At 37.8% G+C, this 987754-nt stretch overlaps 6 protein-coding genes, 1 non-coding gene and 1 pseudogene across 13 annotated transcripts; 4 read left to right on the forward strand and 4 right to left on the reverse strand.

Moving 5' to 3' along the window:
• Nucleotides 1-120181: 120181 nt before the first annotated feature.
• Nucleotides 120182-130902, reverse strand: MED21 (mediator complex subunit 21). Its single transcript, XM_043967173.1, has 4 exons — nt 130786-130902; nt 125817-125931; nt 123732-123832; nt 120182-121002 (listed from the first exon to the last, which is right to left on the reverse strand). The coding sequence occupies exons 1-4, from the start codon at nt 130825-130827 to the stop codon at nt 120826-120828; spliced, it is 435 nt and encodes a 144-aa protein (XP_043823108.1). The 5' UTR covers nt 130828-130902; the 3' UTR covers nt 120182-120825.
• A 16731-nt stretch (nt 130903-147633) lies between these two features.
• TM7SF3 (transmembrane 7 superfamily member 3) lies at nt 147634-190726 on the forward strand. Of its 2 annotated transcripts, XM_043968024.1 has the most exons (12): nt 147634-147878; nt 166774-166925; nt 167881-168031; nt 168551-168671; nt 171388-171559; nt 173426-173603; nt 178412-178498; nt 180490-180570; nt 182364-182516; nt 186942-187039; nt 188211-188373; nt 190235-190726. In XM_043968024.1, the coding sequence occupies exons 1-12, from the start codon at nt 147788-147790 to the stop codon at nt 190495-190497; spliced, it is 1710 nt and encodes a 569-aa protein (XP_043823959.1). In that variant the 5' UTR covers nt 147634-147787; the 3' UTR covers nt 190498-190726. The 2 variants fall into 2 exon arrangements, with proteins under 2 accessions (XP_043823959.1, XP_043823960.1); XM_043968025.1 differs by lacking the exon at nt 182364-182516.
• A 5674-nt stretch (nt 190727-196400) lies between these two features.
• On the reverse strand, nt 196401-235378 carry FGFR1OP2 (FGFR1 oncogene partner 2). Of its 3 annotated transcripts, none has more exons than XM_043965668.1 (7): nt 235076-235378; nt 223714-223850; nt 219050-219167; nt 207514-207656; nt 201932-202045; nt 199172-199285; nt 196401-196954 (listed from the first exon to the last, which is right to left on the reverse strand). In XM_043965668.1, exons 2-7 carry the CDS (start codon nt 223846-223848, stop codon nt 196817-196819), a joined length of 762 nt encoding a protein of 253 aa, XP_043821603.1. In that variant the 5' UTR covers nt 223849-223850; nt 235076-235378; the 3' UTR covers nt 196401-196816. The 3 variants fall into 3 exon arrangements, with proteins under 3 accessions (XP_043821603.1, XP_043821604.1, XP_043821605.1); XM_043965669.1 differs by lacking the exon at nt 235076-235378 and adding an exon at nt 232188-232206; XM_043965670.1 differs by lacking the exon at nt 201932-202045.
• Nucleotides 235379-235554: 176 nt separating this feature from the next.
• INTS13 (integrator complex subunit 13) lies at nt 235555-266045 on the forward strand. 4 transcript variants are annotated; one of them, XM_043965663.1, is made up of 18 exons: nt 235555-236127; nt 237758-237992; nt 238460-238534; nt 241683-241885; nt 242240-242320; nt 243141-243231; nt 246684-246812; nt 246947-246970; nt 249080-249164; nt 254865-254954; nt 255198-255287; nt 256811-256989; nt 257650-257820; nt 258563-258717; nt 258962-259189; nt 261069-261208; nt 263302-263468; nt 265690-266045. In XM_043965663.1, the coding sequence occupies exons 2-18, from the start codon at nt 237768-237770 to the stop codon at nt 265747-265749; spliced, it is 2193 nt and encodes a 730-aa protein (XP_043821598.1). In that variant the 5' UTR covers nt 235555-236127; nt 237758-237767; the 3' UTR covers nt 265750-266045. The 4 variants fall into 4 exon arrangements, with proteins under 4 accessions (XP_043821598.1, XP_043821601.1, XP_043821600.1 ...); XM_043965666.1 differs by having other exon boundaries at nt 263302-263437; XM_043965665.1 differs by lacking the exon at nt 246947-246970.
• A 45264-nt stretch (nt 266046-311309) lies between these two features.
• LOC122730258 lies at nt 311310-311475 on the forward strand. The gene has a single exon (XR_006353449.1). It is a non-coding gene; the product is annotated as a U1 spliceosomal RNA (small nuclear RNA).
• A 20737-nt stretch (nt 311476-332212) lies between these two features.
• Nucleotides 332213-844047, forward strand: ITPR2 (inositol 1,4,5-trisphosphate receptor type 2). The gene is made up of 57 exons (XM_043966319.1): nt 332213-332829; nt 417717-417787; nt 457008-457123; nt 460931-461017; nt 462318-462476; nt 469220-469318; nt 470979-471062; nt 471962-472108; nt 473062-473157; nt 498600-498644; nt 510430-510581; nt 511883-511982; nt 512704-512864; nt 514731-514872; nt 516717-516878; nt 519439-519611; nt 526496-526615; nt 526730-526915; nt 528533-528784; nt 529778-529922; nt 530758-530908; nt 551602-551795; nt 554613-554742; nt 556231-556288; nt 558325-558490; nt 560106-560279; nt 580077-580166; nt 580280-580405; nt 584747-584869; nt 587322-587522; nt 593471-593722; nt 596621-596746; nt 613899-614027; nt 614625-614745; nt 623006-623196; nt 630055-630197; nt 631998-632106; nt 680036-680138; nt 680849-681036; nt 694941-695124; nt 696140-696396; nt 697423-697623; nt 699276-699386; nt 706428-706523; nt 709715-709834; nt 740361-740468; nt 744060-744252; nt 749112-749237; nt 753380-753555; nt 761391-761555; nt 762790-762985; nt 769603-769695; nt 778117-778247; nt 780945-781110; nt 788237-788397; nt 839426-839587; nt 841421-844047. Exons 1-57 carry the CDS (start codon nt 332738-332740, stop codon nt 841505-841507), a joined length of 8097 nt encoding a protein of 2698 aa, XP_043822254.1. The 5' UTR covers nt 332213-332737; the 3' UTR covers nt 841508-844047.
• Nucleotides 542054-549637, reverse strand: SMC1A (structural maintenance of chromosomes 1A). The gene has a single exon (XM_043966320.1). The coding sequence runs from the start codon at nt 549255-549257 to the stop codon at nt 545556-545558; it is 3702 nt and encodes a 1233-aa protein (XP_043822255.1). The 5' UTR covers nt 549258-549637; the 3' UTR covers nt 542054-545555.
• Nucleotides 844048-851387: 7340 nt separating the features above from the next.
• LOC122728864 lies at nt 851388-885537 on the reverse strand (annotated as a pseudogene).
• Nucleotides 885538-987754: the final 102217 nt, after the last annotated feature.

Raw genomic sequence — 987754 nt, forward strand, 5'->3', positions numbered from 1 at the left:
ATTTAGAGGAGCTGCTGGTGTTTGACCTTCAGACAAAACCAGAAGAGACTGCACAGCTGATTCTCCTTAGAGTTACAGATTTTGGGTGTGGTGAGTTTGTTTTGTTTTTGAGGCAAAGCTAGCCCTTGAGCTAGCTGGGCTAGAGGCAGGTTCGGGTGCCTGGGGCTTTTTTACCCCAGAGATTTATACATTGTTTCTAGTTCTCACTTGGTGTGATTCAGTATTGTTTTAAATTTGTTCCCATTAATAAACCTGTTTTGTTTTTGAAAGAGGCTGGTTTTTTTTCTTATCCAATATTAAGGCGAGCCACCCAATTAACTCTTCCCATACTAAATTTGGCCTTACACAAGAAAACGCATGAAAAGAATCATCAATGACATAAATGACTGGAAAAGGCAATGGACTGATAATGTAGCAAAGGAGAGAGATAATCAGTAGACAGTTGGAATACCTCATTGGTATCTACAACATAGTAAAATATCAATAGAGGCTCTCCATAATGTGAGAGAAATACTTGATTGAGGAACCATAGAAACAGAATTAAGACTTCCAGAATTAGAAAAAGCATGGGTAAGTTGCTATCTGCATTAGATGAAAGTGTCCATATCAGTGAAATTATGAATCCATTGAATTGAATTATCGAAGGAATACTTTGCATGGTGCCAATATTTCAGTAAACATTGTCTAGGACTAACAGTGATGACTCAGGTAAAGTTTTTTTAATTATTCCAAATCATTCTCCATGACCACTTATAGAATATTCCTCTACTCCCATTACTCAGCGACTTCTCCTCCTTTGAGGTTCAAAAATCAAATTTATCACTCATCTAGACCCTAGTGGATGTTATCTACCAAGATATTGTCTTAATTTCTCAGTGAATTCAGTACCTAGTTCACAGTCATCTTCCTTTCCACCTTCAACTACTGCTAAGGAGACAACCATAAATCTTGAAGTTTCATCCAAAACTTTAACTTCTCAGTTCCTAAATCAACTCTACTCCCATTACCTACTCCTCCACTCTATCTCATTTATACATGTCATTACATTTCCATGTTCAAGAACTACAAATTTCCTTTATCTAACTATACTATTTTAACTTTCTGTCTATGCCTTACTACCCCTAACTTTATTCTTCATCCTGTTATACCCTGATCCCTCAAAACCTTAGTATTTATCCAATTATCACCTCTACTTTAGCTATATTCCACTCCCATACTAATTTCAACTTCCTTGTGAACCAGCTCAATTTTATTCTATCCTCCATTCTTAAAATCTCTTATTCCTTTGTTCTTTTGCTGCTCACACCTTGCCAAACTCCAACACCATATTTATTACCAGCATCCACCTCTATCACTCCCACTTACATGTTGCTGAGTAGAGCTGGAGGAAATCACAAGACTGTGTGTACTGATTGTGTCCATGACAAATTTCTGTTATCTAATCTTAACTAGAAATTCACTATGGCAAGGCAATCCTTCTACGATTCCTTAATCAGCTCTCCATCACACTCACCATAGCAGCTTTTCCAAACATTCTCTTCTCTACGAGCCTTCCCTGGCCCATCCTCTCTCCTTCTTCTCAGCAGAGGATTTTACATTAACCCCCCAAATGAGGCCATTCACCAATAGCTTCCTCTTCTCCCTTTCTCTTTTTAAAATTTTAATGCTTTAATTATCAACAATCTTTAATTCATCTGTCCCTCCCTCTGCATCCCATTGAGTATTTTTTTTTCAAACTCCAAAATAAGGCCCTCGATGTATAGCTACATGGCCCTGTTTCTTCCCCTACAAAAATTCCAAAATTAACCATGTCTGACAATTTGTGCCTCTAGATTTTAAGTTCATTACCTCTCTATCAGGAAGTGAGTGGCATGTTTCATCTTCATTCTTTGAAATCATGGTTTATCATTGCATTTATCAGACTTCTGAGTATTTCCAAATTGTCTTTTCTATAATGTTATGATTGAATAGATTGTTCTCATAGTTAAATCATTAAACTCTGCATTAGTTCATAGAGAGGTATTCCCAGCTTCTTCTGAAATGATTCTTTTCATCATTTTGGAGGGAGACAATTGGGATTAAGTGACTTGAGCAAGGTCACACAGTGAGTATGTGAGGCCAGATTTGAACTCAGGTCCTCCTGACTCCAGGGCTGGTGCTCTATGTACTTTGCCACCTAGCTACCCCACCATTTTCATCATTCTTAAGGTATAATATTATTCCATTACATTCTTTTACCATAATTTGTTTAACCATTCCCCAGTAGGAGGCTATCCCATTAATTTTTAGTTTGGGGCTACCATGAAAAGAATTGCTATAAATATTTTTATAGCTCTAGATCCTTTCTCTCTTTCTTTGATTGTGTTGTAGTAGTAGCAGCAACACTTCAGATTTTAGCTCCTATCACCTATACTTTCTCCCTAGTCTTTGATGTCTCCTTATCTTCTGGTTTCTGCTATCTACAAACAGATCCAAGGCTCCTCCATCATGAAAAATTCTCCCTAGCTACCCTATCTTTCCTCCCCTTCTCAGCTAAACTTGAAAAAGTCATTTCTATTCTCCTCCCCTACTCTCTGTCCTCTTCTTTTCCTCTAAAACTTCTACAATTTGTCTCCTAAGTTCATCACTCAGGTGAGACTACTCTAAAGTTTCCAGTGGTATTTTAATTGCCAGGCTTAATAGCCTTCCCTTAATTCTCATCCTTTTGACTTCTTCAGTATTAGACACTGTTAATCACCTTGTCTTCTCTTACTGGGGGGTTTTGTGATGTTGTCCTCCCTTGGTTCTGCTCCTTCTCAGTCTCTTTTTGATCTTCATTCATTAAATATCAACTAATTGTGTATGTCCCCAAATGCTCTGTCCTGTATGCTCTTCCCTTTTTTCTCTCTACTTTCTCACGTAATAATCTCATCAGCCCACCATAGATTCAGTTATCACCTCTGTGTCAATGACCCCATATATATATATATATACATATATATATATACACACACACATACATATATATATACACATACATATATATATATACATACATACACACACACATTATTTAGGTTCAATATTGCAACAAAATAAGAGATTCATAACTGATTCGATGATTTACCAAAAAAAAAAAAAAAGATTTACTTAGTCATAGCCCAAGGATCTTCAACAAGGATAAAGACTGAGGATACCTTGAGTTGATTTAACTGATCACAATTCTCTTGCCAGAGTTACCCATGCTTTTTACTGAGAGAAAATAATGTCAACAGTCTGAGCTTTAAGTTTCCTAAGCCAACCAAGTCTAAGGAAGGTCTCAATAATTTAAAAATAAAATTAGCCTGACTTAAAAGGGGGATAAGGATATTGTTCTGACCACACTCTTCTCTGGAACTTCCTAATTCCTCTTTCTTTTACTGAGGTTCAGCAGATGGCATCCTCCCCTTCTTACTCTCCCTCACACTACATGTCCAATCAGCTATCAAAGCTTGTTCCTATCTCCACCACATCTCTCAGATATCTCCCCTTCTCTTCACTAACACAGATACCCCTTCAGTTCAGGTTTTTATCATCTTTTGCCTGGACTGTTGCAATAATATTCTCAGTGGTCTCACTACCTTGAATCTTTTCCTGTTATATCTTTCATATAGTTGGTTTTTGTTTGTTTGTTTTTCATTGGGGCAATGGGGGTTAAGTGACTTGCCTAAACTAAGGTCACACAGCTAGTAAGTGTCAAGTGTCTGAGGCTGGATTTGAACTCAGGTCCTCCTGAATCCAAGGCTGGTGCTTTATTCACTCCATATAGTTGTTAATGTGATTTTCCTAAAGTGTAGGTCAAACTATGTTGCCCCTTCCCTCTTCAATAAACTTCAGGACTTTGTATTGCCTCTAGAATCAAATACAAACTCCTCTGTTTACTTTTCTTTTTCTTTTTCTTTTTTTTTGTGGGGCAATGAGGGTTAAGTGACTTGCCCAGGGTCACACAGCTAGTAAGTGTCAAGTGTCTGAGGTCAAATTTGAACTCAGGTACTCCTGAATCCAAGGCTGGTGCTTTATCCACTGCGCCACCTAGCTGCCCCCTTCTGTTTACTTTTAAAGCACTTTACAATCTGTCCCTAACCAGTCTCCTTGTACATCATTCCCCCTCCAGCACTCTACATTCTAGACAGACAGGCCTTTTTCATTTCCATACCTTTGCACTGGCTGTCCCTCATGCCTGGAATTCTCTTCCTTCTCACCTCCACCTCTTAGAATCTCTTTTTTATTTTCCTTCAAGACAGCTCAGATTCCACCATCTGTAGGGGGCTTTTCCTGGTCTCCCTGCTCTTAGTGATTTCAGCTCTTGAGGGTAAGGACTGTGTTTGTCTTTCTTTGTATCTCCTCTAGCACTTAGCACAATGTCTAATACATAATAAACAACTAATAAATGCTTATTGATTGGTCCGAGTACCTAAGAACTCCTTATTGATGACTTCTTAAACGCATTAAAATTTAAAATATTTAAAATAGGTATCAATGCTAAGAGCCAAAGTTACCTCTCTTACTTGAAGATCTACCTACCTATTTTTTCTAGAACTGTTTTTTTAAAATAAATTTTAATTGAAAAATGAAATCTTGCCAGATGTGAGTTTGTATCTTCTGTAAGTCAACTCAGGCCTTTAAATTTAAACAACAACATTTAATATATCATCTGAGCACTTTGATATTATGTTTTTTAAAAACAAATACTACAGAAAAGAAAATAGAAGCTAAAGTCAAGGTTACTTAGGACCCATATCTATTTTGTGTGTGTGTGAGGCAATTGTGGTTAAGTGACTTGCCCAGGGTCACACAGGTCATGTCAAGTGTCTGAGGCTGAATTTGAACTCAGATCCTTCCTGACTCTAGGGCCGGTGTTCTATCCACTGCACCACCTAGCTGCCCCTGACCCATATCTGTTATACTTTGGCTGCCAATTTAGGGCTACCAATATTAAAGCTGGTGATAGCATAGCATAGTAAATATAGCAAAATAAAATACTACATATAATATATAATGCTACATATATTAGCACAGCATAATAAAATGCCATATATGATATATAATACTGTATGTTAACATAGCATAACAAGATGGGATGTAATAATATATAATACTATATATTGATATAGTATAATAAAATGCTATGTAATAAAAGTCTAGGGGGCAGCTAGGTGGAGTGAATAAAGCACCACCCCTGGATTCAGGAGGACCTGAATTCAAATCCAGCCTAAAACACTTGACACTTACTAGCTGTGTGATCCTGGGCAAGTCGCTTAACCCTCATTGCCCTACAAAAAACAAAAACACAAACACAAAAAATAAAAGTCTAGCATAATAGAATGCTAGATTTCAAATGAGGAAGACCTGAGTTCAAATTCTACCTCTGACAATTATTAGCTTTTTGACCACAGAAAAGTCACTTCAATCTCACAAAGTCTCAGTTTCATAATCTGTAAAATGGGGATTATATGAGTTGTGATACTCAAATGAGCTAATGCAAATAAAGTACTTTGTAGACTTTAAAGTGCTATATTAATGTCAGCTCTTATTTTTGACATCAGAGGAATGGGGACATTTTAAACTCAGCTCAGTAGTACCTTAACTTATTGAATGCTTTGAATACACTCAGATTTATTTTTTTAAGAGTAATCATTTATCTTCTAGTATAAAATTCTGCAGCCATCCTCATAACCTATGCCCAGGTCTTGTTTAGCTTCCTGGAGAATTAATTTACCAAATGTTACCCTGGAAGATTTCATTCCCCTTAACTAGGAGGACTGTTTATTCACACAGAATAGTTTATGTATCCTGATGATCTCTGATATTCTGACCTGATGAGTCTGCAATGAAAATCCAGCTGACAAAGTAGCTGATGATGCATCTTCAGACTGGAACACAACATGTTATTAGGTGTTAAGAGGAAAAACTGGTTTGCCAGTAAAGCAAAAAGAAAAATTTGAAGACACCAGCTAATCAATAGCTGAGTAAGCAAGTACTTTAAAAAAAAAAAAGGATCTATCTTAATTAGCTACCACCCTGATGTGGGCAATAAGGCTAAAGCTAGGAAAAACAGATACTATGTCAGACACAGAGAATTTATAATGTGTTGGCTAGAGGAAATGTAATAATTATCAGGAACTGATAATTTTCTTCTTTTTAAAATAGATAAGGGCAACTGATGAAAAACATGAGGAATAGGAATCCCCCCCAAAAGATCTATTACCAAAAATCTGGCAGAAGGTAGACATATGCAGAATGATGTCATCCTGGCTCCTTGGATGCTATCACTTTGTTCTACGGATGTTTAACCCAGACTTAGTGAGTCAATGTCTATATTTGGACATAGGGAGACCTACCTTTTACGCTACATGCCAATTCTGCTCCTGCTAATCTGAGGTTAGCTCCCTTGAGCAACTAAGGTTTATGAGCTCATCAAGAACTCACTCATCATAGGTAATCTGTTTGATATTCCACAGACTGGATCCTAACAGTCACATTTTTGCTCAATGTAATCATAATTGGGAAAACTTCTACTACATTTAGTTTTTCATGTAGATCCATTTGTTCATAAAAATAAAATATTGATATTAGAAATGGATGTTAGGGGCAGCTAGGTTGCACAGTGGATAAAGCACCGGCCCTAGATTCAGGAGAACCTGAGTTCAAATCTGGCCTCAGACACTTTGACACTTACTAGCTGTGTGACCCTGGGCAAGTCACTTAACCCTCATTGCCCCGTCCCCCCCCAAAATGAATGTTGTGAAGATAGATAGGACAATATTTGACATCTGTCATACTTTTCACTTTGCAAAGGTTCTTAGAGGTCATCCTTTTCCAGATGTGGAGTCAGAGTTCAAGAGAAGTTGTGATTTACTAAAGTCTGCAGTTGTCGCAGTTATAGTTGGTATTTCATAATGTAAATTTTGAGTACAGGAGTTGTTTCATTCTTTATATTTGTCTTTCAATACCCAGCACAGTGCCTGGTACATATTAAATGCTTAAGAAATGTCTGTAGATTGATTTTTTAAAAACTATTGAGTTCATTTATATATTACAGCTTATGGGCCAATGATGAGGAGACACTCTAGTGAAGTGGGAACGGCTATGAATTAAGTCACAGGAAATCTCAACTCAAATCTCAACTGTGCTGCTTACTACCAGTCTGACCTTGGGTAAGTCACTTAAGGTTATCTCATCAGCAAAATGCGTCTCAGAAGTCACTACTTAATATTTGTCCTTCAATATTTTAAGGATGTATGATTTCCATTGTCTTAGGATCTCTCTTGACTAGTGTGGATGGCAAATCTATCACACCTTAATAGATGGTCTTCATAAGTGGCTGTCACCCAAACAGCATCAGTTGGCAGTTACCATTCTGATAATTAACTTGTCCAAATGTTCTTATCTGGAACTTAGGGGATGGGCTGGGACTATATTGCAGGCTTCTTCAACTTGTCAGGAACTGTTAGAGCTACACCCCACTAGCATATAAGCCTTCAGAAGCCAGGGCTACCTTCCCAGCCTGATGAGGGAAGTGGGGAAGACTCTATCAGTTTGTTTTCCAGTTTTTCAGTCTTGTCTGACTCTCTTGACCCCACAGACCATAACATTCCAGGCACTTCTATCCTCTACTCTCTCTCAAGGTGTATCCAAGTTCCTCAGAGCCTCTTATAAATTACCTGATGAATATTTCATTGCACACCCCCTGTGTGTGAACTACATTTTATATAGTACATATAGAGCTCTGTGACCTTCAAGTAAATTGATAGTGATGGTTATAGAAGGTGACATTCCAACCTGAGCTATGTCATTTATATTGAAATAATATACCGAATGTCATGGCCATGTGTAGATAACATATGTATCTTCACTACTGATATATGTTTGAAAAGTAAGTGCATCTTTTTTTTAAAAAGATGTGTGGGGTGCTTGCTTCGACAGCACATATACTAAAAAGATGTGGGGGTATGCTGGACATAACTAAAATGTATATGGAATGTCTAAAAATAATTATAAATGGTTATAATGCATGTTATCACAATCCAGGTTTCCAACAAAGACTGGAATATTTTACATAAGACTCTTAATTGGTGGACAGAATGATAAATTCATGACTGCATGAGCAGAATTGAAATGAGAGTTTTAGAAAGGAGAAACTTTTTTTTTTTTAACATTGAGACAAACATCTGTTTGGGGAGAAACCTATGGAGAAAGAGAAAAGACATGTGAACAGCTATGTACAAACAAATTCTATGCAGGATAAATTGGAGGTAGTAAAAGAAGGAAGGAAAGAGAGAGTGGATAAAGGTCAGGGCCTGGAGTCAGGAAAACTCATCTTCATGAGTTCAAATCTGACCTCAGACACTTACTAGCTGTGTGACCCTGGTCAAGCCTCAGTTTCCTCATTCATAAAATAAACCAGAGAAGGAAATGCAAACCACTCCAGTATCTTTGCCAAGGAAACCCCAAATGGGGTCAGGAAGAGTTGGACACAATTGAAACTACTGAACAAGAACAAGGGGGAAGCAAGCAATGCATCTGGTTTCTGATTTCCAGTTTCACTGCCTGGAGATGTCGGGGAATTTCCCCTTGGGTGAGATTAGGGCCTCTCTATGATGAGTCAATGCCTCTTTTAGCTCCCATTAAAGAGCTCATTGACACTCTGGGTTTCCTGGTGCATTCTAATCTATAGAATTTTTCTGATTTCTGTTTTCTTTCTCCTTGGATAAATGGGTTCACTCACTATTTACTTTTGTAAAACTTTACTCTTTGTGATGGACTTTCAGTGTGAACTGGCCAAGCAAGTGTGTATAAGCTTGTACATCCTTTCCACCACCTTCCCCTCATCCCTCACCTAGGGAGAGTCACTAGGGAAGCTAGCAGCTTTTTTGCTTTTTGAACTGAAAAAACAATGACCCAAGAGCAATATATTTAGGGGGCATTTAGATGTAATTATAGTTTGGTTTCTCTTCTCTCAGAGGAAATGGCCAAACTTTTGGCCTTTTCTCTTGCTCCCCTCCAGGCAGCAATCACTGTTTCCTTTGGAGAGAGGGAGACAAGATTCCAGAGCTATCTATTCATGCTTCCCCTCAAGCCAAATGTCTATACAGCTGGGCATCTCACGTGGAGATACACATCTTACCTGGGGAGCACACATCCTACATTATTTATATCCAAATGGTATTTAAAGCATCAGTGGTGGAGCATTTAGTGAAATCACTATTGAACTTTATAGGTTCAGTAGGAGGGAAGGGCTAAGAGGGATTACTCAATCTCCACAATACTCCTCTGTTTGGTCTTTGAGAATTTTATCTACTAATATAGTGTTAACACTGGGTGATTGTTTGGAAACTTGATTAGCCCAGACACAACATAAAAACTTTGTGTGATTCAGATATTCATAGATTGTTAGAGCTAGAAGGATAGGAAATAGACCTGTGATCTCACTGATAAAAGAAGAATCTCTAAAGGCTAGGCTGTAAATGAGGTAATGATCATTTGCCCAATGACAACCAAGCAGCGCTGAGGTTCAGGGTTCCCCAGTTTTCAAATCCTAAATCTCATTTGGCCACATGATGAGAAGTTGGGATTCGTTGGAAAAGTCCCTTTATTACACAGGTTTTCATGAATGGAAACATTGTTTTATATTGAAGCTTCTCATGTTCTGCTATTTATATGGAAAGGTTCTTTTTTTTCATTTCTCATTTTGTATTTAAGTTTGAAATGAGGGGCAGCTAGGTGGCACAGTGGATAAAGCACCAACCCTAGATTCAGGAGGACCTAAGTTCAAATCCGGCCTCAGACACTTGACACTTACTAGCTGTGTGACCCTGGGCAAGTCACTTAACCCCAATTGCCTCACAAAAAAAAAAAAACACACACAAAAAAAACCAAAACACAAAACAAAACAAACCAAGTTTGAAATGAATAAAAAATTTAAAAAAGGAAAAAAAGAAAAGACACGGATGTTAGGAAAGCTCAAAGGCAAAAGGAAAAGAGGACAGCAGAGGATGAAATGGACAGATAGTGTCATGGAAACAATGAGCATGAGCTTGGACAGACTCCAAGAGATAGTGGAGGACAGAAGGACCCGGAGTGCTCTGGTCCATGGGGTCATGAAGAAGCTGACATGTCTGAACAACAAACATCTCATTTGTCCTCTTATGTAAATCAAAAGGCAGAGAACTAAATCACAGGAACAAGTTAAGCCTAGGGTTCAAGGTCATTGTTTCTTCTGCCAGTCCAACTACATTTCTGACCTTTCCTTATGAAAATACAAATAGTCCAAAGTCTGGAAGGGTTTGGGAATATTCCTTTACATTTCTACTGCATTCCTCATGGATTCATTCCGATTATGTAGTAATCACAACTAGTCATTAGACTATAAACTTCTTGAGAGCAGAGACTAAGACTTTTTAAAAATCATTTTTGTATTCCCAAGACTTCCCACAGTGCCTCACATTCAAAAGGCAGTTTAAAAATATTTGTTGAACTGAATGGAAAAAAGCAAAATATATATTTGTGTCCTTTCTGAATGGTTCCCTATGTCAGATACCATTTGCTATTATTAGTTATTAAAATTAATTGTAACATATAAAAAAATCACTGAGACACCCCTCCTTTTGAGAATCATAGGACTCAAGTGGAGTCCTCTGTCCCCACCCACTCTCAGTACCCATCCTCTCCACAGACTTCAGTAGTTTCTCAGTCCATTTTGCCTTAAAAATGTAGAATTTTAAGTACAACCCTCAATCACCTAACTTTAACAAAACAAAATAGATCTAATCAAAATTCTCCACAACTAAAGTATAAACTTAGTGAAGCCCCAACTTGACAACTACTTTTATTGTTCTTCCTTAGAAGAGCTAATCCCTGTCCCTAAGAATCTGTGTCACTCACTCCTAGGAGACTAACTATTCTGTTCTTGAGTTTTTCTTCAGTTACTGCCAACACAGTGGTCCAAATTTACCAGTTCTTTGGCTCTTTCAACTGCTTTGGTGCTGCTTGCCATAAAAGGATTAGCTTATTAAGTTTGCAAACATTGTGGTGTCTAAAAACCAGTTTTTAATACCCATTAACATTTAAGAAAAACACTAAAACTCCTCTGAAGAAATAGTAGGCTGAGCATATATGTTTTAAACTACTAGCTAAAAGAATATGTTGGGGATATAGTAGATGGGTTTGGTTATCTAAAAATAAACAAATTCTGTATGACAAAAATGCCATAATTAAAATTTAAAAAAAAATTGACCAGGAAAAAAAATTCAGCAACTATAGCAGATGGGTGGTGCTCTGTTTGACCCTAGGCAAATCACTTAACCTCTCTCAGACTCAGTTTCCTCATCTGTAAAGTGGGGATAATAATAGCACTTAACTCAGGGTTGTCATTAAGATTAGATATATAAAACACTAAATAAATATTATTATTATCATTATCATTACAACGATAGAGGTCTGTTGTCTTCCTGGGGCATGTATACAAGACACAGCAGAACCTTCTGAGACTTGTCCACATAGTATTGTCAAAGACTATGAAGAATTGGACAAAAACTGAAAATTATGGGGGCAGCAGTAAGGTTTTCCTCTGCCCCTGCAGCCTTTGCCCCTGATTGTTCAGCTTCTTGCAGAAACTCTATTTGAAGGAAAAATCCAAGGGGCAGCTAGGGAGCACAGTGATTAAAACACTGGCCCTAGATTCAGGAGGACCTGAGTTCAAATCCAACTCCAGACACTTGACACTTACTAGCTGTGTGACCCTGGGCAAGTCACTTAACCCCCATTGCCCCGCCAAAAAAAAAAAAAAACCAAGCAAACAAAGAAAGGAAAAAAGAAAAAAAAGAAGAAGGAAAAACCCAGGTCAGCCACCTTCACTACTTCCTCTCTTGGCTCCCATCCACATTCTGTTCTTTTTCTAACATGGTCTGGCAGCCTTGATTCCCTAAAAGACTCCTCTGGTATCATGCCCCATGTTCTCTCACCCTGAAAGGTCCCTCTGCCTCTGCCACTCCTTCCGGTGGTGTTTGGAAAGTTCCTCATCAAATGTCCATTGTAAGGAAAGCCCAGAGCAGCCACATTCATTCCTTCATTCCTCTTGGGATCTGTTCTTGACTCTGGGCTTCCTCCTCCACCATGTCCCAACATAGATTCCTTCTTCCCCCATCTCCTCCCTCCTTTTCAGTGTCTTTTCTGGGTTGTCTTTGCCCATTAGAATGTAAGATCCTCGAGGGCAGGGACTGTCTTTGTTTTTTCATCTATTTGTATTCTGAGTACTTAGAGTGCCTGGCACTGAGTAAGCATTTAATAAATTCTAGATGATTTGTTGACTTGCTATCCACTGAAGGTGTTTATTAATTACTTACTACTATGTGCCACTGTGCTGTGTTTTACAACTCTCAAGTCATTTGATTCTCATAACAATCCTGGGAGGTAGGTGCTATTTTTATAACCACTTTACAGTTGAAGAAACTGAGGTAAACAGAAGTTAAGTTACTTGTCCAGGGTCACACTGCTATGAAGTATTTAAGGCCAGATTTGAACTCAGGTCTTCCTGACTCCAGGTCCAGTTCCCTCTCCACCATATGGCAACCGAAGACACTCACTCTTTTAGAGTATAAACTCATTTTGAAAACTATGGTAGAAAATGATGGCAGGTTATGAGCAATAGCATCTCACAAAATAGCAGAGTAGAAGAAGGGAGAGTAAGTTTGAATAAACTTGGCATGAGACACAACTAAGATCATCCCAAGGACGTTTATAGATTAAACTGGAAAGGAGACAACAGATACACACCAAAAGAATGTAGCAAATCTGCCAGAATTTCTATTGAAAATTATTTTTAACAACCGTGGCAGAAACACTATATTTGGACTCTAACACCTCAGTCCCCAGTGTACTTATATGAGGAAGGGAAAATTACATAAAAGAAGATGAAGACAGGAAAAGCAGCTGGATCAGACCAAGAATGCATAGAAAAATCTGTGCTGGATGTGACACAATTTTGAAAGGATTCAGGAATTGATTCACAAAATATCTGAAAGAGGAGAAAACACTAAATGATTATAAATGATCATGGAAGGCATTATCATCTAAAAATGGCTATTGAGGGGTCATGTGAAACTATTGAATCACATGCCTACTTTCTTATCTACAAAATCTGTATAGGGGTCACTAGGTGGAGCAATGGATAGAGCACTGCCTTAGAGTCAGGAGGACCTCAGTTCAAATCCAGCCTCAGACACTTGACACTTGCTAGCTGTGTGATCCATGGCAAGTCACTTAATCCCAATTGCCTCACCAAAAAAAGTTTACATACAAAATCAGTATAAGAAGGATCTGCACATTTATGGAAGATAACTATAAAGAAAATATGAAGCAAAAAAAAGAAAAGAAAAGAAAAAGAAAATATGAGACTGGAACAGGTGGGCCCAACAAAGAATCCACACAGAAGAGGTATCCCCATAGATGGTAAAGACCTCTGGCAGCTTCCTTTTGTAGACAATGTTGTGATGATAGCATCAGGCCCCAAAATACAGCAGGGCCTTTTTGGCAAGAGCTGTAACCACTCAAAAAAGATTGGCCTTATAAATCACCAAGGAATGAACAACTCCTCCATTGAGATTAATGGGGTATGAATATTCCAAGTTTGGAAGAGAAAAACTGTCACTTAAATTTATTTTATTTTATTTTATTTTATTTTACACAAAGACCTGTGTTGGCTACTTTTCAGAAAATCCAATTTCCCTTCCAGTCTAGAGAGACCAGAACTTTGGCATCAACTGAATTGAAGAGCAGGTGAGGCAAGGCAGAAGAAGCAGGTGAGGCAAGGAAAAGAATGGTTATTATCTAAAGCTATGTCATACAGTTGGGATTTGCATTGAGGTTATGCATTAGTATGTATACCTATGCCTTCAGCAAGTGAAGAGGAATGAACAATGTGAAGGGGTGGTGAAGAAGCATATACTGTGTAGTAGATACTGTACTAAGTACTTCGCAAATATGATCTCATATTATCACAATAGCCCTGGGAGGTAATTGTTATTCCCATTTTGCAGTTGAGAAAATTGAGGCAGATCAAGTTTGAATGACTTCCCCAGAGTCACATAGCTAGTAAGGATCTGAGACTGGACTTGAATTCCAGTGTTCCTGTGTCTAGGCTCAGTACTCTATTCACTATATCACATATGTCCAGAGTATTGAATAACAAGAAGAAAGTAAGCTGGGAAATTAGGAAACTGTGTAAAACTTTAAATGATATCAAGCTGACACAATGTTCTCTGACCTAAAAACCTATATTTTTCTCTTTTTTTCCTTTTCGGAGGGGGGCAATAGAGGTTAAGTGACTTGCCCAGGGTCACATAGCTAGTAAGTGTCAAGTGTCTGAGGCCAGATTTGAACTCAGGTCCTCCTGAATCCAGGGCTGGTGTTACCACTGTGCTACCTAGCTGCCCAAAAACATCTTTTTCAAACAAAATTTTAGTGAAATCTTTTGTCTCCCAAATCACCTACATTTTCCAAAGTGCTCCTATTCTCTTGCTCTCCCAGAGATTCATCCTTTATAACAAAGAATGCAAAGGTAAGGAGGAAGCTCAGCTAAACTAGGCAATATATTGAAAAAGTCTGATATAAGTAGTTTTCCATAATCATAGTCTCCCACCTCTGCAAAGAAGCAGAGGGACTTCTTTAGGGTTTTCTTATATTTCTTCTTTGGGGTCATTTGGTCATTGTAGTTTCAGGATTCGGTTCAATTGTTTTGTTGTTCTTTCCATTTAGACTTTTAAAATAATTGTGTATGTTGTTTCCCTGGTTCTGATCACATCACTTTGTATCAGTTCATATATCTTCCCATGCTTCTCTGTATTCAGCATATCTAAGGTTTCTTTTTTTTCTTAGCAACAAACATTTATTTTATTTTCCAGTTACATGTAAGGGTAGTTTTCAACATTCATTTTCATAAGATTTAGAGTTCCAAATTTTTCTCCCTCCCTCCCTCCCTTTCCTCCCCCCTCCACAAGTTCACAACCAGGTTGTATATGTACAATCCACAAGTGTTCTTTTTATCAGTTCTTTCTATAGGGGTGCATAGTAAGCTTCCTCATTAGTTCCTTGGGATTGTCTTGGATCATTGCACTGCTGAGAGTAGTTAAGTCATTCACAATTGCTCATTGAATAATACTGCTGTCACTATGCACAATGTCCTCTCAGCTCTGCTCACTTCACTATACATCGATGTTCATTAGTCTTTCCAGGTTTTGGAGGGATCATCCTGTTTGTCATTTCTTGTAGCACAAGACCATTCCACTACAATCATATAACACAGCTTTTTCCATCATTCTTCAATTGATGGATATTCCCTTGATTCTCAATTCTTAGCCTCCACCAAGAGTTGCTATAAATATTTTTTGTACAATTTTCCTCCCTTTTCTCTTTTTCATGATTATTATTGTTAACTGTTTCCCTTCCATCCTATTCCCTTCCCCATGATATTTATTCTATTATCCATCTTCTTTCATCCTATCACTCTTCAAAAGGGATTTGCTTCTGTCTGTCCCCACCCCAACTCTGCCCTTCCTTCTTTTGCCCCTCTCTCTTTATCCCCTTCCCCTCCTATTTTCCTGCAGGGTTAGAGAGATTACTCCACACAATTGAGTGTGTACATTATTCCCTCCTTGAGCCAATTCTAATGAGATTGAGGTCTTTGAGCCAATTCTTATGAGTGTTAGGCTCATTTACTGCCCAGATTAAACAGATTACTCCACCCAGTTGAGTGTGTCTGTTAGTCCCTCCTTGAGGCAGCTCTGATGAGTTTAAGGTCTTTGAGCCTTTTCTGATGAGTGTAAAATTCATTTACTGCCCTGCTCCTCTCCCATCTCTTCCCCCACTCCATAAGCCTTTTCCTGTTACTTTCATGTAGGATTTCACTTCTGCCCTTCCCCCTCCCCCAGTGAATTCCCTTCACCCCTCAATTTAACCCTAAAGATGTCATCACCTAGCTAAGTGACACAGTGGACAAAGCATCACCCCTGGACCCAGGGGGATCCCAGCCAAAACCCGGCCTCAGACACAAGACAGTCATCCACTGTACGACCCCAGCTATGTCCCCCAGCTCCAATTCTTTATGGTTCTCTAGGGTCTTGTATTTGAAAGTCAAATTTGCCATTCAGTTCAGGTCTTTTCATCACAAATATCTGAAAGTCTTCTTTTTCATTAAAGTCCCATTTTTTCCACTGAAAGACTATGCTGAGTTTTGCTGGGTAGGTGATTCTTGGTTGTAATCCCATTTCCTTTGCCCTTTGGAATATCATATTCCATGCCCTCCGGTCCTTTAATGTAGAAGCTGTTAGATCTTGTGCTATCCTGACTGGGGCTCCACAGTACTTGAATTCTTTCTTTTTGGCAGCTTGCAAAATTTTCTCCTTGACCTGAGAGCTCTGTAATTTGGCTATAATATTCCTAGGAGTTTTCCTTTTGGGATCTCTTTCTGGAGGTGATCGGTGGATTCTTTCAATTTCTATTTTAGCTTCTTCTTCTAGAATTTCAGGACAATTTTCCCTGAGAATATCTTGGAAGATGGTGTCTAAGCTCTTTCCTTGATCATGGTTTTCAGGTAGACCAATAATTTTCAAATTATCTCTCCTGGACCTATTTTCCAGGTCAGCAGTTTTTCCCAGAAGATATTTCATATTGCCCTCTATTTTTTTATTCATTTGGATTTGCTTTATTGTGTCTTGGTTTCTCATAAAGTCACTGGCTTCCATTTGTTCAATCCTAATTCTTAGGCAATTATTTTCATCAGAGAGCTTTTGTACCTCCTTTTCCATTTGGCCAATGTGACTTTTCAAGCTGTTGACTTTTTTCTCATGTCTTTCCTGCATCACCCTCATTTCTCTTTCCATTTTTTCCTCTACCTCTCTAATCTTATCTTCAAAGTCCTTTTTGAGCACCTCTATGGCCTGAGACCAATTCATATTTTTCTTGTAAGCTTTAGATATAGGGGCCCTGATGTTGACATCTTCCTCTGAGGGTGCCCCTTGGTCTTCCTTGTTACTGAAGAAACTTTCTATAGTCCTCACCTTTCTCTGTCAGCTCATCTTATCTTTCTTTTACTAGACTTTTAGCTCCTTAAAGTGGAGCACTGTTTCCAGGCTGCAGTATCCCAGGCTTAAGAAGTCCCAGGTGGTATGATTAAAGGAGAATCAGGTTCTTCACTCGCCTGGCCTGTTTCCTGGTCCTTAGATGACCCCAGACCAACTTGCTAATCAACCAGCTTTGTGTGTTGTGGTTGTTAGCTCCAATGAGCCTGTGCCCCTCTCCCACCTGGGCCACTGCTACTTGAGCCTACCTCCTGGTTCTCAGCAGGGGTGTAAAATCCAATTTCTGCCTTAGCACCAGCATAGACCCCTGTAGTCTCCTCCCTGCCCAGGGCTCAGCCCACTCACCAGACAGTGAGCTTAGTTCCAGACAACACTGGTGCTTCAGCTGATTCAGAGGCTCTGGGGGGGGGGGTCTACTTTTCTGGTGAGGCCTTCCTGGGCCTGGATCTGTGTCAGGGTGACTGTGGGGTTGGGCTCAATTCCTGTATTAGCACAGCAGCTCCCTCCTTCTGACCTTTCAAGCCATTCTTGGTTAGAAGATGATTTCAGCACATTCTTCTATGAGTTTTGCTGCTCCAGGCATTTTCCTATGGCGTTATTTGGATGTTTTTTGGAGTAATCATGTTTGGGAGCTCACTGCCTTTCCTCTGCCATCTTGGCTCTGCCCTGGAAGTTTCTCTAAAGTTTCTTAAAGCACAATAATATTCCATTATATCGAAGTAACACAAAATTTTAAACCATTCACCAATCATTGAAAAGCTCAGCTTTTTTTAACACTAATTTTCTTCTGATAATACTGTATGACTTCAAATCATAAAATACAATCTCTGAAGAGTCAAAATGGCAGGTGCCATTGCAAGGCAATGGAGAGATAGATAATGGACCTAAGTAAACATCAGGATTTTACCAACAGTGGTGTGATCACCAGAAGAGGCAAAAAGGTGGCATCATCCAGAAAGATGATTAGAAAAGGAGGTGGGCTGTTGCATACTTAGAGCAAGGGCTAACAGACAGTCTGAGTGCTATACTGGTATCCATTCAATTGCAAAAGACCTAAATTTAGGCTTCATATATTTTGGGCAGATCTTTGTTAGGGAACACATGAAAAGAATCACACAAAAAGAGAAGGCATAAATGGGTTGTAACCTGCATCAGTGGAGGAAGTATCCACATGGATGAGATTATGAATCCATTTAAGTATATAGTTGAGGAATGTATTCTATAATGAAATAAAAGATTTTTCTTTCCCCCAGTGATTGAGAACTTGAAAGGAAAATTATCCCCATACTGTATAGCAATTGAATCGGAGAGCTCATAACAATACCACAAGAGGATAAAAGTTGGGGATATAGAATTGTTCAGAAAAGGTTTTTGATTCTTGGTACTACCATAAGAATCAGTAATGAAGCAATCTGTCATCTTATTCCTGCTCTGTATGAAAGGTCAGATGAGCCTGAAACTGCCAGGAATCAGCAAGGTATCATCACCTGGTTTCTTCTCCTCACTTTCTTTCTTTCTTTCTATTCTATTCTTTTTTTTTTGCAGGGCAATAGGGGTTAAGTGACTTGCCCAGGGTCACACAGCTAGTAAGTGTCAAGTGTCTGAGGTCAAATTTGAACTCAGGTCCTCCTGAATCCAGGGCCAGTGTTTTATCCACTGTACCACCTAGCTGCCCTCTTCTCCTTACTTTCTTTCTTTCTTTTTTTTTTACGGGGCAATGGGGGTTAAGTGACTTGCCCAGGGTCATACAGCTAGTAAGTGTCAAGTGTCTGAGGCCGGATTTGAACTCAGGTACTCCTGAATCCAGGGCTGGTGCTTTATCCACTGCGCCACCTAGCCACCCCTTCTCCTCACTTTCTAATAAATTTTCCACTGATACACATCCTTTATACTCTCCTAGTCTGAATAGTACCAATACTAGTCCTCCTTTGTCTAGAACTTCTCTTACCAAGTCTTTTCTGGCTTGCCTTACCTCCTCTTCAGTTCAGGTGATACCCTCTTTGAAATTCTGGTCTCTCTAGACTGAAAGGGAAATTGGGTTTTCTGAAAAGTAGCCAACACAGGCCTTTGTGTAAAATAAAATAAAATAAAATAAATTTAAGTGACAGTTTTTCTCTTCCAAACCTGAAAGATTCATGCCACATTAATCTCAATGGAGAAGTTGTTGATTGCTTTTTATAAATTCACAGCATAGGGGCAGCTAGGTGTTGCAGTGGATAAAGCACTGGTCCTGGAGTCAGGAGTACCTGAGTTCAAATCATGCCTCAGACACTTGACACTTACTAGCTGTGTGACCCTGGGCAAGTCATTTAACCCCCATTGCCCTGCTTCCCCCCAAAAATTCACAGCATAAATAATAGCTACATAATTGTGGAAAAATAGAAATTTCTATTTTCTTGGTAGAAATCTTGAAAAAAAATTTTTTTAAGAAATCTTGAGGAAAACTAATTACTTAAAGCATATTCATTTCTTGTAAAATATAGCCAAAATTTAGAGAAATCTCTATAATTTATCAGTGAGAATCTCTGTAGCCTATTTTCTTAAGGCATAGAATCAAAAGAAAATTGAAATTTATTTCAAAAAATATTTTATTCATGAACTGGGTGTTTGGTCTTATGTCTGCACAGGAAAATTATTTTAAGGTTGATTCAAAACTCGGCTAAAATGCCACCTTCTGCAAGAGGCCTTTCCCAGTTTCCCCAGCTGCTAGTAGTAGTTACTTATATGTTGTTGTTGTTCAGTCATGTCCAACCCTTCATGATCCCATTTGGGTTGGTGGTTTTTGTGAGTTTTTTGGGCAAAGATACATTCCCTTCTCCAGTTCATTTTACAGATGAAGAAACTGAGGCAATGAGAGTTAAGTGACTTGTCCAGGGTCACACAGCTATTAAGTGTCTGACATCACATTTGAACTCAGGTCCTCCTGACTCCAGGGCCAACTCTCTATGTACTGTGCCACCTAGCTGCCTTCTATGTATTGATTAGTTTTGATGATTTTTTTTGTTTGTTTTTTGTTTGTTTGTTTGTTTGTTTTGCGGGGCAATGAGGGTTAAGTGACTTGCCCAGGGTCACATGGCTAGTAAGTGTCAAGTGTCTGAGGTTGGATTTGAACTCAGGTCCTCCTGAATCCAGGTCCAGTGCTTTACCTACTGAGCCACCTAGCTGCCCTTGATGATTTTTTTTAAAATAAAAGTATTTTATTATTTTTCAGTTACATGTAGAAATAGTTTTCAGCATTTGTTTATATAAGATTTCCAATTTCAAATTTTTCTCCCTCCCTCCCCTCCCTCCCCCCCCTCCCCTAGACAGCAGGCAATCCAATATAGGTTATACATACATACATACATATACACATACATAACAATATTAAACATATTTCTGCATCAGTCATACTATAAGAGAAGAATCAGACCAATAAGGAAAAACCTCAAAATAGAGAAACAACAGCACCAAAACCAAAAGAAATAGTATGGTTCAATCAGGATCCATATTCCCCAGTTCTTTTTTTTTTTCTGGATTTGGAGAGTCTTTTCCATTATGAGTCCCCTGGAACTTTCTTGTACCATTGTACTGGTGAGAAGTATCCAGTCTATCACAGTTGATTAACACATAATGTTGATAATACTGTGTATAATGTTCTTCTGGCTCTGCTCATCTCACTCATCATCAGTTCATGCAGAGAAACCTGGAAGGACTTGCATGAACTGATGATGAGTTTTGATGTTTTTTTTAAATGTATCTTGTTTTTCTTTTTGAAAAAAATAATTTTGGAGGAAGAAAAGAGAAAGCTATGAGGAGAGATCTATCTAGGTGATATATAAAAACAAAAGATAGCGATACAATCTATTTAAATTTTTAGAAAATCCGTTTCTTCTCCTTCAGGGGAAAAAGTTTTAAAGATAATCCTATTTTAAGGGCCTATCTCTTAAGTCAAGGTATTGATATACTCATTTCATGTCAGTAAATTTTTCCAGGTTGCACTGCAGATACAACTTAGTGAAATTTCCCTATGTAATCTTTGTTCTACCAGATAAGTGACACTGAAAGTAGATCCTGCACTAGAAACTGATACCTTAGTTGATCCCTCCTTATTTCTTCAATATGTTAGTGCATCTCATCACTGTAGGTACTTCCGTCATCATCAGTGCAAATGGCAAACCATCCATACCTACATCTTCTGCAAATTCTCAGCCACATTCACTCACAGGTCTTCCATAAAGGAGCCACTCCCACAGGACGTCTCCTTTTAAGAATTCTGAATTATTTTAAAGCATTTTGTGGAAACCAATTGACATGGGATTTTTTACATCTGGGGCAAAGCAGGTACTCCCAAGAAGGAAGTTCTTCTTGGGATAAATTCTGGTGATAAATTTTGTCTGTGTTTATAGTCTGAGGACCAGCCTACCCAAGTTCAAAGATGTTGGTCAGGGGCAGCTAGATGGTGCAGTGGATAGAGCACCAGCCCTGGATTCAGGAGTACCTGAGTTCAAATCCGGCTTCAGACCCTTCACACTTACTAGCTGTGTGACTCTGGGGAAGTCACTTAACTCCAATTGCCTCACAAAAAAAAAAAAAAAGATGTTGGTCACCAGGAGGTTGGCCACCAGAAAATGAAGCTTGGTTTTGTTGTTGTTTTTTCAGTTTTGCCATAGCAACTCATGAAGCCTTAAGGATAGATACACTGTGAGCTGCCTTGGTGATGTTAGGGGTAGTTTGTATCCCCATTGATGTAATTATGAATTTGAGAGGTATTGTAGTATAATATAGTAACTTCCTCAATTACTATATTAAAAACCTTTTCCCCAGTTAGGTTGTCAATTTCTTATTATCCTTACTAGTATGATGGTCTTCTTAGGTCTTCTGGTGTTTTCTCTCAGCTCTCTCTTCTTATCTCCCTCATCATCTCCCAGTCCTACAATGTCTTTCTTCAAGTCCCAGCTAAATCTGGTAGAAGCCTTTACCCCTCAACACTAGTGCCTTCCCTATGTTGATTATTTCCAGTTTATCCTGATAATATCTTATTTGTACATAGTGATTTTCATGTTGGAAATGGGTAGCCCTGGGGTAAGAAAGGGGGTGGTGGTATCCACATGCCATTTGAAGACCAGAGCCCCTCAGTTCTCAAGATTATATAGAATTTGAGACAAACATCTAGTATCATACCAGAGGGAAACTGTCTTGTTATCTAAAGGTCCAGTATATTGAGGGTATTTTCTAAATTATCTAATAAATAAACAAACAAACAAATAAATAAATAAACAAACAAATAAACAAATAAATAAATAAATATCTAAGGAGTTAGGAATGAAGAGCAGGAGAGTAGAGACCTTAACCCTAATTGTGCCAATTCATTAAGAGGCTAGAAAGAAGGATGAAGGGTGGTGCTAGGGCCTTACCATTCAAACCAATTTTCATGAATTCACACTTATTTTGTATTATTCTTCTTGGAAATGTGCTACAGCATATTCACTTCCACTATTGACCTTTCCATCATCCGTTGGGTGACTTTCTACTTTAATTCTTTAGAGACTATGTTATTCCTCAACCCATAGGTTTTCAGCAACACCAAAAGAATATTGATGCTTAAAAACTGGGCCTTGTTTCAGGGAGAAGTTCAGGGATCAATAAAAGTGTTGTTCAATATCCCCAAATCAATCCAGTCCATTTTTTCAGTTCTAGGCTTAGTTCATTGTCTATATATAGCATCTGCCCAAAGTATGTGTTTGTATGTGTCTGTGTGTATATATACACATACATACATATGTATAAGTATATACATATATACATATACACATATATATGTACATTAAAGGACCAGCTTTATGAGTTGTCATTTCATGTTCCTATCATAGTCTGGGCAATATGTATGGCTAAGTGTGGATGATTAGGCAAAATTCTTGGAAATGGTTTTGAATCTCATTAGGATACTATAATGTTCTTCCACTTGATTCAATTAGTTCAGTGTCATTCACAAATGAGCATCTGGAGGACCTCACTATCTATAGGAAATCTCTCTTTGATTTGAACTCTCAGCTGAACAACCTTCATAATTGAGGAAAAATTTTTTTTTTGCGTGGGGCAATGAAAGTTAAGTGACTTGCCCAGGGTCACACAGCTAGTAAGTGTCAAGTGTCTGAGGCCTGATTTGAACTCAGGTCCTCCTGAATCCAGGGCCAGTGCTTTATTCACTGCACCACTTAGCTGTGCCCCTGTGGTAAACACTTTTAGTAAGAATTTGCCTCCCTGTTTTTATGCCTTTCTTGGTATTAATAATCAGAGTCATCACTGTTGATTCTATTTTTACATATTTACAGAATCTTACATGATTTTAATATATCCATAGAAGATAATTTGGTGGAGGACAGCCTTTATTCTATTGAATCAAATTCTATTTTGTAGTAAATAAATAACAAGCATAATGGGATCTTGTATTCCTGATACTTTTTTGGTCAGTGTAGAACCTTTAAAACGGTTTCACTTCTGGTAAGGGTAAGAGCTGATTGAGCAAATCAACCAAATCACTGTAACCCACTTAAAGTAAGTGACAAGATGCTATGCCCTGTATCCTTAGTCAGGTGAAAACATTTCACAAAATTGAATCAATCAGTCATAGGCTTTAGACGAAGAGCAGAAAAACCCTTTGATCAATTTAAATGTCATCGAAACCCAACTCAGTAAACTGAAGTGATGTTTCACGGGAAATGTTTCTGGATTGGTTGGAGAAACTTGGTCATGCCCCATGGTCATCAATAACATAGCAGAGCAGCTTGGAAACTAGGGATTTTGAGCATCTAACAGCTAGTGGTATAAGCCTCCAGTCAAGTCTCTTAGAAGACATTCTTTGGTGAGGGAGGAAAGTACCTTGGCCTCCTTTCCTCTCTTGATAAGAGGGAGACCTTGTAAACTTCAGAAAGTTAAAGGATTTGGACTTTTCATAGGCATGCTAGCAACATCCCCAGAAATGTAATAGATGGTGTTGGTGTCTACGGCAAGAGCCAAGGACAGATTAGACAGGATGAGGAAGGGCAAATTGAAGACTCTATAAAGAACCCAGAAAAAAGCTACATCCTATCTTTTTTTTTTTTTGGTGAGGTAAATGGGGTTAAGTGACTTGCCCAGGGTTACACCGCTAGTAAGTGTTAAGTGTCTGAAGCTAGATTTGAACGCAGGTTCTTCTGAATCTAGGGCTGGTGCTCTATCCACTGCACCACCTAGCTTCCCCAGCTACATCCTATCCTGGGGAGACATCTTGAACATTCTAGCAAAAGGATTTCCGGGAGCTGTGAGTTACTCCTCCTTTCCTACATGTGTTCTAAGCTTAAGCCTTTTTCCCACTGAACTCTGCATGTACTAGAAGAAGAATATATCACAGACTTCAAACTTTAAGGGAAATACTTTGACTCAACTATGCCACCATAGTAATAAATCACTTATAAAAGCTAATTAGGATTGGCAGATTGACATCATCTGATAATCATGGGGAGGAAACATATCTGTGAGGGCTCATGAGCCATAGTATCAAAAAGATAGAGGGCAAGGGGCAGCTAGGTGGTGCAGTGGATAGAGCACCGGCCCTAGAGTCAGGAGTACCTGAGTTCAAATCTGGCCTCAGACACTTGACACTTACTAGCTGTGTGACCCTGGGCAAGTCACTTAACCCTCATTGCCCAGCAAAAAAAAAAAAAAAAAAAAGAACGAAAGAAAGAAAGAAAAAAGATACTACCCTCCCAACCCCTCAGGGCTAACCCTCAGAATCTAGTGGGAATGATGTAGCAGCAATCTTTTAGGAACCCAATCTGCCAACTTAAGCGTATGGCTGGGAGAGTATTCCCAGAGCATGTGCTATGTTTATGTAATAATAATGTTCCAAAAGGAATTGGTTGAGCTTCTCCATCATCATGCATGGAATAATTATGGATGCCTATACAAGAGGGGCACTTCATTGTAAGATAAACCACATGAGTCATGAAGGGAAAACATAGCATCCTGTGCAGCTCTGGAGGCAGTATATTATATAAGGCAGAGATACTGAAATACACATGGATCTAAAGAGAAACCCAGATTGAAGGTCCCTGTATCCATGTGACCCCAAAGACTTGATGAGAGAAAGAGATAACAGAAGTAGATCCAAAATGAAATCAATGTGTCAGAGCACTGAGATGAGAGACAGAGACACAAGAGAGAAAGAGACAGTCAGAAAGGGAGACAAAGATGAAGGCAGTCAATCAGACAGAGACAAAGATAAAGACAGAGAGAGACAGTTAGAGACAGAAATAGAGAAAGACGTATATACTGCTGCATCAGGGAGCCATGCGCACCAAAGAACAATAAAACACAGGACCTCAAGATAGAGATGCAAACCTGTAGACCTTGTCCTTTTTCTGATACTATGAATCATATTTGTATAAGGCTCTGGGAAAGGTGGGACCCACCACAGGGGAGAATTGATTGAAGTGCTTTAGAAAAGTAAGGAGAGTTTTTTAAAGTTTGCTATGGACACAAGTGAAAGGCCTTCTCCCTTGGCAATTTTTGTTGACTTAAAAAAAACCCAACCTTTTCTTATCTAATAACTTATTAGTCTTACTATTTACAAAATATCTGGGGGACTTTTTGTGGGGCAATGAGGGTTAAGTGATTTGCCCAGGGTCACAAAGCTAGTAAGTGTCAAGTGTCTGAGGCTGGATTTGAACTCAGGTCCTTCTGAATCCAGGGCCGGTGCTTTATCCACTGTGCCGCCTAGCTGCCCCTGGGGGACTTTTTAAGGAGAGCAAAACTATCCAGGGATTAAAGTTTTCAGGATCTTTCTAGGTGGGGGTAAAACACTAGAAAAATTGTATAAACCAGATATTGACATTCTCAGGGTTTTCCTAGATGGGATCATAAAGCAAAGAGATTGAGGGGCAAAGTCCTCCATACTATTCTCTTTCTTTCTATCAAGGTTGCTACCAAGTTTACCTGACTTTCTGGCCAGACTCAAAGTACCCCTAATTGAACCATGTGGAAATCCCCATTACAATTTGTCTTTTGAGTAGGTATTTTCTCACTTCTGCCTTGAACTTTCTCTTCTCATTGCCTATTGCAGGATCTTAGGTCTGTTCCCTGTCCTCCCCATACTGATTCTCTTTTTTTCCCCTACAATTGACAAAGCCGATCCCTCCCCATATTCCTGACTTAGACTTCCCTTGTGATTTTGGTATCTACAGACATGAAGGCTTTTGTTGTTTCTGAAAAGAAGTCAATCCCAGTGTTTCCAGTCATATGAGGTAAGACAATTTTCCTCACTGACAATGAGGTGATTCACATCTCTTCTACCTCATTGGGGAAAAGTTGGTACACATTCAGATTGCAAATAAAATGGAATTTTCTTCTCTCCCTAAGGATAAGAAAGGAGACTATTGTGTCAGATTTCCTGCTTAGAAACTCTTGCTCTTATAAAATGACACTTTTGTTTCTCTGTTAGCCTGATGTTTCCACTTCTAGGCTTTTGGTATTGACCAGTAAAGATAATTATTTTAAACAGGTTTAGAGGCCTTTTTTCTCCTCTGCTTTAGTTTTGCTTTCTTTGAACCCAACTATTTACTTCAGCTGCCATCTCTCAGCCACCCTAAGTTTCCAGTTTCAGGTTCTGTGGTTTCTGTCTTTTTTTTTTCTTTATATAAAGTGCTCCTCAAAATTCTCTGTTTCTTCTAGTCATGAGTTCCCTCACAAGAAGTTTCAGAGATACATGCAGGAGTATATTTACCTTGCTAATTTATTTTATTTGCTTATTTTTTTGTTTGCAGGGCAATGAGGGTTAAGTGACTTGCCCAGGGTCACACAGCTAGTAAATGTCAAGTGTCTGAGGCTGGATTTGAACTCAGGTCCTCCTGAATGCAGGGCCAGTGCTTTATCCACTGTGCCACCTAGCTGCCCCCAGTATATTTACCTTCTTATGCTAAGTGAACTAATTATGGTTCCAAACCAACTTCCATGTAAATCTCAATGGAGAGTTCCTGGGTTCCTTTATGTTCTTTTTTTTTTTTTTTAGTGAGACAATTGGGGTTAAGAGACTTGCCCAGGGTCACACAGCTAGTATGTGTTAAGTGTCTGAGGCTGGATTTGAACTCAGGTATTCCTGAATCCAGGCCAGTGCTTTATCCACTGCGCCACCTAGCCGCCCCTTTTATGTTCTTTTTTGATGTCATAGATTCTGTTCTCAGAGACATGTCTTTTTGCAGATTCTAGAGTACAAGGTGTTTTCTTTCCTTCTCATTTTTTTCCTGTGGGGCAATGAGGGTTAAGTGACTTGCCCAGGGTCACACAGCTAGTAAGTGTCAAGTGTCTGACGCCAGCTTTGAATTCAGATCCTCCTGAATCCAGTGCCAGAACTTCATCCACTGCGCCACCTAGCTGCCCCCTCCTTCTCATTTTCTGATTAAAATTCAATCTCTATTAGGAAGACCTTTAGTGCTTTTTTCCAGGTAATTCCATTGGTCTCTCTTGTATAACATGGATGGCCCTAAAGAGTGAGAGGGCATCATAATTTTCATTGCTCTCCCTCCATGGAGTCTCATCCCAAATATTTCCATATTTCCTGTGAAACAACAGGGTGGATCCCACACTCCAAGATTGTTCCTGTGACCTTTCCCTCTGCCGTGAATGACAGAAATGCTAAACATTGTTTCTGTCAGAAACCATAGAAACAGTATGGATTCTTTATTTCTTTAATTCACAACACAGCTAACGTGGCCAAAGACTAGCATTAGACATTTCCTCCTTATAGAAAAATGAGGAAATGTCTTATTTTCCCTTATATTCTAATAAATTGTCATTAAGGGGATCATTTAACTTTTTTTGTGTGTGTATGTGAGGCAATTGGGGTTAAGTGACTTGCCCAGGGTCACACAGCTAGTAAGTGTTAAGTGTCTGAGGCCAGATTTGAACTCAGGTCCTCCTGAATCCAAGGCCAGTGCTTTATCCACTGCATCGCCTAGCTGCCCATTTAACTTTAATAATATGTTGTTTGGTACCTATTTCCTTCATTCAAAGTCTTCCAAATTCACTTGAATGTCAAAATTCAACTTTGAAAATTCTCGGGGGCAGCTAGGTGGCGCAGAGGATAAAGCACTGGCCTTGGATTCAGGAGGACATGAGTTCAAATTCAGCCTCAGACACTTGACACTTAATAGCTATGTGACCCTGGGCGAGTCACTTGACCCTCATTGCCCTGCAAAAACAAAAACAAAAAGAAAATTCTCTTTAATAAGATATCTTTATTTTTAAAATAAGTTTTAATAGTTTTTCCTGACTTTCATTTTTATTAAAGTTCTCTAGAGTTTTATGACTATAGTTTCATGTCCATATCCATACCTACAGTTTTATATCAGGGAATTTGGAAGTTACTGTAAGGTGTTAAAAGTTTTTCTTTTTCATTTTCTCCATGGATTTATGAGGCTCCCCCCAGGTGTAGCTCTCTGTGGTTCTTGGTGGATTGGGACTTTCTAATGGCTATAGCCAGCATTTTTGCACAAAGGATTACAATTCCTGAAGCTACTGCAGTTCTCAGGGATTGTCCTACTATCTCTATCGGCATGTGCTTCCTGTAGTATAATAGCAGACACTGCTACGTACTCTAATTATTAGTGGGATCTCCAAGGCCTTGATGGATTTCCCAAATCCATTGGTCACCTGGGCACATCCTCTCAGGAGAGCAGTCGACTAAAATGAGGGAAGAATAACCACAAGGGTTACAGAGAGACCTTGGATTTATGGTGACTAGGTTGGGACCTAAGGCAGCTACCATGTCCCCATCAAGAACTTCACCGCCATCCTCCTCACTCAAAAGCCATCAAAGAGACTGAAAATTTGTCTACTCAGTCTCTTTGTATTGCTTACTCAATTCCAGCTCAGCCCTTCCTTCTATCTCTGATGCTAATCTGGAGGTCTTTCATCATCAATTCAGTCGCTCATGGACAAAAATTGGCTTCCCAAAGCTACGTGTATTGTATTGGAAACAGAAAGAGAATATTCATGTATATTTTAAGGCCTGGATCCTCATTAAAAATCCTTTCATGCAATAAAATCCCCCCTTATTGTTTCTTCCACCTTTTGAAGGATTAAATTATTATTAAAACAAGTCAAGAAATTGCTTGATGCTCTGCTTTTGGCTAAGAAAGAGCTCCAACTGATGTCTGGATAGTTCCCCATCACCATCATATCGTGCTTCTCTGCCAGGTTTGTGATCTATTGTCAAATTCCTCGTGCGTTTCATTGTTGTCTGGATTATAGATTGGGTACATTATATTATATACCCCCATGACAAAATAGCTACTTTTTGTTTGTTTTTGGTGAGGCAATTGGGGTTAAGTGACTTGCCCAGGGTCACACAGCTAGTAAGTGTTAAGTGTCTGAGGTCAGATTTGAACTCAGGTACTCCTGAATCCAGGGCCTCTATCCACTTCGCCATCTAGCTGCCCCAATAGCTACTGTTTTTCCTTCTATTTATCTTCACCTAAATGCTTCTCTACCTGGCTTCCCTTATCTAATTCTTAGATCTGTGGACCTAAGGTAGACATTCTTGATATTCAATGATGATTCATCCCTTCCGGTTTATATAAATCCTGTTGATTGTGAATAAAGTGTACCTAGCCAAAGTCACATTCCAATCATGTCTCATCCTACCAAAATTCAGTGATATCTAGGAGGTCGAATTTGTCTCCTTGCATTAGGCCCATTAGTTCATCTGCCTTGTTACTTAAACTTTGGGTTTTTGCATACAGACATTGGAGGCCATGGGTTTTACTATTGACTTCTCTTGGATTTTTTTTTTTAAACTCCTTTGAGTTTCTGAAGTCTCAAGAGCAATTCTTCCTATATTGGAGTTTCTCTCTATGGCATGGGTTATCAGTCTTTTTTAATGTCATGGACCCCAGTGGCAGTATGGGGAAGCCTCTGGACTCCCTTTCAGCATATTTTTTAAACTCATAAAATAAAACAAATAGGATTACAAAGGAAACTAATTATGTTGAAATTCAGTGCTCAAAATATTTTTAAAAAACAAGTTTATAGAAGTCAAGTTAAGAACACTCCTGCTGGATGATTTCAGAAAAACCTTGGGAGGCTTAAATGAAATGATGCAAAGTGAAATGAGCAGAACCAGAACATTTTACACAGTAGCAGCACTATTGTAATAATGATCAACTGTGAAAGATTTAGCTACTCTGATTGATACAATGATTCAAGACAATTCCAAAGGACTCATGATGAAAAATACTATCCACAATCAGAAAAGAGAACTGGTGAACTCTGAGTACAGATTGAAGCATACTTTTTTCACTTGTAAATTTTTCTTGTTTTTTTATTTTTGGAACACAGTTAATATGGAAATATGTTTCATATAACTTCACATGTATAATGTGTAACATATTGTTTGCCTTCTCAATGTGAATGGGAAAAGCTGGGGGAGGGGGGAAGAATTTAAAACAAAAAAATTATTTTTATTTATTTTTTGGGGGGGGGTGAGGCAACTGGGGTTAAGTGACTTGCCCAGGGTCACACAGCTAGTAAGTGTCAAGTGTCTGAGGCTGGATTTGAACTCAGGTCCTCCTGAATCCAGGGCCAGTGCTCTATCTACTGTGCCACCTAGATGCCCCTAAAACTTTTTTTAAATGAATGTTAAAAATTAATTATTTTTTTAAAGTACAACCCCCCTGCTTTATAGCATCTAGCTTTGCTGATATACTTAGGTAGCTTTCACTTCTCTATCTTTTTTCATTTAAAACTTTTTAAAATTAGGTTTTTAAGACATCAGGCAATACATTAAAATTAGGTTTTTAAGACATCAGGCAATACATTCTTACTAGCCTTTGTTAAATGAGTTCCATCCCTACCAGGACATTCACATTTTCCTGCCTGGGTCAAATTATAACTGGAGTATTGAGTTCAGTTCTGGACATTTCAGGACATTAATGGAGATCCTAAGAAAGACAATTGTGATGGAGAAGGGCCTTGTTTTTATGTCACATGAGGATCAGTTAAAGGGACTGGAAAGAAGAGACATTTTTGAAGAGTTGTCATTTTGGAGAGGAATTAGCCATTCCATTTCACCCCAGAGGGCAGAACTAGGGCCAATGGGTATAGAAAGAATGATTTAGGCTCAATGTAAAGAAAATCTTCCTAATAATTCTGTCTGTCTATAATTGGAATGAGTTACCTCAGAAAGTGTTGGTTTTCTTCCTACCAGATAGATATCTTCATATAAGGCTAAATAAATACTTTGCCTATTTATTGGAAAGGCAATTCTTATTCAGGTGCAAATTACACTAGATCTAGGGTCCCTTCCAACTGTGATTCTGAATAAGAAAACAGCAGAGCCATAACTTGACTTAGGGCAACCAGAGATTTGTCCAGGGCACCAAAATTTACAAGATACCAACCACACTTACATTCTTTCAGTTAAAAAAAAAAATCTGAGCTTAGCATCTAGTGAGCAAGAATCATTAGCCTATGGTTCAACATTAGGAAAACTATCAACAAAATCAACCACATCAATAACAAAACAAACCAAAAGAATATGATTATCTCAATAGATGCAGAGAAAGCATTTGACAAAATACAGCACTCATTCCTATTTAAAACACTAGAAAGCATAGAAATAGGTGGAGCTTTCCTTAAAACAATAAGCTGTATCTACCTAAAACCATCAGCAAATATTATATGTAATGGGGATATATTAGAGGCATTCCCAGTAAGATTAGGAGTGAAAAAGGGATGTCCATTTTCACCTCTATTATTTAATATTGCAAGTCATTCCCCAATTGAGAAATGATCAAAGGATATGAACAGGCAGTTTTCAGATGAAGAAATCAAAGCTATCTATTGCCATATGAAAAAATACTCTAAATCACTATTGATTAGAGAAATGCAAATAAAAACAATTCTGAGGTACCACCTCACACCTATCAGATTGGCTAATATGACAAAAAAAAAAAGGAAAATAATAAATGTTGGAGAAGCTGTGGAAAAATTGGAACACTAATGCATTGTTGGTGGAGTTGTGAACTGATCCAACCATTTTGGAGAGCAATTTGTAGCTATGCCCAGGTTATGGGACAGTTCATACCCTTTGACCTAGTAATACTATTACTAGGTCTGTATCCCAAAGAGATCATAAAAAAGGGTAAAGGACCCACATGTACAAAAATATTTATAGTAGCTCTCTTTGTGGTGGCAAAGAATTGAAAATCAAGGGAATGCCCATCAATTGGGGAATGGCTAAACAAGTTGTGGTATATGAATGTAATGGAATACTATTGTGCTGTAAGAAATGATGAGAAGGAAGATTTCAGAAAAAAATCAGAAGGACTTACATGAACTGATACAGTGAGACGAGGAGAACCAGGAGAACATTGTACACAGTAACAGCAACATTGTGTGATGATCAACTGTGATAGACTTGGCTCTTCTCAGCAGTGCAATGATCCAAAACAATTTCAAAGAACTCATGATAGAAAATGTTCTTCACATCCAGAAAAAAAGAACTGTGGATTCTGAATGAAGATTGAACCATGCTGTTTCTACTTTTTGGCTCTTTTTTTTCTTTCTTTTTTGAGGTTTATCCCTTGTGTTCTGATTCTTCTTTCACAATATGATTAATGCAAAAATGCATTTAATGTGATTGTACATATATAACCCATATCAGATTGCTTTCCATCTTGGGGAAGGGGGAGGAAAATTTGGGATTAAAACTCCTATGAAAACAAATGTTGAAAACTATCTTTATATGTAACTGGAAAACAATAAACTACTTTTATGATGAAATTTTTAAAAAAAGAATTAGCCTTAACAAGAAATGTGATATACTTCTTCCTCTCTCAAGTGAACTCCTCTTCAGCTATCTTGGAGGAGGGTCCAGGAGTCTTTTGTCTCCATTTGACCTTGTATCCTAGGGCCTTCCTCCTAGTTTGATTTGTCTTTAAATGATGGTATAGGGGCAGCTAGGTGACGCAGTGGATAGAGCATGGGCCCTGGAGTCAGGAGGACCTGAGTTCAAATCTGGCCTCAGACACTTAACACTTACTAGCTATGTGACCCTGGACAAGTCACTTAACCCAATTGCCTCAAACAAACAAAAACCAAACAAACAAAGTTGATTACTCATTACCCTGGGCATGTTCTATGAAAAGGACTTCAAGCATCAAAAATACTAGTAATGGCTCCGATAAACAGTATTAAATGCTCAAAAGAACTAAAATTGCTTAAAAACTAAACTGAGGGGGCAGCTAGGTAGTACAGTGGATAGAGCACTGGCCTTGGATTCAGGAGGACCTGACTTCAAATCCAGCCTCAGACATTTGACACTTACTAGCTGTGTGACTCTGGACAAGTCACTTAACCCTCATTGCCCCCACCAAAAAGAAAAAAAAAAACTAAATTGAATATTAGAAAAATATTGTCTCACTATTAAGCAGTTTAGTCATTTCTTTTCTCCAGCCCTACCCCACTCTTTGCCCCTTTTGTTTTGTTAATTTAATGAATACTTCATATTGATAAACTTGGTCAAAGGTTATTTATTGCCAATTAGGAGTATAATTAGAGTGCCCAGGTTAACTAGTTATAACTAGCCTTGAGGAAAAAGGAATCCTCCCTACTACTTCTGAATTCCTGGGGTCTCAAGACATCTGTCCTGGCTTAAAGCAAATAAGAAACATAAGATGCCCACCCTGGCCAGGAGTAAATGTCACTCCTGCCACGTGGCAGCTGTGTAATATTGGTTAAATCATCTTACCCCTCTGGGTCTTAGTTTCCTCATATATAAAATGAAAGGGTTGAACTAGATGATCTTAAAGTCGATTATACTATTATTTTAATGACAGAAGAATGGAATAAAGCCAGTGCTGACCTACAATGGGATGATTATATGAATGACTTACAATTATAAAGCTCTTCAAACTCCTTAAATGACAGCTGTTTCAATTTAATTTAGCAAGTGTAGGTTAAATTCTTACTAAATGCCAGACATAGCACTAGACATTGAAACTACAAAGATAAAAACTGACCTGGCCCCCATACTCAAAGCTCTTTTATTTTGTCAGGTAGAAAATGAAAATTACATTTACGTGTAATACAATATAAAATGTAATAGGGACAAAGGAGAAATATAGACAACATGTTCTAGGAAAATCTGAGAAAGGAGTGAGGACTTTAAGCTGGTACAAGGCAAAGGAGATGGGGAAAAGATTAGTGAAGTTTTCACAGTGAAGGCTGAGTTAAGCCTTGAGGGAAGAGGATTTTAATAGGGAGAAAGGAGAGAGTGCATCCCAGGCAATGGGAATAGCCTGTGTGAATGCAGTTGAGGATAGAGAAAGCATGTTGAGCTCAGGTACCTCAAACTAGTAATCTAGTTTGTCTGGAACATGGAGTATATGAAGGGGTATGATGCAAAATAAATGCAGGTTAGAGTCATATTGTGAAGGAGTTGTCTTTGCTATGGGTAAATAGGTCATTACTGATGGTTTCTGAGCAGGGGAAATGACATGACCATATTTGTACTTTAGGGAGATTGTTTGGGCAGCTGTATGGAGGATGAATTGAAAAGAGAAGAGATGGCAGGTAAGCAGGCTAGGAGGGAAATTGGCATAATAGACTAGAAGAGAGGTAATGACAGGCTCAACTGGGATGGTGACAACATAAGTCGAGACAATGAGAATGGATGGGAAAGATATTGTAAAGACAGACCTGAACGCACTTAGCAACCAACTGGATAAAGGGGGTGAGGAGAAGGAAAGAGCCAAAGGTAACTATTTATGGTTAGGAATATAGTGGTCCCAAAACAGAAATAGGAAGGTCTGGAGGAGAACTGGGTTTAGGGGGAAAGATAATGAGTTATAATTTGTACATGTTAGGGGGCAGCTAGGTGGTGCAGTGGATAGAGAACCAGCCCTGTAGTCAGGAGGACCTGAGTTCAAATCCAGCCTCAGACACTTAACACTTACCAGCTGTGTGACCCTGGGCAAGTCACTTAACCCCAATTGCCTCACTAAAAAAAAAAAAAAAAACCCAACCCAAAACCACAAAACAAACAAACAAAAAACATAAAGGGAATGGATAATTTGTACATGTTGAATTTGAGATACCAGCAAGGCATGCAGGTATAGTTGTCTAATAAGTCATTGGAGTTGTGAAACTAGAACTCAAAGAAGCAATCAGGGCTAGATAAATAGATTTGAGAGTCATCTGCAGAGAGTTGATAATTGTGTAGTGAGTGTGCATCATGGAGGAAAAGGCTAGGGCTGTTTCACTTTTGTCTTTATTTCCCCAGCATCTAGCATGGTACATGTTGATTGATTGAGGATAAAGCCTGGATCAGTCAAGCATGGATTGGAGAACAGCAGACATAACCAGGAGCTAGGGAAAAAAAGTCATGCATAATGACAAATCCTTTGATGTGCCGGATCCATACGAGTTTTAAAATACATGGAAACTGTACCTTCTTAGCTTTCAAACAAGGAGGCCTCCGAAGAAGCAATGACTGGGACTAAAAACAATGCAGCTAGGGGCAGCCAGATGGTACAGTGTAGGTGGCACCAGCCCCGGATTCAGGAGGACCTGAGTTCAAATCCAATCTCAGACACTTAACTATTACTAGCTGTGTGACCCTGGGCAAGTCACTTAACCCCAACTGCCTCACCCCCCCCCCAAAAAAAAATGCAGATTCTGCAAACCTAAAGGCCAGATTCTCAGAGGCCAGAGGAAAGGATTCATGGCTCTGGGTGAAGCAGTCCAGAAATAAGATGCAGATGCCATTTTCACCAAAATTCCAACTCTACTCATTCCATTGGAATTTTCCCCATTGGCATTTTGAGTTTGTTTAGAAGTAAAGAAAAGGGATCCCTCTGAGAATGGGAAAGGAAGACAGTTCTATTTTCTTGCTAGGAGGGGCTTGGAATTAAGTCTCATTTGCATTTTACATGTTGTAACAAACATACACTATATTCATTTTTTATTAGGAACATGCTGCTTATAAGTAATCTGACTCAAATACATTAAGAGGAGAACCAGAGATTAACTAAATTCAAATGTTCCCATATTTACCCGGGTAAGGGCGAAATACAAGTCACATTGAGGTTATTCTAGAGAAACTCCCCAAGACTGTCTCCAGTCTGACTACCAAGAATAGAAGAATCTAGGAACTGTTTGACATTTGAGTTGGTTAATAATGCTGAATGCTCCAGAAAAGTCAAGAAGATGGAGAAATGAGAAAGGAACTTTGAATAGAGTAATAAAGAAGTCATTTTGTCCATCATAACTCCAAAACACTGATAATAAAGCATGCTTTGCACCTCTTTGGTGGGATGTGATGGACTATGGGCAAGGAATGAGACCTAGTGAATACAATGCAAAAAAAAAAAAAAGAAAAGAAAAGAAAGTGTCGATGAAATGTTTAAAAGGAAACACAGGAGAGAGGAGAAGGAAGTTCAGAAGGGGACACAGACCGGAAGAGCGGTGTTGGTACTTCCATGCTTTAAAAGAGTAGTTATCCAACTTCTTGGTCTCAGAACCCCTTTTATACTCATAAAATTACTGAGGCCCTAAAGAGTTTGTTTGGTTTTGTTTGGTTGGTTTTTTTGATGAGGCAATTGGGGTTAAGTGACTTGCCCAGAGTCACACAGCTAGTAAGTGTTAAGTGTCTGAGGCTGGATTTGAACTCAGGTCCTCCTGACTCCAGGGCCGGTGCTCTATCCACTGTGCCACCTAACTGCCCCAAAGAGCTTTTTTATGTGGGTGATATTTATTGGCATGTACTAGATCAGAAATTAAAATGTCTAAATATTATTATGAAGAGTTCTTCTTTCCTCAACCCCCTGATAAGGGTCTCAGATACCCTGGGGGTACCCATCCCACACTTTGAGAACCACTGCTCTTAAAGAAATCAAGCTGGATGAAGTGGATTCATGATTTCCTGGGTAATCCTCTGTTTCTGGCCTTTTTTGGATTTGGAGATGTTTTTGTGGGTGACTGTCAAATTTAAAAGTTTCCAATTTAAAATTTAAAAGAAGTTTATTTTGAATGAATAGTCTCAGTAGTGTGGTGGTATCTGAAGCTGATGGAAAGGGGCTGATAAGGGAATGAATGAAGAGATAGTGGAGGCAGGAAGTGTTCATTATTCTTTCGTTTCTTTTTTGTTGTTTTTTTTTTTGTTGGGCAATGGGGGTTAAGTGAGTTGCCCAGGGTCACACAGCTAGTAAGTATCAAGTGTCTGAGGTCGGATTTGAACTCAGGTCCTCCTGAATCCGGGGCCAGTGCTTTATCCACTGCACCACCTAGCTGCCCCTCCTAGTGTTCATTATTCTTTCTGGGAATTTAACAGTGAAGGAGAGGAGAGTTATAGAATAGCTTGAGGAGAATGACAAAAAAAGACATGTATGACAGTCCATGAAACCTCTCTGCTTTGAGGGCCTCATCTCTCTTTAAGCAGACTGCTCCTAACACCTTTGCTCTTCCTGCCTGCTATCCCAGCCTTGCTCTTTTCCAGACACTTTCATGTCCCCATTGTTGTGTAGCTGACCCTGGCATAGTTATCCAATTCTTGGTATCTCTTTGCCTTTGATATCAGAGTTGAGAAACCAATCAGATATGACAAAGATTCTGTCCTTTCCATTAAAAATTCAGTGCCCTTTATCAGTATCACTGCCCTAGCATAGTAAATTAGAGGACCACCATTTACACACTACCACCCCCATTTCCTTCTCGCCTGAAGACCATCATGCCTAAAGTCTAGTGACCTTCCTGGTTTTCTCTTTCTTTTGTTGCCACTGGCTTCTTGTGTTCCCATGTTTATTTTTTTATTTTTCCCCATGTTTACATTAGTCCTTGATCCTTCCCTCCCATGAGGTAAGACCCACAATAAATAGTCTGTTAGTCTATAGTTCTAAACATCACTGACTAATCTAATTCTTTTGTGAAAACTCCTCTAAGCCTTAAGCCTGTTTTCATGGACTGGGACCTCATGTTTGAAGACCTCCTCAAAGAAAGCAGGAGAATGGGGTGAGGGGTGTTGATGCAGAATAGAGAGAAGGAAGGGGGGAGAAGATAAAGGTAGAAAAAAGGAAAGGAACAGGGAGAGGGAGAAAAAAGAGAAGCCTCAGCTTCTTCATCTACAAAATAAGGATAAAAATAGTTTTTTTCCCCCTGAGGATCCTATTACATAATGTTTGTAAAACAAAGTTTTCCAGCTTTAAAGTGCTGTCCAAAAATCAGCTTTCATTATTATAACATTTGACTAATGAATTTTCTTAAGATTAATAGCGCAGTCTCCCAAAGGATGCAGGAAGGAATGGGATCAGTCATAACAATAAAGCCCTGGCATGAAATTTGTGTCCTAGTCTTAAAAAAAAAGTCACGGATCCTATGTATGTAACCCAAGGGAGTCAAGTCCACAAAATAGAAATCACCAGCCATTTATTTAGAAAGGAAATCACCAGCCATTTAGAAGGGAATTCCTCCAAGTGCTACACCCTTAGGGATGAAAGCATCATTTGCTAAAGTATCCAAAATAAACTTTTGCCTAAAGCAGGATGCCGTGCCAATGTAGTCAGTGTCTACAATGTCAGTCTAATGCTATGTCATCCTCCTCCAGGATGATGGTTCATATTTGATCTGCCCCAGGATTGTGTTCCTTAGAAAGATATCTTCTTTGAATAAATAACTTGATCCTTATGTGTCAACAAAATAAATTACAAAATTACATTTATTAGACCACCTTATGACTAGGGTGCCAAGGCATTTTGCCAAGTTTTTAGCCCCAGAAAAAAAGGACTTTAGGATTTCATTTTATCTAAAGTTGGTTAGATTGTACTTTGAAGACAGGGATTGTATTTTGCCTCTTTTTGTATCCTCAGTGCTTAGTACAATTTGCAGGACAATGAGGGTTAAGTAACTTGCCCAGGGTCACACAGCTAGTAAGTGTCAAGTGTCTGAGGTCAAATTTGAACTCATGTCTTCCTGAATCCAGGGCCAGTGCTTTATCCACTGCATCACCTAGCTGGACCCATAAATTTTAATTAAATGATTAATAGACAAAGTAAAGGGAATCTGATAGGAGAAGACAGTCTGGATAATTGAGATTAGGAAATACTTTCCTTCTACACACACTTACCAGACCATTTTATCAGGGTTTCCTCTGAAATCCTGAAATAATCTGAAAACTGGCTTTACTCCCTACTTCATTTTTGCCTCCGTAGATAATCAGTGAACCTTAGTCTTCTGAAGCTGAGCTCATGGGAAACCCTGTGACATATGCCAGACTTCCTAGTAAGGAAGCTTTGATAATATATCAGCAAGTGGGATTAACCACTCCTACACCCTCTAAAGGAGTAGTTTAGCACAGTTAAAGTCAAAAGAAGAAAGCTCTTTGTTATTTTTTTTTTAATTCGAATCTAAAAGGATGTAGGTTTTATCACAGATAGCTGTCCTCATTTTCCCTGCCTATCTTGAAATAAGAGGCAGCACAGTTAAAGTGGGGCTCATACTAACTAAGGAACCCTAGTAGTCGGGGACCCCAGGCAACTTTCTAAGACTATAAATTGCAGAGACAGCTGATCTGAATTGGTAGAGAGCATTTCCTCACCAGAAGCTCCCTACATCAACAAAAACACAAATTGGAACCAAAATTCTTGAAATAAACAAGAATGAATGAATGTTTTGCAATTTTACTCCATACTTGGGAAACTGTCTTGAAGAAAGAGCTTAAAACCACAGATTTACTTTCTTTTTTCTAAAACATAAATTTTGTTTTATGTTAACCAAGGGTTTAGAGGCTTTGATAGGTACAGACAGTTGTGTTTCTCAGTCTAGGAGCAGCACCACCTGGTCTGAAATTGGGAGGGGGTGGAACAGTGGAAGGGGAAAAGGGATGGAGGATGCTTGATCCTTAGGCAGCTAAAATGACTTCCCCAAGGAGTGCTGGTCTCGGAAAATCCCCAATTCCATTATCAGTCTTGCTTATGCTTCCTTTTTGGAAACACTCAGATAAATTTAATAATAAATTACCTGGCCAGTAAGCAGAATTATAAAACCTTGCTCTTAGGAAAAAATTGCAGACACAGTTTCATAGGTTTGAATAACTCAATTATTTAAACCTGAACTTAGAAACTTTTATGCACATAATATAAATGATTTGTGTTGACTATTCAATATGTGTGAATATATGTACACATATGTGTATATATGCATATATATTTTTATCATCACATATGCATGCACATGACATAATTATCCATGATATAAAGCTGTACATTAGGCAGCTGGAGGCACAGTGTGTAGAGTGCTGGACCTAGAGTAAGGAAGATCTGAGTTCAAATACAGCCTCAGCCACTGTAGTTGTATGGCCCTGGACAAATCACTTAATCTCTGCCTTAGTTTCCTCATCTGTAAAACAGACAATAATAACAGCATCCATCTCTCAGGGTTCTCATGAGAATAACATGAGCATACTTGTAAAGCACTTTGTAAACCTGAAATGCTAGCTATTATTATTTCTTTCAAGGTTTTAATGGGCAAAGACTGTCTGTTTCTAGAGAAACAGTATCAATCAATAAATGAACAAATACTCATTAAAAACTTTTAATGTGCCAAGCACAGTGCTAGGCACTGAGGATTTTAAAGTGCTCCAATGGATTGATGATTTCATCAATTTGGGAGTTCTCTTCAATGATGCTGGTCACAACATGCACAAACCTAAGTGTGATGCCCATTCTGTGGGGCTCTTCCTAGCTTCCTTCCTTATGTTTTCCACGTGGGGTTCACCCAATGTACTAGAGACCTTCTCCTCTTTCTGCTAACATTGAGAGGCTGCCAGATGACCAAATATCCCATGAAATGATGTTTCTCATTGCTTTGGAATTCAACCCACTCCACTAAACCTCTTTTTGACTTCCCCAAGAAGTAGCTGTTACCCATCTTCCCATTTAGTTGCAAATCCTTCTTTCTTCTCATTTTGTTTATTGTAAAAATGTCAAGATTGATAGAATTCAGCTGGTAGTGTGTCTACTCATTTGTCATTCGACAAGAATCTTACCATTTAGAGTACCAATAATCAAACTGCAGTTTATAGTTAATCGAAAAACTCTGATTTTTGGCACCCTCTGTTCACTTCTCTTGCCCCTCTATCACTGTCACCACAGAAGCAAAAGGGGCCACATGGGACGGAGGGCAATTTTATTTTTCAATGTTTCATGTGTTTCCATGGCCAAAGAATTCATCACCAAGTGTCCAGACTACTGGTAACGAGCCTCCTTGGACTCAGCTGGACGGGTCCTCAGAAAACAGATTCAGTCTGTTGCCAGGCAACTCTTAAAGTCTTTATAGGCTTTTGATAAAGCTTTCCAGGACTGACATTCTGCTGGCATATAGCCTTCATTAACCCCAAACCATCTACATACCATGTTTGAGGCATGAGAATAAAACTTTGTGGTGAAGGCACTGGGCATGCTAAGACAACAATGAGAAAGCCTCTGCCTTCAAGGAGTTTACATTCTATTGGAGAGAGAACGCGTACCTGTGTAAGGCTCTGTTTTCCTTTCAGAAAATGGATATGTATGCATATATGGACATGCTATATATGTTTATATGCATATGTGTGCCATGTAGGGTTTTTTAAACACAGCTGTGATTTCATCAAAATAAGGAACTTTACTAGGATATATTAGCATCTTCTCATACTCTTACAGCAGGTGAGTAAAAGTGGGTAAAAGCCCACATTGGCAAAATAAATGCAAGGCAATTTTGTAGGAGAGACTGGGGGTGACGGGGAAGATGAGGGGAAGAATCTGGTGACGCCTCATGTAAAAGTGAGCTTTGAAGGAAACAAGAGATTCTCTAGGACAAAAGTGATGAATGGGAGCATTCCTGGCATGAAGGACGGCCTGTGCAAAAGCATGGAGATCATCTATGGATTGTCATGTATGAGGATCCGCAAGAAAGCCGGTTTGGTTGGATTGTACCAGAAGGGGAGTAATGCAAGAAGAAGAATGGAAAACGAGTTTGGAGTCATATTGTGAAGGGCTTTAAATGCCAAGCAGGGGGGTTACATTTGCTCCTGGAGATCATAGAGGGCTACTGGAGGTTTTGTTTGTTTGTTTGGTGGAGTGGGGATAGGAGAAACTCGAGGCAGGGAGGCCAATTAGGAAGCTATTGTAATAGCTCAGAGAAGAGAAGTGTGGCAATTAAAAATTTATGGGGGGGGGCAGCTAGATGGCGCAGTGGATAGAGCACCTGCCCTGGAGTCAGGAGTACCTGAGTTCAAATCTGGGCTCAGACACTTAACACTTACTAGCTGTGTGACCCTGGGCAAGTCACTTAACCCCAACTGCCTCACTAAATTAAAAAAAAAATTGGGGGGGGGGCAGCTAGGTGGTGCAGTGGATAATGCACTGACCCTGGATTCAGAAGGACCCCAGTTCAAAGCTGGCCTCAGCCACTTAACACTTACTAGCTGTGTGACCCTGGGCAAGTCACTTAACCCCCATTGCCTCTCAAAAAACAAAACAGGGGGCAGCTAGGTGGCATAGTGGATAGAGCACTGGCCCTGGATTCAGGAGGACCTGAGTTCAAATCCAGCCTCAGACACTTAACACTTACTAGCTGTGTGACCCTGGGCAAGTCACTTAACCCCAATTGCCTCACCAAAAAAAAAAAAAGTTATGGGGGTTCCTATCTCTGCCCCAAGTTTAAGGAATTTCGCTGGGATTTCTAATATATTATTACTTAGAAATTAGGGGATATAGCACTAGTTTGGGGCATTAAGCATTTATTAAAGCATATTAAATATTAGTAAAGAAAGAGCACATGTTTCCTAAAGTTTAGAAACCCTAGGGGCCATCTAGGTGGCACAGTGGATAAAGCACCAGCCCTGGATTCAGGAGTACCTGAGTTCAAATCCAGCCTCAGACACCTGACACTAGCTATGTGACCCTGGGCAAGTCACTTAACCCTCATTGCCCCGCCCAAGAATAAAGAAAGAAAGAAAGAAAAACCCCTACATGCCTAGGATAGAGAACAAGAGCCAGAGAGCAGCATGGGTGAGGGACTAGCGTGCCAAGAGAGCAAGAGACCCCTCCCGAGAGTTTTTAACCTGGCTCAGGTAGAGGTGGGTCAATCCATCTTGATCCAAGCTAATTGGCCAGTAACATTCAAGTCCATTGATTGACATGACTTGAAGGGTGGTCTTAAGTTACTTAACTTCCTTTGGTTAGTCAGGAAGGTTGATCTGCATTTCCTTTGAAATTCTCCTGACTCTGGACTGGCCCTGCAAAACCAGCCAGAGTTCCAGTGTGTGTGTGTATGTTGGGGGGGAGGTCTCTGAGTTCCCAAAACACCCTATCTTTAATAATTTTCTCACAGATTTGAAACTCTGAATTAGGGTGATGGCTATGGGAGTGGAAAGAAGAGGATGGAGAAGAAACAATAGATTGTTATGTATAAATAGGTGCTTCATAAAGGCTGTTATGATGATATCTTATGCCATAGAGTTATACCACTGAGAAGGTAGAAACTTGATGCTCCCCATTAAAAAAACAAACAAACAAACAAACAAAAAACCTTTTTGCTTGCTTTAGAAAAACTTATGTTAAAAAAATAAAAGAAAAAAAGAAAAACATAGGTTTCAGAGCACTGAAAGAATTACCCATCTATGTTTACCTTCCAGACAAGGTGTGGGAGTGTCTGAAAGCTTTGCTCCTTTACTATGAAGCAGAATTTCACAGGAAACAACTGATTCTAGCTTGTTGACTTTCATTATATGAAAAATAATTATAGTAGGTTAAACAAAGAAATCTATTTCCAATAAATTATTTGATAACTCACATTTGTATTTTTTTTGGCGGGGGGGGGGCGGGGGATCAAGGCAATGAGGGTTAAGTGACTTGCCCAGGGTCACACAGCTAGTAAATGTCAAATGTCTGAGGCCAAATTTGAACTCAGGTCCTCCTGAATCCAGGGCTAGTGCTTTATCCACTGCGCCACCTAGCTGCCCCCCCACCCTGTATTTTTAAAAGCATTGGCTCAAACTCTTCACTCCTAGTTTGTTTGTTTTTTTCCAGAAAACTTCAGAAAGGAACTAAGACTTTATTAATAATTAGCTCTGACTTCCTAAACAAAGAATGGCCTAGGGGCAAAAAGCACAATTCATCATCAAGTTCATCCCCCCTCATTTTACTGAGAAATGAAGAAATTGGAGCCACAGAACTTAAATGACCTTCCTCAGTCACAGCAGTAAATAGAAGAATCAAGATTCAAAAGCAGGTCCTGTTTCTCCAATTTCAATGCTATTTCCAACTGTAGTGTGTTGCTTCCCAAAGGAAGGTTATTTTTTGTCACATTCCTTCTTACCTATTGAAAGTAAGGAGGGAAGTTGTAAAAAATGTACCACCGAAACAAATTAAAATCCTTAGTTTAATATATAACTACTTAGTTACTGAATAGCGGATTAACATTAGCTGTTTTTATTATGAAAACTGTTATCAACATCACCATTGCTGAAAACTTTAATGTTTTGTATTTAAACACATTTGTGTATCTAACCTCAACTTGGTTCTCATGCATGAGTGGCTGCCCTTACATAGAAAACTAATAGGAGGCACCTGTAGTAATCCAAAGTATCCTTTTCCTTGGATTCATTCTCTCTCAAGTTCCTGAAGAATTTAGAACTATTCAACTCCATCCTATTTTAAATATGAGGTAATTAACCTCCACAAATACTCAACACTAACTCACTCATTGTTGTATGACTAACAAACCAAAGCAAAAGAACATCTCTAGCTCCCAGCCACTGATCCTAATTACATTTGAAGGCTTGAGCATAGCCAAGGGCATCCAAGTACCAAGTTAGAACTACAAAGTAGAGCCAGTCTGCTGAACAGTCTGTTATTCTAATGTTCTGGTAAAACTGAGCTTGTCCATTTAGACAAGGTCAAATACTATGAATTAAGCTATAACACCATAGGTATAAAAAGCCATACAAGGATCTCCAGGCCCCAGAGGTCTGAGAATTTCTGATTTGGGTGCTTGTTGTAAGGAGTACAGTAGCCTCTGTGACCTACTGAACAAAGAAGCCTCCAGGAGGCTAAAATACAAAAATGAAACCTGTATCATTCTGTCTATGACTAGTAATAACCTCCCCAAACTGCCATGATGCTTACTTAGTGCAGTGCCTGGTGAAGAGTGGGTGCTTAATAAATGCTTGTAGACTTGATTTGAGCCTAGCACTGAATGTCCTCACACTGGCAATAATCACTTTTGATTCACCATTTCAACTGCTACGTATTCATTCTCTAGAATATCTGACCAGCTGATGTCCTTTGAGCACTGACTCCTGACTAAATCATTGGGAGTACATTTATTCTCTCTCTCTCTCTCTCTCTCTCTCTCTCTCTCTCTGATTGGAGATGGGACCATATCCGGATCTTGACCTTTGAAATTACTACCTCTAATTACAGTCTCCTGACCTTCACCTTTCCCACTCCCTTATAACTTTCATAGGTATTTTTTGCCTGCATCAACACCTATAAATCCTTGATTTCCCCTGCTCTCCCATCAATATTGTTTTGGCTTCATTTTGTTCCTTGTACTTAAAGATCCACAAGCATAGATCTGAAAGTGAAGGTAGCAGATACCACTTTGCTTTGCAGATCACCACCCTAGAACCCTTGGAAAGGAGGGCAGATGTCTATTTTTTTACTTTTATTTAGAATTTTTATTTTCCCAAATTACATATAGAAACAAATTCTGACATCAATTTTTAAAAACTTCATGTTCCAAATTCTCTTCCTCCCTTCCTCCCCCCACCCAAGAACTCAAGCAATTCAATATAAGTAATACATGAGGAGCCATGCAAAACGTTTCCACATTACCCCAGTTATGAAAGAAAATGGACAAAAAAAAACTTCAGATAAAAGGAACTAACAAAAAAAACTATGCTTCAATCTGTATTCATATACCATCAGATCTTTCTCTGTAGATGAATTGTATTTTTCATAAATACTTCAGAGTTGTCTTGAATCATTGCATTGCTGAAAATAACCAAGTCATTCCCAGCAGATCATCTTACAATATTGCTGTTATTCTGTATACAGTACATTTCACTCTGCATCAGTTCATGAAGGTCTTTCCAGGTTTTTCTGATAGCATCCTGCTCATCATTTTTTTTTTTTTGCAGGCAATGGGGGTTAAGTGACTTGCCCAGGGTCACACAGCTAGTAAGTGTCAAGTATCTGAGGCCAGATTTGAACTCAGGTCCTCCTGAATCCAGGGCCAGTGCTTTAACCACTGTGCCATCAACTGCCCCCCTGCTCATCATTTTTTAATAGTTTACATAGTTCTTTAAAGAGAGATTTCCTTACAATAAAGCCATGAGGTTGATTATTGTAACAACAGTAATAGATAACATTTATATAGTACCTTATACATGACAAAGAATTTTCTTCACAATAGCCCAGCAAAGTAAGTACCACACATTTTATCATCATCACCAATCAATCATCAATCAATCTCATCATCATCTTACAATGGTCAGAGGGCACATGTCTAACCCAAGGCCGAAAGGAGATTTCTCTGTATGAAAAATGAAAGCTGTTAAGCCATTTTTGATGCTCCCAGACATCCCCAGCTGGGAAAATGCTTTACTATCAACCCAATCTAGTTGCAAATTTCTAGGCTCACAGCATCCTACTCCAATCTCCAGTTGGCTTTAAAGGATACCTTTTTTTATTTTATTGTTTTCTTTTTTGTTTTGGGTTTTTTTAGTTTATTGTTTTCAATTAACAAACAGTTAATATTTTTCTCCCTCTGATCTCCATACCCCATCAAAAAGAAAGGAAAGGGGCAGCTAGGTGGCACAGTAGATAAAGCACTGGCCCTGGATTCAGGAGTACCTGAGTTCAAATCCAGCCTCAGACACTTGACACTTACTAGCTGTGTGACCCTGGGCAAGTCACTAAACCCTCATTGTCCTGGAAAAAACCAAAACAAAAATAAAACCAACCAAATATGCATAGAAAAGTAAAACAAATTCCCCATTGGTCATGACCCTAAATGTGCATAGTATCCTGTATCCTATGCTTTATCATTGGTACTTTGGAATCTTGACTGGTCATTTCCCTGATTAGTGCTAAAAAATGCCTTTTTTAAAAAGATTTTTTTTTTATTTTTTGGGTGAGGCAATTGGGGTTAAGTGACTTGCCCAGGGTCACACAGCTAGTAAGTGTTAAGTGTCTGAGGCCGAATTTGAACTCAGGTCCTCCTGCCTCCAGGGCCGGTGCTCTATCCACTGTGCCACCTAGCTGCCCCTAAAAAATGCCTTTTAATAAATCTCCTTTGCACATATAACTCTTGTGCATGGGTTTCCTTTTCAACTCCCAGTACAGATGTTGTATTACCACATAATGGCTCATTTGGAGGAGCCTTTGATGATAAATGAAGGAACTGAGTGGGGAAAGAGAAACTGAACAAGTCTCATTTTTTTTTTAACTCAAACTCAAGAAGCCCTCAATCTAATAGCTACAAAGAGAATTCCTAACATATCCATTCTCTGTGGTTTTGTTTAAGTTATTCCCTGTGTTTGGAAAGGATCACTTCCCTTCTTTGCTTTTTAAAGTCCCTCCTTTCCTTTAAGGTCCAACTCAGGTAATATTTCTTCTCCAACTCTGTCATATTTCTCATAGGATTGTGCCAGAATCTCTCCCTTGCTTTTATCATATTTTCTCTTGAATCACAATTATTTGCACATATGCCTTTCCCTTTCTATTAGACTGTAAATTCCTTGGGGGAAGTTGGCTATCTGTATATATCTCCAGCCCCAAGCATAGCTTGTTTGCTCAGAATAGGTCCCAGCTAACAGATGCTTATTAAATTGAATTCACTGCTTTGGACACTTGAGTATGTATCCTAAACAATTTTTTTAAACCTACCTAAAAAAGAAGTTTCTCTCTCTCTCTCTCTCTCTCTCTCTCTCTCTCTCTCTCTCTCTCTCTCTCTCTCTCACACACACACACACACACACACACACACACACACACACACTTCCAGAGTTTAATCATGTTCTCTATAAATAATTTTTTTCTTATCTATCACCTAAGTCCTCTTAGCTACAATGAAGTCCTTATCCAACTGATTCTGGCTTCACTCCAAAGGCCAGAATGAGAGAGAGTAGAGAGAGAACAATTGTTAGTATACTCTGTATAATAACATACCGAATGGTATCATTAAAAAATATTTCAACCTTCTTTCTCCAGGTTAAACTATTCAAATTCTTTTCATCTGCACTTCTAGGTCCCTATGCCAACCCTTTCCTCATCTTTATTATACAGGAGCAGAATGGCCTGAGGCAAAGAAATAGTCCTCTCCTTTATAGTTTCCTAGTCCGCCATCGGGCATTTAAAGCACATTGTCTACTACCAAATCACAGTCCCTGCCTTACAGGCTTTCAAACCCTTATTGGCTCAGATTCTTAGCAAACAATGAGCTATTTACTTAGCATTTCCTAGCTAGGAGTATTTCTGAGCCTGGGTATTTCCACTGGAGAAAGATCTATTTCTGCAAAGATAATTTACATATTTTTCTCAATTGTTGTTGTTGTTTTTTTTTTTTTTAAATCTGCTTAGAACTTTCTAAATTCCCAGAGGGTAGATTATTCCTAGTCCACAAATCTAAAAAGTAACAGCTCTTCTAACATTTGTTCAAACTAGCCAAAGGACCTCCACGGGTGTGAGATTGAGGAAATATATATATATATATATATATATTTTTTTTTTTTGGTGAGGCAATTGGGGTTAAGTGACTTGCCCAGGGTCACACAGCTAGTAAGTGTCAAGTGTCTGAGGCCGGATTTGAACTCAGGTCCTCCTGAATGCAAGGCCAATGCTCTATCCACTGCGCCACCTCGCTGCCCCGAGGAAATATTTTTGAAGTTGTTCTGAAATCATGGAAAAAAATACATTGATCAATTGCTTCTTTTTTCTTCCTGGATAATTTCAGTTTAGAACTTAATATTCTGGGGCAGCTAGGTGGCACAGTGGATAAAGCAACGGCCCTGGATTCAGGAGGACTTGAGTTCAAATATGACCTCAGACACTTGACACTTACTAGTTGTGTGATCCTGGGCAAGTCACTTAACCCTCATCGCCCTGCAAAAGAAGGAGGAGGAGGAGGAGGAGGAGGAGGAGGAGGAGGAGGAGGAGGAGGAGGAGGAGGAGGAGGAGGAGGAAGAAGAAGAAGAAGAAGAAGAAGAAGAAGAAGAAGAAGAAGAAGAAGAAGAAGTTCTGATGAGTTCAGAAAAGGCATCCAAAGAAGGAAGATACTAGCCTAGCATATATACATATTGTGATGTCTCTCAGTGTCATGACTGCCAGGGTTTGGCATGGTAAGACAGAATGGTTCCCAGTTATACAGTACAACTTCATGAAGTTCCAGATGTAGGAATAGGCCACATAAGTGGAAAGAGATTGATTAGCAAATAATCCACCACAGAGTCCAGGGAAAGGGTAAGCAGAGAAGACATACCAGGCAGAATCTATTCTCTTGTTATCGACTAGGATTATGTTCATGAGGACCTATTAAGTTGATAAGAATCAGGAAAGGCCAGTGCACTTCTGAATATATTATCAGAATGAGGCTGGAGAGGACCTAGCCAGGAGTTTCCTCACTCCAATAATCTGGGCATATAAAGTCTGGGACTCTTTCACACTCTTTTACAATGATAGGGCAATTTCAGTAGATTCTTATACTCGTTGATACCATAGAAAGAGGTCCGCAGATAATATAGTTAAATGGATTCAGGACTGAAGCTGGATGGCTCAAAGAGTAGTGATTAATGGTTTTAATGTCAATTTGGAGGGAATTTAATGTAGTAACCTAAGGATTTGTCCTTGGCCCTGAAATGTTTATTTTTTTAAATCATTGACTTGGATTAAGGGAAAGATGATATATATTTATCAAATTTAAGAGTGATACATTTATAACCTATATCAAATTGCTTGCCTCTCAATCAGGGGAGAGGGGATGGGGGAAGGAAGGAAATTTAGAACTAAGTTTTTTTTTAAATGAATGTTTTAAAAATTATATGTAATTGGGAAAAATAAAATATTTAAAATGATTTTTTTAATTGGGAGTGATAGCTCAAGTTTAAGGGGACAGTCAGGATGCAAAAATATTTCAGCATGCTAGAACATTGGTCTAACTATAACATGATGAAATCTGGTAGAAATGTTGAAGGCTGGATTGCAAGGGGTTAAGAAGAAAGTGAGAGATGAGAAGGTGAAGGGACTTATTGTAGATGCCTTTTCAAGGAGTTTAACCACAAAAGGTAGAAGAGATATAGGGTGATAATGGGGATGGAAGGATCAAGTGAGGGTTTTTTGAGTATGGGGAAAGACTGGAGCATGTTTATTGGCAGTAGGAAAGGAGACAGGAAGAAATTAAAGATAAATGATAGAATGGGGATGACAGTGGGTAATGCGTTGGAGAAGATAGGAGGGAATGAGATTTGTTGTGCAGGTAGAAGAATTTGCCTTGGTAAGATATAAGGCCACCTCTTCATCTGAGATGGGTGAAGGAAGAGATCGTGGCAGAAGGCATCTGAATGGTATGAGATAAGGAAGAGGAGAAAAGAGGGAGTTCAAGGTAAATGCCCTCAATTTTTCCTGTAAAGTATGAGGTAAGCTTCTCAACTGAGAGGGTTGGGGGGAGAGGAACCAGGGAGGTTAGAGGAGGGATGAAAAGGTTTGAAAGATCCCCTAGAGAGAGTGGGGTGGTGAGTCAATAAGGGAGTTGTATAATGCATTGTTGGTGGAGTTGTGAACTGATCCAACCATTCTGGAGAGCAGTTTGGAACTACACCAAAAGGGCTATGGGACTGTGCATGCCCTTTGACCCAGTAATAAATAAATCTCTGTATCCCAAAGAGATCATAAAAAAGGGAAAAGGACCTATATGTTCAAAAATATATAGAGCATCTCTCTTTGTAGTGGCAAAGAATTGGAAATTGAGGGTATGTTCATCAATTGGGGAATGGCTGAACAAGTTGTGATATAGGAATGTAATGGAATAATATTGTGCTCTAAGAAATGACAAGCAGGCAGATTTCAGAAAAACCTGGGAAGACTTAAATGGACTGATGATGAGCAAAGTAAGCAGAACCAGGAGAACATTATAAACAGTAAAAGCAACATTGTGTAATGAACAGATGTGATAGACTTTGCTCTTCTCAGCAATACAATGATCCAAGACATTTCCAAAGGACTCGTGATGGGAAATGCTCTCCACATCCAGAAAAAGAATTGTGGAATCTGAATGCAGATTGAACCATACTATTTTTACTTTGTCTTTTGGGTTTTTCTTTCTTTCTTGAGGTTTTTCCCTTTTGTTCTGATTCTTCTTTCACAATATAACTAATGTGGAAATATGTTTAACATATGATATATGACCTATATCATATTGCTTGCTGTCTTGGGGAGGAAGGGAGAAAAATTTGGAACTCAAAATCTTATAAAAAAAAGAATGTTGAAAACTATCCTTTCATGTAACTGGGAAAAAAATAAAATACTAGTAAGGAAAAAAAAGATAAGGGAGGTGTAGAAGTATTGCTTGGTAGCAGTAAGAAAATGGCAAACAGTTACTTGAGATTGTGTAACATCAATTTGTAATAGACCCATTCAGAATGATTCCCTCCACCTCTGTTCAGTAACACATGTAGAAGTGAAGGCAGTGGATGGTGGAAGTGATCCAAGTCTGAGCCTTGATAGTGTACAATTGGTAATATGATAAAGGGGCCAGGCAGGGACTAAAGAGAAGAGGACAGTGTAGAGTTGAACTAGTTTACCAAGTGGTCAAGATGGGGAAAAGTGGAGAGAGTGCAGGGGTGATGGCCTGGGAGAAAAATGAGGGGTTAAGAGGTTGGGGGTCACAGTGTGGACAAAAAGTAACCAATAGATTAAGACTGGGTAAAAAGATTTCAGAAGTCTCGAACATGGAGATGGAACATTTTTGGCTGATGGCAAGATCAGGGCTGTGACTATCTTTGTGTGTTGCTGAAGTGAGGTGAAGGAATAAATAGGTCATGAGAAGTGAGTGATTGAGGAACTGATTAGTTTAGTGTGTTTGAGGGAGAGTCAATATGCATGTTGAAGTCCTCTAGTATGAGGGCAGCAGTGGAAGAAGCGAGAAAATTTGTGATTCAGGTACTGAACTTATTGAGGAAGGAAAGAGAGCAACCCAAAGTTCTGTTGACAATAGCTACCAGGAGTAGATCAGGTTGTAGATATGCATTGTATGAACCTCAAGAGAGGCTACTGAATGATGGAGGGAGGGGGATAATCTGGCAGTGGCAATGGGGAGCAAGGTGTTTTCCTACTCCTTGCCTCTACCAGTGAGCTAAGAAGAATGAATGAAGGTGCAGCCAGTACTGGAAAGGGTGGCCATTGAGGAGAGGCAGATCTCCATGATTCCAAAAGACGGAAGGAGTGGGAAAGGAAAAGATTTAGAATGAAGGGAAGTCTGCTGTCTTTGTCGTTCCAGAGAGCCCAGTGGAAGGGGTAGGTTGAGACTTTGGGGACAGAGAGTTGAAAGGGATGGGAATAAGAAAATTGGTGGTGGAGAAGGGAAATGGGATTTTGGATGGCTTCTGATTTGGAAGCACCAGGATGTGTCAGGAATGACCAGGTGTGAATATATTCATCATTGAGTGGAAGATGCTACGCCTCTTTGCAAAGGAGGCCGGCAATCAGTCAGGAGAAAAGCCAGAACAAGATGGAAGATATACAGTCATATCGGAAGCCCATTTCACTTCTCTTCCCTCCCAAGATTAGAGATCAGGCAGGAGACAGCACTTGTAGGAGATGGACTTTCTGCTTCCCCACCCACTTTCCTTTTCTGCCCTTAGGAAATGGGCCCATTAGGAGATGCCAGGCCTGTGATTTGAGAGAAAGCCTTTCCTCTTTGCACCGGAGGTTCTTCACACCAAAGGTGGGAGATAAGGCTGGCTGGTGCTACCAGAGTAGGAAGTACCCCACCCCCTAGCAGTCTTCCCTCAGGTGACACATGCAGCAGGAAATGGAAGGCTCATGATCAAAGGAAATTCTCATTCCTCTAGCACAGTTCAGCAAGCCCCTTGCTGCCTTCCCTCAGAGTACATGGGCAGGAGGAGAAGGGAGAGGTATGTTCAGAGAAAGGTCGCCTTCCTCCAATCCTGTTTTATTTTGTACCATAAAACAAACAAACAAAATATTCTGAGAAATCCATAGGTTTCACCAGAGTACATGAAGGGTACATGACACCAAAAAGATTAAGAACCCCTGCTCTAAGATGATAAATTGCAGAACAGTTCCGATTCTACATTGGCAGAGGATATTTCATCCAGTGTTTCCTACACCAGTGAAATCATGGGTCCAGACCAAGAAGAAACAAAGCCCCCTAAGTATCAGGTCCTTTTTAGTTGTCTATAAACATACCCAGCTATCTCTCATTCTTCTTCTTCTTCTTCTTCTTTTTTTTTTTTTTTTGTGAGGCAATTGGGGTTGTGACTTGCCCAGGGTCACACAGCTACTAAGTTTCAAGTGTCTGAAGCTGAATTTGAACTCAGGTCCTCCCGAATCCAGGGCCAGTGCTCTATCCACTGCGCCACCTAGCTGCCCCTATCTCTCATTCTTAAAACAAAACAAAACAAAACAAAAGGCCCTTTTACTTGACCATATTATAGCCTATCTCTGTCCTAATATCATCCTATATCTCTCTTCCCTCTCATAAACTCCTAAAATTTTTTTCTATGCTAATTGCCTCCAGTTTTCAGTTCCTTGAAATTTCATTTCTGTCCTACCACTTAACTAAAACTGCTCTCTCCAAAGGCATGACTAAATTCAGTGGCCCTTTTTCATTCCTCATTCTTCTGGACCTCTAAAGTAGTTTCCACCAACTGACAGTATTTGACTCTCTTTCTGGATAATTTCTCCTTGCTCTATGATAATCACTATACTTCTAGTCTCCTAGGTTGGCAGCTTAGCAGGCATCCTCAACTCTTCGTTTTCACTCATGCCCCACCCCCACCATCCAACCAGTTGCTAAGCCTTGTCAATTCTACTTTCATGTCTCATATTCACCCCTTCCCTCCATTCATATCACAACCAGCCTAGTTCAAGTTGTCATTATTGCTCTCTGGTGCTATGGAGTGGCCTCCTATTTGGTCTCCCAGCATGCAAGCTCTTCCCCTATGTTATGGGCTTAGCTAGCATACCCCAGAAATTCTCTGGGGTAGATCAAAGAACCTTCTCCATGAGAAACTAAACCAAAGGACAGACACACCTAAAGAGATAAGTGGAACCTGATTGGAACTGAGCTAGCTCCACTACCACCACCCTTCATTCCAGTCCCCCCCCCCCCAAGATAAGATTAGGTGTGGCTGCTGCCTTTGTGGCAGGAGGAGAGATGGCTTGAGAAATCCATAGCCACCCCTCCCCCAATTCCCCCAGCTACCACCAGTGGGGGATAGTCCTCCCCCAATAGGGGAACTTTCCACAGTCAGATGATCACCCCCATCAGTCCTCTATAAAAGTATCTGCCTGTCTCCTGCTCAGGGAGATAGGTATCTCAGAGCCACGCTCTGTGCCCTGCCTTCTCCTCATGAGAAGTCCAAGGATGTCTCCCTTGGTTTCCTTTCCCTAACCCCTAAATAAACTATTATTTTATTCTAATTGGATTTGTGTGCAAGAGGGTATAATTCTTTAAAGAGGAATACCTAAGAACCCCTAGCCCTATCCTAAACCCCCACCCTAATTTCCCCATAACACCTGTGGGAAATGTGGGCTCCCCTCAGTGGATTGGAACTGTCTGGGAACAATTACTGTTGATTTAATGTCTGCGGAGTGGATTCAGATTCCTCTGGGAGAGTGGATTAGAATGGAAGTGGTTACTCAGATGCTAAGAGCCACAAATGGGGGTTAACTCGAATATAGGGCTTCCCAAAGAAGGTTCCCAGAGAAGAAGAAACAATGTGGAGGGGCGGGGATGCTGTGTTTGATTTATTAGTCAGAGGGAGGGCCAATCCCCGTTAGGGATGGGAAGAAGATAAAAAACAGGCCTGTGAACCTGCATGTTGGTTTGCTCTGCTAGGGGGTGGCCGCCCATTCTCGAGAGAATGAAAATAAATGAGCTTTTTGACACATCTCCAACCACTGAGTTTCAGAAAATTTTGAGTGCTATTTCTCACAACACCCTATCCAATCCACATAGATGGCAAAGGTAAAGCACAGGTGGGACCATGATATTCCTCTGCTGGAGAAGCTTAGACTTAGGATAATGACTCTTTACTTCTTCAAAGCACAGTGTTGGTACTCGCATGGAGAAATGAAGGGCTGAATTAATATTTTGTTAGATAAACATCTCTGGATGGAATTGACTGGGTGATTACTGTTGTAATTGGCAAAGGGTGTGTTGAGTCATTTCAGTCATGCCTGATTCTTCGTGACCCCATTTCAGGATTTTCTTTTTTTCTTTGTTTTTGGTAAGGCATTTGGGGTTAAGTGACTTGCCCAGGGTCACACAGCTAGTAAGTGTCAAGGGTCTGAATCTGGATTTGAACTCAGGTCCTCCTGAATCCAAGGCCGGTGCTCTATCCACTGTGCCACCTAGCTGCTCCCAGGATTTTCTTGATGATACTGGAGTGGTTTGCTGTTTTCTTCTCCAGTTCATTTTATAGATGAGGAAACTGAGGCAAACAGGGTTAAATGACTTGCCCAGGGTCACAAAGATAGTAAGTGTCTGAGGCTTGATTTCAACTCATGAAGGGGAGTCTTCCTGATTCCAAACCCAGTATTCTGTCCACTTCGCCATCTAACTAATTACATAGATATCCAGAAAAAAATATATATCTTGGGCTGGTGAATCCTCTTGTGCCAGTATCCGAAGTGCTGCCAAATTCTTTCAAAGCATCTCATATGTATGTGTAGAATACTTAATTGGGAACTCTTTTGTCCTAGCAATGAAACTATATCTAGTAGAATGTTAATGCAAATGTGACCATAGTAAAAGCCGTAGTAGGCACCATGCCCCATTTTTCCATTGAAACATACAGAAGGGGACATTTGGTCAACTTTGATGAATGAAGAAACAAACAAGTGTCTCACAATGGATTCATAGTCAGCAAATCTAAGTTTGAGCTATGCCACAGTCACTGGTTAGCCGTGAGTCTTCCTCTAGCAGAAGTCCATTGTTTTTCTCCTTTTCTGTCTTCCTCTAACAGAAGTGTATTTTAAGACTTCACTTAAGGGGCAGCTAGGTGGTGCAGTGGATAAAGCACTGGCCCTGGATTCAGGAGAACCTGAGTTCAAATCAGGTCTCAGACACTTGACACGTACTAGCTGTGTGACCCTGGACAAGTCACTTAACCCCAATTGCCTCACCAAAAAAAAAAAAAAAAGACTTCACTTAGGGGGCAGCTAGGTGGTGCAGTGGATAAAGCACTGGCCCTGGATTCAGAAGGACCTGAGTTCAAATTTGACCTCAGATACACACCAGCTGTGTGACCCTGAGCAAGTCACTTAACCCTCATTGCTGGGGAGAGGGGGGGGGGCGGTGGTGGTAAAAAAAGGACTTCACTTCAATTAATTCTGAGGCATCCAATTCAGTTCAACAAATATTTACTAAAGTGCCCATTATGCACCAGACACTGTGCTAGATGCTAGGGATAGACAGAGGAAACAGTCCCTGGCCTCACAGAGTTTACTTCTAACAGGAGGAATATAGCATGTCTCTATGAGTCATTTTAAAAGATAACTTAAGGATGAAGGGACCATGAAGAACTGAAGGGGTCTGGATGCTTTACTGAGGAGATGACATTTAATCTGAGCCTTGAAGGAAGATATGGATTGTAATGAAAGACCGAGATGAGAAGAGAGTACATTTTAGGTGCAAATGTACGAGAGTGTCATTTCAAGTTTAGGGAAGAACAGGCCATCTGTTTTGCCTAAAATGTATAGTATATGATGAAGAAGGAGGTGAAATAATGACAGAAATGTCATGGTGAAGGGGATTAAAAGCTAGGCTGAGGCATTTCCACTTTGTCCTAAAGGTATTAGGGAGCTATTGAAGGTTTCTGAGCAGGAGAGATATGGTCAGATCTATAGCTTATTAGGACGATTTCTTTTTGGCCCTGGGTGGAGGATGGGTTAGAGAGGAAGGAAACTGGAAGCAGAGAGACCAATTAGAAGCTATTAGAACCAATTAGAAGACTATCACTGGGGGCAGCTAGGTGGTGCAGTGGATAAAGGACCAGCCCTGGATTCAGGAGTACCTGAGTTCAAATCTGGCCTCAGACACTTGACACTAGCTGTGTGACCCTGGGAAAGTCACTTAACCCCCTTTGCCCCCCAAAAGAAGAAGAAGAAGAAGAAGAAGACTATCACCAGTCTAGGCAATGGGGGCATCTAGGTGGAGCAGTGGATAAAGCACCAGCCCTGGATTCAGGAGGACCTGAGTTCAAATCAGGCCTCAGACACTTGACACTTACTAGCTGTGTGACCCTGGGCAAGTCACTTAACCCCCATTGCCCTGCAAAAAACCAAAAAAACCATAGTCTAGGCAAAGACAAGAAAGGCAGAATCAGGGTGATAGTCCAAAGGAGAGAAAAGGGGGAAGAGCAGAAAGAGGAAAGGAAAGGAAAGGAAAGGAAGGGGAACACAATGGATTTGAAGTAGGTGCCCAGTAGGTATTTATTTGTCCACTGTAGGACCGGGATCTCAGGGGAGAAATGAGAGCTAAATGTATACAGTTATCTCTTCCATATTGTGGGGCTAAGAGGCACAATGCCCCTACAATCTGGAAAATCTGAGTAAAATGTTTTGGCTTTTCCTTTTTATCAGAGAAGTCCAAATTATTATAGTATTAAAAGATAAATCTGGGGCAACTAGGTGGCACAGTGGATAAAGTACAGGCCCTGGAGTCAGGAGGACCTGAGTTCAAATCCGACCTCAGACACTTGACACTACCTGTGTGACCCTGGACAGAGAGAGAGAGAGAGAGAGAGAGAGAGAGAGAGAAATAAATCTGATTGCTTACCCCCTCAGGGAGGGGGGAGGGATAGAATTTGGAACTCAAAATTTTAAATGAAAATGTTTATTAGTATTAAAAAAGATAAGCTATGTTTATATTGTACAACACTATACATATATTTTATGCAATTCTGAGTTTCTAAACCTTTTCTGTGTTGTCTGCTGGCCTTCACATATTATTTGTGACTTCTGCAAAACTCCCCCAAAATTCCCATTTAATTTTTTTTTGTGTGCGGCAATTGGGGTTAAGTGACTTGCTCAGGGTCACACAGCTAGTAAGTGTTAAGTGTCTGAGGCCAGATTTGAACTCAGGTACTCCTGACTCCAGGGCTGGTGCTTTATCCACTGTGCCACCTAGATGCCCTCCCATTTAATTTTTATGCTGACCCGTGATATATAGAAACCACAATGAGGAAAGTGAGATGTGGAAGAGATAACTGTATACTAGAATTCACTTACCTAGAGGTGACAATCTGGGAGTCAATGAGATCACAAAAAGAATAGGTGTAAAGAGAGACAAAAAGAAGGCTCTGAACAGACCCTTGAGGAGTGATCTACACTTATGTGAGATTAAAATTGGATATTAGATCATAAATCTCCCCTACTTAACCTTTCCCTTAATTTATCTCCCAGACTAGTAAATGGAAGAAGCTTCTGGTTTTCTAGATAGAGCCTTTATTGTATGGTAGTCACAAGGTGATGTTGATTAGAAGGATAGGAAAGTAGAAATACAATACAAATCGTCTTAAGTCTAGGCTTAGTCTATATTCCTTATAAAAACTCACCAAAAGAGAAGGCCACCTTTGGAGAGAGAGAGACCGTCTGTGCTGCACAGTCAGGAGACCAGCAGAGCAGGAAAAAGCCCCACTTCCGTTCTCTCCTTGTCTTTTAAGCTTGCACCCCGGAAGTCGAGTGAGTAGCAGGCAGTCTGACATGCGCAGCAGGCGCACTGGCATGCATAGCTCATGCCATTGGTCTCCTCCCCGAAAGGGTGGTCCTTAAAGAAAAACTGGCGTCTTTCAGTTATCCTAACCGACTGTTAAAAAACTTTCATATTTTTTTCCACACTTAGGGTGCAAAAGATGTATGAAGAACAAGCAAAGAATCCTGACAAGGAATAGTTAGGCAGTAGGAAAAACTAGGAGAGGCAGAAAATCCAAGGGAGAAAGAAGGGACTGTTCAGAAAGAGGTCAGCTGTGTTGAAAGCTGAAGAAAAGTCTAAAGGGACTGAGGACTCAGAAAAGACCAAGAGATTTAAGCACAGCACAACAAGTGGGTGATGGGTCCTCAGAAGCATCAGAAGCACACTTTTGAGGAAGTGCTCTTTTCCGTATTGGTAATCCTGGAGAGACTAGTTTCAGGCAAGTGGTAAGGTATTGTGGGCTAAGCTTAAATGTGACTTAGTCCAGAAGGTTTATGTCTTATTCCTTTTTTAAAAAATGGAACAGACACTTTGCAAATGATAAAATATTACTACTTTAATAACTAAAGTTTAAAAATGTATAATGAATGAATAAAAACAATATAAAATAAAACTCGCCCTCCTGTGTCATTGAGTCAGGAGTTGGAGAAAGCAACCTGCAGGCAGTGGGCACTATTTCAGACAACCTTCTTGGGCCCTCAAGCTAATCCTTTTATAATTCAAAATACTGTTTGGTTGCCTCTACAGAGTCAACTACTGAATGAGGATCTTTCAAAAAGAAGGAGAGTGAGACCAGCCAAGGCCTGAACCTGTTGTGGACCACCAAGAGACTCACATCACAATCAACTGAAGTCAAGTTGTCAACATTTCTCTGTAGCTGCTAGTTTTCTCAGCAGAGAAGCAAAGGACTGAGACAGAAAATGGAACCTAATACCAGTCACCCCATCCATATTGGCAGTACTAGTGAATGGTATCTAGATTACAAAGGGGATAGGGCCATACAAAACCTATTGTACCCATTCAATAATGCCAGAGGGGACTGGTTAAAATCCGAATCCAAGAATTAAAGTGTAAAATGTGAATAAATACAAGACACCAAACACAGTAAAGGAATACAATGGCTGTAAAGAAAGACAGAGGTAATCAAAGCCCTATTCAACACTCCCCACTGCTGAGCCAGATTAAAATGTAATTGAGAAGTATTTAACAAAGTAAATAAAAATTCAATAGAACATAGATAATGTTGATATGTGATTTTCTAAGTCAATGTAAGCCCCATGAGGATCTTTATATATGGTTTAGTGAACCTCACACACACACACACACACACACACACACACACACACACACACACACCATTTCTATTTGAATTTGATACCACTAGTATAAGAGAAGCCTGTGAGATAAAAGCAAAAAAAGAAAGTAACCCTAAACTGCTATAAGCAGAGCCTCAGAAGGGGAAAAAATGGCTTGGCCACAAGGACTACAAGAGAGGTTGGAAACAATGAAATAAGACAAAAAATTAATTAGAAACTAAATAAGATTATAAAGTAAGATTTCTTTTTTGTGAGACAATTGGGGTTAAGTGACTTGCCTAGGGTCACACAGCTAGTAAGTGTTAAGTGTCTGAAGCCAGATTTGAACTCAGGTCCTCCTGACTCCAGGGCCGGTGCTCTATCCACTGCACCACCTAGCTGCCCCTAAAGTAAGATTTTTGAGAAGGAAAAATAGAAAGGAAAATAAACAGCAAAAAAACAAAAGGATAAAAACCATACTCAAATATTAGACCCCTTCAAAAACAGAATGGAGCAAATAGAATTCAATGATTCCATAAAACAACAAGAAATATTAGAACAAAGTCAAAAGATTTTTAAAAATCAGAAAATGTATACTTTCTTTTTTTCTTTTTTCCCACTTTTTTAAAGTAAGAAACATTTTTATTTATAATTTCCAGTTCTAATATTTATCCCTCCTTCCCTTCCTCCCCTCCCCATTCCCAGAGGCAGTAAGCAATCGGATATGGGTTGTACATGTATGATTATGTAAAACATTGCCATATTAGTCATTTCGTATAAGAAAACTTGAATAAAAGAAAAAAAAGAAAGTGAAAAATAGCATGTTTCAGTCTGTGTTCCATCAACATCAGTTCTTTCTTTGGAGGTGGATAGTATGTTTCATCAATAGTCCTTTGGGATTGTTATATTTTCTACAACTAAAAAAAAAAAAGTTGAGAATGGAGTAATTTAAGAAGCATCAAAAGATATTCCAGCAAATGCTAAACTCAGCTAAGTCTTACCTAACTGGAAAAGTTTTGAGTTTGAGTCTGTTGATAGGGATCATCCTGTCATTCAAAGACCAGCCTAGCTAAATTCAGAGAGGTTCCATTAATAGGTCATCCACAGGAAGATGAATTTTTCAGCCATAGCAACTCTAGAACTACTTCTAAAGGTTAGAGATGACCAATCTGGAGGTAGTATCTATGTGGTTGAAATCACAAGTTTTTTGAAGTATTGGCATTACCAAATTTATATATATATGCATAGGTCAGTTTCTTCCTGCTGTTAAGAAAACTTCATTGTTGTTATTAACCAAGATGGTAGGTGCTCAGGGATTCAAAGACAATTTTTAAATGACAATTTTGTCTTCTCTTCCCAAAAATTACATAGTGTATTCTAAAAGTCAAACATATTTTTGCATTATAAAATCTTTTTTCTGGAATTATTCATCCCTCTTTTAATATGAATAGAGAATGCACTCTATTTGCAAGAATGTCCTGTTTATTTTGTTTTGTTTTTTGAGGTCAATGGGGGTTCAATGACTTGCCCAGGGTCACACAGCTAGTAAGTGTCTGAGGCTGGGTTTGAACTCAGGTCCTCCTGAATCCAAGGCTGGTGCCTTATCCACTGCACCACCTAGCTGCCCCCTAAGAATGTCCTGTTTAAAATCCTCCAATAGTCATTTTCCAACTCTTTATTAGGGTGTGGAGGTGACTCTGAGTTCTTGAAGACTTTGTCACCAAAGTGAACCTTAAGGGGCAGCTAGGTGGTGTAGCAAATAAGGCACTGGCCCTGGATTCAGAAGGACCTGAGTTCAAATCCAGCCTCAGACACTTGACACTTACTAGCTGTGTGACCCTGGGCAAATCACTTAACCCTCATTGCCCTGCAAAACAAAAAACAAACAAGCAAAGTGAACCTTAGTAGGTCCTACTAAGATGGAATGAGTAGTATGTAATAATGGAAAGATAACAGGCTAGAGTCAGAGGACCTGAATTAAAACCTCACTTCTGATTCTTACTAAGTGACTTTAGAGAAGTCACATAACCTCCAAGGACTCCAGTTTACTCATTTGTAAAATGAAGAGACTGGACCAGATGAACTCTAAGCTTCTAAATCTAGGTATTTCAGCTTCTAGCTCCAAATCTGTGATCCTATGAAGTATGAACCCAGCAAAAAAAAAAAATCAACTATATCAATTTAGGAAATTGTCTACTGAAGTTTTTAGAAGTTGCCATCTGGGGCAGCTAGGTGGAGCAGCGGATAGAGCACCGGCCATGGAGTCAGGAGGACCTGAGTTCAAATCTGGCCTCAGACACTTAACACTTACTAGATGTGTGACCCTGGGCAAGTCACTTAACCCCAATTCACACACACACACACACACACACACACACACACACATACACAAGTTGCCATCTACATTGGCAGAGATATGGAGATGGGGGTATCAACATGGACTAAAATCATAGATCTTCTGAAGCTGAAATAGCATATTGAATAAACTCATGAGTAAGCTCTAGAGAGAGAAACCAGAAATATAGTATCCATATATATATATATATATGTTGATTGGACAATTGCAGGTGGGGTAGTGACTAATAGTGGATATGGATGGAGGAAACCAAGACAAATTAATGATAGTGTACGGTATCTCCATAAAGATTAGGGATCACTGCTCTGTCTAGTTTTCCTTTGCCTTTCAAAGCCTAATTACTCAACCATTTAAACTTTTCTACTTACTTAAAAAATACCACTTCTCCTATTGTCCTACTCTGATGACTCATCCTAGAACTGGAGTGACCCAGGGTTCTTGAAGGCTGTGGGAATACAGTACAGACTCTGTCAGGTCTTGCTGCCCTTGAAAAAACAAGTAAAGATCTGGTGATAGTCAGTATAACTGACTGGGGACCAACCCCGGATAAGGACAGACATGTTTATCACCAGAAAGTTGACCATCCATCATCGGTGTAGGTTCCACACACAGGCACTTTGGGAGATGTAGTGTGTAAGAAATAGCAAGGCAGCTGGTTCACCCAGATCATTAGAGTGCCTGGAAAGGAGTGATGTATAATAAACCTGGGAACGTAGGTTGGGATTTACTTGTGAGGAGCTATTAATGCCAAACAAAGAAGTTTACGTTTATGTCAAGAGCTAATAGGGAGCCACCAGAATTTATTGAGTGAAAGAATGTTCTGGGCTAAACTTAACTATGTTAAGTTAGGTTGTAGTTTGTGTTCAATACTGGGATGAAAGGACGATTTTAGTTCTTTTAGCAGTTAACAAAAGGAGATTTACTTAGGCATAGCAGCAAAAGGGTACCCAACAACTCACGTTTACATAGTGCTCATTATGTGCCAGACCCTGTGCCATATGATAATATATAATAGATATATTTTGTAGAATTATATGATTATGTATTTAGCAAATATAATGTATGAGATATATATATATAATATAATGATTATTATTATATCATTTGATCTTCACAACAACCCTGGGAGTTAGGTGCTATTATTATCTCCATTTCACAGATGAGGAAACTAGGGCAAACAGTGGTTAAGTGACTTGCCCAGGGTCACGCAGCAAGTAAGTGTCTGAATCTGGATTTGAACTCAAGTCTTCTTAATTCCAGGCCTAGCACTCTTTTTTTTTTTTTAATTTTTTTTTTAAGAGAGGCAATTGGGGTTAAATGACTTGCCCAGGGTCACACAGCTAGTAAATGTCAAGTGTATGAGGTCAGATTTGAACTCAGGTACTCCTGACTCCAGGGCCGGTACTCTATCCACTGCGCCACTTAGACGCTCCTTAGCACTCTTATCTACTGCACCACCTAGTTGTCCATAGTGCATTAAACACACCATGAGTTGATTCACTTGAACAAAGTTTCCCTGCTTCTGAGATGCCTATGATGGTCCATCAGCCAAGCCTCTGAAAGAGACCAGGCTTCTTTGTGGTTGTTTTATATTCAAGAAACCAGTAGATAACATCAAAGGCCCAAATCCTTAGCCCCTGAGCCAATAAAATATCAGGGACAGTTTCCATACCTTTTTTTTGGGGGGGGGGTCGGGACATTGAGGATTAAATGACTTGCCCAGGGTCACACAGCTAGTAAGTGTCAAGTGTCTGAGGCTGGATTTGAACTCAGGTCCTCCTGAATCCAAGGCCAGTGCTTTATCCACTCTGCCACCTGGCTGCTCCAGTTTCCATACCTTTTAAGGAAAACTAAGCTAATTGCATGGGGTGCGGAGTTGGAGGAGGACATGAAATATATTCTACTGCTCCTACCATACCACATCCCTTAGTGGTAAGGCCCTTAAGGTCTTTGATAGGACTTTCCTCCCCTCAAATGACTTCAGGGCTAATTTTGGTCAGCCCTAACCTTAGAGATATATAAAGCCTAAAATGAGCATCTCTGAAAGAGGACAAGAAAAACTAAAACAGAAAGATAACAAAAAAAAAATCTAAGAGTAACTTAAAGGAGTGACTGAATATAGGAAAATGAAGGCCAAACATTCCAAGCTTCCCCCGCAACACACATACATATACACCTTGGAAGGACCAAGTCCTGGAGCAAAATGATTTGGTCCATGTGGTAAGTGATGCCGAATCATTGCAGTTCAGGGTGAGCAGGGGTATGATCAGGAACATCAGGACTACCATGAAGAAGATGACACTTTCTCAGACACTGACCTTCACTATGGGTCAGGGAGAGTTGCCTCCTACCACTACCCACTGGCCAGGACCTCCCCATCCCTGAGAGGCTCACAGGGATTGGGGGCAGAGATAATAACAAATCTGCTCCTTTCTAGGCCTTTGAGAGACAACCACCTTGTGAGGGCTGGTTGGCCACTTTCACTTCTGTTTGTTGCTAGAAAGTGAGTCTCCTCCCAAGAATGCCACTCCTTTGTCCTCCCAGGGTGTGGTGGTGACAGCAATGTGCGAGGGTTCTATAAGTTCTAAATTTCAGTAAGGAAGGGGCTACACTAAGCTTGCTTTTGCCACTGCCCTGCCAGTGCCCACTCTGCTAGGGCCTACAAATTAATCTTCCTACCCACTACTACTGGAGCTAATGCCACAGTGGCCCACAGCTGCTGCCCACTCTGCCAAGGTCAATAGGCAGCCCTCTGTTCTAGGGCCTGAACACCTGCCACCTCTGGGGCCTGACTTTGGGCCTCTGGACCAGGACCTAACTCAGCCTCCCTTTGCCAGGGCAGAGCATTGCTAGAGGCCCGTACAGCCTCTGCTGGGGCCTGACTGTCCCCCACCCCATGCCATGGGCCTGACTCTGCTCCTCTCTGCCATAAGCTTGCACTTCCACTGCATCCCTCCTCTGAGGCAGGAGGACAAAGGGTGCTACCACTCCTAGGGTCTGTCTGACTCTAGCACATCCCCATGCCAGGACATAAAAACAAGGCAGGGATTCCTCTGGACCAGTCTATGTGCTCTGTCATGCATAAGCAGTGTTTCTGTCAGTGTGAAGAAGGGTGCTTGTGGACTGAGCTCTGAAGGGGCCCTCTCTGGACATAGGGGGAGAGGGGAGTGTGCACAAATGAAGGAAAAGGGAAGGGGGAGGGGGGAAAGAAAAGGGAGAGGGGGAGACAGAAAGGAGAGGAAAATCTGTTAACCCCCAATCCAAGAAATTATACAAATTTAACCACCAATGGTTGGCTCCAATTTTTTTTCAAGATAGAGTTTTCATGACATAGAACCTATTCACATTAATCTCTCCTTCCTAAAAGGCAATCCAACAGTTTACTCTCTATTCACTCAGGGGTAGGGGATCTCTCATGGTCAGCAACCATCATCTGTAAAGGCACCACTAGAAGCATGTAACCCAGTTTGGGCTCACATTCCTTTGCATTGTTCATCCCCTACACCAAGAAGATCATTCAATTCTTTTTTTTGGTGAGGCAATTGGGGTTAAGTGTCTTGCCCAGGGTCACACAGCTAGGAAGTGTTAAGTGTCTGAGGCTGGATTTGAACTCAGGTCCTCCTGAATCCAGGGCCGGTGTTCTATCCACTGCACCACCCAGCTGACCAGATCATTCAATTCTAAACCTATTACTATTGTTCTGGACTAGGTGCATGCTGGCAAATGTTTTAACAACCAGCTTTCAAAAAAAACCCGTATAGACTTTTAAGTTTAATTAATCACTCCCCATTCTGCCTCCTACCCCCATGATTTATATTTAATATTGGAATGATATGAGACGCATATTGGCCATTCAAAAGTTAACCAAAGGAGATTTACTTAACCATAGCAAGAGAAGTATGTTCAACAAATATATGCATCAAAGAGGAAAAACTAGCTTGACATATCAGTCGGCTGGGTTAAGATATTGCTCCCACTACATGGTCAAAAATGTACTTTAGGAATGAATTAATGAGCTTGGAAAACCTTAAAGTGTTATATAAATGTCAGTAATTATTATTAGTCATTTTTTATTAAAGTTCTTTTGGGTTTGGCCTATTTCTTTTCTTTCTTTCTTTCTTTCTTTTTAACTAAATCTCTTATTTCATCAGTGTACGGAGCTACTGATGCGGAACCTCCTCTACCAATACAAATCAACACATTCTCTGTAATTTCCTGGGGCCCTGAAAAGTTAAATGATTACCCACATAGTCAGTATGTCAGACACTGGACTTGAGCATATCTCCCTGGTTCTGAGCCCAGCTCTTGCTGCCTGTTCCCTACACCATGCTATCTTTGGTCTAAGGCTATAGTAGGTCGATTTGAATGGCTAATGTCAGCATTCCAATGCATGAACACATGGAGAAATGGGAACAGATGCAAGAGATGTTGTAGGGATAGAATTGACAGGACTTGGCAACTGATTAGATATGGAGAAAATGTTGTTGCTTAAGTCATATTCCACTCTTTGTGACCCCATTTGGGGCTTTTCTTGGCAGAGATACTGGAGTGGTTTGCCATTTTCTTCTCCAGCTCATTTGACAGATGAAGAAACTGAGTCAAGCAGAGTTAAGTGACTTACCAAGGGTCACACAGCTAGGAAGTGTCTGAGGTTGGATTTGAATTTAAGAAGGTGAGTCTTCCTGATTCCAAGCCCAATGCTCTCTCCACTGCACCACTTAGCTGTCCAGGAGAGGGTAGAGTTGAAGATAACTCTGAGGTTGTGCCCTCCCCAGAGATATTTGCTGACCAACTACATAAGAAATGACAAAGGTTTGGCAATGGATTTGATAGGTGTGGTAAGTGAGATCAAGGAGAGGATGACATTAAGAATGCAAAAATGGGTATTGGAAGGACTGTAATGCCCTTGACAAGGACATGAATGTTAAGAATAGGTGTGGATTTAAGGGGAAATTTAATGAATTCTGTTTTGAACATGTTGAGGTTGAGATACTTATGGGACAGTCAGTTCTAGATTGCCAGTAGGCAATTGATAATGTGGGACAGGAGAGAGACAAAGGCTAACTATATAGACCTAGGAATCATCTGCATGGCGATGATCAGTGAATTTGTGGAAACTGATGAGTTCACCAAGCAAGTGAGAAAAGAGAAGAAGGTCCAGGAGAGCACTGTGGGAAACACCCACGACTGTTGAGCATGGATGAAGATCCAGTAAAGGAACCTGAGACAATGGTCAGACAGATGGGAAGAGAACCAAGAGAGAGCAGTGCCCCTAAAACCCAGAGAGGAGAGGCAATCTGGAAGAAGCAATGTCAAATACATTAGAGGCATCAGGAAGGGTGATGGAAAAAAGGCCACCAGATTTTATAATTTTATATTTTATAAAATATAATTTTATAATAACTAGTCATAATTTTGGACAGAACAGCTTCAGTTGAATGATGAGGTTAGAACCACTTTCCTCCCCTTTTGGAAAATCTGCCTATCTCCAATTCTATTTTCCACAATTCCTCAATTTCATCCACAAAATTTTTCAATATATTGAAATGTAATTTGTTTGGGCTGAGACTTGAATTAATTGAGGGCTGGGGGCTCTCTTTCTTACTCTAACTGGTTTTCAATTCCTAATCCTTTCCATTTGTTCTTTCCTGATCTTAGATCATTATTCCATGCTAGATATGGTGGCTAAAAGTTTGAAAGTTCTAGAGGGCCTGGGAAGCTTTCAAGTACTGTGTCAGCAGTGATCCTAGAGCAACAATGGCAGATGGTAGAAAGAGATTCTGTATCCCAGAAGAAGGCCTTCAACAAAAGGACTGGCACAAACTTGTCCCATGTTACCAGGAGACAAATGCCAGGAATGGTTGGATGAAGTAATGCCAAGGTTAAATATAGAATTCCTGAGCATCAGTCTTGAAAAATTGCTTTATGTTATGATGAGGCTTACATTTTAATTACTGAGCCTATTGTAACCATTCTTATAGGTTAGGTTATTGAATTCTATTAATTGTGTTAATATGTGTTATAATTTTTCCATCTCTAGCATTTCTTCCTATGCAGAAATTAGCTATCTGCTTTATCCCTAAGTAGTGACACATACTGTAGACTCAATTCTCCCAGAGCAAACCTGGCTACAAACCTCTATCAGAGTTCTAAGGTAAACCTATGAAGTTGGAGGGTGACTCTTCTTTAATACTATCCCCTCTAACCTCTTTTCCAGTGCCTTCCCACTGTCAGCCAAAAGCACCTAACACCCAATTCCTTTTAGGCAATTAACCCTGAATAGCTTTTGCAAAGGGATATTTATTATGAAGATGTAGCCTGAACATAAGTACAACATTTTCCTTCAACACCTAGGGGACTTTCTCCGACATTTTCCTTGGTCCCTGGGGAGAATGAGCTTAGACTTAATGTATTTTCCTGCAGCCTTGGTCCCAACAAGTTCACATCCAAATGCAGTATAACCACTGGATGAGTCAGCATCTCAGCTACTAGTAGGCTCCCCCAAAACTGACTGCAAAACCTAGCAAGTATTTCACACCCAGATCACTTGGTAGCTTACCCTCCTGACCTTTCAAAGATCACAAGATTATAGCTATCTCCAATCTCCTTCACCTAAAAGTAGAAAAGACTAAACACAACAGAGACAGAAGAGACAGCAGGGCCTGCACTCTTAGCTTCATGCTGACCTTACCACACCTAGTGTATGGGGTGATCAAGGAAGACTAACACCTCTGGTGTGGAGGCAGCCCTTTTCTGGGAGGCTTAGCCACCTTTGGTGTCTACCTGACACTCAACTCTCACCTGTGGCTCCAAGATACTCTAGCATGCACAATGGCCACACCCTGGCAGACTGGCTGAACCAGGTTGAGGGTAACTGATAGGCCTCAAACCCATAAGTGAGTTATCTAGGTGTCTACACCAAGCATGTAAAGACTCCCTCCCGCAGAATGGGCAGATGAGAACAATTCATTCCACTGGCCATGAAGGTGACTGAAGCAGGCGCTATGGAGCACTTAGAGCTTGGTTAGACATTGAAGATGCCAAGGTCATGCTGGGCTATTGCCAGTCATCTGACTCTGGAAGAGAGAGAGTAAGGCTGATGGCTTTATGCAACTCCTTCTCACTTAAATCAGATTCACAAAGAAGTCAAGAGATCACCTGTGGTGTCACCGATCCTTTTGGGGAGGGGGTGGGGGAATGAAAAACAAACAACCCCACCCAGCGACCCTCAGCAGCTCTTCCTCCTTATCTAAATGTCAGCAAATGTAGAGTCTATAGCATGAGGTTAGTTCTAATTGACTCATGCATGTCTTTTTAAATGCACCCTAGCTCTGGCTTTATAGCCAATAAAAAAGGTTTTTCTTCATTATGTGGTTAACAGATGGGAACCAACTGTTTTGCACATACTCTGAAGTTTACATGAGGATTGCAATGGCCAAGCGGTCTACACAGGCTTATAAAGATTGGGCTCTGACCAGTCCCCCATTACACTTGAATAACATTGTACACCTTTTCACTCTTCCATTTTGGGGAGCCACAGCTTTTATTATTATTTTTTGTTTGTTTTTTTGTGGGGCAATGGGGGTTAAGTGACTTGCTCAAGGTCACACAGCTAGTAAGTGAGGTACCTGAGGTGAGATTTGAACTCAGGACCTCCTGAATCCAGGGCTGGTGCTTTATCTACTGTGCCACCTAGCCGCCCCAGCTTTTACTATTATTAACATCAACCTTGAGGAGGGAGTTTGTTAATGAAGCAATGAGTGTGAGAAAAAAGAGTCCCTACCAGAGACAGAATACCAAGGACTGAACCTTATTTACAAACGTAATGAATGGGTACAGGACAAAGAAGGGTAAGTACCCTTGCCCCTCTGGGTTCAGCTGAAAGATCCCTCAAAGCTCAGTATATAATGCTACAGGAGTTTAAAGAAAAGGAGATCAAAATGGTCTGGAGTGTTTGGATAAACCCTTGTGAAGAAGGTAGGATTTTAACTAGTCCATACAGATAGAGGACTATTTGGATACCAGAGAGGATTTCAACTGGGAAAACTGTAGGAATCAGGAATCAATAAAGGCAGGTTAAGGAATAGTGGGGAAAAAAATCACATGCTCAGAGCAGAATAGTTTTATTGGGAAGTAAAGTTGATGGACAAAGTGGGGGCAATTTATAACTTGGCTTTGGATGCCAGGCTAAAGAGTTTGAACCTTATCCTATACAATGGACAATCACTGAAAGATTTTGAGCAGTGCAATAAAATGTTGAAATCTGGATTTTAGAAAGATTAACTTGGTGACTAAATGTGGGTTGGACTGCAGAGGTAAGGGAGAAATTAAAATCAAGGTGATCCTATTCAGGGCACCGTCAGCAGTCCAGCTATGTAGGGAGTACCATGGAAATAGTACTTGACTTGAAGTCAGGGGACTTGTGTTCTATCATTTACTGTGTGACTTTGGGCAAGTCGTTTTGCCCCTAGAAAGTCTCAGTTTTCTCATGTAGGAAAAGAATATAACTTCCCTACTTTTTTTCACAGGGTCCAAATAGGATAATAAATAACAAAGCACTTTGTAGCTTATAAGACATTGCACAAATATAACATGCAGTTATTAACATAATGAAAACCTAAACTAAGATGGTACCAGAAGGAATGGAGAATTAGGGACATATAGAAGAGAGTTTTGAAGAAAGGATTAGTTTGAGAAATAAGGTGTTTGCTTCTCTAAAAGACTAGTGCCTAGGGTACAGATAGGTGGCGCAGTAGATAAAGCACAGGACCTAGATTCAGGAGCACCTGAGTTCAAATCCACCCTCAGATACTTGACACTTACTAGCTGTGTGACCCTGGGCAAGTCACTTAACCCTCATTGCCCTGCAAAAAAGAAAAGAGAAAAAGAAAGGAAGGAAGGAAGGAAGGAAGGAAGGAAGGAAGGAAGGAAGGAAGAAAGAAAGAAAGAAAGAAAGAAAGAAAGAAAGAAAGAAAGAAAGAAAGAAAGAAAGAAAGAAAGAAAGAAAGAAAGAAAGAAAGAAAGAAAGAAAGAAAGAAAGAAAGAAAGAAAGAAAAGAAAAGAAAAAAGGGACACCTAGAAAATTTTGTCCAGATCACAGTACGGATGGTCTTATGAACTGATAGAATTGTGAGATAGTTTTCATTCTAAATGGTCTGGTTTCTCATCAGTAGGTAAGGGGATAACTTCCAAGAGATTCCAGGTCCCTAATCCCTTGTGTCATTAGTTACTAGAACTAAGCTTTTCTTCTGAGATAGAAATTGTGATTTTCTTTTCCTTTTTAGGATACTCAATGATTAAACCCATTCTGTGGGTCCAGAGAAATTGGGTCCCTTAGTGGAAGAGGGAGAGAGCAAAGTTCACTACCCTTCCCATTCACTTAGAACTGGTTTGTAAACACCAAGCCATATCCATTTGTCGCTTAAGGGTAAGGGGGCGATTGTTAATCAACCCCAGGTCCTAAATCCCTTTGGGGAAAGCTCCCAATTTCTGTGGGGGTCAGATTTCCTTCTAAGATAGTGTATCCCCAAAACTAGGGTCTCCAACCTTGGGTATCCAATCCTGGGTGGAGAATCTCTCCAGAGGATGCCAGCAAATGTGAAGTGTTCAATGTTTATTCTGGATACTAAATACTTAAATGCCTCTCTCTCTGTCTCTCTCCCTCCATCAAACTGATTGAGGTACTTCTTTCTGTCTCCTAAAGGAGAAAAACAGCATGAATTCTTTATAATTCCTTTATGCTGGCCCATCAAAGTCTAAAAGAGAGGGAACCCCTTTCAAGGTGTGAATAGGCTATGAACCATCCAAGGATTCACATGCCCTCTACAAGCTGTGAATGAAACTACTAAGAATCTGAAAGAGACAAGACCTAACACTTCCAAGTTTCTGTTTCCTGTTTGGAAGGACCAGATTAATCAGGGATACTCTGATTAACTTCTACTGCCCTAAAGGCACACTGTTCTGCATTGTACCTCACACCACACCAATTCTTTTTTTTTTTTTTTTTTAAGATTCTAGGTACTTACTTTCAGTTCTCTGGTTAACGTGTGGCATGCAGTTCTTGACAGGATCCAGGGAAATATGAAGAAAGTTTCCTCCTATATAACTAAGTATCATATAAGATATTGACCCTTTGATTTTGAGGAACTCACTTCCAGGTGAAAAAAACATCTAAGATTAATATCAAGAGAAAATGTATGATATAACCTCTCCTACTTTTGTCACCATCCATCCCCAACCCCCATTCCCATCCACAGAGAGAGTACCAGGGCTTAACATAACTTTGTTGTGACAAAAGAAAAACAGTTGTGTTGGTATTACTGGTAGGCAGTGTCAACTGAATGTTATTTTAATGAATTCTTTAAGTACAGGGTTAAAGGAATGAGAAGATAGGACATTCTCAAGTTCCTGGGGTGGGGGGGAAGGGGGGATCATATATTGCTCCCATGCTGTAGTCCAAAAATAGAAAAGCAGTATGTCAGAAAGGACGTAAATGGTAGTGTTCTGAGATCACCCACTTAACAGTGTTGACTTAGAAGAACTAGCCAGATTATGCTGGAAAATTCCATTCCAGTCTTTAAATGAGACTCAGTTGATTCTGGAACTGGGTTTTCAGACTCTGAGAAACTAGCTAGCGGGAGAACTTGGGGAAATGACTTCAAAACTGAACACAGCCATCTTTTTGTTAGAATGAATGTATGGGATGCATTAAAGCAGGGATTCTTACCCTGTCCATCTGTTGTGGTGAAGTCTGGAAAAGCCTATGGATCCTTTCTCAGAATAATATTTTTAAATGAATTAGATTAAAATACAAAGGAAACCAATCATATTCAAATACAGGTAACATTTTAAAAAAAGTTCACAGACCCCAGGTTAAGAATATCTGCTAATGGGAAGGTACAAAGGTTGAAGGGATGACAAAAACATAGAGCTTTTTACTGTTTATTTTACCATCATATCCCATAAAACCTTTTCTTTAGAAATTTCCTTTCTTCCCCTTCCCCCCTTACCTGCCCTCTAGTGGAGATAGATGCTGTAACGATTGGAATGACGCCACCTGCTGGATACTTACTGTAGAAGAGTTCTGCCCATGAAGCAAAGGTCTTTGAGGGCAAGGCCAGGCTTCAGGAAGTGACGCGGACTAGTGGGAGGAGGAAGGAAGAGACGGGCGCTCGGTCTCACGCTCTTTCCTCTGGACTCTGGCGGAGAAGGGAGCTAGAAATGTGCTCTCCCTTTAATAGATAGGAATCTAGGCCTTTTTCTCTCTCTTTACCAAATTCTTATTCTCCTTAATAAATGCTTAAAAGTCTAACTCTTGCTAAAGCTTGTAATTGATTGGTGACCACTCATTAGATATTTTAGACAGTTTAGCTAGAATTTTAGCCCTTAACAGATGGCTGACCACGAAGAGGAAAGCTAGCCTTCAGTCTTCTTCTGATCTTCTGGTTGGGTAAGAAATTTCCCCTCCCTCTCCCTTTAACTGCTAAGTACTGGTGTACTGGCTGTATTTTTCCTTTGAATTTTTTCGAATGGACCTTTTAAACTCCCTAATTATCCTATTTTTGATTTTGGTCTGTTTAACCAGACAAATGGGAGATAAGATCATGTTAATGCTTTGTTTTTGTGGATTTTCTATTTTTCTTTTTATTTTTGTTAAAAGAGCCAGCAACTTACTCACACAAGGAAATATCTCTCCCTCTCCCAACCATGCTTTTTCAGAGAAACCTGAAGAGATTCCCGCAGCTTTTCCCAGTTCTAACACTAATTGTTGCTCTAATTTTGCATGCCTGGAGGCAATGACCCACCCTCTAGTAGCTTTTAATCTCCTAGCGCCTGGAGGCAAAGTGGGGGAAGAGGAATCCAGGCCTGAGTTCAAAATCAAGTCTGATTCAAATTGCTCTGGTCCCTCCCCTCCTCTCCAGACCCCACCCTCTACTCCTCCTATGGCCAAGCCCATAGCTTCCCCTGCCTGGGAAGTCCAGAGATCTGATGCTCATGCGCAACTTTCTCTAACTACATTTGCAGCTTCAGGCTCAGCCCTTCCCCAGCCTGGCTGTGCTTCTGAGACAACCTTAGAAAGCCCTTTAAATTCCAGATATGCTCGTTTTGTTCATAATTTTGCTAACCTGCTTTTGTCTTTAATTAGTAATCTTATAAAGCATTTGTATGGTGAAAAGACTGACAGACAATATAGAGGGGTTAAAGAAGAAAAACTTAAGCTGAATAAGAATGACAACCATCAACATAGTTCAAGACTCTGCTTCTTTTGCCATGGAAGGGTATATATTTTAGAGAAATGTAGAAGTAAGCAGCAAGGTATTGATATGAGTGTTGGGGATTTTAGATATCGGAATCAAAAGTGTTCTGAATTCACTCAGAGTATTAATGTCAGTTCAGAGGTTACATAGGATTTCTATGCTATTATATATACATTTTGAAATTAATGGTATGGGTTTATTTTCATAGAGATTTTCATGCTTTTGAGATTGTGTCTTATACTTAGTTTTTAAAACAAGGAGAGTATTTGTAAAAGCTTTTTATAGTCATGTGATCAAGTTTATATTTTATAGTACTCTTATTAATATTAAATTCATATTCATTTAGATTTCCCTAGTTTGAATTTCATTGTCTTTTATTATTCCACGTGTATTTTCTTCTATTCATTCATCTATCTAATTTTGAAACATGGTTTTGATTTCATAATACAATGTTAATTCTAGGAGTATTGTGCTCCCATATTCTGAGTTGTTTGTTTTTGTTATTTTTTTTTTCCTCAACTGATTATTTGATCAAACTCTTTAAAGCATTTCCCTGGCAAATTGGTTGCCATGGCAAGTGTAAATTGATTCTAGAAGTATTATTTTTGATAAGCATATTCCAAAAAAAAAAAAAAAAAAGAGGGGAACATTTGTAAAAGTTTTCTTTTTAAAAAAAAAAGTTTTCATGAGATTCTGTTGTGCTTTAACTTGTATTTAAATATGTTCTGATTTTTCACAAAAGTAATTGTATACTAAGTAAAAAAAAAGGTATTATTTGAAATTGTTGCATAATTATATATTGTGTTCTGAGTCAAGATGTATTCGCATTTTTTGCAATCATTTATTATCCTCAATTTTTAAATCCATATGAGACTTGGATTATGGGAACTTATCATTTAAGACACTAATTACCTTTATTCTGAGTTATCAGATGCCAGTTGGCCAAGGTGCCATCCAATCACAAGAGGAATACATGCAAGAGCAGACACTGAACTGTCACATGAGGGGAGACATGCATGAAGTCAAGGTATGGCCGAGAGAACGGCTTTTGACAAATGTTGAGGTTGGATTCTCTTGGTTTAATATTTTATTTTATTTTTCCCCACAATATTGTACAGATGGCTGGAAGTATTCATCCCACCCATCTCACTTCTACACCTGGCTTCTATGCTCCCTCCTATATGCCTGATGCCATGGACATCTCAATCCCATGCATCTGATTAAGTCTGACTCAGTTTCCTCCAATATGTTCGGTGGCATGGACGTATATTCCATCCACCTATTTTAAGCCTGGCATACTGTATGGGCAGTACATATTGCTCAAGTGTGGGAATGCTCATATCCCATCATTTCTCTGTTCTTTTATGGTAACCCCCATAATTATCTCAGGTGTCATGATAAATAACAGTGTTGAATTTGGCCTTGACATCTGTTACTAATTATATTAGATTTTCTAATTTCTCATAATGGCATGAGGATAATTAGGCAGATGATGCAAAAAGTGATGAAACAAAGATAAAAATTATTTTTAAAAATTAATATCGCAGCAATTGTCTTCTCAAATACCCTCCATAAGGGGGGACTATAGTAATATTATAATTTTAAAGAATGGTTCAATTTTTGTTTTATTATATGTTTCATGTGTAACAACTAAGATTCTGAATTCCCTTAGACATGTTTTTGAGAACTTTCATTGTTTGATTTGATTATTGACAAAGCTATTTTAAAGTTGTGTTAAGCTCAATTTTGTAGGAAATTTTCCTGGCTGATTACCAGCATCCACACATCAACCCCTGAAGAGACTTCCATTCTACGACTACACCTAGAGGACATCTGAGAAAAGACTTTCAGAGACTTTAAATGAACAGTTTTGATTTGTTGTTTTTGTTGTGTTTTTTCTCTTTCTGTTATAATATACACCATCTGTAACATGTATTCTCTGCAGAGGCCCTCCCTTTGCAAGACCAATGTCAAAGCGTCGGTTCATGAGGACAAAAAAAAAAAATCGCCCCTCTGGACAAAACTTTCCTCTCTTCCTTTTCTATATTGTTGTTCACATATTATTAGTTAGCAATAGTTATTATATTGTTTTTACTGTTCCGTCAAGGAAACATTTTGTTTCTTGAGGAACAACAGGGGGGACTGTAACGATTGGAATGACGCCACCTGCTGGATACTTACTGTAGAAGAGTTCTGCCCATGAAGCAAAGGTCTTTGAGGGCAAGGCCAGGCTTCAGGAAGTGACGCGGACTAGTGGGAGGAGGAAGGAAGAGACGGGCGCTCGGTCTCACGCTCTTTCCTCTGGACTCTGGCGGAGAAGGGAGCTAGAAATGTGCTCTCCCTTTAATAGATAGGAATCTAGGCCTTTTTCTCTCTCTTTACCAAATTCTTATTCTCCTTAATAAATGCTTAAAAGTCTAACTCTTGCTAAAGCTTGTAATTGATTGGTGACCACTCATTAGATATTTTAGACAGTTTAGCTAGAATTTTAGCCCTTAACAATGCTAAGGAGACATGAAATGCTCCAAAGGCCAAGAGCCAAAGAGAAAAGTATGGTTTTCTAAGTGTTTTCATCTTTTCAGTCAGAGAGAGAAGCCCATTGAGAATCTTGGAAAGTCAGTAATTGATCTATAGATTTTGGGTTTGGTTTTGATTTTCTGTCTACAAGTATGGACCAATTAAAGGAATCAAAGAGAGAGTATTCGGTCTAACAGAAATCCCCAGAGACAAAGGTTGTGGCACAAACATTTGGCTGCCAGTTGACTTTACATCTGTCCTATTATTGCGTTAATGAATACCTAACTCCTCTAGATGTAAAGCTCAACAAAATAATCCACCAAATTGATACCAGCCTCCAATGCAAAAGTTATTAGAACCAAATAGAATGACTAACATGGAAATCTTTTACATGATTGCACGTAGATAACCTCTATAAAATTGTTAACATTTGTAGAGATGGAGAAGGTAAAGGAGGGAAGGAGAAAATTTGGAACTCAAATTTTTAAAAAAAGAATGTTAAATTTTGTCTTTACATGGAATTAGAAAAAAAATAATTAAAAAAAAATTAACCAGGGGCAGCTAGGTGGCGCAGTGGATAGAGCACCGGTCCTGGAATCAGGAGTACCTGAGTTCAAATCCGGCCTCAGACACTTAATACTTACTAGCTGTGTGACTCTGGGCAAGTCACTTAACCCCATTGCCTCACTAAAAAAATAAAAAATAAAAAAAAAATAACCAAATGGAAAACTGAGCATTTGTAGCAATCACAAAAACCTTCTTGTAGATGACTTCTGAGATGTGCTACAGTTATGAAGGAAATTCCTCAGGCCACACAGTGCTTATACAGTTGCTGTAGAAGGATTCTAGTGAAACAAATAACATAAAAGAGGAAAACACTTAGAAAACCATACTTCAGGCTAAGTTTTAAACGTTGGCCTGGCCAGCACAAACTTGTTCTCAAAATATTGACCCTGATCAAAAAAATCTAGATGAGGAGTAAAAAAGAAATAATTCTCCTGATAGATGGGACTACTACTAATCAATGGAATGATTTTCAGCATGTATAAAAGATACCTGATTGGCTGAGAAACCTCTGAGCTCTGTGAAACTGTGTATGGGCATAAGGAGTACACAGGGGAAGTGTGCCTTCAGAGACTTTGAGAGGTGTTCAAGAGAGTCCAGCACTGACAATCAGGCACATGGTGGGGCCCTGTTTCCCAACATGTTCATGGTTCCTGGGAGATGTCCATTCTGACATTCAAAAGTCCTCATTTGCCTTGGTCAAAATCCTTCAACCATCTGAAGTCCTGCTTCCCTCAGGCACCACACAGAGGGTTCAGAGATCTCTCAGCCAAGGAGGTGTCTGATCCTCTTAAGAGTATGGCAATTCGGGGCAGCTAGGTGGCACAGTGGATGGAGCATCGGCCCTGGAATCGGGAGTACCTGGAGTTGGGAGTACCTGAGTTCAAATCTGGCCTCAGACACTTGACACTTACTAGCTGTGTGACCCTGGGCAAGTCACTTAACCCCAACTGCCTCACTAAAAAAACCACCAACAACAACAGATTTAGGGGCAGCTAGGTGGCGCAGTGGATAAAGCACCAGCTTTGGATTCAGGAGGACCTGAGTTCAAATCCAACCTCAGACACTTGACACTTACTAGCTGTGTGACCCTGGGCAAGTCACTTAACCCCAATTGCCCCACACACACACACACAAAAGAGAGAGTATGGCAATTTAGCTAATGGTCAGAGGGATGTCCTTCAGGGAATCACCCTACCTGAGTGGGCAGAAGTGTGACAATAGCATTGTTTGTAATGTTTTTATCCAGGGGGCAGCTAGGTGGCACAGTGGATAGGGCATTGGCCCTGGAGTCAGGAGGACCTGAGTTCAAATCCAGCCTCAGACACTTGACACTAGCTGTGTGACCCTGGCCAAGCCACTTAACCCCAATTGCCTCACAAAAAAAAAATGTTTTTATCCTCAAGCAGAAAGAAGCTTATCCTCATCAACTGTAAAGGCCCTTTGCTGCTTATGCTCTCCAAGTAAGCAGTTCCCTTTGAATAACTTGGCACAGGTCTTACATTCCTTGCATACATCTACTGCTGTCTAAGGCTGGTAGAACTTCATCCACAGTGGATCCAAAATTTTCTCTTGGTCCACATGTCCAGTGTCACCTTGGAGTACTTTTATCACCATAGAGTAGAAGGCTTTGGGCTGCACTAGCGCTGTGTAGGGTTCATTATATCTATTATGTTATATGATTATAATCTCTAGTATATTATATCACAATGCTATGGGACAGAATTCTAACTTCTACAGTTACTCCTTCCACATCACAGTTTTCCCCATCTCAGTTTTGATATATCATAGGTCAGCACAAGAAATTAAATGGGAATTTTGGGGGAATTTTGCAGCAGTTGCAGATAACACACAAAAGCTGGCAGACAACATAGAAAAGGTTTAGAAACTCAGAATGCATAAAATATGTATAATATTGCATAATAACAACATATTTTATCTTTTAATACCATAATAATTTAAACATATTCTCTGCTATGAAGGCAGGGCCAAAAAATTTGACATGGATTTTCCAGATCGAAGAGATACTGTGCCCCAACCCTGGAGATATGGAAGGGATAACTGTACCACTTTTTCAATAGGAGATCTAAGCCTGATTCCCTGGTCATTCTCCCCTTCTCTCCCCACACATACACTATTTTTTCATGTATTATTTTATTGTACAGCTGAGTCCAATGTCAATCATCCATTGACAATCAGGGCAAAGAAGATGTCTAAAGATCCAAAAGGAGTTTCTTGGGTTACTGTTCCTGAGCACTAGGCTGTTTAATGTCACAGATTTGTAGCAGTTATCATTTCACTAGCATAAAACTGCTCCCAAGCTCTCTAGGATGGTCAATGGGTTTTCCTAGTTCATCTAAAGCAAATGCTGGTGAATATGTGAAAGAAGAAAACCAAATTCTTGAAGATCTGATTATGCTCCCTGTCTAAACAGCCTTCAAAAGACGCCATAAGGTTCAGGCTGATTTGCCCCATCCTGTGCTTCTGATTATGGTTCTCAAACCACAAATGAAATTATTGGAAAGGTTTGCAAGGATGGCATAGTTCTTTATACATCTCCAGCAATGGCCGCAAACCCCAGGACTGTCTTCAGATCTTTATCGTCCTCAAATGTGACCAGCTGACCAGTGTTTCTGTCTTCCCCTCTCCCCCACAGTGTAGCATGTTGAACAGGTGCTGTTGGATCAGTAGGAGACACTGCATCCAGTGGGGAACAGAGATACACACTCCAAAGAGACTTAGTTATAGGGGAAGCAGGGATGAAACAGCTCCAAAGACCTTGTCAATCAAATCAAGTTGTAGAGAGGAGACCCTGGGAGCCCAGCTGAGCACCTTGCCTAACAGAGATGCTGTGCACAAGAGAAGCTGTGTGAGAAGTCTACAAAGCGAGGAAGGGTTTCCAGACCAAGCAGTACCATGAGTTGTGAATTGCCTTTGCAACAGGTAGCTAGGTAATGTGGTCGAAAGAACTCTGGGCCTGGAGTCAAGAAGACCTGAGTTTAAGTCTGGCCTCAGACACTTACCTGTGTGACCCTGGGCAAGTCACTTAACCCTGTTTGCCTCAGTTTCCTCATATGTCAAATGAGCTAGAGAAGGAAATGGAAAACCACTCCTGTATCTCTGCAAAGAAAATCCCAAATGGGATCATGAAGAGTCAGACAGAACTGAAAAACAACTGAACAACAACAAGCTTGCTCATGGTTTTAGGGGAGAATGTTTTGTAACTGCCACTGTTGCTATATCATCAGAGTAAATGCCTTTGCCAGGAGCTACTAGTATCTATTGACTGACTGTTAGTGGGAAGCCCACTGGTAGGAAACTTGTAAACTACAGTAGTAAGAGTACCTACCAACAAGGTTACTCCTAGAACCCAAGGTAGCTGGGGAATTGTCCAGAGGGAGTGCTACAAAATTATCTATTATAGAGCTGCTGAGCTCAATCAATAAGTAAACATTTATTTCATTCTGTGTCCCAGGCACTAGAGCTAGAAGGAATCTTGGGAGACATACCCTTGACACCACCTATCCATATAGATGCTAGTCTAAGAGGTTGCTGTAGCTATCCAGAGAAAGAAACTATATGGCTTCCTTGGTTATTGTTTAATAAAAATAAGACATTCGGGGGACGAACTGTTGCTTTGTCATGCAGAGGAAATTCTAGATGTAGGTTTATCCTAAATCATTTTGTTTTGGACCATCCTGGGATTGCATTGGCACAGGTCACTCTCAGATAGGAAATTTCCTCTTCCAATGCAGACTGACATCTATTTTGCAATTTATAACCTTAAACAGTCATCTTGGAGTACTGGGAGATTATATGACTTGCCCAGAATAAAAAAGCCGCTGCGTGTCGGTATTCTTGACTCTAGCACCAATCTTCTACTCACCATTCCATGCTGCCTTAACTATAATTTAATCCTATTTCCTTCCATTGTGGCATCAAGAAGAAAGAGCCTGTGACTGATACACCTAGGTACATCCAAAGGCCCAGTTCAATCCAGAATTTCTAGTCAACAACTGAGAGAACTCAATTGTCAGAACAGCCCGGTGTCACCCTGAGGGGCCTCTGTATTGAGTCCTCTTGTTCATGAATTGATAAAAAATAACATTCTGGTGTTTCTAGTGCCAAAAAATTAACCTCCTAACACTATCAACAAAAAGATAGGTTCAATTAATTCTTGCTTTGTCACAACTGGGGAAAACACTGCAATGCTAAGCCCCTAGCAACTTTTCTTCAGGTCCTCCAGATTTGGGAGGGACAGATGATTGAACTATTGGAGAATGGATGATTGCAGAGGAAGAGAGGCTGACACATCATAATATAAATGTTCTGCTGCCAGCAACATGTTAAGAGAGTCTTACATCTGAGAGCGGTACTTTGTTTTGCTTATTCTTGAGGCCCTTCGAGGTCAAAACATTTCTCTTGAGGCCTCCTCCTGCTACAGAGCCACATGCCTCATCCACTCTTCTCTTGCTGTGCTAAGATTGCTGTGGCTGGTTCTCAGCCAAACAGCCAAGAGTTTTATGGGCTTCTTCAGTGACGCCCTTTGCAGCGGATGCTGTGTCATAGAGAATCAGAGACATCATGAGGCTCTCCAGCTATCTATTGGCTACCTGGAATTCTTGCCCTTTCCTCGCAGCTGCTGATTAGTGTAACCTGGACTAAAATGTCATAGTCCTGGGACTAGAGAGGAGAAGAGAAAAGGAGCAGGGGTAGGCAAATGACTGTTGAACTTGATGAAGCAATACTTATAACTGGGAGTGTATTTTTCTGCAGTACGTAGGCAAGGTCATGTGGATGGAGGAAGTTGCCACAGAACCTGCCCAACAGTGTGTGAATGCTAAAAGCAATCTTGGCTTCTGATAAAGCTATAATGTTTACATAAATAATAAAGGAATTAATAGGACTATGGCTTTAAAAGTTCACTGCCTAACACACACACATACACATACACACATACACAAAACGACACACTGATTGCATTAGAAGCATGAATTTCCATTCCATAATTCCCTCGTTATCTATTTGCTATCTTTATTTTCTTTTTTTTCTTCTTCCTTCCTACTCACTTTCTTTCATCTTAAAATTATGCCCAAACCAATAAAAAATGCACAATTCTAAGTCTGCTATAATGGGAAATCAAGTTGTTTTTCAAAGAGAGATGAATAAAGAAATAAGAATTAGACCAATTTATGTTCCTCGGGCCCATATTCCTTAATGAAAATCCTGTAGACAAGATGTAACTGTGAAGGGTCTGTAGTGGGTGCCAGCTACATCATTGGGAAATCCAATGAGAAGTTCTGTGGTAAATGTTGCGAAGCAAATTGCCCCAAAATATAATTCATCTAACAAATAAAAGTTATGTCATGAGTAAGGACAATGTGCTCTATGGTAACCAACTCATTCAATTTAATTCAACAACCCTTTATTAAGCACCTACTATGTGTATGTTTATATAATATATGTATCATTGCAATATTCTATTAGGCTATTGGAAGAATCCTACTCAAGTATTCCCTGCTATTTCTTTCCCTCTCATTTACCAGTTAGTCAGATAAGTGACATCCTAGGGACAGGCCCCTTCCAATCAAGAGGGGAGGAAGAGGGGGCAGTTAGGTGGCGCAGTAGATAAATCTGGCCTCAGACACTTGACACTTACTAGCTGTGTGACCCTGGGCAAGTCACTTAATCCTCATTGACCTGCCAAAAAAAAAAAAAAGAGGGGAGGAAGTATTAGGGAAATACTTGAGTAGGTTTCCTCCAATGGCCTAATTGGAATGTTATAAGTGCTGCAGCAGCAGAATACAAATTATAAGACATGAATAGATTATATGATAAACTAAGGCACCTAGGTGGCACAGGTGATAGAGGGCCAGGCCTGGGGTCAAGAATACCTGAGTTCAAATCCTGCTTAGATACTACCTGTGTGACCCAGGGCAAGTCACTTAACCCTATTTGCCTCAGTCTCCTCATCTGTAAAAATGTCCAGAATCTCATTCAAGAAAACTCCCAGTGAGGTCACAAGAGTCTCACACAACTGAACAACATCAACCTTCAACGAATAGTTGGACACAACTGAAATAACTGAACAACATCTAATATAAATGGCCATCCTTGAGTAGAGAGTATACTCTCTTTCTATTCGTGTGTGTGTGTGTGTGTGTGTGTGTGTATATATATATATATGTATATGTATATATGTGTATAAATATACTGAGCATATATGCTGAATGTAAATATGACTGAAGAACAACATCTAATATAGATGGCCATTCTTGAGTGGAGAGGGCTCTCTTTCTATATGTATATGCATAGGTATGAATATGTATAAGTATACTTATTTTGCTCCTTACTACAGACAACTATAAATCCTGTGCTGTACCACTCCATCGAAGTACACCCTTTGCTAATTGTTTCATAGATATAGAGACAAAGATATAGAGAGATAGGCTATTTGTACAAGGGCAAACAAGGCAGAGGGAGTTGAGAAGTTCCCAAAGGGACTCAAGTCCTTTGAATATCCAAAAGAAATTTCTGACACAAAAGGCACACTTAAACAAGAAAGGCTCTCCTTAACTTTGGGAATGAGATGAAAAGAAAAATGTGAGAAAAAGGGAAAAAGGTACACAGAGAAGGAGCAGCTAAAACAGGAAGGGGAGACGTTGCAGAAAACGATGGGGAAAGCATGGAGAAGTGAAAGGAACAATAGACAGAGGGTGTACTTTGATGGAGTCTTGCAGCGGAGGATTTATAGTTTTCTGTGGTGAGGAGCAAAACAAGTGGAGAAATTTAGAGGAAGGAATAGGCCAGAGACAGTTAATGTGGTTTGAGTTGCAAAAGATGCTCATTTGGATGCTAAATGTAGACAATAGTGACAGGTCAAGGGTCATCCCTATGCAAAATTGTAAAGAAAATGAATTTATCTTAAACATTCTCTTTGGTGCTCCCACTTTACAAGTCATTTCTCCCCTTCATAGAACACCTATTTCCAACCTTAGACATGCAGTATTTTCATATTATCTTTTTTTTTAGAGGCAATGAGGGTTAAGTGACCTGACCAGGGCCACACAGCTAGTAAGTGTCAAGTGTCTGAAGCCACATTTGAACTCAGGTCCTCCTGAATCCAAGGCCAGTGCTTTATCCACTGTACCACCTAGCTGCCCCCTTCATATTATCTTCCTTTTTCCCCACTATAAAAGCCAATTCTCAAGAACAGAGATAAATTTGTATGAATGTGTAAATTATAGACAAGACAATGTTTTCTGATTCCCTTGCACTTTAACAAATGATAAACTACAAGCCAAAGTTATGAATTTCTAATTGTGGAAATTCTTGCACTAATCATTCAGTTGGAGAAACTCTGCCAAGAAAATCTCAAAGAGGGTCACAAAGAGTCAAACACAAAAATATATAATTCAGAACAACAATAATTAGATTGGGGTGGGGGGAGAAGGAGTATGGAACAGTCTTTTGTTAAGTCTGAAACTGAAACATGTAGGTAGCTACCATTTCTACCCACTCTAGAATTATAGATTCCTGGAATAGTTAGAGAATTTAGATGTCAATTAGTCTGAGCCCTACTTAAATCATCATAAACATGATTCCTTGGCAAGTGATCACCCTGCCTCTGTTTAAAGAATTCTAACAATAAAGAGGTGACCAGAAATGGGTCCTCAGGTGACTCATTCCATTTTAGTAGACATTATACTAAGTCAAAAATCTGTTTCTTGATAGCATCTACTCCTCATAGCACCAGAAAGTGGACCTAATACTAACAATGGGGTCTGACCATAACAGAACAAAATAGGACTCTCACCTCTCTCTTTCTGAACACAATACTTTTGTCAGTCTACTCTGAGATCACTTTAGGATCATTGGCTCAGTTTCTGTAACCTCCATTTCCACTCACCTCAACCGTGTGCAGGAGTGGCCTCACCATCACCTGAAATGTTTCTTCCATGAGGCTGTTACGTAATACATAATAGTGCTATACAATAGTACATAATAGTGATAAACATGGAGTCAGGAAGGTAGATGTTTAGTAGTTGTGCGACCCCCTGACAAGTCTGGTAAGCTCTGTAAAGTCCTAAAATAAATCAAAGTCATAAGTTGAGAAATAAAGCATCTTTTTTATGCTTCAATCTGTATTCAGATACCATCAGTTCTTTCTCTGTAGATGGATTATATTTTTCATAAATCCTTCAGAGTTGTCTTGGATCATTGTATTGCTGAAAATAACTAAATGATTCACAGCAGATCATCTTTCAGTATTGCTGTTATTTTGTATTCAGTACATTTCACTTTGCATCAGCTCATCTAAGTCTTTCCAAGTTTTTCTGAGAGCATCCTGCTCATCATTTCTTATAGCACAATAGTGTTCCATCATAATCTCATCCCACAATTTGTTCAGCTATTCTCCAATTGATGGGCATCTCCCCAATTTCAAATTCAAATTTTTTATCTCTTTTAGGATACCAACCTAGTAGTGGTATTACTAGGTCAAAGAGTATGCATGGTTTTATAGCCCTTTGGCCATAAAGCATCTTTAATAGAAATAACAGGGTAGCAAACCTGCCTCCCTAGGGGATGTCCCAGGAGTGCAAAGCACAATGAATTTCCCAACCAAGAGATCTATGAAAGGTCCTTTACACTTTTAGGAGGGGTGGGGGAGGAAGTAGTATGAGGTAGCAAGCCCTGGTCATGAGACCTCAGTGACCCCTGGCAATCTGGGCAAGGAAAGCCCCTTCATTCTGGCTGTTTTGCCCTTTGTGCTATGAATCCCAACGAAGGGGGAAAGAACATTAGAAACTGATATCCAGCTTAAGCTAAGTTCCTTTAAGAAGTAAAATCTATGGGTCGGGGGTGACTTATGGTGTAGTTCAGATCAACCTAATCAGGAGTAACTATCTTAAGTAAAGACGTTACTGAAATTCATAACATTGCTAGGGTCATCAAGGGACAGTGTCTGTTATTATTACATTTGGTATTAATAATTTTCTGTCACCTCTTTGAGCTTCAGTTTCCACATCAGCAAAATGGGGTTAATAACATCTACTTCTCAGGGTTATGGTGAGAATCAGATGAGATAACACACATAAAGTGATTTGCAAATGTGAAAATGCTATATAAATTCTAGCTATTATAATTTTAAACTCTAAAATTGCCCTCTCCTATCACAATTCCCTGTACCTCTTCTACTTGCCACTCCTCAATTTATTTCTGTAACCTTGTATTGTAAGATGATAGTATTGAGGGTGGTTGCTTTCCAGGTGGCAGCAATGTAGGTGATTGTCAGAGGTGGAGCCAAGATAGTGGAGGGAAGCCAGCAAGCAGCCTGAGCTCTCCTTTGGTTCCCTCAAAAAGAACATTAAATCAAGTCTCTAAACAGATTCTGAAACTACAGAACCTACAACAAGACAGAAAGACACAATCCTCCAACCTGAGATAATTTAAAAGACTTCAGGGAAAGTCAGTCTCACTTGGGCAGGGAGGAAGCACAGCGTACCTCAGCACAGCATGGAGGGGGTCAGGGCAGGTCAGCGGGAAGCTATAGACCACAGCAGAGCAACTGAGGCCCCTTGATCTTGGCTTGGTGGGCTGGTGGCACAGCAGACCAATGATGAGACCCACCAGCACCAGCTGAGAGGGCAGGCTGCCAGATAGAAGGCCACCCACAGGACAGGTGTGACCAGGCCTGGCCATCCTAGCATGCGCCAGGAGCAAGCACAGGGAGCAAGCCCAGGGAGGTGAGAAATCCTCAAGCCTCAGAGTAGAAACCCAGGGACACAGCCCCTATCTCCCAGCACAAGAAGCTTGAAATAGTGACCCTGGTGCCCAAGGAGTGGACCTCAACTTAAAAAAAAAAATAAGCTGCAAAATGAGTAAGAAACAAAAAAGAGCTCTTACCATTGAGAGCTTCTGTGTTGACAGGGAAGAGCCAAACACAAACTCAGATGAGTTTGCCTACATGTGAAGCCTCAAGAGGGAAGATGAATTGGTCTCAAGAACAAAAAGCCTTCTTGGAAGAGCTCAAAAAGGATTTTAAAAATCAATTGAGAGAGGTAGAAAAATTGGGGAGAGAAATGAAAGCAACACAAGAAAATTATGAAAAAAAGAATCAGCAGCTTGGAAAAGGAAGCACAAAGATTGACTGAAGAAAACAATTCCTTAAAAAAATCATTTGGCCAAATGGAAAAGGAGGTGCATAATCTGATTGACAAAAACAATGCTTTAAAAATTCAAATCGGACAGTTGGATGCTAATCAATGCATGAGACACCAAGAATCAGTCAAACAGAATCAAAAGAATGAAAAAATAGAAGAAAATGTGAAATACCTCATTGGAAAGACAGCTGACCTGGAAAACAGATCCAGGAGAGACAATCTGAGAATTATGAACTGCCTGAAAGCCATGATCAGAAAAAGAGTCTAGACACCATATTCCAGAAAATTATCAAGGAGAGCTGCCCTGATATTATAGAATCACAGGATAAAATCATCATTGAAAGAATCCACCAATCACCTCCTGAAAGAGACCCCCAAAGGAAAACTGCAAGGAATATTGTAGCCAAATTCCAGAATTATCAGGTGAAGGAGAAAATACTCCAAGCAGCCAGAAAGAAACAATTTAAATATCATGGAGTCACAGTCGGGATTGCTCAAGACCTGGCAGCCTTAATATTAAAGGATCACAAGGCCTGGAATATGATGTTTCAAAAGGCAAAGGAGGGGCAGCTAGGTGGCACAGTGGATAGAGCACTGGCCCTGGATTCAGGAGGGCCTGAGTTCAAGTCCAGCCTCAGACACTTGACACTTACTAGCTGTGTGACCCTTGGCAAGTCACTTAACCCCAACTGCCTCACCAAAAAAAAAAAAAAAAAAAAGGCAAAGGAGCTTGGATTGCAGCCAAGAATCTATTACCCAGCAAAATTGAGCATTCTCTTTCAGGAGAAAAGATGCACATTCAATGAAATAGGAGACTTTCAAGGTTTCCTGATGAAAAGACAAGAACTGAATAGAAAATTCAATCTTAACATACAAGACTCAAGAGAAGTTTAAAAAGGTAAATGGGGAAAAATTATTCAATAAGGTTAAACTGTTTACACCCCTACATGGGAAAATAATACTTATAACTCTTGAGAACTCTATATATTTGGGCAGACAGGAGCATACACAGAGGATATAAATATAAATTGTCTTTGATGTGATGATATAAAGAAAATTAAGGGGTTAAAAAGTAGTTTATGGGGAGAAGGGGAAAGGGGAGGTGGAATGGGGTGAATTGCATCATATGCACAAAACCTAATACAATAGAGGGAAAGAAGGGAGGAGTGAACATTGTTTCAACCTTACTCTCACTAGATTGATTCAAAGAGGGAATAATATATACATTCATTTGGATAAAGAAATTTAGCTTATTCTTTTTTTTTTTTTTTTTTTTTTTAGTGAGGCAATTGGGATTAAGTGACTTGCCCAGGGTCACACAGCTAGTAGGTGTTAAGTGTCTGAGGCCGGATTTGAACTTAGGTACTCCTGACTCCAGGGCTGGTGCTCTATCCACTGCGCCACCTAGCTGCCCCTAGCTTATTCTTTAGGAAAGTAAAAGAGTAAGGGGAAAAGGGGGGACTGATAGAAGGGAGGGCAGAAGCAGGGAAGAAAAGGGAGGGGGGCTGATAAAAGGGAGGGCAGATTGGGGGAGGCAGGGGTAAGAAGCAAAACGTTGGTGAGGAGGAATAGGGTGAAAGAAGGGGGGGAAAGTACAAAGGGGGTAAATAGAATGGTGGGAAATAGACAGCTAGTAATAATTACTGTGAATGTGAATGGGATGAACTCTGCCATAAAATGGAAGTGAATAGCATAGGGGATTAAAAACCAGAATCCTACAATATGTTGTTTACAAGAAATACATTTGAAGCAGAGAGATACACACTGAGTAAAGGTAAAAGGTTGGAGCAGAAAATATTATGCTTCACCTGAAGTCAAAAAAGCAGGGGTAGCAATCCTTATTTCAGACAAAGCAAAGGCAAAAATAGATCTAATTAAAAGAGATAAAGAAACTACATCTTGCTAAAAGGTATCATAGATAATGAAGTAATCAATACTAAACATGTATGCGCCAAGTGGTATAGCATCCAAATTCTTAGAGGAAAAGTTGAATGAGTTACAAGAGGAAATAGCAAAACTATACTAGTGGGGGATCTGAATCTTCTCCTCTCAGAATTAGATAAATCTAGCCACAAAATAAATAAGAAAGAAGTTAAAGAGGTGAATAGAATGTTAGAAAAGTTAGACATGATAGATGTCTGGAGAAAATTGAATGGGGATAGAAAGGAATATGCCTTTTTCTCAGCAGTACATGGCACATATTCAAAAACTGACCATGTATTATGGCACAAAAACCTCATAGTCAAATGTAGAAAGGCAGAAATAGTAAATGCATCCTTCTCAGATCATGATGCAATAAAAAATTACATGTAATAAAGAGCCATGGAAAGGTAGACTGAAAATTAATTGGAAACTAAATAATTTCATTCTAAAGAATGAGTGGGACAAACAACAAATCATAGAAACAATCAATAACTTCATCCAAGAGAATGACAATAATGAGACAACATACCAAAATATATGGGATGCAGCCAAAGCAGTGGTTAAGGGAAATTTTATATCTCTAAATGCTTACATCAATAAAAAAGAGAAAGAGGAGATCAATGAATTGCACATGCAACTTAAAAAGCTAGAAAAAGAACAAATTAAAAATCCCCAATTAAATACTAAATTAGAAATCCTGAAAATTAAAGGAGAAATTAATAAAATTGAAAACAAGAAAATTCTAGAATTAATCAATAAAACTAAGAGTTGGTTTTATGAAAAAAACAATAAAATAGATAAACCATTGGTTAATTTGATTTAAAAAAAAGAAAGAAGAAAACCAAAATTACCAGTATCAAAAATGAAAAGGGTGATTTCACCACCAATGAAGTAGGAATTAAAGCAATTATTAGGAACTATTTTGCCCAACTGTATGCCAATCATTTTAACAATCTAAATGAAATGGACAAATATTTACAAAAATATAAACTGCCCAGGTTAACTGAAGAGGAAATAAAATCCTTAAATAAGCCCATATCAAAAGAAGAAATTGAACAAGCCATTAATGAACTCCCTAAGAAAAAATCTCCAGGGCCAGATGGGTTTACAAGTGAATTCTACCAAACATTTAAAGAACAATTAATTCCAATATTATACAAATTATGTGGAAAAATAGGTGAAGAAGGAGTTCTACCAAATTCTTTTAATGACACAAATATGGTGTTGATACCAAAACCAGGCAGAGCCAAAACAGAGAAAGAAAATTACAGACCAATTTTCCTAATGAATATGGATGCGAAAATCTTAAATAAGATATTAGCAAGGATATTACAGCAAGTGATCACCAGGATAATACACTATGACCAGGTGGGATTTATACCAGGAATGCAGGGCTGGTTCAACATTAGGAAAACTATCAACATAATCAACTACATCAATAATAAACTAACCCAAATCATATGATTATCTCAATAGATGCAGAGAAAATTTTTGACAAAATACAACACCCATTCCTAATAAAAAACACTAGAGAGCTTAGGAATGGGTGGTGCTTTCCTTAAAATAATAAGCAGTATCTACCTAAAACCATCAGCAAGCAGTATATGTAATGGAGATAAGTTAGAGGCATTCCCAATAAGATCAGGAGTGAAACAGGGATGTCCATTATCACCTCTATTATTTAATATTGTATTAAAAATGTTAGTTTTAGCAATCAGAGAAGAAGAAGGAATTAAAGGAATTAGAATAGACAAGGAAGAAACAAAACTATCACTCTTTGCAGATGATATGATGGTATACTTAGAGAATCCTAGAGAATCAACTAAAAAATTACTTGAAACAATGAACAACTCTAGCAAAGCAGCAGGATATAAAATAAATCTACATAAATGTAGGTGATTGTCAGTCTCCTATATTTTAAGCATGCTTTCAGTTTGCCACTGAAGCCTCCATTTACAGAGCACACCTTGTGTGACCTTGCCTCTTTGTCTTACAGTCTTTACAGTGTCTTTGTTCAAAAAGTTCAATCTTGGTACACCAGGCAGGGTTTATCACCACCAGCACCAGCACTAACCCCCACCAAAAAAAAAAAAAAAAGGTAACAAGAGAACGTCAACCATTACTGATTATTTTTTCTGGCAGTCCAGGAGTATGCCCTAGATTTTGCTGTTGGCAGCCTTGGAGTTACGAGTCTCAGTCCTCAACTGCTCTGCCTGTAGCTGTATAGGGGTGAGAGCATCATTAATAAATGATGTCAATCTTTTGTAGAATTCTATTTATAAACCCAGACTTGTGTTTTCCAACCCAGCCCCAATATCTCTGGTGGAATTCCTCCTGTCTTTGAACTTTGAACTATGATTACTCCTCTTTTAAAAGTTGGTTTCTTCATTCTGGGCTTTGAATCACACCCTGCTTTATTTTCCTAAGATTGTTGATATTTTTAATCCTGGCTCATTAGCATACTTGGCTAATCCCCTGCTCAACTCTGGGCACAGCTCACTCTTTCCCAAAAGGGATAAGCAGGAAATGCCATTATGCATAGGCAGCATTAACATTTCCCAAGTCCCAAGAAGTTCCCCTTCTATTCTCTATAACTCACCCCTACCCCAAATATTTCTTCCACCTATGATTATGGTAACTTCCTGATCTTTCTAACTTCATCCCTTTAACTTGAATTCCTTTTAAAATGCAAATGTCCCAGTGAGAGGTGACAATTTAGGTTGACATCCATCTTACACTTTAGTGTTAATGCATTTCCAATCTTTTTCTAAAAATGGGTTTTAACAGAGAAAAAGTAAGAAGGTATTGAATTCCCAATGAAGTTGAAAGGAGAAACCACTAAGTAGGGAAGGAAGAAAGGAAGGAAGGAAGGAAGGAAGGAAGGAAGGAAGGAAGGAAGGAAGGAAGGAAGGAAGGAAGGAAGGAAGGAAGGAAGGAAGGAAGGAAGGAAGGAAGGAAGGAAGGAAGGGAAGAGGGAGGGAGGGAGGAAGGGAGGGAGAGAGGAAGACTGTGAGAGAGGAGAGAGAGAGAGAGAGAGAGAGAGAGAGAGAGAGAGAGAGAACGAGCGTTTAAATTTGAGGAGCCTACATTCTACTGAAGGGGCTGCATTATGTACAGTGAAAGTTAATACCAAACATATTGCCAGTAAAAGGAGGCAGCTAGGTGGTTCAGTGGATAGAGGGCTGGGCCTGAAGTCAGGAAGATCTGAGTTCAAATCTTGCCTCTGACATTTACTTGCTGTATCCACTAGAAAAGGAAATGACAAAACACTCCAGTAACTTTCCAAGAAAACCCCATAGATTGTATGGTCCACAGGGTCACTGGGAGTCAGATATGACTGAATAACAATGTCAGTAAATACAGAATCATTTGAAGGTACATTGATAACTTGAAAGTTTTCTTATAGTAGTAAACATCACTTAAGCTGAGTTTTGAAAAGAATTGAGTGTTCTAAGAGGTAGAGGAGATGAGGAGAATATTCCAGGCATGGGTAATTTTTTAATTTTACTTTAATTTACTTTTTTTTTAACTGTGCAAAAGCTGCCAGTTGGAGATTGGCTGTCATAAATGAGAATGAAACTAATAGGCCAGGTGGACTAGAATGGAGAGTGAGGACAGAGAGGGGGAGTAATGAAATTAGTCTGAAAAGATAAATGGGAGCTCAGTTGTGAAGGCTTTAGATGTCAGACAGGAGAGTTTGCATTTCATCCTCAGGAGATAATAGAGAAGTGCTGAAGCTTCTTGATCAGTTTAAATGCCAACGACATATACTTTGATACTGAGTGACTTTAATACAAAAGTATGCGAAGATGGTGAAAGATATGTAGGAAAATATGAATCATGAATAAGGAATGAGGGAGGTTAGAGCCACATAAGACTAAACAGAAGCCTCATGCTTCTATATCATGAATGCCTTAACAAAAGAATTAGAAGGTACCAAACAAGGTGAGAATCGAATAGCATCACACAAAAATGAAGTTGATTGCAATGTAATAGACAGGAAATGATTTATCACTAATGTGGAAGTCATTTCTGAATCAGCAGTCTTCAACCATTGACTTATGACTGAAATGAAAATAAAGAAAAAAGAGAAAATAAAAATGAGGGGAAAATGCTATGCAATTAAAATAACTCCAACTTATCCTATTTTTAATTTTTAAAAAATAATAATAAACTTTTAAAAGTTTTGAATACCAAATTCAATCCCTCCTTCCCTCCCCTCTGCCCTCCATGAGGTGGTATAGGTTATATATGTGCAATTATGTTAAACATTACCATGTTAGTCATTTTGTATAAAAATACTTGAATAAAATAAAACAAATGAAAGAGAGTGAAAAATAGCATGCTTCAGTCTGTGTTCAATCAATATCAGTTCTTTCTTTGGAAGTGGATAGTATTGATGTGGGATGGCAAATTAAGGTGATCAGATTGATCATGAATCGTCCCAAAAGAATTACAAGACTCAGTGACTCCGTTTCTCAAGTTTTATTGCAATACTGTGAGTGACCACAGGAGAGCATCATGGAGGTGTCTCTTGAATAGGAAAAGGAAAGACAGTTATATTTATAGTATGGATCAATTGATTATCAGTCTCATAATAATCTCCACCTTAGGGAGGTACATGGGAGGGTTTATCTTAATTTGGAGTTCCTGGAGTCTTAAGCCAACCCCTAGGTGGGTATCTTTTTCCATGGAGGAGTGTTTTGGGGGTTTACACATCATAAAGTGAATCTGGAGACAAATTTGGCCTTCTCTGTGCATGTTACCTCTTCATTCCCATGCCTAGTTTCTGAATATTTTCATTTATCAATTAGAATTTCTATAGCCTGTCTCTATGTAATTGTTATAGTTAAGGTCTCTATGACCTGCCTCTTTATGTTCTTGTTATGAGTGGTGATTAATGTGGGTAACAAGAACCTAGGCCCTGACTTGTATTAATGAAGGCCCAAGTCTTACATTATCCATTAATCCCTTTCAGAGCTGAGATCTGTAAGTTATAGCCCCTCTTGGAGCTCAGATCTAAATTAGAGCTTGGGTCTTAGGTTTTTCTGTTAGCCCCTTTTAGGTTCTATTGATAGCTACTATTAATAGGTTATCTGTTAACCCTTTTAGCCTCCTCCATCAGTATGTTTCATCATTAGTCCTTTGGCATTAGTCCTTAGTCTTAAATCATTGTACTGCTGAGAATAGTTAAGTCATTCACAGTTCTTCATCAAACAATATTGCTGTCACTGTTCACAACTTTCTCCTGGTTCTGCTCACTTCACTATACATCAGTTCATACAAGTCTTCCCAGGCCTTTCTGAAATCATTTTGTTTGTCATTTCTTATAGCACAATAATATTCCATCACAATCATATACCAGTTTGTTTAGCCATTCCCCAATTGATGAACATTCCTTTTTATCCTATTTTTAAAATCCATTGATGAGGGGGCAGCTAGGTGGAACAGCGGATAGAGCACTGGCCTTGGATTCAGGAGTACCTGAGTTCAAATCCAGCCTCAGACACTTGACACCTACTAGCTGTGTGACCCTGGGCAAGTCACATAATCCTCATTGCCTGGAAAAAAAAAAAATGTTTGCACCAAACTCTCTGAGGTAAATTTAGCCAATGCCTTTTTTTACTTTGATTGAAACTTAGATTTATTTTCTTACTAAAATACCAGAATATAATTATTTTATTAATTCCTAAAGATTGACTTTGGGGCAGCTAGGTGGTGCAGTAGATAAAGCACCTGCCCTGGATTCAGGAGGACCTGAGTTCAAATCTGGCCTCAGACACTTGACACTTACTAGCTCTATGACCCTGGGCAAGTCATTTAACCCTCATAGACACCCCCCCAAAAAAAAAGATTTACTTCATATTTATTCAACTAGGAAGAAAGAAAAAAAATAAAGTTTTTCAAAATACTTTATAGACATTTAATAAATACAAAGCATAAATGTTTTTAATAACTCATTTAATGTGACCTCACTGGCATTACTATTAACTTCAGACACACCTATACCCTACTAAAATTATAAACAGTAAAACTTATGCTAAGAAGAGGACCTTTGGGACTATAATTTTATTTGTTCTTAGTCTGGATTCAAGTAAAATTGTTTAAATAATTGTTAAGTCAATAGTCTACCATTCAAAGGAAAATGCCAACAGCTACTCACAGAAAATGGTCCTTTTGTAATTGCCCATGCAAAAGGTAGTCAACTACAAGGATGTGCTACAGCTAGATCAAAGTGAGCTCTCTGGAGCAGGTTGTTAAATTTTCAGTGTGAGTATTTATGCTTTGGAAATTGGCAAATGCTAATAATTCAGATCTTGAATGAGTGCTTTGTTGACTTCTAGACTTAACAAAACATGAGGAAAGTGTTACTGATGTAAGTTACAAAAATATAAATAATGCAAATTAAAAGTGTGTCTTGAACACATTTTTTCCCTAGAGCTGATTGTTAAACATTTACCAGCACAACCTTGAAGATGTATATAGATTGTTTTTGTTTTTGTTTTTGCAGGGCAATGAGGGTTAAGTGACTTGCCCAGGGTCACGCAGCTAATAAGTGTCAAGTGTCTGAGGCTGGATTTGAACTCAGGTACTCCTGAATCCAGGACTGGAAATTTATCTACTATGCCACCTAGCTGCCCCCATGTATATAGATTGTTGAGAATGCTGAGAGGATCACCTTACAAAGATAATGGCATGATGCTCTTGACTCAATTTGATTATGCTAATTCTAAGCAGGAAAGTTGCCCACTTGTTAGGTGAAGGCCCAGGCTATGAGATCCCTTGAATATGTGAAGTTTTGATGCAAGAATTGGCTAATCCAAAAGATATTTATGACTTTTACTTGAAATCAAATTGAGCCATGGGTTTTTTGTCCCACTATACCTGTACTAGGTCAGTATTTTTTTAGACCTAAGACTGACAGAATAGTTTTGATATTATAACCATATCCTTCCTCCTCTTTTCATAGAAAATTCCTCTGACCATGGCAGGAGAACCATAAATGTTTTCTGATGAATCTTACTGTTACTATCATCAGGTATCCCTGAGTTCACAATGAAAGGGGTGCAGGGGTTGAAAATCCTACTACTTCCTGCTATGAATTTATAGACTTTATATATTATTTAAGGAATTTTGCTATCTGTCCTGGACAACTGAGACCTATTAGAACACCTTTGTTCAGTAAGGTGAAGCCAGTATTTGTCCTGAACCAAAAACACTGATGGGAGTGGTAAAAAAAAAAATACTAGATAATGATGAAAAAGGTGGTGATGAACAGCAAGGAAGTCATTGTGTGTGTACAAGGAATAGGAATCAGGCCATTGTGGCTAGATCATAGAGTAAGTGGAGAAAAATAAAGTATAAGAACACTGGAAACCTAGAAAGGGACTGCATTATGGAGCGCTTTTAATATTTAACAGAAGATTCTATATTTGGTCAGAGGATCTATTACACCAAGGTGTAATAAAGGTGTAATAGAGACCTGTAAAGGTGGGGCAAGGTAGTGAACCCTCTCCAGAAGGCCCATTGTCCTATATTGTATAAAAGGAATTGAAGCCTTCTCATGTAGAACAGCTACTGCTTTAGTAGTCCCAAAGAAACTTTTAAACCCTGTTTTTCCAGTTTGGGGACTCCATGTGACAGAGGGACCCATTTTTTACAGGTCATGTGCTCCCAGTTACAGTGTTCTGTGGGTTCTTAGGCCTCCCTCCCATCATCAGATGACCCTTCAGATGCAGTGAGCCAACAGTTCTTGTCCAAGTGACAAGGGGAAGGAGAACAAAAGAAAGGGAACAAGAGTAATTACTGTACCTTGGAGCAGTGAAAAATTTTGAATAAGGAACAACTGTGGCAAGTATGCTCTGACAAAAGCACAAGGACACTCATGAGGCAAACTGTTTAGAATGTAAACCCAGAAATCACAGAAAGCTATAACAGCCTTGAATTTTTTCCACTTTTGCTTAACAGACTTCTCCCGTTTAACGGACAGTCTTACCAGAAAGTTATAAAAGTGTGCAGCTGTGCATGAATAAAATGAGAACAGTGCTCACAGCAATCTGTCCCTGTTTTCCCTTGTTTTACAAGTAAATTCTCTTTTGGCTTATGTGACTGATCTCAGTCTGGTTCTTTGACAGGATGGTATACTTACTTATGAAGGTCCCATGAGGCATGGGATAGCTTTTTTGCTGGGCTCCTTGTAAGGTTTCTCTCTCTCTTTTTAATTCCCAAGGAAAAGATTTAATTCATCCAACTTTCTTATAAAGGGATCTCCAAGGAAACAAGGGAAACTAAAAATCCTACCCAATCAAGATTCTCAATCAAAAACTGAGACAACAAAATGTACTAGAAAAAAATGGCTGCCAAGATTTGTTGTCAAATAACATGAAAAGATGAGCAATCCAAGGTGGTCTCCCTTTACATACAACATTTAGGCTCTCATTACTGGCACAACCTTTGAACTGCACTCTATATGGATGCTTTGGTTGATTGCAATAAATAAATGGGGAGAAAAGGGCACTAAGACCTAGGGAATTTAGGTAAAGTTGTAACTTATTGAGAGATCCCAACATAGGCCACAAAGCTTCCTGAAGACATGAACATTACTGAGGAGAGCCTAATTTCTTGCTGCTGAATTACAGCAGCTCCAAAAATCATCGTGGGCAGTCTTCCAGAAAACCTCTTCAATTCATTTAGTTTCTTCTTGTGTTCCAGAAGGAACAGGAAAGAACACCCCATGATTGCACCAGGCAATGCAGATGATCATTCCAAGTCTACAACTCTGGGTGTACTCTCACAGTTACAATTTGGGGCTTATTGGAATTAGATAATCTAACCCAGAACCTGTGGCATGTAATTTAAGCAAAGAGGGAAAACTAGTCTTCAGGCACTACCAAACTGTCTTTCACCCCTCCCACACAGCTGGTATTCCTTTAGAGACATCCCATTTCTAAACATCAAAACAACATCAAAATTTAGCAGGCACAGTAATCTTCCACCTGTCACCACTACTCCCTGGCTTTGGAGGACAGTTAAGAAAAATCAAATCAAATCAAATACTAACAAGGGATGGGTGGAAAGGAAGAGAACAAGGATTTATTAAGCACCTACTATGTGCCAGGCACTGTGTGCTAAGTGCTTTAAAATTAACTCATTTGAGATAAAGTTTGTAGTTTCTGATTTTTAAAAACTGCCTCAAGCTACAGTTTTCTAAGGATAATTTGGTGGTTCTCTCTGCCTTCCAGTTCAACTTCTCTGCTTCTTTAGGTGGAATTAAGTTGTCAGATGGGAGCTTCTTTGAGAATCTTACATGAGCTCAATCTGACCCAGTGAGTTTGGGTGAAATTCAGTCAGATCAGTAAAGTAGGGGATGAGGAAAGTAAGAGAGAGGTGGCAGGGGCCACAGAGGAAGCCTCATTGGCTCAGTGTATAATAGCAATAAGACAGGAGCAGTCTATTCCAAACCCATAAAATAGAACCTTGAGGCTATGAGCTCTACCTCCACTACATGGCCCCAAAAAAGATCTTGGAATCCAGGATGACTGGCCACTTAGGAAGAAGAGTGTCATTTGCAGGTCACTTTAAGATGGAAGTTCCCACCACCAGTGAGGCACAGTCATCTGGCTCAGTCTCTAAGTCCCATCTGAACTTCTTAGACATTTAGGCCTGGAACTTCTCTCCCTTCTACCTCAGTGTCTTATCAACAGTGGTTTGACAGGTGGCCAAGAACAGATAGGTAGTACAATAGATAAAAGGGGGGGGGGGGCTGAAGTCAGGAAAACCAGTGTTCAAATCTGATCTCAGACACTAGGCAAGTTACTTAACCCCTTTTTGCCTCAGTTTCTCAACTGTAGAAAGAGGATACACTGGAGAAGAAAATGGCAAACCACTCCAGTATCTTTGCCAAGAAAACCTCATGGTCTGTGGGGTTACATAGAGTTGTACTTGACTCACCAACAACAGAAGTAGAAAAAGAAAAACTGCAAGGTGGTTAAGAAGTTGTCCTGACAATTCCAAAGGACCCATAATGAAAAATGCTATCCGCCTCTAGAGAGAGAACTGATAAACACTGAGTACAAATCAAAGTACACTTTTTTCACTTTATTTTTCTTGCTTTTTTCCCCAAAAAATAACTAAAACGGAAATGTGTTTTGCATGATATTACTTGTCTTCTCAAAGGGTTGGGGAGGGTCTGGAAGGAAGTAGAGAATTTGGAATTTGAAATGTTAAAAAAATTTAATGTCTAAAATAAATAATAAAATTGGAACACTAATGCATTGTTGGTGGAGTTGTGAACTGATCCAACCATTCTGGAGAGCAATTTGGAATTATGTCCAAAAGGCTATGGGGCTGTGCATACCCTTTGACCTAGCAATACCACTACTAGGTCTGTATCCCAAAGACATCATAAAAAAGGGGAAATGACCCAACATGTACAAAAATATTTATAGCAGCTCTCTTTCTGGTGCCAAAGAATTGGAAACTGAGGGGATGCCCATCAACTGGGTAATGGCTGAACAAGCTGTGGTATAGGAATGTAATGGAATACTGTTGTGCTATAAGAAATGATGAGCAGGTAGATTTCAGAAAAGCCTGGAAAGACTTAAGTGGACTGATGCTGAGTAAAGTGAGCAGTACCAGGAGAACATTATACACAGTAACAGCAACATTGTGTGATGATCAACTGTGATAGACAACTCTTCTCAGCAATACAATGATCCAAGCCAATTCCAGAGGACTCATGATGGGAAATGCTCTCCACAACCAAAAAAAGAACTGTGGAATCTGAATGCAGATTGAACCATACTGTTTCTACTTTTGTTTTGTTTTGTTTTTTTCTTTTGTGAGGTTTTTCCTTTTTGTTCTGATTCTTCTTTCATAACATGACTAGAGCAGAAATATGTTTAATGTGATTGTATATATATAACCTATATCAGATTGTTTTCTGTCTTGGGGAGCGGGGAGGGAAGGGAGGGAGGGAGAAAAATCTGGAACTCAAAATCTTATAAAAACAAATGCTGAAAATGTCAGACACTTGACACTTAATAGCTGTGTGACCCTGGGCAAGTCACTTAACCCCCATTACCCCGAAAAAAAACCAACAAAAAACCCAAATGTTGAAAACATTTAGGGGGCAGCTAGATGGCTCAGTGGATAGAGCACCGGCCCTGGAGTCAGGAGTACCTGAGTTCAAATCCGGCCTCAGACACTTAACACTTACTAGCTGTGTGACCCTGGGCAAGTCACTTAACCCCAATTGCCTCACTAAAAAAATAAAAAGAGTAAGTCCTGAGAGACAGATGTTCCCACAGAAGCCAGCTGAATTTTATTGAGCTGATGCTCAATAAAAGCCCATTCTGGGGGTAGAGTTCCAGGAATCATTCCAGCTCCTGCAGGTGAACACTGGCTGCCCCCTGATGCTCCTCGGGCTGTGGGATCAGGTCCAGCTCTCTTGTGGGCCTCATCCCAAAGGGGCATGGGCAGTCCCCGAGCCCTATGGATTCAGGAAGAGAGAAAGCCCCGTGTGGGTCCGGTGCCGTGGGCCTCGAAGTAAACAAAGTGGAGGACAACCGGGTGGGATCGTCTTGACGCCGCGGGCCCACCTGGCAACAGCTGCAATTGATGCCCTTGGGCACGTCCAACACCAGGGCCGCTGAACACTAGAAGAGACTCTCGGCCAGTTCTGGGGATGCCCGGCGGACCAGCTTGGGCGATACTGTTCTGGGCTTTCTGGCCTGGCCAAAGACCAACAACAGAGATAGAGACCCCCAAGGTCTTCTACCCACCCCCATACAAGGAAGTGGCATCCGGGTAGAATCTTAAAGCTACTTTTCTCTGGGGGAGAGAGGAAGAAGGAGGGGGAGAGGGAGAGGGAGGGAAAGTGAACTGAAGAGCAATCTTTAAGAGAAATCATTCCTTTCCCGTCCCACCCCAAGTTACTTTCTTTCAGGGGATTGGCTAGGATAGGTCTCTGCTCTCAACTATAAGACACTCAAATGCAGCTGGAAAGCAAACTAGCTTGTCGCTTTTATACAAAATCTATAAGGTACGACCAAATTCTCTCAACCAATTCCAAGACATCCCACAGCATCTAGTGTAAAAAATGTCTTTGGACTGACTGATTCAGTGGAAATGGCTAAACTTCGTTCACACCTAATTCTATCTTTGACTAATTGTCTAAATTGAGATAAATTCTCACCTGATAAAGGTTTCAGATCATAACATCTTGTTAGTTACTTTAATTGTATTGGAAGTGACTGATTTATTCATTGAACCCCACCTTCACATAAGCAAGTCATCTGAATCACATTTAAGGGTAAAATTGAAAAGAAAACAACCCAAGATTTCAAAACGTCTGAAAAGATTTGTTTTTAAATAAGTGATTCTTTTCATCATCAGAACAGTGGAGCCCTCACAACCGGATTCTAACGTTACAGTCCCAAATGTTTAGAGAAAAAGTAGAAATGCAAACTAAGAACAAAAATTGAAAAGTTATCTGCATTAGATGAAATGTAAATAGAGGAGGTCCGTGCTGATGGAGACACAATTGTGAGGCCTTTGAGGGATCAATTTCTGAGGTAGCCAAATAAAGGGAAGATAACAAAGGTGGGGGAAGCTTTTAGTTTTACCAAAATAAGATGGAAAGAACATTAACAACTACCAACCCATATGTTTACTTTCCCAACTATATAAACATTTTATGAGAATTATCTACAAATGCATTGAGAACATACTCGATGAGGGTATTAGTAAAGACCAGGCAAGCTTCACATGTCACATCTTTACCATCAGAAGATCCACTAAAAGATGTAGAGAATACCACTGTATTTATTTATTTATTAAAAGGTATTTGATTGAGTAACTACTCTTAACTGTCTTCCCTAAATACTCATTCTCTTCCCATCCTTCCCCCTTCCAACAATGTATTTATTCCCATAAATAAATACATCAAATTGTGCAAGATTCCTTGAAAGACGTAACAGAAACTACCTTGTTTGACAACCTTCTGATCATTAATATTAGGCAAAAAAATAAAATATGGGGGAGTCTGATCATCCAGAGTCTGAAACACTGATCCTGGGCAAGTCACAAGTATGGGAGAGGGAATAAGCATTTATATAGCACCTACTGTATGCCAGACACTGTGCTATGTATTCTGACATTTAATTCTCATAATAATCCTAAAAGGTAGGTGTTATTATCCCCATTTTACAAATGAGGAAACTGAGGTAGAAGATACTTAAATATGGGGCAGCTAGGTGGCACAGTGGATAGAGTACTGGCCCTAGATTCAGGAAGACCTGAATTCAAATCTGACCTCAGACACTTGACACTTACTTAGCTGTGACCCTGGGCAAGTCACTTAACACCAATTGCTGAACAAAAAAAAAAAAAAAAGATACTTGTGACTTGCCCAGGATCAGTGTTTCAGACTCTGGATTTGAACTCTGGTCTCCTAATACCAGGCCCAGCTCTCTCTCCACTGCACTACCAGTTGCCTCTCATGTGCTCATAACTATGATGAGAGAGCTCTCAAACAAAGTCTATTATTCTCTATAGATGCTGAGTTCCTTCATATGCTTCTGTTTATGAATGGTATTACCCTGGTTGCTTCAAGTTCCCAAAACTCCTCAGAACCTCCACAATGAGATACACAGGAGATTAGCCTAAGCACTCCACATATGAAAAGCCAAGTGAATAAAGAATGCCTATTGCCCAGATGATGGTTCACTACTGGGTAAGCTTAAGTCAGTTCAAGAGCACACACATGCAGATGTACAGTGAGCTGGGCCCAGAGTTGAACAAAAGGAGAAAATCTGGCTGGATTACAGGTGGGAAATTTTGGAACACTATTAGTGATTTCAAGTTGTTTGTTGCCATATAGCACTGAATACAGATTCATCCAAGAAATTCTGTTCCAATTTTTCTCAAAAGGTTAACAACAACACAGCTTCTCTGTAGTTTTTGGAAGGTATTTGTGATGAACAATTCTCTTATTTCAGAACTTGTAACATTGTAAAATAAGCATTGTATTAAGCACTTTTGGAATGCTAAAACAATAGCTAGCACTGTGCTCTCATACTATACTGGTCCATGCTATGTATGACCAAGCTTTGGGGAGAGGTCTTAAGTAGTGGTATTTTGTTTTTAATTACAAATGCATTAATGATAAGGGGGCACTAGGTATCAAAGTGGATAGAATGCTGGGCCTGGAGTCATGATTTCAAATATGGCCTCAGACTAGCTGTGTGACCCTGGACAATTCACTTAACCCTGTTTACTTGTTTCCTCATCTGTAAAATGGGCTGGAGAAGGAAATGGCCAACCACTCCAGTATCTTTGCCAAGAAAATCTCAAATGAAGTCACCAAAAGTCAGATATGATTGGAAAAAATTACTAAAGAATAAGAAAATATTAATGACAAACTTTGGATAGGAAAATGTTCAAGGCCACTTTTTAAAAGTTTGCTTTGCATATGTCCCCTTCTTTCTATTCACAGTCACCACACTACTTTAGACCCTAATCACCTATTACCTAGACTCTCATAGTAGCCGTATAATTGGTCTCTGTTCCTCAATCTGATCCATCCTCCAACTCAAATGCCAAAGTATATATAACCATGTCACCCCACCTCACTGCCATTCAATAAACTCCAACGACTCCCAATTACCTCTAGGCTCAAAACAAAGGTTCTCGTTTTGGCATTTAAAGCTCTTTACAGCCCAGCCCCTTTTCCAATTCCCCTCCATATGCTACAGTTCAGTTCTCCTGGTGGAATTGCAGGTCTTCATAGAGGACTCCATCATCCATTTCTGTGTCCCTGCACCGGCTGACCTCTATACTTACGATTCTTTATCTCTTCACCTAAACCTCTTTAGTTTCCCTGGCATCCTTCGAGATTCAACTCAGATCCCACCATCAAATCCAAAGGAGGCCTGTCTCAGTTTCTCCCCAGCTGCTCCTGCCTTCCCTTCAGAGATTACCTTCCATCTGCTTTATATTAGTAGGTACTTGTATGGACCTAGTTATTTCCATGTTGTTCTCCCCATTAGAACATGAGTTCCTTGAGATCAGGGACTAACTTGGCCTATCTTTGTATGCCTAGCACTTAGCCCTTACTTAAGAAATGCTTTTGAATTGATTGACTAACTGGAGAAGGGGCTCTTCACCCAGAAGCTAGCACACTTTACTTAGGCAGTTCCATATTCCAAATTAGCACCCAGACCCTAAGAAGGTCTTCTTATCCTTGTTTGTGACTTGCCTTTTATTCCTTCCCAGAAAACTGCTCTCTTCTCCACTGAACAGGTACCCAGAGGCCACAGCATTATTGGCACATGTCTACTACAATAATAAAAATAGCTAAAATTTATATAGTATCGTGTTCCAGGCACTGCAATCAGCCCTTTATAATTGTTTTCTCGTTTGATCCTCACAATAACCCTAGGAGGTGGGTGGTATCATTATTATTCCCATTTTACAGATGAGGAAACTGGAGCAAACTGTTAATTGACTTGTCTAGTCACACAGTAAGTGACTCAGGCCAGATTTGAACTTGTCTTCCTGATTCCAGGCCCAAGGCTCTATCCATTGTGCTATTTTAGCTATATATTATTTCAGTAATATGAAGGTTAATATATTCCTGATAGCATAAACTGAACACTAGCCTGATCAGGAAAATAATTAATTAATGCTTTATAGACTTTTTCTATTTTCCTTGAGCATATCTGGTTCAGGCCACAGATTAAGAGGATTAACTGTCTTTTCTTATATACAGGGTGTTCCAAAAGCTTTAGTGAAATATTAAGCTTTAATAAATTCAGCAGTATAAATGTTACTGTAGCAAAGAAGCCAAGGGTGTTCTTGCTGCCCTTGTAGATTATAGCATCCACATGGGTCTGTCTATAGGCTCCCAGAGAGCCAACAATAAATATCTCATGTCTCCTCCCCACACCTTTCTCTAAGGGAGACTGATTCCTTCCAAGAAGGGAAGCAGGAAGTTCGAGTCAGTATCTGGTCACTCTCCTCTCCTCAGAGAGGGTACCAAGCTAGAGTTATACCTATCTGCTCCCTTCAATATTCTTGGTCTAGAGGATGTATCCTTTAGGTTCAAACAGTAGCTCCCGATCACTATTATGTGAAAAGAGGGCCCTAAGCTCTATATCCAAGGCTTGACTCCCTTCCCACCAAACACCATACTTAGCAAATAGCTAAGAAAATCATTTATCCAAGCTGAGAAAAACAGAAATCAGAGAAAATATACATATGTTGTATGTATACAAACATATATACATATATGTATATGTGCATACATATATGTATGTATGTATATGTATATGTGTATAAAGAGAAACAGAGATATAGAGAGCATATACATATATACTGACACATATGAGACCAGTGGCATCAAACAAGTAGAAACAGGGACCATTAATTAGTACACAAGGATCCCTGTAGGCCACATATTAACTTAGTTTAAAAATGTCATCTACTTGGGGCAGGTAGGTGGCGCAGTGGATAGAGCACTGGCCCTGGATTCAGGAGGCCCTGAGTTCAGATCCGACCTCAGACACTTGGCACTTACTGGCTGTGTGACCCTGGGCAAGTCACTTAACCCCAATTGCCTCACACACACAAAAAAAAACCCCAAAACAAAATTTCATCTACTTTTTATTGTATTTTTTGTTAAATTTGTATTTATTTTGTTAAATATTTCCAAGTTACATTCAGGCTGTACTTGGTAATATTGTAGACTGCATGTTTGAAACCTCTGTACTAAACAATATGGACCGCAAGGGGTCTCCTATGGGGGAATGGGGAAGAGAAAGAGAGAGATTGAGAGAGAGATGGATGGAGGAAAGGAGGGAGGGAGGGGGGAGAGAGAGAGAGAGAGAGAGAGAGAGAGGGAGAGGGAGGGAGGGAGAGAGAGACTTTGTCTCCCTTTGGTGACCAGCCAGGAAGGCTGGCATTGTACATATTCTTCCTCAAAGTTGGAAGCCAGAAGTCCAGGATCTCTTGTCTTTCTACCTCTTGCCAAATCCTCCTGTCCCTCATAGGAAAAAGGCACTGAGTAATCACTGTACCAATGAGAAAAGAATCCTATATGACTGGCCCTTCAAACCAAAGGTTACACTAAAAACTTACTAAAAAGCAACATTTGAAAAGTTATTTTACAATTTAAAATATTCATATATTTCTTATTAAAATTAAATAGAACCATCATGCTTCATTATATATCACTCTGGTCAATTTTCAAAATATATAAAAAAGACTTTCATCTGCTGCTTAGTGACTAAAAGAATTTGCTTTTGTAATCCTTGTCATAAAATTCTCTAAAAGAATGGTGTTTTAAAGCACTCAAAACATTTTTTAACTAACCCCATAGGAAAAAGTCTAATCGAAATATAGATCAAGTGACTGAGGAGGCCAAGCGAGAAGACCTCTTTTCTTATCCACTAGTGTGAGAAAGTGTCATTCAGAAATTTAAATTTAAAACTCACTTATTATTCAAAATTCATAAAAATAAGCCTAAAAGAAATTTAAATAAACTTTGAAATGGTGTTTTTTATAAGTTTGCAGCATTTATACTTCTAAAGTTATTAAAGCTTAAACTAAGATTTTGGGACACGATTTTTTTTTTTTTGGTGAGGCATTTGGGGTTAAGTGACTTGCCCAGGGTCACACAGCTAGTAAGTGTCAAGTGTCTGAGGCCGGATTTGAACTCAGAAACTCCTGAATCCAGGGCCACTGCTTTATCCACTGCACCACCTAGCCGCCCCCCACGATTCATTTCTTTTTTTCTTTTCTTTTCTTTTTTTTGCAGGGCAATGAGGGTTAAGTGACTTGCCCAGGGTCACACAGCTAGTAAGTGTCAAGTGTCTGGGGCCGGATTTGAACTCAGGTACTCCTGAATCCAGGGCTGGTGCTTTACCACTGCGCCATCTAGCTGCCCCCTCCATGATTCATTTCTAAGCACCAGAAGTATGTTTAGAAAAATGGGTTAAGTCCACTTTCTTTTCAAATTCCTACCCTGTAATGTCCAAAGCTATCTAATAGTAACATATTTACCTACAAGGAACAAATAAATCTTTTATAGATTAATTATAAATTATAATGTATAATATTTGAAAGTAGAAATAACAGAACAGAGATCTGCTTGTTTTCAAAATATGCTGATCTTAATTAATGTTGATGAAATTATCCCCAAAGGTCTCTTCCTAGCATAAAGGTGACTTTTTTTTCAAATGAAAAGATTCTTTCCAAGTTATAATTTTAAATGATTATAGTATTTAATATAACCTTTTCAACCTTTTAGCAACTTGATAGCCACACTCTACTCCTTTTCTGTTTTTAGACTAACCTCTAATTTTACTTTACTGTTAACTTATCTTTTCTTACTTTGCCTTGTCAACTACTTTCTTCCTTTTCCTTCCTCTTGAATCTCTTGAGTACTTTAATATGCTTATTCCCTGCGAAATAAGGAGGTATGAATACATGTGATTTACTATTCATAAAATTAATTTGTTTTTCTGAACAAATCCTGAAATATTATCTAGTGTTGACTTAACTGCCCGAAGTTTTTGATATTAGTACAGGAACATTACCCCAAAGTAATCTGGTTGATGTATTTAATGATATGTCATCAATTTATCAAATTAGTTGAAAAAAATTACTTGGAATAAAATTTTCATCATGCTTTTTTACAAATTTTAGATTTACATAATGAAAATATCAAAATAGGAAATTATAAAAGAGGCAAAAATAACATAGGAAGAATGTCAAACAGCCAACTATTTATATTTATTCATGATTTTTCAAAAAATTAACCACTTTTTAAACTTGGTCATTGCATTGACCATTGCAGTATGAGTGCACTGCTACTTATTGCCATTTTATCATTCAATACTTCATTTTCTTTATTTGGAGAATGTATAATACTCTTTCTTTCTGATCAAGTTATAAATCCTCCTTCAAATAAGAGACAAATGTAAAAAATTTAATCTTTTGACAATTTTCTAAATTAAGCTACTTCGTTGTGGTGGTGTTATTCAGTTGTATCTGACACTCTGTAGCCCCATTTGGGGTTTTCTTGGCAAAGATGCTGGAGTGGTTTGCAATTTTCTTCTCCAGCTCATTTTACAGATAAGAAAACAGAAGCAAACAGGGTTAAGTGACTTGTCCAGGGTAATACAGCTAGTAAGTGTGTGAGGCTAGATTTGAACTTAGAAAGATGAGTCTTCCAAGACAGGCCTGGCACTCTATCCACTGTACCACCTAGCTGCTCCACCTAAATTGTACCAATGAAATATTTACTCATTCCAACATTTACTTAACTCCTACTATGTATAAGGCACAGACCCTGTAGACATCATTCAAGGCAACTACATAGTGCAGTGGATAGATTGCTGGGCCAAGAGTCAGGAAAATCAGAGTTCAAATGTGGTCTCAGATACTTAGTAGCTGAGTGATCCTGAACAAGTCACTTAGCGCTATTTGCCTCAATTTCCTCACCTGTAAAATGAACTGGATAAGTAAATGGCAAACCACTCCCTTATCTTTTCCATGAAAATCCCAAATGGGGTCAGGAAGAGTCAGACACAAATGAAAATAACTGAACAGCTACAACAAAAGCATTTTAAGATTCTACTCTGGGCCCTTCCTAGCCTTTAGAAGTATGCAGTCACTGCAGCTCTTCTCTCCTATGAATTAATATTTACTACTGGAGCTAAATTTACTTTTGTGTATGCTTATGCTTAAATGCCTAACAATTTTAATCAGTGAAGACACTTCCTGGCTGTCTAGAGATATAAATACATCTTTAATAAGGGTGGGAAGACAGATTATTAGATTAGTCTGCCCCCTAGTGGTGGTTTAGATAGGTAGGGAATTAACATGTCAAGACTCCCTCAACATTTACTTGTCCAGCAATAGCAACCCTTAGGTTAGATCTTTCCTGTTTTCCAGGTACAAAGTCAACCCAGAATCATAGTCTCCTACTCATTACATTCCAAATAGCATCAATCTACAAGCATTTATTAAGCACCCATGTGCGAGGTACTGTCATCTGAAAATTCCCTCTCTGACAAAAGAATCATTTAAATGAAATTTACTCTCACAATGTGGGTATTAATATGAGGAAGACTGGTAAACTACTGGACCCATAATTCTTTTAAGTTCTTTAAAAAAATGCAGCCAGAAAAAAATATTTCAGTGGAGAGTGAAAAATTATTCTAAAGGGAGGAAAGAGGGACAAAACAAATTGGAAATTGGCCAACATTCACTAAATGCCCTTGATGGGTCCAACTCCTCCAGACCTGCCTATCTACTCTTGAATCCAAACTACCCACTCTATTCCCCCAGAGGCCAAACGGGCAGTACTCTGTCTGGGCCTATTCAAAATGTTGCAGTGACACAGGGTGGAAGTTTTAGTGTCCACACATACAGATGAATGTCTGAAAGCATACCCAGTGCTCAGAGTGATGCTAAATGCATCCCATTCAGTACAAAGCGTTGTGCTAGATACTGAGATGGAAAAGGAACACACCCTTCCTATCCTTGCAGTTTTCTTGGACAAGATAGACTTATTTAAGACATAATCAGGAGCTTAATAAATGCTTGTTGATTGAGCAACTGAAGTAACAGTATAAAGCTGTACACTGTATATGATTATGTAGAAAAATGAGTCATCTAGCTCAGGGCTAGGGAAGTCAAAGAAGGGAGATATCATATCAAAGTGAGCTGAAGTGGTATGAGAATAGTTTTGGAGATGGTAGGACTTGAGTTGAACTCTGAAGAATGAAATAGAATACACTTCTCCTTTCTCTCTGAATTTAACAGCATGTGCAAAGGCTTGAAGCTGGGAATGAATCCTAACATGTTTGTGAAACCGTGTAGAAAGTGTTCTCTCTAGAGCGGAGGAATTAATTTCAATCCAGTAAATTATTATGTAGTTGCTATGTTCAAGGCACTGTACCATGTTGGGGATACCAAGACAAAAAACTTTATATGGTCCTTACTTTCAAGGCCTTTACATTCAACTGGGAGAAATCAAAGTGTACTCACATATAATTAAGGACAGGGCACTTTGAGGATTGGAGAGGGCACTAACTGGGGGAGTAGGAAAGGCTTCTGAGCTACACAAAGAGAAGCTAAAGATTGTAAGAGGCAAAGGTGAAGAAGGGAATTCATTCCAGGCATTCCTGTGTAGAGGATCAGAGACAAAGACAGAATGTTGAGTTCTAAGAAGAGCTAGTAGACCAATTTGGTTGGAATGTAGAATGTAATGACTGAACGATAAAAATATAAAGTAAGTCTGAAAAAGCAGAATGGCACCAGATTATAGGTTATACAGCCTAAGGAGTTGTTATTTTATCTTATAAATAGCAGGGAGTCACTGAAGAATTTTGAGCAAGGGAATGACGTGGACAGACCTGTGACTTAAAATTATTTTGCAAGCTGTATGGAAAATGGATTGCAAAAAAAAAGAAGAAAAAAATGAAAATGGACTGAAGGAAAAAGTGGAAACATAAAGACTAATTAGGAATAATTATATCAAATTATTTTTACATGATAAATCAATTATATTACATACCATACATAATTATATGGAATGATAAATTGTTTATCTAAAATTAAATTATAATAAAACCAATTCTAATAATACAGGTGAGAGGGCCTTGAATCAGAGTAATGGCTATGTGACTGGAGAAAAGATTTAAGAGATGTTGTGGAGATAGAATTATCAAGACCTGACAACTGATTAGATATCAGATTGAGGGAAAAGAAAAATGATTCCAGACTCGAGTGAGTGGAAAGATCAATGTGCTCTGAAAAAAGAAAAAGAAGAATTTAGAATATAAGTTGCAGAAGAGGTGAAAATAATGAGCTCCATTTTGGAGATGTTGGGTTTGAGATTCTGATGGGACATTTAGGTGGATATGTCCAGCAGGCAGCTACTGCCAATAAGGAACTGGGGTTCAGGGGAAAAATTAGGGCTAGACACATATCTCTCTCTTTTTTAAAAGGCCTATAATACTTTCCAGATTAAAATGAGAAAAAAAGTGGCATTAAGTCAAGTAAATTTTCTCTACAACCATACTCATGAATAGACAAAATTCATCAACACACCCCATAGGATAAGGTGGTTTTCAAAATAATTTTGTTTCTATATAGCCATCAGAAGCTACTTTTCCATTAAGCTGCTTAATCTCCCTACTGATGGACAAGAAGAGTAAGAGCAAAACACTGGTTTGATATGGATGAATCAATGAAATTCCTTGCTATTTTTCATGGAATTAAAGAAAACGTACCATCTGTGCGATGTTGGGCAAGCCACTGAATGTGCAGCATCAGTTACCTTGTGTATAAAATGAAGGGGGGGGGGGTTGGACTAAAAGGCCTCTAAGTTTTCTTCCAGGTCTAAATCTACAAACTTGTGAAATGTGAACTTTGTTTATAAAATATTTGAGGTAAGTGCGCAAACCCACATTGTTAGTTTTCTTATCTGTAGTTTTCCTGTGCATTCTACTTTTGAATATATTCTATAAATTACAGGAATACTATACTAAGACCAAGTGAAAAACTTTGACAGCACTACAAAGTGAAGCAATCAGTCTGTGCCAGACTCTCTTTGGTTCTGGAGCAAGTTTTTTCATGTAGTTTACCAATGCTTTTTTTTCCCCCATCTCTTCCCCCCATCAACAAAATCCTCTTATAAAAAAGAAAAAGTTAAGCCAAACTGATGTAGCAGTGACTAACGAGATCATAGGGCTTAGAGCTAGAAGAGATCTAAGAGATCTTAGTTCAGCCACTTCATTTTACAGATGAGAAAACTAAGCATACAAATGCCTAACACCTAGCAAGTACTTAATAAATGTCTGTTCATTCATTCTTTGTCTGTCTGTCTTTGGGGCAGCTAGGTAGTGCAGTAGATAGAGCAGTGGCCCCAAAGTCAAGAGGACCAGAGTTCAAATCTCATCTCAGACACGTACTAGCTGTGTGACCCTGGGCAAGTCACTTAACTCCAATTGTCTTAAATATATAGAGACATCTCCAGTCGTCCTGATATGTATCTTGCCACTGGACGAAGATGATTCTGGAGAGTGAAGCTGGTAGCCTTGCACAGCCCCCCTTCACATAAATCTAATTCACTGCAAGTCATGAAATCACTCAATGTCATGGTCCTCTTTGAGAAAGGACAAACAACAATATCTATATTTATCTATTTTAAGTAACTTGCCCAAGTTTGAAGAGCAAGTCAGAGGCAGCATTGGGTTCTAGTCCCTAGTCTGATTCTCAGTTCCATGCTTTTTCCATGACACTAGGCTGCTCCAACTACCCACTTCTTGTTCACCATAAAAATCATCCAGTCAACTCAAAATCTACCTAAAATGAACTTGTCAGTTCCTCCTCCTGAATCCCACGCTCAGGAAACCAAGTTTCCCCAAGAAGCTAGAAACTTTAAAACAATATTTAGCAATTCCCCCTTTAATAAATGTTTGTTGATTTACTCAACATGCCACATCATCACACCAATCCCAAGATTCTTCCTTAAGAAGCTCATAACTCATCTCTTTCCATTCAAAATGACACTATTTGACTTTTGGTCCTTACCTAGTATCTGTATTCTTGACAATAGCCTCCTTACCAGAAGGCAGCAAATTAAAACAATTCTGAGGTCTCACTTTACATCATATAAATTGGCAGATAGAAAAAATACAGCAACAATGTTGGAGGGGAAGAAAAACACTATTTTACTGTTATTTGAACAGTTAATTGGTCTAACTATTCTGGATATCAATTTGGAACTAATAAAGTGACCTTGTCTAACAATGTATACAACATTCTGTCCAGGGAGTGCCACCGAGCCCCCCCCTTTTTTTGTAATAAAGGAAGTATGTTTCATTACCTGCTCTCTAGGACTTTGTTTTTTCAGTTATTCAGGGTTTAGCTTTCTTTGATCTTTTCAGCCATACAGTATGTATTTTCTTTTGGTCCTACTTTTTAGCTTTTTGTAAGCTCATAAAAAATCTTCCCACATTTTTCTGATTCACGTTAATCATTTTACAACAACATTATTATATCCCATGACATTCCTTTTGTTTTTCCACATTTTCTTCATATGAACCAGATTATATTATTAAGTACTGTGTTAATCATCAATTAGTTCCTGTAACGATTGGAATAACGCCACCTGCTGGATACTTACTGTAGAAGAGTTCTGCCCATGAAGGGAAGGTCTTTGAGGGCAAGACCAGGAGTCAGGAAGTGACGCGGACTAGTGGGAGGAGGAAGGAAGAGACGGGCGCTCGGTCTCAGGCCTTTCCTGAGGACGCTGGCGGAGAAGGGAGCTAGAAATGTGCTCTCCCTTTAATAGATAGGAATCTGGGCCTTTCTCTCTCTCTTTACCAAATTCTTATTCTCCTTAATAAATGCTTAAAAGTCTAACTCTTGCTAAAGCTTATAATTTATTGGCGACCACTCATTAGATATTTTAGACAGTTTAGCTAGAATTTTAGCCCTTAAACAGATGGCTGACCACGAAGAGGAAAGCTGAACCTCACTTCTGATCTTCTGGTTGGGTAAGAAATTTTCCCTACCCTAACCCTTTAAATCTTAAGTACTGCTGAATTGCCTGGTGTTTTCCCTTTAAATTTTTTCAAATGGACCTTTTAAACTCCCTAATTATCCTATTTTTGAGTTTAGTCTGTTTAACCAGACAAATGGGAGATAAGATCATGTTAATGCTTTGTTTTTGTGGATTTTCTATTTTTCTTTTTATTTTTGTTAAAAGAGCCAGCAACTTACTCACACAAGGAAATATCTCTCCCTCTCCCAACCATGCTTTTTCAGAGAAACCTGAAGAGATTCCTGCAGCTTTTCCCAGTTCTAACACTAATTGTTGCTTTAATTTTGCATGCCTGGAGGCAATGACCCACCCTCTAGAAGCTTTTAATCCCCTAGCACCTGGAGGCAAAGTGGGGGAAGAGGAATCCAGGCCTGAGTTCAAAATCAAGTCTGATTCAAATTGCTCTGGTCCCTCCCCTCCTCTCCAGACCCCACCCTCTACTCCTCCTATGGCCAAGCCCATAGCTTCCCCTGCCTGGGAAGTCCAGAGATCTGATGCGCATGCTCAACTTTCTCTAACTACATTTGCAGTTTCAGGCTCAGCCCTTCCCCAGCCTGGCTGTGCTTCTGAGACAACCTTAGAAAACCCTTTAAATTCCAGATATGCTCGTTTTGTTCATAATTTTGCTAACCTGCTTTTGTCTTTAATTAGTAATCTTATAAAGCGTTTGTATGGTGAAAAGCCCGACAGACAATATAGAGGGGTTAAAGAAGAAAAACTTAAGCTGAATAAGAATGACAATCATCACCATAGTTCAAGACTCCGCTTCTTTTGCCATGGAAGGGTACATATTTTACAGAAATGTAGAAGTAAGCAGCAAGGTATTGATATGAGTATTGGGGATTTTAGATATCGGAATCAAAAGTGTTCTGAATTCACTCAGATTATTAATGTCAGTTCAGAGGTTACATAGGATTTCTATGCTATTACATCTACATTTTGAAATTAATGGTATGGGTTTATTTTCATAGAGATTTTCATGCTTTTGAGATTGTGACTTATACTTAGTTTCTAAAACAAGGAGAATATTTGTAAAGCTTTTTATAGTCATATGATCAAGTTTATATTTTATAATACTCTTATTAATATTAAGTTCATATTCATTTAGATTTCCCTAGTTTGAATTTCATTGTCTTTTATTGTTCCGTGTGTATTTTTTTCTATTTATTCATCTCTCTAATTTTGAAACATTGCAAGATGGTTTTGATTTCATAATACAATGTTAATTCTAGGAGTATTGTGCTCCCATATTCTGAGTTGTTTGTTTTTGTTATTTTTTCTCAACTGATTATTTGATCAAACTCTTTAAAGCATTTCCCTAGCAAATTGTTTGCCATGGCAAGTGTAAATTGATTCTAGAAGTATTATTTTTGATAAGCATATTCCAAAAAAAAAAAAAAAAGAGGGGAACATTTGTAAAAGTTGTCTTTGAGATTGTGTTGTGCTTTAACTTGTATTTAAATATGTTCAGATTTTTCAAAAAAGTAATTGTATGCTAAGTAAAAAAAAGGTATTATTTGAAATTGTTGCATAATTATATATTATATTCTGAGTCAAGATGTATTCACATTTTTTGCAATCATTTATTATCCTCAATTTTTAAATCCATATGAGACTTGGATTATGGGAACTTATCATTTAAGACATTAATTGCCTTTATTCTGAGTTATCAGATGCCAGTTGGCCAAGATGCCATCCAATCACAAGAGGAATACATGCAAGAGCAGACACTGAACTGTCACATGAGGGGAGACATGCATGAAGTCAAGGTATGGCCGAGGGAACGGCTTTTGACAAATGTTGAGGTTGGATTCTCTTGGTTTAATATTTTATTTTATTTTTCCCCACAATATTGTACAGATGGCTGGAAGTATTCATCCCACCCATCTCACTTCTACACCTGGCTTCTATGCTCCCTCCTATATGCCTGATGCCATGGACATCTCAATCCCATGCATCTGATTAAGTCTGACTCAGTTTCTTCCAATATGTTCGGTGGCATGGACATATATTCCATCCACCTATTTTAGACCTGGCATACTGCATGGGCAGTATATATTGCTCAAGTGTGGGAATGCTCATATCCCATCATTTCTCTGTTCTTTTATGGTAACCCCCATAATTATCTCAGGTGTCATGATAAATACAGTGTTGAATTTGGCCTTGACATCTGTTACTAATTATATTAGATTTTCTAATTTCTCATAATGGCATGAGGATAATTAGGCAGATGATGCAAAAAGTGATGAAACAAAGATAAAAATTATTTTTAAAAATTAATATCGCAGCAATTGTCTTCTCAAATACCCTCCATAAGGGGGGGACTATAGTAATATTATAATTTTAAAGAATGGTTCAATTTTTGTTTTATTATATGTTTCATGTGTAACAACTAAGATTCTGAATTCCCTTAGACATGTTTTTGAGAACTTTCATTGTTTGATTTGATTATTGACAAAGCTATTTTAAAGTTGTGTTAAGCTCAATTTTGTAGGAAATTTCCTGGCTGATTACCAGCATCCACACATCAACCCCTGAAAAGACTTCCATTCCACGACTACACCTAGAGGACATCTGAGAAAAGACTTTCAGAGACTTTAAATGAACAGTTTTGATTTGTTGTTTTTGTTGTGTTTTTTCTCTTTCTGTTATAATATACACCATCTGTAACGTGTATTCTCTGCAGAGGCCCTCCCTTTGCAAGACTAATGTCAAAGCGTCGGTTCATGAGGACAAAAAAAAATCGCCCCTCTGGACAAAACTTTCCTCTCTTCCTTTTCTATATTGTTGTTCACATATTATTAGTTAGCAATAGTTATTATATTCTTTTTACTGTTCCGTCAAGGAAACATTTTGTTTCTTGAGGAACAACAGGGGGGACTGTAACGATTGGAATAACGCCACCTGCTGGATACTTACTGTAGAAGAGTTCTGCCCATGAAGGGAAGGTCTTTGAGGGCAAGACCAGGAGTCAGGAAGTGACGCGGACTAGTGGGAGGAGGAAGGAAGAGACGGGCGCTCGGTCTCAGGCCTTTCCTGAGGACGCTGGCGGAGAAGGGAGCTAGAAATGTGCTCTCCCTTTAATAGATAGGAATCTGGGCCTTTCTCTCTCTCTTTACCAAATTCTTATTCTCCTTAATAAATGCTTAAAAGTCTAACTCTTGCTAAAGCTTATAATTTATTGGCGACCACTCATTAGATATTTTAGACAGTTTAGCTAGAATTTTAGCCCTTAAACATTCCCAAGCATTTATAAAGCAGCTACTATGCATTGCGATTGTCAGGATACAGACCAAAATGGAAAAGACATTGTTCTCTTAATAGCTCCTTCAAGGAGACTGTAGTCTATTTCAAGATATAATACATTTACATATATTCAAAATTTATACAAATTTACCCCCCAAAAAACTTGGGAAGTGGGGGAAGCACTAGCAACTGAAGGTTATCAGAGGCTTGAGCTTAGCTTTGAAGCAAACTAGATATTCTAAGAGACAGAAGTGAAGGACTGTATACTGGGAAAAGATGGGATGCTTTTTATGAGGAAAAGCAATGAAGTTTGGACGGCCAGTAAATTACATGAAGGTGAATAATGTGTAAGAAGTGTGGAAAAGTAGGTTCAAACCAAGTTGTAATACCCCAGGAAAAGTTTGTGTTAAAACACTCCTTGAGGGGGCAGCTAGGTGGCGCAGCGGTTAGAGCACGGGCCCTGGAGTCAGGAGTTCAAATTCGGCCTCAGACACTTGACACTGGCTGTGTGACCCTGGGCAAGTCGCTTAACTTTCATTGCCCCACCAAAAAAAAAAAAGAGAGAGAAAAGAAAAGAAATATTCCTTTGGGAAGAAGGGAAGAGATCTGAGCCAGGAAGACCAATTAGGTTATTGTATCAGACTAGATGACTGGGAAGATAAAACATTTATTAAACACCAACTATGTCCCAGAGACTATACTGAGTACAGGGGATCCAAATACAGTCAAGAATGATGGTCCCTGTCTTCAAGAAGCATAAATTCTTACTGGGGAGGATGACACATCCTAGGCAGCATGGTTGGGAAAGACCAGAGAGAAGGAGAAGCTTGATTCCAGGAAAGATAAGGAGAATGCAAGTGTCCAGGAAGCCAATTGGGTTATTGCAATAGGGGAGTTGAGAATTGATGAAGGCCTAAACTAGGGTGCTTGTGGCTTGGGTGAAGAGAACTGGAAGGATAAATAAATAATAATGTTGAGGAGGTAGAGGCTTGGCCACTGGGTATGGGGGAAGAAAAGTGGGGGTGAGAGTAAGGAGTTGAGGATGTTACAAAAGTTAGAAGGGACGGTGGTGTCCTCAATGGAAAATTTGGAAGAGGGGCAGGTTTTGAGAAAAAGATAAAGTTCTATTTCATACATGTTGAATTTGCAAATCCTATGGGATATTCAGTTCAAAACTTCCACTAAGCAGCTGGTGATTACAGTGGATCATATTACTTTCAGATGGGAAGCCTTCAAAAGTCAGCAAGAATTCAAATACTTTAGCCTGGCATTCAAGGACTGCTATAATCTGGATCTAAACTATCTTTTCAGTCTTAATTCCCACTACTTCCCTACATTAACCTTGTGTGGTAGCTAAACAATGTATCTTGTGTTTTCCTACTTTTGTTCATACTATTCTTTTTCACCACCCTCCTTAGGTGTCAAAATTCTCAAGGTCTAGCTTCTCAATGGAATCTTTCAAGATTGTCCCAGCTGAAAGAGATCTCTCCCTATTAAGAGCTCCTAAAGAACATTACTTGTAGCATTAATCACACAACTTCACTTAAACAAGGTGATTTAGGATGAGAATAGAATATGGAACAAAAATCCCAGAGGGCACAGCAGAAAGTTAAAGCAAAGAAAAGTCCTGGGAAGACAGGTGTGGAGATAAGGTGGAAGGGTATTTAGTATTTAGATAGGAAAGGAACATGAAACAGGCATGCAAAATGTTAGCAACAAATGAAAACCCACATGAGGGAAGAAATGGTTTTGTGGGAGGAGGAAGGCTAAGTAACTAGGAAGGTGAGGAAGGGAGTCCTACAGGTATGGAACACTACACAGGAGACTTTTTTCAATGTATGGAGCAATTTTGCTAATTTTTTCTTCCTCTTTTTTCTTTTAAAAGAACTATCATAAGGTATGATTGAGAAGAGAAGTGAAGGGATATGGGAAAGTCTAGGCAATATAAAGACAAAAAAGATCAACAACAATCTATTTTTTAAAAAAAGGAATTTTGCTTTTAAAATTGAGCAAAAACTGGGCAGCTAGATGGCGCAGTGGATAGAGCACCGGCCCTGGATTCAGGAGTACCTGAGTTCAAATCCGGCCTCAGACATTTAACACTTACTAGCTGTGTGACCCTGGGTAAGTCATTTAACCCCAACTGCCTCACCAAAAAAAAAAAGAAAAAGAAAAAAAATTGAGCAAAAACTATGGAACAAATTTAATTCAACAAACACAAACAAAAACTATGTGAAGAACACTGTTAGTGCCCCAGAAGATACAAAAGTTAGGTAGAACATGTCCTTGTTTTATCTAAACAAGATATTTGTAAAGCCCTCTGCAAAGTGGCTGGCATGCAGTAGGCATTTAATAAATACTTATTCCTTTCCCTCCCCCTTCCCTACCCTAAGAAAATTTACCATCTAGTAGAAACAATTAAATGACACAGCAAATTGTTTCAACACAGGACTTTATAGCTGACTCTAGTTAACTATATTAATAAGACCTTGAAAGCAAGATTATCCTCAATAAGCAAAAGAAAATTTAACTTTATACAGATAACAATGGAAACAATGATAACAAAATAGTTTAAAGCTGATTCAATTCACCAACTTACCACAACTCAGCATTTTATAGGGCTTACTCTATATCAAAAGTGACAAGGGCAGATTGTTCAGAATTACTAGAGAGATAAGTCATCTCACAGTGCTTTATGTTTTTTGCAAATGTTGGTACAATTCACATCTAAATTTGATGCAAGACTTAAATTGTATTAAAACAGTTCAATTTTTCAGCCATGTGCTATATAGATACTGGTGCTAGGAGTCTGGAAGAGACTGGCTGTGAGTACCATTTCTTGTCTTCAACTGTGATTGTGCAATGTCTGCAAGTGCACTCTGTATTTTTTCTAAAAGCATATCTCCTCTGTAAACAACATCTTCAAGACATGTAGCAGCTTCATGGTTTTCCTCTTCCAGCTTACACAAACTTGCAGCCTTAAAAAAGAAAAAAACAGCAACAAATAAATGCCTTTAGAATGGGGGGAGGGGAGAGCCAGCATAGAAACTCTGATGATTAATGAAGGTTAAAAGTGAAGGACTCAGCGATAAATTGAAATGATTTTAAATATGGATGGCGGCTTCCCATACAATGAAGTTCATGGACTTGGGGAAAAAGAAAAATTAGTCAGTATTTTATACGCTGAGGAAACTTGGCCCTGTAGCTTTTCAATAACTAGAAACCTCTGAAAGCAGATATGGACTGTCTACTGGTGACTCCCCTGTTCATCATTTTTAAATGTTAATATAACACCACATCTGGATTTTTACCCTACTCACTCCTTTAATTAAGAGGAAACAAATCACATTTACATAATGCTTTAAGCATTTTCAGAGCATTTTCTTCACAACAAGTCTATGAAATAAATACTGCTAATATTATCCTCATTTTAAAGTTGAGTATACTGAGGTGAGAAAGGACAAATGCCTTGCCATGAGCTAGCCGATGGTTTAGTATTTGCGATAGTATGCAAACCCAGATCTACCTGTTGACAAAGTTAACAAAAAGGGAGGTTAGCTTAGAAACCCAGAAAGGGCTTTCATAACCAGCATACTTGTTTTCCCTCAAGTGCTGAATCCAGGTCTACTCTTATCTTTAATTAATATTTAAAGCCTAGCATATATTATTTAGAATTTTTCTGTTGTTAAGCAATCACTTCTTTTCAGTCTTTTATTTTTTTCCATTTACATGGAGGTACTTTTCAACATTTGTTTTTGTAAGATTTTGAGTTCCAAATTTTTCTTCCTCCCTTTTCCCCCTCCCTAAGACAGCAACTGATCTGATATAGGCTACACACACACACACACACACACACACACACACACACACACACACACACACACACACACACACACTCATGTTAAACATGTTTCCACATTAGTCATGTTGTGAAAGAAGAATCAGAACAAAAGGAAAAAAACCTCAAGAAAGAAAAAACCACCAAAAAAGTGAAAATAGTATGCCTCAATCTGCATTCAGACTCCATATTTCTTTCTCTGGATGTGGGGATGGCATTTTCCATCATGAGTCTTTGGAATTGTCTTGGATCATTGTATTGCTAAGAGCTAAGTCTATCACAGTTGATCACTGCACAATGTTGATGTTACTGTGTATAATGTTTTCCTGGTTCTGCTCACTTCACTTCATCATCAGTCCATTTAAGTCTTTCTAGGTTTTTCTGAAATCTATGTACTTATCATTTCTTATAGCACAATAGATTCACATACCACAACTTCTTAGCCATTTCCCAAATGACGGGCATCCCTTCAACTTCTAATTCTTTGCCACTACAAAAAAGAGTTACTACACATTTTTGTACATGTGGATCCTTTCCCTTTTTTTAGGACCTCTTCAGGATATAGACATAGTGATATTGCTGGGTCAAAGGGTATGCACAGTTTTATAGTATTTTGGGCATAGTTCCAAATTGCCTTCCAGAATGGTTGGATCAGTTCACAACTCCACCAACAATGCATTAGTGTTCCAATCTTCCCACATCTTCTCCAACATTTATCCTTTCTATTTTTTTTTATAATATTAGCCGATATGATAGGTGTGAGGTGGTACCTCAGAGTTGTTTTAATTTGCATTTCTCTAATCAATAGTGATTTAGAACATTTTTTCATGACTATAGATAGCTTTAATTTCTTCATCTGAAAACTATGTGTTCATATCCTTTGACCATTTCTCAACTGAGGAATGACTTGCATTCTTATGAATTTGATTCAGTTCTCTCTATATTTTAGAAATGAGGCCTTTATCAGAAACACTGATTGTAAAAAATGTTTCCCAGTTTTTTGCTTTCCTTCTAATCTTGGTTGGACTGGTTTTGTTTATACAAAATGTTTTTAATTTAATGCAATCTAAATTATCCATTTTGTGTTTTTATAATATTCTCTCTCTTGTTTGGTCATAAATTCTTCCCCTCTCCATAGACCTAATAGGTAAACTATTCCTTCCTCTCCTAATTTGCTTTTGGCATCACCTTTTATGTCTAAATCTTGTACCCATTTTGACCTTATTTTGGTATATGGTGTTCTATTTTCTAATATATATCTAATTTCTACCATATTATTTTGCAGTTTTCCCAGCAGTTTTGGTCAAATACTGAGTTTTTCTCTCCCAGAAGCTGGAGTCTTTGGGTTTATCAAAGAGTACATTACTAAAGTCATTTACTACTGTGTCTCCTGTGCCTAGCTCATTCCATTGATCCTCCACTCCATTTCTTTTCTTTTCTTTTCTTTTCTTTTTTTGCAGGGCCATGGGGGTTAAGTGACTTGCCCAGGATCACACAGCTAGTAAGTGTCAAGTGTTCCACTCCATTTCTTAGCCAGTACCAAAATAATTTTGATGACTTCCAATTTATAGTAAAGCTCCAGATTTGGTACAGCTAAGTCCACCTTCCTGTGCATTTTTTTTCATTATTTCCCTTGATGAATATTGTTGTTATTTTTTTCTAGTTCTATAAAAGAATCTCTAGGTAGTCTGATTGGTATGGCACTGAATAAGTAAATTAATTTAGGTAGAATTGACATTTTTATTATATTAGCTTGGCCCATCCATGAGCAATTGATATTTAAATGGCTGGGCTTTGTTGGTCATATATAGAAATTAAGAAATCACTTCTTAAGGGAAGTGGGGAAGGGGGGAAATAGAGAAACCTTACCTGCAAAGCAGCTGTAGATTCTTCACTAGGTAATGAATCTATCAAAACATCTATGTCCTTTGCTGTTCGTGCAATTAACGCTGCAAAGAGCTGGGCATATTCTATAGAAAGAATTTAACTCGATTAGGAAATTACGGAACACCTGAAGCTGTCAGAAACCAAATACATTTTAAGTTAATTAACCTGAATGCCTAAATCATTGCCTTTTGGGGGGGGAGAGAAATGAGGGTTAAGTGACTTGCCCGGGTCACACAGCTAGTAAGTGGCAAGTGTTTGAGGCTGGATTTGAACTCAGGTTGTCCTGAATCCAGGGCCGATGTTTTATCCACTGCTCCACTGAGCTGCCTCCAAATCATTGCCTTTTTATACAAGCTTCCCAATCCTTTACATTTAATTTTAATGTCCTAATCGTACTAAGTTTATATTAACTTAAGTTTATGTTTACCACTAACAACTGCTATTAATTAACCTGAGAATTAAAGGCAAATCTAATACAAGTAGTGTCCAAAATAAGTTATCATGTACAGATCTAATTATCATTAAAATCTTCTGATACTACATATATATAAATAACGAAAAATCACAGTCTTCAAGGAAGCAAAATAGGTCACACAAAAAAAGGTGATAGAGAGCCACATATTATGATAGACATAAATAGACTGAAACATATTGCCAAATATAAACTGCATGCAAAATTCAAGGCAAAAGAGATTTTTTAAAAATCTGTCTGACCAGAAAAGGAAATGGGCCAGTCATATATCAAAAATAAGAGATAATAAATGGACCATCCAAATACCACCCAGGTACTCAAATAATATGACAAGAGCTACAAGAAGGCCAAGAGCATTTCAGATGCAGCCTCCACAAAGGACTTAAGGGAAAATATGGAGAAATCACACAGGGGAAAGAAAGCACGGAGGGGTTGCAAATCTTCAGTACTAGAGCATTTCAGAACAATTACATTACCCATGAAATATAAGTAACAGGATTACTTGACATGTTAAGCTATTCTAAGTAAACTCAACTTTTATCATATCCAGAACTAAGTAATTTCAAAAATCTCTTAGGTTTGTTTGAAGAAAACACAAAATACTCATTAAAACAGAGAAAACCCTCCTTCAGTTGCAAAAGGTACTCAGGCCAATGATGTGCAATACTGTGTACAATGTGAGACATGGTCAGTATTGGTTACTTTTACTCACTACTTTCCCCCCTTCTTTTTATGAGAAAGGGCTTCCAGGGTAAGGATATCCTGAAAATAAATGTAATATTAAAAAACAAAAGATATTCAATAAAAACTTTAAAGTTTTAAAAATAAAACAGATGGAAATGGATTACAGATTGTAACACTAGATTTCACCAAATTTAAAAGTCTTTCCCTCTCCCACTCTTGGTCCGTTCTCCCAACCCTCACCCAGAAGAGTGTGATTCACAACACTAAGCATTAAAGTATGACTTTATATCAGGTTTCTGATCCACTATATGAATCAGAATAAGTATATTTTCCTCAATCTAGATGAAATGGAAATAATAACATACCCCATAAGATTAATTTATGGCTGCTTAGCTTGATTGGTTAAAATATAGTACCAACTATGGTCTCAATGCCTTTTAGGTTCACTTTGATTCACAGCTACAGGCATGAAGCCTTACCAGACCCACTGTAACTAAAATGCATGCTCAGGCTGGCCTAAGTATGTAGAGAAACAAATCCATGAGAACAGTTAAGAGCACCTGACCATCTGACAGTGGATCAGCAATTTTGTAACTATAGAAAAGGATAGCTTATTTTACAAGATTGATGTATTATAATAACTCATTACAAATAAACCTAAATAGTTCCACATATATATATATTTTTGGAGGGAGGGCAGGGCAATGGGGGTTAAGTGACTTGCCTAGGGTCACACAGCTAGCAAGTGTCAAGTGTCTGAGGCCGGATTTGAACTCAGGTCCTCCAGAATCCAAGGCCTGTGCTTTATCCAATGCACCACCTAGCTGCCCCCTAGTTCCACATATTTTAAGTGAATAAAAAGAGAATATATTTTTGTCTTCTAGGTAAATATATATAATTTTAAAATCTACCTTCTGTAGGATTTGCTGGTTGATCTTTGTTGATTGCTGTCTGAATATTGTTGAAAGAAGCAGGAGGACCACATTGCTGCAACACTCCAATGGCATTACAAAACTGATCTGCAAGCTTGAAACAGATTACCAAAAGATTAGGGACTCAGAGCTGTTATTTTTGGAAAGTTTAAGGATATTGGAAACAACATTTTTTTAGTGGTAGTCTCTAGATAAAGCATTGTAAGTATCGATAAGCTTTTAAAAAGTAATTTTGAATAAAATAAATTAGAGGAATTTAATTGGCAGTATTTTACCTATGTAAAAAATGTTATACAGATGAAGAATTATACAAAATAGTTTGAAAGAATTATTTAAAAACACACTTTCCTTTCTTTTGTATGAAAGCACCACAATCATAGCTAAGATGAATACCAATATGGTTAAGGTGAAGAAAGAATACTATTACTAACAATTCACATTTCTATAGTTTTACTGGTCAAAGTGACCCCCATTTCAGAGATGAGGAAACAAACTTAAATGATGACCTGGGTTATAGAACTAGTTAAGAATCAGAGTCAGAATTCAAACTCAGGTTTCAGAACTCTAAGAGTCTTTCCAAGTCTAACTTGATTCTTCTAAAACAACTCTGCTTCTCTAAATACTTCCTATGACAACCTTGTTTAAAATCTTACTATCTTTAGGCAAAGACCTATTAACTGCCCTGTAGTTTACAGAAGAGGCCTCATTTATGTTTCATCCAAGCTGCTTTATTTCAGGGCCTAGGATAGGCACGAAAGTGAAAAAGTAAAAGGGGAGAGGGAAGGAATCATATGAGACCTCACTCAAGTCCCTATAAATATGTTGTTCACAGCGTTTTCTTAATTCTCTAGGGTTCTTAAGACAGCATCAGTGACAGAACTGCCTGTCATCTCTAGGCTGATGACTCCTAACTTTCTTCCAGCTCTGACCTCTCAACCCAGCCTCTATTTCCAACTGCCTACTAGATGTTTCAGAGAAGATATGTCCAAATCTCTTCTCACATGAAACCAACTCCCTTTTCTGACTGTCCGGTGTCTATCAATGGTATCATTAACATCACCCTCCAGTTAGCCATCGAGCTCATATTATAGAATTCAAGAGTTGGAAGGTACCTGGGGACCTCAGAAGTCATCTAGACCAAAGCTTCTTAAACTGTGGGTTGAATAACTTCATGTGGAGGTCAAGAAAGATTTGGCAACAGTAAAAAGTTATGTATACCTATTTTATATACCTAGATACCAGAAATCGTGCAAAAACTTATCGGGTGAAAAGGAATCTCTAGTGGAAAGTTTAAGAAGCCCTGATCTAGACCAACCTCCACAGCATTAGCCAATGGTCATTCGGCTTCTGCTTGAAGGCCTCAGGTAATGAGCAATTCACTATCTCCTAATACACCTCATTCCAGTTCTAGTCTCTTCATGATCCTGGTCATCCTCAAATTTTTCAATGTCCTTCTAAAAAAAAGTAGAATACAAATTTCTAGATGTGGTGTGACCAGAATATAATACAACACAACTTGTTCTTGTTGAGTCATTTCAGTCGTTCCTGACACTTTTTTGGTGTTTTCTTGGCTAAGATACCAGTATTGTTTGCCATTTCCTTCTCCAGCTCATTTTCCAGATGAGGAAACCGAGGCAAACAGGTGAAGTAACTTGGCCAAGGTCACACAGCTATTAAGTGTTTGAGGCCAGATTTCAACTCAGGAAGATGAGTTTTCCTGACTCCAAGCCAGGCACTCTATCCACTGTACTGTTCCTGCTCACAACACAATTACTACATCTTTTCCTAGATGCTCTGCTTATAACTGTGACACCTGAGGTAAATCACTTATTCTCTACTGTGAGTTGACTGGACTAGATGACCTGTAATGTCCCCTTCAGCTCTAAGTTGATTATTCCATTATTGTAATCTAAGATCACTTTAGAGTTTCGCTGTCACTTCAGATTCATACTTGAGCTTGTAACAGCCTCTGAGGTCTGGATCTACCTCTATGATCCCAGGTGTGAGATTTAAAATTGGATATTAGATCATAAATCTCCCCTACTTAACCCTTCCCTTAATTTATCTCCCAGACTAGTAAATGGAAGAAGCTTCTGGTTTTCTAGATAGAGCCTTTATTGTATATAAGGTGTTGTTGATTAGAAGGATAGGAAAATAGAAATACAGTACAAATCGTCTTAAATCTAGGCTTAGTCTATATTCCTTATAAAAACTCACCAAACCGATTTAGGCCACCTTTGGAGTGAGTCAGACCGTCTGTGCCGCGCCGCCAGGAGTCCCGCCAAGCCGGCAAAAAGGCCACTCTCGTTCTCTCCACCCCGGAAGTCAAAAAACCCGGCAGGCAGTCTGACATGCGCAGCAGGCGGACTGTTCATCTCCTCCCCAAAAGGGTGGTCCTTGAAAAACTGGCGTCTTTCAGTTATCCTAACCGACTGTTAAAAACTTTCATATTTTACCACACAGGAGTCTCCCCCTTTATGTTCAATCAAGTTAACAAGTAATATTAATTGTTCCTTCAGAATATCTCCTATCTGTCCCTTACTTTCCATTCCTACTACTTATCTGCTCACTTAGGCATTACTGAAATAAATTCCTACTGTCTGGTCTCACATTCCTTCAATTTATTCAGTATGCCAGTGGCATTTCATCTTCTAAAAACACCACTTTCATCATGTCACCATGCAGCTCAAAATCTTTCAGTAGTTTCCTATCATCATCCAGATAAAATTCAAATACATTAGATGAGCTTTCAAAGCTCTGAATAATCTGTCACCTACCCAATATTTCCACTACTCCCTAAAATATGTCCTCTGCTAATTAGGCTCCATGAACCCTTTCTACATTTCTTGAGCAAGCAAGTCTCTACTTTCTGAAACATACAGGACTGATCTGAGTAGCATTAAAGTTGGCTTCTAATCAATATACTGTTTTGTATTGTTATTTTTTTTAATGTGTATGTTTTGTCCCAATTAAACTCCAAGTCCTATGAGGGAAATGTATCTTGCAGAACTTAGCAGGGCTGTGCATATAGTATATACTCATCTGTCAAATGAATGAACTTGCACTTTCAAACTCAATTTCCACAAGCTCCCATCTGAACATAATGGTTAAGATTTATCAATACTTCCTATATTTGTCCACATATAAAATTGTCTTAAAATAAGGTCAACTTTGCAGTGTCATCTCCAATTTAATCTTGGCTGAAAAAAAAAATCACACTGCGATGATCAAGAACTTAAGGTTCTGCATCTTACTGCCATACCAGTCAGCAAACCCAATTAACCAACAGTTAAGTGGCTAGCTGACCCAGCAATAGACAGATTCAGGAAGAACTGACTTCAAATCAGTCACTTCAAATCACACACTCTCTCAGCCTCTATTAGTCATCTCTAAAATGGAGAGAAAAGGAAGGGAAGGGAATAAGTATTTACCTACCATGTACTCTGTGGCAGGTACTGTGCTAAGAGCTTTTTTTACAAATATTATCTCATTTTAGCCTCACAACTCTGTGAGATAGGTGTTATCATTATTCCCATTTTACAACTGAAGAAACTGAGGCAAACAGAAGTTGAATGACTTGCCCAGAGTCACAGCTAGTTAGAGAGGCCCTATGAATCTTCCTGATTTCAGGCCCAGCCTCTCACCTCATCACTAGCTGCCTCTAATAACCACCTCAATGGTTTCTGTGAAAACCAACTAGGAAAACACACATAAAGCTTATTCACATATAAAGGTTATTTAACTGTGGATCACCAATACATCTGGCCCTCTTGGACCAAGAGAGATGAGACATCATGTTAAAGCACTTTGGAAACCTTAAAGCTAACTTCTTATGGTCAAAAACACCTGAGTTCAAATTCGCTCTTGCTTATGAGTTGTGTGTGCCCAGCCCAGTCATTTAACCTGTCTGCCTCAGTTTCCTTAACTGTAAATTAGGGATCATACTAGCACCTACCTCCCAAGGCTGTTGTAAGGATTAAATGAACAGCAGCACTTTGCACAGTCTGGTGCTTGATAAATGTTTATTGATCATTGATTAATATCTGTAGGGCGTTTAGCACATAAAAGAAATTTAATGTTTATTATTAATACTTGGAAGGCACTTAGTACAGTGCCTGGCACCTAAGAGGTCCATATTGTTTTTTGATTAACATCTGTAAAGTGCTTACATAGTAGCCCTTAATTATATGTATCACTAATATTTGGAATGCGCTTAGCACAGTACCTAGCACATACCAGTAGTTTAATGCTTATTAACTGGTAGGCGCTTCACAGTACCTGGAAAACAGCTGATTATTGATTGAGTTCAGCAAAATGCAGTCAGCATAATGCGGGGCCCATAATGGGCTCGTTCCTCTACCGGGGCGCCGCTGGTTTGGCTGAGTACCCATACCCTGGGCACTCTTTGGGAGCCCGGGGTGTGAACAAGAAGGACTAAGGGTAGAAAACAAAACCCTGCTCGGGAGAAGTCTAAGCCTGCACAAGTCCTGGGGGAGGGGCAGGCACCGCCATTCAAGTGGCGCCCGCCGGGGGCCAGCGGCACTCGCTTCCCTTCCCGGGACCCCGTGCGGCCGGGGAGTCGCGCAGGATTCTCCTCCGCTCCGGGGGCCCCACGTTCCGCTCAGCCCTCCCCTCCCCCCAGCGCAAAGAGAGCCGCTCGGGGTCAGACCAGCCGCGCAAAGGGAGGGGCGGAGAGGGGAGCCGACAAGAACCGGCGGCGATGACGTCTCCGGTAGGTGGCCGCGGCCCCTCCCCTCTGCCCCGAAGCCTGGGTCAGCCCACCCAGGGCTCCTGGCCTGGCGGTGGCATCACTGTCTCTCTAACCTCATCACCGGCCGCTGAGGAAGGAGAAAGAAAACGCCAAAACCCAGGTTCCCCATGACCCGCCCCGTGAAAAGGAGGAAGAAAGAGAATGGATGAGGCGGCGACCCCAACGCCATTTCCTCACCGAGTTGACGGCGTCCTGAAGCTGAGTGAGACGATCCGCCATGTTGCCAGCGCAGACGCCAATGCCGCAGCCCTTCCTATAGCCCGCTCCCGCCTGATTGGACGGCGCGCGTGACCAATCGCACTACAGCTCTCCGGGAAAGGGGCGGGGCCATCATCCAGCGGGGAAAGCAGAGTGGAGGTAGTTTGTTGTTACATTTCGGTCCCGTCGCACTCTTTATTACCCAGTTTCCCAGACCCTGCGCCACCTAACTAGTTCAGTTGTGAATTACTCTTCCCTTTTTTTAGAATGTAAGCTACTTGAGGGCAGAGACTGTCTTCCTTGAACTGCAATTAGCACTTAGTAAGGGCTAAGTAAGGGCTTAGTACGTTCTTTGTCTAGCATTATTTCGGACGGGATCTCAGGGGTAGTGTGTGAAAGAGGGGCCTCGGGTTATCGAGGTTTGCGCCTCCGCATTACAGAGGCAGAAACTAAAGTTAGATGATTTGCCCAAGCTCACAGAGGTGGTTAAACTACAAAGTCAGCATTCAAACTTAGGTTTTCCAACTCGAAATGGGGCTGTCTTGGCCTTTTCTCCTGCACGTGGCCACCTTCCATTGCAAAGTGCACAGGCGTGGGTAGCTGAGACGGTGTCATCACTGTTTGTTAATTTTGCTCCTCCTAAAATCCTGGCATGTATGAAGTATGTTGGGGGCTGTTTTCTGTTTAATAATTTTAAATGCTTTGATATACGTGTATACCTAATTTAGTAATTGAAAATGAGTGGGTCGCAGCCTCAGACACTTGACACTAGCTGTGTGACCCTGGGCAAGTCACTTAACCCTCACTGCCCCACAAAAAACAAAAACAAAAAACAAAAAGAAAGAACGAAAACGAGTGGGTCGGTTGTTTCTTTATAATGGTGAGAAGTCCATTAAAGCTGAATTTAAGATTGGGATTGGGTTGGGGATTTTGGGGGCATTCTTTTTTATCCTTGGGCCTTAATAAATGCTTGTTGACTCTTGATTGACTGATTATGGATGTGGAATGCTGAAAACTGTACCTGGCACATAGTAGTAATAATAAAAATAATAACAGACCACCAACTAATATTTATATAAGCTTACTATGTGCCAGCCACTTCAGGGAGCAAAAACAGGGCAAAACACAGCTCCTAAGGAGCTCACATGCCAATGGGGAGAGGGAACAACTTGCAAAAAAACCCATGTAAATACAAAGTAAAAAGAAATGGATGCTTTGGTTTTGCAGATTTTTTTCCCACTTATTCCTTATTTCAAGGAATGGCTCCCTTTAGAGCAAAGGAGGGTAAAGGTTTTGAGACAAAAATATTAAATGCTCAATGACAAACAACAAATGAACAACTTAAATATATCAGTCTCAGAAGGAGCCATGAGAAAAGCCTTTAACGAGGACCAGATTTACAAATGAATTCTAACCTTTCAAAGCACATGCAAGCGTTATGTGTAGACTTTTTACAGATATAGAGAAAGTATGCTACTCAATTTCTTCTATGAGGCAAATATGGTTTTGATGCCCAAACCTGTAAAAAGGAAATTGTAGGCTAATGCTGTTGGGGTGTTAATTAACACCAATGGGAATATATTAAGTAAAATATTGCAAACAGGATACAGCAGTTTACCAAAATAATTAGGAAAACAATCATAATAAACCATAAGAGATTACTCCTGTCTCCAAAAATAGGAGTAATGGTGTCTTCACAGAATCATAGAATCTGAGAACTGAAAGGAAACTCCACAAACATCAATCTAATCCTTAAACAAAAGGAGTTCCCTCTAAAATAGTGGATAAGCCCACCTCTGCTTAAAGACCTCCCAGGAGAGGGAACCCATCCTCTCTTGAACAACGCATTCAACTTTCAGGCAGTTCTAGTAGTTAAGAAGTTTTCCTTGACATGAAGCTCAAGTTTGCGGCTTTCCCCTTTACTCCTGCCTGTCTAGGGCTAAACAGAATAAGTCTTTTCCTAGCTCCACGAAATAGCAGAACACAGCTATAGGGTTACCCCCTGAGTCTTCTCTTCTTCAGGTTAAACGTGCCCAGTTCCATATGATGTGGATTCAAGGCCTTTAACCATTCTAGTTGTCCTCCTTGGGACACAAGCTACAACATCTCTCAAAGATGTACTTCTCAGGGGCAGCTAGGTGGAGCAGTGGATATAGCACCAGCCCTGGAGTCAGGAGGACCTGAGTTCAAATCTGGCCATAGATACTTGGCACTTACTAGCTGTGTGACCCTGGGCAAGTCACTTAACCCCAATTGCCTCACCAACAATTAAAAAAAAAAAAAAAGATGTACTTCTCTCCACTTACTCAGCTACCAACCTGGTTCAGACTTTCACCTGAAATATTGCAGTAGAGACTCAGTTGGTCTCCCCACACAGCTGCCAAAGTGATTTTTCTAGAGCACAGGTCTGACCATGTCACCTTTCTACTTAGTAAACATCAGTTGTTCCCTATCATTTCTAGCATCAAATATAAGCTCGGTATGGAATTTCAAGCTTTTCACAACAACTTACCTTTCCAGCCTTCTTAGCACTGCCCTCCACACACTCCACAATCCAACCACAATGGCTCTCATCCTACAGTTCTTCTTGCTGTTTCTCACACACAACACTCCCACTTCCCTTCTCTGTGTCTTTGTACTGTCTGTCCCTCATGCCTGGAATGCTTTCCCTCTGCAGCTCCAGATCTTGGAATCCCTTGTTCCCTTCAAAATACAACTGCAGTGGGGCAGCTAGGTGGTGCAGTGGATAAAGCACCAGCCCTGGATGCAGGAGGACCTGAGTTCAAATCCAGCCTCAGATACTTGACGCTTACTAGCTCAGTGACCCTGGGCAAGTCACCTAACCCTCATTGCCTTACCAAAAAAAAAAAAAAACGCAACTGCAGGACCATCTTCTTGTATAAGGTCTTTCCTGGTTCCCCAAGGGGCAAATACTTTATCCAAGGGTAAATTGTATCTGTTTTGTATCTTTTTATATATTCATGTGTTCAGATCTACTGTCCAATTAGAAGGTAAGCTCCTTCAGGGTAGAGGTTTTTGTCTTTGTATCCCTAGTTCCCAGCACATAGTAGGTGCTTGTTAAATATTTGTTGTTTGATACAAGTCCTAGGAAGACAACAGGTCTCTCTATTATCTTTATCAGGTCTATAAATAGGTACTATAGTCTTGAACAGAGAGTCACCAAATATGAATACTCTTCATTTGCTCTTTTCATTGTGATAAGGGGAAAAAGCACTGATTCCAAAAAGTAGGAGAAATCTAGAATCTAACCTCAGTCCTGTTATTTCCGGTCTGTTAATACACTTAAACTCTGAAATTGTTGGATCATTTTAAGATTAGGAATAATATCTTCTCTACCTAACTAATATGGTTGTGATGAAGATGAAATGATCTTATATTTGAAAGAACTTCGTAAACCATAACATCTTAGATGAGACTAAGTTTTTGGTTTGTTTCTTGAACCCCATTGGCTGTCTGATGAAACCTGGGAATTCTTCTCAAGATAACATTTTAAAATACATAAAATACATGGGATTACAAATGAAATCAATAATATTGAAATTCAATTATCAACATATTTTTAAAAAAACACACAAGTTTATGAACCTTGGGTTAGGGGCAGCTAAGTAGTATAGTGGATAGAGTACCTGCCCTGAAGTCAGGAGGACCTGAGTTTAAATCTGGCCTCAGACACTTGACACTTACTAGCTGTGTGACCCTGGGCAAGTCACTTAGCCCTCATTGCCCCCCCCCCAAATCTCCAATTGGGAGATTTTTAACAAAATAAATAAAAATACATTAAAAAAGACAATATGAACCTTAGGTTAATAATCCCTACACTCTACAAGTATTATTATGGTCTTACTACTTCACTTAACTTCCCCATTACGGTTACCTAGATATTCTTTCTAGCTCCCTGGATGGCCCTTACTGTTTTCCCTGTTGTATTCCTCGTCGCTACCCTGCTTTACCCAGAGAGATTATGAGATGAGGGGAGGGGAAGAAAAGGAAATTGTTTGTACTTCTACATACATTTATTTCACGTTTCCATCAGTTGTACCTATAATTTGTAGAAAGACGTTGTCTTAAAGAAAACTAATGAGACTGAAAAAAAAGAAACCAACAATGTCCATCTTCACCAAAGTCTTGAACCCATCTCTCCCTGCCTTGAACTGCTGCTTCCTTTCCTCACCAATAGTGCTTACTTCTAGTGTCGGTGAATTCCCATGGACACCCCTATAAAACAGCTGGAATGAAAGGAGTATTATCTAATGAATGCACTTGATATTTAGCAATCAAGAAGGTTGGCAACAGGTGAGTTGAAACTACGGCAATACATAAATCCTGAAAAGGATAAACAAAGAGCTAAAGCTTTTATCTTCACCCAAAAATCAATTATCAGGTGTGAAACCTAAGCACATTCAGCCCAGTCAGATCCTGATACAAGTGACGTGAATCTTCCCAAACCACCACTGACCAATAATAATAACTCACAATTTATAATGGCTTTAAGATTTGCAAAACACTTGATATTTGATCCACAACACAACCCTGCATTATCCCCATTTTACAAATGAGAAAATCAAAGCTCAGGAAAATTAAGTGATCTGCTCAGGGTCACAAAGCTAAGTGTCTCAGACAAAATTTGAACCCAGGTCTTCCCAGCTCTAAGTCGAATACCGATCCACCACATTGATTTGAGGCATTTACTACCTGTATGAGCTTGGGGAAGAGCTGGGCCTCAGTTACCTGATGTGGAAAATGAAGTGGTCGAACTAGAGCTTCCAAGGAGATTGTTCAGTTTTTCTCAAGCCCTCACCTGGTGTTCAGTCATGGTTCTCATGTCTTGGCTCTACCAGAGACAGCTTCCTGTAATTTGAATAACCCTATCGAATTGACCTCAGAGGCACTTTCAGAAGCTTGAAGGATTAAGGGAAGGGGGAGGGAGAAGGTGAGGAATTAGGATGTTTTGTTGAATTTCTTGGCCACTAAGAGGCGTTAACATGAGCGATAAAATAAACTACATAGGAAATGCATAAAAGAGGAATTCAGATTGTGAATTCACTTTCCTTATTCAGTGTCAGCAACAGACTCCTGTACCAAGATAAAAGGGGTGGGATTCTGTTTCTGAGTCCTGGGAAAACTTTAATGATTTCAGAATTCTATGGAGGCTTTAGAAGCACCTTGGGCTGGTGATTCATTTGAACTGCTGGCAGGAGGTCTCCTGATTACTCCTCAGAGTAACTTTTCCATACCTTCTCTTCTCTCTGAAAGCCCTCAACACTACCCTTTCTACCCCACCCCCTTGCCAAAGGATCTTTCCTTAGTAAGAAAATTGAGGACATCTTTTGTAATCCTTTTTTTTTTTCTCCTACTCCACACTTCAAAACCCTTATCCTTCCCCTGCCCTTCCAGGTGGCCCCTGTTCTATTTATTCCTAAGCTTCTTAAATTGTGGGTCTCCACTCCATATGGGGTAACTGTGGGGGATGAGAAAATCTGGCAACAGTAAAAAGTTATGGATGCCTATTTTATATAACTACATACTCCAGGGTTGTGTAAAAATTTTCTCAGGTGAAAAGGGGTTGCAAGTAGTTTAAGAAGCCCTGATTTATCCCATCTCTTCCTGTCATCTGAAGGTATTTTCAGACCGTTTCCTCCCTGTCTCTAATCATCAAACTTTCCTTATCTACCAGCTCCTTCCTCACTACATACAACCATACTCATTTTACTTTGATCTTTAGAAAAATCTTCACTTGACCCTGTGCCATCCATCCCCTCAAGCTATCATTTCATATCAAGAACTACTTATGGATTCATGGATGGATTTCAGAGAGGTCTGTGAACTTGAATGGTGGAAAAATACATCCTCCTTTCAATATAATTGATTTCCTTTGCGATTCTATATATTTATGTTGTGCATATAAAAACCTTACTGTGAGAAGGGAAAATTTAACAACCAGTTCTCAAGACATGGTACCAACTAACTGGCTCTAGCATACTACTGGATGGTCTTCAGCCTCAACTATTCAGACATTAGTGTATCCCATGACTCATAGTCATATATCACTGCAGAAGTATTGGTGCTAAAAATAGGAGATTTTGTTTCACAGAGATAACTGGAGCCACCAAAAGAGCCTTGCAATTTCCCGCCCCTCATCTGTTCATTTCTGGACCCAGTTTACTGATCACTGGCATTGTCTGTCCAACATACAAATACTATTAAGTCTATAGGTTGTCCACTCAATAATAGGAGTTCCTCATCCATTTAATTTTTCCTATGTTAAGCCAGACTATTTTGAGTGATTATGGATTTTATTTAGTTATCTATGTAATGTTCCAGGGCTGGAGATGCAAGGAAAAAAATTAAAACTGTTCTTGTCTTCAAGAAACTTACATTCTATCAATTATTGAATTAATATGTAAGAGGTGTACAATAATTTTGAGAAGATAATTAATAACTTGGGGGTTAAAGAAAAGTTTTATAGAAAAAGGGGTACCTGAGCGGACCCTCGAAGAAAACTAGAGATTCTAAGAGGTATCAGTGAGGAGGTCAAGTATTCCAAGCATGGGTATCAATTTGTACAGAGGTATGGAGATGGGATGTAGGAAACCAAGGTGGGGAAATACAAATGTAGCTGGAATGTAGATTGTATGAAGGGGAATTACTTGAAATAATTTGGGAAAGATAGACCAGAGCTAGATTGTGAGGGACTTTAAATGCCAAGGTGAGGAATTTGTATTTTATCTTGGGGATATTACCAAATCTGGAGATAGTTGAGGGGGGGGTGTGATATAGTCTGACCTGGATTTTAGGAAGTTTATTTTGGCATTCATGGGGAGGATGGATTGAAGAGGGAAGACACTAGAAACTGGGAAACCAACTGGGAGGCTATTACAATAGTCAAAGCCAGAGGTCATAAGGACTTGAACTAGGATGGTGACCATGTGAATGGAAAGAAAGGGAATGAGATTTAAGAAATGTTGTGGAGATAAAATCAATGAGACTTATCAAATAAGTTAATATGAAAGATAAGGGAAAGGGAAGAGTCAAGGATATGTCTAAGGTAGTTGGAAAAGTGGAAGTACCCTCAATAAAAATAGGGAAATTTGGAAGAAAGTCAAATATAGAAGGGAAGTTAATGATATTGAGAAGCATTTTGGAGATACTGAGTTTAAAATATCCATGAGATACCTCACTGGAGATGTCTGGCAGGAAATTTGTGATGCAGGTTTGATGTTCAGAAGCAAAATAAGGATAAATCAGGGTGTCCATAGAAGCTAATGAGATTACTAAGGAATTCTGGAAAGCAGAGATAAGGAGGAAATGCATGCCAGCCATGTGGAATGGCCCGTGAAAAGGCACACAGAAGTGAGACAGAATGTCGTATGTAAGGAACAGAGCAAAAACCAGTTTAGCTGGATCATTGAGTCTGGGAAGTAAAGACCAAAGAGACTGGACAAATAGGTTGGGGGCATATTGTATAACACTTTAAAAGCCAAGCAGGGGTTGCAGCTAGGTGGTGCAGTGGTTAAAGCACTGGCCCTGGATTCAGGAGGACCTGAGTTCAAATCCGGTCTCAGAAACTTGACACTATCTGTGTGACCCTGAGTAAGTCACTTAACCCTCATTCCCCCCCCCCCCCGCCCCCCACAAAGCCAAGCATAAGAGTTTATATCTTAGCAGAGAGACAACTGGATACCTCTGGAGTTAGTGGAAGAGGGGAATGGCATGATCTCCTTAAGGAAAATTGATTGGTAACTTTGTAGAGATTGAATTGTAGTAGGGTAACCTGAGGCAGGAAGACAAATTAGGGGTCTATGATGTAGTGTAATGTAAATAGATGATGAACCTGAACTGTGGGAGCAGAGAAAAGGGTAAGATGTGAAAGAAGTTGTAGAAGTAAATATAGAAACATTTGACCGTTGCTTGTATATGTGGGGTGAGGGACAGTGAGGAGTCAAGGATGATGCTGAGGTTGTGAAACTGTAAGATTCACGGTGGTGGTGTCTTCGCTAGAAATAGAGAAGTTAGAAAAGAAGAGAAGGAATATCATGAGTTTGAAATGTCTCTGGGACATCCAGTTTAAAATGTCCATTAAGCAATTGATTTTGAGGGATTGAAGTTTAAGGGTGAGACTCGGAATAGATACACATATGTATGTATGTATATATGCACATATACATATATGTATATATTAAGTATGTATGAAATGTGTATATATGCATGTTGTTGTTATTATGGAGTCTTTTCAGTTACGTCCAACTCTTTGCAACCCCATTTGGGGTTTTCTTGACAAGCATACTGGAGTGATTTGCCATTTCCTTCTCCAGCTCATTTTACAAATGAGGAAACTAAGGCAAACAGGGTTAAGTGACTTGCTCAAAGTAACACAGCTAGTAAATGTCTGAGGCCAGATTTGAACTTAGGAAGGTGAGTCTTCTTGACTCCAGGTCCAGCACTCTATCCACTATGCCTCCTAGCTGGCTATAGATACACATATATACATGCAGACATGAGAGAGCCTAAAATAGAACCTTGAGGAATGCCCACACTTAGGGAATGTGATATGGATTTTGAGTCATCAGAGGAGACTAAGAAGGAGTAATCAGACAAGTAGGAGAAAAACCAGGAAAGAAAAGCATCATAAAAACCCAGAGAAGAGAGTATCCAGGAGGAGAAGGTGATTAACAGTGATCAAATATAACAAAGAGGTTTAAAAAAAAGGGAGGACTAAGAAAATGTTATGACTTGGCAATAAAGGGATCACTGATAATTCTGGAGAGAGCAGTTTCAGTTGAGTAATGAAGTCAGAGGTAAAATTGCAGTTTAGTTGCTGAACACATAGTAGGTACAATAATGCTTTTATTCATTCATTCATTCATTCATTTATTCATTCATCTATTAATCGATTGATTGATTGATTGATTGATTTTGCAGGTCAATGAGAGTTAAGTGACTTGCCCAGGGTCACACAGCTAGTAAGTGCCAAGTATCTGAGCCTGGATTTGAATAAATGCTTTTGATTATATATACATTATATATAGACTTTGCATAGTGCTTCCTACATCAAAGGTATCAAACTCATACTACGAAACTCCTGCAGTATGGCCAGAGCTAGATTAAAATGTAATTGGGAAATGTTGAAAAAAATAAAATTAAAATACAACACAACAAAGATAATGTTAATTTGTGGTTTTCTAAGTAAATATTCAGGTGAATGTTTCTAATTGAATCAGATTTCATTAAAACAAATTCGCTCTCTGCCTCTATCCCTTAGATCCCTATTCCCTTCAAGAACTAAGTGGTCCTAATATTTACATTGTAAAATCCAGGTTATATTTGCAACCTATTTTGCCAGACAGTCCACAGCTATCAGCTGTATACCTCACTGAGACAGCATGGTGTGAGGAAATGGGTAGTGGTCTTCTCCCAGTAGAATATAACCCCCCATTCACATTACAATCCTCTGGACCTGTTTGAGAACAAAGGTCTCAGTTCTCCTTCCCTCTGGCAGACAGGTCATGTGGTCCTGAGCTGGTCTCAACTAGGTTCTCTCCTGGGAGGATTGAAGGAACGTCCCTGTGTCCCCTCCCCATTACCTAGTTTTCATGCTGAGGTTGTAACCCTTAAGTAATCAGCCAATGATGAACAAGGAGAGGGTCCATTTCAAGTTAGGGGCTAGGGATTAAAACAGGGCCTGCAGCCCTATGCTTTACACTTGCTGGCTGTAACACTTATTTTCAAATGCCCAGTCTCTCTGGAATGAAAATAAACAAGGCTTTGACACATTGCTGTTGAGTTCCAGAGAATTATTGAGCAGGGGTTGTTTTCCTCTCAATGGCATATTTAGAAGAGTATTGCATTAGAGACTGAGAAAGATCTGGGTTTGAATCCACTGGCAACACATGCTCATTTTTTATGTTCTTTGGCAAGCCTCTTATCTTCTCTAAGCCTCAGTTTTCTTGTAGGTAGAACGGGACTAATAATATTAATAATAATACTTCCCTGGGGCAGCTAGGTAGCACAGTAGATAGAGCACTAGCCCTGGAGTCAGGAAGACTTGAGTTCAAATCCAGCCTCAGACTCTTGACATTTACTAACTATGTGACCCTGGACAAGTCACTTAATCCCAATTGCCTCACAAAAAACAAAACAAAAAAACCAACTCTGTCAGCAATAATAATACTTCCCAGGATTATTGTGAGGACTGAATAAGATAATGTATATAAATTATTTTGCAAACCTTAAAGAATTATATACTAGGATCATAGATACAAAACTAGAAGGGAAGGAATTCTAAGGCCATTTAGTCTAATCCCCTTGTCATATACCTGAGGAAACTAAGGCCCAGGAGGGTTAAGTGAATTGCCTAAGTCACATGAATAGTGAATGTCAGATATGGGATATGAGCCCAGGTGGGGCAGTGGATAGAGTGCTAGGCCTGGAGTCAGGAAGACTTATTTTCCTGAGTTCAAATTCAGCCTCCTACACTTAGTAGTTGTGTGACCCTGGGCAAGTCGCTTAACCCAGTTTACCTCAGTTTCCTCATCTGTAAAATCAGCTGGAGAAGAAAATGGCAAACAGCACTGGTATCTTTGCCAAAAAAACCCCAAATGGGGTCATGAAGAGTAGGACGTGACTGAAAAACAATTGAACAACCTCTGACTCCAGAGCCAGTGACCTACCTCCCTTACTAACTTTCATGTGAAGGAGACATACTTCTCTCCCTAATAAGCTGTCTCCTCTCTAAGCATCTATTTCCAGTTGTCTTTAGCTCTAATAGAATGCTACCCTTTGGCAGCAGCAGGGCTCTGAGCCAGTCACTGTGGGGAGATTATCAGTCCTTACCAGCTGCTGGGAGCTTTTTGGGGTCTGAACAATGAGGGTTCCTTTTGATAGCTCACACCTTTATCACTAGCACTTGCCCTTCCTAGATACACCCAGCCCCCTGTGTCCTCTAGGATGACCTTTTGGTAAACATTTTGGGTGACTTTGGGTAATCATTTATCTAAGTCTTTGGAGATTTAAAATAAAAATATTACTAACCTACAACATCTTGAGACCAGGATTCTTCCCTGTGTCAACAAAGTGGTCATCAGAAGCAAGAACAAAACTTTTTCCCCTTAAAGTTCTTACTTAAAAGCCACCTAATTTCTTTTAGCCTGGAACTAATTTCTATCAAGTCCTGGGTCTTTAGCTAATCTCTTGATAATCACCATTACTGGGAAATTGAAAATAACCTTCACTGGAACTATCGCTAAAGCAAGGAAATAGACTTCTTCTGCATGAGACAGTTAATAATGAGACAGTTAGTTACTTGGCATACTGTGCTGAGCACTGAGATCCTACCTCAGACACTTCCTAGGTGTGACATGGGGCAAGTCACAATTTCTTAGCTTCAATTTCCTCATTTATAAAATGGAGAGAATAACTTGACATTTACTAGCTGTGTGATTCTGGGCAAGTCACTTAACCTTCATTGCCCCGCCTCCCCCCCCCAAAAAAAGATGAAATGAAAATTGGTTAGATGGCACAGTGGATAGAGTACTGGCTCTGGAGTCAGGTGAACCCGAGTTTTAAATCCAGTCTCAGATACTTGACACTTACTAGCTGTGTGACCCTGGGCAACTCACTTAACTCTGATTGCCTCACCAAAAAAACAAACAAAAAACTACTTAGATGGCTGGACTCAAAGACTAGTTTAATGGTTCAGTGTTAACATTGTCAACCTGAAAATTCATGAAACAATCAATACAGGAGAAAAAAGGTCTTTAATCGGGGCAGAGGAATCTCAGAGTATTGCAAAGCAGATTTCTAGGAATATCCAAAGATGGGGACTGAGGACAGGGTTTATATGGAATAACAGAACAAAAAGGAACTATAAGACTGCCCTTGAGTTAAATATAGAAGCTAATTAACTCTAAATAGAAAATACTTAATGTAAATGGATCCTTTTACATAATAACCTAAAGTCCTAGGAGTAAGGTGGGGAATCTTTGGGAGGGGATAAGTTTGTTTGGGGGAGATCCATCAGACAACCAAGAATCTGGAATTGACAGATTGGTTAGTCCCAGGCAATTCATTGGCCTGGGAATGGGGAAGTAAGTGAGGATCAGTCAGTTAGTTCTCAGTAAATTATCTTTATCAACATGAACAGATCTCTAGTGGAGCACTCCAGGGATCTATACTTGGTCCCATATGTATGTATGTATGTATGTAATTATTTATTCTTGAAAATTTTTATTCATTTTGAACTTGAGTACAAAAGACAAAAAAACAGTTCCAGGCATTGTGCTAAGCAGTGGGGATAAATAAGAAAAAGGTAGTCCTTGCCCTTAAGGAGCTTACAATCTAATGGGGAAAGAAAACACACAAAAAGGCTTAAAACTTGAGGGTGGGATGGAGAGGGAAGGTACCCACTACAGAAGTGTGTGGGGAGTGGAGGGGCATAGTGAAGTCAAAGAAGCCCCAAATGAGTGCATCTGGGTGGGAAATGAGGAGTGAGGAGGCTTCTTTCCTGTGACCCCTCCTTAAAGGCAACTCTGCCCTACAATCAGAGAGGCAGAGGACATTGATGAAGTATGAATACTAAGGATGATTGGTTTTTAAAGAAGTCCTATCTGGAGGTAATGGATCACCATTTAATCCATTCAGATCCTGTCCAGTTTTATAGCCTGCATCAAGGCCACTATCCAGTACTAGTTTGCTGTGTGACCTTGGATGTTATTTAAGAACTCATTTAAGAGTCTCAGTTAACTCATCATTAAACTGGAAATAATATTGTGCTACCGCACCGGGTTGTGGTGAGGAAAGCACTTTAAGGCATCAAAATGCCATAAAAATATGAGCTGTTTTTTTTAAAGTGCCTAACATTTAGGCAGTTAAATAGAATTCTTTGATATGTGTTTACTCATTAACACAAGATGGGTCAGCCATGTGATATGGTTATATGCTTTTCCCGGGATGTCAGGAGGGGATAATATAGGCTTCATAAAATGCATAAATACATAAAATTGAGAGGGGGACACAATTTCAATCCATTGACAGGTTTGGGAACTTTGTCAACCAGAAAAGTCTGACCTGACAGTGAAGGTTCTGCCTCAAATGCAGCCCAATGGAAGATAACTGACCATGCATCTTTGGGGTGGCAGGGACCCAAGGAGGGCAGACTTTCACAAGAAATTAGATGTAATCATTTGGTTGATTGGAGATGTGGACATCTGATAGAGATGTGGATAATCTCACAAACGCCAAAGTAACGAGGAGTTGCCTTGCTAAAGTAACCACATCTCAGCTACTGGTATTCTTTTTTTTTTTTTTTGGTGGGGCAATGAGGGTTAAGTGACTTGCCCAGGGTCACACAGCTAGTAAGTGTCAAATGTCTGAGGCTGGATTTGAACTCAGGTCCTCCTGAATCCAGGGCCAGTACTTTATCCACTGCGCCACCTAGGTGCCCCCAGCTACTGGTATTCTTGAGGGCCAGGCTGTGAAATCCCTCCAGCTCCTTTTATAGGTCTCTGAGTTTGAATGCCAGCCCTGTCAATGACTAGTTGTGTGATCCTGGGAAAGTCACTTTTTAAAAAATTTTTATTTTGTTGTTGTTTTTTTTTCAGGGAAGTGAGGGTTAAGTGACTTGCCTACGGTCACACAGCTAGTGTCAAGTGTCTGAGGCCAGCTTTGAACTCAGGTCCTTCTGAATCCAGTGTGGGTGCTTTATCCACTGCGCCACCTAGCTGCCCCCAAGTCACTTTGTTTTTATAGACCTCAATGTCCTCAGTAGTTCAGAATGAAATGAAAAAAAGAAAAAAAAATTTCATCATCGGTAAAATAAAAGTGTTGGATGTGATTATCTTTTAAGATCTCTCCTATTGGGAATCTATAGTTCTGGGTATAGATTTCCTTTGGATAAATAGGCTCATGGAAAATGATTCTTACTAGGGTTCTGAGGAGTACTCAAGCTGCTATCTACCCTCACTCAGATTTCTTGTCAGAAGCTCTTTTATATCTGTCTCAGGCAATTCTGGGGAAGCTATCTGGGCCAGGGAAGAGAACTTTTAAAAAAGCAAACAAGGAATTTGGGCTGAGGTTAATTAACAAGGATTGGGGAGGAGGGGTAGAGATCTATGAGAAGGGACTGAGATCAGCTTGATACTTAGGAATAAGTGCTAATTTAAAGAAAGTAGCATGAAGGAATGGCCAGAATGCCAGACTTGTAATCCAGAAGATGTGCTTTTGAATTGTCTTTAATACTTACTTTTTAGCTTTGTGAGACATCTCTAAACCTCCATTTTTCACCTGCCAAATAAGGATAACGTACTAACTTGACAGGGTTGTTGTGAGGCTCAATGGGCCCTTCCCCGATCCTAAAGAGCCATATAAGTTTCAGTTTATGGAAGCTTATAGGGAAAGGAACCATACCTGTGATTTCTTCACTATAGAGAACTGGTTAAGAAATACACTTTCTCTGCAACTAAGAGTCATGGAGTTGCCTGGTTGCTGTTCAGTTGTTTTTCCATTTGTGTCAGACTCTTGGTGACTCCATTTGGGGTTTCCTTGGTAGAGATACTAAAGTGGTTTGCCATTTCCTTCTCCAGCTCATTTTACAGATGAAGAAACTGAGGCAGACAGGATTAAGTGACTTGCTCAGGGTCATATAGCCAGTGTCAAAAGCCAGATTTGAATTCAGGAAGATGAGTCTTCCTGACTTCAGGCCTGGCACTCTATCCACTGCCCCACCTGGGCTCATATCCCATCTCTGACATTCACTATGCATGTGACTTAGGCAAAGCACAACCTTCTTGGGCCGTGGTTTCCTCAGGTATTTGATGAGGGACTAAGTGGCTTCAGAATTCCTTCTCTTCCAGCATACTTAGTTGCCTCCAGGAGTTACCTAGAGCAGGGCTTCTTCAATTTTTTCCACTTACTACCCCTTTTTCCCTCAAGAAATTTTTATGGAGGACACCCCCCCCCCAGGGTATACAGGTATATAAAATATACAGTAAAATATAAAATAGGTATACATAACCTTTTACTGTTGCCAACTTTTTTCACAACCCCCCACATTCACTTACTTGACCCTACATGGGGTCAAGACTCACAGTTTAAGAAGCTTTGGCCTAGAGCAGTGATGAATAAACCAAATATAACCCAAACCAAAAAACAATTTTAACTTCAAATATGAATGGATTAAACTCAGTAACATAAAAGAGTGTCAAAATGGCCAAAATAAATAAAATTACTCTTACTTTTTTCTTTGTTTAACCAAGAGAGAAGATGGTATTGTTGATTTATTACTAGAGAATAGATCACCTTTCAGGAGGGATGACCTTTGGTGAAATGATGGACAATCAAGAGTGAAACAGGGGGCAGCTAGTTGGCGCAGTGGATAAAGCATCGGCCTTGGATTCAGGAGTACCTGAGTTCAAATCCAGCCTCAGACACTTGACACTTACTAGCTGTGTGACCCTGGGCAAGTCACTTAACCCCCATTGCCCCGCAAAAAAAAAAAAAAGGAAAAAAAAAAGAGTGAAACAGGTCATTTAACAAGAACAGCCTGGGTAAGGGAGAGGCACCATTAGGAACTGGACAAAAGATGAACACTAAAGCTGGAAGGGAACTTAGAAGTTCTAGTCTAACCTCTTTCTTTTTATAAACAGGGAAGCTGAGGCCCAGGGGTTATGAATAGTTAGAGGCAAGAAAAGGGTTGGTAGGTTGCTCAAAAAAACTGATAACATTGCAATTTTGCCCAGGAGCTACTATGATGTAAACTTCCTGCCACTGAGTACCATTTTGGCAAAGCCTTTAGCAAATCCTGCATCCAAATGTGCTGTCCAGTTGGATAAATGCAGAGCATTCTATAGGTAGGGTTGTTCCCCTGGATTTTAGAAGAAATTTATTTTCATAAATAAGATTACCAAAGAGTGTCCCCTTATAGCATATAAGAAATCATTGAGTTGGTCCAACCAATCATCAATCAACAAGCCTAAGCCTGGGCTAGGTGACAAAGCAAAGAAAGCCCCGGGACTGGAAATCAGGATAGACCCGAGTTCAAATTTTACCTCAGAATCTTACCAGCTGTGTGACCCCAGGCAAATAATCACTCTCGTTCTGTTTCTTTAGATGTAAAATGTGGGGGACAATTGGATGTGGCTACCTCTAAGGTCCCTTTTCGGCTGTAAAACTATGGTCCCACTGCGCTAGGTCATGGGGTCACAAAGAATTTACACACTAGGTGCCAGGACGAAATAATCCCTATTTTCCGAAGTAGTCACATTTCCTACCCAGTAAGGGATGCGGCCTCAACTTCCAGATTTTTCATCTTGTTAAACTGACACAAAATGAAACCGATCTTAAAAACGATCCTAGAAAGCAGTATCTTCCGGCCGACACTCAGCATTTAAGAGGCTGGGGCAGCCGGCTGCGGCTCCTTACAAGAGCAGAATGCCTCCAGGTGTCTACAGGAGTTCAGGCAGAACCCCAGGGGTGCTGGTTTCATGTTTTAGGCAAACGGCAGCTTTCTAAGAAGGATCCGCAAAACCTGGGGAAGCATTCTGTTAAATCGGTCAGCTCCAGGGGAATCCGAGATCAACCCCGCCCCCGCCCCCGCCTCCGGAGTGTAGGCATGCATTTATTAAGCGCCTACTATGTGCTAGGCGCTGTGCAAAGCGCTAGGGGAGGGACTGTGGTCGAAGCTGGCCGCCGGACCAGGAGGGAGGGCTGGTCAGCGAGCGGATTGGGAATTAGGGGGAGGAGCCGCCGGCTGCTTGGAAAACGCCCCTCCACGCCATTCCGTGCCCCTCGCCCCCCTCAGGAGGCGGGGCCACAGTGTGCCCAGACCCGGGGAAGCGCCGGAAGAGGAAGCTTTGAGCTTGGCCTTGGGAAGCCGCCGGGGGCCGTGGGGGGCGGACAGGTGCGCAGCGCCTGGGCGGCGATGCGGAGCCGTTGGGGTGCCCCGGGCTAGCGAGGCTCGTGAGGCACCATGGGGCTGCTCGGGCCCCTGCTTCTGGCTCTATTGGGGCTAGGGTTGGGGCTGGCTGCTGCGGCGGAGACCTCGGTGAATGCCAGCTTAGGTAAGGAGCGAGCCGGGGTTGGGGGTCGGGAGGCGGGGGGAGCGTCTGCCAGTTGTTACTTGGACATATGTGTGTGTGTGTGTGTGTGTGTGTGTGTGTGTGTGTGTGTGTGTGTGTGTGTGTATGGAAATGTGCATGTATCTACGGATATATATTTGCGCTGTGCTAGACGCATGATTTCTTGCAACGGAACATTTATTTTAAAACATTACAAAATGCTATATTTTAGAATGTGCATTTTAAAAACTTTGCTGGTTGATCCGAATGAGCGTCTTGGGGAGGAGAAGGGAAGGAGGCCTTTGTTTTCACCCTGGGAAGAATGATCTGTTGCTTTCTGAAGGGGCTGTGGCCTCCGGGAAGCCTCTGCCGACTCCCCTTCCCGCTACTGGTAGGCGAAAACCGGGCAGAAGCTTGAGAATCCCTGTCTTTCTGACTCCTTTTCCCGAGAACATTGTAACCCAGCGTCTGGAGCAGCCATGTTCCTGGCTTTCCCATGCCATTTCTCCAAAGTGGGGCCCAGACCTTAGGGAATTTAGTCCAGGTGCAGAAAGGGCATCTCGAGAACGCAGAGATAGGGTAACCCCAAATGTGGAACCTCCAGGTTACATTTCAGAGCAGTCGTTTCAAAGAATTTGCCATGTCTAGTTAAGAAAAATCATGCAGAGAATTGGGCTTTATAAAATGTGTGTCATGTGCCTGGTGCATGGGATCTGACAACAATTCCTGGTTTGTTCCTTTTTTCCCCCCTTAACTGTTTGGGAGAAGATCGTCAGACTCCTTTAAACATTATGAACTTGCTTTTGATATTCGGAGCCTGAATGCAAGCAAATAAAACAGTCTGAATAATTTGAATTTCAGAAATGCCCAGCTTTTGTCAATCCCATGTTGTACCTCTGCAAATGCTAATGTTTTTGTGCATTGCTTTGTCTCAAGAAGATCAGGTTATGTTTTATAGTACAGAGCAATTTATAAAGCTATCACTGGACCTTTGGTGTAGTGCTTTAAAGTCTTAGAAGTATGCTCACATTTAATCTTCGATGCCCCTGTATGGTTGGCAGAGGAGGTAGTGGTATTTTATCCTGATCTTGTATGTTAAAAGCTAGCTTTTTCAAGGTTATTCATTTGTCAAGTGATGTAGGCAGTCCTAGAACACGGGCCTTCTGGCTCCTAACCCAGTGTTCTATTATATCAGGATCAAGATATTATACACACCCTGTCAGAGATTAATAAAAACCAAATAAACTAAAATACTAATTAGAAACTTGGTATTATCTTGAACCTGAAAGAATATGGCTCAAGAACTTAATCAAAAAGCTGTGAATTAATACTTGAAGCAAGAGAGTTCCTAGCTTTAATGGAAAGAGCTTCATTCTGGAAGACCAAGGCTTAAGTCTCTCTTCTGACACATAACTGGCCTTTGACCATAATCAAGCCCCTTCCTCCCCCCCCCCCCCCAGGGCAATGAGGGTTAAGTGACTTGCCCAGGGTCACACAGCTAGTAAGTGTCAAGTGTCAGAGGCCGGATTTGAACTTGGGTTCTCCTGAATCTAGGGCTGGTGCTTCATCCACTGTGCCACCTAGCTGCCCCCTAAGCCTCTTCCTTTTTTTTTTTTTTTTTTTTTACTGTTCTGGGCACTAAAACTAAAACCAGTTTGCAGAGCTGGTACTTATCTACATGGTAGAGGAAGTTTCTTACATCACTGAAGTCACACTTCTATTCTTCTCCCCCACACCAACCCCCGCCAAAACCAATAACCCCTTGACATTTGAGCATTGCTGAACCTTTCTGATGTTTTTTCTCACCTTCATCCCGATTCCCTGTGGCATCTCTTCTGTTGGGCCCTTCTGCATTGCCTTAAGAGGGAACTTAACTGTTCCCCTTGTTAAGTAACCAGACTTGTTTTGACATGTATATGAGCTAAAGATGAATAAAGAAAATTAAGAAAGACCTTAATTTAGCACAAGTTATTATCATTGATTTTTATGCATTTAGTAAAACCAGAGTTTGAGGTGGAAATGCCAAGTCTTTAACACTTGGCACTTAAAATGCTTTCCCAACAGTGTTATTACTGCCTAAAGAAAGGTAGGTAGGTGTGAGAAATGGGCTGTGAATCTTAGAGCAGTGGGGCTGATCATAAAACCGGTGGCTGGATTCTTTAGGTTAGATAGACCTGGCATTTGAAGAATGCTTTAAACATTTGCAAAAGTGCTTCTTCACATGTATCATTAGTGACTCAGAACCCTGTGACAAAGGTAATACAATTCTTTATTAGCCCTACTTTGTAGGTGAGGCAACTCGTGGAAGGCATTGATATAACTTGCCAAGGACACACAGTATCAGAAATAGGATTTGAAGTGAAGTTTTCATGACTTAAAGGCCAGTACTCCATCCACTAGGACAGGGTGGCTTGGAGTTTATAGGCCCTTAGCTGGTCAGTGAGTCACTGACCTATCATTAATAAAGTGCTTACTGTGTGCAAGGCACTATGCTCTAAGCACTGGGGGAAAAAAGGGAAAAAGAGGGATAGTGCCTGTCTGTTATCAAGGAGCTTTCTTTCTTTCTTTTTTTTTTTTTTGTGAGGCAATTGGGGTTAAGTGACTTGCCCAGAGTCACACAGCTAGTAAGTATGAAGGGTCTGAGGCCGGATTTGAACTCAGGTACTCCTGAATCCAGGGCCGGTGCTTTATCCACTTCGCCATCTAGCTGCCCCTAGGAGCTTACTTTCGACAACACACAAAAGAAGGCTTCTAAGGGTGTTGTGGGGAGGAAGTACAGAGCTAGGAGTATGGTGTGGAAGTCTCTCAAAGTAGTGCCACCAGGTAAGATGTCTGAGCTTGAGGTTGGAATTCATGGACCCATGTGCAGTTGGTGAGCCAAAAGGGTTTTTTCAGTGAAAAAACCAAGACTAATGAGATCTTAGAGAATGATGAAGTTGGTCCATTAAAGGGCTTCCTGGGCTCTCAAGTAGCTCAAAGTTTAATGAGAAAGATAACATGCAAACAGCTATTTACAAATATATACAGGACAAATTGGAGGTGATATCAGAGAGAAGGAAGTTTAGGGCCTAGAGTCAGGAAGACCCATCTTTCTGACGTTAAATCTGGCCTCAGACACTCACTAGCGATGTGACCTTGGGCAAATCACTTAACCATGTTTGCCTCAGTTTCCTCATTTGTAAAATGAGATGGGGATGGAAATGTCAAATCACTCCCGAGGCTTTGCCCAAAAAAACCCCAAATGAGGTCACAAAGGATCAGATGTGATTGAAGAACAATTGAACAACATCAGAGGGAAGGCACTAAGATTAAGGAGAACTGGGAAAGGCATCTTGCAAAAAAGGGGGCGAAAGCATTACATAGAGTAGGTGATTTAAAATATTAGGCAGGAGTCTATAACTAATTAAAAATCTATAGATTTCCCAAAAGTGTCATCGGTCTAACAGTTTTCCCTCTCCAGAAGGTTTTTGTTTGTTTGTTGGTTGTTTTTTTTTTTTGGTGGGGCAATGAGAAGGTTAAGTGACTTGCCCAGGGTCACACATTAAGTGTCAAGTGTCTGAGGGCGGATTTGAACTCAGGTCCTCCTGAATCCAGGGCCAGTGCTTTATTCTCTGCACTGCCTAGTTGCCCCCAGAGTTTTTACAGATGTTAAGAAAGAGCTTTGTAATTCCTTCTATTAACTCTATTCTCTTTTTCTTCTATGAGACCAGTTCCCACTTTGAGATAGATTCTAATTAGCAATGAAATATGCCAAAGGCATTTTCCCTGTTCTAAAGGGTCTATGCTTTCCTTCTCTGGTCTGTTTATTATTAAGTTTTTATAACTCTGGATTTTGAATCTCCACATTTCCAGTTCTCAAACTGAATATTTATATGTTGTATTCAGAATTTTTCTTTTCAGGTTTTTATTTTGTATAAATATTCCAGCATTGGTGTCCTTTAAATTCTCATAGTGTGTTAGTATAAAAATGGATATCTTGAGACACTGCAGCAGTCTCATTAATATGGAAAGAACACTGAATTTGGAATCAAAGGATCTAAGTTTAACTCTTGGTTAGGTCACTTACCAGTTTGATGATCCTGGACAAGTTACTGGGTCTCACTCCTTGGGTCTCAGATTTCTCATTTATAAAATAAAGGAATTGGAATAGTTGGTCTCTAAGCTTCGGATCCAGCCCCAAATCTAAGATCCTTTGATGCTGTAAGTTGAGAGATGAGATATGGATATTCTCCCTCTCCAATAGGGGTGATGCTAACCCATCAACATGCTTTCATATCCTGTGTTACTTTTGGCTACATCATCCAGTAAAAGTCTTTGTCAAGGATCAATCCAGGGTGATTTAGGGCAGGGCATTGGTAAGAGTTCCACAGGATTGGGGGCTGCAATCTGCATTGATGGCATGAATTGTGAGCCCACTTAAAGTGTGTTCCAGTGAGGACCAGGCCTAGAAGCTTCCCTATATCTAGGCACAGTTGAAAAATTGGATCTTTTCCAAGATAGGGTCCAATATACCCTCCCAACCCCTACTAAGAAGCTCAAGAAAGGTTAGGTAGGGTTGCTTCTTATATTATTATTTTTTGGGGGGGTTTTTTTGGTGAGGCAATTGGGGTTAAGTGACTTGCCCAGGGTCACACAGCTAGTAAGTATTAAGTGTCTGAGGCCGGATTTGAACTCAGGTACTCCTGACTCCAGGCCCAGCGCTCTATCCACTGCGCCACCTAGCTGCCCCTCTTATATTATTTTTGTGCCTACAGCATCCAGCTGCAGTGCCTTGCACATTTTTTAAATTGTACTAGTCTTGTGATTTCTTTGGCGTAGAGATCTCCCATAAGGAAATTGTCTATCAAAGCACATGTATTCTTTTTTTAAAAATAAAAGCATTTTATTATTTTCCAGTTACATGTAGAGATAGTTTTCAACATTTGTTTATATAAGATTTCCAATTTAAAATTTTTCTCCCTCCCCCCTGCCCTAGACAGCAGGTAATCTGATATAGGTTATATATAATATATATACACACACACATACATATATATATATATATATATATAAATAAAATAACATTAAACATATTTCTGCATTAGTCATGTTATAAGAGAAGAATCAGACCAATAGGGAAAACCTCAAAATAGAAAAACAATAGCACCAAAAAGAAAAGAAATAGTATGGTTCAATCAGCATCCATATTCCCCAGTTCTTTTTTTTTTCCTGGATTTGGAGCACCTTTTCCATCATGAGTCCTTTGGAACTTTCTTGTACCATTGTATTGGTGAGAAGAATCTAGCCTATCACAGTTGATCAACACATAATGTTGATGATACTGTGTATAATGTTCTTCTGGTTCTGCTCATCTCACTCATCATCAGTTCATGCAAGTCTTTCCAGGTTTCTCTTAACTCCTCCTGCTCATCATTTCTTACAGCACAATAGAATTCCATTACATTCGTATACCACAACTTGTTCAGCCATTCCCCAATTGATGGGCATCCCCTCAATTTCCAATTCCTTGCCACCACAAAAAGAGCAGCTATAAATATTTTTGTGCATGTGGGTCCTTTTCCCTTATTTATGATTTCTTTGGGGAAAAGACCCAAAAGAAAGCACATTTATTCTTGCTCTGTATCTTATTCTCTTAAAGAATTGCCTAGGGGCAACTAGGTTCACAGTGGATAAAGCACCCACCCTGGGTTCAGGAGGACCTGAGTTCAAATCCAGCCTCAGGCACTTGACACTTACTAGCTGTGTGACCCTGGGCAAGTCACTCAACCCTCATTGCCCCACAAAAAAAAAAAATTTGCCTAGGAGAATGAGAGGTATGAGGCTTACTCTTATCTACTTACTACCCATGCTAACTCATGCTTTGCATATATTACCTGCTTAATAAGTATTTGTTTCATTGGTTCGGTTCAGGTGCCTCTGATTCCTTAGGGTAGCTTTGGCCTTCTTCCTTACCTGTGGACCTGCTGTTGACAGAAGAGGCCCAGGGAAAATACTAAATGGCAAAGATATACAACGTGTCCCAAAAGTCTTAGTGCACTTAAGTGACTTGCCCAGGGTCACACAGCTAGTAAGTGTTAAGTGTCTGAGGCCAGATCTGAACTCAGGTACTCCTGAATCCAGGGCCAGTGCTCTAATCCACTGCGCCACCTAGCTGCCCCTAGATTTAAGTTAGTAAAGCTTGGAACTGCACTAAGATTTTTTTTTTGGGGGGGGATACCATGTATATGAAAAGAGGGCAGTTTTAATTTTTTGGTAGCTTAGGTCTGCATTAAGACTTTTGGGACACCTATATTACCATCTAATGAAAGCATTCTCCAAGTAGTAATCAAAAGGCATTTGACCCCCAAAGAAGGCAAAATAACATAGCCTTTCCTTTTTAGAGCTGGTTAACACTGGGTGTGGAGCATGGCATATATTAGAATCAGTTGATGTATTAAGTTGGTTTTGCTGAGCTTTTTTTTAAACTTTCTTGGTGACAAGAGATGGCTCCATACCTCACCAATTTTTGAAAATAAAAGTGATATAAAAACAAAATGTCAGTGAAAGATAAGCTTTGTTGGAGTTGAGGGCCTGGGTTGGAATCCTGGCCCTGTGACACTTATTTTTTTTCTTCAAAAAAAAAGTTACTATTTTATTTTTTTCTCTCCATGTAAAAACAATTTTTAGCATTTGTTTTTAAAAATTTTTGAGTTCCAAATTCTCTTCCTTCTTCCCTACCCTCCCCCACTCACTGAGAAGGCAAGCAATTTGATATCAGTTATACATCCTGCAACACATTACTAAATGATCATAGGCAAGTTACTTAAACTCTTTGGGCCTCAGTTTCCTTATCTGTAGATTGAGGTTCGGCTAGATCCCTGGTGTCACACATGTGCTGCCCAAATATGGACCACAACACTCCTGAGTGTAGCCTGAACTAGATTAAATTATAGTTCCTATCTGATTTTATTGTGTTGATGTATAATAAAAAATAAATAGGTAAACACGGTTTTCTACATCAATATGTGGCCCAAAGGGATCCTTATCTGTGGTTTAGCGGCCCCTGTTTTCTCTGTGAATTTGACCCCACTGGTCTAGATGACCTCAAAGGTTCTCTGCCCAGGTCTAAATCTATGATCAAAGACCACAGCCTGTCCCTGCCAATGAATGTTCTCTATTTAATTATGCAACTGTGAGTGATTCATCTAGAATATGGCATACATACTGAAGGCAAGGATTATAGTTCTTTAAAATGTCTAAAAGGAAGAAAAGAAAGAAAAAAAACATGTTGCTTTGTAACTGGATAGGCAGATTATGCAGTAATTAAGATTGGGGCCTAAGGGGAAACATGCTTAGCCATCTAGGGTATGATGTGCAGGGGGAGCAGGTATCATGTTTTGGTTTTGGTTTTGTTTTTTTAAAGCAGAAACAGGAAAATTCTACTCTTCTTGGCATACAGGTGTTTATTTTGTGAGAAGCCAAAGCTGTGTTATGATAAAGGGTCATAGCTTCTAGTGGGCAGTGGTACAGAGAGAGATTCAGTTCTTAAATGGAAAGCAGGGACAAGTGGGCCCTAATTTTAAAACCTTAATTAACCTGTACAAGTGCTTTAGCCTGGTTTTTATTTCTCAGATTGGGGAGGGGGGGAAAGTACGCTGTTGAGAAGGCTAAATATACATTTACATAGTGAAATTTGCAACAAAATATTTTATTCATTTCTGAATCAGTAGCCTGCTGTGGCAAAGATAACCCTCCAGCCTTCCTGTCTTCATTTTTCTTGGCGGAGACATCTTTGGAGAGAGTATGGAAGGTGGAAATTAGGGCCAGGAGCAGGTGACCATTTAGTTACTTGTCTTTCTTCAATCAAATCAATCAATCTATCTATTTATCTATCATCTAATCTATCTATCTGTCTGTCTATCTGTCTAGTTGCATTTTTAGGTTCCAAGCTGTCTCTTCTTGCCCACCCCTCGCTAGAGAAGGCTGTCATCGAACATGTGTGTCTAATCCCATGCTACGCACACTTCTATTTATCAGTTCTTTCTCTGGAAGGTGGATAGCATCTTCCTTCATAGGTCCTTTGTTCTTGATTTGAGTATTTACAATATTCAGAATAGCTTAGTCATCCATAGTCATTCTTTGAACAATGTTGCTATTACTGTTTTTCACTCTTCATTATTTCATGCAAGTCTTTCCATGTTTTTCTTTCTCTCTCTTTTTTTTTTTTGGTAAAACATTTTTTAAACTTAAATACAAAATGAAAAGAAAAAATGTCGCCATGTGCACAGCAGAACATAGGAGAGGATTCAATGTAAAACAATAAATTTTCATTTCAAGAAAACCTTATAAAATAAATACTACACATTGTTTTCAAATCTGCCCAGCTTTTCTTTGCTTCCTTGTTGTTTTTCTTTTGTCCTCTGCCAGATACTTTTTTTTTTTTAGTGAGGCAATTGGGGTTAAGTGACTTGCCCAGGGTCACACAGCTAGCAAGTGTTAAGTGTCTGAGGCTGGATTTGAACTCAGGTACTCCTGACTCCAGGGCCGGTGCTCTATCCACTGCGCCATCTAGCTGCCCCCGGATACTTTTAACTTTATTTTTTGCCCTCCCTCCCCCCAGCCCCACTCTAAAGAAGGTCGTAATTAGATGTGGATATGTATACAAATACATAAATATCTATATACATATATACTCATACTGTGCTTATTTCTACTCATCATCTGTTTCTTTGAAGGTGGATAACATCTTCCTTCACAAATCCAAGTCTTTCCATGCCTTTCCAAGTCAACCAGCTCATTTCAACCAGCAATATTCCAACACAATTACTTCTTATCTGAGGTATTGTCCATGAAAGATTTCCCCCAATTTTCTGCATTTCTTCTATTCTTTGGGTACATAGTTTTTATTTATATAAGAAAAATTGAATTTAAAGGAATCCAAATTATTCATTATACATTTCACCAATACTCACCTTATAGTATAGTTCTGATACTGCTGCAATGATTTCCTTTACCTAGTTTGTTGGAATTGCCTGTCCTTTTGTTCTTCCTAATGAGATTTGTTACTATTTTTTCTAACTCAGTAAAGTAGTTTTTAAAATAATTTAATTGGGATGAACTTGCATCCATAGGTTAGGTAGAATTGTCATATATTGACTTTACCTACCCTTTTATAGTGTTTCCTAAAAGCAACATATAGTTTAATTCAAATTTCTATTCTGTTTCTGTTTTATGGATAAATTCATCCCATTCACATCCTAAGCTACAATTATTTGTTGTGTATTTTTTTCCTTCCTGTTTTTCCATACTATGCTTCTCATCTTATGTATCCTATCCCTTCTCACTCCTCTACTTTACTTCTATCAGCTTCCTTGCCCCACTCTCCCACCTTATACCTTCCCCCCTCCCTATCTGCTCCTAACCTATTCATGAGAGTAGGTTCTATCACTACTTGACCTCCCCCCATTAGCTTCTTCTCTATCAGTTTTTCCTTTTGTGCCTCACTTGTATGAAGTAATTATTCCTCTTCATCTCTCCCTATCGAGTTCTATATTTTAAGAGTCACCCCGTTATATTTAGGTCAGCCAAAGCATAGTTTCTATCAAACTACCCAAATAATAATGACTGTTATAAAGGTACTACTTATATTTTCACATATAAGAAATAAACACTTTGTCCTTATTGAGTCCCTTATAATTGGTCTTTAATGTTTACCTTATATTTATCTTGGATGTTATATGTTGAATTTTCCCTTAAGTTCCGGGTTTTTTTGTTACAAGAACGTGAAAGTCTTTCAGTTTGTTGAATGTCCTTTTTTTCTTTGTTCAGGATTATACTTTGCTGGGTAAATTACCCTTGGTCATAATCTCAGCTCTTTTGTTCTATGGAATATAGTATTCCAAGACCTAAGGTCATTCACTGTAGTAGCTGCTCTAGGTCTTGTGTAATCCTTATCGTAATCCCCTGATATTTAAATTGTTCTTGTTGCTTTATTTAATATTTTCTCCTTAACGTGGGAGCTTTGAAACTTGGCTTATTTTTTTCCTATTTTGTTCTCAGTCTCTCTTATTTGGTTTTCTTTCTTTCTTTCTTGGCAGGGCAATGAAGGTTAAGTGACTTGCCCAGGGTCACACAGCTAGTAAGTGTCAAGTGTCTGAGGCTGAATTTGAACTCAGGTTCCTGAGTTCTTCTAAGAACTCTTTCGTGCTTGGGACTATTTGATATTTCTCATTGAAAAAGGATTTTTTTTTTAAAGCTCCATTATCTTCCTCTGAATTTGAACCCAGATCTTCTCTATCTCTATAGTAACTATCTAAGGTTGGATTCTTTCTCCTTTGCTTGCTCATTTTATTTACTTATTTTTGTTTTATTTTGTTTTTAGCAGTTATTTTCTGAGGTCTGTCTCTAGACCCAACCTTAGGCTCTTCTCTTCACTCCTAAGCCATGATTAGGCCCCTAGCCACACTGTCCCACAAATGATCTTGCTCCCTGTGGTCCCTCTGGTGGTTGCAAACTACAGCTGTCCTCTCTGCCCTGGAACTGAAACTAGGGACTCTGGCTCTCTCCTCCAGGTGCTCACAGCCCACAGGGTCCCCACTCCTTACTACTGTACTCACCAGGTGTGTGCTAGCTCCTTTTTCCTGCAGTCACAACCTGGGATACTTCTGGTAAGCACTAGTGTGCTTGGTGTCCCTTACCAGTGGAAAGTCTTTCAATCTTCTTTTATTCCAACATCAGGGACAACTAGGTGACGCAGTGGATAGAGCACTGGTCCTGGAGTTAGGAGGACCTGAGTTAAAATCTGGCCTCAGACAGTTAACACATCCTAGCTGTGTGACCCTGGACAAGTCACTTAACTCTGACTGCCTCAAACATCTGGGGCCATCTCTAGTTATCCTGATATATATTTTGTCCCTGGACCCTGGTAGCTTTGGAGGAGAGAGTGAGGTTGATGACCTTGCACAGCCCTCCCTTACTTAAATCCAATTTACTGCAAGTCATGACATCACATCCAGGTGTCGTGGTCCTCTCAACCCACCCGGCTTGTTTGTTGATTCTGCAGTCAGCTTTGAGGTGTTTGCACCTCACTCAGGTTGCACTTCGGCCTCTGGAGGTTGGGTCTTTCCTGGGGTCTTCTCAGATTGTCTTAGGAGGACAACTGCTTTATCCTGAGTTTATTTCTGCTACTCTGAGACATTCCATCTTTTTTTTGTAGAGGAAATCTTGAGAGCCAAGAGTTTTCTGACCAACTCTGCCATCTTCCCAGATTCCTCTCTCTCCCATCTTTCTATAAAATCAACCTGCTCATCATTTCTTACAGCACAGTAGTATTCCACACTGTTACCCTCCTACCTGCTTGCTTTGGGGGCCGCGTCTTCTCAGGTTTCTGTGTCATCCTAGCGTCAAGGACATTGCTACATCTATCTTACTGAAGAAGCAGCACGATATAGTGAGTAGAGGAAGAAGACTTGGATCTAAATCCTGCCTCTCATACTAATAGTGTGAGCCTGAGTAAGTCACAGCCTCTGCCTCTATGTCTTCATGTAAAATGAGGGGAATTGCATTTGATGTTCTCTCATTTTCCTTCCAGGGCAGTTAGGTGGTACAATTGTTAGAGCACTAGGCTCGGTGTCAGGAAGATCTGAGTTCAAATCTGTCCTCCAACTCTTACGAGCTGTGTGACCCTGGGCAAGTCACTTAAACACCTATTTATCTCAGTTCCTCATGTGTAAAATTGGGACACTGGAGAGAAGGAATCGGCAAATCATTGTAGTATCTTTGCCAAGAAACCATGGGGTTATGCAGAGTCAGACACAAATGAACAATAACAGCAAGGGCCTTTCTGGCTCTAAATCCCCTCACCCTCCATTTCTGTGGTTCCTTACTTATTCCACACAAAGCTGCTGAGGTGTAATCATGCCCTCCAGCAACTGCCCTATCTCTCTTCCCTTTCACTGGAAGGGAAGAACTGGGTGTTCCTGCTCCCTCAAAATTTACTTTTCAACCATTTGCAATCTAGCATTCACTTCACCCTTCAGTCACCAGTTGGCTCCTGATTATCAAATTTGGTTGGCCTTTTCCCATTTCTCATCCCCTTTGTACTTGTGCTTTTTTTCTTTTTTGGGGGGTGGAGGGGAGACAGTCAGGGTTAAGTGACTTGCTCAGGGTCACAAGTCTAGTGTGAAGTGTTTGAGGATGGATTTGAACTCTCCTGACTTGGGGGCTGGTGCTGTATCTACTGTACCACCTAGCTATCCCTTATCTCTCATTAGCCTGAAACCTCTAACCCCCTTGGCTTCCAAATTGAACATATTTTTGCTTAAGTCTCTCTCTCTCTCTCTCTCTCTCTCTCTCTCTCTCTCTCTCTCTCTCTCTCTCTCTCTCTCTCTGGTGAGGCAATGAAAGTTAAGTGACTTGCCTAGGGTCACACAGCTAGTAAGTGTCAAGTGTCTGAGATCACATTTGAACTCAGGTCCCTTTCTGACTCCAGGGCCAGTGCTCTATCCACTACGCCACCTAGCTGCCCCACAGTGACCCTATTTTGGTGTGTTTTTTAAGGGGGACTCATTTTAGGGGAGGAAGGATAGGCAATAGTAATAATAGATGGTATTTATGTAGCATTTTTAGGCTTATGAAGCATTTTAAATGTTATCTCATTTGAAATAGTCATTGGCATAAATTTCATAGGCTGCTGACCCCTTTTCAAGTTTTTCTGCTTCTCCAAGGGGTTGAGGTACTAGTACCACGAGGTTTGTAGAGGAGGAGAGAACTCTTTTTTTTGTTTTTGTTTTGTTTTGTTTTTGCAGGGCAATGGGGTTTAAGTGACTTGCCCAGGGTCACACAGCTAGTAAGTGTCTGAGGCTGGGTTTGAACTCAGGTCCTCCTGAATCCAAGGCCAGTGCCTTATCCATTGCGCCACCCAGCTGCCCCGAGAACTCTTTTTTTTTTAATGAATTGAACAAGTGGGGAACAAGGGCACCAAATGCCTAACTGCATCTTGGGTAGATGTGATTCTGATAGTTTCTTTTTTAGGAGTTTGGGGCAAGGATATCCCATGCCACTTCTTTTCAAAAATCTTCAGCAGCTCCCTTCTGTCTTTTTAAACCTGGGGTCCATGGACCATTGAGGGCTACATCAAGATTTCAGGGGAGTCCATAAACTTGGGTGGAAACAATATTATCTCTCTTTTCACTAACCTCTACTGAAATGTAGTTTCCTTCAATTTTTTTTTTGGGGGGGTGGGGCAATGAAGGTTAAGTGACTTGCCCAGGGTCACACAGCTAGTAAGTGTCAAGTGTCTGAGAATAGATTTGAACTCAGGTCCTCCTGAATCCAGGGCTAGTGCTTTATCCACTGCGCCACCTAGCTGCCCCCATCAAACACTTCTAAAAAGGCTTCACCAGAATGCTGAAGGGGTTCATGATACATACAAGGTGTCGATAGGATAAAATATAAACTTGTATACAAGCTTGGTATTTAAGGCTTTCTGTGATCAGGTTCCAACCTACACTTGCAGTTTTCTTCACTCTGTTCTGCTTTAAGCACTCTGTATTTCTGTTAAAATGGATGGACTAGCCTCCATCTTTACCACCCCTTCTGCCTCTAGAGGTAGCCAGGTTCCTATCCCAGCTTTCCTAAGTACTGTTTGGATAATTCATTTCACCTGAGAGGCAGTTAAGGGTGGGAGGGGATAAAGCACTGGGCCTGGAGTCAGGAAGACCTGAGTTCAAATGTAGCTTCAGACACTTACTAGCTGTGTGGACCCCCCCTCCCCCACAAGTCACTTAACTGCTATGTGCCTCAGTTTCCTCAAGTGTCAAATAGGGTCAGTAAGGATCAAATGAAATATTTGTAAAATAGTACAGTTACAGTGCCTGGCACATAATAGTAGGTGCTTAATAAGTGCTTATTCCTTTATTTCCCTTAGCTCAGGTACCACTTCTTCTATGAGGCCTTCCTGGATTGCCTTTTTTCCCCCAGTTGAAAATCTCTTCCTCTTTAGTTTCTTAAAAATTGGGAAAACCCCCCACCTATTTTTGGCTTTGTGTGTTTTATCTTCCCAAAACTTCTTTTAAATCTTGTATTCCTAAGCGCCTAGCACAGTCTTGTACATAAGAGACCCATAAATGTTTGAGGTCAAAGTGGGTGACTGACAGCTTTTTAATTGACAGTTTTTCTGTCTTTATCCAGTCTAAATTTCATGTCTTAATCTACAGTCTTCATTAATCTTTTGATATTAATTGTTGGTGGTGGTTGTTTTTCCTCAGAACTGTGATTTCACTGGTGTAAAGAACTCTGTGAGGGAACTTTGTTTATCAATGTTTTGAATGTTTTGTGGTTTATAAACAGAATTCCCTGGGGGTAGCCCAGAGAGGTTGTGACTTGTCAAGGGTGTCTGTTCTTCTGTCTCACTCCCCACCCTCCACCCCCCCCCCCCATGTATGTTTCAGAGGGTGCACTTGAACTCCCAGCTATTCCTTTTCTTTCTTTCTTTTTTTTTGGTGGGGCAGTGAGGGTTAAGTGACTTGCCCAGGGTCACAGCTAGTAAGTGTCAAGTGTCTGAGGCCGTATTTGAACTCAGATCTTCCTGAATCCAGGGCCAGTGCTCTATCCACTGCACCTCCTAGCTGCCCTATTTTTTTTAATATCCTGCAACTTTGCCAAAGTTGTTAATTGTTTCTGGTAGTTTTTTAGTTGATTCTCTAGGATTCTCTAAGTATACCATCATATCATCTGCAAAGAGTTATAGTTTTGTCTCCTTGCCTATTCTAATTCCTTTAATTTCTTTTTCTTCTCATTGCTAAAGCTACTATTTCTAGTATAATATTGAATAATAGAGGTGAAAATGGACATCCCTGTTTCACCCCTGATCTTATTACTCCCATCTCTTCTTGATTTGGAGGTCATATCTTTTCACCACACTGAATAATTATCAAGTGGGAGAGAATTTTTTTTTTAAATGAAGAAAAATGAGGTAGAAATGGAGGGAACGAGTAAATTCCAAATAAGGAGCTGGGTTTAGCTATGTCTTAGGGGCTAATTAGGATCTGATAGGGGAAGGAAAAAGGTAGATTAGTTGTCATCGTTTATTTGTGGACTGGAGGAAAGAAAAATTAGCCATGGGTGATGATTAAAAGTCAAGCTTAGATGTTGAAATGAAAAGGAACCTCTTGCTGCTGAATCATATTCCTGTGAAGACTTGCGAGAAGACTTTTTAAGAGTTATTGCTTGATCACAGGCAAGATTCACACCGCCTTTTCTCAGGACTCAATCTTAAGACAATTGTTCTGTAAATACCGTTTGATCTGCCTTCTTCCTTTTTTCCTCCCTCCCACTCCCAAAGTCATAAGACCTAATTAAACCTCGTGAAATCTTTTTCATGTATGCTTTTTCAGATGTGCGACTTTAGTCCCGTTTCTACATGCTCTTGTGTTGTCTTTAGGGTGGATGGCTGCATTTGCTTGGGTCTGTCTCTGTGGATAGAAATTAATAGCATAGTAGTATTTCACAGAGACCAATTTTTTTAAGTGTCTGCTTCCAATTTTTCATAATTTCCAATTTGTAATTCCAATTTTTTATTAAGCAGTTACTCTGTTCAAAAGCCCTTTACTAAACATTGGTGGATGCTGATAGAAAGTTGGGACAGCCCATGGTCACAAGGAGCTCCCATTTTAATGTGGGAGACAACATCTGGGAGATTTCAGCTGCTGGTCACATGGAGAGATCCTGTGGTCCTCAGAGTGAAGCAGCAAAACAGATCGCAGTGCCTCTTTTATTTATCTGTCTATTTATTCATTCATTCCATCATTTTTCTGTGGGGCAGTGAGGGTTAAGTGACTTGCCCAGGGTCACAGAGCTAGTGTCAAGTGTCTGAGGCAACACTTGAACTCGGGTCCTCCTGAATCCAGGGCCAGTGCTTTATCCACTGTGACACCCGGCTGCCCCTAATGCCTCTTTTTTGAACATCATTTCTACTGATAAAATTCCATCGATTTCTGAGCTTGAACCATGTGACAGCACCAGGACTTTGGCAGCAAGTTTTCTGGCTTCTTCCTGTTTGTATGACACACCATCAAAAGCACAGTTTGATGGCTGTGAAATACACAGTCATTTTTGTCTAAGAAATTGGTGCTTCTCTGTGACAAGAGCCTAGTGGGGAATTTCTGATGGGTCTTAATTTGCCAGTTGTTTCCATGGAGAGAAATCAAGGATTATAGATTTGGGGGGGGGGCAGTGGGGGTTAAGTGACTTGCCCAGGGTCACACAGCTAGTAAGTGTCAAGTGTCTGAGGCCGGATTTGAACTCACGTACTCCTGAATCCAGGGCTGGTGCTTTATCCACTGAGCCACATAGCTGCCCCAAGGATTATAGATTTAAAAAAGTAAAATTCATTGAACGGCTTTTCTTCTAGATGTATCTTTATTTCTTCCCAGCTTGGGCTGACTGATGCTTCCCAAAATTTTGCTTATCTCTTGCCTCTCTAGGCGAGTGAGGCTCCCCTGCCCCCTTTTTGGTCTACCTTCAGGAAATCAGTAAATAGAAGAAGGAAGTGTGGTGTATAAATCCCCCAACTGTTGGGCTGACAACACTTCCTGAGAAATCTGCTGAAGGAATTTTTTTAAGAAGCAGTTTAATCCATTTTTCAGCTCATCACCGCCTATCTTGTTGAGCCTGAACTATTTATTGGACAGAATACCATACCCTTGGTTTCAGTTTAACCATTCAGGGACACAGTCATAATTGAGTGACAAGGCATCTCCTCAGATATCTTAGGCGTCAAAGAACCGATGCCACTTCCTGGAAACTTTGGGAATATTTTCAAGTTATGCTTACTGTTTTGTATTTGACTTTTAATTCTTACTGACCATTGGGAACTCTGCCACTGTGAGCATGTTTTTAATTAAAAACAAATTTTTTTTAAAGATGTTTATGATTTTAATTTTAAAAGGCACAACAACATGTTGTTGTGTCATGACATTGTCTATCATCTCTGTGTCTTTGTACAGGATGCCCCTCCATGCCTGGAATACACTCTCTTGTCACCTCCTAATTAGCCCCTCTCTACCTTTCCTGGTCCATCTCCATTCTCCTAAGGCACAAGTCTGTACCCGTCACCTCCCTGCTCAAGTGGGTCCTGGTTGCCCTAAGAATGAATAAAAACCCAGCCTGGCATTCATGGCATTCCGTAGTCTGGCCACAACCTGCCTTTATAGACTTATTTCATGTTATATTCTTCTGGCTGTTACCCAACAACAGCCATTGAAGGTGGTTCACCCTCCATGCCTATGCTCCAAGTAGTAGTCCCCCTTTCACCCATAGGCATGCACCTTCTTCCCATGCAGAGAAACTTGGCCAGGCTTTCTCATCCTACCCAAACCGGTATTGTTGTCAGGGGCTCACTGGGACCCAGAACCCAGCCCAGCTTCACCAGTCACACCATGTTCTTGATTACCTGCTGGTGATCACCCCAGCCTCAATTCTTTTTTTTTTTTGGCGGGGCAATGGGGGTTAAGTGACTTGCCCAGGGTCACACAGCTAGTAAGTGTCAAGTGTCTGAGGCTGGATTTGAACTCAGGTACTCCCGAATCCAGGGCCGGTGCTTTATCCACTGTGCTATCTAGCCACCCCCCCAGCCTCAATTCTTACTAAATCACTAACCTTTGACTCAACCAACTTACCTAATTTGCATTTTCCTTCTCACCCCACCCTTGTCCACTTAACTCCCTATTGATCCTTTGTAGTTCTGACCATGCCTTTCACTTTCTTACTTATGTACTTCAGGCATTAGGAAATCTAAGAAGTGAGACAGGAAGGAATCTCTGGGCTGTATCTTGGACCTGTTTCCTAAGGGGTCAGGGTATGGTTTCAGAAGAAGAGATACTTACCAAAAAAGAAAGGAGATACTCTTTTTTCTCACCCTTCCTTCCTTGTAACTTAGTTTTTTATATATTTTATATTAATTATTCATTCTATTCCTAGAATGGATAATGAAGGGCAGTTAGATTTTTTTTTTGTTAAAGATATTTTTGCTTATTTTATCAAATTCTAATTTGCAGTAATTATGGGTCCTTCACCTTTGTACAATTCAATGTACTGGAGGAAATTGAAATGTATTTGAAAATTATATTTTTTATAGATACAAAGTAATTTAGGATTAGAAAATGTCATAATTGTGGTTTTATATATTTAGAGAAGTTAAGGCTTTCCCCTTAAAAATGCAAACTTTTTTCCTCAAAGATTTTTTTGCCTTTTTTTTTTGAAATGTTCATTTCTCTTGGGGGAAGAGCCCAAGAAGTGAATTTCGAAAACAAATGTTAAGGGGCAGCTAGGTGGCACAGTTGATAGAGCACCGGCCCCGGAGTCAGGAGTACCTGGGTTCAAATCCACCCTCAGACACTTAACACTTACTACTTATGTGACCCCGGCCAAGTCACTTAACCCCAATTGCCTCACTAAAAAACAAAAAAAACAAACAACATGTTAAATGAATAGAGAAACTACAATTTTACTAAATAAATATGATATACTCCAAGTCTATGTTTTGTCGAGTTAAGGTAGGAAGAGGGGAAAGAAAGATAGGTCATGGTAGGAAAAGGGGGAAATAGAAACTGAGGTGAGGAAGACATGGAAATTCTGTAATTATTTATAGTAAGTTTGACCAAGTTTCAGGGTCTATTGACTTTGAAACAGAGGAATGATGTTAGAGAGGGTATTATCTAGAGATAGAAGACTTGACTTCCATCTTGTTTTCTCCATTGTCTCTTCTTTTATGGAGAGACTGGGTCAAGACACTGGAGTTTGCTTCTGTTCTGGAAAGTTGAATATATGTGTGTACTGACATGCCTATGATGATGCTTTTACTATCTGGTATTAGAAGTTCTAATGTAATAATACTTTAAAAAAAATCTTCCCATTTCAGGTCTTGAATTTTCTTTGGGAGAATTTAGAGACTTCATGCTCAACAGGCCCTTCCCAGAAGAAGCCATATTGCGTCATATTACAAGCAATGTCACATTTATAATCTTCCAAGTGCATTCTCAGTATGAGAACATAACAATCTCTCTCTCCAAGGTCTGTATGAGGAATTCCCCCAGTTTCAGTTCTTTTCTATCATTGGTTCTGTCAGAAAACATTTTGTGTATGTTAATAGAACGAAATCTCTCTTCTAAATGATGGGCTCTTTAAAAATCTTGGATTTTTATTATTTTTTAAAATCAAGATTGAGCCCTAGTGAGTAAGTAGTGTAGATGGGTTAGATTATCCATTAGATAATAAATCAGAGGGGCAGCTAGGTGGTGCAGTGGATAGAGCACAGGTCCTGGAGTCAGGAGGACCTGAGTTCAAATTGGACCTCAAACACTTAACAATTACTAGCTTTATGACCCTGGGCTAGTCACTTAATCCCCAATTGCCTCACCAAAAAAAAAAAAAAAGATAATCAGATTATAAGATCTTTGGAGGCAGGGACTTGCTTGCCTTTCTTGTTTTGTTTTTTTTTTTTTTTTTAAGTGAGGCAATTAGGGTTAAGTGACTTGCCCAGGGTCACACAGCTGGTAAGTATTAAGTGTCTGAGGTCGGATTTGAACTCAGGTACTCCTGACTCCAGGGCCAGTGCTCTATCCACTGCGCCATCTAGCTGCCCCTTGCTTGCCTTTCTATATCACCAGTGCTTAGCACAGTTGTCTGACACATAGTGGGCACTTAATAAATATTGATTGATTGATTGATATTGATGGAAGCAGGTTCTGCTTGGAGTATATTTGTTAGGGGAATTTATTGTATAAAATTTTTTTTTCTTTTTTTTGACCTGGCCCTTGCCTCATACTTCTGATAATGGCCTTTGCTGAGACGCATTTCATAAGGTCTCCAGTTGTTATCCAACCACTAACTTGAAAAGTGCCATGTAATGTCAGCATTGGGGGGAATGTCCAATAAGAATGGATCATACTTGTAGTCAGCCTTATCTAATTCAGCCTGTCTGTGGTGGTGTTGTGTGGTGGTTATTTTTTTTTCTCATGATTTCCAGAATCCTCTTCCAGATGCTTCAGGGACAGGTGTGGACAAAGGCCTAGTTTCCATTCTTAAACCAGAACAGAGTAATTGTTCTTGGTACTTGGAGATTTCAGATGCTGATAAAGTCCGGAGTGTGGCTGTTCCACTTTCTTATTCAGAAAAAGGTAACCCTTGATTTGAGCTACACAGTCTCCTCCAGCAAGCCAGTTAGTCCTGGAAGGTGATTCCCTTAGTTCACCTGTCTACAGTTACCTGTGGGTGGTATTCATTGGAGAAAGAAGATCTGTTATATTATTAGCCTTGTTAGATTTAATGAACTACTCCACCTCACACCTCCATTTTAATCCATGTTTTAACTAATCATCATCAGCCCTTGGTAGCAGTCAACTCTGTATCTTGGAAATTGTAAATTAAGGGGCATACCTTTCTTTCTTGTCTGTCACAGAGTTATTTTTCTACTTCGAAGTAAGTTTCTCAGTTGTTCCTCTTTTCCCCCATGTCCTTTCCCTTCTTTCAGTGGCTGGTATAGCATATAACTGAGATCTGAAGGCCTTCAGAGAGGGGAATGTTCTTTCCCATGGGCTGTAAAAAAAGTTGTAAGCTTTGGTTATCTGCACTTTTACATGGTGGGAGGATTTGAGGGACATGATCTCTAGTAACTCAACTGTTTATTTTACTTCTAGATCCTATCCCTGGAGGCTGTAATCTGGAGTTTGATTTAGATGTGGATCCTAACATTTACTTGGAGTATAATTTATATGAAACAGTTATCAAATTTGCTCCAGCAAATCTAGGATATGCCAGGTGTGTGTAACTCTCCGAGTTGCTTTTTAGATTAAAACCTGCTGTATTATAAAGCTGTGTGTAAAGGTGGCTCAGTGGTTAGAATGCGGCACTCAGGAAGATCTGAGTTCAGATGCTTCCTCAGACACTTAGCCTTGTGACCTGGGGCAGAAAACCCCAAATGAGGTCATTGAGAGTCAGGTACAAATGAAACAACTGAATAGCCACAAAAACAATTAAGTAAAACAACACTTAAGTGATTCCAACTGCTGGTGCATTTATTAAATACCCACTATATGCTGGGTACTATGCTGAATGCTGGTGATGCCAAGACAGAATGTAGTTATACTCTTATTTCTTTAAATTCTTAGTATTCATTATTTTTATGATTCAATAATCCATTCCATTCATTGTACAGCATAATTTGTTTAGCCATTTCCCAGTTGTTGAGCACATTGTTGTTCTCGACTTTGTGTTAATAGGAATAGTGCTGTTATGAATTGTTAAGGGCTAAAATTCTAGCTAAACTGTCTAAAATATTTAATGAGTGGTTGCCAATAAATTATAAGCTTTAGCAAGAGTTAGACTTTTAAGCATTTATTAAGGAGAATAAGAATTTGGTAAAGAGAGAGAGAGGCCTAGATTCCTATCTATTAAAGGGAGAGCACATTTCTAGCTCCGCTCTCCACCAGCGTCCTCAGGAAAAAGCGTGAGACTGAGCGCCAGTCTCTTCCTTCCTCCTCCCACTAGCCCGCGTCACTTCCTGACGCCAAAGAAAAGACTCCTGGTCTTGCCCTCAAAGACCTTCGCTTCATGGGCAGAACTCTTCTACAGTAAGTCTCCAGCAGGTGGCGTCATTCCAATCGTTACAGAATATTTTTATACAGATAGGGTTTTGGTTATTTATTTATTTTTTTTACAATTAGTCAATTTATAGTATAAACCTAGTTGTACCTGAGGCAGCTAGGTAGCTCAGTGAATAGAGTTCTGGGCCTGGAGTCAGGAAGGCCTGAGTTCTGATGCTGCCTCAGACTAGCTGTATGAACCTGGGCGAAAGTTATTTAACCTCTATTTGCCTTAATCCTCTGGAGAAGGAAATAGCAAAATACTCCAGTATCCTTACCAAGGAAATTCCATGGACAATAATGGCATGATATGGAGTCACATATGCCTGGTAAATGCCCCAAAGCAAAACTAGATCTAATACAAGGTTCTCCAGTATGGCTAATAAGATCAGTAAGAGAAATGAAGGAGGATCTGGCATATATTAAAATGGATATTTTAAAAAATCATTGAAAGAAAGGCAAAAAGATACTGATATAACCTGGCATAGTTACATGAGTATATTCTTTGAGGAACTGAATGGCCTAGATGGAAAACCCAAATGCAGAGGTAAAAGAATAAACAACATAAGAGAGAAATTAAGGGACCAAGAATTGGGAAAGAAGAGACATTTTTGTTTGTGAATAGTACATTTAGAAAACACCGGAGAGTCAACATGAATTAAGAAAATACAACTGCAGCCAAGTAGCAGGATAGAAAGTGTAAATCCACAGAAATAACCAGCATTTTTATCCAATGGATCCCAAAAGTCTTGGTGCAGTTTTAAACTTGAATAGCTTATATAACTAAGTCTAATAAAACATTCTAACTAGTAAAATGGATAGAAATATAAATTTCCTTTAAAATAACAAAGTGTATTAAATATCTGATTATTCACTTTAGCAAGACACATAAAGTGCTTAAATACAACTACAAAGTAGTTTTTACAGAAATAAAAGGAAGATCTATGAATAACAGAAGTATTTAGTGTTCCTGGCTATGATGTGTGTAATACAATTGATGTTACAAAACTCCTCAACAGACACCAAACTAATGAAAATAGCAAGAAAATGCTTTATAGAATTAGGCAAAATAGTAAAATTCTGGTGAAGGAACAAAAGGTCAAGAATATAAAGGGAGCATGCCAAAAAAAAAAAGCAGTTAAGAAGTAATGGTATTACAGCTTTCAAATTATATTATGAAATAGTCTATTAGGTTTTTTGAAAAAAAAAATGTATTTCAGTGGAATAGATTAGATAAGCATGGTTTAAAAAGCAAACTAGGACAATAATTCATTGCTGGTTGAAGCTGTTAATTGGTCTGACCATTTTGAACAGCTATATGGAATGAGACAAGAGAAATTACAAAATTATTGAATTCCTTGATGCAGTGATTCAACTTCTAGGTTAATACCCCAAAGGAGGTTATTGTTAGGAAGAAAAGCCCCAAATGTACAAAAATGGTTTTCATTTTGTCTCTGCATCCCCAGTCTAGCACATAATAGGTGGTTTAATAAATGTTGGGTTGGATTGAATACATCATTAAAAAAGAGTAGTGGAGTTTACCATTTCTTAATGTGAAAAGTGGGGCTCTGAATTTTCTCACACCCCCCCCCTTTCTTTTTTTGTGGGGCAATGAGGGTTAACTGATTTCCCCACGGTTAGACAGCTAATAAGTGTCAAGTGTCCGAGACCAAATTTGAACTCAGGTCCTCCTGAATCCAGGGCCAGTGCTTTATCCACTGTGCCACCTAGTTGCCCACTGTGAATTTTCTAAAACAATAAAAATGTAATTTGAAGGTTTTCTTTTAAGGTTGTAAAGTTTTTTAAGTATTAGTTTTCTGGTTTTGCTTGTACATGATAATAAGTTATAAGGGAGAGTATTTTTGCTTCTACATAATTGTGTTTTATTTCAGAGGCAGAGATCCTCTACCCTGTGACTTGGGGACTGGCCTGGACTCCCGGTGGAGGCTGGAGTATGATGTCTATCAGTATTTTTTGCCTGAGAACAACCTCACTGAAGAGGTACTACTAAGACACATGGAGAAGATGTCTATGGTGTCTCAGGTAGAAGCCAATGGTTTCAAAGTAAGTGCAGGATTTCGTTCTGTGCTCTAAAAGTCACTAAACTGTGCAAACCTCTTGATCCGTTAATTCCACTCCTGTAGCCTAAAGAGATGAAAGAAGGAAGAAAAGGACCCACTTATAGAAAAGTATTCATAGCAGAAAACTGAAAACTTAAGGGAGTTTCATCAGCTGTGGAATAGCTGAAAAGATTTGTCTATAGTAATATAATGGATTGTTAGTGAGTTGTAAGAATTGATGCAGTGGGGGATAATTTTAGAAAAGACTGGGGAGACTTGTATGAATTGATGCAGAGTGAAGTGACCAGAACCAAGAAAACAACTTATACTGTACAATGAAACTAAGTATAGAAAGGAATGCTTGACCATTCTCTTTGGAACCAGGTGCCCAGTCTGTGGCATGGTATGAGGGATACCAACTAAGTTTAAGGAAAAAGCAGCTTCTCAGATGCCACCAAATGAAGGTTAGCCCTTTTAGGTTTATGAATTCATTCTGTTTGGTTCCTTATCTTGGGAAATTCCTCCATGAAAGTCTTATTCTCATGCCTTGTTATGCCACGGAGGTCACTGTGGGTTCTACAAGGCCATATTGGCAGAGGGCAGGCTTGAGTATCAAATTGGAAAGGCTTTTGAGCATTTGCCCAGCAAATGCTCTCTTGTCTGAAGTCCAGCCTAATTAATCTCTGAGAAGCTCGTTACAGGTTGCTTATAAAACTCCAGCTCCTTGAAATATTGAACTGTCATTTTGGGAGTTCTTACTAATGCCATCCCAAGATGGGTTTGTATTGAGAATTGGCCTGTTTAAAATGCCTACGTATTGGTTGAGAATAGGTATGACTTAATGCAATGATAAAGAGAAGATAAATGTGGGCATTATTTATCTACCATCATAATAGTCCCACAAAGAAACTTTGGTTGAGTTTGAGGAATATAGTGTGCTCAAAATAATTGAAGCATGTGAAATGTGAAACTTATTTCTGCCTATACAAGGAAAAGGGAACTGATGTTTGAGCCTGAGTAATCTCAGTTTTGTAGGCAAGATAAATTTGTAAGTTTTATTGAGCTGCAGATACTTTAATTGATAGAATCCTAACCCTCAAAGTGATTATACTCTTTTATACTCTTACATCGTCACACTGCCTGGCACATAGTAGGCAATTAATAAATATCCATTGATGGGCTAAGCAGGTGTCCCTGCTTAGTGTATAAATTAAGGGGGCTTTAAAACTTTGAAATCATCTAGAAGGCAAATGGTTAAACTTTAGAATAAACATCTGTGTACTAGTAGTATCATACAGGGCCACCCTAGAGTTTTTTATGTATTTCTTTAAACAGTAGGTTGTGCATGTGATAGAAACAGTAATTCATGATTGGCATTTCAAAACATGAATCAAAGTTTAGGACAAGGGCATTGCATACTGTTGTGTAATGTTGAACCATGTGATATAATGGTGAACAATGTAGTTTAGCTCCTGTGGCAAATGAAAAATAGAAACTTGGAGATGAGAAGGTAAATTGCCCAGTTGCAAGATGGAAGCCCATGTAAGCTTGAAGAAAATTCAGTTTGTCTTCAAATGTCATTTGTGGAGTTTGTTTCTGTCATTCCCACAACCCAAGTTATGAAAGTTTTAAAAACTGGAAGGACTTCATGAAGATGCCTTGTTAAGTCTTGTTCCTGTTGGGGTACAACAGCTCAACCCTCTGGAGTGTTTGGGGCCTGCTCTGTAGAGAATTATTTCAATGGGTTGTGGTTCAAATCTTATTACTAAAGGCATGTTGAGCTTGTGATATGTTGAGTGGAGTTGTAGTTTAATTTTGTAATGGTTATCAAGCTGTAAAATTAATCAAGCTGCCATTTTTTAAATTTCAGGTTGCTACCCTAAAATCTAGTGATAAGACCATTGTTTACTTCTCATCTGTCCCAGGACAGGGTGTAATTTATAATGTTATTGTACGGGACCCGGTTTTAAATACATCAGCTGCTTACGTTCCTGCTCACACATATGCCTGTCACTTCAATGCCATCCTAGATAATTGTTCTTCTCTTGGTGAGTGCATTAATCTGTTCCTTTAAATCCAGAAAGAACCCTTCGGCTCCTAATGCTGGTTGCAGAAAATAACCGTATTGAAACTCCTTATCAGTGTTCCTGCTGTCATTTTACATTTTTAGCCCCATTGAGCTAAGTTATCTTTTTCATTTTTGTTGTCTGTATTGTCCGTCCTCCCCCCTGGACTAGTGTTTCTTTTCATTTCTTTTCTTTCCTTCTCTTCCTTCCTTCCTTCCTTCCTTCCTTCCTTCCTTCCTTCCTTCCTTCCTTCCTTCCTTCCTTCCTTCCTTCCTTCCTTCCTTCCTTCCTTCCATCCTTCCTTCCATCCTTCCATCCTTCCTTCCTTCCTTCCATCCTTCCTTCAGTGACTTGCCCAGGGTCACACAGCTAGTGCGTTTCAAGTGTCTGAGGCTGGATTTGAATTCAGGTCCTCCTGAATCTAGGGCCAGTTCTTTTTCCGCTGTGCCACCTAGCTGCCCCCTCCCCCCCTCGCAAGTGTTTCTTTACTCTGAATCTTTGACACTTTCCTTTAGTTATATTCAGTGCCTCCCTTTTTTCCTCAGAGTATTCTCTATATTCTTTACCTTGACTACATATCATTTCTGTTCCATATTTTTTGCTAGCATCCTGAGAGGCCTTAGAGAATACCTGGAACTTAGAGAATAGAGAAGCTTCTCTTTAGAATTATCTCCACAATTTTATTTTTATATTTTTTTAATCACCTCCATTTCCAAATTTCTCTCTTTATTCTTTTTTTTGTGTGTGTGAGGCAATTGGGGTTAAGTGACTTGCCTAGGGTCACACAACTGGTAAGTGTCAAGTGTCTGAGGCCAGATTTGAACTCAGTTCCTCCTGACTCCAGGGCCGGTGCTCTATCCACTGCTCCCCCTAGCTGCCCCTCTTTCTTTATTCTTAAAAATAGATGTACATTTACTTATTTACTTACTTAATTATCTACTTATTTATTTGTTTTTTGGTGAGGCAATTGGGGTTAAGTGACTTGCCCAGAGTCACACAGCTAGTGTCAAGTGTCTGAGACCAGATTTGAACTCAGGTCCTCCTGACTCCAGGGCCGGTGCTCTATCCACTGCACCACTTACCTGCCCCACATTTATTTATAAATCATATCTATATAGATACATATATATGTACATGGTTCTAAGCTAATTTCAGTACTTGGTTTTAGTAGCTATTAGCTAAAAAAGATAACTCAGTAAGATATATCTGCAAATAAAAAAGGTGCATTGTTGATTGTACTTGCTAAATCATCATATTCATCTTTCTTTTAAAAAAATTTAATTTATATTTTTCTAATGAACAAATCCACTTTCTCTTCCTTCAACTTCTCCCCTGCCCCTGAAAAAGAAAGAAAAGCAAACTCCTTGAAACATACATGTGGTCAAGCAATGCAAATTCCTGAATTTTCCAAGTCTAAAAAAAGGTTTCATTCTACACACTTAGTCTGTCACCTCTCTTTCAGTATGTGGATAGCATTTTTTATCCTGAGTTTTCTGAAATCATGTTTGGTCATTTCCTTTATCAGAGTTCTTGTTTTTCAAAGTTGTCTTTACAATGTTATTGCTATGTTGTAAATTGTCTAACTGGTTCTGCTGCTCTCTTTGTTCTTCAGTTCATATAATAAGTCTTCTCTGATTTCTCTGAAACCATCTCCTTCATCACTTTTTTTGTTTTTTTGTTTTGTTTTGCTAGGCAATGAGGGTTATGTGACTTGCCCAGGGTCACACAGCTAGTGAATGTCAAGTGTCTGAGGCCGGATTTGAACTCAGGTCCTCCTGAATCCAGGGCTGGTGCTTTATCCACTGCGCCACCTAGCTGCCCCCACCTTCATCATTTCTTACAAATAGTATTCTAGCACTTGCTATACCATAACTTGTTCAACCATCCCCCCCTGCTCACTTTCCAGTTTTGTTCCACAGCAAAAAAAGGTATATATATATATATATATATATATATATATATATATATATATATACAATATATATATATATTATATAATTATATATATATGGGTCATTTTGATTAAGGAGTGCAGACCTATTAGTGGATTTGTAAACATCATTTTCCAAATTTTGGGGCATAGTTCCAAATTGCTTCCCAGAATAACAGGATCAATTCTCAGCTTCACCACCATTGTGTGAATGTTCTATTTTCCATTAGCATTTCCCCTCTTTTCCTATCCAATGAGGCTTCTACCTGTAACAAAGAATAAAAAAGAAAGAGAAATTAAACAATTAATGAATGCATCACAAGTCTGACAGTATGTGCAAGAAGAGGGAGATGTCTGATGTTGCTGCTCAGGTTAAGACAGAAGCCCTTTGAATTTTAAGGTCTTGCGTTTCCCTGATAAAGTTCCTCAATTAATCAGCATTTGAAATTTTCTGAGTACTTTATCAATATCAGACCATATTAGTAAATGGGTAAAAAATGTATGTCTCGGATGAAAACCAGCCACAGAGATGGAAGGAAGCTTCTCATAGAATTCAGGAACTCAGGGCTTCCTTTCATATTACCTTGCTGTGTGACCTTGGGAAAGACACTCTCCTAATTCTTTTATTTTATTTTTTTTTGCAAGGCAATGAGGGGTTAAGTGACTTGCCCAGGGTCACACAGCTATGTCAAGTGTCTGAGGCTGGATTTGAACTCAGGTACTACTGAATTCAGGACCGGTGCTTTATCCACTGCGTCACCTAGCTGCCCCCTCTCCTAATTCTTTTGAGTGACTTTCTTCATCTCCTAAATAAGGGTGTTGGACTAGATTATCTCTAAAGGGTCCATAGTTTTGAATCATGGGTAAAAAGGTCCTGCTACAAATAGAAAGCTGTTGTGACTTATTGGTAAGTATGGGTGATGGCTAAGCAGGTAACCTCATAACTCTTCCTCTTCCCCTCCACTGGTAGGTTGATAACCACCATCATGACAAAATAGTAAAGCTTCTAAACAATCAGACTGTTAAAGATTCCCAACAAACAGACCTCTAGAAAAAAAGTGTTGGTTTTGTTTTGTTAAAGTGTGAGGAATTTTAATGCAACACTTGAGGAATACACTTGAGAAGCTGAGTTAGACTGTTTAAATTTACAACTAAGAGTCATGGGACCGGGCAGCTAGGTGGCGCAGTGGATAAAGCACTGGCCCCAGATTCAGGAGGACCAGAGTTCAAATCCGGCCTCAGATCCTTGACACTTATTAACTGTGTGACCCTGGGCAAGTCACTTAACTCCAATTGCCTCACCAAAAAAAAAAGTCATTTGCACCAGGAAACATTTAATTACTGTACTTCATTATTAATTGTATTAAGACATAAGAAAAAACTTTCTCCACTGGAGCTTGTGCAATTAGCAAAATGGGTTTTAATTTTTGGCAGTGTGACCTCCAGTGTATTAATAGATGCTTTCAGGACTAATGCTTTGAAACAACAATTTTGTCGCGTTCTGTGGGCCTGTAAGATGGCATAAAGGCTATCATATTAGTCTGGATGGCATAAGATGAATTTTAATAAGGATCCATGTAAAATCATTTGCTTATGAAATTGATTTTTTCTAACTTAAGTGTAAGATGGGCAGGGCATGGTCTGGCAACAGTTTATCTGAGAAAGATCTAGAATTTTAATGGACTGTAAGCTCTGTGATAGTGGGGAATGTGGCCAAAACCCCTAATACAAACTTAGGTTGCATTTAAAGACATAGTGTCCAGAACATGGAAAGCCATCAGTAATTGCCTTGTTATTTACCCTGGTCAGACTTCTTGTGTAGTATTGTGTACATTTCTAAGTACTCTAAGGCTGGAAAGTAGGGCCCTTCTGACTTGGTGGCACTGTATTCTGCCTTGCTGACCAGACAGGTTTCTAGATGGAGATGAGAGGGGCTGCATCCCGATAAGCTTAATGTCACAGCATCCTTGTTGAATATCTTTGCTGTTTTGGGGCAAATTAAACCTCTTCTAATGAACTAGTCACCGACTCTCAGGTGCCTCATCTCATTTCAGCATTTAACTGGAAATACCAAGGTGCTGGTATTAGGCTCCCTTCCACAGCTGTAACAAGGATAAAAAGGATTAAGTTTATTATGCTTTAACCCAGTGAGCAGACTTAGGAGCAGTGGGAGGCTGGAGATGGAGAGAGGCTTGAAAAACTTCCTGACAATTAGAGCCGTGTACAAGTGGAGTGTGCCACCTCAGGATGTGTAGTGGAGTTCTTCAGACAAAGACTGGCTGACCATTTGAGAATGCTATAGACTGTATAGGAGATTCTTATTTATGTGTGGGTTGGGCCTGCACTCCGAAGTATTGTCCATCTCTGGGATCTTGTGCTAAAAGTGGATAGAGCACTATTTAATATGATCAGTTCATTTTCTTTTTCTGTGATATTTTGGTCTATGAACAGTAAGTAGCAGGACCAGAGGGGTTTTTTGGGAGGGGAGGGGTTGCGGGGCAATGGGGGGGGGGTAAGTGACTTGCCCAGGGTCACACAGCTAGTAAGTGTCAAGTGTCTGAGGCCGGGTTTGAACTTGGGTACTCCTAAATCCAGGGCCGGTGCTTTATCCACTGTGCTACCAAGCTGCCCCCAGGACCAGAATTTAAGAAGACCCCAGAGCATCAAGCTTTGTCAGTTGGTATAAGGCATTTAAAAAAAATCTCTATAGGAAAGAAAATGAGATAGTAGGACGAGGATTTTTGTTGAAAGGTGAAATTTTTGTCAGTTGATACTCTTGGCCCTTCTGGTTGTCAGTTAAGTCTGGATAGCAATTCTGATCATCACCAAATATGACTTATTTTATTTTTATTGTTTCTAGGAAGGCTTTCAACCAAAGTATTTTTCACCATTTTTGCTATCCTTGGTCTCTTCATTTGTTTCTTTGGACACAGATTCTGGAAAACAGGTAATTTGTACCTTTTTAATATATTTCTGTGCTCTTTTGAATGTTACTAGTGTCCTATGAGTTAAATAAATATTTCCATACAAGTATGTGGGGACTGGGAAATATACTTAGAATGCTACTTTCTCCCTCCAAAAGAGAAGGTTGGTTTGGGTGCCAATTACCTGTGTGGCCTTACAGAGTTCTTTTGGTGGAATTATTTATTTGTAAAAAATCACTAGGTTAATGTGAATTTTTTTTTTGGGGGGGGGAATAATGCATTTTATGTTGTGTAAATAAGACAACCATTGCAGTGTCTAAAGAGTGTTTAATTGGTCATGGTCTTTGCCTGTAAAAGTGCAGGCCACTAATGGATTTGTGTAGAGCAAGCTAGAACTTCAAAGTCTGCAGTAACAAATGGGGTAGTAGGAATAAGCATCTCATTCCAAGTCCTGATGAAATTGACTGGGACTTACATCGCTAAGGCTGTGAGGGCTTTGAAAAAAACCCAACCAGAGAATCAGTGAGCTGATAGATCTCAACATTTATTAGCATTTTCTTAATTGCTGTCTTATCATAGTCATAATCATATTCCTGTCATGAATTTATGATGTGACAAATTGAGACCTTTTGTGGGCAATTATTGCTAAGCCCTTGGAATCTCTAGACATGATTACTAGACTTTAATATAAAGTTACACAGTTTTTTTGTTTACTCATGTTAAAAAGGGAATGGTATAGCAGATCATTCAGACCTCACGTCTTTGGGTTTAGACGGACTGCTTTAGGACCCAAAAGGCACAGGTTTGCTTCTTTTTTAATATTAATTTTTTTTTGCTATATTTTATTTTATATCACCTCATTGCCAAGTCTGTTCCGTAAACTCCTTGTACCTTTCCTGTTTAAAGAGTCATCTCTTATAACAAAATAGGAAAAAAAGGGGGGAAAATCAGTTAAGCAAAACAAAACCAGCATATCAAGCAATTTATTTCTCTAATTTGTTTTTTATAGGTTAATACTAGAATTTTGTGATCCTTGACTAGTGTCAAAGTTGGGGGTGGTCTATGTGGGTGTGCTGGGTAGCAAGCAGGGTGCCAGGCACAGATAATGACAAACCTTCATTCATATAAAGGATAATTGAGAGATGAATTGTATATACAAGACTTGTGCCTTTCTGCCATTCCAGTGGGCACATTTCAAGATTAATAGTATTGAATGGCTAATGATTCTGCTCAATTCTCTTCTGCCACATAAAACTTTCTTGTTCCTTTGTCACCAAGTGTTCTAATGTGTAGGGACTGGACACTCAAGGGCATATTGGTAAGGAGAGGAAAATCTTACCTTAAAAATTCATCAGTGCTGGGACAAAATTTTTCTGAAAGTTCTTTTTATTCAGCATTAAAATGCTGTAAATTCATTTTCATTTTTAATTTCCTTTTTAACCTGTTTGTCCATTTTATTCATGTTTCCTTAACAAAAAACAAAAACAAAACAGCTACTGGGTTTACTTATCAATTAAAGTTTTTTTTTTGCTGCTTACAATTTTGCTAATCTCTTTGATTTTCAGGATTTTTGGTTGAAGTTTTTTTATGAGTTGAATTACTAGTGTTTTTTACTTGCATTCCCAAATCGCTAACATGTTCTCTCTCTTTTACTGATGGATCCACTTAGAGATATAAAATTTCCCTTAAGTACTGCTTTAGATGCATCTCAAAACTTGTGGCATGTTGTGTCATTATTATAATGTTATTTGATAAAGTTTTTTATGATTTTCTTTGACTCACCAATTCTTTAGAATTAAATTATTTAGTCATTAATAAATTGTTAATTCCTTCTTCAAAAACCTTATATTTGACTGTACTTTTTATTGCATTTTTATGCTCTGAAACTTGGTCAGTTTTTGTAAAGGTGTCATGATTAAATGAGAAAAATGTAAAAAAAAAATCATCAGTGTACAGTGTACAATGAATACACAGTGTATTCAACCATGGTTTCCTTTTTGTGATTTATTTTTAGAACTATTCTTCATAGGCTTTATCTTCGTGGGATTCTTTTTTTATATACTGATTACAAGACTAACTCTGCTTCAGTATGATGGTAAGTAAAAACAGACCCTTTGCTGAGTCAAGAGGGGAAGTTGAGTTAGTTTCCCAGCCTTCTCTTGTCTCCTTGATGCTCCATCCATGGGATAGTGGATGGAGAGCTGCCCCCTGAGTCAGGGAGATCTGGGTTTGAGTCCAGCATCAGACACACATACTGCTTGTATAACCATGGGCAAGTCGCTTAACACTTTCAGGTTTTAGATTGCAGCTAGCTGCTGATCTGCATTGATAGAGGGAGTTCCCCCATACCAGGGAAATCACAGGTCCACAGTGAAATCACCTATTGAATACATGTAAATGTAGTGTGATGACCAGCATTTCATTTTAACCCTTCGAGAATAATGCCAAGGACAGGCAGGATAAGCTCGGTCTGCTACAGCTTGAACTTTTATACTTAAAAAAGCAAAGCAAAGCTGTGTAAACTAGAGTTCTGCCTTTTCATGTACAGTCCTCTTTTTCTGTTCTGCTGTGTACGTGGAAAATGTTTTATTTGATATTGAAGTTCAGAATAAAAATAAAATAGAACACAACCACCACCACTGATAATGTCAGAGTAATGGTTACAATGTTGATTAGGCCATTGCTTACAGACTACTACTAGTTTCTGTAACGATTGGAATGACGCCACCTGCTGGAGACTTACTGTAGAAGAGTTCCGCCCATGAAGCGAAGGTCTTTGAGGGCAAGACCAGGTGTCTTTTTTTTGGCGTCAGGAAGTGAGGCGGGCTAGTGGGAGGAGGAAGGAAGAGACTGGCGCTCAGTCTCGGGCTCTTTCCTTTGGACTCTGGTGGAGAGCGGAGCTAGAAATGTGCTCTCCCTTTAATAGATAGGAATCTAGGCCTCTCTCTCTCTTTACCAAATTCTTATTCTCCTTAATAAATGCTTAAAAGTCTAACTCTTGCTAAAGCTTATAATTTATTGGCGACCACTCATTAGATATTTTAGACAGTTTAGCTAGAATTTTAGCCCTTAACATTTCACAGGATTAGTCCCGCCCATTACATGTAAAGACAATTTTTAACATTTATTTTGAGTTCCAGATTATCTCCCCCTACCCCTGACTAACCCTCCCCCCCAATGGTAAGAATTTGATAAAGGTTAATACATGTGCTATTATGCAAAACATATTTCCATGTTAGTCATAATGTGAAAGAAGACACAGACAAAAGAAAAAAACTGCAAAAAAAAATAAAGTGAAAAAATAGTCTATTTTCGATCAGCATTCAGGCTCCATCCGTTCTTTCTCTGGATGCTTCAGCATAATAAAATTCCATGATGCTTAGGAGAATGAAGACCTTATTTATATCCTCATACCCCTATGGATCCAGGGTGTGGAGGGTATTAGATAGAAGTCATGCCTATCCCATAAAGTGCAGTCACATACAATGTATTCCCATATTAGTCATGTTATGAATCTTTGTTTTTAGAAGCAACTTTGCCTCATTTATAATGGAACTGCATTTTTTTTTGGCCTTTAGTTCTAGAGTTTTTCTGTGAGATTAAAAAAAATATATTAATGGATTTTTGTGACTTCAGCCTACTGAGTGCTAAACTTATTGAAAGGTTTTATAAGCCCAGGCTCCTATCAGAGCCATGATTAGCATGTCTCAGGGCAGGCTTCTTGGAGAGGTCCTCCATGAATTGGGACGACATGTTTTTGGGGGCCATCAAGGAGCCCTGTGACCTTCAATCCTAGATTGCCACAGTGGTTAAGGCTGAGGTTGCTACAGGTCACGATTACAGATGGCAATGTGAGTGAAATGCTTTCTTTCCCCCCCTTTTGCATAGATCGACTGATTTTGACTGCAGTTGCTGGAGGCTTTGGTGGAATTCTCTTGGTAATGATTTGGTGGAGATTTGGGTTGATCCTGATTTGCATGCTCTGTGTTGGACTAGTACTGGGATTCTTCATCTCATCAGTGGCTTTCTTTACTCCACTAGGTAGGAAATTCTGTGACTATGTTTAGGCCCCTTTGTATTTGTCCTGGTTCAGATGTAGCTGGACGGGAAGCTTGGCCTCTAAAGAGACTCTTGTGTTCTTTATTTTTTTTCAAGAGATGCTAGAAGGGCAGCTAGGTGGCGCAATGGATAGAGCACCGGCCCTGGATTCAGGAGTACCTGAGTTCAAATCCAGCCTCAGACACTTGACACGTACTAGCTGTGTGACCCTGGGCAAGTCACTTAACCCTCATTGCCCAGCCAAAAAAAATAAAAATAAAAAAAAAAGAGATGCTAGAACTCCAACAACTTACATTGATCATATGGAGCCCATCATTTTGAGAAATACTGGTAGAAATAGTATTCTGACTTTCTGCAAAAGCATAGCGTATCAGAAGACCTCTCTGCTTTTTTTAAGTACTTGGATAATATTTTAATCCCCCCCCCCAATTACACATAAAAACAATTTTAAAGATTCATTTTGTAAAATTTTGAGTTCCAAATTCTCTCCCGTCCACCTCTCCCCTCTCCCCAATCCAGTAAACAATTTGATATAGGTTATACACAGGCAATCATGCAAAACATATTCCCATTAGTCATGTTATGAATCTATTTGTTTTTAGGGGCGACTTTGCCTTGTTTGTGATGGAACTGCATTTGTTTGCCAGAAGAATAAAGCTAAAGGACTCAATTATCTATCATACTGCCTCTTTATACATAGAACAGAGGGCTGGCCTTGAAGCCAGAAAGACCTAGATTCATGGCTGGCCTATGACATATACTGGTTGTGTGATCCTGGCTAAGTCACATAACTCAGGGCTTCAGAAAATTCTTAGGATAGTAAATTACAAAAAAATTTGCTGGCCTACATTGGGTAGAGAGAATTTTCTCATCTGGAAGATCTATACCAATTAAATCATAGATCTAGTCCCTGTCTCTTTATTTGTGGTAGAAAAAACTCAAGGATCAGGAAATCTTAATTTTTCTTTCCTCCCTTTAAATTTTCCTAATATGTTGAATGAGATGACCTCTGAAGTGAGATTCTGGAATGATTTAAATAACCTGTGCATTCTTTGGTGTAGGTACTTTTCTAGTGACACTGATTATAACTCTTTCATATGGTTCATTAGTTCTTTGGTTTATTTTCTCAGAAAGCAAAATATTTATTCATATAAATTTTGAGACACAGTTTTAGTCAGAAGTAAAAATACATTTCCCACGGCTAATGAAATTGAGGGCAGCTGATGCTTGTTTTCATGTTCATCTTCAGTTCATTTAGGAGTTTATTCAGTGATAGCAACTTAGTTGTTCTCAAAAATGTCAATGTAGCTTTGCAAGAAGGAGACGGTATTTTTTTTTTGCATGCTTTATTTCCAGTTCCGACATTTCAATTAGGGTTTTTTCCTAAATGCTGCCACTTTTTTCTTTTTTTCTTTTTCTTTTTTTTTTTTTTGCATTTAAAACTGACCAATTCTTTTGCAGATTCAGAAAGCTGTTCAAATTTTTGACAGCATCTTGGCTTGACATTTGCTTTTTAATCCAGCCTTTGTCCAGAGCTTTGTTTGGAGTTTTAATAGCTCGATCATTTTCTGCTTATGGTGACTGTTTTTCTATTGGATTAGATTAAAGTTCTTAGTACAACTAGAGAAGTGAGATTCTATCTCTAGAGTTGTACAGGATATAACTGGAAGAAAAAGCTGTAGCAGTTGTGCTGGTCCTTTGACTTTCTACAGGGGAGTCCCCAGATTAAAGCCCTAGGGCCAAATCCAGGGCAGTTTGTATTTGTACACAGCCCTTCTGTGTGATCTAAGAATGGTTTTTACATTTTATAATACACTAAACGTATATTTTAACTTGTACAAAATAGTATAGTATTGTATAGTATTATTTGTTTTTGTTTTGGTGGGGTTTTTTCGGTTTTGTTTTGTTTTGTTGTTTTTTTTTTTTTAGTGAGGCAATTGGGGTTAAGTGACTTGCCCAGGGTCACACAGCTAGTAAGTGTTAAGTGTCTGAGGCCGCATTTGAACTCGGGTACTCCTGACTCCAGGGCCAGTGCTCTATCCACTGTGCCATCTAGCTGCCCCTTGTTTTGTTTTTTAAAGGGAAAGAATTTATAACTAGTTTCCCAAGTCTCTCTACCATAATCTCCAAAGCTCTGCCTAGCTTTCCTCACCACTCATTAGCATTCATGAACTGATCCAATCAGGGAGATCTCCTTTCTGTGCTCTGCCTCCTTCCAACATATTATTAGCATGCTCATTTCTGCTTTTTTGCTTATATTTCTTAGCATTCCTCTAGCTTGAAAAGACTTTTCTACATCCAGTTTATCATTCAATCCCTATTCACAGCTCTTCCTCTCCTCTGAACTGCTATGGCATTTACTTAATTCTATTATAGTTTTGTTCACCATTATTTCATGGGCATTAATCCTATGCCCTCAACATACTCTCTCTCTCTCTCTCTCTATATATATATATATATGTATATATATATATATATATATGTATATATGGTGTGTGTGTACACACATTTTCTCCTTCAATAGAATGTAAACTCCTAGAGGGCAGGGATGTTTTTATTTTTGTCTTTGTTTCTCCAAATGCCTGGCATACACAGATGCTTGGTGTTGGCTTTATAGTGTTAAATTTTAAAAAATATATTATTTACTTTGTTAAATATTTCCCAATTAGATGTAAAATATTTTTAATAATCATTTTTTAAAGCTTGAGTTCCAAATTCTCTCCCTCCCCTTTGAGAAGGCAAGCAATTTCATTTTGATTATACCTGTGAGGCCATTCATATTTCCATATGAACCAATGCTGCAAAAGAAAACATAAACAAAACAAAAAACATTAAAAATACAGAAAGTTAAAAAGTATGTTTCAATCTGCATTCAGAGTTCATCAGTTCTCTCTCTAGAAGTGGATAGCATTTTTCATCACGGGTCCTTTGGAATTGTCTTTGATCATTGTCTTGGTCAGAGTAGCTAAGTCTTTCACAGTTGATCATCATTACAATATTGCAGTTACTGTTCACAGTGCTCTCATTCTGCTCACTTCACTTTGCATCAGTTCAAGAATTATCTTGTTTGTCATTTCTCAAAGCATAATAGTATTCCATCACAATCATATGCTAAAACTTGTTCAGTCATTCCTCAGGTGATGGGCATCTCTCAAATTTCTAATTCTTAGCTACTGCAAAAAGAGGTGTTATAAATATTTTTGTACCAATAGGTCCTTTCCCCTTTTCTTTGACTTCTTTGGGATAGAGAGATGGCTTTATATTGTTAAACCTATTGAGAGCAAGGATTATGTATTATATTTTGTAGCATTTCTGCCAGCTGTTGTGAACATAGAGTTGGAGCTCCATGAGTACTTTCTGGTGCTTTTTTTTTTTTTTTAAACAACCCAAAACTTATGTGGTCTGCCTCTGTAGTTCATGTAAAAAGTTCAGTTCAGCAGAAATTACATACCTACTGGGAAGAGAGTACTGTGCATTTAAAATCTAGTGTGTGTGTGTGGGGGTGCAGCTAGGTGGCGCAGTGGATAAAGCACTGATTCAGGAGGACCTGAGTTCAAATCCGGCCTCAAGACACTTGACTAGCTGTGTGACCTTGGGCAAGTCACTTGACCCTTGTTGCCCTGCAAAAAAAACCCAAACCAAAAAAACAAACCAAAACAAAAAACCCAAACAAACAAAAAGATAATCTCATAATGTAGATAACATTTTAATGAATGTGTATTATTATGTTGTAAGGTTGAAGGGTGGAGTATCTCCCTGGAGGAAAGGCATTTCAATCAAAATTTAAGGGATAGGTAGTTTCTTGTGCCCTTAGGACATCTAAAAATATCCTGGAAGGGATATTTAATGCTATTGTCATTTTCCCCTGCCAACACCAAAGGAAATGGCTTGTGTCTTCTTTGGTGACTCACCCTCTAGCTGTTGCTGCTGCTGCTTCCTAGAAAAAACCCAGCATATTTCTTGGTAGGAAGTATCTTGAGAATTAATTTGGTAATCTGTAGACACATTCTACTGACTCGTGTAGGAATTTAGTTTGAACAGTTTTCTTTGTAGCATGTTTTTGGAATATTCTTTTATTCTGTTAATTTTGTATGTATAGAGACCCACTTTAGTGAGAGTTAATAGTAAGATACAATGTCAGTTACTTAATAGCATCACTTTGTGTTTGTGTATACGTACACAAACATAAGATCTTAGATCTTATAAGCTAAAGATAAGATCTTATAAGCTAAAGAAATCATTTATCACCTTTTTAACTTGAAATACTTTTCCAAACCCTGTAAATCTGATGTCCACAATTTTTAGTTGCAATAGTGTATAAGAAGCTAAAGCATATTTGTTTGCTTTATGTTGAGAAAATTAGATTTCATATGGATTATTTGTGACTAATAATTTTTTCTTTTCCAGGAGATTTGAAGATTTTTCATGATGATGCTGTGTTCTGGGTGGCTTTTTCTTGTATGACCATTTCAATTCCAGTAGTTTTCATAGGTTGTTTAAGAATCGTAAGTGTGTCATAATGGATTTTTATTCATTGTGTGGTTCTAGACATTGATGTTCTGAGTACAAAAGTAATAAATACTTGTTTCAAAAAGGATACAAAATGGAAATCATTCTGATGAGGAAGAAAAGAGACTACAGAGACTAATTGAGTGTGTGTGTGTGTGTGTGTGTGTGTGTGTGTGTGTGTGTGTGTACACACACATATATTCCACATTGGAAGGACTGCCTTGGGTCACTGTAGGTTTCCCTTCACTAGAGGTCTCTAGAGAGGTTTCATAATCACTTGTCAGGTTTTTTGTAGAGGTAGTTTTGTGGGCAGCTAGATGGCCTAGAGGCAGGAAGACTCATCTTCCTGAGTTCTGGCCTCAGACACTTACTAGCTGTGTGACCCTGGACAAGTCACTCAATCCTGTTTGCCTCAGTTTCCTTATCTATAAAATGATCTGGAGAAGGAAATGGCAAACCACTCTAGTAAATGTGCCAAGAAAACCTCAATTGGGCTTTTGAAGAATCAGGCACTACTGAATTAACAACTATTTTTGGTGAAGTAAAGGTCAGACTTGCTAGCCTCTTAGATCCTTCCAATTCTGTGAGATTCTGTTGCCTTGTAACAGTGAAAAGAGCTTGGCCTTTTTCAGTTTGACTTATTGGAGGAGAGGGCACTTAACTGTATGATCATGGTCATTCTTTTGACCTCTCTGAGCCTGTTTCCTCATTTATAAAATGTGTGTGTGTGTATATATATATATATATATATATGACCTACCTTAGTCCTGTTCTGAGGAGTCAGTCTTGTAAACCTTAAAGTACAATGGAACTTAGTAAGTTGGTTAGTTAAAAGGGGTTGAGTCAACATACCACATAGGAATTGTCTGAAAATTGCAGCCTACAATCAGGGTTAGTGTCATCTTAGAATAAGGTTTATTCAGAATAAATATTTATTGAATGAATTGATGCCTGAATATGTCTAAATAGGTATAGATATCATATGAGGAAGCAATTAATTTGTGAAGTAAATTAAACATTTGATAACAATAACCCTTACTGAAATCTCAAGTTTCCTTGATGAGTTAGACAGGATTCTTCCTTTAGCTTGCAGTAATGCCTGATTGATATCAGTGTTCTTTTGGAGACTGGGGTCTAAGACTCTGTTTTTCATATTATTTCTTGTAGCTGAACATACTAACTTGTGGGATTACTGGCTCCTACTGCGTGGTCTTAGCCATTGACAGTTATTTTTATACCAGCCTTTCATACATCACTTTGAATGTACTTAAGAGAGCAGTCAACACCAATTTCAACAGAGCTTACACCAACGTGCCTTTTCAAACTAATGGTAAGTATCTGAATTTGCCTATGCACCTATAATACGGGTTGTCCAAAAGTCTTAGTGTGATTTTTAAGCTGAAGTATATGCTTCCAGCTCACTATAAGAAAGCACCCAATTAGGTGGAACTCCTTCACCTTCAAACACAACCTGTTTATAATTACAGTTCACATTAAGGTTTGCAAGACACTTGACCTTAAAGCTTATTGTTAACAGTAACTTTTGGCATTGGGAATGTGGTGGACTCCAGTTTGGGTGAAATTTCATAGTAGTGAATGGATTTTTGCACTCCATCCCTGCCATCCCCCAGAATCAAAATTTAATCAACTTTAGGAAGAGGAAGTATGAGATAAAAGTAGCTCCAGTAGAGTTCTGACATAGCAGATGCTTAGTACACTTTTGTTAAATTAATTTGTGGTATTTCTGAGCATAGAAGCTGCCTAACTTATTTTCCCGTGTACATTCTTGCTTTACTCCTGGTATTAAATGTTAGACCACAGGAATAGATAGATGGTATACTGGCTTGTATATATTAGGGGCAGCTAGGTAGTGCAGTGGACAGAGGCCTGGGCCTGGAATTAGGAAGACTCATCTTTTTTTTTTTTTTTTTTTTGCAGGGCAATGGGGGTTAAGTAACTTGCCCAGGGTCACACAGCTAGTGTCAAGTGTCCGAGGCAGGATTTGAACTCAGGTACTCCTGAATCCAGGGCCGGTGCTTTATCCACTGTGCTATTTAGCCACCCCCGAAGACTCATCTTTATGAGTTCAAATTTGCCCTCACTGATTAGCTGTGTGACCCTGTGCAAGTCATTTAACCTTGTGTGCCTCATTTCCTCATCTGTAAAAATGAAATGGCAAACCACTCATTATTTTTGTCAAAAAAAAACCAAAATAGGATCATGAGGAGTTGGACACAACTGAAACAAATGAACACGATAAACTGGCTAGAGTGCTAGAATTGGAATCAGGAAGACCTGAGTTCACATCCTCCCCTTGATTACTTAATAGCTGATGGCCCTGGGCAAGTCACTTCAACTCTGTTTGCGTCAGTTTCTTCATCTGTAAAAATGGGAATAAATAATAGTACCTACCTCAGAGTTGTTGTGAAGTTGAAGTTAGATATTTGTAAAGTACTTTGCCAACCTTAAAGTGTCATATAAATAAATACTAGTTATTAGCTATTTTTATTTCCTCTGGCTACTCTGTCCTATAGGATATAGGCACAATTAGAATCTATCTGATTTTCTAGGAGACTGATTTTCTTTGTTTAACCCTCTCTCTTCCCTGGCTTGCCTTTGGAAGGAACTGAGAACTTGAGAACTGGAACAGGGAGATTTAACAATGAAAGATGTTTGAACAGAGATTTTAGAGGTGTTCAGTAAATAATTTTTGAAGCAATGTGGATATATTATATACCTTTTCTTCCACTCCCATCCTAGCAACACCACCCCTATGTGATTCATTCATTTCAAATTACTGGCTCCTTTTCACTACTCAGTAGCAGGGTTCTATACTCCTATCCCCTTAGGTAGAAATCAAAGCAGTTGAGAAAGGGGTGGCACGTAACGTATAGCTTGCCTGTGTGTGCAGAATGCCCCCTGAGAACTACATCATTGTGACTGACCGTCAAGAGTAGCCAGATATCAAAAAATGAATATATTAATGCATCATGTAATAATAATAGTTAACATTTATATAGTTCATACTATGTGCTAGGCACTGTGCTAAGTTCTTTGTAATGATCCCCTTTGATCCATTTGAACCTGGGAGGTTAGTGTCATTATCTTCATTTTATGGATGAGAAAACTGAATTTCAGTCTGTTGGATTTTAAAGTATGAATTTCAACTGTTTATCTCTCTTATTTTGTAGACTTTGTTATTCTGGCTATCTGGGGAATGTTGGCAGTGAGTGGAATTACATTACAGATCCGGAGAGAGAGGGGACGACCATTTTTCCCTCCCCACCCGTATAAAACGTGGAAGCGAGAAAGGGAGCGCAGAGTCACCAACATTCTGGATCCCAGCTACCACGTTCGTCCACTAAGAGAGAGACTCTATAGCAAATTAGTACAGTTTAAGCAGCTCTTTCAAGAGGAGGAGGCAGCAGGAGAAAGAACGCCTCTGCTACTGTGACAGAGATGCCCTCTCATTGCTTCCCTTTTATCCAAAGGACTGAATCAGTATGAACATTTGAAGCAATGTTTGTCAACTGTGGTGCTATGCCTTGATTGCTTAGGAAATCCAGAGTGTCTGAAGGCCAGACAGCTTGTTGCCTGGGATATCATGTTTGTCTCCTTGTGCTTGTTAACAAGGTTTGATGAACCTTTAGGACATTCTAATAATAAAGCATCATTCAGAGGCAGCTACGTTTTTGTCTAGACATTGTTCAGGAGGGTATCTGTGGAGGTGGGAGTGATACGGGATGAGTGAGATTCCGGGAAATGTCTGTTGATGGTAAGGAGGCATTTTCCCATTTTAAATTATATGAAAAGAGAGCTTTCAGTTTAATGTTCAACTTAATCCATTAAATATAGATAATAAGGAAAGAAAAATACATGGGCTGTTGAGGTCATGGGAAGTAGAAAAGTATATGCTGAGCCCCACTGTCATTCCATTCTTGAAATCCCTTAGTATTTCTCCCAACCCCTTAAAATGTTTCTCTTTTAAATTGTCTTATGATGGTTTATGCAAATTTTAAACAATCTTCATTTGTGGCTGCTGGAGGGCTAGGGACCTGACAGTGTATTCACTGTCAGTCTATCTAAGTATACTGAGTATTTGAATTGTAGAGAAGAAATAGAGAGATGAGGAACGATTCATTTAATTATCAGAAGCTGATCAGTAATGAGGAGTGATATTCTCTATTCTCTTTCTCATTAGACCTCTGTATACTTTCTCATTAAGACTATATTATGGGGGCAGCTAGGTGGAACAGTGGATAAAGCACTGGCCCTGGAGTCAGGAGGACCCAAGTTCAAATCCAGCCCCAGACACTTAACACTTACTAGCTGTGTGACTCTGGGCAAATCACTTAACCCCAATTGCCTCGCCAAAAAAAAAAAAAAAGACTGTATTATGGAAACGGCAACCTTTATTTTTTGGCTTAAATTAGAATGATCATCTCTGACATTTCAACTGACTGAAAAGAGGTAAAAATTTATAGCTAATGAAGCTTGGTGATTTAGTTTTCAAAATTCAAATGGCCACTCTTTATGTTTTTATGGGCATTTCCAACATAACACTAAAAACTTCTAACAAACATGTTTTTCTTCTTGGAAAGAATTTACACTCATTAGCTTTCATCCCCTCTTTTTAACAAACTCAGACAAAATCAAGTGTTTTTTATATTGTGACTCTGATTGGCTGGTGTTGGCATGAACATAAAAAACCAGCCTTTTTCTCAAGGCTTTTGTTACATGGGTGGTTGAAAATGAATTTAGTGGAGGGGAGGGAAATGCAATGACACACACTGAAGATGTGGCTGATTTTTAATGAAGGTCATTAGCATTGGGACACAACCAACTTTCAATTTTATTCCTTTGTAGTTTGATAGTCTTTTTTTTTTTTTTTTAAAGAAGGCACTGTGTTCTGGCCTGCTAACTCCAACAGGCCTCTTGTACCAGTTCTGCCATAATACTGGACAGAAGACTGGCTCACCAGTATGAATTTCAAGTTCGTTGAAATTTTTTGCACAAGATTATATATGGGTTAACCACTGATGCTTGAAGCATTGCAGCTTTCAGCAGTTTTCTTAGTAATGTCCTTGTGATATTTGGAATTTGTTTATTATTGGATAGTTTTAAATTTTTACTTTTAAAAAGTCTTGGAAAACATAGAAAAAGCCTCGTTTTATGGTTTATTTGTTTTTTAATCGTCTCTATTGCCCATTCTTTCATATCTTCTATCCCCATTCCTGTGGCCTTTTCGGCTTAAATGAACCTTATTCAAATATAGAATTTTAAAACCTTTTACAGGCCACTGATAACACTTTACAATTGGAAAGACTCCCCGCCCCCCTTTATTTTTTTCATTTGAGCATGGGATCTGTGCCTATGGGATGCATTTCCACTTCTTAATATTCATTTGCAAAGTCAAGGTCTGTTGTTAGCTAGGGATTGTAACGGTACTTCACTCAATTAAGAAAGAAAACACAATTTGTTTAATTTTTCAAATTGTCATAATATTTTGTGAGTAATCAAAAGCAGAAATTTGTATATCTTTTTTATAATAAATACAAGTAACAAATAACCTTTCTCCTGGTTATTGACCTTATCTGTTTCCATTTTTAGAAGAAAAAACATTAGAATAAAGCATGTACCTTATTTAACTGTGAAATTTAATATCTGGATTCTTACTCCCCTCATACAATAAAGCCTTATGAAAACTGAATTAGAGAATATATTTAGATTTTTTTAAAGTACATATAGTACTGTATTCAGTATGCTGTAAGGTCTTCAGAGTTCCTTCTAAGTAAATTGGTAAAGACATTGATATAAGTTTACATATATGTGTATATATATTTGCCTTTTCATCTATAGTGTAAAAACCAGCTTCTGTCTCATGAATTCAGGTTTTTTGATAAATAGGAAACCTTTGCTACCATTTATTGATGTTGAGGGCAAGAGAAGGGAAGAATATTATAGACCAAGTACATTTTTTTTACTGTATATGTCTTTAGGTGGCATGACTTGACCTTGAAAATAGTGTCAAGTTTGGAATTATTTTAAAATACGGTCTGTCTGGTCATCAGACGCTATTAATGCAATTCAGTTTGGGGACAGCAGGTTAAAATGCACTTTAGCCAGTGTGCTAAAAATAACCAATAAACATTTGTTAAACACCTACTTTCAGAAGGTTCAGTTTGTATGTACCTATTTTCTTAACTTCTTCCCATCTTGTTGCACAGCTGGAACAGGGGTTCTGGTTTGGGGCTGAAAGAGGAATCAACTTGTGGAATCCATGTAACCAAAGATAGTGGTTGTTTCTTTTTAGTAGGAAGGCTTTCCTGCTTTATCACACCATGATGGTTTGTAAGTGTAGCCCTGTTTTAGTGTTAGTGAACCTGCTTTTTGGATACTTTTAAGGTATCTAGGGGAAAGGACAGGCTCTCTTCCCAAAACTCCTTATTTCTGCTTGGAAAATATTCTAAGCTAGGGTCTGGTTAAGCTCCGTCTAGATTCTAGTGCTCTAGTCATTTTAGAAATGAAATTCCTCTTTAGTTTTAAAAAGTTCTATAAAACTTTGCCCCAGCTGATCTTTCTAGCCTTTTTGGACATTACTTCCCCTGCTGCACTATAAGATCCAATCCAAACTACTAGCCTTCTATTCCTAAAATAAAACTTGTGCCATTGCTCTGGCCAAATTCTGGAATGCCCTCCCTCATAGAATCTGTCTCAGGTACCACTTTGCTGCAGGAAGCCTTTCCTGATCTCCCCAGATGCTAGTGCCCTCCCACCTAACCTACCTTGTATTTTTTTTTTTTTGGGTGGGGTAATGAGGGTTAAGTGACTTGCCCAAGTTCACACAGCTAGTAAGTGGCAAGTGTCTGAGGCTGGATTTGAACTCAGGTCCTTCTGAATCCAGGGCCAGTGCTTTATCCACTGTGCCATCAAGCTCTGCCCCTCTGCAGTATTTTTTTTTTTTTTTGGTGAGGCAATTAGGGTTAAGTGACTTGCCCAGAGTCACACTGATGTAGAAATCACAGGTAGCCTCTGACCTTGTCTGTCTCAAACCCTGGCCTTGCTGTGTTCCACCTACAGTTGCAGACCTGTAATCTCTGCCTTCTAACCTTGTCTCAGACAGGCTCTGGCCTTGAGGTACCCCAGCTGCAACGACAGGCCCCCCCCCCTTAACTACTGACTTCATTCTTAATGTACTCCTGTAATGATGACTAAACCACTAGGCGCCACTATGCACCCTTTGTTCGATGAATAACTGACCTCATCTTCATTTGATAAACTTGCCACTATACCACGCCTACTCTTTTTGTATATAACCAGGTGGGCTACAAGACTCGGAGCCCACTGATAGAAGCTTGAAACCCCCTTCGGGCCTGCGTGTAATAAACTCTACCTCGAGTACCTGGCTGAGTATTTTCTGTCAATCGTGCCATAACAACACAGCTAGTTTCAATTGTCTGAAGCTGAACTTGAACTCAGGTCCTCCTGAATCCAGGGCTGGTGCTTTTTCCATTGCACCACCTAGCGGCCCCTTCTTGGCATTTATTTCTATCCACTATGTACTTGTTATTGTTTGTATTTGTATCCCTAGCAGACTAATTGGCACACAATGGGTGCTTGAATACTTATTGGTTGACTGACAGCAACGGATTTGGAGTCAGTAGATCAGGGTGTGAGTTACTATATATACTATAATACTTTAATTACTATAAGGTATAGTCATGGGTACATAATCTCAAAGGATCATTTCCACTTTACAAATCTGTTGTGAGGAACGCATAGGACTATGCACACATACATGTTTTAAGAACAAGAAAAATGATGCGTTACTTTTTAAGTTACTGGAGAAATAATGCGAATTTTATCAATTATCTTTATTGATAAAATTATACAGTACACATTCCAAATACACATTTCAAGCTTCTGGATTACAAAAATAATGCGTACGTGATGAAAACTTATTACACAAAATGAAACTCTGCAAAACCCTAAAATTAAATCTCAAACACAATATATGAGGGTCAATAGGAGATAAATTAAATCACAATTTTATTTACAAAATACTCAAGCATTTTTTTTTTTAATAATAGCTGTCTCAAGATTGCCACATACTAAATCTTAGAAGTGCAGCTTATTTATTTCCTTAAGTTAACTGGGATAAAACCAAAATTATCTGGACAAATCTGCCACCAAGTCAAGTACTGCTTCTTAATCAAAGTAATACTTTTAAGGAAAAAAATACCTGTTATATTGAAAATCTTCACTAAGGCCTCTGGAATAACGTTTTACTTCAAATAAGAAACACCCGTTTGGGAAGGTAAGTTTAAGTTAATAGTTGTTGCCTTTACTCTTAGCAATATGTGAGTCTTTGCACACTAATAGATTCTGCTATAAGAGTAGTATTTCTTCAACAGATGATCTAAATGGAATTTGCAATCTGTGCTAATTTGAGAAAGCTTAGTTTTTCCTTTGTTGTCCATTTAAATAATGGCCCAAACTTTAATTACTTCTATACTTGGCTGTCCATTTTAAAAAATGCAGATGGTGTTTGTAAACAATTTGCAGTTTTTATAAAATCCAAGAAAATGAATTATTCCCAAATATCTTTCAGTATGATGGTCATAAAAAAATCGGAAAGTTACTAGGAACAGATGCGCTCAAGGGCAGATTCAGAGACGTACAATTAATTATAGTTCCTTTGCTCCTGTTGGCATCTAATAAATAAAACAAGCCTTTACAAGGAATAAAGGGTTTGTTTGCTTTTTTGAAATAAACCAGTTGAAAAGTTGATATTTACTATTAACAAGGCTAAAAATAAATACATCGGTTTTCTTTTTGCCCACTTCAAATCTCTAATCCTGGCTTGCTATATCAGGCTTTCCAACTGTGACAGCTGGGTAATGGATGGGTTAATATTCCCAAAATCAACCAGAAAACAAACCTGACCAAATTAATATTAAGGAAACCAAACCTAACCTTTTCCCCCCCTAAAGTAGTAGTTCAACCTACTGAATAAACTTGTCTTCTATATGGTTTTCTTTCTCAGAAAGTAGTATAGCTTTCTTTTTCATTACTGAAAAGATAGTTTCTACATTTCTTCACCTTCAGTAAGTTATAGACAGTTATTACCCAAAATGTCATTATCAGTTATGGTATGTTGCTCGCTAAAACAAAAGCACCTCTTAGGATCTAGGCTTGAGGAACAAACATATCCAGTTTATGGCCTATGGCACAAAACCAAAAGATTCTCAATCTCTGAAAAAAAATTATTTGATAGCCTTGACATGTTTGAAAGGTATTTCTTAAGAAATGTAAAGGTAGGCCCAGTACATTTTCTAGCCTTCATATCAAATAGAGTCCAAGATAAGAAATGTGGATTTAAAAAAAAATGGTATAACTACATAAATTCTATGTAGAGCTTTATTTATAAAGAAGAAAAATAACATGGCAGGGGCCTAGTACAATCAGTAGTTTCTATACATGAGAACTTTTTATTTATTTTTTTTTACCAAATAACAATGGCTTAAAGTTTCCATCTTCCCATTAAAATTTTTAATAGGAAAAGTCAATGACAACCAAATATTGATCTTCTGCTAATATCTTTTAAAAATGTCATTTGCCAGTGTACAATACATAATATAAAAAGAATGAAATGAAGGGCTGATTTAAGATTGTGATTTTTCTGGTGCTCAATTCATTAACTTTTTAAGTAAACCCTGGTTCCTTATTAGGAGCTGTGCAATAGAAAGAAGCTCAGTGATTTTCCAGGTTCTTCAGCTCTTCCTCAGGCTCAAATCACTGTTGGTTACCAATGCTGACAAAGACGTACTCTCTGATGCATCATCTTTCTTGAGGCTCAGGAATGATTCTCGAGTTATTTGAAGGATTTCTCTCAAGCCTTTGTTTTCTTGCTATAAGAATATACACAAAACCACACATACATCAAGGTGCTTATTAAAAAGGGTAAATTTGGGGGCGGGGGGAAGAGATATGATGCAGAAGTAACCAATCAAAAACATTTCATAACTGCAAAAATACTATATAATTTTGGTCTAAAATTGTGATTTCATCAGTATATGTATACTGGTATGTAAACTTCCTCCACCAATGTAGGTTAATAACATGCCCATAACTTAACAGTTTTAGAGCTGTCTATAGCCCTGAGATATTAAGTGGTTTACCAATGGTCACATAGCTAGAATATGTCAAGAAACATTTTTTAGGATTCAGTTTCCTCAAATGCAAGATGACAGGGCTGGACTAGATGTCTCCAAAGGTCCCTTCCATCTGCCATGAGTCTATGTGAATAAAGCCAATTTTTCTGATTCCAAGGCCAGCCCCTCTACCCATTATACCAAACTATCTCACATAAAGAGTATACTAAATGGGGTAAGCTAGGTGGTGCAGTGGAAAGAGCACCGGCCCTGGAGTCAGGAGGACCTGAATTCAAATCTGGCCTCAGACACTTGACACTTACTAGCTATGTGACCCTGAGCAAGTCACTTAACCCCAATTACCTCACAAAAAAAAAAAAAAGAGTATACTAAAGAATAAATGTAGCTATCAGCCTACATCAGGAGAACATATTTTTCTAGAGTAGAAGAATGTGTATTGCCTGCCAAAATGTTTACTTCCTTTTCCATGTGGCCATATTCCTTAATCATGTTAGTTTTAGATCTAAAGAGGAACTTAGAGATTATATAGTTCAACCACCCTCATTGTATAAAGAAAAACCTGCATTTGAAGGAGGTCACACATTTGGCAGAGTATCCTGGGACTAGAACCTGTTTTAGAATTAGCAATCTCTTTTTCTTTACATTGTGCTATAATATACTAGTAAGAAACCATTCTTTTTGCCTCCTTCATGATCCCTCACCAGTGCTTGAAAAGAAGAGCTGTTGCGTAGTTTGTGATTTTAAGAATGTTGGCTACTAGTGCAAATTTTTGGTTAACTTTTAATAATGATTTTCTTGGGGCGGCTAGGTGGCGCAGTGGATAAAGCGCTGGCCTTGGATTCAGGAGTACCTGAGTTTAAATCCAGCCTCAGACACTTGACACTTACTAGCTGTGTGACCCTGGGCAAGTCACTTAACCCCCATTGCCCCGCAAAAAACCCCAAAAACAACAAAAAAAATTAATGCTTTTCCTTTTTTTTTGGGGGGGGGGAAGGGCAGGGTAATGAGTGTTAAGTGATTTGCCCAAGGTCACACAGCTAGTAAGTGTCAAGTGTCTGAGGCTGCATTTGAACTGGGGTCCTCCTGAATCCAGGACTGGTGCTTTGTCCACTTCGCCACCTAGCTGCCCAAATCATGATTATTTTCAAGGGAGTTTTATTTTAATCTTTCACTGATATATACCATATCTTCATTAGTCTTATTTTATGCTTTAGTAGCATACAGAACATAGCTACTCATTAAAGAGTTGTCTCTTTAATGTACCTGGCCATCTGTTATTAAATCTGTCAAAAAACTGTCATTAAATATTTTCAAAATGATTTTTTCCCCTGTGAGACACTTATTCCACTGAATTGAGAACAATGGCTCCAGTTTCTACAGCTACAAACCAAGTGCCCAAAGCATTTATATCCCACCAAAGAATGTAATTAGATTTAGAAAGAATGCTATGCCTATTTATGAAGAATTTATAAAAATTATGTATGAAAATACTAACATAAATGAATATGAGTACAGTGATTTGGTGAAATTAAACAGGGGTGGTTTTAAAATCAATTATCACTAATTACTACTAGTGGTCTGTCAAATGATTACTGGCCTTAACCAGGAACAGAAGGACTATATAACTTTATAAACTTTTTATACAGTGAAGAGGATCTGTGTTTAAAGGTACTTAATGCATACCAACTCTATCATCTAAATAAGAAGAACATATATTTCATACCTGAGTACAAAAACACATTTCTAAACAGCTGGCAGAAGCACACCCTTAAGTTGTTCAGATTCAAAAAGAACAATGCACCCTTAAACACCAGCTGGGTTTTCTTACTAGCTGAAACATGACTGCCATTTTTTCAAAAGTCAAACAAAGTAGTGCTATATTAGACTGCTCTCTCTGACAAAAACATTTTTAGCACTGGCTATTTCAATTTATAGCTGGAATTTAAAACTTACTTCGAGTTGAAAAATTCGTTCCTGCTCCTTGCAACCCTGCTGTTCATCAATTTCAATAGCTTTCCTCATTACTGCTGCCATTTCAGTAATCTGGTCCACATGTACTTGTAATTCCTTAAAAATAAGAGGGGACGCAGGGAGAAAGAATATCAGATCATAATATTATTTCTTCAGTTTATCAAAAATGTTTCCAGAGCTTCCTCCTAACTTTGTGCTGCCATATTAAATCTATATTCTAAAAGGTGCCAAGCATAACCAGTTATAGGAATGTCAACTTAAAATGCATATACTTTAATGGAAGACAAACATCAAAACTCATAACTCATACTCAGTTAAAAAAGTGGTTAAAAAACCGCATTTTCATTCTGCTTACGCTCTTTACATTGTTATTTCCATAAAAGAAGAATAAATCTGTTTTTTTTTCTTTCTAATGCCATATGGAATGTCACTAAAAAACAAATAGGTGATTCTACCTCCTACTTTTACCTTTACTTTCCAAGTATGATTTTCTCTGCAGATTTTTATTATTCAGAGTTTGTAAATCTGCGCTGTTGCAATCACATTTAAGCAAATTAGTTTAAAAAATCTTTAAAATGAAAGATCAATCATTTCAGAGATAATTCATTTTCCTTGTAAATAACTGATATACTAAAATCTCAGATCAGTAATTAAGGAATATTTTACTAAAAGTGTTAACCAAAATAAAATTGTAATTTATGTTCTAAAATGAGCTATAATCTGGGAATTTAAGCTATGTCTACTACAAAAGGCAATGTGGTATAGTAGAAAGAATACTGGCCTTGGAATAATAAGGTCTAGTTTATGTCTTAGTTCTCAAATTTAGTAGCTGTATAACTGTTAAAGGACAAGTCATTTAACCTCTCTGCTTTAAATCCTTATTTATAAAATGAGGATATTGATGAAAATAGTTGAGTTTTTAGGAGGCTCAAATGAATACCTCCATATATACTTTATGTACACATAATGCACATATAGACATGTAAGCTGCTATTTATTTTTTTGCTATTTATTATTAATAACCAGAGTTTCAATTTTCTCTCTTCTATAAAATAAGAATATTTTTATTACCATCTCCCAGAGCTGTGATGCTCAAATGAAATGATGCACTGAATAAATATATAGAATACATAAAGAAAATTAGCACAGCCACAGTATGGAATTCCAACCATCTAACTTTTCTGACCAACTGAAAACGTAGGCTAAGTTTATCCATTAGTTTGGTAGGAAAAGCTATATGTAAAAAAAAAAAAAACCAACAAAACGTATTGATGGTTTCGATTATGCCTTCATGACAAACCTGTCCAAGGATGCACTATTTTTACAAAGACAACTGGAAGTATTACTTCTATGATAAAAATGAAGTACATTTATAAGTAAATAGAGTCAGAAAACCACCAACAGCAACCAAATTAACATTATGTCATTATTAACTCTTAGGGTTGTTTCATCAAACCTAACTAATACTTATTCAAAATCTAAAGGTGAGCCCCTATGAGAGGAATACTTGAGCTTCCAAATGGAAGCATGAAAGATAATGCTCTACATTCCAAATTTTGCCACAGCAAAGTTCTATTACAAGAAAAATTTATGTAGAATACAAAATGCCCAAATCCCACTCAAATTGCCCCACTTCTAAACACAACTGAATGCTAATATAATTCAAGCACTTTAGTAACATTGAATTGTCACATAAATATATCAGACTCTTTATACCAAGCTTAAAATTACAGGAGTTAAGAGCGACTTTAGAGGCTAGAAATTCAAGAAATTCAAGATGACAGTTCACACTTATGATCTCTAAATAAATACTTAAATCTTTAAAGAAAATGCCACAGACTTTTTAATAGGCATGAAAGGCAACCCCTCTGCTTTTAATACTGATTTTAAAAATAAGGGAAAATTTGAATAGCAGTCCCTTCAACACAATGTATTACTCAATTCCTTACATCAATCCCTTATAATCTCTAAGACACAGGCCTTCCACTTCATTTAAAATGCATGACACACCTGACCTTGAAGCAACAGAAGAAATACTTTATCTAATTGTGACAGTTATGAAATGTAGAACTGGCCTAACAATCCTGAAATGATTTCAACTTCTCGTTAATTATCCTTTAACAAACATTATTTGGTTCACAAAATCTATTTGATAAATCAACTTAAATTACTGTCAAGAAAATAATTCCTTTGATGTCCCAGAAGTACAAAAATAAGGTTCTAATCAATAGTTCTTAAAAAACAAAAAACTCGGGGCAGCTAGGTGGTGCAGTGGATAGAGCACCCGCCCTGGAGTCAGAAGTACCTGAGTTCAAATCCAGCCTCAGACACTTGACACTTACTAGCTGTGTGACTCTGGGCAAGTCACTTAACCCCAATTGCCTCACTAAAAAAAAACAACAACAAAAAACCCTCTAAAACTTTATGCAGCAACAGCCAACAAAAACAAAGAAATGGAAGGCTCATTCTATCTGATGTTATATAACCTTAAAAGAAAAAACTTTATATGTCATGTATTCTGTAATATAAGGTACACATTACATCATGAGAATGAATGCGAGTGGAGGGCTATACTCTGCACTTTCACGCTTTTGTTTGGCAGTCACAAGCATATTTTATTAATTACTTTTTAGTCATTTCACAATTTCATTATCTTAAAATCCAATGTTAAGAGTTAAAATATCAAACACTGGCACCCCCCCTCCAAACAACCCCCCAAAGTCAATTGTTTTATTAGTGTACATTTAGATTTGCTTCCAAGTGCCTTCTCTCCAGTCCATGCTGAGTTGCTTCAAGGATTCGTCGAGGTGCACCAAGGAAGATTCCTTCGGGGCTGTGACGGTGTACCATGTCAATCTGTAGTACAGAGTCATTATAATGTTAATACGGATATGATCCGTAATTTAAAAATTGAATGAGTTAGTTCATGCGTGTTAGCCAATTGCTATTACTTGAAAAAAAATTTTTTTAAAAGAGTTCCAAAAAGACATCAGTTAAAAAAGGATTAAAAATTAGTCATTATTTGGGCTAAAATCAGCCCTTCCCAACTTCCCACTTATATTAAAATATGTGCTCAAAAACATAATTGTGGGCACATATATATATATATATATATATATATATATATATATATATATATATATATATATATATATATATATTTACAGCAGAGTGTAGCTCCAAGTGACGGATTGCTTGTTCTAAAATGCTGCCTTTTATGATAACCTTTTTTTGGTTTTGTTTGTTTTTGTTTTTGCAGGGCAATGAGGGTTAAGTGACTTGCCCAGGGTTACACAGCTAGTAAGTGTCAAGTGTCTGAGGCTGGATTTGAACTCAGGTCTTCCTGAATCCAGGGCTGGTGCTTTATCCACTGCGCCACCTAGCTGCCCCTGCCTTTATGCTATCTTAAAAATTGTTCCTTTTGGGTAAAAATTTAAAAATCACAAAACACCAATCTATATATTAGTTAGAATTAATAACAACAAGAAAGGACTTTTAATTAATTAGGACTTTGGACAAGTAGATCTGCATAGTAAAAGAAGGGTTAAAGAGTACTAGAAAAATAATGTCTAATTGTTCAAAAAAAGATCAAGATAACTGGTACAATCTTAATTCAACCTATTTCTTTTATAGTCACTACTGGAATGAGACTAGAAAGTCCATCATTTCAGATTCCAGCATAGAGTCTTTGGCAGGATTGCGTGTTTTATTTGTTTTCCTAGAGAGGTAAAATCTTATTGTTCTGGAGTAGAAATATGTCAAAAGATGTCATTTCTAAAATGTAAGATGTTTTGGGACTTCATAGGAATTACATTTTTTTATCGATAATTTCATATCAACTCACCATTAACATTTTTTAATATTAACATCATATGGTTTTAGCATTACCTTTACTCTGCAACAGTTGGATTTTTATAAAAAATCCAGTGAGAATGCCACTTGAATTTCCAAGGACTACATTTAGATAAAATTTTGCATTGTACCATTCCCGATTTTGTAAATTTATTCTATTTATTGTTCTACTGACTTAACGCAGGGCTTCTGATAAATTATTCCTGTGTTACAAATTATCTAAAGAACTTTATATATTGAATTTTAAAGCTACTAAAACTAAGCACCTCATGGATTTTTGTATTCTTCCAATACTCAGCCTCATAATGCCAAGAAAGTATAACTTCATCATTCTGAGTACTCTCTCCAGTGACACAGAGAACTCTCACAGATTTTTCCATGAGCTTTTATGTCTAAAAACACCCCCTACCTTATGACCAACCATTTGGTAATGAGCAATTCTTACCCTAAGTGCAAAGTTATTTTCAAATAACAAAGAAATACTTTATATTAATGCCCTTAATGCTATAGTTTAGTAATTCAGATAGTTAAAAAGCCATTTTTTTTTTTTGGGTGAAGCAATTGGGGTTAAGTGACTTGCCCAGGGTCACAAAACTAGCAAGTGTCAAGTGTCTGAGGTCAGATTTTAACTCAGGTCATCCTGAATTCAGGGCCAGTGCTCTATCCACTGCACCACCTAGCTGCCCCAAGACTTTTCAATAACCATTACAAACTGCTGCATAGTCTAGATAGCAACCCAGTTAGGATCAATTTCATCATTAATATTTTAATTAAATAACTATGGCTCTGTCCTGTGGAAAAACAAGAAAAACCAATTTGCAGTAAGTTGCATATAAGAAGGGATTTCTTTTTTAAAAATATTTTAATTGCTATCTTTTGTTTTTGTTATGTATATTTCCTACTGCACCCCTACCTCTAAGAATGATCCCTTCACAGCATTTAGTTTCCAACTTATGTATTATTGTCCCTGTGTATAGTTTTCCTGAGTCTTCTTATTTTACTTTAGTGTGTGTGTATGTTTCCATGTTTTTCTGTATTAATCATGTTTTTTGTTTCTTACAGCACAGTAATATACCATTATAATCATGCATCACAATTTGTTCAGTCATTCTCTAACTGATAGGCTGTTTCCTGGTCATTGCTAACACAAAAGTGTTGCTATAAATATTTTGGTGAATATAGGGCCTTTCTTTTTGCCACTAGCCTTCCTGCAACATATACCTAGCAGTGGAATCTCTGATTCAAAGGAAATGGACATTTAATTTTTAATTTTTTTTGCAATTTCATAGTGCTTTCTAGAATGGCTGGATTAATTTACAGCTCTACCAGCAATACATCAGTGTTTCAGTCTTTCCATTACCTCTATAACATTGACTACTCTCATCTGTTAGCTTTGGTGATTTACTGGTTAAAGATAAAACTTCATAGATTTAAAAAAATTTTTTTAATTTAAAAATATTTTTTAGATTTTTTGTACTAAATCTATGATTTTACTTTAGTATTACTACCATTTTGGTTATAGTGGAATGAGCAACCGAGAACACTGAATAATCCTGCATTTACTTAAGCTGGTTCTTTATTTCTAGAACTTCTGTTTTGTAATTGCAACAATATAGGTATTGAATGTACTTTGGTAGATTGACTACCAGGATATTTTATGCATTTTGTAGTTATTGTGAATGGGATATCCGTTTCTATTATTTCCTCCTGGCTTTTGTTTTTGCTAAATAGATTGCTATCGATTTTTTTTCTCATAAAAGTATTTTATTATTTTATAGTTACACGTAGAAATAGTTTTCAACATGCTATCGATTTTTATTGGTTTATTTTGTAGCCTGTACCTTTACTGATGCTTTTGTTTCAATCAGATTCTATGCTGACTTCCTAGGATTTTCTTAGTAAATGATCTTGCCCTCTGCCAACAAGACAAAAACAGTTTAGTCTCCTTTTTGTCTATCTTTATGTCTACAGTGTCTTTCTTGTCTTAGTGCTATTGCAAGCATTTTCAGAACTATGTCAAATAATAGTGGGAAAAAGAGGCATCCTTGCTTTACTTTTGGATTTATAAAGAATGCTAGGTTTTGGTTTTAGATCCTTTGCTGACTATACATTATAGAGCTTTTTTTCCAACAGAATAAATGAGTGCTGTTTTTTTCAAAGGTTTGTGCATAAATAATTATGTGGTTTGGAATTTTAAAAAAATGATAATGTTCAACCATCGGTGCCTTTAATATTAAAATTCTAATTTGATCACAGTGAATGAACTGTCAGATAAATTACAATAATTCTTTGGCCATGATTTAATTTACATTTTAAAATAAACATCCATTAGTGATGCTGGTCTATAGCTCTCTTCTTTGCTTTATGCTTTCCTATTTTTTTTTTTTTTAGTGAGGCAATTGGGGTTAAGTGACTTGCCCAGGGTCACACAGCTAGTAAGTGTTAAGTGTCTGAGGCTGGGATTTGAACTCAGGTACTCCTGACTCCAGGGCCGGTGCTCTATCCACTGCGCCACCTAGCTGCCCCTACGCTTTCCTATGTTAATCAGCCAATAAACACTTATTAAGTATGTACTACGCAGGGGCAGCTAGGTGGCACAGTGGATAAAGCACCGGCCCTGGATTCAGGAGGACCTGAGTTGAAATCCGGCCTCAGACACTTAACACTTACTAGCTGTGTGACCCTGGGCAAGTCACTTAACCCTCACTGCCCAGCAAAAAATAAAAATAAAATAAAAACAAACAAAAAGAATAGCATAAGTATTCATTTTAATCCAATTAACTGTATGTACATCCATCTGGACTAGGGGTTCCTTAATAGCTTCTAGTTCAATTTCCTTTACTTAAAATCACTTAGTGCTATTATTGGTTATTTTATAATTTTGTAATAATCCTCTATTACACAGAATTCTAAGTTTTGTTGACATCTAACTACATGTAGTAAGTTTTGGTAATTGCTTTTATTTCTTTTGAGTTGTGATTTTAATTGTTCACTTTTGTTCATTTGATTTACCATTCTTTTTAATCAAGTTAGAGGTTTATGTATTTTGTTAATTTCCCCCCAAGAGCCACATTTTAACTGAATAACTTTTTAAATTGGTTTTTATCAGTTGTATAGCCTTTTGTTTTCCAATTCAATGTTTCTCTAATTTTCAAGATTTTCTTTTATGTACTTATTTTAAGTTTGCTTATTTGTTGGTTTTCTAACCTTTAAAACTGTATATTTAGTTTATTAGTCATCTCTTTTAAAATTTTCTTAATGTATGTTTTTAGGGATACAATTTAGGAATAGCTTCATCTTAGAAATCTTGCTAAGTTATCTTGTTATTATTATTGTCTTTCATATAGTTACTGGCTTTTATGATTTGTTCTTTGAACCACTCATTGTTTTGGATTTCATTATTAAATCTCTATAGGTTGTATCTTTTGCTTGTGCTCTATGAATTGATTACTATTTTTATTTTGTTATGGTACACAATGGACATTTAATATTACTGTACTTTTACATCTATTTGAAATTTGTGCTGTGTAGTATTGAGAAATATGAATATTCTTTAGCAGTCCCATTCAGAAGGCACTGTAAGCCTTTTTTTTCTAAATTTTTAATAGTTTGTTGAGTTCTAGATCTTCCTCTTTGCTTATATTGCTGTTCATTTGTTCAGCTGAGAGAGAAATATTAATTATGATTATCCTTCATGACCATCTCCTAAGAATGTAGGTTAGTATTAGCCAGTCTACTTTCCCAGCTTTTTCTTACACAACAAAACCATGGATGACTAAAGAGGTGAATGGCTAAAAGCACACACTAATTTCTGCCTTGCCTGCTTTTTCATCTCACAGAAAGTGAGGTAAATTGACAATCTCATTTTTTTCTTGGTGATCTAGAGGAAAGATATTGTTAAAGGAATTTTGGCCCAAAAACCCTTTTATTCTTGTCCTGAATTTTCAATTGCTAAATTCTGAGAACAGGTAAATTAAGTTCTTCCAGAATAAGTAATAAGTTGTCTCAGTACTTAAAGATAAGTAATAAATTGTTTCAAGAGTTTAAAATACACCTGAATAAGTTATCATTCTGTTGTTTGCTGTTTTCTTTTTTCCCCTAGAGTTTCCAGTATTTTCATTTTCTGGAAGTCATTTTGAAATAGATAAAGGAAGAATATCAAAATATTCTTTAAATACTTATCTTAGAAAAACAGAATTTTGAATAAAGACACCTCTATTTCTCTAACTAAACTGTTTTAATAAATCAGACAAAAGATAAAAGTAAACATCAGAATTTAAGGTAGGACATCAAACATGAGAGATACACTTTGCAAATAAAGAACAGAAACGGAAGAAATTACAGTTGAAAAGACAATGAGGCTTCTGTCATTCGTGAGTGTTTTTTTTTATCTGAACAAAACAAAGTAAACCAAGTTAATCCATACATCCCCTTTTCATTTTTAAAAGTTAAGACAAAAAGGAAAAATATACCTTGGAATGTTGCTCCTTTAACTTCATTATAATACCTGGGTCATCCTTTTTGCTGGCCATCAGCAACCTGAACATCTGCTCTCGATATTTGCTCATTATGAGTTCTAAAGCAGATTGGTGTTCTTCAAGAGATGTGCGTAATTCTATACAAAATTAAAATTCACTTTATTTCAATTTTAGAATAAAAAGGCAAAGTAATTCTTTTGGTACAAAAAAAAGCAAGACATCTTTTGTTAAAACTTGATGAAAATACAAACAAAAAAAGAGATTACTCATCAATTGATTATTTTACTCTAGAAAAAAGATGCTGGAGCTAGCTGACAGAGCTGCATCCTCTCCTTGCAGGGAAGAAGTTTACTTAAGCACAGTATCTTTAACAGATGGTATTAAGGGACCTTAAAGATGGGTAGGAGAAGTGCAAATGTAAGCAGAGAGCAGCATAACAATATCACCAGAAGACACCAGTGGTACTACAATATCAGAGGCATGTGCCCTGGTCACAAATACTTCCCTTCTGTTTAACACATGCATGATCCCCTATGGGGTCCACATTCTCATTAAGGATATATATACATATATGTGGGAGAATGATATCAGGGCCAACTGATAGACTGATCCTTTTACTTCCTTCTAATGTATAATTTTCTTGGCTTGAAATTCAAGTTTTGGGGCTTGTGAAACCACCTACAGTCTAATCCTTCATTTCCTACCCAACTGGACTATCTGCAATCTTCACATTGCTATAACTTAAGAAGCCTTAGATAAAGACAGCCTATCTTTAAATATTTAAAGGTTTATCATATATTAGAAGTATCTTCATTTTATTTCTTGGCATAAATGGGCTAGAACTAGTGCCAAAGGGTAGATGCTGAAGGAAGAAGATCTGGTTCAATATAAAGGAAGGAACTTAAGAACCAGAGACATTAAAAAAAATTGCATGGGCTGACTCGGTGTATTTCTCACACTGAAAGTCTTCAAGTTGAGTTTGGATATTACCTACACAGGATCCTGTAAATGGGATTTATTTCAATTAAAACAGATATTAAGTATATGCAAATAACTTTGTACAAGTTAAAATGTGAACAGTGGGGGGAAAAAGGTTAAAGAACGGACTGAAATATTGAGGACAGAGAAAATACCTCTGGGAGAAACCAGGAGAGGATTTGTAGAGGGAATAGCAACTAAACTGAGTCTAGAAGGAAGAGAAGTGTTTCAAAATACTAAGATATAGAAGCAATCCATTAAAAGCATTATTTAGGTAAGGAATTAGGCCTAACCCCAGAGTTCTCAGGTACAATCCTCCTTATCTTTTAAAGTATTGCTCAAATACCATTTATATTCCTCCTCCAAGCTGGTAATGGCCTTTTTCCTTCCTTGGACCACACAGAACACATTCTCTTTCTCTTTCCTGTACTTATCATGTATTGCGGTACTTTGTTCATGTGCAATATTCCCTTCCTACTAGAATGTATGCTTCACTGAAGGCAGGAATCCTATCTTTGTACCTCCCTCAGGACATAGCACAGTACCCTGCATATAGCAGACAATTAATAAAATGCTTATTGAATGAATGAATGACATTAGTAGCTGCAAAACTCTGAACAGGAGCACATATTCTCAGTCCAAGTAGGATGATAAATGTTACTGGGCCTGATGGATGGGTTGTAAGCAGTTGCTGTATAAAACCCAAAACAAAGAGTCCACATGATCTGTACTGTTTTTTGGGAGAGTGGGATAAAGGTCTACCAATGATGCTGAACACAAACAGGCTGTGGTAAAGGTGAAGTACAAACAGAAAGAAAAAGGAAAGGGGAATTGGGCAGAAAGGTTACTTCTTTGCTGCCTCTGCTAACTTGGACAAGCAAAAGCATCCAATGTAGTAACTGAATCTGTGGGCAATATTGTGTCCTGTAAGTCCTCTGCCTCTATTTTTTTTTTTTTGGGTGAGGCAATTGGGGTTAAGTGACTTGCCCAGGGTCACACAGATATTAAGTGTTAAGTGTCTGAGGCTGGATCTGAACTCAGGTCCTCCTGAATCCAGGGCTGGTGCTCTATCCACTGCACCACCTAGCTGCCCTTGCCTCTATGTCTTTAAGGGAAAAGAATGTTTATCTGTTCTCCAGGAACTTCATTGTTTTTTCAATTACTTAGGCTTCAACACCCTTTTTGGGCAATCTTGCCATTTACCTTGTAGTAGTCCTATATTCTATTAGGTCCTCTTCCTCTTGTCTTTGCTCCTTGCCACTTCTCTGAGCACCCAGGCATCCCAAAGCCGTCCAGGATAATGTGATACTGAAGTCTACCCCCCCTGCCCCAGCCATTTCCCTTTCTTTCCCTCCTACCACATTCACACACACTGCTTTTCCTGACCTGGGATGCCCAGACTCCAGTGGGCTCCTGCCTGCTCACACAGCTTGGAAGAACCAGTGGTGTGGGGGCAGCTAGGTGGCGCAGTGGATAAAGCACTGGCCCTGGATTCAGGAGGACCTGAGTTCAGATCCAGCCTCAGACACTGACACTTACTAGCTATGTGACCCTGGGCAAGTCACTTAACCCTCACTGCCCCGCCAAAAACAAACAAAACAAAACAAAACAAACAAAAATCCAGTGGTGGCTGACTATTCCACAGACACACCTTGCCACGCTCTGCCAACCCCTAGCACTGTTATCTGGTCTGTTGCTGACTCTTTTTAAAAAAAAAAAAAAAAGGTAAATCATGTCACTGACAGCAAGAAGGCTGAAGGGCAATTTAGCCTTCCTAGGGAAAGTGTGTTTACACATAATTTGTGATAGAACAGTCACAGTCCACTCTTCTCTCTCCCACCTCAACCCCACCCCTACCTTCCCCATTTCCCCCCAGAAAGGAAAGGCAAATTTTAAATGCTCTGAACGTCTTTTAGTGTTCTGTCATGAAACATGAACATTTGGGAGTCACAAAGACTTCCCACATGGCCCTGTATTATTATTGTCACTGCTGGCATATGAACTGAATTGATGAGATTCCCACAATAGGATCATCATAAAAGGATCTGAACAGATTTAAAACCCGAAGGGACCTTAGAAATCATCTAGTCCAGACTCTATATTTTACAGATGAGCAAACTGAGGCAGAGAGAGATGAAATGACTTATCTAAGGTCACAAAGGTAGCAGAGCTAGGCTTCAAGATCAAGTCCTCTGGCACCACATCCACTATACTACAGGTTTTTCATTGTGTCTGTTGCTGACTCTTAGTACTGCCAGGCCTCTCAATCTGCCACTTCTTTTATATATTGCTTACTCTAATTAAAAGTGTGTGTTCTATTTGTATCCTCAGTGCTTATGACAGTGGGTGACAATAGTAAGCACTTTGATTCCAGTTCTTTGTTACCACAAAGAAGGTTGTGACTACTTTCACACTGCTATATAGAACAGGTTTCCATCAATGTGCTCTTCGGTTTCACGAGATTTAGGACTGGGAGGTACCTTGAAAGTCTTGTAGTCAGAAACCCTTATTTTTCAGATGAAGAAACTAAGGAGTTAAGTCACTTGGTCCCATTGGGAGTAAACAGTAGGTCCTCTGACTCCCAAATCTAGTCCTTATGCTGCTTTTTATTCTTCTTGACCTCTCAAAGGTACTTGCTACATTTTCCCCAGGTTTCTATGACACTGAACTTTTATCATTTTCCTTCTGCCTTTCTGACGGATGCTTTGCTAGTTTAATATTCTTTTTTCACCCGTCAAGTGTAGGTGTTCCCTAGGATTCTATCCAGGCCTCTGTACTAGGTTCTCTATATACCATTCCTCAGTGATCTCATGGCTTCAAATACAATTTCTATGCAATAGCTCCCAAATCTCCCCAGAGTTCCAGTTCTATATTTTCAACTGGATGCTAGCACTTAACACACTTAACATGTCTAAAATCAAACATCATCTTTTTTTTCCCCAAACATGACCCCTCTTCTAACTTCTCTACCTAATAGCCAGAGTCATCTTTAATTCTTCTACCCTGCAATTTCTTTTGCATCTGTCACCATCCTTTTAATCCCCCTCCAATCCACTGCTGACTATAAGAGTGACATGCTCAGATATGTACTTCAGCAATATCCCTTTGGCATGAACTTGGAACAGCCTGGAGAGTGGGAAAGACTTGAGGCAGGGAGACCAGTCAGGAGTCTTTTTTAATGGTCTAGGGAAGAGCCGATGAAGGCATAAACTAGTGTAATGGCTATGTGAGTGGACGCAAGTGGTGTTGTGAAGGTAAATCTATGAATGGATATGTGTGCTGAAGGAGAATGCAGAGTAAAGGATGACTCTGAGGTTGTGAACCTGAGTGCCTGGAAGAACAGTAATTCCCTTAATAGAAATAGAGAAATTGGGAAGGAGATGGGTTTTGGGAGAAAGATAATGAGTTCTGTTTTGGATATGCTGAGTTTGAAATGCCTAGAGTATATTCAGTTCCAAATGTCCAGGTGATGTGGGACTGGCGCTCAGGAGAAGAGATCAGGGCTGGCTAGGTAGATCTGGGAGTTATCTACACCGAGAGGCTAACTGAACCCATGGGAACTGATGAAGAACCGATGGGAACAAGACAGTGTAGAGAGAGAAGAGAAGGTGGACCAGGATATATCTTGTGGTACACATTTAGTTACAGGGTGAAATATGGATAAGCCAGCAAAGCATACTGAGAAGTTAGTTGCCAGATGGGTAGGAAGAGAAACAAAAGCAACTAGTTACATGAAAACCCAGAGAGGAAAGGCTATTTAGGGAAAGAAGGTGGTGAACAGTGTCAAATATGATAGCGAGAGGTCAAGAAGGATGAGGACTGAGAAAAGGCTATCAGATCTGGGAAGTATAAGATTAATTTTAACAAGGTTAACAAGTTAACAAGGGTAACTTCGGAGAGAACAGTTTCAGCTGAGTGATGGAGTCAAAAGCCAAACTGCAACGGACTGCAACGTGAATAAGAATGGCTGAAAAAGTTACGGTATATGAATATGATGGAATACTTTTGTGCTATAAGAAATGATGAAGGGGTAGAGCCAAGATAGTGGAGAGAAGCCAGCAAGTTGCCTGAGTTCTCCTTCGGTTTCCGCAAAAAGAATATTAAATCAAGCCTCTAAACGGATTCTGAAACTACAGAACCTACAAAAAGACAGAGAGACACAATCTTCCAAACTGAGATAATTTAGAAGACTTCAGGAAAAGTTGGTCTCACTCGGGCAAAAGGGGAGTGCAGCGCATGCACAGGCAAGTCAGCAGGAAGCTCTAGGCCACAGCTGAGCAATGGAGGTCCTTTGATCCTGTCTCAGCAAGCTGGTGGCACAGCAGGCCAGTGGTGAGATCCACCAGCACCAGCTGAGAGGGCAGGCTGCCAGCTAGAAGGCCATCTACAAGACAGGAACAACCATGCCAGGCGATCCCAGCATGCACCGGGAGCAAGTGCAGGGAGCAAGGCCAGGGCAGTGAGAAATCCACAAGTCATAGAGGCCTCAGAGTAGAAAGCCAGTGACATAGCCCCTATCCCCTAGCAAAAGGAACTTGAAACAGTGACCCTGGTGCCCCAGGAGCAGACCTCAACTTAAAAAAAAAAAAAAAAAGGCCGTAATGAGTAAAACAAAAAAGAGCTCTTACCACCGAGAGCTTCTGTGTTGATAGGGAAGAGCTAAACACAAACTCAGATGAGGACAATACTATCAAATTGCCTAAATGTTCCTTTCCTCAAGAGGAAAGATGAATTGGTCTCAAGACCAAAAAACCTTCTTCAAAGCTCTCAAAAAAGGATTTTAAAAATCAACTGATAATGATTAGAGAGATGCAAATTAAAACAACTCTGAGGTACCACCTGACACCTATCAGATTGGCTAAAATGACAAAAAAGGAAGATAATAAATGTTGGAGAGGCTGTGGGAAAATTGGAACACTAATGCATTGTTGGTGGAGCTGTGAACTGATCCAACCATTCTGGAGAGCAATTTGGAATTATGCCCAAAGGGCAATAAAGCTGTGCATACCCTTTGACCCAGCAATTCCACTTTTAGGTCTTTTTCCTAAAGAAATCATGGAAGGGGGAAAGGGACCCACATGTACAAAAATATTTATAGCTGCTCTTTACGGGGTAGCAAGGAATTGGAAGTTGAGGGGGTGCCCATCAATTGGGGAATGGCTGGACAAGTTGTGGTATATGAATACAATGGAATACTATTGTGCTGTAAGAAATGATGAGCAAGAGGAGTTCAGAGAAACCTGGAGGGTCTTATGTGAGCTGATGATGAGTGAGATGAGTAGAACCAGAAGAACAATGTACACAGTATCATCAACATTGAGTGTTGATCTACTGTGATGGACTATATTCTTCTCACCAATGCAATGGTACAGAAGAGTTCAAGGGAACTCATGATAGAAGAGGATCTCCAAATCCAAGAAAAAAGAAAAAAGAACTGTGGAGTATGGATGCTGATTGAATCATACTATTTCTTTTGTTTTGGGTGCTGTTGGTTTTTTTTTTCTATTTTGAGGTTTTGCATCACTGCTCTGATTTTTTCTCTTGTAACAGGATTTAATGCAGAAATAGGATTAATGTTATTATGTGTACATATATGTGTGTGTATATATATGTATATGTATATGTATATAGATATATAGATATATAGTTATAACCTATATCAGATTACCTGCTGTCTAGGGGAGGGGGAAGGAAGGGAGGGGAGGGAGGGAGAAAAACCTGAAATTGTAAAGCTTGTATAAATAAAAGTTGAGAACTATCTTTACATGTAACGGAAAAAATAAAAGACTTTATATGTAAAAAATAAAAAATTCATTTGGCCAAATGGAAAAGGTGGTGCATAATCTGACTGAAGAAAAGAATGCCTTAAAAATTTGAATTGGACAGCAATTCCTGAGACACTAGGAATCAGTCAAACAGAATCAAAAGAATGAAAAAATAGAAGAAAATGTGAAATACCTCATTGGAAAGACAAGTGACCTGGGAAAATAGATTCAGGAGAGACAATTTGAGAATTATTAGATTGCCTGAAAGCCATGACCATAAAAAGAGTCTAGACACCATATTCCAGAAAATTATCAAGGAGAACTGCCCTGATATTATAGAATCAGAGGATAAAATTGTCATTGAAAGAATCTACCAATCACCTCCTGAAAGAGACCCCAAAAGGAAAACTCCAAGGAATATTGTAGCCAAATTCCAGAATTATCAGGTGAAGGAGGAAAATACTGCAAACAGCCAGAAAGAAGCAATTTAATTATCACAGAGCCACAGTCAGGATTGCACAGGACCTGGCAGCTTCAACATTAAAGGACTGCAAGGCTTGGAATATGATATTCCAAAAGGCAAAGGAGCTTGGATTGCAGCCAAGAATCTATTACCCAGCAAAATTGATCATTCTCTTTCAGGGGAAAAGATGGACCAGAACTGAATAGAAAATTCGATCTTAACATACAAGACTCGAGAGAAGTTTAAAAAGGTAAACGGGGAAAAAAAGTTATTCAATAACATTAAACTGTTTACACCCCTACATGGGAAAATAATACTTATAACTCTTGAGGACTGTGTATATATATATATATATATATATGTATGTATATTTGGGCAGACAGAAAGATTATACACAGAGGGTATAAATATAAATTGTCCTTGATGTGATGATATAAAGAAAATTAAGGGGTTAAAAAAAGGAGTTTATGGGGAGAAGAGGAAAGGGGAGGTGGAATGGGGTTAATTGCATCATATGAAGAGGTACAAAAAACCTATTACAATAGAGGGAAAGGGAAGGGTGAACATTGTTTCAACCTTACTCTCACTAGATTTGATTCAAAGAGGGAATAACATACATTCATTTGGATAAAGAAATATAGCTTATTCTTTAGGGAAGTAAAAGAGTTAGGGGAAACGGGGGGGGGGGGAGGGGAGAGTGGACTGATAGGAAGGCAGAAGCAAGGGAGAAAAGGGTAAAGAAAAGGGAGGGGAGCTGATTGGGGGAGGCAGGGGTAAGAAGCAAAATGTTGGTGAGGAGGAATAGGGTGAAAGAAGGGGGGAAAAGTACAAAGGAGGTAAATAGAATGGAGGGAAACAGACAGTAATAATAACCATGAATGTGAATGAGATGAACTCTGCCATAAAATGGAAGTGAATAGCAGAGTGGATCAAAAACTAGAATCCTTACAATATGCTGTTTACCAGAAACACATTCGAAACAGAGAGATACACACAGAGTAAAGGTAAAAGGTTGGAGCAGAAAATATTATGCTTCACCTGAAGTCAAAAAAGCAGGGGTAGCAATCCTTATTTCAGACAAAGCAAAGGCAAAAATAGATCTAATTAAAAGAGATAAAGAAACTACATCTTGCTAAAATGTATCATAGATAATGAAGCAATCAATACTAAACATGTATGCGCCAAGTGGTATAGCATCCAAATTCTTAGAGGAAAAGTTGAATGAGTTACAAGAGGAAATAGCAAAACTATACTAGTGGGGGATCTGAATCTTCTCCTCTCAGAATTAGATAAATCTAGCCACAAAATAAATAACAAAGAAGCTAAAGAGGTGAATAGAATGTTAGAAAAGTTAGACATGATAGATGTCTGGAGAAAACTGAATGGGGATAGAAAAGAATATACCTTTTTCTCAGCAGTACATGGCACATATTCAAAAACTGACCATGTATTAGGGCACAAAAACCTCATAGTCAAATGTAGAAAGGCAGAAATAGTAAATGCATGCTTCTCAGATCATGATGCAATAAAAATTACATGTAATAAAGAGCCATGGAAAGGTAGACTGAAAATTAATTGGAAACTAAATAATTTCATTCTAAAGAATGAGTGGGTCAAACAACAAATCATAGAAACAATCAATAACTTCATCCAAGAGAATGACAATAATGAGACAACATACCAAAATATATGGGATGCAGCCAAAGCAGTGGTTAAGGGAAATTTTATATCTCTAAATGTTTACATCAATAAAAAAGAGAAAGAGGAGATCAATGAATTGGGCATGCAACTTAAAAAGCTAGAAAAAGAACAAATTAAAAATCCCCAATAAAATACTAAATTAGACATCCCGAAAATTAAAGGAGAAATTAATAAAATTGAAAGCAAGAAAATTCTAGAATTAATCAATAAAATTAAGAGTTGGTTTTATGAAAAAAATCAATAAAATGGAAGAAAGAAGAAAACCAAAATTACCAGTATCAAAAATGAAAGGGGTGGGGCAGCTAGATGGTGCAGTGGATAGAGCACCAGCCCTGGATTCAGGAGAACCTGAGTTCAAATCCAGCCTCAGACACTTAACACTTACTAGCTGTGTGACCCTGGGCAAGTCACTTAACCCCAACTGCCTCACCAAAAAAAAAAAAAAAAAATCAAAAGGGGTGATTTCACCACCAATGAAGTGGAAATTAAAGCAATAATTAGGAACTATTTTGCCCAACTGTATGCCAATCAATTTGACAATCTAAATGAAATAGATAAATATTTACAAAAATACAAACTGCCCAGGTTAACTGAAGAGGAAATAAAATCCTTAAATAAATCCGTATCAGAAAAAAGAAATTAAACAAGCCATTAATGAACTCCCTAAGAAAAAATCTCCAGGGCCAGATGGGTTTACAAGTGAATTCTACCTAACATTTAAAGAACAATTAATTCCAATATTATTCAAATTATTTGGAAAAACAGGTGAAGAAGGAGTTCTACCAAATTCCTTTTATGACACAAATATGGTGTTGATACCAAAACCAGGCAGAGCCAAAATGGAGAAAGAAATATTGATGCAAACATCTTAAATAAGATAATAGCTAGGAGATTACAGGATAATATACTATGACCAGGTGGGATTTATACCAGGAATGCAGGAAAACTATCAACATAATCAAGCACATCAATAAGAAAACTAACCAAAATCATATGATTATCTCAATAGATGCAGAGAAAGGAGCAGTTAGGTGGTGCAGTGGATAGAGCACTGGCCCTGGAGTCAGGAGGACCTGAGTTCAAATCCGGCCTCAGACACTTAACAATTACTAGCTGTGTGACCCTAGGCAAGTCACTTAACCCCAATTGCCTCACCAAAAAAAAAAAAAAAAAAAAAAAAAAAAGATGCAGAGAAAGCTTTTTGACAAAATACAGCACCCAATTCCTAATAAAAACACTAGAGAGCTTAGGAATAGGTGGAGCTTTCCTTAAAATAATAAGCAGTATCTGCCTAATACAATCAGCAAACATTATATGTAATGGAGATAAGAAGTTAGAGGCCTTCCCAATAAGATCAGGGGTGAAACAGGGATGTCCATTATCACCTCTATTATTTAATATTGTACTAGAGGGGCAGCTAGATGGCGCAGTGGATAGAGCACCAGCCCCGAAGTCAGGAGGACCTGAGTTCAAATCCGGCCTCAGACACTTGACACTTACTAGCTGTGTAACCCTGGGCAAATCACTTAACCCCAATTGCCTCACCCCCCCAAAAAATATTGTACTAGAAATGTTATCAGAGAAGAAAAAGGAATTAAAGGAATTAGAATAGGCAAGGAGGAAACAAAACTATCACTCTTTGCAAATGATATGATGGTATACTTAGAGTATCCTAGAGAATCAACTCAAAAATTACTTGAAACAATTAACAAATTTAGCAAAGTAGCAGGATATAAAATAAATTCACTTAAATCATCAGCATTTCTGTACATGACCAACAAAGTCCAGCAGCAAGAGATAGAAAGAGGAAATACCATTTAAAGTAACGGTAGACAATATAAAATACTTGGGAGTCTACCTGCCAAAACAAACCCAGGAATTCTATGAACACAACTACCAAACACTTTTCACACAAATCAAATCAGATCTAAATAATTGGAAAAATATTAATTGCTCATAGATAGGCCGAGCTAATATAATAAAAATGACAATTCTACCTAAATTAATTTACCTATTCAGTGCCATATCAATCAGACTACCTAAAAATTATATTATAGAGCTAGAAAAAATAACAAAATTCACCTGGAAAAACAAAAGGTCAAGAATATCAAGGGAACTAATGAAAAAAAAATGCACAGGAAGGTGGATTAATTGTACCAAATCTGAAGTTCTGAAGCAGTCATCACAACTATTTGGTACTGGCTAAGAAATAGAGCAGAGGATCAATGGAATAGGCTAGGCACAGGAGACATACCTACATAGTTCTAAGAGAAAGAGTGAACCAAGCAAGAGAGAGGTCAGAGAGAGCGGCAGGAGAGGGCAAAGAGAAAGCAACCCTGGTGTGGCTGAGGTGGGTCACTACACATTGATCTAAGCCAACTGGTTATAGGTTCATTCAGTTCCATTGATTGACATGATGAGGGTGGTCTAGAGAGTATGCAAAAGGACAAATTCCAGTCTAGGTGCTTCCAAACAAAAGAACCAGTCTCCATTTCCTTTGTTCCCTTGGGCTCATCCCATGCAGGAGCTGAACTTTCTGGGGTGAGGGAGAGAAGGCACTAAAACTGTTCTCTGGGTATCCCCTAGAAACCCATAATTAATAATCATTTTCTCACAAACTTACCTTTATTTTCTTGCTGCAATTCTCTGATTTGTCTGTTTTCTTGCTGAATTCCCATAACTAATGTAGAACGTGGTCGGTGTCTTGCAACCTCATTAAGTTCTTGAATTTCTTCTTGATACTAAAGATTGAAGAAAAATAATTTCATAAAAGACATTAATAATCATTTTATTTTAAAAGATCAGAACCTGACTTTTTCAGTGACAGTTACTCACTATTTCTTACAAATCAATAAGCAATTTACTCTGAGTGGTCCTTTCTTGAGGATTACTCCTCAAGATCAGTGAATGAAGATGTCATGAGCTGTGATTTTACTACCATAGGGGAACTCCTGATGGCATTTTTGTGTAATTTTTTTCCTATTAATTTGAAAAACTCATCAGTCATTTTTATATTTCAGTTCTAAGAATTGTTTACAGTACAGTACAGAACTTACATCATTAGTATTAAGCTGAGTAGGTAGGGAGATGTATTAACTGTTTGAGAGGGTCAGCTAGGTGGCGCAGTAGATAAAGCACCAGACTTGGATTCAGTAGTACCTGAGTTCAAATCCAGCCTCAAGACACTTGACACTTACTAGCTGTGTGACCCTGGGCAAGTCACTTAACCCCCACTGCCCCACAAAAAAAAAACTAGAATCAACTGTTTGAGATAATTAGAACAATGAAATGTAAATGTTAGTTTATTTCACTAATTCCAGTTTACCGTATTTTTTATTAAAAGCTATACTACATGTCTCTCTGTATTCTTGAAAAGCTTGCTATATAGTAAAATTCTGAAAATTAAGTATTTTATTATTGACTTACATTAAGAAATCAGAATGGCATTCCTGAAGAAAAAAATCCCCAATGCCTTGAAATGACAACTTTTGACCTATCCCCAAAGTACATGGGGAATTATAGTTCACTACGTGTATATTTTGTATCGCCTTTTTCTTTTTCTTTTTTTTTGGTGGGGCAATGAGGGTTAAGTGACTTGCCCAGCATCACACAGCTAGTAAATGTCAAGTGTCTGAGGCCAGATTTGAACTTAGGTCCTCCTGATTCCAGAGCTGGTGCTTTATCCACTGTGCCATCTAGTTTGTGTCCCTTTATAGCACTTTTTCAACTACGACATCAGTTTATTACTGCTGCTATTTCTCTTGATTACTGGGGACAAAGGAAAAACATCCAAGCCTAATGATCCCAATTTTCTAGTAAGTGCTCATGGAACTTTGACGTAGAAATTTGCTATTAGTGGAGCTAGGCTGCAAAATTATACTTTAGCAGCATATAACTTGACCTTGTATGCTATTAAACCTGAAAATCTCAATGCTGGAAGCTTGAGATTTTGTAAAATAAGGATATGCTTCCTTTAAAAATTCTGTAACCAGGGAATTTGTAAAAATAAGAGCCATTCTTCAAATGACAGTCAAAGGATACAAACAGGCAGTTATCAGAGGAAGAATTAAAGCTATCAATAGTTATATAAAAATGCTTTAAATCATGAATAAAACAAAAAAAATGCAAATTAGAGCAACTCTAAGATACCACCTCACACCTATCAAATTGCCTAAGAAGATAGAAAAGGAAAATGACAAATCCTGGAGGAAAGATGGGAAAAAAGGTACACTAATACCTTGCTGGTGGAGCTGTGAATTGGTCCAACAATTCTGGTGGTGTTTTTTTTTTGTATGATGCAATTGGGGTTAAGTGACTTGCCCAGGGTCACAAAGCTAGTAAGTGTCAAGTGTCTGAGGCCAGATCCAAACCCAGGTCCTCCTGAATCCAGGGCCGGTGCTCTATCCACTGTGCCACCTAGCTGCCCCCAACAATTCTGGAGAACAATTTGGAACTATGCTCAAAGGAATATAAACTATCTATACCCTCTGACCCAGCAATACTGCTGTTAGGTCTATATCCCAAAGAGATCAAAGGAAAAGGACCCATATGTACAAAAAAATTAAAGCTGCTCTTTTTGTGGTGGGAAAAAGTAGGAAATTGAGGGGATGCGCATCAATTGGTGAATGGTTGATGGTGTGGATGTGATGGAATATTATATTGTAAAAAAGGAAAGCAGATAGTTTCAGAAAAACCTGGGAAGACTTATATGAATTGATACAGAGTGAAGTGAGCAGAACCAGAAGAAAAGTATACACAGAAACAGCAAGATCGTAAAGATAATCAACTATGAAAGACTTAGCAACTCTGATCACTGCAATGACCATGACAATTCCAGAAGACTCATGATGAAAAGTACTATCCACTATCCACTTACAGAGAGAGAACTAATAAGACTCAGTGCAAACTGAAGTATTTTTTTCTCTTATAAATTTTTTCTTGTTTTAATTCCACTCCCATCTCTCCACCCCAGAAGATGGCTAATGTGGAAATACGTTTTGAATGACTTCATATGTATAATGGCCCGAAGTAAGGAAAACCTGAGTTAAAATCCACCCTCAGACACTTATGTAACCCATGGCAAGTCACTTAACCCTATTTGCCTCAATTTCCTCATCTGTAAAATGAGTTGGAAAAGGAAATGGCAGAACCACTCTAGTATCTTTGCCAAGAAAACCCCCCAAAATGGGTCATGAAAAGTCAGACATGGCTGAACAACAACAAAAAACACTTCTTGCCTTCTTAATGGGTTGGGGAGGGGTGGAAAACAGGAGAAAGTTTAGAACTGCAAATAAAAATAAAATTTAAAAACGGTGAAAAAAATTCCCTAACTTTGGAATTCTGTAAAATGAATTTGCTTAAAATTAAGAATACTCAAAGTGTATTAAACAGTATCCAGGGGCCTTCAGAAGAAAAGAGATAAGAAAGTAATGCCCTATATTTTGGAGTTTCAGAGTTGAGGTGCTGGATAGGCTAGGACTCTCCCACTTATGTAAACCACCCCATTATCCTCAAACCTTACTGGGGGCTCCTCCTCCTCTCACATTGACAAGCACATGGGCAGGGTAGTATGTATTAACATGGGAATGATGTGGTTCAGGTATTTTAACATGCTTTGCTTTTTCCCAGTTACACATGGTATTGATTCTACAGCCTAGCTTCTTAAACTGTGGGTCATGACCCTAATATGGGGTCACAAAAAATTTGGCAATGATAAAAGGTTATGTATACCTATTTTACATAACTAGATACCCTGGGTCATGTAAAAATTTCTTGTGAGAAAAGGGGTTGTGAATGGAAAAAATTTAATAAGTCCTATTCTATATACTAGGGATTGTAGGCACTATAGATTTTAAGCAAATGTTAATGGATTGGCCTGGCAACCTAACTACAATGTTTCCATGGGAAAACATACTCCTTACAACTTACATCAGAACACAGCCCTGAGAGTACTCAGAGTACTTGAGTTAGTTTTAGCAATGGAAACACTATACCTCTAGGCACATTACCAGTTGTAAATGTCCTACTTAAAAGAAAAGAAAATGTGCATGTGTATTTTTAACATTTTAAGTGCATCCTGCTTTAATGCCAATGTTTCTAAAGAACACATGTCCTTGAGCAGACTGTCAAAATGAAAAATTATGGCAGTACTTCTAACAGTGCATTTTAAATTCACTAAAAAAATGCATTACTGTGCAAAACTGTTGTTAAAATGAATTATCTGGTGACAGTCATAAGCAATTTCAATTAATAGTACTTTTTAAAAAGGTATGCTAGCAGGAACAAAATGTATTACCTCTTTAATTTGTGAAAGCATACAGGTTATAGTAGGAGGCAATATAATAGGAGGTCCAATAGAAAGACCTCTAGATGTAGAGAATTTCAGTTCACATACTGTGTATGAAGTTGACTACCTGTGTAAACTTAGGAAGGGAAGTCACTTTACCTCTCTACGTTCAGTTTCCTCTTCTGTAAAATGAGGGGTTTGGACTAGATAGCTTTGAAGGTCACTTACCAGCTTTAGTTCTATGACCCTATGAACTTCATCTGGCAGAAAAGAAAGTGTATGAAATGGAACTATAAGAAAAAAGCAGGTGAGGGGCAGCTAGATGGCGCAGTGGATAGAGCACCGGCCCTGGAGTCAGGAGGACCTGAGTTCAAATCCGGCCTCAGACACTTGACACTTACTAGCTATGTGACCCTGGGCAAGTCACTTAACCCCCATTGACTCACAAAAAAAAAAAGAAAAAAAAAAAGAAAAAAGAAAAAAGCAGGTAAGACTATCTGTACCCAAATATATTAAATTTAACATAAACATTAATTAAATACTACATAATGCCAATGTTTAAAATTAAGCTCTTAATTTAAAATGTCAAATTACTTTAAAAAAAATTTATTTATTTACTTTTTTGCCAGGCAATGAGGGTTAAGTGACTTGCCCAGGGTCACACAGCTAGTGTCAAGTGTCTGAGGCCAGATTTGAACGCAGGTCCTCCTGAATCCAGGATCAGTGCTTTATCCACTGCGCCACCTAGCAGCCCCCAGTCAAATTACTTTTAAGTTCTAAGACTGCTAAGAATAATCTTTACATTTCTAAATGAAGTTCTATTGTATATAAAAACCATTCTTAGGTTACAGGCCCTGGATTTGGCCCTCTAGCAGTAGTTTGCTTATTCCTACATCATAGATGCAAATAGGTACTAGCTAAATACTGATGTAGCTCAAGACACATTTAAGATAAATGACTGTTTGCTTTTATAATGAAGTAATAAAAATAGATATACAAACCTGTTTCATAGCTTCTACTCGCTTGTTGAGAGCTGTAGTTTGTTCAATCAGAGATTCTGCTGCATTGTCATGGTCTCTTAATCGTTCAACAAGTGCTTTAGCATCTGCAAGAGCTTTTTCAATTGTGCAGCTCATTTCTATAGGATTGAAAATAATAGTAAGTCAAGCTTGTATTCTACATTTGCTATACTACCTTACATAGTGACATCAAGTTGATTTCAATTTTTTATTTGCATTTAGTTATAGGCCTTAAACAATACTGTATCAGCATTGTTCATTCTCTAGGAAAAAAGCATCTCCATATGATACATGATTATCTTTGCTATTCTATTTTAACCATGTCTTTAGGTTTCCTCTATGAAAATTAAAAAACCACCACCTATATATGGCTTATAAAATGAAGGACTAACAAAAATATGTGCAGTAATATCTAGGACCAAAATATGATCATTGAGTCATACTAAAACAACCTATAGTAATTCTAATTGTGGGTTATTCCCACTATCCACCTTCTTTGTTGATATCTGCACAAGAGAAATCTGATGGAAAAAGCCCGGAGACAGCCAACTGGGAGTGACTGAATATCCCTTATCTAATTTCAAGGAAGCCTGTCATACTTTTATTCTGCTCTGCTTTTACTATCATATTCTCTGCAGTAATTATTTCCAGTCTTCTCTTCTCAAAACCACCACACTGCCTTCTTTCCACTCTCCCTCAGCAAAGGACCAGAAACAATCATGTGTCAGCTTCCCTCTTCTTAACTCAAATCTCCCTGGCACCATCACCTGTTCCTTCCTCCCTGGCTTCCATTTCTGACACTGGTCTTTCTCCTAATCAAGGCCAACCCATGAACTTGTGTCCCTGACTGTCCCCTTATCTTTCCTCTGGGCAGCTGCTCCCTGAATCTGTCATCATCAGAGATCAGGGCAAAAAATGTACAGGCCTATCCCATCCCAATGAAAAAAGAAAAGAGAACATGGGGGAGTTTGAGGAGTGGCTACTGTGTACCAGGCGCTATGCTAAGTGCTTTATAAATACTATCTCATTTGGTCCTTATGATAGCTCTATAAATTATTATTATCATCTTCATTTTTTAGTTGAGGAAACTGAGGAAGACAGAGGTTAAAGATTTGCCTAGGTCACACAGCTAGTAAGTATCTAAGGTTGAATTTGAACTCAGGTCTTTCTGACTCTAAGCCTAGCGTTTTATCTAGGATACTGTCTCACCTACCTGCTTCCAAGGTAACCAATTACTTTAACTGCTAAATCTAATGGCATTTTCTCAGACCTCATTCTTCTTGGCTTCTTTGCAGCTTTGGACGTTATCATTCCTGTACTGCTTTGTTTTATTTCACCTGCCTGTCTGACTCAGTTCCTTCACATTGAACAATACTGCTGTCACTATGCACAATGTCCTCCTAGTTCTGCTCACTTCACTATACATCAGTTCATGAGTCTTTCCAGGTTTTTCTGGGATCATCCTGTTTGTCATTTCCTATAGCACAAGACAATTCCACTACAATCATATACCACAGCTTCTTCAGTCATTCCTCAATTGATGGACATTCCCTTGATTCTCAATTCTTAGCGACCACAAAGAGTTGCTATAAATATTTCTTGTACAATTTCCCCCCTTTTCTCTTTTTTATGATTACTATTGTTAACTGTTTCCCTTCCATCTTATTCCCTTCCCCATGATATTTACTCTATTATCTATCTTCTTTCACCCTATCCCTCTTCAAAAGGGATTTGCTTCTGCCTGTCCCCTCCCCCAATCTGCCCTTTCTTCTTTTGCCTCTCTCTCTTTATCCCCTTCCCCTACTATTTCCCTGCAGGGTTAGAGAGATTACTCCACCCAATTGAGAGTGTGTGTGTGTGTGTTAATCCCTCCTTGAGGCAACCCTGAAGAGTTTAAGATCTTTCAGCCTTTTCTGATGAATGTAAAATTCATTTACTGCCCAGCTCCTCCCCCATCACTTCCCCTACTCCATAAGCCCTTTCCTGTTTCTTTCATGTAGGATTTCACCTCTGCCCTTCCTCCTCCGCCAGTGCATTCCCCTCCCCCCTCAATTTAACCCTGAAGATGTCATCATGGGGCATCTAGGTGACACAGTGGACAAAGCATCCACCCTGGACCCAGGGGGATCCCAGCCAAAACTCGGCCTCAGACACAAGATAGTCACCCACTGCTCGACCCCAGGTAGGTCCCCCAACTCCAATTTTTTATGGTTCTCCAGGGTCTTGTATTTGAAAGTCAAATTTGCCATTCAGTTCAGGTCTTTTCATCACAAATACCTGAAAGTCCTCTTTTTTTCATAAAAATCCCATTTTCTCCTCTGAAAGATTATACACAGTTTTGCTGGGTAGGTGATTCCTAGTTGTAATCCCAATTCTTCTGCCCTCTGGAATATCATATTCCATGCCCTCCGGTCCTTTAATGTAGAAGCTGCTAGATCTTGTGCTATCCTGACTGGGGCTCCACAGTACTTGAATTCTTTCTTTTTGGCAGCTTGCAATATTTTCTCCTTGACATGAGAGCTCTGGAATTTGGCTATAATATTCCTAGGAGTTTTCCTTTTGGGAACTCTTTCTGGAGGTGATCGGTGGATTCTTTCAATTTCTATTTTAGCTTCTTCTTCTAGAATTTCAGGACAATTTTCCCTGAGAATATCTTGGAAGATGATGTCTAAGCTCTTTCCTTGATCATGGTTTTCAGGTAGACCAATAATTTTCAAATGATCTCTCCTGGCTCTATTTTCCAAGTCAGCAGTTTTTCCCAGAAGATATTTCACATTGCCCTCTATTTCTTTATTCATTTGGATTTGCTTTATTGTGTCTTGGTTTCTCATAAAGTCACTGGCTTCCATTTGTTCAATCCTAATTCTTAGGCAATTATTTTCGTCAGAGAACTTTTGTACCTCCTTTTCCATTTGGCCAATGTGACTTTTCAAGCTGTTGACTTTTTTCTCATGTCCTTCCTGCATCACCCTCATTTCTCTTTCCATTTTTTCCTCTACCTTTCTAACTTTATCTTCAAAGTCCTTTTTGAGGGCCTCCATGGCCTGAGACCAATTAATTTTTGGGGGGAAGCTTTAGATATAGGGGCCCTGATGTTGACATCTTCCTCTGAGGATGCATCTCGGTCTTCCTTGTCACTGATGAAACTTTCTATGGTCCTCACCTTTCTCTGTCTGCTCATCTTGCCTTTCAGCTCCTTAAAGTGGGGGCACTGTTTCCAGGCTGAACTATCCCAAGTTTCAGAAGTCCCAGGTGGTATGATTTAAGGAGGATCAGGTTCTTCACTTGCCTGGCCTGTAGATGACCCCAGACTAACTTGCTAATCAACCAGTTTTGTGTGTTGTAGTTGTTACCTCAGATGAGCCTGTGCCCCTCCCCCACCTGGGCCACTGCTACTCAAGCCTACCTCCTGGTTCCCAGCAGGGGTGAAATACCCAATTTCTGCCTTAGCACCAGCATAGACCCCTGTAGTCTCCCTCCTGCCCAGGGCTCAGCCCTCTCACCAGAGGGTGAGCTTAGTTCCAGATGACACTGTTGCTTCAGCTGATTCAGAGGCTCTGGGGGTCTCCTTCTCTGGTGATGCCTTCCTGGGACTGGATCTGTGTCAGGGTGACTGTGGGGTTGGGCTCACCTCCTGTTTCAGCACAGCAGCTCCCTCTTTCTGACCTTCCAAGCTGTTCTTGGTTAGAAGATGATTTCAGCACATTCTTCTGTGGGTTTTGCATTGTCCTATGGCATTATATGGATTTTTTTTGGAGTGATTGTGTCATGAGTTTGAGAGCTCACTGCCTTTCTTCCAACATCTTCGGCCTCACAGCCCAGTTCCTTCTCAATATCCTTTGCTGAATCATCACTCATGTCTTACCAAATAAATATGGGTATTCATAAGGTTCTATTATGAGCATTTCTTTCTAAACATTCTCTGTTGATCTTATAATTTCCAGTGGGTTCAATTATCATAACACAGATGACTCTCAAATTTAAATATCCAGTCCTAACCTCTTTTGAACTTCAGTTGCATATCATCAGCTGCTTGTTGGACTTCTCCCCCTGTATGTTCCATAGCCGTCTCAAACTCAATATAACCAAAATGGAACATCTGATTTTCCCTAATCCCATCCCTCCTCCAAACTTTGCTATTTCTGTTGAAGCCACTAAGCCTAACTCTTCAATCTTCTCCATGCCCCCGATTCAATTGGTTGCCATCTTGTAGATTCTGCCTCCACAACATCTCTCCTACTCATCCTTTTTTTTCTGCTCACAGAGGTACCCACTATTTGAATTAGACTCTCATAAATCCTTGTCTGGACTACTTCAGTAGCTTCCTAATCGATTCTCCTGTCTTCCACTTTTTCTAATATATTTTGTGCACAGCTATGAAAACAACATCCCTAAGGCATCCCTGTATCTACCCATACTTTCCTGCTTAAATCTTTAGTGGCTCCCTAATCCTTTTAGAAGAAACCACAAACTCCTCTGACTATCATTTAAAGTTCTTGACAATCTTGCAGTACAAATCCTGACATACTTTTTTAGATCTATTTCATATCACTCCCCTTTATTCCAATAAACCTTGGCCTCTGGCTGTTTCCTCAATTTAGCATCCCATCTCATCCCTGCCTTTGCCCAGATTATCTCTCAAGGCTGAGATGTACCCTATTCACCTCTGCCTTTTAGAATCTTTAGCTTACTTCAAGACTCCTCTTAGTGCCACTTCCTTCTGGAAGTATTTCTTGATTCGCCCCCAAATTATTTGTGCTCTTTCCCACTCAAATTATCTTTTATGTACTTATTTGTATAAATACTGTATTCTCATTCATCCCTCCCTACCAGCCTACTCCCACTCAAGCCTTAGAAAACAGTTTCTTTAGTATTCCCAGAACTACAATGCTTTGCATATAGATAAAGTACTCAATAAAAGTCTAAATTATGAAATAGTTGAGTAGGTTGTTATGGGCCCAGAGCACCCCAGAAGTTCTTGGTGGTACATCAAAGAACCTTCTCCTTGAGAAACTAAACCAAAGGACAGACACAACTAAAGAGATAAGTGGAACTTGATCAGGACTGAGCTAGCATTGGGACCACCACCCTTCATCCTTCATTCCAGTTTCCCTCACCCCTGGGGAGATAAGATTAGGTGTGGCTGCTGCCTTTGTGGCCGGAGGAGCAGAGAGATGGCTTGAGAGACCTGCAGCCACCCCTCACCTAACTCCCTCCAGCCACTACCAGTGGGGGATGGTCCTCCCTCAATAGGGGAACTTTCTAGTCAGACGATCACCTCATTGGACCACCGTCAGACCTCTATAAAAGTATCTGCCTGTCTCCTGCTCCCGGAGATTGGTATCTCAGAGCCACTCTCTGTGCCATGTCTTTCTCTCCATGAGAAGAAGTCCAAGTATTTCTCTCTTGGTTTCCCTTCCCCAGCCCCTAAATAAACTACTATCTTATTCTATTGGATTTGTGTGCAAGAGGGTCTAATTCTTTAAAGAGGAATTCCTAAGGACCCCAAACCCCTACACTATTTTCCCCAAAACAAGGTGAATCTAAGGAAAGACATACAATTAGGTGCTAAACATTGTACTGTAAATGCTGATAAGGGCTTCAGACCTGAGAAATGTAATAATGAGGCTAGCTAGATAGTCAGGAAATCTTCACAGATAGCTCCAAAGTCAGGAAGACCAGCCTCAGACACAGACAAAGCACTTAACATCTCAGTCCTTCAGGCAGCTCTCTGAATTGAAGAACAGTTGTTGATGTGCACAAGTAGAGGGAATTTTCTTTGTGGAAGCTTAGAATAACAACATATAGATAGGTCTGGTTAAAGAAAGGTATATTGTCATAGGCTGGGCTTGACTCTGGCCAGTACCTTGGTAGTTTGGGTTCAATATTAGGAATGACACTACTAGGTCATATTATGCTAACAAAAAAGATTAATTTAGCCATAACAGGGGAAGGATATTCAATACAGGAATGCAAATTCCCTTGCTTCTGAGGTGCCCGAAGTGGTCTACCAGCCAAGCCTCAGAGAAAGGCTGGAATTCCTATAGCTTTTTGTACTCAGATGACTAGGAAGTAACTCCAACGGCCAGTCTTTGGTTCTCTGAGGCAATTAAGTCTTTAAGATGGTTTCGATAAATTTTAAGGAAAAGAAGTAGATCACCCCACATGGTGCCTCTAGTAGATACTGCTCCTACCACAAACATAAAGCACTTTATATACATAATTTATTATTTTTATGAAGGATAGATGTAATATATGAATGAAAGGATCAATAACACAAAAATACTAGGAGTAACATAGCTTCACTATATTGTAAAGAATGACAAATGAAGTGATATAAAATTGTGTTTTAATTGGACACTTGTAAATTCAAATGTGATCTGACTGCTGCAGATGTTATCCCCCTAAATAGGATCTCTGCATTTATTTCAGAAGTCAAGTAGATACTATCTTACCTCTTATTGCTCTTATTATATCTTGCCTATGTCACAGCTGTGTGAAAGTAACTGTGGATTATAAGGAATATAATAACAGTTTTTTTAAAAAATCACAATACACCAGAATTTCTAAAACTGGCTTGAGATGGGCAGTTTTAGAAAAATAAAGGAAAACATTTCAAGTAAAGTGCTTAACTATTTGGAGACCTCTGAGAATGACCTATTTGACTAATCTTAATAGGGTCCTCCGCACACCCTATAAAAATTTTTGGACCCCAATGAGACTAGTCAATTTCAGTCATGTTGAGTTTTCAGGACTCCATTTGGGATTTTCTTGGCAAGGATACTGGACTGGTTTGCAATTTCCTTCTCCAGCTCATTTTACAGATAAGGAAACTGAGGCAAACAACATTAACTAACTTGCCCAGGATCACATAGCTCTTAATTGTCTGAAGCCAGATCTGAACTCAGGAAGATGTCTTCCTGACTCCTGGCACTTTATCCACTGTGCCGCCTAGCTGCCTGTATTTTCTTTTCTTTTTTCCCTTTTTTTGCCTGTATTTTCTTAAGAGGGGTTTACTAATTTAGTCCCTTAACCACTGTATTACATCAGGCTAGTTCTGCCCAGGAGAAAGGAAAAGCAAAGCAAAATTTTCATGACCTTTTTTCTCTAAGATATTTGCCCAATAGTTTTTAGTAAAGAACAAAAACACAACATCATACTGAAATCTGACATGTATACAGCAGCTTTAAGGTTGGCAAAGAGTTTTATGAACATTATCTCATTTGATGGACCACATTTTTAAGGGAGCCAATGAAGGTAAGAGGTATAGTAGAAGATGAACGAAAAGGGAATGTTATATTGAATATCTTCCTAAAATGAAGTCTATAACAGAAGTTCATAGTTTTATATATTATCTTTTAAATTTATTTCTATATTGAAATGTTTGTTGATTGAATAAAAAAGAAAATTTACAAAAAGAAAGCTCAGCAGTTTTTCATGCTAGTATACCTGTATGACTTATAATTATATAATCCATTTAAATTTGCTCACAGTTATTTTAAATATCATTCTCTTGCCAAATTTCATGAGTTCCCCTTCAAAGTGTGTGACTAAAATGCCACAATCAACACCCAAAATAAAATTTTGGATAATTGCTCTTCCTTTGAAGTTTATATAATAACAAGTGCTAACATGCAAATGAGGGAATTTGTTGTACTATACTACATAATAATAAAATCTTCAAACCCATCTAATTAAGGAAGAAAATTTGAGTAATGACTAACTTTATTGGAGTACTTTAATGTTTCAGAAAAAATGCTTAGAAGTACAGAAACCATTGCCACTTGCATACTCATTTCCTGTAAGTGAAACCACAAACCATTATGTATGTTGTTTTTAATTGGACCAGACCTATTATTTCATCAATATAAGTTAATCTTTCCACCAAAGCAAACCAGCAACCAGTCTGCAACTTATAGTCTGACAGAGTTGCATTGGGGTAGTTAAAAGTTAAGTGACTTAAAAGGAATCACTTAACTAGTATGTGTCAAAAGCAGGGCTTGAACCCACACCTTTCAGATTCTAAGGCTGTAGCCTCTACTTTCACCTTCACACTCCTCTTTTTAAAAAATACATTTGCCTTGTTTAGAACTAAACAATAAAATACTATTTCATAACGAACCATTGGTGGGGACAAGGGAGGAAGACTTTCACAAACTCTCCAGCCTCTATCTGTCCCTCAATTTAGAAAATTTGTGTTGATAATTGTCTCAATTTATCTGTTTACCTTACATAATTGGTGGGGATCCATCTCTACAGCTCCCCATCATGAGTATGAATTACAAATTAAAAAAAAATTGTTTTTGAATTACAAATTTAAAAAAAAAGACAAAGTTGCTTTTACATTAGCCACATTGCCTCTCATCTACCTTACAGCCTAATGACATGCACAATGACACTTTTGGCAGCAGCTTCAAGTACATTCTGTTTCTGATAAAAGAGAACACAACACCCACCATCAATTGTAGTTGCCAGCTGCTTAGTTTTCTTATTTGATTAAGAAGAATTTAAAGAGAAATCCGGTCACCTTTTTCTTTATTTAATCCACTTTCCACTGGGGAGACACCTAGTGAATATTGATCTAAGTTTAGCAGTAGCATTTTCAATGATTTAGTTTGATTCAAAACTGGTCTGGTTGTGAAAAATTTCTCTAAAAAACATTAGAAATCATAAATTTCTTGAGAACTGTACCCTTATTTATCTTTGTATAACCCTCAAAATCTAGCACAGTGACTTGCAACTGGCAGGCACTTAATAAATGTTTGTTCAATGAACTAAACCACTAAACTTCCCCTGTGCACGAAGGCCCAGGAAGGAGAAAGCTGACAGACACTCTTGCCCTGTATACTTGTTGGGGAAGAGAGGAGAAACATCAGAACAATTTACCATCAACATCTGATTATCTGCAGGGGGAATATGGTTCTGTGTGTATATGATGTGTGAATTGATTCTATGATCTTTCTGGGACTTACTTATCTGTAAAATGAGAGGTTTGGATTACAAGATCTTGAAGGTTCTTGTCCTAAATCCTATTTAACTTTAAGAGGTCCCTGTCCCCAACTCTCATCTATATGTAATTCTTGTTCCTTTCACAAAGATATTGATGGAAAGTGCTACACACAGTACAGTGAAATGCCTTATAGCTTAATACTAGGACTTCATGTGGTGGTCTAGAAGAAGAAAAGATGCTGGGCCAACAGCCAAGAGACCTAGGTTCAAATTACAGTTAGGATACTTACTAGCTGTGTGACTGTGCAAGGGGGTTAGCTAGGCAGATCCTTTTTTCTCATTTATAAAATGAAGATAGTAATGTACAGTGTCCACTTCATAACGTTTGTGACTAAAGGCTTAAACTGCTACATAAATGTGAGTACCACATAGGATCTTAGAGACTATATAGTTTAGCCTCTCATTTTACAGATGAAAAAACTAAAGTCTAAAGACATTAAGTTACTTGCTTAAAGTCATATAGAGCAAGTAAGGGACAAAGAAGGGGTTTGCATCTGGCTTCTAAAGCTCTTCGTAGCCTGGCTTCTTTCTACCTTTCCAGTTTAAAACTTACTCCCCTCCAGCTACTATCTGATCCAATGATACTGGTCTTCTTGATGCTCCTGATACAGGAAATACCCTCTCTTCCACTCTGGGAATTTTCGATAGCTGTGCCTCATGCCTGGAATGCTCTCATCTCAACTTCCTGGCTTCCTTCAAGTATCAAAAGGCAAAAAGCCTTTCCAAGTGCTCTTTAGTTTTTTTTTTTGTGCCTTCCCTCTGAGTGAGATTAGCTCTGGTTTATTTATAATACTTTGCACATTGTTTTCCCGATTAGATTCTAAGCTCCTTGAAAACAGGGCCTGGTTTTTGCTCTTCTTTGTACTCCAAGCACTCCAAACAGTGTGGTGTTTAGGAGGCACTTAATAAGTGCTTGATTTGACCCCAGATGCTCAGGCTCTCAATCCAGTCACAATTACAATTAAATTCAATTCAACAAATATTTATTAAGTGCCTACAATATTGCCTGCTGGTGAGTCAGCTTGCCTCAAGTTTCTCCCCACTCCAATTCATCTTCCATTCAGCCACTAAAGTGGTTTTCCTAAAACAACAGATCTGGTCGTGTCACCCTCCTGTTGCCTCCAGTAAATACAAAATGCTGTCTGGTATTCAAATACCTTTGAAACCTAACCCCTTCAGACCTTTCCAATCTTATTACACCTCATTTCCCTCCATGAACTTCCATGAATAAGACCCTCCAATCTCTAGACTCCTAGCATTCTCACTGCCTTCTTTTAAGTCCCATTTAAAATCCCACCTCGTGCAAGCTTTCCCTAATCCCTTTTAATTCTAGTGCTTTTTTCCTCTTTTAATAACATATTTATCGTGTGTATGACTTGCTTTGTATATATTTGTTTGCATGTTATCTCCCTTATTAGATTGTAAGCTCCTTGCGAGCTGTCTTTGACCTCTTTTTGTATCCCCTGGATTGCTGCGTGCCAGACTGTGCTACTCATTCAGAGAAAGTTGACCAGTGATGATACTCATCTTGTATCAAACACTGACAAGTTAGCAGGACATTTGTGAAGTATCTACTATGTGTCAGGCACTGTGTTACTGATTCACAGGGAAGAAGAGTCGACCAGTAATCTTGTATCAAAATGGAAAAGTCAGCAAGCCACTTAGGAAGCTCCCTACTATGTGCGGGGCACTGAATCAAACTGAAGCTGACCAGGGACGATATTTATCTTGCATCAAAGTCAAGTCAGCAAGCCATTTATGAAGTGCCAGGCCCCGTGCTGCTGCTTTACCCCCGGGGACTTTATTTAGCTTGCATCAAAATCAGCAAGCCACTTAAGAAGCGCCGACTACGCTCCAGGCACAGGGCCGGGCGCAGGGTCAAGAGCGAAGCTCACCTTGGGCCATTCTGGCCCAAATGCCTCGACTTGGCGTCCGTACACTTAGACGGGGACGGGGCTACGCGACCTATATGCATTACACAACCTTTCTCTTTTTGGGGTATCTTTAATCAGCTGCTCCCGAGCCTCTCCCTGCGGGAGGCTGGAGAAGAGCTGCGACCTCTGACCCGGGGAGGGCTTGCACCCAGGAGCCCAAGGAGCAGGGGGACGTCCGGGCCTCCCCTCTCCAGCCCTGGGCCCACGAGCGGCTCGGAGCCAGCCCCCGCCCCGGGGAGGAGAGAAAGGAAGGCCCGGGAGGAGGAATGAGGCTCTGACTAGTCTTCCCCTCCACCCCCAAGCCGGCGAAAGGCCGTCCCCACTCGCGGGGGGCCAGCCAGGTTTCCGACCTGCAGTCGCCCCTCTTTCCCTTCCCCGGAGCCGCCGGGGTCGGTACTTACTCTCGTCTCCCTCTACACCGCAGCCGCCGTCGCCGCCGCCTCCGCCTCCGCCTCCGGGTCGAGCTGTGGGCGGGCTCTGCCGGCGGGGCCCCGGCTGCCCCCGGAGGGCCGGTCTCTACTCCTCCCTACCGGGCCGCAGCGCCGGGCTAGGTCCCCTCAGCAGGTGACGGCACAGCCGGGCACAGTCCGCAGCGAGGGGAAGCGGCCGGATCCACCCCCCATCGCGGAGTGGGGGGCGGGTTGCTCACACAACCTCCCGCGCCAGAAGAGCAGAGGAGGGGGGCGGGACGAGAGGTGCGAGAGCACCCCAAGCCTCGCGAGACTTCTTTACCCGTGCCCCTTTCCCCTTTTGGGTCGCGGCGCGGAGATTTGACCGGTGACACTCTTGGACAACTCCCGCGAGAGGCACAAAGCGTCTCACCCCTCCTCTCTCTTTTCTCCACTTCCTCCCTCTCGCTCTTCTCGGACTCTCGGTGAGTCTCGCGAGCGTTGCCAGTGGAACCAAAGCAGGGCGGAGAGAGAACAGGCTAGGGGGGGCCCTTCTGCGCTCCGGGGGCCGGATGCGTTTTAGCCGGTGCTGCGGTTCGGGCTACAAGGGTAGCAAGGGTTCCCCGACGGCCCAGACCATCCACTCCAAGGGGTGACTAGGGGGTCTCAATCGGGGAAAAAGCCCTTAGAGGCCGAGACTTTTTTTTTCCTCCCTGTCTCCGCCCCCTTTCGGTGTTTCGTGGCCTGGGCTTCCTGACCACTGAGGGGGAGGGGAGCTCGACAGGAGCCGGAGGGGCGGGACTAAGGGGAGCGGAACGCGGGGGGCGGGAATTAGGCGAGCTGCGCACGCGCGCCGCGCGAATGTGTTTGTGTTTTTGCGTGCGTGTCTATGTATGTGTGAAACTGGAAAGGGACCAGGGTGCAAGAAGATGAATGAACATACGATGCTCTCCTCTCGGTGGTAGCAGACACTCTTGGCCGTCTGCTGACCCTCAGCAGCCTATTCCAGAGGGGCTGTGGCTCCTAGCCTTTGGCTCGTTTCCACAGCAGGACCAGGCATAAAAGTAAGCGAATCTCTAACCTGAAGTTTGTATCCTATCCACCCACTTCTCGGTTTCCCCCTCTTCTGCTTTTCCTGGAGATTTTAGGTCCGGTTCATTCTGTAACAGAGCCTCTTTGCAGATCTATTCTATATGAAACTGAAATATCTGAAAGCAGGAAATGAAAACAAGCTTCTGGAAACATCCTATCAAGTAGAAAGGTTCTTGAGGAACACTTCATAATTTCCTTGCCATATGCTTTTCTAAAATAGTCTTCATTCAGTTTCAAATATACACACAGGTTTGTTTGGTATTTAAATTACGAAAAAATGGCCCATGATCAAAAAATCAAAACAAAACAGGTAACCTAGTTTTATAGTAGTCCCCAACAAATAACTTTTAAAAATTAAGTTACATCTGTGTGTAGATTTCGCTTTGAAAAGTTATCAGAGAGTTAACTTTTAGTTTTGTAGAAGTTGATTAATATGCTTTGGTCTCTTCCAGACCTTATATTGTCACCTCTCCCATTACCTTCTTTTTGTTTTTTTTTGTTGGCCATCAGAAGTTTCAAAAGAAAAAAAAAGGCTAAACTAGCTTAATTTTTACATTTATTCAAAGCTCGAATGATTTCTTAGGAATAAAGCCTGAAATTATTGATTTAAAATTAGTTTAAAAAAATTATAGGTAGATAACAATATCAGTATAGTGCTTTAAATTTATAAAAGTTTTCTCATGACAATCCTGAAAGGTATGGACTTTAATTCACATCCTTACTGGACCCCAGACAAGTAATTTACTTTCTCTGAGTTTCAGGTTCTTCAGCTGTAAAATAGAGATAATTAAATTTGTACTACCTATCTCTAAGTCCAATGAATAGAAAAACCCCCGTTTTAGTCATACTCCTGAATCATTTGACTGAGACCCTGAGCAGGTCATTTCTCAGTACCCCAGGAAAATCTGGAAGACTTGAAGTTTCTGAGCAAGGGCTAATCAGTTTTAATAGAAAAAATTCCTCATTGAATGGTTCTTAAACTCATGAAATAAAAGGCCCCGTTAAAAAAAGAACAACAAAACTATTTCCCTTGAAGAGTTCTTGTAAAGAAAAAAAAAGTAAATTGTAAGCTCTTGTGAAAATAAAGAGAAATGTAGAGGGTAGTATAAGCATTATGCCCATTTTACAAAAGAAAAATTGAGGTCCGGAGAGGTTAAGTGATGTGCACAGGGTCACCAAGCCAGAAATCAATTCTTTTGACTAGTAGACCATTTCACTTTATGCTGCAAAATGTGGGATATTGAATACTGAGAGCTGACTATATGAAATTATTAACATTGAATATATTTTGAGGACACTATGGCCCTACTGGTTAAAATATGCACCAAAATGTATGTCCAGTGACAAATTCACCCCAAAAGCTAATGTTATAAAGACTAATTTTTCCAGCTGTAATAGAGTAAACATCTACTATTATGTGACTTATACCAAAAATTGAGAGACATTTTGATTATGGTTGAGACATTCTTAAATTATGCTTCCAATTTATAATATGAATGTTATTCATCCCTTACCGAGTCTTCATTAAGGAGAAATTAGATACTAATCAGGATGTGTTTACATTAAAAATTTTTTTTATATAATATGTTTATTTCCTTACAGGTAAAAAAAAATGAAAATTTTTTCTGAGTCTCATAAAACGGTGTTTGTTGTGGATCATTGTCCCTACATGGCAGAATCATGCCGACAACATGTGGAGTTTGACATGTTGGTGAAAAATAGGACCCAAGGAATAATACCACTGGCACCTATATCTAAATCATTGTGGACTTGTTCAGTAGAATCCTCCATGGAATACTGCAGGATTATGTATGACATATTTCCTTTCAAAAAGCTGGTGAGTAGTTATTTGATGTCTGAAATATGCTAGAAATCATGATTTGAGATATACTTTATTTCTATATATGTATTTTTATTATATGGTTATTGCTTTAGACTGAAAAGGTCATAGTACTTCTTATATTCCATTTAGTATGAGTTATCTCTTTGGGATTAATATTTGATGACTGCACAATTAAGTTAGGAGAATTTGGGAGTATTAGGAAAATTACATTCTTGATGTAATTCTTGATCATTCTTTATACAGGGATTACTCTTTCATACTTCAATGAATTATGATCTTGTCATTTTAGATACTTAAGTATTTACTGAGTGCCTATTTCATACTAGGGGCTGAATCAGATGCTAGAGGTTCAAAGAAAAAAAAATGAAAACATGTCTGCACTCAAGAAGCTTGTATTCTATTGGGGGAGAAATAACATGTACACAAAACATGTTGTTAAATACAACTTTGTAACCTTTCAGGTAAATTTCATCGTTAGTGACTCTGGACCTCATGTTTTAAATTCTTGGACTCAAGAAGACCAGAATTTGCAGGAGGTATGTTATTTTCTGAATTATTATAATTTCAAAACAAAACAACATTCAAGTAAGATAAAGGTATTTTGAATGAAAAACTAGAATCCTGAAATCTTGTAGACCTTGAGATTGAGTTGTATTTCTCAAATATTTAAGCCTTTGTTTAGTTTGGGATAACACCAGTTCTTATTACTTTGAATCCTATTGTATTTTTACTGTGAATACTTTTTGTAAGTGAGGCAGATAAGAGTCAAATACTTGTAACCCGAAATTGAAGTACTTCAAGTTGAAGTTTTGTCATTGATGGTTATTTCATAAAAGAAAATGATTCCATCTCCAGGGTCTTTTTTTTTTTTAATTACAGAGAGCAGCAATCAGGAATATGTATTGTGATAATTGTCATTTTTGAAACATTGTTTAATATCATAGTTATAAGTAATAAGATTCCATTATGGAGTCACTTAGATTAATGATCACAAACATGTAAGCAATACCAGACAGCTCATACTTTTCTACTGTTCTGACTCATTCTGATACTGTGAATAACTTTGACTGCTGATTGGATGAGGCTTCCAGGACACTTCGCCCCCTACCTTTACGTCCACCCCCACCCCACTCTCAAGTATATACTACCACCAAGATATTACCACCTTATGCATCTCCCATGCTCAAGTGGCCTTGGCACTGTGTGGCCAAGTCTCTGTATTGCCATATTGTGTGTTGCTTTCTTTTTTTGCCTGTTTGTTGTACTGTACACCTAGCTTCCCAGTACCAATTTTCTATAAACCATGAATCCAGGTCCTTTCTCTAACCCAAGCCATGAGGCCAAATAGAACATGTACTTCATAGAATCATGGAATTTAGAGCTGTAAAGAATTTTAAAGATAGTAATAGTTAATATATAAAAATTAAGCTTTTGCAAAGTACTTTCCTTTTAATAAGCCCATGATTTTAAAAGTATTGGCATTATCTCTGCTTTTCAGGTGAGATAAGTAAGGCTCAGAAAACTTGAACCTTAAACTAAGCCTCTTAATTCCAAATCTTTCCATTATATCATTTTCTCTGGATTTCAAGATTCTTAAGATGTTTGTGAGAAATTTCTCCCCTGCGGCGATCCCTACCCCCCCCCCCCAAAAAAAACCCCAACAGATATATCTAATATCTCTTTTGGATACAGTTGTCTTTGAAAGTAGACTTAGGCTGTGCTTTTATGTAAATGTATTCATAAGACACATAAAATAACATTAAAACTTTATTGCATGTAGCGAATACTTAACTTTATAAATTCACTATCCATGGAATATTTAACATTATAAATTCACTGACCATGGAAGTGGTATTCTATTTCAGGTTTGCCTCTTTCTGAGGGAAATAAGGGAGCTTATACTCCTTTATTATATGAATTCACCAGGGGTGTGTGTGTGTGTGTGTGTGTGTGTAAAAGAGACATACCAGCTTCTGACTTCCATCACTCAGTCAGCTGTGCTCTCAGAGGTTTCCATCAGTCTCTTTAATTACCAAATCTGGTGACTTTTTTTTTTTTTGGTACTCATCTTTCTTAAGCTCTCTGGAGCATTTGACAGTGTTGATTATCTCCTCGACACTTTTCAACTCTTACCTTGTTTTGGAGACACTGCTGTTTTCTCCTCAGTCTCTTTTCTTAGATCATTATCTATGATCTTTTACTAGTAATAGGTAATGCTCAAAGGTCTTTTCTGAGCCTTTTTTTAAATACCTTCTCAGTGATCTCATCACCTCACATAGTCCAAATGTGCCCAACTTTCTACTGGGCATCTCCAACTGTGTGTTCCCTAGACATCCCAGACCTGTCCAAAACAACATGTATGTGTTAATCTTCCCCTAAAACCTACTTCTCTTAGTGTCCCTTTTTGTTTTGAGGATTTTACCATCCCGCCTTTTACACAGGTTTGTAAGCACAGAGTGGTTTTCTTCAATTCTTCACTTTTAGTCATCATATTCAATGACTTGACAAGTCATCCTACTTCTACAACATCTCCTATATCCATCCCCTTTTTCTGTTCATGTGGCCCCCACTCTAGTTCCAGTTTATGATAAGGGTACACATGGGTAGCTGATAATGAAATGAATGACTCCTGTGTCAGTAACCAGTTACTTTCTGTTTATTTAGATATAGTTTGTTTCATTATTTATGAAGTCGAAAGTCTGGCAACTTTTTTGATTTTCTTATTAAAAATGTATGTGATACTTCCAGTGTGAGGCTTCTGGATCATAGGTAACAAATTTCGAGTTCGAAAAGATAATAAAAGCTATTTAGCCTAAACTATTCATTTTGCAGCAGAGGAAACTTGTGACTAGCCTATAATCAATCACAAGTGAGATTTGAACATAGTTGCTATATGACTCCAGATTCAGTGCTCTTCACTGCATAATTCTGTTGAAATGCCTTTGAACTCTTAATTTCTTAATCTCGAACCCTCATTTTTACTGTTTATTCTTTTGCCCCTTTTTCTGTGAAATTACCAAGTATCAAGTTATTTGCTGACTTGGGTTGAAGTATTCAATTCAGTTCAACAAATTTGGGAGACAACAGGGTACATTAGGAAGGGCACTAGATTTGGAGTCAGAGGTTTGAATTCTGGTTTTGTGATTTACTATGTGTGTAATCTTGGGCAAATCACTTAAAGTCACATCTGAGACTTTTTTCCTTCAATCTAGTAATCTGTGAAGAATGGGGGTATACTTGTGTTAAAGGGATGATCATGGACATTCAGACACATAATAACTATATTCATCAGCATAGTTTACTAGAGCTGAATAATTTATAATCTTTGGGAAAAAAATTAAATGAGGATGGTATAAAATTAGGTAGGAAAGGGAAATACAAAGGTAGCAATTTGATGAGGGTATGTAATTCTGGGAAAGGCTCAGTGGCTAAGTGAGAGATTTAGAATATTCTGAGAAAGGTAAAATATTAATAGATAATGTTGATTATAGCATATTGAGTGAGTGCTTTCCATTGTATTGCCTAGAGATAGCCATATTTCCCACAGGAAGGATAATTCCACTTTTTAGCCTACTTATAACCTGTTGCATAATGTCAAGTTTTCTTCAAGCAAACCAGATAAGATAGGCCTATTGCCCTGATTCCACACTTGTCACCAATTTTTGCCCCCTTTCTCTTAATTAGTTAATGGCTGCATTAGCTGCTGTTGGACCTCCTAATCCTCGTGCAGATCCAGAATGCTGCAGTATCTTGCATGGGCTGGTTGCAGCTGTCGAAACCCTCTGCAAAATTACTGAATATCAACATGAAGCTCGCACTATGCTGATGGAAAATGCAGAACGTGTTGGAAACAGAGGACGAATAATCTGTATTACTAATGCTAAAAGGTGTGAAATTTCCAAAACAAATGTAATTTGCTTATTTATTTATTTTGTTAAAATACTGCAGAAATAACTTAAAAATTAAGTTTAAAATGGTCCTTTTGTTACAGAGATTATATCTTTGCCAAAATAACCATTGATTTTTTTAAAGGAGATTTTTAAAAATAGAGATTGGTTTGTAAAATGCAAGTATTGTTCAATCTATTTCTTTAGAATTAGCTGCATTTTCTAGCATTAAGCTGTTCATAGTGATATTTTGTTGAAATATTCTAAGTCCTATAATCAAAAGTTGTGTTTTTAATAAAACAAATTTCTTAATGTGTGATCTCTGATGATCATCTTTGTCTTTTTAATCCATAGTGATAGTCATGTACGAATGCTTGAAGACTGTGTTCAAGAAACTATTCATGAGCATAATAAACTTGCTGCTAATTCAGATCAGTGAGTATAAACCACAAAGAGCATAAGTGTTTAACAGAACCCTGGGGAATAACAATTATGTGTTTTAAAGACAATAGAAACAACAAAGTTCTCAGCTAATTGAACATATTTCTCATATAGCTTGTTCGAATTGCCCTCTTCCTTTAATTTTCCCCCAGTACTTTCATAACCACCAGTACTTGTTTTGTAGTTGTTCCCTTCTTAAAGAGGGGATGGGAACTGAAAGGTAAAGTCTACAACTATCTTCTCGTTATAGTTTTCTTGGCCTTAGAGTCCTATTTTTTACAAATTCTAAGAGACCATCAAATTGCCAGCAATGCTCCTGAGTTTTATGCACTTAGAGTCCAAATACCTGCATTCCTAGGAATTACTGTGGGGTTAAAGGATGAGAAGTCTTGTCTGGATATTGCCAGTGAATCATTAGGAAAAGGTTTATTAATGCAAATTTTTCTCTTGTCTTTTAGCATAGTAATATCTTTATTTTTTTCTATAGAAGCATCTGTAGTAAACATCCAGAAAATTATCTCACAGGTTTATCCTCTGATTTGCTTTCCAACACACAACAAATCAGTGCTCAGTTGTACAGTGTTAAATTCTTATTGATTGACCATAATTATTGAACATCTATGAACATACAAATTTCTTAAATATTTAGCCTTTACAATAACCATAATATCTACTCTGATACTTTTTTATACTTTGCAAATTCCATGAAAAAAAATTTATATATATATATATATATATATATATTTGGCTTTTTTCACATGAAGATAATACATGTTGTATTCTGATATTCTAAGTAAAAAAATTATCTCTTAAGTCTCATGCAGATCCAAAAGTGTGAATTAGTTTTGATCCATACCTACCCAGTTGGTGAAGATAGTCTTGTGTCAGATCGTCCAAAAAAGGAGGTAAGGTCTTAAGTAAATTACCAAAGGAAAGGTTATGGATTGTAAATAATACACAGTGAGTATTAGGTTTGCATTAAATGTTAACTATATTTCTGAAACCATTTATGATGGAAGGCTTATTTTCAGGAATCCTGCCTAAAGGAAAAACTATTTTTACACCTGTTTTCATGTTATACTTTTTGTTTATGTTATTGCATATGCACATATGATATGATTTTGACTTAATTGTACTTGAAATTTTAGAAGTAAAATTCTATTGACGAAGGCAGATGACAAATAATTTTTAAAACAAACCACATCTTTTTAGTCATAGGATTGCCTGAAGAGTTCAAAGAATATAAAATTCCACTGTGCTTAAATGCCACCTTTAAGGCTGTCCACAAATAAAGTCTTTCCTCTGCATACCGAAAAGATCCTAAAAGATTCTTTATGTGACAATAAAAATAACTTTGACCCTGTATTAGTATTAAGCAAGGCATAAAACAAAATGTATTTTTCCAGGATATATTGTCAGAAGCTTCAGGGGGTCCCAGGTATTATTATTTGATGAGGGGCAGTTGCTTCTCTCCTGGCCCTTTCTCTGGTCAGTAGATAACCCCAGACCAACTTACCAATTAACCACACAGCAAAACTTTATGTGCTGTGGTTGCTAGGTTGCTAGCTCCAACGAGCCTGTACTCTTTCCCCACCTGGGCTGCCACTGCTCTCTTCCTGGTTACTTGCTGTGGTAGGACATCCAAATCCCCCCATAGCTCCTGCATATACCTCTGTAGACTCACCCCCCAGCCAGCTGTTCAGCCCTCTCATCAGACTGTGAGCTTAGTTCCAGAAGATGCCAGCACTGCAGCTGATTCGGAGGCTCTGGGGTAAGTTTCTCTGGTGCAGCCTGTATCTTTGTTGGCGCAATTGTGGGGCTGAACTCCACTCCCAGTCCATCTCCCCTTTCTCCTGAACTACCAAGGTGTCTTAGGTTGGAAAATAATAAAATGTATTGGGGGGGGCAAGGAGGGTTAAGTGACTTGCCCAGGGTTACACAGCTAGTAAGTGTCAAGTGTCTGAGGCCGGATTTGAACTCAGGACCTCCTGAAACCAGGGCTAGTGCTTTATCCACTGTGCCACCTAGCTGCCCCAACAAAATGTATTTTTGCCAAAAATGTTTGCCACTATCATCAAAGAAATATATGAGCAAAAGAAATGGATTGGTAAATCAATGAATTGGGTACTTTGTGGTATCAAGAGAAATTGAGGAAGCACCAACAGACCCTCTGGGACTCACTTAGTGGGGGTCCATGGACTAGAGATATATAGGATGGGCAGATATGAATGGGGGGGGTGATCTGCATTGTTGGATGGAATTCACACATTGATGAGAGATCACAGATGTATTTTTTTTTTTATTTTTTTGCAGGGCAATGAGGGTTAAGTGACTTGCCCAGGGTCAGGTGTCTGAGGCTGGATTTGAATTCAGGTCTTCTGAATCCAGGGCCGGTGCTTTATCCACCTAGCTGCCCCTTCACAGATCTGTTTGAGTACATCTGTGATTTAATATGTGAAAGACCTACAATTAATATTATAATGATAGTGAAGAGAAGGAAGACTAAATTTAAATACCTACTCATTGTCTTGTTTTTAAAGAGAATTATTTTGATACATGTCTGACCTAGAGTTCTTGATGTGTATAAAATATATTACTGTCTGAAACTGATAGAAATACAGTAATAAAACATAGCTAATATTTACGTAATGTTTTATGGTTTGCAAAACTCTTTATATCAGTTCATTTGATCCTCACAACAACCCTGTGAAGTAGGTGTTATAATTATCCCCCTTTTGTAGATAAGGGAACTAAGGCTCACAGAGGTGAACTGATTTACCCAGGGTCACAAAGGTAGTAAGTATCTGAGGCCGGATTCACACTTAGGTCTCCCTAGTCCAACACTGTATCCATTGCACCACCTTGTAACTCTTGTAGTCTTCAAAATTATTTCTCACAATGAAAGTTAAAGCTAATAATTCAAACCAGCATGGTATCTTATCTTTGTATTTATTGAATAAATGGTTTTTGTTCTTGATTTCTCTTTCTAATTGGGAGGTACAGTAATTTTGTGAGAGACTGGTGCCGATTGTAGCACTCTGTACTTGAGTGGGTGACTTTAATAAGTTGTTGTGGACAAAACATTTTTTGTTTGTGTTTTTAAATGTTTTAGTGGTGATTTTGTGGTTTTTCATCACAGTAATTTCTAGATAAAGCAACTTCCCCCTTTCCTTTCATCATTAGTCCATCCTTTGTAACAAAGGAAAATATTTAAGTTAAAGTAACAGGTACTCTGACCATATTTGATACTAGCTGTAGCCTTCTGCAACTTTAGTCTCTGCCTTCTCTTCTGCTCTGCTAGAATAAGATAATGTCATTGTGCTTACTCATCATTCAACTTCTTGTCAGTGTTCTTTTCATTTATGTTATTACTTACTAACATATAGGTTTTTCTGGTTCTGCTTAACTTTATCATGCATCAGTACATAAACATATCAGGTTTATCTGAATCTATTATTTTTTATACTTGCATCCTCAGCACAGAGCACAAGTGCCTGGCACAGATTTTTAAAAGTTCTTTTTAGGGGCAGCTAGGTGGCGCAGTGGATAGAGCACCGACCCTGGAGTCAGGAGTTTCTGAGTTCAAATCCGGCCTCAGACACTTAACACTTACTAGCTGTTTGACCCTGGGCAAGTCACTTAACCCCAATTGCCTCACTAAAAAAAAAAAAGTTCTTTTTGATCTCTATAACCCTATTCTCAGTCACAGAGCAGCCATTTTGTTTCCAATTCTTTGTTATTACAAAAATGTTGTTGTATATATTTTGGTATTTATACTACTTTATTTCTATATTTGATCATTTAAATGTATGCTTAATAGTGTGGACTCTAGATCAAAGGGTATGAAGAGTTTAGTCACTTCTCTGGAATAATTCCAGGTTGTTTTGCTCAAAAGGTTGCACCACTTCCCAAGTCCAACAACCAGTATTTTAATGTACTTGTCTTTCCACAACATTTCTATCTCGGTTTCTGTTTATCCCCTTTGCCACTGTAAGGTGAAATTCCAAAATTGTTTGAAGTTACCTTCCTTTTATTAGTGATTTGGAATATTTCTTTTTAAACTCTCAGAACATTCCCAGTAGAAGCATGTGAACAATGAACCCCTTATTCTGTAGACAAAAAAATCTTCCTAAAAGACCATTTTATCATATCTGTTTTGTTTTTCATTTATATTCTTTTTCTTGAATTCCATTTGCACTTGAAACCAAAAAAACTTAGAAACAAAATAAGTGGTGATGTTAATTAGATGGGTCTTAATTTTTTAAAATTCTGTAAAACAGTATTAGAAAATAGTGTTTAAAAATATTTAGTGACAGATTCTAATTCATTAATTCTCTGTACTATTTATTATTTGTAGTTGTCTCCAGTTTTAACCAGTGAAGTGCATAGTGTTCGAGCAGGACGGCATCTTGCTACTAAATTGAACATTTTAGTACAGCAACATTTTGATTTGGCTTCTACCACTATTACCAATATACCAATGAAGGTAAGATGAATTTTTTTCTTCTCTTGGAGGGACTGTATTCCTATTTTTAAAAAATTATTTTGAAGTTTACTGTTTATTTTAATTGGATCTTTGCATTTTTTTTCTCTCCATATCATATTTTCTTTTTTTGCTAGCCCACATTCACTGTATGTGACCAGGTCAGTAACTATTGATATATGCCTTGAAGGATCACAGAACAAAATGCCATATTGTTATTTCACCAATTATGATTAGGCTATGTAAATTTTTTATGTTCATATTACTTTGTACAAAATCTTATCTGTTCATCTCATATCGTTGCTGTGTCTGTGATTCTTTTCCTGATAGCTGTGTTACTAGATTTTTCTGATTTTGTGCATTCTAGTGGAGCTTTTCTTTCCTCTGTAATTTTCTTAACCATTTAACATAAAGATGTTAATAACTAATAGATACTGATCATAAAATAATAGGCCATGATTTTCACTTGGCTTATTTCTTTTTAATGTTAGGAAGAATTTAATTTTTGTACATTTATTATTCAGTTCAGCAAACATTTATTAATAAACAAGATGCCAGGAATACCAAAGAAAAAAAATTAAGTAATCTCTACCCCCAATGCTATCCCCATGAAAGACTGGAGGTGGATTTTCTTAGGACTCCTGAGGCTCTTTGTATCCATTATACTACATACCAATGCCAATTATTCCATTATTAAGTTGTGATTTAATTGTCTACTTAGTTTTTTTGCTTTTACGCTTTGAACAGTAGTGTGAATGAGAAAGTGACAGCAGTTTTTTTTTTAGCTGTTCTCTTAAACAATTTTTTTAAATTTAAATTTAAATTTTTTTTGGTGAGGCAGTTGGGGTTAATTGGCTTGTCCAGGGTCAAAAAGCTAGTAAGTGTCAAGTGTCTGAGGCTGGATTTAAACTCAGGTCCTCCTGACTCCAGGACCAGTGCTCTATCCACTGCGCCACCTAGCTGCCCCTCTTAAGCAATATTGAGAAGGAAAAAAGAATACTCTTTGAATTATATTAGCTATACCTTCAGTGGAAAATGTGTGCTTCCTCAGTAGACTCTTTTGTACATAGTGGTTAGCAAGTACGGTGGATCTGATCTGCAGTAATATTTTAAATATGATTTCAGTGTATTATAACAAAAATTATTTTAGGTTGGCAGAGTTTTCTTGTACCTTATTGGATAGGATCTGTGTGTTGATGTGACACTTTTCTACTTTAGACCTTTTAGAATACAGTGTGCTCAAGTTTGTGTTCATTATTTTATGAACACAAGTTCCTAAGATGATGATGATTTTGTATTTGCTAATTGATGTATTATGGTGCTTGCTCATCTGTTGCAGCTATTTAAAGATGCTATCTTTAACCAAAAGTTTTATTTTCAATTGTGAGTAAATCATCAGTTCACTTGTTTCAGTCATGTCCAACTATTCTTGACCCCATGTAGGGTTTTCTTGGTAAAATGATCAGTATCATAGGGTGTTTGAGAATTTGAAAACCTTGGGTTGGAAGTCAGAATTAGGTTAAAATTCTAAGGCTGCACCTTACTAGTTATATGACTTAAAACACTTCATCTGTACCTACATGGCCTCTTATTTTAAAAAAGAGGTATTTATACCTAGTCTCCTTAGTTCAGAGGGTTGTTATGAGTATCAAATTAGGTAATATTTTTATAAGTATTTTGTAAACTGTAAAAATATAAGGTGTGGTATGATGATGGCAAACCTAACTTATTTCTTTTGTATACAACCTTTTAACATTAAACAGGGTCCAAGAAGCAATACTAGTTAGAGTGATTGGAAGCAGAAGTAATACTCTTAGCCAGTGGTGTCAAACTCAAATAGGAAAGGGGGCCATTAAACCCCATCTAAGCATCTCTGCAGGTGCATATTGACTTAGAAAACCAGATAATAACATTAATATTTTATTGTCCTTTTAGTTATTTTATTAGTCATTTCCCAATTACATTTTAATCTATTTCTGCTGCACTTGGGAGTGTTGTAGGCCGGATGTGGCCTTGACACCTTTGCTTCAGTACTTCCAGAGGCAGGAGCTTCTGATATGACAACCATAAGATTATTTTTCCTAATAATCTTGAGAATTATTTTTCTTGATTAACTTCCATATTGGGGGGGAAAATTCTTGCATCTTTAAATAAGTCATTGAGCAAACTGCTGTAAAGTTAGAACTTACCCCTTTCTAATGTATTTGACCAAAAGCCAAAATTATTGTTATAATGTGAAGAAACTGATTTTTAAATGTCTCCAATTAAAGGAAGAACAACATGCAAATACATCTGCCAATTATGATGTAGAATTACTTCATCATAAAGAAGCCCATGTAGATTTCTTAAAAAGTGGTAAGTAAATCATAATGATTTTTTTGATAGACTGTAATAATGAAACATTTAAAATTATAGTTTTTGTTAAAATCAGTTGTGCATTTCTTTATCCTGGGTACTAATCTATAAAATTATGTTTTAAAATCTGGGTGTGATTTCCCCATTATAATTTGATTTCCAGATCCAACTAACAAATATCTTGTATGAGCTTTGGGTAACTTAGGGTATTTCACATCAGAATAGTAAAGCATAGTTTGGTTCTAATTAATAATAGATAATATTCACAGTACTTAAAAGTTTGCAAAGTTATTATATTCATTACCTCATTTGAACCTCAAAGTAGCCCTTTGAGGCAAGTACCATATTATCATTATCACCTTTTCCTTTTGAGGCAAGTGCTATATTATTATCATTGTCACCTTTCCCTTTTTTTTTTCCCCAAACACCAGTGAGATAACGGGCTTAGAATTGCAGAGTTGTTCAGTTAGGTCAATAATAGTGACAATTTGAATAGTTTAATGAATTCTTAAATATTTAAATGTCCAGAACTGAAATGCATTTTTGAATTTCCCTTTGAATATTGGTCTAAGTAAATGCTGTTACTCAAATTCCTTAATTTTAGAGGTGAGACAACATAACTAATGTGAAACTATGTTTAACGTGTTTGTACATATATAACCTATATCAGATTGCTTGCTGTCTTGGAGGAGAGAGAAAAATTTGGAACTTCAAATCTTATAAAAATAAATGTTGAAAACTCTCTTTACATGTAACTGGAAAAAAACTAAAAAATACTATTAAGTGGGAAAAAACTTTAGAGGTGAGAGAATTGTGATAAGAAATTAATTTGGAGTACAAAAAAATCCAATTAAAATTTTGAGTAATTGCTGTTTTTTATCCACTCAATTCCTGATGTAAATTGCAGGAATTCTCTTAGAAAAACACTTGCCTTATGTGGGCACTAAGAAGGCTGATGGCTGGTGTTAGAATAGCTACTCAGACTTCTTAGACTCCAGTTTCTTTGTATTCCACCAGGACGTGCTTTGAAGCAGAGTGACGCTAGTTTCTTTGTAGCACATGCATAGATGGGAATAGTCTGCTAGGAACCACTTCTGTTTGCAGCAGATGCATCCCAAGGCCCTTCTCTCTCCAATAGTGTTGACAGGAAAGTACTGGCACTATGTAAATGCTATCTATTGTCATCACTTTTATTATCATTATTTCTTAATACACAGTAATATTCACTCTAAGTTTTTTAGCCATTCCCCAGTTGATGGAAACATAGTTTCTAATTCTGTGCTATCTCAAAAAGTGTTAGCAATATTTTGATGTCAATTGGTCCTTCCTTTCTTTGATTGCGTTAGAGATTGGGGCATGGAACCAGCTCTTGGTTTCTTTATGTCAATTCACTCTATAATTTGGATATCAGATCTTTATCAGTGATATTTTAGACAAATATTTTTCCTACTTTGTAGTTACTATTCTAATTTTGTCTTCATTGGTTTTGTCTATGCTAATATAATTTGAGATCTGGGAATGCTATGTACCCTTCTTTTGTCTTCTTCTTATTTCCCTTTAGAATCTAGGTCTTTTGACCCTCAGAAGTTATTTTTGTCTAGCTATGTAAAGTAATTCCTAAAGTAGTCTTGTATAACATGAAGTCTAAAAATTTAGACAGTATTGTCTTTTTAAAATTGTATCCGTACAACCCAACTATGAGTGGTGTATAACCATTTAGTTTCAAATTTATATTTCTAAAGTGTTTTGAAGTTTCATTTATATAGCTTGTAACTATCTTTGTAGGTTAATTCCTTTGTATGTTACATATTTTGAAAGGAATTTCTCATCAGATCTTTTCTTCTTGGGTTTTGTAAATACTGTATAAAAGTGTTGATGATTTTTATGGATTTATTTTTTAATCCACTTTGCTGGAGCTATTGATTATCTCAGTTTCTTCATTAGTTATCTGGAATTTTCTAAGTATACCATCATGTCACCTGCAGATAGAGATAATTTTGTGCCTTTTTATTTTTTTCTCTTATTTCATTATAATTTGATCTAACTAGCATTTCTACAGCCCTATCAAGTAGTGGAGAGGGGTGTCAAAAATGGTCTTTTTGTTGAGTTTAGGGTTCAGATCTGTTAGAAGCAATGGTATTTCAAGCAGTGGTAGAGAGTATGCTTTCTTGTCACGAAATCCCTCATACCTTCCAAAAAATTGGACTCTGGCACAAAAACCTAGACACCCCCTCTGTGGGGTCACTTTATGATGTCTCCCAAGTATTCCCTTTCTGCTAAATGTGCCCAGTGCTTGCTTTTCTCTCTCTGGGTTCTCTCCTCCCCACATTATTCTAGTTTTAATTTCTCTTGACCACAGAGGCAGGATGAGAAATTATATTTATCCTCTGTACTCTTGTGTCCTCAACAAACATTACCTGAGCATCCCCTTTCCATTCCCTTCTCTCCTTTTCATGGGGTAAATCTGCCAGGGTGGCATATTATTCATGTAAGTGTAGCACATCTGTGATACATCCCATCCTGATGTAGGTTTTGGATGTGACTGTGCAGTTCAAAGGGCTTAGAAAGCCCCTTCTCAATTTCTGAACTAGACCCTTGGCATCTCATGTATGCCTATGTATTGGATAATATGGTGGACCTGTAGGTTGTCAAAAACCCCAGGGGGTTAACTGTAGACGCTTTAACATTTTACCTTGCTAAATTGCCATTCCAGGCACAGGGAGTGAGTGTGATTGATATCTCTAGTACATATTTTCAGATAAGTATTGGTCTTCATGAAATGAAGTCTTTCTGGGAGGAGGAAGCAATTAGGAAAAACAAAAAAAACCCAAACCTGTGATTGGTTGAGCCTAAGTGTGCAAGTCTCATTTTGGTTATTAATCACCTCAGTAAGGCTGAGGTGAGATTGGGTGAAGTCACAGAGGAGGTTTTACAAGAGTTTTCTCTTTTCAGGACCTCTATACTTTGGTTTCTTAGAGCATTTGCTTTTTGGTTTTAGCTTTAAAGGAGACATTAATTTTTCTTTTCTTCTTCTTTTTTTTTTTCCGGGGCAATGAGGGTTAAGTCACTTGCCCAGGATCATACAGCTAATAAGTATCAAGTGTCTGAGGCTGGATTTGAACTCATGTCCTCCTGAATCCAGGGCCAGTGCCTTATCTACTGTACCAACCTAGCTGCCCCTGACATTAATTTTTAAAGTGAAGCTAACTAAAGAGCCCAGTGCATCAAATGTGATGCTGGTTGAGTTTACTGACTGCAAATGATTTTTGTAGACTGTGATTGTGTACTGTGGCACTTCAATGTATTGTCAAACTTCTTAATCTGCCTTCACAGCTAGCAGTTCTTTACCCTAAATGGTGTTATTGTTTTCTGTTCTATACAGTTTCCATTAGTAGTGGGTACAAGGATATAACAGGCTGGTTTGTAGTTCTTTCTGTTATGATGGAAAGGTATAGTGGAAAGAATACTAGACTTGGAGTTAGGAGGGACTCGGGTACCACCCATTCAACAAGTATTTGTTAAAAACTTCCTGTGTGTCAGTGTGCTAGGTGCTAGGGATTCAAAGACAGAAATAAAATAAAATAGTCTCTGCCCCCGAGGAAATAAGTAATAGCTAATAATAATATCTGACATTTATATAGTGTCTCTTATGTGCCAGGCACTGTGCTAAGTACTTTACACTTATCTTATTTGATCCTCACAGCAACCCTGCAAGGTGGGTGTGCTATTTATTATCCCCATTTCACAGTTGAAGAACTTTCCTTTATTTTATAGAGCTAGAAAAAATAATAACAAAATTCATCTGGAAAAACAAAAGGTCAAGAATATCTAGGGAACTAATGAAAAAAATGCACAGGAAGGTGGACTAGCTGTACCAAATCTGAAGCTTTACTATAAAGCAGTAGTCATCAAAACTATCTGGTACTGGCTAAGATATAGAGTGGAGGATCAATGGAATAGGCTTGGCACAGGAGACACAGTAGTACATGACTTTAGTAATCTGCTGTTTGATAAACCCAAAGACTCCAGCTTCTGGGATAGGAACTCAATATTCGACAAAACTGCTGGGAAAACTGGAGGATAGTATGGCAGAAACTAGGCATAGACTAAAATCTTACACGTTATACTAAAATAAGGTCAAAATGGGTACATGATTTAGACATAAAAGATGATACCATAGGTAAATTAGGAGAGGAAGGAATAGTTTGCCTTTCAGATCTTTGGAAAGGAGAACAGTTTATGACCAAACAGAGAGAGAATATTATGAAATGCAAAATAGATAATTTTGATTACATTAAATTAAAAAGGTTTTGTACAAAGAGAAGCAATGCATCCAAAATTAGAAGGGTGGCAGAAAGCTGGGTAGCTATTTTATAGCCAGTACTTTCAATAAAGGCCTCATTTCTAAAATATATCAGGAACTAAATAAAATTTATAAGAATCCAAGTCATTCCCCAATTGAGAAATGGTCAAAGGATATGAACAGCCAGTTTTCTGAGGAAGAAATCAAAGCTATCTATTGCCATATGAAAAAATGTTCTAAATCACTATTGATTAGAGAAATGCAAATTAAAACAACTCTGAGGTACCACCTGACACACCAATCAGATTGGCTAATATGACAAAAAAGGAAAATAATAAATGTTGGAGATTTCATTGTTGGTGGAGCAATTTGAAATTATGCCCAAAGGGCTATAAAGCTGTGCATGCCCTTTGACCCAGCAATACCACCATTAGGTCTTTTTCCCAAAGAGATCATAAAAAGGGGAAAAGGACCCGCATGTACAAAAATATTTATAGCTGCTCTTTTTGTGGTAGCAAGGAATTGGAAATTGAGGGGTTGCGCATCAATTGGGAAATGACTGAACAAGTTGTGGTATATGAATGCAATGGAATACTATTGTGCTATAAGAAATGATGTGCAGGTGGATTTCAGAGAAACCTGGAAGGACTTACATAAGCTGATGCTGAGTAAGATGAGCAGAACTAGGAGAACATTGTACACAGTAACAGCAACACTGTGTGATGATCAACTGTGATAGACTTGATTCTTCTCAGCAATACAATGGTAAAAGAAAGTTCCAAAGGACTCATGATGGAAAATGCTCTCCAAATCCAGAAAGAAAAAAAAAAAGAACTGTGAAATCTAGATGCAGATTGAACCATACTATTTCTATTATTTTTGCTGTTTTTCTTTTTTGAGGTTTTTCCTTTTTGCTCTGATTCTTCTTTCATAGCATTACTAATGCAGAAATATGTTTAATGTGATTGTACATATATAACCTATATCAGATTACTTTCTGTCTTGGGGAGTGGGGAGGGAGGGAGAAAAATTTGAAACTAGAAATCTTATAAAAACAAATGTTGAAAACTAAAAAAAAATAAATTTAAATAAAGTTGAACAATTTGAGACAAAAACAAAACAAAACAACAAAAGTCCTTTCCTGATTCCCCAGTTATTAGCATTCCTCACCCCCTGCTATGACTTGGTATCTCTTTTTGTATCTCTTGTGTGTGAACTTGGTATAGTATACCCTTTGTAGTGAAGGGCACTTGATTTTAATATTTTCTCTAGTATGGTACATTGAAGATAGGTCCTTAGTAAATGTTTGTTGAATTGAATTAAATCTGGGATCTTATATAGAAAACTGAAATGTTATGCTGTACTCTCTCAGCTCCATTTTTCTTGCTATATTAAAGGTGATCTCCACTTGGGTGGCAGTAGTAGAGAAGGCTCATTTAAAGAAACAGTAACACTTAAATGGTGTACACCAAGGACGAATAATGTTGGTAAGTACTTCAAAATAACTAAGCAAAATAAAGTATCTTTAAATACTTTATTTTTTATTTATTTTTAGAATTTTAAGTAACTTAGGAAATTGAAAAAAATGATAAATAGGTTTCCCCCCCCCCCCCCAGTTCTTTTGATTTCATCTTTAGTCATCATTGTAGATAAAGATCATGGGCGAGGTAACTTTACCCTCCTATAATGTGAGTGATGCTTATTCATATTAGTGCTTACTTGTGTTTCAGAATTACATTATTGCACAGGAGCATATAGAATCTCACCTGTAGATGTGAACAGTAGACCATCCTCCTGCCTTACTAATTTTCTTCTGAATGGTAACTTTTTCCTTTGTTTCAATTGGTATGATTACATATGTAATTTTATGTGAGAATACTTTGAAATAGATGTGCTGACCACAGTTAATTGCTAACAGATTTTATAAAGGAATTCTAAAATCTGATCTGGGTCTGGAAAAGTGTTCCCCTCTATATCCTTTTTTTTTTCTCTGGACAATGAGGGTTAAGTGATTTTCTCCAGGTCACACAGCTAGTAAATGTCAAGTGTCTGAGGTCAGATTTGAATTCAGGTCCTCCTGAATCCTGGGGTAGTGCTTCATCTACTGTGCCACCTAGCTGCCCCTCCCCATATCCTTTTAACTTTTTTTCACACTAATTTCTTTTAAGTTAAACATTAAAGAACTCATTGCAGAAATTTTGCAGATTCAGAAAATGGTTTATTTCTGATCTTGCTCAGGAGTATGTTTCATTAATGAACATTATGACAAAAATATTATCCAATTTTTTAACTGCCCCATAGATTTCAAATTTGTACTTTGAAGGGGAAAATAACTTAGAATAACTTCTTTGATTCAAAAGTTGCTGGGGTTTTTTTTCCTAAACTACAAAATTGTTATGAACTTAGTCCTTTATATAGCAGATAGCTTTTTTTTTTCTGTCCTGACCTGTGATTTGATCAGGGTAGGGAATTCCTGACCTACAAACTCATTCTTCCAATGCACTTTTGTAATTTTTAGTCTTTTGAGTAGCCTGGCGACACAGAGATGTTGTCACCTGCCAGTAATCTCACAGTTGGTAGGTATTAGAGGAAGAACATGAACTTAAATCTTCATCACTCCAGTGTTATACTTCTGTCCACTGTCACCCTGCCTCTCTTAAAGAATTTAATTTTTTAGCATTATATCAAATCATTTTTATAAGTAACTTCGAGTGACAATGTACCCTTGTAGTAAATTTAATTCTTCTTGTATGTTATACACTTGGAGGATAGAATGACTACGCAAAATTAAGATTTTAATAAAGGTATTGGAGTGAAATATTCAACATTTCTAGGATGACAGCTGCTCAGAGCTACTGTTCTACTGCAGACATCTCCAAAATGATTTCCTTGTAGAAATGATTATGGTACTTTGAACAGGATGGAAACATAAACTTCATTCATAAAAGCCATTAACAGCTGCAAGAAGTCAAAACTTTTAAGTACTTTTAAGTAACATTGAAACATCAATCAAAAGTGGGAATTCCCTTTTTACTGATGGTCTTCTAGAGGCTGGACAGAAGTGCTCTCACTTTTTTTTCTTTTCTCTTTTGGTGTCTAAATAAGTTATGACACCAATAAGTACAATAAAATATTTTACCAGACACTAAACTGATAGCTTCCTTTATGTAAATCTGAAAAATTGAAGTAACCCAGTTACCTGAAGCTAGGATACAAACCTAAAAGGGAAGAGACCTGCTAGATAAAATCTGTGGTTGGGTGAATGAAATGAATTGTCCAGAAATATGTTTAAAGAGGGAAAAAGTATCAATTTGAATTAATTTGTTGATCTTGCTCTTAACAGGTCGCTCTGTTCTACTGGAACAGCCACGAAAATCAGGTTCCAAAGTCATTAGTCATATGCTTAGTAGCCATGGAGGAGAGATTTTTTTGCACGTCTTAAGCAGTTCTCGATCCATTCTAGAAGATCCTCCTTCAATTAGTGAAGGGTGTGGTGGGAGAGTTACAGATTACCGGATTACAGTAAGGCTCTAATGTCTATGAGTACTACTTCCATGTTTTGAATTTACCAGGCTGTTAAAGGGACTTTTCTGAGTAAGGCGGTTTGATTTTGTTTGTTTGATTCTGTTTCTGCTTAGTTAATTTGGGGAAGTAAAGTTTTTCCAGCAATATTGACTTAAATATTGAATGGTAATTGTGTATTTATCATATAATTGCTTTAATTTTAGTGGGAGACAAAAAATCTGTCAGCAGTCTTCACCTAGCATTTTATATTACTCCATTTTCTGTCCTTTAAAAAGAATTAAACTTCTCAAAAGTTTTAGCCTTCAGAATCTGTAAATGCAGCTGTGTGTTTTCCATGTTTTAAAGATTTTCTTAATCCAAACATAGCAGTATAGCTCTAATTTTGGCTGAGATCTCTCAGTTTAGTTATGTATGTGTGTATGTATATGTACACATAAACATATAGATGTGTATGTGCATACACACATATTGTTCAAGATATCTATCTAGATTTATCAGAAATGTTCTGCACACATACCATACAAAATAAACGAGATAATGTCGTGTTTCTTCATTGCATGTCATAGAACATAAACTTTGAGAGGTTATTACATTTAATCCATACTGTGTAAATTAGAAAATATAGTTTCTAATTTTATCTTGTTTGGTTATCATTAGGATTTTGGTGAATTTATGAGGGAAAACAGATTAACTCCTTTTCTAGACCCCAGATATAAAATCGATGGAAGTGTTGAGGTCCCTTTGGAACGAGCAAAAGATCAGTTAGAAAAACATACTCGTTATTGGCCTATGATTATTTCACAAACCACCATCTTCAACATGCAAGCAGTAAGTAATTTTAGATTGTCACACAGTTTCAATTTCTTTTTTGGCTACACAATTATGCCAAGTATAATAAATATTTAACTTACTATGTAACAGTTATATAACTTACTCTGATCAATATAAGGGATGTCAGCTATGGGATATATACATTAGAAGGCAAGCCTGGTATAGTAGAAAGAATACCAGAATGGGAATCAGGAAGTTTGGGTTCTGGTCCTGGCCTATGAAGAATTGATTATGTGGCTTTAGGCAAATCAGTGGAACTGGGTTTCAGCTTCCTTGTATACAAAATAAAAGGATTAGATTAGATCAGCTGTTTTGTTATTCCCCCCTTTCAGGGAATCCATCAGGTCAAAACTATTTTCATAATAATGCTGATGTTCTCATTTCTAGTATAGTCAATATTGATATATACAACCTGCATAAATAAAACCTCCTTGGTGTGTCCTTAATATAGTTTGAGAACCACTTAGATAATTGATAGCAAATCTGAGGGTATAACTCAAGACTTCTGGTTCTCCAGTTCATTCTTTTTGTTCAAGAACTTCATCTCAAAGATGTTTTAGTGCAGAGAGCCTTTCTCTCCATGAATAAGCAATAACTTTTAAATGAGCTGTTTGTAGTTTTGCTTGAAGGTTGGGTTTCAGCTCTTGAAATGTTTAAAATCAGATGAAATATTTGATTTTAGGTACTTTGGTTGTTCAAGACATTTGAGTTTTTTGTGTTTTTTTTTAATTATTAATAGGTAGTTCCATTAGCCAGCGTTATTGTCAAAGAATCCTTAACAGATGAAGATGTGTTAAACTGTCAGAAAACAATATACAACTTAGTTGATATGGAGAGAAAAAATGATCCTCTGCCCATTTCCACAGTTGGTACAAGAGGAAAAGGCCCCAAAAGGTAGTTTTTTTAATCCTTTTCAAATAATTTAAATGTAAGAGGTTAATATTTATACTGTAGTAATTTTTTTGGTTATCAAGTAATATAATTGGATGCACAATTAATGTTACATAGGAGAAAAAGAATACCATATTTATCATCTCCTTTTATTTCCTCAGTGTTGGTTTCCTTTATTTTTGGGTGTTTTAGCTCTGGTGTGTTTTGTTTTATAAGGAAAAGACTGTTTCATTTTTCTTGACTACAGAGATGAACAGTATCGTATTATGTGGAATGAATTGGAAACCCTTGTTAGAGCTCATATTAACAACTCTGAGAAACATCAGCGAGTCTTGGAATGTCTGATGGCCTGTCGGAGCAAACCCCCAGAAGAAGAAGAACGAAAGAAACGAGGAAGGAAGAGAGAAGATAAAGAAGACAAAGAGAAAGCAGCAAAAGATTATGAGCAAGAGAAGTCCTGGCAAGATTCTGAGAGGTGACTGTTGTTAATAAAGAACCATATAGAATATTGGCATGAGACACATTCTACTTATCACACATTTGATATTCAAGCATTTATTTACCAGTAGTTTATTTCATTCGTTTGTTTTTATTTAGTTTTATCATTGTGTATTATAGTATTCATTCAACCTTGCTGGAAGGGACCTTAGGGGCAACTAATCCAAGTCCCTTATTTTACAAATGAGTAAACAAGAGGTGCCAAGAATTTAAATGACTTTGACCAAGTCACAGGCAGTAAGTAGGATTGTAGTGTTGGTAATTAGTTGATTTATTGAAACCCATATCCTCTAATTCCAAATGCAGAATTTTCTTCACATACCACAGTAACTTGCTCAGTGTCATGCATGTCCTTTCCCTAATAATAGATAGATTGGTTTGCCAAATAGGTTTATTGTCACTTTAAATTGGGGGAAAAGTAAGGATGAGTGTTCAGAATGTGTATTTTTCAACAGTTGAAGTAATGCAAAATAGGATCATTTTTACTATTGCATAGTCCCCTTAAGAGTATAGTCAGTTCTTGTACTGTTTAGTGAAATAAAGATGAAATTTTGCTAAATTGAGCAAAAAGTAATTCATAATTATAAATATACTAACTGCTCAGCTGGCTATTTGTTTTTACATGCATCATTTTCCTACCCCATCAGAAATGAGGCTCTGAGCCATGTGGAAGTAATGATAGTGTAGTAAAGAGCTTTTAATTTAGGTGTGTGTGTGTGTGTTTTTTAATTTAAAGGACTCCCTTCTTTCTACTCAAGGGAACTGAGATCAATAGCATGTAAAAATAGGTCTACCTTGTGAACAAAAAAAATTTCTTCTTTTCATATCCTTTGTTATCCTAGAAATTCTTGCTTGTGTGTCCCAGAAGTGCTTTTCCCTCCTAACTCCTTGAAGTCTTGGTTGGTAACTTTTGAAATCTAAGAAACTATCTGTCATAGAGGGGAAAGTCTGAATAATAGTTTTGCCTTTTTTCCTAAATTGGTAGAAGTAATTTTTTTTATCAACAATTTAAAAGTTATTCCCAAGATTGAGTTAATTTCTGTCTGTAAATTTACCTTTTTAGATTTTCCTTAAGTTTTCAAGCCTTTTAAAGCTAAATCAATTTTTGATTTAGTGCTATTTTGTTTTTATTTTTCAATTATGAACTTAAAAACAAAATAAAACAAACATTTCAATATGTAAATAACAAAAGAGGATTGTATATGAAATCCTGAATTATTAGTTTTTTTAAAGCTTATATATTAAATTTCACAAAGTACTAATAAAACTGACCTATTTTGTTTCCCCTTCTGAACTCCTTTTTGTTTATTTGTTTTGCTACTATTCTTTTCCTTTTTTCCTACATCACTATTACTACTTAGTAACTTCTCTTCCCCGACCTCTAAGCCCTCTGTTATCACAAATAACTGTAGTCAAACCAAACACATCTACACTTTGACCAGGTCTCCTGTACCTCTGGGCTATCACCTCTTTGCCAAGTGGTAGGAAGCATGCTTTCTCATCTGTCACTGTGGTGATCCCAGTTCTGAAGCCTTTCAAAATTTTTTCCTTTATGTTGTCCTGCTATGTGTAAATTCTTAAGTAGTATTTTGAAAGTTTGACAACAACATTTAATCCTACTCATTTCATTTTTTTTTTTTGCCTGAGTTGAGATTGAGGGTTTTTGCTTCCTATTGATAACTTTATGCATTTTCTAGGTGTGTGTATATGGTTGGAGGTACAAGCATTTGTGATAGGGGATGTCTTTTTGTTCTAAAATTATCCTATGTAGAGAAATGTTGGTTTCCAAAGATTGGCTGATAGAAGAATCGGGTTTAAAAATTTGCCTTAAAATTCACTGTTTGAATTTCCCAAAGATTAAAAGGAATTTTAGAACGTGGAAAAGAAGAACTAGCTGAAGCAGAGGTTATTAAAGATTCTCCTGATTCTCCAGAACCTCCAAACAAGAAGCCTCTTGTTGAAATGGATGAAACTCCCCCTGTGGAAAAGTCCAAAGGTGAGAGGAGCTAGGTCATCTGTTGTGAGAGGCTCTTAGAATCCAGTCATCTCAAACAGAATCATCTAAATGCATATTTGTTGGCTGAAGCAACAAAAGCCTCTCTGCTGTACCTTTGAATTTAAAGTCTCTATTCACTGCCTGGAAAAATGTTGGAACAAGAATTATAGTGATAGTCCCATTAATTTCCTCTGAGAAGAAAATACTGTAATGAAGTCCAATTTAAAGTAAAACCAAAACCAAACCTTTACAAATTATTCAAGGTTGATCTGTATGCATTCAACCATATATGACAAAAATACCTTGTACTCATTCTCTTTTTGTTGAAGGTGAACAGAACTGACTGGCTACAGAATCAAGTCATTTTTCTGTTGGTTTTCTTTGTTCCCATTTCTCTCATTCTATATTTTTCTCCTTCCCAATTGTCAGGCACTCTGATTACTTCAATCATTCCCCTTACTTGTTGACCACTTCATAACTCCACTTAAAAAAAAAACACAACCCAAAACATTTGCATTGATTGTTTTAGTGTGAATGAGTTTTAAGCAATTTATCCTTTACTCATTGCATTTTAAAATCTTTACTTGCATTTTTAAACCTTTTAATTCTAATCATGGAATAAGCTGTCTGTCCCCATTAAAGGAATTATAGGCATCACCAAGCAGGTGAGAAGGTAAGTTTTTGAGAAATGCCTCTACCTTGAAAGTAACTTGTATTTTGTTTTTCTCATTTTTTTGTTTGTTTGTTTTTGGTGGAGCTGGTTGTAAAAGAGGGGCAGAAAAGTGAATTAAGGATTTGTTCAGTTCCTAACCTATGATGCAGTCATTCTCCGTGATCAAAAGAATTACCATTTCCATAGCACTTCAAAATCTGCAAAATATTTTCACTTACATCAGTCTCATTGGAGCCTCATCACACCACTATTAGTTCTCCTTTATTTCCTGCCCCCCACCCCTTTTAAAAAAGGAAATAGAGGCTCTGTGGGGCTGAGTTGCCAACTGGCATAAAACTAGTAAGTGTCAGAAGAGAATTCAGCCTATGATCTTCCCAACTTCCCAGTTTGTCTGGTTTTCTACTGATTCAGGATGCCCCGTCCCAGAGCCCAGCTTGGAATTTAGGAGCAGAAGCAAGGAGGTCAACTGACCACATTGTCATTGCCAGGGCGTCTTGTTTTTTCTTTTATCTGTTTTTGGGAATTAGGGAAGCCTGTGTTGCTTGTTCTTGGCTTCTGAAACCTTGAGTCTGCTCTGCCTTAAAACAGCCCATAGTCATGCACTCTGAACACCTCTGATACTGATTAGTTGTGTAATTTTGAGCTAGGCATTTAACCTTCCTGGCCACAGCTTTCTCTTCAGTATAATGAGACTTGTACCTGAGAGCCCCAGAAGTCCCTTCCAGTTCTACATCTACTGTCCAGTGAGCCTTTCTCCACCTTTTTTTCTTGTTTCTTCCTTGACTCCCCCTTCTCATCATCCACACTCTAAAATTTCCAGACTCATACTTTGTTTTTATAGATAAAGAAATTGTGTTTGAGAGGTCAAGTGAAGCTAGGTAGCTCAAAAATTCAAACAAGTCTGATTCCAAAGTCATTGGTCATACTGGACACTCTCTGAACTTATATACTTGATATAATTGCATTATTCAGTTGCTCTATTTTTCTCTTCACTCAAATCGTGAAGATATTTATTTGTAGAGACAAACACTTTTATATTATCAAACTTCAACCCGACATAGACAGTGTTGAATTAAGAAGCTGCTTGGAAATAGTGGAAGTACTTTTTCCCAGCCATTTTTATTAAAGTTGATGTCTTAGAAGAGATAAATTATTTTGAATGAGGGGTATATAACTTGGTGGGTAGGAAATAGATAGCTTATGTATTTCTTTTCCTTTTTTTTTCTTTTCAGAAAAAAACATTTAATTTCATCAGTTTTCACAAAGCATTCTTTACTAAATGGCTATAATGTTAATTTAATCTTTTCTTTGAATTCTATGAAGTAGGATAATATTGCCAGAAATTTGACAAGTCTAAAATTTAGTTGATTATTGGAATAATTTCCATACCTTTTTTCTTCTCTCTTTTCAAACATATTAGGGCCAATGTCCTTGCTGTCTTTGTGGAGTAATAGGATTAATACTGCCAACTCCAGGAAACACCAAGAATTTGTTGGTCGTTTGAATTCTGTCAACAATAGAGCTGAATTATATCAACATCTTAAAGAGGAAAATGGGTTTGTATTACTGAATATAGTGCATCACAAAGTAAGCATTGTCATAAAAGCTTCTTTTCCCTTCAAAAATCCAACTCAGCAAACATTTGAAATGCCAGAGCAGGCCATATATTTATCCTTGAGATAATAGGGAAATTTCTTAATAGAATTGTAAAAATGTCAGACCTGTTCTTTAGAAATAACAAGGCATTATTAATTTATATGTAGGTTGGATTAGAAAGTGGGAGGCTTGATATAAGGAGATCAATTAGGAACCTTTTTCAGTAATAATACTGGCAAGAGGTAAAGAGCATAGGGTGTTTGTTGTGTTAGTGGAGAGAACCACACAGGTGTGATGGTTTTGGAGGCAAAATTGACAAGAGTTGGGAGAGGATTAATGAGTGAGAATAGAGTCAAAGGTTACTCCTAGGTTAGGGAGATGAGGAACTGAAAGTAGGATAGCACCCTTGCCAGAAACAAGAAAATTAGGAAGAAGGGAAGCTGTAGGGGAAAGGTGATGAGCTTTGTTTTGATTATTCAGAATTTGAGATGCCATTGGGATATGAAGTGGAAATGTCTAGCAGGCAGTTGGAGATGAAGAGGAGCTCAGGATAGAGAGGAGAGCTGGATAGGTAGATTTGGAAGTAACTTTTTTGAAAAATAACATTTTTATTTAAAGTTTTGAGTTCCAAATTCTATTCCTCCCTTCCCCCTCCCTAAGGTGGTAAGCAGTTGGATATAGGTTTTACATATGCAGTTATGTAAAACATTACCACATTTAGTTTTGAATAAAAGAAAAAATGAAAGAAAGTGAAAAATAGCCTGCTTCAGTCTATGTTCAATCAATATCAGTTCTTTCTTTGGAGGTGGATAGTATGCTTCATCATTAGTCCTTTGGGGTTGTCTTAGATCATTGTATTGATGAGAATAGATAAGGCAGGGGCGGCTGGGTGGCGCAGTGGATAAAGCACCAGCCCTGGATTCAGGAGTTCCTGAGTTCAAATCTGGCCTCAGACACTTGACACTTACTAGCTGTGTGACCTTGGGCAAGTCACTTAACCCCCATTGCCCTGCAAAAAAAAAAAAAGAGAGAGAATAGCTAAGGCATCATAGTTCTTCATCAAACAATACTGCTGTCTCTGTGCAGTGTTCTCCTGGTTCTGTTCACTTCACTATATATCAGTTCATACAAGTCTTAATTTGGAAGTAACTAGCAGAGAAATAATAGTTGAATCTATGGGAGTTAATGGGTTCAAGAGAGATGTTGTTGAAAGCAGGGGAGAGAAACCAGTTCAGAGCCATTAGCTATTAGGGGGGGTGGGAGAAGGTTAGACATGAATGTTGATATGCAAAGGAAACTAAGGAGGACAGGTGGGATAAGAACCCAGGGAGAGCAGTGTCAGGAATCCCAGGGAGGAGAAATTATGAGAAGTGTGAAATACTGCTAAGAGGTCAATAATGATTAATAAATTTAGTCTTTGGTTAATATGTTAAGATTATTAAAACCAGCAAATGTAGAAGATTTTGTATATGTTGTCATTAGAGAATGACTTTTTAAAATGCTCAAAACTCATTGTGGAATTATTGAAGAGGTTCAGTAACATGCCATACAACATAAAGAAATTAAGTGAAGTATTATTGTTTTTAACTCAGTAGCTTTTACTGGGAGAATTGGGTTTTAATCCAAATAAGATTCAGACTTTTTTTGTTTCTCAGCTATTTTCTGAGGGTAAATTTCTCTTCAAGCTTTCCTTATTTGGCTTCCACTACCTTTCCAATCTCATTTCTCCTCTTCCTGCACTCTGTTCTAATCAGACCAGCCTGCTCAGATGTTCTCTGCACAGCACTCAGGTGCCACCACCTCCTGTTCCTGGCCTTTCTAGATTCTCCTCCTCACTCATTATGGCCTTCTTGTTCTTGAGATTTCTTTGTATTTACTTATCTTGTACTTATCTATGTATGTGTTGTGTTCTTTTAATAGAATATTTCTTCCTTGAAGATAAAACATTGTATCCTTAGTATCTTTCACTAGCAGACATTTAGTAAATGTGTTGTTTTTTTAAAATTTCAGTTGGAAGTTTACTGATAAGAAAGAAAGGAAAAATCCTTGAATTAAGTAGTAGGATTTTGCTTTGGTCATTTCAATATATTGAAATTTGACTTCAGTCATTTCAATTTTGTAGATCTTTTGAAAGATTAAGAATAGCAGAGTAAGACAGTCTGTTAGATGTTTCCTTCTACCAACATCCTTGTTCCTCTTCTCTTTTTCTCAGGATAGAGACAACAGAAAATGGAAAAGCAAGCCGGCAATGAGCAGTGACTTGGAGAATTAAACCTTAGTTAAGGCATAAACTGTTTTATGCTAGATTTGATACTAGTACTTTTTCAGCAAGATTGTATAGGTACATTGCCTGGACTGGTTTTTACAATTTTATAAATTTCATCTAATTTGATCTTTTTTGTACAAAATGTAAAATTGGCACATAAGTGAAGGATTCACAGATGGGATTTGTCCTACAAATCACAAATGCATTTTAAAGTAAAGAGCATTCCTTCTGGAAATGTTAAAGATGGTCTTGTACTTTTCTTTGCCAAATAAAATTGTTAAAATATCTTTAAAATAAAATATTGGAGAATTTTTAAAATTTAAAATGTTGCTATGCTTCTTTAGCAAAAGCTGGTTTTAGAATTTTTTAAGAAATGTTTTGAAATATTCTAAGATGATGAGTCAATATATAACCATGATTTTAATTAGACTTGTTAAGCAACAGACTACTATGCACACACTAATTACTATTCAAGGTACTGTGTAGTCTATTATCAGTTTTATTTCTTTTGCCAACATGACAGTGTTTGTCTTACGTTTCATGTTTTCAGGAAAATTATTTTAAAACAAAGCTTTTAGGGCACTTAGGTGGCACAATGGATAGAGTACTGGCCCTGGAGTCAGGAGGACCTGAGTTCAAATCCAGCCTCAGACACTTGACACTTACTGGCTGTGTGACCCTGGGCAAGTCACTTAACCCCAATTGCCTCAATAAAAAAATTTTTTTTAATTAAAAAAAAATTAAAACAAAGCTTTTCTCATTTGCTCTTATTTTTCAAATTGTTCTAGAAAAAAAGTTGACTTTTTTTTTTTTTGGTGAGGCAGTTGGGGTTAAGTGACTTGCCCAGGGTCAGACTGCTAGTAAGTATCAAGTGTCTGAGGCCAGATTTGAACTCAGGTCCTCCTGACTCCACGGCTGGTGTTCTATCCACTACGCCACCTAGCTGCCCCCAATGTTGGCTAATTTTTTGAAGTCATTATTAAGAATGCCACTGTATCTCCTGTCATTGATAAGAAGATTTTTTTTTTTCAAGGCTGTGATATAAGAGTTTTAGGCTGAAATCTGAAGAGATTTCATGAATTTACATTCTTGTCTGTACAGTTAGCAAGTTCCCCACTGCTCTAAATTTTCTTGGGTTCTTGTTTTCTTAAAGATAATTCATCTGGAAGATCAATATTGACATTAATTTTAGGGCTGCCAATGAAAGGAAGCAGTTCTCTTAAGTCTAGATTTTCATATCTTTAAAGAGAAAGGAAAACATTCTTCACTTGAACGTCAGGTTTCATTTTTACCCATGCTATGAAACTTGTCTGGTCTCCACATTTTTTTTTCTCTGCCTTTTAATACAAAGGTAATCCATGCACAGAACCATAGGCTTTAGTGTTTCCATGAAAATATGGTCATGGTGGATAACTTTCTAACTTTAAAAATAGCCAGGTTTCATTTTCTATCACCCTTCCAGGTAGCTTCTGAGTTTATGTGCTTCAGCTTATATAAGTGCCCTAACCAGAAGTCCCTGTCCAAGGTTCTTAATTGAGGCTTTTTTTATGTTTTTGTAATTATGATGAAGTATAAAATGTTCATTTATCTCAATGTTATCACATGCGAGTTGAACCGACATATATGTACATCAGAAATACAATTACAGTGTACTTCAGAAATAGCTAGAGCATGTGAATATAAGCCTTCCAATCTCCAAAACAGCCAACATGCCAGCAGCAGAAACTAGTGTCAGAACACTCATTAACAGAATAAGTATGGATTTAAAAAACCTTTACATCTGCCTTCAGGAATGATGCTTCATATTACAGAGATAGTTCTAATAAGCTTGTAAATGACTTGAACCCTTGAAAATAGCATTGCATTTGTATTTGTTCTGATGGTTACTGTTAGCTCCCAGTTCAGCAATGCAAATCACCTTCATTTCTCCTCAAGGCACCACTGAATTGTTAGTGATATTTCTAGCATATTTGGAGTTAAAGTAATAACGACAATTAGGAGAAAAAAAAGGTTTGGGGGTTTTGGGGGGGGGCAAGGCAATGAGTGTTAAGTGACTTGCCCAGGGTCACATAGCTAGTAAGTGTCAAGTGTCTGATGCTGGATTTGAACTCAGGTCCTACTGAATCCAGGACCAGTGCTTTATCCACTGCACCACCCAGCTGCCTTGAGAACAAAAGCTTTTTAAAAAATTTGTAGATAGATCCTGTTAAAAGAGTGCAAATCTAATAATTATCCTGACACGAGACAACTAATGTAGAAGATAAATCCTTGGACTTGAAGTCAGAAAGACTTGAATTTAAATGTGGCCTCAGACACTTAATAGCTGTGTGACCCTGGGCAAGTCACTCAACTTTCTCTGTCTGTTCATCTGTAAAATGGGATTGATAATAGTAATAACCTCAGGGTTGTTGTGAGGAGATAATATTTGTTAAGTGCTTGGTATAGGTCCTAGCACATAGGCATTTAATAAATGCTTATTACAGTACTTATTGCTGCATGTTTATAAATGCTATAAAGATGGTGCAGAGAATCCTGTGGGTTTGAATTACTGACAATATTAGCATCAGAGAGACTTACTCTTTCCCCAAGTAAAGTGTATAGGAAAAAGCATGTTTCCTTATACAATTTAGGAAATTAAGATTAATTGTAAACTATGCAGTTGCCTAGATGGAATAAGGATTACTTTAGAGGAAAATGTAATCTCCCATTATCTGGACAAAAATGTAAATATATTTACAAGGGGCAGCTAGGTATCACAGTGGATAAAGCACCAGCCCTGGATTCAGGAGGACCTGAGTTCAAATCTGGCCTCAGATACTTGACACTTACTAGCTGTGTGACCCTGGGCAAGTCACTTCATTTTCATTGCCCTGCAAAAAGACAAAATATATATATTTTATGTGTGTGTGTGTGTGTATGTATATACACAATTCAGCCCCTGAACTTCTATGGCATCTTTCTTGGATACACAGAAGTCTCTCTGACGTCCTAATTAACCATATTCTGGTTCATTGATAAGTAACTCACATTTATTGCTTAGTTAGTCTGGTTCTAGATATCATGGAAAAGAAATAGTTTCAAATCAGTTCTAACTACTAAATTTGTGTTGGTGCGTGTTGCGGGCACACAAGATAAAAGAATACATGTGTGTGCTTTGGCCATGCACATGCCTGAGTTGTTCGTTTACTCACCTTGAGAGAAAGCACCAAGAAGCCTGAGTGGCCACATGGGTTAGGACTACTCTTTTATACTCAGAAGGGAAGTGAGAGCAACCCCTTTAAGAAGGTGCCCATCAAGAGCATACCCAAAATCTCCCTGAAGCTCACTCCAGTCTTGGAATTCACACACTGCATGAAAAGACTGCCCCTGCAGCTTCTCCCTCTGGTTGGATGGCTCCTCTCTGCTTTAAGATGGACAGCCCTGGGGCAGCTAGGTGGTGCAGTGGATGGAGCACCGGCCCTGGATTCAGGAGGACCTGAGTTCAAATATGGCCTCAGACACTTGACACTTGCTGGCTGTGTGACCCTGGGCAAGTCACTTAACACCAATTGCCTCACCAAAAAGAAAAAAAAAAAGATGGACAACCCCATCTCATCCTTTCCAGGTTGCCCTTGGGACTTTCTCTACCATACTCCCTCCTCAGGTACATGTACTTTTTTCTTTCCTCCCCTCCAGTCCCCTACTTTTCAGCTTCCTTTTATTTGTTGTCGCTGGTAGCACAGTGTATAGAGTGCTGGGCCTGGGGTCAGGAAGACCTGGGTTCAAATGCAACTTTAGACACTTACTAGCTGTGTGACCCTGGGCCAGTCATTTAACCTTCTTTGCCTCAGTTTCCTCATCTGTAAAATGAGAAAGAAATAGCAAACTACTCCAGTATCTTTTTCAAGAAAACCCCAAGTGGGGTCACATGACTGAAAAATGACCAAACAAGACAAAAGCTCCTTGAAGGCAGGGGCTGTGTTTCTGCTTGTATTTGTATTCCCAACACTTTGCTCAGGGCCTAGCATATACTAAGCACTTAAATACTTGTTGATTGACAAAAAAGGGGAATGAAATCCCTTTTTTCAGGTGCACTCATCTAGGCTTTCCTAATGCCAGGCACTTTAGAGGTACTCTACTCCACTTCTTAGTAAACTAGATAAGGATGTGGCATTTCTGTAACATTGGGGTCTGTGCTTATGGATTAATTTTATCTGCTTCTCTTCACCTGTCGCCCCTCTGAGGAAAAAGGGTCCAGTGTGGCCATGTGCATCTTTGCTGCCTTATCTTTAATAAAACAACCAGGAAGTACCTCCTGGGGATGGAATAATAGCACTTTCTCAAGGTGGCATAGAAAGACTGCCAAAACCAGGATTGCTACAACTCTGGAACCTTAATTGGATTTCTTCATGCTCTCTGAGTGCCCCATGGTTTCTGTGACTCTTTATTCTACTTGATGACACTTCAAGAACCGGAACAAATAAAATCAATGGTGAGAAGTCTTTTCTTTTGGTTGTAATGTCTTTTCTGTATTATTTTAAATTTATTAATTACAAGGGGAGTTAGGTTGGAACAGGAAGGGTTTTTTCCCCTTATTAAAAAAATTAATATCTGTTAGCCTGGGTCCTGATCTGTGTGCAATATATAGTGGATTTTTTTTTCCTGGAAAGTATAGGGTTCAACTTATTTTAATATCTTACCAATCTGTTGATTATAACCCTGTACTTTTTTCCTTTTATAATGCTCTTGACAATTGCTTGTGCTGTAGGCAATGTGCTGCATGGATTCCTGGACTATAAATGTGATTTGAATAAATTTGGGTAGGGAGGTGGTTGTGAGCATTAAATGAAATAATATTTATAAAGCACTGAGCATTGGCCTGGCACATAGTAAAACTCGATAAATGTTAGGGGGACACAGAGATGTTGTAACATAACTAGAGTTGCAGTTAGTACGTCAAAAGTGGTACTTGAACCTAATTCTTACTGGCTTTTGAGGTCAGGTCTTTGTCTGTTACACAGCACTCTTACTCCAAGTTTAAATATATTTAATTATTACTATTATTTTATTGATGATAATCCATCTATACCCTTGATCAAGCTCCCAAAAGAAAATAACTGGCAGATATTAAAGGGAAGTACCCTTTCTTAAAAGGACTAATCACACACACATACACACAGAAATTTTTTTAAAAAGAACTAATCGGGGCAGCTAAGGGTCACAGTAGATAGAGCACCGGCCCTGTAGTCAGGAAGACCTGAGTTCAAATCCAGCCTCAGACACTTGACATTTATTAGCTGTGTGACCCTGGGCAAGTCACTTAACCCCAAACAACAAAAAAAAAAAAGAAAAAGAACTAATCACATAATTTTCTTTTGGCTATTTTTTTTAAAGCACGGCAAACATCCTACCTTCTCATCCTGCCATTGATACAACTTGGATTTTAGAAGAAGGGCATCTGAGCTTCCCTACCTTTGCTTATGTTTGTTCTACAAGGCCACTTTGAGAAGCATGTGTTTGGCACATGCTTTCCATAACTGAGATGAAGGCAAGTCTTCCCATTCCAGGATGGGTAGCCAGAGGGGATTGAGCCCATCCATTTCCTAGTCTGCGCTACTAAATGAGGCCCTTCCCAGGAATACCAGATTAAAAAAAAAAAATTATAAAAGTATTTTATTATTTTCCAGTTATATGTGGAGGTAGTTTTCAACATTTGTTTTTATAAGATTTCTAGTTTCAAATTTTTCTCCCTCCCCTCCCCCGCCTCCCCCGCCAAGACAGCAAGTAATCTGATATAGGTCATATATAGGAATACCAGATTTTGAGCACCAAGGAAAGTCTCACAAACCATTCTCACCATACAATCGTGCTCAGGATTGCTAGAAAAACATTTTCTTCAGCAAAGGTGCTATTTGTAGTTAATGATCTACTAGTCTGGCTCAATAGGAGTTATGTAGAGTTGTTTTGTTTTTTTTTAGTGAGGCAGTTGGGGTTAAGTGACTTGCCCAGGGTCACAAAGCTAGTAAGTGTTAAGTGTCTGAGGTCAGATTTGAACTCAGGTACTCCTGACTACAGGGCCGGTGCTCTATCCACTGTGCCACCTAGCTGCCCCAAGTTATGTAGAGTTTTATGTAGGATGTTATTAATTTTCCCAATTTTATATTCTGGGAACATTACATCTGGGGACATCTGGGTAGTGTAGTGGATAGAGCACTGGGCCTGGAGTCAGGAAGACTCATCTTGTTGAGTTTAAATTTGGTCTCAGACACTTACTAGTTGTGTGACCCTGGGCAAGTTATTTAACCATTTGTCTGTTTCCTCATTTCTTGATGAAATGGCAAACCACTACAGTATCTTTGCCAAGAAAACTCCAAATGGGGTCACAAAGAGTCAAACATGACTGAAAAATGACTGAAGAAATGAATAGTTCATCTTAAGCATGTTACTAAGGGACATAGCGATAATTTAGAAATATATTCCTAACTTTTATTTTCCTCTGATTAGTTCAGGAATTTTGATAGGCAGATAGCTCTTTACATGGGCTTTGGAGGGGGGTCTGGGGGAAGCACCTACAGGTCTGAAATGGGGTGGGGGGTGTCTGATCCTTTTGTGCTTCAAGAGACTGCTCCCTACCTTGCTGTGGATGGTGCAGTTCACACAGTAATTTCAGTTTCACAAACAATTTGGGCAGCACATAAGAGTTGAAAACACTGCCCTCAGAGATGGTCCTGAACTTCTTAATGGCCTTGTCCTTGGGCACACAGCAGGTGCAGTTGGTTCAGCCACCCTTCTTGTTGAGCCCATTGTTCTTTCTCTTCTTGGTCATCTTGTAAGTCAGAAGCTGAAAAAGCATCCCTAACTTTTGAAGGTAGTATCATGAAAGACATTGCATCCTCCCACAAAAGGTGCCACTGTCAGAGACAGAATGGACTTGATAGTTTGTAGGTCTAGTTCAGATATCGTTTATATTAATTTGCCTCACTACTATGTAAGGTAATGAGGGGGTTTCAAACAAAGTATGTGTTGTTTTCTTATTTATTTAAAACTTTTGTATTTTAAAAAATATTTTCTAATTACATTTAAAAAAATTTTATCATTCATTTAAAAAAAATTGAGTTCCAAATTCTTTCCCTTCCTCCCACCATACCCACCATATCCTTGAGAAGGCAAGCAATAAGATATCAATTATATATGTGAAATCATACAAAACATATTTCCATATTAGCCATGTTGCAAAACACAAGAAAAATAGATTGAAAAAAGTATGCTTCAATCTGCATTCAGAGATCAGTTTTCTTATGGGCTACCTTAGAAACTTAATACAACTCTTTTTGATATGTATTTGGTTTCATATGAGATTACCTAATGCAGAACCAGAGGCTTACTGATGGAAGGTTAACTGTAACCAAATTTAATTTACCAGGGCAGCTTACTGCATTTCAGAGATGATATGTGTCCTTGTGGATAAATTTCCATTTTCCCTCTAGCTGTTATACAAAACACAATCTGAGCTGATTTGTCAAGGTAGCCAGCAAGTTCAAGTGTGTGTGTCATACTGTTCTGGGGAGATTTGGAGACTTCTCAGACCATAAGTAAAGCACAATTAAATTCAGAATATGTACCTATCTCTTCAGCTTTCATTGTATAATGCTACTTGTTTTAGTTAAACAAAGAAACAAGCAAAACAAACCTTGATTGGTTGTTTTGAATTTTTGGTTTGTTTTTGCTTTCTGTCTCACACAGGTATTCTGCTTGGTATGTGAAAAAAGAATTGTTTATACTTTTTCTTGTCCAGGATCTTGTTCATATGTTGATAGAATGCATCCATGGCTAGGCTGGCCATAGGTAAAACCTCACTAACAGGTGAGGTTTGATGAGAGACCCAGGAAGGTAGTGGAGAGGATATTGGACTTCATGTCTGTGCTTGAAACCCAGCTCTGACCCCAAATTAGCTGTGTTGCCCTTTACAAACTCTCTCCAATTCTTAGAGAATCCTAGTTGGAGGGGACCTTAGTTCAATGTAAACCTAACATCACTTATAGATCATTAATGAGGGCAAGCCTACTTTCTCCTAAGGAAGTTTATTCTACTTTGGGATTGCTCTAATTTTTAGGAATATTTTCCTTCCAAAATAATATTTGGAGTTCCTTCAACTAAGCTTGAGACCCTTCATCAACTTGGCCAACCTTCTGTGGATATTCTCTGTTTAACAATCCTACCCAGAACTGAACACATTATGCTAGGTGTGGTCTGCTCCAGGGCAAATTCTGTGATATTATCACCTTCCTAATGCTGGACACAATGACTCTCAATATAGCCCAAAATGGCTATATATTTTAGACTGACTTATTTTATTGTATTTGAGAGGAAAACAACTCCTGCTCAATAATTCTATGGAACTCAGCAGCAGTGATGTGTCAAAGGCTCATTTATTGTCATTCTAACAAGAATGGTCACCCTGTGTGCAACTGGTGGGTGCAAAGAATGGGGGCTCACAGGACCAGTTTTAACTCCTAGTCCCTAACACGAATGCACCCTCCCCTTTTTCATCTCTGGTCCGATTACTCAAGGGTTACAATCTACATGCAAAAAAATAGCTAACCAAAATGCAGTATTCCTAACCCTAATTTCCATAATTATTCTTTGGGTTCTTAGCCAATGAGCGACACTGGCATTTCTTCAATCTTCCCTTATATGGGCACAGCCCAGAAAAGAACCTTATTGAGACCACCTCAGGTCTCCTTGATCCATGTGATTTTGTTTGCTGGAAGGGAAGGAGGGAGACTGAGACCTTTGTCCTCAAACAGGTTCACAGGAGTGTAATTTGAATGGTGACTGTTATATCCTTATTGAGAGGAGACTATTCCCCATTTCCTCAGAGTACTGTTGACTCATATCGAATTTCTGGTGAATGAAAGTCCTCAGATCTTTTTCAGACTAACTGCTGTCTAGTCATACCTGCCTAGTTTTGTACTTGGGAAGCTGAGCTTTTGAAACTAAGTATATTACCTTCATCACAGTTAAATTTCAGTTAGGTAGGATTGGCCCAACACCTTAGCCTGTTAAGATCTTTTTGGATCCTATATTTATCATCCAACATATAACCAGCTCTCCCAGCTTTGCATCATTTACAAATTTGATAAGCATGCCTCCTCTACCTTTATCTAGGTCACTAATAATAAGCTTAAACATCACAGGGCCCAACATAGATTCCTGGTAAGCACTTTTGGCATGTCTGTCTCCCTGTTTTATGCCTCACTTGATTTAATCAGTCATTGAATAAAATTATTTTGTCATTATCTAGCAAATGATTTTGCATGATTTTGATGGATGCATGGGAAACACCTTGTTGGAGGAGAGCCTTTAAGGTGGCATTTTGCACTATCAAATTAAATGCTTTAAAAAAATAACCTATGAACAATAAGTATAGTGGAACTTTGTGGTACATCTTCCAGTCAATTATATTATAGTAATGATATAGTCCATTGGGGAATGTGATGTTTAAAATCTAAATTGTGGTCGACTTAAATCAGAAGCTTCAGCTCCAGTCTAGCCTAGAGTTCCAGCCTGGTTGGGTTCTTCCTGAAGTCCTCCACCACGAACCTGCTTTAATCAGGAACTCCCTAGCAAGCTGTTTGTGTGGAAGCTTTTTTATAGATCTGGAACAGAGGCGGTCCTTACACACTGCTTCAAGGTGATTGGTTGTGTCATCCAAATCCATTGTCTTTGAAGGTGTTCTCAAATTGAGTTCACAGTCTAGTTTCTGAGAATGATACCTTCTTAAGGGATAGCCAGGTGTGATTACAATCCAATTAACTTGAAGTAGGCTTAGTTAGCAGTCAATCACTCTCACTTGATTCGATCAGTATAGATTAATCTCCAGGTGGGTCTTTGAGTATCTGCTAAATCCCATTATTTCATCACAGGAATATACATTTTGCAGGTCTCCTTTTTCTCTTCTACCACCCTCATCAGTAATTACTTTTTATTCTCCTGATCACCTCTTTTTTTCTTTCTTTCTTTCTTTCTTTCTTTTTTTTTTTAGTGAGGCAATTGGGGTTAAGTGACTTGCCCGGGGTCACACAGCTAGTGAATGTTGTGTCTGAGGCTGAATTTGAACTCAGGTCCTCCTGACTCCAGGGCCAGTGCTCTATCCACTGCGCCACCTAGCTGCCCCGATCACCTCTTTTTGATAATAAAATCCAAGAACTTTTCCATGACTAAAGTATCTTCTCTGCCTTGAAATATTTTGAGAATCAATGTCTCAATGTCCTAAAAATTGTTTTGCCTTCAGCACAGACCTCATCCATGTATACTAGGATTAATTAAATTGGTTTTCCATCTTTTTTTGCTTCAGTAGCATTTCCACTTTCTTTATGAATAATTCTGAATGGTGATGTTAAAGTTCACTATTGACCCTGATGGTGAAAAAAATTGTTATTTTTAAAATTTGCAGATTTTTTTCCATCTTTGGTTTATTTGTTGTCCTCACAATTTCATTCTTAAATTCCCTTAGGATGACTTTGCTTAGTTGACTGTCTTACTGGGGTTTCTTTTAGCAATTTTTTTCTTCCTTAATCCTTACTATTTATGAAGCAATGTTATTCATAATCTTTCACCATCCTTTTCTCTAAAATTTTATTTAGGAGCTTATATTCTAAACTGGTGTTGCATTTGGCTAACAAACCTCTTTGTCATTTGTCAAGTTTTTCATGAATAAGATGTTTTTTAAGTTCCTTTTGATCTTATTAATTCAATTATTCAAGCTTCTATTTGAAGTTGTTATGATTACTTTTAATATTCTTCCCTCCATATAGTTCCTATTTTTTCTTAGCATCAACAGTTTATTTAAATACCTCGTGCTTGAGTTCTTTTAATTGAATGTCACAATTTTTTTCATGTAAAAATGAGAATAAAATCTTTCATCTAGCTTTTTATTTATTTTGATTTCATTCTAGCAAGTAGTCTGATTAATACACAGAAATAACTCCCAGATAATCCATTATAATAAAATCATTTTTATGTTCTGTGACATTCAGTATTTGCCATGTCTAACACCTACTGATTTTTTCTTTTGAAGAAAGCGTTTGTGATTTGAGGCTTTTGTGTAGACTACAAGTCTTTGGCCTCTCTCATTTCTTACTCTTGAACCACATTTCTCAACATATATAGTTCATCCTCATCTATGCCTCCTTTTGCTTTGAAGTTACTGGGTATCACAGTATATATTGACACAGAGTAACTTATCAATTTCTTCATAGAATTTCCCTACCTCTTCAATATCTACAACTGATGTTAGCAATAAACTGCAACATTTTAAATTGATATCTTATTAATTTAAAAAATTTTAAACATCATTGTCACTCCTCAATGACACATTTCTTCATCTTTTCTACCCAGAATAGAACCCACTCTTATTACAAATAAGCAGCCAAACAAAACCAATGAACTCACTGGCCCCCTTTTGAAATATTTATCTCATATCTTTTGAAATATATATCTCATTCTGCATCTATAGTCCACCATCTGGCTGCCTATATCTCTAGGCTCCATATTAATCTTCTGAAGTCATGATTCATTACTGCATTTATCAACATCCTCAAGTATTTCAATGTTATTTTCCTTTATATATTGTGATTATGATGTACTTGGTCACCACCGATCTCCTGGTTCTGCTTACTTCCCTTTCTTTAAGTTCATGAAAGTCTTCCTGAATTCTTCATATTTGTAATTTCTTACTGACCAATAAAATTCCATTATATTCATTACACTACACAGTATGTTGAAACATTTGTCTAATTGACTGATGCATCCCTGGACAAGTCATTTAACCTCTTACAGGTTCAGTTTCCTTATTTATTAAATGGGGATAACAATAGCACCTACCTCATAGGGTTGTTGTGAAGCTCAGTTGAGATAGCATATATAAAGCATTTTATAAACTTTAAAGTGCTATATGAATGCTAGCTATTAATATTATTATCATCACAAGTTGTAGAACTGTTGTAGAATATGCCAATTTCCATTAGGGGAGAGAGTCTACTCACTTGGGAGCTTCATACATTGATGAGGTCACAGGTCTAGACTAACACTGTTACTTAACTTTTCCTTCTCCAGGGTAACCAGCCCCAGTGATTTCTACTTTAACTGATGAGATATACTTTCCAATTCTTTAAAGCATTTTTGCTTCTCATCTCAGGACCTTCTTCCCCCCCCCCCCCAAGCCAATGAAATGGACCTCAGACCTTCCTCATGGTCTGAGATAACCCCTCCTTCCAGCGCTTTATTTTTATAAGGCTTGATACCAGATTTATTTTTTAAAAAACATTTTTATTGGGGGCAGCTAGGTGGCGCAGTGGATAAAGCATCAGCCCTGGATTCAGCAGGACCTGAGTTCAAATCCAGATTCAGACACTTGACACTAGCTGTGTGACCTTGGGCAAGTCACTTGACCCTCCTTGCACCACGCCAAAGAAACAAAAAACAAACAAAAAACCCCCATTTTTATTTAAAGTTTTGAATTCCAAATTCCATCTCTCCCCTGCTCCTTTCTCTCCCCCCTCCCTGAGGTGATAAGCAATCAGATATAGGTTATAGGTGTGCAATTATGTAAATCATTTTCAGGACCTCCTTAAGAATCTAGAAATGCTTTCAAATACTGAAGCTAAAACTGGATACTAAGGAAGGATTGAATGAAGGACACAGGGAATCGAGTATTTGACTAACATGGTATATGATTAAAATTTAATACTTATCACGAGAGGAAATAACACCAGAGTGTTCCCTTTTTATTTCTTATGGGAAATAAAACAAGTCCAAATCTTTGAATTGGGCAAGCTATGTAGCACAATGGATAGAGTGCCTGGCTTGGAGTCAGGAAGACTCCTTTTCCTGAGTTCAAATCTGGCCTCAGGCACTTATTAGCTGTGTGACCCTGGGCAAGTCAGTTAACTTTGCCTCAGTTTCCTCATCAGTAAAATGAGCTTGGAGAAGGAAATGGCAAACCACTCCAGAATCTTTGCCAAGAAAATCCCAAATGGGATCATGAAGAGTTGTACATGACTGAAAAATGAGTGAACAACTACCAAAACTTTGGGAGTTACCCTTCAGGAACTTATCTCAGATTGCATCAAAATGAGTGACAATATAAGCAAACATCCTACTTCAGCGGAAGCTCAGTGTTTGACCTAACTCTGAGCAGAACAATAGACCTTTATGTCCCATAAAGGAGGTAGAATTAATGTATGCCTCTGGAAGTGAGAGAGGACCTGCATAAACTGTCAGCTGCCCCACATTTAGAATGAAAGAATTCATGTCTAAAGGAAATTAGAACCTGTCATTCTGATAAGGGCTCAATGAAAACAGCCTCAATGAACCTCCTCCCAACTCAAACTCATGTATCATTATTGTTCTGGAGCTAAATTAGTAAGCCACTCTGAGTTATAATTAATATAGCAAGGGATATTTAAGGTTCTTTCTAGTCATTGTGTGATCCATTGTGTGAAGCAATAGTGTGATCCATTCTGCTATCCAATGAATAAAAATGTTAAAAGGATCTTAGATTTAATCCATTTATTTTCTAACAGTCATAACAATGGAAACAACACTTTACTTTCTTCAGCTTCTCTCAGCCCCATCAAAATCCTTGAGGTCTTGTCATAAAAATAAACAAGAGAAACCAAGAGTAAAAGTTGAATTGGGCACACTATGTTTAGATTACTCTTTTTATTTTTGGTTGAGGCAATTGGGGTTAAGTGACTTGCCCAGGGTCACACAGCTAGTAAGTGTCAAGTGTCTGAATCAGATTTGAACTCAGATCCTTCTGAATCCAGGGCTGGTGCTCTATCCACTGCACCACCTAGCTACCCCATTTAGATTACTCTTAAAGAGCTTGGCAGTGAAAAGGAGTAACAGAGGAAAGTGGCTTGAGGGGATAGCTAGGTTAAGTGAAGATGGTTGATGTTTGTCAGAAATCTGGACATGTTTATTGATAACTGAGATGAGTGAGGCAAAAATTAGAGAGAGAGGGAGGAAGTGATAGAGAGAGAGAGAGAGAGAGAGAGAGAGAGAGAGAGAGAGAGAGAGAGAGAGAGGATAAAGTTGTAAGGGGGGTTGTACTGATTGAGGTAGGGAAGATATAGGAAACCTGCTGAATGGCCTCAATTTTCTTGGTAAAATAGAAGAGGAGATCATCTGCTGGGGGTAATGAAGTAAGAGGAAAATTGGGACCTTCAAAATAGAAGCTGCAGGAAATATGATCAAATATCTATGGAGAATTAAAAAAAAATTTTTTTTTAATTTTTTGCAGGGCAATGAGGATTAAGTGACTTGCCCAGGGTTACACAGCTAGTAAGTATCAAGTGTCTGAGGTCAGATTTGAACTCAGGTCATCCTGAATTCAGGGCCAGTGCTTTATCCCCTGTGCCACCTAGCTGCCCCTCAATGGAGAATTAAAAAAAAAAATTGTTGTGTTGTAGTGACGACTTGGAATCAGATAACAAGAATTTAAAGTGGACTCAGTTGACATGTTTTTGTGACTTCCTCTAAGGGTATTCAATAATGTAAGAGTAGGAATAAAGAAAGTAGATGGTGGGAATGGCTTCATATTAAGAATTAGCAGGGTATGACATTTAAATTAGTTTAATATACACACATTGGAATGCATGCTCAAATTTTTTTAGGGGTGTACAATCAAAAAATGTTTGGAGATTATGGTCGTGGACTAGCTAAACATAGGAATCTCAACAGAGGGCCATCCAGGATACCATCTGCCAAATATGACAGTACCTAATTTTCAATACAACTTGGGTGGTGTCCTTGTTGTATTTATATATTTTCTTTTTTTTTTTTTTTTGGTGAGGCAATTGGGGTTAAGTGACTTGCCCAGGGTCACACAGCCAGTAAGTGTTAAGTGTCTGAGGCTGGATTTGAACTCAGGTACTCCTGACTCCAGGGCCAGTGCTCTATCCACTGCGCCATCTAGCTGCCCCCTCTTTTTTTTTATTATGAACTTAAAAAACATTAAGTAAGTTGGACATATCCATATATGTGGAACAACAGAAAAATAAGATTTATAAGCAACTGTGGATCTCTAATATAGAGAGTTTTCTTTCTTCTTAAAATATGTAAATTCAGTCAACAAGAAAGATAGAGGGGATGCTAGGTAGCACAGTGGATAAAGCACTGGCCTTGGATTCAGAAGGACCTGAATTAAAATCTGGCCTCAGACACTTGACACTAGCTGTGTGACCCTGGGCAAGTCACTTAACCCCCATTGCCCACCAAAAAAACGAACAACAACAAAAAAACAAAAACAAAAAAAAAGGTAGAAAATATAGTAAATATCCAGGGGAGGGAATAGGATGGAGGGTATTACAGTTAGTAATAGTAACTGTGAAAGAAATGATGAGCAGGATGATGTCAGAAGGACTATAAAAATGCAAACTATCAACAGAGGAAGAACTGATGGTATTTGAATACAGATTGTAGTATAATTTTATTTGTTAGTTGCTCTTTCTAAAGTTATTCTATTTTCTTTCACAATTTGCCCAATGTGAAGATGCTTGGCATAACTGTACATGTATGACTTATATTGAATTGCTTGATTCCATAGGGAGGGTTGAGGAGGGAGGGAGGAAGAAAATGTAGAACACAAAGTTTTAAAATAAAATCAATGTAAAGAAACGATGAGCAGGCAGATTTCAGAGAAACCTGGAAGGACTTACATGAACTGATGCTGGGTGAGATGGGCAGAAACAGGAGAACATTGTACACATTATCAACAACATTGTTTGTTGATCAACAGTGATAGACTTGACTCTTCTCAGCAACACAATGGTCCAAGATAATTCCAAAGGACTCATGATGGAAAATGTTCTCCAAATATAGAAAAAAAGAACTGTGGAATCAAGATGCAGATTGAACCATACTATTTCTACGTTTTTTGTTTTCCTTTTTTGAGGTTTTTCCCTTTTGCTCTGATTCTTCTTTCACAGCATGACTAATGCAGAAATATGTTTAATGTAATTGTACATATATAACCTATATCAGATTACTTGCTGTCTTGGGGAGGGGGGAGGGAGAAAAATTTGAAACTAGAACTCTTATAAAAACAAATATTGAAAGCTAAAAAAAAAAAAAGTTAGGTGGGGCAGTGAATAGAGCACTGGGCTTGGAATCAAGAAGACTCATCTTCCTGAGTTCAAATCTGGTCTCAGACACTTACTAGCTGTGTGACCCTGGGCAAGTCACTTAACCCTGTTTGCCTCAGTTTCCTCATCTGTCAAATGAACTGGAGAAGGAAATGACAAACCACTCCAATACATATTGCTCTCTCCCTTCCCTATACACACTCTCTCTCTCTCTCTCTCTCTCTCTCTCTCTCTCTCTCACACACACACACACACACATCATATAACTTTCAAAGTTCTCCTGCTTGATTTTGGTTCTTTTCTGGCCTTCCTTCTATTCTCTTGTGCGTTTAAAAAAAAAAAGATGTTTCAATGATGCTTCTTTCCTTCCTTCCTTCCTTTGATGCCTTTAAGCATAATGTAATTTTCCTACTTATTTCTTTTTATTGTGTCTATTTTTATTTTTGCCTTATCTGAAATGATGATTGCTACTTCCGTTTTTATGAGTTCACCTGAAATATGATGAAATTTGTTCTAGCCTTTTATTTGTGTAAAACTTTATGCTTCAGATGTATTTCTTTCTTTCTTTTTTTTTTGCAAGGCAATGAGGGTCAATTTTCATAGAATTCTGAAAGCCTATTTTATGCTGGGCTAGATAGAAGAGCATATAGCTTTTTCTTTTCTGTTTGCTTTATCATTTTTAGGGCCTTTCTGGGGCATTTGTGGGGGATCTGGGCTTTTCTAGGTACTAATCCACACCTCCAGTTTTCCACAGTTCCCTTTGATGTCATTTTTCAAGACTACAAGAAATGCTTTGGAAGTTTTGGAATCTAGTTCACTCTTTATTTTTCATATTTCACTAAAAGGTGATCAAGAAATTATTAATTAGCTCAGACTGCGCCATATGCCTACTTTCACACTGCTTTTTTTTGTTTAGTTGTTTTCACTCATTTATGACTCTTTGTAACCCCTTTTGGGGTTTTCTTGCCATTTCCCTTCTCCAGCTCATTTTACAGATGAGGAAACTGAGACAAACAGGGTTAAGTGACTTGTCCAGGGTCAGACAGCTAGTTAAGTGTCTGAGGCCAGATTTGAATTTAGGGAGAGGAGTCTTCCTTACTCCAGGGCTGGCCCTCTATCCACTGAACCACCTTTTTTATAAGAATAACAAACTCATTAAGGGCATCCTTGAAGTCAGCTTGAGAATGTAATAGCCAGGCTTTCACAGTCCTAGAGCAGACCACTCTATAGTCACATAAATGACTGAAAGGTGAAGAAATATAAGATCCCACTATATTTGTTGCTTGTTGACTTAAAAAAAGCACTTGATTCAGCTCAGTAAACCTCCATATTATTTCAGCAAAATTTCTCTCATCTGTCAAAATTATATGAGATTTCTTGAAAGATGTAAGATCAGAGATAACTTTGTTCATTTCCCCTCTGATTACTTATATTGATACGGAAAAGGGGGAGATCTGTGCTCACAAAGAATGTCTTGCACAGTATCTAAGTAAAAGAGGGATCCTCTGAAGGTGATAAAGTTATTAAGATGCATGGATGATTTATTGTATCCACACCCTACAAAGTGCAGAGCCTCCTGAGAGCTATAATCACTCAGGGTTCAGTTCAACTCTCCACACCAGGAAAAAAAAAAAGGGTTTTGGGATTTTCAAAAAAAAGAGTTAAACTGAAACAATCTCCCTCCAGAATCTTGTTCTCAGCTACTAGATTTGCTTGGAGGCTCCAGGTTCCCTCTGATAGTTAGGGATCCTAGCAGTGTGGGTCCTCCAATGTCTCTAGGTCTAGGAGTCCTAGGCCCTGGTAACCCTCTAAGCCCAATAGATGAGAGGATTATGGTCTCCTTCAACCAGATAAGACACTGGACCAGTCCCTTAATCTATCTGGGTTTCAGTTTCCTTATTTGTAATATGAGAAGGTTAGACACAATATCCTCTAAGGTCCCTTCCAACCCCTGAGCATATGATCCTATCATACATCGATTCAGGGCAGATTCTATATGATTTAATGGAAAACTTCTTGAGAACAGTCTTATGCTTACTTCCTTTATAATTTCCAGTGCTCTACATAGAGTGGTTACTTAGGGAAAGCTGACAGTGACTCTTTTGTCCACCTCCTCTTTAATGTAGTGCTGGCACTAAAGAAGTCAGGAAGAACACAGAATCTTAAACTCAGATCTAACTGGTCTTCTTAGAAGAATGTCCTAATGAATACAAGATGAGCCCCCAAAACAGAATGTCCCAACCAGCTCTTCCACATTTCATAGACGTTTTGTCAACCACAACATTTTCCCTTCCCCAAAAGACCATTTAATGACAATCTTGAAGCTAGTTTGATAGTCAATGATGATAGGCATTTTGCAATAGTTTAAATGAAACTGCAGCTCTAACTCATCTCTATAGAACCCTCATAAATCAATGTCACCGAGGATCTTCTAATTCTTGAGATTTCCTGGTAGGACAGAGCTCTATCACTGAATTTGCAAAGCAAGTTTCAAAAGAGTCTCAGATGAAGTACAGTAACCCCTAGTAACACAGTGTTAGTAAATGAGGCATGGTGATTCTGATCTGAGATCCTGTATCTTTGGCAGTTATTTAGTAGGAAAGGGAGCACTCCCACTGTTACAGTTTGGGCAGGTGTGCAGTGTTAACACTGAGGGGGAAATATATGACTTATTTTTCTGGGAAGCACCTAGTTGCTCTAAAGCCAGAGATACTTATTGGTTTTCTGATAATTTATATGTTGAAACTTCAAGGATCTATGATTTCACTAATCTGGGTACTACTGTCTCCAGACACAGGTTTCATCCTTAATAAGATGGAATTCATGTGGCAGAAAAATTCATTGCTTTGTGTCCAACCTCCTGTGAGTTTCTCTGTATTTCACGAGGCTGATCCTTGGTTAATAACCACACAATGCATTTCCAGGCCTGTACCTGAGGGCTCTCGAGATTAGTAGGTCCTGCCAGAACTTGCATCTTGTTGGCATAAGCTTCAACAGGTCACCTCGAGCTATATGAGTCATCAGGGAGGCCTTGTGTGGCATGTTCTGAGAACTTTTCTAAAATAAATTTACTTTGGGAATTATCACTAAACTGTTCTCTTTGCTCTGATTCTAAAATATCTGGGTAGTACTCTTATAATTTCTTTAAATATGGTGTGTAGGGGACAGCTAAGTGGTGCAGTGGATAGAGCACCGGCCCTGGATTCAGGACTACCTGAGTTCAAATCCGGCCTCAGACACTTAACACTTACTAGCTGTGTGACCCTGGGCAAGTCACTTAACACCAAATGCCTCACTAAAATATATATGGTGTGTAGGTTGTTTTGTTGTTGTTGTTCATTACTTTCAGGTGGTCCAATGATTTTTTTTTTTTTGGTTCGGGGGCAATGAGGGTTAAGTGACTTTCCCAGGGTCACACAGCTAGTAAGTGTTAAGTGTCTGAGGCTAGACTTGAACTCGGTCCTCTTGAATCCAGGGCCTGTGCCACCTAGCTGCCCCTGGTCCAATGATTCTTAAATCATCTCTCCTCAATCTGCTTTCCTGGTCAGTCATCTTTTTCCTATGAGATATTTCACATTTTCTTCTATTTTTTTCAGTGTTTTGAATTTGTTTTATTATTTCTTGATCTCATGTAGTCATTAGCTTCCATTTGGCCAATTCTGTTTTTCAAGGAATTATTTTCTTTAGTAAGGTTTTGTACCTCTTTTACCAAGCTGTTAATCCTTTTTTTCATTCCATCTTGCACAGCTCATAATTTTCTTCCACTTTTTTCTTTTATGGATCTTACTTGTTTTTTAAAACTAGTTTTTGCTCTTTTAAAAATCTCTTCTTGGGGCAGCTAGGTGGTGCAGTGGATAGAGCACCCGGCCCTGGAGTCAGGAGTACCTGAGTTCAAATCCAGCCTCAGACACTTAACACTTACTAGCTGTGTGACCCTGGGCAAGTCACTTAACCCCAATTGCCTCACTAAAAATAAATAAATAAATGAAAATAAATATCTTCTTTAGTGCTTCTAAGACTTCTTATTGGGTTTATGTCTAATCTGCTTTTTTGTGTGTGTCTTTGCTCATAGATGTTTTCATGTCATTGCCATCTTCTGTGTTTGTGTTTTGAGCTTCCCTTTTATGACCAGGTTCTTTTTTGTTTGTTTGTTTGTTTGCTCACTCTTACAGCCTACTTCTTGACTTTGGACTTTTTTGTTAGTGTTGTGCTCTGCTCACTTCTAGTGGGAATGTCTGACCTGAGCTTCTGTCCTCATGTCCTTCTGCTTCTTTCACAGCTCCAGCTAGGAGTGAGTGAGTTTTCAATGCTTCCAAAGTAGTGTGATCAGAAGTGAGGTCCATTCACTGCCACCCTGCATGCTCCTGACCCAGGTTTCAGTCTATTGTCTAATGAATGGTTGAGTTTCAATAGATTGCTGCAGGACTCAGTCACTGTTAGCCTGCTGGGAGGTCTTGCAAGTTGAGAGAGACCAAACTGCTGGTTCTCCTCTGGTCTGGGACATTCCTGCCCTGGTAATTCCACTTCTGGCTTATGTGCTGGGCTAATGACTAGAACTGTGTCACAGTTCTGTTCCTGGACTCAGAACCATACAGCTACATTTGTGGAACTTGTTCCTTGTTCAGTGTTTATGGCAATGCTTGCTTAAGGCTGCTCCTCTCTACTCTGGATCTGTGACCTGTAACTGGGTAGTGGGCCAGATGGCAGCTGTTCCCACACATAGTGCTAGCTGAAGGATCTTCTTTGTACCCTGGTGCTTCCTGCCCTAGTGCTCTGTCTTGGTTCCCTTTCTGCCCTTTGGTGTTCTAATGCTCCCCAATCACCACTGCCACTGGGTGCTCCTGTCCAGTCCTCACCCCAGTGTTTTATGACCTCTCTGTTTGTTTTCCTAAGCTGCCCTGGTCTGAAAAATTACTCACTTCAACTTTTTCTTGGTTTTCTTGACTAGAATTCAATCTGGTGCTTTTTCTAAGTTGTTGTGGAGGAGAAATGATGAGTAAACTCTGCAAAAATACTTTCCCTCACTCTGTCACTCTTCCCCCCACTAAACTGTTCTCAGTTTAGACCCCTATATTTGATCATCAGGCAGGATCAGGGACTTGCTGTATCCTCTGTTTCCCCTGCCCCTCCATCTTCTGCCCAGGGAATGATAAACACGCCTACACTACAACTGTTATTGGAATAGGTGGCAATCTACTGTTCTATGGCTCCATTTAGAAGCCCTGTGATTCAGAGACATAAGCTGACTAGGATGAGACTCCTTTCTCTTGCTTCCATGTCCTTTTCCCTCATACCTATCCACATCTGCCCTAACCCTCCTGCATGTGCATCCCACTCCATTCTCCCTTGCTGTTGTGCCTAATGGAGTACCTATTTTCTTGCTACAAACTGTCCTTCCTATTATACTCCTTCCTCTCATGTTCCTCCATCTTCTTGAAACCAGAAACCACACTCCCCTAAAAGACACTGTATCCCTCATTATGCTCTCCAGGATTGGATGTACTTTTCACTCATGCCACTTTCCTCCCATTTATCCTTGGTCCCCATGCCCACTATCCTGTGCCTAGAGTAGGAACAGGTATATGTTTTTCTCACTCCTTGCACTTTCAGATTCTTTCCCCACTAACATCATTTAGTAGCCTCTCTACCTTGGAGGTTCCTGCCACCTGTATATATCTCTCCCTGGATCCTGGTGACTGATCTTTACAAACTCTTAGGTCTTTCTCTCTCTTTTCTCAAGCAGTTTAATACCTGTATCATAGTCTTCCTTTCTAGCCCAACCTTTATATGTGAGGACTTACTTACATGCTGATATCTACCCAAATGCCCTTGCTTTCCAGTTCATTAATCTATTCCACTTTAGCCACACTCCAGGATTGTCATAACCTTGATCATAATCATCTCCCATAATCCATAACCCTGAAATTCCTCAATCTGACCATAGACTCCTATCCTTCCATCTTTTCTTGTGTCTTACCTATCTCAAAGCTAATTTTCATCCTTACTACATTCTCCAGTCATTCTACCCCTTCTTGCTCTACTGGGCCATCACATCTGGTTTGACTTCATGTTCCTCCCTTTAAAATGTTGGCTCTACTGATCCAACCATTCTGGAGAGCAATTTGGAATTATGCCCAAAGGGCGATAAAGCTGTGCATACCCTTTGACCCAGCAATCCCACTTTTAGGTCTTTTGCCCAAAGAAATCATGGAAGGGGGAAAGGGACCCACATGTACAAAAATATTTATAGCTGCTCTTTATGTGGTAGCAAGGAATTGGAAGTTGAGGGGGTGCCCATCAATTGGGGAATGGCTGGACAAGTTGTGGTATATGAATACAATGGAATACTATTGTGCTGTAAGAAATGATGAGCAGGAAGAGTTCAGAGAAACCTGGAGGGTCTTACGTGAGCTGATGATGAGTGAGATGAGCAGAACCAGAAAAAAAAAAATAAAATGTTGGCTCTAGTTAAGTTCAACTTTACCCTATGTTCTACTTTTGATTCAACCCAAATTGGAACTTTCTTTTTAAAAAAAAATAATATTTTATGTTTTCCCCAGTTATATGTAAAGACAATTTTTATCGTTAATTTTTGACAAAATAATCTGAGTTCCGAATTAAATTAGAACTTTCTAAATGAACACTATAGTCCACTAAGTGGACTTGCCATGTAGTTATTTTGAGTTTTCTCCTTTAATTTCTATATACCTAGTGGAAATATTTTATTGATTTAGCTAGATCTCTAGAATTCTACATGTTTGTAACAAGTCAATATACTTTGGCATTTTAATATACTTAATACTTGTAAATTAATGGCAATAGAGATGATAATTCTTGTAAAAAACCAATGTCTATCTCAATCTTTAGGGCAATTGGACTTTCTATTTAACTGTCTATAGGTAGCTAGATATCATAGTGGATAGAGTGTTGGACTTGGAGTCAGGAAGACCTGAGTTTAAATTTATACACTTACTAGCTCTGTGACCCTGACCTAAAGTTAGGAAGATATGAGTTTAAATCTAGCTTCAGATACTTACTATGTGATCCAGGGCAAATCACTTAATCTTTGTTTGCTTCAGTTTCCTCAGCTGTAAAATGGGGAAAATCATAGTATCTAACTGATAGAGTTGTTGTGAGAATCAAATGAGCTAATACTTGTAAAGAACTTAGCACAACCCAGGACACTGTGGGTTATTCCCTTCTCCCTCACCCCTTTCCTATATGTCCTCAACCTATATTCTTTTTTTCTAGTAATAATAGTTTATTCCTTCAGCTAGAATTACAACATTGTCCCTAGAGGAAGCAAACAAAAACATAACAGAGAGATGTAAACGGACTAATTATAATCTAGTTGTATACAACCATATACACACATAAATATAAATGTATATTTATGTACATACATGCATTATGCATGCACAAATATTGTCCTCAGATTGGTAGGTACTGGTGGAAATATTCAATGAAAACATTTAGGCTATTTAGAGCAATCCAACACAAATTAGAGTTTAAAAAAAATTTTTAAGGGGGTTAGCTAGGTGGCACAGTGTACCAGCCCTGGATTCAGGAGGACCTGAGTTCAAATCCAGCCTCAGACACTTGACACTAGCTGTGTGACCCTGGACAAGTCACTTAACCCTCATTGCCCCGCCCCCAAAATTTTAAGGTAGATTTGTTGCTAGATAGTTAAATATGTGTTATATGAACTTTGCTTTCCATGTTACTAGTGGTAATTCTTGACTCCTGCAGTTACAGTTTCAAAATTCTAGCCATTTTGTTTCAAGCCTACGCACATTGGATTTCCTGAGGTAGACTTCTTGGAATGCTCTTGTATCTGTATTTTTCACTTAGATTTCTAGGGTCCCAGTGGTAATGTTTGAGTCATTCAGTTAGATTAAGGCATTCTAACCATTTAGAGCAATGTAACACAATTTAGAGTTTTCAGGGTGGACTTATTGCTATGTAGTGTTTTTGAGGTTTTTTTAGATTTGTATTAAAAAAAGTCTTACAACATATAGTGAAATGAACAATCTATGTATGTCTCTATTTCTGCTTGTCTTCTGTGTTTTTCTGTTTCTCTATCACACCTCCCCCTAATATTTAGAATTCTCTTCCTCTTTACTTCTGCCTTCTTTTTTTTTAAAATCCATTACCATATCAAATATATTATTTCAATATGACTAATACATCTGTTGATGGTCCAGTGTATCATTGAAGAATCTGGAGAACATACTTCTGCCTTCTTAACCTTTATTTGCCTTTACGGACTAACATAGGTGCTATGTCCTTCTTGAAGCTTTCCCTGATCACCCCAGTTAGTACTCTTTATTCTCAAATGATCTTGCATTATTCTTATTGGTGCACATGCCACATTCCTTCAAGTAGAATATAAGCACCTTGAGGGCAACTACTATTTTGCTTTTGTATTCCTGGTATTCAGTACCAGGTGCTTAATAGATGTTTTTTGAATTTCAATGGAATTGAATTAATGTTTGTTCGGTTGCCAGGAAATTGCAGAATGTGGAATAACTTCAATTAAAATTTTATATAATTAACTGTTCCATACATGAGATTTATTCCCTTCTCTTGAGTAATTGGTGACTATGCTTACTAATGTACATTTTTCATGTCAAGCAGACAATGACTTCTAAGACAAGAAAGGGTGAGGCTGAAAGGGAATGAGAGAAAGCCAAGTTGATGCATGAAGAGGCAACACAGTGTAGGAAAATATCAAAATATCTTGTGCAATTAATCACCAAAAGTGCGTCAGCAAGTAGTAGTTTATTTGTAATAGGCACTACTACTGAAATAAGAATTTCAGAATGGAAGGCTGTATTACTGGGAAGCAGGATAGCCTAGTAGAATGGACACTGGACCTGGGGGGAGAAGACCAGGGTTCAAATTATTGTTGCACCATTTATCAGCCCTGTGACTGTGGGCAAGTAATTCACTTAGGTGAGCTTCAGTTTCTTCATCTGTAAAATGAGAGATAGTGAGATATTTGCCCTACTTATCTCACAAGGCTGTTAGGAAAGCCATTTGTAAACTCTAAAGAACAGTTTTATTACTATTACTATTAATCTTGACCTGCAGTTCATAGATCAGGAGCTGAAAGGTCTTTTAGAAATGATCTAGTGAAAAAATACTTATTTTAAAGATAAGGAAGTTTCCACTTTTTTTTTTTTAAATCCTGAGAAGCAGGGCTTAAAGTTAACAAAAAGCAGTCATTACATAATCAAATGGGATGCTAGAGACTCAGAGAATATTGCCTTGTTCTGTGTTCAGTTAGGGCTCTTTTTAAAGCCACATTCTATTCAATCGTTTGAAGTGAAGGATTTCACCTTCCTTTCTTCCTTCCTTCCTTCCTTCCTTCCTTCCTTCCTTCCTTCCTTCCTTCCTTCCTTCCTTCCTTCCTTCCTTCCTTCCTTCCTTCCTTCCTTCCTTCCTTCTTTCTTTCTTTCTTTCTTTCTTTCTTTCTTTCTTTCTTTCTTTCTTTCTTTCTTTCTTTCTTTCTTTCTGGGCAGGGCAATGAGGGTTAAGTGACTTGCCCAGGGTCACACAGCTAATAAGTGTCAAATGTCTGAGGTCGAATTTGAACTCAGGTCCTCCTGAATCCAGGGCTGGTGTTTTATCCACTGCACCACCTAGCTGCCCTCAGGATTTGACTTTTAAGGAAAAAAAACCACTATGAATGTTATCATACAGATGGAATGAGATCATCTTGGTTTACTTAGGCTTCCCAGAAACAGATTCTTATAGGAATGAAGAAAGGCAAGAAAAGGAGGAAGGAAGGAAACAAACTTTATTAAGCACCTAGTAATGTGTCAAATGCTGTGCTAAGTGCTTTACAAATATTATCTCATTGAGCAGAAACAGGAGAACATCATACACATTATCAACAACATTGTGTGTTGATAACTGTGAAAGACTTGATTCTTCTCATCAATACAATGGTCCAAGATAGTTCCAAAGGACTCATGATGGAAAATGCTCTCCAAATCCAGAAAAAAAAAAAAGAACTGTTGAATCTTGATGCAGATCGAACCATACTATTTCTAATGTTTTTGTTGTTGTTTTTCTTTTTTGAGGTTTTTCCTTTTTGATCTGATTCTTCTCTCATTACATGACTAATACAGAAATATGTTTAATGTGATTATACATATATAACCTATATCAGATTACTTGCTGTCTTGGGGAGGGGGGAGGGAGGGGATGGATGGAAAAAAATTTGAAACTAGAAATCTTATAAAAACAAATGTTGAAAATTATCTCTAAATGTAACTGGGAAATAATAAAAATATTTATATGGGGGAAAAAGAAAAAACAAAACAAAACCAAACCCAAATATTATCTCATTTGATCTTTGCAACAATTCTGGGAGGCAGGTGGTATTATCATCTCCATTTTCCAGTTGAAGAAATTGAGTCAGGCAGAGGTTAAATGACTTGCCCTGGATCACATAATAAGTATCAGGAGCTAGATTTAAACTCATATCTCCTGAACTACAGGCCCAGAGTTCTACCTGTTATATCATCTAATTGGCTTATATACTATGCTTAGTGTATAGTGAGAATTCCATTGATAACAGGTTTATTTCATGCCAGGAAGATTCAAGGCATGAACATGTAAATGAACAGAAGAATGTGAAAAACATTCTCTCCATCCTTTGTGCTGAATTCCAGATGAGGAAACTCATCATGTGTGAAGTAGAAAGAAACTTTAAGTAAACCATGTTAAAAAAAAAAAAAAGAAGAAGAAATTGAGGGATTTATAGGCAAGGTATCTGTAAAATGGTGATAAAAATAGTACCCACCATCTAGGGTTATTGTAAGGATAAGTTCAATAATATTTATAAAGTGCTTTGTAAATCTTATGAGTATTTATTTTATTTTATTTTATTTTTTTCAGGGCAACAAGGGTTAAGTGACTTGCCCAAGGTCACACAGCTAGTAAGTGTCAAGTGTGTGAGGCTGGATTTGAACTCAGGTCCTCCTGAATCCAGGGCCAATGCTCTATCCACTGTGCTACCTAGCTGCCGTCCTCCCCCCCCTTTGCTAATCTTAAAGCACTGTATAAATGGTAGCTATCATTGTTAGTTTCCATTTTCCCTGCAAGATAGAGTACAACAAAGGAGACTGAAAAAGTAAGTCAGAGCCAGATTGTAAAGAGCCTTAAGTGTTACAATAAATAATTTGCATTTCATCCCATTGGGATTAGGAACCATTGCACATATTGTAGTAAGAAAGTAATGTAATTGGACCTGTGCACTAGGAAAATTGTTTTGGCAGTAGTGTGAAAGTTGGATTGAAGAGAAGAGGGACTAGACATGAAAATATGTTAGGAAGCTATTACACTATTCCAGGTGAAAGTTAATGAGTCCAAGTTAGGAGTGAAAGCGAGGGAAGAGATGCAAGAGCTACTGTGGAAGCAGAATCAACACGACTTTGGCATTTGATTGGTTATGGACAGTAAGGGAGAGGACAGAGTAAAAGGTGATGCTACTGTTTTTGAGCCTGAATGACTAAAAGGATTGTTATTTATCCTTCATTCTCTAAGAGGACTAATGACCTCAGGAAGGTGATGTCTTGACTTGCAAGTGAACTGGATTTAAGTGAGGAAGGGCTGTATAGTCAGCAGTCTCACTTCCTCCAGAGTCATCCGAGTCCAGTAGCAAGATGACTAGAGATTGCCCTGATGCAGTGGGTGACCTTGGCCTTTTTAAGCTAAGGTCTTTGCCAGCTCTCAATTTATCAAGGGCAAAGCCCATTCAGTAACTAAAAGGCTAGGTAAGAGTGGAGGCAAAAGATGGCTTCATTTGCCTTCATAAAAGAATCAATCCCTCAGAGTTTCTGGCCAGAACAGAAACAATTGCTATTCACACTCTGAGCCACCAAAACCCCACTAAGAGGATAATAGAGCTGTCAACAATGATGGAGCAATTACAAGATGAGGCCAATTGAGTGGGGAAGATGATAAGTTTAATTTTTTAAATGTTGAATTGGAGATGCTGGCAGGACATCCATATAGCAGTTGGAAATTTGGAACTGCACTTCACAGGGAGAGGTTGGGATGGGGCTATAAATTTAGATGTCATCTGTACAGATGCAATCATAGAAGCCATGGGTGGATGAGATCTCTAAGGGAGAGAATTTATAAAGAGAGAAGAGAACATGGAAAAAGACAGGAGGGGGCAAAGATATAGATGGAAGACTTAGATGCAGCAAGGAGAAGAGTCCTCTCCCCCTCTTAGATCAGAGTAAATAAAGGAGGCTATGATGAATGAAGACAGAATGCCATTGGAAGGAGAGGAGAAAGCTCAGGATGACACAGACTAAAAGTGGGTGATTATGGTGAAAACAGTGAAATGCCAATGCAGAGAGGGAGATCCATTCTGGACATAGGTTCATACTTGTAACATCAAAGTACAGTCACCTCATGATTATCCTTAAGTGGCTGTGGATTATCTCTCACTTCAACTGCTACACTCCCTAGTGATATTAGAAAGGGCCACCAAAAATGGAGCCATGATAAGAATATATGAGTTTGTATCTTAATATGTATGTGTCTTATACATCTGAGTAAAATTATATGTATGTATTACCACAACGAATAACTGGCTTTTCCCCCCTACAAAATTGCCAGCATCATTCTCTCTGTCACTGTCTCTGTCCCTCTCTCTGATCTCTCTATGTCTCTTTTATACACACACACACACACACACACACACACACACACACACACACACACACACACAGGACTGAAATGATATAGATCTAGGATAAACATAAGTTAAACTACTTGCATTCCTAAATCAAACAAAATGATTGGATATTATGTATTACTTTGGGTTATCTGTTATTGTCTTCTTTCCATTATTATGAGTAATTTAAAATCAATAATAGTTGTAACAGTTGGTTACATCTGGAGTTCTTATATTGAATTTCAGAAAAATACCAGAGACACACTGCTAGAATCCCTACATTGGATATTTCACTGTCAGCATGCTGCTGTCCCAGAAAAACTTCAAGAAAATAGAATAATATGAATAATATTTTTAGTATAAACAATAGGCAAACTTTTGACACTGGCTGGAAACTAAACTGTTCTCTTGGTTTACCCAGCAGCTGAACAGCTGTCTATCTTTGCTTGCTTGCAAATGAATAGAAAAAGTCTGTTTCCATGACTGACAGATCCATGATGGAATAGTTTCCTCTCTTTGTCCTGGACTTAGTGATTGAACCTTATGATCCTCTGCAGCAAACTTTTTGCCCCGATAACATTTCCAGATGGATTTGGAAGAAAGGAAGTGATTTTGCTTAAGTGATAATGAGCAGCATTCCTGCTGATTATTTTTTTCCCTAGTTGTTTTTGTCATTGGGTTGTCCGTTGCTACTAGTTACAGAATCACAACACAAGGTCTAAGAATTTCAGGGTCAAAGGGTGCATTCATGTTTTTCTTAACATCTTCTTTTATATCATTTTCTTAATGTCTCAATATTATCTATAGGTCTTTGTTATGAGTCACAGCTAGGTGGTGCTGGGCCTGGAATCAGGAAGACCTGAGTCTGAAACTGGCCTTAGACACTTAATACCTGTGTGGCCCCGAGTTGAGTCATTTAACTTCTTTTTGCCTCAATTGTAAAATGAGAATAATAATTCTAAGATTGTTGTAAGGTTCGAATGATATAGAGCACTTAGCACAGAGCCTGGCACATAGTAGACTCTATATAAATGATGATGAAGAAAAAGCACAGTCATTTCTACCTTCCTAATATGTCTTATATACACCCCCTTCCATCCTCTGACACTGCTGCCACCCTAGTGCAGAAACTTATCACCTCATGCTTGGCTTATTTGCAATAGCCTGCTGCTGGTTCAACCTGTCTCAAATCTCTCCCCACTCCAGTCTATCCTCCACTCAGCTGTCAGCAATCTTCCTAAAACATAGGTAGGACTATATCAACCTGCTATTCAATGAAGTCCAATGTTTTTCCACCACCTCTAGGGTCCTCTGTATTGAAAGCCCTTCATTCACAACCTAACACGGTCCAGGCTTCTGATAAAGGCTAAAATTCTAGCTAAACTGTCTAAAATATCTAATGAGTGGTTGCCAATAAATTATAAGCTTTAGCAAGAGTTAGACTTTTAAGCATTTATTAAGGAGAATAAGAATTTGGTAAAGAGAGAGAGAAAGGTCTACATTCATCTATCTATTAAAGGGAGAGCGCATTTCTAGCTCCCTTCTCCACCGGAGTCCTCAGGAAAAAGCAAGAATCAGAGTGCCAGGCTCCCCCTTCTTCCTCCCACCAGCAAATGTCACTTGCTGACGCCAAAGAAAAGACGCATGGCCTTACCCTCAGAGATGTTCACCTCATTTCTACAGTAAGTCTCCAGCAGGTGGCATCATTCCAATCATTATACTTCTTACACTTTACTTCCTCTGCTTACTTATGAGCCAGAGACCTTGGCCTTCTTAATGTTCCCTGCACATGACATTCCCTTTACTGACTTTGAGCATTTTCATTCACTCTCCCCCGTTCTGGAACCTCTCTCTTCATCTCTGCCTCCTCACTTTCTTGGCTTCCTTCAAGTCTCAGCTACAATTCCACCTTTTACAAGAAGTCTTTCCTAGGCTTTCTTAGTCTTAGTGCCTTTCCCCTGACACTGTTCTCCTCCCTCCAATTATCCTGTCTGTATCTCATTTGTATATTTGTACATGATGTTTCAAACACTGTCTCCCCCCTTTGACTATGAGTTCTTTGAGAGCTGGGTGGCCCTGTGGATAGAGTGCTTGGCCTCCAGTAAGGAAAACTCATCTCCTTGAGTTTGAATCTAGCCTCAGACACTGGCCGTGTGACCCTGGGTAAGCCACTTAACCTTGTTTGCTTAAGCTTCCTTATCTGTAAAATGTGCTGGAGAAGGAAATGGCAAATTACTCCAGCATCTTTGCCAAAAAAACACCCAAATGGGGTCACAAAGAGCCAGACATGACTGAAATAAATGAACAACTTTTGAGAGCAAGAACTGTTTGCTGCCTTGCCTTCCCTCCCCTCCCCTTTCCCTCCCCTCCCCTCCCCTCCCCTCCCCTTCCCTTCCCTTCCCTTTCCATTATCTTCCTTCCTTCCTTCCTTCCTTTTTTAGCAATTGGGATTAAATGACTTGCCCAGGGTCACACAGCTAGTAAGTGTGTGAGGCTAGATTCGAATTCAGGTCTTCCTGACTCCAGGCCTGGCCCTCTATCCACTGCAAGACCTAACTGTCCTTTTATTCTGCCTTTCTTTGTATCCCTAGTGCTTAGTACAGCACCTGACACATAGTAGACATTTAACAAATGGCAGTTGGTTGACAGGCTGAAAATAGGATAACAGAAAAAAAAATAGTCATTCTCATTGCTAAGCAGCAAAGTTTTAATGAGACACAGAGCAAATGTTGGTTTTTGATCAAGTTGTTGATTTCCTAAATTGGATAGGTTTGTCTCTGTTTTCCCCTGTAGTTGAACTGAATCTGAATTAGAAATACAATAGCATCTTTTCACAATTAGACATTAGTTAATGGATCCAAATCCTGAAGGCAAAATTTCTGGTTCTCAGATATATGGGTTGTGGTTTATGATTTATGACATCCTTGAAGGGCTCATAGGACCAAAGATTTAGAGCTGGAAGGGACCTCAGAGTCCATCAAATCCAACCCCTTCACTTTAACGATGAGGGGGAGACTGAGGCAGAGAGGGGTTAAGGGACTTGCCTACCCAGCATCACACAGAGAGCAAGTGTCTCAGGTGGGATTTGTACCCAGGTCTTCGGGCCACTAAGTCCAGTGCCCTCTCCACTACACTGTATAACACACTGGGGAAGTCTTAAGACAAAGAGAAGAGCAAAGATGTTTGCAGTGATAATGAGCAATGGTAAAAACTATTCTTAGAAAGTAAGGTGCTTGGATAAGAACCTTAGTGTCACTGTTCTTAGGACCGATCTCTGAATAATTACCACTGAGTCAACAGGCAGAAGCTATGAGGAGTCAAGGGAAATAAAAAGATCATTAGAAAATGAGGAAGATATGTAGATTTTAAAAATTAAGAATTTAGGGGGCAGCTAGGTGGCGCAGTGAATAGAGCACCAGTCCTGGATTCAGGAGTACCTGAGTTCAAATTCAGCCTCAGACACTTGACACTTACTAGCTGTGTGACCCTGGGCAAGTCACTTAACCCTCATTGCCCCGCAAAAAACCAAAAACCAAAAACCAAAACAAAACAAAAATTAAGAATTTATAGCCTCTGGTTCAACTCTTTTAATCCTATTAATGAGGTGTCTGTAGTTGTTAGAAGAAAAATGATTATTTGAGGCAAACTTCGGTTCTCTGGTATCACTTCTTATCTTCATCATTTCTGTTGCTTATCACATACTGATTCTCAGTTAATCCATTGTAGTTAAGTTATGTAGTTCCCTGTCTCACTTCCTCTACTAGATTGTAAATACTTGGGTTACTAGGTCAGTTTCCTCATTTGCAAAATGAGGATAATGCTGCCTGTAGCACTTATTTCACAAGGTTGTTTTAAGGATTGGAAAGCACAAAGTGCTATAACAGGGTCCCCGAAGTCTTAGTGCTGTTTTAAACTATTATGGTCAAATATAAAGCTACTGAAGCTATAAAAACTTAATGCTTCACAAAAAGAAGGGAAGGGAAGGATCCAAGGGTCCACATTTTGCTTTTTGTCTTAAATGGGTGCAGGGGAGGAAGGAATGAGGGATGATATTGAGGAGACTGATGTTTGGGACTAGGGAAAAGAGGGAACTCCCAATGGACAGCTTCTAGATGAAGTACAAAAGTGGATCCTTTACTGAGGACAAGGAGAAGTTGGTAGTGAAAATGGCTTGAAGAGTCAGTCAGTCAGCAAATGTTTATCGAGAGCTTACTGTATGCCAGGCACTGGGCTAAGCCCTCCAAGGAAGGCAAAAATATGGTCCTTATCTTCAAGGAGCTCACATTCTAATGGGTCAGAAAAGATACACATAATAGATATTATATACAAAACTCTAACTCTCTCTTTGTCTTTCTCTCTCTATGGCTCTCTCTCTCCACACACTGTAAGCAAATGGAGAACGATCTCAGAGGGAAGGCACTAGCAGTGGCAGAGGTGGAGGGTGGAGGTTGAGATGGGGATGACCAGGAAGAGCCTTCTTCAAAAGGTAGGATTTAAATGGAATGTTGAAGGTTGACAGGTAAGCTAGGGAGGCAGAGGTGAGGAGCAAAAGTGTTCTTGGCATGGGGGATAGCCCAAGAGAAGGCATAGAGTTTGGACTTGGAGTTGTGTTACAGGAACGAAGGAAGGACAGTGTTGTGATTAGCAGTGTGTGTGTTGTAGTAAAGTGTATGAAGAAGGGAGGAGGTTGTGAAGCCTTTAAAAAGACAAAGTGTTTGACCCTTGAGGTAATAGGGAATGGCTACAACTTATTGAGTTGGAAGGTGACATAGTCAGACCTATATTCCCCCCTCCCATTATTATAGCTATTTTATCTATTCACTTATTTATTAATCTATTCATTCATCCATTCATCCATGTATTTATCTATCTATTGATCTATTTATTTGCCTGTTTATTTATTTATTTATTCATTTATGTATTTATTTGTTCATTCATTCATTTGTTTATTTATTTCTTGGGGGTGGGGTGGGGTGGGATAATTTATTTCTTTTACCAATGCAAATGGTTTTGTTTTCTGGATTTTTTTTCATTTAAAAATTATTTTTAATTTATGGAATAAAACACACATTTCCATAACATAGTACAATTTTTAAAAATGGTGATTGTACATGAAACTGCAAATCTACTATGCACCAATCACTACCTCAAAGAGACCCAAGGAAGAAAACTTATAGGAATGTCATAAACAATGTAAAAATTCCCAGGTTAAAGAATTATTATATATTATTACAAGCAACAAGAAAAAAAATTAAAACATTATGGGAAAACAATCAGATGAGGAAAATGAGGCTAACAGAAGTTTAGTGACTTCCCCAGAGTCACACAGCTAGTACTAGCCTTTGAGGCTGGATTTAACCTCAGTTCTTCCTGAATCTGAGCTCAGCATTCTAAAAGAGACAGCATATAGTCTCAAGGAGATGAGACACACATACATACACACACACATAGAGACAGAGAGACAGAGACAGAAACAGAGACAGAGATCATGGGTTCTCAGAGAACTGAGAGAAGCCCAGAAGATGCCCCAGAAGCCCTAGAAGTCCCAGAAACCCCAGAAAGCCTTTCATGGTGTCTTCCAAGGTTGTTGTTTTTTTAATCCTCTTTTGATAGAAGCAGGTCTATATTGATCAAAGCTAATTGGGTCATTATACATCAAATTAATTGGTTATCATCATTCAACTCCATTGCTTGACATGACTTGAAGGTGGTCTCCATTAAAATGAACTCTGTTTTCCCAGCAGTTTTTGTCAAATACTGAGTTCCTATCCCAGAAGCTGAGTATTTGACAAAAACTGCTGGGAAAACTGGAAGATAGTATGGCAGAAATTAGGCATAGACCAACATCTTACACCTTATACTAAAATAAGGTCAAAATGGATACATGATTTAGACATAAGAGGTGATACCATAGGTAAATTAGGAGAGAAAGGAATAGTGTACCTATCAGATCTTTGGAAAGGAAAACAGTTTTTGACCAAACAAGAGATAGAGTATATTATAAAATGCAAAATGGATGATTTTGATTATATTAAATTAAAAAATTTTTGTACAAACAGAAGCAATGCATCCAAAATTGGAAGGGAGGCAGAAAGCTGGGAAACAATTTTTGAGGCCAGTGCTTCTGATAAAGGCCTCATCTCTAAAATATATAGGGAATTAAATCAAATTTATAAGAATCCAAGTCATTCCCCAATTGAGAAATGGTCAAAGGATATGAACAGGCAGTTTTCTGATGAAGAAACCAAAGCTATCTATTCCCATATGAAAAAATGCTCTAAATCTCTAATGATTAGAGAGATGCAAATTAAAACAACTCTGAGGTACCACCTGGCACCTATCAGATTGGCTAAAATGACAAAAAAGGAAGATAATAAATGTTGGAGAGGCTGTGGGAAAATTGGAACACTAATGCATTGTTGGTGGAGCTGTGAGCTGATCCAACCATTCTGGAGAGCAATTTGGAATTATGCCCAAAGGGCGATAAAGCTGTGCATACCCTTTGACCCAGCAATTCCACTTTTAGGTCTTTTGCCCAAAGAAATCATGGAAGGGGGAAGGGACCCACATGTACAAAAATATTTATAGCTGCTCTTTACGGGGTAGCAAGGAATTGGAAGTTGAGGGGGTGCCCATCAATTGGGGAATGGCCGCACAAGTTGTGGTATATGAATACAATGGAATACTATTGTGCTGTAAGAAATGATGAGCAGGAAGAGTTCAGAGAAACCTGGAGGGTCTTATGTGAGCTGATGATGAGTGAGATGAGCAGAACCAGAAGAACATTGTACACAGTATCATCAACATTGAGTGTTGACCTACTGTGATGGACTATATTCTTCTCACCAATGCAATGGTACAGAAGAGTTCCAGGGAACTCATGATAGAAGAGGATCTCCAAATCCAAGAAAAAAAAAGAAAGAAAGAACTGTGGAGTATAGATGCTGATTGAACCATATTATTTCTTTTGTTTTGGGTGCTATTGTTTTTTTTTCTATTTTGAGGTTTTGCATCACTGCTCTGATTCTTTCTCTTGTAACAGGATTAATGCAGAAATAGGATTAATGTTATTATGTGTATATACATATGTGTGTGTATATATATATATATCTATATGTATATGTATAGAGATATATAGATATAACCTATATCAGATTACCTGCTGTCTAGGGGAGGGGGGAGGGAGATGAGGGAGGGAGAAAAATCTGAAATTGTAAAGCATGTATAAACAAAAGTCGAGAACTATCTTTACATGTAACGGAAAAAATAAAATACCTCATACATTTAAAAAAAAATGAACTCTGGAGATGACATCAGGGAAAAGAATGCAAAAGACCCTCACTCAAGTAGCTTAAGGCAAAGTCCATTATCTAGGTGTGGTTTAATCCATGCTTCACTGATCTAGACAAAAGAATCTATCTCCATTCCTTTTGTTCCCTTGGGTTAGTTCCATTTGAGATTTGATGAAGTTTCTCTAGGAGAACTGGATTTTCTGAAGGGGGGGGTGGGGGAGTGGGGAGAAAGGACTGAGAAAATGATCTCTAGGTCCCCCCCAAGAAGTCCATTATTAATAATTATTTTCTCACAGAGGTTATGGTCAAGTAGAGGAATTCCAGAGTTCTGTACAGTGGAGGTGGACCAATGGGGCTTTATTTTAAACCTTGTTTAGACTATAATCTCTTTGAGGGCAGAGACTGCATCATTTTTTCATCTTTTCATCCTTAGCACCCATGTATTATACATCTAGGCACTTAATAAATGTTTGATGAGTGAATTGAATAAAGAATTTTCTAAAGTTGATGACTTTGTGCAACTTTGCCTCACTTAAATCCAATTCATGTGCAAGTCAAGACATCACGCCATGATATCATTGGTCCTATTTGAAAACGAAGGTCAAACAGCAAACTCAACAGCATCATTTTTTTTGGGGGGTGAGGCAATTGGGGTTGACTTGCCCAGGGTCACACAGCTAGTAAGTGTTAAGTGTCTGAGGTTAGATTTGAACTCAGGTCCTCCTGACTCCAGGGCCAGTGCTCTATCCACTGTGCCACCTAGATGCCCCTCAACAGCATCATTTATAGATTAGTCAGTTCACAAAGACCAGATACTTGGCTCTTTAAGACCCAAATACACCTCTTGAATTTCACCTAGGCTGTGTCTCGGATCTGTAAATGCTGGGAGCCATATGTTCACACCTTCCCCAGATGTTTTTGCGGTCAGTGCAATATACATAGTGCAAATACTGAGGGAAATGAATAGACAATCCCAGACTATGGTAGTAAAGCTTCTGCAGGCTTCTTTGAGCTTGACTTACCCATTCTCTTCCACATAATGCACTGTCTCAGAAAAGATGAACCAGTTTGACAATTGTACACTTGATACAAATGCAAAGAGAACCTATGTTAATTACTTTCTCTTCCAAGAACCAAGTACAAGAGTAGGACCCCAGGGGCAGCTAGATGGCTCAATGGATAGAGCACTGGTCCTGGATTCAGTAGGACTTGAGTTCAAATCTAGCCTCAGACACTTGACACTTACGGGCTGTGTGACCCTAGGCAAGTCACTTAACCCCAATTGTCTCACACACACACACAAAAAAAAGAGTAGACCCCTGGGGGTTCATCCCTGGTGTATAGCACTAGCTGTGTTCCTTTGCACCCCTCTGCATCCCCTATTCACCTCCTTTTTGGAAAGCAGCAAGATTTCTCCTTAAAGAAATCCCTGTGTTATTGTCAGTCCTGAGAAAGGCACAGAGAATGGAGCCATTAAGTAAAGTGTCATGGTCTATGGTGGGAATTGTTTGGTAAAATGATCATTGAGGCAGGGCTAAGCTGAGACTCCACCTTTGACAGGGACAGCCACAATTAGCAAATCACTTCTATCTCCCATGTTCCTTTCATGTACAGACACTTTAAAAATATTTGTCTATGTTTTAAAACTTCTTTAGGTATTAAGTGCTACAAAAAATGTATGACATTTTAAGTAAATGAATAGGTAAAGGATAAAGATCTTGTATACAAAGAAGATATGGTATTCTTATCTTAGTGATATTATGAGTGTTTAATATTTCTTGATTTATTTCTCATAAAAAGATTGAGTAATTCAAAGCTAAGGGTTCAGTCCTTTTAATGATCTCTGTCACACCCTTTGTCCCTCTGATATATCTTAGAGCATTAGTTATACTAAAAACAAAACAAAACAGAATTAATGAATGAAGAATTTCTTGTTCATCTGGTTTATCTTGGGTAATGAGATGTCATGGAATAATTTTAATTTCTAAGGTTAATGACAACAGCACAGAAAATTTAGCAGAAAAAAAAGCGTTGTTCTAGTGTCTCAATCTATGTGATTTTCCTCTTCTGATTAAATGAAAATATTAAGTATATATTAAGTATTACTCATATACTAAGTATATACTATTAAATATAACTCTGGGACTTGCTGGGGACAGAGAACTGATGAATTTCCTAAAGTGAGGTCATTCTCTATTAATCTGTCAAACATTTCAAAGAGCAGAAACTACAACCTCCAAAGGTATACAGATTACCCAGCCTTCATTTGAAAGAGGGCAGAAAAAAAAATAGGGTAGAAAATAGAAGTGTGGGTATGAGAGTGTTCATAAACTTGAAGGAGAGATGTGATTTGATTATCTTTTTTTTTTTTTAAGTGAGGCAATTGGGGTTAAGTGACTTGCCCAGGGTCACACAGCTAGTAAGTGTTAAGTGTCTGAGGCTGGATTTGAACTCAGGTACTCCTGACTCCAGGGCCGGTGCTTTATCCACTGCGCCACCTAGCTGCCCCTTGATTATCTTTTTAAAAGATTGCCAAGAAAATTACTAATAAATAACAGTTATTTTTTTTAATTGAGATGTGCCATTATTAATTTTTTCCTCTTTCCCTCTCCCTTTTTCCATCTCTGCTCCTGTTTGCCATCCCTTCTGTTCAAAGATATACAGATTCCAATAAGATTTAGTGTTAAAAATTGAGGTAGATTAAAAATTTCCATTTCTAAAGCTATATGAAAAGGTTGTTCCCTGACATGATTGACATCCTGTGGTTAGATTAGGCCTAAGAAAATATTGTTACCAAAGCATATGGTTAAATTTCAGAACATTGACATCAAACCTCCACTTTATTTAGGGACATGATGACTGAAGGTTTAGGGATGAAGCATGGAATTTTTTTCAACCTCATCTTTTATATAGTTTGAGTCCAAGTTAATAGGTAGTATCATGTATACTGATACATCATGTATAGTCGCATTTTAAACAAATATTTTGGTTTGATGAGCATCTCATTTCTCTGCTTCACTTTTGTAGATGAAATTGTCAGTGCCGCAATAAATCAAATCCAGAAGCAGAACCAAAGCCAAAACCAGTACCAAACTCTTTCCCATAAACTTAGGAATCAATGAGGGTTTATTGAGTTTGCCAGCAAGGAAGCCCCACCTGTCCCTGTAGGAATAAAAGGAAAAGCTTATATCATTGCTCAGTTGTTTCTGTCTTATCAGACTCTTAATAACCTCATTTGGAGTTTTCTTGCAAAGACACTGGAATGGTTTGCTATTTCCTCCCTAGCTCAAACAGGCAAATAGGGTTAAGTGACTTGTCTAAGGTAACCTAGCTAGTGCCTGAGGCCTGATTTGAGCTGAGGAAGATGAGTCTTCTGACTCCAGGACCAGCACTCTATCCACTGTGTCACCTAGCTGCCCTTCAATCAGGCAGGTGGCGAATTGGGAATGGATGGATTGGAAAGGGCTGAAGCTAGTGGCTTGTAGGGTAGGAAGAGGTAATGTTGTATTCTGGGCTAGTAACAGGAAAGGCTCTTCTTTAGGTTTATCTAACATTAATAGATAGGACTATCCTTGTTTTTTCAGCAATACGGAAGACCAAACCAGATGGAGGTTGCAATACAAACAGGGTCAGGAGCAAGCTAGAGGAACTGCAGACAAAATGGAGTTAATTTAGTTTTCTCTGATACCCACAATTGGTACTTAAAGTACCCCTTACAGTAAGGCTCCAAAACCCACCTTTCCAACCTTTTTATTGTAGCTCCTCCTCTGTGTTACTCCCACAATTTGTAATGGTTCTTGTAGGTTGAGTGTCACTCTCTAGGTGGCTGCTATCTTCAGGTTGCAGGGCCATCTTAGGGATGACTACTGCTATTATTGTAGCTCATGAGCCCCTACCAGGGTGCTTTACACTAATAGTCAACCAGTAGACAGAACTAACTAACTCTTGGCAAAAGCATTTGCAAAGATAGCATAGTAAAAATAGTAGCTATGAAATATTCCCCCTTTAACCTAAGCCACATTCTCCCACAGCATTCTTGAAAATAGTGGACTCAAAGTTAGAGTACAATGGTAGTGAGATACACAGTTAGGATACAAGTGTGGCAAATATCACATAACTTCTGCCACTTAAGTGCCCAGAGGTTTTGTTCTCTCTTGCAGTCCTCCTGTAGCTCCTCTTGGATATAGCATATCAGTTGGGTGGGTTGCTAAGCTGGGTTCCCAGGGTCTGTTTCTCTTCATAGTTCTATTTTCTTTTTTCTTGCAATTGGGGTTGTGACTTGCCCAGGGTCACACAACTAGCAAATGTCAAGTGTCTGAGGCCAAATCTGACTCCAGGGCTCATGCTCTATCCATTACACCACCTTAGATCCTGGAGAGATCAATCAATGCTAAAGCCACTGACCATATACCTCAGGTTTAAGTCAATTCCTTTTTAGTCATATTTCCAACTGAAGAGTTTTGAATACCATTAGGCTCTTTTTGTAGAGCAAAGTGCCTGTTGCTGATTCTATTCTAGATGAGATTTACAAGTGAGGACATCAACTGCTCATATAAAATCTGATTGAAATTTTCCAGATCATATGTCAAGAGGAGGTTATCTCCCCAAGGAGTTCAAGGATACTTCCATTGTCCACCTCCATAAAGGTAAGGAAATGGATTGTCCTGTGACAATCATGGGGGGGGGGCTCTCTCTCTTAGTCATTGCTGACAAGATTCTTGCCAGAGTCATCCTTAATATTCTGATCCTTCGCCTGGAGGATGATCATCTTCCTGAGAGTCAGTGTGGCAAAGGGCCATGGAATGGTTGATATGGTGTTTGCTGCCCAACTACCCCAGGAGAAACTGTAGGAATACAACAGAGGTCGGTACATGACATTCCTCAATCTAACCAAGGCCTTTCATACTGTCAGTACAAAGTTATGTCACAATTTGGTTGCCTGGAGAAGTTCATCAGTATTGTACGTCAATTTCATGATGGCATGCTGGATAATGAATGTTGCTCTCACATTCTCCCTGTCATCAGTGGAGTGAAGCAAGGCTATGTGCTTGCTCCCAGTCTTTTTAGCATAATGTTTTCAGTAATGTTATCAGACGCTTTCAATGAGGATGAAAACATCTTTGAGGTCAGCTATTGCACTGATAATAAATTATTTAACTTGAAAAGGCTACAAGCAAGACTAAAGTAGAGAGTTGATGCATGATTTTTTGTTTGCAGATTGTGCACTCAATGCAGCCTCTGAGGTTGAGATGCAACAAAGTATGGATTGATTGTCTGTTGCATGCTAATTTTGGCCTAACATTTAACACCAAGAAAACACAGCCAGCACCACACCATCCATCTGTGGAACTGTCAGTTACAGCAAATGGAGAAATTTTGCATACCATGTATAAGTTTACTTACATTGACAGTATATAATTTCCAGGGATGTCCACATAGATGATGAGATTGATCTATGCATTGCCAGAACTAGCTCAGTGTTTGGGAGGCTCTGAAGGAAAATGTGGGAAAGAAGAGGTATCAGGCTGCCTACCAGACTGAGGATCTATAGAGCCACTGTGATAACTTCATTATTGTATGTCTATAAAACCTGGACAGTCTACCAGCACCAAGACAGGAAACTAAATTGTTAAATTGCTTCCATTGGAATTATCTTAAGAAAATTATGAAGGTCACCTGACAAGATAAGGTACTGGACACCAAGGTCCTTTCTTGAGCTGAATTGCCAAGCATTCAAACTCTACTACAGAGAGTGCAACTCCAATGAGCTGGCCATATAGCCTGAATGCCAAACATATGTTTGCCTAAAAGACTATGTTATAGGGAACTCATACAAGGCAAGTACTCACATGGAGGCCAGAAGAAGCAACATAAGGACATTCTCAAGGCTTCTCTTAAGAACTTTGGACTCAAAAGAGTTATAAAACTGTACATACCTTTTGATCCAGCAATACCACCACTAGGTTTATATCCTGAAGACATCCAAAAAAAGGGAAAAGGACCTAATTGTATAAAAATATTTATAGCAGCTCTGTTTGTGGTGGCTAAGAATTGGAAATCAAAGTAATGCCCATCATTTGGAGAATGGCTAAACAAGCTGTGCTATATGATGGTGATAGAATATTATTGTGCTATGAGAAATGACGAGCAGGATGATTTCAGAAAAACCTGGAAAGACTTACATGAACTGATGCATAGTGAAGTGAACAGAACCAGGAGAATGTTGTACAGTAGTATTAACAGTAGTATTGTTCCATGAAGAACTGTGAATGACTAAACTTTTCTCAGCAATAAAATGATCCAAAATAATCCCAAAGGACTCATGATGAAGCATACTACTTGCCTCCAGAGAAAGAATTGATATTGTTTGAAAACCTACTGAAGCATGCTATTTTTCACTTTCATTTTTTTCTTCTATTTGAGTCTTCTTGTACAAAATTACTAATGGGGAAATGTTTACATAATTATATATAACTTAATATAATTATATATAACTTAATTAAATATAACATATCTGATTGCTTACCTCCTCAGGGAAAGGAGGGAGGAATAGAATTTGGAACTCAAAACTTTAAATAAAAATGATTAAAAAAAGAACTTTATAATCAATTGTGTGACATGGGAGACATTGGCAAAGGACTGCATAGCATTGCATGCCTGCATCAAAGAAGGTGCTGTGTACTATGAGCAAAGCAGACTTGTAGTAGCTCAAAAGAAATGTGAGATGCACAAATTTAGAGATATCTCCACTCCAAATGCTCATATGGACAATTTGTGCTTCACCTGTAGTAGAGCCTTCCAAGTTCCTATTGTCCCTTGACCTCAACATAATGATGTCATTTTGGTCCTCTTCATGAACTAAGTACAACCATCACCACATATTACTCAGAGAAATAACAAAATGGATATATTTTTATTTAGGATAAATGATGGGAAAGTTTTATATCTTAGTACCTCTAAGTATAACATGTACATAGGTGGTAGAATTCCTTATTGTTTATAGATCTTACTATGTTTCATGTCAAACGACCAACATATGGAGGAAACAAGGAGGATAAATTTTGATATTTTCACTCTAAGTGCCACCAAAAGAAGAAAATTACAGCTAAATGGAAGAATTACTCACAGGTTCTCCTTGGAAGAACAAATTTTAAAAGTTGGCATAGTTGGTTTTATCATATGCCCAAGAAGAAACATAATTTCATGAGACATTTTGTCATTTCATATTGCAGTGGTTGTTATAAGTATTTGTCCAAAAACCACAATGAAAATAATTCTAATTTATGTACCAGCATTTGTTGTGGAGGATGATGAGGTAGAAAATCTATAAGGAATTCAATAAAATACTCTAGATTAAATCATTATATCCTTTGGTATTCAGCAATTTCAATGTAAAGGTGGGAATGACAAGAAATATATTGAAAATGTAAAATAATAATAGCTAATATTTACATAGTACTTGAAAAGTTTGCAAAGAGCTGTACAAATATCATCTCATTTTATCCTCAACAACTACCTTGGGAGGTAGGTGACATTATCATCCCCATTTTATAGATGAGAAAATTGAAGAAGGAAGAGATCAAGTGACTTGCTCAAGGTTACAGAGCTGTCTGAGACCAGATTTGAATTTAGGTCTTCCTGACTCCAGGTTTAGCACTCTATCCATTGCAGCACCTTGGCTGATTGTAAAATATGGCAGGAGAATAAGGAATGAGAATTAACAAACACTTGTATATAACACAAAAGTCTCATGCTTATGTATCACAAATACTTTCTTCAGGAAAAGAATCTGAAGAAGCTGACTGTGCTGAAGAATATCACACACAAAAAAATCAAAACATATTTGAACAAACAGGAAATGACTTGTTACCAATGTGAGAGTCATTCTTAAATCAATCAGTGCATACTCAGACCACAGACTTAGAATAAAGATTTTTAAAAGTACAAAACTTAAAAATGAGAAATGAAAACAACATTATACTGATCTATTGATGATGAAAAATTGGGTATGGACAGGAGAAAGGACATAAACGTGGACAACAATAATTTTAAACAGTAGTTATCTGTTTAATCCATGTTTCATGAAATCAATGTTTCATGAAAAAGAGACTAAAAGAACATAAAAAGTGCTCTAGTTTGCCATAAGTTGCCTTATTTGCCAACAGAGATATATTGACCAAGTAACAACCAGATTTAGAATATAAACTTGTTCTTAAAATACTACAGAGAATAATGATGAAAAATTATGAGCATTATTGCCTCACTCAAGAGAGAGAAACAATAGAGGGCAAAACCAGTTTAAAGAAAATTGGGTCAGAGACCCAACTTAGCAAAGTCACCCTAAGGGCACTTAAGGATGAAATTAAAAGGACAGAAAAGAGAGAAAATATAGAAAAAAATCTACAAAAAATTTCATAACATTTTATGATTAAAGGGGGCCACAACACCTAGACTCAAACATTAAATTCACATATATGTATATATATGCGTCATATATATGTCTATATGTATACACAGACACACACATACATAAATACACACACACATATGCCCTCACACACAGAGAGGAAAGAAAGAGAGAGGGGCCAGGGAAAAGGAGGAGAGGGAGGAGGAGGTAGTCATATTATTAAAGAAAGTAAAATCTATAAAAGCCGCTGGATTAGGCCAAATGTATATGACATATACTCTGCACTGTTTCCCTTATCCATTTGGGAAAAAAGCTGTCACTGCATTAATTATCTAGCCAAGAGTTTGACTTAGCTTTGAATTAGTCATCAGCTAATGTCTCCTATGAGCTACCAGCCAGGGTCTCTAGTCTCTCAAGGCATACTCACTTGGTAAAGACACTTTTGAAAGAGCCTGAAGTATTTCCACTGGCCACCAGAGGGTATTCAAGTCTGAAAATACCTGGGCTGCTCCCCCAACCTTAGTAAAAAAACAACAACCATCCAAACTTTGGAGGGAAGTGACTTTATTATTTTCTTTTTAATGACTCCTGGCTGGCCAAGTTTAATCTAGTTCAATAGACGAAATAAAATATTAAAATTTAAAATATACAATTTATATCTTGGTTCATGCCCTGAATCCTTTGGGTATATTTCATGCTGTCAGGTTGCTTTCCTTAGCACTCACAACACACAGTAAGACATCTCAGAGTTTTAGCATTAAACTGTCCATGACATTAGGTTTTGTTGAGGACAGGAAATTCCAGTTGGGTGGATCCCTCCCAGTAAACTTCTGGGAGAATATGCAGAAGTCATACAGGCTATTCAGGCAAGAACGAGTTATAATCTGTATTATTGGAGGGAATATCCACTTTAATGAGATTATAGATCTATTTGAGTATATGAGTATATATACACAGGAGAATTTCCTAATAGATGGAGTTCAGTTGCTAAAAAACTTGTAAGGTTAATACATGTTTATCTCTTTCCTTAAAATCGAATACTTACCTGCCAGGGGTGATTCCATGATTGTGAAGGTTGGTTTCCCCAGGATGTGACTTCTCCATTGCTCTCTGAATGTGCTGATCCCTTAAATTTCCCCAAATGTGGGAAACTCAACTACAATAATTCATGGTAGCTGGGGACTGTGTTGTCACTCTCCCTTGGGGTAAAAAAATCTAAACAGTTTTTAGGCCTTACTAATAAATGCTGATATTTCCAATAACAGTAAGATCATTTACATTTTAAAAGAATATTTACACCTTGTCTTCCTGTGACTTAGAATAGAGCAACAAAAATTTTGATGAATTAGAAATATCTGTATATGTCAATTTGTTCCTTGTGATAGTAGTGCTGCAAGATTCCATTTTATAAAACAAACAAAAAAATGTCATGTAGATGACAACACAATTATGTTTTATTGTACCTAATCAGGCACATGTTGGCCTAGTCACAGTTGAAGAGAATACAATAAGAGTAAGACTGGAAAAAAAAAAAGAAAACTGATATGAATCAGGTTGTCCTTGGGTGGGAATTGTGAATGAATCTAATGGAATGCTTATTCTGGTGCCTATCCTCAAACAGAACTTCCACAGAGGCAATGACTCCTTAGCCACTGAAGACTTTTGTAGCATCTTAACAAAGTATTGTTTCACCCCCTCCATAACTTCATTCCCTTGAGTCACTGGTACATTTCCATAGGAATTCTGGTGTACAAAGTCTGACTCTTATGTAGCCTACAAGGAAGTGAGAAAAAGTATTCAAAACTTGGTTTTGTGTAACACTAGTTTATATACAAACTCTGTGGGCAGGAAGTGAACTCTGCAGCAGGTGTCTATCCTTTTGGAGAAATGAAGGCTTGTGAAAAACAGCTGTGATAGGACCAATCATTGAAAAATAGTGTGGGTTCATGCAAGAGTGGGCAAAACACTGGATTAAAGTCTCTGAATGCTTTTCTCTTCTGATGTAGTACTCAAGAGTACTCCTCTAGTGTACTCGTGGTCTTGGAACCATGAGTGTTTGGGCTCAACCACTTTCCATGTGTGCTGGTTGTCTGATCATGGGGAAGTAACTTAACCTCTTCGTCCTTTAGATAGCTCTTTAAGGTGATAAGTTGCAGAAAAGGTGCCAACATGCTTTGGTAATTGGAGTTTTCTTATCTGGGAATTTCCTATGTTAATGATATCATAGACCAGCTCTTTTATATTTCATTTATTTTTTTAATTTTAATTTTTTATTTCACCATTGTGAATGTTAATAATAACATTTCTAGAGTATTTTGATATTTACAAAACACTTTCCTAACAACACCCCTGTGAAGTAGGCAGTATTTAAGGTGCTTCATTATCGAGTGGGCTCTTAGAATTTGTTTTTTTTCCATTTTATTTTATTTCAATTAGCAATCATCTATTTTTCTCTTCTTCCCACCCCACTCATAATTTTGAAGAAAAAAAGAAAAACAAAACCCTTCTAAAAATATGCATAGTGAAGCAAAACTAATTCCTACTTTGTCCAGGTTCCAAACTATATGGCTTGTTCTGGGTCTTGAATTCACAATCTCTCTGATAAGAGGTGGGTAGGGTTCTGGAATCATTCTTGGTAATTGAATTGTTCAGAACTCTTAAATCTTTCAAGGTTGTTTGTCTTGACGGTATTGGTGTTGTATAAAATGTTCTCCTGGTTCTGCTCATTTCACTCTACATCAGTTCATACAAGTCTTACCAGGTTTCTCTGAATCTATCCTTCTTGTCGTATCTCATGCCACATTACTATTCCATTACATTCATATATTGCAATTTGTTCTGCTATTACTCACCTGAAGGACACTCCCTTAGTTTTAACTCTTTTCCATTGCAAAAAGAACTGCTACAAATCTTTTGATATGTGTGGGTCCTTTTATTCTTGTTTTGTTTTTGATTTTTGGCAGGGCAAAGAGGGTTAAGTGACTTGCCCAGAGTCACACAGCTAGTAAATATCAAGTGTCTGAGGCGGGATTTGACCTCAGGTCCTTCTGAATCCAGGGCTGGTGCTTTATCCACTGTGCCACCTAGCTGCCCTCTCTTTTATTCTTTATTGCTGCATCAAAGGTATGCAGTTTAGTGACTTCAGAGCAGTGGTTCCAAATTGTTTTACAGAATATCTAGAATAATTTACAGTTCTACCAGCAAGCTATTAATGTCTCTGTTTTCCCACAGTCTTTCTAATGTATCATTTTTGTCAACTTTTCCAATCTGTTGGGTGTGAGGTGGAATCTCCCAGTTTTTGTTTGTTTGGTTTTTTGGTGAGGCAATTGGGGTTAAGTGACTTGCTCAGGGTCACACAGCTAGTAAGTGTTAAGTGTCTGAGGTTGGATTTGAACTCAGGTACTCCTGATTCCAGGGCCAGTGCTCTATCCACTGCACCACCTAGCTGCCCCTTCCAGCTGTTGTAATTTTAATTTTAATTTCTCTAATTATTAGTGATTGTGGAGCATTTTTCACTTACTTGTTGATAGCTTGGATCTCCTCCATTGAGAACTACCTATTTGTTTCTTTTAGCCATTTATCAGTTGGGGAATGGAGCCTTCAGAATTGAAAGTTTGATTTCATGCCTCTTAAGTAAACCACTGTGGCTGAGGCTTTAGTGTGTTAAAATATGCTATATGTACTTGCCCTTACTTTCAACCTCCCCACTTGCCTTCATTTGGTGAGCCAATAGTTCTTCATACAACTGCAAAAGTTCTGGAATTTGAGACCTGGAACTTTCAGAGGTGTTCTCATAACTCTTCTTTGGGAATCCTTGAGAATCGGACAAAGGAAAACTGATTTGAGCAAGTTTTGTTGTGGTGATTTTAGGTTTTTTTATTTAGGTGAACATTTTATTGGCTTAAGGAAAGTTTATGGATTTATCTCTTCCTTATCCTCCACTCGGTTGTTCAAGTGATTTTTACCAAAATGTAGGTCTAAGAGTATCATTTCTCTTCTCATTAAACTCCAGTCTCCCTATCAAGGACAAGATCAAATAAAAAATCCTCTGTTTAATATTCAAAGCCTGTCATAATCATAATTCAAAGACCTTTCCTACCTTTCCAGTCCACCTATACCTTACTCACTTTCACATACTCTGCAATACAGTGACACTGGATTCTTTTCTGTTCCTTGCACAAGAAACTCTATGTCTTGACTCTCTGGGCATTTGCATAGCTCTTCCCCATGTCTGGAATTTTCTCCCTCTTCATCTCCTCCTCTTGCCTTCTCTGGCTTTTTATCAGGCATCCATCCAAGGAATAGTATTCATTTGTGTGGCCCCACTCTCCTCTATGTTCAATCTCTCTCCCCTATCTTACCAGTTCTCCAGTCTTTGGAGTCTGTGATGTACTCTCTTTTAAATGCCAAGTTCAGTAGCGACGCTCAGATGTATGAACTATGTGAACTCAATCATCAATGGGATGTGGGTAAGGCAGCAATTGACTGGAACAAGGGAAGAATTAATGTTTTATCAAACAGCTGACCTCTTCCTGGGAATTTCACACCTTGCTCAGGAGAAAGCAAAAGGCTCAGGGCTCCTCTAAGGGGTATGTTTGGACACTACTTCTCCTTCAGTTAAAAAAATGTGCAATGTCTACAAATTACACCAGGGTACCTTTGGGCATTCTGGCCTATCACCCTCCTTCTGGACCTCCCTCTGAAGAGACTCAATAAGTATCAGGCAGCTCCCTCAAAGTAGCATTGCCTTGCTTCCTGAATATCTCTCCCAATATATTATTGTGATCAGCAAGCATTGCTATCTGGCAAGGATACAGGGGAACAGAAAGTAAAAGATGTTCACTCTTCTGGATCCCTGATTTTGGAATTTGGGGCATAGTCATTCTTCCCCAACTATGCCTTCCTCCTCCCACCAGGCTAAGCTACAAAGTCACAGTGCTATCTGTCTACTGGGCAAACTCTAAAAGAAAATAGTGAGGGTAGGGATGGGGAGGCGGGGGGTGGGGTGGGGGGGTGGGGAGGAGACAAGATGGGCCACACGTTCTTCCACCTCTCTTACCAGACCATTCTGGCTACTTGGTTTGAGAATTTAACCTAAAAGACAGAAGACTCAGTTCCAATTTAAAAGCCACTCTTGGAAAATATATCGAAGTTGTTAATAAAAAAAAATCAAAGCCATAATATTCATTAGTTACAGCTCAGAGCCTCCAAGCTTGAATAGCAACAAAACCAAAACCCTGGATATTTTAAACAGAGGCTTAGACCTCTGTCTTCCCTTCTCTGTACCAAATCCCAGCCATTTACTGGCCCCCTCTGTTGTAGTCTTTGTTTGCAATTAAGAATGATCACGGATCACATGATCTTTATGACTGGTTGTAATTTATATAAAAACAGGGAATTAAGAATAGCTTAATGAAAAAGAAACATTGTGTGGAAAGTGCCTTCTGATTATAACTGAGGAGGAAGGAGGGAGTTAAACCTTCATCTTCCTTTTTGCTGATTTCAGTTCCAGTTCAATCCAGCCACACAACCCTTCTCTTAGGGAGTTGAAGAGATAGATGCAGCAAGGACAGAGAGAGAGAGAGAGAGAGAGAGAGAGAGAGAGAGAGAGAGAGAGAGAGAGAGAGAGAGAGAGAGAGAGAAATCTCAAAACATCTTACTACTTTGGATGGAGTTCCCATTCAAAGCATTGTGTTGGAGTGTCCCTCTCTCCTGAATGTCTCACTGAATACCATCATACTGTATTACTGCAATTGCTCCTCTTGGAACAACTACTATAAAGCTTTTCAGATCAAAGCCCATTTTTCTTCCCACTGAGTTGTCATTGCATTCACAGAGGTTCAGTGCAACCTATGAAATGTTAACTCCCATAATGTATTTTTCCATATCCCTGAGGTACTCTAGGTAGATTAGCTTTCTAGAGAATCCACAGCAGTGGACTTTCACTGGTATTCTTGTCACAGTCTGTAGAAACTCCTTCCAAAATAAAATCTTTTGTTAGGATCCATACACATTAGCGAGTCTTTAATAACTCAGAATTAATGGTGGCTACTCACCCCCCCACCCCAACATACAATTATATACTGTCCTTCTAGGCTCATGCCTTTCTTTCTTCTTCTTCTTCTTCTTTTTGGTGTTTTTGTTTGTTTGTTTTTGTTTTTGTTGGGGCAATGAGGGATAAATGACTTGCCCAGGGTCATACAGCTAATAAGTGTCAAGTGTCTGAGGCGGGATTTGAACTCAGGTACTCCTGAATCCAGGGTTGATGCTTTAACCACTGCACCACCTAGCTGCCCCCGGCTCATGTCTTTCTTGATTGCAAAGGTCATAGAAAGCTTAGGTTCCAAACAAAGTCAATGATCCTAGAAAGTCCCTAAATATAACCTGTACCAAAGTTTTAAGTTCACATACATGGGGTTCAGTCTTGGAGACTTTTCATTGTAAGGTGGGTCTTCTTTCTAGCAATCCATATTTTTTCCCTGCTTTTGGGTATAGCTCAACTCTAGAGGATCACTATAAGATTGGAAGACCATATAGAAACCAGGAAGGGGCCCACAAGAGAAGTAAGAGGAATTCATTTGACAATTTATGGGTTCAGGCATGAGTTAAATCTATCCTGCCTTATGTTCTTTGTTTTGTTAACTTTATTCCTTTCATGGGAGTTGAGAGACCAAATCTATCACCTCTCTGTCAGGAGATGGGTAGTATTTTTCATCATTGCTCCTTTGGAAACTTTATTGATCATTACATTAATCAGAGCTCATGTCTTTCAAACTTCTTCATTTTTACAATGTTATTATAGTATAAATTGCTTTCCTGGTTCTACTCATTTCACTGTGTCAGTTCATACAAGTCTTCACAGGTTCTCTGAAACCTTTTTCTTCCTTCACAGGTTTCTATGAAACCTTCTCCTTTATTATTTCTTTTTTTAAAATTAATAAAGTATTTTTTTCCCATTACATGTAAAGATAGTTCTCAACTTTTGTTTATACAAGCTTTCCAATTTCAGATTTTTCTCCCTCCCTCATCTCCCTCCCCCCTCCCCTAGACAGCAGATATTCTGATATAGGTTATATATATATATATATATATATATATATATATATATATATATATATATACACACACACATAATAACATTAAACATATTTCTGCATTAGTAATGTTATAACAGAAAAATCAGAGCAATGATGAAAAACCTCAAAATAGAAAAACATCAGCACCAAAAACAAAAGAAATAGTATGGTTCATTCAGCATCTATACTCCACAGTTCTTTTTTTTTTTTTCCTGGATTTGGAGATCCTCTTCTATCATGAGTTCCCTGGAACTCTTCTGTACCATTGCATTGGTGAGAAGAATATAGTCCATCACAGTAGATCAACACTCAATGTTGATGACACTGTGTACAATGTTCTTCTGGTTCTACTCATCTCACTCATCATCAGCCCACGCAAGACCCTCCAGGTTTCTCTGAACTCCTCCTGCTCATCGTTTCTTACAGCACAATAGTATTCCATTGTATTCATATACCACAACTTGTCCAGCCATTCCCCAATTGATGGGCATCCCCTCAACTTCCAATTCCTTGCCACCACATAAAGAGCAGCTATAAATATTTTTGTACATGTGGGTCCCTTTCCCCTTTCCATGATTTCTTTGGGGAAAAGACCCAAAAGTGGTATTGCTGGGTCAAAGGGTATGCACAGCTTTATCGCCCTTTGGGCATAATTCCAAATTGCTTTCCAGAATGGTTGGATCAGTTCACAGCTCCACCAACAATGCATTAGTGTTCCAATTTTTCCACGGCTTCTCCAACATTTATTATTTTCTTTTTTTTAAATTTTAGCCAAGCTGATAGGTGTTAGGTGGTATTATTTCTTATAGCATGATTTTATTCTACTACATTCATATGCTATACTTTGTTCAGTCATTCCCCAATTAATGGTCATCCCTAATTTTCTGGGGGTTTTTTGCCACCATTAAACAATGGCTCTCATTCTCAAGAGCCTCCATATGTCACATAAAGAACATAAATGACAAGGTAATTATAGCACTCCCTATAATAAGAGCAAAACAAAAGATGTTTATGGAATATATCATATATGCTCTTTACTGTACTGGGCATTATTAAAGATGAAATGAAGCATAAGACACAGAGCTTATTCTCTGACAGCTTAGTCTAATTGGGAGGCAAAACATGCATATGAGACAACTAGAGAAAATAGAAAAATAGAAGCTGTGATAATGGAATTCAAATGATATTCATAAAGATGAGAGAATCAAATTAAGGGAAATATGGTGAGGTATTTCAGGAATAACTTGTGGACTTCATTATGTTTTGTTGGCAGACTGCTTTCTGGGGATTAGAGAAGGGAGAATGGGGTTATGTCAGGCAAGGATGTACTCAAGTTGGCTCTGAGGGCCAATTATTGAATTTTCAGTGGGAGCATTTACACCTCAGAAATCAGTAAATGCTATAAATCAGGATTTGACTTATTGTTTTATTGATTGTATAGACTTAAGAAAGTGATAATAATGCAGATTAAACTTTAAAGTTTGTTGGGGGTACTCACCGCCCCCCCAGCTCCCACTCCCCCAAGTTGGTTATTAAACATTTATCAGCATAGTACTATATTCTTTTTGTTGTTGTTGTTGTTGTTTTTTGCAGGGCAATGGGGGTTAAGTGACTTGCCCAGGGTCACACAGCTAGTAAGTGTCAAGTGTCTGAGGCCGGATTTGAACTCAGGTACTCCTGAATCCAGGGCCGGTGCTTTACCCACTGCGCCACCTAGCTGCCCCTAGTACTATAGTCTAAGGCTACTGAATTGATCATTTTTAAAGGGCCTATATTTAATCACACAACTGAAACCAAGTGGTTATCTATTTTTTCCTTTTTCTTTTTTGAGGGGCAATGAGGGTTAAGTGACTTGCCCAAGGTCACACAGCTAGTAACTGTCAAGTGTCTGAGGCCGGACTTGAACTCAGGTCTTCCTGAATCTAGGGCCAGTGCTTTATCCACTGCGTCACCTAGCTGCCCCCAACCCAGTGGTTATCTAGAGCAGGGCTTCTTAAACTTTTTCCACCTGTGACCCCTTTTTACCCAAGAAATTTTTATGTCATCCTTGGTATATAGGTATATGAAATAGATATACATATCAAAAATTTAATGCCAAATTTTTCACGACCCCCACATTCAGTTACATGATGCCACTTGGTGTTGTGACCCATAGTTTAATTAATTAATTAATTAGTTAATTAATTAATTTTTTGTGAGGCAATTGGGGTTAAGTGATTTGCCCAGGGTCACACAGCTAGTAAGTATCAAGTGTCTGAGGACGGATTTGAACTCAGGTCCTCCTGACTCCAGGGACAGTGCTCTATCCACTGCGCCACCTAGCTGCCCCATGACCCATAGTTTAAGAAGCTAGGCTCAGGGCAGCTAGGTGGCACAGTGGATAGAGTACCGGCCCTGGATTCAGGAGGACCTGAGTTCAAATATGACCTCAGACACTTGATACTTATAAGCTGTGTGACCCTGGGCAAGTCACTTAACCCCAAATGCCTCACCAAAAAAAAAAAAAAATCTAGGCTCTAGAGATGAGAGGAAGAAATAGAAAAGTAGTGAAAATCAGGGCAGCACTTCTTTTAAAGCTCAACTAATTGTTTTCTCTTTAGTCAGTTAGTAGTGTTCTGCTAACCTCATCAGTCTCACTTTCTTCCCAACCTGCTTGATTACAGGCTCATCTGTTACACCACTGGTTACAGAAAGAACAATATGATGTGTGAGGTTGTATTGCTGTGGCATGGAGACGTGCTGTATTCAAATGTTCAAATGATCTGTGGTCTTACCACTTCACTGGCTTCTTCTAGTCCTTCAGATTCCAATCCTTCCTTGTCTTCCTAACTTTCTCATCCCACTCTTCTCCATGTTCTTCCACCCACTGTTCTGGAGGCCTTCTCTGCTTTCTGTCACTAGCCACCGATGGAATACTTTTCATCCTTCTAGGGTTCTTACCATATGACTAGCCACAAGAATTTGTTGTTTGGTTGCTTTCAGTTGTGTCTGACTCTTTGTGACCCCATTTGAGGTTTTCTAGGCAAGGACATTTGGAGTGGTTTGTCATTTATTTCTCTACCTCAATTTACAGAGGAGGAAACTGAGGGAAACAGTGTTAAGTGACTTGCCCAGTGTCACACAGCTAGTAAATGTGTGAGACCAAATTTGAACCCCAAAAGATGAGCCTTTCTGACTCCAGGTCTGAGACTGTCCACTGTGCCATGCAGTTCCCCCTAACTATATGGATAAGTATTCTTAAATAGTTAAGAACCACCCATGATTTAATCAGCATGTGTGGACCTTGAAGCATGCAAAGATATTTTCTGCCTTTTTATAGTTCAATAAGGTAGAAACTTTAAGGAACTGGTTTTCTAGCATGAGTGACTTGGGGATGCTAAAAACGGAGTCAGAAAAAACAGATGATTCAGGAATAGCTGAGCTGAAATTTAATGTGTATTCAAAAGGAATGGACCTATCTCTTAAATCTCTTTCCTTGATGACTGACTGAGGGGAAGGGGTAGGAGGCTATGTCCCTCTTCCTAGCTGCCATGTATCCTGAGCTACCTCTATTTATTTTTTTCCTGATCTTAGGCAAATTAGTATTTCAAGATGGGAGTACTGGGGTGACATGGTGAGTTTGATAAATCCAGAGGTCCCATCAAAGGTCCCACTAACAATTTGAGACAGCATTGTGGCCACTGGATCAGTAGTGGCTGATGACATGGGAAACCTTAGTGCTTATTTGTTTTTTGGTTTTTTTTTTTTTTTGGTGGGGCAATGAGGGTTAAGTGACTTGCCCAGGGTCACACAGCTAGTAAGTTTCAAGTGTCTGAGGTCAGATTTGAACTCAGGTCTTCCTGAATCCAGGGCCAGTGCTTTATCCACTGTACCACCTAGCTGCCCAAAACATTAGTATTTAGATGTGGAAAGATAGTTACCTAATTCAGGGGGTGATGCATATACTAGATTACTATAGTAATTTATTATAGAGTAATATCTATCTATTCTATTCCACAGATTGTTTTTGTTTTTGTTTTTTTGCGGGACAATGGGGGTTAAGTGACTTGCTGAGGGTCACACAGCTAATAAGTGTCAAGTGTCTGAGGCTGGATTTGAACTCAGGTACTCCTGAATCCAGGGCTCATGCTTTATCCATTGTACCACCTAGCTGCCCCAGATTTTTTTGATAATTACCGATTTATAATACAGTTTGAGATTGACTCAGGCCTTTTTGACAACTTATTCTATTGGTCAAGTCAAATGAACAGTCATTTATAAAGCACTACATGCCAGGCACTGTGCTAATTGTTGGAAATACAAATGCAAGTAGAAAGACAATCCCTTCTCTCACTGAACTTACATTCTAATGAGGGAAGATGGCACATAAAAGGAAGCTGAAAAAGGGAAGGGTGGGCAAAGGTAACTGGCTGTGGGAAGGGAAGGGCAAGAATGGTAGAGGAATTCTAAAGTACAACCTGAAGAGGAATGAGATATAGTCGTCCTGGACACCATCTTTAAATGGAGACCCTGGGAGGAGCCATTCAATCAGAAGGAGAGTCTGTAGGGCCATGGATAACAACAATAATAATATGAATAGCTAACATATAACTCATGCTTACTATGTGCCAGACACTGTGCTAAAAGGTTCACGATTATTATCTCATTTGAGCCTCTTGACAACCTTTCTAGGTAGGATTTTCATAGGAAATGAAAAGTTGCAGACTTGATGCCTTGATGTTAGGAACAGAGTGGCCATCAGGGTCATGCAGAGATGGGCCACTTTAATGAATTTCAGAAGCTGAGGGCTGGGGAGAGGGGGAATTGGTCAGTATTAATTAAAAACAGATAATATAAACTATCTTTATGGACTAAAAGAAACAAATGACAAAGAAGTCAATAAAAGTCTCTTTGCGTTGAGATAACCTTAAAAAGACACAACATGTATGACTAGAGACACTGGAGAGAAGGTTTCAGGGTAAGTGTCCTGGTGATAGCATTCTTACTGGAGGAAGGAGAGGAATCAGTCAGTAGGCATTTACTGAGTGTCTGTTTTTTCAAAAGTGGTTTTCTACAATTAGAGTCAGAAGATCTGAATTTAAATCCTCATATTATCACTGTATCAGGCACAACGTGACTCTGAATGGCCTTAATAGAAGTAACTTGCCTATAGGGGCTCAGTTATTATTTTTGATAGATGAAAAAACTGAGGCTTAGTGACTTGCCCAAGGATAGTGGGTTTGAGTCCAAACTCTTGCGCTTACTAGCCATGCTCATGTGACTGTGAGCAATTCATATAAGTACTTTAAGTCTCAGTTTCCTCTTTGGATTACTGGGGAAAGATCCTTGAATTACCTCATAAGGTTGTCAGGAATAAAGTCTCCTAACCTATACAGCTTCCTATACATGAGCCGTTTTTTTCTTCTTCTTTTAAAACACTGTTTTTGTTCAGTCATATCTGACTCTTTGTGACCCTGTGGACCATAGGCACACTAATATTGTCCATAAGGTTTTCTTGGCAAAGACAGTAGAGTAGTTTACCATTTCTTCTTCAAGCTCATTTTACAGATGAAGAAAATGAGGTAAGCTGTGTAAAGTGACTTGCTCAGGGTCACATAGCCAGTAAGTATCTGAGACTGGATTTGAACTCAGGTCTTGCTGGCTCCAGACCTGGGCACTCTATCAACTGTACCATCTAGCTGTCTTGATTCAGGACATTAAGTACCTATTATTTTCTTGGGTTTGGCTCCCTTCAGTGATACAGATTACAACTGTAGTAATGTGGTTTTTGTGAGTTGGTGTATCTGAAAAACTCATCCCCTGTGGCTAACTTGGTGCTGAGTCTTTCCAAACTTAGCTAAGCTAGTTGGTTACAGTCTTCCAGGCTAAAAACTGTAAAGCCATCTTTGACTTTTCTCTCTCTTCCCCTTTAACCAATATAAGTTTGGTTATTTCTTATTTCAGCTAGCTCTCAGTTTTGCTCTTTTGGCTCCATTCATACAGTCTTTTCTCTAATACAAACCCCTATCTTCCCACACATAGGTTACTTTAACATACTTTTCTACTTCCTTCTAATCCATCCTACATCTCTTTCTAAATTAATCTTTCTAGAGCATTGCACTCATCAAATCATTCTCCTGCTGAAGAATATACAATTGCTCTCTAATTTTTTGTTGTATCAAATCCAAATTACTTTGCCAAACTTTCAAGGACCTTTGTCATTTAATTCCATTCTATTTGTCCAACTGTATTTCCCACTACTTTTCAACATTTTTTTTTTTTTTTTGGTGAGACAATTGGGGTAAAGTGACTTGCCCAGCTTAGTGTCAAGTGTCCGAGGCCAGATTTGAACTCGGGTCCTCCTGACTCCAGGGCTGGTGTTCTATTCCCTGTGCCACCTAGTTGCCCCTTCAACATTTAATATACACTCCAATTAGGCTATGTTTGTTTTTTTTTTTGGTCCTCTTACACAAACAGTAGAGACATTCTGCTTCTGTTTTTGCTCATATTCTTAACCTTTGTGGGAAAGTCCTCCACATTGATGTCTACCTGTCTTTCAAGTCCATCATGAAAACTCCCACAACTGAATAACTATAGTAAGTCATATTTAAGGTATTAAAAAATGCTATGAGGTAGGCAATACAACTGGTATTTTCCTTATTTTATAGATCAAAAACTGAGACCCACCCAAGTTGAGAGACTTGTCCATGGTTGCACAGCTATTGTCGGCAATAGGATTTGTTCCCAGGTTTCCTTACTGATTTCTTCTTTCACTGGTCTCTCCCTTCTCTGAACTTAGTTTCACACAGTTTTGCGCATCATTATTTTATAATTATTTCCTGTATGTTTATTATTGTGTTTTCAACTAGATTATTATAAACTTTTTGAGGGAAAATAACTGTACCTTCCTATCCTATCCATGATGTTACCCAGCAAGGCACCGAGCCCATGGAAGGTGCTTTTAAAGTTGATGTTTATTTATTGTTATATCATTGTTATTGTAAGGATGTGTGATTGTTCTAACCATGTTGGTCATTTAGCTACACACAGAAAGCTGCTGTAGGGCTACAATGGGCAATGGACAAAATAATGGAAATAATTCACACTATTCCTAGAAAAATTGCTGCTCCAAGTTGTTTATCTGCTACTAATGGTGGGTTAATAGTATTACCCTCTTTTCCCTTTCTTTTCTTTTTTGTGTGGGGCAATGAGGGTTAAGTGACTTGCCCCGGGTCACACAGCTAGTAAGTGTCAAGTGTCTGAGATGGGATTTGAACTCAGGTCCTCCTGAATCCAGGGCCAGTGCTTTATCCACTGTGCCACCTAGCTGCCCCCAATAGTATTACCCTCAATAAGAGAACCAAAGCCTATTTATCCCCAGAGTCTCCAGGGGGCAGATTGTCTTTTTTGTTTTTGTTTTTTTAAGTAGGCCAAGCAAATGTCATGCTGCCAGGATATAGTACAGGACACATACTTTTTTACAGTAGAAAACAACTGTTCCACAACATAAATATTTTTCTAGCCGAGCTTAAAACCCACAGCACTTCTGGGTTTAGCGGTGTTTGCTCCATTTATATTCCCTTCTCTCTTCCCCATAATCCACCATTTAGTACCTTTTAATAAACAATCGATATCCTCAAGGAGGTCAATGATTAAAAAGAAAGGACCTACATTTATTTATGGCAGCACTTTTTGAAGTAGCAAAAACCCAAAGATAAGATGCTCAGTTATTAAATAATGATTAAACAAACTGTGATATGTGAATACAATGGAATATTCCTGCACTCCAAATAATGAGGAATGTGAAAAAATATGGAGGCGCATAGGAAGACTTGTTTGAACTGATTCAAAGTAAAATAAGCAGAGCCTGGGGAAAAATACGTAAGTAGAGAAGATAAATGCAAAGAACAATAACAACAAAATTGAAGCTGAATGCTGTGAAATTAGACTGATCAAGCCCTGTTCTAAAGAAGAAGAGATATGAAAGTGTACCACTTCCCTTCTTTGCAGAGGCAGGGGACTGTGAGTGTGAAACATTGCATCTAATGTTGGACTTGGTTGGTGTGTTGGTGAATTTTTCCGACCTTGTTTCCTTTTTTTTTTTTTTTTGCGTGGGGCAATGAGGGTTAAGTGACTTGCCCAGGGTCACACAGCTAGTAAGTGTCAAGTGTCTGAGGTTGGATTTGAACTCAGGCCCTCCTGAAACCAGGGGTGGTGTTTTTATCCACTGTGCCACCTAGCTGCCCCCGTTTTCCTCTTTTTAAAAAATTCTTTATGATAATGTGTTGTTCTCTGGAAGAATGATGTAAAAGTAAAAGATACCAATAAAAATGGGGAAAAAACCCATAGAGTATTCCCTTTGTACTTAGAAAGAAACCGATAAGTTCCTGCACTGGATGTTCTGAAAATGTTGGTGAAGGAACATCTGGGTCCTACCTTTACTATAGGTAGAGTAGAAGGCCTCCTACAGTGTTTCAACATTTTGTTTTGTTGTTAAATATACAGTTTCCTCTAATCTGTGGCTTAACATCATAATACTTTTTTTTGGAAACATAAAACATTCATGAAAACATAGTTTGTAATGGTTTTTAATTTTATAAAAGCACAGAAAGAAGTATAACTATATGTATGTATTGTACCTGAGTTTACCTCTACTTTTAAAAAATTTTCCTCTACTTTCAATCCTTTTATGGTAAGACTTGTAATGAGTTTACAGAAGATAGAAAGTGACCATTCTAAGCATTCTGAGAGAAGCATGTTTGTTGTATGCCGCCAGAGCAGTTCAGTATACAATTGCAGCAATGTCTTCTGTCTTAGGGCAGCTAGGTGTGAGTGGATAGAGTACCAGGCCTGGAGTCAGGAAGCTTCATCTTCCTGAGTTCAAATCTGGCCTTAGACACTTACTAGCTGTGTGACTCTGAGCAAGTCACAACTCCATTTGTCTCAGTTTCCTCATCTATAAAATGAGCTGGAGAAAGAAATGGCAAACTACTTTGGCATTGGTGTCTTTGGCAAGAATACCCCAAATGGGATCATAAAGAGTTGGACACAACTGAAAATATCCAAACAAGTGCCTTCTGTCCCAAGCTGTTTACAACAGAAAGAGTACATATGATCAAATGTTCTCCCAGTCAGAGTTTGTAAGACATGTATGTAAAGTCACTTAGTGTTTGTGGTATGATGTACATGGCAGAATTTGAGGGTCATGGAAAAGCTCCTTTGTCCAAAACTTTTTCCTACTAGACTGTTGATCTTTGAAGTTCTTTAATGAGCCATTTCTCTGGGTTCAAGTGTTAAGAGTTTCTATTAGGATGTTATTTGGGAGCATAAAACTTGGTCATTGAATAAGGTTTTCACATTTTCTAGCAAAGCTCTGAGGGAATAGGACAAAGGACAGGTAAGTTTGGGTGAATGGAGGAGGCATATCTGGGGAATGGGCTATTTTTTCCTGTTGGATAGACCCTAGTGAGTTGATATAATGTGAAGGCAGCTAGGGAGACTTGAGGGAAAAGGAGATACTGAAAGGGAGCATGGCAACATGTTTTGGGGGTTGGGGGGCAGGGGTTGTCCTGAGAAATGGGCGGGGAGATGATGGTGGTGGTAGTGGTGGTGGGAACAAATATCACTTCCTTCCCAATGTTGCCTAGGGCTAACCTTCCTCCCATTTGTAGAGTTCCTTTTATGCATTCAGGATGTGATTTTTCTTTTTTTTTTAATCATAAAAAGTACTTTATTATTTTCTAGTTACATGTAGAGATAGTTTTCAATATTTGTTTTTATAAGATTTCTAGTTTCAAAATTTCCCCCCCACCCTCCCCAAGACAGCAAGCAATCTGATATAGGTTATATATGTACAAGGTGTGATTTTTCTAGATACAAAATAGCATTGCCTGTGGTAGCAGAGGACATACAAACTTCAGAGGACGCATTTTTATCTCTATCAGCATTGGAGTGGTGCATCTTGGGGGGAGGCAGGGAGCTCTTCAATTCTTGCTGTTTATTCAGGCATGTAGTTTGGGCCCTCTTAAAGTAAAAGGTGGAAGAAAAAGCTTGTTTTCAACTTCTGGCATTTGGCATTTTCACAGAGGGAAAATGAAGTACAGAGAGGTTGATGACTTGTCCATGGTTACCCATTCAGTGTGTAAAGCAGGATTGTAGCCCTTGGCTTTTTTTTAATGGGGTGGGAAGGACACAGCTCTGCCTAGAGTCAGGAAGATCTGAGTTCAAATCTATCCTCAGATACTTAATAGCTGTGTGCCACTGGGCAAATCACTTCAACTCTGCCTTGTTTCCTCATCCTTAAAGTGAGGATAATGCCTACCTTGCAGGGTTGTTGTGAGAATCAAATGAGATAATAAAGTGCTTGGCACATAGTAGGTGCTATATAAATGTTAGGTGCTATTTTAATTATTATTTTCTTACTCCATGCCTAGCATTATATCATGATGCTTCTCCTTTCCGTCTTCTATTTCAATCCTTTTTTTTTTTTTTGCTTCTGACTTCTTTCTTATACAAAGGGGAATGGGATAGGGAAGGGAACTCTGATTTCATTGCTACAAGTGAGAAAAATGGGTGAGAAAATACCCTCTAACAATGCAAGACAGCCAGTTCTCTGCAACTCATGGTCTGAAAGAATTGCCTCTAAGAGACCTTAAGTGCTTGCTCAAGGTCACACATTTAGGAGTCAGAGGCAGCACTTGAAATCAGGTCTTCCTGGCTTTGAGGTTAACTTTCCTCATCACAACTACTGTTTCAGTTATTTGGGTTTCTGGGCAAAACATTTCAGTTCATCATTGACATCCTGAATTTTGACTTTAGCTCTCATCTCTCACAAACCAGAAATAGAAAAACCCACACAGAATGGATTTATTCCATTGATAGAATGATCAAGGCATTGCTATCAATTACTTATTCCCAGAAGTTATGTTTCTCTTAAGATTACATTAACTTTTTTGAAGATAACATTACATTGCCAGCTCACATTGACCTTGTGGTTCACTAAAATCCCCAGATCTTTTTCAGATAAATAACAGATATTCAACTGTGCCCTTCCTTACCCCACCTCCATTTTCTATTTGTAAAGGTGCCCTCCTGAACTTCTGTAATAAACTACATTTATCCTTATCTTCATAAGGCTAAGGATTTGGATAAAGATAAGGATGAATACCGAGAGTCAAAAAGCTCCCTGGGGGCAGCTAGGTGGCAGTGGAAAAAGCACTGGTCCTGGATTCAGGAGGACCTGAGTTAAATTCTGGCTTCAGACATGTGATACTTACTAGCTGTGTGACCTTGGGCAAGTCACTTAACCCTCATTGCCCCACCAAAAAAAAAAACCCTCCCCATTCCCCTTCCTGATGTATCACTCTAATGGTATTGTTTGTCCTTCATTTTTTCCAAGAGGACCAATGACATCACAGAGTGATGTCTTGACTTGTGGATGAATTAGATTTAAGTAAGACACTCTCTTCCAGAGTCATGGAAGTCCAAGACAAAAGTTAGGGTGACTGGCAATAGCCACAGGATGCAGTGGATGACCTTGGTGTTTTTAACATCTGACCAAGCTCTAACCTCTCCATATTGTCTGCTCCAGCCTTCTCTATGGCTGTTGGAACAAATTGTTCTCATCTGCCCATTCCACAAAGGGGAAGGTATCCCTTAACTCAACGAAGGGTTTGAGGCCTGTCAGTTACCCTCAACCTGGTTTAGCTGGTCTGCTGAGAGGGTTTATCGGGGTGTGGCCTCTGTGCATTCTACAGTTTCTTGGAGCCCCAGGTGAAAGATGAGTGCCTAGTAGACACCAAAGGTGGATGAGTATCCTTGAAAAGGGCTTGGCAAGCCCTCACACCAGAGGTATTAGTCCTCCCTGAACACCCTACATACCCCACTCTAATCTTAATAGAGATAAGAATCACTCCTCTGGAATTTGTGTGACCCCTGCTACCATGTACATTGCTATTCAAGAAAATCACATCGTGTATACATGAAAGGAACTCTCTAAATGGGAACAAGTCTAGCCCTATCCTACCCAGTTTTTCTGTTGGTAGAGCTACAAAGTGGTCCAAAGATTCTGGAAGTCACTTTGGAATAACAGGACCTAACAGTGTCTAGATGACCACTTGTTGGGTATGTGGTATAGTGGGGATTCTTTTTTGAGTTAGCATAGTGTCAGGCATATAGCAGGCATTTAATAAATGCTTGTTGATTATAGGAGAGAATTTATAGGAATTCCACAAAATTTATAGGAAAAAAGACACATATAATACCACCTGTTATCCAATGCATTAGCTTTCCCTGCCATCTTGTGTCATCTACAAATTTGATAAGCATGTCTTTATCAAGCTATTGACAAAAATGTTAAGTAGCCCAGTGCCAACCATAGAGACTTGAGTCATTTCACTGGAAACCTTCTGCCAACCTGAGATAATATTTTTAAAGCATTTATCACTATGCCTGGCACATAGTAGGCATTTAATAAGTGCTTGTTCCCTCTTTTCTATCCCCTTAAATTGACACTGAAGCATTAATTATTGTTCTTTGAATCTACTTCTGATGCATCACATTGTATTTGGAATTGGCACCAGAAAGGTCTGAGTTTGAAGTAGTAGCTATAGCAGCAATGGATTTAATCTTGAGGTTGTGAGGCATCCCAAGGAATTACAATACTCAGTGACTAATTCAACTATGTTTTATTAAAACATTGTGAGGCACAGGGAGAATGCCATAGGGGAAAAGAAAAGGTATCTCTCCTAGGGAGAAGAAAGATGGTTATATCTTTTTTTATTTTTTTGCAGGGCAATGGGGATTAAGTGACTTGCCCAGGGTCGCACAGTTAGTAAGTGTCTGAGGTTGGATTTGAACTCAGGTCCTTCTGAATCCGGGGCCAGTGCTTTATCTACTGCACCACCTAGCTGTCCTAATCTCCTCCTTAACTAGGTATGGGGAAGGGTTTATCCTAATTATCTATAATCCCTTTTAGCTGTTATCTCATCCCAAGACCACCTGGTAGATCTGTTAATTTGAGCATTTAAACAACTATCATCTTTACTACCACAAATTCTCTTGCTATGAATATTTCAATATGTGTATTGGTTGTTTCTGTTCCTGACCTGCTTGGGTCAGGATCACTGGTTTAAAGGGTATGAACAGTTTGGTGAGTTTTCTCTTGTAATTCCAACTTGTCTTTCATAATTGTTGGAACAACTGGAAGTTCCATCAGCAGTGTATTAACATGCCTGAGGGAAACACTTTAAAAATAAATAATATAAGGTAAAGAGTCCAGTACCAATAAAGGAGGTGGGGAAACTTGTCAAGCTTCCCATTTCTTTTCTATAGCTGACTCAGTTTATTTTATAACCGCCGCAACTATAATAGTCAGCACTTTTAAATTGTAAACAAATGCAAGTTGTCAGAGAAGACTTTGCGATGGATGAACTAGGGGTCAGAAAAAAAACTGGGGATTTAAAGTTAAGGAGGTAGGCACTGAGATTCATCTCAGGATTTGGGGATTATTGATTTAGTCAGGAGCTACTTGGGGCCGCAATTCAAAGAAAATATGCTGATAAATTTATTTAAATATAATTTGTTTCTTTGTTAATCGTATGTTTTTCATGCATTTAGAAACATTATTTTGAGGAGGCCGTGACACAAAAAAGCTCAAGCCGCATCCCCACCCCCCCGAAATAGACCTAGAAGGGACCTCAGAAACTCTTGTAACTTCCCTCTTCCTATAGATAACTAACTTAACCCAGGGAGGTTAAGTGATTTGTCCACTGTCAGTCAGATAGTAAACGTCAGGGTCAATTTAAACTTCACCGCAACCAGTTTCTTTTCACTGTTCCTTGGTGCAGGGGCTGACTAGATAGCAGGAAGAAAAAGTGACATTTCACCCTGTATGCACGACATTGAGCATTCTGACACCCCTAAGTAACTTGGTAGTGCCTCGTGCAGGCAAAAAGAGCCGGCGTGGGTCTGTACCCGCTCGCGTTTGCTGCTGCCCAGATCTGAGGTATTAAGCTTCATTGGCCAGTACCTCACCCTCGCTATGAAACGAGGCCCAGAAATCCTCACGTCTTTCTCTTTTAACACTCGCAGTTCTTTCCCTCAATCTTAGTTTTCCCTCATCATCAAATTTGACTTCTTCGCTCTTCCTTCACGCCTCTCCCCCAAACGCCTTTCCGTTTAAATTAGACCTTCCCACAGCTCCCCACTCCCATTCTCCCTCCCAGTTGCCCCTCTCTTTCCTCTCCCCAGGCGAGGGGAGGAAGCTCAGAGGCTCGAGTCACTAGCACTCAACTGAGTCCTAGGAGCCAGTCAGAGGAAGAGTGCGGAGGCTGGGCCAGTGGGAAGGGAGAAGGCCGCAGTGGGGCGACATTGGGGTAGGAGGGGAAAAGGGAAACTTCCTACGGGCCAGCCTCTCTGGGGGTGGCCACTCCCCATCCTTTCCAGGCTGAAATTTCCGTGAAACCTAAAGGCTGCATGAAGGGGCCAGTCTGAGGCACCCGGGGCTGAGTAGGGGAATGTATGGGGTTGGAGTGGGAGGTGGCTCCCCGGTTTCCAAGGGGCTGGGTAGGCGCTAGAAGTGTCCCAGCCCTCCAGTTGACTCCGCCCCAAGGCCAGCCCCGGTGCAGATAGATCTCCGCCCCTTTCCATCCTCCTTCCTCCCTCCCATCCTCACCATCCCTCCCCCATCTCTCAAGCCAGCTCCTTCTGCGGCCCCCGCTCTCTGATTGGCCGTGAGTCCCCTCCTCCTTCTCGTCGAATGGGCACCACCAACCTGGTCAAAAATTTCGCCCGAGGCAAAGCGACAAACGCGCGAGCGCGCGCACACACACATAACACGCGCGCGCGCGCGCACACACACACACACACACACACACACACACACACACACACACTCATACCTATACAGAGACACACGCACACCTAAGAAACACCGGCAGAGGCCAGGCTAAGGTAGCGCCTGCCGTGGGTCAAGGGAAGGGAAGGAGGGGAGCCGGAGGAGGGAGGAGAGAAAGGAGGAGGAGCAAAGGTGCTGGAAGACAGAAAACTCAGCAGAACTTGTGAAAGGAAGAGGAAACCTTCCCGGGAGGCGCTAGTGCAGCCTAGTGCTCTGCCTGCCCGCGCGCCCTGTTTGCGGTTGTCTTGGGGCAGCAGCAGCTGCGGCGGGGCAGGCACCCCGCTTGGCTCATGCCCGGCTCTCCGGGAGGCACAGGCGCTGGGAGCCCACTTCCACGCCCTGAGGCAGTTTGGCCAACTCGGTCGTGTTAGCTGGGGCGCCCGCCTCCTTTCCACTCCTCGCTGGTCCCTCACCGCCACGCCACGGCTCTTTGGATAGAGGGTGTCGAAGGGCATCGGGAGATCCTCCCCAAAAGCATTTAAAAAGGAGCACCCACTTTAGAAAATGAGACAGCATGTCTGACAAAATGTCCAGTTTTTTATACATCGGGGACATCGTGTCCCTGTATGCGGAGGGCTCGGTCAACGGCTTCATCAGCACCCTGGGGTAAGAAGAGGGGTTCGGCTGGGGACGCAGTCTCAGTCTTTCTCTCTCTTTCTCCGTCCTTTTCTTTGGGTTTTCCCAGGGTTGGGGGATCTTCTCCAGACAGTATGTACCGCTCTGCGCCCCCCCCCCCGCCCCCCGCTACCCCCCAGACTTGAGGAACCCGCCGATCTGACAGGCTGAGGACTGAGAGCTTTGCCCCCGCGCACAGGAAGCTGGTTGGGGAGAACTGTTTCTCTTGCAACTCCACAATCTCATGTGGAGAGACAGATCAAAGGAGGAAGTGATTCAGAAGCCCTCAAACAGGCCTGGGGAAGAAGTTCACCTTCTTTACTGGCTTCTTCTCCAAAGGTTGTTCTGCCGAAAATGTTGGCTTTTGATGGAAAAAAAAATCCTCCTCGCATCTTTGCTTCCGAACCCCGCCTCCTTCCCCCACCCTCGTCTATTCCGTCCCTGAAGTAGCACTCAATACCCTAGATTCTCAGGTGACTGCGGGATGCATTGAAGGTATCCAGGACACTGAGTCACCACCTTGACTTTTCCCCTTTCTCCCGGCTCAGTTCCTTTTGTCCGTGCCAGGTGGCCAATCCTCGCAGCCTTTGGGATTAGACTAGGTGATCCTATGCTGAAATTCTCAAAGGGGTTTGACAGTCAGTCAATAACTGTGCTAAGCGCTGGGGATACAAAAAAGGCAAAAGACAATCTCTGCCCTCGAGGAGTCTAATGAGGGAGAAAATATGTAAACAGTTACGTACAAATAAGCTATGTACAGGATGTAGTGGAAATAATCAACAGAGGGAAGGCATTAGAATTAAGGGAAATCAAGTAAGGCTTCTTGCAGGAGGTGGGATTTTATCAGGGATTTAAAGAAACCAGAGAATGCAAGAGACGGGATGAGGAGGGAGAGCTCTATCCGCATGGAGATAGTCAGGGAAAGAAATACCTGTAGTTCAGGAATGGACAGTCTTGTTCGAGGAAGAGCGACAAGACCAGTGTCATTGGATGGCGGATTATGTGTGTGCCGGGGAGTAGGGTGTAAGAAGTCAGGAAAGGTAGGGAGAGAGTCAGATGATGAATGTTTTTGAACGTCAAACTGAGGATTTTATAATGGGCTCCCAATAGTCCCAAGATTCTCTTCTAAGACCACACTCTTCAAGGGAGGCAGTGGTGCAATGGAAAGATCGCTGACGGGCATCAGAGGACTTGATTTCAAATTCTGTTGTCTGCCTGTATGACCTTAGGCAAATCCCGTCACCTTTCTGACCTTCGGCTTCTATTAAAAAAAAATGAGGGGTTAGGACTAGGTGGCCTCTAGGGTCTCTCTCAGCAGCTATGAAACAGTTACATTTGCCCTGTTCCTTCTGGAACTCAGATTAAGTTTAGAACCTTTCAGACTCTGGACTTTTAAAGAGCATAATGACAATTTTGTTTTAAACCAAATTCAAAGTTCTTGAGATTTATCATTGATTTATGAATGAAAAACATAAGGTGCTATTAAAATGAACTCATGCTAGAAATGGTTTAAACGTTGATTAAAGCAGGCAGAGTTTTCTGGCTTCCTTCATTTTGATGAATAACTTACTGTTTATTAATGGGTTAAACTTGATTTGCTACAAAAGGAAATATCTGTATGCTTCTCTAAGCACTTACATAATAAAATGACTATTTGTTATAGGACTGATGTTATCACTTTTTAGGATGTTAGTGTATGCAGTTATTGTGTTTGTGGTCACATTATTTAACATCCACAGTATTTGAATATCTATCTATCTATCTATCTATCTATCTATCTATCTATCTATCTATCTATCTATCTATCTATCTATCTATCTATCTATCTATCATCTAAAATTAATGGTATAATGCAATGCTACTTTCCTTAGTATTTAGAATCTGATTAATCTAATTGACATAATACTAGTATAGGTCCCCATAATGGGTATCTGTATAATCAATGTTCAATGCCTACTAAATTGTAGTATTGTAGAAAATAAATGTTATATGTCAAAAACCTTGGCTTGTATATTGTTCATGTGCTTTTGGCAGAAATAGTGAAGAAAGTGATCCTCCTCCCCTGCAACCTCTTCCAACTCCCCATAAACTTCCAGATATCCATAATGAGATAGCCATTACATTCTTTAGATGGGCTCCCAAAATGCTAAGGAGGCTTTATGATTTGTAGCTGTTCTATCTGTAGACAAAGAACAGACTAAAATTTTGTTTTGTATCAATTGTATCAATAATTTGATACAATTGAACAAACATTTATTAAACACCTACAAGGTGCATGGAACTAAAGCCACAAAAACAAAAATGAAAATCAGTTTCCAAATTTACTTGAGAAGCTTAAATTTTACTGGTGGATAGGGGATACAACATCTAAACAGATAAGAAAAAGCAAGATAACTTAGATGAGAGAAAGGACTAGCAATCAGGATGATGAGGAAAGGCTTTTTGTAGGAGGTGACATCCAGGTAAAACCCTTTTGAAAGTTGCAGATTCTAATAGCAGGTGAGGTGGCATTCATGAGGAAATGGTGAGTACAAAGGCACAGAGATAGATGATACAATACCAAATTCAGGGAATTTTTAGGAGGCCAGTTTGACTAGAACTCAGGATATATGAAGGGAAGTACTGTAGTATGAAATAAATCTGGAAAGACAGCTTTGGAATTAGAACGTAAAGTGCTTTAAATACCAAGTTCAGGAGTTTGTATTTTAATCCAGAGGCAATAGGAAGCCACCAAAAATTCCTGAGCATGGGCGTGACTTAGTCCTTTGCTTTCCAAAAGATTATTTTGACAAATGCATAGAAGGGTAGATGGGAGAGGGAGAAATCAGGGATACCCATTAAATGCTATTGAAATAGTGTAGGCAAAAGATGATAAGGGTAAGAAGCAGGGTGGTAGTTTTGTGACTGGAGAGAACTGGATGGATGAGAAAGATAGTATTGCACAGCAAAGGACAGCTAGGTGGCATAGTGGATAGAGCACTGCCCCTGGATTCAGGAGGACCTGAGTTCAAATGTGACCTCCTTCATTAACTAGCTGTGTGAACTTGGGCAAGTCACTTAACCCCATGTTTCACTGCGAAGAATTAGTTACTGATTGGATGTGGAAGGGGAGCTAGAGGGAAGAGTACAGACTGAATTTGAACTTGTAAAACTGAGTGACAGGAAGGTTGGTGGTACCTTCAACAGAAGTAGGTAAGTTTAATAAGATTTTTGAATTGGGGCTTCTAGGTGGCACAGTGGATAAAGCACTGGCCCTGGATTTAGGAGGACTTGAGTTCAAATCCGGCCTCAGACACTTAATATTAGCTGTGTGACCCTGGGCGATTCACTTAACCCTCATTGCCCTGCAAAAAAAAAAAAATAAGATTTTTGAATTGAAGTTTATAATCACCAAATCTTCATTTATAAAAAAATTATTCTTATTGTTTATAAACAAATTAAGCATGTCAACTAAGTAGTCTGTATTTCTAGGTGATGAGTCATCAGGAGTGTTTGACTTTGTTCAGTTTGTTTCTGTTATGCTCCAAAACAGATTTCCTAGAAAACTTGCATAATATTTAATATTGTTTGCTTTTTGTGGTTTGAAATTGTGTTATCCTCAGAGTGTGTTTGTGCAATGTATTATTCTCCTGCTAATGAACTGAGTCTTACAATGCATATTGTGATGGTATCTTTATGTAGCTAGGTTCTGTGGTAAGGAAGGTCATTAAAAATGCTTATGTTGGCTGGAGGTTAACTTTCATTGATTAGATGTTCTTACCTTGAGATGGACCACTCTGTAGTTCAGCCAACTTTCCTAGCATTTGTATGTACTAATGGAGTTCCGGGACTTGATATATCACCTTGTAAAATCTGCCTTAAAATATAGTCCTGTAGAGGTTTAGTTGAGTTTTAATAAATTATAGTGGTGCTGTTCTGTTAATAATCTCTGGCATGGTGTCAACCTAGATCCTAGAATAGTTCTCTACTATTGGGAAGTCCAGAATAAAACTGGGCTACCAACAAGGATAATCAAACTTAACTATTGCTCTTTTTGTCTGGTATCCTCTAAACCCTATTGAAAACAGCAATTAATTGTTTTTAAATTAATATTTTCCAAAATCTGCTACATGTTACATATGTGCATCATTTTGTAAAAATTCATGAAAACGTACTCAGGAATCATAGTGGAATCTCTCTTAAAATGACCCATTCCATGTAACCATTTTAATAGAATATATTCCAAAAGGAAAAGGAGACACCACATTTTCTTCCTCTTTTAAATGCTGAATAATTAATGAGGTCCTGTAGAACTCTTCACTATTAGCTGTAGGGGAAACTTTGGGTTTAGAAAAGAGGACTGGTGACTACTTTATCTCAACTCCAAGGCTCCAATTCTTCTCCCTGGTTATTAGAGGTGCTCCTAATCTTTTGTTTCTCCAGCATTGCCTTAATTTAGGAGTTGTGAGTCTCTTCTCTTGTCTTCTCTTCTCTTCTTTTCTTTAATATGTCATGATAAATAAGATTCAAATCAGTATAGTATATGCTATAGTAACTGGCTCACATTTTTCTACCTAATCATTTAAATGTCAGCGTCCTGTGATCATGCATCTTAAAAGCACTAGTCTTATAGTCAAAGAAAACTCTAGAAGTAGAGTCAGAAAAATCTAGAACTAGAATCTTGCCTCTGACTCTTATTAGTTGTGTAGATAAATGTTTTAAGTTTTCTAAACTGTAGGGAAGGAAGAAAACCTTTATTAAGCACAGTGATCCTTGAGACAGCACTGTGAGGTAGGTTCTATAGTATCCCCATTTTATAGTAAAGCAAATTGAGGTGGACAGAGGGTAAGTGACTTATCCAGGGTCACACAGCTAGTAAGAGCCTGGGGCTAGATTTGAACTCAGGTCTTTCTAACTCTAGGCCCAGTGCTCTATCCACTGTGCCATCTACCTGCCTCATCTGTACAAGGTGCACAATAGTACCTGTGTTAACTTATTCTCAGTGTTCTGAGATTCAAATGAGACTATGTATTATATAAATGCTCACTGCTATTATTATTATTATTATTTTGAGTAAGTTGAAAAGTCCCTTATAGCTCTAACATTATGTAACTTCTTGGGAAGTTTTAAATTTTGAAGCTGTATCCTTTAAATAACTACTTTTTTTTTAAAAGTGAGGCAATTGGGGTTGACTTGCCCAGGGTCACACAGCTAGTAAGTGTGTGTTAAGTGTCTGAGGCCGGATTTGAACTCAGGTACTCCTGACTCCAGGGCCGTGCTCTATCCACTGCGCCACCTAGCTGCCCCAAATAACTACTTTTTTTAAGATGGAATATTTAGTTCTAAGAAATAACATTTGAAATACTGAAAAAAAATCTCATTTGAATAGACTCTTAATGCATGCAGCAATATATATCTATATGTTTGTCATAGCACCCTTATTGAGAAAAATTGGACTTGATTTGTAAACATGGTTGTTTTATTTATTCTTTTATCTTACTGCAAAATGGATCACAGCTAAGACGAACCTCATTTGAAGATGGGAGAACTCAGGAACAGACAAGGTTTTTGTAGAAGTATATGGAAGCCAGCTGAACAAGCCGGGGAGAGCCATTGTTAAATTTTTGTTGGGGCAGCTAGGTGGCGCAGTGGATAGAGCAGCCGCCCTGGAGTCAGGAGTACCTGAATTCAAATCCGGCCTCAGACACTTAATACTTACTACTCAGACACTTAACACTAACTACAAGTTACTCAACCCCAATTGCCTCACTGAAAAAAAAAAGAAAGAAAGAAAGAAAGAAAGAAAGAAAGAAAGAAAGAAAGAAAGAGAGAGAGAAAATTTAAATTTTTGTTGTGAGCATTCACACCTTGAAAATCTGCAAATGTCACAAATGAGGACTTGATTTTTCATTTTGTTGATTGTCTATACTTAAGAAGTTGTTAATAATGCAGATTAAACTTTAAAAGTGTGTCTTAAATACATTTTCTCCCCAGAGAACCAGTTGTTAAATATTTACCAGCACACTCCTAAGTGTTTATGATATCACACAGTTTTGTGGATGGCCATGCTGGAAATAGATCAGGGAAATTTTGTTATCTTGAGCCCTTCCTGTTTAGGGTTTTGTTGTTGTTGTTTCTGTTTCCACAGTTTGTTCTCAGAAGTAATGAAGCAATTAACATTTTTTTTACAATATATCCCATATAAAATTATATGCTTTATATAACACATATTAATAGCTTTTAATAATTGACTACTTAATACTTCCATTGGGTATATAGAAGTAAAAAAAAAAGTAAAGAATCATGGAAATCTTAGGTAGGTTTTCTACTTTCTAGCTTAATTTTAGTGCTAACACCGAAGCATGTTTTAGATACATATTTTCTTTAACTTTTTTTGTACCTTTTCATGTTCCCAGTGAGCTAAAGCACACACAAAATGAAAAGTTTCCCGTTGACTTGAATAATGTTATGTTAATGTTTAAATATATTATTATTATTACTATTATTATTATTTTCATCACTTCCCACTGACTTCTCACTCAGCCTTTCTCCTGGTAACAAATAAATGTAGTCAAGCAAAATAAATCAATACATTGACTGTGTCTGAAAATGAATGCCTCATTTTCTGTTTCTAGTTCCTCTCTGCCAAAAGGCGAGGCAGACTTTACTATAAATCTTCTGAAGTTATTTGTGCTCTTTTTTAGTAATCAGAGTTCTGAAATCTTTCAGTGTTATTTTCCTTTTCATTGTTGTGGATTGGGTAAATTGTTCTCCTGGTTCTACTTCCTTCACTCTGCGTCAGTTTATAAAATTCTTCTCAAATTTCTCTGAATTAATATTCATTATTTCTTATGGCACAATGATATTCCATTTCATCCTTGTACCACAATTTGTTCAGCTATTCATTCCCCGCCCCCCCCACTTGGTTGATTAAAAAAAAAAACACCCCTACAGAGAGTGCTGTTGACTTTTTGTGCTTTTTCATTACTTTTCATTTAATTGTCCAGCTGAATCCAACAAGCATTTATTCAGCACATGATATGTGCACAACACTGTTCAATGCTGCTGAGTATGCAAAAACAGAACCAGAAAAGTCTATGCCCTCCAAGTACTTACAATTGAACAAACTGGTGTGAATTTCTTGTAAATTAGATAAGAACTATATCAGACAATTTCCTTTCTGGGCTTGAACTTGTTCTTTTGAAGAATGGGGAAGATAGATATCTGTGCCTCGCTGCCCCCAACTTCCCCCATAATAAACATATTGGGAAGGTGAATTCAGTCATGATGTATTATAGAGAATTGACCTGGGAGTCAAGGTAGCTGAGGGCTTGTCCTGGCTCTTCCAGGATTATGTGACCTTGGACAAGTTTTCATTGTTGTGGCATGGTTCTCTTTGTCTCAGCTGCTTTGCCTATAAAATAAAGGGGTGTACTAAAGGGATTCTAAGGTTCCTTCCAACATTAGCATTCTATCCATTTAGCTACTCCTTAGTAAGAAAGATGCTATGGAAGACCAAGGTTTAGTTTTCTTTATTTTTCTTTTTTAAAATATATTTTCTTGATAACGTTTTTTTTACATCACCTACATTTCCCAATGTTTCCTTTTATTTCTATCTTTCTCAGAGAGCCATCCTTTAAAATAAGGAATAAAAAAAGAAAGATAAAAAATTCAACAAAATTAACCAAAATATTGAAAGAGTCTGATGCTATAGGAAATTATCATCATGCATTTTCTGCTGTCTCTACAAAGAGAAGGGAGATGTATTCTCAAATCTTCCTTTCTTAGTATTCAGTTTCAACTGTTTTATTGTTGCTTTCCCCATTTAATGTTATTGTACTCATTGTTTTCCTGCTTCTGCTTATTTTACTTTGTACCAATTCATACAGGTGTTTCCACGCTTCCCATGATGAATTCATGATGAATGTCCATTTCTTCTTACAGCACAGCAATATTACTTTGCAGTCATATACCAATATTTGTTTAGCCATTCTCTAGTTGATGGGCATCTACTTTATTTTCAGTTCTTTGACACCACAAAATGTGCCAGTAAAAATATTTTCATATTTGTATTTTGTATAAAAGGTATACAAATATCAAAAATACATTTGTATTTTGGAAAGCTATTTGAAATTATTCAAAGAACTGAAAACATTGCTTTCCATAATGGTTAGACTAATTCACAGTGCCACCAACAAAGTTTGTGTGCCTGTCTTTCTATAACCCTTCCAAAATTGACGAATCCCATACTTTATCATCTTCTCCCAGTTGCCAGTTATGAGGTGAAAACTTAGGGTTGTTTTAATGGGCATTTCTCTTATCAGTGATTTGGAGCATTCTGTCATATGAATGTTAATAGTTTGCAATCTTTCCTTTGAGAACTGTTTATTCATGTTTTTTTGACCACTAGTCCTATTGAAGAATTTCTTTTGCTCTTAAATATTTCTGTTAGTTGTCTATTGTGATGAGTAAAACTAAATGTGTGGTCGCCTTAAATTAGAAGCTTTTAGCACCAGTCTTTGGGCATTAAGCATTTATTAAAGCATAGTAAAGAGAGAACATGTGGAATTCAGAAAGTTTAAGAAGAAGCCTATCTACCCTAGGGTTCAGCCTGGCCTCCTTATTCTCCTTCCCTTCCACTACCACGAGGTTCCAGCCATGGAAAAAAGACCAAGCCAGGGAGCTAACCTTACTTCCTATTTCCTGCCTCTGTCCCTAGAAGAGACAGTCTTTCAAACTGATTGGTTAGATTGGTTCCCTGGACTTTAGGGTGGGTCTCATTGTTGGGTTCAAAGTCCTTAGCTTCTGAGAAAAATACCCTATTTAGGGCCAGTCAGGTGTGGTTTGATTTAATTAACTTTAAGTAGGTTCTCAGTCTCTCAGTCAGTTTCACTTAATTCAATCTATTCTAAATAAATCTCCAGGTGGGGCCTTTGGGAGTCTGCCAAATCCCATTACTCTTCTCACACTATATATCTTGACTATCAAACCCATATCAGAAATATTTTATATAAAGCTGCTTCCCAGTTGACCTTTTACCTTCCAATCCTAGTTGCATTAATTTTTTCATGCAAAAACTTTTCAATTTCATGTAATCAAAATGATTTATTCTACCTTCTTTAATTACCTCTATCCCCTTTTGGGGCTAAGAATATATTCCCTGTGGCAAAATTGCAAAGAATGATCATGACCCTAAAGAAAAGCCATGAGAAGGCACTGGTAGGTAGCTAGCACTAAATCTGTAAATGAACTTCAGTAATATTGTCATTTTCTTTCTTCTTCTTTTTTTAGTGAGGCAATTGGAGTTAAGTGACTTGCCCAGGGTCACACAGCTAGTACGTGTTAAGTGTCTGAGGCCAGAATTGAACTCAGGTACTCCTGACTCCAGGGCTGGTGCTCTATCCACTGCGCCACCTAGCTGCCCCTTGTCATTTTCAGTGTATTGACATAGCCCTGACATGAACACTGAATTTTGAGACTGTAACTTTACTGAAGCTATTAGTTTTCTGCATTAGTTTCTTTACTGATTTCATTGGATTTTTCTAAGAACCATCATGCCATCAGCAAATAGGGACAATTTTTGTCTCCTCTTTGCTTATTTTTTCTCCTGTCTTATTGCAACTGTTAGTATTTCTAGGACAACATAAAATAAAAGTAGGGGAAAAGGAAATCCTTGTTTTACTTTTGTTTACTAGAAAGTGCCTGTTTCCTCATTATATCTAATGCTAGCTTTTGTTTTTTTTTAGAGATGCATTTTTATATAAAAAAAGATCCCTCTGTCTATGAATTTTAAGGGCTTTTAACATAAGTAATTATTATATTTTGTCAAAGGCTGTTTCTGCAGTTCTTGGTATAATCATGTAATTCTGGATGTTTTCTGTTTTTAATATGTTTAATTATGCTAATTTTTCATAATGTTGAACCATCCTTGCATTCCTGGTACAAATACAAATCATAGTTATTTATTTTTTGTATAAATTGCTGTAATCTTGTCAGGATTTTATTTAAAATTTTAGAATCAATATTCACTAATGATACAGATACAAATTATAAATATTCTTTCTTTGCTTTAGCCTTCCATGTTTTTAGGTTTAGGACATATTTGTTTCATAAAAAGAGTTGAATAGAGTACTTTCTCAGTTTTGGAGAATAATTCATGTAGCCTAGATGTGTTTGTTTATTTTTTTAACCACATTTGTGTCTCAGTTAAAATTTTTTTATCCCTTTCTTTCCTTATGCCAATACTTTGTCCCTGTTATTGGCTTTTGGCAAGACTACTTTAATGCAGCCCTATTCCCACAGGCTGTCTTCTTCCCCTCTACACTACCTCCCCACCCCCACCCCCTTTTGTCAACCCTTTCCCTAGTTCTCAGATTTTACTTAAAGTACTGATTTCTTATTTCCTTTTATTTAATTATCTCTTTCTCTTCTCTTTCTCCCATTGGTTAAATGTTTACTTTTTTAAAAAATCCCCCTTCTTAGTCTTCTTTACAACTTCTTGTGTTAGTTTCTTTTGTGCCTTTTTCTAAGAACTTCTTTGCTTTTTTTCCTCTTCATGTTGTGTAATTTCATTCACTTATTAAGTACCCTCAGTTATTCCTTCTTTAATCTCTTTGTATTTCTTAGGGATTTAAAGATTCTGAGGTATTGGGTGTGACCCAATTGGTTCTTTTTGTTTTTTTTGGTGAGGCAATTGGGGTTAAGTGACTTGCCCAGAGTCACACAGCCAATGTTAAGTGTCTGAGACAGGATTTGAACTCAGGTCCTCCTGAATCCAGGGCTGGTGCTCTATCCACTTCACCACCTAACTGCCCCTTGTTAGGAGGTAAGTCCCCTGCTGCCAATTCGATTTTTGGGGGTGGGGCGGGGCAATGAGGGTTAAGGGACTTGCCCAGGGTCACACAGCTAAGTGTCAAGTGACTGAGGCTGGATTTGAACTCAGGTCCCTCTGAATCCAGGGCTAGTGCTTTATCCACTGCACCACCTAGCTGCCTGACCCAATGGTTCTAACCAATTTCAATATTATTAAATTTATAGATCTTGCCTTTTTTCTCCCTGGTGTGTGCCTTACTCTTAAATGGAATTTATGAAGGAAGTAAATATGGATAGAAGCAGGGCCTCATGGTAGAAATTACCTTTTGCTCTTAATAGTGAAGTATAATTCTACCCTCTGCTCTATTCACAAAATTTCCCTTCCCTTTGATTATGACTTTTCACCTAGGGTACATGTTCTTTCTTCCCCCTCCATCTTTTAGGGAGTCACCTTCCCCTAGGATTGCACATACCCTTTCTCCTTTAACAGTATGTTGGTGTTGGAGGCACAATGCCTCCCAATGTATCAGCTCTCCCTAAATTAAACCCATCATGAGGCTCCCATCTCCCATCACAGGCATCTACCTCCTCTTCCCCTAGGGAGTGTTTTTCATTCAATTTATTCTCTTCCCAATGGGCTGAGAAACTCCTTTCATTTCTCCAGTTTCAATTCTTTCTTTCTGTCATTTCTTCCATTCATATGCAACATCTCTTCTTTCTGAGAAATGGGAGCAGACATCATCCATTCCCTCTTCATCAATGATCATAAATGTACATCATCTGTTTCTTTCCCTCCTTTACCTCTTCTCTTTCCATTAGGCCCCCTTCTGCTATGCAGTTTTGTCCCCCAAAGACACCTTGATTCACCTATAAGGGGATTGTCGGGATCCATGTGCACTTCAGTTTTGCAGAACTCCACCATCACTTCTATTCCTTTAAATTCTGCTTTATCCTTTTGTGTACTTTTAAAAAGTCTCCTGATGATCCCTCTTAATTCTTCCTTCCTTTCTTCCCTCCCTTCTTTCTTTTTCTTCCTTCCTCCTTTTCTTTCTTCCCTCCTTTCCTCCTCTTTCTTTTCCTTTTTCTCCCCTTCCTTCCTTCCTTCCTTCCGTTTCCATTCTACTGTGATATTCAGTCTTTTTCTTTTTCATTCAAAAACCCTCTAAACATGGAATAATTTATTTCATTACTTGCTCCTTGCTAATTGTGCTTATTTACTTTTTGTTTTTCTGCTGTTTGGGGTATTTGCAAGTCTGATATTCTTATATCTTTTTGTCAGAAATTCTTCAAATGCTCTTTTTTGTTGAATGTTTATATTTTTTGTTTATGAAGAGGCTCAGGTTGTAGGGTATGTCATTTGGGGATGTGGCTTTGCCTTTTTTGCTTTACATAATATTTTGCCCATTCTCTTTCATGGTTTCTAATAGATGCAGGATGATCTTGTGTTATTTTAATTTTCCTTCTATTTAGAAATGTAAATCTTTCTTTGGGCTTCTGGTAGAATTTGGTGTTTGCTATTGGAGTTGTTTAATTAATCACCATGTGTCTTAGAATTTGAAGGGAACTTTCCCCACCCCTGAAATGATTAGTGGATTTTTTGATTGGTGCTTTTCTCTATTTTCCATATTCAGAATTTTCTTATATTATTTCCTGCATTGTGATGGTCAGACTTTTGGTTTTGTCATGTTCTTTTGGGAGACGTGTTTTTAATTGATCTGTAAAATTCTTTCTCTGAATCTACTGGACTTTCATTTGTATATTCAAGCTAAGTCAAACAAATAACTTGGGAAAAACTTACTTCTCCTAATCACTATGTTAAACAATAGGGCACCTAGGTGGTGCAGTGGATAGAGCACTGGCCCTGAAGTTTGGGAGGATCTGAGTTCAAATGTGACCTCAGACACTTACTAGCTGTGTGACCCTGGACAAATCACATAGCCCCATCCTCCTTAAACATCTGAGCCATCTCTAGATGTCATGATAGAAATAAGTTAGGGGGCATTGTAGAGAAGTTGGTGGGAGAGTCACAAGTATAGCTTGTAGAGGCATAAACCTAGGCTGTCCTGAACTTCCTCCTTAAAATAGAGGTTTCTGGGAGAATCTAACCAATCAGAGCAAGTATAGAAATCATGTATTCTTTAATGTTGCTTTTTTTTCTTCTGCTATGTTTTCATTCACTTCCCTTGTTGTTTTTTTTTTGTATGTTTGTTTTTTGGTTGTTGTTGTTCTAAAACTAATTTCTTGCTTCTTTAGAGAAACTCTACCATGATCCATTTTTTGCTGATGGCTAATTGGGTTTTTTATTTTTGATTTGAGAGCTATAAATTCTATTATTAAGTTCTTTCTTTATGGATTTCATGTCTCTTTTGGACAATTTTACATTTTCTTGTTGTTCTATGCTATTTAGGATTCCACAGGAATTTGTTTTTCATTAGGCATGGTTTGCTTTCTGTTGTTTTTGTCATATTTCAGAGCTTTGTAATCTCTTTTAGGGTTTATACTTATCCTTCCTTTTAGTTTTAGAGTCCTCTCAGTAGATTTGTCTGTTTGTGCTGTGGGTTTTTATGAGTTTTTTTCCCTTGAATTCTTGAGTTTTCAGCCTTGTGTCCTTACATATATTTTCCTATCACTCAGCTCCAACTGGTCTCAGTCTCCTTTTCTTCAGGTTCAGTTCAGCCACGATGCTGGCTCCCTAACCCATTTTTTACCTTTGGCTTTCCTCCCTCTTCTTCTCTCGTTAGCCTTTTTGAAGGCTTGGGAAGAAGGTGGGGAGGTTGTTAGGTTACTAACCTACAAGCCTCCTTGGGCAGAAGGCAGAACATTTTCCCACCCTCCCTTCCCCTCCTCACATGGCTGGTCAGAATCAATGTATGCTGATTGTTGTGTGATGAGGGGGAGGGCAAAGTGAGGTATGTTAGAAAGTCTCTGTTGTTGTTCAGTCATGTCTGACTCTTTGACTCTTCTTGGCAATGACGTTTGTTTGCCATTTCCTTCTCTAGATCATTTTACAGATGAGGAAACAGAGGCAAACAGGGTTAAGTGAATTGCCCCAGGGTCATACAGCTAGTAAGTGTCTGAGGCCAGATCAAACTCAGGGTCTTCCTTACTCCAGGCACAGTCCTCTATCCACTGAGTCACCTAGCTGCCCAAAGTCCTTGTGGTAGTAGAAATTGCAAATATGGATCTGAGGAACAAGCCCACTGTTTAGTTTGTTCATCCCTGCTATGGAAGAATGGGAAGCTGGTAGAAGGGGGCACACTGAGTGCTTCAAGATTAATGTTTCCTATATAAGTTCCAATGATTTATCTTGTCAGGGTTCTCGTCTTTTTGTTCTGTGGATTCAATTTATAATTGCTTTATATCTAGTGCATAATTTCACATTTTGGGAGTTTTTGAGATTGATGGGGGTTGGGGCCACAGTGTTCACTATCTTGTTGGTCCTGTGACCCATGATTATGCTTCTGAATAGTTTAAAGTGAATTAAAGGAATAATAAGTTATTAAGGTAAGGTTTAAGTGAATTGGTTCAATTTCAAAGGAAAGCCAGTGAAAGAGCCTGAAATAGAATAAAAAGGTCCAACTCTGTTCCTTTCTCCATGCATTTGCCTACTCTTGACCTTCCTGCTTTTTCATATTAAGCTAATAGTCAGTGCATGAAAACCAACTGTTTCAAGGCTGTGGACAAATATTTATGTGTATGTGTATTTTTCATTTGATTATGGTACAACATAATTATGTAAATAAGTGTGAGACTATTAGACTATTATGGATTTGCACAGTGACAATGATATTAGAACTTTCTCTAATAATAAAACTGCTCTGTTCCAGTTTATTGACTGGTATCAGTTCAGGAACATTTTCTTCTTTAGTAACATAACCCAGTTTTTTCAGTCTGACTCTTTGTTCTCTTTCATCCATCTTTAGGGTTGGCAGTAGTTTTGCTAATGTCTACTGAATTTCAGTTACCCAGTTTTGAATGCCCTGCTTATAAAAATTTACATATAACTTTCCTTTTCAGTTATTCTTTAACATGTCTTTTTTTTCTTTTCTTTCTTTAACAAGTCTTACTCAGGATTTCTGAATTACAGTTGTAACAAACTGAGAAATATCATCTCCTATTTCTCCCAGTGTCTTAATGTAGTGTCCTCATTTCTAACCTTTTGTCCACCTGAGTTTTAAATGACCCAAATGACTATTCCTGGGAAATCCTTACATTGAAAAATAGGAAGCTATCTTAAATTCTTTCAGATCAAGGCACTGTACAAATAGGAAATAAATAAATAAATAAATAAAGTGATAAGTGGGTTTTGCTTTTGGGAGGATTTCATCCTATAGCTGAATTGCCTCCTTTTCTTCCTCTCTCATTTCCTTCCTCCTAGCATTGTGTTGTAGTATCCGGCTTTAATGGGGAGAATTCCTGACCTGAAGTTTCGAAGCTCTGGATTCTGATTCTAATTCCAGTACTTATTAGCTCTGTGACTTCTCTGATTGACTTCTCTGATCCTTAATGTCCTTAGCTTTTAAGATGATAATAGCTATAGTATCTATCTCAAAGGGTTAACTTAATGAGATAATATCTATAAAGCCCTTTGAAAATTTTAAATCACTATATACATTTAAGTTATTATTATTATTTTGTTCCCTTGTTTCAGTTGTATCTGACTCTTCATGATCCCATTTGGAGTTTTCTTGGCAAAGATACTGGATTTATTCGCCATATCCTTCAGCTCATTTTACAGATGAGGAAACTGAGGCACATGGGGTTAAGTGACCTGCCCAGGGTCACAACTAGTAAGTGTCTCAGGCCAGATTTGAACTCAGGAAGATGAGTCTGGGCCCAGTGCTCTATTTCACCACCCAGCTGCCCCATTATTATTATGATTTAGAGTGCTTATTATTGTTTTCTCTTCCCATCAACTTGCCTGTTGACCCAAGGCCACTTTTCCCCTCTTATCACAACCTCTCATACTTAGTGACTTTAGATTATATTTAATCAATGATTATCAATAACAGATAGGACTTACTGGGGACAATTGAGATATTAAGAGGCTTCTGTCAAATAGGCTCCTTCTTTCATTGTCAGAAGTCAGTGTGAAGGGAAAAATAGTAATTATTATTATACCCAGCCTTTACATATCACTTTAAGGTTTGCAAAGTGCTTTATTATATTATCTCATTTAATCCTCACAACAATCCTTTGAGGCAGCTGCTATTATTATCTCTATTTCACAAAAAAAGAAAATGGAGGTTGAAACTTGGTTTGGGCTGCACAGTAGCAAGTGCCAGAGGCAGGATTTCAACTGAGATCTTCTGACTCCTGGTGTACCACCTAGCTGTGGAAGAGAGAGCTAGAGAGAGCCAGAGAGGGAGACAGCCAGAGACACACACACACACACACACATACACAGAGACATACACACAGAGGGAGAGACAGACAGACAGACACACACACACACACAAAGAGAGAGACAGAGGGATTTTGTGTGTGTGTGTGTGTGTGTGTGTGTGTGTGTGTGTGTTTCTCAGAACCAATCCTAGAGCTCTTACAACTCCAAGTGGTTTAGGTCTCAGAAAACCATCTGGGGCTATCAGAGCAGAAAAGAAAAAAAAAAATCCTCCACCTGAGTTTAGACAGAGAGGGTGTGAGGGTAAGGTTCCTAATTTCAGAACCAGTATCCCCAGAGACCATCTAGTCCAACCAGTATAGGAAGAAAAATCCACTCTAGAATATTTCCTAACAAGTGCATGCCTGGCTTTGGCTGCAACACCTCTAGCGAGACCATGACTTCCTGGGGCAGCCCATCCCACTTCTGCAGGTTTTAATAGCGGGAAGCTTTCCTTTACATCAAGCTTCAATCTGCCACCGTGGCATTTTTTTTTTTCTTTTTTGCTGGTGACTCCTACTTCTGCCCTCTGGGGCCAAGTGGAACTAGTGTAATCTCTCTTTGACTCAACAAGCTTTAGGTGTTGTAGTTGAAAGAGTCCTTACTATTGTTTGAGTCAGAGGACCTAGGTTTGAATTCTGGTCCTAATGTTTACTATTTGTCTGACTTTGAGTGGGCACTTCGCCTTTGAAGCCCTCTATTTCTTATCTGTAAAATGAGATCGATGAAGGGGGCGACTAGGTGGCGTAATGGATAAAGCACCGGCCCTGGATTCAGGAGTTCCTGAGTTCAAATCTGGCCTCAGACACTTGACACTTACTAGCTGTGTGACCTTGGGCAAGTCACTTAACCCCCACTGCCCTGCAAAAAAAAAAATGAGATCGATAATTAGATGATCTTGGATTTTAAGATGATAGTATTTAGTATCATTAAATCATATAAGTGCAGCTGGAAGGGAAAAGGAGAAGGGAATAATCATTTATACAGCACCTACTGTATGCCAGGCATTGTGATAAGGACTTTTAAAAATTTAACTCATTTGAAACTCACAAGTAAGTAAATGCTGAGAAGTAAATGCTATGATGATTCCCATTTTATAGTTGAGGAAACTGAGGCAGCCTCAGATGAAGTGACTTCCCTAGGGTCACACAGCTTGTATCTAAAGCTGCATTTGGATTCAGGCCTTAAAACCCAAGATCATCTAATCAACCATCTCATTTTAGAAGAAAGTGAGAGGAGAGGAAGTGGAGGCACTAATTTTAGGTGGCTTTCTCAAGGAGAAGTCGATGAAAGGGAGTAGAGTTAGGACAATAGCTAAAGGGGATGGTGAAATCAATTATGGAGGCATAAAAACATTTCTTTGCTGAAGTGAGGGCCCATTGAGATTATTATTGTTATTATTTTGTGGGGCAATGAGGGTTAAGTATCTTGCCTAGGGTCACACAGCTAGTAAGTGTCAAGTGTCCTGAGCCAGATTTGAACTCAGGTCCTCCTGAATCCAGGGCCGGTTCTTTATCCACTGTGTCACCTAGCTGCCCTGCCTATTGAGATTGTTTCAAAAAATTTTTGGAATTTTGGAGTTCAGGAAGATAGGAGTAGAATAGTGGTGACTGGCAAGAGAATGAGCTATGGACCAGGCACAGTGCTAAGCACATTTACAAATATTTTCTCATTTGATCCTCAAAACCACCCTGGGAGATAGGTGCTATTATGACTCCCATTTTATAGTTGAGGAAACTGAGGCAAATAGTGCTTAAGTGACTTACTTGCTCAGGGTCACACAGCTAGTGTCTGAGTCTTGAAATCAAATCTCCTGAGTGCCAGGTCCAACACTCTATCAACTGCACCAACAGTTCATCAAGTTTGGCAAAGATCAAGAGTATGAGATTTTTGCTTGTAGTTTGAGATGGAGTGGAGGAGGAGGTCATGGAAACTGAGTAGATTTAAGAACTGGGAAGTTAAAGTATTTGAAGGAATAGTCATGTTTATGTTCAAGTCCCCTAGTATGAAGGCAGGATTTAGGATGGAGGAGAGAGGCACTTACCTTAGTGAAGAAGGAAGCTGAGTGTCTTAGGGGTTTGGTAGATAAACAGGTAGAGACAAAGAATCTTGATCAGGTGCTAAATTTGGATTGAATGAAGCTCCAAGGAGAAGTTATTGAATGATGGGGATAGAGGGAGAGTCTGGTAGTAGCATTGGGAAGCAAAGAATAATCTGATTCCCCCATCATGACCATTGAGTACATTGTGGGGCAAGGAGAGAAGGTATGAGTTCAAGCGTCACTGATACTGGAAAAGCTGTGTCATCAGGAGAGAGCCACATCCCAGTGAGAGCCAGAAGATGGAGAGAGTGAGAAAGGGGGAGATTTAAGATAAAAGCAGGCTTGTTAAGTCTGGAGTAGTAATTTCAGAGAGTATAGTGAAAGGGACATGTAGATCTGGAGACATTTCAGGGTAGGGTTCCGTGGTATGGGGTGGTAGTTGGTGATGTGGAGCCTTGTGAGGTTTAGAAGGCTCAACTCAGAACAAGCGGGGTTAGAAGAATGTATGTATGACCTGGTCTGGACAGGAGGTGGGTAGCCGGGATCCAGTACTGAAGCAGAGATTCTTTGTAATGCCTTCAGGTGAAGAGGCCAGAAGCTGGTGGCCTGCATCCTGGGATGAAGCAGGGTTAATTTGGGTTAGTCTGAAACAGACGGCTTATAGACAGGGTGCCTGCTGCACTTATGGTGTTTTTATGCACTTTTAGTATTTAAACATAGCACCAAATGGTGCTGTGGTTATTTGTATAGGTCATACCTCAACCTCTCTCCCCACCCCTCTCCTCCCACCTCCATCCCCTACCCCCTACTTCAGGCTCCATATGATCAGCTCCTGTGATGTTTATTAAACTTTGTGTTCATTCAGAGCTTAGCCCAGTGCTCTGCAAGTGAACACTTAAGTGTAGAGCACTTAACAAAATATCTGCTGAATTGTGGATTTTTGTTTGAATCTATGTGGTGCATGAGAATGAAGCCTGGTTCTGGAAATAAGAGGTCCTGGACGCCCTCACTAAGCCTTATGACTCTGGGAAGTTTTACTTCATTTGGGTCTCAGTTTCCTCATCTATTAAAATAAGGGGCTTGGACATTTAGTCCAAGATCTCATCCAGTATTCTGTACTGGAAATAGGAATTTGTTTCCTATTGAGATGAACGTTTGGTATGATTGGTACTTGAGTCTGTAAAGCCATTGAATAAGACATGCCAGAATGGGGAAAGTATCTGGAAAGTCATGAAAGATACAAGGGAACATATCTTAGGTTTTCAATATTGTCATTTAGAAGGGGAAACTATAGGAATTTTTACTTCAGTTCAAGTTAAAAACAACATTTTTGGGGGGGGCAGCTAGGTGGCGCAGTGGGACAAAGCACTGCCCTGGATTCAGGAGGACTGAGTTTCAAATCGGTCTCGACACTTGACACTTACTAGCTGTGTGACCCTGGTGCAAGTCATTTAACCCGCACCTTGCCCTGCAAAAATTTTTAAAAAAAGAAAAAAAACTTATTTAGGGGATGAATATTGATGTATTATATTGAAAGTGACTTTTTGCAAAGTTCAGGACAAATTATTGCTTTAATAAAAAACTGGACCATGAAGATCCCCTCTCCAGCAGGGAGTTCTCTTAGATAAACAGGTTTCACTCCTCAAGCTTTGGATGGGAAAAATAGAATTTGTTTTTTTGTTTTGTTTTTTGCGGGGCCAATGGGGGTTAAGTGACTTGCCCAGGGTCACACAGCTAGTAAGTGTCAAGTGTCTGAGGCCAGAGTTTGAACTCAGGTCCTCCTGAATCCAGGGCCGGTGCTTTATCCACTGTGCCACTTAGCTGCCCCTGGAAAATAGAATTTATAGGTTGCTATCTTGGGTTAAAAGTGGCTTTTCTTCTTGCCTAAGAAGCATGTTTAACATTCACCTTTTCCCTTTGAAACTCTTACAGTCAAGAGACTGTTTAGACAAGCCCAAGATTTAAGATGCAGAATCACTGATTTGTCTTTTAACCCATTCTAGGAATAGAAAGGTTGTTGATATAAAATAAGCTAAAGTTGGCAGTGGCTTTTCCTAGAAAAGTCACAATATGTAAATGGACTCTGTTTTCCCCATTTGTCAGGTCAGAATGTATTTATGAAGCTTGGCAAGACTGTACTGTCTTTCCTGGGGCAGCACACTTTCCTTACCTTTCAACTAGTATAGTACTTTGCTGGAGATTTTTGTTGCTGTTCAGTTGTTTTTTCAGTTGTGTCTGACTCTTCATGACCTCATTTGGAGTTTTCTTGGCAAAGATATTGGAGTGGTTGGCTATTCCCTTCTCCAGCTCATTATACAGATGAAGAAACTGAGGCAAAGTGGGTTTAAAATGACTTACCCTAGGTCACATAGCTAGTAAATGGTTTGAGGCCAGATTTGAACTTAGGAAGATGAGTCTTCCTGACTCCAGGCCTGGTCTTCTACCCACTGTACCACCTAGTTGACCCTTCTTGCGATTTATTCTTTTTAATTATTACAGTTTTTTATATGACAGTTTTCAGAGTACACTTTTAGAAAATACATGTTTAAGGAAATTTCAGTTTTCTTTTGTTGTATTTTCACTGGTCAACAAGAATTTCTTTAAAAAGCACTAATTAAGACCCTGGTGCTGTTCCAGGTGCTTCTGAAAATACTAAAACTGGTCATGGTTGGTGGGGAGGAAATGTAACAAAAACTTTATGTTAATAGAATAAGCAGTAGTTTTGCTATAAAACCATAGAAGTTTAATATTAGTTACTATTGGTAATTTTGCATTTATTATGGGAAATTGGAAGCATGGCCAGTGATGCTGAACAATTATGGATAGCTTGCCTACAGAGTAAAATACTTTCCATGAGCCGTTTCCTCCTTTACTTTTCTATTTTACTGTAACTCAGTGGGAGACCTTGGCTTTTCAAGTAAGGCCTTTCCCAGGTCTCAGTTTGGGCTCCATAGGAGAGAGTGAGGCTGATGACTCTGCACTCACTGCAAGTCATGACATCATCCCATGTTATAGTTCTTTTTGAGAAGGGAGGACAAACAACCAATGATTATACTCAAGAAGAAAATGAGGGTAGTGACTAAAGTCTCACTGCCCTGTAATCTCATCAGGTTGGCTGGAGAATTTCTTTGGTCAATCCCCAGGATTCCACAACCTTCATGGGGAGATGCATCATCCGATGGAGGCAGCTGGCATAGTGAGAGCATACAGAGAGCTGGGCTTGGACCGTTAATTAACTCTGCAACCCAGAGCGAGTAATTTAACACTTCCAGAACCTTTATTTGTAAATGAAGGGAGTGGACTAGACCCTTAAGGTCCCTTCCTGTTCTAATCTCTGATGCTCTGATCCTCTGAAACGTGATTTAGGGGAAGATCAACCTCTTAATGAAATGAATGGATTAGCTGAGACATTATCTTGGTAAACTGTGGGCCTGCTACTGTTCAGTGTAAATCAAAACACGGGGAAATCCCCTGCCCCGCTTATGATGTGGATAATTAAATTACAGTCAGTCAGAAGAAAGGTAATTATACTACTTCTGATAGGCAAGTGAATGTATTCCAGTTATTTCAGTTTACATTGAACAATCCCTGAGGCGACTGTTGGGACATTAAAGGACTGTGGGACTTTATTTAACTGTAATATTCATTCATTAAATATTTGTTGGAGTGCTCATTAATGTAAAAGGCATGTAGTGGAGCTGTGTGGGAGACAATGATGTATAAGACACAATCCCTGGACCTTAGGCACAATCCTGAATTCACAATCTAGTAGAGGAGATAAAGGATAACTGCAATTTATTTCAGCCTGGGATGAATTATTTTAGAATTACTGAAATTTTCATTCCTTTTATTATAGCACTGAAAAATAGAGATGAAAGTACCTGGGATCTGGTGATATTCAATCACTTTATCCAAGCAATCTGCATATTCTCTGTCTTCTCTGTCTCTGTCTCTGCCTCTGCCTCTGTCTCTGTCTCTTCTCTCTTCTTTCCTTCCTCCCCTCTCCCCTACTTACTCCCCCCATTTTCTCTCCTCCTCACTTCCCTCTGGAATTCTTGGACATGAAGATTATTAAAAACAGTTGTGAATACTTAAAGAAGTAATTCAGTTTCTTGTTTTCCCCAGAAAATTAAGCTATCCAAGGAGTTGCCAAAGGATATAATAATAAACTTTCTCTTTGCCACCAGCAGGCAGTTTTAATGTGGTTGCCATTTTCAGGGGACTTCCTTTCCATTCCACTTTCTTATCATATTGGGTGAGATTATTGACAAATGAGAGAGCACAGGCTAAAAAAACCCGGGGTCAATAGGTTTAATTAGAAAAAAGAAATTATCTAGTGAATTTATGCCATGAATATTTTAGGCTTAAATTCTGTTTCCCTTCCCCACCCCAGTTGTTCCTTCCAGAATTATTTACATAATTGCAGCTGTGAGGGCTATGGAATATTTAAGGAAGTTTTTGGTAATGTGGATTTGTAGATACTTCATCTAGAAAAGTTCACAAATATTTTTATTCTTGTTATTTCCCATCCCCATACCCTTTCTTTCCTAAGAACATATAAGTATTTCACACCTATAAAACAAAAGCACTTACATTATATGAAACTCCATAGGTCAACTTTTCTTTAATCATTTTAGCATACCTCCAAGGCCAAAGCAGGAGAGGGACTACAGGGCAAGGCTTAGGATAAGGTGGAAACTTGCCTGACTCAATCTTATAGTTCCTTTAGTGACATTAATCAATTGGGACCCTGTTATTGAAAAGCCTATTTAGTATGTACACATGCAAGAGTTATCTGGGATCCTTCAGTTCCACTGTCTCTGACCACCTTAGAATTTTCCTGGGGCTGCTGGAATTTTTCTCTTGGGACATGAGAAAAGGGGTCCAATAGTACAATTGGAAGACTGGAATTGGATTACATAGCACCCAGAACTTTTCACACACTGGAAAACAATAAAGAACAAAACAGTCTGATTTTGATATTTGATTGTAGTCTTTCAGTATTATTCAATAAATCACTGATATTAAAGAGTTCTCATTCAACACAGCCCAGGCATGCATTATATATAATTGACATATTGACATTTGATTTTGGACAATTACACTATCTTAAGAACTGAGGAGCCATATTAGATATATGATCATTAAAAGGAAAGGGACCAGTAATGCTGTGGTTTGACAATGTTTTCTGTTCCTTATAACATTAATGAATTGAAAGGTAGGTGGAGAAAAAAGTAAAAACACATTGTTGTTGAGCACCTATTATGTTAAAAGTGCTCTGCCCTCTAGGAGTTTATTTGTGGCAAATAATTCTACCAATATGGAGTCTGATTTCAACACTTTCTTAAGTATTCTCAAGAATATTCATAGTAAAATTTTACTTTATTTTGTACCTCATATGCCTTTTTTCATATTCTCCAATGGCTAAAGTCATGATTAATTATTACAAGAAATGACAAGCGATTAAAAATTTCAATTTAATTTTCTCTCTCTCTCTCTCTTTTTGTTTTTTGGTGGGGCAATAAGGGGTTAAGTGACTTTCCCAGGGTCACACAGCTAGTAAGTGTCAAGGATCTAAGGCTGCATTTGAACTCAGGTCCTCCTGAATCCAGGGCCAATGTTTTATCCACTGCGCCACCTACCTCCCCGTAATTTTTTTTCAACGAATAAAAACTTATTTTGCATCCTTCCCATTTTCCACCCTTGATGAAAAAGAAAGACAAAACCTCATGGACAAATATCCATATTCAAACAAACAAATTCCTGAATCAGCCACTTCCAAATCTCTATATCCATCTCAATAAGTGCCAAATTAATTTAATGCTCTTACTAAGAATGCACAACTTACCAAGAATGCAAAACAGATATGTGGGGAATTTGATTATTCACCAGAGCTGGCCATAATGCTGTTATCTGTATGATGAAAAAAACCTAATTTTATAAAGCTGCCAGTTCATTGTATTTAGACTTCTGAATTGCAGAATCATTTTGGCCTTGTGGTTGACCCACTTTACCATTCAGAAGTAGACCATTAAAGCAATAAATCCCTCCCTTTTCCATTTTATTTAAATGATTTATTTCCTTAGTATACATGTTCATTACTACCTTATAAGAATTTGAAAGAATAAGAAGGTACTTCCTTAGTACAATGAATTATTTCCAGAACTACCTGTTAATTTTCTTGGGATTTTTTTCCCCCCAAAATAATTCAACTCACTTTTGGTAGTGTGAGACCTGCTTGATGAAATTAGTGGACACTTTTGTCACCTCCAACACTGTCCCCTAAACATTTTTTCATTCATCTGGGAAAAATGAGTCATGTTACTGCACACACCCAATGGAATATATTGAATTACAAACCATAGGCTATAATCTAAACCAGGGTAATACAGAATGTATGTTGAAAGTACATCAAAGAATTAGAATTCTAAAGATTTATGTCTATTTTGATATTGGCAGGAAGACAAAATTTTACTGTTTGTGAGTAATTCTGATTTGGAACTGGAGTCTATTGTCAGCAACTAAATGGAGATTCAGGAATAGAAAAAGAGAAATAGAGATTTGTCATTCACTCATTCAAAAAGCATTTATTAAGGGGTTACCTGTGTTGGTCACCCCAGTAGGCATTGGGCATACGAAAACAAAGCAGTTGCTGCTTGCAGGGAAACAATGTCCATGACTAAGTCAATATAAATATAGAGTAATTTTGTAGGATGGAGAAGGCACTAAGAATTTTGGAGATCAGGAAAGGCTTCTTGTAGGAGGTAGCCTTGTCGTGGGGTGAGCCTTAAAGGAAGCTTGGGAGTCTAAAATGTGGAGGTGAGAAAGGAGGGCATTTCAGGATTGGGGAGCAACCTGTGGCTAAGGAGGACACAAAATGTATATGGGTTACAGCAGCTAGGCCAGTCTAGCTCAAATATAGGGTAGGTAATGGAGAATACCAAGAAATCGGTCTGGAAAGGAGAAAGCAAAGCTAGATTATAAATAACTTTAAATGATAAATAGAAGAGTTTTTATTTTATCCTCTGATGAAGATTCTTGAGCAAGAAAGTGACAGTTTCAGATCTGTTCTATAGGGATGTTAATTTGGCGCTATGTGGAGACTGGGTTGGAGAAGGGAGGACACATGGGGCAGGTATAGACCAATTAGGAGGCTTGTGCTTTAATTTAAGTAAGAGTTAATGGAGTCCTCAACAGAGTGGCTGCCATATAAGTGAAAAGAAAATGACAGATGGGATGAAGATAGGATCAGAAAGAGTTGGAAACTGCTTTTTCAATAGGTGGTGAGGGAAAGTGAGTAGTTGGGAATGATTCCAAATTTGTGAACCTGGTTGATTAGACATGTAACAATGGAACCCAAGGGAATGGATGATATCATCCATAGAAAAGTGTAGAGAATAAGCAAAAGGGGACACAAAGCTGAACACTAGGGTGCTCCTATGTATAGTAGACAAATACATGGCTTGTGATCCAGCTAAGAAGACTTCGAAGTAGGAGGAGAAGCAGGAAAGAGCGCTGTCCTAAAAATTCAGGAATCATGGTTTCTAGCATTGACCAAATGCTTCATAGAGCTAAAGGAGGATGGGGACTGAGAAAAGAAAAAGCCATCGGATTTTGCAATTAAGAATTATTACTAACTGGAGGGTAGTTTTCAGTAGAATAGGGTGGAGGAAGGTCAGGTTGCAAGAGTTGGAGTGTTATTGTTTGTGGAAGCAAGGTATCTAGAGGGCTTTTTTATAAGGAGTTGAGTAGTAAAAGGAAGCAAAGATATACAATAATTTGAGAGGGGAGAAAGATCAAATGAAAATTTTTTTAAGGATGGGGAATATCTCAGCAGGCTTTGGGGTAATAAGGAAAGGAACCAAATAGATAGGGAGAGATCAAAGAGAGGATGTGTTTGTAGAGAAATATTACAGAAAGAAATGCAACTAGGTGGCGCAGTGGATAAAGCACTCGCCCTGGATTTCAGGCGAGGACCTGAGTTCAAGTCCGGCCTCAGACACTTGACACTTACTAGCTGTGTGACCCTGGGCAAGTCACTTAACCCTCATTGCCCCACAAAAAAAAAAAGAAAAAAAAGAAATGTGAGTGAACAGGAAAAAGAGTACAAAGGAGTTGGCCTTGGGCGAGGGAAAGAGACTAGAGCAAAGAACCAGCATCTTCCACCATTGGCAGGATATTGGCAGAGACTGACTATTATTCAATAAATCTGTATATTGCCTAGAAAATTAAACTACACTGAAGTAAAATATAGAGAGTGATTAGGGAACTAGCAAAATTCTAGAAAAAGAGTAATAAAAATAGATTGAATTGCAAGTTGTTCATTAGCATTTTTGTTATTATGATTTGTATTTATGAAGAGTGTCTTTTGGCTTCGGTATTTCAAAAAGATAGGTGACAATTGTTGGATGAATACTGCCTCTCCACTGAGATTGCAACCTTTCCACATGGATGGTGTTTATGAATTGTTGTTGTGACCAACCATCTGTTGATAATCCCTTCTGAATTTACCTAAATTGGTCTTTGGTTGAGACACACAATCTGTTAACAGGTTTGTAATTCATGACTTTCAAGCTTGGTAAAACCCTGTCAGCCATTTGAGCTTGGTGAATTTAGCCTCGTGAAACGAAGGGTTAACACTTCCTCAAACAGAATAGACTTTGGGGACATCTTTTGTTTCTTTAAAATATTAGAAAGGTGAAGCTCATTTTGTCTAGTATCTGCTTTACAAATTGAAAACTTTTGTTGCTTTAAGAATTTGAAATATTTTAGAAGCTGTAAAATGGTAGATATCATTACAAAGTGGAGAATTACTTTATCTTTACAAGCATAAGAGAACTGGGAAATAAAGCAAAATATAAGAAACATATGCAATATTAAAGATAATTCTGAAGTATATAGTACTCTTACCATCATACTCAACATTAAGGGGACTAAGGAAATGATCTATCAAATTCTTCCCACCTCTAAAATTCTATATACAAGATGTCCCAAAAGACTTAGTGCACTGTTAAGCTTTAATAGCTTAAATATAAATGATAAATCTGACATATGAAAGCATAGCAGTTATAATGCTTATTTTCATTTATTAGATGCTTAATGTTAACCCTTTCAAATAACTAATATGTCCATATGAATTTAGGTTACTCACAAAATATCATTTGAAGGTTGTGACTTGGAAATTGCTGATACCTGTAATTATCAAATTTAGCTACATTATGTATTTAGAGTAAAAAGTTAATGATTCAAAGAACAGTGACTTCTGTTTGGCTGTTGTGTTCAAGGTCAGAGCCAATATCACAGGGGCATGGCCACTTAAATATTTGCCTCTCTAGTATATTTTCTGTTGTATTGATGACTTCAAAAAGAATAAATGCTGTCCTCAGTCATTGTAATTTGGTTAAGAAATTAGGGAAAGGAGTTTTGTTATATCCTCACAGGTTAAATTTTTGTTTTTGTCATAATAAAGTGAAGCTCTAATTCAGACAAATACATTATAAAATGAAAGTACTTTAAAATATAAAATCATATCTATAACTTTGATCAAAAATATAAAAGCACCTTAACAACTTTTCTTTTGTTGGCTATGATTTGAAAGTTATTTTCTACTTCTAAACTCATGAGAACAATGAGTCTACTTTACTGATAAGTGCAAATGAGGTCATTCTTAACTGTTAAAGGAGAAACATAGTTCTCACTTCTAAAGTCTTGGCAGATCTAGGCTTTTGGTTTGACCTTTAAAGGCCTGTCAAATGGTATAATTTCTTATGACAAATTTTGCTAATTCTGATAAAATGTAAATGATTTAAATAAAGTTAAAGTTAATTTATTTAAATAATCAAATTAGTGTGGCAGAGTGAATAGAGAGCTGACCTTGGAAATAGGACCTGGGTTCAAGTCCAACACATATTGACTTTGTGAACAAGCCATTTAACTTCCAGTGTCTCAGCCAATTTCTAAGTAGGTGTCAGTTTGCATTGGTGGATGGAGCTTATTTACAAGAAGATACTTAAGTCAGTTAAATCCCACACTCAGTATCCCCTTCCCCCAAAGTTAATATGTTTTGAAAGTAAATAATTGGGCAGCTATGTGGCGCAGTGATAGAGCACCGGCCCTGGGTTCAGAAGGACCCGAGTTCAAATCCAGCCTCAGACACTTAACACGTATAGCTGTGTGACCTTGGGCAAGTCACTTAACCCCAATTGCCTCACCAAAAAAAAAAAACCAACCAAAAAACCAAAACGAAAGTAAATAATTATTTTGACAATGTAGATATAATTGTGATTCATGCATTGTTTTCTACAAAATACTTTAATACTGTCTGTGATCTCATAGATCTCTAAAGTTATAGATTATAACCCAGTCATGCATTCTCTTCCTGTGTGTTTCATGTTCATGACAAGTCAATATGTGAACAAGCATTTATTTATTTATTAAACAAGCACCTACTATATATCAGGCATTGTGTTAAGTTCTGGGGATACAAAGAAAGGCAAAACACAGTCTCAATAAGCTCACAGTCTAATGGGAGAGACAACATGCAAATTATATACAAGCTGAATTGGAAATAATCTCAGAGGGAAGGCACTAGCTTTAAGGGTGATCTAGAAAAGCTCTTTTTTTTTTTTGAGGCAATCAGGGTTAAGTGACTTACTCAGGGTGACACAGCTAGTAAGTGTCTGAGGTGGGATTTTAACTCGGGTCCTCCTGACTCCAGGGCCAGTGCTGCATTCCCTGTACCACCTTGCTTCCCCTGGAAAAGCTTTTTATGGGAGGTAGAGCTAAAGTCCTGAGACTTGAAGGAAGCCAGAGAAGCCAGAAGGGGAAGTTGAGGAATGAGAGCATTCCAGGCATGAGGGACATTGTGGGAAAATACCTGGAGTTGGGAGTTTCATGTTAGAGGAATAGCAAGGAGGCCAATGGCATTGGATTTCAGAATGCCTGGACATTAGAATACCTTGGGAAGTGGGAGAAGGTATAAAGTATAAGAAGACCAAAAAAGGTAGAAGGGGACAAGTCTGGAAATTCTAAACTTCAGAGGAGTTTATATTTGGATCCTGAGGGTACAGGAGTCACTGGATGTAGATTGAATGGGATGGGGAGTGGGTAAGAAGTAACATAGCAGTTGGTCTTTAGGAAGATCAGTTTGACAGCTGAGTGGAGGATGGCTGGAGTAGAGAGAGCTTGACGAAAGAAGATAACCAGCAGGCTATTTCAGTAGTCCAGGCACAAGCCTATAAGGGCCTGCACTTGGGTGGTGGCAGTCAAGGTGTCAAAGGAAAGAAAGAGGCATATATATGAGAGATGTGAAGGTAGAAATGACAGAACTCAGCAATTGATTGGATATGGGGGAGAGAGAATGAAAAGTTGAGGATGGCATCTAGGCTGTGAGCCTAGGTGACTGAGGATGGTGGTACCCTTGACAGTAATAGGGAAGTTAAAAATAAGGGAAGATTTGGGGAAATAGGAGGAAAGAAAGTTAATTCCGTTTTGGATGTATTGAGTATGAGATACCACTGGGACATCCAAGAGCAGTTAGGTGGCACAGTGGATAGAGTGTCCAGTCTGGAGTTAGGAAGACTCACCTTCCTGAGTTCAAATCTGGCCTCAGACACTTAGCTGTGTGACCCTGGGCAAATCACTTAGCCCTGTTTACCTCCATTTTCTCATCTGTAAAATGATCTTAGCAGGATATGGCAAACCACCCAATATCTCTGCCAAGAAAACCCCAAAATGGCATCACAAAGAGTTAGACATGACTGAAATGACTGAATAACAACAACATGGAACATCCAGTGTGAAATGTCACTGAAGCAGTTGGTAATATGGGACTGAATTTCAGGATGAACAGTGGTTAAATAGATCTGAAAATCATTTGTACGGAGATGATAATTGAGCCTGTGAGAACTGAAAAGATTACCAAGTAAGTGACAATAAAAAAGAAAAGAGAGTCACTGAAGCACTTGAAAATGCACAGAAAAGTTGGAAGGAAGTACTGAAGGAGACAAACAAGACACCTTTGAAACTAATGTGTTTTAATGTATTACATACTTTAAAAACAACTATGTAATAGAGATTTGTGGTTTCAATTCTCTCTTTTTCTGTTCTTTGTTCATATTTGTCATTCATGTTTGTTAAGCTGAAAATAACAGAAGTGAAACTTATTTTTTAAAAAGATGGAATATTGAATATAAGGAACAGGAAATGGAATAAGAATAAGAACTGGAATATAGGAATGATGTGTAATTAGCCTAAAAAGATATATTCAGGGGCAGCTAGATGGTGCAGTGGTAAAGCACCGGCCCTGGATTCAGGAGTACCTGAGTTCAAATCCTGCCTCAGACACTTGACACTTACTAGCTGTGTGACCCTGGCAAGTCCACTTAACCCTCATTGCCCTGCAAAAAAACCAAACCAAACCAAAACAAAAAGATATATTCAGTGGGGTAAGGGGCAGTCAGAAGCAAAATGCCTACTGGATGAGGAAGAAGAGAGAGAATAAAATAAATGGGGTGTGTGTGGGGGGGGCAGAATTGGATGGAGGGAAATCCAGCTAGTAGTTTAACTGAAAAAAAATTTTGAAGCAAGTTTCTCTGATAAAGGCCTCCTTTCTCAAACATATAGGTAACTGAGCAAATTTATAAAAATAAGAGCCATTCCCCCAATTGAGAAATGATCAAAAGATATGAACAGTTTTTAGATGAAGTTATCAAAGCTATCTATAGCCATATTTTAAAAAATGCTCTAACTCACTATTGATTGAGAGATGCAAATCAAAACAATTCTGGGGGTCTGCCTTATACCTTTTAGATGGTTAATAGGACCGAAGAGGTAAATGGCAAATATTGGAGAGGAAGTGGTTTAAGATGAGTCATTAATACACTGTTGGTGGAGTTGTAAACTGATTCAACCAGTCTGTAGAGCAATTTGGAAACTATGCCCAAAGGGTTATAAAACCATGCACACCATTTGACCTAGAAATACCACTAGTAGGTCTGTATCCAAAAGAAATAAAAAACAAAAGGAAAGAACCTATATGTACAAAAATATTTATAGCAGCTCTTTTCTGGTGGCAAAGAATTGGAAACTGAGGAATGACTGAACAAATTGTGGTATGTGCTTATTATGGAATACTATTGTGCTATAAGAAATGATGAGCAGGATACTCTCAGAAAAACCTGTTAAGACTTACATGAGTTGATGCAAAATAAAATGTATTGTGTAAAAGTAACAGCAATATCGTAAGATGATCAGTTGTGAATGGCTTGGCTCTTCTCAGCGATACAATGATCCAAGAGAATTCTGAAGGACTTATGATGAAAAATGCTATCCATCCCAGAGAAAGAACTGTTGGTGTCTGAATACATATTGAAGCTTTTTTTAAATGTTTTTCTTGAGTTTTTTTGCCTGTGTTTTCTTTCACAACATGACTAATATGGAAATGATTTGCATGACTACACATGTATAACCTATATTAAATTTCTCACCTTCTCAATGGGGTGGGGGAAGGAGGAAGGGAGAGAATTAGGAACTCAGTTTTAAAAATGAATGTTAAAATTGTTTTTACATGTAATTGGGGGAAAAGAAAATACCAAATACATTTTTTAAAACTTAAAAAAAAGATATATTCATGCTAGACTGTGAAAGGCTTTAATTACCAAATGAAAGTTTGTATTTTATCCTACAAGTAGCAGGGAACTAGTTCAGTTTCTTGAGTAGGCGAATGATGTGGTTAGACCTATGTTTTAGAACTATCAAATTGTATGGAGGATGGATTGCAGAAGGGAGAGTTGAGGTAGAGAGACCATTGAGAAGGTTATTACTGCAGAAGTTCAAATGAGAGATGATGAAAGCCTGCATAGGGTGGTGTCCATGTGAGTAGAGAGGACAAAATGTGAAAGATAGAATCAACAACATTTGGTTACCTTTGGTGGGAAGAGTAATTAGATGGGGGTGACTGAAGTTGTGTATCTGAGTGACTGGGAAGATGGTGATTTTCTTAACAAGAATATGGCAGTTAGGTGGAGGGTGGAAGGAAAATAGATAAGTAAGTTCTCTTTTGGATATATTCAATGAGTACAAAAGTGGATATATCTAGAGACAGTTGGTAGTGTTGGACTGAAACTCAGAAGAGAGATTAGGGATGGATATATAGATTTTTAGTCATCTGAACAGAGATAATTTATTTCATGATATGTGATGAGATTTCCAAGAAAGTATAGAAATAAGAAGGGAAATATAGAATCTGGGACAGCCCCTTACAAGGGAACAGAAAATGAATGATGATGACCCAACAAAAGTACATTCAGACAGTTAAGGGGAAAATCAGGAGAAAGGAATATCACAAAAAATCCAGGGAGAAGAGGGAGTTCAGGAGGAAAGAATGGTTAAGAGTAAAATGTCATCAAAAGGTCAAAAAAGGATGAGGATTGAGAAAAGGTCATTATTGAATTTAGCAAATAGGAAATCATTGCTCTCCTTGGAGAGAGCAGTTTCAGTTGAGTGGTTGGGACAGAAGCCGGACTGAAAAGAGTTGAGAAGGGAGTGGAAGGTTATAGAGTAGAGGCAATGGGTCTGGACAACCTTTTTCAGAAGTTTGGTTTTAAAATGGAGGAAATAGTGGGCAGCTAGATGGTGCAGTGAATAAAGCACCGGCCCTGGATTCAGGAGGACCTGAGTTCAAATGTGACCTCAGACACTTGACACTTACTATCTGTGTGACCCTGGGCAAGTCACTTTTTTTTTTTAAAGCAGCAGGTGTCTTTTTTTGCAGGGCAAAGGGGATTAAGGCCACCTAGCCACCCCTGGGCAAGTCACTTAACCCTCATTGCCCCACAAAAAAAAATGGAGGAAAGAGATAGGAATATACACACATAATACATCTATTACATTTATTTATATGTCTAAATATATCCATATAACATATATAAGTATATTTATATATCCAAATATATCCTATAACACACATATATTATCCAAATATATCCATATAACATATCTATAATATATTTCTATATCCATATAGCACATATGTAATATTTATATATCAAAATATGTCCACATAACATATATTTATTTATCCAAATGAGTATATTCCCTTCCAAGTTGTTATTTTGGAAAACTTTACTACTTATTTAAATAATGTTCCTATTTCTCAGTATATTTTTGGAATGCTTCTTTAGGAAGAGACTTCTGAAAGGACCTAAAAAATGTGTTGAATAGGGGGCAGCTAGGTGGCACAGTGGATAGAGCACCACCCCTGGAGTCAGGAGTACCTGAGTTCAAATCCAGCCTCAGACACTTGACACTTACTAGCTGTGTGACCCTGGGCAAGTCATTTAACCCTCATTGCCCTGCCCTCCCAAAAAGAAAAAAAACATAAAAAAAATGTGTTGAATAATGGTGGTACCATTGGAATAAGTGTTTTGTTTGCCCAGATGACTGCTTTCAAGATGACAACACTCATTTATATGATTCACTTTATAGTTATACTTTGGCATATTCCAAAAAAGCCCACTTACTTGGAGGTTCAGACTTCCAGCAACTCTCAAAAACCAGAAATTAAAATGGAGGAACCAGAATTAAATGGGGGAACACAGCCTCAAAAATAACTGCTTTGGAAACCTTTCATTTCACAAGAAAGGCTCTGCATTATCTCAGAGCCCATCATAGAGTCCTAATAAGTTGTACCATTAATAGAGTTCTCCCAGCACCCAGCAGCACCCAGCTATGTCCCAGGATACAGCAGATTAGGGCTAGCAAATAAGAAGGTGACAACTGCTGACTTGGAGACAACAGTGAGAAGTTATAGCTGACTCTTTGACCAATAGAAGGAAGACAGAAAAGTTATGGAAAGTGGACAATGAGTTTAGGACCATGGAACCTGGCTCACTGAATATGATTGGGTCATTGGGTATCACTGGCCTTTTGAAGTTTATGTTTAAAGCACAGTGTAGTAATTGATGTTTGTAGTGAAAATCATGAGTGATCAAGCAAAGGTTCTATTCAATATGTTCTATTTTGAGGTAGGCAAATCTGTAATCAGACTCCATTAGACTCTATTAGATTGTGAGCTCCTTGAGGGCAGGGACTAACTGTCTTTTGCCTTTCTTTATTATCACAGAACTTTGCACAATACTTGGTACATATTAGTTGCTTAAGAAATGTTTATTGACTAACTGTAATACATTTGAGAATGATTTAGATAAAAAAATTAAAACAATTAAAAGCTTTAAGACTTAAAAAGAATAAACCAATTATTTGAAAAATTCATTTATGTGGAAGAACCCATTCTGATGAAAAGGAATAGTGCATAAACAATTCTGAATCTACATTTTTCCAATGAGCCTATTTGGTTAGTTGAATTAATTAAATCTTTTTGACACCTAGTTAGTGTAAATTTGTTCCATTAATATCTTACCTCTTTTAGTATTGGTAAAGGCAGCATTACTGGCCTTGGTGTCAGGAGGACCTGAGTTCCAATTTGGTCTCAGACACTTGCTAGCTGTGTGATTCTGGGTAAGTCATTTAACCCCAATTGCCTTAAAAAAAAGGCAGAGTTGTATACTGAAGAGGGGAAACATTAAGAATGAAGTCCCAGGTTTGTTGCTTACTAGCCCTGTGATCTAGGGGCTCAGTTACCTTCAGTCCCCATGTGAGTGGGTTGAAGAAACTGGAGATGTTTAGCCTGAAAAGAAAAAGGACCTGAGAGTGAGGTAGGTGGATGAGGTGAGGGAGTAGAAGGATAGGACATAGTTTTTTAGGTATTTGAAGGGCTGTCATGTGGAAGAGGGAATAACTAAGAGAAATGCCTGGACATTGAGGAGAGGCAGATTTGGACTTAGTGTGAGGAAACACTTCCTAATAATTCATGATACTCCAAAGTAGAACGAGCTGCTCTGGGAGGTCCTGGACCTCACTTGGAGAGCTTCAAGCAGAGGTTGTATTGACACTTGTTTGGAGTGTTGGAATGAATCTTGTTTTTGTATGGATTGGACTGGTTGGCTTTTGAGGTTTCTATTTTTCTATCAGGGACAGCTAGGTAGCACAGTGGATAGAGAGCACTGGCCCTGTAGTCAATAGGACCTGAGTTCAAATTTCACCTCAGACACTTACTAGCTGTGTGACCCTGGGCAAGTTACTTAACCCCAATTGCCTTAAACATATAGGGAGATCTCCAGTCGTCCTGATGTATATCTTGCCATTGGATCCAGATGGCTCTGTAGGAGAGAGTGAAGTTGGTGGCCTTGCACAACCCTTCTCACTTAAATCCATTTCAGTACAAGTCATGACATCACCCTGATGTCATGGTCCTCTTCGAGAGAGTGGAGGACAAACAACAACATTTTTTCTATCTTTCTTGGTTTTTTTTTTTTTTTTTTGGCGGGGCAGTGAGGGTTAAGTGATTTGCCCAGGGTCACACAGGTAGTGTCAAGTGTCTGAGGCTGGATTTGAACTCAGGTCCTTCTGAATCCAGGGCCGGTACTTTATCCACTGTGCCACCTAGCTGCCCCTCTATCTTTCTTAAGAAAAAGGAAAACCCCTTACCTCCACCCGCCCCCCCCCCCAATTCCCTTCTGTGAGGCGTTCAACATTGATTGAGGATTTGCTATGTACTAAGTGCTGGGCTGAGTGAGATGCAAAAATACTAAGAGAGTACTTGACCTCCAGTGGATGCCAATCTTAGAGCGGAGATAAGACATACACACCAATATAAACCCAAAGTGAAACTAGGTCCCGATTAGTGTGAATGATGGATCTTCTGCTGTGGTCTGTTATATTTGAATTTGTACTATTTGAAGTTATAATTACATAAAATTATGTGAAATAGGGTACAAGTGCATAATGTTGGTATTGCCACCAGTAGCTCATGTTTGCATGATGATTTTGATTGTACAAGTGATTTTCCTATCTCACAACAACCCTGTGAGATAAGTAGAGCAAGCATTGTTATCTCCCTTTTTTACAGATAAATGGGGGAGAGGTAAAAATGAGGTGTCCAGGGTCACATTAACATATTAGTAGGGGGTAGAAATGGATCTTGAGGTGCAGCTTTCCCGACCTCCAGTTTGGTTCTTTTTTTTTCCTACTTTATTTTTGCTAACTAGGTGCAAAAGGAAACCATTTCTTTGTGGAAAATAGCTGTCAAACCGCAAATGTGACAAATTTAAAAATTGTACAATAATGTGAATTTTTTTGTATCCTCTAAATTTTTTGTCCCAGTTAGAGCTCTGACTGAGGGAAAGGAAAGGAAAGAGTTAATGATGACTTAGAGATTTGCAGAATATTGGCATCATTAATAGAATCAAAAAAGGCAGGATGATCGACCTAGTTTTCAATTCAGTTTAATAAACATTTAAAAAACACTGCTTTGTATTAGGTACTGTGTAGGTTGTTGTTCATCCATTGTTTTTTTTTGGGGGGGGGGGCAGTGAGCATTAAGTGATTTGCCCAGGGTCACAGCTAGTAAATGTCAAGTGTCTGAGGTCCAATTTGAGTTCAGGTCCTTTTGAATCCAGGGCCGGTGCTTTATCCATTAGCCACCTAGCTACCTCCTCAACCTTCATTTCCTGATATCAGGGTCATGATTTGCACTGAATTGGATTTAAAACAGGGAGGTCTGTACAAAGTCACCAACCTCACTCTCTCCTCCAGAGTCATATGAGGATGACTGGAGATGGCCTCGAATGTTTAAGGCAATTGTGATTTGCCCAGGGTTACACAGCTAGTAAGTGTTTGAAGTGAGATTTGAACTCAGGTCCTCCCAACTTCAGGACCAGTGCTCTCTATCCACTTTGTCACCTGGCTGCTCCAGCACTCTGCTAGGCTTGAGGATACAGTGATAAAAACAAAATAGTCCCTGTCTTCAAGGAGTTTACATTCTATTGGTTGGATACAGGGAGAAAAATGATTACTTCTCTCTCATATTAATAATCAATTATTGAATTAGGACCAGGATTTTTTTTCCAGAAGTCTGTAGGTTGTTCAGTCTCTGAAGGACATTACTGATTATGAGAATAAATTAACTTTCACCTCAATCTTGTTCAGATCCCACCCAGATGGGGAAGCCCATGGTCCTCTACACAGGTGTGGGTGGGAATAAATTCTTTGATTAAATTGCCCAAGACTGGGCAATTTAGAAGTAAATGACATAATCAATGTCATTGATCCCATGGAAGTGAAGAGCTCAGAGAGCACCCTCCCTCCCCATATCCAATCTGTTTCCAAGGCCTATCAAATTTTACTGTGCAATGTTGGTAGAATGTAATTATCACTCTAGTGTAGACCCTCATCACCTCATGCCTGCACTACTGCAATAACTATCTGCCTGACTCAGACCTCTCCCTGTTCCAATCCATCCTTTATTCAGCCCAAATCCTTTATTTCTGAAATCAAAGGTCCAATCATGGCACCTACCTACTCAATAAACTCCAATTTCTCCCTGTATCCTTCAGGATCACATACAAAATATTCTGTTTGGCATGCAAAGTCCTTTTTTCCCATTACTTACAATTTTTTTAAAATTATGGAATAAAACAAGTTTTTCTATAACATAGTACAATAAAAAGATGATTGTGTTTGAAAATGAAAATCTACTATGCACAGCTTTCAAATATACAAAATTATTATGTAAATTTGTGTTTCCCCCTTTTTTCCTTCCCTCCCTCTTCTCCCTACCCTAGAGATGTCTACCAGTAGACACAAATAGGTGTATATATGTAAAATTATTCTATGCATATTTTTTAAAATCAGTTTTTTCTCTGGATGCAGATAACATCTTCATGTGTCCACTAGAATTAATTTGGGTATTTATAAAAGACAAAATAACTTATTCACTCGAGTAATCTTTTTTTGACTATTTGATTCAATAAGCACATTTATTTATTTAAAAATAATGAACATTTTAATTTAAAGTTTGAGTTCTAAATTCTATTACCCCTGCCCTCCTCCCCTACCTCCTCACCAAGGTGGTAAGAAATCAGATATAGGTTATACATGTCCAATTATATAAACATTACTATAGTAGTCATTTTGTATAAGAAAACAAATGAAAGAAAAAAATGAAAGAAAGTGAAAAATAACATGCTTCAGTCTGTGTTCAATTGATATCAGTTCTTTCTTTGGAGGTAGATAGTATGATTCATTATTAGTCCTTTGGGATTGTCTTAGATCATTGTATTGATGAGAATAGATGTCATCATAGTTCTTCATCAAATAATATTGCTGTCACCATGCACAACATTCTCCTGGTTTGGCTCACTTCACATCAGTTCTTTAAAGTCTTTCTAGGCCTTTCTGAAATCATCCTGCTTGTCATTTCTTATAGCACAATAATATTCCATCACCATCATATACCACAACTCGTTTAGCCATTCCTCAATTGATGGGCATTCCTTTGATTTCCAATTCTTAGCCACCACAAAAAGAGCTGCTATAAATATTTTTGTACAAATAGGTATTCAAAGTCATTCTTAAAACAATATTGCCATTACTGTATGTGATGTTCTCTTGGTTCTGCAATTTTCATTCTTCATTATTTTGTGTGTGTGTGTGTGTTTTTTTTTTTAGTGAGGCAATTGGGGTTAAGTGACTTGCCCAAGGTCACACAGCTAGTAAGTATTAAGTGTCTGAGGCCGGATTTGAACTCAGGTACTCCTGACTCCAGGGCCGGTGCTCTATCCACTGCGCCATCTAACTGCCCCTTCTTCATTATTTTGTGCAAGTCTTCCCATGTTTTTCTAAAATCAGTGAGCTTATCACTTCTTATAGCACAGTAGTATTCCATCACAATCATATATCACAACTTGTTCAGACATTTCCCATTTGATGAGCATCCCTACAATTTTCAGTTCTTTGCCACCACAAAGAGAGCTGCTTTAAACATTTTAGAATATGTAGGTTGTTGTTCTTTTTCCCTAATCATCTTTGGAAGCAGACCAAGTAGTAGTATTGCTGGGTCAAAAGGTATAGGTAGTTTAGAACTCTTTGGGCATAATTCCAGATTGTTCTTCAAAATGGTTGCATCATTTTACAATTCTACCAACACTGAATTAGTGTCCCAATTTTTCCATATCCTCTCCAAAATTTGTCACTTTCCTCTTCTATAATTTTAGCTACTCTGATAGTTATAAAATTATATCACAGGGGCAGCTAGATGGCGCAGTGGTTAAAACACTGGCCCTGGATTCAGGAGTACCTGAGTTCAAATTTGGCCTCAGACACTTGATACTTACTAGCTGTGTGACCCTGGGCAAGTCACTTCACCCCCATTGCCCCGCAAAAAAAAAATATATCACAGAGTTTTTTTTAAATCTGCACTTCTCAAAAAATAAAAAATAAAAAAAATTTAAAAAAAGGGGCAGCTAGGTGGCGCAGTGGATAGAGCACTGGCCTTGGAGTCGGGAGTACCTGAGTTCAAATCCAGCCTCAGACACTTAACACTTACTAGCTGTGTGACCCTGGGCAAGTCACTTAACCCCAATTGCCTCACTAAAAAAAAAAAAATAAATAAATCTGTACTTCTCTAATCAATAATGATTTAGAGCAATTTACATGACTATAAATTGTTTTAATTTCTTCTTTGGAAAACTGCCTGTTCTTATCATTTGTCCATATATCATTTGGGGAATGCCTTATATTCCATATTTTGGGTATGAAACTCTTATCTGATAAACTGTAAAATCAAAGTCCTTCTTAACCTAGCCCCCTCCTACCTTTCCAGTCTTTCTACACCTTAATCCCCAACATGTACCCTTCAATCCAGCGATCTTGGTCTTCTGGTTGTTTGAGAAACAAGTTATTCCATCTCTTGACTCCCAGCATTTTCTCTGGCTCTCCCCCATGTCTGGAATGCTCTCCTACTGATCTTTCTGGTTTCTTTTAAGTCCCAACAAAAGTTCCTTCTTTTACAGGAAGTCTTCCCCATTCCCTCTTGATTCTATTGTAATTCCTCTGCTTATTGTTTCCTATTTGTCTCACATGATTGTATGTATTTGTGTGTTGTCCTTCCCCGCCAATTTTGAGCTCCTTGAGAGCTGGGACTGCCTTTTTCTTCTTTTTAGCACAGTGCCTCACACATTTGTTATTGCTGTTGTTCAATCATTGCCTACTCTCTGTGATCCCATTTGGGGTTTTCTTGGCAAAGATACTGGAGTGGTTTGCCATTTCCTCCTCCAGTTCATTTTACAGATAAGGAAACTGAGGCAAACTGGGTTAAATGACTTGCCCAGGGTCATACAACCACTAGTAAGTGTCTGAGGCCATTTGAAATCAGGAAGATGAGTCTTCCTGACTCCAGGCCTGGCACTCTATCCACTTAGCTGCCAGACTGATATTTTTGTAGGTGCTTAATAAATGTTAATTGCTTGATTGAGAGAAAGAGAAAATATAAAAGAAGTAGGCTTTGAATTGAGCTTTTGGGGGAAATACCTAAGGTTAGGAGGCAGGATGTGCAAAGGAGATTGAAGAGCAGCCAGCCCAGGTAAAAGGAGATGCAGGAGAGAGAAGTGTCAAAAAAAACCTAGAGATGAAAGAATATTCGGGAAGAAGGGGTGTGTTTAGCAGTGTGAAATGATTCATGAAGGTCCATTAGGGAAACTACTGAGAAATGAACATTGAATTTAGCAATTAAGAGATCATTGGTAACTTTGGAGAAAGCAATTCCAGTCAAATGCTAGAGCTGGAAACCAAAATTTGAGGATTGAGAAGACAGGGAGAAGAGAAGTGAAAGCAACTAATGTAGAAAGTTCCTTCCCCTCCACCCCATCCCCCTGCCCATTCCCCTACCTTTGGCAGGAAAAGGGAGGTGAGATAGGATAGCTTAAGGAGATGGGAGGGTGGAATGAATTTTATTTGAAAGGATATGTAGAAATCTGTGAATATTCAAGCAATGATTAGAGAAAGGGGAAATACCTAAGGGGGCAAATTGTAAGAGGAGCTGTGAGAGGATCAATCAAGTAATCAATCAACTAGCCATTCATTACCTATTTCTTGCCAGGCACCTTGTTGGTGTTGGAAAAACAAGTATGAAAAAAGAAATAGTCCCTAATCTCAAGGATTTTACATTCTGATGGAGAAGATAAATACATATATAAATATATACAACATAAATATAATGTGAATAAATATAAATACATGCAGTGTGGTTTGGGAAAAGGAATCAGGTAAAACTTTTATGCAATAGAGGGTGCTTGAAATGCATCTCAAAGGAAAAGAGGTATTCTGTAAGGAGACAGTGAATTCCAGGCAAGTGGACATGTACAAAGACACAGAGAGGATTTATGAAGTGTTGTGTGGAAGGAAGAGAGAAAAGGCCAGTTTGTCTGGATTTCAGAGTATTGGGGAGGGGGTATTGCTCAATGAGGCTGGAAAGATAGGTCGGAACCAGATTGTGTATGGCTTTAAAAGCTAAACAGAGTTTATATTCTATCCTAGAGGCAATAGGAAGCCACTGGAGTTGATTGAGTAGGGGAATCACATGGTCAGATCTGCCTTAAGGAAAATTACTTTCACTGCAGTGTATAAGATGGTTTGGTGTTTGAGACAGGGAGACTAATTAAAAGGCTGTTGCAATAATCTAGGTGAAAGGTGATGAAGGCTCCAACTAAGGTGGTAGCTGTGTGAATGGAGGGAAGGGATGGGATGAGATAAAGGGCACAATTAGAGGAATTGGCCTTGGCAAGAAGAGCCACCTATTCAACAAAGACTGAAACAAGGGAAGAGAGAATGGAGGATGATGTAAAGCTTTGTGGTTTGGAATAGATGAGAAAAGAGAGTTCATGACAGATGGCCTTGATTTTCTCCATAAAGTCGGCTGCATGGTTTGTGGGAAAGAGATGAGTACAATTTTTGACATGATAATTTTGAGGCACTGAGGGGATACGCAGGTTAGATGTTTAATAACTGAGGAGCTCTTGTTGAAGAAGCTGTGGCTAAAGACAAGAAATTGAGTGTTGTTTGAATAGAAGTGATATTCAAAGGAATGAGAGTTCTGAGAGAGAAAATGTAGGAAGAGAAGAGAAAATGGTGGAGGACAGAAACTTGGAGGACATCTGCATTTAGAAACAAGAGGAGGTGAGGATGTTGTGAAGTAACCAAGAAATATCACTTTAAGAAGAACCAGGGGACTATGGTATTTGTGTCTAATATTAAAGAGGGGAAGTATTCGGGGATATCAAATGTTCCTGAAAAGTTAAGGAGATGAAGACTAAGATAAAGGTGTTGAGGTTTTTAGAAGAGTCATCCACCGATGACTTAAAAAATGTTAAAAATTGCAACTGTCGTAAAACAACAGAAATGAAAAGATTTACCAGAAGAATTTGGAGGTTGGGGAGTGGTAATCTAAGGGGTTAATTTTTGCCCGTATTTTACTTATTTACACACATACATACCTTGAGGGCATGGATTACTAAACTATGTTTTTCTCATGAGATAAAATCAGTAAAAGGAAAAAAACCACCTAGTTTTTTCCTAGGTTTTAAAATTCGTGTTTCAAAACTCTCCATAAAATGAAAGATTGTCTCACCGATTTGGAGCTGGAAGGGTGCTGAGAGGTCACCTAGACCAGGATGTCATAAACTTTTTCCCGTTTTCACCCAAGAAATTTTTAGAGACCCCGGATACATAGGTATATAAAATAGGTATACAAATCAAACATTTACTGCCAAAATTTTCTCGACCCCACATTCAGTTATGTGACCCCATATGGGGTCATGACCCACAGTTTAAGAAACTTTGATCTAATCTACCAGTTTTCTTCTACAGGTGAGAAAACTGAGGCTAACTGAGGTTGATTTACTTGCTCGAGTTAATATAGGTAGTCAGTGGCCAAGCTAGGTCCCCTGATTCCAAATCCAGCCTTCTTTTGCCTCTGTTGCTAAAATTTGCAAGCTGTTGTGCTATTGAATCACAAGTAGGACAAAGAAGTAAACATGCATCGACATTTCTGGTTTTTAATTTGGGAAAAATAAATAATTTTTAGGGTTTGGGGAGTGGTTTAAGTCTATATTATGAAGTCTCTATGAATGTAACTTGCTTAGTGATACCTAATTATAGATAGGAAGATTTCCACTTTTCTACTTTTAAAACAACAACAATGGTTCTATCCAATTCTATTTGCACAGAAGAAGCCTCCATGCCTCCAAATTTATGGGTTAGGTAATCTGCATGCTTAGCAAAACGCCATCATGCTATTGCAATGGCAAAATGGTAGCTACTGGATCCCTTTTGACTTGTGTTGTAGACATGGCCTGGAAGTAAGTCCTTTATGTTTCAAATATGACTAATCTTTTATAGGACAATGAGGTACTGTGTACAAAGTAGTATGTTGGAATATTATTTGAGGAAATATAATGTAGTTTTCCTGAAGCACAAATTTTATTTCACATACATCATTAGCTCAATGAATGTTTGAACTTAAAGTACTTTAGAATTAATCTTATCCAACTCACTCATTTTCTTTGTTTAAAAATAGATTTAATTTTATTGTATTCAATGAACAAAAACCCATTTTCTCTCCCACTTCCCTCTTCATTGAGGAAAAAAGAAAAGAAAAACAAAAAGCTTGTGACAAATATGCACACATTGACCATGTTCCCTATATCTATATCTATATCTATATCTATATCTATATCTATATCTATATCTATATCTATATCTATATCTATATCTATATCTATATCTATATCTATATCTATATCTATATCTATATCTATGCAGATAGATGATAGATAATTACAGACACACTTAAAATTCTGCACCTCAACTCCATCACCTCTCTGTGAGGAGGTGGGTACCATGTTTCATACTGAGTCCTCTGAAAAGATGGTTAGTCATGGCTTTGCTCCTAGTTCTTCAAGTGAGCCATAGTTAAGGGTTATGAACTGACAATTTTCAAACGAAGAAATCAATTATATAAAATAGGAAAAAATGCTCCAAATCACAAAATTAGAGAAATGCGAATTAAAGCTACCTTGAATTTCTACTTCACACACATCAGATTGTCAAAATTGGCAGAAGGGGGAAAATGATAAATGTTGGAAAGGCTGCAGGAAAACACATATTAATGCATTGTAAGTGGAGCTGTGAATTGGTGCAGCCATTCTGGAAAAGAATTTGGAACTATGCCCAAAGAGTTACTAAACTATCTATTTGACTGTTTGACTATATGAATGTACTATTTGACCCAGCAATACCATTATTAGGGCTATACCCCAAAGTGATCAGTGAAAGAAGAAAAGGACCCATATGTACAAAACTATTTATAGCACCTTTTTTGTGGTAGTAAGGAAATGGAAATTCAAGGGACACTCATCATTTGGCAAATGGCTGAACAACTTATGGTATTTGAATGTGATAGAATACTAGTGTGCAATAAGAAATGATCAGTTAAGCAATTCTTAAATTATGTTATGTAAATGTGATGGAATACTATAGTGTTGTAAGCAATGATGAAGTGAATGGTTTCAAAGAGACTTGAGAAGACTCATATGAACTGAAGCAGCATATTTAGTTCCTGGTATATTTTGGATATGAGATCTTTCTCAAAGAAGCTCACTTCAAATATTTCCCCCAGTTACCTACTTCCCTTCAAATTTTAGCTGCATTGGTTTTGATTATATGGACATTTTAAATGTTATGTATTCAAAATTGTACATTTTGTTTTCTGTGATTTTTCTCTATCCCTTGTTTGAACATGAATGCTTCCCCTATCTGTAGATATGAATGGTATTTTCTTGCTTCTCTAATTGGTTTATGATATCACTTTTTATATTTGTCATGTATCCAAGCTTATTTTGGTACATGATGTAAGATGTTGATCTATTCCTAGCTTTTGCCAGGTTGATTTTTAGTTTTCCTAGCAGTTTTTACCAAATAATGATAGTAACTGTAATCTTTCAGTATACCAAAAACTATTATTGTGTTTGCTTGCTTCTGTATATTTTATTTTTAATCTGTCTATTTCTCAATCAGTACCAAATGGCTTAGACGGTTATGCTTTGTAGAGCAGCTAGATCCCCTTCTTCCCAGTTTTTTTGCATTATTTCCCTTGAGATTTTTGATCTTTTGTTTTTACAGATTAATGTCATTATTATTTTTCTAGTTCTATAAGGTTATCCTTTGGTGGCTTGATTGTTTTAGCATCAAATAAATAAATAATATTGTAATACTATAATTTTTATTATATCAGTTTTGCCTAACCATAAGCAATTCATGTTTTGCCAAATACTTAGGTCTGTCCTTAGTTCCATAAAAATGTTTTGTAGCTTTATTCACATAGTTCCTGTGTCTGTATTGGTAGATAGGATTCTCAAGTATTTTATCCATTCTGTAGTTATTTTAAATGGAATTTCTGTATCTCTTACTGCTGTATTTTGTTAGTAATATGCAAAAATGCTGAAGATTTTTGTGGACTTATTTTACATCCTGAAATTTTGCTGCAGGTATCAGTTGTTTCAATTAATTCCAAATCGGTCTAAAATAATATTTAAAAAGAGGAAAACAGAGGAGATGGTAAGCCACAAAGCATAAGGAAAACAAAGAACAGATAAATGACTAAGGTACAAAAGGTATTCTTTGAAATTAGTTTCATTATGTATTGCCTCTACTAGAGATAAAAATTATGCACAAATATTACTTTTTAGGGAATGGAAAAATCAGCACAAATCTTCTTTTGGAAGTTCAAGAAAAATAATCTTGGATGATGTTCAAAGCTATGTTTTACTGTATAAATATTGGGATGCAATAAGCTTAAAATATGTTTTAATTTCTTATTTGTTTAATGGGATGTGTAGTGGTAGTTAAAGTCTTCTTATCTCTTATCTGTTTGCTTTTTTTACTTACGGTCTTTAGCTGTTTGTTTAAGCCTTACTTTGATATTTCAAGCTTCTAAATTATACTTATTCACTGTTGGTATTTACTCAATTGGTTTGAAGTTTGGTTTTCTTTTGATGTAATGAAAACATTCTCACCATATCAAGTTTAGCTGCAACACAAAATTCCTAGCAACTATCCAGCAAGAATTTGTATCAATCAGCTCAAATATAATTTCATTTGTTAATATCTAGTATTTTGAAGAGGAAGCAATTTCTTGTTATGGGGACTTTAGAACAATGTATTTTTAAAAGTTTCCATGAATTGTTGATACTCCTTATCCCTTTCTGAGGTGTCCTTTTGTCTGGGAATGTCCATGGATCTTCATATAGTTTCATGTTAGAAGCATTAGCAAAATAACATTTCTGTAGTTTGAGATAGCCTCATGGTTTAAAATATTTTTACCCTCTCAGGAGACCTATGTCAAAAATTAAGCTCCTCTCAACTGTTTAAAAGAATTTGCCCTCCCAGAGAGATTCAATTCATTCTATATGGCTCTGGTGGAAAGAACTGGGAAAAATCGGTTGGGCACATAGGACAGCAGGACTGTTCAATGGAAGAAAGAACTACCCAATAGGACTGTTTGAAAATTATTCAAGTAGAGTATGGACTTGTTAGGAAAGCTATAGAAAAGATTCACAATTTGATTAAGGTTAGCTTTAGGTGTTTTTCACATTTTAGAGCTTCTCTTGTTCTACAACAGAGGAAGTCCGTGGTAATACAGAAGGTGTGGAGAAACAGTTTTTGATATTATCTGAATGAGGAGAGGATACATAATGCCTGGAAGAAATGTATTAATTAAAGCATTCAAATGCTTTAATGGTGCCAGGCACTGTGCTAGATGGACTGGTCTTGTGGGGGTGAGAGATAACTGGTGAACAGCCTGGTATCTCCCCAACAGCAGAGAGCAAAGGTGGCTCCCTGCAAATTGGATGGACCTTCAGTGGCAAATTTCTGGGAGGATGTGGATGAGAGTCTTACATTATATAGAGGCATGGATGGATTGTTTCCTAAATCAGGAGAGGGAATGCCTGCCTCAGTAGGATTACAGATCCCTTTGAATAACTGCATATTACTAGTAAACTTCTCAATAAAATATCACTACCTACAGATGTCTACTTTTCCATCTCTTGAAAGCCTTTATGATTTATGATAGTAATTTATCAACATATTGAGGGCATCTGTGAGGAGAAGGGAATAAGCAGACTTTAATAAATAATATTCTTCAGCGGATCACATCTTTGCAGTTATACAGTAGAGAACAAGAGCTTTTGCTGCTTAATGTTTGTTGAGCATATTAAAAAAAATAAACCATTTGATTAGAAAAAGCAAAATATTTTCTTAAAGGCTTTCTTCCAAAAAAGATATTGCAGCATATTAAAAAATAAACTTCTATTCATAAGTTTTGTTTCTACATCATCCATACTTTCCAATATAGCCTTCCACTCTTCTTCTCCCAGAGTTCTATCTTCTATAATAAAGAATACAAGAGGAAAAGAAAGTTCAACAAAACTTACCAACACAATGAAAAAAGTCTCACCATGTAGTGTTCCACACTCATGGAAATGTGGGAGGTGATGTCTCACTTATTTTCTTTGGACAAAACTTGGTCATGATAATTTCATAGCATTCAGATTTGATAGGCTCGTTGTAATTGTAGCTGTAGTTGTAGTTGATTCTGTTTACTTTGATTTGCATCAGTTCATACATCTTTTCATTGCATACATGCAAAAATCTTTCAAGATTCCTTGAAAGATGCAATGAAAGAGATGTTTGTATGATGATCCTCTAATTATTAATATCAAATGAAGCACAAAGGAGAGAGACATATTTGCCAAGGTGTTTACTGTTGTTGTGGAGAATTTTCCAGCATAGTGCCCAAATGGGAGAAGGATTCTTTATAGATTTTGAGGTCCCCCAGGTGCTCTTGTTTGCACTAAACTCTAGAATCCATGCTTTAGAACACTGAAGAACCACCTAAATGTGATCCATAATCACTCAAAAGGGTTTATAACCTAACTCTACACACAGGAAAACCTAAGTAGATGAGAGACATTTATTTTCTAGACCATGACAGACAATTTATAGGTCTGGTCCACCTGTATACATATCTTGGATAGACACCACAGGTACACGATAAACCTGGCCCAGAATTAGAGGAGGAACAGAGTGGATTGGACTGTCTTTGGGAATTCATGTAGTAGTTTTAATGAGTCCAAGCTTCTTCCTAAAATAAAATTCCATTTTTAAAAATAATAGCCTTCTCATGTTCTTCTGAGCTTACTAGGCATAATGGCAAGCTTAATGTTTCTAATCTCCTGAAAAAAGTAGCTTCAGGCAAGTAGCTTATATAACATGGGTTATCTGGCATTTCAGCTTGAGAGCCCCTTTCTATTTTTCCAGGTTCATCATGGCTATTTTGAATAATAATTTATGCAAATAGATCCCCTCTCTAGTATAACTGTAGTTATACAATGTTTATAGTATGTAATTCTAGTATACCATAACACTATACCATATTGGAACTATATGGTGCTCATAACAAAGGCACCAGTCCATTAGCAACTGCAGTCAATTAGATGGACTAATAATGTAAATAACAAGGAGAAGAATCAAGGAGAGTCTGTTCCCATACACAAAAGGTTTCAGTCTCATACATCTTCTGGGCAGGGGATAGGATAGAAGCTTCTTAAGAAATCTTTAAGATGGGGTGGGAAAACTAGTTTGGGGCATGAGCCGGCAAGGGGAGACCTATGTGGTCCTCTGTCCCCTCTCAGCATGCTTTCAGTGACCAGCAAGGACATTTGCTAACTGATTAGGATAGGATAGACTCCCCTGATGCCTCAAAGTTTGTCTTTATATGAATACTTTCTTGATCCCTTCTGCTACTAGTGATCCCCTCCCCCAATTTCCTCATTTATTTTATTTATTTTTGATTATACTTACAAAAAGAACATATTTGTGTGTTTATAAACAAAAATATAAAAAATAAATACAAGGCACTAGGGGAACGGAATAAAGGGTTAGGGGTTTATATACACACATGCATATACATACACACATATATGTATACATGTGCATATATGTGTATGGATATATGTATGTGTGTATGTATACATACATACACACATACATCAGGTCAGCTAGGTAGAGTGCTGGGCCTGGAGTTAGACTCATCTTTCTGAGTTCAAATTTGTTCTCAGACAGAGATCAATGACCTGATATGAAAGACAAGGGCAGCAAGTACTTTCTGATCATTTGGGTAGCAGAGGTAGGATAAAAGGAATGTATGAAAAGGAGAGGGCAGTTAGGTGGCACAATGGATAGAGCACCAGGCCCAGAGTCAGGAAGATCTATCTCCCTGAATTCAAATCTGGCCTCAGACACTTACCATCTGGGTGACCCTGGGCAAATCATTTATCCCTGCTTGCCTCAGTTTCCTCATCTGTAAAATGAGCTGGAGAAAGAAGTGGCAAGCCCCTCCAGGATCTCTGCCAAGAAAACTCCAAGTCGGATCACAAAGAGTTGGACACGACTCAAATGACTGAACAACAACTGAACAACAACAACAATAGACTATACATACATGCACACATTATCTCCCCTGATAAAATATAAGTTCCTTCTAGGCAGTGTCATTTCATTTTTGTTTTTGTATCCTCAGCCCCTTGGACAGTGTCTGCCATAATAGGTGCATAATAAAGTCCTGTTGATTGATTGTTTGATTGATTAGTCTAGAGTCATGAAGAGTCCGTTAGGATTTCCTTCCATCTCCCTTCCTCTGCCTGTAGCCTGCAAGTTATCTCTCAAGTCTGTTTTCTGTCACTGGTCCCTTTGATAGCCTGGGTAGAGAGGTAACACTCTCTGCTCTTGAGCTCCTCCAGAATACATCAGGACTTCCTGGATTCTGAGCCTTGTCTGCTACAAGTACTTGTCTGCTACAAGTACTTTTGCTTATTGCTTATTGCTCCTTTAATCTCACTTCTTACTTTCCCTTTCCATGCAGCATCCCTTTTCTTCCTTTTTTAAGCTTTTTTGGTTGTTCAGTCATTTTTCAGTTGTGTCTGACTCTTAAGTAACCCCCTTTAGGGTTTTCTTGGCAAAGATAATGGAGTGGTTTGCCATTTCCTTTTCATTTTACAGACGAGGAAACTGAGGCAAACAAGGTCACTCAGCTAGTAAGTCCTCAGGCCAGATTTGAATTCGGGGAGATGAATCTTCTTGACTCCAGGTTTAGCGTTCTATACACTGCACCACTCAGCTGCCCCTTTCCAAGCTTACTCATGTTGATTTAATCTTTTCCTCAATGAACATAACCCCATGGTAGCTCTGAAATTTTTCTCCAGTGAAGCATGATTTTCCTGCTTTGTCACGATAGTCAACTGAAGGGGGCAGGGAGGTCCCCAGATTTTCTGCCAGGATCCTAATCCAGTGCTTTTTCCATCACACACAAAGAAAGGAAGGCAATATAAATTCATTAAGCACCTACTATGTGCCAGGTCCTGTGCTAAGCCCTTTACAAATATTATCTCATCTGATCTTCACATCAACCTTAGGAGGTAGGTGCTTTTCTTATTACCATTTTACAATTGAAGAAACTGGTGCAGAGGGCAGTTCAGTGACCTGCCTGGGGTCACACAGCTAGTATCTGAGTTGGATTTGAACTCAGGTCTTTCCTAATTCTAGGCCCAGCGTTCTATCCACTGCATCACCTAGATGGTTGCCAAAGCAAATGTTGACCGAGGTACAATAAATTCTGAACTAGGGAAGCTTATAGGACACTTTAAATAATAATCATTCCCCTTTTGATATCACTATCCCAAAATATAGTCTATGAAGTAGTATTATTATCACCATTTTACAGATGAATAAGAGAAGTTAAAGACCTGCATTAAAAATCTAATATGTGGCTGAGGCTGAACTGAAAACTAGGTTTTCAGGCTAAAGGCAGTAGCCTTTCCATTTCACCACAATGACTCTGAAAAAAGAGGATGATTTGTGAACATTGAATCAATTGGCATTTTGGCACTGGGGATTTGAAAAATGTTAACAAACCACATTTGCCAGTGGATTTAAAATCTTATCTTGCTATGATCTCAGTTGGTCTTATTGTCCACAGTGTCCTATGAATAGGAAAAGAACAATAGTTAGCTTCTATAGAGTGTTTTACATTTTGCTATTTTTTTTTGTTTGGTTTTTTTTGCAGGGCAATGGGGGTTAAGTGACTTGCCCAGGGTCACACAGCTAGTAAGTGTTAAGTGTCTGAGGCTGGATTTTAACTCAGGTACTCCTGAATCCAGGGCCAGTGCTTTATCCACTGCACCACTTAGCTGCTATGTGTTTTACACATATTATTTTCTCCTCACAACAACCATGGGAGGTAGGTGCTATTATTATCCCAATATTACAGTTGAAGGAAGTGAAGCAGACAGAGGTTGGCTGACTTACCCAAGGTTACACAGCTAGTAAGTTTCTGAGGCTGAATTTGAGGTCCACCAATTTATCCACTATGTCACCTACATACTTCATATATGTACATGTTATAAGTTCCTTTCATATGTGACTAAAGAAGGGATTTGCATAAATCTTAATGTCTAATGTTCATTTGGCATCAGTGAGACTATTGACATTTCATTTATTATAGGTGAATTTCAGACTTTCTATACTTTAGCAGGAAGTGTCCTTTTAAAAAATTGGTTGGAAGTTTTTAGAAATGGGTAGGGTGTCGAAAGTAGGTCATGTATTTTTGGAAATTTCTGATTTGGTCAAAGAATTACTCTTTACCTACCTACATTCAATAAAATTTGGAAGGCATAGTTTTGAGCAAGATTCTTTATGTAATAACATAATAAATTACAGGAAATGTTTTATTAAATAAGTACAAATAAACCTTCTTCCATCTCATCTTCTCTTTTTTTTCCTGCAGTTCCAAGTTTGTTTGAGAAGGTTTGTTTGCTGATTAGCAATTCTTTAGGAAACACTAAGAAAGTTCATGCTAGGAGATTGGCCTAGTGACAGCCTGTTGTTCTGCCAAATGGTTACACTTAAGTTTTGGGACTTTAGGGATGAGATTTTCTGCAAGTTTGGAGGAAGAAGGCAAAAGAGGAAAGGGGGATGGGAGAAAGAGATAGTGAGACTTTGATTTCAGGCTTGGCAGTGTGGTAAGTATGTAGCATAACTCAATGATATGTCCCTTAACTCAGCCTAATTCTTAAAAATTTTTGTGTGTGTGAGGCAATTGGGGTTAAGTGACTTGCCCAGGGTCACACAGCTAGTAAGTGTCAAGTGTCTGAGGCCGGATTTGAACTCAGGTCCTCCTGAATCCAGGGCTGGTACTCTATCCACTGCTCCACCTAGCTGCCCCTCAGCCTAATTCTTTATACAAAAATAGAGAGCCCCTAGATAGTATAAAGAAAATAAAATATCCATAGTACAAGTATAGCAGTGATATGAGCATTTTCCTTGAAAATGCAGCACGGAACAGTGGCTTTGGAATTAGTGAACCTGCATTCAAATGGCTACCTCTGATGTTTATCTTACTACCTTGGGCTTAATTTTCCTTATCTGTAAAGTGAAGAGATTTCACCAGCTGGATTCTGAGGGCACTCCCAGCTCAGATGTTTGATTTTAAGATGGGGAGGGGAAGGGGGTCAGCTTGGTGGCACAGTAGATAAAGCACCAGCCCTGGATTCAGTACCCGAGTTCAAATCTGGTCTCAGACACTTGACACTTACTAGCTATGTGACCCCGGACAAGTCACTTAACCCCCATTGCCACCCCCCCCCCCCAAAAAAAAAGATTAGGGGGGAAAAGCATTACTTATTACTATGTAAGTGTACCAAAAGTAAGTGTGCTATGTAAGAGAACCAAAGAGAGAGCAGTATTATTCTGGGAACATCCAGATCTTGGATGAGATTGAAGTCTTTTTCACATTCTTTCATTTCCCAGATTCTTCAGATAAGACTTAAGACTAAAGGCAGATAATCAGTAAACATTTATTAAGTGCTTACTGTGTGCCAGGCACTAGTGGGGAAATTTATTATTTAGGGAATCTCAAAAGTCTTAGTAATTTTGGGGGATGCTGTATATGTCAGGAACTTAATCCTTACAGGTGCCACACTTATCCCTAAATAGTTATATCCTCTCCTTGACAAAGCTGACAGTGTATAAACCAGAAGTACTGTACAGTAAAAGAATTGTTTGAGTCTTCTCATGGATATATTTGTTGCCTGTAATCTGCAGTTATGAATATCATGCCAGAGGGCTAAGCTGAAAACTAGAAGCTTTAGCGGCTGACAATTCTTCTTTGAAACTTCCTATTGGTTTGGTTAGAGAGGGTGAATTAATTACTAAACTTTGTCTGCTTCCGTGCTACTCTAAAACTTGGTTAATACAGGGAATCATCAATCATGGCTATGTTGGTTTGCAGGATCTCTGTGTGGGGAAAAAATGTTTCAGAAGATATGTTTTTGTTGCTTTGTTTTAAACTATGTAAAACCAGCTTTGAGCTTGCCCTTGTAAAATAAAAACAAAAACAAAAGCAAAAAATGCTTGGCATTTATTGCATTGAGGCAGTGCTATGGAGAGACTGCTGGACCCAGAGTCAGAAACACCTCACTTCATTCAAATCCAAATATTTTTCAGCTGTGAGGCCTTGGGCAAGTCACAGCTTCTGTCTGCCTCAGCTTACTTATCAGTAAACTAGGGATCATAATAACACCCACCTCTCAGGGTCATTGTGAGGATAAATTGAAATAATATTTGCAAAGCGCCTTTTGAACCCTAAATACTATATAAATCTAAGTTATTGTCATTATATATGCCTGATATGATAACATATATAAAGTACTTTGTAAGACTTTGAATACTATATTTATAATATTCTTTATTAATATTTATTAGCTATTAATTTCCTTCATCAGTGGTAAAATCCTATCCACCTTCTGCAATATATTTTGCCCCCTTAAAATTACATGTGTGTATATACAGAGATATATTATTTATACCTGACATAAAAACATATGTAAAGTACTTCATAAGAATTAAAGCACTATATAAATATTAGATATTAATTTCCATGTTCAGTTGCAAAGTCCCATCAACCTTCTGTAAAATCTTTTGCCTCCTTAAAATTATATATGTATATATAATTTATAGATATATATATAACCTCTCATTTAAAGATTTGCAAAACAGTATTTTTTTACAAGAACCTGGTGAAATATGCAGTTACAAGCATTTTTGCCCTATTTTATGGATGAGGAGACAGTTTGAGAGAGGTCCATTGACTTGGTCTTAGTCTCATAGCAAGCAACTTTCAGAGCTGGTATCCTCACAGGACCCAAACCAGCAATCTTGGCACCCTGAGCCAACCCAATGGGTGGTATAGAGATACAATGACAATATCCCATGATGGGTAGTAAACAGACGACAGGAAACTGAAAGGACAAAGGAGGGTTAGGTTTTGGAGAAGTCATTTTTGGCATGTGAATGTGTCACAGATGAAATCTATGCTACCAGATAACTTCCTTGTTATTGTTCAGTCATTTCAGTTGTGTCTGACTTTTTGTGACCCCATTTGGGGTTCTCTTGGCACAGATACTGGAATGATTTACTGTTTTCTTTTCCAGCTCATTCTAAAGATGAGAAACAGAGGCAAACAGGGCAAAGTGACTTGCACAGCCAAGTAAATATCCGAGGCCAGATTTGAACACTCAATGATGAGTCTTCCTGATTCCAGGCCTAGTACTCTATCTGCTGTGCCACCTAGCTGCCCATAACTTCCTTAATCTTTTTTTTTTTTTTTTTAGTGAGGCAATTGGGATTAAGTGACTTGCCCAGGGTCACACAGCTAGTAAGTGTTAAGTGTCTGAGGACAGATTTGAACTCAGGTACTCCTGACTCCAGGGCTGGTGCTCTATCCACCGCGCCACCTAGCTGCCCCCTTTTTTAATCTTTTTTTTTTTTTTTTAGTGTGCCCATAACTTCCTTAAAACACTAGATAATTTCCTATGGAAACTAATTATTACTGTTAACTATGTTCTAAATTTAGAGGTTTTTGTGCTACAGAAAGAGTTCAAATGCTATTTGTGCCACTGAGTGAAAGCCCACTCAGTCTTGTCCTACTCATGGCTTTTGATTGATCCAGTTTTCCAGTTACCCTAGTCCTGCCTTCCTTCCAGTTATACTTCACTGTGGCTCCTTATTAAATCTTTTGATTGCCGCTGCCACCTCCTTAGTCCAGGCTCCCTTTGCCTTTGTCTGTTCTCATTCTATCCTACCCAGCATTCACCACTTGAAGATTTCTAATCATGTAGTCTTCCAGCTCAAAAAACTCAAATAGCTCAAGAACTTTCAGTACCTTACTGAATACTGTCCAGACTTCTTAACATTCAAGGCTCATCACAATCTGGTACCAATTTAATAGTCCAGCTGAGTTTTATATAAATTCTTGTCATTTGCTTAGACGCTTACTCACTGTGGGACCCTAGGCAAGTCACTTAACTGCTCTGTGCCTCAGTTTCCTCATGGGTAAAATGAAGATAACTTTAGCACCTACTTCCCAGATCCTTGTGTGGATTAAGTGAGATAACATTTACAGTGTATTGTAAACTTTAAAGTACTATATAATGCTGTTATGATCATTATGCTAGATGTTGGTGTCATTTTAAAAAAAGATACACTGTCCTCAAAGAATTTAAATTCTATTAGGAAAACACAGTGTAACATAATGGATATAGTATTTTGCTTTGTAGTCAGAAAGGCCTTGTTTCAAATCTCATTGCCAATCCTTAGTAGTTATGTGATCATAGGTAATTAAATTAACCTCTCTGACCCTTGATTTCCTAATCAGTTAAAATATCCATAGGACCTACCTCACTGAGGGGCTGTTAAGATCAAATGGGGGTGCTCTGATTTTTCTCTTAAAACATGACTAATGCAGAAATATGTTTAATGTTATTATGTATATATACACACACATATATACATATACATACATATACATATATATAACCTATATCATATATCTATATAACCTATATCATATATACGTGTGTGTGTGTGTGTATATATATATATATATAACCTATATCAGATTATCCGCTGTCTAGGGGAGGGGGGAGGGGAGGGAGGGAGAAAAATCTGAAATTGGAAAGCTTGTATAAACAAAAGTTGAGAACTATCTTTATATGTAAAGGGAAAAAAATAAAATATTAATTTAAAAAAAAAGATCAAATGAGGGGGCAGCTAGGTGGTGCAGTGGATAGAGCACAGGCCCTGGAGTCAGGAGGACCTGAGTTCAAATCCGACCTTACTAGCTGTGTGACCCTGGGTAAGTCACTTAACCCCAAATGCCTCACCAAAAAAAAAAAATCAAATGAGGAGCAGCCAGGTGGCTCAGGGGGATAGAACATGCGCCCTGGAGTCAGGAGGACTTGAATTCAAATGCAGCCTCCAATACTTATTTGCTGTGTGACCCTGGGCAAGTCACTTAACCCTGTTTGCTCCCCCCCTCCAAAAAAAAGAGAGATCGAATGAGATTACAGAATCATATATTGAGAGCTAGAAGTTACCTTAGAGGCCAACTCCTCATTTTACAGATAACACATATAAAGTACTTTGCAAGACTTAAAATACTAGATAAATATTAGATACTAATTTCCATGATCAGTTGTCAAGTCCCATCAGCCTTCTGCAATATCTCTTGCTTCCTTAAAGTTACACACATATGTAATGTATGTGTCTAATATATTATATGTATATATGAAATGCATCTATATAATACACATGTATACTATATACACATGACACATGTGCATGTGTGTACACACAGACCACAGATATTACGTGGTTCATTTGAAAGCTTACAAGCCACTTTTTTTCTCATAAGAACCTTGTGAGATAAACTTTGTAAGGTACACATGCACACATAACCCCCATACATACATATATACTGTAAGGGGCTAAAATTCTAGCTAGTCCGTCTAAAATATCTAATGAGTGGTCACCAATAAATTATAAGCTTTAGTAAGAGTTAGACTTTTAAGCCTTTATTGAGAATAAGAATTTGGTAAAGAGAGAGAGAAAGGCCTAGATTCATCTATCTATTAAAGGGAGAGCGCATTACTCGCTCCCCTCTCCACCAGAGTCCTGACGAAAGAGAGAGAGAGCGCCAGCCTTGCCCCCTTTTCCTCCCACAAGCAAAGGTCACTTCCTGACGCCAAAGAGCCGCATGTCTTGCCCTCAGATGCCTTCTCCTCATGGTGGAGCATCCTGTAGTAAGTCTCCAGCAGGTGACGTCATTCCAATCATTACAATACTTATATGTGTATGTTAGCTGTTTGGGAAGATCTGAAGTGCATACAGAAAAGTATAGGATAAGACAGTTTATATGGAGGGCAAAGGAAAGAACTGGATAAATCTAGGAAAACTTGAGGAGAGACAATATACTTCGAGCTGTGCTAATCAGGGACAGCTTCGTGGAAGAAGTGACACTTGCATTGAACTTTGAAGGAAAAGAAGGATTTCAGTAGGTCTGGATGAGTTGACAAGACATTTTAGGGATTAGCATGTACTAAGGTATATAGAGCAGGAAACAGTTGAACAAGATTGAATAACAGCTAGAAGTTTGGCTTGGTTAGAGTATGGAATGTATTAAGAGGAAAAAGGTGGAATAAGGTTAGAAAGGTTGACCTAAATCTGAGTGTGGAGAAACTTAGTTCTGAGTTAAGGAGTTTGTATTTTATCTTGTAGGCAGTAGGGAGCCATTGAAGGTTTCTGAGCAGAGTAGTGATCTAGTCAGATCTGTGCATTAGGAAGGTTATTTGAAAGTTTGTGAAGGATGGGTTAGAGAGAATAGTTGGGAGGTTTTATAGCAGTGCAGGCAAGAGGTGATGAAGTCCTGAAACAGAGATGGTGGCAATGTTAGTGAAGAGATGAATATGGATGCAGGAAAAACATTTTTTAGATCTTTTAAAAAAAATTTATTGATTTTCTTAAACATCATTGTCATTTCAAGTAACTTCCCCTCCTCTCAATAGAATCTTTCTTTTAAAAAATGTTTTCATTGTTATTGAGTCATTTCAGTTATGTCTGACTCTCTGTGACTCTATTTGGGGTTTCCTTGGCAAAGGTACTAGAGTCATTTGCTATTTCCTTCTCCAGCTCATTTTGCAGATGAGGAACTGAGGCAAGTAGGGTTAATGATTTGCCCATGGTCACATAGCTAGTAAATATCTGAGGCTGGATTTGAATTCAGGACTTCCTGACTCTAGGTTGTTCTATCCACTGCACCACCTAAAGTACAGTTAAGTTAAACAAATATACACATTTGCAATATACATCTTGTTCTATATTGTTACCAAGGGACATGAGATAATATGTTGGAATAGAGAGGGAACCAGACTTGGGTTCAGGAAGCCCTGGGGTCAAATTTGCCTCAGACACAGTATCTCTGTGACCTTGGACAACTCACTCAACTTCTCTGTGCTTTAGTTGTCTTATCAGTAAAATTAGGAGGTTTGACTTGATGACCTAAGCTTACTTCAAGCTCTAAGTTGATGATTCTTCACATTCAATTTTTTACTGCAGTGACATCAAGCTTGTGGAAGAACTTTGGAGAGCTCCAGAACAAGATTAAAATATAAATGGGAAATGTTTAACAAAATACATTAAAAATACAAAATAGATTTTTTTTGGTTTTGTTTTCTATGTCAATGTGTGGCCACAGGGATTGTTTGCACCTGAGTTTGTCACCACTTCTTTACTGCACTGACCAGAGTTCTGAACTCTTTCCCTGCTATTTCCTGTACATTAGGCAAATTATTTCCATCATGTAAGAATTCTCTTACAGGAGACCCCATCTTATATTTCTAGTTTCCTTCCTTCAATGGAATAAAGTTGGTTTCTTTGTTTTTTTGCTTATAACAACTGTTAGCTTTGGTTTTATTTTTATTTTTCAGAGTTAACAGTTAGGTATTACCTCTGTGAGCTCTTTGGTATTTTTGAGTTAACAGTAGTAACATAACCTCTGTGACTTTTTGGTCATTTATTTTCAGGGTTTGACAATAGCTGTTTATGTCAGGTAAATTATTTCTTTACTTCTACTTACTTTGGGCTATACAGGTTCCTTCAAGCTTTCCTAAGTTTCTTTGAACTCATAATTTATTATGATGTAATTATATTCTAATATATTCATATGCTATAATTTGTTCACCCATTTCCTAAATGGTGTTTACCTGCTTTCTTTCCAGTTCTTTGCTTCCACAAAATATTTTTAAATGGGACCTATTGTCATGGAGTTTGTGTCTAGTAGTGGTGATCACCATCTTCACAATCTCTCAACTCTTCACTGTTTCTTAACCTCAATCAATATCCAACCAGTTGTCAAGTCCTATTATTCCTACCTTTGTTTTTGTTGTTTATCCTTTGTTTTTCTTTTTTTTGGGGGGGGGAACAATGGGGGTTAAGTGACTTGCCCAGGGTCACACAGCTAGTAAGTGTCAAGTGTCTGAGGTCGGATTTGAACTCAGGTACTCTTGAATCCAGGGCCGGTGCTTTATCCACTGCGCCACCTAGCTGTCCCCATTCTTTGTTTTTGAGAGGATCAATGACATCAAGATGTGATGGGAGGGGCAGCTAGGTGGCACAGTGGATAGAGCACCGACCTTGGAGTCAGCAGTACCTGAGTTCAAATCCAGCCTCAGACACTTAACACTTACTAGCTGTTTGACCCTGGGCAAGTCACTTAACCCCAATTGCCTCACTAAAAAACAAAACAAAAACAAAAACAAAAACTAAAAGATGTGATGGGTGATACCTGGACTTGTGAGTGAATTAGATTTAAATGACATAAAATTGTACAAAGTCATCATACTTACTATTTCTTCCAGAGTCATTGAAGTCCAGTGACAAGACAAAAGCTAAGATGACTTGCTAAGGATGCAGTGGATAACCTTGTCCGCTTTGATGTCTGACCAAACTCTAAGTCACTTTCATGACCATTGGAACAAATTGTTCTCATCCTCTGATTCCACTGGGAAAGTCTTCACATGCTTGGGTAGACATCCCCCTAACTCACCAATAGGTTTAAGGCCTGTCAGTTACCCTTAACTTGGTTTAGCCTGTCTGCTGACATGTTTTACTGGGGTGTGGCCTTTGCATGTCCTACAACTTCCTTCTTCTTCTTCTTCTTCTTCTTCTTCTTCTTCTTCTTCTTCTTCTTCTTCTTCTTCTTCTTCTTCTCAATTGGGGTTAAGTGACTTGCCCAGGGTCACACAGCTAGTAAGTATCAAGTGTCTGAGGCCATATTTGAACTCAGGTCCTTCTGAATCCAGGGCTGGTGCTCTATCCACTGTACCACCAAGCTGTCCCTGTCCTACAACTTCTTGGAGCCACAGGTGAGAGGTGACAGGTGGACACCAAAGGTGGATGAACAGCCCTGAAAAGGGCTTGGCAAACCCTCACACTAGAGGTGCTAGTCCTCTCTGAGCATCCTATACAAGTATACAACATATTTAGTATATCCCTGGTTCTCTCCTCTGACACTGTAGCCATCCTGTTACAGTCCCTCATTATTTCCTGCCTGGACTATTGCAATATCTGCTGGTTGGTTTCCCTTCCTTGAGTCTCTCCCTACCCCACAACTGTCAAAATGATTTCCCTAAAGTTCACATCTAACATTATCATCCGCAAACTTCAGTGGTACCCCACTACCACCAGGATCAAATATCTCTTTGCCTTCTAAAGCTCTTCATAACATGAATTCTTCCTATCTTTTCAGTTTTTTAATCTTTACTCTCCCTTACATACCTCTTCCTCACTCAAGACATTCAAACTCCCAACTCCATTGTCTCTGGCTATCTTCCTGCTCCTTCCCTGCCCGAGGGCACCGCCCCCCCCCAATGGCTGGAATGTTCTTCCTCTTCCTCTTCTACCAAATCTCAACTAAAAATCCTATCCTTTGTAAGAAGCCTTTTCCAGTTCTTCTGAATCTTAGTGCCTTCCCTCTAAGACCACCTCCAGTTTATCCTGTAACTATCTTTTTTTATACATAGTTGTTCGCGACACATTAATTGAATTCTGTTAGTAGCAGGTATGATAGCCTCTTTAGTTTGACTCTTGAATCATATTCCTCTTGCTTTCTCTTTTTCAAATATCTGTCAATTGAAATTTTATTTTAAAATTTTATTTTAGCTTAGATTAATTTTTAAATTTTTAAAATTAATTTTAGGGGCGGCTAGGTGGCGCAGTGGATAGAGCACCGGCCCTGGAGTCAGGAGTACCTGAGTTCAAATCCGGCCTCAGACACTTAACACTTACTAGCTGTGTGACCCTGGGCAAGTCACTTAACCCCAATTGCCTCACAAAAAAAATTAATTTTAATTAAAAATAAATTTCTTATTTTGGTAGTTTGCATTGTAAGATAGTTTTAATCTTTGTCTCTTGGCCTTACAATCAACTCCTTAACAGCTTTCACCACTGCTTAAAAGTATATTAAACAAAAAAACCCCAAAAAAACCCAAACCAAACCAAAACAAAAAAAAGTATATTAAACAGTGATATTACAAGTGTGGGTATTCCCTTCCATCAGAATAATCTGGCTGTGTGGCTTTTTTTTTTTTTTAATGCTATGCAATTCTTGGTCTTATTCTTCCTTGGATCCTCCAGTGAGGACACACCGAACTCGTTGGAGACCTTTCTCTAGGAGTTTTTACATTTTAGTGTTACCAGCTCTCTGGCTATTCAACCTGTTTGAAGCAATTAAATTTTGGAAGAACATTTGTAACAATGGCTCTCAATTACCTGGAAATGTAAAGTCTTCTCTTCTTTATTTTTATTAACTTTATACTCTTCTGGCGCCTTTCAGATACCATCTCACGGTGTTGGCAAAAAAAAAAAAATAGAGGCAGTCACGTGTGTTCGAATAACAATGTAACTTCTCTACCTTCCAGCTCTCTGAGAACAGGGGTAGGGTTTTTTTTGTTTTTTTTGTTTTTGTCCTTTAATGATTGTGGGAACTGATCTGTAGTTGTCAGAGGTTTTTCTGGCCAGGGAACTTCTCTTGCCAACTGCTTCCTCTTAGGTATGGCTTCTCTTTAATGTGTGATTTGCCAGGAAGTGGTAGTTGAATTCTTAAACTGCTATTTCTTAGAGGAGGTAGAACTCTTAAAGCAAAGGGCCTACCCCGGTAGGTCTTGTTGGCTAGAGTGAATTACCACTAGCTTGTTTGCTACTAGTGAATCACCACTCTTTTCTGGAAATTTAAAAAGAAAGAGCAGATGAATGACTTTAGTGTCATTCTGGCTGGTATCAAATGATTATTTTTGAGTTTGTTCTAACCCTTCTGATTCTACAGGGTGCCAAAAGTTGTGAATATTTAATAATGCCTTTATTTTTTGTTTTTAATTTACAATACCGTAGCATAATTTACTATCTATATATCTATATCTATATCTATATGAAATGAATTTACATTACACATGGAAAATAAAAATTTCATAAATGGTGAAAAATAAAGAAAAATAATTTTCAAAAAGTTATTAAATCATCAGACCCCTTTGTGACTTTTGGCCCACCCTGTAGTATTCTTGTACTTATTATATAGTTAGATAGAGTTAGGTCAAGCAAAATGGGATTGAGACAGTTTCCTATTGTGACAGGTTTGTTCCAGCATTCAATCTCAAGATGCTCTGGGTGGTGCCTCAGTAATCTATATCCCATTCTTTCCCCCTTTATGTAACAGTCCTTTTAACTTTTGTAATGAGTGGGAGAGAATATTTTTCTGATAATTATCCAAATTCCTGTCCTTGTTGGTCTCAGGGATAAATTTAAAATCCTGTACCTATGTTCAAAAATATCAAGTACATAAGCAGGGAATGACAAAAACATGTTTGGGAATCAGTGTATTTTTTTTTAGTCTGTTTAAAAAAATTGACCAGAACTCAATTTGAGTATAACGTAGCTGTATTAATGCTTTCGTAGGCAGTTTCTGTAGGTGGGGAGTGACAAGATCAAAGGACGTTATGGTTTTACTGCATTTAATGCTGAGCAGGGTTTACTTGAAGCACTGGGCTCAGTTTTGGATAGTACTGTTCAAGAGAGGCACTGACAAACTAGATTGTATACAGTGCAAGTCAACTAGGATAGTGAGGAGTTTCTGGAAACCGAGGGATGTAGAATTCCATAAGTTTAGCCGTAGAGAAGAAACATTATATTTCCCTTCAAACATTTGTAGCACTGTCATGTGAAAGGGTTGTTTTGTGTTATATCACACGGCACAACTAGCATCAATGGGTGGGAGATACAGGGAGGTGGATTTCACCTGAATGTAAAGAACTTTCTAACAATTAGAGCTGTCCAATAGGGAACTAGTGGTTCCTTGCTACTGGACATATTCATGCAGAGGTTAGGTGAACCCAAATGAGGTATATTGTAGAAGCAAACACTCACGCTGTTGGAAGTTGAATTAGATAATCTTTAAGTTCTTTTAAAACTCTAAGATTCTATGATTTTGTGAGTTTAGCCCTCTTCCAATGTTACTTCCTCTAATTTGACAATCTGTAGTCATGCTATATATGGCATTTTGGGGGAACCTCATAAATATTGAGGACAATGAGATTTGTTTCCCACTTTAGCAGTAATGGAATGATAGATTTATGTCGAACTAATTTTACAGATGAGGAAACTGAGACCCAGAAAGATGTCCTTAAGATCCACATAGCTATTAAGTCTCAGAGCCAAAATTTGAACTGTTGTCCTCCAATTCTAATTCTTTCTACTGTACCATGTATTACTAATAAATTTTGAAGCATTAAAGGTGTAATTAAGACATATTCCTCATGTAATGTAGGAAAATTCCCTAGGCTTTTGTCTAAAAAGGTTGGGCATTAGTGGATTAAAGGCTTCTTTTACTTGTAGCAGCCAAAAGGAAGGGTAGGAATTGAAAGAGGAGAGAAGGTGTTGACTGGCCTCCAAGAGAACCTTGTAAAACAATGCTTATCTTGTGGTTTTCTTGGTAGTTTTTATAAACATGTGATGACATGGAATCTCAATGATACAGTGTCATGATAAAGACATTGGAAGTGTGGTAGTTCTTTTGTGGCATATCACAGCTGCTCTTATAGCTGTGCTGTTGGTCAGGATCTTAATATTTGTTATTAGGGAAATTATTGTAGAAATTGTATGAATTGGCAACTGTTAATCCTGCATTAAAGATGTGGAACCTCAGATAACATAGAACTCTTTTAACAGAATGAGTTCAGTTTAGGAGGTGAGAGAAAGTGGACTGCTTTTTCCTTCAGGAAAAAAACAGCTGCTTAATGAACATGAACATCCTGCCAACAATGCATAGAGGGGATAAGCACAGAAACAGTGGTTGGGAAAACAGAGGTTTTGTGGTTCCCATAGAATGTTTCTTTCTTAGTTACTTGTACTTAATATTTTTGGCATTTAATTAGTGAATGGAGAAGGGATCTAGTAGGAAGGTAAAGTTCATACCTCTATTAGTGCTATTGTTTAATAATCAAAACAAAAGGATTCTGTTAATCTGAGTAAATAGGATAATTACCTTCAGAGACAAGTTTATAAAATAGGACCCACACTTTTTCCTGCTTATTGAAAAGAGTCCAAAATAGCCTTTGGCAATTATTGGAAGAACATATATGTGTATGTATACACACACACACACACACACATATATATAGACATATACACACAGGGTTCAATGATCAAAAAGTGAATCTTATTATTAGGTGTGCAAAACTGAAGTATAATTGAGGGCTGTGCATTTATTGAATAAATCTAAGCATTAAGGACAGCCAGTCTATATTATTTGGGCTCTTAGCACAGTGTCTTGTAAAGCAAGATGCTTAATATCTGTTTTTTGTTTGTTTGTTTGGTTTTTGGTTTTTTTTTTTTTTTTGGCTGGGCAATGAGGGTTAAGTGACTTGCCCAGGGTCACACAGCTAGTACGTGTCAAGTGTCTGAGGCCGGATTTGAACTCAGGTCCTCCTGAATCCAGGGTGGGTGCTTTATTTATTCTCATCAGGAGAAAAGAGAGTAGTTCAGAATTTGCCTTCTATAGGATGAAGGAACAATTGATTGAGGCCTCTATGATGATTGAGTACTTCATTATTTTAGGGATAGTGGTATCAGTTTGTATGATTGGTCAGTAAAAACAGGAAAACTGGGGAAGTAGGTAATAAAGATTTCTATCCCACTGTTTGGGTCAGTAAATAACTGATATGCTCATCCCTCAGGCTCAACTGTGTTCTGTACCTTTTCCCCAAGATGGGAATAAGTGAATACAGAGTACATTTATTCTAGATATCTGGGAGTTGACCAAGTACTTGGATCCCAATCTCTGTCTCTCTGGAAGGTCTAGTAGCTTTGGGAGTCTGTGACCCTCAATGCATCTACTTTGCATCTTAGATGGATATGAGTCTCCTTTATTGGCTCTCTGGTGTTTCTGGTTCCTTGAGGCATAGGACTGTATATGGGAATGGTTTATCTTTAAAAAAAATTTTAAAGGAATAGTGTGATTCTTTAATCTATAGGCCAAGCCCAGAGAGCTCAACTGATTCTGGATAAAATTATAGAGTGAATTATTCAAAGGGATGATTTGTGAGCTCTTAGATAGGAAATGATGATCACTAGGAGAAAAAAATCACAAGTTCATCAGGAATAGATCATATCAGACTAATGCCATTTCATGTTTTCACAGTGGTTTCATACCAGTAGTTCAGGGGAATGCCATAAATCTAATATATCTGCATTTCAGCAAGGTATTTGATAAAGTCAAAGTAACAGAGTAATGAAGTTACTCTCTTATGTAATGCCAATATGTCTCTTGAGTAATGGAGAGATGTAGGCTGAATGATAGTATAATTAGATTCAGAACTGTTTGATAGGACAGAATGATGGGCTGAATCTAGTAAGGTGAAATCAATCAATATCAATTTATTAAGTGCCTAGTATTGTGTCAGGCACTGTGCTAACACTGGAGATACAATAAGAGTCCCTGTCCTCAAGCAGCTTACAATCTAATTGGGTTGGGGGAAGAATACACCATGCAAATAAATATATACAAAGCAAGCTACATACAGGACAAATAGGAGCAAAAGCATTAGATTTAAGAGGGGTTGGGAGGCTTCTTATAAAAGATGAGATTTTAGTTGGGACTTAAAGAAAGCCAGGAAAATTAGTAGTCAGAGAAAAGGAGGGAGAGCATTTCAGGCATGGGGGAGAGCCAGAGAAAATGCTGGGAGCTGAGAGTAAGAATGACTTCTTGGAACAGCCAATACTCTACTGTCACTGGACCAAAGAGTAAGCATCAGGGAGTAAAGTTTAAGAAGACTGGAAAGGTAGGAGGGAGCTAGGTTATGAAGGGCTTTGAATGTCAAAGCATTTTGTATTTGTTTCTGGAGTCAATAGGAAACCAGTGGACTTTATTGAATAGGGGGATAACCTGATCAGACCTTCGCTTTAGGAAAATCACTTTAGTGACTGAATGAAGGATGAATTGTAATGGGGAGAGACTTGAGGCAGGCAGGCTCATCAGCAGGCTATTGCAATGATCAACATGAGTTGATGAGGAGGCACCTACTAGAGTGGTGTCAGTGTCAGGGGAGAGAAGGGGGTGAGAGATATTGCAAAGGTAAAATTGATAGTCTTTGGCAATAGATTATATATCGAGGTGGGGGGGTGTTGAAAGATAGTAAGGAATTCAGGATGACTCCTAGATTGTGAGCCTGAGGGACTGGGAAGATTACTCTACAGTAATAGGGAAAGGTGGAGTGGGGAGGAGGGAGGGTTTGGGAACCAGTAGAGAGGGAGAGGTTGAAAATAAGTGAAAGATTGAGGATGAGAAAGGAGGCAATCTGTTGGAAGAGATGAGAGGGAATGGTGTCACTTGGACCAATAGAGGAATTTGTCTTGGTAAGGAGTAAGGTCATTTCATCATGTGAGATGGTGAAGGAGGAGAGAATGGCAGAAGGCACTTGAGTCATAGGAGAGGAGGAAGAGGGGGAAAGAGACACTTCACAGAAAATGATCTCATTATTTCCCCCTGTTAAATATGAGTCAAAGTTCTTAGCTGAGAGTGGAGGGAGGAGCCATGGGAGGTTTGAGGAGGGATGAAAAGGTTTGAAAGAGCTGCTTTGGAGAATGAGATAGGGAGTTGTTGATAAGGGAGGTAGAGTAGGATTGCTTAGCTGCAATGAAAGCCCAATTGAGGTTTTGTAACATAAATTTGGAGTGGACCCAGACAAAGTAGTTGCATGATTTTCTCCACCTTCATTCAGCAGTACTTGTGTAGGACCAAAGGTGACAAATATTGGGAGTGATCCAAGGCTGAGATTGGCTGAGCCTAATCACCTATATATTAGGGGGCAAAGGATTTGAGAGAAGACAGAATAGAGTTTAACTTGCTCGCGAAGGAGTCAGTATGAAGAGAAGAGGAGAGAGTGGCTAATTCAGGGGAGATGGGCTAAGAGAGAATTGAGGAGTCAAGGTTTTGGAGGTCATTGTGTGAATAGGGTTATGTAAGGAAAGGCAAAGGGAGAGGTGGAAAGCCAGTAGACTATGGTTGGATAAAGGAGTTTCAGAAGTCTTAACATAGTACATTTGTGGGTGAAGGCAAGATTGGGGTATGACTATCTTAGTGTGGGGGAGGTAAGTAGGTTGATGAACAAAATAGTTAGAATGTTGGAGGGAAAATCAATAGGTATATTGAAGTCCCCTAGTATGAGGGCAGAAACTGGGGAGGGGAGAAAAATTACAAACCCAGGTATCAAACTAATTGAGGGAGGAAGGGAAATGATCCAGGGCTCTGTAGACAAGAGCTATCAGGATTTTGACTGGGCGGTAGATATTAATGAACTTCAAAGGAAGAGAGTGATGGAAGAAGGGGTAGAACCTGGAAGTGGCAATGGGAAGCAAGGAGTATTCCAACTCCTTTGCCTCGACCAATGAGCCAAGGAGAATGAGTGAAGGAGCAGATAGTACTGGAAAGAGTAACCAGGGAGGCTTTGTCATCAGGGAGAAGCAAAGTTTCAGTAAGAGCTAGCAGGTGGAAGGAGTGGGAGAGGCATAGATGTAAGATGAAGGGAAGTTTGTTGTCTATGGAAGGGGCATATTAGAGGACACAGTGGAAGGGCTGGGTAGAATTATGGTGAAACTTTGGGGTGGGAGGATTGAGGAATTGGGAATGAGGAATCTGGCGGTGGGGTTGTAGACTGGTATATTTGGATGATCTAAAGGAGTTCAGAGTCACTGGGGTATGAAGGTATTACCAGGTATGATAATGTTCATCACTGAGTGGGGATTGCAGGGGTAGTGAAGATACTCTCCTCTTATACCCTTAAAGGATAGGTGCAGCAGGAGATGGGAGGCCTGGAGCCTAAGGGAGGGTTGCTGAGATAGTTCTCCGCACCCCAGTTTGGAGATTAGGTTAGCAGTAGGAGATGGCAGATGCCTTGTGCAGGCTGCTTTGGTGTAGACAAAAAACGCTGTGGCTGGACCCTCACATTTCCTCAGGGAACATGTTGCATCCAGCAGGAGATGGAAGACTCAGGGTGCACTCAAGGTCTGAGGTCTTCTCACCTGAGGAGACTGGATATGGGGTGGCACCACACCCAGCTCCTGGTTTCGCAAAGTCCTCTTCTCCTTTCATAGAGTCCTCTTGGGTGTTCCCTTAGCTTAGGTGTAGCTCTTGCTGGGCTCCGAGAATCAGTATGCTTGTGGAGTACTGAAGCTGCTTCCCCTCAATGTCTCCAGTTTGTTCTTATCTTGTCTCTGGATTCCCAATATTAATATCAAGTGGAAAGTAATAATTTTGGATTCCAAAAATCAACTGTGAAAGGATAAGATGGGATAGCCATATCTGGTTATTTTCTCGTATGGATCATCCCTCCTTTTTTTCTTTTTAAGTAGATTGTAAACTCCATGTGAGTCAACATAGAGATATAACAAATAAGCTAAAATCATCCTTGGGGAAATGAAAAAGCCACCAGCACCAGCACCAAACCAGTGTTTGTTATTAACAATCCTTGCTATATTCTTTCTTAGTTCAATCATATATAGCTTCTTGTATTCAGTCTTAGATGCCACATTTTAGAAAGGATGTTTGCAGACTGGAATGTGTCCAGAGAATCTTGACCTGTAATTGATGAACCGACTCAACCATATGAGGGTTGCTAGAAGAAACTGGAGATATTTAACACGAAGAGAAAAGTTAGTGATGAAAAGGCTGTGTTCAAATAATTGAAGGGATTTCATATAGAAGAATTTGATTGTTTTGCTTGGCCCTGTGGTGGGTGGTGAGGAGGGGGTGCGCAATTAGGAAGAATGGGTACAAGTTGCATTGAGGAGGCTAGAACTCTTGAAAAGTAGAATGAGTTGCCGCATATGGTTATGAGTTCCCAGTAACTAGAGGTATTCTTTTTTTCTATTTTAAAAAATAAACATTTTTATTTAAAGTTTTGAGTTCCAAGGCAGTTAGGTGGCACAGTAGATAAAGCACTGGCCCTGGATTCAGGAGGACCTGAGTTCAAATCTGGCCTCAGACCCTTGACACTTACTAGATGTGTGACGCTGGGCAAGTCACTTAATCCTCATTGCCCTGCAAATAATAATAATAAAGTTTTGAGTTCCAAATATTATCCCTCCTTCCCTCTGTCCCCTCTCCCCTTCCTGAGGTGGTAAGCAATCAGATATAGGTGATACATGTGAAATTATGTAAAACTTTACCATATTAGTAATTTGGTATAGGGAAACGAATAAAAGAAAAAAAAAGAAAAGGAAAAATATCATGCTTTAGTCTGTGTTCAATCAATATCAGTTCTTTCTTTGGAGGTGGATAAAAAGTATGTTTCATCATTAATCCTTTAGTATTGTCTTGGATCACTGTTTTGCTCAGAATAGTTAAGTCTTTCACAGTTCTTTATCAAACAATTTTGCTGTCTCTGTGCACAACTTTCCCCTGGTCCTGCTCACTTCACTAGACATCAGTTCATACAAGTCTTTCCAGGCCTTTCTGAAATCATCCTGCTTGTCATGTCTTATAGCACAATAATATTCCAAAACAATAATAAACCATGGCTTTCTTCTCACTAAGAACTTCTCTGATTTTGAGTATGAGTCATCTATACCTTCTTGTGAATTTGTTCAGTTAGTTTCTTTCCTTTTGGAACTTAGCTAACTGAAGTCAGGAGAGGTAGGAGCTCTGCTTGGTCTCAGAGGAAAGTAAGAAAATTTGGATCATGAAGTACATGAAGGGCCCAGAACTTCCTCCAGTGGGAAGTAGGGTACTATAAGGGCACTTTCATTCCTGGGCACTTTTTCCACCAACCACTTTGTTAGCTGGAACAGAGCTCAAGCCCTGAAGAACTTAATTCTTTCATTTCTGGAACTTTAACCCTTTTATATCTGGTATCCTGAAGTTGTCATTGGACAGTGCCTCACATGTGGCTACTATATGAAGCCAGGCACAAAATAGCCACCTTGACACCCAGTTCCTGCTCTTCCACTTTCCTGACACCTCCTTCCTACCCCTTTCCAATTCACCACATAATCAAGTCAGAAACAGGCTAGTAGTTCAATCCCATTATGAGACTTTCATGAACTACCTGAGAACTCTACACACAATTGATACTATTACTTGTAAGGAAATATGCATCCTGAGTTCCTTTCTGTGACCCTGGAAGAGCATAACTCACTTTTTAATCGAACATGGAAATTTGTTTGGAAAAAGTGGGTAAGTTAGTTGTTATAGATTCATAAAGTTTAGAGCTGAAATTTCTCTGATGTTGAGTATGACAGTCATTCACACCTGGAAGGGGACTTTGAGACCATCCAGTTTAAGGAACCCAAGTCACATAAAGGTGATACAACTTTCTCAAGATCACAAGGATAGTGGTTTCAACCAGTGCAGGTGGTCAGGAATGAATAACATTACTATAGGATATAGTTTGTTGAGATTTTCTTGGGAGTAGGGTGATTAACTATCATTTTATGACAGCAGAAAGGTCAAAGGACATGAAGATAAAGGAAATATCATTTGAGTTGACAATTATGACCATCAAGAGACCAGATCAGTAGAGTGATGACAGAAGTTAGATTATAAGAGCTGAGGATGAGCAGTAAGAGATAATATAGGGCAGCTAGGTGGCGCAGTGGATAGAGCACCGGCCCTGGAGTCAGGAGTACCTGAGTTCAAATCCGGCCTCAGACACTTAACACTTACTAGCTGTGTGACCCTGGGCAAGTCACTTAACCCCAATTGCTTCACTAAAAAAAAAAAGAGATAATATAAGAGATGAGGATGAGTAGTTCAGGAAGAGATGTGACAAATTTGGCAGTGAAAGAAATAAGGAGATGGAATAGGGTGTTGAAGAGTCAGGTAAAGGTTGTAATTTAGGATAGTGGCTACTTAAATATGTTTGTAGGGATATTAGAAGATGTAAGAAGGGAATGATGGATGTAGCAAGGTATGGAGGAGATAGAAGGAGATGGAAAGGAATGGGGGATGAAGGGTACAGATAGAAGGGCTAGTCATGGGAATAATGGACACATTCCTCTGAGAAAAGAAAGAAATAGAAGATAGATGCATATACAGAGAAATTCTGGAGTAGCAATCAGGGAAGATAAGAGAATTTAGTCTCAACCTGCTAGAAATATGAAGGGGGCAGGGGTGTAGTTGGGGCATTAGGTTTGGGTAAGTACTATCAGGAACACAATAGGGAAGGAGTAAACATGAGATGAATAAATGAACTGCTGAGTAACACCTGAGATTAGATAACATGAATTTACTGTGGAACACATGAACAAAAACTACATGCCTTTCTTTAACAATGTTAGGAGCCCTGGAGTGGTAGCTGAGAAAGCTCCATATGAGGCATAACTAAGAATTTATTTTTATTTTTTTTTTTGTCCAAGACATTTGATTTCATGGGTATAGGGAACATGTGATAGGAAATTCTCTCTGCAAATGCAGTTCAATGTTCTCAACAACTCTCTAAGATGATAATAAAGAAATTAAAGAACAGTTGCTGTTTTCCTCACCAGAAAATCTTTTTTTTTTCTTTAAGCCAAATATCACTAGATCTTTCAGCTCCCTATTACATGGAATTACTTTTTGTCTTCTCATCAAAAAAATGTGGTGCAAAAACATAGAAAAATATAATTGACGAGGGTTTTTTTGGCATGTTTGCACCACTTTTTTGCTATATTTCTCCCATTCTGCACTTGAGTAATTGGTTTTTAAAAAATCTGTCAGACTTTACATTTATTTTCATGAAACTTCAACTTATAGCTTCGACATATCTGCAAAGATGTTTGTGGATTTCAGTTCCATCTTAAGAATCATTAGCTATCCTTCTGAACTTTATTTTAACCACACATTCAGTAAGTGTGTTTAACTCATGATAAAAATATTGCACAGAACTAGGCCAAGGTCAGAGCTCTGGGACAATCCTCTTGAGTGTTTTCAGCTTGACATTGACCCATGGACTGTTTGGGTGCAGATAACCAAAGACTTCAGTATTCACATATTTTATTGTTATAGAATCCATATGTCTCCATCACACCTTCTAATAAATGGTAAGATTTTGTAAAATGTCTTGCTGAGGGGCGGCTAGGTGGCACAGTGGTAAAGCACCGGCCCTGGATTCAGGAGTTCCTGAGTTCAAATCCGGCCTCAGACACTTGACACTTACTGGCTGTGTGACCCTGGGCAAGTCACTTAACCCCCATTGCCCTGCAAAAAAAAAATGTCTTGCTGAAATCCAGAATGACATGTCTTTTGTCACATATCTCTCAAAAACATATATAGGAAGGGAAGTCACTCTGGCACGAGTTACTCTTTTTTTAAAAAATCCCATTTCCAGACACAAATTTCTTACATTTTTTTCCTCTTTATTGTTTATATATCACCTTCACTTACAAATATATTCCTTTTCCTTCACTCCTCAATGAGTGATCCCTTGTAGCAAAAAAGGGAAAAAAGCACTAGCACATTGACTGAATGTGAGGTCAAGGTTGATCATTATAAATATCCAGCGTGGTTTCATTCTTCCTTCATTTGCATTGTTGTAATCATTGTGTCTACATTCTCTTTCCCCTCCCCATTCTATTTATTTTGTTTTATGTTACTTCAAATGTCTTCCCATGTTTCTCTGAATTCTTCATAGGTACCATTCCTTATGGAACAGTCATGTTCTTTTACAGTGAAGTTATTATTAATATTGCACCAGAGCCATAACAAAGGTTGGTGGATCCTGGCCTTTTCCTAGGTTGAGTTATGGTGGGAAATTTCCCTTGAGGGTTGTGTATTGAAAGGATATTTAACAACAATTATACTCCTCTGAGGCAAAAAGTAAGAGGAAGCTTTTTTGATGCAAAGGGGGTGCATAATTTAGTAGTAGGTTGGGGTACATCTCTTGTTAGAGAAGTGGTTTGTCTGGAACAGGGTTCCTTGGGCCAAATTTCATATTTTTATTGTAAGTACTTCACTTGAAAGAATATTAGAGTAGTATATTGAATTACTCAGGGGGTTCATAATATGTTTTTTTCACAATACACTGAAAGGGGTTTGTGGAACCAAAAATATTGGGAACCACAGCATTATCCCAAGCTGCCTGAGATATACACTGTTATGCTACATTACAATAATTTAAATTAGTGTGAGTATAAGGGGTGGTTGACAAGAGGAGTCCTCTTGATAGGCTCTCTGATTAAACTGATGTGTTTAGCACAGTGCCTGGTGCATAATCAGGGCTTAATAAATGTTTTTTGACTGACAGGCTGATTTATAAGGTGTGAGCCTCCCTTTTGAGAGGGAAGAAGGTGCATTCTTGTCCTGCTTCTTCCCTCCTCAGACAGAACAGAGCACAGCAGAACAGAATTGTGTTGGGTAGTGGTAGGGGGTAGCCTATGCATGTATAGTCTTCTCTCCCTAGGAACTGGTAATGGATGTCTTGGGGCAGTTCATGGAAGTTAAATGTGCTTACTCACAACTTCCTGAGCACATTTAGAGACTGGAGATTTGAAAGTTGACATTCCTAAGCCAAAATGTGGCACCAGAGAAGACAATGAAAGCGTTCATACAGAGGCATATGTTAGAAGCAGACATGTGCTTTCCCACTTGGTCCAAGAGAGGAGCTCATGGGCAGTGTTCTTGTATGACAACCTCCTGTATAGAGAAGGAGATCTTTTAATGTTGCCCCAGGCAGCATGATACTGTAATCTAGCCTTACAGTCAGAGAACTGAGTTTTCCTGGTTAATGCCAATCTTTGGAGTTGCTTTGATTATCTATAACAATGAACTGTGGGTAGCCTTAGGTTAAAGTGTTTGGAATTCTGGCTTTTTAGAATGAAGGAATGGGATTTTTGAAAATTGTGGTTCTTGGAGAAGGGAGAAGATTGCCAATGTTGCTTGAAGAAGCAATGAAAGAAACCAGGACTTGGGGATGAACTGGACCTGGATTTTGCCACCCTGTTGATATTACAGTTAGTCATTTGTACAAAGGAAAGAGTGTTGCTTGTTGTGAAACCTCTTTCTGAGATGGGCTTATGGGCCATTTAAATGCTTGATATGCTTTCTTTATTAGTCTATGGACTCCCATGAGTCTTTGCATTTTCTTTATTTTCTGTGCAGGGAAATAAAGGCTATGCTTGAGCAATTACTCTTATTGTAACCTTGAGTGCTTGTGTTGGAGCTGGGGACCTATTTTATACATATTTATGGAAAGCTAGACATGAGCTACATCCTAGCTGTATTTAGAAATTAACTGAAATAAGCTCCAAGTGAGGGTATAGTAAGCTAAAGAGAGAAAACGACCCTCTTGGGTCAGGCCCCAGGATTTGATCTGGTTCATATGAGCCAGAGTATTGAGAGAGTCCTGGGCTACTGCTCACAAAACAAACAAACAAACCACCACCCTCCCCACCAACTTTTTTTTTTCAAGACAAGGTTGAAAGCAAAATGAAAAATATATATCATTACAAAGTAGTTCAAGTATGTAAGAAGACTTTAGGATTTAGTATCAACTTGTGCTTGTGGTTGAAAATAAATTTTATTCCAAATGAAAATATTCACATGGAGATGCAATTTAATAGTTGTGTAATTCTATATTTTATGTCTTCTCATCGTTATTCTTCTAATTTTATGTTGATTTTGACCTTTTGCTCTGAGTCAAGTCTGTTCCCATAGATACAGCTGATTCTGATATTACTTCTATACCAGTAACCAGTCATTTCCTGTCTCTTAAGATAGTCAATTTCATTTTTTGTCATGTTGTTCTCATGATGTTCTGTTCTTTTATCTTTTTCCTTGAAGAAAAGGCTTATGGTATATAGGAATTCCATTTCTGAGTAATCTACAAGTCTTATTCTTAAATTTGAACCATATCTCTCTACATACTTTTTGCCACCCTGTATTATTGCCCAGACTTCTCTCCTCCCTCTTCTCTTTTCCCCTTCCTCCCTCCCTGTCTTTGTCACCCCGCTCCCAGCATTGAAATCACTGAATATCAATGTATATATTGACTTGGTTTAGAGCATCTTATAAAGGTCATTGCATGTCTCTACCTTGTTGGGAAGGTGGTAGGTGGGTCAAAGGATCACAGACTAAGTTAAGAGGAAACTTAGAAATACTTTATTTTTCCTATGAGTGATCCAAGGCCCAGAGTGCCTAAGTGATTTACCCAAGGTCACACAGCTAGAAAGTAGCAAGACCAGGATTCAAGCCAACATTTTCTGATTCCAAATCCAGTGCTCTCTCCACTCTTCCATTCTGTCTTTATTGTCTGCAATGGATGTTGACTCTTAAACTGTGATTCTTTTCTTTCTTTTCTTTTCTTTTTTTTTTTTCAGTGAGGCAATTGGGGTTAAGTGACTTGCCCGGGGTCACACAGCTAGTAAGTGTTAATTGTCTGAGTCCAGATTTGAATTCAGGTCCTCCTGACACCAGGGCCGGTGCTCTATCCACTGTGCCACCTAGCTGCCCCAAACTGCGATTATTTTCAAGATAATCCTTTTGCTTGTCCTAATCATGTATCAAAGATTAGATGACTAAGTATCTCATGAAATTGTTTCTTTTTATTTTGGGGCATACTGTGAAACCAACTGTTGCTTCCTTTATTAACACCTCCAAGAAGAAGCTGTGACCCATACTTTCCTTTCCCTTACAACTTCCTCTGGTTCATCTCTTTGAACAATTTATCAAGTCAATTGTCATTGGACAAAGAATTCACATTTAAAGTAGTTACTGTTAATTTTTTAAAAATAAGAATAAACATTTTTATTTAAAATTTTGAGTTCCAAATTCTATCCCTCTTTCATTCCTCCCCCTCTCCCCTCCCTGAGACAGTAAGCAATCAGATATAGGTTATACACGTGCAATTATGTAAAACATTTCTGTATTAGTTATTTTGTTTAAGAAAACTTGAATAAAAGAAAACAATAAAAGAAAGTGAAAAATAGCATGCTTCACTCTGTGTTCAATCAATATCAGTTCTTTCTTTGGAGGTGGATAGTATGTTTCATCAATAGTCCTTTGGGATTTTCTTGGATCATTGTATTGCTGAGAATAGTTAAGTCATTCACAGTTCTTCATCAAACAATATTGCTGCCACTGAGTACAACGTTCTCCTAGTTCTGCTCACTTTATACATTAGTTCATATAAGTCTTTCCAGGCCTTTCTGAAATCGTCTTGTTTGTCATTTTCTATAGCACAATAATATTCCATCAGAATCGGGTACCACAGCTTGCTTAGCCATTCCCCAATTGATGGACATTCCTTTGATTTCCAATTCTTAACCACTACAAAAGAGCTGCTATAAATATATTTTTAAACTGTTAATTTTTATAGATGGTCTATAAACTGTATGACCTTTAGCATCCTTTGCCACCCCACCACAGTCATTATAGAAGCAGAGGAAGGCCTCTCAAGACAGATTGAGGCCCATTAAAATTTTAAAAAAGTTTTATGGGTTGCTATGACCATAGAATCCATCTTTTTGTGGCCAGACTACTGGTAAGGCACCTTTTTTTTCTTTTTATAACAAGTGTGGACTTGGTATGTTCAATGCATTTCTTTTGATAATCCTTAGATTATATTTTGATTCAAATATATGTACATAAGGCCTTCCAATAAGAGGTGCATTTAAAAAATTGACTTCTTGTATATCATAAATTTGCTATATATAAATACCTTTAAAATAATGTCATAAGATTTGGAATTTATCATAATTCTAATTTAGAAAAACAAATTTGTTTTATAGCACTTATATCCTCAAACATGTGAGAAAAGGAAGTGTTGAATTTGTGCTCTTACTTTCTGGCATTCCCTTGACAGCTGAAGAAATCAAGGGTAATTAGAAGGCAGATGGACAAAGAGTAGTTTGTTTTCAATTGGAAATCTGGATAAAATAGCAGGGCAGCATATTATTTTGTGTCCAAGTTATATTACAAATGTACTATTTGAAAAAGAATCATTCTATACTTGATATGCACCACACAAAAATAATTCAGTGAAGTATGACTTGGTCTTAAAGGAATATTGATGCAAAATGAAAAGAACCCGAGTGTTGTACACAGTAACAAAAATATTGTTTGATGAAGAACTGTGAGTGACTTAACTATTCTTAGCCAATCCCAAAGAACTAATGATGAAGTATACTATCTGATGCCTACAGAGAAAGAACTGATATTGATTGCATACAGACTGAAGCATGATATTTTTCACTTTCTTTTTCTTTTATTTGAGTCTTATACAAAATAACTAATATGGAAATGTTTTACATAATTGCACATGTATGACCTATATCTGATTGCTTACTGTCTCAGGGAGGGGAGAGGAGAAGAAAGGAAGGGAAAGAGGGAGAGAATTTGGAATTCAAAACTTTAAATACAAATGTTTAAAAAACATATTAATATTGTCAAAGATTCTTTAGCAATATATCTAAAATAGATTTTCACTACTTTAAGTTCTTTACAACATGTTAATATACTTTTTTCAGATTATAAATGATTGCATCTTGAAACTTAACTTTGCAGTTTCATTGCATACATTTTCTTTTTTTTTTTTTTAATTTTTTTGGCGAGGCAATTGGGGTTAAGTGACTTGCCCAGGGTCACACAGCTAGTAAGTGTTAAGTGTCTGAGGTCGGATTTGCACTCAGGTCCTCCTGAACCCAGGGCCAGTGCTCTATCCACTGTACCACCTAGCTGCCCCAGTTGCATACATTTTCATGTGAGTGATTTGGAAATTATTTGCTTTGAGCATCTATTTGGTTTATATATATTAGAGTTCATACATCATTCCTAAGTCAGTTGCCTGAAGGACTTCGGAAGCTTTGGAAAAGTTATCAACATCGGTTTTTGATGAGGGGTATTTGTTTGGAGTAAGAATACCACTGAAGTACTTTGACTTGAAATTTTGGGCAACACAATGAGATCCTGAATGACATAATGACCCAAACAAATGGATGGCTACTGCTGAACTTGTCCTTGTCTTCATAATACTGTTATTTTCAGATGTAAAATCTTTTTAATTTTAACAATTTCATTTAGTTCAATAACTAAAAACTGGAACATAAAAACCATGTTATCTCAAGAAACTAATATGCCCACTAGGGATCTTGAGAATTTCCATGTTGCAGTAATTAAAAAAAAAAATCTCTGATTGGCCAAATGGTCACAGAGAAATCATTTAACCTTCCTGTGTTTTGGCTTAATCATCTTTGATTCTCTGAATAACACAGCATCCTCCAGAATGTATTTGAAGGGATTTTATAAGAGAAAAGCAAGATCATATTTGTAATGTCTTAAAGAAAGCATATTATGTACAAGCAAAGTATTATTGATGTTGAACTATAATAGGTAGTAAGATTCTAGGTTCAAATATTGTTCTTAATTGAAATAATGTCCAGGATATGGTGTTGAGCTTTACTCTCACATATTAGATGAAGAGTGACTAATATCCATTGCATCAAGCTTCTTTTTATTGGGTTTAAAAACTGCTGAGAGTTATTATTATTCATTTTTAACTACTAGGATTCTGCTTGTGGTACCATATGCAATTATTTCAGGGCTGCAGCTGAAATAGAAGATATGTTTTTTGTTTTTGTTTTTGTTTTTGTTTTTTGCGGGGCAATGGGGGTTAAGTGACTTGCCCAGGGTCACACAGCTAGTAAGTGTTAAGTGTCTGAGGCTGGATTTGAACTCAGGTACTCCTGAATCCAGGGCCAGTGCTTTAACCACTGCGCCATCTAGCTGCCCCTGAAGATATGTTTTCTAAAACAGTGGTTTTCACAAAGAAAAGCTTAGAAGAATCTTAAGAAAAATAATATATTTATTTCCTAACTGTGATTAGTGTCTACAATAATGAGAAAGCAACCACATTTGTGCAGGTAGAGAAAATAAAAACCTAGAGGGCTTCAATTACAAGCCTCATTATGACTCTTTCTTATGAAGACAAGATTTTACACATTTAAAAAACTATTCTGATAAGTTTGGTCAGTGTTGAGAACTTGGAATTTTGAATACACTTATGTACAGAAATGTCTTTAAATAGTATGGAAAATTTAAGATGTGGATTCCATTTCTTAACTATTAGGATGAATAAATAATTTGTAGTTAAATTCTTATAGTGAAGAATTGAAATATTCGGAAGGAGCATCAGATTTGGATTTAGGTCTAGGTTCAAATTTTGCCTCTGTAACTTACAAGCTATGTTTTTTTAACCTTTTAGGACCTTAGTTTACTCATCTGTAAAATGAAAATGTTGGATTAAATGACCTCTAAATTCACGTTTAGCTCTTGAGCCAATGATGGGGATAAAGAAAGGAAATATGGTGAATGAATGCATGAATAAAAAAGTATTTATTAAATTCCTACTATGTGCCAAGTACTGTGTTAAGTGCCTGGAATATGACTGCTATCAAGCAGGACAGTACCTGTGCCCAGAGAGCTAACATTTCAATGGGGAAGACAACACATATAGAGTAGTAGTGGTCAATGAAATCAGAGGGAAAGATGATTGGAGTCATATCATAGGGCAAGTGATTGACCTTTCCAGGAATGATAGTGTTGATTTGATTACTTCTCTCAGAGTTAGAGTTGATGGAGGGGATAGTGTGAAGAATGAATGACATTGCATGGAGAAGTGTATGCTGGGGACTGGATCTGGGCAAGATAAAGTAAATGCTCACAAGTCATAGCCCAATAGCCCAGGGGTGGGAATCTGAGTTCTGAATTGGAAATGGAAGTGGGAGAGGCAAAGATGAGCATAGGAGAGTACTTTCTTCACAATTTGGTTAGTTTTATTTTTTTTTTTTACCTTTTGTTCTGCTTATCTTTCTGCTGCTATTCTTTTTTTTCATATTCTTTTTTTTCTTTTTTCTGAAGCAATTGTGGTAAAGTGACTAATAGTTTTTTTGTTGCATGAGTTTGACTTCTTTCTATCTTCTTTCTGGTTAAGATTGGCAGATGTGAGTGAGGAATCCAATGATATTCTTTTATACCAAGATGTCATATCTAATATGTAGCACCTTGCACATTTTGCTGTTTAGTTGTTTCAGTCGTGTCTGACTCTTCATGACCATATTTGGGGTTTTCTTGGCAAAGATATTGAGTCGGTTTGTCATTTTCTTCTCCAGCTCATTTTATAGATGAGGAACTGAAGCAAAAAGGGTTAAGTTAGTAAGTGTCCCAGGTTAGATTTGAACTCAGGGAGATGAGTCTTTCTGATTGCAAGCCCAGGATTATATCCAATGTACTATCTAGCTACCCACCTTGCACACAGTGAGCACATATTAAGTACTTTTTGAATTGAATTGTTTGGGAAATAGCTGTGGCATGTAGTATAGATGTGTCTTATCTGATTATAATGAATAATGGAAAGAGTCTACTTAAACAAATCTTAAAATACCATAATATTGTAAAAAGTGTAAGTGGGGGAAGGTTTGATTTGAGTTTTGTCTTGAAAAACAAAACTAAAAATTATGAAAATAAGCTTATCTTTTATTTAACAAATTCTCTCTATATTGTGTATACATATATATATGTATAATTGCAATTATACACTCATTCTTGAAGTGAACAAGAAATGAATCAAGTATTGATTATAGAGGGACAGATTTTTGTAAAAAATATGGCAGCATGATATGATATCCTTTACTTCATGTGTGACTTTCATAGCATGATCATAAGGAGGGTCATTGTTACAGAAATATTCAAAAGTGTCATCATTTACCCCAAGAGCCCATTTCTTAATTTTTTGATATAAAATTTGAGTAACATCAGCAATCAGTAAAGACATTGATGATAGAGGTAGTGATAGGTAATAGGAAGAGATTAGTGTTAAGCAGGGAGAGATGTTGGCATGGGGATCAATTGTATAAGTGAGCAGTTATTTAGTGAAATTTTTCTTTGATATGATATCTTTTGCTTCCTCATTCAACCCAATAGGAAGGCAGCATGGTGTCCTATATAGAGAGACAGTGTCTGTGTTGGGAAGGCTCAGTTTAAGTACTGTCTCTGGCACATGTTAACTGTGTCACCTGGACAAGTCACTTAAGCCCTCAAGGCTTCATACAACTGAGAGAAGACTAACGTTTTCATTATTGTGCTATAAGAAATGACAAGCAGGATAATTTCAGAAAAACCTGGAATGACTTATATGAACTGATGCAAAGTGAAGTGAGCAGAACCAGGAGAACATTGTACACAATAACAGCAACATTGTAGATGATCAACTATGAATGATAGCTCTTTTCTTTTTGGCAGGGCAATGAAGGTTAAGTGACTTGCCCAGGGTCACACAGCTAGTAAGTGTCAGGTGTCTGAGACTAGATTTGAACTAAGGTCCTCCTGAATCCAGGGACGGTGCTTTATCTACTGTGCCTGCCTGAATGATAGTTCTTTACACCAATACAATGATACAAAACAGTCCCAAAGGACTAATTATGAAGTATACTATCTGCCTCCATGGAAAGAACAGATACCATCTGAATACAGACTGAAGCATGCTATCCTTTCTTCCTTTCTTCCTTTCTTCCTTCCTTCCTTCCTTCCTTCCTTCCTTCCTTCCTTCCTTCCTTCCTTCCTTCCTTCCTTCCTTCCTTCCTTCCTTCCTTCCTTCCTTCCTCCCTCCCTCCCTCCCTCCCTTCCTTCTTTCCTTCCTCCCTCCCTTCCTCCTTCCCTCCTTCTCTCTCTCTGTTTCTCTTTTTGAGTGTTCTTGTACAAAATGACTAATATGGAAATATTTTACATGATTGCACATGTATAAAATATATCATATTGCTTACCATTTAGGAGGAAAGGGAGGGAGAGAAAGATAGAATGTGGAACTCAGAATTTAAAAAAATGTTTTTAATGTAATTAGGGAAAAAGAAATTATTTCATTAAAATTATTTTATTAAAAAGACTAGAAATTTCAGAACAGTTGATGAGCTGCATCTCTAGAAGGAGTTTCCTCATAAAGAGTTCCCTATACCAAAGAAATTGCAGGTCCAGACAAAAGCAAAATCTGCTTCACTTAATTTCTGTACTTTAGTTTCCTCATTTGCAAAACGGAAATAATATGGATACAGAGAATCCTCATTGTCCATGTCCTCACAACTACCAATTACAAGAGCCGATAACAGCAATAACTGATCAAGAAATGTCAAGAAAACACAAGACATAATGGTATTGCAAAGCAAATACTATCTTCGTAATCCTTTTTGGTACTATTATTCCCTGCGCACACACATGCACACACATGCACGCACACACACACAAAGTCTAAAATTCACCCATTATTCCTTCCTTCGAAAATTCTAGTTGCCATTGTTTAAATGAAGTAGGGGAAAGGAAAAAAAAAATGTGTTAGGAGACACTGAGAGGGAGCACGGAGAAACAGAAAGAACCTTTGTCTAAGGAGTCAAGCTTACTTAGATTCAAATCCCAGATTTGTCAAGCCCCAGATTAGTTCCTTACTATCTGTTTCCTCACCTACAAAATAGAAATGATGATAATGATACACTACCTAGATCACAGGAGTGCTGTGAATAAAGTATTCTGTAAACTCTAAAACTCTATAGGTGTGTCCTTAAAATGATCTTCACAGATAGTTCTTGCTATTACCATTGAATGAAAAGAACAATTTACCTTTGTCTTATATCTCTATTACTTGGGTTTATACTGTTCCATACTTAGGAGATACTTCAGCCTTGTGGTTTCTGAGTTTCAGACTGAACTTGGAATTATAGCTTCATTAAACTTGGCCCAGTGTGACTTCCTGTTTTATATTCTAGACATCTAAAAACTCTTAAAGGAATTTCTTGCATGTCTGGCAACTCTTACAAAACCACAGTTTAGTAAACCAATGTGAATGCATTAGACTTGTAACTAAGTATGTCTAAAAACCAAGGAAGAACCTAAATAAGCATTTATTTTTGAGGAACTTCGATCATGTAGATGTGGTGACATTTAGGAAATGTCTGCCCAAGGTGACCAAATCAATCTGTAGCCACTATTTTCATTCAATTTTGGTCAATTACACTAGTTTTCAAAGGGCTATTTCTGGTTTCCAAATTCTGTTTCAGAGCAAAAATTTCAATTTGAGTATATCTCTGGTATTATCACTCTCTCTACACTTATGCCTTGAGCTTAGCTCAAGGGTCGACTTATACATGAGGCTTCTAAAGCTTACAACTGCTAATTCCTTCTCAGTACATATTTTGTGGGGCAGCTAGGTGACACAGGAGCAGCTAGGTGGTTCTGTGGATAGACTGCCAGGCTTGAAGTAAGGAAAACTAATTTTCCTGAGTTCAAATCTGGATTTAGGCACTTACTAGCTATGTGACTCAATCCTGTTTGCCTCAGTTTCCTCATCTGTAAAATGAGTTGGAGAAAGAAATAGCAAACCACTTCAGTATCTTTGTTAAGAAAACCCCAGGGGCAGCTAGGTGGCACAGTGGATAGAGCACCGGCCCTGAATTCAGGAGGACCTGAGTTCAAATCCGGCCTCAGACCCTTGACACTTACTAGCTGTGTGACCCTGGGCAAGTCACTTAACCCCGATTGCCTCACAAAAAAAGAAAGAAAGAAAGAAAAACAGAAAGAAAGAAAACCCCAAATGTGTTTGTGAAGAGTTGGACATGACTGAAAAATGCCTGAACAACAACAACAACAACCACAGCCACAGCCACAACCACAACCACCACATCACCACAACAACACAACAACTAATCTCCTTGGGCCTTAGTTTCCTCATCTGTAAAATGAGCAATTTGGACTAGATAGCCTCTGAGGTCCCTTTCAGCTCTGGATCTGTAATTCTGTATGCATGTTGTCTCCTTCGAAGTGCTAGGCATTATTTTTTTTTCTTTCTTTCTTTCTTTTTTTTCTTTTTTTTTTTAGTGAGGCAATTGGGGTTAAGTGACTTGCCCAGGGTCACACAGCTAGTAAGTGTTAAGTGTCTGAGGTCATATTTGAACTCAGGTACTCCTGACTCCAGGGCTGGTGCTCTATCTACTGCGCCACCTAGCTGCCCCTCTAGGCATTATTTTTATTATGGGCCTTGTAGATGACTGGATTAAAGGGTATGTCTGGTTGAGTAACTTTTGGGGCATAGTTTCAAATTCTTTCCAGGGATAGCTAGACCAGTTCACTGTTCCACTAACAGTACATTCATATGCCCATTTCCCTGCAGACTCTACAGAATTTGTTATTTTCCTTTTAACCTCAATGTATTTCTAATTAGTAGCCACAACGTACTAAATGTGTAAATATGGTTCTCTTGATAGGCTAGTGGACGATAGATGTGTGGTACATCCAGAAGCAGGTGATCTTGCCAACCCTCCCAAGAAATTCAGAGGTAAGTAATAGACATCTTTGTGTTCATATAGAATAATCAAAACCAGATTGTTTCCTTCTGTTAAAATTATTAGAAATTCCTCTTCCCTGTGCCTCAGAGTTAGTAAAATATCTAGAATGGTTAAAATACCCCTATTGTATACTGAAAGATTTTTGGATATGTAATATGAAGGAATTGGTAACTAAAATACAATATTTATAAAGTATTTATTTAAAAAAAAATATATGGACTCTACCCTGATCCAGTTTTTCCTTGGGGGATGGGGGTGGGGCTGGATCTGTGACTTCATTGGTATAGGTAATGAGTAGAGCAAATGATATCTTCCACTACAAATCAGAAACTGTTCTGCACCTTTTCATTGTATTAGTTTGAGAGCTCATGTCAGTCAGTGTGTTAATTGAAGGTTCTTTCCACTCCACCATACTGCCTGTAGTTTGTGTAACACAGATTTTGAAACATTTTGTTTTGATGTGAGGAAGGATGACATTGTTGAGAGACAGCTAGTCTTTGAGGCAAGAAGATCAAGTCTTGCCTCTTACACATACTAGTTGTGATTCTGAGTGAGGTGTTTAGCCTTTCTTAGCCTCATTTTCATCTTTTGTGAAGTGGCCAATACGCATATGTCTAGAGTTGCAATGAAGAAAGCACTTTGTAAACTTAAAAGTGCTTTGTTATATGGCATCATTTATGAAAAAATAAAAATTCTTCCTACTTATTATCTCTGATATTTGTCCCTTCACTATCTTTCCTCCATTGTAAGTTCTTGCTGTTTTTCTGAATTTTATTTTCATTCAAATTAACATCCATTTTCCTCCCTTAGGATTTCTTTTGATTCTGGCTTTTTTCTTCAATCTTCCGATTTTTGTTCTCTTGGTCTATATCTTCACCTCCAGTTTCTTCTAAAAAGCCAAATATAGCAGGCTAGGAATGATATATTTTTATACATTTTCTAGTTAATAAACTATAATATGAGTGGGAAAAAACCTCAGCCCTAGAAGATTTTTTTGGGGAAAGTATCCTCACTAACAAGAGAAAAATCTTACTTTGACCAAATTATAGCAGAAGACATTTTTGCTGTTTTTTCAACCATCACAGATAAAACACTGAAATAAATTCCCAAAGATGTTGGGGGAGTTTCCTTCCTAAGTAGATCTTTAAGAAAAAGAGGTAGCTAGGTGGCGCAGTGCATAATGCACCAGCCCTGGAGTCAGGAGTACCTGAGTTCAAATCCAGCCTCAGACACTTGACACTTACTAGCTGTGTGACCCTGGGCAAGTCACTTAACCCCCATTGCCCCACAAAACAAACAAACAAACAAAAAGAAAAATCTGTCATGGTTCAGACTAGGAATTTCAAACTTTTGTCCAACTTAGCCTACAGTCCCCTGACTCACATTGTGTAGCTTTCCCCTTGTTCCTTGGAATAGCTAAAGAAAGCAAAATTTTAAATATTATTTGTGCAAAGATATTCATAATAGGGACTTAAAATCTAAAGACTAAACATATATTTTGATTTTGAAATTACTGATACAAGTGGTTTTCAGATAATAATTGATTTGATCTCTGCAACAACCTTGTGAGGTAGGTGCTATTATTCACATTTTACAACCGAGGCGACTGAAGGAGACATAGGTTAAGTGACTTGCTCAGGGTCACACAGCTAATAGCTGAAGCTGGAGTCTTTGTGACTCCAGGCCTGGTGCTCTATGCACTGTACCACTTAGCTTATAACTGTTCTCTCCACCATTAACTTTAAAAGCCTCATGCTAAATTTCTTCATTATTTGGTATAAATTTTTGTTAATGAAATCTGAAACTCTTCCAGATGAGATGCTTATAACTTTAATTGCTGAAAAGTAAAGAAAAGGCTTTTGAAAACATTTTTAGATGCTTAGTCACTTTGGTTAAAATTGTCTAAAATTAGAGCTTAAAATTAGGCTGACTGGGAAAAGACTTCTTGTGAGACTTTTAGAAAAAGCATCCTTAGAGCTGGCAAAAAAAGATTTATATCACAAAAACCAAAATAAAACAACAAACCCCAAACCTGAAGTACTTTTCATGTACAACTGTAGTGGCATTATTAAGAATATAAAAATATCAATAGGGAAGAACAATTTATAGTATATATGGTGATAGACTCAACTAAGTCAAAGTATCCTGAGTATTCAAGAATGAAACTAGAAGGGCAATGAAAAAACAAAAACAAAAAAAGGAAAGGATCTGTGAAGATTTTTTAACAAATTATTTTGTCATGAATAACAGTGGAGCTACTCTATTTAGACTTTACATCACAGTATCCGATATGCTTGCTTGAAGAAATAAAAATGTATTAAAAAACAACCAAAGCTAGAGTATGCACAGAGGAGCTTGATGTGGTAGGTGGCACAATTTTGAATGTTCAAGCCTTCATTCTCTTGATAATAACAAAAGCATGAAAAACCCAGAATCACTTTTATTATTATTAAAGAAAAAAAACTTTTTAGGAAAATATAACTACTGAGGCATGTATCTACTTGTTTATCTCTATAAAGTTTTTGAGAGAATAATTTACAAATACTTTGAAGACATTTTTGTTTATTTATTTATTTTTACTGTTGTTTAATATGTATTTTATTCTCCCCCCCCCCTCCATTGCATGTAAAAACAATTTTTGAACATTTTTTTTTGGTGGGGCAATGAGGGTTAAATGACTTGCCCAGGGTCACATAGCTAGTAAGTGTCAAGTGTCTGAGGCTGGATTTGAACTCAGGTCCTTCTGAATCCAGGGCCAGTTCTTTATCCACTGTGCCACCTAGTTGCCCCCTTAATTACCATTTTTTTTTTTTTGCGGGGCAATGGCGGTTAAGTGACTTGCCCAGGGTCACACAGCTAGTAAGTAAGTGTCAAGTGTCTGAGGCCGGATTTGAACTGAGGTACTCCTGAATCCAGGGCCGGTGCTTTATCCACTGCGCCACCTAGCCGCCCCAATTACCACGTTTAATACAGTTTGAGATCTGGTATGGCTAAGCTGCCTTCCTTCACATTTTTTTTTTTATTGACTTTCTTGATATCCTTGACCTTTTGTTCTTCCAGATGAATCTTGTTACTATTTTTTTTCTAGCTCTATAAAATAATTTTTGATGGTTTGATTGGTATGGTGCTGAATAAATAGATTAATTTAGGTAGAATTATGATTTTATTTTTATTATATTGGCTCTGCCTACCCATGAGCAGTTAATATTTTTCCAGTTGTTTAGATATGACTTTATTTGTGTGAAAAGTGTTTTGTTCTTTAGTTCCTGGGTTTGTCTTGGCAGGTAAACTCCCAAGTATTTTGTATTGTCTACAGTTATTTAAAATGGAATTTCTCTTTCTATCTCTTACTGCTGGACTTTGTTGGTAATATACAGAAATGTTGATGATTTTATGTGGTTTTATTTTGTATCCTGTGACTGCTAAAGTTGTTAATAAATTTGAGTAGTTTTTTAGTTAATTCTCTAGGATTCTCTAAGTATAACATCCTATCATCTGCAAAGAGTGATAGTTTTGATGCTTCATTGCCTATTCTAATTCCTTCAATACCCTTTTTCTTCTCTTATTACTATAGCTAACATTTCTAGTACAATATTTAATAATAGATGTGATAATGGGCATCCTTTTGAAGACATTTCTGATTAAATTTTGAGAAAGGAAGAGGCAGGCTTTAAAAAATTATATTTTCTTGCATATTATATCTTTACATCACATAGTTACAAGTAGAATACAGATAGGTGGAGGGAATATAAAATCCCTTTGCATTATTCATTGTTGACAGGGTTTTTTAAAGCATTTGATTTGATAGAGCAAAACACCACCTTAAAGTCATTCCTTTAAAAATATATCCCATGCATATTTTAAAACCATACAAAATTCTCTGTAAAAATGTGGACATTTACCTATCTGATACCTATCTGATACGTCAAATATGTCTATGTGCATGTGTATGTTTATGGGTGTTTGTGTGTGTGTTCATTTTTAAATAATTCCCAAATTACTAGTGATGCAGTAGATAGAGCCATTGGGCCTGGATTCAGGAAGACCTGAGTTCAAATCTGGCCTCAGACAGTTACTAGCTCTGACCCTAGACAAATCACTCAACTTGTCTTTGTCTCAGTTGCCTCAGCTGTAAAATGGAGATAATAATAACACTTATTTTTTATTGTAAGGATCAAATGATATAATATTTGTAAAAACTACATAGGCTAGTTCCCTGCACATAGTAAATGTCATACAAATGCTTATTCCTTTCTCTTGCCCTTCCCAAAGAATTTCAATGCTAGTTTTGTTTGTTTGTTTGTTTTTGCGGGGTAATGAGGGTTAAGTGACTTGCCCAGGGTCACACAGCTAGTAAGTGCCAAGTGTCTGAGGCTGGATTTGAACTCAGGTCCTCTTGAATCCAGGGCTGGTACTCTATCCACTGAGTCACCTAGCTGCCCCGCCCCCCCCCCATGGTAATTTTGCAGACTCATTTTCAAGTTCTTAAGAGAACTTGATTCCTCTTGATATAATTTCTCTGTGCCAGGAAGCCTAAAATCATTTAGAATAGGTAGGTTCTTTTTGACATCTCTACCTGTCTTGGATTCACTTTCTTCTTAATCACTTTTATTCCTACACTTACATTTTGAAGGCTATTCGTTTCAGATAAGAGAGAAATGAAAGAGGAGCCAAGTATTATTTTTTCTCTGTTATCTATGAACATTCTCCATCATGAGCATGTTTGGGTCTGTTAAAATATATTTCTGACTCCAGATAAATTTGCATTTAGAGCTGTTGGACCTGAGAATATGATAAGCTAAATACATTAAAGTCAAGCTGGGAATAACAGAAGATGAATAATTCTTCCTTTATTTGTTAAAGGAATGTTTTCAGATTGTAGCATTTTGAGTTTACTGCTACCCACAGACGGCTTAGGAAATTGCACTGAATTTTCTTTTCATCTTGCAGTTGGATCATTTTTTCACCAGAATCCACCTAATTGTATTATATCTAGTTCATGTTTCTTGAACTTTTTCACAAGAATAGCATGAGAGAATTGCCAGATGCTTCATTAAAATCCAAGCCAACTACCTCTACCTTTACCTCTCCCTCCTTCCCTCCCTCTCTCCGTCTCTCCTTCCCAGACTCTCTGTCTGTCTATCTATCTATCTATCTATCTATCTATCTATCTATCTATCTATCTATCTATCTATCTATCTATCTATCTATCTATCTATATCTATCTAACATATACACATATGTATGTGTCTATCTGTCTGTCAGTCTGTCTATATTGGGGCAGTTAGGTGGCACAGTGAATAGAGTGCCAGGACTTGGAGTCAGGAAGACTGCTTCCTGAGTTCAAAACTTGCCTCAGACAATTACTAACTATGTGCCCCAGGGCAAGTCCCTTAACCCCATTTGCATGTTTCCTAGACTGTAAAATGAGTTGGAGAAGGAAATGCAAATTGTTCTAATATCTTTGCTAAGAAAACCCCAAATGGGATCATGAAGAGTCAGACATGACTGAAAAATGACTGGACAACAAATCTATCATTCTCCTGGTCTATCAGACTAGTAATCTTATCAAAAATAGATGTTTTGGGGGCAGCTAGGTGGCACAGTGGATAGAGCACTGGCCCTGGATTCAGGAGGACCTGAGTTCAAATCCGACCTCAGACACTTAACAATTAGCTAGCTGTGTGACCCTAGGCAAGTCACTTAACCCCAATTGCCTCACCAAAAAAAAAAAAATGGATGTTTTTCTTTTATGACCTTTCCTTGATGAAGCCATGCTAGCATTTTTTGATTACTTCTTCCTTTTCTAGATTGTTCAATAGCTATCCTTTTAGTAATACATTCTTTTTTTCCCCCAGGGCAATGAGGGTTAAGTGACTTTCCTAGGGTCACACAGCTAGCTAAGTGTCATGTGTCTGAGGCTGGATTTGAACTCAGGTCCTCCTGAATCCAAGGCCAGTGCTCTATCCACTGTGCCACCTAGCTGCCCCAATAATACATTCTAGCATTTTTCTAGGAATCAGAACCAAGGTTACTGATCTATTATACTTTATAGATTGCATTCTCTTGCCTTTCCTTTTTAAAATGGAAAATCAGGCCAACACTTGCTCTTCTCTAGTATTATGGGACCCTTTCCTTTGCCAAAATATTTCAGCCGACTCAGCATCACCTCCTTCAGGACCTTCACTACTCTGGGATATCCCTTACACTTGAGACTGATAACTTGAATTTATCAAACTCAGCCAGGAGCACTCTTGGCACCTCTCTACCTGGCTCAGATTTTAATTCCCTATTAGCCATTCTTGTTCTGTGCTTTTCATTTCAAAGATCTTCTTCTTGGCAAAGAAAGAAGAAGCATAATGACTTGAGCGGCTTTTCCTTTTCTTCGTTGCTGAACAGCAGTTTAACCCTTTTTTTGTTGTTGTTATCCTCTTTCTCTGGTTTAGCTTAAAAACACACACACACACACACACACACACACACACACACACACACACACACACACACACACACAGAAACCAAAAAGCCTGAATGTTTTTGTTATTTCCTCATGAATCTCAACGCCTTCTGAGTTTTAGTTCTCATGATAATCACTATTCTTAGACAACTGGGTCACACTTCCATATCCATTCTGGTGTAGTGGAAAGAACAATAGAATTGGAGGTCAGAGGACCTGGATTCCAATTCCACCTCTGGCATTCAGAAGCTGTGTTCTAAGTCACAACGACACTGAACATCAGTTTTCTTCTCTGTAAAATGGGAATAATATTACCTGTAGTATTTGTAAGGTTTCTGAATGAAATACAATAGATACAAGATTGTAACCCTTCAATGTACTGTAAAATGATCAGTTGTTATTAATCTTAGCCTACATCGGCTGTCTTTGTTTCCATTTTTTGAACACACCTTTTAAAAATCTACGTAAGTTAAGAAGTTCCTTGTGAATCCACAGGCACAGTTTCCATTTTTTCCTAATGTGCAACTTGAACTGGATGTCCAGTATATATCTTGAACTTAACATATACAAAACTGAACTCATTATCTTTTGCCCCAAATGCTCCCCTCTTCCTAAATCCCCTATTACTGTTGAGGGCACCTCTATCCCCCCATTCCCCCAGTCCATGTGTTTCATTATTGGTTCCTTTTTTATTTTATCTCCTGTGAATTTATGAATTTTATTAAAGCTTTTCTTCTTCCTGTGTCATAACTCCTTGATATGGTATCTAGCTTGATGGATATAGGCAGGCATTATTCTTGTTCTTTCCTCAATAGATCTAAAATTGATGATTTTAGAAGCTTTTAGTTGTTTCCTTGAATCTCCTAAACAGATCTTTATAGTACAGTGTTTAGGAATGTACTTTAGGGTAAGCAGAGACTATCTGTTTATAGAATTGGACCCAAACACCAGAACCAGTGAAAATGTCCCCTATTTCAAAATTCCACATGAAATTAAATAGGAGTTGTTTAAAGATGAACCACTTCTAGATGGCTCTAATATTTTTCAAAATAAAACTTATTGATATCTTTGGTTTCTACATCACCCATATTTCCCAGTGTAGCCCTCTCCCTGCTCTCATAAGAGAATTCCTTATAGGAAAAAATAAGAAAGAGGAAAAAATTAATCAAAACTAACCAACATATAGAAAAAGTTTGATGTTTTATGTGGTATTCTGCACCTATAATCTCTTTCCACTGCAAAGAAAGTGGGAGGATGGGATGGTTTTACAGGGTAGGCTAAAAGTCATGAATATTTAATAATTCCTTTATTTTTTGTTTTTAATTTACAATACCATAGCCTCATATACAGTATATGTAGGAAATGAATTTACATGACATGAGAAAAATCAAGTCTTGTAAGTGGTGAAAAATAAAGAAAAAATCATTTTCAAAAAGTTATGAAAACATCAGACCCCTTCTTAACTTTTGGCCCATCCTGTGATGTTACAATGTTATTTCTTAGGATGATAGAAACAATAAAAAGGTCAATTGATTTTTTTCATGCTTAAAAATCTTAAGTAAAATATCTCAAGATTAAATGAATATCTAGACATATCGTTTTGTGCTTTTTATATCTGTTGGCTTGCAGCTTTCATTTCCTTTACTCTTTACTAAGAAACCAGTTAGCAAAAACTTAAATATGCTATATAAAATTAATTTTGAATGCCTGTGTTCTGAAGCCCTAGCTTGCTTATTCAAGTTTGCTTAATACCTGTGCCTTTAGATTTAAGGCTTATTTGTGCAAATATTCTATTTGTAAATGTAGACAAACTGCTTTTGCTTTCCAGGTGTTGATTCAGTGGGTTACTATTGTCAAAAGGCTTTCAAACAGTCATCATGTGCCCTAGTTAATAGCATGTGGTTCTTTGGGTAAATATTCCAACTTCTAACTACAAACATTGCTAGAGGGTGGCAGAGTTTGCTTTACAAATGCTTTGAAACTATTTCTCATAGAGAATATTTGTGAAAAAAAGAATACTCATGAAATGTAACAGAAAAGTCAATGTCATCTCAGTCTGAGCCCTGAAAAAACTTCCACTCCCTTTTGTACCTGTTTTCCAGAATACTATGTCTTGCTTGAGATTTGCCTGTTGCCTGGTATTTACTGCCATGGCTGAGTCAACCTATGAAATGGAGGTGATAGATCCCTGTTCCTCTTTGTAGTTTTGTCCAGAAAGGCCATAGGAGGTATGGTTGTGGGTAAGAGGATGCTGTCAGAAGATCCTCTATAGAGCACTAAAATTGAATATTAATTAATGGACACATTCTAGAGTGGGAATAAAATAGGAACCAGGATCCCAGGAACATGAAGAACTGGGGGAGAGTGAGATTGTCTCCGCACAGATCTTTGAAGGGAGAGGAGTCAACAGACTATACATAGGCAGCACTACCTAGGGCAGGATATTTGAAAGGACAGAAGTCATGGCAGATCTAGTCTCAGGAGGGATTGTCCCCTTCATTTTAGAATGTTCTGATTCAGTTCCTGGTATATGTATCACATGAAGAAAGTTGGAGGAGGGTAATTACAAGCCCTTTCATTTAAAAAAAGCCTTTACTGGCATTCTATATAAAGATCACTTGGTGAATAGGGACAGTTGGACTATAGGGAGAGCAATGATGTATGAAAAGGGAAGGCAGGAAGCTGGCATCCACCAATTGTCATATTTCTTCTTTTTCAAAATTCTTCGTCCATTCATCCTCATTGATTTTTCTTCTTAGACAGCTATAATTAGTTGTATTTTATTCTTATTGCCATGCCTTTTCATTTTTCATTGTTTCAAAGAGTCTTTCTGAATTTCTTTTGTATTTTTATTCTTGTCTATCTTATTTATATTATGATATTTCATTATATGAGTAATGCAATTTATTTTGCCATGCCCCTCATTTTGAACATTGCTTCCAGTTTTTGGTTTTTTTGTAATGCTTTATAATGCTATTGTGAAACTTATGGAACAGATAGTTCTTTTTTTGGTGACATTCTTTTTTTATTTTATTTTAATTTAATTTTATATTTTTTTAGTGAGGCAGTTGGGGTTAAGTGATTTGCCCAGGGTCACACAGCTAGTAAGTGTTAAGTGCCTGAGGCCGGATTTGAACTCAGGTCCTCCTGACTCCAGGGCCAGTGCTCTATACACTGCACCACCTAGCTGCCCCTTTTTGGTGACATTCTAAAGATATAATCCAACTTTGGAATTATTATGTCAAAAAGTATGATGATATAAGTAAATTTTTACTATGTACTGCTAGATCTTTCTCCAAAAAGATTCTACAAGTTTCTACTTTTGCTAGCAATAAATGAGTATACTTATTTCTTTCCAACCTTGCCACCATGGACTTTTATTGCTTTTAAATTATTATGACATTTTGATAAGCATGAGATGGTACCTCAAAGATGTTTTAATTTGTGGGTTTTTTTTTTCTTATTAGTAATGTTGAGAATTTTTTCAAGTGATCATCAGCAATTTGTGTTTCCTCTTTTTAAAATTGTTAATTCTCATTTCCTTTCATTCCCTTTTTGACATGGTTACTAGAATAATGGGTCAGGGAAATGTGGTAGACACATTATTCCTCTATTTCAGAAATACATTTGATAAAGCCTTTCTTATCCTTATGGATAAAATGGAGAGATAGGGGTTAGAGGATACTTTAGTAAGGTATACTTAGATGATTCTTGAATGATTGGGTCTGACGGTGTTGATCAATGGATTGATGTCAATCTGATGCACATCTTTAGTCATGCAGATCATAGATTAAGAGCTGGAAATGGCCATAGGTCTAGTCCAACCCCTATATTTTATAGATAAGGAAACTGAAGCCCAGAAAGTTGAAGCTACTTGGCTCAGGGTTACATAAGAAATGGTAGATTTGAGGTACAGGAAAGAAGTGGAGGGGAAATTCAAGGCTCTCACTCCCTATACAGGGCTCTTTCTACTGCAGAATACTACTGCCTGTAGGCAGTGCCCTACTGCTTTAGGGTGCTGTGCTTGGCATCATTCTAGTTGGCATTTTTATCTGACTTGGGTGAGGACACAGTTTGCATGCTTATTGCACTTTTAGGATGGCATAAAACTGGAAAAGTAGCTGTTGTGTTGAATGGTAGAATCAGGATGCAGAATGATCTCAACTGACTAGAATGATGTGAGTTCTAGTAAAATCTAGAGATAGTATGTAGGTATAATAGAAAAGAGCATGAGATTTGGGGTTAGAAGATACAGTTTCAAGTCCCAGTTTTGTTACTATCTAGAGTCTGATCTTGGGCAAGTCACTTAACTTCTCTGGGCCTCAGTTTCCTCTTCTGTAAAATGAAGAAGTTGGGTTGGATGACCTTTAAGGTATTTTCAAGTCTTCGATGTAATGAAGCTACTAGGAACCATTTAATAAGGATAAATTCAAATTCTTGCACTCACAGTATTAAAAAAAAGTCATCTATAAAGAATGAGGAAAATGTGGCCAGATAGCAGTGAATTACTTTGGGGATATTTTAGATCAAAACCAAATATGCCAATGGCCATTCACACCAAATGTTTCATTGGGCTATTTTGAGGGTCAAATGAGATAATGTATTAAAAGTGCCTTGTGGGGCAGCTAGGTGGCGCAGTGGATAGAGCATCTGCCCTGGAGTCAGGAGTACCTGAGTTCAAATCTGACCTCAGACACTTAATACTTACTAGCTGTGTGACCCTGAGCAAGTCACTTAACCCCAATTGCCTCACTAAAAAACAAAAAAAAACCAAAAAAAATAAAACAAAACAAAAAAAAGAATTTCTAAAAGTGCCTTGTAAACCTTGTAATCTATTATTTTATTATTTAAGTAAAATACATTTTCTTTTTAAAATTTTTTAATTACTTGAAACTATATCTAATCTAATTTGAAAAAATTATATAGCAGTACTTATAAAATTATAAGTATATGAAAAATTATAACTTTAGAAAAATTATAATTGGGCCATAAATTCTTTCATGGTCGCCATTCAAATGTAAGAATATTTTAAACTTACTTGGGCCTAATTTGTCTGGGGGGCTAATATGTGGATGTTTGACTGGCTGGCTATATGACTGCTATTAATTTCCTAAGCCAATCTGTTAGAGCTGTTTAAAATTTTCCTCATACTTGCTCCTCCCAAATTGATAAGCAAACAGCCTCTTCTAACTTAACAGCAGGGGGTTTATTTATGAGATACAATTAAAAATTAAGAATATATGAAAATAAAATGTACAACCTAACTGCTTTCTGGCGTGTCTCTTTCCACCCATTGTGCCTGGAACTTTTTAGCCTCCTCCTGTGTACCAAAGGACCTTCTTCTAGTGTTCCCCTTACTGAAAAGCCCCCCTGCTTTATACTCTTTCTCTGGAGTCCTTCTCTTGTCTGCCCCCTTCAGCGTCTCTCCTTTCTCTATCCTCTGGAGCCCCTTCTGTTCTCTCAATCTTCCGGCCTCCCCTTCACTGTCTTCTCCCCTGTATATATGTTCCTTCTCTCCCCTCAAACCTCAGGCTCCCTGCACCCCCGCACACACCAAGCTAATCTGCTGGCTGCACCAGGCCTGTGCCCAGCAGGGCTTGAGGGGCCCGTGCCCCCTGCCATGCACCTGGGACCTCTGCATGGGCTATACTAGGACCTGGCAGGACAAGCCTGGGATCTCCGGGGCAGTTCCCCTCAGGGTGTAGGGAGCTGGGGCTTTTATCCCCCAGCCATCTGACCTGGTGTCTTGTAAAGCCCATGGGGCTTTTTGGCTCAGCTGAAGTGGAGGGGGAGGGGCACCAGCCCCTCTTACAGAGAAAAAACCCCTGAAGGCCTAAGGCTTTTAAATCTCAGCCCAAAGGCAGGGTCCCCAAATCAAAATAAATTTCCACAAAACCAAATAAACAGTCATTTACAAATATACTTAGGCATGAATGTCTAGATACAACATGTACATAATAATTTAATTATTATTCTCTGCATCTTCTACCTATTTCTGTCAACATCTATGTTTAAAGATAAGGAATTTTTTGGTTTGCAGTTTTTTAGTAAGGAATTCATTTTTATCTTTTCTGTTCTTAAAGACAGGGATCTGGTAAAGCATTTGTCATACAAATGCTATTCAGTTAAGCAAGGTGTGGATCACAGACTCATAATTTGGATCACCCAGTTGTACTCTCCTTTATGCACTAGGCCTAAAGTCTTCTTTTTGAGAGAAGAGATATCGTAATATGTGAGATAAGTTTACTACAGCTTTCTATGCTAGTATTCATACTGTGTGTAGAGGTGGCAGAGAGCAATAGAACCTCTTTTCCCTCCTGTTCTCATACATCCATGCCTGGAGTATTCCTTGTCCATTCTTGTCCTACCATTCATCATTTCACTCTATCTCTGTCTGCCAACCATTGTACAATTCAATGTTTAATTCATTCCTTACTCACTATTCATTTTTTTAGATCCTTTTATCAAACCTCTTCCATGCTGTGAACTTGCACAACCACCAAATCGTACCTTCCATTCTATGCCAATTCATTGATTTCCAAATATTCATCACAAGTTGCTTTCAATTTATTTGCTAGACCCAGGACATTTTTTAGGTGCTACAAGAATCAACACTCTCCCTGAGATTCCTTTCTAACACCTTGAACTGGTCTTGGGGAAGAGTTGGTAGTACCCCCGTAGCTTCAGGCCCATGAAGCTCTTTCAGGTTCCCTCAGCCTTCAAGGTTCCCCCTTTACAACAGTCTCCAAGTACATTTCTTGGTAATGAATGCTCTGATAAGGAAGGGCTTCAGCTTTGGAGACTGGGATGTAGAAGAATAATTCTGTGCCATTTTCCAGGTTGTTAAAGTATGCATGAATTTATGGCCCAAATTAACTTCTTTGTAAAGCAAAGGAATTGCTTTACATCTTTTAGATGAATTCAACACAGAGAATAGAAATGACACAATGTAATGACTGGAAAAGAGGTTAAATCTGTACAAAGTTAGACCAGTTGATATTTAGTGGTTTCTCATATTCTTTCTGTTTTCTATTTTTATCCAAGAATAAAAGAAGAGAAAGCATCAGTGTCTATTATCATTTGCTATATTTATCTTTGCAGGAGGAAAGTACATAATGTCTTGTTTCTCATTCCTGGATAATATCAAAGAATGTGCTATAAGAGCAGTGACTAATCTTTTGGTAGTGGAGGCTATCATATTTCTCTTGGACAGATTGATAAGCCTGTAACTTGACAGATACATACTTCCTTACTTTCACAAAGCATTTAAGTTGTAGCAAATACCATACCCCATCACTCACCAAGGCAACAATGAATAGATTTTTTTTTCAAAATGGATGTTCACACACACATATATTTTAATTTCTAGAATTCTATTTTTACCTACCACAATTTTCTACTTTTTTCTTTTCAAGGTTCACAGTTAGCTCTTCTACTTTAATGAAGATAAGTGGATTGGAAGATAGTAATAGAAAAAAAACCCTTTTTTTTATGCTTGTGAGTTTCTTGGTTTAATCACATTCTAAATGGAATATCACTGAATTGTGTGTTCCTTGAGGAGAAAGATTGTGTTTTGTTTTTGTATCCCCAGAATGTATCATAGTGCTTTGTACATAGCAAGCACTTAATTCTTGTTGAAGAAATGAATGAGTGCTCTTGGAGTCAGGAGACACGTGTTCAAATCATTGCTCTATGACAAATCACTAAACATCTCTGAGTATATGGATTTAACTATAATCTATGTATATTACCCCAAAATCTACATATTTGGCCCTTATGTATTTCCTGAGTTTCAGTCCCATATCTCCAGATGTTTTCTGGATGTCACCTTCTGGATATTTCATAGGTATCTCAAACTCAATATGTTCAAAACCAACCCTTCCTCCTAACTTTCCATATATTTGTTAAGGGCTCCACCATTCTTCTTGTCACCCAGGTTTGCAACCTAGGAGTTTACTCCTCAGTCAACCCTCTTTTCTGTATTCAATCAGTTGCCAAGTCTTGTTGATTTTATCTCTATAACATCTCATACATACAATTCTTTCTCTCCTTTTCATTTTTGTTGTTGTTCAGTCATTCACTTGTGTATGACTTTGAGTGACTCCATTGACCATAGCATGCCAGGGCCTTCTGTCCTCCACTATATACCAAAGTCTGTCAAAGATCATATTCATTGCTTCCATGACACTGTCTATTCATGTCATACTCTGCCATCTTTTAATTTAATATCTGTAGTCACTGTCTGCAGTGATCTTTAAGCCCAAGAATATAAACTCTGACACTGCTTCCATTTATTCTTCTATTTGCCAGGAAGTGATGGCACCAGATGCCGTGATCTTAGTTGTTTTTAATGTTAGGCTTCAAGCCAACTTTTATACTCTTGTTTTTCACCCTCATCAAGAGGCTTCTTAAATCTTCTTTCTGTCACCAGAGTGGTATTGTATGCATATATGAGATTGCTGATATTTTTCCCAGCAACCTTAATTCTGGCTTTTGATTCATTCAGGCTGGCATTTTGTATGATGTATTCTGCATACAAGTTAAATAAATGAGGTGACAATATAAAACCTTGTACTCCTTTCTCAATCTTGAACCAATCAGTTCTTCCATGTTTGGTTCTGATTGTTGTTTCTTGACCCACATACAAATTCTTCAGGAGACAAATAAGATCATACAACTTCCTCAGGAGACAAGTTAAATGATGTGGTACTCTCATCTCTTTGAGTACTTGTGATCCAATTTGTTGTGATCCATGTAGTCAAGAAGTTTTATTGTAGTCAATGAAACAGAAATAGATGTTTTTCTGGAATTGTTTTGCTTTCTCCATAATCCAGCAAATATTGGCTATTTGGTTTCTAGTTCCTCTGCATCTTAGAAAACTAGCCTGCTCTTCGGGTAATTCTTGGTTCACATATTGCTGAAACCTACCTTGCAAAATCTTAAGCATAACCATGCTGGCATGTGAAATGAGTACAATTGTTCAGTAGTTTGAAATTCTTTGGCATTGCTCTTCTTTAGGACTGGGACTATAAACTGACCTTTTCCAATCCAGTGGCTACTGTTGAGTTTTCCAATTTGCTGGCATATTGAATGTAATATTTTAACAGCATCATCTTTTAGAATTTTAAATATGGAATTCCATCACCTAAACTTGCCTTATTCTTTTTTTTTTTTTTTGTGAGGCAATTGGGGTTAAGTGACTTGCCCAGGGACACACAGCTAGTAAGTGTTAAGTGTCTGAGGTCAGATTTGAACTCAGGTCCTCCTGACGCCAGGGCTGGTGCTCTATCCACTGCGCCACCTAGCTGCCCCAACTTGCCTTATTCTTAACAATGCTTTTTCCAGGATGTATGGCTCTAGGTCAGTAACCATAGAATTGTGGTTATCAGTGATGTTAGGATCTTTCTTGCATAGTTCTTTTATGTATTCTTGCCATCTCTTCTTAATCTTTTCTACTGTGAAGTCTGTACCATTTTTTCTCTTTCCACTACAACTATCCTTAATTCAGGCTCTCATCATCTCTTACCTGGACTATTTCAATAGCTTCCTAATTGGTGTTCCTGCATCCAGTTTTTTTCCTTTTCTAATTCCACAGCTGCCAAATTGATAATTTTAATGCTTAGGTCTGATGAAGAAAGCTTTAGTAGATCCTTATTTCCTTTAAGGTAAGATATAAACTTTTTTGTTATTTAAAGCCCTGAATCCAGTCTAATTTTCTAGGCTGATTTTTCATTACTCCATCTCACATATTCTGTATGTTCCAGACAAACTGATTGGTTGTGGTTTCCCATAAATTTCATCTCTTGCTTCATGTCTATGCACAAGTTATTGAGAATGCCTGCTATAGTGCCTGACATATAATAGACACTTAATTGATTTTTATTGACTGTGGCTTATGCTTGAAATATTTTCTCTCCTTACCTGTACCTCTTGAAAACTTGAGCTCCCTTTAAGGCTGCCCTTTAATGGCACCAATAGGAGTCCTTTCTTGATTAATCCCATTGCTTGTCTACCTCCCTCTCTCTCCCCACCCCAATCTCTAGAAAAATCACTTTATATTTGTTTTGTATATCTCCTTTATTTATTTATCTATGAACATATTATATACCTGTAGTAGAATGGAAACTCCCTGAAAGCAGGGACAAAATAATTTTTTGTATATGGATTCTAGTATCCAGCATAATGCTTGACGCATGGAAGATGATTGATAAATGCTCATTTATTAATTGATCTGTGATCTATGATTGATGTGGGTCCTCTCTCCAACAATGCAGAATAGAACCCATTTGTACCTTTCCATCTTGCATGACTTTGGTCTCTCTTCACCTTCTGATCCACCATAAATACTACCTTCAGTGTACTCTGTACTTTCCTCTTTTTCTTTTGATTGCATGGTTACTTGTAGAGAGTTTAGGCTATCCATAGTATTTATCACTACATGACCTTTTTTTTTTCTAATTATACATTTCTCGACTTCTTTTATGCCATGAACAATGAATAGTGATACCATTATGAAAACAAAGCAGCTGATTCTTGGGAAGTCCTTTTGCACAGGTATTTTCACAGAGAATAGATAAGAGTCCAAAGGCCCGAGGGTTCACAATGGAATATGGTACATATTCTGAAGTGTTTAGCTTGAATAACTTGAACCAAGATAAATAAGGATGTCACATTTCCCTAGAAGATTGATTGAGGAATGCTACAAATTAAATATGTGGGTTTTAAAAAATGGGCTTAGGTATTTATATCTTCTTGGAACCTCAAAAGAACTCTATTCTTTCTTGGTTTTCTATGACAATACAACCTTCTTTAATGGACCTTTCCTTTCTCTTGTTAGACACATGGAGAGCACATTATACAGTACTATGTGAAATGGGTCAGTCATTGATACTTGGATCAATTTGTATAAAAGAGAACATGAGCATTAAGGCTCCAAAAAATCATCAACAAGCATTTATTCAATGCTTACTATGTGGCAGGTATTGTGCTAAGTGCTAGAGAATGGTTATGGATTTTTCATTGCTCCCTTTGACTCTGCCCACATTTCAAAACTTCTCTAATTATACCACTATCCCCTATTGTTAAATTGCTCAACTAAAGATGAAAAAAAAAAATCAACTAAGTTTGAGTTGAAACATTCCAGTATGAGAAGAAGATACCACCTTAGCCCCAGGGACAGACTGTGCCTGATACATGAGGTACTGTTCTGTAGCTGCCTATTTCTCAGGAGAGGGCTTTCTTCCTTTGGGAATTTCCCCTCATATTTTTTTGTAGTGGTTTAGGAATTTGGTGCCATTTTCCAGAGCCAACAAATCAAAGAGTACTATGGCCATGAACGTGTTTGGACTAGAAGAATGAAGCTAGTTATTAAGTAGGCCTTTTCTAAATCTAATATTTATAATTCTTTAATGTTTATGATCATGGTAGCGGGGGCAGTCACTATGGATACTGTTCTTTATTTGAGTCCAGTATTAAAATCTGAAATGGAAGAATGATTAATCATTGTAATAAATACTTGTGTTAATGCTGCTGGAAGAGGGGAAAAATGCCAACTTCTAGCTTGTGGTTGCACCCCCACGTCTATTGGGATCAGTACTCTTGCGATATTTTGGTCTTGAACCTATTATTCCCTCAAAGCTGAATCCCACAAAAGACACAGTTTTATTCCAGTGTAAAATATATTTAATGCCCATCATCAGCACAGTTTAGGCAAGAATCAAGGAAGCAAATCTGACCTTAATGGTATCCCTGAGGCTCAGCTGGGTGGAACTTGTGACTGGGTTGTGACCATGGAAGAGGACAACAACTTAGCTGTATAGTGCACAATAAGGATGTGAAGTGTACAGATGGATGCACAATAAGGTAGTGGGGTGGGTATGTATTCTCACTATTGTGCTGTAAGAAACGATGAGCAGGCAGATTTCAGAGAAACCTGAACTGATGCTGAGTGAAAGGAGCAGAACCAGGAGAACATTGTACACAGTATCAACAACACTGTGTGTTGATCAACTGTGATAGATTTGACTCTTCTCAGCAATGCAATGGTCCAAGATATTTCCAAAGGACTCATGATGGAAAATGCTCTCCAAATCCAGAAAAAAAGAAGTGTGGAATCTAGATGCAGATTGAACCATACTATTTCTTTTTTTGTTTTTGTTTTTTGAGGTTTTTCCCTTTTGCTCTGATTCTTCTTTCATAGCATGACTAATGCAGAAATATGTTTAATGTGATTGCACATATATAACCTATATCAGATTGCTTGCTATCTTGGGGAGGGAGAAAAATTTGAAACTAGAAATCTTATTAAAAAACAAGTGTTGAAAACTATCTCTACATGTAACTAGAAAATAATAAAATACTTTTATGATTAGAAAAAGAATGTATTATCATGTAAGGAAATCCAGGAACCATTGGAAGGAAGCATGGTAGCAAGCACTTTGTTGAAGATCAATGGAGGGGTTCAGGTAGGAGGGAAAAAAAAAGGACAACAGTATAGGCATTGCTTCCTTTCCCTCTTTGATTAACCAACCTTATTATGGTAATGCGCCTCTTCTCTGCTTTTCCATGTCTGGGAGTGCTATCTCAGAAATGGCATTGCTTGGGGAGGAAATTTTGGTAGGTTCCTTTTACCACTGAAAGGTGATAAACAGCAGAATTGTATTTTCAAAAATCTTAACTGTTGGGTATCTGAAATAGCTGATTGATCAGCATTTTCTGAAGCCAGGGACAATGATAAAACAAAAGCAAGCTCTGTACCCTTGTACTAGTCTAGAGTAAAGCTCAATTAAAACATCATTGGGTAAATACAGCTGAGGCAGGTTTGAATTCTTTTTTAGCTTGTATTAAATAATTGGAGGTCATGAATGCTATTGCTTTTTTTTTTTTTTTTTGCCTTGTCTTCTCTGCTAAGATTTTTTTTTTTTAAACAGTCAGGCAGGGAGTAAATACCTAGAATCTTAGAGTGAAAAGGGAATTTAGAACAAGAAAACGCCAAATGGTATGAAGATCCAGACATGACTGAAATGATTCAACAACAACAACAACAATAACTCTTAATAAAGTCTCTGTGTTCTGCTCTACTTCCAGGTATTGACTCCCTTTCCTGACTGTCAGTGTTTGAGTCCTCATTTTGCTTCTTTGCTCTGTACTCTAGTGCATTTGGGCTCCTGACTTTATCAGCTCTTGTCACTACACCCCAATCAACAGTGCCAGGTTCCTGTGACCTGCTGCCAAACCTTGCAGATGATAATCTTTTACCTGGCTGGACCTCATTTGCCTAGAGAAAGTGTTTTTAATTCCTAGAGAAAGAAGTATCTTAATAAAGAAAGGAGTCTGTCTTCTACCTTAATTATCTACGTAGGTATAGCTTCTATTTGTCTCATTCGGGTGTGGTTGGCAGTGGTACAGGGGTGACCAGAAGGGGTCAGAGTCCAGAGTCTAGCTAAACAGGAGGGATCTGGCAAATATTAAAGATGGGAAGTAATGAGTGAAGTCCAGGGACATCAGCTAAGGCGAGGACTACTGGGTAGTTACCCTATGACTATGTGGTCAATGTCTGAAGTCCTTATGGTCAAAGTTAAAAAGAACATTACTAGCAAATTCAGTTGATGGGATCTGACCCTAAGGCAGAGGATGTTTGCTCTCTGTCCCATTTAATAGTACCTTTCAGGTCTGGGTTATCCAGAGTCTGTAGGTATTAACTATGTCCAGGAGGTCAGTAGGTGAATTCTGCCCTTGCTTGAGGCAAGAAGAAGCACTAGGTTATATCCCATCCCCTCTCCCCCTCCCCCCAAACTTTCAGAACACAGAAGGGAAGAAAAATAAAGGAACAAATCTAGCAGAGAAATACCTGTCAAGTGATAAGGAAACGTTTATAAATCAATTCCAAATCAATAATGTGTTTACTTTTGAGGCCCTCCAAGTGAATGTAAGTTGGGAATTATTCTGGGAATTGATATGAAGTCCCTGTGTTTCTGTCAGACAAAGCTATTATTTTTGAATAGTTAATATTACTTCATAATAAATAATATACATATATATATCAGGAAGCACAGTTTATCCATTGTATGTTGTTTTTTTGCTGTTACTTTTCATGGCTTTAATTCATAGAGTGAACAGTGATCTTAGCACTTAATGTTACGGCCCTTTGGGGAGAAGAAATAGGAAGGGGAAATGTGCTGATATATTTGTTGCCAGGCATGTGCGAAGTTTCAGCTAGGATTTTAGAATCACTTACCAATGTTGGTATAACATGACCTCTTCAGTGTAATGGTTTGGGAGGGGGGATGGCTTTCATGCTGGGGCAATTTTTATGTACTCATTGTCTTTTTTCTTGGCCTTGCATTTTGGAAGTCTTGTCTGTTCATCATGGTCTCAAGATTTTTATTGTATTGTATAGTACCCAAATTGTCCCTAACTTAACAAAACAATTGGGAGAATTTAATATCATTATATCAATGAAATGACAAAGTGAAATGAGGGAAAATGCTTTTATTTGTAATTTTCCTTTCTTAACAACTATGTATGTGGAAACAAGTTTACATGTTTTCATTATTTTAACAGCCCCAATGTCATGGTTTTTCATATTGGAAATGTTCTCTCCTCCTATTTTTTTTACAGGCTAGAAATATAATTTGTTCCTCTAGGTACAGTGGCTTTTGTGTTAGTACCTAGCAGATCTGTCCCTTTTGTGATTTCCAGTCAATTCAGATCCCTCTCCCTGCCTCAATTTAAAAACACATTTAAAATGGGATGAAGTTTTCCCTAAATATTGTATATTTTCATTGTACTTGATAGTAAGTGAAATCTACAGATTCTAGAAACTTAAATTTAGCCGATATTGTTCATCTGATTATTCTTCTCCATCCTTTCTTTTTTTTTAATTAAAATTTTTTATTTTTATTTTTGGTGAGGCAATTGGGGTTAAGGGACTTGCCCAGGGTCACACAGTTAGTAAGTGTCAAGTGTCTGAGGCCAGATTTGAACTCAGGTCCTCCTGACTCCAGGGCCAGTGCTCTATTCACTGCGCCACCTAGCTGCCCCTTCTCCATCCTTTCCTAATCTCTGATGTAGGGGCTAATAAGCAGTAAAATAGTTCAAAGTCAATGCAACCCATAGGAAAAGGAGGAAAGCTTTGCTAAAATCACCAAGCTTGACAGCCTCTAAATAATTGAGAATTGCTGGACAATTCTCAAGCCTGTTAAATATTTCAAGATTATGGATGAGTTAAACTAGTCCTTAATAAAAAACAAACAAATTACCTCCCCCCACCCCCAACTCCAATAAAGCATTTGAAGGGCAGGACATCTGAGTGGCAATAACATCAGAATGGAAGTCAGGACATGTATTCTTTTCCAGTTTCTGCCATTTGAATTGCAGCGTCACCTTGAATAAAACCCTTCACTTCTCTGGGCTTCATTTTTAAAATGAAGAGGGTTATGGACAGATAATCTCCAAGGTTCCTTTCCATTTTATACCTCCATAATTCTCGGACAGTTAATTAGTGCTCTTTTGAATGAATGGTCTTTTGTACAGGGAAGAGCCTGAGGTTTGTGGGAAGGAAGACACATAACATTTACACAAGTCTTGGCTGTGCAAAAACATGTTCCTTGGAGGAAGGGACTGTGATTAACTGAACCTGGTTCAGAAACAGGCAGCTGTGGCTGATAATAAATGATCATTGTCCCTTTTTCAGCCATGAGTCTTTTTTGTTTTGTTTCGTTTTACTTTAATGATGAGATTGCTTTAAATAAACAATGTTTTAAGAGAGTGAGTTTATTCAATTCATCAAATGTTTTTTAAAGACTAAATGCATCCTGTTATGCCAAATGCTTCAGAGGGATACACAGGTGGAATAAATTCCCTGCCCTCAAGGGTAGAATTTAGTTACTAAGTAGAGTGTAAAAATTTCAAGGGTTAAAAAAGGTGGGGGGATGGTGAAGATACAAAGACATTTTAAGCATACTTAAGGGAACAAAGTTTAGGAAACATATTTTGGATAGAGTGTATAGTTCTCTTTGGTTTTACCATAGTATACAGGAAAGCAGCCAAAGAGATAAGGCTGGAAAGGAAGGTGGGAACCAGATTGTTGAGATTCTTGAATGCTAGACTAACAAGTTTAGACTTTAACTGGTAGGCAGTAGGGAACTATTGAATGTTTATGAGCAGGCTAGTGAAATTAATTAGACCCTTGGTAAACTTAATCTGGTAGTAGATTTCTGTTCATTTCTCGCCTTAGCTATCCCTTCACGGATAAGGAGGGGATAGTTAACCTGGAGAAGAGGACTTGGGTGGGGAAGAGGGACTTAATAGTTGTTTTCAAGCATTTGAAGGGCTTTCCAGTGAAAGAAGGGTTAGAACAACTCTGTATGGCCTTAAAACCAAAACCAATGGAGAAAAGTTGCAAAGAGACAAATTTAGCCTTGAAGTTATTGTTATTTAAAAAAATTTGGGGGGGCAGGGCAATGAAGGTTAAGTGACTTGTCCAGGGTCACACAGCTACTAAGTGTCAAATGTCTGAGGCCAGATTTAAACTCAGGTCCTCCTGAATCTAGGGCCAGTGCTTTATCCACTGTGCCACCTAGCTGCCCCCCCCTTCTTCCTTTTTAAAATGTTTACTTACCATCCTTTTTAATAATACATGTTTACTATGGAATCTAATTAAAACATATAGTCTTTTGTTAAAGAATGACTTTCTTAGACTTATCTGTTAATTTGAACTATCAAGAGACCAAAGTTTTATTTCCTTTTTCTGTCTGTTTACTGTATTTCACTAGATGAATGGCTATAATCATTTGTGGAAGGGAAAATTAAGTAGGAAATTCTAATATAGCAACATTTTCCTGTGGCAAATTCTATGTTTTCTCAATGGTGCTTTAAAAAAAAACATTAAAATAAAAGTTGTTCAGCATATGACTGACTTGACATTGAAGTTGAATATTAGCAATGATTTATTTATAAATTCTGCAAGCCACATATATTTTCATGTTGACTTTTATCTTTTCCATTTTATATCCAATAAATGATGGAGGTTTCTCCTAGTCTTTAATTCATATATCCATATAATTAAATGTGAATCAATTAATTAATGTAGATAAGTATTTTTGTAATTTTTATTGAATTTTGTAATTTAAAGGTTATGTTTTAAGAGTTGTTTAGGTATTGGTAGTCATGATTCTTTTCCCCATGAAACATTAAATCATTAGTTTCTTGGAGGGCTTCAGGTATTTTACTTATATAGTAATTTCATTTCTCTTTATAGAGTTCCTAGAAGTCAGCTGCTCTGTCCAATATTACAGAGCAGATTTAAGGCTGTAATGGGAATAAAATACAAACACTATAATATTGAGTGTTCTTTCCTCTAGATAGCACTTGTGTTGGAGTCAGGAAGACCTGAATTCAGTTCTAGCCTCAGACACTTGCTAGCTGTGTTACCTTGGATATTACTTAAACTTCTACCTTAGTTTCTTCAATTGTGAAATGGGGAATAATAATAGAATCTACCGCCTATGGAAGTTGTGAGGATCAAATGAGATAATATTTATAAAGCAGTACAGTGCTTATCACATAGTAGGTACCACACAAATGCTAGCTATTGTTATTATTAATGCAAAAATTATTACATATAAATAATGCAAAACATAATGCAAAAGTATGGTTGTCTCTGCCCTTAAGAAGCTTACATTTGAATAAGGGGATATAACACATACAGATAGGGGAATGGTAGTCCAGGGAAGGAGTATTTGTTTAGGCAACTACAAGGATTGTGAGTAGAGTCATAAGGAAGTAGACTGCTATGTCCTTTTCAGTAGCAATGGTAATTCTGTTTGGTTATTTGGCTTAGAGCAAGAACAAGAAGCCTGAATGTGTGTGTGTGTGTGAGTGTGAGTGTGAGTGTTTGTGTGTGTGTGTGTGTGTGCATGCACGTGTGAGCACACGTGCATGCAAGCTTACATGTGTAGAAATATTGGGACAATTTATAAGGTGACAAAATGCATATACTAGGTGTCTGGATGATGTATGATTATGTCTTGGATGGCAGAAGGGGATGGATTTATCCTGCCCATTTATATGCCATAAAAAAGTGTGAATTTGTTAATAGACTGAAACTATTATTTTATAACCAGGAGCGAAGTATTTTGAAAGGTCAAAAAAATATCTAACTAGGGAGTTCATTCAGCTATTTGTTGGAGGAGGGAAGCTATTTCTTACCTATAAGTTTGAATTACTTCTGTTTCCATGGCATCAAAGCACAGTTGCCATGATTGATCTAATATTTGGTTCCATATACCTGGGAAGCCACATGACCACTGAATGACTGAGTGGTAGTGGGACAACAGGGGAGTTTCTGGACAAGTGGAGTTCTGGAACAAATCAGGATCATGAGCCACGACTGAGGAGCAGCAAGGGACAGAATCGCATGAAGATGAAACCCTGGACCTTGACCTCCATTCATTTTCTGAGTTATGACAGTGTGAAAGTTTGGGCTGGGAGGGGATTGGTTCTCTAATGACCTTTGCTTCTTTTCCTTTGATGTGAGTATTCACTTCCAAGGTCAAACTGCAGATCAGGAGGACTGTATTGAACTCTGAGAGTGGAAGGGCTTCCCATTAAGGTGGCTTATTCCACTCTTCAATAATCCTGAAGGGCTTCATCTTATGGGAGAGGGGGCATCCCCAGTCCTAGGGTAGTCCCGGAGGGAGTAGGATGCCCACCAGAGAGGGAAGGAGAGTTGTCTTGAGTGTTCCTGGGTTTAGCTGAAAGTCCTATCTATTTGAATTTTTAGTCAAAGACTATCCTGTATTTAATGAGTTGTTAACACAAAAAGCTTGTGCGGGAGCAAAGGAACCTTTAACCCTTTTTAATTTTTATAGAAACACAGATATGAATAATATTTTGATGGTCCTGGGAAAACCCCGAGTTGGGACATGAAGCAAAAAAAAGAATGATTTGTGAGATAGCTACAGATTGATTCTAGCCTGTGTAAAACTAGAGATTCCATTTTTTTTCTTTATCAACTTTTAATCTTAGTTTATGGTCTAAAAACACTTTTTTTGGTTAGCCAATAACTTTTGGTGTCAAGATGCTTTTTAATCAATTACCTTTCAGTGTCTTGTTCAAGTCCTCTGATTATTTTCCTAAGTCAAAGAAAAGACCTTTGTTTTCTCTATTAATATTTGGAAGCAACTAGAAAACTCACAGTCCATTCCTTCTTATGTCCTTGTGTCTTCCCTACCATACCACATGTCCATAATGGTGGTGGTGGCGTTTGCTACTCACATATAACTTGAAATTTCCCTACAATAAAAATTACTTTAGTTTCTCTAAGTAATATCCTAGCCAATACTTGAATTCTCAGAATTCTTAATTTACATAGTTTTTCAGAAACTGTTCTTCCCCTTAAAGGAGTCAGTCAGTCAGCTGACTGACGTAACTACTATGTGCCAGGCACTGTGGTAAGCCTGGAGGATACAAACAAAAGCAAAAGACAACCCTTCTTCTTAATGAGCTCACATCTAATGGTGGAGAAAACATGCAAACAACTATGAATATACCTGATATAAATAGGATAAGTTGGAGAGAACAGAGGGAAGGCACCACAGTAAAGGGGATCAGGAAAGGACTTACCCGGATTTTAATCAGATTAAATATTTAAAACCAAATTTAAAATTCTTATTAGAGTTTTAAACTAGTTCCTAACTGTTACAAATTGAGTTGTGTATGAATAAGAACCTCTGATTTGATCTGTGGTTACCAACTTTACATGGGATCAAACATGCTACACCTTTCAAACTTCTGTATTTATTCTACTCAGGAACATTTGTAATTGGCTAAAAATGTTGGCAATTCTTTCTCTCTAAATGAACTATTGGGAGGTTTGGTTTCCTTCTTTAGCTGTGAAAAACAAATGGGCTAATTCAAAATCATTGTTCTTGTAATATTGCCTGATTGGTCATTTCAAACAGTGTCTAATAAACTTGTCACTTTGTGTAAGTGGATATGTACAGAGTTATATTTGATGTTAGTTGTGTGTGTGTGCATGTGGAACCACCAACTGCCACTTTTTATTGGGAGTTTTGATGTTATAGGCAACCAATCTTTCTTGATATATGTTTTTTAAAAATTCTCTGGAGACTTGAAATGCTAAGTGAATTAGTTAAAAATTATCTAGGCCTTTATCTATATACATACATACATATACAAATACATACACACATATATTACCTGGGGGGAGGGACCTCAAAGCAACTTCCAATTGAATAATCACCTAAATACTTCCCTTAGCAGTATGCACAAGTCTCATTTTAGAGACTGAGAACATATGAAAATAAATTGCTAACCAGTCTGTTTGAGATGAGATAAGGTGGGAAGGGAAAAGAGGATTGAAAGAACTGGATACTTGTCTGCCAAAAAGTATGAGTTAAGGGGGTAGCTAGGTTCAGCGGCTGGTGCGCCAGCTCTGGAGTCAGGAAGACCTGAATTTAAATCCAACCTTAGATACTTATTAGTTGTATGACCTTTGGCAAGTCACTTAAGCCTTATTGCCTCAAAAAAAAAAAAAAAAGTAGGAGTCAAGTCAGTTTCTACCTATAGTGGTACTATTAACTACACTGAATATGGTTTAAAAAAAAAATTCAACTTATATCTCACTTTTTGTTCCAGATAAAATGGTGAGGCTATATTTCTGAATTTAAAACCCCCCAAACAAACATCTTTGCAGTCTGCAGAACACTTTATGAAGTTTATGTTCAAACATCACTCTGGAGGGCACATTTGAGGACTTAGCTTCCCAAAATGTTTGGGGCCAGTTAGCCTTGCTCATAGGGGAACTCCTTTGACTTGTATTTTTACAGAAGGTTGTGCTTGAACCCACATGGTAATATTACCAGGTGAGTTCTCTGATTGGATGAAAAATCTATATAGAGCAGGGGTTTGAAAAATATGGCAGAGAGAATCCTGGGTATTATCAGAAAAGAACTGTGGTTGGGAAAATGGCGACTATAGAGATGGAAACTGTAATATCATCAATCTCACATCTGGACTATAAGAATGACAACAGAAGCAAGAAAAGGACTATTATTCTTGGGTGTTCAGTTTGGCTTAAGGAAAAGATTTCAGGAAACAAACCACTACACAGCCATCCCTCTGTGTTCTTTTTCTACAGTGCAGAGTTATAGGGATTGAAGGGAAATTAGATTTTTAACTCCCATGGAGGTGTAGGAGATCACGAATGGATATGGAGAATGCTCAACTACACAGTTCCTTCATTTATTTCGCTTAATGTTTTAAAGAAGTATTTCTTTCCTATTTAGTTTATATGTATGCTTACTAAGAGAGCATAGGTTTGGGCTTAGGCTATGTTTTAAGTACTTACCTCCCCAAAACAGCATGCTGATCTTGGATGTAGCATCAGACCTTTGTCTGCTAGAAACTGTAAGTAAACCATAGGAAGGTGAGTGTCTTAGTCATCTCTTTGCCCAGTATAAAGCTGTTGCTGAAGGACCGGAGATCAAAGCATGTTATACAGACAATGTACTATATACATTTTGAAGGGAGGAGGTGCAGAAGGATTTGTTGTTTTACTGTCAACAAGAGCAAAAACAGTTTATGGAGCAGGGCTGTTTGTGAATGTGTTCTGAACTTTTTTCCCTACCACCTCTGCTGCCAGCAAGAGTGAGGCATGCTAAAGAAGATATAAACATTGGCTTCCTAAAAGAGATGGAAATGAAAACAAAAGATGCTGTCGTCTGTTGGAACTGAAAAGTCAAATACACAGCCCCTGGGTAGTTCATGAGTTGGAAATGGATGAAGCTTATAGGTTAGGTTTAGATACAGATTTAGTGCTGGTAGAGCCCTCAGACATCATATATCCAATCTCTTCCTTTTACAAGTGAAGAAACTGAAGTAAAGTGACTTTCCCAAAGTCGCCCTGATTGTAAGTAGCAGATGTAGGATTTGAACTTCATTGATTCCCCCCAAACCAGTACCTTTCCTGCTATATCATGATACTTTTAGGTTCACAGTGGTGGAGTTGAATGAACTAATCTTGTTCTTTTTTTTTGCAGGTGTAGCAGATTAGCATTACTTAGTGATTATAACGTCTCCATTTTACCTGAAATTATTCTTTGGTGCATTGAATTATTCTTTTTTGTGTATGAGGCAATTGGAGGGATAAGTGACTTGCCCAGGGTCACACAGCTAGTAAGTGTTAAGTGTCCGAGGTCGGATTTGAACTCAGGTCCTCCTGAATCCAGGGCCTGTGCTCTATCCACTGCACTACCTAACTGCCCTGCACTGAATTATTCTTGAAGCAGTTTGACAACTGTGGTTTGATGCAGCACTGACAAAATAGGAAGTGGGTTTTTAGTGGTTAGTGGGGCTTTAAATCCACTTGGACTTTGTATGGAAAAATTGGAATGTTCTCTTCCCAGCTGTTATGTAGCAAATAACATCTAGGTTTTGAAGTTAATTTGCCAAGTACAGATGATCATAAGTTTAATTCTATGGTTTTCATCTACACATTGCCAGGTAATGAAGCAGGGAGCACATCCCTGGTTCACATGCATGTAGTACATGTGATTTTCCAAGTAGGCTTTTATCAAGTAACAACTTGAACCTAGAAATGGGAGAATGGCTGTTTACACTTATTTATAGAACATTTCCTCATCCATGTTAGTAATTTAAAAATCAGGAATCAATAAAGCAATGATAGCTCTCACAGGCTCTTAGGAGACAGATAAATATTTACTTTGTGTTCATGGTTACAAACAATGAAAGAAGTCATGTTAATTATTGTTCTTTTAAAAAAAGAACAATTCCTTAATACCTTAAAAATATGTATAGCTAACTTTTTGATCACTTCTGTAAAATGTGGAAATTTCTCTTTACCACAATGAGCTTTGAAAAAGCTACATTTCTGCTTCCTTTTTCAAAGGACGATGATACTTAATTATATTGTATAATTTTTAGACATAGAGGTGAAATGGACATTTGAATTGAATACACTTTTTAAAAAATTCTGGTAAATATCAAAATTGGAAAAATCCTTTCTACAGACATGAATACAGGGTGTGCCCAGGCAAACCCTGATATCTCTCTAAAAATTGTGAGGGTTTTTTGTCTTTTTAAGTGTAGTTTCTAACTATAAAAATAAATTTGGTTAAGTTTTACATTCTTTAGTCTGTTGAATAAAAATAATGCCCTCTTATGATCAGTATGTAGTTGCATTCACTGATGAAATATATGTCCTCCTATGCTCTTTCTCTTCTCTCTTCAGTTTGTTTACATTCACATCTTTTGTATTTAAGAAAGACCGTTGAATACAGGAGACAGGAAAACTGTCAGTCAATAAGCCGAAACCTAAAGAAGTTGTGGGCAAAAGCAGATTGTAGTGTTAGATTATGGTGTTTGTGCTGTTGATTCTACTTTTTAAAAAAATGCTTCTTGTATCCATCTTCTCTTCTTCATTCCCATCACCATTAACTACCACTGGTACAACTCTCTTGGACAGTTACCATAACCTCTTGAACTTAGGACTTTCTGCTTCTACTCTTTTCCCCACTCTCCATTTTAAAATGCTCATGCTAGGTGAACTAGGACAGACTTCAAGAGATAGTGGAGGATAGAAAGCTATGGTTCATAGGGTCATGAAGCATTGGCCACAACTGAATGACTGAACAACAACAACAAAAGATTTATCTTATTAGTTCCTAGATCTGGTCATGTTGCTGTTCTGCTCAAAATCCTTCAATAGCTTCCTTACTCTTACTGAGTAAAGCTCAAACTCAGCATTTGAGGCAAACCACAACCTGATACCACCTCACTTTTCATCCTTATTTGAAATTGTTCTCTTCCATGTACTTGGTAATCTAGAGAAATGACTACTCACCCCCTCTTCATGTATGCCTTGTACATTACCACTATTGTTCCCTATCCCCTTCTCCCCTTCTCTTGCCTCTCCTCTTGTTGAAATTCTTTTCATTCTTGGAAGCTTAGGCACTTTTTTCATGAAGGAAGCCTACCCATAAATCCTTCTAGTCAGTAATCATCTTCTCACCTTCATCTCACCTTCATCTCACCTTCATCTCACCTTCACACACTTTTTAAGCGCCTACTATGTTCCAGGCATTGTGATAAACACTGGGGATACAAATAAGAAAAAGAAAGACAATCTTTTCCCTCAAGGAGATTACAATCTAATGGGGGAAGACAATATATAAAAGGAAGCTGCACTTAGAAGGCGGAGGGAGAAAATTGTGCTGTCCTTGTAGTGCAAAAGATTGGAAACGAACCATAAAAAAATTAAGCCTCGTTCTCAGTGACAGAGCATTCAAAATGATAAACAGATATGGCAAATAGGCAGTTTGCTAGAGCCACAAATTAGTCGAGGGGTACCAAGAAAAAGTCAAAGGATCTTTAGTTTTTCAACCATAGATGGAGACCAAGAAAAATTTTTTTTCCAGTGTAGCTGCTTGGATGAGTTGTTTCTGTTTCTGTCTGTAACCAGCAACGCCCAAGCATTGTTCAAAGGTCTCTGTCCTAGGGGAGAAAAGTGAAAGTGATGGTGGTTCCCTATTCCCTAAGGGTTACAGGGGAAAGTTAAGTGTTCTTTGAAACAATGGGAAAAGTATTTTAATGAGGAATGGGGAAAAAGAAAAGAGAAACAAACAGATTAGAGGGAGGGTCAAAGAATGTGGCAAAGAGAAAGTAAGAACCACTCAATTATGGATTGAAATACAGCAATCAGTATGAGGCTTTAACTGCAGAGAGAGGAGCTGGGCTCTCAGAGGAAGTATGTTTTTGTTGTTGTAATTCAGGAGATATGAAGTGCATTCACAAATGCTATTTGATAATGGTTGTTGTTATTTGTTCTTCTTGAAGAGGATCTTGACATCAAGAAGTGATGTCATGACTTGCAGTGAATTGGGTTTAAGTGAGGGAGAGGTGTGCAAAGTCTCTCCTCCAGAGCCACCTGGATCCAGTGGCAAGATATACATCAGGATGACTAGAGATGGTCTTGGTTGTTTGATGCAATTGAGTTAAGTGACTTGCCCTGGGTCACACAGCTAGTAAGTGTCAAGTGTCTGAGGCCGGATTTGAGCTCAGATCCTCCTGACTCCAGGGCCAGTGCTCTAGCCACTTAGCCACCTAGCTATCCTGATAACGGTAAAGATCAGAGGAAAAAGAGAGTGGTTAGTGCATTATTACTGAGAAACATCTTGTGTACACAGGCAGCATTTAAAAACAATCACTGCAGCTTGGTGAAAAGTAGGAAATTTCAAAAGAGTCAGTTTTAGGAAGTGAACAGCTAGCTAAGAAAGCACTTCCCCAATTTTTTTTTTTGGGGGGGGCGCACAGGTTAAAAAATCAGAATGATAGACTATTGGCCAGGGATTAAGTATGGCTCACAGGGGCTGGTGAGATAGATAGATAGATAGATAGATAGATAGATAGATAGATAGATAGATAGATAGATAGATAGATAGATAGATAGATGTAGATATAGATATATATTTTTTTCTTTTTCCTGGAGAACCTTGCAACTCTGATCAAAAAGTTTTAAGTTGAAATTGAAGGAAGGGAAAAAACATCTACTTGATTCAGTCAAAGTTGGAGAAGAAACATAGCAAACATGAGGCCCACAACACCCCTGAGTGCATCCCAAACCTGATTAAAATGTAGTTCCGCTCTGATTGTAATGTGTTGATGTATTGATGATGATGCTGAAGAAGAAGAAGCAATATTTAATATATAAACTGTGGTTTTTTAAGTGTTGGAATCCTTCTGTATGGGTTAGTGGCCTCACTTCTATTTGAGTTTGAGCACTGTAGGCCAAATAGTTTTTTAAGCTTTTTCCACTTGCAACCCTTTTGAACCCAAGACATTTTTACACGACCCTGGGCATATAGGTATATAAATTATGTACATAGATATAAAAAATAGGTATATAACACCTTTTACTGTTCAATTTTTCACGACCCCCACATTCAGTAGGCAACCCCGTATGGGGTCAAGACCCACAGTTTAAGAACTAGGCCTTAGAGAAGTATGGGAAGAAGAGCAACAGAGAGGATGGCAGAGAGAGCTTGGACCTGTGAGTTATTGATACTGAAGGAACTCTCAGGTGATGCAGGTTGGAGCCTTCATTGTAGCTTGCAGTCTTAGAGGGTTTCCTAGGGCACTGAGAAGTTAAGTGACCTCCCTACCATCACACAGCCAATCATTTTCAGCTCTTCCTGGATTTGAAGCTGACTACCCACAATACAACCATTCCTCTTAAAAAAGGAATGGCAATTAATTCATAGGAGGCTTTATTCAAGAAGATAGTCAGTAATAAAACCTATAGTTTCAGATGTCTAGCTAGTCAATTAGCATTTATTAAGTGCACACTATGTGCCAGACACTATTAAGTGCCTGCTATATGCCATACACTATGCCAAGTATTGGGCATACAAAGAAAGGCAAACAAGTCACTGCTCTTAAGAAGCTCACAGTTTAATGAGGGGAGAAAACATGCAGATAACTGTACAAACAAGATATATACATGACAAATTGGGGATAATCTCAGGGAAGGGGTTCAGGTTATAGAAGAATGGGAAAGACTGCTAGCAGAAAGTAGGACTTCAGCAAAGACTTGAAGAAAGTCAGGGAAATTCGGAGAGTGGAGATGAAGAGAGAGAAGATTATAGGCATGAAGATGGCTATTGAGAATGCTCAGTCAGAATAGTGAGTGTCCTGTGTGAGGACTTAGGCATCTTAATGCAATGACAAAAATTTGAGGCTGGGTGGATGGGACTGGAATGAAGTTCTATTTCTTGTTCAAAAGGAACAGAATTGCTAAAAAGGGGTAGAAGAGGAGGACTGTATGTTAAGAAGGTATACTCCTGTGAGCAAATCCTGGAACCCATAGATAAATTAATTCAGTTCTCTGCATTTTTCTGGCTTAGCCAAAGCTGTTTTTAAAAAAATTGCTTGTGTATACAAGGGAAAAACTAGACAACAGACACAAATAGATTTCATAGTCATGTTCTCTCAGGTGGAGAATGACTGTCTATATTATAGTCATAGAACTGCATTGAGAAGAGAAAAACTAAGTTAGGGGTGGTACCAAGTTGAAAAGTGAGTGGAGGGTAGGACAATGACGAGAAAGGAAAGTAAAAAATTAGGAGATTAATGATAGGATGTATAGATAATGGGGCACAGTGACCAAATTGTTATTGGAACAATCTAGGAACAGTACTAGAAAGTATTGAGCAGGCACTTTCTATTGTCCTGTCTGGAGACAGAATTCTTTCTCCTGGAACTTTCACCATAGTTTCTTTACATTTTTAATACTTATACCCACGAGCCTTTACAATGACGTCAGTTTCTCTAAAGGGACAATAAAACAAGACATTTATAGGGTCTTGATTTCATAAATCTAAGGGAACAAACATAGTGGAAAGGATTTTGGTGAGGATTAGTTATGGGAGGAACAGAAGTAATATTATGGTGGGGAAATACCATGGATCATCTACTGTTTAAAAAAAAGGTGGAGTGAATTAGCTGAATATTTTTGGGAAAACAGATTTTAAATATGGCATACACATTACAATAATGTAGCAGTGAGGTACTTCAGCTGTCTACATACATTTACTGGAGCTCTGCTAAATAAGGAGAAGCTAATAAAGTATATTTGGCTTTAACAAAAAAATTAATCCTTCAAGGTATCAGGGAAACTTCCACTCTGTATTGAATTCTACCAACAAGGAGAAATAATGGGAGAATTTGTGATAGAAAAAAAGAGGAATTCTAGGTATAGTCTTAATGCCCTCTAAATTTTAGGAGATTCAAATTCTAAAGATTTGGAGATGGTTAGGATCCATTGGCCTAATAATTTGCAGGGAAGGTTATACTAAAAGGAGTGGGAAGCTTTCATGAATTAAAATCTAAAGAGACAAGCAGAAATGATTTCAGTGAGGAGCTGCTAAAAGAGACCGGTACAGGGAAATAATTGACCAAACAGGTTTATTGCTGTTTTTTTACAAAGAAATGTATAGAAGATGAAAACATGGGCAAGTACTTAAAGGGTGAAGACCGAAGAGTAGTAAATACTGTATCAAGTGTCAGGAGTATTAAGGCCCAGAAAAAGGTGAGGTGTAGGATGAATACTAAGGACAGCAACACTTAAAAATATTAAATATATGTTGAGGTTAAGAGGAGGATCACAGGAGAGATGGATTGCTCTGGTGAATGAAATTAAATGAGTAGTTTTATAAGTGTTGGATTGCAACGAAGACTTGAATTTCACTCCTGCCTCTGACTTTTACTAGCAAGTTTCTTAACTTTCTGAGCCTCAGTTTCCTCATATGTAAAAAGGGGATAATAACCCTGTAGTACTTCTTAGGGTTATTATGAGGATCAAAAGAAATACTATACCATTTTTGACATTCTTTGCACATGTTAAAGCATTACTTAGATTGTCTTATGTTATTATTTTTTTCTCATTTCTTCTGAGAAGGTAGCATTTTGCAATGGAGAGAAAGCTGACTTTGGGGCCAGGTAGACCTGATTTCAAGTCCTGCCTCTGACACATAGTGGCTTTGTGTTCTTGAGCAAATTATTTAATCTCTCAGTGCTGTAGGCAATTCTCTACGATTCCAAATTCCAAATAAGGCATTGACCTGGGTTAGTAGAGGCAGTTTCCTCACTTTGCAGTTCCCTATACCACTGGATCCCCTTAAAGCACAGATCTGCCATGTCTTATCCCTAATTCTTCTAAGAAAAATAATTTTTAGATTGGTTCCTGTCGTATGAATTTCATTTCTTCCCCCTCTACCCTTTATAAGGGCTACTTCACTGATAAATCAAGGAAATGCTATAGATATAGTATGCTTGGATCAGATCAAAGCATTTGGTAAATACTCTCAAGCTATCCCTAGAAACAAGATAGGAGAAGTGAACTAGGTCAATCAATAAACTTTTGTTAAACAAACACTATAATGCAAGGCACTGTGCTAAATGATAGGAATACAAATGTAAATAAAAAGAAAGAGTACTTACCCCTCTAGGAGCTTACAACCTGATTAGGTAAGACAATAAACAAAAGGAAGCTGAAAAGATTAGGGAGAGGAGGGGGAAAAGTATGTGGTGTAGGGGGCATGATGGTAAAGTCCAAAGAAGTCCAAAAGCAGTAAGGCTGGTGGAAAATGGGGTTATAATTGGTCCTTTCCTTAAATGAAGGTTTTAAAGGTCATGGCTCTGTCCTCTAGAAGATACACTGAGAGGGGCAACCGGTACTGATGAGATGTTACTACCATTCAATCAAGACAATGAGAATTTCCTGGAGCAAGAAGACATAATGGAGAAGTCCAACCCCCCCCCCCCAACCCCCTCCCCCAAAGCAGTGTAACTGGTGGGGAATGGAATTAAATGATATTACAGTTGTTTGAGTAACTGGATCCAAAAATTATCATTAATAGATCAAAGCCAGCTTGGAGGGAGTTCTCTGGCGGGGTTTTCTGGGAAAGTCTTTGTTCTTTTACTGTTCAAAATATTTACAAATGACTTGAAGAGATATAGGAGGTATGAATGTCAACTTGGCCAATGGCATTAATTTCACATGGCTAGGTAACACTTTGGACGATTAAATGAAAAAATACATTGATAAGTTAGAATGAAGGGCCAGAATAAGCAAGTACTCTCTGGGGAAAGTGTAACTAGACAAAAGTTCATGTGAAAATGATCTTTACCTTTTTTACATCATGAATCTCTTTGGCAGTCTGATGAAGTCTATACATCCTTTCTCTGAATACTTTAAAAAATGAATGATAAAATACCGAAGATTACAAAGAATATAAATTATATTGAAATAGTTACATCTGTGTATATATGTATGTATGTATGTGTGTACACACATATAGGTATGTGAACATATGTGTAGATACACACATGTTCATAGGCCCGATGTTAAGAACCCATGGGTTTGGGGGCAGCTGGGTGGCGCAGTGGATAAAGCACTGACCTTGGATTCAGGAGTACCTGAGTTCAAATCCGGCCTCAGACACTTGACACTTACTAGCTGTGTGACCCTGGGCAAGTCACTTAACCCTCATTGCCCTGCAAAACAAATAACATCAAACAAACAAACAAAAAGAACCCATGGGTTTTAGTTGGCCACAATTTCAGTACACATTAAAAATGTGACATGGCAGTGAAATACCTACTCATACCATAGGCTACAATGAGAATGTTTGAGAATTCCTAGAGGAGCTAAGATCATGGCAGAAAGTAAGTACTCCCACCTTAGTTCTTTTGACTGGAGGTCAATAAATCAAGAAGCAAGGCTAGAAGATAAAAAATATAATTGGTGTTGGCTGATGGGCAACGGATAGGTGACTCGCAGCTCACAGGAACAAAGAGAGATACACACATAGAGAGAGTTTTATGCAACCTTTGGGTGACATTATTAGTGGCTGGAAGATTGAATAATATGGACTATAATATATGGTTTATTTAAATTGAATCTCATTTAAAGCCATTGTGTTTAAGTGATATCTCACCATTGTTTATATTTCATTATTGAAACTTCCTTCATCTGTAGGGAAGGGCAAGTCAGCTGACTTCTCTAAGTCATAGTGATCACATCCATAAAATGATGATAGTAATACCAGGACCTTTGTCACCTACCACAGAATGATTTTGTGAGGCTCAGCTGAGAAATCTGATTGTGTGTATGTATATCAGTAAGCACTGAAGAGCTACATACTGTCAGCTGTTGTTATTATTGTAGTTATTTATTATTGCTATCCTGACTGGGTTGGTTTTTTTTTTGGCGGGGGCGGGGGGAGTGTAATGATGTAAAGCATGGTGTTAAACTCCAATAGAAAGGGTGCCACTAAAGCATACATAAGGATCTCCAAGGCCAGCATTTTAATTAGAAAGCCACATATTAACATTATCTATGTTTTATTATATTTTTATTTATTTTGCTTAATATTTCGCAATTACATTTCTTTTATGAAGAAAGTGAGGCAGCTTGCCATAGTGGATATAAGGATGGCCTAAGCATTTAGAAGATCTGGATTTAAGCCTGCCTTTTTCACTCTGGGAAAGTTACTTAAACTCTCAATTTACCAGTTAACCTTCTAAAGGGCTTAAAGTGCAGAATAATTGCTATTCTTCATTGATAAAGGAAATTCTCTCACTGGGAGCTTCCTACACTGAAGAAATCCGCATATCTCTATCAGTGTACATACATATACAAACCTTTCTTTATATACATATAGAAATATGCAAATTTATGTAAATATATTTACATATGCATGCATTGTTCCAAACTTGTGGTTTACTTGGTGAAGGTATCTCCCATATATACAATCACCAGGATTATATACAGTATATATATATTCTGGTGACTTTTTTCCTTGGATATTATAGTTTGTGTCCCACTGCTTTGCTGAAGTTATTTTATTAAATTGAATACTTTTTTGCTGGTTCTTTAACATTTTGTATGTAAGTTGTCATATGATCTACAAATAGATCTGTATTTGTCACCAATGTTCTTTTTTTGGGGGGGCAGGGCAATGAGGGTTAAGTGACTTGCCCAGGGTCACACAGCTAGTGTCAGGTGTCTGAGGCTGGATTTGAACTCAGGTACTCCTGAGTCCAAGGCCAGTGCTTTATCCACTGCACCACCTAGCTGCTGCCCTGTTTATTCTTTTTTTTAAAAATATTTTTCTTTTTTGCTGTAGCTACTTTTTCTAGTGTTGTATTACATAATAATGATGATAATGGGCATCCCTGTTCTATGCCTGATCTTATTAGGAAAGCTTCACTATACAAATGTGAACTTTTAGTCAATTCATTCCTGTGCTTCTTAGTGCTTTTAACAAAAATGAGAGGAAACATAACATAATGGATAGAACACTGGACTTAGAATCAGATGATGTAAATTTTAATCCTGTTGTAAATATTTACTAGCTGTGTGACCCTAGCAGTCATTTAACTTCTCTGGTCCTCAATTTTCTTATCTATAAATTGAGGGGGTTGGACTTAATGACCTCTAAATTCTTCCCTAGCTCTAAATTTATGAGTGTATGATTTTGTCAAGAATATTCTTGAATGCTGGACTTGTTATCTAGCATGTTAGTTATTTCTGGCATCTTTATGTTGTTTTCCAATTTGATAATTGCTATCTCTATATATTATTGAGACATCGATAAAAATGGCACAGGGGCAAGAATAGATACCTGGGACATTCCAATGGAGACATCCTACCAAGTTGACTTTGAACAATTTCAACTTGGCTGTGGAAAATAGCCCCAAGGAATGGTAGACCAAGGACAAAGAAGTCACTTATAGAAAACCAGCCAGTTTTGAAATTAGGTAGCCATGTGATGATTAAAAAGTGGTTTCTCCCAATAACTAACTGGGTTTCTTTTCTACTTTTTTTTTTCCCAATTATTGAACATTTGCTCTTTTCTCCCTCTGGTTTTCTTCATAGGTCATTGCTGGAGCAAATGAGGGAGGAGCAGGGCTATGTTCCTTCTGCTCTCCTGTGTTGGCTTGGTCTCTCAGATTCATTTTCTTTAAAAATAATATTGGGTAATGAGGAAGTTGGGTGGAGTGATAGCTAAGCTGAGTGTTATGGATATATTTTATTTTTTAAAATTGTAACATGATAGCAAAAAAAACCCCTTTTGGCTTCTTTGGTAGGAATTTGAGAAAATTATTTGGCATTAACCATTCTTCTCATTTAAAAAAAATTGTTACAGATTGTCTTTTCAAAGTGTGTCCTATGAACCGATATTCTGCACAAAAACAATATTGGAAGGCCAAGCAAGCTAAACAAGGAAACCACACAGAAGCAGCATTGCTTAAGAAATTACAGGTAAGGCCCATTGTAGGTTTTTATTTGTAAATCCTTAGATTAGAGTAAGACAGTTTAAGAATAGAAACTTTCTCTGTTGGTTTCTGTAACTCTAAACTTTTAATCAGCTCATAAATGTCTGAAATAATAGAGAGAGAGAGAGAGAGAGAGAGAGAGAGAGAAACTGGATGAGATTTTAAAGTCATAGGGTGTGCCCATTTAACATTTCCTGGCAAGCAAAGGGTTGAGAGCAGTAGAGAGTTTTGAGAAGAAAACTTCACCAAAAACCCAATAGAGAGGCTCAGTGATCCCAGCTGGAGTAAGGAATGGCTGATCCAACCTTAGGTGGAGTGAATCCCTATTGCCTCTTGGTATAAAATAAAGGATCCTTAGCCTGGCATTTAAAGCCCTGCACAATCTTGTTCCAATCTACCTTTCTAGTTTTATGTGATTTCCCTTCCCATATTATATTCTAACTATGACTTGCTAGCTGTTTCCTACACTTGTTATTTCATCGGTCCATGCCTTTGAATAAATGGTTCCTCGTGTCTGAGGTATCAGTTGAAGAACCAGCCTACAGGCTTACTCAGATTTACTAGCTGCAATAGGTACCTCTATTTCCTTTCTTACTCTCCTAACTCTCTGTAGTTTAGCTTCCAACTTCAATATTCAATGGAAATTGCTCTCTCCAAAGTTATTAATGATCTCTTAATTGCCAAATCTAATGGCCTTTTCTCAATCCCTGCCCTTCTTGACCTCTCTGCAGCCTTTGACACTAATGATTACCATTTCTCGGTTACTCTCTTCTCTCTAGAATTTTGACACTATTCTCTCTTGGTTCTCCTACCTTTTGGACTACTCCTTGGCCTTCTCCAGGACAGTTGGGTGGCATAGTGGGAAGAATGTGGAGCCTGGGGTCAGGAAGACAACTACCTGACTTAAAATCTGACCTCAGACACTTACTAGCTGTGTTACCCTGGACAAATCACTTAACCCCATTTGCCTCAGTTTCCTCATCTGTTTCCCCTTCAATCTTTTAGAATCCCTACTATCCTTCAAGGCTAAGCTTTATTACCACCTTCTATCTGAGATTTTTCTTGATCTCAGGCTATTATCCTCATTCCCCCCACCCCTGAAATAATTTTGTTTCTATTTTTATATGTTCTGTAATACCTATTTATGTGCATGTTATCTTTCATTTCAATTTTGTCTTTTTATCCCCAAGACAGTGCCTGACACATAGTAGGCATTTTAAAAATGTTTGCTTATTGACTGATTACTTCTGAGTTGGCTGTGAAGCTCAAATGAAATAATTTATATAAAGTTCTTTAAGACTCTTAACATGTATGTGAATGTCAGAAATTAGGATCATTGTTATGTTTGGAGCAGGCACCTTTTTTCGTTTTTTTTTTTTTCTCAATGAATCCAATCTGCCTTCTGTCCCTCCCTCTTCTCCACTGGGGAAAAAAAAAAAAGAAAGAAAAACAAATCTCCACATTGGCCACATCTAAAAACCACATGTTTCAATCTGCCTTCTGAGTCCATCACCTCCCTGTAAGGAAACATGTAGCATGTGTCTTCAAAAGCACCATGTTGGCCATTGGCCAAGCACCTAGTTGGCCATTGCATTGATCAGAGTTCTTAAGTCTTTCAAAATATTTTGCTTATAAAATATTTTAAAACCTTTCCAAACCTGAGACTTCTATGCCAACAGGTACATCTTAGTCCCAAAGAACAACAAACATCTTTCCATGTTCTCAGCTACTTATTTCAACCACTTTTTTATATGAGGGTGCTAAATCCTGGCTCATGCCAGATTCCCTTATATCAGTCACTTAGATCTATAGAGACTGTTGGAGACTTTTGTTTTAGGTCCTGTAGAGAATGGGTTTTTAGAGGAATTACATGACAAAAAAAATTTCCTTCCTAAAACTGTTCAATCATAATAGATTCATTTCAATCAAAGTAACTCTTGTAGTCTCATATTAACCCTTAACTTTACCTGAGCCATATCCCTTAGAAAGTTCCTTTCATTAGAAATCCTTGAACTAGGAGTATGCTGGAGTCAGTTTATACTGGCTTGAGAGAGCCTTTAAATTTTCAGTATGAGCATTTATATCTCAGAAACTGGCAAATACTACAAATCAAGCCTTGATTTATTGTTTTATTTATTGTGTAGACCTAAGAGAGTGATGGAGAAAAGGTTAATGATGGAGATTAAATTTAAGTATGTCCTGCATTTTTGGAAAGTTGATTGTTAAACATTTATCAGAGGGGCAGCTAGGTGGCGCAGTGGATAGAGCACTGGCCCTGGAGTCAGGAGGACCTGATTTCAAATCTGGTCTCAGACACTTAACACTTACTAGCTGTGTGACCCTGGGCAAGTCACTTAACCCCAATTGCCTCACTAAAAACAAAAAAAAAACAAAAACCAAAAAACCAAAAAAAAAACCAACTAAAAAAAAACCAAAACATTTATCAGGGCACAGTTCTGCCCTGAACCTTAACTAGAGTTAATGCATGAAGCATGAATAAGACTCAACTGAGATGATTTAATTGACATTCATGGTTGTTCTTTGGACAGCTTACCAGGTGAGAGAGGATCATGGAAATTGTAAATTTATATTTAACAAGAGATCTTAGAGCTCATCTATTCCTACTACTTTATTTTATAGTTAAGAAAACTGAGGTCCAGCTTTGATTGGGCTTCATCACCTATTCAAAATACTCAAGAATGTACAAGATCTATGAGGGAATCTTAAAGATTTTCTCCCTAAAAATTTATTAGGACTTTTAGACATCATCCAGTCCAAACTCTCTCATTTAGAGTTGAGAAAACTGTGTCTCAGAGAGATTAAGTGACTTGTCATGGTCATAGAGATAGAAATTGCATTGCCAGGATTCAAAACAGTCCAAATGTCAGTTTTCTGGTTTGACCATTTACATCTTGGAAGGTGGCAGATGCTACAATCAAAGCTTGATGGTAAGAGCTCCAAATCCAGAGTTCTTCCTACTAAACTTTCTGGAGATTTGTGCCCAAAATCTAATTATTCTTCTCTTCCCCTTTTCCTACCTGCCATGTACTTTTCTAGAAATCTGATAGGGCAAGAATAAGAGATACCCAGGGACTCGGAAGTATTTCTGGGTCTTGGGTCTTAGGAACTGAATTTCCTCTGGGAGGAGGTAGGTCTTGGGCCTCAGGTAACATTTCTCTCTGATAACTAGAAAGTTTTACCCCATGAATCAGCATTTCAGCCTATAAGTCATGTTGTAGTAGTAGTAGTGTTAGTAGTAGTAGTAGTAGTAGTAGTAGCAGCAGCAGCAGCAGCAGCAGCAGCAGTAGTAGTAGCAGTAGTAGTAGTGTTAGTAGCAGCAGCAGCAGCAGCAGCAGTAGTAGTAGTAGTAGTAGTGTTAGTAGTAGTAGTAGCAGCAGCAGCAGCAGCAGCAGCAGCAGCAGCAGTAGTAGTAGTAGTAGCATTCCTGTAGTATTTTAAGGTTTGTAAAGCATTTTACAGACATTATTGAATTTAACCTTCACAATAATCTTGAGACATATGTGTTACTATTTACTTCCCTTTCCCCACCCCTGCTATTTTCAGATGAGGAAACTAGATATAGGGGAGCTTCTGTTACTCTTGAATTCACAAGTAGGATTGAAGGTGGCCAGAACTTTCTTGAAAGGATTCTAGGCCACAGGGGATTTAGAGGATCATAGGAGCCATAGATATCCTTTCATATTGCCTATCTTCATATCAACAAGCTTTCTTGTCAGGTACTGTACTCTTAATACTGTGTTTTCATACCAGTGATCTGATAATTATTTTTCAGCATGCTGCAGAGCTGGAACAAAAACAGAATGAATCAGAGAATAGGAAGCTGTTGGGAGAAATTGTTAAATATAGTAATGTGATACAAGTAAGTCCCTATTTTATTGATTTTTCTCCTAAAAAAAAGTTTAAAGTTTTGATGGTACTTTGAGGATAGAAGGGATAAGTTTCCCTTAAATATAAATCTTTGTTGTTGTTCAGTAGTTTTTCAGTTATGTCTGACTCTTTGTGATCCCATTTGGAGTTTTCTTGTGAGGTTCTGGTTCACCATTTGTTTCTCTAGCTAATTTTACAGAGGAAGAAATGGAGATAAACAGGGTTAAGTGACTTGCCCAGGGTCATACAGCTAGTAAGTGTCAAGTATCTGAGGCTGGATTTGAATTCAGGTCCTCCTGAATCCAGGGCTGGTGTTTTATCTACTGCACCACCTAGCTGCCCCCTTGATATATATCTTGACACTGGATCTAGATGTCTCTGGAGGAGAGAGTGAGGTTGGTGACTTTGCACAGCCCTCCCTCACTTAAATTTAATTCAGTGCAAGTTATGACATCACCCTGATGTCATGGTCTTCTTTAAGAATGAAGGGCAAACAACAACCCAGCTATTATGTAATTTTAGAGTATATTGTGAAATAGCTTGATTGAAAATTTGCAAGAAGCCTGGCCACTATCTCATGCAAAATACATGAAAAAGCAGTCCTGCATCATTTTTAGCTTGAAGATTAAATGAATTATGTTTTCCTATAAAGTGTTAGAGTCATGACAATTTTCAAATAAGTTAGATGGCATTCTTTTCATAACTTGAATAGCAGGCCTATTTTAATTATTGGTTGAACTGTGTACACACCATATGACAGATCCCAACTAAGTGATTTTTTTCACATTTTATCTATAACTTTTAATGTGTTCCTTGATTTGTGATAAAAAGCAGGACGATATTATTATTTAGTTTTTTTTAAAAAAAACTTGTATTCTATTTTTTTATTTGCAGGGCTCAAGAAGGGGTGAAATAATTTATGGGATTTATTTAAATTTTGCTACTTTGAGTGGGTGAAAATATTTTTGAAGTTTCCTTTTTTTTTTTTAATCCTGTTCCCATTTTAGTTTGTGGAGTTTTTTTTTGAGAGATGTAATTGGGGAAAATAGATCAACTAAGGTCATGGCCAACACAAAAAAAATTATATTTTATCTTTGTATCCAAGGGACATAGCACTGGATCTTGCATGTATTAGCTCTTTAAAAATGTTTTTTAATTAAAGTAGGTGTGGGTATAAAAGGGTTTCTTCCTTCCACATCTACCTCAAGGACTTGTGAATATCTATATGATGAAAGTATAAAATATTATCAAATGGATATGCAAGAAACTGAGATTATTTGTTTTACTGACAGCTGCTGCACATAAAAAGCAACAAATACCTAACAGTAAACAAGCGCTTGCCTGCCTTACTGGAGAAGAATGCTATGCGGGTGTCCTTGGATGCTGCGGGAAATGAAGGGTCTTGGTTTTATATTCATCCCTTTTGGAAACTGAGGAGTGAAGGTGACAATGTATGTAAATGTAACCTAAAAAGGAAAAAGATGGGTTTGCAAAGAGAATTACAGTTCTTAATAATCAATAGAATAGGAAAGTGGACTATTAGGAATAAATAACTTAAGAGGTATCAGCCTATTCTTTTTACATGCTTTACAATGATTTGTTTATGATAAATATGAGTAAAACATAACAAAAAAAAATTAGTTTACTCCTTAAGCCAACTTCCAGTTAGGTTTGGTGAGGGAGTATATGGTTAGTTGCATTTAACACCTTCTAAGGTTGATACTCGGAAAAGTGTTTAGAACTTCTTTATAGATTTAAGAGAGAACAAGGGCAAGAGTGAGAAGGTATATTAAGAAAAGTGTTTGCTTCCTCTCTCCCTGAATTAACAGGGAAAGCCCAGAGAATTGTGAATTATTCTAAATGAATATATATCTTGAGGTTTGAGAAGAATAGGTTTCTTAAGACATGATGTAAGACATGTATAACCTATTTCAGATTGCTTACCGTCTCAGAGAGGGGGAGGGGAAGGACAGAAGAATAGAATTTGACACTCAAAACGTTAAAAAACTCTGAATGCTAAAAATGATTTTCACATGTAATTGGGGAGAAATAATTAAAAAGACATGATATATGAGAAAAGGTGGATGAGTACCTGCTCATAAATGGTAACTGTAAAATAGTTGTTTAGCTGCGTTTATTTTATGTATATTGTGTGACAATGAGTCACTGTGAGGTTTGGGGTTTTTAAAAACTTTTTAGGTTAGGTAACTGAATAAATAACATGAGTAATTTAATAGTACAGTGGTGATACTTCATCACTTTCTTAAGGAGTGAGTTAAAAATAGTGGGTTTGGTGATGAACAGAAAACTTTCAGGATAGGATACAAGCTAAGCATATATGCCTCTGGGTCAGTGAAATAGAGTTGATATCATTGATTTTAGAATTGTTTTGTTCTTTGATGAATACTTTTATGTATGCTTATTATGTAAAGGTTTTTGTAATTTACTTCTTTTTTACATCTTTGAACTGTTCTTTCAGTGAATTTTAAAGTTCTAATTCAATTCCACAGGACACAAGTTTGATGGTTTAATTTGGTTAACCAATTATCTGATGTTAACCTCTATAGGTAAGGTTGAGTGAAGCATGGCATGCAGGAATGTAATGCACTTTAAATTTTATTTTCTTGAGTTCTTTTTAAAAAATCTTAAAGTCCCCTTTACTCATTTGTTTTTGCACCCAGTAGGTATTTTATGTGTGCTTTGAGCATGGTACTGTGTTGTTGATTACAATCAACTCTCAAATATTCAAGGACTGATTATCTAGGTTGTGGGCAATCTATGTCCTTAGCTAATTTCTTTTATACGTGTAACTGCTATATAGGACTTCTATCTGCAGGTCAACAAAACATAAAGAACTAAAGCTCTGAAGATTTTGGGAGGAATAGTTTAAAATCTTTGGCTAAAATGGAGATTTGGGGGGCAGCTAGGTGGCGCAGTGGATAGAGCACCGGCCCTGGATTCAGGAGGACCTGAGTTCAAATCTGGCCTCAGACACTTGACACTTACTAGCTGTGTGACCCTGGGCAAGTCACTTAACCCCAATTGCCTCACAAAAAAGGGGGGGGGGAAGAAAAGAAATAAAATAAAATGGAGATTTGGGTTTTTTGTTTTGTTTTGTTTTTACAAATTTCATTTGTCCTTCTTTTTATTTTCCTCCAAACACCTAGAAAGTTATTAGAGAGTTGAATGTAATGAACTATTTGAAATAAATATATGTATTTTTACTGAAAAAGATAAACAAAGATCAAAGTTAAGCATATGGATTTTCTTAATATGTGAGATGCAGTAATTATATATAGCAAAGAAGTCATTTTCTTATATATGTACTCCAAAAGGCATGGCTAAGACAACCTTCCACACTGCTTATAGCTATAAACATCTCACTTTTTTTGGCTAGTCACAGAGTGTGTTTAGCTTTTGTATATATAATTATGTGTGATTAAGTTTTCTGTGAAAATATAAAGCACATTCCAATCATTGTGTATGTCATATTACTAATCTCAATTGTTATGTTCATTTCTCTCTAGGTATATTTTCCATTCTTTTAAAATAGAAATATTTTATAATTTGTTTGAAGATATTTTTAATAGATGGTACTTCATAATTGGTGGTTCAACAACTGCTCAATACATAAGGGTCAAAATCCTTGTAAATGGTGACAGTATGGGTTACTTTTCCTACTCATTATTTCAAGGGGCATTTAGGTTGATGATAATCATCCAGTAGGTTGATTCCAGTAGGTTGAATCATGATCTCTAGGTAAAGTGAATTGGTGGATTTGATCAATCCTTACAAAATTAGCAGGAACTCTGGGGGTTATTAACAATAACTGTTATCAATAGCAGAGGTTGAATGCATCACAGAGATTTATGGGATGGTGTTATCCACATAAAAAAGCAGACTCATGGGTCAGAAAACCATTATTTTATGATTTTCAACATGTTAGATAACATGTTAATAACTACCATTATTGTAAAATTCATTGTGGGGCAGCTAGATGGCGCAGTGGATAAAGCACTAGCCCTGGATTCAGGAAGACCCGAGTTCAAATCTGGCCTCAGACACTTGATATGTACTAGCTGTGTGACCCTGGACAAGTCACTTACCTCTCATTGCCCCCTCCCAAAAGCCATTGAAGGAATCACATGAAAAATTATAATACTTGACATATGCTATTTTGATAAATGAAATACAATTACTCATCTGGAGTAATTTATTTTTGTTACCATTTCATTTTTTACACTGAACTCATCCCCAGAGACACATTATTTCATTTACTTCATAGTTGGTTACAAATAGTGAGCTTTGAGGGTCCTTTGATTCTCATTGAATGGAAATAACAAGAAAAGAAATCCTCAACTATTAGGGGAAGGCTTCTACTTTGTGTTACAGTGTAAAGAACATAGGCTTCATTGTAAGATAATGTGGGTTCAGATCCCATCTCTCATATTTGCTACCTGTGTAACCTTGATCAAATCACTTCACCTTTATTTCCTAATCTTTCAACTGAGGGAGTTGGAGTCAGACATCTTCTAAAGCCATTCCCAGTGTAGAGCTTTGATCCTTTGGATCTTTTCATTTGAGAAAATAGACTGGTATTCCAGTGGGAACCAAGAAAAAGACACGCAATTCCTGCTCACAAGGAGCTCACAGTCTACTGAGGAGAGAGCATGTAAACAACTAGGTACAGATAAGCTATATATAAGATACATTGGAAATAGTCAACAGAGGAAAGGTACAAGAATTCAGAGGAATCAGGAAAGGATTCCTGCAGAAGGTAGGATTTTAGGTGGGACTGGAAGGAAGACAGGAAGTAGAGATGAGGAGGGAGAATATTCTAAATTGGGGGGGGGGGACAGCCAGTGAAAATGGCCAGAGTCAGGAGATGGTGTGTCTTGTTTGAGGAACAGCAAGAGAGGCCAGAGTATGTGGAGAGAAAAGTGTAAGAGATGAGAAGACTGAGAGACCTGTTTATGAGGGATTTTGAATGTCAAACAAAGGATTTCTGTTCTATCCTAGGAGTGATAGGAAACTACTGGGGTTGACTGAGCAGAGAGATGATATGGTGAGCACTGTGCTTTAGGCTCACTTTGGCTTCTGAGTGGAGGATGAACTGGAGTGAGGAGAGCCTTGTGGCAGGGAGACCAACAAGCAGACTGCTGCAGTAGTACAGGAATGGGGCAATGAACTCTTGTACCAGCATGGTGGCAGTGTCAGAGGAGAGAAACAAGCATATGTGAGAGATGTTATGTAAATGCAGTTTATGGTTTTCGTTGGCAATATACAGCTCCAAGTTATCAGTTCAGCTGCACCTCGTAGAAGATTGTTCAGCAATTCTGATAGAAAAGAAAAAGAAAATATAAAAGTAATGTATGAAGCGTCTTATTTAGGATGTTGGCAAATAAGGTGTATTGTAGTGGCACCAAGTTCCCTAACAAATCAATGACTTAGAGAATGATTGAAGTGATCTATCTTCTATGTGGCGTTGAAACTTAGACCTGTCAAATATGTCACTTTGGGATCTTTTGTGATTTTTATTATCCTTAGTTTCAAGTTAATATTGAATAGCAAAATAAGAGGTTTCTTGGAATTCAGCCAACATTGAAATAATGCTTTAATCAGATGGGCACATATTGATAGATGCCCAGATAGCTCCCGTATTTATAGTGGGTTGAAGTTGGCAGTGTAGAACAATTATTTTAAGGACATACTGAAGTAAGATTTTAGTGGAGTATAGGTATGGATTGTAGGGACTTACAGCGACTAAAAAAACAACTTTGTGTCCAATAGAATACCTCATTTTGAGTCACAAAATGACTCAGTTGCTACTTAGCCAAAAAGATAAGGTGATGAACCTGGGCAAGTCCTGCAAACTTCAGTTACTGCCCCAAACCACAGAACAATCTTCTCAATCTTTACTTGAATCCATAGATAGCAACACTGGCAGCAACAGCTATTAGCAAAAACATTTATTTATTTTTTCACTTAATGATTTGTTCTGCATATGTTTATCAAGTGCCAGTTATAAACAAGGAAGTATGGTAATTTGGGTATAAAACTTGATTTGGATCTAGGCTATAGAACTTTGCTCTGGTAGGGTTTAAATCAATTTCTATAGTCTTGAAAAGATATTCCCATTGCTTTTAGTAGGATCTCACAAATTTTAAGACTGACCAAGATTCATTATCCATAGTTTTCTGATTTATTGTTTACTCATTGATTTAGAACACATTTATTAAATATCCATTATTTTCATGGCATTATAGAATAGACACTGGGTGAGAGGATAAATGAGGAATAGTTCTTGTTCTTAAGGAGCTTATAATATAGGAGGCGATAAAAGATATTCACCAAAAATGACTAGACTATATGCCCACTTAATCCTGTTTGCCTCAGTTTCCCATCTATAAAAGGAAATGGCAAAGTGCTCCAGTATCTTTGCCAAGAAAACCCCAAAATGGGGTCACAAAGAATCTGAAACAACTCAGTAACAACTCTTTTCATATTTTAGTAGTATTGGTCAACCTAATGTTAAGTAAACCTTGTCTCTCCCTAGAATGCAAATATGTGAGGGGTACAACCAAGGTGCTATTTGGGTTTTTTAAAATGCATTTTATTTTTAATTTGTGGAATAAAACAAGCATTTCCATAACATAAAAAAGATGATTGTACATGAAACTTCAAATCTATTGTCTGCAACTTTTTCGAGTTTTTCAGACAGTGAGACTTCTTTCTTCCAGCATGAGAAATCAGGGAGAGGCTTCACAGAGAGAAAGTGATGTTTGAACTAAGCCTTGAAGAATGTATAGAATTTTAAAAAATGGAAGTCAGGAGGGCATTTTAGGATAGGGAACAATGTGAGTAAAGGTATGGAAGTGGGACAACTTAAGCCAAATTTGGAGAGTAAGGAATAGTTTTGTTTGGCTGTACTGTCAAGAATATGAAGGGAAGTATGAAATAAGGCTAGAAAATTAGGTCAGAGCCAGATTGTGCTAGACCTTGAATGCCAACCTAACGAGTTTGAACTCCTTTTTGTTTTTTTTTTTAAGGTTTTAGAGTTGGGGGGGAGCTCTGTGAGTCTCTCTGTGTGTGATATGATCAGAACTATGAAATATGGATATATTGATGGAGGGAGAGACAAGGTTTACTTAACATTAGGTTGGCCAATACTACTAAAATATGAAAAGAGTTGTTACTGAGTTGTTTCAGATTCTTTGTGACCCCATTTTGGGGTTTTCTTGGCAAAGATACTGGAGCACTTTGCCATTTCCTTTTATAGATGGGAAACTGAGGCAAACAGGATTAAGTGGGCACATATAAATATGAAATACTTCATGTGTATGTTTCAGAATTGTTGAAAATTACACTGAGGTTCCATTTGTCTGACAAATCTATTTAGTTTCAGAGCAGTAATTCAGTATCAGAGAGTACAGAAGGACTGAGAGCTCCTTTTTCTTTTTTTCTTTAAATAACAGCTCTAACTAAAGCAGTATGAAAGAACATTTAACTTGAAGTCAGAAAACCCTGGGTTCAAATCCTTGCTCAGCCATTTACTAGGTCTGTAACCATGGGCATGTCACAAGAACTCTGACCCTTGCTTTTCTCATTCATAAAACAAGCATAGTTGTATTTGCAGTAGCTAATAGCTATTATATTATGCTTTAAGATTTGCAAAACACTTTACATATACAGTATCATCTTTTTTGATCCTTACAACAGTCTTGTGAGTTAGATGCCATCTTTATTACCACTTTACAGCTAAACAAACTAAGACTGGGAAAGCTTGTGACTTGCCCAGGATCACAGAGATAGTAAGTTTCAGAGACTGGATTTGGACTTGGGTCTTCTCAACTCTATCCACTAAGTAATGAGGCCTCTATCCACCACTACCTAACCTACTTCACAAGATTGTTGTAAGGATCAAATGGGATAATATAGACAAAAGTGTATTGTAAATGTAAACTGTGATTGATACCATCAATTAGAAGTTGAAAGGTTTTTGTTAGGTTTCTGAATCCAGATGGCTATCTAATATGGAACAGTTGTATGATGTATTAAAATAAAAAGTAGCTTGGTGTCTGGTTAAGGACCAAGTCTATCTTTGGAGTTATTTTTAGTTTTTAAACTGAACACTAAAGAGCAAATGTTACTGTAATCTAGTTTGCTTCAGTTTCCATTTATTTTTGATCTCTAGATTGTCGTAGGAGATAAAGTCGTATTGATGCCAGTCAATGCAGGACAACCACTACATGCGAGCAACATAGAGCTTTTAGACAATCCAGGATGTAAAGAGGTAAGTTCAAGGAAGATGAATAATATTTGTATAGTATTTGTTTTTCCATACACGTAATTTCTTTAGTTGGCTGTCTTCATGAAAAACTAGCCAATGCCATATATAAATAAGCTTAAAAAAATTGACAAATCATTGTATGTATGTAACCCTGTTAAATGCTAATGAAGAATCCCATGCCTCTAGCCTCCTGATACTGTTAGCTTGTTATGTAATGAAGAGCAGGATATACTGAGTGCTTGAGGGGTAGGCTAGTCCCCACTTTAGAGCAGGGGGGATTAGTTATTCTACATAAATAAGATACATTTGAAATAACTTTTCTAACTACATAAACACCTGTCCTTCCTCTGTTGGCACTGGTTCCTCTAGGCTTATTCTATGGTTTAAAATCATTCACATAAAATGTTTCATAAATTTATCACAAATTTGGCTCATTGTTTTGTTTCCACCCAGGACTCTGGGAAAATCTCCAAAAAATATAGCTCGTGTCTCATTTCCCATTAAGATTCTTATCTCTGTTCCCACTTTGCATGACCCAAAAGGAAATCTGCAGTCACATTATATATAGATTAGAATATCTTTACTGAGATAAATTAAAATTTAAAGACACAATAATGAAATATTAAGAGACTGTGGCTGAGGTAAACGGTAAGCCATCTCCATTCCCAATAGTAGCAGATATCTCATTAATTCTGAAAAAGTGTTCATGACTTTACTTTTCCCCTGAACTCCTTCCTTCTCTGCACCCCTTGTCTATAATACCTGTAAACTGGGAGATACCAAATGCTTTTGTTAGAGAACCTCTATCTGTTCCTTATAGCTAAAGTCTCAAGGAGAAAGGGAAGAATTCATGCCACCAACATCCACTTCAGCTAGGACCCATGAACTCTGCCTACAAGTGTGCAGTCCCTGTTGGATCTGAGGGATGATACGATATATCTTGGCATGGTAGTCTTTCTGTAGCAGTTCCTATATTACTAGCCTTGAACTCCTCAGATATCCATGAAAGTGTAAGAGAGGGAATGTGGAGAGGATTCCCTTTTCACTATATTGTCTATCTTTGCCCCATTTCCCCCTTTGCACTCCCTGACCCAGCTGTCTCTCTTATGTGGTGTTGTTTGTTGTAATGTGATAGGGTATCCCTAAGCAGCTGATTGTGGTTGTCATTGCATTCCCATCAAATTCCTATTTCTGTTCTACAGAATGGGCATCTGGGCAGAAGTTAGGGTAAAGTGAAGAGTTAACTTTCAAAAATAGGACCAATTTTTGTAATTGCCTTATAGAATTCAATTCAGTAACCATTTTTAAGTGCTTAATATGATCCAGTCACTGTGCTAGGGGATGGGAAAATAGAAAAAGAAAGACAGGCCCTGCCTTCAAGGAGCCTACAATCTAATGGGGGAAACAGTACACAAAAGAAAGCTGAAAAGGGAGGGATACCCGGAGGTACCCAGCCTAGGGGCACAATGTCAAGGAGTCGAAATCAAAAAGAGACACAGATGGAAATTGGAGAGATCATCATGGAAGACCATTATACTGGGACACATATTCCATTGGCCAAAGTCCCTTTTTATTTCTTTGATTACATTAAAATAAAGCCTCATACAATATTATTGAACATGATTAGGGATTTTATAATGGTTATGCACTTTTTCTTTCATAGGTTAATGCTGTTAATTGCAATACTAGCTGGAAAATCACTTTGTTCATGAAATACAGTTGCTACCGTGAAGATGTTCTCAAAGGGGTATGTAGTTTGGAAAAATGAAGGTTTTCTTATTGAATTAGCTATATGCACACCTAACCACCGCTTAAAACAATTTAATATACATATCACGAATCTTAATTTTTGTTCTTTGGCCTAGGTGATCTTTACTAGTAGTGGGCCAGTTATATAACACCTCTAAGCTTCAGTATCCTCATGTGTAAAATGGGGATAATGTTTGCAACACCCCCTGAAGGTTGAAAACTTTATAGTGTCATGTGGGGTACATTACTGGTATGCCTATTATAATAATTTTATGATAATGATGATGTGTTATCTAGTTATTTGAAGTAAATATACCAGAGATAGCCTTTTTAAAAAAAGTCATTAAATTTAGTTTTTATGTCTCTGAGTGAGCTTAGGTAGAGCCAGAGCAAAAATCAAGGAGGAAAGTTGATTGACTGGGACACCCCCCAGGAAGAGAGAAAGGAAAAGAGAAAGGAAGGAAGGAAAGAAGGAAGAGGGGGTGCCTGAAGAGAACAAAGAAAGCATAAATGTCTGGTTTCTTCCAGTGTCATGGGAAGTGGCTGTATTTCCAAATGTATTAGACATTCTACTCTTCCTGAGATTTGTCTTCTCTGCCTCTGGATGACAAGCCACTTATACAACCCCCTTGAATCCATTTAAGAACTTTCAATGTGGGTTCTGAAGTATAGAATTCATTGCCAAATATTCCAGTTAATCCTTACCACAGCCTCTTGAGATGAATAAGGGAGAGTATTGTACTCTCTACTGGATAGGCATCATAAGTGGTTATTTTTGTCATAATCCCAAATCAAATAGATTTATAAATTTCCCTTTCACTGGCTTTCTTTGTGAATTGAGAGCTTCTTCTTAATCTTTTGTTTGGAAATAAGGATTTCACTTATTTATTTTTCTAGGGTGATGTTGTTAGATTGTTTCATGCAGAACAAGAGAAGTTTCTGACCTGTGATGAATATGAGAAAATACAACATATTTTCCTTCGTACAACTTTGCGTCAATCAGCTACATCTGCCACAAGTTCTAAAGCGCTCTGGGAAATTGAGGTATGTAAATTTATTTCCATTCTAAATCATTGACAAAGAAAAGACAAGTATCATAAACCAGATCTTTTTTTACATCCGTTGATCATTCAACATTTAATAAGTGCTTACTATATATATATTCCATGCACTGTGCTAAGTATTGGGAATCCAAAGAAAAGCAAAAAGATGGTCTGTGCACTCAAGGATTTCACATTCTAATGGTGGAAACAACATACAAACAACTATGTACATATAATACATACCTATTACATACAAATAGCTGTGCACATACAAGACATACCTTTTACCTAAAACTAGAAAAATAGGTGGTATAATGGATAAAGTGCCAAGCCTGGAGTCAGGAAGACTCATCACCCTGAGTTCAAATCTGACCTCCAATACTTACTAACTATGTGACCATCTACTACTGGAAATACAGTGTGGTTTCTTCCCAATGGCTACACTCATCAGAACTTGTCCAGATTCCTGATTTAGTTTATGGGCCTTTTCTTTTCAGATTTGCTCAGACCCAGGAATTAGTTTAGCGATACCCAGGATGACCACACTTTGGGATAATATAACAATGTGCTGAATATATCCTAAGTCAGAAATGTTCTATATAAGTGATTGATGTTGTTGTTCAGTCATTTTTCAGATGTGTCTGACTCTTTGTGACCTCATTTGGGGTTTTCTTTGGCTACCTTCTCCAACTCATTTTACATATGAGGAACCTGAGGCAAACATAGTTAAGTGACTTGCCTGGAGTCAGAGCTAGTAAGTGTCTGAGGTTAAATTTGAACTCAGGTCTTCTTGACTTCAGGTCCAGCACTCTATCCTCTGCATCACCTAGCTGTGCTTATTAGGAATGAATAGCTTAAAATGTATTAGAAAAGGCAATTTAATATCCTATCATCAGTAATTCATCAGGAATATTAACATCATTTAACTGTGGTTGTCATTTTCTTGGTCTGTAGGTGGTACATCATGATCCATGCCGTGGGGGAGCAGGGCAGTGGAACAGTTTATTCAGATTCAAACATCTGGCAACTGGAAATTACTTAGCTGCAGAGGTAAGTGCATATTTGCCTCAGTAATACTCAGGCTGTTTTTATGTGTTCAGAGTAGAACAGAGAATACAATTACTAAGTAAGTTGGATTCTCTGTATTATTTTTCACGTGAGTAGACAGTCATTGGATATTGGATATTGGAGTTTCCTATAGAGGCAGTGAAATTGCTGTTAAAAAGGTATTTCTGGGACAGCTAGGTGGCACAGTGGATAGAGCACCGATAAGAGGACTCCATATGACTTAATTTGTTTTCTTTCAGTGTAAATGGTATTATTTAATTAATTTGGTTATGATGTACCTTATTATATCCTATTTAGTACCACTGTTTTTAAAAATTCTCTTTTTTATCATTTCATCTCCCAACACAACCATCCTTATCCACTACCCAGAGAGTCATCCCTATAACAAAGAATAAAAAGCAAAGAGGAAAAAAAAAGCAGTTTAATGAAACTAACCAATCCTTCAGACAAGTTCAACAGTATTTGTAGTATTTTATATTCACAGTCCCCGTATCTACAAAGAAAGAAAGCATTCTCTTAGCTCTTTTTTGCTTATCTTTATATAGTTTTTTCTCTCTTTACATCATTATTATTTTGCATATTACTTTCTTGCTCAGTTATCTAGCATGTATTAAGTGCTGACTATGTACTAGCTATTGTGCTAAGCATTGAGTATACAAAAAAAGTAGAACTCATGGTCTAATGGGGGAGACAACATGCAAACAACTATGTATATATTGGTTTTGTTGAATTCACTTTGCATCAGTTCATGTTTGTCTTCCCATGCCTTCCTGCATTCTTCATTTTCATTATTTCTTAAAGTGCAATAACTTTCATATACCACAATTGTTAAGCCATTCTCTAGTTGAACAACATCTACATTACTTTCTGTTCTTTGCTATTACAAAAAAGCACCCCTGTGTTTATAGCACCCTTCTGATTTGGGACACATTTAGTTCACTGTTAAATGTAGAATGCCCCAGATTTCTTCAATTTTATCTTCAGTTTCCAGTCTTACACTAAGTGGGGGGTTTTTATTTTCCAAGTCATTGGAGAGGAAAGGGTTTGTTTCGTGAGACAATGAACTGCCCCCAAAATGTCAGTAAAGTCTGAGAATTACAAAACTGTTTTTCTTCCCCTCCTTTTCATTAAAAGGATATGGAGGGTGGGGCAGCTAGGTGGCACAGTGGATAGAGCACCTGCCCTGGAGTCAGGAATACCTGAGTTCAAATCCAGCCTCAGACACTTAACACTTACTAGCTGTGTGACCCTGGGCAAGTCACTTAACCCCAATTGCCTCACTAAAAAAAAGAAAAAAAGAAAAAAAAGAAAAAGAAAAAGAAAAAAAAAGAATATTGAGGACCAGCTATTTGGTGCAGTGGAAAAAAGCACCAGCCCTGGATTCAGGAAGACCTGAGTTCAAATCTGGTCTCAAACACTTGAAACTTAGTAGCTGTGTGACCCCCCCCCCCAGAAACAAAAACAAAAACAAAAGGATATGTAGCTGAGGTGAAAATACCTTCAAATAAATAGTAGAGCTGATTAAGTTAAAATTGATATTCATTAATAATGGCCGGGGCGGCTAGGTGGTACAGTGGATAGAGCACCGGCCCTGGAGTCAGGAGTAGCTGAGTTCAAATCCGGCCTCAGACACTTAACACTTACTAGCTGTGTGACCCTGGGCAAGTCACTTAATCCCAATTGCCTCACTAAAAAAACAAAACAAAACAAAAAAACATTAATAATGGCCACTTGCTTTTCAATATAAATATAGACTGATCCCTTGTAGAGTTGGTATGACATTCTTACACTCCTTTATCCTCGCTCTTTGTATATATTTTCTGGTTTATTTTGAGGTCCCAGCCTAGGGTTATGCCAAAATCAGTAAGGATTTATTGTGTCTACTCTATACTAGGCATTGTTCTAGGTGCAAGGGATATAAAAACAAAAATGAAATATCCCTGCCCTCAGAGAGCTCATTTTCTATAGAACGACTCAACTTGTACACATTTTAGTAAATACAAAATATATGCAATGTCAGGATATGGCATTAGCAGTTGACAGAATTAGGAAAGGACCCATGGAGTAATGTCATTCATCCTAGACTTTGAAGGGATCTAGGAATTCTGAGGAGTGGACACGAAGAGAGAGAGAACATTCCAAGCATGGATGAGCAAAGCTATGGAGAAGAGGGATGAAACATTGTGGAAAGAAACAGCAGTGGATGATATGTATGAAGCCTGGAATCGTATATACTGGAAACACATTGTGAAGGACTTTCAATGCCAAACAGTTGAGTTAGAGTGGCTATTCTTAACCTAGGGTCTGTGAACTTAAAAAAAATTTTTTGAGAACTATTTTGATATATTTGGTTTCCTTTGTAATCTTATTATTTTATTTCATGCATTTAAAAATATTGAGAGAAGGGGACAGTTAGATGGCACAGTGGATAAAGCACTGTCCCTGGATTCAGGAGGACCTGAGTTCAAATCTGGCCTCAGACACTTGACACTTACTAGCTGTGTGACCTTGGGCAAGTCATTTAACCCTCATTGCTTTGCAAAAAAATATTGAGAGAAGGGGCCCTTAGGTTTCACCAGACCTCCAAAAGGGTCCATGACACCAAAAAGGTTAATAACTCTTGCTCTAGAGATAATGGGGGGGGGCATTTTTGGATAGGAGTGTCAAAGTCAGACCTGTGTTATGAGAATATAATTTTTTAGTTGTATGGAGGATGGGTTGGAGGGAAGAGAAATCTGAGGGAGGGAATCTAAGTAAGGGGCCCTTCTAGCAGTCTAGACAACTACTTTGGCCTGAATTGTGGTGATGGTAGAATTTGATATAACGTTGATGTGAATTAGCATCTCACTACCTCAAAACAGGAAATTACCTTTTCTTCTATATTTCTTGTCATTACCTCTCTGTCTGTTGGGTGTGTAGATTAAGCCTGGTATGGTATATAAAGGGAGCCACATTGTGAGGGATTTTCAATGCCTTCACACCCATGTTGGATGTGTAGATGTGTGTTTTGGTGGGAATATGAAGGAAAAGAGCAAGATCTTACTATGCCATAATCATATATTTACCATATATATCTTCAGTCTTCTTGGGGTTCTGTGGTTTTCTGATGAGTGGGAGAGCATTTCAGGGTTTCTTCAACATACAAGGGGATACTTTCCCTGCTGTAATAAGCATCTCATTATCAAAATACATGAGTGAATGAAACACGTGCTTGGACACTTGCCAGCTTTTCCTGCTCTGAATGATTTGAGATCGCTCTCATTCAGGTCAAAGTTTGAAATGAAAAGAAGTAGTGAGATAGTCAGTTAATCTAAATGAATGGTTATTGGCAAAATCAGAAACAATTAAGTAATAATAATAATAATAGTAACTAATGTTTATATAGTACTTACTATGTGTCAGTCATTGTGTGTAAGTGCTTTACAATTATTATCTCTTGGGATCCTCAAAACAACCCATTTTCCAGTTGGGGAAACTGAGAATGACTTGCCCAGGGTTACATAGCTAGGAAGTGTCTGAGTCTGAATTGGAACTCAGGTCTTCCTGACTCCAGGCCCAGTGCTTTATATATGGTGCCACTTGGCTGTTTCAGTAGATGTCTCCCAATAGGTAAAAGAGTGAGGACTTAAATCTTTTTAAAATTTTAGGCTTTGTAATATTTTTGGGTGGGTTGTGAATGTAAGGAGAGAGGCCTGGCTGAAACAGTGATGAAGAAGAGAGTGTTTGACAACTTTGCTCACTAATAAAACTGTAAAAAGCAGTTAATGTGATTTGATGACATCAATTACATGGCATGAAGTATTAAAAGAGGTTACTTGAGACCCTTTCTTAAAAAAGATTGTTTGGAATAAAATATTATATTAACTTTGATACAAACGACAAGTACACATGTGAGTATATTAATAAATGAGAACTTATTGAAAATATTAATACCTCATGAATAAATAATACAAATACATACACAGCCTAATACGAAGCCTAAAATTTGGTTGATGAGAAGAGTTTTCAAGAAAAAGAAAGTCTGGGGCAGCTAGGTGGTGCAGTGGATACAGCACCGGCCCTGGAGTCAGGAGGACCTGAGTTCAAAGCTGGCCTCAGACACTTAACACTTACTAGCTGTGTGACCCTGGGCAAGTCACTTAACCCCAATTGCCTCACTTAAAAAAAAAAAAAGAAAAGAAAAGAAAAAGAAAGTCCTTGAAAGTCAATACCACAGTTTACCTTTAAATGTAAACATTAGTTCATTTGGGGTGGAACTTTCTTAAGAGTTTAGTGGATGGTGATGATCTCTTTATACTGACCTATGATATTTTATGTAAAAATATTTAGGGGTGTGTGTGTGTGTGTGTATAAAACATGATGCATGATGGGTGGGTACTGTGCTCAAATGCCAATGATGAAAGAAACCTAGTTGGGCTTGCTCTGATAAAAAAAAAAAAGAGTGATCTATTCTTCTATTCTATTAAATTTTTTTGTTTTGTTTTGTTTTTGGCGGGGCAATGGGGGTTAAGTGACTTGCCCAAGGTCACACAGCTAGTAAGTGTCTGAGGCTGGATTTGAACTCAGGTACTCCTGAATTCAGGGCCGGTGCTTTACCACTGCTCCATCTAGCTGCCCCCTATTCTATTAAATTTTGATGTCAAAAACTCTGCAGAATTAATAATTGATGTCATTGAAATCTTTATGAAAATATCATGTAAAAATCACTGTGGGTCAAATGGGGTTAAAAGGCATCATAGACTGATCATATTGCTGAAGCTCTTGACACTAATGTAGCAGATGGTAGAATTGTAAACCAGAAAGAAAGCTAGTAGAAACCTGACGATTCAACACAATTCTAGAGATGATAATGGTGGTGCCATTATTTTGTCCTGAATGGGTTTTCTCTTACACTTGTGAAAGTTTTTCTCATGTCATAGAGTTTAAAGGAGAGCAGTTTCCAAACTCCCTGAAACTGAGATATCTTGGCTCTGTTGGATTACATTCTATACTTTTGCCCCCAGAATTAAAATGTTTCCTTTTTAGAGAATTTCTATACACCCCTTGAAATAGCTAAAGAAAAAGAAAAAAATCTAGGATTATAGCAAATATATTTTTATAGGAATTTTTTTTCCCCAATATTTCATTACACTCTACCAATGCTGAGCAGCCTTTCCTCTGCAATTCATAATCTGGAATCCCAAGAGATTAAGTGATTTGCACTATGTCACTGACAGGGACTTGAACCCAGGACTACCTGACCCCAAGACCTCCTGACTCTATCTTTTTTTTTTTTTAAGTGAGGCAATTGGGGTTAAGTGACTTGCTGAGGGTCAAACAGCTAGTAGGTGTTAAGTGTCTGAGGCTGGATTTGAACTCAGGTACTCCTGACTCCAGGGCTGCTGGTGCTCTATCCACTGTGCCACCTAGCTGCCCCCTCCTGACTCTATCTATTGTGCCATACTGACTCTCTCAGGCCTTCATAAAATAAATACTGACTGATGTTAAGTGAAAGTTTAAAAATATTAGTTATGTAATAATTCATAAAAATTGATAACATTTTCAAACTTTAATTCAGCACTTATCAAGGACTTCTTAATTGCCCCTAGCACCTCTAATATTATATGACCAACTCTGGGGAAGGCAAAGGAAGTAGTAAACAGTCTCCTAACTTTGAAAGCACACACCCATCCTTTGCTTTAACAAGTGGAAAACTATTGAAGTATAAGTTTGCAGGTACAATCATCTGTGATCACTCTTTCATGCTGTTTTACTGAATGTTTTTCACCATTGCACATTGTGGGAAATTCATTTATCATCATGATGGGGTTTTGAATGATGTGTCAAAACAAAACTTGTCATAGGGAAGAAATAGGAACCCACTCCCCAGCCTGATAAAATACAATCTGTCCACAGTTAGCTTTAGTTCAGAAGACAATGTAAGAATGTAAGAAATGGGGCAGCTAGGAGGTGCAGTGGATAGAGCACCAGCCTTGGAGTCAGGAGGACCTGAGTTCAAATCTGGCCTCAGACAATTAAGACTTACTAGCTGTGTGACCCTGGGCAAGTCACTTAACCCCCCAATTGCCTCACCAAAAAAAAAAAAAAAGAATGTAAGAAACGACTAGAAAAGATCAACAAATAAAAGATAATGGAGTATAAACTACATGTTAAGTGTTTAGAAATGTAAAGCTAAGATTAGTCAACAAAGGATTTTATGGTTTAGCTAATGGATATGGATATTCAGAGAAGCGCAGGTAGGGCATTTCATGCATGAACAACACAGCAAAGGTATAGACGAAAGAGGCCATGTGATCTTGTGGAAAGACTGTTGGATCTGGAGCCAGAGTCCTAAACCTGACTTTTCTACTTACTGCCTGTGTGACCTTGGGAAAATCACTTATTGGATTGAGGTCTTTCTCTAGGGTCTTTTCCAGTTCTAAACCTATGAATTAGGAAGATATGTTCACACATGTATGTATGTATGTGTATATATATATATATATATATATACACACACATACATGCATACATGCAATGTGTTTCTATATTTTTCACCTATTTGTGGAGATAAAAATATGGGGAGAGTCTTAACTTCAAGGGAGCTGCTGTGTTAAGAAGTACTAAAAGATAAAGTTGGATAAATAGATGGAGAATCCATTTGATTGAGGGCTTGGAGGGATAACCTGGGGATTTAGTTTGATCTGAATAGGAAAACGCTATGGATATCTAAATGGGAAAGTGATCTGATGAAAGGAGATTTGCATAAGTTTAACCTCGTAACCATGCGTAGTGGTAATACTAAAGTATTTCCTCCCTTCCTCTATAAAACCACAGCTGCACACATATGCTTAGATAAAGTGTCTCTGGTGTTATTTGAATGTGCCCTGGAACCAACAGTAAATTGGATTTTGTTATGCTTGACACTCACATAGAGTTTCTGGTATATATATTGTAACTATGTTAATTCATGCTGAAAAAATATTCAGAAATGGCATTTCTTTATTAGCCTGCAATTAAACATTATAGAAAAAATTTCAGGGGATAAGTTTGTGTTATTTACTGTGCATGGAAAGTATCGACTACTGTGCTTTGACACATGAATTTTGTATAGTGGTAGTATTAAAGATAACCCTCCCCCAAATCCCATGGACTGCTTTTGTACAATTCGTATATCAGGCACAGCATGTGAGCTAGATGATTCAGTGATTTATATAATGGATTAGCTAACATGTTTTGTGGGTAAGATAACTCTTAATCAATTGGATAAAGCTTACTGAGTACTTATCTATAGTCTTTCAGTCCAGAAAGCTTATCCATACCCGGGATTATAAAAAAATAAATTCTACATACCTTGTTTATCTTTTCAAAGTCCCTTTGATAAAGTTTTCTGGAATAGAAATGAAGATGTTTTTGGATAGCAAAGTAATATTTTATTTATCTAAAGGTAAATGTTGAGTTTAACTTAAGTTATTGCATTGTGCTTTGATTTCCCTATTCTTATGTTTTACTGTTAACATTTGTTTAGCGTTTGAGTTTTAAGTATTGAGCTAGGGCACATCAGTTAATTTCCAGACCTCGCTTTCCTCATTTGTAAAATGAAGAAGTTGGACTAAATGATCTCTAATGTTTGAGCTTTAGTTCCTGTGATTTATAAGTATTGTAGTTAATCTCAAAACTCTGGTCATGTAGGTGAAGGATTTACTATTTTAGATGAGAAACATGAGCTACAGGTAAAGTCATTTTTAAGACCCCATTTTGAGCCATTGTGAGTTTGGAAATACATCACATCCTTCCCTGGAACTACTTTCTCTCTGCATTGCACTTATGAGAAAACCAGAATAGGCTATAAATCATGGGTCTCCAGTCATCTAAGTTGCCTGTAAGCAGACATGTTGTAATTACAAACAGTTATGAAAGACTTTGATCAATCTTTCCTTAAATATAAAGAACCATAACCCCAAAGCCCAAAATAGATGAGAAAAACTAATGAAAAATTTTGTAGCTGCTATATTTTTTAGTTTCCTCATATTACATATCAATACATACTTATTGAAGTATACAGCATTCAGAATGTCCTCTTGTAACCTGATGGGTTATTTAAAAGGAGATAATGATCATAAGCCTGTAAGTATTACGTGGCCTCTTAAGGTTTTCAAAACACTTGACACAGGTCATCTGATTTGATCTTAAGATTCTCTTAAACTTGAGAAGTTTACAGTCCAAGTTGGGAGGATAATATATGCACTTATTAAGATGTAAGAATAACATCAAACAATGTACTAGTGAGTACAAAATGGTGTTTATTTCTCCTCTATCCTGGTCCTTCTCTTTTATTCACTTTGTTCTCATAGGTTCTTTGTGTATTCTAAGGCAATTAGGAATCATAGTGTCATGAAATATATTATGTAAGTTAAAAGAAGCACCGCAGTCAAAAGTTCCCTTGTTGTAGCTCTTCATCTAAACCATTGAGCAGCATTGAATAAAATACCCATGGAGCCCTATGGAAGGAATGCTCTGGAGAAATGAATAATTACTTTCAAAACTGTCTTCTCTGAGAAAAAAATGAATCAGAGAACTGGGAGTAATGGTGCTGGTGGTAGTGGCGATGATGTGCACTTTAAAGGTCATTCCCACTTGGTCAACGAACATAAGAAAAGTATCTAATCTATGCCCATATAGGTCTTTTGTGGCAAAGCCAGGATTCAAAGCCCAGTTCCTGATTCTGCTTCTATTACAAAACAACTTAATTCATCCTTACATATATAATATATTAATTGTACTATATTAACATAGTAATCATATTAATATGTAACGCATTAATTAATGCTGTATTACTTATATTACATACACAAGCTACACTGTTATGTATACTATATTCCTGTTCTCCATATTTACTGATGCTGCTACTTGTTTTTATTAGTTTTTACAAGTATGATTAAGGTGAATTTACTCACATCAAAACTGATCTAGAAGGGGCAGCTAGGTGGCGCAGTGGATAGAGCATCGGCCCTGGAGTCAGGAGTACCTGAGTTCAAATCCGGCCTCAGACACTTAACACTTACTAGCTGTGTGACCCTGGGCAAGTCACTTAACCCCAATTGCCTCACTAAAACAACAACAACAACAAAAAACTGATCTAGAGTTTGTTTTAGTGTTTGTGATCATATCCACTTTCTGTTGTATTGCATTATTATTCACTTGAAACTTCCTTCTCCCCTTCCCCCATCCCCACAACAAAACAATCCACCTTGTTTTTGTTTGACACAAACAGGCAGGGTTTGGGTTATGCTGCTATTTTCCAGAATTCTGACATCGCAGTGTCTTTTGGTACTCGTTCTTCCATTCACTCCTCTCCTTTCCCCCTCCTCTTTATTGGATACCTATTTTTCTTCACAGAATATATTTCTGCTTTAGGATCATTTCACGAATTTTGAAAAGTGCTCAGGGATATTTTGGGGAGGCACTGGTTATAGGAAAAAGACACTCTTTTAAAAATCCTGCCCCCTTACTCAAGGATACTAAAATGAAGACAAATTTATGAGATTTCCCCTTCACTCAATTGAAAGAGTTTGATATTCTAATAGAAAATAACTGTGGAGTAACTGATCAAGTGCTATATTTGTAGTGAGGAAGATGTTGGTTCATAACCCCACTTCTGACATTACATAAACATTGTAAAACTTAATGGGTTAAAAATGCAAAATCTATATAAATATCTGGAGAAGCGCAGTGGCATAGTGAATAAAGGGCCAGTATGGAGTCTAGAAGATCTGGATTTAAATGTAGCCTTTGCCTCTGTGACCCTTGGCAAATTGCTTAATGGTTGCAGGCCCCAGGCAGGTTGATCTAAAATTCTTAATTATGGGGGAAGTAATGGAAGGAAACGAAACTCCTCATTGGTAGCTTCTTGCAAAGAAATCACATATCAGAAACGACAAATTTGTTATTTTAATTAATGATCTTATATAAGGAAATAAAATACAAAATTCACAAAATTATATCAGGGCATTGATATATCAGAACTGTTATCATTGATGATTTCCCCCAAAATATAACGGAATAGATCATACAAAATCATTTTCTTACCGTGTTGTCACTCTTTTAAACCTTTGTTTATTTGTAAATAAACACAATAACCACCAGATGGCAGTAAACACTCACCTCTTGGTTTTTGGAATGGAATTAATTAATTTTTTAAAAATTGTGCTCTGTAGTGGTGCTAAGTACCCTTATGTTAGTTCAAAGCCTCCTAAAGAAACAAGTTTGAAATGGCCTGGGTTAGAAACAATATGTATTATGATATGGTCACAGATTTGGAGCTGGGAGGGATCTTAGGGGCCATCTAGTTTTAAGTCATTTCAGAGATGATGAAACAGGTTGAGAGTGGAAGTGATTTGCCCAAGGCAACACAGAGGACAAATAAGGAGCAGAGCCCGGATTAAAACCCAGGTTTCCCTTGACTGGAAAGGTCCAGTCCCTTGACTCTTTCCACCATGTTGTTGGCTTTCTACCTCTAGAGCAAGAAGGAACCTTAGAGGACATTTAGGCTAATACCCTCATGTTAAAGTGATGTTGTCATTGTTGTTGGTCCTTCCTGGGCCTCATTTTACATATAAGGAAACTGAAGCCTAGGAGGATTTAATGTCTTGCCAGTTAGTAATGACCAGAGGTCCTATTTGAACTCAATACTTCTGACTCCAGAGTCAGTGAGCTTTCCATTATACCTGGATGCTTTTAAGATCAAAGGGGATGGTCAAAGGATATGAACAGGCAGTTTTCAGACAAAGAAATCAAAGTTATCTCTAGTCATATGAAAAACTGCTCTAGATCACTATTTATCAGAGAAATGCAAATTAAAAGAACTCTGAGGTACCACCTCACACCTATCAAAGTGGCTAATATGACAAAAAAGGAAAATTTTGAATGTTGGAAGTCTGGGACACTAATGCACTGTTGGTAGAGCTGTGAACTGATCCAACCATTCTGTAGAACAATTTGTAACTATGCCCAAAGGGCTATAAAACTGTGCATACCCTATGATCCAGCAATACCACTGCTAGGTCTATATCCCAAAGATATAAAAACAGGGAAAAGGACCTTTTGGTATAAAAATATTTATAGCAGCTCTTTTTGTGGCAGCTAAGAATTAGAAATCAAAGAGATGCCCATCAATAGGGGAATGACTAAACAAGCTGTGGTATATGAATTTTTTTTAAGGCAATGAGGGTTAAGTGACTTGCCCAAAATCACACAGCCGGTAAGTGTCAAGTGTCTGAGGCTGGATTTGAACTCAGGTCCTCCTAAATTCAGGGCTGGTACTTTATCCACTGTGCCACCTAGCTGCCCCGTGTTATATTATTTTAATGGAATACTAATGTGCTATAAAAAATGACAAGCAGGATGATTTCAGAAAAAATCTGAAAGACTTACATGAACTGATGCATAGTGAAGTGAACAGAACCAGGAGAGCATTGTACACAGTGACAGCAATATTGTTTGATGAAGAACTGTGAATGACTCAGATATTTTCAGCAATACAATGATCTAAGAAAATCCCAAAGGACTAATGATGAAACATACTATCTGCTTCCAGAGAAAGAACTAATTTTGGTTGAATACAGACTGAAGCATGCTATTTTTCCTCTTCTTTTTAAAAATTTGAGTCTTCTTATACAAAATGACTAATATGGAAAAATTTGTATGACTACATGGAGCTATGTAAGTAATTCACCGGGGAAAAGGCAGTGTTATTTCTACAAGGAAAATGGAATAATATGAGATTAAAAGCCTCAGGTCTGTTTATTTTGCTTTGCTTTGATTCTATCATGGTAGATGGGGAATTGCAGCTGTCTTCCATTTAGAATTATTAAAAAAATGTGTTGGAGTGGGGCAGCTAGGTGGCTCAGTGGATGGAGTCAGGAAGACCTCAGTTCAAATCCAGCCTCAGACACTTAACACTTACTAGCTGTGTGACCCTGGGCAAGTCACTTAACCCCAATTGCCTCACCAAATACACACACACACACACACACACACACACACACACACGCACACGAAATTACAGGGTTAAATATGAACTCTGAGGTGATTGGCTGCAAAGAAGTCTTTGGGGGAACAATACTTTTTAGGTGTTTAACACAGTATGTATGCTACTTAAGGAAGGTGCTACCCGTGTAGGAGGTTTCTGAAGCTGCATATGCAATAGGGAAAGTTGAGCACAAGCTGGAAAAACCTTAATATGGGAGGCAGCTGACATTCTGCTGTGGGGAAAGCACTGGGAGTTGCTGTTGACCCTGCAGGAGGTGCTGCTGAATCATCAGCATTTGTCAGACTGGAAGTCTTCAGCACTAGAAGCGTTTGTCACCAAATCAGGAAGAGTTAAAACATTTCCCCATGCTCCTTTCCTCTCCCAGTCAGTGTTTCAAGCCATTTCCTATGTTGGCTATCTCATTTTGAGGGTGATTAAGCTGAATCTCAATGGAGAAAGACCCTATGGCATTTTCTAAATGTGTGGGAAAAGATTGGTGGTCCATCCATTCAGTTGTTTGCATCACCTACAAAAATGATACTGATGGTACTATTTAAAACATTGTTCAGGGCAGCTAGATAGCACAGTGGATAAAGCACCGGCCCTGGATTCAGGAGGATCTGAATTCAAATCCAGCCTCAGACACTTGACATTTACTAGCTGTGTGACCCTGGGCAAGTCACTTAACCCCCATTGCCCATAAAAAAAAAAAAACAACAAATAAAACATTGTTCATACAGAACAGAGTCACTGGCAAATGAATGGATTAACAGGCTAAATTGATTTGCAGTCCTGCCTGCTGAATGTTGGTTTTTTGGTATATCTTCCTCCTCTTGGTTACCCTTCCTTTGCCCATCATACAAGGCACAGCTAGAGTTAGCAATCCCAGAGAAATCTGTCTTTTGTTCCCATGTGCATTCCTCCTTTTGCATCTCTCCTTGCTGAAGACAAAATAAAAATTACACTCATCAACCTCAAGTCCAACTTTTTAATGAACAACATTTGTCCCTGGATTTGTTGGTTTGATGTTAAAAACAAGGGAAATTCTTTTCAGCTAAACCCAGTGACCCCCTACCATGATGGAGCATATACATGTTGCCTCTAGTTATCATCATCCAAAATGTACGACTTGGTCCATGACAGATTCATGCTCACATTTCATTCGGACCCTCACTACTGCTTGGCCAGGTGTTTCACCCCTCTTATTCCTTGGCACACACCTCCTCACAACGATGATTTCAGAACACCTCCCCTCCCTTCCAGCTCTTGGTTCTTAATGCTCTCAAGAAGATAGAAGCCATGAATCCTGAGCTCCCTATCTTCCCTTCTCTACCTCCAGATATCTCTATCTCTGCACTTATCCTTGCCTCCTATTTCCTATTCAATTCACCAACACTTATTAATCATCTACTTTGGGAATGCTATTGTGCTAGGCTATGGAGGAATATAAAAACATGCTCCCTGTTCTTAAGAAATTTATAATCTCAGAGAGATAAGACATGTTAACAAATATTTATAAATGCATTCCAGAATATGGAAAGTATACAGAAGTATCCCCAGTGCTTAGCACAGTGCCTTATACATAGTAGGCACTTAATAAATGTTTACTGATTGATTGACTGAGTGATAGATTGTTTCTAGTTTGAAGAATTAGGAAAGATTTATTTGTTTGTTTTTGTGCGGGGCAATGAGGGTTAAGTGACTTGCCCAGGGATTTGGAAAGATTTAAAGGAGAAGGTGACATTTGAATTGAAGGATGGGTAGAAAATTTTAATAGGTAGAGAGGAGAGAGTAGGGAAATACATTCCAGTAATAGGGAATGATATGAAAAGAATGGGATAAGTTTGGGTAATGTATGTCTTATCTAGCTAAAACTATAGCTGGAACTAGACCTGTGGTTTCACTGGTATAGACAGCTACCAATGGGGGAATGCCTTCTACTCATGCAGATTGGTACTTTCTATGAAATTTACAATTTGAGTGTCACCAGGAGCACTGAGAGGTTAAAGCAGAATTGTAAGTTCCTGATTTAAAAGTAGGCTCTCTATCAACTTTGACATGACACCTTGCTTCCATGCTGCTGGAATTAATTCTGGTGCCTTCTCTTAGTTAACTTATCTCCAATTTATCCTGTATAAAGCTGTTTGTACATAATTGTTTTCATGTTGTTCCCACATTAGATTGTGAGCTCCTTCAGGGTAGGGACTATTTTTTGCTCTTATATCTTTGGTGCTTAGTATAGTGCCTGACACATAGTAGATGCTTAATAAATGCTTATTGACTGAGTGACTAGAACATAAACTAAGTGAAGTTGAGTAGCATGGGGGTAAAGGGTAGAAATGTAGGCTGAAGTTAGAACATGAATGGCTGGATGAAAGGTTAAGGAATTTGGGCTTTATTTGGTCGGCAATAGAGACTTATTGAAGTACCTTAACACTAGAATAGCAACTGATCAGGGGTGTATATTGATATTAAGAAGGATAGACTGAAATGGGGAGAAGTTAAAATAAAGGAGATCAATTAGGAAAACTACCACAGTAGTCCATCAGAATATAATGTGGAACTGAAACAGGGTAATAGCATTATGCATGAAAATGAAGGGATGGAATCAAGCCAAGAGACATAGTGGAGGTAGAATCAATAGGACTTGGTAAATGAATGAATATGGTGAAAGGACAAAAGCTGACTTTTAAGATTTCGAGCCTAAGTGACTGGGAGAATAGCAATATCATTCACTGAAAGAAATAGGTTTGGAATTTGGGGAGCATTTCACTCTGAGCTTGAGGTACTGGTCTGATACCAAAATAAAGATGTCCAGCAAGCAGTTGGATAGATGAGGCCGGAATCAGGGTGGAAAATAATATATAATAACTAAATCTGTGGGGATAATGGACATCTTCAGTAGAGAGAAAATTAAGAGAAAAGAGAGGGGTAGGCTAGGTGGATAAAGCACCAGCCCTCCTGAGTTCAAATCTGGCCTCAGACACTTGACACTTGCTAGCTGTGTGACCCCGGGCAAGTCACTTAACCCTCATTGCCCTGCCCCCCCCCCCCAAAAAAAAAAAAGAGAGAAAAGAGAGAAAAGATTAGAGCCTTAGGGAGTTCCTGTGTAGGAAGAAAAGGACCTTGTTCCTTTTCTAAATTCTAAGCCTTATATCTTCTCTGGAACCCTGTCCCCTTAATTATCCTTTCTCTTTCTTACATCTTTAGTATCCCCATCTTACCTAATATATCTTTATGTCGCTATTATTATATTTACCTTTATATCTATATTGATATCTATCTATTGATAGGTACTAGATATAGATATAAAGGGGAAATCACCAGTCATGTGTATGTATGTATATATCTATATATGCATATGTATATGTAGCTATACACACATATGTATATGTTTGGGTTACATATATAATATATACATATATTTCTGAAGCACAAATTTGACCATCAGAATCCTCTGCTAATGAATTTTCAGTGACTCCCTATTGCATGTAGAATCAAAAACACACTCTTTGCTTTAGCATTTAAAGTTCATCACAGCCTACCACTAGCTTGTTTCCAAACTCATTTTATATTATTCCCCTTCACACAGTCTACATTCCAATCAAACTTTCCTCGCAATTCTCCAAACTCTGAATTTTCTATTCCACATCTGTTTTCACAGAGTGTCTGTTCCTTGCCTAAATATTGCATTCCCTCCTCACTGCTTAAAATCCTCCACTCCTTCAAGGATCATTTTAGGAGGCTCTTTCTGCCTTTCCTGATCATTCTCATTGCTAGTTTTCGCTTCCTCCTCAAATTGGCTTTTATTTAGCTAGTGGTGTAAATGTTGTATCAAGTAGGATGTAAGCTCCTGGAAGGCGTGAACTTCTTTTCTGTTTGGTTTGTTTTGTCTTTGCATTCCTAGTCGGGTGCCTTCCTCACAGAAGGCATTTAACTAAATACTTGTTGAATTCAATTGAATTCTTTCAGTACCCTGGGATGTACAATGACTTAAAATCATCATATGTTATCAGTTGCTCTCTCATTATCTTCCTACTTATCTTGGATTTCAACTCCCTATTAGCTATTTCTGTGCTGTCCTTTCCCATCCAAAAACATTCTTCTTGGCAGAGAAAAAAGAAGCAAAACAAGAACTGAGCAGCTCTAACCTCCTCTCTGTTGTCATTTGTCCTTGCTCCATCTACCCTGCACAGAGGTCCTACTCTTCATTGTTTGATCTTCCTCTTTCTTCCAGTGTGTCTAAAAACTGCACCATCTTTTTGCTGTCCTTATCTCTCTCCTGGCCAACCTCAGCCTGTCCTGAGCTTTAGCATTCTGGACACTATTATTACAGTACCGTATTGTGCTTTTATATTTATCTTCCTGCCCATCCTTGCTTCATCTTCTTTAGATGCCTTTTAAAAATATAGTGTGTCAGTGGATATCTAATGCATCTACACCAGTTTCTTTAGACAATTCTCTCTGCCCCCTCACTGAGAGGCTTTCTCAGTTCTTCTGGGCTGATTTTTAGAGATATTTAGTACATCAAATCCTAGCTACAGCTGTTTTTAAAAAATCCATATGTTCTCCAAAAATCTAGGGTGACATATGTCACATTATAACTTGCTTTTCTCTCTTTCCTCCTTTATCCCAAACAAAGATGAAATGATTACTTTCCCTTTCTCCCAAGGTTCTATAATTTTCATTTTGTCAGTCAGTTACTTCTTATAGGTCAGAATGGAGCCCAGAATAATAGTTCTTGTTGGGTCTTCTGTCTTTTGGAGAATGAAATTATCATTGAGGGAAGTCAAGAAATGCTTTGCTTTGGAAGACACAAAGAAAGTACTTTGGCAAATGTGAGGATTTTAACCAAAGCCCCATCTTACTACAGTCACACCTCTCTGCCTGGCTTGTGATCTATTTCCTAAACTTCTCGTCCATTTCCTGTCTATATTTTTTCTTTTCTTGTTTTTTTGTGGGGCAATGAGGGTTAAGTGACTTGCCCAGGGTCACGCAACTAGTAAGTGTCAAGTGTCTGAGGCTAGATTTGGACTCAGGTCCTCCTGAATCTAGAGCTGGTGCTTTATCTACTGCTCCACCTGGCTGCCCCCATTTCTTGTCTACATTGGAGACATCTGGAGCGTTCTCAGATGCCAGCGGTCCTTTACTTTCTGTCTCTGTTTTTCTTTATTCAAATGCTCTCCACCATGCTTCACCTCTCAAATTCCTGTGTTTCCTTTCACATCTGATTAATTTAATGTAATAGATGGCCAGGGGCAGACATACCAGGCAGCTAAGTGTCATCATAGATAAAATAAAGTGCTGGACCTAGAGTGAGGAAGTTAACAAGACCTGAATTTAAATCTGGCCTCAGAAACCTACCAGGTATGTGACTCTGGCCAACTCACTTAACCAGTGCCTGCCTCAGTTTCCTCATCTATAAAATCGGGATAAAAATAATACCTTGGGGGCAGCTAGGTGGCACAGTGGATAAAGCACAGGCCCTGGATTCAGGAGGACCTGAGTTCAAATCTGGCCTCAGATACTTGACACTTACTAGCTGTGTGACCCTGGGCAAGTAACTTAACCCTCATTGCCTGACCCCCCCCCCCCAATACCTCTGGGAATTGTTGGAATAAAATGAGAAAATCGTAGAGCATTTTGCAAACCTTGAAGTCCTATATAGATGCTAGCTATTGTTAATGTAATTACAGTGCTGCTCCCTCTTACCTCACCCCTCCTCCCCCATCTTGTAACGTTGGTTTTTTTTATGGGGGAGGAATGGGGGTTAACTGACTTGCCCAGGGTCACATAGCTAGTAAGTGTCAAGTGTCTGAGGCCGGATTTGAATTCAGGTACTCCTGAATCCAGGGCCGGTACTTTATCCACTGTGCCACCTAGCTGCCCCATCATGTAACTTTTGAATAAGATCTATTCTTCCAGAGTCATATTCAAGTCATGTGTTCCTTACTACCAAAGCTTTGTGGTGTCTATAAGGTCAAATATTCCTCCTTGCCATAGGATCTCTAGTTTACTTTGTTAAGTCACTATATTTTGTGTATTTGCTGAGGCCATGGATTTAATGAAGGCTCCTTTCTTGGATATTTTCTCCTCTGAATTATTGCTTCTTCTTAAAATGGAGGCTATATATGTAAGTGATTTTCTTTTCCCTTTTTCAGTTTAAAGTCTTTTTGATTTTATAAGACTGTAGACAAATATGTTTTTATCAGCCTTTCTGGTTGTCCTCCATCACTTGTAGGAGTCTAACATTTTTGTATTTTAAGCTGTGGTCCTGAAATCCATATTGTGTTGTTGGACACCATCTTTTCAAACAAATGTTTGCTTCCCAAATGTGTCTTTCTTTTCTGAATCCTTTGCCTTAAATTGGCAGCAACAGAGAAAATGCCACCCATGTTCCCATGGTCTTGACATTATAAAAATGAAGTAACAGAGTTAGAGAAATCAATTGAGTTGCTCATGTTCATATGGCAGCAAGTTTCATAGCCATAGAACTTAGTTCTCCTAACTTCTGGTATAGCAACCTTTCCTCTCTACATATGCTGAAAAACACATACTATACAGATAATGACATGCCTCTAGACAAACAGCCCACTCAGTCTATGGAGGCAGCTAGGTGACACAGTTCATAGAACACTAGAACTGAAATCAGGAAGCACAGAGTTCAAATCCAGCCTCTGACACTTAACTGACACTTATGCTGGGAAAGTCACATACCCTTTCTGTGCCTATTTCCTCATCTTTAAAATGTGGATTATAATAGCATCTTCCTCCCAGGATTGTTGTGAGACTCCAATAAGGCATTTGCAAAGTTGCTTAGCACAGTGCATACCACATAGTTGGTGTTTAATAAGTACTTGTCTCTTTCTATCCCTTCTATAAGCATATGTTTTATATAGGTGTATATCTGCAACTATGTATGTGTGTGTGTGGATGTGTGTGTGTATATATATATATATATAATACATATATATGTATACACACACATATATGAGTATGTTCAAGTGTTCAAAGAACTATGTCCAGAATTGAAGAGAAGGATGAGATCAGATTGTATCTCAAACAGATCACTGCCCCTAAAGTCCATATCTTTGATAGAAGTAGTCCCTCAGTGATGAAATATGGCTGTGAAATGGAATATCATGATCTTGAGAGAACCAAAATCACAATTAATGCATGGGACAAGGAAAGATGTGGTGGGTGTCACTAACCTACATTATTATTTTTTTTTAGTGAGGCAATTGGGGTTAAGTGACTTGCCCAGGGTCACACAGCTAGTAAGTGTTAAGTGTCTGAGGCTGGATTTGAACTCAGGTACTCCTGACTCCAGGGCTGGTGCTCTATCCACTGCCCCACCTAGCCACCTCTAATCTACATTATTTTGCCAGTGATGACCTGCAGGTGAGGAGTGGTGTAAAATATATCATTAGAGGTATGTACGACTAGAAAAAAGAAATAGATTTTTTCATGTATAGAAAATAAGACAAAAATAGATAGATTGCCCATGGTATTGGTGTTGAAGAAATTGACTAAAGTAGCAGTAAGCAGTTTTAGTAGCAGTCAGCAGCTGAAAAAATTAGCAAAAATTTAGGCTGCCTTGATAAGGTATGGTGATCAGCACTAGAGAAAAGTTAGTCCTTGTCAGATCAGATCTGAGTTTTATTTTAGTTTTGGGAGCTTCACTTTAGGAAGAACTTCAGTAAGCTGGCGAGTGTTCAGTGGAGTGTGACCAGGATGGTGAATAGCCTTGGATGAGCATGGAGATCATGTCTTATGAGAGAGCTGAAGAAATCAGAGATTTTTAGCTCAGAGAAGAAAACATTTTGGTGGTGGCGGTGGGGGAGTAGGGCACGTTGACTATCTGTCAGCATATGAAGGGTTAACATGTAGAAAAGGAGTTGAATTCATTCTGCTTGTCCCCACAGGGGAAAATTGGAAAAGTAGTGGGTACAATTTGCAAAAAAAAAAAAAGGTCAGATTTAGGTTTAATGTAGCAAAACCTTCTAGGAGCCACAAGGATAAACTTCCTAAGAATTAATACTATACAAAAGTAGGATGGATTGAAAGCTGTAAGAACTATGACAAATATAATAACCATACATGATTTTGGAGGAATGATGATGAAATGTTCTATATACCTTCTTTGAAAGAAAGGTAGGGGGGCAGCTAGGTGGCGTAGTGGATAGAGCAGTGGCCCTGGATTCAGGAGGACCTGAGTTCAAACCCGGCCTTGGACACTTAACAGTTACTAGCTGTGTGACCCTAGGCAAGTTACTTAACCCCAATTGCCTCACCAAAAAAAAAAAAAAAGAAAGAAAGAAAGAAAGAAAGAAAGAAAGAAAGGAAGGAAGGAAGAAAGAAAGGGTTCCGAATAAGACATAAATACATATAGATGTAAATAAAATAAAAACAGCTAACATTTATATAGTTCTAACTACATGTTAGGCACTGTTCTAAACCCTTTGAAATGATGATCTCTTATATTCCTCACAACTATCCTGGGAGATAGGTGCTATTATTATTCCCATTTTATAGATGAGGAAATTGAGGCGAACAGAAGTTCAGTGATTTGCCAAGGGTCACACAGTGACCTAAAAGTGTTTGAGGCCATATTTGAACTCAGGTTTTCCTGATTTCAGACACAGTTCTCTGTGTATCTCACCATCTAAGAAGTCTAGATTCTAATCAGAGAGATCCCATTTATGTCTCTGAGGTTTCCTCCTTGGCAAAATGAGGAAATTAATATCTACCCTACCAACTTCTCAAGGATGTTGTGGAAATCAAATGAAATCATGCATGTGAAAATCGATACATGCTTTTAAAACTGTAAAGTCCTATATAAATGTAAGGCAATCTTATTAAATTCAGCAAATAGACATTTATTAAAAGCCTGCTGTGTGCAGGCAGTCTGCTAGGCAATGGAGATACAAAGATAAAAATGAGTTAACTGTCTTCAAAGAATTTTCATTCTACTTGGTTAAGGTAAGACAGCAAACATTTATCAGAGGATTGAAATTTAAGGATATCTTTTTAAAAATTTTTGTTTTTTGGGGGTTTTTTGTGGGGCAATGGGGGTTAAGTGACTTGACACAGCTAGTAAGTGTCAAGTGTCTGAGGCTGGATTTGAACTCAGGTACTCCTGAATCCAGGGCCAGTGCTTTATCCACTGCACCACCTAGCCGCCCCCAGAATATCTTGATAGACCAAGAAGAGTTAATTTCTGAAGAGCATTTGTATATAATAACATGAGAATTTTTATTTCAAAGTAAAAATCATAATATCTACTTGTAATTATTTGTATTTAAAGGACATTTTCACTGATAGGAGAAATTATAGTAAATTATAGTAATTTAAAAAACATCAATTACTGGAAAGGGTGGACAGGCATAGAGTGTCTTTTGGAGAGAGGCACATTTAGTTCAGTGCAAGAAGATGGAAAGTATGAAAAGAAGAGATTGAGGATATAGAGAAGTTTAAAAAAAAAACAATTAAGTTGGTATGGCCCAGGAGAAGCATTTCCCTCCTTTTTGTTGGGGAAATGGGGGATTATGGGCAATGAGATGTTGGTGTCCGTTTTATTTGATTTTGCCTTTTTTTTTTTTTTTTTTTAGCTTCAAAGGAAGGTTTACTAGATGGGGATTGGAGGAGTGTAGTCAGAAATTGTGTTGGTAAAACAAAGGATGCTAATAAAACTTGGGGAAAAGGAAACCTAATTAGCAATCCAGAATGAGCAGCTAGATGGCATAGTGGATAGAGTGCCAAGCCTGGACTCAAGAAGACTCCTCTTCCTTAGTTCAAATCTGGCCTCAGACACTTACTAGCTGTGTGATCTTGTACAATTCACTTAACCCTGTTTGCCTCAGTTTCCTCATCTGTAAAATGAACTGGAGAAGAAATGACAAACCACTCCAGAATTTTGCCAAGAAAACCCCAAATGGGGTCATGAAGAATCAGATGCAACTGAAAAACAACTGACAAAAACATTTCAAAGAGAGGTCCAAAATGAAAGGAGGAATACTAGGAGTATAACAGTACTGGGAGAGTACAGAAGTTGGAAGTTTTCTCCTTAGGAGATAGAATCTCTGAATCTCTAGGATTCCAGGAGCAAGAAGTGCAAATTTAGCAGCCATAGCTACCAGTTAGTTGAGTCCAATGGTGATGGAGGTTGGTCAATGAACAAACTAATGGAAAAGCATTTACTTGTTTACTAAAAAGACTTGTGCTAATTTCTCTGAGATAAAAGTATAAAAGTGAGACAGTCCCCTCTCTTTTAGAAGGTAACGGAAATACCATTTAGCAATAGGACCATACTTTGTCTCCATTGCTGCACTGCCTTCTCCTAGTACCTGACACAAATTAAGTGCCTTCCAAAATGCTGGTTGATTTAGTGGCTAGGGAGGAAGGTGGTGATTTGTTTGGGAAGTCACTAGAATGGCCCTTAGAGAATTAGAAGATTTGGTTGCCTTACCTTTTCAAGGAGTAATGGAAGTATTTGATTTTGTGTGAGGAGGGAGCTAGGGTAGAATATGAAGCATGCTTGAGGCCAGCTAGATATTGTGAGTCATTCATTCACTTATTCATTCATTTATTTATCATTCATTCATTGTTTATTTATGTATTCATTCATTTACTTATTTATTTGTTTGTGTATTCATTCATTCACCAATCCATCCATCCATTCATTCATTTGTTTGTTTCTCAGGGTAGTATGCCCACCCCTCAGCCCCATTGTCTTTCCCTTAGCCCTCCCTGCACAGAGAATGTTGGTGTAGTGGTCTCCTTCCACACACTGGAGTACCAAGAGTGGTGGGGATGGGGTTGGGTGTGGGCAAAGAAGTGTGGGATCCCTAAGTTTGGATGGTACTCTCACATGGTACCATTTTAGTGGATACATCCCAAGATGGCATGGAATGAATGATGAGGTATATACAGAAACTTTTACATTTATAAAGCATACAGTTGACTCTATCAGGTTTGGTGTCTAAAATCCTAGCTGTGACAGTGCCAGGTCTTTGCTTGAGGTACCAGGGTTTCTGAAGGGCAGCTAGGTGGCCCAGTAGATAGAGTGCCAGACCTGAAGCCAGGAAAACTCATCTTCCTGAGTTCAAATCTGGCCTCAGACACTTTCTGTGTGACCTTGGTCAGGTCACTTCATCCATTTGCCCCAATTTCCTCATTTGTAAAATGATCTGGAGAAGGAAACGTCAAACCACTCCAATATTTTGCCAAGAAAACCCATGGGTCATGAAGAGTTGGACATGACTGAACAACAACAACAAAATCAGGGTTTCTGCTTCCAGAAGTGGTGACTGAGGATAAAAGAAGGAGAAAGTTGGGATTGCTGATAATTATTCACTTGGATTTAGTAAGAAAGGACTTAAAGTCATAATCAAATAGAGTGAGTAGTCAAAGGTTTTACAATTTATAGCTCTTAGCATTAGGATGTATTACCAACAGGAACTGGCTTGATCTTTTAAAAAATGACAGTTTCGCTCTTAAAAGCTATTTTTAAAAAATCTGAGCCATAAACAAAAGATTAATATTTCAAAATGACTAATTATTTAACTATTCAATTGTTTTATTTCAGAGCAGTTTCAATATGTAAACCTAGACAGTGTCTGCAAAATAAATACGTTAAGCCAATTTTCCTAGGAGGCATGTTATATTTATAAGGGAGAGGGACTAGAACTGGGATTCCATTGGTACAGAGGACCTCAGGAAGAGGAAACTCCCACTATCAATGCTGGCCAGCACCTTCTCTACAATTTAGTCTTATAGAATTGCCTGCTTTACCAAGAGGTTAAATGACATCCTAGGAGTAAGTCTAGGAGTAAGTGTGTCAGACTCAAATCCAGGTATACCTGGCTTCAAGCCCAACTCACTGGGCACTACATTGCACAGCCTCTTATTATACTTTTTTTTTTTTTTTTTTTAGTGAGGCAATTGGGGTTAAGTGACTTGCCCAGGGTCACACAGCTAGTAAGTGTCAAGTGTCTGAGGCCGGATTTGAACTCAGGTCCTCCTGACTCCAGGGCCGGTGCTCTATCCACTGCGCCATCTAGCTGCCCCCTCTTATTATACTTTTAAAAGTTGAAAAAATATCTTCTTTCCTTCCTATAACAACAAGATCAGCCTAAGCTGTGTTTTTCCTCAGGAGTCTCCTATCTCCTCATCCACACAACTCTCTTGTTACCTCATCCCCAGATGTAAAGTGGGATGAGTTTCTATTCATGACCCTAGGTGGAATAATGATCAAGACTTGTTTAGGGACCACTATGGCTTCATTCAAACCATTGTATTCAGTCTTGTACCTTGAAAACAGAGGGTCCTAAAGTGTTCAATGGGATAGAAACTATTTTGATATAAATGACACAATCCCATTGAAAAGCATCCTCAGCAGGTTAAATTCTGCCCTTGAGACATCTTATGAGATTCACTATATCACTTCCCAAGTTAAAGCCATCTTATCAGTGAAGTATTAGGCTTCGCTGACATTCAAAGGAAAATATAGCCATCAGACTTCATCTCATCCTCGATAGCATTGCATTTACTTTAAAGAGGGGGTGGTATTTAAGAGGCCATTACCTTATAAAATTGACTTTCCTTTTTCTGATTAAGATCTCTTGGGTTTATGGGATTTTAGACTTAGACCTAGAATCCAACCCCCTCATTTCACCTCTTATTGTCAAATAATTAAAGGAAAGCAAACAATTTCCTCAACTTTTGTGATCAAGGGAAATTCTTTTGCCCTAGGCAAGTAGGTGAACCTTAAGCATCTGGCTTAGTTTTTAGTATATTGTTGGTTTCAAGGATATTCAGTGCTGCGATGATGATTCTAATCAATCCTGTGCAACATTTAAGAACTGACATTTCACCATAGATTTTTTTGGGGGGGTGGGGCAATGAGGGTTAAGTGATTTGCCCAGGGTCACACAGCTAGTAAGTGTCAAGTATCTGAGGCCAGATTTGAGCTCAGGTCCTCCTGAATCCAGGGCCAGTGCTTTATCCACTGGGCCACCTAGCTGCCACTCCTTATAGATTTTTAAACCAAAATTTCCTGGCAACTTTCCCAACATTACTCAACTAGTGCTTGTTGGATTTCTAATACCAGATCAGAACTTGAACCCAAATCTTCCTGGTTCTAAAGCCAGCTTTCTTTCCACTATGTTATATTCTTCTCTCTATTTTTGCTTTTCCCACGAGAGTGGTTAGATGATTCTATTTTGATTTTTTATGGATTTTACTTAATGACTTTTGGTGTGTTCTGGGGTCCTTTGCTGTAAATAGGAACATTTGGAGACCTTCCTATCAACAAAGAAACCATTGTTTAGACTCTGGGCAGAATAACTCTGATAAATGACTTTAAAATTAATTTAAATTTTGAATAAGATTTTTGGCTTTTTTTTTTCCCCAGCTCAATCCTGATTACCGAGATGCCAATAATGAAGGAAAAATGGTGGTAAGTAGGCTTTTTTAAAAAACAAAGGGAAGCATATAGTTGTTGTTGTTGTTTTTTACTTGCAAATATCAGTCTTTAAACAGTAATCAGAAAAATTGAAGTCTGGCTACTTGGCAGAACAGGACTAAGGTATGTTTCTGTGGTTGGAAAGGATTAGGATGTGACGCAGGTTTGTGGGAAGATTTTCTGTAACTGAGAAGAATCTGGCAGTTAGGAGCTCATTTGAGTTTATGAATAGCTATAACAGAGAGCTGGAGGCAACTGAAGTTGGCTTGATTCAAGGACTTTCCCCCAGGAGTGTACAGGATTTGGGAGAGAGATGAAAAGGATTAAGGTTTTGTGACATGTCATGCTTTTCATATAAGAGGAAAGCCAGATGTTTGGGTAGTCAACCGGCTTCAGTACTCTTTCTTTGTGGTGAGAAACGAGACATCAATGATTATTGATGGCCCTGATTATCCACAACTTTGACATTTTCCAGGAGCTTAAAGTGTGACTTTGTGAATAATTTCTGATTTGAAAGACATTCATTGAGTAGTCAAGAGCCAACAAATATTTACTAAGTGACCAATACGTGCAAGGTAAAATAATTGTCCTACTCTGAAGCCTCAACATGGTAGAGAGGGGATTCTGGGTTTCAAAGATTATGCCAGCAGAAGTCAACCTTTGGCAAATTCTACCATGTGGGAGAGGTTTCAAATACAGTCCTGGCACCATACAGTATCTCCTTTGCATGAGCCAACCCAGCTAAATACACAGAGGCTCATCACCAGAAATGTGGTCAGTACAGAATGAATTCTTTGGCCATGGAAATGCAACAATGAAGAGAAAAAAAGACAAAATTGCAGCAATCAAAATGGAAATATGGAAGAAAATTGAGGTCAAAGGTATTAAGAATCACAAATTTAGACCATTCATTAATGCTAAATTAATTCTTGGTACTCTAAAGATGAAATCTTTGTCCAATGAGTGACTAGTGAATGGGAATATTGTTACAACTAAATTATGCCAATATTGACATTCTTGCTATAAATTAATTGAAAAGGTAAAAGGGAGTTGTAGGCAAATGGAAGTATCAGTCAATTTTTTAACAAGCATTTTGAAGCATCTGCTGTGTGCAGACTCACTGTGTTAGCAGTAGGGATGCAAGTACAAAGTATGAGACAATCCCTACCTTTCTGCACTCCTTTGGGACTTCTTCAATGCCCCAGGAATCTCATCTTTGGACCCTGATCATCCTGCAAGTTTGAATAACTCTTGGTACTCATTCCTCATCATTATCCTCTGCCCCTCTGATTGAAGAGCCAGTCATAAACTCCAAAACCTCCATGTTAGAAGGGGGCTCAGGAGATATGGCTCCTTATTTCCCACCTACCTGTACTACTATGGGACTTTGATGATTTTTCCACCATGATACTTCATTGGGTACCTCTGCCTTTTACTCTCTTTTGTGTATTGTCTTCCCATTGTTCGATCCTTGAGGGCAGAGATTTTTTCTTTTTTCTGTATTGGTATCCCCAGTGCTTAGCATAGTGCTTGGGACATAGTAGACACTTAATAAAAGTTTATTGACTGATATTTTAATTGAGCAGACAGGTTCATATAAAATATGCCCAGAATATGTTTGTATATATGTATGTTTATGTATATGTATGTCTATATTCAAACATATACAATATAATTCAAAACAAGATTCATTTATTTTATTTTATTTTTGGTGAGTCAATTGGCATTAAGTGACTTGCCCAAGGTCACATAGCTAGTGTCAAGTGTCTGAGGCTATATTTGAACTCAGGTCCTCCTGAATCCAGAGCTGGTGTTCTATCCACTGTGCTATCTAGCTGCCCCTAATACAAGATATTTTAGAAGAGAGGGCATTGTTTGGAGAGATCAGGAAAGATTTCTTGTAGAATTTGGTGCTTCTAGAAACAGAGTAATTGGCAGAGTTGGTTTTTTTTTTTTTAATTATTATTTTGGTGAGGCAATTGGGGTTAAGTGACTTGCCCAGGGTCACACAGCTAGTAAGTGTCTGAGGCCGGATTTGAACTCAGGTACTCCCGAATCCAGGGCCAATGCTTATCCACTGCGCCATCTAGCTGCCCCCAGAGTTGGTTTTATCATGCTTCCGAAGGCAATAAGAAAGACCATTTCATGGGATACTCACCTACTTTATGTTTTAGTGCTCAGACTTGATATTTCATTTTTTAAAAAGTTTTGTTATTTTAAATTAAATTTTATTTTCAAATAAAGATCAGCCTTCTCTCCCTTCCACTACTTCCCATCCCTGCCACTGAGAAAGAAAGAAAAACAAAATTCCCGTTATAAGCATTTATAGTTAAAAAAACAAAATTTCTCATTGTCCATGTCTAAAAAAGTATGTCCCAGTCTGTGCTCTGAATGTACTACCCCACTTTCAGGAGGTGAGCAGTATGTTTAATTATAAGTCCTCAGGAATTTGTGGTTGGTCATTATGTTGAGCATAGTTCCAAGTTAAAAAAGAAAAAAAATATATGTATGTGTGTATGTATTTATGTATATGTATATGTACACATATAAAATTCTATACATGCATATAAAACAAAACATTTATATATACATAATATATACATAAATATACATTTTGTTTTTATCAGCCAAGTTCTACCTTCTTGCTCTCCTACCCCTCTCATAAATACAATGACCCACCATAAGTCCAAAAGACTCTTGATAAAATATGCTATATAACTCCACATAGAAAGTCAATAGACTTGGGAGTGCAGAGAGAAGCATATTGTCTTTTCTTCCTTCCTTCCTTCCTTTTTTTTTTTTTCGGTGGGAGGAAGGAAACATGGTTAATTCAAGAATTTGTTTTGCACGACTGTACATATTTGTAATGGATTTTGTTTTTTCTTATTTTCTTGCCTTTTCATTGTATAGGGGAGAGGGAAGAGTAATGGAGAGAATTCAGAACAGAAAATAAATTAAATAGAATTTTCAATAATCAATGAGGGCACAGAACAAGATTGAGGAAAAGTGAGTCCTATATTCCTGCAATGTAGAGGTTACAAAGAGGAGCAATGTGAAAGAAATCAAATCAACAGAAAAGACCACAGTGAAAATAATTGCAGCAGAAAAATGCTATGAAGAAATTGATGACACACATATTGAATGAACAAATACTTTTGTCAAATCAATAAGTCAACAGGCATTTCTTAAGTATCTATTATATGCCTGACACTATGCTAAATGCCAGGGATAAAGAAAAAAGGCACAAACCTTGTCTTTGAACTCAAAAAGTTCACATAATAATGGGGGAAACAATAAGCAAGCAATTATGTCCATACAAGAGGTATTCAAGATAAATTGGACACAACTCAGAGGGAAGGTACTGGCATTAAGTGGGGTTGGGAAAGGTTCCTTGTAAGAAGTAAGATTTTAGCTGGGACCTGAAGAAAGCCAGGAAAGTCAGGAGACAGAAATGATAAAGGAGAAAAGTCCAGGCATGGGGACTTTTAACCATTGAAAATGAATAAGGGGCAGCTAGGTGGCGCAGTGGATAAAGCACCGGCCCTGGAGTCAGGAGTACCTGAGTTCAAATCCAGCCTCAGACACTTAACACTTACTAGCTGTGTAACTCTGGGCAAGTCACTTAACCCCAATTGCCTCACGAAAGAAAGAAAGAAAGAAAGAAAGAAAGAAAGAAAGAAAGAAAGAAAGAAAGAAAGAAAGAAAGAAAGAAAGAAAGAAAGAAAGAAAGAAAGAAAGAAAATGAATAGAATTAGGAGATGAGATATCATGTGTGAAGAATAGCAAGGAGACCAGTGTCACTTTAATGCTCAATGACTTCAGTAAAGCATGGGCATAGGGAAGAATGGTAAATATGATTCTGTATCAGCACACAAAAGAGGCCTAAGAGTGGTAGCCCATGAAGAAGCTTTTATAACCATGAACACTTTTTCAAAGTGAGAGTTAGGAGGTACTAAACATGGTGAGTATTGAGTAATATCACAAAAATGAAACTGATTATTTTTTAACAGACAAGAAAAGGCTGGTCACTGATGTGGCTGTCATTTCCTAATCAGTCATCTGTATTAGACCAAAGCTCTTTGAGAGCATGTGATCTTAGCACCTATTATAATTAGAGTACACAGTATTGAAATTCCTTTATCTTATTATACCCTGTATTATTATATCTTTTCCCTTTCATCCTTAATGTGATCTCTAGTTCCTCTATCCTTCAGTTCTTTTTTTAAGGTCATTACTCTGCACCATCTCAGTTCTTGTCTCTTTCCTATCTCTACAAAAAGAGGCAAAAACAGTTCCTGCCCTCAAGGAACTTACAAATGTTATCTGCTGTAGTAGTAGTAGTAGTAGTAGTAGTAGTAGTAGTAGTAGTAGCAGCAGCAGAAACAGTAGCAGTAGTAGCAGTAGTAGTAGTAGTAGTAGTAGTAGTAGTAGAAGTAGAAGTATTAGTAGTTGAAGTAGTAACAGTAGTAATAATAGTAGTAGTAGTAGAAGTAGCAACAGCAGTAGTAATAATAGTAGTAGAAATAGTAGAAATAGTAATAGTAGTAGAAGTAGCATAGTCATTGTCCTAGTAGAAGTAGTAATGGTGTTGTTGTTCTAGCTTGGTTCCAATTCTTGTAATTTTTCTATTACACTATTCTACCTCTCTCATTGTTCTGTTTTAATTCCAGTAAGCGATACTACTAATGGTTTGGTCCAGAGAATTTAGGGAATATATAAAGATGGATTCTGTGTATAGCCAAAAGTAAAATAAGGCTATGATGAAAGCTTACTCCTTTTTGTTCATCTGGCTTTTCAGCGAAGGATGATAGTTTTTTAAAAATTCATATAACTTTTTTATTCACTTCTAAAATTTTTATTCATATATTTTATTTTTATACCACCTTTAATTCTCAGTATCTCTCTGCCATGCCCTCCCAGCCATCCTTTATAAATGAAAGGTGTTGGGGCAGATAGGTGGCACAGTAGATAAATCACTGGCCCTGGATTCAGGAGTACCTGAGTTCAAATTTGGCCTAAGAACTTGACACTTACTAGCTGTGTGACCCTGAGAAAGTCACTTAACCCCCATTGCCCCGCCAAAAAAATAAAAAATAAAATAAAATAAATGAAAGGTGTTCAACAAAACTAAGTAGGGCATTAATTAGTTAGTCAGTCAATAAATCTTTATTAATACTTACTATGCTAATCACCATGCTAATTAAGTTTTGCAGTGTATGTAGTCTTACACTGAATCAGTAAATATTAATTAATCACCTGCTACATGCTAGGCACTGTGCTAAGTGTGGGAGACACAAAAAGAGGCAAAAATGCCCTCAAGGAGCTCACAATCTAATGGACATCTTACTCATCTATATTAATGGACATCTGTATTCCCCCAACTCTGCAAAGAAGGATGGTAGGTACATTCACAAATACCTTCTTTGGAGTCAGAGTTGGTCATTATAATTATACAGGGGTCAGCTTTTATTTTTGATGTTCTTTCCATTTCTGTTGTCACAGTCATTGTGTGTGTTTGTATCCCTGTCATTCACTTTTAAGATCTGAGAAAAAAAAAAGTATAGAGGAAGGAGATGTCTATGGCAATATGTCCATAGTTCAGAGATGTGCCACAGTGTTGAAGCTGCTCTTGTTACTGTAGCTTAGAATGCTGCTATTACCCGCCTTCTGGCTCTCAGCACAGACAAAGGCACAGCTGGGCACTGCTGATTTCCCTCCCTCCCAAATCCCTAGCTTCAATGTAAGCAGGTCTTGGAATGGGAAACCGTAAAACTAACATTATGAGCTCTTACTCTATAGAGGATTTGCCACCTACCAATAATTGTCTAGTGAAAAAGAAGCAATGGAGTATTCACAGTATTTTTCCCCCCAGCCGGTGACACATGAATACATTTCCTAAATGAGAATATATAAATCTCCGATCTCGGTTCTAGTGACATTGTGACATTGACACTGTGAATATGCAAATATTTTCTTATGTAATTTCCCCTCTGTTGTCCCTCCAAAGCCCAGTTAACGCTTTCTGTAAATCTGAAATCTTGACCAAAAAGCTGCCTTCCATTTTTGAAAATACAAAGTTTAAGGTGTAATGTATCAAAAATGTTGCACTGTGTCAGAGCTCCTATTAACTCTAAATTGGTATATTTATGTTGTAAAGGAGTCTATTATTTCCAATTTCACAAATGTACAGCATCCACAGGGACCCTATAAACATTGGAATAATGTCAAACACAGCTGGGAACCTGAAATTCATTAATTCCTTCTCAAAAGACTCTATTTTTTCAGGATCAAGTAGCTCAATTGCACATGGGATAGAGTACTGGACCTAGAGACAGGAAGACTTGAGTTCAAATCCAGCCTCAGGCACAACTTTGTGATCCCAGGCAAGCCACTTAAACTCTGCCTGCTTCAGTTTCATCATTGGTAAAATGGGAATAATAATAGCACCTCCCTCCCAGAGTTGTTGTGAGGATAAAATGAAATTATATTTGTAAAGTGCTTTGTAGACTTTAAAAGATCTATATAAATACTAATTATTATTAATTACACAAGAATAACATAAATAACCATTATTATTTTTTTCAAATTGTGCCGAGTCCCCTGGAGTCCTAAGTATTACTAAATTTATGTATAAACTAATGATTTTTTGAGGTATAGCCACACAGTATATGTCTCAATAGGAATTTAATACAAAATTATACAGAGACAGTCAGCAGCCATACAGAACCATAAGTGAAAATTCCATTCTATCTTGTTTACTTTTTAGGTATCAGATGATGAAATGAGATGAAACAAAAACTAAATAAAAATTTTCCTTAGTTAAAAATTTAGCTGTGTGTGCCTAAATTGTCCCAATGAAAAGGAAAAGGGCTGCATCTGTAATACCTTAACAGTAACTGTTACTTTTTTTTTTAAAGCATGACATGAGAAAAAGCTCATTTAAGTGTTTAAAATGTCAGTGTCTTTCATTATATAAAGTCAGCAGTTAGACCACTTGAGAGGAGGCTTTGTAGTGACTGAGACAGATGCTGGCCCATTATTATTCTGCTCCTGCACACAGGTCTGAATCAGCTCTGAAAACACATACATTGTTTCTTACAGAATGTCCCTCTGGCTCCTAACAGCAGAATTGCTATGTGATGTCTCTGCTAAAAACGGGATGACTCACAAGTGAGTCAACAGTGAAGGTATTATGGAACGATAATTGTTGTGTTGCCTGGTACCCTTCTGTGCTGTGCAGAAGCAAAGGTAGCCATGGATTTACTCTTCTGACTTTTCATTTAGGATTTTCAACTCGTATAATCTGTGTACTTGGGTCCATTAGAGCTACACGAAAATTCTGATCTTTTAAGAACCCACTAAAATAGGTTAACATACAAAAGTTCTGCCTGAATTTCTGTTGTCTACCATAGTTTAGCATGTTTATTTGGGGGGGGGGCAATGAGGGTTAAGTGACTTGCCCAAGGTCACACAGCTAGTAAGTGTAAAGTGTCTGAGGCTGGATTTGAACTCAGGTCCTCCTGAATCCAGGGCTGGTGCTTTATCCATTGTGCCACCTAGCTGCCCCCTAGCATGTCTTTTTTTAAAAAAAATTCTAGCAGATATTAACTCTAATTCTTGCTTAGTCTCTTTCATAAGAGGAATTACATTTTAGCTACATAGCACACCAGAAACCATCTACTTTGGAAAGTCTATCATGTGGAGCAGAGTAATGTGAAATTAGAAAAAAATACCACATATATAGAAAAGCAACTGGTTGAGGAAATTTACAATAGAATCAGGATTATAAGCATAGTTTAAGATAGTATTTTTTTCTGGGCAATAAGGGTTAAGTGACTTGCCCATGGTCACACAGCTAGTAAGTGTCAAGTGTCTGAGGTCAGATTTGAACTCAGGTCTTCCTGAATCCAGGGACAGTGCTTTATCTACTGTGCCACCTAGCTGCCCCCAAGATAGTATTATTTTCAAGCATCCTGACATAATTTGGAAGTACCTATTGGCATATAAGCAATTGATATATAAATTATAAATGATGCCAGTTCTCCCAAGGAACTTTGCCAGGTATACTGTTCTCTGAAAGCAGTTTTTGTTCTATATACTTTGTAGTACAAAACTACCATTATTTAAAAATCCAATAATTCAGATTTCCATTAATTCTGTTAGATCATATGTAGTTAATGTAAATTAGTGATTTTTAAACTATATTTGAAAAGATTTATATCATATTGAAGGCTCTTTTTGTTAGTTCTAAAAACATTGAATTTCTATTCCATTCGCTTAAGTGATGTTGTTTATAAAATTTTCCTGTTATTGCAGCTTTCCAGGTATTAATTTCCTTGATTACATATGATCCTAGAAGCTTTTTCTTTTTCTCTTTTTTCCCCTTCCATAATCAAGACTACCCCCCATATTACATATAGTGCTTTATCTAATTCTCATTGAATGAAATCTAAACGCAATAATGTAAACAGAGCACAATCTATGACAATCATAGATCCAAGAGCCTTTGGGGAAAACTGTTTTTAACATCAGCATCTTGTTGTAACAGTTTAATTTGCCATAGTTGGTTTCCCTTGTGTAAATAGTAAGAAATCGGGTTCAGATAAAGGAAAAGTCAGTAAGTTTCAGCTTTTACATGGTATTATTTCATTAATTCATTCAATAAACATTAAACTCTTTGAATTGTTTGACTTCATCTCAAGGAACAGAAACATAGCTCCACATCCCATTGTTAATTGCTACTTTTACTGATAATATGCAAATTCATTGCTGCCACACCAAAAAAGGCTATATATGCTAATGACTTTTGTTACCCCTCCCCATAAGTTTGAGCTCTCTGTGGTAGTTTGAAGAAACCAGCCCTGTTCAGAATGACAGGCTGGCTCTGAGTGGCCACAAAGGTTAGCATTAACTCTGTTTTATACTTGGGTGGGCAAAAGGATCAGGGCCCTTATCATTTGAGACAGTCTAGAGTAAAAAGTAGATCCTAATCATCGTTTGAATTCTATACAGGTCATGGGTAAGATTGAGAAAGATACCTGTAGGAGCTGGGTAAGTTCCTTAGGTCTCTGGGTCGACACTGACAGATTCACTGTTTTCCATACTTTTCTGAGGGGAAGGGACCTTGTTAGGCCAGACTACATGACACCTATTGTCAGACAGTGAACAAGTATTTGTTAAGAAGGTGCTGGGAAGAATGCACCAATGAGAAAAGGACTGGGAAGGACTGGAATTAGGGGACAACTGAAAAATGAGGTTGAAGTCCAGAGAATGAAGGATGGCTGGTCTAGACTCTCTCCCCAAATGGAGCTTACAGGAATAACTTATCAGAAGGAGAAGGGGTCCACAGGAGTGGAGTTAGGAGGCATATTGCTGTGTGCCTAGCATCGAGCTAGATGCTAAAGGAGATGTAAAAGTATAGATTATCATTTATGGAGATATGACTCTTATGGAGTTTACTTTCTTGTAGAAGAATAAGAAAATAGAGGTAACTATTATACACATTATTACATGGTAAATGGATTTTTGTTCAGTCATGTCTGACTCTTTGTGACCCCATGAACCATAGCATGTTAGGCCCTTCTATCCTTCACCACCTCCTGAAATCTGTCTAAGCTCATGTTCCTTGCTTCCATGACACTATCTATGCATCACATCCCCTGCCATCTCCTTCTTTTGCTTTCAATCTTAACAAATGGCAGGGTCTTTTCTAATGCATTGTCTTGGAAAAGAGAATAGAATAGAAAGTTGTAAAACCAAGACCTATGTCAGAGAAGGAAAGTCATTAGGGAACAGAGGAGGCTTCTTGAAGAAGTTGGTTTTTGAAATGGTCTTTAAAGGGTTGAATAAGAATTCAGTTAGTGAAGAGCGGGAGAGATTCAAGGAGTCCATGCCCAGTATAACATACAGCATGAGCAAAAGGGGTGGGAAAGGGTGAAAGAGTGCATGGGGGGATGGAAAATATACCAATTTCATTGAATTGTAGTATACATGGAAGGGAGGTATATGAGCTAAGGGAGGTGCCATATTTTTGAGAGCCTTGAATTCCAGGCAAAAGAGTTTGATTTCTGGGATCACTGGCAGCCCTTAGTAAAATTACAAAATGAAGTGGGTACCCTCCAGCTTGCCCTATTAATGCCTTTCTCCCCAACTGCAATCAGAGGTCCAGATTGTATAGTCTTATTCTCTGACCTCAGTCTATGTATGGTATAAACTGGTGGGCACAGATTATAAGCTTCTTGAAAGTTAGTGACCAGTTTTCATCTTGTCCTCATAACTCTAGCACTAGACAAAATGCTTCATATTTAATAAATTCATTCCACCATCAGGAATTGCTTGGGAATGGTTAAAGATTTCATTTCCTGGGAGTAAAGCTTGAAAAACTAAAAGCCTTCCAGACCCAAACCCAAAGCCTCCCAGATTCACTCATGAAAAGGAATGAATCAGTCATATTTCAGTATGAGAGACTGATAAGGGAATTATTTTGGAGACACTAGATATTTTACATACCCCTTAACTTATAACACATAGGTAATACCTACCATTCATTACTCATAAGGTACCAGTTTCTCTCCCTGGAAAAATGTTTAGACCATCCATAAATACTCTGTTTGACCCTCAAGGTCAGCAGGTCAAGTCTTAACTTGATTTCTCAGAGTTGTAGGTGATGGATGTGAAGTACTGAGATTATAGTTGTGTTTTGAGTCTTCTCAGTCTCTTTTACTTGCCTTAGGGAAAGTTCATGACCATGAGCTCATGTCTGCCTTCAGAGGGTCAGATGATTATAGCCTCTTCTCAGCATTAACATGCTCCAGCTCATTAATTTGGGTTAGCTTGGCTGTCACTTCTGTCTCAAAATTGGATGATGAACTTCTTTCATAAGAACCAGTTTTTGAGTTTGATGGAGAACAACTAGGCTACTTACTACTTATCAAGGTTTGTGAGCAGTTTCTATGACTCCCTCTGAAATTTCTTCATTACTTAAGGAAGATTCTGACCATGGGAATAAACTAGTGAATAATGAAATGAGCAGAACCCAGAGCCTGAATCTCATTTTGAACAGCTGTGTAAACTGGATTAATCTTATTTTAAATGATCTGATGTCTGATTTTTCTCTTTTCTTCCTTGCATTTGCCTCTTTAATGTCATCCTCTTCCCCCAAGCCTCCCTCTTGCAATTATATTCCAAGGACTAATGGATTTAAGTAGGTGCTATTTTAGAACTTTAATAGCACTTGATTTATTTTCCCCCAATCCTCCAATTTGGGGTTCTTACTGGACCAAATGAAGTAGAGTTGCTGATCTCCCTCCTTTTAATGTGCATGTCATGATGATGACCAGTGCTGGGGTTTAGGGACAAACTCTCTTGAGAAGCACCTCTGCCTGCTCTTTCATTTTTTGAAAACATAAGATATTTACCAAGTTATATTAAAAAGCTATGGAATGATCAAGATTACTATGTAATTATATCTAATAGGAGGAAAGTGACACCGACTCTAGTAAATTATTATGACTACTGTTGCCTTAATAATATACCTGGATCAAACCATCTTTCAGGAGCTTATGACCTACTACTGTTGATCATAGTTGTCTCAAAGGCAGTGTGTCAGGGCCCAGGAACATTTTTTTTTTTTTGGCTAATGTGAGAGCATTATTCTGCAATAGGCACCTCTGTACTCACATGTGAAATAATCTGTGGATTCTTTGCTTCCTTCCAAGTTAATTGGAGAGTTTACAATGGAGCCTGATAAAAGCAAATAACCCTTATGCCTTATCAACAGAAAGATGGTGACCTTCCTACTTCAAAGAAGAAACGCCAAGCAGGGGAGAAGATTATGTATACTTTGGTCTCTGTACCACATGGAAATGACATTGCATCGCTCTTTGAATTAGACGCTACTACTCTTCAGAGAGCTGATTGCCTAGTGCCAAGGTAAAAAAAAAAGTGGTGGGGAGGGGGCTGGGGAAGAATAAAGAGGTTTCTTTAAAGCAATGCACCACTGAGTAAAGAAATGAAATAAAAAGTTTTATTGAATTAAAATTAGGAAGTAATTATAAGTAAACAAATAGTATATAAAACATCGATCTAGCTGTTATAAACAGATTAATTACCTCCCTGTCAACACTTCATCCAGATTAAAATCTCATCACCCTTCTAGGTGTGAACCTTTTCAGGCTGACAATGAGAGTGTCCTCTACTGGGAGAAAAGAGAATCTCCTCCCACTCACTCATCTGACTAGTCTGACTAGGATGCACGCAGCAGCCCTGGCCTATAGGGCCTTGTCCTCTCTTGCTCCATCCTCCTTCCAATGTCCTTCAAATCCCAGCTCCAGCACTGGCCTCATTGGCAGAAGGAGCTGTGAATAACTGCAAAGAGGTTTTCCCTCTGTTGGAGGAGAGGCTTCCCTTTTTTATAGTCAATGCTGATTCTATGGGGAAGAAAAGGGAATTTTTTCCATGAACCTTTAAACACTTTAAAAGTCTCTATTTCCCCATAATAAGTTGGAATGTTGACTACAAATCATTTGTATCTATTAGTCAAAGCAGATCCTTTAAGGACAGAGTTATTGTGATATAAGGGCTTAAAAAAAACCTTTTACTGATATATTAATATGAGCTATTATTATTAAGAATCTCTATTCAACAACACGATGTTAACTTGCTTAATTTTATTATAGGCATTTGAGATAAGAGAGGTAGTTTGGTGTAGTCATGGTGGATAGACAGGGAGCCTTGAAGCTTAGGAAAACTCCAGTGCAAGTCTCTCCTGTGACATCTACTGGCTCTGTGACTCTGGGCAAATCACTTAAAATCTACTTGTTCCAGGCAACTGTAAGACTTCAAGTAGCAGAGAAGAGACTGTTGATACAATTTCCTTACCTGGGAATTCCCTGAATCAATTAAATCACAGATTCAGTTTCTTATCTCTGTTCTTATTGTAATGTAAAAAGAAACTGCTTTTATTTAAAATTATCCTATAAATGAGATCTTATTGTTGCTAAAGATACTGCACCATCCAAGTCCCAATTAAAATGAATTGTTGAGATTGTATTAGAATATGTCTTAGTGCAGTTCCAAACCATTAAAGCTTTAAAGTGCACCAAGAATTTTGGAACACCTTGTATGTCTACAATATAACTTACTTATAATTACCATTTAGTTATGTTGTTTGAGGTATGCAAATTATTTTAAAGTTTTATTGCACATGATATTTTATATTGTTTTGATTTTAGGAACTCATATGTTCGCTTGAGACATTTATGCACTAATACCTGGGTAACCAGCACCAGTATCCCTATAGACACTGAGGAAGAGAGACCTGTGATGCTGAAGGTAAATAATACTGATGTTCCTTCCATTTTAAGCCACATGATGGGTGTAAGGATCAAGGGATGGTCAATTTGTTCATTACAATCCAACTTCGCCATTATTAATGATTACTGAAACTCAAATACAAACTTAAGCACCAGTTCTTTCTTAAAATGGAGAGAATGAATGAACTTGCTATTCCAGAGGTAGGTCCCCAAACTTTTCAAAGGTGCCAGCACTGGTCTTAAAGGACCTACATTTTTTTTTTTTACCAAAATGGAGTGGAAGAAGAAAAGAGGTGATGTTGAATTAACTTCTTAAAGTTTCAGCTCCATAAGGGAGAGGAGACTAATAGTAATGATTTTAAGTAACATTTATGTAGCACTTAACAATTTCAACATCACTTTCACAATACTGTGAGGTAGATAGGAGAAGCTTATCAGTATTATTTTTTCTGATAAGGAAAACTGAGGTACAGAGAGGTGACAGAGAGGCTGCTGGAACCCTACTGAAAGCCAGCAGCAGAATACAGAGAGGGGATACTATTCTAAACACTGCATTGGTCAGAAGGCAGGAAGAGAGGGTATGGAAAGAGGGTGTTGCCCCCCCCCCCATGTTTAATGTGGGTGACTTGTCCTGGAATTATCCATCACTGCTTTTTATGACTGAAAAATGAACTTTAATTCAGAGAAAATTGCAGTTACTAAAAGCAACTGACCTTAACATTGACAATACAAATTTACAGATTGGAACTTGCCAAACAAAGGAAGATAAGGAGGCTTTTGCCATTGTGTCGGTCCCTCTGTCAGAAGTCCGGGATTTAGATTTTGCCAATGATGCAAACAAAGTCTTAGCATCCACGGTTAAAAAAATGGAGAACGGAGCAATAACTCAGAATGAAAGAAGGTCAGTGAGTCTTTTATAAACTACATCATAACACTCCATCTCTGGACTCCTGGCATTTTCACTGGCTGTCCCCCATTCTCCCCCCTCCCCCCATCTCTTCTTCCTCATCTCTGCCTCCTGGCTTCTGTGGCTTCTTTCACTTCTCAGCTAATGTCTCACCTTCTGCAAGAAGTCTCGTACTGGCCCTGGATTCAGGAGGACCTGAGTTCAAATCTAGCCTCAGACACTTAACACTTACTAGCTGTGTGACCCTGGGCAAGTCACTTAACCCCAATTGCCTCCCTTAAAAAAAAAAGAAGAAGAAGAAGAAGTCTCGACTAGTGTTTCTTAATACTGGTGCCTTTCCTCTGAGATTATCTCCAGTTTTTTCTGTATATCTCTTGTTCATACATAGTTCTTTGAATGTTTTTTCTGTAAGCTCCTTGAGAGCAGAGGATTTTTTGTTTTTCTTTGTATCTTCAGCACTTAGCACAAGTCTGGAGCATAGTAGGCCGTTTAATAAATGCTGCTTCTTTTTTTTTTAAGTGAGGCAATTGGGGTTAAGTGACTTGCCTAGGGTCACACAACTAGTAATTGTCAAGTGTCTAAGGCTGGATTTGAACTCAGGTCCTCCTGACTCCAGGGCCAGTGCTCTATCTACTTCACCACCTAGCTGTCCCATGACTCCAATATCCTTGAGATTTGAACTCAGGTCTTCCTGACTCCAGGCCCAGTGTTCTATCCACTGAGCCACTTAGGTACCCCAACACCTTAAATTAATTAAGGAGTCAGCAGGGTCCAGTGGAAGGACTATTGGTTCTAGAGTCATATAACCAGATTTATAAATCACTTTTGACACTTGTGTGATAATGGGTAATTGGGGAATTCCTGGACCTCTGTTTCTCTTATCCCTATACAACAATAGGCTTCTGAGGTCACTTTTAGCTCTAAATCTCTGGTCCTATGATTCATGATCTGTGACCTATAATTGCTTTTAATGCATAGATTCACAGGCCTTAAGAAGCCAGTGTGGTATAGTGGAAAAAAACCAAGAGGAACTAGGTTCAAATCCCACCTCTGACCCTCACTACCTGGGTGACTGAGAAAACTCCATTGGTCTGGGCTTCAGTTTTCTCATCCACGAAATGAGGGTTTTGGATTAGATGGTGACCCCTACGTCCCTTCCAGCTCTTGTGCTATGGTCCTATGGAGATTTTTCCTTTTGATGAGAAGTTATCTTTTAAATAAGCTACGTTGTCTTCTAATTTTATACAAGTACCTTTAAATTGAGCACATTCATCACAAGCATTCTTAGAAAGCCTTTGAATAATTACATTCCTATGCATTGTTTTAGGCTTATGTAGTTCAGAAGCATTGATCAGCTGTCTTCTAAGTTTCTTTGTGTAAATTAGCTGTCATTTCCCTATTCTGTAGGTTGAAGAACCTGAGTTGTAGAGAGGATGAAGAGATCATGCCATGAGTCAGTTACAGAAATGAGATTTAATCTTATGGTTTTTGGAAACTAGCATGATCCTAGTTACTTTTGCAACTCAACTGGTGTAATAGGCTTGCAGGAATTTTCATATTTTTATTACGTGGTTGTGTTTATGTGTGTGTGCGCGCATGTGTACGTGCGCATGTGTGTTGTTATTTTTTTGCTGGGGAAGATCAACTATGAATCCTTAATCTTTGCTGTGTATCTTTTTAATTACCTCCATGTAAGATTTCTAATTTTGCTGACTCAAGAATTTTCATCTCTGTCTACTCTCTTACCTTAGGTTTACATTGATTTGCTTTCTATGTTATCAGGTGTCTGCTTTGTAACATTATTTCCCTAAATTAAGCCTGCCATACAATAACACTTCTCTATGTCCCCCTCCCTTATAGATTTGTAACAAAGTTATTGGAGGACCTGATTTTCTTTGTTGCTGATGTACCTAATAACGGACAAGATGTTCTGGATGTGGTAGTCACCAAGCCAAATCGGGAAAGGCAAAAATTAATGAGGGAGCAGAACATATTGGCACAAGTGAGTTGTTTTATATATGCAAGAATATTTTATCTTTGTGACTAAGCATCAAGGTCAAATATTCTCCTTTAAGCTGCCTGGCCAGTTTCTAGATAGGCTACTTGAATCTAGGTGCATGAGAACACTTTTTTATTTCTAACTCTTCCACATTATTCCTTCAACTCACATACATACATACACACAAACATACATACATACATACATACATACTCATACATACATACATACATACTCATACAGAATTGTATGCCCAAAGGAACTAGTATTTTATTCATTTTTTCCTCACTTAATAGCTGTTCACTAATGAAATATGTTCCTTTGTTATGGTCCATGTATATGAACCTAAGGAAGATATATAAAAGTGAAAGTAGTTCATGCAATTTTGTATGATTTGGAAAAAGAAGAAAGTTTATATGTTGCTATAAACTAAAACTGTTTTCTAGTAGACTCATACAGATGTAAGGTTTATCTTGGTAAATGCAATTAAAATGGGAGGTGTAATTGCTAAATCAGATGGGAAAAAGTAATTTTTGCCATTAGCACTCCTATTATTTTAATAAAATTGATTTTGAAGGCCCATCTGACCTTTTAACATTTGTTAACATATTGTTGTTCAGACTTTTCAGTTCTGCCCAGCTCTTTTTGTGACCCCACTAGGATTTTCTTGGCAAAGAGACTGGAGGGGTTTGCCATTTCCTTCTCCAGCTCATTTTTATAGATGAGGAAACTAAAGCAAACAGGTTTAAGTGAGTTGCCCAGGGTCACACAACTAGTAAATGTCTAAGGCCAAATTTGAATTTGAATTTGAATTCCTGACTTCAGGCCCAGCACTCTATCCACTGTGCCACTTAGGTGCCCATTAACTTAATTAATACATCTTATTTCAACATCATAGGCATAAGTAGATTCAATAGCTTTTAATGTATAGTGCTCATGTATTATGCATCTGTTTATTTTGCTATCAGGAATACATATCTTCAGCTAATATAGAACTCTCTTTTCAAAGTCCTTTGTCATGGGTGGAGCATGTATTGCTCATGTCAATGGGTTGTCCTGAAAGAGCTGAAATAAATCTTTACCTGCTGAGAATCTGGCTGAATCCATGTTGCTAGAAGTACATCAGTGTATTAAATTATCATTACTAACTCCTTAGCAAACACTTTGGGTTTGCTTCTTAATATATATTTTCAAAGCTCCAGCCAGTGATTTTACTTATTCCACATGAACCCTTTCATATTGCAGAGAACAGGCAGAGCCATAAGCCAAAGGACCATTCTCTTGTGACAATGTGTGGAAACTGTTATTCTCAGTATAGAGATTGTTTTCAGCTATCTTTGTATATGACAAAGAAATAAACTCTCCCATAAACATGTGTGGGTATTTGCAGGTGGCAGATTAAATATAGACCTTCTTTTATATTACTTCATAGTTAGGGTAGAGAAAGAATGAAAAATAATGGTTTTTGAATAGCTTCTGAGCTGAAAAATATATTCTTAGTTCTATATATCTTTGTGTATTACAGAATTGCAGAATCATAGTTATTTTCTATGTGTTTTATAAAAGCTCATTTGCTTACATGCTCACTTGGAACTATATATCTATATCTACATCTATCTATCTATCTATCTATGATATCTCTTAAAATGATGGTTTTTGTTGTTTGACCCCTGAAAATTTTGTAATTGCAGTAGAGTTGTGATACTTAGCAATACTTAGATCTTTATTGAAATGAACTCAACCTATGCCATAAAAAAGTTTTGTTGGTGAAATTTAGTGTGGTAACAGTTGGCTGGCTAAAAATATATCAGTGGTTTTTCTAAATTGCTAATTTTCATTCCTTTTAGGTGTTTGGGATTCTCAAAGCTCCCTTTAAGGACAAAGGGGGAGAAGGATCAATGCTGAGACTTGAAGATCTGGGGGACCAGAGATATGCCCCCTACAAGTACATGTTGAGGCTCTGTTACCGAGTTCTTAGGCATTCTCAGCAGGACTATCGGAAAAATCAGGTTAGACTTCTTTTCTCCATTAATTTTTATTTAAAAAAAAAAAGAAATCTAAAATGAGTTTTGCTACTATTATATGACATATAAGTTAATCAGAAGTAGGAATTTAACATTTGAATATAACTATTTCAAACAAATCTAAATATCTCAGAAGTGTTCTTAGGTACTGGATATGAAGTCAAAGGACATGGGTTCAAATCCTACCCAACTATTTAATATCTTTGTGACTTGAGCAAGTTCTGGGGTTTCATCTGTGAAAAAAAAAATGAAGAGGTCAACTATACAATCTAATTGTTCTGATACCTCTAAATTCTGTGATCCTAAATAATTATACCACCATGTTAAATGTACCAAAATTGATTTCTCTCTTTGGAATGGTATTTACTAGTTTAGACTGGTATTTTCTTATCCTTTTGTCTGGATACAGATATATCTCTCTTAAGACTGTCTCTTGCAGGGCAGCTAGGTGGCGCAGTAGATAAAGCACCGGCCCTGGATTCAGGAGGACCTGAGTTCAAATCCAGCATCAGACACTTGACACTTACTAGCTGTGTGACCCGGGGCAAATCACTTAACCCTCATTGCCCTGGGGGGTGGGGAAAGACTGTCTCTTGAGCAAGAATTCCAAATTCCAAAATGTATAAATAAGAGGTGTCTTTTCACACTACAAAAAGAATTCTTTGCTTTACAGAAAAATTCACTACACATTCCCTTTAAAGTATGGGTTCTCAGGGCGGCTAGGTGGGGCAGTGGATAAAGTACCGGCTCCGAATTCAGGTGTACCTGAGTTCAAATCCGGCCTCAGACAGTTGACACTTACTAGCTGTGTGACCCTGGGCAAGTCACTTAACCCCCATTGCCCTGCAAAAAAAAAAATTGGAACTCAAAACTTTAAATAAAAATGTTTATTTAAAGTATGGGTTCTCTTAGTGTAGTTACAGCAGTTTGCATGTAACTTTTCAGGAATATATCTAGTAAGTAAGCCATAGCCATATTTATTATACTGGGTACCATATGTCACTTCTGTTGACTGTCATATTGCAACACATTACCTAACATTTTCTTAAATTTGAAGCTTCAGATTATGAAACACAAAGTATAGTAATTTCCTACTCTAAATTCTGTTAATTACAAATCTTATGCATTATATTTACTCATAAGAAATAATGCTTTGGGGGTAGCTAGGTGGCACAGTGGATAGAGTGCCAGCCTTGGAGTCAAGAGGACAGGAGTTCAAAACTGGCCTCAGAAACTTACTAGCTATGTGACCCTGGGCAAGTCACTTAACCCTGATTGCCTCCAAAAGAAAAAAAAAGAAATTATTCTTATACATTTTTTTTCATAATAGGAGAGGGAAATTTTATGTATTGGAATCTTTCCCAATATCTCAATTGTTAGTAGAACTTGAGAAATAAGAGTTGGTGAATTTGGGTACAGTTTGTCTAAGCTTGAAACTAAAGAGGAATTAAATGGGAGTAGTGAAGAAGTAACAAAGATTATGACCAAAGGACATCTGATTAAGAAGCAAGTAGTAATATTATTTTACTCAATATAACTTATAAAACCTTGAGGATATTATCAAATACAGCTGCTCCCTTTCTAACTGATTGTACCTTTTATAGAACTTCATTACCACATCTACTGAAAAAACAAAAAACAAAAAAACAAAGCAAAGCAAAACAAAACAAAACAAGACCAAACCACAAAACATACAAATCCATCTGAGGGGGCAGCTAGGTGGAGCAGTGGATAAAGCACCTACCCTGGATTCAGGAGTACCTGAGTTCAAATCCAGCCTCAGACACTTGACACTTACTAGCTGTGTGACCCTGGGCAAGTCACTTAACCCCCATTGCCCCGCCCCCAAACAAAAAAACAAAAAAAAGATTTACATACAAATCCATCTGAGGTCTTGTATGTGACATCTTAAAGTTTAAACATGGCATACCTAAAGATTAGAAATAAAAACCTTGTTGATTCATTAACCATTTTCAATCCTCTAATTATGCAAAATAATTAAACAAAAACAAAATAATGTGAAATAATTCATTCATAAATCATAACAATATTACCACTAGGGAAAATCTAAAAAGATTAACCTTTGGGTCTCATAGAATAAATAATAACATAAATAATAGTCAATCAAACCAGCAGTTGGATTTCATGTCAATCAATTCTTGAAGTGCCTAATCATATAAAATATTTAATTACAATGAGATTGTTTTTGCTGACAAGCATTTAGTAATAATAATATAAACATTATCTTATGTGAGATTTTCCTTTATGATTTGAGTTCAGCTCTATATTGATCATTTTTTGCTTTCTCTATTAAGCTACTTAGTTTTTCAATGCTGCTTAATTTAAATAAATTTTTAAGATTTTAAAATTCAATTTGAATCAATTAACCTATCATAATTATTAACTATACCTTGGCTCCATTTTTTACCACTAAACCTTGGTTTTTAGCACAATGCCTCATTCCTACTAGTCGTTTAATAATTTTTTGTTGCTGTTGAATTGAATTACATTAGCAGATCATCCTGGGCCCTTTCTTTTTTGGCAGGAATATATTGCTAAGAACTTCTGTGTCATGCAATCCCAGATTGGCTATGATATTTTGGCAGAGGATACCATCACAGCTTTGTTGCACAACAACAGAAAACTACTAGAAAAACATATTACAGCAAAAGAAATTGAAACATTTGTTAATTTACTCCGGAGGAACCGTGAGCCAAGGTTTGAAATGGACCATGTTATATGTTATTTTCTTACAGAGAGTGGCTTTTGGTTTTAGTTTTAGAACATATATTTTTTAGAGTTTTCCTACATTGTCAACCTATTTCCCTTTCCTGTTTTGGAAAAAAAAAAGTATATTGTGTTTCTAGTACTCTTCCCACTAATACTAATACTAATCCCAATGTTAAAGAATGAATACACTGGCTATGTAAACCTTGGCAAGTTACTTCACCTCTCAGTGCTCTGGGCAGTCTTCTAAGACTCCTAAATTACAGAGAAGATGAAGACCTGAATTGGTAGAAGAAATATGAAATTACAGGTCCATTCCCTATCTATAGCTTATTAAAAATGGCTCTATCATAGGTGATTAAAGCCCATTACAGAGTTATATGAGACTTCCTCATAGTATCTTTTAGTAGACTGATACCAGAAGGGGTAATGATGAATTATATTTGTAGTCTACTTTACTTTTTCAGAGCACCTTTATATCCATTATCCTACTTGATTCTCAATGTAATCCTGGGAGATAAACAGGATACATGCTATGAGCTTTATTTTTACAGATGACTAAACTGAGGCTGAGAGAAGTTAAGTGATTTCTTCCTGGTCTTGTAGTGAGCAAAAGGCATGCAAGACCCTAATAAGTTGATCTGTTCTACCTCTAAGTCAGGTGGTCTTTCAAGAATATGATGTTTTATCATTAAACACTATTAACATACGGCATAAGTGACTTGCAGAAAAGTTAATTGAATTGCTTAAAATTACTCTACTGCTTGTTATAGAAAATTCATTGTAGAGGGTGAGACTAGGTCTTTTTGACCCTATCAGGCCAACATTCCTCACCTGAGGTGAATGCAAAAATTTTTTGTATGGTATCATCCAAGCAGCTTTGGGCCGTGATCTTAATCTTCCAGTCCAAGAATGAGATCATTTTAGGAGAGGTAAAGTATATCCTAATCAGAGATAGGCACAGTACAGGAAAGAGGATAGCACTGCATAGATATAAGAAATTAATATTCTTTATTCTTCATATTCAGTGATATTCAGGGCAATAATATGATTCTTCATTCTGAAAAGAGCAGTACATTGAGACAAAATTGGTCAGAGATAAAATTATAAAAGTATATTTAAATCCTCAAAATGATCTGTGATCTTATCAATTTGGGCTTTCAGTGATAAAGAGCACAATTCATTCATGCCTCATCATCCTGCATGAATCTTCTCCCTGTTTTCCCATATGTTTGCCCCAGGGAATCTACCCAATGTGCTGGAGGACTTTCTCACTTCTTCTGCCATTGTGAGGGTGCATATGGAACTCTCTGAGTATATACCTGTTGATCTTTATCCTCACCACACAACCAGCCCATTTCTTCTGACTATATTTTTCCTTGTCGACATCTTTTACTACTGTTTATCTTTGAAGTTTATCATTAGTAATTTTTTGCAACCTATTCCTTTGTACCACTTACTATTCATTGCCCTCTCTCTGATACTAATTTTTAATTTTTTGAAAATTGTTGTATTCCATGTCTCACTGATAGATAGTAACACTTGAAGAATTCTGAAATTTTAAAAAGGGGCCTTTGTTTCCATGGAAAACTTGGGGTTCATTACAGAAACTCTATAGTTTTCTAAAAGAAATCTAGCTTCCTGTTCACCTCTTAGTTGAATGTCCACTTATACTGTCCATTCTAGGTAGATGTGCTGATCCATAAGCTCTACAGGCTTTCCATTCAAATGCATGGTATAATCTGGGCAATAGACGTCATCCATCCACTTGACCTTTCCCAGTAGGTGGTTGGGTCAAATTCTTTTGAGTGTTTGTGATTACTTGCAGGAGACTGCAATATTTCAGGGCTTGATGCAACCAGCAGAGTGCCATCCTAAGACAAGAGTATCTTGGAGTACTTCACTTCCCACAGAGAAATCCTCTTCTATTTGGCTTCTGCACTGGGTGTCCTTCATCACACTGGAAAAGACTTTTAGAAAGTGCACTGTCTTGTTTTAGTATTTGTATCCCTATTATTTAGTACAGTGCTTGGCACATATGGAGTTCTAAATAAGTGCTTTGGGGGGGGCATCTAGGTAGCTCAGTGGATAAAGCACTGGCCCTGGATTCAGGAGGACCTGAGTTCAAATTTGGCCTCAGACACTTGACACTTACTAGGACTCTGGGCAAGTCACTTAACCCCAATTGCCCTGAAAAATAAAATAAAATAACCATAAAATTCATAAAATATTTGAGTCAAATTACCAAAGCACACTGAAGGCCTCTGAACATATGAGTAAATAATTGATTTTATTCATTCATATTTATGATTTCATAATTGGATAAAAGATATGAGGACTATAAGAACCCATTATGCTGTTTGTTTTGTTCAGTATGATAAAAATAATACTACATGGCAAAATAACACCTTGAAGGATCTTCTCTAACAAGGTTTTTCCCAATCAAGGTTCCTTAAAAGATACAACAACAGAAATAGTCCCATTCAATGATCAGAAGGTCATTAACATAGGTAAGGCATAAAACAGGATTCTTTCTTTCAATCAGGGTAAAGTGACTTGTCCACAGTCACACAGCTAGTAAGTATGTGAGGTTGCATTTGAAGTCAAGTCCTCCTGACTCCAGGACTGGTGCTCTCTCCATTGTGCCACCTTTCTGCTCCTGTTTCTATTTCTTTCAAATCACTGATTTTGAGATGTGGTGGTTTTTTTTTTGGTGGGGCAATGGGGGTTAAGTGACTTGCCCAGGGTCACACAGCTAGTAAGTGTCAAGTGTCTGAGGCTGGATTTGAACTCAGGTACTCCTGAATCCAGGGCCAGTGCTTTATCCACTGCGCCACCTAGCCGCCCCCGATTTTGAGATGTGAATGGGAGACAATGTGCTGTAAAAGAAACTTTGAGGTGACATTTTGCTCTTTGATACCAAATGCTATTTCAAACTCAACAAGCAGTCAGCATATGGAACTTATATTCTCTCTATTTTTTAGTCAATTGTCAAATGATAATGAATAATAACAGTAGCTAGCATTTATATAGTACTTTAAGGTGTACAGAGTAGTTTACAAACATATCATTTTATCCTTAAAACTGTGGGAGGTAGATATTTCTCACATTGCAGATGAGAAAACTGAGTCAGAGACAGGTTAAGTGACTTACTTACACAGTAAGTATCTGAGGTAGGATTTCAACTTAGATCTTTCTGACTGCACGTTCAGTGCTTTATACACTGAGCAACCTAGCTACTTAGGTAAATGAATGAAAAAGCAATTGTTAAGCACCATACAAAGTAATGGTAAAACAAATACAAAAGTGGCACTTGCTCTCAAAGAGTTTAATTCTAATGTGGAAGACAACACAAGGACTAACATTATATTTGGGAAGTCACAAAGATGGTGAGCAGAAAAATAAGTCAATAAATGAATGTGCACTTTCCAGAAGCAATCATAGTGTTGATTTGATGACAGTTCTTAGAGCAAGTAACGTCATTAAACACTTATTAAATGCCTGATACATAGCAGATTTTATATCTCCAACACTGTACTAAATGTTGTAGCGAAAGGTAAAGAACAATTCTTGTTCTTAAGTAGCTCACAGTAGAATGAAGGAGATAATATGTAAGCAACTATGTACAAATAAGATGCATATAAGGTACATAGAGATAAACTTATAGGGTACTAGAATTAACGGGGATTAAGAAAGGATTCTTGTAGAAAGTGGGATTTTAGCTTGGGCATGAAGGAAGGCAAGGAAGCCCAAGACAGATATAAGGAGGAAAAGAAATCCAGGCAGGGAGACAGCCAGTAAAAATTCCTGGAATTGGGAGATGGAGTATCTTGTGTGAGGAACAGTAAGGAATCCAGTGTCACTGGGTGACAGAGTATATGGGAGTGATTAAAATATAAGAAGATTGAAAATATAGGAAGAGGCCAGATTATGAAGGGCTCTAAAAACCAAACTAGAATTTTTGATCCTGGAAGTAATAGGGAATGATTGGAGTTTATTGAATAAGTGTGTTGAGATGGCCAGAACTGCACTTTAAAAAGATCAGTTTGACAGGTAAGTGCAGGATGGAATGGAGTGGGGAAAGACTTGAATCAGGCATACTAACCAGAAGGCTACCACAATAGTTTAGAGATGAGGTAATGAGGTTCTTCACCAGGATGGTGGCTGTATCAGAGTAGAGAAGTGGGCAATGGTACAAAGGTGGACTTGATAAAATTTGTCAATTGATTGGATATGAGGAGTGAGAGAGTGAGGGGTCAAGGATGATACCAAAGTTATGACACCCAGGTGTGTGGGAGAATGGTGATGCCCTCAACAGTAGTAGAGAAGTTTGAAAGATTGAGCTAGCTTTGGGGAAAAGACAATCAGTTCCATTTTGGACATACTGTTTTTAAGATGTCTTCAGGACATCTCGTTATAGATATCCAAGAGGCAGTTGGAGATATGAGATTGTGTTAGGAGAGAGGTTAGTGCTGGATGAATAGATCTAAGAATCATCTGCATAGTGATGATATTTGAATACTTGGGAGCTGGTGAGATCACCATTTGAAATTTACAGAAGGAAATGGGAAAAGGGAATAGGAGAGAGCCTTGGGGAACACCCACAGTTAGGGTGTGGCTTCCATTGCTAGATCTTAGCAAAGGAGAATGATAAGTAGTGGTCAGACAGAAGGAGAACCAGGATAGACTAGTGTCACAGAAAGCTTGAGAGAAAAGAGAATCAAGGAGAAGAGGGTGATTAACCATGTCAAAGGCTATAGAGAATTGAGAAAAAGCTTTTAGATTTGAAAATTAAGAGATCATAGGAGAGAGCTAAACGATATAGGGAAGTAGCCAAAAGACTGGGAGAGATTAAAGGTTGGTGAGAGAGTGGGAATGATAGAGAGGGCAATCTAAGGGAGAAGATGGAATGGAACGTGGTTAGTTGTGCATGGAGATAAGTTTGCATTGGCAAGGAGAAAGACTGCCTCTTCATGTAAGATAGGATTGAAGGATGAGTAGGTAGCAGATGGCATTTGGCTGATATGAGTTAAAGAGGAGGAGATAAGAGTGAGCTTTTGCCACATAGCCTAATTGTTTTTTGGTGAACTTTGAGTTAAGATCCTCAGCTGAAAGGGCAGAGGGAAGAAGAGGATGCTAAGCTTGAGAAGAGAAGAAGAGCTTTGGAAAAGCAGCTGTGGTCAGTGAGACAGTGAATTGATTGGGAGGTATAAAAGAACTAATTGCCTTGCCACAGGGAAAGTATAGTTGAATTGTGTAACATGAATTTGTGGTGGACCCCATCACCATAGTTTGTGGGCAGGCATCTTTTGTTTTTGTTTTTGTTTTTGTTTTTGTTTTGCAGGGCAATGAGGGTTAAGTGACTTGACCTGGGTCACACAACTAGTGTCAAGTGTCTGAGGCTGGATTTGAACTCAGGTCCTCCTGAATCCAAGGCCACTGCTTTATCCACTGTGCCACCTAGCTGCCCCGTGGGCAGGCATCTTTTATCAGTATGCAAGCAAGAACAAAGCAGTGGGTGACTGAAGTACTCCAGGACTGGGGCCTAGTGGGGCATGATTGGCAATAGGGAGCAAGAGACTCAAGAGAAGAGTGGATTCACCAAGGGGTCAAGATAAAGATGGAATGAGAGTGCAGTGCATCAGCAACAAGTCTTTTAGAATATAATCTAGTCTACTTTTTTTTGTAATGTTATTTGGGGCCCTCATGTTCACTGACAATCAATTCTTCTCTTGAAAGATGTGTTCTTGATCAGGGATAGCTAGGTGGATAAAGCACTGGCCCTGGATTCAGGAGGAGCTGAGTTCAAATCTGACTTCAGACATTTGACACTTACTAGCTGTGTGACCCTGGGCAAATCACTTAACCCTTATTGCCCAGCAAACAAAACAAAAGACCTAAGACTTCTGTGAAGTCTTGGCTTCTCTCATTCTTCTTTTTACCTAAACCATGCTTTTTCCAAACATTTTTGCTATTTTCATGTTTTCTTTCCCTTTGGGTTGAAGTTACCAAATATTAGATGGCTCTTATTGAGTTCTTTGTAAAACTTCTCTATTTCTTTATATTTAGTAACTGATATTGGCACATACACTGAAATTGTTTTCTTGAAGGGTTCTCTGAAAATTCTTATCATTTTGAGATGACCAGACATCTCATAAAATAATTATTCTTGTTGCCTTTGGTTATATGATTAAAAACAACTGTGCCAACTTATTTCTTTGCCTCTCCAAAGGCTACCCATGACCCTTCCTTTCATGTAGTTGAAATTCCCTTCTGGTTTTATTTGTAATGAGAAATTCAATGTTGATACAGTTTGGTTCTTCTGTCAGTATGTCTAATGGTCATTGGACAAGTATTTATTTGTAGTACCAACAGCAAAAAACAAATAAACAAAAAAACCCGCTCAAACCTGTGTGATTCTTAAAATCCTCTGTCCTCCTTTCTACTACTTTGCCATTGTTCTTGCAGAAGCAGAAGATTCAAAGAGCCAAGAGGCACTTTGTATTTTGTTTTGCTTTTTGGTTTTCTATGCCAAAAAATTCACCATGTAGTGGCCAGCCTCCAGGAAGTGAGCCTCTCTGTATTTGGCTGAATGGTTCCTCAGAAATTTACCTTTTTCATTTGCTGGGGCACCCTCATAGCCCTTCTAAAATGGCACAATCTCAGAGTTTATACTTTGGGAGCATAGTCTTTGAGAACCCAGCTGATTTCTATGCCCACATAATGCAGTGATTGGGCTCAGCGACAATACCAAAGTATGTTAAACTAAAAAGATTACAAAAAGCATACAAATATAAAAATGTATTTGTTGTCATTCATATTTCATTAATACAATTCCTTGTTTACTGTTCAACATTATTTACTTCTTTGATCAGATTTTTGGATTATTTATCAGACTTGTGTGTGTCTAATACTACGGCCATACCAGTAACTCAAGAACTCATCTGTAAATTTATGCTGAGTCCAGGAAATGCTGACATTCTCATTCAAACCAAGTAAGCATTTATAAAGGTTACATTCTTTTCAGCTTATTATTAAGCTCCATAATAGTCCTTATCATACCTGTTACCCAAGTTTATTAATAGTTTTATTATATTACTTGTTTGAAGGCTGGTTTCCATGCAAATAGACAATCCTTTGGAGTGTTCAATCCTCTCAGATGATATTGATGATGAAGAAGTCTGGCTTTACTGGATTGACAGCAATAAGGAACCTCATGGCAAAGCTATCCGACATCTTGCACAAGAGGCTAAAGAAGGCACGAAAGCTGATTTAGAAGTCCTCACCTATTATAGGTTAAGTATTGTAAAGAACAATAACTCATGATCTCAAATGCTTATTAGTAATTTGATCAGATTCATGGATTAAAAAATTTAATTAAAATGTTTAAGAATGATTTCAATATTTAAGAAGGATTAAAACATTTAAGAAAAATTCTGAAAAAATGTAGAGATCAAGGTGCGTGGAATATTGTAAAACTTTTAAAACAAAACAAAAACTAAAACTATTACTTTGAATGATTTTTTTCTGATGACTTGAAAGTTTTGAATTATTGTGCAAAAGTAAGTTTTTTTTCACGTGAAGATAGATTGCTTTCAATCTAACTATATTTGCAATGTTTAAGGATCCCAGAAACATATAATTATAGTATTTCCAGTGCCACAAATGTTGAAATAATAAGGAAAGGAACATGAAATCAAAAGGGTACAGTAACAACCTTTCCTGCTTTAATTTACTTTACTCCTCATAAACAGTCTATGGTCCCTGACTGAGTATTTGAAGGGCTTCAACATTTCATCTCCTGCCTCCATATATCCACATAGCCCTCCTTTTGCCTGTAGTAATAATAATAAATATCAATAACAACAACAACAATAATAAGCAATAACTGAAGTTTATGCAGTGCCTTAAAGTTTTCAAAGCACTTTATATGTAATTACATTTAAGCCTCACAACAAATCTGTGGGGTAGATACTATGGGTATTATTATTTTCATTTTACAGATGAGGAAACTGGTTTGTTCATTCAGTCCAGAAACATCTATTAAGCATCTAAGATTTGCTATCCTAGGTGCTGGGGATGCAAAGGCAAAGATGAAATAGACCCTGGAGCTTATATTATATTAAAGGGAAAAAATGTAAAAAACCAAGTAAATGCAAAATATAAACAAAGTAAATAGTTTGTGTGTGTTGGTGGGGAGAGGAATGGTTGGGTTACTTGCAGCTAGAATATCAGGGAAAGTCTATGTCACACCTAGATCTTTCTGACTATAATTCTAGGACTCTTTTCACTGTATGTTATTGCCTCTCTGGAATTCAGTCTCTTTTCAATTCCACCTTTCTGACTTGTTACCTTTTGTCAAGGCTCAGCTCTTAAACTACTATGTTTAGGAAAATTCCTCTGATTCTCTGTTAGCCGTCACATTCTTCCCCTCCCTATGCCCTTCCCTCCCTCTCCCATCACCTTTCTTTCTCACTTTCAAATTATCATCTTGAATTTACAATCTCGTCTTTACATCCACAGTGCTTAGAATGGTGCTTTGCATTAAGATGCTTAATGGATGTTTGCTTGAATTATTGTTGAATTAATTTGAATATTTCTCTTACTATTGAAAGAATTTAATTCCCTTATGATTTTTACTTGGGAATTATAGAGGAGATTCACAATTCAGGTAGACGGTTGGACTACACAGAAATAGGAAACTTAGGAAATGGGGTAGATTTTTGAGGAAAGGTATAAAGAGTTTATTTTAGCACACTGACTTTAAGATACTTATGAGATACCCAATTTGAAATATCTAATTGGCAGTTGGTTAATATAGGACTGAACCTCATGAAAAATGCTAACATATGCTAATGTATTTAAGAAACTCATATGAGGAATCAAATAATGTAATGGTTAATATTTTTAAGGTATCAATTGAACCTCTTTGCAAGGATGTGCTTGGATCGTCAATATCTAGCCATAAACCAGATTTCTACCCAGCTTTCGGTAGATTTGATCTTACGCTGTATGTCAGATGAAAGCCTGCCATATGATCTTCGAGCCTCTTTTTGTCGCCTTATGCTTCACATGCATGTAGACAGAGATCCTCAAGAATCAGTGGTACCTGTTCGCTACGCAAGACTTTGGACAGAAATACCTACCAAGATCACAATATATGAGTAAGTGTAATAAAGTTCTCCAAAGCTTCAATACCTGCATCTCTGATGAAAGTTGCATGAAAAAGGTCCTTCTTTTTCCTTATTCAGATTATTAACCTTACATATTCAAACACGTCACTTTTTTTTGGTTCAAAACACTATACACTTTTGTATTGATTTATTTCATTTTTATTATATCACCTCTATTTCCCAATGAATCCATTCGCCTTTCCCTCTCCCAGAGAGCAATCTTATATTCAAACATAAAATCAGGGCAAAAAAGGCAGTTTAGCAAACCTAACCAACTTATCAAAAAAGTTTCATAGTTTAAAGCATTCCATACCCATAGTACCCTGCCTCTGCAAAGCATATGTCTCTTCTCTGGGGCCAAGCTTGGTTATTATAATTTCACATCATTCTATTTTGATGGTTTTGTTATTCTTTCCATTTACATAGATGTAGTAGTAGATGTCATTCTCCTGGTTTTACTTACTTGACTTTGCAGTCTTCCTATGTTTCTCTGTATTCATAGTTCCCTATAGCACAGTAACATATCATGACTTTTATACACCACAACTTGTTTAGCTGAACCCATATGCTTTGTTTCCAGTTCTTCGCTACTATAAAAAGTGTTATTATGAATATTTTGGTGTCTATCAGGTGTTTCTTTTTGTCATTGAGCTCCTTAGGATGGATGCTTCTCAGTGGAATATTAAGGTCAAAGATTATGCATAGATAGTTCTGTCATCTTTGGTAAAGATTACTTTTAATAAGCACTGACGTTAAAAGGGGGAGTAGAGGGAAAGGAAAGGGAAGGGATTTTCTAGAAAATGAGTTGAAAAAATTCAGTTTTATTTAAAATGGAAACTACAAAAAGGCTAGTTTCCACACTTATACTTTAATCTAAAACGACAGATAAACCCAAGTATATATCTGTGTGCTTTAAACTTTAAACCTGTCTATAACCAATATTTGGAACAGTTTCATTTTGATTCCCTTTGTCGATCTTTGCAGATATGATTCTATTACAGACTCTTCGAGAAATGATATGAAGAGGAAATTTGCACTGACAATGGAATTTGTTGAAGAATACTTGAAAGAAGTTGTAAACCAACCATTTCCTTTTGGGGATAAAGAGAAAAACAAGCTTACATTTGAGGTACCTTACACTTCTTCATTTAAAAAAAAGAAAGCAATAGATGGCATTTTGGAGGGTGGTTTGTTAGGTGAAAGAATTTAAGAGGTGATGAAAATATGATAATTAGAGTCCTCCATCTGGTTTTGATTAAATTTCATATTTATACCAACTACTTATTTCTTTTGTTTTTCATTCCATTCTTAAATCTTGATGGCATATGGTCAACACAACAATTTCATGATTCACCTTCATTCGGCATTCTTGTATTGATGGGCAAAATCATTTGTGCTTACAGATCACTGTGACCTAACAATTTTCTACATAGCTGTAGCAATAGCCTTTTCTCCTTTTCACAGTGAATTAGAATTTATTCATGTTTTGCCATATTACATGACAACACTGGGACAAAGTCAGAGAGATTCTTAGATTGCTGAATCTTTGGTCTATTATGTTTTCTTTAATCAACCTGAATTTGGCTAGCAGATTCTTACCTTTTTTCTAAATTTAATAGTAAATTAATTTCATTCTGACAGATCCAGATTTGGGGGAAATTGGAATCTGTATTTTGGCTTCCATATGGAATTTTTTTCATCTTTTTATTTTTTTGTGGGGCAATGAGGGTTGTGACTTGCTCAAGGTCATACAGCTAGTAAGTGTCAAGTGTTTGAGATTTGAACTCAGGTCTTCCTGAATCCAGGGCTGGTGCTTTATCCACTGCACCATCTAGCTGTCCCCTTCCCTGGAGTATTTTTTACTAGACTTTAAAGAATGAGAAATATTTAAAAATAATGAATATGCTTAGTATTTCCATGTTCATCACATTCATTCTGTTATTCTTTTCTTCTCCTTTTTAAAGGTGGTGCACCTGGCTAGAAATCTTATTTACTTTGGATTTTATAGTTTTAGTGAGTTGCTAAGACTCACAAGAACACTTCTGGCTATTCTGGATATCGTGCAGGGACCCATGTCATCATATCTTGAAAGATTAAGCAAATTTCAAGATGGAGGTGAGAAATTTGGAGAAAATAGCAAATATGATAAAAATTCTTTGATAATTGCTAGAGGCTTTTTTTGCTGGCTACTTGGAGATGAATGGTTAAAATCCTTTAAGGTGTGATCATATTTTTTGGATTTGAAGATATTTATAAAATACATTATCATTTAAAATCACTTTTCTCACAATACTCTTATGAGGTGACTATCATGGATTTTATTATTAGCATTTTTCAGTAAGGTGCTGAAACAGAATTGTTAACTGATGTGTCTGAGTTCACAAGGCAAGAAAGTGGCAGAGCCAGGACTCAAATCTAGGTTGGACTCGGTACTCACTTCCCAACTCTCAGAATCCTGAAATTCTGTCCTACTTCAGTCTTGCCTAAATGTCTAAGTGGTTGCTTGAGGCTATGGGAGAGGAATCTGGTAGAGAATCTCTAGTCTCTGAAGACTGGGTGTAGTACCCAACTGGTACTCAGCTGTTGGCTGTTGAGTACCAATTAGGATCTAAATAGCCCTGATAGTTAAAGAACCAGTTGCTTGCCCTACCCTTTCTACCTGCTTGCTGGCAATAGAATGGACAAATTTCTATTAGAAACATCTAATATCCATGGATTACTTAAACATCTCTGTGACAAACCACTTTCCATAATATTCAATGGCAGTCCCACAAACTACTATCTTATGTATCTCTTCTTCCTTTCTCAGTCAGCTCTTTGAAAGGGTCATCTTAACCTCAGTTCCTTAATTTTCTTTTTATCTTTTACTCTTTTATAAAGTAATCCCTTTCAATATGACTTCTAACTCCACCACTGAACAACTTTCTACCAGGTTGCCAAGTGATTTTTTCTTTTTAAATTGCTAAATTTAATGGCCTTTTCCCAGTGCTCATTCTACTTGAAGGGTTTCTAAGATATTGATCTTCTTCCTCCTCCTTGGCTGGCTGCTGCTTCTCAGTCTCAATTCCTAGCTCATCATATATCTCCTGTCCATTGATTGTGGATGTCCCCCAAGGCTCTGTAATGTGCCCTGTTCTCCAATTATGGCTCCCTTTGTTTAAGTTCCTATTGCATATTGCCAGACACACTCTGAGATCACACTCTGCTTGTCTGCTGGGATGCCTGCCTGTTCCCTACTATTTACCATTTCTGATGCCCACTTTTACCTGTTACTGCCATACTTTCTTGATGTTCATATAGACATACAAACTTCCTTCTAGTGTCCACTTTTAGAACTTTTATCGATTGCTTAGTCTTTTGCCCTGTACATTTGTCTAATTTCTTGGTTTCAACCGTCCTAGGTTTGGTTCACCAAACCTCTTTGCTATTTACTATTCTTGTTTTGTATCTGACTAGCTTTTTTTTTTTTTTTTTTTTTTTTTGTAAATCAGGACTTTAATTAGCCTTCTCACAAACTTTGCTCATACTAATTCTATTCCAGCACAGTAGGGGTACAGCTTTCAGAGAAAAATTCTTTCCCCACTCCTTGATGAAATGGCAGGTCAGATTCAATGGGTTGGAAGAAGAGGCTTGACTTAGAAGGAATAGGCCTGCAGTTCCTGGGGCCCTGCTTTGTTTCAACCTCAAAGGTGGCAACTTTAAATAGGATGTGCACAGACAGTATTCAAGAGGTTTTATGGCCAATGCAGTAGGTTTAAATGTCAGTAATTAGTGTTTGTTGCAAGAGAGGATGAATAGCTCAGGAAACTGGCAATTATAGAAGTTGTTTTTTTTCTTCCCTTCTGGGTCATTGGTTAATATTCAGCCCATACCCCATGAGTATGGGTGGAAGTTGCCATCATCTGAGCACTGGTTGGTGGTCTCAGTCTAATTCCTAGTGTATGACTGTTCACCATCACAGTTATTACTAATTGGTGGTCTCCACAGAGCCTACCAGGCTATGAGCCTGATCTGTTGTTTATTCTCTAGAGGTGGTCCATTCAGAAAACTGTTGGAGCACAATAATAGAGGAACAGAGGGAGTGAACTCTGCCTCTGCCTGTTCTGCAGGAAAACAGAAGATGCTCATCTGTGCAAATATGAAGCTGGCCCCTCTCATTGGCTAGAATTCTCATTGGAGAATACAAATATTGTTTTTTCCAAATAAGTGTGCTTGCTCACAGTGTGCTATGTTGAGTCAATTTGCTTTTCCTAATACCTATCATTTGCTCTTGCAGCAGATTAAAATGCACAAGCGTCTTTTGTTGTAATTGATCTGTTGGGTAGCTGTATGATGCCAAACGGTGTATCTCTTTGTCGTTGATAAATGTTGAAAGCAAATGCAGAAACCAGCATGTTTGCAACTATATGATGCTTTGCCAACACCCCTTTTGTAAAAACCATAAGTAGCAAGTTTTTGTACAACTTTGAAGAATTTGTAACATTGGTAACATTCACTCAGGGAGAGAGCACTTCAGGATATTGCTGTAGGAGGAATGGGTCTGTTTTCTGACATCAGAAAAAAAAGGCAGAAGTCAGGGAAGATGGTAAATCTTACCTACATAAATCTAGTTGTGCAACATGATCTATGTTAAGCCTAGATTTCAGAATCTAGGTTCTTTCAGGCTAAATGGACAGCACTTATCCCCAGTTGTCATGCCAAAGTTTAATTGGTGTCTGAACTTAAGTTTAGCCAAAGTAGAATACTTGGCACAAACTGAAAATATGTTTAATGTTTTGGCTTTTAAAAAAATTATGCAGCCATGCCTATTGCTGTCTGCTTTTATCATATATAGACTATACTTGAATATTAAATTCTAGCTTGGAGAATCATAACCCCTGCTTTCTGGGAATCAAAAAAGAAGGGAAAACTTGATCTAACTCGTCTTCATTCTTGGCAAAGGCAGTAAGTACATTCATGAGATAAGGCCATAATGTCTGAGTCATTTTTGAGATCCTGGGAGCTGGCTATGTCTTGGCCTCCCTATTCAGTCCTTTCTCTTCCTATTTCTCCCCCTATGCATGCCTTCTACCCCAGTCCAAAAAGTATAGCTGCTTTTCACAAATCTTTGCATCTTTACCTATGCTATTCCTTTTAACCAGAATTTCTTCCTTTTTCTTTCTACCTATCAAAATAGGCAGCTAGGCAATGGAGAGGGTGCAGAATTTCAGGACTTGGAGTCTGAAAGACCCGAGTTCAAATTCTGCCTCACACTCCCTATTGTGTTTATCCCAGGCGGGTTTGTGTCTCAGTTTCCTCATCTGTAAAATGGGGATTATAAATGCACTTATCCTACTAGATTGTGAAGATCAAATGAATTAATAATATGTAAAGTGCTTTGTAAACTTTGAAGAGCTATCTAAATGCTCATAATATTATTACTCATAAGAATAATGATAAAATCCTATATATCCGTCAAGATTTAGCTAAAATGCTGCCTCCTCCATGAGTCATCTTTGTTCACATCAACTAGAAGTGAACTTTCCTTTCTATTCTTTGTATCATTTGTAATACCTTTTATGGCCTTTATTTTATGTATCTTTTTTTTTCCTATTGGATCATAAACTCTCTGATACACAGCAAGCTGTTCTTCCACAGCACTTATCAACATGTACATGGCAGTCACTCAAAAAAGAGCTCTTCTTTGAATTAATTACCTTTTCTTTCTCATTTGAAAGATTAGAGAAGTGGGACAGGGGCCTCTAATTATTCCTCTCCACTTTCAAGGTTAAGAAGCCAAAGTGTCAAACCGAAGGATCCTGGTAGCTGAGAAACACTGTTGCTGACTTTAAGAATCTTTTGGTCTGGGCAGCTAGGTGGCTCAGTGGATAAAGCACCGGCCCTGGATTCAGGAGTACCTGAGTTCAAATCCGGCCTCAGACACTTGACACTTACTAGCTGTGTGACCCTGGGCAAGTCACTTAACCCTCATTGCCCAGCAAAAAAAAAAAAAATCTTTTGGTCCCAGGTGTCCTGTCTGATGCCACTACTGAGAACAGAGATAAGCTTCTCCTCCCCACAAAGAAGCTCCTCTCTTTCTCCTCTGTTCTTGGGGGCAGAGGCCAGCCTATCTATAATGGTTCCTTCTTTAACTTCTAAAAATGGAGAAATGCAGGGTGTCAAAGAAGACCATGAACACAGCCAAGGACTGGAAGAGAACTGATTTTGTTGTTCTTCCTGTTTCAGTGTTTAGGCCCTTTATGACTCTAGTTATGCTTTTGACCATTTTTGTGATTCTTCACTCAGATGCTACAATGAAATGTCCCTTTTCAGACAACTGACTTTTCCCTCAGGTTCTTTATCGGATGGTTACTAATTAAGCATTCAGTCACTTTAAGTCCATAAAATGATAAGGGCTGCTTTATTTTTTCAGTGGTGACGGTTTACTAACAGATCAAGAACATAATTTAAATGCATGTAGTGGGGTGGATGGGGTGGGTGAAGGACTGGGACCTGGGAAGAGATTGTTTTGAGGCTTAAAAAAAAAAAAGTTTACCTTCTTTAAAGCCCACTTGCCTAGAGAGATGGTGGACTTTAATCAATTTTTGTACTCAAAATTGCACTCATTTTTTGTTTGTATTGGGGGAAAAAGTGAACTTCTTAAGCTTCTTCTCAGTATTTAAGATTCTCATATAAAATATCTCACTTTAAAGCAGAAAGGAAGAACTCAAAGGCTTATCAATACACTGTCATCAGGGAAGGTGTTTTTTCATATGAAAGGTCAAATGATCAATGGAATATGAAGAAATTGGGACCTGAAGAGGCTATCTATGGACCAAAAAATCCATAGGCGATGGCAATTAACAGTCTTCCTAATATTTCTTCTGTGTACATGTGGTGCAGGAAAGAGGCATACTTCAGGGTTTGTTGAATATTTCTGTCTTCTTTCCTCTGTCTCTTCCTCTGTTTTACTGATATTTTGTTGCTACACTACAAATATTTACAGATTATTCTCCTTTTTTGAGAAGTCTCTTGCAACAAAATAAAACTAATAATGTAGTGATCTCATCTGAAAGTGCACACAAGATTTCATATCTGTAGCATTCTGCCCCCACCTTTATTTTTTTAAAAATCCATTTTCTCTCCTTCCTACCTCCTATTCCACTGTAGAAATCCCCCAACAAATTTCTTGCATCATATAGGGTATTCAAACAAAATGAATTCCCCAATGGTTGAGGGATTGTGTGCATGTATGCATGCATACATGCATGTAACACACATATATGTATGTGAATGTGTGTGTATATGTATATGCGTATGGATAGTCTCATTCTGCACCCTAAATTGATAACCTCTTTTTAATAGATAGCATGTTTAATCATTGGAATGGAATCATGAATGATCATTGATCATAGTTCTTACAGCTTTCAAAGTTGTAGTTTTGTTGCTATTGTATAAATTGTTCTGGCTCTGCTCATTTCATTCTTCATTAGTTTATAAGTCCTTAAAACCATTCATTTTTATAACACTGGAGTTATAGTATAAATTGTTCTGTTTACTTCACTACTACTTAACAGGTCTTTCCATGTCTTTTGAAATCATCTATCAACTTTATGATGTTGTTAGTCTGTTTGCTCATATTTTATTTAAAATTTTTTTCATCTATGTTCATTATGAATATCAGTCATTTTCTGTTTTGGTTCTCCCTGGCTTACCTATGAGGACTATATCTGTGTCATAGAATGAATTTGGCAGCATCCTTTCTTTGGATATTTTGGTAAACAATTTATGTAATATTGGAATTGTTTGCTGAGTGCTTGATCGAATTCATTCAATTCAATTTTTCTGATCCTGAAGTTTTAGGGTCCCCCCCCCCTTTGGAAGTTTATGCTTTGTTCAATTTCTTCTTCTGTAATTATGTTTAAATTATCTAGTGCTTCTTTTTGGTTATTTTATATTTTTGTAAATATTTCCTTTAAGTTGTTGGTTTTGTGAACATATATTTGGGCAAAAATTTCTAATTCTCTTTGGAGAGATAATGTCAACAATTCTCCTGTATAGACTGGCTGGCCTAGAACTTTGGGGAGATAATTGAGGATGACATACCTCAGGCTGTTTAGCTATTTTTTTTCTGGTTGTAAAACATTGTTTGAACAATGATTTCTTTCCTTTAGTTGTCTGTCTTTTTCTTTTGGCCTTTATATTTTTTTCTCTTGATTGAGAATATTATGGAATTAATGATGCTGCTTAGCAGAGGAGTGTACTTTAATAAATCAAATGCAGAAATCATTTGTTTATGGTACATTCTACACATTTTATGACAAATTCTGCAGGAAGACCATAAAAACTCATAAGACATGCAGGAAGTTTGTGTTCCTTACAAAGCGTGTTAAGCAATAAAGAATTTAAGTAAAGTGTATATTTTTAGGTGCTGGTCTTTCATCTTTCATAAATGAGTGACATTTTGTCACTTAAACAATGTCAGATTGTTCAAAGTTAAGTGTCCAAGCAAGAATGCAATTATGGGCCATATAGAAAAAAGTTTTAACTCCTGCGTACCATGACTCCATAAAAGAAAACAAATGGTTTTGATAAACTGATGACAGGCTTACACTCAACTTCAGGGCTAATAATTGCTAGCATTTACATAGTGCTATAAGTTTTGTAAAAAGCTTTACAAAATGCTGTCAAACCCAAATGGAAATGGGAACCCTATGGGCTGTATATTGACTCAAAAAACAACAACTTAATGTCATCTGCATTGTGTTTCATCTTTTCTTTTCTTCAACATTTCCCAAATATATTTTAATCTTGTTTGGGCTGTACTGAGGTTTTGTGGCACTGAGTTTCACACCTCTGCTTTACGTATTATTTAATTTGATCCTCACCAAAGCCCTGTCAGGTCATCATTATTACCCTCATTTTATAGATGAGGAAACTGAGAGAGGTCAAGTGAATTGCCCAGAGTCACACCGGAAGTGAGTGTCTGAGGCAAGACTTGAATCAAAGTTTCCCTGAGTTAGTCCACTACCACACTATCTAGCTGCCCCTAAGAGCCACAGTGAGAAGGCTTATCCACACAGGGGACACAGTTCTATTGTGTTTGGTTGTGAAGCATAGTAATTCCCATTTATACCATGTTTACAAAGCCCTTTCCTTAGAATCACCTTATAAAGTAGTGGAAATATAGTATCCTTTAGATATCGATGAGAAAAAAGGACGAAAGCTTGTCAGGGCCAGGTTTCAAAGCCAGGTCTCCTCACTTTAAGCCTACTGCTCATCCATTACACCACACTGCACTACTTTTTTCAAAGTAAGGCTTTATTTGCCAGAATTTGGGAATATTAAAAAAAAAATTCTCCCTCTGGGATGATTAATAAACAAACTGCCAGAAATAGGATTTTTCATAAATCTTATTAACATGTCTACACCAGGATGACTGTTTGTCCATTTCTTTTGGATTTGGGGGGTCAAGCAACTTTGGTCTGAGAGGGAAAAGAAGCAGGCAGCTGCTACAGCCTCAGGTTGTGCTTGTGTTCCTCCCACATAGCCTTGAAGATGTCCTGTATGGCTCATAGCCTATCATTCTCAGGCTAGGGGAGGAAAGAGACCCAGAGATAAGGAGAGGCAGGAGTGTTGGGCTAAACTCTCCCATGATCCTAGCCAGTGGCAAGCAGCCTGTCAATTCCTTTTGTTTAACTTGTCTGTTGTGGTAGAAAAATGGGTTCTGCCTAAAGAAGCCTAGTCAGATCATGTAGTAGCTATATCAAAGCAGAAATGACAATGTATGTGTGAAAATTATGTGTTTTCTGTGGGGGGGGGAGAAGATATTATTTCTTCTTCCAAAAAAAAAATCTTAATTTTATTGATGCCTTTTGTTTTATATATTTCCAAGAATGTTCTTCCCCTGCTTTCCCCAGCAAGCAATTCTCTTTAATAAGGACTTCAAAAGGAAAAAAAGAACAGCAAATCATAGCAACCTTGTTTGCCAATATACAATAACATTCCACACTCAAAGTTATCAAAGCTCTGCTAAGATGGGAGGAAGCACATTTTCTAAAATCTTTTCTGAATAAAAAACATAATGTTAGTGACAGAATCAATACTAACTCAGGCTTCTTGCTTCCTGAAACACTAAATTAGCTGTTTAATATGATTGCTTCTCCATGCACATGGTTATAAGTAGCTGTGAAGGGAAAACAAGGAACTGCTAAGTTCAACAGGTGACTACATTTCAGTGCTATGAACACCAGGGAATGGTAGTGTAGCAAATGAATTTTTATGAGAGCAGCATGGTGTAATGGGAAGTGTTAGAATAGACTCAGGAGGCCTAAGTTTTAGCTCAGGCTTTGACACTAATTAGCTGTAAGACCTTGGACAGGTCACAATCTCTCTGGGCCTTAGTTATCTCAGCTCTGAAATGAGGGCGTGAGTAAAAATCTTTTGAATGTAAAAACTTCTAAGATTTTAATGTGTAACCATCTGGGAGCATAAAATTAGATTTGATTCATCCAGAGCAAATCTTGCTTTGGAGTTTGACATTTGGCAGTTACTCAGATTGTACTTGGGAATATTTCAGACATTATTGACAATTTAATTGTAGCTCTGTTTTTATCTACTTCTCCAGTAAACCTGGCATGCTGAGAAGCTCTTTTGTAGTGTAAACAGTTATTTGCTAGGAGGGAAAACTGTTTTGTGGAAGGTTTGAAAGAGAAACTTTGCTTTAGTCTAAAAGAAGGTGCTGTTTCTAGCAAGTCACTTATTTATAAGAGGCAGATAGATAGGTAGACAGAGATATATAAAATGCTTAGTTACCAAAATCATAGTAAGTTAGAAGATCTGGGATTTAAACCCAAGTGTGTTGACAGTATGATGCTGGAGGCAAAGGACATGGGTCCAAATTTTCGGGGACACTAACTATTTGTGCAATTTACTTACCTCTGAGCTGTAGTTGCCTCACTGGTAAAGTGAGGGGATTGAACAAGGTGACCTCTGAGGTTCCTTAGTGGTGGTGGTTGTTCAGTCATTTTCAGTCGTGTCTGACTCTTGATGACCCCATTTGGCGTTTTCTTGACAAAGATACTGGAATGGTTTGCCATTTCCTTCTCCAGCTCATTTTACATATAAAGAAATTAAGGCAATCAGGGTTAAGGGAACCAGGGTTTCCCAGCTGGTAAGTATTTGAGGCCAAATTTGAACTAGGTCTTCCTGACTCCAGGGCTGGTGCTCTATCTCCTGTGCCCTAACTGCCTTAGGTTCCTTGGTAAATTTATTTAAACTCTCTGAGCCTGAGGTATTTGATCTTAAAAATACATTGTGACTCTGACCTTAGATGATTCTTAACAGTCAGTTAACAAGTATTTATTGTTGCCTATGTGTCACTGTACTAAGTGCTGGGGATATAAGAATGCAATAACTCCTAGTCTCAATGAACTCACATTCCAATGTGGGAGAGAAATACATATAGAAAATGTATACAGCATGAAAGGTTAAGTATATATACAAAGTACTTATAAGGTAAGTTTACAAAGTAAACGCAAAGTAGCCTGGGAGAAAGGATAGAAGCAATGGGGATCTGGAAAGGCTTCATGCAGATGGTGCTTGACCTAGATCTTAGAGGAAGAGGAGTCTAAAGTGAAGGTGAGGAGAGAGGACATTCCAGTTACAGGGGATGGCCAGTCCAAAAACACAGAGGCAAGAGATAGAATATATTGTGAGGAAACAGAAAGGCCTGTTTGGCTGAACTGAAGTGTATGGGGAAGGGATGGTGATAAGGTCCAATGAGGCTGGAAAGGCAGGGTGGCGGCAGTGTGTAAGATAGACAGAAAAGGTGAGAAACTTGAAGTGAAACCAATTAGGAAGCTATTGCCCATAATCTAAGGGAGATGTGGTAAAGGTAGAAAATACAAGAGTTGACAACTGATTGGTATTTGGGTTGAGGGAGGGTAAGGAGTCAAGGATACTGCTGAGACTGTGAGCCTGAGACACTGGATAAATAGAAGTGGAGCTCTGACAGAAATAGGGAAGTATGGAAGAGGGGAGGGTTTAAGGTTTCTGCCTCCTTTCCACTAGTGTAACTGATAGCTCACTACACAGAAAAATGACAGTTGAATTTGCACAAAGATCTCTCCTAAATATTAAATCATTAAATAAAATCACAAAATCCTAAGATCATAAATATAGAATCTAGTGAAGCTAGAGAAAATTTATTTTTAACCTGGAGTTTAATGAGCTATAAATCTCAAATGAAGATTTTTTTTACACAATTTGTATACTAAATTTACTTCTTACAAAAGTAGAGTTGATGCTACTTTTTAAATTTTTATTGTAAATATAATTACTATTAACAAAAATGATAAAACACATCTGTTAAATAAGGATTAAAACATTACATAGAGCCTTTAGCATTTTACAGCATGAAATTGACAACGAAGTGAATTAACAACAAATATTTTTTAAATGCTTTTGTCCTGTGTCCTTGTTTAAGTCTATCTGAACTTCTGCTGCTTTGGGTTCATTTTTCCTTCCTAATAGAACAAGTAGCTAACCAAAACACCCAAATCATTCTCTATTCTGGTTAAAGTAAAGTTTACAACATCAAGCTCATAGCCAGACAGTTGTTAGAGTTGGTAAAATTTTTGTTCACAGTGACCATAAAATAGTCTCTTTCGATATGTTGGGTTTGTGATCTGCATCTGTGGAGAGAATATCTGCACCAGTGGTATCAAAATCAAACCAGCAGACAGCACATAGACTCAGAAAAACATAAATTAATATTATCTAGGTTGCTGCACTTTTATATTTTGTTAAACAATTCCCAATTACATTTTAATTGGGTTTGGGCCAGTCAGGAGTTTTGTGGCTGGAGATTAAAACTTCTTGATCCACACTAAAGGAAATACAGTATATTGCTTTTTCCAGACTTTTTTTTTTTTTTGGGGGGGGGTTATTATGACTAATTAAAAAAAAGATATCTACCAGCTCAGTAACGGAAGGCAACTATATACATTTGCCCTTAAAACAAAACAAAACAAAACTTTACCTTCCCTTTAACTTTTTTTTTTCCTAAAGGATATTGGGGCTCTGGAGGTTTTAGTAGGGCTTCCATCATCCTGGAGGGACATTTTTTTTGCGTGTGTGGGGCAATGAGGGTTAAGTGACTTGGCCAAGGTCACACAGCTAGTAAGTGTTAAATGTCTGAGGCTGTATTTGAACTCATGCCCTCCTGAATCCAGGGCCTGTGCTTTATCCACTTTGCCACCTAACTGCCCGTCCCTTTAATTTTTTTTTTTTAAATCACTTTATTAGTATTTTGAAGAATTTTAGAATACTTTCATTTCTCAATATATCCCTTCCTCCTTTCCCACTGTGGAGCCATCCCTTATAACATTAAAAAGAAAAGCAATCAACATATCAATTTTGTCTGACAGTGTAAGTAGTTTTGCAACCTGTTGTCCCACACTTCTGAAAAGAAGGGAAGGAAGTACATATTCTGGGTTTTTTTTTTTGTTTTTTTTTTTTGAGGTCAAACCTGTTTCTCATAAAACTCTGCACCAGTTTGTTTTCTTAGTTGTTTTTTTCCCCACTTATGTTATCATAGTTTTTGTGTACATTTCTCCTTCTCTTCTACTTAATTTCATTCCATATCAGTTCATATAGTCACATTTCTAATTCTTCATATCCATCATCTTACTGAATAGTAAACAACCCATTACGTTTGTTATCACAGCTATTTTGCTTCCAGGTCTTTGCTAAATGAGATATTTCTCTTTTTTTTACCTCCTTGGCATATGCCAAAACAGTATGATCTCTGGGTCAAAGGATATGGATATTTTAGTCAATTTTTTTTGGTATAATAAAAAAAAATTCCAAATTGCTTAGATCAGTTCACATATCCACTAGACTCCACTGACTTGGATATTTCTGTATTTGTTATCTTTGCCAATTTACTGGATGATGTAAGGTAATGTTTGATTTGCATTTATCTTATTGTTAGTTATTTGGAGCAATTTTTCATATGGTTAATAGCATATAAATAGTACCTTATTTAAAATATTTTTCATATCCTTTGATCACTTAGCCATTGATCTTATACATTTGATAATCACAGCATATGGTGGCATCTCATATATACATATACACACACACATAGACATATATACACACACATATATATGAGCTACTTGATGTAAACAATTTTTTTCCTAATCAATGCTTCTTTCTTCTAGCTGTGTCATACAAAAGCTTTTCAAATTAATGTAAATGAAATTGTTTTATCCTTTAGAGTCACTTGTATACATTATTTAAGTATATTCCCTTTAACCATCAATTGTGAGGTATACTTGATCTCATCGTTTTTTACTGGGTGTCCTTTTTTATTTTTTATTTTTTTGCGGGGCAGTGAGGGTTAAGTGACTTGCCCAGGGTCATACAGCTAGTAAGTGTCAAGTGGCTGAGGCTGGATTTGAACTCGGGTCCTCCTGAATTCAGGGCTGGTGCTTTATCCACTGAGCCACCTAGCTGCCCTGGATGTCCTTTTATATTCAAGTTTGTATATCCATTTTTGAACTTACTGTATTATGTTATGTAAGCTGTTGGTCTTAAACTAATTTGTACAAAACTGCCTTCCAATTTTCCCAGCAATCCTTGTCAAATACGGGGTGGTTTCTCAAGTCTCAGATTTATTCAATACTGGGTTATTTGGTTGGATTATTTCTGATTACTCCTTATATAAGTCTGTTTCATGGATCTACTACCGATTTATAATATAAGGTCTGGAGGTGCTACTCATCCATCATTTCTACTTTTCCATATTTCTTTAGGATTCTACATCTTTTGTTCTTCCAAATGAATTTTGTTATTTGTCATTCTTTATTTTTTCAGTGTTTTGTAATTTGCCTTTAAGTCTGGAGAGTATCTAGTAGATTGACTCCCTGGTATTTTGTGCATTTTCTACTTACTTTGAATGGAATTTCTGTATGTAAAAATCCTATTGGATTTCTATTATTTTATGACTCAATCATAATTTTGGGTTTAATTTCTAAACCTTTTCTTATGCTCATAGATTTAGAACTGGAAAGAACCCCTAGTATGACATAGTCCAAACCCCTCCTCCTTTTATATTTGAGGAAACTTAGGCCCAGAGGTTAAGGAACTTGCCAAATATTATTTGGGTATTAAGTAGTAGTAAATCCTAACCCAAGTCCTCCTTTTTCAAATCCTGAACTGCTTATATTGCATTGTTCTGTTTTCCATAGTCATTGCCAACCGTTTTTATCCTCCTAACTGCTATGTATTTATCTGAAAACAACTTATCCCCATAAATTTAAACTTGCTGCTGAGTTTGCAGTAAACACAGCAAAATATTTCTTATGATTATATAGTGTTCCTGTTGTTTGTATTAATAACTGATGTTAAAGTAAGGTGACTTTTTCATCTGGAGTTTTTCAGATAAAGTAGCCTTTTTGCTGTACAACTGAAAAGAAATATAATGAAATTCCACCCTTTGGTAGTAACTAGGATTGTGACATTGATTAAGGAAAATCACTAAGAATGAAAAAGAACCAATGTCACACTATTAAGCCTGTGATTCACATGACTATGTTTTTTGGGTTGTAATACTCTACTCTTTAAGCAACTCTTATAATAATTATACAGTGTTTAACTATTTACAAATTTCTATTTTATATGATTATAAGAACACCATCATGACAATGTGTGGATATATACAGGGAAGTCCAAAAGTCTTAGTGAAGTTTTTGAGCTTGACTAGCTTAAAACTGCACTGAGAAGTTTTGAGACATTCTTTACTATTATTCCTCTTTTACCTTTTGAGAAAATTTAGAACTTATATTTCAGTGCTCCTTTTATTATACCACATTGCTTTTCATCACCAACAACTAAGGCCTTCTTAGTAAATTAATTAACCCTTTAATTCTACTGATAACATATTATTTTAGCTTTGGCCTCTGGGTTTTATTTAATCACTTAGTGACAGGACCTGGTGTTTTTGGAAAATGAGTTGTCTGGGCTAATTTTCTGTAGAATATGACTTTGCCTAAGTAATTATATTCCATGCAAATCTAAATAAAATACAGACATCAATCCATAAGGACTTGAAAGAATCAGTAGTAAGAATAATAAAGGGCCTGTTATGTGTTAGTGATGAAAATGATATCCTGAAGGCAAGCATATACTCAAATCAAAACTCAAATGATTGGTTTGAACGAAGGCCCATAAACACTGTCAACAACCATATGTATCCAGGAAGCACTGGAAATTTCCCCCCCTTCTAAAACAGGGTATGGGTATCTAAACCTTTGTATCAAGGACCCCTTCTGCAGGCTGGTGAAGCCTATGTACCCCTTCCCATATTACTGATTTTAAAAGCATAAAATACATAGAAATAAAATACAAAGAAAGCCAATTATATTGAAATACATTTATCAAAATATTTTTAAAAACACACAAGTTCACAGACACAAGATTAAGAACCCCTAATCTAAAAGAAAGATTTCCAACATAATTCTTAATGAAGCCATAGGAGTGGAGAGAAGTAACCTGGCTCACCTTCCCTCCACCCCAGTGCAGGGATGCACACCCCGCCTCTTACACACTTCTTTATGCTTCCTTTAATGGCATAAAGACCATGATTCGCTATAATAGGGTAGATGTCCTGCATCTTGTAGGCCTGCAACATGATTCTTTACCAAAATAGATAGTTAAGGCAACTAACCCTGGCCTACAGCTTTGAGGTCCCACCCCTCCCCTTCCCTAGACTGCACTACTGCTCATTGGGGTTGGGGTTGGCATCTGGGTATTTGGTAAGGTCAAATGTCAGTACCTTGCTGATCACACAGTCCCCCTGCTCAGGATAGACACCAATCAGACTCTCAGCCTTCGTATAAAATTCTTCCTTCAGTGAAATGACAATGGCTTGAAAGTTGCAAGTTGACTGTTCTTTTATGTAGTTGGCAACCTTGCCAATGTTGGTGTTATCTAAAGCTGCATCAATCTCATCTAGAACAAAGAAGGGGGCTGGTTTGTAGCTGTGGATGGCAAAGAGCAAAGCAAGGGCTGCTACAGTCTTTTCTCCACCAGACAGGTTGTCCATGGGCCGGAACCTCTTGCCAGGGGCTACACAGTTGTAGTTAATCCCATCCAAGTAGGGCTCCTCTGGGTTCTCTGGTCCCAAAAAAGCCTGAGCACTGCTGTTGCGGGACAGGGCTTTGTAGATCTCATCAATGTTGGTGGCCACGGACTCAAAGCAGGCATTGAAGCGGTCAAAGCGTTCCTTTTTGATCTGCTCAAAGGCATGTTTAGCTTTCTTGGCTCGCTTTCGAGCTGCCTCAAATTCATCTGATGTCTCCTGGAACTTGTCACGCACACTCTCCAGTTTCTCCATGGCCTTCATGTTGGGAGCTGCAATGCGCTGCAGCACACTCTGCTGTTCAGTCAGCTTCTGCTGCAGTGTGTTCATTTCCTGCTTAATTTCCTCTTCAGCCTGAGCATCTTTTAGGTCCTCACAGAGATCACTGTAGTCGATTTCAATAAGGGCCTCACGGGCATAGATGTTGGATGTACGCTGTGAGCCACTCCCAGACTCCTCCCCCTGGGAGCTCCCTTCTTCTTGACTAATGTCATCCATGGTGCCCTTAGCCAGGGGCAGCTTGATGTCCTGCATCTTGCAAGCCTGCAGTAGGTTGTGACGGTCACTGCGCTTCTGCTCTAACTTTGTCTCTATAGCTGTGACCTCTTTTTGCAGGTGGGTCATTTCTTTGTTGGCCCCACCCAACTTTTTACGGATCTCCTCCATCTCATGGTTCTTGTCATTCACCTCAGATTTCTTTGCCAGATGCTGGTTTTTGAGGTCCTGCAGCTGGGCCATAGTTTCATCAATGATCTTCATGTGTCTCTGCTCCTCCTTTTTGAGCTTTTCAATTTCATTCTCATCCTTCTTTACTGTCTGCTCCCACATGTGAACCTTGTCCTGGTCTTCTTTCAGCTGGTTCTTCTCAAAATCTAGCTGGATACCCAGGCGAGTTTTCTGGTTCTCAAACTCAAGCCGTTTCTTGGCTATTTCATTTTGTCGCTTTACTTTCTCTTCCTCAAATTCACGAATATTGCGAACTCCAATCTCTCTGCAGAATTCCTCAAACACCTCATCCTCTACCTGGTTCATTTTCTCCTTCAGGTCTTTCATCTCTCGTTCCCGACCCTGGATAATCCTCTTGATGTCATTGATACGTGGTCCAAAATTAGCCAGCTCACTCTCCAGCTTGGACTTTTCCTGTAGGTTGAGAGCAAGGTGCCGGGTCTTTGTCTGTTCCAGGTCACTCTGGGAGTACTTGAGCCGCATTTGCAAGCCATGAGCCTGGGACTGCACCTGCCTCAGCTCAGCCTCCTTCCGCTTGGCCTTCATCTGTTCCTTCAGCTCCTCTGTTAGGCGCTCTTTCTTCTCCTTCAGTTTGTCAACTGCTTTCTCATCCCAGCGGCGGGCCTTGGCTTTGAGGTCACTTGCTCCCCCAGAGATGACACCAGACTTCTGGAAAAGTGTCCCATCTAGTGCCACTGTCTTGTGTCTCTGGTGGCCACCAAAGGCAATGCGCCGGGCATCTTCAACATTGTCACATACTAGAGCATTGCCACAGGCATACTGGAGGGCCTTCTTGATGTGTGGTGGCTCATAGCGAATCACATCAATCACCAGCTTGGCCCCCTTCAGTTCCCGAAGCTTCTCGTCTGTTGGTTTCACCTCTAGGTAGTCAAGTGGCAAGAAGGTCTCAGGCTCTCCACGCTGCTCCTTGATGTACTGGATACAGTCCCGGCCAGTCTTCTCAGAGTCCACAATGATAGCATCCATATTTTTGCCCAGCACCTTAGTCACAGCAATCTGGTACTTCTTCTGTGTTGGCTGGCATAGATCAATGAGACGGCCATACACAGAACCTGGATAGAGGCGTTTGATGCTCTCCATGATCTCTGCCTTGCGTTGCTGCCGGCTACTCTCCTGTCGGTCTATGCGGGCATCACCAAGCTGCTCCATCACTTGATTCAGCTCCTTATTGATTTCATCAATACGCTGTTTAGCAAGCTTAACTTCCTCAGTTAGTTCCCCCTCTAGTTTTTTCTGTTCCTCCAGAGACTGCTTGCTGGTGGTTATGTATTCTTCCAGCTTCTCAATTCGCTTCTGATTCTCCTCAATTTCACGAAGTTTCTGTTTGATCTTGGCCTCTGTCTCAACTTTCTTTCTCTCCTCCAAGTCCAGCCGGTCCTGGTCAGCCTTCTGGTCCCTGTTGAACTTTTCTAGCTCCTGGGCCAAGGTGGCTGCTCTTTTGCTGGCCTCTTCCTTCAGCCTGTGGTACTTCTTCACTTGGTTCTCCTCCAGAGTCAGGTCTCTCCCCTGGCTCTGACTCTCTTCCTCCATTCGATCTTCAAACTCCTGCCTTGCCTTCTCCACTGACACCATTTCCTTTTCTAGTTCATCCATATCTCCCTTCCGCTTCTTGTATTGTTTCTGGGCATTCTGCAGAGATTTCTTAGCAGCTTCCAGCTTCTTTATCTTATGTGAAGTATTTTCCTTGGCCTTGATGTATTGGGGCCGCTTCTGATTAAGCTCTGAGTCTTTCTCCTTTATCTCCTTCTCAATCTGCTGCTGCTCCCGCATCATTTTGCCCAGCTCTTTTTTCTTTTCCTTCAGCTCTTCTTCCACCTTGTCCATACGCTTCTTTTCCTTGTCAATCTCTTTGTTCTTGGAAGTGAGCTCCTTATTTAGTTTCTCAATCTCCATCTCATTGTGATACAGTTTGAACAGCTGCAGCTGCACCTGCGCACGCACGACCTCATCTTTCAGCCTTTGGTAGCGATCAGCCTCCTCCTTCTCTTGCTTGGCTTCTTTGCGCTCAGCTGCAATATTCTTCTTCCTGTGGTAATTGAACTGGGTATCCTCCTCAGCCTTCACCATCTCCTTCTTCCTCTTGTCATATTCCTGGGCCAGTTCCCCCGAGCGGCTGATCTCCTCAAACAAGGCTGTGCGCTCCTTGGGGTTCTTCATAGCAATAGATTCCACGGCGCCCTGGAACACCAGGAAGTTCCTAGCTTTGATGAGGATACCCAGTTTCTCCAGCTCCTGGCTGTATTCAAGCAGCTGGACCACCTTGTTGTTGATTTTATACTCGGAAGAGCCCCCCACAATTATCCGGGCAAAGGTGCGGTCCTCCCCACTGTCCTCAGAATACACCATGCTGACCGCCGCCCGATTGGCAGCCGGTTTGCCCACAGGGGCCCCGTGGATCAGATCCCGCAAAGTCTTTACCCGCAGATTGCTAGTCTTTTCGCCCAGCACGAAGCTGATAGCGTCCATAAGATTGGACTTCCCTGAGCCGTTAGGCCCAATAATGGCCGTGAACCTCTGGAAGGGCCCGATTATCTGCTTACCCTTGTATGACTTGAAATTCTCGATTTCGATCAGTTTTAGGAAGCCCATGGTGATGCAAAGCGGGGCTGCAGTGCTGGAGAAGGCAGAGGCAGGGGGAGGAGAGCAGGAGCGCGGCAAAGAGGGTCCCGGAGCAAACACAAACACCCAGATCGCGGGCGCGAGTCAAGTCTCGCGAGACGCACCGTGCGAGGGGCCGTGCGCGCTGCCGCGCGTCCGTGTGCGCGCTCGTGGCAAAAGACAAGCCAATTAAACCCCCAGATTTCAGTACTTGCCGGCCTCCTGTGTGCACTGATGAGCAGGGTGAAGACAGCCCTCTCTGTATCTCTTGCTTTTAGTTGGTCTGCCGCGTTTGTGTGCTCCTAATACCGGGAAGGGCCGGGGAAGAGAACCCCGCCCGTTCCCAGCGTCCCCTGGACTCTCCCGCCTTCCGCGCCTGCGCTGTTAGCTGGGTGAAGCTGAGGGGCTATCCCTTTTGTCGTCATCCAGCTCTTTTCTGCCCGCCTTGTGTGCCTAGTGCGCGTGTGCAAACTGGAGAGGCAAACAGGGAAAGGGGTGGGGAGGCTGGAAGAGTTCTTGGCCCCTCCTATGCTCTGCGTAGCTCCTGGCTTCTGTTCCTGCTTCCTTTCCTTGCCTCTCCCCGTCAGTCTGTTAGTCTCTCTAGTTTCCTCTTTCTCCCCTCCCTCCCCCCCCCCCCCGACCCCTCCAATTTCTTCCCAAGTCTCCGGGTTAGACAGTCTCTGTCTCTTTCTCTGTCAGTTTCTTTTTCGCGCGCGCGCTTCTTCCTCCTCCCCCGCCCTCTCCGCTAGACACAGACTGTCTCCTCTCTTTCTCTTGCGCGCTTTCTTTTCCCTCCCTGTCTATTTCCTCCCCTCTCCCCGTAGCTCCTCCCAGCCAGCCAGAGACCGATTTTCTGTCTCTGTCTCTTGTCTGTATGTGTCTATCTCTTTTGAGCCCGAGCTTCCTCCTCCTTCCCTGCCCCCATTCTCCTTTTCTCCCGTGAAACATGTGGGAGTGGGGGGGGGGGGAGGGGGGGTGTTGGGAAGATTTCACTGACAATGAGGTATTCTGTGGGCGGATTTTTTTTTCCCCTGACGGAAGGTTTTCACATTGCTTCTAGCATCTTTAGCAAGAATTCTCCCAAAACGTTTCAATAAGATACATCAGATGTCCCAGGGCTGTCAGAATGATCACCCTAGTTTGTTTATATGTTCCTTGAAATGTTTGCTTGGAACTCCGCCCTTCTGCATAAACAATGTTTCTCTAAATATATAGTAGAATGAATTAATTTTAACAGTCTTAACTTTTCACTGTATAGTGGCCACTAAGTTTTCAGAGTTTTGAAATCTGTGATAATTAGAGCCTGGAAGAAACCAAAATTCACTTAATCCTTCGGGCAAATTATTTTCATTCTCTTTGCTTTTCCATCTTTTGGATATTCCCACTCTTATTGCTTTGAAAGGAATGCTTCATTATATCCTGCAATATTTACATTCTCTTTTTGGTTTATTCCCCTGAGTTACTTAGGCAAGGAATACCAAAGCAGGGACTCTTTATGTCTTTGCCCAGAGCATGGCTCTGAGCACATATTTAATTTAAGATTACTGGAAAGAGAAGAAGACAATCATTTATTTGAATCAAACCTGCTTATCTCACGAACGCTTGTAGGGAAGTGCATGTGAAATTTAGGAATTAAATGAATTATTGACCCTCAATGGTGGGATTTTTGTCATTTTACCAACAAATATACCAGTGTGGAGCTATATGCAGGTAAAGAAAAAGATGGGAAATGAGCCCTCATTGAATCTTATATTTGTCACTAATTTGTTCTAGTAGCTACTCTGAACATAACTGCTTTTTTGTGAGTTTTGACTAATAGTTTTCCACTGAAATAGGATATTTTTCTTAAAACCAAGAGTCATTGAAACAGTAAGTAGTATAACTTGTTTTTTTGCAAAGAGAAAGCAAAATAGACCCTTTGAGGATGGGATCAGGAATCATAATTTTCATTTAATCTTGGACTGTTGGTAAAGCTTATTTTATTTCATGAGGACCTCATTTGAATCTTGTCAGAGCTACTTATAACAGCTTTGGTCCTCTATTTAAAATGCTTCTTGAAAAAAAGTGAACATCTGCTAATAAAATATTTACTTGGACTTTTGGGTTGTTATTGGAATGTCCATTTTTGCCAGTACATGTTTGTATGTGTGTACACACACACTTACACATATACACACATACATACACACACACAAATAAAAGCATGATGATGCTGTTTTACCTAATGACATTTAATATTCTACTTGTCATACATTTAAATGTATTTTTACCTGATGGATATTATAACATTCTTTGTGTACTATGCATGCTTACTTATGTGCTTTTCTTCTTCTAGGAAACAATGTTATGCGAACTATCCATGGTGTTGGAGAGATGATGACCCAAATGGTACTCAGTAGGGGATCTATCTTTCCCATGTCTGTACCTGATGCACAGCCTAGCACCCACCCAATCAAGCAAGCAAGTACTACTGATAATGAGGACATAACTGTTATGGACACAAAATTAAAAATAATTGAAATTTTACAGGTAAAAAATTTGATAAAAAACAATATAGCAAATACTTAACTCAGGTTGGTCTGATGATCATATAAAATAGACAAGAAAGGTATTTTTAACTGTAAAACACTATGCACAGAGATTATGAGAGCTGTTCTCATTACCCTTTCTGCTTTCTTCTCCACATTTGCCACCTTGCCACTTGATACCTGTAAGCTCATGTAAAGAATGCTCATATATATTTTAGAATATTTTATTTTATGTGGATATGGTATGTCTCATAATGGCATTAACTTCTCTTCAATATTATATTAGTTCCTTTTTATTTAAGATATGATGAACAACTTTTTTTTATTGGAAAGCCCATGACAACTCCAAATCTATAATAATTTAGTTTTGACAGCATTTGATTTTATTTATTGACATTGATAAGGCAAAATTGGGAGAGGTAACTAACGTACTTTTTAGCCTCAATGGATATTACTTCACCTCCTACATTCTGCATTACAGCCAACTGGCCTTTTCTTTTTTTCCTTACGCATGAAACTCTATCTCTTGACTTTGTGCCTTTGCACTGGCTGGTATATATTCCCTTCTTACTTCTGCTTCATAGAATCCCATTCTTCTTTAAGACACTGTTCAAACACCATCTTTTGCATCAATCCTTTCCTGATTCCTCCAATTGCTAGTACCCTCCCTCTCAAACTCAGTTATATTTAACTACTTTATATATATTTTCATTTATCAATTTTAGATTTATGCTGTATGAATAAGCATTTATTAAGAACTTACTATGTACAAAGCACTGGGGATACAAATAGAAGGGTGGAGACAGTATCTATTATCAAGGCCTCAGTGTCTGCTCACATTCTAATAGGGAACATTTCACATAGGTTTCTGCTGCCAAGTCAAATGGAAAGATTCCATCGCCCTTAGGGGGCAGCAGCAAAGCAGATAGTAACACATTTTCTTTAATAGTCATTTCCACTGATAAAATCACATTTGTTTCTGACCTTAAACCATTGGACAGTGCCACAGACTTTGGTGTAAAAGACTTTCTTTATTGGGTCTTCCATAGATGTGGCCTTTTGAGGAAGCAGTGGCATCTTCAGCAACTGTAGAAGGAGTTGCCAGATTACAACTTCACAGAAGTTGCTTTCTGGAATGGTGACTGTTGGTTGGGGCTTGGATGGCAACAGAATCCCTGGCTCTGTTTGTCTTTGAATACAAGAACAAGGTCTTTTAGAGAAGGGGTTGCTACTTTCTTTGTATTTGTACTTGTGACTAGAACAATGCCTGCCATGTTATTTGATGGTTAGTTGATATCTACTAATTCTTCAAATCAGGACATCTTGTGAGTAGTGTTCCATCCCTAACAGGATGAAAAACTTCAAATCCACAGTTCTATCAGATAGGACACAGATAGATGACACACAATTTTCTCATGGTCCCCATGTAACACTTCTTGGATTTCGAATTTATAGATCATAGCTGTCACCTAGTCCAACTCTCTCATTTCACAGATGAGGAAACTGAGAGGTTGAGTGCCTTGCTCATTGCAAATATTAATTAACAGAAGCAGGTATATCCTTTAAAACCCTGGAAACAATCATTTATATGTGAAGTAATTGACAACAGTGGCTTGCAGTCCCACGAAGCTTGCTCAGCTTGTCCCTAAAGGAATGCTTGCACTCCATGGCCTGCCAGTTTGCCTCTCCTTAAGCACTTGTACCCATAGCACTGTTTTTCTCTTCAAGTTGATTTCATCTGTGTTTTTCAACCTGGATTTGAATCTTCCCTCTATCATACATGTGTAATCTTGGATAAATCTTTTAATTTTTTCAGGTCCTCAGTTTTCTCATTTGTAAAATGTCCTTAAAGATCCTTTCTAGTTCTATACTGATGATACTATTATCTTTTTTTTTTTTTGGTGAGGCAATTGGGGTTAAGTGACTTGCCCAGGGTCACACAGCTAGTAAGTGTCAAGTAACTGAGGCCGAAGTTGAACTCAGGTCCTCCTGACTCCAGGGCCAGTGAGTGCTCTATCTACTGCACCACCTAGCTGCCCCATACTATTATTCTTAATAAATACTTGTTGATTGATGTCAACAGTCAATGGATCAGTTACAAAATAGATCTTTTGTGTAACACTAAAGGAGATAAATGAAAAAATCCTAGTTACATTCATCAAATCTTGTTCTTATCCTGAACACTTTTATGGTATGTGACATGTACCTGACAACAAACGGCTCCATTTGGACTATGAACCTAGGTGCTGACTCCCAGGTTGAGTTATAGATATATCTGGCATAAAAACCTTGGAAGACACACAAATCTTTCATAGCTGAAAGACATTCCTTTTCTGTGCATGAACAAGGGACTTGATTCTCATCATCCTTCCTCAAGCAGAAATCTACAAGTTATTTGGTGACAATATGACATCACTACCACTTCAAACAGAATCAATCAGTCTCTTCATCTGGAAACTTTCACCAAACAGGTGTGCTTTGATACTGCAGTAAAATATAATTGGAAAGTCACATAATACAAATATTCTTATTTCCCAGAAAATGCATTCAATTTTTATTGACTGTAGTAAATGTGCTAATAACAGTATTTGTGGAAACAAAGGCATTTAAATCTTAATATTAATGATGTACATTTTTTGGATTGGACTGTTAATATTTAAAAGTAAGCCTTCAAAATTAGTTCATTTAGCATTTAGATACTTTATGTTGTTGTTAGGCTTCTGAAGTGAATTAAATAACCCTATGTATCATTAAATAAAATACCAAGTGATATATAAAGTTTATGGAAAACTATATTGTTTCAATCTGTGTTTTATAGTTTATTCTGAGTGTTAGACTAGACTACAGAATCTCATATATGCTGTCAATCTACAAGAAAGAATTTGGAGACAACAATGAAAATCCTGAAAACTCCACTACTACCCCACCTGACACACCACTTTCATCAGGTATTACTTTTTATAAAGATTATTCATAATCTTTAATTTTTAAGAAGACACTTAAAGTCCCTGACTTACTAAAATTGACAAAGAGCCCTAAGACTGTGTGAAATTGAATCTTAGCTTCAAAAAAGATTATTTGCTATGAGAACCAGGGCAAATAATATCTCCATGAACTAGGGCAAATAATATCTCCATGTATCTCCATGTCTCAGTTTTCATATCGAAAAGGTAAAAGTAGGAATATCCATCTCTCTTCTGGGGATATCATGAAAAGGAACAAAAAAGAGGGGCTACAAATAATTGCAAATTATTATACAAATGTAGAAAACTACATAAATACAAAGAAATATCAGAATACTGCTTTTTGTTCATCGAACACATAGCAGTTGTAGACAATGGGTTAACAATTAAGTCGAAGAATTGATCAGTTAATACAGTTGCTATGCAGGACCTGAAATTTGGAGCATTTGTATGGATCTGGCATCCATCTTTTAACCACAGTCACATCTTGATCCTTGCTTTCTTCCAAAGTAAAGTCAAGAATTCAAGGAGGAGGAGAAGGAAAGGAGTAGAATAAAGTGTAGATAGCCAATAAAGAGAAGTGAGAGGAAAACTAATGACCTGAATAAATATTAAAGCAAATAACTAGTCAGTGCTCAGCTTGCCTAAGCTAAAAGTAATTTTTTGGCAGGGCATATTTCCTATGGAATTTGATCTTATATTTTTTTTTAAGCATTGAAGTGTAAAGAAACAAAATTTCCAAGAATAACATGGCAACACCAGAAGCTGACTGACAGTTGCAATAAAATTGATATAACTATTGTTGGATCCCAGACTCTGAGCTTCTGTAGAAAGGTTTAGCAACATCTATATTCCTTTTTTGCTTTCTTACCTCTAGGAAAGTTGATTTCTCTATTTCTTTTGTCAAAATAGTATTAATTTCCATGGAATATATTATTTGTTTTGCTCTCCTTTTTCTCTTTTTGAAGTTGAGGAATTCACACACACACACACACACACACACTCTACCAATGTGGGATGGGGAGAGCTATTTATTGTGATTGGTTTATATTGAAAAAGTAGATTAAAGATATTGATAAGTAGATTATAAAAATTAAGTTTTGTCAAGAGACCCTATTGTTTGTAGGTGGAACATAAAATAATATTGCACTTCTTTTTATAAAGAATGAGAATTCAATCTTTTTGCCTATTTACAGTATTTTAAGTTTTGGTCATACTAGCAGCTAGCACATAATACTTTGAAGTAGGTATTTTTAATAAACAAATTAGTAAAAATTAAAATTCAGTTTTAAAATTTTGTCATTTATGTATTTAAAATTTAATTATGCTGTATCCCTTCTTTACATATAGTTTAATAATTTTGTTGGCATAGGGATATTTTTTAAAATTGGAAATATTGATGGGAAGCTTAATAATATTTTTAAAAATTATAGCTCTTGATTAGAATAAATTTTCTACCCTTTATCTTTGCAGCTATTGTTCCTGATATAGATGAAATTGCAGCTCAGGCAGAGACTATGTTTGCTGGGAGGTAAAGTTACCACTTGCCTTTTTAAAACAATTTAATAGTGAAGAGATATTTTTATTTAAATTGATAGTGATATTTAATACTGATCTATTTATTTTCATGTATTTCATTCCTTCCTTCTTTCTAGACCATCTGTTATATACACACAATACAATTTCATTTAGAAAAGAGGCTACATTTTTCATATAAGGAGGAAAATAGTTGTTTTTTTTTTGTCAGGGGAAGAATTAGATGAGATAGATGTATTGCACTTTCCCCTAAATGCTTTACCTACATTTTCTCAAACAGCAGAAATTACCCTTAAGTTCCCTTGTTGCAAAATTTACCCTCCTCAGAAAATGTTATTTCCCTGTATCTTTAAAATTTGAAGTTAGAAAATGATTTCTTCTACTGTTATCTTTGTTTTGATATGTGATAGATAAATCTGTTTTCTGTCATTTGGATTATATAGGTTTGATTCTAGAAGTATAGTGCCATTCTCTATTTTAATTTAAAAAATTTTTTTAAATTATGAAAGTATTTTATTATTTTCCAGTTACACGTAGAGATGGTTTTCAACATTTGTTTTTATAAGATTTCTAGTTTCAAATTTTTTCCCCTCTCTCCCCTCCCTGCCCCCTTCCCCAAGACAGCAAGTAATCTGATGATATAGGTTATATATGTACAATAACATTAAACATATTTCTGCATTAGTCATGTTATAAGAGAAGAATCAGAGCAAAAAGGGAAAACCTCAAAAAAGAAAAACAACAGCACCAAAGACAAAAGAAATAGTATGGTTCAGTCTACACCCATATTCCACAGTTCTTTTTTTTTTTTTCTTCTGGATTTGGAGAGCCTTTTCCATCATGAGTCCTTTGGAACTATCTTGTACTATTGTATTGCTGTCATTCTACTATTTTTAGTTCATTTTTTAGAACTAAAATTCTAATAGTAGTTGTGATGATTTAAAATCTAATGTGTATGTCCATACCTGCCCCCCCCCCAGAGTTGGGGGGGGTGGGACTAGTTAGGATTTAATTATAAATTCAGGAGCTTCAACAACAGTTTAGGCTTCTAGCATTTATTAAAGTATATTAGAACTTAGTAAAGAGAGAGAGAGAGACAGACAGACAGAGAGTGAGTGAGCAAGCGCATACCTCTGAAAGAATGGAAAAAATCCTATATCAGATCTACGCCTGGAGAGAGAGAGAGAGAGAGAGAGAGAGAGAGAGAGAGAGAGAGAGAGAGAGAGAGAGAGCGCTTCTTTACCTAACTGCTCACACTTCCAAAAAGAGTCCCACCCAATCTTCCTCCCCCCCCCCCCCCCCCCCCCCCCCCCCCCCCCCCCCCCCCCCCCCCCCCCCCCCCCCCCGCCAAGCCCTCTGTCCAACTGGAAGAGGTGAGGTCCCCACACATAGCTGCAAGCTAATTGGCTGGTTGCATTCAAGTCCATTGATTGACTTGACTTAAAGGAGGTCTATGAATGGAGGCAACTTCCCGGGTCTCCAATCAGACTTTTGAGAAACCTCAGAAAGGTCACCTTGTGTCCCCTGGTTCTCACATAGTTTAAAAAAAAATAGTATGTTTGAGTATTAGATTAATGTATTTCTTATACATGTTTTCCTATAGATTTTGACTTGAGATCTTTTGTTTCACTGTTCTAAATTTTCTGTGGCTATTAGAAAGACAAGATTATTTTGGGTCTGAACTTCCAGTGTTAAGGATTTGATTTCAAATAAACAATTGATTCTGTTTGTTTTTATGGTACAGCTTGGGGCTGCATTGATGTTTTCATATTGTTCATTGGAAATTGGTATCTTACACATACTAGATGAACAAGCAATGCCTTTTGGTTGATTAACATACCTACAGTAGAATTAACTTATGCCAAGAGACAAAACTCTTCTTCACATCTTAGTTTTTTCATCTGTGAAATGGGAGATAAATAAATGTCTGTTCACCTTCTGAGTGGTGTTGAATGAGATAACATATTTGAAGAGATTTAAGCTCCATAGAAATAATACTATGTAAATATAGGGATCTGCTTTACTTTATAGAAAAGAAAAAAATCCGGTACAACTTGATGATGAAGGAGGAAGGACATTTTTACGAGTTCTTATTCATCTGATCATGCATGATTACCCTCCTTTGCTATCAGGAGCCCTGCAGTTGCTATTTAAGCACTTCAGTCAAAGAGCAGAAGTTTTACAGGCTTTTAAACAGGTAAGATTAACTATCCTTTAGGGGAAGCTCTGCATGTTGCTCATACTACAATATAAATATAGTGCTAGACCACAGGAAATTGTGAGAAACAATTATTAGTAATCGATACCTTGGGAGGGGGAAGGAAGGGGAACACAACCCAGTGTTCTCTCCTACTTTCTTAGTTCTTTCTTCTCTACCCACCTACCCCCCTCCCAAAGTCCTGTTCGTTTTGGTCAAGCCCAACCCAGGCTTAGAAAGAATCTTGAGTGGAGACAGATCTATGTATCTGTGTGAAGGACTGTGAAGGCTGAAGGACTTTACTGATGAGTTTGGCATGCACAACCACACCTAGGTAGGAACCATTGTGTCTCAGTTTGGGTGGGGTCAGTATTCCTTCTCTGGTGTCATTATTACCAAGATTTGAGTGTCCTATGTCTTGTATCCCCAGACTTCATTTTAATATAAAACATCTCCAAATTATGTTACCCAATTACATTTGATTGCTATGTGATAGACCTCCTAACAGTTAGAAGGGTGTATAAACTGTGACTCTACCAACATTAGGGGTCTTTGGTCTGAGAGAGATGGCCAATGACCAACCATCCTTTAAACAATAACCTGACAGCTTATTAATAAAATGATTAAATTACCTAGAAACTATTTTTGTTGCAGAGCCTTTGAGACCAACTTCTTCATCTTATGGATGAGGAAACTGAGATACAGGGAGGATAAATGACTTGCCCAAAGTCACAATTTTAACCTAGGTTTTCCAAACACAAGGCCTGCTGTCCTAACCATTATATCATGCTGTTTGCAGTGTTAGTAAGGACTTATTTGCCTTTCCTAGGGTCTCATTTTGCCCTTTAAGGACAAATGATAGTTTTACTTAGCTTCAAGATGTAGCATATCACAAATAAATGTGTCTCACAAGTTAATTTTAATTGATGTCTTAAATAGAAGTTAGAGGCATTTAATGTAATTCCAAGAGTTTGCAGGAACATTTTCTCCTAATAAGAAAATGTTGCATTGATCCAGGCTTGGTGTCAAGAAGATCTAGTTCAAATCTCCCCACTGACATATACCCTCTGTATCATCCTGGGCAAGTCATTTAACCTTTACTATCCCAGGAAACTCACTAAAGAAAGGAGTTTAAGGGTAGGTTATGATTTGTGTTGGTGGGGGACTTTCCTTATAGGGAATTCCATATGCCAATAAAATCAGAGGTTTCAGTTCAGAAAAAAACCCCCAACACCATGACCTATGAAAGAATACTCATATTTGAATACTGAAGATTTATTTAAAACAAACTACTTTGGAATACCACATAAGGGTTTTTCTTAAGGAATACGTTGGTCAGATAAGTTTAAGTAGTCAATACTTTGCTGGCTAATGCACCAGGAATATTATAAAGAAAGAACTAAAGAGATATGGAAACTTTGTTAGGTTTCCAGATATTTCCAAATAGTGAATGAATGAGTAAATAGAAAGCATTTATTAAACACTTGTCATGTGCCAACCACTTTGCTAAGTACTGGGACTACTTATGGAAAAAGAAAGATATCTCTTGCTCCCAAGGAACTTATTGGGGAGAAATACATAAACAAGCTAACAAAGAAAATTATTAAATTTTTAGGTACAGTTATTGGTATCTAATCAAGATGTGGACAACTACAAACAAATCAAAGCTGACCTAGACCAACTACGACTGACTGTAGAAAAATCTGAGCTGTGGGTTGAGAAGAGCAGCACATATGAAAGTGGTGAAATGGGTGAAAATCAAGTAAAAGGAGGAGAAGAGCCAAATGAGGTTGGTTTTAAAATTTTAGTCCATTGATAGTGTTTATTTTAGAGCAAGTTACATAATTTTAGTGAGAAAGTTTCATGACCCTCTGGAAGGCCTTAATATACTGATTAAAATGCACCCTATTTTTCACTCTCTCTGGGATTCCCACAATCTCCATTGCAGAGGTAATTTAGATAAAATGTATACTTTAATTGGCTTGTGCCTTTATTCTAGATACAGTGAGAACTTCTAAGATTATCTGAGCTCAATCATAGCTTCTTTCCAGTACATCAGTACAAGGAACTCACAATTCAAAAATAAAGTGTTTAATTAGGATTAATTCACTTGGCAAAGAAATAGTGAAACAATATCAGACATCTCTGTGGGAATCAGGTTCACATCCCCTGAGTAGTGGTGGTAGAGAAATAAATTTCCATAAAATGCACATTTAAGATGAAGAGGGCATTGCAAAAACCCTGGCAATACCCAGGCTACAGATTGGGAAAATTTATTCTTGAAGTGTTTGCCATTTGACTTTTTCAGTCATAGCAGGAGGTATTTTTCTTTGCTCTCTTCTGTGTGGTTTTTATAGATGGCAGGAAAGCTGAGTCTTCTCTGCCAAATAAAGAATCCCTACTCAGAAGACCCCATTCTACAACATCAGACTGCTTCAAATCAGCTTTATACCCTTGGTAGCTCATGAACTTCTTTCATTGCTTTATAGGTCTCAGAAACACCCCAACATGTCTAGGCTCTTTCAAGGTACTAATTTAAGGTTCACACACATGACTTATTAGATTTTTCTTTTCTATTTTTCATTTTCAGAATTTTCATTTTATTCGCATGACAAAATATTCTTTTCACCTAGACATTGTGTCTGGGATTTTAGGATAGACTGTAGGCCTAGGACTTTCACTGGGCAATCTCTCACTAGCTTTAGGTATAATGGGAATTGTAATTAGATAGGAAAAGGAGTCTGTTACCATAGACTGGCTCACATTACAACAATCAAAAGAGGGAACTGTGTGTGTGTGTGTGTGTGTGTGTGTGTGTGTCCATCCTCAAAAAAATTGAGGCTATTTGCTGAGAGCTCCTATTTATATCTTCCTCTTCATCTCGAATCACTTAGATGGCTTCTCCTGGTATCTCCTCCTTCCTTCCTGTCTCACATGAAGAGGTAGCTCTTTTTGCTAAGGCAAACACCCCTCTACATGCACAAGTGATCTTATTCTATCCCATTCTCTCCAGTAGAATACTGCCCTCTATCTTTGCTGCTCCCTCACTTATCTTCAATCTCTCTGACTACTTTTCTGCTACCCACAAAGAGGATTCTTAGTTTTTCTATTATTGTTAATAGTTTCTCTATTATTATTGCCATCCTCTTGGTCTCCCAGGCTTGAAATCTAGGGGTTGTCCTTGACTTGTCACTCTTTCTCGCCTCCCATATCCCATCTGTTACCAAATCTTGTTTTGACATGTTTCTACACCCCTGCATCAGCATTTATGGACTCAATAAAGATGTCTTAAGCTCAGAAGTATTCTGTGACCATATTAGTTTGTGAAATGCTGCAACACAGTATGAAAATACCTGCATATACCAAATCTGCAAGCTTCCTGAATCAGTACTACACAATGGGTAGATGCGATGGAAGGACAGTTTCAATTTATTTTTATTTATTTATTTTTTTGCGGGGCAATGGGGTTAAGTGACTTTTATGATGTTCTCCCTTGTGCTTCTTTTTTTTAATTTTTTTTTATTTTTATTTTTTTTTTTTAGTGAGGCAATTGAGGTTAAGTGACTTGCCCAGGGTCACACAGCAGCTAGTAAGTGTTAAGTGTCTGAGGCCAGATTTGAACTCAGGTACTCCTGACTCCAGGGCCCGTGCTCTATCCACTGCGCCACCTAGCTGCCCCTCCCTTGTGCTTCTAAATATTTTTTCCTTCCCTCAAGTAATTTACTAGCTTTGTGACTAGTTAAGTCACTTATCATGTCTATCTCAGTTTTCTCATCTATAAAATAGGGTTAATGATACCACCTATTCCTCAGGGTTATTGTGAGAATAACATGAGATAATATGTATAAAGTGATTTGCAAACCTTAAAGCAATATATAAATGCTAGCCATCATCATCATCATGATATCTGAAAGAAAGTAAGGAATTTGTAGTGTTGGAGTTTGACTGTCATAGCTATTGTTTCTTCACCAAAAACTGTTGTTATGAGAATCCAAAGAAAAGTGCAATTTCAAATGATGGATGTGCATTAGGAACATATATTCACCTAGGGGCTAATGTGATCTTGCTTTCATATAATTTCTTATTACTAATAAGGAAAACACAAAAATGCCTTTGAGGAATAGCTTCTCAATAGAATGATTGTCCAAGCTTTTGTGTGGCATGTTAAAGCTTAACCAATTCTTAATAGCTACCCATTTAATACATTTTGGTGCAGCAGAGCTTTACAGAGACAGGGTTTCTCTGATTTCAAAACCTATCTTGTGAAAAAATAATTTTCTTTATTGTTTTCTCAATTACATTCGATTGAGGTGAATTTAAGATAATGATTCCTTGGTATTTATGTGGATACTTTATTACCTTGCCATTGTAAATAAACTCTCCTTTATTGAGAAAGATTAGTGACACATAACATGAGGAAGAGTTGAAATTTTCCAAGAAAGACCTGGGGCGAAAACCTTGAGACTCACAACTGCTGCTAAATATCTTAACCTGTTATCTTTATTTTGTTTTTATTGATTTGCCTATCTCTTTCTTGTACACAGTCAGGAGCCAGAACTCTGTACACAAATCAATCAGTCAATCAATAAGCATTAAGTGCCTACAATTTACCAGGAATTCTGCTAAGTGCTAGATATAACAAAAAGAGGTAAGGCTGTCAAGGAGCTTACAGTTTAATGGAGGAGACAACATGCAAGCAAATATAAACAAGCAAGCAATTGTCAACATGAAAATTAGTAAAACAATTAATATAACAGAATTAAGGTCATTAATTGGGGCAGAGGAGTTATAACAAGGTTTCAATTTAATTCATGAAAATTTTTTCTGTTGAAATGAATACATTTTGGATTTTAAAATGGAAATTTATGGGAAAAGAGTATTCACTTAGTTTATTCAAGAACACTTATGAAATACCTCCCATATGTAATATACTGCTAGGCACTAGGGAAGACATAAGGAAATATGATACAATCCCTATTCTCAATGAAGTGACTATCTAATAAAAACTTAATTTATTAATCCATACAAATTTAATTCATTGATCATTTATTAAATGTAAAGAACTGGGGTTTAGGTGCTGGGAATTAATTGAAGAAAGATACAAACTGATTCCTCTTTTCAAGCAGGGGTTAGGAGTGGAATGTAAAATGTGAAATCTGCTTTATGTCCAAGCCTTGGGGAGCTTATTGCATGAAATGATATGTAGTGGAATAAGCTAAATAGATCTATATCTACCATTCTAGTGGAAAGGCAGCCAGTAAGTAATACAGTGAATAAAGGAAGATCCTCCTTACTCCAAGGGAATACAGAATCAAGTCCCACTTCTAGCAAATACTAACTTAGTGACCCTGGCTAAGTCATTTGACCTTTTAGTATTTAGATAACTCTCTAAAACTATAAATTGCTGGCCTGCTTGGGTAGGGGAATTTTTTTTCTTCTCAGAAGTTATGTTGGGGGGACTTGCTACCTGGATTGGGGGCTAGCTCTTCCAAAGAATTGGAGCCTCATCATGAATCTTGTAAAATAAAAAGAGATTTATTAGGAGAGAGGAATATATAACAGGGACAGATCTGTTATGGGGAAAATGGGGTAGGGGGTTTGGCTAGGGGTTAGGGGTTTGGGATAGGGGTAGGGGTTTGGGGTCCTTAGGAATTCCTCTTTAAAGAATTACACCCTCTTGCACACAAAAAGCAGTTAGAATAAGATAGTAGTTTATTTAGAGGAAGGGGAAGGGAAGGGAAAACAAGAGAGAAATCATTCGACTTCTCATGGGGAGCATGGCACAGAGCATGGCTCTGAGATACCAATCTCCTCGAGCAGGAGACAGGCAGGTATTTTATAGAGGACTGTTGGGGGTGACCGTCTGACTGTGGAAAGTTCCCCTACTGAGGGAGGACCATCCCCCACTGGTGGTGGCTGGGGGAGGGGTGGCTGCAGATCTCTCAAGCCATCTCTCTCTTCTGGACACAAAGAAGCAGCCACACCTAATCTTATCTCCCCAGGGTTGAGGGAGACTAGAATGAAGGGTGGGGGTCCCGGAGCTAGCTCAGTCTGATCTGGTTCCACTTACCTCTTTAGGTGTATCTGTCCTTTGGTTTAGCTTCTCAAGGAGAAGGTTCCAGAGAACTTCTGGACTGCCCTGGGCCCATAATGGATCACTATGGAAAACTGTTGAGTCAAAAGACCTAGTCTTTTGGAAATTACAAAGTAAGAGGAAATGCAAAAATTGGGAAAGGCAAGATAACTAGGAGGGGCTCTTTGAATAATGGTATCAGTAGGATATACAGCATCCATCCCTATCCTGCATTTCATCTTGCAGACCTTGGTAGTGCTTATCAGCTACCAGGGTCTGCCAGGCCTTATTTCTGAGGTAGGAGACAGAGCTGCTTTTCCCTTGGGAAAGTAAGGATTCCTTTGGAGTTGGGATCTTTTGGTTTCTTGGTGTCCCACTGCATTCTTGCAACAGTTACAACAATAAAATATCAGCAATGAAGTTACAGGTCTGGATAAAAATCCTGGTTATTGTTATACACCTAGATGAGGTTGGAGATTCATGGTGATTTATTACTTATGTTGCATATTGGAATATGTCAATGGATTTTTATTTCAAAAACCTTATTAGACATATTTTATAAGATTAAAGTGACAGTAATTGATATTGTTTTTGTCAAAGTTTCAATCCTCACTAAATATAGAGCATTCCTGAACCTTAAGAAAAATGCAGTCTGCCTTCTGAAGAAGTTTGTGCCACCTAACAAGACAACTGATATCTACTTTATAACACAATTCTCTATCTTCAGATGATTTCATTGCCCCTGTGGAAAGTCATAATGTCATGGGGGGTATAACCAGACATGATATATATCCAGGTAACTCCAGTCTTTCAGGAAAAACCACTTCCTTGGGATCCTTATGGTTATAATAAGCATTTACAAATATATATATATATATATATATATATATATATATATATATATATATATATATATATATATATATATATAAAATTAGTTTTTTTTGCAGGGCAATGGGGGTTAAGTGACTTGCCCAGGGTCACACAGCTAGTAAGTGTCCACCTAGCTGCCCCCACAAAATATATTTTTAATGTAATAAATGTCATCTTCTTTATAGGTCATCCCTTTCACATTAATACATGTAGGCAGCATGACATAGTGACTAGAAAGCCAGGAAGAGCACGATTCAAGTTCTCCCTCTAATAAATACAGGCTATGTGACCCTGGCTTAGTTATTTAACTTTTCAATGCCCTGGGTAAATCCTTAAGAATATAAATTGCAGAGAAAGTACAGACTTGCTTTTGTGGAAGGAGTTTATGCGGTGAGGGTGGGGAGTGGTTTTTTATATCAGTGAAATCACAATTATAATCCTTATTCCCTATGGATTTGCTGTATCATACTCAGACTTAGTTCAAGTATCACCTCCTCCACAAAGCTGTTCTTGATCTCTCTTGATCTGGACAAGCTTGATCTCTCCTTAGTTCAGTTGATCTCCTTACATTTTACTAAATCACTTTGGTTTCTCCCTACTTGAAAGGTAGGTAATTCTCTAGCCAACTTAGGTGTATATCCTTCTAAAGGAACTTAAACTCTTTGAAGGCAGAGCCCATTTTGTTTTTGACTTTGTGTCACAAAGCATGGTATGCATGCTTAATATACTTTGGCATGGTATAGATGCTTAATTAACATTTGTCAAATTAGTGAAGTACAAAATTGTTTTGAGAGACAATTCATATTTATATAACACCTCAAAGGTTTGTGAAGTGCTCGTACAAGTATTATCTTGTTCATATTGATAAAAAATAATCATTTATTTTTGGGTATCTACTATGTAGGCAGCACTATGTAGGCCTTATGGTGGATACAAGAAAACATTAAGACACGCTCCCTTTTTTTGAAGACCTTAGAGCATAGATGATGAGAGAGAACTAACCCACAATAAATAATTTATATAAAAACAAAAGTTTCAATATTTTTAACTGCCTGTATGGTACACATAAGTATAATTAGAGTTTAAAAGGTTTGTCATGTTGGGGTGGGAGTGGGGATAAGCTCCCACTCTCTATTAAATGCTCCAGTGGCATGAGTCTCAAATAGCTTCTGACAACCGAAGCCCAACTCCTGGCCTTCTCGTGGCAGAACTGTTTCCACTAACAGAAGGGGCGAAGGTGAGTCACTGGTGCCTTAAAACCAGTCACTTTGAGCAGGTGGGGCTCATTAGCCTTGATAGGCAACCTGCCTAGGGGAAGGAACCCTGATTTAAACCTCTGCTGCCTTGGGGCTATACCCATATATGGGAAAGGCTTCAGGAGTTAACCCCGAGGAAAAATCAGGAGTCAGAGTCCCTTAGGCAGTTGGATGTTGGACATCACATCCCTCTGGCAACTCCTGGGGCAGCACTGGTGCCAAACTGTATTGGCTCTGCCTCTCCTTTGGATCCACCAATGTCGTGGAGCAGAGCAGGAAAACCTGCTGCATGGGCAATAGCTTGTTTTCCATATTGATCCGCCCAGGCCAGCTCCCCAGAGAGGATACTCCAGACACTCCTTATGGGGTAGATACAACATGGGATGTGGCAGTTACCGGTTATAAGTCACTCAGGAGCTACGGCTCCCATATCAGACTGCACAGCCACTGTGGCCTGTGGCTCTTCAAGGTGCTGATCCATGGTTGTCCTCGACTGGTGGAGGCCTACTACCCTCTCATTTCACAGATGAAGAAACTCAGACCAAGAAAGCTGAGTATCTTCCAAGGTCAGAGAGGTGACCAGTTTTGAGCTGGTCTTTGAATGATAAGCAGAAAATGAGTCTTTATAATATTTGTAAAGGACAACGAGGAAATAATCTGTGATGAGATTAGGAAGTAAAGCTGTGTAGAGGTGGGGATAAAGTATGTAGGGACCCTGAAGTCAGGGAAGGAATAGGAACAAATAGTTGTCAAAATGGTTGCAGACCATCAACATATGAAAAAAAAATGCTACAAATCCTTCCTAATAAGAGATTAACCCTGAACTTTTCACTGCACTCTCACCAAACTGATGATAAAAGATAAAAATAGACAATACTGGAGGAGCTTTGGAAATGTAGTACACTAATAGTTTTTTGGTTTTTTTTTTTTGGTGAGGCAGTTGGGGTTAAGTGACTTGCCCAGGGTCACACAGCTAGTTACACTAATAGATTTTTTTCTGGAGCAGAGAATTTGTCCAACCACTCCAGAAAACAATTTGGAATTGAGGAAAAAAATACTAAACTATTATACCTTTTGATCTATTACTTCTACTTTGGATATTTACTTTAAGGAGGTCAAAGACAGAAAGATCCAATGGGTACAAAAATAATGCTATCACCTTTTTTTTGTTGCAGCCTAAACCTGCAAAAATAAATGTATGCCAATTAGAGAGTAGCTGAAGCAATTGTGATATATAAGTGTATTGGAATAATATCATAACATATTAAATAATGACTGTGAACAATTTAGAAAAACTCTTAGGAAGACTTGAATGAGCTAATTCATAACAGAACCAGGATAGTAGTTTAGCTGATATAATAATTTAGATGAAAAGAACATTAAGGGAGCAGGTAGGTGGCACAATGGATAGAACACTGATCCTGGATTCAGGAGGACCTGAGTTCAAATCAGACCTCAGACACTTGACACTTACTAGCTCTGTGATCCTGGGCAAGTCACTTGACCCTCATTGCTCTGTCAAAACAAACAAACAAACAAAAGAACATTAAAAGGCAGCTGAACTTAGATTAAATGCAAGGACCAATATTGGTTCTAAAGAACAGATGATGAAATACTCCTCCTTCCTCTTAATTATATCAGATGGGCTATGTATGTCAAATGTAGTGTATGAAGACATAAGTTAATGTCAGTTTTACTTGACTGTTTTTCTTTATTTGCAAAGGAAGCCCGCCCCCCCCCCCCCTTTTCTTGGAGGTTGGGGGAGAGCCATATCAGGAAATAATCATGGTACAAAAAATCTCCCAAAGGTCACCAATGAAAAAAAAAAAAGTATAAATGGGCAGGGGTGGGAGTAGTCTGTACTTGGTGTAGTAGGCAATAGAAAGGAAGTATGGATTCTTGAATGAGATGATTAATCTCTCAGTGATATATACAAGATAGATTAGAAGAGGGAGATAGGAGGTTGTTGTGTGAATTCATGTAAGAGATAGTAAATACCTATAATATGGCACTGACAGTTGGAATAAAGAAAAAAGGCGTAAACCCAAGCAATCTTTAAAAGGAAAATGCTATTTAGTAACAGATTGTTTATAGCAAATGAATTATTGGGAAGAGCCAATGACGAGTCCAACATTTTTACTCATAAATGACAAAATAATTTTTACTGACCAATGATCCAGTAGCAATTTTAAGTTTCTGCCAACAGGAAAAAAATCTCACATCAATGAAAACAAAAAGAAGCAGGCATCCTGCATACTAACAGATCTACACAAATAATAATCCTTTGTTTTATTAACAAACCATTGCAAAGATACCATACCCCCAACACTGTTGACATTGTTTTTAAACATAATAGTTAAGCTTTGTGCTTGCCTAGAAACCAAAGGGCTACAGAAAGAATTCATGTAATTCCTTATTTCAGCCCTAAGTAAAACACTTCCAATAATATAAAAACTGATTTGTTCTCAGTGGTCAGTCTAAGATGGGAAATAAAGATAGGGGTAAAAGTATATTTATTGATTGATGCCCTTAAATCTCAGAAACTCTAGTTTAAAGTAAGGGGTCAAATCATCCTGTTGTTGTACATGATCTGCCCTCTCTAAGAAAGGAGAAAGGAGTTGAGTGTTAACAGCTCTGAAGTAACCCCTACTTCTATATTACCTGTTATATTTATAGCATTTCTCTTTATTAAACTGATCTTTCAAGGCATCATAAGATTATACCAGTGTTTCTTTCAGGCTAAAAAATTTGAAACTCAAAGGCCAGTGTGTGACAAGTAGATATTGTACCAGTAGCAGAGAGGACAATTACTAATTCATCAAGTTGGAATACTTGACAACTTCTTAATGGAAAAAGGCTAGAGTAACTCCAGAAACCTTGTTATAGTGACTTGTCATTATGGTCCAAATCTATTCATTCAGTACAGTTTTATGAAGAAAAAATAGACTAGTTTTATTCAAATCACCGCTGTCAAGAGAAGCTACCTGCTCTTACACTTTCTTGAGTAGAGCAATGGAAAGATCCCTTCATCTGGAGGCGGGACTTGGGGTCAGATTCAGTTCTTGTTTCTGTTACTTTCTACTGGTATGACCTTGGGAAAGTCATTTACCATTTGTGGACCTCAGTGTCTGTTTGTAAGATGAAGGACAGTGTAACGATTGGAATGACGCCACCTGCTGGAGACTTACTGTAGAAGAGTTCTGCCCATGAAGCGAAGGTCTTTGAGGGCAAGACCAGGAGTCTTTTCTTTGGTGTCAGGAAGTGACGCGGACTAGTGGGAGGAGGAAGGAAGAGACTGGCGCTCAGTCTCGCGCTCTTTCCTTTGGACTCTGGTGGAGAGCGGAGCTAGAAATGTGCTCTCCCTTTAATAGATAGGAATCTAGGCCTTTCTCTCTCTTTATCAAATTCTTATTCTCCTTAATAAACGCTTAAAAGTCTAACTCTTGCTAAAGCTTATAATTTATTGGCGACCACTCATTAAATAGTTTAGACAGTTTAGCTAGAATTTTAGCCCTTAACAACAGGGACTTAAAGATTTGATAGTCCTTTGATACTATGGTAAGTAATATAAGGATATATACCTTCTGCAGGAAGACTTTCTTTCAGCTGCCTTCTCCTTTCAGTCTACCTTCATCTATTTTATATATGTGTGTGTGTATGTGTATATGCATATACACCCACACATAATACACACACACACACACACACACATATATTATACATACCTAATTATTGATGTTTTCTTCCCCCATTAGAATGTATGCTTCCCAAGGTTAGGCACTATTTTTGTCTTTCTTTATATCCCCAGTGGTTAGCAAACTGACCGGCATATAGTAAGTGCTTAACAAATACTCGTTAACTGTCTGCCTGTTTACTTCATTAATTTGTCATCTATGAACTGACTGAATAAGGAGAAAGTTAATAGTCAGACAGATTTCTCCAGAAAAATTTCCTGAAATCTTTGTTTTCTCAGCTATGTCTACACAGTGCAAACAGAGTTCACATTGACTTCACCTATTTACTTCTTTCCAAATTTGACTTATTATAGTGCCAGAAAAATATAACTCTCATTACCAGGTAAGGACATGCTTTTAGGTAGCATTTATTTGAATTGGACAGTAAGGGGTATTATGCAAGTGGCACAAAGAGCAGTTTTATCCATAGTTTCCTGAAGTGCTTTCTTTTATTCTATTGTATATTTTAAAAATTTAGTCATTGATTATGACACCTCTGTCCAACTGTATCTATTCCATGTAGACTATAGTTACCATATTGTGTAGGTTGTCTAATGGCATACACAGTTGAAACATATTAATTAATCATTGCTTAAAAAATTAATTCAAAACAAGATGTACATTCTCACATATGGCCAATGTATTGCTGAACTATACATATTATAAGGGAGGCCTTCTACCCAGGAAATGGGGAGGTTGGGGATAGATATTGGCCAGTGACTTATACACACACACACACACACACACACACACACACACACACACACACACACACACACACCCAAGCATCAATAAACATTTTAAAAGATTACAGAATTAAATTTTTTAAAGTGCAGAAGGGGACATAAACAAATAGAGCAGTTTTGTCACTACCTAATTATATATGCAAATATATATAACTACATAAAAGTTCATATTTTCTTTTACAAACTCTTGTTTTTGTATATTAAAATATTTGTGAATGATTAAGTTCAACTAAAAATAATATTTAATTTAAAAATAGCACAAAGAAGCTTATAATATCTGAATAAATGGTTCCAGCTAAAAATATAGAGAAGTTCAACTTTCTATAAGGCGTTAACTTTTTTAAACAGTACTTGTTACTCAATCAAGTCACTGAACTTCTTTGGACCTCAGTGGTCTTGTCTGTAAAGGGGAATTGGAGGGAGGAGTTTGACCAAATGATCTCCAAGGTGTCTTCTAGCTTGACATTTTGTGATTCTGTGTCTTCTGACTCCTGGAATAGGGACCTTAATAGTAATGCTGTTCTGGGCCTGGAAATTCCTAGAGAGGACTAAAGGATAAAGAAGAAAATAGACATTTTTGACACTGAGTATGTGGACTCATTAATGCTTTTTCAATGTTTTACCAAAACAGCATTATTAATAGGGCCACTAATCTAGAAGTCAGGGAGGGGGGAAGAGAGGGAAGATGGACACTGAAAAATACTACACATCATATTCAGTCATGAGAGATTACAAAACAAAATCAAGAGTTTAAAAATGCATCCGTATAGAGGCAGCTAGGTGGCACAGTGGATAGAGCACTGGTCCTGAATTCAAGAGGACCTGAGTTCAAATCTGGCCTCAGACACTTAACACTTATTAGCTGTGTGACCCTGGGCAAGTCACTTAATCCCAATTGCCTCATAAAAAAAAAAGCATACATAAACAAAATTAACATGTGAATACATAGATGACAGCCCAATTGGCTAGGATAAATAGAACTATTTATAAGGAAAAGGAATATGAGATCAGTCTATACATCTAATTAGTACTGAGAGATGGTATATGGGATAATATGGTTATCCTCCAATAAATTCCAACTTACGTTTAATAACTCAGGATAGCTTCTAATTAGCCTCAAATATATGAAAACTTTTCAAGCTGGCTACCTGGTAACACATGTTTTAGCTCATGAACTTTGTATATAATCCCCTAAATAGTGCTTCTTATACAAAACAAGTTTTGGTTGATTTAAATAGCAACTTGGATAGTATTTCAAACATAAATTCATCCAGATGATAATAATGGATCTCCTATGCTTATATTATATAGACACACTTTAAAAGAAGGTAGAGACTCATGGTTGTGGAAGCAATAAAGGCATACATTTCAGACACTGAGATCAACTTGTATGACAGCACAGAGATGGAATGTCAGTTTAATCTACATTAATTCAATTCTGCAAATGTTTATTGAACACCTACTATGTGCTAAGCACCATGCCATGTACCAGAGTTACAAAGACACTGTCCCTGCTGTTAAAAGAGATAGGCAATGGAGAATGTGTGAACAGTAGTACTAAGATTCAATTCAGTTCAGTCAAGTTGAATTATTTTTTAGGAATTAAGGTAAATTGCTTCTATGACTCCTCAGAGACAGCTATTATGTCTTTATGGGTGTTTATAAACTCATCATTAATTTTGACCATCTTCAGTTAAAGTCAGTTTTTCCCCTGTTTCCCTCCTCATGAAGATTAGTATTTTCTACAATTTCCCATTTCTGTAATGTATTGCATAGTTTTATATTTTCCCAAATCTTACCAGACACTACTTTTCTTAAAACAAAAGGACAGCCTTTCTTCATGTCTTTATCAGATAAATAGGCTTAAATACATCTGCCAAACCTTTGCCAATATTTTAAAAATAATTTTTCTGAAAGTTGATAGACATATCTCCTTTTTATATCAGGATTCTTAGTAGTCTGTTTAGATTTGGTAATTTCAATTTTTCATTTTCTGGGAAAAGGTATGTTTTTGAGAATAGTTATCATTCACTCATATGAGCATGAAAGGGGGTGGGTTTTTTAAAATAATTTTTATTTTTTTCATAAATAAATTTACCCTGTCATTACACACACACACACACACACACACACACACACACATGTCAGTTGTCTCATTCACTGATCTCATATTCCTTTTGCTTGTAAATAGTTGTATTTATCCTAGCTAAATGGGCTGTCATCTATGTATTCATATGTTGATTTTATTTATGTATGCATTTTAAATTCTTGATTTTGTTTTGTAATCTCTCATGATTGAATGCGATGCTTAGTATTTTTCAGTGTCCATCTTCCCTCTCCTCCCCCCTCCCTGACTTCTAGACTAGTGGCCCTATTAATAATACTGTTTTGGTAAAACATTGAAGAAACACTAAAGAATCCACATAGTGTCAAAAATGTCTATTTTCTTCTTTATCCTTTAAGTCCTCTCCAGGAATTTCAAATATACATAATAACACTTCTGGAAAGAAATACTTGGGTTAAAATTCTTATATAAACTATCAATAGTTAATATTTGTTAATAAATTCCTTACTATTTACCTTGGGGAAAATGAGGTGGGGGTTAGGGATAGGGGATAGGGGTTTGGGATAGGGATAGGGGTAGGGGTTTGGGATCCTTAGGAATTCCTCTATAAAGAATTACACCCTCTTGCACACAAAAGCAATTAGAATAAGATAGTAGTTTATTTTGGGGCTGAGGAAGGGAAGAGAAGGGAAACCATGAAAGAAATCCTTGGACTTTTCATGGGGAGAATGGCATGGCACAGAGGTGGCTCTGAGATACCAATCTCCTCGAGCAGGAGACAGGCAGGTGCTTTTATAGAGGACTGATGGGGGTGACCATCTGACTGTGGAAAGTTCCCTTAGTGAGGGAGGACCATCCCCCACTGGTGGTGGCTGGGGGAGTTGGGGGAGGGGTGGTTGCAGATCTCTCAAGCCATCTCTCTCCTCAGGACACAAAGGAAGCAGCCACACCTAAATTTATCTCCCCAGGGTTGAGAGAGACTAGAATGAAGGGTGGGGGTCCCAGAGCTAGCTCAGTCTGATCTGGTTCCACTAATCTCTCTAGATGTGTCTGTCCTCTGGTTTAGTTTCTCAAGGAGAAGGTTCTTTGATGTGCCCCAGAGAACTTCTGGGGTGCTATGGGCCCATAACACTCTCATGGAGCTCACAGTATAATGTGGGAGACAATATGCAAACAATCATGTACAAATAAGCTATATGTGGGATAAACTGGAGATAATCAGCAGATAGAAGGTACTAGCTAATGCTAGGTTGGCTCAAGAAAGGCTTCTTATAGGAGGTGGGATTTTAGCTGGGATATGAAGGAAGCTGTGGGAAAATAATTATTAATAATAGATTTCTTTGAAGGATACAGAGATTACTTTCTCAGTCCTTTTTCTGTCTACCCCCCTGCCCCTCAGAAAGACCAGTTTCTCAAATCTCATCTGGGAGAAATCCAAGGGAACAAAAGGAATGGAGGGATTCTTTTGTCTAGATTAGTGAAGGGCTGGTGAGATTAAGCCACACCTAGATAATGAATTTTCCAATTTGAGTGAGGGTCTTTCTCTGATACCATCTCCAGAGTTCATTTTAATGTAGACCACCTTCAAGTCATGTCAACCAATGGAATTGAATGATGCTAGCCAATTAGCTTTGATCTTCTATCAAAAGAGGTCCAGAGGGGCAGCTAGATGGCAGTGGATAGAGCACTGGCCATGGATTCAGGAGTACCTGAGTTCAAATCCGGCCTCAGACACTTAACACTTACTAGTTGTGTGACCCTGGGCAAGTCACTTAACCCCAATTGCCTTACTAAAAAAAAAAAAAAAAAAAAAAAAAAAGAGGTCCAGAAGACTTGGCCTTTGACATCTCTTACAGAACAATGATCCTTCAATTTCCAAGGGGAACAGTTTTCATTGCTCTCTTGTAGACAGTACACAGTCATAATAAGAGTTTTAAAGCATGTATAATTGTAAGTTTTTAATCTTTGAGAAGGGCTGAAAGTGGTGATATAAAGCAGAGGCATAAAAACACTGGCCTGAACCAGATTAAATGTTTATATTTAATTTATGTTTTATATGTATGTATAACTTATATTTAAATAGTTAACAAAATAAAAATTCAATAAAATATAAGCAATGCTATATTTTCAAATAAGTCAATATATGGCAGGGAGGAATTCTTATGTACAGGATTAGTTGCCCCATGTCTGTTTGAGTCTAATGCTTTTGTAGGGGATAAGGGATAGTGGAGGAATATTTAATTCTAAATGAAAAAAAAATCTTGAAAGAGAGGAATATATGCTTTTTTTTTTTTGGTAAATACTCTTAAAATTATAGGAAAGGATCTCTTAACTCTCTTGTAGTAGATCTAATACCAAATAAGATTTTTTTTTAGACTCTTCATATCTCTGCAATTTTTTTTTTTTTTTGGCAAGGCAATTGGGGTTAAATGACTGCGTCACACAGGTAGTAAGTGTTAAGTGTCTGAGGCCAGATTTGAACTCAGGTCCTCCTGAATCCAGGGCCAGTGCTCTATCCACTGCGCCACCTAGCTGCCCCCTCTGTTATCTTTATCCTCTCTATTTCCTCTTTATTTTTGCTTAGTACCCAGAAGGAAGAATAATGATAGCTTATAATTACGTTATAAATAATTTTACATACATTATTTTGTTGGATTGCTTCTGTGATTCATTTTTTTATATTTTCATCAGATCTTAATATTTTAAAGCAAGTTGGGACATTGGAGATCATTGGGTCAAGCATCTGATTTTATAGCTGAGGAAGCTGAGACAGAACTGGTGTGCCCAAGATCACATAGATGGTAATTGCAAAGTAGGGGATAGAATACAGGTCCACTATGGTCTCATGTCATTGCTGCTCTCTGATGTAGGGCCAGTCTTTCTTCTTGCAAATAGAAAAATGATTCATGCTTTCTTACCTTTTGTGATTCTTTTTAATAGCCTTCCATAAATCCTCCATTGAAGATCTATCAAACATACTAGAGACCATCTCTTGCTCTTTTAACATGCCAGGGATACCAGTTCTGGACTTGGTATGTCTGTCTGTCAGGAAAGGAATGGGACCTAAGACCAGAAAGGCAGATAGGGACTATTTATTATAGTAAATTTACTATGTTTACTTTTTCTTTTTTTTTTTTTTGTGGGGCAATGAGGGTTAAGTGACTTACCCAGGGTCACACAGCTAGTAAGTGTCAAGTGTTTGAGACCAGATTTGAACTCAGGTCCTCCTGAATCCAGGGCTGGTGCTTTATCCACTGAACCACCTAGCTGTCCCCGTAAATTTACTATATTTACTATGTACTGTATTTACTATATACTATTTACTATAGGTCCTTGAATTCCAGTATGGGAAGTTTGGATTTTGCTTCTCAGGTAGCGTGGGAGCTATTGCAATTTTCTTTTTGAATAGAGGAATGACATCAGATCCTTGCTTGGAGAATATTAAACAGGCAATTTAATATGGGATAAATAGTTGAAGGTTGCATGCATCATTTTTAATTTCTATATTCTCAGCACCTTGGACAGTATCATCTTACACACAGTGGGCACTTACTAAATGCTTGTAAAATTGAATTACACTGGAGGAAAAAAAATAAGGAGACTGTTGCCTAAGTGACAGATAATAAAGGCTTTAACTAGCATGGTGGTAGTAGGAATGGAAAGGAAGGATGAAATTAAACATAATAGTGATTATTGACTTACTTCTACTACCTTATTGTAGCTAGCAGACTTAATCAGAATTGTTTCAATGGCAACTATAGTCTTCTAATTATGTTTACTCTTTCATGGGAAATGCCTTGCAGCAAATAACCTTTTGATAGACTTACATAATCACAAGTATAGTTGATTGACAGTCCTCATAGTATTTTTATTAATACCTTTTTTTCCTTCCCAAGCTAAGATTGTGAATAATTCTATTTTGGAAATAACACAAAACTGAGATTCTCATAAGTATGATAGGACTCACACAAATGAAGCTTAAACCTGAGGGAGGCCTGATTGTTAATAGAGGATTGTTGTGCTTTCTTGCAACTCCAGGTTAATTGTACCCTTACCCCAAAGCAAAATTCTGAGGAATATCTCTAAAGTAAAGCTTAGGTATGTCTTATGTGTTGGGTCTTTCTTAAAGGGACTAATAAAATAGTTTGTGGAAAGGTATTTAGGGTACAAAAATTATACCAGGCATAGGACAAAGGCTTAAAACACAAAAGACTTATATGTGTCCATTAAATACTTAAAACATCAAAAGATAGCTCATTATATTTACTGTGCCCTCTGAGCAATAAAGGCAACTTTTAGAACTGATAAATATATATTTTACATTTACCTCAATTCTGTCTGGGCAGCTTTCAAATTCTAGATATTCAGCCAGTCAGCCACGGCTCTTTAGTAATTTATGGTTCAGGATGATCCCGTTGGTGATCATATCCTGTTAATGGTCATATTCTCTTTGAGAAGCAGTTGTTACTGAAGTTACCTCCCATTTGCATGCCAATATTTACTCAGGAAACCTTCAGGGTAACTTATCAAAGAAACATCCATCTCTCAGTATCTTTTTGGGAGGGGGTGGGGCGCGGGGAAATAAGGTTAAGTGACTTGCCCAGGGACACTCAGCTAGGAAGTATCAAGTGTCTGAGTCTGAATTTGAACTCAGGTGCTCTTGAATCCATGGCTGGTGCTTTATCCACTGCGCCACCTAGCTGCCTCTTCTCCCAGTATCTTTGATTAATCATCAGAGACCATGTGCTCAGGGTTAAAACACAGAGGCAGAAGCATGCCAGAAATTCATGCTTTCTTAGGCAAGCACATATTTTCTTTGCTATGTGTCTGTAGATGATATTATTCTGGGGGCACAGAAGGGAGAAAAATTCCTCCTTCTCTTTCCCTTTGCTGAAAGAACAGCAGAGAACTTGCATATTCCTCCCTAAAGCATTAGGGAGAAGCTCAAACTAGTGGCTGGTAAGAGTGCCTGCAGCTTTTCTACATCTGATATAGGTTTTTCCCCCCTCTACAACTCTTATGGGTGTGTGTGTATGTGTGTGTGTGTGAGAGAGAGAGAGAGAGATTAAATCTTTCTGACTGAGTCACAAATCACTTTTAAGTCAACATCTCTGTCATGGGGATCACAGGACCAACTAGGAGCTGCTGGGTCACAAATTCCTTTAGCAAGGGGCCAGAGTTAATGTCTAGCTTCATGGCATATGCTCCAGGACAATCTCAGTGGGTTCCCCTGAACACCTTGCTTCATGTTTATAAATTTATATTCTCTTCATTTTATGTAACTTAAATTGGTACCATAATCTTAGCCCACCCTAACTATTCAGCGTTATTTCCTACTACTGTTGAATTTTCACTCTGTGATCTGATCTATTTGCCATTCTCTGCATACCATGTATCTATTCCTGCCTCAGTGCCTACCGTTTCCTTTGTCAGAAGACTTTTCCTATTTCCCTATATGCATCCAAATCATATACTTATTCCTCTGTGTCCATCTCAAGTGCTTCCTCTTCGATTATTCCAGTTCATACGAATCTCTCCCTTCTCTGAATTTATATGAACACTTTTCTTATGTTTTTAGTGTCAACTCTTCTCTTAGTGTTTCATGTATTCTTGAATACAATGGTATCTGCACTGTTGGATTATAATACATAGGGCAAGAACCATTTCTTATACAACTTTTTTATCCCTCATAGCTACTAGCAAATTGCTAAATGTCCAGATAGTTGGTGATTGATAACTCGTTTTTCTATGGTTCTTTGCAACTCATGTTCCATTAAACTTTATAGGATACTTTTCTTACTGCAACTGTGTGAGGTAGTATTATTACCCTCATTTTATTTATTTGTTTATTTATTTATTTGTGGGGCAGAGGGTTAAGTGACTTGCCCAGGGTCACATAGCTAGTAAGTATCAAGTGTCTGAGGCTGGATTTGAATTCAGATCCTCCTGAATCCAGGGCCAGTGCTTTATCCACTGTGCCACCTAGCTGCCCCCTATTACCCTCATTTTAACAAATGCAAACTAAGGGCTCAAGGCTAAGTTTTAGTCCCATTTCTGCCACTTATATTTTTGACCATTTCAGCAAGATTGTGACTCGTTCAAGATCATGTAGTTAACAACAGAAATGGCACTAAAATCCAAGACTAATAGCCCTTGGTTTATATTCTTTCTTAATTTTTTTCTTATGGTAAGCCTTTTTGATATTTGAAATAGATACAGTGCTCTTATTTTTTGTTTCCAGTGTCATTCCAATTTTAATTAATCATTTATTTTTTGTATTTTGAAATAATTAAAAGATTTCTATGTTTTTAAGCCTGTAGTATTTAAAAATTATTCTTCTATATTTTTATTGTTCTGTTAATGTTGCTGATATATTTCTGTCTGCAGGTCATGACTCTTTAGGGTGTCATGGTAACCTGGCTGAGAATCCTTAGGTTAAGTTGTACTTTTCTCTCTCCTTGGAATATTGGAATTATTTCTGTGTGTTCCTTTACTCTGTTTTTACTGTGTTTTGCCTCAGATAGGTTAAGAAAAAATTTGAAGCCTCCCTTAACTTTTTTATTGTCTTAAACCTTTTAGTAGTCTTCAACTTATACATATAGTTTGAAAAACAATTTTGTACTTATTAACAGTTGCATAAAGAAGTTTACTAATAATTCCTTGAGTACTATTTTCTGTTATTTCTCAGTATTATACTTTCTTTTTGACCTCAGGCCTACAAGAGCAGTGCTAATTTACATTATTTATTTAAGCCAGCATATGTGTTCTGAGTGAAGTAAAGAACAGTGATATGAATCTTGAGCATTTTGTACAAAAGTATATATTTTTGTTCATTCTAGGAATCAAATATTTTAAGTCCGGTGCAAGATGGAACCAAGAAACCCCAGATTGACAGTAATAAGAGCAACAATTACAAGATTGTAAAGGAGGTTGGTAGATGTGAAGTATTTTCCACTTAGGTTTGTCACATCTTGATAACAGCTCACAGCTCTCATTTGTATTTTCTCTTTTAATTTTCATTTGGTGTTTTTTTCTCCATTAGATTCTAATCAGATTAAGTAAACTCTGTGTCCAGAATAAAAAGTGTCGGAATCAGCATCAACGTTTACTTAAAAACATGGGGGCTCATTCCGTGGTGCTGGATCTTCTACAGATACCCTATGAAAAGGTGAGTTTTTAGTTGTTTATGGCAACATGGATAAGCCTGTGTGTGTATCTTTCTCCGTAAGTGATCATATAATGATCAAACTAAGGCATTAGGGAGAAAAAAATTATAAAAGGAAATAAAGTCCACCTGTGTTTTTCACACTTGCCATTTTAAGTCTGAATATAGTCGTGTAGAGGGGTTGACATATAATACAATGTTTATCTATTACAAAGTGAGCTCTAACATTTCTCATCCCTCTCACGCCTTTTGCTTTAAGGTTTTCTTAGTTTCTACCATTGGATTGCTTAGAGACAAAAACACTTAAAATAAAAAGGATGGGAAAGCTCACAGAGATATCAAGTATAAGAGTAGAGCCAATGTTTTCTTTTACCAAGCTATTGTGCTATATTGGAGAGATTTGAGGTCAGGTGCTGCCATCCTTGGGCTAACTCCTGGGACTAATGTAAGAGTTCAGTATTTATTAATTCTGAGTCTCTGAAATGCCTTATGGTACACTTTAAATGACCCCAGATTGAAAAGTGGAAGAAGAGATGACAAAGAAGGCATCACCTTTTTTTAAAGTGAGGGATTATAGACATTTTGTGGTTGTTGTTGCTTATTGATTATTGAGGTTAGTTTGAGGCAGAATAGTGTGTAGGTAAAAGGTTTGGGATAAAGAAGATCTGGGTTAAAATTCCACCTCTGGAACTTAATAGCCTTGTTACCATGGGTGAATCATCTAACTTCCTAGGAATTAATCCCTGAGTTTCCATAGGTTAGTAGAAGGAATTCCCACACAAGGAGTTCCCTGTGTTAAGAAATCCTTAAGAATTCAGCATATTGATTTGTGAAGTTAATCTCTTTTTAGTATTGGCAAATGACATTATGGAATCTGTGATCTCTATTTATTTAATAGTAAAAAAACCGGAATGATCAATTCTTGAAGTAATCTAGACCCACCTTTTATACAATTAACATAGGAATACTTTCTAATATATTCCTGACAAATGGTCAACATTGTAAAAAGAGTTGAGTTACTTTGTTCGGGGTGTCACATGAGAATAAATTTTTGCACCATTTCTGTAGCTATTCAAATTTGGAATTTCTGTTGATATTTCTAGTTGTGTTACCAAATTTGTTCTAGTTAATTGTGTTATGGATAAACAGACCACCTATCCAGGTCATAAGGCTTTTGAAGAGTGGGAATAAACAATGAGGAGCTGTTTGTGATTCTGATGAATGAATACTTTTTTTTTCCTCTTATGGCAAAAACAGAGCCTGCACTCATATCTTGTTCTGCACATGTAATCAGTTGCCAATTCTTTCCAGTTCTACTTTTGTGACATTTCTCACATTTGACCCTTTTTTATACTCTCACAGCTTCTACCTCAGTTTAGGCCCTCATCACCCTTTCTACTTTCTAAGTGTTCTCCCTACCTGAAATTCCTCACTAATCCAGTTTTTCCTGGGTTAGACTGCTGCCAAAGTAACTTTCCTTACGTGCAAATCTGACCATTTGGATCAACCCCGGTGACCTTTGCCTCCAGGGTAAAATATAAAATTTTTTGTTTCACTTTTAAAGCACTACGCATGGCCCTAATCTATCTTTCCAGTCTCATTGGACATTATTCCCCTCCTGCATTTTATGATCCATCCAAATTTGCCTTTTCTTTGCATTTCACACAGGAAAGAGTGTCAGTCTTCCATGGTTGGAATACACAATCTCTTTACCTCCACTTCATAGAATTAGTCATTCAGTCAATATGTGCCTGACACTATGCCAAATGATAGGGATACAAAAGTATCAGACAGTCCCTGCAAACAACTATGCACAAATAAGATTTATACAGGATAAGTTGGCCACAATCAACAAAGGGATGGCACTAGAATAAAGGGAGATTGGGAACATTTTCCTGTAGATGGCGTCTTAGCTGGGATTTGAAGGAAGCCAAGATCCCGCTAGGTGGCACAGTCGATTATAGTGCTGGGCCTGAAGTCAGAAAGACTCCTCTTTGTGAATTTAGATCCAGTGTCTGACATAGTTATATGACCCTTGGCAAGTCACTTAACCCTGTTTGCCCCAGTTCCTCATGTGTAAAGTGACCTAGAGTAGGAAATGGCAAACCAGTATCTTTACCAAGAAAACCCCAAACAGGGTCATGAAGAGCCAGACACAAATGAAAATGATGGAACAACAACAAAGGTAGTTTGATTAGGTGAAGAGGGAGAAAATTCCAGGCATGAGGGACAGCCAGTGAAAAATATTCAGAATTGGGAGATGAAGTATTTTGTTCAAGCAACAACAAAGAAGCCAGTGTTACTGGACCATGAAGTTTGGTGTGAGAATGGTATGGGGAGGGAAACTGTAAAGTGTATGAAGAATGGAAAGGTGGGAGGCAGCTTATGAAGGACTTTGAATGTCAAATAGGCTATTTTATATTTTATCCTAGAGATAGATGGTAGTGTGTGAGATGATTATGGATTTGAGTCAGATTAAACTCTGAGGATGGGGTCTGGAAGATACCCAGCCCTGCTTCAGTATAGTTAGTTTAAAAGTTTATTGCTTGTCAAATTCTCACTGTCTCCTTTAAGTTTTATTGCCAATTAAAATATTTTTACTTCTGTTCAGTCTCCCCACTTGTCAGCTACATATTAGTTTTATCTGGAATCCGTCATGTGTCAGAACCCCAGTCCCTGTTGAGTGGGTCGGGAAGTTTGTCCACCAATTCAATACTTGGGATTCAAGAAGAAAGGACAGGGCTCAGCACAGGATGCGGCAATTAAGTTAAGACCGGATGTTAAGTGACATGTCTCTTTTTCTCAGAGCAGAATCCCCTTGACCCTAGGGTCCCAACAATGGATTATTCTTTTATTCTTTATTCTATTTCTTTGATTTCCCAACATAGCCAAAGATAAATTTTAATCCTGTCATCCTTCTAAAATTAACATGACTACAAAACAATGCTGAAACACCTGAGTGACTCTTCCTGTTATTTAAGTTGAATATCTTTAGAGATAGGGGCCGGGAGAGGGGAGTCGGTGGGAACTGTGAGATCTGAAACATCTGACTGTCATTCCCCCGTTCCCTCTTCCTTCCGTTTGACCTTGTTCCCCCTCCCTTTTTCCCCCTTGTTCCTGGAACACGTATGCATGTCTCCATACATTAATCACGAGCTAAACACGCACCCTGGGTGAAACAGGATTGGATGTTAGATTGTGAGCTTGCCCTAGTGTGTGTGGGGACTTCCCCTATAAAAGGTCAAGGCATGTATTAGCTATTGCGACTCAGGCATTGAGTTTGCCCATTCCCACCGGAATGTAATAAATCTGTCTCTGCTTGACTTGGTGGTCTCCTTGAGTTATTTGGGTAAACTGAGGCAGTTTGCCCCAAACAGTAGGGAGCCACCAGAGTTTAAGATGTAGTTTAGGCACCATCTTCTGCATGAAGCTTTTTTGTATGAAGCATAAGTGCTAGTGTTGCCCCCAACCCCTGAAACCACCTTGCATTGAACTCCTTTGCATATATTTGTATTTATTAACTTTATATTTATGCATTATATATTTTTATGAGTACTTGTTCTTTCCTCTATTAGAATGTAAGCTTAATGCAATAAAATCAGAAGGGGAGGAGGGAATGAAACCTTTCTATCTAACTCACTCTAATTATCCATTTTCTGAGACCAATTCTTCCCTTCCCCATGGTGGAGAGAAAATCAGTCTTCTAATTCTAAGAACCCAGGCTAGGACAAAAGACTTCTCAATCACAACTTTGCTCACACCTGGTCCCAACTATTCAAACTCCAATTGAGCACATAGCTGGGGTGTACTGTGGCTAAAGCACCAGATACACAGGAAAGGTGATTGGATCCTCGAGCCAGTAGTTTCCCTCAATCTTTTCTCAGTAAAGAGTGGTTTTGGACTAGAATTCAGTCTAGGAGAACTTTTTATTTTATTTTTTTTATGTGTAAAAATTTTTTTTTTAGCATTCATTTGTAAACATTTTGCATTCCAGATTCTCTCTTCTTTCCTCCCTCCTTGAGAAGGCAAGCAATTTGATATAGATTATACATGTGTAGTCATATAAAACATACTTCCATATTAGTCATGTTGCAAAAGAACCCCCCCAAAAAAACACTTAGAAAAATGAAGTTTAAAAAGTATGCTTCAATCTAAAAAAAAAAAAAATGTAAGTTCATTGCAAGTAGCAAGCAGGGATTATCTCTATTCTTTGTACATGTATCCATAGCACATAGTTGGGCTTAATAAATACTTGTTGATTGACTGATTGATTACTGAATAGCTTATAAACATAATCAAGTTCTGCTTTTTATGTTATTTCTCTTTCAAACTTTCAATCTACAGTCTGATGAAAAGATGAATGAAGTGATGAATTTAGCCCATACATTTCTACAGAATTTCTGTCGGGGAAATCCTCAGAATCAAGTTCTTCTCCACAAACATCTCAATTTGTTTTTAACTCCTGGTGTAAGTATTTTAATGACATCTAGTAAAAGGTATCAGTATGTTTATAGGCTATTGGGTTTGGAGCCAGAAAGGACCTTAGAAGTCATCTAGTCTACCTCGTTCATTTTACAGATGAAGAAACTGAAGCTGGAAAGATAAAATACTTTGTCCATGTTAACATAGTAGTAGCAAATGGCAGAATCAATATTTGAATGTAGGTAGCCAGGTGTAAAATTCTACACTTTTTCTGTTGTGCCTTGCTATGGTATATTCAAGATTATAATTCTTTTTTTTTTTTTTTTAATGAGGCAACTGGGGTTAAGTGACTTACCCAGGGTCAGATTATAATTCTTTTGAATATAAAACTCTATGTCTGAGACTGTTCTAGACTCAGATAACTAATGAGACCTAAAAAAGGTTAGTCATTTGATATTTGGCAGTACAGTAATGTGGTCTAACATATTTGGAATTGTAATTTCAGATCATTTAGTACATGAAACAAAAAATTCACAATTTTAATTCAGTTCCCTCATTTCAAGTCAAATTTGGATTAGTATGATATATTTCTTAAAATATCACTGTAATCCCAAGTCTGAAAGTAAATTTACCATTCAAGTAAAGAGTGGTAGAGGCAGAGGAGGAAAAACATTACCTGCCTTTATTTTAAATCAATCTACTAATTTTATCATCTCCAAATTTGGACTTTACTTTGTAGGTCCTTCATCTATATCAACTATAAATGTGAGCTCCATTTGTTTGTTTAAAGAGATAATGTAAAATATTATGAAAATAGCATGAATTTTACCTGGCCAAATGTAACCTCATTAACATATGCAGAGTTTGTTGCCTTTATCAAAAGGTCATACTATAATAAAGAACTTGTCCCAAATTGTTATAAGTAAAATAGATATGGAAGGGTTACAAGTATTATCAGATTTGTTTAATCTGTGTGTCCACTGGCCATTAGGGAAGCAGAAACTAAATTTGTAATATAAGAAGCTAAATGAATCTCAATAATAGTGTAGTCAGCTTGCCAAGTTTTATGGCATTAAAGCAGCTGCTTCTGTCAGGCAATGTTATTTCCTCCAAATTACTTTATGTATTCAAGTCTTTTATGGCTAGCAATCTTGTTGAATTGTATAGACCTGCATGGAAAATTAGTGTGATTTTGTGTAAAGAACAAGCAAGCCATAAAATAGAGAGACATGCTCACCAAAGGTGTTTACCACTGTTAAGGAGGGGCTCTACATAGATGGTGGGGTATCCCAGAGGCTTCTGTTTATGGAAGACATTTTGCTGATTGTTTCAAGGCATAAGAACACTGCAGATTCACCTAAATGAAATTCATAATCAGTCAAAATAGCTTGACCTAACTACCCATATGGGAAAAACCAAATGGATGATGAATTCCTATTGTTCAAACTATGATGTATAATTGAATGGATAACTTTTAGATTTAGTCTTGTAGTATGTGTGTGTATACACATATATTCATGTATATACATATATATGTGTGACAACTGCAGTAGACAGATAATGAATGGAGAATTAAGTAAGAATAATAGAGTATTTGAATTGCATTTGAGAAATTGAACAGCATGTTTAATGACCTCAAGTTTCTCCCCAAAACAAAAACTCATCTTTTGAACTCCAATATTCTTCTTCTGCAAATCATGGGATGCCACAATCTCAAAAAAAAAAAATCACAATTATGGGTCATTCAAAGGACAATGTAAAAAGGCATTGTAGACATAATGAAGAATGAATAGATCTTCAGATTGATAGATGACCCAAGCAGTAAGTGGGCCAGACATTGAGTGAGAGTAAGGGATAATAAATGACTAGCCTATTTACTTCACAGGACTCATATAATTTCAGCAGACCTAAAGAAAGTCCTTAGAATGTTAGATGAACACCTGATGGAAAGATGCATAAGAGTCACATGGGTTGTGAATTTGACTTCTGGAGAGAGTACTCACCTTGAGGAGATCACAGGTCCATCCAATTAAATAACAAAATGGTCCCATAAACAGGAAATGGAGTAAGATTAGAAGTAAATATTGAGAAGTAGTACAGTAGAAGGACCCTAGTCTTAAAGGAAATGCTTTTGAGTTTTAGCTCTGCCACTTCAAAAAGTTCTATGGAGTTGGATTTCAACATACTGAGTGAGCCCCATTATTCTTTTTAAAAATTTTTTTGTGTGTGAGCCAGTTGGAGTTAAGTGACTTGCCCAGGGTCACACAGCTAGTAATTTTTAAGTGTCTGAGGCCAGATTTGAACTCAGGTCCTCCTGAATCCAGGGCCGATGCTCTATCCACTGCGCCACCTAGCTGCCCCGAGCCCCATTATTCTTATATATAAAATGGGAACGATCATAGCCTCCGACGAGATGATGTAAGTCTAGCACCAGATAAATTCATGCTATGTTTATTCATCATGTCAGAATTACAAGTCCTTCTTCCTTGCCTTTTAGCTTCTTGAAGCGGAAACGATGCGGCACATCTTCATGAACAACTACCATCTGTGCAATGAGATTAGTGAGAGAGTTGTGCAGCACTTTGTACACTGTATTGAGACACATGGTCGCCATGTAGAATACCTGAGGTTTTTGCAAACGATTGTAAAAGCAGATGGCAAATATGTAAAAAAATGCCAGGATATGGTAATGACAGAGGTATGTTTCACCATTTATATTTAATCAGCTTTATGTGTTTGATATGTGTTGATTCTGTTAGTGTAGGAAAACATTGTCTTATTGATAGGATTGTCTCAAAATGGCAAACACTTTATGATATATATATTTGTCACTAATCTCATATAGGATAATATGCTTTAGATTGATTCCCTACTTCCTATGAAAGCAATTATTCTTTGTTCATTTAAAACTTTTGTATGGTAAAACATAGTAAAATTTTAGGAGGCCATGTAAGACCAGTGGCAGTCCAAAGAGATTTCTTTAGTGTAGGTTTTTCATTAATGACAATGGAAACACTATGATACTTAGAACTTTGACTTTTCTGTAATGTTTCAAGTATTGTAATTCTGGGGGCAGCTAACAAACAAACAAAAACCCCCCAAAGTATTGTAATTCTGCCTTTGTAAAAGTAGTTTTTGTTTTGTCATATTTGCAAAAAAATATGATTTTAAAAAATGTGAATCAGGCAAAAGGAATGCTATCAATCATTTAATAGTTATATGCTAAATTTTTTTCCTTCATGCTCTCCAAAAAATCCTTGTTAAGATCCAGTGTTAAAGTGTGGTAAGTGATAGTTATTCACAGAATTTTATCCTTTTAATCATTACTGAAAAATTTTTTAACCTGTAATGGACACTGAGCCAGAATGACCTAGTATCCAAACCACATCCTAAGGCCTGACAAATGACACATTTTAATCAGTAGTCAAGGTTTTAAAAAAAATAATACTTTCCCCCAATTACATGTAAAGACAAGTTTTAACATTCATTAAAAAAACTTTTGGGGGCAGCTAGGTGGCACAGTGGATAGAGCACCGGCCCTGGAGTCAGGAGGACCTGAGTTCAAATCTGGCCTCAGATACCTGACACTTACTAGCTGTGTGATTCTGGGCAAGTCACTTAACCCCAAATTGCTGTGCAAAAAAACCCCAAAAACCCAAAACAAAAAAAACTTTTGAGTTTCAAGTTTTGTCTCCCTCTCTGTCCCCTTCCCCATCCCTGAGACAGTAAGGAAAAAGGTTATACATGGTCAGTCATATAAAACACATTACCATATTAGTCATGTTGTGAAAGAAGACACAGACCCAAAGGCAAAAAACAAACAAACAAAAGAAATACAGAAAGTGAAAAATAGCATGCTTTGATCTGCATTCAGATGCCATCAGTTCTTTCTCTGGAAGTAGCTACTATTTTTCATCATGTCTCCTTTGGAATTGTCTTGAATTGTCTTTGGAATTGTATTGCTGAGAATAGCTAAATCATTTACAGTTGATCATCATACTTTCTTGCTGTTACTTTGCACAATGTTCTCCTGGTTCTGCTTACTTCACTTTGTGTAAGTTCATATAAGTCTTTCCAGGTTTTTCTGAAATCATTGTGCTCATCAATTTTTACATCACAGTAATATTCCATTACAATCATATATCACACCTTGTTAAGCTATTCCTCAATTGATGGGTATTTCCTCAATCTCCAATTTCTAATTCTTTACCACTACAAAAAGAGCTTCTATAAATATTTTTGTACGAATAAGCCCTTTTCTCTCTTTTTAAAAATCTTTTTGGGATATAGAACTAGTAGTGGTGTTGCTTGGTCAAAGGGTATATACAGTTTGATAGCCCTTTGGGCATAGTTCCAAGTTGTTCTTCAGAATGGCTGAATCAGTTCACAACTCCACCAATAGTGCATTAATGTCCCATTTTTTCCACTTCCCCTCCAACATTTATTATTTTCCTTTTTTGTCATATCAACCAATCTGATAGGTCAAGGTGGTACCTCAGAGTTGTTTTAATTTGCATTTTTCAAATTAATAGTGATTTAGAGCATTTTTTCATATGACTATAAATAGCTTTGATTTCTTCATTTGAAAATTGCCTGTTCACATTCTTTGACCATTTATCATTTGTATGCTTATAAATCTGACTCAGTTCTTTATATATTTGAGAAATGAGACCTTTATCAGAAACACACTGTAAAAATTGTTTACCAGCTTTCTGTTTTCCTTCTAATATTCTTGGTTCCATTGGTTTTGTTTGTGTAAAACCTTTTAAATATAATCAAAATTGTCCAGTTTATATCTATTAATGTTCCCTATTACTTGTTTGGTCATAAATTTTTCCCTTCTCTATAGATCTGACAGGTAAACTATTCCTTGATCTCCTAATTTACTTATGGTATTACCCTTTATGTTTAAACCATATACCCATTTTGGCTTTATTTTGGTATATGGTATAAGATGTTGGTCTATCTAGTTTCTGCCATACTGTTTTCCAGTTTTCTGAATAAGTTTTGTCAAATAGTGAATCCTTGTCCCCAAAGCTGGGGTCTTTGAGTTTATCAAGCACTGGATTACTATGGTCATTTACTACTTGTGTACCTAATCTATTTCACTGATCCAGCACTATTTCCTAGCCAGTATCAGATAGTTATTTATTTATTTATTTTGCAAGGCAGTGAGGGTTAAGTGACTTTCCCAGGGTTAGACAGCTAGTAAGTGTCAAGTGTCTGAGGTCATATTTGAACTCAGGTCCTCCTGACTCCAGGGCTGGTGCTCTATCCACTGCACCACCTTGCTGCTCCCTAGTTTCAGATAGTTTTAATGATTACTACTTTAGAATGCAGTCTGAGATTTGGTATAGCTAGACCACCTTCCTTCACATTTGTTTTCATTAATTTTCTTGATATTCTTGACCTTTTGTTTCTCCAGATGAATTTTGTTATTTTTTTGTTGTTGTTGTTTTGTTTTTGTGTGTGTGTGGGGGGGGGGGGGCAATGAGGGTTAAGTGACTTGCCCAGGGTCACACAGCTAGTAAGTGTCAAGTGTCTGAGGCTGGATTTGAACTCAGGTACTCCTGAATCCAGGGCTGGTGCTTTATCCACTGCACCACCTAGCTGCCCGTATTTTGTTATTATTTTTTCTAGTTCTAAGAATATTTTTTTGGTAGTTTGATTGGTAAGACACTGAATAAGTAAATCAATTTAGGTAGAATTGTCATTTTTATTATACTGGCATGAGCAGTTCATATTTTTCTAAGTTGTTTAGATCTGGCTTTATTTTTGTGAAAAGTGTTTTGTAATTATGTTCATATAGTTCCTGGGTTTGCTTGCTGTTGGGTTTAGTTGGTAATATGTAGAAATGCTGATGATTTATGTGGGTTTATTTTATATCTTGCAACTTTGCTGAAGTTGTCAATTATTTTAATTAGTTTTATAGTTGATTCTCTAGGATTCTCTAAGTGTACAATCATATCATTTTCAAAGAGTGATAGTATTGTTTCCTCGTTGCCTATTCTAATTCCTTCAATTTTTTTTTCTTCTTTTATTGCTATAGCTAATATTTCTAGTACAATATCGAATAATAGTGGTTATAATAGATATTCTTTGGTCTCTAATCTTACTGGGAAGGCTTTTAGCTTAGCCCCATTACAGATAATACTTGCTGATGATTTTAGATAGATACTACTTATTATTTTAAGTAAAGCTCTATTCCTATGTTGTCTAGTGTTTTCAATAGGAAGAGTTGTTATATTTTGTCAAAAGCTTTTTCTGCATCTATTGAGATAATCATATGATTTCTGTTAGTTTTGCTATTGATATGGGCAATTATGCCATCAGTTTTCCCAATGTTGAATCAGTCCTGAATAACTGGTATAAATCCTACCTGGTTATGGTGTATAATCCTTGTGATATATTGCTGTATTCTCCTTGCTAATATTTTATTTAAAATTGTCCATCAGCATTCATTAGGGAAGATTTTCTATGGTTTTCTTTCTCTGTTTTGGCTCTTCTTGGTTTATGTATCAACATAATATTGTGTTGTGAAAGGAATTTGATAGCAGTCCCTTCTTTGCCTATTTTCCCAAATGGTTTATATAAGTATTGGAATTAATTGTAATTTAAATATTTGGTAGAATTCACTTCTGCATCCATCTGGCCCTGATGATTTTTTTCTTAGGGAGTTCATTGATGGCTTATTCAATTTCTTTTTCTAAGATGGGGTTATTTTCCTTTTCTGTCAATCTGGGCAATTTGTATTTTTGTAACTTCATCTATTTCACTTTCATCAGATTTATTGGCATACAATTGGGCAAAATAGCTTCTAATTATTGCTTTAATTTTCTCCTTGTTGGTGGTAAATTCACTCTTTTCAATTTTGGTCCTGTTAATTTGGTTTTCTTCTTTTCTTTAGTCAAATTAACCAGTGTTTTATTTGATTTTTTTCCCCATAGAACCAACTCCTAGTTTTATTATTTTATTATTCTTTTATTTATTAATTCTATAGTTTTCTTACTTTCAATTTTATTAATATCTCCTTTAGTTTTCAGGATTTTCAATTTGGTGTTTAATTGGGGATTTTTAATTTATTTTTTTCTAGTTTTTTTTAATTGCATGCCCAGTTCACTGATCTGCTCTTTCTCTATTTTATTGATACAAGCACTTAGAGATATAAAATTTCCCCTAAGTTGTGCTCTGGTTGCATCCCATAAATTTTGATTTGTTGTCTCATTGTTGTCATTCTTTTTAAAGAAATGATTCATTGTTTCTATGATTTGTTCTTTGATCCACTCATTCTTTAGGGTTAGATAATTTAGTTTTCAATTGATTTTTTTGTTTGTTTGTTTGTTTTTTGCAGGCAATGGGGGTTAAGTGACTTGCCCAGGGTCACACAGCTAGTAAGTGTCAAGTGTCTGAGGCCAGATTTGAACTCAGGTACTCCTGAATCCAGGGCCGGTGCTTTAACCACTGCGCCATCTAGCTGCCCCCTCAATTGATTTTTAATCTTATTCGTAGACATTTGTTAAATTTAATTTTTATTGCTTCATGATCTGAAAAGGATGCCTCAGATACTTCATTCTACATTATCTTTGGCAAGATACTTAATTGCCCTGTGACTAATTTTTCTTATGCAAAATTAAGGTGACAGACTCAGTGACCTTTAAGGTCCCTTCTAGTTTTAAATTCATGATCCTATTATCCCATGGTCTAGAATTTTTTCAGAAATTTAAGTGTAGTTCATTGGCTTGAACTTGAAAAAAAATTGAGAGAAATACAAATTAAAACAACTCTGAGGTTTTACCTTATGCCCTGCAAATGGGCAAAAAATGACAAAAATGGCAACAATCAAAGTAGGAGGGAGTATAGGAAGATAGACATACTAAAACATTGTTGGTGGAGCTATGAAATGGTCCAAACATTTTGGAAAGCAATTTGGAATTATGGAAATAAAAGGCCTAAAATATGCATACTATTTGAACCAGAGACTCCATGACTGAACTTTTACCAGGGAGGAATTTATATTTATAATAATATTTATAGCAGCACTTTTTGTAATAGCCAAGGGTTAAAAAATAGGTCCATCAATTGGTGAATGACTAAACAATTTGTGGTACATGAAAGTAATGGAACATTACTATGCTGTAAGAAATAATGTTTGTAATGAACATAGAGAAGTATGAAATGATCTATATGAACTGATGCAAACTGAACTAAGCAGAGCCAGTACCTACAACAATTTAAATGGAAATAACAATGACATATAAGTGAATCAAAAGTAAATGTAGCAAAATGTTAAGTATCAAGTGGGAGCCAAATGAAAAGATATGAGAAAATATCCCCCCACCCCTTTGTGGAGGTGGGAGATCCACAGGATTTACACATTGCACATGCTTTTGGACTTTCTTAATGTATCAGTCAATTATGCCCACTCCTCCCCACTCCCTAATCTGTGTACTGGTTTGATGGAACTTGCATTGTTATTTTGCATGTAAATGTACTTTTACATAACATTTGGCTTTATGTTTTTTATGTAGTTCATTAAAACTTATATAATGTTGCTATATTTGCTACAGTTCTGCATACTTCAGAGAGGGTCAAGTCTTTAAATAATTGAATACATGAACTGCTAAGTAGACTTTCTTATTATTTCAGCTAATAAACGGAGGTGAAGATGTGCTGATATTTTACAATGATAGAGCATCATTTCCCATCCTTCTACAAATGATGTGTTCTGAGAGAGACCGAGGAGATGATAGTGGACCTTTAGCTTACCATGTAACACTTGTGGAATTATTGGCAGCATGTACTGAGGGAAAAAATGTATATACTGAAATCAAGTGCAATTCTCTTCTGCCCCTAGATGATATAGTGAGAGTAGTAGCCCATGATGACTGCATTCCTGAGGTAAGCCTTAAAATGCTAAAGAATTATTATGAATAAAAAAATGACACTTTTAGAACTATGCTAAGTATTTGTAGAAGAATAAAGTCACTAAGGATATTGGTTTTTACTATGTTGTGCTTTTTCTTCAGTGGCATAATTAAAGAAGTCATTGAAATCTACAAAAACAGTTTGCTTTTTTGTAATATAGTTTGTGATGATAGATTTGTGTAATAGTGACTGTAATTTTAAACATTGTGTTATCAAGTTAATTTCTTGAATTCTAAGGATTACTTAGTACAACATGGACAAACATTCTGCCCTTATAAAAGCTTTAATTTTTTGTAAAAATAAAACACTTCCTTTAGAAACAAAAAAGATGTTAATATGTGCATTTCATATCTTGTCATCATATAAAATAGCTATTACTATCTCTTCCATAAAATTTTAGTCCTAATTGATATTTTCTGAAATATAACATACATAATCTGTAGCCCATAATGTAGTATATCATTGTAGACTTATATATTCTTTTCTAATTTTAAAACAGTCATCTTCCCAACAAGATAATAAGCCCTTTATGAGATGGTGCCATGTCATTTGTCATTTTTGTATTTCCTCAGAGCAACAAGCATAGTACTGACCCGATTATAATCATATGATATATTTTTACACTGGTTGTTCATGAGATTAAAAAGGAGGGAAAAAATGAAAGTTACGAGTAGCTGGATAAGTTAGTGAGAACTTCAGAAGGTTCTCTTTGCTACACACCTCTCCCAATATCAATATTTAACCAGTGATGGGATCTAGAGATAAGAAAGTTATCACCATAGGAAAAGGGGAAAAAGAAGAGAATTTCCTTTTTAACCTGTAGGTAGATCATAACTTCTTAAGGGAAATTTATACCGTATGAGTATGTTGTGGTAATCATTCCTTGCATTTAAACATTGTCTTCCTAACTATATATATATATGTTCCTTTAACTTCCGTCTCTGACATTTTTTATATTCTCCATTTCTTGGAGTACAATCCTAAGTACATAGCAGTTACTCAATAAGTACTTACTAATTAATAAGCTATCATAACAGAATCACTTAGCAAGGTAGAGTCAGTAAAATCTGAGTTCAAATCTTGCCTCTGACACTTAGTAGCTGTATGAACTTGGCAAGTCAAAACTTCTCCCAGCTTCAGTTTTTTTTCATCCATAAAAATGGAGGTGGTAATAGTGCCTATCTCCTAGAGTTGTGTGTGTTAAATGGAATAACATGGAAAATGCTTTGTAAACTTTAAAGTGATATATGGATGCTCACTATTATTATGCCACATAAAACATACATTGTTTTATGACATTGATGTGTCCCTAAAAACATAGAATAATTAGTTATTATACAACTATTTGTATCCTCTCTTAGAGTTTTGTCAATACCCTTTTTTGTTTTACTGTCAATAACTGATTTTGATCTGACTGATGTTAGAGCAGGTAGACAATGACTTGATTATCTGTCCATCAATGCTGCTTAACTGCTAGATCAGTGCATTAATCTGAAGGTTTCCAAACCGTATATTGAGAAAATTTCCTTTTAAAATATAGCTGAATACAGAGTAATCCTGTGATAGATTGGTAAAGCAAGGAGAACAACTACAAAATCCCCCCAACCTTCCTTCCTGTCCAAATAGATATAGCAGATAAGTATATACTAATTTAAAGTCATGTCATTTTTATAATATTAGAATAAACTCATGTCAATTACAGAGAAGGGTTGATGGAAGATTATAAGTAATTCAGTATGACACTTAATAAATAAGGAACTATGAATAAAAACTGTAGAAAAGTATGTCATTAAAGAAATGCATAATAAAGAAGATGGGCTACTCTAAGTGGCAAGAATGAGGAATAAGCTGTGCATAGCTTGGGGGCTCCATTGTTACCAACAGGAAGGAAAGCCAGGAAATCATCTAGTTCACTGAGTGGATCTCTTATGTGAAGACATGGAAAAGATTTACAGAGTATTGGGCAGGTATAGCTGGCTTATGATTTGGATTTTTAAAAGAAAACTATACATCTATAAGACCAGAAATTGATTTAGGCATTTTAATATATTACTGTTATGGTCAATTTGTGGTAAGCAAATTACCATCTTATGTAGTATCTGCAACATAAAATTAATTTCCCCAATTTTGGTAATTCACAAGGTGACTCACTTGCCTCCAAATAACCTTGTGTAAGACTGAACTTGAAGGTATGTGTTTGTTGGGTTCCTGGAAAAAGTAAAGTTGCTGTCTTTGTTAGTCATGCAGTAGGTTACCTGGGCTAGAATAGCCTGATGCAAAAGATGGTCATGCAACTCAAAAAAGTATATGTGGAAAAAAAGTATGTTAATTTCAGTGGTCATATCCCCTCTGAAGAGAAGAGGCTTTGTTTCTCAACTCTCTTTTTTAGGTACCTTGTCACTGTAAATTTGGGCCTGATTCAAATAGAGAGACACTGAGGGCATGAAATACTGTCTCATATTCCCTATGGACTTGAGAAATGTTGAAAATACTTTGAGACTTATGTCTCTGATACCTTTTTTTTTTTTTTTGGTGAGGCAGTTGGGGTTAAGTTACTTTCCCAGGGTCACACAGCTAGTAAGTGTTAAGTGTCTGAGGTCAGATTTGAACACTGTGCCACCTAGCTGCCCCTCTGATAGATACCTTTTTGACAACTGAGCTTAAATGTATTTGTCACAGCACTTCTTACCTTTTCAAATAATAAAAACAAACCCCTGTCTTCAAAATGTGCTTTTCCCAAGAAACAATTATTTAAATATGTTTGAATGGCAGTTAAATAACATTTAACTGACCTTTTGTTAAATTATTTTGTTGACTGTGAGAAGGAAAAGAATAACTTTTTGGGGGGGGGTGTTTTTGATACTTTTGCAGGTTAAGATCGCATATGTGAATTTTGTTAATCACTGTTATGTGGATACTGAAGTGGAAATGAAAGAAATCTATACTAGTAACCACATTTGGAAATTATTTGAGAACTTTCTTGTCGATATGGCAAGGGTAAGTATTCTTATAGACTTTTGGTGTCTAATTAAGATAACTGAATTAGCAATAGAATTTGTACTAACTTTAAAACCATCAACATTTAATTATACTACACCAAGAACAAATGGAATAAGCTGTGGTTATTGTTTTATTCTTTAATAATTTAAAAATGTATCTATAAAACATTAAGAATCTGAATTAGAAATGACAAGTGTAATCAATTTGTAAAATTTTTTTTAAAACTACAGCAAATTATCTGGTTAATTATCTATATTTCCCATTTATCATGTGAATATTTGATATTTTTATACTTAACAATTGATCTGGTCATTTAAAATAGGTTGGAGGCAAGACCCAAAGGAAAGAAGTTTTTTCTAGTTCAGATTACTTATTTTTATTCAATCTGTATGTAGGGATAGGGACTGGACCTGTGATTCAATGATATAGAGAAATTAATGGATGAGGAAACTCCTTGTAAGAGTGCAGGTTGGCACTTTCTCCCTCCTTTGTCTCTCTTTTAGCCTCTTGAGTTTCTCCACATATATTCTTAAGATTCCTTAGTTAAGAGTAGATCTGATTAACACAAAATAAAATGGAAAGATTACTCCCTAGCATTTTCAAGTCATAAGTTCCCAAACTATTTTGACTTGGTCTTATATCTTTTTCTCATCCTTTCTTCTACATGCTACTTCTTTGTGCATAGGGTTCTAGCTCAATTAGGCCACAATACCAACTTTCCTCTCTGTGTTATATGAAGATTTGAACAGAAAGGATGTAGAATTTGGTTAATTATCTAAAGCTTATTACCTTTAGTATTACCTGAAGCTTTTCTTAGAATTTTTTCTAGAACCAGACATCAATTAACCAACTTCATATCACAAATATCTATTTTTGTTTGTTTGTTTTTCGGGGCAATTAAGGTTAAGTGACTTGCCCATGGTCACACAGCTAGTAAGTGTCAAGTGTCTGAGGTCAGATTTGAACTCAGGTCATCCTGAATCCAGGGCCAGTGCTTTATCCACTGTACCACCTAGCTGCCCCACAAATATCTTAATAATAGCTGGAAATTATATAACATTTTAAGGTCTGCAAAGTGCTTTTCAACCATCATCTCAGTTTCCTCACAACTACTTTGTGAGTTAGGTGCTAACATCATCACCATTTTGCAGGTGAGGAAATTGAGGCAGACAAAGGTTAAGTGACTTGTTCAGGGTCATACAACAAGTAAGTTTCTGAGGCTAGTTTGAACTAAGGTCTTCCTGAATGCAAGGTCAATGTTTTGTCTACTGTATGACCTAGTTGTCTATCTTACTGTTGTAGTCCAAAGGTAAAGTTATAGATTTTCCAAATGAAAGTCTTTTGTTACTTTGTAAAATTGATATAATCTTGCTGTGAATACATAGGAAGCCTTTTTAAGTGAGGTACATTACTATTCCACATTTCTTTCCCATCAGGCCCAAAGCTATCTCATTACCTTGGTACAGTTGCTTGTGTTAGACTTGTACCTGTGGATAAACCATTGGTGTCCCTTATTTCTTTTACTTACCCAAACAATCTCTCTTTGATTATTAGATGAACAAGAAGTATGGGGGCAGGTGCCTTACTAACCTAGTTGCTATCATAAAGAACCTGGATTTCTGGCAACTATGAAGCAGATTTGAACTCAGAAAAATTTGAACTTAAAAAACCTCCAGTGTCTTAATAATTTCTCATGATAACATGACTTACTGTGTCATATCATTAGCAACATCTTGTCCTTCCCATTAAGAAATGGTTCCAGTGGTTCATATCTTGTTTATCCTCACAGTTCTTTTGATAATTCAGCTCTTGTGACTTCTACCTTCACTACATTTCAGCTGTCTGAGTGGCTTTTCACACTGAAGGCTTCTTTATCACTTGGTGGTTTTTACTGTTCTACCTTTAACATTGTGAACTTTGGAATTCTCCTCTCATACTACAATCTACTGTCCTTCAACTTCTATTTCATTCAGCCTCCAACTTTACAAACTCTCCTATCACTTTTGGCATATATTTTTTTTCAATCTTAATAGTACTTTACTTTTTTTCCAGTTACATATAAAGATAGTTTTTAACATTTCTGCATTAGTCATGTTATGAAAGAAGAATCAGAACAAAAAGGAAAAACCTCAAAAAATAAAAAAAATAAAAGAAATAGAAATAGTATGGTTAAATCTGCATTCAGATTCCATAGTTCTTTTTTTCTGGATGTAGACAGCATTTTCTATCATGAGTCCTTTGAAATTGTCATAAATCATTGTACTGCTGAGAAGAGTTAAGTCAATCACAGTTGAACATCACACAATGTTGCTGTTACTGTGTACAATGTTCTCCTGGTTCTGCTTACCACTCAGCATCAGTCCATTTAAGTCTTTCCAGGTTTTTCTGAAATCTCCCTGCTCATCATTTCTTTTTTTTAATCATAAAAGTATTTTCTTATTTTTCCAGTTACATATAATTTAATGTAGTCAAAATGATCCACTCTGCATTTCATAATGTTCTCCTAAGTCTTTCAAAATTGTTTGTCTTTAAAATATTGTTATTGGGTAAATTTTTCTGGTTCCTCTATTTCAGAGCATATAAGTATTCCCAGGTTTCTCTGAAACATCCCCTTCATAATTTCTTACAGAACAATAATATTCTGTAATATTAATATACCTTAACTTGTTTAGCTATTCCTCAATTGATGAGTATCCTCTCAGTTTTTAATTCTTTGATACCATAAATAGAGCTGCTATAATATATTGGTTCTTTCCCCCTTTCTTTGAATCTTTGGGATATATATACATACCTACTAGCATTATCAGTCTGTCATAGGAGGTTGTTATTCAATTATTTCAGTTGTGTCTGGCCCTATGTGACCCCATTTGAGATTTTCTTGGCAAAGATACTGGAGTGACTTGCCATTTCCTTCTCCAGCTCATTTCACAGATGAGGAAACTGAGGCAAACAGGATTAAGTGACTTTCCCAGCGTCACATAGCTAGTAAGTGTGTGAGGACAGATGTGAACTCAGGAAGAGGAATCTTCCTAATTCCAAGCCCAATGTTCTATCAACTGTGCCATCTGGCTTCCCTGTGTCAATGGGTATACACATTTTAATAGATTTTTGGGCATGGTTCCAAAGAACTCTCATTCTATCATTTTAAACTAGCTTCTATTGCCCCTTCTTTTCTTACCTTGTCCTAATTTGGTACTTTTGATTGTCCTCATGTCTAGAATCTCTGTTGAAGACCTCTTCAAGACGTAACTTAATACTGTTTCGTTCATGGAATATTCATATCTCCTTCTTCAGATTTCCCATAGGACTTTGTCTGGACTTTTGTCTTAAATTTATTACATCTTCCTTTGCATCATATTTATTTGTATGCACGATAACTCACTGTTAAATTTGAATAATATTGTTTTTCATATTTTCCTCAATGGCTATCACACTGTCTTTCACATAGTAGGCACTTAAAAAGATTTGTAGAATTGAATACCAATAATGGCATTCTATCTAGATTTTTTTTTACCATTTTCTATATAGTTTTGTTATTCACATTTGAGCTCCAGTTTTATTCATTCTGTTTTATATAATTATGAGCTAGCTTCTAAGTGTCTTGTGGAATATTGACTCACATTTATAAAGAATAAAATGAATAGAAATGGACCAAATATATAGCCCCAAACATTCTGTTGCCTTCACAGAGGTGTTTCTATTTAACTAGCTATAAACATCATAAAAGACCCTTGAGGCAGAAACATGGAGCTGATATATCCTAATGACTGTGCTCTTGAATTGCAAGAAGATATTAAACAGATTACAGAGTGATTTGCAGAGTGAGCACAGTGCTATGAATTGAAGATAAATTTTAAAAAGATCAAAGTCACATATAAGTTTCTACTAGAAAAATAGGACGTACAACTAAAGATTTTCCTTGGCATCTTCCATATGATATTTGCCACTGATTCTTCCAAATTAGCGTCCTTTATCCAATATTGTGTGGATAAATATTCAAGGAATCTTGATTTAGCTATTTTGATAAACTAGAAATTTAATTATTGTTTAACTTAACAAAATATATTATCTGAGGTCTTGTGTTTATGAAATCTCGAGAATAAAGCAGTATTCCAAGTGAATCCACCATTTATAAAGTTTGGAAAGTAAAAAATTAATGGAGTTTGGGTGGTAATATGAGAATAAGGGCAACCTTTCTACTTCTTCCCTTCTGTGGCAGAGAAGGAAAAGCAATATGAATTTATCAGGTGCCTCCTCAATATTTGGCTTTAACCAGAGCCTCTCAAATGTCCCAACCCTCTTCCCCCTCAAAAAAGTGCTCTTGAAGAGTGCAACTCAAATTTTTCAGATGTATCTTAATGAATAAACAATTTTAAATAAATGACATTTGGCCTTATAAGTAGGTTTTTACTTTTTATATGAGGAACCCCTTACTTTGCAAAATTGGAAAATATATATGTTCGTTAATGTGGCTTAAACTCTGTAGAAAGATGAAAGTCTACTAAATTGTATTAGTCACTACCTCTACCAATGCATATTGTCATCATCTCTAAAACAGTCAAAGAAAGTTACCCAGAGAGCACTGAGAGATTAAGCAACTTGCCTACGGTCACACAACCATTGTGTCAGAGCAAAGGCTTAAAGTCTTCCTGGGTCCAAGGTCCCTGTCACTGTGCCGTGCACTCTAATTGCATGACCTGGAATTAACATCATATGCCTAGTCTAGCGGCAATAAAGTAATACTCAGATATCACAACCCATCAATGAGTGAGATAAATATGTTACTGCAAGATGCATTGATTTCACATGTGACAAGAGTTGTGGAATACTAGAATGATCAATTACTAGGCTATAGTGACTTGCAGCAATCAAAGAGGTATTCACCATTTTGATAAAAGATGTATGTTATTTACTTTTCTTGTATTTTTACTGCCTAACATAATGACTAGCATATATTACATGCTTATTATATGCTTTTTGGTTGACTTGACATTGTATGAGCATCCATGAATATCAGAGTTAAGGGATTCTACTCTGAGTCTAGTGGTTATCTAGTTTAGTTCTCCACCCACTGCAGGTACCATTTCTGTAGTACTTCCTGAAACATATTTTCAAGTTTCTACTTAAATGCCTTCTACTTAAGTACAACCTCTAGACTGAGTCCATTTTATTATTAGACACTTTTGAATGTTTAAAGACAGTCATCATGACTTCCCTTAGTCTTTACTTCTTTAAGCCAAATATCAGTTTCTTCAAGCGTTTCTTTTTTGTTGTTGTTGTGAGGCATTTGGGGCTAAGTGACTTGCCCAGGGTCACACAGCTAGTAAGTGTGTCAAGTGTCTGAGGCCGGATCTGAACCCAGGTCTTCCTGACTTCAGGGCCAGTGCTCTATCCACTGCACCACCTACCTGCCCCTCTTCAAGTATTTCTTAATTCATCTTGACCTTTAGAACCCTCACCATCTTGGTCTGTCTCTCCTAGAGACTTCAGTTTATTGTTCTTTCCTAAAATGCAGCACTCAGAATTGAGCCCAGAATTCTGCCAGTATCGAATAATAGTTATTGTATGTATGAACAAAATTCAGGCAGTTAGATGGCACAGTGAATAGAAGCACCAGGTTTGGAGTCTGGAAGACCTGAGTTCAAAGATGACCTCAGACACTTATTAGTTGTGTGACCCCAGGCAAGAAGTCACTTAACCCTGTTGGCCTCAGTTTCCTCATCTGTAAAATGAGCTGGAGAAGGAAACGCAAAGCACTCTAATATCTTTGCCAAGAAAACCCCAAATGAGGTCAGGAAGCATCAGACACAACTGAAATGACTCAACAACAACAACAATGAACAAAATTCAGGATGGTGTTCCTGTTAGAAGAGAAGGTGAGAAGGCTTGAAGAAAACCTCTGTACTTCTTAGGTTAATGGGCAGAATGACATTTTCCCTTAAAAAGTACTCCAATAGTAAAACAGAATGTAAAAATAATCTGCAGAGATAGAAGAGAATCCTCACCATTGTTGGAGGGTAAAAGAGTGTCACAGAGAGAAAAGGAAAGAAGGACCACTAAACCCTTGGAATTATGTCACAGCTATGAAACTCTTCCCATAGATGTGAAGGAAGCAGGCTCATGCTCCATGGAATGAGGTTGAAAATTTGCATGTGCCACGACTGGAGGAAGGAATGAATCAAAAGCATTTATAAATCACTTGGGATATAAATAAATAGATAATTTGAGACAGTCTCTGCCCTTACTGAGGTCAAAATATTAACTGATGGAGACAACATCCAAAAGAAAGTTGAGTAGTAGGGCAGATTCCAAGGACTGTTAGTCCTAAGAGATGGCAAAGTGCAGTATTCCTGGAGTTGCCTCAGTAGATCAAATGACAGTGTCAGGGGTCTGACAGACAGATAGGCAGGGCATATGGTAAGGCCTGGATCCTGCATCAGGAGAAAAGAGTTAGGGGCTTTTAACTCATTCAAGATATGTGAGTAGTCCAGCATCAAAGATGAGTTCTGGGAGGCCATTTTATATTGGGCAAGGGATAATGTGGTCAAAATTTACAGGGATGATTGTCTTCAACAATATAGACTATTTTGTTTTAATTTCTCTTTTTTTGCAAAAGCTAAACAATTTTTATTTAATATTTTATTTTCCCCCAATTACATGTAAAAACAATCAACATTAATTAAAAAAAAATTGGAGTCCCAAATTCTCTCCTTCCCTCCTCTTACCCCTCATTGAAAAGGCAAGCTGTTTCTTATAGGTTATATATGTACAGTCAGACAAAATATATTGCCATATTAGAATATAGACTATTTTAAAAATAATTTAAGTTTTTCTTAGAATTTTTAATATCCACATGAGTGTTGGCTCAAAACAAGTTTGCAGTCAAGCCTTATATTTAAGCTTGGTATGAGGCAAGCCAAGAAAGACACCCAGTCTTAGGCTGTTTTGAGAGTGAGGCCTAATATACAGGATAATGGAAATAATAGTCTTACTATGCTCTGCTCCAATCAAACTCTATCAAGAGAATTGTGTTCAGTTCTTGTGTGCCACATTTTAGGAAACCAGCAAATCAACAAGTATTTAAATGCTTATTGTGTATTTGTCACTCTAAGTTCTAGGGATTAAAGAAAAAGAAATGATCTTGCCCTCAAGAAGCTTATATTCTAAATGGGAAGCCAATAGGTAAATAAAGAGGTACATTCAAGACACCTCCAGAGTACATGGATAGGCAGTGATGATTTATAGAGTTTCTAGAATAGGGTACCCAGAATAATAAAGAGATTGTGACGAGTAAAATTATATGTGGTCGCCCTATTACTGTCCCAAGTGTAGGCAAAATTAGTTGAGGTTTCTAATATATTTGTTACTTAGAAATTACAGGCTACTGCACCATTTTCAGGGCATTAAGCATTTATTAAAGTATATTAAATATTAGTAAAGAGAGTGCACATGGCTCTGAAAGACAGGACAGCCTAGAGAAGAGAGAAAATGGGGAACCCTAGAGGGCTGCGTCTGCACTCACCCAGTTCCAGCATCAAAAGAGTGCAAGCGTCTCTGCAAGCTTCCTGAGGGCAGGAGCAGAGCCCACCCATACACATTGTTCAAAGCTAATTGGCCAGCATCACTCCAATCTATTGGTTCACTGGATGCACAGGCGTGCTGAGGTCAGAGAACAGATCTTCTGGCGGGAACAAGGCTTTCAGGTAGGTGTGGTTTTGAATGAGGTAACTTCCTGACTCTGGGCTGACCTTAAGAAAGGTCAGGCCCGGTTCTCTCAGTGGTCTCTGGGGAGTCCCCAAACCCCATTATTTTATCACAAGATTCATGTTTTTTCTGTATGAAGGCCATTGAAGGAACTGGGCATGCTTAGATTGGAGAAGGGAACATTTTGGGGAAGAGGGTGGTTGCTGTCTTCAAAAGGCTATCATATAGAAGATGGCCATTCCTCATGCCTTTAGAGGAAAAAAAATAGGAATAAGGGGTGGAAGTTGTAAAGAGGAAAATTAGACTTTCTGTAAACACATTTTCTTAAGAATTAGAGCTTTACCAAAGTGAAATGGGCTGCCTCAGTAAGTAGTAGATTTTCCCTTCAAAGTCTAAGTGAATACTTTAAAGTATTGTAGAGCAAATTTGTGTACAGGTAGATGTCATTTCTGAATGCCCTTGAGATCTCTTCTTGCTCTGAGATATTGTGAAAGCCCCAAGATTTTTTTCATGTGAATTGTTTGCAAATCAGTACCACAACTCCCATTTAGTATTTGTGTACTGAGTTCTTATGCCTGTTAAGTTTCTTGGTTTTAGCCCAGTGTTTCGGTCTACTGAGAGATCTTTGGATCTCCATTTTATTACATAGAATATTTATCTCTTTCAACTTTGTGCCTTTAGTAATTGATAAAAATGTTGAACAGGACAGAGCCAAGGACAGAGTCTTCTGGCACTGCACTTAGCACAGAGCTATTAATCAACACTGTGGTTCTAGTTGTTCAGTCAGCGGAGCTGTAAATAGCTAATAGTCCTTGCAAACAGTGGGGCTCTGTACAGCCATATACATGAGAAGAATCTCAATATGGAGTAAATGTGAAAAGGACTTTGGGTCTTTTCAATGACAATACCCCATGGATCAAACACTATCAATTGCAATAGCTTCTAACTTGAAGGACTTATCTGCCTATGGTTCTTTTTCTACACAAAACACACATAAATGTCTGTATTGTGTGCATATTATCTATATGTATTGATGTAGTATATTTGTGTGTATGTGTATGCAAATCATAGATCCATATAATTTTAGAGTTGAAAGACAACTCCCAGCTCAGTATTCTCATATCATAAGTGTGTCAATTGAAGCTCCAAGAGCAAAAGGGACTTGTCGAGGATTATATAGTGAGTTACAACTAGCATTGACATAGTGCTTTAAGATTTATGAAGTATTTTATAAACATCTAATTCTGTTCTTGGGGACTAGATGTTATTATCATCCCCGTTTTATGGACGAGGACACTGATTCAGAAAGTGGTTATGATTTGCCCAGGGTCACACAGCCTTTTAAGTGTCTGACACTGTATTTGAACTCAGGTCTTCTTGACTCTAGGTCCAACTGACAATTCACAAAACATATAGTCTAAGTGGAAAAAAATAATTGGATAATAATTGTCATCAACTCTACAATCAGAATCAATAGCAATAATAAGCATTTAGTAAGCAAGGTACTGTCTGATCTTAGGAAAATTATTTCACCCTCCTGAACCTCAGTTTCCTTATCTGTAAAATGAAGGTGTTGGCCTCTGACATCCCTTCCAGCTATATATGTGTGTGTGTGTATATATATATATATGTGTATATATATATATATATATATATATATTCCTATATAATGTGTATATAACACCGTATTAGGCACTATGGTCAGAAGTTTAGATAAGACATAGCCATTTTATTCATAAGCTTATAGTCTCTCTCTCTCTGTGTTTCTCTCTGTCTGTCTATCTGTCTGTCTCTGTCTCTGCCTCAATTTTTCTTTCATTCCCTTCCTCTACACACATAAATACAGAGGTTAGGCACTGCACCTCTGATTTCATTGGTATAGGGAACTCAGATGAGGAAATTTCCTGTACCAGTGCAATTCAGCACCTTCTTTGTAAGTTCTAGTCTTAGAGAGTTGACCAGGGCACTGGTAAGTCAGATGAAAGATGTGCTGAGAAGGGCCCAGGGTGACCTAGTCAGTCTGTATTAGAAACAGAACCTGAATAAATGTTGGAGAAGCTATGGAAAAATTGGAACACTAATGCATTGTTGGTGGAGTTGTCAACTGATCCAACCATTTGGGAGAGCAATTTGGAATTATGCCCAGAGGGCTATAAAGATGCGCATACCCTTTGATCTAGCATTACCAGTATTAGGTCTTTTCCCCAAAGAGATCATAAAAAAGGAAAAGAACCCACATGTACAAAAATATTTATAGCTGCTCTTTTTGTGGTGACAAGGAATTGGAAATTGAGGGGATGCCCATCAATGGGGGAATGGCTGAACAAGTTGTGGTATATGAATGTAATGGAATACTATTGTGCTGTAAGAAATGATGAGCAGGCAGATTTCAGAGAAACCTGGAAGGACTTACATGAATTGATGCTGAGTGAGATGAACAGAACCAGGAGAACATTGTACACAGTATCAACAATATTGTGTGTTGATCAACTGTGATAGACTTGACTCTTCTCAGCAGTACAATGGAACAAGATAGTTCCAAAGGACTCATGATGGAAAATGCTCTCCAAATCCCAAAAAAAAAGAATTATGGAATCTAGATGCAGATTAAACCATATTATTTATATATATATATTTTTTGTTTTTCTTTTTTGAGGCTTTTCCTTTTTGCTCTCATTCTTCTCACACAGCACGACTAATGCAGAAATATGTTTAATATGATCATACATATATAGCCTATATCAGATTGCTTGCTGTCTTGGGCATGGGAGAGGAAGGGAGGGAGAAAAGTTTGAAATTAGAAATCTTACAAAAATAAATATTGAACTGTCTCGACATGTAACTGGAAAATAATAAAATACTTTCATGAAATAAATGAATGAATGAATGAATAAATGAATAAACAAACAAACAAATAAATAGGAGGAAAAAACAAACAGAACCTGAACAGAGGTCTTCTTGACTACAAAGCTAACTCTCTATTCACTGTGCCTCTGCCTCTATCATATATAATATCATGTTACAAATATATTTGAGAATTATGAAAAAGTTTTATGTGAAGCATTAGGGAGGTCATTATAGATAGTTTGGATCAGGTAACACTTTTTAGAGGAAACAGTAATTATATTAGCTTTTAAAGGATATTTAGGAATTCAACAGACACACATGCAGAGAGGAAGAATTTATAAAACTTAGAGAATGTCCCAAGTAAAGACATGAAGGCATGACCATGAAGGAATGAAAGCAAATTCAGGGATAGAAAGTAGTTTGGCTAAAGTAGAATACATGAAGGAGAATGTGACATTACCTTCCTTGCTGCTTTTCATTTCTTCTCAAGGCTCTAAACAGTTGAAACGTTCCCCTTTTAGGTCACCTAAATGACTATATTCATTAATAGGGAAGTGGCATAGTACAGGAGGTAGAGAGAGCACTTTAGAGTCAGGTAGACATCAGTTCAAGTTTATCTGTTGGAAAGTCACTTAACACCTCAGGGCCCCTGGCGGATGTCTATGACTAAAACTTGCAGAACAGTTGTTCATCTGCCTTTGTAGAGGGTGAGTTTCTTTACTGGGATTTTATTCCACTGTCAAAATCATGTGTGGTTTTGGAATTATACATAAAAAATTAATTTGATTTTGGTAGCCATTCTAGACCAGTCTTGTCTTTTACTCTGTCTTTCTCTCTGTTTTATCTGTTTCTCTCTTTCTGTATGTCCCAGCCTCTGTCTCCCTTCCTTCCTCTTTCTTTCCCTCCCTTCCCACCAAAGGAAGCATATCATGCTTGCCAGTAAATTATTTATTTGAGAGTCCAAATTTAGATGATTTACTGTATTTATTGAGTCCCTAAAAAGTTGTTAAATAGCTTTCAGATCATTTGCAGACAGTATCTTTTGATCTTCAATGTTTCAGTGTTCCTAAAAAGAGGTGTTTTAAGGGTGGGAAATGATTTTCTTTGGGCTGTTATAACTGTAATTGTGGGTAAGTCTGGTGCTTTGAGTTTTTATTATTAGAGCACACCAATGCACTATGGGCAGTATTCTCCACAGGCTAGATTTCTTTTTGTTTTGAAGATGGTACTCAATTTTGTCATTAAATTTAAGATCTGATAACAACCCAAAATACATCTGAGTGATATGTTGGCAGCATTGAGATGTACCACCAGATGCCCATTAAGAAACTCACATAACATGGTTTGTCAAATATGTCACTGCTTACCAGGACAAATCACTTTGTTTCATTTTTCAGACAAATGACTTGGGTCATTCTCTCCATATATGTAGCTTAACTATGAAACAGAGGTTTCACAGTTTGGAACATATTTCCCTCTTTTTTCATGTGGTAGGACTGAAAAGGCTTCCTTGGCTTGATGCTTATGACTAATGCTGGATAATCCATTTAAGCAAAGTCTCTTTGGAAGCTATAATAACTCTGAATAGAGCTTCTGTTCACTAGAGAGAAAAGGAAGACATTCAAAATCCATAGTTGATTTAATCTGATTTAGAGAATCCCAGTATTTTCACTAATTCACATATTTATTTCATTGAGAATTATGATACATTTTAAAACAGTATTGATATTTATCCAGTGTTGCCAAATTATACATTGCTTTTTTGGTTCCTAAATATTTTTGTGCATTTAAGAACTGTTTGAAATTCTAAGCAGTGGTTACTGGTTTGGGGGAGGATTAGGGAAGATAAAGGAATCTGAGATTCAATTGGAGTTTTCACATTGATAAGAGCCCAAGAATGGTCTCAAGTGCCCTCTGAAATGGTCTGTAGGAGACCCCAAGCATGAAGAATTCAATGAAATGCAAATTTGTTTTGAATGTGGGAATATCACTTTTGTCAAAATAATTTGAGAAACGATTTTTTTAATGTAACAGAATTATTAAATATACTTAGGTGTGAGTCACTAATAATTTTAAAAAATGAAACAAAAAGTCACCATTATACTCTCCCTTTGGAAGACCAATTTCTGGTTATGGCTGAGACCATCTTGAGGTTAGTTCTAAGTTTAGTCATTTTGCCAACAGAAGCTCACCTTGATTTACCAAGAGCCAGAATAACAGATACTTGAACATAATATTTTTGTGACTATTTTATGTTTGTTTTGCCCAAATTTTCCTTTTATATTCCCCCTCCTCTGCTAGTTTCCACTACCTTGTGTCCTGATCCCCAACACATTCACTTATTCTATTTACTATGTCTCTTAAATTTAGCAATTTACTCACTGTTTTCCTTGGAAGTGTAACGATTGGAATGATGCCACCTGCTGGAGACTTACTGTAGAAGAGTTCCACCCATGAAGCGAAGGTCTTTGAGGGCAAGACCAGGAGTCTTTTCTTTGGTGTGAGGAAGTGATGTTGGCTAGTGGGAGGAAGAGGGAAGAGACTAGCGCTCTGTCTCGGGCTCTTTCCTGAGGACTCCGGTGGAGAAGGGAGCTAGAAATACACTCTCCCTTTAATAGATAGATGAATATAGGCCTTTCTCTCTCTCTTTACCAAATTCTTATTCTCCTTAATAAATGCTTAAATGCCTAACTCTAGCTAAAGCTTATAATATATTGGCAACCACTCAGATATTTTAGACAGTTTAGCTAGAATTTTAGCCCTTAACAGAAGTTCAGAGTTTACTTAATAAAATAAACAGCTTTTATTGTACCTCATGTTTCATGGATGCAAATAATAATAATAATAATGACAACAATGCTATTAATGATTATAGCTCATATTGAAAGCCTACTCTGTGCCGGGCACTGTACTAAGTGCTTTACAAATATCATTTAATTTTATCCTTACCACCTTGGGAGTTATGTGCTATTGTTATCCCCATTTTATAGTTGAGGAAATTGAAGCAAACTAGTTAGGCGATTTGCCCATGATCCCACAGCTAGAAATGTGTGAGGCTGGATTGGAACAATCCAGGTCCAGCATTCATTCTTTCCTCTGTGCCATCTAGCTGCCTTATACAGGGTTGGAGTGGGTAGTGAGATTTGTGTTTTTGCTATGCACTTTCCAACTCTAAAACTGTCATTTCTTATCTTAATTACTCTAAGTACATATGGAAATGTTTTCATCCTTTTGTTTATCTTGACTCTGCCTGTCAAGATTTATGATTGAATGGGGTCCATGAGATTGACTGAATTTACTAAGAATCGGATAGAAGGCAGGAGAGAGTATGGTTGAAGTCAAAAGTTTCATGTACAGATGAAGAACACTAAAGTGAAAGCAAATCAAGGTTAAGAATTGGAAGAAGACTCTTGGAACTAAAAGTGTCAGCAATGGAAGGAGGGTCCAAACAAGGAATCACTATGTTCTCTATGGGGTGGCTACCAAGAGGCAAAGTGAAGGGTTCAAACTGTAGTTGTTCATTACTGAGTAATGTGTATCTAACAAGATAAAGATTTATTTCAATACAATATACTTCCTCTGCTGGAAACATTCATGCCTTTTATGATCAATTATGTATTACTGGCCCTACTCTTCACTTTCTTCTAAATTCTTTCAGATCTAGAGCTCTGGAAGCTGCCCTTATAATTTTCCACAATAATTTAGTCATACTTGTGTATATGAGATTTCATTCAGAGTCACCACCTTGGTTTTTACATTCTTATTACCTCTTAGCTGGACTGTTACAATATGCCCCTCATTGGTCTCATTGCCTCAGTTCTCTCACCTCTATAATCTACCTTCTGCATAGCTGTCAAAGTGATGTGCCTAAATCAGCAGTCTGACCTGCTCAAGAAGTTCTAGTGGCCTCCCTGTTGCCCCTAACATCAACTATAAACTTTTTCATTTGACATTTAAAGTCCTTTACATCTTGGCTCCAATCTACCTTTCCAGACTAATTATGCATTACTTTGCTTTACCTACTCTATGATTCTGTGAGCCAGGAACATTGTTCTACTTTTAGTTTCTCATATATCCCATCTTCTCCCTAGGCCTTTGTCTGATCTTTCCCTGTGGCTGCAATGTACTCCCTCCTTATCTTCACATATTAGTAGAGATTCTTAGTTTTCTTCAAAGTTGAGCTCCTAGCACAATCACCTACATGAGTCCTTTCCCATCCCTCCTCTCAACTGTTAGTGCCAACCTCCTCCCAAATTTTCTTATATATGCTTTGTATAGATTCTTTTTTTTTTTTTTTGGTGAGGCAATTGGGGTTAAGTGACTTGCCCAGGGTCACACAGCTAGTAAGTGTCAAGTGTCTGGGGCTGGATTTGAACTCAGGTCCTCCCGAATCCAGGGCTGTATAGATTCTTATATGTACATCTTATTTCCCATAAAAAAATGTAAGCTCTTGTATTTTCAGCGTCTAACGCAGTGCCTGGTACATAGTAGTGTTTACTAGTAGGTGATTATATTTTCTACTTTCACAATTTACCTTCTCTACACCCAGGCTTTCCATTTATAGGGCCATCACACTTATTCAAGTCTTTATTGTCCACCACCTGGACTATTGCAATCCTGGACAGCAGAGCATAGTGAATCGAGTGATTGACATGGGGTCAGGAAGATCTTGGTTCAGATCTTGCCTCTGATATTTACAGGCTGTATGAACCTATTCAAATCTCAATTTCTCTGAGTCTCAGTCTCTCTGTTTATAATAATACCTGTAGTATTTCATTGTGAGGTTCAAATGACATAATATGTGAAAGTATTTTGTAATCTTTTAAGTGTTACACAAATATTTGTTGTTATATGTCTCTCATACACAGTAGCTATCTGACCATGGGTAAGACATTTGACATTCCAAGCTATGTGATCATGGGTAAGACATTTGACACTCCAAGCATCCCTTTAAGTCTGTAAGTTAAAGAGCAGTTGCTGATCCTGCGTGAATTTTTATATAAGAAGTTGTCTGCACTGATGAAATCAAAGGTCCTGACCACAATTTTTATTATTATTATTATTATAGTGTCTCTATTCTCTTCCTGCCTCTAGTCACAGTTATATTGCAATGAAGATCTTTCATTATGCAGAGATGTGATCATTACTTCCCTCTGCTCTGGTTCCATATTATTTACGACATAAAGTACAAATCTGTCTCCTGGTTTTCAAGGCCCTCCTAGCCTCATCTCACACTAAGCCCAGTATATTCAATACTCTGTGCTGGATATCAGTTTTCTATTTCCTGAACATACTCTATACATTTTTGCTTCCATTCCTTTGCTCATGCAGTTCAGTTCATCTTGAATTATAACTATTTGCATTTGCTACAAGACCCATAAAGGTCAGAGGGTAGTGATCTTTTTTTTTTTTTAGTGAGGCAATTGGGGTTAAGTGACTTGCCCAGGGTCACACAGCTAGTAAGTGTTAAGTGTCTGAGGCTGGATTTGAACTTAGGTACTCCTGAATCCAGGGCCGGTGCTCTATCCACTGCGCCACCTAGCTGCCCCGATCATTTTTTACTTATGTTTGAATCTTTATCACTCCCTCCCCACTTCCACCCTGGTGCTTAGGATAGTATTCTGCAAATAGTAGGCATTTTATAAATTTATGCTGCATGAAAATTCAGAATTAAAAAAATCTCTAATAGTCTCTTCTTCCTTTCTTAATTAGATCTTTTCTGTCTTCCTTTACTATAGTATAGCCTAGATGTTTTAAGAGAAATTAAAATAGAGATTAGTCATATTTAGCATTATTTTTATTTTTATTTTATTCCTACCATTATTTTAGCATGTCCTCATTTCTGGCGGTAAATCTTTTATAATGCTTAATTATGAATATGCAGGTGGCCTTGAATGAAAAAAATGAATGGAAACACATTTATTAAGTGCTTACCATATGCCAGGCACTGTGCTAAAGACTGGGGATACAAATATCATCGAGGAAGACAATCCCTGTTCAAGGAACTTTCATTCTAATACTGGGAGACATACAAAAGGGAGTCAGTAGTGCAGGGGGAGGGCACAGCATAAGCTGGAAAGCCCTTTGGGTATGAGTCTGGTGTTTGGAGGCCCAGCCTATCTAATCTGTGTTTGGGGAGACTTCTTGTCACGTTGGCTAAAAGTTAATGAATTTTCCTGTTTGTTGAGTTCAGAAGAATTGTTATCTGCATCAGTAGAGGCAGCATTCTCCATCTTTGAAATATTGAAATATAAAAGGAAAATGATGTTTCTAGAAATAAAAATTTAATTAGTGGGGTTCAGAGTGAGTAAGAATTAAATAGGCTGGAGGAGATTGGTGAGAAAGGAAGAGATCAGTGGTATATGAGAAATCTGATTCAAGGAGGAAATGATAATACATTTTGAAGAAAATTCAGAAAAGTGAAATGTCTGGCAAGTAGGGATTTTAGGGGAAATTAGCAACATTAAATGCCACAATAAAAATATTTATAGTTAATATATTTTAAATATATTTGGATAGAATTTGTATTATAAAATATTGATTTGTTATTGAAATATTATGTGCAAGCATTATGGATTGTTTTTATTTTTCTGTGTAGGTTTGCAACACAACTACTGATAGGAAACATGCAGACATCTTTTTAGAAAAGTGTGTAACAGAGCCAATCATGAATATTGTTAGCGGCTTCTTTAATTCTCCCTTCTCAGACAACAGCACAAGCCTTCAGGTAAGTCAAGGAAAAGTTTTATAATAGAAAGCTAATTAATTCTCTATTGAAAGGACAAGTGTTTCAATTTATTTGCTTTGGTCAGAAAGCCATTCCTATATAAAGTACAAACTATTAACCTGTATGAATTTGCTAGGCTTTCTTTTAAGTAAAAGGGCCATATAGTACATCCCCCCAATCCCATGACTTTCTTATATATGAGAACTTATAGACAGAATTTAGTCTGTTTGCTAACAAATAATATAAATTATATTATCTCATAAATCAATAGGCATGCTCGTGCATGTATCATTTTAAATTTGTTCTCTTTAGGGGAAATTTATTAAGTATAACTCTCATTTTATCTTTTCTACCTTCCCATTATGTGAAAAACATTTCTATTTACAGTGAAAATAATTTGTACCTTTAAGGTAATAGATATTTTAAGGTTTTTGTTTAGTATGTATATACTAGTATCCAGAGTATGTCTGCTATATATAAAATAGTACAAAGTAAAGAACTAATTACATTTTGATGAAGATTTTGAAAATTCAAGGTACTATGCCTAATATTTTAAAGGTTCACTTACATTTTTATGCATTTTCCCTTCTGTTTTAGACTCATCAACCAGTTTTTATTCAACTACTTCAGTCTGCCTTTAGAATTTACAATTGCACCTGGTTAAACCCAGTACAGAAAGCCTCAGTGGAGTCATGTATCAAAACACTGGCAGAAGTGGGTATGTTAAAAGTGTCAAGTTTTTCTTATTCTTATACATATTTAAGATGGCTCTGGTTGGAGCTAATGGACAGCAAAAACAGCCTTTCCATTTTGTAGCTTAATAATTGAGAATATTGTTGTTAGGTTTAACTTTATGAAAATGGATCATAGTAAAAGTCTTTACTGTGGTATATCTTTTTGGGTCAGGAGGAGAATATTGGTCTTTTTTTTTTCTACATTTAGATTTAAGATTAATTGCAATGTTCTCTTTTATCACCCTAAACCAAAATATCTCATTAAGATTTTATGGAAAGTGGCCTAGCTTCTATCTTAAAATTTACTAGGGAATTGTTTTTTTCTATTGAACAAACTTAATTATACTTCCATCTGTTAGTAGGCCCTTAAAAAGTTTTTTTAGTTTTCTTATTTTGTTTCTAATCAGCAACATGTATTGAGTGTTTGCTGCATGTTAGGGATTTGACGAGTCAGAAGTGGAAGATAGCCTTCCTGACCTTGAGGATCTCACATTCTGTTTCAGGGATTATCAAATCAAAAAAAAATTTGCTGGGGAGGCAAAACCTCTTGAGATACTGGGGTTGGTTTCCTTATTTGTAAAAAGAGGGTTTGAACTAGATAACCTCTAAATAAATGCTCTTATCCTATGATAGTTGGTCACTGAATCACAGACTTTTAGTTAGATAGGACCTCAGCAACCTTCTGGTCTATCCTGTACCCAACAAAGAACCACCATTACAGGGTGTTTGATAAATGGTAATCTAGTCTTTTCTTCCAGTGAATATGACCCATTGCTTCCTAAAGAATCTCATTTTAGTTTTGGATAACTTAGTTATAAAAATAAAACTAGAAGGAAATTTTTCTTTACATTAAATCTAAATATGCAGCTCTGCAACTTTTGACCATTATAACCTGTAGAGAACAAATCTAATTCCTTGTCTATATTACAGCCCATCAGATACATTAGCTATAAAGTCTTCCTTGAATCTCCTCTTCTACAGGATAAACATTGTCACTTCCTCAAACTAGTCTTTATATATTATGGAGTCGATGGGGTGTTTAGGGAGGACAAGCACCTCTGGAGTAAGGGCCTTTTCATGACTGCTTATGCTTATTCACCTTTGATGCCCACCTTAACCCAATTCTCACCTGTGGCTCCTGGAATCTGTAACATGTGCAGTGGCCACACCTTGGTAAACCATCTCAACAGATGGGCTAAATCAGGTTGAGAGTAACCAACAGACCTCAAACCTGTTGGTAAATTAGAGAGATGTCTACCCCAAACATGGGAAGATTTTCTCTGGTGAAATAGTAGATGAAAACAGTTTGTTCCAGGGGATGTGAAAGTGGCTGAAGCAGTTGCCGTGGAGTCCTTAGAGGTTGGTCAGACATCAAAGATGCCAAGGTTTTTCACTATGTACTGGGCCATCTCCACTCGTCCTGACTTTTGTCTTGCCCCTGGATTTTGATAACTCTGCCAGAGAGAGTGAGGCTGATGAATTTTTGTAACATTGCTTCACTTAAATCCAATTCGTGCACAAGTCAACATCACTGTGACATCATTGGTCCTGATAAAAAATGAAGAATGAACAACATATTGTATATGGACTCAAGGCTTTTGACCATCCTCATTGTTCTCCTCTGGACACTTTCCAACTTCTGTGGCTCTCCAAAACAACTCCAAATGTCTGAAGACATCAAAGTATAGTGGGACTATCATCTCTTTATTCCTAGAAACTGTGACTTTATTAATGTAGCCCAAGATTACATTTGTATTTGTTGAATTTATTGACTTATTTGCAGTCCACCAAAACCCTAGGATCTTTTTCAAACAAATTGCTGTCTTTTCCAACTTGTACCCACCAAGACAATTTCTTTACTCTAAGTGTAAGAATTTACATTTATTCCTATTTAAATTTTACCTTATAGGGGCAGCTAGGCGGTACAGTGGATAGAGCACCGGCCCTGGAGTCAGGAGTACCTGAGTTCAAATCCGGCCTCAAACACTTAACACTTACTAGCTGTGTGACCCTGGGCAAGTCACTTAACTCCAATTGCCTCACTAAAATAATAATAATAATAATAATAAATACATTTTATCTTATTACATTTTGTGTTTTTTTTCGGTTCTGGACTCTGTCATTCTATGTATTAGCTATTCCTCTAGTTCTTGTGATATTTACGGTTATAAGCATGCCATCTAAACCTTTATCTAAGTAATTGATAAAAACACTAGAATAAAGTACAGGGCCAATAACAGATCCCTGAGGTTCTTCACTTGAGAATTCCTTCTAAGTTGTCATTTAGACCATTAATTTCTTCTCTGAATTTAGCTACCCAAACATGTTCATATCCATTTAAATGTGCTATCATCTAGCCTACATCCATTCATATTTTCCCACATGAATAGTGAGAAATATTTTATCAAATACTTTCTTAAAATCTAGGCAAACTACCTACAACATTTATTTAGTAATAATAATTCTGTCAAAAAGGGAAACAAGATTAGTCCAGCATGACCTATTTTTTTATGGAGCCAGACAGCTTTTTGTGACCATTGCTTCTTTTTCTAGTTGTTCCCTAAGTGGAGAAAGTGGAAGAGAAATGATTGATTATGAGTTAGACTGTTTCCACTGACTTACAGAGAGGACAGGATTGCAGACTTTTAAAGCCAGTGGCAGCACTTCTCAAAAAGTGGGGGGAAAGGGTGTGGCAGCAGAGCATCAACCTGTTCTCATGGCAATTAAAATCTCAAATGTGACATCTTCCACACTCATGTTTCAGGCTGCCAACACCTAGGCTAATGAGATGGCAAAATAATTAACCTTGATATTGCTACTAAAAACTAGTTCAGTTTGAAATCTGTGTGCTGTTTGACACAAACTCTTTTATGTTTAAGCCAATTTAAGTAGCTTTTTAAAATGCAGCTCTGAAATATAGTATGCATTGACAAGTTATGATGATATTTCATCTGTAGATATTAGGTCTAGAATAAAAGGAGATTACCTGGCAAATACATCCTTGTATTTTACACTTTAATGATAGCACCTGGCAATTTATTATTATTATTATTTTAGCCCTTAATGAGCTGAATTCAGTGGGGAAAATAAATCCACCATATGGTCTTAAACCCTGCATGGAGAGTATGCTGATCATCAGCAATACTTAAAAAGTGGGAAATTAAGAACATTGTATCACATGTTATGTTTCATGTTGTGCTTGCTATCTGAACTCTGACTTTAGTAGTGCAAACATATTGTGTGGTAAACTCATTTCTTTTTTTTTTTTTCTTGGTGGGGGCAATGAGGGTTAAGTGACTTGCCCAGGGTCACACAGCTAGTAAGTGTCAAGTGTCTGAGGCTGGATTTGAACTCAGGTTCTCCTGAATCCAGGGCCAGTGCTTTAACTGTGCCACTGAGCTGCCCCCGATAAACTCATTTCTTACATCGTGTCATAGTATGTATGTCTTTGGGGGTCTTAAATGTGCAATAAACCTGTTATTGTAACATATTTATTATTAACAAGTTACAAACTTTTTCTTTTGGCCAGAAATTTATGATTAAGTAGGAAATGTTAAAGTAGTATAAAAGGATTTTTGTTTGTTTGTTTGTTTTTTGTTGAGGCAATTGGGGTTAAGTGACTTGCCCAGAGTCACACAGCTAGTAAGTGTCAAGGGTCTGAGGCTGGATTTGAACTCAGGTCCTCCTGAAATCAGGGCCGGTGCTCTATCCACTGTGCCACCTAGCTGGCCCCAAAGGGTTTTTTTAAGTCAACAAATAATTGATCTAAGTATATGATTAAGGTAGTTTTTAGAAAAATAAGCTCAGACATATGTAGAACCAAAGGTCTATATTGTTGACATATTAACAAGTGCAATGGTATTTATTAAATATTGTCTATGTTCCAGGTTATGTACATGGCCCTGGGAATACAAAGCAAAGAATGAAATAGTATTTTCCATCAGGGAACATAAATTCTACTAATGTAAACAACATTGTTCACAGATGAGAAAATATTTTTCAAAATGTAAAAAGTAAACTCAAGGTAATTTTGTGGGGTGAGAGAGGCACTGATATACCCTGATAGAGGGGAGATATTAATAAAGGCCTTATGTCAGAGGTGACCTTTGAGTTCAGACTTGAAGAAAGCAAGGGATTCTTATGATGTAGACGAGAGGAGAGTTTGCATTCAGGTAAATTCTATCCCAAGGCATGGACCCAAGAGATGGGTTTTCATGGGTGAGAAACAGCAAGTAGGCCAGTTTGGCTGTGCTAACTGTAAAGAGGAGTAATGTATAATAAGTCTAGAAAGGCAGGCTGGAACCAGCTTGTAAAGGCTTTAAAGGCAAGATGCTATATGACTTTTTAAAAAAATTGCATCCCTAGTGCCTAGTATAACACTTTATGCATAGTAGATGCTTAAACATTTGCTGAATACTGAAAGAATGAGACTACATGCAAGTGGAACAGCTGTGCATAGGGCCATTCGGTTCTAGAATTATCTTCCCTTTCCCCAGTGTCACCATGTAAAATCCTGTAGGGGATTTTTCTCTCAGAGCTTATGTGGGGGATAGACCCTGACTCATTCATTCTTTTATTTTTTGAAAATCATATTTATTTATTTTAACATTAATTAAAAAACTTTTGAGGTTCAAATTCTCTCTGTCCCTTCAGACCCCTCCCCCAACCCATTGAGAAGGCAAGAAATACAATATCTGTTATACATGTGAAGTCATACAAAACACATTTCCATCTTGGCCATGTTACAAAAATAAGGCAAGAAAAATATTTTAAATGAAAAAATATATACTTCAGTCTCCACTCAGAGTTCATTACTTCTCTTCCTGGAGTTGGATAACATTTTTCATCATTATTCCTTTGAAATTCTTGTGAATCATTATATTGCCTATTCATTCTTTATTTTAAAGACCTGTTTTGTTTGATCATTTCTTAGATTTCCTCTATGTGTCTCTTTTCCCCCTTCCTAGAAAGCCATTCCTTATAAGCCATGTTTTTAAATAATAAAAAAGAAGGGGGAACAATTCAGCAAAACTGAATAATTCATAAAAACATTTGATATTTTATATAGTGTTCCACACTATTGGACAGCTTCCCACCCCTGCCCAACCTCTGCAAAGGAAGAGATGTAGATGTCTTCTCTTATCTTTTCTTTAGGTTTATCTTATTATTTATAATCTTGAAATATTATTTTTCAATTGTTTTGTCAATTTTGTTTTCTTACCTCTGCTTACTTAACTTTTCATGATTTCATCTACCCATGCTTCTCTATATTCATTATGTTCATTATTTCTTATAGCACACTAAAATTCCATTCCATTGTTTACATTGTTTAGTCATTCTACAATCACTGGACATATACTTTGTTTCCAGTTCTTTGCTACCACAAAAAGTGCTGCTACAAATATTTTGGTGTATGTGGAGCCTTTCTTTTGGTCAATGACCATATTGGTATATATGCTTAGCAGAGGAATTGAAGTTTAGAGACATTTTGAAATATATGTTTCCTTTATTTATATAATTCCAAATTGTTTTTCATAATGTTTGTACAAATTCATAACTCCATCAACAGTACATTAGTTTGCTTGACTTTCTATAACTGCTCCAACATTGAACATTCCCATCTTTTGTTATCTTTTCAAACTTTCTGAGTATGAGTTGAAGCCTTTGCTGACCTCTTCATTCCTAGGAATTTAGGGCAACCAAGTAAAAATATGGATATTGATCTAGTTTATAGGTAACCATGACTATTTTAGAATGGGGTAGACCAGGGAAGTTATGATAGCTGGACATGAAGCTTAGCTAAAGACCTTACATGTGGTGCTATCAATATCTTAGCTTCCCCCCATCCATTCCCAAAGCTTGTCTTCAGAAGTGCCAACTGTAGACTAAAATTAAGGTAATTAGGCTGGCTGGGTAGAGATCTGTCAAGAATTTGGCAAGTAAGATATAAACATTTTAGTACAGCATAATGTTAATAAAACATAGTAAAAAAAATAACCCAGCTTATATGATTGAGAAGGATTTTAAATTTAATCTTAAAAAAAAAAAGTCAGGTTCCAAATTCTCTTCCTCCTATGCCCCTCCCCTGTTGAGAATTCAAGAAAAACAAAACCTGTCACAAACATAGTCAAGCCAAACAAATTTCTACTTTGGCCATGTGAAAAACAAACAAAAAACAAAAAGCCAAAAAAAAAAAATGCTTCCATTTGCACTGTGAATGCATCTCCTCTCTGTCTGGAACAGGTAGCATGTTTCATTATGAGTCCTCTTGAATTGTGATTCTTATGTCTTTTAAAGTTGTTTGTATTTCCAATATTGTTCTTATTGTGGGTCAGCTGAGTGGTGCAGTTGGGAGGAACTGAGTTCAAATGTCATTGTCACCTCAGACACTTACTGGCTGTGTGACCCTGGGCAAGTCACTTAATCCCAATTGTCTTGAACATCTGGGGCTGTCTCCAGTTGTCCTGATAATATGTCTTGCCACTGGATGCAGATGGCTCTGGAGGAGAGAGTAAAGATGGTGACTTTGCATAGCCCTTCCTCACTTAAATCCAATTCATTCAAGTTATGACATCTGTCATGGTCCTCTTTGAGAATGAGGGACAAACAATAGTTGTTCTTATTATATACATTATTCTTCTGGTACTCTCACTTCATTTTTCATCAGTTCATACATATCTTCTACAGTTCCTATAAACATCTTATTCATCATTTCTTACAGCACAATAATATTACAGAGTGAAAAGAGTTTAAATTAGAGAGTAAATTTTTTTTAATTAAAATTTTTTTAGGTTGAAAGAGATTTTTTTTTGTTTAGTGAGTTGTTAATGGAATTCTAAACTGGGAAAGGAGTCCCATTGAATGTAGCATTGCTTACCTCTAATTTTGCTTCTATGACTAGATAGAACAGAATGAAAATGGTTAATAGGTAGCTGATGTTCATCAGGAGATAGGCGAATATCTACCTGCCCTTGATGAGTTCGAATTACCTAGCCCACATATACTATGTCTGAGGGGACTGAAAGGTTTTGGGGGACAGGGTTTGCTAAATTAAATTTAATGATTTAGTCATATAGAAAGAAATTCAATTTCTTATATAGTATTTTCATATGTTAATACCAACTGAGTTAAAAGTAAATATTTATGATGACATTTGATTTTCAGTTTTAAAAATATTTATATGTTTTCTATTTTTAAAATGAGTAGGACACATAAGAGATTAATGTCTTTCAAACTACAAAGAAAACACAGCAGAGCTTTTGTGAATTTATATCATTTAATCTTGCTCTTTGAACTGGAAATTAGTTTTAAAGGAGTCAATCAAACCAGATTTGAACAGAAGAATAGTTCTATTTTATTTTATTTTTTACCTGTGGTAGTTTTAATTAGTTGAAAATTTTTGAGAAGTTATAGTTTTAGACTACTACTTAAACATGAATAGTTTTTTTTTTCTTTTTGCGGGGCAATGGGGGTTAAGTGACTTGCTCAGGGTCACACAGCTAGTAAGTGTCAAGTGTCTGAGACCGGATTTTGAACTCAGGTACTCCTGAATCCAGGGACAGTGCTTTATCCACTGCGCCACCTAGCTGCCCCATGAATACAGTTTTTGGTTTCCATATACTTAACAGGATCATGCAGTATCATGTTTGTTGGTATGCCAGAGTTTATGTTTCTGGGCCAGATATGAAGGTAAATGGAAATGGTCCTCCCATGGAAGAAAAAAACTGAACAATTGTCATAAAAATGAATTGTTAAAGTACCTCTAAAATGTTTCCTTACTAATAGGACAGTTCTTTTCTCATTCTCTAATATTACCAAGAACAGAAGTTGGCCTAGACAAATTACTGTAGTAATTCAATGCCCATGGAAAAGTAGTATGACTAGTACATTTGTACATAGGAATTCCTGTATTTCTTTACAGTTTTCTGTTAAAACCATAATTAGTTACTTTCTCTGACTGGAGTTATACTGTATTTCTCATGAGTAGGTACTTAATAAATATTTCAATGAATGAATATGAAGGAAATGTTGAAATGTATACTGTAATGGATATAAAATAAGATCTTTCTAATACCTTAGTATTTCTGTGCTTTTTTGAATGCATTTTAAAATTAGCTCTTTTTTGCTTTATCATTTTTTTTCTCTTTGCTAGCTTATAGTTATCAGTCTGCTTTGATAATGTATTTTTTAAAAATCCCTCCATCTGATTAAGACAGAAAATATTCAATTTTTTTCCTTCTCTAGCAAAGAATCGTGGCATTGCAATTCCAGTAGATTTGGATAGCCAAGTCAATACTCTGTTTATGAAGAGCCATTCCAATATGGTACAAAGAGCAGCCATGGGATGGAGAATGTCAGCCCGTAGTGGACCACGCTTTAAAGAAGCACTTGGAGGGCCTGCATGGGATTATAGGAACATAATTGAAAAGTTGCAGGTAAATATTTCAAATTTATATTTTGTGGTGAGATAACACCATCGATGTTTGGTACCATGGTGCAACATGGGGGATAAAACGAGCATGTTGGTAAGCAGCATAGACTGCTTTTGAAACTTTTGAGCAGGGAAGTGATATAATCACTTATTGCTATGGAAAGATTGACCTAGTATCATTGTGCAGAATGGATTTGGCACAAAGGGTAGAGGGGACAAAATGACTAAACACTTAGGAAATAATTGTAGTAGTGTGAGTTTGAGCTAATAAAAATCAAAACTAGAGTGATAGCACATAAGGTTGAAAAGGAGAGTATGGATACAAGTGATATTGCAGAGAGTTGATAGAAGTGACTGAGTGGAAGGTAAGGGGGAGAGAGAGAGATCTCAAAAATGATGCTGAGGGGCAGCAAGGTGGAGCAGTGGATAAAGCATCGGCCCTGGATTCAGGAGGACCTGAGTTCAAATCTGGCCTCAGACACTTGACACTTACTAGCTGTGTGACCCTGGGCAAGTCACTTAACCCCAATTTCCTTACAAAAAAAAAAAAGAAAAAAAATGATGCTGAGATTTTAGGCATGAGATATTGGAAGAATTATGAAATTTACCACATTTAGAGAATCATAGATTTTAAATGGGAAAGATCCTTAGTGGTCATCTAGTTCAACACCCTTATTTTGCAATTTAGGAAACTGAAATGTGGAAAGGATAAAAGACTTGCTAGATCATAATATTATAGATGTATAGCTGGAAGGAGTTTTAAAGTCTATCTAGTCCAAACTCCTCATTCTATATATGAGAAAACTGAGACCCAAGGAGGCTAAGTGATTTGCCCAACGTCATATAGGTAGTATTAGGAGTGTGATTTAAATTTAATTTTGACTATAGGGCCATTGATTTTTTTTACTTTAGAAGGATCACTGGACCCTATCTTACTCTAGTTACTTCACAAGTTTCTACTATTCCTACTAGTTGCCACTGTCCCATTCTTCTTCCTTTCTCAGTCAAACTCTTTGAAAAAACTGTCTACATACATATTTTCACCGTCCTCTACTCTCATTGTCTGTGGCAGTCTGGCCTCCAGCTGAAACTGCCCTCTACAAAGTAAAATCTAAGGGGTCAGCTAGGTGACACAGTGGATAAAGCACCGGCCCTGGATTCAGGAGGACCTGAGTTCAAATTTGACTTCAGACATTTGACACTTACTAGCTGTGTGACCCTGGGCAAGTCACTTAACTCTCATTGCCCCCCCCCCCCCAAAATTGTAAAATCTAATGGCATTTTCTCATTCCTCTTCATTCTTGAATTCTCTACAGCATTAGCAATTTTGTCTATTCTCTCCTCTTGAACTTTCTCTTTTCTCTAGGTTTTCATGAACACTGTTCTCTTAGTTCTTTCCTCCTCCCTGTCTGCATACCTTTAGAATGATCAATATGGAGGATATAATAGAAAAACTAAAAAAAAAATTAGAAATAACCAACAATAGACATTCTACAGTGGGAAATATGTGGACAACACTAATTAAGTAGAAAAACCTTCCCAGAAATCTCCAAATCATTTGAAGAATTAGAAAAAAAAAGATTCAGGCGACAGATTGAGAGGATAGCTAATGGTACAGCCACCTAAGGAAGATTAAGATCCAAGAAAATTTAGAAAAATAGGAGTCTGTACAATATGTTCAAGGAAACATTACAGAAGACTTTCAAGAAATGGTAGGAAAATAACCCAAGAGTACAAATTGGAAGAATACACATTATTTAAACAAAGATGAAAAACTCAAATACAACTCTTTTAGACTCCTTTAAACTTCATTACTAAAATGATAAGAAGTTGAGCTATATAAACTTATCCTTAATAGAAGTCTTTGAACAATAGCAAGCCTTCTAGCCAAAAAGGATAAGTATTTAAAATAATTTGCATGTCTCAGATCAAGATAAAACAGTTGCTGGCAACAGCAGAGAATCATGAGAGTACTGTATTATCTAAATCACTAAAGGATTCAGCAGAGTGTTTTAGAAAAACAAAAAAAAAAGGAAGGGAAGAGAAGAGAGGATGGAGGCAGAAAAGAAAATAGAAAATCAAAGTCAGTGATAAAAGTGAAGTACAGATTAAATAAATCTACATAGTTATTAACATGACATTAATTTTATTTAGGACACTTCTATTTGAATTAACATTAGAAATAATAAAAATGAGAAAGTGTGAATAGAATGATTGAAGAATGGAAAGCCTAATATTAAGAATATTATGCATAAATGAACTGTCTAAAATTTAAAAATAAGAATTACAAAATGTATTGAAGTTAAATTTATATGAAAAAAATTTAACCCAGAGAAATTTAATCTGATTCAAATTAAAAGAGAAGTCTAAAATATACTATGGTCCTACCAAATCATGACATGTAGGAGTGGCCTTGATATTAGACAAAGATGAATTCAAACTACAAAGCATTCAAAGAGAGAATGAAGAGCATATAATATGCAAATGTTAAAAAGTACCATACTGTATCAATTATTTTATGATATAAGGAAAGATGATACATTACACAATTCCTTCACTGTATAAAATATTTATCTTTAAACTAAAAATAAGTCTGAGAAAGAAAACTACAAGACATGCCATTAAAGAACACATGAATACCCAAATGATTTTTGCTTGTATCAGTATGGATAATTTTCAGTGTAAGAGTTCCCTGAATTGATGCAGATGGAAGATTGCAACCCATTTATGACTTAATGAATAAACCCTAGAAAAGTTGTCAGAGCATAAAGAGGTTCAGCGACTTGCTAAAGAAGGTTTTTGCTAGTGTCTGAGGTGGAATATGAACCCAGATCTTCCATGTTCTTTGCCCAGCACTCTATCCACTGCAACACACAGCTCTAAATTATTAAAAATATCAGTGTAAAATACTGAATGAAATGCTAAAACAATGTAATTCAGAATCACATCACAAACATTTACCTGTTCTTACTAAGTCACTCAGTGGGCAGTAATTAAGTGTTTAATATATGCTAAGTATTATGCTAAGTACTCAAGATATTACCAAAGGCAAAACCAACAAAAGACAAGAGTGGCCCCTGCCAACAAGGAACTCATATTTTAATGGGGGAGACAATATGCACATAGCCAGATGTATCCAGCAGCTGGATAGAGCACTGGATAGAGACACAGTAGATAGAGTACTGAGCCTGGAGTCAGAAAGACCAGAATTCAAATCAGACCTTGGACACTAGCTGTGTGACCTTTTGCAAGTCACTTAATCTCTTCCTGAATAAAACTGAAGGAGGAAAAGGCAAACAACTCTAGTATCTTTGCTAAGAAAACCCCATCAACAGTATTAAAAGGGTAAAAAGACATGACATTGGAAGATGATCTATCATGTTGGAAGGGTATTGCATGCTATAGTCCACAGGGTCACAAAGAGTCAGACACAACTGAACAATAAAATGGAAGGTACTTTCATGGGGAAGACACTAGCAGGAGAGAAAGGGAGGAGAAAGGCCTATTGTAGAAGGTTAGATTTGAACTGTAAAGAGTTCCAGACATGAGGGACAGCCTTGGAATGCTATTGTCAATTTAAAAAATAATATTGACAAAATAGAAAATAAATTCTATATCAGTATCATTGTCATGCTGAAAGCCTTTTGGAAAAAAAAAAGGTAGCATTCATTCATGTTTTTAAATGACCAGAACAATTTTTTCTTAATATGTTAAAGAATATGAAATATAGTTGGCAAAATGGTTGAGTAGCTTTTATCTCTATAGTATCTCTATATAAACATTGCAAACAAGAATATATGCAAAATCTACTTAATTTAAGGTTATTAATCACCTCCTTTTTTTTTTTTTTTTTTTTTTTTTTGGTGGAGCAATGAGGGGTTAAGTGACTTGCCCAGGTCACACAGCTAGTAAGTGTCAAGTGTCTGAGGTCGGATTTGAACTCAGGTACTCCTGAATCCAGGGCTGATGCTTTATCCACTGTGCCACCTAGTGGCCCCCTAAAGTTCATGACCCTCTGTTAGGTGTCCTAACAGGCCTAGGATCTTTTTTTTTTTTATTATTTTTTTTTTTTTATTTTGGTGGGGCAATGAGGGTTAAGCGACTTGCCCAGGATCACACAGCTAGTAAATGTCAAGTGTCTGAGGTCAAGTTCTCCTGAATCCAGGACTGGTGCTTTATCCACTGCACCACCTAGCTGCCCACCAATCACCTCTTAATTTATATATTTGGTGTTTTTTTTAATCCTCATCATCCTTTGACTTTCAGCAGCATTTGACAGTGTTGACTACTCCCTCTTTCTGGCTACTTCCCTTTTTGTTTTTTTTTTTTCCTGACACTGCTCTCTCTTGATTATCTTCTTGATAGGTCCTTCTCAGTGTTCTTTGCCTGATCATCATCCATATCCTACCCCTTATTTGTGAGGAGTCTCTGTCTTGAATTCTTTTCTATTCTTTCTCCACACTCTCTCTTGGTGATATCATCAGCTTCAATGGGTTCAGCTATCTTCTCTCATATACACACTCACACACATATGTCTCTCATACATATCTATTCTATATACATCTATCTCTCATATATATATATATCATATATCTATCTTACGTATTTATCATTTCTCGTGTGTGTGTGTGGGGGGCATATAGCCCTAGTCCTCTTGAGCTCCTATCCTATATCAGCAACTACCTGTTGTTCATTTCAAAATGGATTTTCGATAGGCAAGGCAGCAACAATTTTTAAAATGCTTGCTATATACTGAGCTCTTGTAATACAAATAAAAGAATAAAAAAAGATACTTTCTGTCTTCAAGGAGCTTACATTCTAATGGGGAGAAGATAACATACAAGAGGAACCTGAAAAGTAGAGATGGGAAGGGGAGATATCCAAGTCAGGGGACTGTTTTGATGTCTGGGAAGTTTGAAGCAAGTCAGGAGGGAAATGAAAGTTGGTCAGCCTGGGCCTCTCCTTAAAATATAGGCCCTGGGGCAGCTAGGTGGCACAGCAGATAAAGCACTGGCCTGGGATTCAGGAGGACCTGAGTTCAAATCCAGCCTCAGACACTTGACACTTACTAGTTGTGTGACCCTGGGCAAGTCACTTAAGCCCCATTGTCTTGCAAAAAACAAACAAACAAACAAAGAAATAAATACAAATATAAGTCCTGGAAAGAGTCCAACTATGGGAGGAAACCAACATGGTGGGGGCGGGGCTGCATCTTGCCCTAGGAGAGGGGTTGTATGACACATGCCCCCCAGACAAAGTGTCCAGCATTCAGAGTGGTGGTGAAAGAGGAGGGTAGCAGCAAAGATGCAGAAATAGAATATACGAGCGTTAAGAAGTGCAGGTGATTATGATAAATGCAGGGAGTAGGAGGATTTGGCCTCATTGTTCAATGAACACTTTGGTGATGTTTTTGATATCCAGTTTCTTCCATTGGCCAACTTTTCTTGATTTTTTTTTTATTTAAGTTAGTACCAAATAATTTTTTTAATACCAAATCATTTTGAATATTTGTTTTATGATACAGTTGGAGGTCGGGAAGTACTATTTCCTTTCATTCTTAGTTTTAAAAAAATTTCACTTGAGCCAAAACATATTTTTTGTGCTACATACCTTTTTGTGCTAAAAATACGAAAAATTTAGCATAAGCTTTGAAGGACCATTTATAATATGATAAAGAATGTATATCTAAACCCAAAGGTGACATTATTTATAATGGGTGATACCCACTATTAATTTTACATAGTTTTAGAAATGCTAGCTATAGCAATAACAAAAGAGAGAGAAGTTAAAGACATAAACATGAGAAAAGAGGAGATAACATTACCAGTAATTGCAGTGCTATGATTCTTTATTTAGAAAACCTCAGAATCATCAAGGATAGTAACTGAGAGATTAATAGCTTCAGTAAAAAGCAGAATACAACATGAATCCACTAAAACAGCCAACATTTCCATATAGCCATAACAAAACTAGAAAGAAATGAAAGTTAAAGGAACCTCATTCAAAACAACTACAAAATGCATAAAATATCTGGGAATCAATCTACAAAGCCACATTCAGGATTTATATAAATACAATTAAAAAAAATTCCACTTCTTGAAAGAAAGACAAATAATTGAAGGACATTGCTAAGACTGATATGTATGATACGACTTAAATTATTTTATAGATTTATTGCTATTGTTATACCAATGTAATTACCAAGAGGCTGCTTTACTTACATACACAGACACACATATCTATAAAATAAATTAATTCATGTGAAGTAAAAAAGTCCAGATTCTGAACAGAACATTAAAATGTAGTAAGAATGAAAGAGGAGGGGCAGCTAGGTGGCACAGTGAATAAAGCACTGGCCCTGGATTCAGGAGGACCTGAGCTCAAATCCAACCTCAGATATTTGATTCTTACTAGCTGTGTGATCCTGGGCAAGTCACTTCACCCTCATTGCCCTTCCCCCCCCCCCGCCCAAAAAAGAATGAAACAGAAGTACTTCAAGAAATTAAGCTCTATTATAAAGCAGTAATAATCCAATTTGGTACTAGTTTAAAAAATAGCAAAGTAAATACTGGCAACAGAATAGCTAGTCAAGACTCAAATGTACTCCAACTCAGTAATCCACTGTTATGCAACAGCCATAACAACCTATTCTCAGGGGGCTTATTATTTGCTTGGGGAGACAAAATTTAAATACATAAAGTAATTTAGATGATAAATGACTAAATATAATACTTAGCCATATTATGTGATACTGACAACTGTTATGAGGCTGCCCATTCATTATCTTTGTATGCCCTACACTTCATGGAAAGGAATGGAAACCTGAAGTTTCACCTATAATTTCTTCTACTTCATTCCTTAGGATGTAGTGGGTTCTTTAGAGCAGCAGTTTAGCCCAATGATGCAGGCTGAATTCTCAGTGTTGGTTGATGTGCTGTACAGCCCAGAACTTCTGTTTCCTGAGGGAAGTGATGCAAGGATAAGATGTGGTGCTTTCATGTCCAAGTAAGTGAAAGAATCTGGAATTTAGTTAACATACTTATTGAATTAAGTCTAAGTTTTGAGTATTATTTGGAAAACATGCCCCAGGTTTCTGCTTTTATGTTGTAAGGGTCAGCTAGGTAGTGTAGTGGATAGAGCACTGGCCCTGAAATTGGGAGATCCTGGCTTCAAATCTCACTTTAGACATTTACTACCTGTTTCATTCTGGGAAAGTCATGTAACTCCAATTGCCTTAAAAACATCTGGGGCCATCTGTGGTCATCCTAATATGTATCTTGCCACTGGACCCAGATGACTGTGGAAGAAAGATTGGGGTTGGTAACCTTGCACAATTCAGTACAAGTCATGACATCACTTGATGTCATGGTCCTCTTTGAGAATGAAGGACAAACAACAACAACATGATGAGTAAGATTGAGAATACATAGTGTACTTAAACTTTCTATATTATAACTTTTTTTTCCTTGGACAAGACCTCTGATTTATTTGTATAAAGAAGTCCCCATGAAGAAACTCCTTCCACAGGTATAGTTTGATTCTTGCTCTGGAACTTAAAGTCTTATAGAATTTCCTAGAGTATTGAGAGGTTAAATGACTTGACCAGAGCTACATGGCCATTATGTATCAGAACCTTGAAATTATTCCAGGTCTTCATTACTCTGAGACTGATTCTCTATGAACTATGCTATACTACTTTAACTCATATTCCCAAGGTATTGATGAGGTGAGTATAAAGCTAAATTGTGCGGAAAGGTCAGGAAAAAATTTTTAAACTAAGATTTACTGAAATGTGGAATAAGTGCTTTATAAATGTTTGTTCTGAAGTTGAACTGAATTGTGCAAAAGTGACTATCTTGATTAATTTCCAGTGTGGTTATATCATATGACCTTTAAAATTCTCTTTCTTTAAAGCTATATCATGTTATTAACCTACTATCCATAACTTTATTAATTTGTTCATTTTATCATGAATTTCTGGATGCACTCATATGTTGTCTTATACATTTTACCCTAAAATTTTACATTTTTATGATGAGTGAAGGAAAATAACTTTAAAAATTTATATAGTACTTGCTTTATGCAGAGGTCTTTAATAGGGGCTTAGTTAGATATGGAGTTTACATAAGACAGCCCCTTGCTTATAGGGGTGAGAGTATAAGACAATGAAATAGATAGCTGCAATTCTTAATATTACATGGTGAGTTCAGAGAGAGTTACAAAGCAAAGTAATAAACAAACAAACAAACGAACAAATTAAATAAATAAATAAATAAATAAAAACAAAGTAAATAAGGTCCAAGGGAATAAAGTATTATTTCCCTGGCTTGAATCACTTTCACCCATGGGTTGGAATGTAACCTTGTTTCAATACTATGATTTGAAGGTCTGTATATTCAAACAATTGTGGTTAAATCACTGTTGCATTGTGGGTCAGCCTTTCTACCCATAAAATTGGAAGAATAATCCTCAGAGGGTCACTATAAAGATAAATTTTGCAATGACAAATTATGAAAGAAACATCCTATCATGAATACTAAATTTGAAGTTTACTATTGTAGTTTTTGAGGATGAGATATGAACTTATGGTAAAATATTATGTTTTAGGATAAAAGCATAGTTTATTACTTAAATATTGGAAAAGTTTAAGTAATCTGGAGTTTGGTTCCATAGGTTTTGAAAATAGCTACCTGCTTGATTTTTTCCTCAAACATTAATATGATTATAGTTTCTTTGTCTGATATTTCTATAAAGTTAGAATGTAGAGTCTAATTTAAGATTTATTATTGTTATTTTATTTTTAAGGTTGATTAATCATACAAAGAAGCTCATGGAGAAAGAAGAAAAGCTCTGCATCAAAATTCTTCAGACGTTGCGAGAAATGTTGGAGAAGAAAGATAGTTTTGTGGAAGAGGTACTTCTACCTTCTTAGTGGTTAAAAATAAAGTGACTCTCAGAGTGCAGTAAACTCCCAGTTCCCATAAGCTGTTATACAATTACCTATATTACATAGTAATTAGCACATTTTTTAGACCAGATATTTTGAGCAAAAAGTTTTATATTATTCATAACTTAGTTGGTCCTTCTTTGAATTTAAAAACAATGTAAGCTTTTAATGGCCTGCAATGATTGCACATCATAGATGTTTTGCACATTATAGATATCACACATTATATTGCATGTGTATAGATGTGTTTAGTTTTCTGACTCAGGATGTACTATGTTTTGTAAGCTATGAATAATTTAGCTATATTAGATTTTAACTTCAATTCCTAGGCATTTGGGCAATGGTTCTTATTCAGTGCTTAGGTTAATTTTGTACATTTTGATATTTTTTTCAAATATATGTTTTGATGATACTTCAGCATATTATTTTGTAACAAAAGAATTTGATAATAGGTTTAAAAATATAGAGGCAATATGATGTAGTAGATAAAAGGCAATCCTTAGAGTTAGAATTCTTGTAGTTGTTTATCCTTCATTCTTGAAGAGGAACATGACATTGGGAAGTGATGTCATGACTTGTGGTGAATTGGATTGTAGAGAGACAGGGTTGTGCAAGGTCACTAGCCTCACTTTCTCCTCCAGAGCCACCTGGGCCCAGTGGCAAGATATACATTAGTACAACTGGAGATGGTCCCGGAGGTTTTTGATGCAATCAGGGTTAAGTGACTTGCCTAGGGTCACATAACTAGTAAGTGTCAAATGTTTGGGGCCAGATTTGAACTTGTCCTGACTCCAGGACCAGTGCTGTATCCACTGCACCACTTAGATGCCCCAGAAAGACCTGTGTTCAAGGCCTACCTCTGACATATAATTGCTATAAGATCACAGACTAGTGACAACCCTTCTGTGTCCCAGGAAATTATGAATATAAGTTATATATGATTTGTTGATCAGCATCCATAGATGGAATTTTAACTCGAGAAGTTTCCTAAGCTGATGAAATCACTTCTGGACCAGACTTAAAAATAAGCAACATATAAACATATAACGTTGTCCTGATCAATGTTGTTTCACAATTGTATTACTAATGATGTGTTATAGTTACATCTCACTATAATATCCTGAAATCCTGTTATAATCACATTTGATCATTCAAAATGTAAATCAGATGGCCAGTGATAGTGGGACTTTGTGCTTTGAGATCCAGTGACATTAACTGTCTTAAGAATCATTCTTCCTATTGTCCTTTTTATCTTGGTCCCTATACAACTAAGTGTCTCTATAATATAGTAGTCTCTAAAGTGTTTTGTAGTCCCAATTACTAGTGTTAGGTAGGATGTGTCTGTATAGCACACATAACTTTACAGTGGTTTAACAGTTCATGAATAATCATTAATGTGTTATTAAATAAGACATCCCAGGTACTCATTAATAAATAGCTAGCAGCATATGTTTAGCATAGGTGATACACCTATATACATTTCTATTAATTCCAATTTGTTTTATTTTAGGTAGCCACCTCTTAATCCTATTTACTTATTATTGTCCTTTCAGTTTGTTTTTGTGAAAAGTAACATTCTAATATGATAGGCATTTTCCTCCCTCAAATGTTGTTCAGTGAATGATTAGAACACAATTATGTGACCTGTTGTGTAACATAGCATCCATTTTTTGGCACGGAAAGACATTCTGTTTCAATTTCCTTGGTCCCTTCTCAAGGAGGTCCTTTTAATCCAGGTAGAATAGACCCATAAACTATTGCTAATGAGGTCAGTATTAGTGTCTTCAGTACATTATTGCTGGCTCTTTCCTCATTCCCTAATGCCAGTTTTGTGGGCATCATCTTCATTGAATCAAATCTGCTGTAACATTTGAATGTATCTAGCCTACAGGTGGCCATGTAGTCCATGTTCGTAGGAGAGGACAGCTCTGCCCCTTACATTTCTGGTGTCATTGCAGCAGATGATTATGTTCTTTGGTCTTCCAACCTTCTACATGTCTAAGGGGAACATTTCTGGGTACTGTTCTTCTCTGACCAGACCTGTGAACTGCTTTCACTTTGGGGCAACCAGGGCTCATCTCTTGCCTAGCTTCTGAAGCCCATATATGAGAAGATGGTGGGGCAAGAAGTCAGATTTTCTTATATTTGGCCACTCTTTGCATTTTTTTCTGGTATCCTCATATTTCCTTGCTCTATCTAGGTTTTTCCTAGACATCAGTTCATTAATTTCATTCATCCTACAAAACAGTGTAGATTCAACTGCAGGTATTCATGGCATTACATACCTCTTCTTACTTGGACCTGTTTAACCTTGTCTGTTTCTGTGGGATTTATTTTTCTGATTGCTGTCAACCTTTTTAATATGTTGTCTCCTCACATGACAAAGGACAGAAGGAAGGAGGGTCATTAAGAGACTTAGCAGAGCCCTGACTTTACTAAAATTTGTAATCATCCTATAGTATCATAGATCTAGATGCAGAAGAAACCTCAGAGGCTTTTAAGTCTAAATCTCTTGTTTTGTAGATGAGGAAAATGATGCCCCTTGAGATTAACTAATTTGCCCGAGGTTACAGAGAAATTATCAGGGGCCAAATGAATAAATTTCTTTTATCAGATTCAATTTATAAACAGGAAACACTGGCCTTGATGGTAGAATTTTTAAAATAGCCAATTATGAGTATCAATGTATTTCAATATCTGTGAGGTCTTATTTAGAGGGTTGGTATTTTGCTGAATAACAGGGGTTTAAGTGAATTATTAAGTATTAGTTATCAGGGAGTTTGGTTTCTGCTGACCTGGTCAAATTTATAAACGTAATAGTCTTGTTCAGTGATTATCTGGATGAAAACATAAAGGATATTATTCAAATTTATTGGTATAAAGAAGAAATAGCTAGAGAACAAGAGAGTTTAGAACCTATGCATTCAGGTTGTAGGAAGAGTGAATAGGTTATCATCAGTTTCACAGATTACAGGTATATGTACCTGTAAGGATTTTGTGCCCTTTGCTTTCTGGAGACCATCTATGAATTCTTCCAATTTTTTTTCATTTCTATCGTTAGAAATTCTATGGTTTTCCTGTATTATTTCCAGTATTTTGGTGTTAAGTTTTTTTGTCTTGTGTTCTTCTAGAAGATCTATGATCATTATGTTATCTCTAGTCATCCTGTCTTCAAGATCAGTATCTTTTGTATAGTGAGCACATTTTCTTTTAACATTATTGCTTTTGGCTTTTCTTCTAAATAGTCCTTCATTTCTTTGTATTTGCATTCTTCATTTTTATTAATATTTTTTGTTTCTTAGGTGAAACTTGCCATCAAAAATTCCAGTTTTTTTCATTCTATCCATTATTTATGATGTAACAGCCATAAATTCTGCTCTTACAATGATCATTTTTCTTTTAAGCCACCGAGAAACAATGTGTTATAGTTCCATTTCTCCTAAAAATTCCACAGTCTCTTTCTCATCAAATATTGGATTGCTTTCCTTTGTTTTGTGGTATTTATTTTTAGATGCCTGAAGTAATTTCTTAGATCCAGAGGACACATTTCTTTCTGTTGTTAATATTTCTCCTTCTTGTTTATCTGTTTATATTCAGGGTCTTTGAATTGTCTTCTACCTGAGATCTTTGGTTATTTCAGGATGTTTTTTCTTCTGCTTTTCTTCTATTGCCTATTTTATGACTGTCTCCTCTGATGGTAGTTTCTTTGGGGGCTGGATCTCAGAGTGACTTAGGCTCCTCTGAAACTAGGCAATTCAGGGTTTATCAGCCTTGATTTCTGTCACAAGTGACTTTTTGGGGGACATAACTCTCTCCAGGTGAGTGCTGAACTTTTTCTTCAGGCTTAGTGGAGTATTACATAACTCTTATATGTGATATTCTGTCCCTGAGTCTGTCCTATTGCCTCCATTCTTCAGTTCTCTGGCCTAGCACTGGCAATTGAGAGATCTGCCATGCTGGAGCTATGGAGTTGATTTCTGTAGTTCGGGTCTTCCAGGCTCTGGGATGGGGTTGATGGGGAATGTGATTGAACTCTATTTCTTTCTTTTCTCTTTATTTGGTGAGGCAATGGGTGTTAAGTGACTTGTCCAAGGTCACACAGCTAGTAAGTGTAAAGTGTCTGAGGCCGGATTTGAACTCAGATACTCCTGAATCCAGGGACAGTGCTTTTTATCCACTGCGCCACCTAGCTGCCCCCGATTGAACTCTATTTCAAACCTAGACATGTATCCTGTTCCCTTCCTTCTGTTTCTTGGTTCTCCTATAGAGAGATTATCATCACAGAACACTCCCTCCTCAAATTACATTATATTTATTTATCTGTTTAAATGTCATCTCTCCTGAGTAGAATATTATCTCCTTGAGGGTAGAGTTTACTTTTTGTTTTGTGTTTGTAACCCTGGTATAGTGTCTTGCATATCAAAGGTGCTTACTAAATGCTTTTTGAATTAATGAATAAGTAAATGAATAATTTTATCAAAATGTATATCTGTTGTCAAAGGACCAACTTGATAAATTCTGATAAATTCATCAGATAAATTCAAAATGGCTTATGTCCTGATTTGGCTACAGAATTATGAATTTAGTTTTGTCCACAACAACTCTCAAAGACCATTTATTAACTTTTAAATAGATTGTGATATGCACTAATGCAAATAGTATCCAAACCTGGAAAAATTATTGATCTTGAACTTTAAAAGTTTTTTGTTTCCTTCAGGTGATTCATTTACCTGAAGTGAAAATCAATTTTGTGGATGTTCTGTCTAAGTTTTGATCTCGAAGACAGCAAGACTGGGTTGAACATATTATTTGCACCAAGGGAATGTTATTTCATACATTGAGAGAGGTATGGTTCAAAGAATTACAAATGGAAATTAATAAATAATCTTTGTTCTCCTGGATTGGTTAGATTTTACCACAAACCTTGGCCCTTTTTATGGATGGGCAAGATTGGGTTTGAGGAAAAGAAGAATTAGGATCTTAAGGATGTTTGCAATGTTAATATCATAATTAGAGAAATATGGAAGAATCAAGTAAGATTAATTGGCAACTAATTTCTTTGAGAATAATTGTCTGCAATTCCAAAATATAAAGGTAGTGTTTGTCTTAGATAGTTAAAGAGAGTTGAATATGCTTATCATTTCTGGTGGTATCATCATCATCAACAACAAGCATTTATTAGGTACTTATTAAGTGCTGGGACAAAGACAAAAACAGCTTCATATTCTCGTGGGGGAGACAACATGAATAATTAGGTATATGCAAAACATATACAAAGTAGATAGAAGATAAACTTAGAGAGGAATGCTGGGAGAACTAAGAAAGGCCTCCTACGGAAGTTGGTAGTTTATGTGAGTCTTGAAGGAAACCAGGGATTCTAAGATTCTAAGCATTCCAGGCATGGGAGTTCACTAATGAAATGGGACAGAAGATGGAATTTTGTGTGCAAGGAACAAGAAGATCAGTATGGTTGTATTGTAGAGTGTTCTGAGGGAAGTAAAGTGAAAGTAAAGATAGGAAGGAGCCAGATTGTGAAGAGCCTTCAATCCCAAATAAAGGGATTTATTTATATTTAGTTCTGGAAGTCATATTGAGCCATTGAAATTATTGAGTAGCATTTAAGAAGATAACTTTCACAGTTATGTGTATTGGGATTGGAGTAGGGAAAGACTTGAGGCAGTGAAACCAATTAGAAGGATACTGAAATAATGGAGGAGAAAGGGAATAAGGGAAAAATGTTGTGAAGGTAGAAATAACAAGATTGAGTAACTGATTGGAAATGTGGGATGAATGACAGAGAAGAGTTGAGAAAAACACCAAAGTTGTGAACCTGGGTAAGTGGAGGATAATAGTAACCTCAATAGTAACAGGCAAATCTGAAAAAGGTAAGGTTTGGAGGCTAAAGATAAAGAACTCTATTTTACATGTATTGAGTTTGAGATGCCTAGGGAACATCCACTTCAAAATTTCCAATAAGCAGTAGGTGATGTGGGTCTGGAGCTGAGGAGAGAGACTAATGGTGGATATATAGATCTGGGAATCATCTACATAGAGACAATAATTAAGCCCATAAGAGTTGAGGATCTCACCAAGAAAGATTGTATAGAAATAAAAGAGAAGATGCATGACTCAGGACAGAACCTTGGGGGACACCCATAGTTAGTATGTTTAATATGGAAAGAGATCTATTAAAAGATTGCAAAAGAGTTGTTAAATAAGTAGAAAAAAAACTGAGAAATGTCACAAAAACCTAGAAGGGCAGACAAGAAGATCAACACTGTCAAATGGTAGCCAGATGAAGCCTTGAACTTGAGACTCAGAATTATTGCTGTTGTTCAGTTGTTCCAGTCATGTCTGACTTTTTGTGATTCCATCTGGGGTTTTCCTGGCAAAGATACTGGCGTGGTTTGCTATTTCCTTCCCCAGTTCATTTTCTAGATGAGGAACTGAGGCAAACAGAGTTAAGTGACTTGTCCAGTGTCACATGGCTAGGAAGTGTTTGAGGCCAGATTTGAACTCAGGAAGATGCATCTTCCTGACTCCAGGCCTGGCACTCTATCTACTGTGCCACCTGTCTGTTAAGAGTCAGAATTAGAGATTCAAATCCCCAATTTAATATTTACTATTTAGTTACTTCATCATTCTGGGTTTCACTTTCCTTATCTTTAAAGTGGAGTTGGTTCAACTAGATAATTTGTAATATCCTTTCTAGCTGTAATCCCATGATCCTATGATAGGAGGCAAGACTTATTATATTACCTTTAGGCAGATTTGATTTATCAGGGAGAAAAGAATTGCCTCAGGTAAGATGACAACAAGTGAGGAAAGGTGCAGGTTTGTGAGTTACTCAGAGACTTGGCTTTCATGAGTGGTCTGTTTGGCAGTGTGTTCATCTGGTCTGTTAATCCACTAGGAAGGCAGCCAAGGCAGGAAGTGGAGTGAGGAGTTGTGGTGTGTCCATTTCCTCTTTCCACAGGCATCTTATCCTGTGGCTGTGTTTAGTATATATCCTTCCCATCCTTCAGGGTTGTGGTTGATTCAATGGAAGTATAAATCTGTGGTTACATGATGATCCAGGTATAACTTAGACTGTGAAACCAAAAAAAGGAACTGAGAGTGTACCTTTCCCTCTAGGGGTATGTTTGAGAGCCTCAGAAATGACAGTCAAAGTGACAGCTTCTCTTGTCATAAATTCTCAGCATGCCAATTGAACCACATAAATAGGAGATATTTTTCCTTCTGTTTAGTTTTTTATTTGGAACGTTAACCATTTAATAAATCTTCATTGTCATTATTAGTAGTTTCCTCACATATTAGTATTTTCAGGTCTTGATTTGTTGTTTAAAAAAAAAAAACCCACATAGGGGCAGCTAGGTGGTGCAGTAGATAGAGCACCAGCCCTGAATTCAGGAGGACCTGAGTTCAAATCCGGCCTCAGACACTTGACACTTACTAGCTGTGTGACCCTGGGCAAGTCACTTAACCCCAATTGCCTCACCAAAAAAAACAAAAAAACCAAAAAACCCCCACATAACCATTCTGAATTTTACATAGATAATTCAGTCTTTAGTCCTTAGTACCTAATTGTCTTTTGCCTATTATGGATCACAGGTTACGTAATCCATACAAATTATGGATTACATTTATTTATTTAGGAAAAGAGCAAGAAAAATACATGTTGTATGTTTTGTAAATAAAAATAACATGGACATTTGGGTGAAACAATTATTTGACAACTTAATCACAATTCAGATACATCAAAGAGCTCATGACTAATATCAGATAAATGGGGCAATGTTTATTGGATCTGAGCCCTTGAAGAAGTGAGCCCTGAAACCAAAAATCTAAATAATTTACATTTGTTCTTTAGATTCTAGACAATGATTTGCCAGAGGGCCTGTGTTATTCATTGTGTCATTATTTCATGTCTAATTATATTGTTATGCATGATGTATTAGGCTTTGTGCCATCTACTATGCTTATGTTAGCCTGTGCATATACTCTTTGCAATTATAACTTAATTTATTGCTTTAAACATACTCAACAATTAGGAGGCTTTAATGAAAAATTATTTCCATTTAAAATGACCACACAAAACACCTTGAATTTTGTTAAGTGTCATGGGATATATTTCCAAAGACTTTTGAAGTGAGGGTAACACTAGAAACTCTATTCCAAAAATAACTGAGTGGCGCAGTGGATAGAGCACAGGGACTGGAGTCAAGAGGAACTTAGTTCATCTCCAGCCTCAGACGCTTACTAGCTCTTTGACCCTGGACAAATCACTTTTAACTTTTTTTTTGTGTCAGTTTCCTTAACTGTGAAACAGGGATAATAATATCACCTACTTCTCAGAGTTGTTGTGATTCTCAAAATGAGATGTTATTTAAAAAATATATTTAATATTTACTTTTTCCAATTACATATAAAAACAAATTTTAACATTTTTAAAAAATTTGAGTTCCAAATTTTTTCCCTTCTCCCCTTATTGAGAAGGAAAGCAATCTGATATAGGTTATACATGTGTAGTCATGAAAAACATTTCCATATTAGTCATGTTGTGAAAGAAAAGACAGACCACCCCCCCAAAAAATAAACCCCACACCACACACACCCATGAAAAACAAAGTTTAAAAAAGTATGTTTTGATTTGCATTCAGACTTCATCAGTTCTTTCTCCTGAGATGGATAGCATTTTTTATCATAAGTCCTTTGGAATTGTCTTGAATCATTGTATTGCTAAGAATAGCTAAATCATTCACAGTTGATCATTGTACAATATTGTTACTGTGTACAATGTTCTCCTGGTTCTTCTCACTTCACTTTGCACCAGTTTCTGTAAGTCTTTCCAGGTTTTTTCTGAGAGCATCTGGCTCATCATTTTTTATAGTACAATATTACAACACAATCATAAATCACAGCTTGTTCAGACATTTCTGCAATTGATGGGCATCTTTCAATTTCAAATTTTTGCCCACCATAAAAAGAGTTTCTTATAGCAGCTACAAAATATTCATGGTATTTTTTGTATATATAGGTTGTTTTCCATGAAAAAAAAAATCTCTTTGGGATACAGACCTAGTAGTGGTAGTGCTGGGTGAAAGGATATGCATGCTTTTATAGCCTTTGGGGCATAATTCCAGATGGCTCTTCAGAATGATTGAATTAAATCACAACTCCACCAACAGTGCATTAATGTTTCATTTTTCCCCACCTCCAACATTTGTCATTTTTTTCCCTGTCATATTAGTCAATCTGATAGGTATGGAATGGTACCTCGGAGTTCTTTTAATTTGTATTTCTCTAATCAATAGAGATTTAGAGAATTAACTATAGATAGCTTTGATTACTTCATCTGAAAACTGCTTGTTCATATCCTTTGACCATTTATCAACTGGGGAATTACTTGTATGCTTATAAATTTGATTCAATTCTCTATATATTTGAGAATTGAGGCCTTTAGTAAAGAAACTTGTTGTAAATATCTTTTCACAATTACTATTACTTTTATTTCCTCCATGCTATTCCCCCCCATTTATCCTAATCTCTCTCATTTCACCCTGTCCATCCTCCAAAGTGTTTTGTTTCTGACTACCTCTTCCCCCACTTTGTTCTCCCTTCTATCAGCACCCCCTCCTTTTATCCCCTTCTCCTCCTACTTTCCTGTAGGGTAATATAAATTTCTATACCCAACTGAGTGTGTATGTTATTCCTTCTTTTAGCCAATTCAGATGAGAATAAGGTTCAAGCAGTTCCCACCCAACCTCCCCATTTTCCCCATGGCTATAAAAGCTCTCTTTCACCTTTGTAATGGGAGATAATTACTTCGTTCCACCTTCCATTTTCCTTTCTTCCAATGTACTCCTGACTTCCTTACCCATTAATTTTAGTTTTTTTTCAGATACTATCCAATCATTTTCAGTTTATACCCATGCCTTCTGCCTAGGTATATTCCTTTTAACTGCCTTAATAATGCTAAAGTTCTTAGGAGTTACAAGTATCAACTTCCCATGTAGAAATGTAAATAGTATAACCTTATTGAATCTCTTATGATTTTTCTTTCCTATTTCCCTTTTTATGCTTCTCTTGAATCTTGTATTTGAAAGCCATATTTTCTATTTAGCTCTAGTCTTTTCATCTGGAATGTTTGAAAGTCCTCTATTTCATTGACTATCTATTTTCCTCTTGAAGGATTATACTTGTTTTTGTTGGTTGGGTGATTCATAGTTGTAATCCTACCTCCTTTGCTCTCCAGAATATCATATTCTAAATCCTCCAATCCTTTAATGTAGAAGCTGATAAATCTTATATTATCCTCACTGTGGCTCCACAATATTTCAGTAGTTTCTTTTTGGCTGCTTATAATATTTTCTCCTTGATGTTGAAGCTCTGAAATATTCCTATATAACATTCCTAGGAGTTTTCATTTTGGAATCTTTTTCAGAAGGTGATCAGTATATTCTTTTGATTTCGATTTTACCCTCAGGTTCTAGAATATCAGGGCAGTTTTCCTTGATAATTTCTTGAAAGACAATGTCTACATTCTTCTTTTGATCATGGCTTTCAGATAGCCTAATAATTTTTTTTTTTTGATGGGACAATGAGGGTTAAGTGACTTGCACAGGGTTACACAGCTAGTAAATGTCAAGTGTCTGAGGCTGGATTTGAACTCAGGTTCTCCTGAATCCAGGGATGGTGCTTTATCTACTGCACCATGTAGGTGCCCCCTAGCCTAATAATTCTTAAATTTTCTCTTTTAGATCTATTTTCCAGGTCATTTGTTTTTCCAATGTGATATTTCACATTTTCTTCTATTTCTTTCTTTCTTTGACTTTGTTTTATTGTTTTTTGATGTCTCATGGAGTCATTAGCTTCCATTTATCCAATTCTAATTTTTAAGGAATTATTTTCTTCAGTGAATTTTTGTACCTCCTTTTCCATTTGACCAATTCTGCTTTTTAAGACATTCTTATCTTCATGGGACTTTTGTCTCTTTTATCATTTGGCTTATTCTGTTGTTTTTTTTTTTTTAATGTTATTTTCTTCACTGTGTTTTTGTAACTCCTTTGCCAGCCTATTCACTCTTTTTTCATAATTTTCTTCCACAACTCTCATCTTTTCCCAATTTTCCCTCTATCTCTCTTATTTGGTTTTTACAATTCTTTTTGATATCTTCCAGGAATTCTCTTTTGGGTCTGAGACCAATTCACATTTTTCTTTAAAGTTTTGGATGTAGCAGTTTGACTTTATTATCTTCTTTTGAGTTTGTGTTTGATCTTCCTTGCCACCATAGTAACATTCTATTGGCAGGGTTTTTTTTTTTTTTGTTGTTGTTGTTTGCTCATTTTCCAGCCCATTTATTGACTTTTAACTTCATGTTAAAGTTGTCCTCTACTCACAAGGCAGAGGAGGCACTGTCCCAAGATTTTTTGTGCAGCTGTTTTGAGAGCTACTTCTAAGGGTGTAAGTTTTAAGTTCTTTTAATGTATTATAATCTAAGGAGAGGTGGTTTTTTTACTATCCTCCTGGCCTGTGCTCTGATCTGTGAGCAACTAGAAGCACTCTTTTCTTCCTTAGAACTATGACCAGGGTACCTGCTCCCCTGTGGCCAAAAGCTCTGATGTGCTAGTGTTCCTCCTTGCCCTGGGACTGCATTCTGTATTTGTGTATAGGCAATGCAAAAGAGTCCTGCACCCAGTGCCAGCAAAGGGACCACTGTAATCTCTTGACCAGTTGTAATCTCCCTTTACCAACTGTGGGCTGAGAGCTCCAAAAGCCAAATCTGCTACAGATTTATTCTCCCCCAAGGCCTTATGTTGACTTGAGGGGTTCTGCCTGCATAGCGCTCCACTCTCAACTTGGTTCAACAAACCTTTCCTGCCAAACATCTAGGTTGTCTTGTCTTGGGCTGAAAATTGTTTTGCCCCATCTTTTTGTGGGTTCTACCTCTCCAGAATGAGATGTTATTTAAAGTTGTTTGGAGGGAATTTATGAGACCTCAGGTGAGTCCCAACATTTTCTCTACCATCTTGGCTCCATCCCTGAGATGCTATTTGTAAAATAAAGTGTTTATCATACTGTCACTTGGTAGGTACTTAATAAATGCTTCTTCCCTTACCCTTTGTCTAGCGTTCTGGCATTAGTATTTCTGACTTTAATGTTCTCTCCATCTTTAATCTGGACATCTATTTGTGACATACCAGCTTAGGAAAATTGGTCATAACCTGTCTAAATTTATTAAGGTAGCAATGGTATATTTATAATAGTTCCTATACTGGAACTCTATACTCAAAAGACTAGTTGATTTCAAGTTCTGTTCTATATTGTTGTCATTCAAAGGTTAAGAAAGAAGATGGAATTCTAATCTTTTCTCCCTATTATCTCAGTTTCTCATTTGCATCACTTTCCTTCCCCATGCCCCCTTTTTGGGGTATAAAACTCAATTTCCCTGATATATGAGGGTATATGGGAATTTAACTTAGATATAGGATAGTTTTTATATCTAAAGATACTTTACCAGTTTGTAAATGATATCTCAAATCCCAATTCATCATTGAATTATAATCAGTTCCTCTATTTCACTCTATCTTAACATGTGGGTATTTTTTATTTTTGAGGATTTGAAGAAAAACATGATTGAGCATATCTTTCTCAAGGCTGATAAAACATATGGATGAGAGTGTGTAGTCTGTAGCCTCTTGACAAGACATCTGCTGCAACATTTTTCTTTCTTGGAACATGCAAAGTTGTTTGCCAATTGTTTTCATAAATATTAAGCTCTGAATCTTGACTGACAGATACATGAGTTGTTCTTTTGGAATTTCATTCCTTTTTCTTGTACATATTGTATCATCCTGAAAAAAGTGTGTGATGATGTAACTGAAAAATAGTAAAGTATGTGAAAGTTTCAGGTTAAAAGTATACTAAAAATTTTGATTAAAAAAAACCACCTTATCTCTTTTACCTAAAATCATTCATTTAATTTTTTCTTTTTTTTTCATTTAGTTAAAAAAAAATCATTTCACTCAAGTGAATAAATACTATGGAATGAAATACTTGTGCAAGATTTTCTTAGATCTGTCTTCCCTACTTAGACTCAATCTTACCCATATACTTAGTAGTCTAGAACTAGGTAACTCTGACCGCTTCAGATAGGAGAACTGATTTAATGTCTGAGGTGTGAAGTGGGTTACCACTGGTATGTATGCATGCGTGCATGTGTTTACGTGTGTGTATTTATGTATGTCTCTGTTTGTTTAGGGGAAGTGATTGTCATTTTTGACAAGCATTCCTCTTCCTCTATAGAATATGGTCATTGGGCCCTTGTTGAGAAGACAAGGGAATGGTCCCAAATGGGTTTCTCCAAAGATTTCTAGTTAGGACCTGATGGATGAAAGGACTTTTACCAGAGTCCATCCTTTGCCTTTCTGTATACCTCTCTGAGGACTGATCAGAGACCAGAGATCTAGAGTCTTATAGATTCCTTAGAGACATTCCTGAAAGGATAAATGGTCCTTTTTAGAGAAAGAAATGTATTGCCTATGTAAGCCCTCTAAAGAGAGAGCAGAGCCATGACCTGGGAAGATGACAGGATATCTAATTTTTTTTAATCCCCTAGTATTTTTTTTTTTTGTAGTGAGGCAATTGGGGTTAAGTGACTTTGCCCAGGGTCACACAGCTAGTAAGTACTAAGTGTCTGAGGCCGGATTTGAACTCAGGTACTCCTGACTCCAGGGCTAGTGCTCTATCCACTGCACCACCTAGCTGCCCCTAATCCCCTAGTATTACAGTGAGTTATTAGGACAGTATAGGTCTGAAGAGAAAGGTTTTGCCTTTTTAGGAGCTCTGAATAGTATTTTCCTTTGTGGAGGGGGCATCTAAACCCTAGGGGACACTTCAGATCTCAGAGATATTGTGTATGTCTGTATGGGAAAGCGAGGGATTCACTGGGATGTCAGAATACTGCCCTGATGGTATTCCTCATTTAAGTTCTCCTCGAAGGGAACTTTTTGCATTCTTTCTCTATCCGTTTACAGGCTCCTATGAGTGCTTTGAATGCCTCATATCCTTACTATAAACCACTGCAGTTTATAGAGCAGGAAGTGATATGGTTAGACCTATACTTTAGGAAAATAGATTTGGTAGCTCAGTGGAGGATAGATTGGAGAGGGGAAAGCCATTAAGCAGGCAAACCCACCAGCATGCAATTGCTATAGTACAAACATAAAGTGATGGAGGCCTGGAAAAATGGTGGCAGTGTCAGAGAAACAAAGTAGACATCAAGAGATGTTCCAAAGGTGAAATTAACATGCCTTAGGCAATGGATTGGCTATGAGGATTGGGAGATAGCAAGAAGTCAAAGATGACAGCTAGCTTGTGAGCTTGAGGGACTGGGAAAATGGCATTGCTTTCTATAGTAATAGGGAAGATATGTGTGGAGGACATAGGGGGAAAGATAATGAGTTCCATTTTGGACATGTTGAGTTTTATATGTCCACCAAAATCTAGTTTGAGATGTCAGAAAGGCAGTTGAAGATGTGAGATTGAAGGTCAGCAGAGAGTTTTAAACAACATAGGTGGATTTGAGATTTGTCAGCATGGAGATGGTAATTAAGTCCATTAGAAGCTCACAAAGTGAAGTAGTATTTTGGGAGAAGGGCTGAGGACCCAGGACAGAGCCTAATGGAACATCTATAGTTAGAGGATGTTTTCTGGATGAGGATCCAGCAAAGGAAACTGAGAAGGAATGGTTAGGTAGGTAGGAGGAGATCTAGGATAGTGGTGTCCTGAAAACTTAGAGAGAGTAGAGTATCAAGGAGGAAAAGGTGATTAATAGTGTCAAAGGTTTCAGGAGATCAAGAAGAATGAGGATTGAGAAAACGCCATTGGATTTGGAAATTAGATCATTGGTAACTTTGGAGAGACCGGTTTTGTTGGAATGATAAGCTCAGAAGCTGACTTGTAAGAGAATAATGAGAAGAGGAAAATTGAAGGTATCTATTGTAGATGGCCTTTTCAAGGAATTTAGCCATAAAGTGCAGAAGAGGTATATGGCATGATAGTATGAATGGAAGGATCAAATGAGGGTTTTTTCTTTTTTTTTTAGAGTGGGGGAAACATGGACATGTTTGTAGACAGTTTAGAAAGAGTCTCAAAATAAGTGATTAAGTATGTGTATATGTGTATGTGCATGGGAGGGGTGAGGGTATGTGTGACAGAAGAGGGTGATCTGTTGGAGTAGAGAGGATAGGATGGGGTTGCTTGAGCAGACAGACGGATTAGTGCTTGTAAGAAAAAAGGCCACTTCATCATGAATGAGGCAGGTAAAGGAGGAGATAGTAGCAGGAGACATGTGAATAATATGAGGAAGGGGGTGGGGCTCACAGATAATGGCTTCAATTTTTTTCTGTAAAATGAGGCAAATTCTCATCTGATGAGATGGGAGAGGGGGAGCAATGTGCTATTAAAAACTTGAGGAAACATGAAAAGGTTTGAAAAAGTCCCGTGGAGAGTGCAATAAGGAAGTTGATAAGGAAGGTATAGAAAAATTACCTAGTAGCAGTGAGGGCCCAGTAGAGGTTGTGCAACATAAATTTTTAGGGAACTCAATCGGAATGATTACATGATTTTCTCTACCTTTGTTCAGCAGTTTGTGTGTAGGAGCAAAGGTGGTGGGTGGTGGTAGTGAAACAGAGCTGAAGTGTGGCAGGGCAAGATGAACAAAACCATAAAGGGGTGGGGGACTCAAGAAAAGAAGACATTATAGAGTTGAATTATTTCACCTGGGGGTCAAGATGGGAAGAAGAGGAGAGAAGGGCCAGTGTAGGGGAGATGTCCAGGGAGACAATTGAAGGGTTAACTTGCTGGAAGTCATGGTGTGGACAGAGAGTAAAGTTTCGTAAGGGAAAACCAAAGGAGAGGTGGAAAACCAATAGATTATGGTTGTATGAGGGGATTTTGGAATTCTTGAATATGAAAGTGGTACTTTTGTATTAAGATGATGTCAAGATCAAAGTTATGACCATCTTTGTATATGGATGAGGTGGGGTGGAGGATTAGGTCATGGGAAGTGAAGTGGTTTAGGAACAGAGTGATTAGCATGTTTGAACAAGAATCAATATGTGTTAAAGTTCCCTAATATGAGGGGTTGTACAGGGGAGAAAAATTATGAATCAAATACTTAGGTGATTAACTATATTTAGAGATTTTCCATTATAAACTCGGATGAAATGACTTTTTTGAATCAGCCCCCAAGATATCAACTGGTATGTGAGGGTCTACGGTTTAAGGGGTGGGAGTGATGGTCACATATTAAAGAGGTTTGAGACACAGGTCACATAAAAACACTTTCTCATAACATTTGGTTCTTGTCAGATACCATTTCTGCTTTAAATTCACCATTTTCTTTTGAGAGAGTAATTGGAAAAAATCTGACAGGAAATACAATGCATATATCAAGGTCTCACAGGAAATACAACTCTCACATTCTCTGTCAAGGTCTGTCCTTTAATGATGGTAGAAAAAATTTCACTAGCTTTCCATTGCCTCTTAAGAACTATAAATATAATCCTTAACACATATATAGCGCTTCTATTCATGTGGGATGTTGTCTGGTCTCAAACATCTCACTTTTCAAAAAGCTGAATGTCAAGCATGGCAATACATGATTTATGCTACCATCACCCATGACAATCAGTAGTATTTTGGCATCATTTGTAAAGCTTTCTTTCTTCATTTTGGTGCTTGCTTTCTTGTTTGCAATGACCCAAAATTTTCTTTTCTCTGTGAATAAAGAACCAATAACAAAGGTATGTGCTTTTATGACAGATAAAACTCTTTACTTTGCTATATTAGTCATTGGTTTGGAACACAGTAATCTTAACATTTCTGACAGATAGAACTCCTGATCATCTTGCTTCAAGATCTGAACTTCCTCAAATGGCTATTTTTTTCAACATTGGGTTTACTTAATAATTTGATTTTTACTTTTAGTACAATATACAGAAAGGATAACTTTGGTCTTTGTTTTCTAAGAGTTCCTTGTTTCATTACTTAACTGGACTGCTCTATTGTAAGTATTAAAATAATGACATTGAAAGAATAGAAAAAAAAGTTCATTTACATTCTTGTATATGAAATTACTGTCTCTGATGAACCATACCAAACCTCATCAAAATATAATTTGGTTTTGATTGGCCTACAGCAAAAAGATTTAGGGCTTTTTGTCAGCCAAATGTGTTTATCAGGTTCCTGAAGTTGATGTCTCCCTCAGCTTCTCTCTATTCCTACCCCCAAATATCTCCTCAGTTACCAAATCTTGTGAATTCCTTTTTTACATTTCTCAAATGCATTTTCTTCTACTTAGACAGCCAGCATGCTGGGTTAGAGTTTCATCACCTCTACCCTCTCACAAGCTCTGTGGTCAAATTATACTGTCTCATTTGCTATTCCTCACTCACATTGCTCCATCTTCCATTTTCCTTTTCCCTGATTGCTGGAATTGTGTCCCTGCCTACTTTCGGTCTCTTGGCATCTCTGGCTTCTTTAGTACGCAGTTCAAATCACACTGCCTGAAGGAGGCCTTTGCTGGTTCCCCCAAATGCTAATACATTTCATTTTAAGGATATTTTTCCTCTGCTCTGTATTTATTTTGTATGTACTGATTTATGTGCTTACTATGTTGCCTGTTATGTAATAATCACTTAGTAAAATGTTGATTGATTGATTTTGCTTGATTTTAAAGAAAACTTTATGTAACTTGTGTTTTAAGATCATCATTATTGTTGTTATCATCACTCTGAGCTTATGATTTAACTATGCAAGGGCAGGGAAGGAGGGAAGGAGGAAGAACCAAGCATATACTGACTACCTACTAAGGCAGTAACTAGATAGTGAAGTGGATAGGACACCAGGCCTGAAGTTGGGAAAACATGAGTTCAAATCTGGCCTCAGATGCTAACTAGCTGTGTGATCCTGGGCAAGTCATTTAACCCTATTTGCCTCAATTTCCTCATCTGTCAAATGATCTGGAAAAGGAAATGGCAAACCACTCCAGTATCTTTGCCAAGAAAACCCCAAATGAGGCCATGAAGAGTCCAACAGAATTGAAATGACTGAACAACAAAGCTATGTGCACAGACACTATGCTAAGTGCTTTACACATATTATTTCATTTGATCCTCATAACAACCTGTGAAATAGGTATAAACATTATCTCCATTTGTCAGTTGAGAAAACTGACACAAACAGAGGTAAAGTAACTGGCCCAGAGTCACAGAATGAGGAAGTATCTGAGGCTAGATTTGAATGTAAGTCTTCCTGACTCCAGATCCAGAGCTCAGTCTACTGTGAAATCTAACTGCCTGAAGAATTCCAAATATGAAAACTTTCTCTAATATCACCTCTGCTTGCACATGTTATGACTTACAGTGTCTATGTATGTGTGTATTGTTTTTCCAGGAAGGAAGGAGAACCAGGTGGAGTACTGTAGACTAAACCATAACTATAACCAGTTTTGAAAGATAGATTAGAACAAGATGGTGAAAGGCTCTAAATACTAAACAAGAATTTTAGTGATCCTACAGGCCACTAGTATTTCCCTCTCTCCAGGGCCTGGCCTATCCTAGAACCTACCAAGGATAGTCTAGTCCCAAGAGTTACTACTTCCTAGGGCCCCCATCCCTTTTCCTTTTCTCTTTCTATCTCTCTTCTGGCTAAGGCCTTTCTAGAACCCATGTGGCTTGCTTGACTTCTCACACATCTTGGATTGGATGGAAGTCAGCAAATCTGTTCCTTCCAAGGGAGTTTGCAGACCACTAGACCTTACCATCTTCCCTGTCTCTGTGCCCTACAGATTCTCAGAATTGTCATCTGACTTAGCCTAAGGACCCTTCAGCCTTGCCATCCAGAATACTGCTGTACCTTAGGGCTTCTTGGCCTTTCTGTCTATCCTGTAGATTAACTTTATTTTATGTGTTATCTCCCTCATTTATAGTATGAGCTTCTTGAAATTAGGGACTATCTCACCATTTTTTTTGATAAATACAGCACAGTTCTTGGCACATATTAGGCACTTAATAAATGCTTCATTCATGGTCAGACCTGTCACACAGGATGCTTTCTTGCATTAGGGTGCTTTACAAAAGAAAAAGCATTTATTAAGTACTTACCATGTGCCAAATACCGTGCTACATCTGGGGACACAAATATTAGAAAGAGATATTCCTCAAGTAGTTTATAAGTTAATAGGAGAAGACAATACATATAGGTAAGGGGTGACCAGTGAATGGAATTCTGTTTTGGAAAAAAGAGGATGGCTAGAAGAGAGATGTCTTGGGTAGATTTAATAGAATATGTCACTGAGATTTGACACATTCTAGTGCTATGTCTGTGTTGAGGTAGAGGTGCATGCTTCTAAGTGTGTATATGTTTAAAAAGAGTCAGAGAGAGACCAAAGCAAAACATTTTTAGCTACAAAAGACAATCATTGAAAATTATGGGTGTATGTTAGAAATCATAACTGTCAGAATAGTGATGTAGATACACACTGAACTTCTAGTCCAGTGTCCATTGAACTTTTTCCCGTATTGGAAATTCAGATTTAATCTTAAACTTCTTTTTTAAAGTAAATTTTATCTTTTTTAACTAACAAAGATTTATCTTTCTTCCATCTCACCTCCCTCATAAAAAAAGAAAAGGAAAAACATTTTGTTTTTGTATCATATAGGCATAGTCAAGCAAAACAAATTCCATCTGTTCTTTCAGTAAAAGAAAAATAATTATAATAACTGTTAAAATTATGACACAAAAGTTGAGAAGTGGAACAAATTCAGACATTTTTCTACCTGTCAAAGTCATTAACCTTTCCAGGTCTGGTTTATTTTAGGTTGCCCTTTTTCCCCTTTGAATTTGGCATACATTATTTATGTATGATAGTGTATATATGTCTGTATAGCACACAGATGGTTGAAAATAGACTCTCCTCTCCCCTCAGTTCAGAAAATTTTATTCTTGACTGACAGTACTTTAAGAACATTTGTTGAAATGTCATTTACAAATTTAATAAGCTAGAGCAACACCTTTGTTTGTATTTCGTAGTTGCATCAGATAGTTCAGTTTGCAGAATATAATGAGTTATATTAGCAAAGACCAATGAATATTTATGGTGGTTCAAGGAAGCTGGAAACAGAAATAAAACTTGCTTGGTACCATTAAAACTCCTATCTTTAATCATAATTTTAAAGAAATTTTAGATCAAAACAGTATATTCTAATTGTTGCATTTTGATAAAAAATAACTAAGACTCAGCAATTTTATCTGAACTTAAAAATGTTTATAGCTTAACAGTTCAAGTATGGACTCAAACAGAGAAGGCTTCAATCTAAAAAGATTTGTTTTTGTCTTCCGCTATCAATTCTTTTTTTCCTTTGATGTCATGCTTTTGACAGCAGAATTCGTGATTCAATTCAATTTGATAAAACAAGTATTTATTGCACACTTACTATGTGCTAGGTGCTGGGAACACAAAGACAAAACAAAACAATGCCTGTACTCGAGGACCTTACATTCTATTTCCAGACATGTTTCTAGGAAATTAAATCTAAACCATCTACTAATTAATTCCTGGTGGGAAGGGCATGGGCGGCACGCTAGGATGTTTCAAGTATAAAATGAACTTGGAACTAAGCTTTGAAGGAAGCTGTGGTTTCCATCAGAAGACCCACAGGAAACAGGCATGCACCATCAGAGGCATGGTCTCTGCGGTCACTGGAGGTGGAAAGTGGGGTGTTGTACACTACAAATGCCCAGTGGGCCGGCTGTGTGAGAATACAGAGTTCACAGAGGTGAGAGGTGTGCGACAGCTTATGAAACCTGTAAAGGCCGAAGAGAGGAGTCTGAACTCTGTCTTAGGGGCAGGAGGGAGAGGAACAGTCACGAGGCCATTTTGGGCAGGGGAGTGACTTGTTTAGACTGATGCTTCATAAATGTAAAATGTCGGCTACTTGGAGGATGGACTACAAAGGAGAGAGGCTTTGGAGTGGTATGTCACACTTGGGACTAATGCAATGACTGATTCAGGAAAGAAGGGAGAGGGATTAGAACTAGAATCTTGGCTGTGGGAATGACAAAAATGGGTGGATGAAAGATACATCCTGAAGGAAGAATTGACAGTAGTTGGCATCTAATTATGACAGTGGTAGGGGGATGACTCCATCACTGCCAACCAGGACGTCTGGAAGAATGGTTCCCTTAATACAAATCTAAAAGTTGTTGCTGTTGTTGTTTGTCCTTCATTCTCGAAGAGGACCATGACACTGGGGGTCACCAACCTCACTTTCTTTTTCACAGCCATCTGGGTCCAGGGGCAAGATATATATCAGGACAACTGGATATGGCCCCAGATGTTTAAGGCAGTTGGGGTTAAGTGACTTATATGGGGTCATATAACTAGTTAGTGTCTGATGTGAGATTTGAACTCAGGTCCTCTTGACTCCAGGGCCAGTGTTCTACCCACCACACCACCTAGCTGCCCCCAAATCCAAAAGCTAGGAAGGAAGGAATGACTGGAGAGAATGGCAAAAAAGTTCTGATTTGAACATGTTAAATGTTAGCTGCCTACAGGACATCCAGTTGGAAATGTCCAACAGGTAGTCAGTGATGCATGACTGAAGTTCAGGAGAGAGGCTGATTAATGATTATAAATCTGGGAGTCATCATCATAGTAGTGACCATCAAAACCATGGGAGCTGTTGAGATCACCAAGAAAGAGAGCTCAAAGCCTCCACTAATTTGAACCAACATTATGGCAGGTGCTGGGAATACAAAGATGAAAGACAATATGAAAGATACACCCAGGTTCTAATATTTTCTAGTTACATGGCTTTAATCAACTTTCTTTAACTCTTTGGGCCTTAATTTTCTCATTTGTAAAATGAGGACAATGATCCCTTAGCTACCTGAAGGCAGAAGTCTCAGATAATCTTTTGTATTCACTTTCAACTCTAAGATGTATGATTCTGTGAATGAAGAGAAACAGAACTCATTTTGGCAGTGGTAAAATAGTGGTAAAACAGTGTGACTGGGTCCAACATGAGGGGAAGAGAAGGCAATAAGCATTTATGTAGCACCAACTATATGCCAGGTGCAAGCACTATTTTTGCAAATATTATTTTATTTGGTCCTCACAAGAACCCTACACAGTAGGTGCTATTATAATCCCCATTTTTTTTTGTGGGGCAATTGGGGTTAAGTGACTTGCCCAGGGTAACACAGCTAGTAAGTGTTAATTGTCTGAGTCTGGATTTGAACTCAGGTCTTCCTGAATCCAGGACTGGTGCTTTATCCACTGCGCCACCTAGCTGCCCCTAATCCCCATTTCTTAATGAAAGAAATAAAGGTGAACAGATTATGTGACTTGTCCAACTAGTTTGTTTGTTTTTGTATAGCTAGTAAATGTATCATATAGGATTTGAACTCAGGTTTTTCTGACTCCTGGCACAGTGTTCTATTTTCTAGCTGTCCCTAGGCATAGATACAATTCCAGCTCCATCCCTTTTTGGTAGATACTATGATACTCATGTATCTTGCATTGTTTTGAAAAGAAGCAATTGCTTTTTTTTTTTTTTTTGTGAAGCAATTGGGGTTAAGTGACTTGCCCAAGGTCACACAGCTAGTAAGTATCAAGTGTCTGAGGCCAGATTTGAGAAGCAATTGCTTTTTAAGTTAATGTGCAAGACTGTTCTTTCAAGATGAGAACATTTATCCCAGGAGTTTTGCTTCAATCTCAAAGCTCTTAATATTATAATTCCTATATAGCTTCTCTGAGACTTGTGCTCTCGATAACTGAGTAAGATTCTGCTACACTCTGATTATTAATCCTTAATCCCCAGGTCTTTCTCACTCTTATCACACCATGCTTCTATTCCTCCTTTTTCTGACTTGTCTATCATATATTTTCAAGACCAGCTGGAATTTTAACAGGGTTAATTTATAAAGGAAAAGAGTAAATTCAGAAATAACAAATAAAGGTACAAGTAATAAAATCCAGGTTACAGGAACTCATAATGATTGGGGTAGTTGTGAGCTACAGGTTTATTATATCTCCTATACATTTTTGGACTGACCTTGGCCACAGTCATTTGGTCATTTTCCAATCCAGCTTTGAGCTCCAGCTATAGTTTGTTCTACATCCATCTTCTACTCAAGAATGGCATGTGTTTTTCTCAGAATACTTTATGCTGTTATTTAGATGTGCTCTAAATCTCTTTTATAAGGTCATGGTTCATTTAGAAAATCTTGGTAAAATATCAGCCAATCAGAAGCTACCAAGCTTGTATGGATGTGCCTTGGTTTTCCCCACACTTTCCCCACAAGCCCCAAGTGAGTATTTACTTAAATAAGACCCTGACCTCTCATTCACCAGCTCAGTGGCAAGAAGGTGATACTGAGTGATATAAACAGGTTTCCCCTCACCTCAAAACTCATGGACACCCAGATTTTTTGGTTTATATCATTCTTCCTTTATTTCTTTTTCTCCAACCAGCCATTTTACAATCTTGTTTTTTCTTTGTCTTTTCCCATTCTTCTCTGACTTTCCTTTTCCCTGGGTTTGTATAGGAATGCAAACACCATGACTATAGTATATGCAAATACATTTATAGGAAAAATGAAAAGTAGTTAGATGAACATATTTTTCATGTTCTTGAGGACTTTATTCAATCTAAATACATGGAGGTAAGCCAATCAGTAACAGTTCAGAAACCATTTTCTTTATTGCAAGTTAGCAGCCTATGACACTTTGTGAACCTAAAGGAAACAATATTAAGAGGTATAATTGCAGTTTCAATTTACAGAGAGAAGGAATTTTATGAATTATAGACCTGTATATATAGAAGGAATATAAATATTATTTTAAAAATCTCATGTTATGTATTTCTATTCCTTTTTAGAGTGATTTTGAACATGCTTAGGTAATATTCTCTGGTAAATTTCCAATGGCAGGTTTCTTTAAGTCTGATTATTATTGGATTAGGATGCCAAGGGTTGGGGGGAAGTGAGAAGAGGGAGGATAGAAGATGGTGGAATTTCTTCCCTAAAGAAAAGAATGAGAGGACAGATACCTTTTTTCCCCACCTCAGTATAGTGTTTCTTGGGATAGGCAAGTAAACTAGGTTATCTTTGAACATCTTATGTGCCATGATTCTGTGATCACAAATGAAAAATGAAATATCCTAGTTTTCCTAATTAAGTTAGAACTAATATTGATTTATTATAAAGATATGATATATTTGTACATCACTCAGTCAGTATTTTGGCACTATTGTGAGCAATTTACAGAAAGCTACCTTGCTTTAAGAAGTTAACCATCGGGGGCAGCTAGGTGGCGCATAGTTAAAGTACCGGCCCTGGAGTCTGGAGTACCTGAGTTCAAATCCAGCCTCAGACACTTAACACTTACTAGCTGTGTGACCCTGGGCAAGTCACTTAACCCCAATTGCCTCACCAAAAAAAAAAAAGTTAACCATGCTTGTTGGCTATCCTGTACTTTACAAAATTTCTATAATGTGAATCCTGTGTTCCCAGTGACTTCTTTAATTAAATTAGAGATGCACAGAAAAAAAAAAAAACATCAATAGACTGAATTTGATGATATGAAGATGGATACCAGATTGCATACTTGTAGGCTTTTGTGTGATATCATATTTTTGCTTCCTGATTGTCAATGTAGTATTTTCAGAACTTTATAAAATTCTGGTATGCTCCTAGCACTATTCTTATCATGAACAAGGAAGGCACTATGTTCTGAATTAGGACGATAAAGACATAAAACTTGGCTCTTTCATTCATTCAGCTTCCAGTTGTACAGATAGTTGCTATGTACAGAAAAGCAAGCAGAGGTATAAATCTACATAGTTTGAATACCAAACAATTAATAACAATAATAAGTGCAAATATATTTGAGGAAAAATAAACTGGAAATTCTAATGAAAGGAGTCAGTTTTGACCTTATAGATCATTGGAACCAATGAGATTAGATTGATGGATTCAAGGATGAAATCCTTGACCAGAATGTTTACAGAGGGATATAGCTTATTCAAAAGAAAAGAGGACAGGGGTGGGATATTGTTGTTTGTTAAGAACATATACTTATTCAAGCAAATGAAGTAACCAGAAGAAGGAGGCATGCTAGAGAACTTTTGTGTTATTATCAGTGGAGGAAGATGTATAAATAATTTGTCATCTGGGTATAGATGAGAAATTTGAGCAGATTTCATGATAGGATGATAGGATAATGTGGGGCTTCAGTTTTAGCAAAATTTGTTGGAACTCTGTCACAAGCAGAAACAAGATAATATCTTGACTTAATGATAATTTCATTCTTCAAAGGTTGAAGGAAGGGGCAGCTAGATGGCGCAGTGGATAAAGCACCGGCCTTGGATTTAGGAGTACCTGAGTTCAAATCCGGCCTCAGACACTTAACACTTACTAGCTGTGTGACCCTGGGCAAGTCACTTAACCCCAATTGCCTCACCAAAACCCCCCCCCCCCAAAAAAAACAAAAACAAAGGTTGAAGGAACCAAGAAGGTGAAACTCTGACTGAACCTGAGTCACACTAAAAGGAAGGAAATGGTTCTTGAGGTGTAAATGACAGGAACCTCAGGAGAAAAATGACCAGTACCTTTTAGAATTTGTAATAGATAAGAAGAAATATGGGTAGAACTAACATGCACCCTAGATTTGTGAAGAACAGATTTCAAAGAGCTTAGAAGAATGATAGGTTGTCCTCCTTGGACTAAATCAAGGGTTGGCAAACTATAGCCTGTATGCCAAATCAGACCATTTTTATATGGTTAATGAGGTAAGAATGGAGTTTGTAATTTTTTTTTTTTAGTGATGCAGTTGGGGTTAAGTGACTTGCCCAGGGTCACACAGCTAGTAAGTGTTAAGTGTCTGAGGCCGGATTTGAACTCAGGTACTATTGACTCCAGGTCGGTGTTCTATCCACTACACCACCCAGCTGCCCCTGGAGTTTGTACTTTTAAACATTTGTTTAAAACATTTGGTCTCAGCAGACAACTACTATTTTTCTTTTTCATCAGTTTTTTTTTCTTTGTTCATTAAGGATTTCAGTTTTCAGTTTAGGGGATGGCAAACTGTAGTTTGCAAGCCAAATGTGGTGTGCTACCTGTTTTTGTATGAGATAAGATCCTCTTTCTCTATTTCCTCCACCTCCTCCTTTTAACATATAAAGCATTTTAGAAACTTCAAAGCACTGTACATGAATGCTAGCTATTATTGTTACAACAGTATTAGATGGATTTAGAATTAATTGAATAGTCTGATTCAAAGAGTACTTGTTAATTATTCAGTGTTAGCTTGGCAGAAGGCCTCTATTGGTGTGTTGCAGTGATTTGGGTTTGATGTTGTATTACGATTTTTGTCAGTGACTTGGATAAAGGCATAGATGATATACTTATCAAATTTGCAGATAACACAGATTTTCTATCTTCTTTTACCCTATCCCTCCTCAAAAGTGTTTTGCTTCTGACTGCCCCTCCCCCGATCTGCCCTACCTTACTTCATCTCTCCCCCCTTATCCCCTTCCCACTTCCCTGCAGGGTAAGATATATTACTATGTTTTACCTTTTTTTTTGGGCGGACAGTGAGGGTTAACTGACTTGCCCAAGGTCACACAGCTAGTAAGTGTCAAGTGTCTGAGGCCGGATTTGAACTCAGATCTTCTTGATTCAGGGCTGGTGTTTTATCCATTGCACCACTTAGCTGCCCCCAGGTAACACAAATTTGAGAAGGAAAGCTATCAATCACACTGCATGATAGGGTCATCTATTGGAAACATTTGGATAAATTTATTAAGACAGAGTTTAGAAGACATAAATAAATTGACTTCAACAGTACAAGATGGGAGAGGTGTGGTTAGACAGTAGTTTGAAAAAGTTCTGGGGACTGAAAGCATGATATGAGTCAATAGGATGATATGGCAGCCAAAAAAGTCATGTGATCTTGAGCTTCATCAAGGAAGGAATAAATAGGTGACCATCCCATTATGCTGGGGGAGCTGGTTAGACTATATCTGGAGTGTCCTGCTTAGTTCTGGGTGCCATAGTTTGTAAAGGACTTTGATAAGCTGGAAAGTATCTGGAGGAGGGTAACTCAAAATCACTTCATGTGTACGCATATTGAAAGAGATGAATATGTTTAACTGGAAGAAGAAAAGGTCAGAGGTTGACATAATAACTTTTTTCAGTATTTAAAGGGCTATCTTATGAAAGATTTGTTATTTTTGTCCCCTGAAGGTAGAATGAGGAGCAAATGGTGGAAGTTACAAAGATGGAAATTTAGGCTTGGTGTCATTTGAAATTTCCTGAACAATTAGAGCTCTCAAAAACTATAAGATGCCATCCATGGAAACTTTTAAGCTCATTGGAAGTCTCCAAGCACAGGCTGCATGGATGACCACTTATCTAGAATGTTGTAATGGGAATTTTTTTCAAGTATAGGTTGTGAACCATGGAGTTCTGAGGTCTTTTCTAGTTCCAAAGTTGTACAATTATGTTATTTAGAGAAGCAAGACTTAATTTGGGTGTCATATGAAGGGTAGGGCTTAGATAAGCCCAGAGAAGGGTGGTGATAGTGGTAGGGAATTTTAAGAAGTGAAACATCATGACCTAAAGCTTGGAGATGATAATAGTGCTATAGTAGGTTACTGCATAAATAAGACAAGGAGTATATCAGTTTGACTGGAATAGAGCATTCAAGTAGAGGGATAATGAAAAGAAAAATTGGAGATGTAAAGTATGGACAGATTGTGAGGGGCTTTGATTTAAATAGTCTGTCTCCAATGGAGAAACTGTTGAACATTCTGAGTTGGATTAAAATGTTTAAAATAGATTAACTTGCTGATAGTATATAAGATAGATGATAAATTAGATATAGGGAGATCAGTTAGGAGAGTATTATAGAATTTCAGGTAGGAGGTAATATGGATCTGATGTATGGATCTGGAAATAGAGAATGTGAGATTGCTGTTTTGTAATCCATATATCTCTCATGATCCTTTCCCACAAATTTAGAAATCCTGCCTCTCTATATTTTGTTCTCCTTAAAAAACAAATGAGCAGAATAAATAAACAGTGCATTTTAAAGTTATCTATTTTGTTTTTCCTATGCATCCATTTCTCTCCTTTTGAAACGTAACAAAGGAATGACATGAGATATAATATTTCATTTTCATACAACAGTTCTTGCCTGTTCTGCCTTAATGTACCACAGCATTACTATTAGGGGTCATGTATTTTACAACAAAATGTGTAACTCTATTAGTGTATAGTCTAATAAGTACTCCTGTGTGTAAATGAGTGTTTTTTTTTCTTTACTTCAATTAGATAGTGTTCTTTTGCTTTAAATTCACAACCTTGGAATATTTTTTACGATAATATTTTACATGTTTATGTGGTTGAAAAGAATGTACATGTACTGGACCTGAAGTATAGCTTCCCATTCTAACTCTTTTTAGGTTCCTTTTTTCCTATTTTGAATCATGGACATTTTTATCCCTATCCTTGCATTGTGAATTAATCTAAGAAGGATAGAATTAGCCTTGTTCACTATTCACCAGAAAGTTAACTGCTTACTCACAGGAAAACATTTTTTCTGTTTCTCCTGCTGTACCAGAATTAATTTCTTTGGGTGCCACCTAGGATTCAGATTTACATTTCTCTTTGACCAGTTTGGGAATGTACTGGTAGGTCAGATGGTTATACCATAGCTTTTCTTTTGAAATACAGACAGCTCCAAAAGTCCATGACGTTGTGAATAAAAAGAATCATTGAAATATGGTTTTGTAAGTACTAGTTGAGAATGAATTTGTCTTTTGATTATCAATATAAATTTATTCAAAATTGGCTTTGGTTTGGAGAGGGAAAAACAAACCAAAATTTTAATGAACATATTTTGTATTTGAAATGATTCTTTGTTGATCAGCATTAGATTCAGTAGTTTAATCTATTAAGGATAGTACTATGTAGGCTGTACTCTTCTTTTCCTTGATTAATGCTCTGGAGATTGATATGATCCAGGGTCTAGAATCCTGTCCTTTGGCAATGTTGAAAATAAACTACTAAAAGCAAAAATGGAATCAAGGTAGAATCTTAAAATATATTCATGTGTTTTTGTTTGCCTCTTCAAAATTAATAAGTTATGGCTTGGGGGCAGCTAGGTGGTGCAGTGGATAGAGCACTGGCCTTGGATTCAGCAGGACCTGAGTTCAAATCCAGCCTCAGACACAACACTTACTAGCTGTGTGACACTGCGCAAGTCACTTAACCCCAATTGCCTCACCAAAAAAAAAAGTTATAGCTTTTAAGGTTTATGCTGTGGGCATGCGTGACAGAGATGGAAAAAGACCTATCTGTATATATTCATGTATCCATGTTCAGTTTCAGAAAGAAGAAAAACCTTCGGTACCATGTGCTTGATACTTACTAATGATATTTTTCCTAATTGACCCAATAAATAAACTTTGTATATTAAGGTGAAAGATTTATAATGTCCCTTTTGTCCAATATTAAACAATGGCCAACTAATGTTAGAAACTAAGGGGAGGGGCAGCTAGGTGGCGCAGTGGATAAAACACCAGCCCTGGATTCAGGAGGAGCTGAGTTCAAATGTGACCTCTGACACTTGACACTTACTAGCTGTGTAACCTTGGGCAAGTCACTTAGCCCTCATTGCCCTGCCTAAAAAAACCAAAAACCAAAAACCAAAACCAAACAAACAAACAAACAAAAACTAAAAAAAAAAAAAAGAAAAGAAACTAAGGGGAACAAGTATAGTATTAGAAAATCCATTCTATCCCAAATTGACCCCATAATTGTAGTTCTAAAGTTAAATTTAAAATGCAAATCATGATGTTGTAGAGCAGTCCTTTTTAAAGGAGAGAATATTAGCTATGGACAATATGTGTGTGTGCGTGTGTGTGTGTGTGTGTGTGTGTGCACTTTCTTAAAAGCTTTAGCATCATACATATTCCTTAATATGATCCAATCTTCTTTACCTTATGAGTGATTTTAAGGAACAGTTTCTACTAGTAGCAAAATAGTTCCATTCTCATTTGCTGCTGTGAAGGTCTCAAAACATGTGACTGTACATGTGAACACTGTGTGCAGATTAAAGCTGCAGGGCATGATTGGAGGAGACACCAACTGCCAAGTCGATGAGGCGACTGAGAGTGCTGTCCTTCCCAGCCAACAACAGCATGTGATTATGTAACGCCTGCAGTGTCTGGCACTGTGCTCCACTGGAGACACATCACGTGTTGTGCAATGCTCTTGGCCTTGAAATTCAATTAGATTGATTTGAATGATGCGTGAGTCTGCATGAGATAAGCTTTTACTGTTATACACTAGAAAGCAAATGGGTTGATTAGTAGCACATGAATTGATAAATTGGTGGTGTAATTCCAACACGAATATTTACATTGCATATATATCATTGTGGCACTAAAGAGCTAAAATTAAGCATTATGTAACTTGGCTGAATGAGGAGGGAAAATCCCAAGGCTGGAGAATAAAACATTTTGTTTCTGACAGCACTAAGATTTCAGTCTTAGCACAATATTTTAGAAGCTGTTTTACAGACTGAGAAAATGTTACTGTCCATGGCCTGGCTCATGATTGAAAATAAAGAAATCATTATCTTGATCATTTTTATAACGAACATTAGTGGACAAGAATTAAAAATTATGTATGCAGGTGGCATATTGATATTCCTTAAAATTATTTTCTGTTTGAGATGATACCCAGTGGCTTACAATAATTAGGAGTTTTATTAGAAGTTAACTCCTAGTGGCTTAAAATAACAAATATTTTAAAAATGGAAATTCTTGTTATCTTTTCAGAAAAAAGATAAAAATGGGGGCAAATAATGTCTTAAAAAGTGAACCCCAGGAAAGAAGACAAGACGTTATTTTGCTAATAAGCATTGGAAGAACAAGTGGGATGTGACCAAGATCGATGATAGGCATTTTACTTTCCCTCTAGGCTCCTTCCAAATGGGATTTGAAATTTCAACAAGGAGCCCTGGAGAGAAGTTGATGTTCATTATCTGACCTTTTGAAAAAGTAATAGAGCTGCCTGAGCACTGAGAAGGTACTGAGGGAACTGAAATGTTAAGCAGTGTGCTTCCATTTCTGAATAGAAAGAGATAAGATATGTATTTCATTTAGTGTTTGAGGGAAAGCTATGACGTAGTGCAGCAGAACTGCAGTTATGAAAGCTTTCAGAGGATCATAAGATCATTGATCTAGAACTGGAAGGAACCTTAGAGGTCATATAGTTCAAAGCTTCTTAAACTGTAGGTCACAACCCATATGGGGTTGCCTACCTAAATGTGGGGGTTGTGAAAAATTTGGCAACAGTAAAAGGTTATGCATACCTATTTATATACCTAGAAACCCTAGATCATATAAAATTTCTCAGATGAAAAGGGGTCATGAGTGGAAAAAGTTTAAGAAGCCTTCTTCTAGTATCTCATTTTAGAGAGCCCAGAAAGGATAAGAGATTTGGCCAAGGTCATGTAGATAGTGAGTAACAGAGCTGGGATTCAAACTCACATCCTATGCATCATATTCACTTCTCTTTCTATTATACTCCTGTTCTTTTTTATCATTTTCCAAAAACTTGTTTATTTTCAAATATAATATTAAACTTTACATTCTGTTTAAGAAGGTCATTATATAGTGGCTTAGAGAGTCTATTCAGCTAAGCTTTCACAGGTAACATTTTAGTTATTTACTAATTCAATCATGTTAAAATGACAGACTTTTGAAATATGCTTTCTTTTGACTCCATGTAATACAACAGAGACATATATGTACACCTAATTTTACTTCTGTTTCTAGGTTACCCCTAGCTCTGAGAATACTTGTGTGACCATTGACAAGTCATTTGACCTCAGTTTAATCATCTCAAACATGTGGTGGTTCAATTAGATTACCTTTACAAAAACTTTCATTTCTAAATCTCTAATCCTTATGTCAGGAGTTAATATACTTTTATTTATATTTTATATGTAACTTTATTATTATTATATTAATGAAAGCTTACTTTGTAATTGCTATAATCTTCATTCATTAAATAGAAGGACTATAGATTTAGATCTGAAAACTACCTTAGAAGGTATCTTGTCAAAATCTGCTTATTTTACAGATGAGTTTCAGAGAAGTTCAGTGATTCAGTGAATGTCACATATGTAGTAGACCACAGAGGTGGAATTTGAAATCTTATCCTCTGACTCCAAGTTCAGTGTTTTTTCCACAGTGCATGCTGTGGAACAACTTCATTAGAGTAAAACATTTTGCGCATATGTAGCAATATTTTCTAGTAGTCAAAATAATATAATCAGAATAAATTTTTTTGAAAATTGAATTGGAAGATTGGCCTCTAGCTCTTACATTTTATGCAAGATGACATAACTTTGTTAATGAGTGCATTCAGAGTTGATTTAATGAATTGGTGATAGAGGGATTGCTCATTATTATCAGTGAATTTAACCACCTACTACATCTAAAAAAAATGAGAAGGGAAGGATTAGCTCATTCCCTATCCTACCATAATTGAGTTAAGTTCTTTTCCTGTCTACATCTTTGAATAATGATATATGACTGTGATGGGTTCTCTGGACATCTTCTGAAATTATTTTATTATTTTCAAAGATTCGCCTTGTTATTGGCACCTCATATTGATGGCCACAGCATAGTATATGAAAATGCTATTGAGAGGTCTCTAAAGATATATAATCTATGTGAGAAGTTTTGACAGTTGCAGGTTAAGAATACCAACTCTGAAAAGTGTGTGTTTTAAAAATACGTACTATTAGTAGTTCAACAGTCACAGTATAATGACATACAACAATCTACAAATATAGTTTTTATACTCAAATTATCCCTTTGTGTTATCCATTAAGAAGTAATTAATTATAATTATTCAGTTATTATATACTTAAAGAAAATATTTTTTTAAAAACTCCATACTTAACACCTGTATGTGATGGTTTATATTTTCTTAATTTGATTAAATGTACACTGTATCTTTTGTGGGTTTCAATGAAACTACTCCATGAAAATAAGCTTCAGATTCATGTTAGATTTGAATATTAGTGTTGAAAATTTGTCAGTTCACAAAAATGTCTTCATATATTATAAAATATATGACATCAGCATTTTGCAAGTACTTATGGGAAGTTATTTTCTAGAATTTCTATCACTAAATTTGAGCACATTAAAGATAGGCTACTTTGGCACATTTTGCTCTAAAGTGACATATTATGGCTACTAAATTTTTATAACAATGAGGATATTATAAGACCAGCACCATTCTTTGCACTCTAGGCTCAGCATGCTGTCCTGTTGGTGAGTGCCCTCCTCTTAGGCCAGTATAAATGCACTGGAAGAGGCCTCAGAATACACTGAGTCTTACTAAAAAATTAATAAAAATAAAAAATAACAATGTGGATATTAATAGGGAACAAATAGAATTTTATAAGCAATATTCAGTAATGGACTGCATTTTCACTATTTGAAAATTAACTAAGTTGTGAGATTATAATTTTATGGTAAAAATTTTAGGTAGAGCATTTATTAAAAGCTTACTGCGTGACAAGAACAATGTATTTATAAGTTCTGTGAATACAAGTAAAAAAAAGATGGTCACTACCTAAAGATTACATTTTGATGGGGGAAGATAGCACATAAAGGAAAGTTGGAAGGAGGAAAAAGAGGCAAGGCTACTGGTAAGATGGTAGAGAAGTCCAGAGAATGTGGGAGTGAAATAAACATGGCCTCTCATGAAATGATGATCTGGGCCAGGGACTCACAAATCACAAGAGAGGACCACAGAACAAAGGTATCTCCATGGGTAGAAGGCTATTGGCAGGAAGGTAGAGAAATTCAGTAAATGAGGAATGGAGCAAAAAATGAAGGCCACATGTCCTGGGAACCTCAGGAAATGGTAGTCTGGAAATATCAGAGAAAGGACTTCATATCTTATGACTCTCCAAGAGACCAAATGAATAAAGAAGAAAATGGGATAGTGGAAAGAATACTGGTCTTGGAGTCTAAGAGATCTAGATTTGGGTTCTACTTCAGATATTAACTAGCTGTGTGCCTCAATTCCTTCTCCTAGAAAATGGGCATTGTACTTGCACTACCTATTTCATAGGGTTCTTTTGAGGCATATGCTTTGTCAGCCTTAAATCACTAAACAATTAAGGGCTATTGCTGTTATTATTATTTTTATAGATCCACACACTCATGAATGGTTTTTATATTGGTGAGGCAATTGGGGTTAAGTGACTTGCCCAGGGTCACACAGCTAGTAAGTGTTAAGTGTCTGAGGTCGGATTTGAACTCAGTTCCTCTTGACTCCAGGGCCTGTGCTCTATCGACTACACCACCTAGCTGCCCCTCATGAATTTTTTTTTTAATTAAAATGTAGATAACTCCATGCTTTTAAGGGAATGGGAACATGCATTATAAATTATATACATATGCATGAAATTGTACTGTTTTTGAATATCTGCATCATGGCTAACATGAGAATGAAGTAAGTAGTTGTAGGAGCATAGATTGAGCGCTGGAAGAGGCCTCAGAATACATTGAGTCTAACTTCTTCATTTTATAGATGAGGGAACTGAGGACCAGAGAGGTTTAGTGCTATGCCCAATATCTAAGATGGGATTTGAACTCGAATATTTCTGATTCCAAGTACAGGTCTCCAAGCTGCCATTAAGTGTGAATAAAGTGTATAGAATTAAAAAAAAATCTATTTATTGAATGCAGAAAACGAGAGGCTACTTTTCCCTCTCTTGTTCTATTCCCTTGCTTTTTGATATTTTAACATTGCAGCTGTATATTGGTGTGATTTTGGTTACAGGAGAAATCTCTTGAGTAACAATGATCATTTTTCCATTTCCAGTGCTTTCTACCTCAAATAACAGATCCCTCTTTCTGCTTTTCACTGTAACGTGTAGTATGAAGAATATGTAACTAATCCTGTACTTCTTTGTCCTACGGACTATCATGTTACTTTTGGCTATGGAGAATATGCTAATGACTGCTGAGGCAGAAATTAATTTGAAAATCATAAAGTTATCCAACCTTGGGCTGATACATATTTTTACATTAAACTAACAATCCCCTGTTTCAAAATTATGAAAAAAAATAGATAACTCCTTCGACTTCCTGTAGCTTAATGTGAAAATCTTTTGCTGAAAATCCAAGGAGGCTTTATCAAGAGGCTTTGTTTAGATTCCTTTTACCTATGTTTTAATTGAGAAATACATTTGAGACATTTTAACATTGGTCTTTGTTTCAATTTCTCTTTTCTTTTGGATACAGTTGAGATAGTTTTAAAGTAGATTAAATTGAGATAAAGATGAAACTCCAAAATTAATTTTCCCTTTAAAATAGTTCCTGGCAGCAGGTAGAAAATAAATGAACCGAAGTCTGTATTCTTGTGGTATAATTGCACATACAGTGGCAAGTTACTGTAGCTGACAGGTTTCAAATTACTGTAGCTTGTTATATAAGACACCCAAAATGGTTTGATGTGGTATTATTTCCAGGCAAAATTGTGAAAGCATGTGTCAGGACAACAGACAGTCCAGTGAAATTTCAGCAATTTGCCTTCTGATAATCATCACCACTTTTAGCAAGGCTAGAAACTGAGGGGCATAGTTTTAAAATCACAGTAACATAAGCACTGCTTTAAGGAATCTTATAAATTATTGGGCTTGACTTTATTAGAGGGACCAATAATAACCATTTAGGTACTTAATATGTCACTTTATTTGTTTGTTTGTTTGTTTTTTTGGTGAGGCAATTGGGGTTAAGTGATTTGCCCAGGGTCACACAGCTAGTAAGTGTCAAGGGTCTGAGGCTGGATTTGAACCGAGGTCCTCCTAAATACAGGGCCGATGCTCTATCCAGTGCACCACCTAACTGCCCTAATGTGTCACTTTAAAGAAGCAAGAAATCCCATCCAAGATCAGACTTATTCCCTCTCCCCAAAAAGCTCCCCTCCACTTCACATTACCCCTTTGATTTTTTCACAACTTAGGGAGGAAGTACAAGTATTATTAACTCCCTTTCAGATGTGAATGGATCCTAGGATCATGGATTTAAAGCTAGAAAGGACATCAGAGGCATCTAGTACAACTTTGTCATTGTACAGATAAGGGAATGGAAGCCAAGTTCAGTTAAATGACTTGTTCAAGGTCACATCTGTAAGTGCAACAGAAGAGGCAGAGTCAAGTTTCAGAGCCAGGTCCTTTGACACAAAATCCTGTGCTTTTATCCCTGTTCCCTGCTGCTTCTAGATGGAAGAACAGGATCAGAACTTGTCTGAATTCATATGTATTAAAATGAGAGCCCAATAACCTAGGTTTTTCTGACTCCAAGGCTAATAAGCTTTTTGCTACAGTATGCTGTCTTTCAGCTAGGTAGAAAGGAAATTATACAAGGATTCATGGTTCTATTTAAATCCTTAAGTATTGAAATATCCCATAGCACTCACCATAGTGTTTGGTACTTTTTTTTTAAAATATGGTTTTATCATTGTCAGGAACTCCATGTGAGGAATTCTCTCCAACACCAGAGACCCGTATTCAATTTACAATTTAACAGTCTTGAAGGGCTGTTGGGGAGGTTAGATGATTTGTCCAGGGTCTCATAGGTATATATCAGAGATATGATTCAAACCTAGTTCTTCCTGACTCTGAAACCAACTCTCAGTCCAACCTAGAACTCTGTCTTTTGCCTTGTACATATCTTTAAATGAATGTGGGTTGATTTCAAATGAGTTTAATTTTGTGCTAAGTAGTGAAATGATATTGCAAGGTATTGAGGAGATCATGAATAAAGGCTAATAAACTCTGAAGAATGGAAGTGAGAGATGCAGATCTTTTGAGTTAAAATGAACTTGTGTCAGGGGAACACACTTGAATTCCTTCTCCAGTTTCAGTGCCCCATTTCATACCTGCATGTGTTCTATAGTAAACATTGTTCACTCATTTCAGTTGTATCTGACTTTTTGTGACCCCATTTGGGGTTTTCTTGTCCTGTACAATATCATTATTTTTGAGGCTAAAGATATTGAGAAGACAGTGTCAGAGTGCGTAGTGTTCATTTATAAGATAGCATGTAACATGCATAGAAATTTTGAAATCTGAAACAAGTTAGGGAGTCATGGAGCTTGATACAGTATTTAGGAAAAGGGAAAAGGTACACATCACTACTGTTTTTTGTCAAGTGGAAATGGGCATGTCCTTATTTAATTTAGTAGCCCAAGAGGGATTGTTGAGAGGGACAGATAATAATTGGCTATAAAAGGGAAAAAGATGAAAAATCAAAGTAATAGAGAGGCAAGGCATAAAATGGAAGTCAGTGAGAAAAAAAAACATTTTTGCTAGGATGTAATTTTTAATTGATAGAAACAACATCCTAGATTGTGCTTTTTTAAAAAAAAATTGGCCTTCTTTCTACTTTTCTCTCTCTTGTTTTATAATATTGGTTTTGTATTTGAGTTACTTTTGGTTTTCAAACCCCTAAAAATCTTTTATTTAGTATTTAATTCTAATAAGTATGTTTAAAAGAGTTTAGAACGGTATCAAAGTTGGCTTTTGTTTCTTTTGGTTATTGTTCAGAGTATGAGAAATACAATTATGTAAAGCATAATAAAAGTCTAAAACATTTTAGTCAATTGAGAAGCTCCATGGCATTAAAGATGCAATAAAAGTTGCTCATATATCACTCTGAATATTATGGCACAACTAACATGACAAGGTTGAAGGAAGACAGCAGTGTAAATAATAGCTACATTTGGTTATATTTACCTTTGATTCATTTGTATCTTTACTGAAATGATCATTGCTTTTCTGTATTCCTCATGACAATTATATATAACAATGAATAAACTGACCCAGGCAATGTAAGGTGTAGTTTAATGGACAATGCTTATCCTTAGAATGCTGATAAAATTTTTTTTTTGCCTGTCAGGCAAAAGATGTGATGTTTGGAAAGGCATGTGAATCTTCCCACTTTTCCATCAATAACCTGGCATGAATCAGATGAAACATGTGTGTGGTCTTGCTTGTATAATTGGAGGTATGATTGTGCCCTGTCTTTAGGAAGATTTGGAGTGGTCTAATGAAGCTTAGTTATTGTGATCTGAAATAGTAGATAAATAACACTGGTTTTTAAACTTCATCTGGAAGCTGTTTGGTTTTGTGTCATTGGGAAGAAGAAAAATGACAGAATGGTGTGATGTATTTTTCATCATGCTGTACATTCATTTGGGAAAAATATAGAGTCCCATGGCCAGGATAATGAAATTTGGTTTGGCTAATTTAATGCCATTAGTACTTGCACATGCCAGTCATCTTAAAATCATATGAGATTTATTAAGGAAGTCTTTATGATATTTTGAAACTTTGAAACTTTTAATTTTGTCCCCAAAAATACTGTTCACATATCAAAAAACAAATTGCAGTATCTTTCTCTAGGATGATAATTATTTTTTCTAACATGTTTATGAGACTTGCTCCCTAATTTCCATGTAGTTGTTTATAATATTTAGTTTATACACCTAAAGTAGTGTGAGGTATCCATGGAAACTGTCTAGCCTATATTCAGTGCAATGGTTTGTCTTCCCACACAGGTCAGGACACAAATATTCCCAGAAACCAACTCAATTTATTGTGCCTTTAACATCAGGCAGTTTTAAGAAGAAACTGGTTCTTAATCGACACATACAATTTCATACTTAATTAGCAGTTTGAGCCTCTCTGTACTTTACTAACAGATGTAACATTCAAAACATTTGCCATCATAATACATCTGTTTCCCAGACACACTTAAATTAAATGCAAGAATTGTGTGGCAAATAAAAGTAATAGTTTAGCAAAAAAAATTTTCAATGTCGGCATTCCTTTCAGAGTTGTATTTCCATAAGACATTTAAGGATTTAAAAAACTTTTAAATAATAATTTTACACTGTCCATGCTTCCTAAAGGAGATAAATACATTCTCTATAGTTACTTTTTCTATTTTTGTTGATTTGTAAGATACATTGATGCCTGTCATTTCCATTATTGTAATCTTTCTTTCTTTCTTTTTCTTCTGTGTTTCCCTTTCTTCCTCCTCCTCTTCCTCCTTCTAATCTGCTCTTTTTTTTTTTTTTGAGGCAATTGGGATTAATTGACTTGCTCAGGGTCACACAGCCAGTAAGTGTCTGAGGCCAGATTTGAACTCAGGTCTTCCTGTCTTAAGAGCTGGTGCTCTATCCACTGCACCCCTCTAGCTATCATTCTAAAATAGATGTGGAATTATGGCATGATATTTTAGGGCATTGTTGAATTGTGTCATTATGTGGAATCTTTAAGGCAATGAAAAACTTTGAACAGAAGGGAGAAAAGAATGTGTGGTTTGATATTTTGAGCACTGGATAAATTTGCCAAAGGTATTTTAAAAAATATCTTTGATACTACACCTTCCTTAATTGATTCTGATTACCTCTAAAATCAAAATAATAATAGAGAGTTTGTGAAGACTAATAAGTTCATCTATGCATCAGTGCTAAACTTCTAGAAAGAGTAATTCTTGACTCTATTCTATAAATCATTATGAAGAATGAATGAATAAAGCATTTCTTAAGTGCTTACTATGTGTGAAGCACTGGACCAAGCATTGGGGATACAAACAGAAGGTGCTCTCAAGGAATTCACTTGTAGCAGCAAATGTGTTCTAATGAGTATTTTTTGTGGTCAGTCATGGCTTATTTCACAAAATGAAAACCAATCCACACATACAATTTACACAGTTGAAGTAAAATTTATTGGGAAGAAATTTGGGGAAATCAATTGATTGGTTCTAATTTCAATTGAGAAAGCATGTACTTGTTAAGAAATCCCAAGGGATTTCCAGTTTTGGTGGCATTCCACCAGACATATATAGGGTTTCTAGCTTCAGTCCTGCTGCTGATTCCCACCACTTTAAACACTAACAAATGTGATGCAGGCCCTCGAAGTCCTTAGTAGCTTGAAGTTGAAACTTTGGTTTTTCCTTATAAATAGAAGGCAGTCTTACTTTATGTAGGTTATGAGCTTCCTTTCAAGTTTCTTGCTTCCAAGGTGTATATCATGTGGTAATCATGGGCTTAGAGGCCAAAGTTAAAATTTAACTTCAAAGCTGTCATTGGGTCTGGATCTGTAAAAATATTCTTTCCTACCCCTAGGCCCCACAATAGAATTAATATGTTGGTTTTTTAAAATTTGAGCACTTTACCAATGAATTTATAACTTTTATCAAATAATGAGACAGGGTCTATAAAAAAAATTAAAGTTAATTATGAACATGAATCTGTGGTGGAATCATCAACAAAACTAGAAAATAAAGATTGAGAGATGGTTATATTGAGAACTATGTGCTCTCCCCCTTACATACTGACAACATGACCAAGAGTAAGCCACTGAATTTTCCAGTGCCCCAGGCAACTCTAAAAGTATGATCTACAAAAACTGTTGCATTAGAAAGGGAGTTTCCTGACATGGAATTCCCTACATCAGTGAAATCACGGTTCCAGACCAAATATATATATATATAGAGAGAGAATTTTTTAGTAATTTCTATTGAAATCTGTATTCCAGCCAGTCAGGTTTGCAATATTGGAATTATCCTTGACTGCACTGTACTTTACCCTTCATATTCAATCAACTGCCAATTCTCATTGAATCTATTTCTGTAATATTTCTTGAATTTTATCCCTTCTTTCCATTCATGTAGCCACCACTCCAGTTTAGGTTCTTACCACCTCTCCCATGGACTATTTCTTTCTTTTTTTTTTTTTTTGCAGGACAATGAGGGTTAAGTGACTTGCCCAGGGTCACACAGCCAGTAAGTGTCAAGTGTCCGAGGCCGGATTTGAACTCAGGTCCTCCTGAATCCAGGGCTGGTGCTCTATCCACTGTGCCACCTAGCTGTCCCCCCACCCCCATGGACTATTTCAGTAGCCTGCTAATTAATCTCCTTGCCTCCCATTTCTCCTTTTCTAATCTATCCTTCACACTGCCGACAAATTGCTATTGCTAAAGCACAGGTCTAACCATGTCACTCTCCTGTTCAGAAAACTTCAGTGTTCCTATTGTGCCTAGAATAAAATATAAACTATTCTATTAGACAGTTAAAAGTCCTCCAGCATCTCCTCAAACATATTCTCATAGACTTATTTTGCGTGATTGATTTCTCCTAACACATTCTCTGTTCCAGCCAAAGTGACCTACTTGTTTTCTGTATGTGACATGTCATCTTCCTGCCTCTGCATCTTCCCATAGGTTGTCCCCTGTTCCTTGACTGTTCCTAGGATCATAGAGTAAGGGCTGGAAGGTACCTTAAAGTTCTTCGGGTTCAATCCCTCTCATGTTAAAGATGAGAAAACTGTGTGGCATAGAGATGAAATGATTTGCCCAAGGTCATTTGACTAGTCAATAGCTGAGTTGGGATTTGAAATCAGTTCTTCCTGACTTGAAGTCCAGTGCCCTGTCCATAATACTATCCTACCTCCTAGCATCCCCAGCTCCATTCAAGCACAACTCAACTCAAGCACCATCTTTTGCAGGAGGCCATCTTGATTCCCTCGGTGTTCATTCTCCCCTACTCCTTAAATTCGTTTTACTTGTCAGTAAACATGTGGTTTATCCCAGCAGAATATATATTCCTTGAGGAGAAGGGATTGTTTCATTTTGTCTTTTTATTCTTACCATATAGTACAGTGCCAGGTATATGGTAAAAACTTACTGTAATTAATCTTATTTAATATTTGCTTGAAAGTGAATTCTAGGGCAGCTAGATGGTGCAGTGGATAAAGCACCAGCCCTGGATTCAGGAGGACCTGAGTTCAAATCCCACCTCAGACACTTGACGCTTATTGTTTGACCCTGGACAAGTCACTTAACCCTCATTGCCCCACCAAAAAAAAAGTGAATTCTACATGACCTGCTTTTCCCAATCATATATGGTTGTGGCATACTTAGTAAGTAGCATGAACTGCTATTAGTACAATCAAAAATAGATATGTTAAGAAATCTTTGATCTCTTACATTGTGCTTTGTCAGACAAATTATGAACTTCATGCTTTGTAAGTTTGATGTAATATAATCTACTATAATGAGATTAACAGTAAAATTTATGTTTACTTGACTGAAGAAATGTTTTTACTTTTGAAAAGATCAATCCTTTGACTATTCAGACTGGTTTCTTTTATGAAAATTCAAAAATCTGTTTTTACTTCCTTCTGTCCTCCCTACTTATGCCCTTGGCAGAATTTGTAATGTTGGCTACAATGCTGCTCATTGGTCACAATAAAGTTGTATGTATCATTGTTTCTTCAAAACCAACGCTGGTTGTTATGTAAGTGAGGTGGCTGTGCTATATTTACTCCCCACTCTCTTATGCTAGTAAATAATAGAAGTTGAAACCTTAAAATGTCAAGCAATAGGGAGTTTGTGTCTTTAGTAATGATTACTGAAAAAAGATGCCAGTTAATACGATGGTAAGCCATTCCTGACACTCAGGGTAGTATTATGTCTCCTGGAATTATTTGATGAATGTTATTTCAGATTATATTGTTGGCATTGCCACTTAACTGCTTTTCTTTCTTTATCTTTCTTTTTTTATACAGAGGATTTACTAATTTACTTTAAAAATTGTTTTTCACGTAACACAATTTTTTAAAAAAAAGAATCTTTGCATCTCACTACCTCCACCACCAAACTAAGAAAATGTAAAAAAAAAAAATCCCTCAATACATATCTACATAGTCTAGTGTGAGAAAATAAAGGGATTTGGCAGATACTCAAAGGCTCACCTGGAGATTAATCTAAACTGATTGAATTAAGTGACAGTGATTGACTGCTGATTAGACTACTTCAAGTTAACTAGACTGTAACCACACCTGGTTAGCCCTTAAGAAGGTATTGTTCTCAGAAGCTAAGGACTTTGAACTCATCTTGAGACCACCTTCAAGTCCTGTGAACCAATGGATTTGGATGACACCTACCAATCAGCTTGAAGCAGTGTGTAAGGACTGCCTCTGCTCCAGACCTATAAAAAGCTTCCATGCTCAGTTTGAGGGAAGGCAGTTCATGATTGAAATAGGCATGTGGCAGAGAACTTGAGGAAGACTTGACCAGGCTCTAACTCTAGGCTAGATAGGCCTTTTCTTAACTTTCTGAACTCCATGGGAATACCTGGTTTGCTTTAATAAATGCTTAATGGCCAAAGACTGCTGCTAAAACTTCTAATTTAAGGCAAACATACATTTAGATTTTAAACATCACAATAGCAAAACAAATGCCCACATTAGCCTGTCTGAAAATGAGTGTCTCTTTCTACATTTTAAGTTTATCTCTCAGGAATTGGATGATATGCTTCATTGTCACATTTGTGAATTTGTGGTTTAGCATTGAGTTGATCAAAGTTTTAAAGTCTATCAGTTATTTTTCTTTATGATGCTGTTATCATTGTATAAACTATTCTTCTACTAGATTTACCTTGCATCCATTTATAAGGCCTTCCCAGTTTTCTCTGATGTTGCTCATTTCATCATTTCTTATGGTACAACAATATTCCAGTATATTATTGTACCACAATTTGTTTAGCCATTCTACAAGACCTGGTATAAATGTTTTCTTCTATGGAGTTCCTTTTTTACTTTCTTTGATTTCTTTGGGTTGCAGGCTTAGGAATGGTAAGGCTGGGTCAAAGGGCATGGGCAGTTCTGGGCATAGTTCCAGAATAGTTCCATGGTTTTCAGAATGGCAAGTCCAGTACATAACCTTTTTCTTTTGAAAGCTACATTATAATCACTCTTTTCTTTTCAATGATAATGAAGATGATAATGATAAATGTCTTAATTGTCACTGAGGAAGGATTTACATGTTTGCACTGAAGGAAGTTAAGTGGAGCAACCTATATATAGTAAAGAGAACAGAAAGTGATCTTTTGCCTTATTTTTTAAAAAATCATACTGAATAATCAAGTTCGTTCACTAAACTGGTAAAATAAGAGGGAAGTAATTCTCAGTTCATAGTAATATGTTTTATAATAGGTACACTATTGTTGTTGTTGATTCTTCGTTCTCGAAGAGGACCCTGACTCTGAGTGATATCATGACTTGAAGTGAATTGGATTTAAGTCAGGGAGGGTAGTGCAAGGTCACCAACCTCACTCTCACCTCCAGAGTCATCTGGGTCCAGTGCCAAGATATACATCCGGATGATTGGAGATGGACCTGGATGTGTAAGGCAATTGAGGTTAAGTGACTTGCCCAGGGTCACACAGCTAGTAAGTGTCTGAGGTCACATTTGAACTCAGTTCCTCTGACTCCAGGGTCAGTGCTTTATCTACTTTGCCATCTAGCTGTCCTGGGTACACTATCAAGGCCTTAGGAAATATTCTATTGCAACTTCATATCTTAAGTGCTGGTTCTTGCACAGTATACTGTCACAATAGTACAGGCTGAGTGTGGACAAAATAGCTTTCTTGAGGTAACACAGAAGGTGCTGCAATACTGTTAGCAAGTCAAACTACCTTGCCCTGCTGTCTTCAAGGCCAAAAAGCTGCAGGTTGTCATGTAATAAATTGCAAAAAGAATGCTAGTTTCCTAACCATGTGGCTCACACTAAAGCCATTTTGTTAGAATGTTTGCCACAGGGGCAGCTAGGTGGCACAGTGGATAGAGTACCGACCCTGGAGTCAGGAGTGCCTGAGTTCAGATCCGGCCTCAAACACTTTAACACTTACTAGCTGTGTTACCCTGGGCAAGTCACTTAACCCCAATTGCCTCACTAAAAAAAAAAAAAAAGAATGTTTGCCACAGTCAAAAGTTCACTTTCTACAAGAGAGCACTCAGGCTACAAAGTTTTCCCCTCTCCTACATTCTGGAGGTTATGTCTTTATATCACCAGGGTGCTAGCTCCAGACTTACCAGTTATCTAGGGGCATGGAAATGAAATATCATAGCAATTAAAAAAAGAATACAGACCTAGAGTCCTTATCACTAATAAATGGGAAATTTGCCATTGACCAGTCATTTTTAAGACTCATATTTGGCTTTTCTGTGGTCATGTGGTTTATTAAAACATAATAAAGAAAGTGTCAAATACTCCCCCATGCCTCTGTTCCTTTTCTACCTGAAAGAGTAGTAAAGATCAGGAGGAGGAACTGCATGTTGGGAATCCTCCAGGAGTGGCTTTACAAGCAATGGAGAGAGAGTGGGGAAATGCTGATGGTGAGGATCTGACCCTGGTATAATCTCAGCAGCTGATAAGGTTTCACAGCAGCTGCCGGTTGTCCTTGCTTCTCATCTTTGATCTGTCTGGCTACCCTGGCACCTTAATCTTCTCTTTACCCAGGCTCCTCTGCTTCTACAGTGTGGCTTTCTAGGATCTGTTCTACCTCTTTCTTTACTGTGCCCAGCCTTATGCAATGGAATCAGAGATTCAAGTCCTTCTCACAGTCAACATCATCAAAAAGCAAAGAAAGAAAGGGCTGACATAACTCACCTGATCAGCCAATTGAGGAGTTTTTTTTTTTTAATTGGGCATGCATGGTACTGTGGAAAAAGTGCTGGATTTACAGATATAGGGCCTCAGTTTGAATACCAACTTTGCCGCTTACTACCAATGTGATCTTGGCAAATCAATTAACATATTGCCTCTGTATCTCCTTTATAAAATGAGTGTTAATCTGGATGGCCTCTGAAGTTTCTCCCAGCTCTAAATCTATGATCCTGTGCATCTATTGGGGTTGTAAGCTACCTAACACAGCACTGTTAACTAAGATGACTACTATACAGTTTTAATGGAATGAATAACTTTGTTTTTCCTTTAGAGGTGGTACCATCTCAGTGCTGTCCCTATGGCCAATGCTACCATTATCATCTCTTGTAGTACATCACTTATTGGCAGATATCATGATTTTTTAAAAAAGCTTATATTGGGGCAGCTAGGTGGCGCAGTGGATGGAGCACCGGCCCTGGATTCGGGGGTACCTGGGTTCAAATCCGGCCTCAGACCCTTGACACTTGCTGGCTGTGTGACCCTGGGCAAGTCACTTGACCCCCATTGCCCCACCAAAAAAAAAAAAAAGCTTATATTGTTGAACTATTTCAGAATAAATACTATGAGCTTTAAATAATATCAGCTTGGGGCAGCTAGGTGGCGCAGTGGATAGAGCACTGGCCCTGGAGTCAGGAGTACCTGAGTTCAAGGCCGGCCTCAGACACTTAACACTTACTAGCTGTGCGACCCTGGGCAAGTCGCTTAACTCCAATTGCCTCACTTAAAAAAAAAAAATCAGCTTTATCTTGGGGAGAATTGAAGAATTTTTTGGATTATAGAAAAGCAGATATAGATTTTATATTCTCAAGCCTGCTTTATAAAATCAAGCTATTATACCGAGTCATCCTCTCCTCTCCTCTCCTCTCCTCTCCTCTCCTCTCCTCTCCTCTCCTCTCCTCTCCTCTCCTCTCCTCTCCTCTCCTCTCCTCTCCTCTCCTCTCCTCTCCTCTCCTCTCCTCTCCTCTCCTCTCCTCTCCTCTCCTCTCCTCTCCTCTCCTCTCCTCTCCTCTCCTCTCCTCTCCTCTCCTCTCCTCTCTTCCCCTTTATCCCCACATGCATCTATTTGTCTATCTAAATTGTTAGATATTTAGGTGTATGTACACATACATATACACACATACATGTCACACACATGAGAAATAATATGGTAAAATGGGGGAACCCTGGATTTGGAGACCAGGTTCAAATCTTGCTTCTGATATTAGCTGTATGACCATAGACAAATCATTTAACTTGTCTGTGAGCCTTAGGGAAGTATGGATCAAAGACTAAGAGGTGGAAGAGACTTTTGAAGTCCTCTAGTCTAATCTCATTTTATGAATGAGAAAACTAAGGCCCAATGGAGTTCAGTGACTGGCTCAAGGTCACATGTGTAATTTGCAGAGCCAAGATTTTTTTCTATCATAAAAATATTTTATTATTTTCTAGTTACATGCAGAGATAGTTTTCAACATTTGACATTTGTTTTTATAAGATTTCTAGTTCCATATTTTCCCCCTCCCTCTCTCCTTCTCTCCCCCCTCCCCAAGACAGCAAGCAATCTGATATAGGTTATATATGTACAATCACATTAAACATATTTCTGCATTAGTCATGCTGTGAAAGAAGAATCAAAACAAAAGGGAAAAACCTCAAAAAAGAAAAGCAAAAAAAGTAGAAACAGTATGGTTCAATCTGTATCCTGATTCCACAGTTTTTTTTTTTTTTTTTTTTGGGATTTGGAGAGCATTTTCCATCATGAGTCCTTTGGAATTATCTTGAGTCATTGCATGCTGAGAAGAGTCAAGTCTATCACAGTTGATCATCACACAGTGTTGATACTGTGTACAACGTCCTCCTGGTTCTGCAGAGTCAGTTTATCCGACTCTAAATCCAATATGCTTTGCACTCCTTCATGTGCTATATCTCTAAGTTAGATACTTTACCATTTGTAAGAGGATCAGCAATTGCTTTATACTGAATAATTTTAGAGGGAATTGCCTAGGGTACTAAGGGGTTAAGTGACTGCCCATGAATACACAGCTAGTATATGTCAGAAATGACTTAAAATGATATTTTTCTTAGTCTAAGGCTATCTTTCTATCCCCAATGCCGTGCTGCCTTTCCCCTTCATCTTCTTACGAATGTCATTATAATATCCTTACATTTCTTATTTTTATAGTTTAAAAGAAATCAACAAATAACAGCTCTTTCTATGTTTTCTAGGGGAACACATTAAGAAAAATACTGTTAAATCGTTATTTTAAAGGTGATTATGGGACTGGTGTGAATGGACACCTATCAGGGACCTACAGCAAAACTGGGCAAGGTAAAAAAAAAAAATTAAAACTGCGAGATAATTTAGTAATTTCTTAAATTTGACTTTTCAGAAAATTTGAGGTGTATAGTAATGTTATTGCTACTCTAGAATATTAACACTGATTTTTAAAAACATGGCATATAACACAATATTTATTTTCACAAGGAATGTATACAGAGTGTCAACAACAAAAAAATCACCCTGCTGAGTTGTGGAATCATAAAATAGTCAGAACTGCTCATAGAGACTGATGACTTTTTATTAATTTTCTTTTAGTGTATTTATTTGAATTGTAATACCATGATTGCTTTTAATGAAGTAAAATTTTACTTCACTAAGTTATTATTCAAAATGTAACACTTTGAATGATCTGGGATGAAATCTGATTTTAATTTACATGCTTTATGACCTTGGGCAATGATCTTAATTCCCTATGCCAAAATTTCTTAATCTGTAGAATGAAAACAGCTAGTTTCCTTATTATTCAGAAGGAGTTTTGTGATGACCATTTTTTTCCTTTATGAAACTATTTTCAGTTATTGGATATAGACAGTGAATAAACATTTTTATTTTTGAAGTTTTATTTTAGCCATATTTTCTAGGTAAGTTAAGTAGATCTTGTTATTATAAGGGATCTTGTTATTAAAATGCATATATTTTTAAGATTTTGCAAAATTGTAATTGCTGGCTTTTGAAATCTACATTTGCTCTGCACACAGGAAACTTTTCTGGACAAGATTCAGATAAGATGGGGATATCGGTATCTGATATTCAGTGTCTTCTGGATAAAGAAGGTGCATCTGAACTTGTCATAGATGTTATAGTGAACACTAAAAATGACAAGATATTTTCTGAAGGCATTTTGCTTGGCATTGCCTTGCTTGAAGGAGGAAATACTCAAACACAGGTACTCATCATTTGCATCTTGTTCATTTTTACATTTGCATTTCCAATCTAATTGTCATAGAACAAAGAAAAATATCATTTTTCTTCCAGTTCTTTGATTTTCTTTCTGGTACATAGTTTATGTGGTAGTTTTATTCCTAGTGTACTTTGTTTACTTTCATAATGTTACATATCATTCACTAAAGTTATTTAGATACGTTCCTTCTAAATATTATGCCACCATTTATTCACCACTTTGGAACGTAGCTAGATTTCTTACATAATAAAAAAAATTAAGTTTGCCTTTGTCTTTCTTTCACTTCAAATTAAATTTAATCTCATGTATAAAATAGTAATTTCTACAAGTACCCCCAAATTACTGAATTTAATTTTATAATTATTTTAATGTTTCTGCAGATCTGTGACTGCCTGTAGTTTAGTAGAAAGAATGTTAGATTTAGATTTCAAATCTCATCTCTCCCACTTATTATTCATGCGATCTTAGGCAAAACATTCTCTATGCTCAGTTTCCTCATCTGTTAAATTAGGGGATTGGACTAGATGACCTCTCAGGTCTATTCCTACTCTAAAGATATCCTATGAAAAGTCCTTATATTAAAAAATTCAGTGAATAATTTGATATATAGCTTAAATACTTCATTATTGGAATTAAGTTTGTAATAAGTTAAAGAATGGATTGATTTAAGTTTCCTACTTAGAAGGAATGGATTTATATTGTGAAATCAATATTTTTGTTGTCATTTTATAATTTTCTTCATTTTTTTTTGTCTTGTGGAAGTGGCATTATGTGAGATAACATCAGCTTGATTCCCTCTTAAGCACAGGAGGTTGTTTTGGTGCCATAGAAAAGTCTAGTTTTCTTCCGTGCTTCTGCCAGATTCCCCACTGCAGCTTGGCTTTTGCTCATCGCTAATAGGGGAATCTGCTGATCTGGTTCCAGAAGCTGTACTTTCCACTTCAGGGATCCAGGTGGCTTCTGGGAAAACAACCCCAGGCTCCTTGCTAAACACACACATCCTGCCCAGGATGATGTTTGTCTCTTTCTCTTTCTCACCCCTGCCCTGCATACCCCATCAGAGTTATTGCTGCATGTTGGCAGATAAATGGCCATTACAGGATCTGCTCCCCTGAAACGTGGATTGTAAAAGCAACAATATATTCTAAAGATTTTAAGAACAAGGTCATTCACATTCAGTTATATATACTGAAAGGTGGAACCTAGTCATTTCAACAAATGACACAAACTCTCCTTTTATATTATTCATTTTCATATTCTATTCATTTTAGCCAAGCACAGTTGCTAGTTTTTCCCCTAATTTTATCCTAGTTGACCTTAATATGGGAATATATATCTTACAATACCTTGCTTCTTGAAACTTCATTTTTTTCAAAAAGGCACAAAAAGGTGTTATAAATCTTTTCCTAGTCCCTCCAGTCGAAAGTAATTGCTCCTTTAAATTTTCCTAGAGTATATTGCCTAACCCTCCCCCTAATCTTGTGTACGTGGAATATTCCCCACTTTTTTTCCTCTGATTCCCCTCTTCCTAGGACATCACAAGCTCCTTGAAGGAAGGGACTGTGTCCTTTTCCACTTTTATATCCTCAATATCTAGTATGATGTCTTACACATAATATTAAGTAGGTACTTAGTGAATTTTTTGTTGACTTGAATTGGTGTTGAACTGCTTGCATTTGGTTTAGAGCTTTAAGATAAACCAAAAAGTTCTATAATAGTTTTCTCCTTCATAGAATCATAATAGATTTATTTGTTTATCTATCTATCTATCTATCTATCTATCTATCTATCTATCTATCTATCTATCTATCTATCTATTTATTTTTGTGGGGCAGTGAGGGTTAAGTGACTTGCCCAGGGTCACACAGCTAGTAAGTGTCAAGTGTCTGAGGCTGGATTTGAACTCAGGTCCTCCTGAATCCAAGGTCAGTCCTTTATCCACTGTGCCACCTAGCTGCCCCCAAATCATAATAGATTTAAAGTTAGAAGGGACTTTAGAAGTTATCTGCTCCACCTCCCTTAGTTTATAAATAAAGAAAGCAAAGTCCAGAGAAGTTCAATGATTTGCTCAAGGCTATTGAGAGTACTGAGCACCATTTTGTAGAGCCAGGATTCAAATCCACAGTGTCTGATTCTAAATCTAGCACTTTGTCCACTACATTAGTCTGTCTCCCATCATTTCATGTGTCGAGTTTGAAGGTCATATTGTGGATGTAGTTGATACCAGCCTTCAATTTGTTTTATTAAAATAGATGCAGTTTGATGCAGTGGAAAGTGATGTGTTAGGAGGTAGGAGACCTGGTGCTCAAATCTTGCTGATGCTTTTTACCTGTGTAGCCATGGTCAAAACATTTAACTTTTCTGAAGCTCAGTTTCCTTATCTGTAAAATGAAATAGAATGAACTACATGACTCCTTTTTTTTTTAAGCTAGCTGACTCTTAAAGCCTCTTCCAACAATAAATCAAAGAACCTATGATCTTAATTTTATCTCTAAATCATAATATTTAGGGTTTCTTGCTTCCATTGCACTTCAGAGTCTCTATTCTTTCTCCACTTCACAGGATTACAGAAGGATTAATAAAGATCATCTATTCTAATTCTCTCACTTTATAGATGATTAAAAGTCTACAGCAATCAATTACCTAAGATCATGTATGTAGTAGGTCACAGAACCTTAGTATTTGAATTCAAGTCTTCTTATTCCAAATCTATCACTCTTACTATGATGAAGAATTATATGCAGAGAGGTTAAATTTGGTTGGCATAGCTATTTGGTAACACCACAGCTGGTCATTGTTTTGGAGTAAGTGAAGTACAGTGATGACAGCAAAAGACCACTGTTTCCTAGTTAAAAACAACTTCTTCAAATAATGGGTGCTGAATAATAGATTCCAACAATTAAAGTTTGTTCTGTGAAAGTGAGTGGCTTACTAACCAGGTCCTTTGGGTTGAAAACAGTCCGGTGACCAATTTTCTCTCTTTAGATATTCAGCCCGATTCTTTCGAAAGGCATTGCCTAAGCAAAAGCTGGGTTTTTAGAGTGGTTTAGAGTGCTTGTAGATTTTTCCAGAGGCAAAAAGATCTCTGATTAGTCCTAGGTATAAATATTTTTCATTGGTATTTCTTCTGGTTATCTTTTTTTTTTTGCATTTTTATTTATTTTTTTCTGTTACATGTAAAGATAGTTCTCAACTTTTGTTTATACAAGCTTTCCAATTTCAGATTTTTCTCCCTCCCTCCCCCCTCCCCTAGACAGCAGGTAATCTGATATAGGTTTTATATATATATATATATATATACATATATATATATATATATACATACATACACACACATAATAACATTAATCCTATTTCTGCATTAGTCATGTTATAAGAGAAAAATCAGAGCAATGATGAAAAACCTCAAAATAGAAAAAACAACAGCACCAAAAACAAAAGAAATAGTATAGTTCATTCAGCATCTATACTCCACAATTCTCTTTTTTTTTTCTTGGATTTGGAGATCCTCTTCTATCTTGAGTTCCCTGGAACTCTTCTGTACCATTGCATTGATGAGAAGAATATAGTCCATCACAGTAGATTAACACTCAATGTTGATGATACTGTGTACAATGTTCTTCTGGTTCTGCTCATCTCACTCATTATCAGCCCACGCAAGACCCTCCAGGTTTCTCTGAACTCCTCGTGCTCATCGTTTCTTACAGCACAATAGTATTCCATTGTAGTCATATACCACAACTTGTCTAGCCATTCCCCAATTGATGGGCATCCCCTCAACTTCCAATTCCTTGCCACCACATAAAGAGCAGCTATAAATATTTTTGTATGTGTGGGTCCCTTTCCCCTTTCCATGATTTCTTTGGGCAAAAGACCCAAAAGTGGTATTGCTGGGTCAAAGGGTATGCACAGCTTTATCACCCTTTGGGCATAATTCCAAATTGCTCTCCAGAATGGTTGGATCAGTTCACAGCTCCACCAACAATGCATTAGTGTTCCAATTTTCCCACAGCTTCTCCAACATTGATTATTTTCCTTTTTTGTCATTTTAGCCAATCTGATAGGTGTCAGGTGGTACCTCAGAATTGTTTTAATTTGCATCTCTCTAATCAATATTGATTTAGGGCATTTTTTCATATGGGAATAGATAGCTTTGGTTTCTTCATCAGAAAACTGCCTGTTCATATCCTTTGACCATTTCTCAATTGGGGAATGACTTGGATTCTTATAAATTTGATTTAGTTCCTTATATATTTTACAGATGAAGCCTTTATCAGAAGTACTGGCCACAAAAATTGTTTCCCATCTTTCTGCCTCCCTTCTAAATTTGGATGCATTGCTTGTTTGTACAAAATTTTTTTAATTTAATGTAATCAAAATCATCCACTTTGCATTTTATAATATACTCTATCTCTTGTTTGGTCATAAACTGTTTTCCTTTCCAAAGATCTGATAGGTAGACTATTCCTTTCTCTCCTAATTTACCTATGGTATCACCTCTTATGTCTAAATCATGTATCCATTTTGACCTTATTTTAGTATAAGGTGTAAGATGTTGGTCTATGCCTAATTTCTGCCATACTATCTTCCAGTTTTCCCAGCAGTTTTTGTCAAATACTGAGTTCCTATCCCAGAAGCTGGAGTCTTTGGGTTTATCAAACACTACATTACTAGTGTCATTTACTACTGCATTTCCTGTGCCTAGCCTATTCTATTGATCTACCACTATATTTTTTAGCCAGTACCAGATAGTTTTGATGACTGCCGCTTTATAGTAAAGCTCCAGGTTTGGTACCGCTAACCCACCTTCCTTTGAATTTTTTTTTCATTATTTCCCTGGATATTCTTGATTTTTTATTTTTCCAGATGAATTTTGTTATTATTTTTTCTAGCTCTATAAAATAATTTTTAGGTAGTCTGATTGGTATGGCACTGAATCAGTAAATTAATTTAGGCAGTATTGTCATTTTTACTATATTAGCTCTGCCTATCCATGAGCAATTGATATCTTTCCAATTATTTAGATCTGATTTGATTTGTGTGAAGAGTATTTGGTAGTTGTGTTCATTGAGTTCCTGGGTTTGTCTTGGCAAGTAGACTCCCAAGTATTTTATATTATCTACTGTTACTTTAAATGGAATTTCTCTTTCTATCTCTTGCTGCTGGGCTTTGTTGGTCATGTATAGAAATGCTGATGATTTCTGTGGATTTATTTTATATCCTGCTACTTTGCTAAAGTTGTTAATTGTTTCAAGTAATTTTTGAGTTGATTCTCTAGGATTCTTTAAGTATACCATCATATCATCTGCAAAGAGTGATGGTTTTGTTTCCTCCTTGCCTATTCTAATTCCTTTAATTCCTTTCTCTTCTCTGATTGCTAAAGCTAACATTTCTAGGACAATATTAAATAATAGGGGTGATAATGGATCTTCTAGTTATCTTTAGGAATCTGTTAGAGTCCCACTAATTGGAGGCAACTGATTTTGAATTTTTTTTGAAAAAAACTTTTTGATAAAATACACTCATTTCTCTTAAAACACCAGAAACAGGAAGAAATGGACCTTTCTTTGCAAAGTTAAATATTATATATCTAAAAACAAGAGCTACAATTATTATTATTTTTTTATTTTGCGGGGTAATGAGGGTTAAGTGACTTGCCCAGGGTCACACAGCTAGCTAAGTATCAAGTGTCTGAGGCCGGATTTGAACTCAGGTCCTCCTGGATCCAGGGCCAGCACTTTATCTGCTGCGCCACCTAGCTGCCCCTACAATTACTTATAAAAGAAATAAACTAGAATCCTTTTCAACAAATTCAAGGGGGAAACTAGGATGTCCATTGCCATCACTTCTATCTGGCATAGTGTTGGAAATGCTGGCTACAGCCATAGGACAAAAATAGAAATTGAGGAAATAACCACAGGTAAAGAAGAAAGAAAATTCAGACTTTTGCTGATGACCTAATGGTGTACTTATACAACTCCAGAGAGTTAACAAAGTAATTTAACAATTAATAACTTCAGCAAATTGCAGAATATAAAATAAGTCCACAAAATTACCAGCATTTCTATATAATACCAATAAACCCAGTAGGAAGAGATAGAGAAATCACACTTAAAATTACTATAGAATGAATGTATACTTGGGAGTCTACATTCCAAGATACACACAAGAACTAGATAAATACAACCATGAATGACTATTTGCAGAAATAAATACATAGCCAAATAATTGGAAGAGATTAACTGCTCATAATTAGAATGAGAAGATATAATAAAAATGACTATACTACCTAAATTAATTAATTGACTTATCTGATGCCATACAAATTAAATGGCAAAACTTTAGTTTACAGAACTAGAAAAATAATAACAAATTCATATGGAAGAAAAACAGTCAAAATCCAAGAGAAATAATTCAAAGAAATGGGGACAAATGAGGCCCAACAGTGCCTTGGTTGTGCAGTGGATAGAGTACTAGACCTAGATTTAGGAAGACCTGAGTCCAAATAGAGCCTCAGACAATAGCTGTGTGACCCTGTGCAAAAGTCACTTACCCCTGTTTGCCTCAGTTTCCTGAACTCTTAAATGGGGATGATAACAACACTTACCTTGGAGGGTTGTTGTATAATGACTGAATTAATTGTGGCATGTGAATATGATGGATTACTATTGTTCTAGAAGAAAGGAAAAAAATAGATGATTTTGAAAAGTCATAGAAAGACATTAGTTAAATCAGAAGGAAGTAAGCAGAACTAGAAGAACAATTTCTACTATGAGATCAATATTATAAAAATGAGCAATTTTGAGGACTCGAATCCACAGATACAGAATGAAATGAGCAGAACCAAGATAATTTATATAATAATCCTGTAAAAAAAACCACTCTGAAAACTGCAAGAACTTTGATTATTACAATGATCATTATTAATCCCAGAGTACTGATGATGAAACATACTTTTTATAATAGAAAGGTATTAGAATCTCACACACAAAACCACACACACCTGTATATAGCTGATGGGAGAATTTGTTTTGATTTGCTATGCATATTTAATATAAGGAGTTTGACTTTCTTTTCTTTTTTTTCAATGCAGTTGGGATGGGAGGGAGAGAAAAAAAAAGATTTTTGTTAATTTAAAGAAATAGAGAGTTGTGACCTGCTACAAATGTGAAATGTTGCATTCATTTCCAAATGAGGTCACTCTGTTATTAGTTTTACTTTCCTGTTTTACTTTGTTACAAGAGACCTCTCACAAAGTGAGATTTTACAAAAAAGACTTTATAAAATCTCTAAATGTTTTAAATATAAAAACAAGCAACTTCGAAAAAAACCTCTAAAAATGTTGTTTGAAAAACTGTTGTGTGCCTTTGAAAGACCTGGATTTGTTTTGCTGAGAATTATCAATTCTAGTCCCATTTACATTTTTCTGTGATACCTTTTTGATAATTTAATTAAACATTTATTGAATTCTAAGAATGTACAGCATATTGGGCTATTACATTGAAATGAAATAGTTCCTTCCCTTAAGGATATTATATTCTACCAGAGACCTATAATATGAACACAAGTTGCTGTTTGGTAATTTGAGATAATGGACACAAAGTAATTTGAAGAGGGGATAGTGTACCAATAATTGGGATTATTCTGAAAGGTTTTGTACAGAAAATGCTGTTTGAGTTGAGCCTTGAATGAAGAGAAAGTTTCTGAGAAGCAGTGGTGATGAGAGACACATTTCTAGGCATGAAGAGCAGTCTGCACAAAGATACTGGCTAGTTTGCCTGGAATTAGAGTACATGAAGAGGAAAGGAGAAACAGTGTGAACTGCATCTGGTAAAAGTGCTTAGAACCAGATTGTTAAGAGCTTGAGGAGTTTGTTTTTTATCCTCGTGGAGGTAGCCACTGAAAGCTTTTAGAATAAGAGAGTGGCATGGTTAGACCTGTACTTTAGGAAGATGATTTTGGTGGTGAGATGACGAAAGGAGAGACTGGAAGCAGTAAGACCCATTGAGGCACTATGAAAATAGTCTAGACAAGAAGTAATGAGAGTCTCAACTGGAGTAGTGATAATGTGAATAAAGACCAATGTGAGAGGTACTGTGCAAGTGGAATTGACAAGAGTTGGCAATTGATTAGATAGAGGAGGTTAGGAAGAGTCAGGATGTGGTGTAGAGGAAAAAGCATTGGATTTTTAATTACAAGACCTCATTTCAACTTACAGCTGGGCCACTTTTTACCTGTGTGATAGTGGCAAGTCACCTAACCTCAGTGGGCCTCAATTTCCTTTTCTGTAAAATGGAGGAAATTATCTTGAGGGTTCTTCTCAACTTTATATATGATCTTATAGCAGGATGTCCCTGCTATATTTCAGATTATGGTATGTAGTATAATATCCTTAAAATGAAAAACCACAACATGATTGAAATATATTTTAAAGTTAGAACAAAATGGTTTGGAAAACAGCCTGCCTGTTTTCTAAGGACCGACACAATTAGGTACGTATGAAGAAGCTCCTTTGCAGTAGGTTGGCCACAAGAGAAATGGAACCAGGAACATAGTTGGCATGAATCTTTTCTTTATGGACTTTAATCTGTGAGGGAAACCAAGCTTCCCTGTCACCTCTTCTTGCAGAGTCTGAGGATACCCTGCCTTGGGTACCTACCTGTCTAGGAGAAAAGGAGTATGCTTCAGCAGTGGAGGATCTATGGACGGAGGAGGGAAGTTTGAGGCAAGCTAATGGGGATATATAAAAGAGGCTGAAAAGACAAAAAGTCCAAAACCCAAAAGTTCTTCCTCTGGGACACATGGACCCACAAAGGATCTCTGAATAGATTTTGGGGAGTTTGTGAACTTGCGTGGGAAATAAATTGCATCTTTAATTTGGTAGAATTGATTTCTTTTGTAATTGTATTTATTTTATACATTTTAAATCTTTAGTGTAAGAGGTTCATAGACTTTACTAGACTTCCAAAGGGACACAAAAATGAAAAATGAAAAATGAAAAAAAAGGAACACAAAGTGACCCTAAAAGATGAAACATTCGTAAGGTAAACCAACAGCAAGATTCATAAGCCAGTCAGTGCTGTGCAATGGAGAGAGAGCTAATTTTACCACAAGTACAGATTGGGTTCAACTTCCAGCTCTTACACATATTGACTATGTGACCTTGGACAATTCATTTAACCTCTCATTGCCCCCTGCCACTCTCTACAACTATATGTTACAGGATAGCTCCTTATCTTTAGTGATATAGGTAGTTTCCTTACCAGGAGATCCCTAAACAGATGAAGTCACAAATAAAGAGAGACTCATAAAAACAAAAGAAAAAAATTAGTAAAAATTTTTAGAGGAGGCAGCTAGGTGGTACAGTGGATAAAGCACTGGCCCTGGATTCAGCACGACCTGAGTTCAAATATGACCTCAGACATTGACATTTGCTAGCTGTGTGACCCTGGGCAAGTCACTTAACCCTCACTGCCCCACAAAAAAACCCCCAAAACCCAAAAAAAACCCTAAAAACAAACAAAAAAACTCAGTCGGTCAATCTGAGCCAATCCCCCTAATGAAAAGGGTAATTTTGTGGATTCTTCAGAAGCCATGAAACAACTCCAAAATTATTCAAAATATAAATGAAACTTTTAAAAGAAAACAGGATGGAAATTAGGACAGAAGTTGGCAGTCTGAAAGCAGAACAAATGAAGACAGACAAGAGATTAGTTTACTTAGAATATATCTGTGATGAAGATTTCTTCCAAAGTAATAGAGGGAGTGACAGATTTAGAAAATTCAGCAAAAAAGAAACAAAGATAACTTAGTAAGGACAGGAGTTCTATACTAGCCAAAGAGAATTACCTTGAAGTTAGAATGGACTTAAGCATTATAGGCCTCCAAGAAAAGCATGACAGATTAAAAAAAAACCCTAAATTCTTCAGGTAATAATAGAAGAAAACTTCCTAGAACTTTAAAATTATAGTCAACAAAATATTGATTGATTGAATTTCTAGAGTTCATATACATGCATGGTTGTGCACAGAGACACAGACATAGATGCACAGACATACACACACACACACACACACACACACACACACACACACACGAAGTTCCATGACATTTAGTGGTTAAATTTCAACTTTTCAATGCTAAACAACAAATTATGTAAGCATCTAGGAGAAAAAAGAGGATTTCGGTTATAAAGGAACTTTAGTTTGTATAACCTGAACTATGGTCATAATAAACTAGAGAACAGAATATAATGTGATATTCCAAAACAAAAGACAGTGAAGGTACAGTCCAAAATACCATGTGCTTCAAAGTTCAGCCTTTAACTTGGGTTAAATTCTTTGGTCATAACTTATGAAATTAACCGTCCTCTCCTTTCCCAATGGCTTTCAATCCAATGTTTCTGTAGTGATGGTGTCAGAAGTACCAAAAAGTGGCAGAGGATCACTTTTAGATCATTAATAAACATTAACTCTACTTTTAATATTCTAAATATGATCTCATTAGTCATAGACCAACAAATGGAATCCGACCAGAGGAACTAAATCATATTAATCTTGAAATGTTCTCAGTGAGACTCAAAGACCAAAGGAAGTTGTGGCTAAGTGGAATGATGTTTCATAGGCTTTAATTAAAGGAACAAATAAAGGAACTTATACAGTGTTTTTTATTGGGTGTCCAAAGGTGAAAAGAAAAATTATTTCATAGGACATTTGGTCATTTCATACTACAGTTGTAAAAATTGCAGTTTGTGTTCCCTACATTCATTGCAGAGTAGGAAGAGGTAGAGAAATCCTGTGAAGAACTCAAGACTAACTCTTAAAAATTAATATGTACTCTAATACTTTGTTATCTCAGTACAAAGGTGTGAGAAGCTAGGAGAGTGAAAAATACATTTGAAAATATGAATCAGGAATAAAAAATTAGAGAATCCAAAGATTCAATAAGCTACACAGAAGCCTAATCCATAGGAATCATAAATACTTTCTTCAAGGAAAAAACAACAGGAAGCTTTGAACATGGCAAGCACTAAAATAGATACTATTTGGGGGCAGCTAGGTGGTACAGTGGATAAAGCACCAACCTTGGATTCAGAAGTACCTGAGTTCAAATCCAGCCTCAGACATTTGACACTTACTAGCTCTGTGACCCTGGGAAAGTCATTTAACCCTCATTGCCCCGCAAAAAAAATAAATAAATGCCTTGAATCAGCTGTTTGTATATAACCAATTTATCAGAGCAAAGATAAAAATTCATGACAAACTAGAAGAAAGATTAAAAATGAGGAAAATATATGGAATACAATTAAAGACAAATCCAACCTCACTATTAAGTTATTTATGACAAAAATATTATATGGATGGAGGAAAGAGTAGAAACACCAATTATAATAATTTCACATAAAAATGTAACTGATGCAAATCGATTACCATGACTAGGAAACCAAAAGAACCTAAAAACTGTCCTATCAAGTTTACATTTGACTTACTTGCCAAGTAGAGAGATATAGAAGTCAAGGAGAATGCTGATTTCAAACATAAACTTGTTTATAAAATCTTACAGAGAAGGATTGTGGAAGATTATGAGCAGTATTGTTATAAAAAGTTTAAAGAAAATTTGGCAAGAAGCCCAACTATATGAAATCATCCTGAGAGCATTTATTTTTATTCATTCATTCATTCATTCATTCATTCATTTTTTGCGGGGCAATGAAGGTTAAGTGACTTGCCCAAGATTATACAGCTAGTATGTGTCAAGTGTCTGAGGTCGGATTTGAACTCAAGTCCTCCTGAATCCAGGGCTGGTGCTTTATCCACTGTGCCACCTAGCTGCCCTGCAATGTCACAATTTTTTTTTTAAGTGAGGCAATTGGGGTTAAGTGACTTGCCCAGGGTTACACAGCGCAATGTCACAATTTTAGAGAAGATAGAAATGGTACTGAAAAGTTGGGAAAAACAGCCGAACTAGACCAATTGTATATAGAATGGAGATCTATGCTGTATGTGAGGACACTGAGGGATTATCAAGGTATCCAAAGGAGGGGAATATACTATTGGCATGGAAAAAAACCCTCAGGCATTACTGCCCCCAAAAGGCAACTGAGAAAACACCAATTACTATGTATTATATATCTATTTGCTTATTTTCCTATCTATATCAGGGTTTTATGCTATATTACATGTATAACAGGAATGAAATTCCATACTATTTAATGGGGACAACACCACATATGTAGCCGGGTTTTTGCCTTCCCATCTGTAGTAATCCCGTGGATGAGCATGTAGCTCTGTGTGACAAGGTGAGAGTAGTACCTCTTAAAGGCTCTCAGTAAGAAATACACCTATACAAATACAACTATACCTATAGCCTGCTATTTGACTCATCACAATATTAATTCTTTTACACTGAGTTCAAAAGAAGTTAAGGGGTTTATTCTATTTTCATATAAATTACTAAAAATGTGCTATGTCTTGAATTCATTCATTCATTCCTTAGTTTCAAGGCCCTGCCCTTACTTATAAAAACCAGGAAAACTTCCTTTCTATAAGTTTTCCTAGGATCCCAGATTTATTTGGAAGGAACACCCAGAGATCACTGAGCTCAACCCTCATTTTACAGATAAAGAAAATGAAGCTCAGGCTTGTGATTTGCCCAAGGTCATATAGGGAGCAAGGTTGGTCATGGGTTTCTAGTCATTCTTTTCCCCCTTCTAGCCCCCCACTCCCACCCCTCAGGTCTTTTCAGAGTCTCAGAATGCAGTAGGGGGACAAAAAGCTGAATTGGTCTTAGGGCTAACTTTTGTGTACCATGGGATGGGGCAGAAGTGATTAGTCTAGAAATCATCCTGCTTCTTCTGAATTCAAGTCCTTTAACCTATCTCCTTTATATCATAGCTACTTCCAGCTATAGCTTGAACATTCAACCTTTCTCCCTTACTTTTTGCCAGATGCTAAAAGGTTTGGGGAAACATTAAAAGAGTGGATTAGATATTCTTGAATATTTTCAATATTTTGATCATTTTTCTTGTACAGTGTTTCAAAATTTATATGCCTTATAAAGAGATTAATTAGGCTCTCTCTCTGACACTGTTCACCATAAAGCCTTTAGTCTGGAAGTTCATCAGTTCCTACCCATCAATTTCTATACTCTGGGTCCTGTCTCTTCCTGGAATTGCCTTCAGAGCCTGGGCCCTCCTTTCCCTGTAACTTCTGACAGCTACTATAGCTTTTCTACCTGGAAGATCCCTCTGGATGCCTCCTCTCACTACAAACATCCTTCTCTTGGTGATGAATTTTTCCTGAAGCCTCTATTTTGTGGAGGGGCCCAAGCTGGCTTCCATTGCCCTCTCAGCACTTCTCCTGGCTTCTGGACTTCAGAACTATGCTCCTGCCCTGTACCTTCACTCTGTATCATCTATATATATATATATATCCCAGGATTGGCACAATAGTAAGGCTTCAGTGTGTAATAAATACTTAACAAAGTATTTTTGGTTAAGAGAATAAGGAAAACATAATGATGATGCATTTTGTAGGATATGAATCATTTATTGTGTATAATTTTATATACCATTGATAATCTTTGAAATACAAAACTATGACTATAAATGAAGAAACAGGTGAAAAGAAAACACTAAATACGCCCAATTAATAATAATATAGTTGGATAGAAAGTAGATAGCAATACAATATATAATCAGCACCATAATTAGCAAGTAAATACAAGACAGTAGTATTTATACTGGCAACGACATGTCACTTTGTAATACGATCATTTAAGTGTCTGATATGTTTAGTTTTCTCTGCAATGCTTTTGTTATAAGTATGAAGCAGTATTTCTCCTAATACAAGTATTTCTCCTAAAATATTTATATATTTTTTTTCTGGCAGTACTCTTCTTACCAGCAATTGCATGAACAAAAAAAATCTGAAAAGTTCTTTAAAGTCTTATATGACCATATGAAGGCTGCCCAGAAAGAGATCCGATCAACTGTGACTGTGAATACCATAGATTTAGGCAGCAAGAAGAAGGATGATGATAGTGATATAATAACATCTAGTCCAAGAATGAGAGGTAAAAATGGGTTTCAGTAATGTGTATACACATACATACATACATACATACACATATAGGGGCAATAGGAGAAGGGAATAATTTTAATTTTGGGGGGGTGGGGTGGGGCAATGAGGGTTAAGTGACTTGCCCAAGGTCACACAGCTAGTAAGTGTCAAGGGAATAATTGGATTTAAGGGAAGGGAAGGGAAAGCTCTTTGGCTACCTACTCATCATCCATATCTTGGTCATATCTTGCAAAACATTACCACAATCAGGAGTATTCATAGTTGAATCTTTATACTCCTGAAAAGCAAACTTGAATCAGTCCTGTGGAGCTAAATTTAAGTAAAGAAACCATCATTATAGATGTTGGTGGCAGGAACATTTATATAACACTGAAATATAAATTATATACGCCATATTTCAAATACTCATTTTTATTCAGCTAAAATTTAAACATTCTATTAATAAAGTTGTTTGTGAAAGTCAGATTTTATGATTTTGGGGAACGGTAATTATAATTTTTACATTGTGCTGAAAAGGTTTTGCTATTTGAGGTGATATAGAGAAAGGAAATTATATAAAAACCAAAAAAATTTGGTGTTTTGAAGTTTGCCACATTTTATTCTTATGTTTATTTTTATATATGTCTGTTAACATATATAACATATTTGGGAATAAATGTTGAGCCCTTTTCAACTTGGAGAACCTATAGTTTATGATTACATTATGTGTTCCATTTGAGGTTGTTTTTTGTTGTTGTTTTTGTGGGGCAATGAGGGTTAAACATGACTTGCCCAGGGTCACACAGCTAGTAAGTGTCAAGTGTCTGAGGCCAGATTTGAACTCACGCCTTCCAGAATTCAGGGCGGGTGCTTTATCTATAGCTGCCCCTCCATTTTAGTTTTAAGTGATTTTTGTTTTAGAAAACTTGGGTGCCATGATCATTCTTTTGTTTTAAACATGTTTTTCTGTTTTAAGTATGCAAGGGGGAATTATCCCAGTAAGAATAAGAGAATTATTTTGTTTTCAGTAAGGGACCCATCTTTGCATTTAAAAGAGGGAATGAAAGGGCAGTTAACAGAAGCGTCTTCAGCAACATCCAAAGCATACTGTGTATATCGGAGAGAAATGGATCCAGAAATAGATCTCATGTGCACAGGAACAGATGCTGGAAATACAGATGAAAAGTCTACTGATGAAGTAACTATGACTCCTACTATTACAATCATGCAACCGATTCTGAGATTTCTTCAACTACTTTGTGAGAATCACAACCGAGAACTACAGGTATGATGTCCTATGATCCGAACCCATAAATGGATTGCATTTTGCTTTAAAACTCTTATACTAGATTATACAGTTTTTAATAATTTAAATTTAGCAATTTAAATTTAAATTAAAAACCAGAAAATGATCTAAATGTTCAAAGAACCCAATCCAGCTTGTTTATGTTGCGAGAGAAGGTTTTCATAATGAGCCAGTAAGAATGCTTTTCCTTTAGGTGGAGTTGAAAAGAAGGGATCTTACAATAAGGATTTTAAAAAATTAACTAGTAAAAATAGCTGCCTATAGTGCACTTCCTTTGCTTTAACCAGATCAGAACTAATTTGGCCATAGAATACTTTAGGATTTTAAATATTTTGGCAGAACCCATAAATTCAGGCTGAAGGCAATATGGAGGTATTTAATATCCTCCACAATAAAAAAAGAGGACAGGGAAATTTCAGAGCAAAATAGATGAAATTAAACCTATGTTTGTACCGGTCAATACTGTGTAATATACATGTCTGATAATAGATAACTTTTTATTTAATATTTTGGAGGGAAAATATTGCTAGCCCTGAAATTTTCTCATGGAAGCCACATTAAGTAGAACATTGTATAAGAAATTCTGGCTTAGCAATGGCTTTCAAACTGTTTTCTGTAAACTTTGGAAATAGTGATGTTTAGAAATATTTTTTCTGAATATTAATAAAATTTAATATTTGAGGCAAGACTTTATAGAAATCTAATATATTTGGACACTCCTGAATAATTAGCCATTTGATACAGCTCCACTATGTTGATGCTTTTTGAACCAATAGAATATGAAGAAATGAAAATAAATGTGACAGTAGTTCTTTTTTTTTTGTTGGGGGGGACAATGGGGGTTAAGTGACTTGCCCAGGGTCACAAAGCTAGTAAGTGTCAAGTGTCTGAGGCCGAATTTGAACTCAGGTCCTCCTGAATCCAGGGCCGGTGCTTTATCCACTGCGCCACCTAGCTGCCCCTGACAATGATTCTTTTTATTCATTTGTATTACTTTAATTTCAGAACTTCTTGAGGAATCAAAACAACAAAACAAATTATAACCTTGTTTGCGAGACTCTTCAGTTCTTAGACTGCATTTGTGGAAGTACAACTGGAGGGCTGGGCCTGTTGGGGTTGTATATCAATGAGAGGAATGTAGCACTAGTCAACCAGACCCTGGAGAGTTTAACTGAATATTGCCAAGGACCATGCCATGAAAATCAGGTAACTATAAAACATAGCCCTGAGCTATTTATGACTGACTTATGAGCTAAAGAATCAAGTTACTGAATGAATCAGTTATTTGTGTACGTTTAAAAGTGGTTTTTCTTTCCCTTTGCCTCATCAAAGTCATCAGATTTTGCCCCTTTCCTATCTGAACATACAAATACTGAATAATAGACAAATGAATGCTTTACCATATTATTTTTAAATTGGACTTTAAAGGAAAATTTCCATGAACCAGTGTCAGATAAAAAAATCAGTCCTTTGGAAGGAGCAAAGTTTCTTTATCTTTCTTGGATTTTTTTATGATTCCTTTTCAAAAATTTGGAACAGGCCGTCTTTGGCTCCTTGAATTAGGCACTTTGAGTATCCTACAGTGTTCCTCCAAAGCAGACTTTAGCCTTTCTTCCAAAATGACTGGCCCTGATTCAGGTCTCTGGTCAGATATCAAGGATTCACTGTAAGAGTACAGAAGGTGCACTCAGGGGAAGGAAAGAAAAAGGGATAGAAGGATCTCATGACACCTGGGCAGGTACCCAGAGACTTCAAGATGCACTTAAGCATTTTAGAGTTACAATAACCAATGTAGAACTCAGAGATATGATCTTGAACCAAAATGTCATTCAAAGTCTTTTCGTAGGTTTTTAAAAAAAAAAATAGAAATTACAAAAGGAACTTATAAGAGCAAACATTAATGCTTGAAATAGATGAATAAAAGAAAAAAATTTATTATGAAAAGGACTTTAATATATCAATCATTATTGCATATATAATGGGTAAAATATTTATCTATGTTGTATATATATAGAGACCCAAAGAAGTCTGGGAACTTTGCGTGGCACTTTTTCTAAGTTTAGTTTTCTGATACTACTAATACCAAAACCCAACAAAAACCAAACAAAAAAACAAACCCCCAACTAAAAGCAAAAGCAAAACCCATAAGAATGCTGTGTCTTTTAAATTTAAGAAAAACTTACATTGAGGAGATGCATAATATCATGGGTTCAGCTATATAGTAGGTCAGATCATGTGCGTACTTGCATAGTCTCCCTCTCAATATCTTACGTTTAACATGGCACCAGCTATAATATCTATCATACTTTGATGTTAGGTGCCACTGTCTATCACATAGTCTATTTCAGCTTTGAATAATCCTTAGGTTTAGGTTCCCAAAAGTTCTATGAAATAAACTAGTTCCACATAACCTTAGTATAGTGACTTAAAATATTTGTTGAAAGAATATTTTATCAGTTCTTCGGCTTTGAAATTCCATACAGTTTATTTAAAAAATGGTATCTATAGAACAAAGAGCAAACCAGGGCTTTTAAATTTCATAGGGATTAGATCTACAATTTCAGAGGTTTAGAGAACTCACAAATGAGGAAATTCTCTCTACCACAGAGGGAAGTAAATTCTCTGAAATTTATAATCTTAAGAAAGTTGCCTAGAGCATTGAAAAGTAAAATGACTTGCCCAGAGTATATGCCAATTCTGTGTTAAAGGCAGGACTTGAATCCAGGTCTGCCTGGCTCAGAAGCTAGCTTTTTTATCCACTATATAACACTGCCTCTTTAGAGATTATGTATTATACATTGCTTATAGTATCTTTTTATTGAAAGTAAATATTATTTCTTAAACATTTTGTTTCCTAGACTTGTATTGCTACCCACGAGTCTAATGGCATTGATATCATCATTGCACTGATACTGAATGACATAAACCCTCTTGGTAAATATCGCATGGATTTGGTGCTTCAGCTAAAGGTATCTAAAACCTTATACTTAGTAAAGAAAAAAAAAAATTCATGGAAAGTTGAGGTCCACAAAAAGCCATTTTCTAATCGATGAATGATCAAAGGATATTAGCAATCAATTCTCAAAAGAAAAATTACAAAACATTAGCTACCATATGAAAAAAATTATTACAAACCACAAATAACAAGATGAATGCAAATTAAAATAATTTTGAATTTGCAACTCACCTAGCAAAGTGGCAAAGATAAAAGATATAAGTCATCTGTATCAAAGAGAACGAGGGCAGACAATTACACGAAACTATTGGTAGAGCTGTGAATTGGTACGTACATTCTGAAAAACAATTTAGAATTATGCAATAGGTGGTGCTAGATGGTTTATATCCTGTGATCTAGAAATTTGACTGTTGATTTATACTTTAAGGAGGTGAAATATAGAAATGTATTTTCTTTGTTACCATAGATACTAAATATAACAGGATTTTTTGTTGTAGCAAAGAATGGGAAACAAAGTGAGTGCTGATCAATTAGGCAATGGCTAAACAAGTTGGAGCAAATGAATATCATGCAATATTACAGTGCTATAACAATGTTAAATATAAGCAATATGGAGTAAATTGGAAGAATTGTAGGAGCTGATGTAGGAAGAAGGAAGTAGGACTAGAAAACCATATACACAATACAACCGCATAAATGGGAAAAAAGCCAAAATAAGTTGAACACCATATAATTATAGTTAGCATACTGTATAATTACTCTAGATAAGAGAGGAATAAATGTACCTCCTTTTATTGGAGAGGTAGGGAAACTATGGGGCTATAATGTTGCTAATGCTGTTGGATATATTCACTATGTTAAATGATTTTGCTTAATTTTTTTCATTGTTGTCATAGGGGAAATTTCACTGGTAGTGAGAGTGGGTGGGTGGGGAAGTTCCTGAGGTAAGTATATACAGGAAAGACTATGATGTTAAAATAAAAGCCAGGAATAAAACTTTTTAAAAAATTGGTGCTGTACTTTTCAAATGTGTTTTCAGCTATAAGATTGATGGAAGCAATCAAAGTCCAATATGTAAATTGCTGTTAACATCAAGTAAGATTTGAAACAATGTTCATTTTCATGGTGTTTAATGAGGTTCATTCTAGAAGTCACTCTGTACTTTTCTACTCCCTCTGTTTTTGTTTTCTCTATTAAATTAGGTAGAGAAAAGCAAGACATCCAAACACTAACTGGTCCTTTAACCTTTTTACATAGTTTGTCGAGTTTAATATCAACTGTATCATCATTAATTAGAATGTAATAAAGTACTTTATTTTAATTTTATTACTCTCTACTTCCTATCAAGTCGCTATCTTTCATTTTAGACCACAGTCTTCCCAAATACTATTAGTAATTTTACACACTGACTTCTCATTGATGTCTTTAAAGCAAGCCATTAAAACACTTGCCAGCTGTAGGATCTGCCATGTCTTGAGTATCAGAGTAAATAATATTTTTTCTTTATCTGATTGTTGAGACTATACAAATGAATGTGCACAAGTAGACATGTCCTCATATTTAGGAATTTATATTTTAAATAAACAAAGTAAATCCCCAAATGCCACATTATGTAAAATTTTTCACATGGAAAAATTTTACTAACCCTCTAAGGAGGATTTTTTTTTCCATATAATAAAATGATGAATTTAAAATAAGGTATACACCCTTTAGGGCAGCCAGGTGGCACAAAAATTAGAGTGCTGGTCCTGGAGTCAGGAAGACTCATCTTCCCGAGTTCAAATTTGGCTTCAGACATTTACTAGGGATCCTGGGTAAGTCACTTAACCCTGTTTGCCTCAGTTTTCTCATCTTTAAAATAAGCTGGAAATGCCAAATCATTCTAGTATCTTTGCCAAGCAAACCTCATATGGCATCATGAAGAATCGAGCACAAATGAAAATGAACAACAGCAAAACACACACTTTTGTAATTTAACCAGGGAAGCATGATTGGAAGAGGCCAGGGTTTGAATACCACATCTGAGATCACGTAGAGGCCACTAACTTACTCTTTTTTTTTTTTTTTTAGTGAGGCAATTGGGGTTAAGTGACTTGCCCAGAGTCACACAGCTAGTAAGTGTTAAGTGTCTGAGGCCGGACCTGAACTCAAATACTCCTGACTCCAGGGCCGGTGCTCTATCCACTGCGCCACCTAGCTGCCCCCACTAACTTACTCTTACTTTGGAAAGGCTCTTCACCTTTCTTCTCCATCTATAAAATGAGGGGATTTTAACAAATCTTCAAATTCTAATAGCTGCCCATCCTCAGTAGTAAGTAAGTAAGGTATATACTGTGTAAGGAAAAATGAATTTGCAGTTAGAAAATTTGGATTTGAATCTAGGTTGCTTGCAGTACTACCTGCTAGATTTTGAGAAAGGTATCTAACTTTCCTTAGCCTTCATTTCCTCTTGTAACAAACGAGAGGTTTATATTAAATGTTCTTTCCAACTTTTAATCAGTGGTTCTATGATAAGGGAATGGGTTGAAGTTGACTCACACAAAGATTGAAGTCATATCCTTGACTTCATTAGCACCATGATTTAATTAATTGACAGCTTGTACTTATGTAACATGTAACTCAATGTAGATTCTTAGTAGAAGCTTTACATTTCTGTTTTAAATTGTGTTAAAGAAATCATAGACACTGGTTTTATAATTCCCCATCATATTACATACTTTGACAACTCCAAGGCTTTAGATATTTTTATTATCATAAAGTAAATAGAGAAAACACTGAATAATATACTTTAATATCTCATATATCTGTGCTTATATTAGCAATAGGTACCCTATCCACTGATGCGGTTCATATCCCCTTTATGCCTTATGAGAAGATCTTTATGAGTTACTGTGACTGTAAAAGTTCATAATCTGATGGTCTAGCTTCTTACAGTAAACTCCTTTTAACTTTGTGGCTGGTCCTCAGACTATATACATAACGTATGTAATCTATAATTGGGATGATACTCAGAATGTTGACAGCTTGTATTTCACTGGTAAAACTTAATAGACAAGAATAACTTCATGGAATGATGAATCCTTGCAGAACTTTTGTGGAGTACTAAAAAATATATCAGTCTAAAATGACATATAGGAGTATCTATACTGAATAAAATTAGTTTATATATAATCTCAGGAATATTTATATTATACAAAAGAGGTATAACTAGCATGTTCTTATATTAAATTTACAATTTATAAAATACAATTTTCCTTATAATTAAATACCTTTTTAAACAGTCTTTTAAGGTTATACACATTATATTTGCTGAGATATAGAGTTGTAAGGCAAGAAGTGTTTAATATATGATTTGTATTTACAAGTGTTTAGTGTTTCACAGAGAATTATATTAAAATACTATGAAGTAGTAGCAATGCCATATGTTAAGATGATCCCCAACATTTTGCCTCATAATATTTACTCCTGAGGGTTTTTTAGTCCCTAGATAGCTTAATGCATCCTTATTGCTTTTACTCATTTTAGAAGCACAATTTTATTATTTAAATATATGCCTCATCATTAAAATTTCTTTATTTAATATTAAAATTTTAATTTTTTAAAAAAATTTATTTAATTTTATTTTTTTGCAGGGCAATGAGGGTTAAGTGACGTGCCCAGGGTCACACAGCTAGTGTCAAATGTCTGAGGCTGGATTTGAACTCAGGTCCTCCTGAATCCAGGGCTGGTGCTTTATCCATTGTGCCACCTAGCTGCCCCCTAAAATTTTAATTTTAAATAGATGCAACATGTTATAATGAACAGAGTCCTGTACTTGGAGTTAGGAAAACTTAGTTTAAAATCCCACTTCTAAGAATTCCTAGCATAATGACCCTGGCCAAGTTACTTAGTATCATGTCCCCCAAGTAACAACTTAAGAATTAAAGAATGGTTGCCTTGGTGGAAAATCCCCACTCCTGGGAGTGCCCCCTTTGGACGAAATCACATATCTGTTGTGTAGTCGTACAATATTTAAAATTTGATATTGGAAATAATTTCCAGATTTCTTTACAATAATATTCTACAACTCCATTACTAATCCTTTTTATGGTCTGCAGGTAGTGAGCTCAGTCTGTTAGCTCTCATTCATAATGATATGGCTTGATTTATTATCATGGAGTTAATAATAACAATAACAGCTCACCTTCCTTCTGCAGTTTATAAAGTATTTTTTTCATAAAAATGTTTGAGGTAGATAGGACAAGTATTGCTATCCATGTTTTACAGTCAGGAACCAAAGCTTTAGGACAAAGGTAAGCTACTCTTTTTGTAGACCAGGGTAACACAAGGAGTACATGACAGAGCTTCGACTCCAATGTAAGTCTTAGGATTTTGAGTGTGGTGCTTTATACTCTCTCCACGCTGCCTTTTTATGGAGGAGAGTTCACTTCAATCCTTTCTATGCCACATGCTATATCTTTTGGCACTGGACTGCACGTCATTGGTCACAAGACAATATGCGTAGACCGGCACAAATCCCATCACCCCTACAACAGAAATAACTCAAATATACAAACTCTTCCTGGTAGTTTATTCTTACTCTTATTTTCATTAACATTGTATGATCTTGCATAAGATAACTGGGCTATACTTAGACACAGAAAGGATTCTGAATGAATGTAGTACGTTAAAAATGGAACAGTTTTAAGTAAAAAAGTCTTTTATATTTCAGGCATGTAGGGATGATTAGCAGAAGATAAATTTGCATAATATAAAATGGACTGGAAAACTTTTTTCATCTTTAAAATGGTTTTAGTGATTTATGGAGATAGTTTAAAGGCAATTTAAACTTATTTCTCTCAGCTTCCAATCAAGATTGTGCATAGAATGGAATGTTTACATTACTTATGAATCTTTTATAGGACTGTCATTTTATAGGAATATTTTACTCAGTTGTCTTTACTTACAATTTTAATACTGTATAAAATGGTTAGTATTATTGAAAAAATGACTTCCTACTTGCTTGAAATATGAAAACATTTGTCCTCTATTGCATTTGAGTTCTCTATAACTATAAGTTTTTTGATGACCGTGGTGTGAGCTAGGTATTTATGTAATTGGTAGGAGTTGTCCTAGGTGGCACTTGAGGTGTTTTCTGCTGCTGCAGAAAAACATGCTATCAATTAACTGGTGAGGGAATATGATATTTAATTTGTCCACTTGGAGGCAGTACACACACACACACACACACACACACACACACACACATATATATATATATATACACATATAATTAGTCAAGTTTTATCAGTGAAGATCTTAGTTTGTGCATGTGCAAGTTTTCCCAATATCTGCTTTTCTCCCACTGCTCAGCAGAGGGTGCTGGCTGCAAGTCCTAGACTATGCCCTCTCCTATGGATACAGCTTGGTCAGTTTAATTGCTTTTGCTAGCTGGGTTCAGAATTTAGCTTAGGGAAAAAGGAACGAAATGTTATTCCGAAATATGAGAATTAAGAAATATTTCTGCATGGCTTTCTCATATATTCTGTCCCCACCCCACATTTGGGAAAGCTTTGATCAGTCTCATTCAAAAGACATAGGTGATTGACTTCTTAGTGGCTTATTTAATTAGTGGTTTATTAAACAGCACAGCAAAGTAAACAAAGTTAAAGAAATTCTTGCATAACCAAACTGAAGAAATTTCTTTGCCCTCACTACCTCCCACCCTCCAACTTTCCCTGTGCTATTAAAGGATTAGGAAGAGGAGCTGCTGCTTTATTGTTCACTTGCAGCAGCAGTTTAACAAATAATCGGAAAAGCAGAGGAAAAGCCTCAGGTGGTTTGGATTGGGCTTTCAGCTGATGCACTATCAGCTGAGGTTTTATAGCTTCTGGTTTCTTCTGCTTCAGGGAGAACAGTGGTCTATCTTGTCCTGGGAATTCTGGGTTCTGCACTGCTTCACAGACAAAACAGCTTTCCAGGATCTGTTCCATTTTGTCTTTTTTGTTTGTTTGTTTGTTTGTTTTTTAGTGAGGCAATTGGGATTAAGTGATTTGCCCAGAGTCACACAGCTAGTAAGTGTTAAGTGTCTGAGGTCGGATTTGAACTCAGGCACTCCTGACTCCAGGGCCAGTGCTCTATCTACTGCGCCACCTAGTTGTCCCCCATTTTGTCTTTCGATAGTTCCTACTTGGGACAGGGCCACAGTAGATGCCACAGTAAGCTGTAAACAATGAACACAAAGTGACCATCCATGGCTACCTGGCAGCGTGAAAAGAATGGCGTATGAGAGGACAAGAAAAAAAGGACATTTGGGGACTTAGGGAAATGTATGCTCATACATTTTTATCATTTTCCCTAATTTCCTAATGATTTATTTCTCCCAGTCAGTTTCCAGGGAACTATGAATACCCGCTACATTCTGAAATTTCCAACTACAATGTTTGATTCCTAAGACATTCATAAATATATAAAATAAAAAGAAATGTAAGTGCTATTTCAGTGTCTTATTAGACAAACTCATTGCCTAGCTATTTTAACCAAAGTGCCAAAATTATGTAATGTCCATTACAACTCCTAGAGATAACCATAATGTTAATAATCACTCACTATTTATTTTATTTTCTACTACATGAATTCAGGATGACCTAGAAGACTAATGAATAGATGATATATTATATGAACATACATGTATATATAGTTAGCTTTTTAAAAAGACTACTTTACATATCTTATTTTATAAAATACTTTATAATTACCTTTTCATTTTATTGTCATTGCAAAAGAAAGAGGGTTTCATTTGTATGCATTCTACAAAGTCAATTTTGTATTTGAATAACATTTCTTCAGTATTTAAAATATCCTTTATAAGTATCCCAGTTTGTTACTTTTACTTTGTACTGTCATTAATGTGAAAATTGCTATTTGAAGATGCGTCAAACAAAAGAAATAAGCAGTTTAAAGTTCTTTCAGATAAAAAGTATTGCTTTTCATAATCTCAATTAAAACAATTGCAGAGAATCATTAATTCATGAAATAGTTTTAAAATGTGCTTTCATTTGCTCTGTATCTTTAGAACAATGCCTCTAAGCTTTTGTTGGCGATTATGGAAAGCAGACATGACAGTGAGAATGCTGAGAGGATTCTTTTTAACATGAGACCAAGGGAACTGGTAAGAAAACTTTGAAATATCCATTATAATCTTGATTGGAATAGAAGGAATGGCTTTAAAAACAAACAAAAGGTTTTGGAAGGACTGTTTACTTAGCTTAATATTACTGTTGGGGTTCAATGCTATGTCATATCAGGAGAGTACTAGTCATGTAAAACACCTTCAAGGCATGAGCATTCATGGTTTTAGCCTTTATGACTTCATTATTTTAATTCATTTCACGTACCTTTCTTTAATAGTTGTCCAACGAAATGATTGTATGTTACTTACCCGTTTTCTAAATTTTTTTTGTCAGAAAAAATTTTCTACCTGAAGAAGGGATCTTCCTATACAATGTTAGGATATAGTAAACAAAGTCCACAGACGTGGCTGACCTGAATTTGATATTAGCAGTATTTTTGAGAGTATTAGAAGTGTTTGCATTCAAATATATTGCACTTATATCGTCTTTGGGAAAAAAAATGAAAAAAAAGTACCATTTTAATAGTTAAACAATATGAGATTCTTGGCTAAAAGAAGAATTAAAGTACATAATTAGGGCAGTCTAGTTGTTAAAACTAATTTGAGCCTATCTCAAATCCTGGCATATGTATTACTATATCAGAAAACCATCCAACAGTGATTGTGTTCTATCATAGGAGAACCAACCTAAGTAAATACAGAGAGGCTTATAATCAGCCACAGGCATTTGTGAAAACTTCCTGCTAAGACATGGAAGAGTTACAATCTGTGTCATTGGGGAGCTAAAGGTTATCTGTACTGATGAAATGACGGCTCCTTTGAAAAGGTATTAGAGGTATTTGTGTACAGATCATCCTTTCCTACTAGATTATATACTCCCTGAGGGCAGATTGTCTTATTTCATCTTTGTTGTATTTCCAGTTTCTAGAACAATGCCATGCATATAGTAGGTACTTAATAAATATTGTTGTTGAATGGAACTCAGCTAATTCGAGGTTTCCTAGGACAATTATACAGGTCAAGTGGCCCACTTGTTATCCTTTGGCTTTTTACTGGTGAAAGAGAATATTTCTGAATTGCTAAAAGAAAATATTTCTAGCTGGTATATTAAATCAACTTCATGCATGACAAATATTATTGTAAGTCATTAGAATTTAGTGGCACCAAGTATCTTAACTACCATTTTGGGAATAGTAGTCAGCTCCAGGCTAAGCCTGGAATCAGGAAGACCTGAGTTTAAACTTTAGCTTTACATCCCCACTATGTGACCTTGGACAAGTCACTTAACCCCTGCCACAGTGTTCTCAATGTAAAAAGAAATAATAACATCACCTACCTTCCTGGGTTGTTGTGAGCATCAAATGAGATCATATTTGTAAAAAGTACTTAACACAGTGCTTGGCACATAGTAGGTGGTATATAAATACTTATTCCCTTCACTTTCCCTGTACAGTCAACTAGAACCTTCTACTAACAGAACTAGTTATGAGTAATAGACATACTATTTCCTTATACTTTGACTTTGTGATGAGTACTGTTTGCAGATTCCTCAATGTTTGGGGATCAAATGACCCATATTGTGGCCATTGTTCATCTAATAAACTATGCCACATAAAACACAATCCGATAAGCTTTCTGCTGGTCATGTTTGATTTCACTGTAAATTTTCCCTCATCCCAATCCATGAGTAGCTTTCCTAATGGAAAGTCCTGGGAAATATTGCAGGGTATGCTATTTCTAATCCCCTTCTTGTAATTAAAAAATTTCCTTACTATGACACAAAGAAAAGCAAAAATAAAAACAGGAATAAAATGTTCATATTCAAAAGGACCAAGTGTTAATATGATGGTATCCCTTGCTTGTCTGATTAACCAGACTAAAGTTAGAAAAGGGAGGTTGAAAATTTAAAGGGACAGGCAGTGAAGATCAGAAGATTGAAGGGTTCAGCACCCCATTTTGTGGTTGCCAACTGTGACAAGTAAAATCTAACGTGTGGTCACCTTATTCCTGTCCTGAGTGTAGGGAAAGTTAGCAAGGGTTTACTTATAAATTAGAAGCTTCAGCACCAGTTTTGGTGCATTAAGCATTTATTAGAAAAAAAGAGAATGCTTGGGTCAGAAAGTTAAGAAAACATCTATCTAGCCTAGTGTTCTAGTCTCACCTGGTTCTTCTTCAATTTCTCCACCACCAGCCTGTTCTGTGAGATGAACTGAGCATGGAAGCTTCCTCTGCATCGCAAGGAGAGGCACTGCTTCAATCCAATTGGCTAGCATCACCCAAATCCATTGGTTCACTGGACTTGAGGGTGGTCCCAAGTTGAGGTCAGAGTTCACAGTCTTTGAGGACATACCCTCCTGAGGGCCAGGCAGGTGTGACTTCAAATGAATTAACTTTAAGTGAATTAATCAGCTAAGTCAGTCAATCTCAGTCAATCTAATCAATCCAAATCATTCCCCTTGATCTGGGGCCTTTGGGCATTGGCAAAGCCCATTATTTTCTTACAACTTCTTCCCTACAGGTTAAAAATGGCTTCTAGTAGTAGAAGTAAGCAGATAGAGTTCATCAAGTTAAGTCAACAAACATTTATTAAGCACTTCCTTTGTGCCAGTCACTGTATTAAGTTCTAGGAATCCATTATAAACATAAAGATAGTTCCTGTTCTCAAGGAACTTACATTATAATGGTAAAAGACAGCACAAAAAAGAAAGTTGAAAGAAGAGGGGAAGGAAGAAGGGATCTTCCTCTACAATGTTAGGATATAGTAAACAAAGTCCACAGTCAGGAGTAGAGTTTGGAAAAGAATGAAGACATGGCTGACCTGAATGTTTTCCTTAAAGAAAGAGGCTCTAGGAGGAAATAGCCTAGTGGGACTGAGTTTACTTTCAGTTTAAGAAATCCAGAGATGGAGTGAACTTCCAGAAGGAGGAGGCTTCTATGATATAGTAGAGACTGGAACCTGGAGAGAAACATTAATTAGGATTCAAATTCTCTCTCTCTCTCTCTTTTTTTTTTTTTGGTTTTGTTTTTTGAAATTTTGTCTACTCTTGTTGATTATTTAACTAAACATCTTCACAATCGTAATTTTTCATATTAGATTCTTTTTATGTTTTTTGAACCTCAAGAAACTTTCCACATCCTAATTTGGATCACTCCTTGTAAGCAATTTCAAATTAATTTTATTTTATGTTACTTTTCAGTATATTTATTCACAATATTGATTTCCTTGAAAGGTGGATGTCATGAAGAATGCCTATAACCAGGGTTTGGAATGTGACCATGAAGATGATCATGGAGATGATGACATTTCACCAAAAGATGTTGGACATAATATCTATATTCTGGCCCATCAGGTAACTATTTTTTCCATTGGTCTCTTTGATAATTGATAAAATAATCAATAGAATAGAAGTGTATTCAAGAGATGTTGCAAAGGTGAAAATGATATCCTTAGCAACAGATTGGATTTGGAGGGTGAAAGATAGTAAGCAAAGATGACACCTAGGTTGGGAACTTGAGAGACTGTAAGATTGGTGTTGCACCATACCATATTAGGGAAAGTGGGTGGGTAGTGTTTAGGGGGAAAGATAAAGTTTAGTTTTGGACATGTTGAGTTTAAGATGTCTACTAGATAACTAGTTTAAGGTATCTGAAAGGTGGCTGGAGATATAAGATTATTGGTCCACAGAGAGGTTAGGGTAGGATTGGTAGATTTGAGAACCATTAACATAGAGAAAGTAATTAAATCCATGGAAAATGATGGGATTACCAAATGAAGTAGTATAGAGGGAAATGTGAAGGGTAAAACTAAATGTGTGTGGTCACCTGCTGAGTGAGCATGAGGGGCCCCCTGCTGATAATATTCTCACAGAGAATAGAAGAGGGTCTAGGTCAAAACCTTGTGGTACATCTATGGTTAGAGGTTGTGATCTAGGTGAAGATCCAGCATAGGATACTAAAAAGGAACAGTCAGATAGGTAGAAGGAGAATCAGAGGAGAGAGCTGTCCTGAAAACCTAGTGAGCATCAAGAAGAGAGTAATAAACAATGTCAGATGCAATAGAGAGGCCAAGGAGAATGAGGATTCAGAAAAGGAGACTAGGCAACTGAATGATCATTGGCAACTTTGGAGAGAACAGTTTTGTTAGAACAATTAGGTCAGAAGCTGAATTATAAAGGTTTATGAAAAGAATATGGGGAAAGAAAATGGAAGAACCTCTTGTAGATGGCCTTTCCAGAGTTTAGTCACAAATGGCAGAAGAGATCAAGGATGAGAATTATCAGGAATGGAAGAGACCTGGGCATGTTAGTAGGCAGTAGTGAGTGAACCAGTGGACAGAGCAAGATTGAAAAGAAGTGAAAGGATAGAGATCACAGGGGGATAATCTGCTGGAGGAGCCAGGATGGAATGGGATTATTTGAACAGGTAGAAGGGTTAGCTTTGGTAAGGAGTAAGGCCACCTGCATCATATGAGGTAAGGGTGAAGGAAGAGACAGTGCCAGAAGACACGAGTGATATGAGATCAGGAAGAGGCATATCATGGTGAATGGCCTCAATTACTTCTGTAAAATATGAGGCAAGTTTCTCAGCTAAGAGGTTGGGGAGAGGGAAGCCACACAAAATTTGAGGAGATATGAAATGTTTCAGAAGAGCTGCTGGGGAAAGGGAAGTAATGAGTTGATAAGAGAGGTGTAGAAAAATTATTGTGAGGGGCCTAGTTGTGGTTGTGTAGCATAAATTTGTAGTAGATCCAATAAAAATGATTGCTTATTTTTTTCCCCCTTCATTCAGTAGCAAGTGTGTAGGAGCAAATATGATGGGTTGGCAAGAATCATGTAAGGCTAATCATCTAAGGTTGGCAGGGTGCAATTGGTGAAATGATAATTATATGTTCACTTTTTGTGATTTACTATAAAATGCTCAAGCCCTAACCTTTGTCATTGAGTAAATAACTTATAAGTTCTTTGAGGGACTGGGTTTATTTAACTTGCTTTATGATGACATATAGATAGATGCTAAATAATTTAATGTTTGGCTTATTCAATACTAGGAACCTTAGAAATCATTGCAACTCCTTTATTTTATTTTTCTAAAATAGTATTTTATTTTTTCCAATTACATGTAAAGACAATTTTAAACATTCATTTGATAATATTTGCATATAATATATGAGTTTGTGTATATAAGATTGTCTACTAAGATTAGTGGAGAAAAGGGATAAAGTAAGAAATATTAGAAGAGAGATTTTTTTGGTATTACTGGATGGAAAAAAAAGAATGAGGGCAGATAAGTTGATGGATTATAGGATATGAGAATATCAAATGAGAGACAATAAAAGAATTAATACTTCAAAGAAGTAAGGAAGAATTATTTTAATGAAAATGTAATACTTATTGGAAAGATAGTAGCAGATGTAGTAAACAAGAAAGTAAAAATAAATGATTGTGATTATCTTAATGCAGTTTTTCACAAGGTGGAAGTTATCCTCCAGAATAATGCAAGAGTTTTAGAAGACTGATGCAATGGTCCAAATCCTACCTATTTTAAGTACTATTACCATATGAACAGATCCACTGCTTTCAATGAAAAAAGGTTCAACTGGAAATGAACAAAACTCAACAAAAATGAGACTAACATGAAGAATTTATTCCAACTGACTTTGAGTGTTAGTGCAGTAATGAAAAGCAAAAATCAGGTCACATTTGAGTTGGTATGGGTTGAGTCTTGACTAGTGTGATTTACCACTGTCATTGTCATGTCAATCAGCCAGCATAGGCTCATGATAGAGATGAGATTTGTTTATATATTTTACAAAATTGAGACAGTCTCTATTTTCAAAGACCTCAGATTTTACTTATGCACCATGCTATTCATTTATAAATTTATGTATTTATTTATTTGTTTTGCTGGGTAACATTTATAAATTTATAAATTACTCTTTATTTACATGCATATCTTATCTATATTCTTTTTTTTTTATTTTTGGTGAGGCAATCTGGGTTAAGTGACTTGCCCGTGGTCACACAGCTGGTCAGTGTCAAGTTTCTGAGGCTGGATTTGAACTCAGGTCCTCCTGACTCCAGAGCCAGTACTCTATCCACTGCGCCACCTAGCTGCCCCTCTTATCTATATTCTAAACTGAGCCTTCAATGATGACCAGAATCCATGCCTTTTCTGGATTTTGCTTAGTGCAGTACTGTGCACACAATAGTAGCTTACTATTTGTTAAATTGAATTCCTGAATTTAAGGTGAATTTTCCATGGAATGAATTTTTTCCACTTTTTCCAAAAATTTATCATTCTTAACCCATGAAAATAGACCATTGGGCCAGATGCTATTTGAACATGACTTTTTTCTTTCTGTGTTGGGTGGAGCAGGAATGGGCTGGGCAGGATGTTACATTTGGTTTCTTGAGAGGCAAATCATCGTTGCCCAGTTCTTTTATTATCATTGTTGTCCAAGTACTTCTTTAACCCCAGCAGATATAGAAGCAATGAATTGTGGTTATATGCTTTGTATGCTTTGAAATGACATGGGTAGAAATGTTAATATAGATGAGGAGAAGCTTTATTGTTTGTAGGGTGTTGAACCTTTTGCCTCCTGACTCGCAGTTGACCATGTAGCTCTGTTGGCTTTTCACAGTTCGCTAATTCCAAAATCTAGACTTGGCTTCCTCTCTTTAAGAAAAAATGAACTTTTGTGCAGACAGTTTATTCTGGTGTACTGAGGCTTTCAATTTTTGTTGTTACTTTTTAAATGACAGGGAGAGAGTTCTGCATTTTTCTACCACTACATCCTTTTCTAACCTTCCTGTGAGTGATCTTACCAGAAAAAAAAATAATGCTTCTTGTAAGTGTCTGGTTTAATGTACCTAAAACTATAAATGAGCCACAAGGGAAGTTTTAAAGTCCCACTGTTGCAATGTGAGACAGAGAAATTCCTTAAAATACAAGATGTTTATCTTTTTTTATTTTTCTCCTTCCTGTCTTCTTGCTACCTTTCCTTTCTTCTTTCTTTCTCTTCTTACCTTTCCCCCCTTTTTTCCTCTTCTAATCTAGCAGAAAATACTGTCTATATTCAGGGTGTTCAGTAAATATGGAGTACTTTTGTTCTTCTAATCTTTACTTCATTGCCACACAGGCTTTATGAAAAAACTCTTCAGAACAATACAGGACATACTTTATGGAAGGTATGAAAGGGGAACAGACAGACTTTCATATATGCTGTTATACTGGAAACCTTACCCTTACAGTGACACATTTGTTATTATTATTGTTATTAGTAGTAGTCATAATAATAACTGATTGTGGTTAAATATATGCAAACTGATTTAAAAGAATTATACTCTTTAAGCCTCATAACAACCCTATGAGGAGAGTACCACAAGCATTCTGATTCAGTTTTCAGCTGAGAAAACAGATTAAATTATTTGCCCATGATCATGTAGCCAATAAGTATCGGAGTTGCGATTCAAATCCACATTTTTCTGATTCAGAGTCTGGCACACTGTTCACTATGGCATATCCTTGGGCACATGATTTTTAATAATCTTTTTTGTTTTGACTTAAAACTCACAAAAAAGAGACATTTCTATACATAGCAGAAAAAGAGGGGTCTCTATGAAACCATAATTCTCCATTTAATATAATTTGCTTCAAAAATAATAAATTCTACATATTACTCTCAAAATTGTCTCTGCTTATCTCTGCTTCTTTCTGAACTGAATTCTGATCTTTTTTGTGCATTTAAAAATATACAATGGCCCTCCCATTTTCCTCACTATTACAAAACCTCCTGAATGTCTGCTACTAAAATCAAAAACCCAGAGAAAGAGGAAAAGCAAATCCTTGTAACAAATAAGCAATGCCAAGCAAAACAAATTCACAGTGGCCTTGTAAAAAAATGTCTCTTTTGGCACTGTTTGTCCATCATCTCTTTGTCAGAAAGTGGGTATCATGCTTTATGACAGATCCTCTGGAAATATGGTTGGTCACTGATCAGGGGCCTTAAGTCTTTCAATTTTGATGTCCTTGTATAAACTGTTCTACTCATTTCCCTCTGCTTCAGTTCATTTTATCCAGTATTCTCTGAAATAGTCTCATTTCTTATGACACAGTAGTATTCTTCTACTTTTGTATACCATGATTTGTTTAGCTATTTCATATTTGTATAAAGGGCAATCTAAAGGAGGAAAAGGAGAGAATAATTATTTATATAATATCTAATATATGCCAGTAATTGTGCTAAGTGCTTATACAAATATCTCATTTAATCTTCACAACAACTCTGAAAGTGCTATTATTATCCCCTTTTTATAATTGAGGAAACTGAGGCAAACAGATTAAGTGACTTGCCTAAGGTAACACAGCTAATGAGTGTCTGAGTCCAGATTTGAATTCAGGTCTTTCTATCTTCAGGCCCAGCACTCTATTCACTATGCCACCTAGCTGCCTAAGAAACCTTCTTAGATTATAGTTCCTTGCACCGCCCCCCCTTCCCCTTTTTGATCTCTAATTCAGGATCAGGAATTTGGAAGTTTATTTTGCTTGCAACTTTTCCTCTCCCCATTATTCTTCTCTCTCTCTCTCTCTCTCTCTCTCTCTCTCTCTCTCTCTCTCTCTCTCTCTTTCTCTAATTACTACTGTCACCATTGCCACCTGTTTCTCTGTTGTTTAATATATTTCTGCATCAAACTATATAAGTGCATGTATGTGGGTTGTTTGTTTTTTTTGTGAGGCAATTGGGGTTAAGTGACTTGCCCAGGGTCACACAGCTAGTAAGTGTTAAGTGTCTGAGGCCAGATTTGAACTCAGGTACTCTTGACTCCAGGGCCGGTGCTCTATCCACTGCGCCACCTAGCTGCCCCATATATGTGTTTTTGACCCTTCTTTGTTTCAAATAAATATGGTTCATCTAATGTCTGTTCCGTCCACCCTTTCCTCCATATCTGTATAATATTCTTCTAAGGAAACCTAATTATGAGAAGTAGTAAGTTATACCTTCTTTTTCTTTCACTAATGTAATTCCTTTTATTCTCCTTTCTCATTCTACTTTTCCAACCCTTAGAACAGCACAGAAGAGAACCAATCCATGCCTAGGTTTTTCTTATTGTTCCCCTTAATACTCTTTGTAGACATTAAGATTCCAAAATGATCTTTTAAAGCTCCTTCCAGTTATTCAAATAAATTTACCTTTCTATGTTTTTCCTGACTCTTATGTTTACATTTCAAACTTAGTTCTCATCTTTGTATCAGAATTAGTTGAAAACCTTCTGTTACATTAAAGGTTCATTTTCCCTCCTTATAGGATTGTAATCAGCTTTGCAAGACAAGGTATTTTTGATTATAAGCTTATCTTTTTTTGCCTGCTGGAGTATTATATTCCAGGATCTCCTCTCATTTGTAGTAGATGCTCACAGGTCTTATGTGATCCTGACTGTAGTTCCTCAGTACTTGAACTGTTTCTTTTGGATACTTGTAGCATTTTTTTTCTTTGATGTGGAAGCTTTGTATTTTGGCTTATGATATGCCTTGATATTTTTTTGGGGGTGATTTGTGTGTTATTTCAATCATTACTTTGTTCTCTGGTTCTAATAGAGCTGGGAAGTTTTCATTTATGATTTCTTGAAATATTGTTCCTAGTTGTTTTTTTTTTACAACATGGTTATCAGGAAGTCTAATAATTCTTAAATTATATCTTATAGACCTATTTTCTAGGTTAGGTGCTTTTGATATTTTATACTTTCTTCTGTTTTTATAATCTATTGATTTTGTTCCAGTATTTCTTGTTAGCTCATAGTGTCATTGATTTCTATTTGGCCTATTCTAGGTTTCTGGTAGTCCATTTTTTGGTATAAGATTTCTTTTCTAAGCTACTAATTTTCTATTTCTTTCAGAGCCTCTGTTTCATTTTTTTTATCCCTCATTTTATTTTTCCAGATATTCATGGAATTTTTGTGGGAAAGCTATTTTTTCTTTTAATCTCTGCTTAGTGAGAACTTAGCATGACTTAGAAAAATATAGATACTATGCCTCTTTATTTTAGAGCTATGTGTTTTTTGTGTCAGATTAATTAATTTTATTTTTTAAAAATAAGTTTGACTGAAACCATTTATTTTTATATCATGGTCATTTCTAGGTTATAGTCTCCTTTCCCCCACCTCAAAATGGAACCATTTTTCATAAGAAAAAATTATTCAAAAAAATCTTGATTCATTGACTTCTGACAATCTATACCAATTTCCTTTTCCTCCATAATGACTATATGTGGTTGTGTGGGTATGGGTTTTTTTTTCTTGTTTTTGATGCCATTAATGTCTGCTAGTATGATTGCTATGTCCAAGGGTATAAATAATTTAGTCATTTTTTTTGGTATAATTACAAATATCTACCCAGAAAGGTTGAACCATTCACTACTCCATCAATTGGGTATTTAAATGTTTTTCTTCCCCCAATATTGAATGACCCCATTTTAAAAACCAATTTTTGCCAGTTTGCAAAGTGTGAATTGAAATTGCAAAACTCCTCTTATGTACCTTCACTTTCCTCTCCATCTGCTGACCCTTCCCCTATACTTTTTAGCTTTCTTTTGCATTTTGTTTTCCCACATTAAATTGTAGGCTCTTTGAGGGCAAGAACTGTCTTTCTTTTTTATATTGTATCCATCATAATTTAGCACAGTACCTGGCATGTACCAGGTCCTTAATAATTGTTTATTAATGGACTGACATAAATCAGAAAACAAGGATATAATAGAAAACAGGGTAATGAATACTGCTCATGGCTTATGACACTTATTATGCTATTCCCCAAAGAAGTGTGCTGGAAATATCTCTAAGACCTGAAAAGTTCAGTTATCCTCTCTGTTTCTTATAGTATGAGCAGTAATGAAGATTCTTTACAACCTTTTTGTAACCCGTGAAATAAAATAATCATAACTCAGTTAAAATCATTCACAGATAATTACAAGCCCATCTTGTTGCTTTTATAAATGAAGTAAATTAAGCAGTACTGATTTAGCATATTAGCACAATAGAATCCCTAAAGAGGTGAAGCAGAATAGGTTTCTAATGAAAATATTTTAAGTAGTTTGAGATTAGTACTTCATTATATTAGGGCTGCTAGGTGATACAGTAGAGTGCTGATCCTGGAGTCAGGAAGACTCATCTTCCTCAGTTCAAATCTAGCCATAGAAACTTATTAGCTGTGTGACCCTGGGCAAGTCACTTAACTCTGCCTCCATTTTGTCATTTGTATAATGAGCTACAGCAGGAAATGAAATGGCAAACCACTACATTATCTTTGTCAAGAAAACCCGAAATGGGGTCACAAAGCCAAACATGACTGCAAATAACTGGACAACAAAAAACAACAACTTTATTCTTTTATTTCAACATAAATGAAAAACTAGGTGTTTCTTTACAGTGTTTCATAGCCATGCCCATTAAAATAAATATATGATTACATCTCAGAAAAATAAAGTTTTCTTCAAAAATCAGAGAATCTATATGAAATTTCATTAATGACAAAGAAAGTCCCACAGCTATAATTGCTACTAGTTTCACTGCTACTGTTCTCCCATCCTTTCTCTTTTGAGAAAGATTTATTAGCAGTTTCAGAAAGTAGAGATATAGGACTGTCTAAAACCACTAGCTTTCCAAATGGAGGACCATGGCCCTAGAGTTAAGTTTGGAAGGAAACAAGGAAAAAGCAGAGGAGACAACACAGCAGGCATTAAAATTCAACATTGTTGGAATGCAGACAAAATCATTAATTATTATGTCACCCGACACTACACATATACACAGAATACCAGGATGTGAAAGAAGGCTATTAATTAAAAAAAAGTCATTTTGTCTCTTGAACTTTGCTTCTTTTTTTGTGAGTATTTATTATTTTCCAATTTTAAAAACATTTTTATTTAAAGTTTTGAGTTCCAAATTCTATGTCTCCCTCTCTACCTCCTGTCTTCCTGCCTGAAATGATAAGTAATAAGATATATGTTATACAAACACAATTATGTAAAACATTTCTACATTAGTCATTTTGTACAAGAAGATGAATAAAAGAAAAAGAATAAAGGAAAGAAAGGAAGTGAAAAATAGCATAAAGTCTGTGTTCAATATCGGTTCTTTATTTGGAGGTGGATAGCATGCTTCATCATTAGTCCTTTGTGATTGTCTTGGATCATTATATTGCTAAGAATAGCTAAGGCATTCACAGTTATTCATTGAATAATATTGTTGTTACTGTGTTTAGTGTTCTCCTGGTTCTGTTCACTTTACTAGGCATCAGTTCATGTAAATCTTTCTAGGTTTTTCCGAAATCATCTTGCTTGTCATTTCTTAAAACACAATAATATTCCATTACAATCATATACCACAGTTTGTTCAAACATTCCCCAAGTGATGGGCATCCCTTTGATTTCCAATTCTTAACCACCAGAAAAAGAGTTGCTATAATTATCTTTGTACAAATAGGTCCTTTCCCCTTTTTTGAATATCTTTGGGATATAGACCTAGCTGTGGTATTACTGGATCAAAGGGTATACATGCATAGGTTTATAGCCCTTTGGGCATAGTTGAACTTTGCTTCTTGAAAAAAATTAAAATTAAAATGAGAAGTTCTATTTCCAAACCTTTGCAATCTGGCTTCTTACTTTATCACTCAGTGGGAAGGAGGGAGGAAAGAAGGAAAGTAAGAAAGGAAGGAAGGAAGGAAAGAGGAAAGAAAGAGAAGGAAGGATTTAATAAGTACCTGTTTTGTACCAGGTATTGTGCTAAGTGCTTTGACAAATACTATCTCCTATGAATACAGAGGAGAGGAAAGATCATCTTTGGCCATAGTTGATATGGAGAAACTTTATGAATAATGCAGAACTATAGCATATTGCTAAAGGACTTTTAGCATATTAAAAGAGGGGTTGGAGGAATGATATGTAGGAAGGATAAATTTGTTGCAGAACAATAGTGTGAGAAAAAGGGATGGAAATAACAAACATGGCATGTGGAAAATAGTTTGGGAGCAAAATCAGAGCAGAGGGTACAGATTTAAGTATCGGGACCATATCTCTCTCATAAATTCTTTTGGTAGAGGAATTTCCTTCTCATTTATTGAAAATCACATTTATTACATATGCACTAATTACTTTTTGAACTTTGGTCTCTTTTGGACCTGTTACACTTGATATTCCTAAAGGACACATGGTTCAAAATGTCCAATAGGCAGTTGGTGACATGGGACTGAAGAGCCGGGGAGAAACTGGACTGAGTATATAGATCTGTGTCACTTGCATAGAGAACATAATCTAGTCTATTGGAGCAGATGAGGTCAGCAAATGAAAGACTACAGGGTGAGAAGAGAAAAGGATTCAGGACAGAACCTTGGCCAACACCTTGTCATGGATGAGCTCACAAAGATGTCTAAAACAGTGATGAAAAGAACCAGGAGAGAACAGTGTCATGAAAACCCATAATATAGTGAGTATATAGAAGTAATTGATACAGCAAATAGGTTGAAAAGGATGAGGACTGAAGGGGAGGAAATATATTTTTCACTTAATAGATTCTTGATAACTTTGGTGAGAGAAGTTTTAGTTGAATGATGAGGTCAAAAGCCCAAATGCAGCATTGGCACTCTGAAGTAATTTCATTTTGCATGTGAAAATCTTGAATTAAAGAATTTTAAATACACTCCCTAAACCTCCACTTCTATTTTTTTGCATTGTTCATTTAAGACAACCTTATCTCTCTCTCCTTGCTGTTCTTGGGAATTCTGCATTCAGTTTGGTATATCTTTCCCTTTCCCTCTTCCTCAGATATTTGTAAAGCCTCATCAGACAGTCATTTTTGCTTTCTTGCTCTCCTTTTTCTTTGAGATGTTTTTTGTTGTTGCCCATAGCTATTCATGCACTCTATCTACCAGATCTAATCCCTTAAATTTATTTATTACCTCCACTTCATCTACATAAGGAATATTATTCAGGTCAAATATATTTAGTCTGATGGTGTTTCCTACTTTCTTTAATTTAAGTCTAAATTTTTCAATAAGAAGCTCATGATCTGAGCCATAGTCAGCTCCAGGATTTGTTTTAACTGACTATATAGAGTGTCTCTATCTTTGGTCGCAAAGTATATAATTAAGCTGATTTTAATGTTGACCATCTGGTGATATCCATGTGAAGAGCCACTTCTTGGGTTGTTGAAAAAGAGTGTTTGTTATGACCAGTGAGTTATCTTAACAAAACTCTATTAGTCTTTGCCCTGCTTCATTTTGTACTCCAAAGCCAAATTTGCTTGTTATTTCAATTATCTTTTGATTTCCTACTTCAGCATTTCAATCCCCTATGATGAACGTGACATTTTGTGTGTGTGTGTGTGTGTGTGTGTGTGTGTGTGTGTGTGTGTTATTTCTAGAAGATGTTGTAGGTCTTTATAGGATTGAGCAACTTTGGTTTCTTTGGCATCAGTGGCTGAAGCACAGAATTGTATTACTGTGATCTTGAACAGTTTGCCTTGGATTCCAACAGATGTCATTCTTTCATTTTTAAGATTATACCCAGTACTGCTTTTCTCAGCAGGTGCTTGTTGTGTGCCAGACCCTATGCTAAGTTAAGCCTAGCAACTTCAAGACACAAAATTATAAGAATGAGTCATATGACTCATGAATTTATAGCTGAAAGGAAACTTAAGTTTATATAGCCTGACCCCTTCCTTCTACATGTTCGTCATGGCCCAAGGACTTCACACAAGGGACTCTGGGATTCACATGAACCAGGTTAAATCTGGGGATCTGACCATAAAAAGTCATGTTCTCCTTGGTCATGTTGACTTGAAAGTCCTAACTCCAGAACAAAATTCCAGGGCAGTCTCTAAAAGAAAGTTTAGGTAAGGCTTATGCTTTGCGTCTTCTCAAATGTAATAGGGTTCCCTTCCACAAAGCTACTCAATGAAACTATAGTTATGAGGTTAGGGTTAACCTTCCACCTCAGAAACTGAATAAGATTCAAAGGATTCACAGCACTTATTGACAAATACAGGAAACAAACTACTTAAATAGTCCATTACACTCCATACTTCTTCCTTCCCTGGAAGTTAAAAACCCTTTACGGGACTGATAAACAGATACTTAAAATTTACCTTAGACTTGAGTTGTCAGAACACTCATAGCAATTATCATGGAGGGTTGAAAAAGTCCAGGACTCCTGACCAACCATGGTACATGTCCTTTACCTACATGATGATCCTACTGGTGGCCCCCTTCTCTGAAAAGTCTGCTATTTAGGAAATCTTCTCCCTTTGTGTGACTAGTACTTGACTCAGGAATTCTTGAATTAATTACCCAAGTTAAAGAGGTAACCCCTAAGGCTAGAAATATCCATTTCTCAGGATTAACCTTTATTGAGCTGCACTCATAAAAGGAAAAAGATAAGACTAAGGCAGCTAGAACTGGGAGGTTTAGAGATTACAGTCTTTTAGAGACTACATTTTCATACCTTTCTCTTAAAGACCAAAGGCACTCTTCCCTCTCCCTTCCTCAGTCATCAGTCATCTTCAAGGCAAGCACAGTCATTAGAGATCAGTCAGGGTTTCCCTCTATCCTACCAACAAGGCGCTAGGATGCATGAGCCCTCCAACCATCTCAATGGGATTCTATAGGAATTCCCATTTAGACAAAGTCCTCCAACCTGCATCAAGTTGATTGGAGGACTCATCAGTTTGAACATGGTTTCTCTCCATCATCCTACTGCATATAGATGAGGGAACTAAAGTCCCAAGAGATTAAATTGCTTGCTTGAGGACATCTAGGTAGGAGGTAGTGGAGATAGGATCCAAAAGCGGATTCTTTCACTTAAAATCCAGCATGTTTTGTTCATTACCATAGACGGATATAATGAAATGCCAAGATGTATGGTGTAGGCAATAAGAGATAGGGTGGGCATAGGAATATCAGTATTATCTGGACATAATGGAGAAAGGCTTTATGGAGAATGCTGTACCTGAGGCGGCTTTTGCAGGATTAGTAAGATCTAAGTAAGCAGAGGAGAGAACGTAGAGTATGTTTCCTTTGTTTCTCCCCCTTCTCATGGAAACTTTTCAGATGACAAATCCTTCATCTCTTCTGTTCTTACCACCAGCTTTTAGAGGCCTGGGATGTGAAGGAAGAGAAACTGGGTTCAAATCCTGACAGTGACATTTACTGCCTGAGTGCCCTTAGGCAAGTCACTTATTTTTTATAGACTTTGGTCAATTCTCTAAAATGAATTTGGACTAGATGACTTCTGAGGTCCCTTCCAGCTCTAAAGTTTTCCAACACCTCATACATTGCTTGGCATATATTATATGCTTAATAATTGTATGATAAAGTATATTATCCAATCTATTATTGTCTCATAGCATTTTTCCTAGATGGATCCTTTGCACTTATACAGTGTCTCAAGAATTCTGGGAAATCCTGTATTACTCTTCTGAATATGATGGCTATTTGTACATGTGCCTGACCTTCCTTACATTAGATTGTAAGCTCCTTTAAAACAGGTCTTTTTCATATTTATCTTTGTATCCTCAGAAACTAGCTCAGTGTTCCAAACATAGCGGGTACTAAATGAATGATATTTCAATTAATTTCATTTAGGAGGAACAGCCTAAACAGAATCAAGAAGGAAGGAATGACTAATATTGGTTGAAAGGACAGAGGAGCCCAGCCTGTAGGGTATCTGTTGGATAGTATTTTGGATGTATATTGGGTTGAATCATTGATTTATGTGAATTCCAGGAGACAATTTAGTAGATAATTATAGAATTGTGACAGTATAAGGATCTCCAATTTCTTTTTAAACCTTTATATGTTACTGTCAACTATAAATTGATGAAAGAAAAATTTGTAAACACAATGACACTAATAGCACAGTAGCCAGTTGAAAATGCAATTAACATTCTCTCTCCTAGCCTTTACCGAAGCATAAAAAGTTCAGGTTTTACAACCACAAGTGGTAGTGCTGGCAATCTAACTCAAACCTGATGTTTTAAAGATATTAGTGACTTAGGGTTTTATAGAGGTAAAGTGACTTACTCAGGACCATCTGGGTAATACATTGACAAGCTGAGATTGAAACCAAGGTCCTTTCACATCAATGCTTTTCACTAAGTACACTATGATCAAGTTTGAAGGATGACTTTATAATTGCCCTTTTACTCATTTGAAATCTTGGTAATATTAAGGAATTAGGTAAATATAAATCAATTTAAGCAATAACTAAAGTAAAAGATAAGCCAAGAGGAAAAAGTCAGCATAGAATGTTTATGTTAAAACATCCAGTCATGGCTCCCTTGGACTACATTTTGTGTATGTGTCTGCAGATGTCTACCTGCAATGATTAGTGAATAACTTGTTTTTCCTGCTCAAATATAAATGAGGAAAGTGATTTGTAGTGGGTTGGCATAAGACAAGGATCCAACCAATACTTTTTTAGTCAATAGAGCCAAGGCTAGAATACTAAGGTGATGGATGGGGAAATAGTGTCTCCTGATTTAATAGCTGGAAAAAAAGTGAGGGCATTATGGTAGATGCACATCTAAGACACAAGATAAGATTGCTTTGCTTTTTCTGCCTTTAGAATGTTGACACTGACACTGAGTTTCAGTTCAATACAGTAAACATGAATTAAGTACCTATTATGTGCAAAATGTTAGTTTCAGAATTACTTATAGAAGCATTAAAAACTTTATGTGGCTCAGGTAAATGTGACAACTTCTGTGAGGCAACAGTGCTTGAGGACAAATTACTGAACCCAAGAGCTAGACTTCAGAAAATGAAATAGTTACCCAAAATCTGGCAGTTAAAAACAAAACAAAAACTCTTCTCCTATTCAATGCATGTGATTATGTACCTATGCTGCATGGAAGAAGTCCAGTTGGCAAGTCCCTTGTCAGGACTCAAGGTACCAATTTTAACCACGGATTCAGACAATTTCTAGGGTACCAACAGGTTCAGTGGATCATCATATAATCATAGTTTTAGAGCTATAAGGGACCTTAGAAGCTATTTAGTACAACTTCCCCTTTTTATGGTTGAGGAAACCCTATACCCACTTCTCTGAGCTTTAGTTTCCTCAAACATAAAAAGAGGAGGTTTTGACAGAGGAAGAATTTGAGTCAAATCCTTTGACTCCAGACCCAGTGCATTTTCCATTGTATTATGATGCATCTTTGGTCCAAAGAATGTCCTCTAAGACCCTTGAAAACCTGTCCCTCTTTCCAACTTTCTTATCTCTGTTAAAAGTGCCACCATCTAGCCTTCTAATCCCCAGGCATGAAACTTCAATTTTAATTCTACCCTTTTCCTCACTGTTTTCCCCTCCCCAGTAAGTCTCCAAATACTATCCATTTCCTTTTCTATAATATCTCCTTGTATTTTTCTTCCTTCTCTTTACTCATATTGCTATTGTACCAGTTCAACTTCTCTTTAATACTTTCATTTATTCTTGTGATGAATGATTGGTCTCCTTACCTCCCATAAACATAACTGGCAGTTTTTGCATTGTGGCAAGTAGCACAAACTATGATATAAGGCAAGTGCCAAGAAACATGCCAGGGGGAGAGCATGGAGTTTGGAAAGTGGGAACTGGGTTAGGCCAAATGTCCATCTAATAACTTCATTTTAACTAAGTGCTAATCTTGATTCTTTCTGTTGAAGCTGTGAAGGACAGTAAACACTCTCAACTCTCTAATTTCTACACCCTGAGCTAAAATACTAGTATTCCTCGTCAGTTATGATTCTGTTGTTTCCAGTCCCTTTCTTCTCCAAATGATCTTTCACGTAACTGCCAAAATAATCTTCCTTGTTTTTTCATAGATCTGGTTGTATAATTGTCTTTCTTCAAAACAATTAGCCTTTCCCTATTCTTATTCTTTTGAGACTTGATCTACACTAGTCTCTGTCCTCTTGGCACTCCATCTTTCTCCTGCTTCGCTCCCCAGATCTCCAGGTATCCATGGCATCTTTCTTTCTTGTTCTAGACTTCATTGCTGATTCTCTCTGCCACTGAGGTTTGGAGGCAATCCTCTTGTGACCATCTCTACTTTGGCAACTGCTGATCACTTCCCACTATTGTTTCCATTATTCTTCAAGCAAAAATGTTAGCATTGTTTTGAAATGAGCTATCCCAGGCCAACATGCCTGGGTCTGAGTTTTCACATTTCCAACTCTTTTGTTAGGCTCAAAGCCCCATGCTGACCCCCTCCCCCCAAAAGGGTCCCTCAGGCAGCTGTACAGACTTTAAAACTCTCTTATCTTGATTGAAGATCTCCAACCTTCATTTTTCGGTTGGGATGTCTGAATTTCATTCATTTCTTCTCTTATATGTAAGTACCTCCTAAAGAGGCTGGACAAAAGCACTTTCACATCTTTCCATTTACCTTTCCCTTTTCTCTAGTGACAGTTCAAATATGGCCTCATTCACTTAGTTCTGTGACCCTCAAGTCACTTAACCTCTATTTGCCTCAGTTTCCTCAACTGTAAAAATGGAGATAATAGCATCACCTACCTTCCAGGGTTATTGTGAGCATCCAATGACATTTGTAAAGCACTTCACTTAGCACTGTGCCTGGCGCATACTAGGCACCATATAAATGTATATTTCCTTTTCTTCTCCTACTCATTCATGTCTTCCCTGCTCCACTTTCCCCATCACCACAAGCCAAGGTGAAATCATGAAAATTACCCTGAGACTTGGAGAAGCCTTAAGAAAGTAGCACCAAAAAAGAAGAGGTGAAATGTACTGAACTGGGGACCACTGCAGGTATTCTGCTGCAATCCTGATAGAGACCTATAAACACCCTTAGATGCCCTAGGACTTCAGAAAAGAGTCTCCAATGTGGGGGCAGACTAGATGACCTCTCAAATCCCTCCCAGCTATAAATCTATGCTCCATTTTTTTGTTTCCCATTCTCTCACTGGTATGTGTGTGTATGTGTATATATGTATATATGAGAATAAGTAGCATAGCTAAGATTTCTACCTAGCTCCTCCAGTTCCAAGTCTCTAATTATTTCTACTGCATCACATTAACTTAGGGTAAGCTGGGTTTATGATTACATCATAGATATAATCATCATAGATTTGGGGAAGGCAAATTTTAAGTTACTTCTTAAAGAAACTGATGGACAGAAATTGGTAGAAAGGAGTGGGAAGGACCTACTTCTTTTGAAATGGAAGATTTAATTAAATCAAGCAAATATTTATTAAGTACTTAAAATGCACAAAAGACTGTGCTAAGCACTAATGATTATCAAGATAAATAAGCTTTCTCATAAATTTATAGTTTAGTGGCCTAATTCAGTAAGAATATGCAACAAGGCTAAAGAGGCACTTAGATTTTTCTGGACATGTCCTGTCTAATCTCTATATGGAAACACACTTGGTCAGTAAGTTATTAGAGTGTGGCAGCCATGAAGTCCCATTTGCATGGGGATGGTACTGTTGATGCTTCTTGACCAGAAAGCATCATCAGGTTGCATGGTGGTAGGAAATTGCTTCAGGAAAGATGAGGCTATCAGGGAAGTTGGGGCAGAAGGAAGTTGGGTCAGGAAAGTGCTAGATCTATAATAATGTGTACACAAATAACTATCATACAAAATAGAACATAAATACGAAATACTTTAAGGTTTATGAAGCACTTTACATATGATTCCCATTTTACAAGGGAAGAAACTGAGCCTGAGAAAGGTTAAATGATCTGCTCAAGCAGCCTTCAATTTCAGGATGTCTCCCAGTCTGTCACTCTAGCCATTATACCAAATAGAGTAGTCTAAGGGTCTAATCTCTTGAGAAAACTCAGGGCTTTTATCTGACAGGCTGATGACCCCTGTAAAACTTAACATTCTTCATTTTTAAAGGGTTATCATACTTTCAATATATATATCACAGGGTCACAGGAACATTGCCTAATCAAATATCATTGGATTTAGAAGTTGCTGTGGAATTTCTCCCCAGACTGGCAAAAACCAATCTGTGAAGTATACATAGTGCTCTTCTTACAATTTATTAGGGTGGAGTGTTACTTGAGCCTCATCACATTACCAAAAGATTCTAGAAGTGGCCCCATGAATAAGCTCTAAAAAGAGTACTTGGATGATTGTGATTTTATTTTTAATGCACAATGAAATTTACTAAGTTTTTTTTACATGTGCAGTTATGTAAAACATTACCATATTAATCATTTTGTATAAGAAAACTTGGAATAAAAGAAAAAATATTTTACAAAGTGAAAAATATTATGCTTCAGTCTGTTCAATCAATATCAGTCATTTCTTTGGAGGTAGATAGTATGCTTCATCATTAGTCCTTTGGCATTGTCTTGGGTCATTGTATTGCTGAGAACAGTTAAGTCATTCACAGTTCTTCATCAAACAATATTGCTGTTACTGTGCATGATGTTCTCCTGGTTTTGCTCACTTTACTATATATCAGTTCATACAAGTCTTTTCGGGCCTTTCTGGAGTCATTCTGCTTGTAGCACAATAATATTCCATCACAATCATATGCCATAGCTTGTTTAGTTTTTAATAAAACACAATTCTTTGTCTTTTTTCTTAATTGATGCTATTTATTAAATAGGTACAGATAAAGACTGAGTAAAGACATGTTGCTCCCAATCTGCTGTTTCCAAAATAGGAACCTGGAATTGAAAAGGTTTTCAAAGAGATTTTGGAGTTTTTGAAAATCATCACAGTGCTTTCTCTCTGCTCACCTCCTTCTCTACTCCTTTTTAGAATTTAGTCATTTATATAGTTCATATTAAATTTCCCAGTACAGTGACAGTATGTAATGACATAGTTATGAAATAATCACCGTAATTTCAAACACTTTGTCCACTTTATAATTTATTTAGGAGCATGAGCGACATAAAATAAATGAAGCATTTTTGCGTTGTAAATAAAGTATAGTCCAATATAAAACCATTAATACTTTATCCTTTAATTAGTTTTTTCCCTAATTCAATATCCCAAGTTATTTGAAAACTTAATCCTTACATATAATTACTTTTTTGAGTTATCATTGCTACTATTATTGTTTTTTGCAGATGAATAAACTGAGAAACCGGTAAAGTGTACTCTTTATTCTTTCATGGAAGGTAAATGAGAAATCCAAAAATAGCTGCCAAGAGTCTTAGAAAAGATCCCTATTTCTTCTAGAACTTATATAATAGAATAGTGATTCCCCAAATTTTCTGGTTATTTGGCCACTTCAGCAGGGCCAGTATAATAATACAGATATTTATTATGCATTTTCTGGCAATAAGATGGGAGGGGGATACAAAGTTTCAATAATACAAGGACCTTGCTCTCAAGGGTTTAATAGGATAAGATAGTTAAAATATAAACTGTTAAGTAAATGTATTAGTCAGTGACAAAACAAACTGTTATATGAAGTCCAATGGGGGAAAATCTTTCTCAACCAAGGACATACAGAAATATTTTACTAGAGAGGTGACACTTAATTGTGACAGCAAGGGACCTCTTGTAAAATGAAAAACAAAAACAAAAAATCATAGAAGCTAAAAGTTAATAAGGGATCTCAGAAGGAATCTCAGCCAATCCCAGTCCAGAGTAGGAACCATTTCTCCATGCCCAGCAAGTGGTCATCCCTGTGAGCCAGCATGATTTCACTTAAGAACAGGTCATGCCAGACTAGCCGCATTTCCTTTTTTGATAGTGTAACTAGACTGATAGCTCAGGAAATGCTGCATACATGATTAGTCTGCTTCTAAATCCCCAGGAAGAAACAGACACAGCCTCATGCTTCTTATATCTAACTATAGTGTTTACTTTTCATATACAAACCACTGATTGTATAGCCAATGAAAAGGCTAAAAGCATTCATGTGCTCACTAGTCAGGCCATCCAAGTCTCAGCTATTGAAGCTAAGGAGCTTCATATGGCATTTGCAGGAAAAAGCAAAACAAAATCAACGTTACCTAATACGACTTGCTGATTCCAAGGGACCTCAGATTTTGATGCAAAGTTGTGCACAGAAGAATATGCAAAAGGACAAGAAGTTTCTTTCAAATTGACCAGTTAGGGGCAAGCAGAACCTTCCATCCTTTTGAATGTACCAGTCGTTATGAAACTAGATAAGGATACACACAGGGATTGGTAGGGGGAATGTGATAGTTATCCTCAAATATTTGAAGGCCTGTTATCTGGAAGGATAATTATATTTATTCTGCTTGGTCTTGGAAACTAGGATCAATAACTTTCTAGTCATTATGCAATTATACAATGCAGTATACAAAGTCAGTTGCACAATGGCTCATTGCTGCTTAATTGAAAGAAAATTTTTCTAGTAATTACAATTGTGCATCAATGATCTGATTTATCACTGGGTGTCTTCAAACAGAAGCTGGATGGGTACTTGTTAAGGAATGTTGTTTTGGGATAGGATTCATGCTTCATGTTGGCCCAGATGACCTCTGAGGTCTCCTTCCAACTCTGAGCTTCTACATTTCATTTTGTTTTTCATTTACAAGAGGCCTACTGCTGTGACAGCCAGATGCTGAGGCAAATAAATGGTTGGCAGGGAATGAATGACTGCAAATGATTGTTGACTGCAGTGCCACAGGCCAGAACCAGTTTGCTCCTATTTCCGGAAGCATTTTTAAAAAATGTTCTGTTCAAACTACTGCATTCTTTTCTGTTGAAGAGAAGTTGCTTACCAGAACATTTGTTTGTCATCTGACTAATAGACAAGCCAGAAGGTTCTCAATGGGTGTTATTCCTCCTTACTTAACCTGGTCTAGGAAAGATAGAGGAGAGTTTAACATTCTTATCATTCAAATGCTGTTAGTGCCCAGGAAATTATTGCTTGTCTTTACTCAGAGACCCTCATTGTAGTTGATTCAGACTCTGTGAGGTGATATTAGAAGTCAGTCTTAAAGAGGCACTGAGTGAATTATGTCCAGTACAGTGACAGTGCTGTTAAAACCATTGGGATAGATTGATAGTGTAAAACATTTAAGTTATCAACTTGATATTGGAAAAATATTTAAGCAGGAAAACTGAATTAATATAGCATTAATTTTCTGATCTGTTGCTGTTACTGTGAGCTGGCCTGTCCTGGTTGATAAAACCTCAACACTGTTATCCTGCATCAGATGCAACCATGCTTTTTCATCCCAGCTGCTCTTCTACTTGCTTTGCAGTACCAGATTATTTCCCTTCCCTTTTCTGCCGCTCTGTAACACTTCCTTCCTCTCATTTCTTGTTCTTTTTCTGAAAGAATGGTTTAGTCCATTGCCCTATTTTCTATTCACCATTTGTGTGACTTCCCCAATCAAAATATCCTTCCTTGGCCACTGCTCCCCCTTACGTGTTGTCATATCCTATTAAAATGTGAGCCTTTTGAGGGAATAGACCTTTGCAAATGTATCCCCAACACATACCAAAAAGAATTTTGCAAATGTCTATTCATTCATTCATTGACAGGCTTTGGTAACTGTATATGAAATGTCAAAGATAATATCAAGATTGTGAAAGTGAGAGATTGGGTAAATTCCTTGACAGAAATAGCCAAGTCAGAAGGAAAAGTGGATTTTGAGTAAGTCAGTAAACATTAAGTGCCTACTTTGTGAAGAGCATTGCGATGAGGAAATGAATAAACACCTTTTTTGGACATGATTTTGAACCTCAATTAGACATCCAAGTGAAGACATGGCTGTAAACTTTTCAAGGTATGAATCTGGAACTCAGAACTGGGGATACAAATTTGGAATTTATCTATATAGAGATGATAGATGAACTTGTGGCAGTAAGTGAAATTGTCACCGCACTAGGGTCTTAGGAACTCCTTTGAGTGTAATTCTTATGGAGCAGTCCAGAGGATTAACAATGGTAGAGCTTACTTTAGATATTTGCAACTTGTTTCATCCTTTTTCAAGTCAGGCACTGATTCAGACTAAAGATGACTACTCACTGAACCTTCTTATTTTCATTGTCAACTCTAGATTTATTCACAGGTACTCTCTCTTTGACTCCCAATAGTAGTTTGGCTTAATAAAATTGCCTTGGCTTTATTGCTAATAATAATAGCTAACATTTACACAAATACTTTAAAGGTTAGGAAGTGATTTATATATCCAACAGCTTGTGCGTGAGGTGCTGTTATTGTCCTCATCTTACAGTTGAGGAAACTGAGGCCCAGAGAGGTAAAATGAATTTTCTAGAGTAAGCATCTGAGGTGAGAATTGAACCCAAGTCTTCCAGACTCAGTTCAGTGCTTTACTCTGCCACCTAGATGCCAAAAAAGAGATGGAGAGGAAAGCTCCAAAAATACAGCATGACTGAAGCCACTTCTGTCTTGTTGATACCAAGTGAAGTTTCACTAAAAATGAGTACATTCTTGCAATCTTGTATGATCCATTAATGTGATGAATTCTTTTATCCAAAGAGTGAAGTGAATAGAGGTTCTAAAATCTCACAGAATCACTCCTAGCTATGGGTAGCAAGCCATTAGATTTCCTATGTTTCCTTTTGTGACTTACACAATTTATTTTATTTTTATTTATTCATTTATTATTATTATTATTGATGTAGAGAAATCATGCGGTAGTAAAAGCAGTACGTGAGAGCAGCAGTGAGCCAAAGAGGACAGAAACCTGACCTGGGTGCCAGAAAGTACCTTATTTAAGGTCTACTTCTCACACCTACTGGCTGAGTGACCTTGGGCAAGTCACTTATCAGTTTGGTGCCCCAGATACCCATAAACCTATATATCATAAAGCGGGTACCAATCCAAATTAGAAGGGGGAGTTTCCTCATTTAGAGTTTTCTAAACTAGTGAAATCACAGGTTTGTTTTATTAGAAAAAGGAATACTAGGTCTGGATTTGAATTTTTATTCCCACATTTGTAAGCCATACAACAAGCCACTTAACCCCTCTGAGCCTCAGATTTCTCATCTATGAAATAATGATAGTACTTTTATTACCTACCTTATAGGGTTGTTATAGAAGAAAGCAGTCTATTAACTGTAAAACTCTCATATAAATGGAAACTATTATAATTATTGTTCACTTGCCTTGCTTAATTCCTTTCCATTCTGAATGACCCCTTACTCGGGGGCACTGCTAAAAACCAGCCACAGTGTAGTAAGAGGCTTTAGCTCAATGCTTTGCTAACCCCATAGTACCATCCAGAAAGAAAGCCTACCATGAAAACAAATTGGCTGATGTTCACACAATGTTGTTATTTCAGTTACTAAATTCATGTCACAACCATAGTTTAATACCCTCTTGATTTATTTATATTGTACAATAGAAGAGCATTTTTGGTATTAAGGCTATTAGGGTAACAAAAGAATTATTCAGTGATTCAAATAAGGGTGTAAAAGGCAATCTTTATTACTTTAATCCTTAACTCACCTCAGAATCACTAGCAAGTCCTTGTTGTGTCTACCTAAAAAAATAATTTTACAAATGGAACACCTTAAATGACAAAGAACACTTAGAAACCAGTTATTGTTGAATGCATCTTAGTTGTATCTTGATTTCTCATACATTTACTAACTAGGACTAAACTTGAAGTATGCACTGAAATACTAATTATTAAGAAGGAAACTCAATAATTTGATAGGAGAAAGTAGGCCCAAGTGTTGAAACTCATCTGGCCATCTGTTTTCGAATAAGTCAGTAGAAGTACCAATTCAAAATTAATTCGTGCTGTCATTTAAATCATCCCAATTTGTGTGTTTATATATGATGTATGTATATATAAATATATATTCATATACAAATATATACCACACAAACCCTTGGTTCAAATCTGTGATTTTGTTGTAATCAGTATTCCCAGTGAAGATGCTCCCTCTACAAAGAAAGTTGACACCATTTCTGAATCTTATAGTCTTAAAGAATTGAAGGGGCAGCTAGGTGGCACAGTGGATAAAGCACTGGCTCTGGATTCAGGAGGACCTGAGTTCAAATCCTAAATTCAGCATGTCTAAAGCAGAACTATCTTTCCCTTTAATCTTCCCTCTTCTGAACTTCCATTTTACTATCAAGGCTACTGCCATCCTCCCAGGCTTCATGACTAGGTGTCATTCTAGGTTACTCACTCTCACCCCACTATATCCAATTTGTTGCCAAATCCTATCAAGTCTACATTTGTAAAATCCCTTATATATACCCCCTTCTCTCCTCCGAAACAGCCACCACCATCTCATACTGGATCTATTTGTAACAGTCTTCTTCATCGTCTGCCTGCCCCAAATTTCTCACTACTCCAGGCCACCTTCTCCTCATCTACCAATCATCCTAAAATGTACAGTTGACTGTGTCACTTCCCTATCCCATACATTTCAGTCTATCTCCATTACATCAAGGATCAAAAATTAAAACCTAGCCCCTTCCTACCTACCCTTTTTACACTTTACTCTCCCATGTATATACATGATTATCTTCCATATAATATACCCTCTCCTGATCCCCTGCCTTTTTACAGGAAGCTTCTTATTCCAGGAATGCTCTCCATTCTTATCTTTGTCTCCTGACTTCCCTGGTTACTTTCAAGTCTTGGCTAAAATTCTGCCTTCTGAAAGAAGCCTTGCCTTGTCTTCACTAGCCTTTCATCACTAGTGCCTTCCCTCTGAGATTACCTCCAGTTTATCTTGTATAAATTTCTATCATTATACACACATATGTACATACACACACATAGAATACACATACATACATATGTACACATACACACATAATACATATACATACATACATACATACATACATACATACATACATACATACATACATACATACGTACATTGCTTCCTTTATTTGAATATGAACCCCTTGATGGTAGGGACTGTTTTTGCTTTTCTTTGTATCTCTGGATCTTTGCATAGTGATTGACATATAATAAAGTCTCAATAAATGCCCATTGACTTGGCTTTACTTATTTCTAATTGATTATAATGATGATAGACAAGATTTTCTAAGATTTAGAATTTTTCCATGAATGGTATTCTTCTTCTTAGCATGTATTATTGTATTCTTAGTTCAGTCCCTCATTACTGCTAAAATTGATTTTTGAAACTTTTTGTTGGTTAGTCTTCCAGACCATGTCTTGAAGTGAGTGTCATTAATTCCAAGTACAGTTATTAGGGTCATTTTAAGTAATAGGGTTAGGTTTCATAGGATGCCTATCATTGAGTATCTTCATTAGTTGCTTGTCAGTTTCTAATTAGGGTTTAAATTGGATTTCTCACTCTGACCACTCTCCATGGACATGCCATTTCTGCATTACTGTAACTTGCTGGATGGTTTCAACTTTGATTTCCAAAGAATAGAATAATAACACTACTATTACTTTCTTTAAGTATTGTTGTTATTTATTCATTTATTTTGCAAGGAAGGACATATGGCAGTTCATGCATGAAAAGTGTGGCTGAGCCAAAGATTCCTCCCTTAGAAACCACATTTTTTTTCTTTAGTTTAAAAGGACTAAATCATTCTAAATGCAATATTCTGTGTAAAAGTATCCTCTTTAAAGTTTTAAACATTATATGATATCTAACATAAATTCATACCTTCCTTGCTGAAAATTACTGTTATTCATTGGGATATATACAGACTAGTTGGAACATGGAAGCAATTAGTTTGATACTCTATCCTTTGACTTCAAAATTCCCAAGTAACAAAGTTGTTTTGCACTTCATCTATAAAACACCAATTTTATTTATCCTTAGGCTTGCAAAGTTGTGAGAGATGTTTGATTTCTCAGTGATAGTTGGTTTATTTCTATTCCCTGATATTGACTACAGTTCTCTGGTTTTTCCCCTTTGAAAGAGCTGGAAAAAAGGGAAAAGATCTAAATTAAATGACTTGACCAAATTCACATATACACTAAGTAAAGCAAGTCATAAACAGATATAAAATAGGATATTATGACAGAGAATTTTTTTTTTTGCTGGGCAATGAGGGTTAATTGACTTGCCCAGGGTCACACAGCCAGTAAGTGTCAAGTGCCTGAGGCTGGATTTGAACTCATACTCCTGAATCCAGGGCTGGTGCTTTATCCACTGTGCTACCTAGCTACCCCCTTGACAGAGAATTTTTGATCAAGTGCTTAGCCCATTAAGCTAGGTTGATTTTTTTTTTAGTACACACGCAGATATAAATTCCCTTCTTTCACTAAATGTCCATCTTTTCCCCTGATAGTTTATGCTCAATTTTGGGTAATTGATTCTTGTTTGCAATCCAAACTCCTTTGTTTTTTGGAACATCATATACAAAGCCCTCTGATCCTTTAATGTTGAAGCTTCTTGGTCCTGTGTAATCCTTATTGTAGCCCCATGATACTTAAATTGTTTCTTTCTGGCTGATAATTCTGGAATTTGGCTACAATATTCCTTGGAGTTTTCAACGTGGGATCTCAGGAGGTGCAGTGGAATCTTTCAATGACCATTTTATCCTCTGGTTCTAGGATATCAGGGCAGTTCTCCCTGATATTTTTCTGGACTATGCTGTCCAGGCTCTTTTTTTTTGATCAAGGCTTTCAGTTAATATAATATAATTCTTATATTATCTCTCCTGGATCTATTTTCCAGGTCAGTTGTTTTTCTGATAAGGTATTTCATATTTTCTTCTATTTTTTCATTCTTTTGATTCTGTTTGACTGATTCCTGATGTCTCATAGAGTCATTAGCTTCCACCTGCCCAATTCTAATTTTTAAGGCATTATTTTCTTCAGTCAGTTTTTGCACTTCCTTTTCCATTTGGCCAATTTTACTTTTTAAGGAGTTGTTTTCTTCGGTGAATTTTCTTCCCATTTGGCCAATTTTTTTTAACGAATTGTTTTCTTCAGTCAATTTTTGTGTTTCCTTTTCCGAGCTGTTGACTCTTTTTTCATAACTTGCATAACTCTCATTTCTCTTATTTCTTTTCCCATTTTTTCTTTTACCTCTTCTATTTGTTTTTTTTTAATCCTTTTTGAGATCTTCGAAGAAGGCTTTTTGGTCTCAAGACCAATTCTTCTTCCCCTTTGAGGTCTCACATGTAGGCATTTTGACAGTGTTGTCCTCTTCCAGGTTTGTGTTTTGGTCTTCCCTGTAGCCATAGTAGCTCTCTATGGTGAAGGTTCTTTTCTGTTTCTTATGATATTTTAGCCTATATTATGACTTTTAAAGTTGAGCTCTGCTTCTGGGGCAGAGGGGACACTGTCCCAAGTTTCTTGTGCTGGGGGCCAGGGGCCTGATTACTGGCTTTGTGCTCTGAGGCCTTGGGGGTTTGTGGATTCCTCACCACTCTGAGCTTGCTCTTTGTGCTGGGATGGCTTGGCCTAGTCATGTCTATCTTGTGGGTGGCTCTCCTTCTGACAGTTTGCCTTCTGTGTTGGGGCTGGGGGGAAACAACTGGCCTGCTGTGCCACTAGCCTGCTGATCCAGGACCTCAGCTGTTGATTTGTACTGTGACTAATAGCCTCCCGCTGGCTTGCCCAGACACCCTCTGCACTGCTCTGCACTCCTCTTTTACCAAAATGAGACAGGCCTTTCCTGAAGTCCTAAATTATCTTAAGCTGGAAGATTGTTTCTCTGTCTTTTTGTAGGTTCTGTAGCTCCAGAATCTATTTAGATGCTTGATTTAATGTTGTTTCTGTGGGAAACTCGGGAGAGTGCAGGCAATTTCCTGGTTTCTCTTGGCCATCTTGGCTTTCATACACACACAAATATAAACATTGCAATGATTGTTGCCATCACAATATGTCACTATAAGATAATGAGAATGACTTCTAAAAACTTGCAAGACAACAATCAAATTAATGTGGTCTTCATCAGCCTTAGGAGGCTATGAATATATTATGAGACAGTATGGAATAATGGATGGAGAACCTCAGACATAAGAGACTATGCATATGTTTTGAGAGATTACTTGGAATAATGGATAAAAAGCCTCAGATACAAACAAACTTGGCTTCCGTTTTTATTCTGACACATACTGGACCTCCTACTATGAGCCATTCCCTTAACTTCTCCCAACTTCAGAAAATGAAGACCATGTTACAGAACAATGTCTACTCTGCATTGGGAGATGGAATTTTCTCACTGGAAGTTCTTTAGCAAAGGCTAATGAAATCACAGATCACAACAACAAAACATGATGCATATTCCAATTACATTATTATTACTCAAAATATTTTTTGAAGAATCTTTTCAAGTACATCTTTTGAAATTATTATTTTTTTTAATTTTATTTTTTAGTGAGGCAATTGGGGTTAAGTGACTTGCCAAGGGTCACACAGCTAGTAAGTGTTAAGTGTCTGAGGCCGGATTTGAACTCAGGTACTCCTGACTCCAGGACCGGTGCTCTATCCACTGCGCCACCTAGCTTCCCCTTGAAATTATCTTAAACACCTGTTGTCCTCATGTATATCTTGTAACGGGACCCAGATAACTGTGGAGGAGAGAGTGAGGCTGGTGACTTTGCACAGCTCTCCCTCACTTAAATCCAATTCACTGCAACTCATGACATCACCTCCCACAGTCATGATCCTCTTCCAGAAGGACAAAACAATAGCAACAAATACTGTTTGCACAAGTGAACAGAACCAAAGGAACAAGAAAGACAGTAGCTACAACAATAAAAATAAAAACAACACTAAAAGGCATCTGAACTTAGACTAAATATAATGACCAGCCCATCTTCTAAAAGACATATGAGGAAACACCCTTCCCTCCTCTTGCTAAAGAGGTGGCAGACTTTGGGAGTAAAATGTCAAGTATGCTGTCAGACACAATCTGTTGTTAGTTGTTTTAACCTAACTTGTATTTTAATAAGGAAAAGTTTTATGTCAGGGGGTGAATAGTTGGGAAGTAACTGTGATGTAAAAAACCCAGTCATCCATAACACTTAAAATGTGCCTATTCTTTTGGATGTCTTCAGTAGTGCTTCTACTGATTGCCTCTCATTTACAAGACATAATTCTAAGTGTTGGGAATGGAAAAGCAAAATCGAAAACAATCTCCCTGCCCTCAAGGAGTATACACTCCTGGAGGGATATAACATGTAAATACATGTAATACATGATAATTGGATGAGGAAAAGAAAACCCAACAACTAGGATGGGCAGTAAAGAGATATGGTACCTGAGCTAAAATTTGGAGGATAGTATAGACTGTAAGAAGCAGAGGTGAGGGTGAAGCACATTCAGGCATGAGTTTATAGTGTCTGGGCAAAGGCACAGAGGCAAGAAATAGTAAGTTTCATGATGCTGCTGTTATTATCTCCATTTTACAGACAGGGAAAGTGAAGCAGAGATTATTTACTCAGAGTCACACAGTTTAGTAAGTGTTTGAGGCAGGATTCAAACTCATGTCTTCCTGACTCCAAGGATAGTACTCAATCCACTACTCCCAACTACTTGTCTCAGAAACAGAAACTTCCTTATCCCCAGTTTTGGGAGGACTTCCCCATTATCTGTTTGCATAGAGATTATTATTTGGAATTCACCTTTTGTTGTAGAATTTGGTCCTATATGGGTCTCAGTGCCTCATCTTTATGCTTCTTGAAAGAGAAAGAGTGTTTCCTAGGGTATCCTATATCTATTTATCTTTGGATGGTTAAAGGAAATCAAAGAGCCATCCTGCTTTGTAATCTTAGGAGTGAGTTATACTTGGTAGAAGAAATCACCTCTCAAAAGAGTTGGGCCCAGCTTATGAAGGCTAACAAGTCTGATAGGCCAGCTCAGAGCTATCTCCTGTCTACTCCAGCATTTCTATACCAACAAAAGAAATAAGTGCCCTTACTTTTTATTCTTCCAGTGAATAAAAGCATGTTTTCATTAAGAGGGAAGATTCATTTATTTAAACTGGTTGGTTAAGACCTCATTATTTACATGTTTCAAATGTGCATGTTTTGTTCTACATAAAAAGCATGATGAGTTTGTTACAACTGTGATTTTTGTTATTCAGTCATTTTTCAGTCATGTCTGACTCTTTGTGACCCCATTTGGGGTTTTCTTGGCAAAGATACTGGAGTAGTTTGCCATATCCTTCTCTAGCCCATTTTCAGATGAGGAAACTGAGGCAAACAGGGTGAAGTGACTTGCCCAGCATCACACACTAAGTGTTTGAAGCCAGATTTGAATGCAGGAAAGATAGTCGTCTTGACTCCAGTCCTGGCATTCCATTCTCTGTAATTCATAGCTACTCCAACAAAAACAGCTACAAAAAGCAAGATATGATGAATTTGTTAAAAATGTAATTAATTGATATTAACTCTGAAGGAATATATGGACATTTGTATAAGTTGGAAAGTTAATTTGAAGATATAGCCTGAAAAATGTACTTCATTACCTTTGTTGCCCTTTCTGAGATTATACTTCAAGGAGATCTAAGACAGAAATAAAGGCCCAATGAGTATCTACCAAAACACTAATAGAAAAGAGCTAGAAACATATTGAATGTCCAGCAATGCAAGAATGGCTGAATGAATTGTGGTATATGAATGGAATGGAACATTATTGTTTAGTACAAAATAGAGGAAGAAGAATTCGAAAACTTTAGGAAACTTTCAATGAGGCAAAGTGAAAAAGCAGAACCAAGAGAACAGTGAACACAATGACTGTAACAATATGAATAAAAAGATCATAAATAATGAACTAGTAGCTGAAAAAGCCAATAATGATACTGGAAAACAGATAATGCAATGTTCATATCTTCCTGATCACATTGTGTTTAAGTGTAGTTATTTTTTAATTTGTTGACTTTTTTTTTGCAAGGAGAGGTAGATTTCTAGATATAGTGCTGATATAATAATAACAGGCAATATATTTTTTAAAAATAATATGCTTCAACATTCACCACTGTAACCTTGAATCCATTTTTTTTCTAGCTGGCTCGTCATAATAAAGCATTACAGCAGATGCTTAAACCAGGGTCTGATCCAGAGGAAGGAGATGAAGCTTTGAAGTATTATGCTAACCATACAGCACAAATTGAGGTAATGTATTATTGTTTCTTGGATGATGACAAGTGTAATAGAAATTTTATTTTCAATTTTAGACAATCCTCAAATATTTCTGGGAAAATTAACAGAATTAAATGATTTAGCTTATGCATATACTAGAAAATCCTGTGGGACTGATATATGAGAAATAGGAGTATGTACTTTTAAAGGTTGGAGATTTTATTTTTTCCTAGCCATTAATGTTATAAACTAGAAGAATTTTCTAAGAAAACAATGATGACAATGCAGTAGTATTTAAGGGAGGCTTTGTAATTAATATAAACATTTAAATCAAATAGTGGTTCCTTTATTTTAAGTTGCAAAAAGCTCATTAAAATAGAATTTGAGAATTTTACAAGGAAATATTCAAAATAAAGGAAACAGAGAAATCACCAATAATATTTTGGGTGAGTGTCATGAGCTTTGACTAACAACTGTTCATTTTCACTAGCAAATATCTATCCTACCCCACCTTCATGTTGTCAGGCATTTAAAGGTAGAAGTAAAGAAGACATGGAATCAATATTGATATGATATTCTGTGAGAACCATATACTTTTAGTCACTAAGCAATCACTTTGACCTTGGTTATCAAAGCTAGTCAGACAAAAGTTAAAAGAGTGGTGAATTATTCTTAATTTATATCCTTGCATTTCTTCATTTCATTGGTTATTTTTATGTACAAAGTATGAGGCACGATAGATTGGAGGCTACGAAATGAAAAGCACCTTAGAGATCATTTAGTCCAATCCACTTATTTGACAAATGAAGAAACTAAGATCCATCCATGGAAATAAATTTTCTTCAAATCAAAGGGAGAAAAGTGCTAGGATTTGAAACCAAGTTTTTTGCCTCCCAACACACTGCTTTTGCCCAAGTGTACTCTAAAGATGAAAAAGGAACAATTACTTCTCCTTATTATCCACACAGTTAATGTCATTTTCAAAAAGCCATACTTGGGATCACTTATGCTTTCCTGGAAAAGTTCCAAGAAAAGAGGCATAGCTTGCCTTTTTTCCTGGAAGCAAGAAAGTTTGAACTCAGGATATCCTTTCATCAAAAAAGTCCAAGATTCAGAGCTTTTTGAGATATATGGGTCTTTTTTTATTCCAAAACCCATATAATTAAAAATGTTTCCATTTAGTTAGGCAAAAAGAGAGAACATGTTTTATCTCTATAAAAAAAAAATGTTCAGTTGTCCATATGTCATACCCCAAATGCAAAGATTCACACATTCTCAGAGTTAGGATACCAGGGATCATCTAGTTCAGTGCATAATGCTTTCTCAAATTAATTAATTTTTGTACCTTTGGAAATAGCATCCATTTAGACTATATGAAGGAAAGTTATTTTGAACCAATGAAATTCTGTTATAGAATTCAAAACAGAAAAGTTTTATTATTGGTTTCATTATTGTTAGGCCCAAATAGTAACTTACGTTTGTTATAAAATATTGCTCACTGGAGACATTCTGAAGAACTGCCATAATGAATTTGATTAAAACATTTTTAATTATCATATCAGTCTTTTGACTATAGATAATAGAACCTTAAAATCTAAATTCAACTTTTTTGGCTTGAAATAGATCTTATAATTCCAACTGGCAACTCAGTACAGCAATCCCTGTCACTATTGTCCAAACTGCTTGAATGCTTCTAGTGATGAGGAATTCCCTACTTGCAACATTTTTGAACTGCTATAATTATTAGAAAATTATTTATACTGAGCAGAAACCTGCTTCCCTGAAACTTTTCTCCAGTGGTCCTATTTCTATTAGCTGAAACTTTATATAAAATGTCTACTCCAAAAAAAAAAAACCCAAACCAAACCAAAACAACAACAACAACAACAAAGAAAATCAAAACAAAAGGGGCAGCTAGGTGGTGCAATGGATAGAGCACCGGCCCTGGAGTCAGGAGGACCTGAGTTCAAATCTGGCCTCAGATACTTAACACTTAACTAGCTGTGTGACCCTAGGCAAGTCACTTATTCCCAATTGCCTCACCAAAAAACCAAAACAAAACAAAACAAAAAAATGTCTACTCCCATTAGAGCCCATTACATATTGGAAGATCATTAATATTTTCCCCCTTTATCATGTCCTTATGTTAAACCATTACTCATATGATATGATTTTTGAACTTCTCCCTCGTTCTGGTCACTTGCCCCTATATGTTCTTTATTTTGTTAATATCTTATGATGGAAATCCCATAATTGACTATAACATTCCAGACATCATAGGTATAGTGGATTCGTCATCTCTTGTGAAATTAATGCAGTTTTATTGATGCAGACTAATATTATGATAGTCTTCTAGCAAACAGAGTTTGTGGTCATTGAAAACCCTGAGGTCTTTTTTACATAAATTGATATCAAGTCAACTATCTCCAATCCTGTACTTGCACAATTAATTTTTTGAAATTAAATGTGAGATGTTGCATTTATCACAATGAACTAAGTTTTTATTTATTTATTTATTTGGTGAAGCAATTGGAATTAAATGACTTGCCTAGGGTCACACAGCTAGTAAGTGTCAAGTGTCTGAGGCTAGATTTGAACTCAGGTGCTCCTGACTCCAGGGCCTGTGCTCTATCCACTGTGCCACCTAGCTGCCCCCTAAGTATTTATTAATGCTATTTGCAGTACATTGGCTCAGGTACTGAGGAAGATACATACATAAATAAGGTCACTGCGATCAAAGACAGCAAATTAGTCAGAATGATCAGACTAATATGGAGATAACCTTAATAGAAAGTCACATTTCAGTGCTATGATCACTAGAAAGCCATATTTATTTATTAGAATATGAGATCAAAACAATAATTTAATGAAATCCTACAACTGATACTTTTCTATTATGATCTTTTCTATTAAGATCTTTTGGGTAGAATTCTTCAGTGATTAATATGAGCCACATTGTCTGAAAGTAGTCACTGTGACAGCTTTTATGTTAACGGGATCTTCTTTTCTTCTTTTTAACATCTGAATGTTTTTTTTTTTTGGAGCATACAATTAAGAAAACAAAGCTCAGATCTTTTTTTTCAATCTGCAGAATTCATCCATTAGCATCCTATACCACACGTATACAGAGAAAAGTCATTGCAGGCTAATTGTACAGTTCTAAGTATAAAAACATGAAGCTTCATAATGCAGAATATCCAAATTTTCCAAGTACAGTAGAGGCATCATAAAGTTTTCTATTTCACAAAAGTTAATTCTCAGTGGACTTATTGTTAGATGTGTAACTTGCTACAAATCTTCAAAGGCCTTTCAAAGAACAGTGTCTGTTTTCTAACCATTGTCCTATTTTCACCTCATCTGTTGTCTTTAAAGAGGTCCTCTTCATTCATTGAGTTAGGGTGAGACCATATCTATGAGGCTTGCCAAAACATAACTCTAATTCAGAAAGAGTAAAAATATTAATTCTTATTGGTTGGGGGAAGCATTAGACATCAGGCATGTTTCTCATGTAACTAAATTCTTTAGTTTCAGAGTCTATATTATACATACTTAGACTAAAAGAAGAAAAGTAAGGTCAGATTGAAGTGCTTAGAAATCTAAGGATGCCACAAATGTATATTTCAGATTGTTCGTCATGACAGAACCATGGAACAGATTGTTTTCCCCGTTCCAAATATATGTGAATACCTCACTCGAGAATCCAAAAGTCGTGTATTCAACATGACTGAGAGAGATGAGCAAGGAAGCAAAGTGAATGATTTTTTCCAACAAACAGAAGATCTTTACAATGAAATGAAATGGCAGAAAAAAATCAGGAGTGAGTATTTTAATTAATGAAATAAAATCATTACATTATATGTATGAGACAAGTATAAATTTAATAAGGTTCATGGCAACAGTACTCTTCATAATTTTCATTTCTTATAAGTTTGATATTATATGCTTAAGATTATAAACTAAGCCCACTGCTGAAATGGAGACACATGCCACTTCAGGGAAAAAAAGAAAGAAAACATGTGAAACTGACTGATAAGATAGTCTTTTGGCTGAAGTCCTCTAGTTGTGTAAATATTGTGTATTGCAAAGTAGCAGCTGTACATTTCATTGTCAGACAGAAAAATGAACAGCTGTATAGCTGATGTTCACTGAATAGGACTTGAATGGTCATTAACAAATTGTGAATAGAATATAGAAAAAAAGCGAGCAAACTCTTCCTCTATTGTCTTATGATTGAGCAAATTTTCTAAATTTTTAAAAGTCTCACTAAATCATGAAAACCTTAAAATATGATGCTTGCAGTCAGATAAAGTGAAATAGCTGGATTATTGATTATAAACCTTACCTCAATACTTATATACATCTGTGACCTCATGAATCTGGGTATGTTCTTTCCACTGGTGTGGATCAGAACCCATCCATGCTTTCTTACCCTGATCAGTTCACAAGATTCATAAATGGATCAAACCTCCGCAATATTCCTTGCACATGCCTCCCACCATTTAATTTCAATGATAACTTCTTGTCTATAAATTTTTTTTAGCTAGGGTGGGTGTGCTTTGCTCATCTTGTTTCAGTTGCAGCCCTTAGTCTCCTCCCCGTGCAAGCCTCAGCTTTGCTTACACTCTCCTTGCCTCCACTGACGCCACTTTACGTCAGGCTGTTCAGTTTATTTTTTAGTTGCTCAAGGTTATCATAAAGTTTGTATGTTATCCAATTGTTGGTCTTTACCTGCTAGTTTATGAAGGATAATGTTCTGATGTATCATTCTGATCACTTCATTAGATCTTTCTAGATACTCAGTAGGTAGCAGATTTTTGCAACTTTTAGTAATATGTAACACAATATTTATCATTTCATTAAAATATCTTCATGGGTCCATAAGTCTAGACTCTCTGAGGATAACTTTTCCGTAATTTCCGTAATTTCAGGTAGTAAAGACTGTTTTACATCAGTATAATAAACCCATTTATTCTGTAAACAAATCCTCATGACTCATCCATTGTATTTTTTCAGTGTTTCTCTGTTGACATATTGTTGCTTGAGTTCATATAGATGTTGGCTATGAAGGATCTTTTTGTTCTACTTTTGGTTCTTAGCCATTTCATAAGCTACATCCAAGGCTATTGTTGTTGTTGTTGCTGTTTGGTTTTTGGTTTTTTTAGTGAGGCAATTGGGGTTAAATGACTTGCCCAGGGTCACATAGCTAGTAAGTGTTAAGTGTCTGAGGCCGGATTTGAACTCAGGTACTCCTGACTCCAGGACCGGTGCTCTATCCACTGAGCCACCTAGCTGCCCTTTGTTATCTATTTTTAATCTTTTTTATGGACTTCAGATAAAAATAGTTTTTGTACAAAGCTCCAATACTGTTAATATTTCTTTCAATTTTCTATGGAGTATTACATAAATGGGTTAAAAAACCCTGCTTTTTCTTTTTTCCAAAAAAACCAATAAACCAAATAATTAATTAACTAATTCATTCATTTTTAGTCTTCAACATTTTTTATAAGAGTTTGAATTCCAAATTTTTCTCCCTCCTTCCCTTCCCTCCCCCTCTCTAAGACAGAAAGCAATCTGATATAAGTTATATATGTACAATCACATTGGACATATTTCTTCATTAGTCATGTTGTAAAAGAATAATCCGAACAGAAGAGAAAAACCTCAAAAAAGAAATAAAGTAGAAACAGTTTGGCTCAATCTGCATCCAAATTCTACAGGTTTTTTTCCTGAATGTAGAGAGCATTTTCCATCATGAGTTCTTTGCAATTGTTTTAGATCATTTTATTGCTGAGAAGAGCAAAGTGTATCACAGTTGATTATCACATAATGTTGCTGTTACTGTGTACAATGTTCTCTTGGTTCTGCTCACTTAATTCAGCATCAATCCACTTAAGTATTTCCAGTTTTTTTTGAAATTTGCCTGCTTATCATTTCTTATAGAACAATAGTATTACATTACATTCCATAACTTGTTTAGCCATTCCCCCATTGATGGACATCCCCTCGATTTCCAATTCTTTTCCACCACAAAGAGAGCTGCTAGATACATTTTTGTACGTGTGGGTCCTTTTCCCTTTTTCATGATCTCTTTGAGATACAGAACTAGTAGTGGTATTACAGGGTCAAAGGGTATGCACAGCCCCATAGCCCTTTGGGTATGGTTCCAAATTGCTTTCCAGAATGTTGGATCACTTCACAACTCTACCACCCTGCTTTTTGATATTAGGATAAGGTATTAGGATATTAGCATAAAGTATTAGGATAGAAGTTTATTCTATGTAGGGTACCTGACAGCATTCTCATTACAACTCTAGTAGCAGACAGGAAACAGGTAGGATATATATCTCATCCTGTTCTCACATTGTTTTTATATCCTCAGCTATGTGTCTTTAATTTGAATTCTCATTGGTTGTCCTCCATTCCTGGGATTCTTTTCCTCTTCATCTCCAATTCCTAGCCTTCTTGGTTTCCTTCAAGTCTCAGCTCTGATCTCACATTCTTCCAGAAGTCTTTCCCAGCCCTCCTTAACCCTAGTGTCTTCTCTCTGAGATTATTTTCGTTTTATCTTCTATCATGTGTTTGTACATAATTGTATGAATTCTTCCCCAGTATACTATGAGCTTCATAAGAGCAGGGACTAGTAGTTTTGTTTTGGTTATTTGCCCTTCTCTAGATCCCCAATGCTTAGCACAGTGCCTGGCAATAGGAGTTTAAGAAATACTTGTTGACCTATCATTTGAAAGCTTTTTGTTTCATATAGGTTGGGTATCATGAGAACTGAGATATCGTAATATTTATTTTAAACATTCTCTAATTTTTTATGTATCAGTATTTTGTCTGGGTGATGATGAATATCAATTCAATTTGTGATAATATTATGATTCCAGTAAAGTTTATTGATTGAATTCTTAATATTATTTTTTGAAGTCTTTGGGATGGCTTGTCTGTGAAAGAAACTTTTGATATAAAATTTGAGCCATGAAATCATGTTTTGCTAGGTATACAAATACAGTATGTAATAAACATGTACAGTCAATTGTGATTTATTATACTATCTCTAGCTTTTCCTTGCACAGTTTATTTGATCACTAAGTCTTAGAGCCTTAAGGATAACTTCTGTAGTTCCCAGTGGCAATGACTTGTTGTTGAATTAATTGCCACCATTCCCACAAACAAATCTGCATGACTCAGCCATTTATTCCATTCTTCCTTGTCAATGTATTGGGGCCTAAATTTACATGGCTGTCACTCATGAAGAGTCTTTTTATTCTATTCTTGGATCCTGGTGCTTTCAAAGACTTTATCTAGAGGTAAGCAACATTTGACAATTACAATGTCATGTACCTATTATCAGTCTTTATTATTGCTAAATGATGTAAATTTATTCCAAAATATTGCAGCTTTTTGACTTGTTACAATTAGGCAACTTGATAGAGCAACTCTGGGCCTAGAGTTAGGAAGACATGAGTTTGAACCCAGCTTCAGACATTCACTAGCTCTGTGATCCTGAGCAGGTCATTGAATCTGGTTGGCACAGTTTCCTCAACTGTAAAATATGGATAATAACATTATCTACCTCACAGGTTTGTTCTGAGGATAAAATGTGATATTTGTAAAGCTCTTAGTGCAGTGTCTAGCTCAGACTAGGTGCCTAATAAATGCTTGATTCCTTCTCCTTCCTCTTCCCCTTAGTCATGCAATATGAGAATGTCTATGAATCCTCTTTTCTTCTAGGCATGGAACCATTCATTTTTCTATAGTTTCCTTATTGTTATGGGCCCTAAGTTTTGTTCGTAATATACAAGTTTTGTCAACATAGAATTCCAAATGTTTATATTAAGAATGATATCGCATAGGTGTTAGTTATTTTAAACATATTCTCATTTTATCCTCACAACAACCCTGTAAGGTAGGTACTGTTATTATCTGCATTTTACAGTTGAAAAAACTGTATCAAAAAGTTAAGTAACTGGCTCAGTATCACATGGCTAGTAAGTATCTGAGGCTAGGTTTGAACTCTTCCTGACTCCATATCGATATGAAATTAAAAGCCCTCAGAAGGCAAAGCTATAGTAAAAATCAAAATCACATAGGATTGAAGTACAAATTCATCACCATTTTCCTGTTTGCTAATAGTTTGTCCTGAAGATGTTTTAGTGACTTGTCTATGAAAAAGGAATTTATTTTTGATCAATTTAAAATAATTTTATTTATGTGTAATAGTCTGTAGACATTACACATAATGGAATAGTTGGACAGTTACTTGTCCCAGGATCATTTCTATCTAAACTTCACAACAATAATGATGAAGAAGAAAACAGTGATAGCTAACATTTATACATGATGCCTTTCTTCCTTTTGAATTTAATTTTTTGACCTTAAATATGAATATTTTAATATACAAATAACAGAAAAGAAGATATTTATGAAACTATGGACTTCTGTTATGTAAATTAAATTTAACATGGTGGTAAAGAAACTCCCTGCTTCTTTGTGTCTGTGTCCCTTTCTCATCTTCCTTCTATTTGTCATGATGTAATTGTTTTAATAGTTCATTGACAGTGTTTCTATTTTTTTTTTTTGCATCACCATTACTATCTCCAATGTCTCTCACCCTCTCCTCCTCCCCCCAAGTAGCAGATCTCCTTTGTAACAAATAATTTTTTCTTCTCTTAGATAACCCTGCACTGTTCTGGTTCTCTAGACACATATCTCTCTGGGGGAGCATTTCATTCAATTTGGCTGTATTCATCAATTTAGCTGTTGCTCTTTTTTACCCTTTTGGAGATGATGGAGATGAAGGCAAGTATTTGTATCTCTTAATGTAGTAGATGTTTTTCAGTTCTGGAAAGAAAAAAGATACCGTTAAAATTGTCATTGTTTATAGATTTAAATTTAATATTACATACATATACCATGGTGTATGTGTGTGTATATTAGTCTTTAAAAGGGAACATAAATGCCTAGGCACAATAAATACCAGATATACCCCTTTGATCAACCACCCCACTTACCTGACCATCACAATTTCTTTGGGTTATATACTACTTTACTCCATTTTCCTGCATAGAATGGAAGGCGCTATGAAAACAGAGGGTGTTTGTAGAAATAGGACAACTATGAAAGGATTCTGTGACCAAAATAACAGCTTACTCAGCAAATGCTTCTTCCAGAGAAGATGGAAACCCTAGAGGCTAGATACATGTAGCAAAAAGGGCTGAGGAGATGAAGGGGTAGAAGGCTGAATGAAGTCCATGTGTTACTCAAAAATGGAAGACTGTGGATAGAGAGAATAATGAGGTAGAACTGATTGTATGGTAACCACTGAGGCAGCAGTGGTTTCTGGGCCGGGCAGAGAGCAGTTACTAAAGGGACCTTTGGAAACATCAATCAATCAATATTTCTGAAACTCCTCCTATGTGGCAGGAACTTTGCTAAGTTCTGGAGATACAGAAATTGGCTGCCTTAAAGGAGTTCACAATCTAATGGTGGAGACAACATGTCAATAATTATATACAAAGCAAACCACACAGGATCAGTAGGAACTATTTACTAGAATTAGGATGGGTTAGTGAAAGCTTCCAGTAGAAGATGGAATTTTAGTTAGGACTTAAAGGAAGCCAGGGAGAACAGTAGATAGAACAAAGGAGGGAGAGCATTGCAGGCATGGAAGACAGAGAGAAGAGGCATGGAAGACATTCCTGGAGCTGAGAAATTCAGTGTCTTATTCATGAAACAACCAGGAAGCCTCAGTTACTGGGTTGCAGAGTTCATATTGGGGAGTAAGGTGTAAGAAGACTGCAAAGGTAGGAGAGGACTAGGTTATGAAGGGCTTTGAATGCCAAACAGAGCATTTTGTATTTGGTTCTGGAGAAAAGAGTGAACCCTGAAGTTTATTTAATGGTGCCTGCGTGCATGCATGCATGCGTGTGTGTGTGTGTATGTGTGCACACACATGACAGGATTGCACCTGCACTTTAGGAAAATCCCTGTGTAATAGTACATAGTACACAAGTCCTACCTGACCTGGATTACGTTTAGTAGCTAGGGTAATTTGTTACTTGTCAGTAGGCTTGAGATGATGGGGTGCTAGTGTGGTCATACAGATATAATCTAGGCCTGGGGGAAACAAGAATTCTAAAATATTAAGTAATTTTAAGATGTCATATCCAAGATTTTAGGGAAAACACAAAAGTTATTTTGCTTTCAGTTTTTTTAATGGTAATAAAAACAGTTTCTTCAGAGAGGCATCTGTTCTATAGTCCCAAAATATTGGTTTTTAACCAGAATTTTCTGAGGGGAGATACACACACACACACACACACACACACACACATACATAAACACATATATGTGTATGGATAGATAGATATAAACATAATAATGCCAAATTAGGGAATAAGTATGTCTTATGAATTACAATTTATTATCTTAAAAGATTGAGGAGTCAAAGATGTTGACTTTTAGTTAGAGTTACTTGAGTTAGAAGTACTTGGGAGAGTAGCTAGACTTTTTAAGGGTTTATTAATGAAAGACCAGATCACCTGGTTCAAAAACGCTCACAGTAACCAAATCTCAGAATTGGAAGGCACCTCAGAGGCCATCTAGTCCAGCCTGTACCTTACAAAAATCCCTCTACAACATATCTTTAAATGGTCATGTGACCTTTGCTTGGAAACCTTGTGTGAGATTACTTGAGGAGGGGGAGGAGGATTCTGGACCTTGAAGACTAAAAGTTCCAGTTACACGGTTAAACACATACATGCAAAGGAAGGCAGAGAAAACTGCAAATTCAAGAGCTTCCTATGCTTGGTTTTCTGTCTCCCCTCAGCAAATGTTCAGAACACTAGGATTCAGATTTAGACGTTAGTTTCATTGTCAAGCTGAAATTGCAGAAATACATGAGGACAGCAGACACACATGTCTATAAACTGAGGCAGTCAGATGAAAAGCTGACAACCTAAAGACTGTAGTAGTTTGTGGGTTTTTTTTTTTTGACAAAGGTATCATCATCATTCTGATCTTTATCATTCTGAACTGCTGTACTGTCATTGAAATTGCTTGGTCAGCTAGTCCAGCCTACTTTGACAAATAAATACCCTATAAAACACTCCTGGGTTAAGTAGTCATCTAGCCTGTGCTTGAGGACATCTAGTGACAAGATCTGCCTTGCTCTCTACTGAGGCAGATCACACTAGTAAAAGCTTGGATACTTGATGAATTCAGTGAGTATAAAATCAAATCTCTGATAACAGTTTAGGTCTTGTTTTATGTGTGTGTATATAACATATATATATATATATATATGTATATATATATATATATATATACACATACACACACACATATATATATCTATATCTATATATCAAGAAGCTAACAAATCATAATTGGCATAAATTGGCACCGTTCATGTTAGTGTCATCAGAACAACAGTAGAATAAATGTGGTTATGGTACCAATTTAACATTTTCCTGGCCACCAGACTAAAAGTGATCATTGGTTTTTTTGGAAGGACAATGAGAGTCCCTCTTTGCATCCTGCATTTGTCCTGTGGAATGCAATAGAGAGATTCAATTCCCAGGAAATTATTTGGTTTCCTTTCATGACTAAAATAAAGTAATTTAAAACATGACTTTAAAAATTCCAACTGAAGGAGCAGCTAGGTGGTGCAGTGGATAAAGCACTAGCCCTGGATTCAGGAGGACCTGAGTTCAAATCCGACCTCAGACACTTGACACTTACTAGCTGTGTGACCCTGGGCAAGTCACTTAACCCCAATTGCCTCGCCAAAAAAGAAACAAACAAAAAATTTAAACTGAAGCTATTAATTTATTAGATTATTTTACAGGTAACAAAATTCTCTGTCCTACCACCTGGTGTATTAAACTCGCTTTAGAATAAAGGTTTAGGTATCAGTGGCATCAGAAACCCTGATAATGTCAAGGTTTCAGTGACAGTATAAACTTTTATAAGTTAACTATGTTGAAACAAAGATTTTAAAGCAGTCAGCAGAGGTATAGCCAAGAGAGATTACAATGGTCATGAGACCTTTGCCAAAGCAAAACAAGCACAGGGTCTCAGGCTTCTTGGTTTTCCATTGACTACCTCAACTTGTAGCCACATGTCTAAGTTATGAACGTTGTTCCCTAATGTATTTCTGCAGTTTCATGATGCCAGTAAAACTGTCACACAGTGGCAGATCTCTTGTATGGATACTTCAGTGTATTTCACATACCCAAATTTTAATGAATCATTCACACTGTATTCAAAGGGAAAAAAATTAAAACTACTATTTTGGATAGACAGTAACAATAAAAAATTTAGTTTGTGGTATTTTTCTTAAGTCAGCTGACACTATTTGTCTTCTTGGTAAAATATCTCGTAGTTCTGTCAGGGCTTAAATTGGGTCACATGACTTCACAAATATTATATCCTCCTCACTTAAAAAAAGCATTAAATTTCTCTATGTATTTTATCAAAAAGGTAGGATTCTGCATTGTGGGCCTTCCTTTGCTCCCTATCGTTATCTTCAATAATTAGAGGAAAAAAGAAGATAAGACCATAACAGCACATATCAGATGGATTACGTTTTTGTCATTAATCTTGAGATTGAAATGAAACCTCCTGGTGAGACGTGTGTAGCAGAAAGATTTAGCAAATCATCCTTATAGAGAAGCAAAATGTCTCATTTGAGCAATTCCTAGACCTAATGGACGCTTCATTAACCAAAGAATGTTAGGAGCACGAAATTAATTGTTATCTGCTAAATTTAAGAATAGGAATTATTCTCAAAAGTTTCTTTTTTAATATAGAGTATTGATTGAAATTATTGTGAAAGTGTTCTATGGTTTGATTCAATCTAATATATTAAAATGGGACAGTAAAGGAAATATTATCTTGTTTCTTTTTTTAGTTTTTAAAAAAAGTTTTCTATCTTACAGGTACACTTTCTCCATTGTTCTCAGTTCTCCTTTGGATAGCAGTTGCAGTCTGTACATCTATGCTATTTGTCTTGCCCAAACCTTTTGGTATCCGACCATTTCTTGTGTCCGTAATGCTCAGATCTATATATACGATAGGACTTGGACCTACATTGATACTTCTTGGGGCTGCTAATGTAAGTGCTTAAACTTACAAAGTTTTAAATTAATAAATGTATGCTTTGGTATATGTACATGTAATGAACTTCCATTCATCTGGAACCTATATAACCAAAAAGGAAAAATTATCCAAAAAAAAGGATTCTATTGTTTTATTATAATTTTAGGGTTTGATATAGTTTACCATATAATAAGAAAGATAAGAAGATTGTAATAATTTAATTGATTATAGGTCAGTTAACAAATTATGCAGTTCAGAATTCTCTAGGAAAGCTAAAGGTGAAATTTGAGCAAGGTGAATTTATAATGACTTTGCATAATGGAAAATAAACTTATGGCACTTTCCAAGAGTATTGGCAGGAGATACAAATTGATTCAAAATAGATTTGGACATAGCCAAAATATCCAAGACAAGCTGCCGTGCATTCTCACAGCATGTCCTTTGGGGTTATTTTTGGCAACCAAGGCCCAGGCTCGATAAAAAATGGTTCTGACTCAATAAAACAATTCCCATGTTTCTAATATTTTTTGGTCTATAAGTACAGGTGCAATAAAGCATTATGATATATCACATAGCTAACAAGAACATTTAATCAATTTAATCAGAACAACTTATTCTCCAATTCTTGGAGATAAAGATTTTATGCAATATTAATTCACATATCATCACTCACTTGGATTGGTGTAATTCAACATTATTCAAGCATAAAATTAACTAATAACAGAAGAGAGGATGGAGGGAATAAGCATTTATATAGCACCTACTATGTGATAGATACTTTGCTAAGAACTTTTTACAAATATTAACTCATTTAATGCTCACAACAACTGTATGAAGTAGGTGCTATTATTATCCCTTTTTGCACTTAAGGAAACTGAGGCAAAATAGAGGTTAAGTGAGTTGCCCAAAGTCACATTGCTAGTATTGGAGGCTGGATTTGCATTCTGATCTTCTAGACTCTAGGTCTACCACTCTATCCACCGTGCCACCAAGAAATCCCATGCTAATTATATCTGTCTCAGTATGCAGATCTTGACCATTGGCTGATCCCACAAAATTTTTGTCCCTGTTAGCTATCTGTGTTTCCATGAGATCTTATTCTAGCTGTTATCTGTCATTTTTCCTACGTGACCCATTCAGCATCCCTTGGTGGAATATAACCTGTCTTTGGTCCAAATTCACTACTGGTCTTTTGGAAGAGCTTTTCTTTGTCATTTAGACTTACACATCATAGAGACATTTTCCTGAGTAGCATTTTTTTTTCAGAACTAAGTAGGAGTAAATTATTTCTGAAGCAAAATGATCATTTTTTGTGTCAGTCACCAAGGCTGATTATGGTCATTGTTGAGCTATTATCACTTTTTAAATTATACTAATTTAAAGGAAGAGTTTAATGCATAGTAATGTATAGGATATCCCAAAAGCCTTACTACAGTTGTAAGATTTAATAAATATTTTACTTTATAATTTAATTTGTTTGTTAATTTGTTTTTCACAGTTAACAATAAATTCCTCCACCCCACCCCCCAGGAAAAAGGAAATAAAAGTAAATGGTCATAGATGTCCTTTGCAGGATTCACTTTGCTTATCATTCTTCATACATTTTAAAAATGTATGTTATAGCACTGTTCTAGGCTCTGGGGAAGATTCAAATTTTAGAGTAAAGGATAATCCCTATCTTTGTAGAGCCTATTGTCATATAGAAGGATAAGATAAAATTGGGTAGTTGTGATATACAATATTATATAATGCAATGAGTAAAATCTAATGTGTGTGTCCTTACCTGTCCCCTAGTGTGAGGGGGAAACTAGCTAGGATTTACTTATAAATTAGAAACTTCAGCAACAGTGTTTGGGCCTTAAGCATTTATTAAAGTATATTAGAAGTTAGTAAAGATAGAACACGTGGAGTTCAGAAAGAGAGCCAAAGCCTATCTATCCTAGGGTTCAGAATGGACTCCTTTTCCTTCCCTCTGCCACCAACCCGAGGTTCTGGAATGAAAGAGCCCAGAGCCAGGGAGCCAACCTCCCTTCCTACTTCCTGTCTCCCTCCCCCGGATGGGGAGGTCCTTCAAGCTGATTGGTTGAGGGTGGTCTCATGTTGATGTCATAGTCCACAGCCTCTGAGAACAACACCCCACTCAGGGCTAGCCAGGTGCAGTCTCGATTTAATCAACCTTAAGTAGGTTCTCAGTCAGTCTCTGTCAGTCTCATCCAATTCAATCAATTCCAAATCAATCTTCAGGTGGGGCCCCTGGGAATTTGCCAAATCCCATTATCTTCTCATGATAATAAGTGTATTAGAAATTTTGAGAACAAAGTACCACATGAGGCCTGGTGAGAGATGGTCTTTATCAAAGAGATCATGGAAGATTCATGAAGGGATAGAGTATGTGGGTTGGACTTTGAAGGATTAATAATAATTTAACATGTGAAAAGAGGGAGTCAACACATACAAGCAAAGCAAACATGATGGGCAAATGCACAAAGGTAGGAGAGCCTGTTCAATTAGAGTAAAGTAGAACAATTAATAAGATTCCAAAGGTTGTCATGCCTGGGTGGCAGTGAGGATAAACTCCCACTCTCTATAAAATGCTCCAATGGCATGCGTCTCAAATTAATAAGATACAACTAGGAAAATTATCATGGCAGTGTGCTCTGGAGGGCATTGAACACTTAAAAAAGAATTCAGTTTTATTTTATAGAGAACCATTTAATTTTTGAGCAGAGATGTGATAACCAGATGTATGCATGACAAAGTTACTGTAGCAGCCATTTAAAAGATAGAACTGGATAGAGGAGAAAATAAAAACTCAAATCAATATTATAAGATTATTGCAGAAATCCAGGCAAATGGTAATGCGGCCCTCTAGTAGGAGAGGAGGGCAACAAATGAGAGATTTTGCCAAGAGAGAATCAGCAGGTATTGGTAACTAAATACTAGATGTAGGGGAAAGGCAAATGTCAAAGATAATGTTCATATTTCTAATATTAATTATTAAACAGAATAAAACCTTGTTGAATTAAAGATGTAATGTTATGTAAAGGATTAATTGTTATTTGAGGTTTTTATGCCTCGGCGAGCACTGGCCTGGGACTCTGCAAACCGCACGGTGCTCCACCCACTGGTTGTAGCCGTTGCCAGGGCTCTGGCACCTCATGTCATCACCACTCGCCGACGCCTACATGGGCCTGGCAAAATTATAATGATTGGAAGCCTAGTGAGGGCAGTCATGTGACTGTCAGAGCGGCCATCCCATTGGCTGGGGCTGTGTGGGGTGTTTCTAGGTTTGGGGGAGGTGAATGGGGCATTCTAGGTGGAAGCTAAAAAGCGACAGGCGTTCTGCTGCCTATTTTCAGCTGATTCCTGGGCGGTGGCATTTTTTCAGGTATTATAATTTCCCTTTCCCTATTTTATTTCCTTTCACTTGATCCTACTGATCCTGTTTGTGTGTTTTTCTAAAGTTCGTTCTTGTTAAAATAAATCTTGTTCTGTTTTGAGGGAGGCTGCCGGTCTCCTTCCTTGCCCCAATATTGCGACGAGCCGCTTAGCTAGCACTCCCCAATTAAAAATTGGTCCCCACAGTTACTGATAACTTTCTAATCATGGAAAAGACTTTTGCTCTCCCAAGGGGGAGGCAGGAAAAATGTGAAATTTTAGGAAAATTGAAATATGTATGTCTATTTTTTTTAGTTCTCTTATAACCCTAAAGGTATAATTTGGTCATAAAAGTATTATATTGGTATGTGACACAAAAGTATACATTACAAATTTACCATTACTTTTTTCTTATTGTAAAATAAAACTTTACAGAGTTTAAAATCCTTGAGTAATTTTTATTAATTTATGAAAAGAAGGACAAAATGTGAGCAGTTATCAATAGCAGAGTAGAGATATCACAGTTGGGGTTAGTGTACTCTAGTGGAATAAAAAACACTGGACAAGCAAATATAATATCTGGTCTCTACTTCCTGTAATCTTACTAAGTGACACTGGGCAACTCCTTCTTTCTTGAGGTAAGAAACTTTAGTTCCCTCATCAGTAAATTGGGAATAATAACATTTTCTGTGCCTATATAACAGAGCTGTTGTAAAGATTAAGAAGGTGAGATATCAAAATACTTGGGAAAAATGTGAATTATCACATAGATATAGAATAAAATTATTAATGTTATAATAAAGAGAGCAATTGAATTTTAGGGACCTAATATGACTGAATTAATGAAGCCCTGAAATATCCATAGGGTCAAATAAAATTCATAGTGTCAAGAAAATTTTTTTAAGAAAAAAAGCTGAAGAGAAAGGAAAAATAAACGCATACCAAAGCTATAATTTTGGGCACTTGAAATTGTTTAGTTGGTCCCATTTCTTAATTAGCTCTATCAACAATGGCTGCTTCTTCAGATGTTTCTTTCCTTATCTTCTTTACAGACTTCTGAAAGCTAAAAGGTTCATATTAGTTTATAATTTAATTTGGTGAAAATATTGCCAAATATAGATATATGTCTTTCAAATGCTGCAAAAGATGGAGTTATTTCAAGCAAGAGAAAAGTAAGAAGGATCAATGACTGTTGTGCAAAGGTCATATTACCATGCTTTAGAAATAATATACCTTTATAGAATTCTAGAGTGCATTCCTGGCTCAAATTGGTGAAGTTGTTGTGTGCTATAGGTGTCCATAGTGAGTGAGCCAGATGTTCCCTCAGGGGAAGGACCAATGGGAATGCTCCTCCTAGATATACTTGGCTCATGCTTTGTTCATGCCTATTCTCTGTATCGGTTTTACTTTTATTTTCATGTCAGTCTTCTGAAATATTACTCTCCCCTTAAATAAAGAGAGCAATTGAATTTTAGGGACTTAATATGACTGAATTAATGTTTAAAATGCCCTCTTTGTTGTTGTTGTCCTTTGCATTCATCACTAGCTCTAGCTTATTGTGGGCCTGATCATTCTCACATTAACACTGTTCTTCAGGATTATGACCTTCTCTTTTAGTCAGCATCAGTTATCTGCCTTTTACATGTTTATTTTAACCATAAGTTGATCTTTTCCCAACATTTGAATCATTTATGTGTTCAGAATTTTGTTTTTAAAAACATACTAGATCTCTTGAGGAAACCTCTCCTGTATAATTTTAGAACTCTGGAGTCTTACCCATAATTTTAAAAATTATTTGAACATTTTCCTTGAATTCAGAGTGTATATCACATATATTATACCAGTTTTCCTCCCCATTTCTTTATCAGAAGATGGCACGATCAGTTCCCCCTAAGCTATTCATGATTTCTATCCCACTAACTTTGTCCTCAATGTTCGTTAGATTCAGGTCCAGACTAGTAATTTCCCTTACTGATTTTGCTCCTTTTCAAAGACTGAAATAGCATTAAAGCATGTCAGATCTTTGTCAGGTGCTCTGCTTTTCACAATGAAAGCTACAGCAGATTTTTGGAAAGCTGAAGTCCTCACTGCTACTTTATCATGCCTCTGCCAACTTTGTGAATTGTATCCAGGACTTCCTTCATAGGCTTCATGAGCCCAGGCTGACTTCCAGGCCACAGGGAGATGCTGGAGGATCCTAGTAGAGGATGAGAGTAATGCATATAGTTATTTGTTCAAAGCTTTATATGTTGATTTACTTTCATTGTTAATAAAAACAAATATCTACTATTCTCCATCTTTTGTAGGACCTCATATTTTATAGCTTATATACAGTTTCTATTTTTCCAGCTTTTGGTTTCTATAAATTTGGTTGAGGTATTATTACACATTTTATAGTTTAAATATTGAATTGCATATAACAGTACTACAATGATTCCTCCTTATACAGATATGCCCATTAATTTATTATTTTTTCAATTTATGTTCTTATTCTTAAAGCAGCTTGCACAAAGAATGTCTGCTGAAAAAAAATGGAATTAGGCCCTTCTGTAACTTCAAAATTTCTGTCCACTACTAAGCATGGCATAGAAAAAAGAGGAATCTTAGGCCTGGTAGGAACTTTAAACATTGTCGTCCCCCTCATTTTGTGAGAAGAATAAAAAGGTCCAGGAAAATGTCAACTTATTAAAGGAAAATTGCAACTAAGGGGCAAAGCTGGGATTAGAAACTAAACCTCCTGATTCTCATTTCATTATTGTTTCCACCATACCACCTCTTATGAGTCCTATAAAATGGATATAAATGTGCTATACATAGTTATTACACAAAAATTCCAAAATAATAAAATATAATTCAAATATATTATTAATCCAATAAAATTGACATGCTAATTACAATAAATATTTAATTAACAATTTTGTTGTCTCGATTTAGAAGTTTTAAAAAGATTTTATTTCATGTTGTGTTTCTACCTTTAGTATTTCCTTAATACTAAAAATATTAAAAGCAACCTTGAAAGAATAGATGTATAAGAAAGGTAGGAAAGGAGGTAGTTATATTCTTTGCCTTGGTCATAGTAGGGGTATTTGTGAGCTGTCATTTCAGTTTGTGGGAATCACTATTACTGTTGTCTAAAAAAAAATTGACCTTCCCATTGCAGATGATTCCTAAGAAATGGGCATTAGAAAATGAATGATAGAGGCAGGTAGGTGGCGCAGTAGAGCAGCAGCCCTGGAGTCAGGAGTACCTGAGTTCAAATCTGGCCTCAGACACTTGACACTTACTAGCTGTGTGACCCTGGGCAAGTCACTTAACCCTAGTTGCCTCACCACAAAAAAAAAAAAAGAAAGAAAATGAATGATAGGCATTAGCACTTAATAATGACGATAGTGGTGCTTTTGATAACAATTATATAACACTTTTATGTTAACAGGGCAGCTAGGTGGCTCGGTGGATAGAGGCTTGGGCCAGGAATCAGGAAGTTTAAGTCTGGCCTCAGTCACTTACTAGCTGTGTGACCCTGGGCAAGTCACTTAACCTCTGTTTGCCTTAATCATCACTGGAGAAGGAAATGACAAATCACTCCAGTATCTTTGTCAAGAAAAACCCATAGACATTATGGTCCATGGGGTCACAGAGAATTGGACATGACTCTACAACTGCAAATTGCTCTTAACAAAATTCTGCACAACCTAACTATCTCTAGAAACTATTACTCACTCTGCCTTATGTATTTTTCTGTGGGGCTTGGGAAGCAGAGGAGAGGCAGAGGATTCAGAACTGTGATTTGTATATGCAAAACTCTTAGAATGAAAACTTTCTCTGGCAATAAAGATAGATAATTCATCTGTAATTAATAATCTTGGAGGATTGTCTGAGACACTTAGAGTTTAAATGATTTGTCCATGGTCACATAGCGGGTGTGTATCAGAGACAGAACCCAAGAGGAGGCTATCTTTTCCATAAATGCAAAGCATTCACACTTTCACCAGTATTCTGTATTTATTAATTGTTCATTGAATAGGTATTTTTACTATGTTGTATAGGAAACTAGAACTGCCAATGAACCTTTATTTAACATCTATAGTATGCCAAGCACATAGATTTTGAAGTTCCAAATAATGTAATACTGTACTTACTTATCGAAAACAACTTTCAATATAATAAAATTATAGAATTAAAAAACCCCAGCAATTCCTTGGAGTTTATTGCAAGCCCAATATATGAATGTATTACACATCACTTATCAATGTGAAGTTGCAAAGGATATGAGATGTATCTGTGTGTTTGCACATACATGTATATATATTTCTGTATAGAATGTGTAAATATTTATGTATAAGCATTGTTTAAGAACTCACAAAATGAGAAATAAGAAGATAAAATAAGAGTGTCATTAAATGATGAAATATCCTCCTATCTATTTGAGGAATTAATAGAATGCAATAGATCTTATTTTTTTCTCTCCTTTAGCTTTGTAATAAAATAGTATTTTTGGTGAGCTTCGTTGGAAATCGTGGAACATTCACTCGTGGCTACCGAGCAGTCATCATGGATGTGGCCTTTCTCTACCATGTAGCATATGTCTTGGTCTGCATGCTTGGTCTTTTTGTCCACGAGTTCTTCTACAGTTTCTTGGTGAGTATCTCTAAAAATTTCAGTGCCTGATCTACGTACATAATACTCTCTCTTATTTATAGATGTGCATATGATTTAGATTTATTTCTGCCTCTATACATTTCCACATGTACACATATACCTATATCATATACATATTGATAGCTATTTCTATATCATCTGTTTCTATTTCTTTTTTGTTAGGGCATGACAATCTTTCCAAGTCATGGATACTCACAGAACAATAATAGGAGCTCTTCTTTTCATGAGGGTCCTTTTCTCTTAGAAACTACAATAGAAGTTTCAACTATTCAGTTCTAAGAAGCAATAAAGTACTCTACCTCCCTGTGCTGAATTTATTTGATGAGTGATTTGTTTTTGTATTCTGTTGCCTTAGCACAGTGATTTACACATAGTCTATGCTAAATAATTGTTTGAATTGTGTTTATTGCCAAATTCATACTCCCTTTTCCATTTAGAGGGATTCTATGATAGAATAGAAGAAAGTTCTATAGAACTTTGCAAGGAAAGGTATTAGTATCTTACAAATTTATTTGAATCGTTTAAGTCTTATAGTTCATAACAATAATTCAGGTGTATAAAATTTTTTATATTTTTTCATGTATAAAATTACTATGAAGATATCAGTTAAAAAACCCTGTTGAGTGGAAATGACACAACATTATAATGAATTAATTTGCTAATTATCTGTCATTTCTATATACAGCCATGCATTCTCTCTTTTAACTATATAACATACTTCATAAGCATACATAACAAATTAAAAAATACTCTTTTGTTTGGGTACAAAACATAATTTATTTAAATCCAACATTAGGATTGTTATAGTTTTCTATGTTCTTTCTCAGTTTACTAGATTGTTTATCAAACCAATTTGGTATATTATCATGAGTTTATTGTTTTATTTCTTCTTCTTTTTTTTTTTTTTTTTTGGTGAGGCAATTGGGGTTAAGTGACTTGCCCAGGGTCACACAGATAGTAAGCGTTAAGTGTCTGAGGCCGGATTTGAACTCAGGTCCTCCTGAATCCAGGGCCGGTGCTCTATCCATTGTGCCACCTAGCTGCCCCTGTTTTATTTATTCTTAAGGGAAAATATTACAATTTCTTATACTATCCCATATATAAAATATTTTAGATCAATATTTTCCCTAGGATTAGATAGGATGATTCTAACTACTGTTTATATTCTTTTCTTATGTTTATTTATTCCTCTCTCATTCTATTATGTTTTTAGCTTTTTGATTTGGTGTACAGAGAAGAGACTTTGCTCAATGTTATAAAGAGTGTCACCCGGAATGGACGCTCCATTATTCTGACTGCTGTCCTTGCTCTCATCCTCGTCTACTTGTTCTCAATTATTGGATTCCTGTTTTTTAAAGATGACTTTATTATGGAGGTGGATAGGCTGAAAAACAGAACACCTATTACAGGTATTTCTTTTACCACTAAATCACTCTTCTGGTGGAAGAATATTCTCTGTAGCTTGTTAACTGTATTATAGATAAAAGCTAATGGGTAAATTTTTTGTCTTTTATTTCTCTGGAAACACGGATTTATTCACTGTGAAAGACTGCTGACATGACAGATTCTGCTTCTCTGTATAAAGATAAGGAGAAAGAGGAGGAAAAAGAGAGAGAGATAGAAGAGGCGGAAGAAAATGAGAGAGAAAGAGACAGGGAAAAAGAGAGAAACAGAGAGGAGGGAGGCAGGCAGGCATAGGTAGAAGGCCTGGAACTTGAGTCCAGAAGAAGTGTCGGCCTCGGTTTCAGAAGCTGGGATTGTGTCATATAAAGAAACATCAAGAGAGCCAATGTCATTGAATCATATAATTTAGAGAGGGGAGTGATATGTAAGAAGACTATGGAAGGGTAGGAAGGGGCAAAGTTGTGAAGGGATTTAAATGTCAAATAAAGCATTTCATATTATTACCTGGAAGTAATAGGGAGCCATGGGCAATTTGATCAGACTTAAATATTAGTAAAATTACTTTGCCAACTCAGTAGAGAGTAGTGGGGAGAGACCAGAGGCAGGAAGGCTATTACTGTGGTGCAAATGTGAGATAAAGAGAACCTGCATGAGTGGAAATAAGGGGGCATATATGAGAAATGTTGTGAGGATAGAAACAATGACTTGGCAATAAAACTGAATATATGGAGTTAGTGTGAGAGAGCTGTCAAAGATGACATTGAGATTGTGAATCTCAGTGACTTGGAGGTTGGTAGTATCCTTAAGACAGGAAGTAGGGAAGGGAAGAGGGTTTTGGGGAAAAGAACTAGTTCTGTTTGGATAGAGTGTTTCTCTAGGAAGTGTCTTAGATACTTACTAGCTATTGACCCTGGGAAAATCAATTTACTTCTTTGTGACTTGGTCTTCTCATCTGCAAAAGAGAAAAATATCACCTCCCTCATTGGGTTGTTGTGGGTATCAAATAGATTAATATATTTAAAGCATTCTGCAAACCTTCAAGTCAGCAAACTGACTCCAAGTTGGGAAAATTTACTTTGAGTCAATCAGTGCCTCTGTAGCCCTTTAAGAGCAAAAGCTGCAGCTATACCAGCAGCAGAAAATCCTGAAGCACTAGTGCTGTAAAACCCTGACCTACCTGGCCCACGGCAGACAACCCCATAAGCATCAATAATTGCCCATCATAGGAAAAGGATGAGGTGCTTTGAGATCCAGCTCCAGAAGAAACTGCAATCAGAGGGGGAAGAGAATGAGAGTATACAATAGGAGAAAATCTAGTAGGTTACAAATAGAATTAGTCACCTGTAAAGCCCTTCAGGTGCAGAATGAAAAGACTATAGGATTCCCTTGGTCTGGGATTTCTGAGCTGGTTATTCCACTGCAGGCTTGAGGCTGACCTGTGGGCTGAAACTGAAAGACATCCCTTCTACTCCCACTCTGCTCCACTCCATGGATCAGATTAAATAGCTGCTGTGTGCTTCTGTACTTTTTCCTTGCTCAGCACATATACTAGGGCTTCCAATGGATGCTTACCTTGAAATGTCACTCTTAAGTACAAGTCCCCTTTTCTATCCACCCAGGATCTGTGATCCAGCACTAGGTGGTAAGCAACAACTTCCAAAAGGTGACAATTCTGGCTTCCTACACAAGATCAGGTCCCTCTGCTGCTCACTCTAGGCTGGCCACATGGGAAACATGGAAGGTTTGATGGAAAGAGGGTTTTCTCAGAAGTATTTGTGCTTCAGGCCATCTTCTGCATTGATCCTCCAGCTAGGATGGTAGGTCCAGAACTTGTTCATCAGTTCATGGCTGGCCAATAGCTAGACTATTGAGAAACAGATGTGAGAGCCATAGAATTATAGAATTTTAGAATTAAAAGGACTCCTAGTGGTCTACCAAATTGATGGCTCAGTGAAGCCTATTAATAATATGACTTTTGTCCCTCAGCAATTTCAGTAATACAGTCTTCAGAGATTTTTTTTGAGTATATTTTAGCACTGAGAAGTAGGTTTTATTGCCTTAATATCAGATAACTCCATAATTTATCTTTTTAAACACCAAGAATTTTATTTCTAAAGTTATGAATCATTCCATTTTTGTCCTTTAAAATTTAAATATGATCACTTGAAGTCAACATCCATTTTATGTCACAGATATTTATTAAGTGATTTATTAAAAAGTGATGATTACTAATGTTAGGGGAAGCTTAAAACTGGAAGAGGCATACTTGCCAAAGGTGCTCACCACCACCATGACTGGCTGACTGAATGAAAGAAAACACATCTAGTACGTGCTTAACACTGCAGGTGCAAATACAAAGTACAGATACTGCCCCTGTCCTTAAGTTTATATTCTAATAGACAATAAATATAGACAAGGAAAGGGAAGTCACAGTGATAGAGAACAGTGATAGTATAACACATTATAAATCATTGCACACCACAATCTCTGAAAAATTAAAACTGCTAGTAACTCAAAAAATTATGGAGAGACAAGATTAAGCTATACATTTTTCTGTATTAACCTTTTCTATATTTTCTTTTGTTGTTGGTTTTTGTTTGTTTGTCTTTTTGGTGAAGCAATTGGGGTTAAGTGACTTGCCCAGGGTCACACAGCTAGTAAGTGTCAAGTGTTTTAGTCCAGATTTGAACTCAGGTCCTCCTGAATCCAGGGCTGGTACTCTATCCACTGAGCCACCTAGCTGCTCTCCTTTTCTGTATTTTCTATCCAAGTAATGGCATGATACATGTCATCTCTTAATGCCATGATACATGAATTACATGTACACCTTTCTCACCTCTTCCTTCTAGAATTCCTAGCTTTCTTCAGACTTTGAAACTTGCTTCTTCCTTCAGTTCAAGTTTATGGGAATCTTTTTCTTATCCCTTTAGTTAGGTTATCTACTTCCTCAAGTTGTGTATATACCTATCTGTTTATGTGGTATAGTATTCTCTTTCTCCTCCAGATACTGCAGAAGAATGCATGTTCCTGGAGGGTAGGAGCTGTTTTTAAATTTAGTCTTTATATTTCCATCGTTTAGCACAGTGCCTAGCACAAAGAAGACATTTAAAAAATGCTTTTGGGGTAGGACTAGAAACGAGCTATTCAGTAACAAGGGTGAGATCCTGCATGACCCAACGTTTATGCCGGTGCCCTAGGATTTCTGTTTTGAAACCCTTGCCCTCTTCCCATCTTTCCTACCTATTATTCTGGGCACAAAAATTATTGTTGCTTTACATATCGAAGGGAAAAACCCTTGTCTGACAGTAACTTACATGAAGAAAGACCTAATAGTACTGGTTGCCTTCAAACTCATTATGACTCAACATGATTATCAAAATAATTATAATTAGACCTTAGGCTGCAATATTACACATATATTTCAGAGGAAAGGGGGTAAAAGCAGTTCAACTGTACTTTTGTGTGATCAGATTATATCTGGACTATTTTGATGGGTTCTAATCATTACATTTTTTTTGTTTGTTTTTTTTGTGGGGCAATGAGGGTTAAGTGATTTGGCTGGGGTCACACAGTGGTAAGTGTCAAGTGTCTGAAGCTGGACTTGAACTCAGGTCCAGGCCAGTGCTTTGTCCACTGAACCACCTAGCTGCCCCCAAATCATTACATTTTAAAAGGGACTTTGACAAATCAAAACTTAGAGCAGTGACCTGAGATTTTAGAACTGTTATCATGTAAAGAATAATTGAAGTTGGTTAGTCTGGAGAATAGGTAATTTAAAAGGTATGCAAAATGTCTTTAAATATTTAAAGGACTCGTTTTCATGTGGGCAAATACATAGATTTATTCAGGGTAGTTCTAGAAAGCAGAATTAGGATCAATGCATGAAGCTTATAAGGACACAGATTTTGGAGCAATGTAAGGAAAACATAACCTAGATTTAGAGATGAATGCTATCAAACTTTTAAAGAATAATTAATGCTGTATTTCACAAGGCAGCTAGGTGGCACAGTGGATAGAGTGCCAAGCCTGAAGTCAAGAAGACTCATCTTCCTCAGTTCAAATCCGACTTTATACACTTACTAGCTGGGTGATCCTGGGCAAGTCACTTAACCCTGTTTGCATCAGTTTCCTCATCTATAAAATGAACTTAGAGAAGGAAGTGGCAAACCACTCCAGGATCTTTTCCAGGAAAACCTCAAATGGGGTCATGAAAGTCAGACATGACTGAAATGACTCAACAATTGTAAAACATTCTTTTTGTTTTTGTTTTGTTATTGTTTTTGGTGAGGCAATTGGGGTTAAGTGACTTGCCCAGGGTCACACAGCTAGTGAGTGTTAAGTGTCTGAGGTCGGATTTGAACTCCGGTACTCCTGAATCCAGGGCCGATGCTCTATCCACTGTGCCATCTAGCTGCCCCATAAACATTCTTTTTAAAAGAAATAAAGAATAATTTAAATAATTGGTTGGGTATTCAATACCCATGGATAGGTCATGCAATTATAATGAAAACAATATTACCTAAATTAATTTACAGATTTAATGTTATTCTAATCAAACAGACAAGGACATGTTTTATAGAATTAGATAAAATAATAAAATTTATAGAGACATGAAAAGTCCAGAATTTTAAGGGATATAATGGGGAAAAAAATGCAGGAATGAAGGGAGAGCAGCACTTTCAGAACTAAAATTATGTTACATAGCAGTAATCATTGATATAAGGAAGAACATTATAAAAACTACTGCTTCAAAATGGATTCAGCTGCTTCATGAGGTTCTTGATTCCCTCTAATTGGAAGCATTCATAGTAAATCTAGCTACAAGTTAAGGAACTTGTAGATTGGATTCAATGAGGATTCATTGGCTTCTGAGGTCTCTTCCATCTCTAAGATTATATATGAAGTTATTTCCTTTTTTCACTGCAATTCTTTTGTTTGTTCATTGACTTTGTCAATTGTATTTATCTTTCATTTTAAATTAAGCTTTAAGAAATAAACAATCTACACCAATGTTTTGTGCTCTTAAGCTATATCAACCAGCCAGCCAATCAATTAAGCATTTATACTATGTCAAATACAATGATAAGTACTTAGGATACGACAAAGATTTAAAAAAAAACAGCTCCTACCCTGAAGGATCTAATGGGAGAAAATGTAAATAAATATGTGAATAAATATATGTGTGCATATATCTGTAGAGACTATTTTAAATATGTCAGTGTATAGATGTATACGCATGTGTGAGTGTACAGAGGTAACCAGATTCAAGAGAGGCCAGGGAGGTAGAAGTGGCAAGATTTGGCAACTCATTGAATAAGGAGAATAAAGGAGAGTGAAGAGACAATGTTATGTGTTTGTAATACCCAAAGCTAGCATTACTTATAATGGGAAAATACTAGAAACTTTCCCAATAAATACAGAAGTAAAGTAATGATCTTTCCTTCCCCTTTCCTGGATGTTATTTGATATAGTTTTCAATATGAAAGAAATAGATTAATGAAATAATAAGCTTAATGAAATTAATTTGAATGAATAATGAAATGAATGAAAATAATAATGAATTAAATGAATAAGATTAATGAAATAAATTAGAAGCATGAACATAAATTAAGAGATAAAACCATCCCTATTTCCTGACATAATGATTTCCTATATATAGATCCTATAGATAACATTCTATATATAGGTTTACATACATAAAATCTATATACATATACACATAGCAAGTAGATGGAAAGCAAACTTAGACTAGATGGCTCCAGCAGCTAGGATGACTCAATGAAGCCTCCTGCAGAAGGTGGCATTGACTGAATTTTGAAGGAAGCCAGGGATTCTGCCAGGTAAAGGTGAGGAGAGAGAGTATTCCAGGTTTGGAAGACAGGTGATGTGAAGGCAGGAATATGGACAATGGAGCCTCATGTGGGAGGAATAATAAGTAAGTTAGTTTAACTTGATGGTAGAGTATGTGAAGTAAAGTATAAAAAGATTGGAAAAGTAGGAAGAGGCCGTGGTATGAAGAGCTCAAATGCTAAAGAAAGCACTTTATATTCGATCATGGGGGTAATAGGGAGCCACTAGAATTAAATGTGCTTAGCACAGTACCTGGCACATAGTTAGTGTTTAATAAATACTTTTTGACTAATTGAGTTATTAGACTTATACTTTAGGAAAATTACTTCAAGAGCTATGTTGGAGAATGGGTTGGAATGGGGAAAGACTTGAAGCAATGAGAACAATTAGAATGCTTTTATAATAGTCCAAATGAGAGGAGATGAATGCCTAAATTGGGGTGGGGGAGGGAAAGGGGGGACTGTGTGAATGGAGAAAAGAGGACTAAGGGAAAGATGTTTAAAGATAGAAATTACAAGACTTGTCAATTGATTCGATATGTGAAATGAGATCAGTGAGAGTAAAGAGGTGATAATGACTGAGAATGATGATCTAGATAACTGGAAGAATAACAGTGCTCTCGACAGTAATAGTGAGGTTCAGGAGAATGATGGGTTTTTGGGGAAAAGATGTTGAGATCTGTTCTACATATACACCAATATAATCTATGTAGAGTTAGATATCAATTGGTTACTTTTGTCTCTTTACCATTTTCTGTTTTCTATTATGACAGGTAGTACTGAAGTTCCTACAATGACCCTAACTTCGATCATGGGAGCATGTGCTAAGGAGAATTGTTCACCTACAATACCAATTTCAAGTTCAGGTTAGTAGAAGGGAGGACTTGTATAAAAAAAGAACTTGATATCTCTGAATTTGTATTTACATGATGAATATTATTAACTCTTATAGGGTGATAGTGTAGTTATTTTATGATGTGTTAAAGTGTAGGAAGTGAGGAAAAGAGTAACAGAAGAGGCAGAAGTCAGCAGACTTTAGACCTTCCTCCAGCAAATGAAGGACTATCGGAAAGGAGACAGGATAGATTCTTCCCTTTTGACCCCAGGGGAAAAGTAGCAGCTGATGAAATTATGGTTACTGGTTAGCTTAAAAAGTTGATTTAACCTATAATTTATCTGAGATAGCTTTCCAGTTTTATCAAGTAGATGATAATAGATGTTTAGGTATACAAAGGGTACTTCTACAGCTAAGAAAACAAGAATATGGGTGACTTTGGGCATTTTGTGGCAAAATTTAGGGTAAAGAAGGCATTTAGCCAACCATCTTTTCTATCATTGTTTAGATATTTCATACCCAGCCCAGTATCTACCATATAAAATAACTAGATTACTAGGTTGGACATCAAAGATGGGAAGGGGATGGTAATACATATTGTTGAAGGGAAAAAGACCCAACTGGATAGGCAAGGGGATCACTGAAAGGTAATTTGAGAAAGCCAGAAGTTTTTAATACCTGGATTTTGGTCAGCTAATCCACAACCATTTATTAAACATGCTATACTGATCATTGTAGATATGATGAAGAGCAAAAAATGTGTCTTTGCCCTCAAGGATCTCAAATTCTAATGTTGAAGAAAACACGCTAATGTGTGTGTGTGTGTGTGTGTGTGTGTGTGTGTGTGTGTGTGTGTGTGTGTGTGTGTGTGTGTATCAATCACAAAGTGAAATGGAGGAGTATCCCTGAGGATCGACGGACTCATCAGTAAAATGGATATAATATGTACTCTGCTTATATATTGTGATGATCAAATTAGATGATTTATCTGACTGCTTTTAAAACTATAAGGTGCCCAGACAAATGTAAGATATTATCATTATTTAACAGGATTTGGAATACTTTCTTGCTCTAATAATTAGAAATGTACAGAGGGGGCAGCTAGGTGGCACAGTGGATAGAGCACCGGCCCTGGAGTCAGGAGGACCTGAGTTCAGGTCTGGCCTCAGACACTTAACACTTACTAGCTGTGTGACCCTGGGCAAGTCACTTAACCCCAATTGCCTCACTAAAAAAAAACACACAAAAAAAACCAAACCAAAACAAACAACAACAAAAAAGAAATGTACAGAGAACAGGGCTATAGGTATTGAAAACAAGCAATGGGATCTTACACAGGAAAAGCATTGGAAATTACAGCTTTACTGACAGCTATATGTATACCTGTCTGGTGAAGCAGAACAGTTCAGTTGGTTCCCAGTACTCCTTCACTGAAAGTAGAATGCATTCCTGTGCACATTTACTTAGTCTCATAGATTCAGCTGGTGCAGAATGGATTGAAATGCATAATTTTGTTGCCAACATGGATGAACAGTAACAGCAACAACCATTATACCTTGCCATTCCGTTGTGCCTCACTTGTATCATAACCACAAACCATTCCTGTATTGGAAAACAGATGTGTGATTTTGGACAGTTTTCTCACCTCTGGGTTAAATTATATGATGTCAATCAGACTGTTAAAATGGAGATTGTGTTCTTAGGTCAGCCCCCAAAAAGCCTATTTAACCCATAATGCCCATGAAGTATAGTACTCAGCCTTCTAGAATCTAATTGTTCATTTTACTATGTGAAAAAATACAAGTAACAAATAGGAATGCCAGGAACAGATACCCTTCCCTACTCTGGGTCACTTCATGTCCTAGTGATGAAATCACACACATCTTACCCCCTCACTGAAGAGGGCTTCCAAGGTAAGTAATCCAGTGGCTTCAAAAGGACAGATTCCCTGACAAGAGAAACAGGAGAATGAGGCCATTGCTTTTCCTGGGTAGCTATGACATTTCAAACAGTTGGAGGTGGGATTGGGGAATTTGAACTGGTGACTGGTTGTTTAGGGATCACTTTACTCTTTTGGTGTTCGATATAGTGTCAATAAAATTCATTTATAATAGAAACATAAATAGATGGACCTAATTTGTTAGTTTTTTGCCACCTATAGTATCTGTCATTGGCTTAAAAGTACAATGGAAGCTAAAGTCTTTTATAAAACATCTCATTCAGAAATGTCTTTATATAAGATCAATATTAAAATTTAATTTACAAACCCTAGTGAGTAAATTTGAAGACCCTAGTGTGTGTTTTGAACACATAGGGGCCATATCACAAAACCACTAAAGAGAGAGAGAGAGAGAGAGAGAGAGAGAGAGAGAGAGAGAGAGAGAGAGAGGGAGGGAGGGAGGTGGGGCGGGGGCGAGGGGGGTGGTGGAGGCGGAGAGGCGCATAAGCAATCAGGCTTTTTGAAGAAAGCCTCAAACTTGTTCTGATCTGGAGACTGAGCCATCAGCTCCTAGGGATGATTTCTGCGGGTTAAGGTTAAGCTTATGGTCAGAAAATTTTCACTGTACTTGACAACTATCTATAAAATAAAACTTTAATTTTATGTCTTTTGCTATTGTTCATTCTTTCTTCTTGGAAAAAGAACAAAGTCTACTTCTGAGGAAGTTTTCAAAGCTGTGGAAGAATTGGCCATCATCAAGATAATTTTCAGCTTGAAAACAAATTGTGTATAAGGGAGAAGGGAACACAAAAATGCATTAATGTTTTAGTGTTTTGCTTTGATAGAAAAGATTGAAAAATTTAAAAAACCCAAGATTAACACCATTATTCATTTTGATTTCCTACCAGGTGTCCAGTGATTTTCTTTTCTTGTGGTTATAAATGATTTGAATCAATTCTATAATGAATTGCTTCTAACAAAAGTTTTAGACTATCAAAGAAGGAATTTACAATTCCATTCATGCTGTTATAGTATGTTAATGACAATTGTTTTCTGAGCTTCTCTGAAATCTATGTTAGCTAATCACATACTCATGGAATTGTTATTTATTAAATGCCATTATTTTTGGTGGCCAATGTTTAAGTTTCCTAGAAGTCCTAGATTAGGGAAAAATATTCTGTAGTTGCTACATTGTATTATTTATTCTTGCCTTGCATGAAGTATCTTATCCCTATTTATTATTATAGTTTATCATAAAGAGAGGCAACATAGAAAGAGTACTTGAGTTTGGAGTCAGTCCCGAGTTCAAAACATGCTTCTAGAACTTATCATTTGTAAGACCGTGGTCAAGTCACTTAATTTCTTAGTGCTTCAGTTTCTCATCTTGGTAAATGGATAATAATAATATCTGTAGTGCTTACCTCCCAGGGTTGCAGGGAGGATAAAACAAGATAATTTATATAATGTGTTTTGTACTTCTTAAAACACTTTATAAATTTCTATTATTATTATTATTATAAACTAGAAAAAATTATGTGCACTATTGTGCATTGTGAATTGAAAGGCACTTTGCTAACTACTGTGGATACAATTTATAAAAGAGCTTCTATAAATATTTTTGTACAAATATGTTTTTTCTCTTTTTATGAATATCTTTGGAATATAAACCAACAGTAGTTGCTGAATCAAAGGGTATACAGAGTTTTATAGCCCTTTGGGCATAGTTCCAAATTGCCTTCTAGCATAGTTGGACCAGTTCACCACTCCACCAATGTGGATTAGTGTCCCAGTCTTACATCCCCCTCCAACATCCAACATTTTCCTTTTTTGTCATATTAGTCACTCTGATATGTATGAGGTGATATCTTAGAGTAAACAAGGTTATTTTAAAAACTTACTTCATTATCCTAAAATGTACATTTGTTTCCTTTTTAAGAAAAAAATTAGTGTAACTTAACAATCATCAACATATATAAACATTTCCATTTCAATTCCAATAAACATTAAATACATACTATGTGCCAAGCACTTTGCTAACTACTGTGGATACAATTTATAAAAGAAAGATGGCCCTTTCCCTCCAGGAGTTTACAATCTAAAAGTGGAGACAGCACACCAAAGGAGGCAAGAGAGGGGTGGAAGGATGGGACATGTGGGGATACCTGGTGCAGGGCATCATGTTCTATGGAGCTGAAACCAGGCAGGATAGCAGATGTAAAGTAGAGTGATTTGAGAGTCCAGTTTTTTCCCTCTATAAGGGAAGGCATTGGGAGGAGTTTAGTAGTCTTCCTTTCAGCCCACCAAACAGGGGAGAAGAAGCTGAGGGAGGTAGTGTCAATCAAGGCTTGAGTTAGCAGCGTGGTGGTGAGTTTAGTAATTTCATCATAATCCAATGGGTTGAGTGTTGGAAATGGAGTCAGAAAGTCTTGAATTCAAATGATGTCTCAGATGCTTAGCAGCTGTATACCCTAGACAAATAAGTTAAACTCTAAATTTCTGCTATTTGTATTTTTTTTAATAAAAATATTACAAGGTGGTAAACAAATACTCTAGGTCTCCTTTTGAAATTTTCTGCACATTAAAAAATGTTTCACTGATTCTTTTTTTTGCATCTCTATTAATGCTTATTCTACACTTCGAATCTGTTCTCTATGGACTACTTTCTGTCCTTGAACATGCCCTGCACTTTCTTTGAAATTTTTTTTATCAGATTATCCAGTGAGTATTTTCATATAACCTGATTTGTGCTAAAACCTGAATGGAATAGTGAAGAGAGTCTACATATAAAAAGATGTTTTCTAACATACCTCTAGTCATCCTGGTGTAGGACTGAGGTATAGAAGTTGAGGTTACATTTCTCAGAGGTTCTCAAGGAGAAGGATGTTGGATAGTCATCCCTTAGCTTGCTACTTGTTACTTTACTAATTCTTCAGTCTTAATGGCAATCATACTCCCATCCCAGAGCCCTGGGGTGAAAATTACCTTAAAGTTAGTCTTATTTCATGTCTAGGACCTCCCCAAATGGGAATAGAAAGTTATTTAATGTGCAATGTAAATCAGGTATAAGACATCTATTTATTTCTTTGATAACAACTATTTAACACAAGAGACTCACAAACACATTTAACAAAGATTTAAACAAGCAGGAATATGACTTAAATCTCTCTGAATCCCATCTGCCTCTTTCCTTCTTGTAGTGGCAGGAGCAAAAAGGACAGAAGATACTAAGAATTTTGATTTTTACACACCATCTATGAACATCAAATTACTAGGATTCTAAATATGGCATCCTTGTCCAGTGACAAAAGAGTACATTATACTACTGGAAAAAGATCTATATAAATCTTGATATAGTCACTATAAATAAATTAGAATTTCTAAGGATGTTGCTGCTAAGTGGCATTATAATTTACAGTTTCCACTTGGAGACATAAATAAAAAAATTGAAGTAGCTTGTTTCATCAAGCATATAAAGGCAAAAAGAAAAATTACTTCATGGGGAATTTGGTTATGTCACTAGCTGATAAACATTTAAGAAAAGACTACCATGAAATTAATTCCCACTTATGTGCCAATATATGTTTCAAAGAATTAAGGAGGAAAAAAATTATACAAAGTATTTGATCAGACACTTCAAATTAAATAATGATATAATTTAATGCCCAGTGACTTCAGTGCAAAAGTTGGAAGATTAAAAAAAAAACATATGTTGAAGGAGTAAGAAAAAAAAAGAAGTCAAGGACTTCTAGACTACATAGAAGCCTCATGATTATATATTGTAAATATTTGAGAAAAGTCAGGAAGAAATAGATATGTGATGCATCAAATAACATCACAAATGAAATTTATTTCGGAAATTTGTTAATTTTTAACAGATAAAAAACAACTGAATACTGATGTAAGAGTAATTTATGAATGATTTGTGTAGTAAGACAAATAAGTTGACTTATTAGAGCAAAGATCAAAATCAATACTATATCAGAATAGCAAAAATTTTAAGTAAATATAGTGAATAAAGACAACACTAGCCTGACCTATTTAAATCAACTGTTTATGCTAAAAATGGGAAAGAGACATCACATCAATGATCAACATTCCCTACAGAAGTTTAATGGATGGAAATCATTTGCAATAAGGAATAATCACAGAATCACAAAATCATATAATTCCATATTTGGAAGGTATATAAATTGTCATCTAGTCCAACTCATCCTCTGAAAAGGAATACCCACAATCCATCCAACAAATGGTCATTTAACCTTTATTTGAATACCTCCTCTAGTGAGAGGGAACCTACTACCTCTTAATGCCGTCTCTTTCATTTGAATAGCTGTAATTGTTAAGAAGCTTATATCAAGCTTATATTTATTTGCATATTTGCTATTCCTAGTTCTTCACACTGGTCAATTAATCAAAAAATCAATATGCATTTATCAAGTGCTTAATAAGTGCCAGACACTGTTAAGCACTAGGGATACAGAAAAAGGCAAAAGCAGTCCCTTTCCTCAAGGATCTTGCATACCATTGATGGGAGGTGGGGGAGAGGAGGTGGAACAACATGTATCTACATGATCCAAAGAAGAAGAGTGTAAACTTAGACAGAAAAGTTCAAGTGGCTGACCTGTATAGAAAGGACCATTTGAGCTAAGTCTTGAAAATAAGCATCGGAGGTGAAGAGGGAAAGTGTTCCAGGCATGGGAGCACCCTTTGCAAAGGCACAGAGATGGTAGATGTAGTGTTATGTGCATGAAACAACACATTGGCTAGAATTGCTGGATGTAGTCCAGCATAGAGAGTCATAGAGTATGAGATTATTCGAAAGGTAGGAATGTGCCCAGTTGTGAAGAGCCTCAAATATCAAAGGAATTTATATTTTCCTCCAAGCAAGAGAGCCACTGGGGTTTTTTGAGTAGGGGGTGACAGACCTAGTTTCAGAAAATGTTGGCAGTTATGTAGAAGATTGGTATAAAAAAAGGCTTGAAGCAGTGAGATCAATTGAGGCTATTACAATAATCTAAGCAAGAGGTGATAGGGTCTGAAATAGGGTGGCTGGGTGAGCGAACTTCACCAAAAATATTATGTTCAGTTCTGAGCACTGCATTGATAAATTGAAAAACATTAAAATAAGGGTAATCAGTGCACCCTTGGAGATTCCCTATAGAAGGTGAAACCTGCCAAATTGCTTCCATTTTGAAAACAGCACTTTGCTGAGTATTTGTTCAGTTGCAGAACAATGCTCAGTCTCTCAAATGAGAACCATAACTCTACACAAGAAAACCCAAGTGGATGAAAAATATTTATTGCAGGGCAGCTAGGTGGTACAATGGATAAAGCACAGGCCCTGGATTCAGAAAGACCTGAGTTCAAAGCTAGTCTCAGGCACTTGACTTACTAGCTGTTTGACCTTGGGCAAGTCACTTAATCCCCATTGCCCCACCAAAAAACAAAAACAAAAATATTTATTGCCTAGATTGTGGCATATAGTTGGATATATAGTCCCCAAAGAGGAACATCAATAGATATTTTAGTAACAAATAATGAGATAGATCTGGAATTGAAAATGAGGAGGATGAAGATGATATGATGGTTTATGTGGAGCAGGGATCCTTAACCTGTTTTGTGTCCTTGACCCCTTTGTCAATCTGGTGAAGACTATGGATCCCTTTTCAGAATAATGTTATTAAATGCATAAAACACAGGATTACAAAGAAAACAATTATATTCAAATATAGTTATCAAAATATTTTTTAAAGTTACTGGGTCCAGATTAAGAAACCCTGCCCTAACATTATAGGCTAATGTGACGTAATTTCAAATAACTACTTAGCTGCTGTTCTATTTATTTCATAAAGGAAATAATAGTTTTCATAAATGATATCCATTTTAAAATCTAAATCACTAAGAATCATCATACATGATGATTTTACATAAATAGAAAAATGTAGTATAAAGTATATGATTTTTTTCTGTTTTTATTTTTAAAATATTGGAGTCTTGAGATATTTCTTTCATGGTATATGCTTTTATTTCACCCACCCAGTTTCCTAGAATCTGCCAGATAAAGAACTATATTTCTAAGTCAAAACTGAATGACAGATAATTGAGAACCAACTGGCAAAGCAAATAGCTAAGAAATTTAGCCAATTAGACAAGAAGATACAAATGAGCAGGCAATGTTAGAGAATTCACTCTCGGTCAGCCCTTAATTACATACACTGACTCTTACTTTATTACATTATTTTTCCCTTTCAGCTTTTAATTTCCTTTAGAAGGGAGGGTTGGGAAACCCTTTCAATATTATATATGTGCCAAGTGGTCAGTATGTTCTTGTTGGTCCATATGCAAAGTGCCTGCTACTGTAGTTAAAATTAATAATGTGTGTGACTTAAAAATGCAACAGTGCCACTAAAATTGTATTGTAAAATTGCTGTACGTAGTACAGTTCTTAGAAAACATGTAGATGATATATTGAAAATATTTTATTTTCATTGTTAAATATATTTGCTTTTGTAGTTGAGGAAGATGATGAAGATGGGTTAGAACGGACATGTGACACACTCCTGATGTGCATTGTTACTGTGTTAAACCAAGGCCTGAGGAACGGTGGTGGTGTGGGAGATGTTCTGAGAAAACCTTCTAAAGATGTAAGTGTATGGGAAAGTACAAAGTGAATCCTGTGTAACTCATGATCACATATCAATTTCTATAATACATAGAAAAGACTTAAATAGTTTTGTTTTTTTTTCCATCCGAAGTCAGTTACACTATGTATAGAAACATCTTACAAGGGGAAAAATATTTTCATTGTTGTATAAAAATGGATAGAGGGAAATTCATAAAAGAACAAGGGGAAAACTATTTTCATTGTTCTATAAAGATGGATAGAGGGAAATTCATAAAAGATGTTTGAAATAGATCTATCTACATGAACAACAAAATAAGCAGTTAATTTACTTAATTAAAATAACTGGTCAATTGAATGAAAACAATATTGTATAAATCAGATAACTAATTTCATTGTGTCAGATTTGATTGTTTAATTCAGTTTGAAGTTTAATTTTATAATTCTTATGTAGATGTAGTGTTAGATTTCTTTAAAGAAGAGGAAAGTAGTATGATGTTTCCATTTGAAAACCTGGGTTTAAATTCTAGCTCTGAAACTTACTACTATATGTCTCTGGGCAAGTTATTTAATATCTGAGTATCATATTTTTAATCTGTGAAGTGAGTGAGTAGAACAGTGATGGTAATGAAAATGCTAGTGAAACCTACTTCATAGGTCTCAATGAGAAAACTTTGTAAAACCTAAACTGCATGTAAATTTAAGTTGTTATTTATTTATTTTTTTGGTGAGGCAGTTGGGGTTAAGTGACTTGCCCAGGGTCACACAGCTAGTGTCAAGTGTCTGAGGTCTGATTTGAACTCAGGTCCTCCTGAATCCAGGGCCAGTGTATTATCTACTGTGCCACCTAGCTGCCCCTTAAGTTGTTATTAAAAGGCAAATAAAAGCCAGTTTATGTAGTAATTTTAAAAATTTTGCTGGCAGATACTATGAAACATTGATCTTTTAAAAATGTGAAGATGCCTTCATCTTTTTAACATAGGATTTGAGAAATGTTTCCTTATTAGATTTGTATATTATGTTTAGGAAATTATGACTGATAGTTTTTGTTCTTTAATACAACTGGTGTCCAGTATACAACACTGCTCTTGTCTAAACTATGGGGATTGAGTTGTATGATCTTTGAGAGATATTTAAGCTTTAACATTTTAATAGTTCTTTTTTTATTGGGTTTTTTTTTTTTTTTGCTAATAGTTCTTTTATTTGAGGCAGCTAGGTGGCACAGTGGATAGAGCACTGGCCCTGAAGTTAGGAGGATCTAAGTTCAAATGTCACCTTCTACACTTAGTAGCTGTGTGATCCTGGGCAAGTCACTTAACCCCAATTGTCTTTTTTGTTTGTTTGCGGGGCAATGGGGGTTAAGTGACTTGCCCAGGGTCATACAGCTAGTAAGTGTCAAGTGTCTGAGGCTGGATTTGAACTCAGGTACTCCTAAATCCAGGGCCGGTGCTTTATCCACTGCGCCACCTAGCCGCCCCCAACCCCAATTGTCTTAAACATCTGGGGCCATCTCCAGTCATGCTGATGTATATCTTAACATTGGGCTCAGATGGCTCTAGGGAAGAGAGTGAGATTGGTGGCCTTGCACAGCCCTCCCTCACTTAAATCCAATTCACTGGAAGTCATGATATTATCCTGATGTCATGGTCCTCTTCAAGAATGAAGGACAAACAACAAGTTCTTTTTAAAATTTAATTCTTATATAATGCTTTTAATTTTTTCCAGTTTTATTTGTTTTCTAACTCCAAAAAACTCGAGATAATGTACTCCTCCACTTAATTCTTTAAAGAAGTTTGCCGGGGGCAGCTAGGTGGCGCAGTGGATAAAGCACCGGCCCTGGATTCTGGAGTACCTGAGTTCAAATCCGGCCTCAGACACTTAACACTTACTAGCTGTGTGACCCTAGGCAAGTCACTTAACCCCAATTGCCTTACCAAAAAAAAAAAAAAAGAAGTTAGGGACTATGGTCCCTAGTGAAATATTACTAATAATGTCAAAACTCAGTTCATGTGTTGGTTTTGTGTAATTGTTTTTTCCTCTCTGTCTTTTAAAATCTCTTTTAGTACATATAGCACACTGTGTGTGGGGTGGAAATATATTTGGAAATGGAAAAAAAATATTTCCTCCATTGGAAATAAACTTTAAGCCAGGTTATTCCTTCAATGTAATATTGGAACAAGAATGTAGTCTCTGGGGGCAGCTAGGTGGCGCAGTGGATAGAGAACCGGCCCTGGAGTCAGGAGTACCTGAGTTCAAATCCGGCCTCAGACACTTAATACTTACTAGCTGTGTGACCCTGGGCAAGTCACTTAACCTCAATTGCCTCACTTAAAAAAAAAAAAAGAATGTAGTCTCTGATCAAAAGGTTTACAGGGAATCAGATCAAAGTAGTGAGAAATATTCATTCACTGGACGCTGACATTTGAACCTGATAATTAAAAGTGAGCATCAAATACAAAAGGTAAAACCACCTTGGTAAAGGAGTCAGGTACTAATTGTATATTTTTAAAAAGAATTACAAAAAAAGACAGAATTACTTCATTTGAAGGAATAAAACTTCAAGTTAAAAAGAAATAAAACAATAATATGGATATCTGAAAAACTCACCATCCTCTTTAAGGAAAAAAACCACACCCAGATTTGCCATGTATTTTATGTACAGCCTGGAACCTTGACTTGACTGATAATCACTCACCTTAAAATACTGTCTTTGTTTCAGGAACCCTTGTTTGCTGCTAGAGTGGTTTATGACCTCCTTTTCTATTTCATTGTCATCATCATTGTTCTGAACTTGATTTTTGGTGTTATCATTGATACATTTGCTGATCTCAGAAGTGAAAAACAGAAGAAGGAGGAAATTCTAAAGACAACCTGCTTCATCTGTGGTATGTGTTTCCAAGATATAAAAATAATAGATGAAGAAGCCACTCAGCAAGACTGTCTGGATAGAGACATGATCATTTATCATGCTGATTTGAAAAAATGACTTTACACTCAAGTCTTGGCAGGGTTTAGGTAACTGAGACTGAAATTTCTATTCTCCATAAATAGGAATGAATCTCAATCTCCCTATTAGTATAGTTAGTATTGTACAATTTGTATGATCCTTTGGCTTTAGGGTATAATTCATTAATGACAAGTATGAAAAGTTTTAATGTATTAATGTATCAGTTAAATACCTGAGTGATTTGTGTTACATTTAGTTAGATTTAAGTCCCTAAAATGACATTTTGGTTTCTACTGGTGTCTGCTTCCAAGAATTCAAATATACAGTTCTCTGTCTTTCACCATTACCTGCCTTACCTTCCATCTCCTTCACAACCACACTGCTGCTGAACCTGCCCTTCCCTCTTATCTTATACCTTAGTTCCTTGACATCTATCTATATACTCTCAGTAAATCAGTCCCCTATCAGTTTTACTTCCCTCTCTGCTTATTCTGGACCTTATGGCCAGAAATTTCAATGATGTTCTCTAACTTAGAATTCCTTACTAAACCTTGATATTCTTTGATATCATGGTTTCCTCTGTCATTCTGTCTATATTCCAGGATTCCAGAAACTGCTAGAGAAGTTGTGAAGCTATGGCAATTGTTATAGGGATTGGTGGTACTCTAGACCTATAATTTCATTAGTTTTGGGAACTCCATATATTAATGCAATTCAGTTCCTAGGCTTATAAGATTGCCTATAGCAAAGAAGTTGAGTGATTTTCTCAGGGTCACAAAGATATGTCAAGGATGAGTTTTGAACCCAGATCTTTCTAGCTCTAAGGCTAGCCCTTTAACCATGAATCCACTAAAAATTCATATTGTATAATATCAGCTAGGCCTTTAGTACTATCCAGCAATTCTTTTGCTCATCTCATTTAATCCTTACCACATTCTCCCAGCATACATTTTAGTCTTTTTCTACCTTATTCAGAGTAGGTGACAGAACCGAGTGACACAGTGGATAGAGGACGGGGCTTGGAATCAGAAAGACTCATCTTCCTGAGTTTAAATCTGGCCCCCAACACTTACTAGCTTATGACCTTGGAAAAGTCACTTAACCCTGTTTGCCTCTGTTTCCTCATCTGTAAAATGAGCTGAAGAAGAAAATGGCAAACTACCCCAGTATCTTTACCAAGAAAATCCCAAATGGGATCTTGAAAAGTTGAACATAACTGATCAATACCAACAATAATGCTTTATTCAGGTTCTTAATCCCATTCATACCTTTTTCAAACTTTCTTTTTTTTTAACTGAAAAGATAAAGTGAATGAGCTCTTCAGCTTCCTATGCTCTCCCTCAAAATATTTCTTTTGTCACATACTTCCCTCTCCTTCAGAATTTATTTGTATGTCACCTCTTTGCCATTGTATTTACCATGCTTTTAGTTTAGAATTCCCTTACTTCAATCTCACCCTGTCATCCCATCAAAATCCTAACTCTCCCCAAGCCCTAACTCTCATGTCTTTCAGGACCTCTTTTCTAATCATTCTATCAGGAAGGGAACTCTTCTTTGGAATCCTGCAAGGACCTGGCAAACAGCATTTATATGGCATTTGTCACCTACTGGCTCTTGTTGCAGTATGTTATGAACATCTCTTAGAAGCAATGTGATCAAAGGGAAAGAGCACTGAATTTGTGGTTGAATAATATAGATTGTACCCTGACTTTGTCATCTGCCACCTATATGATCATCTACTAGTCACTTAATCTCTGTACTTCTGTTTACTTATCTCTCAAAGAGCTAGGTGATCTCTTTGGTCCTGATCTAAAATCTTATGATTCCCATGTAAGGAAAACTCTAAGTAGGAACCTCTTAGAGATAGATATATGTATATGTAAATTTATACACACACATATGAACTTGTGCATGGTCATGTACACATATAATGGGAACATGCACTGTATAAACATGTTTACACACATACATGTATACACATATATACAGTGTATCAGGAATGTATATATGTATTGTACATGTTCCACATATGTGGACATATGTATCTACACTCATATGTGTGTATTTGGATTCAATTAAACTCAGCAAGCATTTATTAGGTACCTACTATGTGGTAGACACTCTGATAGCTGCTAGAGTAAAAAGACAAAAATGAACCAGTCCCTGCCCTAAGAAAGCTTATATTCTATTGGAGGAAAACAACATGGACACAGGTTAACAGAGCAATTTCAGGAAAGGAGAACTCAAAATGGCAAGAACCAGGACAGGCATCTTGTAGGACATGGTACAAAAAGAACACCAGGTACTATAAGGCAAAAGGGAAGAATGAGAGCATTGCCAGCCCTGAGATAGTGCCACGTACAGACAATAAGAAGTAGACCAGTTTGGCTAGAATGTAAAATGCATAAGGGCCAGCAATATGTAATAAACCTGGAAGGAAAGGTAGGAGTCAGATTGTGAAGGGCTTTGAATACCAAAAAGAACACTTGCTGTTTTATCCAAGAGACCATGGGGAGCCATGGAAGCATTTTGAGAAGGGGAGTGACATTGTAAAACCTGTACTTTATGGATATCAATCTGGCAGCTTTGTGAAAATGGACTGAAGAGAGGAGAGGCTGAGTGCAGGGATACTAATTTAGTCATTTAAGGCTTTAATTATGTTGGGTGTGGTGTGGATAGAAAGGAGGTAAAAGAAAAATATTGTGAAGGGAGAATTTACAAGATTTGACAATGGATTGGATAGGAGGAGTGAAGGAAAAGGAAGAGTAAAGTTTGATTTCTAGGTTGAGAATCTAGGTGACTGGAGGAACACTGGTACTCTAGACAGAAATAGGGATATTAGGAAGACTAACAGGTTGGGGGGGGGGAGTGGATAATGAGATCTGATTGGACCTGTTGAGTTTGAGAAACTTATGTGATACCCATCTGGTGACAGCTAGAAGGCAGGTGGAGATTCAGTACTAGAGGTCACTAGGGAGATTAGGACTCAGTATGCAAATCTGAAAGTCATCTGATAGAGATAATAGTTGAACTGATGTTAATCTGATGAAATCACTTAGAGAAGGTGGTCCAGGACAGAACCCTAGAGTATACCTATGCATAGGGGGAATGAAATATATGATGATCCGGCAGATAATCCTGAAAATATTAGTTAGACTTATAGAAGTAGGACCAGAAAACATCACTATCACAAGAACCCAGGAAAGAGAGAATATCTAAGAGGAAAAAGTGGTTAATTGGTCACTCGACAAACAATTATTAGTGTGTATTATGTGCCAGGCACTCTGTTAAGGGCTGGAAATATAAAAAGAGGCAAAAGATAATTTATTCTCTTAAAGAGCTCATGATTTAATGGGGGAGAAAACAAATTTACAAATGCATACATATAGGATAAATAGAATGTCAGCCTCAGTTTCCTCATTTATAAAATGGTGATATTAATAGCACCTATCTTTTTTTTTTTTAAAGTGAGGCAGTTGGGGTTAAGTGACTTGCCCAGGGTCACACAGCTAGTAAGTGTTAAGTGTCTGAGGCCGGATTTGAACTCAGGTACTCCTGACTCCAGGGCTGGTTCTCTATCCACTGCGCCATCTAGCTGCCCCAACAGCACCTATCTTAACAAGGTTGTTGAGCAAATGAGATAAAATGTAAAGTGCTTTGAAAAATTGTAAAAGCTATATGAATGCTATTGTTATGATTATTATTATAATTTTTATTTTCTCCCTTTGGTGGTTGGGGTGGGGGGAAGAGAAAAGGGGTGGAACTAAATCTTTGGTCTTGTACTGGCTTGGTAGTCAAGTAGCTTGGTGACCAGAGGCAGAGGCAGGGGCTAGATGCTGGATTGAAGATTCCCCACAATGTCTAGAACAGTGTATTGCATATAAAAGTCTTTCAATAAATATTTATTTAATGAATAAATGTAAGCATACATGCTCAGTGTGTCAAAAAACAGTAAATATCAGGCAGGGTCCCTATGCTTAAAAGGCCTTACTCTAAAAGTAGAAATAAGAGAAATAAGCATCTCAATATAAATGAGTATGAGCAAATGTGATGCTTTGTATATTTAAATATCTCCAGATAACTCCAGATTTGCTCTAAAATAGTATTAAAGTACAGTACATATGTTCCTATCTTTTTATTTATTTGTAACTTCTCTAAAAATAACAATTACAAGAAAGATATTGGAGCTAAGAATGCCTTAAGAGTTGTGAAAATATGTTTCAGAATGGATGGAATTATTCAGAGAGCATCCTGAAAGAGCTGATACATAAGTACTAATTAAAGAGAGATTATATAATATGAAAAGCAAGGAGACAGAAGTTCTCCCATGAAATGATTGGCCAAAGTTCACAGTTAGAAAAGGTATAATGAGTGCAATGATAGAGTAAATAGGGCTTGTCTCATTTGAAGACAATTGTCACATGTGCACATTTGACTCAGAAGGGAGTCTTCAGAGAACTACTTAGCAGAGTGATAGTTGAATCGAGCATAGAAAAGAATTTTGTTTATCATATGAATATTTTTCTAAATAACTGGAGCTTGAGAGGTCACTAAGAAAAGTACTACAGTATACCAGCTTTTATAGAACCATGATGTGAACAATGAATTTGATGACATACAAAAAGGGATAGTTTTATTTAACTCCTATCAATAATTATTTTTTGATTTTATCTGATTTGCTATCATCAGATATCTGTCCTATAAGAAATCAACTAATCATATACAGGTAGGATTCCAGAAAAAAACATTTCTCAACCTCAGTTAACCCTTCTTTCCCTGTACCTCAGCACCAGTCTGTACACATCTACAGATTTGCCAAACAGTTACCTAAATGAGAAGAAAGCCATATTCTTATGCTATCTTAATTAAGGCAACTGGGTGGTGCAGTGGATAGAGTGCTGGGCTTAGAGATAGGAAGACCTGAGTTCAAACCTGGCCTCAGACACTTACTAGCTGGAGGACCCTGGGCAAGTCACTTAACCTCTGTTTGCCTCAGTTTCCTCATATGCAAAATGTGGATAATAGTAACTCCTACCTCCCAGGGTTGTTGTGAGGATCAAATGAGATAATAATTGTAAAGAATAGCAGAGTGCCTAGCACCTAGTAAGTGCCATATAAATATTAACTCTTATTATTAAATCGTCCACATGTGTAGATCTTGAATTCTATAATAATGAAAATTGCTATAAGAAAATATTCATGTTAGTAAGATGGTCAAGTGTTCTAGCACTAGCCACTCACATTCCATGTTTTCCATACAGAGAAATCTAATGAAATTAAGGGGATAATCTTCATTGAACAAGACTTTTATTTTCATCTAGTATACACTAAGTGCTTAACACAGATTTAGTTGACTTTAGTTGGATATGTTATCTAATACAATATAAAATCTTTGAAAGCAGCGACTGTTTCGTTTTTCTTTATATCTCCAGTATGCTCTTCCTCCACCCTCCACCAGATCTATGGTTTAATTGGTTTAGGGAACAACCTGGTGAGAAAGCTCAGTCCACTAATGTAGATTTAGCAACCACTCCGCAACACAGTCTTAAAGAGTTGCCTGGGACACTGAAGGGGTTAATCGCTTGTCCAGGATTACACAGTGTGTATGTATCAGAGGAGGGACATGAGCATAAGCAATCAATCAACATTCATTTATTAAGTACCTACCATGTGTCAGGAATATAAAGAAAGGCAGAAAACAGAATCTTGCTTCAAGAAATTTATATTCTAATAGATAAAAATAGGTACATGTGAGACACATACAATGTAGATTAAAGGTAACCAGGTCATTCTGACTCCAAGTCATCTCTCCATTTACTGTAACATGGTATGTCTCATAGTAGGCACTTAATTAGTGCTTATTGACTTTAATTCAAGTTTTATACTGTATAACAATCTTTATAATGTTGTTCATTTATTATTTAATGAGTCTTCTACATGTCTATGAAGTGTTTTATTCTTTCTTTTTTCAAATAAGGCAAATGAAATCCAGAGAAATCCAGTAAGTTTTCTAGGGTTCATGTAGAAAACTAGATAGCAGAATGAAGATTAGAATCAGTTGCTTGGAGGTGTCCCCACTATCCAAATGGAAAACTGTATTGAATCTCAATATTCCATTTTCTTTGGAAATTCAATCTTTTTTTCTGTATATATTTTTGTTTTTAGCTCCCTTCACTCCTTTCCAGTGTTCAACTTTTTAAAAGTAGTCTTACTATTTAGTTCCTATTCCTAGTATCCTTCTTGGATCTAAAAATGTACTTTGAAAATAGTACAACTTTTACTGAAAGTGCCTGGAGAACAATATTCTGGTGTGCTGGATAAGTTTCTAATTCCTATTATAGTTAAAGCTAGACCTTTGCAATATAGTCAATTTCATTTTGCTAACTACAAATAGCTTACATTTTTCTCTCAGATACCTACTTTCTGTCACCTGGTAAAAGAACAAATTTTCAGCTAACCTGAAGATTAAGGACGCTTCCTAATCCTGGATAAAATGACATTGTTCATTAGTGTTGATGTATCTTTATTTTAAACTTGTTTCCTTTCTCTACTATGCCATCTTTTATATAACCATAGTCTAAAAATTACCTTGAAGCGGCATATATGGTTTTTTTTTTTTTGGCGGGGCAGTGAGGGTTAAGTGACTTGCCCAGGGTCACACAGCTAGTAAGTGTCAAGTGTCTGAGGCAGGATTTGAACTCAGGTCCTCCTGAATCTAGAGCCAGTGCTTTATCCACTGTGCCACCTAACTGCCCCCATGTATGCTTTTTGAAGATATTTTGCTTAGTAAAAACTATAAATGACATATGCTGATAAAAAATAATAACCCATGAAAAGAAATTTCAGGTGTAAGATTCACAAGTATCAATGTCTCTTTACTTTGGAGGTCATTTGTATTATTTACTCTAAAGTTGTAAAATTTTAAGTGCCACATTAATACAAAATAGTTGTGTTGTTTTTAATTATGGTAATTATATGTATGTATATTTCACAAAATTTATTTTTAAGAGCTATATTGCTTAAACTACAGGTTATCCATTTTTCATCTTTTGTGCATTTTTCAGGACTTGAGAGAGACAAGTTTGATAATAAAACTGTATCATTTGAGGAGCACATTAAGTCTGAACACAATATGTGGCATTATTTATACTTCATAGTTCTGGTGAAAGTTAAAGACCCAACTGAATACACTGGACCTGAAAGTTATGTAGCTCAAATGATCGCGGTAAGTCATGCAAAAATTTTAATGTTGAATACTAGTGGATCTGTTTTGTTTAAAGTCATTTCAGGTTCTGTTACCCTCATCTTCAACATGGAAGGATTCTAAAAGAGTTTGAAATGGGACTGATAATATATAAGGAGCATTAGTACTGATTATTTATATAGTCATCAATCAGCAAGTTGTTATTAAGTATGTATTGCTATGTTAGTCACGTGGGAGACAGAGACAAAAAAGAAATAGCCCCTGCCCTCCAGAAGCCAACATTGTCTTGAAGGAAACATATTTATATATATAAGTATAGGATAGGGACTGGATCTGTCATTACTTAGGGAGGAAACTGCTTCAAGCAATGTAGATTGACACCTTCTAAGCTGCTTGCAGTATTAGAGAATTGCTAGAGTACTGGGAGGTTAAATGACCCCCCCCTCCCCCGGGGATAAATGACCTCACCAGTATGTGTCAGAACTGGCAAACCCAGGCCATCCTTATTCTAAGGTTGCTCACTGTCTACCATAACATCCTGTCCTTAAATAAGTGGCAGCATGACATAGTGAATAGAGGCCCTGCCTTGGCCCTACAGAAAGATCATAAAGACCTCCATGCAAGTCCGATTCTGACCTAAACCATTAGATGTATGACTGTGATCAATGCTTCATGCAGCTAAGATTCTAAATTATAATTGAATTGCCATTGGTAAAGGGAGTTTCTATACCAGAAGTTCCCCATACTTATAAAATAATAGCTCATAGCTAGCTAGCTAGATCTATAGATACACATGCTTAAACTGCCACAATTAACTAAAGAGGATTGTCACTTAATGTGGTTGCCATCTGTACCAGTGAAGGAAGTACCTATACTAGCAACATAATGGATTCTTGAGATAGGAAAGTACTTGGTGATTACTACTGCTCAGATACTCAGAGGACATTACCTCCCATGATACAAATCATAGCTCATCCATGCCTGCCTTGTTTGTGCAGCTCCTGTCCATATCCTACCTTACATTCACTAAGAGGGTCACTGAACATGTGTAAGGGGCTAAAATTCTAGCTAGTCTGTCTAAAATATCTAATGAGTGGTTGCCAATAAATTATAAGCTTTAGCAAGAGTTAGACTTTGAGTATTTATTAAGGAGAATAAGAATTTGGTGAAGAGAGAGAGAAAGGCCTAGATTCATCTATCTATCAAAGGGAGAGTACATCTTTAGCTATACTCTCCACCAGAGCCCTCAGGAAAGAGAGAAAGAGAGAGAGAGCCAGCCTCGCCCCTTCTTCCTCCCACAAGCAAACATCACTTCCTGAGGCCAAAGAAAAGCCGCATGGCTTGCCCTCAGGCGCCTTCTCCTCATGGTGGAGCTTTCCTACAGTAAGTCTCCAGCAGGTAGCGCCATTCCAATCATTACATTTCAATTAAATTTCATTTAGGAGGAAGAGCCTAAACAGAATTAAGAAGGAAGGAATGACTAATATTGGTTGAAAGGACAGAGGAGCCCAGCCTGTAGGGTATCCGTTGGATAGTATTTTGGATGTATATTGGGTTGAATCATTGATTTATGTGAATTCCAGGAGACAACTTAGTAGATAATTATAGAATTGTGACAGTATAAGGATCTCCAATTTATTTTTAAACCTTTCTATGTTACTGTCAACTATAAATTGATGAAAGAAAAATTTGTAAACACAATGACACTAATAGCACAGTAGCCAGTTGAAAATGCAATTAACATTCTAACCTTCTCCTAGCCCTTGCCAAAGCATAAAAAGTTCAGGTTTTACAACCATAAGTAGTAGTGCTGGCAATCTAACTCAAACCTGATGTTTTAAAGATATTAGTGACTTAGAGTTTTATAGAGGTAAAGTGACTTACTCAGGACCATCTGGGTAATACATTGACAAGCTGAAATTGAAACCAAGGTCCTTTCACATCAATGCTTTTCACTAAGTACACTACGATCAAGTTTGAAGGATGACTTTATAATTGCCCTTTTACTCATTTGAAATCTTGGTAATATTAAGGAATTAGGTAAATATAAATCAATTTAAGCAATAACTAAAGTAAAAGATAAGCCAAGAGGAAAAAGTCAGCATAGAATGTTTATGTTAAAACATCCAGTCATGGCTCCCTTGGACTACATTTTGTGTATGTGTCTGCAGATGTCTACCTGCAATGATTAGTGAATAACTTGTTTTTCCTGCTCAAATATAAATGAGGAAAGTGATTTGTAGTGGGTTGGCATAAGACAAGGATCCAACCAATACTTTTTTAGTCAATAGAGCCAAGGCTAGAATACTAAGGTGATGGATGGAAATAGTCTCCATCCTACTACCATTTTGCTTTGACCTTGACAAGTCCCTTAGTGTCTTAGGACCTCAGTTTCTTCCTTTATGAAATGAGAGGGTTGTATAAGTTAATCTCTAAGCTTCCTTCTAGCTCTAACAATATGAGTCTATAACTATGAATACCAGCATCCACATTAATATTCATGGAAAATATATTAATCTTTTGGCTCTGGGAATTGGAATTTTCTGATAAAATACACTAATGCATTTACATCAGCCCTAATAGTAAGAACTCTGAACTATAGGGTCTAAAGAATTAACAGAATTTTCAAAGCATAGTTTTCTTGCCTTCAAACTCAAAACCAAGATGTCTAAATATCTCCTATCTATTAACAGAAATTAAGATGGAACATTTCTGAGACCGGGGCTCCAGAAGCATTGAATCATTTCTTAGCCTCCTTTACTGATAAGATTAAAACCATCTGATGTGAGCTTCCTTAGTTCTCCTTTTGTATTCCTCCAAACTCAGCAGCATCCTTTCTTTCCCTATCTTCCCTATGAGAAAAAGTATTACTCTTTTTCACTTAGGCCAATTCCACTAATGGCTTTCATTGTGTCATTCCCTTCTACTTCTACCTTTAGATCCTTGCTCCAGCAGTCGTCTTTTCTCATTCATGCATCTTTAATTTTTCTCTTTCAGCTGGCTCCTTCCTATCTGCTTAGAGCATGCTCAGGCCTTTTCAAAGATCCCAGCCCCCACCCCACCCCCCACTGTGTACAAAAAAAAAAAAAGACTTTCCCATCCCTACTAGCTTCTTTGAATAGGGATTGTTCCATTTTTGTATTTGATTTCCTAGCATCTGGCATTGGGTCTGGCACATAGTAGGCACTTAATGCCTTATTGATTGATTGACTGTAGCCCATCCACCTACTGACCCATCTTTTTTCTCTTTCACTGCCAAAATTCTTTAGATGATGTCTTTTAATAGATATCTCCATTTCCTCACTTCCCACTCTCCTAAATCCTTATAGTCTGGCTTTTCTTCCTACCACATGACAAAAGCATGACCACAACATGGTGTTGTTTTGTGTTACTTAAGTTCTTACCATGCATGTGTACATATTTTAATATAGATCTATCATAGAATCACAGAATTTCAGAGTGAAGGGACCTCAGAGACCACCCATTCCTACTCATAACCAAAGAATAATAGCCTAATCTTCAAGCTCCCTCCTCTGCCTTCCGAGGCAGCGATTCCACTTCAAGTTGGCTGTAGTTTGTAAGATTTGTTTTCCTTACGAAAAGCTTAAACAAGCCTCTGCAAATTCCAGTCACTCCTCCTAGGTCCTGCTCATGGGGCCAAACAGACAAAACTTGATCCCTCTTCTACCTGATAGCCACTTGGATATCTGGCATGTTATTCTTTTTTTTTTCTAGGCTAAAAAACGAGTTCCTTTAACCAATCCTTATATGAAATAGATTCAAGGGCCTTATATCCTGAATATCCTTCTCTAAACACTCCCCCACTTATTAGAGTCCTTTCTAAACTATGGTACCCATAACTGAATGCAGTACTTTTGAGGTGATATAACCAGGGCATGGGACAGTGGAACTATCCCCTCCCTATCCCTGGAAGCGATGCTTCTATTAATGCAACCCAAGATCGCATGAACTTTTTTGGGTGTCATACCACACAGCTGGCTCTTAATGAGCTTGCACTGAACCCTCCAGATCTCTTTCAGACAAACCATGCACAAATGTGTGTATGTAATATACTAAATACATATATCTTGTGTACTAGATTGTAAGATCCTGAATGTCAGAGATCATTTTAGTTATACTAATTTGTATTTCCTTCTCTGCTTAGAAGAGTGTTACATGAACACTATTCATGCAGTTGTTACAGGAAATGAATAGGAAAATGCTTAGCATATTGGAAAGAGCACTGGGTTTGAAATCAGAGAACTTAGGTAGTTAGGACTTAGTAGTAACTCATAGCCTTCCACTTTGCTAGCTCCTTGTCTCCGGTCAAGTCACCATACTTTCCTAAATTATACTATGAAGGGCTTGAATTCTGTTGTCTTTTTTTTTTTTTTTTTGGCAGGGCAATGGGGATTAAGTGACTTGCCCAGGGTCACACAGCTAGTAAGTGTCAAGTGTCTGAGGCCGGATTTGAACTTGGGTACTCCTAAATCCAGGGCCAATGCTTTATCCACTGTGCCACCTAGCTGCCCCTCTGCTGTCTTTTTAAGGATGAATACCACATTGCCAAGTCAGTCAGGGCCTCATACACTAAGGGCAATTTCCTGTTTAATTAAATTGAAAAGAGATCCATTTACCTATTCCCTTTATCCCCAAATTATGTAAGGAGTAAAAAGAATCAACTGTTTTCCAGATGTTCTTTTGTCATTCTGCAACCCCAAAGCAGTTTTGTTTAGTTCAACCATATTTTCAGGTCCCAACTATTGGAGAGGAGAATACTTTGGCTCATTAAAGATACAAAGTTTTCGGGTATTTGTGCTTCACATGCAGCACCCATTATCACCATTTGCTATGATAATTTCTTCAGTATTGTGTGTCACAATTATGAAATTAAGTGTTCTGATTCTATTTTATCATTTATACTAATTATATAATTGGGTATAATTATAAAACTGTTCAATCTTCCCCTAAAACCTAATTTAAAGAACAAAGAACTTCATGAGATTCTAAAAACTTGTTTATACTTTAAGGATGAGGGCCTATTCTCATTCTAAAGTTGGATTAGGAAATCAATATATCAGTTCTTCACTTGCCAGATTATGGATGCCAGTATGTTGGGAGGTCCTTAAGTTTCTAGCTAGGAGATTTCATTGCTTTGTGCATTCTGTGGCCATAATTATTTTATCTTCATCTCCAATTTCCATGTATATTAAGTGTTTGTACTACTATGTTTTTTCATGTAAAAACGCCAACTTTTTAATCACAGTTTATGTTTGGGAAATGGTGATTAAGGGAGGTAAGCACTGCAAGTCAATGGTAAAACCCAAAATGGAGCCTTTGTCTCCTAACTTCTATTCTAGTACTATTACCATTAAACTATAATGACTTTAGTAGGAGAGCAAGAGATTTTCCAAAGTTATATTTTTAAAAATTCATGTGGCAGAGGGGAGATGAAATAGAAAAAGTGTAAGCTAGGTAGTTAATTAGCTTTCCTCACAGAAATGGTATAAAGGATGCCATCTGATGAGTCAGAAACTATAAGGCAGTGTGGTATAATGGAAAGAGCACTGTATTGGTGCCAAGAAAAGCTTAGTTTAGATTCAAAATCTTAATCTTAAGAAAGGCAGTCCAACTCTATGGGCCTTAGTTTCCTCATCTAAAAAAAGAGACATTTGGATTAATTTATTAACTTGGTAAAGCCCCAATGCCCAGAGAATCCGTGGTATGTCTGACCCTTAACATTTAGTTCCATTAAAACAACAAATCACCAAGCAGTATGCACTATGACCTATATAAGAAAGGGTCCTTCAAGAACCCATTTTATAGTCAGGGTACAGATTTTCATTCCTGCTTCTCTGGTGATTGGACAGGCAGTTGGTGATAACCTTATGATGACAGGAAGGAAAGAGATTAATTTAAATTGCAGAGATGCTTTTACAGAGCCAAATGGAAACATGAATATTTTCCAAAGGACCAAAATCATTCCAATATTCCTTCTGTTTTCAAAAGACAGAAGAAAAATCAACCTTTTGAGGTCTCCAAAGAGAAGTCTAAACCTGCTTTCGGAAAAGGACTAGGTAAATTATAATGAAGAGGCCCAGCTAGGTAGTGAAGTACCTGCCTAGAAAGGAAGGCTAAAAATGTGGGAAAATGTTCTTTGGGAAGGAAATGAACATAGCAAAATTTTATTTTCATCATTTTTTTTAAAGGATTTGGACTTTTTAGTTGCTGAATAATACTAGTTTAAGCATAGTTGATACTTGTTTGCAAGGCATATTTTCTCCCATGCCATAAAGATACTCTTTCCAGCTGCTTAATATTAAAAGAAAGTAGCAACCAAAACTCATGTGAAAAATCCCTATTTTTACCATGTCAGTGTTGCACAAGTTTTTACTTTTATTTAGAGCTCCCCTGAATTCAAGGAGTACTTGAATACTTCATGGGATCATAGATCTATAATTGGAAGAGACATCAGAGGTCATCTATTACAAACTCCTGATTTTACAATTGAAGAAACTGAGGCCCAAGGAGGTTAAGTGACATAGGTAGTAAAGGAATAGATGAAAAGCATCAATTGCCCACTAGACATTTAAAGCTGGATATCTTACAGACATCGTAAACTCAGTAAGTCTAAAACTGAGCTCATTATGTTTCCCTCCAAAATGTCACTGTTTTTGCCTAAGGTCATACCTTTAGCCTGGAAGAATGGCAACACCATCCTTCTAGTCCCATGGGTTTATAATCTCAGCATTATCCTGGTCTCATTGTCTTTCACCCCATGTCCAATAAGTTAACAAATCTTGCTATTACTGTCTTCACAACACCTCCCTGATCTAATCTAGTTTATTGCAATAGCCTCCTAATTGGTTTTCCTGCCATAAGTCTCCTACCTCTAAACTCCATCCCATGTAGTACTGCCAAAGTAATTTTCCTTAAAGGAATATCTGACCATGCTACTTCTCTGCTTAACCAATTCCAAATGACTTCTTATTGACTTTAGGATAAAATTCCTCTTTTTAGCTTTTAAAATCCTATATAACATGGCCCCAATCTATCTTTCCAATTTCCTTACATATTACTCCCCATCCTGAACTTTGCTATGCATCCAACTAGTTATCTCTCTTTCTCATTCACTACACTTTATTTCCCATCTCTTTGCACCAGTTATCTGCTATGCCTGGAATGCATTCCCACCTCATCTCACCGCATAGTGTCCTTTTCCTTATGATGCAGCTCAGTCATCATCTTCTTCAGGAATCCTTTCCTGATCTCCCCTACTAATGTCTTTCCTTCCAAATGACCTTGCATTTAATTACTTTGTCTATATTTGTATTTATTCACCTTTTACTTATGCCACATTTCTATATGTACTTGTCTTCCCTATTAGAATGTAAGCTCCATGAGAAAAGGGATTGTTTCATTCTTTGTACTTGTATCCCCAGTGCCTAGCATAGTGCCTGGCATATAGTAGACCCTTGTTGCCCTTATTACATGCTAAGTTCTGGTAGTTCAAATATGACAGTTCCTGTTCTTAAGTAGCTCATACTCTAATGGGAAAAACCACACATATATGGGGTTTTATTGACAAATCAGATGATCCCATGGTTCTTAGGGGTATAGTGGAAAGTCAGATGGCAATACATCTTTTTAAATGTTATTTTTACTAAAAAAATTGTATTTATTATTGAATTTGAACCATTTGACTGTTCCAAAGGATTTGGGTGTCAATAGCTTTTTTTCTGGGCTCTTTGTAGCTCTAGTTCCTGAGGGACAGTGGTATAAGCAAAGGGGGTTTAAGAAATGAAATCTGTACTCTGAATTTAGTTCTCTAACTCCGGAGAGGGTACTCTTTCCATTGTCCCATGCTGCCTAGATAAAAACAAATCACAGTCAAGGATTTCTGTTCCTGTAGTTTCAACCACCAAAGAAAGGAATTATTTAAAAAAAAAATCCGGTACCTGATCTGGGGATCCTGAAATGGAATAATAGCCTCTTGCCAGTAAGTTTACCAACTCTGAAAGGTACCAGGTATCCCATGATATGTGGAAGTATGAGTATATTGGATAGTCATTTCCAAGATCAACTTTGCTAAATAAAACTGTATCATGTGAATTTAGCAATACAGGGTTATTCTGATACATCTGATACTATCACTGAATATTCAGGGCAAGATGAATTTGCTTCCATTGTGTATGTTGTAGCCTTTTAAAAACAAATGTCCATTCAAAAAAATTTATTTTAAATTGATAAAGGGATATTCATATCTGTGATGCTCATAACTTTAAGAAAAAGAATGTATCGTTCTGCTATACAGAAAAAATTTATTTCCCAGTTCTGATCATTACCGTAAGATCTTGTTCAAATCTCAGTTGGCTTTCTGGAATAATAATGTTCACGTTGTTAAGACTGATACATTTACTCTGAAAGTCTGGCTTTCTTCCAAAGGATAACAGATGCTATCAAAATGCAAGTTGTGGGAAGACGTACTATATCCCGTAAAGCCACACAACTTTTATTTAATGATTTTTAAAAGACTGACATAACCCATATCTCATTATGAGTAACTGGTTTAAAGAATAATTACAATGAAATAATACTATTGTGTTAAGTAAGCTTATATGTTGGGGCAGCTAGGTGGCACAGTGGATAAAGCACCAGCCCTGGATTCAGGAAGACCTAAGTTCAAATCTAGCCTCAGACACTTGACACTTCCTGGCTGTGTGACCCTGGGCAAGTCACTTAACCCTCATTGCTCTGCAAAAAATAGATAAATAAATAAAATAATTGTAGTAAGCTTATATGTCCTTCTGACAGGCTAATTTCTTTGGAAATATAAAGACAGATTAGCAAGAGCATCATGGTACAGTGGAAAGAACAATGGATATGGAATAAGATCTGGGTTCAAATTCCAACTCTGTATTACCTTGGGCAACCTCTTTTGGTCTCAGTTTCCTCATGAAACTCATGATCTCTGAGATCATATCGAACTCTAAATTTATGATTTCCAAATTTGTCCAACCACTAACAACTTTACCCTAATAATGATGAGAACTACTGGCTGACAATCCTGTACTCACTCTTTTGGTTATATATCAACACCAGAAGGCACTCTGGTAAAATAACGTACTCTCTGTGGTTCTCATATAGCTGGCTATCTCTTGGAAATTCTATCCATTTTATGGGGGGTAGAGGAAAGGAAAGAGGTCAGGGTTTCCATTTAATTTATATTAATTAGTGATTAATATAGGGTTGCGGTGTATTTAGATTTATTCAACTCAATTTTTTTGGCTTGTATCCCCAACTACTAGGAGAAAACTTCACCTGCTTTTCTTTGCTGCTGAATTTCAATGAAACACGGACATATATCATTGAGCGTACCATATTTTCATACATAATCATAGAAACAATAAGAAGAAAACTCAAATGCCTTAACAAACAACCTCCATGGAGGCTGGGTGTCTGATCTCCAACTAGATCCAACAGCCCAGACTCTGTTTGACTTATAGGCAAGCAAATCTCAAGAGTTTAGAGATGGAAGTTTGGAGTTTAGATTTAAAACTAACTTGTCAGTCACTTCAATAAGGAGCTAGAAAGCATCCCTCAAGGCCAACTTCCCTAAGGGAATGTATATATTTATATATGTACACACAAATGTATATGCATACATACATACATACACATGTGTGTGTGTGTGTGTGTGTGTGTGTGTGAGACCCATCTGCTCTCCATCTCCTTTTTGAAGGTAGCTGTCATATTCTATGTCAGGTGTAAATTCTTCCTCCAGCCATTTTTGTCTCCTAAGTTGGTCTATTCTGTCTTCACCTTCAACTCCCATTCTGTATGTTCACCAGTGTCTTCATGAGCCCACATCTCCTTAGAGGTGGGCATAGCCATGCTGTGTTACAGTCATACCATGAGAAAATAGCTTTAGGCAATTTTGATGGCTGTTTTGTCTTATTTATCCTCAAATATCCATGCTGACCACATCCTGACTAACCATTCAAGATTGACATACTTTCTCCCACATTCCTTAGTCTTCTTCTATGTATGTGGCCCATGGCTTACATTTAGTCATCTCCTTTGCAGGAAGGAAGGGCCACCAGAACAAAATCAATATATAATTTTGTCTACAGGAACTTCTGAAAATAAAAAAGTGAGGATTTTGCCCAATTGACTAACTAACTTATCACTTGGATTTCAACAGATCCATCAGATAATTTTATTTTGTTAGTATCTTGCTTCTGTGGGGAGCAAGAGAGCAGGAATTTTATAATTATAAATTAAGAGGGAAACTCTGGGAAAGAAAGCCAAAAAAGTTTTTAAGCAAACTTGGCTGTCTGTTGAAAAAGTGTTGTTGTTTAAAAATTACCTTCAAGATTCCTCTAAGTCCTAAAAAGTAATCCTATGGTCCTGTGATTTGTCAGCATGTGAAGAGATGATTCCTTTACTTTAGAAAACTTATTAGTCTTTAATAAATGTGAAGTTGAATGAAGATACTGTGTTTTATGAAAATGAATAGAGGGCACTGTGGTGGAGAAGCAACAAGATGAGAGGAGAGTGTGGTAATTAAAAATGTTTAAGAGATATAGTTTCTGGGTAATTTAATCATTTTTTCTAGAATGACATCATGTTTATTAATAAAAGGATGGTCATTTGGCCATCTAAAAATTCTTAGACCAAAGACCCTCATGTTGGTGGACTCACAATTTATATACCCTTCAAAGAGTAGATGTTCCCCAGGGGCAGCTAGGTGGTACAGCACTGACCCAGGAGTTAAGAAGACCTGAGTTCAAATCTTACCTCAGACACTTACTAGCTATGTGACCTGGGCAAGTCACTTAACCCCAATTGACTTAAAGGCCATCTCCCGTCATCCTGATGTATATCTTGCCATTGGACCCAGATGGCTCTGGAGGAGAGAGTGAGGCTGGTGACCTTACACAGGCCTCCCCTCACTTAAATCCAATTCACTGCAAGTCATGGAGAAGTAAGGACAAACAACACAGGTGCTATTTCCCTGACTGGTTCACAGTTAATGAGAGAATCAATATTACAGGGAAGAGCTGGACCTGAACTTTGATGATGTCACCATTTCTAAGTTCCCCTCAGGAATCTTTTCAAAGAATTTATACCCCACCCAGGCCTGAGGAGAAAAGAATGACTACTCCAAGTGGTTGGAGTCTGAACAAGAAAGTGAGCCCAATCTCATTAGCAACAAGGTCTTTCAAGAGACTGAACTTTTAAAATTAGGGCTTAAAAAAAGGGAGGGTTTGGGGGGGGAAGACTGTGGATGTCTCCAAATTATTGGATATTAATAATCATTTCAAGAGAAAAGTCATCAAGAAGATAGAAAAGAAGTACAATGAATCTGGTGGTTACTAGTCCTATCACTTTACACTGCACATAACCAAGGATAATAGAGTTTGTAAAGAATTAATTATTATTTGAGGTTTTTATGCCTCGGCGAGCACTGGCCTGGGGCTCTGCAAATCGCATGGTGCTCCACCCACTGGTTATAGCCATTGCCATGGCGCTGGCACCTCACGTCATCACCACTCGCCGATGCCTACATGGGCCTGGCAAAATTATAATGATTGGAAGCCTAGTAAGGGCAATCATGTGACTGTCAGAGCGGCCATCCCATTGGCTGGGGCTGTGTGGGGTTTTTCTGGGATTGGGGGAGGAGAAATGGGCATTCTAGCTGGATGCTGGAAGGTGACAAGAGTTCTGCTGCGTATTCTCAGCTGATTCCTGGGTGGTGGTATCTTTTCAGGTTGTATAATTTCCCTTTCCCCATTTTATTTCCTTTCCCTTGATCCTACTGATCCTGTTTGTTTTTTAAATTTCATTCTTGTTAAAATAAATCCTGTTCTGTTTTGAGGGAGGATGCCGGTCTCCTTCCTTGCCCCAATAATGCGGTGAGCTGCTTAGCTAACACTCCTCAATTAAAAATTGGTCCCCACAAGTTTCTTTAAAAAATGCTAATTTTATGTCAAAGGAAAACCAAAGAAGAAAATTCATATGGAAAAATCCAAGAAAATCACTGATATTAGGAGGTTGGAGGATGAAAAAATGTAACAGAGAAGAAAGGAAAGTTTAATGATCACTGAACATTTGAAGCTATATAATATATATGAGGTGCTTCCTGTAGAAAGTGACGCTAGATCCACTGAGGAAGAGGAAGCTTTTTTGTTCCAATAATGATATAAAAATCTAGAGCAAAAGTTGTTAATGTGGAGTTGAAGAAGCAAAGAGATAGTGAGAGCACCTATGTATACTAAATGCCTAAACAAACTATATGCTACAGTAGGATTATATAATTAAAAGTGGGACAGGCCAGTCCAACACCAGCCTTTTACAGATAAGGAAAACTGATGTGATTTTCCCAAGAGCATATAACTTCTTAGTGACACAGCTGATATTTAATCCTATCTTCTTTGACAACAAACCCAACACCTTTTTAAATACACTATATTGCTTCTACAAAGAACTGGCAGCTGTGATTTGAGTTGCTATAGAGAATAGGAAAGATGTTGAAGTACTGGACAAATTTTGTCCTGGTAAAATCCTAGATCATATTATTTAATAGATGGTTTGTGAGCATTTAGGAAGGGAATTTATTCACTGTAGGCTTCTTTACCTCCTTTTCTTTGTTCAAAATATGATTCTGTTTATAGCAATGTGATATAAGCACAGAATGCATATCTATAATAAAAGTGCTCATATTTATCAAGTATGTTATAATTTATAAAGCACTTGTTTCACTACAATCCTGTAAGATAAGTACCATGCCTAATGTTTATCTCATTTTGCAGTTGAGAAACCAAAGCACAGAGAATTGAATGATTTGCCTATGATGACAGAGGTAATAAGTAGCAGAGGCAGGAGTTCAATCTAGTTCTAATTTCAAGTCGAGTATGCTATTTATGTTGTCTACAGCTTGCTATTGCTGTAAGAATGTATGTTTTTAAATGAAAGGGAAATAGTGTGGCATAATAAAGAGAGTTCTGGATTTGGAGTAAAGACCCAAGTTTGAATCCTGCCTTCAGTACTTAAACATATAACCATAGACACATCCTCAGTTTCCTCATTTGTAACACAGGGATAATATCAGTAGTACTTGATTATGAGCTAATAAAAGTAAGGTGTTGTCTTTTATGGACGTGTAATATTGAATATAATGACCATAGAACTCAGGGTAAAATAATCAGGCATTCTTATTTGACAAAAGAAGTAAATAGGCTAATTAACAAATTTGCTAGTTACAATGTCCACATTTCATTAAAATACATGTAAAAATAAATCGATACTCATATTTTAAAATATGACTAAACAAAAAACATACCCTACATATTTTCATATTTTTCATTGGCACGTCCTATATAAAATGACATTTGTTTGAATATGATTTCTAAATTTTGTTGACCTGTTTGTTGTCCATATAATAACTCATTGTCTTTAGCTTTCTCAATAAAACAGCTTAAATTTTACTCTCTGATCTGGAGTAAATGCCTCTAAAACCATACAAGTGAAATGGTTCAAAGGGGGATGTAGGAGATTTCTCCTGCTTTTGGCCTATCCCTGTTTTGGAAGCTTCTGGGGAATTTCTGTTTCCAGAGCTGATGGTGGAGCAGCTTTCAACAGCACTCAATTCAGTTAGAAAAATGTAATTTTAAAAGGAGAAGACATAGTGATGACAGATATATAATTATACGACTCTATATTTGGGGCCAGAAAATTACATCAAATTTGAAGAGCATCTATGTTTTCCTTCTGCTTAAGCACTGAAACACCTGGGCCCATCTATGATAACAAAAAATTAAACTATAAGAGGAAGACACTATGGAAGAAGTTAAAAGTAACATTGATAGTGAATGGATATGTGCATGTGTGCGTGATTTTTGTCATGGGGTGGAGAAACTAAATTATGCTATAATTCATTCAACAATTTTAAAATTGATACCCTTTTGCAGAGTCGGGGGTATATCACAGTTATTTCCTAATATGCCAGTTTTCCACTCACACTGAACTCTCTCTTGTACCAAAGAAAGATAATTTAGCAGAGTCAGCTTGGGAAATAGCCATGTGTGATTGCATATGCAACATTCCTAACCAATAGTCTTCCACTTCTCTAACCAGAGGAATATGTATTTCATCCACTGTTCTTGGGGACCAAGATTATTCATTGGATTAATCTCATGAACAATTATTCATTGAACACATTATATACCCATTATGGTAATAATAGGTGCTGTGAGGAATACAAAGAAATATATCAAGATGTTTGTAATATGGATGGATGTTTGTAATATGAAAGGATAATAATAAAAGGCAGTGTAGAGCTTTAAGCACCAAGATTTGGGTGGACATCAATCAATCAATCAACATTTATTAAGTGGTTATTTTATACCAAGCACTAGGCTAAGCACCGGGATTCAAAAAGAGGCAAAAGATAGGCCCTGCCCTCAAGAAACTTACAATCTAATGGGGGAGACAACCTGCAAACAAGGGGTGTGTGTGTGTGTGTGTGTGTGTGTGTGTGTGTGTGTGTGTGTGTGTGTGTGTGCGCGAAGCTCTGGGAGGAAATGATTCATATAGAATTTTTAAGAATAGAGAGATGAGTATTCTTAGCAAATTTGGAAAAGAAAACTTCTGCTTTTACTACGTCTACTTTCTCATATTCCCTTCACTCTTTAACCTCTTGAATCTGACTTCTGTTCCTCCCATCCTGCTGAAATTGTTCTTTAAGCACACTTTTATTGTCCAGTGTTCTTTTTTTTTATTTCTCGTGTTCCTTGACCTTTCCTCAGCAATTCACCCCATCTTCATTTATTTATTTATTTATTTATGGTGAGGCAATTGGGGTTAAGTGACTTGCCCAGGGTCACACAGCTAGTAAGTGTTAAGTGTCTGAGGCCGGATTTGAACTTGGGTCCTCCTGAATCCAGGGCCAGTGTTCTATCCACTGTGCCACCTAGCTGCCTACCCATCTTCATTTATACTGCCTTGTCTCATGACTTTCATAATACTGATCTTTCCTGATTCTCTTCATAATACTCTGACTGCTCCCTCATTGTCTTCCTTCTGTCTCCCTCCTTCCACCTCCTTTGATGACTGTATTTGGGACCAGAATACTAATATATTCAGTGTCCACATGGCACCAAACTCTCACCTGTAGCTCCAAGAAGCTGTAGTATGTGCAACAACTACAACTTGGTAAGCTATCTCTGTAGATGGGCTAACCCAGCTTGAGGGCCACAAACTTGTCAGTGAGTTGGGGGTTGGCATGTTAAGAGCAGTGTGTGAGAAAATAATGGGATTTGGCAGATATTCAAAGGCTCACCTGGAGATTAATCTAAACTGATTGAATTAAGTGAGGGTTATTGACTTTGCTGATTAGCCTACTTCAAGTTAGATTGTAACCACACCTGGCTAGCCCTTAAGAAGGTATTGTTCTCAGAAGCTAAGGACTTTGAATGGGTGAATGAGAAAAATTTGTTCCAATGGTCATGAAGACAGCTGAAGCAGGGATTGTGGAGCACTTAGAACTTGGGCAGACATTGAAGGGCCCAGGATCATTCATTCCATCCTGGGCCGTCTACAGTCATCTTGACTTTTGTCTTGCCGCAGGACTTTAATGACTCTGGAAGACAGAGTGAGGCTGATGACTTTGTGCAACTCTGCCTCACTAAATCCAATTCACCCACAAATCAAGACATCATCATATGATGCTTGTTCCTCTGAAAAAATGAAGGACAAACATGTATATCTTCAATTTTCTTTTATTTTTCTGTACTCTCTTCCTTAGTGAACTTAAATTTAATATTATATAGAAAACATTAGATATGATTTTATCATTCTAGCACTAGCACCTCCTTCTCATCTGGAATATTTTAGTAGCCTCATAACTCACTTCCCTGAATTTAGACTTCTTCCTCTCCAAAACATTCTTCACACTATTGCCAAAATAATTTTCCTATTGTGTGCATCTGAAAGTGTTATCCTACTTAAAAATCTTCTCCAGTTCCTCATTTGGTAAGTACATAAAGGGTGCATGGTTACAACCTATGATATAAATCTGAGAGATTTAAAGGAGGCATGTTTCCCATCTACCTATATTTGCATGGATGGAATGTAGTCATTCCTTAGTAACAATCTCTTCCATGAATACTCAACTGATTTCCTCCTAATACCAGTTAGATGAAATCCCTTCAGCCCTAAATTTCTCATCATCCTTTGCTAAATTTGTGATGATTATATGCATTTATCATAATTCAAATTTTATTAAAGTTACTTGTGTATATCTTCTCTTACCAGACCATAGGTTCATTAATGTAAAAGACTCCATCGTTTTTCATCTTTTTATCCCTATTACCTAGCATAATATCTTGCACATGGCAAGTGCTTAATACATGTTTTTTAATTAAATTAGTTGATTTCAGGTTGAAATGTATGTATGTGTTTGGTAGACTATGAATATAGCCTCCTGCCTGAATTGGAGCATAGAACACTAACAATATCAGACATGCAGATTGGAATTAAACTTGCAGAGGGCCAGGTTATAGAACCTGGGTTCTCCTATCAGGGAGTCAAGAGAGGGAATATTTTTGAGTGGGGTAGTTAGGAGAAGAAAAAGATGCTTTAGGAATATTAATCTTTTTTTAAATTTTATTTTAACAAACATTATTTTATTTTCCATTTACATGTAAGGGTAGTTTTCAACATTCATTTTCACAAGATTTAGAGTTCTAAATTTTTCTCCCTCCCTCCCTTTCCTCCCCCCTCCACAACATCTCAGTCAGCTTATATATATACAATCCACAAGTGTTCTTTCTATCAGTTCTTTCTATAGGGGTGCATAGTAAGCTTCCTCATTAGTTCCTTGGGATTGTCTTGGATCATTGCACTGCTAAGAGTAGTTAAGTCATTCACAGTTGCTCATAGAACAATACTGCTGTCACTATGCACAATGTCCTCTCAGCTCTGCTCACTTCACTATACATCGATGTTCATTAGTCTTTCAAGGTTTTTTGGGGATCATCCTGTTTGTCATTTCCTGTAGCACAAGTCCATTCCACTACAATCATATAACACAGCTTTTTCCATCATTCCTCAATTAATGGACATTCCCTTGATTCTCAATTCTTAGCCTCCACCAAGAATTGCTATAAATATTTTTTTGTACAATTTTCCCCCCTTTTCTCTTTTTCATGATTACTATTGTTAACTGTTTCCCTTCCATCCTATTCCCTTCCCCATGATATTTATTCTATTATCCATCTTCTTTCATCCTAGCACTCTTCAAAAGGGAATTGCTTCTGTCTGTCCCCTCCCCCACTCTGTCCTTCCTTCTTTTGCCCCTCTCTTTATTTATTTATTTATTTTTTTGCAGGGCAGTGGGGGTTAAGTGACTTGCCCAAGGTCACACAGCTAGTAAGTGTCAAGTGTCTGAGGCCGGATTTGAACTCAGGAACTCTTGAATCCAGGGCTAGTGCTTTATCCACTGCACCACCTAGCCACCCCCTTGCCCCTGTCTTTATCCCTTTCCCCTCCTATTTTTCTGCAGGGTTATAGAGATTACTCCACCCAATTGAGTGTGTACATTATTCCCTCCTTGAGCCAATTCTAATGAGACTGAGGTCTTTGAGCCAATTTTGATGAGTGTTAGGCTCATGGCTCATTTACTGCCCAGATTAAATAAATTACTCCACCCAGTTGGGTGTGTCTATTAGTCCCTCCTTGAGGCAGCTCTGATGAGTTTAAGATCTTTGAGCCTTTTCTGATGAGTGTAAAATTCATTTACTGCCCTGCTTGTCTCCCATCTCTTCCCCCACTTCATAAGCCTTTTCCTGTTACTTTCATGTAGGATTTTGCTTCTGCCCTTCCCCCTCCCCCAATGAATTCCTTTCACCCCTCAATTTAACCCTAAAGATGTTATCATCTAGCTAAGTGACACAGTGGACAAATCATCACCCCTGGACCCAGGGGGATCCCAGCCAAAACCTGGCCTCAGACACAAGACAGTTGCCCATTGTACAACCCCAGCTATGTCCCCCAGCTCCAATTTTTTTTTAATGGTTCTCTAGGGTCTTGTATTTGAAAGTCAATTTTGCCATTCAGTTCAGGTCTTTTCATCACAAATATCTGAAAGTCTTCTTTTTCATTAAAGTCCCATTTTTTCCACTGAAAGATAATGCTGAGTTTTGCTGGGTAGGTGATTCTTGGTTATAATCCCATTTCCTTTGCCCTTAGGAATATCATATTCCATGCCCTCTGGTCCTTTAATGTAGAAGCTGCTAGATCTTGTGCTATCCTGACTGGGGCTATCCTATGACCTTATTTGGATGTTTTTTTGAGCGATCGTGTCATGAGTTCGGGAGCTCACTGCCTTTCCTCCGCCATCTTGGCTCCGCTCCAGAAGTCTAGGAATATTAATCTTGCAACCAATGTACAAGATATGCTAAGGTGAGGAGAAACCTGATTTATGGAGCTCAAATAGGAAACTATTATAAAAATCCACATGATAAGGACCTTGTACCACAATGATGGCAGTAGAAATAGAAAAGAAGAGATAAATGTATGAGATATTAAAAAAAAGAATACTGGTGACATTTGGTTTGGGAGGGAAAGGAATGAAGCAAATTAACTGAAATTTTGAGCAGAAGTTTAGAGGATAATTATGGTACCATTTGAAGAAATAAGGATGTTATGAAATAAAGCCAGTTTAAGAACAGGGGAGATGGAAAATTTCTTTATATCTGTTTTAAGTTTGAAGTAATGGTGGGATATCCATGTAAGCTATTGAAGGCAAGGAGAGTAGAGTTCAAGATTTGTTCAGATTTGGAAGTTATCCACAAGACTCAGCTTGTAAACTGGTGGTACAACAGTTTTTGTTATGTTGCTATTTCTAAGATAATTTCTGAAAATACAATGAAAGATTTTACCTTTACTGGTTATGCAAAGTGTTATCTGTTGTGCTTTCTTTGATTAGGCTAGGCTGACAGTGGCCAATAAGGATTTTTTTTTTTAAATCACCTTAAGTACCTCATTTTTTTTCAGATCATGTTCAAGTGAGGCCACCTCATAGGAAGGACCAGTTGATCTGGTATTCTCTCTTTTGTAAAAAGTATGAGTTATGGGGCAGCTAGGTGGCGCAGTGGATAGAGCACCAGCCCTGGAGTCAGGAGTACCTGAGTTCAAATCCGGCCTCAGACACTTAACACTTACTAGCTGTGTGACCCTGGGCAAGTCACTTAACCCCAATTGCCTTGCTAAAAAAAAAAAGTATGCGTTATAAGAGTTAGAAAACAGGTTCTAATAACAAATCTGTAAGCTGCCTAATCAGGGGCAAATCACTGAAAATTTATGGACCTGTTGCCTTATCTACAAAATGAGGGAACTTAACTAAATGACAGTATATTATGATCTCTAAGTTCTTTTTCAGTTCTAACCTTGTGGTTCCAGAGATAGCTGCTTTCTAGGTCCCTTCCAACTCAAAAATTTTATGATTCTATGATCATTTCTGACCCTAAAGTCACTAAAGGGGCATGATATAATAGAAAGAACACTGGTCTAAGAATCAAGACATTTCTATTCAGCTTCTGGTTCTACCACTAATTCATCATGTGTCCTTTGGAAAATTAGTTTATCTCTCTGAGCTTTAAATTCCTCACATAAAATGAGACTTTTGAGCTAAATGCTCTCTAAGATCCTTCATAGATTGAATATTCATGATATTCATAAACTTTTTATGAAAATATACAGGGGCAGCTAGGTGGCACAGTGGATAGAGCACTGGCCCTGGAGTCAGGAGTACCTGAGTTCAAATCCGGCCTCACACACTTAACACTTACTAGCTGTGTGACCCTGGGCAAGTCACTTAACCCCAATTGCTTCACTGAAAAAAAAAAAAAGAAAATATACAAAGATTTGGCTAATTTAACTGATAATATTTACTTTCTTATTACCAGTCTCTGAGCATTAAATTTGTATAAAATGCATATCCAACAAAACCATCTAAATTTTCAGAAGGCAACCATTCACCATTTTGAGAGTTAATTATGTATTTATCCCTCCTCTCCATTAGGTAAGTGCAAATGGCAAGGAAGAAAGAGTAAAAATCAGAGCAAGGTCAAGAACTCCTGCCAATGGCTGTGTTTTTATTCCTTTCTCTTTAGACATATATACTGCCCAATCACTATCATATATTATTATTATTATTTTGTTTTTTAGTGAGGCAATTGGGGTTAAGTGACTTGCCCAGGGTCACACAGCTAGTAAGTGTTAAGTGTCTGAGGCCGGATTTGAACTCAGGTACTCCTGACTCCAGGGCCGGTGCTCTATCCACTGCGCCACCTAGCTGCCCCCTATCATATATTATTTTACATTGCTAATGAAGACATTTTGGGTTCAAAACTATAGCTAGATATTTTTTCACCTGAGACAAGAGGCCAGAAATGTATTCTGAGTTCAAAGATAGGAAAGGATGACAGACAGATTCTGGTTGAGTGTCAGAGGAGTTCAACCTTTTGGTCAATCAGTCAGTAAACATTTATTAAGCATCTACTACATGCCAAGAACAATGTTGAGTGCTAGGGATAAAAAGAAAGGTAAAATATAGTCCCTGTCCTTAAGGAGGGAGACAACATACAAATAATCATGTAAAACAAGCTATATACAAGATAAAAATCAAATAATCAAAAGAGGAGAGGGACTGGAATTAAGAGAAAATGGGAAAAACTTCCTGTTGAAGGTAGGATTTTAGCTGGGACTTGTAGAAAGCCAGAGAAGCCAGGAGGTAGAGATGAGGAGGGAGAGTAGAATCCCAAGCATGTGGGACAAGCCAGTGAAAATGTCCAGTATTTTGTTTGAGGAACAAGGCAACCAGAGTACATGGTAGGGGGTAAGTTGTAAGAAGTTTGGAAAGGGGAGGGGGAACACATTTTGAATGGCTTTGAACACCAAACAGGATTTTATACTTGATGTTGGGGAGGGGTGGCATGGTCAGACTTATGCTTTAGGAATATCCCATTGACATCTAAGTGGAGGGTGGCTATATAGTTGGAAGAGACTTGTAGCAGGCTGACCAATCAACATGCTTCTGCAGTGTGCCAGGTGGGAGGTGATGAGGCCCTGCCCCAGTACTGTGGCGGTGGAGAGCAAGAGGCATGTGCTAGAGTTGTTATGAAGGTAAAATCGGTTTTGACAACACATGGATATAAGGGGTGAGAGACTATCTAGCAGTGATGATACCTAGATTGTAAGCCTGGGGGACGGGGAGGATAATGGTACCCTTGACAGTAATAGAGAAGTCTGGGAGGGGGAAGGGGTTTTGGGAAAAAATTTAGCTGGAGAGGGTAGAGGTTTATGCTCAGGAGTTCCCAACACTAATTGAATTCCCCTTCTTGTCCCACTCCTGCATCTCTCTGTTGGTTATTCTGGGACCCAGATCCTTGTACTTCTAATGTTCCTAGTCTTGATCCTAACCTCCCATAAACTTCTGCTTAAAGAACAGAGTAACGCTACCATTCCGCTTTGTTCCCATGCCCAGTTCATTGTGTTGGAGGTTTAAAGATTAAGCTGTGCTTACCATTCTGACTCTAGGTTGGTCATGGATGGGATGGCTAGGATGGTGGAGCTATTGAAACTAAAGGAGAAAATGCCCATCTCTGTCTCCCTCAGAGGGCATTCTTTGGAAAAGCAGAGTGTTGGTGGTCCTGAACTCGGCCCCTTTTCATTCTCCCCTACGCAATCAGCTAACCCCTCCTCTAAGAGCCATTGTGCCCATTTGCCTCCCACTTAATTCAGCTGCATCTGGGACTTGGACCCTTGGCTATGGCTCTATTTTGGCCTCATAAAAACGAAGCAGGAACAACGGTAGAAACATTTGAGAACATATGAGAATGTAGTTCCCGATTTAGTCAATGTGGAAGTAAAATAATATAAACAGTAAACCTTTCCATGGTTAATTTCACTTTTTACTACTTACTCCAAAAAGTTCTGTTTAAAGTAGAAAATCCAAGTATCCTTCAGACCCAACTTGGATCAGCTTTCGGATTTCTTTTCATCTTATTAAATGTCTCCATTTATCTTTCCTATCTGCATTATGAGTTTTTTGTCAGATTTTTATATTTGGTTGCAAAACTGGTTTATGAAATCTTATCTTTCCCCATCTTTGCCTTTGTCTCTCTTTCTCTGTAGTTTAGTGAATCTCTCTCTATATATGCACATATATGTATGTATATAAGTATGTATGTATAGTTACATGTATATGACAGAAACTGAGATTATGTCATCTTTAATAAAGGAAAAGACAGTATATAGAAATCAGATTAGTTGTAGAAAAAGAAATCAATCAAGTTGGCAAATTGCATCTATGGGACAAAGTGAATAATGCTTGTTTTATACAGTATTTATTGAACAATTTTGTTGAGAGGATGGTTAAAAAATGCCATATAGAAAAGTAGGAACCATTTTGTTCAATTTAAATGACATTGATGTATTTTTATATCATGAAATCTTTCCATATTTCCAACAACAATCTTTGATAAAGTACTTTACACAATTGCCTCAAAGGGCTTTTGGCGATAAAAGTATATATCAAAGATTGTAAATTGGATGCATCCAATTTATATATAACAGAAACCTCTACATAGTCAAAATTCAATAGATCAGGAATGGTATTACAGCTGGATAACTTGGAGAGTTTGGGTTTAGAAAAATCTCTTAAGGTAACAGCTTTCAGTGTATTTAAGCAACTATAGTTCAATAGTAACTTTTTTGTCCAAAATTGAACTCTTCGTCTTTCCCCCTAAACTCTCCCTTTCAAACTTCCCTATTATTGTCCAAGGCACCACCATCCTCCCAGTCCCCTAGGTTTGCAAACTAGGTGTCATCCTTAACCCTCATTCTCTCACCCCACCTCCCCGTCGCCAATATCCAATCAGTTGCTAAGGCCTGTTGATTTCACCTTTATGACATCTCTTGCAACCATCTTCTTCACACCTCTGATACTATCACCACCCTGGTACAGTCCCTTATAACCTCAGGTCTACACTATTACCATAGATTGCTTCTTTGTCCATCTAAGGACATTGTGTTCTATGTGGAAAGGGCAGCGCTCTTGATTAAGGATGTTTACTCTTTTCATTCTTTACAGCACTAAAGAGCTATTAAAGCAGTAGACTTGGCTGCATAGGTGTTGTGGGAATAGATGAGTATGGGCTTATTCTTGAAGCAGTGACTAAAAGGCAAAACCTAGTGTAAGTTCACTTTTTTTTTATGGAATAAAAGTGAGAGAAAGTGCTTCAGTCATTTTGATCTCTGATCATTACAGCTCTACTAATGAAAAATACAAACATAATCTAGGGACATTTTCTATAACATGGGATAATGTAAAGGCATTGAATTTATGCCAAAACACATTTAGATTAGCAGATAAATTGGGGATGTATTTCAATGGAGTTGTATAGAATGTGATAACTTTAGTTAAAACTTAAGTAGATAGTTACTGCTTTTTGATTTGTTTTTCCTTCCATGTGATAAAATAAGCCTTTAAGCTTATTAAAGTATGTCATTATCAAATAGAGACTAAGAAATAGAAAGTGGAGTGGCAGTAATACATTTATATATATATATGTATATATATATATATAAATACATGCATGCATGCATATATATACATGCATACACACACACACACACACACACATATATATATATATATATATATATAATCTCATTGATGTGACCATTCTAATTGCATCAGAAGGAATAAAATCTACCCAAACATTCTGCAGATTCTAGGATTCTAGATTGCCGTACCCATACTTGAAGTCATTCCAGTGTGGAAGAACCTGTCAGAGGTTATGCTCTTTTGGCAAGATTATCAAGAACTATGTCACAATGAGGCATCAGGGTAGGACTTTCTGACTCAAGGTGGGGTTGGGTGTTAAGAAGTAAAATAAAAATGCCAAATTCATGCATGAAAAAGCACACTAGCATAGAGAAGTACAAATATTTCTTGTATACACTTGAAAATACATCAGCAAACACAAGGCTATCTTTATCTAGCAATATAAGAGGAATAATTTAAATAAGTAAGCACATAGTAAAGAGTATTGCTATGTCTCTTGAATGAAGGAGGAAATGAAATAAGGGGAAGAGTATTGCTAATCCTTTTAATATTACCTATATGATTATTTTATATTACTGGAGAATGAAATTATTCCAATAACCATCAGGTCACCACATCATAGACACAAAGAATATCATATTGTGTTAAATGTTTTAAGCTTTTGGGTTAAGTAATTATTATAAGAATCCCTTTAAATTTCTGAAAGGAGAATTTTGCTTTTTAATTTTCATATTTCATGAAGATTGTAAGCAACATTCATGTATCATTTTCTAGGATGTTAGTCTTTTTTGGTCCTGTGTGCTTGGCATGTTGTAAAACAACAAATTGAAATAAATTTATTTCAGACTTTAAAATATTGGATAAGCATGTATATTGGTTAATACTTCAATGGATGTTTGACCTCCTTAGTGTACATTCCCACAGTCAGTTCAGGTAGCAGCCCATTTATGTATTCTTTTCTTATACAATTCTTTTTTGTTGTTGTTTTTGGTGAGGCAATTGGGGTTAAGTGACTTGCCCAGGGTCACACAGCTAGTAATTGTTAACTGTCTGAGGCCATATTTGAACTCAGGTCCTCCTGAATCCAGGGCCGGTGCTCTATCCACTGAACCACCTAGCTGCCCCTATCTTATACAATTCTTGTTCAAGTTCTTTTAGAAATTTTCTATGCTGGAGGCCTTCCTCTCTTTAAATTATGTGGGCATCAGTGGAATGCTTAAGCTGTCCTTTGGCTTTGCTGCTTGATCAGCCCACTTCCTTTTCTAATCATACCCTTCTTTGAGAAAAACCCTTTCTACTATTTCTTGATCATGGATATCATTGGGGAAAAAGGAAACATATTGCACCCTACTTGCCTCCAGTAGCATTTTTCTATTCCTTTGGGTTATTACAGTTTTAGCTCCTCAGAGACTGTCTAAATTTCACATTAATATAGTATAATCAATTGTATATTTGTATTGTGTCTTTGGATCAGGTAGCAACCTCGGAATCACTAAAAACATAGAATTTTCCAAATGAGGAAAAGACTTAAAGGAAACATGGCAGCTGTCGCTCATTTGAAGGGCGATGACAGGAAAAAGAAACTAGACTTACTTGGCTCTAGAAATCAGAACAAGGAGCAATGTATGACATTTATAAAGAGGCCAAATTAGGCATGATGCCAGGAAAAAAAATCCCAACTATATTTATCCAAAAGTAGAATGGGCTAACTTGTGAGGTCTTGGGTTCTTCCTTAATGGGAATCTTAAGCAAAGGCTGGTTGACCACTTATCACTTATCTTGTAGGAGGCATCCTTATTCAGGTGTGGTAAGGCTAGACCTTACCACAATTCTGAGATTCCAATTCTGAGACTTTATGGCACATCTTCCTGTTTTATACTCAGTTGATGGTTAACAATTAGAGGGTCACTTATGTTGTTGAAAATGCACTCTAAAAGTTTTATCAAAAATGGAAAAAAGTTCTCTGTCCAAAAATTTTCATGGAAAAATTATGTTTAAATGCAAAACTGGAAGCAACTTAAATAACTAACAATAGAGTAATGGCTAAATAAGGGGAGCAAAACATTCACAGTGAATATTTCAGAGATGAAATCCAGTGGAAAAGTAAATGATTTTGTCACTAGCTCACCAGAGATGTTTAAATTAAAATCCTTTGTCTGAAGAAAGACCGATCCAATTGACAAATGATTTTGCTTTGACATAGAGGTGGTTGAAAGACATGGAATCATTACATTGCAAGCTTTCTCAGAAGGAAGTAGGAAACTATGGCTTGAAACAATGCATGGAAAGGAACCAATTTGTTCTCTGCCTGCCATTATTAACAAGAAATGAAGCTGGATTCAACTTTGTGAGGAAATGCATTCAAACTATAGAGCCTAGAGGTATCATCATTTTAGGGCTATACCAATAGGAGGTATGAACTCCAAGGTCCAGAAGATCATGAATAGCACATTTCCTCTTAAGTCTCCTTTTGAAGTTTATATTAAACTGTGGGATAATTCTTTTTTTTTTTGAAAGGCAATGAGGATTAAGTGACTTGCCTAGGGTCACACAGTCACACAGCTAGTAAGTGTCAAGTGTCTGAGTCTGTATTTGAACTCAGGTCCTTCTGAATCCAGGGCCAGTGCTTTATCCACTTCGCTACCTTGCTGCCCCTAAACTGTGGGATAATAACACAATAAGAAGTGGATAAAAAACTACTGATGACTTGCAAGTTGCATAAGGATTTTATTTTTGTTGTTAAATCTGAGGACCAAAACTATAGGGTGGAGATAGTTCATGCATTGGTGCACAAATTACCAGAAAAAAACCACAACAGATGCTGGACATCTTAATAAAACATTTAGTCAAGTAAAAATTATTTTAATATGACAGAATGGTGTAATGCAATTTAGACTAACAAGTATGAAAAATTCAAATAGACTTAGGAAATCACATAAAGAAAAAAGGCAGAAGTAAAAGAATGGCATGTATAATAACTACAAAAATGTAAGAAGGAAAGAGAATGAGAATGAATGAGCAAAAGACTCATTATGGGGAGTGAAAAATTGTGATGATGCTTTATGCATTAAAATAAATTTAAATATAAATGGCTACTACCTTGAGTTTAGTTGGTTATATTGATGTTCAATGTTGATTTTTAAAATAATACATTAATAAAGAGAGGAGGTTATTGAATAGAATTCTGTCTGGTTTTGTGCTTATTAAGAACTCTTCTATTGTATTAATATATGCAAGAAAAACTCTTTCTTGGAAGAAAGCCCTTAAGGCTTTATTGTGTTCTAACAAGTAAAGTGCTGTTTTGTAATTAAGTTATATTTGAAAATGTAGGTTGCTGTCTTCACTTTGATTCCATAAAATTCCTAACTCCATTAACATGTATTCTGGAGAAAGTACTTTGTTAAACTTGGGGATGATTACTAGTTACTTAAATACTTTAAGATATCTATGATTCCATTTTTGTGAGCTCTCCCATTCTGACACATACATTAAGCTCCTATGTGACTTATTAGCTAGTTTTTCTGTATTACTGTGGACAAACACCTTCACCTGGTGATGAGTATTTCATACTTAGCTAGGGAAGTACTTGGACTACACAGACACTCAGTCTGTCCCAAATCCCTACTCAGTGCCTGTCTCTAACATGGTAGGAGCTAGCAGAGCTTTTGAGAACCCAGATACCATCATCAGGGAAATTAATGGAATTTTAGTGATCAGTATTAATCAGCAAAATATCGGGGTATCTTTATATCAGCAATGTTTTTTGTTTTTTTTTGGTGAGGCAATTGGGGTTAAGTGACTTGCCCAGGGTCACATAGCTAGTAAGTGTCAAGTGTCTGAGGCCGAATTTGAACTCAGGTCTTCCTGAATCCAAGGCCTGTGCTTTATCCACTGCACCACCTAGCTGCCTCCAAGTGCTGTATTTCTAAAAAGCTGTGCCAGAGTGTCATTTTTGTAACATCATTTTAAGTATGGAGTAATTGATATGGAAAGATGGTATAGCATAACGTATAGAAAGGAAGCTTAAGGATCAGGAAAACCTGGGTTCAAGATCTGCTTCTAATGAATACTGGCTGTATGACCTTTAACTTTTTAATGCTATGGGCAACACTCTAAGACTATATAACTTTCAGGGAAGATGCTGATAATGCATCATTTGAAGCAGTTTTCTTCTTCACACAAAAACTCCTTACACTGATAAAATCAGAGATCTGAATAAAAAAGATATTGCATGGGACTTTCATAAAGTGAACAATCATCTGCCAATTTATCTTTTAAAAAAAGACATTTTTTATATATCAGTTCCATTTAAAGGTACTTGTATCTTACTATAACATTTCTATTTATTTGTTTTACCTCAAGTACTTACTGATCATTTAACATTCTAAGCCAACATAAGCAATGAAAGCAACTCTGCTTCTATGACTCCAAATTACTTCCATCTTCCTGCAAGTATCCGAGAGTTTTTCTGAGTAGAAGCTTGATGTTAGGAGGAGTGTGGGGGAAGAAATTCTGAGCACCAGAGACCACAGGAAATTATGTTAAATCTTATGAGAAACATAAAATATGACAAGGGATATAAATCAGTACCATATCCTTCAAATAATGTAGCATAGATGCTATTATCATTCTTGTGGCTAATATAACTTCAAACCACATTCTCAATTTAAAGGGCTCCCTTTAATGTGAGAATATCAGTGACAATAAAAACACTAAATGTGTTGCAATTCCAAATAAGCATTAAACTTTGGGGTGAGCCAACAAAATGTCTGATAAAAAACATTTATTACTCTCACACAAAGAAGCAATCAAGGCATCTGCTAGACTCTTCATTGCAGCAGTCAGAAAGGAATATATTAATATTGCCTGGATAAAATTTATAAGACATAGCAAACCATTATTGAAGAACAAGTGATAAGTCTGGGTTAGAAGGAACTCTGGAAATCTTAGCCACCAACACTGGTAACCCCATCAGTTTTCCATTCCTAGCAATGAATTTTAAATAAAAATAAATCCTGTTTATTGGACATTAAAAAAGTCTGGTCAGCTTTCAGTTAAACGGGCATACGTTTAACTGGCAATATGTGGAAAATACAAAGTGGGGCAAAGTGCAGGCCTCAATTATAGTCTAATTTTCAAGCATAAAGTCGTGGTCAAGCCAAAAATGATTCTAAGCAAGTTTATAGTTATTTCACTACAACTCAAGGCAACACCAGGGATTTTAACTTAGATAAAACTAAAGGTCAGTTTCAAATAAGTGGCTGCAAGCCATAGTGTTGCAAGAGCTTAACTATTTTTGGCTCTACTGTTCAGTTGAAGGGTGGGACTTTAAGGCAACAGAGAAGGACCTAATGTCTAGAAATGATTCTTTTAGTCTTCTGTGGTTATCTATATATTCTGCTTTAGTCTTTCCTCTGAGCTTCAGGCCTACATCACCAATTGCCTTCTAGCTCTTTTTTTTTTAACTGGATGATCAAGAGACATCTCAAACTCAACATATCTAAAATTGAACTCATCTTTACTTCCTCTTCCAGATTTCCCTATTTCTGTTGAAGGTACCACCATATTTCCATTCTTAAAGGTTCTTAATCTCACTATTATTCTTGACTTTTCAGTTACCAAATCTTGGCATTGCTACAACATCTTTCACATTCCACCTTTTTCTTTACCACTCACAAAACTATCATATTAGTTCAACCCCACATCACTTCTCTTCTAGATTATTGGAACAATCTCTTAATTGATCTGCCTCAAGTCTCACTACTTCAATGAGAGAGCCACCTTTTACATAAAGCTTTTCATGATTCTTCTAGCTACTAGTGTCCTCCTTCCCAAATGACTTTATATTGAATTACTTGGTATATATTTATATTTATTTATTTTATATTTATTCTGTGTGTGCTTCTATATTATTTGTTACTTTCCCCATTAGAATACAAGCTTCTTAGAAGTAGGGATTAATTCTTTGTATTTGTATCCCCAGAGCCTGTACATAGGGGGTACTTAATTAATACATTTTTTAGAAAATAGAGGATCTATGCAGAGTCCCTTTGTTTGAATCTATTTGGGTTTTTTGTTTGTTTTGTTTTTGGGCAGGGCAATGAGGGTTAAGTGACTTGCCCAAGGTCACAAAGCTAGTAAGTGTCAAGTGTCTGAGGCCGGATTTGAACTCAGGTCCTCCTGAATTCAGGACCAGTGCTTTATCCACTGTGCCACATAGCTGCCCTTGTTTGAATCGATTTGCGATGTTGTATGACTTTGTTCAAAGTAACAAAGCTACTATTAATAGCGACGTTCTGATTTTTGGCTCTAAACAACCAAAAAGTTGCCTGAGAATCAGAGTATCTCTACTAAAATTTAATCTTGAGGTAGTTCACATTCAGTTCAACTTAGCATGCATTTATTAAATACTTACAGTATACAAGGCACACAAAAAGACAAAAATGAAATAGTCATTTCCCTCTGGAAGCCCACATTCTATTGGGAGGTGAAGTATATTATGAACATGGATGAGTAAATACAAGGCTATTTGAAGAGGTATAGAACACTAACTGGTGGGAAGTAGGAGGACAGTCAGGCAAGGCTTTGCATTGAAGGAAGAACCTGAGCTGAGCTTTGAAGGAACCAAAAGTTCTGCTTCTCAGAACCAAAAGTAACAAGGAAGTGAATTCTGGGCATGATGAACATACTACGTAAAGACTTGGAATAGATGTAATTTTGAGTTAGGAGGAGAGCCAGAGAACCAATTTAATCAGAGCATAGAGTGTATAGAAGGGCAATCATATGAAAAAGTTTATAAAGGCAGTTTGGAGTCAGATTAGAGACAGCTAGGTGGCAAAGTTGGTAAAGCCCTGGACTTGGAATAAAAAAACACACACCTGAGTTCAGATCTAGCATCTGATTTTTTTTTTTTGCGGGACTATGGGGGTTAAGTGACTTGCCCAGGGTCACACAGCTAGTACGTGTCAAGTGTCTGAGGCCGTATTTGAACTCAGGAACTCCTGAATCCAGGGCCAGTGCTTTATCCACTGCACCACCTACCTGCTCCCTAGCCTCTGATTCTTACTAATGGTGTGACCATGGGTAAGTCACTTAACTATTGTCTATTTCAGTTTCCTCATCTGTGTAATGGGGATAATATAGTACCTAGCTCCCAAGGTTGTTGTAAAGATTAAATGAGATATTTGTAAAGCACTTAGCATATAATAGGTATTTAATAAATGCTTGTTTGAAAATTTTGTAGAAGACATTAAATATCAGGCCAACAAGTTTATGTTTTATCCTAGTGATGATACAGAATTACCAAAGGTTTTTTAATTAGGGGAGTGACATGGTCAAAGATGTGCCCTGGGAAGATTGTTTTGGTAGCAGTACAGATAATGAATTGGAGATAAGATAGATTTGAGACACAGAAATGAATCTGGATTGACTGGGGACTGAGCTGGTGGTGGCAGTGGTACTAGAAAGAACTACTGATGATATGAGAGAGAGGTAATGTAAAAGGAGTATCAACAATGGTCAACCATTTATAGGATATGAGAATTGAAGAAGTCAAGGATTTCTCCAGGTTTTAAAATCTGTTTAACTGGGAGGATAATCATGCTCTCAGTGAAAATTTGCAAATTTAGAGTGAGGATTCAAGGAGAGAAGAAAGTATATAATTGAACTGGTCAACAACAGGATCAAGAATATAATAGGGGACAAGTGAGGCCAGAGTAAGGGTAATGGACTAGAAGAATGGGAGGGAGTAGAGAGATTGGAGGCCCAAGTGAGGATGAAGAATAAATTTGGGGGTGGGAAAGAGGGAAAGATGGAAATGATTGAAGGCTAGTCAGTGAGAAAAAATTTCAGAGTTCAGAGCACATGATACTAAAAGTTGCACAGTTATGGGTGATAATAAGATTGACAGTCTGATCATCCCTGTGGGTGACTAAGTTGGAGTGAAGATATAATGTGAATGATATAAGAAGGATAATGATCTGGGTAATCTGGCTGTTTGATATCAAATCATCAGAAAGAGAAATAACAGTAGGATCAGAAATCATAACTATTTTGAACTTCAATTTCATCATCTGGCAAATAATATATAAGCAGAAAATACTTGTTCTACCCACCTCATAGGGTTGTTATAAAGAAAGCATCTTGTAAATTGCATTCTGTAAGGTGTGAGCTAATGTCATGGTAATCCAAAGGTCTCTGTGGGGATGAAGGATGGGGTTGGGGTGGGAATGGGTAGGAACTTCTTTTTAGGGTAGCTGCTCCTTTTACTTATTTGACCTTCCACTGATTTTATGGATGTTTTAAGTCTTTGAATACTGTTGTCAAGATGCTAAACATCAATCCTCTCTACCCTCATTTTTCCCCTATTAATATTATGATCTCTCAAACTCAACTCAGTGTTGCCTAAACAGCCCACATTTACAAGGTATCTTTGATTAGAGAATTGTTGGTCAAGTTGACAACAAGTTTTGCAAGTGGGTTTCAAACCTAATGAATGCCATCTAGTTTTTAGTTTCATAAAATAAAATTCTTACAGATTTATTGTAGCATCATAAGTCTTTATTTTTTCATATAAACATTTTATTATTTTCCAGTTACATTTAGAGATAGTTTTCAACATTTGTTTTTATAAGATTTCTAGTTTCAAATTTTTCTCTCTCCCTCCCCTCCCTCCCCCCTCCCCAAGACAGCAAGTAATCTGATATGTTATATATGTACAATCACATTAAACATATTTCTGTATTGGTCATGTTATGAGAGAAGAATCAGAGCAGAAAGGAAAAACCTCAAAAAAGAAAGACAACAACAACAACAAAAAATAATAGAAATAGTATGGTTTGATCTACATCTAGATTCCACAGTTCTTTTTTTTTTCTGGATTTGGAGAGCATTTTCCATCACATCATAAGTCTTTAGATCTAGAAGGCTCCTTGGAGATTCTCTTGCCCAGCCCCTTCCTTTTATAGATAAGGAAACTATGGCCCCAAGAGGTGAATTGACTTGTCCATGATTGCAAAGGTGGTAGAGCTAGTATTGGTTTATTTCCCCCTTTTAAAAATTCAATTTTATTTTGTTTTCAATTCCCAATTCTCTTCTTCTCACCACCCCTCCCCAGCCCATTGAGAAAGCAAAAAACCCAAACCCACTACCAATATCAATAATCAAGCAAACAAATTCTCACATTAGTTATGACCAAAACAATATGTTTGTTAGCACTTTGAATCCATCACCTCTTGATCTTGAGGTAGATAATATGTTTCATCATGAATACTTTGGAATTTTGGTCTGTCAGTATGTTGATCAATGTTACTAATTCTAATAATACTAATTCAAAGCTGTTTTTCTTTACAATATTGTTGTTATGGTATTGGTTTTTCTTATGGTTCTGCTCATTTTACCTTGTATCAGTTCATACCAGTCTTCCCAGATTTCTCTGAAACCATCCCCTTCATCATTTCTTGCAGAAAATAGTAGCCCATCACAATCATATATCATTTTTTTTCAGTCATTCCAAATTTGATGGGTACCTACTCAGTTTCTAATTCTTTACCACCATGAAAAGAGCTGCTATTAATATTTTTGTATATATGGATCCCTTTCCTCTTTTTTTTTGAGGGAGTATAAACCTAGTAGCAGTGTTTCAGGGTCAAAGGACATATAGCATTTAATAGTTTTTTTGGGAATAGTTCCAAAATGTTTTCCAGAATGACTGGCCCAGTTTAAAAATCTACCAACAATACATTAATACACCTGTTTTCCCACAGCCCCTCTAGCATTTGTCATTTTCCTTTTTTTTTTATCACTTTTGCCAATCTAATGGGTGTGAGGTGATACCTCAGAGTTGTTTTAATGTTCATTTATCTAATTATTAGTGATGTAGACCATTTTTCCCATAAGACTATTGATTGCTTGGATTTGTTTTTTCTGAAAACTGCCTATTCATATCTTTGACCATTTATCAGTTGGGGAATAGTAGGGCTAAGATTTGATCTAAAATCCCCTGGCTTTGTATGTAGTTCTTCTATGTCACAGTGCTCACTATTAATACTGGGGAAATGCTTTCCCATGGAAACAGAGAATACTACAAATGTTCTGGCAGAATATTCTCCACCTTCCGAATGAGTCCTCTCTGCTTTTAAAAATACCATAATAAGCAATATTGTTCTTTTCCCCTATCTTCCATTTTGACTCAGATAGCATAATTTCAGCAAGAAGTTATGTAGTATTTGGAATTATGCCCAAAGGGCTATAAAACTATGCATACTTTTGACCCAGGAATACCACTACTGGATCTGTATCTCAAAGAGATCATAAAAAAAGGGAAAAGGACTCACATGTACAAAAATATTTATAGCTGCTCTTTTTGTGGTGGCAAAGAATTGGAAATTGAGGGGATGCCCATGAATTGGGAAATGGCTGAATAAACTGTGGTATACGGATGTAATGGAATCCTGTTGTGCTATAAGAAATGATGAGCAGGTAGATTTCAGAAAAACCTGAAAGACTTACATGAACTGATGCTGAGTGAAGTGAGAAGAACCAGGAGACACAGTAACAGCAACATTGTGCAATGATCAACTATGACAGATGTAGCTCTTCTTAGCAAAACAATGATCCAAGACAATTCCAAAGGACTCATGATATAAATGCCGTCCACATCCAGAGAGAACTATGGAGTGTGAATTGAAGTTGAGGAATCCTATTTTCACTTTGTTTTTTGTTTTGTTTTGTTTTTTCTTATGGTTTTTCCCTTTTGTTCTGATTTTTCTTTCACAACATGACTAATGTAGAAGTAAGTTTAACATGATTGTACTGTATAACCTATATCAGATTCCTTGCTGTCTTGGGGAGGGGGGGAGGGAACTCAAAATCTTACAATAATGTAATTGGGAAAAATAAAATACTATTAAGTAAAAAAAAACTTATGTAATAATGCTTTCATTTTGTGAATCAAAGGAGTGCCTAGCATTATTAGTATGGATTTGTGTACATGACAAGGCCGTCCAGGAGAAAGTAAATAGTTTTACAGAATTCCGAAGTATTCTGATTTAGCTTTTACCCCTTGCTAGGAGATACACATGCTTAGCACACCAATCTGTGTAAATGTTGTAAACTGCCCCTCCCACTTCCACCCCAATTAAAATGTAAACTATTTGTCTTACATTGTGGTTTTTTTTTAAATTTGCATTTATATCCCCATCAAGAAGCAGAGTACCTTCCACAGAGCAGGAACTTAATAAATGTGATTGAATTGAAATGAATTAATATACTCTATTGGCCCACCCTTATTATTTCCTTCCTCCCCACCTTTAATGTTTGTTTAATAGAATGGCAGAATCTCAGATCTGAAAGGGAAACTCAAAGGCTACATAATCCAACCTCTATATGAAATACATTCCCCTCTTCAACACACCAGGTGGATAATCACCCAGAATTCAAAGATCTCTATTGAGGCTCAACCTACTCCCTCCCAAGGCAGTCCTTTCTACTTTGGGATAGCTCTAATTGTTAGTAAGTTTTTCCCACAAGTTAAGCCAAAATATGCCTCTTTGAACCTTTTGCTATTTGATTCCATTTATGCCCCCTGGTACCAAATGGAACACCTCTAATCTCACTCACAGATGGTAGCCTTTTGAATATGAGAAGAAAGCTATCATGTTTCTCCTGAGTCTTCTCCAAGATCACTATGTCCAGTTCTTTTAATTAATTATCATATGTCATGATTTTGAGGGCCCCTTTTCCACCTTGCATAACCTCTACATGAAAAAAATGCTCTTTCTTAAATGTGGTATCTTGTACTGGACACAAGACTGATGGAGATTCAAATATCTAAGCAGGGGGAAGACTAGGAAGTATGTTTTGGTCTTGGTAAGCATAGGGATAGTGAGTAGAGCAAGTGATTGCCAGATAGGTTAAATGGTTCTATTGTTTTGATTATTTTACCCAGATCTAGGGGTAGAAAAGGGTAGGATTTGGGCTGGAAGTGGGGATAAGTGAGTATGTCTACTGATATTATATAAAGATGGTTTGCAAGCAGCATGCTAGGGCCTGGGCTTGGGTCATACAAAATAGGATAGCACGATCCTAGCCTTTAATGAGTTTACATTCTTTCTTTTTTTTTTTTTTTTGAGTGGGTCAATGAGGGTTAAGTGACTTGCCCAGGGTCACACAGCTAGTAACTGTCAAGTGTCTGAAGTCAGATTTGAATTCAGGATCTCCTGAATCCAGGGCCAGTGCTTTATCCATTGCACCATCTAGCTGCCCCCTTGAGTTTACATTCTAATTGGAAGGACAAGTGGAGCAGGTATATACATGAAATGTTAAATAATACAACAATTAAATGAAAACAAATCAATAAGCATTTTTAAGTGTTGATTCTGTATGTGCCAATCACTGTACTAATTGCCAAGGATACAAAGAAAGGCAAAAACGCTGTCCATGCATTCAAGGAGCTCCCATTATAATATGGGGACAACATGTATATAACTACATACATAGAGACATATCACATAAGTGTAGAGTAATCTGATAAGGGAAGGTTCAAGCCACTGGGAGCATTGAAAAAGGCCTTCTGGGGCAGCTAGGTGGCTCAGGGGATAGAACACCGGCCCTGGAGTCAGGAGTACCTGAATTCAAATCTGGCCTTAGACACTTAAATACTTACTAGCTGTGTGACCCTGGGCAAGTCACTTAACCCCAATTGCCTCACTAAAAAAAAAAAAAAGAAAAAGAAAAAGGCCTTCTGAGCAAGTTGGTGTTTGATCTGAGTCATGAGGGAAGCCAGGGATTCTAAGAGGCAGGTGTGAGGAAGAACATGGGAGGTGGTGGGGGGAGAGAGTCAATGCAAAGGCACAGAGTTTGGAAACAAGATTAGAGTATGTCGAGAACAGCAGAGAGATCTGTGTAGGGGTTGTGCAGTGTGGGAGGGCAGGAGATGGGAGAGACAGGAAGGGGCCCTGTTGTGATGGCCTTTGTATGTCCAATGGAGGACTTTACAGTGAATTCTCAAAGTCATAAGGAGCCCCTGGAGCTCGGTGGGGTAAGGCGTGCATTTAGGAATGCTGCTTGGTTCACTGAACAGAAGATGGACCAGAATGGAGGAAGACATGAGACAGAGAGACCAGGAAGAAGGCTATTATAATAGTCCAGCCAAGAGCGGATGAAGTCCTGACAGAGGGTGATGACTGTATTCACAGGGAGACAGGGACAGAGAGGAGATGGTACAAAGGACAAGATCTGACAATAGATTCAATATTGCAGGGGTGATTGGGAAGGAGGAGTTAAGGGAGATGGTGACGTTGCAAGTCTGGGTGACTGGGGAGATGCTGGTATCCTTGACAAATAAGAGGGAAGTTCAGAAGAGAGGAGGGTTTAAGAGGAAAAACGAATTCTCTTTTGGACAAGTTGAGTTTGAGATGCCTACAGGATAGTTCAAGATGTCTAAGAAGGCAGTTAGTGATGCAGGACTAGAGCTCATTAGAGAGTTGGACTGTCACAAGCTACTTTGTTGTTGTTGTTGTTGTTGTTGTTGTTTTGTTTTTTTGGTGAGGCAGTTGGGATTAAGTGACTTGCCTAGGGTCACACAGCTAATAAGTGTCAAGTGTCTGAGGCTGTATTTGAACTCAGGTCCTACTGACTCCAGGGCCGGTGCTCTATCCACTGTGCCACCTGGCTGCCCCCAAGCTACTTCTTAACATATGCAAGTACTTCTTTAAGGATCTGTGTGAGTATTCCCTCCAACAGTATAACTTATGATCCCCTATGACTTAGTAAGTAGTCTTTGAGAGTTGATATGGCCAAAAAATTCAACTTCTTGAGGTCAACCTGATAATGAATCACTTAAAACTTAGCAAGATTTACTCTATAGAACAGATTATACAGTCCAGTGGTGAGTCACTGATAATTATAGCTAACAGTAACATTTATAAGCACTTACTATGTTCAAGGTACTGTGCTAAGTACTTTACAATTATTAGCTAATCTGATCCTCACAACAACTCTGGGAGGTAGATGCTATTAATATCCCCAATTTACAGAAGAGGAAACTGAGGCAAACAGAGGTGAAGTGATTTGCCCAGTATCCTCCAGCTAGTAAGTTTCTAAGACTGGATTTGAACTCATGTCTTCTAACTCCAGGCTAGTGCTCTATCCACTGCACCATTTAGCTGCCTCATATAAAGAAGACTTTGCAACTTGGTCAGATTTATCAGTTGTGCTCCACTGGGATAACTCTATGAATCCAGGGTCATGTCCATGTCATTGTGGAATAAGATTGGACTAGTGGAAGACTTTAGTGGAGGTGAAAACATCAAGCAGCTTTCTCTACCAGTCATTGCACTCTGGAGGGCTCTACCTTGTATCTAAAGTTTTATACTGAGTTTTATCCTTAAGAATTGTTTCCATTTCTGTGATGAATAAAAATCCTTATATTTTAATGGCTTGCCATACAAATGAAAAGTGAAGCATTATTGAGTGATATAAAAATGGGGTATATAAATGAAAACAAACTGCATCATCAGCAGTTCTTTCTACACTGCATACACATAAAGCCTGGTTTGTGACTATAATTGCTATTTGCAGGGTTTAGTGATGTTTATAGTTCAGCCTCTTCAATTTGTGATTACCTAGAAATGTTTCCCCCCCAAAAAGAGCCTCCTGCTTTCTTCTTGCTGGCCACCAGGCTGTCATTCCTTCTGCTGTAAGCATTCATAGCAGTTCAAAGCTCTGCCTTATCATTTGAAGTTTCAGTGTCTCAAAGTTTCTCCAGTTCACTCTTCCTGAAGTTGTCCCATTTCCACTCTTGGTACTGCAGCTGCTTGGGTTTCTGCCCACCAGAGTCATGTTTCATCAAGCATAGCTGCTTAGGGTTACTATGTTCCAAGAACACATCGGCATTAATCCTTATCTTGACAGCTGTTCAGGGCAGTTCATAAGTTACACTGATGAAATGGTTTTAGAAGTTGGGAGGATTTCTTGCTGTGAACTTTGAATAGTAATTTTGGTATACTTCTAATACATACTTATGTTCTACTTTTTAGTGTAGTTATTTATGCTTTTGTTATATCTGCCTCCTAGATTATATAAACACTTGAGATTGCATGCTGGGCTGGTGCCTTATTTAGTATTTTTATACCCCTACCCCCAGCACGCAACATAGTATTCTCTGGACATAGTACATATATGCAGTCAATATTCATTTAATTGAATTTAATCATTAGAAATTCAAGTACCACAACCTTTAGAAAGTATACTAATCTGCAATGGGTCTGCAAAGTCATACAGAGTTTTGCATGTCTTCCTGAATAAGTGCTCTTAGACCTCAATTGTCCATACAGTAGTGACTTGATAATTATTTTTTAGGATTTTTGAAGCCATTCATAACATATTTAATTGAATTTCCCAGAAGACTTAAAGTTTAAGGAGTTCATTGGTGAGCCAACACAGTAGTGTCTTTGCAGTGGTGAGATCAGAAACCAAGGGATTAGTGAGTAAAAGTCATGAGCTATTGACTGATGTTTGAGATATTTCTATAACAAGGCCTTGTGGTGACATTTTCATAGAATCACAAAACTTCAGAGTTTGAAGGGACCTCTACAGCAACTACTCAAAACCACATTTAAAGGAAAATTCATTCTTCAACATTCCAGGCACAAGTGGTCAGACACCCTTTGCTTGGAAAACTCCAATGAAGCTGGAAGTCCACCATCTTTCAAAGCATCCCTTCTGTTAGGAACTTTGCTCTTACATCCAACCTAAATTTGCCTCTCTGCAATCTCTGCACATTACTCAGAGATTTTCCCTTCAGGGCCAAGCAGAAAAAAATCTTCTCTCTCTTTCTGGTGACAAATACTTGAAGACAGTTACCGGGTCACCCCCCAAGCTTATTGAGTCCCTAGTAGACATTACAAAGATTCACTCATTGATGATTCACTTTGATACTACTTTGGGGATTTTCTAATCTATCTTTGTGGAAAATATTATAACCATGATCCTTGGTTATATCTGCATTCTCCCATTAGGTGCTTTGGATGCCAAATTGGATATTGATTACACCACTGATTTGAACAGTATTAGGTGACAGTTAATTAGGTGACTCAACACTTGACACAACTGCAGTCATCAAATATATATGTCAATCTCCTGATTGATGAACAGTGACATAATCAATAAGATGTCACTGTTTGGGTGATGCATGTTATTTTCTTCTTGCTCGGCAAGAATTTTGAGAAAGGTAAGAAATCAAAACTAGCTTAAGCAATGGAAAGGATAGTTAAAGTAAATGCCAGAAAATCAGATGAGCTAAAAAAAACATTAATTGGTGAATTGACAAACTAAAAGTACAATATATCACAACATAAAATTGTGTGATGATAACTGTAGGCTATTCCTCTTTACTGAGCCACTATGGGTATTTTTAAGGTTTAGTGGTAAATAATATTCATGTTTTTTTTCTCTAAAATTGCATTCTTTTTAAAAAAGTGAAAGTATTTTAGTAAATTTTCCCAATTCTCTGTTACAACATTCAAATCAAACCTTAACCTATAACCTTCAAAATAATTGAGTTCAAACAGCAGCAACAGCAGTAGCAGAACAAATGCAGTTACTTACACAGGTTCTAATTCTATCTTTCAGTTCCAATCTTGGTCTAATGGTAAAAAGATTTCTGGTGGTTACTAGTTGCAAAGATACTGATTTATCAATCTAACAGGCAGTATTTTAGAGTTTTTTCTACATAAATAGTTATCTGTAATTGCTATCAATTTTTTATTTTCCTTGAGTTATGCATCTAGTTGCACAGATGAATCCCAATTCCTAACTGCCTTCCTTATATTTGTATACAATGGAGATTGGTTATCATACATGATCTCAATATTAAAGTGTCAAACCGGATTTGTGGAAAAGCTATTTTGGTTTGTAGTTTAGGATGAATTTTTATCAAATTGTGGATTAGCTGAATCTGCACAGGGCAAAATTATTGTGTATGATTAAATCACAAAATGGTTATTGCATTGTGTCATCTGAAGCACAGTGCAATTTGAATCACCAAAATTCCATTTTTAAGGTTGCTTAGGGCAGAGTCACCTGGAGATTTCCAGACAGATGAGACTGTAGAAGGGAAAAACCCCACAAACATGCATGTGGAAAACTTGGGCAGACCATTCTGCATTAGTTAGGGCCAAAACAGAATCTTAGAATTGTAAAGGTGGAAGGGATCCCAGAATCATCTAATGCAGCTGTTATCCTGAAGAAGAAATTTTCTTTGCACCCTCCCTAGCAGGTAGTTATTAAGTACCTTCTTGAATACAATCCATCCAATGAGAGTATCAGGATTGTGTGACTATAGATTAGGTGTCTCATGACCTTTGTTTGATTCAGGCATGCCTTCCTCCATTATATTTCATGCCAGGTATTCCCTTTATTGAGTGCTTTGTACACTATACTTATATAAATGTAAAGAAAGAACTTAGTGGGTTTTTTGTTGGTTTTGGTTTGGTTTTGTGGGGCAATGAGGGATAAGTGACTTGCCCAGGGTCACACAGCTAGTAAGTGTCAGGTGTCTGAGGCCAGATTTGAACTCAGGTCCTAAATCAAGGGCCTGTGCTTTATCCACTGTGCCATGTAGCTACCCTGAACTTAATGTTTTAGAAGCAATGTTACACTGTTGAATCATACTGTTTGCTCTGTCATTTTTATGTTACCTGCTTTCCAGATAGATTTTCCTTATCCTGTTTGTTTAGCTGTTTTCAGTCCTGTCTGACTTTTCATGATCCCCATTTAGGCTTTTCTCGGCAAAGATAGTATAATGTTTTGCCATTTTCTTCTCCAGCTCATTTTACAGATGAGGAAACTGAGGCAAACAGGGTTAAGTGACTTGCCCCTGGTCATAAAGCTAGTAAGTGTCTGAGGCTGGATTTGAACTCACAAAGAGGAGTCTTCCTGACTCCAGGCCTGGTACTCTATCCACTGTGACACCTAGCTGCAATCTTAACCTGTACTTATGCATTTGATGTTTTTCCTGATCTCCCAGATTGCTAGTTACTTCTCTATCTTCTATCCCTCCAAGATTATCTTATATCTGCTTTTTTTGTTTGTTTGTTTGTTTTTAGTGAGGCAATTGGGGTTAAGTGACTTGCCCAGGGTCACACAGCTAGTAAGTGTTAAGTGTCTGAGGCCATATTTGAACTCAGGTACTCCTGAATCCAGGGCTGGTGCTTTATCCACTGCGCCACCTAGCCACCTAGCCACCCCCTTATATCCGCTTTTTATACCTATATGTGCATGTTGAATTTCTCAGATTGGAATGTAAACTTTTTGAGAGCAGTGACTATTTTGCTTTTGTCTTTGAATCCCATTTCCTGTTACATGAGAGGTTCTCAATAAATGTTTAATGTTAATGGATTAAGTGCAATGATTTACATTTACTCTGACAAGATTTGACCCATTGTTCCAGCCTGTCAAGATGTTTTGAATCTTGAACCTGTCATTCAATGTATTAGCTGTACGTCCCTTCACGTACTGTATGATAACAATAAAAACTTTACAGCTAATATATTTCATGAAGTTAGCATTTGAGTTGGGCCCTGAATGGATAGGATTTCAATAGGAATAGATGAAGGAGAGAGAACATCTCATTCCTGGAATATAGTAGGCAATGAAGTTAAAATCATTGAGCTGGAAAAGTATAGGACATATTTGAGGTATAGAAAATTGTATGGTTTTATTGCATCCTATAATATGTGAAAAAGAGGTGGTGTGAGCTAATACTGAAAAGGTAGGTTGGAACCAAACCTAGGATAGGAAGAGGGCTTTAAATATCATGCTAAGGAATTTCAAATTTAATAATTAATGAGAAGTCATTGAAGTGTTTTTGGATTGTTGTAGTAACCAATATGATCTGGGCATTACTGCAGGGTTAACTACTGCCTCTTGCTCATATTCTGAAATCCATTGTCCATAACCCAAGGAAGCCATTGTTAAGAATATATATATCAAAATCCAAAAAAGGATATTTGTAGCAGCACTTTTTGTGATATTGACAAATTGGAAATGAGGAGATGTTCATTGATTAGGAAATAGCTAAACAAATTGTGGTATAATGAATGCAATGGAAAGTTACCATGTTATAAAAAATTATGACTGTGATGAATACAGGAAAGCATGGAAAGATCTATATGAATTGATGTAGAGTGAAGTAAGCAGAGCCACCAAAACAATACACACAATAGACACAACAATGTAAAGGGAAAGAAAACCCACAAAAAATCAAAAGTGAATGTTGTAATATTATAAAAAACAAGCATGGCTCTAAAGAAGAGAGAAGAACCTCCCACCCTTTTTCAGAGATGGGAGGTCCACAAGTGTTAGATATTATATTTATTTATAGATTTTTTTCAATCTTGTGACCAGTTCTGATTCTTTCCCCTATTTTCTTTTTGTTTTTAAAATATTATTTGATATACAGGATGTTTCTGTGGAGGGCGAGAGGAGGGAGGAGTACAAGGGGAACTATGGTGATGTAAAAAGATAAAAGACTGATAAAAACATTTAAAAAATAAAATTGGTTTCCCCCAATTTTTAAAAACTTGTTTTCCAGTAACTCTGATTTCCTCTGACAATTGAATAGAAATTTAATTTTTAAGAATATCATCTGATCTTTTGCCCTGCACTTTCTACCTTTCACCCTTTCCAACTAAGAACACACTTCATAACCCATACCACTTTCATCTAGGGAAAAGTGGTCTTGGATCAGAACAACTTAAACATAAAACATGGCTTCTGTGTTTTCTTCCTCATCATTAGTTAATATTTGTTGTGCATCAATGGAGTACATAGTACCATACTTGTAACCCTGACACTCGTGTGTTTTTCTTCCCTTAGTTTTTTTAACATGCTAAATTGTAGTCACAATCTCTGTGGTTAATGAGACAGTGAAAAGCTTACTCTGAATTTCACAAAGCTGTGATTTAGATGATGTGCAGGAAAACATCCCTTTCCTCCCTTGCCTTTACATAAGACTAATCAAATCGACCTGTTTCCACAAGTATCTTTCCTTTTCTTAATAATTTGCTTAGCATCATAGCAGAAACTATTTTTCACTCATTGTAAACACTATTTTAAAATATATTGTGGGTATGTATAAAATGTTATCCCATATAATATTAGTGATCACAATATTTCCATTCTCAGAACAAAAACCTACCAATTATAACCTGGGCTACTAGGACCCCATATCCAAAAAAGAAAAAAAAAGGAAATAAAATGCAAACTGCATAGCTCCTGGGGAGATTGAACTATGATCTAAAATTTTTAGCCTAATCAATAGGACTGGCAAACCAAACCTTAGGAAGGATCATGAGATACGATACCTATAAGCTCAAAATTTTGTAAGTAAAATGTGACTGAGAAAAAAGAAATAAAATCTTATTTATGAGGTAGAATGTGTCTTTTTTTTTTTTTCGGGGCAGTGAGGGTTAAGTGATTTTTCCAGGTTCACACAGCTATCTGAGGCCGGATTTGAACTCAGGTACTCCTGAATCCAGGGCTGTTGCTTTATTCACTGCACCACTTAGCTGCCCCCAAGAAGGTGTACTATTAAACACTGACATCCCCAAATCAGAAGGTAGTGGATTTCTTCCCTCAAATTTATCTAATTCTAGATCTTAATCATATTCTTAATTCCTGTTGTTTTCCCTAAATGATATATACAACAGGTAGTCACAAGTACAAAAATCAATTAAGGTGCTTTTTCTAATGAAGTAATTTAATTATTGAACTATAACAGATTTTAATATATCTGAAGTTGAGTAAATAAAAAATTAAATCTCAGAATTTCAAAGTTAAAAAGAGACCTCTCAAAACCACTTATTCCAAATAATATTTGAAAAAGATTCCTTCTACAGCATACTAGAAAAATGGTCATCTGATTTTTGCTCAATGTGATGCAGAATACACTCTCTCCCAAGGCAGCCTGTTCTGCTTTTGAAAACTCTAATTATCAGGAAACTTCTTTTTATATGAAGCCCAAATTATTTTCTTTGCAACTTTTCCCATTATTCCTAGCTTTGTGTTCATGAACCAAGTTAAATCCCTTTTTCAAAATGTTTTTAATGTTTTAATTTAAACCTGGTGGGTATTTTGTTCTCCAGAATCAGTCAGTAAGCATTTATTAAGCAATTCCTATATGCCAAACATTTTGCTAGGCACTGGATATACAGAGTCAAACAATTTCTACTCTCAATGAACTTATATTCTACCAGGAGAGACAAGTACATATATAAATATATGCATAAATGGACATCAGGATGGTACTATTTTTCTTTAAAAGAGAGTGGTCCAAGACTGTTCTTTGCTCCTTCAAGTAATTTTACCCAGACATGACTAGTTAGTCTTGTTCCTAAGATATCGCTGGCTTTTGCATTTAAACAACTTGGAATCTCCACTTGTTAATGCTATTGGGAATCAAAGTTATGACCTTAAGCAAAATGGTTAATTTTCCAGAACCTCCCTTCACACCAGCCTGTAGTCAAATATTTTCATTCTCCATGAAATCAGGAAATTAGTTTGTACTAACCAGTATAAGCACTTCACCATTAATAATCATGTACATAATCATGAGACATGCCACACATGTGTACATTGAAAAATTAGAGAACAAACTGAACTCTTGCGATGAGTAGCATATAGATTTAAAAGTCAATATGGTAAGGCCAATGAATGTCCTCTGTGGTTAAATGTTTAAGTTTCCACAGCAAAGGCTTAACGAAAATTCCCCAGTATGAATTCTTCCTTCCTTCCTTCCTTCCTTCCTTCCTTCCTTCCTTCCTTCCTTCCTTCCTTCCTTGGCAATGAGGGTTAAGTGACTTGTCCAGGGTCACACAGCTAGTAAGTGTCAAGTGTCTAAGGTCGGATTTGAACTCGGGTCCTTCTGAATCCAGAGCTGGTGCTTTATCCACTGCACCACCTAGCTGCCCCAACTTTTTCTTTTCCACTTTGTTTCTCAAACTGAGTTCTGAAGCACTCTGGGGTTTTACAAAGCAGTTCAAGGTGTTCTTCAAAGCAATAATAATAATAGATGGCACACTCCTTTTGTTTGTATGATGCAGAGGATAAGGCCCTGAAGTCTTAATTGTAGCTGTGTAAGTAGAGAGAAGAGATTGGATATGAAAGATGTTTTGGAAGTAGTAACAGCAAAATTTAGCAAATGATTAGATAAGTGGCATGAGAGTGGATAAGAAATTGATAACAATACCAACATTATCCACATGGGAATGTGTGGTGTCTTTGACATGGAAGAAGAGAGAGTTCATGAATAATGAGTTGGATAAGAGATAGACTAGAAACAGGAAGACTGGTTATTACAGTTGTCTAGGTAGGAGGGAAGAACAGCCTGAGCAAATGTGGTTTCAGTGGGAGGAGAGCAAAGGTAACAGATGAAAGATGTATTGTGGAGGCAGAAACCACAGGATTTAGCAACTGATTGAATGTAAGGTAAAGTGAAGAGTCCATGAATCCAAGGACTCAAGTAAAGATATTTGATGGTTAGTTGTATTATTAAGAGAAATAAAAAAGTTAAGGGGAAGGGGAGTCTTAGGTGGCATGGTCATGTGTTCAAATCTGATATGTCAAAGATTATGTAAAAGTAACCAAGACTGCAGGTGAAACAAACATCCGTAATCAAATGCTAAAGCCTACGTACAAAAGGAAATGCAAATATGACAATAACTAGTTCCCATTTTGGCTTATTTCTGATCATTCTGTGTTAAATTATCAACTTATAGTTCTGTGGGTCCAGCAAATTACAAACATGTTTATAAACAAAACAGAAAAGTACCACATAATGTTCCAGTAACCATGCTGAGGGGGTTCCCTACAAATGTTCATTATGTAATCTCACCTAGATCCTCCTCCTAAATGATTCCCTATCTTACTTAACACAGAAGCTTTTCCAAACATTTTCTACCCTCAAATGTCTTAGCACCACATTATTTACTGACTGACTGGCTGACATTGTTACACCCTCTCAGATGAAGATCTTTCATATTTTGCAGAGAAAAATAGATTCCATTCACTGTGAACATTCTCTTCTATTCTTTCCATATTTCACAGTTCCTTGATATCAACCCTACTATCTCTTCCTTTACTTCGGTATATGATAGAGGTTGTCATTTTCTTCATCAAAACTAACCCCCATACATATATCCTACTATCTTCTCCAGCAAATTAACCCACTATTACTTTCACTCTTTCTCTAATCTTTAATCTCCCTGTCTATTGTTTCCTTCCCTGCTGTCTATAAGCATATGCAAGACCTCCCATTCCTAAAACTCTCCATTGGATGGTACCCATCTGGCCCCTTCTCTCTACTGACATCACCACCACTCTAGTTCAGATCTTTTCACCTCTAACCTGAATTATTTTAATGGCCTTCTAACTGATTTACCTGTCATCAGTCTCACTTTTCTCCAGTCTTTCACATGGTTTCTAAAATAATCTTGCTAATGAACAGATTTGACCATTCATTCCCCTGCTCAAACCCCTCAGTAGCTTCCTGCTACACACACAATGAAATATAAGTGCTGTGTGGCTATGTGTGGCTTTCATTGCTGCAGCTTGTTGCTTCTCTAGACTTTTTCATCCTTGTCCATGCTTTACTATACATTTTCAAAATGGAACTTAGCCGAGTCCTTCCTTCAAACCCTTAAAAATTAAATATATTCTTTAGGAATGAAAATTAGAACACATACAACCATGGACCTATTGCTTTATTCTGATTGACACTTTGGAAGAGGCTTCTCTCCCTGAGGAAGGGGGAGAAGGAAGGAAGAGGATGCTGACAACTCTAAAAATCTCCAGTAAAACATGAGAAAGGAAGAGAGGTCATAGGTTTAACTAGGGAAACTTTCTGTATGCCTTAGAACATTGTGCCTTAAACTATGGCACGTCAAGTTTCTTTCATTGTTGTTAGTTTATTTCCTTTCTGACCTCTTCCCTCTTTTTTTTTTTTTAAACCAAAGAGGTGCTTTTAATAGCTACATGCCTCTAGTACTTATATCAGAGAAGGGCAGTAGGTGATATTCCTGATTTCCTCAAAGAAGTCTGGCCAGAACTGGTGGAAGCTTACTTTTTAGTAGTCCCCATCCTCTTTTATATATGGCTCAGAAGATTTTAAAAGTAAAGACTATATATAGCCCATAGAATGAGCAGATCTGCAAAGTCAGCTCCAAAGGAGGGGCTGTTTTCTTTGGTGTAATTTTAATTTAGTTCAGTCCAACAAACATGACGTACAATAGGTGAAGAAAGGAAGGGAAGTCATTTCAGTCATAAGTAATGAGCAGAGGCACAGAAACAGGAGAATATGGGGTGCATTCAGAGGACAGACAATAGTTCCAGTATAAATAGACCACACAGTAAGCATATAGAAGGGAACAATATGACAAAAGCATGGTGAGCCAGTGGAAGGTGTCTTGAGTGATAGGTAAAGGTTATGTAGGCATCAGGGAGCCATTGGGGAATAATGAGTACACAGTGACTGGTGAATAATAAATGCTTGTTTGACTGAGAAGTTTGAGACTTTCTTACAGCAATTCCCTCAACTTTTCTGCTCAGGATTTCTCAGTATCATAACACAATCTCTTCTCTTTCCATTACGTCTCAGAGGAAGAGGTATCCTACCACTTTGGTAAAGATAATTGCTCTACCTGAATTCTTGATCCATTTTACTCCTGCCTTCCACCTGGACTATTGCTAAACTCCTTACATGTTTTTATGACTTGGCTCTCTCTGTTCTCCAATTCATCCTTCCAGTATTACCAGAATATTCTCCCTGTTCTGGTACATGTCTGTGATGGAATACTACTGTGCTATAAGAAATGATGAGCTCAATGATTTTAGAAAAACATGGAAAGACTTGCACAAAATAATGCAGAGCAAAATAGGCAAAACCAAGAGAGTATTGTATATAGTAATTACAATATTGTTTTAAGAATAACTTTGAGTGAATAAGTTATTTTGTCTATTATAACTACCCAAATCAACTATAAAGGATATACGAAGAAAGACACTATCTGCATTCAGAGAAAGAACTGATAAGTAGAAGTATGTATAGAATAATTTTACATATTTGTGTCTAATTGTAGCCATCCCTCAGGTGGGTGCAGGGAGGTAGGAAAAAAAAAAAGGGGAAAAAAAGAAATTTACATGATAATTTTGTTGTATATATGAAAGGAATAGCAAGTTGTGCCTAGCAGATTTGCAGTTTCATGTATAATCATCTTTTTTATTGTACTACATTATGGAAATGCTTGTTTTATTCCATAAATTAAAAATAAAATTTAAGCAAAAACACCAGTCACTGTGCTAAGTCCAAGGATACAAAAAAAAGACAAAAACAAGATCTTTTCCCTCAAGGTACTTTCATTCTAATGGAGTAGTCATCCTGCAAATAATTATGTACATTCAAGGTATCAAAAGAGAGAGAGGGAGAGGGAGGGAGGGAGAGAGGGAGAGAGAGGGAGGGGAGGGGGGGGCAAGAACCTGATGGTATGGTAGATAGAGTGCTGGGCATGGAGTTAGCAAGCCATGAATTCAAATGTGACCTGAGGCACTTAGTAGCTGTGAGACCCTGGGCAAATCACTTGATCTTCATCTGAGTTTTCCCTACTATATAATGATGATACTAATAATAGCATCTACCTCACAGGGTTGTTATGAGGATCAAATGTGCCTTAGAGCAAGCACTATATAAATGCTTCTTCCCTTTCTACACACATAAACACACACACATGCGCATGCACACACATGCATGCACACACAAGCACACACATGTATATGGTAAATGAAAGGTAATCTCAGAGGGAAGGCACTGGGATGTGGGAATAGGAGCCTAATCATTTCATGCTAAAGTAGGGATTTTAGTTGATTCTTGAAGGAGCCAAAGATCCAGGAAACAGAGATGAGGAGGGTGGGCATTACATGATGTGGGGTAGCGGCCAGGCAGCTGCCAAAAAGGGGTAACTTTGGGATTTGGGAGTAATAAGACATTACGTCCAGTATGAATGTGAAGGAACAGAGGTAAGGAGCAAAAGGCAGAAGGTGGTGTCTGGAACAGAAGCAGGAGATCAGGTGGTGAGTGTCTCAGGAACTGTCTAGGCCAAGAAGGATCTATACTAGTAGAGCTGAGATGGGAGTTTCATATTTGGATGTAATGCAGTTTGCTGCATTCAGTTTCATTGTAGGTTTGTATATGATTTTATATAAGTGCAGGAGGTAGTGTGGTATAGTGGACAGCAAGCTGGCCTAGAGGCCACAAAGAAGCAGGTTCGAGTCCCACCTCTTGCACAAGAGTGGCTTTGGGCAGGACTCTCGACTCTAAGTTGCCATGAATATGCTTACCTGAACTGAGAGGGAGAATTTCTCTCCCTGCAATAACACCAATAAAATCATGGATCTAGGCCCTATCTCTTTCCTGTGTGAGACCAGCTCAAGCTTCTGATTTCTCTAAATTACCTGTAGATGAAGGACAATTGGCCACAGCAGCAGTATTTCCTGCCACCAGAAAATAACATCTAAACAGTAGTGAGCTGTGTGGAGGGAGAGAAAGATGTTTTTTACCTCAGAGGCTAAGTCAATAGATAAAACACCCCTGAGGTCAACAGTTTCCACAAATAGGCCAGCAGAGTTCCCATGAGGAGAAGCCACCAGAAAGAGCTGGAGGGGTAATGAGCTACTAGTGGAACAGTTTCTCCTCCTCTACCCTCACCTTGGAAAAAATTAGACTTCCCCCAAAAAACGTCTTGTGTTCTGGGAAGTTGAACTCTGAAACTTGCTGGACTGTAATGAAATGAAGCCGAGTCAAATGTTTGAGTAGCCTGAGGCCATGCCTGCCACTTTTCTCTTCCCCCAGCTGAGCTCAGAGACAGAACTGCTCAAGTTGGGGGTGGAATGAGGTGGGTGGCTGGCTAAAGTGGAGATATTTGTGTTGCCACTCCTTTATTTCCCCCATCCTACGCTCCTGCCTTTCTGCCCATTGCCAGGGGCAGGAAACAGCTCATGCTGTACCCACACACACTTGGATCTCCTTTCTCAGCCTCCAGACTAGACCCTACATCATCAGCTTCCAATGAAGATTCACAGGGAGCCCCAGGGTTCATGGCACTGTACTGAGTGTTTCACCTACTTCCTCCCCACCACCCCATAGGGAGTTTTACTTAATCCCTAGCAATCTGCCCTCCTGGCAATGACAGGATCAATGTCAGACCAAACACTTTACACCTTAACTTTGACACTGTGAGCAAACTTTAGTCTTAATGTTCACTACAATGAGTAGAAATTGTCATTCGCCTTTTGCTTCTAACATTTCATGCTCTCTACCCTGAACACATTCTTATTTGCTTGATTTTGGATGTGTGTTTCTAGGAGAAGAACTTGGACTGGTTTCCTCGGATGCGAGCCATGTCTCTAGTTAGCAATGAAAGTGACAGCGAGCAAAATGAAATTAGAAATCTGCAAGAGAAATTAGAATCAACCATGAGTCTGGTCAAACAGCTGTCTGGTCAGCTAGCTGAGCTCAAGGAACAGGTAAGTGTTCACAAAGTGGGTAGAACATGCCAGGAGTGGAGGCCAGGAGACTCTTGCAAAGACAGCTTTATCAAAAGGGATTATTTTCCCCCCTTGAAATACAATGGATAAAACAAAATTAGGGCCGATCAAGATCTTCTACATTAGCTAGTAATACCAAAACTCCATCTGAAGACCACAGATTTTAAGAGAGCAGTGCAAAGACTTTATTAGGAATTCGAGTACATGGGAGAAATTAAGTTGAGCTGGGGCAAGGGGTTGGAGGTATGGTGAAGAGGTGAGAAAGCAGTCCAAGGAAGGATCACTACTCTGCATGGCTAAGGTAAACTAGAGACAGTGGTCATGAGAACTGAGATAATTGGGCACTTGAGGCCATACTCTGGGATAAAGGAAAAGAGTATGAACCAGGTTCTTAGCTTAGAGAGGAAGGAGAGTGACTTGGTCTGTGGATGTCAGCAACAAGAGTTTGTGCATGAGAGCATAAACTTTGAAGGAGAAGAAAGAGGTGGTTGCCATCTTGTGGATGATACCACATTTTGTCAAAGTGGGATGGTTTGAAAATGGCAGAGGGGACAAGAGCTATAGAAACTCCTTCACCTGGCCCCATGGGTCAGGGAGGAACATCTGTCTTGGAGAGGGGGCCAAAAGATGTGATTTCTTCAAGAGAAAGCTTGATTTTGTGAGCATCAGAAGATGGAAAACATCAAAGAGATCTATTATACTACAATTATCGATGGAGAGCTAGAAGGGGCCTTAAAGGTCACCATCTAAGCCAATCTCCTTATTTTACAGGTGAGAAGCCTGAAGCTCAGAGAGTTGGAGTGATTTATCCAAAATTACACAGGTCCCCTGGATCTAAATCCAGTGATCTTTCTACTGTGTCACAACATAGGAAGGGTATAGAGGGCAAAATGGAAATGGAGTCCAGAGGAGTATATTGGGAAAGAGCTAAAGTTGGATTTATTAGTGCTGGGGTGGGATCGATCAATGCCAGAAGAGGTATGACAGCTAGAGGATACTGAGTGCATTGGATCCAGAGGCCAGATTGCTGACACTGGGATGGGTTGGAGGGGTCAGGTGGAATGTGCACTCCTCTATGGTGAAATTATATCCTGAGGATGCTAGCTTCTGGTGCACCTCTGCAATAGTATTGAGCTTTTTACCCTCCAGGGAGTTCCTTTTGGAGAAAGTTAATACTAAATATACAGGTCTAGCTTAAGTCTTGATGGATAATATCTTCTCTGGCTATAATCAGCCAAGAAAGCAGGACAGCATTGGTTATGTTCTACCCATACAAGTCTACCCTTCTATGGTGCATGACACCATATTACTAACAACTATATTACTAATAGCACCTGTTATCATTATTCTTATACATTGCCACACACACACACACACACACACATATAATGTTATTGCTTATGTGTTATTTATTATTCTTAGTATACTGTTTAACAGTGAGGTAAGTTGGTTTAGCAAACATAGAGTTGTCCTCAGGCTTAGGAAGAACTGGGTAATACATATCTCATATTTTATGGGAGAGACTGGCAACTCTTAGTGTATCTCTCATTGACACCAGGCAATTCTCTAAGGTTGCAGGTTGCAGAAAAAGTGTTGATCTGCACAAGTGTGGTCCCATCTCCATTATTTTTTCTTATAGTTTCATGAAACAGAGCTGTGTATTAAAGGTTAGTCATATGTATATGTTTTCTCTATGGTACCTAGCAATGTATGGATGTTAAGAAAAAATATGAAGCCATTACTAGTTGAGGAAATCAGCTTATCTCTCTCTTTCTCTCTCTGTTCCTTTCCCCTTCCCCCCTCCCACCACAGATGACAGAACAAAGGAAAAATAAGCAGAGACTGGGCTTTCTTGGATCAAACACACCCCATGTGAATCATCACATGCCACTGCACTGATACCATGGGGGGAAGCCGTGACTAGCCTTTCATCAGTATCCCTGCTTGATTACAGAATAAAGAACTGAGATGGAGGGGAGTGAACAGTGCCTATTGTTACAAACTTAAAAACAACCAAGTGCCAAGATGTTAAGTGGTTTTGCTCTGGGAACAATTTACAACTGTTTTTCATGGTTGAGAAGACCACAAATGAAAATATAATAGCTACAAAGAGTACTTTGGGGTACATGTTACACATTCTTCAAGCAACCTGAAACATCTTCAATTGAAGAGAATGATTGGGGAGGAACAGGGTGAGGATGAAAATTAAGGCCGATACAAATTAATAGGAATCATGTTTGTTTCATTGTCTGTATGGGAATGTCTGCCATGGTGGGACAGCATTTGCAGTACTCTTAATCATAGTAAATAAGTTGGGGACACAGGAAAAAATGTTGCTATGGGTTAATTTCCACTAGTATAGAAAAACAGTGAGAGTTGCAAAAATTGTTAATGCTACTGAATTTCAGCTGTCACAAGGCAATTTTCTTATTTATAACATGAAGCACAATGGATTTACAGCAGTGGGAATTTAATCCTTTGGAGTTTATGCACGTTACACTGACAACCTAACTGGAAAGTGATTTCTTTTTTCTTCTTTTTTTGGATTCAGATCTTCTCTGTTAATGTGGCTGCAAATGGAAATTTTTACCTACCTTGTTGTTGAAATGTTTCATAGCTATTTATATTCTAAGATTTTAAAAGAGAGAAGAAAAACTCAAAAGTAAGCGCCATATAAAGATTTTTTGGATATATATGTACTATTAAAACTCATATTGAGATTAAAAAATTTAAAAGGCCTAAAGATGACAAGAAGTCTTGAGGAACTTATAATGGTAGCATTATAGTTTATAAGCACATGGTAGGAGCAATTTGATTTGTGCATGCAGTCCTTAAGGAAATTGGCATTCTTTTTCATGCTGTTCCTTCACTTGAAAAGAGAGGCCAAGAAGTTTATGGAAAATGAGAGTGTTGGTTTTAATTTAAATTTAACTCTATCAATGAAAGGTTTTGAAAATATATCAGAGTATTTCTCAAAGGAAAAATACTTTTCATAGTAAATTATAAAAGAATATTCAGAACTAGCTAGAAGGGCCAAATGGAAAAAGAAAACTATTTTTTCCCCTGCCCTCCTTCATTCTACAAAGTCATTCTTATAAACATCATGTTTAGCACGTTAGGGCAAGATACAGGTAATAAAACCTTAGATAAATAAGAGCAGTGTTACAGAGCCGAGAGCTTGGATGATTTATCATTTTGGTCCCATATATACAATGATATAACACTTCAGTACTTCAAAGGATTCGTGATCCTATTGGTCTACTACTACTACTACTACTACTACTACTATTACTACCACCACCACCACTTATGTGACCCTTTTTCATGTCTTTCTATATGTCTTCCACAGAGGGGATTACCCAATACATGGGGGACCTCTGAAATCTCTTGGGCAATCCATGAGATTTATCTTAGTCTCACTAAATGACCAGGTCACTTCATTTTCCAGTCCAATAGTCTTTTAATAATAGCTTTTGTGTTATTTTTTTTTGCACAATACTTTGTTCATAATATCCTGCATCCTACTCGTGCCCACCATAAATCTCTGCATTGCCCTTTTGATAACCCATAATTATCATTCTTTGGAAAATGTTTTATCCCATATTTCATAGATACATAACATCATTAGAATAATATTGATGAATTTTTTAAAAATTGCCTTTTCCATGAAAAGGAATCATTATGAATATTGTACACTTTCCCAAATGCAATCCAGTCTGCTCTATTTCTGTTAAATTCTGAATATAGTGCCGCCTTCATCTGTAGTGTCTTATTGGGGTCATAGAATCCTAGGCTAGTAACAACCATAGAGGTTTTCTCATCTAATTCCTTAATTTTATAGATTAGTAAGCAAACCCAAGAGAAGTTAAGTGATTTGCCCAAAATTCTACAGGTGGCAAAATGTCAGGGCTGGAATTTGATCCAAGGTAGTATGACTCCAAAGCCAATGCTTTTACCACTGTACTATACTGCCTCCTACTGGTCATCTAACTGAATAGCACATTCTGGATAACAGCTATTCTTCATTGGCTTGATGTTTCATGTGTGGGTAGTAGACTAAGCTCTTTTGAGTGATTTTGGACCTCATCTTCTTAATCACTGTCATCATCATTACTTGTGATTAGCATCACCAAACTTAACCAGGAAATAGCAGAGAAACAATTGTTGACCCATACTCAAAACTCCTCAATCTTAGTAGGACCTCCCAGGGCCTTGTGCTCCATTAGTATAGTCTTAAAGGACTCAGGATCATCTTACCATAGGATATCTAAGTAGGACTTTTGTGGACGTCAGTTATAGAAACTGAGTTCCAACTTCTTTAAGATATCACACACAGTCACCATAGTTCAGTTCTAAACTCAGCCTGCAAAACTCTGGAATCAGATTAAAATGTAATTGGGAAATTTTTAATAGAATAAATAAAAATACATCATAGATAATGTTAATTTGTGGTTCTCTAAGTCAATATTCAGTGGACTGCTGAGATTCATAAGTTTGATACCACTTTTCTAAAGAGCTTCAAAACTCATTAATTTCTAATAAAAGGCTAAACTCTATATTCACAGAAGTAAAAAATAATGAAAGGAATCATGAATCAGCTTTGCTTCTGACCACTGTTAGAGATGGTGTTGGTAGTACCTGGGCAAGATGACTCTGTGTGTGTGTGTGTGTGTGTGTGTGTGTGTGTGTGTATCAAATCTCTGAACATCTCTAATATGGCCCCACCAGTGGAAGTGTTCTGTATCCTGACAAAATAGAGCTTCACTTATTCAAGCTCTGAGGTACTACAACTTCTGCATTTGATTCAACTGATCCTTACTCTTGACTAACCCTTTAAATCACACCATACGTATTTTAAAATGTAATCATTTTAGCCAATGGTGGTTATGAATAGCACCTGCTAATGAAAGTGTTTTCAAATTATTCAATTAAAGAAGGAAAACTAAGTCTTGGGCGGGGTGTAAGGGCAAGACATGGAAAGGTGAGATCATGATCTCTGATCTTACAGCTTGAAGTTACTTTAGAAATCGCATAACCTAATCTCATTTTTGAGAGGAGAAAACTGAAGTCCCAAGAAGTTTTGTGATTTGATCAAAGTCCACTGTGAATTGAAAGCAGAGGCTACATTCAAACCCAGGTCCTGTGACTCCAAGTCCAGAGCTACTGCGGCTCACTATACCATAGCTGCATCGCAGATTCTCTTGCATCCAACTTAGGAAACAAATACCATTCCTGCACAAGACGAAGCTTTGTATTATCTGAATGGAAAGAAAGAACAAATTTATTTGTTGGCACTGATGTGAAATACTAACCGTCAGCTACATTCCCTCCCAATCCTGCTTTATAACATTTCCTTTTTCAGGAAGAGATCCTCTTGTGGAAGCTTGCTATGTGGAAGCAACCTAAGATCTCAAAACCAACACCCACTATCAATAGCACTTGCCCACAGTGTTTGCTTAAGTTTTTAGAATCTAAAAGAGATCTTACCATCAATAGGACTATCACTTGCACAGTATATAAATATTATTCAGTTTTGTTTGCTATGACTTCCTCCTCCTTCTTCAATTGCTAATGGAAGTCTAGATCCTTTAAGACAAATAAATATACCAAGATATTGATGGCAGTTTAAGGGTGAAAATTGGGGTGGGGGATGGGGTATAGAAAAAACCTTTATGCAACCGGTATGTCCATGAGTAATATGCTTTGTATTAATGTAAATTTAACAAAATAAAAATAAGCATATCTGAACTGAACAGCTTAGAAGAAAATCAAATATTTGACTATTAAAACCCATGTTAGTTTTTTTAAAAACATCATGCAATAATGAATGTAATTTTCAATAAACAGTTTGACCGTTTTGTTTAAGTTCTATTCCCTCACTCCATTTCAAGGTCTAAGAACTTCACACAAATATATTTTTTTAATTAAAATATTCTTAGATGAGATAGTGCTTTCTGTTGTATGAAAGGCTATAATATTATAATAAATTAATTACATGCTTAAAAAGATTTGTCATATTTTTAAACACATTTACAAGAAGGATTTTTTTTTCCTCGAACACCCAAATTCATTCAATTGGTGGTCAAAATCCAGTTTCTAGTAAAAGATTGTTCCTTTAAGTCAAAGCTAATTGATCTCCCTCTAGCCATGTTCTCAGCTGACTAATCAAAAGTCTGTTCTTCTTCTTTGGTTTGCAGTTCTTGTCTTAGTGCACAGAGGCTTGCATTGTATCCCTAGGGCATCGAATAATTGTGTAAGGAAGTAAATGGGGATAGAACTTTTGCTTCCCGAGAATGAACTAAGAAGTAAGAGAGGCAGACATGGTTACTATGTGCTCAGTACAGGACTATTAGCCGGCTTGAACATAAGTAGGTAGTTAGAGCAACAGGCAGATAAATATTTCTGAGACTAGAATTAATGTTACAAATCATATTTAACCATCAAGTGTGAATTTAAGATTGCTTTAGGAAGTAGTTATTGTAAGATAATAAGAGAGGCAGCTGTGGTGTAGGATAGAGTCAGAAAGACCTTATCCTCCCGACCCCCCACCCCCGTTTTCTGGCCTGGCTGTATAACCTTGGTTAAGTGATGACTTCTCATTGCCCCAGACAATTTGCTAAAATATACATTGCAGAGCAGATGCCCACTTGCATCTGTTTAGGGCATTTCCCTTTGTTGAGTCATTTCAGTTTTGCACTTTGTGACCCCATTTAGGGTTTCTTGAAAAGATACTGGAGTAGTTTACTCTTTTCTCCTCCATGGGCATTTCCCGACAGATGAAATTGCTTCATCCAGGTTCCTCTACCTCTCTCCCCTGCCAAGAAAAAAAGAAGGTGAAAGAATTGATACTCTTAAAAAAGCCCATGGAGTAGATCCTGCTCAACAGATCAGATCAGCTCTTGCTTAATAAAAAGAAGATCACTTGATTAACTTCATAGAAATGGATACAAAAAGTACAAATAAATAAGTTTCAGGAGAGGAGCTGGAGCACTCATAAGGAACACGGTTGTTCTCTGAATTAGAGTTTTTTCCACATTTCAGACATCTTATGGAATGATAGTGTTTTGGGCATGATACAATGGAAAAATGCTTGCTCTGGAGTTAGAGGACTGGGGTTCAAATTTCCCCTGCTGTTGTTTACTATCTATATGACTTTAGGCAAGTCACCAGACTTCCCAGAGTCCCAGTCTCCTCATTGGTAAAATGAGGGGATTAGACTAGATGCCCTTTGAGGCTGCTTCCACCTCAACAGTTGTGATCCTGTGGTCAATACAGAAAAGTCAGTGCTTCTCTGTATGTATACTATGTCTTTTTGTGTTTTTGTTTTTGTTTTTTAATTTTTGGTTTTGGGGTTTTTTTGCAGGGCAATGAGGGTTAAGTGACTTTCCCAGGGTCACACAGCTAGTACATGTCAAGTGTCTGAGGCCAGATTTGAACCCAGGTCCTCCTGAATCCAGGGCTGGTGCTTTATCCACTGTGCCACCTAGCTGCCCCTATACTATGTCTTTTTAACTACTAGGTTCTCTCTGTCTTACTGACTGACTGACTGACTGACTGACTGACTGACTGACTGACTGACTGACTGACTAGGTGATAAAGCTAGCCATTGATCTGACCTATTCAACAAAGAATATCAGGTTTGGGGTGAGTCTCATTTTCCCCAGGTATACAGAGCCTTATGAAGGAGCAAGGACCTTGAGGCAAAGGCAACTATGTACTGGGAAAAGAGTAAGAAGGGACTGGAGAGGGTCAGCCAGAACTATATCCAAAAATAGGCCATTGAAATCAGGTAAGTCTTCTAAGATAGCCTTTCCAGGGTAGCACTGATTTATCATAAGACACATTTTCTGGGAAGCTGGAAACCTGAACCAGGCAATCAGATTCTTCATTATATAGCTGTTCATCAACAAGGGCAAACTTTTGTCCTGAGATGGGAGAGTGTCATTTACCAGGCTGGCGGCCACTTGGGTTTGGAATAGTTGCCTTGCCCATAGGTGAATCAAATGATCCTATGTGCAGCAGATCATGGCATCACCACCTAAATGTCCAGATTTATACTGGACTCACTTCCCAACTTCTGCTCTTCATGTTACAAGCTTTGATCTGATTGTTTAGCAAATAATGTCTCTGATGGGTGGGACATGCCCCACAAACAACCTTCTGCAGTGGGAGGTATTGACAAAATGCCCCCATGGGTCCTGACCCCAAAGCCTTTGATTGTCTAATTCTTCTGTGCTCTCCAGACCCCACATTACTCAGCCAGACCAAAAGCAATCACCCAGGAACTAGTTTAAGTTAAGATCTTCTTTACCTCTTCCCTCTAGGTTATCTCACATGCGAGCCATGAATCTTGGAACTTGGCCAAGTAGAAGAATTTGGCAGGGATTCTACTCCCAAGGATATCTCCTGTTACCAAATTAGTAGCAGCTACATATGCCTCTCTTGTAACAGAGGGAACCATCAGTTAACCAAGCAAAATGGTGCTACTCAGGAACCAGTCCTTGTAGGTTGGGACCCACTAGGCTAGCAGAGGAGGCAGGGTTCTAGAGTCTAGATTGGAGGTCTCAGTCTCTGGCATAGTTACCACCTGTTTGGGAAGGGCACTAACAAACACCAGAGGGACGCAGGTAATGTGATTTTTATTTTACCATTTCCATTTAGCAATAGAAACCTCTCATGCTCTGCTCATTTTCTTAGAAGAACCATCTTGTACCACCCAGCCAAAATAGCAACTTTGGACAAAGGGTCCAGACTCTGTGTAATCTGATCAATAACGACCAGGACCCAAAAAGAGGCAAGCAATTGCTTTTCAAAAGCATCATGGCAAGTGGATATTCCGGGGAACTTGGAGTTCCAGACACCTAATGATGGCTTATTCTGGCCACCCCTTGGCATTTGCTAGAGGCTCCACTCAGCCCAGTCTTTCTTTCTTTCTCTATCTAGCTATCTATTTATCTATTTACTTATTTATTTGTTTGTTTGTTTATTTATTTATTTTAGTGAGGCAATTGGAGTTAAGTGACTTGCCCAGGGTCACACAGCTAGTAAGTGTTAAGTGTCTGAGGCTGGATTTGAACTCAGGCCCTGACTCCAGGGCCGGTACTCTATCCACCAGCCCAGTCGTTATTGATAGAACCCTCCAGAAACATGGGCCTTGCAGGATCATAAAAGCCCAGGGGAACGAGGCTGATGACCAGCCTTCTTTACATTTTCTAGAGCAAAGCTTCAAACTGTGGGTCGCGAGCCCTTATGAGCTTGTGTAACTGAATGTGGCAGTCAAGAAAAATTTGGCAGTAAATGTTGGATTTATATACCTATGCCTATATACTTGCGGTCATAAAAAAATTTCTCAGGAGATAAGGGGTGGAGAGTGTAAAAAGTTTAAGAAGCCATGATCTAGAGATGTAGTCTATTCTGAGCCCCACTCAAGAGCTGCAAAGCTGTGGGTAACTTGCAAATGGAAGGCATCAGTATACTTAGGTTGAGAATGTGTGTTCTCCAAAACCTAAAGACTTCACTAAATCTCTGGATTTTGCTCTTAGAGTGTGGGGAAATGCCAATGGCTTATTCAGACTGAGCCTGGAATCCTCTGGGTTTTCCCCACCCACTGGATTTTTTTTTAATTGAATAGAATTTTATTTTCCAAAATATATGTATAAACAAATTTTAACATCAATTTTTTAAAAAATTGTGTTCCAACTTCTCTTCCTCCTCCATTCCCACCCCCCACCCACTAGAATTCAAGCATTTCAAAATAAGTTATACATGAGTAGTCATGGAAAACATTCCCACATTAGCTAGGTTGTGAGAGAAAACAGTCAAAAACCCCCCGAAACTTCAGATTGAGGAATTGTCAAAGAGGAAAAAATTTAAAAAAAATATATGTTTCCAGGGGCAGCTAGGTGGCGCAGTGGACAGAGCACCAGCCCTGGAACCAGGAGCACCCGAGCTCAAATCCGGCCCCAGACACCCAACACCCACCAGCCGTGTGACCCTGGGCAAGCCACTCAACCCCAGTTGCCTCACCAAAAAAAAGAAAAAAAGAAAAAAAATGTGTTTCCATCTATTTTCAGATACTATCACTTTTTTCTCTGTAGATGGGTTGCCATTTTCACAAGTCCTTCAGGGTTATACTGGATCATTGCCTTGCTGAAAATAACTGTTTCCCTGCAGATCATCTTACACTATTGCTGTTATTTTGTATACAGTACATTTCACTCTGCTTCAGTTCATGTAGGTCTTTCCAGGTTTTTCTGATAGTATCCTGTTCGTCATAACCTAAATAAAGTACCTTAAACTTGACAAAGAATTTTCTTCATATTAGCCCAACAAAGTAGGTACCATACGTTTTGCCATTATATTCATTCATAACTATTTCCCTCCCTCCTATTCCCTTCCCATGATATTTACTCTATTTTCTATCTTCTTTTAAACTATTCCTCCTCAAAAGTGTTTTACTTCTGACTGTCCCCTCCCATACTCTGCACTCCCTTTTTTTTTTTTCACCCTTCCTTCATTATCCTCTTCCCCTCATACTTCCCTGTAGGGTTAAATAGATTACTCCTCCCAACTGGGTGTGAATGTTATTCCCTCCATGAGCCAACTCTGATGAGTTTAAGGTCTTTGAGCTAATTCTATGTTCCAAATTTTCTTCCTCCCTCTCTCCTCAACCCTCCCTATGAAATCAAGCAATTCAATATTTCATACTTGTGCAGTTATGCAGAACATCTTTACCTTCCTTGAAAGTATTTTGCTTTTTACTGCTCTCTCCCCCAATCTGCCCTTCCCTCCTTCCCCTCTGTCCCCCCCATTATCTCCCTCCCCTCCCTCAGGGCAAAAATATATTACTATACCCAATTGAGTATGTATGTTAGTCCTTCTTTGAGTCAATTCTGATGACATTAAGGTTCACTCACTCCCCAATTCCTGAATACGAAGGGGTAATATCCACCACTGGATTTTTAAAAAAATTAATAAATTTATTTGAACAAGAAACAAAATCCAAATTAAGGGAACAAGTTAACTGGATATTTGTAATCTAAGCCAATTATCCAGAAACAAACATAAGTGGTAAAACATGGACTGAAATAACAACTTTTAAAATGTAGATTTACAAGTTTTCTTGGGAATTTGTTCCCAGTTCATGTTCAAACTGCCTCAGTGTTCTTTTGTCCTGCTCTGTTCATGCTTCAGACTAGTGGTTTGGTTCTTACAATGGTTAGGGTCATGGATTGTAGGGCCCTATTTCCAATAACTGGTTCAGCCATTACCATCTTCCTTCAAACAAAAGTAACACTATTCTCAGTAGGCACCTATCTCCACAAAGTTCAGAGCACTTCCTAAGCACATTTTGTCACAAGTTGGATATTACTCTCGCTTTATAAATGGGTCAGAACTTTATTAAGACCAAAGGTCAGTGCAATTTGAAAGATGGATAAACTGAAGCAAACGGGGGAAAAGGTAAAAAATGAAGAATGCTAAAGTGGTTACCTTACATGGGTACTAGGAGTCCTAACTCCCAAGCCACTAAGTGGTATGTGGTTGTGGTATCCACCTACGGACTCAGCTATATTCTCTTTTGTGGCCTCATCTGTCGTCATAATTTAACTACCCTAACTGTGATTTCCTGCACAAGGGATGCACAGATGGTATAGTTCTCTCAGAGAAAAGCTTAGAGATAATCTCTAGCCACCTTTTTAGGAGATGGAAGAAGATTACGTTCCCAATTTTGAAAATTCTTCACACCAACTCAACCTACTTATTACATGAACAACAGCTATCATTGCTTAGGCCTCAAAGAAGTGATGTCCAAAGTGAATGGATGGGGATTAAAGTTGCTACCGAAAGGAAAGCAGTTCCTAACCCTCCCCCTCCAAAGAAGAAGGCCTTTGTTGCTCTCCTGGTAAGAAGATGCTGGTTTGGCTGTGCAGCCTCAGAGGCCATGGAACACAGGTCATGTCAATATGGAACTTGGAGCTCAGTCTCCTGGTGAGGTCAATCATTATCACTCCAAGTAGAGAATGAATCCAGACCCCTCCCACCAGCAACAGCTTTCATCATGGGCTATGGGAGAATACCTTGGGGTGATGGGAAGCTGGACCTCCAAACTTTCCCAAAAGAATCCATTAGAGATTGGTTGCAGAAACTATCCAGAGGTCAGTGGTTCCTCCTGCAATGAGGGCTCCTTGCTTCCAAGTACAGGCACTATGACAGTGTGAAGCATCAGGTTCTGGTCCTTCCACTGGTAAACTGACCCAGGTCATTGTCCCTTTGTAGAAAATGCCAGTCACTGAGCACAGGATCTTTCCCATTGCTGACCCTCAACAAGTATTTCTACCTTTAGCAAAGGATGTTGGCTGCTGCTGAGCGTGGCCAATTCTGCCCCAGCCTTTGTGAGTGTCACCTTCAGGTTGTATCAGTGCTGGCTCCCTCAGGGGAGGGGCAGCAGGATCAGAGCATTTCCAAGGCTGGAGTCACTAGGGACAGTCTCCCACCCAACAGATGAGGTCATGGTGTAGAAGAGGCGTCCATCCTACGGGCTTCCAGGTCCACACAAGTGGCTTGCTTTGCACCTAGAGCCCCATTGTCCTAACTGGATGTGACACTCGCTTATCCCTGTATGTTGCTCTTCCGGCTCTCCTGTCCCCAAACCCTGTTCCCACCCCACTGAGGAGAACACAGGGTGGGGGAGTGGGGCAGGAGGACCGAGGTGAGCCAAACTGCTTCAAGGCGCAGCCGCCAGCAGTAGGGCTTGGCTCCACTGGAGGAAAGGTCTCCACAGGCAGAAGCAGCAAGGCCAGCAAGAGGCCTGGAGGACATAGTGGGGCATTTCAGAGACCACTCCTCAAACTCGAGGAAGGGTTCGAGTATCCTTGGCAGGGAGGAAGTCAAGGTAAAACTAGTTCATGCCCTGCCTAGCTGCAGGCCTCCCAGCTGGGCTGCTGGACTGCTGGGCGGGGGAGCTGGGGAGTAGGCCAGTCAGTACAAGGGCGAGTTTAGCTGCTGGAAGTGTCTCTGTGTGACCAGTGGCCCAAGGGGCCCCATCAGGCCATAGAGCACAAAGAGGAAGAAGACATTGGTGAAGTGGCTGGCAGCCCATGCCACCAGGGCACAGGCACTGCCTGGCCCCAGCCACCCACTGTATTCCTCAGACTTGATTCAAGGGTGCCAGACTCAGAATTTTCTTAGGGTTGATTTCCCACCCCTTGTCCTTCGTATGGAACACCATCTGATTTAGGGCCTCTGCCACCATGGCTTCCTCCAGCCCTGTCATCAATGTAGTGGTATGCAACTATGTCCTCAGGAAGGGAAGCCGTCCCACCCCCTTTTAGGTCTCTGCATACCAGTCAGTCAATAAATTTTTTTTTTTTTGAGATATTTTATTTTTTCCGTTACATGTAAAGATAGTTCTCAACTTTTGTTTATACATGCTTTACAATTTCAGATTTTTCTCCCTCCCTCCCTCCCCTCCCTCCCCCCTCCCCTAGACAGCAGGTAATCTGATATAGGTTATATCTATATATATCTATACATATACATATAGATATATATATACACACACATATATATACACATAATAACATTAATCCTATTTCTGCATTAATCCTGTTACAAGAGAAAGAATCAGAGCAGTGATGCAAAACCTCAAAATAGAAAAAAAAAACAACAGCACCCAAAACAAAAGAGTCAATAAATTTTTATTAAGTATCTACTATGTACTAGGCAGTGTGCTAAGCGCTGGCGATACAAATAGAGGCAAAAGACATTTCCTGCCCTCAACGGGCTCACAATCAAATGGGGGTAAATAGCAAGGAAATAAATATGTATAAACAAGCTATAAAAGGAAGAGAAGGCACTAGAATTAAGAGGGATTGGGGAAGACTTTCTGTAGAAGATGGGATTATAGTTGGGATTTAAGGGAAGCCAGGGAAGAAGTCAGTAGGCAGGAGATGAGGAGGAAGAATGTTCCAGACATGAGAGACATCCAGAGAAAATGCCCAGACCGGAGAGATGGAGTGTCTTGTTCATGGAACAGTAAGGAGGTCAGTGTGGCTGAATTGAAAAGTAACTGCTGGGGAGTTAGGTCTAAGAAGACTGAAAAGGTAGGAAGGAGGGCACTAGGTTATGAAAGAATTTGAATGCCAAATAGGATGTTGTATTTGATCTTGGAGGCAATAGGGGACCATTGGCGTTTATTGAGTAGGTTGGGTGACATGGTCCACCCTCTGCTCTAGGAAAAATCACTTTGATGGCTGAATGGAGCATGGATGGAAGTGAGAAGAGAGTTGAGGCAGAGAGATCCACTAGCCAGCTATGGCAGTAGTCAGGTGTGAGGTGATGGTCTAGACCAGAGGGGTGGCAATGTCATAGGAGAGAAGAGGGCATATATGATGAAAAGGTGACAACAGGCCCTGACAACAGATTAGATATGATGTGTGAGAGTTAGTGAAGATTTGAGGATGACACCCAGATAGTGAGCCTCAGAGACTGAAAGGATGGTGTTGTCCTTTATAATAGTAGGGAAGATAGGAGGAGGAAAGGGTTTAGGGGAAAAGGTAATGAATTTCATTTTGAACAAGTTGAGTTTAAGATATTTAGATTCAAGATGTCTGAAAGGCTATTGTAGATGTGAGAATGGAGGTCAGTAGAGAGATTGGGGCAGGATAGGTAGAATTTGAAAATCATCAAACTAGAGGTGGTCATTAAATCCATGGGAGCTGATGAGATCACCAAGTGAAGTGGTACAGAGGGAGAAGAGAAGGGGGTCCAGGACAGAACCCTGTGAGACACCTATGGTTAAATTCATGATCTGGATGAGCATCCAGCGAAGGACTGAGAAGCATTGGTCAGATAGGTAGGAGGAGAACCAAGAAAGAGTAGTGTCTTAGGGGCAGCTAGGTGGTACAGAGGATAAAGCACCGGTCCTGGATTCAGGAGGACCTGAGTTCAAATCTGGTCTCAGACACTTGACACTTACTAGCTGTGTGACCCTGGGCAAGTCACTTAACCCCAATTGCCACACTAAATGAATGAATGAATGAATGAATGAATGAATGAATGAATAATACTAAAAAAAGGTAGTGTCCTGAAAACCTGGAGAGAAGAGAGGATCGGGGAGAGGGTAATTAACAGTATCAGAGGCTACAGAGAGGTCAGGGAGAATGAGGATTGAGAAAAGGTCATTGGATTTGGATCACTGGTAACTTTGGAGAGAGCAGTTTCAGTGCAATAAGGTCAGAAGCCAGATTGTAAAGGGTTAAGAAGAGAGTGAGAGATTCTACTTTCACGTGGCAGTATGAAGGAGAGTTCAAATAGCCCTGCGGAAGGAGAGTGAAGACCTATTGAACTCCTTCCCAGGTGAAAGCAACCCGCTCCTGACTAGTCTCAGCCACAGGAAAAGAGGAAAGACCTCTGGCAAGGTTGACAGCCCCATGCCAGCCACCCTGGGCTGCCTGGTCTGCAGCAATGATGAGGTCAGGAACAGCTGTAAAGACAGGCATTCCATGTTGTCCCCTGCAAGCTGCCAGGGACCGTCTGCCTTCCTCACAGGTAACACGGGGTTCTCATGAGGGGATCTGATATAAAGAAGGAGTCCAGCTTCCTTCATCTCCATTGCTAGAGAAGAACCTCTTTCCTCCCTCACCCCTACCGCCACCCCTGGTGTTAATAATATAAATTGGTTCGGCAACTCTGATGGTTTCCAGTAACAAGCAGGCATGGAGGTTGCTGCAAGGTCCTGCCCAGATACTGAGGTGATGATACTCCTTCCCTCCATGGACTGCCCTATGTAGTCTCCCCTGAATGATTCACAGGGGGCGGAAGCTTTAGCGGATCCCTGAGTCTTTGGCGGGGCTAAAGGTCCCCTGATGGCTTGGTATTCCATTTCCCTGTTCAGTTTTACTAGCACCCAGCGGGCTGACCACCAATGGCTTTCTTATCAACCCCTGGTTTCAGAAAGCTCCCTTCTGGGGATGATGTCTGACCACCTAGAAGGACAGCAACAACTCTGTGGCTTCTCCCCCCATTCCTAGTGTGTCTATTTACACTGACAGCAGAATTTGTCCAAGCTACAGGGAGTTCCAACCTCCTGCTCAAATTTCACCAATTGAGCAGCCCACACCTGTTTGGTTATGTGGTGAGATAGACCCATAGCTAAAATCTAAAGCTATTTGGGTGGGGCTCCACCCAGAAGGCAGGAATATAACCGCCCTTGAGACAGGCTGGGCACACATAGAAGTTGTCAGGCTTTTATCCCTCCTCCCAACATTGCAGATAAATCCTATTGAATCCATTTCCTTTAGGAACTTCACCCCCTTCCTAGCAGATCTTTATAGGCCAGCTGGCTGCAAGGAGAATTCATCTTTACAAAGCCAGGTGCAAATCCCTCCCCATTTAGTCACTTAAAAAGGGATGGGGGGGGGGAGGGGACGGCTAGGTGGCACAGTGGATAAAGCACTGGCCCTCGATTCAGGAGTACCTGAGTTCAAATCCGGCCTCAGACACTTGACACTTACTAGCTGTGTGACCCTGGGCAAGTCACTTAACCTCCATTGCATTTGGGGGGGGGGTGGGGGAAGGGATGGAAGAGGGCAGCTAGATAGCACAATGGATAGAGCACTGGCCCTGGATTTGGGAGGACCTGACTTAGAATCTGGCCTCAGACACTTGACACTTACTAGCTATGTGACCCTGGGCAAGTCATTTAACCCTTTTTGCCCTGAAAAAAAAAAAAGAAAGAAAAAGGGATGGAAGAGCATTCTCCCTTAGGAGGTTTTAATATATTTAGTTGGCACTGTAAAAGTAGATCCTCTAAAAATTTCCCTGGGCCTTGGAAGTGTGATCTTAGGCAAATCACTTAACTTTCAACTTTAGTTTGCTCAACTGTCCGATGGGCGTAATAATAATAGCACTTTCCTCACAGGGTTGTTGTGAAATAGTAATGAAATAGTTGAAATGACACAATGTGGTATGTGTTTTGCAGACCATAAAGCATTATATAAATAATCATCACTATTATATCATATATATCATATGTAATATCAATGTTTTCACTTATTCATCATTATTATTAATAATTCTTATCCAGGAATGGTTTGGGCCAGGTGTCTTCTGAAATCTCTTCCAACCCTAGGATTCTGTGATTCTAATTCATTAATATAGCATGACCTTGTAGGTACATACCCACAGAATACACTTATGATCTAACTCTAAATCTTGTGGGTACCTTCTCTGGATGCAATCCATTTCATTACTTTATAGTCATGCCTTGTGTAATTTCAGGGCTTCCCCTATTTATCAGAAATTCAGCAGCTACCAGCAGACCAATTTAAAGAGCACATTGAGGCCTTTCCAGAAAACATCACATTTCACTGACCTGATTTAGTGCTATTATCCTCTCCTATCTGGCCAGATAACCCTCCAAAGTCTCTCCTTTGGGAATGTGTTATCCCCATCAACTAAGGTAGAGGCATTGAGTGCTTATGATCATAGCAAAATATGCATAAAATCAGTGGTGTGCTGGGATTCACTTGTACTGACTCGTGAGAACTGACACCTCAGAAATTAGCAAGTGCTACAAATCAGGCCATGAGTTAGTGCTTTGATTATCTAGATTTAAGAAACTGATGGAGAAAATGTAATTGATACCAATTAAATGTAAAAGTAAGCTATTCATAATCCCTCCTCCACCCCCCCCCCACCTGGTTGTTAAACATTTCATAGCACTCTCCTGTATGAGATATACACATGGAAAGAGAATCACCCATTGGGGAATTGGGAGATGCAGTTTTTATCCCTCTATGTTCACTGCTTGCTTCTAGCTCTGACATTATATGATTAGGACATGAGCATTGATAGATTACCTTGGAAGGAACAGAAAGCCTGGCCCTGAATGGATTCCATTACCAAAGGGTAAGGTGCAGTGGGAGATAGTAATCCCAACAATGGTGCCTACGAGTTGCTTGGTACCGAATAACAATAATAAAACATATTAACAATATCTCACTTACATAATACTTTAAAGTTTACAAAATAATCTATCAATCCTATGATGCAGATGGTACAAATTTTATTATTCCCATTTTAGAGATGAAGAAAGAAACTGAGGTGAAAAAACTTATCACTTGGGGGCAGCTAGGTGGTGCAGTAGATAAAACACTGGCCCTGGATTCAGGAGGACCTGAGTTCGAATCTGTCCTCAGACACTTGACACTTACTAGCTGTGTGGCCCTGGGCAAGTCACTTAACCCTCATTGCACCACAAAAAGAAAAAAAAAAGAAAAGAAAAGAAAGAAAACACATTGGTAGAACATTGAAAGCAGAATACTTGATCTTTGGTTCTTCCTTTGCTGATGGAGTCTCCCATACCATTCCATATACAGATTAACCTTGAATACAGAAATAACCATGAAATAGCAACATTTCCTATGCAAAAACTTGTACAGAACAAATCCACAAGCATTTTATTCAGTTTCTACTATGTTACCCATAGGCACACTGCTAGATTCTGGGGAGATGAAGACAAAACCAAGAGTGCCTGCCCTTCGGGAATGAAGATTCTGTTTTAGGCCTCTTTCCATCAAACATGGGGAATTTATTTCTAGTTCTTTAACTGAAAAGTATATGAATAAGATCCCCTGTAAAATACTGGAAGGTTAGACCTCTTCCTGAATCCTATCTCACCAACCTTCCCTTCCCTCCCACCTCAGTTCATTCTCTACTCTCTCAGTTCTGAGTCTCCTCATGTGCCCTCCATTTTATGACATGACATTTTCATTGAGCTATTGAGATTGGATGTGTCTGACCCATTAAAAGCAGTGGCAGCTGTGGCAAGCTATTTGATATACTGTATTTAAAAATAAAGCAGATGGGCCATGTACATGTCAAGTAAATAAATTACTTTCTGTTAAGCAACAAGTGATTTATGTGGCCATTGTAGACATGGTCCAAAAGCTACCATCCAATGTGTTTTTTGGATGTGGAAAACTAAGCAATTTTTTCTTTTTTTTTCTTCTTTTGCTGAGGCAATTGGGGTTAAGCAACTTGCCCAGGGTAACACAGCTAGTACGTGTCAAGGGTCTGAGGCTGGATTTGAACTCAGGTCCTCCTGAATCCAGGGCTGTGTTCTATCCACTGTGCCACCTAGCTTCCCCAAAACTAAGCAATTAAAAAAATATCTTAATCCTGTTTTGAACCAAATTCAAAATAAGAGAAATTTAGGGGATTAATTAAATTCTTGGAGCAGGAGCTGCCTATGGGAAGAAATTTTTCTTTCTTTATGAATAGCAAAATTAAACTCTTTAGTTCATGTTTTAAGATGTAGGAGCCATCTTTGATTCATCTGATATTAGCAGCATCATATACATTAGGGCCCACTCCCATCATGGGGGCCCTCTGACTTGACTATTAGTGAAGTAGAGGATGAGAAGTAGTAGAAATATAAATCAAGTTTTTGCTTTCATTTTTTTTTTTTGCTTCCCTCGGACAATCATTAAATGCTACCAGACAAGTCACTTGATTTCTCAGGCATAAAATGGAGATAAAATTCCTTCTTTCCCTTCAGAGGTACTGGGTCTCTACCCAAGAGGGATGTTGTGGAGCTTGAGGTATCATGGGCTTTCATTTATCCCTGTGTTGCACACTTTGTAGCTTAATTTTGATAAGTCATTTGCATTTTCTTTTTTCAGTAAACTCCTTCCCTTTCTATCGTCTAGTATGCTCTGGGACTCGCCCTTTAATACAAGTCAGTTGGTTTATGTTCAGGGAAGGGTTTTTGTTTTTGTTTTTGTTTTGTTTTGTTTTTTTCATGGAGGTCCAGACTTGTAATTGCATCCATGTAGGCAAAAGTGTAATGAGAATTTCTAGCACCTTGAGTAAATCCAGTTGAGCTGAGGGGAAGAGGTAATGTGAAAGAAGGAAGGTATCTAAGTATGACCATTCCTGCATGTTGTTGAGGTAGACTAGAGGCAAGTGTTCTGGGAATTGAGAAGACTGAGAAACTAGGAGGCCAAGGTATTCAACAGGATGGGCTGGGGTAGGAAAGAAGACTATGAATCAGATACTGAATCTATTGGGGGAATAAGGCAAATGGCTTCAAGGTCTATAGATGTAGTGAAGTTTAAAGGAGGGGATATGATTGCCAAATGATGGTCACAGAGTGCCTGAAAGTGACAGAGGAAGCACAGTGTATGCTAGTTCCTCTTTCTGGTTTACGTAGGAGGGGGTGTGAGAGAAAGAGCAACCAACCTTGGAGAGAGTTGGACACACCAAGATCATTGAAAGAAAGCTTGATTTCGTTGAGCACCAGAAGATCAAAGGAATCTGAAAGGAAGAGATGGAGGGTCATAAGAATGTAGATTTAGAGCTGAAATGGACTTGCCCTTGCAAGTCCAAGGATATTATTTTATTTAGTTCAAGCCTCTCACTTTATAGATGAAAAGCCTGAGTCTCAAAGAGGGAAAGTGCCCTACCCCACCTCAATCCCCATTCTTCCATGCTATACTTGTCTTCCTATTTAAACCCTAAGGTCTAATAGGGGTTGGGGTCATGGACACACAAACATAACTCTTTCCTTATCCCTCTCTCTACATGAGGGTAGTAAAGAGAAGTTGATGGAGGCAATCAGAAGGTTGGCAGATATTCCAGGTAGAAGTGCCCAATTTCTCTTTTCCATTTCTTTCTATACATAGTACATTGAATGGCCATAGAATGTTGCTTGTCCAAACTTTATGAATGTGACAGTTAGGGCTTAGCTAGTAAACTATTTACCTATTCTTAGTGATTTTTGGAGTCATGTGCTTGAGGCAAGGGTCATGGAAGTTGAACAGTCTAAGAAACTGGGAGGCCAGGGAATTCAATGGGATGAGGGCTGAGGTAGAAAAGAAGACATGTACCAAATCACATCATTTTTTATTCTGGCAAACAGTGGTTTTTGTTTGTTTTGTTTTGTTTTTGTTTTTTTATCAGAGCCTGCCAAGACCAGCACAGAAGATGGAGAGATCATTTGTGCATGTGTCAGACAGACTTTGATGAGACAACTGGGCCAATGTCTTGAATATTGCACTACCTGGTGCAGTAATAGATTATATTTCCTGGTTATTTAGCAGTGATGCCTTGCCTTCTGGTAAGGTTGAGGACTGTGGCAAATGAATCAGTGTGTGTTGCTTCTACCACAGAAGTGCCCCAAGTGGGAAACCAACCTAATGCACATCCAGCCTACACTGGTGCCACAGGACATTTTAAAACTTTTCTTATATTAAATTGATGGATTAATTCAGCATGCAACACTAGGGCTAACTATGCAGCCAACAATATGATCTTGACTCAGGATTAATATGTTGTGTGCCTGGAAAAAATCAGTTATGTAATTATCATTTCTAGTACCTTCCCCCCCCCCCATGTAATCATCATCACCACCATCACCATTAAACTAAGTCTTTGGACTCCGCATTTATGATTCTTACCACTATACCATATTACTTTCCTTAAATAAGACATCATCTCTGTCCTCAGGGAACAGGAAAGGATTCATCTTCTCTCTATATACTACTGATAATCTCATTAGCTCCCAGGGGCTCTGTTATGAACTCTATATGAATAATTCCCAAACCTATATATCTCAGGCTTCAATTATAATCTGATTATTATCATTAGTAATAACAACTCAATTATATATCTAGTATTTTAAAGTTTACAGAATACTTTCCCAACCAATTGCCCTTTTAGGGAGGCATTGTGGAAAAGGATTGATTCTAGAGTCAGAAGAGATGTATTCAAATCCTGCCTCATGTTTTCTGTGTGACCTTGGGCAAATCACTTAATCTCAATGGGCCTCAGTTTCTTCATCTGTAAAATGAGGGAAGGGGTCAGACTATTTGGCCACTCAGGTCTGTTTCAATTCTAGAGCCATGATTTTAAGTAAGTATTATTTTCCCATGTTACCAATATATGAACAAATGGATAAATGAAGCATTTATTAAATGTTGATTGTGCTAGCACTGTGTTTACTATGCGAAGTGCTACACTGGAGAAAAGTAAGATGGCCCCTGCTGTCTAGGAGCTCACATTCTAATGGGGGAGATCACACACTTAGAAGGTTTCAGCTTTAAGTCAAATGGAAAGGCCCCAAAGGTCCCAAGGCTGCAGTGGCAAAATCGATGTTTTTTTATCATTTCCATGGATTAAATCATTTACGTTTTTGCTATTGATCCACTTGTGTCTATAGCACCTGCATGAGCAGTGTCCAGACTTCATCTCCACAGGGGTTGCTTTCTAGGATTATGGCTGAAGAGGCTGGACTGGAAGGTGCTATTCCCAAGGCTTTTCTGTTCAGGGTCCTGGGCTGTCTCCATCAGAGTCTGAGGGCAGACGGTGGTCAAGGTGGTAGTGGTGGTTCAGCTTCTATGGCACATATCACCTCTTGCCTTTCCTCCAGGGTACTCTGCTGCTTCAGCAAGGGACGACCATTTCCTATGTGCCTGGCAGTTGGTGAGGATGACTGAAATCCTCTCCATTGGAGCTGCTTTCCCAAATGATGGTTAATATATAACTGGATTATTATGCAATTATAGTCATGACTAATTTGCCTGCTTTAATACCTCATTGTGGTGTGGAAACTAAAGTTCAAAGAGAATAAGATGTGATGTTACCCATAATCACTATTACTCTCAGGAAAAACTTTACTCTCTCTGTCTCTGTCTCTGTCTCTTTTTCCCTCCCCGTTCCTCATGCACATGCACATGCACACAGACATGCACACGCATTCAATACACCTTTTCCCACCCAGATGTTGGAAAATTGGCCAAATCTCAGTTTAGAGACATAGCACTATACTTATGCTTTCTATATGTAAATATTTAGGTTGACTTCAAAAGGAGTAATCCAAATAAGTACAACCCTTGGTATGCTTTCAAACCACCAGATTGGTGGGTCTTCTGAACCGGCATGCCTAGGATCTATGCTGCTGTTGAGCCAAGAAGAGCTCTGATCATCACGCCATTTTTGTATCTCACTGAACTCCTTACTGCTTTTTATCCAGTTGCACAATTGGGCCAACAAATTACAGAGACGTCAAGTGCTTTGCTTAGAGTCATAAAACTAGTGTCTCAATCAAAATCACTTAGGCTCCTGATAGACCAGATGCCATGTCCCACTCTCAGGAAACACATTGTTTGTGATGATTCCTTTATGTTGGAATAAAGGCCATCTCTTGTATATGGAATGTATGAATGTTAAATTCCAGAGATGGCTGGCTCATAGGGATTCCCTATGGGTTTGCTGGTGAGAGAGATGACATAAAGAGAGGCAGCATCCTGACCTCTTTTTCCTTTATGTAACTTTCTAGCTAATAATTCATAGAGCATTTCAAAAGTATGTGACTGAAAAATTGCAGCCATCTGAAGGGATTTTTACTCTCCAGAGATTCAGGAGCTAGTTAGACTGCCCCCAGATTGAACTAGATAACAAAGTTTGCTGATTTTAATTATTTAGGGTTTATTTGTATTCAATTAAATGATGAAGAGGTGGAAACACTCCTACAATGTTTTCAGTGGTCACTGGTGAGTCACCAATTTTTACAGATTTATGGGAATGTCAACCTTTTATTATATCATTCCAGTTTTAAGTTCAGGTACTCTATTGAAAAGCTGAAAACTAGGCAAGACAGTACTACCCCAGAGGAGGTTATAGTTATCCAATTGTAGATCTGTGCTTTTGGCCATCTATTAACTGACTAGCTTCTGTGGTTTGATCATGGCACTAAAGAGTTCAAGGTCATAGGCAAGTTGTTAAGTTTTGTGCCAGTACCAAACCTTCCATGACTCTTCACAATTCCCTCATTCACTTTTTTTTTGTGGGGCAATGAGGGTTAAGTGACTTGCCCAGGGTCACACAGCTAGTAAGTATCAAGTGTCTGAATCCAGATTTGAACTCAGGTCCTCTTAAATCCAGGGCTGGTGCTTTATCCACTGCACCACCTAGCTGCCCCTCCCCCCCCATTCACTTTTGATATCTTTGTGTGCTTTCCATCTATCTTGTTATGGTTCTTGTGTATATTGTTTTCTTGGATTGGCCTACTTCTTTCTGCATCAGTTCACATAGATCTTTCCATTCTTCTCTTTATTCATCACATTCTTCCAGCATAGTAATAGTCCTTTACATTCATGTACTATGATTTAACTATTCCTCAGTAGATGGACATCTACTTTGTTTCTAGTTCTTTGCTATCACAAAAATGCTGCTATACATTTTTTGGGTATATATGGGACTTTCTTTTTATTAATGACTTCCTTAAGGTATAAGCTGAATAAGGGAGTCTCTGGTTCAAGGGTTTTAGTCACTTTGTTTGCATAATTCCAAATTTCTTTCCAAAGTGGTTATACCATCTCACAGTTCCACCAAAAACATGTCAATCAATCAGTAGACATATGTTGAGTCTGTATTATATTTCAGGTACTGTGCTAAGTGATGGGGATACAAAAGAGGCAAAAGACAATCTCTACTCCTAAGGAGCTTATAATTTAGTGGGAGGACAACATGCAAAAAATATAAAAATAACCTATATATAGGATAATTAGAAGATAATAGATAATTAACAGCGGGAAGTATTAAGAGGGATGGGGAAGGTTTCCTATAGTAGGTAGGATTTTAGTTGGAACATAAAGGAAGCCAAGGAGGTCACTAGTTAGGGAAGAGGAGGGAAAGTGTTCTAGGCTTGAGGGACAGTCAGAGAAAATTCCCACACCTGGGGCAGCTAGGTGTTGCAGTAGATAAAGCACCAGCCCTGGATTCAGGAGGACCTAAGTTCAAATCTGGCCTCAGGCACTTGACACTTACTAGCTGTGTGGCCCTGGGCAAGTCACTTAACCCTCATTGCCCCACAAAAAAAAAAAAGAAAGAAAGAAAAAAGAAAAAAAGAAAAAGAAAATTCCCAGACCCGAGAGATGGAGTGTCTTTTTTCTTGGAACAGCAAGGAGACCAGTGTCACTGGATTGAAGACTACCTGATGGGAGTAGTTTAAAAAGACTAGAAAATCGTGTGTGGGGTGGGTGGATGGGTGGGTAGGTTATAAAGGGTTTTGAATGCCAAATAGAGAATGTTGTTTTTGATCCTGGAGGTCATAGGGAACCCCTGGAATTCATTGGGTGGGTGGGTGGGTGATGACGTGGTCATACCTGTGCTTTAGGAAAATCACTTTAATGGGAGAATGGAGGCTGGATTGGAGTGGGGAAAGGCTTGAGGCAGAAGAACCCACCAGTAGGGTATTGCAATAATCCAGATGTGAGGTGATGAGGGTGTGTGCTCCAGTAGTGTCAGCATCTGCAGAGGGAATGGGGGATGGTATGTGAGGGGTGTTGTAAAGGTGAAATCAATGGGAGATAAGAGGTAATGAATCCAAGAAGACTCATAAACTGTGAGTCTGGGGGATTGGGTGGATGGTGTTGCCCTTTACAGTAACAGGACTTGGGGAAAAGATAATGAGTTCTGTTTAAATATATTAAGTTTAAAACGTCTGCTGGATATCCAGTTCAAAATGCCTAAGAGGTGATTGGAGGTCATTGGAGAGGTTGGGACAGGATAGGTAGATTTGAGAATTATCTGCATGGTGATGCTAATTGAATACACCTGAACAGATGAACTCACCAAGTAAAGTAGGATAGAAGGAAAAGAGAAGAGGGCCCAGTATATAACCCTCAGGGACACCTATAGTTAGAGGGCATGATTTGGAAGATTAGAATAAAAGTTGTCAGGTAGGAGAACTAGGAGAGATTAGGATCCCCAAAACCTAGAGAAAAGAGGTTATCAAGGAGGAGAGAATGAACAACAGTGTGAAAGGCTGTAGGCAGGTCAAGGAGTATGAGGACTGAGAAAAGGTTATTGGATTTGGCAACTAAGATCATGACTAACTTTAGAGAGAGTAGTTTCAGTGGAATGATAAGATTGGAAGCTGGGTTGTAAGAAGTTAAGAAGACAGTGAGAGGACAGGAAGTTGAGGCACCTATTGTTGATGATCGTTTTTTGTTTGTTTGCTTGTTTCTTTTGGTGAGGCAATTGGGGTTAAGTGACTTGCCCAAGGTCACACAGCTAGTAAGTGTAAAGTGTCTGAGTCCAGATTTGAACTCAGATCCTCCTGACTCCAGGGCCAGTGCTCCATCCACTGTGTCACCTAGCTGCCCCATTTTGAGGGTTTATTTACAAGTTTGCTGAAGCTATTAATCATCTCAATGGATATTTTTGCTGAAGCTCTAGAATTTTTTAAGTGTATCATCCAATCATCAGAAAATAGGAATAGTTTTTATAACCTATTTACCTATTTTTATTCATTTAATTTCTCTTGTTTCATTACTGTTGCAAGCATTTCTAAAACTATATCAAATAATAGTGGGGAGAGTTGGCATCCTTTTCCATTCTTATATTTACTGGAAAAAGGTTCACTCATTGAATATGATATTTGCTTTTGATTTGAGATAGATGCTTTTCATCATATTAAAAAGGTCCCTCTGTGCCTGTACTTTGTAGGAAGTATAAATGAGTACTATACTTTTCAAAGGCTTTTCCTGCATGTGTTGAGATAATCATGTGCTTTTGGATGTTTTGTCTTTAAAAAATATGATTAATTATGTTGATTGTTTTCCTAATGTTGAGCCATCCTTGCATCTATGGTATAAATCCTATTTGGTCACAATGAATGATTTCTTGAATAAATTGCTATTTGACAGGATTTTGTTTAATATTTTTTGAAACAATATTCATTAATGATATTGGCCTATCATTTTCCTTTTGTATTTTAGCTTTCCCTGGGTTAGGTATTAGGACTATATTTGTCTCATAAAAGGATTTTTTGGTATGATCATTTCTCAGTTTTTGAGAATAATTTGTAAATTATGGATACTAATCGTTCTTTAATATTATTCTTAAATTTCTTGATAGAATTCTGCTAATTTATCCAGACCAGGAGTTCTTCCTTTGGTGGTTCCTTTATAGCTAATTCTATTTGCTTTTCTGAGACTGAGTTATTGAAAAACTATCTGGTCTTCTGATAATTTGGATATATTATATTATATTATGTTATGTTATATTATATTATATCATAGCAAAACTAATTTTATTTTAGGAAAACTATTAACATAATAATCTATATCATGAGAATAACAAAAATCATATATCAATAAATGCAGAAAAAACTTAACAGCATACAATACCTATTTATATTTTAAAAATTACTTGGAAAACATAGGAATGCATGAACATTTTATTAATGTAAATAACATCTATATAAAACCAAGAGCTAGCATTTCATGTAATAGAGATAAATTAGAGACCTTTCCTTTCCTTTCCTTTCTTTCCTTTCTTCCTTCCTTCTTTCTTTCTTTCTTTCTTTCTTTCTTTCTTTCTTTCTTCCTTCCTTCCTTCCTTCCTTCCTTCCTTCCTTCCTTCCTTCCTTCCTTCCTTCCTTCCTTCCTTCCTTCCTTCCTTCCTTCCTTCCTTCCTTTCTTCCTTTCTTTCTTTCTTTCTTTCTTTCTTTCTTTCTTTCTTTCTTTCTTTCTTTCTTTCTTTCTTTCTTTCTTTCTTTCTTTCTTTCTTTCTTTCTTTCTTTCTTTCTTTCTTTCTTTCTTTCTTTCTTTCTTTCTTTCTTTCTTTCTTTCTTTCTTTCTTTCTTTCTTTCTCTTTCTTTCTTTTGCAGGGCAATGAGGGTTAAGTAACTTGCCCAGGGGTCACATAGCTATTAATTGTCAAGTGTCTGAGGCTGGATTTGAACACAGGTTCTCCTGAATTCAGGGCCAGTGCTTTATCCACTGTGCCACGTAGCTGCCCCCACTTTTCTTTCTTACTTTTTTTTCTTTTGCAGAATTAGAGACCTTTCCAATAAGATAATAGGTAAAGCAAAGTTGCACATTATCAGCACTTCTATTTGATATAGTTCTAGAAATAGTAGCTATACTAGAAAGCCAAGAAAAGAAATAGGCAAAGGAAAAAAAAAGCATTACTTTTACTCAGAGAACCATGAAGGGTCAACTAAAATTTAATTTAAAAAATTATAATTGCAGCAGGTAAAATAAATTCATATAAGTCATTAGCATTTTTGTATATTACCAACAAAATCCAGCAGAAAGAAAAATTTCATTTAAAAATAACTGAACAATGGATAAAATGCTTGGGAATCTTCTTGTCTATTTACATACAAGGATTATATGAATACAACTACAAAACACTCTTTATAGAAATAAAGATAGAACCAAATAATTGGAGAAATACTCAATACTCATCATTACGTCAAGTCAATATAATAAAAATTACAATACTACCTAAAGTATTTATTTATTCAATGTTATAACAATCAAACTAGCAATGAATTATTTTATAAAGCTATAGAAATCAGCAAAATTAATCTGGAGAAATGAAAGGTCAAGCATATTAAGGGAAATAATGGGAAAAAAGAGAGAAGGAAGATGGCCAACAGTACCAGATCTCAAACTATATTACAAAATTATAATTATCAAAATGATTCAGAAATAAATGGCTAAGAAATAGAGGTCATTCAGTAGAACAAATTAGGAACACAACACACAGAAGCAAGTGAACAAACACAGTAGCCTAATGCTTGATATGTTTGAAGACACAAGCTACTGGGGTAAGAACTTGCTATTTGACAAAAACTGAAAAGCAGTCTGGCAGAAACTAGTTATAGACCAATATCTCTTATAGTGTACCAAAATCAGTTCTAAAAAGATACATGAATTAGACATAAAGAATAGAACTATAAACAAATTCGAAATACAAGGAAGAAATTACCTTTCAGATCTATGGATGGGGAAGAGTTCCTACCAAACAAGTGATACAGAGGGTTATAAAAAAGAAAATGGACAATTTTGATTACATAATATTTAAAGGTTGTTGCACAAATAAAACATTGCAGCTAAAATTAGAAAGAAGACAGATAACTGAGAAAAAAATTTTTGTAGTAGTATGACAGGGGTGTCATTTCCAAGATAAATAAGGAATAAGATAAATAAAATTTATGAGAATCATTCCCCAATTGAAAATGGCCAAAGGATATGAAAGGCACTTTCATTTTTTTTTTTTTTACAGAGCATTGAGGGTTAAGTGACTTCCCCAGGGTCACATAGCTAGTAAGTGTCTAATGTCTAAGGCCAAATTTGAACTCAGGTCCTCCTGAATCCAGGGCCGGTGCTCCATCCACTGTGCCACCTAGCTGCCCCATTTTGAGGGTTTATTTACAAGTTTGCTGAAGCTATTGATCACATCAATGGATATTTTTGTTGAAGCTCTAGAATTTTTTAAGTGTATCATCCAATCATCAGAAAATAGGAATAGTTTTTATAACCTATTTACCTATTTTTATGCTTTATCCACTGCACCACCTAGCTGCCCTCAGAAAGGCACTTTTCAAAGGAAGAAATCCATATTAACAATAGTCATAAAAATGTTCCAAAACACTAATAATTCGAGAAATGCAAATTAAAGAATTTCTGAAGTTCTGTCTTGCTTTCATCAGATTGACAAAGTTGAAAAAGAAAATGATAAATATTACAGGGACTGCAGGAAAATAGGCAATAATATGCCTTGTTGTAAGAACTCTGAATTGATGTAGTCAATTATGAAAAAACATAGAATTATGCCCCCAAATTTATTCAACTATATATAACTTTTGACCCAGCAAAACCTACCAGAACTATACTCCAAAAAGATCATTGAAAAGGCAAGAGAACCTATATGTACAAAAATATATGAATTCTTCCTGTAGTTGCAAATAACTGGAAACTGTGGGAGTACTCTCTCATCACTTAGGGAACAGCTGAACAAATTATGGCATATGAAAATAATGGAATACTCTTGTGCTCTAAGAAATTGAGAGTTTCGGAGAAACATAGAAAGACTTACCTGAACTGATAAGTAAAATAGGAAGAACCAGGAGAGAGATTTTATAGAATAACAACATTTCAAAGACAAACAACTTTGAAAAACTTGAAAAATCCAATCATTGCAATGAACAACTGCAATTCCAGAGGACCAGTGATGAAACATACCACTATTCAACTCCTGATAGAAAAGTAATGGAGATTGAGACTGAGAGATATATATTTTGGGACATGGCCAATGAAGGAATTAGTTTTGCTTGACTATACAAATGTGTTACAAGAGTTCTTTTTACCTTTTTATCCAAAGAGAGGCAGAGAGACCAATGATTTTTGTTAACTGGAAAAAAATTAAGTTAATTAAAAAAAAAAAAAACCAACTACCTGGCATATAGGAGGTTACTTAGTAAATGTTTGCTTATTCATTGATTTATCTGTAATTGCACTGATATGAGTTCTTCTTCCACTTATGAATTTGTCAATCTACCCATGCTTTCTTATCCTGGGAGACTTGACCATATCCTTTCCTTAATTCTTCCCTAGTAGGTTCGCCTAGTGCTCTTAGGGCCTAAGGTAGCTAGGTAGTACAGTAGATAGAACACTGGACTTGTCATCAGGAAGACCTGAGTTTAAATTTACCCTTAGACACTTACTAACCCTAGGCAAGTCACTTAACCTCAGCTAAGGTTCCTCAACTGTAAAATGGGAATTATAATAGCACCTGGGGGCAGCTAGGTGGCACAGTGGATAAAGCACCGGCCCTGGATTCAGGAGGACCTGAGTTCAAATCTGGCCTCAGACACTTGACAATTACTAGCTGTGTGACCCTGGGCAAGTCACTTAACCCTCATTGCCCCATAAAAAAAATAATAATAATACCTACATTCCAGAATTCATGTGAGGATCAAATGAGATAATATTTGTATAAAGTGCTTGGCACAGTGTCTGGTATATATTAGGCAGTTAATTAATGCTTGTTTCCTTCCTTCAAAATATTGATATAGAAAGGGTACAATAGGGCACATGGCTGTCCATTGATTATCTTTTATTCTCACTTCATGACCAGTCCACTTTCTTTTCAAGTCACATATCTCATTGATGTTATATTGCATCCCTCTTTTGGTGTATTAGTAATATGATTCCACTCTCTTGTATTAGCCATACATCTCCCTATTGCCTTTTGAGGGACCCACAACTATCATTCTTTGGAGACTATGGTATTCCATGACCAACAGCCATATAGTATCACCAGAAGAATATTGGTATTAAAAAGATGGACCATTTTTTCAGGAAGCAGCTTAAGGTCATTAAAAGTACTATATTGTTCTCCTCCTCTTAGTCAATTCTGGGCCCAGGTCATGATTCATCTCTATTGTTTGTTCAGGATATACATACATACATACATATAACTATAAATGACTATATATAAAACTATATGTGTGTGTGTGTGTATATATGTATACACACACACACTCACACACACAGAGTAATGTACCAGTTTAATAGGTTTTTTTTATCCAACTGCACATCATGTTCTGGAAAAAAGATAACCTTCATGGTTTTGTTTCGACTGTGAAAGCAGGGAAGCCAAAGTTTTTTGAGTTATCATAGATCTCATTTACGAGGTTCTTCAGTATTCTGAGTCTTGCAACAATCAGCAAAATGCGATCTGCAAACAAGAGGACCTGAAGGATTTACTTCATCATCTGAAGGGAATCCTTTTAAAAAATTCATACTGTGCATTATACAACCCTCAGACAGAAGACAGTGACACCCACCTTGGATGAGAGTATACTTCCCTGTTTTATGCCATGCTTGATATTAACCATGTGAAAGGCATCAAATAAATCTATTCCAGGTGTTGCATCTCCCAGGGTATCTTATATGATCTAAAAAATGTATATGTGAGACATCTTGTTGATGGAGAGCCTGCATACTCTATAGAGTTCAATACTTTTGAAGATCCGTTGATTAGACTGGTGTAGTTGTTCCTCTTGGCAGTTATGAAATGCTATGGAAGAAAAAAACCCATCAGCCTTCCAATAAAGAACCTTTTTGCACTTGAATAAGTTGGTCTTTGGATGACAGACACCCAGGGCATTTTCGAGCTTGTAATTAACACCTTTCTGCGTGTACATATATTCTTATGTATAAAAAAGGATAGTGCTAGCTTGGTATGACCTGTCAGAATGTACACTCTGGTAGCAGCCTTCAGGAACCAGGTCACTTTGCCACCACAATGAAGCGTTGGAGTTGTTGTCGTTTTGTTGTTCATCCTTCCTTTTCAAAGAAGCCCAATGATATTTCTGGTGGTCTTGACTTGCACTTGATTTGGATTTAAATGAGGGAGAGTTGCACAAAATTGTCAGCCTCACACTCTCTTACAGAGTCATCGCAGGGCTTTAGTCAAGGATTTTGTTGTATGTTAATAAATCACATTTATATACTGTAAAGGTTTGCAACCCTATGAGAAAGGTAGTACCAGTGTTATCATTCCATTAAAGATGAGGAAACAGAAGAAACAAGTAACAACTCTTAGAAGTTGTTACTTACCCATAGCCACACAGTTACTAAGTGTCTGAGGGAGAACTTGAAAGCAGGTCTTCTGACTCAATGTCCACTAGTCAATCAACAAACATTTATTAAGCACCTGCTATATTCCAGGCATATACTTTATGCTCCAATCCCATGATGTCATACTCAAATAGAAAGTGGCCACATATTAACTTAGAAAACCATAACGACCACTAACCTATGTTGTATTGTATTTTTATTTGTTTTATTAAACATTTCCCAATTATAATTTAATCTGGTTCAGTGACTCTAGGTGATTTTGCTGGAGGGCTGTGAGTTTGACAACTCTGTTCTATGTTGTGCTTTCTCCCATAAAAGGTATATCCATATGTACACATGTCTATATTGTTACCTGTATAGACATAGCCATGTACTGTAATCCTTCCTCGGTACATTGTTAATAATGTTGTTGTTCAGTCATGTCTGACTCTCTGTCATCCCATTTGGGGTTTTCTTGGCAAAGACACTGAAGTGGTTTGCCATTTCCTTCTCCAGCTCATTTTACAGATGAGGAAACTGAGGGAAACAGGGTTAAGTGACTTGCCCAAAGTCACACAGCCAGTAAGTATCTGGTGCTGGATTTTAATTCAGGAAGATAAGTCTTCCTGACTCTAGACCTGATACTCTATCCACCATGCCACCTAGCTGCCCCAATAATTATTAATAATAACTGGCATTTATAAAGCACTATATGAAACATACTTTATAGAAATAAAGTATGAAGAACATACTTTAAAAAAGTCTTCCATTTGATTCTCACAACAATTCCATGAGGTAGGTAGGAAAAGTAATACTATAATGATAGCTACCACTTATAGAGCACCCCTATTTGTCTCAATTTCTCATCTGTAAAATAGAGAAACATTAGAAAAGGAAATGAAAAACCACTCCAGTAACTTCACCAAGAAAATCCCATGGACTATGTTTTTGGGGTCATGAAGACTTGGACACAATTGAACAACTCAACGACAAAAATAGTACTTTAAGGTTTGCAAAGTGCTTTAAAAATATTCTTATTTTATCACGACAACAACCCTGGGAGGGAGATGCTTTTATCCCCGTTTTATAAATGAGGAAACTAGAGTAAACAGGGGTTAAAGTGACTTTCCTAGGGTCATATAACTATGAAGTGCTGACTTCAGGTCTAGTACTCTATCCACTGGGTCACCTAGCTGCCTATAGTAAAATTTCCTCGCATTTCACAGAAGAAAACTTAGGCTCAGGGAAATGAAATGATTTGCCCAAGATCATGTGGTTAGTAAGTAGCAAAGCAATTACTCAAACTCAGGTCTTCCAGTGCCATTTTTTTTGGGTGGGGCAATGAAGGTTAAGTGACTTGCCCAGGGTCACACAGCTAGTGTCAAGTGTCTGAGGCCGAATTTGAACTCAGGTCTTCCTGAATCCAGGGCTGGCCCTTTACTCACTGTGCCACCTAGCTGCCCCCTTCCAATGGCATTTCAAATGTTTCTTCCATTTTACCATTTTCCATCTCAATTTTCTTTATTCTATTCATCACTCCACTTTTTGAAGTTGGACTGGTCCCCTCACCCCAGTTAGTGGGTGGATCAGTATATCAGACACAGATATATTATACATGACAGTAAACACAGATCAAGAGTTTAACATTCTTTTTTTTTTTTCAGAGCAATGGGGGTTAAGTGATTTGCCCAGGGTCACACAGCTAGCAAGTGTCAAGTGTCTGAGGCCAGATTTGAACTCAGGTCTTCCTGAATCCAGGGTAGGTCCTTTATCTACTGTGCCACCTAGCTGCCCCAGATCAAGAATGTATCTACAAGGAAAATGACAAAAAATTAAGATGGGTGAGTGAAAGTTGAGACCAGAAATTCCAGAGCAATAGATTGATTTTTCCCAAAGATGATGGATCAGTGTAATTCTCACTTTTCCCACATGCTGTTGTAGTTACACTCTTGAGAAGGGCACTCAGTTAGGTTTCTTCTTGTTTCCTGGTAATTCTTTTGCTGTCCATTCATTCTTCTAGCAGGAAGATGAGGAGTTAAAAACTTGTATTGCTCCAGGAATCAGCTCCCATGTGACTAACGGTGTGACTGCTGAATGTCTACCTCCTGGAAAAGGACTGATCTTGTTGACAATCTGAACACTAGACTAATCATCAAACAAAGTACCAAAAAGGAATGTCAGAAAACAAACTTCCTGGTCTCTGAAGAGTTGGCTTCTGTCCTTGCCAGAAGTGGCATTAGAAACATATAGGCGGGGGCAGCTAGGTGGTGCAGTGGATAAAGCACTGGCCCTGGATTCAGGAGTTCCTGAGTTCAAATCCGGCCTCACACACTTGACACTTACTAGCTGTGTGACCCTGGGCAAGTCACTTAACCCCCATTGACCCAAAAAAAATTAATTAAAAAAAAAAGAAACATATAGGCCCCTTCACTCTTTTAGGGGAGAACCTAAAACTCAGGGGACCCCCTCAGGTACTACTTAAAATGGAAGTACATTGAACCTGCTTTATGCAGGGTTGATATGAAGCACATTTGAAAGTTCCCTCCTCCTCCCTGCTCCCTACCCCAACCTCTCCCAAAAAAGTCTTACTCTAACCAATCTTCCATGGTTTCTAAAAGGCCATCATTTATCACTCCTTTGGGAATTAAGGCTTCAACCTTTTTTGATTATTCAAATGTAAATGCTCCCTGAGAATAGTAACATATTAAACTATGATTGACCACTCCGATAGATTAGTAGGACTTAGACCTGAAAGGGACATTACAGACTATCATAGGCCTATAAGTTGATAGATTTAGGGGCAGCTAGGTGGCGCAGTGGATAAAGCACCGGCCCTGGAGTCAGGAGCACCTGAGTTCAAATTCAGCCTCAGACACTTAACACTTATTAGCTGTGTGACCCTGGGCAAGTCACTTAACCCCAATTGCCTCACTAAATAAAAAAAAAAATAGATAGATTTAGAGATGGAAGGGACCTTAGAGGCCATCTTGTTCAACCCTCTTTTTCACAGATAAGGAAATTGAGGCCCACAGAGATACAATGGATAGAAAACTGGACTTGGAGTTAAGAAGATCTGAGTTCAAACCTAGACTTAAACACTTACTAGCAATGTGACCCTGGGCAAGTTGCCTAACCTCTTTCTGACTTATTTTCCATTGCCGTATAATTAAGATAATAAATAGTAGTACCTAACTCTCAGGATTATTATGAGAATAAAATGATAAAATATTTGTAAAGGACTTTGCAAGACATTTTTAAGGACCACCCTTTCGGGGAGGAGACCAATGGCATGAGCTACGCACGCCAGTCTGCCTGCTTCGCACGTCAGACTGCCTGCTAGCACTCCACTTCCGGGGTGTGAGCTTAAAAGGCAAGGAGAGAACGGAAGTGGGAGTTTTTTTTTCCTGCTCTGCTGGTCTCCTGACTGCGCTGCACACCTGATGCTGATGAGAGTTCGAGTGGGCCCGGCTCACGGTTAGCAGCAGCACGCGCTTGACACGGTCTCTCTCTCCCCAAAGGTGGCCTTCGGCTTTTGGTGAGTTTTATATGGAATATAGACTAAGCTTAGACTTAAGATGATTTGTATTGTGTTTCTACTTTCCTATCCTTCTAATCAACATCACCTTGTGACTACCATACAATAAAAGCTCTAACTAGAAAACCAGAAGCTTCTTCCATTTACTAGTATGGGAGATAAATTAAGGGAAAGGTTAAAGAGGGGAGATTAATGATCTAATATCCAATTTTAAATCTCACAGTATATATATACCATCATCATCATCATTTTCTAATAGGTAATAACAGAGCTGGGAGTAACCTGACTCCAAAACCAGTGTACCCTCTAAAGCATTATGCTGCCTTTTCTCAGCTCAGATATCTTTCTTGGAACAGCTAGTCACTCAGCACAACTCTGATTTAATGGGAAATGGTAAAGATAAATCGTGATGGGTGTGTTGGGGCAGAGAGGAAGTTGGGAAAAAATCAAGGACAATAAAATGTTGTCCAGGGAAGGCCAATTTGGCATAATTCTGTAGCAGAAGGTCCTGGGCATCTAGAGGAACATATGTACACAGGGTGCCTTGGGAAAAAAAAGATAATATGAGACACTGTTGGTGAAGCTATGAATTGGTCTGTCTATTCTAGAAAACAATTTGGAACTATTCTGGCATTTAATAAATGCTTTTTCATTCATAAAAAAATAAAACTTGTACACATATTTAGATCTTGTGGTAACAATAGTACAAAATAATACAAAATTTAAAGATAGAGGGAAAGGTCCCACAAGTACCAAAATATTTATAGCAACATGTTTTTTTCAGCAGTGAAGAACTAGAGGAAGAAGATAAACAGTGTATGCAAAGGAATATTATTGTGCCATGAGAAATGACAAATATGATAGTATTTTATTTTATTTTTCCCAATTATACATAAAGATAGTTTTCAACATTCATTTTTGTAAGATTTTGAGTTCCAAATTTTTTCCCCACTGTCCCTTCCCTCCCTTCTCCTGAATCCAGTAAGCAATCTGATATAAGTTATACGTTACAATCATGATAAATATATTTCTGCATTAGTCATGTTGGGAGAGAAGAATCAGAACAAAAGGAAAAAAAGCACAAGAAAGAAGAAACAACAACAAAAGTGAAAGTAGTATGCCTCAATCTGCATTCAGATTTGCTAGTTCTTTTTCTGGAAGTAGAGAGCATTTTTCCATCATGAATCTTTTGGCATTGTCTTGGACCATTGTATTGCTGAGAAGAACTAAATCTATCACAGTTGATCATCACACTGTGTAAAATGTTCTCTTGGTTCTGCTCATTTCACTCAGCATCAATTCATGTAAGTCTATCCAGGTTTTTCTGAAATCTTCCAGCTCATCATTTCTTACAGCACAATAGTATTCTATTACATTCATATACCACAACTTGTTTAGCCATGCCCCAATTGGTGGATATCCCCTCAGTGTTCAATTCTTTGCCACCACAAAAAGAACAGCTATAAATATTTTAATATATGTGGGTCCTTTTTCCTTTTTTATGATTGATTTCTTTGGGATATAGACCTAGTAGAGGTTGGGCTGGATCAAAGGGTATGCAGTTTATAGCCTTTTGGACATGGTTCCAAATTTTTCTCCAGAATGGTTAGATCAGTTCACAACACCAACAGTGCATTAGTGTTCCAATTTTCCCACATTTTCTCCAACAATCATCATTTTCCTTTTTTGTCATATTAGTCAAATGGATAGGTAAGGTGGTACCTCAGAGTAGTTTTAATTTTCATTTCTCTAATCAGTAATAATCAATTGTGACTTCAGAAGAATGATAGTAAAGAATGTCTGTCTCTGCTTGGCCTAGAGATTGGTGAGGTATAGATACAGAATTAAGTATACATTTTTAGACTTGGTCAGTGTGTTGATTTGTTTTGCTTAACTGGACTCATTTGCTACAAAGGAGAGATTCTCAATAGTCATCAGAAAGTGACAGCGATGTTTAAAAAAAATCAACAAAGCATTTTTCAGTCTGAGCTGTTGGCACAGGCCTCTAAACTCTGCTGCCAGGGGAGGTTGAAACTGGCTGATAGTTTGAACTCAGGAGTTTTGAACTGCCTTAGGCTAAGCCCACTGGGTCTCTGCACTAAATTTGGCTAATTTTGATACCAAGATGGTGACCCCGTGAGAATAGGGGTTTAGGGAGATGTTCCACTTGGCTGCCTAAAGAGTGGCAAACAGGACCAGAAATAAATTTTGAGTAGTTCTGCCTTCTCTCATTTATCAATTATAAACATCCCATTCACACCAAGTAGCAGTTCCTTCTCTTATTTGATTCTTCTCTTTTTCCTACTTTACATTTTTAAAAACCACTCACATACATTCACACCATTTTTGTTGTCCTTAGCCTTCTTCACCAGCCGCAGATTATTGTGAGCCTTAACTCTCCCGACTCTATTCTTAGAGAACCATACCATACTTTCACAGTCATGTTTTGTTGCCTACCCTTACATTCCACTTCTGCTTCTGTCTTTAAAAAAAATCTGAGTTGGTCAGATCATAGAATTGAGAGAGATGATTGGGGGCAGCTAGGTGGTGTAGTGGATAAAGCACTGGCCCTGGATTCAGGAGGACCTGAGTTCGAATCTGACCTCAGACACTTGACACTTACTAGCTGTGTGACCCTGGGCAAGTCACTTAACCCTCATTGCCCCACAAAACAAAATAAAAAATGCAACTGAGAGATATGATTACTAATAACTAATCATTTGGGGAAATCCAGAGTTTCCCCCTTTTACTAAACTCTTAATCTTAAAAAGTTCATTCTCTTGAAAGACAAGGTTTATAATGAGATTTGACTAACTTTCTTGTTCAGACTCCACCCTGGTAGCCATTGTATTCTGTTCAAGCTTGGGGGGTGGGTGGGTGGGACATAAATTCTCTGCAGAGATTGCCCAAGTCTGGGAGTGGTCTAGCTATAGAGATAGTATCTCTATCCAAGGGTGACATGATATCACTCTCAGTGCCTCATTGTAATATTCACTCTCTTATTAATTGTTAACCAATGAGGGAATCAGGATTGATTCCCACCCTGGAGAATACCTACTCTTATAGGGGCATATAAACTGTAAGCCCAGCACCATGATTGTCTTTGGTCTAAGAGAGATGGCCAAATGACCAGCCTTTTATTAATAAATGTGCTGGCCGTATTAATAAATAATTAAATTACCCCAAAACTATGTCTCTTGAACCTTTATAATTGTGACAGAATCATAGATTTAGGGCTAGAAGAAAAGCCTTAGTGGTCATTTAGTCAAACACCCTCAATTTACACATGAAGAACCTGAGGCCTAAAGAGGGCCTGGTACACAGTTGTAAATGACACAGCTGGTTTCCATAGACGATTTCCCCTTTTTCTGTACTTCAGAATTGTGTCCTAAGAATTTTATTTTGAGATCTTGCTATCACTTCTGGAATGACTTTCCTTATAAAATTCTATATAATCTTTCATTTATTATATACAAATGTATAATATATATGTTTATGATCTATACATATACACTATCTATATCTATATCTAATCTCCTTCCTCCAACCTAGAACCATTGTCTTCTTTTCTGGAAACTTCTTTGTTTTTTGTTGTTGTTGTTGTTGTTGTTATTGTTATTTTGGTGAGGCAATTGGGGTTAAGTGATTTGCCCAGGGTCACACAGCTAGTAAGTGTTAAGTGTCTGAGGCCGAATTTGAACTCAGGTCCTCCTGAATCCAGGGCCAGTGCTCTATCCACTGTGCCACCTAGCTGCCCCTTTTCTGGACACTTCTATTCTCCATTCTGGACATTTCTACATCCCTTTCTTGCTTTTCCTGTTTAATTTGCTACTAATCAGTTCCATATTCCTGTCTATGATATCAAAAGTAAGAATCTGATCTGATAAACCTTGAATGAAATCCTACTTTCTCCGCATAAAACTCATGGTTCTCATCTGTCTTTGGCACTTAAGACCTAGATGTATCCTTTGCCCCAAACCCATCTTCCTTTGTTCCTGTTTCTTCATGTCCCTGCCCCTGTGCTTCTCATTTCAGGATTTTGGCCTACCTTTGTGAAACTTAGAATGAAGAATAACTAGAGCCTATTGCTACAAAAAGCCTCCTCTAAGGCCCAAAACTTCTAGAATGGAACGAGATATGTCTCTTAGACCCTTTGTGCCTCAGTTTCCTAATTAAAAATTAGAAGGTTGACCTAAATGATTTCTAAGGTCCTTCCAGATCTGTGTTTATTATATTATGATGCCTACACCTCTTGCCTAAGACTTCATCTATAGTAATATTTTCTGGATTCATTGTAATAATATCATTTTTGCCTATGGGAATCACCAGGAGTGAGCAGTAGACATCTGGTATGACAAGTCTTGGGAGGTTCTTTCTTATATTTTCAGGAGATATCAGATCTCAATAGTGTTTGATAGAGTAGAAGCTGGTACTACTCACACTTTCTAGGAACTATCAAGCTTGTTGTTTTGCATTTTCTTTTGGCATTCAATTTGGTTATAAAGTCTAGTGCTCATATTATTAATAAGACCTTTCCTTTTTCCAGGAGGCAAACGCTCTGGTATCATACATTGTCAGACATGTTCCTTCAAGGCTAGCTCAGGCACTTTCTGTATAAAGTCCTCCTCAATCCCAACCCCCATCCCCGATAGCCCTAAATTACAGGTCACAGGATTACAGATATAAAGTGAAGAATCATCTCTTCCATATCCTTTAATTTACACATGAGGAAGCTGAAGCTCTTGTTGGTTGGGTCACTTGCCCAAGATCCCACAGGTAATAATCAACAGAGGTAGAATTTGAACACAGGTCTTGTAATTCCTCTCTTCTCAAATCTGTGTTTATCACCTAGACCTGTTTAATACACTTATCATATTATAGTTTGCATCACTGTATAATCCTCTTAATTAGAGGAGAAATTCCTTGAAGGGAGGGAGGATATGTAGTTTCATCTTTGTATCTCTTGATACAAATTTGTAATCAAATTTAAGTAGGAAGTAAGAAGGAAAGGGAATGTGAGGGGTATGGGCTTGAGATCAAAGCAGGTTTGGAAGGGGATATAAGGGCAGTAGATTAGATAATGAGAAATGAATAAAATCATTGTTGCATATGTATCTATAGATAGAAATGTATCTATCTACCTATAGATATATCTATAAATCTCTATCTGTCTGTCTGTCTGCAATGACTATGTTATACGTTAGAACTTCCCTTCTTCACAGGGGAGCAGGACAACAGAGTCACACAACAACCAGCCACTTAGAAGGATTGCTGAGGCTCAGAGCTGCTTGACATACTAGGGATACTTTGTGAGTGAACTCTAGCCGAATTTTTGGGAAATGCCTATAAGCTGCCAGAAACCAACTGGCTCAAGGGCAACCTTGAGCAGCAGCTGCAGACTCCAGACCTTGCTCAGGACTTTCTAAACATTCTGGCTTATTGTGTCTACAAATGTTCCCCTCCCCTTAATTCTGCTCCCTGCTCGAAAGCCTCTAGAAACTATATTATCGCACCCTTTTCCCACTCCCCTTTCAGTAGCTGACAACTCTCTCTCCCTCTCTCCTTCCTTGCAGAATCTCTTCTCCTCTGCAATACTTTTCTCAGACAATAAATACTTTATAATCTGTGATTAGACTCTTTCATGTTAGGGTCCTTCTTTTGGGGCTTGGAGTCTTCTTTTAGCTATCTAACTAACTAACCATACACATATATTTCAAGTAGTCTCCTCTATCAGATTGTAAGTTCCTTGAGGATAAGAAGTATTTTTTTTTACATTTCTGGCTATCTGTACCACTTAGCATAGTGCCTGGAATATAGTTAGCACTTCAAAATGCTTATTGACTGAGTGAATGATTGGAGGAAATTGGAGGTAGTCCAGGTGATTAAAGAGGACGAAGTGTATGTGTGTGTCGGTGTATAGGTATTTCTGAGTGTGAGACAGAGACAGAGAGAAAGAAAGTGACAGACACACACACACACACACACATACACACACACACAGACACAGACACAGACAGACAATAATAAACAGATACAGAGAGAGCAAGAGGCAGAGAAAGGGAAAACAAATAGTCAAGAGGATACAGTTGCCCGGAGAAGATCTTGGCAATGTAGCAATGACCTGTGCCAGTGAGGCCCAGGGAATAGCCATACCATTGAGCAGCTGGTACAGGATAGAGATGGAGGAGATTGCCATCAAGAAGAGGGGTAGGTGGGGCAGCTAGGTGGCACAGTGGATAAAGTGCCAGCCCTGGATTCAGGTGGACCTGAGTTCAAATCCGACCTCAGAAACTTGACACTTACTAGCTGTATGAACCTGGGTAAGTCACTTAACCCTCATTGCCCCCCACCAAAAAAGAAAAAGGTAGGGACTATGAGGTGAATTAGCATCACCACCACAAAGCATGTAATAAGTACCATACATTTTAGGTCCTGTATAAAGCAAGTGAATAGACATTACCAATTTCCTGAGTTAAGAGCATTGAGAAAAAATGAAATTTGGGCTTGATTCCTAGAAGCTTCTCTGAACAAGGGAGAAACGAGTAGAAACTTTCTGGTATCAGACCCCTGTCTAAAGCTATACTTACTGAACTCCATTCTGGTGTACAGACTGTCAAGACACAAATACCAATTCCTCCCCCCCTCAAAAAAACCCCCCAAACTCAGACCTCGGCTTGTGACTTCTTCTTTCAGTTTCTCCCACAGTGCCTGCTGGTCTAGGAAAATGACTCATTAATAAATTTAGCATTAGGGGTCTGACACATTCAGAAACCTTCTTTAAAAAGACCTCCACCATGCCCCAACTACTATTCTCTTTTCTAATAATATCCCTCTGCCTAGTCTCTTCAAAAACGTGTTGTACACATGGGAGAAGTATGCCAGGAACATTTCTTACCAGTTCAGAGATGTAGGAACTGAGCTAAATCACTTGCCTTTGAGAGGATCATTTGAACACAGATTTGCAATTGAAAGGGGATTTACAGGTCATCTAATCCAACCCCAGCATTTCAATCAAAAGGAAGCTCAGGTACAGAGGGGGTAAGTGGCTGGTTCATGGTTACATAGGTAGCAAGTGTGAGAAGTAGGATTTGAACTCAGGTCTTTGATTGGTAAATCCAGTACAAATGTACTGTACCACTTCCCTCTACTTCCCCACCTTGGATATATTTGATACATTGAATGAGAGATGACTCTAGTGTTCTCATTCTCATTCTTCATCTCATTGTTGCTATCATCAAAAAGGAGTGAGATGTCCATAGAGCAGTCTCTTCTCTAAAGGACCAACCAAGTTCATTAGTTGATCCAACAAACTCCAAAACCCAGTAGCACAGTGGCCAGAGGTCTGGGCTTGGGTTTAGAAACACTTCGGTTCCAATCCAACTTCAGACACTTTCTAGCTGTGTGACATTGGGCTTAACCTCTGTCTACCTAGCTTTCTTCAATTGTAAAATGAGGATCATAATAGTACCCACCTCCCAGAATTTTTGTGAGGAACAAATGAAATAATATTTATAAAGTTTAGTATAATGATTTCCAGATAGTAGACACTTAATAGGGGCAGCTGGGTGGCTCAGGGGATAGAGCACTGGCCCTGGAATCAGAAAGACTGGAGTTCAAATTCAGCCTCAGACACTTACTAGCTGTGTGACCCTGGGCAAGTCCCTTAAACTTTGTTTGCCTATTCTTTGTTTGCCTTAATCTACTAGAAAACGAAATGGCCAACCATTCCACTATTTTTGCCAAGAAAATCCTGTGGATAGTATAGTCCATGGGGTCACAATGAATTGGACTTGTCTGAACAAAACAATAACAATCACTTAATAAATACTTGTATCCTTCCTCCCTTCCTTCCTTCCTTCCTCCCTCCCTCCCTCCCTCCCTCTCTCCCTCCCTCCCTCTCTCCCTCCCTCCCTCTCTCCCTTTCTCCCTTCCTTCCTTCCTTCCTTCCTTCCTTCCTTCCTTCCTTCCTTCCTTCCTTCCTTCCTTCCTTCCTTCCTTCCTTCCTTCCTTCCTTCTTCCCTCCCTTCCTCCCTCCCTCCCTCCCTTCCTCCCTTCCTCCCTTCCTCCCTTCCTCCCTTCCTCCCTTCCTCCCTCCCTTCCTTCCTTCCCTTCCTCCTTCCTTCCCTCCTTCCTTCCCTCCTTCCTTCCTCCCTCCCTTCCTTCTTTCCTTCCCTCCTTCCTCTTTTCCTTCCTTCAACAGAACTTTCATGAAATACTGAATATCTGATAGCAGAGCATAATATTATGTTCTGTTCTTTGCCCCTTAGACATGATATCTTTGTTTCTTCAGTTTGACCTGAGAGAAACACAGAAAGAAGGAATGCTGAAAATAAGGCTTATTCAAGTTAAGGTGATGCTCCAAAGTCCCCAGAATAAAGACAGGTGGAAGAGTTTCAGTATGGAACTCATCCTTCCTTTCCCATCAATATTACCTTTCTTGTGTTCTTCACACATGGGACAATCTGTTTCCCATTTCGGCATCTTTGGACTGATGCTGTATCTGACTGAGATGAATGAACTCTCCTCTCTTCTCCACTTAGAATCCCTGGTTTGCTCCCAAACTCAGATTATGTGCTCCTTGCAAGCAAGGACTGTCTTTTGCCTCTTTTGGTATCTTGTGGTATCTGCAGCCCTTAGCACAATGCCTAGGCACATTGTAGGCATTGAATAACTGTTTACTGATTGATTCCTACTTGAAGCCATTCCTGATCTTCTCTCACCTCACCCCATGTCTAGTGCCTTCTCCCCAAAAATTTACTTTGCATTTCTTTTGTATATACTAAATTGTGTATTTTGTCTCTTTGCTAGAATGTAAGTTCCTTGAGGGCAGGGATTGTTCAATTTTTGTCTTTATATTCTTAGCAACTAGCAGAGTGCCTGGCACATAGTAGGTAATTAACAAGTGCTTGCTGATTTCTTGATTGATTTTTTCCATAGACCCTTTTCTCTAGGCGTCCAGGCTATGCTTCTGCTTCTAGACTATATCTGGAGATCCCATAGCCTTTCCCAACCTCTCCCAGGCTTTCATAACACTTTCCAACCTTTTCTGTTTTCTCTTGAATCATTTGTTCAGGACCCCACCTTGACATTAGTTCTTTTCTTCTTAGGGATAGAAACTTCAGAGATGTCAAATCCACAGGAATGGACTGAGTGTCTACTCATGTATCTGGGAGGAACTTTGTTAGAGAGGGCAGTTAGATGGCACAGTAGACAGAGGGCCAGGTCTGGAATCAGGGAAACTCATCTTCCTAAGTTCAAATCTGACCTCTGACACAGTAACTGAGTGACCCTGAGTGAGTCACTTAACTCTATTTGCCTCAGTTTCCTCATCTGTAAAATGAGCTGGAGAAGAAAATGGCAAATCATTAAAGAAAACCCCCAAATGGGGTCACAAAGAGTCAGATATGGTTGAAATGACTGAAAATGGGGAATCTCTATGGGAGTGAGGTCCAGACTCTGAAGGATGCCCTCTCTTCTGAAACCATCCTGTAAACTGCAGAAGGGAGGAGAGATGAGAAGAGGAGAGGAGAAGAACAGAGAGGAGAGGAGAAGGCAGGGAAAAGGAGAGGAAAGGAAAGGAAAAGGGAGGAGAGAGAGGGAGGGGAGACAGGAGGAGAAGAAAAGAAAGGCATGTGAGGAGAGAGAGAAAAGGAGAGAAGGGGAGGTTAGGTGAGGGGGAAAGAGAGGAGAAGAAAGGAAAGATGTTTAAAGATGTTTTTTAAAGTGATTCTTTTCTTGAGGGATCTGAAAGCCCAAATTCAGTGGTCCTCTGTAATAGAAAGAAGTTGAGAAGAGAAAGGAATAGAAGGGGGCAGGAGAGAATGAGCCCTCTGCCCAGGCTCCAGCCTGGAAGCATCTGCTGTCATCAGTGAAGTCAGGGTTATGATGTACAGTGCGATGACCTCCAAGGACTCTGGCAACTGACGTAAAGCCTCCATCTTGCTTTCCTGCCTTTTCTTGGAGCCCATCGGTGCCTTTGGGGGCATGGATGGTATCTAAATGAACACTATCAAAATCTGTTTCTGCCTCAGAACCTCTGTTCAGGCTACTTCCCCAAGCTTGGAGTGTGGAACCAATGTTCAACAAGAATGGCCGTTTGGGAACAAGAGCATCCGGCAACTTACTTGGTTCTTTCCCAGTCTTATCATTCTGGTTACTTATTGGATTCATTACAAATGCAGCTCATGTTTGGAGTTACAGGATTAGGGCAGAAAGCATTTGGGAAAGATCCCAAGTCGTTCCCACAACCAAAAGAGCAGCAGCAGCTTGGGGTGCCAGGTCAGCCACCATAAAGTTTCCCTCCGGGGCTATAGGAGGAGGCTCCATTCCCCAGGAGATGGATGGCCTAATCCCTAAGAAAGCTGAAGCCAAGAGGGGCCTCTTTACTCTACTGAAGCTGCAGCGAGGTGGCGATTCCCTTCCCTTACTACAGCTACCATGGCAGCATCAGACCCCAAGTCTGTGCTGGGAAATTCCACACCCAAATTTGGCACCTGCTCCTGGTAGCAGAAGAGGTTGTGCTGCCCAGTCCCAGGGAGTGGGCAGGAACACAGGCAGGAGGAATTAGGCAGCAGATTGATAGGGGCAGCAACCCAGATTCTGCCAATGAATGTCTGCTTACTTTATTGCTGGCATCTTAGGGTTAAGGAAATAGCTTCTCTTTTCTTTCTTCTGTTAGCAATAAATCCCTGAACCACAGGGCTGCCTTCACTTGGCAGGTTGGTATTCAGATGATTTCTGATGGCCTGTGTGCCAACCTCAAGCAAACTTGAACGCTGCCAACTTAGCTTGTACAGAGAATCCCTTCACTGGAGAAGGAAAATGCCATTCCAAACCCCAGGGATCACAGGATCATTTTATACTTTGAGCCAGAGGGGTTCTTCGAGGCTGCCTAGTTGAGCCCCTTCATTTGATAGATGTAGTGCTGAGAAACACCTTCTCTCCCATGCAAGTGACCAGGTGGGTCCCCAGAGCAGACACCCCCAGCTTCACGAAATCACAGTTCACATGCACTCATCCAGGTGTTAACTTTTAATAGTCAGCCAATGAAATAACATAGTAAACAAACTAGCAATAAAATATTTTGCCCATAAACCTAATACATGTCCCTCCACAGATGCACACATACACAGTGGGGAGGGTGGACACACAGAGGGAACATGCATGGAGAGACACACACATACATGAAGGCAGACACACACATAAGTGAAGGCAGGCTGTTTGCATGCAGAGGCACACATGGTGGGAAATGGGTGTCCAGGACACAAATAAAAAGGGGGTAACTCATCCCCCTAACACTATAGAGCAGCTGGTGTCTTCTAGCAACTCCTCTGAGTTGTTCCTGGCTCTTCTCCTTTGGTCTTTGCTGGACACATAGTCTGAGCCAGACACTTGCTGGGGACTGCTCTGCAAATTGCTGTTTTGTTGGACATGTTGCCTTCATCAGATGCTGTCAGGCATAGGTCTACTGGTTACATGGCTTCAGCTGAACTCCTTGGCTATGGTTCTCTCTCTTTCTCATGAGAAGAGTGTCATAGACTTTTTTGTTTTGTTTTGTTTGTTTTGTTTTTTTGTGGGGCAATGGGGGTTAAGTGACTTGCCCAGGATCACACAGCTAGTAAGTGTCAAATGTCTGAGGTCGGATTTGAACCCGGGTGCTCCTGAATCCAAAGCCGGTGCTTTATCCATCTAGCTGCCCCGAGTGCCATAGACTTTTACTTCAAAAGGTTTATGTGTGTGAGTGTGTGACTGTGTGTGTGTGAGTGTGTGTGTGTGTGTGTGTGTTTAGGTCAACAGCCAAGATTTTTTCACCCGTAGGGCTAGAAAAGGAGCAGTAGGGAGGAAGAGGATAGGAATCATCTTTCTCTTGTTTTTAAGGAATGCCCTTTCTGGTTTTTTTCGTTTTTTGTTTTTGGTTTTGCAGAGCAACGAGAGTTAAGTAACTTGCCCAGGGTCACACAGCTAGTAAGTATCAAATGTCTGAGGCTGGATTTGAACTCAGGTCCTCCTGAAGCCAGGGCCAGTGCTTTATCCACTGCACCACCTAGTTGGCCCCTGCCTTTCTGTTTCTTTACCGAGTCTTGGTTAGAAGCTGTTTCACCTCCAGCAGAAAACTATTTGTCCCAGGTGATCAGTTCGTTAGGACACATTGCAGTGTACCACCAGATACCTAATTCTTTCAGGCTTAATATTTCTTTGGACCAAACATTCTGGTTCAGGGGGTTGGGTTTGTCTTTTGGAGACTCCATTGTTGCTTTAGTAAGCATTCCATATTCCTCCTGGTTTTAATCCCTGAAGGTTATACTGTGCCTTATTATTACCTATCTATGGGCTTTTAACCCAACAACTACCAGAAAGTTCTGGGTTTCAGGGTTCCCTAGTTTTCTCAATTCCAAATCTCTACTCCTTTTCTCATGTAGATAAGTGGGTGGGGGAAAGGCAGAGACAAAGCTGAGACTACAATAAAGATCATTTATCTTTTCAACCTCCCTATCTCTGTCTGACTTTTCACCTAAGCTCCAATAGGACTTTTGTTTATTTTTTAAGTGAGGCAATTGGGGTTAAGTGACTTGCCCAGGGTCACACAGCTAGTAAGTGTTAAGTGTCTGAGGCCGGATTTGAACTCAGGTCCTCCTGACTCCAGGGCCGGTGCTCTCTCCACTGCGCCACCTAGCTGCCCCTCCAATAGGACTTTTAGCTCATCTTTGTGCAGATGAGGAAACTGAGGCCCAGAGAAGTTAAATCAGTTGCCATAAAGTGTACAATTTGTAAGTGTCAGAACTGGGATTTGAACCCAGGTCCTCTGATGCCATATCCAACCCTCTCTCCACTGTGCTTTACTGGGTAAAGGCCTTAAGCCAAGCATATAGCTAGGATACACAGCAGTAAGCTGAGCTGGGAAGAAATAGATGGGCAGGGCACGGCTATTCCAAAAAAGGTTAGTCTATCATCAGAAATTTGAGACAAAAAAGAAAAATTTTGTTGATGAACCACATCAGTTCTGAGATAGATCTATAATAATGTTCCAGAGGATTGCTCTGAAATATCATTGATTATGCCAGTCTCTAGAATGGTAAATGAATTTCTCCCTTAATTAGAGCTTGGAAGGAACTGGTAGGCACTTTCTTTGACTGCAGTTTTACTCTGGCCATACGGAATGTATGTGTTTCCAAAAGAGGGATTTGGGGAGGAGGGGGTGGTTTGGAGAGAATTCGCTGCTGCCACAAATACAACTTGATGGGCCCATTTGCTCAGGGAAGTGTCCTAAAAGCTTATCATCAGTCCTCCCCATTCAGGGCATGTGCGAGTCACATGCTGGGCTTGGGAAGCTGTTCCTCCTCCCTGCTGTGGTAAAACCTAATTAGGGACACCAGACTGCATGGCCAGGCTTTGGTAAACCAGGACTGGTTTCAGTATCACAGATGTGACTGGAAATCACATGAGGGGGACAAACGACTTCCAGAGTGTTTCCTTGGTCAGAGAAGGAGGAAGCCAGAGGGGGAAGGCATCAGAGGTGGTTAAGCTTTAGGGTGAAGTGTCTGCTATTGCCTGTCACAGGGTGAAGCCTCTAAAGGAAATGACATTTTCAAGAGCATCTATGGGGCAGCTAGGTGGTGCAGTGGATAGGGCACTGGCCCTGGATTCAGGTGGACCTGAGTTCACATCCAACCTCAGATACTTGACACTTACTAGCTGTGTGACCCTGGGTGCCCTCATTGCCCTGCCAAAAAACAAAACAAAACAAAACAAAAAATACACCTAAAATAGAAGGATACATGCAGAGTTAAATAACGGTCTAGAACAAAATCTATTAAAGAGCATCTACTATGTGTCAGTCATGGGGATACACATTTTTCAAATATTGTCTCATTTGATCCTTACAACCTGGAAGAAAGGAGCTCTCATCTCCATCTTATAATTGAAGAAACTGAGGCAAATAGTGGTAAATGACTTGCTCAGAGTCACACAGCTAGTGTTTAAAGCTGGGTTTGAACTCAGGACTTCCTGATTTTAGATCTAGGCACTCTGTCCACTGTACCACCAGCTCCCTCAGTCATTTAGGTAGCAAGTAGCAGGATTCGAACCTAACTTCTCTAACTCGAAATCTAGCACTTGCTGCTCAGGGCGCCGCATTGCTTCCCTCAACAAGTCCGACCCACTCATTTTATGAATAAGGAAATTGAGGCCTGCACAGGCTAATTGGTGACTTGCCCAAGGTCACACTTTTAGTAAGTCGTTAAGATGGTATATGAGCAGGTCCTTCGGCTCCAAATCCAGGGTTCTTTCTTCTATGTCACATGACTGCCCTCTGCCCATGCTGAGTTCTCCTATTTAGTCCTAATGACGGTGATGGAGGATCTGCATGAGCCATGACACTGATCCTGGATCCAGCATATGGTTAGAGATCTCTGCTCGCCCATCCCTGCTAATGGAAGAGCAGGCCAGATTTGACTGGAAGGACAAAGGAAAGGGGAAGAGACAATGTGCTTGGCACTGGGAGCAGTACTGCTCTTGAGAGGCATTGTGAAAATGAACATTTCCTTGTCCCTTCCAAACTCCGAACTAGAGAAGGTATCCCGAATGTCTCAGGGCAGTTTTAAGCCTTAGTAGCAGCAGAAAACTGCCCCAAGAGTTTTGGGACACTCTGTATAGGTCGTTTTCAGGAACTGGGAAGGGCGACGGCTAGGTATCAATCATTTGATATCCATTCCTGCTAGTGTTAGGAGGTGGGCAGCATTCCCAGGTGCTCTGTGCATCACCTGCAGAGATACCTAGGCAATCATCCTCCTTCCATCTGCTGTCCTTCAGGCAGCCTCCAAACAGAATCATCAGCCAGAAGTCTTCCCAGGGATGCCTCTATCCACATTATATTCCACCCTTCCTGTAGCGACCTTCTCACCTTCGCCCCTTTGCCCTCCCTCCAAAAAAAAAAAAAATCTGCCCCCTTTAAATGAAAGTGAACCAAATAGGTGGGGTAGTTAACCTTGAGATAGGGGATGAGAGACACTGGATCTGCTAATGATTCCTGGGTCAAATAATTGCCAGGATGTTACATTGGATGAATCCTTCCCACAAATAAAAGGATAATATGTCTGGAACTCCCCAGGACCATCTCTAAGCTCTCTCAATGCTCCCAGGCTTCAGTGAAGTCACATATGTATTTGTGACTGGCTGGGAACATTGTCTACTAGCATTTGGGGAGGGGTGTAGGGAATGAGAGTGAAAAACTGAAAGGAGATAATTTTAATTGTTCATGTGGGTTTTGTCTTGTTTTCAATATATCCCCCCTCTCCAAATACACAGACACAGACAGACAGACACACGCATGTGCGTGCATGCGTGTATACACACACACACACACACACACACACACATCCCTGAAGTGAATATGAGATAGTTCAACAAACTAGAGTGCTGGGGGTGTCAAGGAGACATAAATTAAAATCTCATCACTGATGAATGACCCCTTCCCAAACCTTAGGCAGCTCCCTAGGGTTAATGTACTACTAAATCATACACTGGTTGCAACCTATATTAATAGAGAGAGTTCCCCACACTCAGGCTCCTTTGAGTGTTTATGTTCACCCATAAATACACACACATAATCTCAGAGTTATGATGTTATGGTTTTGTTTTGTTTTTGAGCTCGAGGTTACCTTAAAAGTAATTTATTTCCTCATTTTGTGGATGAGGAAACTGAAGTCCTGAGTGGTTGTGACTTGCTCAGTGTTACAGATAATAAAGTGCAGAGCCAGATTTGAACTCAAGTCCTTTGTCTCTAAATCTCCTCCCAACCCTGAATGAGATTCCTCCATGATCTTACCCTTTAACAAACTAAACAAGCAATTCATACAGTTCTTTAGTGATGGAGAACTCACTACCTTCCAAAGCAGCCTATTCCATTTTGGAATAATGCTAATTGTTAATTAATGTTAATTGTATATAATTGTAATTAGCTAATAGCTAATTATAATAATTGTCACCTAATGTCATAATTGTAATTGTAGTAATGCTAATTGCAATTTTCCTTATGAGAAGCCTCAGTTACAATATCCAACCATTGCTCCTTGTTCAGCCCTCTACAGGAAGACAGAACAAGTCTAATCATTCTTCCATTGGACATTCTTTCAAATACTTTACACACTTGAAGAGGCTGTCGTGTCCCCCTGAGTGTTCTTTGCTCAGTGCTAAGCATCCCCAGTCCTCATACAGCATGAGCTCGAGGCACTTCCTTATCTTGTTTGGCTTCCTCTGAATAAATTCCAGCTGATGGATGTCTTTTCTAAGAGGTGATGCTTAGAACTGAAAACAGTAATCAAAATGTGTGTGATCAGGGCAAGAATAGGGAAAATATCAATGTTGGATATGCTTTGCTTCTATTAATGTAATCTAGCAAGACAGATTAATCTAGTAGATCTAGCCAGTCTTGGGGTCAGGGTGACTTGGGTTCAAGTCCTTTGATATATTGGCTATGTGACCCTGACCAAGTCACTTAACTTTCTAGTGATTCAAGTAACTCTTTAAGTCTATAAGTTGCTAACAATTGCTAATCTGCATTGGTAAAGGGAGCTTCCTCACTGGGACCTTTCTACATTGAAGAAATCACTTTAAAACAATAACAGCAGGACCTCTCCCCATGATCCCTCCAAATAGCATCAAATAATGCCATAAGACAATTCCTGGAACAGCAGAACCCCAAAAAGGATGGGGTTAGATCATTTTCCAGCCAAAGACAGCTTAGAAAGGTCTGCAGGAAAGGTCTGTTGTACCAGGGTGAGAGTAGAGCCCAGGCCCAGGTTGGCTGCACCAGAGAAACAGGCCTCTGGAACCTCTGAATTGGCTGCCATGATGGCTACTTCTGGAACTCAGCTCACTGTCTGGTGAGCTGTTGGCCAGTGGTAGATTGCAGGGGTCTCTGCTGGCTCAGAGGAGAAAACTCAGTTGTGTTGCAGTCTTGAGTGGTGGCACAGGTGGGGGAGGGGCACAGACATGCCCCAGCTTGCAACCACAGTGAAACAGAATTCTGTTCCTGGGTTAAAGATCAGGCAGGCCTGTGGTTACTTGCAGACCAGAGCACAGGACAGGGAAGTACAGAATGTGCCTTTCCTTAAATTGTACCATGTTGGACCCCATGAAGCTTGGGACAGTGTTCTTTGGAAGCAGTGTACCACTTTAAGAAAGAGTTAAAAGTCAAGAAATAGGCTGGCAAAATGAACAGACAGAAAAAGATGCTGACCCTAGAAAGTTTCTTTGGTGACAAGGAAGATCAAAATATACCCTCAGAAGAAGATAACAAAGTCAAAGATCCTACATCCAAAGTTTCCAAGAAAAAAAAAAATATGAATTGGTGTTGGCCATAGAAGGGCTCAAAAAGGACTTTGAAGATAAGGGAAGAGAGATAGAGGAAAAAATGGAAAGAGAAATGAGAGAGATGCAGGAAACTCATGAAAAACAACAGTAGCAGCAGTGGCAAAACATTAGCCTAAGTTTCACTGGCTTTCTTTGCTGCCATATCCCACTATTTACCTGTACTGAGTTTGCAGGGCACTAAATCCCAGGTATTTTTCAGATCCATTGCTTTTGTCACAAAGCCTTTCCTCTTTTGTATTTATAAAGTTGATTTTTACTAAATGCAAGAGTTTACATTTATTCCTATTAAATTATATCAAGCAGCAAGGTATGGTACATAGAGTGTTGGCCTTGAAGTTGGAGAGACCGAGTTCAAATCTCACCCAAAACACATTCTAGCTGTGTGGCCTTGGGTAAATGGCTTAACACCTCAGTGCCATAGAGAACTCTAATAATGAGATGCTATCCTCCTAATAAGAGAGATGGAAGGTGTCCTTCTACATTGGTAGAGGAAGCTCCTCACTGATAAAATCACAAGTCCAGTAAAAAACAAATGAACAAACAAACAAATGCCATTTTATTAGCTTTGGCCCAAAGTTCTAACCTCTTTGTATCATAATTCTACCTTGAGTAATTTTAGTTTACAACCTAGCTTTGTGTCATCCATGAATCTGACAAACATTGCATCTTTGTCTTTATCCATCATTTGTAAAAATGTTTAGTAGCATAGGGCCAAGCACAGATCCCTAGGTCAATGAGGTGGGATAGTCTGTAGAGCTCTGGACTTGGAGTCTGGAAGATCTGAGTCTAAGTCCTGACTCAGAGACTTACTAGATATGTGACCCAGGGCAAGTCACTTAAACTCTTCCTTCCTCAGTTTCCTCAACTGTAGAATGAGAATAATAATAGCACCTACCTCCTAGCACTGTTAGGTGGATCAAATGAGATAATAATTGTAAAGTGCTTAGCATAGTGCCTTACACTATAAAAAAATAGGTTCTTAATTAATGCTTATTCCCTCCCTTCTCCTTCAGCTGGTCTTCATTCCCTCACCTAGCCTCAGACTATAATCCCTATAGTACCTCTTACAAGACCTGCCTTCCCCCCACTGCTACAAGCTTTGACCTTTTCCCTGGTGTCATGGGCACATCAATCAACCTCTTGAGGCTTCATTTGTAAAATAAGAGGGTTGTATGAAATGACCCTTGAGCTCTCTGCCAGCTCTAGATCTAAAACACCTGTGTTCTAAAATAGAGCTCAGGGTATGGTAGGCACTCGATGATTGCTTATTTTGGTGGTCGTTATTTCTGGGGCCCACCAGAAAAAAATCTTCATCTAGCCACACCCCAGGCTTTCTCCTACTCCATGTCTAGCTTTTTCAGGGTCAGAGCACTGAGAAATAAGGTGCCTTTTATTAGCTGTGGACTTAGGTTCTGACTGAGCTGCCCAGGGTCATGCTTCAACATCACCAACTCTGGATTTCCATTGCCTGAGACAGCTTGAAAGCAAAACATCTGAGCGCCCTCCTCCCCCAAGTTCCATTTTGTATCATAGAGGTTTTGCTATGAGTTCCTTGAAAAACCTTCCTGAATAACTCCCACAAGAGCTGTTGACAAGCTTCTCTGGGTGATGAAGCCAGTACTCAACAGATTGTCAAAGAGAGATCCTTTATGTTGGCAGTCCTACCAGGTCATCAAAAATGCAAAAGTCTCCTGAGCAATTTTTTTCCTTGTAACTAAAAGAAACAGTATGGAGCAGTGCTTAGAGAAGAGGGAACTCAGAAGACACAGGTCTAAGTTCCATCTACCTCTGCCACATTCGAGCTGTGTGGTTCTGGGCAATTCATTTAACCTGTCAGTTTCCCCAAACAATTCTCTAAGCTTATACATTACAGAGGAGTTGTTGATCCACATTTTTGGAGGTAATTCCTTACAGAATTCCCTGCTTGAATACAAAGTAGAAATAAAGAAATGGGGGGGGGGGAGGAAAGATTAGGAAAAGAAAAGAAAGAAGGAAGGAAGAAAGGAGAGAGGAAGAAAGGAAGGAAAGGAGAGAAGGAGGAAGGAAAGATCAATTTTATAATACTAGAATTAAAGTTAATCAACAAACATTAAATGCCAACTCTGTGCCTGGCTTTGTGCTAGGTTCTGAGGATACAAATATGATACACAAAATAGTGTCTACTCTGAAGAGCTTGTGTTCTATTAGTGGGACATAACATTGACAGATAAGTAAATACAGAATACATACAAAATATATACAGTGATAGGGGAGGCATTAACTGGGAGAATCAGGAGAAGTCTCTTGAAGCAGATGGTACCCAAGCTGAACCTTGAAGGATATACGGATTTTGAAATGCAGAGGTGAGGAGGGAGAGGATTCCAGGTATAGAGGATGGTTTGTGAAAAATACTTGGTGGCAGGAGATAGAATGTCATGCACGGGGAAAATAGGTAGGCCAGTTTTGTTGGAGCTTAGAGTGTGTGAGGGGCAGTGATGTGCACTGTGCTGATAAGATCAGCTGGAGCCAGAAAAATGAAGGGCTTTAAATAACAAACGGAGGAGTTTGTATTTCAAACTAAAGGCTACAGAGAGCTACTTTAGGCATGCTTCTGCATCAGAGCCATGATGTAGGAAGATCAGTTTGGCAGATATGTGGTAGATAGATTGGAGAGGGAAGAGACTGGAGGCAGTGAGACCAATGAGGCAGCTACTGTAGCAGTCCAGATGAAAGGTGATATGAGCTTGGATTAACTATACAGAATAAGATAACACATTTCTGGACATGGCCAATACAGGAATTTGTTTTGCTTGATTAAACATATTTATTGAAGTTTTTTGTTGTTGTTTTAATCAGGAAAGAAGGAAGAGGTTGTAGAGAGAGAAAAATAAATGCTTAATAATTGAGAAAATAGTTATAAAAACCCCTCTTGACATACATAAAGCTGCCCCTACTGCAAACAAGTGAAAAAGTCTGTAGAGGCTTCCTTCCACTCAGGAATTTTGAACCCCCATAAACCTCAGCCTTCCTCTGATGCAAGCAAGTCAGAGATGGGGGAATGAACATCCTCATATGAGGGGAGATCTACAGAGATGTTTTTCGGTGTTGTTGTTGTTGGTTTTTTTTTGGCGGGGCAATGAGGGTTAAGTGACTTGCCCAGGGTCACACAGCTAGTAAGTGTCAAGTGTCTGAGGCCGGATTTGAACTCAGGTACTCCTGAATTCAGGGCCGGTGCTTTATCCACTGCGCCACCTAGCCGCCCCCTAGAGATGTTTTATAGACCAGCAACGTGATATAGTAGTGTACTTGACTTGAACTAGCAAGACTTTGGCTTTAAATCCTACCATGACACTAACCATGTGACCCTGGTTAAATGATTTCACCTCTCCTCTCAATTTCTTCTTTTGCACAATGAAGGGATTGGACTCAGTGGTCTATGGTTTCTTACGGCTCTAAATCTGTGATCCTGGGATCTTGCACTGCTTGCCTCCTGTTCCTCAAAAACCCATGATCTGGTACTATTTTTAGCCTAGCAGAAAAGGGAAGGGGAAAAGAAAGAAAGAAACATTTATTGAGCATTTACTATGTGGCAGACACTGCTTAGTGCTTTACAAATATCTTGATCCTCAGAACAACCCTGGAAGGTGCTATTATTATCCCCATTTTCTAGTTGAGGAAACTGAGGTAGAGGATAAATGATTTGCCCAGGGTCACAGAGCTATTAAGTGTTGGAGCAAGATTTGAACTCAGGTCTTCCTTACTCTATGCCCTGTACTCTTTCCATTGTGCCACCTGGCTGACAAAGAGAAAAAGCCCTTTCCCCTGCTACCTCTGCCCATGTTCTCATTCCTATACATTTCAGGCCTACCTATCTCAATTCTCCCCTCCATTCCCACTCTTTGGGACCTTTGCCCTATTATGAACAAATTCTCCTTCACCCTAAACCTTTTCCTCTAACATTAATCTTTTTTGCATTTAAAGACAACTTGTTCATTCTTTTTTTTTTTCTTTCGTGGGGCAATGGGAGTTAAGTGACTTGCCCAGGGTCACACAGCTAGTAAGTGTCAAGTGTCTGAGGCCAGATTTGAACTCAGGTACTCCTGAATTCAGGGCCAGTGCTTTATCCACTGCACCACCTAGCTGCCCCCTAACTTGTTCATTCTTGAAACGTCCCTTGCTATACTCTCCAGTGTTGACTTTATCTTCTCTCATGCCAGCCCCACTGTCCCTTCCAGCCTCTCCCTCTGCTCACGTCATTCAGCACTCCTTCCTACTTTGGACTTCACTGCTCTCCAACCATCATCAAATCCTTGTCCCAGCCTCCAACCCTGCATTCTGGTTTCTACCCTATGTCCCTGGATTCCTGATTGGTGAGGATTCTCCACATAAGCCATGATGCAGTTCTCTTGTGGGCTTCATTCACTGTTCAACACTGTTTTCTGCCTCTAGTTCTCTGAATCATAATCAAATCAATACTTTCCATTCCTGGAAAGGAAATGTTGATCAATTGTTCTATGACTCCAGCTAACATCCCTGTGACTTGCCAGGCCAGATCACCTCCCTCTAATCACCACTACCCCTTGTCTTTGCCTATTAGAACGTAAACTCTTTAAGAGCAAGAACCATTTTGCTTTTTGTATTTGTCTTTATAATACTTACCACAGTGGCTGGCACATAGTAAGAGGTTAATAAATGAGTTTTCAATCATTCACTCACTCACCAGCTTGCCCAGATTTCTGTTGCTGTCATCTTCTGAGCCCGAAGTAATTCTCTCTCCTTCCTCAACACATTCAGTACTTGAGTTAGGGAAATGTTTACCCCAAGCATGTGAAGACTTCTCCAGGTGCAATGGGCAGATGAGAACAAATCATTCCAACAGCCAGGAATGTGGCAGAAGGAGGTGCTGTGGGGTGCTTAGAGCTTTGTCAGACATCAAAGATGCCAAAGTCATCCACTCTACCCTGGGCCATTGCCAGTGATCTTGACTTTTGTCCTGCCACTGGACTTAGAGGACTTTGAAAGACAGAGTGAGGCTGATGACTGTGCCTCCCTGAAATCCAGTTCATGCAAACGAGTCATCCTGTTGTGTTATTGAGTCCCTTCAGAAATGGAGGCTGAACAACAATTTGTCATCTTATAACCTTCCTTGTCCCAATTCTCGCCTCCATCCTTGCTAGCTTCAGTCTACATGTTGATGCCCTTCAAATGCTCTGGCTTCATCAAACTTTCTCAGTTCCCATGACTTCTATCTCTACTCGACCTCAGCCACCCACAGGTGTGGTCCTAAACCACCATCACCCAAAACATCACTTCGAATCTATCTGATGCAGAAACGCCCCTCTTTTATTCTATCACCCAACACTCTCGCCGCTTTTCCCTTCTTAATACTGCTCTGCAGTCTTACAGTGATTTTTGCTCCCTCTGTTCCTCCTGGTCGTCTGCTTATCGCTACTGTTCTGGCCTCGTATTCCTCTCTTCGTTGTCTTGATGCTATTATTAGACAGTTCCACAAAGCACCTCTTTGCACTCTAATATTCCTTGTTCCTGTGTCCTTACACTGTTCATGACCTGCTAAGTTTCATTTCTGGGTGAAAATTCTTTAGAACTACTGAGCCTTGATGGCAGAAGACATAAAACAAATTCATCCCATCTAACCATCTGCTTTACAGAAATGGAAAGATCATAGAATCACAGGCATAGAGCTAGAAGGGACATTGAAGGTTATCTAGTACATCCCCCTCACTTTACAGAAGATGAAAGTGAGGCTAAGAAAGGTTAAATTATCAGCTTAAGGTAAAGTAGTAGCTGGTAGAGCTGATATTTGAACCCAATTCCTCTGGCTCATCAAGTATATCATAATGAAAACTGACTCCCTGTAGCAAATATTCCAAACCTTGGCCCTTTTTTCTTCAAGACCCCAGTGTTGCCCCTCTCCTCTATCTCTCAGCAGATGACCTTACCTCCTGCTTTACAAGGAAAATTCAGACCAACCATGTCTCCTCTACTCCTCAAAATCCCTTTATACCCTTCAACATTCTTTCCTATTTTACTTCATCCTCAGACAATGAACTAATCCTTCTTGCCTATGTTAAACTTTCCTCTTCTGCCTCAGTTCCTATCCTGTCTCCTCCTGTCTCTGCTCTTTTTCATCTTCATTCTCTCCCTATCCATTGACCACTACCCTGGGCCCTAAAAATATGCTCAGATCTTCCTTATCTTTAAATCAGACAGAAACTATTTCCTTGATACTGCCTTCCTTTCTAACTATCAGCTCATATCTCTCCTCTATTTACCTGTAGAATTCTGTGAAAGAGGAGCTTATGGCACCCAATAGCTGCACACTAGGCTTCCTCTTTCTCATGAGAAGGAAAGAGTAGTTTACATTTACCTCTTCCACTTCCTCACCTAAGTTCTCAGCTTCTTTTGATCTGGTTTCTGACTCTGCTACTCTATTAAAGGTCCTCCCCTTCCCTCTTTGATCCTCTTTAGGATCTCCCGGTACCCGGAGGTTCGATTAAACACCCTTTGTAGCTAGGTAGTACAGTGGATACAGCACTGGCCCTGAAGTTAGGAGGACCTGAGTTCAAATCTCACTTCAGACACTTTCTAACAGTCTGACCCTGGGCACGTCCCTTAACCCTGATTGCCTCAAACATCCAAGGCCATTTCCAGTTGCCCTGATGTCTATCTTGTCACTGGACCCAGATGGTTCTGGAGGAGAGAGTGAGGTTGGTTACCTTACACAGTCCTCCCTCACTTAAATCCAATTCAGTGTAAGTCATGACATTATCCCAATGTTATGGTCCTCTTTGAGAATGAAGGACAAACAATAAGCACAACAGCTTTACAGATGACTCCCATAGTTACTGATACAGATTTTTCTTTTGGGCAAGGCAATGAGGGTTAAGCAACTTGCCCAAGGTCACACAGCTAGTAAGTGTCAAGTGTCTGAGGCTGAATTTGAACTCAGGTCCTCCTGAATCCAAGGCCAGTGCTTTATCCACTGTGCTACCTAGCTGCCCCTGTTATACAGATTTAATTCCCACCTTTTCTCGTCCCCCGACCAACTCCAGTCTTAGTCCCTGAATACCTCATAGACACATTTGGCCCAACATGTCAGAAGCTGAATACTTTTTCTTCCCTCCAAATCTCTTTCCAGTTTCCTGATTTCTTTTTAATACTATTTGCCTCCCTTTCCCATTGTCAAAACCTCAGAGTCATTTTTGAGACTTCTTTCTTCCTGAATCTAAAATTCAAATAGTTGCCAAGTCCTCTGATTTCTCCTCTCCCTGTTTCTTTTCTCTCCCCTCATACTACCATCAACCTAATTGAGGCTCTTGTGATCACTTGTTGGGGCTATTAGAATAACCAGCTCACTAGTCTCCCTGTTTTTTGAGCTCTCCTAAACCTTTTCTGGCCATACATTTTAATATGTTGTTTATGTTTCATCTGTGTAACTAGTCATTGGAAATATATTGCAAGTGTCTCACACCCACTACGTATCTCTCCATTGCTTTTTGGGTGACCTTCACCTTTCTTTGGAGACTATGGTACTCCATAATTTGTAAGATTAGGGTTTCTAAAAAGTAAGTTTTTGTTATAGGTGGAAGCTTGGGGATAAGAGAATTGTGTAGTCCAGGCCCCAGTTCATGTCCCTTCTGTAGCATCTGTCCATGATATCCATTTTGAAGGATTGGCTCACTGGGCTATTCATACAACTACACAATACAGTCCAGAGAACAGGCATGCTTAATCTATTTGTTTTTTTTCATGTAGATAAGATAAAATCTTTTGAGTGATTAGAGATCTCATTTAAAATACTCAGGAGTTTGTTGTAATGAGTACATAGTCATTTACAATCAGGATCATTCACTCATAGCCTAGGAAATCCATCTTCCATTTGGACTTTACACTAGAGATTCTCCATGATAATTGCAAATTCCTGTGAACATAGAATCATAGAGTTGGAAAGGGCCTTGGAGGTCAAGTTCAATCCCCTCATTTTTCAGATAAAGGTAAAGAAACTGATGAACAGAGAAGTTAAGTGATTTACAAATAATAAGGGTCTGAGACAAGCTTTGAATTCAGGTCTTTCTGACTCCAAATCAAGTGCCCTACTCATTATATCAAAGGTGGGTAATATTTAAGAAAAAAAATGAAATTACAAAAATAAAATAATGAAAAAATAAAATAGATATGACATTCCCAAACTAGGTCTTCATGGCTTGCAGGAATTATTATGTACATTTTAGTGGCCCCCATTCAATTTGAGTTTGACACCACTGTACAATACCATAATGTATACATTTCCTTGTTTTATGCCTCAGCTTATGTGAATAATCAGATGATTATGAAAAACTTATGTTTCATCTTTCAAAGAATTGTTCAATATTTAAAATATTGCACAAAACATTTTGTTGAAGACATGAGATCCCTTAATTTAGTATTTTACTCTATAGAATTAAATGCCTTTCATAAGGCAACCACCAATAATCACAGTGGGATTTGGTATTCCCTATGCCTTTTAGTCAGCTGTTACTGTAAATATGTTCTTTGCTGTAGAATATAATTTGCGAAGCCCTGTTAATTCTCTCTCCCTCTCTCATATATATATATATATATATATATATATATATATGCATACATATACAAAGGGCAGCTAGGTGGCACAGTTGATAGAATGCCAGATCTGACGTCAGGAAGATTCATCTCAATGAGTTCAAATGTGGCCTCAGATACTTACTAGCTGTGTGATCCTGGGCAAGTCACTTAATCCTGTTTACCTCAGTTTCCTCATCTGTAAAATGAGCTGGAGAAGGAAATGACAAACCACTCTAGTATCTTTGACAAGAAAACCCAAATGGGTTTATGAAGAATTGGACATGACTGTAATGACTGAACAACAACCAATATGCATACATACACACACATACACACATTCCCATGACACATATTTAGATTAGTTTTTATAAAGCTTTTTTGGAAATGGGAAAATAGGCACATTTATTATTGTTATTTCTTAGTCAATACCCCCCACCCAGAAATATCATCTGTGTTCTTTTTTTTATCCCTAAGCATTCAGCATTCCCTCTTCTTTCAGATACATTGAAAATGGACCCCTCTTGCTATTTATAAAATTGATTCCTTCTGATACAAACTTCCATTATGTATAATTGGTCTAGTTCAACTACTCTTTGTTTTCTTTATTGCCATTTTTTCCATCATCATGAAGCACAATAGGTACTGTGATCTTAGTGTTCAAATATGGAAATCTTGCTATCATTAGTAAAAAGCAATTTGTTACAGCAGTCATGATAGATCTGTTTCATTTTTTCATCTGTTTGTTTTCCTTCTTCCAATTTTCTACTAAATGATCTAGTTATCTAAATGATCTGGCTTAATTTGGTCTTTGGCCAAGCTTGCCATAAACTTTGCCCACCATTTTGGGCCCTAGTTTATGAGGCTGATATTGGCTTATAATCTTTCATCATTTCCTTCCATGATATTTTGTAAATGAGTTTATGTTCTAAACTGGTATTGCCTTTGGCTGCCACATCTCTCTTTTTGGCAAGGGAATCAAGTGTTTACTGGTGAAGGCAGTTTCTAAGTTCTTTTGATCTTTCTGTGGTGATGGATTTACATCAAGTAAATGTCCTTAAGAAATGGTGATAGTGTGTTGATGTCTGTTTCTTTTCCCCATTTCGCATTTTTCAGCATCAACAGCTTGTTTAAATAAGTCAGGTTAGAACTGTTTTAATCACACATTATATCTTCTCATTTGGTATTGATTTTGATCTTTTCTATACAGACAATTAATTCAGAAGTGACTCACATTGGTAACCAATCATTTCCTGTCTGTTAAGATATAATCTAAGTAAATTCCTACTGATTATGAAATGGCTAAACAAATTATGGTACATGAATATAATGGAATGTTACCACAAACTAAGAAATTAGAAGTGAAACATGAGAGGATACAAAGAGAAGTAAGTAGAACAGGAAGAGAATATGCTCAATAATTACAACAATGTAAAGACCAAAAACAAAACCAAATTGAGTATTGCATAATTAGCAATTAATCAACCAATGAGCATTTACTATGTTATGCCAGGTTCTCTGTGTTTGATACTGGAAGACAAAGATAAAAATGGAATGGTCCCTCCCTTCAAGGATATATAGAAGACACACACACACACACACACACACACACACACACACACACACACACATATATATATATGTATATATATATATAATTATAAACAAGATATGCGCAGAATAGATACAAAATAAATAGAGGGGGGAGGGATTTGCCACTGAGTGAGGATCAAAAAAGGCTTTATGTAGAAAGTGCTGCTTGTTCAGAGATTCAGACACAGATGAAGTGTGACTTCATTGGAGGAATAGAGTATAGGCAATGTATGGATTTGGGAGATTGCATCTTTGAAGAACAGCAAGAAAACCAAGGTTGACCCTGGAAGGGGTGAGAAAATGCATCTTCCTTTCTTCTTTGTGGAGGTGAAAGACTGTAGGTATGGGTTATTACATCTGTTTGTCAGACACCACTACCTTGTTGATTTGGCTTGATTCCTCTTGTTCACTTAAAAAAAAAAAACCCAACACAATCTTTGTTACAAGATATGGCTTGGAAAGAGTGATACATTAAAAAATGAAGGCAATGTAAAACATGATGGCAATACATATTAAAATAAATAAGATACATGGCAGGGGGTGGGGAGAGAATCTATTTTTTTCTTGTGATCTTGTTATTCACATTGTTTATTGCTCCCTGCCCCTTTCTCTGAAGAAAATGTTCATGATGTACTGTGTGCACAAAGCTTCTTTATAATCTATGAACCTTTGACCTCTTTCATTCCTTACTCCTGAGCCAAATTTCCCAGCATATTTTTCACTATTCTTGCCTATTTACATTGAAGTCATCACATAGTCAAGTTATCAATGTCTTTGTTGATTTTATCTGGAGGATTTCATTGCTGAGTTACTCATAGAATTTCTCTCCCTCTCTGTCTTCTGCAACAGTTACTGGTGCATAAGCTGTAATTATTTTTACGGTGGTCTTTTTTTGTGCTTACATGTTCTTCAAAATTAGTGCAAGGTGAGTTGAGCAAAAAGCACAAGAAAACCTTCTCCTCCAACTCCTTTCCTTGGCTCTCCAAAGAGAAGGGTTAAGCTCATTTATCTATAACTTCTTTCTGATTTCCAATTTCATTTGTAGTGAAAATACAGATATTATTATGATTCTCTCCCATTGGTCACTGGTTAAGGTTCTCAAGCTGATGTATATAGTCATGCTTAAAACTGTATGATACTTAGCACTCTCCATCCCCTTTCCCATAACAATGTCACCATCACTGCAGGAGTTGAAGTTGTTTGCACAAGAATTAGGATCTTTTATGTTTTTCTTTTTTTTTCTCTTTCTTTTTTTTTTTTAGTGAGGCAATTGGGGTTAAGTGACTTGCCCAGGGTCACACAGCTAGTAAGTATTAAGTGTCTGAGGCCGGATTTGAACTCAGGTACTCCTGACTCCAGGGCCGGTGCTCTATCCACTGTGCCACCTAGCCGCCCCTATGTTTTTCTTTGTTTTGTGGGTTGTTGTGGTCAGAGAATTAATTAATTGACATATGGCCAACCACCTGAAAACGAGTCTTTCTGCATTTAACTAGACTGGTCCTTGGAAAGGAGACACTGTTTGTTCCCAGGACCATTGTCAAAGTCTTTTCAGCATGGTAGTAGAACTTTCTAGCACTTGTACTCTGGAGCAGAGACTTCAATATCCCTCTGTCTCCTCTACACTATACTGAGACATTGGAATAAGACTGTGGAATTCCAATCTATACCAACAGGATGATAGTCCTTGCACTACTTGATGCACAATGTTGTTTTTTAGGAAGAGGTCTTAGTTAACCTTAAAGTATATTGGGGGCATCCAGCTATGTGACACAGTGGATAAAGCACTGGCCCTGGATTTAGGAGGACCTGAGTTCAAATCCGGCCTCAGACACTTGACACTTACTAACTGTGTGATCCTGGGCAAGTCACTTAACCCTCATTGCCCTGTAAAAAAAATAATAAAATAGATTAACCTTAAAGTACTAAGGAATCCTGTGCTATTATTTGTCATTGTCATCATCATCCATAAAGTATTTTAAATTTTATATATGCTTTACATCTATAACTCATGTGATTTTCCCAATCCTGTAAGGTGAATGCCATTGTTCCCATTCTACAGCTGAAGAAACTGAGGCACAGAAAGGTTATTCAGGATCACAAAGCCAGTAAATGTCTGAGGCAAGACTTGCATTCAAGCCTTCCTTTCTCCCATTCCAACCCTCTATCTACTGTGGGATCTAGCTGCTGGCAAATGTGGCCTCACCAATAATGACATGAATTTATGCCAGCTATCCTTGTAGGCCAAATTGCAGGGAGTGTGACAGCTCCTAAAACCAGTATTTTTGGAAACCCAAGACCATGGCTCAAATAGGGCTGAGTAATATACTTCCTAGATTCTATGTCATTAATTATCTCTGAAAACATGCTTCAGATCATAAAGCAATTACTTTTCTCTGCATAAGTTGAAAAGTGCCCCAGTTCTAGAGTTACAGGGCCCCAGCTCTAGAGTTAAAGAGCTAGGATTGGGATTTTGGCTCTGACACTTATTACTTGTGTGACTTTCGGCAAGTTATTTCTATTTCCTGGGTCTCACTTTCCTTATCTCCAATATGAGGTTAGACCAGATGATTTCTTTGTCTGATTTTTGTATATTTGTATATGATATGAGCTTTGATATAACAGAAGTTTAAAAATATACAAATAATTATCAGTAATATTTTCACCTAAGCAATACCATTTTAATATGACCTTGAATGATTTAATTACTGTTTTTTTGGTTTTTTTTGTTTTTTTGCAGGCAATGGAGGTTAAGTGACTTGCCCAGGGTCACACAGCTAGTAAGTGTCAAGTGTCTGAGGCTGGATTTGAACTCAGGTACTCCTGAATTCAGGGCTGGTGCCTTAACTACTTCGACATCTAGCTGCCCCTAATTACTGGTTTTTAACACCTCTCATTTTCCCCATTGATTTCCCATTTTCTCTGATGGTTCAAACTTTACCCCAAAAATCTGAATAGTTTAGAGATTCTCTTGCAAAGCTATTCCTAGGTAAAGGCTACAAGACTCAGAAACAGCTCTCTGTTTTTAGATCATAAGAAAAGCTAGCACTCTCTGTGGAAGTGACAGGTTAGCTCTTGTTCAAGCAGTGCCTTCGCAGGACAGAATGGGTCAGATTGCCTGGGTCGTGGGCTTATAGGGAGTCTTTCTGTTTTGGATATTTTTTTCTTTGTTTTCTTGTGTATGCAGTGGCTTCTCCTAGCCAATCACTACACTGCCAGATGGTGCAAAAGATTTACCGGAATTTCATTTTCAAATAAACCACAGACTTGGATGAGCTAATGTTGTTCCACAGAAAAAGCCACAAAACTGGACAAATTAACGTTGTTTCAAGAAAAGAAACACATCTAAGCCAATAGATCTGCCCTTCTAAAAGAGCTTTTCTAGTTGCACTAAGAATTGCTTGGGGACCTCAGAACAAGGAGAACACAACAAAGAATGGGTAGGAAATGGATGTTTGCCCCAGGTCATTGACTTTGCAGCATAACCCTGGCATGTGAGGACCATGCCCCAACTCACGTAATGAATCCCCCACACAGTGCTTAAGGTACTCTGGAGAGGGGTCTGAATACATGTAAAAAACATAGATCATGAGTCCCCACCAATGTGTTATTATTATTTTTTCTTTTGTTAGCTCCAAGACATCATTAGTTCAAAGCAAGGACATTTAATGAAACAGGATAGTAAGAAAAATAGCCATAAAGCTAGTCCCCATAAACCTGATTTCCTAGTGTGACCTGGGTCACACTGTTCCACACATACCTATTGTTATGGGGGGAAAGTGGTAGGGGGTTGGGGTCTTAGGAATTCCTCTTTAAAGAATTATACTCTCTTGTACACAAAAGCAGTTAGAATAAGATGGTAGTTTATTTAGGGGCAAGGGAAGGGAAGGGGGGAGGGAAGGGAAACCACGAAAGAAATCCATGGGGAGATAGGTATGGAACAAAGCATGTGGCTCTGAGGTACCAATCTCCTCGATCAGGAGACTGGCAGGTACTTTTATAGAGGACTGATGGGGGTGTGACCTGATGAAAAAGGAAAGCTCCTTTAGTGAGGGAGGACCATCCCCCACTGGTGGTGACTAGAGGAATTGGGTGAGGGGTGGCTACAAATCTTTCAAGCCATCTTTCTCTTCAGGATAAAAAGACAGCAGCCACACCCAAACTTTTCTCCCCAGGGGTAAGAGAGACCAGAATGAAGGGTGGAGGTCCCAAAGCTATCTCAGTCCAAACTGGTTCTGCTTATCTCTCTAGGCTTATCTGTCCTCTGGTTTAGTTTCTCAAGGAGAAGATTCCTTGGTGAGTCCCAGAGAACTTCTGGGGTGCTCTGCACCCTCAACACCTATGAATGGGATGAGTGAACACATGTAGCAAACACAAGAAGAAGGAAATACACATAGTGAACACATGTGACCAGGGCAAATATGTTGAAGGGAACATACATAGGGGATATAATTGGTCTTGGCAATTTCATGGAGGAAGTACATATGGTTAGGGCTCATGAACATTCACATCTCCAATGTGGCAGGACAACCAGTATCTTCTAATGATTCATCTTATTGCTTCCTGTGGCCTTTTCCCCTCTGTTTTAATATGACACACATTCAGCCAGGCATCTCATCTCTTCCACATGTGATAGAGACTATTACACATGACATAGTCTCTGCCATGTGTTGCTCATGGTTGGTCTGTTGCTTCCATGGTCACTGCTGGTCACTACCAGTCATGGTTCTATTGGGCACAAGGTTGTGTTCACCTTTGTTTCCACCTTTAGACTTCAGCTAGGATCCTCAGCTGACGTGTTGCCTTTTCCTCGGAAGAAGAGGAGTGGGCTCATAGAGGCATTTCTGTTAAATTTCTTTTAGAAAAGTGGAAATAACACACTGAGTTATAAGAAAAGGGGAAAAAAGCCTTCTATGGCTTTCTTTTTTTTTGTTTTTGTTTTTAAGTGAGGCAATTGGGGTTAAGTGACTTGCCCAGGGTCACACAGCTAGTAAGTAAGTGTCTGAGGCTGGATTTGAACTCAGGTACTCCTGACTCCAGGCACAGTGCTCTATCCACTGTACCACCTAGCTGCCCCATATGGCTTTCTCCAATAAGGAAGTTTGTTTCTATGAGCCTTGGCTGGAAGAGGTATTTCCTTTCCAGAAGGAGATTCCTCATTCCAGTGGTCAAATTCTTTGGAACACAGATCATTAGTACCTTCACCTTTAAATATGTTTTGGGTTTTGTTTTGTTTTTGTTTTTGTTTTACTTTGTTTTTCTGGTCTTTGAGGGTAACCTCTTCATCAGGGGCCTTACTCCAAGTAAGGGTCAGAAAGTTCACATAATTTAATGCTTAACATTTCCACTGGACTCTTGTATCCTCAACCTTTTTTGGTTGTGGGAAGACCCTTTTGAAATGAAATCCCCCTGAACTGTGTTGGTCTTACCTACTGAATTCTTTTCAAGAGAACCAAAAATGCTTTGTATCGGTTATGCAAATAGATCTGACTAAGACCACAGGCTATGCCAAGAGGACAAGATCATTGTTTTCCCCTGCCTAGCTGAATTCCTGGCTGTATGTATATATAGCCAACAATAATCTCCTCCTGAGGGAATTTGTATTTCTTAAGAAATTGAATTCTTTTTTGTCTAGCCTTCATGATACTAACTTCCCAAAGATAGCTCATCTAGAAAGATTACATTATAGACTCACAAGAAAGCAAGAATCTTGTGGGATTTGGTCTTGACTTCACTCTCATTCACACTTGATCAATAATCAAATGTCAATGTTCGTTGATTTTCAGCCCACAATTTTTTTTTCTCTCACCTACCTTTCTCTTCACTCATGTGCCCACCACCCTAGGCTGGCTATTGCAATCCTCTTTTAATTGGCCATTCTGCATCTGGCCTCTCCCCAGTCTCAGCCCATCAAGCCCTACTGAGAGGTGAGCAGTGAAAGAGAGGGAAGGAGTAACTAAGTGACCAGTTCAAAGAAAACTTTGAAAATTTCTCCCTCTAACAGAGATAACCCAGATGTCTCTGGTAGTGGCTTCCCTCAGGAGAGAGTCGTAATCAAGTCTGACAGCAAAGATCTGCTTTCAAAGGGAGATGCTACATCCACTTTTGATGTAGAACTGAGCTTATTCCTATGCAGGCTGAGGGGAATGTGGAGCCCGACAATTACAGAGTGAAATGGATCAAAGCAGTCAGTCAGTCAGCACAAGGCAAGCCCTGGAATCCTTCTTTATCTTCAAAATTAGGAATTAGATTCATTTTTCCCCCTAATTGAAATAATTGTCTTGACTCTCAATCTTTTTCTTATGCAAGCCTGATTGTAGATGGACTTCTGGTGCAGTTTAAAATGAAAATTTCCCAGAATTGAGGACTTAGGAATCTGCAAGTTGACACTGACACCACTATGAAAGTGTACATCCCCAAACCCTGCATATACAGGAACACCAGGAGTCTTAAAAACACTCTTGGCATATCTACTGCTTTTATCTTGGCAAAGGAATTTTCACTTTGAGGCCTGGAGAACACCAAGCTAGGATTCATGGGAAGTGGGCTTCCATAAATGTATTCAAAACCCCAGTATGGGCCTTTGGGCCGTGTGGGAAGAAAATACTGAGACTATCCCCAGCATTAATGTATTAATGTAGAGGAGGGTGAGAGGAGGCTCTGACCTTGAAGAAAATGTCAGCAGGCATTTAAGTGCCTACTATATGTGGGGTATTGTGCTAAGCACAGGAGATTTATGGACAGAAAGAAAATTACCCCTTACTTGCAGTGAGCCTATATTCTACTGAAGGAAACAACATGTATTCAGATAAATAGATAAATAATATATATGAAGTAGATTAAAAAGTGATTTGAAATTTATTAATAATGGGAGGGGGCAGCTAGGTGGCGCAATGGATAAAACACCGGCCCTGGATTCAGGAGTACCTGAGTTCAAATCTGGCCTCAGATACTTGACATGTACTAGCTGTGTGACCTTGGGCAAGTCACTTAACCCCCATTGCCCTGCAAAAAAAAAAGAAAAAAAATAATGGGAGGAAATTAAGAAAGGCCTCTGGCAAGGGATAGCACTTGAACTGAACCTTGGATGTTATTAAGGAGTTAGATGGCTGAGTGGCTAGAGCATTGGGACTGAAGTAAAAAAATACCACCCAGAGTTCAAATATGGCTTTAGACACTTACTAGCTGTGTGTGCCTAGGCAAGTCACTTAACTTCGGTTTGCCTCAGTTTCCTCTCCTATAAAATGGGGATACACTTACTTCTCAGGGTTGTTGAGATGATGAAAGTAGATAATAATTGGAGATTAGCACAGTGTTTGGCACATAGTAAATGTTATACAAATATCAGCCATTAGCTATTATTATTAAGAGTTTGAAGAGGAGGAGGTGAGGAGAAAGAGCATGGTGGGCTGGAGAGACTTCCTATCCAAAGCGTGATGTAATGTTGTATGTAGGAAGCACCAAGTGGCTCAGTTAGCCCAAGATATTGAGTGCATCAGGAAAATTAATCAGCCTGAAAAGAGAGGTCAGAGTCAGATGGTGAAATATTTTAAATGCCAAGCAGGGGAATTTGTATTTTATCCTAAGGAAAATAGTGAGCCACTGGGCTCCTTGAGAACTAGGAGTATCAAAGTCACACTTGTGATTTAGGGGGTATCAGTTTGGCAGCTGTGGGGAAGATGAATCTGACAAGGAAGACGTGGGCTACAAGAAGGCCAATCAAAAGGCTTTTGCAGTAGGCAAGTTGACTGGTGGTAAAGGATTAAATTAGGGTGGCAGTCATGTGAGTATAGAAAAGGGGACAGGAGAGAGAAATGTTGCGGCCCTAGATGTGACAGGCTAATTGGCCAATGATTATTTATGGGGCATAAGTGAGAGGGCTGTCAAGGATGATTCCCAGGTTTGAACTGGGAGACAAAAAATGATGCCATCCTCAACAGAATTAAGGAAGTTAAAGGAGAAAAGGGAAGGATGTAGGAGAAAAGCTCGTGGGATCATAACTAATTTTGTTTTTAATATGTTAAGTTTGAAATGCCTCTAGGTTATTCAACTGGAAATATTCAACAGACAGAAATTAAGGATAGTTAGATATCTGACTTAGGAGAGAGAAATGGGTTAGATCTGAGAATTTGCATGTCATCTGCATGGAGTTCACAGCTAAATCTGTAGGAGTCGAAGAGATTCCCCAAGAAAGAGTCAACTGAGAAAGGAGACAAGAGGAGCCTGGTAAGAGCCTTGGGATATTAACACACATAGGCAGTTATACCCCATGGGAGGCAGGAATGGAATGGAAAAGGGCTGGATCAGATCACAGGATTTAGAGGTAGAGGAAACCTTCATTGTCTGGTCCAACCCTTTTATTTTACATATGAAGAAAAAGAGGTCTAGACATATGAAGTGACTTGTCCATGATCACAGATAGCAAATTATAGAGTCAAAATTCAAACCCATGTATTCTGATGTCAAATTCAGCATTCTTTCCAAGAGGCCAAAACTGGGATTCAAACCTAGGTCTCTTGGATACAAATCTAGTGTTTTTTTCTTCCTGTTGGGAAATGGCTAAACTGACTAGCTGTGTGACCACAACTTTACTTTCTTCACTTAGGCAGCCAGTAGGTTTGGTGGATAGATGTGGGACCTGGAAAATCTGAGTTTGACTCCTTTATCAGGCACTTAGTACCTCTCTGCCTCAGTTTCCTCATCTGTAAAATGGAACCTACCTCACAGGGTCATTAGGAGGATCAAATGAATGACCATGTGTAAAGTGCTTTACTAACCTTCAAGTGCTATGTAAATCCTATTATCATTGCCTGTGAAATGAGTGAAGTAGATTAGTTGCAGTGGATAAGAGAGCTGGGCCAGGGGCAGCTAGGCGGTATAGTGGATAGAGCACCGGCCTTGGAGTCAGGAGGACCTGAGTTCAAATCCGGCCTCAGACACTTAACACTTACTAGCTGTGTGACCCTGGGCAAGTCACTTAACCCCAATTGCCTCACCAAAAAAAAAAAAAAAAGAGAGAGAGCTGGGCCGGCCTAGAGTCAGTTTAAATCCGCCGCTAGACACTTACTAGTGTGACCCTGGGCAAGTTACAACCCTGTTCCCCTCAGTTTCTTCATCTGTAAAATGAGCTGGAGAAGGAAATGGCAAACCACTCCAATATATTCAACAAAAAAACCCCAACTGGAGTCATGAAGAGTTGGACACAACTGAACAGCAGCAACAGTAACAAAATCCTCCTAGCTTTCACATTTGTGTGTGTCTTTGGCCATTAAAACATGGCACACTGGCATTGAGAAGAGGTCTTGATCAAAATTGTGATTACTTGCCTGGAAGAACTGAAATCAGCCAGTGATTTTTTTTTTTGCTGTCCTTGTTATATATATTTTAAAACTTGCAAAAAGTTCTCAAGGATTCCTGAGGTATTTATGGAGAGGGAATACGTTTGCCTGTCTATGCATCCATTCTAGTTTGTTGTTTGTTTCTCTATCCTTGAGAGATATCCTGGTACAGTGGAGAGAGAGAGAGCTGGTCTCAGAGTGAAGAAAGTCTGGGTTGAAGTTCCAGCTCTGATGTAGATTGGCTGTGTCACTTAACCTCAGTCCCTCCTCTGAAGACCAGAAAAAAAAATGCCATCAAACATCCTCAATCACACCCTTCACCCTGCTTTGTTTTAAACAATAAGGAGGTTATAGGTTATTCTTTGGGAGATTTGAGGGGGAAATCCAAATCATTCCCTAGTTTCAGTCTTTACCACAACATCCTGGATATAGGCTGAGCGGAGGGAGGAGAAGGGCTACAACACTGGAAAGAAAGAGGTCTCCCACCCCCAGAGGCAGGAAGGACCAGTGGACCTCTCCTTCTTGGGGTATCCAGCTGAGGTTCCCATGCCTCTGAAGTATAGACCATTTAATGAATAGATATGGGGGCCCTTTGGGGGATCAGCACTTTGGAGTCTTCTGTACTTTCTCTCCTTTGGACAAAACTATTTTGGGGGGGGTGCCCAGGACCTCCTGAAGCATAGCTTCACTCATCAGCATCCTTTACTAGAAGTTCCTGCTGAAATAATGTGGGCAGTTCACTGTGTCTGCTCCCTAAATCTGGCGGTGACTCATTATTAGGCTCACCAAATGATTCCACATCCTCCTCCAAACGAGGAGGCAAATGGCTGTGTTACGTAAGGTCTACAGCTGGCCTGGGTAATTGAAAGTGAGAGAACTTTGCTGCTGGAAAGGCCTGCCTGCAGTGATATGACTCTTCACCCCACGATACCAATCTTTACAAGGGGAGAAACCCTGGCAGGAGGAGAGACCCAACAGAGAGGGTGTGCTGGTAGAGTTGGGTTTTTTTTTTTGTTTGTTTTGCACAGGAGGCCTAGTGTTTAGAATAACTTGTATTTTCTGCCTTGTTAGAATGGGGCCCTGCTGTAATGTCTGTGATCTTATCTCTTGCTGGGCCTGAGCTAAGCTTCGGGAAGCAGGACTTTCCCAGTGTTCTTTGCCAGACAAGGAAACATGGCATGGGATTCCTATGCCCAGGGTCCCACCCAAGCAGGACCACACAGGACCGACAATTTCCAAGAAAGGGAAGGAGAATTAACTGCTTTTATATCATCATTTTTACCACATTGGGAATTGTAGACATAGAGTAGAGTTGTAGTGCCTAAGGGAAAGAAAGACTGTTCTTTGTTATTTGAGGAGGTGGGGTCATCATTTTAAAATTATGCTTGGGAGGAGGCAGGAGCTAGACCAAATGACCTCTTGTCATAACCTCAAACCCAGACATTCCAATCCTTTTTTTCCTAAGGAAATCACTTCCAAGGAGCAGAAAGAATCAAAGAGGAGGGTTTTTCTTTTAATTTTCATTGGTTTTTTATTGTATTCTGTCTATATATAGCCCTGTATTCTGCCCCTTCCTCCTCCCCAGCAAGCTTGTACTTTGTAACAACAACTAAAGTTTAAAAAGAAGGAAAAAATGAAAAGCAATTTGGCAAAAATAACCAACACATTATCTCAGATTGATAAAACATGCAGTATTCCAGACTGATAGTTCCCCTTCTCTGTAAAGAAGGAAGAGAGGTGGATTTTCTTTTTTTCTTCTTCTAGGACAAGCTTGGTAAGGTGAAACTTTAATACCTATTTCTGGGCTCAATTTCCTAGGTTTCAAGAATCAGTCAAGAGAAAAAGGCATGGATGAGTTGCACTCTGCTCTGAGGAAAAGACCATGTACTTTCGTGAGCCCATAGATCCATCAAATTATTGAAGTACCCATTTTAGACAAAGAAGAAATCACATTGGAGAATTCCACAGGAAGCTTGCAAAAATGGATGAAAAGGAGAACATCTTTTCATCATTTTGTTCTGGATACATACACCAGCTGGGTACCTGGATCTGTGGGCAGTTTCACAGCCACTTTTACCTGCTGCATTGCCTGCACGCAGTGAGTTGAGATGGACCAGGAAAGGCATCATTGATGAGAGAGTACACTGACCCACAGCTTTGCAACCAATTAAAGCCCAAGGGGGCATATGTGAGCAAAGAAGGGGATCTCCAATTTTTGTTACAAGGAAGTACTTAGATGGGGGTGGGGCAAAGTAGATAAATGAGTAGTCATTTTTATGTTAAAAAGAGCATCAATGATATGTTATTTTTAAATGCTCAGAAAAAAGGGGTACAAAGGACACAAACAAATGGAACAATTTTGTTACTACATTATTCAATTTAATATATATGTAATGGAAGTACTATACAATGGGGATGCAATCCCCAGAACATGCCAGGGGGCTCAGCCTGTTGCCAACCCCCAGGGAAAGTTTGGTGAGCCTGCTTCTGGAAGTATGAGGATGTAAAATTGAGAATGCTCAGTTATTCTGTGACTTTTCTGTCCACTTACTACAAACAAGTTGATTAATAATAATAATAATGACAAACTTTTATATGGTGCTTCAAGGTTTGCAAACCACTTTATGACTATCATCTCATTTTATCCTCACAATTAGCTTGAGAAGTAGTGTCATTATTACTCTCATTTTACCAATAAGGGATTTGAAGCAGACAGACAAGGGAGTGACTTGCCCAAGTTCACACAGCCAGTGTCTGAGGCAGGATTTTAACTAACCACTGAGGTAGAGCTGAGAGTCTGGACAAAAGGCTCCAATGGAGAAAGGAGATCTTTCTTTCCTGGTGGTGATCAAGGCGAGGACTGAGTGGGAAGAAAGGTAGGTAGCCTCTGCTCTATTCCTCACACCCAATCCCCACTTGATGCCAGGAACACCTGGCAGCTGGGCTTCTTTCCCTCTTGGTGTTTGCTCTTTCTCACGCTTAGGTGAATTAGTTTTGAGATGGAGTGGTCCGGGTCATGTTTCAAAAGATCAGAAGAACCACTAGAGATCCAATGATAGAAATCCATGGCAAGTGCTATGGAGCTGAGTAAGGCACTGGCTGAGACCTGAGGAGAGAGCTGGGGTGGGGATGGTGTGAGGACGGTCCGAAATTGCCCTGTAAGTACTTCTGGCTCATGGCTTGACATTAGGTAGCTAGGTGGTACAGACCTAAAGTCAGGAAGACCTGAGTTCAACTCCAGCCTCTGACACTTACTAGTTGTGTGACCCTGGGCAAGTCATTTAACTCTATTTGCCTCGGTTTCCTTATTTGTAAAATGAGCTGGAGAAGGAAGTGGCAAACTACTCCAGTATCTCTGCCAAGAAAACCCCCAAATGGGGTCACAAAGAGTCAGATATGACTGAACGACAACAGCATGACCTAAGAGGAATGGCCCCTCTATGTGGCATTCCTAGGGAGGTGCTACATATCTGTAGCTACATCATCATTATGTATGTCATTATCTATATCTATCTACATGTCTATCTCTTTCTCTCCATCCCTCCCTCTAAGTATTTATATACTTCTTAAAAAACAAAAACTGTCATGTAGCAATAGTTTAGAATTTTTTATGTAATCCTCCTCCTTGCTCCTTGTATATGGAAATGTTTGTGTCAGTCGAGTATTTTAAAGTTCAAAATAAAAAAGAATGTTTTAAAGGAAGACAATGCTGTAGGAGGTTGACTTAACATGCAGTCTAGAGCTAGCCAAGCTGTGGTTTAGATGAGAACTGGAGATGAGTGGAATTGCTGACCTATAAGGAGCAGAAGTCTCCTAGGGAGAGACTAAGACTAATAGCTGCTAAAATCAGACATGCTTGGATCCCAGCAAGCACAAGAAACCTAACCCTGAAGAGCAAGGAAAGGGTAAGGTCGGATAGCACAATGCATAAAATTGAGGAAAGCCAGTCAATTTTCATTAGGCACAATCAGTATCAGAACCTGGATCCCACCCCATTTTAGGATGCTCTGCAGGGAAAATCTGGCATGGGAAAGAAGGGGGATGGAGTACCTACCCTTGCTTTTTGTCATTAAAAGGCCTAACTCTCCTAAGGAAGGAATTACAATGGAAAAATAACCCTTTAAGATGGCTAAATAGGACAAAAGGTCCTCCAAGCACTGACCAGTCTGCTTGTGAGAATACGGTGTATGCTCCTGAAGATCTTTATGTGACTTGTCCAGGGTCACACAATGGATAAGCCTGGCCATCTGCGACCTGAATGCCTTCTAGAAGCAAAACTGACATACCCTGCAGCTCTGCCCAAGGCACATTCTTCCTTCTGGTCCCATGATCCTCCCAGTTACCTGGACCCCAGCCACCTCTCAGTTCAGGAATAATCGGACAAGTGCCAGAGGTAGTAGGGGGGGAAAGAGGCGTTTTAAAAACATCTAAGTCCGCTTTAAATCCTCATGACAACAGTAATTGGTCTTATACTTTGGCTCAACCTCAGGAAGGAATCCCCATCCACTGCATTAGACAGTTGGTTAAAGGCATTAGAAAGGCTTATTTTCATGTTCTTCTCTCTTATTAGGCATCATCCTCTAAACTAGGAAAAATAATCAAAAAGAACTACCAACTAATAATGCTATCTGAGTTGCTTTCCTCCCTCCCTCCCTACTTCTTTCCTTCCCTCCCTCCTTCCCTCCTTCCTTCTTTCCTTCCTTCCTTTCCTCCCTCCTTCTTCCCTCCCTCCTTCCTTCCTTCCCTCCCTTCCTCCTTCTTCCCTCCCTCCTTCCCTCCTTCCCTCCCTCCCTCCTTCCCTCCCTCCCTCCCTCCCTTCCTTCCTTCCTTCCTTCCTTCCTTCCTTCCTTCCTTCCTTCCTTCCTTCCTTCCTTCCTTCCTTCCTTCCTTCCTTCCTTCCTTCCTTCCCTCTTTCTGACTTTCTTTGTTTCTTTCCCTCTCTTTCTTTCGTCTTTGGCAAAACAAAGTGAAATATGGCAGGAACATCTGTTGCTATTGCTGGCTGTAGACAGTGCAGGGTGGAGTGTCTACATTTGAGTTGCTTTTCAAAGTTGTCTTTGATTTCTTTCCCTTCTGCTGCAGGCAGGGACTGAGTGTGTGATACATACAATAGGGCACTTCCAGCCAACTTCTGACGGCACTCACTGTTCCTCACACAAACTTAAGGGTAGATTTTCCTTTTGTGTTTGTCCTCACCTAGATCTTTCAGGTGTGGGTGGATGGCTGAAAAGTTGCTTGTCTCATATATTAATTTGAGAAGAAAGTTGCAACAATGAAAAACACACACAATTCACTAAATAATTCTAGGATTTTAGGTATGGAAAGGGCCTCCTAGATCATTGAATTCAACCCCCTGTTCTTGTAGAGGAAAAGGGTCAGACCCAGAAAGGTGAAGAGACTTGTCCAAGGTCACACATGTAGCAAACTTAGATGTCGAATTCAGGCTCTTGACTTTCTGTTTGGTGTTGGTTAGATGACATGGATGCTGCCACTCCTCAAATATAACTAATGTTTTAAAGGGATAGGGACTAAGCTTATGATTTTGTTAGTATAGGGAACTTCCAGGTGAGGAAACTCCCTCTACTAAGGCTGAGCAGGACCTTCTCTGCTATAGTTTTGGAGAGTTACCTAGACCACCCAATCATGATGTTTCAGACTTGAACCCAAGTCATCCAGACCAGTTCTCTTTCCACTATGCCATGCTTCCTCTCAACACTTTTAAAGATCCAAAAAATTAAGTATTGAGTATTTTATAAAAGGGGACATTTAAAAACCTATTCAATACCATAGGTACAATCCTGACCCTAGTATAATAAATGTATCATAAACTTAGAAATATCAACACAAGTGCAGTATCCAGTTCTCACCCACTCATGCTATTTGGAACTGTGGCTTCTAGCCAGGGACTTCAGTTGAAATCCCGGAAACTCCCTGACTTAAAACAGCATCTGGGTGTTTGCTGCTTCATGGGAACTTTAAAAAAAATTGGATCTATTTGTTTTTAAAAATTGACTTCTTAGGGGCAGCTAGATGGCACAGTGGATAGAGCACCGGCCCTGGAGTCAGGAGTACCTGAGTTCAAATCCGGCCTCAGACACTTAACACTTACTAGCTTTGTGACCCTGGGCAAGTCACTTAACCCCAATTGCCTCACTAAAAAAAAAAATAAATAAATAAATTGACTTCTTTACCCCTATGTGCCATCACATCTCTTCTGCTACTATTATCCCATCTTTCAGAAATGTCCTGACTATGGAAGGCAGGAGCTCCGAAACACGCTGGACTAAATTAAACGATTGCTGGCTTGCCCAATATTTACTAAATGCTACTTCAAGGTGGGCAGGGTAGGGGCATAAGGGTTGTGGGGTTTTTTTGGGGGGGATTTTAAAGACATACCAAAAGTATATTAGTAAATGCTTAACAACTGGCCCTTAACAACTGGGGGTGATGGTGGAAGTGGGTGGGGGTGGAGGGAAGTATGCAGTACTTACATTTTGAAATTTAGTCTGAATTATTAACATTTCTTCTATCACTTTTTAAAGTCTAGACAATAAAAAAATTAAAGCATTATTTGTAGCATTTGCAAATTTCCCAGCTGCAAATGCTCACACTGAAGATTTAACAATCATCTTTCAGGTTGACTCCACTATATCCTTGGATATAATCCCTACTTTATGGGAATTTACACTCCCAGACTCTAAGAAGGATGGATAATGGACAAACAATGTCTGCCAGGGTTGGTGTCTTTAGATTTTCCCCTCCCCCAAGATCAAAGATCTATTACTGTAGTTGAGCTCCCTCATTTACAGGTGAGAACACTGAGACCTAGGGGATCTAAGTGCCCTTTTCAAGTTCTAGGCTGTGGAGAGAGGAGGGGATGTCAGGTCTATTTTTTTCTCAGCATCAAAATTGGAGGAATAGGAGAAGGGAAAGGTTATGTATGGAAAAGGCATCTTTTGTACCCGCCCCCATTGGGAGACAACTTTCGGGAGGAGCAAGTGTGAAACGGAACACTAAATGGAAACCAGTCTAAGTATAGTTGTAAATGGATTTGTGTTTAAGTGGAATGTTAGAGCTGGAAGGTGACTTTGACATCATCTAATCCAACCCACTCATGGTACAAATGAGAAACCTGAGACCTGGACAGGAAAGGTCAAGCATCTTACATCCCTGCTCAAAAATCTTTAAAGGGTCTGTATTTTCTATGGCATAAAAGATACAATAAATTTAGCTTGGCATATAAATTGGTAGCAGATATGGAACTAGAATCATAGATTCCGAATTAGAGCTGACCCCAGAACCAATCTAGTCCAATCCCCAATTCAGGTCAAAAAATCTCCTCAACATATCTTGCAGGTGCAAAGTTTCCTTCCCCTAGAGTCTCTGCTACCCTGAGCTTAAACCAGCTGAGAAGAACACTAAGACAAGACCTAGACTTGTCTCAAATGCTCTGCCTTCATTCTTTCTGATTAAGCCTTCTATCTCAGTTGATAAGTAAATACCCCTGAGAGGGGCAGGAATTTCAGACCTCATTCAGTGGTTTAAATATTAGTGTGAATAAAAGATATCAAAGCAGTTTTTAAGGCAAGAAGAAAATGGAGGCATTGAGGAAGCTTAGGTAATGTGTGGAGAAGACTTGAGGGAAGGAGGTAGTGGCTAATCCCAGAGAAAGGAGCCAGGGGACAATTACCAAAGTCCCTTCTTGGTTGTAAAAGGCTTATGGTCTTCTAGATATGACCTGCAACCTTGTGTAGGAGGTACTGCCTCACTGAGACAACTGGGATAGTGTAACGATTGGAATAACGCCACCTGCTGGATACTTACTGTAGAAGAGTTCTGCCCATGAAGGGAAGGTCTTTGAGGGCAAGACCAGGAGTCTTTTCTTCAGGAGTCAGGAAGTGACGCGGACTAGTGGGAGGAGGAAGGAAGAGACTGGCGCTGACTCTGGCTCTTTCCTGAGGACGCTGGCGGAGAAGGGAGCTAGAAATGTGCTCTCCCTTTAATAGATAGGAATCTAGGCCTTTCTCTCTCTCTTTACCAAATTCTTATTCTCCTTAATAAATGCTTAAAAGTCTAACTCTTGCTAAAGCTTGTAATTGATTGGCGACCACTCATTAGATATTTTAGACAGTTTAGCTAGAATTTTAGCCCTTAACAGATGGCTGACCACGAAGAGGAAAGCTAACCCTCAGTCTTCTGATCTTCTGGTTGGGTAAGAAATTTCCCCTCCCTCTCCCTTTAACTGCTAAGTACTGGCGTACTGGCTGTGTTTTCCCTTTAAATTTTTTCGAATGGACCTTTTAAACTCCCTAATTACCCTATTTTTGATTTTAGTCTGTTTAACCAGACAAATGGGAGATAAGATCATGTTAATGCTTTGTTTTTGTGGATTTTCTATTTTTCTTTTTATTTTTGTTAAAAGAGCCAGCAACTTACTCACACAAGGAAATATCTCCCACTCTCCCAACCATGCTTTTTCAGAGAAACCTGAAGAGATTCCCGCAGCTTTTCCCAGTTCTAACACTAATTGTTGCTCTAATTTTGCATGCCTGGAGGCAATGACCCACCCTCTAGAAGTTTTTAATCCCCTAGCGCCTGGAGGCAAAGTGGGGGAAGAGGAATCCAGGCCTGAGTTCAAAATCAAGTCTGATTCAAATTGTGCTGGTCCCTCCCCTCCTCTCCAGACCCCACCCTCTACTCCCCCCATGGCCAAGCCCATTGCTTCCCCTGCCCGGGAAGTCCAAAGATCTAATGCGCATGCTCAACTTTCTCTAACTACATTTGCAGCTTCAGGCTCAGCCCTTCCCCAGCCTGGCTGTGCTTCTGAGACAACCTTAGAAAACCCTTTCAATTCCAGATATGCTCGTTTTGTTCATAATTTTGCTAACCTGCTTTTGTCTTTAATTAGTAATCTTATAAAGCATTTGTATGGTGAAAAGCCCGACAGACAATATAGAGGGGTTAAAGAAGAAAAACTTAAGCTGAATAAGAATGACAATCATCAACATAGTTCAAGACTCTGCTTCTTTTGCCATGGAAGCGTATATATTTTACAGAAATGTAGAAGTAAGCAGCAAGGTATTGATATGAGTATTGGGGATTTTAGATATCGGAATCAAGAGTGTTCTGAATTCACTCAGATTATTAATGTCAGTTCAGAGGTTACATAGGATTTCTATGCTATTACATATACATTTTGAAATTAATGGTATGGCTTTATTTTCATAGAGATTTTCATGCTTTTGAGATTGTGTCTTATACTTAGTTTTTAAAACAAGGAGAATATTTGTAAAAGCTTTTTATAGTTGTGATCAAGTTTATATTTTATAAGACTCATTAATATTAAGTTCATATTCATTTAGATTTCCTTAGTTTGAATTTCATTGTTTTTTATTGTTCCATGTGTATTTTCTTCTATTCGTTTATCTATCTGATTTTGAAAAATTGCAAGATGGTTTTGATTTCATAATACAATGTTAATTCTAGGAGTATTGTGCTCCCATATTCTGAGTTGTTTGTTTTTGTTATTTTTTCTCAACTGATTATTTGATCAAACTCTTTAAAGCATTTCTTTGGCAAATTGGTTGCCATGGCAAGTGTAAAGTTTTCTTTTTTCAAAAAAAAAGTTTTCTTTGAGATTCTGTTGTGCTTTAACTTGTATTTAAATATGTTCAGATTTTTCAAAAAAGTAATTGTATACTAAGTTAAAAAAGGGGTATTATTTGAAATTGTTGCATAATTATATATTGTGTTCTGAGTCAAGATGTATTCACATTTTTTGCAATCATTTATTATCCTCAATTTTTAAATCCATATGAGACTTGGATTATGGGAACTTATCATTTAAGACATTAATTGCCTTTATTCTGAGTTATCAGATGCCAGTTGGCCAAGATGCCATCCAATCACAAGAGGAATACATGCAAGAGCAGACACTGAACTGTCACATGAGGGGAGAAATGCATGAAGTCAAGGTATGGCCGAGGGAACAGCTTTTGACTAATGTTGAGGTTGGATTCTCTTGGTTTAATATTTTATTTTATTTTTCCCCACAATATTGTACAGATGGCTGGAAGTATTCATCCCACCCATCTCACTCCTACACCTGGCTTCTATGCTCCCTCCTATATGCCTGATGCCATGGACATCTCAATCCCATGCATCTGATTAAGTCTGACTCAGTTTCCTCCAATATGTTCGGTGGCATGGACATATATTCCATCCACCTATTTTAAGCCTGGCATACTGCATGGACAGTACATATTGCTCAAGTGTGGGAATGCTCATATCCCATCATTTCTCTGTTCTTTTATGGTAACCCCCATAATTATCTCAGGTGTCATGATAAATAACAGTGTTGAATTTGGCCTTGACACCTGTTACCAATTATATTAGATTTTTTAATTTCTCATAATGGCATGAGGATAATTAGGCAGATGATGCAAAAAGTGATAAAACAAAGATAAAAATTATTTTTATTAATTAATATCGCAGCAATTGTCTTCTCAATTACCCTCCATGAGGGGGGACTATAGTAATATTATATTTCAATTTTTGTTTTATTATATGTTTCATGTGTAACAACTAAGATTCTGAATTCCCTTAGACATGTTTTTGAGAACTTTCATTGTTTGATTTGATTATTGACAAAGCTATTTTAAAGTTGTGTTAAGCTCAATTTTGTAGGAAATTTTCCTGGCTGATTACCAGCATCCACACATCAACCCCTGAAAAGACTTCCATTCCACGACTACACCTAGAGGACATCTGAGAAAAGACTTTCAGAGACTTTAAATGAACAGTTTTGATTTGTTCTTTTTGTTGGTTTTTTTTCTCTTTCTGTTATAATATACACCATCTGTAACATGTATTCTCTGCAGAGGCCCTCCCTTTGCAAGACTAATGTCAAAGCGTCGGTTCATGAGGACAAAAAAAATCGCCCCTCTGGACAAAACTTTCCTCTCTTCCTTTTCTATATTGTTGTTCACATATTATTAGTTAGCAATAGTTATCATATTGTTTTTACTGTTCCGTCAAGGAAACATTTTGTTTCTTGAGGAACAACAGGGGGGACTGTAACGATTGGAATAACGCCACCTGCTGGATACTTACTGTAGAAGAGTTCTGCCCATGAAGGGAAGGTCTTTGAGGGCAAGACCAGGAGTCTTTTCTTCAGGAGTCAGGAAGTGACGCGGACTAGTGGGAGGAGGAAGGAAGAGACTGGCGCTGACTCTGGCTCTTTCCTGAGGACGCTGGCGGAGAAGGGAGCTAGAAATGTGCTCTCCCTTTAATAGATAGGAATCTAGGCCTTTCTCTCTCTCTTTACCAAATTCTTATTCTCCTTAATAAATGCTTAAAAGTCTAACTCTTGCTAAAGCTTGTAATTGATTGGCGACCACTCATTAGATATTTTAGACAGTTTAGCTAGAATTTTAGCCCTTAACAATAGTTAATGGATAACATTAAGCCATAGCTATTTGGCCAGGTTAACTTGTTTGCGAGAGTTATATAGAGGACCTTATACTTGCCATATAGGATAAGGCCTTTAGAATCTGGGTTAAGAGACAGGATTTAAACTGTTAGGAGACTAGACACCTGGAGAAATGTTCCTCTTCTGAACTTCTAAGTTACCTTATATAAGCTCTATCCTTTGGTGAATCTACTCCCATGGCATCAAAGGATAGAAGACTCTCCTTAGAATCCAAAAGAATTGAGCTGAAGTTCAATCTCTAGGACTTAAATTACATTGGTAGAGTGAGTTTCTTCATCCTAAACCAATGAAATCACAGGTGCAGACCAATGCCAGCATGAATGGCTTCTGCAGGAGTATGCTAAAAAATACACACAAGACATATTTAAGTTAAATCCTCATTATTAACATTCTCTCCATAGCTTTCTTAAGTCTAGACAATCAACAATATAATAAATCAACCCCCAATTTGTAACAACTGCCAATTTCTGAGGTGTAAATACTTTGAACAGTTGACAATTGGCTCTCATGAGGCAGTTTGAGCTGGCTCCAACACATCCCTACTTCTAGACCTAAAGAGCCAGGCCAATCTGTTCTCCAAACTGCAGTCTTTCAATCCAGCTGTCAGCTCAGCATTCCTAATTAGATGTCCAGCAGCAACTTAAACCCCATCTGCCCCAAACTGAATTCATCATCTGACCCTCTTCAAACTTGTCCTATTCCTATTGATGGTAGTGCCATTTTTAAAGTCACCTAGATTTAAAACCTTGAAACCATCTTTGACTCTTCCTTCTCCTTCAATCCCTATAGGCACTGAATCCTGTTTACTCTACATCCATACCACATCTCATGTACTCTCCATTTTCTGAACTCCTCTTTCCACCACTCCAGTTCATCACTTTTCACCTGGATTATTGCAATAGCCTTCTTGCTGGCCTCCCTACCAGTCTTTAGTCTCTCCTTTCTTGCATCTATCTTTTTTCACATCCACCAAAATCATCCTTCTAACGGTTGTGACAATGAAACTCTTCTGCTCCAGAAATCTTCAGTGGTTCCCTCTTGCTTATAGGATAAAATACAAACTCCTTATACCTCACATTTAAGGTGTTATATAACATGACCCCAACCTGCATTTCCAGACTTATCTTCCATTGCTTTTCTTCATTGTTTCTTAATCTTTTTGTTCCTGCACTCTCTTCCCTCCAACCCTTTGCCTCAGTCTGCCCGTGATTCATTCCCTCTTCACTACCACCTGCTGAAGCCCTTCTTTTTCTTCAAGGTCCAGCTCAGCTGCTACCTCCTTTATGAAGTCTTAACCTTTTCTTATTTCACCCTTTTAAAGTTTTGTCCAAACCTCTCCTTTGTCCTTAGCAATTTCACTTTATCCCATAATTTTGTTGTTGTTCAGTCACTTTTCAGTTGTGTCTGACTCTTTGTGACCCTATTTGGGTTTTCTCAGCAAAGATACTACAGTGTTTTGCCATTTCCTTTTCCAGCTCATTTTACAGATGAGAAAACTGAGGCAAACAGGGGTAAGTGACTTTTTCAGGGACACACAGTTAAGTGTCTGAGATCAGATTTGAACTCAGGTCTTTCTGACCCCAGGCTGGGTACTCTATCCACTGTGCTATCTAGCTGTCCCAAGAATTATATCCCATACTTATCCCCTTGTCAATTGTAAGCTCTTGGGGCAACTGGGTGGTATAGTGCATGGAGCACAGGCCCTAGAGTCCAGAGGACATGAGTTCAAATCTGGTCTCAGACACTTGACACTTACTAGCTGTGTGACCCTGGGCAAGTCACTTAACCCAGATTGCCTGACCAAAAAAAAATTTATAAGCACTCATGCCATTTTATTTTCATTTTTGCACACTCAACTTCTAGAATCGTGTCTGGCACATAGTAAGCACCTTATAAGATTTGAGTTGAATAAAGGATCCAGTCTTGGATTTGGGTTCTTTATGGGACTCCAATTTTAATCCTTTATATTTAGGTCTTGTTTTTCAAGGTAACTATAGTCAAAGACTAATAAAATCACTAAGCAATCAACAAGTGCAGATGACTAGAATAGGACCTTGACTACAGCTGCTGTAGTTAGTTGGTGACTGCCTATCCCAGATAACTATTTCAGGGATGACCCAGTCATGCTACCCTTCACTCCCTCCTCTCCACCCATCTCTTCCACAGCCTTAATAAAGATGCTATGAAAGAATTGGCAAGCAAGCCTAGCTAATACTCTTCCATGCCTTTGCTCTTTTTCTTTTTTCTCTCCCCTCATTGGTAATAAGCCTTTTGAACTGTGGGCAAATGGCAACCCTCATGAACCTCTGCTGCCCCATGCTGTGCGTCACTAAGGTGCACCAGGAAGTCATTTTCAATCTTAGGGAGGACAGAGCAGAATCATCAGAAGTTAACAGTCACTAGCACATGGAGAGTCTAAACAAACACTCTTTAAAATAAGAAGCCCAGGGGCATCTAGGTGGTGCAGTGGATAGAGCACTGGCCCTGGAGTCAGGAGTACCTGAGTTCAAATCCGGCCTCAGACACTTAACACTTACTAGCTGTGTGACCCTGGGAAAGTCACTTAACCCCAATGGCCTCACTAAAAAAAATATAAGAAGCCCTCTGGAATATCTTTAGCTATTATATAATGGAAGGGGTATCAGTTAGGGGGATGTCTACCCCAAGCATGTGAAGACTTCTGGCAGAATGGGCAGTTGAGAACAATTTGTTCCAATGGCCATGAAAGCAGCTGAAGTAGGTGCTGTGGAGCTCTTAGAGCTTTGTCAGATGTTGAAGATGCCAAGGTTATCCACTGCATACTAGGCCACTGCCAGTCATCTTAATTTTTGTCTTGCCACTAGACTTTGATAATTCTGGAAGAGAGAGTGAGGCTGACTACTTTGCACAACTCTGCCTCACTTAAATCCAATTCATGTGCAAGTCAAGACATCACCTTCATGATGTCATTAGTCCTCAAAAAGAAAGGATGAACAACAACAAGAACTATGGAAGGGATTGACTAGGTACATTCCTATTTATCTTTTTAGAAGGATGTGATTCCCAGAGGAGACCAGGTGAAATAAAGAAGTGGAGAAAATTGTCAAGTAATTAAAATTTGATCTTTGTTGCATTTTTACCTCTCCCCTTAGACTTCTCCCACAAGGGCCCTTCTCTTTCTTTCTGATTTTACTTCCCCTTTCCTGCTTGTACACCTCCACCCCAAAGCCCTACCCTGTGATGATAGGATGACAAGTGATAATATTAATATTGTACAGGGGGGAATCCCATTTAGCACTTCTTTAAATCACATTAATAATTTTTTCCATAAAAGTATTTTATTATTTTCCAGTTACATGTAGAGATAGTTTTCAACTTTTGTTTTTATAAGATTTCTAGTTTCAAATTTTTCTCCCTCCCCCCCCCCAAGACAGCAAGCAATCTGATATAGGTTATATATGTACAATCACATTAAACATATCTCTGCATTAGTCATGCTGTGAAAGAAGAATCAGAGCAAAAAGGAAAAACCTCAAAAAACAACAACAAAAAAAAATAGAAATAGTATGGTTCAATCTGCAATAAGATTCCATAGTTCTTTTTCTCTGGATTTGGAGAGCATTTTCCATCATGAGTCCTTTGGAACTCTCTTGGACCATTGTATTGCTGAGAAGAGTCAAGTCTATCACAGTTGATCAACACACAATGTTGCTGATACTGAAATCGCATTAATTGATGAATTCAATGGTACTTGAATTCTTCATATTCATGTTAATAGTACATTTTTAGGGTTTACAAAGTGCTTTACAAAAGAGTTCTGTGTGGGAAGTATTGTCATTGTCGTTGTCATCATTCCCCACTTTACAGATGAGATAACTGAGGGTGAGCAAGGTTAGGTGACTTGCCTAAGGTTGCACAGCTAGTAAGTATCCCAAGGTAACATTTGAATGCAGGTCTTCCTGACTCAAGTCCAGAGTTTTAGCGACTTATTCCATATTGTCCCTCATAAAGCTGTTTCTCAGTGTACAAGTCAGTAGATGGCAATGGAAAATTCATGCCTATAGAAATGACCTGTGACTTCATCAGTGGTGGGCACAGATCCAGCTTGCAACTCCTCTGTGAGGATACCCTACATCTATTTTCCCTCATGTACCCACTTCTCACTTCCCTTCCCCACCATCCCCTCCCATCCCACAGACTGGGAAAAAAAGAAAAAGAAAAAGAAAGCACTTGTAAAGAATATGGATAGTCAAGCTAAACAGCTTCTTAAGTTGACTATACCACAAAAGGTATGTCTTATTTTGTACCATGGGTCCATCCATGCTCAATATTTTGCTGCAAAAAAGTTTAAGTGAGAAATAAAAGCCCCATTTGCCAATTAGAAGTCAAAATAGAGGGCAGCTATTAATAGAGGTGATGCAGTGGATAGAGCACTGGCCCTGGATTCAGGAGGACCTGAGTTCAAATCCAGCCTCAGACACTTGATACTACCTAGCTGTGTGACCCTGGATAAGTCACTTAACCCCCATTGCCTCACCAAAAGAAGAAGAAGAAAGAAGAATGAAGAAAGAAGAAGAAGTCAAAATAGATTCTATTCCAGTTATGAATGACCAACTAGTAAACATCCCATCTGGTGGTTCCCCATCCATTCTGATAGCAACCAAACTCTACTAGGCTAAACATATCAACTAGTGACTAATTTAGATAATTGTTCTCCACGACCTTTTTTTTTTAATCCCCATGGTGTTGGTGTATGTGTCAAACTACCCCATTTCCACTTCCTTTTATAACTTTTTGACAGATAATTTCAACTCAGACAGCATATTTCTCAATATACATATATATTTATACATACACACTTATACATTGTGATAAAATAATGGGATTTAGCAGATACTCAAAGACCCACCTGGAGATTAATCTAAACTGATTGTATCAAGTGAGAGTGATTGACTGCTGATTAGTCTACTTCAAAGTTAACTAGATTGTAATCACACCTGGCTAGCCCTTAAGAAGATATTGTTCTCAGAAGCTAGACTTTGAACTTAACTTGAGAATACCTTCAAGTTCAGTGAACCAATAGATTTAGAGGATGCCAACCAATCAGCTTGAAACAGTGTGTAAGGACTGCCTCTGTTCCAGACCTATAAAAAGCTTCCACAATCAGTTTGAGAAGAGTTCGTGATTGAAGCAGGCTCATGGTGGAGGATTTGAGGAAAAACCAGACTAGGCTGGAACTCTAGGCTAGATAGGCCTTTTCTTAACTTTCTGAACTCTATGTGAATACCTGTATGTTTTAATAAATGTTCAATGCCCAAAGACTGGTGCTAAAGCTTCTAATTTAAGGTGATCACACAATTTAGATTTTAAACATCACACCATACACATGTATACTTTAACTCATCTGTACATCTGTGTTTAGAGAGACCAGGTTTATTCTCAGAGGCTTTTTCTCTGAAATCTTATTGGCTCATGGCCCTCTGACCCCCCAAGGAATTTCCAGGAACATCAGAATTTGCTTCACATCCTTCCAAGGGAAATTAGCTCCCATGAAAGCACTAGGCTTTACAAAACAACAAAGAGTAATACTAGTTGTATTGACAATAGGTAAGGACACAAAATGGACATGTACATAAACCTATTAGTTGGTTTCTATATCCCCCAGGAACTTAAGTAATTCTCCAGGTTGTATGGGTGCCACATTCCCACTAACAGAAAGACATCAGTTTCAAGAACTGAGCACAAGCTCCCTCTCTTCAGTGGACCTCTTTTTTCAGAAACCAATCCAGTCCTCCTGACTTAAAGTACTTCATTATAAGGTATCTTCTGCAAGTGGAAAGAACTCAGTCACTAGGGAAAGTAACAAACTTTCCTTTTGTGAGCTCCACCTTCTTCTCTTAAGACCTGAACAGTCCACATGAATTAAAGTACCAATTAAAAGATTATTCAAGGTTGTTCCTCTTATGTTATGGATCCCTCCCCTTTATCCTTTTCTCCCTTTTCATCTCTATCTGGAAGCACCTCCTTCTCTCCTCTGACATTTCCACTTTTCCATTGGTTTGCATCTCTTTGTGATTTGTGTTTTCATCTAGCTCTGGTGTCTCCTCTCTAGGGGAAAAATATTATTCCCCGAGAGGCTGCTCAGGTGTGCAAGTATATCTCTACTGAAGCCTATGTCTCAGTATAGCCCCTTAACACAAATGTGTGAACTATCCATGAATCTGAGTCTGTCAGAACAAAGATTTCACGAATGGGAGACTGAGAAAGGGGAAGTCAAACCTTGTGAGGGAGATGCTAGAAGCTCCTGGAGAATGCTATGTGACATCCACTAAACAGATTTCTTCTTGAAGCCTCTTCTTCCTTTCTTCCTCTTTATCCTATGTATTATTCCCTCAGGAAAACATTTCTATTCTTCCCATTCCTTGTCCTTTCAGAACAAACATTTCCACCTACTTTCTTAACCTCCTTTAAACCAACCTTTACTCAAGTGCAAACATTTTTTTAATTAAAAAAATCATGTTTAATTTTTTGCTTTGTTTAGTCACTAGTTTTGCAATGATAATATTTTTATTTACAATGGCCAGCTAAATAAATGGGCAGTGGATAGGGCACCAGGCTTGGAGTGAGGAAGAACAGAGTTCAAATGGGACCTCAGATACCTAACAGCTGTGGTACCCTGGGCAAGTCACTTAACCCTGTTAGCCTCAGTTTTCTCATTTGTAAAATGAGCTGGAGAAAGAAATGGCAAACCACTCCAGTATCTTTGTCAAGAAAACCCCAAATGGAGTCATGAAAAGTCAGATATGACTGAAAAGACTAAACAACTACAACAAATTTTATTACATAGTTTCTTCATTGATGTACAGATAAATTTAAAGTTATAAGCAAGTGACTTATAAATCAATCCAAGTCTAAGTGGAGGCCATTTATACATTTAAATTGTTGGATAAATTCTAAACAAAACACTATGAGCTTAGGAATGCAATCCAAGTCTAAGTGGAGGCCATTTATACATTTAAATTGTTGGATAAATTCTAAACAAAACACTATGAGCTTCTTTCCTTGAAATTTTTCCTGTAATTTTCTTTGATATCAATTTGTGATAGGTTTCTTTGAACACTTGACTCCTTGTGGGTTTATATGATCCTGGTTATTGGATTGGATCATTGTTTCTATGTGGAATACTATTGTTAACTGAATGAAAAAGTATTATGAGTCAGGAGCCTCTTCCCTCACTCCTTCCATAGTGAATAATGAAGGCTTGGGCATAACCTCACTCTCTCTGTAGCCAGTCATTTACTTAGATGAATTTTGGGGTTGAAGTATTCATTGAAGGGGTCAAGTCTATGTTCAGGATCCCCCAGTCCTCTTGCTCATTTTCATTTTGTATGAGACAACTAACTTGTCTAGCTTTAGGCCACCACTAGCTTCTTATTCATCCAGTTTTCCCACAGTCAGGATGTTTCATCTCCTTGCTATGATTTACATGGTCATAGCAGCAATTTGCATTCCTCATTTTCCTTGGTGGAAAAAAGCAACCAACCACTTCTCATGGCTCTTTTAGTAGGATTGCTGTCTATGCAGCTGTTGAAAGGAAAACTTATTTCATCTCTCCTCCTTCAAGTCCTGCCAGTGGACCCAGATAGCTTTGGAAGAGAGTGAGGCTGATGGTTTTGTACAGCCTTGCCTCACTTAAATCCAATTCACTTGCAAGTCAAGACATCACCTTCCTGATGTCATTGGTCCTCTTCAAGAAGGAAGGACAAACAACTAGAGTATTGGTTTTGGTGACCCTGGGCAATCTACTTAACTTCTCAGGATCCCAGGCAACTCTAAGACTAAAAACTGGAGCAGTTACAAATCTACATTGGTATAAGGAGTTTCTCTTGGAATTCTCTTTACTAATGATATCACAGGTCTACATTGGGTGTAGGGGAAGGGAGGGAGGGAGGGAGGTTGTTAGTGAACAAGATGTATTTTTCATTATGTTATATCTAGGGCTTGGGGAATTGTGGTTGTCCAATAAATATAAAATAAATCAATAAACCTTGCTTAGTAAACTCAAGCTGTAATCTAGGAGTTCATTCTAGGCATTTCACTTTAAAATTGGATTACTCTTCTGTAGTTATATTGGCTGTGATTATTTCCCTAACTCTTAGAAATAAAAGTGAATTTTTCTGTTTTATTACTATTATTATTGCTATTATTAGTAGAAATAGTGATAATAGTAACTCCCATTTATATAGTGATTTCTGGCTTCCAAAGTGCTTTCTTTCTTGTGAAGTAGTAGTGCAGCCAAAAGGTGGAAAAGTTCAATACAGTCAGTGAAAACAAGACTTGGAGCTGACTGTGGTTCAGATCATGAGCTTCTTATTGTAAATTTCAGACTTAAACTGAAGAAAGTAGGGAAAAGCATCAGACCATATAGGTATGCCCTAAATAACATCCCTTATGAATATGAAGTGGAAGTGAAGAATAGATTTAAGTGGATTAGATCTGGTCCATAGAGTGCCTGTAGAACTTTGGACAGAGGTTCACAATACTATATGGGAGGCAGCTACAAAAAAACTTTTCAAAGGAAAAAAAGAGTAAGAAAACAAAACAACTTTCTGATGGTGAGGCTTTACAAATAGCTGAGGAAACAAAATGAAAGGTAAAGGAGAAAGGGACAGATATACCCAACTGAATGCATAATTTGAGAGAATAGCAAGGAGTGATAAGAAGGCTTTCTTAAATGAGCAATGCAAAGAAATAGAAGAAAGCAATAGAATGGGAGAGATCTCTTCCAGAAAATTGGAGATATCAAAGGAATGTTTCATGAAAAAAAAGGGCATAATAAACAACAAAAATGGAAGGGATTTAACAGAAGTAGAAGAGATTAAAAAGAGCTGGCAAGAGTGTACTGAAGAATTAGACAAGCAAGATCTTAACATCCCTGATAATCACAACAGTACGCTTACTGATCTAGAGCCATAGATCTTGGAGAATGAAGTTGTGGGCTTTAGGAAGCATTGCTAGCAATAAGGCTAGAGGAGGAGATGGAATTCTAGCTGAGCTGTTTAAAATCCTAAAAGACGATGTTGTTAAAGTGTTGTACTCAATATGCCAGCAAATTTGAATAACTCAACAGTGGTTACTGGATTGGAAAAGATCACTTTCTGTCCCAATCCTAAAGAAGAACAATGCAAATGAATGTTCAAATTATCAAACAGTTGAGTTCATTTCATGTTAGCAAAGTTATGCTTGATCTCCTGCAAACTAAGCTTTAGCAATATGTGAACCAAGAATTACCAGAAGAGTAGGCTGGTTTTTGAAAAGGAAGAAGAACTAGAGAATAAATTGCCACCATTTGCTGAATTATGGAGAAAGAAAGGGAGTTCCAGAAAAACATCTACTTCTGTTTCATTGATTACACTAAAGCATTTGTGTAAATCACAACAAAATGTGACAAGTCCTCAAAGAGATGGTTCATGGGGTCACAAAGAGTCAGGCATGACTGAATGCCACAACAAAAGTACTGTCAATAGGAAGCACTCAAACTTTAGCAACAAACTATATTCCCGAAATATTGTTAATAGTGAATCATCTGAGGTATGTAGAGATGGTTTGTTGTTTTTTTTGCTGAAAGGGGTGAATAATTGGGAAAATTAACTAAAAATTAATAGAATTTTCTAGGAAAGCCATCTTTATATAGTCACTTGGGTTTATTCAAGTCAAATTAACAAGCAACTACTATGTGCTAGGTACCTCTGAGAATAGTATAAAAATAAAAATAAAAAAGGGAAAAACAATTCCTGCCTCAAGGAGTTGACAATCTAATGGGGGAGTCAAGATGCAAACAACAATGTACAAGCAAGCTGAATAAAGGATAGATTGGAAATAACCACAGAGGGAAAGCACTAGTGTTAAGGGGATCAGAAAAGCTGCTCGTAGAAGGTAGAATTTTGACTTGGACTTGAAGAAAACCAAGGAGGCCAGGAGAAAGAGATGAGGAGGGATAGAATCCAAGTATGGGTGACAACCTGTGAACATTCTCAGAGGTGGGAAATGGTACATCTTGTGCAAGGAACAGCAAGGAGACCAATGTCACTGGTCTGAAGAGTATAGGGGAGGCTGCTGGTATAAGGTGTAAGAACACTAGAAAGATAGGAAGGGACCTGGTTATTAAAGGCTTTAAAATCCAAACAGAGGATTTTATAATTACTTTTGGAGGTGATAGGGAGCTACTGGTGTTTACTGAATAGAGGACTGATACGACCAGACTGTGCTTTGGAAAAATCATTTTGACAATTGAGTGAAGGATAGACTGGATTGGGGAGAGATCTGGGGCAGGGAGAGCAGCCAACAGGTTATTGCAATAGTTCAGACATGAAGTGATGAGGTGGGGACCTGCATCAGGGAGGTAACAGTGTCAGAAGGGTATGTTTGTGTGTGTGTGTGTGTGTGTGAGAGAGAGAGAGAGAGAGAGAGAGAGAGAGAGAGAGAGAGAGAGAGAGAGAGAGAGAGAGAGAGATGTTATGAGAGTAAAATCAACAGGCCTTGGCAACAGATTAAATATGGATTGGGGTAAGAGTAGGAAATTGAGGATGATAATTAAGTTGTGAGTCTAGGTGACTGGAAAGATGGTGGTAAAAGGGAAATTAGAGGGAAGTTTAGGGGAAAAGATAATTGAGTTCAATTTTGCACATATTGAGTTTAAGATGCCTGTTGGGGCATCTAGTTTTTTTGTTTGTTTGTTTGTTTGTTTTTTTGCGGGGCAATGGGGGTTAAGTGACTTGCCCAGGGTCACACAGCTAGTAAGTGTCAAATGTCTGAGGCCGGATTTGAACCCAGGTACTCCTGAATCCAGGGCCTGTGCTTTATCCGGGGCATCTAGTTTAAGATAGTCAGTTGGAGATGTGAGAGTGGAGCTCAGGAGAGAAGTTATGACTGGATAAATTTATCTTAGAATCATTTGAATACAGGTGAAGTTGAATCCATGGGAGCTAAAGAGATCAAAAGAAATATAGAAGGAGAAGAGAAGAGGACTCAGGACAGAACTTTGGGGGATACCCATGGTTAGTGAGCATGGCCTGGAGATTGAAGAGAGTGGTTGGAAGAGAACCAGGTTGGGAGAGAACCAGGTTGGAAGAGAACCAGCAGACAGCTATGTCTCAAAAACTTACTGGAGGAAGGATGAGTTCAAATCCCCCTTAATCTCTAGTTGACCACATCTACATAGGAAAGAACAAGAATATAGCTAGAAAAGTATAGGAACACTGACCTTCCCCCTTGGGCTTAGCTTTGTTTCTGTGTCTCTTCCTGTCACTATAATTGCCCACTCATCTACATTGATGAGAGGAAGGAGTTTGGAGTTGAAAAAAACTAAGGAACCCCAAACTCTAGAGACATTTGGCAGTTATCAGTTCAATATCTTTTACATGCATAAAACAATCTAGCTGTCAGAGATTAAAATCTTGAAGTAGATATGCTGTTCATCATGAGCTAGGGTGGGGTCTCAAAAAACACCCCAAAACTCAAGTCTCTGTACTAGGAAGTAAGGACCAAAGAAAATATTAGAACTAAAGACATTAGGTAGCTGGGAGGATCCTGCTCTGGGTCCTAGTGAGTTTGGCTTCTGGGACATAATATCTTACTAGAGATGAAATGCTTTCTATCTAAAACCATGGAAAGAAATAGTTCACAGTGTAAAGAAAAAAGAGGCCAAACTTCTGTTCAATTTTTCCCTCTAAGGCTAATATTGATCTTATGGGTAAACCAGGGGTAGCTACTTTTCTAGAGGAGCAGTAGAAAAGTCGCTGGCTTTTTGACTAAAAGAACATGTGTTAATCCATTCTTTTCATAAGAAAGATGGCATTGTAGCCAAAGATTTCAGCTGAAGCTAGATGCTGTAAACAGAAACTACAGTTTATTTCTAATTCAAGGAAGTGCCATAAGCTACATTTGAAAATATAAAATGCTTTAGAATTTTGCCTGACCATATGAATTGGTAATAGGTCCTTTGTCCAAGCATCTGACAGGTATCTGAATTTATAGAAATGTCAGAGTTGGAATGGAACACAATGTCCAACACAAGGTTGAAGAAGAAAACCCTCTACAATATATACAGCTAATGGTTATCCATCTTCTACTTGGACACCTTAGGGATAAGAAACTTACTACCTATAGAGGCAGTCACTTTACTTTTGGATTGCTATAAATGTTAGAATACTTTTGGTCACATTGACCAAAGTCTACCTCTCTGAAATATTCATGCACTGTTTCTTATTCTGCCCAATGTCTCATAACGTTGGATAAGGGGACAATTTACAATGTTATTTCACTTGGTTTACGTTTTTATTTTTATTTTCTGCAAATAACATATTTTCATTTCAGTTGTCAGCAAGCATTAATGTGGACATTCAGAAGAATGAAGGACATTTAACAAGTTGGTTAAGTGAGATATTATTTATAAATTACTTAGCACAGAGTCAGACACATATTGGGTGGTATATAAATGCTTATTCCCATCCTTTTCCCTCTCTCCCTCACAATAGTTTACCACTGTTAATCAAAATTCATGTTTCACTGGAGGCAATACTTAGAATAACATCTGAAGTTATAACTCCATTTTATCTGTGTGTTTTGGCAACGTTGTTGTGTTGTATAGTCACCATATACTGTAGTCAATTCCTTGTGGTTTTTATTCATTCCTGCTAGTCTGTGTCTTTTATTTAAACCTGATGTGTTTCTCTTCAGGCTAATAAATATAGAAACCAAAGGTGGGTTTTTTAAAAAAAATTGTTTTCCTTTTATACTTTTTTCTTTATCCAGAGAATACTGCTGGTATTGGTTACTGTCAGGCATTTGAACTTCCATCTTTTTACCAAAACAATAATCTATTCAGGGTGTCCCAAAAACATTAGTGCACTAAGACTTTTGGGATACCCTTATATTAGTTATCTTAGGATAAAATTTTATCTTCTTCATATTTTTAATTTACAAAAGCAAATGATTTTCTTTTCCTTATATTTCATATATTTATGTGAATGAAATATTTATTTTGCATATTTCTCAAGTCAATTAAATTCAATAAATATTTATTAAGTGCCTACTACATTCAAGGTGAAAGATAGGATGGTATAGTGGGTAAAGAAATAGTCTTGGAGTAAAGAAAACCTTAGTTCAAGTTCCATCATTGACATTTACTGTCTGTTTGACCCTTGGCATGTTAGAGTAGCTCTCAGTGTCCCAGGCAACTCTCCCAAACCATAAGGTACAGAACAGCTGTTGATTTGTATTGGGTGTGGGAATTTGCTCACCATGAGGTTCTTAGGCTAATAAAGTCACAGATGGAGACAAAAAGAATGTGCAAAGCAATATGATAGGCAGTGAGGCTATAAACACAAAAATGAAATGTAAAGCTGCCTTCAAGAAGCTTACATTCAACTGAAATATTGTTCAAATAGGTCCAGTGGAAAGGAATGATCTGAATTCCTATTTTCACATGTAAAAATATTCACCTGGCATCAGGTTTTGAAAAGTTTTATTTTTATAACATTTTTATAATGTACTAATCTTCTAGTACACTAGTACAAAAAGAGACCATATCAATATGGAGAATTTTTGTTTTGACCCCATCAGGAGTCATGGTTGCTTTCCACCATTGTAGATTAATTATGTAGTTCTTCTCTTATGATAGTGATTTTTGAGATTTAAATACAATACCTTGAATAATAGGATTTGAGTTCAGCAAGGGATCCTTAGCTCTCCCTTTTCAGCCATGGAACATGATGATTATTTCTCCCCTAGCTATTCTACTTACATTAGAATGCCTAAGAAGATTTAGAACTAAAACACAGTATGGTTAGCAGCCTTTATAATGGGTCTAGTGTGTGGAAATGGTAATTTCATCACAGGAGTTCATTGCAGTGATTACCCTTCTCTCTCCTGTGCCAACCCAAACCATGCCCCACAAGTCTTTTGTATCTTTATCCAAAATGTCGAATCTGCAATAACACCCAATTTGATCCTCTTAAATGCTTGAGAGGCAGTATGACAGAATGGCTAGAGGGTCAACTTGGGGGGCAGAAAATCTCAAATTCAAGTCCCATTTTTGATCTACTCTGGCTGGATAGTCTTGGCTTTTGTACCCTAAACAGTCTCTAAGTCTAGAAGTTAACAGACAAGCTGCTGATATACATAAGTGAAAAAAAAACATAAATGTGAAAATTTTTTTGGAATCAGAATTTAGCTTCTTCCTTAGTTTGTCCCTTTGATGGTTCTCTAGTTTCTTGCAAGTAGTTGAGAAAAACCAGAGATTCTGGTATATTTTTTCTTCTCTTCACTAACAGATACCTTATTCACAGTAGAAAAATGCAGACATGATAATGGGTTGTATATTGGTATGGGCAGGAGACCAGGAAGGCATGAGTCTTTTCAAGTAAGAAGATCAGTGCAAGATTGAGAGCAGAGTCATTCCAAAGGGTAGATATGTGTCACACTTGGGGTAAAGATAGGAACAAAATGTCCGAGTACCCTGGAGCTCTAGAAGGGAGGACCAGAGGCTTTCCGGGACATAGCTATAAGAATTGACTTTCTTATCAAGAAGCACCTCATTCTATCCCTCCTCAATTCTCCACCCCCCTGCCATTTGGACAGAACTTTAAGAACTTTTTTTAACTTTTAAAAGCAGTAAGAGGGGGAAGCTAGGTGGCACAGTGGATAGAGCACTGTCCCTGGAGTCAGGAGTACCTGAGTTCAAATCCGGCCTCAGACCCTTGACACTTACTAGCTGTGTGACCCTGGGCAAGTCACTTAACCCCAATTGCCTCACACACACAAAATAATAAATAAATAAATAAATAAAAATAAAAAGCAGTAAGAAACCAAGAAACTCTAATCTTGGATTCCTAAGACTGAACAAACAGATTCTATTATCATAAACTTATTGGGAGCTGAAAGCTGGTATATTTCTGTTGAAGATAAGTCTTATGTGGCATCTGGTACAATGTCACTTGCATGTGAATCATCCTAGTCTACCCTAGATTCAAAGTATAATGTGGGTCTGTACTTGAAATCGTAGTTTACAAACCCTTGTGGATTGCTTACTTTTAGTAGTCAGCCAAAGACTACAAATAGTTGAAAGCAAAAGTATTTAATGCTATAACATTGAAAAAAAAAGTAGCAATTGAATGTGATAACCACTTCCCCTCTTCCCCAAAACAAAAACAAAACCCAACAACTCTAGACATTCTCTTCTAAAATAAATATCACAAAAAGCAGGCAGTAAGTAAGAATTTATTAAGTGCCTACTATGTGGCAGGCACTGTTCTAAACTCCAAGGATACAAAAGAAAGGCAAAAATGATCCTTTTCCTCAAAGAACTCACATTTGGAGTAATGGGGGAGATAATATGCAAAAAAGATGGGCTTTTAGTATCCGTATCTATAAACATATATATGTAAATAAACATAAGGTAATCTCAGAAGGAAAATACTAGCACAGGGAATGAGGATGGGAAAGATCTCCTAAAGAAGGTAGGTTTTGAGCTGAATCTTTGAAGAAAGCCAAGAGGCCAATGAGCATTGCAGATATGGGAAACAGTAAAAAGGCACTGTGGAAGGCCTACTCAAACTTCTGATGTTTGGTTAATGTCATTTTGGATAAATGGCATGTCATTGATGTCTGACAGAGATAGAGAGAGGGAAAGAAGGAAGGAAGGAAGTACTATTTGCTTCTCTGCCTTCTAGGAAGAATAATGGAGAAGAGAGAGCTGCCAGCAACTACTCTACATCCTAATAGAATTTAGGAGGAAAGCTCTGCTCACTAGAAAATGAGAACTGAGGGAAGCTAGTTGACACAGTGGATAAAGCATTGGCCCTGGATTCAGGAGGACCTGAGTTGAAATCCAGCCTCAGACACTTGACACTTACTAGCTGTGTGACCCTGGGCAAGTAACTTAACCCTCATTGCCCCACAAAAAAAAAAAAAAAAAAGAAAATAGAAAATGAGAACTGAAGTGATCAGCAGAATATGTGTCTTTATGTCCTTCCTTCCTATTAGTATCTCTATGTAGCTTGCTCCACAGAACTTCTTAAGTTTTAAGGGGAAAATGCAGTTTTCAAATCCTAGGTTCTCTGCCAGATATGAGGTTGAAGGAAAGGGAATAGGGGCTGCTATCCCTCTATAAGGGATTAGAACATTTTTTTTTTTTTTTAGTGAGGCAGTTGGGGTTAAGTGACTTGCCCAGGGTCACACAGCTAGTAAGTGTTAAGTGTCTGAGGCTGGATTTGAACTCAGGTACTCCTGACTCCAAGGCCAGTGCTCTATCCACTGAGCCATCTAGCTGCCCCGATTAGAACATTTTTAATATAGTAGGTACAATTGTTTCAACAACAGAAAGTTTCCATTTCAATCCAACTCCATGATGTTATACTGTCTCCTTTTCCTGAGACCTATTGTTAAGGCTGGAGCTAAGTATAGGAGTGAATTTTTATGTTCCCATTCCAAGTAGCTAGATAATGAAGTTTGGGTTTTTTTTTTTTTTTGATAATGAGGTATTTATTTAAAAAATTTGTTTTCCAGGGGCGGCTAGGTGGCGCAGTGGATAAAGCACCAGCCCTGGATTCAGGAGTACCTGAGGTCAAATCCGGCCTCAGACATTTGACACTTACTAGCTGTGTGACCCTGGGCAAGTCACTTAACCCTCATTGCCCTGCAAAAACAAAACAAAACAAAAAATTTATTTTCCATGACAAATTCTCTTCCTCTTCCTACTCTTTCACCCATTGAGAAGACAAGAAATATGATTCTCATTATAGACACAAAATCATGCAAAACATTTCCACATTACCCATGTTGAAAAAAAAAAAAAGCAAGAAAAATAAAGAGAAAAATGCTTCAATATGCACTCAGAGTTCCTCAGTTCTTTCTCTGGAGGTGGAAAACATTTTTCATTATAAATCTTTTGGAATTGTCATGGATCATTGTATTGATCACCGTAATTAAGTCTTTCACAGCTTATTATTTTTACGATATTGTTCTTACTATGTACAGTGTTCTTGGTTCTGCTCACTATACTTTCTTTCAGCTCATCTAAATCTTTCTATTTTTTTCTGAAACCATTCCCTTCATCATTTCTTACAGCATAGAACACATAATAGTATTCCATCACAATCACATACTACAACCTGTTTAGTTATTTCCCAATTGATGGTTATTGCCTCAGTTGCCAATTCTTTGTTGTTTTGTTGTTGTTTAGTCATTTTTTCAGTAGTGACCTTTCAGTCAGACTGTGACTCCTTTTGGGGTTTTCTTGGCAACGATACTGGAGTGGTTTACCATTTTCTTCTCTTGCTCATTTTACAAATAAGAAAACTGAGGCAAATGGGGTTAAATGACTTGGCCAGGATCACAAAGCTAATAAGTGTTTGAGGCTGGATTTGAATTTAAGAAGATGAATGTTACCGACTTTAGCCCCAGCCATGAGAAAAAGAGTTGATATAAATATTTTTGTGCAAATGGGTCTTCTTCCTTTTTCTTTGATTTTTTGGGGGTTATAGGCCTAGTAGAGCTTTTGCTGGGTCAAGGTATAGGCACAGGTTTATAGTCCTTTGGGTATAGTTCCAAAGTTTTCCCCAGAAAGGTTGGACCAGTTCAAAGCATCAGTGCATTAGTGTCTTTCCCCCCCACATCCTCTCTAGCATTTGTGATTCTCTTTTTCTCTCATCTTAGCCAAGCTTATAGATGTGAGATGATGCCTCAGAATTGTTTTAATTAGAATTTCTCTAATTATTAGTGATTTAGATAATGTGTATATGATTATTTACAGCTTCAATTCCTTCTGAAAGCTCTCTGTTCATATCCTTTGATCATTTATCAAATTTTTATAAATTTGCTTCAATTCTATATATATTTGAGAAATGAGATCTTTATCAGAGAAATTTGCTGTAAATTTCCCCCTCCCCCATTTTCCTACTTCCAATTTTAGTAACATTCATTTTGTTTATGCAAAATCTTTTTAATTTAATGTAACCAAAATTACTCATTTACTGACTGTGATCCTCTCTATCTTTTGTTTGGTCATGAACTCTTCCCTTATCCATCAATCTGACAGGTAATTTTTCCAATGCTCTCATAATTTGCTTATTCTATCATCTTTTATGTTTTAATCATGGACCCATTTTGATCTTATCTTGACATATGGCACGAGGTTGGTCTTTACCTAGTTTCTGCCAGACTGCTTCTAATTTTCCCCATAGGTTTTGTAGTGAGTTCTTGCCCCAGTAGCCAAGATCTTTAGATTTACCAAACATTATGCCACAGTGATCATTTGTTTCTGTTTATTTTGTACCAAATGTATTCCATTGATCTACCACTGTATTTCTTAGCCAGTACCAGATTGTTTCTATGTTTACTGCTTTGTAATATAGTTCGAGATCTGGTACTGAGAGGCCATGTTACTTTTCCCCCACACTGATACCCTTGATATTCTTTGTTTTTTGTTTTTGCAGGGTAATGGAGGTTTGTCCAGGGTTATACAGCTAGTCTGTGTCAAGTGTCTGAGGCTGGATTTGAACTCAGATCCTCCTGAATCCAGGGCTGGTGCTTTATCCACTGTGCCACCTAGTTGCCCCCTCCCTTGATATTCTTGACCTTTTGTTCCTCCAGATGAATTTTGTTATTATTTTTTCTAGCTCTATAAAAGAATTCTTTGGAAACTTGATTGATTGAATAAGTAAATTAATTTGGTTAATGTTGTCATTTTTATTATATTGGCTCAGCCTACCCATGAGCACTTAATAGTTCTCTAATTGTTTAAGTCTGTCTTTGTGTGTTTTGTAACTGTGTTCATATAGTTCCTGTGTTTGTCTTGGCAGGTAGACTCCCTTGTAATTTATACTGTTTGAAATTTTTTTTAGTGGAATTTCTCTTTTTAACTCTTCCTTCTGGGTTTTATTGATAATATGTAGAAATGCTAATGACTTATGTTGGGCAACTTTATATCCTGTAACTTTGCACAAGTTGTTTTTTTACTAGTTTTTAGGTGATTCCTAACTTTCTCTAAGTATATCTGCAAAGAATGATAGTTTTGTTTTCTCGTTGCCTGTTCTTATTCCTTCGATTTCTTCTTCTTGTCTTATTGCTATAGATAGCATTTCTAGTACAATATTGAATAATAATGGTGATAATGGACATTCTTATTCCATCCCTGATCTTACCAGAAAGGCTTCTAGTTTATCCCCATTATAGATAATGCTTGCTTTTCATATTAGATTGATAGTAATTATTGTTTTTTTAAAAACCCAATTTCTTCCTATGCTTTCTAGTGCTTTTTAACGAGAATGAGTGTTCTACTTTATCAAATACCTTTTCTGCATTATTGACATAATCACATGATTTTTGTTGTTTTTGTTGTTGATACGGTTAATAGCTTGTAGTTTTTCCAGTATTGTACCAGTTGGTATAAAGTCAACCTGGTCATAATATATGAACTTTGTAATATATAGCTGTAATCTCCTTTGCTAGTATTTTATTTTAATTTTTTGGATCGATATTCATTAGGGAAATTGTTTTAAGGTTTTATTTTCTCTGTTTTTACTTTATCTGAGATATCAGAACTATATTTGGGTCATAGAAGGAATTTGGTAGGACTCCTTAACCTATTTTTTCAAATAATTTATATAGTATTGGAATTAATTGTTCTTTAAATGTCTGGTAGAATTCATTTGTAAATCCATCTGGTCCTGGGGTTTTTCTTAGGGAGCTCATCTATGGCTTGTTCAATTTCTCTTTCTAAAATAGAGTTATATAATGAAGTTTCAATAAAAAGTTATAATATTGTCAAGGATACTTAAATAAACAGACTTCTAATACCTGATTGAATGTCTAGAACTTTCCACTAACCACTAATCACACTGACCTCTTCTTGGGGATATGGGTTAAATTCCATTTTAATGAACCAGATGCCTTTGGCAGTTTCTGTTGAATGCACTTCGGGGCTGCTGTGGACAAAAGAGCCGGAAAGAATCACAACATTAGGTCAGTCATCCCTCAACCCTCTCCCTTATTTATCTTAGAGTTTTGTGATCTGTTGAGTCAACCCAGCTAAAGACAGACAGGTCAAGGTCAGAAAAGGCAGGTTCATTCTCAGTTAATGTCCATCACTTAGCTCTGAGAAAGAGATTAGGAATGGGAAGGCCAGTGAACCAGAAATGGAGGCAGAGTGGGCAAGGTTCAGGGGTATGTCTAACCCCTTGCTCTGGGACTGTGGCAAAATTGATTCCATTGTTGCTAATCTGAAATCAAATTAAAAGCAGACAGATTGTCCTTGTGTTCTCTTTTCCTGCTTTTACTAAGCCATGAAAAGACGAGAGATAGATATGATTTAAAGCTAATGAAAAGAAAGTTCAGCAGCTGTGTCATGTTTCAGGCCATCCTATCATTTTCCTCCAGCCTTGCCTTTTCCTGCTCCCTCTGTGGTGTTGCCAGGGACCCTGCACAGAATGGAGGAGTTGGTCCTTGAAGCTGTGGAAGGCTTCCCACTATTGCCTTGAAAATAGTCACTTACTCTGTGACTGAGAAGTGGAAGCTGGGGGCTTTTTCAAGTCAAGGAGGTGATGAATGCCTCTATCTACTCTAGCTCTGTGGCTTAATGAGGGTGTTTATTTCTGTTTTACCTAATGGCTCAAAGTTCAGTGTTTTTGAGCTTCCAAACATGTATTTGACTGTTCCCTTAATTGCAGGGATACAGGAAAAGGGCAGCTTGTATACTCTTTTAGAGTCTTGTGCCATTAATGTGGTGCTTTTGTTTGAATAGAGGGAGAGGCATGGAGGGAGAGAGAAATGGAGAGAGGGAGAAGGGCAGAGGGAAAGAGGGAGGGAGAGAGAGAAATAGAGGGAAAGTGAGAGGGAGGAAGGAAAGAAGGAAGGAAGGAAGGAGGGAAGGAAGGAAGGAAAGAAAGAAAAGGGGGAGAAAGGGAGGGGGCCAAAGAGACAACTATTAAGACAGAAACTGAGGCAGAAGCAGGGAGAGATTTTTCTATGCAATATATTTCTGCTCAAATTGTTGTCAGGAAAGCCTAGACATTCATTTTTCTTCCTAGGACAGAGTCGCTCTGTTGAAGTTGATACATGTCAGGCCAATTAGAAGCAATTGAAAAATACCCTTGGAGCATATCAATAGTTTCCCTTCAGTAATTATATGATACCACCTGACAAATCCGGTGAAACCCCAGTAAATGAAATTACCCAGTGTCAGAAAGATTAGGGTTCTGATAGAGAATAGAAATATCTCATTACTTGCAAACTGAACCTTTTCCCTCAGGATGGAAGCAGTGGGTGTCCTCAAAGCAGAGGTGATGAGGTGTGGTAAATAGAGCAGTCATCTTTGAGTCAGTGGACCTGAACTTGTAGTCCTACCACCAAAACCACTTACCTGTGTGACTCTGGAAAGGTAACTCTGCCACTCTGTGCCTCGATTTACTCAGCAATAGAAATGGTAATACCACTTGTGTACTTCTCAGGGTTGTTTCGAGGATGGTGTTAAATAGACCTTAAAGAGTTATATAAATGTGAGTTCTTATTTATGTTTCTAGTTCTTCCCCTGGAGGTCCTTAATAATGCAAGTCTGTGTCTCCCTAGAGGGGGTGGCCAAGCTTGTAAAGGACAGAGGAAGGTAGACTGGAAAACAATTGCATTATGCATTACGCATAATTCAAAAGGCATAATTCTGCATTCCTATTGACAATAGGACAGTTTTGGGGAAAGACCCTGAAATGTAGACCTCTGTTGGGTTATTTTGTGTGTGAAAATAGAATGCATTTGTGGTCTCTGAGGCACTTCTATCAAACGTGAGGTCCCTGGAATGCTTAGCCCATGTTGAAGGTGCTCTGTGTATCCACCTCCACTCTAAATCCTAGCAAGGTGGGGCAGTAAATAGAGCCCTGAGCCTGGAGTTAGGAAGATTTCTTTTCTGGAACTAAAATCCAGCCTCAGTCACTTAGTAGCAGTGTGACCCTGAGCAAGTCACTTAACCCTCTTTGCCTCAGTTTCCTTATCTGTCAAATGAGCTAGAGAAGGAAATGGCAAACCACTCCAGTATCTTTACCAAGAAAACCCCAGACAGGGTCATGGAGAGTCAGACATGACTGAAACGATTGAATAACAACAAACATGAGATCCCACGTTTCTGTCTTTGTCAAGTCAGAGTACACAATTAGTTTAAAGCAAAAACTTTTAATGAAATAATCTTAAAAGAACAATTGCAATAAAGCTTAAATCTGCAGTACACACTCCAAAAATGTGCACACTATTAATGGAGAAAGTCACATGCTTAGAGAACATGTATTAAGGATGGCATAAGAAATATGTATGACCAGCACACTGGTGGCTGCTCTCACTGGGCTTTTCTCCCTCCTGCCCTCCTCTCATCAAGATGTGTCATTTCTACAAGGAAACTGTTGCCAATTGATAAGCACTGTTGACTGGCCTCCAATAATCTTATGGTGCCCATTGTGGGGTATATTCTCTGCTGGGAATTGACATTTGTATATCACCTTTTCTTTTTTTTCTGGGGCAATGAGAGTTAAGTGACTTGCCCAGGGTCACACAGCTAGTAAGTATCAAGTATCTGACTGAGATCCGATTTGAATTCAGGGCCAGTGCTTTATCCACTGCACCACCTAGTTGCCCCATCACCTTTTCTTTTCAACCCACTGTCACATCCCTCTTTACCAAGACAATTATCTAGGATTAGACATTCCTAAGAGCCTCTCTGTCTTAGCATGCAAATGAATTTAAGTTAAAACAAAAGGTCAACTAAGGAGGCAGGGTCATTGTTCTTGACCCACCTCACCCCACCCCACATCCCTGCCCTTATTATGTTTATCTGCCAGAAGAAAAATCCATTGCATTGGTGCTATATTCCCATGATAAGCCTCTACTGCCTCCTTACATGTGCAAATTGGAAAGTGCAGTTTTTATGGTAAATAATATTCAACATTTTTAAAGTCTAGAAGATGTTAAATGAGACCTCTCAAAGACTTCTCTGAGAGACACAGCTGCATTATAAAGCTTTTTTTTCTAGAAATAACTCTAATTTGAATATTTACTTCTCAAAGGTAATGCCTGGTGGACAACACAAGGCCCTAAATATAGGACATGGAATTTCTCATTCTCAGTTCAAACTAACATTGCTCTCTCCTGATCAAGACAAATTTCCTCTCCCCTTTTCTCTAGGGGCTCAAAGATTTGGGGCAAGGGAAGGGAAACATGAGTATAGACTGCTCCTCAAAGAGGCGCTCATTTTAACATGACTGGCAATAGCATCGATGTGGAACCGCAACCCAACGGAGGACAAAGGAGCGACACTTTGATGATTCCTGTTTTGCAACGATAAGAGTCATAGATCCTTAGAGATGAAACACAGTGGTCATAAATAGCCACTCTAATCTCTGACATGAATACATGAATTCCTTCTACAAGGCCCCTGACACATCTCTATCTAACTGCTATTTAATGACCTTGATTGACAAGGAATTCCCTACTTCCTGAGGCAGAACCTTGAACAGCCACTCTCTCGACACCAGTGGGCACAGCCTACCTCATTTCTACATCTGTAGAGTGTTTATGAAGGATGCCTCTCCTTCCCAGGAGAGAAGAAATTTCTATGAATATTTTTGAATAAAAATTTCAAATTAAAAAATGTCAAGCATGGGAATTAGTTTCCTGATGGTCTCCTGGAGCTTTTACAAAATTGAGAAAAACGAGCCTCTGCCACTTGTTCTGGGTTGTCGATAGCAGAGGGTTTCACATTTGTTGAAGTCACAGAATACTTGTTAAAAATATTTATACATTCTTCCCGAATAAGCAAACCCGAATGGCATTTACATGTATGTGTATGTGTGTATAGGCAGCTGGATGGCATAGTAGATAGAATGATGGAAGTGGATTCAGGAAAACTTGAGTTCACATCCTACCTTAGATATTTCCTTGCTGTATGACTTTGGGGAAGTCATTTAACTTCTCTCTGCCTCAGTTACCTCATCTTTATTTTTTTTTTGGCAGGACAATGGGGGTTAAGTGACTTGCCCAGGGCCACACAGCTAGTAAGTGTCAAGTGTCTGAGGCCGGATTTGAACTCAGGATCTCCTGAATCCAGGGCCGGTGCTTTATCCACTGTGCTACCTAGCTGCCCCTAGTTTCCTCATCTTTAAAATGAAGAATACCGGGGCAACTAGGTGGCACAGTGGATAAAGCACCGGCCCTGGATTCAGGAGATCCTGAGTTCAAATCCGGCCTCAGACACTTGACACTTACTAGCTGTGTGACCCTGGGCAAGTCACTTAACCCCAATTGCCTCACCAAAAAACTAAATAAATAAAAAATTAAATGAAGAATACCAATTGTACTTATCACAATGAGTTGCTTTGGGGATCAAATGGAAGAAGAGGTAACGTGCTTCGCAGATTTGAAAGTTCTATATAAATGCTAGCTAGTAAAATATGTATATATATCATATAATATGTATACATACATATGTATATCACACAAATGGAAACACAGAAAAAGTTTCTACTAATTTACAGGCAATGTTATATTAAGGAAAAAGGAAGAAGGAAGAGAGGGAGGAGAAGGAAGAAGCTGTGTGATTTTAGGCAGATTATCTTTTTAGGCTTCATTTTTCTCATCTGAAAAAAAGGAGGGATTAAATAGATGACTTCTCTCATTGGAGGGGGAAACATATGGTTAATAATACACCTCAAAGTTCTTTTTCATGGAGACCATTTATCTCTGAGATGACACACAAGCATTAGGTGGTAACAACAACAACAACTGGCATTTATATGGTGCTTACTATACACCAGGCACTATGCTAAGCTCTTTACAATTATTATTTCATTTGACCCTTTCGACACCCTGGGAGGTAGGGGATATTATTAGCCTCATGTTACGGATGAAATCATTGAGGCAAACAGAGGTTAAGTGGATTACTCAGGGTCACACAGCTAGTAAGCATCTGAAGTCAAATTTGAACTCAGGTCTTCCCAACTCTAGGTCTAGTGCTCTATTCACTTGTCCATCCAAGGAATCAGGGGTTATAGGAGTTGCAATAAAATTTTTCTTGCCTTTTTTAGGCAAGGGTGTCTTTTTGGGTGGTGCTTGATAAATGCTTATTTATTGATTTATTTTGATCAGAGAAGAATAAATGATCACATTCCATGCTACTCAAACCTACTTCCATCTCTATGCGTTGCCTACTTTTTTTTAATCATATAACCTTCTTTTTAGTCAACAAGCATTTTTTCAGCACCTACTATATTCCAGGTAGGGGCAGCTAGGTGGCACAGTGGATAGAACATGGGCATGGAGTCAGGAAGACCTGAGTTCAAATCCACCCTCAGACACTTACTAGCTGTATTTTTGCCAAAATGGGGTCATAAAGAGTCAGACTTCACTGAAAATGACTAAACAACAAATCATAGTGCCTACCACATATAGTAAATGCTTAACAAATACTTGTTGATTTGATGACTCCTCCTCCTCCTCCTCCTTCTCCCCCTGCTTCTTCATCAGGGTTCAATGACTTGACTAGGGTCACACAGCTAGTAAGTGTCTGAGGTCAGATTTGAATTCAGGTCCTCCTGACTCCAGGGAAGGTATTCTGTCCTTGACTTCTTGAAAGACTTTTCTCATTATGTGAAATGACATTCCTGTCTCTACCTCCCTACTTCTCTAATTCTTTTCTGTCTCCAGTGCAAGCATTTCTCCTTCCTCATTTCTCTTAAATGTAGGCATTCTACTAGAGAGATAGAGATCTTCTAAACACAGTCATTTACTCTGGCCTCAACCTTCACCTTCAATATGCTCTGCTCTCTTGTTAAACTCAGCCATTCCCTTGTTCTCCAATTTCATTCCTATGCAAATGAATCCCAAATCTCTATTTCTAGCACTTAACTTCTGTGAGTGCTAGTCCTCCAGTTCTACCTGCCTGCTGCACCTCTTCAGCTGGATGCTGCCTCAAATTCAACATGTATAAATTGAACTCACTTATCTTTTCACACTAATCAAACCTGTTTCTTGATGTTTCTTGTCCTGTTAATGGCAGCACCATACGCCTAGTCATGAAAGCTCAAAACCTTGATCATTTCCCTCCCTCCCCCCCTCCTCCCTCTTCCCTCCTCCTTTTCCCTCTACCCCTTCCTCCCTCTCCTTTCTTCTTCCTTTCCCCGCTTTCCTCCCCTTCCTCCTTTCCCACCCACTCTCTCTTCCTTCCTTCCCTCCTTCCTCTGTCTCCCCCTCCCTCCTCCCATTCTCTCTTCCCTCTTTCCCTCTCCTTCTCCTTTCCCCCCTCCCCTCCTACATTTCCCTCTAGCTCTCTCTTCTCCTTCCCTCTTTTCCACCTCTTTATCTTTCCCTCCCTCAACAGGAAGAAGGGCTAACTTGGGTCTGGCTGTGTGTTTAATTTCTATTTATAATTCTTCGGCATGCTGATGTCAGTACAAATCTAGTTAATCTTAGCTCCTCATTGTAGGTATACCAAGATATGTCAGTTTATAGAACTTCTGTATTTAGGTCTGGGAACCAGATATGTCCACATTCTGGCCCTGACTGACACTCTCCTGCTTCATGGGTAGGAAGTTTGGGAGAGCATGAAAAACTAAAAGGAATCTTAGAGATCACTTAGACCAGACCCCAATTTTGATAGATGGAAATAAAGACCCTGGGATACAAAGTAAGCATACAAGTTCATACATACAGCAAGTGGAAAGAGGCAAGCTCCCTGAGAATAGGGACTATTTCATTCTTTGTCTTTCAATTCCCAGCATCTGGCACAGTGCTCAGCACAGAGTAGGCAGCTATGTGGCATAGTGAGTAGAGCACAGGTCCCCAGTCAGGAAGATATGAGTTTAGATCCAACTTCAAACCTGTATTAGCTGTGTGACCCTACTCAAGTCACTTAACCCCTCTTTACCTAAGGTTACTCATCTGTAAAATGTGAAGAATGATACCACTTACTTTTCATTGTTAGCACAATGCTTGGCACATAGTAAATATATAATAAGTACTTGTTCCCTTCCCCTTCCCTTAATTGGTTGATTTTTGGACTTCTGATTTCTGTTTCATTGTTCTTCCCGCTTTCCCACAATTTCCTTGGAAAAAAAGTCAAAAGATTTTGTCTCTTTGATTCCTGTATTGACTCTGATCTAGTCCATTTTATTGAGTGTGTATTTTAATATTACAAACATCTATTATTTCCACTTCATGAGAGGTCTCATGTAAAAAAGTAAAACAGTTCATATCTCTAGTATACTCCAACTTTCTATGTCTAAAAGAAATGAACAGAAACCTATTATTTCTCTCCCACTTTATTAAAAATATAGGGCAAAAACATCAATTCCCTATAACAAATATGCATAGTCAAGCCAAACATACTCTTGCAATGGCTGTACACAAAAACTTATATGGTTTATTCTATACTCCAGTTCCTTTCACTTTTTCATAGCAGACAGCATAATTTTATCATTGGTCTTCTGAAACTATGAATGGGTAGTGTATTGATCCTAAGTCTTACAATCTTCAAAGTTATTTGTTCTTACATTGTTGTTATAAAGTGGATGCTTTAATATTCCAATGGATCCATAATCTAATCATGTGGAGCCTCCTTCCCTTGGCAGAGACTGCAAACTAGACATGACTTCTTGTTCTATGTGATCACTATAATGCAGGTTGCACTGAGTCTATGCAGATATTCTCTCCTTGCTTCTGGAAGAAAAATGTTACCCTCCGGCTCAAAGACCAAAAAACTACCCCCCCCCATACTCAGCTATACCCAGTATCTTCCTCAAGAGTTATTCCTGTGATCACAATCCATCCACAGATTTCAATTCCCTTCATGCATTTCTCTATGTCCCAGAGACACTTGGGCTACATGACTCTTGTCAGTGATCACTAAAAATCTGCCCTGAGTTCATACCTCTTGCAGGAAGCCTTCACCTGTTTGTTTTTTCTTTTCATTTTATGAGTGCCCTTTATTATTCCTTACTATCATCATATGACTAACCCTCTTCCTTTTCTAATCATAATTCTCCTGCATAATATATTTTATTCCTTGTTTTGCAGGTAAGTCACTGTTGACAATGTGCTATGAGTAGGGTCTGCTTAGACCTGCTCTTTTGGTTGTCTTCATTATAGAAATCTTGGTGCTGTGGCAGGATCTCAGAATTTACAATCTCAGTTCTGTTATTACCTGTGTGACCTTGACAAGTCTTCTATCATCTCTGGGTCCCAGTTTTCTCATTTCTAAAATGAAAAGGTTAGATGACATGATCTTATGTTTTCTTCTAATTCTAAATCCATGATCCATGATCTCTATGACTTAGGTAATCTAAGATCATTTTTGGGTAGATAGGTAAATTCTAGGAGGTGGATTATAGGATCAAAGATTCAGGTAACCCACAACTTTGATTCCCAGAGATTGTAGTTTTCACAATAATAATAATAGCTTGCATTTATATAGTGCCTTAAGGTTTTCAACACACTTTACAAACTACGTCTCATTTGATTCTCACAACAGCCCTATGATGTAAGTATTATTATTGTTCCCCTTTTACCGATGAAGCAATTGAGTGACAAAGTATTAAGTGATTTACTCTTACTTAGAGTCAGTAAGTGTGGGAGATAGGAGGGCTTCCTAATTCCAAGCCCAGTGCTCTATCTGCCTCTAATCGAAATAATACATGTTAAACGTATGAATATTTATCTCAGGGAGCAAAATGAGATCATTTAAATTTTGTAAAATTTCCTAAATGCAATCCAGCCTGTTATTCTTCAGTTCTGGGTCAGCATCAGTGTTAATCTTCATTGTTTGCCCAAGACACACACACACACACACACACATTCAGAGTAAGAGAGAGAGATGTGTATACATTTATGCATATGAACACATATAAGTATGTTCTAATTCAATATTCTGGTCCATCAAACTGCGTATCATTGTCTTGCCAATAGATACTCTTCATATACTTGGTTTGTCCTTTGTGAATTATTTGGCTGAACTTTTCTGAGTGGTGATGGATGTCATTAAGGAGAATTGGGAGTATTCTGGAATTTGATGCCTCATCCAGAAACAGAAGCTTCTGGAGGACTTCAACATCTACAGCAAGAATTCTTAACCATTTTTGTTATGTGGAGCCCTTTTGACTTACATATGAGAATAATTTTTAAATGCATAAAATAAAATATATAGGATTGCTAAGGAAACTAATTACATTTATCAGTTATCAAAATATTTGTTTAAAAGTTCATGAACCGGGGCAGCTAGGTGGCGCAGTGGATAGAGCACCGGCCCTGGAGTCAGGAGTACCTGAGTTCAAATCCGGCCTCAGATACTTAACACTTACTAGCTGTGTGACCTTGGGCAAGTCACTTAACCCCAACTGCCTCACTAAAAAAAAAAAAAGTTCATGAACCCCAGGAACCCCTGATCTATAAAGGAAATGGTTTTCCATTTGAAATCTGTGCTGGATAGCCTCCATGGCAATGGCAAAAGAAGTTTTATACCCAAGTTTTATGATACTCAGAAGACAGTCAGTCAGTCAACAAGCTTTGTTAAGTGCCTACTATGTACTAGGCAAGTATGCTAAGTGCTGGAGATTCAAAGAAAGGCAAAAAAAGAAAACAGTTCCTGTTCTCAAGGGAGCTCCTAGTCTAATAGAGCGATCAAATTTTCAAATAAATGTATCTCAGTTGTTATATTAATCAAAGAATCTTTTATAATATGAGCTAGCCATATATATGGTTCTTTAAGTTTTGTAAGACATTTTACATATATTATATCATTTGATCTTCAAAATAATCCTGGGAATTACATGCTATTATTAATACTGTTTTTATAGATAAGTAAACTGAGGCTGTTACATGACTTACCCAGGGTCACACAGCCATTAAGTGTTTAAGGCTAGATTTGAATTTGAGTCTTCCTGACTCCGAGTCCAATATTTAGTTGTGTGATATTATACATGGGCGACACTTCATTAAAGTAGAGTGTTTGAGACTGCATTTTGTTAGTGCTAGTCAGATTATGAATTATAAATAATATTTTAAAGTAAAAAAGCAGTAAATGCAGTGGGATTTTGTGTACTTTTCACCATTTACACAATTGTGTGACTACAAAGATATAGTTGCCTATCAAAAATTGTGAAAGCCCGTCTGGTACTTTCATTAAGGATGGCCTTGTTTCTAAATAAATCTGTTTGTAGAGTATTGTCAGAGATTTTATAGAGATGAGAAAGTAGGCATATGGGATAGCAGTTATTAATTTCTTCTCAGTCACCTTTATCTTGTAGTAATATTATCTGAGATTTTCCTTCCAACTATTTGGGAGCTTTTCTTCTTTCATATCTCTTAAGAATCAATCCCTAAAAACGGGAAAGACCTCTATGAACTGATGAAGAGTGAAGCGAGCAGAACACCTTTGAAAGATTTTAGAGCAATGCAATGAAAAACTATGAGTCCAGAGATCTGGAGATGAAACATGCCACAGAGAGATGATAGATTTAAAATGCAGAATGATACATAGAATTTTTTGAACATGGCCAAAGTGGGAATTTGTTTTGCTGGACCATACTTATTTTTTAGGGGCAGCTAGGTGGTGCGGTGGATAAAGCACTGATCCTGGAGTCAGAAAGACCTGAATTCAAAATCGGCTTCAGATACTTTTTTGGCTATGTGACCCTAGGCAAGTCTCTTAACCCTATTTGCCTCACTTTCCTCCTCTATAAAATGAACTGGAGAAGTAAATGGCAAATCACTCCCATATCTTTGCCAAGAAAACTTTAAATAGGGTCACAGAGTCAGACATGACTGAAATGGCTGAACAACAACCTTTGATTTAAATTAAACTCCATGATCTTTTCAGCATAGAATACTCAATGTAAGACATTTAGTACAAATGAGGGAAGCTCAGTAAGAATATTTAAAGTGGGAAGGACTGAGAGGCCATGTAGTCAAACACATACCTGAACCAGAATCCTCTCTATATGATACCTAAAAAGTGGTGATTCAGCCTTTGTTTCAAGACCTCTAGGGAAGATGAACCATCCCACCTCCAAAAGTGACACATTGCGTCTTGCTAGTTCTGCTTTCTGGAAGAAAGCCAAATAAATCCAATCCAACTTTTATATAACAGTACTTCAAATATTTGAAGATGGTCATCCTATCCCCTCTAAGATTTCTCTTTTCTAATACCAACATTATCAGTTCCTTCAACCAACATTCACATGACATCTCAAGGTCATTTACTAAACTGCTTGTCTTTCCTGGACTTTTTCTTAGTTATCAATGTCCTTCCTAAAATGTGATGCCCTGAACTCAAAAGACCAAAAAAAAAAAAAAAAAGGTTTGGTCTAACTGTGGTTGGTCTGGGACAGAGACAACAGAACATCTACCTTCCTAGACCTGGACACTATGCCTCTCAACATGAAGTAAGATGAATTATCTTTTTGTCTGCTGTATCACACTGTTGATGCATGTTGAGTTTAAAATCAACTGAACCCCCAGATATTTTAAAGAGAACTTCTGTTTAGCTATATCTCCCACATCTTACTCTTGTCAACTTGACTTTTTAAAAACCTGGGTAAGACTTTATATTTGTCTCTATTAAATTTCATCTTATTAATTTTTTTTGCAGGCAATGAGGGTTAAGTGACTTGCCCAGGGTCACACAGCTAGTAAGTGTCAAGTATCTGAGGCTGGATTTGAACTCAGGTCCTCCTGAATCCAGGGGGGTGGGGTGTGCTTTATTTACTTAGCTGCCTCATCTTATTAAATTTAACCCAACTTTTTGCATTCTCATTTGATCATGTGATGTTTTAACTATCCCTCCTGCAAATTTGATTACTATACCAGCTATACTTTTATTCAAGTCAGTGATAAATGTGTCTTTTGTTACCTCTTGGCTGAGCTATTAAAATGGCTTCTTAATTGAATTTAGCATCTCCCCTTTCCAATGAATCTTCCACAAAATGGTCAAATTGGTATTGCTACAAGCAATATTCTATCCATGTTACTCCCTTCTAGAAGCTTGAATGGCTTACTGCCACTTCTAGGCTAGAATAGAAACTCCTCTTTTTGGTATTTAAAAGCCTTCAAAATCGGACTACAACAGATCTTTCCAGGATTTGTTTTACATTTCACCTCTACATTCCAGATAGGTTTGTCTGCTAGCTATTTCCTCTATGTGAAATTCCATGTCTAGCCTCCTTGCCTTTGTAGAGATGGTCCCTCATTCCTGGAATGTTCTTGCTCCTCGTTTCTACCTTTTGTAATCTACTTTGTATGTCTTTCATATCTACTAATCAGTATACATACTGCTTATTTATTTCTCATTAGAATGTAAGCTCGTTGAGGGCCAGAACAGTTTTCTTTTTGTCCTTTAATCCCTGCCACCTCACACATTGTCTGGTACACATTATAAGAGCCTAATAAATGTTTTTTGAACTTAACTAACTGAATGCAAAACAGCCTAAGGATATGTTCCAATTCCTGGGTCACTCCCTAAAATATTTCCTTCCAGGGTAACACTGAACCAATAATGACTACTTTTTGTGCCTAATCATTCAACCAAAAATAAATCTACCCAAGTATATTATCATCTAGGCTTACCATACTGCCTATGAGAATAATGTGAGAGATTTTGTAAAATGCATCTATTATGTTCCACTGATCCACATGTCTGGTTACTTCACCAAAAAAAATGGAAATGAAGTTGATTTGACATAATCTGATCTTGACAAAGCCATGCTTGCTCTGTGATCACTGTGTTGATTTTTAGATGTTCACTAAACATTATTGTAATAATTTTTTTTTGTTTGTTTTTTTGTTTATTTTTAGTGAGGCAATTGGGGTTGTTACTTGCCCAGGGTCACACAGCTAGTAAGTGTTAAGTGTCTGAGGCTGGATTTGAATTCAGGTACTCCTGACTCCAGGGCCAGTGCTCTATCCACTGTGCTACCTAGCTGCCCCTATAATAATATTTTGATGGATCTGTGATCACACTCATGTGGTTACTCTCCTAAAGGAAGAACTAGACACCAATTCATACCTTTTTGTTCTATGTGATTCTTCTCCTTGTCCTATTATTGTTGTTATTATTATTATTAATAGCTAACATTTATATGGAACTTACTATGTTCTAGGCACTGTGCTAAGTACTTTATGAATATTATCTCATTTGTTCCTTGCAACAACCCCAGGGTATAATTGCTATATTATCTTCATTTTTCAGATGAGGAAACTGAGGCAAATCGAGGGTAAGTTACTTTCCCACAGTCTCACAGCTAGTAAGTGTCTGAAGCAGGATCTGAACTCAGGTCTTCCTGACTTGAGACTTAGCACTGTGCCATAACATAACTCTAGAGCTTTTGACATGGTGCAGTTAGCTAAATAATGGCTGACTTTCTTTTCTCTTCATACATTTCTTTGTTGATATCATTCACATGCCTTCTAGTGTACAATCCTTCTTGGTAATGGCAGGCTATTTATGCCAAACAGGATTTTCTCTACTGTCATTTGTATTACCCACAACTTTCATTCTCCAGAGACTGTGGTCTTCCATGATTAATAGCCATGGAGCATCACCAGAAGAATGTTGGTGTCTAAAAACAACAGCCTTTGTTCTAGGGAGAATCTTGGATTCATTAAAAACTATTGCATAAATTCTTTGTACAATCCAAGGCACTTTTCCTTCTCAATTCAATTCTAGCCTACTTCATGTTCTAGCTGTAGCATCTGTCCAAGATATATGTACTGATGGTCTAGCTATATGGACTGTGTACCATGGTGTACACACAGGCATTCTTTTATCCACTTGCCTTTCCTTATTTGGTTAATGAGACTGAAATCTTCCAAGTGATTGAGGATCTCATTTATGAGGTTCTGTAATATTATGAGGCTTAATGTAATTAGCACAATATTATCCTCATTTGCAACTCACTTAAGCAATTTCACCATTGATTGGAAACCTCCATTTTATTTGAGTTCTTTCTAGAATCCTGGCAGTATCTTTTGTGCCTATGTGAATCACCAGAAAATGATGGAAGTCATCCATTTAGACAAGTTTTAGGAAGTTCTTTATTGTGTCTTAAGATACATGTACCAGGAAGACAAAAGATCTCTCTAATTATTTGCAAATGTATGATAAGAAAAGGAGATAAGCTACACATTTGATAAAATTAAAGGATGATGCATAAATACAGTACTCCCTGGGTACCCACATGTTGTACAGAAACCTAGAGGAGAATTGCTAGCACATTGAATAGATTGTGGAGGATCTACAAATGAGAAACACACTGAATAAGAAGGTATGACTATTTGGCTATCCATTCACCAAGGGTATACCCAGACAGATGAGACCATAAATATAAAGTATTAAAGTACTATCTTCAAGGAAAGAGATGGAATGTGCTAGATGCTCAAAACATGAAACAGAGTCATGTAGTATGAAATTGTGACTCTAACTTAGTTAAGAAATGACTGGTAGCCAAAATGGGAGTCAATTCTGCATCAGCTGTCTGTGTATAGTCTAACGGTTGATTTTTAGAGCAAAGATACAAACTGACACCAAATTAGATAAGAAGGATAAAAAAATAGACATGTAATATACTTATAACAATGACAAACTTCCCAATTAGGACAAGCTACTGCTGCTCTAATAGCTGGCTCCCTGCTCCCTCTAGGATATATTATGAACTCTGTTTAGCTTTTAAAGCCTTTCTACAACCTGGTCCCAGCCTATCTTTTCAGTATCATTGAGCATTCTTCTCCCCCGCCCCCCCCCCCAAGATCCAGCTAGATTGTCCTTCCCTCTGTACGTCATACACAATGCTTCATTTCCCATTTGAGGATTTGTTGACCCTCAGACCTGGTATGCAGGATTCCCTTTTTCCCTCTGCCTCATAGAATCCATCTTTTCCTTCAGTAGATAGCTCAGGCCATCACTTTCTACCTGAAGCCTTCTCCTCCCAACCCCTAAATGTTAGGACCCTCCCTCTGAAAATACCCTCATATTTAATTTCTGAGTATTTACTTATATTTCTTTTTTAAAAAATTTAAAATTTTTTTATTTTTAGTGAGGCTACTGGGGCTAAATGACTTGCCCAGGGTCACACAGCTAGTAAGTGTTAAGTGTCTGAGGCTGGATTTGAACTCAGGTACTCCTGACTCCAGGGCCGGTGCTCTATCCACTGCTCCACCTAGCTGCCCCTATATTTCTTCTCTTTATACTCATATATGTATTTGTGTCACCCAGTAGAATGGAAGCAACTTGAGAGTAGGGATTGTTTGATTCTTTGTATTTACATTCCTGTGGGCAGCTACATGTCACAGTGGATAGAGTGCCAGATCTGGAGTCCAGACAATTCATCTTCTTGAGTTAAGATCTGGCCTCAGACCCTTACTAGCTGTGTGACCCTGGGTAAGTCATTTAACCCCTGGTTTGCCTCCATTTCCTCATCTGTAAAATGAGCTGGAGAAGGAAATAGCAAACAACTCCAGCATCTTTGCCAAGAAAACCTCAAAATACAGTCACCGAGAGTCAAATACAACTGAAATGATTGAACAACAGTTTGTGTTCCTAGTACCTAGCATAGTACCTGGCACTAGGCAATTAATGAAGGTTTGTAGACTGCTTGATTGATTGCTAGAAAATAATTGTAGTGTTGAGGGTGGGGGAACAAACAAACATATGGCCATAAAATTCAGAACTTTCACTTTTCCAGATAACATTACTATCACATAAGGGAAATTGGTATTACTAGATTCTAACTGGAAGCTATCTTGGGCTAGTCAAGTTGACTCTCCAGCTTTGGGAAAGCTGGACAATGACTCAGGAAGGCAACCAATGAGTAGAAGGTTAAACTTTTTTTTCTCAGCTGGCACTGAAGAAAAAGACCAGCAGTGATTATACATGCAATCACCCTTTAAAAAAAAACAAAACCGGGGGCAGCCAGGTGGCACAGTGGATAGAGCACCAGCCCTGGATTCAGGAGGACCTGAGTTCAAATCCGACCTCAGACACTTAACACTAGCTGTGTGACCCTGGGCAAGTCACTTAACCCCAATTGCCTCACCAAAAAAAAATAATAAAATAAAATAAAAAATAAAATAAACAAAACCCTTCATCTGACACCAAAGTGGAGTTAGACTGACACGGTGTTCCCCTACACACACACACACACACACACACACACACACACACACACACACACACACGCACGCACGAACGCACGCACGCACGCACGCACACACACACACACACACTCCTCAGGCTACCCTTTAGGGAACTTTCATCTTTTCCAAGCTTTCCAATTTGTTCATTATAACCTGACTTCATTTTTATATAAAAATTAGAGGGAATGTAGGTTTACTCCTAGGACTACCACCCCACTAGGATTAACACTGGTCTTGTCCATGTGAATGTGCCATGATGATGAGCCACATGGTGAATGGAACTGACTACATTTTAAAATCCCTGCCCTCAGAGAGGTTATAATTCCTCCCTGGAGTTACTAGAGAGTTTGGTTTTTTAAAGAACTGACATTCCAAGATTCTGCTGTATTTTCACATTAAAAGGACTGATCCATTTAAAGGAATAGGTTGTGGGTTACCATTGCCTCTTGTTAGCTTGTGGAAACTCACCTATGACTCGTTGTACCCTCTTTTATAAAATGCTTCCTTTCTTGGGGAATTTTTAAAAGGGTCCCTCTTAAAGGAACTTAGAATTAAATAGGCAAGAGAAAATGTGTGGCATTGTGGAGAAAGAGTTGATTTTGGAATTGTTCAAACCTCAGTTTGAATCCTGTACCTGGCACCCAGTAACTGTGAGACTCTGGACAAGCCTTCAATCTTCAAGTATTTCATTAGTAAAATGAGGATATTAATACTGACCTCACAGTGCTTTTGGGATGACAAATGAGATCATGTTTGTGAAGTGCTTTCAAAACCTGAAGACCCTGTAGTGAAAAGCAGTGGGGTATAGTAGATAGAAAACTGACTTCGGAGCCAGGAAGAACTGGCTTTCAGTTCTGACTCTGATACATACTGATTGTGTCACCCTGGATAAGTCATTTAACTTCCTATGAGCTATGTCCCTCTCTATAATCATGATCCGCATTTGTGAAAAGAAATTCTTCATCTGGGAGTTTCCTCTGTAAATAAAATCACAGATCTACTTCCTATTGTCTTTGAAATTATTAGTATTAGTACCCACTTGAACTAAATCTTCTAAATTTACAGGAGGGAGCCACTGGCCTCAGATCAGTTAACTGAGATCGGTGAAGGTTAATTACTTGTGTTGTTCTGAACTGCATGGATAAAGTGAAGAGGCAAGAGACAGCATTGCTAGGTGCCTCCTTCTCTCTATATAAATATACTCCCCCAAAGCCTCTGAATTGCAAGTTGTCTGGAAATGTTTCTTTTGCAATTACCAGAGGGACATGGGATATTTTCTAAATTTTTTTTTTCTGGGGCACTCAAAATGTCTACCTGTGCCTTCTGTTTTGCAAACCAAATTTAGCCCCATACCCAATTAAGTCATGTAGTTAGTGCCTTGATAAGAAAAAAAAGTGCCTTCTCAGGAAGGAATGACAGTGGGCCTTGAGGGACCCCTTGAATGACTCCATGGTCTACAGGGAGGAGAAAGCAGGCTGTAGCAGGCTGTTCCCTCTCTCCCTCTGGCTCTCTCCCCACGGCTGCTGCTTCCCTTGAACCAGATGGAAATGTCACTGAATACAGAATGTGTTTTATTCATACTAGGCAGCACAGCCTGCCTCAGAGTGTGAGGGCTCCTTGGCAACACTGAGCAAGGTTGCTTAAGTTTTTAATTGAATCCTAAGAGGTATATTTTCTTTTAGAGGAGCTAGGCTTAAAGTAATGATTGTAATTCCCAATTGTGCTCATCAGAGATTCATAGAAAACAAAGGTGGACAAGAGTGACTTGTCCATTAATCTCTGCTCATCTGACTTGTCAGAGACCAGGGTACCTTTTATAGCTATTTGATTTCATGACCCATCAATAAGAACAAAACAACTCTCTACCAGGGAGAATGAGAGATACAGAGATCTTCATCCATGTATTTGTTTCCTTTGGTGACCACACCTTTCATTTTCATAAGCTGTTATTCAAAATCTGATTAATAAAGAAAGTAACCTATTCATAATTGGTTACTCTTGTTTCTTATTTGAATTACAAATAACTGTTGTGCTATTTGAGTAAAAGCCTATGGACTATGGATGAAATATTCTTGGTATTTCCCATGCCTCGAATTGAACTGATAATAAAGAGGTAGAGGGTGTTAAATCTCTTCATGGATTATTGATAGATTTTGCAGTTCAGCCCAGAGACTTCCATGCACTGTGGCTATAGAACCCAGTAAATGACAGCTCTGTAATCAGTCATAAGACACTAACAAGTTATTTTGAGCTTCCCCAAAATGGAAGACAATGGACTATTTAGTAGGTTGTCAAGTTATGCAAGACAATGTCTCTTTCCAAACAAAGAGGGGGCAGGACTTTGAGCCAATGGATTGAACACAGGCCACTGTGTGGTCTGGTAGTTAAAGTAAAAGACTTGAGAGCCAGGAGCTTTCTGGGTTTAGGCTTCCCAGGCCAGACTCTGACTCAGTGGGGGGCCCCAAGCCAAGTCTCTTGGCTGTAGGCATATTGGGCTATAAAATCTAAGGGGGAAAAAAAAAAGACAAAAAACCACAAGTCCGCAACAATGGGCTCTGGGGGAAGAACAAGTTTTGTGAAGGAGGAAAAACCACCACCACAGATTACAATTGGGGAGTTTTCAACATGAAGTGAACCATTTTCCTTCTTTTTGCTAGACACTTCATCTGACCACCACAAGAAGGTGAATTCAGTGTCTGAAATTACTCAGTAGAAAATGAATAGAGAAGCCTGGGGATCTAGAAGAAGTTAGTCAATGTTGGTGAGTTGTCCCAAGTAAGTCTCAGGGGCCTAGCACTGAATTGTTTATTTTTATTATTTGTTCTGCCCTGTTTTGTCTTTCAGCCTTGGAAGTAGACAGGTATATCTGAAACAATGGGAGGGGGAAAACTTTCCTTTTGTAGCATTTGGGGGTTTCTCCACTCCAACTGGGTTTTGTGGCCTCTAGAATAACTAAGTCAGACAAATTCTTGAGACATTGTTAAAACTGTGTTGTTGTTGTTCAGTTGTGTCCAACACCTCATGACCCCGTTTGGGTTTTTCTTGTCATAGATACTGAAGTGGTCTGCCATTTCCTTCTCCTGCTCATTTTACAGATGACAAAATTGAGGTAAACAGGATTAAGTGACTTGCCCAGGGTCACACAGTGTCTGCAGCTGGATTTGAACTCAGCTGTTCCTGACTCCAGGCACAGCGCTTTATCCACTGCACCACCAGGCAGAATGGATAGCCATCTATATCATTTTGTGAGTCAAAAGTGAGGCACTCTCCCCTCAAAATGCCATTTGTGCCAGCTGCTAGGATACCACGATGGTTTTATTGTTTTGAACCTTGAAGGTTTTCTGGGGTAACAGTGGCCATCTTAGGGAGTGGGGATCAGGCCTTGTCCACATGGCAGGGAAAGCTGAGCCTGTAACTGTGTTTCTTTTGCTTTAGGTTTCCCTGAACATAGGGGACCAATAGTAATACTGAGATGGATGCTTCTGACTTTTTCAACAGGCTTCCAAGACTCCTCATGTTCTAGTGTTGGTTGGTTACCCAGTGGCAGGAGATTTCTGAAAGACATTATCAAAGGAGAAAATGGACACCATTTGTAAAATTAGCCCAGTCTGTAGCCTGGCTTCCTGGAAGATCAGGTCCTTGAGTCAAATGCACAGAGAACTAAAAGCTGAGGTGAAAATTTAGCAATCCCACTAAGTCAATAAGTCAGTCAGTCAGTTGGTCAGTCAACCAGCATTTATTAATGTCTTATTATGTCTCAGAAAATGAAATAAGTAAGGGAAATAATGAAAAAAATGCACAGAAAGGTGGCCTAGCTATACCAAATCTGAAACTTTACTATAAAGTGGCAGTCATCAAAACTATTTGGTACTAGCTAAGAAATAGAGTGGAGGATCAGTGGAATAGGTTAGGCACAGGAGACACAGTAGTAAATGATTTTTAGTCATGTACTGTTTGATAAACACAAAGACTCCAGCTTCTGGGATAGGAATTCAGTATCTGACAAAAAATGCTGGGGAAACTGGAAGAGAGTATGGCAGAAAATAGGCATAGACCAATATCTTACATCTTATACTAAAATAAGGTCAAAATGGGTACATGATTTAGACATAAAAGGTGATACCATAGGTAAATTAGGAGAGGAAGGAATAGTTTACTTCTTAGATCTTTGGAAAGGAGAACAGTTTATGACCAAACAAGAGATAGAAAATATTATGAAATACAAAATGGATGATTTTCATTATATTAAATTAAAAAGGTTTTGTACAAACAGAAGCAATGCATCCAAAATTAGAAGGGAGACAGAAAACTGGGAAACAATTTTTATAGCCAGTACTTCTGATAAAGGCCTCATTTCTAAACTATATCAAGAAAAAGAGAAAATGAAATAAGTACTGAGGATACAGAGAAAGGAAAGAAAACCCCAAGCCACTGTCTATATTTGAATGAAGACAATAGTAAATAACTGCAGAAACAAGACATATATGATACAAATGAAAGGTAATCCCACAGAGAAGGCAATAGTAGCTGTGGGTACTGATAAGGGCCTCTAGTAAAAAAAAAAAAACATTACAAATTAAAAAGGTGTTATTTGAACTGTCTTTTTTTTTTACATTTTTAAAATTTATTATTTTTTTTTTTTTTAGTGAGGCAATTGGGGTTAAGTGACTTTCCCAGGGTCACACAGCTAGTAAGTGTCTGAGGCCACATTTGAACTCAGGTACTCCTGACTCCAGGGCCGGTACTCTACCCACTACGCCACCTAGCTGCCCCTATTTGAACTGTCTTAAAGGATGCCAAGGAACCCAGGACATAAAGATGAGGTTAGAAAGTATTCCAGGAATGGGGATAGCCAGTGAAGAAGTTATAGAGTCAGGATGTCCTTCATATTTTAAGTATCAATCTTCAAAGAGAATAGAATAGGAATTATGGGTTATTATAGCATGCTTTAAGCAATTGTGAGTATGTACTTAGGAGTCTTTTGTATTTTTAGTATTTCTTTTCTGGTATAGAAATAAAGAGCAGTTCTATATGGACCTACTTTGTAAATTTCATATCTTTCTAGAGGCGGTCCTCTTAATCACTTTTAGGAAGACCCTAGACCTTAGCCAAATCTAAGCTTTAAGAGTTTTTCCCTGGGGCTTCAGGAGGGAGACATAATGAGCCAGAGAGTATGAGGGGGTTCTAATTCCATTCTTTTAGAAGTCAGGTTCTCTGCAGGCATGAGTCCAGACTGCTTGAGAGGAACTGAGACCCGTTAATGAGAGAGTTTTTCCACCTCCTGGGCCATGAGTCTTTACACTGACTTTAAGGAATATTGAAGGGGGCTCGTCTGGGTTAAAACTCACTCTCTTCTCTAGTCCCCAATTGCAGTTGTACATCAGTTAACTTAACATTCTATTTAACTGAAAAGACTAAGGCCAGTCATATTAGCTGTGTCTGATTCTTTTTTACTCCATTTAGGGTTTTCTTGGCAATGAAACTGTAGTAGTTTGCCAACTCCTTCTCCAACTCATTTCACAGGTGGGGAAACGGAGACAAACCAGGTTAACTGACTTTTGCAGGGTCAAACACCTGGTAACTGTCTGAGGCCAGATTTGAACTCAGGTGTTCCTGACTCCAGGCCTGGCACTCTATCCACAGCACCACCTACCTGCCTGTAGAAAATCCATAGGATGGATTTTCTCTTTTAATCCCCAAAACTCAACAGGATCACCTCCTCCTCCTCCTCCTCCTCTTCCTCCTCCTCCTTCTTTTTTTTTTTTAATTTTTGCAGGGCAATGAGGGTTAAGTGACTTGCCTAGGCTCACACAGCTAGTAAGTGTCAAGTGTCTGAGGCCAAATTTGAACTCAGGTCCTCCTGAATCCAAGGCTGGCACTTTATCCACTGAGCTACCTAGCTACCCTGACCTACTTCTTTTAATGTCTCCGGGGAAGAAACACAGCTGGACTTCTTGTTCAAGATATTCTTGCTACCCATGTCCTTATTATTTTACTGTCTTAGTCTAGTAATCATACCTTCTCTCATCCATCTCTTTTTTTTCTATCAGCTCCATCTTATCTGCCCATAAACATCTTTCTCCTTCCCTTTACTGCAAAACTTGAAAAATTTGTATGCAACCAAAGCCTTCAACTTCCCACCACATCCTTTCCTCAGCCCTTTGCAATCTGACTTCCATCTCTACTATCCTTTGTTTCCATTTTACTTGACCTCTCTGCAGTCTTCCTCACTGTCAATCACCTTCTTCTCTTTGATATTCTCTTTTCTCTGGGTTTTTGGGATCTGTCTCTCTCTTGCTTCTTTGCTGACCACTCCTTATAGTTCTTTGCTGGATCTTCATCTTGGATATCCCCACTAATGATGGGTTTCCCACAGGGATCTGTCCTGGATCCTCTTTTTAATTCTCTCTCTTTATTATTTCACTTGGTAATCTCATCAGCTCCTATAGATTTAATTATCATTTCTATGCTGATGATCAAGTCTACCTATCTAGCCTATATGCAGATGATGCCAAAATTAATATCTCTAGCCCAGCTCTTTTGAGTTAAAGACATATCTCCAATTCTCTAGCTGGATGTCCCTCCAATATATCAAACATGACAAAAGTTTCTCCTGAACTTTCTTCTTCCTTTGACTTTAATAATTCTATAGAAGCACATTTTACCAAATTTCCCAAGTCTGAATCTTAGAGTTAGCTTTACCTTTAGATTATTATTCCAATTTGTTTTCTGGAATGATTAGACTAGTTGACAGCTCTATTAGCATACCTGTTTTTCCACATCTTTTCCAACATTTGCTCTTTTTTTTTGACATTGTAGTCAATCTGATAGGTATGAGGTGTTACATAACAGTTGCTTTATTTTATAATTATCTAATTATTAATGATTTAGAGCATTTTTTCACATGGGTACAAATAGCTTTGATTTTTTCCCCTGAAAACTGCCCATTTATATTTTGTGATGGAATTTCTCATTCTATATCTTCCTGTTAGATTTTGTTGGTAACATACAGAAATGTTAATGATTTGTGTGGGTTTATTTTATATCCTGCAACTTTGATGAAATTAATTATTTTGATCAGTTTTTTAGTTGACTCTTCAGGGTTTTCTAGGAAAACCATTATGCTATCTGAAAATGTGATATTTTTGTTTTCTCACCGCTTATACTTAGTCCTTCAATTTCTTTGTCTTGTCTTACTTTGCTAGTTGGCATTTCTAGTACAATATTGAATAATAGTAATGATAATGGACATCTTTGTTTCACCCCTGATGTTATTGGAAAGGCTTCTGGTTTTTATTTGTAATGCTTGCTCTTTGTTTTAGATCAATATTACTTATCACTTTAAGGAAAGCTACATTTATTCTTGTGCTTTTAGCATTTTTTTTAAAGGGAATGGGTATTGTATTTTGTCAAAAGCTTTTTTCTACATCTATTGATATGATCATGATTTTTGGTGTTTTTGTCATTTATATAGTCAATTATGCTTAGGGTTTTCCTAATATTGAACTAGTTCTGCATTCCTGGCATAAATCCAGCCTGGTCATAGTGTTGCATCTTTGTGATATATTTCTGTAATCTTCTTGCTAGTATGTTACTTTAAAACTTTGCATCAATATTCATTAGGGAAATTGGTTTATAGTTTTCTTTCTCTGTGCTCCACATGGGTTAGGTGTCAAGACCATATTTGTGTCATAGAAAGAATTTGATAGGACTCTTTTTACCTATTTTTTTTGGTTTAAATAATATCGGAATTAATTGTTGTTTGACTACTTGGTCAAATTCACTTGTAAATCCAACTGGTCCTGGACTTTTTTTTTTTCTTAGGGAGCTCATTGATGGCTTATTCAATAATTTTTTCAAAGATAAAGTTATTTAAATATTCTATTTCCTATTCTGTTTATCTGGGCAATTTATATTTTTGTAAATATTCTTCCATTTTGTTTAGATTGTCAGTTTTATTGGCATATCGTTGTACAAAATAGCTCCTAATTATTGCTTTTATTTCTTTATCATTGATTATGAATTTGTTTTTTTTTCATTTTTATGCAGTAAAATTAGTTTATTTCTTTTCTTTAATCAAGTTAGCCAGTGGTTTATTTTATTCCCCCTCCCCCTAAAGCCCCACAACAGTTTCTAGTTTCATTTATTAGGTAAATTTTTAAAATTTTCAATATTAATAATCTCTACTTTAATTTTCAGGATTTTTATTTTTTTCATATTTAATTAGAGGTTGTTTTCCTAGGTTTGCTTTCCATTGCTTGCCCAATTTGTTGATCTGTTCTTTCTCTCTTTTATTGATGTAATGGTTTAGAGATATAAAGTTTCCCCCAAAGACTGTTTTATCTGTGTCCTATAAATTTTGGTATGTTTTCTCACTGTTGGTATTGTCTTTATTAAAATTATTGATTGTTTCTGTGAATTGTTCTTTGTCTCACTCATTCTTTAGGATTAAATTATTTGGCTTGCAATTAATTTTTAATCTATGCTTCAATGACCCTTTATTCAATGTAATTTTTTATTGCATTATGGTCAGAAAAAGATGCACTTAATATTTCTGCTTATCTATGTTTGTGAGTTTTTTTAGTGCCCTGATATATGGTCAGTTTTTGTTTAATTGAGTTTATTTTTGCTTTTGGGTTGTTTGTGTGTGTGTGTGTGTGTGAGAGAGAGAGAGAGAGAGAGAGAGAGAGAGAGAGAGAGAGAGAGAGAGATCATGATTGCCACTCGTGCCTTTTTTTTAAACTTAAGTTCAAACAATAAATTCTGCACAATTTTTTCTTTATTTTACCTCTATGCATTTGTTTCAAGAAACAGAACATATTATTGGATTCTGATTTCTAATCCATTCTGCTAGCCTCTTCTGTTTCATAGGTGAAGTTAAGGAAATGAATAGAATTTTAGAAAAGTTAGCTATTATAGATCTCTAGAGAATACTGAAGGGGTATGGAAAGAAGTATCCTTATTTCTCAACTATACATGGATGAATTCATTCCATCCACACTCATAATTATGATTACTGTATAATCACATTTTCCTAAAATCATCCTTCTCTTTTTTTGGCTTGACCCCCTCATTAAGAGTCTATTTTGCTTCTAACCAATGCCTCCTTTAATCTACTTTCCTCTTACTTTCCCCCATCCCCACCCCTTTCTTTTAAATACTTTCCATTCTATTTTCTTATTGGGTAAGGTCAATTTCTGTGATGAACTGTGTATATGTTTATTCTTCTTTCCTTGAACCAGATGTTGTGAGAATGATGTCCAAGGGTTGCCACTCACCCTACCCCCATGGCTCCTTCCATTATATAAATTCTTCCCTTCATGCCTCATTTATGTGAGACAATTCACCCCATTCTTCCTCTCCCATTCACTTTCTCTCAGTATATTCATCTCCTCCACTCTTCTATTTTTATGTTGAGATCATCCCAACATAATAGAATCACACCCAGACCCTCTGTCCAATTAGACTTCCCCTAAAAGCTCTAGTGATGACAACAGTCTGAGGGGTTACATATATTCTCTCCCCATATAAGTATATAAACAATTTAACCTTATTTAGCCCCTTATGATTATTCCCTCATGTTTACCTTATTGGGTTTCCTTCCCTTGGGTCCTGTGTTGAATGCTAAAATTTCTATTTAGCTCAGAGCTTTTCATCAGTAACGCTTCAAAGTCTTCTATTTCATAAAATCTAAATTTTCCCTCAGTAGGATTATGTTCTCTTTTGCTAGGTAGGTTATTCTTAACTATAATTTTAGAACTTCTGTCTTCTAGACAATCTTATTCCAAGCTCTGCATTCTTTTTATTGTGGTAGCTGCTAAATTTTGTGTGATCCTGACTGTTGTTCTGTAGCACCTGAATTCTTTCTTTCTTGCTACTTGAAATATTTTCTCCTTGACCTGAAAGTTTTGAATTTTGGCTAGAACATTTCTGAGAGTTTTCATTTCAGGGTTTCTTTCAGAAGGTGATGAATAGAATTTTTTGATTTATACTTTGCCCTCTGGTTCTAAGATATCTGGGCAGTTTTATTATAATTTCTTAAATTATGATGTCCGGGTTCTTCTTTGTTTATGGCTTCCAGGTAGTCCAATGATTCTCAAATTATTTCACATTCATCTATTTATTTTTAGGTCAATTGTTTTTCCTATGAGATAGTTAACATTTTCTTCTATTTTTGACTTTGTTCTATTGTTTCTTGATGTCTAATGGATTTATTAGTCTCCATTTGATCATTTCTAATTTTTGAGGAGCTAACTTTCCTCAGCAATATTTTGTGCCTCTTTTACTGTTTGACCAATTGTAATTTTTTTTAGTGAGGCAATTGGGGTTAAGTGACTTGCCCAGGGTCACACAGCTAGTAAGTGTTAAGTGTCTGAGGCCGGATTTGAACTCAGGTACTCCTGACTCCAGGGCTGGTGCTCTATCCACTGCACCATCTAGATGCCCACCAATTATAATTTTTAAGGAATTTTTTCCTTAATGTTTTTCTTTGAAGGGCAGAGCCAAGATGGCAGAGGAAAAGCAACAACTAACTTAAGCTCTCTCCCAAACTCCTCCAAATAGCTTTAAATAATGCCACAAGACAATTCCTGGGGTATCAGAACCCACAAATGGACAAGATGAAGTAATTTTCCAGTCAAAGATAACTTAGAAGGTAAGCAGGATAGATCTGTTGCTTCTGGGTGACAGTGGAACACAGTCCAGCACAGGTCCCACCAGCACAGACCAAGCCCCAGCAAACCAAGAACAGGTCTTGGGAGCCAATGAATTATCAGTGGCAATTGATGCTTCTGGGGCTCTCAACCCACAGACAATAAAGGGGGACGGTGGTCAAACAACTGATCAGAAAGAGATTACAGAGGTCTTCTTTGCTAGCACTGGGGACAAGACTATTTTCCTTTGCCCACACTCAGGCAGTCCTGAGGGAGTAGTCCCATGGTGAGGAGTAGCATTAGCACACCACAGCTTGTGGCTACAGTGAGTGGGGACCTTGTCATAGTTCCAGGGCAGAAAAGAGTGTTTGTAGTCACTCGTATACCAGAGCACAGGCCAGGAGAGGAGTAAACACACCTCTCCTTAGATGATACCACCTTGGAAGAACTGAAAACTCACAGGTCCCTAGAAGTATCTTTAAAAACAGTTGCACAAAATACTAGAAGCTTGGGACAGTGCACCTTGCATCCTGGAAACAGAACCCTACTTTAATAAAGAGTTAAAAGTCAAGAAATAGTCTAGGAAAAGAGCAAACAACATAAAAATATTCTGACCATAGAAAGTTACTATGGTGAAAAGGAAGATCAAAACACATACTCAGTAGAAAATAACATCAAAGCTCCTATATCCAAAGCCTCCAAGAAAAATATGAATTAGTTTCAGGCCATGGAAGAGCTCAAAAAAGTTTTTGAAAATAAAGTAAGAGAAGTACAGGAAAAATTGGGAAGAGAAATGGGAATGATTCAAGAAAATCATTAAAAAAAGAGTCAACAGCTTGGTAAAGGAGACATGAAAATAAACTGAAGAAAAAAAAAACATTCTTAAAAAGTAGAATTGGCCAAATGGAAAAGGAGGTACAAAAGCTCACTGAACAAAATAATTAAAAATCAGAATTAAGCAAATGGAAGATAATGACTTTATGAGAAATCAAGAAACAATAAAACAAAGAATAAAACAAAAGCATGAACAAATAGAAGACAATGAGAAATATCTCATTGGAAAAATAATGCACCTAAAAAACAGATCCAGGAAAGAGAATTTTAAAATTATTGGACTATCTCACAGCCATGATTTTTTTTAAAAAGAGCCTAGACATCATCTTTCAAGAAATTATCAAGGAAAACTGCCCTGATATTCTAGAACCAGAGGGTAAAATTGAAATGGAAAGAATCTACCACTTAACTCCTGAAAGATATCCCAAAATGAAAACTACTAGGAATATGATAGTCAAATTCCAGAGCTCCCAGGTCATGGAGAAAATATTGTAAGCAGCCAGGAAGAAACAATTCAAGTGTCATGCAGCCAAAGTCAGGATAACACAAGATTTAGCAGCTTCTATATTAAAGGATTGGAGGGCTTGGAATATGATATTCTGAGGGGCAAATGGACTGGGATTACAACCAAGAAACACCCAGCCAGCAAAACTGAGTATAATCCTTCAGGGGGAAAATGGATATTTAATGAAAGAGAGGACTTTCAGGCATATTTGATGAAAAGACCAGAACTGTATAGATAATTTGGCTTTCAAATATAAGAATCAAGAGAAGCATAAAATGGTAAACAGGAAATAGAAATCATAAGGAACTTAATAAGGTTAAACTGTTTACATTCTTACATGGGAAGATGATGTTTGTAACTCATAAGAACTTTCTCATTATTAGGGCAATTTGAAGGGGTATATATATATAAATAGAGGGCATGGGTGTGAGTTGGATATGAAGGGAGGATATCTAAAAACTATAAAATTAAGGGATGAGAAAGGAATACACTGGGAGAAAGGGAAAAGGAGGGGCAGAATGGAGTAAATTATCTCATATAAAAGAGAAAAGAAAAAGCTTTTACAGGGAGGGGAAGATGGGGGAGATGAGGGGGAATGAGTGAACCTTACTCTCATCAGAACTTATTCAAAGAGGGAATAACACATGCAACAGTTGGGTATAGAAATCTATCTTACCCTGCAGGAAAGTAGGAGAGGAAGGGGATAAGGTGGGGTGATAGAAGGGAGGGCAGATTGGGGGAGGGGGTAGTCTCAAGCAAAATATTTTTGAGGATGGATAGGATGAAAGGAGAGAATGAATGGAATAAATAGGGTTGTGGTGGGGGGGAAAGGATGACAGGAAATACAGTTAGCAATAGTAAGTGAAAAAAATTGAAGCAATTTTCTCTGAGTACAAGTCATTCCCCAATTAATAATGATCAAAAGGTATGCAGTTTTCAGATGAAGTAATCAAAGCCATATGGAAAAAATGCTCTAACTTACTACTGATTGGAGAGATGCAAATAAAAAAAATTCTGGGGTACTACCTCATATCTTTTAGATTGGCCAATAAGACAGAAGAGGAAAATGATAGATATTGGAAGGGATGTGGGGAAAATGAGACTAACTCACTGTTGGTGGAGTTGTAAATTGATTCAGCCATTATGTAGAGCAATTTGGAACTATGCCCAAAAATCTATAAAACCATGCATACTCATTGACCTAGCAATGTCACTAGTAGGTCTGCATCCAAAAAGAAAAAAAACAAAAAGGAAAAGGACCTACATTACAAAAATATTTATAGCAGTTATTTTCTGGTGGCAAAGAATTGGAAATCAAGGAGATGCCTATCAATTGAGGAATGGATTAATAGATGGTAGTATATGATCATGATGAAATACTATTATGCTATAAGAAATATTGAGTAGGAAGTTCTCAGAAAAACCTGGAAAGACTTACATGAGCTGTTGCAAAGTGACATGTACTATGTACACAGTAACAGCAATATTATAAGATGATCAGCTATGAATGACAGTTATTCACAGCAATACAGTGATCCAAGAGAACTCTGAAGGACTTATGATGAAGAATGCTATCCATCCCCAGAGAAAGAGCTGATAGTGTCTGAAATCAGATCTGAAGCATAATTTTTTCTACTTTATTTTTCTTGGTTTTTTTTTTTTGTCTATGTTTTCTTTTGCAACATGACTAATGTGGGAATGTTTTGCATGACTGCACATATATAACCTGTGTTTAGTTTCTTGTCTTCGAGATGTGGGGGGAAGGAGGGAATAAGAGATAATTTGGAACTCAAAAGTTTTAAAAATGAATGTTGGTGAGACAGCCAGATGGCGCAGTGGATAGAACACCAGCCCTGGAGTCAAGAGGACCTGAGTTCAAATCTAGCCTCAGACACTTGATACTTATTAGCTGTGTGACCCTGGGCAAGTCACTTAACCCCAATTGCCTCACCCCCCCCAAAAAAATAAATGTTTGAAAATATTTTTACATGTGATTAGGGGAAAATAAAATCCTGAAAATTATTTTTCTTTTATAAAGGTTTTAGTTTTATTTTCATGAGTTTCTTGAATAGTTCTCATTTCTTTTCCCATTTTTATTCTACCATTTTTTTTTGTAAAATATATTTTCACTTTTTATGTCTTTCTTTAACTCTTCTAAGAATTCTTTGGGGGTTGAGCCAAGATGGCAGAGGAAAGGCAGTGAGCTCTCAAACTCATGACACGATCACTCCAAAAAACATCCAAATAACACCGTAGGAAAATGCCCGGAGCAGCAAAACTCACAGAAGAATGTGCTGAAATCATCTTCTAACCAAGAACAGCTTGGAAGGTCAGAAGGAGGGAGCTGCCGTGCTGATACAGGAGTTGAGCCCAACCCCACAGTCACCCTGACACAGATCTAGTCCCAGGAAGGCCTCACCAGAGAAGCAGACCCCCAGAACCTCTGAATCAGCTGAAGCACCAGTGTTGTCTGGAACTAAGCTCACAGTCTGGTGACTGGGCTGAGCCCTGTGCAGGGGGGGAGACTACAGAGGTCTGTGCTGGTGCTAAGGCAGAACTTGGATTTTCCACCCCTGCTGAGAACCAGGACATAGACTCAGGTAGCAGTGGCCCAGGTTGGGGAAGTGCACAGGCTCATTAGAGCTAACAACTACAACACACAAAGCTGGTTGATTAGCAAGTTGGTCTGGGGTCATCTAAGGACCAGGGAACAGGCCAGGCAAGTGAAGAACCTGATTCTCCTTAAATCATACCACCTGGGACTTCTTAAGCTTGGGATACTGCAGCCTGGAAACAGTGCCCCACTTTAAGGAGCTAAAAGTCTAGTAAAAGAAAGGCAAGATGAGCCAACAGAGAAAGGTGAGGACCATAGAAAGTTTCTTCAGTAACAAGGAAGACCAAGGGGCACCCTCAGAGGAAGATGTCAACATTAGGGCCCCTATATCTAAAGCTTCCAAGAAAAATATGAATTAGTCTCAGGCCATAGAGGTACTCAAAAAGGATGTTGAAGATAAAGTTAGAGAGGTAGAGGAAAAAATGGAAAGAGAAATGAGGGTGATGCAGGAAAGACACGAGAAAAAAGTCAACAGCTTGAAAAGTCAAATTGGCCAAATGGAAAAGGAGGTACAAAAGCTCTCTGATGAAAATAATTACCTAAGAATGAGGATTGAACAAATGTAAGCCAGTGAATTTATGAGAAACCAAGACACAATAAAGCAAATCCAAATGAATAAAAAAATAGAGGTCAATGTGAAATATCTTCAGGGAAAAACTGCTGACCTGGAAAATAGGTCCAGGAGAGATAATTTGAAAATTATTGGTCTACCTGAAAACCATGATCAATGAAAGAGCTTAGACAACATTTTCCAAGATATTCTCAGGGAAAATTGCCCTGAAATTCTAGAAGAAGAAGCTAAAATAGAAATTGAAAGAATCCACCTATCACCTCCAGAAAGAGATCCCAAAAGGAAAACTCCTAGGAATATTATAGCCAAATTCCAGAGCTCTCAGGTCAAGGAGAAAATATTGCAAGCTGCCAAAAAGAAAGAATTCAAGTACTGTGGAGCCTCAGTCAGGATAGCACAAGATCTAGCAGCTTCTACATTAAAGGACCAGAGGGCATGGAATATGATATTCCAAAGGGCAAAGGAAATGGGATTACAACCAAGAATCACCTACCCAGCAAAACTCAGCATTATCTTTCAGCAGAAAAAATGGGACTTTAATGAAAAAGAATTCTTGTTGGGCTTGTGTTCAATCTGCATTGGGGGGGGGGGGCGGTGCGCAATGAGGATTAAGTGACTTGCCCAGGGCCTAATTTGAACTCAGGTCCTCCTGACTCCAGAGTCAGTGCTCTATCCACTGTGCCACCTAGCTGCCCCTCAATCTGCAGTTTTCTTTAAGGATTTTGTTTTCAAGTAGTTTTTTTTTCTCTTCTGCTTTGGCATTTTGAGATTCCCTGTCACCATAGTAGCTCTTTATTGTCAGTTTTGGTTTATCATTTACTCATTTTTGAAACCTATTCCTTGACTTTGGAATTTGTTATTTTATAAAATATTTTGGTCTTTTTATATCCTTCTATTGTTTTCACAGCTCATTTCAGGGCTATAAAACTGCAAGTTTTCAATTCTTGCAGGCTGAGGGGACCTGGGGAGATATTTGTTCACTGCCCTCTTAGTCTGAATTCTGCAAGTTCCTGACCCAGGTTGAGGTCTGTTGGATTGTGTTTGATTGAGTTTCAGTAGACTATTCTTGGACTTAGTTACAATTATCCTTCTGGGAGGCTCTGCATTTTCAGAGCAACTGAACTGCCTAACTCCCCTTTGGTTTTTGTTTCCTACCATGGTTATTCCACTGCAGCCTTATGTGCAGGGATAAAGGTTAAAACTCAGTCCAACCTCTGTCCTTTGGCTTAGAACAGCACAATTAAGTTTTTGGAACTTTTTCCTTGCTCCATACACAGCTAGGTTCTCTTGATTGCCCTCTTTGCCCTGGAACTGTAATCTGGAATTGGATTATGGGCAACAGAGCTGCCATCTGGCAATTGTTCTTATTTCCAGTGCTGGTTCATAGGAACTCTAGGATCTCTTTTGCCCTGATGGTTTCAGCCCTGGTGTTCATCTCAGCTTTCTTATCATCTCTGGGCAATATTCTGATACCCACGGCTTATGCTGCCCCAGGGCTAGACTCCTGGCCAGCCCCTGCCTCAGTGTCTTCTGACTACTTTGTTTAACTTCCTGAGCTGGAAAAAATGACTCATTGTGACTTTTTCTTGACTTTTCTCATCAGAATTTGGCTAGGCAAATATTCTGTTTTTCACAATACCACCTTGACTCTACCTCCCTAATTAAATCCTACATAATTTTTAAGTCCAATTCGAACGTCATCTTATCCACAAAGCCTTCTTTCATCCCTAAAGTCAATTATGACATTTTCCCTCTTAGGCATCACATCCATCCATACATCTATACATCTCTTTGTTTTCACCTTGATATGAGCTTGTTAGCTTGGGTCCCTCTCCCCCGATGAAGGAACAAAGATGTGTAGGTAGAAAGAGATATAATAACTGATGAATCCATTAATGTAGCCCTTGGTATCAAAGTCATGCCACCAACACAAGTGTTTATTCTTGTCTTATATTTATAATTAGTGTATTCAATAATACCTGGAGTTTACTGCCCTAAGTTGATGCATTTAAAAATTTACCTCAGACTAAAACCTCAAAAATCCTACTCTTCATCTTGAATAAGGCTATTGTGTAGATAGAATTGATTGCCCGGATTTTTATTACATATTCAACTTAATTTTCTAGAACCCAATAGTCATGATGAATTGGAAGCACATGGGCTTTCTTATCTTTTTTTTTTTTTTTACTTTTGCCAGTGGTTTGTATGCCGTTAACACGCCCTATAGTTAGATCAGAAGTAAATATGACTGTGTTTCTGTTCCTTGAGATCCAGAATCAAGCTAATGCATTTGGTGATGAGAATGGGATCCTTGGGAAAAACTCAGATGTCTCATTTAAGATGTGGGCCTCCGGGACAAATTGTATATAGAGCCAAAGATGCTTATCTTACTTTGGAAGAATGCTTCCCGTGGTCAAATAACTTCTATAACTGCCATTTAAGGTTGAATGGAATAAGAAATATTCCATGAGGGGAAGGGAATTGGCAGGGATGGTATAAGGTGAGCAAATGAGAAACATAAAACTTACATATGAGTCTGCATATTTTTAACAGTGCACAAGCTCAGAGTAGCTTGTTTGCAAGGGACTCAAAGAACTCTAGGTTCCATAGGGAGGACCATGAAATGAACAGCACCTTCCTTTATGAGGTATTAATGACCTAATCTGAGCAGCTAGGTGGAGCAGTGGATAGACCACCAGGCCTAGAGTCAGGAAGACCTAAGTTCAAATCAAGCCTCGGACACTTACTATGTGACCCTGGGCAAGTCATTTGAGCCCCTGTTTGCCTTAGTTTCCTCATCTGTAAAATGAGCTGGAGAAGGAAATGGCCAACCACTCCAGTATCTTTGCCAAGAAAACCCCAAATGGAGTCACAAAGAACCAAATTATATGAAGTGACTGGACAACAAAATGGCCTAATCTAAAGCTGAGGAAGCTGAGCTAAAAATATAAACTCTGGCAAATTAGCTCACTGAACTAAACTACAAAAAAGCAGTTTAACAGGCAAGGGTGGAAGCAGCCATTGGGCTAATTACCAAGAGGGAAAAGACTAAAAAATAATGGATCTTTCCTTAGAGGGAGAAGACCATTGGGTGAGGAAGATAGATCTCAAGAAATTTAGCAAATGAGTTTTTTAAAAGTTTATGTTTCGGGGGCAGCTAGATGGCACAGTGGATAAAGCACTGGCCCTGGAGTCAGGAGGACCTGAGTTCAAATCTAGCCTCAGACACTTGACATTTACTAGCTGTGTGACTGTGGGCAAGTCACTTAACCCTCATTGCCCTGCCAAAAAACCAAAAACAAACAAACAAAAATAGTTTAAGCCTTAGTCTAATAGATCAATTGAGGATAGTTTCATTATATTTTAAGGACAAACCAGTGTAGCCTTCATGTAGTAGGAGTTGTTCCTATGATTTATATTCTGTTTTTATATGGAGGTGAAGGAGGAAAAGGAACAATTTCAATTAGAGAATATTATTAGCAATCGAACCAACAGTTCTTCTAATTAAGCTTAAATGTAAATAAAACTGCATGTTAGAAAGTTATCTCCTTATGTTGGGCCACTGTGGGAGAGAATATTAACATAAGATTAATTACAAAATATGATCAGTTTGTGTGTAGATTTTTACATAGGGAATTAAAGGATATTTGGGGTTCTAACCATTTTTCCTCTTTGCATTTGGGCTCAATTATTTTTCATTCTTTCACACATGACTTTATGAAATATGAATTTGGTGGTTGCAGTTACTATTTGGAAAATGCTACTGTGAATGTGTAGGGTCACTGAAGTGTATATTCTCTCTCCAAGGATGCTGACCACAAAATATATCATGAGATATATCATGATATCATGAGAATATAATGTAGCATGTAAGATATCCATTAACTGGTGCTTACACCTGATAAACCCACCTGATTTTTTTCTCATACGTTTCTTTGATAACATCCTTGCAGCCATTTTTCCTTTATAATTCTTTTTTTTTCATATTGTGTTACAGCCTGCTTGAGTCTACCATGAGCCTGTTCATTGTCCTTTGACTCTTTCACCATTTGATGCTGAATCCCTTAACCATAGCAACCAATGAAACAGAAAGAAAATGGGATGGTGCTGGAGTACAACCAAAATTGTAAAAATTTATGTCAATATAGTGAAAGAATTTAATAGTCAAAGAGGTGGGAGAGTTGGGAAAAGACTAGGTTCTTCCCCTTCTAGTCAAGAAGTGAATACAGTCAATACAATAGTTAACCTTCAATCTGATAAACGTTATCTGATTAGACAAGAATGTCTTCCTCCCTTGTGTCAGGGGACCAGCTCTTTCTAGGCAATAACTTAGGGCACTGGACTTGGAGTCAGAAAGACCTGAGTTCAAATCCCACCTCAAGCACTTGCTAGCTGTGTAAACTTGAACAAGTCACATAACCATTCTTTGCCTTAATTTCCTGGGCAGTTGGGCTCAGTGTCTTCTAAGCTCCCTTTTACCTCTAAAGCAAAGACAAAGTGAGCCCCAAAGTACATACAATCTTCAACTTCTGAAGATTTTCTTTTTTTTTTTTTTAGTGAGGCAATTAGGGTTAAGTGACTTGCCCGGGGTCACACAGCTAGTACGTGTTAAGTGTCTGAGGCCGGATTTGAACTCAGGTACTCCTGACTCCAGGGCCAGTGCTCTATCCACTCCGCCACCTAGCTGCCCCTGAAGATTTTCTAAGAATTACCTGATAGCATATTCATATTTTGCTACTAAGGAGATCTCAACTTGAGTCATTTGACTTGACAATCTTTTAATGCATCCCATCAAATAGTGGTGCTCTCCTGGACAAAAAATATTTTGGTCTTTTTATATTCTTCTATTTTAAGAGCCATGTTATATAATTAGGATTGTGGATTTAAATTATTACTGCAACAAGCATTGATTTTTGATAAAAATGAGGGAATTTTTGTAATAAGTAGAGAAAGACCTAGTAAGGGAAGGTGGGGGAGTGATTATGTTCTAGGTTGAGTCTGACTCACACCATTTCCTTGGTAATTACTGTTTGATATTGGAGTCAAATGAGATACTCACAACAGTTAACAAAGGGAGACTTACTTAGCCATAGTAAGAGAACGGTAATTAACAAGGATGGATATTGAGAACTTCTTGAGTTGATCCAGCTGAGTGAAGTTCTCTTGCTTTTGTTGACTTTCATTGTCTACTACTCCCAATCAATCACCAGAGAGTACCTAGAGCTCTTTGAGTCTGCTTTGTATTTAGGGGACCTGGAAGTGATATCAGCAGCTTAAGACAAACCAGTTTTGAGAATGGTTAAAGAAAAACAATTCTAACTTGCATGATGGCCAGATGTAACAATCTTGCTCCTACCACACAAGGAAAGAAAATTAGGAAGAGGGGAAGGTGGGGGTGGGGAGAAGAGAAAGGGGTGGCGAGAGAGTGGTGTGTGTGGGGAGGAGACAGACAAAGAGAGACACGGAGAGAGACAAGATAGAAAGAGACGGGGTCAGGCAGAGAGACGGGGCAGACATACAGACAACATAGGTAGACAGAAAGAGAAAGATACAGAAGCAGACACACAGAGAGAAAGATATAGGAAGACATAGCCTCAGACAGAGCTGTAAACAAAAGGGGAGAGGGAGGGGGGGAGAGGGAGGGAGAGAGAGAGAGAGAGAGAGAGAGAGAGAGAGAGAGAGAGAAATAATGAAACAGAGAGGGGAGGAGAGAGAAAGAAAGTAAAGAAGGAAAGAGGTGGTAAGGAGAGAGGGAAAGAGGTCAACAGCAATAGTGGAAAGATTTCTATGTATTCATATAAATATATATATATATATATATGTAATTAGTAGCTGGTGCTGTGAGGCAAGGTTTAGACATGTGTAGGCTTTCCCTCCAACTACAGGAATGTGAGAGGGTAGATATGTCCCAGACCACCCCTTTCTCTTTTCATTAGACATTCTAAGGAGCATGATCATCCCAGAGTACAAAAAACAACCAAAAAAACAACCCAACAACAATAACAACAGACAACCAAAGACTGAGTGATAGGATATCCATTGATACTTCCCTGATGAATCAGCCAATTGGATGTAACTTTTCTCCCTCAATATCACCACAGACTGCCTATAGACAACATGAGGCATTTTCTCCAACAGTGGCAGATACTAACAACCATTATTAGCAGTAAGAAACATCAATGACTGGACAAGACAATAACTTTGAACTCTTTCTCCTTGTGGGAAACATTTCCTGTGTACACTACAGACATTTACTCTATTACCTCTAGCACATTTTCTATGCTTTCATTTTGGATTTCATGAGTATGGTCAGTCTATAGTAATATTGTTTTAGGCTCATTTGTAGGACCAGGTATATTATATGAAATCTGATGGAAGGCCCATCAATGGAACCCCAGTGACTAAAACAATGCATTTCTTTAGTGGATATTGCCAACCCATGCTTATCCTTATTTGAACTACTCTTCATGGGCATACTGAGGTCTAACTACTTTGCATTTTTAAAGGATTTGAGACTCCTATTACCTACCATAGTGTGAAACTTCATGAATCATGCTCCTCCCCATCCTTCTCAAGGTCTCTATGAATCAGTCTACAATCAGGATGCATGTAGTTGCAGTTACTGATGAAGCTTCATTTCCCAGAACCAATCCAAGCTGGGGACTCAAAGATGGTGGTGAGGTAGAAGCACATGTCTATTTATATCCTTTTGTAATGAGGAGATACTCCACCAGTGGTTTTTATTATTAATAAAACCCATAGTTAGTTTAGAGGTGACTGTGACTTTTTCTGTTCCTTGAGATGTAGAAGTAGACTAACAAAAGTTGTATATTATACTTAATTAGTTATTCTAATACATGTTATATCCTGCTAATAATAATTTATATTCACATAGCAGTTAACGGTTTTCAAAGCACTTTACATATATTATTTCATTTGATCCTCCCAACATCCTTAGGAACTAAGCACTATTACTTTCCCCATTTACAGATGAGCTAATTGAGGCTTAGAGAGACTAAGTCACTTACACAAGGACACACAGCTAGTAAGTACGCCAGGGAGGATTTGAATAAAGGATTCTCAGCAACATGTTTAGCATTTGACCTGTCATTCCACAATGTCTCCTGAATTGCTATACTACAAACTCCATGAAGGCAGGAATTAAGTTTTATCTAAACTTTGTATTTTCCTCTGAATTAGCCTAGTCTTCTATACCTAGATACACACAAAAATAATAATTTCTATAGCTAAATTAAATTTAGTTGCATAGAATCGAAACCATAAATGCCTCCAAGGGCTTAACAGCAATAGGTGGGATTGGGGATGAGGAGGGAGAAGAAGTGGTGGTCCCCCTTTAGAGAATGATATAAGTCCAAGAAGCAAGAAAGAGACCCTAAAAGGGGTAATGGGAAAGAATAAAACATCAGCAACTAACAACTCACAACTTCAATGAACATTTTATTCATTAAAAACCTGTGAAGTACAAGTATTATCTATCCCTATTTTTACAGATCAGGAAAATGAGCCTCAGAGATGAGGGTCTAACCCCTAGTCACATTGTTAATAAATGTTCGAGCCCAACATTTTAACCCAGCTCTTTTGATTCAAGCTCACATTTTTTTCTATTGTACCAAACTTCCTCTTCTCACCAAAAACAAGCTTCATATTGTCTAGGTCTCTACCCTTATCCTGAGCCATTTCAAAATTTATTTATTGGTGACTGGAGTATGCTGTTGAGGGTAGATGGGGTGGGAAGGCAGAGTAATTTATGATAATGTAAAAGGGGTGGTGCAATGTAGTGGAGTAGAGTCGTTTAACTGTTCCTACCTTTCTCCCTTACCCTACTACTCATTGCCTAGATGGGAAGTTATATAACAGGATTAATATTTCTGATTCTATTTTTTTCTTTTTAACTCTGAGCCCCCAGCTACAGAAAACATTCTCACAAAACTCCTCCATAATAAATCTTTTGCTTTCTCTTCTTTGGGGATGCTCCCTTCTCAGTTGTATCCAGTGAACTTCATATTTAATAAATACACCCTGAGTATCAAATGTCTGTACTAAACACTGTTTTATAAAGACAAAATACATGTTTAAAATAGAGAGGTAAATACTCTTGCCCAGAATTCACAGCAAGTAGTTTCAGGCTTCTATGAGGCAGTTCCAAAGGAGAAAGGAGATACTGGGTTACAACTTTGGGGTCTGTAGTCTGTGGTATGTAGTTTCTCTCTTGACATCTCTTGTACTCACTTCATGAATACTGTTTCTTTTCTTGGTAGCTAGAACCCTTGCTGGAGATTTTACTCTCTATTTCACATAGCTTTCCTTTTCTTTCCAACTCTTATTCAAACTGACTGAACTGACTTTTAAAGGTCACCTGGGGGTGTGACTAATCATTGTTCATCCTATACTCTTCTATTTTACTCAAGGGGCTTGTTAGCACCTCATAAAGGAATCAACTGGATGGTGGATTTTTTTGAAGTTAGTTTAACACCTCATCTTGGCCCTTTTTCAGCTGATTAGATCCTGGGCTTTCAGCATTAGATAAAGACTGAACTCAGAGACTAGCTTAGTAGTTTTCTTTCTATGGGGGAGGTATTTTAATTTGTTCTTATTTATTATTGTCTTTTCAAAGGTATTATGTTGATCTACTTTACTTTTGAATCACTTTTATTTCTTCATAACAAATTCAAACCTCCTTCTTCTCCTACCCAAGAAATTACCTCTTCTAACAAATAATTTTTTCAAAGAGAGAAAAAAAAAGTCCAGCAAAATTAGCCAACCGAACTGTGTGAAGCTAGATTTCTCTAGGAGTTTGACTTAGAAAGGAAGAAGAGATATAGGAAAATAATTTAGGAGGTAGTGTGATAATTTGGTGGTGGTGGTTGTCATTGTTGTTTTTTTAAGGGTAGGGAAATTCTTGGCATATTTGTAAGAGGGAAAGAGCCAATAGATAAGGAGAGCTTGAAAATGAGGAAGAAAAGGGAGTATCTCAGAGGAGATTGGAGGGAGTGGGATCCAGGATGTTAGTAAAGAGGAAGGTGTTGTTAAAGAAAAGGATAACCTCATCTTCCAAGACCGGAGCAAAGGAGGAGATTATAGAGAATGTTGGTGAGGTGATTAGAAATACAGGATTAGGGGAAAAGAAGTTTAGAACTAGAGACTCACATGGGGTTTGGAAAAAGAGAAGTAATTTCTCACCAGAAACAATGATTTCTTTTTTCATTCTGTGTCACTCAGGATAGAATAAAAACAACAACAACAGCAACAACTTTAAATTTGCCAAGTGACATTGGTGGCAAAACTTAAGGTAAAAAGAATGTTGACTTCTTTAGTAATATTTTTTTTGTCCTTAAAATTGGAATAATTTGGGGGCAGCTAGGTGGTGCAGTGGATAAAACACTGGCCCTGGATTCAGGAAGACCTGAGTTCAAATCCAGCCTCAGGCACTTGACACTAGCTTACTTGATACCTACCCTGGGCAAGTCACTTAACCCCCCCCCCCCAAAATTGGCACAATTTTAAAGATTTATCTTCTTTTCACTTTCAGCCTAGAGAATGAAACACTCAACTTAGTTTTTTTTAAAAGACATTCCTTTTGGATTCATGAATGAGAATGAGTTATGGTATGTTATAACCCAATATACATACATGCACACTCATACATGAATTGGTTTGAACCAAATGTGTTCCCATGTATAAAAATTTGAATAAATAAGTGGTGAATGAGATGATGTAGTAGTGTCTGAGGACTATTCCTTGTTTTGGGAGAATGGCAAAGAAGGTCATCCCAAAGGGGAGGCATCCCATGGTGTTAACTAGTACATTGGAATGTTTTCAGCATGTAGTTCCAATATGATAGGCATGTTGCCTATTCAAGGAGGTGGGGAAGTTCTTTAGCAAAATACTTTGAATAAACAGGAAAACTGTTATAGGAGCTGAATAAATGAAGTTGTATCTGAAGCAGTGTGGTACGGTGGAAAAAGGAGCAGAGAAGGCCTTGGTTCTAGTTCAATCATGTCGCCTGTTCAAGCTTGGGAAAAATCAGCTCTCTGTGCGTGTTCTTTTCTCCAAAAATGAAGGGTATGGCTGAGTATTTTAGGCGGGTTTAACTGTGGTCTGTGAACTTGATTTATTGTATTTTGATATAATTGGCTTCTTTGTAATTCTATGTATTTTTATGCATTTAAAAACATTTTTCTGAGAAGGGGTTCATAGGTTTTGTCAGACTGCCAAAGGGCAGAAAAAAAGGGTAAGGACCCCTGCTCCAGACAATCTCTAAGCTTTCTTTCATTTCCATTCATAGAAAGGGTGAGATTTGCTCAAACTACTCTGCTTTCCTCTTCCCATTTAAAAAGGTATGTTTCTAATTTGAGGATTATTTTATATTATTCCTCAAATATTACTTCTGTTGAAGTTGTCATGATAAAAAAAAATTGCTGAAAATAGCCATCAAAATTTAACTCCTTTTCTATATAAATGTTGGGGTCTTCAGAAAAAAAGAAAGTTCCAAGGAGCAAGTCCACTTGACCATGGGTCATTTTGGCCAAACCAAGGTAGGTAGCCCATTGATTTGACAATGTAAGTGAATTTGAACCTTATCAGAAATTCTTTTCCCCTTTCAATTTGTCCCTCTTTCCTACTCATGCAAAACTTCACTTTCTATCATGTTGCCTCTAGCTAAATTGAAAAGAAAAAACAATTTCCTGTATAACAAATTATTTTATTCCTTTCAGAGAATGTTGATTGTAGCATCTCAACACAGAATGTGAAATGGAAATAAGCTAAGAACCAAGCCATATGGATTTTTCAGTGTTATTAGAGAGTTGGCATGGTGGAAAGACATCAGGAGACTATACCATTTCATAGCTGTATGGCCTTGGGTGACTCATTCAACCTTTCTCAATTTGTTTTTCTCATCTGTTCATCATCCCTGCTTTATCCTCATTACAGAATTGCTGTGATGATCAAATGAGTTACTGTATATGAAAGTGAGTTGTTTAAACTGCCAAATGCTATAAACATATAAGGTGTTTGTTTTATTTTTTAATATTGTTCTATAATTTTGGCATTTACCTCAGACACAGCTTTAGGCATCTTTTCTCCATGATAGAAAAGCAGAGAGTTCTAGAACTTGCAGGAACTTGTAGATATCATCTATTTCAACCGCCATCTAGGTGGCCCAATGGATAGAACATAGGGCTTGGAGTCAGGAAGATATGAGCTAAAATCTGGGTTCAGACACTTACTGGCTGGGTGACCTTAGGCAATTCACTTAACCAGTGTCTGCCTCAATTTCCTCAATTGTAAAATGGGGATTATAATAGTATCTACCTTCTAGGATTGTTGTGAGGATCAACCAAGATAATATCTGTATTTAGCACAGTGCTTAACACATAGTAGAAGCTCGATAAGTGTTAATTTCCTTCCATCCTCCCTCTCTTCCTCCTTTACTTCTTTTTTCCTTCCTTCCTTTCTACCTTCCTTCTGTCCTTCTATCCTTCCTTCCATCCTTTCTCCTATAGATGAGAAAACAAGCCCAGAGAGCTTAAGTGATTTAAAAATACATCTAGAAAAAAATACAGCTAGAACCCAGGTCTCCCAATTCTATTCTAGGACCATTTTCACTATAGAGCACTTCAGATATAGTGTACTCTCATTTTTTTCCTTAACTGCCACCTATCTAAATTTCTAACTCACCTAGAGATGTTTAAATGAAAAGCTGGTGTTCAAGGTGCCTTTGGCAGGCTCTTCCTTATTTGCCTTGGGAACATGTGCCAAAAGAGAGATAGCAGCTGGAATAAAGGAGTGGAAATGAGCATTAGCTTTTGTATGCTCAAGATTCAGATTTTGAAGAAGAAATTAATTTGAGGGGTTTATGTATATCAATTCATGTCCTGTACATATTCACTTTAAGCACAGTTTTAATAGCTTTTGTCAGACATGGATGTCGTCAGAGAATATGAAAGTGTTTTATTAACAAAGGAAATATGCATTACACATGTCCCCTTTAAAAACAACCCCCTTAAACAAGTAGGAAGAGCATGAATTTCTATTAACCATTTCATCTATGCCAGAAGTATAAACTTAGAGCATGAAAGTGACACTACAGTATTTAATTAGCTGACTATGGTGGAGCTAAGCAATTGAGATAATAAGGTATTGGAAAAGCAAAAAAAATGATTAAGGTATGCATTGCATGGGTACGATCCAGGGATACTTCCAAATGAGCATTTCTCACATGAACTGATATAATTGGTAGAATGGCATTATTTCTTCCCCTCCCCTCCCCTTTTCCAGGCCCCTTGGACAAATGGTCCACATACACCTGAACCCAGGCAGATCTTTTTGAATACATTTGGGTGGCCATGATCTCCAGTCACCTGTGTTCATGGAGAAGTAGCTCAAAGAGACTATCATAGAAGAGTCAAGGTTTATTTTGCCATAGAAATGA

The sequence above is a fragment of the Dromiciops gliroides genome, chromosome 5 (genome assembly GCF_019393635.1).
Source record: "Dromiciops gliroides isolate mDroGli1 chromosome 5, mDroGli1.pri, whole genome shotgun sequence".
Classification (NCBI taxonomy): Eukaryota; Metazoa; Chordata; class Mammalia; order Microbiotheria; family Microbiotheriidae; genus Dromiciops; species Dromiciops gliroides.

Excerpts from the sequence above, each read along its gene's own strand:
- MED21 (XM_043967173.1), bottom strand. The coding sequence starts at position 130,827 with ATGGCGGATCGTCTCACTCAGCTTCAGGACGCCGTCAACTCG. Across the intron at positions 125,932-130,785 it reads TTCAGGACGCCGTCAACTCG|CTTGCAGATCAGTTTTGTAA; the intron begins GTGAGGAAATGG and ends ATCTGTTTCAAG. Across the intron at positions 121,003-123,731 it reads AATCTACAGCTGCTTTGCAG|GCTGCAAGTTTGTGTAAGCT; the intron begins GTAAGGTTTCTC and ends TTCTTTTTTAAG.
- TM7SF3 (XM_043968024.1), top strand. The coding sequence starts at position 147,788 with ATGGGGCTGCTCGGGCCCCTGCTTCTGGCTCTATTGGGGCTAGGGTTG. Across the intron at positions 187,040-188,210 it reads TCATAGGTTGTTTAAGAATC|CTGAACATACTAACTTGTGG; the intron begins GTAAGTGTGTCA and ends TATTTCTTGTAG. Across the intron at positions 188,374-190,234 it reads CGTGCCTTTTCAAACTAATG|ACTTTGTTATTCTGGCTATC; the intron begins GTAAGTATCTGA and ends CTTATTTTGTAG.
- FGFR1OP2 (XM_043965668.1), bottom strand. The coding sequence starts at position 223,848 with ATGAGCTGCACAATTGAAAAAGCTCTTGCAGATGCTAAAGCACTTGTT. Across the intron at positions 219,168-223,713 it reads GAGTAGAAGCTATGAAACAG|TATCAAGAAGAAATTCAAGA; the intron begins GTTTGTATATCT and ends TTCAATCTTTAG. Across the intron at positions 199,286-201,931 it reads ACTTGGAAGCAAATCTAAAT|GAATTACAAGTACATGTGGA; the intron begins GTACACTAATAA and ends CTTATTTTTAAG.
- ITPR2 (XM_043966319.1), top strand. The coding sequence starts at position 332,738 with ATGTCTGACAAAATGTCCAGTTTTTTATACATCGGGGACATCGTGTCC. Across the intron at positions 519,612-526,495 it reads CGGAGGAACCGTGAGCCAAG|ATTTTTGGATTATTTATCAG; the intron begins GTTTGAAATGGA and ends TTCTTTGATCAG. Across the intron at positions 762,986-769,602 it reads AAACAGAACACCTATTACAG|GTAGTACTGAAGTTCCTACA; the intron begins GTATTTCTTTTA and ends CTATTATGACAG.
- SMC1A (XM_043966320.1), bottom strand. The coding sequence starts at position 549,257 with ATGGGCTTCCTAAAACTGATCGAAATCGAGAATTTCAAGTCATACAAG.
- INTS13 (XM_043965663.1), top strand. The coding sequence starts at position 237,768 with ATGAAAATTTTTTCTGAGTCTCATAAAACGGTGTTTGTTGTGGATCAT. Across the intron at positions 246,971-249,079 it reads CATTCACTGTATGTGACCAG|GAAGAACAACATGCAAATAC; the intron begins GTCAGTAACTAT and ends CTCCAATTAAAG. Across the intron at positions 254,955-255,197 it reads ACCAAGGACGAATAATGTTG|AATTACATTATTGCACAGGA; the intron begins GTAAGTACTTCA and ends CTTGTGTTTCAG.